Source organism: Lissotriton helveticus, chromosome 2_1 (genome assembly GCF_964261635.1).
Source record: "Lissotriton helveticus chromosome 2_1, aLisHel1.1, whole genome shotgun sequence".
Taxonomy (NCBI): Eukaryota; Metazoa; Chordata; class Amphibia; order Caudata; family Salamandridae; genus Lissotriton; species Lissotriton helveticus.
The window spans coordinates 151512153-152665585 of NC_136059.1; the positions used below are offsets into that span (position 1 = coordinate 151512153).

Here is a 1153433-nt window from a genome sequence, read left to right on the forward strand (position 1 = left end):
CCAGTGTGTCCTGCGTCAGTGACTGTGTGCCTGATAGCATGTGGGCCTAGGGCCCATCACAGCCCCTTACATTGGCGACGAGGCGGAGCTGTGCCCATGCGTGCCAGCTAAGCAAACGAAAATTTCAAGGTGAAAGGAAAGGGGAACTGCCAGCAGTGAAGGCACACCCCCGATGAAAGCAGCCGGCCGCCGCGAGGCCCACGAGGCGTGACAAGAGTCTCGGGCTTAGAGGTGAAGGAAGAGGTGATCTAACCCTGTGCCCGGCGCGTGTGTGCCACCTGCCTGGGGCGAAGAAAAGACCAGCGCGGAGCCCAACCGCGTGGATGAACAGGCCCGTCGGCCGAAGGTGAGCCCCAGCCGTGACCGGCAATGTAAGCGGAGCCCACCCGCAATGAACTACACACATGTACTGTGCCCCAGAAGTTGACAATAATTAAGCAAGGCTCACGGAGCCCACCCGCGGCCTGCTTGCTGCGTCTGCTGTCCCGCGCCGCGTGTGACGAGAGGCGGCCGCGGCGAGGGCGAATGATATTAAATGAAAACAGCGCCAGCGGAGGCCACCCGCGGCCTGCCTGAAGCGTCCCCCGCCGCGTGTGTGAAGTGCGGCGGCGGAGTGGAAAACTTTAACAGAACGCCCGCAGCGTGAAGGAAGCTGCCAGGCGCCGAATGGTTGAAGCGGTGCCCACCCGCATTGAAGGGGAGCTGCCGGGCGCCAAGACCAGCAAAGCGGTAATCTGTCTGCGGCCGGAGGGAGTGAGCCGTCCCAAGCGCTACTAATCCCCGAGAACAGAAAAGGGAAGAGGCAAGACACCGTGTACGGCTAGCGCCGAAAATGCAGTAGACAGTGCGGCCTGCGGCCGCTAAACAAGAGGACTGTGCCCCCCCCCACCTCTCTCCTGCCCGCGCGAGGACGGTGACAGGCTGCCGCGGGCAGAGCGGAAGGAGACAAAGTGCTGGATGTGGCCGCAGGAAGAGAAAAGAAAAGTACACCCACCTCTTAGATCCCCAGCAGGAGTGAAGCGCCAGCAGCGGGAACAAGGCTGCTGGGACCGATCCGGACACCGAAGGCACTGAACGTGCATGTGCTCTCCTGCATGGCCCCCAGTGGTGCACAGTGCTGCAGGCATCCGTGGGAGATAGTGCCCAAAGTCGTGCGTCCCAGCCTCGAGGAGGTGCTGGGTGCCCAGCGCAGGTGAAGGAGTGAAACACCGTGTTGGGGAGACAAGATTGCCGTCCGTCGCTGGAAACGCTCCCCTGCCACCCGGTGGCCGTTTCCGAGTACTGCACGCCAGGAGAGATTACAGTGCAAACACACAAGGCAGGGAGATGTCACCAAAACACCTAATGGAGACACATATCCAGGTTTTGCTCAAGTGAAGGACAGATTATGTGCAGCGACGCCCATCTGAAGGGCAGGAGGAAGTTGGACTGTGTCTACGGCCAGGTGAGGGAAAACAAAGGGAGAACCGTCAGTGGCATTACCACTCTACTGAAGGAGGTCAAAATGAGACAAGCCTACGACAAGGAAAGAAAGCCCATCCAACACAAGAACCCCCACAAGTGACGCCCAGAGACTGACGGAGAACCACCTGCTGGTCAGGTGGCTACTCGTAAGAAAAGAGGAACGCGCCACAAAGTGCAAGGAAGCACTGGAAGAACTCCTAAGGAAAAGACAGCCATAATCACACGACGGAGAGAGCAGTGACGTCTTGTGGACACAGGCGAGTCGATCCAAAGTATCAAGTACCCGACGACACGGACGAACAAAGGAGCAGAATACCAGTGGCTGTCGACGCCACCGCAAGGAGTAAGAGGAGGATCTAAAGTGCGACACGGCCAGGAGCTGCGTAAGTGAAAGAGCAGTGACCGTGGTCAAGTGCAAGAAAGCACCAGGAGTGCCGCAAGGAGTAAGAGGAGGATCTAAAGTTCGACACGGCCAGGAGCTGCGTAAGTGAAAGAGCAGTGACCGTGGTCAAGTGCAAGAAAGCACCAGGAGTGCCCAAAGTGCTCAAAGAGGAGAGCGAGGAATGAAGGTCAGCACCGCGACGCCAGAAGCGACAGGTACTATCCGGCAAGCGTGAGGAAGACGCCAGGAGACAGTGCAGGTATCCTCCAGAAAGCGTGAGGAAGACGCCAGGAGACCGCGCAAGAATGCGACAGGAGTGCAAGAATTCCACACCCCGCACGACAGGACCGCGCAACACTGCGACGGAACGTGCCAGGAGAGTCAGGAATCAGGAGCGCCAGAGTGACGCCACACGGCGACGCGCCGACGCCAAAACACCGTGACGGTGAATAGCGACCACGAAGAAGATAGCACAGCATGACGACTCATGCCGAAGGTGAAAGCCGACCACCAAGTATGGTCGCCAAGAAAAGAAAAGAATCAACCGAGAAGATGGCGACAACCGGTCCAGTCACTAGAAGAAAAGACCAATGTCTGAGAGCCATGCCCAGAACAGAGAGACACAGGTGGAGTGCACGCTACCTGGAGAAGACTGGCGGGGAAGGCCAAGGCAGTACAGTGACCAGATCACGTCGCAAGAAGGAACAAGGAGAAGAAAGGCGTGACGCCAAAATGAAAATTAATAAGGAACAGTAGAAAAGGTCGCAACGCTAACCCTGGAAGTGAGTGACAGGAAGACAGTGTCCTAGGACAAGACCAGGATGACACGTGCAGAGTGCGCAACTGCACGGGGAAGCCTGGCCAGAGAAGATGAAGATGAAGGGACCAGGGTACGTTGTGAGGAAAGGAGAAGAGAAGAAGAATGATCGTAGTAAAACACCGCCACCCAAGAAAGGAAGAAAGGAGAAATCGGAATGGCAAGCTGCCACTGCAAGAAGAAGTCGCCCCTGCGGAAAGAAGCAAAGTGACAAGCACTGGAACACCTGAGTGCAAAGGAAGACCAGCCTGGCAAGAGCACCGGCAGTGCAGACCAAAGACAACCACCTACGAGCCATCCATCCACATGGCGATCGCAGAAGAGAGCAAGCTAGACGGTTGGCGACATCAACCTCCGTGGTTTGAGCGGAAGAGTTGGATGACGAGACTACTCAGGCCTCTGGAGGTTGAGGACCTGACCTACATCGCACCAGCCCGTGACAAACCAGAATCGGAGGCCTCGAGGGACTCTGGTGGCAGCAAGTCCCGCACGGGAGACAGGTCTACCGATGCACGTCTGCAGGACCCAAGGGGATGAAAGCCTCGCGAGCGATGAGAAGAGTCTACAACCCAACCTTCAGGTGGAACTAGGACACGACGGTGAAGCTCGTGGAGCGCCCTGCTCACGGCCCGAAGGCTATGGTGGAGCACCACGACCGAAGACACCAGTCCAGTGGACGCCTGGCAAAGAGGTCCTTCCGGACATCTGGTGAGAGAGGAATACCGGCGAGAGGGGCATCCTAGTGAGAGGGATGTGTGCACCTACTCTATTCATCTGCCAAGAGTCAACATGAAAGCCTGCCCGGAAGAATATAACGAAGCCAGAAGAGAGAACAAAACTAGAAAACTGTCAACACCTGTATCATCTAGTTATCTCTCATTACCAACGGAGCAAAGCAAAGGCAGGGCTGAGAACAGCAGACAGACAGCACAGCCAAGGAAAGAACCCGCCGGACAACTGCGGACCGTGCCTCCGAGAACTGCAAGTCCAGAATACGAGAACTATACTGCCTGCGGTTTGCAAGCAGCCAAAGGGACTCATTTTGAAAACGCAAGTCCAGTGTTATTTTCTGTGTTTTCTTTCCCCCACAGGTTTTGGACTTTTTCTGTTTGGTTTAATTTTTAACCAATTTGGAAAGGGATGTAATGCCCAGCATAAGTTAGCAGTCTAGTGCTGAAGCCTGTATTCACACTTAACACCCACCCACCACTGATGTCACAGGTCATGTGACACAGCATCAATAAAAGAGGCCGAGCGCACGTGCTCTGGGCCAGTTGCACCAGACCTCCAGTGTGTCCTGCGTCAGTGACTGTGTGCCTGATAGCATGTGGGCCTAGGGCCCATCACAGCCCCTTACAGTACCCACTCTTTCCTCTAAAGAAAGTGAAACATGTATTTCCAGAAGGCAACTTCAGAACTGTGGCTCAAACCCTTGTAATCTTGCCTCTGGATGATGGTAACACCCTGCCTCATAGCCTCCTAGACTCACAATGGTATCAGTTATGGTCATCCTACACGCTGCAACCTGTCATATCCAAGATCTGAGGAAATTTGATCACATCACTCCCTTCCTCTTGGAACTTGATGGACTCCCCTTGCTGGCCCACCCGATCTTCAAAACCACCTGCAACACTTACAAAGCCATCATGAAAGCTCACCCGCATATCTTGCTGATGGCCTCACCATCTCTGATGGCTCTCAGTACTCCGGCAGCCAAAATACAGTAAGACTGCAGACTAAGAAGTGTAAAAAGGAAAAAGAAGGCAGTAGGCCTTTTCCATTTACAAAACCAACAGTTGATGGACAGAATGCAGAACAATGTCATACATTCACCCCAGTACAGAGATCTGGGCCTAAATCCATCGTTTTTCTGCACTCCACACCACCCCAGTTCAGACATGGCCATATGCAAATCAGCCTTGACCCTGTGCCTCATGGGAACAGTCCAGCCCGAACTGCCAAGCCATGTCTTTCCTGGACCGTAATCAAGCTTCATGCGACCAGTTTCTGGCTATCAGCCGTCTTCAGCCAGGATAGCTTGACTCCAGTTGTGTGGAGAGCATGGGACTCACGTCTGAGCATACCCATCCCACTCGGGGTGACAAATGCAAAACCAACAGCTGATGGACAGAATGCAGAACAATGTCATACATTCACCCCAGTACAGAGATCTGGGCCTAAATCCATCGTTTTTTTGCACTCCACACCACCCCAGTTCAGACATGCACATCAGCCTTGACCCTGTGTCTCATGGGAACAGTCCAGCCCGAACTGCCAAGCCATGTCTTTCCTGGACTGGAATCAAGCATCCTAGGACCAGTTTCTGGCTATCAGACGTCTTCAGCCAGGATAGCTTGACTCCAGTGGTGTGGAGAGCATGGGACTCACGTCTGAGCATACCCATCCCACTCGGGGTGACAAATGCAAAACCAACAGTTGATGGACAGAATGCAGAACAATGTCATACATTCACCCCAGTACAGAGATCTGGGCCTAATTCCATCGTTTTTTTGCACTCCACACCACCCCAGTTCAGACATGGCCATATGCAAATCAGCCTTGACCCTGTGCCTCATGGGAACAGTCCAGCCCAAACTGCCAAGCCATGTCTTTCCTAGACCAGAATCAAGCATCCTAGGACCAGTTTCTGGCTATCAGCCGTCTTCAGCCAGGATAGCTTGACTCCATTGGTGTGGAGAGCATAGGACTCACATCTGAGCATACCCATCCCACTCGGGGTGACAAATGCAAAACCAACAGTTGATGGACAGAATGCAGAACAATGTCATACATTCACCCCAGTACAGAGATCTGGGCCTAATTCCATCGTTTTTTTGCACTCCACACCACCCCAGTTCAGACATGGCCATATGCAAATCAGCCTTGACCCTGTGCCTCATGGGAACAGTCCAGCCCAAACTGCCAAGCCATGTCTTTCCTGGACCAGAATCAAGCATCCTAGGACCGGTTTCTGGCTATCAGCCGTCTTCAGCCAGGATAGCTTGACTCCATTGGTGTGGAGAGCATAGGACTCACATCTGAGCATACCCATCCCACTCGGGGTGACAAATGCAAAACCAACAGTTGATGGACAGAATGCAGAACAATGTCATACATTCACCCCAGTACAGAGATCTGGGCCTAAATCCATCGTTTTTTTGCACTCCTCGCCACTCCAGTTCAGACATGGCCATATGCAAATCAGCCTTGACCCTGTGCCTCATGGGAACAGTCCAGCCCGAACTGCCAAGCCATGTCTTTCCTGGACCAGAATCAAGCATCCTAGGACCGGTTTCTGGCTATCAGCCGTCTTCAGACAGGATAGCTTGACTCCAGTGGTGTGGAGAGCATGGGACTCACGTCTGAGCATACCCATCCCACTCGGGGTGACAAATGCAAAACCAACAGTTGATGGACAGAATGCAGAACAATGTTGTTGGACAGGCCCCCTGAAGGGCTCGCTCCCTCCCCGCATGACAGGGCCCAGACACCGGCTCTCCGGGTGCTACCCGCAGACACAACCCGCAACCCGTCCCCTACGGGACGCCTGCTCCCGGATATCTCTGTGTCACGGGCCCGGGCCCCCGTCAGCCCCATTGCCCGGCCCAGCCGCCATCTTGGACACTGCACCACGCGGCCGCGTGGCCTCAGCTCGACCCCAACCCTGGGCCTGGCCGGGCCCCGACATCCCGGCACCACCATCCACCCAGGAGGTGAACGGACCACTTGGCAGGTTAATAGGAGAAAGAAGTGTCGATGGCTCTTCCCCGCCAGGTGCCGATCGCCCCCAGCCTCCCCGGGTGCTGGCTCCACCCCCCTGCTGGGTGTCTGGACTCCCTCATCCCGGACCTCCCGACCTCCCAGTGCGAGGGTCCGGACATCAAAGGGCGCCAGACCTATAACTGAGGCAGCCCCAGAGCAGGAAGGCAGTTGTATCCTGGAGTCGAGAGACACCGAGAAGAACTCATCCTTGACGGACTGCTGGCGCTGCCGCAGCCCTGCCTTGTGAACTATCGCCCTGCCTGCTGGCGCTCCCGCGGCCTTCTGCAACCTTCATCCTCGGGGGACCTGCTGGCGCTGCCGCGGCCCGTTGTAACCGTCATCCTCGTGGGGTCCTGCTGGCGCTGCCACGGCCCGTTGCCACCTACGACCTCTTCGGGACCTGCTGGCGCTGCCGCGGTCCGACCCGTCCGAACGCCGAGCTCGAGGATTGTGAGCTACCACCGTTTCACCTCAGTACCCGTAGGTACCAAGACTGTCCCGCTACCCCCTTCCCCTACTAGAGACTAGAATTGAGAGGACCATCGTGTCCTGATCCCCTTGTATCGTACTACCTTACTTCAAGAATTGCCTATAAAGGGTGTTAATCTGATCTCCGTGTGGTGTCCATCTGTGGGGGGGAAGTTACTTGTCTGTACGATCGCTGGAGACGGCCCTCACCGGCGGCCTCTCCCCTTGTGCTCGGCCGACCCTCCAGGTCCCCGTCTAACATTGGTGGCCAGCGGCGCGATCCGAACCAACGCGTAACCGTACAGAGAGTAACTCACCCTACGACTAATCCACAATGACGACCAGAGAGAGCGGATCTGCAGAGGAATTCCAGATGGAAAAATTGGAAGAGTACAACCACGAGAGCTAAAACAATTCTGCATAGAACTAGGCATTGCTACCACCGGTCTGAGCACGAAAGAGGACTTCAAACACGCCCTAGAATCCTGGACAGAGACAAATACCGCCGAAGCCCCGGAGACAAACGCTACTCTGACGGAAGAAAGGAGAACGGATCTCTCCCGGGAAGAGATCTGAGAACGAGAGAAAAATAGACTACACGAGTTAGAGTTGGCACGGCTCAAATTAGACGGAGAGTTGAAACTGGCAGAACAAAAGATGAACTTAGAACACTTACGGCTCCAAGAAGAGCGAGAGGAAAAGCAGAGACAGAGAGAACTCGAAGAAAAAAGACTGGCATACGAACACGAGTGCAAGCTAGCGGAGATAGAAATGCGCAAACAGAACAAAGACCTGGGGGTGCCCGAACAACCGCGCCCCCCAGGTACTATCGAACAGAAGGTCCACATCCCCAAAGATGTGGTCCGTGAATATTATCGGAACGACGACATACAGCAGTGGTTCAAGGCCTACGAGATCGCCATGACTGCCCACCGGATCGCTCGAAGTGACTGGGGAGCCGGTCTATGGGGGAGATTCGTCAATGAAGGCCGTGATGCCCTGCTGCAGCTTCCGGACCATCAAATGACGTCCTATGACCACATGAAGGCCGCCCTCCTCAGTCGATATGGGCTGACACCCGAGATGTACCGCCAGAGGTTCCGCAACTGCACCCGGATCCCGGGTACAACCTGGATAGAATATGTGAACTATTTCAGCCGAGCCTTCGAGGGATGGATCAAGGGTAGCAACGTAACAACCTACGAGCAGCTCTTCAACCTCATTGTGTGGGAGCACCTCTCCAACAACTGCTTCGTCGAGCTCAGGCAGCACCTCCTCGACAGTAAATTGACTGACCCACGGCAGCTCGCCGCCGAGGCTGACCGATGGGAGAGCACCCGAGTGACCCGGAATGGGCCAAACGAGCAGAGCAGAACCAACCAAGGTCATCATCGTCCCCGAGGAGGAGGAGGAGGACAGGGCCGGGGCAGAGACGCCGTCCCGGCCGCTCCCGCAAACAACACCCCGCCCCCGGCCGGCCGGGGCAACCCCCCGATGCGCCCGGGGTTCCGAGCCAACGTTACGTGTCATCGATGCCAGCGAGTCGGCCACTATGCCAGTGACCCGACCTGCCCAAAGAACCAGACCCCCGGGCCCCGCCAGGTGGCTGCCGCCGCCCTAGGAGAAGAGCAAGCCTCTGAAGAGCCTGAAGAGTACGAGCAGGAGCAGGCCGAGTGGGAACCTGCCGCCATGTCCCTGGCCTGCCTAGGGGGAAGAGACCTGATCCCGCGGGCTCCCCTACCAGCCAACACCAGGAAATACAGTCAGTGGGTGAACATAAATGGGCGTAAGGCCGAAGCCCTGCGTGACACAGGGGCCAGTGTGACGGCCATCCGTTGTCACCTGGTGACCCCAGAACAAATCCTGCCAAACGTTCTTTGCCCCGTCCGATCGGCCGACAACTCGGAGAGCCTGTGTCGGATGGCCTGCGTCCCCTTCGAATGGGGAGGAGTGTCCGGTATGCTAAAAGTGACTGTCCGCGATGATGCCCCCGTGGACTGCCTCCTGGGGAACGATCTCGAGAGTTCCCCGTGGGCAGCCGTTGAAAGAAGAGAGCACCTGGGGATGTTGGGCCTCCCGGGCTGGGCGTGCGTAACAACCCGGTCCATGGCCGCCGACAACGTCCCTAGATCTGAAGAACCCGAATGGCCGGCACCTCCCCCCCCGATCGCTCCAGAGGGAGAATCCATCCCTACCGACCCCCCGGAACAAACCCAAGAAGGGCCCGCTCAGCCCCAAGACCTTCCAGACCTGGCTCAGTGGCGTCAGGAAGGGGGGCCCACCCAAGAACAATTCCGGCAAGAGCAAAAGACATGTCCCTCCCTCGAGGGACTGCAACAGCAAGCGCTCGCCCAGAGCGCAGGAGACACCGCAGGGGCCCACTAGATCTATTGGGACAATGACCTACTGTACAACGAACAAAGAATAGCGGAGCTGGGGGCCAGTCGAGTGCTGGTGGTGCCCCTCCGCTTCAGAGACTTCCTTTTGAACTTGGCCCATGATGTCCCCCTGGCTGGACACTTGGGGCAAGACCAGACATACAACCGCCTGGTGACTCACTTTTACTGGCCGAAAATGAGAAATGACGTCTCCAACCACTGCCGATCCTGCCCGACCTGCCAGGCCAGCGGGAAGAGCGGCCGCAAACTCAAGGCACCCCTGCAACCATTCCCCGTTGTGACCACCCCGTTCGAAAGGGTGGGAATAGACATTGTGGGGCCCCTGGACCCCCGAACAGCACAAGGGCATCGATTCATCCTGGTCCTGGCAGACCACGCCACCCGCTATCCTGAGGCGGTTCCCCTTCGAACTGTAACAGCACCAGTGGTAGGTCGAGCCTTAATGGGGATCTTCTCTCGAGTGGGTTTCCCCAGGGAAGTCGTCAGCGACAGGGGCACGAACTTTATTTCAAAATATATGTTATGTTATTTTAATTTGTATAGCGCGCAGATGCCGCAGCCAAGAGGCGTCCCGGCGCTTATTGGAGAAGGAAAACACAACACAACAGAGAGGACCAGGTAGCACTGAAGCTAAACAGAGGAGAATAAATGAGTTTTTAATTGTTTCCTGAACTGAGACAAGTCAGGGATGGAGCGCAGTGAGGCAGGCAAAGAGTTCCACAGTGTAGCCGCCATCACCGAAAAGGACCGGCCACCCATTCTGGACTTTTTAAAACGAGGAATAATGGCCAGATTTGACCCTGCAGACCGAAGGGCTCTTGAGGGGACGTAGTGAAGAATGGTCTGGGTGAGAATAGGAGGGGAGGCCAAGTTAAGAATTTTAAAAGTGAGGCACAAAGCCTTAAACTTAATTCTTTGGCCTACAGGGAGCCAGTGGAGATCATGGATAGTGCTGCGAGCAGAAACAAATTTAGGGAGGCCAACCAGCATCCTGGCCGCCGCATTTTGAATCCGCTGAAGACGGGCTAGCTCAGCTTGATTAACACCCAGAAACAGGGAGCTAGCATAGTCCAATCTGGTCAATACCATAGCTTGGACTATGATCTGCCTGATGTCTGCGTCAAAAAATTTAAAAATAGGCCGTAGGCACTGTAAAGCGCCAAAACAAGTTCCCGCGACGCGTTTGATGTGAGGAATAAATGACAATTGATCATCAAGCCATACGCCCAAATTTCTGACTTCAGTTACAGGAGTGGGAGCAGGGCCCAATTCAAGAGGCCACCATTGGTCTCCCCATAGCTCACTGTCCCTACCAAAGAGGATAACCTCCGTCTTGGTGGCGTTAAGTTGTAAGCGATTATTCGCCATCCAGCCAGCGACAGCTTTAAGGGCTGCCTGAAAGGTGGAGGCGCTCATATTAGGGTCGCCATTGAGTGACACAACCAACTGTGTGTCGTCGGCGTATGACACTATTGTAAGACCATAGCTGGCAGCTACCTGCGCCAGCGGTGCAACATACAAATTAAAAAGGGTGGGGCTAAGAGCCGAACCCTGAGGAACTCCCTGCAGAATGGGGCGAGGGGCAGAAGTAAAGGGAGGTGTGGAGACTTTGAAGGTTCGATCCATAAGAAATGATCGAAACCAATCAAGTGCTAGTTCTTCAACTCCTGCCTCCGCAAGGCGGTGTAACAGGATCTGATGAGAGACCGTGTCGAAAGCGGCACTTAGATCCAATAGGATCAGTGCCGCCGTCTGACCTTGGTCTAATATTTTCCTGATATGTTCCACCACTGCCAAGAGGGCAGTCTCGGTACTATGACCGGCTCGAAACCCATTCTGGGAGTTATCCAATATGTTTGCTTCTTGCAGTTGGAGGGATAGAATCCTGTTGGCGTGAGCTTCAGCTATTTTAGCCATCCAAGGAAGGAGGGAAATAGGTCGGTAGTGCTCTGGTTTGGAAGGGTCGAGAGAAGGTTTCTTTAAAATTGGTATGATGGTGGCCTGCTTCCAGGCAGTGGGAACACTACCAGTTCTAAAGGAGAGATCAATTAAGCTCTGCATTGCCGGGTAACAGCAATCTGCGAAGTCGCGAAATTGCATGGGTCTCATAGGGTCATCCGGGGAGCCGGATTTAACTTTGATCGTCAAATTTAGGAACTCCTCTTGAGTAGGACCTGTAATGGCTAGTAGGGATTTAGAGACCTTAGGTACACTATTAATTTCCCTAACAAAAGGCAGAGCAAATGACCTGTATATGGCCTCCACTTTTTCAACGAAGAACGAGGCCAGATCTTCACAGTGTGTCATGGAGGCAGTGAGCATAGAGGCAGTTCTTTTATTGGTGAGGTCTTTGCACACCCTAAAAATAGTCTTGGTGGGGTTAGTGCTGTTTTTTATTTCCTGTGAGTAAAAAGCGGCCCTGGCAGAACATATGGCCCTATGATACGTTCTGGTGCAGGATCTATAGGCTGCTTTAAGATCAGTATCATAGTTTCTGCGCCAGGCACGTTCAGCTTTTTTGCAAGAAGATTTCAAAACCCTGAGGGAGTCATCATACCAGGGACTGGGGGAGCCCGATTTAGCCTTGCTCCACCTGGCTGGAATAAGAGTATCCAGAGACTGCTCAAGCCACTTGCAAAAGTCGTCATAACCACAGGAAACTTCCTCAGGAGGTTGGGGATGATGCTGCATCAAAAGAAGATGAAAGTGCTCTAGGTTCAAGTTTCTCCAAGGACGCTTAAGAGTCTTAGGCAGGTTGTTATTAGCTGGAGGGATGTTAATAGTTATACGCATTTCGATCAAATGGTGATCAGTCCAGGCCATAGGCTTTGGCTGGAACACCTCAATATTAGAGGCGATGTTCGTCAGAAACGGATCCAGCAGGTGTCCACCGATATGGGTCGGGGACTCAACCAGTTGGACTAATTGAAATGCCTCGAGATCAGAGAGCAAGCTTTGGACTGAGTTGGAAAGTGGGGCATCCATATGAAGGTTAAGATCACCAACAACCGTAAAATTATTGGTTTTCAAAACTAAAGAGGAGACCACGTCAGGAAGACTGGCACGAAACGCTCCATCAGGACCAGGAGGCCTATAGATTAAGAGTCCCGCAAAGGTGAAATGGGGACTTACAGTGATGTTGAAGTGCGCACTCTCGCATCCAGCTATAGTGATGGGAGACCAGGCACACGAATAGCAAGTATTTACTGCGACTGCAATGCCTCCGCCTCTACCAATACGATGGGATGAGTGCATGATATAGCCTGCTGGAAGGGCTAAGTTAATCACGGCCATTGAATTGTCGTGGAGCCACGTTTCGGTGAAGAAGAAAATATCAGGATTTTCATCATTAATCAATGAGAGGACTTCCTGCGAGTGGCAGGCCAAGGACCTTACATTCAGATGAAATATTTTAAGAGGCGAGCTAATGACTGAGCCCCGTATAGGACCAAAAATGGAAGCTCTAGGGGATTTAGGTAGAAAGAGCGCAATAGGTTGTGGAGCCGGAAGAATGAAAGAACATATGGGGCACTGATAAGGACCACAGAGAGGATCCAAAGTACCGTGGCGACATCCACTTACCCCTCGGCGCAACGAGCGTAGATCGACAGAGGAAATCATCCTATCAGGCCAGAGAGACCTGCATAGCCCTGCCTAGCGCGGACGAGCGCAGACGAGCCGGACTCTGGCTGGACTCAGGCGCGATGAGGGCGCTCCCGCTGCGCGTCCCCGCTGCGCGACCGATGAAAGGCTCAAATAGGCTTGGCAGGCCGAAATCTTGCGAGACTACGCGAGAGTGCCCCAGCCCTATCCAAAATGGCGCTCAAATTAAACCCCGGTGCCCCGTGATCCCGGACCCGCCAAAGGCAGTGCTGATGGTCCCCAGGGGGGGTTTTAAAGTGCAGGAAATGAGGCCAGGAGGTCGCTCCGGTTAAAAACGAGGTAAAATAACGAAAACAAAAAATATACAAAAACGGGTTTTTAAAAGCAGTGCAGCAGGCAGTGAGCGCATCTAGCGCTGACGAGGTCGATATTAAATGGTCACCTTCTCCAGAAATGAAATCCCTATGGCAACAGTGCGGAGTCACCTACCGATTCACAACCCCCTATCACCCGCAAGGAAACGGACTGGTCGAGCGGTTCAACCGCACTCTCAAGGGGATGATCATGGGGCTGGAAGAACACCTACGCCGCCAGTGGGAGGTGCTACTACCGTGCCTCCTCTTCGCCTACCGAGAAGTCCCCCAGAAGTCCCTCGGCTTCAGCCCCTTCGAACTCCTGTACGGACACCCTGTTCGCGGGCCCCTCAGCCTAGTTAAAGAAGAGTGGGAGATGGCCCCCATCGAACCTTGTGCCTTACAGGACAGGTGGACAGGGCCCTTCAAGGTGATCGAGCGTAAGAGCCCCGTCACCTACCTCGTCGACATGGAATCCCCCCGAAACCCCCTCTGGGTCCTCCACGCCAACAGACTCAAACCCCACTTCGTGCGCTCGGAGCTCAGCCTGCTGATGGCTACAGACAGTGGAGCGGAAGAGGACTCCGAGCCCCTCCCTGACCTACTGGGGACCGGGGAAAAAGATGGTTCAGTGGACGGGGTCCAACTCTCCGAGGCCCTGACCCCGGAGCAGCGCCAAGACTGTCGGACACTCCTGCTGCAATTTGCAAGCCTATTCTCCCTCACACCCGGGGTCACCCCCTGGTGCCTGCACGACGTGGACACTGGCGACAGTCCTCCTATCAGACACCGGCCGTACCGAGTACCAGATCGGGTACGCACTTGCATCCAAGAAGAAGTCTCCAAGATGCTCGCACTCGGAGTCATCGAACCCTCGGACAGCCCCTGGGCCAGTCCGGTTGTACTGGTCCCCAAAGCTGCGGCCCCGGGCACCACACCCGAGCTCCGATTCTGCATCGACTATCGGGGCCTGAACGCTGTCACCCGGACCGACGCTCACCCCATCCCCCGAGCCGACGAACTAGTCGACCGCATGGGGGCGGCCCGCTACCTAAGCATCTTCGACCTGACGGCGGGCTACTGGCAGATCGGCCTCACCCCCAGGGCACAAGAACGATCCGCTTTCTCCACCCCGGATGGACACTACCATTTCAGAGTGATGCCATTCGGCATGAAAAACGCTCCAGCCACGTTTCAACGACTTGTGAACCAGGTATTAGCGGGCCTCGAAGAGTTCAGCGCCGCATACCTGGACGACATCGCGGTGTATAGCCGCCACTGGTCGGACCACCTCCGCCACCTCCGAGGGGTCCTGCAGGCCCTCCAACAGGCCGGCCTCACAATCAAGGCCAGCAAGTGCCAAATCGGCCAGGGGTCCGTGACCTACCTCGGACACCAAGTGGGGAGCGGTCTGGTGGCCCCCCTCCAGCTCAAGATCGCTGCCATCCAGTCCTGGCGCCCCCCCGTAACCCAAACCGAGGTCCGATCCTTCTTGGGGCTCACCGGATACTATCGGCGGTTCGTGAAGGACTATGGCAGCATCGTGGGGCCCCTCACGGAACTCACATCCAAGACCAACCCAAAAACAGTCAACTGGACTCCCGACTGTCAAGCGGCCTTCGAGAGACTGAAGGCCGCCATGTGCACCGCTCCTGTGCTCCAGGCCCCCGACTACAGCCGTGAGTTCATCGTCCAGACTGATGCCTCAGACCATGGCATCGGGGCCGTCCTCTCCCAACTGAACCCCGAGGGAGTCGACCAACCAGTGGCCTTCATCAGCAGACGCCTACTGCCCCGAGAACAGCGCTGGAGCACCATTGAGCGAGAGGCCTTCGCAGTAGTATGGGCCCTCAAGAAGCTCCGGCCTTACCTCTTCGGAACCCACTTCCGGGTACAAACAGATCATCGGCCCCTGCAATGGCTAATGCAAATGCGGGGGGAGAACCCCAAACTATTGCGCTGGTCCATCTCCCTGCAGGGGATGGACTTCACTGTGGAGCATCGCCCTGGCCAAGACCACGCCAACGCGGATGGCCTGTCCCGCTTTTTCCGCCTCGACGAGGAGAGTCCCCAAGAGGATGGGTGACTCTCCCCGCCTTCAGCTGGGGGGGACGCATGTTGGACAGGCCCCCTGAAGGGCTCGCTCCCTCCCCGCATGACAGGGCCCAGACACCGGCTCTCCGGGTGCTACCCGCAGACACAACCCGCAACCCGTCCCCTACGGGACGCCTGCTCCCGGATATCTCTGTGTCACGGGCCGGGGCCCCCGTCAGCCCCATTGCCCGGCCCAGCCGCCATCTTGGACACTGCACCACGCGGCCGCGTGGCCTCAGCTCGACCCCAACCCTGGGCCTGGCCGGGCCCCGACATCCCGGCACCACCATCCACCCAGGAGGTGAACGGACCACTTGGCAGGTTAATAGGAGAAAGAAGTGTCGATGGCTCTCCCCCGCCAGGTGCCGATCGCCCCCAGCCTCCCCGGGTGCTGGCTCCACCCCCCTGCTGGGTGTCTGGACTCCCTCATCCCGGACCTCCCGACCTCCCAGTGCGAGGGTCCGGACATCAAAGGGCACCAGACCTATAACTGAGGCAGCCCCAGAGCAGGAAGGCAGTTGTATCCTGGAGTCGAGAGACACCGATAAGAACTCATCCTTGACGGACTGTTGGCGCTGCCGCAGCCCTGCCTTGTGAACTATCGCCCTGCCTGCTGGCGCTGCCGCGGCCTTCTGCAACCTTCATCCTCGGGGGACCTGCTGGCGCTGCCGCGGCCCGTTGTAACCGTCATCCTCGTGGGGTCCTGCTGGCGCTGCCGCGGCCCGTTGCCACCTACGACCTCTTCGGGACCTGCTGGCACTGCCGCGGTCCGACCCGTCCGAACGCCGAGCTCGAGGATTGTGAGCTACCACCGTTTCACCTCAGTACCCGTAGGTACCAAGACTGTCCCGCTACCCCCTTCCCCTACTAGAGACTAGAATTGAGAGGACCATCGTGTCCTGATCCCCTTGTATCGTACTACCTTACTTCAAGAATTGCCTATAAAGGGTGTTAATCTGATCTCCGTGTGGTGTCCATCTGTGGGGGGGAAGTTACTTGTCTGTACGATCGCTGGAGACGGCCCTCACCGGCGGCCTCTCCCCTTGTGCTCGGCCGACCCTCCAGGTCCCCGTCTAACAAATGTCATACATTCACCCCAGTACAGAGATCTGGACCTAAATCCATCGTTTTTTTGCACTCCACACCACCCCAGTTAAGACATGGCCATATGGAAATCAGCCTTGACCCTGTGCCTCATGGGAACAGTCCAGCCAGAACTGCCAAGCCATGTCTTTCCTGGACCGGAATCAAGCATCCTAGGACCGGTTTCTGGCTATCAGCCGTCTTCAGCCAGGATAGCTTGACTCCAGTGGTGTGGAGAGCAGGGGAATCACGTCTGAGCATACCCATCCCACTCGGGGTGACAAATGCAAAACCAACAGTTGATGGACAGAATGCAGAACAATGTCATACATTCACCCCAGTACAGAGATCTGGGCCTAAATTCATCGTTTTTTTCCACTCCACACCACCCCAGTTCAGACATGGCCATATGCAAATCAGCCTTGACCCTGTGCCTCATGGGAACAGTCCAGCCCGAACTACCAAGCCATGTCTTTCCTGGACCGGAATCAAGCATCCTAGGACCGGTTTCTGGCTATCAGCCGTCTTCAGCCAGGATAGCTTGACTCCAGTGGAGTGGCCTTTTTCATTTATGCACCCAGGATCTCAAACATCATCTCTACATCCATCAGGTCCACAGCAACACCATTCCAATAATGAAGATCACATTTTCAAAGAACACCACATCACAATGTATTAACCACCCACAGTCCAGTTACCCCTCCTATCATTTGTTGCCTTTAAACCTGTAAAGCGTTTGAATGCATTTTGGGTAGGTTTGCTGTAGAGAATACCATATATACCTAGATACATACAGATTGTGAGGATAAAATTAAATCTAGGGTATGTCCCACGATGTGTGTGGAGCCTGATTCAATTTGACTGATGGCCATAATCCGACTCTTGCTCATGGAATCTTCCCGAGTCTCTGCCTATAGGAAATTACCATCTTTGATCCCCCTTTAAACTTTATTGAACTAGCTTATTCATAGCTGGAATTTTAACCACTTCCATATAAGTCTGTAGCATATGCTGTAAAACACCCAAGGGCTGGAAGTTAAATGCCACAAATTGTATGCCAGACCTACTGTGCCATTCACTACAGTGGTAGTGCAAACTTGGTTTCAGTCCTACCACGTGTTGTCTGAATGCTGCAGAGTATAACCTGCAGTGCAACTTGTCAAAATACCCTTCTTTGACATGTAAAATCCTTTCTTTCAAATATTAGTTAGGCACCCTTTAGTAGGCCTTGTAGCCCACAAGACAGGGATTATGGTATTTAACAGCAGGACATGTAGAAATGTAGAGTTAAGAACATGTTTTTATTAGGTTTTACAATACAGGTAACAGAAGCAACCAGAGGTGCCTTCTGGCATGGCTTGCCTAATAAGCATTCAAATTGGTTACACAGCAAAAACTTGAAAGTGTTACAGGACATCTATTCAAATATCGACTTGTAAAGGTCGAGCAGTAGAGAGCAGGTGAATGTTACCGGCATACAGTTACATAGGTGTCAATGGGGGGTCAAGTGCAGAACTATGGGGAAAATGGGGCAACAATGGGAGGGAGTAGCGGAAGGATCGCTTAATTGAGGAAGGGGCTTGTGATTGTGAATAGATGTGTTTGTCAATCAATCAAAAAGTCTTTATTCGAACATAAAAATGGTCATAAAAGCACATATATTATAACTATAATCACAATAAACAACGAATAACATAACAGCACCACAGATACAATGAATAAAGTATATATCCATCTTTCCACAAACTAAGAAAACGATTAAATCTTTTATTTTAACATACAAATGTCATGAGTTCCAAAGCAAAATATGGCTGTGCAAATTAGTTGGCGGTTTATAAAATGAATGTGGCTTAAGCCCTCTATAAATAGATTAAAATACAATCTGCAATTGGGTCGACTGAAAAATAGACCTCTAACCAATAATACAAAACAATATAAAATAAACAATTTGATAGGGCTGGATTAATGACAGACAAACATTTGCTGCTCATGTAAGACGGTAAAAACTAAATATAAACTTTTACATTGCATAATGTTTCCTGAGATATATAGCTGCAGTGATATAATGAAGTGTAGCCATACAAATTCCAGGTGAGGTTAAAGACTAGATATATCCAAGGCCCTCTTTATGTGAGGAAAAGTGCATGTGCAGGAGGATAGGGCATACACATCGAATCCTCAACGTAAGATACAATGTGCAAAATAACAAAGTGCACAGTTGTTTGGGTTGAAACATCGTCACATGGATATTTTGAAAAAGAAGTAACCCAAGAACCAGCTATGAGAAAGGCAACTAAATGATGAATTACATGTAATCTCAGCCTTATCAAGTAAAATCGATTCTGAGGATTAGCACACCATGTTAGGAAGGGTTCAGTACCAGAAGTAATTTACATTTGCATATAGTTAATAATGGAACATAATTCGAGAGACTTTATTATCCTACCCCTCCACAGTATGAACAGAAACTCTTTCTTACCCTTTCCTTCTTATGAGATGCGATTTTTTCAGGGAGATTGAAAAGACCAATCAGACCCAAGGTATAAAAGGATGTGCTTGTCAAGTGGAGGCCGCTAAGGCAGGTGGTAGTACGGTGCGTGGGTCGAGCGCATTCGTGAGATGGGAGTTTCCCAAGGACCTCTCCAAATTCATAATAAGGGAAGCAAGGTCTTTCGGGCAAGGCTGGGTTACCAGATGGGATGCCCCTCTGCATGTGTGATCTGAGTAGAATGGCCTGTGACATGGGTAGCCCATTGAGGAGATATAGCTCGTTTGCGCAGTTTACGGACCTCTCTTCGTAATGTAAAGCCTCCTCCTCTCCCCTCCAACATTTGCGCATCATTCTCTGTCAAGCCGAAATAACAATTTAACTGGGAACTGGGTAGAGTCAGGTAAGCCCGGTGAAGCATAAAGAATTGTATATTTTTGAACTGAGCATTTCGAGAAAAGCTGGGGACATGTCAGCACTTGTTACCATTCTTAGTCGTGGTCTGCGCTCTCAAAATTGTCTTCCCACTTGTTTTGTTGCTCTTTCAGAGGGGCGCACATGAGCTCAAAGATGGTCTTGCATATCCAAGTGATCATGGGGTGTCCCTCGCCCATGATAAGTATGATCTGCAGCACTGGGTGTGGGGTGGGTTCTGCCCTCAGAGTGCCCTAAAATGTTTAACAGGTCATATGAAGATGCCTCTAAACGAGGAACTACCCTGGCAAGAGGTCATGGTTATGGTAAGCTGTTCAAAGGGTGAGATATCTGTCACTAAACAGATCCCCCACAATGACAAGTGATTGTTCTGTCCAGGCCCTTAGGTCTCTGGATGAATGAAAGCCGGGAAAGTTGGAAAGATCAATCAGAAAAGCCCTGGAGCATATCTGAGCCTTTCGCGTGTGAGGCGATGCAATCAGACCACACAGGTACGGGCTACGTCCATTAAACAGAAGGTGCAACACTTGGTCTTTCCATCATAAGGTTCTACACCTGCCTTTGTGTAAAAAAAGGTAAATAATCGTAATGCATCTCCCTGCACCTATCTGTGGGAGACAAAGTAAATTGGATAAGAATCCTAAACAGAATAAATAATTTGATATACAATTACTCGCTAGTGAGTACCGGTCCTCCACACAAATTCCCTCTTTACAAAAAATCAAAAAAACAGAGGCTGTTGGCACAAGTAAAAATCCGGGAAAATATATAATTTTCCTTTTAGAAAATGAGGGTTCTGTCCCACATGTCATCCTGAAATGTTCTAGAAGGTTTCTTGATCTCCGTAATTTTGACAATGAGCAGATGTATGATGTCTTAATACTCTGGCTCAATATAAATATATTTTTTGTTAAGAAAACTACAGGTTGTCCAGCTGTCAATACGATCAGGGACTTCATGTCCCATAATGCAGCACAAAAGTCATCGTCACATGAGGCTAAAAGACAATCCCGGATTAAACAAACTGGATTTTTGGTTATATCGGCTCCTCCTGCAGGCACCCTTAGGTGTCAAAGACCTTGGGCAAACACCCTCAAATTGACGTACGATTGAGCAGCAAGGTGTGGCTAAGTCGGGACGCTCAGACCCTGGTACATGCTGGATGAGGATACTGGTTGCAGTCTAGATGTTCTCACTTGCCCCTCGGCTACGGCCTGCAGTCACAGGTGCAGATGAACATCTAATTTGACTGTGACCTGTAAGTTTAAAAGCATGAACTTCCAGGCATAAAACCATGGCACCAGACAGCTATTTGATGGGGCAAGTTAGGTGTCAAGTGGGTTCTCAACCGTGATGAAGTACGTCTTGTATGGAGTGTTTTGAGGATTGTTAGAAGTCAGACACTTCAAGAGGCAGTGAAACAGGATATTTTGGTATCCTTGTAAATCGCACCTATTACAAAAGGAGACAGGGGCGTGGTTTTATGTTTTAAGTGTATCTGAAGTTTTGTTGTGCTTCCATATATGACGTACACTACATGTGGGGCCTGAATACTTTGCCTACCATTCCTGTTCCAACCACAGTAGGGCAATATATATTTTTCAAAAACATTCTCTCGTGTTTTCCATCGAAATGATATCTGTCTAACCTCTATCTTATATATCTATTCGTGACTCAAGAGTGTGACAACAGGAGAGAGCCATCCCGAACAGACCATTAAGTACCTAGCTAAATAGTTGTAGGTATTTAATTTTGTCTATTTTCTTCATTTTGATCACTGCATTGTTTTATGATATGCACAAGACTAACCTTATATATTTCACCAAAGGCTAGAGTTAGTCTATTCACCCTAATCACTCAACTGTTATTAATTAATTTGTGTCATATAGTGCTACATATTTTAAACGTATTTGGATAAAAGCGACCTTCTATCTGGTCGAATATAGTGGTAAGTTAAGTCAACTGTGTTATCTTGTAGGTTATCCCTAATTATGACACCAGTTGAGAGGTAGTTCCTCCGTTTAAGCCTACAAGTCTAAGCCCACCCAGCACTTACTAAATGCGGTGTAGGGGGTATAGACTCAGACCTGACGAATGCCTTAGACCCACGGCTGATATGAGGCAGAAACATGTTGGCATAAATATTTGTACAGTGACGCATACAGGTATTTACAACTAAGTATGCCTCCTGTATCTACCCCTTGGTAATATTTTAATCAACCAAGGATATCGCAAAATTACAGGGTACTTTAGTGGATTATCCCTTGGCTTTTTAATGTCATAAACTGGACCTATATCATTGTCCTGAGAGAAGAAATATCTAAGAACTCCCGCAGAAAAACCCTATTCTGAGGATGAGTCCGCCTTGGTAGTAACATCTTACCAGGGTGGCATGAGGTGGCAAATGATGAAGCATGTCACATTACGTGAGTGAGCCTTCCTCGTCCAATTTTTGACTTGCTTTGAATTTAGGTAAAAAACAACTAGCAGCACAGAGAGAACTCACTGGGTCTCTGGTACTAACCTGCTGATTTGCTGATTAAGCAAACAGCATTTCTCTGAGGGTATCACGCCAATTTTTGTGTTTGTATGACCTGATTTCTCCCACTGATACAAGCCGACATGCCTGTGACCTAACATATACAGACTTGGGATAATAAAACCAACCTAGCTATCAGAGTCATATCAAGTCACTATGGTTACACCTATGTAACGTACAATGAAGGAAAGACTGTTCCTATGACTTACACGTTTCACGTGTATGCTTTAGCCAAAGCACATTTTATTTCCATTGAAAAAATCCTCAGAGCTGAGCAAACAGCTATTCTAAAGGAGCGCCATTTGGAGCAGGAAAAAAATTATCATTGTTTTTTTCTCCTGTACCGGCACTAGAGGTGCCCACAAAGGCTAATATTCCCAATGCTCGTGTCCTACAACCTAGATAGGTACAGTGGGCCTCTTCTTTGAGTGCAGTGGATGTAAAGTTTCAGTAAGATCCCACTCTTCATACAAAAGGTTTTCTCAAATATGAACAACACATAGCTACCAACTCCAATCCACTTACCCACTGAGTCTTATCCAAACATATTCTATATGTATGGCTCTCCAAAACCACCGGTAGGAACAAAATACAAGTACTCCTCAGCCTGCGCGGCACTGTAATGTGTGGTAAAAGATGATTAATTCTTTCCACAGCGCACCAGCACTGGAGTCCTAGGTGACAGCACAGCACCACATGCAGAACTGCATCCCGTTACTTGCATTAAAAAAAGCTGACTTGTCATTTCCCACACTTATTGTGTTTGACTCCCTTCTCTGTGCAAGGTTGCAAAGTTGACTTGCATCGTTGGCATTTCAATGGATTCAAAGGGAAAACCTATAAAAAATAAACAGCTTTGGTGAAAGATGACTGTCTTGCAAGAGAAGGTTCCACTGATCAATGTGAGGCACACATTAGGCCATTAGTGTGATGGTGTTCATGCTTAAGGGAAGAAGCTACAGAAAGAATTAGGCAATAGATCAAGAAAACAATGGAATGCACACACTTTCTAAACGATGCACACACTTTCTAAAATAGTGTACTCAATAATTCACATTCTGTCCTCAGCCTTAGACATCATAAAAGGAAACCTGTTTTTGTTATAACATAGGCAGGCTCAATTAAGAGCAAATATACAATTAAATTAGGCATTACAAACACTCAGATCAGGTTTTGTGCCTTGGCAACTTCTCAATGAAACAACCATATTTCAACCATATAATGTAGAACTTACTCAAAAAAACAATGGCAAAAAAAGAATCTACATACTACTACTAAGTAAAGGGCACATGGAAGACACACAATTTACAGTTAGTGATATTCCACCTATTACTTGGTTGCTACATGGTATCATGTCTTTACCCAGGACAAGGTTTAATTTTTAGGAAGGCCATAAATATAAATTTATTGCTGGTATGAAACTATGCACAATTCACAATTGCTCCATTCATGGAAGTTTCCTTTTTTCTACATATGTTTAAATGTAAATAAAGATGACGCATGCATACTAGTACAGCAAATTGCAGGAATCCCCTTGGACACTCCCTTCTGTGAGATACTATATCGATGCCAGAGTTGAGTTGTGTTTTATCTGTTTCCCCAACCGTATCCATCCCTACACATCATCAACTCTTGAATAACGGTTCTCATTTATTCCTAACAAATGTTACTTGCTGTGGGTTGGTACCTGGCTAGCCATACCTTGTAACTGTTTCTGAAACAATACACTGTTGTGCAAAGCCCTTGTACCTACCACCTCGAAATATAATAATTAATGTCCCTTGGCCCAGCATAGATATGAAATCTATGCATTTTGATGATCTAATAAAACTATTGTTTGTTCTATTAGAAAAGGTAATCCCTTTGACTTCAGCGGTTGAGTCCTATAATCTACAGGTAGCCAGAACTGCTTCAGAAATTCAGAGGCTGTTGCACGGAATACCCAACACACTTTGCTGATATTGTGCAAACAATATTAAATTTGTCTTTGGTGACTGGTGTTGTGCATCTGTTTAGGAACATTGGATCTGGTCTGATGACTGAATTTAAAGCAGCATTTGGACTGATTCTATTGTTTTTCCACTCTTTGTTCTCCAGCCTTTTTGGAGGATTCCCAATTATGCTTTGGTATTACCATCTTTCTTCTATTCCTACAAGGAAATCAACAAGATGGAAAACAAGTATTCAGCTGAGCAAAGATTGAGAGAGAATCTAGCACATTATATGGGATATGATTGGCTAAGTGAACTCAGCGAGCACTGGATGCTTCTTTTCTCTAAATGGATGATACACAATTGAAACTGCCTATGACAGAGCCATCACCAGTCTCACTTTTCAACACAGCTCTGATGAGTGGCTTGGTTCACTGTTGTTATTCGAGCCTCCTAGAGAGGAGATGCAATCACCACTGAGTGCCTCAGACGAGCAACCAATTGTTGTTCCTTCAAATGTCTGGACTCCTGACCATAAGCGTGCATTACCAAGACACTATAATGACAATACATATGTCCCCGCCGATTTGTTTTTATACAATAAGGGAAGATAGCGGTTGTATATCATGCATTTGGCAAATGCCATCGCCCGGGGGAATGCGCGGAAATGCGCGGAAATAGTTCCGGTATTTAAAAAAGGGGACAAGTCGTTAGCAGGCAATTACAGGCCCATCAGCCTGATCGACTCTGTCCAAAAAATCATGGGACGGCTGGTTTTGGGAAAAATCCAGACATGGATGGATGATGATAACATCTTGAGTCACCTCCAGGCTGGGTTTCGACCCAAGACCAGCACCATGGACCAGGTCTTCCGATTTATTATTTTATTTTGGCGCACTGTGGTTTTGGATAAAGGTACTCTTTATGATGTCTTTGTAGACTTAAGGGCGGCTTTTGATTTGGTGCCCGCAACAAATTGTGGCAAGTGCTGCAGGATTTAGGGATACCACCCCAGCTGTTGTGTTTGGTTGTCCGGTTACATGAGGGTACGTTTGCTCGGGTACGGTGGGGGGGCCAGGGAGATGTTACGGAACCCTTCCCTGTTGAGCGAGGGGTGAGGCAGGGTTGCGTCTTGGCACCTACCCTGTTCTCTCTCTTTGTGAACGGGGTAGCGAGTTTTCTCTCCTTGGTCCCGACTGATGCCCCTGTGATGTGCGAGTCCCGATCCTTGTGTTCGCGGACGAAACCTTATTAATTTAAAAAACTCTTAGTGGCCTACAGCGTGCTCTTAAGCGCTTTGAGGACTTTTACCTAGAACGGGGTTTGGAAATAAATATAGCCAAAACCAAGTATATGGTCCTTACTGACCGTAAGTTTACTGGGTGTACCAAACCCTATAGAGGGAGGATATACATGAATAATTCCCCGCTTGAACAGGTTGAAGCCTTTACCTACCTGGGGGTTACCCTTCAGAAAGATCTGGGATGGACTAGCCAACTAGAACTAGCAGTCCTTAAGCATCGCCAGCAGGCAGTTATCCTTGTTAAAAAGTTTAAATCTTCTGAATCAAAACCCATTAGCCCACTGCTAGAAATATATGGGATGAAGGTACTTAGTTCGGCTCTTTATGGAGCTGAACTATGGAGTATTGAAAAATTGGGGAGTCTGACACTAGCAGAAAATGAATTTCTAAGAAAAGCGACTGGTGTCCCAACAAGTACCCCGCTGTTACCTTTAAAGTGGGACCTTGGGAAAAAATCTGTCCAAGATCTTGCTTTCCTACGCCCGCTCCTGTACTGGCGTAGGATATGGACCACAGAAGAGCTTCAGAACTATGCAGAGGGCCTTAAAGAAATAATAGCTAAAGATTCCTCACAAAAAATCCATTGGCTAAAGGCTATAACGTCTCTGCTAATTAGCCGGGGGATGAGGGAACTTTGGGATGACCCGGCAAATGATGTTTTTCACTCTAAAAAAGTTCTGAAGGAAAAATATTGGGAGATGGTTACACTAAATGCAAGAATGAAGGGCCTCTCCCTGCACCGTACAGGTCGCTTCCTGGAATTCAAGGGATACCCTAAGCTGGAACCGTATTGGGATGCCATTGAAAAGCAGTTGGACCGTAAACTCTATTTTCAAACTAGAGTAGGCTCCCTTCCAACAATGTCATTCACAGCTAATTGGGTAGGCGAAAACCATCATGACAAATGTCCTAGGTGTAGAGAAGAACAAGAGACGATAAGTCACCTCCTTTTTTTCTGTCCCCTCTATGTGGCACCTAGAGAGCTGTGGATTAAACCAATATGTAAATTAATCGGTATCCGCAGACATGAGGAGGCGCTAAGAATCTTGTGTACAGACCCCAACCCCCCAATTGCCATAGCAGTGGCAACATTTTTAAAATGGGCATGGATAATTCGGGCAAGAGCACTATGAAAATAGATTGAGAATATTATCTAACCTGTTTCTTTGCACTGTAAACGCTGGGATGTAGCTGGGACATGAACCTTGCAAGACAGCATCTGACCCACATAACTGATGAGTTTTTATAAATTTTAAGGATGTGTTTTTAGCTATGTGATATTCGGCAATTGACCTTTGGTGTTTAATTTTTTTTTTAAATATATTTATTGTATAATCTTCTTAATGATATTTTTTAATCATTGGAAAATGTGATTTTATGTTTCACTTTTATGACTTAATTGTCGAATAAAGTTTATTTGAATTGACAATACATATTTTATGTGTGTACCGGAAAATGTCAACATGACCTCTGATAGGTCCTCAAATCAACATGTGAGTCAATCGACAAAATATATTCACCTTAGATACCACAGTAACCATGAATTATGAATATGGCTTCCAGTTTTCCATTTTTACTGATTTTTACAGATGAATACAGACAGAATGACTTTTACCCTTTATTCTTCAATATAGTAAGTGTAGCTAGGGACTTAGAATTTGATGATGCCTAATTGCTATTTTCTATTCAAATTATGCTTTTAATCTTTACTTGAAATCGTCATTACCTTTGCAAAAGTTTTAATAAAAAATGCTTTAATAAAAGATTCTAATGCTCTTTCTAAAATAATGGTTAATAAAAACAATCTTTGAAAGACAAGCTGGCCTTGTTATTTGATGAGTTAGGGTTACTATTAGCAGATCTTTTCGCCACAGTGGCTTAATTAATTGTAGGGTTTAATAAAGTGTGATGAATTTGTTTACTGCAGTTGTATATAAATGTATATAATTTGTGAATAGGTTAATTAGGTCACATGATTCAGTTGGTCAAAATATGTCATGTTAGTTTATGGGCCTTATGAATAAGTTTTAGTGAGTATTGTAGAGTTGGGTAGCGTTGGGTAGCGTTGCTTATGGCATATTTCTTATCGGCCGCTGGATCAATTTCCTGGTAGCAGAGATATAGTTGCTATGGTAACCAACATGCTATATGGTAGTTACATAGGATCGATGTCTAACATGTGTTGAGTTCGTTCACTTGTATTAAGTGTAGTCGAAAGGTTTTTTCCTGCAGTGTGAAAAATCCTAGTTGTACCGGTACAGAGTGGTGTGACGAGAGTGAAGTCACACAGTGCATTTGATCTGTTTCAGAATAGTGGTATTATTGTATATCACAAGTGTTGTGGTCGTACAACACGTGTTAGGGATTTAAGTGTGCTAGATTGAATGCATGTATAGTGAGGATTGTCTATGAAGTTTTTGCTTAGAGTATAGGGACAGACAGCCCGTTCTAAAACTCACTGTGAAAAGAGTAATAGAATATATTCGAGCTTGAGTGAAGGGTAAGGTAACGTTGTTTATTTTACTGGTGATTCAGGTTATCTGTGGCTGGTTAGAGTCCTGCCAGGATTTCATGTATGTATAGTTAGGGATACTTTCCGTTTGAAAGTGCGTGAATGATTCTGTAATTTCGTTCGAGTCAAACATTGAATTGTTATTTTATGTGCATTCAGAGGGAAACGCGTTCGTTATTACCTGTTTGAAGGGTAGAGTAAAAGTTTACTTTATCGGCGAATGTATATTCTGTGAGAGTAGCGACGTCTAGTCCACGCAAAAGAATTATTGCATGTCTTTAAAAACTGTCACTTTATTTTAGAGAAACAGACAAATGTTTTTTTTGTTGTCGTTATTAATTGGGTTTCATTGAAAAGGCGTTCTTAAAATGGCGCTGTGAAAAGTTTTTGTGAAGGAGGGGTGAGCGCTGAGAATGAGACGCAAGAAACCGCAGCGGCTGTGTACGTCACACGGTCCGCACAGTGATTGGGTAGCATACGTCACAGCCAGGACTCTGATTGGCTCACGTGACTTTGTCGAGCTAGATGCTGATTGGCTTTTGTGGGAAGCTCCGTTCTTACTGGTCGAGCAAGGTGGTGACGTAGCTCGAACCACATTGGCTTGTTGGAGTGTTTCGCGCACGGATTGGCTGGTGTTGTGGAACAACCAGGAAATTTTTACGATCATTTCCGACTAAGCGGATTTGATTTAAAAATGAGTTATTTTTACAAGAAAGTTGAGAAAAAGCTTACACTGCTTCAAAAGTTTAAAAATGTTATTTCACCCGATAAGAAAATTGAAACGCGAAGTGGTAAATTACTACATAAATACAAAACACCTGCAGCGTATATGGAAGGTGAATATGGTTATCATACTTGCCTATGGTTTGATGTTTGGAAGCATTATACTAAAGATGACGGAGTTTTAGCCTGGCCAGAAGATGGTTCATTTAATATGAGAATTTTGAGAAACTTGAGAGAAAAGATGTCAGCTCTTGTACCAAAGCCTAGACCAACTCAATTTGAAGCCTTAGTTTAATGGGAGTATGAGATGTTTCAACTTCAAAGGGAAGCAAATGGTTTAATTAGACCTCCTAAAACTTCAATTTACAAACGAGAAACACATGAGGATAGAATGCGTGTCTGGAGACAGGCAGACATGTGTGAAGGTCTTTATGTAGTAAGAGAAATGGTCTCAGGAATGCCAGGTGAAAAGAGTACTCAAAAGAAAAATAATGCTGTTGTAGAAAGCGAATCGGAGGATGCAGTTTTAGAAGAAATTTATGCCACAAATAAAAAGCAAGCCCCACTAAAACCAGCTTGTTCATGGTCTACTCCGATGGTTTCTCCAGGAACCATACCAAGTGCACCTCCAATAAATGAAGAATCACCCATATTGTATCCAAATAATTCTGAATCTTTTGGAACCCTGAAAGGTTTGAAATGAGAACAATTTCTAGTGCCTATAATGAAAGCAGAAATTTTTCAGAAACTCCAATGGGAAGGGAAATTCCTAGAAATTCAATGGGAACTGGGAGAGATGAGGAAGGTGCAGATACTTCAGATTATTTACGATCAAAAGAGGAATTAATTTGGCAGTTGACTAAAGGCATGGAAGCGGTGACAGTTCCAGTAACGATTGGTCCTGTTCAGCCTGTTTTTGATCAAGGAGGAATTAAACAACCAGGTTTAACAATTCCATTAAATGCAGAAATTCAGAAAGTAGCTGAAAAGTTTTATTCGGATTTAACTGAAATACATCGTGAGAAAACAAAAATGCCTGATTTAACTTTTAATCAAGGTTCTTTTAACGGAACACCAATGGGTGCAGAATCTGATGCTGAAAATTCAGAAAAAGCAGAGTCCACTTCTAAACTTGATGTGGCAAAACTAAAAGCAGATTTAGAAGAGTTAATAATTGGCACAATTGGTCCTGACAGTTTGAAATATTATCGGGATGATGAACTCCTGTTTATCAGCAAAAGCATTCAATGGAAAACAAAAAACAAATATGATCAGTTGGAGGAATTAGCTGCAGAGTTGGATTTTGATTTGAGCAGACAGAACAATTTGGAAAAAATTACAGATTAGACTTTACTGAAAAAGACATTGGGAATTTCAATACAATGGGAAGAATAATTCACATAAAGGAATTGATTGTGTACATCAAAAAGTTGGGTGACTTGAGCAAGTGGAGAGTGAAGTGGACCAAAAAGAAGGAAGACGAAAGACTAGAAAAACTATCTAGACAGCTTCCAATGAGAGAAATTGCAGGTGGTGGATATGTTCATGTCCCATGGTCAAGACAGGATATTTTGCTTTTTACAAATGATTTCCCTCGGCTGAGAGAAAAGCCTGTGGAATGGTACCGACAGGTAGACAGGTTTATCAAAGTTTCAAAAGTTCTGTGGATTGATCTGGATGGATTTTTTGACATTGTTGTCCCATCAGATCTTTGGACAGAATGTAAAATTGCTGTGAGTTGGCCAAAAGTGGAACCGGAGCGAAATAAAGAGACTGGTGCTCCAGCTACAGAGGTCATGGATCTGTATGACAAAGTGATTTATTGGTTGAAAAAGAAAATTGCCCCAAAAGAAGTTGATTGGGTAAAAATAGACAGAACAAATCAGGAACCAAAAAAGTCAGTTCATTCTTTCTATGAAAGGTTATTACTGGTTTTTAAACAGTACAGTGGCTATGAAAAATTAGATGAAAAGGATATGAGCCATTTTATTTACAGATTTGTTTATGATCTTAGACCAGAAATTGGAGAAATGATCAGGAATAATACTGTCGGATGGCAATCAAATTCAGTTGATGACATTTTGAGAAAGGCAAAATAATGCAGTGATGAATTGGAAATAAAACAAAAGAAATTAAAAGAGAAAGCAATGTGGGCACAGGTAAAGGTGGCAGAGCATCAAATTGCAAGCCATGAGAATAAAAATGTAAACTTTGTACAAAATCAGAATCAAAGTCAGGGTCAGGGAAAGTTTAAAAATAATTTTAACAAGCCAAAGTTTAACGTTAACATTGAGGAGCTGAAGCAGAAATTACCTTGTTTTAATTGCGGAGAAATTGGACACTGGAAGCGCGAGTGTAAAAACCCGCCCAGAAATTTTAAAAATGCATCATTAAATCCACAGATGCAGAACAATGTTGATCTGCAGGAACAGCTACAGCGACAGTTAAACGACTTGAGTCTTCAGCAACAGCTACAGCGACAGTTAGCGCAGCAGCAGAGTCAGATTCCACAGCCTCCTTTTCCAAATTGCGGGGGTGGTCAGAGATTTAATTCAAACACTGGATTCAGCGGAGGTGATCAGGTAATAAGAGCTCAAAGACCAAATGTGCAAAATGCATCAGAATAATTTTTGATAACAGGAAACCAAGGAAGCGATTCTGATGACTGCTTCTGACGGTGCCCGAGAGAGGGGGAAGAGTGTGTGATTGGAGTCACTCTTGAGGTTGACCAGTCAGGTCCATATGTAAATGGTAAAGTGAATGATGTAGAAATCACTTTTCTTGTGGACACTGGTGCTACCCGTTCTACTGTTAGATCAGTGGAAATTGAAAACCTGCCTCTCTCTGGGGATACCATCCAAGTAGTCGGTGTAAGTAATCAGCAAATTAAAACAGATCTGACAGAACCTGTAAAGGTAGAAATTGGAAATGTTAAAGACAAACACAGGTTTGTAGTTTGCAACAGCAGTCCTGTAAACTTGTTGGGGAGAGATATATTGTGAAAAATGAATTGCAGAATATATTGCTCACCAGAAGGGATTGAATTACAAACCATGGAGGAAGATGGGTTGTACAGATTAACAATGTTGATGGTTGAAGCAGAAGAAACAAAATCATTTCCTGTGTTTGATAAAGAAAATGTACCCGAAGAATTAAAAAAGACAGTTAAAGCTGACATTTGGGATTTGACAGGAAATGAAATAGGTCTGATGAAACATGTTGATCCAGTTAAAATTACAGTGAAGCAGGGAATATATTTTCCAAACATTCCACAGTACAAAATGAAAACTGAAACAATTGAAGGTGTCATTCCTGTGATTGAGAAATTCATTAAGCAAGGTGTTTTAAAAGAAATTGTGAGCAGTCCTTGTAACTCATCGATTATGGGGATCAAAAAGCCAAATGGAATGTATAGGATTGTTCAGGATTTGGGAAAAGTTAACCAAATTGTTGTTCCTTGTTGTCCAGTTGTTCCAAATCCTGCAGTCATTCTTTACCAGATTCCACATGATGCAGAATGGTATACTGTCATTGACCTTTGCAATGCGTCCTTTACTGTTCCATTGCATCCAGAAAGTCAGGAAATCTTTGCGTTCAGGTTCCAAAGTAGGACCCTCGCATGGTGTAGAATTCCTCAAGGGTATACAGAGAGTCCTTCTATTTTTAATGAATTGTTAAAGAAGTCTTTGGAAGAACACGTTTTAAGACAGTAATGGCTGCATATAATATATGGAAAGGGATCTCAAAGAAGGTGGGAATTGGGAAGTTTAATTTATACACCAGATTAAAAGATAACCCTTCCTTACCTAGCGAGGTTTTCTCGGGAACTGTTTTTAAAGAGTGGGATAGTCGGGGGATAAGAAAAGTTGGAGATATGATGGGCCTTCACGGTATGCTACAATTCACGGAATTGCAAAACAGCTTCACTTTGGATACAAAACACTTTTTTAAATATCTCCAAATAAGAAGCTGTCTCTCGAAAAAACAAGGGGGTGCACTGGGCTTTGAAAAAAGTATATTGTTGGACCTTATAGAAAGTGGTTCCGATTGTACCATTAAAAGGTTTTATTTAGAAATGACAAATCTAAAGAAAGATGATCTAGAGAAATTGGTAGATAGATGATCTTCAGATCTAGAAATGGGTAGGGATATCTTCACTGATTCATTGGAAATGGGGAGAAAAATGTTGTGTTCGTCGTCCCTTCAGGCCCAACATTATAAGATATTATACCATCTATACTATACGCCTGCGAAGATTGCTCAGTGGGGCGGTACATCAGGCACTACCTGTTTTAAATGCGGAAGCACAGATGCTGGCCTGATACACATTTTTGCAATTTGTCCCCACCTAGACAAACTGAAACAGGATATTGTGAACTTCTTTCAGGTTGCAATGTCAACAATAATGGAGTTAACACCAGCCATCATGTTATTGGGGATAAGCGCTGATGAGCAGTCGAACTGTAAAAATTTTATATTTGTGGCAATGGCGATTTTGAGATTGTTAGTGGCCTCTGCTTGGTTAGACCCTAACCCCCCATCATATCACCAATGGTTAGGAAAAGTAATGTCAACACAAAAATTGGAAACAGCCATATATGATAGAAAGGGAAAAAAGGGTAAGAAGTTGGGTATGCAAATCTGGGAACCTTTCATCCGATGGAAGTCTGGAATAGATCCTTAAAAGACCAAGAACTTGTCTAGATTTTTGTTTGAATTTGTATGTATAATTTTATGTCTCAATGTATTGTAATCATTGTGCCCTGCTCATGTTATAAAGAAAATGGGGGAAAAATTTTCAATACAAAAATAAAAAATAAAAAAAAGGAAGAACTAAATTTACCCGGTCGATCAACTTTGGTTCAGTATATTGACGACCTGTTAGTGGCAGCAAAAACAAGAGAAAATTGTGTTACAGATACAATTATTCTTTTGAATCACCTAGCAGATGAAGGACATAAAGTGTCTCCTGCAAAGTTGCAGTTTTGTAAACAAGAAGTAAAATATCTTGGTCATAGAATTGCAAAAGGAATCAGACAGGTAACAATTGAGAGAATAAAAATGATTCAGGGAATGCAACCTCCAAAAACACAAAGACAGGTCAGAATGTTTCTGGGAATGGTTGGTTACTGTCGTCAATGGATTAGTGGATTTTCAGTAATTGCGAAACCACTACAGAGATTGACAAAATCTGACATAAAAGATCCAATTGTCCTTAATGAAACTGAGTTGGAAGCTTTTGAGAAGCTAAAAAGAAGCCTGTGTGAAGCTCCAGCTCTGGGCATGCCAGATTACGAGAAAGATTTTGAGCTGTATTGCAGTGAAAGAGAGGGATGTGCATTGTCTGTGTTAATTCAGAGACATGGAAACATGAGAAAGCCTATTGCTACTTCTCAGCAGTACTTGATCCAGTTGCAAAAGCATTGCCAGGTTGCTTAAAAGCAGTGGCAGCAACTAGTGTGAGTCTTGAGCAAAGTGAAGGGATCATAATGGGATTTCCTGTAAAAGTCTATGTTCCACATTCGGTTGAAATTCTCCTTACAAGGAGCAAAACGCAACATTTGACGAGCAATAGACTCACAAAATACGAGAAAATCATTCTGGGATCAGAAAATGTCTCGATAGCAAGATGTGTGAATCTAAATCCTTCCACGTTGTTACCTGATGGAACTGTAACTGAAATTGGAAATGAAAATGATGTGGATCATGAGTGCCTGGATGTTTTGGAATATTGTACCAAGCCAAGGCAGGACATTAAAGATGTTCCATTGCCTGTTTCAGATCACGTTTACTTTGTTGATGGTTCGTGTTTGAGATCAGAGGGAGGATTTCTCAGAGCAGCATACTCAGTCTGCACAGTTGCAGATGTTGTGGAAGCATCATGTCTTGAAGGAATTCGTTCAGCACAAGTGGCTGAATTGATTGCTTTAATTCGTGCATGTGAAAGAGCAAAAGACGTGAGGGTTACCATAATAACTGATAGCCAGTATGGGTATGGACTTGTGCATGATTATGGACAACTCTGGTCTCAGAGAGGCTACATGACATCAGCAGGTTCGCCAATCAGAAACGCAAAATTTATTAAAAGATTGATTGATGGCATACAGTTGCCAAAGGAAATTGCAGTAGTAAAATGTGATGCTCATCAGAAAGGTGAAGATTTTATCACCAAAGGAAATGCTTACGCAGATGAAATTGCAAAATATTGTGCAAGACACAATTTTGCACTGAATCGGGAGAAAAATGAAGAATATGCCTTGAATTCACTAATGTTAACATCAATAGTTGAGACATGGCAGGAAGTTAAAGATTTACAAGATGAAGCTGATGATGAGGAGAAAATCACATGGTTGAGAGCAGAATGTAGACAGCGAGATGAGGATGGAGTTTGGACGTACAAAGATGGCAGGGTAGTTTTACCAAATTGCATGATTGCTGATATGGCCAGAATGTACCATGGGCCAGGTCATATTGGAAGAGATTCGATGATTAGGCTTTTTAAAGAAACTTGGTTTAATACCAAGTTCAGAACAATTGCAGAATCCCTTTGCCAAAGGTGTTTGGTCTCCCAGCAAATGAACCCCATTAGAAAGTCGGTTGTGGGAACGGGAACCATAGGTCGGGAGGGTGGTCCTTTCACCAGGCTACAGATGGATTCCATTGAGATGCCCAAACGCAACAGGTTACAATATGTTTTGGTAATTGTCTGTCTGTTCTCAAGATGGATAGAAGCATTCCCCACACGTCACAGTGATGCAATTACTGTAGCAAAGTTGCTTTTGAGAGAAATAATACCAAGATACGGATTCCCTGTGACTATAGAGAGTGATAGAGGAGGACATTTTGATAACAGACTGTTAAAATTGATTTGTGAAGCATTAAACATTGAGCAGATGTTGCACTGTGCATACAGACCAGAGGCATCTGGAGTTGTAGAGCAAATAAATGGAACAATCAAAAACAGAATAGGAAAAATGTGTCTAGCTACAGGTATAAAATGGACAGATGCTCTTCCACTTGTTTTGATGACCCTAAGAAGTACACCAGATAAAAAGACAGGTTTAAGTCCACATGATATACTCATGGGCAGAGTCATGAGACAAGCATTTATACCAGTAGGAAAACTGTTAAGCATTAATGACAGTGCAATTTTGTAATACTGTAAGAAGCTATCTGACGTCGTGACTTCTGTGTCTAATCAGGTGGGAACTGAAGTACAGTCAAGAGACAAAGTGCAAACGCATGATTTGAGACCTGGAGATTGGGTGAGAACAAAAGTTCACCGAAGAAGAAACTGTCTGGTACAGAGGTGGCAGAAACTGAGACAGGTGATACTTGTGACAACAAATGCAATAAAGTGTAGAGGAATAAAAAGGTGAATTCATCCTAGTCATACTATTCCTATACCTACACCTGAAAACTCTGATGAAGAAAGTGATACAACAGCTGATTCAGATTCTGAAGAAGAAGCTGAAGAAAATCCAGATTCTGAAGATCGACAGGAAGGTCGACATCTGGAAAGTTCATCTGTGAATGGAGATTTAACTGAAGAAGATTTAAAAATCATTATTGTAGACTCTGAAGATGATGAAGATCTGCTAGAAAAAGAAATTGCAGAATATTCTGATAAAGAAGCGGAAGAAACAGAGGAGTCTGATCAAGTTCAGAAACAAGACCAGGAGAGTATTGAAAAGCAGAAAAGAATCTCTGAAAGCAGGAACAAGAATTCTGAAGCTGGGAAGTTGAAGGTAATTGAAGAAGAAGAAGACGAATTGCCGAGTACCAGTTATGGAAGCAATGTTCCTAACGGAGTGAAACTGCCGAGTAGAAAAATACCTGAGTCTAGAATTGAAGTTTCTGACCGTGATGCTGGAGAAAGTGATGAAGATTGTCAAACAGACAGATTGAGAAAGAGATCTTGGAGGACAGAAACGAATGTGACTGAGCCAAAGAAGAAATTACCAAGAAAAGGTGATAACTGGCCAAGTATAAACGGAGGTCTGAAATTCAGATTGATAAACAGATCAAAAGAGCAGGTGAATGAGATAACTAGTCAGGAGGACCATGAAAAGAAAGCAGAGGTAGGAAAGAAAATAGAAGTTGTCTCTAGGAAAACAAAGAGAGTTCTGAGGCCAAACCAAAAGTATAAATCTCCTGAATGGGCTTATATAATTATCCCGCCTGTAGTTGATATAAATAGTAGCAGTCAGGAAGAAGTTGAGGACAATAGTGACAATGATTGAAGTGCTAATCTGTTAGAATTTAGGTTATGTTTTTGGCATAAGGCTGAAGAATTTGTGTTAGGTGAAACAAGGTTGAATAAATTGTGTTTAGTTGGAAAATAACTTGTGACGCAAGGTCGAAGAAAAGTTGTTAGAGGGTTTTAAAAAAAAAAAAATTGAAAAAGGGGGTGTTTAAATTTTAGGTTTTACACTTAAACATATTTTAAAAATTTTGTTTTCTTTTTCTGAGATAAGGCCAATTAAAATGCCTGTTGTTTTGAAGCATAGTACCTCAAAATGTTCCATTCTTAAGAATTGCTGTAAGATGACTCTGATATGTATGCTCATATTAATTCTGTTCTGGTTAGTTTTAGCTGTCATCTTTCCTTTTGGGATCGATAAAGAGATGTACAAAGTCAATATGACAAGCAAAGCTTCAGTTAGTCAAGACAAACATAGTGCAACAAACAAAGCTAACAAAGTTATTGATCACAGACCAGAGGCTCATCAAGATAGGTCTGTTGGTGATTTTTCTAGCAATACATTTTCAAGGCTATTGGGAGAGTATGTTAAGGTTATGGGTGTCAAAGATTGTTACATTTGTGTAAAATTACCTGCTTCTGTTTCTGAGGGAGTGACATACAATATGCTTCCTCTTACTTATGGCATGACTTGCAGTGTGATAGCTAGCTTATTTTATCAGACTGGTCGTTTAGAGTATTATTACTCCAATTACGATGAAATTTTTGCTAACCTGAAAATTGAGAAGGCTTTAAATAAACACAAACAAGCTAAACAGATGAGGGAATTCTTTTTAGTAACCAATGAACTCACTTATGAGTATGCTTACAGAAATAATCTAACTTGTAAATTGAGAGCTGAGGAAAAGACTTTCCTGAACTTAGTTGAGGAAAGGAGGGCGATTTATAAAAGAAATGAGATGGTCTAACAGACCAAATCTAAGTTTTGGCAGAAAGAAGATGAAAGGTTTAATGGCAAATCTTTTGATAATGTTGCAATTCACATAGACAAACCAATTAGTGGCAAGCTTTATTTTATTTTATTTATTTTAAAAATTTATAGAGCGCAGCGTATACCCGTGGGTGTCTTGGCGCTATAACTTTGCTGAGAATCCCAGATTGAAGTGGTATCTACCTTAAAACGTATTGTTACTGAACAGATTATTGGTCGAATAACCAGGTTTTTACCAATTTTCTAAATTGAAGTAACGAGGGTGACAGTTTTATTTCCTTTGGAAGCATGTTCCAGATTTTGGCAGCAGCGTTAGTAAAGCTTCTATCGCCCCATGTCACCGTCCTGGTGCGTGGTACTACCAGTAGGTGTCTCTGTTCGGAGCGTAAGGATCTTTTTGGTAGATAGTAACAGAGTTTCTGTTTGAGAAATGCTGGTCCAAGACCCTTGAGGGCTTTATAGGTGAGACACAAGGTCTTGAATCTAATGCGATTTCTCACTGTTAACCAGTGGAAATTTCTTATCGCTTGCTTGGTGGACTGAAACTTAGGAATGCCAGCTAGTAGCCTTGTGGCAGCATTTTGTATGAGCTGCAGTTTGGCCACCACCCGTGCCTGGGCATTTACAAACAGTCCGTTACAGTAGTCAAGTGATGAGAGTACTAAGGAGCTCACCACTGTTTTCCTAGCACTCTCAGGGAGATAGGGCAGGATTTTTCTAATGATCTTAAGCTTGTAGAAAGCAGACGACGCAACCTGGTTGGCATGGTTGGAAAAATTAAGATTGTCGTCAAATATAATTCCTAAGTTCCTGACCTTTTTCACTGGTTCTGGGGGGGCTCCGAGAGGTGTCGGCCACCAAAGAGTGGACTACTGCGGCGATAGGTTTCCAAAGATCATTACCTCGGTTTTCTCCGAGTTGAGGCGCAAGCAATTCTCAGACATCCAGTCCTTGATGGCAAGCATGCCTTCTTGGAATCTGGCGGCAACCTCCTCACCATTGTTCTTAATTGCGATCACCAGTTGGGTGTCGTCGGCGTAAGAGGTAAGGCTCATCCGGTAGTTCTTAATCACCCTTGCTAAGTCCGACACATAGATGTTAAAGAGTGTCGGACTCAGGGATGAGCCTTGCGGGACGCCACATGGGAGGGCGAGCTGAGGGGATTGAAATGCGCCCAATGTCACTGCCTGCGTTCTATTGGACAGGAATGAAGCCAGAAGCTCCTTGGCCTTTGAGCAAATGCCCATCTCCTCGACACGGTCAATCAAGACAGCATGATTGACCGTGTCGAAGGCCGCCGAGAGATCCAGCAGGACCAGTATAGCTGTTCCTCCTTGGTCCCTAATGGTTCTGATATCATCGGCGGCCTTAATGAGGGCAGTCTCCGTTCCATGAAGTTTCCGGAACCCAAACTGCGACTCATCCAGGAGATTATTTTGTTCGATATATTCAGCTAGTTGAATATTCATTACTCTTTCCACAATTTTAGCCAGGTAGGGCAGGCTGGCAATGGGTCTGTAGTTTTTGAGAGTTGTTTTATCAAGACCAGTTTTTTTCAATAGGGGTTTCAGCAGAGTGTTTTTTAACTTATCTGGGAAAATCCCAGATTGGAACATGGCGTTACAGATGGGAGTAATGACTTTGCTCACCACATCAATTACTGGAATGAGGATTTTAGGGGGGCAGGGATCTAAGGATGAACCTGTTTTTACCAGTCTCATGAGATCTCCTATTTCCTGATTCGTCATATCCCTAAATCGAGTAAACGAACAGTCCAAGCTATTTTTTGATGATTTAGGATGTATGCTGGTACTTGATGGAGTAACCGAGAATTCTGCATATATATCGTTTACTTTTGAAAAAAAGAAATCTGCTAGATTATTGCAGAATTCCTGAGTGTGAGGAGGGTTCAGATCTACCACCTTCCCTGCCAGAGTCTTAACTACTTCAAACAGTTGTCGACTCGAATTTTTTGATTTATTAATTTGCTGCTCGAAGTAGTCCTTTTTTACCTCCTGAATCATTTTTTTATAGATGATGAGTTCATCTTTATACTGGGCTTTGCTTAAGTTGTCGTATGTTTTGCGCCAGGTTCTTTCCTTGTTTCTACAAATCTGTTTTTGCTTTCTAAGGGTTTTTGAGTACCACGGTGCTGAAGGCACCTTTCTGTTTTTTGATATGGTTTTTAAAGGAGCGTGCATGTCTACCGCATTGCCTACCCAGTTGAGATACTGCCCCACTGCTTCGGTGGGGTCAGACTGGATATTCGGACAAGTCTTGGATAGGGACATCTTGAAGGTTTCGTCATCGATGTCCTTCCATACTCTGAATTTATTTTGATAATGGGCCTGTTTAACCGGTTTGGGTCGTTTGAACGGTAGATGACACAAAATAGCATGGTGATCTGTCCATGTGAGCGGCAGAATTTTAGATACCTCCAGCTCACTGATGTTAGAAAAGATAGCGTCCAGGGTGTGTCCTGCGTCATGTGTTGGAGCTTTTATGTACTGGTTTAAGCCCAGCGTGTTACATTCTGCTAGTAGCGTTTGTGTATCCGCCTCATCTGTCCTGTCCAGATGGAAATTTATGTCTCCTAATGCCATAAAGGAATCCTCAATGGCTAGGGGTTCCAACCAGGAGGTAAAGGTGGAGAGAAATTCTGAGCGAGGTCCTGGTGGCCTGTAGATAAGCACTCCCTTAAAATTGTGTGACGCATTCAATTTAATGGCAAAGTGCAGCACCTCGCATGCCGACGATGGTACCGGGGAAATTCTAACTGGGAAGATGTCCCGTGTAATAATAGCCAGGCCACCTCCTCTTTTTCCCCCCTGTCTATCCCGCCTATACACCTTATAGCCTACAGGTACAGCTACCTGAAGGTCGGGCTCGGATGTATCATCCATCCAAGTTTCGGTTATAAAAAGGATATCTATTGCGTAGTCCGTAATTAAATCAGCGATATCCTGCCTATGCTTAGCCAAGGAGCGAGCATTGATGAGGGCGATAGATGTAGTGGGATGCTTGGTAGTGCCGTCAGTCAGATGTTTAACTTTGTCATTAATAAGGGGAATAGTGGTTTTGCAGCCCCTACACCTAATGGTAGCTTGATCTGAAAGATTCTCTGGAGTGTGCTGACTACAAACCGTCAGTTGTCCAGGATTCAACTTACGTATTTCACCAGCGGAGTAGGTGATCCCTTCGGCATCAAATGACACAGGGGGTATGGCGCTGGGCGCGTGTCCGGCGCGGACGGGCGCAGACGGGCTTGCCTCTGGCGCGCCCGCTGCGCCCGCCCGCTGCGCGGACGGGCAATATTGTTATTTTTATACATACTTTGGGCGGGGCGGGAGGAGGGTGGGAGGGGCGTCGAGCTCTCCGGCGAGCCTGCCCAATCTAAGATGGCTGCCAAAGTTGTATTAAAATGTTCCCTGCGCCTCAGTGGATCGACGCTGTGGAAAGGGGGGTGCCCAGCGAATTGATCTCGCTGTAGGGGTGTCAGGGAGGTTATAAAAACGCTCCAATTAAAATATGGTACAATTTTAAAACAATTCGCAATCAATCGTTTTTTTAAGGTGGAAAGGTGCAAGAGAGCACAAAAGACCTCCGGCTTCCGCCTCAGAGGGAAACAGCAAGTATTACCTCGCGGAGCCGAATTATGCTCTGTTAAATACCCTGGGAGGGCGGGAGGGGCGTCGAGCTCTCCGGCGAGCCTGCCCAATCTAAGATGGCTGCCAAAGTTGTATTAAAATGTTCCCTGCGCCTCAGTGGATCGACGCTGTGGAAAGGGGGGTGCCCAGCGAATTGATCTCGCTGTAGGGGTGTCAGGGAGGTTATAAAAACGCTCCAATTAAAATATGGTACAATTTTAAAACAATTCGCAATCAATCGTTTTTTTAAGGTGGAAAGGTGCAAGAGAGCACAAAAGACCTCCGGCTTCCGCCTCAGAGGGAAACAGCAAGTATTAGAAGAGATAATACACTTTTTGACAATTATTTTGTGGGTGCTAGCAATTGTGAGGACACTTACCAAATCATGGGGGGTTGGGGATTCAAAGGTGGTAAAGACCCAATTTTTCCAGGAATTTATTTTATCTGTGGAGATAAGGCTTATTATAGCCTTCCTGACCATTGGTACGGGACATGTTTTGTTGGTCTTGTTTTTCCAAAAATATTTCATGTTGACAGAAATGCAGAGGGTTCATTTGAAATCAGTAATCATGTAAATAGGTATAAAAGAGAAAGTTTCTCAGAAATTTTGGGAGACATTTTTGAAGCAGTGATACCTTTAGTAGGTTTTACCCAGAATGCAGGTAGAATCAGAAAATTGTCCACAATAGTTGACAGATTGTCAACTGACACAGCTGGTGGTTTCCAATTAGTGGATACCGAGGTCATTGCAATTAGATCGATGGTAATGCAAAACCGTCTTGCCTTGGACATACTCCTAGCAAAAGAGGGAGGAGTCTGTGGCATTTTACATGTCCAGCATTGTTGTACATATATCCCAGACGAAAGTAGAAACATTGAAATGTACATTAAGAACATCACTGAGATGCATTCAGAAATAGTTCCCTTAGAAGAAGATGATTTTTCAGAACGACTTTCCAAAAGATTTCAGGCTATCGAAACCTGGTTTCAAGAAATTGGTGGTTCAATTCTTGGCAAGATTCTAACACCTTTCTTTGTAATAATTTTTGTGATAATTTTGTTGAAGATCAGTTTCATGTTACATAAGAGGAAAAAGTACATGAAAGAAAAGAGAAGAATTTACAAAATAAGAAAGGAACAGGAGAGAGAGATAGAGCTGGAGGAGTTTCGTAGAGCTCAATATGATAGTTGCAAGGAAACAGCTGAAACAAGTCTTTAGAAATACTAACACAGTGAAATTAAATCATATTCATCTTAGATAAAATTTGCTAAATTTTGGGTGTGGTGTGGTAATTTGGAAATCAACAGATGAGGGAGTTGATGAAACGAGTTTCAGAAATGCATTCATTTCAGCTCGTGAAGTCATACTTCCATAACTTATTAATAATATTAATGATGATGTGTGTTGTGTGGTTACTAATTCAACCTAGATTAAGTATTGCATACACGAACATTTGGGACTAATATTATGTGTTCTATGTTGCAGCAAGTACGTTTTAAAAATAATTAATTAACTTTGTTTGTTTGTCTATTTGTCTTATTAATTGCGGCTGTTTAACTAATGGCATGTGTCTATTTTATGTATGCTTCTGTCTATGTGGTGTCTTTTTATTTTATACAGGTATGCGGAAAATCCTGCTGGATTAAATGAAGAATGCTAGATATATATATGCTGCTTTATTTGTTCGCTTCAGCTAGGTAATATAGACTAATGGGTTAATTATTAGCAATGATGGGAGGGTAACAGAACGAATTTCATTTCTTGCATTAATTATTCTTTTGTGTTTGTTTATATATTAGTTGTCAGTGGTTTTGGGCCTAGTGCATTCGTAACTGGCAAAAGTTCTGCTCGAAGAAAGCAAGAGTCCAAATGTGGTCAAAATCCCTGCCAAACTTTTTTACATGATGAAAATTGAAACGTGATGAGCTGACTGTTCTTTAGTCAAGCAAGGCCAAGGCCAGGAACCGGCAGAGGAGTATGACAAGTTGAGGAAGCTATGAACTCTGATACTATAAAGTTGCAAACTGGAGGAAGCCTCGCTAGTCGAAAAGCAAAGGACAATGGACTCTAAGAAAGAGACGGAACTGATGTTCTAAAAAATGTAATGACAGGCTGGCCTGTCACTTGACAGCCAATCAAACTCCGACTTGAGCAGAGAAATATAAGTTTTCTTAGATTAGTTTAGCATAGAAAGGTATAAAAATTCTTCCCTGGAGAAGGGAAAAAGCTGCTTCTTGCTGACCTTTAGATGGGAGTGTCGTGCTGACGGACTTCTCTTGGAGCACGTAAGAGACCCTAAATACTTTTACCCTTTATTCTTCAATATAGTAAGTGTAGCTAGGGACTTAGAATTTGATGATGCCTAATTGCTATTTTCTATTCAAATTATGCTTTTAATCTTTACTTGAAACCGTCATTACCTTTGCAAAAGTTTTAATAAAAAATGCTTTAATAAAAGACTCTAATGCTCTTTTTAAAATAATGGTTAATAAAAACAATCTTTGAAAGACAAGCTGGCCATGTTATTTCATGAGTTAGGGTTACTATTAGCAGATCTTTTCGTCACAGTGGCTTAATTAATTGTAGGGTTTAATAAAGTGTGATGAATTTGTTTACTGCAGTTGTATATAAATGTATATAATTTGTGAATAGGTTAATTAGGTCACATGATTCAGTTGGTCAAAATATGTCATGTTAGTTTATGGGCCTTATGAATAAGTTTTAGTGAGTATTGTAGAGTTGGGTAGCGTTGGGTAGCGTTGCTTATGGCATATTTCTTATCGGCCGCTGGATCACAAGCACACATCGAAGATGCTGCATCTCGCCTGATATAGATAAAGCCGAGTCCCAGAGGAAGGCCACTGCTACAGCAATTTTTGCCCTTCACAGAGAGCACTGCCTACATGCCTCCACTGATCACAGCTGTTGCTATCAGCAAGGTATGCAGTGGGTCGCTTCTCCCTAAAAAACGTTAGACTGCAACATACTCTACTTGCTTTAATATGGACTAAATCAGGTTTCACAATGTCATATGACACATGCAGAAAAAATGGTGCGATTGGAACTGTGCTGGTCTTCCTGGACTGGAGACTGAATGACATTGAACAAAACACGGTTAGCATAATAGATTAACATATCATTGTCAGCTCAATTTCCTTTATTCAGAGCTCCCTAAAGAACGTACGTTGTTCATGTCTGTATTGTAACTGCAGCCCCCTGCAAGACATATCACCCACAGTACACAGAGTGGTCTTTGGATCAGCTCCCATCAAGCATTGCATATTTGGATCAGTTACACTGAGGCACTGGAATTCGACATTGTTATTGAAATCTTAGTTCATCTGAGAGGAGTATTTCTTTCTCACACCAGACCATTTTTTGTTTGGCGTTATCATTTTGCACTTTATGAAGTGGCTGCATTACAAAGCATGAAGACTGTTTTATATCTAAAACGTATACCCAACCGTCATATTCTTGCCACATTCTATTCTTTATCCCATACAGAATTTTATCGAGAGAGCAATTTGTTTTACTGCAGTAGACATTTGTAATGCTTCGTCGTGCCTCATGTTGGAGCCTGACCCTAACCTGACTTTTTGTTTATCACATCAAACAACCGTCCCGTGGTCAGCCATCCTGTTTATTTAGGAGGTCATGGACATGTAAATATATAGGCTTTCATAAGAAAAAAAGAAAGCAAATACCGCCACCAATACTACCAGCAACAACAGCACCAATACCACACATAACCACCAATACAGATATCTAGACCTCTGTACTATTTGCACCACCTACCATAAGACTGACATCACCATCAAAAATACCAACATCACCAGACACCACCAATATAATCAATAACACCATCACCACAAAATCACAGTGAGCACCACATCACTACCAATACAGCCAATACAACCACAAGAATTCTATTACCACCACAAATACTACCATCACCACCCCACCACCATCAGTATCATTCACACCACCACCAATGCCACCTGTAAATACCTCCTCCACCACTACCAATACTGCCACATCCAACACTGCAACAACAAGACCGATCAACTACCACTAGGTACCCAATGACACTACAGTGCTCTGCAAATCACTGTTTACATAACATAACATCACCAATACCAACTACAGCAATACCAGAAAAACCACCACCACCAGCAATATCACAAGCACTAATAAACCCAGTACCACTACCAACCGTAATCACACCTTTATAAAACCATTAACACAGCTAGTACCACAGCTACTAACACAGCAACTATTATCACACTATCAACATTACTTCCACAAACACCACGAAGCACTGGAAAAAACAATATGCTATTTCTGCATGTGTTGTCACATTAAATCCAGATATATTGTCTTTGACAATGCTTGCTAATATGCACAGTACATGGCATCCTTGTGATTAGGGCACATCTGCTGATGTTGAGATGTTACAGAAAGTGAACTCTAGACCCTGTCAGAGCATTATTTTCTTCTGCCTCTTTGGGCTGCTAATGTTCAGGCAGATTGAGCATGCCTAAGTCCTAGTTAGAAATGCACCCTGTTTCATTACACCAATGGTCTGTGCCAATCATGCCAAGACATGTGCTAATCACCTCCATTGGTAATATTCATAGAAATGTGCTGTGATTCTTGAATCTGACGTTTTCATTCTTTTGTTTTTATCGGTTGGTTGTACACTGAAAAAGTTTAATGACAAACTAAACAATAAAATAAATCAAATTTGCTATATTGACAGTGGTGAAGACATCCATTTGTCTTCCAAATAATGATGATGCAATGTCATTGTTGGTAAATGTACATTTATCAATGATTTGTTGCTCTGTAGAATAATGTCTCTATTACCGAGCTTCATCCAACAAACAGGAATGCCCCAATTGCTCACAACGATCCAACTGGATTGTATGTATTTATGTATGTATGTATGTATGTATATATATGGCATTTTGAGAGCGCAAACCTAGCCAAAAGGCAGCAGAGCGCTGTATAAGGTCACAGACAAGCATTAAGTCAAAGATTAAGAGAGGAAGTTGGGCTGTGGATGGGTATTGATCGAGATTAAGCAAAGAAAAATATACAACATCCTTGCCAGTTTCTCTTCCTCTGAAATCTGAAGCAGGCTGCTGAGCTGCTGTTGGTGCTTTTCTAAATCAACACCACTAATGAATAAGGTGACAAAGTGTGCACCATGACCCCTTCGCTCCCTTAACTGGAAGCTTAGACGAACTCTTGGGTTGAGAGCCCTGACACCAGGGCATGGAACTGGGAGATTGGAGCCCAGAGCTATGCACAATCCAAAAGTATGTGGGCATGGACTGGTCTCCTGGACATCTAGGCAAGCCTATGGCCTGATAAAGAGAATGAGTGGACAGTGACCCTACCAATCGTAATATCAAAAGCAGGAACCAAAGACCTAGTACAGATGGGCTCTTCAGTTCTACTCTGCCCACAATACCTGAGAAGAAGAAGGACATCGGAGTCCAAGTGGCTTCGGAGCCCTTACGTTCCTCTGGGTGTGGGTGATGGATCTTCTCAATGACGTAACTGAGAAGCGGACTCTTCAAAGTTATCATCCACATTGAGGCTTTTGGGTCTTTTCAGAGTCCCATTGGTTGGGGAATGTGTGTCGTTATCCCGCAGTCTTTTTCCTCGCAGGGAATCACAACTCGGTCGTTACAACGATATAATTCCACATACCATTACCCCGCAAGTCATAACAACGACTTGCGGAGGGGGCGCTAGATGTTGGAATAGTATCATTTACTATTCCAACTCCAATCTGTGCCAACAGTAGGGAAGGTGTTGATTTTAATTCCAACACCTTCTCCCTCCTCCGCAAGTCGTTGTTCCGACTTGTGGAGTAGTTAAGTATGGGCGAATTTTGCGGATTTGAGGTCCGTGAAATCTCGCGAAATGGCAAAAAAATCTGCGAGTTCGCGAAAAAATTAGTGTATTTGCACAAATTGGGTAAATGTATAGTGCTTTTCCTACACTACAGCTGCGTAAAGGGCCAGAAGAGTTGTCTCCAGTGACCACGTGTGTCGGTACCTTTGCCACCGCGCCGATAGGCGCCGAGGTCCCTTGAGTGAGCTGTCCATCACAGTGGGGGAAAGGGCGGGAAGATGTTGCATACCCTAGTGTGTGTGGTGCGGGGCCAAATGGGCGGGGCTTCTATGCGAGGTCACATGTCTCTTGTTTATAAAGGGTCAGAGGCCGATCAGAGCAGCAGATGAGGAGAAAGCAGCCTCCTGGTCACAGGAAGAACACGGGGATTGCACTCGAGAAATTTGCGGATGCAAAGACCTCCATCAAGGATTACAGCTAATTGTAGACGGTAGATCTGGGGAGAAAGCACACCTGCATAGCCTCGACCGTGCTCACTAGTTTTTTGGGCTGATTATAATGTGTTAGTGAATTTGAGCTTCAACTTGGGCACCTGCTTTATTTATATCTGTAAGTGCTTCCTGTTGAGGCTTAATTTTTGTGACAGGAGCATCATGCCAGAATAAATCCTGGCTGTATATTTATCCACGAAGATGCCACCGTGTTTTGCCATACCTCTACTCAACTGGAGTACTTTCTACTGGCTAATCAGTAAGTGCTACCTCTTTGGGTAAATAAATGTATGTAAAAAAAAAATCCGCCTGCAAGTGGATTTGCGGATTTTTCGGCAATTTCGCGAGATTCGCGGATCGCGAAATTGCCGAACATCCGCAAATTCTGCAAGCGGAATTTTATTTATTTATTTATTTATTTGCGAGTTTGTAACGCGCTAGGATCACCTCCCGGAGGAGTATCTCCGCGCCTTTGGCAACCTTGAAGCAAATAAACAACCTGTCACTGTGTCTCCATGATTTAAAATAGAAACGTTTTAAGCTGTCGCCTAAAGGCGAGGTGCTCATTGCAGAGTCTCAGGGAAAGTGGGAGGGTATTCCACAACATAGGACCCGCAATGGAAAGCACTCTGTCCCCTTGTCTCACCTTTTTTGCTCTAGGTATCTGCAGCAAGGCCTGTTCACTAGATCTCAAGGACCGTGGAGGCACGTAAGGAGAAAATTTGCTAAGCAAATATAGAGGGCCTTTTCTCTGAAGACACTTGTGCATAATGCAGCACACCTTAAACTTCACCCTCTGTTTCACAGAGAGCCAATGCAACGCAGTCAAAAGGGGTTTAGAGGGTGTTCGAGGGGGCTTATTAAGAACAAGGCGGGCCGCCGTATTTTGTACTACCTGCAATCTAGAGGTAACCCCCTCATTTGCTGAGAGGAGCAACCCGTTGCAGTAGTCCAGCCGACTCAATATCAGGGCTTGTACCAGGGTCTTCCTGGTTGAGTCTGGAAGTAGTGGAAATACCTTCCGCAACATCCCAATTATGTGGAAACAGGACCCTACCACTTGGGCAGTATGGTTTTTAAAAGAGAGGTCCTGATCTAGACGAACACCGAGATCCTTGACCACCTGTTTAGGCTCGGGGACTGGGCCAAGGTCCTGTGGCCACCAGTCCGGGGACCAAAGGATTTTGGCTTCCCCGAACAGCATCACCTCCGTTTTCGCAACATTGCATTGCAGGAGGTTAGATGCCATCCAGTGGGCCACTGCCTTCATCCCCTGGGAGAAGGAGTTCTTGATCTCATCCGTAAGGGTTTTAAAAGGGAAGAGGAGTTGGGTATCATCCGCGTATGACACAGGGATGAACCCATGGGATCTCATGATGTTAGCGAGGGGGGCCATGTAGATATTAAATAAGGTAGGGCTCAAGCAGGAGCCCTGTGGCACCCCCTTTGAGATTCCCAACTCCTCTGACCGATAAGCACCCAAGGTGACTGTTTGGGTGCGATCCGTCAGGAAACTCCTCAACCATGCCAGAGCCTTATTTTCCAGTCCGATGTTAACAAGCCTGGCGGTCATGATGTCGTATGACACAGTATCAAACGCCGCAGACAGATCTAACAGGACCAGGATAACAGAGTAACCTTTATCCTGGAACCTGTGTAGATCGTCTGCGACCGACAGCAAGGTGGTCTCGGTGCTGTGCCCTGGCCTGAAACCCGACTGGGAGGGATCCAACCCATTTGTCTCTTCGATGAATTTAGACAAATGTCGGTTGACGTGTTTCTCCATAATCTTTCCCATAAAGGGAAGAAGGGAGATCGGCCGTAAATTGGCTAAGTCCGTCCAGGGAATGGCGGAGTTCTTCCTCAGAGGTCTCACTAAGGCCCGTTTCCAGTCTCTCGGCACTTCTCCAGTGCTCAGAGATAGGTTTGTTCATTTTTGAATTTCTGGGCCCAGGACGTCAGACAGCATAGGCATAATGCGAGCTGGAATGATATCAAGGGGGCTACCGCTCTTGATCTGAGTAGTTAATGCAGTAACCTCTTCTAGTGAGATGGGGGGAAAGCTTTTGAGGCTAGCTGAGGTTGAGTTCAAAAATACATTGTTGTGAGGGAGATTTATGACAGCTGTCTCGTTTAACTTAGCAGCTACTATCTTTTCATAGATGGCATCAATTTTCCGCGTAAAAAATAGTGCGATCTCATCACATAGTGCCTGAGAGGCATTCTCTGTGGTTTCACAAGCTGCCGGTTTGGTAAATGTTAATAGGATTTTATACAACAGCCCTGAATCTTTCCCAGCCTCTGCTAGTTGAGTTCCTATATAATTTTTCCGAGCTACCCTGATAGCTTTGTGATATTTCCTTAAGGAAATTTTATGCAGTTCCTTATCCTCTAACCTTCGAGACCGTCTCCATGCTTTTTCTAACTTCCTGGTTTTTTGTTTGAGCAGTCTCAAGCTTTCAGAAAACCAAATTTCTTGTCTGTTTGCCTTGCGTGCTTTATATATTTTCAGTGGGATGGTAGAGTTTATGGCTGCACTAATAGCCTGCTCAAACCGCTGGAGCTCAGTAATTATGTCCACCGAATGGTCAGTGGACAGGTGAGCTTTATATACCTCTCCAAAGGCCTCGACAGTTAGTTTATGCCAGGGTCTTCTTTTAGTGGCAAGCGCAGTCTGTATGCCTGATGTATTCGTGGCGTCAGTATGGAATTCGAGAATAAAATGGTCTGTCCATTCAACCTGGGTGGAAGCTGCACATATTGTTCGAGGTGAATTCGAGAACACTAGGTCCAAAGTATGGCCTGCCTCATGCGTGGGCCCATAGTTAATTTTTTTTAGACCTAAGATCTCAAGATCCGTTAGAAGAGTTCTGACATCCAAGCAGTCTTCCAACTCTCCATGCAAATTAAAATCTCCTATTAACAGGAAGTTTTGATCTTCCTCTACAAAAGGTAGTAGGGCTTCTATGAGGGAGATAGAAAAGTTTCCACTCGGGCCTGGGGGGCGATAAACCAGGGCACCCTTTCTTTGTTCCCTTAAAGTGGAACTAAGTTTAAAAACTAATAATTCCATCTGCGGGGTACTAATTTCGTCCAGAATGGTAATTTTAAGTTCCTCCTTATGCACTATTGCAACCCCCCCACCTACTTTGTTAAGACGATCCATCCGGACTATTTTGTACCCTAATGGGATGCTCAACGCAATAGCAGGGACTAGGTGGGGCTTGAGCCAGGTCTCCGTTATAAAACAGATATCTGGTAGCTCCATATCTATCATATCCCAAATTTGTGTGCTGTGTTTTACTAATGATCGTGCATTACATAGTAGGTTTTTACTCCCCGCAAAGGAATTGGGCTTACTGTAAGGTCCATCAACAGTGTTAGACGCTGTAGTAGGCCTAGCGTCAATGTTTTGCTGTTGATCGGTTCCCTCAGTATTATGGTGGAACTGCGTTCTACATGCAAGACACGAGAAAGGTCCTTCTAGATGATGGTCTATCTTACCGGCACAAACAGTCGGTAGACGCTTACATACAGCTGTTAGCGTCTGGGGGCTATATGTGATCCTCTCATATCCGGGGGCCTCGACCACACCGCCAGGGAGAGGCGCCATAACCTCCTGCCTCTAGCCCCGTCCTGTCGCGGACGGGCGCAGACGGGCTGGTCTTTGGCTCGTCTTAGGCGCAGGAGTAGGCGCCACCCTGCGCGCCAAGGCTGCGCGCTGGAGCCGACGAGGGGCTAAATAGCCCTGAAATGCTGGAGGTCTAGAGCGCTAACCGCTCGACTCTCCGTGTGTCCCGTCCCTGCCCCACCCTCCAAACACTGCGATTGGCTGCAGTGCCGGTTCAGGGGTCAGGAGGCAGAAAGGAACAATCCCACTATTAAGCCCTGTGTGAGTGCAGGTAAGTGGAATTTTTCAGCAGCGTGATTATACACAGCTAGTAGCAACAATTGTACAGTACAGTTTCAATAAAAATAGTGACTACAGTGCCAAGTGAATTTTAAAATCATTCAATTGCTCTGCTCTAGCCACCTCAGAGTTTCCACAGCGTGAGAGATGTCAAAATGCAGGGTCGGCGCCAAGCGGGGTGGGAGAAGCTGCCACCAACTCCTTACCTTATGGATTTTCGGCCCATACTTAGGAGTAATGGTATGCGGAACTAAAACACAGTCATTTCAACTACCATGTTGTGATTCCCTGCGGGGAAAAAGTTTTGTGGTAGACGTTTACCGGGTTGGGTGACAGGTGTGGTGCTAAAATAGTAGTCCACATTAGGTTAACATCAATGTGTCTGGTGACCACTTTATCAAAAGAGAAGACTCATGGTTTGCATTTGCAATGCAATAGTTCTCGCCTTTGGGACCTTATAAATGTTTAACTATGCAACATATTATTGATTATATTGCATTAGCCATTAATGATATTAAAGTTTGTGGTAAAATAGGACGACTGAGAGCACTTTTATACCACCATTCTCACAACCCCGTAACTATCAGTGTACTTAAGCGCTGGTTAAGTGTTTAACAGTTGACGTCACTGCAAAATAATAAAAGCACAAGGAAAATGAAACATGGTTTGGTGTTTGGGGAAAGAAATACAAAAACAGCAATAATGTAAAGCACTACAAAATGAATACATCTTTTTCCATATACCACCAAAGAATTATGCTTTTTAATTTGTAAAAGTTGAACTTTAGAAAGAGCTGGTACAGCTGCAGGCTGAGTGCAGTACTTCATACTTTGAAAAATGTATAGAGCATTTTTATGGACCCCCTAGGTGTCCTGGAACCTCCCTATTACTGACTGAGAGACCAGAAAAGAGCAATGCTTGCCCTTCTTAATGGAATTGTGCAACTCGGGATTGTACAATGACTCGAGGTGGTGAGGGATTGCTTTGTTTAGGTGCTCAATCTGAGAGGGAAGGATCGATAAAACCTGAAATTATGTAAAGTTATCCTGCATGAAAATGTAGTTTGAGGCGAACACATCTTCCACAATACATTTTCTGCTAAAAAATGCAAAATTCTTGTCAAGCAAAATTTGTGAATTTTGGAGGCATGAAAAACGTGTGCTGGCCTATGTCAAGCCTCATGATTTGGAGTATATATGACTATATTCGCGTGAATATTATGATATATGCACACACACACATATATATATATATGTATATAAACATTAATTAAAATAGTAAAATAGTACTAAAAAAAAAACTAATGATACCTAATTTATAATTTATAATCTCCATGTTATTACAAAGTTCTAACACTAAACGGTTCAACTTCAGTCTTGGTGTAAATGCTGTTCCTTGCTAGAGTCTGTGGAAGACTGAGAGTAACTTTTCAAATCAGAATGCTATTAATGCTGCCATTGCCTGCTGACGTTGGCATGCATTTTAAGTTTAGTGCAAGTCTGAAGCAGGGTCACAAACCAGAGTAGGACATTTGCTTTCATTCTCTGACTTGGGGGGATACTGGCACTGGACTGTCCCCTGCATGTCCCCTGCACTTTGTTCCATGCTGCCTGCTTATCTGCTGTATTGGCTTTTATTGTGGCCCTGGTGTCGCACTAGCCTAAAGTGTCCACAGAGGCCTAGGCCTGTCCCTGAACACCTGCCCTGTGACCTTGAGGGCACGCAACACACGTCATCATATCTGACAGAAGACTCCCCTCCCTGTACAGGTGCAGAGGGGTCCCAGTGCCCCATCTGTAGTGAATTCTTACCATGTCCAGACCTTGCTTGTCTGTGTCTGTGAGAATGTGCCTCACCGCCAGCCCTCGTGGGTCAGCATGGGGCTTTAGGAGCTACAATTTGGATGAGCGGAGGGTGATTCTGTAATTATAGCCCACTTGTTAAACACACTGACTATAGCGTTCACTAAACCCTCATTCGCATAGTGTGACTAATCAGAAATTATGATCAAGTTATGTTCTGGCCTTGGCACCTGGGAGGGTGGGGTGGGTGCATCTAAGGGGGAGTCATTTGTAAATACACTCATTTTCACACTTGCTCCCATTCTCAATTGAGTACACCCGGTTTCACCTGTGCCATTCGCAGCAGCTTACAGCAGGGGGTACCTGTTCGTGTAAGGTAATCAGCAAAGGGGAGCATACCTCCTTGGTCTCCGAGAGTCCGTCCTGGGCCCCCGCTGTCTGCAGGGCTGGGGCCGGGCCCCTCGGGGTGGTCTGCAGTGAGGGGGTGCAGGAGAAGCAGCAGCAGCAGCGAAGGAGTGAGCGCCGCGGCCATCATTCACCCACACTCGTCAGTTCTCCAGACCTCAGTGCTGGCCTCAGTGCCTCCCTCTCTGCACGAGATCACCGGAAACAGACAACTCTGCTGAGCGCGTGCGGTTTTTACAAAAGGCACTTCCTCAATACTCGTGCAGGGAACACGGGGGTTACCACAAACCTCGCAGACAGAGATCAGACCAGAGATGTAAAATATAAAGACATCTTGAGCCACATCGGACAACTTATGACATGGAATTAGATAAAAAAGCTTATCTATACGAATAATCTTCCCTGCAACGTCACAAGACAGATCCGGATGAGGCAGTGTAGAAGAAGGGTAATCAGTGACAATATTTGCGCAAGAAACTCACAGGGACGTAGGGAAACATGTCCAGAAACTGTCTTCTGTAAGGATGAAGGAAGAATGTCTCCGCCTATCAGTGCAGCTTTACAACTGCCTCCATGTGCCCCTGCCCCGACATGCTGTGTCCTCCCTGCTGGCAGGGTCTGTGGCAGGGCCGGACTGGCCATTGCTGGCACCGGGCGTTTCCCCGGTAGGCGACTGTGGGGCCCCTCATCCCGAGGATGCTTCAGATCCGTGCACCCCAGGGTCACCCTTGGGGTCCACGACATTAGAAAGACTCTCTTCTTGCCCTGTTTACACCGCTGGGGCAGTAGTATAGTGTGATGGGGTACAGTAGATACTTACTAGCGCCCCCTTCTAACTTCAGTCCAGGGCTTGTACAAATGGGCCCCTTTGTGCACATTTGTATTGAATGGAAATGTTCATAAACATTGGGGCATTTCACATAGGAGAATCTATATAGGCCCACACGTCAGTACATACAGCTTTTCATCTACATCTGGCGTTTTTCCTCTCATTATTAGGAGAACGTGTCTCCATCCCCTTAAATGAGGGGGAGGAGAGACTTGTGCTAATAAATGCACCACCGTAATGATACAAGTAATGAATTTACAACTGTATTTCAGGCGCACACCTGTAAACCGAACTCTAAGCAGAACAGGTAGAGATATCTCTGCATATCTATGTAGAAATATGAATGCAAAAGAACAGGAACCAGCATTCACCTGAGCACAATCACATACCCACACCTGACATATATCATCGTGGAAGAAGATTAAAATGACCCTACACCCTGGACTCTGCCCTCTTCCCCTTACACTTCCTGACACTGTGTCAGCATACACCAGAGGAAGCCTACACAACACTGACCCGGTGAGGAGCACCATTGAGGAGGAGACAGAACACGTTGTTTTGTTTGTTGTGGATCACTACATGAAGCTTCGGCTTCCACACACCCTGAGAGGAGCGGGGCATGTGGCCACGTGTGAGCAGTTCACCCACTGGATGAGCGAGTGAAGGTACATTATGTGGGGGTTTCAAGATAAAACAGCAGGATGGGAGGAGGCTGGTGTCTGGACATAGTCATCTCTGCATAATTGTAAGGCTAGTGAAAATGTGATTTTACAACACAATAAGACCCCGTGACCCAGCAACGGGTGTACTTGGTGAACTAAATGGTCTGGTGTCTGTGTCACAACATGCAACCTTGGATTATGCTACCTTATTGGTAAGTCTATCTATACGTCTCCTTTCACCCACTCTGTCCACCCATGTCCACATCACAGACACGTATTCAGTTCTAAATACCCCATTTCTCAGTAACTAACACTCTTCCACGTCACATTAATGTCAGGCTCTAATATATGCTTCCCACTAGCTATCATACGAAAGGTCCCGGAGAATGAGAAGTCAGGCCTTACTTAGGAGACAGGTATGTAAAGCATTTAAAAACACCAACACATCAAATAAGAAAATCATATTTCTGTTTCTTTACATTGGATCTTTGGTGTTTTGGTGTCATTTTAAAAATAGAAATATTTCCTATTTGTATAAATTGATGTGGGCACACAGTAAAAATCCCACATAGTTACTACAAATGCTGAAGCAGAGGTTGGGGCCAAACTTCACTACTGTCATACCTCACTGGGGCTATGGGGGCCATTGAGGAGCAAATTAGTACAGTGGAGGAGACTTTAGCAAAGGAAAGGCAGTATCCAGAAAAGGAAGAGGGAGGCTGTCGCCGGGATAGCTTATTACCCCTTGTTCAGAATCATCCTACCCAGGGTTAACGGAATGGGTCGATACAGAATGTCTCTGGACACATTATCCAAAGTGACCTCAGTGACGCAGTGGAGGATATTCAGCCATCACGGAAGCGTAGTAAAAACCCTGAAAGGCGGGAGGATAGATCAGTGGATAAACCCAGAGGTCAAGGTCCTGTAAGGGGTAAAAAGAGATCCCAGCTGAAGAAAAGGATAATGCAGGGTAAAGTGTCAGTTCAAGCTCAGTCCTTCCGTAAACCTGTAGTTATAACAGGTAAACCTACAACGCAGGTACAGCTAGCAGCGCATTCCTTGGCTCTGGAAAGAATAACTAAAAGTATAATGATTTGCATATGTTTTTTGAAAATGCTCTTCGGAAACTTATGGAGAAAGTTGGAAATTTGGAGGTGGACTTAATGAGAAAAATATGTAGCAATAATCAGGAGAACTCCATACTTGCTCAGGTAAAAGACCCGTTAAGGGGCCCAAATTGTATTACACCTTCAGCTACCCCAGACCTACCAGTTAGGGACCTCACCCTAGGATCTCAATTGCAGGGGCAAAATATAGCTAGGAGTGTAAAGCACGTACATGTGCTTAAGGATAAATACCCCAGACCTTAGGTGCTCTCAGGAGGCTCAGAGGTTCACATGTCTGGACCTGCCACCAGAAGCCACACCATATGTGGTGATCTTGCCAAATGCTCCAGCACTTGAGTCTCCTGAATTAGAAACATGGATACATCTTCGTAATAAGTCACTAGACTGGTTGGGCAGGCAAGGCGTCTCCACAGAAGTGTTATTTAACCATTTTAAAATGGCCAGGGGGGTTTCTTGGGTGGGCCGGGAAAGCAGAGTGTTGCAGGGTGATTGCATAGTTCTAACGTTTAATGAGCCCAGACTTGTGCATGAAATCCTAAACAGGCTGGGTAGTGCTGCCTTTAATAACTATTCAATAAACGTACTGCCACTAGGAGCTTTATATCCGCCACATGTGGCTTATTACCCCTAGTTCAGAATCATCCAACCCAGGGTTAACGAAATGGGTCGATACAGAATGTCTCTCGAGACATTATCCAAAGTGACCCGGACAGAATGAGAAACACTCTGCCCAGGGCCCCCGTGTTAGAAAAACGTTGAGGGGCACAAACAGGGGATTCATAGGAGGTGAGGGTGTTTTACTCTGCAATCGCTTTGATTTATTAAGGTGATTGGAAGAAGTAGATTGACCCATTGGACACATAGGGCGGGAGAAGGACCAAAGATGGAGAAGAAAATCTGTGACTGTGGGGAGTCAAGTCAAGTCATAATAATGTAGTCAGTGAGGAACTAGATATCCATACCAAAACTACGAGGACCCCAGACTCTTTTTACGGCCAAATAAATAAGTAGGATGGGGGCTGTTAGTGGCATAGATATAGAAAAATTGCCAAGTGAAGTCGGCCAACTGGCTTCTACGTCAACTGAGATTTGTAGGGCCAATGTGGGTGAAAAGATTACCTCAAATTCCAGTAAATATGGTAAAATACTAACATGGAATATTGCAGGGTTACACACTAAAGTAAAAGACCCTCACTGGATAACGTATATAAAGGACTGCAATATTATTTGCCTTCAGGAGATATGGGTCATAGAGGCACATCATATAATCAGCTATCAAACATTCAACACCGCAGCATGTGTTAGTAAATATGGTCGAAATAAATGTGGTCTCTGCACTTATGTTTCCAATGTGGCAGGGATATCACATGTAAGAGTTATAGATGGCAGTGATTACTACCAGATCCTGACTATGCACCTAGGTGGGCAGAAGGATACTGTTCTGATAAACTTATATCACAACATCCCCAAATTCCGGATAGCGAAGGTCCTATCTAATTTAGCCTCTTCATTAAAAAATCTTCAAGGAACTGCGAAGGGAGACCTGTTTATCATCTGGGTGGGTGATTTTAATTGTACTTTGTGTTAATTTAGTAATCAAGGCATTTGTGGTCTGGGGATGGACAAGGAAGATTCACCGATGCATTTCTCACATACACCTTTAGGGGACCCGCTAAATGATATAGCCTTCCAGTTAGATCAGGGATATGTGAATGAACTGAGTTCACCTCATACCCCTTTTCAACCTACTGTTAACGGAAGGGGATGTAACTCTATCATTGACTTTGTCTTAATATCTAGTAGATATTCTTGTAACATTCTTTCTTGTAAGACACTTGATAGTCTAATGAGTGACCACTATCTAATATGCCTAGTCCTTTTGTTAATAGGTTCAGAGAAAAAAATCACTAGGAACACACAATATGCCCCTGATATTAGCCTCGCTAGTTCCAATGCATAAACATTAAAGTGGGAAAAGGTCGAACCTGAGGCATTCTTGGTAAGTTTGATTACCAATTCTATTAAGGATATAGAGATAGGCCTTTCACAGGACAGGGAGGACAAAGACGTTTTCAATGCTTTTCCTAAAATCTCAGACAAGGCTAGAAAACTGCTAACAAGGGAAAATCGCAGTGGTTGCCAACCCTCTCAGGGATGTTTTGACAGTGATTGTACAAAGGCCCACTCTATTCTAAAAAAGGCATTGAATAATACGCCGAGAAGTAGGAATGAAATCAGGCAGGCAAGATCACTGTATCGGTTGGCACTAAGAAAAAGTAGGACTACATTAAAAAGGGAAGATCGGGATGCCCTACACGAGGAAGTTATCAGGACAATTAATGACAGTGCTTCGAGGAAAGCCCCTGGGCCGGATGGCATACCAGTGCATGTCTATAAAGCCAACCCCGGGTTATGGGCTCCCCTTCTAACCAACGTTCTTATGTGTTGAACACGCTATGGATTAATTCCCACCTGGGCAGATGCGATTGTGATACCCATATTTAAGAAAGGGGATAGAAATGAACCCAGTTGTTATCGTCCAATATCTTTATTGGATGCCTATATGAAAATAGCAGGCAGGGTAATTTTAAATCAGCCTGAGCTATGGGCTGAGAAGACTGGTGTATTATAAACGTTTCAATATGGCTTTCGAGCAGGCGTAGGCACTATTGAACAAGTACTTAACCTGTCTTTGATCATTGATAAATACACTAAAGCTAAGAAGGGCAAACTTTTTGTTACTTTTGTAGTTTTGAGTTCCGCTTTTGATTGTGTAAAACATCTCATGCTGTGGATACCCTTAAAGACCTGGAACTGGATCCATCCCTGATAATGCTTATAATGGAATTATACAGGGGGGCAGGAGCAAGAGTAAGGTATGGGAAACAGGGAGAATGTTCAGCCAGATTTCCCATAAGAAGAGGGGTGAGGCAGGGGTGCATTCTGCCCCCCTGCTTGTCTCACTCTATATTGATAGCCTAGGACAGTATCTGGCTGAGAAACAGCATGACTACCCAATTATTAGGGATTCCCCGGTCCCTATTCTATTGTATGCAGACGATGCAGTCATAATGTCGAGGACACAGTTGGGTCTGCAAAGGTCTGTTGCAAATTTTGTTGCATATATGTTAGAGCGAGGTTTAAAGGTGAACATTACTAAGACCTCTACTATGAGTTGTGGGACAAAATCTAGAAAGACCTGTGATATCTTTATTGAAAATAAGAAAGTCTCTAATACGGATACATTTTCCTATCTAGGCATAACCTTTGATAGGAAGGGCTCGTGGAAAGTGGCCATGAATAGTAGAAGCCTGATCTTCTCAAGAGCCAGAGGTGCTGTAATTAATTTCTCGAAAAATGTTAGGCGGAAGAACTGTTCCGGAGTTAATGGCAATTTATAAGGCTAAATGTATTTCCACAGGGAGATATATTTGCAGGCATATGAGGCATAGAACCCACAGACCAAATTCAACATCACGAAAACACCTTTCTGCGCTACCTCCTGGCAGTCCCCTGTTCGACCTCAACTTATTTTTGCCATAGGAAACTTGGTATAGCTTGTATTTCTGACATCATAAAAAACGCTCCCTTGCTTTTATGGCACAAGATATGGGTGTCATCAGAGACGGGTTTCAACAGGGATGTAATATTGGATTGCTTTAAATTAGACGGGGTGGCCAATCTGCCTTGGATTAATTATATAAAAAGTTTGTCATGTGAGATTGGACACCCAGAATATTTGTATCATCCAACTAGTCTGGAATGTGTCCCTAGAAAAAGCCTCAAGACACATTGTATGAATTATTTGGAAAACAAGCGATGGATCAATGAGAAAGAAAAGAAATTGGTCATGGCAAATCAGCTGATATCCACTTGCCCAGTCATACAACCTTATTTAATTCTTGTAGGGAGTGGTTTTACTCGCATGTTTTTGGCCCATTTTTGCTTCAGCTCCTTCAATAGGATGGTTACATTTCCTGATATTAATGACTGGTCTATACTCCATCCGTTATGTCCATGCGATGATTAACCACGATGCACTGCACTTTTTTTATTTTGTAAATAATATGTTATTCCTAGGAAAAAGTTTTTGTTGCCCATTTAAAAAAGTTGGAACGTAAAGGAATGTAAAATAGCTTTTTTAAAACTACAAATGCTGGAAAATAAATATATAATCTTGGCTGTGTCCGCCTTTTTAAAGCCCGTTATAAGGTTTCGCAACACCATGTGATACTATTGTAAAGTTTTGATGTTTTTGTATTTTTATAAATACATAGGGCCATATTTAGGTAGCTTAATACCGGTCGGTAACGCCCGAAAATCGGTAAATTTGCCGTTACCGACCGGTATTTAGCTTTTTCTAATGTAGGTGGCTGGATTCAAGGATTCGGTAATTTACCGATTCTGTAATTTAAGGAATCTGTAAATTACCGAATCCTTAAAATACCAAATCGGTAAATTACTGAATCCTTAATTCCTATTTAGGGAGCACTCAAGTGAGTGCATTTTTGATTTAAAGATTTGTTATTTACCATCAACTACAAGTTGGTGGTAAATATCGAAAAACTTTAAAAAAGCAATTTTGTGCTTTTTTAAAAGTGCCATGTGGCAAACATACATGCCCTTAGGCCTTAGGGCATGTATGCGTGCCACATGTGCACACATGAACGATGCAGGGGTGCAACAGGGTGTCAATGGGACACCCTGCCACCCTTGAATATGTTCCCCCTATTACCGATTCGGTATTTACCGATTTGGTAATAGTGAATGGCTTCCCATTCATTCCTATGGGCCTCGAGGCCCATAGGAATGAATGGGAGTTACTGAATCGGTAAATACTGAATCGGTAATACCGAATGTTACTGATTCGGTAACATTTACAGAATTTTTACCTACATACTATTTACCGATTCTTAAATACCAAATCGATAAAATTCGGTATTTAAGAATCGGTAAATAGAGATTACCTACATATGGCCCGTAGTCTTTTAAAGAATGTACTGTTGCTGGTTCACATGAATTGCTCTTTTTGTACCTTATGCTACCTCTGAAGCTGGAAAAATGTATTCTTTATAAATTGTTTTTATTATTGTGCTTTTATGATATTATGACTTTAAATCGAATAAAGCTGTTTTTGATTTTGATTTGTGTGGAATTTCTAGATGGTCTCTGGGATGTCTGAACTATAATTCTCACAAAGCACCTGGCCAAATCCTTGAAAGTCCATTGGACGCGGATGAGGACTCTTGGTGGAGATGATGCAGGTGCAATCTGTTAACCTGTACCTTGCAGGGAGTCTACTCTTTAGTTCTTCTTGAAGCAAGGTACAGTACCCAGGGCTGTAGTATCAGATTGGTCAGCAGGCGAGTCAGTCAGAGTGCCACCCAAAAGAATGACAACTTCCTCCAAAGTGTGGCATATTTTTGTCCCACAAAGCACAGCACTTCCAAAATCGAATATGGATGATTTCTCTCCAGAGTAGTAAGAGCTGGCTAAACCAACCCCCAATGTGGCTTATTTCCATTAGCTCTCCTACCCCTGACCTCTGAAAATTCCTTTCCTAAGGCTGTCATCTGGCTGGGGTCATAGGATGTGGGGGTAGGTACGCCTGGCATTTCTAACTGATCTGCTCTCTCTTTGAACACAGTTTGATTGGCCCAGCCCCCTCTTTATGTCCGCAGCTGCAGAGTTTTTTCCATCAGATAACCTCTGCTCAGGCCGGCCACTTATCACCTAATCAAAGCAGCCTGGCTAAGCCTGTTCAGGTTGACCAATCAGCAGAGACCACTAGAAGGCTTGATTTTGACTTACAGAAGAGAAAGTTCTATCATTTATCTTTTGTACTAGTTATGATGACTTCCACAATGGCAAGTTGTTGAATTTATCAATATCAATACCAATCCTTTAAGCTTTTGAATGATATGTTATCCCCTTTCCTAGCACTAGTAATACCTAAATATTATATTGCAATGATAGCTTATGGAGCTAAGTGTCTACAATGGGGGAAACATGAGCGACAGGACGTGAGCTCCTAAGCTCCCGGTGGCCTAGCTGCTAAATCCTGCTTCATCTTGCCTAAATCCTGCACACTATTCCTTTTGTGCCCTCACTGTGCCACCGCAATCTGATTCCTGTGAAGGTATTGCGAAAATCTGAGGCTTTGTTCTACTAGCGCTGGGAAATATATGGCGGCTGGGTTGCAGCCTATCTGGCCTTTTGGAGGTGTGGAGGCTCCCCTCTCGCCCTGCACAAGCTTGAGGGGGGGGGGAGCAGGTGGATGCGAGCTCACCCACGCCTGTGGATTCGTCTTGCCTGCCAGGAGGGCTGATTTCCTAGTAGAAGGGTGTAAGAAAGTGGCTCTGTATATACTGGACCAAAGTAAGGTGCAGTGTGTACAGAGTCCACAGTCCCCAAAGGTTTGGCAGAGGCTAAAGTTAGATATAACCTTACTCTCTAAAGTGGTAGCTTGGTCGAGCAGTAAGGCAGTATCAGAGTACAATGTAAAGCATTTGTTGTACACATTCAGTCAGCAAATGGTCTCACACTCAAGAACTGAACTCTAGGCCAATTGTTTTGTATCAAAATATATAGTTGTTTTATTTTAGAAGCAACAAGGTATCAAAATATACTTTCTCAGAATGAGTTACTTTAGTTTAATTACTTTTCAAATAGGCAATAGACTTTTTAAGAGCAGTAGTTACCGTTGTTGCAATGGGCAACACAATTTCAAACACAATGCAACATTGAGCTCAATGGGAATTTCTAGTTAAACGCAATTAGTTACTTTATGGATTACTTTTCTAACCACAGGACTGGATTCTAGATTCAGTCCTGGGACATCTCCTGTAAACAGTTGAGTAAAATCGTTTTGGTTACAGTAGTGATTTTTAAGGAATATTATTGTATTTTAAAAGTTGACAGAAACCTTTATACATAGAATCACCAATTTTATCATACGGGAGGAACTTCACTTAGCAGGTAAGTAGTGTTATTGTTACTTTTTCTTACTCAGTGATGGATCCTGAAACCAGCACTAGTGCATCTCCTGGAAACAATTGAAACACTGCGTTTAAGTCATACAGGTGATTTTTAAGGAATATTTGTAGTTTGTGAAAATCGACACTTAGAAACTATTCTGGTGAAAACCAGACAATGGATTCCTACGGAAGGAAATTCAAGTTACTGGTAAGTACGGTTAAAATTACTTTTCAGGGTCAGTGCTGGGCTAACAGATGCAGACCTGGGTTCTCTACTGATAACAGGTGAGTAAATTGGAATTCGTTGTTCGGCTGATTTTAGATTAATATTTTAAAGTTTCAAAACTCAACACTTAGAAGAATTTGCAAGTCAATGTTACCCTATGGAAGAAAAGTGAGTAATTGGATTTTGGGTAAGTACTCAGCTGGCAGAGTTAACGTTCTGGGCATATACTTAGGGGTCTCCCAGGGACAGGTAGGTACAGTTGGTACACCCTCAGCGGCACAGAGGCAGCCGGGTGCTGAGGTAGTTAGGCCCAATGTTATCCTAGGAGTGTCAGGGGGCCTTCGGATGGTGGCTGCTGGCAAGCAGCCCACGCCGCTGTGGGAGCTGGGCTCCTGGTCACTTGCTCAGGGCAAATGCTGAAGTAGATTAGGACAAAGGTTGCACTGCCAGGGGCGCTGGGTGCAGGGTGCATTTAAGCTGTCGGGCTCTCAATGTTATTCAATGAAGAACTTGAAAGATGAACAAAGACTGCAGACTCGGGGACGGAGATTCTTTAGGAGCGATCAACACTTCAAGGGGTAAGTTGGGATCTTGGAGGATAAGTAGGCACCCCGGAGTTGGGCACAGGGGTGTCTTTTGACGTTGGAAAATCTTACCCTCTGCTGGTCGCGATTGGAGGGGTCCTTCGTTATGAGGCTGCAGGCGTCGTCTGGGTCATCGAAGAGGGTCCTTGGGCACTGGATTTCAGGTCACAATCGCCGGGGGGATGTCCTCAGTGTCTTTGTCCACTCAGGCACAGGCCGAACTCTGCGGGTCCAGAGTGTGCTGGATTCGTGGTTCCTGGCTGGCACCAGGGGTATTGCTATTTTCCAGTCTTTAGGATGTTCTAGGCAGGCAGGTCATCCGGGATTTTTGAGGTTGATGTCCACAGGAGACGACGAGATTTAGCAGGAGCAGGTTCAAGGATCAAAAGACCTGCAGGGCTGGGGCAAAGTCAGTTGGCGTCATCCTCTTGTTAGCAGCTGCACGACAGGTCTTCTTCTTCTTGATCTTCTTTCTTGTTTTCAAATCGGGATCTGAAGAAGGAAGGTTCAGGGTGCCCCTAAATACTGAATTTAGGGGCGTTACAGGTACGATGTGGGCAGGGACCAATGGGTCCCTGTCCTGGGATGAGTACACCCCCTATCCTGCTCCTCTGCTGTGGGAGTGGGGCAGGAGCCTATCTCTGATTGGACAGGGATCCCCATCCTCAAGATGGCGAGAGCTTGGAGATGTGCTTCACCTCGCCTCCCCCCCGAGGGGTGGGATTGACAGGGGCTGGCACAGCCCCTTTCCTTTCTTGGGGTTGTCAGCCAGTTTTCCCACCAGAGTGGGGGTCAGAACTGGTGGGGGCCAGTTGTTGAGTACAGCAAGTGACCTGGAGAATCCCACAAAGGCGGCATGCCTTTGAAGCTTCCCCTGCCCATCCTGGGGGAGGAGACCTAGCACCTCATCCATTGTTGCAGGCCCACGAGAACGGATGGCTCTCCACCCAGGGGTCCAGCAACATGTCTGCTGTGTGACAGCCTAGGCAGCCTCTCAGACAAGACGTGGATTGTAGGTTAGGTTCAGAGGGCAACTCTAAGTTGCCCTCTGTAGTGCATTTCACATTAAATCCCCCACTGGCATCAGTGTGGGTTTAATGAGCTGAGAAGTTTGATATCAAACTTATCAGTCTTCAGTGTAGCCATCATGGTGCTGTTGAGTTTGTAATGACAACCTTCCAGCTCCATACACTCCTAATGGCATCACTGCACCTACAGTGCCAAGGAATGGCCCTGGGTACAATGGGGGCACAGGGCTAATGCACCTGTGTCCACATCACTGGCATAGTGCACCCAGCTAGAGGTGTGACTGATGTATGCAAGGGCAGTTTGTTTGTGGGCATGGCACAGTGTGCCATGTGGACTTTGTTTAGTTCTGCACCAGGGCATTCAGCCTTCAAAGGCAGGGTGTAGGTGTCAGGGTACAGGACCCCTAGGGGTGGCACAATAAGTGCTGCAGCCCTTAGGGGTCTTCTCTGGTCACAATGTCCTGGGTACCTAGGGTACCATTTACCAGGGGGTGACATGTGGCCAGAGATGCCAATTGGGTTTAGGCTTTAGTAAAGTTTTTAGGGAAGGAACACAGGACCTGGGTACCTGATTGGCAGGGACCCAGGGCACACCAAAGAAAAGTGCATCAGTTATCAGGCAAAAAGTGGGGAGGTTACTGCAACAGAAACCCAGTTCCTTACAAAGGCGGAGCCAAGATAGGCGGTGCGGCCCAGACATAGGCCTGTGCCCCGGACTGAAGTGGCCCGGCAGTGCACTGTTTCCTGTTGGGCAGCCCATCTGTGCCTGATCAAGGCCTTTCCTCATCCTCATCCTCTCTCCCTCCTCCCCTTCCTTGCTGGCGAGCCGTTGATGTGTGGCAGTGTTGGTGCTTCTGCCCCCCCGAGCATCCTGCAATGGACCTAGGTGAGGGTGTCTGCGACGTGGTCCCCCTGGATCCAGAGAGGGTGGAGGTGTACTCCTGTGCTGCTGGGGTGGCCCATGCCTCCTTTAGGGTGAGGTGACACTGGGGGATTGGTGCGAGAGACCGCCGTCTGAGACATGAGCTAGTAGGAGAAGCCAACCTGCTGTTTGTGGTCGTACCGACCTGTGTGGCCGGCCCGGACTGTTGTCACTTCTTTGCCCACTGCTGTCGGCGAGACATCGGGTGGAGAGGGGGAACACTTTGGAGCATTGCAGGCACTCGTCTGGAGCTGGCTTATGCAGGCTGCCGCAGAGAACGACATGCCTGGCTGGAGGTGAGTGTTGTGTTGGACGCAGTGTGTACTGCCGGCCTGTGATGGGCCTTCCGGCACTCACCTGGTGAATCGCTGCTGTCCCGGGGATCTATTTAGGCCGACATCAATGATTGCAGGCCTGGCTCTGGTGATCCCCTGTTAGCCAGCATTGGGCTGCATTTTTCCTCTTCTTGCTAGTGATAGACAATCTGGTGGTAAGTAGGGACCAATACCTGTGTTTAATTGAGAGTGACTCCTTTGGAGGCTCATTTGGTTATGAGGCTGCTCTTATGGGGGGCAGGAGGGCACTTCCCTGTATCATGAAACACTCTGAGGAATGCTTCAACATTATTATGGTATTATAGTTCTATGTGGACAGTAAATTACCCTGATTGCCACATTGGAGTGCTCAGCTTGGTGACTTTGCTTGCTCCTGGCCTGTTTCAGGGGCACCCTGCGGCTGTCCTTTGCTGAGAGGCGTGGTGCAGCTTACATCAGGAGGAGAATCTCTCAGAGTCTGGGTTGGCCCTTACTGAGAAGAGTGGGGCAGGACTTCATCAGACCTTTAATTGTGGCTTGAACTAGTTTGAATGGAGGAATAGAGGTGGCTACTAATGTTTGGACCCAGTGCTGTGGGGCTTATACCCCGATGATTGACTGGATTTGCGGTGGCACGTCTCCTACAGTAGAGGTGCCTGTGTTTAATTGCCCTGTATAGGCTGGCCTATATCATAGCTCCCTGCAGGCCGTGTGCGGTGGTCACTGCGTACCAGCATAGCTCAGGCATGCTGGGCACTGCAGTGGGGGCCCCCTGATACATTTGCTGGAGGAGAGAAGCTGATCCCCGGTTTGCTGCTCTCTAATAAATATGGGCAAAGACAAGTTGAACCGCACACATGACTCTAATACTATCACACAATATACTACCCCACAGCAACCCCTCATCGGGTAACCTGGCAATCAGGTGTGAATGGAGGGTGAGGGCTCCCTGGCGGATGAGCCTGAACTCAGAAGGGTGGGACTGTTGACAGCAAAACAGCAGTGCCACTCTGCATTAGAGCACCGGATAGACTCTGTGTCCATTGATGTCAATCTTCTGCGGACAGACATTTGCAAGATAGCAGATAAAATTGCAACCTCTGAAACAAATATATAGACCTTGCACGGAGATGTTGCAACTCTCATAAGTCAAATGGCCACCATGATGACGATGCTGGCAGAGCTAGATCGACACGTGGAGGATGCCGAGTGGTACTCACAGAGCAGAAACATTAGGGTCTTGGGCTTTCCCGAAGGGTGGAGGGGTCATCTGCAACACATTTCCTGGAGGACTGGATATGCACTGCCCTGAAACCTCGCAGACTGACGGCCTTTTCTTGGGTGAAGAGGGCGCATAGCGTGTTGGTGCCCCTGCCGAGACCGGGGGCTCCTAACAGGGCTCTCTTTGCTAGAATTCTTATCTATCAAGATAGGGACTGCATCCTAAGAGCATCTAGGAAACAGGAAATTCCATACTTTGACAATACCAAGATTACCATATACCCTGACTACACTAAGCAAGTACAGAAACAACGTAAATCCTCCATGGCTGTTAAACAGATGATGCAGTCATCCCAGTTGCGGTACATGCGCCTGTACCCGGCATGACTGAAAGTTATTTCCATGGATGAAGCCCATTTCTTCGATCGACCGGAAGATGTTTGAGAATGTCTGTAACTCAGAGATGTTACTGTGATGCCAGGCTTGGGTGGAGTCCTAGGGGCGTTGGTCACGTGTGGGGCGCTCCCGCTATGAGCAGCCTTAAAACGACCTGAGCCTGACTCCTTTAAGGGAGCACCGAGTACTGATCGGGGAGGATGGCGCATTGCATCTGTCCACTACGGTGGCACTAGCTACAGCGGATGAATCTGTTGCTCAGGTGTCTTCAGATGGCAAGGGCAACGACCTTCAGGACACTGAACCTTATGCAATACCTGACACTATTGTTTCACCGAAGATGGAGGGAGGAGAGAATTCACAAGGGGGATCTGGCTGAATCTCATCATGGAGATCTGCTTGCTTAGTGTACCTCGGGGATAGTCAACTTTGACAAAGATGTTGTTAAGAATGGGTTCCCAGAAGACAAGACCCAGAACTGTGAGGGACATGGTGGTAATATTGGAGTGTAGATGTTTGAATGGAATGCCTGTGATGTGCATCTAACAAAGGTTTTGCAGTACTCTATAAGGTGTACATTTTGTAGTGTGGGAGTATGCAGGTGGCATATGTTTTGGGGGGATTTGTTGTTTGGTACCAGTTGGACTTTGAGGGGTGGAGTGCTCGCCCTGGCATGGTGGGGTTTGATGGTCGATGCGTCTAGCCATTTCTGCCTGGGGGTGGGGGAAGAGGAGAATTTGGGTTTGTTTTCTTTGTTTAGAAATGCATTTTATTGAGTTTGGCAGGATTTGGGGAAGGAGGGGGTGATACAGGGATACAGGACCAGTGGGATCACCTACATACCTTATGATGCAGGGTGAGTTCAGAGTTCTCTCCTAGAATGTGAGGAGACTGGGCATTTATGTGAAATGCTATAGAGTGTACTCCTTCTTAAAGCGGAATGGAATAGACATTGCATGCTTACAAGAGACTCATTTGGATGACACTGGGGATGCACGATTAGCGACGTAATGGAGCGGGTAGGTTTTCCATTCCTTTCTACTCCACATATGTAAGAGATACACTGAAATGGGTGGCTCCAGTTGTATAGTTTTCACACTCATACTTGGAGGCAGATGTTGGGGGAAAGCATGTGCTGTTACAGAGTACCTTAGATGGCAGGGACCTCTCTATACTAAATAAATTTTCCCCTAACACGGACGAGCCAGGTTTTTAATACACCATGCATGTCCGAACACAGGCCCATGATGCACCAATACTATGTAAATGTAGTGTATTTTGTAAAGCGCAGAGCTGCCCCAACGGGGCGTCCCGGCGCTGTATAACGCTGTGGAACCCTTCCTGGCTCACCCTGTGAGATGCCTCTCCTGGGCACCCCCAAGGTGAAGCCAGGCATCCCAGTGTTGTAGGGGCCGTTGTGGAGATTAAGCAAGCTATTGCCCAGAGTTGCAGCGTGGGACCCATGATTAGAGTAGGCGCCGATGCGAGAATTATCGAGTCCGCGGACATTGAGCCCAAGACCCTGCCGCGTCGGGACTTGAACCCTGGTCCCGGGCCTGATCTCTGCTTCACAGTCTGCCGCTCTAACCAGTGAGCCACACTTCTCCCTATGGTTGGGTAATTTCAATTAAGTGCTGGATTCAATGCTAGAGCAGGAGTAAAGCCCCACATGACAATGGCCTTGTGGACTGTGATGCAGAACTTGGGTTTGCAGGATGCCTGGAGATCGGCGCACTCCACACTCAGGGTCTTCATATGTTCCTCCTTGACTCACAAAACCCATAGTCAATTAGATAAAGTCCTGGTCAGTGGGCAAACGATGATGGCAGGGGGCTCAGTCACATGTTTTGCACTTGTGCATGCGCTTGTCTTCTGTCAGATGCACTTGGGACGATTAGAATGGAGAGACAGCTCATGGAAACTCTCACTGGACATATTGGGCGATCCAATGGGGAGACAGACTCTGTCTCAAGCTCTGACCGATTACATTGACATCAATTGGGACCCTAAGTCCACAGAGGCATGGAGTGGGAAGCCTTGAAAGTGCTGTTAGGGGGTGCGTGCACGTGACTAACTTCCAGAGTGAGCCGACAACCTATAGCAGAACTACAACAGTTTGATCTGGCACAATTGCAGACAGAGCCATTGGTGGATGCTAACGTTTCTGTCAGGGAACTGACATGTAGACAGGAATGGGTGACATCTGGAAGTGCCTGGACAAATATACCTTATGTTAGTATAGACAGCAATTGCATAGGGAGGGGGATAAGGCATGGAGGTTGCTAGCCTGGATGATACACAGAGTATAAACCCCACCGCTTGTGACACACCTGAGGGCCGGGAGGTTACATCCATAGCAGACATCTTACATACTTTTCAGATACATCTACAACAAGTGTATACCGTAGACACAAGTGTAGATCCACAGCGTTACACTCTTTATTTGAACGAGTTGGGTCTCTCCTGATTAGGGGTGGAAGTGGTGGATGCTCTTGGAGGTTGAAGAGATCAGACCTGCGATTCATACTCTTCCTCATCGAAAGGCCCCTGGAAGTGATGGCTTCCACCCAGAACTTTATCAGGCTTTTCAGGAAGCACTAGCTATTCATCTTTTAAAGGTTTATTTGGAACCTCGGAATGCCAACATTTTACCTCACACAATAAGAATAGGGGAAGTTTCTCTAAAGGTTAAACTGGGGGGGTAATGTGTGGGAGAAATTTGACACAGCCGCCTAAAGGTCCTTAATGATGATTAACACAGACATGAAGATCCTCTGAAAGGTGCTGGCTACATGCTTGGAGCCCTTTATGTATGAAGACAAGATTTATTCCTGGTCGTAGCACTGGGTTGAATCTAAGAAGGCTGACTCAAGTTCTTCATGAAGTCCACCACAGAGACAAAGAATTGGCACACATGGCTATTGATTTAGAAAAGCCTTTGACACAGTGGACTGGGGATTCGTGGGTGCAGCTGTTGTACACTGAGCCATGTGTCAAAGGGTGGGCAAACACCATTCGGAGGCTTGGGAAATATACCAGGAGACACAACAGGGTTGCCCACTGTCCCCTCTCCTGTTTTCACTTTTGATAAAATCATTGGCAATCTGAGTAAGACAAGAGATGGAAGAATGGAGGATTGCGTGGGGGGACGCCCAGAATGTAATTTCATTATATGCTGACGATGCATTGTTTTGCCTGTCGTCCCACCAGGTGGCGGTCCCAGCGTTGCTGGGCTTATTTGAGGAATTTGGATCTGATTCCAGTCTCCGGCATAATCGTGCAAAATTATTATTGTTCTTTCTTGCCTCTTTAGGCGAGAACCTGTTGAGCAGATTGCCTAATTTGGGCCTATGCTGGGAGACATCCTACTTCAGTTTTTGGGGATTAACATAGCAAATTCACAGAAAATTGAGCTTTGTCATAATGTAGGCAGGTTCATGGAGGGACTACTGGTTTCAGTGTCATTCTGGAATACTTTGACCCTCTCGTTGATGGGCAGAATGGCCATTGCTAAGATGGTACTATTACCTAGATGTTTGCACATATAACAGAATTCCTTTTGTCTGCTCCTGGCTCGTATATTCCGTCAGCTAGAAACCATCCTAATTTCCCTTTCGTGGGTGGAAAAGTAGAGTGGCATTTTTCACCTTGACTAGGCGGTATGCAGAGGGGGATTTGAAGTACAGCGTCTTGAATTATATTCACCGCTCACCTGCAATATGTGGCTCGATGGATCGACTCTTCTGTCAATCATGAAAAAAGATTGTTGCAGGGCAGGGTGCCACTGGTGCACCGTCCAGAGTTCCTGATGGAGAGTGCAGGAGTCCTATTGGACGCCCCTCATGTTGTCAAGCACACAGCTATAGTGTGACATAGGTCTGTACGGTCAATGTATTAGAGAGGGCCTCATTTTATAGGGAACTTCTGATTTGGATTCCGAAGCTCGGCCGATTATTACTGGATAATAGGTCATACAAGGCGCGGTGAGAGGGCGGTTGTGAACACTTAGTGGACCTATACTCAGTTGAGCACTTAATTTCCTTTGAAGAGGCTTGTGATACTTTTCTGATTGGCCCCGGTCACTTCTTGCAGTATGTTGATTGGCAGACATTGCTAAAGCAATTTGGCCCACTGACCCTGTACCCCGCAAACATTGGGCATTATGTTGACATGCAGGCGGAGGGTGGGAATAGATTACACTCCTGTATAAAGCTATGTATCAAGACACAGTGGGGCCCACTCCAAAAGCGTCCTTGGTCTGGGATGTAGCCTTAAATACACCTCTCACCCATAGGGACTGGGACAGACTTAATGATCTCACACACAAGGTATCCTGTAATGCGCATTTTAAATTGACTCATTTGAATTTTCTGCATAGGTCCTACATACCACTATGAGGACTACAGCGTGTGATCCTTAATGCTTAGCAGTATTCCCTGGGTGTGGCGTGGACAGTGCAGATTTTATGCACTTAGCCTAGAAGTGTGGGGGAGTCCAGAGGTATTGGGCATGGGTGGTGCAAGATATTCATAGGACAGTGCGCTTTACCTTTGATTTCATTCAAGCTTGCTGTCTCCTGCGTATTATCATAAGACCTAAGGATAAGAAAATGTCATACACATTTTTGGCCTTGGTCCTAGCTAGAAGATGATTGGCCATCACATGGTTGGGTCATGGAGCCCCTGATTTTGACCATTGGCGTAGGGATATCATGGAATGGGTGGTAGCTGCAGAAGCGCATATGAAACTTAGGGCCTCATTACGATGCCAGCCATGCCATGAAGTGCCTGCCACATGGTGCAGGGATATGTTGGGGGCACCATAGGTGCCACCCAGGGCCCATATCAAATAGGGTGCCCGCTATGGGCCCCCAAGTCACTTTCTGCCTGCCTGTTTATGGCGGGTTAAGCGCCGTGAAATGACTGGCGGAAAGGGACATTGTAATTCCTACGGCGGTTCCTGAGCAGGCACCTCCATTATTGTATGGATTGCAGTCCCTCGACAGGCTTCTTATGGGTTTCCGAAAGTGAGTGATCAGTTGGGTGGAGGGCACATAGTAAACCCTATGGAAGAATAGATGCTGACTAGGGATTGATAGGTGTATGAACAGTGCACTTTGCAAGAGACAGGAGATAAATGATGATTCTCTTGTTGTATTGCTTTATTCCACAGGATCACCTGAGATAAACTGTGATGTATTCCTTTCTCTTCTACTCCCAATGTGCTGTATTATCGATTGTCTTAAAAATATAAATAAAAGATATACGTATCTTCAAAGGTGAAAAATGAAATGGACATTTTTTCCCTCACCAGGGCATATAAAACATCTTTTATAAAGTCCCTCCTTACAGCTGCATGCCCACCCCTGAGACACCTAGGGGAGACCTTGGGGTGCCTAATATGTAAAAATAAGGTAGATTCTACTTTTATAGTGCCTATACCACCCAAGACGAATGTTCATATAATGTACTTTTAAAGACAGTCTGCAAAGCCATACTGACTTTAAAATAAACCCAGATCTTTTCACTGGGTGTGAGTGTTTGATTGGTTCAGATGCTCCGTCCATCACCACCCCCTTTTGTACCGCTTTTGGCCGCCATAAGTGTGGCAGGGTATGCTCAGACGTGAGTCCCTTGCTCACTTTGCCACTGGATTCAAGCAAGCCGGGCTGAAGACGGCTGTAATGCCAGAAACTGGTCCTCGGAAGCTTGTTTCCGGTCCAGGGAAGGCATGGCTTGGGAGTTCGGGCTGGACTGTTCCCATGAGGCACAGGGTCAGACTGACTTGCATATAGCCATGTCTGCACTGGGGTGGCAGAGTGGGCTAAAGAACGGCGATGGATTAAACCCAGATCTTTTGACTGGGTGTGAGTGTTTGATTGGTTCAGATGCTCCGTCCATCACCACCCCCTTTTGTACCGCTTTTGGCCGCCATAAGTGTGGCAGGGTATGCTCAGACGTGAGTCCCTTGCTCACTTTGCCACTGGATTCAAGCAAGCCGGGCTGAAGACGGCTGTAATGCCAGAAACCGGTCCTCGGAAGCTTGTTTCCGGTCCAGGGAAGGCATGGCTTGGCAGTTCGGGCTGGACTGTTCCCATGAGGCACAGGGTCAGACTGATTTACATATAGCCATGTCTGAACTGGGGTGGCAGAGTGGGCTAAAGAACGGTGATGGATTAAACCCAGATCTTTTGACTGGGTGTGAGTGTTTGATTGGTTCAGATGCTCCGTCCATCACCACCCCCTTTTGTACCGCTTTTGGCCGCCATAAGTGTTGCAGGGTATGCTCAGACGTGAGTCCCTTGCTCACTTTGCTACTGGATTCAAGCAAGCCGGGCTGAAGACGGCTGTAATGCCAGAAACCGGTCCTCGGAAGCTTGTTTCCGGTCCAGGGAAGGCATGGCTTGGCAGTTCGGGCTGGACTGTTCCCATGAGGCACAGGGTCAGACTGATTTGCATATAGCCATGTCTGAACTGGGGTGGCAGAGTGGGCTAAAGAACGGTGATGGATTAAACCCAGATCTTTTGACTGGGTGTGAGTGTTTGATTGGTTCAGATGCTCCGTCCATCACCACCCCCTTTTGTACCGCTTTTGGCCGCCATAAGTGTTGCAGGGTATGCTCAGACGTGAGTCCCTTGCTCACTTTGCTACTGGATTCAAGCAAGCCGGGCTGAAGACGGCTGTAATGCCAGAAACCGGTCCTCGGAAGCTTGTTTCCGGTCCAGGGAAGGCATGGCTTGGCAGTTCGGGCTGGACTGTTCCCATGAGGCACAGGGTCAGACTGATTTGCATATAGCCATGTCTGAACTGGGGTGGCAGAGTGGGCTAAAGAACGGTGATGGATTAAACCCAGATCTTTTGACTGGGTGTGAGTGTTTGATTGGTTCAGATGCTCCGTCCATCACCACCCCCTTTTGTACTGACTTTAAAATGACAGCAGGCACTCAGCAGTGCACACGTGCAAGTGCAGGAAATCTGCTGGGCATTTCCATGTTGATGCCCATGCCCTATAATATACTAGGCACTTATAGGTAGTTTGAGTTCTCCCTAGCCCTATTATATACTAGGGACTTATATGGTCTGTCAATACCAATTGTGCAAATTTACTTTTAAAGACTGGCTGCAAGGCAGGACTTCCTTTTAAAGGACAGTAGGCACACAGCAGTACACACATGGAAGTGCAGAAAACTTGCTGGGCCTATGAACCTCCATGCCCTATTAAATACTAGGGACTTATAAGTAGATTGTACCCACCTGGCCCTATTATCTACTGGGGACTGTTATAGGCAGTTGAAAGTGTACCCTATTACATGGACCTTTTTAAACATAGCACTGGTCCTGGGCCTGGTTAGCAGAGCCCAGGGTGCAATCAGAGTCAGTTACGACCAGTATCATCCAGCAAAACATGGGGGTGAAAAGGGCAATAGGATACCTTTCTAACATTCAGTGATACAATAGTCCCCAACTATGCCTAAAGCATCAGACGATATCAGGGCACCTCCCCCCTCTGCCATTCATTGTTTCAGGTGAGTTTTTAATTAAAATATATATACTATTATCTATATATTTTTGCAACTCATTTACCTCGTTATTTCTATGAAACATGTGTCCATTTATCCAGTTCTCAAAGCGAAAGGAATGGGCTAATTCCGTCTTTTACATTTATTACCCTGGCACAATTAGTGACAAGTATAATACCTGTCTTGAGTCAGAATTCCAAAGCTTTACATGAATTCAATCTTTAACTGTTGCATGAAGGGACACACGTCCACTACCTTCTTCAAGGACAATTGTTCAGTAACTGACCACAAGGGATATCCATCCACACTAGAAACATCAATAGCATTTACAAGTAATATGCTTTTACATCTCATTGTACATACATAAATCAAGCAGCACATACCATTACAAGTGTTGCCTGTGCCTTAAAGTTGATGTAAACATATCTTGTTTCTGCCTTTACACCCTCTTTATGTCTATTTCCTTGCATCACATGGGGAGGAACTGCCTGATGATTATGCCATACAATGCTATCCACGAGTGAAGCATGGCATGTAATCCCAAAAGAAATCCCAGCCCTATGCCACTGAAGAGTAAGAAGAGATTGTTGCCACATGCAGTATGACAACTCCAATAGCATTTCAACTACAGATGCTTTTTACATCTATGTAGGATTCACCATCACACCCTCCCGCTGCCTCTTCTTGCCATCTACTCAGAGAGAGGAGGTGAGGCTGACATCCCTCATTCAGCTATCTCCTCCACAAAACTCCCACATGTCAGCCCTCTATGTGTAGAGAAAGCAGCAGCAAGGAAGAAGCCAAGAATGAAGGGGGCAAATTCTACCCCACTTTGTTTGGACAGATTTTCAAGGTGGAATGATGCTTTATTGGCAATGGGATGCTGCTGAATTGCCATGCACTGAACATACAAGCTGGAGATTCCGTCCAGCTGAAAGAGCTCCCCCTCACTGAACAGAACAGTCCAGGCAAAGTAAGCTGAGTTGCCAATCTGTTGTAAAATTACATGCCAGAGTGGAAGTGTGCACCACTTCAATGAGTAATAAGATATGGAGTAATGCCCAGGTGCCATCTCATACTTCACCAAAAACTAGAATATGTCGCCTTCTGAACTTGAGTTGAGCAGTAACTTTGCATTGCCAGGAAAATCCCTTCTTGCATCACTGTATTGGTTTTAATCCCCTGTCCCTGATTTTGTGTTCAGAGCTCCAGCACCAGGATGGCCAGAGCCCTATCCAGATTGGGAATAGCCTAAACAGTTCCAGTATATATGGTCTTTTGTATCAATGACTCACGCACTTTTTCTCTGCGGGTTAAACTGTGGTCTCCCCCATTCAACTGTCTATTATATCCCACCCCGCCTTGTTCCAAAATTGCCTTTAGTGCCATCCACATTTCCTCTCTCTTCTATTACTGCTGGTTTTACTAAACTAGAGATTCTGTTCATGCTCTGTCTCTGAAGAGTGTTTTTGGCAGTTTTGACTGAGGAGATTCAGAGGGAGCACAGGCGATGTAAAAGTTTCTAGAAGAAAAAGTTACCTTGCCTTCCACACCTCGTCTTTGATTACAACACTGGCAACGAGAATTGGGCGTGCTGTGCACCAACATCACCCCCGTCAACTGCTCTGTGTTCTCACGACGAACATTTGTGCTTGCAAGATTAAATCCCTGGAGGCGACGAGATCAAGAACCCTGGCCGGTCCTGGTCAAGACCTGTCCCTTGAGCCCCCCTCCCCCTTTGCCCCTCTTCTCAAATTTAAACCTTTGCCATCCAGACCAGCTGACCCTCCCTGTGCAAGATAAGCATCCACTTGACCCACTCTACCTATGGCCCTCACCTCCTCGTTTCAAGAGGTGAAAATATCAAGCCCTTCCCAGCCATTTCTACCCCCGGCCATCTCCCAATCCCCTGGGATCCCCTCCTCTTCTCTCCAACATACATTTGAGCCCTGACCTTGCCCAAACTCCCTCTACCTTCCTACCCGCTCCACTCCCCAATCACAAGTTCCCCTTCTAAATCCCTCAGGCACTCACCCTTCCTAAACCAACCGGGTATACCCCCTCCACCTCCCAAACCCCAAAACTGCCCCTGCACACTCTCGCCGGAGCCTTGGAATGCGCACAAGGCTCCGGTGTGTCTGGGGTGAAAGGGGCTGCTCTTCGGGCCTAAGAGGGGGCCCTAAAACTCAACGCTTTTCTTGTCGCCCCTGTAGGGGACGTGCAGGCCGAGAAAGCGTCCACCACCCCCTCAGAAGCACGCCCAGAAGGGCGCGAAAGCTCCGCAGCTGAAGGGGTCAATACATCTAAGACGGCCCGCCTCGCTCAGCAGGTGCACCGCCTCCAAGACCTTATAATCCTCCATAACTATACCTAACTCGCTAAACACAGCTAATTAACCCCTTCCATGCTGATGACGAGCTCAGCTCGTCATCAGCGTTACCTACCGTGTGCTGATGACGAGCTGAGCTCGTCATGTAACGCGGTAAATTGAAAAATGCCGCATACCGCGGGAAAAACGGCCGCACGCATGCGGTTAAACAGAAGAGAAAACAGATAACTAAATAGCCAAGAAAACTATTACTAGCTACCCTTCTGCCAGCCACCAGGTCACGAAAACCTAACATGGTAGCTGGCAAATCCCCTCATAGGATTATATAAGCATAGGGCTACTTGGGCTATAATTGGGCTATAATTGGGCTACACCCCAAAAAAGCCCAAAACCACAAAATGGCCGATCCGGCCAGCCCCAGACCCCTCCCAAACTGCCCGGGGGCAGACCTCACTACGTTTGGCTGCCCCCCAAACGCCCCTTCTGTGTCTGGAAGGCAAAATTCCCTGTACAGATGGTATCACCTTTCCTCGCAAAATTCCCTGCAGAGATGGTATCGCCTTGCCTCGCAACTGAACGTATCCTAAAAAATGTTTGCACCCTGTAACGTAGCATAACACGCTGGTAAATAAGGGGACATTTGTGTTTTTTAGCAAGAGTGTTTTAAGAATAAGACTGCTGGTCTCGCAGCTCACTGCAGTTGTCTGCCACATCTGATGTTCCTTTTCATATCCAGGTGCATGCTCACCTAGCTACAGGTACATGTGCATCTCTACTAGCTGCCGGCGGAGAAGCGTTTTCCTGGCAACAAACGGTTTCAGGGCAGCCATCTTGTAGTGGTTTAATGAACATGTTTGCCTCCTGTATGAAGGCTCTGTTCATGCACTTACTGTTCTTCACTTGCAGACATTTTGGCCTTGTCACCAGTGTGTCCCAGTTTCTGCGATACACACACAATTCTCATCTCCCTTGAAGTTTTATTATAGAAAATCTCCTTAAATTCTGTGTTCTTAAAAGAAACTATTGTGCTGTTGGTATGTGCCTTACCTCAATTTGGCATGTAAATGTATGTCAAATCTTTGTACACAAGCCTTCTTCATTTTTTGTATGTTTACTGTGACAGGCATGCAGGTATAGTAGTTTCACACATTCCATTACGTAGTCTAATGTCTACTTTTCTACACATGCATCTTCAACAACTTTAACTTATAAACTGGTTTCTTCAAGATATTGATATACTTGTTGTTTCTACTTACTTCACCATTAGCTTCCCATTATAATATATAAAAAAATAAAAAGGAATAATTAATTTGGGTATTTTGCTGTCAACTTATGCTAAAAGAGTGTTTTACTCCACAACCTTGGCAGCTAAGTGCTTGAGATAACCACCCCAATTATTTAAATGATTAAAGTGATTCATATTTACTGAGGAAACAGTGTATTAACTAATTTGAAAACTCTCTAATTGCCAATGGAGGGGAAAAGTTCCTCCAATTAAGACAAAAACACATTTGTGTATCATAATGTAGGTTTAGGGGTAGAAAATGTACCAAAGCCTTACTGAGTCTATTACAGCACTAGGAGCAGGTGAACTAGAAAAGGTATTTCAAATTACTTTTAATAAAATTCAAGAACATTTTGGTGACAAAGCAAATGTTTTACTGAAATGGCAAACGTTGTTTAGTTGTGTGTCAAATAAAGAAGAAAGCATTATTTCTTAGATTGCAACTTTAAAGGCGTTATCAAATATCTGTGAATTTAGAAATCTTGGTGATTTATTGGTAAGGGATGCTGGTTGGATGCACTGACAACCCACATATTCAAAATAAGTTGATATTAAAATATTTAAATGATACCATTGACATTTCCAACGGTGTAGAGCTCACAAACAAATGTGTAGAATAGATGAATGCACAGGCTGAACAACATATTTATATTTAGGAGGTACAAAGCCATAAAAAGTTTGATGATCGTTCCAGTCCGAGAGAGATTAATATAGATAGTTTTAAGAAAATGAATGATAAAAACAAACCTAAATATTTTCCTTGTGATGGCACAGGCCAACTGTACACCTTGTCCAACTAAAAATTCTGTATGTTGTAAGTGTAGTAAGCACGTGCATTATACTGAAGTCTGCATGGACAAAGAGAGTAAATGAATAATACATATTCATTATGTTGTCGATGGAGTAAACACATTTCTTTTTCAAGTAAAAGAGATGGAAAAATAAAGTTCCAATGATAATACCTTACCCAGTTGTTTAATAATTTTTGATAATCACCAAATAAATGTTGGAAGATTCATGGTCTTGTTTACCATTATAAAAAGCAACATATTCTTTGAATATTTAGATGATAATCAATATATTATGGAAGCACCAGATATAAATCTTGGAGGATACAATAAAGAGCCTATTACTCAGAAAGGTATAGTCCCCCTGCATATTTCCCTTAAAGACAGATCGACTGTGGGGAACGTTTATGTTACCAATAGTAGCTCAAACCTATTAGGTTGGGTTTATCAAAAACAACTTGGGTTGAAACTTGATCCTATCAGATCAAACTCTGCCTAAATTGTGAAAAGGTCACTTACCAAAATAGATGTGTGTAATGAGTTACCTGGTATTTTGAAAAAGCTTTCAACACAACATTAAATTAAAAGAGGACACTGGCCCAGTAATACATAAGATGAGTTTCATAACACATCTGATGGGAGAACCTTTAAGGAAAAAGCTAGAGAGACTGAAAATATGGGAGTTACACGCCTAAAAAATAATCAGATTCATTTGCAAAATATGGGCCAATAGACATCCATCACCAATTACTCATGATTACCTGAGTACACTACAGGAAGCTACCTATTTCACTGTTATTGAACTTTCAGGTGCATACTAGCAGTTCGAACTGCATCCAGATTCACAGCACCAAACTTCCTTCATCGCTGCCCTCGGAGTGTATAGATCTTGTAGTATGCCATTCTGCCTGTCTTTACCGGCTGCAGTTTTTTAATTTGTTATCTAGGAAATTCTGAAAGAGCGTAAAAAATATGTTTTATTCCATGATAACATACTAATTTATGGTTCGCTGACAAATTATCTAGACTACAAATATTGTGGGACATACAGTGTCAAAAATATCGAACACAAATATAATGTTTTACTATACTTATAAGGTTATTGACAAAAATCTCAAAATCAAAAGATCATTAAACACTAATATGGAAGACATAAATATAGTTTTTTTAATATATATATATATTTTTATATATAAGTATATATATATATATATATATATATATGTGTGTGTGTGTGAGTGTGTATATATATATATATAGGTATATATATATATATATATACATATATATATATATATATAGGCTTCCAAATCACTGCTTGTGACTGCCTCTCCTTGGCAAGAAGACGAAAAGTAGACCCAGGTATCAGTGCCAATCAAATATGCTTTATTTCTTGACCAGCCAGTCCGCCATGACGTGTTTCGACCCCCAATCGGGTCTTGATCACATATATATACTTACATTCAATAAAGACTAATGCCCTTCCCGACCCACATCTTCGATTTCACTTTCAACAGTCATATTACAATGACGGCGGTCAGAAGTGAAACCGGCCGGTCATTCCAGCTGGCTTCCGACGGGCTCAAGTCGAAACTGGCACGTAATCCCTTAAAGACGACGTCAGGGTCACGTTGTCGTTTTCCCACAGGCTTTTGATGTCGGGCTTTCTGACATAAAAAGCCTTATGGGAAAGCGACTTTGGGACCCCCTTGCAACAGTGGCCTCCAGTTCGGAGCCTGGGGATCACAAATGGTGTCTCCCTGTCAGTCCCTGTACCGAGTGGCAGGCACCGTGTGGTGCCTACCACGTGGCGCAGGTATTTAAAAAAAAACATTTCTCTATGGGAACTTGTGCTGCATCTGGTTTCTGACCACAGCACAAGCTCCTACAGAGAAATGGGAGTGTGCGATCGTACCATGTGCGGTCACATCCTAATTTGTGGTCGGGACGGCCGACCAAAGGTCAGTCGGTCCTGCATCTGCAAAGGTGTCTTCCGCCCGACATCGTAATGAGGCCCTAAATATATTCATATTTAACAATAACAATTAAAATTAAATATATGTAATTAATTACAAAATATATGCAACTGTTATCCTTATTTATTTTAATGCATATATATATATATATTTATTGATATCTATATCATTCAAATATATATAATTTAAAACTAATATTAAAATAACAATTGTAATTTAAATATGAGTAACAATTTATTTCTGAACTTAAATATATATATATACATATATAAACATATATATATATATATATTGTGACCATTGTTCCACATTATGAACATTGTATCAGATGGTATATGCCCACTGGGGCAAGATTTAATTTCAATTAAGTTGGCGTGCTACAATGAATAACTTTGGAATGAAACTTTGATAGTGATCATGAGTAACGTGCACTCGTGTATACAGAGTAACATTGCAGTTCTTTCACACCGGCATGCCATGTAATACAAACTGTTTGTTTACATTTTTTACATATCTGAAATGTTGTTAAAAAATACGCACGAACAGAAACAATGTTGCCTAAAATAGTGTGTCTTTTATGTTTATCACCACGTGGTGCATGACTGAATGTACCCGTTTCACTTTAAAAGAATGGCGCATTTATGTGTACTCCACCCGTGAGCAAGAGGTAGGCTTACCTCGAAACGCGTAGGGGCTGTTTTTTCGCCAATAAACCTGAGCACTGAAAGATTGATATGGGCCTCGACTCTGGTGTCTTTATATACAAGGATTACGCCAGGATTTGAACATATATATATATATATATATATATATATATATATATATAATATATATATATATATATATATATATATATATATATATACAGTGCTTAATTTGAGCCGGTGCTTTCCGGTGCTCAGCACCAGCACCTAATCCTCGGCACCGGTGCTTATAGCACCAGTTAAGGAGACACTTATTTAGAACAGACATGATTTTCCCCAGACTCGCAGGATGTTGAGCTACCCCGAGACTCTAACCGTGTTCTCCAGCTCCGTAATCGGCAGCTCTGCACATTAGGCCAAGTCTTCTCCAGGTTAATACGTGCCGGGGCTCTAGTCAGGAGCCAGTTTTCACTACCACATTTCTCCTGTTGGCACTGCCTCCGGAGGTGAGCCCCGGCACTTGTTATTTGACAAATTGACCACTGTATATATATATATATATATATATAAAAATATATATTTGCCACAAAACTCCTCCCAAACAAAGAAGAGCAGAGACCCAGGGGGAACAGTTGGAGGCCTTTTAATGAATAAAGTGGCAGATGCATTTCTGGCCATTGTTAGCCATCGTCAGCGCCCAAAGCCTCCACAGATGAAATACACTCTGCTGGTGAATACCGCCTCTTAGGAACTCGTTGTCATATGTCCGCACCACCCCCTGAAAATGCAGCACACCTGTGTTTATATATATATATATTTATATATATTTTTTTTTTTTGCAGAGTTTTATATAGCGCAAACTAGACCCGAACCGAATCAGGTATCAGAGGGCTTTCCATATTTTCCACTTTCATTTTAGGCACGGGGAGATTAAGTGATATGCCCAGAATCACAGGAGGTTTTGGCGTCATTACCGAGACTCGAACCCAGATCCCCAGGTCTGAGGTCGAGCGCCCTAGCCCTTAGGCCAACTCCTCTCCCCAGATATTGCCTACTTTAACATAAATATTCTTGTCAACGATATTCTCACACACAATATTTTTGCTTCACAATATTCCAAACTTAATATTTTTGCCTCTCGATAAATTATTTTTGATATTTTGTTTGAATACCTTAATTTATGGTAATTATGTTCAGAATGTCTAGGAATATGATAATTATCTTTGAATTGTAGTGCAAAGATTATTGGATCCAAGTATGACAGTGAATGTATGAATATATGTAAATATCTGATTGGTGTTAAAGGTGTCACATATTTGAACACACAATTTACAAAGATCGCAAAAAAACTAAATTGTATTTAGGTGTTAAAAAAAAACATCTTGTAGTAAGGAAAAACTTTAATCATTCAGTGGCCTTGCAGAATATTGCAGAAAATGTGTAAAAACAGTCACAAGTATAGTAAGCCCCATCTGAAAAATATCAAAGAAAGGTACTAACATTTGTCATAGAATGAGAGCTGCCAAATTGTATTTAATCATTTTCAATTTGAGATATATAAGGTGTCCACAGTTGGAAACTTTGATTTGACCAAAATAACCCTGTTGGCAAACAAAACGAGTGCCAAGGGTTTAGAAGCCACCTTAAGTCAGTTGGTTGAAGAAAAGGGGAGGGTAATTGCATTTGCAATGATGGGAGTTGAAGTTAACTATTCTAGGGTTAGAAAAAGAAGCCCTAACTTGATATAGGATGATAACCCATTTAATTGTTTTCCTTTGGAGTATACCATTTAAAGTATGGCTAGACCATGACAATAAGGGGCTCATTATGATGGCGGACTGACTGACCACCATACATGGGACGGTCCCACCGGCCCAATAAGGATGCACCCGCCATACTGGTAGGCGCATCCTGGCCTTTTACCATTCCGGACGGTGATGCTGGCTGCAGCACCGTCTGCAATGGTAAAAGGGCATGCACAGCATTTCCCTGCACCACGTGGTAGGCACAGTGGGGTGCCTGCCACTTGATGCAGGGAACAGCAGGGGGTACCATGGGTACCCCCTAAGTGCACCCTCAACCCGCCTTCCCCCGGGGGCCCAAATGTGCCCCCAAAGCCAATTCCCGGCCAGGCTTTCCATAGTGGTATCGCCGTCATGGAAAGGCCTTTCAACCACATTCCTCATAACATGGTGGGCGGTGCCTGCAAGGCATCGCCGCCATATTAGTGGCCCTGTTCCGCCCGACCGCCAATCGTAAAGATTGCCAGCCACCGGAAAAGTGGGTGTGGGGTATTTCACATGAGGATGGCGTAACAATCACCACCACCGGCCCGGAGGTGGCAATCGTTACGCCTTCCTAATGAGACCCTTAATTCCTGCAAGCGCAGCCAACTGATTTTGCTCCATGTACAATTAGCTGGTATTTGGGTTGGGACAGCTTCAATTTTATAATAGTGTATTGTTCTACATTTAGCCACATTGCTGCAGATTGTCTACTCAGATTGTCTATAGATTGTTACAAACCACTAAATGAAAAACAGGTGGTAACATTCTTTCTATTCTTTCTGATGGTATAACATGAAGAATGGTTTGAATGATCTGATAAGGATGTTAACTTGAAAAAATAAAGACTTAATAGTACACGGTTGGCCTAAAGTTAACCCTCAGAGTGAATAACTTGTAATATTCTGGGAATTGAGAAATGAATTGAATTTGAGTAACAACAAAGTGTTCAGAGGCTCTAGGATTACACCACCTGTAGGTACTCACAACAGAACAGTTGATCTAGCCTAGCTTATAAAGGTCATCTTGGCAGACAAATAACTAAGGACCATGTCTGAGAACACTATTAGTGCTTTATTATGGATTCTATTTTGGATTCAAAAGCAAGGGATTGCACATCTTGTGACACTAGTGATAAAATTAAGGCAAGAATGAATTTTTGCCACACCTCCGATGATTTCTCCCTAAAAGCCATTGTGTAAACTTGCTTTAGACATAGTAAGACCAGTGAAAGGTTCAGGCATTGATGGTAAGTTTATTTTTGTTATTGTGGACTATCACACTTGCTGGATTGTCACACACATTGTACATCGAATCTCTATGCTGATGTTAACTGATCACTTTGTGGAAATGTGCCTTTTATTGAGCACACTGGTAGACCAACAAAATAGAGATTGGCACTGAAGCTGGAATTTAAATAAGAAGTTTATTAATCACTCATGAGTGGGACCACGTTCATACAACACCCTCAAGTGTTTCAGGAGGTAGTACATTGAATACACAGATCATGGTGCTTATATACAGAGTTTGTTGCAGAGTAAGCCTGTAGTTACAAATAGAAGGTACAAGCATACACAAGAATAACTACCGACAGACATGGGCAGATGAGAGATCATTTAGTCAGCAAAGTGGGAGGGGGAACAGAACTGCTTACAGCAGCCACATATAGTCAAAAATTACATCTTTAACCAGGTGCATTTCAGCATCTACATGCCTTTGCTCAGCACATATAAATTGCTTTGGCCCAGTACAGAAGGAGTTAACTAAAGTTGATGACACGAGTGGAATAGAAAGTCAAGCAACAATGAAGACAGAAGAATTACATAGTTAACAAAATGGATGCCACAAACTAGATGGCTTCAGCCTATGATTTCAGAAATTATTTTCGATTTCCACAACTTATATATTTAATGGTGAAGATATTCCTGAAATCCTAGTCACTGACAATGGGGTATAATTTACATCTATAAACATGAAAGAATTTGTAGCAAAATAAAACTGTTAACCAAAAAGCAGCATTATACTGCTCCAGAGCTCATGGGCTGGTAGAAAAAGTCAACACATTAATACAATCATTTTACACTTAGTTAGGGTTAATGCCATCATGTTTAATAAAGCTTTATCAGACATGGTGTGGGCAACCAAGTTCAAGAACTGGTGTATCATCATCCCTGTCTATACCTAAAAAGCTATACTTGTCTCACATATTTAGGAGTAATCTAGACAAAGTAATATGACGTTTTCAACCATAGGCTTTGTTAGACCGTGCATTTTTGTCATGGTTACCCCTTTACTTTTTATCTTCAGACCTCCTGTTTCTGCTGGTCTTAGGACTCTGTACACTTTACCACTACTAACCACTGCTAAAGTCTTTGCACTCTCTGCTCAAAACATAGCAACATTGGCTTATATCCAATTAGCATATTTAAGTTGTTTATACGTCCATAGTAAAGTGCACTCTATGTGCCCAGGGCCTGTAAATAAATGATACTAGTGGGCCTGCTGCAAAGATTGTGACACCCTCGTAAGTAGCCCTTCAAACATGTCTCAGGCCTGACATTGCATAGTTGAACTTGCACTTTTAAGTTTTAGATGTCTTGATAGTGGAAAGCTCTTAAATTCTTTTTTCACTACTGCAAGGCCTATCTCTCCCATAGGGTAACTTTGGAGTTGCCTTATTAATTGTTATACATGTAATTTACAAATGGGAAAGAAAACTGGTTCATGTTTGGTGTCACTTGAATCCTAATTTAGAATCCGAACTTATGGTAAAGTCGGGTTTTAAATTACAGTTCTGAAAATGCTACTTTTATAGAGTTTACATTTTCTTGCCTTAGCCATTTGGTGCTTGCAGCATTTCTCTGGGCACATGACTGGGTGTAGTTGGCAGATGGGATTGTGTATTCCTCCTAAACAGACACACGCAATGGCAGCTTAGGTGTGACTGGATGGGCCATCACTGGCAGGATGGGAGGTTGGAGCTGAGCTCAGTCTCACTAACACCGAAGTAGGCTGTGTCCTACCTCCATGCAAAGGGTTGCATAATCCCTGTAGTTAGTCTGGAGCCAATGCTAGGAAGGCAGGGCATCTGTGCACTTCAAAGCCATACTGCTAGAAGCTTCTCTCCATATTAAAGGCACAACAGTGTATAAAAGAAGGACCTCATGCACCACCACTTCAGAGCACTTCTGTACCTGTGGATGCTCTACCAGGAAGAAAGACTCCAGTGCTTCTACAAGGACTGCCTCTCTGATGGACCTCTGCTCTAAAGGAACTGCTGCCCTGCTGTGCTGACCTGCTGCCTACAGCTCTCTTACCTGGGGAAGAAGAACTGGGTCAGCAAACCGTCTTGACCCCAGAGGGACTCAAAGGCCTAGTCTGCAGGCCTCCTAATCTGAGCATTAGGGAAAAAAAGGCTACCCAACAACTCCTGAACCTATCTTCAGCAAGTTCCTAACCCTCACAAGGTGCATCCCAGGTCATGGACCTTTGTTGTTGCTCTTGAGATTTTGAAATTCAGCTTCAGGGCTCTTTACGCTCATGAACAGGTCCATTCATACTGGAACCGCACCACTTGTATGAAAATCAGTGCGAGCCACCGCCAGCCCCTCTCTTCACACAGCATCCTCAACTGCTTGAGGGGAACTGCCAGCGCAAAGCATCAGCCCACCCGTCCGCGACGCCCAGCATGCTCTTTACTCCATGACGTCTACCGCCTGCAACACTAACCTTGCTCATCGCGACCCACTCCAACACGAACAGGTCTCTTGCCACAAAACCTGAGAAAGAATTTCTACAGCAGAACTAATCTGGGACTGTATCCGACCTGCGATCTATTGTGGTTGGCCTGAACGTTTGACTTTGACTTTGTCCAACGAGACCAGACAGCCATGGTTGTTGCTTTATGGTTTTAGGCACTATATTGCAGTTTATTCTTTAATAAAACATAACTCTGGTTATACTAATGGGATTTTTGTTGTCTTTGTATTGTTTTATTTATTAAATCCTGCTTGTGAGGGATTTTTTTTGTTATATTTTTACAATTTTAGTTTGAAGTGTTGCACAAATACTTTACACATTGTGTCTAAGTTAAGCCTGGCTACTAAGTGCCAAGCTACCAGGGGGTTGAGCACAGGTTAATTTGTGGTTTGCTTGTGCTTCACCCTCACTAGGACTGTGGTTGATGCTTTACCTGCGCTCACACCCCAGTCAGCTAGTAACCCAATGAACCCAGCAACAGGCATTTTCCCAATGCGGAAATGTACATACAATACAATTCCACACTGGGAAACTCAGCACCAATATGCAATTGCCCATATTTTTCTCCTCCTCATGAAAATAGTTTTCCCTGCAGAGGCATCCACTCCCATACATCACCCCCCACACCCATTATTTTTTAGGGAGTTTTATTCACTTTCCCTCCATTGAAAGGTTATTACTGAGTCATTAGCAGGATCACATTCTTCAGTTTCTACAGTAAAATGGATCAGCGAGCGGGACCTGAATGCTGACATAAGGGTATATTTGTGGATCTTCACAAACCCACAATGCTTACAATTCATTACAATGCCCACTTCAACATTTTGCATTGGATATATAGTGCTATACATGTACACAGTAGTTGCTTACAAATATGCAGGTGAACATAGGTTTACACCAGCTGTGTGTGCATTGTGACTACCTAACTGTGCAAACCCTTCCCCTAGATTCAGATTAATGGTGTTTACTTTAAGTTAAGAGAACATTTATCAGTTGCCTTTGAATTTCTTTATTTCAGCCAGTTTTGTTGTTATCCACCATTATTATTGTGAATGGGGAAGGATTGCAAACTCAATACACAGAAGCCTTAATCCTTGTTGTTAGTGGTAAAGGTGTGTGGCTACTATTGGCATTATGTTTCTGCCTACCCTAGTGTCTGCGTCATCCATGACCGTAGGGGGTATGCAGTTTGTGGGAAAGGTAACATATTGCAGATTAAGTCTTAAGTCTGATGATTAACAGTTATATGCAAGTTTTAACTTGTTCTGTCAGTACTGCTGGCACTTCTACCTGTAAGTCTAGCATTAGCACTTGGTTGATTGTGCCTTATGATTGGATCTCCTTCAATTCCAACCTGTCTGTCTGTGTATGCTGCTCATATTAATAGTTGCTTTGTTTGCACTGAGCTTTCTTTTTAATTTGCCACATCCGAAAAGTGTAACCTTGTTGTATTTCTTCTGCACATTCTTCGGTTTTTATGGGTGTTTAAAGTAGTCAGGCAATTTTCCAGATCCTATGGACTCAAGGGTATCTAGACAAACTGTACCAAATTTTAAAATTGAGAATTGGAAATCTGTCATGAAAATCAAATCAATGGACACGTCATTCTGAGCATTCCATTATTATGTTTCATGAAGGCACACACCCCTGCAAGCTGAATGCAGACTTATAATAAAATATTTCATGTCAGGGAGATGGCTGTAGGTTTGAACAGCACACACCATGCACCCGAAAAATGAATTTCACTGCAAGGTGCACTTGCCAGCCAGAGGTACCACATCAGACACTTCCAAGCATATGCCAACACCTCTTCTATTCCCCAAAAACGTGCTGAATGCCACATATTACATGCACAGCCGATTCAACATGTAACAGTGCAATGCAGAAGTGGCAGAAGCACTCAGAAGAAAAGAGGAACTGACAGAAGACAGGGTCAATCAACAAAACACCACACCACAGCAGCCACTTAGAACTCTATGAGTTAATCATCACTACACTTACTGAAACAACCACAACAACCAGCAATACCCAAAGCAGAGTCACACCACAGCAAGCACATATACCACATTGGGTTACTGGTGGTTGAGAGGGGTAAAACTCTACTCAAGCAGCAACCACAAGCCTTGTCACACTGAAGTCAAAAGCAAAGCCCAAAAACCCCTGTGCTTAACACTCTGGTAGCATGGCACAAAACAGTCAGGAGTAACTTAAAGGCAATGTGTAAAGCATGTATGCAGCCAACCATGGTAATACAGCGCAAACACAACACATGAAAAAATCCACACCAATTTAGAAAAACAGAGTACAGTGTAATAAAAAATGTAAGACCAGAAATGACAAAAATAAAAGTTTAGAACCAGAGATATGCAATTTTTATTGATTTAGGTAAAAGTCATAAGTTCAGTCTGACCGCTCCTGGTTGCAGAGTGTTGCAAGTCCCATTGTTAAGGAGGCGTAGTGTAGCAGCAGTTCCGAGGAGCTGCAGTGAAATGTCTAGCGTCAAGGATGCATCACCCAGCACCAGTTCCCAGGGATTGCTAGGCTGTGTTTGCGAAGTCCTGCATTGAGGATGCATTGCACAATGCGGTCCTGAGGATCTGCGGAGGTACTGCATTGAAGATGCTTTGCACTGTGGCAGTTCTAATGAGAGTGGAAGTCCAGTTCCTGAGATGAATCGTGCAGCGGTTTCGATGTGGGGCTGTGAGGCAATGCATCGGACTGCATCGGTTCTCGTGGGATTCAGGCCCATTTCCAGGGGTCCAGGGCTGAATTGGAACCACTATGGGGGCAATGGGGGCAAGACTCACAATAGGCAGAGTCCAGGTGCATGGGTCAAGTGGTTTGAAGCCTTTTCTGTCCCTGAAGCTCTGATCAGGAGGCCAGCCAACTAGCCCTTGGACTATCCAGAGTAGCTGAGAAACATAGTAACAGTCCTATTTGCAGCAGAACAGCACAGCAACCCTTTATCTGAGCTTTCCCTCAGCTGGCCCCAGCTTGTCTGGGTACACAAAGGACTAGTTTTAAACTCTTTGTGAGTGTGCTTAGGCAGGGCCTTTGTGATGTGCAGGTGTAGTAGCTGGCAGCTTCTTCCTCATCCTGACATAGATGGCCCATGTTCCATACACATATTCCCCCTTGTCTCACTGTCTGGGAGGAATACACAAGTGTCAGTTACACCTAGTCATGTGACCCAGAATGCAGGCTGCAGTCACCAACTGGCACGTGCATCAACCAAAATTGCCCTCAGTAAAATAGCAAATCGGTAAAACAGGCAGTTACCAAACTCAAAACCTGATTTCCCAATGCATCAACCCCAATTCCAAATAAAATAAAGAATCGCTAATAAACCCACGCGCTAAATTACCGAATCGCAAAAAAGTGATTTTTTAATACAGAGAAATGCATTTGCTCCCGGAAATAGCGAATTGCAATTAAAAAATCGCTACGGAATGCATCAAAATTCGCTAATACCGAAAATCCTCAAAATCGATATTTAACATGAGCAGAATAAGGGGAATCTCAACCAGGAGGTAAAGTTGGAGAAAGGGAAAAAAAAAAAAATTCCAACAGGTGGATACAATCAGAAAACACTTCAAGTATGCCACTGGAGACCCTGCATGTTATCCAAAATGGCTGCCTTCTAAGTGCTTGCTAGGAGGAAGAGAAGCAATGCAGTAGCGCAGCGCAGGAGGAGGATCCCGGAGAGGGTATTCAGGGTGCGCATCACATTGCACATTCTTCAGGACTTTAGGAGTGTTCTAGACCCTGGTGGTATGGACGCGCTAAGGCCCACCCTTAGCTAGGGACGTGAAAGTGAAAAGTGGATGTAAAAAAGTGCAAGAAGGAAGAAAAAATATTTAAAATTATCTTCCTAGGTAACTCCTGGTTTAGGTGGCTTCTACACATTAGGTTTCTGTACTTTTATGGTGTAGCGAGGGGACACCATGGGTCACGGGAGGGGGGTGGAAGCGTATTTGGCACGCCGCCCTTGACGCTCGGCACCCGCCGTGTACCTGCGAAAACCCTCTTACCGAACCCCTCATCGTCGGGGTCCGGTAAGAGGGTTTTCGCAGGTACAATGCCTGGTAACCTTACACCGTTTTATAGGCAGAAACATGTTGACTGACGATAACTCTTGGAAATAACCACACAATTAATTGTGGACTATTTTCCCAACACATAACTTTAAATATATGCCTTAAGTGACCATACAATAAATAATTTTTTGGTTACACTTAGACATTTTTATATACCCCTCACCACCATTTAATTTATTTTCACTGCACGCCTTAACTCACAAATCCTGCTCCGCAGTAGATCTGGCGTCGAAGCACACTAAAGAGGCACTTGGCCTCTTTAGTGGGGCCCAATGATGGAGCATGTCACCACTAGGTGGTGAGTGAGGGCCTTCCTAACCTACCTAAATGAGGTCGGTCGCTTTTCTATCTTGCTCCATTGTGTGGTCCTACACAACCATACAACACTCTTTTGTTGTTTAAACAGATATAACCGGGGAATAAGAGTGTTATCTATTTCTCCCTACCTCTCTTTTTGTTTATGCACGACAATGATACATATCCACATCACCTTCCCCACAACCCCACAGCAGTTGAACTGGACCAAACATTACTTCTACCAGGTGACACAATTTCCCCATGTCAAAGGATGCGTTGACTGCACGCAAGTCCCCATCTGTCCCCCCTCAGCCAATGTATACATATTCCGTAACTGGAAGTCCTAACACTTTATAAACATGCAGGTCGTGTGCAATGCCAAGCACATCATTTCAGATATTGTAGCCAATTTCCCGGGAGCACACACGACGCCTACATATTTAGACACAGTGGCATCCACAGGCATCTGCTCAACGGTGAATTTGGAGAGGGACACCTACTAGGTACATACTTATACCTAATTTTGAATGCCATCATCACATGTGTAATTGTATTCGTGCTGCTAACCCTTTGCTCCCCACCCTGCAGGTGACAGAGCATACCCCTTGCATGACTATCTCCTCACTCCCTACCTCAACCCAGCAACACCTCAGGAGCAGCGCTACAATGCAGCACATATCAGTACCAGGAATATGGTAGAGCGAACCTTTGGTATCCTCAATAGTCGCTTCAGGATCCTACACAAGACGGGAGGTGCATTGCAGTATAGTCCTGTAACCTGCTGCAGGATAATAGCAGTGTGTGCCATGCTGCACAACACTGCCACAAGAAGGGGGATACCAATTGAGGTGAACGGAGGTGACAACTTTCATGATGAATAACCCCCCCCCCCCACAACACAGACAGGCACACGTGCCAAACACAGCTGAAGGTCAAAGGAGGCGGACATACATCACACAACATCACTTCAGAGACAGGTAAGAATGAGCCATCACTACATTTTCTGTTGTGCAAATGTTTAATACACATGAGCACTTGTAAAGTGAACATGATTAGTATGTCAACATGACGCTGACTCACCACATAGTGAGAGATACATATCCGTTGGCAACACAGGAAGATCTTGATGATATGTAGGTGGCCCATGGTTACATTACCATGGCCAAATAGCCGGTAGTACATGTTTACTTGCGCCTTCCACGTAGCCCCAGCCTCCTGTCGTCTGACTCCTCTACATCACCACGATTTGTGTCGGTGGCTGTAGAGCTGCGTGAACTGCGCCTCCTATCACTGGTCTCCGGCACAGAGATGCTGCTGATGCTCGATGCCGCCTCACTCCCCTCCTTCACGTTGCTGCCACTGAATGTGCCATACTGCAGTGGTCACCTGGCCTAAGGCCTTGGCCACCTCACCGCAACATGACCCAGGTCTATCTGCAGTGACACTGATCTGCGTGCCAATACAGCTGTGCTGCTACTGAGCTTTGTGATGGTATTTGACCGGATCAAGTTCTGACAATGCCTCCTGTGCTCACCGTGTTGCCCTGCTAGGACGGCACGGGTAAGCTCCTGTAGGCACTGCTTTATGTCTCAATTCCCCTCTGCTACGACTGTGGTCAGTTGACGCACAGCGTCTGTCATTGTGCACATGTTGCTTGCCAATTTGGAGATGTTCATGTTCATTGTTCCCATGTGTCTCCCCTACAGGCGCTGTACACGCAGCATCTGGGACTCTACCCCACCGTAACCGTGTGTAGGCTCTTCAGATCCCTCAGCAAGTATTCCCAGGGGCCTGCGCTGCTGTTTTACTCGGACACGTGCTGGTGTTGGAGCTGGCAGAGTGACATTTGACTGGCGGGGAACATTTGTGGGTGCTGGCTTCTGCTCCGTCTCCATCACCTGCAGGGAGGGGACATGTGCCCTGCGTATTGGTGGTGTTGTCAGTGGTGGTGGTGATGGTGTTGATGTCGGTGGTGGTGGTGTGGAATGACGTCCCTACGGAGTCTCTCCATTGGTCCCTGCCGGTGTTGCAGATATGGTGAGGCGTTCGCTGTCATCAGAGTCCAGGGGAGATACATCTGTGTGAAACAATGCATTGTTATTTTTATTTCTAACTGTATCTGTTATTCATTTTGCATACTTTCTACTTCATAAATGACATATTTAGACAGACTGTTAGACCTGTGCTGCTGGTCTCTTTCTTTCACATTGGGGATCATACATGCATATTTGGATGACACGACTACAACTCCCATGATGCAACACTTCTGTGAAGGTATATGTGTTAGGTACTTCTTCCTATACACTGTGATTAGCCAGGGGGAATGGGCATGGGTATACATCACGGCAGTGTCCATTTGGGTTACTCCCACGACTGCCTCGGGCTCAGTGGTCCCCTCGACGAGTTACTCTGGATGTCCCCCCTCCTGTGGCAGCTGCATCCTTCACCCTTTCAGCGATTCGCTCCTTCGTCCTTTTTCTGAGGTCATACCATCTCTTTTTCAGGTCGTCTATGCTGCAGTGCGTGACTCCTACCGCATTTACCCTCTCCTTGATGCGCAGCCAGATCTTGCGCTTCTCAGCTTCAGGCACCTTGAGTGAGAGCTATCCAAAAAGCCTGTCATGCTTGCTGCTCACCCCCTCTATCTGAATTTCTAGTTCCTTGTCAGAGAACTTTCTCTTCCTCTTTCTGGGCGTGTCTGAGGTTTGGGGTACATCCTTGTCCATCCTGGGTTACTTGGTGTGGCTGATTTTTGAGAGTTGAGTATCCCAGCTCAGCTCCTGTGCTCTGCCTCCTCCTCTGTCCTCCTCAGGGCACTGAATGAAGCATGGGCTGGATGACTCCCTGATTGTGATGTCATCAGCCTGCTTCCAAAGCGACCCGTGTTTTGCGATTTCGCTAATACCGAAATCACTAATACCAATTCGGTATTTGCTAATTCGGTATTCGCTAATCTTTATTTTGAGCTCTCGCTATCGTGCTTTCGGTATTTTTTTGCGATTTTTACAGAATCGGTAAAAATACCGAATCTGTTGATGCATCGCGAGAAACTAATCCTTATTTGCGATTCCTTATTTATCGCTAATAGGGACTTGTTTTTCTGAATTTTGATGCATGGGCTCATAAATGTTTAGAATAAGAAACTGTTAAACTTCCAAAAGTGACATTTTTAGAATTGTGACGTACATTCAACTTTTCCATTAAAGAGGCTTCAAATTACAATTATTTAGACACCAAACTCAACCTTGCTTTAGGCCTGGCAACAGGTTTAGCTTGCCAGGTCAAAATGGCAGTTTTAAAACTGTACACACAGGCTGCAGTGGCATACCTGAGACCCGTTGCAAAGGGCAAATTAAGTGAGTGGCGCAATAAGTGCTGCAGGCCCACTAGTAAGTAGCATTAATAATTAACAGGCCTTGGTATTGTAGTATCACTTTACTAGGGACTTTTAAGTAAGTTAAATGTGCGAACTGGGATAAAGCCAATTTCATCATGTTTAGGGGAGAGAGCACAAGCAATCTAGCACTGTTTAGAGAGATGTTACACCGAATTTAACCTGTGCTTATTCCTCTGGTAGATTGATACAAAAGCAGTCAGGCTTAACTTTGAGGCAAAGTGTAAAGTATTTATGTAGCACGCAAACAGTAATAAAGTAAAAATACAACACAAGAAAAATCTCAAACCAATTTAGAAACATGGAGTAGATTTTAATAAATTAAATTAGACCATAACGGCAAAAATCTAATCAGCAGAACAGGCAATATGGAATTTCAAATCTTTAGGTAAATATAGTACCTAAAACCACAAAGCACCACTCGGAGTCATCTGGTTGCGCTATAACGGGGAAAAGTTACAAGTTCAGGCCAACCGCAAAGGGTTACAGTCTCAAAGTCTGGTATGAAGAGTTCCATTCATAGTGGAGCAGACCGCAAGGAGCAGGAAGACATTGTGGATGGTCGCAAGAAGCAGGCCAGGTGACGCGGGCTGTTGGCATGAAATGCTGGTTGGGGGTCACAGACAGCCGTTGCTGGAGTTTTGTTTTTTTTACTTTATTTTCCATTTTCTTCAATACTAAAGAATTATACATGTATATTCGTTCACCATTGCGTAATCATATATTGTTGCATCATACAAATTCTTGTTGCTGAAACTGTTTTCAGTGAGTCCAGTCATTCACCAGATAGAAAAAGCTGTAGCATTTACAGTGCATTTAGAGTACGAGTGTCTCTCTGTAATAACCCCCCCCAGCCCTCATTAAATTTCAATAGTTGTGCCTTATATGCAAGGAAATCAACATATATCCGGGTTAGTCCCACTTTCAGTATTACAATAAGGATACTAAACCATGTAATGACAACATTTCCCCACTCCCTCCGGGACGATGCCCTGCTCCAGATAGGAGTCAGAGTCTTGATGTAGGGCCTCATCATAAGACCTGTAGGGGCCCTATATGTCCTTAGGACGGGACGTACTGGGTGTAATGTTTGCGTATAGCTCACTATTTGCATTGCAGTAGGCAAGGCTATGCAGCCAATTTTGGACAGTTGGAACCGAATTACGCCACCAATGGATGGCCACTTCCCGCTTCGCTAGGAGACCCAGTGAAGCAAACCGTTTGATTTTTTGGGGGAAGTTGACAGTATAACCCAACAGGGCCGCTTCTGGTGTGGGAGTCAGCGGTAGATTTATCATTTGCCCCTACCTGTAATGTATGCGTTCCCAGTAGTGTTGCAATTTCGGGCTTGGTCAGGTGAGGTGTGCAAAATCGGCATGTGATGCGGAGCACTTACCGCACTTGTGTGGCTTGGACTGGTCTATCCTGTGTGGTAATGCTGGAGTGAAGTGTATGCGGCGTAGAAATTTAAAATGTAAAAGCTTGTGCCTACTGTTCAGTGAAACTTCTTGTGTGACCAAGCAGCATTTTTGACCCATTGCTCAATCGTGATTGTCGTTCCTAGATCGATTTCCCACGCACTGAGAACTTTGCTGTCATTTATGGGTTTCAGTGCAGCAAATGCCTTGTAGAGCTGCGAAATTAAGAGTATGCTATCTGTGTTCTCTATAATCTTCGTGAGAGTAGAGAACTGGCTCAACTGGGGATGTCGGGAAAGTGGAGCGTAAGGCGGAGCGAATGCGGCACAAGACTAACCTGTCCATTATGTTCCCTGAATGGAAAAGGGCGTCTTCTGCTAAGGAGAAAATGTGGGCCCCTCGGTACACATCGCCTTTACGCCCCAGTTCAAACTTCATCAGAGTGCGCTGTACCAATCGTTCACCTGTGAGCGGAATCAAACGGGAGTTAACCGCGGGTAGAGACGAGGAGTACATAACATCCGTACCTGTGAACCGGCGTAGTTTATTTCATGCCCAGCTTGTGGAGGAGAAGGTTTGGATGTCTAATGGATCTCTGGAGAAGCCCGTATGCAGGACATTCGAGAGCCGTTCCAGGAGCACAAGGTCTGCCTCAGGTCTCAGATAGGGAATGCGGGCGTCTGGGTGATACCAGGAATATGCATAGCTACCTTGGGCCACTAGGTAATAGAGCTGGAAATCCAGAACATTGTAACACCCTCTCTCATAAGAATTGCCCAGCTGACTCGTGCCTGTTTCCCGCCCCAGACCAAGCTGCTTAGAAGGGAACGAAGCGTACGAAAAAAGGCATTGGTAGGAGGAATTGGTATGTTGTTGAAGAGATATAGAAATGTAGGGAGGACTACAATCTTTAGGATCGATTCTTGATCTGCTAGCGATAAGGGTAGTCTTAGCCATTTCTCTATTTGCGTTGGAAGCGTATCCACGGCTTGCCCACAATAAAGACTTAGTATTTGGGCAGAGTCTAAATGAACATGGATACCTAGATACTTAACGGACTCCGTGCACTTCTCTAGGGGGAATTCACAGTCCCACGATTTTGTGCTGCTTGTCAATGGGAATATGGCGGATTTGTGCCAATTCATGCCCAGTCCCGAGAAACGGCTGAATCTAAGAATTTCCCTGATCAACTTGTCTAGGTTATCTTGGAGGTGTCGGACATATAGGATTGCATCGTCCGCATATAATGAAACCAGTAGAGGGCCGGTTTGAATTGTAGGCCCCTGTGTAGGTGCCGCTCTTGAAAGTGACGTATTAGGGGGTCCATGGCCAGAATGAATAGTAGGGGGGACAATGGGCAGCCCTGGCGGGTTCTTCGAGATAGCCACAATGGACTGGAGAGTGTACCATTTAAACATAGTCTGGCTGTCGGTTTATTATACAATAATGATGTTGTGACGATGAAGCCCATGGGCATGGCCGTGCGTCGCAATATAGAGAGAAAGAAGGGCCATTCTAGTGAATCAAATGCTTTCTTCGTGTCTAAGAGGATGGCTGCAGCTGGCGTGTCTGGGTTAATCCTATGAATGACTGAAAACAGTGTTCGGAGGTTTAGGGAGGTGGAGCGATAAGGCAAGAAACCGGATTGAGCCGGGGAAATTATGAATTCCATGAATTGGGACAGCTGATTGGAAATGACATTGGCTAATATTTTATAATCTAAATTTAGGAGGGATGGCGGTCGATAAGATCCACATTGTGTAGGGTCTTTGCCAGGTTTAGGGAGCAGTGTTATGACCACCTCCTGAAGAGTGGGAGGAAGAATCTGATTCTCCAGAGCCTCTGCATATAACTCAATAAGTTTTGGGGCCAAGAGATCCTTATACTCTTTATAGAATTCTCCCTTGAATACATCCAACCCAGGTGCTGAGAAGCCACGTATAGTGTCCATGGCACTGATCACGTCTGCAATAGAAATGGGCTCTGCTAGAAAATGCTGCGTGTATATTTTGAGATAAACTAATGCTATCTTGTCCAGGTAACCTTCTTGTGCCTCGTGGTTGTTCCCCAGTGTGGTGGAATATAGAGTGGAAAAGTACTCCAAGAAACTATTTTGAATGTCTGTTGTGGAGGTCTGTTTGCTTTTGTCAGAGAAATGCAATTCAGTGATTTAAGTCTTGTGATATGGCGGTCTCAATAGTTGGGCAAGGACTCTGCCAGCTCTCTCACCTTCACCATAATGTCTAGCTTTCTGGTATTTCCCACAAGAATAACATTTCCCGGTCTGCCTTTTCCCTGTATTCCTCCAGCAGACCGAATCATCTGCCTTGCCTTTGTATGTGGTTGTTCTTGATGTGTGGAAGCCCCCTCTAGGTTTTTGAGGTCCCGTTCGAGACGCGCCAACGTGTTACGAAGGTCTCTAAGGACACCTGCATGTTTAGCAATGCATGCGCGCCTAAGAACAGCCTTAAAGTCCTCCCACAAAACCGCCCAGGAGTCTACTGAGCCAGTGTTGATGGCAAAGTATTCCTCAATGGCCTCACATATCCCTGCCTTGAAAACTTCATCATGTAAGGTGCGGTTGGGGAACCGCCTTTGTCATTCAAAACCCTCCGGGCGGGGGATATTAAGATGTAGTGCAACTGGGGAATGATCAAAGTAAGTCCTAGGGAGGGTCTCAACCGAAGAGCACCAGCCGTAAATATCTGGGGAAAGCAACCAGAAATCAATCCTCTTCCATAATTTGTGTTGGCCTGAATAGTGAGTGTATTTTGTGGTGTTGGGGTTACTTTTCCGCCAAACGTCCAATAAAGTGAACCGGTCACAGAGCTCTTGTATTGCACGGCGCGTTCATGGTTTAGAGTCTGGAGACACATGGGTGCTATCCATCTCAGGATTAAGTAATAGGTTGAAATCTCCACCGACAATCAGTGTCTGTGGGTCCAGCCTAATAAGCTGTGAGTGAATGGCGTGAAAGAAGTCAGGGGCATCACTGTTAGGGGCATGCATGCAGAACAACGTAACATTCCTACCCATTAGGGTCCCAGATACTGCAAGGTACTTTCCCTCGCTATCTTGGTGCCAGGAACTGAGGCGGAATGGAACACTCTTATGTATTAAAATGGCTGTCCCCGGCCGTAATTGCTGTAATTAGCAAAATATCTATTTGCGCCCCAGCTAGTTCCAAAGCGTGCCGTGCCAGTTTTGTGACAGTGCGTCTCTTGCAAATAAGCAAAGTCTACCTTGTGCCTCAATAAATAGCGGATCGCCTGTCTACGTTTCCTGGTGTTATTGAGGCCCCGTACATTCCAAGACATTAGGGAGAGGTCTGAAAGACCCTCTATATTACCAAACCTGGCCAACAATCTGGTGCGGCATTTTCATCACAGTATTGTAGCGACCACGAACAACAATGATCAATAGTGAATGATTCAGCTTGTCGAAATAAACACGGCTTTCAAATGTGAACAACCCCCTTTCCCCCACCCAGCCAAACCCCATCCGGGGTAAGGCCATACCCCAAATGACAATGAACGTGAAGTACCAAGATGCTTTATGGTGGACTGACATTCCCAAAAAACAGTACCCAAGAGTGAACCAAACCAAGCTCAAAGGATACACCATGGGGGCAGCGACACCCCGGCAAGCCTCCAGCTAATTGCAATAACAATGCAGGATTATATAACGTATTCTCAATATAACCTTAACACAAGTTGGTGTGAGTTAGGTAGTCCGATCATCCCATGCCAGCACTGGAAAACAGTTCTGCACTAGCATCCGAACCACTGTGTGGAGGGGAAGGGCCAGATCCTGCCCTGACAGAAGGATTGTTATTCTGTTTGTAGACAAAGCAGAACTCCTGCGCCTCTGTTGGGTTCTCGAAGATTCGGGTCCTAGCGGCCACATTGATTTCCAGCCTGGCCGGGTATCGCATACCGTAGCGCAGTCCCAAGTTCCTCAGGGTAGCTCAGACCCCGTTAAATTTACGCTGTGCGTCCTGCACCATGGCCATAAAGTCTGGATAGAAGGACAATTTCAAGCCTTGCCAGTCAACGTCTCCCCTTTCTCTAGCCAGGCGAAGTGCGGTGTCTCTGTCCCGGAAGTTCCTGTCGTGTGCCACGATGGGTCTGGGGGAGACCGGGGCTGGGGCGGGCGCCCAATGATCTGTGTGCCCTCTCGGTGACAAAGCCAGGAGTAAAGGAATCCTTGCCGAACATCCCTAGTAACAAAGGGCCAGATGTAGGTGGCCCAATACCGGTCGGTAACGGCCGAATTTACCGAATTTTGGCCGTCACCGACCGGTATTGGTCATTTGGGATGTAGGGGGCAAAAAATCGTCCGAATCGGTAAATTTACCGATTCGGTAAAGTTACCGACTCGGTAAAGTTTCCGAATCGGTAAATTTACCAAATCGGTAATTTTACCGAATCGTAACGGTTTGCGAATCGGTAAATTTACCGAATCGGTAAATATACCGAATCTGTAGAGTTACCGAATCGGTAAAATACCGATTCGGAAAATAAGAAGTGGTAAAACTGTATATTGAGATGTAGGTAAGCCCTCAAATACCGAATTTGCTTGAAATTCTGTATTTAAGAGTCGGTATTTACCATGGATTGAACTCAGGTGTAACCAGGTGCAGCCTATAAAAAAGGACCCAAAATGCAATTCTTTTTTCACAATGGCGGCATTCTATGTCATTGCGAGACGGCTACGGCTATGGGAGGAAGGAGAGAGGGAATGGCAGAGACAGGAGCAGGTCTACAGACAGAGGATCACCTTGTTCATGCTCACAGAGGCAGAGATACTCCAGAGGTACAGGTTGGATCCAGACATCATTTTGGACCTCATCAGGAACCTCCAACCACTGTTGGAGCACACTATCCCAAGGGCCCACGCTATTCCACCCCACGTGCAGGTGCTGTGCAGCCTACACCTGCTTGCGTCTGGGAGCTACCAGAGTGTGGTTGCTGCGGTAGGTGGTGTGACACAGAGCAGCCTGTCACGCTTTTTCCACAAATTCCTTGACGCCATGTTACAGAGGATGGACCATTATCCAACATTCCCTGCAACCCATGCTGAACTGCTCCAAACAAAAACTGACTTTTATCTGATGGCGCGTTTTTCCAATATCATTGGCTGCATTGATGGCACCCACATTCCCATTTGTCCCCCTGCTGGCACCGAATACATATATAGGAATAGAAAGTCCACCCACACCATCAATGTGCAGGTGATCTGCAATGCCAAGTGCGCCATCACTGACCTTGTGGCAAAATTTCCTGGAAGTACCCACGACTCCTTCATATTTCAAAACAGCGGTATCTATGCACGGCTGACAGCAGGTGAATTTGGTGAAGGATACCTCCTAGGTAAGACACAGTGTGCGACCCCATTAACACCTATTGCAGTAAGAAGTACAGGTATGCATGTGAGTAATGTATTCCCATTTCCTTTTAGGAGACAGTGCATATGCCTTCCGCTCCTTCATACTCACCCCCTAACTCAACCCCTCAACACCCAGCCAAAGGAGATATAACAGGGCCCACAAGAGAACAAGAAATATTGTGGAGTGTACCTTTGGTATTTGGAAGAGCAGGTTCAGGTGCCTGCACAAGAGTGGAGGTGCACGGCAGTATACCCCCATCACCTGCTGTAAAATCATTGCTGCCTGTGCTATGTTGCACAACCTTGCTGTGAAGAAGGGCACTGAGGTGGAGTTGTCAGACTTTGAGGATCATGATGGCGAGATTGCTGTGCCTGAAACCCAACCTGCTGGAGTGGCAACACCAAGTGATGGCAGATGCAGACGTGAGGAGATTATACGCAACTATTTCTGAGTAAGTAATGAGACACAGACAGGTTGTGTATGGGACCAACGTATTTAAATGGTGCCACAAACTTCAAGCACTTAAGTGCAACAGAATAAACTTTATACACGTGGGGACTGTCTGTCCCGGGTTACTTCACCCATGACCGGTATTTTCACTTGCGCCCGCGCTTCCCTGAGCCACTAGGATGTTGGTCGCTTTGTTCAGCGTGCCCTGCAGCCTCAGCTTGGCGCCTGGTACTCCTCCGTGTCTCCACAATAGCGCTTACTATGCTGCTCCGGCTACTGGTGTCATCAGCCTCTGCCACGTCCAGGGCAAGATTCTGTGCTGTCTGCGAAATCAGCATTGCCTCTAGTGCACTTGTTATTCTGGCCATGCCCCTGGTGACCTCAGCTGTATTCTGGGTCAAGGCCTCCTGCATATTTACACCCCTCCTGCATAGCAGCGATGTTGCGGTGGCCAAACGATTGATGGCCGCATTTTGGGCACGGGCATCCCTGCGCCTTGTGTGTGAAATACTATCAAGTTTGGAGCATAGCTGCGTAATTGAGTTGCTCATCTGCTGCATCCCTGCTGCCATGTCCGTATTTGTTTTTGCAACCTCTTTATTTGACTCCACAATGTCTCTCATGCCCTTCCCCATTTCTCCTATTTGCACATTCAGGGTGCAGAGTTGGCGTTGGATGGATTTGCCCTGCAGCCTTTGAATGCGCACCATGCGCTCCTCCAGCCCACCAAACACAGTGCCCTCACCACCTGCACTGCTGGGTCTGAGTGGTCTTCTGCGAACAGTGACTGTCTCATCTGTGGACCGCAGTGCTGCGGAACTCACATCTAAGGTGACTTGAGCCTCCCCCTCACCCTCTGCTGCCTCCATTAATGGTAGTGAGGCCACGATACGCCTCCTGGCTGGTGGGGTTGCAGGAGTGGACTGGAGCAGTGATGGTGAAGTTTCGGGTGAGACTACCAAGGGAGGGGATTGGGAAAGCTGTGGGGAGTGCAGCAACTCTGGGGTCTGTACAGTGTCATCTTCATGGGAGATGGCAGTTGTGTCACCTTCCTCCTGCGAGGCTTGCACTTGGCTTGGCCCTGCTTCATCACTCTCCTCCCTATCTGGTGCAGTCCCTTCTGTGGCAGTGGGTCCACTGCGTGATTTTGCCCCTAGGTATAAATAAGCGTATGTCAACTCAGTGCTACTGTGTCACAGTCACTACAATAAATGCTTTACACATTTCACTTTCATTTCTCTGCATTCATTTCAATTACTTGCTGATGTCTGCGCTGTTACACATGGTCTGAGTTTTGCTGACTACATTTCCCATAATGCATTGCTCCTGTGTAGTGATAGCAGTACTGGACTGGGGTTTGCTTGTCCACAAAGGGTAAAGGGAAGCAGGTTGATATGGGGTGTAATGCAGCGTATGCATCTTACTTTTTTTGGTGCAGCTCTGGCTGAGCTGTCCACATCTCCCAGTCCGCAGACGCTGTCTGCCTCAATGGTTGAGGCCACCATCTCCTCCAGGTCAGTCAGGGGGGGCGCTGGGTTCCTGCCTCCACCGGTTAGGCCTGCCTGCTTGTGGATTTCAGCCATATTTTTATTGGTGAGGCTCCTGAGGTCATAGAATCTTTTTTTGAGATCCTCAGTTTTCCTGGTCGTGACTCCCACAGCATTCACTTTTTCTAATATTGCCTGCCAGATTTTCCTTTTGCCAGACTCTGGAACAGTGAGGGAGTGCCTGCCAAAAAGTTTGTTGTGCACTCTCACAACCTCCTCCACAAGTACCTGCAGCTCCATGCTTCTGAACTTTATTTTCCTCTTTCTTTCTGCCTTCTGGCTTTCACTGCTGCTTGCCATTTTTCAGTTGTTAAAGTTTGAAAAAGAGCACTCCCTGCTGCTCTGTGTCTCTGCTCTGCTCTGACTGCCTCTCCAGAACCTTCTAATTAGTTGCAGCTGCCTGGGTGGCCACTTCCTGGTAGAGAGGGGGAGGGTGGGAGCACCTGATTGGCTGTTTTCTTAAGTTTCACTTTTGCTTGCTTTCCAATTCGGAATTTACCGATTCGGTATTTACCGATTCAGTATTTACCGAATCGGTATTTCCCATTCATTCCTATGGGCCTTTTGGCCCATTGGGATGAATGGGAAATACCGATTTGGTAAATACCGATTCGGTAAATACCAAATCGGTAAATTCCGAAAGTCCGATACCGAATTTTACCGAATCGGTAAAAAATACCGATTTTTCCCCTACATCTCATTTACCGATTCTTTGAATACCGAATCGGTAAAATTCGGTATTTAAGAATCAGTAAATGATAATTACCTACATCTGGCCCAAAGTCTCTACAAATAAATCCATGCAGCCAGTAGGGGTTGTCTCCAGGACGCCAAGAATGTATATATTATTTTGGCGGCTGCTTGCTTCAAGATCCTCGTTTTTTGATAGCCACCTCCTTTAGAATGTGCTCAACTCTTTCTAGACGCTTAACAGATTGCGCAGTCCCATCTTCAGTTGCGGAGATGTGTGCCTCTGCCACATCGAGCCTTCTGTCATGCACCTGGATTTTGGCTCCGAGCCTTGAGATATTTTTATCAAGTAAGTCAAAGCGGTTGTCCAGCGTCTTAAAGCCGGCTCTCATCTCTTGGAGCATAGAGGGCTCCATATCTGATTCTGAGGGGCCGTCTCCCTGCCCTAAATTTTGCGCAAATTCTGCCATGGCGGGGTCGTGTATTGGGGCGGTGTCGACTAGTTTCTCAAATTGTAGAGTTCTTTGTTTTGGATATTGGTGGCCCATTCTGCGTAAGAGCGATGTTGCTGAGACCCACCAGGCCCCAGCGGGTGTTCCCAGCGTGTCTGACCCTCTCCGCTTTGCTGAGTGAACTATCACACAAGAGGAAAATGCCAGGCCAAGGAGAAATGTGTGCTCTGTCAGCCAGGTAGTTGCGTAACTGTTGACCGGGACGGGGGGCGGGGGTCACCCCAGTAACGTGTAAATAAACGTTAGTCCTGCAGATGTTAGCCTGACATTGGCATCCACGTGGCGAATGAAGGTCCCATAGACGTCGGGGGCACAGGCGAGATAAGCATGGGCTAATGGAGGGGGGATGTGCCTCTCTCTTGTGGGCCCTGGATGTGGGTGCAGACGTTAAGCACCTTGTGTGCAATGGGAGGGGGCCCACGGATGAGTTACACTTTGCCGCAGTGCAAACGTTGCAGCCGCTGCCAGAGGATCAAATGGATGGCTGAGAAAGGTCCTGTAGGCTTTCATCCACAGTTTGTGAGTGCTGGGAGGGACGTGGAGGATACAGCACACATCAGCCCCGTACAACCCACACCTGTGGTCGTTTCAGTCCAGTCGGACGGCGGCAAAGAAATGTCAGGCAGGCCAGAAGAAGCGAGGTCGCAGGTCACTCCGGTCAGCACCCCTTCCACGCAGGCCCGATGTGCAGTGCTGGGGCATGCAGGCAGCCTTTCTCTGGTGGCTGTCCACAGTTCAAAGAGGCGACAATAGAAATGGCAAGGGTGAGGGTGAGGGTGCAGTGCTTCTCACCGGAGTCAGCGGCAGTCGGTGGTGTCAGGCTCGATCACGTGCACCAATCCGTCTCTGTGCAGGCCCTGTATGACATGAGGGTAGGCCGGGTGCGGAGCACCGCGAGGCCCGTCTGTCTTCAGATCAGCTGTTCCCAGGCAGCTAGCAGCTTTGTTGTTGGATCGGGGGGGTCCGCTCATCCTCCGATGCCTCTCACACCATGCTTGTTGCGTAATGTCGGCGCCAGTGGTGCGAATACGTCGGGAAGCCGGAAAGCTGGTCGGAGCTTCAGAGCCAGGCAGCCATTTTAATCGGTGGCTTGGCCATGCCCCCCGTTGCTGGAGTTTCACATTGGTGGTCACTGAAGGCTGTTACTGCTGTAGCACAAAGTACAGATCTCGCATTGCAAGTCACCCCAGGCCATCGCTGTAGCACGAGTAGTCAGATTCACCGGGGCCTTGCCTTGACAGCCACCACAGGGATAAAGAGCCCAACATTTCAGGATTGCTCCTTTCTTCTCTGGAAGAGCTCAACTGATGCCAGCCAAGGGACCAGGACCCGCGGAGGCACATCTTGCTGAACAACATGGCAGTGGTATTGTTTGTGAGCCCCTTCACCAGCCTCCCCTTAATGAATGGAAAGAGGGTGTTTAACGCTAAGTGGATGATGGTCTGCTCCAGTAGGTTAATATGGAGCCGGGATTCTGCCCAACACCAGAGCCCTCTGATCTACACCTCTCCCATATGGCCAGCCCATCCAGAAGCCATGCACCTGTCACCACTGTGAGCTATGTTTGGGGAAGGGAGAGAGGCCTGCTGCTGACCCAATCACTGTCCAATAAACACCACATCAGAGTTTTTAAACTCTCCTCTGAAATCTGAACATGGTCTAAGAGGTCCCCTTGATATTGAGCCCACTGAAACTTTAGACAAAACTGCAGAACTCGCAGATGCTACCTAGAGTGTTTGACCAGCAGGATGTAGGAGGCCATCAGTCCCACCAGCCTCATAGTCGGCCTCACTGAAATCCAGGACAGTGGCTGAAAGATCAGGATTATAGCCTGATTGTCCTGGGCTCTCTTTCCCGGAGGAAAGGCACGAAACTGAACTGTGTCCAAAATGGCTCAGTTGATGGTAGCGTCTGAGGAGGAGTCAGGAGTGACTTCCGTTTGTTGATAGTTAACCCCAAGATGACAAGAGTTTCCTTGTAGTCTGGAGGTGGTTGATGATTAGGGTGAGCCTGCCAGCAGACACCGCATACACCGCCACCATATTAAACCCTTTTCCTCCCTGTCGACTCGGGCGGAAAAGCGGCAGACGGTCTTCCCGCCCACCGCCATACTGATGTGGCGGGGGTAATTGGCATGCGGGCGGTGCGGATCGCCACCGCCGTTTGGGGGGTGGCGACCCGCCCGCCATACTAATGGACCCCTTAATCTTCTGAAATGAACCCTTTATCTTTCAGAATGATAAAGTTTCAAGAAACACTGGTCCCTCATATCTTGGCACTGCACACAGGACTGGCTCATACTAATAATAAAAACAACCACCCGCATAGCAAGAACTAAGGATTGAAATACAATCCATAGAGGTACATTTTAAGATCTATACACCAGTCAGCGTTCTTAAAAACCTTCTTGAAGAATTAAATCAGGCCATGAACGATTTTGAAGCCACCTTAAAACAGAATAAATATGTGAAACTAAAGAAGGACACAGGGCGTTTCTCCCACGAGAGGATATATCCCTATATAGGGGATGATTACATTCCATCATTAAACCATCAGGACTACAACTCGGATGCTGATACTTACTCATGCTCCAACAGCTCGGGATTGAGTAGACATATTGGGTTTCACTACCAAGGAAGAAGGAACCAAGGCAGGAGGATGACACAAAGATGGAGCAACTATCAGGGTCCCCCACTTCATCCACCCTATCCTTACAGTCCTCCACCACCACAGGGTCCTTTCAATCACTGGAATGGTCCCCAAGAATTTCAGTACCATTAACCAAACCCTCCTTATTTTTTAGGGTTACGCACAGGCCCCAGGAGGGAACTTAATTGGAAGAGTAACTAGGTCTACTTACCGCGCTTCCGGAGTAGAGCAGGAGGCATCGCCAGCTTGCTTGTTTGTTGGATTTTAGCATTCCGCCTGCCTGAGGACCCTTTTTGTGAATTCAGCTGCACTATCCCAGCGCAAGGAACTCTGTTGCCTCCCGGTACCCCCCGCCGCCGCTCACCATTTCAACTAGCGGCCGCCGAGCGGGGGGACTACGGTGCCCACAAGCCCTTGCGACATTGTCCCGCCTTCCTGAGACGATCACAGCGCCCGGAGGCGCATTAAAAACCCGCACTTCCTCCGCGTCGCGGGACGCGCGCGGGCGGCGCCAGGCTAAGCCCGGGCAAAGGGCGGGCCCGTTTGTGCCCATTAGAGACCGTGCGAGACCGGACCGGGCCCCCTCTCTAAGTCCTGTGTTTGTCCGATTTGTAATCCTATATGATTATTATAGGAAATTGCTAGGTTTACCTATTTCCAAGTAACAGTGTGTTTTGCTTTTTCGCATTGGTTTAGCATCTCATTATGAGTACTAGAGGATCCCGGAGTAAAACGGCAGCGGGAGGGGACAAGCTTACTGGCCCATTAGACAATTTTATTATTAGGGCAAACTCGTTTATAGACCAAGGGATCACTCTTATGGAGCGTAGAGTGTCCCAAGATTTAGCCTTGGCAAAGAGGTCGTCATTGGGTCTTATTGCAGCAGCCAGAACTCCAGAGCAGGTTAGAGAATTAGGTCCTCTCCAGACTCACGTTGAAGTGTCCCAAACGAGGTAGATTTGTCAGTATCTCAATTGTTAACCGATTCACAATTAAGTTTGGCCTTGCAAAAGACTCCAGAACTAGCTATTAATCTAATGCCAGACGACAATAGCAGTAGGCAGTTAAGGGGGAGAAGGGAGGGTGCCATACCAAAGAAACAAAAGGGAAAAAACAAGAATACAGAAAAGACCGGGGGACATCTGAAGTCGCCAATGATCAAAGGATGGAATCGGATCAACTTGTATCTAGGGTGCATGGCCAACCTCATTTAGTAAATGGGGAAGTTAGTTCAGCAAGTGTTGAGGCTTCAGCCATTCTTGTTGGAGATTCTAATAATGAAGAAGGTGATGGGCTACTTCTAACAAGAATGGGTGAACTTCTCAAACTCTATCTTTCCCCTTTAGAGTCCAGATTGTCACACATAGAGAAACAGCTGGGTGAATTATTATGTGCTTTGACTAAGAACCAACCGAATTATGTGGCCCCTAATAGCGTGGTGAATAAATCCAACCAATCAAATAAACCGAAAAACAACAAACCTGCGGGGCCACCAGTTAAAATAACACCTACCCCAGTAGTTCCTGCAAAATCGAAGACACCCGTAGACAAGAAAATGACAGATAAATCAAAAAATCCAAATACACACCTTAGCCAGGAAGAAAAATCACCCAGGGCTCTGTCTGTGCCCCCAACTAGGGATTGGAATAGGGGAACAGTAGAGGGCAGACTTGCTATTAATCTGCCGCCTGAGGCGAGCCCCTATGTGGTGGTCATGACGGGGGTCCCTGAGCTGGCCGATTATAAGGAGGAATCAACCTGGGCATTAAGGAACAAGGTTCAACACTGGTTAAATAACAACAGACCGCTCTGGCAAAATTGGCTGAGTAAGATCCTAATGGTGCGCAGGGTACATTGGATAGGGAAGGAGAGGAAAACTACCCAGGGTGATTGTATTGTGGTAAATTTTGAGGACCCCCATACGGTTGGCCACATTTGCTCATGGAGAATGCAAGGTAGAAATGAAGTCATCGAAACCAAACGCCTTTACTTTTTTTACCCCCCCCCGGCAGGCGCCAGGGCCTTGGCCATTAGGGGAACTGGCGAAGAATAGGGCGTCGAGACTGGGGAGGTGATTGGGGGATTAGGGCGGAAACTTCAACAGGGACTCTGTTTTTAGAGACACATTGAGAGGTATCCAGACTGCTAACAGATTTAGCTGCCTGGAGATGGTAGATTGACTGCCACCGGCTACTGGATCTTTACCTGGGTACTGGGAGGGGTCCACTAAGCCAAACAAGAAGACTAACGGAATTCAAACAGACGACCCTTAGTTACTTAAAAAACATTCCCGAGGGAAAGAATAAAGCCAAAGTAGCAATACCCATCAATCTATGTCTCACAGCTCAGGGTATGTTGAGGTCAGGTAACTCAGAGAACACCTACCATGAGGAGGTTGAAATGAGTGTGCCAGTTATGAGATCGGTAAAACTGAATGAGTGGAATACTATAGATCTGTTGTTATGGAATGTGGAGGGACTTTCAACCAAATTTTATAATAAAGAATGGTTGGATTATGTAAATAAATTTAATATCATCTGTGCCCAAGAAACATGGGAAGCTGACCCAACAAATTTTAATCTTGAGGGGTATAAGCTGTTTGGGACCCCGGCTGTTAGATCTAGGGCAGGTAGAGCAAAAGGAGGTCTCGTTCTGTGGGCGCATCTGACTCTAGATGGAAACTGGATCGATCTACACTGGAAATCAGATTGTATGCTTGCAGTTCAGTATAAAACGAGGGATCTTAACCTGATCATAGTTAATTTTTACAATGCAGGTGGCTGTAGAGTGGAGGAGCTGGAGGATCAACTAGGAATCCTGATAGAGAAGATGAATAATGTCCTTGCTCCTTTACTTCTAATTGCAGGTGATTTTAACTGCCATTTATGTCCTCGGGTGATTCCTTTTACTGAAAATTGGGCATCATGTAATCTAGTGTGAGGGCGCCCACTTTGACCACACAATAGAGGGAGTAAATCTTAATGGGTTGATGAATAACCTTGACTTGTCCCACTCTATGGATCTTTTATCTCTCAACCCCAAAAGTGGGGTCAATCCAACCTTTAAAGGTAGAGGATGTAGATCATACATTGACTTTGTTATTGTTTCCTGTTTACTTAAAGAGAGAGTTTTAAAATGTAACATTGACTGTAGTGGTTTTAGTGACCACAATCCCCTTACAGTGAGCATTGCAGTCTCAAAGGTGAATAGAGAAACTAGGAAGAGACCTCTAGACGTTAGGGGGATGATCACAGACCAAGGTAGAAGACTAATATGGGCTAAAATGGATAGCGGAAGTTTTTATAAGTCCTTAGTTTCCAAAGGGAAACAGCAGTTGGAGGTATGCCTAAACCCAGAGATTAAAGGGCCACAGGTGGTGGAGGCATTTGAGGAGATGGTTAGGCTAGTGGATAGTTTAATGCACGTAACAGGGAAAGGGAAGGAAGCCCATAGCCAGAGATGGTTTGATAGGGGATGCTCTTTGGACCAGAGAAAGGTTAGAGCGGCCCTTACACAGAAACCCAGAGATGGTGTCAAGGTTACTCTCTGTAGAGTACATTATAAGCAAGAAGTTAGGTGCCGTAAGTTAGCTCTTCAAACTGAAACGTGGGAAGATCTACGAGAGGCTGCGGAAAAACGTGATCTTACCAGGTTTTGGCAAATAATTAACAAACGCTGCTTTGAAGATGGGAATAGTCCCAGCATTACCTCAAATGTATTACCAGCACTATGGGTGGAACATTTTAGCGCTTTATATAACAGAGGGGCCATGCTGGAAGGTACACTAGATGACTACAGGGACATTGCCGCAGGGAGGATTAAATTTACCTTAAAAGAGATTGAGGGGGTATACAGGGCCTTACATGCAACAAAGCCCCTGGTCCTGATGGGATCCCACTGGACCTCTTTTTAAGTAACATAGAATTATGGGGCCCGGTAGTCACTAGAGTTATAAATGAGGCCATAGTATCGGGTTTACCCCGGTCTTGGTCAACAGCGATAATAGTACCAATTTTTAAGAAAGGTAGCAGAGATAGCCCCCATTGTTACAGGCCCATTTCTTTAATTGATGTAACGGCTAAAGTAATGGGCAGGGCTATCCTGAACCGCTTAATGGATTGGGAAGAAGAAAATGGTATCCTCACAGAAGTGCAGTACGGCTTCAGGGCCGGGAGGTCTACGACAGACCAGTGTCTTAATTTACATTAACTGGTCACTAAATATACAGTTGCCAGACAGGAGAAAGTTTATCTAGCCTTCATGGATCTGACAGCAGCTTTCGATTGTGTAAATCGATCGAAGCTGTGGGCCATGTTGACGGATCTGGGGGTTGATGTAGGCCTCATTTCTATTTTGAGGAACCTTCATCAGAATACCTCCGCAACAGTGAGGTATAACCTGGAGGGGGACCAGACAGACTCCTTTAAATGCACGAGCGGGGTTAGGCCAGGGTGCATACTTGCACCCTTCCTATTTTCAATTTACATTAATGGGCGTTTTTTACTGAATCTGAAAGCAGATACGCCCAGAATAGGAAACAAATCTGTTCCAGTCCTGCTTTATGCGGACGATGCAGTCCTGCTGGCCCGAACGCTAGTAGGACTGCAACGTCTGATTGACAGGTTTGTGGAGTTTATGTCTAGCCTTGACCTATCTGTTAACCTGACAAAATCATACATAATGGAGCTGGGCCCAAAACATAAAGGCAAATATTTTAATTATAAAATAGGCGCTACAAGTCTGGCAAAAGTGCAGACTTTTTTATATTTGGGCATTTTATTTGACACAAATTTGAATTTTAAACCACTGATCGAAGAACATGGTAACAAGCTGGTAGCGAGTTGAGGAGCGGTTATGAATTTTGGGCACAGATTGGGCCGCTGGGCTCCTGAACCATGTACAATTCGATCACCGTTGCGAAGGTTGTGTACGGGGCAGAGTTATGGGGAATGGCAAATGCAACCAGTTTACAGACCAAGGAAAATAAATACTTAAGGAGGCTGCCTAAAGTCCCCAAATCTGTACCATCATATATAGCACACGAGGAACTTGGCTGTAAGTACCTGGAGGATAGGGTGAGGATCAGACCCCTCATGGCATGGTTAAAACTATGGGCCAATCAGGATGCCAATTTGTCGCGGCTGATTATCACAGGTTGTCTGGGGAGTGAGAAAGGTATGTCTATTCCCTGGCTAAAGCATGTGAAAGGGGCTTTGGAGAGCATTGGATGTGGAAATGTGTTCTCAAACCCCCAGAGCATTACAAAACAAGATTATGCAAGAGTAAATGAGAAGCTCTCCAAACTCACCACCAGGTCACGAGAAATGAGGGAAAGGAATAAGCACACTATACAGGTATATATGACAGTGAACCCCTCTAGTGGGATGGAGCCCTACCTCTACCTTGTATACAACCCGCACGATAGGTTTTTATTAACGCGTTTTAGACTCAACTTGTTTCATCACCTTTTATCTGAACCTGCGGGATTCACCAATGCACTTGAGTCAAAGGGTCCCTGTGGCTGCGATCATCGATCTCCACAGGACACCCTTCATTTTGTATTATTATGTCCATTTTATCATGTACGTAGACGCTGCTTTTTAATACATCTTTTAAAAAAAGCTAATTTAAGATCAGCCAGAGAAGCCCTTGTCTTTTTAAAGGAGTCTAGAGATCCCCTGACATTATTCTATGTGATAAATTTTTTCAGAAAGATTAAGGTCCACTAAATGAATTTGATTTTTTTGACACTGCTAAGAATGGAGAAAATGTGGATGTGGATGAACATTGTATATTGATTAGTTTATTCCTGTTCCCTTTTTTAATGAAATGTTTTTATAGTATGAATAATGTACTTTTATGGTGTTGTTGAAATGCCGAATAAAGGAATTTGAATTTGAATTTGAAAAACTAGGTCTACTTAACTACTGAGGAAGAGGCAGCCAGGGTATCGACCAGAAGCATGACGGCGGCAGCAGGCAATCAACCAGGAACCAGCAGATAAGTCAGCTGGTGGTATACCTCACAGATCACGTTTTAACACAGCCACAAAAAGAAATCCTAGAGAAAGGATTGGGTTTTGTCCTGACCGGACAAATTCAAACTTTTCAAAGAAATAAATATGTCATCCCTACACCACCTCATATATAATGAGGTCCCAAAAGTTCCAACAGTCATTTTTCTCAGTCCATGTCCTTAAACATATGTCTGACAATTCAAATAGGAAACCCAATCTCACCTCTTCAAGAACACTTGGGGCCATATGTGAGCCGGTTTGCGTCACTCTTGCACCACGCAACATAGTGCACGAGTGACGCAAACTGCATGTGATATATGAAACCACGCTGGGCTACTTTGTGAGGCCCTGACGGAATATATAAATCTGGATTAAGGCAATGCTGTGCAAATTCCTGGCTTTCCTTAATTTGCCCTGGGAAGGCATTACATGAGTGTTGCATGAGTGTTCCCACTCAGCTCCCATTGTTTTGATGCATACCCAGATTTACCAGAACTGGTAAACCTGGGTATGCACCAAAAAGATATGCCTTCCCAGAAGAGGCAAAATGAGGAGAAATACCTTTATTTCTCCTCATTACTTCCTCTTTCTATCTATGAATATGCATCTCAGGATTGTTTTTGTGCAGGAAGGTTGCCCTTCCTACACAAAAACAATCCTGCATGCAACGCAGGCAACCTTGCACCATGGTGTAAGGGTGCATGCGTTGGCGCTAGGCTGGCAAAAGGGTGCTAGCGCAGGAGAAAAGGCAAGATTGCACATTATTGCTGTAAATACAGCGCATTCCTGCCTTTTCCCTTTCAGGCAGTACAGCCTGGAAAAATGATATACTGTGCTGCGTGACATTCTCGTACATATGCCCTTTGGTTCACCTTCTGGGATCACTTGGCTTTCCAAGCAGGAACAATGCCACCCACCACCACTACCCTAGCCTTGAACATTAGGGATGTAAAAAGAATTGTTCTACTACACCCTCTGTCTGTAATGCTCCCTGCTTTTTTCAGCACAGCATTATTCTATTTGTGTGCCTATATCCACACTAAATAAGAAGGGACACTGGGGAGCATAAATAATGCAATTTAAAAGTGCAAATCCAAGGTGTTTTTAATTTTTAGGTCTCGTCTAGCGTTGCAGCGCATGCGTTGCTCGCTCGGCGAGACGTATAGTCAGAGAGGAGATTTGAGAAGGGGACTTGAAGTCCCACCCCTTATTTTCATTGGCTGGCTTCACTGTTTATGCTAAACGGTGGCCTGCCATTGGAAATTAGGTTTTTCTGTTGCGGCCCTTTCGCCTTTTCGTCCGCCGATCCAGACTGCGTCGTCTACTTTGCGGCTGTCGCAAAGCAATATCTTATCGTTATGGGGGCCATCTGTTTTTAATTAGCTAACGTTTTCTGCTCCTTGGCCACTTCTTATCTTAAAATCAACCGCATGTTTATTTTTGTATCGCGCTTTCACTTAAAGTGAAGGAGAAAGCGTGATACAAATATAAACAAGCGGCTGCCTTCTCAGATGTCAGGAAACATAGACAAATTACCTGGCACCCTCTGAAAAGCAAAGAATGTGGTGCTCAAAAAAACTGTGCAAGCGGGCTGTCTTCGAATAAATATGGTATACATTTTATTTGGTGCGCCTCTCTGTCGTGCCCACGTGTAAACAGTGTTTGAAACATTTTGTCACGTGTCTCCCATAGTCCTTGCACATATGGCACACTGGCACCTGTCCCTTTAAACTGCCCCGCTCATTAACCCCTTCGCCGTGGCGCGAATTTGGCCACGGCGCGGGTGCAGTGGGGTACGAGAGCGGCACTCCCTTACTCATGACAGCTCCACGCCGTCATGAGTCACGGGCGGCGTGTGCTCATGACTGCGTGGAGCTGTCATGACCCTGCCCACTCACTAATTCGCCTGCACAGGCGGGGAATTAGTGCAGTGTGGGAGGAGCAGCAGTTGGATGACGGCTCCACGCCATCATGAGCTCACGCCGCCCATGGTTAATAATAATAATAATAATCCACATTTGTAAAGCGCACAATCACCCGTAAGGGTCTCTAGGCGCTAGGTGCCATCGGGAAGATTAAGCAAGCTATTGCCCAGAGTCACATGGTGCTGGGCTAACCTGCCGCCGGAGCCGGGGATCGAACCGTGATCCCCAGATTCAAGCGCCAGTCTCCCTGGCAGCGGCGCCACACCTCTCCCTTCATGATGGTGTGGAGCTGTCATGAGCACGGAAAAGGTTAAGCTCGCAGAGGAGTAAAACAATGAAAACATTGATCAACCCTGAAGTAATCTGCCGTCAGGTGTCTCTATTAATGCCGGGCTGCCACTGTAAACGGCGGTTTCTTAAACCCTTAACTTTACAGTTTCCCTGGGTGGGTATTTTCCAGCCTTCACCCGCCCATAAAACGCAGCTCCCAATGCGCAGTGGGAGTAATAAGCAGAAATAAATAAGACACGAGCTGGGATGGCTAACTCAATTATGATCTGGTTGCTTCAGGTTTGCCGCACCACACTTTCCTCACTTCCAATGCTGCAGTCATTAATCTCTCTGCAGCAAGAGATTTTTTTGGAACGCGTGTTAATATTTGTGCTAATGTTTTTCCCCGTTCTAAGTTTCAGGCAGAAGCAACGCCACCCACTCTGCCACGTTCCTCACAATTTTATGCACTGAGCAACAAGACGCAGATCGCACAGCTGGTCCGGCGTATACACCAGACTCGCGCGCACACTCCGGCCGATGTTACTACTGTGGGGCAGAGTCTCCGTACGCATGGGCTTAACAGCATTGTTCACCTACCCTCGGTAGCTTCTGTCTCTTGATGCGCTTCGCTCCAGGGTTTCACGCCCACTCCTGGCTGCCTGCAGCCCCCTCCTAACTTTCCAGCTTCCCTGCCTCTTATCCCAGCCAAAAAACACAAAAGGGCCTTGACTCCTAACTCAGCAAGGCTGAGTCCAACCAAACCTATATAACAAAACAAGAACCAATGCTGAGAGTTTCAGTTCACCAACAAATCATTTATCAAAGTAGCTGTTTTGAATGAAACAAAAACAGCCCGCTTACAGTATAGCAACATGCGAGATTTATTCTCATTTATAGAATTTTTTCACTTATTATAACACTATTTTTAGTGCATGGAAATACAAACAATTTTATATACAATACATACATCCACGAACATAAATCACAATAAAACATTTACACACTTCATACATGCTTGGCCATTCAGTCATACAAAATACATTCATGCAATATGACCTAAATGTAAAAGAACAAAAACAATAAATCCACGTATCGGTAGTAAATCAATGGAAACGATCCTTTCGTGATTTTCAATTCTAAAGTCTGTACAAGTCACAGTTCAAACAGAGTGTCCACATCTCTTGTAGCAAGTTAAAGGGCCGTTATAAAACACCAGTTATAAGCCAGATACGGGACTGGGTCGGTCGACGCGTTTCGAACCCCTGTATAGTGGTGGGGTTCTCCTCAGGACCGGAAGGGTTCTGTAAAAATAACAAAAACTTGCTTAGGAAAAATTACTAAGTGAGGATTAGAGACTAGCTCCAGTATGAAGCAACTGCCGCTCCCTACCTTAAGGCAACTGTCGGATAATCAACCGGTGAAAGAGTAGATTCCAAACACGAAATTTCAAAAGTATTTCCGAAGGAAGAAGTGCTCGCGGGGGCTGCAGAAGGAATAAACAAAGAAGCGCGCTGCATTTAGTCACACACACTAACACTCAATCACTCTGGTGGCCCTAGTTTAGAGGGTAAAACTTACCCGCTAGAGTTATGGCTTCTAACTCGCTGGCATCTTCGAGTCTCTCCTTGTTACTTGGGAGTGGCTGGGCCACCGCTGGAAAACAAACGGAAGAGAGTCGTGAGTCTGTCGGTGTAGCAGGGCGCTATTACGTCCGTGGCGCAAGTGGAGCTGATGGAAATACACACCGATGGAGAAAAGGCGTCCGTCCTTCACTCGGGTTTGGGGAATGATTCACCTAGGCTGGCTGTGTAAGCGTGGCTGGTACTTCCTGGTTACAATACGTCCCAGGTGGTTCTGGGACTTGTAGTTCGATACCTGGGCAGGCCGTCCGAAATGGTGGAAGTAAGCAATGGACTGGGTCTGCATACACTTGGACTGTCAAAAAGACAAATGCAAAACGGATCAGACGCTAGGTTTGTAAATTTCAGAGATTTCATTTAAGCCCCTTATTGCTGTGTTAAACTTCATTATTAACATCGCCTCGCGCTGGGCTAATTTTGCATCCAAATCACCGCCTCTTGGGTTTCTTTCAATTTTCGATAGGACTGTCCATCTTAGATCAGTTTGCTCATGTTTTAAGTTTGTCCAATGATTGACCAATGGGGCATTTTCAACCCCTCTACGAATTCGCGATTTATGTTGCGTTATCCGATTTCTGACTTCTTGCGTAGTCTTTCCAATGTAAGCCAAAGGACATGGACAAACAATGGCGTACACGACATTTTTGGTCTTACAATTCGTGAAAGTGTCATGCTTCCAATGAATGTTTTCAAAAGTGAATACAGATTCTTCTATGGTTTCATTACAGCAAGTACACGTCCCGCATTTGTGGTGTCCTTTTGTTGGGGGTAATCCAAATAGGCTTTGCAATGTTGGAGCCTTCACTATCGGGAGGGCAGCTCTTACGATGTGGTTGGCCACACTCTTCTCTTTTTTATACGCAAAAAGTGGTGGTACGGTGAAATCTTCATGGAGGTTTTTTAGTAAATGCCAATTGGACATTATGAGTTTTTTATGTTGGTTTGCCGCTGGACAGAAAGTGGTGACACACACCATCCTTTTTACATCCTTTTTGATCTTCTTTTCAAGTAAATTCTCTCGTGGAGTCCATCAGGCTCGTTTGAGGGAGTTTTTAAATAATTTTTCAGGGTATCCTCTTTGAATGAGACGGTTTTTCAAGTGGTCAGCGTGTTTGAAATACTCCTCCTTTACTGAACAATTACGGCGTATCCTTAAGAATTGTCCATATGGTAGATTTTGTCTTAAGCTGCGTGGGTGATTGCTGTTGGAGTGCAATGCTTTATTCCTATCTGAAGGCTTACGGAATAAGGTTGTACTTAGGCCTTCTTCATAGGGTTCTACTTTTACGTCCAAAAAAGTGATAGATTCATTGGATGCTGTGACTGAGAACTTGATGTCGCTTGTTCTTGAATTCAGCCAACCAACAAATTGATTCAAATCTTCGTGTCCTCCTGTCCAGATAAGGAACACGTCGTCAATGTAACGCATATAGTTGGAAATGCGGTTGCAGTAGGGGTTGTCATTATATATGAACTTTTCTTCGAATAGTCCCATAAACATTATGGCTAACTCTGGAGCAAAGGGGCATCCCATCGCTACCCCCTTTATCTGGTAAAAGAACTCTGCGTCAAAAGTAAAGAAGTTTTTCTGTAGTGCAAAGCGGGCCAGGTCAAGGATGAAATCAGTGGGGACTCTCACTGGTTTTTCCCTATTTTCCAGAAACACAGTCAAAGTTTCCAGAGCTTGTTCTTGGGGGATTTGGGTGTACAAAGACACCACATCCAATGTAACAAGGAGTTGTCTTTTGTGGTCAAAGTTGATGGTAGATATTCGGTTCAGAAAAGCAGTTGTATCATGTAGATGGGCTGGGATAGTCTGAATGAAGGGTTTAAAAAAGAAATCGATGTACTTTGCTATCGGTTCAAAAAGTGAATCACACCCCGAAATTATAGGGCGGCCTGGAGGGTTATTTTCATCCTTGTGCAATTTAGGGAGCACATAGAATACTGGGGTTCTAGGATTTTTATTTTGTAAGAACGCTAGTTCTTTAGGCCCTACAAATCCTTGGTCAAAGCCTCTTTGAATCACTTCGAACATTTGATTTTTTATTTCTGACGTGGGGTCTTTTCCAATGCGTCTATAGCAATTCTGGTCACTTAACTGGCGGTGTACTTCCTGTTTATACTTGGCAATGTCCCAAATTACAATTGCTCCGCCTTTGTCGGCCTGCTTGACTACAATGGTATTGTCATTTTTTACAGTTAACAAAGCATCTTTCTCGGCTTTAGATAAGTTATATTTAACAAAGGTTTTCTTTTTTTCGATTGAAGATATTCCAGATAGAACAGTACGTTCGAACGCAGTGACTTCCTTAGGAATTTTAGGTCCTTTCGGACAAAAGGACGATTTTCTTTTTAAACCTGTTGCTTCCTCTTGTGGGTTTTCATCTGAATCATGAAAGAATGTTTTTAGACGGATCTTCCGGCAGAATTCTAATGTCTCCAGTTTCATCTTGAGGGGAGAGCCAGGCTTCTCGAATTTCATCACTCTGCACGGACCTAACGGAAGTCGAACTGTTATTTTTTACCCTCCTGCAGACAGTGCATGCACTCAACTCTGCAGCTTTCCCTTCAGGCGCTCAGATATTATATTACACGCCCTGGCTTGCAGCTTCTAGACGGTGTCCAGGCTGAATTTGTAAACAGATGAAACAAAATATGAAAATAGCTTCTAAAACATCATGTAAAAGACGGTGTTTACATTAGGCTGTCGCATCTTTTAGTTTAGTAATTTTTACACAGCTGACTTTGCTTCAGTGTTTGTCGCTGAAGAAGACATCATGCAACACATTGGCTCATAGGGGCGCCATGTGCTAATTTTAATGCCACTACTCTCCTCTCGCATATCCCAAAAGTGGGGTATGTCCCCCGGGCACTGGGTTTTAGTCCTCTGTAGAGGTTTCAACTGTTTAAATGACTGAAGTCCACTACAATAATCCTTTGGTTCAAGTAGTGTTTAATCTTGTTGGTTTTATCACAAGTAGTTTTTCAGACAGAACTTCAATTCCCAGAATGCATCATATGTGATGCTTGATTTAACACTCCATTACGACTTTCACTCCCAATGCATTTCGGCCTGTGGCCTTCATCAAGGGGATTGTCGCTGTGTTTCTTTTGGCGAATGTATTGCGTCTATCTCCTTTTTCAGGTTCAGTGGGTGTACCAGTTGACCCAATACTAATTTTAATGCCAGCATCCCCCCCGAGGGAAGAGTAAACAGATGTGCAGCAGCGTAAAAGGTTAGCAGATGATTCCATGTCAGCAAAGAACTAATGCTCCAGTCCTGGGATTTTCTTTAACAAATCAGTTTTTTCTGGCGTGTTGGTTCAATGGAAATGATTAGAGACCGCAACTTCCGAAACACATTTAGGGCCTCGTTTATGGGAACGTGGCTACGGCAGTGTTACAAGGCTTCTTGCTGTGGTGCCCACACCAATGTGGAAGGGCAAAAATGCACCGTATTTATGAAATACAGTGCATTCCTGTCCTTACCCCCGGTGCTCCAGAGAGATGCCTGATCCACTCACTGGCTATGCCAGATGGTCCCACTCAAGCGATATGCCTGTGACAGTACCTGTGACAGTACACTCACACCGATAACTGCAATAATGGTGATCTCACACCTCGATCTGCAGTGATAGTAATCTCACACCTATCTAAGCAAATAATGATCGCACCCCCATTTCTGCAGGAATACTGATCTCACACCAATATATGCAGTGATAGTGATATCACACCTATATCTGCAGTGATGGTGATCTCACACCTGTAACTGCAGTCATAGTAACAATACATGGGTATATGTAATATCCACTCCTTATTCCAAAATGAGTGGGTATTAACATTTTTAATGCATTAGGTTAATGTGATAAAAAATATCACATTAATAAAAGCCAGTACCATTTACCAAACAAAACTCACACTAGTACAAATGCAATGCAATAGATTTCGCAGTTAAAACAAAGTGAGCTATTGCCATGTTGCATTACACCATTTGATTAATACTTCATGAAGGGGAAAAAACAATGACATTTACAATGCCAATAGCTCAAAATAATGTAATTGCGAGACCTATTGCATTGTAAATGCTTGTTATTATTGTCATTGAAATTAGTGAACTAATACAGAATTTCAAATGTGGTCATAATTTTTATGTGGTGTAGTAAACCTTTACTCGTGTTAATAAAAATAAAATATTTATAATGCACAAAACATGAATTTGCACTTGTAAATTGATTAACTCACAAGTAAACGTACATTAGGTAAGCAAGTCCGTGGTAGGTTGTGGGTGTTCCATGACAGGAAATATACAAATATCCACTGAATATCCACAATCTCACAGGTATTCGAAAACCTTTTGCCAATGGTAGAAGTAAAACAGTTTTCAGAGTGGAAAAGGGGAGGAAATGTCCCCAAAAATGTTGACGTTGCAGAGGAAGGGGGTTCTACATGAGTGAAACAAAAAGAATAACCCTAAATACATGGACATTTTACTCTTTTACATTTGAAAATGTGCTACTTTTCTAAATGTGTAAATGGCTGTGTATGTGAATATTGCAGTATTCGCAACTGTCTAAAATTACTCCTGAATGCTGTATGAATTCCAAATTTGGTCAACTCATAAACTCTGAAAAATATGCGTCCGGGCATGTTAACTACAAAAGTGTTATAACGAGGAAGAAGAAAGAGGAAGGATAAAACAAGAAGAGAAACTAGCAGCCACTGGAAGTTTGAGACACTTTTAGACTGTTGTACCGAAAAGCATTTTATTCAAAAGGCAGTTTTCATGTTTTTCATGTTATTATGAGTGTCCTGTCAAGTGTTTGTTTTATGACTATTACAATTATTTTAAAAGCTAGGCTTTCTGGTAGGTTCACAGGGAAAACAAATTAGCTACTACATGAACACTTGTGCAGACTAAAACTTTACACTACAGGGCATATGTACTATGAACTGGCGGAGCACGGGTCCGCTCCAAATTTGCTAACACCGCGCTCTGTGAGTTAAAAAAATGCTGAGATGTGCCCTGTTTATAATGATACGGTGCACCCCTGCGTTTCTGCTGGCGCTAAATCAAGCTGCCTAGTGCCAACGCAGGCACCCTTGCACCAATTGTTGTTTATGTGCAGGGAGGTGTCCCTTCCTGTACATAAACAATCCAGAATGGTGAGTTATGACTTCTATATGTGCTGCATTGTGCATCACACATAGAAGTTGCAAATCATAATTTTGTATTATTGTTTATGTGCAGGAAGGCAGACCTTCCGGCACATAAACAATCATTCATGGCAATTTGCTGTTTCTATGTGTGCTGCACAACGAGGAGAAATTCAGACACTTCTGCTCATTTTCGGCAAGTTAAGAACAGGGTTGCCCCATATTTATTCCACTCTTGTAAATAGGGGGCATCATCATAGTCAATAGGTCTTGCGGAAGAACACCCACTGCAACACCCATTGCCCACCCCTATCACGCTAAGTGTGGCGTGAAAAAGGCAACCTTATTTACAAGGCAGCATTAAGCCACATTACGTGGCTTTACGCCACCCGGTAAATAAGATGATGGACTTAATGCCGCCAGAACGTCACAAAAAAGTGCCCCTAGGTTTGCTAAATGTGTTGAGGCTTTGCTATTGTCCAAAGCTTTGCTATTGTATTATTTCATCTCCTGGCATCGGATAAACTGTGGGGAAGAAACCTGTAAAAAACCTTGTTCAAAGACAGACATGGTCTTTTAAGACATGCTTAAGATGGTGCTCAGAGCCATTGGAGTAAGGGGAGCCAGGGGATTGGGTCTTCGATATGAAACCAAGGAGAGGTGATAGTGAGGGCACTTAGGCCGCAGGGGGAAAAACTAAACCGACTCGAACATGCCTGTCTCACATGAATGCATTTCTACAGCACTCCAGCTTTAGCAACTAATAATTAAGGGCATTTAACGGAGCTCAGCTTCATATGGCTTGGAAAGACTATGAGTGAGATATGATGTTCTCGTTCTAGCATTAGTAAGTGCTTCTCAAGGTTACTTCTTGCCGTGAGAGGAGTGCACAGCTTAAAAAAAGTTATAAATGCACCAAGAAGGAGTTGTTACATATATAATGAATGCAAATATATTTTTCCTGCCTGAGAAATTTACTGTTGAGTACATTTTCATTGCTTGATGAGATTATAACTACCTCTTGTTGGACTTGGCCCTTTTTGCAGGGTCATCCCTGAACTTTTTAGCTGATTTGTTTTACTTGTCAGACCCCAGTACAGTGCACTGAGTGTGCCCAGGGCTCCTAAACCAAATGCTACTAGTGGGCTTGCAGCACTGGTTGTGCCACCCACAGTAGCAGCATGTAAAAGTGTGTCTCATGTCTATTGCAGAGCCTGTGTGCAGTCTGGTACTGCCATGCTGACTGGGCAAGTGCACCCACTTGCCAGTCCCTAAACCTTCCCTTTTCTTCATACCAGAAACCCATATGGTAGGCCCAAGGGCAGGGTGCATTGTAAGTATAAGGTAGGACATGCCATTGTGTGTGTGGCATGTCCTATTAGTGAATTACAGACGTTTTAGTTTTTCACTATTGCAAGGCTACCTATTCCCCATAGGCCAGAATGGGCAGTTTGATTATTACATTTTATAATTCTAACGGACTATGGGGACATGGTGGAAATTTGAGTTTAGTATGCCTGACCTCAGAATGATAAAATACATCTTTTAGTGAAGTTGGTTTTAACATTCTGTGTTTGAAAATACCACTTTTAGAAAGTAGGTATTTTCTTGTCTAACTATCCAAGCCTGCCTCTGCTAGTTTGTGTATTCCTTGACTGGAGTTTGAGTGACACGGCTGGGGGATTCCAGGAGACAGGGTGAGTCAGCCCAGTGGTGAATAGAGAGATCTGCATCTAGATGGGAGGGAGGAGTTGCACCTGGGACCTGAATAGGGCTGTGCCTTCCCTCCACAATGCCGGCTCAACCCCTGTGGTGCATCTGTTGTCTCTGCCCTGCACTGTGAAAGGAGAGAAGGAGTCATGTCAACAGAGTGCTCCAGAACTGGTTTGAGCTAGGCAAATGCCCCTTTGCCCTCAGAGGACAAAAGAGTTTGGGGTATAAATATTGGGACCGTGATCCCAAGAAATTAGGTCACTTTTGGACAACAAGAAGAAACCTTTGCTGAGGAGAGGAACCTGAAGAAACTGAGGAGAGACTTTTCCTAAGCTGAAGTGCTGCTTGGGGGATTGGCCTGCAGTGGTTGCCCGACTGCCAAAGAAAGGAGGAAGGACTTTGTGCGCACTTTATTCAACTTGTGAAGGATCTCCAAGGGCTTGAGGAAAGAGCTTACCTCCTGCTGAAGTCTCGGGGACAACAGACTTCAACCCCCAGCTCCCCAGAGTTCTTTGGAAGTACCTGCTGCTGTTTTAGGCCTTCTGAGGGATTGCGTGTTAAATGTCGGAATTTGTAAAGCGCACAGCTACCTCCACCAGAGGTGTCCCGGCGCTGTCCGTATACCGCTTAGGAACCCTTCCTGGCTTCCCTGGGAAATGTCCACTCCTGGGCACCCCCCAGGTGCAGCCAGGCATCCCAGCGCTTTTGGGGCCGCTTTGGAGATTAAGCAAGCTATTGCCCAGAGTTGCAGAGTGGGACCCATGATTAGAATAGGCACCGAGGCGAGAATTATCAGGTCCGGGGAAATTGAGTCGAAGAGCCGCCGAGGCGGGAATTGAACCCTGGTCCCGGGCCAGACCTCTGCATCAGGGTCTACTGGTCTAACCATTGAGCCACACTTCTCCACTTCTACACATTGTTGCAAGGAGCTGGAAGCGCAACTCAAGAGGGAGAAGCGTGTCGCATCTGCTATCGGCGCATCGTAGATGTCGCCGCTGAGCTGACGCATTGCACTGCATCTCAATAAACGTCTCGCAACCCCAAAGAAGTGTGTCGCTGTCGCAGCCGCTGCCATCGCATCGTGGATTTCGCTGATGTAGCAGACGCATGGCACCGCATCAATAGAAGCGTCTTGCACCGAGGAAGAAGCGTGTCGCCGTCGCAGCCCTGCCGTCGCATCTCTGAATAAGGATGTTGCCGCTGTAGCTGTCGCATTGCACCGCATCACAACAAGCGCCTCACATCCACGGAGAAGCATGCCGCCGTCGGAGCCGCTGTCGTCGCATCACTGAACAAAGGTGTCACCGCTGTGGTTGTCGCATTGAGATGAAGCGTCTTGCATCGCCGGAGAAGAGTGTCGCCGCCAAAGCCACTGTCGTCGCATCACTGAACAAGGGTGTCACCGCTGCAGCTGACGCATCGGGCCGAGACTTCTCGCAACATCGGAGAAGCGTCCCTCATCAGGAAGAACTTGACGTCTTTATTTCTTTGCGCCTGATCTTTGCCGCATCTTCATCTCTGCAATACTTTCAGTTTTTTGCCAGACATCATGCCAGAGGTCCAGGAGCTCCCATGCCATTCAGCTGAATACACCTTGGCTCTCAAAGAACAATCCTGCTTCTGAATGTTATTTTAGGTTCGGGCAGTGACAATTAAAGGAGAGGACCAAATTAGTGATCAATTGATGCCACTTTGGAGAAGTGTGGCTCAATGGTTAGAGCGGCAGACCCTGATGCAGAGGTCTAGTCCGGGACCAGGGTTCAATTCCCACCTCGGCGGGACTTGGGCTAAAAAATTCCACGGACCTGATAATTCTCGCCTCGGTGCCTATTCCAATCATGGAGTCCCACTCTGCAACTCTGGGCAATAGCTTGCTTAATCTCCCCAACGGCCCCCACAACGCTAAGGATGCCTGGCTTCACCTTGGGGGTGTCCAGGAGTGGACACCTCACAGGAAAAGCCAGGATGGGTTCCATTGCGGTATTCGTACAAGCGCCTTGAGACCCTTGCGGGTGAGTAGTGCGCTATACAAGTATCAATTTACTTTACTTTTACATTACTTTAAAGTGACATGTGGCCACACACCCTTCCAGTATAAGACCTGCCAATATGATAAATAACACCCCTCCTGTTACTATATCCTCCCCAGATTGGACTGAACAGTTCCAGTTGCTGCAGGGCCAAGACTGATTTGTATGTGGCAGGAATCTGTCTAGAGTTGCATATTGGGCAGAATGTGTCCCCAAGCTTTCACCAGTGGCTGAAATTCATTCAAGCAATTCCTCCATCACCTTGTTGTTTGTTGAAGTAGATGTCCTAAGTGTGACAGGCATGCACAGACATGGATCCCGTGGTTACTGTGTCGAAGACTCAACCTATACCTCACTGATGAGGCCTACGTAAGCTGAAATTGGTCTGGGTTTGCAGGTGCTTCTGTCTGGAGGGGACCTGGCCTGGTAGTTCAGGCTGGACTGTTACTATTGACCAGGACCAAGACTCGTGTGCACATGGCAGGTCTCTGTCTAGAGTAGCATAATTGTCAAAAACAATGCACTGCAATATGGCCTCAACAAATGGCCAGTGTCTGAGATCAATTCAAGTATTCCTTCCATCGCCTTGTTTTTTGTTGTTGTAAGACCATGTGCCAGTGCATTTAAAATGCAACACTGTAAGTAGTTACTAGGACTACTTTCATGTGTAGGCACTCTAAGCGCAATGCACCGAACAGAAACTATTGAATACTTCCGACATTTAGTAATGAAAGGGAAAGTGATATAAGTGTAATAAAATTAAAGACAAAAACTAATTTGAACAAGCAATGACAAAACCAGTTGATCTCACTTTTTAATATTCAGCCACAAAGTTATTGAGTTATGTCAATATTTGTTCGCTTTGTAGACTTTGGTGAACCAAATGCTGATGTATGCCAACATCCATTCGATAATGTCTATGCAAATGTAAGCTGAAAATATAATAAAATACATTTAAGCATGGTCAACGCTGTGTCTCCATGCATACAGATTCCTGCTTATGCACCAGCAGTTACTTTGGAATGGATTTTTTACGAAGTATAACACAATTTAAAGGTGGCTGCCTGTGCAACTACATGCATACCTTCCAATACGCTGTAGGAGGCGGAAGCAATGAGTGACTGACAGTTTAACAGACCAATGGATGAAGACTACTATCAAAAAGCCTCAATATATATAAATATTAAATATTTTGTTATAAAAGCAGTAGCTGCGAACACACTAAAGCTCTCTCAAACGTCTGACGTAAAAAGTGTGTAAACCCCTAACAAAAGAGCTCAGAACCGGACGCATCTACTAAGCATTCCAGGTGATGAGGTATGTGAGTATGCTTGGTGACGTGAGTGCTTGCACAGAAATCACAATACTTGATAATAGGTAAAGTGATGATCACTGCAGAGGAATAAAGTGTGGGTGAGACCCAAAAAAGAGAAACCTGGGTATGTGCCACAATAGAAACAACAGGTGGTTCCCATGTGAAACAAATTATTCAAAATAATTTGAGAAAGGACAGAATTCCTTAGTTTTGTTGGTGAATAGTTTATAACTTGTGCCTCCTTTTTATGGTTTGGGCCCACCCTTGAGACTGGTCCTGTGACATGGATCACTTCACTATGGGCCATGTAAGTTAGTTTTGGTGCACTACTTTTTCTTTTGCCTGCGCTTGTTTTGTCTTTTTGAATGCGCTCTGCCTAGGGCTGAAAATCATGTCCTTATCTTGTTTTCCACTGTCTTTAGTTTCATGAGCGCATTTTCAGCTGGAGGCTATGTTGTTTTTCTTCCTATAACATTTTTGGTTTCATTAGCTCAAATGTCCACACCTTAAATATTATACAATCTTAATGGAAGTGTATTGTAAGAAGACAGCCGACAGTAGAATCAACCTATTTACATTGTGTTTTTGACAGCGTGATTATTGGATACGTTTAAAGAGGTAAACATGCTGTTATTGCTCCATTTTCTGTAAACAGAAGCAGCCTTAAGTTGTACGCTTTCAACTTTTGATGCTATCTTTTAGGTTTTAATCGCTGGTGAAATAAAACCAATATCAAGGGATGCCTCTTCGTGCTGTCCAAGTGTGGCATATAATGTGAGGTTGCTTAACAATATATCCTGCAAGTAGACAGTGCAACATCACCTCAGCACTACCTCAACACCACACAATACCACCTCAGCATCAGTGCAGCACCAATTCAGTCCCAGTCAGCATCACTCACCACCACTTCAGCAGCACCACCCCACGCCACCCTAGCATCGCTCAGCAGTACCTGAGCACCACTACAACACTAGCACGGCACCACCTTAGCATCACTCAGCCCCAGAGCAGCACCAACCCAGCACGAGTGCAGCAGCAGCGCAGTACCACCTCAGCACCATAACAGCACCACCAAATCACTACCAGGGCATCAGTACCTCAGCATCAGTACAACATCACCAACTCAGCACCAGCACAGCATCACTCAGCACTGCCACAGCATCACTCAGCACCCCCTCAGCACCAGTGTAGCTCCACCTCAGCACCAGTGCAGCACCACCTCAGCACCAGTGCAGCAGCTCCTCAGCACCAGTGCAGCACCACCACCTCACTACAAGTGCATCACTACCTCAGCATCAGTACAGCATCACCACCTGAGCATCACCACCAGCACAGCATCACTCAGCACCACTTCAGCACCAGCGCAGCATTTCCTCAGCATCACTCAGGACCAGCGCTACCATAGCATCGCACAGCACCCCTCTGCACCAGTGCAGCATTTCCTCAGCATCACTCAACAAGACCACAGCACCACCTCGGCATCAACACAGCATTACCTCTGCACCAGTGCACCACCAACTCAGCATCATTCAGTAATACCTCAGTCGAAATCAGGCATCTATTGATTCTCCCGTTGTGTCCGTCCGCTGCTCATTTTGTAATTCAGGTACTATTTCCCAATTTCCACCCTCCCATTGTTTATGCCTCCCCCCATAACAAAAAAGATATAACAAACCAGAATTAGAACAGGCAGGAAGAAGTTGCCAGCACTGCAAGGACAAAAAAACCTAGAAGACATGTTTTATATTAATTCTTTTATTAATAGGGTCGTTCAGTTGTACATAATGTCGTCTTGGTTACATATAAGGTGACAAAAATACTTATAACACTTTTTAGTTATAACTTTTCAACATGCAGCACAGCAGCCAATAGCTCTGGCTAAACACTTATAAGGTGCCAAAGGTGAGACCTTTTGGCTTTGCCAATGCTTGTTATCCCTTGTTAATCAATTGCTTGTTACTTGGGGAAAGGGAGGTTAGGTAGCCTAGCTTTGGAACTGGAAAATAAGGTTCAAGCCCTGGCGTCCCCTCATTAGCTTGTGATTCTACGCACATCACTTAAAAACAGACCTTTAAACATTTAGGAATATGTACAAAGCTGTGATCTAAAGACAGAGAAAAAATGAATAGTCAAGTGATAGAATCTCTAAATTTTGTGCTGTAATTATTTTTATTAAGTACCATTACAACATGAGTAATTGACATCCATTAACCAGAAGGGACAACGTCGTATAGCAGTAATGAGGATGAAATGGTACATAGTAATAACATTATTCAGAGGGGGGTTGGGGGGATAGGGAAACGGTCACTGGGTACACAAATGTCCTACCACCCAGCGTTCCCCTTGATCTCCCGAGTAAAATGATACCTCACTTGTGTGGGTGGGCAATTTCTTAGCTTTGCAAGGGATTCTGGGTAACAGAACCTGGTGGTAGGCAGTCAAGTCACCCCATCCTGAATTCCCCTGGGTGTCTAGTTTTCAAAAATGTATAGGTTTGCTAGGTTTCCCTAGGTGCCGGCAGAGCTAGGGTTCAAAAATGAAAGGTAGGCTCTTTGCCAAAAAAGGGCACATTTTCACTGCAAAATTGCAGTGCGACCACGTTGCGTTTTGCGCTGTTTCCTGTCGCAGGCACTAGGCAGACCCAGGCAAGTAGGGTACCATTTATTTCGGGAGACCTGGGGGAACGCTGGGTGGGTGGAAATTTGTTGATCCACGCAGATTCCGGAACTCTCCACCACAGAAACATGAGGAAAATGCATTTTTTTCACACTTTTTTAGCTTTGCAAGGGATTCTGGGTAACAGAACCTGATGGTAGGCAGTCGAGTCACCCCCATCCTGAATTTCCCTGGGTGTCTAGTTTTCAAAAATGTATAGGTTTGCTAGGTTTCCCTAGGTGCCGGCAGAGCTAGAGTTCAAAAACAAAAGGTAGTCTCTTTGCACAAAAAGGGCACGATTTCACTGCGAAATTGAGGTGCAACCACGTTTCGTTTTGCGCTGTTTCCTGTCGCAGGCACTAGGCAGACCCAGGCAAGTGAGATACCATTTTTTTGGGGAGACCCGGGGGAACGCTGGGTGGGTGGAAATTTATTGATCCACGCAGATTCCAGAACTTTCCACCACAGAAATGTGAGCAAAATGCTTTTTTTTTGTCAATGTCTTAGATTTGCAAGGGATTCTGGGTAACAGAACCTGGTGGTAGGCAGTCGATTCACCCCATCCTAAATTCCCCTGGGTGTCTAGTTTTCAAAAATGTATAGGTTTGCTAGGTCTCCCTAGGTGCCGGCAGAGCTAGGGTTCAAAAACAAAAGGTAGTCTCTTTGCCCAAAAAGGGCACAATTTCACTGCGAAATTGAGGTGCGACCACGTTGCGTTTTGCGCTGTTTCCTGTCGCAGGCACTAGGCAGACCCAGGCAAGTGAGGTACCATTTTTTTCGGGAGACCTGGGGGAACACTGGGTGGTTGGAAATTTGTTGATCCACGCAGATTCCAGAACTTTCCACCACAGAAATGTGAGGAAAATGCGTTTTTTGTCAATGTTTTAGCTTTGCAAGGGATTCTGGGTAACAGAACCTGGAGGGAGGCAGTCGAGTCACCCCATCCTGAATTCCCCCGGGTGTGTAGTTTTCAAAAATGTATAGGTTTGCTAGGTTTCCCTAGGTGCCGGCAAAGCTAGGGTGCAAAAACTACAGCTAGGCACTTTGCCATAAAAGGGTCCATTTTTAACTGCAAAATTGAAGTGTGACCACGTTGCATTTTGTGCCGTTTCCTGTCGCAGGCACAAGGCCGACCCACACAAGTGAGGTACCGTTTTTATTGGGAGACTTAGGGTAATTCAGATTTGTAAATCAACTGTTATTACCTATTGAGTTTTCATGCATTTTTCCCTTCCCAATGAAAGACATTGTGTAAAAAAAAAAATCTTTTTGAAAAATGACCAATAATTCTCATGCTAGTATGAGTATTCCCAATTTTGAAAATGTGCAAATATATACTGTTTCTAAACTCTATAATTTGTACCCAATTCAGAAATACATAGGTGTCTTTCATACAGATTTTTCCATGTACACAATTTCCAAGAATAAGGGCTCTATACCCAGTAAATAAAATAATACCATTGCAAGTTGCTGCTCAGTTTTTGGATCTGGGTTCGTTGGGTTCTTGGTGAAACTACAAGTCCTATATATCCCCACAACCAGGAAGGTCTATCGGATGTAACGGTATATTGCTTTCCAAGAGCTGTCAAAATTACAAGAAGTTATAGGTGAAAAAGGCTGTTTTTTTCAACAAATTTTCAATAATTCCAATATTTAACTGTTAAGTTTCTATAAAGAAACCTTCATGGATTTAGACAAATGACCCCTTTCTGAATTTAGAATTTTGTCTACTTTTCGAAAATGTATAGCTTTCCAGGATCCATTATTGCTTTCAAACTCATTTCTAACTGGAAGGAGGTTGAAAGCTCTAAAAATAGCAAAAATAGGCTATGTCCCAGAAAAATGCCAAAACTGTGTGAAAAATGTTGGTTCTCTGACAAAAGACTGCCATTCCCTAAAAGCTGAGAAAATGGAGATTTCAGCCCCACAAACCTTTTTTTGATAACATTTGCAGGGAAAAACCCAGAGGCTTTCATTTGCAGCCCGTTTTTCGCATTTTTCTGAAAAAAACTAAAATTTCACTGTATTTTGGTTAATTTCTGGGACCAAGGGAATCCACAAACCCTGGGCACCTTTAGAATCCACATGATGTTGGAAGAAAAGGACGCAAATTTGGCGCGGATACCTTATGTGGTCAAAAAGTTACAGGGGCCTAAGCGCGCACTACCCCAAATCGCCAAAAAAAGGCTTATCACAGGAGGGGAAAGGCCTAGCAGCGAAGGGGTTAAGTATTAGCTGGTCTAGTGTGTGTATCCTGCTTCTCTGCAGGGGGTCCATGACAGAGTCTGGCCGCTGATACGTATGCCGTCATTGTCCCATATAGGAGCTTTGTCGTGTAGTCGTGGGTCGATCCTGAATAGGCGGTGCGCCCACAGCCAGGCCTTATGCATTGCGCATAATATAGGGTGTGTAAGGCCGGAATGGCGAGTGCGGCCTCCATAAAGGTTAGAAAATCCTATGTCTGCAGAGCGTATTTCTCGTTTTATGTGGACCCATTGCAGTGGATCCGAGAACCTGGTCAGCATATATGCCAGTTGGGAGTGATAGAGAGCAAGGGCATAATGTTCCATTGACTGGAAGTGCAGACCCCCTCTGAAGTACTGTGACATCAGTTTGACAGTGACACAGTCTAGGTTTCGATGACCCTCATATGAAATACTGGATTTGGGTGTCAATGAGACAAAGTGTGGGGAGAGGTATTTAGATGGGAAGCATTCCAAGCATGTATGTGAAGCACGGCAGCGTCACAATCTGTACCGCTTGCACACTACTCCACATCGAGAATCCATGTTCAGAACACTTCTCAAAGGCCCTTTTCATCTGGCTTATTAATGGGTCTATGTTGTCTAAGACCATCCCCACTGTACCCCTGTTTACCAGTATCCCCAAGTATTTAGGACAGGGGGTTGCCAATGAAAAGGGTGGCCATTTATGGCTGCTTTATTAGTACCAGATAAAATTGGGAAGGCTTCACTTTTGTCCCAGTTTATTTTATAGCCAGAGAGGGTTGAGAAGTCATCAATGATACCCAGTAGGGCGCGTAGCGATCGTTGAAAGTCAGTCAGGGTGAGGTGGACCTCATCTGCATAGAGTTAGACCTTGGAGCAGCTGGTTGGGAGTGTGACACCCACTATCTTGTCAGAATTGCGGATGGTGGAGGCTATGGGTTCCATAGCTAAGAGGAAGAAGAGCAGCGAGAGGAGGCACACTTGATGCGTCCCTCTCCGGATAAGGAAAGGGTTGGACAGAAATCCCCCACGGTTAACCTGAGCAGAGGGGCAGTCATATAGCAATCGTACTTTGGCAATAAATTGATCTCCGAGACCAAAGCAAAGCAAATAGATACTCCCATTCGTTGCAATCAAATGCTTTTTCTGCATCGAGGGAGAGAGCTGTCTGATGGCTGTCCACAGGGCGTGTGCTAGGGTACAGAGATGGTCTCTGGAGGAGCGGCCTAGTACCAAGTCTACCTGTGTGTGGTAAATCAGGGAGGGGAGGATCTTGGTCAGACGGACTACTAAAATACTGGCCAGAATGTTAATGTCACAATTTGCTTATAGCGAGTGCTATTTCTTATGCCTTTGTCCGAAAGACGGGGGAGGTCCACCCCACTCAATAAGGCAATCATTTGACCTACGTCAATTGGTGCCCCGGGGCGTAGAGCCTTTTGTAGAATGCAGCAAACTCATTCACAATGTCTTGGAGTCGGGCGAGGACCTTACCCTTTGACGATTGTATGACTAGGAGGGCCAGAGTGGTCTCCCGTTGGCGTAGTTGGGTTGCTAACATTCGACCAGCTTTTTCACTCTGTTCATAGTGTATTCCTTTCATGCGTTGTACGGTGTACTTGGAAGTGAAAAGACTGTTAGGTAACAGCCGTGCTTGTTCAAGGAGCCTGCAGTGATGTAAGGTGGGTTGAGTGGAATAGAGGTGGGTATTAGAAGAAATATCGCTCTCCGGGTCCTTCTGGTGTACCATCACCTGTTTATTGGCCACCACGGCGTCTCGCATGAGTTGACCTCTAATGGTGGCTTTTGCGGTAGCCCATAGTATTCCGTTGGACGATATTGAGTTAGTATTATCGGAGAGGCATGTGGAGAATTGAGTTTACAGTTGGGATTTGCCCTCTGGTGTCCGGTGCTATTGTATGTTCATCCACCACGGTTTGCATCCCGCGGAGACAAGTACCAACTCCAGGGATGGTATGACTGGGGAGTGATCGGAAATTGCTGCTTTTAATATTTGAGACTCTTGGACCAGTGCAACTGTTCTCTGAGAGACGAGAAAATAATTCAGCCTGGAGACTATGCCATGTTCCGGGGAAGTGCAAGTATACTACGATACAATGATCTACTAGCCTGTTATCTGAGATCACATCATTCTTCAGTGCCCTATCCGCTTCATTTCTTTTATCTAGAGGTCCTGTTCTGTTCAGGACCGGGTCCTGCACAAGGTTCCAGTACCCCCCAATAATGTATTGCCAGGCTCCTATCCCTATTAATAAATGGTTCAGATGAAGAAGGAATGACCATTTCACCTTGGTCGGTGCATAGACAGACCCCACGCATAGGAGTTGTCTCCGAAGTGTAATTTAGCAACTGTGTACCTACCATCTGGATCGGGCCAAGTCTTTGTTATGGTAACAGGGGGACCTCCTGGGGGTTGCCTTAGCTGCTATTCTGCTGTGTATTACTTTACCTCCACAGCCTCATCATAGTTTGCCCTACTTCAGGGTGTCTAAGTGTGTCTCTTGTAGCAGAGCCACGTCTACTCTTTTGGATTGAAGATAAAAGAGTACCTTTTTGCTTTTGCTATAGTGATTGAGACCATTAACGTTCCAGGAGACGGAGTGCAGCGGTTGAAAGGTGCACATATCTGGGATAGGTGTAGAAGGCTGTGTATCAGTATTTGTGTAGGGGTACTAAGGTAAGGCAAGGCTATTAGGTACAATAGGAGACTGCTTCTTGATCGGTGCTAAAATATATTGTGCTAACTGGTGTGACGGTGTCTATGGTTGCGAGCGAAAAAATATAGCTGAGGTAGGGTTGTAGCCTGGTCTGATTGGAGGTTCTGAGAAGGGGTTGGGGCAAGTGGGAATAGCAAGTGTCAAGATGAGAGGGGGGAATGGGGGTATCGGTTTGGGAAGTATGAGGTCACACAGGAAGGTACAAAAGAGGAGGGGGTGGTGAAAGATAGGCAGTACGTATTTTCCAGGGCACGCAGGAGAAGAGCGCCTGAGACAGTGATCAATATCAAGGGAAGGGCAATTACTTTGTGAAGAATATAGATGTCAAGAAGTCAAGCATGTGTGTACAGATGAGGGTGGAAAGGAGGGGAGGAGTGCAGGAAGGGAAGTAAATAAAGGTAGGGGAGCTGTTTCTAAAAATGCAGCATTGGGGTGTATTGTAGTTCCTATATTCCCAATAGGCTGTGCGCATTGGACTAATATATCCTATAGATGTGACGTAGGACTTATGTCTACTAGGTCGCTATAGAATATATTAAACTCAATTGTGAGTGCCAGCTAGCTCAGAGGTCACTAGAAACTTTCTCGAGTTCACAAGAAGGGATTTAGTTTCTGACAACCGCATAAACATGACAACTTTGTTTCCCCAAGATAAAACTGATCTTCAGAGTCGTGGAAACGATAGATAGATATTTTACTCTGTCAATCGTGCATGCTTTGTTTCACCAGAGGTGCAGAGAAATAGAGAGACAGGTGTTTTCAATAAAAGTATTTATTGAACAGTCTTCTTTCTAATGCAGAAGAAATGAACTGCTGCAATCGTGATACTGGTTGCAAAGTATAATGCGTACAGTAAGAAGAGTATTATAAAATAATACTGCAAAAACATTGTATGCTTCCTAGACCATAGATAAATCTAGCTTATATATATATATATATATATATATATATAAAAACTAAAGTATGTCTGTTTGTCCTTTATGCATTACTACACCATTCATCCGATCGCCATGAAACTTTGTGAAGTTGTTGACGACACTCCCGCGAAGGTTTCTGGCAAAAAACAAAAAAAGAAACATTTGTTAAATATCACCCCCCCCACCCCCCGGGATCCCTGGCCCCCCAGGGCCCTCATAATCTTTCCAATACTGAACGTTTACAGTTTAAGGTGCGACTCGCTTTTGCAATGACCATCAACAAAGCACAAGGACAATCGCTGCAAGTGTGTGGACTACATTTGGAGAAAATGTGCTTCTCACATGGACAACTGTATGTGGCCAGCTCACACGTCAGAAAACCTTCTGATTTATTCGTGTACGCACCAGACAGAAAAACTAAAAATAACGTGTATCCACAAGCACTCGAATAAATAAACAGAATTAAAACAACACTTTCAAATGAATAAGTTTCAATAAAAATGACACAATGTAAATTGAATGTTATCATAACAAGTTTCCTTAAATTTCCTTTCTTCTGAGATCGCAGCAACGCGCGACGGGTAAGCTAGTACATACATAAATATTAAAGGCTAAAAAGTACTCAACTGGTGCTTCTAAAATATGCCGACCCTGATGTACCTACCCTAAGTCTAGTATGAGGGAAGAAGTAAGTGAGGTCTAGCATGAATTTAGTATTCTTTGCCAAGAATCTATCCAAGATTTCTCTTAGGGTCTAATCAGCTCCGTAACTTGGTTTAGAATGAAGGAGCTCTATCTCAGGACTTGATTTCCCAACAACCCGCATGGGTAGCTTGGAAACACTGTAGCTGGATTTCTCGGCAAGAGAAAAGACAGCGTCTCTCTCAGTGCGTCTGCTGGAGGGTCGGCTTCATTCGGGACTTGCTGTAGCAGGATGCGCCGGGCAAGTTGATAGTCGAACTGCTCCAAACCACCGTTTGTTTGCTTGGGCAAGTGTGGGCATATTCATACCCAGTGCTTAATTTGTAAAATATGAAGTGCAGGTGCTCACAGTTTTTAAAGAGGCCACACCCACTTCCCCAGCTCCGCCCACTCCCTCCAGTGGCCCCACCCACTTCCCTTTATTGGCTCAAACCCACATCCACAAGCCTCAACACATCGGAGCCACCTCCTCACTTCTTGAGTTCCCCAAGACGATGAAGGCCTGGCTCTTCATAAAAGCACTTCAGGCACCCACACACCTGCCCAAGTCCCTGGATACCGTCCTCGGTGATTAGTGCACTATACAAATCAATATAACATAACATAATATAACATATGTATCCCACTTGATTACTATAACCTGGAACATATGTGGAACATATGTTGCCCCCGGTATATAGTTGTCCAGAAGCTTTGATCTTATTCTGAAACTCACTGTGCCTTAGCCCTGGTAGATGCCAGTGTATGCTCGTTTTGGAGTAGTAGGGATAGAGCAAGAGCTAGGATAATTACATGGAAAGAAAGACTAAATGGAACGGAGACGAGGCGCTGGGGATAATTGGGGCAGAAGGCAAAAAACAAAGAATTGGAACAGGGAAACGAAAATGGCAACAGGTAAAGTCTGGAGGTGAGTGGAAGAATGTAGCAAGAGATTTTATTGAAGTGAAAGTTGGATAGGAGCGTGTGAAACAGAGGTTACAAAAACTCAGTGGACGAAGGAAACCAGAGTGTCGAAAGCAAATGATTAGAGAAAAAACTGAAGTGAATGCAGCAACATCGACAAAACTGCATGGAAGAAACTATAAAGGACAAGGAAACAAGGAGCTGATTCAGAACAGCATTTGAAAATAGAGAGTACTTCTACAGAGGTACACCCTTATGTACTGTTATATGTCACTGCACGTCAGCCTGAAGCATCCAATCACCTCTTGTAGAGTGCAGTGAGGCAGAGTAGAATGATGGAGCTAGAGTATCGCAGGTAGAGTGGTGCAGAGTAGACTGCAGTGGTGCAGCATAGATTGCAGTGGTGTATAGTGTAATGGTGTAGAGCGGCACATGATGGAGTAGAGTGACATGAAGTAGGTGAAGTGGTACAAGACAGAGTGCAGGTATGGAGTAGAGTGGCATATGGTGCAGGGACCTAGAGTGCAGTGGTGTAGAGTGTATTAAAGTGGCATAGAGTTTAGTGGTGTAGAAGAGTACACTGGCGAAGAGATGAGTAGTGCAGAGTAGAGTGCAATGGCATAGAGTGCTGTGGTGCACAGTATCAGAGTTTAGCGGCAGAGAGTGCAGTATTATAGAGTAGAGTGATTTAAGAGTACATTGGCACAGACTGCAGTGGTCTAGAGTAGAGAGCTGAAGAGAGCAGCAGCATACAGTACAGTGGGTCAAAGTAGAGTAGCGTAGAGTGCAGTGATGTAGTGCACAATGGTATAGAGTGTCGCAGATTATAGTGGCAGAGTGCTGTGGCACAGTGTAGTTGGCGTAGACTGCAGTAGTGTAGAATGCATTGGTTTTGAGTAAAGTGACGTGAAGCACAGTGGCACAGATTAGAATGGTGTTGAGTGGCAAAGGATAGAGTAGAGTGGCATAAAGTGCAGTGGTGTGGAGTAGATTGTTTCCAAAGTGGCATAGAGTGGATTGCTGCGGGTAGAGTGGAGTGGCATAGAGTAGTGACGTAGAGTTCAGTGGTCCGGAGCAAAGTAGCGTAGAGAGCAGCAGTGCAGTGGTGCAGAGTAGAACAGAGCAGCGTGCAGTGCAGAGCTGCATATTACCGTGAAATAAAGTGAAATGGAATAGAGTGCAGTGGTGTAGAGTGTAATAGTATAGAGTGTAATAGAGTGGCATAGAGTAAATTGTTTCAGAGTAGGGTGAACCGGCATAAAGTGCAGTGGCATAGAGTAGAGTGCCATAGAGTGCAGTATTGTATAGTGCAGTGGTGCTGAATAGAGTAGAGTGGCTTAGAGTGGAGTAATACAGGGTAGAATAGAGTAGAGTTATACAGACTAGCACAGAGTGTAGTGACGTACAGTGCATTGGCATAGAGTAACATATAGAAGAGTCATGCAGAATAGACTGCAGTGGCGTTGACTTCAACGTTGCATAGTAGAGTGGTGTAGAGAAGAGCGGGAGTAGACTATAGTGGCATATAGAGTGGAGTGGGGCACAATAGATTTGCAAAAAGTTCAGTGGCATAGGTTACAAAGTTTTTGAGTAAAGTGGTATAGAGTGAATTGACATTAAACGTAGTGGTTAGAGTAGAGTGTGTGGCATGGAGTAGAGTAGTACCGAGTAGAATAGAGTGGCGTATAGTGGAGGGGTGAAGCTCAGATTGCAGTGGTGCATAGTAGATTGTTTCAGAGTAGAATAAAGTGATGTAGAGTGAAATGGAATGGTGCATGGTAGAGTGGAGTGGTTCAGGGTAAATTGCAGTAGCATAGAGTGCAGTGGCAGAGTGTAGAAGTGCAGAGTAGAGTGGTACAGAGTAGAGTTCTGTGGCACAGAGTGCAAAGTAGAGTGGCATAAAGCAGAGTGGCAAAGAGTGCAGTGGTGCAGAGAAGAGGGCAGTCGCATGAAGTGGTTCAAAGTAGAGTGGGGTAATGTGTAGTATGCACGGTTTGGTAGCTCACTGCTATTACAGACCACATCTTCAAATTGCAATGACTATTATATTTGCACTGTTTTACTGATAAAAGTACACTGTGCACATACTATGTGTGTAAATATCATCACCTAGTGCATTGATTCATTTGAATGGTATTAAAATATTAACTTCCACCATATTTTAGAATTACCCCAGTATCCAGCATGATTGTCAGATATGCATTCTCAATTTGAAGTTAATAAATGAAAAGTATACACCACGCTCCCACGGAAGCTGGGCCTGATATTTAACCTCTGTCTTTAAATGCCGAGCAGATGTGATTTAAATGCCTAGTTACAGAAAGACAGTACTCGGAGGGGGATACTGTAATAAGGTTTGGGCAAAGGAAGCGACAAACTCAAACTGGACAGCCTAAAACAATTAAAGCCAACAAGAAAATGTGAGCTACAAACCAAAATAACAATGGTAAGCAACGGGCAGAATGTATTCCCAGGGAAGATGTCTGGTAGGCTCCGAACTAAAAATGGGCAGTCTTTTCCCATGTGTACCTACTGTATATGAAATATGCTTTGCAGACAATCGACAAAGGTATGTAAAAGTATATAAATAGTACCACTGAGTACTACGTAACATACTCCAAATTGTGAATAGGCCATTCATGGTGAATAGGCCTCTCAGACACTTGAAGGAGTTGTGATGAATTGAGGATATAGGAAATCAAAGAGCATTAAATATACCGGGAGTTACTCGATGCGGTCAGTAGACGGTATCGAGTGAAATCAAACAGCGTCATAACTGGGGCTGGGCAGGCAGGGGGAGAAACTCTGTTGGAGTGGGAAGAAGAGTGCTAAGAGGGAAAGGTGGAATAAAGAGAAGATGAAAGGAGAAGAAAATGAGTTTAAGGTGCAAACATCTGGATAGATAACATAAACAAATCTCTCATTTTAGCAGAACGCAGAAAAATAACTCTTAGCAACAGCTCCCCCGAGCTACGCCTGAAATTGGGGCGGGAGCTCATGAGTCATGTTTCCAAATAAAAAATGCACTGCTTTACGTCAGTGGCGTAACGCAAAATGATGAGCACCACCCCAAGCACCTTACATAGAACATGTTTAAGGGTCCCATATACTTCTGTGTCTCATATATATTTATGAGCTTTAGACTAAATATGGTGGTGGAGTTACCCCCTGCACCGCTTTTACAGCTCCATTACGCATTGGTCTGGGCACAGAAACGGCTGACGGATTGATACAAATATATTCATATGTACCCCGTGCAAAGGTTTAGTGAGTACAAAATTGAGCAATCGGATGTTGCTTGTGACTTGCTGGCCCCGACGCACACGTCTTCGGGGTGTCATTTCCTGAAACGTGCAAAGGTATTTCCAGTAATGGAGAGTTCAGTAATGAGTAAAAACGGTGCCTGCGGCCTGCCAGGCCCTGCCCTGCCTCACCTGCACTGCTTTCTTTATGTTTTGAAATCATGATGATTAGGGCGCCGGCCTACCCCAGCCCACGCCTCGCCGGACCTCACCTGGTGAGCTATGTACTGCAGCAGTAGTATGCTGCACCGAGTCAGCCAACCTCAACGTAGTCCAGGTCCGACTCCCGCTACTTTGAACGGCGGCATTTAAGTCCAACCACCAGTTACTCAGTGGTGAGCAGGGCGAGGTGCGGCTGGGGCGTGCTGTGGCAAAGTTAAAGCAGTGAATGCGCGCGCATTCAATTGCAAAATCTGCGCACACGTCGCTGCCTCTGCCGCGCACAGCCCCAACCCCCGCAGAAGAAGACCAGCCCAGGGCCCAGGCAAACCAAAGCCCTGCCCAACTCAGTGTCCCGCCCACTGGGCCGCCCGGAAGTCTTGTCAGGGAAAAAACTAGAATGAGGAGAAAATGAGAATCGGAGTTTCTTCACCATTTAGGACAGTAAGTTTTTCAGTCATCATGACCAAACCGGTACGGGTAACTAAGCGACAGAAGCAGCACTTACGATACAGCAGCCAGCAGCACACACGCACACGCTCTCTGTGCCAGTGCTACGAGGCACACGACTCATTATAAATCAATTACTGTAACTGACATGCACTTAATGCGTGACTCACTATAGACCCGGCCCTGATAATTAGGTGCCGGTGCTAAGCACCGGCAAGCACCGGCACAAATTAAGCCCTGTTCATACCTTGAAGGTGCCGAGTTTGACGTAAAGGTGGACATAATAATGTCATCAAAGAGTCTCAGTTCTTTGAAAACTCCATGAGTTCTTGGACAAATCAATATTCAAGCAAGGGGAAGTCCCTAGCTGCTGAAGCCGAGTTTTCCAAGAAATAGGTGTGGATTTTTGGAACTAGTGGAAGTAGCCATGCCGTATTTGGACTGCATGAGCTATGTCTAAATATGGTTATGATTTCTATGCCTATATAAGGATATGGTGATTTATACCAATATAAGGGTATGAATTGGGAAAATTACACTAGGGTCCTAAAATGCTATACAACACCCACTCCACTTTATTATGTTCAACATTGCTAACTCTCAGCGCTATAACATATCTAAAGCATGTGTTTCCAATCCCATCCAAAAATACATAAAATGCATTTGAAATTGTTGTACACGAATAAATGAGCATTTATACTGATCGCATTTTAAAAGAAATGATTTCATTTCAATCATGTAGCATGTTGTTAGTATTGTTAACTGAATGAATCATAAAAAATACATTTATGCAATGGCTCTAAATTCAGAAAAAAGGTTGAGACCATCCAATAGCAGAATATATAAAGTGTTTTGGTTTCTTGATAAGGTCAATATTGTTTCTAGGAAGTATTCAAAGAATTCTTGTTCTCTAAGAATAGTTCTACTTTAAGCAGATTGCTTTGTGCCAAAGTGAATTTTTTGGAAAAAGTCAAATCAAATCGTAGAAAAATAAAGGTCCAAAGTTAAAAGTTTTTGTTTTGAAAAAGAGAAGGTCGAATTTCAGAGTTGAAAGAACGCTGTGTGCTAACTTCAAAAGTTATTCTCGGTGGGGGAACAGCGTTTACAACGCAACTTTTACAACGCAGTACCTTTACCACGCAACTTTTACAACGCAAGTCGTTACAACGACTTGCGCTGGGGGCGCTCTAGGATAGGGAATAGTTAATTTACTATCCAAAACCTCCCTACTATCCACAGGGACTGGAGTTGGAATAGTAAATTAAACTACTCACTATCCAGCACCCCCCAATGCAAGTCGTTGTAACGACTTGGGTTGTGAAAGTTGCGTAGTAAAGGCATGCGTTGTAAAAGCATGCGTGGTAATGACATACATCCTTCTCGGTGTCAGGAGAAAACATTAAATCATCTAGGCTGGCAAAGAAATGGTCTACCACAATAGATGAAAGTTGAACCACTTCATTAAGTAGATCAATTGTACACCGATAAGAAGCATCGCCATCAACGTCAGCCGCGTTAGCAATGTTAAATACATGTACAATACCACTGGCATCAGACATGTTTAAGATACGACCTAACATTGCTGCAAAATGTATGGGGCAGTTTGTTGATAATAAGGCATGTATCTCCGCAGAGGACCTTGCAGCTTGCAGATCATACGTCTCTCTGGACGAGGTCAGTGGCACAGTTTTTTGTAAAAGAATGGCTTTCATTCTGCTTAAAGTATCAATTGGTATAGAAGAGATTTTCAGTGAAGGCCATAGCGGTGACTCCCCTTCTGTATTAGTTTTAGGAAACAATACTTGCATACAACAAGTGACCCTGGCTGACACACTAACGAGATAGGCTATTCCTGGCATCATTCCACAACAGCTGTGATCATTCAGCATTATGTAGCTCCCATTGGAAAGGTGCCTAAAAATTAGATCTATCACTGCTGCCAGGTAACCCTGCAGGTGGCATGATAAGTTGTTTGAAGAACCATCGCAGACTCGATGCAAATTAATGCCCTGACATAGAAGTGTACCGCTCAATGTGGTTTTGCAATTTTTACCACTAAGAAATACCTCCTTTTCCCCACTCCAACATTTGTGTGTGCATTGTAAATCCCAGGTCGACTTTATGTACTCTTTACCCAACCTTTCATACAGGCCTGCTGGTATGTGTTTTAAGCAACACTGAAACTGGAAAATCGTCACTGGTATCGTGATGGTGCCATGTATTATCCATTTAACGGCTGGTTTCTCAGAAACGGTTAACAGTGATCTTTCTAGTTTTTCTATGCTCAGCACCGTATAGTCTGCTCTCCTCTGTGCCAAAGAGATTTGTTTTTCTGTAAGGTTAAATCCAGTAAACAATGACGTGGTGTTGATTAGACGCCAAGGCACATAGCCTGAATGCAGATTTTGTAACGTCGAGCCTAGCAGCATTATAGAACGCAGTTGAGACTTTCCATGTTGTAACATGAGCAAGTCCTGTTCCATTATGTCTATGGCAGAGGATATAATGCTGTCCAAAGAATAATTTCTGGATGACAGAGTTGTTAAACCATTGTCAACTACAGAGAGAGCTTTCTCTAAATTAATACGATCAATTTCTCGTATTCGTTCTGCAGTTTCCATTTGCGTGACTTTCCATGCTTCATTACAAGCAGCGTATATACCGGCGTATATGAAAAGTTTATGACGTGTTTGCGAGGTCCAAGTAAGAATTCTCTCAAATCAATGCCATCTTTAAGTAAAGTTAAGTGTTGTTTTATATCTGGGAGTGCAGATTTTTGTAGCCACTCAAGGCACAGTTTTCCTACACTTTAAGTTGTTATTATCCCTGGATGTTGTCTCTGGATATATCATGGATCTGGCCTAGTTACTTTAAATCCTTGTTTCTTGTTCAGGAATCTATCTTGACAGTTATTCGTGTCTGTGGGCCAGATTAACCATTTTTTCCAATCAGGATTAGTTCTGTTTTGTTGTAAAATATAATTTACGTCTACCTCCTCATCTGTGGTTCTATCAGGTGGGGGCCTAGGTATGGACGGTTTGTTTAAATCTTTTATCTTAGCCAGGCTGAGACAAGATGTCTGTTGAACAGTTTCATTTAAGAACATTATTTGTTCTGGGATAATGCAAGCGCTGAATAATGCTGCTAAACCTTGTACCTGCCATTCTTTTGTGCCCCAGACAGTTTTTGTCTCAATGTTGTCTTTCCAAAAGTCAAAACCTAATGTGGACAATTGAGCATAAAAGGCCGCAGAATAAATTTGCTTAGTATTAGTCAACATACTTTTCATGCCTGTCTTATTAACATTTTTAAAGTAAAAGGATTCTGGATGTGTGACATTAAAACCTGAAAAGTATGGACATTTTTCATAACATGTTTTTGAGCTACCCTTTGGTGGCGTTGGACACTGTTTCCCATTGATTATAAGTTAAAACGTTTCTAGGGTTTGCAGATTTGTGCAAATAATGATGACCAAAATGATTAAAACAATACATTTCTTCATAATTTGATGAACCGTCAAAGTATTCATGTTTTGCAAATTTTGCTGACATTTCTAAGTCTGCCATCATGTTATTAACAGTTTCAAAGTCCCAATCATCAGAAAATGTCCTTGGTGAAACAAAATCACTCAAGGAAACCTTAAATTGGTGTGGAATCTTCAGCAGCTCGACAGGGCCATAAATGTCATAATCAGTTCTATCCCATGCTATACCACCAGGTAGAGGAACGGCTGTGATGTTTACTGATGACAGGTCTCTTTGTTCATGATGAGATGATTTATGTGGCTTCAGGAGCAAGTTGATGTTCTTACTTGCTGTGTCCATTTTACGATATTTTCCATCTATCAGCTTTCCCAAACTTAAAACAAGAATGAGCCAAAGTAGGAGAAAAAGTACACCTAGCACAATCCAAAATTCAACCCAGATATGTATTTGCAAGCTGGTGAAAAAGTTCTGTTACTTGTTCCTTGAAAGTTTTGTTTGTTGGCATTGTTTCAGGCTCACTGGGATCCTCAGAAAAGGTATTGAAGTTGATGAAATAGCCAGAGGCAGTTCTATCAATTGTTAGTATTTCATCCATATTATTTGAAATCGCTGGAGCGGCTTGTTCCCTTGACATGTTAATATAGACAGATGCTACATCATTGTAGACGGGAGTTTCTTGACAAACTGTTATTTGGGTTTCAAGAGGCACAAGTTCAATGGCTTTGATGCATAGTCCTTCTTTTCTCACTGCAGATTCTTCAAAGGTGACGAGTCTTTCAGTTTGAACCTCTTGGATGGTAGCAAGATTTGGTCATCTGCTACATCTTTGGAATCCACTCGGCCTACTACATATTATTGGCCACATGGTGTGGTTTTACCAGGTCAATTGACACAGACCGGTTCTCCTTTCTTCCAGCAAGGGGCGGCAGTAACACTGTTCTTGATCCGTGGACTGCTAGTACAGGTACTGGTTTTCTGTAAGAAGGCCCAAATTCTTTCTTATCTGCTATTTTCTCTCTGACCAAATCCCCAATCTTTGGAATCCAGACAGGTCTTGCTGGGACAGGTGGTTTTTCTTCGGTGGTCGTTGGCATTTGTATTGTGTTGCTTAAACTTCTTCTTATTTCATTTAAGTCCTGCAAAACAGCCAAACGGCCTTTGATATTAAATGGTTTTTGTTCTACCACTGAAGTATGATGATCGAGGTCTTCGACCATCATTCTAGTACCAAAAAGGATTTCATATGGAGTGATTCCCCCCAGAGAATTTCTTGGCAGGTTATTAAGACTACCTTGGACACTTATTAGATGTTTGACCCACCTGTCACCCGAATCTAATACCCTTGTGGTTATAGATTGCTTTATGTCACGTTTTATTCTTTCCACAACCGAATTTCCCTCAGGATGGAATGAACTTGAGTACCACAATGCAACACCCAAGCTAGCCAGGGCCTCCTTGTAGGCCCGAGAGCTAAAAGCAGGACCCTGGTCAGAATGTCGCGTGCCGATTGCGTATGTGCCGATAAAGACTCGAAAATCTTTTATAACAGTTCGGGCATCAGCAGAGCCCTGAGGCCACATCCAAATGAATCTTGAGCATGAATCCACTGCAACCATGATATATTTATAGTTGGCATCCCTTTGTAAGGGACCACAGTGGTCCAGGTAAACACATTTATTTATTTATTGATTTATTTAACTTTTAAGGAGCACAGGGTTTCCCAGCTCCAAGGGCCAGATTAAAAGAAACAAAAGAGAACAAAACACAAATCATTGCCGAAAGAGCCATGTCTTGAGTCCTTTACGAAGGTTGAGATAGGTAGTTTCAGTTTTCAAAGCAGTGGGCAGGGTATTCCAAATCTTAGGGCCTAAGTGGGAGAACAAGCGACCGCCCATTTTCACCAACTTAAATCTAGGAATTACAAAATCACCTTTACAGGAGGATCTGAGAGAACGAATGGGGTGATACGCATGAATAAGTTCCTGTAGGTATACAGGGGCAGTACCCTGTTTAATCTTAAATATATAGCAGAGGGCCTTAAACTTGATTCTGCTAGCGATCCTGAGCCAATGGAGGTCTAGGAGCGACTGGGAAATGGAGACTCTACGCGGAACGGCATAGGAGTCGTGCAGCCACATTCTGCACAACCTGAAGCTTTCTGAGAGTTTCTTGGTCCACTCCCAGATAGAGAACGTTGCCATAGTCCAGGCGTGAAACAACTCAGGCCTGGATAACCATCCTTTGTGTGGAAACAGGGAGCATCCAGAGAATTTTGTGAAGCCATCTTAGGATAATAAAACATGTGGAGGCCACATTTATTACTAGTGGTTTATCTGAAATTAAAAGGGGCGTCTGCGCCGGGCGTTTCACTGTTGAAACTGTCATTTTCTGGCAGATTTCACATTCCAAAACATATTTTCTGGTCTGTTTCCTCATGCGCGGCCACCAGTATCTTTGCTTTAACAATGATACTGTAGCGGAAACACCTAAGTGGGCAGAGGCAAGCACTTTGTGTGCTGCTAAGATTAGTCCTAACCTGTGTTCCATGTTTGGGATTACTCTATCCCCCACTCCAGGGATTCGAGCAAGCAGAACATTATTTGCATCAGTTATATATGAGTACTTGAGTGGAAAGCCTTTTGGTAATGTTTTACCGCTGTCCTTGTTGGGGGTTGTGACAGTCTGCATTATTTCGCTTTTTTGTTTTTGAACAAGTGATTGCAGCTACGGAAGCCGTTTGCACAGCTGCCTTCGTGGCTTCATCAGCCAATGAATTTCCTGCAACGTGAAAGCCATTACGCTGATGACTCTGTATGGATCACGTGAGTCTTTTGTAGTTCTTTCTGTAAAAGAACAACTTGTTTCAAAAGCATTTTATGCTTGATTGTGCCACATTTTGCATCCTTGAAACCATTTTGAACCCAGTTCTGCAAGTATTAATTGTAGGATTGAACGCAGTAATACGAATCGCACACTATGAGTGTGGGGAATTTACGATCGGTATTTTCAAGCGCCATTGTCACGAAGGCCTGAAGTTCTCTCACAGGAGCAGTCCAGAAGCTGTACCCAATCACCCCTCCACCAGTGACCCCGCCTGACAGGCAAAGCCACCAGCAGAAGGGAAAAGGGGAAGTGGATAAGAAAAGAGACAACTTGAAATCTTCTGCCACCCTTCAGACTGCGTTATGTAGAAAGTCTTGCTGTCTGTACTTCACGGGTGCCTAATACACAGAATGGGAGAGAACATAAACAACTACCCACCTTTAACTGTACACTCTTATAATAATAACCAAACTTGTCCTACCAGAATTTCCCAAGTTATTGCCCCTCTTCTGGTGGAGATTCAATATACTGCAGAATACTCTTATCTGAAAGAAATAGACTCTACATTACTATTGCTCTAACTTTAACTACCTCCCTCCCTCTATGGAGATTTCTGTTACCTTGAGAATATCCTGCAAGTCTTTTTAATTGGGGTTCTGTTGGTGAATGCTGGTAAGAAACCTTGTCTTTGCTGCCAACTGTATTTCCAATCCGTAGCGCGCAAAAAGGTACCAGGTAGGGAAAAAGGGGGGGAAGGAAGAAGTGAGGAAAAGCGCAAGAGGGATTGCGAAGTCTTACTCGCAGCAAGGAGTTTGTAAATTCAGTTTAGGTTTGCTTACTACTCTCTAGGTGATGCCACTCGTGGAAATGTTCGAACTCTCCTGCGGGTGCTCTCCGTCGTGATTACTCTCTGATGTGCTTGACTCTCCGTTGAGCTGGACACTGCTTACGAACTCTGACTTCACCTCGGACTCTGTGACTAAGGTCCGACTGGAAATGCGGAATCTCCGTAGTCATTAAGCTGAGGTCCTTAACTGTGGGGACAAACGTAATTCTCGCTAACGCTAGTCTTTCTATACTCTAGACCTTGACTACACTCTGGATACTTTAATTAGGAAGCCGCTATCTTTTTCCTAAACTCCTGTCACGACTACAGACACGGAGCAAGGAATTCAGCGACCGCCTCAGGAAACAAACAGTTGAAGTGCGCAGATTCAAAGCTGCGCGCGGGGCTCATTGACTAGACCTGACGCTGCTTTGAGTCTAACTCTAATGTCCACAGCGGCAGCCATCTTGGGAGGAGAGAATTTACGTTAAATGTGAAAACTATGTACAATTGCACTGTGCATCTCTCCTAACGATAAGGGTGCCAGACATTCACCCAATGGGGTCTGGTAACAGTCTTTGCCCTCCTTGTTGACTTGACACCTGATATGGCAGCAATTTGCAAAACCCTGACAGTACCCCCTCTCAAAGACCGATTCATCGGTCCTGGTTTGTTGGGATATCGGGTATGAAATCTTTTAATCAGGCGAGGAGCATGAATATGGGAAACAGGCTCCCACGATCTTTCTTCAGGACCATAACCTTTCCAGTCCACTAGATAGCACAATGTACCCTTTCTGAATTTAGAGTCTAGAATATCCTGAACCTCATATTCTGTATTCCCAGAAATTTGAAGAGGATATGGTGGCTTTACAAGTCTCAAATTTGGCTTAATCTTTTTCAGCAGGGATACATGAAACACTGGATGGATACCCACTTGCGCAGGCAGTTTCAGTCTCACAGTAACAGGACCCAGGACCTTGTCTATCGCATAAGGACCCACAAACCTAGGTTGGAACTTCCTATTACCCTTCAGGCGTACATTCTTTGTAGATAACCACACTTGGTCTACCACTCGATATTGAGGAGCAGGTTGTCTATGTTTATCTGCACACTTTTTATAATTCTGTTTGGCTCTAATCAAGTTTTTCTCAGCAGATTTATGCAAAGTAGCCATATCGGACAACAAGGTATTTACAGCAGGGACTTCCAAATTTTCTTGGGTGAGAAATGGATTTGGATGACGACCCGAGTTCAAGTAAAAAGGGGAGTAGCCAGTAGACTCACTCCTGGCATTATTACAAGCGAACTCAGCCATCCACAATCGATCTGCCCATTCCCCTCCCTGATCTATGAGCAACAGACGAAGATACTGTTCCAATTCTTGATTCATACGTTCAGTCTGACCATCGGATTCTGGATGATAGCTAGTAGACAACCTACTCTCCACTCCCAACCCTTTTAAAAAAGCCTGCCAAAACCGAGAGACGAACTGAGGTCCTCGGTCCGAAATCACAACCTTAGGAACCCCATGCAACTTGACAAGGTTTTCGCTAAAGGCTCGTGCTAACTCTGGAGCAGTTGGGACACCCGACAAAGCGACAAAATGGCTCATTTTAGTGAATGTATCCACCATGACTAAGATTGTATCAAACCCCCTACTAACCGGCAAATCCACTATCAAATCCATAGAGATGGTGTGCCAAGGGTGAGTAGGGGTGGGTAAAGGCTGGAGCAGTCCCTGAGGGGCTTGTCGGCTGGGCTTACCTCTAGCACAAAGAGCACATGACTGAACATATTGTTTGACATGAGAAGACAACCCAGGCCACCAAAAATATCGCTGCACCAAATCCAAGGTCTTGGAAATTCCTTTATGACCTGCCAAAGGATGGTCATGACAATTCTTTAAAGCTTCTTGCTGCAAGGCTCTGGTAGGAAGATATAAGGCCTCTTTGTAGTAGGGCAATTGTTGGCGCATTTGTCTCTCTTGAGCACCTCGAACCCACTCTTGGATTTCATTTGGGGACAAACTCTTCCGAACTTCTTCCTGAAAGTTGTCTAAGGAAAGGGTACAAACGAACTTCTCTTCAGGAATAATGGACTGAATTTCCACTGGATGTTCACTTTCCTCAGTATTCAAACGTGATAATGCATCTGCTTTACCATTCTTACTTCCTGGCCGGTAGGTGAGCACGAAGTCAAAGTCTGCAAAATAGAGGGACCATCTTAACTGACGTGGAGTCAAAGTTTTGGCAGATTTTAGAAATTGCAAATTTTTATGGTCTGTGAACACTGTGACAGTATGTTTCGCTCCCAGCAGATAATGTCTCCAATCTTCAAAAGAATCCTTTATAGCTAACAGTTCCTTTTCGGCAATGGTGTAGTTTAGCTCTGCTGAATTCAATTTCCTGGAGCGATAGGCTACCGGGTGGAGTTGTCCTGTTTGTGCGTGCCTTTGAGAGAGAACTCCTCCAATCGCTTGGTCAGATGCATCCGCTTCCACGTAAAAAGGTTCAGCTGGGTCAGCATGCAATAATATAGGGGCAGAAATGAAAGTTTTCTTGAGCTTGCAAAACGCTTGTCCTGCCTCTATGGACCACTCGAACTTAACACCTTTCTTCAGTAAACGAGTGATGGGAGAAATCAGTTGAGAAAAACCTTGAATGAATCTTCGGTAAAAATTAGCAAAACCCAAAAATCTTTGAATCTCCTTAACATTCCGTGGTTCAGGCCAGTTCTCGACAGCTTGTACCTTCCCAGGGTCCATAGTAACTCCTTGTGGCGAAAGGACAAAGCCCAGAAACTCCACTGTATGAGCGTGAAATACACACTTCTCCAATTTCACAAACAAGTGATGCCTTTGTAATCTTTCCAACACCATGCTGACATGTCTGGGATGATCTTGTACTTCCTTGGAGTAGATTAAAATGTCATCCAAATAAATGATGGCCACCTTGTCTAGCAGATCACCTATGATATCGTTTATGAAGTGTTGGAATACTGCCGGAGCATTACAGAGTCCGAATGGCATAACGCAATACTCAAAGAGCCCGAACTTAGTCCGAAAGGCAGTTTTCCATTCTTGACCTTCTTTCATGCGCACCAGATGATAGGCTCCTCGTAAATCCAATTTAGTGAAAATTTGAGCCTCTTTGATTTGATCTAATAAAACTGAGATCAAAGGCAAAGGATAGCGATTCTTGACAGTAATTTGATTCAAGGCACGATAATCTATACAGGTTCTTAGACTTCCTTCTTGCTTCTTTGGAATGAAAAAGAGCGGAGAGGATACTGGTGACTGAGATGGCCTAATAAACCCATTGGCCAAATAACGATCCAGATATTCCTGTAGCATATTCCCGATATTCAGAAGGAATCTCTCCGGAAGTGATTGCACACACGAACTGTCCTCCATACGAAAGCAATGATGCTTGTGACGGTGTTCCCGACTCTTCTTCTTTCCCAAAGCAATGTTCCAAACAAAAATTAGAATTCATGCACACTGTTCGATTCTCCCAATCAATGGACGGGTTATGGATAGACAACCAAGGTAATCCAAGAATTAATTGGAACTGCGGAGCATCGATCAAATTAAATTGTAAAACCTCCTTATGCCCATTGTTCTGAATCAATTCCAATTCTTCAGTATGACTAGTGATTGGTCCAGAAGACAAATTGGTACCGTCCACCGCTCGAACAGGTTCTTGTCTTTCTTTCCGAATAGCCTGAATACCCATGCGTTGAGCATACTTGATATCACAGAAATTCCCTTTGGCACCAGAATCCAACATGATAGCCACTCCAAAAATCTGATGTTCTCTAAATTTAAGAGTCATATGCAGAATTACATGAGGGATATTTGACTGCAAAGTGTTAAGAATAGAATGAGAATCTGGAGTCGTCTTGGACTCTTGTACCATCAGTGCGGCTCCGTTTACTGATGGCTCCCCCCGTTTCCCTGCGGAGACGTCTTCGGGCGCTTCGGACATTCCTTCACAAAATGTCCCGGGCTTCCACAATACAAGCACTGTTTCTTCTGCCGCCTCTGTTCCTTTTCTTCTTTGCTCAAAGGCCCGCGAACAACACCAATTTGCATCGGTTCCGGATCACTACTTCCACCTGCGCCTTTCTCAAACTTGGCACGATCAAAACGAGGGAAATTTACTCTCCAATCCTTGCGCTTCTCTCCCTTTCGTTCGGAATGACGAAAATCTAATTCCAACACCAAGTCGACCAAAGCAGATAGTTCCGTGGGTCGATTTGGTACTTGTGCCAAAATGTCTTTGATTTCATCCCTTAGGCCACGATAAAATAATGCTGCTCGTTTTTCTTCTGGCCAATTGGTTTCCAAAATTAACTTGTTAAACTGTGTCAGATAGGTAATGAGGTCTTTAGATCCTTGCCTTAATTCCAACAGTTCGTTGTCGGTGGCCTGAGAAATCATTCTCCTGTCAAAAATACGTAAAAACTCAGTCTTAAACTTGTCAAAGTCACACAATACGGGATCATCTCCACTCACTAGAGGCATAGCCCAATTTGCCGCATCACCACTTAAATACGAAAGAATAAAGGCCACCCTGGATTGTGCGTCTGGAAATAACGTGGGACGGCACATAAAATGGAGGGAACATTGAGTTAAAAAAAGTTGTGCCTTTTGAGGGTCCCCCGAAAACCTCTCAGGAGCCGCTAGTGGAATCAGCGGCGATACAGAATGTATTACTTGTGTGACTGACTTGGCATCTGGAACAGTGGTACTGCTACTAGGCCGGGGAGAACTAAGGACAGGATTTCCTAAAACCAACCCCTCTACCTTCTGAGCCAACGATTTAGTCTCTTGACGGGAGGCTACCAGTTCTACCTTTAAACTTTGATTCTCTTCCCGCACTGCTCCTAACTCCCTTTGAATTCCTATCAAAATTGTTCCTAACTCTTTTAAATCTAACCCTTCCGCCATCCTGCTCAGGTGAGACAATATCTTTGGCACTTCAATGTGTCACGAAGGCCTGAAGTTCTCTCACAGGAGCAGTCCAGAAGCTGTACCCAATCACCCCTCCACCAGTGACCCCGCCTGACAGGCAAAGCCACCAGCAGAAGGGAAAAGGGGAAGTGGATAAGAAAAGAGACAACTTGAAATCTTCTGCCACCCTTCAGACTGCGTTATGTAGAAAGTCTTGCTGTCTGTACTTCACGGGTGCCTAATACACAGAATGGGAGAGAACATAAACAACTACCCACCTTTAACTGTACACTCTTATAATAATAACCAAACTTGTCCTACCAGAATTTCCCAAGTTATTGCCCCTCTTCTGGTGGAGATTCAATATACTGCAGAATACTCTTATCTGAAAGAAATAGACTCTACATTACTATTGCTCTAACTTTAACTACCTCCCTCCCTCTATGGAGTTTTCTGTTACCTTGAGAATATCCTGCAAGTCTTTTTAATTGGGGTTCTGTTGGTGAATGCTGGTAAGAAACCCTGTCTTTGCTGCCAACTGTATTTCCAATCCGTAGCGCGCAAAAAGGTACCAGGTAGGGAAAAAGGGGGGGAAGGAAGAAGTGAGGAAAAGCGCAAGAGGGATTGCGAAGTCTTACTCGCAGCAAGGAGTTTGTAAATTCAGTTTAGGTTTGCTTACTACTCTCTTGGTGATGCCACTCGTGGAAATGTTCGAACTCTCCTGCGGGTGCTCTCCGTCGTGATTACTCTCTGATGTGCTTGACTCTCCGTTGAGCTGGACACTGCTTACGAACTCTGACTTCACCTCGGATTCTGTGACTAAGGTCCAACTGGAAATGCGGAATCTCCGTAGTCATTAAGCTGAGGTCCTTAACTGTGGGGACAAACGTAATTCTCGCTAACGCTAGTCTTTCTATACTCTAGACCTTGACTACACTCTGGATACTTTAATTAGGAAGCCGCTATCTTTTTCCTAAACTCCTGTCACGACTACAGACACGGAGCAAGGAATTCAGCGACCGCCTCAGGAAACAAACAGTTGAAGTGCGCAGATTCAAAGCTGCGCGCGGGGCTCATTGACTAGACCTGACGCTGCTTTGAGTCTAACTCTAATGTCCACAGTGGCAGCCATCTTGGGAGGAGAGAATTTACGTTAAATGTGAAAACTATGTACAATTGCACTGTGCATCTCTCCTAACGATAAGGGTGCCAGACATTCACCCAATGGGGTCTGGTAACAGTCTTTGCCCTCCTTGTTGACTTGACACCTGATATGGCAGCAATTTGCAAAACCCTGACAGCCATCTTAAAAGCCTGGAGTTCGGCTCGCTGAGCTATACAGTCTCCGAGAGATTGAGTTTTTGTGACCATAGGTCTGAATTTATCATCGCGCCAGTGACCTTTAACAATTGTGCACGCAGCACTATGAGCATGTTTTCCCCCAATCGCGGGCTGTGCTGATCCGTCTGTATAAATTATACATCTGTAATGTTCTAGAGGCAGAATCTCAGTGGGCAAAGGACATTCTTGTTCGTATTGGAGAAATTATTGAGTCTTCAAGTAGGGGTCAAAAACGTATTCAACGTCTGTTGCAGCTAGAGAATTAACCCATTGTATCCATCTTGGATGTAGAGCTTTTGTATTTGGAATGCTTGCCTTTGTCACTGCCTCTAAGACAGGTACAGGAGTAACAACTTTTATGCATTTACCCTGTGCGAGGGCTTTCTCTTTTGCTACTGCAGTTTGAACCGGTCAGAATTTTCTTTGTTGAAGTGAATTTCATTTCAGCTTGTGTGTTCAAGTGTGATTTGTAAGCTATTGGTACCTTTTCACCTTCATTAAAGGTTAGGTATGTGAATCCGCATCTTACTGGGATGATTCGGATTACAAGTTTGCGTTCATTTACGCGTGTCTGTAAATGTGTTGTTGCTAACATGTCTGTTTGCACTGAATGCAAAATCTGTGTGTTTTTGAGTCCAATTAGTTTGTTTGAAATCAGGTTTGATAAATTCGTAGAGAGGTTTAACCCTTTCTGCGTAGTTTAGAATGTAAGTTGTTCGGAAATTCAGGAATCCTAGAACTGACTAAGTTTTTCAGCATTTTTGGAGGTTGGAGCAGCGCACATTTTTCTAAAAAGTTTGCTGCCAGGCTTTTGCCTTCACTTGAAAGTTCGTATCCCAAGAATAGGACATTAAGGTGGGCAATTCTTGATTTTTTAAAGTTGAATTTGTACCCTTCAGAGGCGAAGGCAAGTATTATGGTGTTCACCCTGTTCAAGTACCTGTCCAAATCATCATCTGTAAGATAGATGTCATCGACATAAGATAATGTCTCATCATCATTTGTTTGCAGGCAGTAACTCTGTTACTCTGGCTGAAAATAACCCGGGACTGTTCTTGAATCCCTGTGGGAGACGAGAGAAGTGACTCTGTGTTCCCATAAATGAGAAAGCAGTCAAGTACCTGCTTTCAGGTGCGACATTTTGACAGAAGAAACCGTTTGAAATATCTAATGTGGTTTTATATTTTTTGCGCACAATGTTATTCATCAGTGCTGCACTGTGTGCATTTTGTATTGCAAAGGTTTTGCAACAAGAATTTAAATGTCTGTAGTCCAAAACTAGATGATATGTATTGTCTGGTTTGGAGACAGGAAACAAAGGATTGTTCATTGACGAGTTGCATGTTTCAATCACCCAGTGGTATTCAAGTTGATCTAGGATCTCCCTGACCTGCTTTTTAGATTCTTGTTTAACTGGGTACTGCTGCTGAGCAGTTGGTTGATTTTTAACTGGATCTTATGGTGAGGACAGTCCTCATCCCATCCCACATGATTTTTATAAAATGCTGGAGCCTGAGCTACAGCCCATTTTCTGGCATAGGTGTAGTTTTTTTATGAATAGAAATATGATTGGATAAGCCTGGCATAATGATCTCTTTGCCATGTGGGCACTTCCTGACAAATTCAGGTGGCCAGTCTTTTCCAGCCAGAAGGATGTTATAACCCTTTGATAGCTTCTCCCAAATGAGTGTTTTTATTTTCCTAGTTATGTCCCCCTCTATTCGGAGTGTTACTTTATATAACTTATGGGGTACACTAACCCTAGTATCGACAGTTTCAACCTGAATGTATTCATTCAGGTCCACTGTCTCCAGATGATCCTTCAGGATCTTGTGAGCTATGGTAACCTCTGCTGGGCTGTCCAGCATTGTCTGAGTTGTGTCCTCAAGATCCTCGGCATGTCTGATTTTAAGACTTGCTACCTTCTTTTTGGTGAATTGAGTTTTCTTTTTTTTTGGAACGTGTTGATCCTCTTTGGACTTCCAGCGTTCTTCCTTGTGTTCTGATCGTCCTCATCTTTTGGATTTCTGCGAGAAAGTGTGAAAGGTACGAGAGGAACGTGTACCAATATCTTGATATCTATCAGGTTTTATGAAATTGTCCCTGTTTCTGAGGTTATACCTCTTCTCAGAGGGCTTCTCCCTAGGAAGTGTCTGTCTAGTATTTTCCCACTTCTTTTTAGGAGTAGTGAGAGTGTTTTTGATAAAAACCTTTTCAGGATTTTCTGTTAGTGCAGGCTTTACTTGTTTCTTTCCCAAACTATCTCTTCCTAGTTCTTCATCGGATTTTTCTATTATTCTGGCAAGTTTCTTATGGTTGCTCAGTTACATCAAGTTCCTTTAGTTTTTGGCGGATTGCCACTGATGCTGCTTCACCTTTAATAATAGCTAATATTATAGCTGAGACCTGTTTGAAATCCTTCAGTAACTTCATACCGAGATTTAAAGCAGGCTCTGCCCCGTATTCATTTTGAATCTGTTTCAGGACGTCTGGTATTACCGCCATGGACGGAACACCATGTGTTTTTGTGATGATTGCAGCAAAGACTGTCCCCCAAGTGTCACAGTCCTCCAGGTGTGGTGCGATCCCCATTGGTAAATAGATTGTTAGAATCCTGTGTTTCTCATGAGGTGTACCATCGGGAGATACTGCCTCGATCTGAGTAAATGTTTGAGCTAACCAGAATGGAATTTGTTCCCTTTTTGTGGGTAATTTACCAATGACTGATTGTATGGTCTGTGGCGTAATTTTGTTTGTGTTTCCTTGATGAAGGGTTTGTTGTGGAATTCTTATAGCAGGTTGGACTGTTAGAGTCCGCATGACATATTGTACCAATTGTCTATGTATTTTGATTAATGGTTTTAACTGAACTAACAGTTCTACATCTGACATTCTTTCAATGTCAGGATGTAGTGTATAGCTGGCTAGTACCGGCCGTGTTGTTCCTGGTCTATCTAGTGGACCGAGCCTGGTAATGTGATTTTGATGTTGTAGGGTACCTTTAAACCAGAGCTGATGCTCTTAGTAAGTTTGTGGAATTTCAATGTCCTCAAAAGGAGCGCATTCCGCTGGATTTTCCTCTATCTTATAGAAGTGGAACACATGTGTTGTTGGATTTGCTTGTGGAAAGATAATCCATGAATAGAATACCTCTGTCTGCCGATATTCATGTGCCTCTATGACAAATATAACCCTACCACCTCTCGGTGATAGGCCATTTTCTATGAGCTTTATAGCTATCGTTTTCCTTACGTTTTCCGGGATGATTATAGCATCCGGGTCATCTTGTTGGAGACCTGTAACGTCTAAACCCGGTCGGGCTTCAGTTCCTGCAGCTCCACCATTCTCAGTGTCGCTATCCAACATTTTGTTGAAAGTCTTGCAACGCAAGTTTCAAGGAAACAAAGATAAGGTGCACAATATTTTGGAACACTGTATCCTTCAACGTTGACCAAACCAAAAACTAATACATAGGATTTTCATCCTACTCAGTTATGGCGGATATTTTATCCTTTAACCCACTCCAGACGTCTATTGGAGTAGTTTATGGGAAAAAATAGGTCTCTTTGAAAAGCACGACTGAGTTACTCTAGTATCTAGCATTAAGTTAGTGCCTTATCAAACGTTGGGTGCCATGTAGTGTAGTTCCTATATTCCCAATAGGCTCTGTGCATTGGAATAATATATCCTATAGATGTGACGTAGGACTTATGTCTACTAGGTCGCTATCAAATATATTAAACTTAATTGTGAGTGCCAGCTAGCTCAGAGGTCACTAGAAACTTTCTCGAGTTCACAAGAAGGGATTTAGTTTATGACAACCGCATAAACATGACAACTTTGTTTCCCCAAGATAAAACTGATCTTCAGAGTCGTGGAAACAATAGATAGATATTTTACTCAGTCAATCGTGCATGCTTCATTTCACCAGAGGTGCAGAGAAATAGGGAGACAGGCGTTTTCAATATAAGTATTTATTGAACAGTCTTCTTTCTCATGCAGAAGAAATGAACTGCTACAATCATGATACTGGTTGCAAAGTATAATGCGTACAGTAAGAAGAGCATTATAAAATAATACTGTAAAAGCATTGTATGGTTCCTAGACCATAGATAAATACATACATAAATAATAATGACTAAAAAGTATTCAACTGGTGCTTCTGAAATACGCCTACCCCGATTTACCTACCCTAAGTCTAGTACGAGGGAAGAAGTAAGTGAGGTGTAGCATGAATTTAGTATTCTTTGCCAAGAATCTATCCAAGATTTCTCTTAGGGTCTAATCAGCCCCATACCTTGGTTTAGAATGAAGGAGGTCAGTTTCAGGACTCGATTTCCCAACAACCTGCAAGGGTAGCTTGGAAACACTGGAGCTGGATTTCTCGGCAAGAGAAAAGACAGTGTCTCTCTCAGTGCGTCTGCTGGAGGGTCGGCTTCCTTCGGCACTTGCTGTAGCAGGATGCGTCGGGCAAGTAGATAGTCTAACTGCTCCAAACCACCGTGTGTTTGCTTGGGCAAGTGTGGGCATATTTATACCTTGAAGGTGCCGAGTTTGACGTAAAAGTGGACATAATAACGTCATCAAAGAGTCTCAGTTCTTTGAAAACTCCATGAGTTCTTGGACAAATCAATATTCAAGCAAGGGGAAGTCCCTAGCTGCTGAAGCCGAGTTTTCCAAGAAATCTTTATGGATTTTTGGAACTAGTGGAAGTAGCCATGCCGTATTTGGACTGCATGAGCTATGTCTAAATATGGTTATGATTTCTATGCCTATATAAGGATATGGTGATTTATACCTATATAAGGGCATGAATCGGGAAAATTACACTAGGGTCCTAAAATGCTATACAACAGGGGTGTTGTTCTGTGTACCACGGATCTAAGCTTGTGGAGGTAGCGAATCGAGGCAGCCCCATCTGAAGTCAGGGAGTTGGAAAGAATAGATCAATAAGCTAATTAAGGTGGGCTGGGTAGGTAGGGTGGGCCGTAAAGGCTCCTTAGATTGATAGGTGAGGGAGGGAAGAGTTGATCGAGTCTCACTTGTTGCAGGGGAGGAGAGGGAAGGTAGCCATGGTTCTACAGGTGTAAAAGAGTGGAGAAAGGGATGGCCTCCTAACCCTCTAATGGTGCAGATGTTCTGTGAAAGGTAGCAGGGGCATAGAGGCCAGTGTGCTTTTAGGGGGGTGGAGGGGCAGAGGTGTATCTAGTAGAGGCGGTTGATGGGTAATGGGCCTGTTGGGGAAAGAAAGGGAAAGGGGGAGTATTCGCGGAGAGGTGAGGGGTGGCGCTGTGATGCCACTTGTGTTGTATAGCTGGGTTTAATATGCTAAAGGAGCGAGTGGTGGTGTCTCCTAGAAAAAAGAAGGGTGCAAGGATGGAAGAATGTTGGGGGCTGCAAGCACGTAGCACAGGTTAAACAAATAATGCAGTAATAACAATAATAACAATAACTGTGAGAGGCTTGTCAATAAGCAATGCAATCAGCGAAATGGTTTCCAAGGCTGGGTGCGTGATACTCAGCTGTCCGACGTGCACCGCACCTCTCGATCACACAGCAGTTAGTGCGAACTTGCCGGGTACAATGCAGCAACGTAAGGTCTTCTGCGATCATTCCTTTGCAGGGTTGGGTTTTAGGAAAGATCAAGATTTGTCGCTGTCCTAATCTTGAGTGAGGGCATCTACTGCATGGAGGGCCTGCGCTTTCTCCCCATGAGTCCGGGCTGTCCTATGGGGATCTCTGCCTCTATCCTGGGATCCACTGTTGGCCCACCATGTTCCGCCCAATTTGGGTGGGGGGGCACTGTGTCATGGGTTGTCTCAGCAGATGAGCAGGCGGTGTCCATTTCCTGCCCCTAATGGCTCTGTAGAAAGAGGCGCGGATCTTCCGGAGGTGCTATCTTTGGTGATCCAGAGTCAAGCAGGTTCAAAGAGGCCGTACTTGATGTCCATTTGACGTGGCGAGGTCGTAAAGTGAGGTAGGCTTTACGGCGGTTAGTTGTATCTCTGGAGAAGTTCAATGCCATGCGTATTTCGCGGCCTTTGTAAATGAACGGACTCTGAGAACAAGCAAAGGAAAGTAGTTGTCATGCTTGCTCATGAGGTACGAACAGGCAATAAGATGTCGGGCGAGCCATAGGGTCCTTCTGTTGGAAGCCAATGCGATAAGCATGTTACAGATCTATTGGAGGTTCAAAAGAGACGCCTGTGAGTTTTCGGAGAGTGCCGCTAAGGAAGGCTTTGACATGAAACGATCATTGTCCCTTCTGCTGCGGTCTTCCAGGTCAATCAGTTTGCCGCGCAGAAAGAGGAGTTCCCAGTCTCGATCCAGTACGTTGTCCAGGCAGCCCTCCACCACTGTCAGCCTCTGGTCCAGCCTGTCTACTCAGGTCTGGATTCCTGCAATGTCCATTCTTATAAATTTCATTTCTTCCATCAGGGCGGATATGTTAGCGTCCATGCCTTCCAAGCGTCAGCCTACAGCTGATATTTCCTGCAGGATCCGTTCCATGGTGCTGTCCTGTGTTGTGTTTGTTAGAGGCTGGTGTGGGACATTCGAGGGGGAGGTAGGCCCCTTTGCTGCGTGTGGCTATTTAAGAGTTTCTGTGAAGAGTAGCTGTTGTGTAGGTATTCCCAAGGCTTTACCGACCGACATACGTTCGTTTGCGTCATAGAGCACTCTGCTTATCTTCAGTACGTGTCAGTCTCCTGCAGTGAACTGTGCCTGAAATGATGCCAGGTGCTCTGCTCTCCCTGTCTCTAGGATGTAGGTCAGCAGTAGTGGTACGCCCTCAGGTGACTGTGGGGTGTGTGGGAGGGTGTGGGCAGACACCCTCAGATGGTCCACGGATCAATGTCAGCAGGTCCCGTATCGCAGCAGTGCCTCTGCTTCTCAATCAAAGATACTGAAAAGCAGCATAAAGGCCCCTGTATTGACTAGGTGTTTCCAGTCGGAATGTCTTCCTCCACTTGGTGGGGCCAGGGGCTGTCTGATTCGCTGTTAGTTTCCTTGGCTATGGTGTCTAGTGCCGAGGTGGCTAGCGAGTTGTGTCAGTATATGGGTAGACATGCCGGGCGTATGGCCGCCTTATTTGTCCCAAGGTCTGCTTCATTGCCCTCCTTGCAGGCAGGCTGTGGGAGTGGAGCTGCAGGCGATCATGGTGAAATGGATACCCTGGAAAACGTGTGGGGAGATCTGCTGCATCATTTGGAGAAGGAGATAAGGCCGAGAGTAGTTCTGTTTTGGTTATTCTTCACAAACGTTGCAGGGTGTGATTCCCCAAACCGTTTGGTATCTTTCTGCGAGAGTATATGAGGGTCCGGGTCCGCCGTGCCCTCACATAGGCAGGTTGTAGGGCTGTGAGCTGCAAGGCCGGGTCTCTCTATGAGCCTGCTCCCTCTAGAATATGTAGAGCTGTCACCATTCAGCTCCTTTAAGTTACGGAATGGCTGGGTCGGAAGGTGCGGGGGCCAACGTACTATAGGCTCACTGCTACCTGTCCAGGTAGGCTGTTGGGAGGAGGAAGTGGTAGTGCTGCATTAATTTCAGGCTTATGGTTCCTTCTAATGCCCGTATGCCTCCAATGCTGTGCCCCCATGACGGTATGCAGAGGGGGAGGCGATGAGGTATAGGATGGGGAGAAGGTGTGGAGCCCCACCCACCTATATTCGGGTTTGCCATTGTGCGTGCTCCAGGATAGTGTCTCACTGGCCTGCAATGGCTCTAGGCATCAGCAAAGGACTTTTGGAGATGCTTGTGTCCTCGAGGGGTGAGCCGCACCGCCGTTGGCACCACAGTTGTGGTATGGTGAGGCATCTGGTCAGGACAGTGGTGCAGGTTCAGGCGTCCTCTGGTGGGATTCCAGGGATCGCGTTTGTTCAGTGAGGCTTAGAGTGCAGGCGGCTGCGAGCTGTTTTTCCGTCTACTGCTCTTATACCTCCAGCTGCTGTGCCCCCATTCAGTTATGCAGCAGGGGGGACCACAGGGTATAAGTGGTGGGAAGGAAGTGCAGAGCAAGCAACTACCTATATTCAAAGCTGTTGTCGCTCCTGCTCTAAGACAGTCTTGCTGTTCCGCGGCCGCTATAGGCATCAGCAGCAGGCCGCATGGGACACTCGTGGTCTTGGGGAAATGAGTGGCACAGACCTTCGGCACCACAGTCGTGGAGCAGGAAGGAGTCCGGTCAGGACAGTGGCACAGGTACAGGTGTCCTCTGGTAAGATTCCAATGGCTGTTGGAGGCTCCGCGAGGGCTGGAGCACCATCGGCTATGAGCCGTGTTCAGAAGAAAGGGGAGGGGCAGAGCCGCTAAGTGAGGGCTGAGGCTTTGTTTCCACCTCAGGGCCCTGTGAGTGTCCGCCCGTCCGCAGGTGGTGAGTAGAGGGCTGGCGGGTGTAGAAAATAGTCAATGCCTCTTGATCAGGCACCATGGAATGGATGTGGGGCAGTGGAGGTAGGTTACGGGACTCTCACTTCATCCCCAAAGCCACTGACTCCGTCTGGGACCCGACTCTCGGTGGAGCTCTAGCATCAAGCGCCCATCTTCGGTTATGGCCAGACCACGCCCGATCTCTAACTTTTCAACAGTCTTATATTAGAAAGTTCAGCTTTGCAGTAAATGTTCTTGCATCTTCTCTGTACATAAACATATAAAATAGCCCTTCCACGTCATACCCACTTGTAAATGCGTGTTATATCAACACATCCAGCATCACATAGAAGGAAAAAAAGTGGCAGCATATATTGTTTTGCCAGCTCAAAAACCTTCCTCATAGATGGCCTCTTGCTCTCCGCAACATGCAGTTCTAACGCTAAAGTAAATGTTCTTTTGATATTTACAATTCAGCTACCAATTTCAATAGTATCCTAGAGGTGGTCATGAAAGAAAGCATAAATGTTTACAAGCCCAGTCCTTGCTTTCTGCCTCTCTGTTGAGGGAGGAGCGACACTTCTCTGAGCCTTTCGAATAGGGCAAGGGATATGTCCAAAACATCTTGCAATTTAGTCAAGTAATGTACCAGATTAGGTAACCCCAAAACTTGCATACCTGCAACTCCAAGTGCATTCCTCTAGGAGTTGTGCACATCTCCTCAGGAGCAACATCCGGAAGTAGGTGCGAGCAACCGACTGAGGGGCATATTTACAAGACCCATTCGCCACCACAACATTACTTACAGTGACGTTGTGGTGGCGATAGAGTCCTTGCCTTATTTACAAGGCAGCGTTAAGCCACTTAACGTGGCCTAACACTGCCTTGTAAATAAAACACCCTTTCACGCTGTATTTAGAGTGAAAGGGGAGGAAAATGGGTGTTGAGGTGGGCATTCCACGGCAACACCCATTGATTTTGACTCCTTGTCATGCACCAAGATCGACACTGGACTCAGTGATTTATTGGGTAAGGAGGTTAATTGATTGACAATCTTTCATGGTGTGTCCTTTATCCATTTTCGGGGTTACGTTCTGGCTTTTTCACAGTGATCCCTCCAGGGTGTTCTGTTTGCCTTCTCTACGGGTTCTCCCCTCGGAAAATGGAGAGACGATTTGTGTTGTTTTGCCTGTTTTTATGGCTTGTTTCTCCCACCCTCTTGTGCACATGGAGCTTACAGGTGGCTTGTCGTGTTCCTTTACTTGATGCCAGGCAAGGGGGTGGGAATGGTGAGGTAAGCCTGCCCATGAGGGAGAGGAATCGCACCACAAGTAACACCTTACTCTTGATGCCTAAGTCCCCACGCAATCCTATTGTCCTTCTCTATTTCCTTATTAGCACTGCTTGTCTGGCTATTGTCCCTCCCCAAAAACCTGCCTAGTGCAGCACACATAGAAACAGCAAATTTCCTATGGTTGTTTATGTGGTGGAACGTTTCCCTTCCTGCACATAAAGAACCATTTAAAATTGCCACGGTGCCATGGGCCACATTAAAGCATCCCTAGTCAAAGCAGAAGTAGAACAATTCACAGGTAGCTTTCAAAGAACTTAGTCAGGAAACAAAGTTCAGACCCAGGAAAATCACTTTTCGGGTCCTTAAATCTCGGCTGCCATGATAAGGACATGCTCATCGAAAGATATTTCATCATTTGCGTTTTTACTTTCGTATTACATCGACCACTTTTAGACTATTCAGTGAAAAATACACTTTCAGTCCAGAAAGCATTACCTACACTTTGATCTCAAAAAAATGATCAGAAAGGGATTTTTACTGAAAACGAAATGCAATTTGACTGCATCCCTACGTGTCCACCCAAGGACAATACCTTTACCATGCAGCTATACTTTATACTGCTGATGGGCTGTTCCTTGCTTTTCCGCCACATCTGCTGTGCTATTAGATCTGAACCAGGAATCTAGAGGAACTTCAGGACGCCAAAGAGGTGAGCTAATGTGTCCTGGGAAGCCCGTAGCATGGAATACTATTGCCTTTATCTTCAAGTCATGAAATCAGCAGGAGCGTGCAAAGTCCTCTTCTCACGACCACTTCAGACCTTTTATGACTGAAGACACGGTACAATTTCAAAATACAAAGTGCTTTTGCCTATAATGCCAGCGCTGACTGAAGGTGTCATTAGTGAGCGCTGCCGCAGGATACTTCCTGGTTGAATCAACTTGCTTAATAAATTGATCCAGCCAATCACTAGCAAGATCCCAAGTAAGTGGATGCCCTGGAAACAGAAGCAACTTCTGGTTGAGGAAAGGTGAGTTCCACCAAAAACCTCCAAAAACGCAATAACTGCGGTCAGTAGAGAGGTCCAGACCTGATAAATGACAAAAAAGGGGAAAGCTAGTCAAGACCGATAATTAGGAGTGTGTAGACAGAACAGAAACATTTGCAGCGTGCTCAGTAATGGCCAAGGCTGCTTTATATACTGGCTAATAACTTGGACCAGGAAGCAATCCTCAAAAGAATGGTGACTGCCATCTTAGATTGGGCTAAAATGGAATGAAAAATATATTCATGGATGTCATCTTGGATTGGGCAATACATTAGCCAAAAATGGTGTCCTCTGCCCCAGAACGCTAAGGGAGAACCCAAACCAAACCACGAGTACAAGGTGCACCTCTTGGAGAACACCTAGCCCAGGCTGGTCTGCCCACACCGCCCTAAATAGAAACTACACTGGGAGAGAGATGAGCCCAGACCCAGCGCCACCAGTGCAAAACTAGGGGCACACAATGCATGGAGAGCAAGGATCTCGAGAGCTCCTTCAGCTGAAACATAACTCCCCAGAAATCAAGTCAAAAAGCTGTATGTGGGCTCCCATATGAAATTGACTCGTAGCCAAATGTTGCAAATGACACCAATTGACAACCGTGATGAATTAAATGGATTTATTGGATACATCAATAATAAACAGGAGAGTCCACAACCAGAGTGGACTGCCCACATCAGAATCTAAGTTCAACTAACTAGAAAGCCCAGTTAAAGAGAATTTCCATGTGGAAAGTTCCATACATCAATCATTCTCACAAGAAAACAGTAACATGACCAAAAACATAAATATATGCACTTAGCAAAGCCTCACTCTGTTACACTTAAGGTTCATATTGTGACTGCCTTTCACTCAGGACATGGATCCAGTACCCGTTTGGAGGCACAGGCATGTCAGAGGGTTTTGAGGGGCATGGTTAGCAAACTGAATAGGAGCCTTTCACAGGATGGAGACCTGTTACAATGTTTAAAAATGATATCCTATAGAGAAAGAGAAAATACAGAGGATCAAGCATTTAGCATCATCTCGTGGTATTGCCAATGTTAACTGCCTCCTCATTCATAAATAGGGCAGCTTTACTAGGAGTAAATGTGGCAGCATGTGTGCAGGGCACTCAAGAAGTGCGGGGCTGCCAAATAATGAGCTCTGGGGCCCCTTCCCTTCAGGCTGCCCTGTGTGGAGAAAGACAAATATCACAGAGACATTGTTGTAACCTATATAGTTGACCTCTATGTTGAACTCTTCAGTGTTCCTCCCCACTCTCTCAGTACAACACACAAGCAGGCCATGTAGAAGGAGCCTGCTGACACAGTAAGAGCCATAGGGGTGGGGGGAAGAAGGGGGGGAGAGATGCATCATGGGTGACATTAAGAAAATATGACAGTCCAAAAAGAGGAGTGTAAAGAAGAGATGCTTCATGATACAGGTGGCAGCTGCTGTGCCTGGTGGTGAACCTCAGACATGTCTCCATCTCATCCCTATGAAGAGGCACGTCATTGCCTGCGTGCATCTCCAGAGGCTACGTGGCTGTTCTGTCACTGTAAAAATGCTACGTCATGCAAACAATATGCCCTCTAAGCAGACTCACTTGTCCAAGTGCCGCTCACACACCTCCAAGAAGATCTTAGCACACAAGCTTGATCCTCCCACATTAGATGCAAAGTAGGAAGCATTTAACCAGGAGAATCTTTTAAAAATTAGGCACAGAATGGACCCTTCTCGACATATGCTAAACACCCCTGATTTAATCCATTGAAAATCCTGGAAACTCCCTTGCTATACCATAGTAATTGCTGACATTATTGTCAACCATGGGTTCCAATTCCTGTAAGGAGAGTACCACCAGAGCACTTTGACAATGATGCCTTTCATAACTACAAGCAGGGACACTTGTCTGCCAAATTTTTCATCCAGCAGCTTTCTTTTGCCCATGGGAGCTTCCCCTTGCCTGTCTCTTTGTCTTATTTATTTATGCGATTTTCTATAGCGCGAACTTTACCCGAAGGTGTCAGAGCGCTTTACATAAGCACCAGTTGAGAAACATAACGACTTAGGATTACATGCGTTACAAAAAGGATACACACGGAAAAAAATTGCAAATGTACAAGATGTAAAGTCACACAAGGAGGCGATACACGTTGATATACTCTAAGATGGTATAAAGGTCTACTACATATACTATTGATTACTCTATATACATAGGGAAGGGATAGACATTGATATATTCTAGGAGTCACATAGAAATGGAAGAGAGCACAGTGGTCTACTGCATATACTAGTGATTAGAGTTATCTCTATATACATAGGGAAGGGATATGACTGGATATACTCAAGGGTCACATAGGAACGGTAGATGGTACAAAGATCTACTGCAAATACTAGTGATAAGAGTTATCCCTATAAACCAAAAAAAGCACACATAGTAGACATCCTCAGGCAGAGTTCCCTTAAGTGCGGTTGTAGGGGGGGCGAAGTCACAACACCACGGTAGGGTGGGAGGGAATCAAGGGTAGGGAGAGAAGGCAATGCATAAAAGGGAGGAAACATTTGAGGAACATCAAGAAGGAAACGAGGGAAAGGGGTAAAAGACAAAGGAATGGGCAAGAAGACAAGCCGGGGACAAGAGAAAAACGGCCGAGAGCAGCAGCAAAATTACGGGCAGGAAAAGTGAGGAGGTCCATGAGAGTCTATGGTCCACCAATACAGTGCCTCAAGTGTTTCCCGTACCAGGGTGAGTAGTGAAGGTCATCCGACACTCCGATGCATCTTATAAGAGTGCCCCTGCCCAAAATTAAAGAGCCCTGCTCGGCCTGATGCCTGCTTGTAGACAGAGACGGTTGGTATGAAACATTGTCCTGCAAGGCTTCGATATTCCCTACCACAGTCTTGGTGTGGACTGGAGTCCCAGGACAACATCAGACGCTACCCAGCTCCTTCCTGCAGCAACAGTCAGCAGATAGGCGACTGCAAGTCCCAGTGTGCAGTGCGAGCACACACAGCTGCTGCTAGTGAAGGGGAGGAGCCTGACATTGCACTTAAAGCGCTGCCTCTCCGCCCGCTGCGCGGGACGCCCCCTGGCTAAGCCCGGCCAAGGGCGGGCCCATCCTTGCCCGTCCTTGCCCATCCCTGCCCGTCTTCCGTATACCAGCTGGAGTTGAAGAAAGGCGTGGGCTTATCATGGACATAAGAGGTACTGTCTGCTTGTCCGAAAAACCTGTATCCATACTTGGAGGAACTATTCGTCGTTGCTTGAGAACCAGTGTAGTAGACTGTAAAGACTTTGCTTACAGTAGGGTGGATTTCATTGTTATGGGTAAAAAAAAAGTCCTTGGAAGGAGAAGGAGGGGGTCAGATGCTGGTAATGCCAGCAGATCTCGTAAAGAGAAAAAGTTCAGAAGGATAACAAAACATGCTGGCAGTAATTGTGTACTTGACTGAATAGATTCTTTAATAGAGGAATGCGAGGACATTTTAGTATCTGAGCCAAGTTTGCATCTAGATAGGGATTTGGCCCACCCTAACACACCTGAGTTGGGGAAAGTCCCCTAAAGGGTCCTGCTATTCCTGCCATGTTCAGTATGCAAAAGAAAGGTATGGAAGCCATTGGGGTGTCAAGTTACCAATGCCCTCTTACCTGCAAGATCTTGGTTTCTTACCTGTAAGGTGCCTGACTTTAGTTTTGCAGAGACACTATGAGCCAACCTCCCAGAACCCCTAAAATATAACCAGAATTCAGATATCTATACTATGGCTACACTATTAGAAATCAGGGAGGAGGGCTGGACTCGGGCGCTGTAATTTCCTGTTGTCGACCTACGAGGCAACAAGAAGTATCTTTTAGGATGGGAACACTATGACTTCACTTGTTATCTATATGTCCTATCAATTAAATCTAGAAATCTAATCAATGCAAATGTCCTACCTGCGAATCTACACGAATGGTCTTGACGCCCTAGTTGTCGTCGTGTGATGAGTTTGTTCTTATTGACGAAGTCTTGTATGATGTGTCCGTCTTTGAAGAAGAAGATGGTGTCCGTCTTTTGAGGAAGAATATGGTGTTCTCTATATTAATGCGATAAAAAGAAAGTATGAATTTTCAAATTCTTTTACACAAAAATCCTTTCACAAGGTATGCTTGTACATTGGGTTCCTTCTTATAAAAATCACTTACTTATGTAAATAGCTGTTGAGTCCATCACACGAATCTGAATTTGGAAATATAAAAGAAAGCACCAAGATACATAACATCCTACTATTAAATTACAATTGCTAAATCTTAAATTCTAACAGGAATACTGCAGTGAATGTCCAAAACACCAATTGTACTTTTCCTTGAGCCTTTTCTATTTTAAAAAAAAAGAGGTTTGCAAAAATTGTCTTTTATTTCTTTGCGCGCTTTTGCTTTTACTTTCTTGCGTTGGGCGCCTTTTGTATGAAAGAATCAAAAATAAAGTACTTAGCTTTTCTTCTGTTTTCTGTCCTTACAGGGTTCCTGGATGTTCTGGAATCATGGAGGCCTCTGGAGTCAAGCAATCCTGCAGAAAATACTGTCCAAGGAAACCGGAATACCTCACGTAAGTACAGATGTCCTCAAGATCTCAGACGAAAGGCCAAGCGCCTTCCAGAACTCGGGTGTGGCTTTTTATAGCTGAGCCACACCCGAACCACGCCCTTGACGGCTGCTACGTTGTACACGTTTTCAGACGCGAGACAAAGTGCAACCTGAACTGCAGCTGCTGCTCTTCTTACGCGCATGTAGCGGATGAGTGTTCTTTGTCCAACGGTCTTCAAATGTCCAAAAGTAAATACGTACATGAAGCAGCGATTCCACAGATTGTTTTGATAATTAAGTCTCAAACCTGAACAAGCCACATATGAACAAGCATTGGTAAAATACACGTTCCATCCCCTAGAATAAATGAGAAAAGTTACATTCATGCAAGTATTGATTATACAAAGATATATTCATGAATAGAAAAGATATATTCATGAATAGTTTGTCCTGAACACATAGGCCTACACAATTCTGGAGTGCAGGATGTATGGGATAGGGGTGGGTTTTTATCGGGGAATAGGCAGATTTTAAGCCTGCACAGAGGGGTGCATTACGTGTTTGATATGGAATCATGACATGGGGGTGAGAGAGGAGCGAACCCAGCGAAGGTGAGGCTCTTGACTGGCAGTACTGGTAGTCACCCATCTACTGACGGCAGCCACCTCCATACTTGTGAACCCACAGTATTCTGTTCAAATAATTATGCTATACTGACAAACACCCAGGCGGAGAGTATCATACAGCTTCCTGACCTACCATCAGAAATAATTGTTGACCCTGCTACAAATCATACATTAGCCCTCCAGGATCTAGTGAAGGTGGTGTATTCACTGCGGGATGATTTCGGATCCTTGAGGTTATTGACTGATAATCTAACTTCCATGGTTAGGCTCTTGTCAGATGGGGGGGCCCGAAACCAAGACAATCCAATCCTGAGAGATAATAACCCTGTTCCATCAAGTTTAAATAGTGCCCAGGCAAAACTATTGGGTGCTCCAAATGCTGGTGGATTGCGCAATGCTACCGCTTTGTATAGTGAGGTGACAAAACACAAAGAACCCATAGCACCATCATCTACCACAAATAGAGTTCCACACGTTATAGCAAACAGTCAAAGACCCCCTACAGAGGAAACGTTGAGAGAGTACCCACTATCGAATAGGAGAAGGAACACCTGCACACCTGCAAATCAACAATATAATATTGGGGAAGGAAGGGGGGTCCCAAATGCAGCCAAAATACCAAATAATAATAAAATCTACATGGTGAATGTTCCTAAATTAGCCCCAAACAGAAGCTACGAAAGTACAGACTCCTTGACTAACAAAGCAATCCACTGGCTACGCCACATTAGGGGATGTCGATCTGTGATTAGGGAAGACACCACAAAGGCGTGCAGGTTCACTTCTACCACTGAACAATCCAATTGCATTGAACTGACATTCCAGAGAAAGGAGTTGGCTGAAAGCCTATTTACCCTCGAGTTTAGAACTAGCCCCCTGGAGTATTCTTCCATTCAGCTAAGGAGGTCCCTGCCAGGCAGCCTGGTTAACCAACACCTTGGGCAGCAGGTGGCAGGCAGGGTGGGAAGCTCCACGCAGGAATGTATCGACTGACTTACAGGAGAACACGAACAAGGGCTATGTACTGTCAGTGTTGATGATTTAGCTGCCCCTAATGATAGACACCAACCTAATAGTCCTAATACTACAAACAGATCTGTAAAATCCACTGAAACACGATTCGTGAATACTCCCGGCCCAGAGCTCCAGTACCAGCCTAGCATTAATTTCGTGGGGCAAACGACTCACTGCGTATTTGCTATGCCTCTACAAGGGGCTCATTAATGTCATGGAATATTGCAGGCCTGAGTTCAAAATTAACAACACCTGAATGGCTTACTTTTTTTAATGGGTTTGATGTTTGTCTTTTTCAAGAGAGCTGGCTACTGGCACCGCAATTCGTCGACCAGCAGGTGGCCTAACCATATGGATTTGACAAGAACTAGGGCTTAGCATTAAAGAATTACCATCTATGAGCAGTGATATTCAGGTGCGAAGGCTAAACATAGGCCCCTTAGCGAACGTTGATTTTTACAATGTCTATGCGAGGGGAATCCGAGGGGGTAAGTCCCAGGTTTTAGCGGCTTTGGACAACCTCCTCGACCTCTTCTCAATGGACACCAACATTATTACTGCTGGTGATATAAATTCAGCTTTTGAACCGCTCGCCACCCCAGAATGGCATCTCACTGATGAATAAGATGCCCAATGAGGACTCCCTAATCTAGAACTCGACCCAGTAAACAAATGGACGGAAGTGGTCATTCAGATTAATACTATCTGTCTTGAAAAGGGGCTAAGGGCACTAAATGGTAGGATGCCCCAAGATAGACTTGGGGCTCACACATTCAATAAAGGGCATAGCAAGAGTAGGATAGATTTTATCCTCTCTAGTGTGAAATTGGCATACAATTGATGACATGGGGGTTACGGACCGTCCCAAAAGTGATCACAATCCCTTGTGTGTAACCCATGGAGGGTGATTGAATCGCACTCCCAGGATGTAGTCCCTCGCAATGACATGAGACGGCTCAAATGGTCACGCATAATTGAAAACCCTGAGTCTTTGGGCAACATCAACAAAGATGTCAATAGCACTGTATTAGAGATTGAGCGGATCCTGTCCTCCAATGGGGACTTGGGGTTCCTAACACAGGCACATGATAGATTTTTCACTCGTATGAGATCCCATTTTGTTAAGCGCTTCAGACCCAAGAAACAAGCTGACCTGAAACCCTGCCCCTGGTACAACAAAGAATGCAGGCAGGCAAGAATTTTCCTTGGGAATGCAATCGATTGTGGCAAAACGGATATCGTACGCACAGCCAGGCAAGAATATAAAAGCACCATGCCAAACGCTCATGGGAAGAGCAAAGATGGCAGGACCTTAAAGAAGCTTGCTCACAGAACAACAGTAATTTATTCTGGAGCATCATAAAATGGGGCAGAGGGGGCCAACCTGACCAACCACAAAATCATGTTTTGCAGGAAGACTGGGTCAACCATTTTAAACCTCAGTATGCTTCTGGTTCAACTGAGAAATATAGGGAAGACCCTAGCTATGTATTTTACCCAGATGAGGCTTTTAATATTAAGGATGTTTTACTAACTTTTGGAGCAGTGGAGGGAGGCAGAGTGCCGGGACCAGATGGTGTTCCGGCTGATGTGTTCCTCCATGACAAATCAAGATGGGGTAGATATATTCTGTTGGTGGCTAATGCAGTGGCCCAGGGTGCCCCCATACTGGACTCCTGGAAAGGGGCTGAAATAATCCCAGCATATTTAAAAAAAGGAGACAAATCCCTCCCAGGGAACTACAGACCTATCAGCCTGATAGACACAATGCAAAAGATAGAAGACAGGCTGGTCCTGAACAAAATCCAAGTTTGGAATGAAGACAGTAGCATACTGTCCCCTTTCCAAGCAGGCTTTCGAGCATACACTAGCACAGCAGTGGTTCCCAAACTTTTTTGACCCGTGGCTCCCTTGACCTAATTGGCAGTTGGCCGTGGCTCCCCACCATTTTTCTTGGGCATGCCAAATACAACATTCATGCCCTTGGGTATACTCGAGTTGCATGCACTGGGCAAGTCGAGACGCTGCTTCAGATCTGCAGCTGGAGCCCAACCTGATCGGGGCGAGGCAGCTCTCCCAGGCCAGCAGTGATCACACTGCACATGAAACGAACTCGCAAAGTCTAAGCCCCTCCATCACCGACTGCCGCATCCTCTCAAAGACTGCTGCGGGCACAGCAAAATGGCAAGTTGGCATTTCGCAAGGGTACCTTCCTTCCAGGTGGCGCGCAGGGTAATACTGGTGGCCTTAATTAGCAATGCTAATGTGGAAACATTTGTGTGCAATTTTAGGACAATGAACAGATCGGGGTCCCCAAAGCTCTCAAAATCACTAGCATTCCCTTCTAAGAAGCCAAAACCATCTTGGAGAATGCCCATCATTTTGAAGCAGGGACCTTAACCTGGTAACCTATTTTAAATCTGTTGTGACCAATTCAATAAAACACAACAGATATACTATCACATTCATTCTTTTTGCCAATTCCTTTGGAGGGCAGAGTTTTTGAAAACATAAAAGTATACACTGAGGGCGTGGCTACCGGCCGATCAAGATGGCCGCCTAGCCTGTGAGCTCCAGGGACCCAGCCGCCCTTTCCACAAATCCGCACATTTATCCGCATAATTATCCGGCTCCGACGACGGCCTATAGGATCGGAGTGCGGGCGGTACAGCCTGATGTGACTCTCGTACGAATCGGGCTTGAAAACAAGCTAAGAAACTGATCGGCGAACTGGGGCCTACCTGTGAAACTTAGACCGGGGACTAAAGTTGCGACCCGGCCACCATCCAGTATCCGGAAGTGCGGGGACGGCGCCTTTCCCTGATCTGGTGAAGTAATACGCAGTGCGGATCCTTCAGCGCCGGCGCGCTTTCGCCTGGCGGCCTGATGTTGGTGACTGCCGATTATGGGAGGTACGAATGCCTGCCCCACCTGGCACGGAACAGCGGTTCCGGCCGCTGGCCGTGACAGAGCCGGAGCTTGCGGTGGTGGTGAGTGTGGGGATCCATTAGACCGGCTGCCGCCGAGAAACAAAGTCCAGCACCCTGGGAGTGAGTCTCACACCCCCACACCCCCTCCACCCCCCAGCATTGACACCAGCCTGCACCGGCGCTCGCCCTGAAGAACTGCCTACGCCGGGGGCCCTGTCCTTTGCTCTTCAATGCTCCGGAGTCTCACGGGGCCGGGGACTGGGGTGTGAAGCACTGCCGAACAGTACTGTGACCTCCTACCTACGCCCGCCTGGTCATTTGACGCTGACACAGGCCCATTAATCCGCACTGAGTGCCCCCGGTTGCCGGTTTACTGGGCTCCATGTATTGAACTGGTCCTCCTATAGACAGACCACTGACCCCTGTTGACCGAGAGCCCCCCCACTGGAACTACTTGCGGACACTGTGCGCTACAGTAATAAGGAGCCATGGCGGGCAGGGGACCAAGACATACTACCACACAGGCGAAGCTGGACAAATTCGGCTATGAAAAAGGATCTTCCCCCGGCTACCCTCAAACTAAACCTGCGGTCGACGAAGGGAAGAAAAAAATCACCCTTGAAGATGTAATGAAGGCGCTAGCTAATGTGCAGACGACCGTGGGCACTATATCTACAGACGTTACTCTGCTGCACGCGGATCTCCACAAGATGGCGGATAGGGTGAAAGAAGTGGAAATAGTAGCAAAGTCTCTCGCTGCGGACACTTCTGAATTGCAGACCTCAGTTGCCCTGCTTGAAAAGGAGAATAAAACACTGGCGGAGAAGCTCGATGAGCAAGAAGGGAGGGCAAGACGCAACAACGTTCGGATTATAGGTATTCCGGAATCAGAAGGTGCAAGAACTATGTACTTACATGTTGAGGAGCTAATTACCACCAAACTGCAGCCTAAGGGACTTTCGAACTTTTTCTCGGTGGAACGTGCACACAGGGTGCCCGGCGGCAAACCTAAGCCGGGTGCGCCTCCTAGACCGGTGCTCGCGAGATTATTCAATTTCAGAGACCGAGATGCCATTTTACAAGCAGCAAGAAACTCCCCCTCAGTCCGTATCTTGAACTCCGTTGTGACGTTCTTCCCGGATTACACGGCGTCCGTTTCTAGGAGACGGCAAAGCTTCTTTGAGGTCAAGAAGTTACTCAGGACGCAGGAGTTGCCCTACTCGATGCTCTTCCCTGCGAGGCTTCAGGTGGTGGCAGACGAGAGAACGTGTTTTTTTGATACGCCCGAGGCTGCACACGACTGGCTGGAGGGTTGGCGCACCGTGGGCAAATCAGATCGTCGACCAAAACCACAGTGGCACCGAGACGCCGGGGGTGCAGCCAGGGACCCTAGCGCTGGAGGCCCCGAACTGACTCACTCTCCGCTCAATGAAGAGGAATAGGCTCCGCTTTCGTATCACTGTTCCCCGATTCCGACGGCGATCCTGCACCTATCCAGGCTTGTGCCGCCTGTGACTCTGAACTGGGGCAAGACTGGGGGCTTGAGGGGCTGGTACCTCGTTGAACTCTTCCCCCGACAAGCAAGTATTGGGTAATGGGAGGGATAAAGCGCTCTGCTGAGTTGGGGTGGTGGGCAGTTGAAAGTTCGTCTAGCAGGGAGGCAGGGAGGGAGGGTGGGACACAGGGAGGGTGGGAGCATGGGTTGTTCTTTTGTGTTTTTTTTCTTGTTTGTACGATAAGGAAGGCGAAAGGTTACTTGAAAGAAAGTGAATTGCAGGAACCGTCCCCTATTGACTTATACGCTGCTACACACACCGGTAAATGGCTACGCACGTAACAGATACACCTGAGACTCGTATATCACAACCCTCCCACCAGTCGGCCCTAACAGTCCTGACATGGAATGTCCAGGGGCTGGGAGACAAGGTGAAGCGTGGCCTAGTACGGCAATACCTAAAACGCTGTAACCCAGCAATAGTCCTACTGCAGGAAACTCATCTTGTGGGCTCGGCCTCGAAGGCAATGGATAGATGGGGATACAAGTTCATTGCACATGCAGACTTCTCCTCTGGTTCAAGGGGGAGAGGGATCCTTATAAGGAAGAACTTTCAGATGGTATGCCAACAGGCAAGAATAGATGATCAGGGCCGCTTTGCAGCAGTGACGGTTCAGTGGGAAGGCCAACTTTTCAACTTTGTGTCCGTATATGTCCCCCCCGGCCTACACGCTACAGCACACACTGCTCTCACGACCTTCCTGTTGACGTTGCCGACGGCGACGCTGGTGATAGGGGGCGACTTTATTGACATTGTAGATCATGAGCTTGATAGACACCCACACACGACAATGGTGCGGGGAGGCAGGCGTCTCACCGGGCTGCTGGAGGCCTTGGGACTTACGGACTGCTGGAGACAAACACCCTCATGATAAACAATATACTTACTACTCAGCGACCCATGACTGTCTCTCCCGGATAGATTACGTCTTGATGTCTGGGGATGTGCTGCACGGCGTTGGGGAGGTGGATATCTGCCCCAGGGGAATCTCTGATCATTCCCCGCTGCGACTCACATACACAAACCACCGCACCCATAGAAACCGCATCTTCCCTATCCACGCGGGCTATCTGCAGGCCACCCCTCTGGGTAAAATCCTAACCAATACCACCAAACACTATTTCCAGGAGAACTCAGGCTCAGTAGACTCCCACAGTACCCTGTGGGAGGCATACAAAACTGTCCTGCGTGGGCAGGCGATCGCCTCCATTGCCGGCAACAAGCGAACACAGTGACAAGAACTTAGCACCCTCGAGGAGGCTCTCAAAACGGCAATCCGTGAACAGGAGACTCACCCATCCCTGAGGACCGCCCAGGCAGTCCGGCTACGGCGCACTGAGTGGATGACATACCAAAAGGAAATGGTACAGAACACAATACAAGCCACCCGTCATAGGGTTTATGAGCTGGGGACAAGGCCGGGAAGATGTTGGCGTGGCTGGACAAAAAGGAAAAAGCAGGCAGAGTCATAGCGCAGCTGATATCACCGGAGGGCTATAAGACCTCGGATCCCAAGGCCATAGTCGACCTGCTGGCTGACCATTTTGAAACAATATACGCCCCCCAAGCGTCATACTCGATAGAAGAGGCATATGAGTATATTAAAGATCTGACTATCCCCTGCCTCTCCCCAAAAGCAGCACTTTTGCTTGAGGCAGACATCACCGTGGAAGAAATACAGGAGTCAACCGGCGCTTTAGCGTCCGGTAAGGCTCTGGGCCCCAACGGACTCCCAGTGGAACTGTACAAGAACACGGTTCAAATGACAGCCCCCTATCTCCTCAAGATGTTCGCCGATAGTCTAGAAGCAGGAGAGCTCCCTCAAGATCAGCGCCTCGCCACGATCATTCCGATCCATAAACCCGGCAAGGCGGCAGAGGCGTGCGCCTTTTACCGCCCTATTTCCTCAATAAATGCGGAACTTAAGATCCTCGCCAAATTACTGGCGCAGCAACTGGCCCCCCCACCTTGCCACTCTGGTGCACCCAGACCAGTCTGGCTTTATGCCATACTGTAATACATCACATAACCTGCGCCGACTACAAGCAGTGATGGCCCGCCGGGAACACATACAGGAACCGGCTGTTCTCCTTTCCCTTGACGCCACTATGGCGTTCTGTTTGCGGTGCTTCACCACATGGGCTTCGGCCCCAAGTTCTGCGCCTGGGTTCGTCTGCTTTATATCAAGCCCATGGCCCAGATAGCGGCAAATGGTCACATCTCTAGAGACTTCCCGCTCGGTCGTGGGACAAGACAGGGATGCCCGCTATCCCCCTTATTATTCACGCTAGTCCTTGAATCGTTAGCAATCGGGATTAGATGGGAGCCCACCATCAAAGGTATCCGGTGGTCGCCGACGTGGGAAGATCGAATATCTCTCTACGCAGATGTTATCCTTCTTTATCTCACCTCCCCTAAAAAGTCAATTCTAGAACTACTTAATGTCTGCGAAAAATTTGGGAGAGTGTCGGGATATAGGATTAAGTGGACTAAATCGGTCCTATTCGTTCTTGCCGGCCTCCCACCCTCGCTCCCGGTGAGCTGCCCTTTACGTTATTTAGAGGTTTAAGTATCTGGCTGTCTACTTTTCATCAGACCCGGACGAATTCTACGCCCTGAATTTGAAACCCCCACTGGACCGGTTCAAGTGGGATGTAAAGGTGTGGCGCTCTCTCCCTCTCACTCTCCTGGGCAAAGCCGCATTGTTTAAAATGATGACACTTCCCCGCTTTCTGTATCTCCTCGAAAATACACCGTTCCCGGTCCCGCCCTCCTACTTTACGGTGATCTCAGCGGCGGTTTCTACCCTGCTGTGGGACGGGAAGCCAGCTCGGATTGCGCAATGCAAACTGGTAAAAGACTGGTATGACGGGGGTATAGCACTCCCTAACATCGAATTATATCACTGGGCGGCCCACCTCAAGCAAATCAATTATTGGCTGCATGCCCCGCAGACTGAACCCGCTTATTTGGCAGACAGGCAGTGTCTGGAGTCCAGGGGACTGTTAGGACACCTCTACAGTCGTAGCGTACCGTCCGATCTATTGGGTCCGACGCATCACACGATTCAACTCTGGTATAAGGCACATAGACACCATCAGTGCGCTAATGTTGTCACACAAATGACACCCCTGTGGGACTCACATAGACTAGGTTTCATGCGCAACAGTACGGGGTTCCAGGCATGGGACAACATAGGCATATCGGTAGTGGGAGACCTCTGGAAAAAGCGCAAGATAGTGGACTTAGCATTTCTACAGACCAAATACGATATGGCACAGTCTGAACACTACAGGTACATACAAATCCGGCATGCACTGCAGACAGTCGTCCCGACGGGGACGAACCTACAGGAATCCACTCCTCTTGAGGATAGGTTGTTGACAGAACACATGTCCCACAAAGCAACATCACTCGCGTATCGAAAACTGGCCAACAACCTCCCTGACATGCTGTCTAAGTTGGGATTGAGTTGGTCAAAAGATATTGGCGACCTCGATGATTCGGAATGGCAGGAGGCCCTCTCCTAGCCGCGAGAGACAGCGATCCCCTCCAGACTTAAACTGGTTCCGCTGAAAATATTACACCGCACATATTACACCAGAACAGCCCTTCACAAGATAGGAAAGGCCTCCCACGAGTATTGCCTCCGTGGATGCGGAGAGAAGGGAACATTCTATCACACCATCTGGGACTGTGGTCAGGTGGCCATGTACTGGGCTGCGGTGATGCGCACCATCTCCCAAACCACAGCTGTTTCCCTGTTACCCGACCCCCGTTGTTGTCTGTTAAATATATGGGATGCAGCAGATTTAACCCATCGTCAGCAGGACTGGGCCATGCTAGGGATGATGGTGGCGAAACGTAATATTGCTAGATTGTGGGGTTCTAATGTGCTGCCTACGTTGAGAGACTGGTGCAGAGACATGGATGTAGCGATGGTGGCCGAGAAGGCGGTATTTGTCCATCGGGGATGCCCTGCGAAATGGGGGCAAATCTGGGGGGCATGGAACAAGTTCAGAGGGGACATATGTAAGCCGCCACGGGTTGACTCGGATGAGGCCCTTTCAGATTAACAGCCTGATTCATGTAGGTAAATTGCACTCGCAAAGGGCCAGATTCTGAGAATCTGGCCCTTTGCGAGTGCGATTTTTGCATTTGGTATTCATGATACCTGTCCAAAAGTGCATTTTAGGGGTGCTACAGGGCGTCCATTGGACACCCCTGGCACCCTTAAAATCGCTATCTTAGTTGCGAGTAGCAATTTGCTACTCGCAAACCCCCATTCATTCCTATGGGCCTCTTGGCCCATAGGAATGAATGGGGAGTATTTGCGAGTAGCAAATTGCTACTCGCAAATAAAGAACATGTAGGAATCGCTATTTAAGTAGCAATTCCTACATGAATGCCGTTTTGCGTGTCCTCAATAGCGAATCGCTATGATTCGCTATTAGGGACACGCAAAACGGCATGTACATGAATCAGGCTGTAAGTGTTCGGCTGGAGGGTCTATGTGCTGGCAGATGTATTTCTTTCTGTGTTAAGAATTGCCCTATTGCTTTACAGATGATATCATGATATGGACTGGACTGTAATTGCACTGTATATGCTAAAAATACTGCAAGCATGTATGTATGTTTTTGTCGCCTTTCATGTTCAGAGTAAGAAAAACAAATTTAAAAAAAAAGTATACACTGACTGTTGGACTTTGATCCACATAACTCCACTAATTGTGAACACACCTCCAATCTGTTTCGAAGAATTTTACAAGCAAAGGCATGCAATCGTGGAGTATATTGTTTCACGTTTCAGCATTGACACACATTATCAGTTCATACATCCCAATTTGCAAAATGATATTGGCTACAAAGCCTGAATTGGCTGAAGATATCACACATGACCTAGAGGCACATAGCAGATAATAAAATGTCACACAACTATTGGGCCACTTCAAAAACTGTGCTTGGTTAAGGGCAAACGAAAATTAAGCTCTAATTACATTTTGTGATGATTCACTTTCTCATTCACATCATGCATTGAACCAAGCACCAACAATACCGCTTGTTTGGCCTTTGTATAGTGAAAAGATGTATACCACATCTTTCTAATGCACAACTACACACGCACAGCATGCGGGGAAGCAGTATATGCTTCCCTAAAATAAGGAATAGGTAAAGGACAGTGGGCAGTAGCAGGGGGAATGGCACTAGGGTTTCTCTCACACATAGAGAACAGGTACAACACCAGGAGCTACCGTGCAAGCTTCTCTACCTCACAGAATAGATACAACTGCAGCATCAACAGTACAAGTGTCTTGCCCTCACATAAAAGGTACATATTGGGCAACAGGCGTAGGCATGAACCTTCCCCACAGGTCAGGTACAACAGAACAGCAGTAGTGCAAGCTATCCTCTCATAAAGACAGATGGAAATTAGACAGACAGTGCAAGCTTTGCTTTCTCGAAAACCATACAGCATGTGCGCAACAAGCAAGCCTCCCTGTCTCACAGCAGACACACAGCACGAACCTCTCTTCCGTGCGTTTCCGTGGTGTGCCTCATTTAATTCTACTCTTCTCAAAGGCCGGAGATGTTTCTATCTGGCCCAGCCCCCCTGGGGGTCCGATTAAATAGGCGCCCTTGATCTGGGGAGTGATGGCCCATTAGCGGTAATCACAGAGCAACCACTAGAACAAGTTAGGGCTTTTACATACTTGGGGGTGAATATTCAGAGGGACCTAAAGTGGAATTATCAAATTTACATGGCTGCATTAAAGCACCGACAACTTTCGGGAGCGCTAAGTACTGAACATAAAAATTCACTTACAAAAACAAACAGACCTGTGCTCCAAGTTTATGATATGAAAGTTGTCATTCTGCCCTTTATGGTGTAGAACTATGGGGGTTCGAGAACATATCTAATTTAAGCATTTCAGAAAATAAGTTCCTGCATAGTATTACTAACCTCTCCCAAAGGGGAAACATCATAAACCACGATGTTTCAAGAACGGCTCACCTGAACAACGAAGATTGAACAACGAAGAGGGCTAAACCACAAAGGTAACATCCACTAATGAAGGAACAACGAAGGATGGAACCACGAGTTTTAGAACACCGGAGCATGCTAGGAAAACGTTTAAAAGGGTAAATGGGGAGTGCGGGGGGACTCCACCCCACAAGTACGATTAAAAAAAAATATATAGATTGAAAAATACGTGAAGATTAAAATCGAAATAGTTAAAAAAAAATACAGCTAAGGTTGTTGAAGAAATTAGTTAACATAAATTACCAGTTTATGGCAGAAGATGGCAGTGTTGCTTTAATTATAAAACGAACAGCATATGATCAGTGTGCTCGTTTTTGAAAACAGACCTAAAATAGTATTTTAGAAAAAAAATGGCATTAAATCTAATTTTTTCGTGGTTTATAGAGTAGTGGTTTAAAATGTAGTGGGTAAGTAATGGTCGTGGTTTAGCCTTCGTTGATCCAGAAGTCGTGGTTTACGCAGTAGTTGTTAAGTCATACAACCCTCCCAAAGTACTCCAATATGGCCGTTACGATATGATCTTGGTAAAAATCCCATATCTGAAGTTGCCAAACTGCGCCCTGTCCTATACTGGCGCAGGTTGTGGACAACACCAGAATTGTCATCATACACAGCGGGCTTTCTTGATGTAATAAAATCCAATGGCTTCCACAAAATTGGTTGGCTAAGGGGAGTTAGAAATGCCCTAGTGGGTCTAGGCATGAAAACACTATGGGTGAATCCAACAGAGGTTTCTTTTCCCTTCAAAAAAGATCTTTTAAAAAAAGTACTGGAGGATGGTCACCCACAATGTTTTGAGAGATACTGATTCTGCTTCTTTGGAAGGAGTCTTCCTGGTATCAAAATGTATTCTTAGCCTTGAAACCTCTTGGGACACCATTACCAAAGCACTAGATAGGAAATTGTACTTTCAGTTGAGGGCAGGCTCACTGGCTCTGAGATTTTTCACTTCTAGGTGGTCTCCCTCAAGTGATAACAAGTGTCCTGCATGTGCGATCCACATAGAAACAGTCGCACATATGCTTTTTGCCTGCCCTGCCTATGTAGTCCCTAGTTAACAAAAAAGGTTCGGCCTCTTAACAGTAAGGCTAGGCCCATTAAACAAACACCACTACAATTGCCAATACTGTTCACAATTTGTTGCCTTGCTTGACGCTTGGGTCACAACCCTGATTTAATGTGAAACCAGAAAAAATCGCTTCATATCTTTTCTTTAATTTTGAATTTCTGATTATATTTTCTTTTTATTAAAAGTTTTTTTTAGTAGTCATACACATACCATATATACAGCCCACACCCACCATTTACATTTTTTTACAACATACAAACAAAAAGACATTTTTAAACATTCTCTAGGTACAATACAAAGACAAAAAATCAAAACAATTTCTAAAATACAAACAATGAAAACACATACATAGAAAAATTACCTGTTTTCAATTCACTGTAAAATCTTAGAACCCGCAGTGCCTGTTTTTAAACAACCCTCTGTGCGTGATAATTACTCTCTTAACTTGGTGTGTTTGTCAAACACTAACACGGAACATAAGGATTTTCTCTTTTTGCTGCACTTGTTGTGAAAAACTACGTGGTCGACGAGTTTCAAACCCAAGTGTTAATATACCGGGTTCTTATCAGGACCAATAGCTGAAAGAGTAATAATAATGACACTATATTACAATATTACCAACTAATCAGTACCGTCCATATGATCACCACCGTATTCACCTCAGTTACCTGTCTATGAAGAGATCAGCTTATCTCCTTTTTCTCCAAATACTTTGTGTCTCCAAAACTATTTTCCACAAAAGATGATTTCACCACAGATGACGGAAAGGGAAAAGAGAGGAAAAGGACCGTCAGAGTCTTTTTAAAAAAAAAAACAAGTGTGTACACCTCTTCTAGCACAAGTATTTTGTTGTGCAATTACTTGTAGGGTTTTCAAAGGGGGGCAACGGCCGCCATCCTTGCCGTAATTGCAGCTTCTGTTGGACCAAAAAGACAACAAAAGAATGTATATTCCTTTAGTCTTTTCTTTCAGCTTTTTGCAACCAGACACTGTATTTGATGACCTGAAACGAAATCAAACCTAAGTTCTTGGTGAAACCGAATCCAACTAAGCGCTGTTGGTTCTAAGCAGTTTGTAATCTAACACGTAGCTACTTTGTAATGAGCGTCGACTTCCAATCAATAAAGTAGTTGTTTTTAAAAAAAAAAGAGAAGAACGGGAAATATCCTCTTGACACTTGTTTTCCTTAAAATGCCACATATAATGCGTTAATACTGATTCTAGTTCTTCGAACCTATGCCACTACAATCTTTTTTGGAAGTCCCTGACTGGACCTTGTAATATTGCGGAAAGGTAGCGCTTGTGAATTTAATGACCGCGAGACACTTGAAAGTATCGCGGCTGAGCTTGCGCTCATTTGCAGACTGTAACAATACACTTACTTGTAGTCTACGTATGTATCGCGGCGAATGGCTGTTTTCTTTCGTTCAGACGCAAGTATTTCCAGCTCGTTCGAATCCTTTTACTTCATCTGGACTTCCTGTCTATCACATGTCTGCCAGGACTTGTGGGAAATGTAGTTCCCTTGGGACTTTTTGTTAAAGAAAATTATTTAAGAGTTATTTTTAGTGGACATCTTTCAGTTCATAACTTTGGCAAATAAAAAGGTATATGCTAATTCTTTGAGGATGACAGTTTTTTTGGATTCCTCCGTTTAGTTGTGATAATGTAATGTGGTATGAACCTCTTCCAGTTCATAAGTTTACAAATGATTTTGTGAAATACAAAGGTATGTACTAATTCTTTGAGCATAGCAGATTTTTTCTCACCTTCCTCTGTGTGGTTGTGGTAAACAAACCCCTTCCCCAGTGTGAAACCCTTAAAAAACTTTGCATCCAGAATGGAATTGAATGTTTACAGATTATAAATTTCTGATAATTCGTTGAGGCCATCAATGGCATTGTCGAATTTTACAATCAATAATGCATCTCTTTGTGTTAAACGTATTTCCAAATCACCTCCTCGTGGGTCTGATTCCAGTTTAGAAATCACTGTCCAACGCAAATCTTGTTCCACATGAATGTGGTTGATTCAATAGTTAACTAACGGTGTAGACAACACTCTTTTTTCGAATTCTTGATTTATGCTGGGTTAGTCTTTGTCGTACTTCCTGATTTGTCCTGCCAACGTAAAGTTTCTGGCATGGAAACAGAATCCCATACACAACATTTCTAGATTTACAGTTTGTGAAGCTATCATGTTTCCAATTCACATTCTTGTGAGAAAAAACAGAGCCTTCTATCGTCTGGTTACAACATAAACAGGTTCCACATTTATGATGACCCTTAATCAGGGGTAAACCCAATTGTTCCCGCAATGTTTGTCTTGATCCAACTTTTGGAAGAGCTGCTCGGACGACCTGATTGCCAATGCTATCTTCTTTTTTCAGTGCAAATAATGGACATTGATTCAATGTGTTATCTAGATTCTGTACCAGATGCCAATTCTGGCAGATGACCTTCTTTAAAAAATTGGTACCCTGGCTAAATGTGGTAACATATACCAGGTGATCCATTTTAATTTTCTCTTTCCTCTCCAATAGCACTTCCCTAGGGGTCCACCATGCCCACTTCGTTGCATGTTTCAATAGTTTTTTGGGATAATTGCGATCTTTTAATCTTTCAGCTAGCTGTTTTGCATGGAAGAAGTATTCATCTTTAAAAGTGCAATTTCTTTTTATCCTTAAAAACTGTCCATAAGGGAGATTATCCTTTAAACTCCTCAGGTGATGGCTATTGTAGTGTAAAGATTTGTTTCGGTCCGTTTTCTTTCTTTACAACATTGTCACCAAACCTCCTTCTAAAGCGTAAACTTCCACATCCAAAAATGTCATCCTTCGTAGTGCATGGTTAATGCTCAACTTAATATCCGCTGACCTGTTGTTTAGCCAATAAAAAAACTGAAGTAAAGTCTCCTCATTTCCGGTCCATATCATGAATGTATCGGCTATATATCGGACCCAGTTCGAAATATTTTGGTTGTTGTTGTAGCCAGTACTGGTGCAAAAGGACATCCCATGGCACATCCATTAATTTGGAAGTAGAAGTCTGTCTGAAATTTGAAGTAAATTTTTCATATTAAAAAACTCGCACGCTCCATTATAAAATCAGTTGGTACTCTGCTTGGTTTTGGTCTTGTTTCCAAAAAGGATTGTATTGCTTCTAATCCTTCCTCTTGTGGGATCTGGGTATACAGTGATACTATATCTAGTGTTACTAAATTATTTTTTGCCCAGGTGTAAATTTGACTTTTTTGATTTTGTTAATGAAATCTGTCATGTCCTGGATATCAATCAATCATGGCATTTATATAGCGCACTACTCACCCAGAGGGTCTCAAGGCGCTAGGGGGGGGGGGTGGGGGCCGCTACTGCTCGAACAGCCAGGTCTTGAGCTTCTTCCTGAAGGAGAGGTGATCTTGGGTCATGCGGAGGTCGGTAGGGAGGGTGTTCCAGGTCTTGGCGGCCAGGTAGGAGAAGGACCTTCCTCCTGTTGTCGCTCTTCGGATACGGGGGACGGCGGCGAGGGCATGGTTGGTCGATCGGAGGTGGCGTTTGGGAACGTAGAAGTTGAGGCGGTTGTTGAGGTAGCTCGGGCCTTGGTCGTGTAGGGCTTTGTGTGCGTGGGTGAGGAGACGGAAGGTGATTCTTTTGTTGACGGGAAGCCAGTGCAGGTCTCTCAGGTGTCCGGAGATGTGGCTGCGTCGGGGGATGTCGAGGATGAGTCTGGCTGAGGCGTTCTGGATCTGCTGGAGTCTTTTCTGGAGCTTAGCGGTGGTTCCGGCGTAGAGGGCGTTGCCGTAGTCCAGTCGGCTGGTGACGAGGGCCTGGGTGACCGTCTTCCTGGTCTCGGTGGGGATCCACCGGAAAATCTTTCGTAGCATGCGCAGGATGTTGAAACAGGATGCGGAGACGGCATTGACTTGTCTGGTCATGGAGAGGGAGGAGTCCAGGATGAAGCCCAGGTTGCGTGCGTGGTCTGTCGGTTTGGGTGCGGTGCCCAAGGCGGGGGGCCACCAGGAGTCGTCCCAGGCGGAGGGCGAGGAGCCCAGGATGAGGACTTCCGTCTTGTCTGAGTTCAGTTTCAGGCGGCTGGTCGACATCCACTCGGCTACATCTTTCATCCCTTCGTGGAGGTTGGTTCTGGCGGCGGCGGGGTCGTTGGTCAGGGAGAGGATCAGCTGGGTGTCGTCGGCGTAGATGATGTTGAGGTTGTGCTGGCGTGCGATGGCCGCCAGGGGGCTCATGTAGACGTTGAAGAGGGTGGGGCTGAGCGAGGAGCCCTGAGGAACGCCGCAGATGACTTCCGTGGCTGCCGATCTGAACGGTGGTAGGCGGACTCTCTGTGTCCTTCCTGCGAGGAAGGAGATGATCCAATCCAGTGCCTTCTCCTGGATTCCGATGTCGCTGAGGCGCTGCACTAGGGTGCGGTGGCAAACAGTGTCGAACGCCGCGGAGAGGTCTAGGAGGATGAGGGCCGCTGTTTCACCGTTGTCCAGCAGGGCTCGGATGTCATATGTGGCAGCGATGAGGGCGGTCTCGGTGCTGTGGTTGGCTCGGAATATAGGATGGTAGGATGTAGGATATAGGATGGTATCTGTTCCATAAATGGTTTTAGAAAAAAATCCACATATTTTGAGATTGGTTCTAAGATTGATTCACACCCTGAGACTTTGGTTCTCCTGGATGGATGGGTTGCACTTTTGTGGACTTTAGGAAGGATATATAATAATGGAATCCTAGGATGTGTTATATTCCAAAAAATAAATTCCTTCTGTCCTACAGAACAGAAGGAATTACATTTTTTGTCTATGTCTCTTCATAGACAGGTAACTGAGGTGAATACTGTGGTGATTATATGGACGGTACTGGTTAGTTGGCAATATTGTAACATAGTGTCATTATTATTACTCTCCCAGCTATTGGTCCTGATGATAACCCGGTATAATAACACTTGGGTTTCAAACGCGTCGACCACATAGTTTTTCACAACAAGTGCAGCGAAAAGAGAAATTCCCCATGTTCCCTGTTAGTGTTTGACGAACACACCAAGTTAAGAGAGTAATTAGCACGCACAGAGGGTTGTATAAAAAACAGGCACTGTTGGTTCTAAGATTGTACAGTGAATTGAAAACAAGTAATTTTTCTATGTATGTGTTTTCATTGTTTGTATTTTAGAAATTGTTTTGATTTTTTGTCTTTGTATTGTACCTAGGTAATGTCTAAAAATGTTTTTTTGTTTGTATATTGTAAAAAAAATGTAAATGGTGGGTGTGGGCTGTATATACGTGTATGTGTATGACTACTAAAGAAACACGTTTGATATAAAGAAAATATAATCAGAAATTGAAAAATAAAGAAAAGATATGAAGCGATTTTTTCTGGTTTCACATTAAATCAGGGATGTGACCCAAGCGTCAAGCAAGGCAACAAATTGTGAACAGTATTGGCAATTGTGGTGGTGTTTTGTTTTATGTAGCCCCTAGACGGGTCTGGCTGAGTCCCATATGCAAATTACTTGGTACCAGAAGGAGTGTAGAAGCTGAAAGGCTCATACTCACTAGTACCTTGCCATCAATTACAACGTCAGTTGGAAAATACCTAGGGTGGATGTGGATATTAAGGCTGAAATCGTTATCCGGGTAAAACGGTTTTGTGAAAAATTATCAGCTAGAACACATTAAAACAGCACTGTAATTGTTTCCATGTCATTTAAATCCATCTAGTTTTACTTGGATTAGATCCTAACAACTTGAAATGAAGTGAGCGGTATCGAGCTTCCTAAGATCATAACATTTGTACAAAATTTTAATATTGGCAGATTGAAGTTTTAACCAATTTTTCCACCAACAGGATTGTTTTATAACCTATCTACGACATTTTTATGTATATATCTAAAATGTTTTTTGTAATGTGCTTTTAAGACTACATGTTGAATAAAGCGTGTTTGGATTGGATTGGATTGGACTACAAACAGGGATGGAATGTTTTAAAAGTCCAGATAATTGTAACAAATGCACCTCAATCGCCACCTTGTTTGCTTCCATTGTAGCAATCGCCAACTAATGAAAGCCACTGGGTGCTCGCATTGGGTTGGAGGAGTACTGTGATAAATCATGGTCTGACAATGAAAGGCAACCAGAAGTTGGGTGGCTTCAATTTCCAGGCGGACAGTTCCAATCTCCAGAACATGGAGTTACATTCATATGGAAACAAGGTAGGTAAACAAAATAGCATATTACATAAAGTTGTGTTGCATTTAAAACACCAACACAAGGTTGGCACAGTTCTTTCTTTGGCTGATGAAGGCCTGCTGACAGTCTGAAGTTCAGTTTGCTTTCCTGTGTGACCCATTGAAGCTGCTGTGGGAACTGAGGACAAGAGTATACCGGCCATAATTGGGAGGCAGAAGACATCCAAAACAAGCATTGGCAAAGCCAATAGTTTCGCCTATGCAAAATCTTTTGGCTCCATCATTGTCTGTGTCGTAGCGCAATGTTTTATTTATACTTTAAGTGATATTGCACAGCAGCTCAACTGCTCTGCAATATGTAAAAAAAACATTGACACAGTTAACAGAATTTGCATAGGCGAACCCCATTGGCTTTGCCATGCACATATAACGAACAAGGGATTTTTTATCTGATGCTGTAACTGAAACTAATGCTTATCTATAAGGAAACTGAAACATTAGAAATAAAAACATATCAAGCAAAAGAATTATGTCTCGCCCAAAAACACAGCAGATCAATATCAGCCAGGATATCGCTTTTTTCCCCCTCTATCACCCACATGAATCAAACAGAATTGCATTCGCAAACGGTGCGAATCGCAAAATTCGGCCGTTTGCGAATGCAATTTACATTTATGAGATGCATCATGTTGAAATCCGTTTTTCGCTAAAGTAGAGATCGCAAATGGATTTGCGATTCCTTAAAAAATCGCAAATTTAAGGAATCGCAATATTTTCTCAAAAAAGTGCATGCATCAAAAATCGCAAATTGCGAATCTCTAAAAAAATCGCAATTAGGAATTCTTAAATTTAGAAGTACTGAGAGCAGGTGGTATTTGTTTTTTTTTTAAACATGTGAAACTAATTGAGAGTGTATTTAAGGGGTTCCATAGTTGTTCAAGAACTCTTTCAGATTGGCAGCAGTCATTGTCCTGGCACGTAGGTGGAGGTTGAGAGCAGCTGGAAGGAGAAGAAGGATGCTCAATGAAAGAATATTCAGATTGCGCATAACTTTGTTTGGTCAGACACAGGCTGAAATTTATGATAAGTATAGGCTTAATGCTGACTCCATTTTAGACCTCATAGCTGAATTAGACCCCATTTTGCATAGAGAAACACGTAGGAACCCACCCATGTGCAGGTGCTATGTTCTCTTCACCTTCTAGCCTCGGGGTCCTTTCAGGGAGTCATTGCTGTTGCTGGGGGTGTTTCACTGAGTGCACTATCTAGATTTTTTAATGATTTCCTCAATGCAATGCTGCAAAGGATAAGGCATCATATTTGTTTTCCAAACACACAGCAGGAATTGCTACAAACAAAGTTAGACTTCTACAACATGGCTAATTTTCCTCATGTAATAGGCTGTGTAGATGGCACACATGTTCCCATTTGTCCCCCATCTGTGAATGAGTACATTTTTCGCCACAGAAAAAGTTACCATTCTTTAAACATTCAAGTAATTTGTAATTCAAAAACAATCATCACAGATTTAGTTGCAAGTTACCCTGGGAGTGCCCATGACTCCTACATTTTCAAACATAGTGCCATCCATGCTCGACTGCTGTCTGGAGAATTTGGAGATGGCTATTTGCTTGGTAAATACAGTCAACTTTTGCATTTATTTCATTTTGTATCATGGAGTGGCTTGATATTTTAACTTCATGTCTACCATTTCCCCACCCCATAGGTGATAGTGCTTATGCTGTGAGGTCATATATACTCACACCATATCTTACTCCAGCAACCCGCAAAGAAAAGCACTACAACCATGCCCACATATCCACCCACAAAATCAAACAAGGAGGAGGAATTGCTACTGTACACCGAGATTCCATAAAGTGTACCATCTTTGACCTCCCTGATGTAAAAGGAGCAGAGTGTCTAGGCTTCTGCCTTCATACACATGAATCAAATGTCTTTTCTGGAGCTCTGATATATCGCCCTCCCGGTTCTCATAAGGAGTTTCTGGAGAGTTTTACTGAAGCGTTCAGTAAAATCATCCCTAAATACGCTAACTTTACTATTTTGGGAGATATAAACTTCCATTTGGACACAAATACTGACCCCAATACCAGGGACTTTCTAGAACTCCTCAAAATGTGGGGGCTATCGCTATTAAATAGAGACCCCACTCATGAAGCTGGACATATTCTAGACTGTATTTGTACGAATCTAATGACCCTTAAGGCAAATAAACCACGCCCTCAGATATGGACCGATCATATGCTTATTCCTTTGGAACTAACTATAGCAAAGGAACCAGCGAACAAAAGGCAGCGATTAGTACCTTCCCAAAATAAACACGATTGGAGTAAAATTAGTCAGGACCCGGACTTTCAGGATCTTATGAAAGAGGGCAAACCTACTCTGACCGGTGATACCGAGGTAGATAATGAGATCTTTAATCACTGGATCACGACAAGTCTAGAATTAATCAGTACGAAGGGATTAAAGAGCATGTCCAAGAATAAGAAAAAAAATAGCACTCTGGTTCTCACAATCTCTTAGAGAGAAGCGTGCTGAGGTTAGACTATTGGAGAGGAAGTGGAGACGCTCATACACAATAGAAGAACGACAAATTTATAAAGAAGCAAGAAATCAATACCATCTGCAGATTAAAGCTGCCAAAAAAGTATTTTACTCTGAGGCAATTTCATCGGCAGAAAATAAGCAGAAGGAGATCTTTAAAATAGTGGATGACTTCCTAAATCCAAAGATTACCAAGCAAGATATCCCCCCCTCTCAGACCCTATGTGACTCCATTGCAAACTATTTTAAGGCAAAGGTCCAGGAGCTCACAAAAGCTTTCCCGATACCATCGAAGGGACAGGAAAAGGGAACATTAGACCCAGATACCAGAAGGGCTGAGTTGAATGAGTTTCTTCCAATTAGTCTGGAAGACAGCAGACAGGCAATCTTGACTGGAAGATCCGGATCCCCTTTTGATCTGTGCCCCCCCAAGGTACTGCATTCTTTGATTGATTTAGTGAACCCGATCATTAATAACATAATAAATTCCTCCCTTGCATCAGCCACAATCCCTCAGGAATGGAGGTTAGCGGCGGTTAAACCTCTGCAGAAGAAAGCGCTGGCTGATCCCTCCATTTTATCAAACCTACGGCCAATCTCATTATTACCGTTCCTCTTTAAGCTCACCGAGGCAGTTGTAAATAAACAACTGACCAAATTTTTGGAGGATGAGGATCTTTTACACCACAACCAATCGGGTTTTAGAGCCTCTCACTCCACGGAATCAGCTCTCCTTTACACAACTGAGACACTGAGGGCCGCCATGGATCAAGGAGACAGGGCTGTCCTAGTTCTCCTGGATCTGTCGGCGGCCTTCGACACGGTCTCGCATGAGATACTGATTAACCGTTTAGCTACGGTGGGCATAGGGGGCACGGCCTTGGCATGGCTGGAAAATCTCCTTGTGGATAGGGAACAGATTACTGTTCTTGGACAGTATTTATCAGCTAAAAAGTCAAATCCCACAGGTGTACCCCAGGGATCAAGGCTAAGCCCGGTGCTGTTTAATCTATAAATGACACCTTTAATTGAGCTAATAACACCATTTAACATCAATACAGTATCATACGCTGATGATACTCAGCTCATCTTAGTATTAGACAGCAAGTCCAAAAGAGCAGAGGAGAATCTTGGAAATTGCCTCACTGCAACCTTCAATTGGATGAAGGCTAACCATCTAAAATGCAACACGGGCAAGACTGAAATTCTCCCTGTGGGTTCGCAAAATCTGTTTTCCCCTCAGATGTGGTGGCCCCCTAATGAGGAAATTCCGCCAAAAACAGTATTATCCGCACGTAATCTGGGAGTCAGATTTGATGAAAAACTTTGTTTTAAACAGCAAGCGGTTGCAGTGGCAGGATCTTGCTTCAACATCATTCGTGGACTTCGAAAGTTTTTTAACTTTCTCCCTTTGGAAGCAAGGAAGACAGTTGCAGTGGCACTAATTTCATCACTCTTGGACTACTGCAATAGCATATATGCAGGAGTGAATAGAGCTACCCTGCATAGGCTGCAGGTGGTCCAAAATGCTGCTGCACGCCTGGTGCTTAATCTTCCTAGGAGGTCTTCTGCCTCTGCTGCCCTAAAACAGCTACACTGGCTCCCCATACATAAGCGAGTGCTTTTTAAAATATTGGTAATTACTTTCAGAGCGTACCACAAAAAAGGGCCTAAATATCTGTTCTCACGGTTCAAGCCATACATACCAGCTCGGAACCTGAGGTCATCAGATATGTGTCTTCTGACAGTCCCCAGATTTAGATTGGCCACCAAAGGAGGAAAATCCCTGGCCGTTCTAGGTACCAAGGCCTGGAATAAACTCCCACAAAACCTACGGCAAATTCCCACTGAGAGCGAATTCAGGAAAGCCCTGAAGACCTGGATTTTTAACTTACCAGACACGATCAGCAAACTGCTGGTCTAGGCTCTAAATGACTCTCAGGTAAAATGAAATTGATGTGAGTAATTTTTCCGGCCCTCCATTCTAGGTTACGGACTACAGCGCCAAGATGCTCCTTGGAGCGATAGAATGCGCTTTACAAAAACTGTTTTACATTACATTACATAGAGAGGACTTTTGGTGTCATGAAGTCTAGGTTTCGCATACTGCATAAGACTGGCGGAGCATTGCAATATCGTCCAGAGGTGTGCTGTAAAATAGTCGCAACATGTGCCATGCTGCACAACATAGCAGCTAGGAGAGGCTTAGAACTTGATTTTGAGGATACACTTCCAAACATTGACAACCAGCCACAACAACCCCATGCAAGACTTCATGGACCAGATGCAGCAGAAGGAAGGAGAAGAAGAGCAGAAATTACTGAACATTCACTTTAAAAGAGTTAAGAAGCATGTCAGGTTAGTTCAAATGTAACTTACATTTATTTCAAAACATAAAAACAAGTATGAAGCAACTCAGGACACATTCATGCATGTCTAGTTTAAAAAATAAAAATATTTTCTTTTGACTTTCCCCAGTCACTGCACAGTATTTTTTTTTTTTTTTTTTTTTTTTAAAAACCTTTATTGTGAAATATCAGAAGAACAAATACGGGCCCACAACCATCCGGCCGGCCACGATATCATTCGAGGCAATATTGCAAGCAATGCGGCGACTCAGTAGCACATCTACACAAATTGACAATCAATTAGGGTTGCACTGGATACCATCGTGTTACTGAGAACAGGAGCAATGAAGGTTAATTTTAACGACTTTTTCCTTAATATAAAACGTTTTCAAATAGAGCAAAAAGATAAGCGGAGTCCGTACAATCCTCTGACAACATGAGTTGGCAACATCGTGGAGTAAATATCAGCAAGCAATGAAGTCCCCCACTCAGCATGGTGGCACAAGGATATATGCAACAGGAATATCAAACAACTGATATAGATCATGTCTACCATTACCCACCCCGTATCAAACCAACCCGCGGACCCAAGTTAGAAACAAGAAAAGAAAAGTGTTGAGAAAAAAGGGAAAAAATAAGGCCCATAGAAACGAAAACGGAAAAAATAATAATCCCCACCACCTACCCCCCACCCTACACGCATGCAGGGGCTACGGCCTACCCCCCCCAGCAGTGTGCCTGTCGCCCAATAAAGAACCCGAAATATAGAAAGTAAAGAAAGAAAGAAAAGAAAAAGGAAACACACATAAGACCGGAGGAGGGCAAAATCGAAATTCTCCCGAACTCCTCCGCCACACATTTGAATTCTACCCCGTATATAACAACAACAGCAAAATGACCCAAGCACAGGATGGAATGGGGAGAATCATCACATATCACAGCAGTACGTGTTGTGGAAGCGCTCCAGACCGAGTCCCCACCGGCCACTCAATCACAAGTTGTAAAAAGGGAATCCTCTAGCCCTGGCCAGTTCGTGGGCGTCTCCCTAAGCATGGCGCCAAAAGAAGACCCGCCCCAGATAGAACAAAGGAACAAAATGGCCACATTCGGTAAAGGAGACGTGCACCAAAACAAAATGGACATCGCCAGTCACAAACAGTTCCATTGTCCCAGAGAAGGGGCATTTCCAGGTTCGCCCGATAAAATGCAGTACAGTGTAGGGATGGCCTAGCCAGCGAGACAAAGGCGACAAGGGGAACAGGTAGCTGCGGCAGCGGCGTCAGAAACAAAAGTAGCGACATCAAGGGTGAGGGCGCAGGCTTCGGTAGAGAGGGAGACATTGTAGCGCTGCTCAGGTAGGCGGATTGCAGTCCGCAAGAACCAACACAGCCGAGGGACCGATCTTCCCCGCATTCGTGTGGTAGCACCGTAGCCCAGTCAGAAATCAGCGGAAGCTGAGCAGCACATCGATGAGAGCAGGGCAGTGGCGCATTGCCCAGAGCCAGTGTAACAGCATCAAGTTTCCCACTCAGCACTCGGGAGCACTCCATCCATTCAGATCGTAAATTGGCAAGAGTGGCAAGAACGGAGCCATAAGTTAACATCGGCTGTCGATCCAACAAGTCCGTGGCACGAGACGTGACACACGGTCCAACACACCGCTCAGCTCCACGCAGGGCGACACAGTCAGGAGTCGAGGAGACACTCAACCCCACAGCCAGAGAGCCAGCCGCCATTGCCACCCCGTCAGGGAATGCACAGGAATGTGGGGGCGAAACCGGCACCGAGAGGCTGGAGTCAAAGCCGCCGATCATGTCCGGACACACTAGAGATGGTCAGCCCACAGCGAGTGTCATCCCCTTTGCGGCTCAAGTCGGGGGAATACACGGGGGCTATATACTATAGCGCCAGAATGGGGTCAGCACAGCACAGCCCACCTGCAGTGTTCCACAATGAGAAAGGAACTGAATGCGCTCTCACTCAGCCGATGTGCACAGGTCGAATCAGGGTCCGTCCATTTCCTTCACAGTAGGCAGCTCGTCTCAAGGCGCCAGCTCCGCCCCAGCTCGAGCATCCGTCACTGCCCCAGCAGCCTCCGGCGGCATACGGTAACACAGATCCCGGTTCCAGGGCTACAAAGACCGACAAACAATCCCATCGATATCTCCGGTTACCAGGCAGGCAGGGACATCGGAGGAACGCGAACCACCACCGCGCACTGTCATAGTCCTCCCGCTGCAGCGCTATACCAGGATAGAGGTCAGGATATCGTCGCGGGAGACAAAGGCTTGCGGACCCGGGAGCCTACACGTCCGTCCCAGTCGCCATCTTAGCTCCTCCTCCACTGCACAGTATTTTAATGTTGTCAATCCTTCTGAAGGAAGTTAATTATTTTGAATGAACTTTATTTTCTTCCACGCATCCCTAATGCTTTGGTTTTTAAATTACCAACACCCTTAGATGTGCTTGTTTTCTGTTCAAGATGTCTTGAGCTGCGGCGTTCACCTACTTGATTAGGTTTTTCATTACTACTGGTTTTTGCACACTGATCACTATTGCCCCCTTGTACTGACTGTGGCATACTTATGTCAGGTTGCATGACATCATGAGCACATTTGAAGGACATCATTCCCAATAAAAGCTGACTGCAACATTTACTTAACTCCTTCTGCATGCACATTGTATGTTTAATAATTTGTGCATTGCTACTGGTCAAACGATGTAATGCCCTGGTGTAAGTGTGCATGCTTGACATTAATCTCAAGTGCCTATTGCAATTGGCAATATTCTGAGTCTGTATTGCTTCACACATGGTTTCCATGGCTGTTGCCATGCGGTCCAGTTTATTACATGACGCCATATGTGCACTTTCAATTACCTTTGTGAATTGACTTAGACTGCTACTCATGGCACTGATGTCTTGACTGATATGATTGAGTGTGCCCTTCATTACCCTTATATCTTTCCATTGAAGCCGTTGGACTTTGAGCAGCTTCTTTTCCACAACACTGGCATGGCTGTCATCTTGGGAGGATGATCTTTGGTTTGCAGAACGTGCCCTACGTCTATAAAATTGTTGTATTCTAGAACGACGACTTATCTGTGTCTATTGATGGGCAGTGATTTCAACAGTCTGCTGCTCATGTACATGTGCATTGGGCTCTTCTTCAGTATCTGAGTCTTGTAGTTGCTGCACTCTTTTCTTTGGGTTTTTTTGGGATACAGTGGGTGAGGATGTCATATTATTTTGTTCTGCTGTGGTCTGCAATTCTATATTGAAAGTGTTGTCCAAATCAAGTTTTTCATTTTCCTTTTCATGTTCTATGAATAAAAAAATGTATGTATTGTTTATTTTCCTCATTTATAAATGTTTGGTGCAATGACACAATGTACAATTAAACTTAAATAAACATGCATCATGCTTGCAAAGTTACACTGACAATTGTGATGTTTAATTTTGCCTTGCTTCATTGCATTACAATGACTATTTGACCACCCTCTTTATATGTTCTTCAGGTAACATGTTGGGGATTTTTAAAGTCCTTCTTAAAAGTTAAAAAAGTCCATCTACACTATAACAAATATTGAAAGAAGACAATGAAAAATAAAACACACTTACCTTGCGATGTGCCAGCATGCTCTGAGGTGTCTATTTGAATCACTCCAATGACTGCTTCAGTGACAAGGGTCCCCTCAACCATGTCCTCCAGGGGGGTATTTGGTCTATCCTTTGGGGTGCCACCACCAGTTTTTTTTGCGCTTTTAATCCTGGTAGCAATTTTTTCCTTGGCATGACTGCGTAAATCATACCAGCGTTTCTGGAGATATCACGGTGGGCAACCCCCACAGCATTAACTTTTGCTTGTATTGCCAGCCAAAGTCTTCTCTTCACTCCTTCAAGGACCTTAAGGGAATCTTTTCCAAAAAGCTGATCATGCCTCAAAGTGACCTCTTCTATGAAAATCTCCAGCTCCTGGTCACTAAACTTTATTTTTCTTTTTCTGGCATGCAGGTCTTCAACTGAACTTTCAGTAGCCATTTCTCCTTCAAGAACAAACCAAAAAACCCTCCACCTCTAGCTGCAAGCAGAGCTCCAACTGCCAAAAGCCACTCCTGCAGTTTGAACTAGGCTTCAGGTGTGTGTAATCAGTCTCCTGGCTTCCTGGGTGTGTCTTCATTGAAATTCAAGAAAATGCGAATTCGCAAACTGCGAATTCGCAATTGAAAAATCGCATATTTCTTGCGATTCGGTAAAAAATGCGATTTTTACCAAATCGCAAAAAAAAAGCGAAAAAAATGATGCATTGCTTTTTGCGATTCTTTATTTGCGATTCGCTATTTTTCGCAAATAAAGAATCGCAAAAAATGAAAATGATGCATGTGGGTGGATGTGTCTAGCTTCAACATATTACTGGGACATCATCAACGTCCCCTAAGAGTTTTTTTCAAATTTTAATCTGACACCAATGACAGAAACCAAGACAACATCCTAATGTTATGTCAGGTTATGTTAATTTATTTTTCTAATGCGCGAAGCTACCCAAAAAGGGTTTTCCAGCGCAGACCCAGAAAGAAACTCTGAAAACCAAAATTAGAATCATTGATTGAATAACAAGTTTTAATTGTTTACGGAAGTTAGAGTACAATCTCTCTTTACGCATCACATCAGGGAGAGAGTTCCACAAGATTGGCCCAAGGTAGGAGAAGGAGCGACCGCCCATTCTTATCAATTTGATCCTAGGAATTTAAAAATTTTCTTCAGTAGAAGAACATGACAAACGAGAGGGTTGGTAGGGACATACCAGATCTTGTAAGTATTTAGGTGCAGTACTGTTCTTGATTCTAAACATATAGCTCAGGGCTTTGAATTTTGTACGATTTTTCACCCTGAGCCAATGCAGTTCTCTCAGGGCATTAGAAACGTTGGACATTCTTGGAAGTCTACACAGCAATCTGGCTGCGGAATTCTGCACCACCTGGAGCTTGCACAGCACATCCCTCTTTGAACCTAACAAGAGGACGTTTCCATAGTCCAGGCGAGATGTTACAAGTGCCTGGACTACCGTCCTTTGGGTAGCAACAGGAAGCATCCAAATGATTTTCTTTAACCATTTGAGGATGGTAAAACAGGTGGCTGCAGTTTGCACTGCCTGTTGTTTCATTGACAAGTTATTATCAAAGCCAAGATTGCGGACCTGAGAGGAGGGTGTAGGTAAAGGCCCCATTTCCGCGGGCCAATGTTGACGGCCCTAACGATCTGTGTTTTTCCCAAAAATTAGGACTTCCGTTTTTTCCCCATTGAGCTTGAGCAAGTTGAATTGCATCCACGATGCAATTTTACGCAAGCCCAATTGCAGGGTAGAAGGACCAGATCTATTGTCAGCCGATAAGGAAAGGATGATCTGAGTATCATCGGCATACGAGAAGAGCGCCAGCCCTGCCTCTTCAGCAATCACTGCCAAAGGTTGTACATAGATGTTGAAAAAAAGAGGACTTAAAATTGAGCCCTGATTTTTTGAGGCGGCCCTAGGGGAGAAAACTTGGAATGTCCGTTCAGATAGAAAAGAGGACAACCAGCCAAGTGCCGATCCGGAAATGCCCAAAGAGTGTAAAGACTTGATTAATACGGTATGAGAAACCGTATCAAATGCGGCGCTTAAATCTAGTAGTATAAGGGCCACTGTATTACCTGCATTCAAATGCTGGCATAATATTTCAGTGACACCCAGCAGGGTTGTCTCAGTTGAGAACCCTGCTCTAAAGCCGGACTGAGAAGAATGCAGAAAATTAGAGGATTCTACATGCAAAGACAGTTGGGAGTTCACGTGTTTTTCCAAAACTTTGGAAAACACCGGAAGTAAGGATATGGGCCTAAAATTAGTCGGCTTAGCAGGATCCGCATTTGACTTTTTCAGCAAAGGCAGGACCATTGCATGTTTCCAAGCAGATGGCATCACTGACTCGCTAAGCGAGGCATTCAATAACAACTCTCAGACCGGGCTGCTCAATTTGTAGGAGCACCGAAGACGGAAGAAGATTACAAGGGTAGCCTGATTTAATGCTCGCTAGAATTTTTATAAAAGAACAAATATCAAGAGGTACCCACTTCTCTAGTTCAATCACAGGTTCAGCTGCCACAATGGGTTCTAGAGAAGATATGGGCTGAGCAGGGGACACCACACTGGTTCCTCCTAATGTCAAATAAATGTGTTCTACTTTATTTATGAAGAAGTTACAGAGAGTATTGCAATGCGGTTCATCTAGAACAGGCGGGCTAAGTTGCGTACCTGAGGCAGCTAACTTCTTGACCATAGAGAACAAAGTACAAGGGCAATTCTTCGCCCCCAAAATAGTGGAAGAGACAAACTCAGCTCGAGCTATTTTGCATAAGGCATGATATTTTTTTAATGTAGCTTTATAAATACATTTGGATTCAGAAGAGTAATTCCTTCTCCAGCTTCTTTCCATAGCCTTGCATTTACTTTTTTCACATTTTAATTGCTCTGTAAACCAGGGGGCAGAGGGACGATGGTTATTATATTTTTTTACAGAAGGTGGAAGACAAGCATTAGTTGGAGTAGCAATCCAATTATAAATACTTTCCAAGGAAAAAAGTGATATAGAGTTAAGACTGGGAACATTACTTAACAATAATTGGTTACATTTTTCTACGTCCAATTTTCCCCAGTTCCTAGAACGGGCAAATATACCAGGTGACAATAGGGCCGCATTTAGTGGAATTGTATGTTGAAACTTAACAGCAAAGCGATCAGACCAACATAAAGGAAGTGCAGGTGGGCAGTTATTATGGGACAAATTAGAAAAAATCGGGTCCAATAAATGACCAGCTATATGTGTAGGGCCTTTATTGCAGAGAGGTAAATTCATTGCAGAAAAATCTGCAATCAGTGCCCTATGTGCGGTGCATTAATTATTTTCAAAATGGAGATTTAAATCACCTAAAACTGTAAAGTTATCCAATTTGAGCAGCCAGGGAGCTATCAAGTCTGGGAGTAAGGACACCCAAGAACCAGCCGTGCCTTGGGGGCGGTAGATCAGTGCCTCAGATAGGGTATACTGAGGAGTCAGGGTAAGTTTAAAAAGAGCAGCCTCACAATCGGCCAAAGGAAGATCCTCCAATTTACATGAATAGCCTCTTTTAAAAATTATCGCAATACCTCCTCCTTTCCTAAGGATTCTATCTCTCCTCACTATGGTATAATTGTCGGGAAAGGCGGTCGCCACGTCTGGGCCTGAGCTAGCATTTAACCATGTTTAAGTAAAAAAATAGCATCAGGTTCTTCGCTGATCTGCAGGTTGAAAATATCCTCCTTATGGTTAGGGAGGAAGCGACAATTAATGTTCCAAAAATTATACCTTTTATTATTACTTGGGGAGTATTCCAGAATTTCCTGGTCGCTGGAACTATCTAAAATGGAACTATTGCACATGTTTGAAGTATGCGTGTTAAAACAATAGTTGCAACTACTACATACAGAGTTAGCCTCTAAAGGACGTAGTAAACTTCAATCAATGCTCACCTTACCACGCAATCTAAACAGTTGATCTGAAGAGTATTGTGTTATAGGCGTAAGGGAGGTGTCATTTTGGGCATAATTCAATGCCCCTGGTCCCATTCGGTCTCGGACGGTCGCAGACGGTCTTGCCTTTGTCGGCCTTCATCGCGACATTGGGGTGACCGCTGCGCGTGACCGCTGCACGTCAAGACCATGGCTCATAAATGTAGGCAATGATCGGGCGGCGTGCAACCAGTGGAACGCTGACCTCCATCAGCGCGTGGAAAGTGAAAAATGGCAGCCAGGGACGGAGCGCGCCCCGAACAAAAGTTAGGTTTTAAACAAGTAGTCACACCCCAAGTGTAATGCAACTCAACATACAAAAAGTTTCCATCATAGATTAAAAAATAAGATTTTTTTAAAAATTCCCCAACACTGTTCACTGTTCAAGATTGAAAAATTATCGTAAAAAATAATTTTAGCAGAAAATTTAGCAGCAGATGGAGTGCAAATTTTCCCCAATTCCACTTCAATTCACAACAATACTACATAGAAAATCAGAGCCTCTTAACATTATTTGACATGCATACACCCGCCACGCATTGACCCACCCCATGTGCAGGTAGAAACCACACCGTCAAGAAAAACCAGCCTGAATATTGTTCATGCTCAATATGTCTTCTAGTATCACATGTCTGAGTGTATTTTGTGGACATGACATCTGCGGCAGACAGATTGCGAATTGCAAAGTTTAGTGTCGGGGGTGCAGGTGGGCGATGACATACCATCTGACCTTGTCAGGATTGAGAGAATGTATAAAAATATAGGTTGCCAGCAAGGGATTTATTTTATGATCTGTTAAACAACGTTTAGGATCTCTACTCAAAATGGTTTTAAATCCAAACTGTAATCATCAGTTACTGTATTCAATTCAATTGTCAGATTATTTAAGACAGAGCAAAAACAGATAGCTACCACACTAGCTAAATGAATAAAGATGAACAATACAGGTCCCGAGCCCGCAAGGGTCTATTGGGTCACCCACCCTTTTCTCAAGGATTGAGAGAAGGCCACAGCTGTAGGCGAGGAGGCAAAATTACTGATTGCAGCTGTAACGTAAGCATATATATATTCACTGAAAAAACCATAGGTTTCAGGCCTTATATAGTTAGGAATTAGCATTTAAAAAAACTTTAAAATTCACTCAAAAAACTATAAGTTTTAGGGGTGTTATAGTTAGCTGGACATTTCACTCATACAAAACCATTGAAATTGCTCCTATATAGTTAGTTGTATTTATTTTTTTAAGGATTTGTAGAGCGCCTGGTGACCCGAGGGCATCCCCGCGTTATAAACTGTAGGTTGACTAAGAGGGGAGAAAGGGGAAAAAGGAGGAGCGGAACTCTTTATTTGGGGAAAAGCAGCGTTTTAAGTTGTTTGCGAAAGCGAAGGTAGCAGGGTTCCAATCGCAGACTGCGGGGGAGCAAGTTCCAACGGGGGGCTGCCCTTACTGAGAAACGACGGCCTCCGGTACGTGCCCTCCTAAACTTGGGAACATTCGCCAATCGTTCACTGTCCGATCGCAGGGACCTCGAGGCTTTGTACGGGGTAACCATTTATTCTAGGATGGGGGCGCCTTGTCCATTTAGGAGCCTGTGAGCAATGCACATAGCCTTGAACTCAATCCTCTCCCGTACTGGCAGCCAGTGGAGTGCTTTAAGGGCAGGTCTTGCGGAGGATCTGGAAGGGAGACCAAGCAACATCCGAGCAGCTGCATTTTGGGTTCGTTGCAGCTTACCCAGGGTGGATTCGGGGGCTCCTAGATACACAGCGTTACTGTAATCCAGTCGGGCAAGAACCAGTCCTTGAATCAGTAATTTCCTGGAGAGAGGGGGGAGCAGGGGAAGGATCTTGCGGACTGACCGCATGAGTCCAAAGCAAGTACCAGCTGTTTTAGTAGCCTGGGTTTTCATGGTTAGGTCTGGTTCAAGCCAGACCCCCAGACTCTTAAGTTCTTTTCTGGGGGAGGGCACCGCACCCGTGGAATCGGGCCAAACAGATGGTGGGATTGTTGTCCATTTCTTGCCCATCAGCATGACCTCTGTTTTGGACCCATTGAGCTTGAGCGAAGATTCGCACATCCAGTGGTGGATCTTCTGGAGGCAGTGCAAAAGACTGTCTGGGCGCTGGTCTAGATGTGAGAGCGAGACGACCAGTTGCGTGTCGTCCGCGTAACTCACAATCTTAATTTCAAAGGGGGCAATTACATCTTCCAGAGGGGCCATGTAGGCATTAAAAAGGGTAGGGCTCAGTGAAGAGCCCTGGGGAACCCCATTTATTAGAGGAAGAGAGTCAGACCGGGAGCAGCCATCCCAGACCTGAAAAGAGCGGCCCGAGAGGAAAGACTCTAACCAGGCCAGCGCTGTGCCCCCGAGTCCCGCCCTAGCCAGCCGATGGAGCAGGACACGGTGGTCCACCGTATCAAAGGCTGCACTAAGGTCCAGGAGGATCACTGCCACTGATCCCCCCGAATCCAAAATGCACCTTGCCTCCTCGATGACAGCGAGGAGGGCGGTGTCCGTGCCCTGGCCAGGGCGAAACCCCGTTTGGGACTGACGCAGCAGATTGTTTGATTCGAGAAACTGGGACAGCTGAGCGATGACCAGTTTTTCGGCAATTTTGCTGATGCCAGGAAGGAGCGAAATTGGTCTGTAATTGGCTAGGTCGGAAGGGTCTAGTTGTTTTTTTTTTAGCAGGGCCTTGACTACCGCTCCCTTCCAACTAGGAGGGACCAAGCCTTGAGACAGAGAGGCATTGATCAGCTCCGTAACTGGAGGAACAATCACTGGGGCGACTGCTTTGAGAAATCTCATGGGTGCGGGATCTAGGGGGGAGCCACTTTTCATTTTGGCCAAGGTCTTTTCGACTTCATCCAACTACCTATATACTAGCTATATTTCGCGCACCCGCAATCCACTGCTGATGATGTCACATATTACATCATTCATGACATGGTCAGTGACATCACTGATGACATCTCAAATTACATCAATGATGACATCACTGATGACATCATCCAGTGAATGTGGTTTGCTTCGTTATTTAAATATGCATTATATACATAGCAATTTGCATTGAAGTATGAGTGGATATATAAAAATAAATATTTGGATGGAGGACTTTAACAATTTATAGTGTCTCACTAAATATAGTGGATAGTGACTAAACTGTGTGAATATCTGTATCACTTTGTCAGTTGTTGTGTAAACTGGTTCTCCAGTTGGTTACTAGCTATGTGAAAGTCTATATTAGTTATTGATTAGTTAACTGAGTATTTGTATGGGAGAGTGAATGTGTGTGTGGTTTGGTGGAGGGTGTGTGACCGCCCAAAGATGTGTGAATAGTTGATTCAGTATATATATGAAGTAAAAACTACATCTTCTAACAGTTGTTTGGGTGAGTGAATATCTTTATGGGTGTGGCGATGAGCAAATATATTTCTCAATGGTACATGTCCAACAAACTAGAAAAATAAAAGGCAGTGTATGTGTCAGTTGTTGTATATAAATAAGTACACATAAGACTCCATGATTGTGTGAGTGACTGTATGGATAACTGTATACTTGTAATAATGATTTTATAATACACTAAGTATGACTTACTATCTAAATGAATAGATGAAGTGGTGTTTGTTATAAGTGTGTAGCTAAGTAAGTATGTAAGTATGATCCATTGTTTGCATAAGTGAGTAGGATGACTTCATCAGTGAATAGGTTGTGTGCTGGTGTGTAATGTCGATAAAGGTGTATAAGTATTTTTGATAATGTTCTATTGTTCATTGACAGCATGTATGAGTGAATCTACAGGTAAGTGATTAGATGTGTGTATACATCTAGGAATCAATGAGTGGGTTTTTAGGTACTTGTATTGCTGTGTCAATGGATTCAAATATGATACTCTGTATTTTACAAAGAGTGATGAAAGATTTTACTAGTGTATGAAAAGGTGTATGTGATTGTCACGCGGATGATGTCATCAGTGATGTCATCATTGATGTAAATTGAGATGTCATCAGTGATGTCACTGACCATGTCATGAATGATGTAATATGTGACATCATCAGCAGTGGATTGCGGGTGCGCGAAATATAGTTAGTACAATTAACTATATAGGAGCAATTTCAATGGTTTTGTATGAGTGAAATGTCCAGGTAACTATAACACCCCTAAAACTTATAGTTTTTTGAGTGAATTTTAAAGTTTTTTTAAATGCTAATTCCTAACTATATAAGGCCTGAAACCTATGGTTTTTTCAGTGAATTTCAAAGGTTTTGTAAATGCTAATTCCTAACTATATAAGGCCTGAAACCTATGGTTTTTTCAGTGAATTTGCAAGGTTTTTTAAATGCTAATACCTAACTATATAAGGTCTGAAACCTATGGTTTTTTCAGTGAATTTCAATGTTTTTTTAAATGCTAATTCCTAACTATATCAGGCCTGAAACCTATGGTTTTTTCATTGAATTTCGAAGGTTTTTTAAATGACAATTTTTAAATGTATTAATTGTTACTTTTTTTAATACTGATTTACTATATTTTTGCAGGCAGGTGCTCAGAGGGCACGCCCCCTTTTCACAACACTCTGCAGCGCAGTTCCATGGCACTTACTGGAGATACCTGTTGGACTAGTTCCCTCTAGGGGACCTCTGGATTGAACAGGAATTAATTCCCCAACTTAAACTGTGCAAACACGCCCTGTAGAGTGTTCTAAATTGGGGGATTACGTTCCCTTGCATACTGGGGGTTCCTGGGGGCCTACTAGCCCACCATGAGCCTCCATTATGCACCAGGGGACTGCATAGCTTTTCCCCGGGGGCGGCGGTCCCCGGGGCAGTGTAGGGGGGATTGGGGCCCCCACACTTCTTTATCACTATGCCCTGCGATTTTGTCCCCCCGGGGGGTAATTTGAAAAAAAAAAACGGGTTTAAAAAAAAATGTTGGGCCTTGGGGGTCCTTGTGGGACCACCTGGGAAGGCCTAGGGGGTCAGGGTGTGTCTACCCTGCCCCCTTTTTGTGTTCTACACGTTTCTTGTGCCTCGGTCTTCCGAGCACAACATGACTGCCAACACTTCCTGGTTTGAAGTGTTGAAAGCCAATGAGCATGCAGCACCTGCTCGGAAAGTTTTAGAACTCAAAAAGGGGGCAGGGTAGAAGCACCCTGACCCCCTAGGCCTGCTCAGGGGGTCCCACAAGGACCCCAAAGGCCCCCAATTTCTTTTCTTTTTAAATAGCGGGGTGCGCGTACCTCGCGATTTTTGAAAAAATAAAAATACAATTTGCATTGGGGGTCTTTCTGCTTTCTTGTGCCTCAGTCTACCAAGGCACAAGATTGCTGCCATCAATTTCTGTTTTGGAGTGTTGACAGACAGTGGCAGCCAATCAGCATGCAGCTCCCCCTGCATACTGGGGGTCCCTGGGATTTTTGAAAAAATTAAAATAAAATTTGCCTTGGGGGTCCCTGTGGGACCCCCTGAGCAGGCCTAGGCGGTCAGGGTGCTTCTACCCTGCCCCCTTTTTGAGTTCTACATGTTTGTATTTATGCTTTCTTGTGCCTCAGTCTACTCAGGCACAAGATGGCTGCCATCAATTTCTGTTTTGGAGTGTTGACAGACAGTGGCAGCCAATCAGCATGCAGCTCCCCTTGCATACTGGGGGTCCCTGGGGGCCAACTAGCCCACCAGGAGCCTCCAGTATGCGCCAGGGGGCTGCGTTGCTTTGCCCCGGGGGCGGCAGTCCCCGGGGCAGTTGGGGGGGATTGGGGACCCCCCACACTTCTTTATCACTATGCTCCCTCGATTTAGTCCCCCTGGGGGGTAATTTGAAAAAAAACAGACCAGGTTTAAAAAAAAAAACTTTGGGCCTTGGGGGTCCTTGTGGGACCACCTGGGCAGGCCTAGGGGGTCAGGGTGTGTCTACCCTGCCCCCTTTTTGTGTTCTACATGTTTCTTTTTCTGCTTTCTTGTGCCTTGGTCTACCGAGCACAAGATGGATGCCAACACTTCCTGGTTTGAAGTGTTGACAGCCAATGAGTATGCAGCTTTCTCGGGAAGGCATGCTGATTGGCTGCCACTGTCTGTCAATACTCCAAAACAGAATTGTTGGCAGCCATCTTGTGCCTCAGTAGACTGAGGCACAGGAAAGCAGAAAAACAAACGTGTAGAACTCAAAAAGGGGGCAGGGTAGAAGCACCCTGACCCTCTAACCCTGCTCAGGGGGTCCCACATGGACCCCCAAGGCCCCCCCAAAAATTATTTATTTTTCGAAAAATCGCGGGGTGCTCGCACTGTGCGCGCTTATAGATATATACATTTTTTCTCTTTTAATTTTCTCAGGAACTACTGGAGGGATTTACACTATTTAACCAAAAGCGTGATCTGCGTACCAGACTCTACAATTTTGCCAAGTTTGGTTTAATTCCGTTCAGCGGTTCGGGCTGTAGCCGTGTCTAAAGGTCCTATGGAAATTAACATGGGGAAAACACGTTTTGGTACCCCCCTTTTTTCTCGGCCCCCGCTTGACGAATCTACCCGAGACTTTCAGGGAAGAAGCGAAGCGGAACGGGCCATCTTCTTTGAGAAATAGAATGGTGCGGATTTCCTATGGAAACTAGGTCCTAACTATATATACCTACTGGCGAGCGCCAGTAGGTAATATATGGACTCTGGGTCACTTGGAGAGTGGCCTGTCCTTGGCATAACATAGGCTCCAATATCAAATAGGGTGTCATTTTATGCACAGATGACCTCAGCAAGGGATTTCCTGTGTGTGCGTGGGTGAATGTATCACACACGTAGAAACATGCGCATCTGACTAAGGGCCTGATTACGAGTTCCAAACCTGTGGTGGTAGTGCAGTGGCAGCCGGGGACCACTGCACCAGTGGTCCGAGCGCAGTATTACAAGTACAGTGGTAGGAACGTTTTGGGACTGCCGCAACCCCCAGGGAACCAGGTTCTCTGACGGTGGCTCAGCGATGTGTGGCAGGAATATGCTTGGTGGTCGCGCTGCAGCACCACCAAGCATATTCTGAGTTTTCCCACAACCAGCCTTTTCATGGCGGTGAGCTCGCCATGAAAAGGCTGGTGATGGGGAAACAAAGGGGGGCCCTACAGGGTCCCCTGTTGCCCCTGTATACTGTGATGCAGGTAGGGGGGGCACATGGTTTGACCCCCTGCGTGCATGCACTTCCAGTTCCTGCACAGCATGGACTAAACAGTCCATGCCATGCAGGAACTTGCTTTGGTGTTCCCATTGGGGTGCCTTTTTCAAAGAATCGCCCGCCAGAGCAGGAGAAAACTCCTAATCTGGCAGGCAGCTACCGGTCGACTTTGGCGATGCGGGAGTGGGGCGGTCTCATGCCTAAATTATAACCAGCCCCTAAGTCAGCGAACAATGCCAGTGTGCCTGGTTTAGATTATGCAAAGTTTGCCCATGTGCAAAACATATGAAAATGCTTTTTGCTCTTTTCACAATAGGGAATTGAGGCAAGCAAGCTATTGTGCGTATTACATAAAGAATTGGACAGTACAACAAAACATCTAGCAATCTGGAAAAAGGGTGTATTTTAAAGGGCAATAATTTTGATTTATGGTGATACCACAGCACTGCTGACTGTGCTGGATTCCCTTCTCCGTCGGTGTTGGGGAGTTAGTATTAGACACCACTCACTCTCCCAGGAAACCCCTAGTGTTAGAACTGCCATACATGTGCATCAGCATGTCACAGTCAGTTGAAGCTTGCCAATGAGAAGCGCGTAAATTAGAACGACGTTGGCCTAAACCAATGGTAAGTTCAGGTAAGTAAGAGGAGGGTTCTAAGCCCCTTTTAAAATTTTATTTTTATTTATAAACGACTTTGCAAGCACAGCACAAGCCTAAACCTAAAAAGGTACAATGGATATCATGTAGAAATACCAGTATTTTTTCAAGTCAAAATAACTGACTTTCTATGCAAACTCTTGACATGTAGTCACCCCTGCTGCACTTATCAATAGGGTGTCTCTCTTTATGCGGAATAATGAAATGACAATACAATATCAATCAAATAACCAGTGGACATGCAATAGTGGAATTGTCACGAGTAACAATTACAAAAACCAATCGCCGCACTGTGGGCTATTCAACATGTGAATGCCACTCACAACAAATGGCTGAGGGAGGCTGAGCTACTTCTATTTTTCTATGTATTTCGTATGGGTGGTGTAAGATCTGCTGCTAACAAAAGCTTTCTTTGATGTGTGCGAGTTAGCTGCTGCACTGCTGGTTTGGGGCTTTCATTCTTACACCTGGATGAAACCTAACTATAAATTAAAAGACAATCGTGTGGAGTTTGATGTAAATGCCTTCCTAAAGCACAAATTTAGCAACTTTTTTTTTTTACAACTTTTAGGTGGTGTCATTCCTGTAGTTAACTCTTATCCTTTTTCCTTTTCCTTATCAGAAAATATTTGCACCTGCATCCATTTACTATTACACATACAAAGACAAATTAAAGCCATAGTTGGTTCAACCTGAAATTAGCAACAGATTCGTCGCCAAAAATGTTGTAAATAGAAGTCCAGAGCCCGGATGTATTATTATGGTTTCTTTATTAATATAGTTGCAAGTCAAGTCTTCAAGATGGTAACAATGAAAGACCCACCAGGAGTGACCTCCTTGTCACTCAGCCTGCCTGATGCCGACTGCCAGTTGAGCCCAGGCTAAGCCAGCAACACTCCATGATGTCACCAAACATTCTAGTGGTGACATCATGTGAGTCACAGTGAAATCCCATGAGCAGAAAAGAGACAGGCTAAATATAACAGCAAGGTTGGTAGCCCAGAGGAATTTCAGAAGGATGATGAAGGTGCAAACGTTGCCTTCTGTGTGTAGCAGATTCTATGTCAGGATCAGAGGTGAGGATTAGGCTTGAACTTTTAATGCTTTATTATATCAAGCAGCCATTTTAAAGCCAGGAAACACTACATTTCCCATCAAACCATGGGCTAAACACAAAATGTCCAATCCACCAATCAGGGCTACCGTAGTCCCTTTCGCCGCTCTAGCCTCCTCTTTCTTTGCTGCTGCAGCAGCCCCAGATAAGTCTCTCCAGATCCTTCTCATTTATCAGCCTTGTGTTTATGGTACATGCCTTTATTCCGGTGCGGCCAACACGTCTTGTTCATCTGACTGTTAATCAGTATGGAGTGCGAGTTAGTAGCCGGACGCGATCGTAGTCTCACACAGAGGAAGAGTGATCATTATTACAATACCATAATATGCGTCTGGGATATGTTATTCACTGACTGGAGAGCGCCGCCTGGAAACGTTACGTCCACACACCGGGTAAGATAATTGCTTTCATTTGGGGACTTGCCCAGGCAGTAGCATTTTTCTTCCATACACAACCCAATGGAGAATCAGTCCCCTAGGCCATCGGCCTTCTAATTAAGTGTTTGGGTCTGCCCCAGACTGGTAATCCCTGTCACAGGTTAATCCCTCTAGGGACTCAATTAGAATAGAAGACTATAGGGACTATTATGAGGAGGAAGAAGTCCAGCATCTTCCTATTGATGATGATTTCTGTCAGTAATGGACATGTCTATTGTTAGGGCTGTGACACAGGTAGTGGCACCCTTGGAGAGCAAGATACAAGAATTGCAGGCTCACTGCCCACGACCCTGTGAACAGAGGGAAGAATCTATGGGGTCTCAGACCCCCTTACCTCCAGGGCAGCCTGGTTCAGACCCCAGTGCTCAGCACAAGCTCCCAGCAGATGCTGGGGTAGATCTAAAATGCATTCCTATATCTAAAAAAGGCCTACATGGAGTCCCAACCCACCGGCACTGCATTACCAGACGTATTGAGGGATCCCTCCATGCCTGATCACACACATTCGGGGGATGCTGGGGATTCTCCCAATAACTCAGATGGAAATGGGGACTCGGGTGACCTTCTGCTGGCTCTTACCCTGGGAAGGATGATACCCTCAGAGATCAAGCAGCGGGGCCTTCCGATATGCTCTATCCAAAGGATCTTTTACACACGTGTTCGGCAGAATGGGTGCCTGCCTCTAAGGTGGCCTCGTACATCGCCGGACGGCTGCGCAAACCATTGGGTGAAGAGGTGTGCAATTGTCTCCGGCCCAAGTGCTCTAGGCTGTCTTTGGATGACAAGTTTGCTGCTACCCCGTAGTGTGATGTATTCCTATAGGTTCTGTATCGATCCCCCTATTCTTGACCCTGTTCTGGTTAACAAGTTAACTAGCAGCCATCCCATGATGCAGAAACCGTTATCTGATTAAGCCACACCACGGCACAGGAACGTGTTATCTGATTAGGTCATAATGCTTGCCATCTAATTAGACAAGCGATATTCCTCCAGCCCCTGATAAGGCATACGGAGTTCTCAAAACAAATCAAACCTATGACAACCTGGGAAAAACCCTGCGGCCATTGTTTTGATTTCACCGAGAACTTCAGCAAAAGAATGTGCTAACGACCAAGTCGTATGACATCCTTATTGACGTATCTATGTCCATCCTTACGTCAATCTCGGCACCTTACAGGTATAAATATTACCGGTATTGCCTTAAGCAAACACACGCGGTGGTGACGAGATCGTAGCAGCCAGACTTGCCGAAGCCCAGAGCAGAGCAGACCCCGCTGGCGCAGCCCCGCCTTCCTGACGCGCTGAGAACGAGACGCTGCCTTTCTCCTGCCGAGAAATCCAGCTCCGGCGCTTCCAAGCAGCCCTCGCAGGCAGCCTGGAATATCGAGACCAGAGACGAGAGATACCATCCCTCATTCATCCTAAATTCCAGGTACAGAACTGAATAACCCCTCGCAGAGAATTCTTGAGTCAGTCACTTGGCAAAACAAACTTAACTTAAACTGCTACTTTCTATTCCCGCCCACGTATTAGGCTTAGGTCAGGTACACTGGGGTAGGCGTAGTTAGAAACACCAGTTGAGTACGATTAGTCAAATGTAAATATGTGTATATCTATTTTATCCATTTTAAACCTTCATATGGCTTAGAAACCATATAAATGTTTTTACAGTATTATTTTATACTTCTGCTTTTATTTTATGCACTTTACTTAACCATAAGTATTGCGATAATATCGATCCATTTCTCTTGTATGAGAAAAGAGACTGATCAATAAATACCATCTTTTATTGAACACGCCCGTCTCTTCCTTTTCTCTACAATCTGGTGAGACTAAGAATGCACGTACTGACTGAGTAAAATAAGTTGTTTTTTGTTTTCACACGACTCTAGAGATACACTCTTGATTAGGGGAGAGCAAAGTTGTCATGTTCTATGGTTGTCAGAAACTAAATCCCTTCTTGTCTATCCAGGGAGGTTCAACTCCTCCTTGCCTATTCGAGAAAGTTTCTAGTGAACTCTGCGCTAGTTGGCAAACCCAAAACTTTAAGTCTAATATCGACAATAGAAGACCTAGTTAACGTCTGGTCTAGGCCTATACTATTGAAGGTATTATTCCAATGCGCAGAGCCTATTGGGATAATAGGAACTACATTACATGGCGCCCAAACGTTTGGAAAGGCGATAAAACTAACGCAAGACATTAGAGTAACTCAGTCGTGCTTTTTCACTCAGACCCCTTTTTTCCCATAATACTCCAAAGACGTCTGGAGTGGGTGAAAGGTCATATCCGCCAAACCTCACAGGAGGAAACTCCTATGTATGGTTCTTGGTTTAGTCAACGTTGAAGGATACACTGTTCCAAAATATTGTGCATCTAATCTTTGTTTCCATAAGAAACCTGATCTGCAAACAAACGGAATAACCTTCTGGACAGTACAATGTCAGACAGTGAAGGAGAAAGAGAGGCAGCTAGAATAGCAGCTGAACTCGTAGCAGCTGATAATGCTATGCGAGAAACAGACCCGAATATAATACTCATCGCGGTCAACACAAGAAAATCTATAACTTTAAAACTTATAGAAAATGGACTGACACCTAGAGGTGGCACAGTCATATTCGTAATAGAGGCACACGAATATCGGCAGACAGAGGTGTTCTATTCATGGATACACTTTCCAGCAGCGAACGCTGTAACAAAGGTCTTCCACTATTACAAAACAGAGGAACCTCCTAATGAGTACACTCCTTTCGAGGAGGTGGAAGTACCACTTAAATTTCAAGAGCACCTGCTCTTGTTTAATGGCGCCCTAAAACATAATAAACACATCACCAGGCTCGGTCCATTAGGTAGACCAGGAGCAACGTGGCCGGTCCTAGCCGGATACACACCACATCCAGACATCGATGGGATGTCTGCAGCAAATCTTTTAATACAACTAAAACAATTAATAAAAGTACATAGACAATTAGTCCAATATGTAATGCGGACTTCAACAATACAACCAGCAATTAAAATTCCACAGCTGACCCCTCATCAGGGGAACACAAATAAAATTACACCACAGAACATACAGTCCAGCCTAGGTAAAGTACCAGCTAAACGGGAACAAATACCATTCTGGTTAGCACAAAAAATCACCCAAATAGAGGCGGTGTTTCCAGACACCACCCCGTTAGAAAAACACAGGATTCTGACTATCTGTCTTCCAATGGGAATCGCACCACACGTGGAGGACTGTGACACTTGGGGTACAGTCTTTGCTTCCATTTACACAAAAACGCATGGTGTTCCATCCATCTCGGTAATACCAGATGTGCTAAAACAAATTCAAGATGAATACGGTCCAGAACCCGCTTTAACTCTTGGTATGAAATTACTGAAAGACTTCAAGCAGGTCTCGGCAATACTATTAGCCAACATAAAGGGAGAAGCAGCAAACGTGGCGATCCGCCAGAGGTTAAAAGAAATAGATATAGCAGAACAACCAGCTGAAATTGCCAGAATCATAGAAAAATCCTATGAGGAACTAGGTAGAGATAGTTTAGGTGGAATACCAGTAAAACCCCGACTGATTGAAAGTCCTGAAAAAGTATTTTTTAATAATAATTTAACATCACAAAAAAAGAGCTGGGATGGAAACAAACAATCCAATCCTAAAGAAAAGAAATTCCAGTCCAGAGGAAGGTCTCCTCAGCGGAGAGAAAGATCTCCAAACCAAGGTAGAAGGTCTCCCCAAAGTGAGCCCTCTGGGAAAAAATACAACCTTAGAAATAGGGATAATATAAAGAAGCCTAATAGATATCAAGAAATTGATACCCGCCCCTCTCAATCTTTTCAGACTTCCTCGCAGAAATCGGAAAGAAGAGGACGATCAGAACAAAGAGAAGAGCACGTCAAGTCCAAAGACAAGGAACCTGCTCATCTAAAAAAGAAATTACAATTTCCAAAAAAGAAGGTAGCCAGTATTAAAGTAGTTAACAATGCCGAGAATACTGAGGACACAACTGAAAAACGGAGAATGGGCTCAGACAATGCTAGACAGCGCAGCAGAAGTGAGCATAGCTCGCAAAGTCCTTATGAATCATCTGGAGACAGTGGACACGAATGAATACCTTCAAGTGGAAACTGCAGATACCAGAGTTAGCAAACCTCACAAAATATATGAAATAACTTTAGGTATAGAAGGGGATAAGACTAGAAAAATAAGGGGACTATTTTGGGATAATCTCTCCAAGGGCTATGAAATCCTTCTAGCTGAAAAAGACTGGCCACCAGAGATTGTCAGGGACTGCCCTCATGGCGAAGAAATAATTATGCCTGCCTTCTCAAATCATATCCCAATTCATAAAAAATACACACTTGCTAGAAAGTGGGCAGTAGCTCAAGCTCCTGCTTTATATAAAAATCATGTAGGATGGGATGAGGACTCTCCTCCTCACAAAATCCAGTTAAAATCACAACCTACTGCACAAAGACAGTACCCAATTAAGCAAGAAGCTAAAAAACAGGTAAAAGAAATCCTAGATCAGCTAGAATACCAGGGGGTGATTGAAACTTGCACCTCACAAATGAACAACCCTTTGTTTCCGGTCTCCAAACCAGACAATTCATATCGTCTAGTTTTGGATTACAGACACCTTAACTCATGTTGCAAAACTTTTGCAGTGCAAAACTCGCATAGTGCTGCACTAATGAATAACATAGTGCGCAAAAAATACAAAACAACATTAGACATCTCTAATGGATTCTTTTGTCAAAACATAGCACCAGAGAGCAGATATTTGTCTGCGTTCTCAATAAATGGCACTCAAAAACAATTCTGTCGGTTAGCCCAGGGGTACAAGAACAGCCCAGGAGTATTCTCAGCGAGAGTAACAGAATTACTACAAACATATGATGACGAAGCATTATCTTATGTCGACGACATATACTTAACAGATGATGACTTGGATACTCACTTGAAGAGAGTGAACACCATAATACTTGGGTTCGCAGCAGAGGGTTACAAATTCAACTTAAAAAAATCTAGAATTGTCCATCTAACAGTCCTGTTCTTAGGATACGAATTATCAAGTGAAGGCAAAAGCCTGGCTGACAATTTCCTAGAGAAATGTGCCGTACTCCAAGCACCTAGAACACTAAAAAACCTACAGTCACTTCTAGGCTTCCTAAATTTCGGAAGAACATACATTGCAAATTACGCAGAAAGGGTCAAACCCCTTTATGATCTAATAAAACCAGATTTTAAAAGAACCAATTGGACTCAAATACACACAGAAATTCTGAGATCCTTACAAACAGACATGTTAATTAAAACAAAATTAGAAACACGTGATAACACACGCAATCTTGTGATTCGAGTCATCCCAGGAAGATGCGGATTCACATCCCTGACCTCTAATGAGGGAGAAAAGGTACCAATTGCATTCAAATCACACTTGTACACAGAAGCTGAAAAGAAGTTCAGCATTAAAGAAAACATTGTTCATGCAGTTCAAACCGCAATAGCTAGAGAAAAAGATAAAGCTGACGGTAGACGTATCACAGTCAGAACAGCAGAATCAGCCTTTGAGGCATTAACAACACCGTGTAATTTACCAACAACAGCATTGAATCCAAAGTGGATACAATGGGTGAATTCAATTACAACGGACAAAGTATACTACTACTTTGATCCAGAACTAAAGGAATTAAAAAATCTAGAATATGAAAGAATATTCCCTCTGCCAACCGACATTCTGCCACTACGACAGTACGCTTGTGTAATCTATACAGACGGACATGCTCAACCCTCCGTTTGGGGAGAACAAGCATACAACCCCACATGTGAGATTACAAAAGAAGTGTGGCGCGGAGGTAAACTAAGACCTCTATTAACAAAAACACACTCAGTAGAAACTAATTCAGAACAACAGACTGAAATAATAGCATTGAAAATGGCGCTAGATAATGCGGATCGCGAATTCCCGACACTTATAGTGTCCGATTCATATTACTGCGTCAAATCATATAACAACGATTTGCAGACATGGATTCAAAACGGTTACAAAGATGACACAGGTGCAACAATAAAGCAAAAACTGCTTTGGGAACAAATAGTTCTGTTACAAAAAGAACTACCAAAGACTCACGTGATACATACACTGAGTCATCAGCGTGATGGCGTTCACATTGCAGGGAATTCATTGGCTGAGACAGCCACAGCGGTAGCAACTAAATCGGCTTCCGTAGCTAGAAAAAAGCGTACAGTAAAATACATTGACGGTGAAACAGTGCTGGCGGTGAGAACGTCATCAAAAGGGCGACTGTTCAGCGCTACCGATCAACTATCCACTCAATTATACATACATAATCGATGCAAACTCCGTCCCTTTTGCTCGAATCCCTGGAGTGGGGGATAAAGTAATTCCAAACAAGGACAGGAGAACCTTGTTAATAGCAGACGCACATATGGGCGAGGGTCTCAGACACCTCAAACTAAAAGATTCTCTGGAAGAACTACAATCAGTGTACTGGTGGCCAGGCATGAGCCTGCATCATCACATTTTTGTAAAAAAATGCCCGGACTGCAACAGAGATCGCAGTGGCGAGAGAAACGGTATACTACCGTGGCGTTTCACTCCAGAAAAGATCAACAGTAAAAAGCAAAGCGTCCGATTAACATATACAGGCTAGTTTCCACTTATAATGTAGATCCCCAGCACTCGGCTGACGTCTGGACTGTTATACAAAGATTTGCGAGTCTAAATGGCATATACGCTAAGAGCATGCTACGTTTGACCAATGTTTTCACTTTAGCTCTCAAGCCTGAGGGGAAACATGGCCAAATGAGCATAGCACAGCGGGATTCTTCTCACTTCCTTCCTGAGGGATACGGGATGGTGTAAAGAAAAAACCAAGGCATAAAGCTATCTATAACGGAAAGGTATTAGCTTCGGGAGCTGGGTGGGTCAAACATCTAATAAGTGTCCAACGTAGTCTAAATAACCTGCCAAGAAATTCTCTGAAGGGATTCAGTCCGTACGAATTATTGTTTGGAACTAGGATGTTAGTCTTAGATCTTGACAGTCAGACTTCAGTGGTGAAGGAAAAAAGCTTTGATATCAAAGATCGTTTGGCTATTTTACAGGACTTAAACAAAACAAGAATAGACCTGAGCAACATAAAGTTGAAACAGCAGCCAACAACCACTGAAGAACCACCACCTGTCCCAGCAAGACCTGTCTGGATTCCAAAAGTCGGGGATCTAGTCAGAGAAAAGATCGCGGTAAAGAAGGAATTTGGGCCTTCTTACAGAAAAGCAGTTCCTGTCTTGTCTATCAACGGGACAAGATCAGTTGTACTACCGCCGCTTGCTGGTAAAAAGGAGAACCGAGTTGTATCCATCGACCTGGTAAAACCACAATCGTGTGGCCGATAACAAATAGTAGGTCAAGTGGACTCCCGATAAGTAGTAGAACACCAAGATTTGCTACCAATACAGAGGTCCTAACTAAGAGGCTAATCACATTCGAAACGCCTACAGAAGAACAACAAGGACTATGCAACAATGCAATGGAACTTAAACCTCTGAAAACCCAAATTAAAACATTTAGTAGAGACACACCAACCTATAATGAAGTAACAAACGAATATGCAAGAAACAGTAATCCTGAAGCAATTGGAACAATTGACAGAACTGCATCCGGCTACTTCATAAACTTCGATGATTCCTCTGAAGACCTCAGTGAATCAAAAACACAGCCATCAACAAAAACCTTTAAAGTTAAAGCTAAAGAACTTTTGAAACAACTGAAAGAAACATATCTAATTTCTCCATGGATTGAATTTTGGGTGGGCTTTGGTGCATTTATCCTCATACTTTGGCTCATCATGGTACTAACTTTGGGACGCTTCATTGAGGGAAAATATGCTAAAATGGACACAGCAAGTCAGAAAATCAACTTGATCCTCAAGCCACACACATCTTCACACGTCGAGAAAAGAGAACTTTCTTCAGTCAACTTCACAGCCAATCCTATACCGGGTGGGGTAGCATGGGACAACACTGACTACGAAATTTATGGTCCGGTTGAGATCCTGAAATATCCACACCAAATCAAGATCTCGTTGAGTGACTTTGTAAAAACAAGCTCATTTGCTGATGATTGGGACTTTGAAAGCGTTAATAATATGATGTCTGACTTAGTGATGTCTGCTAAATTTACCAAACATGATTATTTGCAGGGTTCGACTAATTATGATAGTATGTACTGTTACAACCACTATGGTAACCATTTTCTACATAAATCGGCACAACCTAGAAATGTTTTAAATTATAATCAATGGGAACATTGTGCAACCCCTCCAAAAGGAAGCTCAAGAACCTTTTATGACAAATATTCATACTTTTCAGGGTTCAATACAAGTAATGCTGAAACATTTTATTTCAAATTGTCAAATAAGACAGGGACAAAGACCATGATAACAAACACGAAATTGATATATTCAGACTCATTTTTCGAACAAATGAATACTTTTGGTTTTGATTATTGGGACAAAAATGTTGAAGTAAAAAGTGTTTGGGGTACAAAAGAATGGCAAGTACAAGGTATATAATCATTGTTTAGAGCCTGCATGATCCCAGAACAAATTATATTTTTGAATGACACTGTTCAACAAACTACCTGTCTTGGCCTAGCCAAAATCAAAGACTTAAATAAACCGTCTATTCCAAAGCCAACAATGAACAGCAATGGCTCTACAGATGAAGAGATAGACGTAAACTATGTATTAAACCAAAACAGAACACATCCTGATTGGAAACAGTGGTTGATCTGGCCCACAGATACTAATAACTGTCAAGACAGATTCCTGAACAAAACACAGGGGTTCAAATTGACCAGGCCAGACCCTAGATATTCCCAAAGACAACACCCAGGGATAATAACCACCTACAGTGTGGGCAAATTATGCCTTCAATGGCTACAAAGTTCCACACTGACAGAAATTAAGCAACACCTAGCTTTACTTACTGATGGTGCTGACTTGCGTGATTTCATTATGGGACCGCGCAAACAGCGTCAGAAACGTTTCCTAGCAGCCTCTGTATATGCAGCTTACAACGAGGCCTGGAAGGTGACTCAAATTGAGACAGCAGAAAGTATACGGGAAATTGACCGTATTAATTTGGAAAAATCGCTTTCTGTAGTGGACAATGGGTTAATGACTCTGTCCTCCAGAATTTTTTCTTTGGACAGCATTGTGTCTTCAGCAATCGACATAATATCGCAAGACTTACTGTTGTTACAACACGGTCAGTCTCAATTGCGTTCTATTGTACAGCTTGGCTGGACGTTACAAAATCTGCGTTCAGGCTATGTGCCTTGGCGTTTAATCAACACAACGTCACTATTCAATATCTTTAACCTTACTGATAAACAAGTCAGTATGGCCCAGAAGGGTGCTGATTATACAATCCTGAGCATTGAGAAACTCGAAAGATTACCAGTGACAATGTCAGACCGACCTGTCAGTGAATGGATAATACATGGGATAATTAATATTCCAATATCAACCTTCAGGTTTCAATACTGTCAAAAATATATACAGGCTGGCATGTACGAAAAATTGGGAAAAGGGTACATTAAGACAACATGGAACTTGCCCTATTCACATGCATGTGTCAGTAATAAAGGACAGAAAGTGTTTCTTAGTGGCAATAATTGTGCGATGTCACTAAGCGGTACACTTCTGTGTAATGGAATTAGTTTGCATGGAGCCTGTGAAGGGAACTCAAATAACCTTTCATGTCACCAGCTAGGCACACCTGCAACAGAGATAGAACCATTCTTTAAAAGACTCTATAATGGGAGTTACATTATAATTATGGATCGCAGATGTTGTAGTCTTCTGCCCGGGATTCCTTATCTCGTAACTACGACTGCGAAGGTCATGTGCTGTGGACACTCATTGTTCCCCAGCTCCTTTCCAGACAGGGAGGCAAGGGCATGGCCTAACTTGAAAATTACTTCTATACGAATAGATACTTTAAGCAGAATGAAAACAGTGCTACTTCAGACGCCGACCAGACTCACGTCATCAAAAGAAACGTATGATCTCCTAGTCGCATGGACGACTGCAGAGATTCACTCATTGTTATCAACCAATTCCCCCATACATTTCGCAGAAATCCTGAATGAAATCTTAAATATTTCTGATACCAGTGGAGTCTCAAAAGTATTTAAGACAGTATTTTCGATGGCATTAACACCATTCAAAGCCATACTGGGTATTTTTCCAGATTTCGTCCATTCGATTTTTGGCGGACTTCCCCTCATTTTGGGACTAATTGCAGGAATCCTATTCTTGGTCCTAATATTTCGTTATGGCAAACCGTGTCACAGACAAAACACCTGCGACAAGGGAAGAAACAATCCGAGCCATTGGATACCGGGACCGGATATCAAAAATCCTGGGACTATCCCGGCTTAGAGACCTGAACATGACTTGGTTTCTTTCATTTCGACCAATGTGGCATCGATGTGTTTTACCTGTATTAAGGTGCTTGCTATGCGGAGAAGAATGCGTGTTGGACACCTGTCTGACGCTACAATCGGATGCGCCAATGGATGCAGAAACATTGTTGAGTCCAATAACGGCTCATGCTTTGTGCTGCCCTCAACGGCTACCAATCCTGATGACGGCATTCGTGGAAACTTCACCACTACGATTGAGGGGTAGTGAAGTTCAAGATGAAAGCAGCATTGATCAGGTACGACCTTCTGTCAGCAATACTAATCAAAACGTCAATGGAGACAATCATGCACATGAATGCATGGTTACACCTTTTTCCGAGTTAGTGGAACTCTCCCAGGAAGCTGTTGACAGCTTTTTCGACAGTCTAAATGATATGATGTTCTCACCAGAGCAGAAATAGAGACTTTTGAGCAAGCTAGCACATGGCGTTCCCAACACCCTGAATTTGGCCTTCAACTTTAATAATAAAGTAGCATGAACAATTTCCCCTCCAGTTCACGGACAGCAATTTTTTTCAGCAGCCCCAAAATATTTTTACGATTTTTCGGGACACTTATCTTCTGCTTAAAGTAAGAACTATTCTTAGAGAACTACATTTCTATTTTTAGATACTTTATAGACATTAGCTGCCCGCTGGTATGTTCATAATTATTTTATTCTGTGATGGAATGGTCTCGAACTTTTTCTTCTGTATTAAAGAGCCATTTCATGTGTAATTCTCATATTCGATTAGTAATAATGTATACATATGCTTGATTACTTTGGCATTATTCTACAGCTTGAGTGCATATAGTACATGTGACTATTTTTTCGTATATTAGATAAATTCGAAATGCATTATATGTATTTTGGGGTGGTAAGGTATACACAATACTCTACAGTATGTTTTACTATGCCTAGATTCGTAAATATGGCCATAGTTAGCGTGGAGTGGGTGTGATGTATTCCTATAGGTTCTGTATCGATCCCCCTATTCCTGACCCTGTTCTGGTTAACAAGTTAACTAGCAGCCATCCCATGATGCAGAAACCGTTATCTGATTAAGCCACACCACGGCACAGGAACGTGTTATCTGATTAGGTCATAACGCTTGCCATCTAATTAGACAAGCGATATTCCTCCAGCCCCTGATAAGGCATACGGAGTTCTCAAAACAAATCAAACCTATGACAACCTGGGAAAAACCCTGCGGCCATTGTTTTGATTTCACCGAGAACTTCAGCAAAAGAATGTGCTAACGACCAAGTCGTATGACATCCTTATTGACGTATCTATGTCCATCCTTACGTCAATCTCGGCACCTTACAGGTATAAATATTACCGGTCTTGCCTTAAGCAAACACACGTGGTGGTGACGAGATCGGAGCAGCCAGACTTGCCGAAGCCCAGAGCAGAGCAGACCCCGCTGGCGCAGCCCCGCCTTCCTGACGCGCTAAGAACGAGACGCTGCCTTTCTCCTGCCGAGAAATCCAGCTCCGGCGCTTCCAAGCAGCCCTCGCAGGCAGCCTGGAATATCGAGACCAGAGACGAGAGATACCATCCCTCATTCATCCTAAATTCCAGGTACAGAACTGAATAACCCCTCGCAGAGAATTCTTGAGTCAGTCACTTGGCAAAACAAACTTAACTTAAACTGCTACTTTCTATTCCCGCCCACGTATTAGGCTTAGGTCAGGTACACTGGGGTAGGCGTAGTTAGAAACACCAGTTAAGTACGATTAGTCAAATGTATATATGTGTATATCTATTTTATCCATTTTAAACCTTCATATGGCTTAGAAACCATATAAATGTTTTTACAGTATTATTTTATACTTCTGCATTTATTTTATGCACTTTACTTAACCATAAGTATTGCGATAATATCGATCCATTTCTCTTGTATGAGAAAAGAGACTGATCAATAAATACCATCTTTTATTGAACACGCCCGTCTCTTCCTTTTCTCTACAATCTGGTGAGACTAAGAATGCACGTACTGACTGAGTAAAATAAGTTGTTTTTTGTTTTCACACGACTCTAGAGATACACTCTTGATTAGGGGAGAGCAAAGTTGTCATGTTCTATGGTTGTCAGAAACTAAATCCCTTCTTGTCTATCCAGGGAGGTTCAACTCCTCCTTGCCTATTCGAGAAAGTTTCTAGTGAACTCTGCGCTAGTTGGCAAACCCAAAACTTTAAGTCTAATATCGACAATAGAAGACCTAGTTAACGTCTGGTCTAGGCCTATACTATTGAAGGTATTATTCCAATGCGCAGAGCCTATTGGGATAATAGGAACTACACTACAGTAGATTGATCCTAAAATGCTGACCTTTTTAAGTAAGTTTGTGCGAGAGCCAAAAAAGGGTATCGACTGGTCCTGGCGGTCTTTCCAGGACAAGTTACTGAACGTGGTGGGTCCACTCTCCAAGATCTTGAATATGGCTGAGGATACCAAGGTCTCTGGGTCTCACATTGCCCCGGAGGCCCTGTCTAGCTGGGCCCTGCGGGCAGTCACCCTATTGGGTAATGTTAACCGTGCTCTTTCTATCACGTGTTGCAGATCCTTGCTAATTAAGATTGACCCCGAATTTGGGAAGCTTGCAACCTCGAAGGCAGGCCCCATTGCTGAGGGGAATTTATTAGGCGATCCTTCCTTTGAAGAATTGTTGAAATTTGTGAATACGTTCACATCCTTGGAAAAAGCCCAGACTTCTATTAAACACATTTTCCTCCTGCACGTTTTTGCCGGAGCTGGTTGTGGATGAGGGTGCTCGACTAGCCGCACCTCCTATCAGCCCTCCTCAAGAGGAGATACCCGCCGCCAATGGCCAGCTAAGTTTGGGACCTTCTACAACACCAGGACTTAACCCCGATGCCAAGGCTCGAGAGGAAGGGGTAATGACCAACACCAGAACCCATCAGGTGAGAGTTCAAACCTCAGCGGTAATACGACTAGGGAGCGTGTTGGGAACCTTTCCTAGACAATTGGCAGCTCCTCACCTCAGTTGATTGGTTTCTACAGACAGTCCAAGCATTTTGAATAGTTTTCAGGATCCCCACCTGGTCATCTCTCCCGAGCCCATTGGTTTTCTTCCCAGAAGAGACCGCACTAATAGACAATGAAAACCTCCAATTTTTGCAGAAGGGAGCCATCGTCGCATCCACACTCCATCCCATCGCGTTCCTCGGTGGAGAAAAGAGATAGTGGGTAGCGCCCGGTGATCAACCTGAAGAAATTCATTGAAATATTGCCACTTCAAAATGGATGGGGTTCATCCTCCTTCGATATCTCTTTCTTACCCGGAATTGGATGGTTTGCATGGACTTGAAAGATGCCTCTCTCACAATCCCTATATTTTCCTCCTGATCGACATCTCCTTCAGTCCCTTTGGAGATCTCAGCTGTCATCCGCACCGTGGTGTTTCACCAACGTTATGAAGCCGGTGATCAAGCACTTTCGGGGCCGTGGGGTCCGACTGATCTTCTACCTCGAAGATATCCTGTTCATGTGTCAGTGCCCCTGCCGCTTGATCCAACATCTACAGATGGCAATAGATTTTCTGGAGTCTCCGGACTTCGTGGTGAATGAGGAAAAATCCACTCTCTCCCCCTCGTAATCAACTATTTTTGGGATTCGTGGTGCACTCGATAGCAGCCACCCTTACTCTTCTCTCACGCAAACTCAAGAAGATCAGACAAGTGCTCCATCGGACATTGTGGAGACCTGGCCAGGGTGCTGGGTCTCCTTTCCTCCTCCAACCAAGCTATCTACCCAGGCTTCCCTCACTACAGTGAATTACAAAACCTGAAGATAGCCCTGGCGCGGTCTCAGTTACTCCCAGTCTACTCCTCTGTTGGAGGAAGCCAAAGAGGAACTGCAATGGTGGCTGAATCATATGTATGCCTATTTTTGGATCCCAACCAGATCGGTTCTTAGAATCAGAGGCCAGAGGCTATAACCGCTGCAGGAGGTACTCCACAGGCAGAAAGCTGTCCTCCATAGAACAATCTCTCACATGAATGTCTTAGAACTAATGGTGGGCTCCTTTGCAGTGAAGTGCTGAACCAAGGACAGGGCCCACTGTTGTGTCCTTCTTAAAATGTGCAACGTGGTGGATGTCCGATATTTCAATCATTTTGGAGGACATGATCCAGGACATTGTCCAATCTAGCAAAAATACTCTGGGATTACTGCTTAGCCAATCACATTTATTTGGATGCAGAACATCTAACAGGGCAATTCAACCAAGTGGCGGATTAGCATTTCGCCACTGGATATGCACCGGCCTCTGGAATCTGCACTCACCAGTCTTTGCCGCCCTACAGAGGAGATGAGGACCGTTCTCAATCGACCTGTTCGCGTCACAATTGGACCACCAACTGGAGAGATATTGCAGTTGGAGGCCGGATCCTGGGACAGTGGCTTCCGATGCCTTTCTCCAGGACTGGCAGGTGGAACTGGGTTATGCGTTTCCCCCTTTCGCGATGATAATGAGAGTCTGAACCCAGCTACGTCGCCAAAACACGGACTTGGTGGTGGTCAATCCTATCTGGAAGTCTCAAGTCTGGTTTTCGGTTCTGATGGAACTTTCTTGGGATTATCCAATCCCTCTACCCGCATTTCCAGATCTCCTAGCGGATCCCCATGGGGCACCCTCTTCTTCTCATAACCTCTTGGATGCTCCGCCTCGTGGAGAGGCCAATTACAAGGAATGATGGAAAGTCCCAGACATTTCATCTCAGGCTGCAGACCTACTTACCAAGGCCTAGGCAGATAGCACAAACAAATTATACCGATCTGCTTGGGTCAGGTGGTCTCGTTGATCTCATCAACGGCAGCTCAATCCCGTGGGGAAAAATGTTATAAATTTTCTGGCGGAGCAGGCAACCGAAGGTCTGGCGTATTGATCAGTTAATAACTTCTGCTCAACAATATCCGCAGGGCAAAGCTTTGTGGACGGGGATCCAAAAAGAGATCATCCCCTCGAACGTAAACTTCTTAGGGGCATCCAGCTATCTAATCCTCCGGAACCGGGCTACTCTCAACTGTAGGATGTGAACATAGTTCATCAGTTGTTCAAATCCTGGCCGTCCAACAAGTATCTATCCAGGAAGCAGATGTCCGCTAAACTGGCCATGTTGCTCTGTCTGATCTCCCGTCGGGGAGTATCTGATGTAAGGATGATGGACCTTACCAGTAGAGTATTTACCCCAGAAGGGATTACTTTTCACATTCCTAGACATACTAAATGTAATTCGAGAATTGCGTCCTATCCTGCCTTTCCTATTGTTCCCAAATTGTGTGTGTGTGGTGAAAGCACTAAAGGCATATGAAAATATGACTGGATAAATCCGCCCTCCGGGCGACCAACAGTTGTTTATCGCACCTATAAAACCTCACAAAGCAGTGTCTTCAGCCACTGTAGCAAAATGGATTGAATGGGTTTTGCAGGAAGCAGACATTGATATTTTCAATTTTGGAGCTCACTCCTTGCGGGGAGCTATGGCCTCCAAGGTGTTCTCACTAGGGGCACGCCTGGAGGACATTCTCAACACGGCGTACTGGTCTTCTGACTATGTTTAAAAGATTTTACTTTAAGCAGATAACACACTTGGTATCTCTTGTGGTGGAGAAGCTTTAAACTAGCCTGATCCTCGCCTCCTGTCCCGACATAGAATGAAAAATGTCCTAGCTATTGTGAAGGAAGATTCGATTCTATTGAGGACGCATAAGTGAGGATTAGCCCACCCAGTAGACCATATTTCGTTCTTCCCACCCTAGAGTAATGGTCCTTCAATGGTTTGGCATTTTCATTACTGGAGAAATATGTGGTGTTGCCTTCTCGGATACAGCTTATGCCATGTCCTATTTTTACCGGTATTTGTGGAATACACTTTGTTGACAGGTTCACATTAGTTAGATTCCTTATTTCATAAGGTGTCGTAGAAAGAAAGAGGAGGCTAGAGCGGCACAGGGACTGTCCAAGGATTACGGCCGCCCTGATAGGTGGATTGGACTTTTTGTGTTTATCCCATGGTTTGATGGTGGGAAACATCCTTTACAACGAAACTTTTACAACGCAGGGCTTTTACAATGCAGGTTTTACAACGAAAACCATTACAACGCATTGCGCTGGGCGGCGCTCTAGGATAGGGATTAGATTTAATTTACTATCCAACACCTTCCCTAGTGTCTACGGGGACTGGAGTTGGAATAGTAAATTAAACTATTCACTATCCAGCACCCCAAAGCGCTATGCGTTGTAAAGGTTTGCGTTGTAAAAACTGCGTTGTAACAGCATGCGTGGTAAAAGTATGCGTTGTAACGTCATACATCCTTTGATGGTAAATGTAGTGTTTACTGGTTTTAAAATGGCTGCAGGATATTATAAAGCATTGAAAGTTCAAGCCTAATCCTCTCCTCCACATCCTTAATAGAATTGAAACGTTCTTTCACAATAGCTAGGACATTTTTAATTCTTAAGCTCAAATCCATATTTAACTGTCGTTTTTGTTTTGCTGATTTCATAATTGGTCACTATATTTGTATTGGTCTACTTTGTTTTTTAAATGTGACACAAGTTAATTAGATATTTTGCATTTGGTAAATGTGGTACCAATTTGCGAACCAATTTTTACTAAATGGATTGGTATTTTGGGTAAATCCACATGTGTCCTAATAGATCGATTCACAACATACCGAATCATACTGGGTCGCAGTTCGACCTACCTCATGAATATTAATGAGGTCTGTCACAAATTGTGACCCACTACGATTCGTTGTTATCACAGGGATAGTGGCCTGCTGGGTCAGCAGACCACCATGTCTGTGATTGCTTTTCAATAAAGTAATTTTTTTTTAATGCAACCCATTTTCTATTAAAAAAAAATGGGCCGTGCTTTACAAATATGCAAAGTTTTAAAAACTTTTTTTTAGAGGTAGGCAGTTGCACAACAATAATACATGCTATGAGGACGCTCTTAACATGCCCCTTCAAAATACCATTTCGATATAGTTTCCTAAAACCATTTAATGAAAAATGTTTCTGAATCGGTAAATGGGCTTAGTACATTCCAAAATGGGTTTTAGTATTCGCAAACCCTTGGATGTATCTGCCCTTAAGTGTTTAGTGGCTTTGCCACAACACCACTGGTGCCAGAGATGTTAGTGCCTCTGCACACGATCTGCAGCTGGCAAGCCAAATTTACCATGGCGGGAACCACTAAGGGGAAGCATGTGGAGGCACGGCCACCATGTTATGTCAGCAAGCAAACCATTTTGACTTTCCAAATACAGACCCCAACCAAAGTGGCAGCTGCCAAAGCTATATCGACAGATGCATAACATTACTAATGCCCCCCAAATAGTGGGAGTTTTCTTACACTGTGTGAGGGACATTTATTGGCTTTTTCATATTAGGCTGCCGTTGTCTACAAAGTCCACTCAGACCGAAATAGCGCCTATAAGAATGAAAGTTCAGGGTCCACTATTGATTTGGTAGCCCCCGAAATGCAATTTCTCAGCCATCAGGAAAACTGAATTCCTTCGCACTCTGATTTGGACAGCATAATCGAGATTAGGGTGGAAAGGATAGCCACCACTTCTGGGAGCTACGCTGTTACGGTTCTCCTCTAAATAAGGCTGTGTGTGTTGGGCTGGGACATGCTAACAGCTTTGTGGTTTTAACAATTCTGCATTTGTGAAACAATTATGATACAGATCCACACGATGCTCCTGAGATAAATGAACAATGTGCTGTGTTTTTAACACTTACTTGAAAAGAGACACAGACACTTCTGTGAATCATCAATCTCCTGCTGGAACCAGCAACGAACATATGACCAGACTTTCTTTTACCAAATCCTGACGTAGATGCATTTAGTGATTTTGATGAGCAACTACAGTTCGGTCCTATAGGTTAGTGTAATCTACTTGTTTGAAACAGTTCCTTTACATGTAGACTAACAAACGTTCAATGCTCACCGATAGTTGCTCTGAAACTAAAATGCCACCTTCGTGGCACTGCTTCTCTGTAGTTAGTTAATTGTACTCTTTGTACTCTTTGCTACTTGTTTAAAACATAGAATTTGTTGAATTAATAGGGAATCAAGTCTTTGAAAGTCTTTAACTCTCAGTTGAAAAATAAGCTCTAAGCAGGAAAAAATATTCTTGCTGCTTGAGGTTAAAATACCTCTTTTTGAATTTAGGTCGTAATATGCTCTGTTTAATTTGCCAATGCTCATATTCTATCAAATCCATTTATGTGCCACGGCACATTTTCGAAACCATTTTTCTCATGAGGAAAAATAAAATATGTTTTTATTTTTGTAGGCATAATATGACATCAATCTTTGCCTAGAAGCTCATTAATAAATGTTGGTCATAAGGTTTTATTAAAATCATATATAGTCAAATTGAAAACACCATTCTGAATACAATCAGATTGAAAATACCATCCTGAATCATTTCAGTTAAATTACTGTCAGTAATGTTCTTGCCAATGCACATAGCATTGGACAGTAAATGTTTCAACAAAATGTGCTGTGTCATTCCATACTTTAGCCTCCTGTCCTGTTTTTGTGTATGCGTGGGATGTGTGCGAGTAGGAGTCCAGTGGAGCGAAGGTCTCTTCCTGGAAGGTGGAAGTTGATGCAGCTGTTTAGATAAGCAAGGCCAAGATTGTGTAGTACCTCTGACTGTGTACATGAGGAGCTAGAAGTGAGTGTGCTTGTGTATTGCGAGTCAGTGGAGCTCCCTGAAGTGTGGTGTGGTATGATATGTGTTTTGCATGGGAGGCTGAGTATCAGTCTTGCTGCTGAGGTCTTTTGAGGTCTGGAAAGTTAGCAGTCTCCTGGTTAGTTTTTTGGTGTTTCTGGTGTAATGGGTGTTCCTGTAGTCTAGCTTTCAAGAGACTAAGGCTTGGGTGATGTTTTTTCTGGCGTGGTTCTAGAGCCACCTGAATATCTTTGTTATCTACAGGATGCGGAAGCTTGATATTGTGCCGCGGTGCCTTGAGGGTCATGTCCAGTTGTCGTCTCTGGCTCAGTTCTACAAAGTTTGTTTTTGCACAAACAGGTGACATGAGTGAATTTAATTTAATGCACCAGTGCTAAACGTGAAAGACAGGTTGCTGTAGCCCTGCAGAACATAAATTAGGTGGTGTCAATGCTTTTGGGTTACTAACAGGGAGCAGTGGTATTTCAAACGACTATTCATTAATGATTTACACACTCAAGATCACTACAAATGGAATATGTATTTTAGCATATTTATTTTAAAATAGTTATTTTAAAATGCCGAGGTCTAGTTGACATAATATTGGTAACATCACAGAAGATAATAAAGCAGCTAAGCTTTTCAATAACAGTAAAAACAGGGAAAAATCATAACATCACAATTTACAGCCCTTACACCCTGACTGTGCTATCTATCACTTAGCTCTAAGCTAGTTCTAGCAAATACATAAATAATGAGCCTCAGTTTCGGAGGTGGTGCCCATGCCTGGATAACATCTTCTTGGTCGAGATGGAATGTGGTGCCATGTTCATCTGGATCTGCAATCTGCATCTGTGACCTGGTTGAAGTTTCTTTCCTTACATGTGGTCAAATGGCATTCCTTATATATTAAATCTTATCAGAGAATATAATTTCTGACATAAGAGCATGTCAAGTCAAACTACTCTATTTCGACTTGCTCTTATTTGACCTAGACATGGGGATAAGTAGACACTTGAACCAGACTTTTATTGCATCAAGTATTATTTCTGTGCCATTAGTCAGATGACCTGACATTTTTACAAGGTCAGACGACATCGGTGTCAAAAAGCAGACACGACATTGATTCTGCATAATTTGAGAAAGATGGCAGCCTCACTGATCAAGTCTACATGGTCTAAGATGGCAACATCCATTACCAAAGGTGGTTTTGGGGCCAAAGTTAAAAAAGCTGGAAAAGCTACCTAAAATGGAGACTACAGTTAAAATGGAACCTGTCCTATATGTGTTAAGGAACCTAAAACTAAAAGAAAGAAGCCTAAAAGCAAGTGATTAAAACGGATAAAATAGTAGAGTTATGGAGGGAAAGAGTCATACAATTTATGACATTCCTGAAACCTTTTCTAAGGTAAATAGACACTAAATTATCACTGAATGTGTTTTTGATTGATTTTGCTTATTAGAGATATTCATTATACATTTACAGAATACAATCACATGCCAGAAGCATGTGTTTGATGAAACAGCAATTCATTACTTGTTACACGTGCAGCAACACGTCTTCAAACTGAAATGAAAAAGGGTCTCTGAGCTAGAAGACATGATGCTTACAACACAGTTTGCTGTCGATGATGATCCTGAGGTTACTGGCGTGGGTGATGGGTAAGGGTGTGGGTCTTAGTTCAGTCAACCACCAGATGAAATTCCATCCTGAGGTGCTGTTGCCAAAGATCACCCGCAGAGCAATTGTCATGGAATTATATTTCAAACCTTTCCCAGGTTTGGAGTCTCGTGCCGATGTTTGACACTTGTAAACTACAGTAGAGCTGGGGTGGGCCTGCTCACCTTAGAATGACCTTGGTTCATGAATCCAATTGTATTTTGAATGAGTCCTGTCAGGGCCTGAATCGGTCTGGTGGATTTCAGTTTCAAGTATTTAAACTCACTGTGCACCAATGACCAGCTAAGAGAATACGGAAGTGTGTCCATGTTCGTCAGAGTCAAGAGTCGAGCTTTGGGATGTACCACTTTTGAACAGAAGTGATACTATCATTACCCCAAGAAGCATGATAACAATCTGAGCCACTTGGATGCCATTGAAAACCGTAAATGAAGAGCCCTCTTCCATCTGCACAGCACCTACAGGGTTAAAAAAACAAATACCAGTCATTTCACGGCCTTTGCCTCTTTTCCTTTCAATAGTTGTAATTATTTTGTATATTTGAAACCGTTTTGTCTTTGCATTACATAATGAGTGGTACAAACAGCCATTATTTAGGGGGACAGAAACATACCGACTTATTCACAACATATTTGAACTTTCATTTATGAGTGTAGGGCTTGTTCACTATTCACGAAACCTGGACTTACCTTTCTAAGTAGATCCATTGAAATGTCATTTTTTACTAGTAAGTGCATAATATATGAGCAAATCTGCTCTTAGTGTCTCTTTGTGCATGTTACATCCTGAGTTGCTATTCACAAGAGTAGTCACAGCCCCACTATGGATACCATCAGAGCTTTGCTGCTGACAAGTGAGGTTGTAGGTCACTATCTAGGTTGGTGATGGGACCAAATTAGAAAGGAAAGAATTAAAATGCACCAGTGTGTCACATTTAGACATGTCTAAAAGGGCCCAAACTGCATTTACACTTAAGTAATGGTAGTGCATGGAAGTGACAGACCTGCACAAATTTTCATTGGAAATTAAGACTGCCTAAGATTCCAAAGAGGAGTACTGGAATCTATTATGAATTCCATAGTGGCCTGAAGTACAGTCCAAATAAAGATTGAGTCACAGCGGCTACAAAAACAGCCACAATAGTTGCTACCATCAAAAGGGCACGTGAACGTCTCTTTAGTTGATGTGGCCCCACATAATGTTTTTATTATCTGTGAGAGGCTCCAAAGGGTAAATGTCATACCCACTGTCATATATGCCAACCACAGCCTTTTCCTGCTACTCTTTCACACCTTTTGTCCACTCCACCCTCTGCAGTAACAGGGCATGTGTATAGTCCCAGTTATGGAGGGGCTACATTTCTGAGTGCCCCAATTTACCAACAAGAACAGGCCCCTTTGTTTTGATCTTTTTGATAGGCTGATAGGCCTGTGATTTACTCGCCCCACCATGGATTAATATTGAAAGTCATGGATGCACGAGTATCATTTATACAAGCGTTTTTCTGTGTTTGGGCACAAAATCTTCTCATTTCTCTAGTCTTCACAATGAAGTTGACTTTATTCAGCTTCACAGATGGACTAAAAAAAGGGCTAATTTCATCCTGTTTACATTTCGATGAGCAATTTGGCCAGCACCCCCACCCATGTCCCTATGTCCCTTGGTTCATTGCTGATGGCTTTCAGGATCATAAGTGATTTGTGGGTGTCATCGTCCCTGTGCCCATATTTCATGGAAGTAGCTCTTTACCTGGCAGGCAAACTGTACCTAATCTCGGCTATTTACCCCACAACCAGCAAAATAGTACATATACTCTGGTGTTTAGCTGACCACAGGCTAAACCGTATAGATTAGGGTTTCCAAACTTTTCTGTAGTGAGAGCTACTTCTGATCATTGAAAATCATCACAAGCTACTGAAGGCTCAGCAACTCGCACATTGTTACCAGACACCCTCACGCCCAGCTCCATTGAATGTAAGCCTAATGTACACAAAACCAGATACTATAGTTTGAACAAAATACTTTGACCAGGGGCAGTATGAGAGGACTGCCATGTGTGTCAGTGAGAGTGTGGTCTTTAGGAATGCATGAATATGTGTTCATATGAATGGGGTAAATGTGAATTGGTGACTGAAAGCCTATCTCCTATGTACTTGTGACAATGGAATACCTTTCCTCATATGTGGCACTGTCACATGTTTAGTACAAACATATAAACATTTTTTTAAACGTGAAAAATTTAAAGTGCAGAAAACGTTCTGCAAAATGGAACATTTTTCTGCACTGCAAATTTCTCCCACTTAAAATAATGGCTGTATTTTTCAGTTATGAAAATATAGGGCACGGTGTCTACCAGCCATAGGAAGCACGATGACTAAATGTGAGAAAATTAAAATGAAGAGTTACCTTAAAGTTTATATGGATTCCATAAAACTCAACATTTAAATGTAATCCCATTTCTAAGTGTCACATTTACAAACACCAGGCATCTTGCTCCCAGGCATCTGTTGGCAAGGTGCCATATTCATAACAGAAAGATACAGCCACTTGTTTAAATAGGAGAAATTTAAAGTGAAGAAACATGCTTCATAAAACATCAAGACACATTTGGCTGAATTAAAAGTAGAGAAAAACATTAAGGGGCCGATTTTGATGTTGGAAGGACCTGGGTCTGTCCGACATTGTTATGGAACTGGGACGATCTACCTCCTGTTGGCGGTCCCAAACCAGCAATTAGGATTTGACCAAACAGTGTTCGGTCAGAATCCTATTATTTACAACGGGAAACATGCATGTTTATCCCTGCACCCTGTGGCAGACACCCAAATGTACCTTCCACCAGGTGCAGGGATCAACTGGGGTGTACCAGAGGTGCCCCCTAGGCCGCCATCTGGAGCCCTTGCACCCATGGGGGCCCTGCTGGGAGCCCCCAAAGTAAAATTCCCACAGTCTTTCTTTGTCTGAAAGGCTGGCTTAGAAAGTCTGTGGGAATCTGCCTTCGAGCGCCCTTGGGATTACAGGCCCCTTTCCGAATGGCAGACGGGCTCGGCGAAGCCCATCGTACGCCATTCGGAAATCCTGTTTGGATTAATTTCCAACCGACTCCATCAAAACAGGTCAGCCGGAAATTAATCCAAACAGGTGATTACAATGCCGTAGGAATGGCTCAGACTGGAAAGTATTACAATACGCAGTATGATTTTGAAACATAAAATGCCATTCAGTTTAATTTTAGCTAAAGAAGTTGGAGTTTGTTAAGTAATTAAAATGCAGTGCTGCACGTGAGGAATGGGGAAATAGTGATTTTTGGAAAAGATAAGTAATCAGTTAGGTTGCTCGGGTAAATGGATAGTAGGCATAATGAGAGAATTAATTGGTTACTTTGCTGTTAATGTTGCTACTAATTTGCATAGGTCCTTGCATAAGTGCAATGTGCTTAACTGAATCATAAAAAATGGTCACGATGGAACCCTGGTACAGTTACGGTTCAGATGGGGCACTGTGATCTAGTTAGAAACCAGGCTAACATTTTCTTATATGTGTGAACTGAGGTCCCATATTCTGAACCTTATGTTGTCCAGATACACAGTCCTACATAATTCGTAGGAACCGTATAAGTTTCTTAAAAATTTGTTAGCAATTCAACTGAGCTGAAAATCCTTTTTCAATTCTTCAGTTTAACACAAAATGGCACCGTATCGCAGGAACCTCACAGAAAATGTCACAGCTACTAAGGACACCTAGCTTGCAGTACTTGAGAGTGGAGTAATTCATTGGTATGCTGTACAATGGAAGCTCCATGTGTGTTTGTTGGCTTCACAAAGCTGTGTCATGTGGATTTACTTAGCTAGAGAGAAGTGTTGTAAAACACCTTTTTCTTTTCACTCATACTCTTGGAGTTTATTTGACATTTTTCAAAAGTCATTGGGCCCGATTCACAAAAGTAATCTGAGACAAAATCCTAACCTTATGACTTTCGGTATTCACAAAGTGCCTTTAGCAGTAGTAAAGTTAGTAATCCTAACTTTACTACTCCTAAATGACCTCTGTGAATACCGAAAGTCGAAAAGGTAGGATTTTGTCTCAGTTAAACTTAAGTTTTGGTAAACTTAAGACCAAAACTTAAGTTTAACTGAGACAAAATCCTAACTTTACGACTTCAATGGCTAGTTCACAAATGGGGGATTGTTTCTGAGAGAAGGCCCCTGGAAGGAGTTGTCTTCTTTTCAAGCAATTTCATGTGCAGGAAAAATAATACCAATACGACCTGCCGAATCCCAAGTTCTCTGTGGTGACTTGAAATTGCAGTAGTACAGAACGGACTATTTTTATCGACAACCAGTTAAGCAGTAAGAAGAATGCACCATTCAATGTTATTTAACCAACACCATTATTTTGATTTAGTGGGTTCCTGGATCACTTAGAGGCCTTGGTAACATGTTTTCTTATTTCCCATTATTTCTTTTTTCTAAGACCTCTCATATTCACTTGCTTAGGGATTTTAATATTTGGGTAGATGTTCATGAATTGCATTCTAGACCTCAAGCTCGCTGTTCAGGGCTCTGTTTCTCTACAGTGGCCTATGTCTGATATGCTCAACAACTTCCTCAGCTGACCTGGAACAAACATTTGCAGCATAAAAAGTTTTTATTTTTTATTCTAAGTTATTTAATGCTCTATTACACCATTGGGTGTCCTGGTGCTGAAGAGGATAAAGTCACGAGTAAAATTGCTTCTGTAGAAGAGTTGTACAGAGATAAACTTCAAGTGACAAGGAAGCAGATTCAAAATGCTTATTGTGGTCATAGAAATAGATCTAATTTCCTGCAAAGAGTACCTGAAAGATGGAATAATCTGCTGGAGTTCTGATGCAGATCTCAGGGACATTGCAGGAGCCAGTTTAGCCTCATCAGATGGTCAGGGACTGAGGAGAGACTGGGGAGGCCCAGGATCACTGCCACTGTCATATTCTAAATAGGTTAGAACCTGTTAAGTAGATATTTCTACAACACAAGGTATAATGAGTGACCAAAATCAAGTGAAGTTGATATGGCTACCTGCATCAACACTGTCCGATATTGCAACGACAGAAGGTGCAGCACCTTTTTTGAACAGGAGAAAACAAGTAGACAATACTCCTTTGATCTGGGGAAGCAGACACATTTAGTTTCCAGTAGTCTCCTTAAAGGTGTTAAGAGAACCACTTTGTCAGCTACTACAAGTGGATGATGTTCTTCCCTTGGATTGCAAGAAACATGTTTAACTCTAGATTAACATCTAATTACAAACACAGAAGCACCCATAGTCCTTACCTGGGGAAGCCCCATATAGGGCACAGGAGTATGTCCTGTCCTGAAAAAGAATAAAAGAGTGAAATAAATTGGTACGACTGCATATTTTTAAAGGACAATTATAACTGTGGCCTTCATTAAACAATCATCTTTGACTCACCAAGTTACATAAAATAGGAGCACAAACCGAGCAATCAATGCTGCACCTACACACAGCTACCATTAAACACGTTTTAATTTCAAACTTTACCAGTATACTTTTGTTTGTAATACTAAGTTCAACTTTCTCCAGCATCTAAAGCCTACAGGAAGCATTTCAGAGAACTGCTGGGAGATGTGAGGTACTGCAAGGGTGGATGAATATAATTGCCAGGCACATTCTCCACTTTCCTCCATTTCCATCATCATTGTAATGAGAGTAGACCTGCAAAAACCCAGAAGGATGTTCCCATCCCAGCAGTGAGAAACACACGGTGTGTCCAGTTCCTAAGGTTAGAGGGGGAAGGAAGGTATTTTCTAAAAAGCACCCTCACACACGCCGAAGGATGTTGTGCTTCATCATTGGGCCTGCCCCTCATCAGGCTGGCACCGCAATGCACGATGGGCACCCGGCGAAGAGGCTCTTCGACAGAGGTCTTCATTATAGATGAAGCCGTAGGGTGAGTGAGGGTGTGTGGGCTAGGTAGTGCAGTGAGTATGTGGGTTAAAATAGGTCCAGGGCAGTCCAAACTAAATGTGTTTATTACCAGGGGGCATTAGCCTAATTAAAAGTAATGAGCCCTAGCTGGACATAATGATCCTATAGGGATAGTGTGGTGCACAGGGTCGACATGCTTCATGCCAAATTAGCCCCTACCGGGTCTGGTGGCACTCCATCAGGACCAAAAAAGTGATAGATTGTATTTTAGCACTACCGCTAACCAGGTTCAGTGATCCTTAACTGATAACCAGAAGCAGATGAACGCCCGGGTTGAATGATCCCAAGGTGAAAGACCCCTAGAGACTAGGGCTTGTGCTGGCAGGGATAGCAGAGCACTTTGTTGCTCTGATGCAGGGAGACAGTGCAACTAGCGTCCGTCCTACCCTAGTTAGCCACAGTAGAGTAGGCTCATTATATCACTTCTAGAGTTTGAGAATCATATGAGATTTGGGAAATGAGAGGAAATGTAGTGCACACTGGCATTACTATGGTTGTGCAGAGTAAATGTAGTAAATGTAAAATACTTGTAAAGCGCACAGCTGCCCCAGCAACAGGGCGTCCCGGCGCTGTATAACTCTGGGGAACCCGTCCTGGCTTTCCCTGTGGGCTGGTCCCTTGCTGGGAGCCCCCAAGGTGGAGCCAGGCATCCCCGGAATTGGTGGGGCCGTTGTGGAGATTAGGCAAGCTAATGCCCAGAGTTGCCGAGTGGAACCCCTGATTAGAGTAAGCACTGAAGCGAGAATTATCGAGTCCGCTGACCAAGGTCCACAACCCTGCCGCGTCGGGAATTGAACCCTGGTCCCAGGCTGACTTCTGCTCTCTGGCCTGCCGCCTCTAACCAGTGAGCCACACTACTCCACAGAGTGCCTGGCTGGATGCAGTACACTGTTCACACCCACACATAGTACAGAGGCATGTACTTAGTTAGGGTACATGTAGCACCACTCACTGGTTACGTCAAAATCTTTCGGACATTCTGCCAGTTGGGGATTTCTATGCAGGGAAATAGTATCCATGAGAAGCAAAGATCGCAATGGTACAGTAAAAACTTGCATGTCCACTCCATATAACAAAGAAGCACTGGCGTAGCCAATAGATTTGGTCTTTGGGGGATGTATGACGGTACAACGCGTACCGTCACAACGCATCCCTTTACCACGCATCCCTTACAACGCAAGTCGTTACCACGACTTGCGTTGGGGGTGCGGATTTCGAATAGTTTAATTTACTATTCTAACACCAGTCCCCGTGGACCCTAGGGAAGGTGTTGGGATAGTAAATTAACTATTTTTAATCCTTTAGCGCCCTCCAGCGCAAGTCGTGGTAACGAATTGCGTTGTAAGGGATGCGTGCTAAAGGTACTGCGTTGTGAAAACATCGTGGTAAACGATGTTTACCGTCTTTGGGACCTCATAAGTGTTTAGCCATGCAGCATATTTCTGTAATTGAAGTAGTGCTCATGAAAAGCGTTTTGATACCTTCATTTGAGCTACATAAAAATGCAAAAAATGAAAAGAGATGAAAGGAGAAGTGCTTGCAGGTTCTTGAGGTGGGGGTGCAAAAAGATACACTCTGTAGAGTGATTAAATAAAGCATGTGTGGATGTGAGGGCGATCCTGGCTGCGGTTGATTGGGAAGGGGGAAAAGAGGTGATGGAGGACAGTGGGAGTGAAAACGAAAACACGAGCACTCTGTGGATTGCTTAAAGATTCACAGTCACTCTCCAGTTTAGCTGAATACATACCAAAGATGATCATGATGGCTTTGAGGTACAAGGTTGTATGTGCTCTGCAAGACACAGCAGGCGGAGGGGACCAAGCATTCTTTTGAAAAAGTGTCAGAGAAACGCGAAAACTGGACTAGCATTGCGGTGAATGTTGTCTCAAATATTTATAATTAGTGAAATATGTTGATTGTATGAGGATTAAAGAAATTATAAAGATAGTTTGCTTCATCAGATACCCCAAATCTCTCATTGGGTGTACGTCTCATCAATGACTAAACACAAGAGGGTAGGACTGCCCAGTAACTTTTGGTGAATGATCCCAGAATTGTCACTTGGTGTGCATACTCCCAGAGCCTAGCGGGGCTTGTTGGAGCTTGTGGAGCGATGTCCCTAACACGTTTGTGTTCCATATCTTAGAGCAGTGTCACTCCTGACCAGTCTCTCTGCACTCATCGACTTCAGTGGAGTCTCACTACTAGGAACACGCTTCTCCTTCTCCCTGTTGTCTGGTTAGCTTCCTTAATCGGAGGAGCTTAGAAGAAGGAAAAGAAGTACTATATAAAGCAGATTTTAGGGGACATTACAGGTTGGAGACTGAGCCCCCAGAGCTCGGCACGCATGAGGTGGGCATTGATTGTGGGTCACTAATTCACAGTTTATTTAATTTGTAAATTCTTTGTAAATTCTTGGACCCACCCACTGCCGTCTGCACTACTTGCAGCATCATTACCGTCCCCCTCATACAGCGGTGAACTCTCATATATATGACTATCTGTCCATTGGGCAGTGCTGAAAACTCCACCAATATTGACCAAAACACATATATTCGCTCTAGAAGCAAACCCTTACGCAGCAGGCGTGACATGCCTCTGAAAGGGCTAGTGCAGCACGGATTGTGTGGTTTGAACTGGGATGTTAAACATGGCAGCAATTCCTAATTAGCAACTCTGAGCCACACTGATGTATAAAATATGTATGTAAGGGCATGGCCGTCCGCAGAAATGTTTCCGGGGGGGGGGGGGGGGCAACATTTTAACTTCATCACTCGCCTTCGGGGGGGGCAACATTTTAACTTCCTCACTCACCTTCAAGGCACGTTTAATGCAGACGGCCCATTGTCATTCTTTATGTGATGATCAGCAGCAGACAGAATGACAATGGGCCTGTCCACAGTCTGCTCGAGGTCGGGTAGGGGCTGCTACAGCCTCTAGAGTTCAAAGAGAAGTGCAAGAGGCCCGAAGTGAGAGAACAATTAAGCTCCTGGGGCTTCTCGCAGGGGAACAGCCTGCTGTAATCGTGAAAGTTACAGGCCAAAGGAGTTCGTAAAAGGAATGGGACCAGCGATCCGGGGGGGGCCCCCTTGCCCTCCCCTGCGAACGCCCATGTGTAAGGGGCTGGGGGAGCAGAGACGGCTGCGGTCCTCATAGGATGCCCTAAATTGTTCTTCCACAGAAGACTTCCTAGCAGCGGGACAGCCTGGAACACCAACGCCAGTGGATTTTGCAATCAGGACCCTGCAGCGTGACAGAGAGCATAAAGAAATGCACACCCCAAGGTACGGGGCAGCAACACGACCTACCAGCTCGGTGTCTTTTGAACTGCATGACAGCATAGTAGCTGCTAAAAGGAAAGAGAAGGCTGCAGGATGAGCAGAAGACAGCTGCAGACAGGGTAGGCCCACCGGAATCCTCGCAGAGGCAGACAACAGGCAGTAACATGTGTTTAGCTCTGTCTCTTAGGGCTTCTTCACTGCACAGGGACAGTTTTCTTTGTAGCCACCTTTCTTCTAGCACGCAATGTATTCCAGAAAAAGTTGTTCAGCTACTTCAGTGTTTTCATTTTTACGGATTTGTGCTTTATGAAAATGAAGATCTTTTTCTTTACTCGGAGCAAAACTTTTAATAAGGAAGTTGCATGTTTTAGCTCACTTCTGCTAAGTTTACACATGCTTCATAGCCATTGGCTAGCTCATAGCAGGGCAGGTGAGCCTGTAGCAACGATCTACTGTCAATCTGTTTTAAGCTGTGGATTCTCTAAACTTTAAAGCACGAGTTTTCAACCACAACCCATACTAAAAAAATGGAAAGTTGCAACCAAACACTCTGACACCTACGCCCAGCAGGACAAAGGCAGGACAAAGGCTGTGGCGTAACATACAGAGGTGCCTACTTTGGGCGTAGGCAACTGGGTTTGAGTCTCTGCATAGGTAAAACTGGGCCTTCCCAAAAAATAGAATGTCACTAAAACAATGGCAATGAAACAAAATGAAGAATGCAGATAAAATTTTAACAAATTAGGAATGCCGATTAGATAAAAAAAAATATCCTGCTGCGCTATGCATTGTGATGGCCAACCAGGAGGAAAGTGAACGCATTGGATGGCCAACCATAAGGAACAATGAGTGAAATCTGATGGGAGGGAACCAAGTACCCAAAGGAGGGACACTTACAAGCAATGCGCCAATCAAAAGCCAGCTGTTGGACTTGGCCCTTCTGGCAGGTTCACCCCTAAACTTTTTGCTTTTAATGGTGACCTGGTGATGGTGATTTTTGGTTTCTGCGCACTTTCACTGTTTCCCAGTGGAAAGTGTGTGCGCACTCTGAGTGCATGTGGTGAGATAGGCCTGCCCTCCATAGGAATGCATGGGGAATGTATGTGTCCCTGGTAGTTCCTGATGCGTGGGGTGTGCAGGCTCGAGTCTGGTATGTGCGGACTCGTGTGATTGAATGTTGCACAATGATGTCTGCGGCGTGTATGTGTCTAGCGTGGAAGTGCCACTTCTAGACATGGGTGTGCGTGTGCAGTGAGTGTGCTGGCACATGATTGGCTGGAGCTGGCTGGTGAGCCTGGCTCCAGGAGTCTGGATGGGTCTGCCCCGGTGGTGAGTGGAGAGATTAGCATGCTGATGTGAGGGAGGGGTACACCTGGGACCTGAATAGGGCTGGGCTTTCCCCACACAATGCTGGCTCTGCCCCCTGTGGTGCGACTGATGACCTAGCCTGCCTGGGGAATGGAAAGGGTGGCTGGGGAAAACAAAGTACTCCAAAACGAGCTGCGACTGGTTTCTCACCCACACTGCACCCTGAGACAAAGGGGTTTAATGTATAAAAAGGGGCTGTGTCCCCTTGCAAGATGTTTTCTTCCTGGATCCTTTTGCTGAGGGGGGGCTGCTGCTGCTGCTGGGCCCAAAAGGTCCGCCAATGGGGATTGCCTCCCTGCCTAGGAGGACCCTGTGAGCTGGCTCTGGGCCCAGCCTTGCCCCCCCACCTCCTGAAGGACTCTTGCTTTTCCTTGGGGACTGTTGGGGCCTGCCAGTGCTTGGGGAGTGCTGGCTTTTCCCTCAAAATAGTGCGTTGCGCCGCTGGTGTGGAGATCCCTACATTGAGGGATTCCCCGGCGTGGGGATCCCCCTTGGGTTGCGTGGTATCAAGGCAGGTGCCTACCCTGCATTTGTCCTAGTTACTTGAGTGGTGTGGGAGCCAACCCAGCTCATTGCCCGAAAATCCTTCTTGGTTCTTGTTGCCTCTTCACGGGAGCCCACCCCGTATTATTTATTTATTTGGGAGAGTATCCCCCCGTGTCTCTGCATATCTAATAACGGGTGTCCACCCCGTATTGCCGCCAAGGAACTCCCCCGGGGCCGCCGCACTGCCCGCAGTGACCCAGAAGTGAAGGGAAGGCGGCCAGAAGTACTTTGTACACCCTCACGGGGCTCCCGTGCCCTGGGAGAGCCCCGCTTACTGCCGAGGGTGCATTGCCATCGAGGAGGAGGACGAGAGACTACCCCGCTTCCACCGGACCCAGTGCGTGGTCTGCTCCGCACCGGAGCAACAGGAGAAGTCTGGCCGCGAGAGCCGCGATGCTCCCAGAGGGAAGGGAGAGCCCCGCAGCCGGAGAAGAGAGCTGCCTCCGGGAAGCAGTGCGGTGAGTGGAGCTGCCCGGGAGGAGGGGTGTGCGAGGCCAAAGTCTCGTGGTGTTGGTGCAAGGCTCAGGGGGATTTTTCCTCATTAGTAGAGCGGCCCCGAAAGCTCCCTCTTTGCCCCATCTTTCGCTCGAGTCCAGAGGGGCTCAGGCGGCAAATTTTTTTGGCGAGCCCAAGAGGCTTCTGGGCACCACTGGAGTTTCAAGCCCCCCAAGCGGGGCTCCTACATTGTGGGGGCGATTTGTTTAAAGCCCATGAGGCTCTTGGGGCTATTCATTGATTTCGAGTTCCCAGAGGGGGGACTCCAACGTTGAGGCCACATTTGTTTAGAGCCCATGAGGTTCACGGGTGCTATTTGTCTACAGAGCCTGCCAGGATCCCTGCTACAGATGCCCAGCACTTAGTGGGCAGCTGCTACGTTTAGGCCCCTGACATTTGAGACATTCACTGGTTGTGGCCTAATGTGATGTCTGCGCAATTGTTCCTTGCTGCACCGCTGAAGGTATATTTCTGCCTCATGTGTTTTTCTCCTACACCTCTGAATGTGGTGATGCATCATGTGTGATATTCCTATGTCTTTACCCCTAAATGTATGGTAAAACTTAGGTGGTTGTTTTCTCCTAGTACAGGTATTGCTAGGGAGGTCCTGGTTCCCTGCGTAATATTCTCCTAAGGTGGTTAGGGTTGCGTAGGTGGTACTTACCAGTTACCAGTGATTACTAGTTGTGTGCTTTATGTTCTATTTTGGTGCTACAGTGATTATTATTATATGTGCTATGTGCTAATTACTATTCCTAAGTGGTAATTTGTACAAGTATTCTCAAATCTAAAAGTGCATATTCCTGACAGTGGTCCAGGTGGCCCTGTCTTGTACATATCCCCTGTAAATTCTGCCCGTGCCTATGGCACATTGTAAAGTGTGTATTTATTATCTAATGTGTTTTGGTGTAATACAAAGGCTATTTTCATACATAACCTTGTGTGGAGTTTCCTTTGTGGTGGGCCTTGGGTGTTGTTGCTGGGTGCGTGCTCAAACACTTAACTCACATTGCCTTCGAGTTTAGCCTTACTGCTCGTGTCACGTTACCAAGGGGGTGAGCAGGGGTTATCTTGGCGTGTAACTCCCTTGCCCTGACGTATGAATGGTGGTCTCTGACTGACTTTGGCGCAAGCCCTGGCCAGCCAGGGATCCCATTTCTAACATTGGTGGCAGCGAAAGGATCCGGATATGTGTTTGCGCTGTACCGCAGTGGCAACTGGCCGCACTACAAAACTCTGCATTTTAGATAAATCACATTTTGGGGATTATTGTTTCTAAATTGTTCTTAATGTCTTTTCTTTGGAAATGTGTTTCTTGTGCACTGTGAGTTAGGTGTCACTATCTCTGGGTGGTTTTCTATCCCCTAAGTGCAGTTTGAATTTTCTGGATTCACCAGAGGTTGGGATCCAGTGGTAGCAGCGTAATAGTGCCCAGTACATTTGTTCCCCGCCCCGTGCCCAGAGTTTGGTACCTGTGTCACGTGTGGTCAGGTTGAGAAATCAGGGGTGGTAGAAACTGCCTTACTAGTCCGAGGGGGGTTGTGTGTGGATGAATGGTGTGTGGCACTAGACAAGTGAGGGTGAGTTCTCTGGGATAGGGAGCTCGCTGAATTCTTTGTAAATTTTGTACTCTTGCTTCAGCTCTGACAGTTAATTCCCCTGTGTTGCACGTGTCTGTGAGCATCTGGCCAAGATGGAGTCTGCTTTTAATGTCTGGGGTCTGTTTATGCATGAGTTGAGAGAATTTTGCGAAGAGAGAGACATTGCAGTGAATGAGTCAGACACCCAGTCCCAACTTAGGGTTACCTAATCCAATGGCAGAAGGATGACTGGGAGCGTGAGTAAAGTGAGGAGAGGGCCCTGGTTTCACACCATGAGGGTGGTGGGTCTGAGGGGAGCCCTGAAGAGTCTGAAGGGGAGGAAGAAAATGATAGTACAGGGACACCAGCAGAGAGCGAAGACCCCATGGATAGGGAGTCCCTTGCTGGGTCCAGTGTAGGAGGCAGTGCCTCATCCCTTTTCCTGTCCCCAGAGAAGTGGGAAGATAGGAGGAAAGAAAGGGAGCACCAGCTGGCTTTAGAAAAGCTCAGGCTAGAGCATGCGCAGGCTACGGCACAGCTGGGCGTTAGAAAGCAACAGCCAGCAATTGAGAGGGTCTTAGCGCAGGAGAGGATAGAGGAGGCTGAGAGGGCCTTCACCAGAGATAAATTACCTCTGGTGAAGGTCCTCTGGCGCGCAGTTTTAATTTTCTGGACTCCCCAGGGCGGGTTGAGTCCAGTGGTGGCAGCTATATAGAGCCCAGTGCGAGCAGTCCCACTCCCAGTTCCCAGAGTATGGTACCTGTTTCCGTAGAGGAGGAGTCAAGGTTGAAGTTCAGGGACAGTAAGAAACTGTCTCACTAGTCTTGGGAAGATTTTGAGGAGGAATGTTCTGGGACACTGTTTGATTGGGTACAGGTACACACGGAAGATGATTTTGAAGTATTGTTCGGAATGATTGTCAAAGAGCACCTGCTCAGTTGTTGGTCACCAGGGTTGCGCCAACACCTGTTGGGGTGTGGATTGTCTGAGGCATGTGAGCTTGCAGATGAAGCAGACCGCTGGGAAAGTGCTAGAGGTTCTTTAGAGTCATTAGTGAGTGATTCCAAAAGTAGTGGTTCAGGTATCTTCCAGCCCAGCGTGGTAGAAGAGGCTCAGGGAAGCCCAGCTAGGTCCCAGTATAGTGAGAGGGGTGGAGAGGCTTACTACCTGGCTCAGTGGAGCAGGAGTCAGTGGGTGGCTGAGAGTCCCCAGATGCCCGAAGCCCTATCTCAGAACCTGGGTGGTTTCATGAGGGAACACCAGGTTGGGGACCTAGGTTGTCCTGTTAGTCCATTTGAGGAGGATCACCTAGGGTCTAGGGAACCTGGAGCATCTGTAACTAGAGCTCCAGGGGTTCCAGTGTCCGGCAGTGCTACTCCAGTTGGGAGGGCATAGGAGTCTGAAGTGAGGAGTGATTGGGGGATGAGTTCCCCAGTGGAAGAACCAGTGGGTCAGGGACTACCCAGTTAGGCTAGGTTCCCGTGTAGTGACCAGGGGGACACCACTTCTGTTCTGGGGGATCTTCGCGCATTGTCAGATGGACAGGGGACGGGAGATCTGCGCCAGACAGACAGTCACACGACACATGAGTCATGTGTCAGCCTCAGGGGTGTGAATCCCCAGAAGTCCTGGAGTGCCAGGCAGTTATTCCTCCAAAGGTTCTAGACCAGAGGTTGGAAGGCCAGGTTCAGGATCCACCTGACCTGAAGGTGGGGACGACTGTAATCAGTGTCCTGACCGGTTCTTCTTCCAGAGGTACCGTCCCAGTTGGTAGGAAGCAGGACTCTGGAAGGGGGTGCAGAGGGTGGGACAGCCCACCTCTGACCCCGGTGCAACCTGAGGGGTTAAACCCTGGGTTGGAATGGCGTTTTAGGTGTACCCCTCGCAGGAGGTGGAGGAACACTAGAAGAAGAGGTAGGGGGAGGAGAGCCTTCCCTGAGACTCCTGGTCCGCTCAAGGGTGTAAACCCTAGGCTGGAGAACCAGTGGCAGTCAAGTCCTGTCTTGCAGACAGGAAGAGTGGAGAATGGCTACTATGTGCCAAGGGTTACTGCCCCCCGCTCTGCTAATAGGCAAGGACCAGTGGCACCTAGGTCTTCCTATGTTTTGCTCGGCCGGTCCAACTTTGCGAGCACTGCATTGGTTACCCGTTAGGCAGCGGATCCACTTTAAAGTGCTGTGCACATCTTTCAAGATTCTGAAGGGCCTATCGCCTCCCTTATTGCGCCAACTTTTGTGCCTTTACATCCTGGGCCGCACTCTGCGTTCGCTGGACCATGAGTTAGCGGTAGCCCCTCGGTTCAAACTTAGCCGGGCGGGGGGTCGCTCCTTTAGGGTGCGGGCAGCCGCACTCTGGAACGCTCTCCCCTTGAAACTACGGACTCTGGGCGACTTGCTTTCTTTTCGCAAGGCCGCTAAAACTCTTTTGTTCTCCCAGTTATGTTAAAATCCAAAACCTTCTATTTTTAATAATATTTTCTGTTTCCTGTTGTGTTGTGTTCGCCACCTTGTCGGTGCGCCGGGACGCTCCTTTGCTGGAGCAGCCGTGCGCAATACAAATAGCACTAACATAACATAACCTGGGTGGCCCAGGGCCTGGTCCTGGCCGTGGACTACTTGGGAGTACCAGTGGGCTAGCCCAGCTGTTCCAGACAGTGGTTTTGGAGAGAATCCCATGGGTTCACCACAGCGTAGAACAGAAGGGTGTCCCTGCAGTTGCGGGCCCGCGTCCGTGTTCTATCGCCCCAAGCAGGGAAGTCCATCACGGTGGTGATTGGTCTCCCCTGCATATTGGCTGGAAGGGGGTTGTGTTGGACTTGGCCCTTCTGGCAGGTTCACCCCTAAACTTTTTTGCTTTTAATGGTGACCTGGTGATGGTGATTTTTGGTTTCTGCGCACTTTCACTGTGTCCCAGTGGAAAGTGCGTGCGCACTCTGAGTGCATGTGGTGAGATAGGCCTGCCCTCCCATAGGAATGCATGGGGAATGTATGTGTCCCTGGTAGTTCCTGATGCGTGGGGTGTGCAGGCTCGAGTCTGGTATGTGCGGACTCGTGTGATTGAATGCTGCGCAATGATGTATGCGGCGTGTATGCGTATAGCATGGAAGTGCCACTTCTAGACATGCGTGTGCGTGTGCAGTGAGTGTGCTGGCACGTGATTGGCTGGAGCTGGCTGGTGAGCCTGGCTCCAGGAGTCTGGATGGGTCTGACCCGGTGGTGAGTGGAGAGATTAGCATGCTGATGTGAGGGAGGGGTACACCTGGGACCTGAATAGGGCTGGGCTTTCCCCACACAATGCTGGCTCCACCCCCTGTGGTGCGACTGATGACCCTAGCCTGCCTGGTGAATGGAAAGGGTGGCTGGGGAAAACAAAGAACTCCAAAACCAGCTGCGACTGGTTTCTCACTCACACTGCACCCTGAGACAAAGGGATTTAATGTATAAAAAGGGGCTATGTCCCCTTGCAAGATGTTTTCTTCCTGGATCCTTTTGCTGAGGGGGGGCTGCTGCTGCTGCTGGGCGCCAAAAGGACTGCAACTGAGGATTGCCTCCCTGCCTAGGAGGACTCTGTGAGCTGCTCTGGGCCCAGCCTTGCCCTCCCCACCTCCTTAAGGACTCTTGCTTTTCCTTGGGGACTGTTGGGGCCTGCCAGTGCTTGGGGAGTGCTGGCTTCCCCCTCGAAATAGCGCGTTGCGCTGCTGGTGTGGAGATCCCTACATTGAGGGATTCCCCAGCATGGGGATCCTCCTTGGGTTGCGTGGTATCAAGGCAGGTGCCCACCCTGCATTTGTCCTGAGCGGCGTGGGTGCCCACCCCCTCTCATTGCTGCGAAAATCCTTCTTGGTTCTTGTTGCCTCTTCACGGGAGCCCACCCCGTATTATTTATTTATTTGGGAGAGTATCCCCTCCCCCCGCGTTTCTGCATATCTAATAACGGGTGCCCACCCCGTATTGCCGCCAAGGAACTCCCCCGGGGCTGCCGCACTGCCCGCCGTGACCCAGAAGTGAAGGGAAGGCAGCCGGAAGTACTTTGTACACCCTCACGGGGCTCCCGTGCCCTGGGAGAGCCCCGCCTACGGCCGAGAGTGCCATCGAGGAGGAGGACAAGAGACTACCACGCTTCCACCGGGCCCAGTGCGTGGTCTTCTCCGCACCGGAGCAACAGGAGAAGTCTGGCCGCGAGAGCCGCGATGCTCCCAGAGGGAAGGGAGAGCCCCGCAGCCGGAGAAGAGAGCTGCCTCCGGGAAGCAATCCGGTGAGTGGAGCTGCCCGGGAGGAGGGGTGTGCGAGGCCAAAGTCTTGTGGTGTTGGGGCAAGGCTCAGGGGCATTTTTCCTCATTAGTAGAGCGGCCCCGAAAGCAGCGGGCCGCTCCCTCCTTGCCCCACCTTTCGCTAGAGTCCATAGGGGCTCAGGCGGCATATTTATTTGGCGAGCCCAAGAGGCTCCTGGGCACCACTGGAGTTTCGAGCCCCCCAAGCGGGACTCCTACATTGCGGGGGCGATTTGTTTAAAGCCCATGAGGCTCTTGGGGCCATTCATTGATTTCGAGTTCCCAGAGGGGGGACTCCAACGTTGGGGCCACATTTGTTCAGAGCCCATGAGGCTCACAGGGACTATTTGTCTACAGAGCCTGCCAGGATCCCTGCTACAGCTGCCCAGCACTTAGTGGGCAGCTGCTACGTTTAGGCCCCTGACATTTGGGACAGTCACAGGTTGTGGCCTAATGTGATTTCTGCGCAATTGTTCCTTGCTGCACCGCTGAAGGTATATTTCTGCCTCATGTGTTTTCTCCTACACCTCTGAATGTGGTGATGCATCATGTGTGATATTCCTATGTCTTTACACCTAAATGTATGGTGATACTTAGGTGGTTGTTTTCTCCTAGTACATTTATTGCTAGGGAGGTCCTGGTTCCCTGCGTAATATTCTCCTAAGGTGGTTAGGGTTGCGTAGGTGGTACTTACCAGTTACCAGTGATTACTAGTTGTGTGCTTTATGTTCTATTTTGGTGCTACAGTGATTATTATTATATGTGCTATGTGCTAATTACTATTCCTAAGTGGTAATTTGTACAAGTATTCTCAAATCTAAAAGTGCATATTCCTGACAGTGGTCCAGGTGGCCCTGTCTTGTACATATCCCCTGTAAATTCTGCCCGTGCCTATGGCACATTGTAAAGTGTGTATTTATTATCTAATGTGTTTTGGTGTAATATAAAGGCTATTTTTATACATAACCTTGTGTGGAGTTTCCTTTGTGGTGGGCCTTGGGTATTGTTGCTGGGTGCGCGCGCAAACACTTAACTCACATTGCCTCCGAGTTTAGCTTTACTGCTCGTGTCACGTTACCAAGGGGGTGGGCAGGGGTTATCTTGGCGTGTAACTCCCTTGTCCTGATGTAGGAATGTGGTCTCTGACTGACTTTGGCGCAAGCCCTGGCCAGCCAGGGATTCCATCTCTAACACCAGCATTTGTGAATGGCACATGTAAGAACAAACTGAAATCGGTGGACATGCTGGAAGCCCAAAAAGAGATACAGCATGTCTTGCAGACAGCGCATGCGTGCTGCTTTGGCTCCACCTAAAAATAAATAAGGATTATTATTGACCAGCCTCCTAATTATCTCTTTTCCCATTTACAATATAGAGCAGCAGTCTACCATCATATGTCTATATAATACTATGCTCTCTAGCCATCTCCATGGAGATCTTGAGTGAAGGGTGGAAAGATGAGTTACCTGGTCCCATATGCTGATGACCCGAAGGAGGGCTGTATAATTGTGCCCCTCCCTGAGTGGGGCATTGTAGTAGCCATGTTGGTAGGTCCCGTCTCCAAGGACAAACTCCTCTGGGCTTGTGAGGTTGTGACCAGGAAGAGCTGCCGTAATGTAGACATCTTGGTCCAGGCTGCTGTTGAAGGGGGCCAAGTCTTCCCTCTTGCAGATGTCTTCACTCATGCTTCTTTTTCGAGAAACAATTATCTGGTACTCGCTGGGAAACATAAATAACAATACCATTTAACATACAAAGCAACAGAAAAAACCCTTAATACCAATCCGATGAACAGATATCACTGTAAGGAAACAGGATCCACAAGAAACCACTTCACCCAAGATACATCAAGAGGCATGTATTCATTTAGCATGTAACTTAAACAAAATAACGGCTTACGTCAGACAGGCTATAATATCTTATTTTTGTTTACAATATACTTGTTTACACTTTACCTTATATAATTAAGTAGATGGTGGCCCTGGTCCTCTAGGTCTTCTGACTGGTCAAGGCTTTCAGACCCAGATCCAGCCCCAAGAAGCTCCCGCCTTGCTCATCTTGCTCTCTCTGTCTCGCTTTCACTCACTCTCCACACTGCTTTTTTCTCATTTTGTGCTCTTCTCAAATCTGCTTTCTCTTATCTATTATCATCACTGCTCTCAGTCATTTTCTTTTTTTTTGCCTTGTTTTTGTGCCCGGTTTTTGCCTTTCTCTCTTCTTTATGGCAGTATTTTTCATTGCTTTTTGTCCGTTTTGTAATTTGCCTTTTTGCTTCATTTTGGTTCTGTTCCCACTATCAAAGCCCTCACCTCCATCTTCAACACCTCAATTGACACTACCAGTCTCCCAGAAGCCTGGATCCTTCGGCAGGCCCAGCCAAACTTGTGAACTACATACCAATCTCCTTTCTACCATACCTGGACACGGTCCTGGAAAAAGTATTCAACAAGCACATAGTCAATCAATCAATCAAACAATGAACTTGTAAAGCGTGCTACTTACCCGTGAGGGTCTCAAGGCGCTGAGGGTGGGGTGCTGCTACTGTTTGAAGAGCCAGGTCTTGAGGAGCCTTCTGAAGGTGAGCAGGTCTTAGGTCTGCCGCAGATGGGTGGAGAGGGTGTTCCTGGTCTTGGCGGGGTGGAAGGAGAAGGATCCTGTGGGTATTCGTTGGATGCCGGGGACAGCAGCAGGGGCGAGGCCCGCGGAGCCGAGCTGGCGGGCGGGTGTGTAAAAGTTGAGTCTGTTGTTCAGGTAGGCTGGTCCGGTGTTGTGGAGCGCCTTGTGTGCGTGGATGAGGAGCTTGAAGGTGATCCTCTTGTTGACGGGGAGCCAGTGCAGGTCTCTTAGGTGGGAGGTAATGTGGGTGCGGCGGGGGATGTTGAGGATCAGTTGGGCGGAGGCGTTTTGGATGTGTTGGAGTCGTCGCAGGTGTTTGGCCGGGATTCCTGCATAGAGTGCGTTGCCGTAGTCCAGCCGGCTGCTGACGAGGGCTTGGGTCACTGTTCTTCTTGTTTCACTCGGGATCCACTTGTAGATCCTGCAAAGCATGCAGAGGGTGTTGTAGCAGAAGGAGGAGATAGCGTTGACCTGCTTTGACATGGAGAGGGAGGAGTTGAGGATGAATCCTAGGTTGCGTGCGTGGTCTGTGGGGGTAGGAGCTGTTCCCAGTGTGGTCGGCCACCAGGAGTTGTCCCACGCAGAGGGGGTGGGGCCTAGGATGAGGACCACCGCCTTGTCTGAGTTCAGTTTCAGACGGCTGCTCCTCATCCACTCGACGACGGCCTTCATTCCCTCGTTGAGGTTGGTCCTGGCGGTATGCAGGTCCTTGGTGAGGGAGAGGATGAGCTGGTTGCCCTCAGCATAGGAGATGATGTTCAGGTCATGCTGGCGGGCTACTTGTGTGAGGGGGGCCATGTAGATGTTGAACAGGGTCGGGCTGAGGGATGAGCCCTTGGGAACGCCGCAGATCTCGGTGGCTTCGGATCGGAAGGGCGGGAGTCGGACTCTCTGGTTTCTGCCAGAGAGGAAGGACGTGGTCTAGTCCCGGGCCTTCTTCTGGATTCCGGCTTCTTGGAGACGTGTTCTTAGTGTGCAGTGGCAGACCGTGCCGAAAGCGGCTGACAGGTCCAGGAAGATGAGGGCTGAAGTTTCGCCGTTGTCTAGCTGGCACCTGATGTCGTCTGTGGCGGCGATGAGGGCAGTCTCGGTGCTGTGGTTGCGTCTGAATCCTCACTGGGCTGGGTCTAGGATGTTGTTGTCCTCGAGGTGGCGGGTCAGCTGTATGTTGGCAATTTTCTCGATGACCTTCGCCGTTAAGGGGAGCAGGGAGATGGGCCAGAGGTTCCTGAGGTCTTTGGGGTCCGCCTTGGGCTTCTTTAGGATGGTGTTTATTTCGACGTGCTTCCAGCTTTCCGGGAATGTCACTGTGTCGAAGGAGATGTTGATGACCTTCCGTAGTTGGGGTGCGATGGTTGCGTCAGCTTTGTTGAAAATGTGGTGAGAGCTGGGGTCTGACGGAGAGTCTGAGTGGATGGAGTTCATGATCTTGCGTGTCTCTTCATCGTTGACGTGGGACCAGGAGGTCAGCTGGTTGGTCCAGGTGGCGTTCGGGGTGGGGTCAGTTACGGTCGGGGCGGACGAGGAGTTGAAGCATTCGTGGATGTCGGCGATCTTGCGATGGAAGAAGGTGGCCAGTGATTCATACCGATCTTGTGAGGGCGCTGGGGTTGGAGAGTTCCTTCACAATGGACCACTTTGCCAAGCACCAGCTCCTTGACACCCAGCATTCAGGCAACAGATCAAACCACAGTGCAGAGACAACCCTCTTTGCAACAACAGATGGCTTTTGGATGATTCTCAGCAGAGGAGAAACAGCAGTCCTCATTCTACTCAACCTCTCTGCAGCCTTCAACAGTCTCACATCCCATCCAGATCAGATGACTTTACAGGCTAGCATCAAATGACTAGACCTCAATGGAACAGTCACTATACCACCATGCTCCACAAAAGCCCGAAACCTCATTTGCAGATTCCTTGCTCACCCGACCCTCTTCAACATTAATTGAAACCACTGGCAGATGTCATACGTACACACAAATTCAACATACTCATCTACATCAATGACACACAACTGATACTGTCCCTCTTGTCCAAAACACCCAGCACCATGAACAACTTCAACTCATGCAGGAATGAAGTGGCCACTTAGATGAAATCCAGCTGCCTCGTACTTAACATGGACTAGAATGAAGTGGTGCTCTTCGGAAATGTGTTCATGCCATAGGACTCGGCCTGGGTGGTCTACGGATCTTGGATCCACCCCAGATTTCAAGTAAGAATCCTCTGAATCATTACTGACAGCAAGCTAGACATGTCCGCCCAGGTCAACAGCGCCCTGCTTCCACACCCTGATGATACTAAAAAAGATGTTCTAGTGCTACAGTGCTAGTGCTCTTTTCCTCAAATGTGGTAACATTGGCTTATCTACAATTAGCATATTTAATTGACTTATAAGAACCTAATAATACGCACTACCTGTGCCCAGGGCCAGTAAAGTAAATACTACTAGTGGGCATGCAGCCCTGATTGTGCCACACCCTTAATTAGCCCTTAAAACATGTCTCAGGCCTGCAACTTCAGAGCTTGTGTGTGCAGTTTTAAACTATGTCGACCTTGTAAATTAAACCCCTTGCCAAGCCTAAACCTTGTTAATACAGATAAGTCCCAACTAGGTTATGCCCTGGATAGCCCGGAGGGCAGGGTGCAGTGTATTTCAAAAGCAGGACATGTACTTTCAAATTTTACATGTCCTCGTAGTAAAAAACACCTAAACTCCTTTTTCACTACTGCAAGCCCTATATATCCTATAGGATAACACTGAGATTACCTCACTGAGATTACCTTATTACATTCTATAAGTGTAATTTCCAAATGGGAAGATACAATTGGTTCATATTTGATGTCTCTAGAATCCTAATTTAAAATCCTAACTTATTAGGAATTCAGATTTTAAATTACATTTCTGAAAATGCCACTTTTAGTAAGTGCCTTAGCCATGGTGCCTGTAACCTATCTGTGGTCATTGGACTGGGTGTAGTTGGCAGTTGGGCTTTGTATAATCCACCTAGACAGCCACACACAATGGGAGTTTAGGTGTTATTAAGTGGGCTATTCCTGACTGGATGGGAGGGAGGAACTCGACCCAACTTCACTTAAACCTGAATAGGCTGTGTCCTATCCCCACGCAAAGGACTTCATACCCCTTGTAATTAGTCTGGAGCCATAGCTGGCAGGGCATCTGTACACTTCATAGGCATGTGTCTAGAAGTGTCTCCCCCACTTCAAAGCCACAACTGTGTATCAAAGAAGGACCTCAGATACCACCACTTCAGTACTCTTCTGGACCTGTGGATACTCTGCCAGGAAGAAGGCCTGCTGTGCTGCTATAAGGATTCCAACTCTGCTGACCTGCAATTCTGCTGGGATCCTGCTTTACTGTACTGCAGCCTACTACCCTCTTGCCTGGGTGAGTGAGAAGGACTGGACCTGCATCACTTGAACCAGAAGCCAGAGTGACTCCAAGGGTTAGTCGGCTGGCCCCTGATCTGAAGCCTGGACATAACAGGCTTTCAACACTCTTGCAGCTGCACCAGGACTCTGCCATCTAGGAGTCTACCCTGCCAAGTAGAGCCACCCCAGTCCTGAATGCTCAGAAGTGGGCCTAAGGTGCTTACGAGCAGAACCGTCGCACCGTCTGTGGTGATTGGCACATCCTTGAGGGAAATCGACACATCTCCTTGGCTGAGCGGCGGATCCTTGAGCTGAACTAATGCATCTCCTCAGCTGAGCGACGCATGCTCGAGCAGAACCTACGCATCTCCACTGCTGCGTGGATTAGGCCTGGTGCAGAATGTCCACATCACCCTCGCAGTCTTGCGAACTGACACATCGCAGACGGTTTGGCGCCTTTCTAAGGTAGGTCCTTGCATCTCTTGGCGGCAGTAGCTTGATGACGACGCCGCCCTCTGCATCGCAGCCTCACAAGCTCAGTGGAACTAAGAAATTACCAGCTGTGCACCACATTCTTGATGCCTTGACTTTGCTTTGCAAGCCCCGTCAACGGGATCCTCATTGACGATGTCACACAACCTCATACCACAGCCTCACTGCACCTAGGAACTGACGCATCACTACAACAGTGCAATGCTTTTTTGTCTTAGATCCATGCAATGCTCCGCAACCAGGATTTGAGGGCCATATTATCAAGAAAAGGCAATACATTATCGCCTCTTTTATCGGCTGGAAACTGCCGCTAAATCGGCGATAATGGGCTTGATAATATGCCCTTGTGAATTCCCATAGAAGCCCAGGCTAACACCAGAACCTGGGCTTCTATGGCAATTCACAAGGGCATATTATCAAGCGAATTATCGCCGCTTTAGCTGCAGTTTCCTGCCACCAAAAGTGGCGATAATGTAGCACCCTTTCTTGATAATATGGCCTGGAGTTACTTTGTTCAGCAGATCTAACGTGGTCCCTGTAGCCAACCCACGCTCCATCGCGGTCAGCCCAAACTTGTGATTTTGTCCCAGTCCAGCGTAACTAGATATCTCTTTTTGGCCAGTTGTACTTTTGGTGCTATTTTACCCAAACATTTTAAACTTCATTATCTCTGGTTGCCATAATTGGATGTTTGTCATTTTTGTCTTGTTTTATTTATTGAAATCTACTCCATTTTCTGGATGGAGCCTGGATTACTCAGGTGTCCAAAGAGTGGAGTAACAGCAGCTAATGAGTCGCTATGAAAGTTAATATAAAGGGATGGTCGCGTTATGGAGCGCGGTTTAAAAATCATTGCGAAGGATTCTAAGTAGGAGGGGGGGTCCCGTACACGTGCACCGGTGCGGGGGTATGGCAACGGAGGTGTTCATAGGCACGGGGACGTGCTATGAGACTAACCAAGGAGAGTAAACAATGGACATACCTGGTGGGTGGCAAAGAATCGACCCGGTCCAATGGATCCGGCGAGGTGCATCTGACCGCCAGGGGACTGGAAAGAGAAGGGGAGGGAGTGAGGGGAGATATAGACCGGCTGAGATCAGTCAGCTGTTGAGGGTGACGCGGGGGAGAAAATTACCTGAATAGTCCGGAGGGCCGGAGAGGGCGTCAGGCTCATATCGCGGCAATGAATTGAAATCCGGCGGTAGGGAACCTGAAAAAAAGGGAGGTCTAATCAAGACCAGTGATATGTAATGGGCTGGCGAGGCGTACAAGGCAGGGTGGGGGGCTGGTTACCTGGAAAATTACAGGACCTGTTATCGAAATAAATGGTAGTGGGTACACCAGCTAAGGGTCAGGATACCGGCAGCTTGCGTGTGGATTGTTCACGGAGCTTACATCCAATGTGGAGGAAATACAGGGAAGGGGCGTGGCCTGGTGACAAGGGTAGGCGGGCTAGAGAGGGGGTGGGCGTAATCAGGAAGTGAGGAAGGATAAAGGAGAGGCAATTTTAAAGAGGCACATACCTAGTTAAAGCAGCGCGAAAAAATGCAGCTAGACAGTTCAATAAGGAACAGAAATGACGGTAGGCATGTAACACCAACATAAATAGATGGTAATGCACAGTAGAACACACAATTCATGAATGCAGTAAATTGACCATATCAAATGGTAAATAATCAATCAATCAATCCGTCTTGTCTGAGTTCAGTTTCAGGCGGCTGTTCGACATCCATTTGGCTACTTCTGTCATCCCTTCGTGCAGGTTGGCTCTGGCGGTGGCGGGGTCGTTGGTGAGGGAGAGGATCAGCTGGGTGTCGTCGGCCTAGGAGATGATGTTCAGGTTGTGCTGGCGTGCGATGGCTGCGAGGGGGCTCATGTAGACGTTGAAGAGTGTTGGGCTGAGCGAGGAGCCTTGAGGGAAGCCGCAGATGACTTCGGTGGCCTCCGATCTGAACGGGGGGAGGCGGACTCTCTGTGTCCTTCCGGTGAGGAAGGAGGTGATCCACTCCAGTGCCTTCTCCTGGATTCCGACGTTGCTGAAAATATCAATTCTATATCAAATGGTCCAGTGTTCTTCAGGGTAATAACAAGACAACAATGCGAGTCAATTTTCTATGAAGCAAGGGGGTGCCCATTGAACAACCTGAGGAAACATAAGTTTCTCTAGAGGGGAGGTATCTGCACCCACTTGACTTGAAAATCACCTGAATAAGTGTCTCCTTTCTCTCTGCTCTGTGTAATGCCTTGTGCATGCAACAAAAATTGTCTTTTGAATTCAATCAATCAATCAATCAAAGCATTTATATAGCGCACTACTCACCCGGAGGGTCTCAAGGCGCTGGGGGGAGGGGATCCGCTACCGCTCGAACAGCCAGGTCTTGAGCTGCTTCCTAAAGGCGAGGTGGTCTTGGGTCAGGCGGAGGTGGGCCGGGAGGGAGTTCCAAGTCTTGGCGGCCAGGTAGGAGAAGGACCTTCCTCCTGTGGTGGCTCTTCGGATGCGGGGGACGGCGGCGAGGGCGTGGCTGGTCGATCGAAGCTGGCGTTTGGGAGCGTAGAAGTTGAGGCGGCTGTTTAGGTATCCTGGGCCTTGGTTGTGTAGGGCTTTGTGTGCGTGGGTGAGGAGCCGGAAGGTGATTCTTTTGTTGACCGGGAGCCAGTGCAGATCTCTCAGGTGTCCGGATATGTGGCTGCGGCGGGGGATGTCCAGGATGAGTCGTGCTGAGGTGTTCTGGATCCGCTGGAGTCTCTTCTGGCCGGCGCAGAGGGAGTTGCCGTAGTCCAGTCGGCTGGTGACGAGGGCCTGGGTGACCGTCTTCCTGGTCTCAGTGGGGATCCACCGGAAGATCTTACGTAGCATGCGCAGGATGTTGAAGCACGACGAGGAGACGGCGTTGACTTGTCTGGTCATGGAGAGGGAGGAGTCCAGGATGAAGCCCAGGTTGCGTGCGTGGTCTGTTGGTTTGGGTGCGCTGCCCAGGGCGGGGGGCCACCAGGAGTCGTCCCAGGTGGAGGGTGAGGATCCCAGGATGAGGACTTCCGTCTTGTCCGAGTTCAGTTTCAGGCGGCTGTTCGACATCCATTTGGCTACGTCTGTCATCCCTTCGTGCAGGTTGGCTCTGGCGGTGGCGGGGTCGTTGGTGAGGGAGACGATCAGCTGGGTGTCGTCGGCGTAGGAGATGATGTTGAGGTTGTGCTGGCATGCGATGGCTGCGAGGGGGCTCATGTAGACGTTGAAGAGTGTTGGGCTGAGCGAGGAGCCTTGAGGAACGCCGCAGATGACTTCGGTGGCCTTCGATCTGAACGGGGGAGGCGGACTCTCTGTGTCCTTCCGGCGAGGAAGGAGATGATCCACTCCAGTGCTTTCTCCTGGATTCCGACGTTGCTGAGGCGCTGTACTAGGGTACGGTGGCAGACAGTGTCGAAGGCCGCGGAGAGGTCCAGGAGGATGAGGGCCGCTGTTTCTCCGTTGTCGAGCAGGGCTCGGATGTCATCGGAAGCTGCCATCAGGGCGGTCTCGGTGCTGTGGTTGGCCCGGAAGCCAGACTGCGAGAGGTCGAGGGAACTGTTCGTCTCGAGGAAGGCGGCCAGCTGCTTGTTGACGGTCTTCTCGATGACTTTTGCAGGAAACGGGAGCAGCGAGAAGGGGCGGTAGTTCTTGAGGTCGGTGGGGTCGGCTGATGGTTTCTTAAGCAGAGCGCTGAGTTCGGCATGCTTCCAGCTCTCCGGGAAGGTAGCGGTGTCGAAGGAGGTGTTGATGATGTCCCGTAGGTGGGGTGCGATGACAGCGTCGGCCTTGTTGAAGACGTGGTGAGGGCGGCGGTCGGTCGGAGATCTGGAGTGGATGGAGCTCATCGTGCGGATGGTGTCTTCGGTGCTGATCGGGGTCCATGCGCGGAGGGTGGTGGTGGGGGGCGGTGGTTCGGTCGTGGCGTGCGTCGTTTGAGTGCTGAAGCTGTTGTGTATGTCCGGGATCTTGTTGTGGAAGTAGGAGGCGAGGGAGTTGCAGAGGTCTTGCGAAGGGGTGATGTCGTTGTTTCCGGCTTTCACGATGTTGAAGAGTTCCTTGCTGTTGTGTGCGTTGTTGTCCAGTCGTTCCTTGAATGCGGTTTTCTTGGTGGTGTGGATCAGTTGGTGGTGTTTTCGGGTGGCGAGCTTGAGGGCAGTCATGTTGTCCGGTGTTGGGTCTCTGCGCCAGGTTTTCTCGAGTGCTCTGCAGTTCTTCTTGGAGCTCTTGAGTTCGTCGTTAAACCATGGGGCTTTCTTGCTGCCGGGTCTGCTCGGCGGGGTCTTCAGAGGGGCGAGGTCGTCTGCGCAGTCGCTGATCCACTTGGTGAGGTTGGTGGCCGCTTGGCTGGGGTTCGTTGTGCTGGTGGGAGGGTTCTTGCTCAGGGAAGTAGCGAGCTGGTCTGCAGTGATCTTGTTCCAGCTTCTGCGGGGAACCTGTTGCTGGTGATGGTGGAGCGTGGTCCTCCTGAAGCTGAAGTGGACGCAGCTGTGGTCCGTCCAGTGGAGTCCCGTGGCGTGACTGAAGGTGATGTCCTTGCTGGAAGAGAAGACCGGGTCAAGTGTGTGTCCGGCGTAGTGGGTGGGGGTGGTCACCAGTTGCTTGAGTCCGAGGTTGGCGAGGTTGTCCAGCAGGGTGGTGGTGTTGCGGTCGTTGTTGTTCTCCAGGTGGAAGTTGAGGTCCCCGAGGAGGATGTAGTCGGCGGAGGGGAGGGCGTGTGGGCTGATGAAGTCGGCGATGTCTTCGCTGAATTAGGTGCGTGGTCCCGGGGGTCTGTAGATGAGGGTGCCTCTGAGGGTGGTCTTGGGGTTGACGTGGATCTGGAAGTGCAGGTGTTCGGCGGGTGCGAGGGTGTCGTCGGTGTTGGTCGTGATGCGGATGGTGTTCCTGTGGATGATGGCGATGCCTCCTCCTGTCTGGTTGACGCGGTCCCTCCGGATGATCTTGTAGCCGTCCGGGATGGCGATGTCGGGCGCTGAGGAGGCGTTCATCCAGGTTTCCGTGAGGAAGGCGATGTCTGGGGCTGTGGTGTCGAGCAGGTTCCAGAGCTCGACGGCGTGTCTGTGGACGGAGCGGGTGTTGAGCAGGAAGCACTTCAGGTGGGTGCTGCTGGAGGTCGGCTTGGTGGGTGCTGGTGTGGCGTGGGTCCGTTTGCAGGTGAACTTGCAGGCGTTGCAGCAGAAGGGTACGTGGGTGCGTCTCGGGGTGGCTTGGTAGCATCCCAGGAATCGGCCGCAATGTCGCCACGGAAAGGCAGGCGGTGTTGAAGGCCCAAGGGGGGTGGCGCACGGGGGGTACCTGTGGTACCCCCCTGCATTTGCATAATCAAAGCGGCAGGCACCGCGCGGTGCCTGCCGCTTTGTTTATGTAAATGATGCAAAGCATTTTTAGTATTGTGGTCGGCGGAGCAGAGAGCTCCGCCCGCCACAATACTATAAATACAGGATGTGCCCGCCACTGTGGCGGGCACATCCTAATGGTGCGTGCGGGACTCCCGCCCGACCTCCAGCCCGCCCGCCATCCTAATGAGCCCCTTAATGTAGACCGGAGTGGGAATAGTAAATTATAATTAATTAGTGTCCAGCACCTACCCCAATTTAATGTAGACTGGAGTGGGAATAATAAATTATAATTAATTAGTGTCCAGCACCTACTCCAATTTAATGTAGACTGGAGTGGGAATAGTACATTAAAATTAATTAGTGTCCAGCACCTACCCCAATTTAATGTAGACTGGAGTGGGAATAGTAAATTATAATTAATGAGTGTCCAGCACCTACCCCATTTTAATGTAGACTGGAGTGGGATTAGTAAATTATAATTAATTACTGTCCAGCACCTACCCCAGTTTTATGTAGAGTGGAGTGGGAATAGTAAATTATATTTAATTAGTGTCCAGCACCTACCTCAATTTAATGTAGACTGGAGTGGGAATAGTAAATTAAAATTAATGAGTGTCCAGCACCTACCCCAATTTAATGTAGACTGGAGTGGGAATAGTAAATTATAATTAATGAGTGTCCAGCACCTACCCCAATTTAATGTAGACTGGAGTGGGATTAGTAAATTATAATTAATTACTGTCCAGCACCTACCCCAATTTAGGGGTCGATTCCGATCCGGTAAAAAGCGCTCCGATTAGCTGTACGGAGTGTTTTTCCCGTACGATTCGTACACAAACAACGTCCCCGTATGAACTAGCAAGTACGATCCCAACCCAAAGCTCCACTCCGTACGACTCGTACAAAACACCGTACAACTACAAACTACTTAGGGATTCACTCAGCTGCAAACTGCCGTAAATCCAGAGTCCGCCACGAACTGAACCCCGGTACGCGACATACACGACATAAACCCCAACGACTGTGTCATCCGAGCCCTGTACCCCTACGACCTCGTACATAGAAACCGACGACGGCGCAGACGGTGAGTACAACCCACCGCAACAACTGAAATATACCTGTACGGTGCGCCACACGCCAGCGCATATCCCCATCCCAATAGGAATACGCGGCGCACACAGGTCATTAATCCCAGGGTACGGTGCGTCACACGCTAGCGCATATCACCATTGCAATTGTGATAAGCGCCGCACACACGTCATCAATCTCGGAGTACGGTGCGTCACACGCTAGTGCATATCACCATTGCAATGGTGATAGGCGCCGCACACACCTTAGAAAGCCCGGGGTACGGTGCGTCACACGCTAGTGCATATCACCATTGCAATTGTGATACGCGCTGCACACACCTCAGAAAGCCCGGGGTACGGTGCGTCACATCTGAGGTGTGGTTGGAAAAGACCCCCAGCAGTGCCCACCAGCATAGGGTGTGTGTGGCTAAGACCCCCAGCAGTGCCCAGCATTAGAGGGTGTGTGTGAGTAAGACACCCAGCAGTGTCCAGCATTAGAGGGTGTGTGTGGCTAAGATCCCCAGCAGTGCCCAGTAGTGCCCAGCATTAGAGGGTGTGTGTGGCTAAGACCCCCAGCAGTGCCCAGAATTACAGTGTGTGTGGCTAAGACCCCCAGCAGTGCCCAGCATTAGAGGGTGTGTGTGGCTAAGACCCCCAGCAGTGCCCAGCAGTGAAAGTAGAAACATACCATGCTTGACCTTATTACCATCAGGAAATAGACCCATGTAACAATACACAAATGTGAACATCACACCAGCTCCCAGGCACACAGCAGTCAAAGCAATTATCAGAAAAACAAAAGTGATGAAACAAAAATAAAAAGCTTTATTCAGCCGCAACCAAAGAGAAAAAATAAATTGAAGTCCATTTTCATAGTAGGCCAATTGCCAGTCCAAATAAACTCCAAACAAGGTTGTGGCATCCTGGATGTTGTCACACCCACACTTGCCTGCACATACAGTTCAATTGTCTTTGGAAGCAGTGGGGGCATCATCTGTGGAATCCACTGGCACCGCAGGGACAGGAGAGGGAAGGATAGGTGTAGTGGGTGCAGGTGGTGTGGATCCCTCCACACTGACCTGTGCCTTGCCGAATGTGGCTTCATAGACTTGGCTGCACACTGCAGCCAGTTCACACAAACTACCACCTGAACCCGGGGACACATTGGGGGTGGAGGTAGAGGGCTGTGAGTCTGTTCTAGTGGGTTTGTGGATGCGTGTGTGACGTGTGTCCCCTCTTTCTGTGGGTGTGCCTACATCCCCTTGAGATTGGGTACGTGGAGATTTGCGCTTCTTCTGGCGTTTGGGTGTGCTGGGTGTGTCTGTTGTGCTTGATCTGTGGCATCTGCGTGTATGTTGGGTAGGTATGGGAGAGGCGGAGGTGGATGGGTCTGAATGAGGGGGGGGGGGAGAAGCTGCTGGGTGGACAGTGCTGCCGTCAGTGATGACTCTATGGTAGCCACACTCCGACATAGATCAGACATGGCAGATGACATGCCTTCCATGAACGACAACAACTGTGTCATTATTTGTGTATGTTCATGGAGCACAGTCAACATGGATGTCTGACCTACTAGAATCTGCCAGAGTAGGTCCACAGACTCAGCACTGAGGGCAGCAGGGGAGACAGGGGCAGGGGCTGCGGTGCCGGTAACAAAGGAGACACAGGGGCTAGCCTGGACCCTAGGGACCCTAACAACTGGGAGGGTGGAGATGGTAATGGAGGAGGAGGGAACAGCCAAAGATGTTGTAGATGGCATCGCTGCATATTCCCCCTCCTCCGGAGAGTCTGATTCTGAGCCGTCCGCGTTGTAGGAGGTGTCGTGCACATGATGGACGGCCGTCTGACTCTCCTCACCCTCCGTGCCACTGCCTCCCTCTGACTCCTCCAAGCAGGTGGCACTGTCGCTGGGTCCCTCTGCCTGGTCCGCGCCTGTGTCTCCTCCAGATTGTGATGATGATGCTGTTGGCAAGGAGAAGAAGAAAAACATATCAGTCACCTGTACACATCAGACATACCACATACAAATCATTTGGGGACATCTCTAAACATGGCATGCATAATGAGTCACATTGCACGGAACTATGCACAATGCTAAGTCTAGTCTTGGGCAATTGTGAGAGACACAACGCAAAATCTATAGTAGGATACAAGTAACAGGCAAGGCAAAAACTTTTATGAGAGACACAATCATGAGCCACTGCCTGACAACAGGATAGCTGATGATGAATCACTGTTCATTAGTCCACCCTGCCACCCAAATCCAGACCTGGTCATGTTTGTTTTGCTATCACCCTGTGCCACATAGGGAAAGTCCAGGCCAAAGTGCCATGTGATGCCATCCTGGGACCTGAAACTATTGTTCCATCACCTCACACTGCCATCACAGCTGTCTACACCCAAACTCACATTGTGTGGCTCACCATCAATATTATTTACAAAGAACATGCCACATAATTTGAAGATATGCACACACGCACTGCCCAGTGTGAGTACGCACAAGCCCAAATTAGTGCACATGTACAGTGTGCACCTGTAGCTAACACATGACAATTAGAAAGTGTACCATGGACAAAGGCCACTGAGGCAGAATCGTGCAATAAACACATGTTGAGACTCAAGATCAGTGCCAAAATATGAAGAAGGTCAGACACAGTGCACGTGTGTTGATACATGGAAGGTACCAACAGGTGCCACTGACCCCCCCTCCAACATGATGATGTTTAAAGGAATATGCATACTAAGTCATTGCACCATAGGAGTACATGTGAAAAACGATCAATAGTCAAAGTGCTGCTCAAATGTGGAGTAGGGCAAGGGATGTAAACAAGCATCTGCTGAAACTGGGCCATACTTATGGCAATGCATGAAGTGCCTGTCTGACCACACCACTCCAACTGTGGGAGTGTTACCATGCCTCGGAGCACTATAGGTAGCATGTGACACACATGATAACAAACAGACATGTACCTACCCCCTTCTTGTTGCTGTCCCTCCTGCAACTGCCTATGGAGGTCTGGGAACACCACTTCCAGGACCCGGAGCATGTGGGGGGTGAGGTGCCGGCATGGAGCTTCAAGCTTGAGCTGCACCCTGGCGATGCGGCGGCTCCAGCACCGGATGTCCTGCCACCTCTTCCTGATGTTACTCAGCTCCTGCGAGGCCCCCCCTCACTCCTGACAGCCCTGGCGATGTCCAGTCAGATTTCACCCTTCTCATAGGCAGATACCTGTCACGAATAAAAAGTGAAAGTACATCAGTACACCTGCTCCATGTCACAAAGACTCACACTTGCCCCACATTGATGATAACAACAGGGCAGAGGATACATACAGGACTAGTATCATTGTTCATGTGAATGTGGCCTGTGAGCAAACACCAATGCACTACATGCCTGTGAAAGCCAACTGATGCCCTAGGGCTATCTAAACACTCACTAAGCATGGCTAACACTGAACAAGCTATGCTTTTTCATGGTGGTGTCCAGCACGTGACATGCTGGCACATATCCCACAACACCTAAGAACTTTAAGCAGGCCGCACACTCTCAAGTGAATGTACCTAGCACAATGACGGTAAGCAGTACACAAGATTTAGACACATCATTCACTGCATGGTAGATATTTTGATGTACACACCAGGCACTCACTCTGAAGCACATTGCATCTCTCTCTGTCCCATCAATACACAATGGCTGTAGTCAGACTCACACATTAAGCACTCACCTCATCCCCTGGTTTCCCATACAGCTTGCTGTAGTTGGGTAGGAGGGCATCCAGCAGTGCCTGGTTCTCCCCCTCACTGAAAGCAGGTGCCCTCTCCATGTCCAGCAAAATCTGCATTGGTGGGACGACCCGTACACCCGCACGCACCATTGGGGTACGCTCCTGACGTGTATCGCATATAGGCACAATGCATTGGTGGGACGACCCGTACACCCGCATGCACCATTGGGGTACGCTCCTGACGTGTATCGTGTATAGGCACAATGCATTGGTGGGACGACCCGTACACCCGCACGCACCATTGGGGTACGCTCCTGACGTGTATCGCGTAAAGGCACAATGCATTGGTGGGACGACCCGTACACCCGCACGCACCATTGGGGTACGCTCCTGACGTGTATCGCGTATAGGCACAATGCATTGGTCGGACGACCCGTACACCCGCACGCACCAGTCGGGTACGCTCCTGACGTGTATCGCGTATAGGCACAATGCATTGGTGGGACGACCCATACACCCGCACGCACCAGTGGGGTACGCTGCACACGCGTATAGGCACAATGCATTGGTGGGACGACCCGTACACCCGCACGCACCATTGGGGTACGCTCCTGACGTGTATCGCGTATAGGCACAATGCATTGGTGGGACGACCAGTACACCTGCACGCACCAGTGGGGTACGCTGCACACGCGTATAGGCACAATGCATTGGTGGGACGACCCGTACAACCGCACGCACCATTGGGGTACGCTCCTGACGTGTATCGCGTATAGGCACAATGCATTGGTGGGACGACCTGTACACCCGCACGCACCATTGGGGTACGCTCCTGACGTGTATCGCGTATAGGCACAATGCATTGGTGGGACGACCCGTACACCCGCACGCACCAGTGGGGTACGCTCCTGACGTGTATCACGTATAGGCACAATGCATTGGTGGGACGACCCGTACACCCGCACGCACCATTGGGGTACGCTCCTGACGTGTATCGCGTATAGGCACAATGCATTGGTGGGACGACCCGTACATCCGCACGCACCAGTGGGGTACGCTCCTGACGTGTATCGCGTATAGGCACAATGCATTGATGGGACGACCCGTACACCCGCACGCACCATTGGGGTACGCTGCACATGTGTTTAGGCACAATGCATTGGTGTGACAACCCGTACACCCGCACGCACCATTGGGGAACGCTCCTGACGTGTATCGCGTATAGGCACAAAGCATTGGTGGGAGGACCCGTACACCCGCACGCACCAGTGGGGTACGCTTCTGATGTGTATCGCGTATAGGCACAATGCATTGGTGGGACGACCCATACACCCGCACGCACCAGTGGGGTACACTGCACACGCGTATAGGCACAATGCATTGGTGGGACGACCCGCACACCCGCACGCACCATTGGGGTACGCTCCTGACCTGTATCGCGTATAGGCACAATGCATTGGTGGGACGACCCATACACCCGCACGCACCAGTGGGGTACGCTGCACACGCGTATAGGCACAATGCATTGGTGGGACGACCCGTACACCCGCACGCACCATTGGGGTACGCTCCTGACGTGTATCGCGTATAGGCACAATGCATTGGTGGGACGACCCGTACACCTGCACGCACCAGTGGGGTACGCTGCACATGCGTATAGGCACAATGCATTGGTGGGACGACCCGTACAACCGCACGCACCATTGGGGTACGCTCCTGACGTGTATCGCGTATAGGCACAATGCATTGGTGGGACGACCCGTACACCCGCACGCACCATTGGGGTACGCTCCTGACGTGTATCGCGTATATGCACAATGCATTGGTGGGACGACCCGTACACCCGCACGCACCAGTGGGGTACGCTCCTGACGTGTATCACGTATCACGCACCAGTGGGGTACGCTCCTGACGTGTATCACGTATAGGCACAATGCATTGGTGGGACGACCCGTACACCCGCACGCACCATTGGGGTACGCTCCTGACGTGTATCGCGTATAGGCACAATGCATTGGTGGGACGACCCGTACATCCGCACGCACCAGTGGGGTACGCTCCTGACGTGTATCGCGTATAGGCACAATGCATTGATGGGACGACCCGTACACCCGCACGCACCATTGGGGTACGCTGCACATGCGTATAGGCACAATGCATTGGTGTGACAACCCGTACACCCGCACGCACCATTGGGGTACGCTCCTGACGTGTATCGCGTATAGGCACAATGCATTGGTGGGACGACCCGTACACCCGCACGCACCAGTGGGGTACGCTTCTGATGTGTATCGCGTATAGGCACAATGCATTGGTGGGACGATCCATACACCCGCACGCACCAGTGGGGTACACTGCACACGCGTATAGGCACAATGCATTGGTGGGACGACCCGTACACCCGCACGCACCATTGGGGTACGCTCCTGACGTGTATCGCGTATAGGCACAATGCATTGGTGGGACGACCCATACACCCGCACGCACCAGTGGGGTACGCTGCACACGCGTATAGGCACAATGCATTGGTGGGACGACCCGTACACCCGCACGCACCATTGGGGTACGCTCCTGACGTGTATCGCGTATAGGCACAATGCATTGGTGGGACGACCCGTACACCTGCACGCACCAGTGGGGTACGCTGCACACGCGTATAGGCACAATGCATTGGTGGGACGACCCGTACAACCGCACGCACCATTGGGGTACGCTCCTGACGTGTATCGCGTATAGGCACAATGCATTGGTGGGACGACCCGTACACCCGCACGCACCATTGGGGTACGCTCCTGACGTGTATCCCGTATATGCACAATGCATTGGTGGGACGACCCGTACACCCGCACGCACCAGTGGGGTACGCTCCTGACGTGTATCACGTATAGGCACAATGCATTGGTGGGACGACCCGTACACCCGCACGCACCATTGGGGTACGCTCCTGACGTGTATCGCGTATAGGCACAATGCATTGGTGGGACGACCCGTACATCCGCACGCACCAGTGGGGTACGCTCCTGACGTGTATCGCGTATAGGCACAATGCATTGATGGGACGACCCGTACACCCGCACGCACCATTGGGGTACGCTGCACATGCGTATAGGCACAATGCATTGGTGTGACAACCCGTACACCCGCACGCACCATTGGGGTACGCTCCTGACGTGTATCGCGTATAGGCACAATGCATTGGTGGGACGACCCGTACACCCGCACGCACCAGTGGGGTACACTTCTGATGTGCATCGCGTATAGGCACAATGCATTGGTGGGACGACCCATACACCCGCACGCACCAGTGGGGTACACTGCACACGCGTATAGGCACAATGCATTGGTGGGACGACCCGTACACCCGCACGCACCATTGGGGTACGCTCCTGACGTGTATCGCGTATAGGCACAATGCATTGGTGGGACGACCCGTACACTCGCACGCACCATTGGGGTACGCTCCTGACGTGTATCGCGTATAGCCACAATGCATTGGTGGGACGACCCGTACACCCGCACGCACCATTGGGGTACGCTCCTGACATGTATCGCGTATAGGCACAATGCATTGGTGGGACGACCCGTACACCCGCACGCACCAGTGGGGTACGCTCCTGACGTGTATCGCGTATAGGCACAATGCATTGGTGGGACGACCCGTACAGCCGCACGCACCAGTGGGGTACGCTCTTGACGTGTATCGCGTATAGGCACAATGCCTTGGTGGGACGACCCGTACACCCGCACGCACTGTCATATAGCTACTGTATATCTTTATAATGTGTTAAGTTAGCATAGGCTCATTAAATGTTTAAACGCCATTTTTCCTTTTGATGCTTCTGCACACGACACTTAATTGTTGATTTAACTTTCAACCTAGTAGTTCGTTGAGGTTTACATGAGAATAATATGTTATTTCTCTGATATCAGCTTTGCTTAATAAACTATGTCTGTACAGAGAGTGCTGAAGCTTAAGGAACAACACGATATAGAATTGTTATGAGGTCTGATCTTCGCGCCTTCATAGACATAACATAAGTGCAGCTTCTGCCAACTTTGGGCTTGAGGCGGGTTTTATATTGCTTTGCTTGAGGCACACAAACACACTGATGCTGTTCGCATGCAGAGAGAGCTGGTGTATGCTGATGTGATCTCTTCATTCTAGGATCCTGAGGTATGGGCCCGCCCTAATTCAACCCAAAGAGACCTTCTTAGCTATTAATATAATATGCGAGTTAGGGAGGGTGAGAAATAAGTGTTGTTAACCCTTATTCATTTACAGCATGTTAACATGCTGTCACCGTTCGCTTTCTATGGACTAGTAACTATGCTGGTAACTTTGCTTCTGATAATATGTTTACTTGTATTATCTAAGATACTGCGCCTGAGAAGACGGCATTAGTAAATAAACATTTCAAATGTTCATGTGTTCTTCTTTTCTCCATGTTCTGGTTTGAAATGATTGTATAACGAAAGAGTGCTCATGTGTTCCACGTAACCTTAAGTTTATAAGTTCATGTTCTGGTTTGTCTAAACATTGGGAGTTGGTTATGACCAATGAGACACTGTAGCTAGCTCGGTAAGGGGTTTGTTGGGTACTAAGGTGAGTTTTGGGTCACCCTAATTCGCTGAGGTTCCAATCCTCTGTGCAAAGTTCTGTGGGAGAACAGAAACCCTGCTACATGGCGCCCGTACGTTGGTGGTCTTACATCATGGCACTCGAGTAGTATATCATTCAAACCTTAACCCCTTCACTGTCGTTTCCGGAAAACGGTGGTGTCGGTAAAACCTACCTATTTTTTGAAATAGGTCTTTTTCAAACATGAATCTATCTAAAAAACGGTTTCTTTGAATTACTACCCAGTTGTGCTACAAAGTTAACTTTGTTTTTCTGTGGTTCCGGTGAAATCATGGCTGTGGCTGTGGCCATTGCGCAGCATAGTCGCATTGCGGTGCGCACCCATCAACAGACATACCAGGTCCCGTTGGAGGGCATGGCTGTGGTTTTAGTGGTGTGTGCGGATCCGGCGTACCCGTTCGAACTGTTTTACTCATGGGTAACTGTTAGAACCTAGTTGGTATGTTCCGTACACCCCTTCTCACTGACCCGTGTGGGTCCTCCCACTGTGAAGTTTACTGTGGAATGTTGAGGTGCTCTCCAGTGAGGAGAGTTGGATGGCCAATAAAGAGTACTTCTTCCATTTGTGTCCTGTTTCTTCAGTAAGCTCTTACTTCCAACACTGGCGACGGACTGCGCAGGGGGCAGTTTATGGTCATCTCCCCTTTGCGTGCTCTCTCTACACATAAGGAAGATTAATAGGATTTTGGTGTAAGAACCATTTCGAGTCTGGCGTTCAAGGATGAGCAAGTGTAAGGATCGTTTTTGGACCTGACTAAAAGTAAGCTGACCTTCACGTGAAAGTCCTGAAGGGAAAAAAGAGACTAAAGAGCAGGTTGGTGCAGTTTAAGCGAAGGAGGGACTAAGAGCGGATTGTGTGCCTTTTTAGAAGCCTTGCTACTCCAGTGTGCACCTTAGCGGGTCATCGGAAATTTCACGTACCTTACTGTAGGCAAGTGTCATCGGTAGCCTATCTGTGGTGACTGGTACGGCGCTGTCGCAGGGGTCACGCTGAAGTACTCCGTTTTTGACTGGTCGCTCTCCAGACTTGCATCTCGGTCCGTGTTCACTCTGAAAGGAACTGTGCCAGATAGCGGTGTTTGACTGAGCAGCTCCTCGCATGCTGGTGCCGGCATTTTCCGTCGGTTTCCCTGTGGCCGATTCCGTATCGTGTGTGAGGGATCGTGCTTGAAGAGCAGTGTCTGTGCACGGCGGTGCCTCAGTAGTTTAGCCCGCCTCCCTGTCAGCGTCCCTGAGGCAGATTTCATCCGGTGGCCTGGCAGAGTCTCCTACCGGCACATGCGTGTTTTCCTCAGTAGTGTTCCGAGGGGTTGTCCGTGTGCCTGGTTCCGCCGGGGAGAACAGTGCCGGCGCTACAGGAGCAAAGGGCCGGAAACCAGTGTCTGCTACCAGATCCAGTTCGTCTTTATAATTTCAGCGAAGCAGTTGGTCACAAGGAAATTTTTCGTCAAGGATCTCCACATAGCCGGCGGTGAAAGGGGACATCTAAGGAAAAGAACAGTAGTAAGAGCGGCGCACTGTGTGTGAGGTGTCTGACTGTGGTAGTCCACACTACTATGCTCATTGTTTGACTTTTGGGTGCCATTTACAACAAAGGGGACTCTGTTCTTGTACTATATCAGTTGGTGTATTCACCAAACATACTACCTTGCTTTTCTACCGTAGCGGTTATTTGTTATTGTGTAGCTATATTCTATGAGGAACAGTGAATTTTGAGGAAGGTGAAGTGTGCTTGTGTCAAGTTTTGTGCATTCTGGGGTTATTCTATTTCCTAGGTGCATTTTTCCCTCCATCGCAATCTACCATGGCAGCAGCAAGCATGAACCAACCCCCGCCCTTCCTAAATGACATTGGGGAACCTGAAATAACTTGGAAGGAATGGGTCAAGCTTTTTGAGTCCTATCTAATAGCGATTGGGGGACAGAGGTTTAATTCCATAAGGAAACAGCACATTTTGTTACACAATTTGGGTGTGCAAGGGCGTAAAGTATATGAGAATTTACCTGTACCAGAGCGTGATGAGAATGCTGTGGGGGAGGTGGATGTGTTTGTGCAGACCATGGAAAAGTTAGAGAAGCATTTTGGGGACAGAATAAATGTGGTCCTGGAGCGCCATAAGTTCTTTAAGAGATGTCAGGGGAAACAGGAGTCTGTACAAAATTATATTGCAGTACTGTGGGGTTTGACTCAGCTTTGCGAATTTGGGGACTTCACTGATTCTTTAATACGAGACCAGTTAGTAAGATGTACTAATAATCCACGTATTCAGGAGAAACTGTTAGCCAAGAATCCAGGGCTAAAAGAAGCTGTTGAGATAGCGAAGTCAGTGGAACATACCGCAAGATGTGTCAAAGAAATGAAACCTGAGGGAGAGTTAGTAGCCTCCATAAATGATGCAGAAGAGAGAGTAGAGGTATACAAGATGAAATTTAGGGAAAATGCTAGTACCAAAGTTGAGAACAGAGAGAAAGGTCCGAAGTGTTACCGTTGTGGCAGTAACAACCATTTTGCCACCTTTTTCCAATGCCCAGACAAATATGTCACCTGCAAGAAATGTAATAGAAGGGGGCATTTTGCCAGGGTGTGCCGCGATGGCGAATTACATCCTAGAGAGAATGAAAGAGGAACTGAAAGAGGTGTCAATAGAGAAGTGAAATGCATTGAACAAAAAATGGAAAAGCTTATTTTACAGGTTAAAGATGTTGATGACACTGTAAATTCCATATATCCAAAGTGTGAAGTATTAATTGACCATGAGCGCATAGAAATGTTTGCTGATTCTTGTTCTCCATTCACCTTGATAAATAAAGATGACTATGAGTCCATGGGGGAAAATACGATTAGCGATCTAAAGAATCCTGATATCTCTCCTGCAGGTTACAATAGGGGCAGTATACCTTTACTGGGGATGAAGGTGGTGCAGTTACAATTCAAAGATAGGAAAACACACGGTACTATTTATGTGGTCAAGTCTGGTTCAAATCTTTTGGGATGGGTCCATCAAAAGGAGTTGGGGATTATACTGGATCCCAATAGTCCAGAACAGGTGTTGCTTACGGAGAAGTTCCTGGGAAGTAATGAAATCTATGAGGAATTCAATCAGCTGTTCAAAGAAGAACTTGGATGCTTGCACAATTTCCAACATAGGATCAAGCTAAAACAAAATGCCAAACCAATAGTGCACGGGCTGCGCACAGTGCCCCTCAAACTGAAGGAACCTTTAAAAAATGAACTGCGCAAGTTGTGTGATTTGGACATTATACAACCGGTCGAATGCTCTGAGTGGGTGGCCCCAATTGTTCTTGCGGCCAAGTCCAGTGGTGATGGCATCCGCCTCTTTGTGGATTTGCGCAGTTTAAACGACTGCATCTGGGTGGAGAGACACCCTTTGCCAGTCATAAATGAGATGCTGAGCATGATGGGTCCCGCAAAATTTTTTAGCGTAATAGATCTATCCATGGCGTACCACCAGATCGAATTGCACCCAGACTCAAGGCCCCTCACTGTGTTTATTACGCCTTTTGGAGCCTTTATGTTCAATAGAATGCCGTTTGGCCTTGCGTCTGCGGCGGCCATTTTTCAAAGAGTCATGCAGATCCTTGAGGGAGTGGAATGCACCATGTGCTTCCAAGATGACATTTTAGTGTACGGAAAAGACTCAGAGGTTCACGACAAGGTACTCAGGAAGGTCTTCGGAAGACTCATGGATGCAGGCCTAACAGTAAAAAAGGAAAAGTGCAGAATCAAGGTGAAGCAAGTCGAGTACTTGGGCCATTCCATCACAGAACAGGGATTCAGACCAAAAGGGAGTTTGATCCGCGCAGTGAAGGAAGCACCTAGTCCGCGCAACAAAGAAGAACTCAAATCCTTTTTGGGACTCATGGAGTACATGTCGAAGTATGTGGGAAATTTTGCAACCAAGTGTGAGCCCATGAGAGAGTTGTTAAAAAAGGACAAGGAATTTGTGTGGAGTGAGGAGCTGGAAGCTGTTGCTAACATTCTAAAAAAAGATCTAATCAACTCACCTGCACTAGGAACGTTTGATTCAACCAAGAAGACCGTCCTGGCAACGGATGCATCAAACTACGGTTTGGGGGCCACCCTAATCCAGAAGGATGGAGGGGAAGAAAGAGTAATTGCCTATGCGTCCAGGAGCCTTACCCCACCAGAGAAAAATTACTCTGTAATAGAAAGAGAAGCCCTGGCGTGTTTTTGGGCGGTCCGGCACTTCAAGTTCTTTCTATGGGGTATAAGGTTTACGATACAGACGGATCACAAGCCCCTCATGTATGTGTTCTCCTTGAAGGGTTTAGAGAATTGTACCCCACGCATTAGCAGGTGGATCTTGGGACTCGAACATTATAACTTCAGAATTGAGCATGTACCGGGCAAGGAAAACGTAATTGCCGACTTCCTGTCAAGGTCACCACTACCGGAGGAGGAAGGACCTGAGGAAGTTTTGGACAGCCCCATAATGATGATGGATTTTCCTGCCATCACGGAGAAAGAGTGGGAAGAGAATATGAAGGAAGACAGTCAACTTAAAGTTCTAGTGGAGCGGCTAAGAAAAGGATGGCCCACAAACAAGAGAGATGTTGAAGCAGAACTGGAAGGATTCTGGGAAGTACGCAATGAATTGAGCGTCATCAATGGGAAAGTTTACCGCAACAACAGGGTAATTCCGCCGAAGGGATTATGGAAAAGAGTGATAGATCTGGCGCACGAAGGTCACCTTGGGCGCAGTGCCACGAAAGGAAGATTGAGAACGAACTTTTGGTTTCCTAAAATGGACAACATGACGGAAGAAACTGTAAAAGAGTGTGGAGCATGTGCCAGAAGCAACAAGACACAAGTAGTACACAAGTCGCCTTTGTCTCCAGTGGAGGTTCCAACCAAGCCATGGAGTAAACTAGCATTAGACATCATCGGGCCCATGCAAAACCTTGGGGTGCAAAAGAGATTCATGTTGGTTCTGATAGATTATACCTCCCACTGGGTGAAGCAAAAATTTGTACATACTATCAACACCAAAGCAGTGATTCATTTCCTAAAGGAGGTGTTTTGTGTAGAGGGTATCCCTTCCACCTTAGTTACTGACAATGGGGTACAATTCACTTCCGAGGAAATGCAGAAATTTCTGGAAATGTCCGGCATCAAACATGAGACCACAGCGCTCTATTGCCCTAAGGCCAATGGCATGGTGGAGAGGGCAAATAGGGTTATCAAAGAAAATATCCAGCTGGCCACCATAAATGGTCGGGACGTGGAGGATTGCTTGAGGGAATGTTTGTGGGCTTACCACACCTCGCCCAATAGAATTACTGGGATCTCTCCTTTTGTGTCTTTACGCGGGAGGGAGCCACGTACCAAGTTTAACCCCTGTTGGTTGAATGGGGGGGAAATCAGGAATGTGGACAGGGAGGAAGCAGGAGAAAAGGTCATACAACATCAATCTGAATACAAACAATGGTATGACAAGAAACATGGGGTGAAGTTGCAAAGGTGGGAAGTGGGGGACATGGCGCAGGCCAGAAAGAACACCAAGTTGGGAACTGACGACAGCAAGTTCCATGCCCCCAGCAAGATTGTCAAAGTGTTAAAAAATGTTGTTCAGTTTGAAAATGGTCAATGGTGGAGTTGTGACAATATTGTTAAAGTGCTGCCATAACCTTTTTCTCTACAGGTTTTCTGTTGTTTCCCCCTGGGGAACCTTCTACTCTTTGTGAAGTCTTATCTCCTTGACATGCATGGTGGAAACTCAATATGAGGAAGGGAGATGTGTTAGAACCTAGTTGGTATGTTCCGTACACCCCTTCTCACTGACCCGTGTGGGTCCTCCCACTGTGAAGTTTACTGTGGAATGTTGAGGTGCTCTCCAGTGAGGAGAGTTGGATGGCCAATAAAGAGTACTTCTTCCATTTGTGTCCTGTTTCTTCAGTAAGCTCTTACTTCCAACAGTAACGTTTCCGGCAGTGGACGCAAATTCCGGTGTGTTCCACACCTACACACCCTCCCCTGTACCGGCTGAATATACACCGTACAGGGCACTGGAAATACCTATTGATCATTGGCAGCATCGCGTTTGGTTTGATGGCGCCCTCCCCCACTCTATGTCAGCTGCGAGGTTAGGTCCATTGTCCATTCCAGGCACAAATTGGCCTGCATTGGGTGGATTCACCCCGCACCCGAATCACGGCGCTTGTCCCCTTGCGGATATTCGCAGACTACATGTTGTCTCGATTGCCGTGATTCGTGCATTAGTGCAATACATTGGTCGACATCTCCCGGGAGGTCCCCCGGGGGGTCCGGCCGTTCAAACGGAACATGGCGGTTTACGGCTCAATCCGGTTATGGTCAATTCAGTTTTTGGACAACGCCCCGTTGATAGCGATGATTTCCCTTTCTGGCTTGCCGAGAAGTTTGACCAACTGGAGGCTGTGTTTCCGAATTCTACTCCTGCTGATAAACATAGAATGTTGACGATAACTTTACCAAAGGATTTAACACCTGAGCTCATTGACTGTGAAAGCTGGGGAAAAACTTTTGCGGCCGTTTATACGAGGTGTTTCGGCACCCCGTCTATGACCGCTCTGCCTGCGATCGTTAAGCGTGTTCAGGATGATCACGGACCGGAGGCAGCGGTTGAATTGGGTATGCGCATGTGTGGGTCTTTTGAGATAGGAAGCGATCTCATACTCTCCAATATTAAAGGAGATGCCGTGAACTTTCAGGTGTCGAATGCTTTGGCTGCTCTGCCCGATGCCGATAAACCCCGACAGTCAGCGAAGATAGTTGTGGCCGCATATAAAACGATTGGCCGCACAAATAGAGGTCTGAAAAATGTTCCTGTCAAGGAGAAGAAACAACCACAAGGACAATCTGCTGCGTCAGATGTCCAACCCAAGTCCAAAAAGCAAAATTGGCCTCAGAAACAGAAACAGGGGAAGCAACAACAGCAGACTAAGGATTCTTATCCTGCACCACAGGTTCCTGCGCTGACAGAGAAAGTTTATGATTAGCGCGATCGCGCGATGATTAAATCACCTGATCGATTTCAGGTTTCTGATCAACGCTCTCCTCGTTCCTTTCAGGACTCATCGGCACCGAAGACCGGTGGAGGAGGAGGCGGTAGGGGACGTGGTGGCCAACAAGGTCGTGGTCAGCCCCGCCAGACTGAAGGCGCAGCGAAGCAGGAGGATTCGACGCCGAAGAGACCGCAGTTTGCGAAGAAGAAAGTCGCAGCCTTAACAGCGCATAGATATGCCATAGATAGTGAGAACGCGGCTTCGGAATCCGACGTGGGCTCTGACCTTGCTGGACAGCGCGGCGGAGATTACCATAGTGAGAGAGGCGCTGCGTCCACTGCTGAGGGTGACAGCGACTGATGTCTACGTTGTAATTGAAACAGCCGATACGAGACTTGCTCCCCCTGAAAGACTTTATGAAATTGTCCTGTTAATTGAAGGTGACATACAGCGTACCGTCAAAGGGGTATTTTGGGAAAATCTTTCTTCTACATATGATATTTTGCTTGCAGAGGCTGACTGGCCCCCAACTTTTGTGCTCGCCGCGCCGCGAGGCGAGGAGGTAATCCTTCCAAGTTTCGCGAACACTGTCTCGAAAGAGCATGCGCAGCATTTTGCAGAAGAGTGGGCTCGGGCTCTCGCACCGGCTCTGTACCGTAACCAATGTGGTTGGGATAAATTGTCTCCTTGCCACGAAATTCCATTGCGGTCTCAGCCGCAGCCTCAACCTCAATATCCCATTCGGCGTGAAGCAAAAGCTTCCGTCGCGGAAATCCTTGAACAATTGGAATATCAGGGAGTGATTGAAACATGTGTGTCACCAATGAATAACCCTCTTTTTACTGTGACCAAGCCTGACGGATCATATCGTTTGGTATTGGATTACCGGCATTTGAACTCGCATTGCCGTAACTGTGCAGTACAGAATACTCACGGCTCTGCCCTAGTGGATAGTCTAGTGCGTAAGCGTTTTAAAACAACGCTTGACATTTCCAACGGTTTCTATGCCCATAGATTGGATAGCTTCAGCTCCCAATGGACCAGTTTTACGTGCGGTGGGGTCCAAAAACAATTCCGGCGTCTCCCAAGGGGCTATAAGAATAGTCCTGATATTTTTACCGCACGCATAGTCTCTCTTTTGGAGAGAATCGACCCAGATGCTTGCTCGTATGTGGATCACATCTATCTCACAGACGACGAAATTTGGATGCATCTGTGTCGGGTAAATTCGATTATTTGTAACTTTGCAGACATGGGTTACAAATTTAACTTTGCAAAATTGCACATTGCTGAGTACACAGTGTTGTTCCTGGGCTATGAACTCAACAATGAAGGTAGAGGTTTAGCTCCTCACTTCTTGGAGAAATGCGCTCAGTTGCGCACTCATACAACACTGAAAAAATTACAGTCTTTACTGGGCTTTTTAAATTTCGGGAGGACATACATTCCGGAATATGCCCAGCGAATCAAGCCTTTGTATGCTTTGATTCAACCAACATTTTCAAAATCATGCTGGCTGCCTGAGCATTCAGCCATCTTGCAATCCTTGCAGGCTGATCTGCTCGCTTCTAAATACTTACTGACTCGTGATAACCACACCAACCTGGTGATAAGAATAATTGAATAATTCCTGGGACAGTGGGTTTCAGGTACCTCACTTTTAATGAAGGAGACACAGTACCTATTGCTTACAAGTCACACTTGTACACTTCGGCTGAAATGCGGTTTCCCACTGTGGAAAAGGTTTTAACAGCTGCGCAGATGGCGATTCTTAAGGAACGAGCTCTGTCACAGGGGAAACGCATGTTGGTTGTAACAACCTGTCCTCATTTAGAGGCAGTCACGAAAGCCAGTGTACCAAATTCAAAAGCTTTGCACCCTCGGTGGATTCAGTGGGCTGCGTCCTTGACGTCCACGGATGTCACGTTTATTTTTGACGCCTCATTACGATCGCAAGAGTACTTGCAGTATGAGTTCGTTCATCCTGCTCCTCTAGCTATGCGACCTTTGGAGGACTTCCATTGCATCATTTACACTGATGGCTCGGCGCAGGTTGCGCATGGCTCTAAACATGCCTACGTTTCCGCATGCGCCATTGTGGTCGGTGCTATGTTGAACGATGAGTTCATTTCCAGGGAAGTGCACACGATGCCCCTGGGCGATTGCACCGTAAATTGGCAGAGCTTCGTGCTCTCTTACTAGCGTTGGAGTACGCTGATCCTAGTGTTACTACTCTTATTGTAAGTGATTCTTTCTACTGTGTCCAGTCTTACAATGAAAACTTGTTCTTTTGGATTCAGAATGACTTTCGTGATTCCAAGGGTAGCACAATAAAACACAAGATGATCTGGGTTCGAGTGGCAGAACTTAAGGCTAAGTTACCGCTCGTTTATGTGATTCATACTCTTGGCCACCAGCGTGTTGGAGTCCACGCTGTCGGTAACTCGCTTGCTGATGAAGCAGCGAAATCAGCAGTGTCTACATACTTAGTTGCAGCAGTTACTCGGTCCAAAACTAAGATTGATAGTGACATCTTGGCGGCTGTTGCTGCCACTGAGAAGGGAGGTAAACATCCTACGGGGTTCCCTTCGAAGTACACATACCACTTAAGTCCCGAAAAGGTTCCTTTTGTGAAAATTCCTGATGTTGGAGAACGTTTGATTCCCAACTCGGATCGCAGGGCAGACTTGATTACAGCGGCACATGAAGGTGTGGCGTCTGCGCATGCAGGCGTCTCGGCCACTGTAACTCAATTACAACAACGTTTCTGGTGGCGGGGAATGTACAAACAGACACGTGATTATGTCCTTCTTTGTGACGTTTGCCAGCAGATTAAACCTTCAAATGCTACGCGTCCGCCACAGACACAGTTGTACATTTCTAATAAACCACTAGGTTGTGTTTACTTAGATCACTGCGGTCCTTTTTCATCTGATACTGCGTATAAGTACATCTTAGTAGCAGTTGACTCATGCACACGCTTTGTCTGGGAATGGCCCCATCGCAGCGCTGATTCACGGACTGTCATTAGAGATTTGCGTGTCTTTGTAGGGATTTTTGCCTGTGGTACCTTCCATTTGGATCAGGGTCCGGCGTTTGCCTCTAAGGCGTATAAGGATGCCATGACTTCGTTGGGGGTCCAAGTCAAGTTTTCGTCTCCCTACAGACCTGAGGGTAATAGTGTAGTGGAGCGAATGAACCGTGATTTAAAGCAATCTTTGACAGTTTGAGTTATAGGCACTGGCAGAAACTGGCTGACCCACCTCAATGGCGTGCAGCGTGCGCTTAATAATCTCCCTAGAAGGTCTCTGGGTGGGCGGACCCCATACGAAATGCTCTTTGGCATCAAGTTGTACGTCCCTGACCTTGACGGTCTAGACTGTGTGGTTCGCGCCACTTCCTTTGACGCAGATGAACATTGCAATGTTTTAAAGAATCTACAAAAGACCAGAGACAGTCTTGCAAAGGAACATTTGCCCTCCACATCGGATGCTGCATTGCAGATCCCGGTAGTCGGCTGGCTACCCCAAGTTGGAGAACTGGTTCGAGAGAAGATCGATAACAAGAAAGAATTTGGTCCTTCCTATCGTGCTCCGGTTCCAGTCCTTGGAGTGAAGGGCACAAGAACAGTCATTTTACCACCACTTTCTGGTCGTAAGGAAAACAGGTTTATTTCAATTGACAATGTCAAGATACACAGAGTGGCCGATTCTTCTTAGTATGACACCAGCAGTTTCCTGTCCTTCCATTGTGAGAAATTCAGTTGTACCCACTGCTTCTAATCATGAAACTGAAGTGGCCATCGAGTTGCCTGCAATTTCCGTTCCTTTATTAAGTACTTTCCCCCGGTGCTGACTAAAATGAAATAGACTATACTTACCCCACTGATTTGTCCATGCCTGATCTGCAAGCACGTTTAGCCACGGAATCCAGATTTTCATTTGACTCTGTTTCCCTTGCCTCGAAGAAACCATCTCATTTTGCAGTTTATGCCAGCTTGTTTAAAAAACATTTTTTAATTCCACCTTGGACATATATTTGGCTGGTTCTTTTTTAATTTTACCTTTTTATGTCAATTGGTTTTGTATTTTATTTTTTCTGATTGGTAAATGGACACTATGTCGAGGAAAGATCATGCATTCGCCATCTCAATGGAACTTTGGCCCCCCTTTCCTCATCGCATTCTGCACATAGACTGAGAAGAGACTTGACATTTGTTAACATCACTGCTTGGCCTGTCCTTGATGGGATAGTGTGGGATGCCGTTCGATTTCAAATTCATGGCCCTACGGAGGTTGTTAATGTCCCTAATGTGCTTAGAGTTAATATGGGGGATGTGGTGAAACAAAACATACGTTCTGATGATTGGGATGTTCAGGCCGTAGAGTCTTTGTTTTCTGATTTGAAATACTATGCTGCCTTTGATGCTGAAGATTTGTACTTAGAATCTGCTAATTATGGTGATTTGTTTTGCTTTCAACATTTTGGCATTCACTTCTTGTATAAAACAACATCCAGAAGGAATATTGTAAATTTTACACAATGGGAGCATTGTCCGGCTCCTATACAAGGCAGTTCTAGTACTTTTTTGAAGAAGTACACTTATTTTACTGACTTCAATCAGTCTAATCCTGAGTCCTTTTATTTCAAAATGACACAGAAGCCTATGTCCAAGGTTAGACTTACCGATACCAAATTATTGTACTCGAAATCCTTTCTTAATCAGCTGGCTATTGGAGGCTATGAATTATGGAAGGAAACAATTGACCTGAAATCGGTTTGGGGGTCTAAAAACTCGCAGGTGCAAGGCACTGAGGCTTTGCACCGTGCATGTCTCATCCCGAATCAAATGTTGTTTTTGAATTCTACTATTTCACAGACAACGTGCTTTGGATTGGCTACTTCTAAAAAACTAAATTTTCCTACTATCCCAGAGTTAGAAGAATATTCTGGATGGAGTAATTATACTCAATTTTCGATTAGGGACTTACAGACCCTAGTGCTAAATTCGTCCTTTAACGTATCCAGTATGGACCCTAAAGGTTGGCTGGTGTGGCACAAGAGTGCTGATTCTTGCCAGCGCAATTTTCTGGGTTTATCTGATGGCTTTACACAGGTGAGACCTGATCCACGTTTTGAAACTGAGCATTCTGTCACAACTTACTCTGTGGGTAAGTTATGTCAAACCTGGCTGAAACATTCTAAATTATCTGCAGTTAAATTACATCTTGCAAAACTAAATGATGATGTAGATTTAAATGATTTCATCAAGGGCCCGGCTAGTGGTAGGTCAAAAAGATGGATATATGCTGTCTACAATGAAATCTGGAAAACTTCCCAGATTGAGGCAGCAACACGACTTAGGGCTATAGATCAAGCAAATCTAGAGAAAGTGCTTGCAGTAGTAGACAATAGTATTAACATGCTTTCTTCCCGCATTTACACTTTAGATAATATTGAATTTGAATAATGAAGATTGTTGCGGGTTAATTAAAGGTGTAGCTTATGTGGTAACCGTAACTGAACGTGTCGTTTGATGCAGAAATGTCCTGTACCCACCCACACATGAAAATAGGGAGGTTTCCATTTGGCCACGCATCCCAACCTTGAAAGCACAGTTCAACGGCATGAGCAGACTGAGGGCTCTATTGTCCCAGAAAGAAGTGGCCTTGAGTTCGGCTCGGGAAACTTTCGTGCTTCACATAGCTAACACCCGGACTGAGGTTCAGGCCCTTTTAAATACTGATTTACCGTTGCATTTTGGCGAAATGATACATTCTATCTTTAACGCATCCTCCACAACTGGGCTGGCGCATTTTTTCAAAACAGTTAGCAGCGGCCTTGTGACTTCATTTGAAAAAATATTTGGAGTGATCCCTAGTTTCTTTCATTCCATTTTTTCGAGTCGGTTTGGTGGATTCCCGGTTTTACTGGCACTAGCGGCAGGCGTCCTATTTGTACTTTGCTTCCTTAAATATGGATGCCCAACATGTGGAAGAAGCCGCCCAGCCCCTGCTGCCGCTGTTTCGCAACCGGATGCTTGAATATTTTGGCACACTGCCGCTTGCGATTTTGAGCACGGCATATGGATTATCGTTTCGATTTTCCTACTTCACCTGTGTCCAGCCTGTATTTCACTGCCTGAGCTGTGATTTTGATTGGGCCATTGATTTGTGTCTCTGCGGACCGGTTTCTCCTGACGTTGATTTTAATCAGCTGATGAGTCCTATCACTACTCACGAGTTGGTTTGTTCTGACGAAAGGATTATGGCCTTAGCAGTGATGCATGGACTTAATGGGTCCCTGGAACGTATTCGCAGCGGCGCAGGAATTCTTGGAACTAAGCTTTCTTGAGAACCCACCGAGTTGTCCTCTGATGGTAATAGAGGCTCCGATACTTGAGGAACACGTATGTTCTTTTCCACTTTTGAATTGGATGGCTGAACTGTTTTCGGATGAAGACAGTGATTTCATGCTAGAGGCTGTTGCTGCATATTTTGCTTATACGGTCTTGTCTTAAACTCTTTTCCATGGTTTAAATCCGGCCATTTGACTTTCAGCTTACATATTTTTGCGATTTTTAGTACACTGATTTATTTCCCAGACCTATTGACTTGAGCAAAATATTAAATTTGTTTTACAGTACATTCATGGCTCGCAGTTCTTGAACTCTGCTTTCATGAAGTTGCCCTTATCTTATCTTATCCGTCCTCGGATCATGGGGGGGTGTCCTATAGCTACTGTATATCTTTATAATGTGTTAAGTTAGCAAAGGCTCATTAAATGTTTAAACGCCATTTTTCCTTTTGATGCTTCTGCACACGACACTTAATTGTTGATTTAACTTTCAACCTAGTAGTTCGTTGCGGTTTACATGAGAATAATATGTTATTTCTCTGATATCAGCTTTGCTTAATAAACTATGTCTGTACAGAGAGTGCTGAAGCTTCAGGAACAATACGATATAGAATTGTTATGAGGTCTGATCTTCGCGCTTTCATAGACATAACATAAGTGCAGCTTCTGCCAACTTTGGGCTTGAGGCGGGTTTTATATTGCTTTGCTTGAGGCACACAAACACACTTGATGCTGTTCGCATGCTGAGAGAGCTGGTGTATGCTGATGTGATCTCTTCATTCTAGGATCCTGAGGTATCGGCCCGCCCTAATTCAACCCAAAGAGACCTTCTTAGCTATTAATATAATATGCGAGTTAGGGAGGGTGAGAAATAAGTGTTGTTAACCCTTATTCATTTACAGCATGTTAACATGCTGTCACCGTTCGCTTTCTATGGACTAGTAACTATGCTGGTAACTTTGCTTCTGATAATATGTTTACTTGTATTATCTAAGATACTGCGCCTGAGAAGACGGCATTAGTAAATAAACATTTCAAATGTTCACGTGTTCTTCTTTACTCCATGTTCTGGTTTGAAATGATTGTATAACGAAAGAGTGCTCATGTGTTCCACGTAACCTGAGGTTTATAAGTTCATGTTCTGGTTTGTCTAAACATTGGGAGTTGGTTATGACCAATGAGACACTGTAGCTAGCTCGGTAAGGGGTTTGTTGGGTACTAAGGTGAGTTTTGGGTCACCCTAATTCGCTGAGGTTCCAATCCTCTGTGCACAGTTCTGTGGGAGAACAGAAACCCTGCTACAGCACCATTGGGGTACGCTCCTGACGTGTATCGCTTTTAGGCACAATGCATTGGTGGGACGACCCGTACACCCGCTCGCACCAGTGGGGTACGCTCCTGACGTTTATCGCGTATAGGCACAATGCATTGATGGGACGACCCGTACACCCGCACGCACCAGTGGGGTACGCTGCACACGCGTATAGGCACAATGCATTGGTGGGACAACCCATACACCTGCACGCACCATTGGGGTACGCTCCTGACGTGTATCGCTTATAGGCACAAAGCATTGGTGGGACGACCCGTACACCTGCACGCACCAGTGGGCTGTGTGCGCATCACATGCTCCAGTCAATGCATGTGTACAGTGCGTTCCACAGGCTCACGCATGGCACCATTACTATAGTGACAACAGGAAAACACATGGCAGGGATGTGGGTGTGAGTTCATCATGAGGATGTCCATGTATGTAGTTACGTGGCTGACCTACATTAGCAGGCCCCCAGTGTGGCACACACTGAAATAGCATAGGGCATGTGAACTAGTGGCATTGTTGATGACTGATGGGCTGTGGAGACATGACATATGTGACGGGCCATTATGTGGTTTATATTACCTTCGCACTTGCCACATGAGTAACATAATGGACATGTAGTCATTCACATGAACACTGTGATGGCACACTCTTCATTACGGACATCTGTCACATGATGCCAGGGACAGGGGCACTGTCTCACAGTACCAATTTAGGCTATACATGACCCTGTGTGACAATGTAATGTGTGTGCCATGTAATTCATTGTACATGCTGTTTGTATTGGGTAGCCGTCATCCTCTATAGGTGCATCTATGATGGGTCTGTGTCGTGATAGCAAGTGTCACACATGTATGCACACCATGCCACAGGGGCATTTCTAGAGCTCATGTGTGTGATCGCATCATAGAGCATTTGGCCACAGACATACAGATCTGCATTCAGAGTATGTCTGTGGTGTAGTATTGTAAAATGCTGAACTCATGCACTAAATAACTGAAAAGCAAAATATGGAGCACATGTGACGTGTGTGTGTTCCGTGCAGTCAGCTGTCTGGATGTGTTGACCACTTTCTCATGCAGGTCACGTGACGTGTGTCACTGACGCTATACATTGCTCTGCCAACTCTGACATGCCCAGATTATCTTTTGTGTGCATGTCATGTACATTTCACAGACAACAGGGCAATCAGTTATGTGTCAAGAGAGCCAAGTATCTTGCTTAACTGTCCATGACGTATAGCCCATCGCAGGTACATAAGTGATTTCATGTGTGTAATCACTGTTGAGTGTGATATGTACATTGTAAAATGTCTTGCCTGATAGTGGTACACTTTTTTCTCCACACATGTCGTGCAGGGCACCCACTCTGCCAAGGTCGTTGCCTGACTTGGATGCCATGAGGGAACGGGATTGCATCCGGCGCTACAGATTTACACAGAAAATGATAGAGGATTTGACTGACAGACTGGAACCACACCTACAACCACGGCACAGGTATCCAACTGCGCTGACACCCAAGGAAAAAGTGATGGCAGCCCTACATTTCTTTGCCACAGGTATGTTCCAATTCACCATAGGTAATGTGGGGGGGATGTCCCAGACCATGTTTAGTCGGGTCCTCCGTGATGTCTTAGCAGCTATGTTGCTGCACATTGATGAATTCATTAAGTTCCCCACTCCACAAGAGTTGAACAATGTCAAGGGTGCATTCTATGCCCTGGGACGCATGCCACATGTAATTGGGTCCATTGATGGGACACATGTTGGACTGGTGCCACCACAGGCTCAGGAGCAGGCCTTCCGCAACCGGAAACATTACCACTCCATAAATGCCCTGCTGGTGTGTCTTGCTAACATGATGATTTCCCATGTTTGTGCACGTTTTCCAGGATCATGCCACGATGCATTCATCATGAGGCGGAGCAGGGTACCACAGATGATGCTGCAGCTGCGCAACCATCGGGTATGTCTAGTTGGTGGGTATACACTGTTACTCATGTATGTCTCTATGTCAAGCATCTCTCTCATTGCTACTCATTGCACAGTCATTGACATGATGTATTGTTGTAGGAGAAGCCGGATACCCAAACATGCCGTGGCTCATGACTCCACTACGCAACCCCCGAACTGCCGCAGACCAGCGTTACAATAATGCACATGGCCAGACACGGCGTGTGATAGAGCGTACGTTTGGACTCCTGAAGAGCCGGTTCAGGTGTCTTGACAAGACAGGCGGATCACTACCATACTCCCCGCTCAAGGTGTGTGATATCTTCACCGTGTGCTGCATGCTGCACAACATGGCAGTGGAGGGGGAAGTGCCACTCATCTTGGATCCTGATAACAGTGAGTACCTGTATGATAGTGTGCAATCTTACACCTTAGAGTGACATTTGTAGCATAATGTGTGTCCAGCAGACAGTACACAATTTCACTTTGTGGTTGGTGGTGCTGTGTTGCACAAGTAAAGATGTAATGCCACACACATAAGCACAATGATTCCAGTTTGAATGTACAAGTCTACTATGTTGTCAGTGTATTGTACGTGACCATGTCTAAATGAATCTATACAGTACGTGTCCACTTGTGTGCCTGTCCTTTCCAGGTTGCCCGGGCTGTTGTCCATTTGTGTCATCTTGGTCCTCCTGCAATTCCTCTTGATGATAGCAATGTTGGCTGAATCAGCGTACCCTGCACAGACATGTCGTAATCCCATTTTGGGTAAGGATTCCAAACCGGCATTTCATTGTTGTAATGGTTTTTTTGTGGGTAGAAACTGTTCCCGCGCATGTTGTAGGCCCATGCATAGATATCAGGTTGCCATGTATCAAATTGCATGTAGCGCCACTCCCATGACAAGACAGTCACCTAACCTGACAGTCATCTGTAGTCAAGTTTATAATTTGGTGAATGCATCAATGTGTGTTTACATTGACCCTGACACATTGCGGATGCCACGGCTTGCCATTGTGTGTGACATCACAAACACAGGCACTGTGGAGAATTGCTGCCTCACTGTGTGCAGCAGGATGTGTCCAAATCATCCAATCAACCTTGTGGGCCAGTACAGTTTGTTTTCCTGTGAACCATGTTGTGCCGGTGTGGGCCAGTGTATGTCCCACATTTTCTGTCAATTCTCTTGTGAGTCTGTTTGCATGGATGCATTGCCCCTTGTGGCAGTATGTCATGTCACTGTCACATTGTTACCTCTGTTCAGGTGGACAACACTGCTTCGCTAGCCTTCTCAGTAAGTTGATGTTAACTTTCCTTTCTTATGATGCCAGGTATGTTGCGCAGATTACATCACAACGTTGGCCTGGGGCTAATGTTCACACTTACATGGCAACAGTCCGTTGAGGTAAATGTCTGAATTCTCCTCTGCCATGCAGCATATCCTGGTCACGGTAGGGTTGTATCTTTTAGCATTCTGCCTATGTACTCACAGTTGAGTTTGTTTACACATGCTTTTCCTGTCTAGCATAGTAAGGCACAGTTGCAAGAGGTAATGAGTGGGCCCTATGGGCCTTAATGTTGTTTTGTTTATTTTCTTTCTCATTTGAAGAGCTGCTTACGGCTCATGCAGGTGATGTCAACTTTCCCGTCATGACCCTCACTTATTCACAGGGCTGAGTATGTATAGTTGGCTTTGTGTCATTTGCACTGCTATACGTTACAATTACCGAGATCGTCAGCATCAATCTTACACTGGGACGTCGTTCATGACTGCATGGATCTAATTCCATTGTAGCAGCCTAGTGAGCATAATACATGCTCCATTATGGTGAGCACCCCTACCAACTCTCATGTGTCCCTGTAGAAGGATCTCATCTTGGCCCATTCCAAGATCTGTGGTCACTAATAAGACACAGTGGCAGTGGTTGCACTACACAGGTGTGAGCGTTACAGTGTAGATGGCAAGATACTCTGAGATTCTGTAACTGAAAGTATGAAATAGTCATGCATGGTTGGCTCTTTTTCAGATCTCCATCCCTGCAGTTCTCATCCTCACCTTCCCTCGCCTGATCGCCCTAATGTGTCGGCAGCACATATACTAAAATTGGAACGATACAGAGAAGATTAGCATGCCCCCTGCGCAAGGATGACACGCAAATTTGTGTCTGTCATTAGTAGTCAGACCAAGGGGATATTGGGAGATGGAAACCTTCCAGCATCACTCTACTCTGATGGTCACACGTACGGACAGTCCCTGGCAGTTGTGTGGAGAGTGTATCACCAGCATTACAGGTAACATCATTGCATGAGTGTTATAGTCATCTGCGCAATGCCACTGGACATGTAATTTGGCAGATGCAGCATGTCCTTGCAAGTAAGTTCAAACTAATGTGTAGGAACTGTGTTTCAAAATGTACATTGTGCCTCATTGCTGTCACCGCCAGTATCTATCCAGACTGCATGCATTCAATATGTCATTCTTTACAGTGAGTGATCATATGTGGGTATGTGTACACTCACAACAAACATGCTGTTCTTAATGGCTGATGGACCATATTGTGCATGATGAACATGGTTGCGTATGAGTTCTGTTGCTTGATACACACAACGTGCAGGCAACTGCTGCTGACGCAGTGTGTCGTGTGCCCTGATTGGCATTATGGTGCCTGGTCCTGTGGCCGTGATGTGTATTCAATGTTCACACATTTGCTGTGACAGACCCATGGGTAACCAGCCACTCCAGGCTCACATAAATTTTTCAATTTTTGCCTAGCAGGAATACTTGGGTTGTGTGTCTGTTTGGCATGTTCAAATGCCCCTTCTGCCCTCATGTGTTCACTCATCCTGGCTGCTGCATCCACAGCCACAACGCTGCACTGCATGCCCCAATCAAGCCACACACACCTATGAGATACTCATCCATACATCCATCAATCCATCAGTGGAGCATGCCGCATCTTGTCTGTGCCACTGTTGCACAACCGCCATGACAAAGGCCCGTCCCTCAGCACCTGCAACATGCACACTGCTAGACACTCAGCTCATTTCATGACACATGTGACCACATCAGTAGGAATTTGTGTAGCTAGCAAGTCCCCCCGTTCTGAATAGTAGTGGCCGATTGTCCTTGGCTCTCATAGGGGTACCAGGTGCAGACACACATGATTTTAACCATAATTAACATGAGGGGACATAGTGGTTGATTATGTTATCACACTATTATTATTAGTTAGTGAATCACTGTTTGTATTTGCCTCTTTGTTCCTTGCTCAGACGAAGACAGTGTGGCCGATGATGAGAAGTGGGTAAACTGGCAATTGTCTGTCAGGAACCCCCTCGGGTGTTGTTACCGTGAGGCACTCTCTCTTAGCTCCCTTCATTTTTACTTTAGTGAGTGGTATCAGACCTTGGTGTCAATGTTGTGTAAACGTAAAACAGAACATGACCCTATGGATTAGTGTAAAGGTACACCTCTGAGGCAGTATTTTAGATTGGCCATGTAACTCTGACATTGGTTGTTAGGAATTTCTTGAGAGTTGGGTTTGGCCTTTTTGTGGTTGAACAGTGTCTGAATGGGGTGCTGCATCTTCCCTTTGAATCCACTTAGGCTCCTTTTGATTGAATGACACATGTGACACAACAGACTCATGCCCAAGCCAACCTCCACACAGTGAACAGCAGACAATCATCCACCTGGTAACACCCTAACACAAACACACCCATGACAGCCTATTAGGCTGTGTGTGCAACTCATACTGACAACTCGACGCAGACACACTTAACAGTGCGTGTCCGTACAACCAGGTCATGTGCCTCGTACTGCACACACACTACTTCCAGCAGCACCACATTGTGGTGTATTACCTCGTTGGCACAACACCACCACACAACGACTAAAATACTGTAACGTAGTAGTACGCAACCTGATAGCGCCACTCATGCCGGAAGATCACAGACGGTTTTTCTAAACCCCACAGGGATCACACGCCCAATCCAGGATAATGATTGGTCAGACTTAACGGCCTACACCCTCTGAGTCACATCCAACACCATGGACACACTCTGCATTGTCAAACATCTACACAGCCTGTTTCACACCAGCATCCTGACCAGCATAATTGTAACTATCATCTCCAGCTCTCCCACACTACACACAGATTTTGCCTCAGCCATCTACAATCAGTAGATTGGTTAGTTTGACGCACTACCTACCCATGACGGTCTCAATTTGCTGGGGGGTGCTGGTACTGATCTAAAGACACTGGCCTGGAGAATTGTTGTGAAGGGCAGCAGGTCCTGGTTCTGTAGTTGACTTTTAGGGAGGGTGTACCAGGTCTTGGAGTCGAGGAAGGAGATTGATCTGTCACTGTCTGTGTTATTCGGGATGTGAGGGGCAGTGGCAAGAGCATGGTTGGTAGAGCAGAGGCTGCGGGTGGGTGTGTAGAAGGTGAGTGTGTGGTAGTGGTATGGTGGTCCTGCGTGGTGTAGACATTTGTGTGCGTGGATGTGGATGTAAAAGCTCAATTGGTTGTTGTCAGGGAGTCTGTGCAGGCCTCTGGGGTGTTGTGTGATGTGGCCGAGTTGTGGTAAATGAGGATCAGACGTGCCGATGTGTTACAGATGCGTTGCAGCAGGCTCCGGAGTGTGGTTGTTGTGTTAGGTGGCGGAGGACTTGATTGGGATGAAGGTGTATGCGCAGTCGCTGATCCACTGTTTGAGGAAGATGGCAGCGGTGTGGGGGTTGGTTGTGTTGGCTTGTGGGCCCAGGGTAAGGGTGGCTGTCACTTAGTCCTTGTTGAGCTTGCACCTGCAGCTGCGTGGCATGGTCTGTGTGCAGGGGGATTGTGTTTGCTTTCCTGAAGGTGAAGTGTAGGCTTCTGTGGTCTTTCCAGTGTTGTGAGGTGTTGTTGTTGGATTAGATGTGTGGAGTTTCTGCTATGATGGGGTCCTGTGTGTGTCTAGCGTTGTGGGTGTGGGTTGTCACTTGTTGTCGTAATCCAAGGTTGGCAAGGTTGTCCATCAGGGCGGTGGAGTTTACGTCATAGTTATCATTACAGTGACAGTAAATTTCCACAAGGAGGATGTAGTCCGTGTATGCGAGGGCATGTGGCTGATGAGGTGAGCGATGGAGTTGGTGAATAGTGTTGGGACTCCACGTGTTCTTTAGATGAGTGTTCCTCAGAGGGTGTTGTTTGTGTGGATCAGTAAAAGCATGTTATTGCTGGTGCAAGCATGCACAGGGTTTTTATGCTGCATGTTTATGATGGCGACTGATTTGATTTTAGCTGATGTCATCATGCTACTTTAGAGAGGGTTTGCAGGGCCAAGACAGACACCAACTGCCAACCCCCAACCCCCTAGGAGCAGTACACCCTCTTCAGGCACAGGGCTTTAGGACGTGCCACTTCTCTATGACGCATTACCTTGTCAATACCCATGTCCATGGTGCTACTTGGGTGCATCCACAGCATCACCAAGCTGTGGCAACAGCACTGTGTGAGATGCACAATGGACTTGTGATTCTGCACTGTGCTTTTTTTGTTTGCAGACGTCATCAGATCAGTATTTTAGGGGTTTGATCACATGACAATTGTGACAGTGGTGCACTCCATTGTCTGTCCCCAGGGACTCAGTTTCTGTAAGGGGTGTGTGTGACAGGCCATGGTAGTAGTTCGAGTGTGATTGACAAATGTGCGTACCTTGTGGTGTGTCTGTCCCCCCATGTAGCATACTGCCATTATGGTGTTTGTGAGTTCCTGTGCAATATATCTTCACTTGTCCTGGTGTTAGTGTTTGCACTGGTCACAGGAGGGCCATGTGCTGCCTACAACAGGGCCCAGGGCCAGCTATCTTGTCAGTACTTTCTCACTCCCTGTGCATTGAACATGGTGCATGGGTGTGTACCTGACCCATATGGGTTGAGTGGTGCCTCCTACCATACATATTGCACTCTCACCCTCCCCCTTGCAGCCTTCTGCAACTCCCCTTACACCCCCCCTACTCTGGCCACTGCAGGGAGTCATGGTCCCACCCCCCAACACCACCCTACTGTTGGACACTGCTGGGAGTCATGGCCCCACCCCCCCAACACCCCCCCACAACCCCCTAGTGTTGGACACTTCTGGGAGTCATGGCCCCACCCCCCAACACCCCCCTACTGTTGGACACTGCTTGGAGTCATGGCCCCACCCCCCCCAACACCCCCCCCACACCCCTCTACTGTTGGACACTGCTGGGAGTCATGGCCCCACACCCCCCTACTGTTGGACACTGCTGGGAGTCATGGCCCCACCCCCCCAACACCACCCCGCACTGCTGGGAGTCCACACATGTTACATGAGTTGTTTGTATACTCACCAGGCTCAACTGCTCCTTCAATTCCGTGAACTCCCACCGGTGGTAGCATGGCCACGACTTTCTCCTCCCAGGGCTGGTATTGTGCAGGTCTGCGGGGAGGTCCACCTCCAGTGTGATGAGCGTTGGCATAGTCCTCATCCATCTTGCGATTGACCATCCTCCGCAGATCGTACCACCTGTTCTGGCAGACCGCCCTGGTGCGCCTGATGGGTGCAACAGCATTCTCCTTCTTGACTATCCTCTCCCACAAGCGTGTCTTTTCAGCTATGCTGGTGTGTCTGACCAATGCGCCAAACAGCTGTGGATAGACTCGGATGACCTCATCTGTAAGGATCTCCATCTCCGGGTTAGTGAACTTTGGACCCTTTGGTGTGGTCATGGTGTGGGGTGTATGTGATTGGGGGGGTGATGGTGTGTATGGATGAGAGTGTGTGGGTCTGATTGTGAAGGGGTGGTGTGTGTGAATAAGATAGGGTGTATGTGTGAAGGTGTGTGGCTGCAGTTGTTGGTGTGATGGTTGTGTCTTGGCAAGAATAGGTATATTGCAAAGGATGATGGGTTGAATGTGTGGGCCCTTTTATTGGTCCATTTGTGGGTGTGGATTTTTTTGAATTCCTGGTGGGTGTGTCATAAAGGGTGTTTGTGACTTGGGCCCTCTGGTTGTTTGTTTGTTTGTATGTTCCAAGGACATTGTTTTCCTATGCTGTGTAGACTGTAGCATTCTTTATTGGGCTGTGCGCCTCGTATTTGTTAGTGCGTCTGTCAGTTAGGCTCGTGTTTCGTACCCGGGGGTACGTGTACGCTTGATAGTGGGGTGTGAGCCTCGTATTTGTTAGTGCGTCTGTCAGTTAGGCTCGTGTTTTGTCCCCGGGGTACGTGTACGCTTGATAGTGGGGTGTGCGCCTCGTATTTGTTAGTGCGTCTGTCAGTTAGGCTCGTGTTTCGTCCCCGGGGGTACGTGTACGCTTGATAGTGGGGTGTGCGCCTCGTATTTGTTAGTGCGTCTGTCAGTTAGGCTCGTGTTTCGTCCCCAGGAGTACGTGTACGCTTGATAGTGGGGTGTGCGCCTCGTATTTGTTAGTGCGTCTGTCAGTTAGGCTTGTGTTTCGTCCCCGGGGGTACGTGTACGCTTGATAGAGGGTGTGCGCCTCGTATTTGTTAGTGCCTCTGTCAGTTAGGCTCGTGTTTCGTCCCCGGGGGTACGTGTACGCTTGATAGTGGGGTGTGCGCCTCGTATTTGTTAGTGCGTGTGTCAGTTAGGCTTGTGTTTTGTCCCCGGGGGTACGTGTACGCTTGATAGAGGGTGTGCGCCTCGTATTTGTTAGTGCGTCTGTCAGTTAGGCTCGTGTTTCGTCCCCGGGGGTACGTGTACGCTTGATAGTGGGAGGTGTGCCTCGTATTTGTTAGTGCGGCTCGCTCGTACGCGATGTTTTCCGTACGAATCGTGCTTCATGCGGGACACCGTTTGCCCGTACAAATCGCGTACTTGGTTCCTGGTCCGGATCGTACTTGTTAGTTCGTACGGCATGTTTACAAATCGTAAGGTTGAAGTTCCATGACATTTCGTATGGTTTTTCGATTGTGGTTCGTACGGTTCACAGATTTTCGTACGTATTTGCGGATTTCGAATTGTACTTCGCAATTCGGATGGGTTTTCTGAATTCGTACGTAAACGGGTACGAATACGAATCGTGACACGGATTTTAATCCCGGATCGGAATCGACCCCTTAAAGTAGACTGGAGTGGGAATAGTAAATTATATTTAATTAGTGTCCAGCACCTACCTCAATTTAATGTAGACTGGAGTGGGAATAGTACATTATTTATTACTATAAATAAATGTATACAATTTTTGGGTAGTTAGAAATGTTTATTTTTTTAATAACATGGAAAAAAATTAGGAAACATTAGTATTACATTTTTATTTCATACTAATTAATTTTGTTACAGATATTTATGAAAAAATGTAATGTTCATTTTTTACATTTTTATACTTTTTTCAAATTGTACATTTTACTAAAATAAAAAAAATACAGATTTAAATATGGTTAAAAATAACAGAAAAGTACAATTTTTTCACATAATATATCACATTTTTATATTGTTAGACATGTTGGTTGTACATCTAGTTTTAAAATTAATATTAATATTTAAATTATTAATATACATTTTTTAAATAATATATTGAAATGAAATTAATATTTTAACACAGGTATATTTATATATAAAATTAAATTTTGGCTCACAATTTTTTTTTTAATTTTTCAATTTTTTTATAATTATAATAATGATTATTATGTATTTTATCATATTTATTTTTATAATTGTACACAATATATACATTTTGTTAAGTATTTTAATACAAATTACAAAAACAGAATTTTTTTAACATTGTATTTATTTCTAATTTAGTATAGGAATATTTTTGAAAATTATATTATATGTTTGTAAGGTTAATCTATTTTATTAGTTTTGGTTGTTTTATTTTGTAACCGCTTTAGGTCGTTTTGTGTCATTTGGATGAAGACTAGCTCGCGGTTGGGAGACACTTCACGTCGCTAAAGGTAAGGTTTGTTTTATATGTTTTAAGTGTGTTTTAAAGTCATTTTAATAGTAGTGTTATACTATTTAGTGTTGTTAGAAGTAAATTAGTTATATTAAAATGATTTATATGTTGTATTTACGTATGGTGGATGTACGTATTTTTAGCTTGTTCTAGGCTTGTTTGTATAGTTAGTATTTCGATGTTAAAAGTACATTTAGGTGAAATATAATGTTACTAGTGGTGTTTGTATGTGTTTATGTGTTGTTTTATGTGGGTGGGAATGTATGTTTTATATATTTTTGTTGCAGGTGTTCGTGATATCGGAAGCAGTCGTTTTTTGTTTTTTTAAAGAAGTGTTTGTTAGTTTTATAAACTAATGGATTTTGAACACTTCTTTAAATTTTCGGGTTTCCTGGGGCGTTTGTTTTATATTTATAAAATTTTCGGGATTTTTATGGTTATTCGAAGGATATTCGTTCAATGGAATATTCGCTTTTGGGACAGTTGTATTTTTTCATTTATTTGTTGGCAATTTTTTCCTAACTGGATTGTTTTGGTCAAGATGGATTCTACAGTACTTCGAATATGGTTGGTAAGTTTTTTAACTTTTATTTATTGTGAGTGGGTAATGTTATTATTATAATTGTTATGTTTTATTTATTTCATATTTAATTAATGTGTGTATATATTTAAAATAAATTAAGATATATTGCACACATTAATTTTGTATGAAATACAATATATTATATTTATTTATATTGTATTGGTTTTATTTTTTAGGACTGGTTTGTTCTTCATAGTAATTTAGAGTAGTGTTGTGGCTATTATGTTGAGGTATTCAATGCCTTTTGTGCTAGGGTACAACTTTACTTGTTGTTCTAGGTATTTGTGCATTTGTTTTGTTTGTTTAGATGTTTTTGGAATTAGTTCAGTAATGGATTGTTCCATTCTAAACTATTGATAGCTTTGTTCTTTTTGTAGGCATTTTATAAATGTATCTAAACTTGGTTTAGTTCGGCCAGTTGATTGTAGGAAAGCGTTGTGCCAGCCTTCTACAGCGTTGTTTGTTTTTGATTCACCATTCATGGTGCATCGGTAAACGTTCCACCAGGGTATTAGGAATTTTGGATTTCTTCTGTGGTCGAATCTGTGGAGTCTGCCTACCCAGGTATCTTCAAAGTAGTCTAAAAGTTGACTTAATTTAGCTTCATTTTGTTGATAATAGGTGCTATCAATTAAAAGGTTGTAGTGTTCTACTACATCAGTTTCTGGAACGTAAGCCAGTGCTGTGAGTTTTTTTATTTGATATGCAAAAGATGAGTTTGTTGCATATTCGATACTTAAAGTTGTCTTTTGTAAATGTCTCCATAGACACTGGTTAAAATGATAATAGCAGCCTTGAATACAGGTATGGGGGTGTATTTTTAAAATACTTGAAAGCATTGCTTGTTCAAAATCAAGTATTATTTTTTCGGGGGAATAGTCATTAGTTTTTTGTTTGATTGTGGTTAATAATTCCATATATGTGGAATTAGTTTTATTTGGTAGTAGTGCATAAAGTAGAGGTATGTTGCAGTTTTGGTATAGGCCATGTATTGTATATAATTGGAAAAAAGGTTTGGGACAGATGTTAAAAGTCCCATCCATCATCCAATATTGGCTTTGCTGAAGTTTTATGAGGTATATATTTGTGCTAAAAATTATAAGTCTTTTATCATTGCTTTCATTGTCGTAAATAACAAATAGTCGTTTGTTTAAAGTTATAGTTTGGTTAGGATTTAAATTTATATCGTTATATGTTCGAGGAGGTGGAGTGGTAGTAGTAGTTCTTTTTGTTCGGGCTATTGGTCTTTTTATGGAAATAATATTTGGCATTTGAGTAGTTGCAGTTTTAGGTATTTTGGGGATTTGTTCTTTTAAGATGGTGCTTGTTGCTTTTTGGGAACCTGTACTTGCCTCTTTTATGTTTTCTAATGCTGGTCTAACTTCTATTTCTGTTACGTTTGGTGGGTGATTGTGTTCCCTAGTATAAAGTACTGTTGATTCTCTAGTTGTTGCCCTTTCGTAACATTTGTTGGAGTAATATTTGCAACATTTCCAATTAACTTTCATCCCAAATTGTTTTTCTTGAGTATAAGTGTAACCCATGTAGCAGAGTAATAGTTTTCCTTTCTGGCTGGAAACAAATTCTGCTCCTTCACTCATTTTGTTGTTTGTTGTTCTACAAGAAATATATGTTGTAGTTATGAAAAAAGAATGTCAGTATTTTAAATTAATTTTAAAAAAAATTCTATAGTATATACTTACGTTTTTAGAAAATCTGTCTTTGAATTTGATGTACTTGACAATTTAGGTGTGGCCTTTATTTTCTGTGTTTTCTTCATCTGTTAGGAAAAAATGCATTTATTTGTGTTAATTGTTTAGAGATATTTTTTAGGTTGCAATTACAGTTTTTGTGAAATATTTAGCTTAAACTCAATTTATGTGTTTCAGAAAATGTTAGAATATACTTACTTAGTTTTATCTTGGTTTTTGGAATTTTGTTCTCTGTTATTTGTCAGTAGAGTATTCTGTAGTGTTAGGAGAAAATAAAAAGTAGATATGTTTTAGTAATTTGAGCATGTTTGTAATTTTGAAAATTTTAGCAGTCAGTTTAATGTTTGAATATACTTACTTTGTTAGTTTTATCTTGTTTTTTTAGAATTCTGTTCTCTGTTCTTTGTTAGTAGAGTATTCTGCAGTGGTAGGAGAAAATAAAAAGTAGATATGTTTTAGTAATTTCAGCATGTTAGTAATTTTAAACATTTTAGCAGTTAGTTTAAGGTTTGAATATACTTACTTTGTTAGTTGTATCTTGGTTTTCATCATTTTGTTGTCTGTTCTTTGTCAGTAGAGTATTCTGTAGTGGTAGGAGAAAGTTAAAAGTAGATATGTTTTTGTAATTTCAGCATGTTAGTAATTTTAAAGATTTGAGCAGTTAGTTTAAGGTTTGAATATACTTACTTTGTTAGTTGTATCTTGGTTTTCAGAATTTTGCTGTCTGTTCTTTGTCAGTAGAGTATTCTGTAGTGGTAGGAGAAAGTTAAAAGTAGATATGTTTTAGTAATTTGAGCATGTTTGTAATTTTTAACATTTTAGCAGTTACTTTAATGTTTGAATATACTGACTTTGTTAGTTATATCTTGTTTTTCAGATTTTTGTTCTCTGTTCTTTGTTAATAAAGTATTCTGTACTGGTAGTCGAAAATAAAAAGTAGATATGCATTAGTAATTTTATCATGTTTGGAAATAATCACATTTTAGTAGTTACTTTTATTTAGTTTATTTTAGTTACTTACTTTTAATCATTGGATTTGTGGTTCAATCTTGAGGTTCTTGTAGGTTTAGTCGAATTTATCCAATGTGTTTTCTCCTGGGTTTTTTTTCCGGGTGGTTTGTGTTTAGTGTGTAATTGTTTATATAGTGCTTTGGAGTTAGTAATTAGTTTGCTATTGGTTAATTTATATTTTAAGTGTTTTCATTGGTCAGTTTGTATTTTTGAATATCTGTTAATTTTTTTATATACAATGCAAATGTAAAATAATAATTTAGCATTTCAAATTAATATAATTTAATTTAAAACTTTTAAAAATATTTCTACATTTATTAGATGTTTAATAAATTTGAAATGTCTCTATATTTATATTTTGTTATAAGAGATGTGTATTTCTGGGTAATTTTATTATAATATGTTGGGAAATAATTATATATATATATATATATATATATATAAATATTTTCGATATATATAAAATAACGATAATATTGTTGTCGATAAATGTGTTTCCGATATTTTTGACTTAGGGTATACATTTTAATGTACTCGATATTTAAAACGTTCGATATGTATGTTGTCGATTTTAGTGAGATCGATGTTTTTGTAGGTCGATATTGTGTATCCGATATTTTTGTATGTTTTTAGTTATGTATAGGATGTCGATATTATTGTGTTCGATATTTTTGTGCCGATATTTATGTAGGTCGATATTGTGTCTATCGATAATATGTCAGTGATTCGCTTTAATCAAATGCTCAATATTTTGAGTGAAATATTAATAGCTATAATATCTCAATGAGCTACTGGAACGCTTTACCTGGATATTCATGAGGCAAAGGTACAGAGGAAGAACTAGGAGAGAATCAGAGAAGTAATGACTACTCTTGTCTGCCCAGTTTTATGTGCAAAAAATGTTATTGAAAGAGATTCAGCTTTGGATTTTACATGCCTTTTTACTTCCTAGCTTCTTCTAGATCTAGATATATTCCCTTTAAAGCTCTCTGGCATGGTTGTCATTATCATTGTTCTTAATCTTTTGACATCTGTGGACCTAGGCTGAATCAACACTGGAAGCTGGGGAACTTGACCTTAGCAATTGCTAACATTTGAACCTCAAAACAATATGCAAAAATACAGGTACAACTATACAAGAAAGAAATACACAAACTATTAAATATTTAATTTACAAAAGCAGTATGTAACAATCGAAATTTTAATGTTGGCAGAAAGGTTGCAGCTTTTCAAAATGTAGTTTTATTTAAACAAAAAACAAAAAAGTAAGCTCTAGCATATCATTTTGTCTTTTCAACGCAATTCATGTTCACTTTTTCTCAGCACATACTAGTGATTCTACTGAGGAACCCAGTCATCCATACTAGACTGTGCTCGCTATCTTCACACTGCTCCCGAGAATCAAGTTAAGGGTACAAACTTAGGCCCACATTTTTGGGATTTTGGCATAGGGCAGTGGAGCAAGGCACCTTACTGTGCTGCCCTACGTCAAAATGAAAGGGCAGGAAAGCACAGTATTTATGCTATACGGTGCATTCCTGTCCTTTCTCCCTCCGGTGCCACCATTTCGGCAGCCTAGCGCCAAGGTAGGCACCTTTGCACCATGGGGCAAGGGTGCCTGTGTTACAAGCAGGATAGTGTTTGTGCAGGAAGGAGCACCTTCCTGCACAAAAACAATCATAAGAAGCGTTTTGGTGTAAAAGTGTTGCAGGGCTTCCATAAATAAACCCCTTAATTTTTAACCACCCATTAAAATTCTTCCGCATTTGCAGAGAGTTTGAAAATTGTCCATTTTAAATTTCTTTTATATATGTATACCTCATTATACTACTTATAATTTTAAATCTACTAAATAGTTGTGAACCTCCTGAGTAGGTGTTGCGGCTCCCCATATATTCATGGACTCCAGGTTAAGAATTGCTGCTTCAGAGAATGCCCTTTGTGTGCGTCTAAGTACCAAAGCACTTGTACTTAGCTTCTGCGCGGTAATTTCTAAATAGATGTAGCTTGTTACATGTTATATACAGGGACGTAGATTCAAAAGGCACAAAAGTGTCCCAATCAGGGGTTATGTTCATCAACAACAACACCTTGACTACAGCCCCAGACTAATTTCCTACTCACAATACCAAAGATAAAGTTTTAAAGCAATATAGGGAACAGGGACCACAAAGCAACACAATTTTCAAACACTGTCAAGCTCCATATCAACAGTGGTTTTTATGTGACTGAAAGAATGAGTTGTGATGGGCAATGGTGCTTAGCTACCAGCTCAAAACTCTGACTGTCAAATAGCAGACCCCAATGCAGCCCCTGCTTCAATCTCTAAGTTGCCATTTCCAGCTGTGGTGTCACGGAAAACCACTCAGCCCATCATGGCCGCCATCAAAGAAGCCTGTGGGGTAAGAGTAGAAGAGGAGTGAACTTGTCCTAGCAAGTGGGAAAAAACAGAAAGTGCTGGGCTGGTCAGAAGACGGCTGTGACAAAGCAAAATAACATTTTTAGAAGGCCACCACTAACAGAAATATAGAACTTTAGTTTCTGTCACATGTTTATCTAATTAAAACCTATTTTTCCCCATTAACCAGTGTATAAATGTGGGACACTTCAGGGCTCAGAGAGCGCCACTTTTTGGAAACTGATGGGGGTAATCCCTGTCCGAGGGTTCCTCAGTTTTTGTGATCATTAATGAATGCATACATTTTTATACTACTTAACTTGTGGAGTATGGAGTTATTGTTCTTCCAAAGTGCAGAGGAAGGCCCACTCCAACTCCCCAATAACAATCTAAAGTACAAAAAGTGGAACATAATCAACGAAGATTAATTCAGCCCAACACACTGTGTGGAATAGTGTGCTTTTTATCACCAAAGTATTTTTAAGAAACGAAAGGTTCATACATTATTGAAGTACATATAAAGAGAGCACCACAATGTTTGTACTGGGCAGTGAGTTATGCCAGGTTAAAGCGATGGAGATGTCCCTTCGAAGAAGAAATAACTTTTCCTGGCACTGCTTACACACTCCTGGTATTTATGGCACTTGATGCTGTATTCCATTAGATATTGAGGACTACAAAAATATACAGCAAGACTATTTCAATTCATAACTTTTGACAGGCGGAGAGCGATTCGACTATCTGTGCACCAGAAAGCAAGAGAAAGCATGTGAAAATTGTATTTAAGATGTTTCCGTTCGCTTTGTACATATGCAGTTCTGGTGCACCGTCACAAATTCCAAAGCAGAAGCAAAATTATTTAGGCTGCATCCATATTCAATCTGTATGCCAGTTGGTTTTGTTTGCTTGCTATGAAAAACACACGCCCAACTTAGACGCCCCGCCAATATTTTTTTCTTGCAGTTTTACACAGAGCGAACACAACCCAAAGGTTTTGTAGCACTTTGCATGAACACCAGTTACGTTACACTAATACATATTCATACACACCAATTGGAAAAGTCACCAACCTGCACTGCCTTTAAACATTTTAGCAGGTTATCTTTTCTAGGAGGTGGAGAAGGGAGCAGATTTTTTTTGTTATTTTGCCTCCCAGGCGGCATGGCATAAAAAGAAGACTGCTGATCAGGGGGATATTTCTCAAATATGCATCACAGACATTTTAACCCAGTGTGAGCCGAGTGTAAGGCCTAAAGACCGGGTTGAAAGTCAAAGCCTATGCCACAGCTGCAGGTGACTCATTTCCTCTCCAGCCCCTCCGACCCCTCCTAAAAAAAAAAACGGGGGTGTGGCCAGCGACCGGCTAAGACGATCGCAGCTTGAGAGAGCTGCGCTAGCCACAGAGTAAAAGCCCCATAACACTCATCATAATCCGGCATATTCGAGTGCGCTTTCGAACAAGGGGAGGTCCAAGTGCCAGCAGCAGCCTCTCAGACGAGCGGTGGTCCGAACGGAAGGCGCAGACTGAAGATTTGTTAAGAGGCGGCTGGTGCCGGAGCATGCAAAATGGCGCGCCCCGGTCGGGCCTGATTCCAGTGGGGCCCGAACTTGCGGATCGGAGCGGTTGCAGAGGCCTGCAATAAGGTCTGCAGCCAGATTGGAGCACTTGTGTCGCGACAGTGCGAGGAGGAAGGCCCCCTCTGCCTGGGATCCTTGGAGCTTCAGGACATGTCATGCATGTCGGTGGAGAGGCATGAACTAATTGCCATTGAATGCGGTGGACCCACTGATGCTCCGCGAGAGTCCCACCTAGACTGCAGGTAGAGAGCAGGTGAGCAGCACATAGCTGGCACAGCGGTGATTGGGGTGCCAGCCCCCCTACAGCCCCCAGACCTTCTGAGTTATTGATCGAGGCAGTGATGGCAGTGGGAGTGGTGGTGAAGGGTGCACTCCTGAAAGCAGGAGCCAAATCCTGGCTCAAAGAGAAGATGATCGGACAGAGACTATGAGGCGTTGGCCCCCGGAGGAACTGGAAGCACTGGTACAGAGGTGTCTGCCTGGTGAGTGAGCCAGGGGGACAAGGGATAGTGGCTTCCCTGGGCCCTGGTGAGGGCTAAGAGGCCTGACAACTGCACTGGCGTGTAGTGGAGGAATCTGGGGCCCACACAATGCTTTGGTTAGCACACAGTCATCGGGTGCAGTTGGTGGGCCCAGACAGAGGAAGATTGACCTTGTAAGTGGAGGCTACAGCATTGGTAGATCCAGGGTTGCCCCGGCTGGGGCGACCACAATTTACAGGCAGCATAGAGTAGCAAAGTGCCCAGGTACCCTGTACGACGTGGGGGAAGACCCTTGCGACTAGGAGCCGGAATGAACCAGATACAGACACCGGGCTACCCCTGGCGAAGTCAACTTGGCATAGGAGATCCAAAGTAGAAACCGTTTCATAGACGGTAACACGGGGTTGCCGGATGGGGCGCATGAAAACTGTCGGAGAGGGCCAATCGAACCACATTGACTAGTATATTTTCAGCATGGGTCAGACAGATGGTGCACCAGGGGAAACGCTGACCGATAAAGGGGAGGACCAGGCCCCGGACCCCTCGTTGAAGGACATAATGAGGGCGATAACAGAGGTACGAGGGACCTTGGAACCAAAGTTAGACTCCGTCACGAGAAGGTTAACCTGCTCAGAGCAGATTTCAGGAAGATTGCAGACAAGGTGAAATCAGCAGAATTGGGCATTGACGGACTAAAATCCAAGGCTAAATGCCTGGAAGAGCAAGTCTTGACACTGATGAAGAACCGGACCGACATCCTGGCCCGACTCGATGATCAGGAAGACAGAGCTTGTCGTAACAACATTCGAGTGGTGGGGGTGCCAGAGGGTATAGAGGGACCATCGGTGGACCTCTTCCTAGAGGATTTGATCCTAAAGGAACTATAGCTGAAACACCTGTCAAAATATTTTGATGTTGAAAGATCACATGGAGCCCTGGGACCACAGCCTTGACTTGGCCCCCCTCATACACTAATAGCACGCTTGCTTAACTATAGGGACACAATCCTGCAAGCAGCAAGTCAACATGGAGATCTGCGACTAGAAAATGGCACAATCAGATTTTTTCCTGACTTCACGCTCCAGGTACAGCGTCAAAGGCTTACATTCGATACGGTGAAGAGGGCCATGGGCGATCAAAACATCAAATACATGATGCTATTTGCAGTCAAGTTGAAGGTTATCGCGGAGGACAAGACCTTCTTCTTTAACTCGCCAGTGGAAGTGAGCGACTGGCTGGAGGGTAGGCGAATGGTTGGGCGGAAAGGAGGCAGGGCCCAACAAAAAGTTCCCAAGGAGCATGATGGAGGGCCAGGAGAGGAGGACAAGGACCGCGAGAACCCACCACAGCGACAACTACCAGATAAGTGAACACGGGGGCTCTATGACTGTCAAGATCAGTGGTTTAGCTACGGGGAGGGGGCGGGAGTTAGATCGAATCAGTGACTAAATGGTTGCAAGGTGACTCTTCTGCTCTGAAGGCCTGGCTCTGAAACTAAAAACTGCTGGAAGCTGGACTAGAGACATATGTACAGAGGTGCACTCATAAAACGAACCTGGGCATACCTTACCTGTTTGTGACTTGAGGTGTTGTGTGACTGGAGGCTGGTGCGCACCCCTCATCAGATGTTACCATTACACAGTTAGGGCGACAGGCACTCTGCATGTTGGGGAGGCGGGGGTTATTTACTCACCGAGCAGGGTTGCAGGGAGGGGGAGTTGGGATATTGTTTATTCTTGTTATTTGTTTGTATGTTCTTAGCTCTAGACTAAAAGAAATTCATTGTACATGCACAAATGGGAGGGATTGGGGGGGAGAGGCGCGAGTGATAGATAACCCAGCGCAACACCGGGCTTGGACCTGGAATGTAAACGGTCTAGTAAATAAAAGCAAACACACGCTTGTCCAACAGCATATTTAGAGGCACGCCCCGGATCTCATAATGATGCCAGAGACATACCTTAGAGGCAACAAATATAAGGTACTGGATCGCCTTGGGTACCAGCTAGTGGCACATTCAGGGTATACATCTGACGCTATAGGAGTGGGGATATTGGTGTGGACGGCATGCACGCTCATCATAGAAGGGGTCTGGTCCAACAAAACAGGCTGTTTTGTGGCTGTGGCAGAGAAATGGGAGGGGAAAAGTATTAACTTCTACTCGTTTTGAGCACCCCAGGCTTGAGAAGATAGTTCTCCCAGTGATTAGCAAAACTCTTATAGGGCTCCCAGTGGGAACTCTTCTAGTTGGGGCAATGCGAACGCAGTTATCGACCCGCAGCTGGATCGCTCAAGTGCACCAATAGGGCTGGGGGGTGAAAGGCTCCTCTCTGTTTTTCTAACCGCTCTGGGGTTGGTAGATATTTGGTGAAGCGGCACCACCACCAGCAACAGTACATGTACTACTCAGTGCGTCAAGGATCGTTCTCTAGGATAGATTAACTATTCACACAGAATGATAGGGTGGGTACATTTCTTGCACATTTGCATATGGCCAGGGACATCTCCGATCATTACCCGGTGGGAGTCACAATCCGGGGTCCACATGTTAATAAACGGGCGTTCCCGAAGATAGATGGCGATTGAGGGATCTAGTATTGAGAGAGACAAACTTCGGGAGGGCACTGACCTGTACTTTCAAGAGAATGCAGGTACGGTTGACTCACACCAAACAATGTGGGAGGCCTACAAAACTGTGGTAAGGGGGCAAGCCCAGACACTGATAGGGGGCCAAAAGAAGGAGGAGGCAAGGCACATGAAGTCCTTAGAGCAGGAATTACACCGGCTCGTGGAGGAAGCTACAAGGTGATAGATGTAGACTCAAGCCATGCATTGGCACCACTATTTGAGAGCAGCGACTGAAGGTGCGGCGCGGGCACACGCTCTGGCAGTACAACACCGCCTATTTAATGTTGGTGACAAGGCATCCAGGCTACTAGCCTGGCTTGAGAAGCATGATAGAGTGGTCGTGGGTGGCATGTATCAAAGATAAGAACGATATGCTCCTGGCCTCTGGTGTAGAAATTGCGGCGGTGTTTGCTTCAATTTATGAAGGTATTTACTCACCAGTGTGCATGAGATCAGAAGATGACTGTAATGAGTTACTGAGAGATTTCTCTTTGCCGATGGTGTTGGCTGAGACCTGTGAGGCTTTGGAGGCGGAGATGACAGAGGAAGAGTAGTTGACGGCATTGGGATCCTTAAAAGTAGGAAAGGCGGTAGGTCCCAATTGCCTCCCAGTTGAACTGTACAAGGGTCTACCTTCCAGAGTAGTGCCACCGCTATGTATTATGTTACTAGAGGCTCAGGGAGAGGGAAAATTGCCAGCCGATCAGAGAGTGGCCACTATTGTTGTGATACACAAGTCAGGAAGGCCCCTAAATAAGTGTAGCTCATACAGGCCAATTTCCCTCCTCAATGTTGAGGTAAAGATGTTAGCAAAAACCTTGGCAAATAGGTTAATACCAGTGCTCACCACACTAGTTCATAGGGATCAATCTGGCTGTATGCCTAGCAGAAGCACCCGACATAACTTTTGTAGACTGTATGGAGTGCTGCACACGATGAGAGACCCCTTAGATCAGCAAACAGCTCTGATGGCGCTGGACGCCGACATGGTCTTCTATAGTATTGAATGTCCCTATCTGTTTGCAGTGCTGACTAGGCTGGGCTTTGGCCCAAATTTCTGTAAATGGGTGAGACTGCTCTACCAAAATCCGGTGGCTCAAGTGACAGTTAACAGTGTGTTGTCACGACAATTTCCGTTGTGGAGGAGCACGAGGTAGGGCTGCCCTCTGTCTCCCTTATTATTTGGCGTTGGAACCACTGGCGCACTGGATTAGTAAGGATCCTATGATACGGGACATTGAGTCACCAGGGGGATGGGAAGACCGCATGTCATTGTAGGCGGATGATATTCTGCTGTACCTCGCGAGGCTGTATTATTCTATCACCAGTGGTGTTCCCGCTGCCCGACCCCCTCCCCCGAGATTGCTAGCAAAATGTGCAGCAACCAATACTTGGGTATCCAGATTGTTCACAATCAACAGCTATTTCTTGAGAGGAATCTTGCCCCCTAGCTGGAGAAACTCTGTATGGATGTGAAAACGTGGCATGCCCTACCATTGTCCCTTATGGGCAGAGTGGCTCTTTTCAAGAGGATGGCCCTACCGCAACTGCTGTACATTCTGCAAAACACCCCTTGTCCAGTCCCACCTACTGTTTTTAAACAGATTGCCCAAGATACCTGAGAATTGCTATGGCAGGCAGGTACTCCAAGAATAGCACTCCATAAGTTGCAAAGAGGGGTATTTGATGGATGACTGGCTGTCCCGGATGTGCGGCTCTACTATTGGGCATCACAATTATTAGTAGTAAACAATTGGGTCCATGTGGATAGAGACTAGCCAGCGTACAGGTTAGCTAGGGATGCTATGCCAGCAGGCAATTGTGACCCGAGCTGCCCCCTGCACACGGCGGAGGTTGTGACATGCTGGAGGGCGGCGAATTGGGCATTGGGGTGGCAGAACAAATTAACCAGCAGGATCCTGCTGTGGTCGGGCGATGGGTTAAAAGAGGTGGTCGCATTGCAAGGTTTCAAAGGTTAGAAGAATATAGAAATAGAGCGGCTGGGTGATGTGTGGAGGGGTGGGGCTCCACTGCCCTTTCAAGATCTAAAACAAGAGTTTGACCGGACTGAAACCCAGAGGTTTCATTACTTGAGGCTTACGCATGCACTACTGACATACTTGCAACACGGCACATCCCTTCCGGACCATTACCCCTTAGAGGACAGATTACTTATTGACCCCATTCCTGAGAAAGCAATCTCAACAATATATTGGAAGCTTATGAATAACCTGCCAGATCCTTTGACAACTCTGAGGGATGCTTGGACCGACGACCTGGGTAATATAGAAGATGAGGAGTGGCTGGAGGCGCTCCAAGGCCCAAGGGTGTGGAAAAGTAAATTTTGCCATGTTCTGTGTCCCTACGTGTCATCCATCATATGTTATGTGTGCATGATTAAATATGCATATACATTCCCCATGTTCGATTAAAGACGCAATTACAGTTGTGTCCACCTCTAGTATGCCAGTTTCCAGTTCTCGTGAATACTACGAATATCAGGCCTATGTAAAACTACGTTGCCACGCTTCTCAGTGTGCACGTTATACTATTGAAAAGTCCCCGTTTCTAGGCCTCAAAAGGGCCCGGACACCAGATCCGGCTTCTGTCTCCTGAACCCTCGCTGAGGAGCGATACAGCCCCCACCTGTATCCTCGACCCTTCACTTACTTCCTGCCTCGCAGTGCCCGGTCCAGCCTGGCTCTGCCTCTGAGTCTGCCAAGACTATGTTATGATTCCAGTTATCAGTTCAGCCCTCCTTCCCTGCATTCCTAAGCTACTGAATCGCATCGATAGTTTCCGTCATTGTCTAGCCTTCACGTCTCCACGTTAGAGAAATACTGTATTAATGGTCATTTAATATTCTTCATCACGCACTACATGTAGAATAATGCATGCTCCAGTCTTGGAATCAAGTTAGCCTTTCCCCTCCTGACTTCTAGTTTATATCAACATGTTCTCTAAACATCAGATACTAGATACTGTTTAGGTACATGTCGCCCTGACTCTCCAGACTTCAGTCTCTGCTCCTAGCACAGAGTTCGAAGCCCCCAGCTTCTCCTAGTGATACGTCATTGCTAGTTTGCGCGCACCATCAGGTTAGAGGTCCCGGCTCCTCAGGTAGCCCCCTCCATGGTTTCCGCCCCATTCATGACATATTCTGTTACGTTTGCATCACATGTCTATGTATACGCCCTGTTACACCTCTTTTCACCCTTATCTTTCGCGACTGCTGTGCGTCACGCCTATTGCTCCACCCACTGCTACGCCTATTGCAATGTAATGCTATGTGTTTGCGTTATGTATATATGCTCATGTATTGTTATTAAAAAGTTATCCTGACGCCGTCATTCCCGATCCTGTCCCCGGCAGCTGCCATCCTATTCCCGTGCAGGTCGTCCTGTTCCTGTCCTTATGCTGTATTAAACCTGCAAAACTCCTACTACCTCGAATCTTGACTCTTATTTATTGAGCTATCTGTTATTCATTTATTCATTCAAAAATAGGGTATTATTTATTTATTTACCACATAATGGCGCCCGAACAGGGACTTGCCCTTTCCCCACGCGTCGGTGAAGCCACGCCGACCCCCTGACCCTCTGCAGTCGTGACGGAACTCTTCTGCGCACCGGCAGATATTTCTGCTTCAAGTATCCCTCAGGCCCACGGAGGAGACGGAGGAGGCGGTCCAGCATCCAGACGAGACGGTGGAGGAACGCGGCGAGTCCCGACCAGAGCCCAAGCCGAGAGTCCAAGGTCCGAGGTATCCGGAGGTCCACCCGTAACTAAAGTCCGAAGTTCGTCGTCCGTCGTCGTAGCAGTCCAGTCCAGTCCGAGGCCTTCCGTTCTTGCTGCCCGGTGAGTACCGTTACTGGGGTGGTATCTAGACAGGGTCAATCTAATTGACTCTGGTCTGTGGGTTGGTGGTACACAGACTCACAAACGAAGTGTCCACTTCGGTGGATGCGGGTCCTGAACGTGTCTCTTTATGAGACCGGTAAGTTTCGTACTGTTTCAGCAGTGCATCTAGTCTCTGTTCTAGTCAGTTCTGTTCTCGAGAAAATTCATGTGTTCTGTTCTCAGTATTCCAGGTAGTATTCTGTTCGAACTGTTATTTTAAATGTTCTTCATGTATTTTAATGTCGTGGTATGAATGGGGAATAAGTATCGTGTTCATTGTGTATTGTATTGTGTCTAGATTACAGTTCAGTCATGCCCCTGTTTTCCAAGTTACGTCAGTTAAAAACTAGAAAGGGTCTGCTGGAAGCAGCAGTTCCAGTTCCGCCTAGGGACAGTCCAGGTCATTTTATGTATCAGAAGCATGGCATAAGCGCCATATTGTATCTAGATTTATGGGTAGAGTATACCAAACAGTTAGAAGAAAAGTATAGATGGCCCGTATCGGGCACATGGGATGCCGAGTGCATCATGCGAGTAGAAGAAGCATTATGGAAAAAGAAAGCCAGACAGTCACAGAAAGATGCCATCGAGTTATGGCGCAAAGAAGCTCATAAAAGAACCGAAAAAGAAATCAGAAAGTCAGAATTAAGTAGAGAATCCTCAGAACGAGCACAAGAAAAAGAGTTAATCGAGATAGGTGAACAAATTAAAACCGAACAGTCAGACAGACAGAGGCATGCTCTTATTAAGGGTATGTATCCTCTTCTTGCCGAGGGCTTGCCAAAAGCGACCTCAGAGTCATCCAGTAATTTCCCGCCACCATTAGTTCCGACCAAGTTACGTCACAAACAGACCGCAGCTGATATTTTTATTTCGTCCTATTTGGACGACACAGTCCCAGAATATGCAAATCCTGTTCGCGCTCCGCCAGTCCCTGTAAATCAGGCACTTCCCGTTCCTCCAGACACCGGAGTACCTGTTACGGTACCCCCGGTCCAGCCCGCCATACAGGTCCAGCCCGCATTTCAACTTCCTGCCGTGCAAAGACGAAAAGCATCAGTTGATGATTCTAGTTTAGGGGCCGCAGGAGGAGGTCCTCCTCGAACCCCGCGGCCACATAAGCGTTTAACGACAGCCGAATTACATATGCAAGCGTCACAACGTACGCCCAGACATCAGTCTGTTGCAGAAATAAGAAAATCCCTTGCCGAATGCTGCTATGACCCAGTCCCAGGCGAGGATGATATGGTTTTATATTCATTACGCGTAAGAAATGTGGCCGAGTATCTAGTCACCCTACCGAGTATGAAAGAAGATCTAGACAGAATATATCGTTTCATCCGTACAGGGGAAGATCCAGAAAGTATTAGTGATGTCATGTCCCAAAGGAAAGCTGAGACCCAGCTCATGATATTAAAGTTTCTGATTAATTGTCTAATAAGAGAACAAGATTACCCGTCCAAAAATCAAGCCGAAATGAGAGCCCTGACAAAGTGGAGTAATAGTATAGCCGAGGGTAAGCACAAGACTATCAGTGCTATGGACAGTATGTACAAGAAAATTCGTAAAGAAATAATAAGGTTACACGATCAACGTAAAGCAGCACAAGTAAGCGAGAAAGAAAGTAACTCTGATACTGAAGAGGTAGAGGACGAGAATCCCGACAGAATAGCGTATGTAGGAAAATCTAGATTTCCAGATCGCCATTTACGCCTAGAACACAAGTCTATTTTTCATCATCCAGCACCAGAACAAGGTTCTATAGAACAAGTGTTTCAAGCTACCGATCACATTCTGAAATCACGAATCGGTTACAGTGAGTTGAGTACCATGCATGAACAAGAACTAGTCCGATCAGCAGTCCGATGGATTACTGATTCTACCACTTTTCCAGACGAAATAGTGGCACAAATGTTTCTGAAAATGCCCCCAGCCGAGCAACGACTGGCGGGTATGTATATGATTCAGCACCTCATTACATTGTATGAGGGTCAGCACTCTGATCCAGGCCCGTTACATGATATCCTGAACGAGTTACTCCAGTATAGATGGAAAGGTTTAGGTACCGATTTAATTAGTGTCATTCTAGAACAGCGTCACAAATATAGAACGTTTTTGAACCCGCATTTTGTTCATGTCTCACCCCCAGAAAGTAAACCATTTTACATGGAGAGACAGAATCCGTTACGAGAAGTCCACCCAGTTAGAGGAACGGGTGGCGAACTAGAACGAGTGTTTGTTTACACTCCGATTACAAAGATGGAACTCCTAGAGATGAAGAAATTAATCCCCTGTCATGATAAAGATCCAGCAGGGTTCCATCGAGAATTAAAAGACATGCTCCGTATGGGAGAATACACGTATCCAGATATAATTAAAATGTTAAAAGTTCTGCTGCCCGCAGGGGTGTATGAAAAGCTCAAGGAAAAAGAATGGGAGGTGGGAGAGAAAAAGATCGATTGGGCAGTTCTAGAAGCTGAAGACAAGGCACGAGTACCAGGTACCGGTCTTGGAGCGAAGTGTAAAGAATTACCAGAATTATTAATACAAGTTTTACCTAGATTATTGACAACTAGAAAAGAAGACTGGGATGCAATCTCAGCCTGTAAACAGAAACAAGACGAAGATATTAGTGATTTTTATTCCAGATTTGAGAAATGTTTTAGCATCAACAGTGGCCTCAAGACAAGTAGTGAGTCATACCCTCACCTTTTTGTTACTAAATTAGTCGAGAATTCAAGCCCACAAATTAAAAATCGAGTTTTGAAAGTCGAAAGTACCTGGCAAGCTAATACCCCGTCCCAGATGTTGCAGATGCTCCAATACCACCAGAATAGAATCAGGGAAGAACAAGAACACGAGAGAAAACGTATGGAAGACACAAAAATGAAAGTACTAGTTGCACAATCTGTTCCTCAAGACAGTCAGAAGAGGGGTCCAAATCAAGCCAGTCATCCTGCAGCTCCCGTTAAAGGGAACTGCAATTATTGTAAACAGCCAGGTCATTTTATAAATGAGTGTGCAGTTCTGAAACATAATATAGCTACTGGTAAGACTAAAGAAAGACCACGTCCGCCTAGACAAGAACAAGTTTCACAGACTCCTCAGCCACAGAATGCACCACAGACAGTTACAGCTCCGCAGCCTATCGCTGCAACACAGCACGTCACACAGCAGATGTACCAGTATGCACAGTCTGAGTATCCAGAGTACCAACAGTATTCATGAAACAGCCTAGAGAGGGAGGTAGGCTTGCCTCTCATCGAGATACCTGTAGATCAAGAAGGTCCCTATGTTCATAGTCAAGTACTAGGGAAAGACAGAAAGTTTTTGATTGATACAGGGGCAAGTAGGACCACAATTAGTCACGCCGAAGTTCCAGGGGCTCCGCTCTCAGGCTCTAGAAATGTTTCCCTTGGATTTTCAGGAAAACCTATCGTAAATGAAATTTCAAAGCCAGTTACTCTAGAAGTAGGTCCATTGTCCCGTACTACTGATCTGTTACTTACTAAGTCATGTCCAGAAAACCTATTAGGCATTAAAACACTGAAAGAATTAGGTGCAGTTATATGCTGTTCCCCAGAGGGAATACGTCTGTTCCTACGTGACTTCAAGGGTCACTATGTATTACGAGATTTTGATCCAAGATTGTCTAATGTTCCGCAGTATTTATGGGCGCAAGGTCCAACTGATGTAGGTTACATGCAAATCACACCCCATCGTGTGACTCTTAAGCCAGGTGTAGTGTTACCACGAATCAGACAGTACAGATTGCCACCTGAGGCTGTAGCAGCCTTATCCAAAATTATTGACGAGCTCATGGCTCAAGGAGTAGTTGTAGAAACTGACTCCAATGTATGCAATTCTCCGATCATTCCAGTCATGAAACGTACTGATCCAAATGCACCCCCAGTATATCGATTAGTGATTGACCTACGAGAACTTAATAAATGTATCATTCCCCAGTATCCAGTTGTTCCAGATATCTCTTCCCTATTAACAGCCATTGATTCCGAAGCTTCATTTTTCACTGTCATAGACCTCAAGAACGCATTTTTCAGTGTCCCCATTCATCCAGACAGCCAGTTTCTTTTCGGATTCTGTTTACATGGAAGGAGCTATATGTTCACACGAGCTCCTCAAGGTTTCACAGAAAGTCCTAGTATTTACAGTCAAGCACTCAAGAGACAACTAGACAACATTCACATGCCAACTGACACTGCCCTGCTCCAGTATGTCGATGATCTACTGGTCACAGCCCGTTCTGAACGTGCTTGCGAGCGAGCATCCCTTACAGTCTTGTATTTCCTAGCCGAGATGGGGCACAAGGTGTCCCCTTCTAAGCTTCAATTCTGTGTCCAGCAAGTGGTCTACTTAGGACACTTACTGTCCAAGAGGGGTAGGCAGTTGACACCAGACCGTATCCAGTTAATAGCGAGTCTTCCTCAGCCCAAGACCCAGAAGGAGGTACGTGCTTTTATCGGCCTCACTTCTTATTGCCGACAATGGATTCCTCAGTATGCATTTCTAGCCAAGCCATTGATACAGTTAACGACACAGGAGGCAGCCGTATCGACTGTCCTCCCTTGGACATCTGAACATACACTCAGTTTCAATGAGTTAAAGAAAGCCCTATGCCAAGCTCCAGTCCTAGCTACACCGAACTACAGTAAGCCTTTTACACTTTTCGTAACTGAACGGGAAGGTACAGCATTATCTGTTCTCACACAAGATCAAGCAGGACAATACAAGCCATGTGCTTATTTTTCGAGCACATTAGATCCTGTAGCCCAGGCTCTGCCCGCGTGCCTCAAGTCAGTTGCAGCCACAGCACTAGCTATCAGACAAAGTGATTCCATAGTATTAGGACATTCCTTGACAGTACAAGTTCCACACTCCGTGGAAGTTCTTTTAAACCGAACACAGACTCAGCACTTGACAATTGCACGTTTAACAGGTTATGAATTGACACTGTTCCAGCCACACATAGAAATCAGACGCTGCAACATTTTAAATCCTGCTACATTGTTACCATCAGTTACTTCGAATTCTGCCACACATGACTGTGTGGAAGTAGTTAACATTACGACAAAGCCAAGACAAGATCTGACAGATACTCCGTTACCAGACCCCGACCTGACACTTTATGTGGATGGTTCATGTATGAGAACAAGTACAGGAGAACTAGTCGCCGCGTATGCAGTGACTACTGACACTGAAGTTATTGAAACACACCGTATTGACACCCTGTCCGCTCAAGCAGCAGAGCTAGTTGCTCTGACACAAGCCTGCCTACACGCCAAGAACTTGAAAGTTAATGTTTACACAGATTCACGCTACGCATTTGGAGTTGTACACGACTTCGGAGTGCTCTGGCAGGAGAGAGGTTTCATGACTTCTCATGGAACCAAGATTCAGCATGGTCTCCTTATTCAAGCTCTGTTAGATGCCATACATTTACCGACATCTATCGCTATCATGAAGTGCAAAGCACATACGAAAGTTACTGACACCATTTCTCAAGGTAACGATCTAGCAGATCGCACAGCCAAGCTTACAGCACAGACTCCAGACATTCCAGTTAACATAACACACACTCCAGATCCGACTACATGCATGACAGTTAAGGACCCTACTCAAGATGTCATAGATATCCAGTTACACGCTACTCCCGATGAAATCAAGAAATGGTCCGAACAAGGAGGGGTCCAGACAGATCAAGGATGGTTAACGAAGGGTAGAGCCACATGGTTTCTCCCCGACTCTATGGTTCAAGTCATTATTAATACCGCACATAGTCCAGCACATTTAGGAGAAAAAGCAATGTTAGACAGTATCCAGAACATTTGGTTCAACAAGCATTTACGAGCTGCAGCCAAGCAAAAAGTCCGTACCTGTATGATATGTTGTCAGTTTAATCCAGGTAAAAGTGTCCCGGTGGAACAAGGGGGATTCCAGCCTCCTGACCACCCTTTTGAAGTCCTCCAGATGGATTATATTCAGATGGAGCGATGTCGAGGTTTCAAGTATGTCCTTGTAGTTGTATGCGCTTTGTCCAGGTGGACAGAAGCATATCCAGTCCCAGATTACACAGCCGCGACCACTGCCAAGCAGTTGGTTCGTGAGTTCTTTCCCCGTTATGGACTCCCTAGAGTCGTATATTCTGACAACGGCCAGCCATTCTCATCTGAGTTAATGAAGCATGTTTCCCTTTTGTTGGGGTACCAGTGGAAGTTTTATTGTGTACGCCATCCTGAAGCAGCCGGTCTCGTAGAGAGACATAACCAGACCCTGAAAATCCGCATCGCTAAAGTGTGTAAAGAGAAAGGTGTGGACTGGCTAGTAGCTCTGCCAGTTGCCTTGTTCTATATGCGCATGGTCGCACATTCCAGATCAGGTCTGTCCCCGTATGAGGTCGTTTTCGGCCGCCCCCCTAACATGTGGGGTACTCCTAGACCCCGAAGTATTACCGATGTTTCAAGTAATATGCTGACAGATTACCTAGCTTCCTTGATGTCTGCCCTCAACTCTTGTCGTTCACAGGTTGCCGCCGCATTTCCAGACAATACCGAGGTGGCACCGCATGAAATCGTTCCAGGATCCATGGTCCTTGTCCGCAATTTTGACCGCTCAAGTCCGCTGGAGCCACGCTGGAAGGAGCCCCGACAGGTCCTCCTCGCCACCCGTACAGCCGTGAAGTTGGAAGGTCGCAAAGGCTGGGTGCACCTTTCGCACGTGAAAAAGTTTTATGGACTGAAACCCGTCTCAAAGAACATTTCCCAGGATTTGACGGATTGCCAAAATATTGTTCTCAAGGACTGTCCCGCAAAAGACATTGCTACAAACCCCCCCCTGTTAGAGAAGACTCCGCAGCAGGAGTATAAGTTGAAACTCCGGTCTAGTAAAATAAGTCAGCCAGTTTGATTGTCTAAGTCCTCCCCTAGGTGAAACGGTTAGACTGTTTCTGACATGTATAAAATAGACCCCCATAGTGAGAGAGTTAGTCAAAACTCTATTCGATGTATCGTTTTTCTATGTTTCATATTATTTCTCAGCATTATGATTTCCTGCACCAGTTACGCATTTTACCTGTGTTTCCCAGTTTCTCATGTAAATAAGTCTGCTAATGCTACAGTAGAGCATATGTTTAGTGATCTGCCTCCTCATGAACTCTCTTACCGCCTCGCTATGCGAAATAATTCTTTTATCCGCATGTTACATTATTCACACCAGACCAGCAATGCCACTAATTGTTGGGTATGTGGTCGACTCCCCCCTTTCCAGACACCGAAGGGAGTTCTGCCACTCTTTCCTTATCCGTTTTCACATAATGGTTCGTGTGGAGCATGGTCCACGTTAACGTCATCCTCAACAGATATGTCTTTTCTTAACAGCACATGTTTTCCAGACAAGCAAGGTCTCCCCCACAGAACAGGGTTAGATCTAGAAAATGAAGTGTATAATTTAGGTAATTATTCTTCGAATTTCATGGTCTTGAATGTTCAGTCTGATTCCACTCCAGATTTACCTGCTATTTCAGTACTACCAGTCAAAGGTGAATTATGTGTCCGAAATTATGGTTCTGTACACGTAGGATATAGTGATTGTACTACTATTGTCAAGTATAGTGACAGTGGGAAATCTGTTTTCAAAGCTTCACGTCATTCTTATTTTATTTGTGGTCAAACTGCATATGTTCGTCTGCCCCTCGATTGGGAGGGAACCTGTTACATTGCCTTCCTACTGCCACCAGTTTTCCTAGCCCCATCTGATTACCATAGAAACACACATCTAGTACACATTAGACATAGAAGGGAGTCCCCAATTGTCGACTATACTGAAACTGCCCTAGAACAGTATACAGATTTCAACAGAGGTTTCTTTTTCTTTATAGGACCTATCCAGAATAGTAAACTAATCCGTAGGTTAACCAGAACCCTTGAAGCTGTAGTCAATGAGACTGCCTCTGCTCTAGGTAACTTAACCGAAGAGCAATCTGCTATGAGATTTGTCGTTTTACAGAATCGTCTCGTCCTTGACGTCATACTGGCCGATAGGGGCGGGGCCTGTAGAGTCATCGGATCTAGTTGCTGCATTTTCATTCCAAATAACGCGCCGTCTGTTTATTCAGCTATAACCAGACTCCATAAAATTGCCCATCTGTTACACCAAGATCCAGGCACCTGGACATGGTCCGGTTGGTTCTGGAATATAATTTCCGCCTGGGGATGGAAAGTCTTGTCCTTTCTAGGTATTGCAGTAGCGATCATATTCAGCTGCTGCCTCTGTATACAATGTGGCCCTGCGATTTGCGGCATTTGTGCTACATCATGTATTCCTAGTCCCAAGCCCCGTTCTAAATCCCCTTCCAGGATAATTCGAGACGAACAAATGATACTGTATGAAATGATAGATGGTATCATGAATATTGATGTTTCCTGATGGAAACGTAGTGACAAGGAGGGAATGTGGAAAAGTAAATTTTGCCATGTTCTGTGTCCCTACGTGTCATCCATCATATGTTATGTGTGCATGATTAAATATGCATATACATTCCCCATGTTCGATTAAAGACGCAATTACAGTTGTGTCCACCTCTAGTATGCCAGTTTCCAGTTCTCGTGAATACTACGAATATCAGGCCTATGTAAAACTACGTTGCCACGCTTCTCAGTGTGCACGTTATACTATTGAAAAGTCCCCGTTTCTAGGCCTCAAAAGGGCCCGGACACCAGATCCGGCTTCTGTCTCCTGAACCCTCGCTGAGGAGCGATACAGCCCCCACCTGTATCCTCGACCCTTCACTTACTTCCTGCCTCGCAGTGCCCGGTCCAGCCTGGCTCTGCCTCTGAGTCTGCCAAGACTATGTTATGATTCCAGTTATCAGTTCAGCCCTCCTTCCCTGCATTCCTAAGCTACTGAATCGCATCGATAGTTTCCGTCATTGTCTAGCCTTCACGTCTCCACGTTAGAGAAATACTGTATTAATGGTCATTTAATATTCTTCATCACGCACTACATGTAGAATAATGCATGCTCCAGTCTTGGAATCAAGTTAGCCTTTCCCCTCCTGACTTCTAGTTTATATCAACATGTTCTCTAAACATCAGATACTAGATACTGTTTAGGTACATGTCGCCCTGACTCTCCAGACTTCAGTCTCTGCTCCTAGCACAGAGTTCGAAGCCCCCAGCTTCTCCTAGTGATACGTCATTGCTAGTTTGCGCGCACCATCAGGTTAGAGGTCCCGGCTCCTCAGGTAGCCCCCTCCATGGTTTCCGCCCCATTCATGACATATTCTGTTACGTTTGCATCACATGTCTATGTATACGCCCTGTTACACCTCTTTTCACCCTTATCTTTCGCGACTGCTGTGCGTCACGCCTATTGCTCCACCCACTGCTACGCCTATTGCAATGTAATGCTATGTGTTTGCGTTATGTATATATGCTCATGTATTGTTATTAAAAAGTTATCCTGACGCCGTCATTCCCGATCCTGTCCCCGGCAGCTGCCATCCTATTCCCGTGCAGGTCGTCCTGTTCCTGTCCTTATGCTGTATTAAACCTGCAAAACTCCTACTACCTCGAATCTTGACTCTTATTTATTGAGCTATCTGTTATTCATTTATTCATTCAAAAATAGGGTATTATTTATTTATTTACCACACGGGAGATAGCCATACGGGTACGGTTCTGACTGGTCAAGCCTAGGATATTACATCGCTCCTACTACCCTTGAGAACACTATGACTTAAGTTGGGAAGGGCACCATCTCCACAGTGCATTACGGGTTGCCAGGGAGAGGGCACCTTCCTTCATATTCTGTGGGAATGCCGAAGGATTGCACAGTTTTGGAGCAGTGTATAGGCAATAATGGCCAGAGTAGTGGGAACTGACGTGCTGATCGACGCAAAATGGTTTCTGCTTCTAATTAAGGGTGAGATAGATTGGCCCAGGTACACCAACATCTGGCACAAGCTAGCAGCGGGAGTCGCAAGGCAAAATATTGCCAAGGGATGGGGGTGCCACTCCCTCCCTCAGTCACGGAGTGGGAGAAGGACTTAGACTGGTGTCAGAGGGTGGAGGAAACAGTTTATAATAGCAAATCGTGTGCCAAGAAATGGGAGAAGGTGTGGGCAGAGTGGTGTGCATATAGGGGGACATTAGAGGGCTGTGAAAAGGCAGAAGGGGCTCCGAATAACCATAGTGAAGTGATTGCCTAATTATAATTCATTTCCACAGGTGCTGGACAGTACCGGGAATGACGCAACGTACCCCCTTTGCATATGATGTCTCACACCCTACCTGATCCCTTGTTCTTCTGAACTACAAAGTGTGAAAGTCATCATTACTCAGATCTCAGATGTGCATGCTTTTGTACAGATTAATGTATTGTCTATGGAGCTTATTTAATAAAAAGATTTAAAAAAATTAAATTAAAAAAAACCTTCCACCTCTGAAGTTGTTGCCAATTTATTGGTTACATGACTCGACAGTTGCAATGTCGCATTTGTAACTCGGTACATTTTTCCTTTTGGTTAGAAAAGAATCTGCATGCCCCTGTCGCAAGGAACGAGAACAAACAAACCCACCCTCTTCCCATTCCATCATGGGCGTAAAAGAACACCATATTCAAGGCTCGCGATAACTGTTTTAAACCTGTATTATCAACTACGTGATATATTAATGTGCAATCTACAAACTGTTGCAAAAAAAAGATTACATTTGATCGTAATATTTTTGTTGAAGAATGCGAAGGTCTACTTCTGATTGCGCCACTGTCCATAAACAAATATTATAGTATAACATATTGTAGTTGTATGTTTATTTATGCATTTTTTTGTTGGTTCTGTACTGTGTACCTTCTAATTGCATCGGACCACTGGGGGCATTACCCAATCCCTACTCCTCTACTAACTAGGGTTCAGCACCAGGAAAGACAAAACTGCACTTAATGGATGCCTGTTAAATTTCTGATTTGTAGTAAAGTGTAGAACAGTTCTTTGCATGGACCGGGATAGGAAGTTGGAGGGCATCAGCAGGAGTGGGCAGGGCATTAGAAAATGGTCCTTGACAGAAGAAAGGCTGGAAAGAGGAGGACCCCGATGGGTTAAAAAGACCATATGGGGAACAGGAGATATATAGGGGTGGGGGAAGGGTGGAGTAAGGATAGGGCTTTAGGGAGTAATAACAGTAGAGGGAACTCAAAGGTAGTAGGCAAAGTGGAGAACATGGGGCTGCTGTAGGAAAGTGGGTTTCTGTTGTAGTACCCTCCCCCCACTTTTTGACAGACTACTGATACATTTTGACTTGATGTGGCCTTGGTCCCTGCCAATCAGGTTCCCAGGGCCTGTGTTGGCATCTCTGTCCACAGGGTAGCTCCTGGTAAATAGTGCCACAGGTACCCAGGGCACTGTGACCAGAAAAGGCCTCTAAGGGCTGTAGCTCTATTGTGCCACCCTTAGAGGTCCTGCACCATCACACTGCCTTTGCAGTCTGCGTGTTTTGGTGCAGAACAAAGTGAAGAGACGACATGGCACACATCCCTATGTGCCATGCCTACAGCCCACTCCCCTGGCATAGATCCGTCACCCCTCTAGCTGTGTGTACCATACCAGTGGTTAGGGTACAGGTGCATGAGCCCTGTACCCCTACATTGTCTAAGTCCATTCTTAGACATTGTAAGAGTAGTACTGCCATTAAGAGTATATGGTGCTGGGAGCTTGTCATTACGAACTCCACAGCACCATAATGGCTACACTGAGAAAATTAGAAGTTTGGTATCAAACTCCTCTGCACATTTATACCCACATGGATGCCAGTGTGGGATTTAATGTAAAATGCGCACAGAGGGCATCTTAGAGATGCCCCCTGAAAACGAACGGAGTGTGTCAAAGCTGAGTGGCTACTTTCAGCTGCCACCACTAGACATGTTTATGGACCTCTGGGTCGAGAGCCTGCTGCTCTCTGGGGCCTGCAACTGCACATCCTGGGACAAGGTACCAAGCCTCCTCCTCCAGGATGGGCAGGTTCATGAACGGGAAGCTTCAAAGGCTTGCCGCCTTTGTGAGCTTCCCCAGGCAAATTGCTGCTTTCAGCAACTGGTCCCCACTGGTTCTGACCCCACTTTCGGCTGCAGAACCAGCGGGAAAAACAAGTGAGAAACAGAGGTGTGCCCACCTCTGCCAACTCCACCCCTCAGATGGGGGAGGTGGAGTGAAGCACAACTCTCAGCCCACGCCATTTAAAAAACTGCTTCAAAATGTATTGTATCATAAATGGTGCAGTCATATCATCTGTTTGTACCGCATTTTTGTATATACGTATTCTTATACATTACACAGCACTTGCCTTTCCAGTAATAATATTGCTCACATGTTTCTTCATAAGTTCACATCATTACATACAGTAGTATCCTTGACATTAACTTATTTCCTGTTCTCGGGTCACTGTTGGCAATGTATATATACCCCCCCCACCCCGTAGGTGTTCCATCCTCCCCACAGTCATATCCACTTTTTCGGACATCCTCTGCGCACATATACGGTATTTTCGGCCACCATGGCCATGTCCATATATTTGCACCACTCCTTGAATGTGGGGGAGGTAGACGCTCCCCAATGTTTAGCAATGTTTCTTTTAGCCTACATCATTTCCAGTGTCGCCCAAGTCTGCATTGTTGCATATTTAGCAAGCAACGTTTGGGCTCTGGAGGGACTGTGTTCCCACTTACTCTTGTGACTGTGATCATAACTAACTTCCAGTATGGCATTATTGCAGGGCAGGCCCAGATTGTACGGAAAAAAGTACCAATCGCCCCACATTGCACAGGCAGAGTTGGGTGTCAGCTTTTCCTATGTTATGGAAAGTAGATCTTGTGTAATAAATTCTATGTAGGATCTTAAGCTGTATGAGGCGTAATTTGGATGCAATTACTACTTCCCAGGGTGATGCAAGTGCCTCCTGCCAATCAGTGTCATCTAGGTCTCCTACCTCTTCCCTCTATTTGTCATGGAGCTTATGCGTGGGGTCGGGCATGTTATTAATAATATTTCGGTATGTCATGGAGATTGCTCTCTTGTCTATATGATCCATCAGTAATCTATCCTCTAAGGGCGAGGCCTCCGGTATAATAGTGTCAGGGGGAATTGCCGCCTCTACGCTGTGCTTTATTTGGGGGTATCAGAATTGCTCCATCGGTGCCGTATTGTACTGATCTTGGAGTTGTGTAAAGGTGATCATCTTTCCCTGCACCCAGAGATCCCCCACTTTGGATATACCTATATTGTCCCAGTGTTTGAAGCCTTTACTCTTGCCCAACCTACCTAGCTTATCCGTGACCCAGAGGGGCGTTGTTTGTGTGATGTTATTGTGCCACCCTAATTTTTTGTGCACTATGTTCCACACCTGGAGTGTGTGGTTCATCCGGGCTCTCAGGGCCCGGGGTTTGTTATGGAGTGGTCGATACAGGCCCTCCTCTCCCAACTCCATTCTATCAAGGCTGTAGGCCGGGTCTATGTGGGGGACGTGTAGCCAATGGCTAATTACAATCAATTGGGATGCCCAATAGTACGTTTGGATACTCAGGATTGCGATGCTGCCATCGTACCATGTTCTGAACAATTTTGTCATAGCTATGAGGGGTGGTTAGTCTACGCCATCTTGAAGATGGGGGGATTCAGCCAACTAGGGACAGGCACATGCCCCCCTCCCACTGGAAGGTGGCATAATAGGGGGTGTACCAACCCCAGGGAAGGGACCCACTGGTCCCTGCCTTTTACCTATCTGTAACGCCCCTAAATCTAATATTTAGGGGCACCCTGAACCTTGCTTCCTCAGATCCAGGCAAGAAACAAGAAGAAAAGAAGAATAAGGACCAAACAGCCGTGCAGCAGCTAACAAGATGAAGAAGCCCACTGACTTGGTCCCAGCCCTACCGGCCTGTCTCCCCCTTGAACCTGCTCCTGTGAAATCTCAGTGTGTCCTGCTGCCAGCAACCTCTAAAACCCCTGAGGACCTGCCTGCCTTCACTTCCAAAGACTGCTCTCCTGTGAACGCCGAATTTGTTCAACTACAACTTTGGCAGAAGCCGGAAACCGCAAATCTGCCCCACTCTGCACCCGCCGTCCACGACCCAAACTCAAGTGGGCAAACACCACAAGAAGGTCACCCCAGCGATCCTGAACCGAGATCCGGTGACCCCTGAACTGCCTCAAGCCTCCAGCCAAAGCCTGCAGTCTAAATCCAGAAGGCCCCCCCTAACCGCGACCAGGAGCTGGTAAGAAGATTCGACCCCAAAAGGCATCCCTGCACCCGACGCCTCAAGGTCTTGTGTGCCCAAACCAACGGTGCATAGCCAACCCCTAACTTCCGAACTTCCCTCTCAAAGTGGTGGTCGCACCCAGAAGTCCTTCCTCTCCCTGCCTGCAGTGCTTTTGCAAACTGGAGGTTCTCCATTGGAAACAACAGGGCATCCAACGTCAAAACAGCACCTTGCACCCGGCCGCCCTAGTGCTGCTGATCGTGTAACAATAGTGCATCACTGACCCTGGGGGACCCCTGCATCTACCCCCCCAGAACCTCAACTCCCACTACCAAATATTTACCTAAAAAACGGTAACCATATTTTCCTCCATAGGATAACATTGGCTGTTAAAGTTTCTGTGTGGAGTTTTGAAACCTAAAGACATTCTTTAAAATTGTAAGATTAAATAAAAACGGTTTTACTCACCTGTTTACAGGAAATGTCCCAGTGCTGCATCCAGGCATACAGCACTGAGTAAGAAAAGTAATCCAAAAGTAACTTATCTGCTATTTTACTGACAATCCCATTGAAGTCTAGGTACTGTATTTACAAGTGATTGCATTTCTCTGAAACAATACTTTAAGTCAAACCAAAGTACATTTACAATTGTAATACAACTGTATAACATTCAGCATTTACTACTGTAAAGTATTTATTGCTAAGCTGTGCCAGGCTTGCTTGGTTCTAGAAATAAAATAACTAAAAGAATATTTTTTTACTAAAACAATTAGTCTGAAGTTCAGTCTTTGAATGGATGAATTCATTTGATGACGGAGTGTCTACAACAAATGCTTAACACTGTCCTCTCATACTGTCTTACTGCTCGACCACACTACCACAAATAGAGAGTAAGGTTCTATCTAACTTTACCTCACTTACCTTTGGGGATCAACTGGCCTCTATGCACATTATACCTCACTTTGGTATAGTATATACAGAGCCAGCTTCCTACAGCTGCAAAGGAGAAAGAGAGGATCCAAAGAGGAGTAGAAGGGGGATGAAGGGAACAGGGACTAGACGAGGTAGGAAGTGGAAAGGTAGGTTGGGCTATTGAGCCAGCAAGATAGGGAGAAGAGGCTGAGAACCAGGGATGGGTGGAGGGTAGGGAGAGGGGATGAGATTAAACAATCAGGAATTTAAAGGGAAATGGTGTGACCTGGTCAGCCCGGTCGCTCCTCCTGCCGCGTGGCCCACCCCGAGTGTGGCTGTTCTCCTCCCGCTGCTGCCGCCGCCGCTGCCAGGAGTAATCTTGTGCCCCTGCTAGGTATGGCTCCCTGCCCCCCCTCTGTGCCTGCTCTGCTTTTAATTTGTATTCTTTGCCGTTTTTCTCCTCTGACTCCCTGCCCCTGACTTTCCCTCTGTGCCTGCTTGTTTAATTGTACTCTGTATTGTCTTGTGCCGTTTTCTCGCTATTCCTTGTGTTGACTCTGTGCCCCTTGTCGCCCAGTTCTCCCCTGCACCTCGGTGCCGCTGCCCCACCCCGCTCCCTGCCGCTCCCTCTAGCATCACCGCATCCTTCCCCCCCACTCGCCACCCCGCTCCCGCCTCCCAGCTGCTCCTCCGTCCCACAAGAGTACTTAAGGCGAGGCTCACGGGCAAGGAGCTGTGACCTGACCTGACCTGGTCAGCCTGGTTGCTCCTCCTGCCGCGCGGCCCACCCCAAGTGTGGCTGTTCTCCTCCCGCTGCCGCCGCCGCTGCCAGGAGTAATCTTGTGCCCCTGCTAGGTCTGGCCCCCTGCCCCTGACCTCCCTCTGTGCCTGCTCTGCTTTTAATTTGTATTCTTCGCCGTTTTTCTCCTCTGGCCCCCTGCCCCTGACTTTCCCTCTGTGCCTGCTTGTTTAATTGTACTCTGTATTGTCTTGTGCCGTTTTCTCGCTCCTCCTCGTGTTGACTCTGTGCCCCTTGTCGCCCAGTTCTCCCCTACACCTCGGTGCCGCTGCCCCACCCCGCTCCCTGCCGCTGCTCCCCCGCGGCCCCACCCCCACTCCCTCTAGCATCACCGCATCCTTCCCCCCCACTCGCCACCCCGCTCCCGCCTCCCAGCTGCTCCTCCCTCCCACAAGAGTACTTAAGGTGAGGCTCACGGGCAAGGAGCTGTGACCTGACATGACCTGGTCAGCCCGGTGGCTCCTCCTGCCGCGTGGCCCACCCCGAGTGTGGCTGTTCTCCTCCCGCTGCCGCCGCCGCTGCCAGGAGTAATCTTCTGCCCCTGCTAGGTATGGCCCCCTGCCCCCCTCTGTGCCTGCTCTGCTTTTAATTTGTATTCTTTGCCGTTTTTCTCCTCTGACCCCCTGCCCCTGACTTTCCCTCTGTGCCTGCTTGTTTAATTGTACTCTGTATTGTCTTGTGCCGTTTTCTCGCTATTCCTTGTGTTGACTCTGTGCCCCTTGTCGCCCAGTTCTCCCCTGCACCTCGGTGCCGCTGCCCCACCCCGCTCCCTGCCGCTCCCTCTAGCATCACCGCATCCTTCCCCCCCACTCGCCACCCCGCTCCCGCCTCCCAGCTGCTCCTCCGTCCCACAAGAGTACTTAAGGTGAGGCTCACGGGCAAGGAGCTGTGACCTGACCTGACCTGGTCAGCCCGGTTGCTCCTCCTGCCGCGCGGCCCACCCCAAGTGTGGCTGTTCTCCTCCCGCTGCCGCTGCCGCTGCCAGGAGTAATCTTGTGCCCCTGCTAGGTCTGGCCCCCTGCCCCTGACCTCCCTCTGTGCCTGCTCTGCTTTTAATTTGTATTCTTCGCCGTTTTTCTCCTCTGGCCCCCTGCCCCTGACTTTCCCTCTGTGCCTGCTTGTTTAATTGTACTCTGTATTGTCTTGTGCCGTTTTCTCGCTCCTCCTCGTGTTGACTCTGTGCCCCTTGTCGCCCAGTTCTCCCCTACACCTCGGTGCCGCTGCCCCACCCCGCTCCCTGCCGCTGCTCCCCCGCGGCCCCACCCCCACTCCCTCTAGCATCACCGCATCCTTCCCCCCCACTCGCCACCCCGCTCCCGCCTCCCAGCTGCTCCTCCCTCCCACAAGACTACTTAAGGTGAGGCTCACGGGCAAGGAGCTGTGACCTGACATGACCTGGTCAGCCCGATCGCTCCTCCTGCCCGTGGCCCACCCCGAGTGTGGCTGTTCTCCTCCCGCTGCCGCCGCCGCTGCCAGGATTAATCTTGTGCGGATGTATGACATTACAACGCATACTTTTACCACGCATACCTTTACAACGTGGTTTTTTACCACGCATACCATTACAACGCATAGCGCTTAGAGGTGCTGGATAGTGGTAAGTTATGTTATGTTATGTTATGTTATGTTATGTTATACTGGGGTTTTATATAGCGCACAGCTACTCAAAGAGTGTCCCGGCGCTTTGTTTTGCACACGATCTCACAACATAACAAGAGGAAAACAGATAAAAAAACAGAAAGGAAACCAACGGAGCCCAGAAAAAACTAAGAAGTGAAAAGCCAGGTTTTGAGCCCCTTCCTAAAAGCCAACAAGTTTGAAATGCTGCACAGGGCCATTGGCAGCTTATTCCACAACTGGGGCGCCAGTAGTCTAAAAGAGCGGCCTCCAATGCGTGCCCTCTTCACACGAGGCACTGCAACAAGAAACAAGGATTCTGACCTCAGCGACCTGGCTGGATGGTAGAAGGTCAGTCTTTTTTGGAGGTATTTCGCACCGGAGGCGTGCAGGGCTTTGTGCGCCAGAGTCAGGATCTTAAAAATTATCCGCTTCCGGACAGGAAGCCAGTGCAGTGCCTCCAGGAGACCCGAGGCTCTAGCACGGCGAGATAGTCCAAAGATGGCCCGAGCTGCTGAATTCTGGACCACCTGTTACCGTTGAAGCAGATATTCCGGCAGGCCGAGATAGAGAGCGTTAGCATAGTCAATTCTCGAGCCAATTATCGCCTGCACGGTGATCTTCCTGTGTTCCTCCGATAACAAAGGGAGAAACTTACGCAACATCCGGAGCAAGCCAAAACAGGTGCCCGTGAGACCAATTATCTGTGAGCGCAGTGTGAGGCCGTTGTCAATCTTAATCCCAAGGTTTTTCGCCACCTGGGACGAACTTGCTGGTGGAAACATGTTCTCAGGCCACCACACTTTCCAGTCCGGATCCGAACTGCACCCGAAAAAGAGGACCTCGGATTTATCCGAGTTGCACTTGAGGCTGTGATGTTGGAACCACTGAAATACAGCCTCAAGGCAACCCTGGATCCTACCTCCATCGAAATCCGCACCCCTCTCACAGACGAAGAGGAGCTGGGTGTCATCAGCGTAGGAAACGATCTGAGCCCCGAAAGACTCCGCCAGAGCCGCCAGAGGGGTCATGAAGATGTTAAATAGAGTTGGGCTCAATACTGAGCCCTGGGGAACTCCGACACCCAATGGCGACATCTCGGCGGAGCAGGCGGAGGCCCAGACCGTTTGTCGACGGCCTGCCAGGAATGATCGAAACCACTGGAGCACCGTCCCCCTGAGACCAATCTCTGAGAGTCTTGCAAGGAGGCCCTCATGGGGGACGGTGTCAAAGGCCGCCGACAGATCTAACGTCACCAGCATCGCCCTGCCACTCGAATCCAGCACCTCCTTAATCGCCTCCGAAACTTCCAGGAGAGCAGTCTCGGTGCTAAGATTGGTGCGGAAACCCGATTGAGTAGGGTGCAGTAGACCATGGGACTCCAGATAATCGGCCAGCACCTTGTGCACATGCTTTTCAATGATCTTCGCGAAAGCAGGCAAGAGCGAGATAGGCCTGTAATTTGCCAACACCTCTGCATCCAAACCGGGCTTTTTGAGCAGGGGGATAATCATTGCCTGCTTCCAAGACTGGGGAACCACACCCTGTGCAAGAGAACAATTCAGCAGAGGGTTCACATATGGATTAATGATAGCTGCCATTTTTGCCAAAAACTTGGCAGGGCAGGCGTCCCGGGGAGAACCTGATTTAAGACAAGCCATCAGATCGGATGAGGCGGTCATAGAGAGAGGAGGAAAAGCTGACAGGGCCACACCTGCACTAGGCGAGGTAGCAGCAACATTCTCCGCCCAACAGGGCGCCTCGGGTCCCTGCACAGGGAAAGAGTCTTGGATTTGTTGGATCTTAGAGGTAAAAAAATCCGCGGTCGCTCTGACCCAAGGGGCAGGAGGGGGAGTCTGCGTCGGTGCAACGCGTGAAGTCGTAAACTCCCGCACAATAGCAAAAAGCTCCTTACAGGAATTGGAGGCAGCTTCGATTTTTCTCGCGAAGTAAGCCTTCTTCGCAGAAAGGATGTCTCGATGGTAAGCTTTCGCCAAGGACCTGTAAGCAAGCTTCGCTGTCGGGTCGTATTTCGCGCGCCATGCTCTTTCCACTACCTTGCATTGTCGACGTGAAGCCGCCAACGCTTCCGTAAACCATGGGGCGGATGCACCTTTATCAAGTTGGCGCGGAGGCCTCAGAGGGGCAAGATCATTTAACCTTTCTGAGAGCCAGGTCTGAAATCGCCCAACATCCTCATCTAAATCCCCCATCGGGGCATAGGGATGGTCCGCACAAGACTGTGCCAGTAGTTCCGGAGTGACCCGGTGAAGTCCCCTAAATCCCTGGGAGGCTTGCCGGGGGGCACCGGAGGGCTTCCTGACTTCAAAAAGAAAGAATTTAACCAGCCTGTGATCAGACCAAAGCACCTGAATAGGAGCAAGCATCTCTATAGGGGTCGTAGAGAAAGTCAGGTCCAGGGTGTGTCCTTTCTCATGAGTCGGCCCGACGTGATAGGGCACCAGGCCCAGAGGGGCTGTGACATCCAGCATTTTAATTGCGTCGGCATCCGTTTCAACGTCCATATGGACATTAAAGTCCCCGGCGACTATACAATGCTCTGACGTAAGTAACAGCGATGAGGTTACCGACTGGAGCTCTTCAAAAAAGGAGCCCGTGGGCCCTGGGGGTCGATAAACGAGGAGACCTTTCACAGATTGGTGTGGTGAAAGAACAATGGAAAAGGCGAGGGATTCACAATCCTTAATCACATCAGAGGGAATGATGATGCAAGTGGCACTTTTGTTTACTATCAATGCCACCCCACCTCCGCGCCCCTTCAGTCTATCCTGCCTGAAGATATTATAATCAGGCGGGATAGCTGTGGCAATATCTGGGTTGGATGACTCGCCGAGCCATGTCTCGGTGAGCATCAGAAACAATGGTTTCTCTGACTCCAACAGGTCAAAGATATCCAGAGCATGCCGGCCGAGAGATCTAGTATTAAGCAGTAGGCAAGTATGTTTGACACTAACTGCCGCCTTCTGCGGTGCGCCGGCCAGATGTTTCTGAGGGCGCCAACCACACTCAGGGCAGCACCTCTTACCCCTGTGGCGTGCGGGGAATACCGTACGACAGGAGCCGATAGTATGTTGCCAGGAGCGGAGCTCCAAGCCAGAGTAATGGAGCATAATGCACAGCTATACGAACAGAGTGCACACAAAAGGCCAGTCCTGCCCGTCGCCTCGGAAGCCTCCGGAACGCTGACGGGCGCAGACGGGCAGGACTCTGGCACGACTCAGGCGCCGACCAGGCGCTACCGCTGCGCGTCACCGCTGCGCGGGTCACGCGAGCATTAGGTAGGGCACAGCTGTGAATGAAAAAAGCGCTAGAGCGCTCAACAAATGGCACACTCGCCACTAGCCACCCCAAGATGGCCGCCACGCGCCAAAAACGCTAGCCAAGAGACCACAAATCCGCTCAAAACGCGGTGAGGGGCACAATTATCGTGCAAGTGTGTGGGCGCTACATACAGAATTAAAATCAGGGCAAAATGCAAATAAAATACAAAGGAAATAGAAAAACGGTAAGTTTTAAAATTGTCAGCGCTGCAGCCTACAATACAGCAGCAAAACGCGCGTGCTGTTACCTTGTCCGAGGGCGAGCTGCAAAGAGTGCTCTCCTTAAGTAGGGCACAGCTGTGAATGAAAAAAGCGCTAGAGCGCTCAACAAATGGCACACTCGCCACTAGCCACCCCAAGATGGCCGCCACGCGCCAAAAACGCTAGCCAAGAGATCACAAATCCGCTCAAAACGCGGTGAGGGGCACAATTATCGTGCAAGTGTGTGGGCGCTACATACAGAATTAAAATCAGGGCAAAATGCAAATCAAATACAAAGGAAATAGAAAAAAGTATAATTTTCTATTCCAACTCCAGTCCCCGTGGACACTAGGGAAGGTGTTGGATAGAAAATTAAACTTATTCCCTACCCTAGAGCGCCCCCCAGCGCAATGCGTTGTAATGGTATGCGTGGTAATGCCTGCGTTGTAATGGTAGTGCGTTGTAAAAATTTCGTTGTAAACGTTACAAACCATCTTGTGCCCCTGCTAGGTCTGGCCCCCTGCCCCTGATCTCCCTCTGTGCCTGCTCCGCTTTTAATTTGAATTCTTTGCCGTTTTTCTCCTCTGGCCCCCTGCCCCTGACTTTCCCCCTGTGCCTGCTTGTTTAATTGTACTCGCTATTGTCTTGTGCCGTTTTCTCGCTCCTCCTCGTGTTGACTCTGTGCCCCTTGTCGCCCAGTTCTCCACTGCAACTCGGTGCCACTGCCCCACCCCGCTCCTTGCCGCTGCTCCCCCACGGCCCCACCCCCGCTCCCTTTAGCATCACCGCATCCTTCCCCCGCACTCGCCACCCCGCTCCCGCCTCCCAGCTGCTCCTCCCTCCCACAAGAGTACTTAAGGCGAGGCTCACGGGCAAGGAGCTGTGACCTGACCTGACCTGGTCAGCCCAGTCGCTCCTCCTGCCGCTTGGCCCACCCCGAGTGTGGCTGTTCTCCTCCCGCTGCCGCCGCCGCTGCCAGGAGTAATCTTGTGCCCCTGCTAGGTCTGGCCCCCTGCCCCTGACCTCCCTCTGTGCCTGCTCTGCTTTTAATTTGTATTCTTCGCCGTTTTTCTTCTCTGGCCCCCTGCCCCTGACTTTCCCTCTGTGCCTGCTTGTTTAATTGTACTCTGTATTGTCTTGTGCCGTTTTCTCGCTCCTCCTCGTGTTGAGTCTGCGCACCTTGTCGCCCAGTTCTCCCCTGCACCTCGGTGCCGCTGCCCCACCCCGCTCCCTGCCGCTGCTCTCCCGCGGCCCCACCCCCGCTCCCTCGAGCATCACCGCATCCTTCCCCCCACTCGTCACCCCACTCCCGCCTCCCAGCTGCTCCTCCCTCGCCCCGCCCCTCTCCATTTATGGCAGAGTGCACACATACGCGCAGCGTAGACGCGCAGGGGGCGCGCCGATTGTGCACCGAAGACACGCCAAAGGTAAGCCCGTCTGCGCCTGTCCGCGCCTGGACCGCGCCCAGCGGCAGAACCCCTGGCCCCCGAAGATGCCAGCCCTCCCGCCGAACTTACGACTACGCCACCCTCAATGCTCTCAACACCGGCCGACCCCCCGGCTGCCACCGAGTCACCCCAGGACGCACCCACGGACCCTTCACCTGCCAATCCTGCAAGTTCTCCTGCATCCAGACCTGCACCGCACCCGCCAAGACGAGCACTAGCAGCAACAACCTGAAGTGCATCCTGCTCAACACCCGCTCCGTCCACAGACACGCCGTAGAACTCTGGAACGTCCTCAACACCACAGCCCCAGACATCTCTTTCCTCACGGAAACCTGGATGAACGCCTCCTCAGCACCCGACATCGCCATCGCCATCCCGGACGGATACAAGATCATCCGGAGGGACCGCGTCAACCAGACTGGAGGAGGCATCGCCATCGTCCACAAGAAAACCATCCGCATCACGACCTACTCCGACGATACCCTCACAGCCGCTGAACACCTGCACTTCCAGATCCACACCGACCCCAAGACCACCCTCAGAGGCACCCTCATCTACAGACCCCCGGGACCACATACATAATTCAGCGAAGACATCGCCGACTTCATCAGCCCGCACGCCCTCCCCTCCGCGGACTACATCCTCCTCGGGGACCTCAATTTCCACCTGGAGAACAACAACGACCGCAACACCACCACCCTGCTGGACAACCTCGCCAACCTCGGACTCAAGCAACTGGTGACCACCCCCACCCACTACGCCGGCCACACGCTCGACCCCGTCTTCTCCTCCAGCAAGGACATCTCCTTCAGCCACGCCACCAGACTCCACTGGACAGACCACAGCTGCGTCCACTTCAGCTTCAGAAGGACCACGCTCCACCACCACCAGCAACAGGTCCCCCGCAGAAGCTGGAACAAGATCACAGCCGACCAGCTCGCCACATCCCTGAGCCAGAACCCTCCCGCCAGCTCAGCGAACCCCAACCAAGCCGCCAACAACCTCACGAGGTGGATCAGCAACTGCGCAGACGACCTCGCTCCACTGAAACCCCCCCTGCCAGACCCGGCACCAAGAAAGCCTCCTGGTTCACCGACGAACTCAGGAGCTCCAAGAAGAACTGCAGAGCCCTCGAGAAAGCCTGGCGCAGAGACCCAACTACAGACAACATGACCACCCTCAAGCTCGCCACTCGAAAACACCACCAACTGATCCACGCCACCAAGAAAACCGCATTCAAGGAACGACTGGACAACAACGCCCACAACAGCAAGGAACTCTTCAACATCGTCAAAGAGCTCTCGAACCCTAGCGCCGGAAACAACGACATCACTCCCTCGCAAGACCTCTGCAACTCGCTCGCCTTGTTCTTCCACAGCAAGATCGCAGACATACACAACAGTTTCAGCGCACAGCCGACGCACCCTACGACCACACCAACGCCCCCCACCTCCGCGCCTGGACCCCGACCAACACCGAAGACACCATCAGCACAATGAGCTCCATCCACTCCGGATCACCAACCGACCCCTGCCCTCACCACATCTTCAACAAGGCAGCCTCCGTCATCGCACCCCATCTACGGGACATCATCAATGCCTCCTTCGACACCGCCACCTTCCCAGAGAGCTGGAAGCACGCCGAACTCAGCGCCCTACTGAAGAAACCATCAGCAGACCCCACCGACCTCAAAAACTACCGCCCCATCATGCTCCTTCCGTTTCCTGCCAAAGTCATAGAGAAGACCGTCAACAGACAGCTGGCCGCCTTCCTCGAGACAAATGGATCCCTCGACCACTCGCAGTCCGGCTTCCGGGCCAACCACAGCACAGAGACCGCCCTCATCGCAGCCACTGACGACATCCGAACCCTGCTCGACAATGGGGAAACAGCAGCCCTCATCCTCCTGGACCTCTCCGCGGCATTCGACACGGTCTGCCACCGCACCCTAGTGCAGCGCCTCAACAACATTGGAATCCAGGAGAAGGCACTGGAGTGGATCATCTCCTTCCTCACCGGAAGAACACAGAGAGTCCGCCTCCCCCGTTCAGATCCGAGGCCACGCAAGTCATCTGCGGGGTATGACAAGGATCATCACTCAGCCCCACACTGTGCAACATCTACATGAGCCCCCTTGCAGCAATCGCATGCCAACACAACCTCAACATCATCTCCTACGCCGACGACACCCAGCTGATCCTCTCCCTCACCAACGATCCCGCCACCGCCAGAACCAACCTACACGAAGGGATGAAAGACGTAGCCGAGTGGATGATGAACAGCCGCCTGAAACTGAACTCAGATAAGACGAAGTCCTCATCCTGGGATCCTCGCCCTCTGCCTGGGACGACTCCTGGTGGCCCCCTGCCCTGGGCAGCGCACCCAAACCCACAGACCACGCACACAACCTAGGCTTCATACTGGACTCCTCCCTCTCCATGACCAGACAAGTCAAAGCCGTCTCCTCGTCGTGCTTCAACATCCTACGCATGCTACGTAAGATCTTCCGGTGGATCCCCACCGAAACCAGGAAGACGGTCACCCAGGCCCTCGTCACCAGCCGACTGGACTACGTCAACTCCCTCTACGCCGGAACCACTGCAAAACTCCAGAAAAGACTCCAGTGCATTCAGAGCGCCTCAGCACGCCTCATCCTGGACATCCCCCGACACAGCCACATCTCCGTACACCTGAGAAACCTGCACTGGCTCCCCGTCAGCAAGAGAATCACGTTCCGACTCCTCACCCACGCACACAAAGCTCTCCACAACCAAGGCCCAAAATACCTCAACGACCGCCTGACCTTCTACACTCCCACCCGCCAGCTTCGATCGACCAGCCACGCCTTCGCCGCCGTCCCCCGCATCCGAAGAGCAACAACGGGAGGAAGATCCTTCTCCTACCTGGCCACCAAGACGTGGAACTCCCTCCCCATCCACCTCCGCCTGACCCAAGACCACCTCGCCTTCAGGAAGCAACTCGAGACCTGGCTGTTCGAGCAGTAGCGGACCCCCCAACCCCAAGCGCCTTGAGACCCTCCGGGTGAGTAGCGCGCTATACAAATGCTTTTATTGATTGATTGATTGAGTGTGAGATTTACATGGGGCTAAGAAGAAGTGGCAAATAAGGGGTAGGAGGTACATCCACAGGAGAATGGGAATAAGGAAGCTGTTAGTGTTAACATGTGTAGATAGTGAAATGAGGATTGTTGGGGAAAGGATTCTGGGGCGTACAGCTGGGAAGATGAGGACTGGGCTATGTGGGGCTAAGTGATATTCTGGTGGCAATTTTACACAGTAACTGATTTAATAAATATCTTACTTGCACCGGACATCATCTTTTTATTGGCGACGAGCGGGAGCCACTGGAAAAGGAATGCAGACAGGTTTGGTAGTTGCGCAAGAGTTGCTAAAGGGGGTTTGAACTCTTGACGAGATGGAAATGAACAGGAAAGCAGTTTGGGTACTGGAGAAGAAATGTAGGTACGGAGGGAGAAAGAGCGGGCAAAGCTTTAGTAGAAGACAGGGGTACGTGAGGAATAACTGAGGGAAATGTGGTGTGGGGACATTGGCAGTGACAGACATGGCATGTGCCAAGGGAAAGCGAGCTAGTACTGAAACACGGAGTGGAGCATGTCTATAAAACCTATGCGTGTGATGGCCTGTAAAGCGAATGGTGTGCTATGTGAAGCGGGCGCCATAGTAATTAAATAAAAAAAGCTATTTGCAATGCAACACATCTCGCATTTAAATGCGAGACCTTAGGCATTGGAAAGAAGGGGCCGCCATTGTCCCACCTGCTTGAAAAGAGAAAGCACGTATGACGCACTTAATGTAAGCAAAGCACGTCGTGCCTGCAGTAGGAGAAACTCAATAAAGAAAATAGTGCTTACAAGACTAAATAACAGGTACCGTGTAACAACCGAATTAAAAGGGTCAGTTCTCATGGGTGGTTACAAATGAAGACAAGGCGGTATACTAAGGTGGGACTAACAAGCCTATTTACAAATCAGAAGCCAGCATTTATGAAGGGCAATGACACAAGCCAATGACAAATATGGGCAGAGAGTGGGCTGGGCTTACTCCAGAACAGCAAGTACCGCCGAGGAGCACATGTGCGCTGACTCTAGGCTCAACCTAAAAAGAAAAAATAACAATTTTGTATCATCCCCTCACTATCAGTGTTTATTTTGATCATGAATTTTATATCTAAAGGCTGGGTAAACTGTTTTTTCTTTACCCTCAGCGGCACTTTTTGTGGTGGCTGCTTTATAAAGGCTTCATGAGATGCTTGATGCAATGGAAGAAGGTTTGCACCATAGGCTTGTTACTGTTTCGTAAGTAAATCCATAAGAATTTGTACATATTTATACCTATTTTCTGGTTTTGAACTGTAAATGACAGCAATGCAGAGCAACAGTAGGGCATTGGGTTGCACCTAAAAATGAATAGTGTCGCAAAAAATATCTGTACAGTTATTTTACAATTCGAATGAGCTCAGCATAAATGGATCTGCCAGACAGTTACCTGATAGGTCCATGGATATCAGGCACAGGGTGCAAAGGTAGCACAACCATCTTTTCAGTAGCATTGAAGTTGGACTCCTTCAGGATAATGAAGGATGGAATGACAGGTTCTGGGAATAAAAAAATAAGGAAGAATCAACACTCACCACAATAAACAAAAGCATAAATCAGAAGACATTGGCTGAGCAACCAGGCCTTATCATCTTTATCTTTGGAAGTGGCTCAGCTTCCCCGGAGGAACACAATACAAGGAGCACCAAAATCATTAGAACTTTAAAAAAAAAAATTTGCAGATGCAATACAGCAGCAGGTAATGCCAGGGGCGTGGCTAGTATTGGTGCTGCCAGTAAATGAACCGGAGCCCAGAAGTGGGAGGGGGCACAACTACAGCAGCCCCTTAAGTCCTGAGAGGGCACCTAAATAACCATGCTGGACTTCCAAAGGTGAACGAGCATTAACAATGGATTTACATTTTGTTTTTAGCTTGTCACATTTGATGTGTTTTCAAAGACAGCAGTCAAATGTCAGTCATGTCTTCGAACAAATTGCTCTTTATTCTTTTACTATGGAGACCGGCTTTTATTTTTTTTTCGCTTACTGCAAAGTGTGAGGATTTTGTAAAGTGAACTGTGAACATCTTGCTGGTATGAGAGGAAGGGCTTTAGGATGTCGATTTCTTCTAACACACAACAAAATGTAAAGACCTATAAAATGAACAGTATACATATTTAAAAATATATAAAGAGGAAAGCACAGAAAAACACTTTTTTCTAATACTAAAGTGTAATGGAAACAAAGACTTGTAATATGATCAAAATAATTCGAAACACTTTACTTGGTGATACACAAATGACAAATATTTGCTGAAAGCCAATTTCCACTTTTTGTGCGCTGTACGATTTTAGTTGTCATTACAATGGGAAATGTGCTGTCTGTGTAAATGATAGTGTCTACCACACCATACTTTAGTAATATATTTGTGAGAGTGTGTTCCTAAAATACACCACCATCTACATTCAACACCAATACCACTGTACTGCTGAATGGGCGTGACTCATCTGTGACCCTTGTTTTTGTGGAATGATTGGATTCAGGGTCTGGCCTACCGGGCAATCAAGCAGTGCCCGAAGAGTTGGTCTGACAAGTAGGTGTGTGGGATGGTTTTTGCCTGTATGCAGACCTGTTTTATGGTCAGCTGGGCTTGTTTTTACTGTGGAGTTCCCTGATTTTAAACACTGCCTGCTGCATGCTCAAATCAATGCACTCTTCCATACCTTGCTAAACACTTATTCAGCGTGTCTTTACAAATTCACAGCCACCCTATTTAGAAACATGGCCCACTCTTTTAGGTATCTAATTTACAAAGGGTGGTGCCAGTTTTATTTTCATGCCTGGGCCTACTTTCAGTCCCAGTTTGACCCTCCTTGGATTTTCCAGAATCCCTATGAGTTCAGTGATGTAACATTGATGGCAGCACCACCATTCTGAAAATTGTTCCTGCAGCTCTGCCTACTAGGGCCACAGGCAGTGGCGTAACGAAACTTGAGGGGGCCCCCCTGCAAAGCACATAGAAGGGGCCCCTCCCCGGCGACCCGACCTACCACCTGCCACTTTGCCTTACCACCCAGAACTCTAGTATATTTTGATTTGACTTCAGCATGACATGGCCAAGTTTTCCATCATGTTCACCTGTCCACCGCGTAGTGTACCTTTTCATTGGCGTCATTACTTTCAATAAACATTATCTGATTCAAATAGGAATACCAAACTGAAACCAGCAGATGCAAAGCAAAATAACAGGTTCTCTCGAACTCTGAGTCGCTAATGCAAACCGAGGGAGAGCCCAGGCTAGCTACCGTTCCTTACTCTTTGTCGCGTTGATCATTTATTTGTAGTTTTATATAGTGCCTACCAGACCCAGTTGTGACCAAGGCAAGCGCATTATATAAAGGACAAATATGTACAAATCTATGAGATGGAATCGGACAAAAGCGTTTTAGACTTGGAATCCTAGGTTTTCAATAGCACAACTCTTCCTAGAAGATATTGATGGAACAGTAGGGTGGACTCCGTTCATTTTTGGAAACCTCAAAAGAGGTGTGTGCATCTGGATGGAGGAATGTTTCCGTTTCCAGCGCCAAGACCTCGCCCGGGAACGCATCCGAGCCCCTCTCACCACGAGGTGGTTCATGTTTGTGCCAGGGTGGGTACACGTCTCTGTACTGGATGTTGGCCGGATCAGACATCAGCAGAGCCCACAATTACATCACAGGCAATGAACGGACAACGTCCTCACTACATATTCCTGAATGTCTCCATAAACAAGGTATAGATTACGTCTGCGAGGTTTACATTTCACTGGTGAGATTACCCGATGTATTCGTTTTTTGTGGTTTTCCAGAAATATTCCGGACTATGCCCAAAAAATCTCCAGAATGATTTGATTGGCAGACTCCTGGCAGAGTGATTGCCCAGACCCTACACTTGCACAGTGTCAGTGTTAAAGCTTGGTGAATGGTGTGTCGTGTGTTGTGCCTTTCCCACCCCTTTTCTACCCACTCTGCAAACGTGAATGGCCCTGTTGGTTACTTGTTTACAACATAGTCCACGCCCCCTTAAGTAACTGAACCTGGGTCTGGTGGCTTAGTGAATTAATACATCCACTGTGGGGACCTGTGTTCTTGTGGTCACAGGTTCAAATCCCAGCAGGCCTTTTATCCTTCTGAGGTCGATAAAATGAGTTCCATTGAGTTGGGTAACGATAAACATCTGTTACTCAGCGCAAAGATACAATTGGGTGAATGTGCGCGTTTTTTCAAATACACTTAGTTATCTGCACATTCAAGGTTGGACACACCTCTGGCAAAGTTTGGATGTCACACTCGCATAACTCCAGCACCCTCCGGTGGCAAACTGCTAGCCCTCTGCGGAGGAGCCTTTGTGTGCCTTAAACCGTAAACTTAGGACTAACAAAACTCACCCATGCAGCTCTGACTGGGCCTTTGTGCGTAGTGCCCCTAGGCTGAGACCTGCCTGAGTCTAGGAGCCGAGTGTGCAAAGAGTGGCACCCGCGGGGTGCATGTGTCCAAGTGGTTTATAAACAATGAAAGCATCATCAACTCTCTACATTTAAAGGTAGTCTGAAACTGGCAAGGGAGATTTAACTAGTAACACTACTGGCGGGCAGCTGATCGCGCGGTGCGCTGCAGCTAACACTAAAAAGCAAATTATTGTTAACGGTGCACAGACATAATATCGACTCCAAAATATCGTTTGGACAGAATATCGAGTTTTAAATATCGTTTGGAGAAAATATCGACTAGACAGAATATCGACAGCCAAAATATCGTTTTTAAGGTATGTGAAGTAATATCGACTGTAAATATTATAGACAGTGAAAATATCCAAGTATATAATCTAGATAGTAAAAAATATAGTTTTTTAAATAATATTTAATTATTTATAGTGTTTTTATGTTATAATATGTGTGAAAAGTGTCATTTTATTTTATAATTATTTTTAATTAATGATTTTTTTTAATTATTGTGTAATTTTATTCTGTAGCGGGTTGTGGGTTTATAGGGGAATAGGGTGGGAAGTAATTTAATTATAATTAATTAAATATGTAAATGTATTAATTGGTAGTAATAATTAATTAATTGGTAATTAAATAATATATGTTAATTATTTAAAATTTAATTGGTAATTAATTTAATTTAATTGATTAATTGCTAATTATGTAAATTAAAATAATGTATTTTCTGTAGCGGGTTGTGGGTTTATAGGGGAATAGGGTGGGAAGTAATTTAATTATAATTAATTAAATATGTAAATTTAATAATTGGTAGTAATATTTAATTAATTGTTAATTAAAAAATATTTGTTAATTAATTAAAATGTAATTGGTAATTAATTTAATTTAATTGATTAATTGCTAATTATGTTAAATTAAAGGGGTATTTTTAGGGTTCAGGGTCAGTGTACGTTTTTGGGTAAATGGGTATTTTTAGGGTTCAGGGTCAGTTTTGGGTTTTTGGGTAAAGGGGTATTTTTAGGGTTCAGGGTCAGTTTTTAGTTTTTGGGTAAAGGGGTATTTTTAGGGTTCAGGGTCAGTTTTTAGTTTTTGGGTAAAGGGGTATTTTTAGGGTTCAGGGTCAGTTTCAGTTTTTGGGTAAAGGGGTATTTTTAGGGTTCAGGGTCAGTTTTTAGTTTTTGGGTAAAGGGGTATTTTTAGGGTTCAGGTTCAGTTTTTAGTTTTTGGGTAAAGGGGTATTTTTAGGGTTCAGGGTCAGTTTTTAGTTTTTGGGTAAAGGGGTATTTTTAGGGTTCAGGGTCAGTTTTCAGTTTTTGGGTAAAGGGGTATTTTTAGGGTTCAGGGTCAGTTTTTAGTTTTTGGGTAAAGGGGTATTTTTAGGGTTCAGGGTCAGTTTTCTGTTTTTGGGTAAAGGGGTATTTTTAGGGTTCAGGGTCAGTTTTTAGTTTTTGGGTAAAGGGGTATTTTTAGGGTTCAGGGTCAGTTTTTAGTTTTTGGGTAAAGGGGTATTTTTAGGGTTCAGGGTCATTTTTGGGTTTTTGGGGTACATATACAATATTGCCTATTATTTAATTAAATTTTGTTACTATATATATATATGTTTTAAGAAATATGATTAAAAAAATATTATTTTTTTACTTTCATTAATTATTTAATTCTTAAAAGTTATTTTAAGTATTGTTAATTATATTTTAGTAATTAATTTTTTATATTAATGTAATTAAACATTGTTTTTAGTAAAGTCGATATTTTTTACAACGATATTTTTGTAAACGATATTTTGTACTCGATATTTTTGTACTTACCTGTTTGTACATACAAACTCGATATTTTGGTTGTAGATATTTTTTCCTCGATATTTTGCGTAGTCGATATTTTGGTAGTCGATATTATTTCAGTCATCCATTGTTAACATGCGCTGCAGCCTGCAGTGCAGAATCTGACTCAGCTTTCCAGGCCGTGAGCTGCGGCGGGAGGCGGGCTGACCGGGCGTCGTCGCCCGCCTCCTCAGATTCCAGAAGGCCACAACTCTAACCGCACCCTCTTTGTGCCACTCATAACTGTCAAACTGTGTTAGTCTCACTGTGGCCCCCCTTTATGCCAGGTCTGTGACCTCAGATCTCTGTGCCCCCATCTTCAGTCTGCCTAGAGAGTTAGCACCACTGAACTCTGCTCTAGGCCTCACTTTAAGGCCCCTTGTCCCCTCTCTGTTTCCCGAATGTTTCACGGGCAGCAGCCTCAGGATGCCTGTCTGCGTACACCTTTTCTCCCTGTCACTCTCTTCTCCCTGTGTGTCGTTGCCTGTGAGTCCTTGCTGCAGGCCACCCATCTCCCTCTGCCCCATGCCCCTCCCTGCAGGACTTGTGTGTGTCAGTTCTAACAGCCTCTCTGTGCACGTCACGTCTCAGCCCCACCCCTGTCCGCCGGAGCTAGTTGACTTGTACTGCACCGTTCTTCTCTAGACCCCTCTATCTAGACTACAACTGCCTGGCGCTTTCTGCTGCATGAGTGTGCCACAAAGCCCCCACTGTGCGTCAGATCACACATCTCTTTCTCTGCCCCCTCCTGCCCTAGTCAGTCAGCACTAGTGAGCTTACTTTGCACGCTCCTAGCACCTTTCTATGACCACCCCCCTGGGTGCCCTGCGCTCCACACGTGTGTGCTGACAGTGAAATATTGGTGCAAACCACACCTGGTTTTCTCCCCTCCTTTCTGCCCTCTTCTTCTGTCCGAGTGAGCCCATGCTAGGGAGCTCTCGCTGTCTCAGACAACACCTCTGCCCTAATCCTCTCTCATGACCCTTTCCCCCATCTCTACCTCTCCCTTCATCAGCTGTCCAGGTGTCTCAGTGCCAGCGACCTGCGCGTGGCGCTTCTTTAACCCCTCTCTGCCCAAGTGTGCTCTCTCTGCCTCAGTTACTGGCACCCCTCTCTCTCCATCACTCTTTTAGTGAGTGCCACACCTCCATCTCTCCCGACCCTGCCATGCCCTGTCCCCCTAGCGTGACACTGACCCGGATCTGCGGCATGCCTCGGACCCCTCTCTGACCACTCCCCCGCCATCCATGTCCGAGTTTGCCGTGGCTGGTGCGTTCTCAATGTAGCCTCTTTCTTTCTCTGCCACCAAGCCCTCTCTCTGGCAGTCTCTTAGTGGTTGCAGCGCTTACTTTCTCACTCACCCTCTCCCTGCCACTCCCTGCCTTCTCTGCTGTCCCGGTGTGACAACACGCAGGATCGGCTTATTGGTGCTCTCTGCTCATACTCCACCTTCCTCATGCCAGAGTGTGTCAGTGTGCTCTCACTGACTCCACACCTCTAATCTCCCTCCTGAACTCCTTCCCCTCTCTCCTGCCTCAACTCTGCTTGCCCTCTCAGAGCCCCCAGCCTGACAGCTCCAGCTATCTGAGGCCCGCCCAGGCTCTGGCACCCGTCTCTCCTCCCTGAGTGTGTCGGTAGGGTGGTCTGTGCTCAGACCATGTCTCCGCTCTCCCTTCACATATCTCTCTCTCCCCCTCCAGTTCCTGATGACCACCAACTCCCTGACCACCTGCTGTGAGTCTGGCCGTTGGTGCCTGTTCGAGGCCGGGGCCTTGGCGCAGAACCCTGTCTACTGCCCGGTGTATGAGAGCAGTCTGCTGGCCACGGCAGCCGCCCCGGGGATCTACAGCAGCCCCTACTCCTCTGCGCAGGGCTACGGCAACTACTTGACCTACGGCGCCGAGGCGCCCGCCTTCTACTCCCTGGGAAGTGTGAGGGGTGTGTGCGTGGCTCCGGGCAAGGCCACTGGGTGTGAGGAGGCTGGGCACACTCAAGAGAGAGACACACAGTGTTCCAAATCTGACTCTCCTCCAGTCGAAGTAGGGGAAAAAACGTGGGGGAAAAACGTAGGGGAACTGTGGGCGGAGAATCAGAGGGCAGAAATAACCTGTGGATTGGGTCAGTGGTCGGAGTCTGAGGGGTGGCAGAAAGTGCAAAATATCCCAATATTTAGTATTTATTTCCCATTTCACTAACCGGTTACAGCTTATTACGTTATTTAATTTAACCAATTGATACACGTTTATTTAAGGTTTAATATGAGTTATTGACATTAAAATACATTCACAAAGTGGGATATGTTTCCAATCACAGAATGTCCCAAATCTCCTTAAAAGTGGAATTGCAAGCCATTTATCTCCCAACCATGGGGTTTCTGTCATCAGCAGATCTCCATTTTTCCACAAGAGCAGTTTAAACATGAATGGCAAAATGTTTAAATGTCCTAGTTGCAAATGTTTTCCACATAATATATCATCTGCTTCATAATCTGACAATTTTTAACTAGTAAATTGTTTATTGCTCAAAGATCAAGAGTTCCTAAACAATTTGACTTGTGCTGCTGTGAAGTGGAGGGCCCTTTGCAAAGGTTGACTGGTCTCCTTTCTCACTGCTGCAGTTGTATATTCTACAGGTACTAATAAGGAAAAATCTTTGCAGAGACTGGTAGCATGTGTAAAAATTACAAAATAGTAAAGTATCAGAAAATTTGCTGCACCACTAATACCAGTGTAGAGTGTCAGAGCATTTTACATCACACATATTACACATAGACGATCAATCATATGTGTGTGAATCACTGTATAGGAAATGTTACATAAGACAAAGGACTACAAGGTGTAGGAGCCATACGACAACCATACTAGTAGGCAGCATTGTTCAATAGTGATTGGTCTGGAGAAACACAGCCTCGGAATTTAAAACGTAATACCATGGTTGGTGGTTCTCTTTAATAATCAGAATTCATTTCTACCCAAATGAACCCTTTTTCTGCAACATTAGGATAATCAAAGACTTGGGGAAAAAAACATAACTCTCTAATTTATACCTTGCAGTTTTTGCATGCAGCTCTTACATGACAGTTAAGAGCTCACTGCTCTATGTTAGGATTTTAATTTATTAACTGCAAGTAACAATAGAGTAGCTCTGACAAAAGCAGTAACCCACTGCCCTATTTACATTATATGCACTGCGTGATCTGCATGATACATGTTCTTAGCAGCAGGCACATTACCCTCTGGGCTTCTTTTCCATGAGTCAAAATGTCCACTAGACAAAACACTATCTCTCTACTAAGAACATTAATCACTGGAGTTATCATGACATTTTTATTGTTTCCGAAAATTGTTGGAGGCCAGGAAGGAGGCAGCAAGTGCTTTTAAACCATTTTATACTTGCAAACATGATGCCCCCACCTGAAGTCAGCGCCAGTCGCGGTCCATGCAGGTAAAAGCGGTGGGGCGGTGGCGCTGGGTAAGGGGGGAATTTCAAGGAACGATGCAGAGGGGAAATTAATTATTTATTTAATTTCCCCTCTGCATCGTCCCTCGAAATCCCCCCTCACCTGGCCCCTCTGCCTCACCACTGTTACCTGCACAGACCACGGCTGGTCAGCGCCTGGTGCAGTCGCACTGCCTTAGAATCACCATGCTCAAGGGTCTTTTGACCTAAGTGACAAAGTCACTGTCACTCCAGACTGTGCTGCTTCATAGACCTGCCTGCAAGACCGGAGGTGAACTTCATTATGTATTGTGGTGGACAGACCTTCAAGGTTAGCCCACACCTGCCACTGCTAGGGTCCACCTGCTGCTGCTAAGACACCAGGGCTTTAAAGATCTTGCTGGGCCTTCTAAGGTCTAGCATGGGAATGTGCTCCCTCAGGGGTAGTGGTCTGGTGGACTGGTCATGAAGGCTGAACCTGGTTCCCCAGTTCTAAATTCAGCAGCTCTGACCATAGTGCCATATCCTCTCCCCCACTAAACGCCACTCTGCCCCACTGAGAGAAACGTGCACTGCACTGACCTATACACACCTGGATGTGACTCAATTCAAATTACGCACTAGGCAAGAGCAATATGCTGCCTAATAAAAAATGAACAACATCCTAGAAAAAGCAAACACCTATAGGTCATGCAATATTAAGTAAATCATGTGAAATGTAAGCAGGAACAACATGGTTACCTTTTTCTTTTTACACTCGTTATTCAGTAATGAGTGAATGCTTTTTCCTGAAAAGTTAAGGCCATGTCTACAGGGCCCAGAAGGGACCTGCTTCAATGAACATTGCTTATATCCTTACAAAACTTAAGCAGTATCCATGGCCTTCTCTACACTATTTCTTGCTAAAAATATATTAGCCTGGTCAGAAGAAATGCTGCTCCTCAGGGGAACCCTGCTCTTGTGCACTCAAGTCAATACTCATGGAAGCCGCCTTGTGCTGCTCTGACGGCACAGGCGCATGTGCCATGAAAAGAGCGCCCCCTCTTAATCCTGGGACCTGTGGGGGTGGTTTAGCTAACACATTATACATTTGGCTAAACTGTGGGATAAAAATAATGGATATCTTGTAAACATCTCTTTGAAATTGATTCTAAAGAAATCTGTTACTCAATGGTCTCTTGCAAGAGATTTTCTAGTTTGTTCCAGTTGATTATTTGTGATAAAACAACAAAATTGGTAACAGTTACACAGGAGCGCACAGCGTGTATAAGTGTGTACATATGAGTAACAATATCCAATTGGTGCTCCAAGTGGAAAAGAGTAAGTTACCAATACTCAAATTATAAAGCCAATGGCTTTAAGACAAGTCCAAAATATCCACCAAGCACTCAAAATATCAAATAAAGTCCAAAATATCAAAGTCAACTTCTTCCAGAGTTTTCATAGGGTTTTCATTTCTTTACTTTATTCCATCATTCAACGTAGTTTTCAGAACACAGCCAACACGTGTTTCGTCTTGTCAATCTCAGACAAACAGACTTCTTCAGGGCATTCAAATGTTTTCAGAGTAGCACGCAGAGTTTTTTCTGACGGTTTCCAAGCTGATATGCGTAATTGGATATGAAGACGAATTACTCTTGATTCCGATGATAAAAGGACTCAACTATTTATTTTGAGTGGAGCGATTACTTGCAACTTGTTTCCTACGGAATTTTATACTACTATTTGTTTATTCGTGCTACTAGACTTAAGACATACTATGATGAAAATGTAATACTGAATAGCCTACTGAGCCTACAGAGAGGAATTGAAACACGTGTTGGCTGTGTTCTGAAAACTACGTTGAATGATGGAATAAAGTAAAGAAATGAAAACCCTATGAAAACTCTGGAAGAAGTTGACTTTGATATTTTGGACTTTATTTGATATTTTGAGTGCTTGGTGGATATTTTGGACTTGATTATTTGTGATGTTTCGCTTGAACCAGTTAGCCCTTTCAGGACTGGCACTGGGACAACTTCTATAAACACGTATGTGCCAGTGTTTTTCTTTTTTGGATCCATTTCACAGAGGAACAAATAAACGAAAGGAGGAAAGAGAAGGTAATTCCTGTTTCTTGAAGTCTCGTTTTTTTCGCGATGAAGAGGAGTGAGACAGAAAGGGAGGGAAGAGAGGAACAAAGAGGGGTGGGGGGCAGCTGCCAACGGCAGGACTCGGAAAACTGGTCACTGTCCTTGTTTTCTTTGGGTGCTTACTTAGGAAAAGACCGAGTCATTTTCCTTCTCTGCCCGTTTCGCTCGCCCCTAACGCCGAGCCTTAACAATCGGCCTTGGCGATTCCTGCCATCGGGGAGGCAGGTTTAAAATAAAAATGCAGGGTAACGGATTCTATAAAATTACCTTGCCGATCGGATCCCGCCCACTTCGACCACTGTCCAGTACTGGCCCGGGGGGCTGGCAGAGGCCGGGCACATCGCTGCTTTCATGCAGGGGCCATCAGATGCCATGCTTTCCTTCACAGATCTGCGCCGGGGAGACTCATGAAAGGCCTTGGAAGCCCGGCAGGGCCCGGGCGTGCGCATGCGCAACAACCATTTATTAAATGAAGAGGCCGTGGCGTGGGCTTAGCTGAATGAAGGGGCCCCTGGAGCCGTGGGGCCCCCCCGCACCGCGGGGGCTGCGTGAGCCTGTGTTACGCCCCTGGCCACAGGAGCCCTTACAGCACCGGGAGCTTGCTGTTAGCTCAGTCCGATCCCCTCAGCTGTAGTGGACGGACTCCAAGCAGTATAGTCAAAGATAAATATGAAATCATTTTTTCTTCTTTCACCAAATACAATAAAAATGCACAGTTGTGCTCTCATATGAAGGGACTAGACAGTCCCGGCTCTCCACTGATATTTGACCAATTCACACCCCTGGAGTTATCAGAAACAATCAATGTTCTGAACTCGATCCGATCAGGAGCCCCCAATGATCCATGCCCTGTCCGGGTTATTAAACAAATTCCAGAGGTGATTGGAATGGCATTGACGCCCCTGTTGAATACCGTTTTAGCCTCGGTATATTTCCCAAAATGTGGAAGAAAGCCTCTTTTCTTCCTTTGTTGAAGAAGCAGACTCTGGACCCTAAAGAGCCCAACAACTACAGGCCAATCTCACGGCTCCCTTTCCCTGCTAAAATTTTGGTAAAGGCAATGAACATCCAACTCAGTGCATTTCTTCAGCTGAACAACTCTCTAGACTCATTGCAATATGGGTTCAGAGCACACCATTGCACTGAGCTGGCTTTGTTGAAATCCACGGAGGAGATTAGAGAGGCCGCAGACAGGGGAGGCAATGCCATATTGATTCTGCTGGACCTGTCTGCGGCCTTTGACACGGTCCATCACAAAGCATTGATGGACCGGTTGTCTGATATCGGAATTGAAGGCCAAGCTTGGAAACTCTTACAATCCTTCCTATCTGATAGGTCGCAAACCGTGGATTTTGATGGCAATGCGTCCAAACCTTTTTCACTCCCCCATCACTCAGCCCAACGCTCTTTAATATATATGTGGCACCACTGGCAGAAATTATCAGGTCCTTTGGCTTCCAGCTCACCTCCTACACTGACGACACGCAAATAGTGTTGTCATTGTCTGAGTGAGGTGAAAAGGAAACAGGGGAACATTTCCATGACTGTATGAGTGCAATCTCGGGCTGGATGTCTTCTAATTGTTTAAAACTAAACTCCAGCAAGACAGAGGTCATAAAGTTTGGGAACCATCCTCATGTGTAGACACCTGAGTGGCGGCCGGAGGACATTGGTTCTTGTCCCATAGCCACAAGGAAAGCCAAAAATCTTGGGGCATTGGTGGACAATAAACTTACCATGGGTGATCAATTAAGCATGGTGATGTCAGCCTGTTTTATGGTTCTTAGAATCATAAGAAAAATTCAGCTTTTTTTGACCGAGAGCAGTCTCAAGACATTGGTCACAGCTATAAGATTGTCGTGCTTGGACTACTGCAATGGTCTATATCTTAATGTCCAAAAGCAGCATATTGATAGGCTTCAATTAGACCAAAACGCAGCGGCCAGATTGCTGTCTGGAATGCCGAAATTTGTTTCCGTGAAAGAAGAACTTAAGAAATTGCACTGGCTCCCGGTAAAACAAAGAACTCCCTTTAAGCATCATGCACCGTTTTTAAGGCCATCAATGGAGCTGGTCCTGAGTTCCTTCAGCTTAAATTCCAATGGTATGTTCCTGAAAGAATGTTACAGTCTACTTGAGCCAAACAAGTGCAAGTCCCCACATTTAAAAAATTCAAATGCCTCTAGAGCTTGGAACGAGCTTCCTTTTCATTTTAGGAATGCCCTGGATCTCCTCTGCTTTCGGAAGGGATTGAAGACATGACTCTTCTCTCAGTGGTATACACTCAATTTCCCCGGTAACCATTACTTAGCGCCAGGACACCCCACAGTAACTGTGCGTTCCACAAGTGCAATTAACATAACATAACATACATAACCGAGGCACCTGAAGGGGTGTGCCCTGGCTACCGACCAAGATGGCTGTGTTACCCTGGAGCTCCTTCGATCCACCCGACATCCTGGCTCCTAAGCATGCAAATTGCCAACAATCCTGCCCTCCAGAGGCTGCTTTGTGATGAGGACGGCTTGGCCAACGGAACACGCTCTTTCCGGTCTAGTAGGTCACCCAGGATCTGGAGATATGTTGAATGCCAATTGCTCTGGCTGCGGCATGGTTGGAGCGCCGGATCGCTATGCATGCTGGGGACGTTGCTGAATGCTGTGAGTAGCTTGAGACTGGAGCAGAGTACAGCGGACCTGCGGGCACCTCCTCACCCCCCGCATGACATCGCGTAGCCTGGAGGTCCCGGACAAGATTAGCAGCATTGTGGAGCTGGGGTTGTGTTGCGGTTTGGAGAGCCGGCCCACTACGCATGTGCGGGGTGCCGCCACTTGCTGTAAGCCGATTAATTCCTAATTCTGTGAGGCGGTCCTGCGAGTGCCTCCCTCGAGAGATTGTGGAGTCCAAGGGCTACTAACAAGACTATAACCATCGTGCTGCCCGGGCGTGTCCTTGGTTGTGGCTGCTTCCACTGACTGCGCCTGACATTGCGAGGGCCTGAGCGGGGTAAGAGTGAACTGCCCGCAGGCAATCCACATCCCTTTTCACTACAGCCGTAACCTGCAAGTGTTCCCCCGGTGGCCCCACGGTGACAGGGGCTGCGGGTTGGCTCGTGGGCCTCTCTTCCGGCCGGACAACACTGCGGCCTAGGTGAGGGTGAACTGTGGACCGCTGCGGCCGGTCTTTGTGTGCTGGGGAGGCCAGTAAGAGCTGCTACATTGCCTGATTGAAACAATCCTGGCTACAGTTATATTGGCCCAGAGTTGTATACCACTGCCTGGTGCGAACATTTGTGGCATTTCTTAGGAACTTTACTACCCTTGTGTATCTGCCGGGAGCCGGGGCTGCACGGCTGAATCACAAAACAGCCCCTACGGATACGTGATATGACCGACTGTCTCACACAATATACCACAACGTATTCTCAGCACCTTTATCTCTGTCAACCCAACTTCTCTGGATTCAGTATGGCCAAATAGGAGGGGATGGTAAAAAAAAAATAAAGAACACCCTGGGCAGAAGTTGTTGCAGTTCTCCAAGCTTGGCGCCCCGGGAGAGAGGACTGATTCTAATATGGCGGAGGGAGGTGGAGATGCGCTGCGTATGGCCCAGGCACCCCATAGTGTAGATGCTATCATGGCAGAATTGAGAGCTGGTTTTCGCTCCCTGTATGGGTTGTTCGACTCTTTGGAAAAGAGAGTAGACACTACGGGAACCAGACTGGATGTCTATGAACGTCGTCTGGACACTGCCGAGGGACGGATTTCTGACCGAGAAGACGGGACCGCACAATCCGTTAAAAAGTTTGACCGAATAGAAAAAATCTTAAAGACTGTAGCAATGAAAGGCGAATACTTGGAAGCTAGAAGTAACCGCAATAACCTTCGCATTCCTGGGATTGCCAAGTCCACAGACACTTGCAGAATAGACCATTTCATGGAATCATTGTTCAAAGATTTGTTTGGTAAAGAGGCATTCACCCCTATGTTTCTTATTGAGAGGGCACACCGCTCTCTGGGTCCCAGTCAGACTCCTGGTGCTCCTCCCAGACCGATCATCGCTAGAATGTTGAACTATCGAGATCGCAACACTGTGTTAAGACTATTGCACGACATGGGCACTTTGTCCTGGCAGAGCTCCACAGTCTCAATTTTCCCTGATTGTACTGCAATGGTACAAGAAGTCCGAAGGAAGTTAATTGGAGAAAAGGCCACCTTGCGAAACATGGGACTCAGGTACGACATGTTATATCCTGCCAGGCTAAGAGTAGACGTGGATGGAAAGACACAAGTGTTTGATACACCGATGGCTGTCCAAGAATTTTTTTGCGACTTTAAAAGAGTGGGGGGCTCTCAAGGGGGGCGGTTGGCTTGCTCCTGTCCGCCGAAGAGTGGTTCCACGGCCAGTGTGGAACTGTTTACTTCGGACTGAGTCGAGTAAAGTCATATTGATCTGGTGGGTTGTCAAACTAAAGTTGGCTACATGGTTAAGAGCACATAGCTTTCAGATTTGTCCAGTCTATAGAATTCATAAGTCAGGTGGATTGGCGAGGCGTTGCCCCCCTCCTGGTGTGTATCGCCCAGATTCGTTCATTATTGGATCGCACATGTGTGACCGTTTTTTTGGGTTGGGAGTATAATGTTGCAGGTACTTATTTGGTTAGGGGTTACTTCCTTGCATTGGGGTTAGCAGGGATGGGTGGGGGGAGGGGGAAGCGGTTTGTTTTTTGCAAATTCAATTTATTGCAATGTTTATCATTTTATTCGTTCATATGGTGCGAAACTGTTTACAATGCTTCCCTACACATTTGGATAGACACTTTCCCTAATGGCGCGTGAGGGGTTATACATGCACACTGACCTGACACTTATTACTTGGAACGTGCGAGGACTAAATAACGCCAAAAACGGTAGGCAAATACTGACCTATTTACAGCAACATCAGGCAGGAGTAGTATGCCTCAAGGAAACACACTTGTCCAAAACTGCGACAACATAGTTTGCTACAGCTTGGGGTCCCCACAGACACTTTGCTAATTATAGCTCTTATGCCAGGGGTGCGGCTGTACTCCTACACAAACGACGTCCATTTCAACATTATATGATAAAAGCTGACAGTGAGGGCTGTTACATGATTTTCATAGGACAACTGATGGGGCACTGTTGGACCTGGGCTTACCAGTCCACATAGGGTAGCCTGGCACAGAGCGGGTTTGGCTAATCTCCAAGGCAACTTGTGTTATGCTCGCATCAATCACTTACAGTAACCCAGTGCCCAGCCACTAAAATAAATGACACCACACCAGTTTAGAAAAATACGGATACTTTTTTATAAAAGTTCTTTAAGTTATCTTGTTCCGTTCAGCTTAATAATGTTACGTACATAGGATATTGTCTGGCTGCGGTCTATTTAGGGGTTAAAATTTCTTCAAAGATCTCGGATATAAACTCATTAACCTATGAACCTTTATTGAAAGAAGTGGCAGCTCTTTTAAAAAATGGCATAAGATTCCGCTTAACCTGCTGGGACCATTGAATTTGATTAAAATGAATATCCTGCCTAAATTTTTATGTCTTTTTCGTTGTATTCCTTTGCGCGTTAATAATTTGCTTTTTAAAAAGCTGGACAGCATTATTAATAACTTTTTGTGGGGCTATAAGAAGCCTCGAAGATCGATGGCAATTCTGAAATTACCATTGGAAAAAGGGGGTCTTAACTTCCCTGATTTTAGAGCCTACTTTTTTGCTTCTTTTTTTGAACCGGCTACGTAGTCTGTTTACTAGTTATAATCAATTTTTTTTCATCAATTTATGCTTGGCAGAGAGGCAAAACAATTTCTGGCAAAAGTGCAGGACCCGAATTATTTTAAACGTGTTAAATTTAAGACTGCACGGGATGCAGTACGTATCTGGAATATGATTATGATTAATTGTGAGACTTCTTTTTTTCACACTGACCTGTTACTTTGGGGTAATCCTGGACTTCCAGGGATTTTTAGTGATAATACTGGACGAGATTGGGCTAAATATGGTATTCTAAAACTGGGAGACTTATATGGTTCAAGTGGCTTCTTACAATTTGAAACTTTGAAACTTTTGTTCAAATTACCGGAAATGATGCGTTTTAAGTACATTCAAATAAGGGACTACTTAATTCGTAAGAGGAACTTGATATCTGTAAGTAGCTCAGATTTATGGAGTTGTTTTTATTTAACAAACCGGAAATCATTAATTAGCATGGGATATAAGTGTTTAAATCAAAACAAGCTGGATGAAGCTCCTCGTTTAGCGATAAAATGGACTTCCATATTAGGATTTAATGTGACAACTCAGAATATTACAGCTGCTTTAGTAAACATTAATAAAGTGACTCATTCATCTAGTCTAATGCTTCAATCGTACATAACAATATCTCACTTATACTATACACCACTGAGAATCTCCAAATGGGCACAAAACAATTTAATAAGTGACCGTACTAAATGCCCTAAGTGTGGGCTGGTGGCTGCAGATATTGTACATATGATCTATACATGTCCGGTATTAGCAGGGTATTGGTCGGTAATAGAAAACATTTTATATAAACAAAAAGTGATTAGTTCTGCATTATCAGCAGCCTCAATTCTACTTGCTATATATCCATCTAGCACTACCAACACAGATTTGTTAAATATACTTCTGACCAGTGCTAGATTGGTTATTGCGAGAGCTTGGATCTCCCTGAACCCTCCTCATACAATGGAATGGTGGGCGTTAGTTAATGAGATCTAAACTATGGAGGGCTCAATTGCAAGGAACCGGGGAATAAAAGCAACCGGGAAGTTTGTTAAAATTTGGGGCACCTTTTTAGAATAGTACAGGACTATAGAAGACACTAATAGTAGTAGGCCTCAGGGAATATATCTGTGTTTTTTCATTTTGTTGTTATTGATACAGGACTATACATCATTTATCCATGTGCTTTTTGGTCTGTCTTATGGCCACATTTGAAGGATGTGTAATGCAAAGAGTCTGGCATTACTTTATTTGTATTTTGATCTGTACCGTTATTTTATTTTATATGTTTTGTTAAAAATGTATTTGTTGATCACCTTGCCCTGCTTGTCAATACAAAATTTAAAAAAAAAAAATAATAATAATGTTACGTACTTTTGACACCTCTTACGTCAATTTCCTGTACCATCAGTACATTGTTTCCTAGAATCAAAGGGTTAACAATTACGCTTGTGGCTTTTATTTAGGCATTAGCTGGATGGATTGTATGAGGTTCACTTAAGAAACATTTCACATTAACTCAAATCAACACATCATAACCTAAGACAGGTTAAAGACCCCCCTCTTCCTTATCAGGATGAGCGCTAGAAAATTCAGCCTATATTTTGCATAGTCACAGGATTTATAACACAACGGCTCTCTGGGTCATTTTACAGTCTGGTCAGCAAAAGCGCTGGGTTAATTAGAACCCAGATCACATCTTTAATGTCCCCTCAAAATCGGCTCCTCAGACCAGCCCGACAGTTCCAATTTAGTTCCTCTGGGCCGTCTAGTCTCTAGGACCGGGGACGTAGGTTTCTATTTTGGAGTCCCTCACCTTTTCCCCAGAACCCTGCTTACTCGTATAGCGGAGCACCGTTATCCCGCTTCAATCAGTTTTACCATCGAACCGCGAGCAAACCTCACCGCCAGTCTCCTGTGCACAGCGTCGATCTCCCAGCACAGCCAGGTCGCTTTACCTCAGAGCCTGCGCTGAGGGAAGGTCGCGTTGATCAGACGGAAGCGTTGGGATTGCGTCTCCGGGTCTCCTCACTCGACTGCCTCCGTCGTTTCCTCAATGAGCCGCACCACTGGGCCTGCGCGGAGGAACAGCTGCTGAAGTACGGGGCCGCCCCTTTTCCTCACGCAGCCAGCAAGCCCTCTTCCAGACCTGCCTGCAAGCGGCTGTTTCACCAAGGCCACTCCGCCCCCTGTCAATCTCGATAAACCCTCAATGGGCCTGAGCAGGGGAGCAGTGTTTCCTCAATCTCGCTCGACTGCCTTCCGCTTTCCCCACTGTGTAAACAGGGGCTCCCGGCCACTCCGCCACTGGCTTCCCTTATTCCTCGCTAGTGGGGCGCCTCAGCAACTTCCTGGTCTATCGCCTGCTTCAGGACCACGGGGCAGCCTGCTTCCCTCACAGCGGCTGCGCCACCAATCCAGGGAATGTGACAGGGGGGAACCACTTCCCAACAGCACTCCTCCGCACCGGTAAGAAGGAACCGATGGGACCCAGCTAACGTTGGCAGTGGACAGGAGGGGAAGGGGAAGAGTAAGGCTGACAAGTTCCCTCTGTCCGGACCCTGCCCTTCCAAAGCTCTAAGGGACTGTGGTAGGCTCCCACGCCAGGGGTAACAGTGCAGAACTTTCTACTCAGCTCGACCCCCCCCTCCCTTTTCTTCTTCTCAGTCTATCAGGTCCATTCTAGTACTAGGGATCAATTCCTCTCAATTCGCCAGGAGTCCCCAACCAAGTCCAAGAAGGATGTCAACATAATCTCCTACGCCAACGACACCCAGCTGATCCTCTCCCTGACCAACGACCCCGCCACCGCCAGAGCCAACCTGCACGAAGGGATGAGAGATGTAGCCGAATGGATGACGACCAGCCGCCTGAAACTGAACTCGGACAAGACGGAGGTCCTCATCCTGGGCTCCTCGCCCTCCGCCTGGGACGACTCCTGGTGGCCCCCCGCCCTGGGCACCGCACCCAAACCGACGGACCACGCACGCAACCTGGGCTTCATCCTGGACTCCTCCCTCTCCATGACCAGACAAGTAAACGCCGTCTCCTCGTCTTGCTTCAACATCCTGCGCATGCTACGTAAGATCTTCCGGTGGATCCCCACCGAGACGAGGCAGACGGTCACCCAGGCCCTCGTCACCAGCCGACTGGACTACGGCAACGCCCTCTACGCCGGAACCACCGCCAAGCTCCAGAAGAGACTCCAGCGGATCCAGAACGCCTCGGCCAGACTCATCCTCGACATCCCCCGACGCAGCCACATCTCCGGACACCTGAGAGATCTGCACTGGCTCCCGGTCAACAAGAGAATCACCTTCCGTCTCCTCACCCACGCGCACAAAGCCCTACACAACCAAGGCCCGAGCTACCTCAACAACCGGATCAACTTCTACACTCCCAAGCGCCTCCTCAGATCAACCAACCACGCCCTCGCCGCCGTCCCCCGCATCCGAAGAGCGACAACAGGAGGAAGGTCCTTCTCCTACCTGGCCGCCAAGACCTGGAACTCACTCCCGACCGACCTGCGCCTGACCCAAGACCACCTCTCCTTCAGGAAGAAGCTCAAGACCTGGCTGTTCGAGCAGTAACGGCACCCCCCCCCCCCCCTACCCAGCGCCTTGAGACCCTACGGGTGAGTAGTGCGCTCTATAAATGACCTGATTGATTGATTGATTGAAACAGTAGGGCCAGATCTATGGGTAGAGGGACAGTGACAGCAGTAAGGAAGCAACCCTTGATCAAGAAGTCAACCCTCTGAGCTTCCTAACCCTCTAACTCCACAGAATCCACTCCAACTGGTTCTGTGTCCACACAAAATGGCCGCCCAGGTTCTGGCCTTTTATAGTCTGGGCTCTGGCTGCCAGAACCAGCCAGAAGGTTCTAGAATTTCCCCATAGAATCCTATGGCCCCAACTCCTGAGGTAAAAAATTATGGCAGTTTCAGCCACCATTTTGTGTCTCTGCATTCACCACTTCTACAAAGAGCGTTAAGGCCTCAAGAAGTCATAGGGACAAAGCAGCACCTAGCCCACAGGACAACACTCAAAAATCCCAGTGGACATAAAAAATAGAAAACGTAGAAGGTCAAAAATGGAACAAAATAAATAAATAATAGGAGGGACCACCCAAAGGGCCGACAGGTCTAACAGGCACAATATTGTGTTTGTGTGCATATATGCCCCTAATGTGGATGATCCAGACTTTTTTGGGGCGCTACACTCGCAGCTCCTTCAAATTGAGGTGGAGCACATATGCATTGGTGGAAACTTTAATCTCCTTATAGATCCGCTTAGAGATAGCACGTCACCATCAGCTGACACTAATTCCCGAGCTTGTGCTGCTTTGTTGGCGCTGTGCGAGGACTTGAGCTTACTGGACGTGTGGAGCCACTGCAGACCGGGAGAGCAAGCTTAGACACATTACTCAGCTCCACACCAGACTTGGATGCGGCTAGGCTATTGGCTAGTCACTCCCTTATTGGCCACTTGGTTGAAAGCGATATCGCATGTACCCAGAACCCTATCGGATCTCCGGCCTGTCACCTTGACCCTCAGAATTTCTAGACCGGAGGGAAGTGAAAGGCAGTAGAGGTTCCCGGGTCAGGCTCTACAAGATAGTGTCTTTAAAGACAAGCTTCGTAAAGCAATAATTGATTACTTCAACATAAATACTGGCTAGGTCTCGACGTGGGCTACACTTTGAGAGGGGTGTGCATCTCCAAACATGCTGGAGTTATAAGGGATCTTAAAACAACAGTTAAACAGATCGAATCAAAACTGAGCACTCTAGATCAGGAAACTATCCGACACCCAGATCAAGACAAAAGAAACAGGTGGTTAACATTATTGAAAGAGTTTAAGGAGGCCGCAGAGCGAGAGGCGCATTATCTGAGTAAATCTGTCATTGCTCGGCGCTACATCGGGTGCAAGCCCCCATGCTCTGCTCTTCGTCTGGACGGTCAAGTATCACGACCCTACAAAACCTGTAGGGGCGCCCTATTACTGTTACCCAAGACATACTCTACTAGTTCTGTGCTATTATACATCACTGCTGATGCCTGACACTGCTGACCGTGAGAAATATCTGGCAGAGGCAGCAGTGGTGTGGTTGGAAAAAGCAATGCAACAAATTCTTGCTGAACCTTTCTCTAAGGACGAGATTATTGAGGCTATCGAAGCCATCAACGGATCCACAGCTCCAGGGCTAGATGGGTTTACTGCGGATTTCTACAAAACATACAAAGTCATACTAGCCCCAAATTTTTGGGAAGTATACAATGAAGCTCTGGAAAAGAAGATTCTTCCTCCCACTTTGTGTGAGGCTGTGATTATATTGTTACCAAAACCAGGCAAGGATCCGTTAATGCACGGCTCCTACAGGCCCTTGTTCTTGTTGAACCTGGATTATAAAATACTTGCCAAAATGATAGAAATACATCTAGCCCTGTTACTGGACCGGATAATATCGCCGGTGCAATCCGGCTTTGTTCCTCACCGATCTACAGCATCAGAACTCTCTTTGCCACTGTAAATCGGATTGGCCTGCAACTCCCTGCTGCCGCAGTACTGTTAGACAGGGTAAAGGCATTCAACTCCTTGGAATGGTCTTTCTTTTTAGAGGTTATGAGGAAAATGGGCGTGCCTAAGGGCTTAATTGATTTGACCGCACTCCTATACATCTCGCCCATCGCCCGGCTCAAACTGCACGGCACCCTCTCCCACAAATTCAGATTGACGCGGGGCACTAGGCAGGGACTATTCATAATAGCCTTGGATCCATTGATCAGACACCTGCAGGAGAAACATTTGCATCGCGGACTGCAATTCACAATGGGACCTCTGTTGGTATCCTTGAATCTAGAACATTTAATCAGAGAGATCATACGATTTGGTGCTTCTCTAGATTAACCATAAATTGGAGTAAGTCTGACATATTCCCATTGACAGTTAGTACAACTAAGTGGGATTGTGAATTCCCACTGATATGGTGCGAGGGCACCACTAAATATCTAGGGATACACCTGCATACGAAAGTTGAGCAAGTTATTTGCCTAAATTATGGCCCAGCGGTTTACGCATTCGAGCAACAAGTGAAGCTTTGGATTAAATTGCCACTTTCATTAGCTGGTAGGGTGGCACTGATTAAAATGATAGTGCTACCTATAATTTTGTACTTATTCCACAATATACCGATCCCACTCCCAACCAAATTCTTTCTCACACTGCACATGCATCTCATTCGACTTGCCTGGGGCGGGAAACAGGCCAGGGTTGCATGGGACGTTCTCACTCTTCCATATGAGAGAGGTGGTTTGGGGGTCCCAAATCTTCAGATTTATTATTTGGCAGCGCAGTGCAGCTATGCCTATTCTTGGTATCATCCAGATGCACGCATCCCTTATTCTAAACTTGAAGCGGGCTTGGTTAGCTCTGCTATACTAAACACAATCCCACCCAAGGGGTTCCCCAAAGACCCCATAGATATACAAACTGGCTCCATGACTAGATAGGCCTGGCGCAATCTCACTACAGTTACTGGGGGACACAAATTATACTCATCTTCTAGTCCCAATATTGGAGTTAAAGGCAAGATCTGGGTGGATAAATTCTTCAAGAGTTGTACTCTACCCCAGGTGCCCAAAGTGGCCCGAGCACAGGGAGATTTATAATCCCATGAGGACATTTGGACTTGGGAAGCCAAGGGATTTTCCATATGTGAATCCCGGCAATCGCCTGGTCGATAATACACCAATGCTTTTCAGGGACAGTCCTATCCCACTCTACGAGATACCGAAGCTGCATCATCTGATAGTAGTGCACAAGATGAGGAGGCCCCATGCCGCATCCGCAGGGGACAAGTACATCAGTCGCTTAGCACTTTGAGCCCTTTTACCTGCCCATATGTAATTCTCTATCAGGTGTTGTAGTTTGTTGAGGACGTGCGGGGAGGCATCTGGGTAGGGTTTGCATGACATATAATAAATTGGGGAGGCGAGTCATCTTTACTGCTGCTAATCTCCTTAACCAGGATAGTGTATAATTTATCCACTTCTGAAGTTCTGCACAAGTATTTGCTAGGTGAAGGCTGTAATTGCTGTCTGCTGTCTGTCATATCATGGGGTGAATATGGAGGCCCAAATATACCGCACCCTGGGAAGCCCACAGGAAGGGGAAAAGTCCCCCCATGGCGTCCCGTCCCACCTGGGGGACCGTAAGGCTGAGGAGTTTTGACTTTTGAGAGTTAATCTTGAATCCGGATACCTTCCCAAAGTCTTCAAGTTCTTGCAGGAGGGCAGGTAGGAAGTGGGAAGGGTCCAATAGTGCCACCATGACATTGTCATCCTTCAATGCCATTTGGCTCTCTGTCACCCATCAGAGTACTGGAGAATTTGGGGTTTGCCTTCACCTGTCCAGCAAAAGGTTCCAATTTCAATGCTAACAAGAGTGACAACAGGGGTTGAGACATTAAGCCATTAAATCGAACCGCTGTTTGGGGTCCCGAGTAGCTACACCATTTCCATTGTCAGAAGCGTCGCCCCAAGCCTATATTTCAGAGGGTAGCATTGATATAAGACTAGTGAATTTGATCAGATGCTTTTTCTGCATCACTCAAAAAAGGAAGTGATGGTATCCAAGAACGTTGGACCCTGTCCACGAGGTAGGATAAACATTTTGTGTTGTCAATACAGTTCTTCTCCGCATCAAGCCCGCTTGTTTGGATCTATGAGGCCTTCCATCAGGGGGGCCAGGCATGTCACTAAAACGGTGGTGAAGATTTTAGCGTCCACATTTACGCATCACATTGTATGGTGATAAGGGCCATTAGGCGGAACATTTGGTGGGATCTTTGCCTGGTTTGTAAATAACTGTGATGGTGAAGAGTTTCATTGTGTCCATCAATGTACCTGTGCCGCCAAATGAGTTATAGAGGCAGGTGAGTATGGGGGCCAGGATGGGAGAGAAGAGTTTGTCAAAATCAGGAGGGTAGCAATCCTGCCCTGGGTCCTACCCGACTGGAGATGGAAAATCGATGCCACCACTTTGTCTGAATGGATATCTTGCTCTAGGCTAAGTGCATGAACTTGATCTAATCGATCTAGTCGGGCTTGCTCTATATATGCGTTGACTTCCCCCTCTGGTAAGTCCTCAATCGAGTACAGATCGGTGTAGATACATTGGAATGCTTGTGCAGTATGTTCATCCTGAATTAGCCTGTCACCCTGTGGGCCCTTGACTTCTGTCTCTCTCTCTGTCTGTTCACCTGTGCTCGAAGTCTGTGAGCTAAGAAGCGCCCTGCTTTATTCCCTCCTGTATAATATTTCTTCTTGGTCCTTAGAAGGGTATATTCTGCGATATCTATATCTAGTGCCTTAAGCGTACTCGCTACGCTGAGTTGGCGGTGTGTCTGGTGGGTTCCTGTCCCTTTGTGTAGCTCTTCTACCTCCCTAACCTTTCCCCCTAAGGTAGTCCATTTCTCCAGTTTCTCATGGTTGAAACAAGCAGCAATTGCAATTAGGTAGCCTTGTGATAGTGTCTTTAAGGTGTCCCACAAAAGTGCCACTGGTGTCTCAGGGTTGTCCTTCACCTATAGAAAGGCCTCGATCATCTCTATGACTACTGTTGAATGCGTAATAAGTCTGAGGTTCAAGCGCCATCTGCAGCTCTGGTGTGGGAGTCTGGGCACGTTAATCTCAACGTGTATGGGTGAGTGGTCTAATAGGGCGACTACCCCAATGTCGGTGTCCTGAACTGAAGCCACCAAACCGTGTGTTGCTAGGAAAAGCTCTTTCTGTGCTTATGTTTGGTGGGCTGCAGAAAAAAAGGAGTAGTTCTTTTCTGTTGGGTGGGACTTGCGCCAAATATCTATGAGCCCCTGTTCAGCAAGTTGACAGTGGCTCTGGGGGTAACAGTGTGCTAGTGTCGCCCACCCTCTGTACGGATTTAGACACACATAGCATAGTTTGGAGTGCAACGCCTTTCGCTGGTGTGTTAAGGCCCCTCACATTATAGCTAAGTATTTTAACCAGTAGTCAACAGGGGAGGGGCATGGGGTCAAGAGCCCGTCACCTATATTTCCAATATCACCGTGGGGGGGGGGGCTGAACCTGGGAGGTATGTGGGTTTGATTGCATCTTACGGTAGTAAAGCTTGAAGAAAGGAAGAGAAATAGAGACAAAGAAGGAGAACCATCTAATAACAAACTCGAACACTTCGACAACCCCCTCTCTGGTTCTCCTTGAATGTAAGAGATAGGGTCCATGGCACGAACGCTGGGGTCAAGGATCCACCAGCTCACCAAGGTTACAGGCTCCACCGTTTAACAAAATGCTTCTTGTTCTGATAGCGTAGACGGGACCCTGTACCAATGTCACCCGGAAATAAAGGGTTCAGTAGGCATTTGTCTCCTGTGGGGACTGCCAGTGGCCTAGGCTTAGTAGAGCATTCGTTAGTCATTGATCACTTCACCAGTTATTCTTGTTCTTGGAGTTGTCGCTGCAGAGCTTCTCTTTCCTTACTGCTTTCAGAGTCAGTTGGCTTGGTTGTCTTCTTCCATTTCAACTTGAAAAAACGTTTTGACTGCGTCATTGGGGGAGACGTCCTACTTGTTTGGGAGTTCAGCTCCTCTCTTGGCACAGTATTGTTGAGGTTTACAAGGTCTTTTCCTTCCTCTATAGTACGGTTGGAGTGAGCTTTACTGTCCCACACGAAGGTAAGGTGAAAGGGATGTCCCCATCAGCAGCGGATACCACTCTTTTGCAGGAGCTCAGCGAGGGGCTTCAATTGGCAGCGCGTCTGCAATCTAATGGGAGATAGGTTCTGGTAAAGCTGTATCTTAGTCCCTTCACACTCTATGGCATTGTGATCTCAGACTGCCCTCATAATCGTTTCCTTCTACGTATAATAATGGAGGCATGTAAGGATATCTTGAGGCATCTCTGGGGAGCTCGCTGGTCGACCAACCCTATGCGTGCGATTCAGTATTATGTCCTGTATTGCAAGGTTAGGTGCCACAAGTTGAAAGAGTCTGCATATGTATTCTTCAAGGTTACTTGTGGCAGTCTTTAGCAGATCCCCCTTAATGCATATGTTAGCTCTCCTGGACCTAATTTCAAGATCTTCCACTTGATACCGTAGTTCAGCATTTTTGTCTTGAAGGACCAGTAGTTCCGGATGTTGGTCATCTAGTTCTTCGTCCCGGAAATCACTAGTGTGTCCAAGAGTGTTGACCCTCTGTTCCGGCTCACCCAGTTCTCTCCTAAGGCCCTTTAGCTCCGCTGCTATTTCCTGTTTAAGAGTATCGATGTCCATTCTCACTGTATGTCAATGAGGGCCTCCAGAAATGACCTGGTGACTGGTGTGTTATCCCCGTTCCCGTTCTGCTGCTATAGTTTCGGAGTGTAAAGATGCAGCTTCATTAGGCAATATTTTCTTAGGTTGGGAGTAAGCATGGGCGGATCTAGCGGATCTCGCGTACGCGAAATTGCGGATTTACGGATTCGCAATCCGCGAAGATACGCGAACTCTAGCGGATTTGCGGATTTTCCCGTTTTTTGTGTTGGCGCGCGTTCGCGCCGATTTTGGGACAAGTTCGCAATTGCGAACTTACTTTTCGGCTCGCAACGGCCGCGACTATGTTGTTTCTACGTCTGGTTTATCATCACAGGTTCACAGCACCCTCTGTTTCACCACTGCCACCCTCTGGGACACCCATGCCACCCTCTGGTACATCCTCACTGCCACCCATTAGGTTTATTTATCACTGTAGATTATGGTGGTTGAAAAAAGCAAGCACACCTGCCCTTCTTCAACTGCCATCAATTAATTTGTGGGTCATTAATGTGTCAGTAATTTTGAAAGTTCCAGTCTGGCTGGCACCTGCTTCCTTCCTTATCTGTAATTTGCTTTTTGTTGCAGTGAAATTTTTTTTCACAGGACCTTTATGGTCTATTTGTAGCTATTCTATGAGCCTGCTGTTTGGGTCATAGCAGGGTCATAGAATAGTTGCAAACTCTGGAGGGGCCCCTCAGGAAGCACTACCTTGAATGTTACTAATGTTAAGTTTGAACTTTTGCACCTGCTCATTGCTTTCAGTTTAGCTAAAATCGTTTTTTCTGCAATTTCGCGCGTTTTTGGGGGCGCGAATCCGTGCGAGATCGATTTCGGAAGCCGCGAATACGTGCAAATGCAAAATTGTTTTTTTTGCGACGTGTATGTTCGCGTGATCTTGCGCGTGTTCGCGAGGCGCTTCTAGCTATACGTTTGCCAAGTTACCCTATCGGTCGTACACGGGCGCGGCCATCTTGTTTGCGTGACGTAATTCCGTTTCCGGCCGCTATGTGTAATCTCGCAAAGTGTGCTGCTCGCTAGTACAATTTCGCGCGTGCTCGCAAGGAAAATCTCGCGCGAACTTACCCACGCGGTCGTGAACGGGCGCGGCCATCTTGTTTCTCATTCATTGCTCTCCCAATCTCTGCCATCCTTTGCTTGTTTGAAGTTTATTTGATCTAATTTTACTTATTATCTATCCCTCTATTTTTCTAGCTCTATATTTTTGTGTTTTCTGCTGCTTTTAGTTACTTTTAAACTACTTTTTTAAACTCTTTTCTTTTCTTCTTCACTATTCTATTTCTTGTTTATCATTTAACTGTATTTCTGCCCAGACCATGGTAAAGGGAGCCGGGAAGCACCCTGAGAAGGGGAAGGGTCCCGCACCCCGTGCCCGGCTCCCGTGCGGGCGTTTGAGGGGGGAGCAAGTGGTCCCGCGGGAGATCTTCAGCGCGGAGGAAGTGGCGGCACTGATCTTCCACGTCCAGCGCCGCCTCCCCAAGACGATCCTGGGAGGCGGCAAGATCGCGACTGGCTATGGCATCCGGGAGCGCCGCAAGCGGTGGGAGAAGGTGTGCCGGGCCATGTATAAGCTCTCTGGGGTCCGGCGCACATATAACCAGGCCACCCACCGCTGGACCGATGTCATGGACCGGGAGCGGGACTTGCTGGACGCGCTCGGCGTAGAGGTCCCCGGGCTTGGTGAGTAGTAGTAGCTATTCATTTACTACTCTGTTTTATCCGGCTCTGTTATTTGCAAATCTTTGTTCTTTACCAAGAGCAATAATGCTGCCGATTACATTGAGGTAAATTATATTTCAAAATCTTCTATGCATTTCAGGTGCACTGCTCTCCTTCTCAGTAGCCTTGCTTGCTACTATGCTTCTTTGTTTTGTATGTTGTGTTCAGAAGCATTTCATTGGCCTGAGAAATTATGTATGAGTGTAGTGTAAAGATAAGAACTGCGTAATGCTAGACAGTAAGGGTCATATTTTCAATTACCGGCGCATCCCTGCAAAGTAGCAGGGATGCGGCAGGAATTGTGTGCCATGCCACCACCACCCATTGGCCCAAAACGTCACAGAAGCCTTACGCATCTGTGCCGTAAAGGCAGCGCATTGCTGGAGTTGCGTGCCAACGATGGCGCAGCTCCAGCAATGCTCTGGGGTACCCTATCTCCCCAATGCTGCATCAAGCCGTACGTCGGCTTCAAGCGCGCAGGGTTTGAGTCATGCATCATTGTCCTAAAAGTGACTGATTGACATCTTGTAGATTTCCCTCAGCCACTTTTAGGATTCGTTCCTGCGCAGGTACGCCCTCCCTTGCGCCGGAACGCCCCCTGATGGCGCAGGGCTTTACAACGTGATGCATCGCCCATATGCCCATATGTGTTTTTTTTTAATATATACGCCGCACCAACACCATGGCGAGTCTTTTGTTCTGCCGCTGCGTCACAAAAGGCACGCAACAATGGAGGAAAATGAGCCGCAAGGGACTTCTAAATCAGCCCCAACAGACTGAAGTCCAGTCCTTCCTTTAGACACATGGCTATAAGAAGAAATAGTGGCGGTGGTGGGTGGATTGATAGTTTGAGTATTCACTGATCTGCAAGCAGGATGGACTTTGTCTGTCACTTCGCGTGCTGCGGACTGCTGCCTGCAGTGCCAGGCCTAGGCAAACCTCTTTAGTAGTCTGTTTATTGAGTTACATAGGAACTTTCTAAGTCAACGTTCCGCAAATCAGGCAATACGAATAAGGTAGTATACCACATGAGATAGATCCCGTGGAATAGTTGTCTATCTATTTGCTATTTCTCCAAAATATTTTGTTATTGTTCTTTTGAAATGTTTGATTTGGTTGAAAAATCTCATCCATGTTTTCTGTTTTTTCTTTCTTTCATGTTGTACATCAGCTCCCCCCAAGGGCAAGAGGACACAGGAGGAGGGTGCTGAGGATGCAGGCCAGGATCGGGCAGGCGAGGGCTCCTTTGCTGGCCCCAGTAAGTTTACATTTTAATAAACAGTACCTATTTTTTCCTAGCGTTCCTCATTCGATTTTTTCTAAATCGTCTTTGATCTTCTTGTAGACTGGATATAAATTCTTATCCTGCCTCGAATATGACTCCCTGTGGTATTACTAGACTATTCTTATTAGTCTGTCTGTGTAGCTAACTAAGATTGGACATTTGGCAATTCCATTGGACTCCCATTCTATTCAGCAATAGCTCTATGCACTGTCTCCTTACTGACTAGATAGTGTGGCAGAGTCATTCAGCTCCCGAAGTCACCGATTATTGATCCCCAATGATCTCTAGATTATCGTACGCAGGACAAGAGAGTACGGAGTCACAGCACAGTCAAGAAGTGTCAGAGGCACTCATGCTTGCAAAAATTCCACTCTAGTCTGGAGGAACAAAAACCACAGAGTCTATTTAAGTTTAAAAGCTTTATTAAAAGTAAACACATTTATTAAAATCTACTTTGTCATAAAACTATTTAACTGAAAACGGAAAAGTGGTTAGTGCTGACGATTAATTGGACACATTTCTTGTGGTCGAGCCGAGCTCTCACCTGGTTTGAACTTGATCCTGGTCGTGTTCTTAGGAGTCAAGCTTCTGTCTGTTAGGAGAAAAAGTGGTGCGTGTTAAAAATCAAAAGCAAGCATTCATCAGTTGTGCATAAAAGTGCAGCAAGACAACAGCCTTCCCTGGAAAATGGGACATTTTTACTATGGAGTAGACAGTCACAAATTATTACATTGTATTCAGTTTTTTTAACATTTCTCCTAGACCAAATATTATATGGTAGTGAGTGGTGTATTCTAACATTCTTAAATGTACTTTGTAGGTGTAACATCTGGTGACGGGGCCAGCGCGGAGGTGGCTGTGTTGGGCGAGGACTCGGAGGACTCTGGGGAGGAGGCGGTGCAAGAGCCGGCGGACGGTCCTGTGGGGGTTCAAACGGTGGTGGCGGAAACAGGTAAGCTATATATTCCTTACTTATTGAGATTGAAGACTGCATAGTGTGCTTTCTGCACGGGTGTATTACAATTACAAATCAACCAGGTAGTAGCCTCCTCGAAATGTACTTCGACTTAGCTGTGAAGTTTTTGGTGAGAAGAATCCCAATAAGTTCTTAGACGAACGTGATGGATGGGATGAACGAAAAGCGAAAGAAGGGTGTAAGTAAGTGGGACGCGAACTTGTATGATGGCTGGCAAAGAAGAACGATATGTGTTTGCTTGGCCCCCGAGGTGGCTGGGAAGGAAAGAATATGGTACGGTGCATGGCTGGGTCAATGATGAAGCAAGGATGGGTGGAAGGACAGCAGCCTGGGTGGGTGAAACAGAAACTGTATGTGTGCGTATACTTTGACTGAATGGATGCCTGGAGCATGGTATTCTCTGACTCTTAGATAGCACATGTGTATCTAGAGAGAGTAGATGGTCGCCAGATGAAGTAAGTGTTACCTTGAAGAGCATGTACCACCGCACCCGCACGTCCGTTCCAGTGCAGGGAAGGCAAGGAAAAGAAATTGTAAATGTGTCCAATACTACCATGAATAGTAGCAGTACTTTGTATTGCGTCTGGAATCACAGCATATATCTGGTTATTACGGTGGACACTCCTTACCTCTCTTAATAACTTTAGTTTACTTGTAGTACGTCATTCATGTGTGGGTGTATCACTGTTCACTCAATATTAAGCAAAGCACCTAAAGTCATCTCATATGTCATCAAATACGTCCCATGTGAAGTGATAGATAATCAAATTAGTTAGCTTCTTCATTTTCCTTTTCTAGTACTCATTTGCACTGTAGGGTGAAAGGTAAATTAATTAAGCAGTAGCCCTTGTAACAGAGTATTCTCAGTGCCACCCGTAATAGAAAAGTAATAGCTTCACCACCTGCATGTACTGGACCGGTACAGTAACGCAAGTCTGTCTCACTCATCATGGTGTGCAACTTTTTTTCTCGGGTGCAAGTTCACTGTGCTGTCCATGTCATTCTGCCGGCTTGCATAAGATAACGTACCAATTTCCCTAAACAAGAGAGAAGAAGAAGAATAAGACTGGTGTACTGTCATAGTCGACTGTAATGGAAGTCCATAGTGGTCGTAGAATTTGTTCATTAAACTACCACTAATGTTAGAGCAAGGATGCAGAAGTGGGAGGTTACATAGATACTGTCCTCAATAGTTATGTACTGTGCTTTCAATTTGCTACTTGTACTGTGACCCAACTTTCGGCTCAATCACTTTGTGTTATTAATGCTAAGGAGCATTGGTTACAGACTATGTCTTTCTTTCTTCATATAGTTGCTCCTTCCAAATCAACAACACGGAGGGAGCAGGCTAGAATGGCCCGGCAACGGAGGCTGGAGGCCACTGTCGCCGAATATCGGCGGCTGGTGGCCCTGGAGGAGGAGGAGGACACGCAGTCGAGCGGGGCAACAACAACATCCTCGACTGTGACCACTGCATCCTCCTCCGTGACTAAGCCAGCGGGACCGAGCCGGGCTAACAAAGACAACCGCCACCGCCAAGCAACAGAAATACCAGCTGCCCCCCACAGGAGCTGCAAGGAACGCCAACGCCGCCTACGAGTCCGCATGTCCAACCTGGAGCAGGAGGTCCTGAAGTATAAGAACTTGGTTAAGGGCCTCCGCTCCGAGCTTGCCACCCTCCGCAAGGAGTATGATGCCCATGCCGCAAAATGCACCAGCACCAGCACCCTCCAGTAGTGGAGTGTCCCTTGCCCTTTTTTTATAGACTTTTGGGGGGTGGGATTTGGGAGTTGGGATAGTTTTGGGACGTTTCAAAGACAATCGTTGGGGTTAGGGTGGGTGAGGGAGATTATTTTGTTAGGGCTACATAAATATATTTTTAAACTTTATCTGACCATACCTGTTTTTTACTGCTTTTCAGTCTGGTGGGTGGGGGGCGGGGGTGTAACAGTAACTTTGTTTTCCTGAACAGTCGTAGGACTTTAGTAGTACAACCGTCAATCTCTTGTCTACTCCGAAATAATACTCCATTATACTACCTCCCACCAAACGCTTATCTTACCTGTAATTTGTGTTAGAAATTAGGGCTAGGCCCAGGGCTGGCTCAACGTGAAATGGGGATTAACGTTGTCAATCCTGGGCGGGTGACATTTCCTCATTGCGGTGGTACTAGTGGTGTGACACAGTGGCAGTTGCATGCCTATGGAAAAAAAGAAAACGAAACCTTGTTTGTCCTTACTGTAGCATTACAACGGTTACGGTACGATCGAGAATATAGCAGGTGACAGACAGAACAGTGCCATAATGTAGCCTAACAAATGGTAAAGTATTTGCTTGCAAGTATAACTAGTACTTGCGTTGAATTTATTTGACATTGGCTACTACTACTAGAAGATATAGTACTGAAGCTGAGTAAGTCTAGAAGATATCCTCGTATTCCTTCACCAGCCTGTTGCTATGACCTTATCCTCCCCAGCAAGTGTGTGGAATTATTGATGTCATTTTAGTCAGACATCAAGCAAAACAACACAGCCCGGGGGAAGAGGGTTAGGGTTTGTAAAATGGATGGGAATGGGGGTTTCTTTTTGGGTAGGTTTTGTTGAGAGAAGAAAAAAAAAGCAGAGCATGGACAAACAATAATTGAAGATAAAGACAATCTTTGGTTACAAAGTAAAGCTAAGCACATGCAGTCACACTCATAGAATAAAACGATGGATACTGTATCTGTATTGCGTATGTTGTTGGAGTTGTCCTTGAATTTGGTAAGTAAGTTGCATGCAGCAAACAATTCTTCTTATTGGCGGCACTCCTCCATTCCAGCTGACGCTTCGTCCATCAATGTTGGTGACCACTGACAGAAGACACCCTGTCCACTGCCTGCCTGGCGGATGTTGACTGAAACCCGGCCTGTAATTATTGAACGGAAAACAGGAAGTGCTATTACAATACCACTGATAAATAAATAAAAGGTATGTACGCTGTGTGGTTCAAAATGTGACACTTTGATTTCCCTAATAGACAGTACAATATTTTTGAAATTGCGTGCTCTGTCTGAGTCACCTTTTTAAGGATAAATAAGTATGGCCAAAATATTATAGCGGATCTTTCACCTCAAGGTAGGTGTACTGTAAACTGTGTTTTAGAACAAAATTTGACCTTCCCAGCAATGCTCCCACCAAGACCCTTACTAAAGCCAGTCGCAAAAATGTAGAAGAACCCCAATCAGATCTCCAAAAACGATGCCTAGCAGAAAAATGGTTACAAAACGTACTTTGAAAGTAACAGTAGGCCCAAATACAGACCGTGGATTGTATTCAAACCACTTGCAAGCAAGCAAAAGTATCCATAGCCAGCATCGCTCCAACAGTGCTCTACAACACCAGAACTGCGTTGCAATAGAACCCCCCGAAACACATGCAATCCTGCTGCTAGGGCTAACCCTAACGAACCCTAACTTACAAAAAGTGCCAAAACTGGTGTTTCCTTCAGGATTTTGTCCAAAACACTTCTATCCGGTATTAGACCTTCCCAGGAATGCCCCAGGCAAGACCCGCCAACCCACCCGGAAAAAAACACCCGACAACACCCCCAAACAGCGAAAAAGCTAAATCTCATACTTACAATATCTCTCGGCCTTCGGTCCAAACGCGGCGCTGTGCAGCTAGGTCATCATCATCATCAATCATCATAACTCCTGTTTTCCACCACGGATTTCCTGAAAAGCAAATGCAATCAAGATTAGATTGTCGCAGCAGTGCTTCGACAGAGACCCCGGCCGCAACCCACCCACGAACAGCAGGAAGCCCCCCAAAACGCTACATTGAGCAAGATGACAGAAGAAATAGCAAAAAAAAGGCTGTTCCTTCAGGATTTTGTCCAAAACACTTCTATCCGGTATTAGACCTTCCCAGGAATGCCCCAGGCAAGACCCGCCAACCCACCCGGAAAAAACCACCCGACAACACCCCCAAACAGCGAAAAAGCTAAATCTCATACTTACAATATCTCTCGGCCTTCGGTCCAAACGCGGCGCTGTGCAGCTAGGTCATCATCATCATCATCAATCATCATAACTCCTGTTTTCCACCACGGATTTCCTGAAAAGCAAATGCAATCAAGATTAGATTGTCGCAGCAGTGCTTCGACAGAGACCCCGGCCGCAACCCACCCACGAACAGCAGGAAGCCCCCCAAAACGCTACATTGAGCAAGATGACAGAAGAAATAGCAAAAAAAAGGCTGTTCCTTCAGGATTTTGTCCAAAACACTTCTATCCGGTATTAGACCTTCCCAGGAATGCCCCAGGCAAGACCCGCCAACCCACCCGGAAAAAACCACCCGACAACACCCCCAAACAGCGAAAAAGCTAAATCTCATACTTACAATATCTCTCGGCCTTCGGTCCAAACGCGGCGCTGTGCAGCTAGGTCATCATCATCATCATCAATCATCATAACTCCTGTTTTCCACCACGGATTTCCTGAAAAGCAAATGCAATCAAGATTAGATTGTCGCAGCAGTGCTCCCAGACACCAAAAATTACCCACAAACACCCGGAACCCCGCCAAAGAGCACCTCAAAGGCAAGCAAGTCAGCAAATACGGCAAGAAATTTCCACCTCATATTTGGTCCAAAACACTTTTGTCCATTATTAGAGCTTCACAGCAATGGGCCCAAATCCGTCAACTCACCCGCAAAGAAGTACAACACGCCCACAAGTGCTGAGTCTTTCTTCATTGGGCGTAATCCAGCACTCTGCTTTGTGGGAAATCGCAGTCTGGAGGAGGAGGATAGAGGAGCATGTTCTTCAGAACTTGTGAACCTGAGGAATGTAGACTGCGGCACCTTCAAATTAATAAGCAAACAAGTGAAGACAGTTCTGATGATGGTCTTGTTTTTGGGATTAGGTGATTAAAGTTTTAATTAAATTAACTGTGCAAAACAAAGAAAGAGAGACACAAAGCACACAGGAATAAAAGTGAATAAGGACGAAAAAGAAAGTTCTTGATTGATTGTCTCATTTTCAGTGCTCGGTGTCAGGGAATAAGAACAAGATTTCGTCATCATACTCTGCGAATTCAGGCTGGATGAGGTCAGTGCCACCGAACAGAGAACAAATCCCCTCATCTACGTTGCCGTCCTCCTCGTCTTCATGCGGCGTGCTTTCTCGTACGTTGTAATCTGGTGGTATGAGGTGCTGATTCATCTTGATCATTGTCAGCCGCTCCACATTTTTGGGCGAGAGGCGGCTCCGTTTGGGAGTTACAATGCCACCAGCAGCACTGAAAACACGTTCAGAAGACACACTTGCGAGTGGGCAAGACAAATAGTTTATAGCCAGGTTGAAGACCTGTGGCCACAATTGTTTTTTGCCATGCCAATACTGCAATGGCTCATCATTAAGAAAGACCTCTGTTGAGTCATTCAGATAGTCCTGCACCATCGACTCAAGGTCATCAACTGTTCCTCCACTTTGCTTACTTTTTGCTGTGCCTGTGACATTTTTTCGAGAACCATACCCCATCAAACTTAGCCAATCCTCCTCCGCAGCCACTGTTAGTGTTGTCATTGTGTGTGGTGCAGATGATCCAGTTGCCGGTGTCTTTAACGGCTGAGAGGTCACTTGTGCCCCAGCCACAGGTGCAGAAGTGGATTCTTGTGACTGGGGATGGCCTGCTGATGCTGATGCTGATGTACAGGCTTCTCCTTCAATAACCTGCCGTTCTTTTTCAAACCTCTTGGCTGACCAGGCTAACCAATGTTTGTACTTTTGAACATCTGCATCAGCAAAAGGAAAGAATGCTTCGCCTGCCAGCGCCTTTTTGTAGCGTGGATCCAGAATAGTAGCACAAATGTAATGCTGTTCTGAGTGGATCATTTTAAGACGTTCATCACCACGTAGGCGCTCTAATAATTTCTCAGACAAAATAAAATGGTCTTTTTTTTTTTCATCTTTTTCAAACTCAGAAGACACCGCCATCAGTTGGTGCTCCAGCATGCACAACAATGGGATAGCTTTTCCCAAATTACAGTCCTCCTGGCTGACTGCACGCGTGAAGAACTCAAAAGGACAAAGCATGTCTGTCAGACTTTTAACTATGTCCCATTGCGCCGCACCCATCCGCATGTCCTCCTTCTGAGATGTAGCCTCTGTGAAGAAATAGTGATCGAGTACCGTATACTGCTCATACAGACGCTCAAGCATGTAGAAGGTTGAGTTCCAACGTGTTGCCACCTCCTGGATGAGTGCTTTCACTGGCATTCCACGTTGAAGTAGCAGTCTCCGCAGATGCTTCCGGGCCTTAAAAGAATGGCTGAAATGGTTGCACATTTTGCGGCAGGTGGCCATTACCCCGAACGCTGGACTCTGTTTATCACTCAAGAATTTTTGAACTACCAGGTTGATACAGTGCGCCAAACACGGCACTCTAAAATGGTCACCCTCAAACATGGCCTTAACTACATTGGCGCCATTATCCGTGGAAACATAACCAATCTTGCGTTTTAGGGGGGATAGAATTTGCAAGACCTTTTTGTTAAACTCTTCCAAAAGGTTTTCTGCTGTGTGACTTTTCTCCAAGCCAAACATGGCTAGTGTTGCATGTTTCCGAGCAGCTTTGAAAACTTTGTCCGGGTCAACACCTGCGTTTAGCTTTGCTTTAACACCTGAAAAAGAGACCCAGTGTGCAGTGATGCACATGTAATCAGCGCCTGCGCCACTGGTCCACATGTCTGTTGTCAGATGTATTGTGTGAACAGCACTCTTCTGCAAAGCTGCCCCAATCGCCTCCAGCACATCTTCATGTAGTGCTGGAACCGCAACTATGGCAAAATAGAACCGGCTCGGAACCTTCCATTTAGGGCAGAGCGTTGCCACTAATTCAAGAAAACCTACCGCTTCTACAAAAGAAAAAGGTAGAAGGTCCACAGCTAGCATTTTAGCCAGCTTAGTGTTATACAGACGCGTCAGTGGGTGGTTGCGTTCATATGGCACGTCTGAAGTAAGCATTGTTCTAATGTTGCCCTGGACCAAGCATTTACGGGCTGATAATGACTTCGTTGACCCAATTTTGCTCGCTGGTGAACTTTTGTGCGTTGGTGTCTCACTCGCTCCAACACTCTTAGTGTGCCTCACATTGGGTGTGCTGCTGACAGGGGTACTGGGTGTAAGGGAAGTGTTTGACACGTCTTCTTCCTGCTCGTCATCATCAGATGTAACATCAACGTTTCCTTGAATTTGGCCTTTCTTGATCGCATCTAGGTGCGCAAACCATTTGACAGCGTGCTTTCTCTCAAGATGACCTCTCTGGCCGCCGGTACCATAGTTGGTACCTGACTTACCACGACTAACTGCAAGCTTACAAAGGGTACAAATGGCAAACTTTGGATTTTTGGGACAAACAGTAAAGAAGTCCCAAACTGGGGACTTGAAGTGTCTGTGGGACCTGGAGGAGGCGGCGATACTGGTGGTGGTGGTCATGAAGCTAATGCCAGATGAAGTGGAGGATCTGGATTGCCCAACTTTTGTACGTTTTGCACTTTCACCGCCACTAATTAAGGTCGAGGTTGACGGAGGTCTCTTCTTGCCAGAAAAAAATATGGAAGCGGGACGAGTTGGTGTACTACTTAACTCCAATGATTGTGGTGTTTCCACTGCCTCCTCATCGACAACATCATCATCATCATCACGCTCAGCAGCTCTTCGGGCTAGGGTCAAAATGTCTGTTTGCTGCATGCCCGCTGGGGCTGCAGTGACCTTTATGATGACTGGGTCGTCGTTGGCAGAGTCTTCATCAGCAGCAGTATCCGCCACTTCTTGTTGAGCCTCATCACACTCCATAACTCTGAGACTTTGGACGAGCTTCCTTTTACGCTTAACTACCTTTGTTGGATCATGGTGTGCCTCACTCTCAGACGGCTGTGGTGCTGGTTCCCAAGTTTGATCCGTATCATCAGAAGGAGGTGTGCTTGAAGAGGATGTAGACACCACCCTTGATCTCTTCCTTGCTAGGGGTGTGGAAGACAATGAAGGATCATCAGGAGGAGTGGCTTCCTCAAATGATACCTCGCCTTGATTGTCGATTTCCTGATGTGCCCCTACTTCGGGAGGAACAACTATTGTGGGCACTTGTGACCCTCCATGCACCTCTGCTTGCGCATCTCCTTGCGCTGCCTCTCCTTCCACATGTACTTGGGCTTGTACTTGCACATGTGATTGTTGTTGCGGCTGTGGTTGTTCAACACTCGTCAGATGAGCTACAACAACCTGTGTTGATTGAGGGACATTGCTGCTGCTTTCTTGCGATGAGCCAACATCACTGGTCGATGGTGATTGAAGAACTATACTGGCTGCCTCTGCAGCACTCAAGGGCTTGGACTTAAGTTGGCGTGGTGGTGGTGGTGGCACTGAGCCCAATGGAGCGGGGGTGCTGCTGCCAGCTTGGTCCCCAGCAGATCCCGCTGCTGCTGCTGCAGGCATACTTTTTTTTTTACTCCCAAAAAAAGGGGCGGGCGGCACACCAGTGTCCTTGGTAACTTGCTTCTTCTGCTCCTTACTGGCACCTTTCTTGCTAGAGAAGCTACGGGTTACTTTTTTTGGGGCCATCTTCTTCAGAGCAGGTCAGCAGGCAGCAGTTGCACGAGTTGCAGAGGGTTCTGTGTCCAGACGTGACGTCACGTGACGTTATGCTGCACACACACACCGCTGCAGGACTTCTTCCTGGCACTGGTGGTTCTCTTGAGTCTTCTTGTGCACCTAAAAGCAATGGAAGACAGAGGAACATCAGTTCAGTTATACATCCCAAAAAATCGACAAAACACAGAAAAATGAGCACAATCCCATGCCATCCATGATGTTTACATTGAAGACACCCCACAGAAAGACTAGGGACATGCAAGTATGCAACACTCACTACCCCTGGGCATAATGGATGAAAAGTAGGCAAAATAAGTGCAGGCCTCAGACACTGCCTCTCCTCAAAATGGCCCCTTACACCCCAAGCACATGTTGCCTGTTCCAGCCAGCACTCAAGATGGCCACCACCACCACCCACATGGCCAGTCCACATCAACAGTACACCCCCAAAAAACAGAAAAACAGCCAGAAATCACCACAATCCAATGCCATCCATGATGTTTACATTAATGAGAGTGAGACCACACCACAGGCACACTCAGTCCATGCACCACCACCCCTGGGCAAAAGGCCACACCAGCAGCCCCCCAAAAACGACAAAAAACAATACAATAAGCACAATCCCAGCCCTTCCATGGCCTCAATTATGTTTAAATTCAAGAAGACACCCCACAGAAAGACTAGGCCCATGCAACACTCACCACCCCTGGGCAAAGGGCCCCACCAGCAGGCCCAAAAAAACGACAAAAAACAATAAAATCAGCACAATCCCAGCCCATCCATGGCCTCAATGGTGTTTAAATTCAAGAAAACACCCCTCAGAAACACTAGGCCCATGCAACACTCACTACCCCTGGGCATAATGGATGAAAAGTAGGCAAAATAAGTGCAGGCCTCAGACACTGCCTCTCCTCAAAATGGCCCCTTACACCCCAAGCACATGTTGCCTGTACCAGCCAGCACTCAAGATGGCCACCACCACCACCCACATGGCCAGTCCACATCAACAGTACACCCCCAAAAAACAGAAAAACAGCCAGAAATCACCACAATCCAATGCCATCCATGATGTTTACATTAAAGAGAGTGAGACCACACCACAGGCACACTCAGTCCATGCACCACCACCCCTGGGCAAAAGGCCACACCAGCAGCCCCCCAAAAACGACAAAAAACAATACAATAAGCACAATCCCAGCCCATCCATGGCCTCAATTATGTTTAAATTCAAGAAGACACCCCACAGAAAGACTAGGCCCATGCAACACTCACCACCCCTGGGCAAAGGGCCCCACCAGCAGGCCCAAAAAAACGACAAAAAACAATAAAATCAGCACAATCCCAGCCCATCCATGGCCTCAATGGTGTTTAAATTCAAGAAGACACCCCTCAGAAACACTAGGCCCATGCAACACTCACTACCCCTGGGCATAATGGATGAAAAGTAGGCAAAATAAGTGCAGGCCTCAGACACTGCCTCTCCTCAAAATGGCCCCTTACACCCCAAGCACATGTTGCCTGTACCAGCCAGCACTCAAGATGGCCACCACCACCACCCACATGGCCAGTCCACATCAACAGTACACCCCCAAAAAACAGAAAAACAGCCAGAAATCACCACAATACAATGCCATCCATGATGTTTACATTAAAGAGAGTGAGACCACACCACAGGCACACTCAGTCCATGCACCACCACCCCTGGGCAAAAGGCCACACCAGCAGCCCCCCAAAAACGACAAAAAACAATACAATAAGCACAATCCCAGCCCATCCATGGCCTCAATTATGTTTAAATTCAAGAAGACACCCCACAGAAAGACTAGGCCCATGCAACACTCACCACCCCTGGGCAAAGGGCCCCACCAGCAGGCCCAAAAAAAACGACAAAAAACAATAAAATCAGCACAATCCCAGCCCATCCATGGCCTCAATGGTGTTTAAATTCAAGAAGACACCCATCAGAAACACTAGGCCCATGCAACACTCACTACCCCTGGGCATAATGGATGAAAAGTAGGCAAAATAAGTGCAGGCCTCAGACACTGCCTCTCCTCAAAATGGCCCCTTACACCCCAAGCACATGTTGCCTGTACCAGCCAGCACTCAAGATGGCCACCACCACCACCCACATGGCCAGTCCACATCAACAGTACACCCCCAAAAAACAGAAAAACAGCCAGAAATCACCACAATCCAATGCCATCCATGATGTTTACATTAAAGAGAGTGAGACCACACCACAGGCACACTCAGTCCATGCACCACCACCCCTGGGCAAAAGGCCACACCAGCAGCCCCCCAAAAACGACAAAAAACAATACAATAAGCACAATCCCAGCCCATCCATGGCCTCAATTATGTTTAAATTCAAGAAGACACCCCACAGAAAGACTAGGCCCATGCAACACTCACCACCCCTGGGCAAAGGGCCCCACCAGCAGGCCCAAAAAAACGACAAAAAACAATAAAATCAGCACAATCCCAGCCCATCCATGGCCTCAATGGTGTTTAAATTCAAGAAGACACCCCTCAGAAACACTAGGCCCATGCAACACTCACTACCCCTGGGCATAATGGATGAAAAGTAGGCAAAATAAGTGCAGGCCTCAGACACTGCCTCTCCTCAAAATGGCCCCTTACACCCCAAGCACATGTTGCCTGTACCAGCCAGCACTCAAGATGGCCACCACCACCACCCACATGGCCAGTCCACATCAACAGTACACCCCCAAAAAACAGAAAAACAGCCAGAAATCACCACAATCCAATGCCATCCATGATGTTTACATTAAAGAGAGTGAGACCACACCACAGGCACACTCAGTCCATGCACCACCACCCCTGGGCAAAAGGCCACACCAGCAGCCCCCCAAAAACGACAAAAAACAATACAATAAGCACAATCCCAGCCCATCCATGGCCTCAATTATGTTTAAATTCAAGAAGACACCCCACAGAAAGACTAGGCCCATGCAACACTCACCACCCCTGGGCAAAGGACCCCACCAGTAGGCCCAAAAAAAGGACAAAAATCAGCACAATCCCAGCCCATCCATGGCCTCAATGGTGTTTAAATTCAACAAAACAGTTGTATCATGCACCCCTAACCAACCCTGGTCCTACTGGATACTGTGGCTACCCACAATATAATTTATTTAATGTTCTGAAAAAGTTCCAAAATTTTACTTGCAGCAACTGTAATGCCCCAAACAAACTTACTTGTGAAAGTTGATTTCTAATCCAAAAGTGATCCAAAGACAGTCAAAAAGGCCTCAAATCCAAATATCCAGCAGCACCCACAAAAAGTAATCCTTCCAGCTCCAGATCCAAATGAAAGTGACCAGGAGATGGACAAAGCACTGGGAGGAGCCTGCTGGACAGGAACAGGAAGTTGGAGACTGTGGGGCACTTCCTTCCTCCCCCCCCCCCCAAAATGGACTCCTTGCAAAAAAAAAAGGCCATGCAAATGTCAACCTGAGGAGTGATTCTGATAAAAATCATAATTTTCTGAAGGTTTATCCTGTTTGCTGGTGATTTTCTTGTGCGAAATTGCAAAATCTCTATTTCGCAAGTGCGAGATTGTTCCTTTCCGCCGCAACTACGTGTTCGCAATTGCGAACTCTCGCGAGGTGTGCTGTGCAAGGTGGCAAGCCGCGATTACGTATTCGCGGGCGCCAAACTCCCGCGGGAACACGCAGCAAGATCTAAAATGGCGCGTCACTCGCAAAGAAAAACAACTCGGCAAACGCTAAATGACGGAAAGTGAACGCCGTGCACCACACCGCGCGCCGCAACCAAGCAAAAAATCCGCCGCGAGCGGATTCACGGATTTTCGACAAATTCGCGAGCGTTCGCGGATTGCGAATTTGCCGAAAATCCGAAAAATCCGCGAGCGGAGCGGATTTTACGCCCATGCTTAGTTGGGAGTTAGCGAGCATGTCTTTAATGGACCCATCTCTTTTAGTGGTTTGAAGCGTAGTCATTATTAATTGCTGTGTTGTCCGTTACCATACACGCCGGTGGATCCTACTGGGACCCAGCTGATATAGGCAGCAGTTTGTGTTGGTAGCATTTCACAGGTCAGCGCCACAGTGTTCGTCCAGTCCGCTCTACTGCGTGGCCTGGTCCCATAGGTGGTATGTGTGCTGGCTCTCCCTCTGATTTATATCCCATGGGAGAGGCGTCACTCCTCTACATAGGTTCCTATACCCTGCAGGGCCGCCGAGCAACAGCTGGGACAGCGAAGGCCAGAGGGCTCCAGACCTGGTATCGGTTCTTCGCAAGTTCCCTGTCTCTCCCAAAGCCTCAAATGAAGGTCCCTGCATTGTGGTGTGACATCTAGTCGTTACTTGTAAGCTCAGGCCCGCCCAGCCTCCTCCTAGCTGTGCCACCTATGTCTTGTGATGTACAGGTTCGCGCTCCCTGTGGCACCCGGCCCACCATTCCTGCACACTGGTGCCGCGCTGTCAGGCGCATCATCTCCTGCATGCATCCAGAGTTCCTGCTTAGGGTCAAGCCCCCACACCATGGGTACGGAAGAAACTCCCTCAGCCACAGGGTACGCCCACGTCGCTCCACTGGCCTCTCTCACCTGGCTCCAGCTCCAGACATTTCCGGGCGGCCACTGATGTGTCTGGGAAAGCGTCAGTACAGCGCCACCGGCGAGCTCCTGCTCTCTCCTATCCTCTACGTAGCCGGCTCCTGGGCTCTGCTACTCCTTCTTCTACTGGCCGTATGGGTCTGACCTATGCTGGCACCATCTTGTGTCGCCCTTCCCACACAGGACCCCACTGCTTGATTGTCACCCCGCTTCTGGCAGCATCACTCAGTTCAGGCAGGCCTCATAGTCCCGGGGTTCACTCCTTAGGCATATAGGGCCCAGGGAACACCATCATCACAGTGATGTGTGTAGTGTTATGTTAAATGTTATGTTAAAAATAATTCATCAAGTGCACGTTCACCAGCCGGTTTCTTGGCGCTAAGCGGAGTCAATCAGTCACCGAGACAGTAAATAAACTTTCAAACATAGGCCTAAACAAATAACCAAGTTTTGAGAGACTTTCTAAACTGAATGTAGGACGTGGACAATCGCAATTCGGGGGGAAGAGAGTTCCAAAATTGTGGGGCCAGGGACGAAAATCTTAAACTTCCTTGTTTTTTGCGTTTGTATGGACAAGGAGTCAGCAAGTTCAAATTTGCTGACCGTAAATCATGGGAAGAAACGTAGCGCCATAACTTTAGACTAAATGAAGGCCGGGCCAAGGGCGGAGAGGGTTTTATAAATTATGCAGCCTAGTTTAAAAAGGCAGCGTTGAGTGACTGGAAGCCACTGTAGCTTTTTCAACAGAGGTTTCACATGGTAAGATTTCGGTTGGCCATAGACAAGCCTGGCGGCTTGATTCTGAACTACTTGAAGCCACCGTAGTTGGTAGGCTGGAATGCCGGTGTAGAGAGAGTTGGCATAATCAATACGCGACATAACCAAAGCAAGTATTACTTGAGTCCTAGCCTCAGTGGTTAAATATCTGCTTATTTTGCGGATTCTCCGGAGATGAAAAAAACAAGCGGAAACCACAGTGCTTATCTGTACCTTCATCGAGAGGTCATTGCTAATCACAATTCCCAAACTTTTAACCGAGCTGACAGGAGATGGAGGGCAGCCCAGTCACTGTGGCCAAAAGTTGGAATTCCAGGGATTCGCTGGGGGATGTATGATGTTACAACACACACTTTTACAACGCATACCCTTACAACACATTTTTTACAACGCAACATCCATTATAACGCATTCCATTACAACGCATGCCATTACAACGAAATTTTAAAAACTACATTTACAACGCATTCCATTACAACGCATAATACCTTTACAACCCATACCATTACAACGCATAACATTACATTGCATGTTTGGTAAGTGTTGGATAGTGTATAGGTAAAAATTACTATTCTAACTCCAGGGGGTTTAACAGTAGGGTAAATATAATCACCTCTCTTTTTTGAAGGGCCAAAATTAAGGGAAAAATATACAAGTTAAAAAGGAGGGGTGAGAGCGATGAGTCCTGAGGGACCCCGCACGTCAGCCTCCTTTTCTCTGCGAGGAAGCCATCAAGACGCTTTGCTTGAAAGCGATAACCGAGAAAGGGGGATACCCATTTCAGTGGAAGGCCCCGGATCCCAGCGCTCTCGACCCGGTCGACCAACAAACGGTGGTCAACCGTGTCAAAAGCCGCCAAAAGATCCAGGAGTACCAGAGTTTGCATAGAGCTGTGGTCGACCCCCCTACGTAATTCATCCAAGACTGCTAAAATGACAGACTCCGTGGAGTGTACAGGTCTAAAACCTGCCTGTTGAGGATCCAGATAGTGTGACTGCTCGACAAAAGTACTAAGGCAATTGGCCAGATGGGCTTCCAAGATTTTCCCCAAGAAGGGCAACAATGAAATTGGGTGAAAGTTGCTGGATATTGACGGGTCGGCACCTGTTTTTTTTAAAATAGGTACAACTTCTGCACTCTTGAACAGATTGGGAACAATGCCCTTAGTAAGGGAATTATTAAGAAGTGATATCGGGGGCTCCGGACATTGAAGGAAGGCTTCCCGAAGAATTTGAGGGGGGCAGCTGTCTGTGGGGGAGCCAGAGCACACCTTCTTAAGCAAGGAAACAAAAACATCTTGGGTAATAAGAGGAAATTCATCCAAATGGCAAGAATTGGAAAGTGAGCCATGACGATCTAAAGGTGCTGAGGACTGAGGAATACTGGATTTGATGTCTGCGATTTTTTCAGTAAAATAAACATTAAGGGAGTCACATAAGAGACGGAGTAGGCTTTCCTGTAACACGGTCAGGCTTAACAAGTTCATCTACTATTGTAAAGATTTCCTTGGCCTTATTAGTAGACTCCAAGATTTTAGAGGAGAAATATTTAGATTTAGTCCTGAGAATGGCGCTTTTATAGTCTTTCAGTGCTATCATGAAGATGGTCTTTTTATGAGGGCAGTAATCCTGTGGCCATTTCTGTTCAGTTTTCCGCAAGGCCAATTTCATTGCCTTCAGATTGTCAGAAAACCAACGTTGTGCCTCATGAGGCCTCTTGTTTTTGATTGTCTTCAGAGAGGCAATGATATCTCGGGCAGATTCCAACCGAGCATCAATGTTTTCTGCCTGGGTGTGTGGGGATACCGTCAAATCAGAAGGTTTAGGATGATAAATTCTTTAGTATTGGTTTAGTATCAACCAGCATGAAGGTGCCGGAGGATCAGGCTTTGGGGATAAAGATCTTTGGGAGGGTAAAAGTAATAAGATGGTCTGACCATGAGAAAGGGGAGATTCGCAGGTCAGTTATCTCTAGGTTAGCAGACCACACCTTGTCTAAGGTGTGTCTCTTAATATGAGTGGGTCCTTCAAAGTTCTGGATATAGTTCATGCCTGTCAGTAAATCAGTAAATTCGGCTGAGTGATGGCAATCCCGCGCATTATTTGGCCAGTAGTTAAAATCGCAGACAATCAGTACTTTGGCGTGATTTATGGGCAGTTCAGCAATCGCCTCACTCAGCAACTGCAGACAAGTGGGCATAAAGACAGGGGGCCTGTAAAATATGGCACAAACCAAGGAAAAATTAACAGAGTCAAATTTAAACAGAAGGTAGTCAACTAGTGGGATTGGGATTGTAACAAGGGAAGTACGTTTGTGCTTCTGTGATATTACTGCTGCTACCCTCCCTCCGGCTCTATTATCTGGCCTATTGGACTGAAGGATGTAATAGTTGTCCGGGATAGCTGCCGAATGTCAGGGCTAGATTCATCCATCAACCAGGTTTCAGATAAAAGGAGTATAGCCGGGTTGTCGGTGTCAAGGAGATAAAAAATCTCAAGTTGATGTTTCACCAATGAACGGGTGTTTAAATAACAGATAGACAAAGTCTCCTGTCTCAAACAGACAGGACTGGATGGAGATTTTAGGACTTCAACGTGCTTACAAGGGAGCTCCTGAGTAGGTGGTTTGATAAAATGGGTATTAACTACCTCCTTCAGAACCAGGATCCCCAGACTTTCGATTGTTTTCTGGCTGTAGGGGTCAAGGTCCCAGTTACCCTCAAGGGATTTCAAATCAGCAGACGAATAGTGTAAAAAATGGACATAGTCCGTGGCCCCTGGCCACGACCTGCCTCGGACGCAGACAGGCTTGCCTTTGGCACACCTTCGGCGCACCGGCGGCGTGTCGCTGAGCGCTCGCACTTCCATGTGGGCTTTATGCTCCCCCCACCCGGAAGCACATCATTTTCCCCAGCTGGGTCGCCAACCACTGCCGACCACGATGGTGGCTGTCCCAGCGAGAGACCCCGGGCAGCTTAAAGTTTGAAACACCCACTCTGTTCAAACTGCAAGCTGCTGCGGACCGGAGTGTTGAACAAAAGGAAGTAAATGCACCTACGTATTTATAAAAACACTCCCAAGCCACAAACAGAATACTATGCGGCAATATTTTAAGATCAGGACAGCAAATAAAAAATTAATCAGTGTTTAAGTCAGGTTAGCAATTTTAAAATTAAACAGTCAGCAGCGTTAACGATACAAACATCCGTTGCGCGCTCGCACTTCCATGTGGGCTATATGCTCCCATCACCCGGAAGCGCGTCAATTTCCCCAGCTGGGCCGCCAACCACTGCCAACCAAGATGTTGGCCGTGTTAGCCAGAGACCCCGGGCAGCTAAAAGTTTGAAACACCCTCTCCGCTGAAACGGCACGCCGCGGCGGACAGGAGGGTGCAACAAAAGTAAGTAAATTCACCTAAGCATTTATAAAAATACTCCCAATCCACAAGCAAAATACTATGCGGCGATGTTTTAAGATCAGGACAGCAAATTAAAAATTAAACAGTCAGCAGCGTTACCGGTACAAACATCCGTAGTGGATGGAAGAGCTCGCAGAGAGTGCTACCGCTCAGTCGCCATCTTGGCCACGCCGCCCCAGGTTTGACATTTAGAGCCTGACGGATGATACTTTCATTCGCAATAGTGGTTGCAAACTCTGCAGCAACTTTTTGCGAATTTATTTGTATTTTGCAAACCAACCTATGCATAAATAGATCAGTTCCCACCAAAAAACAGAAATCACAGAGATAGTGGCCTCTTTGGATCAGGAGATAATCATGTTTGTGATTGCACTTTAGCAAATAAAACGTTTTAAATAAATGCAGTCTGTTTTGCTTGAAGTAAATGGGACTGCATTTAAAAAGAAAATGTTATTCTTTTCTAAAGTTTGTTTGAGAGTTGGCAGTGGTGCTCAGCACCATAGACTTCTCCTCAATACATTTTGTTTACATTCACAAAAGGGAAGGGCTCCTTTTGCAAACGTGTTACCACCTCAACTCGTAAGTCAGTAACTTTTCAATGTTTTGCGACTGGGTGACAAATGGCAAACACAGATGCATTCCTTCTTGAATCACTATTTGGACGGGACAGCAACCATAATCATGCCCCTTTCAAACAGCGATTTGTTAATGGTTTTTGAACACAATTAGAAATGTGTTAATCCGTTACTGAATTACAAAATGAGTTTAAAATATGACAAAGAACCATTTTGAGGTCGCAATCTCTGTGATTTTGTTAATTCGCAGGTGCCGGAAGCAAGATTGCTTTAAACATCCGGCCCCTTAGTTTGCACATGGACTTTCCCCTCGTCATATAACTGCATTGTTTTTTCACTTCCTTCCCTCGCCATCGCATTTTATGGAGATTTCTTACCTCTATTACTTCCCTTCATTGACCCGCTGTTATTCTGCCTTCCGGAGACAATATCTCCTGGATTCCTTGCCACTTTGTGAACCGGGATAGAGAAGTATATTACACGTGACGTGAGCAGCCTGCAAGTTGTCAAGTTCTTAGTTTGTAAACCCACTGAAAGCTCCTGCCCTACCATCATATCTACTTAAATAGCACAGGTGAACTTGCTACCCAAAATGAGAGCTTGGGACAAAATAGGAAAGGGCAGTGATACAGATAGAAACACTGAACTGCAGCTCACTCTTCTATACTTCTGCGCATCTCTCGAAGGACGGCGGCACCACACTGACTTGATGTTGGGAAGACAGGTTAGACTATTGGCTTTAGAGACACTGAGGTTAACAGAATAAAGAGCAACAAATCCAACTCTAGGAGGAGAGGGGGCTCAAGGGAACTGAGAGGGAAGAAAACAATAAACGTGACGAACAACGGTGTGGACTCATCCAAATGCGAGAAGCCAGGGCAACTACTGACTCATTGCCAGGAGAAGCACAGAGGACCAGTGAGTTCGTAAATCGGGCGCATCCACCACTGGCCGGAAATGACTCCAGCCCAAGAAACGAGTAGCATTCTATTCTTTTGTCAGCTGTCTAGTGTTCCAACTCTCTGTAGTGTCCACTGCCCTGCCTTCTGTGGCGCTGCAAGAAGGCCCAGCACGTGGGTAAGTGGACAACTGAATAACGGCACAGACACTGATATCTAGTTAGCCGGAAAGACCCCGAGCGGTCTTCCGCATGTTTATTTATACCCCCGGCGCGAGCCCGCCCCGGGGTGTGCGTGCGTGCGTGGAGGCAAAGAGATACAATGTAGGAGAGAGCCCGAGTGGCTCTCTACATCCCTCCTTTAATTTAGTTCTGATCACGCTGCAGACGCCGGACCTCGGTTCACGGCGATGCCCAAGCAAAGTCTCTCAGACGCAGGTTAGGTCTCGGGTTGGGCCTCAGACTGTATCTTAGGTTTCGGGCACCTGTTGGCTCAGCAACCCCGGCCGGGGCTGCCCCAGTACCTTCTCCCGCACCAGTCGCTCTTGGTCGGCCCTGATCTGCGACGAGGTTCTGTGGTGTCGGTCTGGGTGGACTCACACCATGTTGCGGGATCGCTGTTGACCTTGTCGTGCTCCTGCCGAGGTCCAGGTCGTCATACTCCCCGGTTTCCGTTCCCTCTTCAGTTCTCTGTCTTCCAGTCGGCTCGGTGACTTTCTTGAAGCATGACACATTTTGTGTCACTGTTTGTCCATTCCGCTTCACCGTCACCATTGTCCCTTGGATCTTGTCCACTCTCCACACTTCCGACTCGTATGGTGTTCGGAATTTCCAACCCGGATGGCGGTCTTTGACAACTACCAAGTCTCCTTCTCTCAAGTCGGGTTCTTTGGCACGACGATGTTCACTCGCCTTCGTGTTGGAGTTCTGCCTTCTAGCTTGAATGGTCTCGGCATCTCTCTCAGCTGGCATCCACGTGCTATCGGTCGGGATGCTGTCCCGGGGTGCCCGCTTGAACAGCACATGGGCAAGAGCACATTTTGTCGTGGAGTGAGGCGTTTGTCTGTAGGCCCCTATGAATTGGTCGAGGGCTATTTCTGGGTCCTCCCCGTTGTCCGTCGCAATCCGGAGCGCTCTGTTCAGTGTTCGCATTAGTCGTTCGACTTCCCCGTTTGCCTGGGGCCACAGCGGGGTGATTTTTCTGTGCTTGATCCGCAGGTTCTCCAGGTATAGCTGAAATTCTCTCCCTTGAAAGGGGGGTCCGTTGTCGGACTTGATTTCCTCCGGCAGCCCCATCGTTGCAAAGACGCGGCTCAACACCTTTTTGACTTGCGGGAATGCAGTAGATGATATGACTTCAACTATTGGAAATTTTGAAAACGAGTCGATCAGGACTAGCATGTGTCTTCCGTCCGGAAAACTGCCAACATCTATGCTGAGGTGTGTCCAGGGTGTCTGAGGTGCTTCCTCTGTGATTACCGGTGCTGGGGCCGGATCTCCGCCAGTGATTGTGCAGGCATGGCAGGACCGTATCATGGTGTCTACTTGGTTGTCCATGGCAGGAAACCACACCTTGCTCCTTAGACGTGCTTTTGTCTTGGCCATGCCTTGATGTCCTACGTGTGCTAGACTTAAGGCTCTTTGTTGGAGACTTTCCGGTACGACGATGAGGTGTCCTCTTAGTATGATTCCTTCATCCCCCGTGCTCAGTTCGTTGCGGAGCTGCCACAGTTGTTGTCGTGCGTGGCTCACCTCCGGCCGGAGGCTCGAGGCACCATCGAGGAAGTGGGCCCACCGGTTCTCTTCCAGAGCCTGGCGAACTTTCACCAATGTTTCGTCCATGGCGGTTGCTTCTCCAATTTCTTTGAGTGACATGTTCTCCGGACACGCCGCTTGTGAGATCATATGGACAAACTCTTCGGCTTCCATACCTTCGTCTTTGGGCGAATACTGGTTGATGACATCCGGGTGCCGGGACAGGTAGTCGGCTGGGTTGTGGGCCCCCGGACGGAACACGATCTTGAAATGGTACCCTTGTAGCTGAACTGCCCAGCGTTCGATGCGTGGGGGCGCCAGCCGGGATGATCCCGCAAAGAGGGGTAGCAGTGGCTTGTGATCTGTTATCACCGTGAATTCTTGCCCACAGAGGTATAGGTGGAAGTGCTGGCACGCCCACTTGATGGCCAGGGCTTCTCTTTCGATTTATGCATATCTGGTCTCGGTGTCTGACAGTGCCTTACTAGCGTATGCAACTGGCTTCCACTCTTCTGGTCCATATTCTTGCAGGAGTACCGCTCCCAGACCCACGGGACTGGCGTCAACGATAAGCTCGGTCTTGCGTCGTGGTTGGAAGTAGGCCATGGTGGTGTCATCGAGAAGGCTGGCTTTGACTGCTTGAAAAGCTTTGTTTGCGGTTCCTGTCCAGTCCCACTTCTGATCGGCTCTGGTGAGGGCTCTGAGGGGTTCTGCGATCGCGGCCAAGTTGGGTATGAACCGACCACAGTAAGTGGCCATGCCTAAGAAGCTGCGCACTTCGGTGGGGTTCCTTGGAGTGCTGGCTGCCTTGATCGCTTCCGCTTTCTTGGGGTCTACTTTCAGACCTTCCCTCGTGAAGACGTACCCAAAAAAATCTATTGACTCCTGGTAGAAGGAGCATTTTGCCCGATGTAAGGTTAGTCCACTGTCTGCGAGTCTTTGAAGGGTTGCTCTCAGATTGGTGTGATGTTCTTCTAGGGTCGCGGAGTACACCAAAATATCATCGCTGAGGTTGATCACCCCCTTCAGTCCCGATAGTACTTCTCGAATGGCATTTTGGAAGACCTCCGCCGCGGAGGATACGCCAAAGCTGAGCCGGGTGTAGCGTTGCAACCCCACGTGGGTCGAAAAGGTGGTGATGTACCTGCTGGTTGGTTCCAATTCAAGCTGATGGTAACCTGAGTTGAGGTCTAACTTTGAAAACCATTTCGCCCCGTTTAGGTCCGCTACTATATCATCCATGGTGGGGGTGATGTGCCGTTCGCGTTTGACGGCGGTGTTGGGCAGCCTCATGTCCACACATAGTCGGATCGCCCCTGGTTGCTTTGGCTTTGGTGCGACTACCAACGGGGAAACCCAGGGTGTCGGGCCCGACACTTTCTCAATTACTCCAAGATCTTCGAGCTTCCGGAGCTCCTCTTCGACCTGTGGCCTTAAGTTGAAGGGCACCCTCCGATGTCGGAGTGCCATGGGTCTGACTGATGTGTCTATGTGTAATTTGAATTTTCGCCCCTTTAGTTTTCCTAGGCCCTTGAATAGCTCCGGGAAGTCCTCCAGCATGAAATCCGCATGCGCCTGATGCACTTGATTGGCGAAAAATACCAGGCCAAGGTCCTCTGCTGTGTGGCAGCTCAGAAGCGTACCTTTCTTTCCTTCAGTGATGTGGAACTTCGTTTCAGTGGAGTACTCACCGTTGACTACCGTTGTTTGAATCACTCCTCTTAGTGGGAGCGGTTCTGTGCCCCCGTAAGTATAGATCCTCGCTACGGAGGGCGTCAAGATGGGCTTTGGAGACATCTTCTCGTATTGGTCCGAATCCATGACATTCACGGATGCCCCCGTGTCTATCAGGGCTTTGACTTCGGTGCCGTCTACTGCTATGGAGCACATGGGCGGCGGCCTCCTTCTTGTGGATGCTCTGCTTACGTAGGAGACGACGTACACCTCGTCGTCCTCGTCATCCTCATACCTTGGCCGTCTTTCCTGGGCCTGATAGTCTGGAGGAGGCGGTTCTTGGTCGAGGGACAGCTGTCGGATACGCTGCGTCGCTGCCCTTGCACGCGGACCGGCTGACCGGAATTTTCCTCCCCGACAGACGACAGCAAAGTGGTTCATGCGCCCGCACTTGAGGCACGTCTTTCCTTTCGCGCCACATGTGGCAGTGGCTGGGTGATCCACTCCGCAATATCCGCACTGGTTTCCTCTTGGCGGGGTGTTTCGTGGTCGCGCTGGCAGGAATCTTCCCTGTATCGCGTCGACTCTTTCTTCCTTGATCGGCGTTGTCTTCACGGTAGGTGGGGCAATCACCGGCGTGCCTAACGCTGCTTCCATCTCCTCCGCCCTGGTGTCAGACAACTCGTGCGACCTGGCTAGGATTAGTATCTCATCAAGCGATATGCCCGGTTGTCTGAGGATTAGCTTTCTCAGCAGCTTTGACCTGCACCCCACAATGATCTGGTCTCTTATTTCCTCCCGGGGGTTGGTGAACGGGCACGTCCTTGCAAGCCGGCGGAGCTGGGCATAGTACATGTCGACCGACTCAGAGTCAGTCTGCCAGGCTCAAAATCATTATTGAGTTGGGGGTCAAAGTGTGCGTTTAAGGCTGCGACCGCGGCATCGTAGTCGTGATCAAGTCCTGTGTTGGGGAGTGAATCAAACAGTTCGTAAATTTCGGGCCCCCCATATAATATAAGGAGTGACCTCTTCACGGTTCCATCCGTTTCCCTCGTGCCTTTAAAGTAGAGGTTGAGCCTCCCGACCCACGCTTTCCATCTCTGCGCCGCCGTAGCCGGGTCCGCCGTCTCACTGAAGTGAGGGATGGGCGCTGCGCCGGAGTGAAGGTGGGTGGGCGCCACTAGCAAGGGGGCTCCTGCCTGAGCCTGGGCTTGTGGTTGGGGTGCGGGCATCACTGGTGGTAGCTGGACTGCTGGAAGTGCGTTTTGACCCACCCCGTCTTGGGCTGCTCCTGTCGCTATGACGGACATTGTGTGGCTTACTGTGTACCCTCCTGGACTCTACAGGTATCGTGCCGCTGTGTGGTGACTCTGTTTTGCCACTTATGTACTCAGTTACTTTTCTTTTCTTTGTGTGTTGTGCGTTGCCACTTGGTTCAGCCAGTGCATGTTGGTGGCAAGATCTACTGGGCGTGGTATGAGGTACTTGTCCCCCTTGACTGGGTTCGTTGCAGGCCGGTTGCTCAGAGAGCTTGGTGAGGCCAGGAGGCAACTTGGCTTTGCCTATGCTTTATTAATTTCCTTGGGAGCCGGCAGTGTCGACTGACACTCCTCGCGATGACGCTGTGGCCTGGTAGGAGGCGAGGCTGGGGAGAGAGGCTGCCTTCTTCACGCTGAGCATGCACTCTTTGCCGAGGAGGCTGGGGCTGTGATAGGCCTCGCCGGGCCACGTGGTGCAGCCGCGTGTGGAGCTCCTGCCCCGCGACGGTCGGAGGACTCGTCCCAGGGTGCACGCCTCCGCGCCAGCCGGGGGAGGGACACGCAGGGGTGTCGCGCAGGCGGGGCCGATGGCAAGACTCACCCGCAGGATCCTCCAACAGCACGCCAACTCCCCGCGAGCCCCGCCGGCTGAAGGCGCTCCCTTGCAGGAGACGCGTGGGCGGGCCTCGGGAGTCGGGGTCGGCACAGCAACGCGGGTGGGCACCGCAGCTGGATGCAGGCGACGCAGTGCCACAGGACACTGCAGGGCACGCGTGGCGGTAGGCCGGCCTCGTCGCCAATGTGGCGCTGCAAGAAGGCCCAGCACGTGGGTAAGTGGACAACTGAATAACGGCACAGACACTGATATCTAGTTAGCCGGAAAGACCCCGAGCGGTCTTCCGCATGTTTATTTATACCCCCGGCGCGAGCCCGCCCCGGGGTGTGCGTGCGTGCGTGGAGGCAAAGAGATACAATGTAGGAGAGAGCCCGAGTGGCTCTCTACACCTTCTACCATCTCGAACCCCTAAGTTCCCTGCGCTCAGTCATGTTCCTTCCTTCAGACTCAACTCTGAGACTGAGGGTAGAGGTCCAGACCTAAGCAAATATGTATCTTGGGAAATGATAGGTAAACATGTTAAACTGAATTCACAGAATAATTGTTTCAGCCAATGTGTTGGAAAAATGGATTGAAAGTGCATAAATCTTTCGTCATTTCTACCAGGTTTTGTTGTAGGGTAACTCGCTAACAATCCCGTAGAGGATAAGGCTTCCTTGAGGCTCCGTTGATGTCTTGGTTGTTGCATGAGTGTCTCTTCAGAACAGCTTAAACCTCAACCACACTAGGATAATCAACACCATTAAGCGGTTTGGCTCACAAACCCCGTTAAATGGTACTACTGGGGGATTTTTGTTGTGATTAGTTTACGTTGTTAGTACTATCTCTAGTAAGACATTATATATCCTGTACACTATCCCAACGCTAAACTGTAAAAGCAATTATTAAATAATAGATAACTTTAAATCAAAACAATACAGATGAATCGATGCAATAACTATCCTGACATAGGTAACTTCTGTCTAACCATAATGAGCGAGTACTTGAACTAAAGTGAAATAGATAGAAATCCCTTGAGGATAACAAAACTCTGCCTTTGATTTGGTTTTATTTTCTTCCTTTACTTCTACAGATTTTAGTTTAAATTTTTATATCAGAGTCAGTATCAGCTCAAAATGGACACAATGATAGAAAAAGTGCAATGCCAGGCCTATAAACGTATATTCAATCTACCAAAATATACTTGTTAGCTGGATTCGCCTGGAGTTCGGCCTGGTGCAACAGAACAAAGAATGTTTGGGTCTACATGCTAAATACTACCACCAAGTATTCAAAGCCCCTGATGGAAGCTTGGAGAGCATGCTAAAATCGATCTATGGAGGGGCAACTAACCCATGGCAAGTCTATATGCAGGAAGCAGTAGAAATATTAGACTTGGCAACACAGAACTGGGGTCAAGAGGACATAAACTACCTGGTCATCAAAAATGCAATCAATAAACAATGCTATCAACTGTCACGAAAAATTGATTTAGCACATTAAGGAACTGGAGGAGGTCATTTTGGGCTGATCGCAACATTCAAAGAGCACAAAACCCAGCCTTACCTTAGCCAAGCACTGGGGCCGACGGCCCTAAAAAAGATTCAGTGGGCCAGACTAGTACCCCTCCCAATTAAAAAACTGAATCCTGGTTGGAAATCCCTTGATCACAAAATCAGCTGTAGAATATGTAATTTTAAAACAGAATGTTTGCCACAGTACCGAAAATGCCCTCATCGCCGCCACAGACGACATCAGGGCCCTGCTGGACGATGGTGAGACCGCGGCCCTCATCCTCCTGGACCTCTCAGCCGCCTTCGACACAGTTTGCCATCGCACCCTACGCACCCGCCTCCACAACGCAGGGATACGAAGGAAGGCTCTGGAAAGGACCACCTCCTTCCTCTCCGACAGAACCCAGAGTGTCAGCCTCCCGCCTTTCAGATCCAAAGCCTCTGAGATCATCTGCGGCGTACCCCAAGGATCCTCCATGAGCCTGACACTGTTCAACTTCTACATGGCATCATTGACCCAGGTAGCCCGACTGAACAACCTCAACATCATCTCCTACGCTGACGACACCCAGCTGATCTTCTCCCTCAGCAAGGACCCCATCACCGCCAAAATCAACCTCCACGAAGGAATGAAGGCCGTCGCCGAATGGATGAAGAGCAGCCGTCTGAAGTTGAACTCTGACAAGAGGGAGGTCCTCATCCTCGACTCCACCCCCTCAGCCTGGGACGATTCCTGGTGGCCGTCCTCTCTGGGAGCAGCACCGACACCCACCGACCACGCACGCAACCTGGGATTCACCCTCAACTCCACTCTCTCCATGACCAAGCAAGTCAATGCCGTCTCATCCTCCTGTTTCAACAGCCTCCGCATGCTCCGCAAGATCTACAGATGGATCCCCACCGAAAAAAGAAGAAAGGTTACCCAAGCCCTCGTCAGCAGCAGACTGGATTATGGAAACACCCTCTATGCAGGAACTTCAGCCAAACTCCTGAAATGACTACAATGCATACAGAACGCCTCTGCACGCCTGATCCTTGACATCCCTCGCCACAGCCACATCACACCCCACCTAGAAAACCTGCACTGGCTCCCTGTCAACAAAAGGATCACCTTCAAGCTCCTCACCCACGCACACAAGGCACTCCACAACACCGGACCAGCATACCTCAACAGACGACTCACCTTCTACACCCCAAACCGCCAACTCCGCTCAGCTAACCTCAAACTCACTCCCGTCCCCCGCATCCGAAGAGCCACCACCGGCAGCAGATCGTTCTCCTACCTCGCGGCAAAGACCTTGAACACCTTCCCCATCCACCTGTGGCAGACCCAGGACCTACTTACCTTCAGAAGGCTACTCAAGACCTGGCTCTTCGAGCAGTAGCAGCACCCTACCGCCCCCAGCGCCTTGAGACCCTTGAGGGTGAGTAGTACGCTTTTTAAATGCTTTGATTGATTGACTTGATGTGCTGCTGCCCTGGACTGTTCCAGTCTCGTCAGAAACTTTTAAAGCCAATATGGCCACGTAATGGAGCTCGGACAGTGAAAGAAGCAATCTCGGTTCTATTTTCGTGTATTCTACCGGCTGACTTGGCTAGATTCGGGAAATACATGGCCGTGGTGCATTCCAGACTTGCTGAAGAATAAGGTCTCGGCAACCGCAGAGGAGTTTTCAACTATATCAAGTGATCTTAGAGAAAATAGACTTGCTGTGGATGGATTTAGTCACATTTAAAAAAAATGACACAATCATTTCTGTCACAATGCTTTATATATAACTCTTTGCTTTTTAACTTAAATTGTATTCTGCCAGAAATTAAATTGGTTAGAATCTCAAGTGAATTCTTTTTAGCGTTCTCATTTTAAAGTTTTTTATTATATTGCAAATGGTTTTAAGTACCTGTGCAATATTATTTTCATTCATTCATTCATTCAGTATCACCTCACATCTGTAATCTGTTTCAGGCTGGCGAGACTAATATTGCATACCTTATTCTGAAGCACAGAAACATAGTCTGCCACAAAATATCTTAGGCTGCGAAAATCAGACCATCTGAAACCTGCATTGTACTACCTTCTATGGCTCCTACTGAAGCTAAGAGCTATATTTAAAACAGTGTCGTAGTCGACAAGGCCAATTTGTAAAATAACTGATAGAACTTAGGTCGCCATTATATCTGGAGACAAAAACCATATGTAAAACAGCTCTTATTTACCACCCATGGCCCAACAAACCTCACAATCAGATGGAGATGGCTCCACCTCTCATAAAGGAGGGGCTGGGTCCAATTATACCAATGATGCATTACATGTTTGTCTTTGATTCCCAGGAGAGTCATTCAAACCTTCTACCATGCACCCTCCACAGTACTTCTCTTATTTGATTGAGAGACTAAGCTGAGCTTCAGGACTATGAAGCTGCTGTTAGGTCACATGTGGGTGCTTCACAAAGCAAATACATTTACAAATATAACATACATGAAATTGGCCTACTGGGTTATGAGTGGTGTAATTCAATTTTCAACCACTCACTGGATCACACTCAGATAATTCTCTCTAAGCTTCACAAAAAGAATACACAACTTCTACACTACGATCTTTGTATCAAAGATACTACAGACAGCAAATTGAAACATGACAGGTATACGTCTGTTCATGTTATATTACATGGAGAAATACCACCATCCTATTTGAATACTGCAGAAACAAATCTGTTTGTGTGGTATGGCCAATATTGGCAACTAATTCGAACTTCACAGACAGAAATCTTTTCAGGTCATATGGTCGATACTCACATAAATGGTGTTCTAAATATAAATATTGCAAATATAAATCTCTTTAACCCCTTGGGTGCTGAGGATGGCATTGAGATGTCCTCAGCTACAGTGGTCAAGTGCTGAGGATGGCTTCAGGTCGTCCTGGAACCCACTCATGATCAGAGGCCGGCGCTCCCCTGAGGGTCCTCCTGGTGACATGTCTCCACTGGGGGTTGCAGCAAAAGTGTTCCCGCTCCCACCCAAAGCCCCTTGTGTGGTGATCATAGGATGTGTGTTTGTGATGAGCGCACCAACGCCATCAGATGGTGGATGGTGCCGGTGATGCGCTGAAAGCCATTTGCTCCAGCGCTCCAGGAGAGAAGAGATATTTTGGTAAGTCCTTCTGGAGTGCGGGGGTTGATGGGGAGAAGGTTAGGGCCATACAGACACACGGGGAAAGGAAAGAGTTTTTTCTTTACCCATGTCTCTATGTAGTGGATTCCTGTATCACAATGGACGAGGGTGGCTTCTCTTGAGGGCAATATATTTCATCCATATTTTGCCACCCCCTGGGGGTTAGTTTGGCAGTTTGTTTCAGTCGATCGGGGGGGGGGGATCAAAATGCACTAGATGGTATGGATTATATTTTTCATGAAATACTGGGGAGCGATCCCGTGAGCAAGGGTTGGACCCCTTGGGGAATGATTTATTTTGTATCTAACACCTAGAGAGCAGATTGTCTGGTATTAGGCTGACCTGCGCTGGGGAAAGAGGTGGGGTTGCAAAACCTCACCAGACACCAGGGAATCATTTTGGGCGAAGGGAGTGATCCCTTGGGCAAGGGTCACTGCACCTATATAATGTGTTTATTCTGCCACTCTCCTCTGGGCATATCAGCCGTTTTTAGGACATTCAGACCTCGAGGGGAGGGGGGAGGGTAGAAGCCCACTAGACACCAAGGAATTATGTTTGGAATGGGAACATCCCCATGGGTGAGGGTTGCTCTCTTTGGGTAAGGGTTGCTCTCATTTTTGCATCACCCACTCCCCCTTGAGGGCAATTCTTTTTGGCTTTTGGTCTTTTTCGATTGGATTAGACCTCAGGATGGGTGGTAACCCTTCAGTCACCTGGGACTAAGGTTATGTATGTGGTTGGGGATTTGATTCTGTGGTAAGGTTTGCTCTCATCTGGTGGTCTCTTTTTTGCCTTTGTCGCGCCTCCTTTTGGGGCACTATCAGTGTAGTTTGACTGATATTTTGTTATCATATTTATTTGTGTTTTAATTGTGTTTTCATTTTTTTTACTGTAGAGCCAATTGTTTCCTTCGTCTTGTTGACAAATCTAGTTTTTGGGTGCAGCTTTAGTTTGTTGAGTTGTTGTTGGTAGACAACATCCTTAGCCTGTTTGCATAATTTGTTTTGACTGCTGTACTAATGTTTGAATCTTTAGTTTTTTGTGTGATTGTCTTTCAAATTAACGTATTGATTTGGGCACCTAATATACTGCCCTGTAATATGTTTTTTTTTCCTTCCAGTGGGACTTCCTCTGTTTTCACTGTGTCTGTGCAAAGTAGGCACAGCTGATCCTTAGTCTTGCTGTCTCTGGCAAATGCGTAGTATCGCTTTTGAGTATACAGGTCATTGTGTGCTTTGTATTGATTTACTTTTTACTTCCAAATTACTGTATTCCAGTAGTTTTATTTTCTGTTTGTTAAAGCCAGCTTGTTTATTACTTATTTTATAGAGTGTTGGTAATTGTTGACTTATTTGTTGTGGTACTTTTAATAGCAAGGATTATGGCTAACCGCAGGATGACCACTCAGCAGACAGTTGGTTTGTTTTTCGAATCTTCCTCTCACCATGGTTCTGAGACTGCCTCTGCATCTGAGGCAGAGGACTAAGTTCAAGTTTTTGACAGTGAATTTTCTGTCCGAGAGGAATCATCTGATGATGAAGCTACTATCAGTGTATAGTAAGTGCTTCCTTTAGAGGAGCGGTACAAAAGGGGGTGGTGAGGGACGGAGCATCAGTACCAAACAAACATTCACACCCAGCCAACAGACCTGGGTTTAATCCATCACCGTTCTTTAGCCCACTCTGCCACCCCAGTTCAGACATGGCCATATGCAAATCAGTCTGACCCTGTGCCTCATGGGAACAGTCCAGCCCGAACTGCCAAGCCATGCCTTCCCTGGACCGGAAACAAGCTTCTGAGGACCGGTTTCTGGCATTTCAGCCATCTTCAGCCCGGCTTGCTTGAATCCAGTGGCAAAGTGAGCAAGGGACTCACGTCTGAGCATACCCTGCCAACTTATGGCAAACAAAGCGGTACAAAAACGGGTGGTGATGGACGGACCATCTGAACCAATCAAACACTCACACCCAGTCAACAGATCTGGGTTTAATCCATCACCGTTCTTTAGCCCACTCTGCCACCCCAGTTCAGACATGGCCATATGGAAATCAGTCTGACCTTGTGCCTCATGGGAACAGTCCAGCCCGAACTGCCAAGCCATGCCTTCCCCGGACCGGAAACAAGCTTCCAAGGACATGCTCAATGATGTGCGCAGATTTATTGGCTCTAGTGTAGGAGTGCCACTTTTGGAAGTTGGCATGTCTGTGCAGTAAATGTGAATTGACTGTCTGGCTTGTGATTGGCTGGAGCTGGCTGGTGTGCCTGCCTCCAGAAGTCAGGATGGGTCTGCCCAGTGGTGAATGAGGAGATCTGCATGTTGATGGCCGGGTGGAGTGCACCTGGGACCTGAATAGCGCTGGGCCTTCCCTCCACAATGCTGGCTCCACCCCCTGTGGTGTGCCTGATGTCCCTGGCCTGTCCTGTGAATAGGGAGAGGGGCTGAGCAAAACAAAGTGCTCAGGAACCAGTTGCATCTGGTTCGCCCCTTGACTGCACCTTTGGAAACCAAGGATTTCTGTGTATAAAAGAGGAGCTGTGACCCCATGAAAATGTTCATGTTCCTGACTTGAATCTACGAGGGGCGTGCTGCTGCTGGGGCCCAGGGAAAGGCTTGCCTTCCTGGGCTCTGCCCAGCCCAGCCCCTGGATGCTGGAGGACTTCTTTTGGACCCTTCTGCCCTCTTCACCTGGGAGTAACTTATTGCTGGGACCCTTTTTGCTTTAGGGGTCATTCCTTGGGGGCTTGGTGGTTGCTGTGCCCCCAGCGCCTCTGGAGAGCTTTATTTTCTTTTATGGGCAGAGCGCTGTCATTTTCCCAGAGTGAAGCGCTCCTGCCCTTTGGTTCACTGTGCTGGTGGCCACCCCACTTATTGCGATATTTTATAGCCGGTGCCCACCCTGCATTATTGCCGTAGGAGTCTCATTTAATTTACAGCGGCTGCCCACCCCGCTGTTCATTTTGGTTCTCGAGGGAGCCTACCCCTCTGTGAGTCCGCCAGGGATTGCCGCTGCAGTCCCGCCGGAGCCGCCCCGGAAGTCAGGCCGGCTTGCCTGTGACGTGGGCGGGGGCGCGGCAGGAACGGAAGCAGGAAGCGGCTGCCTACAGCCTTGTGGGCTCCATATCCTGAGTCCCGGTCCCGAGATGGAGGACTGGGTGAAGCTGGCGCATTGTGAAGGCAGGGCTCTCGTGAGGAGAGAGAGCCCTGCAAGCGCCGCCTGTGTCCTGCGTAGGGGGCGCTAGGCACATTGCCGTTGCCTGCCCCCCTGCCGCATTGTGAGAAGTGCCGCCGGAGGACCCCAGTCAGAGGAGGACAGCCCGGTGAGTCAAGGCTGGGCCGGGTGACATGGGGGCATTTCTGTTTCCGCTCCCCCAGGGAGAAGATGGAGTTGGTGGTGCCGGTGCGAGGCACTGAGTTCGAGCGGCCCGCTGACAGACGATTGGGGCATGTATTTCTAAAAGGGGCCAGAGTGGCCATGGGGCAGTTCCAGGCCCCACCATGGCTCCCCCGCATTGCTGATGATTACCAGAGCCTGAGGGCTCCAACGTACTAGATAATTATTTTAGGAGCCAGAGTGCTCCAATGGACATAGCTGTTTTCAGAGCCTAGAGGGCTCCAACGTTTGGCACATTATTTGTTCAGAGCCTAGAGGGCTCCCGCGTGTGGCGCAGTTTGTTCTGAGAGCCAGTGAGAGCCCATGCCGCAGTTCTGCTGATTTACAGCTGCCCAGCAAGTAGTGGGCAGCTGCACCGTTTAGGTATTTCTTTTAGGGGGAAATGTTCTTTGCGAGCCCAGGAGTGAGTCGCACTCCTTCGCCCCTACCTTGGCTTCCACAGCTGGGCAGCATTTAGTGCCAGCTGCAGCGTTTAGGCCCCATGTGATGATTCCCAGCTGCCCCGCAAGTAGTGAGCAGCTGCAACATTTAGGCTTTGGCGCAATGGCGTAACCTTGACTTTCGCTGCTTATGCAGCAGCCCTGACTCTCTGGATATAGGGCGTTTGAGCCCCCTTATTTGAGAGGGCCAGTTTGCCCGGGGGGATTGGTACATTTATAGAGCACAGGCCCTAATGTGATTGATGTGCTCATGTGATTCATGTGCTAATGCTTTTGGGTGCTAGGAAATGTATGGTGTATAGTATGTTTTGCACACCCTGTTTTTGATACCTCTAGATATGGTTTATGCACAGGAGGTTGTTTTACCCGTTTAGGTCTGTGTTAGGGCGATAATACTTCCCTGTGTGATTTACGCCTCTAGTGTAATGCTTACTTAAGTGGTGAGGGTCTAAGGTAGTTAGACTTGTGGGACACTGTGCATGATGGATTTCATGTCACAGGCTGTTGCAAAGTACAATGATTATCAGTGTTTACTGGCTGTACGTTCTATGACCTATTTTACTTGTATGTTTATGATTTAGTTCACTTTTACCAAGTTCACTTTGTGATGATCCTGACAGTGGTCCATGTGGCCCGGTCAGGTGTACATAATCCCTTATAAATATTGCCCGTGCCAGTTGGCACAATGTATATGGTGTAATTATTATTCTAATGTGCGAATACAAAGGCTATTTTTATATATAAACTTGTGTGGAGTTCCTTTTGTGGGGGGCTGGGATGTTGTTGCTGGTGGGTGCGTGCACAAATGCTTTACACATTGCCTCTGGGATAAGCCTTACTGCTCGTGTCACGTTGCCAAGGGGGTGAGCAGGGGTTATTATTGGTGTGTAACTCCCTTGCCCTGACTAGAGTGGTTGTTTGTGCCTGGCTTTGGCGCAAGCCTCAGCCAACCAGAAATCCCATTTCTAACACTTTATTTCCCGAAATCATAAAGCCCCATTTTGTTAATAATGCCGCAGCATTATCACAGCATCACCTTGATTGTGACTGTTTTTCAAAATTCGGCTTGTCCTTGAACTTTTGTGGTTCACTTTTCAGAGATCTATGTTCCAGGGATAGAAATAGATGTGGATAGGTCTTTGGTCCTGTTCAAGGTCTGTTTGGGATTTCAGCCAGTACATTCCTAGCAAGAAAGCATTTTTGAGATTAAGATGTATATGCTTTCTGACAGTAGTACTGGATACGTCTATAATTTCAGGGTGTACACTTGTAGGGATTCTTCTATTGACCCACTGGTTGCGCATCCACTTTTGGAGTCAGTGAGAAAATTGTGTGGGAACTTGGTAGAGGATATTTGAACAAAGGTCACCATCTATATGTAGGTAACTTCTACACTGGAGTTCAATTGTTCTAGGATTTGTTCAAAGTGGACACAGTTCCATGTAGCACAATCGCTATAAACATAAATGTTACCCTAAAGAGCTTGTATGTAAAAACAACAGCAGAGAGGAGAGTGCAGTGACTTGCTTAGTGATGAACTTCAAGCTTGGAAATTCTAAGACTGGAGAGCTTTCCACATGCTCACAGCCATTCATAATGAAAGTACTTCACCTGTGAATGTTTGAGATTAGGTTGTTGAAGTGTGCAAACCTGTGTGCATTTTAGACTACAATAAGCACAAGGGTGGCGTAGATAAGAGGTTGGAGCCTTACAGTGCTGCTCAAAAGTCATACTATTATAAAATGTTTGCCGTTCATTTGTTTCATTTGGCAACCTTCAATGCGTTTGTTGTATTAAAGGTTTGTTCCCCACATTTAAAGGGGTATATTGAAATTTTGCAAGTTTACTGAATACATTCCTCTCGAAATCAACAAAAATACTTTTCCTGTAAAAGATGTAGAGTCTGTTTCCGAAGAGGTGTGCGAAAAAAGAGTTGTATGTACTGCCATGAGTGTACTTCTAATCCTGGGCTATAGGTGCTCGCATGTTTTGAATAGTACCACATGAGAGTAAAAGTGAACTGACTGGCCTATATTGTTTTTTATTTTTTGTGTGGTTGGCGGTTGTTTGATGTATTTATTTAGACCTGTTGGGTTTGTAGTTATAGTTGTTTTTTCATCTCCTTCAAATTGGTTTGTGTTTTCCTGTTTGTTAAAAACAACTTGATGGTATTGTGTGTAGATGGTGTGTGGCTGGCAGTGTGTGTTGACTTGCGTTTGGCTGCCAGTGTGTGTGTGAAGTGACCAGCAGCAATTCACTGCACACATACACACAGCCACAGAAACGTCAGTCCACACATTCCACCAGCTTTCAAGTAGTGTGATTGGTTTGTCTGAACTGGCATCTGGCTAGTGGTGTGTGAGAAGGTGGTGTGTGGTTCACCTCTGGTTGGCAGTGTGTGGAAGCTGGCTGTGTAAATGGTTTTGTGTGTATGACACATGAAAGGAGTGTGAATGGAGTGTAAAGCGCTAGGTGCCTAGTTGTGACTTTACAGCTCACAGACTGCTCAGTATTCTGAACTTTCAATTATATTATTCATAGTGAAATCCATTTTAGTGAAATCTATAGTTATTAAAATTAAATTTTTTTACTTTTTACTCACCCTTGTGCCAAATCCAACCAGTATGTGTTTGTAATTGAGGAGTCAATGGCTGTGCAGTAATATTTGTCTTTTCAGTTTTTCTCTGCTAGGCTGTACATTGACTCTACGGAAAATCTAATAACTCTAGATATTTTAGTGAACTTGTAGAGTAGACATGAAGGGGGACTCCAGGATGGCTAGTGTGGATCCCTTAAAGTACTGGAATCTGCAGAGCGTCTCAAATTTCTTGCCTTTCAGTGTTCTCCTGATAAAAACTGGTACCTCATATGTGTGAGTGGGCATAGTGCCTGCAAAAGGGCAGTGTTCAAGATGCGATGAGTCAACATCAACAAAAAAGGTAGGTGCCGTTTTTGGGTTCAGCAGTCACCTAGAAAAATACACTAAACCCAGGCATTTCTGAAAAACAGACACCCAGGGAAGTACAGGGCCATCTTTTTATGGGGATAAGTGGGAGAATGCTGGATTTAAGGAATTTTATGGATTCCTGCTGATTACAGACATTTGCATCACAGAAATGCAAGGGAAATGCGAAATATGAGGCAAAGGTAGATTTGTGCAAGGGCTTCTGGATAGGAAAACCTGTTCGGAGCCACACAAGTCACCCCACCTTGGATTATCTCAGGTGTCTAGTTAAAAAAAAATTACAGGTGTGCTAGGTTTCTCTAGAAGCCGCAGAGCCAGGGCCCAAAATCCACAGTTAAGTACATTGCAAACAAAATGGTCAGTTTTCAGTGGAAAAAATTATATGTGTCCATGTCCATCACAGAAAGGTGAGGAAAATGCGTCTTTAATCAAAGTTTGAAGTTTGCAAGGGCCTCTGGGTAAGAAAACCTGGTGAGAGCCTTGCAAGTCACCCCACCCTGGATTGCCCTGGGGGTCTAGTTTTAAGAAATGTGCATGTTTGCTTCGTTTCCCCAGGTGCTTGCAGAGCTAGGGCTCAACATTCACAGCTAGCCACTTTGCAAAAAAGGGTCAGTAGGCAGTAGAAAAATGAGATGTGTGCATATGATGTTTTGGGCCCTTTCTTATTGCAGGTACTAGGCCTACCCAAACAAGTTCCTTGTTGTTTATTTTCTTTCTTCTGTATTAATGATGGTACTGGACTTATACTGTCTCATGATATTGGAAGGAACGACAGAGAATCGGTTATTGAAATTCTAAACGAAGTGAATATAGGGGTACAACTCAACTTGTATATTGGACAACCTTAGATTCTTGAGGAACTGTGGATATGGAGCCCTGAAGAAGTCAGTGTGTTATACTGTACATGACGAAACACGTGTTGGCTGTTGTACCATCATCAATACCGAAGAAAGAAAATAAACAACAAGGAACTTCAACCTTTGATTTTGGACATTTCAATTTGCTAAAAACATTTTGTTGACTCAATTGACTCTTGCCTTATAACTTTAGTTTAGCTACAAATATGATTGGACTTTGTGTGCTCAGAGAATAACTTGGAATTTGTCGCTTTCAATTGAGAGCTGTAGATGTTGGATACGCATCTTTCCTCTAGAGGCACCGACTTACTATAACACTTATACTTTAACCCTGATATTAATTTGGTTGAGCGCCCAAGAATCTGCTGGTATCCTATCGCTAATTGTAATTCACATGCTAGTCTGGGTACCCACAAATTCAAGAATCGGCAGATTACCACTGCTTCTAAACTTCATATCTTGTGCCTATTTTGGACACACCAAGGTTTTCTTGACTCTTTATAAACTACCATATGAACTATAACGAGTGCAAAATGAAAAACCATTGAATGGTGTAGCTCAGATATTGGCTCTGGGTACCTATAAGTCTTGGAAACCCCAAAAACCCTATACATCTCCACTACCAGAAGGGCCTAGCAGATGTAATGGTATATTGCTTTTGTAAATCGTCCCCCAACAAGAAGGTTACAAATGAAAATGCTGAGTGGACATTTTTTCCTACTAATTTTCAATATCTTTTTATTTAAAATGTTAGTTTCCTTAGGAAAACCTTGAGGCATCTTGAGGCATCTACACAAATTGCCTCTTGCTGAGTTCGAAATTTTGTGTACTTTTCAGAAATCTGTAGCTCTCTAGTATCACCCATGGGTTTCACAGGGGTTTCTGCCACACACTGTAAGTAGCGCAGCGGGCGCGCCGATTGTGCGCCGAAGGCGCGCCAAAGGTAAGCCCGTCTGCGCCCGTCCGCGACCGGACCGCGCCCAGCGCCAGGACCCCTGGCTCCCGCAGACCCCAGCCCACCCACCGGACGTACGACGCCGCCACCCTCAACGCACTCAACACCGGCCGAATCCCGGGATGCTACCGAGCCACCCTGAGGCGAACCCACGGACCCTTCAGCTGCCACGCCTGCAAGTTCTCCTGCAACCAGACCTGCCCCGCTCCAGCACCCGCCAAGCCGAACACCAACAGCAACCACCTCAAGTGCATCCTGCTCAACACCCGCTCCGTCCACAGACACGCCATCGAACTCTGGAACCTCCTCAACACCACGGCTCCTGACGTCGCCTTCCTCACGGAAACCTGGATGAACGACTCCTCAGCGCCCGACTTCGCCATCGCCATCCCAGAGGGCTACAAGATCACCCGAAGAGACCGCGGCAACCAGACTGGAGGAGGAATCGCCATCATCTACAGGGACACCATCCGCATCACGACCAACACCGACGACACCCTGAAAACCGCTGAACACCTGCACTTCCAGATCCACACGGACCCAAAAACCACCCTCAGAGGCACCCTCATCTACCGACCCCCGGGACCACGCACACAATTCAGCGAAGACATCGCCGACTTCATCTGCCCGCATGCCCTCCCCTCCGCTGACTACATCCTCCTGGGGGACATCAACTTCCACCTGGAGAACAACAACGACCGCAACACCACCACCCTGCTTGACAACCTCGCCAACCTCGGACTTAAGCAGCTGGTGACCACCCCCACCCACCTCGCCGGACACACACTCTACGCCGTCTTCTCATCCAGCAAAGACATCATCTTCAGCCACGCCACCGGACTCCACTGGACGGACCACAGCTGCGTCCACTTCAGCTTCAGAAGGACCACGATCCACCACCACCAGCAACAGGTTGCTCGAAGAAACTGGAACAAGATCACGGCAGACCAGCTCGCCGGTTCCCTGAGCCAGCACCCTCCCGCCAGCTGAGCGAACCCCAGCCAGGCCGCCGATAACCTCACGAAGTGGATCAGCAACTGTGCAGACGACCTCGCCCCACTGAGGACCCCGCCTAGCAGACCCGGCAGCAAGAAGGCCCCATGGTTCACCGACGAACTCAAGAACTCCAAAAAGAACTGCCGAGCCCTCGAGAAAGCCTGGAGAAGGGAGCCAACACCGGACAACATGACCACCCTCAAGCTCGCCACCCGGAAGCACCATCAACTGATCCACGCCACCAAGAAAACAGCATTCAAGGACCGATTGGACAACAACGCACACAACTGCAAGGAACTCTTCAACATCGTGAAAGAGCTCTCCAACCCCAACGCCGGAAACAACGACATCACCCCTTCGCAAGACCTCTGCAACTCCCTCGCCTCCTACTTCCACAACAAGATCGCTGACATACACAACAGCTTCAGCCCACGAACAACGCTCCCCACGACCGCACCAACGCCCCCATCCACCACCCTCAGCGCCTGGACCCAGATCAACACAATAGACACCATCTGCATGATGAACTCTATCCACTCCGGATCTCCGACCGACCGCTGCCCCCACCACGTCTTCAACAAGGCCGACGCTATCATCGCACCCCACCTGCGGGACATCATCAACACCTCCTTCGACACAGCCACCTTCCCTGAGAGCTGGAAGCACGCCGAACTCAGCGCTCTACTAAAGAAACCAACAGCGGACCCCACCGAACTCAAGAATTACCGCCCCATCTCGCTCCTCCCGTTCCCAGCCAAAGTCATCAAGAAGACCGTCAACAAGCAGCTGGCCGCCTTCCTCGAGACAAATGGATCCCTCGACCCCTCACAGTCTGGCTTCCGAGCCAACCACAGCACCGAGACCGCCCTCATCGCTGCCACCGATGACATCCGAGCCCTGCTGGACAACGGGGAAACAGCGGCCCTCATCCTCCTAGACCTCTCCGCGACGTTCGACACTGTTTGCCACCGCACCCTAGTGCAGCGCCTCAGCAACATCGGAATCCAGGAGAAGGCACTGGAGTGGATCATCTCCTTCCTCGCTGGAAGGACACAGAGAGTCCGCCTACCACCGTTCAGATCGGCAGCCACGGAAGTCATCTGCGGCGTTCCTCAGGGCTCCTCGCTCAGCCCCACCCTCTTCAACGTCTACATGAGACCCCTGGCGGCCATCGCACGCCAGCACAACCTCAACATCATCTCCTACGCCGACGACACCCAGCTGATCCTCTCCCTGACCAACGACCCCGCCGCCGCCAGAACCAACCTCCACGAAGGGATGAAAGACGTAGCCGAGTGGATGACGACCAGCCGCCTGAAACTGAACTCAGACAAGACGGAAGTCCTCATCCTGGGCTCCTCGCCCTCCGCCTGGGACGACTCCTGGTGGCCCCCCGCCCTGGGCACCGCACCCAAACCGACAGACCACGCACGCAACCTGGGCTTCATCCAGGACTCCTCCCTCTCCATGACCAGACAAGTCAACGCCGTCTCCGCGTCCTGTTTCAACATCCTGCGCATGCTACGAAAGATTTTCCGGTGGATCCCCACCGAGACCAGGAAGACGGTCACCCAGGCCCTCGTCACCAGCCGACTAGACTACGGCAACGCCCTCTACGCCGGAACCACCGCCAAGCTCCAGAAGAGACTCCAGCGGATCCAGAACGCCTCAGCCAGACTCATCCTCGACATCCCCCGACGCAGCCACATCTCCGGACACCTGAGAGACCTGCACTGGCTCCCCGTCAACAAGAGAATCACCTTCCGTCTCCTCACCCACGCACACAAAGCCCTACACAACCAAGGCCCGAGCTACCTCAACAACCGCCTCAACTTCTACGCTCCCAAACGCCACCTCCGATCGACCAACCACGCCCTCGCCGCCGTCCCCCGCATCCGAAGAGCGACAACAGGAGGAAGGTCCTTCTCCTACCTGGCCGCCAAGACCTGGAACACCCTCCCTACCGACCTCCACCTGACCCAAGTTCACCTCTCCTTCAGGAAGAAGCTCAAGACCTGGCTGTTCGAGCAGTAGCAGCACCCCACCCCCCCCAAGCACCTTGAGACCCTCCGGGTGAGTAGTGCGCTCTATAAATGCCTTGATTGATTGATTGAGTAGGATGGAAACACAGAAATCAGTAAAAATAAGCTGCTTCTTTGGAAAATGTCGAAACTTTGGTACTCAAAAGAGGTTTTCTGATTCAGTTCTGCATGTTACTAATAGCCGGGAAAATGATGACTTGAGCATAGCAAACATTTGTTGATGCCATTTTTAGGGAAAAAAGCAAACACGTTTTAGCAGAGCACTTTATTCAATCCCCTCTCCCCCCCTAAAACTTACATTTTAGCTATGTTTTGTGTATTTTCTCTGTCCCCCCAGGGAATCTTCAAACCCTGGGTACCTTTAGACTCCCAAGGATGATGGGGAAAAAGGACAAAAATGATGTTTGGACGGCTTATTTGGAAAAAATGTATGGAGTCTTATAGCCCTAAAAAGCCTTAGCACTGGAGAGAGGGGAGACCTAGCAGCAAAAGGGTTAAATGATAAGGCTATTTGAGTATTATGACATGCTATAGAGGCAACATCTCCAGCGCAAAATGATTGCTTAGCATCGGTTCATACGAGTCTCACCAAACTGGTACAAGTTCTGCATCACTCATCAAGTGAAGAGATTTAGAACAACTTAAATTCAATACTCTTAAAAAGAACTACAGACCTGATTCATAAAGGTAGATGTACACTTTTGTGTAAGTTTACTCTTGCTGTAGTAATTTTTAGTACTTCTTGGTATTCAAAAACTTAGGGGTCGATTACGATGGTGGACGGAAGGGCGACCGCCGGCCTGGAGTAGGCGGAAAATGCCTTTTTCCTGTCCGCCTGCTTCGGTCACTCCGTCCGCCATATTAGGATGGGAAACACTGTCAAAAGTCCGTGCGTGACGGAAGAGCACGCACCGCCGCGGAACTACACCTGACCCCGCGGCGGACGTAACCAATCCAGAGACACCGCCGTACGAAATGACGTCTCCGACCGTCCACTAAATCACGATGGCGGAAAACACACATCAAATCGCTGTGGAAAAACAACCTGCCTGAACACGGCGGATTCACCACAGCGAAGATACAACACATTGCAGAGATACCCACCACAAGCAGCTCGCCGTCATGGACCCAGCGCTACACGCATTTTCGATACTCTTCGTGCTCCACCACAAGCAAGTCATGGACCATCATCGACGACGACACAGGTACGCAACACACCATTTGCTGTTGGAAGGGGAGTACCTGCCAGGGCTGTGACGTTGAAAGGGGGAGTGTCATGTGTGAGAAACTACATCGACGATCGCACAAATATATCCACAATCAAAGTACACAACCAGGAATGACAACGACAAACCACTATACATGATTGACTTGCTTTATAAAACATAATAGGGGTATAATCTCTGAGTATGCAAGAGCATGGGCACTGGGTACAACAGAGCAGGGACATCAGAGGCAGCATATGAGAGGGGCTAAGTGCATCAACAGTCCATTGCACAGAACAGGTACATCAGAAGCAGCACATGAGAGGGCACAATGCAGTATCAGAACAGCAACAGGGCATTGTGGCCAACAGAGCAGGGGCATCAGAGGCAGCATATGAGAGGGGCTAAGTGCATCAACAGTCCATTGCACAGAACAGTTACATCACTGGCAGCACATGAGAGGGGCTAAGTGCATCAACAGTCCATTGCACAGAACAGTTACATCACTGGCAGCACATGAGAGGGGCTAAGTGCATCAACAGTCCATGGCAGAGAACAGGTACATCAGAGGCAGCACATGAGAGGGCACAATGCAGTATCAGAACAGCAACAGGGCATTGTGGCCAACAGAGCAGGTACATCACTGGCAGTACATGAGAGGGCACAATGCAGTATCAGAACAGCAGCAGGGCATTGTGGCCAACAAAGCAGGGATATCAGAGGCAGTATATGAGAGGGGCTACGTGCATCAACAGTCCATTGCACAGGACAGTTACATCACTGACAGCACATGAGAGGGGCTAAGTGCATCAACAGTCCATTGCACAGAACAGTTACATCACTGGCAGCACATGAGAGGGGCTAAGTGCATCAACAGTCCATTGCACAGAACAGTTACATCACTGGCAGCACATGAGAGGGGCTAAGTGCATCAACAGTCCATGGCAGAGAACAGGTACATCAGAGGCAGCACATGAGAGGGCACAGTGCAGTATCAGAACAGCAACAGGGCATTGTGGCCAACAGAGCAGGTACATCACTGGCCGCACATGAGAGGGGCTAAGTGCATCAACAGTCCATGGCAGAGAACAGAGCAGGTACATCACTGGCAGCACATAAGAGGGGCTAAGTGCATCAACAGTCCATGGCAGAGAACAGAGCAGGTACATCACTGGCAGCATATGAGAGGAGCTAAGTGCACCAACAGTCCATGGCAGAGAACAGGTACATCACTGGCAGCACATGAGAGGGGCTAAGTCCATCAACAGTCCATTGCACAGAGCAGGTACATCAGAGGCAGCACATGAGAGAGCACAATGCAGTATCAGAACAGCAACAGGGCATTGTGGCCAACAGAGCAGGGACATCAGAGGCAGCATATGAGAGGGGCTAAGTGCATCAACAGTCCATTGCACAGAACAGTTACATCACTGGCAGCACATGAGAGGGGCTAAGTGCATCAACAGTCCATGGCAGAGAACAGAGCAGGTACATCACTGGCAGCACATGAGAGGGGCTAAGTGCATCAACAGTCCATGGCAGAGAAAAGGTACATCACTGGCAGCACATGAGAGGGGCTATGTGCATCAACAGTCCATTGCACAGAACAGGTACATCAGAGGCAGCACATGAGAGGGCACAATGCAGTATCAGAACAGCAACAGGGCATTGTGGCCAACAGAGCAGGGACATCAGAGGCAGCATATGAGAGGGGCTAAGTGCATCAACAGTCCATTGCACAGAACAGTTACATCATTGGCAGCACATGAGAGGGGCTAATTGCATCAACAGTCGATTGCACAGAACAGTTACATCACTGGCAGCACATGAGAGGGGCTAAGTGCATCAACAGTCCATTGCACAGAACAGTTACATCACTGGCAGCACATGAGAGGGGCTAAGTGCATCAACAGTCCATGGCAGAGAACAGGTACATCACTGGCAGCACATGAGAGGGGCTAAGTGCATCAACAGTCCATGGCAGAGAACAGGTACATCACTGGCAACACAAGTACGTGGGTCAAGCGACCCGTCCCAAGGATATTAATAATGCAAGGGTGGTTACATTCGCCAATCTACACACAAAGTAAAATGACATGTGAGTGATGGTAACTAAACCTCACACCACAGAATCTGGTGGACTGCTTGAAGTACTCGCCTTGGACACACTTCTAGGAGTCTGAGACACAGCCACAGATCCACTGACTGACACATGAGCCATAGACCCAGACACACTTCCAGCACCAGAAACAGGAGTGTGAGACACAGCCACAGATCTACTGACTGACACATGAGCCATAGAGCCAGACACACTGCCAGCACCAGAAACAGGAGTGTGAGACACAGCCACAGCTGTAGTGAATGACACATGAGCCATAGACCCAGACACACTGCCAGCACCAGATACAGGAGTGTGAGACACAGCCACAGATCTACTGACTGACATATGAGCCATAGACCCAGACACACTTCCAGCACCAGAAACAGGAGTGTGAGACACAGCCACAGTTCTACTGACTGACACATGAGCCATAGAGCCAGACACACTGCCAGCACCAGAAACAGGAGTGTGAGACACAGCCACAGCTGTAGTGAATGACACATGAGCCATAGAGCCAGACACACTGCCAGCACCAGAAATAGGAGTGTGAGACACAGCCACAGATTTACTGACTGACACATGAGCCATAGAGCCAGACACACTGCCACCACCAGAAACAGGAGTGTGAGACACAGCCACAGCTGTAGTGACTGACACATGAGCCATAGAGCCCGACACACCGCCAGCACCAGAAACAGGAGTGTGAGACACAGCCACAGATCTACTGACTGACACATGAGCCATAGACCCAGACGCGCTGCCAGGGCATGTCCCTGTACAGTGACCAACAAATACCATGCCTGCATCTGACACATGAGAGTGGCGTACACACACAGACCAGTACCTGAAACAGGAGAGGGCACAACTGACACAGTGCTACTACATGAGGCATGACATCGAACAACAGACACAGTGCCACTATCTGACACATGAGAGTGAACTGCAGCTGAGCCACTAGGACCACTGAAATGATGAGCCACAGGGCTGTATGGGCCAGGAGGCAGGGTGGCTCTGGGAGCTAGGGACAGCTGTACTGGAGCGACATTGGGGTGGTCACGTCTCACTGGTGTGTGTCTCCGTTTCTTTGTAAAATGTAGGGGCACCCCGGACATGACTGTACTGGTAAGTGGAGTGGCCTCATCAGACATCAAAGGTGGATCATGTGCTTGTGGTGGTCTGCTCTCTGGGGACGTGCTGGACCCTTCCTGTCGTTTGCTGTGGGCCTGCCTTCTGCCCTCTGCATCATGTGTAATGGGGGATGCAACAACAGTGTACTCCCTCCTCTGCTTCTGCGGGGCGTGGATGGGAGTAGAGGTATTGGGGGACTCCACCGCTGACACATGTGTTTTACGTTCCTTCAACAACATTAGCCTCAGTGCAACCAGGGGTGATGTATGCCTGTCCTTGTTGGAGCTCGTGTCTATGGGAGAACCCCTGGACCTGGGATGTGCCTTGGCCGTAGGAGGTGTCCTGTCTCTGATCCCTGGGCGTTTCCCTGTCCCTGGGTGCAGACTTGTCCATTGTAGTGTCCCTCTCCTTTGAAGCGACCTTGCCCTTGGGAGTGTCCTTGCTCTTGGGAGGTGCCCTTTCCTTTGAAGCGTCCTTGTCCTAGGGAGTGTCCCTGCTCTTGGGAGGTGCCCTTTCCTTTGAAGCGTCCTTGTCCTTGGGAGTGTCCCTGCTCTTGGGAGGTGCCCTTTCCTTTGTAGAGTCCTTGTCCTTGGGAGTGTCCCTGCTCTTGGGAGGTGCCCTTTCCTTTGTAGTGTCCTTGTCCTTGGGAGTGTCCCTGCTCTTGGGAGGTGCCCTTTCCTTTGAAGCGTCCTTGTCCTTGGGAGTGTCCCTAGTCTTGGGAGGTGCCCTTTCCTTTGTAGTGTCCTTGTCCTTGGGAGTGTCCCTGCTCTTGGGAGGTGCCCTTTTCTTTGTAGTGTCCTTGTCCTTGGGAGTGTCCCTGGACTTGGGAGGTGCCCTTGCCTTGGAAATACCTTTTGTGGGGGATGCCTGTGTAGCATGTGAAGCCATTTCCCCAAACACCCCTTGAGGATCCTGTGTGTTAACTCCAGTGTAGCTCATGTCGTGTTCAGTGAAATATTTCCCTGTCCTGGGGGATGGTTTCTGTGCCCTCTGTGCCCTGCCTTGCTGCCTGTGGCTGCTTCTAGTGCAATAACCTGTAAATGAGGCCTGGTCTGAAAATTCACTCTCCCCTGAGACATCAAGTGGTGTGGATGGGGGAACAGAAGTAGCACCCTCTCTATGCGACTGTACAATGGCTGAAGACAGAGTGTTTGCTAATGACTGGACTGTTCTGTGGAGACCAGCAACATCGCCATGCATCCCCTCCATGAATGCCACCACCTGCCCCAACTTCCTATCGTTGTCTTGGAATGCATTGATCATGTTGGTTTGCCCTACACACAGCTGTCGCAGCAGATCTACTGCCTCAGGACATAGTGAACTGTGTCACAGGGGCAGGCTCTGCAGTGCCTGCACCAAAGGCAACTCTGCTCCCCCTACTCTGGCGAGCACGAGCAGTACATGTTGCAGTGTGGGCCCTGTGTGCTGTGTCCCGACTGAAGGTGTTGATTGCCCACTCCCTGTCTGTGACAACAGTGCTGACTCACCAACACTGTCTGAAGATGAGGACGATGGTGTTCCCACTTGTGAGTCCTCTGGTACGGTTCTGTCCCCCTCTCCGTGGCTGCCCTCTTCAGTGTCAGTCTGCGTGTGTGTGATTTCGGAACCGGATGAATTGCCACCATACATCTCAGTAGTCTGTGGGTCCCTGCCCTCTGCCAAAGCTGAAAGAGAGAGAAAAGAGTGCTACCTAAGTGCCACACTCACGTATTGAAGGTTACAAAATCACAAATTTCCTTACAGTCGAATGACATGTATCACCCATCCTGCACACGACCCACCCCTACCAGACATCCTCATATCAAAAAACCAGTGTTGGCTGTGAAACATGTACATAATACAAACAGGGCAACTGCATATAGACCAGCACACATGTCATGCCATGGGACCACAGACCTCAAGGGCATGTCCTGGAACCCTCAAATACAAAGCAAGTGGTATGTCCACCTGGCGGACATGGAGGCTACCGCTCACTCTGCTAATGGCACCTACATGCAACTGCAGCAAAACAAACGCACCACGGATGTAACTACTGTGTATGAGCACCAATACATGCATGCACTCACAAGTCTCACACACATACAGTCTGCTTACCGCTAGTTTGCTGTTGATCCCCTCCCAGCCGGGCGGACAGGTCAGGATGCGTCACAGCCATGATACGGTGCATTAGAGGGGTCATGGTGCGTCGGGCCAGACGGGTTGATCTTGGAATCATCCCCAGTGTCATCTCTGCAACATTCTTGCTCAGCCTGGCTATGTCGTCCCAGCGCTTGTGGCAGTGTGTGTGTTGTCTCTTGCACACCCCCACTGCCCGTACATCAGGTGCTATGGTCCTCCACACGGCCTTGCGAAGATGCAGCTTGACCTACCATGATGGGAGACAGGAGGGAAACGTCAGTGGACCGTTTGACATTCACAAACATCGTAGAAACACGTATCTTCATGCAGCCATGCTCAGTACAACACATGTGAAGGTCCCTTAGCACACCGCCAAGCTTGCATAAGCCAGGAGTCAGTGACCACCACATGCCCACCAACATGTTACCCACTGTACTTTTCATCTGTCCGGGAGCACCGTAGAGCCGGTCATAGTGGCTGAGCACACCGTCCACAAGGACTTCCAGCTCCGCTGCGGTGACGGGACGAGACCGGGTCTCTCGCACTCCCTGCATGGCAACGTTCACGACTGTGGCAGTTCAAAAGCAGTTGTTGGATATCTCAGCAGAGGCAGGTCGAGGTGATGGTCGCAGGCAGCAGTTGTTGGATAGCTGAGCAGCAGCAGGTCGAGGTAATGGTCGCAGGCAGCAGTTGTTGGATAGCTCAGCAGCAGCAGGTCGAGGTGATGGTCCCAGGCAGCAGTGGCTGAAAGCAGTGAATGAGTGCTGGCGAAATTCACACATATATATAGGGCCCAGAGCTCATATCAGTGGCACACGTCAGCAGCTATTGGTTTTCCCGGGATGCCTCATTCATAAAGAGCCAATGAGTGGCCCTGGTGTGGCGGTGCATGGCTTCCGCTATATTTGAATGCACATACGCGCCCCGCATTACCTATTTCCATTGGCTACATGTGCACGGACCGTCACGGTCACAGATCTGCAACCGCATGTGCGCGCCTCCGCCACGGTGCATCATTTGAACAAAATCAAAGCCTGGTGTCGCTATGGCGGTGCACGCATTCCGCTTGGGCGGTGCAGGCTAACACATACTTTTGAGTATGCAATTCGAAATGTCAGTTGATACCCCTCTTACAGTCACATTGCAGCACCCACCGCAGAGTGCCGGTCCTGGCCGGTCATCCACCGCCGGTCAAGGCCAGTCACCCACCGCTGGGTGTTGGCCATTCACACACCGCCGGTCAAGGCCAGTCACCCACCGCCGGGTGGTGGCCAGTCACCCACCGCCGGTCAAGGCCAGTCACCCACCGCCGGGTGGTGGCCGGTTACCCACTGCCGGGTGTTGGCCGGTCAAACACCGCCGGTCCAGGCCAGTCACCCACCGCAGGGTGGTGGCCGGTCACCCACCACCAGGTGTTGGCCGGTCACACACCATCGGTCAAGGCCAGTCACGCACCGCCGGGTGGTGGCCAGTCACCCACCGCCGGTCAAGGCCAGTCACCCAGTGCCGGGTGGTGGCCGGTCACCCACTGCTGGGTGTTGGCCGGTCACCCACCGCCGGTCAAGGCCAGTCACCCACCGCCGGGTGGTGGCCGGTCACCCACCGCCAGATGTTGGCCGGTCACACACCAACGGGTGCTGGCGGTGGGTGACTGGCCTTGACCGGCGGTGGGTGACCGGCCAACACCCGGCGGTGGGTGACTGGCCACCACCCGGCGGTGGGTGACTGGCCCTGACTGGCGGTGGGTGGCCGGCCAACACCCGGCGGTGGGTGACCAGCCACCACCCGGCGGTTGGTGACTGGCCTTGACCGGCGGTGGGTGACTGGCCACCACCCAGCGGTGGGTGATTGGCCCTGACCGGCGGTTGGTGACCGGCGGGCACCCGTTGGTGTGTGACCGGCAACCAACCCGGCGGTGGCTGACTGGCCTTGACCGGCGGTGGGTGACCAGCCAACACCCGGCGGTGGGTGACTGGCCACCACCCGGCAGTGGGGGACTGGCCCTGACTGGCGGTGGGTGACCGGCCAACACCCGGCGGTAGGTGACCAGCCACCACCCCGTGGTGGGTGACTGGCCTTGACCGGCTGTGGGTGACTGGCCACCACCCGGCGGTGGGTGATTGGCCTTGACCGGCGGTTGGTGACCGGCGGGCACCCGTTGGTGTGTGACCGGCCACCACCCGGCGGTGGCTGACTGGCCTTGACCGGCAGTGGATGACCGGCCAGGACCGGCGGTCTGTGGTGGGTGCTGCAATGTGACTGTAAGGCGGGGTATCAACTGTCATTTTGAATTGCATATTCAAAAGTATGTGTTAGCCTGCACCGCACACGCGGAATGCCTGCACCGCCATAGCGACGCCACTGAGTGTTCATTTAAAATTATGCACCGTCGCGGTAGTCCGCACATGCGTTATGAGGGGTGTGACCGTGATGGTACTTGTCCATACAGCATATGTCATGCACAATATCATGAACAACGATCGTCTTCTGTGTAGGTGGAAGGCGTCCACACATGGCATATGTACACACACTGCATGTCTCTGCACACATGTAATGTTGATAGTTTTACATGTGTTTTAGGACATGTACAGAATGCTGCAACAATTATGATGTGAAGTCAATGGCCCGTGGCCACGTGTGTACTTTTTTACATGTGTGGTCATACTATTGACCTTGCCAGTGGTTAACTATGGCTATTGATGTGCACCCAAGTTGCAACACATGTGCATTACGACGTGTTGAGGTCTTGGTTTTGCGTACACACGTTTAAATCTATAAACATCTACACAGTACATCAAGGGTGTCTAACCACATTCAGAAGCTGTTGTGAGTGTGTGGCTTGTGTGTGCAAGTAACAATGATGGGGGCATACATGCATTCTGTGTTTGCGTATGTGTGTTGCCTGTTGTGTGCCCATGCATGTCATGTGAGGATGCCCAGCATTGTAGGTGGGGTCATTGGTGCATGAAGACAAGGAGGGTGTGTTCCATGTTCGTATTGTGTGTGCACGTGCATGTGTGTCTGTGGTGAAGCTTGTCCACATTTGGGTCCTCAGTCATGTGTCGTTGGCAGTTCTTTAGACATGTGTGCACGTTACATTGGACATGTTTGCACACATGATGTTGTTTGTGGCAGAACATTGTTTTTGTAGTTATCTGTATTTCAGGAAATATTGGTCACATCACACATTTAGGCCCCGATGTAGGTAAAATAGATTTACCGATTTTTAATTACCAAATTTTACCGATTCGGTAATTAAAAATCGGTAAATCTAAGGGGTGGATATGTAGGAACATCCAGATGTTCCTGTTACCGAATCGGTAAATATCTGTATTTACCGATTCGGTAAATACCGACCGGCAAAGCCCCATTCATTCCTATGGGCTTTGAAGCCCATAGGAATGAATGGGGCATTACCGGTCGGTATTTACCGATTCGGTAAATACAGATATTGACAAGGGTGCACGGGGTGTCACTTTGACACCCTCTAGCACCCCCAAAAAAGATTCGGGGGCCATGTGGCAGGCATACCTGCCCTAAGGGCAGGTCTGCCTGTCATATGGCACAGGTGTGCATGCACACATGTGCATGCACACCGGAATCGTTATTTTACCATCAAATATATTTGATGGTAAAATACAGATTCGGTAAGGGTTGTGGGACTCAGAAGAGTCCCACCTACATATCAAAATTACCGAATAGGTATAAATACCGATTCAGTATTTCACAGAATCGGTAAATTTACCGATCAGTAAATTTACCGATTCTGTGAAATATGTGGCCCTACATACCATTTACTGAATACCGGTCGGTAACTGCCGAAAATACCGATTTTCGGCCGTTACCGACCGACCTACATCGGGCCCATAATCATTGTCGGCAACATGTCTTATTTGTATTGTGTTGGTCAACATGTGATAGTGTGGGACAGCTATGCGTTGTTGGTCAATTGACATCTACTCCCATCTACTCCCACACAGGAGGGCTCCAAATGTGCATCGACCATACACTGTGCTGGAGGACATGGTTGACGAGGAGTTGATCCGCAAATACCGGCTTGATCGACGTAGATTGCTGGAGCTTGTAGACCAATTGTCACCTCATCTGCAGCCACGCAGAACATATCCTGGAGCTATTACACCCACAGCAAAGGTGATGGCGGCACTTCACTTCTTTGCAACTGGCACCTTCCAGTACACAGTTGGACATGCCGGGGGATGTCACAATCCATGTTCAGCATGGTACTGCGGGATATTCTGAATGCCATGATGCTTTACAAGGATGATTACATCCATTTTCCATGACCAGCAGAGTTGGCAGCAGTCAAAGGGGACTTCTATGCCCTGGCACAGATACCACACGTAGTGGGTTCCATTGATGGAACACATATCGGTCTCATTCCACCCCAGGCATGTGAGCCTGTATATCGCAATCGAAAGCACTACCATTCGATCAACGTGCAGGTGGTGTGCCTGGCTGACAACATCATCTCCCATGTGTGTGCCAGATTTCCAGGCTCCGCACATGACTCACACATCCTGGGGAGCAGCATTGTCCCCCAACTGATGGCTAATCTGCATCCCGAACGTGCGTGGCTTGTAGGTGAGTATGCTGTTGGGACAGTTGTGTTTTATGTGTGGCATGGTGTACCCACCAATCCTGGTAATGATATTTGTGTCTGTCATCCCCCCACATAGGCGACTCTGCGTACCCAAACCGGCCATGGCTGCTGAGTCCCATACGTAATCCTACTACACCTGGTGAAATGCGTTTTAATGATGCCCATGGGAGGATACGTCGAGTGGTGGAACATACTTTTGGACTGCTGAAGTCTAGGTTTCGCTGCCTGGATAAAACCGGAGGGGCCCTACCATACTCACCAGGCAAAGTATGCAGAATCGTGATTGCCTGCTGCATGCTCCACAACCTGGCCTTGGGCAATAACATTGAACTGATCATGGACCCTGAAGACCAACAGGTTGCTCGGCCTCCCATTCCACCCATGTCGACTGATGAGGATAGTGGTGAGGAAAAAGGTGTGGACCAGAGGCGTCAGCTCATTGATCGCTATTTTCCTTGAATGTGAGTAACTACCTCTTGTGCTGCTAGACAATGCGTGATGTATGTTTGCTGGTGGAGTGTGGATGTGGTGTGTCTATGCTGCCTGTTCTGGTATGTTCTGTTTGCAAATGTGTGTGGTAGATGGTGTACATGCAAAGCTCCCTGATTTGTGTCCTTTGATCCACTTAATTGGTGATGAGTGTGGTTTGTGGGATGTTGCAGTACAGTGTGTTGTGATGGGTGTGAATCCCTTTCCTGACGTGTGTTTGTTGTTCTCTCATTATCCCTAGGTCACTCCCACAGAGGCATGATTCTCAACAACATTGATCCCGGCACCTTGTAACGTCAAATTCTAAGGCAATCGTGTGATTAAAACATTGAGTGTTTACGTGATGTTTATTAACAGGTTGAGAATTGATGTTGGTGCATATTTACAAGGAAGTGTTGGGGGGAAGTGAGAGTTCAAGGTCATGGCAGATGAAAACACCGTGGGGACACCACATTGTGTGATGTCCAGCTAGTCCAACAGACGTGTGCCAATGCTTGGCATTGTGGGGCAGGATAGTTGGCAGGGTGAATGGCAGGCTCAAGCAAGGGTGAAGTCATTGGCGGCCCCTCTTAGAGCGGGTAGATGGAGCATTTCCACTGCTCTCACCTGGATCCAGCCTCGGACGGCCCCTCCGTCTTGGAGCCGGAGCGGAGAGAGCTGTGGGGGCAGGTTGGTCAGGGGCCACCTCCCTGTCCGTGGGCTCAGGTGTGGGTGGCGGTGGTGTTGGTGACCGGTCCCGCTGGGCACTTGGCTGAGGGGGTGGTGGTGTGGCGCGGGATAACCAGTCCATCCACAGAGCAGTTTGCTGGCCCATGAGGTCCACAATTTGGCCTATGCGGGTATCTATGGACCGCAACAGATGACTGCTCTCTTGTGAGTCTTGGTGGGCCCGATCTTACTGTGCCTGCGACCGCTCATAGGAGGCATGGACTCTGACGATGGCTTCCAGGGTTTCGTGCCAGGATGGGGTGGGTGTCCGTCCCCACCTCGCCGGGCAACTGTACTCCTGGTTGTGAGGTGTGCCCTCACCCGTGTCCTCTCACGTCCACTCTCCCTGCTTGCCTGGGATGTCGATGGCCCATCATCGGGCGATGGGTCTGGTAGGGTGGCACAGGCAGGAGTGGTGGTGGTGGTGGTGGCTGCACAGCTCACAATGGCAGGTGTTGGTGTAGTAACACAGGCCAAGGTGGTGGAGGCAGGGATGTCCTGGGAGCCAGATGGCCTGGGAGTCTGCTTGGGCCCGCATCGTCCTCTGCACCCGAGCTGTCAATGGGATCGTCCCCAGAGAGTCCGTGCTGTGAGGGGGGCGACTGGGGCTGGCGGTTGCTGCTTTCGCCAGTCAAGTTGTGATCACCTGAGGGACAAGATTTTCATGATCAATGCTGTGGACATTACATGTTTTTGGTACCAAAATTACAAATCACTAACCTCTCACACACCCCAATCCCCACCACCCTCCATGTGGACATGGGGGCCTGTTGGGAGTTGTAGTGCTAGTCTCTCACACGCCCCACCCACCACCACCCTCCCTGTGGACATGGGGGCCTGTTGGGAGTTGTAGTGCTGGTCTATCACACACCCCACCCGCCACCACCCTCCCTGTGGACATGGGGGCCTGTTGAGAATTGTAGTGCTGGTCTATCACACACCCCACCCACCACCACCCTCCCTGTGGACATGGGGGCCTGTTGGGAGTTGTAGTGCTGGTCTATCACACACCCTACCCACCTCACACACACACCCCACCATCCTCCCTGTGGACAAGTGGGCCTGTTGGGAGTTGTAGTGTTAGTCTCTCACACACCCCACCCATCACCACCCTCCCTGTGGACATGGGGGCCTGTTGGGAGTTGTAGTGCTAGTCTCTCACACACCCCACCCACCGCCACCCTCCCTGTGGACATGGGTGCCTGTTGGGAGTTGTAGCGCTGGTCTATCACACACCCCACCCACCACCACCCTCCCTGTGGACATGGGGGCCTGTTGGGAGTTGTAGTGCTGGTCTATCACACACCCCACCCATCACCACCCTCCCTGTGGACATGGGGGCCTGTTGGGAGTTGTAGCGCTGGTCTATCACACACCACACCCACCACCACCCTCCCTGTGGACATGGGGGCCTGTTGGGAGTTGTAGTGCTGGTCTAGCAGACACCTCACCCACCACCACCCTCCCTGTGGACATGGGGGCCTGTTGGGAGTTGTAGTGGTGGTCTATCACACACCCACCTCTCACACACACCCCACCACCCTCCCTGTGGACATGGGGGCCTGTTTGGAGGTGTAGTGCTAGTCTCTCACACACCCCACCCACCACCACCCTCTCTGTCGACATGGGGGCTTGTTGGGAGTTGTAGTGCTAGTCTGTCACACACCCCACCCACCACCACCCTCCCTGTGGACATGGGGGCCTGTTGGGAGTTGAAGAGCTGGTCTATCATACACCCCACCCACCACCACCCTCTCTGTCGACATGGGGGCTTGTTGGGAGTTGTAGTGCTAGTCTGTCACACACCCCACCCACCACCACCCTCCCTGTGGACATGGGGGCCTGTTGGGAGTTGTAGTGCTAGTCTCTCACACACCCCACCCACCACCACCCTCCCTGTGGACATGGGGGCCTGTTGGGAGTTGTAGTGGTGGTCTATCACACACCCACCTCTCACACACACCCCACCACCCTCCCTGTGGACATGGGGGCCTGTTTGGAGGTGTAGTGCTAGTCTCTCACACACCCCACCCACCACCACCCTCTCTGTCGACATGGGGGCTTGTTGGGAGTTGTAGTGCTAGTCTGTCACACACCCCACCCACCACCACCCTCCCTGTGGACATGGGGGCCTGTTGGGAGTTGAAGAGCTGGTCTATCATACACCCCACCCACCACCACCCTCTCTGTCGACATGGGGGCTTGTTGGGAGTTGTAGTGCTAGTCTGTCACACACCCCACCCACCACCACCCTCCCTGTGGACATGGGGGCCTGTTGGGAGTTGTAGTGCTAGTCTCTCACACACCCCACCCACCACCACCCTCCCTGTGGACATGGGGGCCTGTTGGGAGTTGTAGTGCTAGTCTCTCACACACTCCACCCACCACCACCCTCCCTGTGGACATGGGGGCATGTTGGGAGTTGTAGTGCTAGTCTCTCACACACCCCACCCACCACCACCCTCCCTGTGGACATGGGGGCCTGTTGGGAGTTGTAGTGCTGGTCTATCACACACCCCACCCGCCACCACCCTCCCTGTGGACATGGGGGCCTGTTGAGAGTTGTAGTGCTGGTCTATCACACACCCCACCCACCACCACCCTCCCTGTGGACATGGTGGCCTGTTGGGAGTTGTAGTGCTGGTCTATCACACACCCTACCCACCTCACACACACACCCCACCATCCTCCCTGTGGACAAGTGGGCCTGTTGGGAGTTGTAGTGTTAGTCTCTCACACACCCCACCCATCACCACCCTCCCTGTGGACATGGGGGCCTGTTGGGAGTTGTACTAGTTACCCTTGGAGGACTCACCGATGCTCCCGGGAAGTAGAGCCTCCAGATGAAAGCAGCTCCAGAAAGGAATAGCGAAAAGATGGCGCCCCTGCGCTTTTAGGGTCAGTACAAACTAATGAAAGCGCTCCTGCGCGGTATTACCCAAGCTATAACAAAGGAAAGCGCTCCTGCGCGGTGGGAAACTGGAACACAGCACCCCAAAACACAATCCAGGTCCTTTAAACCCCCTCAAGGCGCTCCTGCGCATGAAGGGTTAAGAAACAATAAACGGGCACAATCCTGGACCCCCCAGGTGAAGTCACGAACAAGCGCTCCTGAATGGCGCAGTCTTGAGGCAAGGAAACGCTAAGCGCGTTGTGCCTCCTTGGTATCAGCTGAGCAGAAAAGGTGTCCTCTGGGCGTAGCAGAAAGGACAGCAGAGCAGCGTCCCAACGCGGCTCGGCAGGCAGGTCTCGGCAGGCATGAAATCCGGTAAGAATCCAAAGCACTGTTCCGGCGGGAAACGCGCTGTTTAAATGTTTCCCCCGGAAGTGCTTCATTGCTCTCAGGTCGCTGCCCGGCACTAGACCGGGAACTCCACTTCCGGCCGGAAGTGAGTATTCCGGCTCCCGTGTGTGTGCGGGAGTGGCCGGCCGCGGTAAAGCCGCGAACCGTGACAGCACCCTCCCTAGAACAGGACCCCCCCATGGTCCCCTTGGCAGTCAGAAAAGAGAGACAGGGCGAGGGCTCAGGGGATGACTCAGATGGAAAGCACGAACCAGAACAGGAGCATGGCGTACATGTGACAAGGGCTCCCAGGACCGCTCATCGGGACCATACCCCTTCCAGTCCACAAGGTAGAACAGCTTGCCCTTGGTACGACGGGACCCCAATATAGCCCGGACCTCATACTCAACACGGCCCTCCACTACCACCGGAGAAGGGGGAGACGGAAGAGAACCGCCTGACTGGACAGGCCGCAGCAGGGAGACGTGGAAGACCGGATGGATTTTCATGTGCGGAGGCAGGGACAGCTTCATGGCCACAGGGTTGATGACCTTCTCCACAGGAAAGGGACCCACATAACGTGGCAACAGTTTTTTGGGCCCATGCACATTCAGGTGCCGAAAGGAAAGCCACACGCTATCGCCTGTGCGATACGCGGGTTCTCGTTGTCTGTGAGCATCAGCTCGCTCCTTGTAGGTGTCCTTTGCCTTGGCTAGCTCGAACCGTGCCTTTTGCCAGAGGTCGCGGAGTGTCGCATGGTAAGATCGCACGGTGGGCAGGTGGCTGTCATGAGGCTCTTCCCATGCCGACGTGCGGGGATGGCGTCCATGGAGGCAGAAGAAAGGTGACATGCCGATGGCCGAGTGCTTGCTGTTGTTGTACGCATACTCTGCCATCCATAGTACTTCGGACCATTCCTTCTCGACCGTAAGCAGGAGACAACGGAGATACTGTTCCATGGTGTGGTTTGTTCTTTCGGCCTGCCCATCGGTCTGGGGGTGGTATGCTGAGGAGAGACGTATGTCCATTACGAGGATCCTGCATGTCTCCTTCCAGAAACGGGACACAAATTGCGATCCCCTATCCGTTATGACCACTGACGGAACGCCATGGAGACGGACCACCTCTTGTACGAAGATCAAGGCCAGTTCGGCTGCCGTGGGTAGCTTCGTCAATGGAACGAAATGCGCCATCTTGCTGAGGTGGTCCACGATAGTGAGAACCGTGGTGTGTCCTGTTTTGGTGAGAGGGAGCTCAACCACGAAATCCATGGAGATGGTATGCCAGGGAGAAGGAGGCACAGGAATGGGCTGCAAGCGACCAACCGATGGTTCGGATCTGTTCTTACCAAGCAGGCAAACGGCGCAGTTCGCCACGTGTGCTTTTGTATCCGTCACCATAGTGGGCCACCAATACTGCCTCCGCACAAGATCGAGTGTTTTATGGTAACCAGGATGGCCGGAGAGAACATGATCGTGACACGAGTTGAGGGCCTTTGTTTGTTCGGGTACCCCGGTTAGATGTGTTTGGTTTCTTATCCCTCCTTCTTCGTCCCCTGTCGAGACAACGGGATCGGACCGTTTCTTGTCTGGTTCTGCCTGGCCGCTGGAACGAACAGGAGCGATGACGCCCTGAAAGTGTTTCTCCGGTAAGATTAGGACAGGCTCATGGTCTTCGGCATGGTCTTCCGTTTCAGCCAGCCGCGACAGCGCATCTGCTTTGGCGTTGTCTTTCCCTGGCCGGAATGTAATCATGAAGTCATACTCGTTGAAGAATAAGGTCCATCGGAGCTGTCGGGCTGTGAGGGCACGTGCTGATCGTAGAAACTGCAGGTTTCTGTGGTCTGTATAGATGGTCACCTTATGTTTCGAGTCCTTCAGGAAGTGTCGCCATTCCTCGAATGCGGTCTTGATGGCTAGTAGTTCCCGATCAGACACGGTGTAGTTGCGCTCGGCGGGTTGGAGTTTCTTGGAGTAGAAGGCCACGGGATGCAGTCGGCCCGTCTCGCAGTTCCGTTGTGAGAGCACACCGCCTATGGCGTCCTTAGAAGCATCAGCCTCTACAATGAACGGCTGCTCGGTGTCGGGATGCACCAGAACCGGGGCCACGGTAAACCGTCTCTTTAGTTCCTGGAAGGCGTCGTCTGCTTTTTGGTCCCAATCAAAACGAACTCCCTTGCGCAGCAAGCGCGTAATGGGAGCCACCATCTCAGAGAAGCCTGTGATAAAACGACGATAATAGTTGGAAAAGCCGAGGAACCGTTGGATGCCCTTCACAGACTCAGGTGTAGGCCAAGACAGGATGGCTTCCACTTTTTGTTGTCCATTTGAATGCCTGCCGGTGTGATGATGTGCCCCAGGAACTCAACCGATGTGACGTGAAACAGGCTTTTTTCTACCTTCACGTACAGACGGTGTTTCTCCAGTTGCTGGAGGACTGAACGTACATGATGGACGTGCTCTTCGTTGGTTTGTGAATATATCAGGATGTCGTCGATGTAGACGATACAAAAGACGTCGATGAAGTCTCTCAACACCTCATCAATAAAAAACTGGAATGCGGCAGGGGCATTGCAGAGTCCGAAAGGCATGACCTGGTATTCGAACAGGCCGAACTTCGTCCGGAAGGCGGTCTTCCATTCGTCACCCTTCCGGACTCTGACGAGATGGTAAGCCCCCCGAAGGTCCAGTTTAGTGTAAATGGTGGCGTTTTTGACCTGGTCCAAGAGGTTGGATATCAACGGTAGCGGGTACCGGTTTTTAACCGTGATGGTATTCATCGCATGAAAGTCAATGCAGGTCCTCAAATCCCCTTCCTTCTTTGACACGAAGAAAAGAGGAGAGGAAACCGGAGATCTGGAGTGACGTATGAAGCCGTTGTCTAGGTATTCGTCCAGATAGGAGCGGAGGTGGATGTTCTCTTTTTCTGTGAGCGAGTAGATCCTGCTGCATGGCAACGTGGAGCCGGGAATCAGGTCTATGCAGCAGTCACAGGATCGATGGGGTGGCAAGGTGTTGGCTCCCTTCTTATCGAATACCCCCACTAGGTCCTGGTATTCTTTCGGTATGGTTCCTTGGGAAACCATTCCCATCCCTACTACAGGTAACGAGTGTGCCTGTATGACACGAGGACCTGCCAGGTTGACTTCCGCATAACAGGTGCTATTGCAGTGCTCCGAGTCTAGATGGACGGTTCTTGCCACCCAATCGATGCGGGGATTGTGCTTCACCAACCATGGCAAACCCAAGATCACCTTGAACTGAGGGGCATCTATGACGTCGAAACTCATGGACTCGGTGTGGTTGTTTGAGAAGACCATTGTCAAGGTTTCTGTTCGGTGACGAATGGGGCCGGAAGTAAGGCCCGTTCCGTCAACGGCCTTGACGGGTTCAGGTTGGGCCATCGTCACTGTGTCGATGCCTAGGGCGCGGGAAAACGCTGTATCGATGAAGCAGCCTGTTGCCCCGGAATCCAACATGGCGGTCACCACCCAGGTTCTGCCCGCCAGATTCCGTAAGGACACGTCCATGCCGACGTGGTGACTACCGTCGTATACCACAGGGATCGCAGATGTGCATGACGAAGAACCCAGAAGACTGACCCCTGTGTCTACTGGGTTTCCTCGTTTCCCGTCTTGTCTCCCTTGCTGATGGGCAACACGAACGGCCTTCTGCCTCATGGTCTTGAGGGCTTAGTAGGGCATTCCCGTACGAAGTGGCCGCTTTTGCCGCAATACAGGCACTGGTTCTGCTTCCTCCTTTTTTCCCGTTCTTGACTGGTCAGGGGTCCTCTTATGCCTCCGATCTGCTTGGGTTTGGACGCTTCTTCCTGGGGAGTGGATTCCTCTTTGGCTTTCTCGACGCCCTTGTCCCAGTGGGCAAGAGGCGGTTGTCGTTACCTTTTCCCCTGTCGGTTTTTCTTTCCTGTAGTCAGAAGTTCATTTTCACCACCATGTCAATGAAAGGGCCAATTACTTCGGGCGGATTGGGATACTGCGAGATGAGGTCCTTCAGGTCATCCCGTAACCCCCGATAGAACACAGATACTTTCTTGTCCTCTGGCCAGTGGGCTTCGATGACCAGCCGGTTGAACATGGTGATGTAATGGAGCATGTCCTGGTTGCCTTGTTTGAGGCCAAGCAACTCGTTGTCTGCAGACTGCACGAAGGTATGTCGAGCGAACATACGCCGCATAGTTTCCTTAAACGTAGGCAGGTGGTTAAGCATGGGATCGTCGTTCTCCACCAAGGAAATGGACCACTGAGCAGCATCCCCGCCCATGTATGACAGTATGTAGGCGACTTTGGAAGCATCATCGGGAAAAGCCGCTATCCTAGCCATGAAATGCAGTTGACATTGGTGGATGAATATACCGTACTTTGTGCTGTCTCCGTAGAAGCGTTCGGGTGGTGCCAACTGCACAGGATGGGGAGTGACAACCTGGATGGCTGTGTCTTGGTTGGTGGTAGCGGAGGGCCCCCCAAAGGTGAACGTCGGCTGTCTTAACAGGCCGTCTTGTCTTGCTCTGGGGCTCGGAGTGGTACCCCACGGGTTAGTGACCCCTGCAGCCACTTGACCCTGTAGGGTCATTAGGTCCTGATGTAAGGCGAGGTTCTCTGTTTGTATGGCAGCCAGCATGACTGCGATATCTTGCAGAGTAACCTCCGGGTCGCCCATGTCGTCTGGGTGGAATGGTAACCGTGGGCTTTGGATTCTGTCAGGCGCCCCACAAGTCTTACCTTCGCTGGTGGTGCGATTCCGCAGAGACGACAAGAGCACCCGTCCCTGTACCCACCTGACCCTCGTGGAAGACAATACCCAGCAGGGATGAGATGGACGCAGGGATGGGAGCCAAGGTGTAGGTTATAAAGATGACGTGGAGCTGGCGGGGCGTCCCGGTGACAGCTGGAAACCAAGGAAGAGGGATCAACAAATGAGCAGACCCTAACAGGCACCACCCCCCACACACACGCCGTACTAATTACCCTTGGAGGACTCACCGATGCTCCCGGGAAGTAGAGCCTCCAGATGAAAGCAGCTCCAGAAAGGAATAGCGAAAAGATGGCGCCCCTGCGCTTTTAGGGTCAGTACAAACTAATGAAAGCGCTCCTGCGCGGTATTACCCAAGCTATAACAAAGGAAAGCGCTCCTGCGCGGTGGGAAACTGGAACACAGCACCCCAAAACACAATCCAGGTCCTTTAAACCCCCTCAAGGCGCTCCTGCGCATGAAGGGTTAAGAAACAATAAACGGGCACAATCCTGGACCCCCCAGGTGAAGTCACGAACAAGCGCTCCTGAATGGCGCAGTCTTGAGGCAAGGAAACGCTAAGCGCGTCGTGCCTCCTTGGTATCAGCCGAGCAGAAAAGGTGTCCTCTGGGCGTAGCAGAAAGGACAGCAGAGCAGCGTCCCAACGCGGCTCGTCAGGCAGGTCTCGGCAGGCATGAAATCCGGTAAGAATCCAAAGCACTGTTCCGGCGGGAAACGCGCTGTTTAAATGTTTCCCCCGGAAGTGCTTCATTGCTCTCAGGTCGCTGCCCGGCACTAGACCGGGAACTCCACTTCCGGCCGGAAGTGAGTATTCCGGCTCCCGTGTGTGTGCGGGAGTGGCCGGCCGCGGTAAAGCCGCGAACCGTGACACATGGGGGCCTGTTGGGAGTTGTAGTGCTGGTCTATCACACACCCTACCCACCTCTCACACACACCCCACCACCCTCCCTGTGGACATGGGGGCCTGTTGGGAGTTGTAGTGCTGGCTGCTTTGACAACATGCAAGGCTGGAAACGTAGGAGGCAACATTTGTGTTTGGTCATGGTGGGTGCAATTGAGCCCAGGACTTCACATTTGGGTGACTATGTGGCCCACATGCATGGATTTGAGCCTGGGAGATGTGTCTTGCTAGTTGTGCAAGGCAGACCATGTCAGTGTGATAGTGGTGATTGGTTTGTACTTACCAGCCTCTAGTCCCTCCTCGATTCCTTCCAGGCTCTCAGGGTGCAGTATGCCCAGCACCTTCTCCTCCCATTCTGCAAATGGTATGGCCTCTGGGGGAGTGCCGCCGCCAGTGTGGTGTGCCCGCTGGTGGTTCTTTGCCCTGATGCCTTTCACCCTTGTCTTGAGGTCGTGCCACCTCCTCTGGCCTCGTGTTTGGTGCGTGGCACGGTCCCTGATGCATTGACTCTGGTCACTATCCTGTCCCACGTGTTGTTTTTGGTTGCCACGTTGGTCTGCTGGAATAGGGTGCCGAAGAGATGTGGTTCGACACGGATGATTTCATCCACCATGACCTTCAACTCACTGTCTGTGAACTTGGGATTTTTCTTTGGTGCCATGGTGTGTGATGTGCAAGGTGTTGGTGGGGTGGGGTAGGATGTGCAGGTATGTGGTGTGTAGGGATGGTGTGGTGGGTGTTTGTGTGCAGGTTGTATGTGTGTCTGCTGTTCGTGGTATTCAGCCTCTTGCTTGCAGCTATGCTGTGATGCAAAGGATTGTGGTTGTGGGAGGGATCCATTTTATACTCTGTGTGGTGGTTGTGTCCCAATGGTTGTTGCCAGTCAGGTGTTCTGTGGGTGTGTTGAATTGTGTGCAATTTTAGGTGCTTGGGGGTTGTCATTGTGGCGTGTACTTGCTGTGGGTGTTTCGGGTGGGTGGGTGTCCTGTTTAGTGTGTTTTGTATTTACTTCCGTCAGCCATTTTGTAATCGGTTTGACTGTAGGGATGGTGTTCATGTGGTCCTTCCGCAGTCATGCTCCGTTTGTCGATGCATTGTTTCCGCTGCGGTCGAGGAAGGAGGTGAGTTCCGTTGGACTGGCGGCGTTATCCTAATCACGAGGCCGGAGCCTCCGCAGGTATTGCGGCGGCTGTGCCTGTTTCCGCGGTCATGTTAGTTTCTTTAGTTCCGTCCGCTTGCGGCGGTCTGTGGTGTGCTCCGTCCGGCGCGGACGGTGTTTGATGTGATCCGTCCGCCGCGGTCGGAGTTTCTTGGCATTATTATCCTAATCGCACTCGCAGTTTATTCGCGGAGCGGTCGGGAGTATTTTTGCCGCGTCCATGGGGGACGGAACCCGTTTCCGTCCGCAATCCTAATGAGCCTCTAAGTGTGCAATTTTACTACTTGTGAAATTACTAGTAGCAAAATCACACTTTTAGTTTGTGAATAACAAAACAATAGTAAAGTTAATACAGCCCGTGTGAACTTATGCAAAAGTATACATTTGCCTTTGTGGATCAGGCTCTATTAATCACGCTTTTAGAGCTTGATTCACAAAGGTAAACTTAGACTTTGCAGTAAGTTTACTACTGTATTGGTATTTACAAAAATTATGCTTGTAGTTTGTGATTGCCAAAAAGAGTAAAGTTACTACAGCAAGTGTACCCTTACACACAAGTGTAAATGTACCTTTTGAATCAGGCCCTTAGAGAGGACGTATGAGAATAATTGTAATCCTTTGCTGGCAATTGTCCAATAGTGGAGAGGAGCATATTGGGCCTAGTACTAGTATGGTGAATACTCAGGAACACCATATGGAGATTATTCCCCACAGAGAAGTAAATGGATGCAGAGAAGAAAAGGTTGTAGCCTTACGGTTAGAGCTATCAAACTCAAAGCTGGTGAACCAGGTTCAAGTCTCAGCAACGACACTCAACATCCTGTGATTCTGGGCAAATCACTTAGGGGCATATTTACGATAACTGGCGCATCCCTGCATATCAGCAGTGATGCGCAAGTTATTGTGCGTCACAGCTCCGCCATCATGAATGCGGAATGCGGCTCACCATGGGGCAAAAACGGCGCAGATGCGTGACCCATCTGTGCCGTAAAAAAAGTGGCACATTGCTGGAGTTGCGTCGCAAGCGCGATGCAGCTCCAGCAATGCTCTGCGGGCCCTATCTAGTTGATGTTGCGTCAATCCTTACGCCTGCTTCAGGCAGGCGCAGGGTTTTGACGCAGCATGGGCCTAAAAGTGACTGAGTGAAATCTTGTAGATTTCACTCAGCCACTTTTAGGAGGTGTTCCTGCGCCAGAACACCCACCCTGCCCAGGAACGCCTACATGTGGCGCAGGGCTTTACAACGTGTCGCATCTCCCAGATGCGCCACGTTGTAAGTACCCCGCACCATGGCGCAGGATTTGCGCCACAGCTGCATCACAAAAGTCACGCAACTGCGGCGTAAATAAGGCGCAAGGGGCTTGTAAATCTGCCCCCTTAATCTTCCTGTTCCTAACAAAAATGAATGTGTCCATCTGTAACAAAACTGATGCTCTGATACCCGACGTCTCGGGTCTAGTTCACGCTATATGAAACTCTTACATAAATAAATAAATAAATAAACAATGTTCCAGCAGGAGTTGTGGTAGCAAGGTGTATCAGGATACAGGTAGGCAATTGTCAGATTAATGTAAGGCATGAGACTGTATGAGGAAATACATTCATGAAGACTAAGGCCCTCATTAAGATTAGCCTTAAGTGATATCCTCCCATGGAGGTAAAGGGACTACTTGAGGGTATTCCAAATTGTCTGGTGTCTCTGAGCCCAGAATGACTAGGTACTCTAACTGCAGATCTGCTAACTCTTAGGACACAACAACTGGACCCGTGTGGGATAGTGTGGGAAGCTTCTACAACCAGCTCCCACCCACACTGCTCATGCGCAATGTGGAGGGAGAGCTGAAAATGCTCCTCCAGCTCTCTTCTCACCTGCTTGCTTGTCCTCACCACCCGCACCTCAAGCCTCAATAAAGGCTGCATAGGGTATATAGATGCAGTTGTGGGAACAGTGTTCTCTTTGGAAGAAGTAAAACAAATGGATTTGGACCTTTTATTTTCAGATACAGTAGAAACAACTCATTATCCCTGGATTTAGATGAAACAGTATTGATCAGAATCTGAGATTTCGTCCACGGGTATCCTTAGACCTGACTCCGGGGAACTCGTAAATGAGGCTTTAAGTAGTACCTGGTAGCCGATACTTATTGATCAACTGGTTATTATGTATTATAAATCTTGATAATGTTTGTAATGAATCATACTATACCTCTGCCAGGAAACTTGAAAATCTTGAAGTAACCATATTAGAGCGATTCAAATGATGTTCAATTTTCAATGTTATATGCATACATTATTTACAGTCCTAAATACTCGATTCTACAATAGTCTATATCACTTGCAATCATGAAAAATTAAACAGTTGTTACCTGAGATTACGGTTGTAAAACTATAGATTAAAGGCTTTCCTGGTCCAGCCGATGTGAAGCCCTGAATTGTTACAGTGTAGTTTGTGCCTGGTCTCCTCACTGTGTATTCAGTTACTGAGGAATCCACGGTGACATATTCTCTTTCCTCAAAAGTTTTGTTGTAGTGTCTCCAGGATGTGACGTTCAACTGGAATAGAAAGGGGCATAGGCTCAATATAGTACATGGACAATTATGAGCATGAACATCTGAAAAGAAATGTATTGAAGAACTGGTTTGGACAGTGTTCATACATTTAACCTATATTCTGCAATTATCCATCATCGACCATATGTTATGTTTTGGAAACCTTTCCAGTAAGAGAAATTATACCACAGATTAATGTTAATTTGTCATTGCTGAGTGAGTGCCACTTGCTACAAATAAGTAAACACTAAATTTAACAGTCAGTCAATAGAGGAGTTTTTTCCTAAAGTAATTCACTTAGGGCCATATGTATCAAGCAAATTCGCATTCGCAAACGCCCAAATTCACAGAATGTTGGCGTTTGCAAATGAGAATTTGCTAAATGGTATGTATTAAAGGAAAATATGGTGCAAAACAAGGAAAAGCAATATTTGCGACGATTCTTTATTTTGCAATTGCATTTAAGGAATCGCATATTTTGCGATTCCTTAAATGCAATGTATGAAGCAAAAAAAATATATACATATGGCCCTAAGGGCTGTATGTATAATCAACCTGATTTGCGATTCTGAAAAAGCGATTTTTTAGAAATCGCTATTTCAAAATCGCAAATTGGGATGTATGTACAAATTCGCAATTTTTTTGCAAATTCTTAGTATTCCTTAATTGCGATTGACAAATTGCGAATCGCAATTAAGGAATACTTTCCCATTCATGTCTATGGGCCAGGAGGCCCATAGGAATGAATGAGAAGTTATTCTCAATTTGCGATTCGCAATTTGTGAATCGCAAATTGAGAATAATTTCAAGGGTGCAGGGGTGTCCAAAGGACACCCTGTTGCACCCCTGAAATAAGCATGGGTGCACATGTGGCGCACATACATGTCGTAAGGGCATGTATGTGTGTCACATGGCACTTTGAAAAATGCAAAAATGTGCATTGTTCAAGGAATTCGCAACTTACCACCAACTTGAAGTAGGTGGTAATTTGCGATTCCTTAAGGACAATTTGCATTTTTTTTTTATTCATACATTGCATTTAAGGAATCGCAAAATTTTCGATTCCTTAAATGCAATTCCTTGTTTTGCATCAGATGTTGCTTAATACATACCATTTAGCAAATTCACATTCGCAAACGCCGAAATTCTGCGAATTTCGGCATTTGCGAATGCGAATTTGCTTGATTTATATGGACCTTAGTTTTATACGGTCTTTCAGTTTACTGCAGGTGTCTCTTTCAATTTCCCTTAAGTGTCCTTTACTAATGTCTTTTCTTTCTCAGGTTCTGGCCTTTGTGAATTGGTGCTTGGCGTTACCTTCTCCTTGAGTTTTCCTGAATGCTGCTTCTCTCCCTCGCAATACAAACAAAAGACAGAGGGAGAGGACCCTTCTAGTAACATACTGTTTGATGAACAGTGAGAAAAGTACTGCTCTTTAAATGTTGTGCTGCAAAAAAGTTTGGTTCTCAGACTCTGCTAAGCTCCGCTGAAGAGATAAACGTGTCTGAGGCTAAGAAAATGAAAGATTGGATGATATTAATAGTTATCAAGCTAAGAAAATGAAATACTGGAAGAAATTAACTTTGCTGCACTGGAAAAACTACAGGTTTGCAAAGATGGACCACAATGACCAGAAGGCACTGCAAGGGCCTACGGAGATATAATTAACGTGAAACATACAACTGAAAGCTATTGGTGAGTGACAGTTGTGTTCAGTCCAATTACTTTCATTCTGCTTTAATGTTTGAAATTAGTTTAGTTGGTTAGAGTTCAATTGCATAGAGATGAATTAGGTTTAGTTGTGTGTTCCTCTTGTGGTTGGACCTTGTATATTACATTTCTGTGTGTTATGGACAATGTATTTATTTATTTATTTATTTAAAGGGTTTTATATAGCGCGAACAAGACCTCACATGGGTAAGAGAGCGCTTTACATCTTGGCAGTTCGGAAGGTACACACCGTGAAAATCATAACACATCCAGAACATGAAAGAAACATAACAGATCATGATAAACATAGCAGATCTATAGAGAACAAATGAAAGCAAATGCATCCTAAGGTGATTGGAAACTAACCCTAAAATGTCTTCATCAGTAGCTCTTTGACTCCCTTTTTGAAGGAAGCCGTGGAATTGTTAAGTCTTATTTCAGGTGGCAAGGTGTTCCAAATTCTTGGTGCAATACTAAAACATTAAAAAATGCCCCCTCTAAATCATGGATTACACTAGACCTTAATAAAGAAAGACGCTCGCTGAGACTGGTGGAAAGAACATGGTGACAACACCCCTCCCCATCCCACCTTGCCCTCCTTAGAACTGCGAGATCTTCTTACAAAAAACACATCTTTTCAGAGAAAGCGTAATTCTATCGTCTTCAACTCTCTCATGCCAAAAACAGACCTAGAGAACTGTTCAACATTATTAAAAACCAAACCGCCCGGCACCCCTTAAGCAGGTAGCCTCCACTAACAAATGCGAAGACATTGCCAACTTTTTCTGCGAAAAAAACGCAAAAATAGACCGGTCTATCCTCGATACTCTACCCTCGCTCACCCCTCAACCATCCCTGATTACTGCACCTCTTCCACCTCCCCCCTTGAACACTTCCATGACCCTCTCTCCCCTCCCTTCTCTTACCCCTCCAGAACCCATTAGCCAAAATTAAACCTTCCTCCCACACTCATCCAAGATCTCAAACATGTCATCGTCCCCTAATGGACCGACATCATCAACGCCTCCCTCGCAACAGGGAGTGTGCCCATTTCCCTTCAACTTGGGCAAATCCCTCTAATATCCAAAAATCTAAAAGCTGACCCAAACGACCCTAATAATCTCCACCCCATCTCCAACCTCCCCCTCCTCTCCAAAGCCCTGGAAAAATGCGCCCTCCTCCAACTGGACAAACACATTGACACGTTCAACCTGCTTGACCCCCTTCAATCTGGCTTCCGCAAAGGGTGCAGCACGGAAACCGCGCTTCTCAACATAGTCGATGATATTCACCTACCCCTGGACAAGGGCGAGATCTACCTACTCATCCTTCTTGACCTTTCCGCGGCATTTGACACAGTTTACCACCCAACCCTACTCAACACACTCAAAAATCGCTTCGGGCTCAGTGGCACTGTCCTTAATTGGTTTACTTCCTACTTTCAACATAGAACCCAACAAATTAAAATTCAAAACTGCCTTTCTAGCCAACTTCTGTCTCACTTGGTGTCCCTCAAGGATCCATCCTCTCTCCCGCAGTCTCTTTAACCTCTTTACGGAACCCCTTACCCGGATACTCAAACAAGAAAAAATCAACGACCACCTATATGCTGACGACACCCAATTGTACTATAAAATAAAATCCCATGCTGATATCCTGCACCTTAACACGACCTTAACCAAGATCCAAACCTGGTTGCACAACAATCATCTGAAACTCAACCCTAGCAAAACTGAGATCAACCTCTTCTCTCCCAAAAACAACCCTCTCCCCATCCAAACATGGATCGCCGACCCTAATGCGCTAAACTGCTCTCTCTCCCTCGCCAATTCGGTTAAATCACTAGGCATCACCATCAGCAATACACTCACACTCAATTCCCATGTCAAGAACTCAGCAAAAAGTGCACTCTTCACTCTCCGGCATCTCCAAAAAATCAATCCTTTTATCCCAGCTGAAGACTTTAAATTAATTATCCCGTCTCTTGTTCTATCCAAAATAGACTATGGTAATGCCCCCTCTTTGGCATATCCAAAATCCCAGATCAAATCCGTTCTCAACCTCGCCGCCAGGCTAACAACAAACTGTAAACGCTTAGATCACATTTCCCCTGCCCACAAGTCCCTCAAGTGGCTCCCCATTGAAGGCAGATCCTCCTTTAAAATTGCCTGTATTACTCACAAAGCCCTTTACCAGAAGACCCCATCCTACCCCTCAACTAAACTTAAAAAAGCTGGCTGTGCCCGAACACTGAGAAGCTCCAACACTCTCCTTCTCATACCCCCCTACTCAAAAAAGCTGCTTTAATATCCCGCTCCTACTCTGGTAAGGCCCCAACCAATTGGAATGCCTTACCCAAAGACCTTCGATACAAACCCTCCTACTCCAGATTAAAAAAAGACCTTAAAATTCATTTGCTCACTACATTTTGGGGAAACTAAATCCCGGATCTCCTTTCTGACTACACCTCCTCCTCCCTCCTTAGACTACTCCCCCTTCCCCCATTCACCCCCCATTTTTCTCTTGTCGCCTCCCTTTCCCCCTCACCCTCTCTTTACCACCCACTATCTACTACGTCCTTTGAATACTCCTTGACATACTATTACATTTACTATTTACAATAACATTCTGGTTCCTGCAACTTGCTTCTCTATCTCTTTCTATATGTGCCTTTAATCACTATTGTTTCGTTATATTATTCCCTGTATTTTTTTTTTAGTTTTAACACCTGTATAACCCGTTTCGGTCAACTACCATGATTGTTTTTATTGTGTACTTCCATTGCTGATGTAAAGCGCTCTGATACCCTCGTGTGGAGCTAGCGCTATATGAAACCTTCAAAATAAATAAATAATACCCGAGAATGCTCGATTGTAGGTTTTATTTTTACTGAATTTTGGTGGCTTGAGCAGTAATGTGCTAGAGCCTCTAGAGGAGTGAGGGCTCCCATAGAGCTCAAGTTTTTGCACAAGGTAAATTGGGGTGTTGAAGTGTGAGGCTTTATAAGTCATGCATGTAATTTGCAGATGAATCCTTGCCTCATACAAGAGCCATTTAAGAGATTTCAACTCAGGCATGATGTGATGATAGCGTTTGAAGCCGGTAATGAGCCTTGCAGCGGATTTGAGACAGGCCCTAATTGGTGCCGTCTTTGCTCTAGGAAGGACGCAGAGGGTAGCACTACCCTAATACACTTTAGAAATCACTAAGGCTTGGATCGCATTTCAAATTAATTATGGGGTAGGAACAGTTTTATTTTCCTCAAGACTCTCAGATGGAGGGTGGAACCTTTAGTGAGAGCACTAATACCTTTTTGCATGTTCAGATGTTTATCTAGCATTTTCCCCATAGAACTTACGGAATCAATGGTGTTTGGAGTACAGTCAAGAACTGTGGGTTGACGCTTCCAGTCTTCAATGTCCTGAGGGTGATTGGCTGGGGTGATAAGGAGAAATTCTGATTTGAGGGCGTTTAGTTTGTGTTTAGATGAGCTTTGTTGATTGTTGTTTTGTGCTTTCTTATGAGTGCCAGCTTGTCTTTAAAAAAGGGAGAGGTTTTACAGTTGTGACTATGTAAGGTCATCACTGGAATCTATTGTCATTGTTGGAAATTAGCCCTTTCTGCAGGGTCATTTTAGAAGTGTTTTCCTTTCTGCTGAACCTCTTTTTTGTTGTTGCTGGATTTAGAACTCGGAACTCTTTAACCCGAACTCTTTAGCCCCCCCTTTTCAATATTGTAAAATTGGTATAATCCTGATTTAGCACATAATATTTATTCATAAGGCTCAAGTACATGGGAGCTATTGACCCCTGGTTCTGTAAATTAAATGTTACCAGTGGACCGCAGCACTCATTGTGCCCTTCCATTCATTGGTACTGTAAAGCATGTCTTTAGGCCTACAATTGCAGCCTGGCTGTGCAGTTTAACAAGTGCAAATTAGACCAGTCAGAATAACCCCTTTTGATAGCCCTAAACCTTCCATTTAATTATTATTAAGTCACCCCAAGTAGGTTTTATTGCCTATAAGGTAGGGCGCATAGTATTTAAAAATAGGACATGCTAAAGTTCAATGGTAAACATAAACGTATGGTGAAAACACCCTAAAAACTATTATTACCCTAGCAGGGTTTGCTGTTCTATCGGAAAGCATTGGGATACAATATTAAGAATTTTTTTTAATATTCATTTCAAGTCCAATTCACTGGTGAAGTCAGATTTGTAATAAACATGCTGGAAAAATGATTGTAGAAAGTCACCTTTGCCCTGCTGGAAGTTTCAGAAGCTAAATCTGCATTTTGCTCTTTCTAGTCAGCTATCCAGTAACAAGCATGTCTGTGGACGTGAATGAGGTGTGAGCTTGTTCCTAAGACAAGGAGAAAAGGCTTTGGGCTTGGGGAGGTGTTATTGTGACAAACATAAAAGAAATAGATTGCCTATGCCAATAAACTGAGCAAACAGATTGTGGTAGGATCTGAAAATGATAGTACTGTAGTTCACGTATGGTCTAAGGGAAGGCCATGCTTAATGGAAGAGGATGCCTCACACACAGTATTGTGTCATGCTTCATCATAGGCATCCTCTCCCCACCCTGGTAAGATGGTGCTACCAGGGTGGCCTCAACCTCCGCGAAGACTTGGCATAATAGAATTGGGATCCACTTCTATTAGAAATACCTTGAGGTTCCTCGGTTATTACCTGAGGACCTCAGGTACGTTAAAAACAAATATGCATAATGTCTCTTAGTCCATCTTCTAATAAGCCAAAATGTTCTGTAGTACTGAAAATTCTGGACTTGTGTAATATGTCTACACTCGAGAATAAAACGTCATCGTAAATCGACGAATTTTGTATCAAAAGACCGAGAATGACGAGCACATCATGCACAAGTTTTTTCGGCATATTCGAGTGACGATTTCACCTTGGAATCGTCACTCTTGTTCAGAACCCTCGGCTTCCATTTTATGTATGGCAGCCATTTTGTGAGTTGCCCTTTACATAGGCTTATAATCCAGCCGAATTCGATCCCAGAAGGACACGTACACCTTAATCGACTTTTCCATGACATATGCCAGTTGGAACCATTGCCCCAGGCCGGACCTGTTAGGTCAGTTTCCCTCCAGTGGCCGAACAAGAAAGCATCAGGGCTCAACCGGCCATAAAACCTCCTCATTGCGCACACACCTGCCGTATCTTGCTCACATCTGTCTTTACTCTTTTGCTTCACTTGCTTTATGATGGGGAGGTGCCCGTTTTATTGGTGGTCCGCCGATATCTGATGAAGGGTCGGGCCTCACCGAGTGATTTGTTATGGGCAGGACGAAGTGAAATATGGACATGTCATCATGACTCTGCTTTTTCCTTTGTATAGAAGTTATGTCAATGATCTACTGTAAAACCAAGAATGTTTGCCTGAAGCTTAAAATTCTGTATAAGAAGAGAAGCCTGATTTTGTAAATTGCGACAGTCTCCTGAGAACATACTCCCTGTGTGTTGGACTTCTAGGACGCTTGTTACCTTGGTTGCAGCCAATAAAATCGATCCTTGACTTCCCCTAGAAGACTCTGAGTTTCTGTGGTCTGAATCAGGAAAAGGAATCGAGGTCTTCGGGTGTGTTTCCCCTGACACCGCTGGGTTACCTGTTAAATACCGGTTCTGAAAAACCCAGTACCTCAGTTCCTGCCCACGCACAGAGCCTGAGAGGTCTAGGGCATTCGCCAGGGCAGTCGGATTCCTATGAAATCACAATCGGTTGTTCCCTACATCTATTGCATGCTAAAGAGGGGGAGTACACCTAAGGTATACCCACGTGAATCCTACCTCGGTTATTCTTATACTCAAATCGTGAACTACCTGCAGAAAGGAAAGAGTATTGCAGGAAGACAGGTCATAAAAATGTATCAGTGTGCAACACACAGTTGTTTACACGCACACTACTATGAACTACACAACTATACCCGTTAAGTATCCTTACACGCTGAATACACCATCCAACATGTGCGGTCGATCAACATATATTGTGATTGTGAAAGGGTAATAAAATAAGACACCCCTTCCATGGTGCACCAGAGGGGGGGCGGTGACAATATAGTGTTAATATCTAATGTATAGAAAAATACCACAAGTCCATATAGTGACTATTTAACTACAGGGCTATTTTATGTGGATAGTAGAATTCTATATTCTGCATCATAACCTAAGTCCACTAGAATTACTAGTGATCAAAAATACACAAAGCAGCTACTCCTTTACCTGGATTTTAGGGGATACTAGCGACTCTGTCAAAGGAAGGGTGGTGGCCTACGTAGTCACACACTAGCATGAGGAAAAACATAAATAAAAGGAAGGACAACATAAAATGAATGAAGCTAGATAAAAAAGAAGACCAAAGCAAGCCAGAATAGGTATACCTAGGCGCCTATGAACAGGAATATCTGTTACCAGTATTAGCTTTTCTTGAAATTGTTAAGTATAGGTCAAAAGTAAACATTTGTTCCAGACAGATAGTCACATGGATAGTGATAATGTCTGTCTCCAGTACATGTGTGGTGTGCTCTCGAGCTGTGCGCTCCAAAGGAAACAACTAGATTTTATGATATGAAGCTGCATGTTGGTGTAGCGGTGCCAGAAATACAATAAACAGTAAATACCATAGTGCAGCACCTAATTCCATTATTGTTTTTAGTTATTCTTAGTTCTTTAGAATGTAGTTTTTTTTTATATACAATTGCCCAGATGGGCTGTTGTTAAAGGTTCTATTTACCCGCTACAAATGAACATTGAGCACATGCTGCATACACAGCTGTCTCCTGGTATAGAAGAGTGAGTCAATTGTAATGAAAATAACCACATCGTTCCCAAACAGTTCAACGAATCCGATAAGCCTGCAGGGCTGGTCGCTCCACACACCGCGCAGCTCCCTCGTTGAGTGCCGGGACCCCGACCCCCCCGCTGCTGCCTCGCACAGGTGTGTGCCGGGACCGCCACTCTACCGGATCACCTCCTGCTTGTGCCCCTGAGCGCCTTAGCAGTATTTTCGCCCGTCTACAGCGTTTGTTGTGATTTTTGGTAACTGTTTGCATTAACCTGTGCTTTGTTTCCCCTTTGTGCCTCCTGTGCCGCCCTCGTGTCCTCCCCGCCGCTTGTCCCCCTCCCCGCTCCCCGCCGCTGCTCCCCTGCGGCCCTGCCCAGCTTCGCTAGCTTTGCCGCCCATTGGCCCACCCCGCTCCCGCCTCCCAGCTGCCCCGCCCTCGCTCCGCCCCCCACTACGCCATTTATGGCGGAGTCCACGCGTACGCGCAGCGTGCAAGCGCAGCGGGCGAGCCGATTGAGCGCCGAAGGTGCGCCAAAGGTAAGCCCGTCTGCGCCCGTCCGCGCCTGGACCGCGCCCAGTGCCAGGACCCCTGGCCCCCGCAGACCCCAGCCTACCTGCCGGTCGTACGACGCCGCCACCCTCAACTCACTCAACGCCGGCCGAGTCCCGGGCTGCTACCGAGCCACCCCGAGACGCACCCACGGACACTTCTGCTGCAACTACTGCAAGTTCACCTGCATCCGGACCTGCACCACTCCAGCAGTGCCCAAGACCTCGACGAGCAACAGCAGCAGCCACCTGAGATGCATCCTGCTCAACACCCGCTCCGTCCACAGGCACGCCACCGAGATCTGAAACCTGCTCGACACCACAGCCCCAGACGTCGCCTTCTTCACGGAAACCTGGATGAACGCCTCCTCTGCGCCTGACATCGCCATCGCCATCCCAGACGGCTACAAGATCATCCGAAGGGACCGCACCAACAACACCGGAGGAGGCATCGCCATCGTCCACAAGAACACCATCCGCATCACGACCAACACCGATGACACCCTCACAACCGCCGAGCACCTGCACTTCCAAGTCCACATCAACTTCAAGACCACCCTCAGAGGCACCCTCATCTACAGACCCCCTGGACAACGCACACAATTCAGCGAAGACATCGCCGACTTCATCAGCCCACACGCCCTTTGCTCCGCTGACTACATCCTCCTAGGGGACCTCAACTTCCACCTGGAGAACAACAACGACCACAACACCACCACCCTGCTGGACAACCTCGCCAACCTGGGACTCAAGCAACTGGTGACCACCCCCACCCACCACGCCGGACACACACTCGACCCCGTCTTCTCATCCAGCAAGGACATCGCCTTCAGCCACGCCACCAGACTCCACTGGACGGACCACAGCTGCGTCCACTTCAGCTTCGCAAGGACCACGGTCCACCACCACCAGCAACAGACTGCACGCAGGAACTGGAACAAGATCACAGCCGACCAGCTCGCGTCCTCCCTGAGCACGAACCCTCCCACCAGCACAACGAACCCTAGCCAGGCGGCCACCAACCTCACGAAGTGGATCAGCGACTGCGCAAACGAGCTCGCCCCACTGAGGACCCCGCCCAGCAGACCCGGCAGCAAGAAAGCCCCATGGTTCACCGACGAACTCAAGAGCTCCAAGAAGAACTGCCGAGCCCTCGAGAGAACCTGGCGCAGAGACCCAACACCGGACAACATGACTGCCCTCAAGCTCGCCACCCGAAAACACCACCAACTCATCCGCGCCACCAAGAAAACCGCATTCAAGGAACGACTGGACAACAACACACACAACAGCAAAGAACTCTTCAACATCGTCAAAGAGCTCTCCAACCCCAACGCCGGAAACAACGACATCACCCATTCGCAAGACCTCTGCAACTCCCTCGCCTCCTACTTCCACAACAAGATCGCGGACATACACAACAGCTTCAGCACTCAACCGACGCACGCCACGACCGAACCACCGCCCCCCACCACCACCCTCCGCGCCTGGACTCCGATCAGCACCGACGACACCGTCCGCACGATGAACTCCATCCACTCCGGATCTCCGACCGACCCCTGCCCTCATCACATCTTCAACAAGGCCGACGCTATCATCGCACCCCACCTGCAGCACATCATCAACACCTCCTTCGACACCGCTACCTTCCCGGAGAGCTGGAAGCACGCCGAACTCAGCGCTCTACTCAAGAAGCCATCGGCTGACCCCACCGACCTCAAGAACTACCGCCCCATCTCGCTGCTCCCGTTTCCTGCAAAAGTCATCGAGAAGACCGTCAACAAGCAGCTGTCCGCCTTCCTCGAGACGAACGGATCCCTCGACCCCTCGCAGTCTGGCTTCCGGGCCAACCACAGCACCGAGACCGCCCTGATCGCAGTCACCGATGACATCCGAGCGCTGCTCGACAACGGAGAAACAGCGGCCCTCATCCTCCTCGACCGCTCCGCGGCTTTCGACACTGTCTGCCATCGTACCCTAGTACAACGCCTCAGCAACGTCGGAGTCCAGGAGAAGGCACTGGAGTGGATCATCTCCTTCCTCGCCGGAAGGTCACAGAGAGTCCGCCTCCCCCCGTTCAGATCTGAAGCCACCGAGGTCATCTGCGGCGTCCCTCAAGGCTCCTCGCTCAGTCCAACCCTCTTCAACATCTACATGAGCCCCCTCGCAGACATCGCACGCCAGCAAAACCTCAACATCATCTCCTACGCCGACGACACCCAGCTGATCCTCTCCCTTACCAACGATCCCGCCACCGCCAGAGCCAACCTTCACGAAGGGATGAAAGAGGTAGCCGAATGGATGAAGAACAGCCGCCTGAAACTGAACTCAGATAAGACGGAAGTCCTCATCCTGGGATCCTCACCCACAGCCTGGGACGACTCCTGATGGCCCCCCGCCCTGGGCAGCGCACCCAAACCAACAGACCACGCACGCAACCTGGGCTTCATCCTGGACTCCTCCCTCTCCATGACCAGACAAGTCAACGCCGTCTCCTCGTCGTGCTTCAACATCCTACGCATGCTACGTAAGATCTTCCGGTGGATCCCCACCGAGACCAGGAAGACGGTCACCCAGGCCCTCGTCACCAGTCGTCTGGACTACGGCAACACCCTCTACGCCGGAACCACCGCCAAACTCCAGAAGAGACTCCAGCGAATCCAGAACGCCTCAGCACGACTCATCCTGGACATCCCCCGTCGCAGCCACATCTCCGGACACCTGAGAGATCTGCATTGGCTCCCAGTCAACAAGAGAATCACCTTCCGTCTCCTCACCCACGCACACAAAGCCCTACACAGCCAAGGCCCAGGATACCTCAACAGCCGCCTCAACTTCTACGCTCCCAAACGCCAGCTTCGTTCGACCAGCCACGCCCTCGCCGCCGTCCCCCGCATCCGTAGAGCCACCACAGGGGGACGGTCCTTCTCCTACCTCGCCGCCAAGACATGGAACTCCCTCCCCACCCACCTCCGCCTGACCCAGGACCACCTCGCCTTCAGGAAGCAACTCAAGACCTGGCTGTTCGAGCAGTAGCAGATCCCCCCCCCCCCCAGCGCCTTGAGACCCTCTGGGTGAGTAGTGCGCTATATAAATACGATGATTGATTGATTGATCGATTGGTTTCGGAGATCTGCACCTTTGTGCGTGCAATGCCCACATACCTAGACTGATGCTATAGAAAATACAATTAGTATGGTCAATATTCATAAATGCCAGTAGTTAGAAAATGACCCAATGCGCAGTGTAGTTAGCCAAATTCACAGTGGTGGCCGAGGTCCATGTCACCATCATTCATATCTTAGGGTGAAAAGACCAATCAGTGAAATGATGAGACATACAAAAAAAACTGTATGAGGGAGAATGTAGGACAAACAAACAAAAACACCAAAACTTCGAACCAATATACATATTCATAATTGCATGGGGAAGAGCTGAAGATATTCTGTGAATCTTATCTCAGTACTGGGTCCCTAAAACCTTTCCCCCGCGTCTTACTTCATCAGAAGGTGTGCCACGCCAGAGCACCTATGTCCGTCCGCTCCCAGCGGGTTGGTACACTTATGCTCTGGCGGATGACGGTTCAAATACTCATCGGTGTGCATGTCTTTGATCAATTACCAACAGCACAAGGGGACGTGGCGATATTGTTGATGGCCTGCTACAGCGGGCGTCCTAGGCACCTAGGTGCAAGGGAACCATAGTTCCAAGAGCTCAAAGACCGGACAGGGGTTCGAGACTCGCTGGGCCATAAAAAGTGTCAGTGTACGCCCCTGTCCCATGTGAGGTAAAAGTACTACAAAAATTAACAAGAGTTAGTTCTCACAGTTTACTGTATATACCGTTTAATATTTATTATTAATTCCTGCAATTTGGTGTCTGTAAGCTCTTTTTACAGATAGGATATGGAAGGCGGGGTTTACCCAAAAAGTCACTGGGACCTGGGTCATATACAGTACAAAGAGAGAAGGGGTCCCAGTGTTCAATGACAATAGATATGACAAAATTAAATAATAATAGTAATGCAGTTCACGGGTCTACAAAGTTTTAATTCACAGAGTAGACGCATCAGGATATAGTATCCAACATATCGCAATTATAAAACGGTTGATCAGTGACCAGGAGAGGGGGAGGTGGTAAAGTGAGGTTTGTGCAGGTAGGGAAAAGTGAGCAAAAAACAGACAGTTATCTGCATCATTAACACGTAAATTGAAATATAACAAGAGAATAAATCAACTGGATCAATTTATAATATCACATGTCCCCAATAGTTCATAAATGTCACAATTGCGGGCAAGGGGACTGGAGTGTAGAGACAGGTTGTCGACGTTTCGACCCACTATGGAGCAGGAATTAGTGGGACCCTTGCGGCGGGGTCTTCATCAGGACGGGAGAGGGGCTCCCGTCCTGCTCCATAGTGGGTCGAAACGTCGACAACCTGTCTCTACACTCCAGTCCCCTTGCCCGCAATTGTGACATTTATGAACTATTGGGGACATGTGATATTATAAATTGATCCAGTTGATTTATTCTCGTGTTATATTTCAATTTACGTCTTAATGATGCAGATAACTGTCTGTTTTTTGCTCACTTTTCCCTACCTGCACAAACCTCACTTTACCACCTCCCCCTCTCCTGGGCACTGATCAACCGTTTTATAATTGCGATATGTTGGATACTATATCCTGATGCGTCTACTCTGTGAATTAAAACTTTGTAGACCCGTGAACTGCATTACTATTATTATTTAATTTTGTCATATCTATTGTCATTGAACACTGGGACCCCTTCTCTCTTTGTACTTTTTACAGATAGACAGTGTTTCAACGGAATGCATGGCATTCTCACAGGCAAAATGCTTCTTTTATCAGTGGCATCATGACAAACTGTGAAAAACAATAATTGGATGGTGTTGTGTCCTTGACAGAATGGCCTATAGCTGGTCCAAAGGACTTGATAAACTTCAAGTAGGCCTACCCTGTCACAAGCAGATGCAGCTAACACCCAGGCTTGCACTCCTATTTTGTCCAACAGCCAATTCACCACTCATCCAAGTGGTCATCTTATAGACATCATAGTGTCAGATCCTGCAGGAGTGCCAAGACCTGCTTGACTAGTCTCCTAAGGGCTTTCGTTTGATGTTTGGAGGGCAGTTCAAAGGAGGGAAACAAGATGCCAGAACAAGTCTTGTGTATCCACTGATTGGTTGCCCATGAACCTAACTTTTGTTCTGCAAGACGTCTGTCTCTGTGATTTTTGGGGTAATGGGGCCTGCCTAAAACTGGAATTTAGTGTTGGGTATGGGAGGACACTAGCAATACTATAATATACTCAACTCTCCATACACACCTGCACCCCTGAGAGCCCAAGTTTAGTTTGACAGAAAACCTTGGCTACCTTGAAAATGCCCCACATGGGTAGGGTTACCTGCCAGAGCTATTACCCCATTGTTAGAGGACCCCTAGGGGTCATTCCCACCCACATGATTGTGCCAGATATAAATGTGGCATCTCCAGTCAACCAATTCCAAACACTCCTGGACTTGTGAAAAATCAGAATAGGACAGAACCTGAGACCTGAGAAGAACCTAGAAGATTGGGCCTGCCCTCCCTCTTGTACCCAGAGCAAAGATGTGGATTCCTACGGTCATAAAACGTACCTCCTATTAAAGCTACAGGGGCTCAACATGCTACAAAAGGCCGTTTCCTGCAACTGCCTCACATGAGGTCCTAGGAGGCTTGAGAATTGTAATCTTCTAGTAGATTGGGACTTAAAACCAGACCTGGGCAAACCTGGTTAGTGTATCCAACACGCGCTCAGTGTCATATTTCCCCTAGGTCCCATTCTACCACAACCACTGACCATCATTGACACTTTATGCTTCTTGCCAGTATTTTTACTTAAAACTTTTAAAATTCATATCTCTGGCTCCCCTTATAGCATCTTATAGCATTATTGTTATTTATCATTTTGTTTGCTTTGCATTTCAACTTGTTAGTTTTTGGTACTGCATAAATACTTTATACATTGGCCTAAATAAAGCCTCTCTGCTCTGTGCCATGGCTACCAGGGAATTGAGCTCAGGTTAATTTTGTGGTTTTGAGGACTCTTTCTGGCAAAGACTGTAATTATTGTTTACCCCTCTTATAACCCACTTTCTAACAGTCATCATTTACAACAGCTATCATTCAAATGTCATGTTATAGGTATAACAGGTATCTTAGGCTAAGTAGGGACCGTGTTCCAACGTCATGGAAAGGAAGGTCACCTTCTTAGATAGCCCCACTCACCCCCTTGATAGCTTGGCACGAGCAGCCAGGCTTATCTTCATGCGAAATGTGTAAAGTATGTGCAACCACACTCTCAATAACCCAATGAGGACACCACAAATAGACTCCACGCGAGTTTTATAAAACGAGTATAAACTTTATGTAAAGAGATATATGATAAGACCACAAGATATAAAACCAACATTGGAGGTTGTGGAATATTTCTCTTGGCAGGTTGTTAGGTCAGCCAGCCCTTTTAAGTTCTGGCGATGTCAATGAGCACTTCTAAACATTCTCCTGTGTATGTAAAAATACTGTAATACGTAACGTAACAATCAGACACTCTGCAATGAAAAGAATACAATGCGTAATGCAACAATCAGGCACTTTGCAAGGTAAATTAATGCAATGTGCAATACAACCCCAAGATATGTTGTTCTGTCAAAATAAGGCAATGCGTATACACTAATCAGGTAATTGGTGATGCAGGAACAATGCAATGCGTAATATGCGAATCAGGTAGTTTATTATGCAGAAACAAGTCAATGCGTCATACTACAATCAGGTAGTTTGTTATATAGAAATGATACAATGTGTAATACGTCAGTCAGGTACTCCGTTCAGCAGAAATGGAATACTATGCAGTACACTCAGGCCCCGATCACCGGGCCTCAGGCGGTCCCTCCGCCTCTCCTTATGACTTTCTGTCAGCATCTCATAGTTTCTTTTTTCCTTTTTTTTTTGTAACTTTTTTTATTATAATAAAAGAAACATAGAAGAACAGACAAGGCAATAAAACATTAATACATCAATCGGGCGAGTGCTCAAGGAGGACGGGAGATACACAGTAGTACGATACAGGAGTTGTTGTACACAGATGAGGGGGCCGGAGGCAGGAAACACAAAGTCAAGAACAAAATACGCTACACTACATCAGGAATGTCGGGTCAGGGAGACTGGGGGGGACTAGAGATCTCCGTGAGAGGGGGTGTACATATATCTCCCCGGTACGAGTTCCATTGATTCCAAATTTTCCCCCATTTTCTGGGTCTGTCTCTCGCCACATACACAGTCTTCTCTCCAAACATGCACCAGTCCATGTTCTCTTTCCAGGCCGTCACTGTCGGGGGCCTCTGGGACCCCCAAAGCTGTGCAATGTCTCTCTTAGCAATCATATTACCAAGGGTCGTCCATCGTATCTTCGACACATCATAGTCATTTGGCTCCCATACATTTAGCAAACATCGTCGGGCCCCTGGCAACATCACAACACCTGTTACTTCATTCATCAGCTCATGTATGCGATTCCAAAAAAGCACCATCTCAGGACATTCCCAAATTATGTGGAGAAAGGTACCAAGAAGACCACAACCACGCCTACACAAGCCATCCGTTGAATAGCCCATACGGATCAGGCGAGGGCCGGTAACATAAATCCGATGAAGGATTTTAAGCTGGACCAGGCGGAGACGGGCCGGGATTGCGACCTCCTTGGGTGAGGAGATCGCAGATTGCCAGTCCTCGTCGTCTAATTCAATACCATCCGCAATCCAGGTCGCCCCGAGGTGCTCGAGCAAGCTCGAGCGATCATTGATCATCTTTTTGTAGATCAAAGAAATAGTGCTATCCGGCCCATGACCATCTAATATACGATCTTCGAGGGGGGAGGATTCCGGAATGTCGCTACCCACGGGGAAAACCGAATTCAACGCGTGGCGAACTTGAGCATAGCGGAAGAATTCCCTATCACCTAGCTTATATTCCGTCTGTAGTTCTGCGAAAGTCTTTATACTGCCCTTAACCCAGAGATCACGCACTTTACTGATGCCAATCATATCCCATTTCTCGAATCCTTTCGTTCTCCACAGGCAACCCAGTCTCGCAGAAGCATAAAGCGGAGTCGCGCGGGTCAATCGATCCCTCCAGCCCATGGCCGCAGTCGCACTATGCCACACTCGTACAGCTATCCCGGTGGGTCCCGAAAGCTGTAAGCGAGAGGATCCAGAATAGAGCACCCTGTTATAGTCTCCCCCGATAACAGCCATCTATCCATTTCAAACGCTGGATTTAACGCCGGGCCATACATCCCGTGGTTAATTGCAGCAAGCTGGGAAGCCCAATAATACCTCATGATATCCGGAAGTACTATACCGCCGTCATACCAGGGAAGCGTTAACTTTGGAAGAGCGATACGCGAATGCCCGCCCCATATCAATTGCCTCTGTAAAGACTCTACCTCTCGGAAGTACCTCGCCGGAATCACATCAAATGTATTCTGGAGTGCATATAAAAACCACGGTAAGGACATCATTTTAAAAAGAGCCGCTCGCCCTAGTGGAGACATTGGTAATTTACCCCAACTCACTACGTCCGATCGTAAATGTTGAAGCAGAGGAAGTAGATTACGCTCATAGCGGACCGCAGGGTCCAATGATATAAATACTCCCAGATATTTAAAACCAGACTGCGACACCTGGATAGGACATCCACGCGGCAGGAGGGGGACGCCACCAGCGAGCACGTATATATGGGACTTGGTCCAGTTAATGACGAGGCCGGAGTTTTTCCGGATCAAGTTAAGCACGTCGAACAATACATTTAACGATTTTTGAGGCGACGTGAGGTACAGCAAAATATCGTCCGCATATAGCGATATGTGGTCCTCAAGGTCCGGAGTCCAGTGTATGCCTCTCATCGAGGGCTCCCACCGTAGCCAGGCAGCGAGAGGTTCCAAAGCGAGGGCAAAGAGAAGCGGAGACAGAGGGCAACCCTGCCGCGTGCCTCTCCCAAGAACAAAGGGCTCGGAGAACCGGCAATTTACCACAACCTGTGCCAGTGGTGTCTCATACAGAAGTTTTACCCAACTAATAAATCCAGCGCCAAAACCAAACTTTGCAAGTGCAGCCCAAAGATACGGCCATTTTATACACAAAATGACAAGAGGGAACTTGATGCGCAAACAAAGTGTAATCAGTATAATTGAGATTTGTATTGTCCTCTAGGTGTTGCTCCAAGGTCAAGATACAACTCTTGCCACCAGTTGTAGGGTAACCGGCCTAACAAGTAGACCAGTTCAAACGAATTCTAATTCACAACCTGAGCAACTCTAGGTATAGAGTATAAACAATTGAGTCCAAAGAAATCACTGATTTTCCAAGTGTTTTTTGTAAATGTAGTCTCTTCTTTATTCTTCAAAAAGTTTTTGGGCAGTCACAGCATACAATTCTTCTCATAGGTTCCTACATACATCAGTTGTTGCCAACACGTGTTTCGTCCAGCTCGTAAGCTAGAGGACTTCGTCAGGGCTATAGATAGAACAAAATATACACTCTATTAAAGTAAAATAGAATCTTTCCTAAAGGTAGCACATTAGTGTGAAAAAATGCGCCATATCTTCTTCCCAAGATGTCATTCGGGACCGGTCAAGGAAGACCGATACGTGAGCATGCATATTTATTCTTACTTTTCCTTTCCACAGTGAATAGAGAAGAGGAATAGGAGGAAGGGTGAAGAGAATGTTAGGCAATCAGTATTAATGCTGTGATGTAAGAAGAGATTCGTGTAGATAGATGTAGCAAACCGTCCACCAGCAAAATCTTTGTGAGAGTAAACTGAAAATAAAAGGTAATCTAGGTGCAGTCTGAAAAAGTAGGGAATTAGTCCCTGATTCTAGCGTATTATATGTATCAGAAGTTGTAACTTACCAATTAAGAAACTTATATCCATAATTATTTGGGTCTCTAATGCGGTCTATGTATAGAAAAGCTAAATAAAAATAATAATTATTAGTCTTATGTCCTATTTAAAAAGGTACTAGCTAGTAGAGGATATTACTCACAATAGTTATAAGTGATGTTAACTACTTATATCAATACTCTAAAATGGGTCACAGTTGCATATTAGGACAATTATATTTCTCCACAAATAACCTGTACCTTGTATATACGTAGTCTCTCTTTGTACATAGAGCGCAAGAAATCTAAAACCAGCTTAGTTCCTCAGATCTGTAGTCTATGAGCTACAAGATAGGAAAAGTTTATATTAGCATTTATTTATTCAACAGTGACAAAGGGTCTGTTATCTAGGTAAGTTACCTTGTACTGTCTCTAATTCCTTCCACAGTACATCTATAAAAGTAAAATCAATTGACATTAGGATTGGGCTTATAATAATGCACAAATTCAATTGGCTGCATTTATAAAAACAACGCTAAAACAATATAAATTCAACTGTAGTTCGCTTACCCGGCGTTTATCCTCTCTATTTTAAGACAAACCTAAAAACAAACATGATCGTTTTATTCATTTCGAATATTTTCAAAATTACTTCCATCATTAGGTTTATTCATGTCTTAGATAGTATCTCTAAAGAGTAATCTCTACATGATAACCAATAATATTTAAAGTGGTTTCTATATTTACCCGGTATGGTGAAAGTGATCGGGCATCGTATTTTGGCGCGGCGTCTAGCGTCCGCGCCATCTTGGTTAGGGGTTTATATACCCACTTGTAGAGGAAGGACTATCTTCAATGAACCCAAAAATAGATATAAATCTCTTCTAACGGTGTTATTCCATATTTACTGGCGTCACCAAATTAATAACAAGTTACAATATATATCTGGCGCCACCAAATTAATATCAAGTTACATTTAATATCGGTCGTCTTAGGTCCGAGTTAAATTTTAACGGAGTGCGGAATATCATAGACGGTATATTTAATCTAGCTATTCCGTTTCTCATACTATAATTATAAATTAATCCATAATAAGATTATTTATGTTCAAGATCAGAACGAAGCAAAGTGGCGGAAGATATGTTTAAAAATCTAAGTGCAGGGATATCGGTAAACAAAGCAGTCACACAAAGTGCCTACAAAAGTAATGAAGGATTGAAAATGAAATTAATTAGACTTGAACGTCTGAAAAAAATAGAAATCACCAAATGGTGGGATGGAGCTACCCTGAAGGAATATATAAGATTAGAAAGGATCCCAAGGGGTCTCCGTTCCAATCTCTTCCCAACATATGACGACTTAGAGGGGGATTTACTTCTAATATGGGAAAAAGAACTTACGGGTAATTCATTTAGATTAATGAATATACTTATTGAGAACTCAGAGAGAAAAGCAAGTCAAGCAGCAGAGCAGGTCGATATACTGGAGAAAGAGATTGAAGACTTGAAACTCACAGAGGCAACCCAGAAAAACTATACAATCCTAGAGGGTGTGCTGTCAAAATATGAGGATGAAATTAAAGATAAAAAGGCACGAAAACTTAAGCGAGATGAGAATGACTACCTTAATGGTAGAGTATTTACTTTCGCTAAGAAATTTGATACAATAGTTAGAAATGACCTTAAACATAGTGCCAGTAAAACCTCATTAATGAGTGGAGCTAGCTCTGCTTCTTCTAGTAACGTTTCTCTGTCTACAGATGAAACTAATGTTGAAACGACAGCAAACATATCAGACGGGAGTAATTTTTTACGCGAGGTACAGAGAATACGGATAGGTAACAAGGAAAACAACGTACAAAGAGGAAGACCAAGAGAGGATGTAGGGGAAAGGGTAAATCAGGTACCAAGAGACAGAGTGAACACACGTTCCTGGAGCAAGAACAAACAGTAACCTCAGACACTAATGATATACAAATAGTGAATTTGTCTAGTTTTCCCCTTACTAAAGAGATGAAAAATGTGTTAAGCAAGGGTATGAGTTTTTGCCCTGTTGCATCATGTGACTTAACATCTGTTAAAATTGATTTGCATCGTTTTATTCGTAATCTTAAATTGAAATACTACTTTGCCTCTGATGGAACTGAAAATAAAAAACAAGCACCAGATATTGTTGTGGGTAGCCTCTGTATTCAGGAAATTCGTGACACAGCAATGTTGTTATCTATTTCTGAATGTGAAGAAGATCCTATTACCATGCATAAAATCTTAGAAGATCTTGTGTATAATACTAACGAAACCATAGATAGTGGGTTAAAACCTAAATCTAAATGGACCCCACAACTGGGCAGAGGTAATAACATAGATGCCTTCCACAGGGTTGTCAAAGCAGAGTTAGATAAAATTGAGAAGAAAACTAACAACCCGAGAAACATGATACATATGGATAATTTAAGTCACCAAGATCGTAATGCATTAAAACAACTAACATCTAACAAAAATATAATCATTAAAAGAGCTGATAAAGGGGGAAACATAGTTATTATGGACAAAGAATACTATGAAGGAGAAATCAAAGATCAATTAAGTAATGAAAACTTCTATTCCAAGTTACCTAATAATCCAATTTTTAGGATAACTAAAAAAATAAATGATCATGTTAAATCCTGGTACTCTGCAGGTTTACTGAATGAGGATGAATATAAATACCTACTAGTTGATAAGCCCAACTACCCTTGTATTTACTGTTTACCTAAGATCCATAAGAACGCCACTAGACGACCAGGAAGGCCAATAGTATCAGGAGTGGGAGGACCAACTGAAAAAATGTCTAAATTTGTAGATACATATTTACAACCTTATGTGGCTAACCTCCCCTCAACGATACAGGACACCAAACATATCCTTAACATCATAGTAGATATACCCTGGGACGATACAATGATCATGGTCACAATAGATGTGGTCTCTTTGTATACCAACATACCACATGAACAAGGGTTGGAAGCATTGAGACACTTTTTATACAAAAGACCAGTTGAATTACTTGACCACTCCAACATGCTGATAGACATGGCAAGACTTATTCTTGAACAAAATGTCTTCCTGTTTAAAAGTGACTGGTACCAGCAAACATGTGGTTCGACTATGGGCTCCAGATTTGCACCGTCCTTTGCCTGCCTTTATATGGGTAGGTTTGAGGCGGTGCATATCTGGGGTAACCATGGTGCTGAATGGCATGATTCCATAATGTATCTAGGCAGATACATAGATGATTGTCTTTAATATGGACAGGAGGGGTTGATAGACTTAAGGAGTTTTTTAACTTCCTGAATCACAACTCGTATAATTTGAAATTTACCATGCAGCACAGCTCAGAGTCCTTGGTCTTTCTTGATGTAGAATTATTTGTAGAAGAAGGTACCTTGAAAAGTAGAATATATAGGAAGGAAACATCGTGTAATTCACTGCTACATGCAGATAGTGCTCATCCTAAAGCACAAATTAACGCCATTCCTTACGGCGAATTCTACCAGAGCTCGTAGAAATTGCACTAAAGAGGAAGATTTTAAAGCGGAAATGCAAAACATGGAGAGTAGATTCATAAGTAGAGGATATGATCAGAAAGTCCTCTTTAAGGCAAAACATCGAGCCATGAATCTAAAAAGATTAGACACTCTCAAACATAAAGATAAGGATACATCGAAATTATCAACAGTTAGAATGATAACTGAATTTCACCCCTGGTCGCACAAAATTTTTAACATCCTAAAGAAACATTGGCATCTGTTGACCGCAGATAGACAAATTGAAAGATTCATTCAGAAACATCCAAGTGTTACCTACAGGAAGGGCAAAACTGTGGGTAATATTATTAGCCCTAGCTACTATAAAGACCCATTAGCTAAACCTACATGGCTATATACACCAGGTTCTTTTAGGTGTAATAATTGCAGCATGAGCAGATTTGCACTTAAAGAAATTAAAGAATTTGAGTATAATGGATCTAGAAAATATCAGATTAGGCAACATATAGATTGCATGACAAAATGCGTAGTATATGTAATAGTATGTAAATGCTCTAAAATATATATAGGTAGCACTATAAGATGTATGAAGGATCGAATTTCAGAGCACTATCGGGCATATAAAAATATGGATGTTAAATACCCAGTGGGCATGCACGCTTCTCTGTGTACGCTGGATAATTAAATTACATGCAGTGGAACAGGGGATCAATGTTGATAATGAATTGCAATTTTTCCTTGGTTGAGAGTATGATTCCATGTATACCATGTAGTAATTGAATACATATTTGATATATATACAGGGCAACTAGTATGACCCAGTGTAAGATTTGCCAACTTCAGTATTTACACTTAGGTGTATCATACTAATGGCCCAGAATCATGTAAATGCTGATATGTTTAGAATTTCATAATTTATGATATAAGAGATTGATTTAATAATATTTTATTGTAAGAACTGTGGATTAATATGCTTAATGATGTTTCCTCTAATATTATAAAATCGTTGAATATATTTGTCATAAATTTGTAATACGAGGATGACTATAGAAAACTGAGTAGTATTGGGCTTAAAAGATTATGTTTTCCACTTGACGGTATCATGTAAATGTATATAACAAATTGAGGTCTCTCCTAATATATAACACAGCATATAGCATGAGGGTGATACTAACTCTGAACTCTACTCTAGTACTGTCACTTTACTTACTCTAATTACTCTATCCTAACACTAATAGTCATATAGCAACACTAGTACCTAATTTTAAGTAATGCTATTAGCTCGTGTACATATGATTCGTGATCGCTTTATTTCCCAATCCAAAATGGCGGCTATTATGAACCATCCCGGACTATTACGGGACGATGAAAATGAATTATCCATGCCGAGGTAGGATCTACGATAATCAGATATCTTATTATGGATTCATTTATAATTATAGTATGAGAAACGGAATAGCTAGATTAAATATACCGTCTATGATATTTCGCACTCCGTTAAAATTTAACCCGGACCTAAGACGACCGATATTAAATGTAACTTGATATTAATTTGGTGGCGCCAGATATAAATTGTAACTTGTTATTAATTTAGTGACACCAGTAAATATGGAATAATACCGTTAGAAGAGATTTATATCTATTTTTGGGTTCATTGAAGATAGTCCTTCCTCTACAAGTGGGTATATAAACCCTAACCAAGATGGCGCGGACGCTAGACGCCGCGCCAAAATACGATGCCCGATCACTTTCACCATACCGGGTAAATATAGAAACCACTTTAAATATTATTGGTTATCATGTAGAGATTACTCTTTAGAGATACTATCTAAGACATGAATAAACCTAATGATGGAAGTAATTTTGAAAATATTCGAAATGAATAAAACGATCATGTTTGTTTTTAGGTTTGTCTTAAAATAGAGAGGATAAACGCCGGGTAAGCGAACTACAGTTGAATTTATATTGTTTTAGCGTTGTTTTTATAAATGCAGCCAATTGAATTTGTGCATTATTATAAGCCCAATCCTAATGTCAATTGATTTTACTTTTATAGATGTACTGTGGAAGGAATTAGAGACAGTACAAGGTAACTTACCTAGATAACAGACCCTTTGTCACTGTTGAATAAATAAATGCTAATATAAACTTTTCCTATCTTGTAGCTCATAGACTACAGATCTGAGGAACTCAAGCTGGTTTTAGATTTCTTGCGCTCTATGTACAAAGAGAGACTACGTATATACAAGGTACAGGTTATATGTGGAGAAATATAATTGTCCTAATATGCAACTCTGACCCATTTTAGAGTATTGATATAAGTAGTTAACATCACTTATAACTATTGTGAGTAATATCCTCTACTAGCTAGTACCTTTTTAAATAGGACATAAGACTAATAATTATTATTTTTATTTAGCTTTTCTATACATAGACCGCATTAGAGACCCAAATAATTCTGGATATAAGTTTCTTAATTGGTAAGTTACAACTTCTGATACATATAATACGCTAGAACCAGGGACTAATTCCCTACTTTTTCAGACTGCACCTAGATTACCTTTTATTTTCAGTTTACTCTCACAAAGATTTTGCTGGTGGACGGTTTGCTACATCTATCTACACAAATCTCTTCTTACATCACGGCATTAATACTGATTGCCTAACATTCTCTTCACCCTTCCTCCTATTCCTCTTCTCTATTAACTGTGGAAAGGAAAAGTAAGAATAAATATGCATGCTCACGTATCGGTCTTCCTTGACCGGTCCCGAATGACATCTTGGGAAGAAGACATGGCGCACTTTTTCACACTAATGTGCTGCCTTTAGGAAAGATTCTATTTTACTTTAATAGAGTGTATACTTTGTTCTATCAATAGCCCTGACGAAGTCCTCTAGCTTACGAGCTGGACGAAACACGTGTTGGCAACAACTGATGTATGTAGGAACCTATGAGAAGAATTGTATGCTGTGACTGCCCAAAAACTTTTTGAAGAATAAAGAAGAGACTACATTTACAAAAAACACTTGGAAAATCAGTGATTTCTTTGGACTCAATTGCTTATACTCTATACCTAGAGTTGCTCAGGTTGTGAATTAGAATTCAAAGATACGGCCATTCGATTGTAGCAAAGGCCATCGTGGCATCCAGGGACGCCAAGATGGCCGGTTCACGCAGTGACGTCGCCCTCACGAGAACACCATGCAAGCGCCGCAAATTCAATGCTGTGTTACGATTTGGGATGAAGCCCGACTGATCCGGATGGATTAGCTCACTGACTACTTTTATCAGGTGGTTTGCGAGCAGCTTGGCAAGAATCTTAGGTTCAGCATTTAGGAGCGAGATAGGCCTGTAGGACGCACAGCGGTCCCGTGGCTTCCCCTCCTTATGGATCACCACAATGGTCGCAAGGCGCTGATCACGAGGAAGGGAGCCAATTTCCCGCGCTGCTAAAAACATATCTCGGAGATACGGCGCTAGCGTGTCAGGGCGCAGCTTATAAAGTTCGATGGGAAGACCATTTGGGCCCAGAGCCTTTCTGGAGCGAATAGAGCACACAGCGAGAGCTACCTCGTCAATTGATGGTGCAGCATCCAACCAGTCCCTGTCGGGCTCTGACAAACAAGGCAACGCAATATCCCTTAGCAACAAATGAGAATCCTCCTCGGGCCTGTCAGATACCGGAGAATAAACTTCTGGAAAATAATCAGCAAAGCATTCAACAATGTCAACCGAGTCAGTCACTAGCATGCCGTCAGATCTCTCGATCACTGGAATCACACGGCTCACCCTCTCCTTTCTATCCAGCCAAGCAATCAATTTCCCTGCCTTATCGCCCACATCATACCGTCGTCCCTGCTGTTCCCTACCCATCATCTTAGCTGCGTCGGTGACCACATTTTTATATTCATGTTGCTTGAGACTGAGGAGGTGAAGCGTATCTTGGGTAACTTTCCGCTCCAAGGCACTCTCCAACTCAGTAATTTCAGTCTCAAGACGGACTACTGCCTCATTCCTACTTTTCTTAGCACACCCAATTAACGACAATGCTTGTCCCCGGATGGGGGTATCTGGCCTGGCCCTGGACTAGTTGGTCTCTTACCTTGGTAATAGACACCAGGTGGTAGCCTTGCAGCCCTACCGGTCGGACATCAGGAAAGTGGGGCAGGGCGTACCTCAAGGGTCGGCCATTAGCCCTATTCTATTTAATCTATACCTGCGTCCCTTGGTCAGTTTAATCAAGTCCTTTGGCATTGCGGTCATCAACTATGCTGATGACACGCAACTTATCTTCTCGTTTAAGGGTAGGGATGCCGTGTCACAGGAGACTTACCACCGCTGTATGACAGCTACTGCTGAATGGCTGAGTCTGAATTCGTTGCAATTTAACAGCTCAAAAACCGAGGTACTGCACTGTTCATCGGACCGCATCCCTCGGCCTTTGCCACCGGATTTTTGGCCTCCCTCCTTTTTGGCCTCCTCCCTGCGGCGGTGTCAACTCGGAATTTGGGGGTGTTGTTCGAATCCAATCTACAGCTAGACGCGTTTGTCAATAAAACCGTGACAACGTGCATGCTGTTGCTCCGAACATTGCAGAAGATTCTCTCCTTCCTTCCGGCCCATGCCCGCCTAGAGGTAGTGTGTAGTATCATCTTAAGCAGGCTTGACTACTGCAACGCGCTACTTCTGGGCGCGCCAGCCACCCTAGTGGGTAAACTGCAGCGAGTGCAGAATATGGCTGCTAAGTTGGCTCTCTCCAGACGGCGTCTTGATTCTTCTTCCTTGGCGCTCATGGATCTCCACTGGCTGCCAATTGCCCAGCGCATTGATTTTAAAGCACTATGTCTTGTTTTTAAGGCCCTCCATGGCCAGGGGCCGTCCGCGCTGCAGACGATGTTTTCCTTGTATATTCCCACTAGACCCCTTCGTTCTTCATCAGCCTGCCTGGTGGTAATTCCTAAAATTATGAGGATTCGGTTGGGCGGACGCTCCTTCAGGTTCGCTGCAGCTAAGCTGTGGAATACTCTTCCCTTGCCCTTGAGAAGTAAGGAGGATCTTTCCTCCTTTAAAAAGGGATTAAAAACACACCTGTTCCCCAGGAGAGCGTAAAGATTAAGGCAGCACAAATATGCGTATTGCTGATCTAGTCAAGCGCCAGGATACCCTTTGGGTGACAGTTATGCGCTATACAAATATGCCATACAATACAATACAATGACCGTCTTAAACGCTTCCCACAGTGAGACAGGCGAAGACACAGACCCCACATTTTCTGCGAAGTACAGATCCAATGACTTAATCAGTTCAGTACGGGTTTTGGGGTTGTGAAGATAGCATGGATTAATCGGGGGCACCCTCCCATCGCCTATATTCATATTTATCTGAAACCATAGAGGGGGGGTGGTCCGATATACCTCTAGCTAGATGTCTAATCTCCCCAATTGACGAAGACTGGGCCGCCGGTATCAGAATATAATCCAATCTAGAAAGACTACCACGTGCGCCTGAGTGGAAAGTGTACTGTGCCTGTTCTGGATGCTTCAACCTCCAACAATCCACGAGCCCAACGCTTCCAAAAATTCACCCAACCAAGATTGTGCACTCGTGAGGTCTCTGGGGGGATAGCGATCTTCCCTCCCGGAGACAATTGAATTAAAGTCACCACCCAGTATCAGGATACCATTCGGGAGACCCAAAACTACTCGTCCCAAGTCTGCAAATGTAGTGGTTTGTAAGCCAGGTGTGACGTACACCGATATCAATGAGATAGTTTTCCCCTCCCACCTGCCTGTGAGTGCAACATATCGCCCCCTAGCGTCCAGAACTATGTCATCGATTTCCAGGGGAAGAGAAGTCCTGACCAAGATACCCACCCCTCTAGAACTAGAGGTGAACCCAGAATGAGCAGCGAGACGATATCCCCGCCTGTTCAAAGCGTAGCAAGCATTTCCAATCAAATGAGTCTCTTGTAGTAGCACGACATCAGGGGAGAGGCGTCGCAACATCTGCAAGACCACCCCCCTCTTTATCCCAACCCATTCACATTCCAGCACAGTAGCTTCAGCCCCCTACCCCCATCCGAACCCACGATGATCTCCCACCTCATAACGAGCACCACACCAAAGTCCAAAGTTGTAACAGTTTGTTGCCTTGAAGAAGAAAGAAAATGAAACACTCCCAACATACTTCCCCCCTCCCCCCAACAGTACCCCAGCGCAACTCCCCCCACCCTGCACCCCTGCATAGACTCAAAAGCCACCCCAACTTGCAGTGTGCCTGTCGCCCTAGCAAAAAAACTAATCTACACAAGGAAACCCAGAGGCGGAAAGGGTCCCTCTTTCCCCGCCGCCTCCGGGTATGCACTTAAAGGCAGACGATCACAGAAGTCAGCAAGCCACAGTTGTCTATTGTGTTCATTGTCCGGGACTCGGGCTCCATTGTTCATTCTTGTTCCAATAGTCCCCCTTCAGCACCACCTGTTTGTTCCTTGCGATCGCGACGGGTAGGCAACGTATCTAGCCCGTCACTCCCTCCGGGCGATCAAAATAGAGTATCCGATCCTCATATTCCACACGCAGCCGGGCCGGGAACAGCATCGCATACTTCAAGTCCATATCCCTAAGATGCCTCTTCACACCCTGAAATCCCATTCTTTGCTTCTGGATGGACTGGGAAAAATCTGGATAAAAGTTCACTGTGGTGTTTTCGAACTGCGTAGGACCACCCGTACGCGCAGCCTGCAAAATGGCGTCTCGGTCTCTGAAGTTAAAAATTCTGGCGATGATCGGCCGCGGGGGGAACCCTGGCTTCGGTTGTCCTCCCGGTACTCTGTGTGCGCGTTCCACCGCAAAGAATTTACACAGTCCCTTGAGGGTGAGGTGATTGGGGATGAGGTCTTCGACACGAAGATCAGTGGACAGTGATCCAGAGTCCTCCGGGACCCCAATAATACGCACGTTATTGCGCCTTGCACGGCCCTCAAAATCCTCCAGCTGACGAGCAAAGAAATTGTTGGCGGATCTCAAATTGCGGACTTCCGTTTGCAAGTCAGTCATGTCCGTCGTGAGGCTGGAGGTTTTCAGATCTAGAGATTTGACCTTCTCGTTAGTCTTCGCCAAATCCGTTCTGATAAGATTAATGTCGATGGCCACTGTGTCTAGCTTCAAGGCCAGGGCTTCGTATTGCTGGCCGATAGATGTCTTGATGCCAGCAATGGCGCCCATGACGTCTTGTAACGCTAGATCCACCGACACAGTAAGGTCATCAGTCGCCTCTTCCCGGACTCTTGGTGTGCCACCGGGGGATCCTTTAGGATGAGTGTAACGGTCCATAACATTCGTTTGGGTTGCACCTCCTCGGAAGGTGGTCTTGACTTTCCGTTTGTCACCCTTGGGCTTGCCTGTCATGGCGGGCTGGGAGCCCCGGAGAGGGCGCTTGAGATCTGGTCCATGGCCCCTCAGAGTTCACCCACGGGATCACCAAAGGCAGATAAAAGCCAATATAGTTCCACAGCCAAGCACTCGCTGGCCCCAGGCCTATGTAATGAGCACGGGAGCCAGCTGCGCCCAGTGTCTGTCTCGGTGGGGAGCAACGCCAGGCAGCAAAAACGAAGCTGAAAGTTAATTCGGGCCGTGATCTGGACCCCTTTAGCCGGTGTTGTTGAATTACTGCCCGGGTACAGATGCGACTCAAGGCCCAGGTAACTCCACGGGGTAGGCCGCAAAAGTGCAGGATGGCGTAGCTCAAGAACCCGAAGTCCAAATCAATTCCTGAAAGCAGCTAGTATATCAGCTGGGCTGCGTCTTCAATAACCTATCTTCGGAATCAGGATATTATTCAGGATAGATGCGGGAGGCGGCGAGGGTCTTTGGAGCCCTGTGCTCACGCGGCCATCTCGGATGCGCGCTAAGCTCCTCCCCCCAGCCTCTCATAGTTGTCGCCAACACTGTACGATGTAATTCCGAAGTGCAGCTGTGCACTCTGGCCCCTGTACCGCCACTCCCTTGGCAATACGGGCTGCGATACAAGCTGAAGCAGAGACTTGCGATGCCAACACGAGAGAGAGGTGCCCCACCCCAGGAGTCGACACACATTACCTGTGGGGCGCAGACCCACTCTCCTCTCCTCGTCCAGTGGCTGGGCCTCCACACAGGTCTCAGGCTGCACGAAGATCACACGCACAGCGTCACTGAGACTCACTTTACTCCGGTGCACACAACACAGCCAATCCTCACGAAAGTCTCCCGGTGTACAACGCACCCGCCCACGATAACAAGGAAAATCCTCATGAAGATCTCACCATGCACAACGCACACGCTCACAGCGTCAATGAGATTCACCTGGATTCCGGCGCATACGATAACAAGGCAAATTCTCACGAAGGTCTCACAGTGCACAACCACACGCTCACAGCATCAATGAGACTCACTTGAATTCTGGTGTACACGATCACTGGGCAATCCTCACAACGGGTTTCAGGTTGCACAAAGCCCACGCACACCGTGTCACTGATCCTTGCTTGGATTCCAGGTTCCCAAGATCACAGGCCAATACTCCTGAAGGTCTCAGGCTGCAGAAAGCATACGCACACAGCACACATAGTGCACTTTACTAGGGACTTCACTTAGTAAAGCAAACATAACAATCATGAACAACCAATTACCATTACTTTATACAGGGAACACTTACACGTTGATACTGTTTAGCAGTGGCAAAGTGCCCAAAGCATCTAAGCCAGGTAAAAATAGCGGAGGTAGAGGCAAACAGTCAGGGGTAATCACACCAAGAAGTGCCAGGCCTAACAGTCTCGTTATAAGCTAATAAGTAATTGTTATTGCTAAAAGTATTGAGAGGACAATGCTTTCTTCAAAAGCCTTAGCTTGGAAGGATAGTTCATCACCTGTGAGAAGGGTACTTGAGGAGACACAAGTTTGCACTGTAAGTTCTAGAAAAAGAATCTATAGAGGCACTAACAAACAGTCTGTTACCTGTTGTTATAGATGTGGGTCTAGAAATTATGCTGGAAATAATCTTGCATGTTTGGCATTAGGCAAGCAGTGTTTAACTGCCCTTGAGGATTTGGTCAAGAGCATGTTTGGAAAAGTAATGGCTAAATTCATTAAAATTGAGATTTGTTTATCTGCACTTACTGCAACTGATATATTTTCAAAATCAGGACAGTCTATAGTTACGGCAACTGATTGTTTTGGATGAATGAACAATGGAAACCATTTGCCTGCTCCCCCTCAAGATCCAGCAGAAGTACAAACTAGGCAGGGGGCCATTATTCCTGCCCCTTTATCTCATGCCAAATTAAATTCTGATATTGCTCCTGATCATGGAAATGTTACACCTCTCATATGTCCACTTCAACTTACAGCAGAAGCTACTCCTTTTATCATTAGTTTTATCACTTTTCCTAAAGATGTCCCTCCATTATTTCATCACTGAAAAGAAGAGCACTATCAGCTCAAGAACAAGGTTACCCATTGGTTTACTAGGCATCTTGGTGATAGATACTATCTTCACAATGAAAAAATCATGACCAGACAGGTTCTTTGGGTGGGAATAGGATGCAATTAGGATGTTGATGACTGATTTGCTGCTGAGTTGCATTGGATTTGCTATGTAGGCTCCAGCATGTTCCTCCCCACTGAAATACAATCAAGGCACTTCTATTATTTGTATAAGCCAGCTGAAAAAGCATGTCCTAAGGTATCACAACAAGCTACAGCTCAGTTGCAGTTTGTCACTCATTCTTATAATATTCCAATATCTAATAAATTCACTCCCTTAGAATTAGTAGAACAAGTCGATTGACTTAAGGAGAGCACAAGTGGCATTCAACTGTATTTTTACATTCAGGAGGTGGTATTATCTCCTGCCACATGATGTTTATCTCAACATGTACCCACTTCTAAAGATGAGCATGTAACAGAATCCATGATTGATATTGCCACCATAATTAGTAAAGATTCAATCAGTTTGTCTTATAGATATGGCTGGTTTAACACCTTGGCTGCGGCGCCGTAGCCGCGCCCTGTGCTAGACATTCCAGAACAGGGCGCGATCGTGACGGAACCGTTCCGTCATCAGCACAGCTCAGCCGTGACTGATGACGGAACGGTTCCGTCACCAGCATCGAAGGGGTTAAATACCAAACTGGAGTTTAAATACCAAACTGGACAGTCCTGAATGGATCCTGTTCATTACGGTATATAATCTTATTTGCCTGCAAGAAACCTGGGCCATCCAGACATATTACGGAAACAGCTATTCTTCATATGCTACAAAAGCCACTCAATCTAGATGGGCCAGCCAAATAACAGTCTGTTGATTTTGGTTTCTGTTCTATTTCCTTACAAAGATTTGTTCTGATTCACACAGTTTTAAATGTTAAATGTAGAAGGCATCCATTGGTTCACAAAAATATTGGTGTTTATTTTTATCATAACAGCTTCAGCCAATATAATTAGTTTAACATCAAAAGTTTACAAAATCATTTGAGAATTGTTTTTACGCAGATGAAGGAAACTTGCTAATTACATGGGCTGGGGATTTTAATGCTCACCTGCTGAAGCCCTTTGTGGAATATTTGGCCCTAACAGTGGGGCTCTAGTACAATTTGATCATGAACAACAAGACAAAGCCTTAAATAGTATCGTAAATAATTATAATTTGATTATTGGTTTCGACTTTTGTCCGACAATTTCAACTTTAGCAACAACCTTTTTTGCAATGGGCGTAACTAATTCTCTTGATTTTATTCTTACTTTCAAAGATTATTTATTTTATTTGAGAATTTTGTAGAGCGCGCAGCGACCCAAACGGGGCGTCCCGGCGCTGAGAACTCTGAAAAAAAAATAGAGGTCATGGGGTCAGAATTCCACAGTTAAGAGGAGAATAGATGTGTTTTCAGAGATTTACGGAAAGCTGATTCTGTCTGACAAGTGCGTAGGGCTAGTGGGAGCTTGTTCCAGCGCTTAGAGGTACAGACCTCAAAAGTTTTTCCACCTGCCCGGGAACGTTTAAATCGAGGAGTTTCCAGGAGGCGGAGGGTATTGGATCGTAGAGTCCTGGAGTTGGCATAGGGTCGCAGAGTGTTTTTCAGGTGTGCCGATCCACTGCCTTTTGATGCTCGAAAGGCCAGTGTCATGGCCTTGAACACACATCTTTTGGCTATGGGCAGCCAATGGAGTCTGCGGAGGTGTGGAGTAATATGGTGTCTAGCAGGAATGCTCTCCACCAGCCGGGCGGCGGCATTCTGAAGTTTATGGCAGAGGCCTGCTGTGATCCCAAGGTAGAGGGCATTGGCATAATCGAGGTGAGATATGATCAGTGCCTGGATCACAGTTTTACGGCATTCCGCCGGCCAGAAATTAATGAGGCGTTTTATGGTACGGATCTTAGCGAAGCAAGAGGATGCAACTGTTTGCACCTGATTGTTAAAGCTAAGTTGATTGTCCCAGCGAACTCCGAGATTTCTCACCGAGTCTTTGGGGGTGGGAGCTAGGCACAGATCTTCTGGCCACCATATACTGGAGTCCAGGGGGGATGGGGTGTTGAAAAAGAGGATCTCTGTTTTTCCAGCATTGAGTCGGAGGGAATTAGCATCCATCCAGCTCGAAATGTCCCTAAGGCAGGATTTAAGTTGATCAAAAGCTGAGGCGGAGGGGGAATCAAAGGTGAAAAGAAGCTGGATGTCGTCAGCGTAGGAAGCAGATTTAATCCCCGTCTGTGCAATCAGCTTGGCCATGGGGGTGAAATACACATTAAAAAGGAGCGGGCTCAGGGAGGAACCCTGAGGAACTCCCCATTTGAGTGGTCTGGCAGGAGAGGTAAATGGAGGAGTGAAGACCTGCTGAGTGCGTTCCGAAAGGTAGGATAAGAGCCACTTCAGAACAACGCCCCCCAACCCAAGGTCCTCCAGTCTTTCCAGCAGGAATTTGTGCGAGACGGTGTCGAATGCCGCCGAGAGATCCAGCAACACCAACACCGCCCTCGATCCTTGGTCAAGCGTCCACCTCACCGAGTCAGCTATTTCGATAAGGGCCGACTCGGTGCTGTGGCCCGATCTGAAACCATGCTGGGAGTCGTGGAGAAGCCCATTGGTTTCAATGTAATTCGACAACTGCGAATGCACCAGTTTTTCCAGGATCTTGGCTGGGGCAGGCAGGAGAGAAATAGGCCTGTAGTTACTGGGGTTGTCTGGGTCTAGGTTGTTTTTTTTTAGGATGGGGACTAAAGAGGCATGTTTCCATTTGGCAGGAAAACAGCCCGTTCTGAGGGAGTCATTCCAGATAAGGTTGAGGTGGGGGTTGAGGAGGGATGCAAGATTTTTATATTGCTTGGCAGGCCAAGGGTCTTTGGGTGAGCCTGATTTGCATTTGATAAGTTCAGCCATAGAATCTTCTTCTGATATGGATGCAAATTCGAGTAGAATAGGCTGGGGAAGCGGGGAGGTCACATGTTCATTTTGTCGCCCTCCTGTGTTAGGGATGGGAAAGGAGGAGTAAATGGCCTCGATTTTATCCACAAAAAATGTAGATAGTTTGTCGCAAAGCGACTGAGAGGCAGGCTGAGTACGGATCAACGCATTGGGGTTTGTGAAGGATCTTATTATGTTAAAAATTTCCCTAGCGCCATTGCTGGCGACTTTGATTCTGGAGGCCAGAAAATCTCGTTTGTGTTTTTCGATCATTCTCCGGTATTCTTTAAGGGCCGATTTATAAATGGTTTTGCTATCCAAGGAATAGTTTTGTCTCCAGAGGCGTTCGAGGGATTTACAGGAGGTCTTTTTCTGCCGGAGCTCATCTGAGTACCATGGTGCGGAGGGTGCCGCCCTGTAAGTTTTAGTGGGTTTGATGGGGGCCAGGGCGTCTAAGGCCTGGCTGATCCATACGTCCAGGTGGTCAATCTGCGAGTCCGGATCGGACGATGGACGGGGTAGAGAGTTTTTTAAATATCCCAGGAGCGATTCAGGGGTGATACGGCTCCAGTTTCTGCCTGATGATTTAGGGGTGATGGCGGGTCTGACATAACAGGGAATGTCGATTTCAAAAGGGATGAGGAAGTGGTCGGACCAAATAACCGGGATGGGAGATGTGGCCCGGATAGATGGTAGGTTGGAGCAGATCATATCAAGCGTGTGACCTGCTTTATGCGTGGGTAGGGTAATTATTTGGACTAAATTGCATACTGCTAACGTAGAGATGAAGTTACTGCTATGCGAGCAGGATTCATTATTAACGTGGAGATTGAAGTCTCCTAGAGCAGTAAAGTTAGCGTATCGTGTGCTAAGCTGAGTGAGATAGTCCGCCAGAGCGAGTAAGTGAGAGGTATTGGAATGCGGGGGACGGTAGATAAGAATTCCAGAACAGGTGGAGGTCGGGGACATTTGAACACTGAAGGGGAGGCCTTCAATACAGTCAATTGGGTCATAAGGGGGGAGGGTAACCGTCCATTTGGATTTATGGATTAACGCAACACCACCCCCAGATTTACCATTGGGTCTGTTAGCACAGATGATGTTATAGCCTTCAGGCAATGCGAGGGTGATTGCGGGGTTCGTGGGGTCATTCAGCCATGTTTCGGTTAAAAAAAGGAGGTCCCAGTCGTTATCCCGTAGGGACTGCCAGATGTCGATTGCATGTTTACTCAAAGATCTGCAATTGATTAAGGCAGCTAGGAGGGTTTGGGAGGATTGGGTTCTGCGAGAGGAAGAGGAGTTCAGGGCGTGAGTCGTCCTGATAGTAAGGCCCGGGGCGGTCAGGGAGAAACTGCAGACAGTGCAAACAAAGGCCTTGCTCTGACCATCAGAGGAGGGAGAAGGGCAAGTCGCACATTGAGGGGTTTTTAGAGCCAGCAGCTCATTTCGGGTGTAAGTAGCGGTGGTATGGCTGGTGAGTCGGAGATAGAGGTCGGCCCCGGTCGCGCCTGAGCGCGGACGAGCGCAGACGAGCTTGCCTTAAGCGCGCCTTCGGCGCGCATTCGTCGCGCCCGCTGCGCTCGTCCGCTGCGCTTCCTGTACGAGCACATTATTATGAGGGTGTGAATAGGAGGGGGCGTGGCCTCGTAGTGGGCGTGACATAGTCAGGGCGTGGGTAATGGCGGTTTGTGATCGGCAATTTTCCGCCTTTCCAGCGCTCGTTTTGGTGGAAGAAGGGGTGCCTGCACACAGCAATCGTGTGACAGACAGGGTAAGTGCAGTTTTAAAAAGTAGCTTTCAAATTAATTTTTTTTTAAAAACAATCTGAAATACACGATCTTTCTATCTTCTCCCGGCTGTGCCTCAGGAGATTTGCAAGGTTCTCTGCGCACTCGCAGTTCAGCGCGCCTTTAATAGACTCAGTAGGGGGCGTGGCCTCGTAGTGGGCGTGGCCCAGTCAGGGCGTGGGTAATGGCGGTTTGTGATCGGCAATTTTCCGCCTTTCCAGCGCTCGTTTTGGTGGAAGAAGGGGTGTCTGCACACAGCAATCGTGTGACAGACAGGGTAAGTGCAGTTTTAAAAAGTAGTTTTCAAATTACAATTTTTTAAAAACAATGTGAAATACACGATCTATCTATCTTCTCCCGGCTGTGCCTCAGGAGATTTGCAAGGTTCTCTGCGCACTCGCAGTTCAGCGCGCCTTTAATAGACTCAGCGAGGGGGCATGGCCTCGTAGTGGGCGTGGCCCAGTCAGGGCGTGGGTAATGGCGGTTTGTGATCGGCAATTTTCCGCCTTTCCAGCGCTCGTTTTGGTGGAAGAAGGGGTGTCTGCACACAGCAATCGTGTGACAGACAGGGTAAGTGCAGTTTTAAAAAGTAGCTTTCAAATTACAATTTTTTTAAAACAATGTGAAATACACGATCTATCTATCTTCTCCCGGCTGTGCCTCAGGAGATTTGCAAGGTTCTCTGCGCACTCGCAGTTCAGCGCGCCTTTAATAGACTCAGCGAGGGGGCGTGGCCTCGTAGTGGGCGTGGCCCAGTCAGGGCGTGGGTAATGGCGGTTTGTGATCGGCAATTTTCCGCCTTTCCAGCGCTCGTTTTGGTGGAAGAAGGGGTGTCTGCACACAGCAATCGTGTGACAGACAGGGTAAGTGCAGTTTTAAAAAGTAGCTTTCAAATTAAAATTTTTTAAAAACAATGTGAAATACACGATCTTTCTATCTTCTCCCGGATTTAGTTTAGTTTATTTAGTGCATCTTTATGTTAGTATGCAGTATCTGAGAATTGTCTTAGTGATCACATTACTCTTTCTGTATCCAGCTGTACAGGGAAAAACTTTCTGCTTCATGCAAGGAGGGCCACATGACTTGTAACCACCAAGAATAAAGTAGTATTACTTACATAATAGTCTGCTAATCCAATGCACTTGTTATCTGAATTATTATAGATGATTTAGCTAACTGTGCAGCTGTTATGAAATCATTTAATTCTTTGAGTTCAACAACAACAAGAACTATTGACAGCTCAGATGAGTCAATAAAAAGTAAAGCAAATAAGATAGTTTGATGTATCATGCTTGTGTGCCCACAGAAATGTACTTATAGCTCTAAGAAAACAGCCACACAATGATTTTGAAGAACTCTCAAGGGCTCGGTGCATAAAGAAAACAGGATAATCTGCTCTGGATTGCCAACTTGCCAGTCAGTGAATGAAATAAAAGGCAGGAATGTGCCTTATGAGGAAACCGCTAAGAGGTCAAAAGCCAGCTGCAAAAAACCCTCAAGATACTTACAAGCAGCAATAGCACAGAATTAAATCACAGGGATTAGTAGGAGTACTGAAAGACAAAAACCAGATTGGATTTCAGGAGCACTGGAACGCAAAGCAAATGGATGTACTTCCTTCATATTGTCTAGAAAAGATTCCTTTAAAATGATTGGGATGGACTCTCATCTGCAAGTACGTCCCTCCCCTTGTAGACCACGAGATTTATTTATTTGTTGTTGTCATAAATTGGATTGGGGATTAAGTCTGTGGTTTGGTCGTTAAACTTTACCTAGGACACTTTCTCCTTTTCGTGTCGTAGAGGACGTCCCGCGGGAGCACCTGAAGCTGAAAATAAGATGCAACCCATGGGTGCATCCAATAGTATACACCCCTTCGGGGCTCCAGGCTTATGAGGATGTAGTTGAAAGAATTTCCGTACCAACCGAAAGGCATGAACAAAGATAGCTGATTCCCTAGACTGAGCATTAATAGGATAACCTTTCCATTATCCTAAAAACTGAGATCTCCAACAAAGGTGAAAATTACACATTTCTGAAACCTCAAGCTCTGGAATACTCTGAATTAAAACTGGAGAAGGTGGAAGTTCAACACAGAAAAGCAATCAGGGCTATAGGGTTTGAGCTGAGAGACATGGAACACAGTATGCACTTGCCAAGAAGGAGGAAGCTACAACAGGATATATGATTTTAACTATGGGAAAAAGACCTACAAAATGTGACCCTAACTTAGGGTGTCAACCCTGAAGTGGTAAAAAGATAAAGGACAGCCAAACTTTATCTTCCACAGAATTAACAGGAGCAGGACGACAATGATAATCAGCCTGTTCTTTCATCTTCTCTTTTGCTAATGTCAGTTTGACTATCAGCCTGATTCATGTACGGGCCGTTTTGCGTGGCCCTAATAGCGAATCATAGCGACTCGCTATTGAGGACACGCAAAACGGTATTCATGTAGGAATTGCTAAATAAATAGCGATTCCTACATGTTCTCTATTTGCGAGTAGAAAATTGCTACTCGCAAAAAAAGGAATAACTCCCCATTCATTCCTATGGGCCAAAAGGCCCATAGGAATGAATGGGGAGTATCCCTTATTTGCGAGTAGCAATTTACTACTCGCAAATAAGATAGCGATTTTAAGGGTGCCAGGGGTGTCCAAAGGACACCCTGTAGCACCCCTAAAATGCACATTTGAACAGGTGTTGCGCACACACATGTCCAAAGGACATGTGTGTGTGCAACATGCAACTTAGAAAAATGCTTTTAAAAGCATTTTTCTAAGTTTTTGCTATTTACCGAGAGGTCTGACCTCTCGGTAAATAGCGGCCCAAATTTGCAAAATCGCAATTTTTGAAAGTGTCATGAATAGCATTTAAGGAATCTCTAATAGAGATTCCTTAAATGCTAATCCTCGCATATTAGCTAATTCTTCATTAGCGATTTTTGCATTTGGGATTGTGAATCCCAAATGCCAAAATTGCACTCGCAAAAGGCAAGATTCTGAGAATCTTGCCCTTTGCGAGTGCAATTTAGCTTCATGAATCAGGCTGTATATCTCTTATAGAATCTGAGTGTCCCAAACAATTGGAAGCTGCAGGCATCAAAGAATTAGTAGGCACTATTTTAGGCTTGTCCTGAAGAATCTGTAGACAGAAAATTCCACAAAGGACGACAAAGAGGGCCAATTACCTTAACTAGCAATGCAAAAGCATTGTAAATATTGTTCAAAAGTCTGATTGAAACATGCAGTAAGGACATTGGTCTGAGGATGAAACCCTAATCACAATGCTCTGGACATTTAAATTTGAAGAGCCAAGCTTGAAGTTTTCCATAACTTTGAGATAAACTGTGATTATATATCAGATACAATCACAGAAGGAAGGGCATGGAAACAAAAATGTCCTAAATACATCTTTGGGCTATAATGTGTGCTATAGGACCAGTGTACGAATCAGTCGGGAAAAAAGGACCACGAATCGGATCCGTTAAAGTCAAATCCGGTTCATAGTCCTTCCAATCAAGATCGGAATCGATCCTCTAGTCTTGTTTTTTTCCAACACATTTCTGAAGTCCTGATATTGTTCATGAATGAAGGACAATGCAAAAATTAGAGTTTCTGCCATATCAGGAGAGACCAGGACTTCATGAACTTTGACTTGCTTTAATGTAGACAATTTTGAGCACACAGCTCATAGCTAAGGTATAATACTCTAGTACATTAGTAAAGACACGGGTTATGAAGAGCTAGCCACGAAACTCTAAAAATCACAGGATGATTTGGTGATATTACTAAATCAAATTCCATATTTTTATGATAATTACACGGGGACACATGAAGGGGTTCAGTGCGCAGAGTAACTGGTCCCAAAACTAATGGAGTACCTTCTACACTTTGTACAATATCCACCTAAGTCTTTGCTTGAATCGAAAGATTATTCTTTAAGGCCCATTTCTTGTTCATAAACATATCTGTAGCCCCGAAAACCGATTAGACTCAGACTGATACACAGGATGAACTTGAGCCGTTGGAGCTGGGTAACAAAAATGGAGGACATTCAGAGCCTCACTTAAGGGCTCAGAAGACCAAACCAGAGGAAGGGTTACATCACCCAAATCTTTCTTCCTCTGAAAGGATGGGGTTATTATCTTCCTGGGGTTTTTGTTTGTCTAATGGGACACTGAGAAAGCAAATGACCATTCTCTGCATAGTATAGGGGAGAGGTGTGGCGCCACGGCCGGGGCGACTGACGCTGGAATCTGGGGACCACGGTCCGATCCCCGGCTCCGGCGGCAGGTTAGCCCAGCACCATGTGACTCTGGGCAATAGCTCGCTTAATCTTCCCGACGGCCCCCAGCGCCTAGAGACCCTAACGGGTGATTGTGCGCTTTACAAATGTGGACTTTACTTTAGACAAAGCCCTTTCAACCTTCATCTTCGCCTCTCTTCTTCTGACAGTGGCCCTCTTGTACTTTCTATTTGCGTAGGTTCTTCTAAAGATGAACTGGAAATGGGACTCTTGACTTTACAAGGTTCAAGCACCTTAGAAGTTTAGGTTGAAGGCTGTGACTGAAACCCTTTTCTTTCTTTCTTCCTTTCATTCAAACGATGTTTGATGTACAAAGCCGACTTGATTTAAAAATGCAAGTCCCTTGTGGAATAGAGTCAGTAGGGTTTTCTCCACCTGAGTTGTTTATGCAGCCAATTATTTAAAACGTGTCACATAGGACACTACATCACGAAAGCCCTGTTAAATTTCACACACAGCATCTTTTGCAGCATCCTCAAAACCCATCCTCTTATACATTATGGTGAAAGCAAAATAAACGCAAATTAATCATTTAAACTAGGGTGAGCAGCCATGAAATAAGATGTAGTCCACACCACAGCAGCTTTGGATATTCCATCTTTATACAGTCCAGGGAGAATTGAGTAGGTTGGAAGGTAAAATAGATGTTAATGAATCCAAAAATATCTTGTCGCAGATTTACAAGCCCTTTGCGCCTCTTTTATGCCGCGGTTGCGTCACTTTTGTGACACAGCGGAGGCGCAAAAGATGCGCCATGGTGTGGGGTATTTACAACGTGACTCATCTGGGAGATGCGTCATGTTGTAAAGCCCTGCACCATAAGGAGGCGTTCCGGCGCGGGGGGGGGGGGGCGTTCCTGCGCAGGAACGCCTCCTAAAAGTGGCTGAGTGAAATCTACAAGATTTCACTCAGTCACTTTTAGACCAATCCTGCGTCAAAACCCTGCCAAGCAGGCGTAAGGCTTGACGCAGCATTGGACAGATAGGGCACCCGAGCCTTGCTGGAGCTGCGTCGCGCTTGCGACGCAACTCCAGAAATTCACCGCCTTTACAGCACATATGAGTCACGCATCTGTGCCGTTTTTGCCCCATGGTGCGCCGCATTGTAAATGCGGCGCACCATGGATGGCGGAGCTGCGGCGCACTAACTCTGGCGCATCCATGGGAATGCGCCAGTTATTGTACATCTGCCCCTAGAGTTTACTGAGGTTTCCATCAAAACCTTGATGCCCCAGCAGGAACTTTCAGTAACTCAGAAGGCCCCCTGGTTAACAAGGCTTGATGCAAGATCGTATTTTAATTTTGAAGGGAATCCAATTCACTTGTTCTATCGTTTATAAATAATATAATGACAGATCATCACGTACAGTGCATGATTCCTAATTGTTTCACTTAAGCATTTAACAACAAAAGAGTAAAAAGGAGGTCCTAAGAGGGTGGGTTTGAGAAAGAAAGTAAGTTGAAGTTGTTTCAAAAACTGGATGCATATACCCCAAGTAAATATGTAGTACATGTAATGACCTGGGCCAATGTATGGTTGTTGGCAACCTGGGCTGTAGACAACTGTATTCTAGCAAACACTTACCTGGCTTTCGGCGAGGACTGGGTACCATTTAACAGTGTCTGAATCTGTAGCTGTTAGGTAATACATACAGTATGACAAAGAAGGGCTGGTTAGAGGTAGCCTTCATGGATTTAACCTGTGCATTTGATTGTGTTAACCGGTCTAAGTTGTAGGAGATTATGTTTTGTTTGGGCATAGAAGAACTAATTGTAAGTTATATGAGATAACTTTACTCTGACACCAAATTTGGGCCAAACGGGGAATGCTCTGTATGTGAAATTGGGTTGTTTGTTGACTGGGTTGTGACCCACGGTCAAGTAGCAACCACAATCCTTGTCAGGGTAAGGCACAAGCAGACTCCAAATTAACCTGGACTCAACCCTCTGGTAGCTTGTCAGAGAGCAGTTCATGTTAACTTAGACTTCAAACGGTAATGCAGTGAAAATACACCACAAAAGGATCTCACATCAGTTTAGAAAAACAGGACAAAATGTAATACATAGAAAATGACCAAAATGATATCAATCCCATCAGTAGAATTGGACTTATGGATATTTAAAGATTTCAGGGAAAAATAGCACTAAAAAGTACAAAGTGGCAATCGAAGATATCTGGTTGTGCCTGACCAGTTAGAAGTCAAACTTTCAAGCCAACTGCTTTAGAGCACAGGTTGGCTACAGTCACCAGTTTAGAACCGTGAAGTTTACCTTCTCGATGTCATGCCAAGAGTCCCATTTGCTCCCGTTTGTTGTGGAGGAGACCATGAGAAAGAGGAAGAGCTTTCCAGGATGCTGCCGGCATAGCAAATGACTTTAACGCGCAGAGGTAGATCCTGGAGCTTTACCTTGAATCGTAGTATGAGAAGCGGGGTCTCGGTGCGAAGACCCCAAAAGCTTGAATACAGTTTGCAGAGCCACATAAAGGATCCAAGACCTGAGGAGCACCACTTGGGGGTCAGGAACTCACTGGAGCTGAGCCCAGGGGCTGGTGCAGGGAGTTAGGGAGCATTTTAGGTCCCAGAAGCTCAGATCATGAGGCCAGCAGACTAGCCATTGGAGTCACTCTGGTGTCCTGGTCTCAATAGTGAAGTTACAGGACCAGTTCTATTCTCATCAAGGAAGAGGGCAGCAGACAGCAGGTCAGCACAGCAGGGCAGCAGTTTCTTCCGAGCAGCAGTCTAGCAGATTGATAGGCCTTTCAAAAGCACAGCAGTCCTCCTTCCTGGCAGAGAATCCACAGGTCCAGGAGTGTGCTGAAGATTTGGTATCTGAGATCAAATATTTATACCCAGTTTTGCCTTTGGAGGGGTAAGTAGCTTCTAGAGGCATGCCTTTGAAATGCACACTGCCTTCTTGGCCCAGACTAACTACCGGGGCTATGCAACCCTATGTGTGGAGACAGGACACAGCCTATTCAAGTGTAAGCAGGGCTGGGTCCAGCTCCTCCCTCTCATTCTGCTAGTAATGACCCATCCAGTCACACCTAAGCTTTCCATTGTGTGTCGCTGTCTAGGAGGAATACACAAAGCCCAACTGTCAACTACACCCAGGCATGTGACCTGGAGACATGCTGCAGGCACCAAATGGCTAAGTCAAGAAAATTGCAACAAGAAGAATATACTGTTCCTATGAAGTTGAGAGACAAAGAACACAGGGAATTATAAACCAACCTGACCACTGGGGTTCAAAGGATCTTGGATTGTAATGCCCTCACACACCCTGCCGGGTGTCATGCTTCATTGATATTGTTTTAATATTGTGCCTTTTATGGGGGTTATTTTTACCTCAAAACAGATAATTAGATACATTTGAACTGAAATTGAAACACGGTAGTACCAGTTGATGCAATTCAGGAGTTTAACAATTTTTATTCTGAATGTGACTGAAAAATTATTTTAAGGAACTATGGGCCAGATGTTGGTCGCCAAATACCGGTCGGTAACGGACGATTTCGGCCTTTACCGACCGGTATTTGGGATTTGACATGTAGGAGGACTGTAAATCGTTATATTTACCGATTCTGTAAATTTACCGATTCTGTAAAATACAGAATCGGTAAATTTACCGAATCGGTAAATCAAGATGTAGGTGGCACATCAAAGAGTGCCACTGGCCCTTTCGGAGTTGGTATTTACCACCCAATCCTATTGGGTGGTAAAATACCGAATTCCAGTGTACATGCACAACTGTGCATGTAGACCTATGCCATGTGACACACAGACATGCCCTTAGGGCATGTCTGTGTGCCACATGGCACACACGCCTGCAATTGGGGTGCTACAGGGTGTTAAAGTGACACCCCGTTCCCCCTGCCAGGATTCGGTATTTACCGATTCGGTAAATACCGAATCGGTATTTCCCATTGATTCCTATGGGCTTCAAGGCCCATAAGAATCAATGGCAAATACCGATTCTGTAATTACAGAATCGGTAAATACCGAATCATACCGATTCGGTATTTTTTACCGATTGAATACCTACATCAGATTTACCGATTCATGAATACCGAATCTGTAAAATTCGGTATTTATGAAGCGGTAAATCTAATTTACCTACATCTAGCCCATTATGTGTTATAACAGGTGATTACAAATATAAAGGATGGCAATTATTTTGAGGCATGAGCTATTTAGAACCCGAACAGGATTACATGCTGGCCAATATAAATTTGTACATGAATGGCATTTGGGTATCTACATATAAGGAACCACAACAGCATTACTAGTGAGCATCTATGGATGCCAATGGTGTAGCATCATGGTCGAGAAGGTTTCGTTTCGGTCAACCACCTGAAAACTCATGAGAAATCAGTATTTCCAGTCCCACCCCCTGATGGTCCTTGGGACATATTCGCATTAGATTTTTCAGGTCCGCTTCTTTTACATCCTTTTGATATCAGGTACTGAATTGTTCTTTTTAACTACTTTTCCAAATGGCTGTATTTTTCTTTTGTGGACTCTGCTAATATGAAGAATGTTATCAAATTTTTGGAACATGTACATTTTGATTGGCGGTTTTCTAAAACAAATTGTCACAGATAATGGTATTCATTTTACACCCAATGACGTAATTCATTTTTTAGCAATGCATGCGTTCTACAGTAACAGTGGAGAGGTGTGGTGCAGCAGCCAGGGAAGCTGACTTCGAAGCACAGGGTTCACTGTTTGCTCCCTAGTTCCGGCGGCAGCTCAGCACCATGTGACTTTGGGCAATAGCTCACTTAATTTCCATGAGGGCCCCCAGCGCCCTGAGACCCGTAAGGGGGAGTAGTTTGCGCTTTACAAATATGGATTCATTGATTTTACAGTGCATCCTCAAACAGTCTTGTGGAACGCTATAATCTTTTTTTGAAGAAGAGTATTTAAACTGCTTTGCCTGCTGGTCTTGATGTTAATAGTTATCTTAAACAAAACAATTTACCTAAATCACCTCTGTAACAGGTGTTTCACCTTTCAAATTAATAAGCACAAAACCCAAAACCAAAGTATGACTGAATGATTGAAGGTTCTTGTGGGTTAGACATAGATTTTACACATTTTATAATCAATAAAGATAAATTGGGTTTTAGGGTATAGGCTAAAACAAGAAATGGAGAAAGTCTATTTTGATACCCGGAGAAAAGCAAGGATCTAGGATCTGTTTTGGTGGTTAGGGATAAAAAACATGATGTGACTAAAGTTGTGTATAAGTTCTGTTTGCATGAAGTCGTGGTTGGGGTCACAAATGCTTCTGTGTTGCAGCAAGCGATAGTGTGGTAGAAAATGGGCAGTGTGTGCATATTACTTGTAAATAGGGAAAATATTGAAAACTTCATATTTAGATTTTGAAGATATAGAATTGACTCTGAAGATTCAGTGTTGCCTACAGTAGTGATCACCAATGAGAAATCAATGTTGGTACAAAATGATTGTTCAGAAAATGTGGGTGGAAATGCTTCAGACTCTGATGTTTCTCCACGATCTTTGGCATCTGCAGAACCTCCTTTAACAGCATCATCAGAAACGTCAACTGAGTCTATGACCACTTCATTGCCACTCGAACAGGAAGATTCAATGGTTCTTAATAACGAGAATGCTCCACAGGAAGGCAGGACTCGCAGAATTCATGTGGTCGAATTACCTGTAAAGTGTAATGACTATGATTTGCTGGTTATGCTTTCATCCTTTGCTTTTGTTTTATAGGAAGGATGATATTGTGGTATGTCTTACTGTTCACCATTTTACTCACCTGCGTACTACCTAGGAATGTGGCTGCGGGTTCTGGAACACATTTGGCATTCTGTGGAGTTTAGATGCTGGGTTGCTCCTTCTCTTCCCGGTCCTGTTCTGTGCTGGGGGTTTCTAAATGCCTACAACATTATGTTGCAGTGTGTTTCTTCAACAAACTGGCTGTTCAACAACTGTGCCCACTGCAGCCATGAGTGAATGCATGCCCAAAGGACCAGAAACAGAGGCAGCAGTCCTATAGGTACTCTGCCATGTGCAGAAGGTGCACCCCTCTTTGTGTGCGTTCCATCATCTCTATGACATAAGTACTGACTGTCACCTACCAAACTCACTCTTAGAGAGACCAGCCTGGACTGCTGAACTTACAAATAAAACCTGCCACCATGGCCTATCTGGGCACCAAGACAGTGCTTTTGGGGAAAAATTTACCAGCTGATCAGTAGAATCTGGCAAAAGCAGGGTGGTCGAAGGTGTAGCTAAACAGGAAGCGTCTAAGTCCATTGGTGTTCAGCCATTCATACATTTTATGTAGTATTACATTCTAAGATGCTTCTCCTTTATTTATTTGATTCTACTTTAGAATCTGATGGATGTCATCTTGTTAGGTTCTTTTGTAGTCAGTTATTTCTAGCTCCTTAACTTATGTGTTGCTCCTCTTATGAGCTCTTATTTTACTTTATCTACTTATTGGTTATTCCAATAAAACTCGTTTGGATCATCACGATTGTCTCGTGAAGTCTGTGTGTAAAATCCCCATACTACATTTACACCATTTCTGCTGGGGAGAGGACCTTGCCTGACGGCTGGGGGTGGTCGACCTTGGAGCTGGGGCACCAGGTTCTAGTCTCGGCAGCGTACTGTGGATCTGGGAAAATAACAATCTCCCCTTGCCTAACAAAAATTAATGTGTCACGCACCTGGTGCTTGTGTAAAGCGCTTTGATTACTGATACCTTCGGGTCAAGTTTGCGCTATATAAAACTCCGGAGAAAAATTAAAATGTGGTCCAAAGCAGACCCATGTGCTGCAGAAGAAGAAGAACATAGATCAGATGTGTCTTTGTTTTGCACAGCAGAGGGGTCGCTTATATTCCCTTTTTGTGTGTGATTATGTGACGTTGGAGTGGAGTGCCATTATCGTTGCAAGTAGAATGCATTTAATTACTTCTCTAATCAGTACATCCACCTACTGAGGGGCGCTTGCTATATGAAATGCATAGAGGCAACCACATAAGAGGAATAAAGCTGATACGTAACATTTAAATGTTGTTCGTTTACCGATATGTTAAACAAAGACGAATAAAAAGTCATATCCCTAGAAAAAACGGAAGTCTAATATTTGTACCAACGAAGAACCAAACTGAGGCAACTACACATGATACAGCACCATCAGCATATCCAGCTGCGCTTGGTGTTATGCAGCGTAAAGGTGTACACTGTGACTACAGTTAGAACAGCATAATCCGTCTCAAAGTGAGTATTTTACCTGAAATGTGTGTTATAATCTTGTTATTAAAATAGGAAAGGAGGAGACTAACATCGGTAAATATTAAATCCGAAACAGTATCATCATCATCAGCAGCATTTGTAAAGCGCCTGGTAACACCAACGGTGTCCCCCCGTGCTGAGCAGAAACTCAGAAATGACATGAGGTAGGTAGGAGAGCCCTAGCTGTAATGTTTCATGGTCTATTTCGGTTTATAGGTGGCTAAAAAAACTAGTTTTCAGCCTTTTAATATAGGCAGCTTCACATGGCTCTTTCCTCAAATCCATTGGTAATGAATTCCAAAGTTTTGCTGCCAGGTATTTGAAAGAGCATTATCCTAGTCTGGCCTTCCTAAATCTGGGTGCTATTACCAATGATTTTATTTCAGATCTTAGGCTTCTGTTAGGGGTGTAATCATGTCTTGTAGATAACTTGGGCCTTTATTTGCTAGGATACGATGGCGGAAGCACATTGCCTTGAACAGGATCCTCTTGCCCACAGGCAACCAATGCAGTTTAGCCAGGGCCTTTGTATTGGACGATCGTCTAGATAGATTCAGCACTAGCCCGGCAGCCGCATTGTGGACTGATTGCCACTTCATCAGCCTTTTTTTTGTGCTACACCTAGGTATAGAATATTGGCCTAGTCAATCTGAGAGGTGACCACTGCATGTATTATAGTTTTTCAGGCTTGAACTGGTAGTAAGTCAATGACTTTCTGTAGGTTTTTCAGCGTTCCGAAACATTTGCCTGTTATTTTTCGGATTTGATTCTAATATGTCAGGTTGGGGTCAAGCCAAACTCCAAGGTTCTTGACTTTGGGTTTAGGAGTTGGGAGCTGGCCAAGTGCTTCCGGCCACCAAGCTGATGTCCAGGTAGGAGGCGCTCTTCCCATTACCATCACTTCTGTTTTACTGCCATTAAGTTTTAAGCAGTGGTTTGCCATCCATGCTGTTACTTCCTCCATACATTGGGAAAATTGATGGGCATTATGTTCTGGGTTTTGCGATAGTGTAACGATAAACTGAGTATCGTCAACGTAAGATACAATGGACACTTTGTGGCCTTCCACTATATTAGCAAGGGGTCACAGATATAGATTGAACAATGTGGGGCTCAGTATTGACCCCTGGGTAACTCCTTGTAATAGGGGAGATCTCTTGGCATTGAATGTGTCTTGTGTAACCTGGAAACCCCTTTCCACCAGGAAGGATTTTATCCAGCTCAGAGCCATACCCCTGATTCCACAAGATTCTAATCTCTGTAGGAGGAGGCCATGGGAGACTGTATCAAATGCTGCACCGAGGTCCAACAGGATCAGTGCAGCTGTGTGTCCTTCGTCCGCCCGTTGTTTTAGAGTTTCTGTGGCCAGGAGCAAGGAGGTTTTAGTGGACTGTACAGCACGGAAACCTGATTGTGAGCAGTGTAGTAGGTCATTACTATCGCTGTGTTTAGTGAGCTGAGTGTTAACTTTTTTTTCAGGGAATTTAGCAAAGAAAGGTAGGAGCGAGATGGGGCGTAAATTATCTAGTACCTCATAATCTATTTGTGGTTTTTTCCTTAATGGGCAGATCATAGCTTGCTTCCATTCATAGGGAACTTCTCCCGATTTAAAGGAGCAGGAGATAAGTTCTGATATGAAAGGTACGATACATTTTGCTCCTTGTAATAAGATTTCGGGATGGGCTGGGTCCCTAGGTGAACCAGATTTGATTCCATTTGCTAATTTCCTTATTACATCTTGCTTTGGCATTATAGATTCCTCTAGGGTTGCAACTTTGACTACTGTGGATTTAGTGTCTTTGGGGTTAGTAGCCTGTAGTGCTTCTCTAGGGAAAGTATCATGGATCTTTGCCACTTTCTCTGCAAAGAAGTCAGCAATTCTATTGGAGTGGTGTGGCTCACTAGTGGAGTGGTGTGGCTCACTGGTTAGAGGTGGCAGACCCGGTAGCAGAAGTCGGCCCGGGACCAGGGTTCAATTCCCGACGCGGCAGGGTCATGGACCAGGGTCAGCGGACTCGACAATTCTCGTCTCGGTGCCTACTCTAACCTGGGGTTCCACTCGGCAACTCTGGGCATTAGCTTGCCTAATCTCTCACCTCACCTTTGGGATTCCCAGTAGGGACCATCCCACAGGGAAAGCCAGGACGGGTTCCCCAGCGGTATACAGCGCCGGGACGCCCCTTTGCTGGGGCAGCTGTGCGCTTTACAAGTATACAACATTTAACATTTAACATTTATTGCAGGATTCCTCCGATGTGGAGGGGGGCTCTGTTAGTCTGTCTGCTGACTTTAGGGATTTCAATATGAAAACATCTCTTTTGAGGAGTCTTTGGCCATTTCCATTTTCCCAGTGAAGCACTCACAACAAGTTTTCTTTATCAGAGCGTAGTATGTTTTTTGTTGTTATTTATATTCTTCTTTAATGTTTGCGCAGTAGTAGTATCAGCGCTGAACCTCTTCAGGTGCTAAACAAAGCATTCATAGAAAATTAATCTAATTAATCTAGTGCAGTTAACTCTGCAAGAAACAAGCCCTTCTTTCAGCGATGGCTCCTCCGATATGGCGGCTGAGCGGTGCCCCACTGTCAGGCTCAGAGCCAGCAAATGTAAAATATAATGATCTTCTTGCATCGTTTTATTGCATTTGCCGGCTCTTAGCGAGTGCTGTAGGGAGGGGGCGGGGCCTAGGCATGGGAGGTGGAAGGAGTGCCACGTGCACTCCACTCCCTAAGTGCTCACGCGTGTTTGGCGGCTGTCCAAAACACAGGTACACACATAGGTTTTCTCCAGCCCAGCTGCATTAAGCAGCTGAGCTGGAGAAACCCCAACAGACTTCCTGGTTTGAGCAGGGTGTCTTTTCAGCCCGCTCAGACCAATCCGATTAGATGGGAGTCTGTCCCAGGGGCTGCTGGGACCCTGGAAGAGGAGAAGGCAATGCAATGCTGGAGTTGGTCGGTGGCTAAAGGTAAGCTTTTGAAAAAAATCAATTATTTTTAACCCCGGCAATCTCCGGCACTCCCCCTCCCGTGCTCTTCCTCCCATGCTCTCCCACCCACCACCTTTTATTTGTGGTGGCCGCCACTGTTTATCATGCATTTTTCTCATTTAATTTAGACCTTTACATCTCCTAAGCCCAGAAAGGCACCAACAAAAAAATTACACTGAGGTGATAATACAAAAAAAAAAAAATTACCAAAGAGCACCCAAAGGAGTAAAAAAAGAAAGAAACAGGGTAAGAATGAAAGACAGAGAGTAAAAGATAGAAATTAACAAAGGAGAGAAACAGAAAGACAAAACAAAAGAAAGAAAGTAGAAAATAAATAACAGCTGAACCCACAAAGAAGGGATAATACCTGGTAGCCTTGAATCACTCCTTTACAGTCAGATAGTTTCTTCCACTTGATTGTTTTATTCTTGATCTTTACTTCATTTGTTTCCATCTCAGGTTTGTCTGGAGCTATACAGGAAGCACACAGCATTACCAAAATTACTTTCACTTCATACTGGGGAATACTGGTTGTGATAATCGTGTCTGGAATGAATGCTTCACACAATCTTTTAACAGGGTAGATATTAAGGGGTGTGGGCCAAATCACAAAATATTTCTGATTGTGCAACACGTCGTCTGCTATAGGACCATCAAAGCTGTGGTGCGCGCCGGTCTACTGCGGCAGTCTGTCAGGCCTATTGAAGAGCCTGACATGCAGACCACCATTCCCAGAGCGCCCACTGCCCCTTCCTGCAAGGAGTGGCATACATGCCACACCACGCAGCAACTGGGGATGCAAACCAGGGGTGCACTACATTCACCCCCGCATGCACCCCCTGGCACAGGAGTGGCAGAGGGCCCTGTTTAGGCCTCCTTTGTTGCCTCTCCGACCAGCACATTAGTGCTTTTGACCATTGCGTGACCACCTCAGGATCCTTGATCCACAGCAGTCGCAGCAGTCCTTTGGTGGTTCGCCCACCACACTCATAATACTGTGGGCGGGCTCGCAGTGTGCATGTGGTCAAACCATCACCATGGGTTCGAATTCGTAAAGGGTCCCGTGCTTTAATTGTAAAACTACTTTTTTCCCGAAAACTGATCTCTGCACTTGTGCTTCACTCTGGTGTACTGAATCTTGCTTTGTACTTTGGGGAAAGTTTTAGTGAAAACAGCATTATTTGTCTCAGGCACTCTACTTTGCTATTTATAGAACCCAGCTTTGCACCTTCGGAGCAAGTGTTAGTGAAAACTGCATTATTTGAAGAGGGGGGCTATTTGTGAAAACTATATTATTTTATTGATTTCTGGCACACTTTATGGAAATCGCATTACACTGTTGTTAAAAATAACATCGCCTTTAAAGACTTTGTTACCTCCAGGAAACCTTCCTGGGTATTCATCACGGAAACTTAGGCGTCGGAATCCTCAGGTCCTGGCTATAACTTATCCCGGATGGACAGAGTTGGGTGAAGGGGAGGAGGACTGGGTATATTATATAAAAGCTCCTCCATCTGTTGTACCAAACACCTTTCCACCTCCACAGATTCTTGTCAGGCTATATATTTTTCTCTTAACTCTACTCCCACAGTTTCTTTCTCCAGCCTTTTGTTCTACAGGCCTCCTGGCCCCAGGTCTGCCTTTAGTCATGAACTACCGAAGATTTTAGAATCTTTTATTGATAGACCTAACATCACCCTGCTGGGTGACTTCAATTATCACCTTGAAAATTCGAACTCCAGTGATACTTCTTTCTTGGTGGAAACGTTAGCCTCGTGTGGCCTGATGCAACTTGTGGATAGCCCCACCCATTCTGCCGGCCACACGCTGGATGGAGTTTTTTCTAATGAGCCCAGATTAAAGATAGGTTCCCTTATCCCTCTGGCGTGGTCAGATCATCTGGCCGTTCCGTTGTAGCTTAAATTCTATCATTCCGTCCCCACCTCCACCGACCGTAGGAAGTGGGAATTAAGAAGGAATTATAGGGAGGTCAATAATGAGACACTGACCCAATTTATGACCAGATTGAGGGCTCTCATTTTGAGGGATACTAATGCCGCTGCCCTCGAATTTTCCAACTCTATTTCGGGAGCAGTAGACATCTTGGCCCCTGCTAAACAGCACTACTCTGCCAGAAAGAGACCTTCCGCACCCTGGTTTTCCGACTCCCTCAGGTTGCTAAGGCAGGGCTGTAGAAAACAGGAGAGGTGTTGGCGGACTCACCTCGATCCCAAGGAGAGCGATATACACAAACGAATAAAGAATAAAAACTGGCTATAATTGAAGAAAAGAAGGCTCATTTTGTTAATCTGACAGCTTCCCTCAACTCTCCCAGAGATATGTTCAAGATCATAGACTCCCTTTCTGTCCCTCAGACATTGGACCCCATAGTGGGTTCTCAGGAGCTTTGTGATAAGATCTCCACTTTCTTTCACACTAAAATAGTAGACATCTATACATCACTAGAATTACTTAACATCGAATTGGATGCTCCCTCTCTGATTGCCCCTTCCACTCCTGACTCCCGGCCGAATGTACCCTGCCCCAGCCTTCTTAACTTCCCTCTCCTTACCCTGGAAAGGATTAACCTGCTCCTTGATAAAACTAAATTGGGTTCCCCTCTGGATCCCTGCCCTCTTAAGATACTTAAGAAGAGTAGGGAGGTGGTTATCCCTCCCCTTTTAGAGGTGATGAACCTAGCAATTATCAAAGGTACTTTCCCGATTTCCTGGAAATTGGCGGTTGTTAAGCCTCTCCTGAAAAAGGCCTCGTTGAACCCTGGGGTTATGAAGAACTTCCGCCCAATATCTCTGCTACCCGCACCAGCAAAAATACTTGAGTCACACCTTAACCATCACTTTAGTTCCTTCTTGGATGACTCCAGCTCGCTGATAACATCTCAACACGGTTTTCGTAGAGCTCATAGCACTGAGTCCGCCCTCACGGTGGTCATCAATAACATCCGCTCGAAGGTCGACATGGGCCAGACCACTCTTTTGGTCCTGCTCGACTTTGTCTCCATCTGTCCTGGTTGCACGTCTTAGGGAGATTGGTGTTGGAGGTGCAGTTTTAAGCCTTTTGACCTCTTTCCTTAACCAAAGAGAACAGAGGGTGAAGCTGGGTGAATTCCTTTCCCCTTCCAAGCCTGTGCAGTGTGGGGTCCCCCAGGGTTCTTTCCTGAGCCCCACACTTTTTAACATCTATGTGGCCCCACTCTCCAGGTTAGTAAAATCTTTTGGGTTAGAGGTACTGTCATACGCTGACGACACCCAGATCATGGTCTCCCTCTCTCAATCGGTGAGTACCTCTGCTCTTAACTTCAGGAACTGCATGGATGCAGTCTCTCAATGGATGATTCAGAACTCCTTGAAGCTAAGCAGAGAGAAGACAGAAGTTCTGATCATCGTGGGTGACCAGGATATCTGGTCGAGTGACTGGTGGCTATCGTCCCTCGGGGTTTGCCCCCTTCCTTCTCAATCTGCCAGGAACCTGGGTGTGCTGATAGATACCACGCTCTCCTTCGACCGTCAGGTCAGTAGGACGGTTTCCACCTGCTGTGGTATCATCAGGATCTTGAGAAAGATCGCTCACTACCTCTCTCCTGAAGCCCGGAAATAAGTCACTGTGGCTCTCGTCTCCTCGAGACTTGACTACTGTAATGCACTTTACTCAGGCATTAATAAGAATCTTATCCAGCGCTTAGAGATAGTGCAAAATGCGGCAGCCAGGTTGGTTCTTAATCTTCCCAGACTTTCCTCAGCCTCTTTGGCCAGGAAGAATCTACATTGGCTACCCATCCAGTCTAGGATCTCGTTTAAGATCCTCTGTCTCGCCCATGGGGCCCTGTATGGCTCAGGCTCAGAGGGCATTAGGTCCCTCTTACATTCTTTCTCCCCCAGCAGAACTCTTCGCTCTTCTAATAAAAACCTCCTGTCAGTCCCTCGCTTTCACAAAGTAAGGTGGGGAGGGAGAGCCTTTTCCTCCCTGGCGCCCAGGCTGTGGAACACTCTTCCCCCTGATCTGACAGGACAACCCTCTATCATGCCGCAGGAGCACAGTGGTCTCGCACAGTTGATGTGCCACTGATGCGCCAGCTCGTCTGCACCTATCTGCGTCTGGCCTATGTGAGAAGTTGGCCTGGTATATAATGCTCACTAGTTCTAGTGATCACCTGGTACCATGCCAAGCAACCCTTATGGTGCAGGTTGTAAAGTCAACCTTATAGACAAGCTATCCTAGGGGTAGCATGGACTAAGCAGTCTTAGGCTAAACTCTGTAAAGGCATGTGAAGCAAGCTGTTTTACCATACACAATCCCCTTGAATACCAAATGAAAGGACACCACACAGATATATATTGAAAATATATATAGATTTATTTCTACAAAAATACCCTATACTCTTTATGAGCACAGAAGCATATGCGTTAAAACAAAACACAGTTTAAATATACAAAAGTTGCACGAATATGGATGAGCCCTAGGGGCCACCTAAACCATATACTAAAATAGTGGTATAAGGACCACTATGGGGAAAGTGAAGAGGCCTAGGGCCTGGGGAATCACTGGAGCTGTTCGGGACTAGCAGTGATGAAGTCGGGAAAGGCCCGCAGGACTCGGGTGCAGTGCGGAAAGTGCACGCATGTACCAATGCAATGTCAATGGTGCGTAAAAGTTACAAAGTTAGTTATTAAGGAACCTTCCGAGTGACCTAGGAGGATGAAACTTTAGACACAGACACTAGAGGTGTGTACCAGTGTTGGAACACCTGCGGTGTTGAGTTACCTCACCCACAGGAAGCGGGTGCATAGGGTCGAAGTAGTGTCGGGTTTCGTCACGCAGGTCGATGGTGCTTGGAGCTGAAGATGCTGCAGGCGGCTCGATGTGAAGAGTTCCGGTGGATCCAAGGGTGGATCTGAAGAGGCGAAGACCTGAAAGCAGAGGGGACAATGTTCAAAGTTACTAGCCAGTGACTACCGTGGAACCAGGAAGGAACCAGGCAATGCCGGGTGCAAACAGGTAATGTCGTGAAGATTGTCTCTGCAGCCACGTGGACACGAAGAGGTCAAGGATGTCCAGGCGTTGGTCACGAGCTGTCCCACAAAGGCGCTCGCTGATGGCGGTGTCGGCAACTTGATTGAAGAAAACAGGCCTTGGCTAAAGAAAGCCACGCAGGAAGTGATTCAAGCTTCTCACTCGGACTAGCAAGGTCAGAGCGGGTGCTCCTTTTCAGGGGAGCAAGGGCCAGTCTGGAGCAACCAGACCAGTGGTGTAAATCGTAGGTTTCGTTGCCAAGATGGCCGCTAGCCACGTGGCAAGTGGCCGGGATGGCGCGTCGAGTGGCACAGTGCAAAAGGGCCCCACGCAGATCGTGGAGATGCTGGGGGGCTGATCTTCGGTGCAAAAGCTGCTCGAGGTTGGGGCTTCTCAAACCCCAAAGCACAGCATCCAGGGTGCCTCGGGTGCTGCGCAGTCAGCTTCTCGGGGGTCCTTCAAGAGGTCCGGTCCCACGTCTCTCGGTGCCTCCACGGGTCCCTTCTTTGCAGGGACTGTGGATTGGGCTGTGAGATGTCTGGGAGTCTGGGTCTTGTCAGGCTCTGGGCTCGGGCTCCGGCGGCGGCAAAGCAGACATCGAGTTGCTGGATGGTGCCTGTGTTCACAGGGTGGCCACTCCTAGGCCACAAGGGAGATGCTCTTCAGTCTTCTGTGCAGCAGAATGTCGAAGTCCAGTCGTCTTCTTTGTTTCAAGTTGATTCAGGATGATCTGAAGTCTCAGGACACAGCTCCCACTCTTATTCCAATTCTGGGGGCCGGATCACCTACTAGGTCCTCCTCTGGGTGGGACCAGGAAGGGGAGTGGTTACACCCCCTTTCCTTTGTCCAGTTCGCGCCAGGACTGGGGCTGGAAAGCCCCAGCACCGGTTTGAACTGGCATATGCACGGGGACACCTTTTGTGCCCCAGGCATGTCTGATTCTATTCAGCCCTGTCCTACCCAATACACAAAATCCTGTCAGGAGGTCAGACTTGTGTCTGTGGTGGCAGCATCCATTTTGTGATGCTGAGGCTCTGTTTAACTTTAACCGGGGTTCAGGTTAGGTACATGTCGCGTCCCTCTAGAAGGGTGGAATGCTACCCCCGAGGGGGTAGTATTCCAATTCGTATGACACCTTACTCGACATGTTTTGATAAAGCCAAACCCAAGATAGCATTTAACCGCGAGGATTATAATGCACTTAAGAGTATATGGTATGGCAGTATCATGAAACAGCTAAAGGACATGGTTCCGAAAGCTGCAGACAGGCTCAGCTCATGCCAGAGCACCATCTCACATATTTCCAAGCACTCTGCCTCCAGGATTGATGAGGCCTTCCATAGGAGTGGCTGATAGGAACATATGTGTCCATTTTAGGTTAGGTATAGGCATACTACACCTAAGTAAGGGGTGGTTACACCGACTTACCCCAGCTGAGTGTTCAGCCAGTTGAGTCAAATATGGAGGCCAGGCCAGGGGTGGCACAATACGTGCTGCAGCCCCTGGTAGGCCTTGGAAGCACCTATGCCCTGGGTACCTGGGTACACTGTTACAGGGGCCAATAAGGTGAACCAGTTCCAATTTCGTTATGCACTTAAAGTGCATGGGTTACAATTTAGAGAGAGAACAGCAGGCTGTGGGTCTGATTAGCAGGTCCACAGCCACATTAAGTCATAAACCAGTGAAGCAAAAAGCAAAAATTTGGGGTGACCATCGGATAGCAGACCCTACTCTCCTACACAACCCCCCCCCCCCAAATGCAGGGACATTAGACTAACCTTGACCAGTTGTGTCTTCATGTTCTAAGTGGAAGTACCTGGATAGACCATCTGCATTACCATGGTCAGTCCCTGGGCGGTGCTCCACTGTAAAGTCCATCCCCTGTAGGGAAATGGACCACCTGAGCAGTATGGGGTTTTCACCCTTCATCTGATTAAGCCATAAGAGGGGCTTATGGTCAGTCTGAATCTTGAAGTGAGTGCCAAACAAGTATGGTCTCAACTTCTTCAGGGCCTACACCACAACAAAGGCCTCCCTCTCAATGGCTGACCAACGTTTCTCTCTGGGGGTCAGCCTTCTGCTAATGAAAGCAATGGGTTGGTCTTGACCATCTACATTAAGTTGTGAAAGCACAGCTCCCAACTCCCAACTCAGAAGCATCTTTTTGGACAATAAACTCTCTTGAGTAGTCAGGACTCTTCAGGATAGGTGCAGAGCACATGGCCTTCTTCAGGTCATCAAATGCCTTTTGACAGCTTACTGTCCACTGAACCTTTTTGGGCATCTTCTTAGATGTCAGATCATTAAGAGGAGTCACAATGGACCCATAGCTCTTAACAAACTTCCTGTAGTACCCAGTCAGGCCCAAGAAAGCTCTGACCTGAGTCTGGGTAGTTGGAGGAGTCCAGTCCTTTATGGTCTGAATCTTACTCTCCAGTAGTTGAACTTGGCCTCCACCCACAAGGTGGCCCAAGTACACAACCTTACTCTGCCCTATCTGGCACTTGGTTGCCTTGATAGTGAGGCCTGCGTTTTGCAGAGCCTCTAGCACTTCCTTCAGGTGGACCAGGTGATCCTCCCAGGTGGAGCTGAAGACAGCAATATCGTCCAGATATGCTGCACAAAAGTCATCCAACCCAGTAAGGACTTGATTCACCAACCTTTGGAAGGTGGCAGGTGCATTTTTCAAACCAAAGGGCATCACCACAAACTGATAATGCCCACTGGGGGTAGAAAATGCTGTCTTGGCTTTAGACTCCTCAGCTAACCTGATTTGCCAGTAGCCAGCTGTCAAGTCAAATGTGCTCAAATACTTGGCATCCTGGACTCCTCCCTCTCCATGACCAGACAAGTCAACGCCGTCTCCTCGTCGTGCTTCAACATCCTGCGCATGCTACGTAAGATCTTCCGGTGGATCCCCACCGAGACCAGGAAGACGGTCACCCAGGCCCTCGTCACCAGCCGCCTGGACTACGGCAGCTCCCTCTACGCCGGAACCACCGCCAAACTCCAGAAGAGACTCCAGCGGATCCAGAACGCCTCAGCACGACTCATCCTGGACATCCCCCGTCGCAGCCACATCTCCGGACACCTGAGAGACCTGCACTGGCTCCCGGTCAACAAGAGAATCACCTTCCGTCTCCTCACCCACGCACGCAAAGCCCTACACAACCAAGGCCCAGGGTACCTCAACAGTCGCCTCAACTTCTACGCTCCCAAACGCCAGCTCTGATCGACCGGCCACGCCCTCGCCACCGTCCCCCGCATCCGAAGAGCCACCACAGGGGGACGGTCCTTCACCTACCTCGCCGCCAAGACATGGAACTCCCTCCCGACTCACCTCCGCCTGACCCAGGACCACCTCGCCTTCAGGAAGCAACTCAAGACCTGGCTGTTCGAGCAGTAGCGGACCCCCCTCCCCTAGCGCCTTGAGACCCTCTGGGTGAGTAGTGCGCTATATAAATGCTTTGATTGATTGATTGATAGAAGCCAATTTGTCTATGAGCTCATCTGCCCTTGGAATTGGGTGTGCATCTGTCCTAGTGACAGCAGTGAGTCCTCTGTAATCCACACAGAACCTCATCTCTCTCTTTCCATCTTTGGTGTGAGGTTTGGGGACCAGAACCACTGGGCTAGCCCAGGGGCTCTCTGAAGGCTCAATGACACCTAATTCCAGCATCTTTTGTACCTCAGCCTTGATACAGTCTCTGACATGGTCAGGCTGCCTGTAAATTTTGTTCTTTACAGGAAGACTATCACCAGTGTCCACCACATGGGTACACCAGTTAGTCTGACTGGGTGTCAGGGAGAACATATGTCGATATGACTGCAAAACCTGTCTACAGTCATGTTGCTGATGTTCTGTGAGGCTGCCATCTAAGGCCACACCGTCAACTGAGCCATCCTCAGGATTCTGAGTCAGCAGGTCTGGGAGAGGGTCACTCTCTTCCTCCTGCCCCTCATCTGTAGCCATGAGCAAGCCCATGTCTCTCCTGTCAACATATGCTTTCAGCCTGTTAACGTGGAGCACCCTGTGGGGGCTCCTGGGAGTTCCTAGGTCCACCAAGTAGGTAACCTCTCCCTTCTTTTCAAGAATTGTATGGGGTCCAGACCATTTGTCTTGGAGTGCTGCTGGGGCCACGGGCTCCAACACCCATACCTTCTGTCCAGGCTGGTACTCAGTCAGGACAGCCTTTTCGTCATGCCAGGCTTTCTGTAATTCCTGGCTAGCCTCAAGGTTTTTGGATGCCTTCTCCATATACTCAGCCATCCTGGAGCGGAGACCAAGTACATAATCCACTATGTCTTGCTTGGGCTTTTTGAGAGGTAACTCCCATCCTTCCCTCACCAGACATAGGGGTCCTCTTACAGGGTGCCCAAACAACAACTCAAAGGGGCTGAAGCCAACCCCCTTTTGTGGGACCTCTCTGTAAGAAAACAGAAGGCAGGGCAGGAGGATATCCCATCTTCGCCTGAGCTTTTCAGGTAATCCTTTGATCATGCCCTTTAGGGTCTTGTTAAATCTTTCAACAAGCCCATTGCACTGTGGATGATAGGGAGTGGAGAACTTGTAGTTGACACCACATTCCTTCCACATAGCTGTCAAGTATCCTGACATGAAGTTTGCACCTCTATCAGATACTACCTCTTTAGGAAACCCCACTCTGGAGAAAACTCCAAGTAAGGCCCTGGCCACAACAGGAGCTGTTGTGGTCCTAAGTGGAATTGCCTCTGGGTACCTGGTGGCATGGTCCACCACCACCAGTATGAATCTGTGCCCAGATGCTGTAGGGGGATCCATTGGTCCAACAATGTCAATCCCTACCCTTTCAAAGGGCACCCCCACCACAGGTAGTGGTATCAGGGGGGCCTTTGTGGTACCACCTGCTTTGCCACTTGCTTGGCAGGTTACACAGGAGCGACAAAACTCCTTTGTATTTTCTGACATGTGAGGCCAGTGAAAGTGACAGACAAGTCTGTCCCATGTTTTGTTCTGGCCTAGGTGTCCTGCTAAGGGAATATCGTGTGCCAAGGTAAGAAGGAAGCCCCTAAATTGCAGAGGTATGACCAACCTCCTGGTTGTACCAGGCTTGGGGTCTCGACCCTCTGAATAAAGGAGCCCATCATCCCAATAAACCTTATGGGTACCTTGAGCATTCCCAGCAGCCTCAGCAGCAGCCTGCTGTCTGAGGGGTTCAAGAGAAGGGCAGGATAACTGAGCCTGCCCCAAGTCTGCCCTAGAAGGTCCCCCTGTCCCCAGAAACTCAACCTGATCAGGTTCAGGCTCTATAGGGACAGTTCCTTCAGGGGTCTCAGAATCATCTTCCTGTGAAGGCTGATCCTCACTTGTAGGCATTTGGGAAGGCACAGCCTTTACCCTCCTGTTCCTTGTCTTGGGAGGTACTTGGTCCATTGTTCCAGGATCCAAGACCTGAGGTTCAGAGAGGCACTTTTTGGCCTGTGACCTGGTCACAGCAAGGACATGTGATGATATCCCTAACATCTCTACATGAGTCCTGTACTCAACTTCTGACCATAGAGAGCTCTCCAGGTCATTGCCCAACAAACATTCTACTGGGAGATCAGCACTAACCACAACTCTTTTTAGGCCAGTTACCCCTCCCCAGGAAAAGTTAACAATTGCCACACTATGTGTAGTAGTGACATTGCTGGCATTGGTCACCAGGTAATTATCACCTGGTAGGTACTGTCCAGGGTCCACAAAGCTAGGCGTCACCATAGTGACACTGGCACATGTGTCCCTGTTTGCTTGAGCCACTTTTTCATTAATCAGAGGTGTCTGTCTGTACTTGCCCAAATTATTGGGACTGACAGTAGGGGAAAAATCAATCTCCCCATCACAGATCAGAACAGCCTGTGTAGGAGTTCTGACTAGGCCAGAATCTCCATCAGTTCCCAAGGTGATACCCACTACCCCCTTAGTCTGTGGACCAACACTGCCAACTGTACTAGTGGGTGCAGGTGCCTTAGGGGCTGCAGTGTTGGGGGCTCCACCCTTTTTACAATCACTTGTCCAGTGAGTGGTGTTTTTGCAAAAGCTACACCAGGGTTTTCTTTGACCTTCTTTCTTCTTCTTCTTGGAAGTTTGGGACCCACCCTCAGTATTAGTTTGGGGCCCTGTTGAAGACTTCTGGTCTTTAGCTTTCTGCTCCCCACCCTTCTGGTCTGTTTTCATTTGGTCACCACCCTGGTTCTGGTTCTGATTCTTTTGCTTAACTCTGGTTCTAACCCATTTGTCTGCCCTCTTTCCCAATTCTTGGGGAGAGGTTAGATCTGAGTCAACCAAATGTTGATGCAACTGCTGGTTCTGACAGTTATTTAAAATCTGTTCTCTCATAAGCAAATTATACAATCCTTCATAGTCTGTAACCTTACTTCCCAGCAACCAGCCCTCCAGAGCCTTAGTGGCACATTCAACAACTTCAGACCAGTCCTGAGTCTGTGTCTTCTGGGTATCTCTGAACATTAACCTGTACTGTTCAGTGGTTAAGCCTAACCCATCAATCAGAGCACTCTTCAGGACTAGGTAGTTTCTAGAATCCCCATCACTAACTGTGAGGAGTCTGTCTCGGCCTCTACCTTCAAAGGAGAGCCACAAGATTGCTGCCCACTGCTCCTGAGGGACCTGCTGTACTTTGCAAGCTCTCTCAAGTGCAGTCATCCACTTGTGGATATCATCCCCAACTTTGTAGGGGGGCACAATCTTACTCAGGTTTCTATTGTCATAGGACCTGTCTTTATCCTTAGGGATAGTGCTGCCACCAGTGGATCCGAATCCACTCTCTCTAGGCTGCCTTGCTCTAGCAAGTTTCTCTTTGGCCAGGGCAACTTCTAATTCTTGCTTCTGGATCCTAAGTTCAGCCTCTCTCATTTTGGCCTCATGTTCCCTTCTCTGAGGGCTAGTCAACTCCCTTCTGGAGTTGCCATGAGAACCTCTAGAAACATGGGAAGTATTGGATTCACCTGAGTGATTCCTCATCCTCCTATGCTCCTGGTTAAGTCCATTTGGGGGTCTGAATGGGTTGGACCCACCTTCAGTCCCAAATAAGCTTAAGTTAGCCTGGGTAAGCCTGCTGACTAACACCTGGCTATTTCTCTCATCATCAGATCCACTTTCCTCCTCCTCCTCCTCTTCTTCCTTATCCTCTGGCTGAGTATCTCCAGTGACCTGGTCTTCCTCATCTATGTGGATAACAGGGGCAGGGGCATCAGTGCTATCATCTTCAGTGGGAGAGCCTCCATCTCCAGTCCCTGAGGGGCCTGGTTTGGGGGTCTTTAGAGCTTCAGACTGGTCTAACAGCTCTCTGAGGTGTCCTGCTGTAGGAGTAGGACCTGTTTTGATTCCTCTCATGGAACACAGCTGCCTCAGTTCCTTAAAAGGAAAGATAGCAAATTTGGATGGTGCCCTTGGAGGGTCACTCTCAACAGAGATAGGTCCAGTGGATCCCTCTGCTCCAGACATTGCTCTAATGTGGTGGATGTGTTGCAATCTACCTACACTTGTGTTTTCCTACCAAACCTATCTAGTAGTTGTAGTCAGGGTGTGCTACTCCCTATCCTCTACAACAACTAAGTTCAGTAGAACTTAAGTATACTAGTCTTGTTTTAGTGTACCTATCAGGTACCTGTATGATCTTTCAAATGATACTCTTAAAGATTGTAATGGTAAAACAACAGCAAGCTCAAATCCCCATCCGCTGCTCACCAATGTGAGAAGTTGGCCTGGTATATGATGCTCACTAGTTCTAGTGATCACCTTGTACCATGCCAAGCAACCCTTATGGTGCAGGTTGTAAAGTCAACCTTATAGACAAGCTATCCTAGGGGTAGCATGGACTAAGCAGTCTTAGGCTAAACTCTGTAAAGGCATGTGAAGCAAGCTGTTTTACCATACACAATCCCCTTGAATACCAAATGAAAGGACACCACACAGATATATATTGAAAATATATATAGATTTATTTCTACAAAGATACCCTATACTCTTTATGAGCACAGAAGCATATGCGTTAAAACAAAACACAGTTTAAATATACAAAAGTTGCACGAATATGGATGAGCCCTAGGGGCCACCTAAACCATATACTAAAATAGTGGTATAAGGACCACTATGGGGAAAGTGAAGAGGCCTAGGGCCTGGGGAATCGCTGGAGCTGTTCGGGACTAGCAGTGATGAAGTCGGGAAAGGCCCGCAGGACTCGGGTGCTGTGCGGAAAGTGCACGCATGTACCAATGCAATGTCAATGGTGCGTAAAAGTTACAAAGTTAGTTATTTAGGAACCTTCCAAGTGACCTAGGAGGATGAAACTTTAGACACAGACACTAGAGGTGTGTACCAGTGTGGGAACACCGGCGTTGCTGAGTTACCTCACCCACAGGAAGCGGGTGCATAGGGTCGAAGTAGTGTCGGGTTTCGTCACGCAGGTCGATGGTGCTTGGAGCTGAAGATGCTGCAGGCGGCTCGATGTGAAGAGTTCCGGTGGATCCAAGGGTGGATCTGAAGAGGTGAAGACCTGAAAGCAGAGAGGACAATGTTCAAAGTCACTAGCCAGTGACTACCGTGGAACCAGGAAGGAACCAGTCAATGTCGGGTGCAAACAGGTGATGTCATGAAGATTGTCTCTGCAGCCACGTGGACACGAAGAGGTCAAGGACGTCCAGGCATTGGTCACGAGCTGTCCCACAAAGGCTCTCGCTGATGGCGGTATCGGCAACTTGATTGATGCAAACAGGCCTTGGCTAAAGCAAGCCACGCAGGAAGTGATTCAAGCTTCTCACTTGGACCAGCAAGGTCAGAGCGGGTGCTCCTTTTCAGGGGAGCAAGAGCCAGTCTGGAGCAACCAGACCAGCGGTGTAAATCGTAGGTTTCGTCGCCAAGATGGCCGCTAGCCACGTGGCAATTGGCCGGGATGGTGCGTCGAGTGGCACAGTGCAAAAGAACCCCACGCAGATCGTGGAGATGCTGGGGGCTGATCTTCGGTACAAGGGCTGCTCGAGGTTGGGGCTTCTCAAACCCCAAAGCACAGCATCGAGGGTGCCTCGGGTGCTGCGCAGTCAGCTTCTCGGGGGTCTTTCAAGAGGTCCGGTCCCACGTCTCTTGGTGCCTCCACTGGTCCCTTCTTTGCAGGGACTGTGGATCGGGCTGTGAGATGTCTGGGAGTCTGGGTCTTGTCAGGCTCTGGGCTCGGGCTCCGGCGGGAGGCGGCGGCAAAGCAGACGTCGATTTGCTGGATGGTGCCTGTGTTCACAGGGTGGCCACTCCTAGGCCACAAGGGAGATGCTCTTCTGTCTTCTGTGCAGCAGAATGTCGAAGTCCAGTCGTCTTCTTAGTTTCAAGTTGATTCAGGATGATCTGAAGTCTCAGGACACAGCTCCCACTCTTATTCCAATTCTGGGGGCCGGATCACCTACTAGGTCCCTCCTCTGGGTTTGGACCAGGAAGGGGAGTGGTTACACCCCCTTTCCTTTGTCCAGTTCGCGCCAGGACTGGGGATGGAAAGCCCCAGCACCGGTTTGAACTGGCATATGCACGGGGACACCTTGTGTGCCCCAGGCATGTCTGATTCTATTCAGCACTGTCCTACCCAATACACAAAATCCTGTCTGGGGTGGTGCTAGCACCTCCCAATGCAGGAAACCCTTTGTCCAAGCTGCCCTCGCTGGAAGGACTCCCAACAACAGGTCTGTGGTGGCAGCATCCATTTTGTGATGCTGAGGCTCTGTTTAACTTTAACCGGGGTTCAGGTTAGGTACATGTCGTGTCCCTCTAGAAGGGTGGAATGCTACCCCAGTCGCCAGAACTGGCGAGGGGGTAGTATTCCAATTCGTATGACACCTTACTCGACATGTTTTGATAAAGCCAAACCCAAGATAGCATTTAACCGCGAGGATTATAATGCACTTAAGAGTATATGGTATGGCAGTATCATGAAACAGCTAAAGGACATGGTTCCGAAAGCTGCAGACAGGCTCAGCTCATGCCAGAGCACCATCTCACATATTTCCAAGCACTCTGCCTCCAGGATTGATGAGGCCTTCCATAGGAGTGGCTGATAGGAACATATGTGTCCATTGTAGGTTAGGTATAGGCATACTACACCTAAGTAAGGGGTGGTTACACCGACTTACCCCAGCTGAGTGATCAGCCAGTTGTGTCAAATATGGAGGCCAGGCCAGGGGTGGCACAATACGTGCTGCAGCCCCTGGTAGGCCTTGGAAGCACCTATGCCCTGGGTACGTAGGTACACTGTTACAGGGGCCAATAAGGTGAACCATTTCCAATTTCGTTATGCACTTAAAGTGCATGGGTTACAATTTAGAGAGAGAACAGCAGGCTATGGGTCTGATTAGCAGGCCCACAGCCACATTAAGTCATAAACCAGTGAAGCAAAAAGCAAAAATTTGGGGTGACCATAGGATAGCAGACCCTACTCTCCTACAGCCTACACAAGAGGAGAATTGATTAGGCTTTTCTTTGCCACATGCTACCACTTGGGTGACTTAATCTGAAGGGTTTAGCTATGGGAAGCATGTGTCCTCTTTGTGGGTTTTCCCCTAATAATTTCAGTAAACCTAGCTTGATCTGAGAGGGGCAACAGAATTGCTGCCCCTGGTAGGGCCACTTACACTATTAATTCTATGGTTTCTCCCCCATTTGCAATTCCTTTTCAGCTTGTCTTATAAATTGGCATTCTTTACCTAGGCATGTCCTTGTTATTTTTAACCTCACTGCCGAAAATCATTGGGACATGTTGTTCCTCACCGAAACCTGGCTCAAAGAGTGTTTGGTTGCTGATATTGCCCTAGCTGTCCGCTCCGATTTCCTAATCAAGCACATTGATTGGGTGGATCAAAACGTGAAGGTTAGGGTTTGGCAATCATACCTTGCTCCTCTTATTCCTGCTCTGTCTCTAAACTAACAAATACTAATAATATTGAAGGACTTACTATTATTCTTGCCCCCTCCTTTGCCTTATCAGCGGTACTCATTTACCGGCCCTCGGATGCCTCACCCACTCGCTGCATTTACTGTATTATGTATTAGATCAACTATCTCCTCTCCACACCAATTTCATGGTACTAGGTGATTTTAATTTCCGTGTGGACGACCCAAATAACAGACTTGCACAGCAATTCCTCTCCTTAGTGGAAGGCTTTGATTTTGAATAGACGGTAAAGCAGACCACACATAAAGCAGGTCACACTCTTGAACTCGTTTTCGCGAACCAGACTTCAGCCCTGATCACACCTGCACTTGAACGTACATGGTGAGAACATTTTCTGATTCCCTTTAATGTTATTTGCATTACGACTTGCTGCTCACAGGGTCTGTCTAGTAAACCTTCCAGACCTTGGCCCCTTACTTACAAAGTTTAGCCACATTTCCTTGGAGTAATCAGTAGCAGAAATTGAGAAATGTAAATCAGGCTCCCCTTTAGACCTCTGCTCTCCTTACATTTTAAAATATGCCTCTCACAATGCTAACCCCCTTATAAACTAAGTTCTTAATGACTCCCTGGACTTGGCCGTCGTCCTCAAATGTGGAAAACAAGACAAGTTTGGACCTCTATTAAAAAAACTTTTTATGTGACTTACAGTACAGAGTCTGCCCTACTTGAAGTTCCGGAATTCGTAAAGGAAATCTTGATTTCAACTTACCTGTCATGGTAATGCTACTTGATCTATCTTCAGCATTCAATTCCGCTTCTCATTCCTTCCTACTTGACAGGCTCAAAGGAATTAGCATCAGAGATCAGACCCTGCAGGTTAAAATCTTTTATTGAGGACAGCTCACATTGTCTTCCTAACCCCTTTGATTTCCTCCTTTAACCCCTTCGCCACGGGGCTAATTCCCCAGCACCACGGTGCTTGTGGCTTGTGACGAGATCGGCTCGTCACGCTGCATGGTGGTGCTGTGCTCATAACAAGTTGAGCTCGTCATGACCACGCCCGTTTTTGTGGAATGCTCAGCACAGCAGGGGAATTATCCCCGCGTGTTAGCGCCGTGTGGATCATGACGAGCTCAGCTCGTCATGAGCACAGCGCCACCGTGCCGTACGGAAGGCGAGAAACCACTTGTTTACAGTGTACCTCATGGTTCTGCTCGTAGCCCTACCCTTTTTAATATCTATCTTGCACCACTGGCAAAATTCATGGAGGCATGGAGCATGCAAGTGGTCTCCTATGCGAATAAGACACAGCTCCTCCTTGCCTTTTAGGAGGACTTGCCTGTGAAGTTGAGTTCATTTAAATTGTGGCTGAAGGCGGTAGTTATGAATGAAAGCTGCCTCATGCTTAATTTTGAAAAACACTAAATTCTCTTCTTTGGAAGAAAGCCATCTCTGGATCCGAGCAACTGATGGCCGATAGAACTGGGTGCCCCCCTTGTCCGTACCCTACTGTTAAAAATGTTTGGAGTGAAAGTTTGACTATCACTTTTCATTTGAGCCCTACATGAAGGCAGTCTTGCAACAATGAAGAAACTAAGGAGGTTGCTTGACCATATCCCGGCCGACTCTGGTAAGACAATCATCCAGGCACTGGTCACAGCCAAACTTGACTATGTAAACAGTTTGTATTTAGGTGCCTACTCCATTGGCTCCCAGTTACTAAAATAATCACATTTCAGGCTCTTGTTTTTGCTTTCATGGCCTACAAGCATAAGGGCCCCATCTATCTTTGAAAGAGGTTCAAGTCACACTGTCAGTCAGATCTTTGAGATCGAATGATCTCAAGCTTTTTCCGCTACCTCGCATACACAAGGTTAAAAGAGGCAGTAGATCCCTGGTCTTCCTTGCCTCCAAACAGTGGAACGCTCTTCCCCTCCACTTGCGCTGCAGCCCTTTGGAACCTTTTTTCAGGAAAAACTTTAAAACCTTGCTGTTTGATTCTTGCTTATAAGGCACCTCACTCGCTGACCTTAGCCTCTTGCTTTCTTTTTATGTGCCACTAGCGCCGGGGCACCTCTTTGGAGACAGCTGTGCGCTATACAAATGTCTTGTATTGTATTGTATTGTATTCTCTAATATGGCCCTTAGGGATAGATCACAAAATATGTTTGACTGGAGTTATTTAATGTTGGCGAGTTAAGGTAGTGCTTGCTCAAAACACGCATTGCCACTGTATTGAAAAAAATGGGATTCTGGCGGTGATAAACTGTAAGAAGAACTATTGTGCATATGTGTCACATTTTGCTGTGGTGGTGGACCACTGCCTCCTTCTTAACGATTTCTTTTTTAGAATTGAAATAGGGGAAGAAGTGGCAATGGGGCAAGAGTAGGAACCACTTCTTGGACGGGTGCCTAGAGCAAGCCCCTTCCAAACAGAGATTTCTTTAGCCATTTCTAAAACTATTTTAGGAGTTGGTAAAACTTTACCAACTCTTAAAATCAGTTTAGTACACTGCCAAAAACATACTCAGAATTTGAGTATTTGCGGCCACAAAATGCTTTGTACATATGGCCTTATATTTGATATAGTGATAAATCAAGAACTAAGACGAGGATGACCACTAGAGTGATCTGTGCCTTTTACCTTAAAATCGATCCAATGTGCAATTTTTAAGTCTTAGTTGACTGGCTCATAAAAGCAGACTCATGCCACAATCCACGTTTTTCAAGGCTAGGGCCAACATATATTCTTTGACAAGCCAGCACAGCAGATGAGCTTATGAGCAGTTCTCAACTAAAGAGACACAACATAGATTAAGAGGAAATGGTACTTTCTGTACTCCTGAAATGTCATAATCATAGACAATTCTGTATCACACATCCAGACATATATGTTCTCTTTTGGAATGCATGATAATGTATGTATCTTCACACACTGAACATAAGACTCTGACTGTTAGCTTTGCTGGAATACCTAGAGCCATGGTAGATGCCAGCATATAGGAGATGGGTACATGTTTATTGAAGCTGCAATAACTCTACTGCTACCTCATGGGTAAGGAAACACATAAGCATGCTTAGAGTTCTGTAACCCTCCTTAACATTAAGCTTGACTGAGATCCAAACAAGGAGTCTTTTATGGCATTCAGGGCCAGATGTAGGTAGGCGAATACCGGTCGTTAACGGCCCAAAATCTGTAAAATCGGCCGTTACCGACCGGTAGTTAGAAAACGCGATGTAGGTGTCAAAAATGTACCGAATCGGAAAATATGAATCGGTAAAATACCGATTCTGTATTTACCGATAACATATTTACCGAATCGGTATTCACCGACACCTTATTTACCGAGTCTTTATTTACCAAATCGGTAGATAAGAAATCGGAAAAAATGCCCATCGAGATGTAGGAAAGGAAAAAAATACCGATTTCAACAAAATTTGGTATTTAAGAGTCGGTAATTACCATGGACTGAAAGCAGGTGGTAACCAGGTGCAGGCAATAAAAAGGGCCCAAAATGCAACACTGTATGTGATTGCGAGGAGGCAAAGGCTACAGGCTGCAGGTCAGAGGGTATGGCAAAGGGAGGAGCAGGTGTACAGGCAGAGGATCACTCTGTTCCAATTGACTGAGCCTGAGATACTCCGGAGGTACAGGCTGCACCCCAGGACCATCATGGACCTAATAAGGGACCTCCACCCATACCTGGATCATCCAACACCCAGGGCCCACGCCATCCCTCCCCATGTCCAGGTGCTGTGTAGCATACACCTGCTTGCCTCTGGGAGCTACCAGAGTGTGATAGCTGCAGTAGGAGGTGTATCCCAGAGCTGTCTGTCCCGTTTTTTCAGGAAATTCCTGGATGTCATGACTCAGAGAATGGGACATTACATACAGTTCCCTGACACACCTGCGGAACTTGCCAAAACTAAAACAGACTTCTATGTACTGGCACACTTCCCGCATGTGATAGGCTGCATTGATGGCACCCACATTCCCCTATGCCCACCTGCAGCCACCGAACACATATACAGAAACCGTGAGATGACGCACTCCATCAACGTGCAGGTGATATGCAATGCAGGGAACATCATCACAGACATGGTTGCCAAATTCCCTGGCAGCACGCACGACTCCTACATATTCCAGAACAGCGGAATATACACCAGGCTATTGAATGGAGATTTTGGAGATGGATATCTGCTAGGTAAAAAAGTTGTACACACCCTCAAGTAGACCTCATCAAAATGTGCAATGTGAATTTAACTCATGTACCTCTTGTTCTCTCCCAGGTGACAGTGCATATGCCCTGCGTTCCTTTGTGCTGACACCGTACCTCAACCCAACCAACTGACCAGAAAGGCGATACAATGTGGCACACAGGTCCACCCGCAATGTAGTGGAGAGAACCTTTGGACTCCTGAAGAGCAGGTTCCGGTGCCTCCACAAAAGTGGAGGTTCGCGACAGTACACCCCATCCTGTGTTGCAAAATAATAGTGACCTGTGCCATCTTGCATAATCTTGCTACCAAGGAAGGCACAGAGGTGGAGATGACCCATCATGAGAACATAGATGACGACCAAGAACGTGCAGAGCCCCAGGCAACAGGACCAGCAGCACTAGATGGCAGATTGAGACGGACAGATATAACACAACGCTATTTCTAGGTAAAGTATGACACATACACAGGTTTACTACATGACATGTGTAGTTTAATCAGCACTACATCATCATTGTAACAACTGAAGAGGATCCATGAATGTACGTAAATGTCACTGGCTGCACCTTCTCAGTTTCTGTCACTGTGTGCAGTAGAGTCAATCTTCCGCATAGGTTAGTGCTTGCGTCTCTGCACTACATTGCGGGATTTTGGTGCCTGACCTTCCAATTCCCTGCTGGTGCCTGACTCAGCTTGGTTGTGCCTCCCGCTCCTGCTCACCTCCTGTACAGGTGTACTAGAGCCACTCCTGCTGGTTGACCCCTCAGTCTCCTCCACACCCGTGTCACCAGCATTGACTGTGTTGGAGTTCAGCATCTGCTCCACCGCAGAGGTCACTCTACCCATGCCCCGTGTTAAGTCTGTGCAGCAGTGCACTAATACTTCCTGCATAGAAATTGAGCGTCTGCAGAGGAGTGCTGTATTGTTAGCAAACCTGTTCATGGCCTTAGTATGTTGGCGCATGTACTGTTGTTCCTTGGCACGCTGGAGATGATCCCTGTCTAACTTGTCCGACAGGACTCCCAAGTATGCAGAAATGTTTGTGATCCCTTGTGCCATTTGCTCCATGCTAGATGCCATTTGGCTTATGCCCTTGTCCATGTTGGACATTTTGGTGTTCATACAGCGGACCTGCCTATGCATGGCTTGCAGTGATTTGGCCTGCTGGCGCTGTACTTTTACCATTGTGCCCTCCAGGCCGCAGAAGACGCTCTCCCCTTCCTGGCCCTCCCCACCCTCATGTGCCCTCCTGCCAAGGACACTGGTGTGCGCAGCGCCTGCTGCAATTGGTGGTCTTGGCCAGTCAGCCACTGTTGCACTATTTTGGGGGACATCTTCCTCATCCTCTGATTCAGAGGTCTGCAGGATCCTATGCGGGGGCTCCGCATGCCTACTTTCCCCTCCCGGCAAGGACCCTCTGGACATTGGTATGGGTGTGTTTGTGAGCTCAGGAGATCCAAACAACAGAGGGGACAGTGGGACAGGTGTTGTGGCTCGGACAGGAGTTGATGGCTCCTGGGTGGGAACGTTTCCTCCTTCAACTGCACTCTCACAACTTTTCCTCTTTGCATTCTCCCCTCTCTTAGTTGGTGCTGCACTCTCCTCCCTCGGTGGAACAGAACTGCCTGACGACTCTCCTGTAGAAACAAATTGACATAGGGTCAATGTTGTTGTTCATCTGTGTGTGGCTCTTAATAAAATAGTCTGCACACCTTGCATCTGTGTATACATGACTACGTCTACCATGATGCATTGCTGTCAGTGAGTATGAGCTCTTCTGCAGTGTGATGAGTGTACACAGTGGGGTAGGGGTTTGGGTTGGTGGGGGTGGATGTGGGAACATGCCTCTTACCTTCTTTTTTGGTTGCTTTCGCTGTGCTATCCAGGTCTCTTATCCCATGGATGCATTCTGCCTCCATGGTGCTTTCCACTAGCTCCTCTATCGGTGTCAGTTTGGGTGCTTTGCTCCTGCCACCTCCAGTCAGACCAGCATCCTTTTTCTGGCCAGCAATCTTTTTCTTTTTCACAATTCGCAGGTCGTACCACCTCTTCTTGATGTCCTCAATATCCCGGTGGGTGACACCTATGGCATTGACTTTGGCCTGAATTGTAATCCAAGTGTTCCTTTTCACAGTCTGCAACATGCAGAGACTGCCTCCCGAAATTTTTTGGGTAGTGGGCTACTATCTCTTCCACAGCCACCTGTAGTTCCTCTTGGCTGAACGTAGTCTTCCTTTTTCGCTCACCACCTTCCTTTGGCCTTCCTGTACCTTCATTCTGTCACTCTGCTTGCCTCTGGATGCTGTGCTCCTCTCACCTCTGAAGATTTGTTTATTCTGTTGGTTTCCACCTGCATGGGTGTGGCCACTCCCAGGTGCTGGGGTGGGGTGCTTCACTCTCATTGGTTGGATTCACAGGGCCTTGGTTGTGGGGTGTGTAGGCTGTCCCTGATTGGTTGGCAGGCTCACATTGCGTGTTTCAAACTCCCGAATCGGTAAATACCGATTCGTTAAATACCGAATCAGAAATTTCCGCTTTGGATTTCTCTGAATCGGTGACTCCCATTCATTCCTATGGGCCATGTGGCCCATAGGGGTGCATGCGTATCACCGACTCAGTATTTACCGATTCGGATTTTTCCGATTCGGTGATTGCCGATTTGGGTTTCCGACTCATACCGAGTCGGTATCTTTTACCGATTTTTTACCTACATACCATTTACCGATTCAGGAATACCGATTCGGTATGAGTCGGTATTTATGAATCGGTAAATGGAATTTGCCTACATCTGGCCCTTAGTGTCTTGCTTAGGAATTGCTTAGTAACTCTTATAGGTAATCTAGGTTATGTTTAATCAGTCATATTACAGGAGTTAGGATTGTTTAGTCTATGAGACAGCTCTGTTTGAGACCTGACATTGGCTGTTGGTTCAATGGTCTCGGGATTCAGATTTAAATAAAAAAATTTGCATAAGGGATAACTCTGCTAGTTGAAGTCTAAGCCTGTGTATTGTGTGTAAACTACAAAATAGCTATTCAGGCAGAACTGATAAGCCTGCATGTGCTTAGAAGTATTAGCTCAGCTGTCTAGTTCTATAAACTATTTGTCTAAGGCTGCAGAATTGTAGCTCAGTGTAACCTAAAAGGTTAGTTCTTCTGAGTCGTTCAGATAGCTCTACTGCCTAAAGCTAAAGTTTGTGAGATTTGTATTTGTGCAGGTGTGATACCGGTCAGCCTTTGGCTGGTTTTCCCCCAAATCTTTGCCTTCCTCCTCTTACTTTTGCTGATCTTGTTTTTGCTGGCCTTGGAACTCTGTGAACTTTACAACTGCTAACCAATGCTAAAGTGCATGTTCTCACTCCTTAAAACATTCTAACATTGGCTTATCCCCACTTGGCATATTTATTTTACTTGTAAATCCCTAGTAAAGTGGATCTACCTGTGCCCAGGGCCTGTAAAGTAAATGCTACTAGTGGGCCTGCAGCACCAATTGTGCAACCAACTCAAGTAGCCCCCAAACATATCTCAGGCCTGCCATTACTGCCATTACAGCCTGTCTGTGCAGTTTTAAACTGCCATATCAACTTGGGAAAATAAACCTTTTGCCAGGCCCAAACCTTTTTTTTAATACATATACTTCACCCCTAGGGTAGGCCCAAAGTTAGACATGCAGTCTTAAGTTTTTTACATGAACTGGTAGTAAAAAAGAAAAACTTCCAAAGTCATTTTTCACTGCTGCAAGAAAGTCGTTTTTCACTGCTACCTCTCCCATAGAATAACACTGGGCTTACATCATTACATTTAATATGAATGTCTGACATAATATCGACAGACAGAATATCTACATACAAAAATATCGACACAAAAATATCGAAATCAAAAATATCGAAATTATATCTACATAATGGTAAGTACAAAAATATCGAAAAAATAATATCGTAGTACAAAAATATCGAAATTAAAAATATCGTTTTTTTAAATGTATTAATAATAATGTACAAATAATTTTAAAATACATATAATTTAACAAATATTATATAAAAACATTAAAACATAATAAAAAAATTAAAAGTAATACATATACATTTAAAATAAATTAAAAACGTAATAATTTAATGTAATTTTATTTTTTTAAATTTCATTTAATTCATTTAAAATAAATTTAAATTTATTTTATTTTTACCCTGTACGCCTGTACCCCAAAAACCCAAAACTGACCCTGAACCCTAAAAATACCCCTGTACCCCAAAAACCCAAAACTGACCCTGAACCCTAAAAATACCCCTTTACCCAAAAACTGAAAACTGACCCTGAACCCTAAAAATACCCCTTTACCCAAGAACTGAAAACTGACCCTGAACCCTAAAAATACCCTTTTACCCAAAAACTGAAAACTGACCCTGAACCCTAAAAATACCCCTTTACCCAAAAACTGAAAACTGACCCTGAACCCTAAAAATACCCCTTTACCCAAAAACTGAAAACTGACCCTGAACCCAAAAAATACCCCTTTACCCAAGAACTGAAAACTGACCCTGGACCCTAAAAATACTCCTTTACCCAAAATTAATTAACATTATTTAATTACCAATTAATTATTAATTAACAATAACAATAAAGTAAATATATTAGCACATTAGCTATAATTAATTTAATTTACTAATTAATATTAATTTTTCCCAAATAATTAATTAACAATAAAAAAATATATATATATTAAAAAATTACTCTAATTAATGTAATTAACTAATTAATATTAATTAATTACCAATTAATTAATAATTAAAAATATGTACAAAATTATATTAATTAATTAACTAATTAATATTACTTAATTACCAATTAATTAATAATTAAAAATATGTACAAAATTATATTAATTAATTAACTAATTAATATTAATTAATTACCAATTAATTATTATTTAAAAATATTTACAAACATATTTTAATTAATTAACTAATTAATATTAATTATTTACCAATTAATTATTAATTCAAAATATTTACAAACATATATTAATTAATTAATTATTATTAAATTACTTCCCACCCTATTCCCCTATAAACCCACAACCCGCTCTAATACTAAAACGCAAAATGTTAACAAAATTACTAATTTTCAAACATACATTTCTAAACATATTTAGCAAACATATAAACAACAAAATGATATACATAACACTAAACAACAAAATTTCGATATTACTAACATACATACCTTAATCTCGATATTCTGTCTGTCGATATTATGGCACATCGATATACTATACCATCGATATTAAAACATCAATATTATTGTATATCGATATTTTAATTTCGATATTTTGTCTGCCTACCATTTAATATACTGTAATTTGCAAATGGGAACAGTTAACTAGTTAATTTTTGTTTTCCTTGGAACTGTAATGAAAAATCCTCCCTTATGGTAAAGTTGGATTTTAAGTTACAATTTTGAAAATGCCAGTTTTAGAAAGTCTGCATTGAGTGCCTGTAGCATGCCTCTGTGTTACATGACTGGGTGTAGCTGATAGTTGAGCTTTGCTGCTACTCCTAGACAGCCATAAAAAAGAGAGTTTTGATGTACCTGGATGGCCTTCACTGGCAAGATAGGAGGGCAGAACTGGGCACAGCCACATCTACACTTGAATAGACTGTATTGTGCCTCCACGCAAAAGGCTGCCTACCCCTGTAGTTATTTTGGAGCTAGAACAGGAAAGCCAGGAAGCTTGTGCAATTCAAAGAGAATTTCTAGAAACTTCCATCACCTTCCAGGGGATGGGCACCAGGTATAAGTATTGGACCTCGGATACCACCTCTTTGGTAGACTTCTGGACCTGTGGAAACTCTACCAGGAAGAAGAACTGATGTGCTGCTGAAAGGACTGCCACTCTGCTGGACTACTGCTCTGAAGTACCCCTGCCCGGCTGTGCTGACCTGCTTTCTGCTGCCCTCTTGCCTGCGGTAGAAGGACTTGACCTGTATCTGTGAACCCAGGACCTCAAAGTAACTGCTTGGGATAGTTGGTAGGTCTCCTGAATAGAGCCTCAGGGACAGAAGGCTCCAACAACCTTGAACCCAGCACCTGGACTCAACCATCTACACTACAAAGTGGTACCACCACAGTCTTTGAGCCTGTGAAGTGGGCCTAAAGGTGCTCTTCCAGATCATCTGTCGATCCAGCTGAACCAACTCATCTCCTCTGCTCTACGGCGCAACTCAAGCAGACCCGACACCTTGCCTCTGGGTGGGATCTCCCAATGCCAGAGCATTTATGGACATCACAGCCTGCTTGGAATACTCACCTTTGCATATCTTTCCTGATGCAGGTTCTCACATCACAAATCTCTTGTCAACATCATCTTCAACGATGACGTAGGTTCTCGCATTCCAGACACGTGGCTCCTTGAAACTGACTCATCCTTGATGCCAGACTTTGCATCACAAGCCCTCATTGAAAGCTTGATTCGTTTGGCAGGACCAAAGCATTTTGCCTAGCTCTTAAGCATTGGCAAAAAGAAAAGAGAATACTCAATCATACTGAAGATGTTGTTTAGCATCACAAACAAAAATAATAAAAACTCAGGCTCAGTGATGTTTAGGTGCATAAGTCTCACTGTGCTATGGCAACCCCAGAGTGATGTTGTATGTGCACCAACATGTCCCCATGGATGCACATGCACACCTCATCATGCTGTGTCCATCTTTTTAAAACATTTTGCATTCAAAGATGGAGAAGGCCCACTTGACACAAAATAAAAAATATATAGTAAAATGTGCCTAAAAGCGCAGGAAGTGACATCACTAAGTTTTGCATTATCCATCTGCACCAGAAGTGACATCATTAGATATCCCATCATCTATCAGCACAGGAAGTGACATTACTGGTTTATGGTCAAAACTGTCGATAAAAGAAGAAGCTAGGCAAGAGAACTAATTTCCATGAGCCATCTACACCTGGAAATTATATTACTGTTTTTTCCCATCACCAATCTATACAGGAAGTGGCATCACTGGATTTCCCATCATCCATCTGCAAAAGAAGTGACAACATTGGATTTCACATCATTCATCTGCACAGTAAGTGATATCACTCCTCCCACCACACAGGACCTACTTATTGGCAGCCGCAGTGCAGACAAGCAGTGGATACGCTCATATGCGCCTGCAAACACCTACACTATTCCCAGTGCCTGGATCACTGGTCCTCCCCCGCTCTTGTGGCTACTCTGCTGAAACCCTCCAGGCCCTCAACCATGAGCACAGCTCCACACACTGCTGCCTCATCGCACCACACAATACTGAGGGAGCATTCTCCTGCACATCCTGCAACTTTTCATGCACTTGCCCACACCCAACACTCACAACATATGCACTGACAGCACCCAACCCCTACTCTCTCATACATACAAAATCCTGCAACCACACACTTAAGGCTCCACACTCGCACACATGCTCCTCTACACCCGCTTACTCACTAAATATGCCACAGATATCTGGGACCTGCTGAATGACAACGCCCTGGACGTATTTTTCCCCATTCAAACCTGGCTCAGCCCCGCATCAGCACCTGACATCGCCACATCATTCCCCCCGGCTACTAGATCACCTGACAAAACAGACTTCATGAGCCCAGAGGTGAGATAACGATCATCCACAAGAACGGCATCAGCGGCACAGACTCTACAGATATGTTACCCTCCAACATGAAACACCTATCATTCAAGCTCCATATCACAGTCAACTTCAACCTAAGCGGCACTCTCAACTACAGACCACCGAGTCCGTGTACCAACATCAATAACACCATCAAAGATTTTGTTGCACCACTCACCCTCAACGCTAGCAATTAATTCCTACTCAAAGACATGAACTTCTACCTGGAAGTCCACATCAACCCCAACTCAAAAGAATTCAGTAAAGACCTTGGAAGCCTGGGCCTCACCCAATGAGTAAAGGGACTTACCCACCTCACTGGACACCTCCTGGACCCTATTTTCACCACCTTCAACAACATAAGAGTTGACATGCACACACCAATCTCCTAAAAAGACCACACCCTCATCAAGTTCAGCATCCCTGTTTTAGTCCAATGTGCATGCACCACCGCCAGACAAGCATGTGGAAAGTGTAACTGCATCACTGACAATGATTGGGATACCACTCTGAACACCCACTGACTTGAAGACAGAAACAGGCTCCACAAAGCCATCAAGAACTTTAAGAATTGGATCACAACCTGCACCAGCTCACTGGCTTCCACCAAACACAGCAAAACAACAAGATTCAGACCACAGATAAGTTGGTACATGGAGGATCTCAGACTGATGAAATGCCACTGCAACCTACTGGACTGCAAATGGTGAATAATCCAGGAGAATGCAGACAAGAGTGTGTTCAAAGTCACACAGTGAAACTACCAACAAATGCTTCAATGCACCAAACACGCCACTGTGGCAGTATGTTGATGCCAGCACCAACAGAAACAAGGAAATCTTCACCATTGTAGAGGATTTCACCTCACCATCAGCTGTCTCCAATTCGATCGCCTCCTTTAAGACCTCTGCAACAATTTCTCTCAATTCGTCAGCAACAAAATCATTGACATTTACAGCAAATTCATACCAGGTCATAAAGGACCCGAAGGTAAGAGTCCTAACTTTAATACTCTTAAACTGAGAAAAATCCTAACTTTAAGACTTTTGATATTCACATAAGGCATTTAGGAGTCCTAAAGTTAGGAGTCCTAACTTACTACTCCTAAACTGAGAAAAATCCTAACTTAAAGACTTTCGGTATTCACAGAAGGCATTTAGGAGTCCTAAAGTTAGGACTCCTAACTTCTGTGAATACCGAAATGAGTAAGTGCCTTCTGTGAATACCAAAATGAGTAAGTGCCTTCTGTGAATACCAAAGTGGTAGTAAGTTTAGGATTCTCTCTTAAGTTAGTTCTGTGAATCGGGCCCAGGATGACAAGACAGCTTACTTCATCCTCACAGACATGTAGACACCAAATGGTAACTTACGCATAATACACCTAAAATACCTTCCTATGGCTTACCGCACACCTCTGAAATTGTGGTGACAGGGTCTAAGGGCACATGCTACATGCCGTAGGTGTGGGATGCGGGAAGCAAACTTTGCCCATCTAGCGTAGAGCTGTGAGAAGGTTGGGGACTATTGTGAACAAGTAGTGAATATCCTGCATGAGGTCACACAGTGCGAAATAGAGTGCTCCGTGCAGGTGTGCATACTAGGTCTTCTCCGTAGGATTCCGTCAGCAAAGAAGAAACTGTTGGCCATAGCATTACTTGTGGCAAAGGTTAGAGTGTCTATGCATTGGGACAGTAAGATTTGTCCGACAACTAAGAAATGGATAACAGATTTGGTGTACTGCAGAGACAGCCTAAAGACCTACGAGGAGGAATTGCCTTCCAGGCCGCGTCGAAAGGATTTCTGGGCACCCCTTACTGCATATTGACTGGGACATAATGACATTCTATCCCCGGAGCCAGATCGGAAAAGGAATAACCTCATATAAATATTGGACGCGCCGTCAGAATGATCTATTCCCATGTATAATTCTCTTTTGTGTAACACCGCTAAGCAATGCATTATGTAAAATGACATGACTCTGTTTGTTGTACATGATATCATTGAAAATCAATAAAAAAGACTTTAAAAAAAAGAAGAAATTATTCGCGACAGTTTAGGTCTTGACCTAGCAAGTTATATCCCCTGGCTAAACTACGTGAAAAGGACTGCATCTTACTTGGGGAGACCAGAACTATTTAGCTCTCCAGAGAGACTCCGAAAGGTGGACATGCTCTGAGTGAAAAGCACTTACCTTCAGCTATCACAAATGGATAGAGAAGAGAGGGAATTACGTAAGCCTCTTGTGCGGGCACACCAGTTATTATCCACCTCACAAACGATTGAACCTTATTTAAATATAGTTACTAACCAGCATCATCGTTTCCTTCTGGTGAGATTCAGATTGAATCAATTACATTGACTCCTAGCTAAACCAATGGGATGGAAAAAGCCATAGGACCTGCATGCTTGTACTTGTGAAAATTTTTCTACTCAGGACTCTATGCATTTTGTCTTATTTTGTGAGCATTTTTGGCACATTCGAAAACGGTTCATTTTACCCATTTTAAAAGGCAAAGGTTTTATACAGGTTAGTTCATAAACACAGAGATTCTATCCTAAGATATATTTATGTATTTATAATTGCTCATGTTATGTGCACAGAGGTGGGGGCTGTTACTCCGGGAGATGTCCAGGAGGAACACTATGGGCCAGATGTAGGAGCCCTAATACCGGTCGGTAACGACCGAATTCGGCCGTTACCGACCGGTATTTGGGTTTCCTGATGTAGGGGGCCTATATTTTACAGATTCTGTAAATTTACCGAATCGGTAAATTTACCGAATCGGTAAAATACCGAATCGGTATATTTACCGATTCGGTAAATCCATATGTAGATGACACTCCTGAGAGTGCCACAGGCCCTTAAGAGTCGATATTTTACCACCCAATCCTATTGGATGGTAAAATACCGAATTCAGGTGTGCATGCACATCTGTGGATGCACACCTGTGCAATGTGACACACAGACATGCCCTTAGGGCATGTATGTGTGCCACATGGCACACAAGCCTGTAGTTGGGGTGCTAGAGGGTGTCAAAGTGACACCCCCTGCACCCTTGCAGGATTCGGTATTTACCGATTCTGTAAATACCGAATCTGTATTTCCCATTGATTCCTATGGGCTTCAAGGCCCATAGCAATCAATGTGAAATACAGATTCGGTATTTACAGAATCGGTAAATACCGACTCTTACAGAATCGGTAATTGAAATATGTAAATTACCTACATCTGCCTCCTTCCGATTTACCTACTCTTAAATACCGATTCGGTATGAGTCGGTATTTAAGAGTAGGTAAATCGGAATAACCTACATCTGGCCCTTAATGTTTTTAAAATACCCTTCGCACACTATGAATCCCATAGTGTCATGCTTCATCATGGTGGTCTTCCCGTACCTCTACGGGGCGGGGTGTGCTGCAACCGACGACTACGTGGGAGCACTATATTTTGTGATAGGCTATGTGTGGTGTGGGTAATGGGAGTGGTAGGGAGTGTGGTGACTAGTGAAATTTCCTGGCTAGTAGAAAAAATATATTTTATTCGCTTCTCCAGCTGGAAATATTAAAATGGGGTTAGGTAGGGTGTCTTTAATCTGCCCTCCCTGGTCGACATGTTTCATAAGCAGTCCCCCCTGCTTTACTCATCAGGACCATATGTGATCCCTACTACACACAGACAAATCTAAATATGTGTAATATGCCTATTGTCCTAAAAACAGATTGCAAAAATAGGCTAATCTGTTTTGGAGAAGGGTTGATATTTCACCCCTTCAAAAATTGGCCATTGGCCATATAGTTCCTCATTTAAACTGGCCTCATGAGCTCGCCATGGAGGGGAGGGTGTCTCCAATAGTAAACAATGCCCTGAGATATGCCCTCTCCTTCCCACTGGCCTCCGTGCTGCTCCGATGGTTGGTTTATACAGGTTAGACCTGCTTTTATATATATGCAAATGTTGACCAATGTTTGGGAAATGTTTAACATAGCTAGTTCTTGTACCGCAGCGGTCAGAATAAGAAAAAAGAGAAGACTGCTATTAATTAGTACATTGTAAATTTAATGAATTATTCCTGTGTATACTGATGATCTGGATCGTGCTTTATCTGCATTATGTATTGATTGTGATTTTGTAATATTTTTTCGAAAATCTTATTGTGTATTTATTGTAGTATGCTTTTATGGTTTTAATTAACCGAATATAGTGAATTTGACTGATTGACTGACTCAGGCAGTCATACAGAGTTTTCTGTTGATAATGATCTTGAGATTCTTGGCGTAGGTCGGGGGGCCTGTCCTAGCGCTGTTGGTGACCAGCTAGAGTCTCTTGGTGAATTACTCTTCCCAAAGATCACCATTTTGGTCATGTTGGTATTCAGCTTCAGACAGATGGTCTTCATCGAGTTGGCGATTTCAGTCGTGCTGGTAATCAAATTGATCCGGTTACTGGGCATCTTGTCCATGAGGAAGAGAATGAGTTGTGTGTAGTCAGCATACGAGAGGACATTGATGTTGTGAGAGACGAAGATTTTAGTAGAGAGATCATGCATGTGTTGAAGAGAGTCATGCTCAGGGAGGATCCTTGTGGAACTCCACAGTTGAGTTTGTGGTTGTCCGAAGTGTACGGTGCCAAGCTGACTAACTGGTCCTTACAGTGAGGAAGGTACAGATCCATCGCAGTGCATGTCTTTGGATTCCGATTTCATGTAGGGGTTGGATAAGTATATGGTGGGAGACCATGCCAAACACTGTGAAGTGGTCCAGGGAGATGAGTGCCTCCATATCGCCTCCATCCTGCCATGCAATTGAAATTACGGTGGCGATGATGGCAGTTTCCATGCTGTGATAGGGTCTAGTGAGCACTGTGTTATTTGGCACGGCGTCTGTTGATAGTTTTCTCTAGGACCTTGGCTGGGAATTGTAGCAGAGAGATCGGTCTGTAGTTTGGGAGCATTGAAGGGACCGTGGAGGGTTTCTTCAACAATGCAATGACAGTTGTGTGTTTCTAAGAGTCTGGGAAAGTGGCAGAAAAGGTGGAGGGTTTCAGAATGGGTGTGAGCATGGCGCTGATGGGTTGCAATCCTCTGAAGGTTTGGTGGGGGCAGAGGTCCAATGGAAAACCTAAGTGGAGGGACTTCAGTATGGTGGTGTCTTCTGGGCTGATGACAGGCCATGTGGTGCGCTTTGGTTGTTTGGATAGAGAGATGTTTGGTGAGGTCCTAAAACATTAGGACTCCTAAACTGAGAAAAATCCTAACTTTAAGACTTTTGGTATTTACAGAAGGCATTTAGGAGTCCTAAAGTTAGAAGTCCTAACTTTACTACTCCTAAACTGAGAAAATCCCAACTTTAAGACTTTTGGTATTCACAGAAGGCATTTACGAGTCCTAAAAATAGAACTCCTAACTTCTGTGAATAGCAAAATGAGTAAATGCCTTCTGTGAATACCAAAATGGTAGTAAGTTTAGGATTTTGTCTTAAGTTAGTTCTGTGAATCGGGCCCCTTGAGATAGAGGTGCATCTAGTGACTGATTCAACCTTTCGAGGGCTCTAGTGGTGGGCTGGGCACATTTTGCCTGCATTGTGTGATACAATCGAGCCACCAAGTGCTTCCTGGTGGGTTCTGATATTATCATTTGTTGCCGGCCTCGAGCTGGGGGTTCCGCCGAGAAATTAGGATATAGGACTTTGATGGCTACCTTCAGGCTGTGAAAATTGAATCCAAACAGTAGTGTTTGATTAGTTATATAGTGTAGCACGGATGCATCTACAAACTGCCTATCTGCGTATAGGTCACCCATTGTGCTTATGTCCGCTTCCCGTAACATGGTAATATCACCCGCATCGTGTCACTGATGGTTCAGGGTGATTTGCAAGCGGCATAGCAGGGGCGTATAAAGGCAGCTTCTTGGCCATGTTTCCGAGCTGATGCCATGCTTCAGTGGTAGCCTGTCCAGGGTTTATTTCGGTGTGAGGGACTTCTTTCCGCTTGTGTGGCAATATGTGATAGAATGGTTTGGGGTGAGTGTCCCCTGCCTCCACAGCCAGGTGGGTTAGATATGGTACCGGATGATACCAGTAATTGGCATAGTGTGCCTGTGCGCATAGATAATATAGTTTGAAGTTTCAAATCAAATCCAATCAGGAATATTTATTTTGCGCAACATATCACCCAAACGTCTCATGGCGCTTTGCAGAGGCTCAAAAGCTTGGTTTAAGCAGAGGCTGGTTAGGAATCGAACAACCAGGTTTTTAGCTCCCTACGGAAACAATTGTGATCTCAGATGACCCCCAATGTAAGGGTAATTTAGTCCAAAGTGTGGGTGCGAGAAAAGAGAAAGATCTCCCCCTCATTCTCGTGGCACGAATTTTGATAGGTGTTAAAAGGAATTTGCTGCTGGATCTTAGAGTCCTGCAAAGGAGGTGCCAGGTGAGTTTCTTTTTCCAGTATCTGGGGCCCTTGCTATGTAAATTCTAGTGGGTTAGGCAGAGAGTCTTAAAATGGGTCTGTTTCCTGACAGAAAGCTAGTGAAGGAGTCTCAAGCTGGGAGCTGAAGGGGCTCCTGGACAGAGATTCAATGGCAGTTTGGCGGCAGTATTCTGCAAGACCTGAAGTCGAGTAAGAAGATCTACATTTATTGAAGACAGCAGAGTATTACCGTAATCCATACGGTTAATGATCAAGCCTTGGACTAGTGGCTTCCTGGCTTTCATCAGGAGCCATTTAAAAAATTTGCATAGATTTCGCATAATGCCAAAACAGGAGCCAACTAGGTGGTTGACCTGATCTTTTATAGACAGTTGATTGTCTATTTGGATGCCCAAATTACAAACTAATTGTTTTGGCACTGGACAAATTCCCAGAGATTGAGGCCACCAGTATTCATGAGCTTTGCCACAAAGGACTATTTCAGATTTTCCTCAGTTTAGTTGCAGATGATTTAGATTCATCCATCTGTCAATGTGTGTCATGCAGTTTTGGAAACGTAACTTAGTGTCAGCTAGATCTGGGCCTAAGGTGATCAGGATCTGTGTATCATCGGCGTATGGCAGTACATCAAAGCCATAGGATCTGATCACCGTGGCCAGCGGAGTTACGTAAAGATTAAAAAGCGTCGGGCTCAAAATAGAGCCTTGAGGCACTCCCATCCTTACTGGCCTGTTGTTGGAAACAATATCATCAATCTGGATAGCTGTAACTCGATCCATTAGATAACTCCTCAGCCATTTAAGGGCTTTCCCACCGACACCAATCTCCCAGAGTCTTAGATCTAAAATACTGTGGGAGATGGTGTTGAAGGCAGCGGATAGGTCTAACAGGACGAGAATAGATGATTGACCTCCGTCCAATGCTAGCCTGATGTTGTCTGTAACTTTGACCGGCACAGTTTCAGTACTATGGGCAGCCCTAAAAAAAAGATGAGTCCAGAAGACGCCGGCTTTCCAGGTGAGTGACAAGCTGTCTATTGACCAGTAACTCAAGCATCTTCCCAAAATATGGGAGGAGTGAGATAGGGCGATAATTTATTGGGAGATTGGGGTCTGTGGTTTTTTAGGATAGGCCTCACTCTGGAGGCCTTCCATATCTTAGGAACAACTGCTTGTGATAATGAGCAATTAAATAGATCAGTAAGGTGATCCACAAATACAGGTGCAATAGTTGGAAGAAAACATGGTGGTATGGGGAATACAGTTGAGCCTGATTTAATATTTTCCATTGCACACAGAACAACTTTCAACTTACATGGGGAAAAATCTTCCAAAATGGGCAGGGAACTCGTGGGAACAGAAAGATGACTTCGTGAGATGTTAGTGTTCTCTTGGAGTGGAAAGGAGCCATAAATTGCGTTGATTTTGTCATCAAAGTTTGCAGAAAGAGAATCCACCCAGTTTTGTGAGACAGATATAGATGTCTGGACTGGAGGTGACGTAAACTCTTTTAAGATGTTATTAAGCTCCTTGTTAGAATTTGCAGCTTTTTCTATCTGATTTAAGAGAAACATTTTTTTTCTAGTTTGATGTTCTCCAAATAACTACAGTGAATGCTTCTATATTTTTCCCAATGCGACTGGCTTTTGTTTTTAGGTCTCGCCTGTCGATGCGCATGCGCATCGAGCTTGCGAGACTATGGGGGCTTAACCACTCTTTAACTAACTTGCAAGGAATCGTGGCGATTCCTTGCAGTGCCCGTGACTTTTAAGCTCAATGCGCATGCGCATTGAGCTTAAAAGCGCGTGCACATGCCCCCAGCCGCCTGCCTTGCCCACTCTCTCTCACAGCCTCCCCCAGCTCCGCCCCCTCACTTCTTGATTGCACGGCCGCTAGGCCGTGCCTCCCCTACTCTCCTCCCCCCTCCTCCTCCTACTCTCCTCCCCCTCCTCCTCCTACTCTCCTCCCCTGCCTGCCGTCTCGCACCTCTCCCCGCTCCGCCCCCTCCCCTGACCCAGGGAGAAAGACACTAGCGCGAGATGAGCGAACCCTAAGACACGCGCCTGCTACGGCCATCTTGTTATGATTGAAGCAACTGTATTTTAAGAGGTACTCGCTGGAGTTGTTGCACGCTCTTCCTAACCTCACCGTCTACAGAATGCACAGAATAGGGTCAACAAAACAAACTGCTAATTGCAAAAGGGGGGGTGGGTCTCGTGGATACATTGTTATAATGGTTCGACACGGTATTTTCAATCAACATCATAAAATTATCAAAAATAATAATAAGAGACAAATAAATCAAGATTAATTGGTTGTTTTGCCGCTTTATTTAAACACACGGCCGCTAGGCCGTGCCTCCCCTACTCTCCTCCCCCCTCCTCCTCCTACTCTCCTCCCCCTCCTCCTCCTACTCTCCTCCCCTGCCTGCCGTGTCGCACCTCTCCCCGCTCCGCCCCCTCCCCTGACCCAGGGAGAAAGACACTAGCGCGAGATGAGCGAACCCTAAGACACGCGCCTGCTACGGCCATCTTGTTATGATTGAAGCAACTGTATTTTAAGAGGTACTCGCTGGAGTTGTTGCACGCTCTTCCTAACCTCACCGTCTACAGAATGCACAGAATAGGGTCAACAAAACAAACTGCTAATTGCAAAAGGGGGGGTGGGTCTCGTGGATACATTGTTATAATGGTTCGACACGGTATTTTCAATCAACATCATAAAATTATCTAAAATAATAATAAGAGACAAATAAATCAAGATTAATTGGTTGTTTTGCCGCTTTATTTAAACACCTGCTCTCGGTTCTCCACAAAGAGCTTCTGCCGAGAACTTGCCTTTCTTCGTGGAATTGTAAACAACCGAAACGCGGTCGAGTTTGGTAAATCAGTGTAGGCAGTCCATTTTTTCAGCCTATCAAGTTTCAGCCCTGGGCGACACTTGGCTCACGTGCAATAAAGAGTGAAACGCTCGTGGGCGTGAGCCAGAAATCTCCAAAAGGGACACCAAAATAGGCTATGAGCATTGTTTTCTTTTAAATGCCGAAGGATTGTTATGGTGCTTGTACCATTGGTTTCAAATAAAGAGCGTAAAGTCCCAGCTCTTCACTGACACACTGTGTGCTCTTGGATTAATTCGTCTAATCTCTGACACACCTCAACCAAACAGAAATAACTATTTAGTATTAGGATATTTCCCTTTAAAAGAGATTTACTACTTTGGAAATCCAAGCTATTAAAGCGATAACAGAAAACACTAGAGCTTGTAAGATGAGTCACTTCTAGTCTAATTATTGCTCTTCATATCTGCCAGAGGACCCTTGCACGAGCAATTCCATGCACATGCCTGCCTCCTATGCGGTACTGCCGGGAGCTAACTGTCCTGCAGATCAAGGGGACACACTGTGCCATCGTGCAAGGTATTAAAAACACAGCAAATAAGCCTTTATTTCCAAAGAAATTCCATTCGGGATGACATTAAAGGTTGCGTAAACATCCTAGAAAAAAATGATAGTCCCACAGGTGCACTGCCTTTAAAGCCGAAATACTGCCATACACATAAACCAAACCTGAATTAACTTAATTCAAATTGTTATTTTTATTACACCATGTGATTCCAAGCCACTTGAGAGCGCCACTATAAACTGATTATTTAATTGTTGATAAGAACTGCCGAAATATAATTCATTCCTAATTCTAAATTCAATCCCCATTCCCCAATGCATTTCGGATGAAAATCCACCATCAGGGGGTTTGCTTTATTTTTTTAATCCAAATTGCAATAAACATGCTGAAAACTAAGAATAAGAAACGTATGCACGTAAAAATAAAATTGCGCGTTTGCCAACAGTTAACACGCTTTCAATGCCACCACAACCACCACCCCATCCACCACCACCACCACATCCACCATCCCCTCCACATCCACCATGACATCCACCGCCACATCCACCACCACATTCACCACATCCACCACCATCACATCCACCACCGTCACATCCACCACCACCACCACATCCACCACCACCGCATCCACCACCACCACTACATCCACCACCACAACCACCACCCCATCCACCACCACCACCGAATCCACCACCACCACCGCATCCACCACCACATCCACCGCATCCACCACCACCGCATCCACCACCACATCCACCATCACCACCACATCCACCACCACCACCACATTCACCATCACCTCCACCACCACCACCACATCCACCATGACATCCAACACCACCACATCCACCACCACCGCATCCACCACCACCGCATCCACCACCACCACTACATCCACCACCACATCCAATACAACCGCCACCCCATCCACCACTACCACCACCACCGCATCCACCACCACCTCCACATCCACCGCATCCACCACCACATCCACCACCACCACATCCACCATCACCTCCACATCCACCATGACATCCACCACCACCACCGCATCCACCACCACTGCATCCACCACCACCGCATCCACCACCACCGCATCCACCACCACCACACCCACCACCACTACATCCACCACCACATCCACTACCACCACCACCCCACCACCACCACATCCACCACCACATCCACCACCACCATATCCCCCAGATCCACCACCACCACATCTATATGTGTGTGGCTCTGTGTGTGTTTAGGTGCAAATGCAATGTTCTTGGATTTTCGTCACAATAAAATACACTGAACATAATCTTCACAAAATTTAATTACAAACATTTAAGCTATTGCCATTATAAATTACAATAACTTTTATTTAAGTATTAATTATTTACAAAATTAAAAGCCATTGTTATTTGTAATATCAATACATCTAAGTCACGTAAATACAACACACATTGCATTACAAATGCTATAGGTGTCACATTTGCGAAAGTTAAAACTATTGACATTGTAACTGACAAAGCTATTAATTTAGCTACTTTCAAAACCAACACATAAATAAAAAAAGTGTCATTTACAATACCAATAGCTCAAACTTTCCTAATGCGAGACCTATTGCATTTCCAATGCTTGTTTCTCCATTTCCGTTCCGCTATCCTACATGAGAGCTTTATTTCCTTCAGTTGTTCCATGAACCAGGGTGCGGTTCTAGGTTTAAATTTAACTTTCGTGAGGGGACTATTTTATCAAGTGAAGATGTTATTGCTCCCTCAAGAGAGGTTGCAACCAGGTCTATGTTATCAGTTTGGCATTTAGGTGGAGGAGAAAAATGGTTTGAAAAGGAGGTGAGAGTCACTTTCCGCCATGATCTTCACTTTTAGTTTAGTTTTTAACTCGCTTTTACTTTTGTGGACTGGCATGGTAAATTTCAGTAGATCATGGTCTGACCGTAATAGCGGGTGTGGAGATTCCACCATGATACCCAAAGAGTTTGTAAAAACTAGGTTGAGTGTATGGCCTGCAGAATGGGTGGGACTGTCCACCAATTGTGAGAGTCCGAGGGAGCTCATATTAGTAATGAGCTGATGGGTATCTGGGTCCTTGATTGTAGGGGAGTGACAGAGTGTCCCAGCTAATTTTCGCCTGTTTTCCTGCCGACACCAGTTTGGTAATGTGCGTTTGGATTGCTTTATTGCTTTGAAAAGGTGATTTGGTAGAGTAATAGGGATGATGGTGAATAGATACAGAAATGTGGGTAATATTACCATTTTTATAATGGCTATCCTATCCGCCAGCATTAAGGGGAATTTAGCCCATTTATCCACCTGCCCCTCAATTTTGTCAATTGCCCTCCCATAATTCATTCTGATGACTTCAGTCTTGTCCCTATGAATTCAGATCCCCAGATATTTAACTGGGTCTGCCTGCCACTGTAGAGGGTAGTCCAGTGAGCAGGCCTGAGTACACTCTGTATGAGGGACAATCGTGGATTTAGTCAAGTTAATCCGGAGTCCGGAAAACCCCCCAAAGCGGATATACTCTCAATAGTTTCAACAAGTTGTGCTGAGGTTCCCTCACATGGAGCAACATGTCATCTGCGTAGAGAGATATTCCTATTTGGCGTTGGTGAAACCGGAGTTCTGCATCTGCATGTTTTTGATGTATTTTGCAGGCCAGTGGTTCTAATGCTATATTGAAGAGTAGTTGTGAAAGCGGGCAACCTTGTTGTGTACCACGTCTAATCCACAATTGAAACAAAACAACCTAGGTACTTGAGCGTAACACTAGTCAAAACATAATATTGCACAAAAAGAGAGGTTACAAAAAGTATATATTCAATATTTATTGAATTCTACATAAAAGAGCAAATATCACATATTATCGATTACAGATTAAAATTCATATTAAAAACATGAAAACCAAATAACATGACAGTGAAAAAAGTGGCAATAAATATTGAATATATACTTTTTGTAACCTCTCTTTTTGTGCAATATTATGTTTTGACTAGTGTTACGCTCAAGTACCTAGGTTGTTTTGTTTCAATTGTTGTTTTATCCCTGACCTAGGACTTATAGCATATACTTCTTCAGGGGGTCCTTGATATCTATTCATAACCACGTCTCATCCACACCAGTTCCGATACCTGCCCATTCACTTTAATCCTGGGCACTTGGTCTGTGTAAAGGAGCTTTATCCAATTTAGGAACATAGCAGGCATACCCATCCTCTGCATTATTGCAAGGAGATAGCCCCATTCCACTGAGTCAAAGGCTTTGGCTGCACTCAATTGGACGGCCACCGCCTCCAAATCTGCGTTTAAGACAAGCAGCATTGCAAATATGGTGCGAATATTGTGTGAGGTTGAGCGGTCTGGGATGAATCCCGATTAATCAGGGAATATAATAGAGGGCATTAATGGCGTCAGTCTGGTGGCTATCACCTTGGCCAATATTTTGGCATCAGTATTGATAAGAGACAGCAGGCGTTATGAACCTCATCTGTTGGGCGGTTTGTCAGGCTTAAGGAGTGTGATTATTAGAGCTTCTCTGAGTGTGGGAGGGAGTATCTGCTGCTCGTATGCATCAACGTACCTAGCCAGTAGATGTGGACTAAGCAGGTACATGTATTCTTTATAAAACTCGATTGTGAGTCCGTCAGAGCCAGGCGCTTTGCCATTCGGCAGTGTTCTAATCGATTCTTGGACCTCTGGGATTGTCACTGGTTGTGTCAGGTATTCTCTTTGGCCATCGGGCAACCACACCAGAGCAATATCCTCTGGATATGCCATCAGTGGTGCCTGTCGATGCGTACATGTTAATGCATGCAGTAGCAAAGGTGGAGGAGATACCAGTATTGTCATAGTGTGTTACCCCACTATCGTCGTTGAGTTGTATTACCATGTGCTGTGTGTTTGTATTTTCTGGGCAAATTGCGAATAATTTTGCGGTTCATCTCAAGCTCCGGGTTTATCCAAATACCTATCCATTTAAGTAAAGGTGCCATTTCTATAATATCTGATATGAAACCAGAACCTGTTTCTTGGTGGACAATATAGGTAGATGTCAATTGTGGCACGGATAGAAGATTTCCTAGGAATTTATTTTCCACTATTTGGATATCGCCAGCTTCTCTATATCCCCAGAGATCGGGCCATAGTTTGCTATAGCGAGGCATTTAGCCCTATAGATGTTTAACATAGCATGCTTTGGCTTCGATCCCAAACTACGAGCAATACCTAGGACAGCAATGGTGGATCTAGCTATTGCATTTCTTTTGGCTTTTAATTGCGGGACCCATGTGCCCTTTTTATCAAATAACACTCCGAGGTATAAAAAAGACACTACCCATGTTATAATGCTCCCTTCACAATAGTGAGTTTTACATTTTTTGGGCTATACCCCATAATCATAGTATGGGAATTAGAATAATTAACATCCAAGTCCAAAGATTCATAAACTCGGCGAAGGTTGTTAAAAGATTCTGTAGGCCAATCGCTGTTCTGGCTAGTAGAGCAGCATTGTCCGCATATAGGAGAGCCGGGATTAAAAGATCACCTACAGGGCTCCAAGCTTGCACCATTAAAACTATATCAAGCTAATTAATATATAGGGTAAATAAAAGTGGGGCTAGGATGCAACCCTGTCTCACTCCTTTAATAATGTGGACACTTCGTGTAAGGTTACCTTTTTGGTCAAATCCTACCGTGGCTGTAAGGTCCTGATGCAAATCCGCCAAAAAGTTTACAATGTTTTCCTCCAGGCCTAACTTTAGTAATAGTTGCCATAATTTGGATCTATTAACAAGATCGGAAGCCGAAGAAAGATCCATAAATGCCAGATGAAGTGAACCTTTCTTAGCAATCATGTATTTTCCAGCTAATAGAAGCAAGTTTAGGCACAGGTCCGTGGTTCCTCTCCTTTTCCTAAACCCAAACTGTAAGTTTGAGAGGATATTAGCGTCATTGAGCCACTCAGTGAGTTTTCCTAAAACCACTCTGCCTAAAACCTTCACAGCTGAATCTATCAATGAGATTGGCCTATAACATTGCGGGTCACCTCTATTCCCCTTGTCAAAAACCGGAACTATAACTGATTGTGACCAAGATTGGGGTAAACCAAATTGACAGGCTATATTCAAAACATTAGCTAGTAATTTAGACCATAAAGGTATGTCAGCTTTGTATGGGTCAGCTGGGACGCTGTCCGGACCAGGGGCTTTATTCCTTGACATTTGACCAATGGCCACTGCTATTTCCTTACCCGTAAAAAAGAATATTTCTTACCTACATATGGGGGACTCCCAGGTTCAAGTTCACCCTGGTCCCAATATATATCTTTAAAATGGTCGAACCAATCCTCTTCAGGGATATTACACTCCAACTAACTGCCTTTGTTATCCGAGAAGAATAGTCTGTTTACAATATTCCAGAACTTGGCACTATTCTTTATTACATCATTTGACATGAATTCATTCAAGGCATCATTTTTAATGTCCGACTTACGTGTGTTTATTGCTACCTTATATTCTTTCCTAAGGGCAGCTTTCAAACTTTTATCTTGTGGTCTGTTTTTTAAAGTGGCCATCAGCTTCTGATGTGCTACTGAACACCTATGATCAAGCCACCGCTCTACCCTTTCGGGATAATCCTTACAATGGTACTTAAGGTCTTTTGCCACCTGCATACACATTTTACAGTAGGCGGTTACAATCCCATTATCTCTTACCCCACTATCAAGACATAACTCCATTTCCAATCATACTTTGGCAGTTAAGTATTTACAGAAATCTCCCGGAATGCACTTACACCATTTTAACCTACGGCCCTGGTCTTTGTTCTTAATTGCTACTGTGGGTGCCCATTTATTGATTTCCGAATTTGAGGCCAATGCCCCCTCTCCCCGAGTCAATGCAGTACCTGGTTTTATGACATGTTGGAAGATCTGGAGCAACCATGGTTTCGGCTTCACTGGACACACAGAGTAGCTTCCAGAGGACCGATGGGCAGTTCTACCCCAGATATTCTCAAGCATTACCTTAATTGAGGACAAACAGGCTGCATGGCTAAGACTAGAGAGGGGGGGCAGTCATGCTGTCACTCTTCCAGGGCATCTCTCTGTACACCTTAGCGAAACATAGATCCTACAGGCCTGCTACATACTTCCAGAGAATTCAGAGGGTGGGCAGAACCCGGTCTCTTACCTCCCTAGAGGTAGCCACAAAGCTTCTGGGCTTTCTACTCCCAGAAGGGAATTCATTACAGCCGATGGCCCGTGGAGAGGCTCCGAGGCAGACAGTATAGACCAAGGTCTGCCAGTGACAGAGGTTGTGCAAACCGGATACGATAGTGTTTGAGGTGAGCAAGGTGAGGCTCCTTTCGCATTTGGGACTGGCCATTAAAGAGAGAGCCCAAAGCCCTCTTAGGAGGAAGCCTCAGCAACCCCATCAAACGGTGCCCCTCAGCGCCCTTTGGGACCAACCAACATAAAGTCCCACACCAATGATACCAGTGTTTTTTCCCTATGTTTATTGTGGGTTGGGGGCGACTTATCCCAGTGGACACTACAGGCACGTACAACAGCTAGTTACCACTTTAGACTCACTTAAAGTGTTCCATACGGTGGAGGACTTCTCTCATGGGTCGATGGCCCTTTCAGACCAAGGCCCAGGGCAGTTTCTTTTGCTGTGCCAGCCTTCGACCTGGATCACGGATAATAGTCTTGGTGGTTGAATGATGCCCTCCTGCAAGACTCAGTGGTATGGCATGGAGCGACAACAGCTGCGCAGGAATATCTAAAATTAAACCATACCAGGAACATGAACACCTCGGTGGTATGGGGTGCCCTAAAAGCGATTATTCATGCAGTCTTGATCAAGGAGGCATCCGCCTCAGATGAACGAGGGAGCTTGAATTGCACCACTTAAGGGACGGCCTTACCCAGGTAGAATACAAACACAAGGCCCGCCCCTTTAAGACACTTTGGAGCTTGACAGCCCTTCGCGGTCAAATCCATACCGTGGAATACGATGGAGCCAAATATATACTGGCCCACACCGAGGATCAAGTCTATGAGGGGCCAACAAAGCGGGATCCCTCCTCACCTATAAACACCAGGGGGTACAGCTGTGATGCAAAGAACTCAGTGAGAGTCTATGCATCTCGGAGCAGCATAAGACCAAAGCATTGCACAAGTTCTATAGCACCTTATACCAGGCAGACACGCTGGAGGTCTAAGCTCAGCGTGTCTATCTACAGACACTTCCCCTCCCAAAACACATTAAACGGTGGAAAGCACCAGGCCGGATGGCTTTACTTCCACCTTCTACAAACATGCTGCACCTCTGATAGCCTCCACTGCTGACTGAGGTTTACAATTTGCTATCAAAATCCTACACAGTGTCCTTTACGATGGCAGAAGCCAACATCTCCCTGATACCCAAGCCAGGACAAAGACCCGCTATGTGTCAGTGTTACTGCCCCATTTCTCTGCTGAATCTAGATACTAAGTTGATGGCCAAAATTCTGGCAACTCACAAGGAGGGATGTCTACCACACCCAATTCATGCAGACAGACGGGTTTCATTTACACTTGCTTCACCAGCAATATCACTAAACGGGCATTACACATCATTGGCCTAGTGAAGAATCAGCACAAGTAGGCGATTCTGCTCTCCCGTGATGCTGAGAAAGCATGAAATAGGGTAGACTAGTCCATGTTGAAGTCCAAGCTGCAGCGAGCAGGCTTTAAGGCACACTTCAGTGTTCGGTCACCACACTCTATGCATCCCCCTGGGCTAGAATCTAGGTCAATGGCCAACGATCCAGGGCGATTCTGATCCAAAGATGCCTGGAACCCCTCCTTCAGAAGATATGCTGATGATATACAGCTCACTCTGACAGATCCAGTGCATTTTTTGCAGAATCTCCTGCCACTATTGGACAAGTACAGGAGGCTAGCAGGTTTGAAAATCAATCTTGGGAAATCATTGGGACTGGTGATCTCCGGGGAGAGGGCACTCTTCCATTGACTCCAAGAGCAAATCTTTTCGGTCGACGCTGGAGTCTCTTCTGCCCCTGGGGTGACCCTGACACTGGACCTATATAGAAGCCTCCTGCCTCCTTCATGCCATTTCTCTGGTTAGGTAAGATAGCCTCCTTTATTATGTCAGCCCTTCCTAATATTTTAAAGCTCTCCCCTTACTATTTCATAAGAAGGAACTCCAACAGCTGGCAGACATCTGCAAGTACTTCAAATGGGCCAGCAGACCCCCAGGCTTAAACACTGAACCAACGCCCTACCTCCACAACATGGTGGGCTGGGTGTTCCTGATATTCACCTCTATTATCTGGTGGTGCAGGTGAGGTACACAGTGGAATGGCTCAGTGTGGGAGGCTGGCTTAGTATATGGTGCATACTTAAATGGGTGATGCACCTTGCACTAATCTAGGCAACCCTTGCGGTGATTTTAGTGGTCTTTGATAACCTTAGGCTCTCAAAGTGATAGCTGTGGAGAGCAGCCTTCAGGCCTATCTTGAAGGAGTGTAAAGCAGATTGTTGTACCACAAGTCATCAATAGTGTAGATTAGATGAAGAGGAACCACAGAGTGTTTATAAAAATAACTCTATTTATTAAACAACACAATCACTAACACATTGCTATATCTCCTTCCTTGAGATATCGATAGTACACATAAGAATACTTCAAAACAATCAGGGACGTAGTACGAAAATACACTTGTTTCCAGGGGTAGACTAAACCGTATACTAAGAAAGTGGAATGTGAACTGCAAAGGAGAACAGGACTTGGATCAGAAGATTCAGGGGAGCTGGGAGAACCAGGAACCACCCATGGTAGGTACCCAGGAATTCCATGGAGGCTGAGTGAAGACTGGACTCACAACCACGTACCCAATAGAAGTCAAAGGAGAAGTTGCAGTTGCAGTTTTAAAGAAGAAGTACCCTTGCCAGAGAACACAGAAGAAACCTTTTGGAGGATGGAAGGTTGGAGAGCTACCCCACCCGTGGATGTCCCATGAACCACATTACCTGCACCAGAGGAGCTGGGTGCATAGGGGTGAAGTGATGTCCGAATCGGCCGTAGACAACAATGGGAGTCTCGAGAAGAATTGCCTCTGGAGAAGCATATGAAGAAGTCCAGTGGAACCCAATGGTTTATTCTTGAAGAGTGGAACATGCAAGCAAAGAGTCTATGCCACCTGGAGGTGACCAGGAGGGATGGAAGCACAATGCCCACCGATCTCGGGAGGCTCAGGAGTGAAGACGATGACCATGTTGCTGCAGCTGTGAGAACCGGGATACACTGAGGAAAACCAGGTGCCATGTACGATCTGTCCCACATCAGATATTGGTGTCTAGATGGTTGGTGTCCTCGGGGAGCACCAACAAGCCTTGGTAGGTGCAACTGTTGTGGAAAGCAAAAAAGATGCAAACATTGGGGCCTGCATGGTCCTAGAGACTCACCAAGTGCATGGAGCATCAGAGCAGGCAGGCCACTGAAGCAAAGGAAGACCCTCAAGGCCAGAGGCACAGGAGTGGCAGAGGACCTTAGGCAGCTCACCAAAGATGGAGGCCCACGATGCAAGGACTGAGGACACTGATCATCGAGGGATGATGTGGGATGATGTGCCAGAGGTTGGAGCTTCTTGTAGCCCAAATATCTGTAAGTGCAGAGCCAACAGTCCTTGGCAAACAATAAGTCAATGCAGTGTACAGGGGTTGAGTCCCAGCAGCTCCGACAAGGAATATTGACCTCCAAATTGCAGGGAAGATAGGTCAGGCCTCTGGTGATACACAGATCCGCCACCTGTGTTGCTGAGCCTCGGAAGTCTGTAGGACGACAGGAGCAGCAGACTGGTCAACTTTGATGTGGTACCTGCAGATGCAAGGAAATGACTCCTTCACTCCAAGGGAGATTACTCCAGATGTCCTCTTCTGGGGAACCTGGATGAAGCACAGACATGGACGAGGCAGAAGGCTTGAAGAAAAGTGCGATCTTGAGCAGCAGAAGTCTAGGTTACAGTCGAAGTCCAAAGATTCAGACAGTGGGTGCTGCAACCTAGGGTATGGTCCGCAGAAAAGCGACTCCTCACATACTTCGACTCTACACATACTGTTCCCACAGACTCTCTTGACATTGCGATGCTTGGTCTCCCAAATTAACTCTACTTTACTCATGACTGCCCCGCCCACACTCCCAACTTACCATACTAGGTGTGAAGAGGACCTGGGGGTCGTGCTAGATGATCAACAATTGGGTGCCATATAATCACGCACAACCAACTTTGCAAGACACGCACAGGGATGAGAGACACTATACAAGATCCTCTTTAGGTGGCAGGATACACTGAATGCTTACATAGGTAGGAGAGCACTAAATCATTGAGCTGCTGGAGTGAGTTGGAGAGATGGGGGAAACACTCAACCAAATTCTTCTGATTTCCTTCAAAAGTAAACTATTGTGCAGCATCCTGACACACTGCAGAAACTGTAAACCCTGCTGGAATTCCTTTATTTTGGATGTATTTACGTGCCTCACTATGCTGAGCGAGTGAAGCCCGTGTATGACTTGAACTCTCCTATGTTTAAAAAAAATAGGGGACAAACAAACACACTTATATCTTGCTTGTGCTTCTAGCAGACATGCCAGAGATAAACTATTTACAAACAAACGACAGCAAGACCAAAGTAGTGCTAATACCAAGCCAGTTAGGTTATACTTAAAATGCAGGACAGACCGTTCCTATAGCATAGAAATCTCACATATATTCTCCGGCTTAAGAATATTCTGGAACTTCAAGTTTAAATGTAGCAGGCCATAGAGAATAGAATAGTTAAAACACCATTTGAGAACTTGCCAGAGCACTCTTGAGCTTCCGTGTTAACATTGTTGGAAGACTACTGGATAGCTGCATTGTGTATTTTAACATTGTTTCCAACCCACTGAGATCTACAAATGGTCTGAAAATGTCCCACTTTTCTGCATTTTACACATATTTCTCACTGGCAGGGAATGACAGGCTACTGCCTATATTATTTCTAGATCCGCAGTGAGAACAGATAATATGCCTTCTTTTAACCTTAGTAGCCTTGATAGAGGCAATAGTATTCTCATCAGTTATGAAATATACTGGAGATTGAGGAGAGATAATTGTATGTTCTATACTTTTGGCAATGTCAATTACTTCAGAAAGGAATGGGTTCCTGCACATGAGGAGTCTTTCTTTGAAAAACAAATGAACACACATTGGTCCCTGATGTAAATGTCAATTGAATTCTCAAATTCACAATACTAAGCTAAAACTTGGAAGGCTGCAATGTACTCTTCAACTAACTGTTGATCTATGAACCAGTGAGTAGCTGTGTAAGTACTGGTATGGGTGTGGGATGGATTTGAGAATGGAGGTGTGGAAGTTAGACTGGGTGAATGAAAGGTTATATGGGTGTGTGAGTGGGTGCTTCAGAGATTCTGTTGATGATGTCATTAGTGATGTCATTTGAGATGTCATCAGGGATGTCACTGACCATGTAATATGTGAGGTCATAAGTAGTGGGTTGCGGGAGCACGAGTTATAGTTAGCTCAGCTAACTATAACAGCTGAATGTAACTGTTTTTTTATGAGTGAAATATGACGTAACTATAATGTCCCTGTAAACTTTTGTTTTTAGTGACTTACTAAGGTTTTTTAATTCCATTTGCTAACTATAACGTCCCTGTAAACCTTTGTTTTTTTTGAGAATTTCTAAGTTTTTTTTAAATGCTAATTCCTAACTGTAACATTCTTCTAATCCTCATTTTTTTCAGTGAATATCTAAGGTTTTTTAACTAGCAGCCCCGTTTGTTCGAGACAGGGGGCTGGACCTCCGACCAGCTCTCAGGAATCCCACTGTGTAGGACTTACATGAGGTACCAGGAGGGCATATTGGCCCCCAAAGTCCCTCGGGAATGCAGTGAACTTTAATCCCCAACCAGTAGTGCACCAAAAGCCTTGTTTAGTGAGTGGTTAAGAAAGGAGGTGCAGCCTTGAAGCCCTCTTAGCAATCCTGCTGTGTGGGACTCACTGGAGATAACAGGAGGGGTATTTTGCCCCAAGGATGTTCTTGGCGGCCTACTATCCCTCATGTTACCTCTGGAAAAACCCACACAGCGAGATTTCAAAGACCTGGCAGGAGGCCATGCCCCATTTCTTCACCACTCTGCAAATGCACCTCCTGGTTCACTACTTGCAGGGTGATGAAATCCCCTTGGCTATTGAAGATCCTTGGGGGCCAACTACCCATCCTGTTACCTCCAGCAAGAATCACACAGTGGGTTTGCTCAGAGGATTTTAGTGGCCACGCCCCCTTTTCTCCACCACTCTGCAGAGGACATCCTGCCACTCTGCTAGCTGGTGGTTGAAGTCCCCTTGACTCTTGATGGTCTTTGGGAGCCAACTAGCCCTCCTGGTACATCCAGTGAGGCCCACACAGCTGGATTGCTCAGAGGTGGTCGGAGGCCACACCCCCTTTCTCCACCACTCTGCAAACGTGACTCCTGGCCGGCTCCAGCAATGTCCCGGGGTGCCCACCGCTAGGACATTGCAGTTTTCTATGGCTTGGCGGTAGCACTGCTTCCTCCAACCCATACTAAACAACTGCTCTGAATTGTACAAGCGAGAGCAGGAAATATTCTTGCTTGTTGAAAGCAGAGCAAGTGTCTGTTTCTCTGCTCGCTGTGAAGAGAGCAGGGAAACAGATATTGCTTAGCAGCTCCCTAGATCCTGTTAGCAGCTCCCTAGATCCCAAAGGAATGCCGGCCAAAGGAATGCCGGCTCCCGCAGGAGTCGGGGAGCCGTAAGGGAACATGGGGACCTTCAGGCTACCCCTGCGGTCCTATTGGTGAGTGGGTGCCCTGGAAGCACCCACGTAAAATGGGCAAGCCCCATGGAATGTGTTCCCCAGGGCCCAATTTGGCCCTGGAAGGTGGCCACGCGGTCCCCATCCCCTATTTAAAAAAGAACTAATGGACAGGCCCCGGGAGATGGGGTCCCCGGGGCCGAAATAGACTCAGAGACGGGCCATCTTGGCCCACCTCACCCATTGAAAAAAGGGTTGGCCCCAGGGGATGGGGTCCTCGGAGACAGAAATGGCACAGGGAAGGGGGGGGGCATTCAGCCCCCTTCCCTTAAAACAGATTTCAAAAAAGAAAAGAAAAAAACTTCTGCCAAGTTGCCAGAGGCCACGCCCCCTTCACCACCACTCTACAAATGCACCTCCTGATGCAGTGGTGGTTGGGGGACAAAGTCCACTTAGATGCTTAGGGTCCTTGGGGTCCAGGAACCCCTCCCATTACCTCCAGTAAGTGCCGCACAGCGGGATTGCTAAGAGGTCTTTGGAGGCCACACCCCCGTTCTCCACCACTTTGCACATGTGGCTCGTAGTGCTCCGGAAGAGATGTAGCGCAGTGCCCAGGGTGCCTGACTGGACAACGGTGTTCATGGTTCGATCCCCGGCACCGGCAGCAGGTTAGCCCGCACCATGTGACTCTGGGCAATAGCAAAGTGTTGCATTTTGATGACCAGGCTTATGAGAAGCGTTGCCTATGATGTCCCTGAATATCAAAAGTGTTATTTTTATGGAATTGATGTTTGCGAGCTGGTTACCCCATTTGCCTAGTATCTAAGCAGTGATACCTGCCTCAACTAAAAGTAGATAAAGAGCCTTGGTTTCTAAAACAACCTGGTGTGGTGTCATTCTATTGCGTGCAAGTTACTGTTTCAGTGCGAGTTTGCGCTGCACCACTGCTTTAAACACTGCCTTCGGGTGCCTTCCTGCCTCGCGCCAAATTACCATGTCCGAATTGGTGACCCCAGTTCTTCTAACACGTATTTCAATTCATTTTTCTACTGGTTGGGGGATGAAGTCCACTTTACTCCTGCGGGACCTTGGGGCCCAAGAAGCCCGACTGGTACCTCCTGAAAGTCATACACAGTTGGATTCCTGAGAGACAGTTGGAGGCCCAGCTTTCTTTCTCCACCACTCTGCAAACGCAACTACTAGTAAATAAAACATTGAAATTCACTGAAAAAAATGAAAGGTGACAGGGACGTTATAGTTAGGAATTCATATTTAAAAAACCTTAGAAATTCACTGAAAAAATCAAAGGTCACAGAGACGTTATAGTTAGGCTCAGGTGTCACTCGTTTTTTTTGCACTATGAGTTATGAGATCAGATATTATTTGGCAAGCACGGTGTGTGTGGTCGCACAATCATGGTGATAACTTGACATAGCTATATTATTCACCACAGCCTCCACAGTTATAATCATGCATTTATTGAGTGGGCACTAGTTTGGCGTATTTATGTTATGTTATGTTAAGCTAATTTATTAGGCGCACAAATGCTCCAGCGAAGGAGCGTCCTGGCGCCCGCCAGGTAGCAGCACAACACAACAAGGCAAGGGAGAAAAAACAAGGGGGCTAAGGAAACAAAAAAGTTTTTACAGCCCGCCGGAAGGAGAGCAAATCCCCGAGTGCACGAATCTCAAAGGGAAGGGAATTCCATAACGCGGCGGCACGCACTTGAAAGGAACGGCCGCCGGCCCGGCATCGCTTAAACCGGGGAACAACAGCAAGTTGCAGGTCGGAGGATCTTAGGGCACGGCCCGGGATGTAACGGGACAGGAGGTTGGCAAGAATCAAGGCAGGTGATCCCTTGATAATTTTGTAAGCAACACAAAGGACCTTAAACTGGATCCTACGAGCGATCGGGAGCCAGTGCAGCGTGCGCAAGGTATTGGTAGTAGAGCAAAATCTTGGCAAGCCCACGACCGCTCTTGCTGCTGCGTTCTGTACATGCTGCAGGCGGGTGAGTTCCGCCTGATTTAAGCCCAATAGAAGGGCGTTGGTATAATCAAGGCGTGACATCACGGTGGCCTGGATGACGAGTTGCCTGGTTTTCGCATCGAAGAATTTTAATACGGGTTGTAGACCCCGCAAGATGCCGAAACAACAGGCCGTCGTGCGCTTAGTGTGGCATTCAAAAGAAAGAGATGGATCGAGCCACACCCCAAGATTTTTCAGTTGAGCGACCGGGATAGGAGTGGGGCCCAGGTCCGATGGCCACCACCTGTCGCCCCAGAGTTCCGTCTGCTTGCCAAAGATCATAACCTCCGTCTTACCTGCGTTCAGCTGGAGACAGTTGGAAGTCATCCAGCTGGCGACCGCCCGAAGTCCCTCCTGGAATCTGGGGGCATCCACATCCGCATCCCCGCTGATTGTAACCGCTAGATGGGTGTCTTCGGCATAGGACACCATGGTCATGCCCCAATGCCTGACAACCTCAGTCAGCGGTCTCACATATAGGTTGAATAATGTGGGACTCAGCGAGGAGCCCTGGGGAACCCCCAGTTCCAGAGGATGGAATTTGGACTGGTAGGGCGGAACGGCCACGCAGAAAGAACGGTTGGCAAGGAAAGATCGGAACCACTGGAGCACAAGACCGGTGACACCCGCTTCCTCCAAGCGCTGCAGAAGGATCGGGTGGGCCACGGTGTCAAAGGCGGCGCTAAGATCTAATAGCACCAGCGCCGCCGTTTGACCCGCGTCAAGCACGGAGCGCAGATGCTCCACCATATAAAGTAGAGCCGTCTCCGTGCTATGCCCTGCCCGAAAACCATTCTGCGTCCTGTCCAAGATGTTAGCTTGTAAAAGGTGATCAGAGAGGACAGAGTTGACATGCGCCTCCGCAACTTTGGCAGGCCACGGGAGAAGGGAAATAGGGCGGTAATTCTCAGGTTTATCGGCATCCAAAGTTGGTTTCTTGAGGATGGGCACGACTACCGCCTGTTTCCACTTCACTGGAACCACACCGGATGCTAAAGAGATGTTAATTAGGGAGCAAACCGGTGGTAGGCCAGTAGATGGTAAGTCACTAAACAAAGCCGGGCGAAGAGGATCAGCCGGGGATCCTGACTTGACCTGTTGGGCCAACTTACCAAAACTCACCGATGTTAGTCTCGGGAAGGAATGTAACACATCCAAGGTAAGAGGCTTAAGGGGGCCGACAACAGGGGGGGCAGCCATAGGAAAAGCTCTGTAGATGGCATAGACCTTTTCCAAGAAGAACGCTGCCAAAGCATCACAATGGGCAATGGAACCCTGGTGAGTCGCAATCACTTTTTTGGTAATAAGATCTTTCAGGGCTTTAAAAATAGTTTTGGAGGGGTTGGTACTGGTACAAAATTGTATGGCGTAGTATGCCGCACGGGTTCTGCATACTGCTCAGTGGTAAACTTTTACAGCAGCAGAATACAGAGCTTTTTTGTCGCTGGCATAGGCTTTACGCCATACCCGCTCGGCACGCCTACAGATGTTTTTAAGTGCCCGCAAAGAATCGTCATACCAAGGACTCGGGTCCCTAGACCCACACTTACACGAAACTATCGGAATAAGGGAGTCAAGGGCCCTAGTAACCCACTCACAAAGACGATCATAGCCCTCATCCACAGTGTCAGCTGAGCCAGGCGGGTCGGAGGATAACAGATGGAAGAAATCCTCAAGTTTTAATTTAGACCAACACCGTCACCAACACATGTCAGTGTATATGGTTCCATTTGTGCCCATACTTAAATGCTGCACTGTACGATTACGATGTATGCCTCATGCAACAACTACACCATCATATCACACCAACGATTATCCACACATGGGGTAAGATACAAGGTGACACTGACCATGGGTATCTACACAACCAGGATCTTACGCTATATATGAGCAACGTACACCATCTTGGGACATTTTACGGGGCTTGTGTCTGTAGTTTACATTTGATACATATATACCATTCAGCTAGACTCTACTAAGCTATACAGATGGTAACGCTTGAATCAGCATCGATATATGTTTTAGATCTCTCAATGGACTGCACTTCGCCTAGGAGAACCTCATGGGTTCCATACAATGACCATCATTCATATTTTTTTCGCTAATCACGTTTTAATTCACTTGTATATAAATGTGTTTTTAATCTCCACCATAGTCAATTCTATGTACTATGGGAGAACCTTTTGACCATGGGATTTCACTGTTGGAACTACAACTGCTTTGGAAGTGCTTTAATATTACGACCACTGTGCTTTCTCTCTCCCTACAGGTTGGACTTGGAACAACATAACACACACACAGTAGGTAGCACAAACTGGCACCGCTCAGTGTGGGGTGTTTTTTTTGCCCTGATGAAGCGCCCAGTATCCTTATGACTGACACAAGCGCGAAACTTGTCGACAAAATATTTTGAGGGGTGACCACCATTAGGTCCCACTCTCGAGACAGTAAGTGTAGTTCTCTTACCTGTTTTCACACTTGTTGACTACCTGGTTTCCTTTGAAACCCAGAGGTAGCCCCAACCTACAATGGGCTTTTTTTATCCCTGGCAGGGTATTCCTGTCAAAAAAGTGCTGTGTTAGGAAATTCCCTTAGCAGTTTTTAATATTACACACCACACCCCACGTAAAAAAAAACTCACTTGCACTCATCTATATGGCTGACTCAGACAAGATCTCCACTAAAGAGATCCTTCGGGGGACCCGTTGGGCATTGCAGCACCAGCCCAACGAGGAGCAATGCCTGATGATGAAGCATCCTCTAGGGGATATGTAGGGCAACATAAATAGTCTTACTTATATTGACGATGTGGACATTACGATGACGACGAACATGACGCCAGGTCACATGGAGTCACAGGGGTACTGCTAAGAAAAATCTTCCGGATCTAGCCTGACGCCTGGAAGTTAAAGGGTAAGAAATCTGCAGCTACATGTCTCTATCAGATGGTATGTTTACAAGGGTGGGCTTCCCATGGAGGTGGTGTCAGACAGAGGTACAAACTTCATGTCTGGTTACCTGAAACACATGTGGAAGGAGTGTGGAGTGATGTACCAGTTATGTTCCCTAACCTAGGCCTAAGTAACAAAATGACCTTTTACCTACATTTGTCCTACCTTGCTCTGCATAACAGTTCTAGCACTGACCTTGTACCGAATAAATGTTGATTGGTTTCCTTGAAACTAGCCTAATTTATTATGCATGAGGATTCTTAGTAAAATCCCCTGCACATGACATACATAACAGGATTGACATACTCTGTACAGACGTCATTGCTATTTTCCATCCTAGGGAGACCAGGCTACTTTGCATAGTTGCAATTATTTATTTAGGCTCATCTACATAATCATACTCACAACATATCGATTGTGGTAGAACCCTAAGGCTACCTTTTTGGTATAAAAGAACTGCACCTTTACTAGTTAGTGAGAGGAGACGCTTTTATGCTGACACAAGACAATGAGGTCCAGGCACACCAAAGCTTCAACACGCAGTGGTCTGACATACCTTCCACCACCCAACTCATGACAAAGAAGGAGTCCTTAATTCTCTCAGACCAGGTAATAGGGTTGGCTATTTCCTAGGGGATTCTTGGCTTTATAGCCACATACCTGCTAGGACACTTAGATAGGGTCCACACCATAGGAGTACATTTGATTACTGTCATGTTTATATGCCTGCATATATTCACTGTTTTAGCACCATGGTAGAATTCTACCTTCTATTTACTCAGTTGGTGCTTGTAATCTTTTACATTTCCTTTTGTCTAATGATTGTTGCAGCATAAATGCTTTATACTAGAATGACGCCGGTTCAATAAATGCCTATTGAATACGTCCCAAATGTTTATTCTGTGTATCTGTCTGAGACTAAGTCAGGATGATTGACTGATCGAAAAGTACTGTACTGTTTCCAAGATACCGGAAGGATCAAGGGTTGTCATGTTCGATGGTTGCCAGGAACTATTCACTCCTCGGTAAGGTTAGGGGAGTTATAGTGGCACTGTGAGCTAGCTGGTCTATAATCCAACATATCCTGCAGGGGTGTCCAGAATCAGTCTTGGCACCAAGCCCGTAGTTTATGTTGTCCAAGAAACGTGCAGATCCTATGTATTTTTAGTAACTACACAATAGGTTCACTACCCCCTACCACCCACAGTGTAATGGCCTTGTTGAAAGATTCAACAAGACCACGAAAGGAGATCGGATGTCTTACATCCATGCCTGTTTTTTCCTACAGGGAAATGCAACAGAAGGGGGTGGGGTTCTCCCCCTTCTGTTTGGTCATTCCATCTGGACCGTGTGAGGGAGGGAAACCTCTCATTGAACCTAAGCAAGATATAGTCATGTGTTTGGCCTTCACTCCCGGATGGCTGAAAATATGGAGAAAGCAAATACAACCCTTGAGCCCAGCCAGAAGATCCAGAAGCAATGGCATGACCAAAAGGCTGCTATGGTTGAGTTCCAACTTGGACAGAAGGTGTGGGTTTTCAAGACAAGTGGCGCGGACCCTACCCTATCCTAGAGAGAAAAGGGGCGGTCACCTACCTGGTAGACCTTGGCTCTGGCAGGAACCCCAAGAGAATCATCCATGTCAACCGCCTTAAACACTACTATGACAGGGCAGATGTGATAATGCTCATGGTTACAGATGAGGATCAGGAAGTAGAGAGTAACCCTCTCCCTGATCTCCTGTCCAACAATCTTAAAGATGGGTAGTAGAAGGAGTGGTCTTGTCAGACACCCTCACTGCCCACAAGCAGACAGATTTTACGGGTAAGTCCTAAATCATTTTGCTGAGCTCTTCTATTTGACCCGTGGTTAAACTAGCTGATGTACCCATGATGTGGACACTGGTGAAAGCCTACATGTCAAGAATACAATATACAGGCAGTCTGCTCATGTGAAAGAGAACTTCAAAGCTGAAGTAAGCAAGATGCTTGAATTGGGAGTCATACAGCCATCTGAGAGCCCCTAGGCTAGCCCAGTTGTCTTAGCTCCTAAACCGCATACACAGGGTGGTAGGAACAATGGAGCGGTGCACTCCCAGGACGGTATCACGTTAATAAAGAAGCTTGACCAGTGTCTTCGTTGAATCAATCTTTAGTTTTGATATTCCATGTGATTAGCAAAATACATCAGCCAACGCGTTTCGTTCATGAAATGAACTTCATCAGGGCAATGTTGATGAAGGATGGAAACGTAGCTATAGCGTTATTTGGTATGGAATCAGCAGCACAGGGTGGTAAGAAAGAAATGTGGGTTTGTGTGATCAAAACCAATATACACCCAATTCCAAAAGAACCGATTGACAGGTTGGGAGCTGCCACGGATCTGAGTACCTTTGATTTCATATTAGGGTGCTGGCAGTTATGCCTGACTCCAGCAGCAAAAGAAAGATCTGCATGTTCAACCCCAGATGGGCATTATCAGTTCCTGAGAAAATGATATATAAAAAAATATTAGTATCTGTTGACCGCGTTGGATACGCAAACCCTCCAGAGCACAAGCATGACTCTGACTGGCTGCCAACACTTCAAACCAGGAAGTGGTGGCAGCCATCTTATGACTGAGTGAACCAAAATATCAATAAACGCACGTCTTTCAGCTACAGCAAAAACAAGGAAGGAAACCCGCCCAATCGGGCACCACTCAATCCGGGAAAAGTGGGGTCTCAACTCCATGAATGCTAAGATCATGGAAACCCCGTTAACATAAATTTCAACATTGTCAACAACAACAAAAACACTACACAAAGGAAAGAATAAGGCACCTTTGAACTCCACCAACAATAAAAGAAAAAGGTAACGGAATCGGAATACCGCGGAAAAACCCTTAACAAGGCAAAGCAAAGCTCCCCCTTATTCCTGCAAGGGCTAGAGCCCGCGATGGTAAAAGCATGGAACAGCGACCACATGCACTCACCAATTGAAATGGCGGAGGGAGAAATTCAGCCCACTTTCCAGATATCAGTGGAAAGGCAGACCCAACCAACTCAGGAACAGCTGTTTGACAACCATGGCCAATCACCTGCCGGTACTGCGCAAGATGAACTAAAAATCAAAACACAAGGGCATTACACCGGAACAGTGCAGGACACAGATTCTGAATCATCCTACCTCACACCGGAGGAATGGGAGGAACTGGTTGCCTCATACTCTCTCGCACCCCTTACTGAACCCCAATGAAGAAACATCTCCCCAAAGACCAACATAAAACACTCCAAAATGCAGGAAAAAGAACACATTTGGACCACTTTGCTACACACAATGCAAATGTTGGTAAACGCCGTGCAATATCAGTCCGACAAAACGGACATCCAATTGTCAGTTCTCAACTCAGTCTCGATTTTTGTCGCAAATATCGATGACAAACAGGCAGATCTTAATAATATTATCAGAAGAGCGCAAGCGGAGAAACAATAGTACAGGCTAGTTGTGTATCCATAGTAAATAAGCTGACAACCCTCCCAATGTTAATGGATAACCTTCTATCTGACATAAGAGTTGCGGTGTCACAGAAATTAACTCCAAAAGAACTAGCCACAATGGGAACTGCTGAGCAAAACCCAGCACAACTGAAAACCGAGGATGTGCCCAATGACTTTGTGGAACAGAAACCAGAGATCAGTCTGCCTAAGGACGGCCCAGTCCCAAAAGATTGAAGGAAACAAAACAAACAAGGCAAGGATTACTGGCAACCTTGCCAAGGCACTCAATGAGCAACACGCCTTCCAACAGCAGCCTTCCAGGAACGAACCTTTCACAAACCAGCTCGCTTACATCCAAACAGCGAAGAAAGCTGTGGAGAAAGGGGTTAAACCAAGAGCTGACTCAATTGACATCTCCTTATAGGGCCATGACCCAGGGACAAGGGAAAGACCGAAAGGGGGATCCCCCCAATACTACAGTCCAGGTGGGCGACAGGACAGAGAGTCAACAGGAACTTCTAGAATACGTGCCCAGGAAGAGGGGAAAGATGCAAAAGGAAGCAATTTCCCCAAAACAATTACAAGCGGTGGATATGCCCTAAAGAGCGAACCCAGCGAGGAAAGAAAATGCACTCATGAGGGCACAAGTGATGGTGTGGCACTAATTACACTAAGATAAACCCCTGAGGCTGCTGACACACCCAAAGCCAACCAGGAACCACATGTAGATCAAACAGCACAATCGGACTCGACATATTAAATAAAGTGAACATCCTACGCTTAATAAACTCCATCAATAGCTTAAGGAACATAAGAACTAATGGCCTAGAATTTATATAATTTGTGGAGTGTTCAGAACACCCTTGTGTGGAAGCAACTAAAACAGTTTGGGCCACACCTGGGATAGCAGACAAAGTTCTAAAAGAATACACCCAGTTCAACACCTGGGGCATCAAGCAACGGCCCTACGCCAGACCAAGAAATCCGGAACCCCTAATCACAACTTCGGAAAATCAAAAAGAGCCTTGGGTGAGCCAACTGAGTACACACCTGTACTCTGTCCTACGCAGAGCCTGCAGCAAAACCCCAGAGGGCAAAGAAACTAGCAACCAGCGGCTTCACAGGTCCAATGTAACAAAAAGCATCCCCCCACAAGAGTTGAGCTGGCTATCAAGGACCATAAACACAAAAAAAACAAAATCTTTGATGCTCCAAGTTCACTGCACACTACCCTGATACTAAAAACTCCCTCAAACTTTGCTCGTGAAACAACAACGGGGTGGGAGACAAAACCCTGGATCAGGAATTGCAACTCTACCTACAAAGCTTCGACATAATCTCATTTCAGGAAACTTGGAGTAACTCTCCGCCTCCTCTGAATGGATTCAACATGCTCACCCTACCTGCCAAATTTGGCCTCAGCAAGGGAGGAATGGCTACATACTGCTCCATAAAGAGCATCTACACTATGGATTCACTGACATAGAGCTTAGCACCTCCAAACGCTATGCAAACGCTCAGACTAACAGTACAAGGGGAGGAATAAAACAGGATCAGGTAATCCTCATAAATCTTTATCTGCATCCCCGCGATAGAACAAAAGGCATCTTGCAGCTGAAAAAGAAGTTAGAGGAAATCCTAACGGAAGAGCAGACTAACAACAAAATCATCACTGGGGACTTCAACGCAAACATGTTCAAAAGAACTCCTGAAGACACTGACATGGAGGAGGACCCTTTTTGGTGGACTGCAGTAACACAAGATAATAATGCAGGCAGTAGATACACGAAAACAGCACAGAGGCTTTTAGCAATTTTGGAGCAGCTACGCTTCTGATCTCTAAGTGGAAGATTTCCAGGAGACCGCAACTTTCCACAACACAGTACCAAGCACCACAATAGACTACACATTTGTCTCTCGCTGTATGTTCCCAAAAGTAAGGGACTATCACATTGGAACCTCTGAACACAGCGATCATTTACCACAGGAAATCACAATAGGTTCAATATTCATACCACAAACTCTGCCAGCAAACATTCATGACTCAGAATTTACATCAAATTAAAAGCAAATAAAATGCAAAATGAATTATCCGGAGGGCTTCCTCATCCTTGCAAAACAACTTGTGGAGCAAGCACAATCCGCAGACCCCGATGTTCTGAGAAGCTGGGAGTTGTTCACACGTAATCTAGGAAACAAATATGGTGTAAAAAAGGGAACCCACCTAAACAGGAACTCAGGACTTGCATGAATCAAACGCCCCTGTCCCCACATCGGAAATATTGTGCAACTGAAAAACTTTAAAAAGCTGATAAACTGCGCACTTCGAAGATTGAAGAAAGGCAATTCTGATTCTACAAGCTTACAAGAACTAAGGCACTGAAAGCTGAGCATGGAAAATTAATCTGGCGCCTCAAAAAAGAGGCTCAGGAAGCTCCATGGGCTAAACTTCTGCATGACATTAAAAACAACAATGCCCAATTCTGGCTAAAGGTCAATACTCTTGCCAGCCCGTTAAATCAAGGCATAAATTCTCATGTAACTGATAAGGCTTGGACAAACTCACTTCAACTAAGACCATGAAACCAAACCGTATAAAGACAGTTTCCTGCTCGAAGGCGATGCTCAAACACCTCAAATACTTTCTAACACAATTTCAGAACAGCCTCTTATCATCAAGAGTGAGCAAATCTGCAAAAGAATTTCAAAGGGGAGGCGCGAGGGAGCTCCGGGACCAAACGGGATCCCGCCCATACTTTTCAAACAAGACCCAAAATACTGGGCATCTGTATTGAAACCAACCTTCTAATCAATCCTGCACACATCGACGATACCATCTTCATGGAGGGGTTCAATCATCTCCCTTATCTCTAAAAAAGGCAAAAGGGACAACCCAAAAAACTATTGGTTTGTAGCTCTATTTGACAATGACAACCCAAAAAACTATTGGTTGGTAGCTCTATTTGACAATGAAGCCAAATATTACGCCAATTGCTCTTACAAGAATTAACATCGTGGGCAACTGGAATATCTGCAACCCCGATAAACCAAACAGGCTTCTGTAACAACATGGGGACTACCTCCAACATCATGACACTCTCACTAATGATAGACGCCACACTTGCCATAAAACAGCCTTGTATCTATGTTTCTTTGACTACAGCTCAGCATTCGACCATATAAACAGTAACTTATTGTGGCAAAAATCTTGGCAGAGCTTTCAACCTCCATCAATGACAACAACTCGCACGCTCCCAAAATAGGTGGCCTTCAGCTGTCTAACCTTCTCTACGCAGACGACTTGGTCCCCATAAGCTGGACACCAGTAGGCATACAGCGTCTGCTTGACACTACATCTCGGTATTTATTCGTAGGAGAACAGAGAATTACCAGAATGAACAGAGAAAAAATGAAAACTCTCTGTGTGAACTGGCGCAAAACAAAGACAGAGCCTTGCTGGCATTTGGGGTCATATAAGCTGGAAGCTGTACAAAACTACAAGTACCTGGGAAACATCATCGATGATAAAGGAAAGTACACAGCTCAACTGGAAGCCATAAAAAAGGGGATTAATGACCGCTGTGGCACTAAGAAATCTTAAAAACAACATCTCAGGCCCAAATCTACTTCCCTTGATCAGAATAATCCAGGCAAAGCTCATACCATCAATCAGCTACGGAAGTGAAGCCATGAGAGGGAGAGATGCTGAAACTCTCGATCGCACAATAACAAGAGCAATTCAAATGTTTTTTGGGCTACTATGATATACATCTCCCGCACAATTAAGGCTGGTGATCCAAAAGCAAGTGCTTGCCCGCAAAGGGGCTTTCATCAAAAGATGGTTCAAAATCAAAAGGGGCCCGCCTGACTCGCTAAACATGCATCTGTGGAAAGAACTGAACACCATGGGGGCATACGCAGCCCGACGCTACCTGGACGACTCACTCAACCAGCTGGGTCTGCAGGAACTTTGGGAGGTTCTAGCGACTGTTGCCAGTTTACAAAAAATAGCAAAAAAACGTGGTCTAAAAGGAATCACTTACACAGGACAAAGCCACCCTGACTGAGCGCACTCACGGCTTGTTTACCTTGCAGACCTACAGCAAGTCATCTCCACAAGCTTATCTCCTCACCAGCTTCTCGAGAGCAACAAAAGAGAAATTCCTGAAACACCACTTGGGCATACTACCACCTGCATACCACATGCCACCTAGGCTACGTCCCCGAAGTCAGCAATTAGCCGACTCTGCGGGGAGGAGAATATAGTTAGTGTACCTACTAACTATATGCAAGGCCCTAAAACAGGAACGACGGACCCTGTTAAGACCTTCTCTAATAAGAAATCCATTCGAACCTGCAGACCAGCAGCGCTAGCATCGTTCGCTGGTGAGGACATCCACCTAAGCAGTTGCCTGGTAAAATTCTTATCCGCCGCAGAAACAATTATAAAAAAAAGAAGGCTACCCAGCTCACAGGCTGTAAAACAACTCAACGGATAATCGGGTCTACACTGCTGCTTTAAATGAGAACTTCAGTAGCTTTAAGTCTGGCACATCATGCACTTTAAGGATTGTGCAGCTGCTTCAAATGGGGACTTTAGTAATGTCAAATATGTATACAAGCACTTTAAATGTTTTGCACAAGGTTCATTACCTTCTTTAACCCTCTTTTCCTAAATTGGCAATACTTTTCTTTCTTTTTAAATACTAAAAGCCCTAATGCAGAACTCCACTGCAAGCCCCTGTATACATCACTATACTTAGCGTTCAACAATCTCTAATGAAGGCATTGCTCCTTACTTTACAGCAGGATTCTCGAAAAACAGCACTCTCAGCACACAGCAATTTACCCTTTTGCAAGTCAGGCCGAACAACAGCACTTTCAGCACACATCACTTTACCCTGTTGCAAGTCAGGCCGAACACTGTTACTGATTGCTAATACCTAGAAGATGCCTTACCCACTGCCAGCACTTCACACCCGTTATCTGTAAGAATCATTGCTTCCAGCTCGGCCCCTCTAATCAAACTGCTGCTAGGCACCAGACTAAGGCTGCTGGGCAACTCACTGTACCTCGCAGGGTGTGCATTACTCCATAGCTTTACGCTACAGTTAGTTATAGCCACGGCTACCTAGCTCTCAGTTCCCCCAAGCACCCTACAGCTATGCATACATCGCCTTATTTAGTAAAACCACAGCAAGCAGACGCCCTGCAAACATCATCTCTTCTTGTCATAAGACAAGTGGAACACCCATGAACTTTAACGAGATTCCTGTAGAAGCATTGCTGCTGCCTTGCACCCTGCACTGTAAATCCCTAGCCGGCTCCGATACTACTTCCTTTTTGCTGTTTAAAACTACTTCTGGGTCACATTTTATTGAATTGTATTGTGTTTTAACAATGATCTATTTTAAGTCACAAAAACGTTAAAAAAAATATGGAATATTAATGCATGATTGTAAAGGTGTTAATTAACAGTACAATAAACTTAACTTTCAACTTTCTACTTGCACATGTATTTGTCTTATTTAATATGTATCTGAAGATGTTAGATATATGAAAAAGAGGTATACATCTATTTGTATGTTTCTTTTATATATAATAACACTAGCAAAAGGTACAGACAAAAGCATACATACTTTCGATAATATGGTGAGACTTATAAAAGACACATATGAAGTGTTGGTTGTTTATATTTGCCTAGGACCAAGACTCTTAGTAGTTGCAGAGTAGTGAAGCTGCAAGAGAAATGTGAGGTTTTAGACATGTTGGCACATGGATTACTGATTGGGGAATTTTGTATGAGTCTGGTGAATAGTACAGTTGAAGTACGCCACATAATTGTAGGTGTCTTCTTGAAATGAGAACTGCAGTATGTCAAGTTTTAAGGTCTGCAAGGTTTTCTGACTGGAGTATGTCTCTACTTGCACATGTATTCTCACATGTGTTATGCATTGGAAAAGGACACTAGCAAAAGGTACATACAGATGCATGCATGCTTTCTGGAATATAGCGAGAGTTACATCTTTGTACTCAAGCACTAGCCATGCACTGATCTAAGGAGGCAGATATTACTCTTGGATTCCCTCAGGCACTCCCATGCACTTAGGCAATCATGGAGGCACTACCTATATATACATCTAATCTCTCAGGCATTAACCATACATTCATGCAATCACCCAGGCACTACTATTCCACTCAAACATTGTTTAATGTTTTAATGTTTTATATAGCACGAACCAGACCCCAGGGGGTATCAGAGCGCTTTATATTTAGGATTATTACGTTACAGGATCATAGCAAAGTACAGTATAAAATCAATGTTGCAAGAGTTCGTGGGAGGGAGGGAGAGGAGGAAGGAGCCAAAAGCAGGGAGGCGAGGAGGAACTGTGTCAGATGTCCGGCTGGGTAGGTGACGGTCAAGGGGGATACCAGGGCCAATCTCCTCTTTAGCTGACTAGCAGGTCCACCGGGCATCAGCCATGTTGCTAAGGTCTCAGGGTTCAGGCTTTCAAACAGATTAGACCCGAGGGTATCATAGCGCTTTGCATGAATTCCACATTGTTCCAAAATGGCATCAGTTACAGCTTACATCAGTTACAGGAAATGTATAAAGATCTTTGAGGACAACGTCAAAGGAGCATATAGGGTAAGGGGTAGGGGGGAGTTACGACAGAGAGACGAAGGGAACATTCTGCCCAAGGTCCGGCTGGGAAGGTGATGGCCGAGGAGGAAGTCAATAGCCCATCTCCTCAATAGCTACCAGGTAGCTCCACTGGGCATCAGCCAAATAGCTAGGTCTCCACAGAAAAACATTTAAAAATCGTAGAAGACAGGGAGAATGGAGTGTAGAGGGGTAGGGGGTAGGGTGAAGGGGAAGGTGGGAGGTGTGACAGAGAGACGAAGGAAGGTCTGACCAAGGACTGGCTGGGTAGGTGACATCCGAAGGGGAAGTCCACAACCCATCTCCTCTTTAGCTATCCAGCAGCTCTACTGGACATCAGTCAGAAAGCAAAGTCTCCACAGAACAACATTTAAAAATCATAGGTGACAGGATGAATGGAGCATGGAGGGGTAGGGGTAGGGTGAAGGGGAAGGAGGGAGGTACGACAGAGAGACGAAGGAAGGTCTGTTCAAAGACCGTCTGGGTAGGTGACGGCCAAGGGGGGGAAGACCACAACCCATCTCCTCTTTAGCTATGCAGTAGCTCCACCGGGCTTCAGCCAGAAGGCTAGGTCTCCACTGTTGGAGGAAAGATCAACAAGGTCATAGTCCTGACGGGTAATCATGATGGGAGATAGGTTTACGGTCAGGTCGAAGTTTGGTTTATGTTCCAGAGTAGTAGCACAATGTTGTAGGGGCTACTGTGGGAGCCATCTTGAGGTCAGGCAAGGGAATTCTGACAGTGGTGTTACATTCGGCCGGTCCCAGTATTATCCTTCGCTCAAAGGGGGGTGCCAGTTGAGCCATGGGGCAGCTAGAGGCCAGACCTAGTGACCGCTCACCTCCCGAGGACGAGGAGAGCATAGCCGTATTACAGCAACAAGGGGGAGAAACAGCCACCATTTTGGGATAAAAGGTAGGTGAAAGGCAGGGAATCAGCGGGATATTAAAATGTTAATGATCCCGGCCGTGGGAGCTACTTGTCCTGCTTCAGTTCAGCAGCTATATTGGTACTGTCTGACTTAGTGCTGAAGGTGTTTAGTGTTCAGTGGACCAACTCTAACTCAAAATTGTAGTAGAGGAGTGTCTCCAGAACCATATAGTTGCAATCTAACAGTGAAGCATGATCATGGCTATCATTCTCCCACGCAGCGTTGACACAAAATACCTTGTTTGGTCCGCGCAATAGGTGAGGATGTTTCTCATCACCTCTCCAATTCGTTGTCCTGTGCTGCACTATATAGTCAGGCCCAGCAGTTTGCTAGTGTCTCAAATCCATTGACACCGTGTTGGTATAGAAAAATGAAGTGGATCATCTCCGGCTCTTCCTTGCTGTGCACGGGGGCCGCAGTCTTAAGGTCCGACAATTGGGTATTCCTGTTGCTGTTTCCAGTGGCCGCCATCTTAAGGTCAGGCAACCGGGTATTACTGAACCCCGCGTAGCCGTTCCCGAGGTCAGCGCTGGAGTGGAGTGGAAGACCCACCCTTCAGGAGCAGGTCGCCGGGGCTCCAGTCTGGTCCTCGGGGACGCAGATCAATAATAACAGGCAGGGTCTCGTCACCTATTTCCTCTGGCCAGCGGGAGAGACCTTACAAATGACGCCTTCATACGGGCTCTCCACTGGTGCCGGGAGACCTCGATCTTTGAACATCAGGAGGCACTACCCATGCACTCATCTATTCACTCAGGCACTACACATGCACTCATGCAGTGACCCAGTCATTACCCTTACACTCTTACGTCTACTCAGGTACTTCTCATACACTCATCCAATCACTCAGGCAATACCCCTGCACTCATAGAATCACCCAGGCAGTACCCATGCACTCATGGAATCACACAGAAAACTACTCTTGCCCTCAACTATTCACTCAGGTACTACTCATGGATGCATCCATTCTCTCAGGCAGTACCCATGCATACATTCACTCAGACACTACCCATGGATTCATACATTTACTCAAGCACTACCCATACACTCATGCAATGACCCAGGCATTAGCCTTGCACTCATACTTTTACTCAGGTACTTCTCATATACTCATCCAATCACTCAGGCTCTACCCCATAACTCATAGAATCACAATTGCTGTACCCATGCACTCATGGAATCACAAAGAAAACTACTCTTGCACTCAACTATTCACTCAGGCAATACTCATGCACTCATCCATTCTCTCAGGCAGTACCCATGCATTCATCCAATGACCCAGGCACTAGAGGTAGACTAATCCATTCACTCAGACACTCCCCATGTATTCCATTTACGCAAGCACTACCCATACACTTATGCAATGACCCAGGCATTAGCATTGCACTCATACTTTCTCTCAGGCATTTCCCATGCAGTCATACCATCACCCAGGCACTATCCCTGCATTCGTGTAATCACCTAGGCACTACTCTTGCAGTGAACTATTTACTAAGGCACTACCCATGCACTCAGGTCCTTCTCAATCACTCAATCACTGAGGCACTAACCCTGCAGTTATAGAATCACTCAGGCAGTACCCATGTACTCATGTAATCACACAGAAAACTAGTCTTGCACTCAACCATTTATTTAGGCACTACTCATGCACTCATCCAATGACCAAGGCACTAGAGTTGGACTAATCCATTCACTCAGGCACTACCCATGCACTTATCCATTCTCTCAGGCAGTACTAATGCACTCATCCAATGACACAGGCACTAGAGTTGGAATAATATATTCAATCAACCCCTACCCATGCACTTATCCATTCTCTCCAGCATTACATGTACACTCATGCAATGACCCATGCATTAACCTTGCACTTATAATTTCTCCCAGGTACTTCCTATGCACTCATACAATCTCCAAGGCGCTACCGCTGCGCTCATGTAATCACCCAGGCACTAACTTGCACTGAACTATTTACTAAGGCACTACCCATGCACTCAGGTCCTTCTCATACTCTCCTCCAATCACTGAGGCCCTAACCCTGCAGTCATAGACTCACTCACTCAGACTCACCATGCACTCAGGTAATCGCCCAGAAAACTAGTCATGCACTCAACCACTGACTCAATGAACAATTGATTCAGGCACTACTCATGCAGTCATCCATTCTCTCAGGACCTACCCATGCACTCATCCAATGACCCAGGAATTACTCTTACAGTCATCCTTTTACTCAGGCACTACCCATCAGTCATACAGTTAAGAAGGAACTACCGATACACACATTCAATCAATCAGTCATTACCTACGCAATTGTGCAATCACCCAGGCACTACTTGTGCACTCAATAATTCACTCAGGCAATACCCATTCCCTTATCCAATCAGTCAGGCAGTACCTGCGCAATCTTGCAATCATTCAGGCACTACCCCTGTACTCATGCAATCACCGACATAGGACCCATATACTCATACAATCACTCAGGCCCTACTCTTGCTCTAAACCATTCTCTTAGGCAGTACCCATGCACTCATCCAATGACCCAGGAATTACTCTTACAGTCATCCTTTTACTCAGGCACTACCAATGCATGGATGTAATCACCCAGACATTACCCTTGGAGTCATAAACTCACTCAGGCAGTACTCAGGTGTACATGTATTTGTAAGTTTCTTTCATATTTGATGCCACTAGGAAAAGGTACAGACACATGCATGCTTGCTTTTCTGGAATATATGAGACGTATGACAGACACATTGAAAAACTTGCTGCTTTGTATTTGGGTAGGCTCAGCACTCTCAGTAGTTGCTCAATCGTGAAGCTGCAGCACAAAGTGAGGTTTAACTCCTTAACCACGGCGCGAATTCCGCCACGGAGCGAGAGTTTAATTGAGTGGGCGGAGCCACGTTGGCCAACGGACGTGCGCAGCATTAGCGAGGTAGTGCCCGCGACGGCTGTTGGCCGATGTGTGCATGCAAGGGTTTTAAGATATATTGATAGAGGGATTAGTGATTAGCCGCTATATGTATCAAGCTATTTAGCATTCGCAAAGGCCGAAATTCTGCGAATTTCGGCCTTTGCGAATGCTAAATAGACAAATGGAATGTATCAAACAAGTTTGATGCAAATTAATGATTAGCAAAATTTGCTAATCCTTATTTTGCGATTGCACTTAAGGAATTGCAAATTTTGCGATTCCTTAAATGCAATGTATCAAACAAATATTATGGAAAAAATGCCATTAAGGATTAGCAAATTACCACCAACTTCTAGTTGGTGGTAATTTGCGAATTCTTATCAAAAAGCTTTTTTGAAAAAAACCAAAGGTGCCATATGACGCCCATACATGCCCTTAGGGCATGTATGTGCGCCATATGCCCCCAAATGTCTTTTTCAGGGGTGCAGCAGGGTGTTCTTGAGACACCCCTGCACCCTTGGAAAAATCCCTAATTTGCGATCAGCAAATTGCTAATTGCAAATTGCACTTTCATTCCTATGGGCCTCCTGGCCCATGGAAATGAAGGGGTAATTTGCGAATGACAATTTGCTAATCTCAAATTAGGAATGCTAAGGAATCGCTATTGGAAAGAGATTTTGTACATACATACCGTTTTGCATTTCCTAAATAGCGATTCCTTAAAATTCGCTATTTAGGAAATGCAAAATGGTTTGTTGATACATATAGCGGTAGGTTAACTAATATCAATCTATAGAAATGTGCACTTCAAATACGCCACATAAATGTAGGTGACTCCTTGAAATGGGAAGTGCAGTCTGTCAAGTTTAAGGGACTTTATGGTCTTATGACTGAGGTATGTCTCTGCTTGCAAATGTATTCTCACACGTGTAAGGCCTAAGAAGATGATAATGGTATAAAACACAGGTATACATCTATTTGTATGTTTCTTTTATATATGATGCCACTAGGAAAAGGTACAGACACATGCATGCTTGCTTTATGGAATATTGTGAGAGTTACAACTGAAACATACAATGGATTGCTGTTTTATATTTGGCTAGGCCGAACACTCTCAGTAGTCGCTGAATAGTGATGCTGCAGCACAAAAGTGAGGTTTTAGATATGTCGGCAGAGGGATTAGTGATTAGGCTACCTCGTATGAGTCTGTGAAAAGGTACACCTTAGAAATTAAGTGTGTCTTTGAAATGGGAAGTACAGTCTGACAAGTGTAAAGGATTTCGAAGTCTTGTGAATGAGGTATTTCTCTACTTGCACATGTATTCTCATACGTGTTATGCATCTGAAGATGGTACATATGTGTAGCACATACATATATATATATATATATATATATATATATATATATATATATATATATATATATATATATATATGTATTTGTATGTTTCTCTTATGTGTGCTGGCACCAGCAAAAGGTAGAGACGCATGTTTGCATGTTTTCTATAACATGGTGAGACCTATAACAGTAACATTGCAAAGATTGCTGTTTTGCAGGTCTCTAGGTTCTTTCTGGACTTCTCTTCACTGTTTCTGCACTTCTTTTGCTTCTTTCCTCAATATCTTGCCTCTCTCTGCAACTGTCTTATCTCTTTGTGTACTTCTGTTGATTTGCTCTGCACCTCTCTTGTTTCTTTCAGCACCTCTTTTGTTTGTTTGTGCAACCTTCTAATGTCTATCTGCACCAGTCTTTCCTCTACACCTCTCTTATCTGTTTGTGCACATCTCTTGCCTCTTTTTACGCATCTCTTGAGTCTTTCTGCATTTTCTTTTACCTCTTTTGGTACCTCTCTTGTGAATTTGAGCAGCTTTCTTGCTTCTTTCTGTATGTGTCTTGTTTGTTTCTGCACTTCTGTTACTTTTTTCAGTACCTCTTTGCCTCTATGTCCACATGTCTTGCCCTTTTCTGCACCTCTGTTGATTCCTTTAGCATTCCCCTTGTCTCTTTCACCATTGTTCTTTCCTCTTTTAGCAACTCTGTTGCTTGTTTATGCACCTCTCTTGCCTCTTTCTGCATTCCTTTTGCCCCTTTTTTGCACCTGTTTACTCATTTTTTGCACCTCTGCTGTCTTTTTCAACTGTTCTTTTCTGTCTTTCTGCACTTTATGTACCTTTCTTAACTATTTGTGCACCTCTTTTAGTTCTTTGGATACCTGGGTTGCTTTATTCTGCAACTCACTTGCTACTGTCTGCACATTCATTCCTCTTTAAACTGTTATCTTGTTTGTTTCTGTACTTTTGTTGCTTTTTGAATATTACTTGCTTCTTTATACACTTTTTTTGCCTTTTTCTGTTTCTCTCAAACTTCTTTCTGCTCCTCTTTGGCTTTTTTTGCACCAGTCTTTCCTGTATTGCACTTGTCTTGCTTTTCGCACATGTCTCTAGCATATTTGTGCATCTGTCTTTCATGTTTGTGCACCGCTGTTGTATCTTTGTGGACCAATATTGTCTCTTTCTGCACCTTTGTGACTTCATTGTGCATTTCTGATATTTTTCAGTAGCTGTGTTGTTGTTTGTGTATTTCTTTTCGCAGTTTTGAAACCTTTCTTTTTTTCTCTCTCTTTCTGTCAGCACTTTTTCTTCTCTTTCTGCAGATGTCTTGCTTGTTTTTATACTTTTGTTTTTTTATTTGTTATAATTGTATTGAAATGCAATTCTAATTATTTGCTTACTAGTTACTTTTAAATATTGAGATGTTATCAATTTAAAATTGTTAATTGATGTTACAAACAATTCAAACTATTCTTTGCTTTTTAGAAAATGATTTTGTTTGTATTAAAAAATGAAGGTGGCAAAGAAAACATGAAAAAAGAAGAGAACAAAGAAAACAGAAGTACTTAAACAAAACTAAAAAAAGTGCACTAAAAAAAGGACCACAATGGTACTCAGGACAAAGTCTGGTCTAGCAAGAGTAATAAACAATTTATTAAAACAGTTGTAGAGAGATTAAAGAAAGATAATAGTAATGAAAAGAAAAGGGAATTTTTCACAACAATGCATAAGCAAATAATGAGCAGTAAAGGAAAAAAAACATTCATTTTTGGAAAAAAAACACACGTCAGAAAAAGAAAGAAATCCAATTTACAGAGATATGTGTAATAATGTTTCAAAGTAGAGTAGTTAAAATGTAAAAAGAGATTGTAAAAAGTATAAAAGTTCAGCAGCATATAAGGAGAAGCAACTCATTGAAATTGTGGTAGATACTGCTTTTGAATTGAGACACAAATTATTTGTATTAGTATTAAAGAGAAAGAAATCATTGAATTAAACAATACTGTTTATGAAGGAGAAAAGCAAAAGAATAAGACTGCTTAATAGAATTACCTTTTGTTGGAGTGGTGTGGCTCACCGGTTAGAGGCGGCAGACCCGTATGCAGAGAACAGCCCGGGACCAGGGTTCAATTCCTGGTGCGGCAGGGTCGTGGACCATGGTCAAAACGGACTCGATAATTCTCACCTCGGTGCCTACTCTAACCAGGGAACACACTCGGCAACTCTGGGCATTAAGATTGCCTCATCTCTACAACAGCCCCCCACAGACACTGGGGATGCCTGGTTTCACCTTGGAGATACCCAGAAAGGGACCATCTCACAGGGAAAACCAGGACGGGTTCCCCAGCGGTCTTCAGCGCCAGGATACTCTATGGAGTCGCAGTGCGCTTTACAAGTACACCCACATTTACATTTACATTTTGTAAAATGTTTACTGGTGGATGGAAGCACACTTCCAGTAATGAGCCTTTCTTTAATGAAGAAAGCTATTTTCAACAGAACACAGTAGTTCATGCAGTTGATACTAGTGGTCAATGCTATGAGATGAAAGATGGTTGTCCCATTGCAAAAGAAAAGATGGTCCTGGTATATAAGTGGGATTGTAGTAGTATTTGCAGTATTCACCAGGAATCTATTGATATATTACGAATTTGTTTACGAGAATATGCCAAAAGATGTGCAAAGAGGTATCAGAGGAAGGGTTGTGCCCAACTCAGCGTGAAAATTTGGCCAGTGCACAAGGGATTAAGATAAATATTAAAACTGCTGGTATAGACAGGGAGGAAAATTAGCCAGTAGTTATTCTAGTTAATGGTGTACCAAAAAAGAATCGAAAAATATGGCAAGAGTGTGTATATCTTAATAAACTTCAAAAGGCTACATTATATCTGGAACAGAATAATATTTATTATAAGAATGTAAATGTTAATAAACAAGTAATATGCTTAGTAGATGAAACAGAAATTTCAATTGGCAAAATAGAAAATATTTACAAGTCTAGGACTGGAGAGATTAATGACCATTACATTATGCACTCTCTACATTCAAAGAAGTGATAGGAAACAGTATTGAATTATTTGAAATGAAGGAAGCACAGGGAACTCTCATGAGTGTATGGGAAAAAAGTTTAGAACCTCGTTGTTTTCCACAGCTATTCCCTACTGGAGAAGGTGGATGATATGATAAGCAAGCAGTATGGATTCCAGCTTCAGAAACCGCTCAACAAGATTGTACTCTGAAGATCCAAGATTTCAACAGTGCATTACATATATATTTCATCTACTGTTTAAAAGTGATTTTTCTGCACTTTCATATGTAGTGAATCACACATTAAAAACAAGACTTCATCTTCAACATGTTTCTGCAAAACAATTCATGGACAAAGTTCAACAAAGAGATGAAAATTTAGAATCACAGTAAATAATTTGATGGCATGTCAACGTGGTACCAATGAATATTGGTTTCAGCGTTACCGTGAAGTTAAATGTATGTTAAGAAACCTAGGTACACCTACATGGTTTGTGTCACTTAGCTGTGCTGAATATGTGTGGGAAGGTTTACTTGAATTTGTACGAAAAGCTAATTCTAATGTAAATAATATTGAATTGAAAACACCTGGAGAATTCTGTTCCTTGGGTCCTGTAAATGTCTGTAGGTATTTGAACCGTAGGTTTCAAAGCATGATGTCATTTACCTGCCATAAAAATATTCCTCCTCTTGGAGAAGTTACTGATTTCTTTTTGCAAAAAGATAGCAAACCAGAGGTGCTCCTCATATACAGATGCTATTATGTATTGAGAAAGCTCCAAAATTTGAAACTGATACTGATGAAAGTGTTTTGTTTTTCATCGAACAGTATGTTACCTGTACCATTCTAAAAGAAGGAGGAGAAAACAGCTTGAGACAAGTTTTACAGTTTCAAAGTCATCAATGTGGAAAATACTGTTGACGAAAATACAAGTCTAAAGAGAAACTTTATTCAAAATGTTGTTTTGGATTCACACATCCAATAACTTCTAAGGGACGAGTAAATAGTTTTATGTCAGCAGTAAGGCATACAATAACTCGTAAATCTCCAAAGAATACATACAACTTAGAAAGAACTGAAGATTCAAAGTATATTAATGACTACAATCCAGTGATTTTGAAAATGAGGAATGCAAACATGGATATTCAATATGTTGCAGATAATTCAATTGCTGTAGCTCGCTATGTTACATCATATATAACCAAATCTGAAAAGACAGAGATGAAAGAACTGTGGAAAGACATTTCACAAGAAAAGAGTCTTAGCAAGAAATTGTACAGCTTTAGCTTAAAAATGCTTTCCCATCGAGAGATTGGGTCCTATGAATGTTCAGATCGCTTGAGCTCTGCCAGTTTATATTTAAAGTCAAGAGGAATCATTTGGGTAAGTTTTGGTCTTGCCTCCACACAGAATAGAGTATTGAAAACATTACAAGAAATCAAATACTTAGTGCTGAATGAACCAGAAAGTACAGATATTGTTAAAACTTATATATGTTGGATACATACTATCCCAAAAGGAGTGCATATCTGAAAAACCTATGTCTCTATGAAGTACTTCAACATTATAGATTCAAAAGAAACGTTACAGAAAATATAAACAAAGAAACATTTGCAGTAATTGAATGTGCCGGATGTTTGGAAACCATGCCAAAAGAAATCTTATTAACCACAGAAAACTCAGTTGTGAAAGTCCAGATAAGAGGGAATTATTCTATTTATCACTTCTGCAACTGTTCAAGCCATGGTGTAGTGAAATGGAATTACTTGGAGAATTTGACAGCTATGAAGATTCTTTTAATGCATGTAAAGACAGCATTCAAAGCACAATTTATCCTACATATCTACAAATGTTAAATGATGGGTATGAACAAGAAAGTACTATTGCAGCTGAAATACTTAGAGACAGTTCTCAAGATAGTCAAAGTTCTGCTCCACTAAGTCAAGATCCACTGAGACAACAAATTATCGAAAACAAGAACTAAATATTGAACAGAAAGAAATATATCTACATGTGAAAGAACAGAAACTACATGGTTTGCTGCATGAAAGAAAGAATGCCAATGTTCATCATTTAAACTTATTCTAATGTACATCAGTGGTCAACTGGAGCAGGAAATAGTTTCTTAATTAAAGTTTTGACCAGTTATCTACACAGAACTACATAATATCATTTATCTTGAGTTGTAACAGCTCCAACTGGATTAGCAGCACACAATATTACACTTGTCGATGAAGACACTAAGAAATCTTTGGGAAGTATTCTAAATGTGAAAATTTGGTTAGATTTTGAATATAAAAAACTTATTAAGAATATGTAACAAACAAGTGATGAAGATTATGGAAATATTCTTCAAGACATAAGAATTGGTGTTTCGACGAAACATTGTAAACGAGCTTTAGAAAGTCGGCTATTAAGGAATTTGTTTACAACTGGAAACACAGCAGCTGAAGTAATGTACAACATGCTTGGAAAAAAGCAGTTTATAGTTTGTCTAATGCCTATACTGCAAGAATGTTCTACATTCAATCAACAACTTTTGAAACTGGAAAAACAACAAATAGTAGAAATTGAAGCTATTGATGAAATTGATCACAAGGGAGTGACTATTCTTCTCACAGAAAAACTACAGGCTACATTGCATTTTTTGGAAAAGTTTGTATCCAAAACTGCAGGCTTACAAAAGACTTTACATGCATGTATAAACTGTCGGGTAATTTTACAGCGTAATTTGAATGTACAAGAAAGTTTAGAGATAGGAAAATATGTTGATTTTGTAAAATTTCAAAACAGAGATGGAATAACATTTTTGATTATAAAATTTGATCAGATTAAAGAGGTAAGGCAAATTGGGTGTTGTGTACGTTTTTTGCTTGTAAATGATTTGTATGTTCGCAGAAAACAGTTTCCTCCCTCTTTAGCATATGCAGTAACTCTTCATAAATGTCAAGGTTTAAGTATAGAGAACGCTTTTGTAAATATTGGAAGTACAGTGTTCAAAGAGGGAATGGCATACGTTGCATTATCTCGAGTAAGAACATAGTCTGGTTTGTATTTGAAAGATTTCCATGAGAAAAAGATTAGTGCTGATGCAAATTGTGTAAGAGAGTACAATCGTTTAAGAAGATTTCATGCTCCTGATTTAGGTGAATATCCTATATATCTGAGAAACTTGTAGTGTGTCCAAAACAGAAATATGTCAAACATTCAACTGAAGTAAAAAAAAAAAAACCAATTGAATAGAAACTTGAAGGTGTAAAGAAAAAGAAAATGGATGCATGTCTTCCTGATGGTCCAGTGGACCTCTGATTCCTCTCTCTCGCTCCGCTTCCGCCCCTTTCTGCTGCATTTTTCACCCTTTCAGCTTTTCTCATTCTTTTGTCTTTTGCTTTCTGCTCTACTCTTGTTCCACTTCTACCCTCTCTGCTCCATTTTCACCTCAGCTTTTCTCACCATTTCACTCGCTTTTAGCACTCACTTTGTACTTTTTATTTCTTTTTTACTTTTCTTTGCCACCCCATCACCCTTTTTTCCTCTTCTTCTATTGCCTTCTTTTTCCCGTGTGTTTACCACCACTGCTGCCCTCGCGGCTCCTCCCCCCCCAGCGTGACCAGCCCAAGCCAGTTCCCCTCCCCTCTCCCGCCTCCCAGCTCTCCAGCCATCCCCGACCCCTACTTAATGGCAGCCGCTGCGAGGATAGGCGAGCAAGACCACCGACTCACTGTCAGTGAAACTGCTCTCCCACCCACGCAGCTCCACCATTAATTTGAGGCCCCTTCGAGTCCTGCACTCCCATAGTGTTGGTGTTCGAGGCCTTCCTGCACCCGCAGGTTATACCTGCGCCTCATACCTGGTGGTCCAGTGGACCTCTGACTCCTCTCTCTCTCACTCCGCTTCTGCCCCTTTCTGCTGCGTTTTTCAGCCTTTCAGATTTTCTCATCCTTTCACTCTCTTTAGCCCTTTTTTCTTCTGCTTTCTACTCCTCCCTCGCTCCGCTTCTGCCCCTCTCTGCTCCGTTTTTCACCTCAGCTTCTCTCACCCTTTCACTCTTTTTAGCACTCACTTTGTACTCTTATTCTTATTTTACTTTTCTTTTGTCATCCCTTTACCCTTTGTTCCTCTTCTTCTATTCCCTGTTTTTCCTGCTGCTGCTGCCCCCGCACCACCCCAAGCGTGACCAGCCAGAGCCAGTTCCCCTCCCTGCTCCCGCCTCATATCTGTCCAGCCCTCCCCGATCCCTATTTAATGGTGGCCAATGTGCGGCCTCGTGCAGCGGGCACGCCACTGGCATGCCAAAGGCAAGCCGGTCTGTGTAAATGTACAGGAATTTATATAGCGCAAATCACCAAGCGGTTTCTAAGCGCTTGCTTAGGGAACCCGTCCTGGTATTCCCCTGTGAGATAACCCCGGCAGGGTATCCGCAAGGTGAAAGCCAGGCATCCCGCCGCGAGGGGCCGTTGTGGAGATTAAGCAAGCTATTGCCCAGAGTCGCAGAGTGTGAACCCGTGAATCGAGTAGGCCCCGGAGCGAGAATTGTCGAGTCCATGGACATTTTAGGACTCAAGACCCCGCCGAGCCGGGAATTGAGCCTTGGTCCCGGGCTGACCTCTGCTTCCAGGTCTGCCTCCTCTAACCAGTGAGCCACACTTCTCCACTCCCAGACTAGAGACAGGAACCCTGGACCTCCGCACCACCAACGCTACGACCCATCGGCACTACACACACTCAACCCTGGATGCAACAACAACTGCAAACCTCATGGAACACCTACACTTCATACAGGCCAGCCCTACCTCCACCCTCCAAGGAACTCTCATCTACAGACCCCCCCCCCCAGACCGTGCGGACCTTTCACCAACTCTATCACATATTTCATCTCCCCACAAGACATCGCATCCCTCAACTACACCCTGCTGGGAGACCTCAACTTCCACCTCAACAACCAATTAGACCCTAACACCACAACCCTCCTGGACAACCTCCACAACATTGGACTCCTCCAGATCGTGACCGAACCCACGCACTCAGTAGCACACACCCTTGATCCCCTCTTCATAACAGGAAACTCCATCACTTTCAGCCACACCACCGAACTCCCGTGGACAGACCACCGATGCATCCACTTTGCCTTCAGAACACACACCATCCACAAACACCAGCATCTGCTCCCACAAAGAAACTGGACCAAGATCACCGATGACTAGCTCACCTCCTCACTCGGCAAATCCACCCCAACCATCACGGAAGACGACGACCCCAATACTGCAGCCAGAACCCTGCACAGATGCATCTTCACCAGCAGCAACACTATAGCCCCACTCAAGTAAAACAACAACACATACACCAAGAAAGCCAGATGGTTTACCACCGAATATCGAGAGTCCAGATGCTCATTCCACTGCCTTGAAAAGGACTGTAGGAACTCCAAATCCACACAAACCCACAACAACTTTAGAGCTGCCACCAATGCCCACCACCAACTCATCAGGAGAAGAAAGAAAAAGGCGATTGAAGACAGAATCTCCACACACGCGCAAAACAGCAAAGAATTCTTCAGCATCATCAAGGAGTTCCCCCAACCCACCTGCGGGTCTACTGACATTCCTCCCTTACAAGACATCTGCAACAAACTCAGCATTTTCTTCCACCATAAAATCAGGAACATTATGACAACTTCGACAAAAACACCCAACACACTGAACCCTCATTCGCCACATCCCACACCCTGAAGCCAATGATTGACAACTGGACAGCCCTCACCACTGAAAACAATGAAGTCAATCCACTTGGGCCCCCAGGGACCCCAGCCCCCACCACATCTTCAACATAGCCGCCGACACCAAACCACCCATTCTCCTCCACCCCATCAACCGCTCCCTGGCAAACGCCTCATTTCCCGATGACAGGAAACATGCTGAGATCAACCCTCTCCTGAAGAAGCCCTCGGCAGACCCCACCGACCTTAAAAACTACAGACCCAACTCCCTGCTCCCGTTCCAGGCAAAAGTCATTGAGAAAGCTATCAACAGCCAACTCGCCACCTTCATCAAAGAGCACACTGTCCTCGACTCCTCCCAATCCGGCGTCAAGAAAAACCGCAGCACAGAAACTGCCCTCCTCGCTGCAAAAGACAATATCCGCTCCCTACTGGACAAAGGAGAAACAGTAGCCCTCATGCTCCTCGACCTCTCAGCGGCCTTCAACACAGTTTCTCACTGCACCCTAATACACAGACTCCACGATGCAGGGCTCTGGGACAAGGCCCTCAACTGGATCCACTCTTCCTTCTCCGGCAGAACGCAGTGGGTCAGACTCCCTCCTTTCCTCTCTGACCCTACACCAACCACCTGCGGAGTCCCCCAGAGGTCCTCCCTCAGCCCCACGCCCTTCAACGTCTACATGGCTCTGCTCGCCCCCATCAACAGAACCCACGGATTCACCATTGTTTCATATGCAGACGACACCCAACTCATCCTCTCCCTCTCCAACAAACCCAACACAGCCAAACAACTTCCAAGAAGGCATGGAAACTGTCGCCAAATGGATGAAAATCAGCTGCCTACAACCCAACACCGACAAAACAGAAGTACTCTACATGGGCCCAAACCCCAATGCCTGGAACAACCCCTGGTGGCTCCCTACCTTCAGAAGACAACCCACCCCCACGGACCACGCACGCAACCTTGGAATCATCCTGGACTCCGAGCTCAAAATAGACCACCAGATCAACTCCGTCACATCCTCCTGCTTCCACACCCTCTGCCTCCTTCAAATGGATCCCCCTCAAGCACAGAAAGACCATCACTCATGCCCTCATCACCAGCAGACTCGACTACGGCAACACACTCTATGCCGGAATAAACAAAAACCTCACCCGCAAGCTAAAAAACATCCAGAACGCCGCCGCAAGACTGGTCCTGAACCCGCTAAGACACTGCCATATTTCCCAGCACCTGCGCACACTCCACTAGCTCCTCATCAAGAATAGAATCACCTTCAAGATTCTCAGCCACGCACACAAGGCCCTCCACGATACCGGACCTTCATACCTGAAAAGCCGATTAAAATTCCACGCACCCCAAATAACCCTATGATCAGCCCAGCACTCCTTTGCATGGTTCCCCACACCAGAAAGACCAGATTGGGAGGCCGCTCCTTCTCCTTCCTCGCAGCCAGAGCCTGGAATGCCCTACCGCTCCACCTCAGACAGACAACATCACTCCCCATCTTCACGAGATGCCTCAAGACCTGGCTCTTCGACAGACCCCTCCTTGATGGAATGGAACATGTACCCCCCACGCCCCCAGCGCCTTGAGACCCTTACGGGTGAGTAGTTGCTCTTAACAAACACATGATTGATTGATTGATGACATTGTATGTTACCAGTTGGAAAATAGTTCAGGTATCACCTGTTATGCTCTTATGATTCTGAATGTTGTGTTTTATTTACAAGATCTTCATCATGAAATCATGGAAACTCATGAAAAAAGATTCTGTTCTTTACTATATCATGTATTTCAACAGTTGGTAAATGACAGAAGTAAAATCCATACTGCTTCTGGCATTCAGCCTCTTATGGATTTTTGTACTGGTTCTTTGACATTTACTTTTAAACTACAACAAGATGCACAAGAATTTCTAATCCTTATGCTGGGAATATTAGAACATGAAGGAATACAGATTGAAAACTTATTTGGACTAAGTTACAGATGGGATCATAAATGTGAAGAGTTTTCATTTACTACCACCACTGAAATACAAACAGAACGATTCATATACTTGATGATACCGGACTGCAAATCAGTACCTTTTAACAAATTGATAAAAACAGCCAATCAGGACATGAGGTGTTCGCATTGTAGATCAGAAATGTTGTCTACAATACATATATAGAAAGATTTGGAAAATATCATATTTTAATGATGCAACGTTGTAGAACAAATGGAAGAAAATTGGAAATGAAAATTAAAAATGTTAATACAAGTCAAATATCTATTTCAGGAAGAACTTTTATAGCAGTGGCTATTACTTTCCAAGATGGACTTACTACAACATCTGGACACTATACTGTGGATTTAAAGTGTAATAAAGGATGGACGCATTGCAATGATGCCCATTTGAAATTCAAACCTAGATTCCCTTATGAATTACCAAATTCATATTTGTTATTTTTGAAGGCAAAGTTCTGAGTACATAATTTGGCCTAATGGAAAGATGTGAACAGAAAGGAAAGCAAACACAATTGCAAACTATTAGTATTTGTAATTAGTGTTTAGATTATTATTTGAGGAAATTGATAGTGCTTATGGAAAATTTCTTTAAAAGTAAATATTTATTTATTCAATTATTTAGTGTTTTGTATAGGGCAAACATGACCCATTAGGGCATCAGAGCGCTTTACAGCAATAGCAAGTTATTTACACGAATTAGCAAAAACAAGTTAGATACAAATTGGAGCAGGCTCACATGAGAAAAACAGTGTAGGGAAAAACAGGCTATATACAGGGAGTAGGAGTGGTGATCAAGAGTACAGTTGGGGGAGATAGCAAAAGGACGTTGGCAGGGTCAGAGGGAGATTGCCCAGCACCAGCCTTTGCCCCTAAAGTGACAGTGAGAGTGGTAAGCAACGTCACTGAAAAAAGAATCACGTGGTTTACATATATGAGGGCAAAGTCAGAAATTCAGTAGAGTTCAAGTACAGAACACTAGCAAATCACTGAGCTCAAAAACTGTAGAGGCACTGAGAGAGTTTAGGGAAGTCTTTGCTTCCTTTTTGAATCTTGATAGAGATGGTATTCTTCTGATGTAAGATGGCAGCAAGTTCCAGATTCTGGGGGCAGTCCCAGAGAAAGCTCTGTTGTATGTTTTCTTCCGGAAGAGGGGTGGTTTCAACTCAAAATCCCTGGCACATCGGGAGTGCCTGCCGCCTCCGTAAACCACGATTTTCGGAGTAAGATACACAGGAGACTGGGAGTGTACCGCTTGATAAGTGATACAGGCCAGTTTGAGTTGGATTCTGGCTTCATACAGCAGCCAATTCAGTGCCTTCAGGTGTGCTGAAATGTGGTCAAATTCTTTTTGAGCCTATTAGGAGTCCTGCGGCTGCGTTAAGACAGACTTTTAGGGGAGCTGTTGAGATCTTGGGTAGGCCAGATAAGGTTGAGGATCCATATTCAATCCTAGAGATAACTAAAGCCTGAAACTGCAATTCTTAGGCCCAATGTATCTAGGAATGGTTTGAGGTTTCTCAGTTAGCTCAGGTGAAACCTGGCATTTCTGGACAGTGTGTTGATGTGGACTTGCATATTCGTTTTTTTGTCCATTGTGATTCCTAGTGATTTGGCTGAGTCCACTATGGGCGGGGTGCAGTTCAGTGCAGTGATCAAGTTGGTCCATTGAAGTATGTCAGGGGAGCTTTTCGGAGGGGAAATTAATAAGAATTCAATTTTGTTTTGCAGTAAGTTTGAGCTGGTTGCTAGCAAGCCATTGAACAGTCAGTTTCAGAGCATCAGTCATTGTTTTAACCTCTTCTAGGGATGAAATTTTGATGTAGATCTGAGTGTCGTCTGCGTACATGTGGAAAGAGATGTTGGCAATACGTAGAATTTCAGCTAATGGTTCCAAATATATGTTAAAGAGAGTTGGGGAGAAAGTTGAACCTTGGGGGACACCAATCGTGATCGGGGAAGTGGTGGATGGATTACAATTAACTAAGAATCTCTGGCAGTGATTCTGTAGGATGTATTTGAACCACTTGAGAATGACTCCCCCTAGTCCCATCCTGATTTCTAGACATTCTAGTAGCTTTTCATAATTAACTGTGTTGAACGCCGATGATAGGTCTAAAATAATTAAGACACAGGTTTTGCCTTAGTCTAGAGCTTGGAGGGCGTCATCTACTATGCGAAGAATAGTAGTTTCAGTACTGTGATCTGGCCTGAAACTAGATTGGTACTCATCTAGCAAGTTGAAAGTGATGATGTGTAGGCTAAGTTGTTGTTGCATGCATTTCTAAAGTAGTTTCATAGTAGAGGACTATTAAATATTGGTCTGAAATTGTCCGGTTCATCAGGATTCAGTGAGGGTTTTTTTAGAATGGGGATGAATTCACCAGTTTTTAAAGAGTCTCGTATTGTTTATCTATTTGTTGTCTATATTGTACCAGATGTAAATGAGAGTCTATATTATGGCAACGTATTTGAGATAAATAATAGAGTTTATGTAGATGGTAGAAGCCATTTACAAAGTGTAGATAAACACATAGCTACACATATTGAAAATTATGCTTTACGCTGATTTTTTTTGTACAATCAATTTTGATTGTTTACCCCCCTGCTGTTCAATGATGATACCATATTGAAATCATTGTGTGTGGTGAAGTTAAGTGGTATCCGAGAACAGCAAAAAAAGGAAACTGAAACTGTTATGACATTCTAAATTTATGTTGTGTTCCTAAAAATATAATATTATAACTTCTGTAATATAATATGTTAGAATTGGGGTTCTCCAGTTGGCACAGGTAGGTACTTGTGACAAATAGGAACCCTCTCCTCTAGTCAGGGTAATGGGGTACACTCCTAAAATAACCCCTGCTCACCCCCTTGGTATATTGGCACAAGCAGACAGGCTTATCTCAGAGGCAGTGTGTAAAGCATTTTTGAACACATACAGTAAACAAGTGACAACACTACAAGTGGACACCACACAGGTTGTATATTTATAAAAATAAGTATCTTTTATATAGAGTTACCACAAGACCATAAATGACAAAAATACTCCACAGTACTATTAGGAATCAAGAGTTCTTGTTAAAAAGGCTTAAATCAAAGTTCTGTGTGAGTCTGTAGCATGTCTGGCTACAGCGTTGCTCAAATAACACAGAGTCTAACAAATCCAGCGGTTTGCGTCGGTCCGGGCCCACTCAAGTGTCGTCCGACTTGATCACAGTACCTTTACTTGATGCGGCAGACACGGGCGTGTGAGCCGGTGTTCAGCGTTCGCCGCGTTGCAGGTTGTGTTGTCCCTCGATGCTTTGCAGGCAATGGCCCGTTGACGGAGTCGGTGGGTCCTAGGCTTACGTTGCAGGGCAAGAACTTGCTTGTTGTGGTGCTTGCAGCTTGTACTGCGGCGACAGAGCCGTAGTTCGGGAGCTGGCGATGATCAGTCCAGACAGCGGTATGAGTCGGGCGGTGTGTCGTGAAGCGTGAGATGCGGTGCCCAACTCCGATGCATTCACAGGACTCGAGGTCAGCAGCAGTGACCGCGTCGGTCAGACCAGTTCGATTCGGTGTAGCGAGACATTGCACGTCACGGTGTCCACAAGTCGCGGTGCAGGCAACGGCTCGGTGACGGCATCAGGACAGAGTTGGTGAGCTCAGAGCTTGCGTTGTTCGAGACGGATGTTGTTCAATGCGGTGCCTACAGGACACCCCGCCGGTCGTGAGAGTCGGTTACAACTCCCGTCCTCTGTAGCCAATGAAACAGCGTTCCCATCAGCAATCCACAAAGGCTGGTGAAATCTACTGGTCCTGAGACTTCGGTCAGGGGTCAAATTCTCTTTCAAGCCCTTGGAGATCCTTCACAAGTTGAAAATAAAGTACACAAAGTTTGTTCTCCTTTCTTTGGCAGTCAGGCAACCACTGCAGGCCAATCCCCCAAGCAGGCACTTCAGCTTAGGGACAGTCTCTCCTCAGTTTCTTCAGGTTCCTCTCCTCAGCAAAGGTTTCTTCTTGTAGTCCAAAAGTTATCTAATTTATTTGGATCAGGGTCCCAATATTTATACCCCAAACTCCTTTGTCTTCTTAGGGCAGAGGGGCCTTTACCCAGTCCAAACCAGTTCTGGAGCACTCTGTCGACAAGAGTCCTTCTTTCCTTTCACATTGCAGGGCAGAAACATCAGACGACCCACAAGGGGTGGAGCCAGCATTGTGGAGGGAAAGCACGGCCCTGGAACACTTTGTTGACATGATTCCTTCTCTCCTTTCACAGTGCAGGGCAGAGACTTCATACGCACCACGTAGGATGGAGTCAGCATTGTGGAAGGCAGGCACAACCCTTTTCAGGTCCCAGGTGCAACTCCTCCCACCTATCTAGATGCAGATCTCTCTATTCACCACTGGGCTGACTCACTCTGTTTCCTGGAATACCCCAGGCCTGTCACTCACAAACTCCAGACAAGGAATACACAACCTAGCAGAGGCAGGCATGGAAAGTTAGGCAAGAAAATACCTACTTTCTAATAGTGGTATTTTCTAACACAGATTGTTAAAACCAACTTCATTAAAAGGTGTATTTTATCATTCTGAGTTCAGGCATACTAAACTCGAATTTCTACCATGTTCCCCGAGTCAGTTAGGATTATAAAATGTAATAATCTAACTGCCCATTCTTGCCTATGGAGAACAGGTAGCCTTGCAAAAGTGAAAAACGAAAATGGCTGTAATTCACTATTAGGACATGCCACACACACAAGGGCATGGCCTACCTTATACTTACAATGCACCCTGCCCTTGGGCCTACCATAGAGGTGTCTGATATGAAGAAAAGGGATGGTTTAGGGACTGACAAGTGGGTGCCCTTGCCCAGTCAGCATGGCAGTACCAGACTGCACACAGGCTCTGCAATGGCATGCCTTAGACACATTTTACAAGGCTGCTTCTGTGGGTGGCACAACCAGTCCTGCAAGCCTACTAGCAGCATTTGGTTTACAAGGCCTGGGCACCCCACTAACCAAAGCAGCCAATCATGGAATCACAAATGAATACATTAATTTACAATAGGGAGCACTTGCACTGTGGCACTGGACAGCAGTGGCATAGTTCCCAAAGCATCTAACACCAGCAAAAACACACGTGGCAACAGCACAGTTGGACGGGAGACCCACGCCAATGGTGCCAGGTCTAACATATTATCATTAAATAACAGTTGTTCTTCATGTTCTTTATAGAAGGTACTGTTGAAGTTTGAAAAGTGTTTAAAAAATTTGTTAAGAGAATACTACTCTAAAATACGTCTACTGAGTGATTTATCTAAATCACTTAAAAGGTAAGAATACAGAACAAAATGTGCATGATAATGTAAAAACATGTTTATAGGTTAATTATATGTTATTTGTTTCTAATATAAATAATGTTGATCCTTTAGCCTACTTGACAGTTATCATTATGTTGCTCATGTAATCAGGCAGGCAGTCATTTTTTCACGTAGACACCACCCATGCACTTATCCATTCTCTGAAGCACATGTTTTGAACTAATAGGAAAAAAAGTAATTACCCTTGCATTATTTCTTTTACACAGGCACTACCCATGCAGTCATCCAATTACCCATGCAGTACCACTGCACTTCTGCAATCACCCTGGCACTGCCCATGCAGTCATCCAATCTCCCAGGCACTACTGTTGCATTCAATCATTCACTCAGGCAGTACCCATGCACTCATCCATTCTCTGAGGCACTGCTCCTGCACTCATCCAATAAGCCAGGCAGTACCCCTGCACTTTTGCAATCACCCAGGCACCACCCATGCACTCATCCATTCACTCAGACACTACCCATGCACTCATCCAATAATCCAGGCATTACCCTTGCACTCATACTTCTACTCAGGTACTTCTCATACACTCATCAAATCACACAGACACTACTCCTGCACTCATGCAATCACCCAGATACTATCCATGTACTCATGTAATCACTCAGGCACCACTCTTGCACTCAACCATTCATTCAGGCACTACACACGTACTCATCCATTCTCCCAGGCACTACCCAAGCCCTTATCCAGTGACCCATGGATTACTCTTGCAGTACTCAAGGCACTACCCATGCACCAATGTAAGCAGTCAGGTATTATCCTTGCACTCATGAAGTCACTAAGGCACTACTTATGCACTCATCCATTCTCTCAGGCACTACCAATGCACTCAGCCAATGACCCATCCATAACCCTTGCACTCATCCTTTCACTCAGGTACTACCCATGCACTCATCCATCACTGGGGCACTACTCAAGCATACATCCAATTACCCAGTTGCTCCATTTGAACTCATCCATTCAGTCAGGCGCTATGAATACGGTCATCCATTTACTCAGACAGTACCCATGCACTCATCCAATGACCAAGGTGCTACACTTGCACTCATTCAATCAATCAGGCACTACCATTTCTCTCCTCTATTCACTCAGGCACTAAATATGCACTCATGCAATCACCCAGGCACTACCCATGCACTCAATCAATCACCCAGGCAGTTCCCCTGCTGTCATGCAATAATCCAGGCAATACCCAGACACTCATGCAATCACTCAGGCACTATTCTTGCACTAAACCATTCACTCAGGCACTACCCATGCACTAATGTAAGTAGACAAATATTAACCTTGCACTCATGATGGCACTCAGACGCTACCTATGTACTCATCCAATCACCCAGGCAGTACCCCTGCACTCACACAATCACCCAGGCACTACCCATCCACTCATGCAATCACTCAGGTACTAATCTTGCACTAAACCATTCACTCAGACACTACCTATGCACTCATCCATACTCTCAGGTAGTATGCATGCAATCATCTAATGATCCAGGCATTACCCTTGCACTCATCCTTTCACTCAGGCACTACCTCTGCACTCATGCAATCTCCCAGGCACTACCCATGCACTCATGCAATCACCCAAGCACCACCCTTGTACCCATTAAATAACCCTGGAAGTGCCCCTGCACTACACATTCACTCATGCATTCACTCTGGCACTATTCTTGCACTGAGCCATTCACTCAGACACTACCCATGCATCATTCATCCAATGAACCATGCATTACCCTTGCACTCATCCTTTAACTCAGGCACTACCCATGTACTCATCCATTCACTGAGGCACTACCCAAGCGGACATCCAATTACCCAGTCACTACCTTTGCACTCATCCATTCAGTCAGGCACTACTCAAGCACTCATCCAACCACCCATGGATTACTCTTGCAGTAGTTCTTTTACTCAGGCACTACCCATACACTAATGTAAGCAGCCAGATATTATCCTTGCACTCATGAAGTCACTAAGGCACTACCTATGCACTCATCCAATCACCCAGGCAGTACCCCTGCAGTCATGCAATCACCCATGCACTAGACATGCACTCATGCAATCACTCGGGCACTACTCTTGCCCTTAACCATTCACTCAGGCACTGCCTATGCACTCATACATTCTTTCAGGCACTATCAATGCACTCAGCCAATGACCCATCCATTACCTTTGCACTCATTCTTTCACTCAGGTACTACCCATGCATTGATCCATCACTGAGGCACCACTCATGCATACATCAAATTACCCAGTTACTACCTTTGAACTCATCCATTTGGACAGGCACTATGCATACAGTCATCCACTCACTCAGACAGTACCCATGCACTCATACAATGACCAAGGCGCTACACTTGCACTCATTCAATCATCCAGGCAATACCCATGCACTCATGTAATCCCTCAGGCACTATTCTTACAATGAACCATTCACTCAGATACTACCCATGCACTAATGTAAGCAGCCAGATATTATCCTTGCACTCATGATGGCACTCAGGCACTACCTATGTACTCATCCAATCATCCAGTCAGTACCCCTGCACTCACACAATCACCCAGGCACTACCCATCCACTCATGCAATTACTCAGGTACTGCTCTTGCACTAAACCATTCACTCAGACACAACTATGCACTCATCCATTCTCTCAGGCACTATGCATGCAATCAGCCAATGATCCAGGCATTACCCTTGCACTCATCCTTTCACTCAGGCACTACCCATGTACTCATCCAATCACCCAGGCACTACCCCTGCACTCATGCAATCACTCAATCACTATTTTTTGCACTCAACCATTCACTCAGGAACTCCCCATGCACTCATCCATTCTCTCTGGCACTACCCATGCACACATTTATTCTCTCAGGCACTACCCATGTGTTCATCCAATGACCTAGGCATTACCCTTGCACTCATCCTTTCACTCAGGGACTACCCATGCACTCATCCATTCACTGAGGCACTACCCATGCACACATCCAATTACCCAGGCACAACCTTTGCACTCATCCATTCAGTCCATTCACTCAGGCAGTACCCATGCACTCATCCAATGACCCAGGCGCTACTCTTGCACTCATCCTGTTACCCAAGCAGTACACATGCACTCATTAATTCACTCATGCACTTCCCATGCACTCATTCATTCACCCAGACAGTACTCCTGCACTCATGCAATCACCCAGGCACTACCCATGCACTCATGTAATCACTCAGGCACTACTCTTGCACTCAACCATTCACTCAGGCACTACCCATGCACTCATCCATTCTCTCAGGCACTACCCATGCACTCATGTAATCACTCAGGCATTACCCTTGCACTCATCCTTTTACTCAGGCACTACCCATGCACTTATCCAATCACCCCGGCAGTACCCCAGCACTCATACAATCACTCAGGCACAACTCTTACACTCAACCATTCACTCAGGCACTAACCATGCACTCATCCATTCTCTCAGGCACTACCCATGCATTCATCCAATGACCCTGGCATTACCCTTGCACTCATCCTTTCACTGAGGACTTACCCATGCACTCCTCCATTCACTCAGGCTCTACCCCTGCACTCATGCAGTCACCCAGGCACTACCCAGGCACTCATGCAATAATTCAATCACTGTTGATGTACTCAACCACTGACTCAGGGGTTACCCATACACTCATCCATCCTCACAGGCACTACCCATGCACTCATCAAATGACCAAGGCATTACCCTTAAAGTCATCCTTCGACTCAGGCACTACCCATGCACTGATGTAAGCAGTCAGGCATTACCCTCGCACTCATGAAGTCACTCAGGCACTACCCATGCACTCATCCAAGCACCCAGACAGTACCCCTGCAATCAATCACCCAGGCAGTACTCCTGCACTCATATAATCACCAAGAAACTATCCATACACACATCCAATAACCCAGGTATTACCCTTGCTCTCATTCATAGAATGCATACAAGTTTAACTATCTTTAATCAAATAGGCGGTTCTAAAGAGAACCATTTTTTTTCTTTTTTGTGTTTTTTCTAACTCTTTTATTCATTTTTCCGGTGTTTTTAAAAAAAGAGATAAAAAAACCAAGGCAACGAACTGCAGTAAAGTACTGAAAACATTGTACTGAAAATATTTTGCAATTGAAACGTCATTCAAAAACAACAACAAAAACTAACATTTATGATTTTTTGCAGATACCATAACTGTAGCATGTATGAAATACAAAAGCAGTTAATTTAAGTTGAAGAAAATTCCGATCTATTACCTATTGAAAATAAATCATTGAAAAAAGAGTTGCAAATGAACCAGGCAGCACAACATCAAAAAACATGGGGTATGACACAGGTTTGTTTTACCAGATTTTTTAGATAGCCAAAGTGTATCTTTGACAAAGAATGTGGTTGAAGGATAGCTGCTGGTTAATTTACAATGCTCACAGAAGGTTTTACATCTTTGGAGGATTTTCCTCAGCCAGAAATGTGGGTATTTTGGACAGATTTCAGCAGAGACCGGAGGAGGATTTGACAAAATGGCTTGTACGTTTGTTTAAATTAGAAGCTTTTGAAATAATGTTGAATCGAGAAAATGTAACATAGTTTCATGCACTCAGCCTTGACTGTAATCTGCAAGGAATATTTTAGAATTTACAGATGCGATAAACAAATCAGCCTCTTAGAACTAGCGATTTTTGCTTGCAGTTACAAGTCAGACTGGTCAGTGAGTGAGTGACAAACCTTGCTTTACATGGACAGACGCTATCCTGAAAAAAGAAATGATAAAAAATGATATTTTTAAACATGACTCCAGAGTAGGGAGAGAAGCAGCAATGTGCTTTTGAATCTGCAAAAGAGGTTATACAATGTGTTTCAAACATGTGACCAATACAGAAAGAAGACATTGAGTCACATATGACAGTTCAGGGGCAGTGTGCCACTTGGAGTATGTGAGGAATAACATGGAAAGAAGAGGGTGCTCTTGGGCTTTTGGATTAAAACATTGTCAGATGCTGGAGATGGGGTTACTCCCTTTGAAAAACAGTTGCTTGTGTTTTACTGCACTGTGACAGATACTGGGCAGACACAGTTGTTTGTGTGTTTTTGTGCTTTGATACACAGAGGGCAGATACTGTTGCTTTTGTGTTTTTTGCACGCTGACAAACACTTGGCAGATGACAATAAGGCACAATATGCTTTTGAATCTAGAAATTTCTCTAATGCAACTGATGATGAATTTCCTTGAGTTATACAGAACAGGTAACACACAAGAAGCAAATATGACCAAGTGTTTCATACCGGCAGAAACTGCAGTTTTGCATGAACAGTTGGTCCCAGTAGAAAATCCAGGGGTGGTGTTTGAGGTGCCTGAGATATAGTATTCCCAAGTGATGTTGAACAAGGAGTTTTGGCAAGAGATTTGGTAAATCTTACAGCAAAGCACAGCTATTGTGTATTTTGTGGATGCTCATTGTCCCACACATTTACTAGAGACACTTTAATTTCCTTACAGATGAAAAGGCTAACATTGTGTAGTCTGAAGTCGTGACGTACAATTCTTTTTTTTTTTTTTGACTGCAAGGGTTTTATTTTTCAGATTGCATCAGCTAGTGACAGCCTACTTTTCTTCTGATGTGTTCTTTGCAGTGCAGTTGGATTCATAGAAACAGCTTTGGAAAATTACTTTTTGAACTTTTTTCAATGTTTTTTAAATTTTTTTTATTGCAGATTCATATAGTGCATAATCGTTCTTTTCAACATTCCTGTTTTCGACTGTAGCAATGTATAGGTCGTTAAATAAAACATTACACAGCCAGCAAACCCGTATCCCGGAGGATGGCCGGCGTTATCCGTAAAAGCGATAAAAGCATAATAACAAAAGACAAGTCCAACTGTTCAGCAGGAAGTCCTTGTATCTGCTTTTCTTATTTTTCCCCCTTCCACCCAGTCCCCAAAGTATAAACTGTTATAACCCCAGTAGGCAACAGCAAATTGTCAGTACAATCTTTGTAAAACAGTTGTATTGCTTTTCCCACAAGGCAGTATCCAGAACATGCATGTCATCATCAGGTAGTAACCCTGCGTCCCTAACCCCTCATCCCGCCCTCTCCCGTCCAAGTGTACATCCTCATTATCACAGTCCAAATGTTCATCTATTACAGTGCTCTCTGTGTTTCCCACCCATCATCTTGGGTCCCTCTACTTCCCTCGCGTCTACTGGCCAGCTCATAATTGTTTTGGTCCTTTCAGAGACCCCCGTCCAGGCCATGGTAGCGTCTCCATTTACCCCACACTTTGCGGAATTTCCTCGGACAGCCTCTTGCTTTATATGTGACTCTTTCTGCCGCCATGTAGATATCTAGTCCCTTCCTCCATTCCCCTATCTGAGGCGTGTCAGCCGCTCCCCACTTCTTAGCTACGTCTCTCTTGGCCACCACCAAGGCCAACACTAGAAATATTAGCTGTGGGCGGGGCAGATCTATATCATTGGTCATTCCCAGCAGGATCAGCTTCGGTTCCAGTGGAATGTCTATCCCCAGTACGTTACTCAATTCAGTGGTGATCTCGCTCCAGTAGGCCTGTATAAGTGCGCATGACCATAGTATGTGTCAGAAAGTCCCGTTCTCGTGCCTGCATCGTAGGCAGCTAAGATCTGATACCCTCCCCATTTTACATAGCCTTACTCTTTTGTAATATACCCTGTGCAAGGTCTTAAACTGGATTAAGCGTAAGCGTGATTTGATTGCTACTTCTCTAGGATGCATAAGTACCCCCCCCCCCCCAATCTACCTCATCCATCTCACCCACATCCTGTTCCCATGTGGCTCGGAGGCCCGCCAGTGTGTTCGGTCTATTATTCATGATTGTTTTGTAGGTTAATGAAACCGCCTTCCCTGGGATCTTTTCTTGCAGCAAACGGCCCTCTAGTGGTGCGTATTCGGGAAGTGGCTCTCGCAGTGTCTCTTCCGAGAAGTAGGCATGTCTTAATTGTATGTATATAAAGAGTTGAGAGCGCTGTAGCCCAAATTCGGTCTGTAAGGAAGCAAAGGGTTTCAGCTCGCCGTTTTTGATGACGTCCCCTAGTGTAGAGATGCCGATGTCGTCCCATCCCTGGAACCCTTTCAATTTGCGTAACTCTTTGTGCCAGGAGCATTCCCACAACAGCGTTTGCTTCGTAACCCTGTGTGTCCATCCGGTGGCATTCGTGGCTCTATTCCATGCCCCCAGTGTAATCCTTGTGGCAGTCAGTAGTCGAGCCTGTCTCTTTCCCTCATATATGTAGTGCAGACTTGAGTGTGTGCCCATTTGGTACCGTTCTAGAGCATATGTGGGGTGAGTGGCGGGCGCGTGGAGCCAGTCATTAATGGGGCTAGGTGTTCTGCCCAATAATAGGTCTCCAGGTCAGGAAGGGAGATCACCCCATCATATTGATGTCTCTGTAACGTTGTCAGTGCGACTCTGGGGTGTTTCCCCAGCTATAGGAATGACCGGAGGTCCGTATGTATGTCTCGGAAAGTTTTGGACGGTATCTGGTAATATTCATTTTGGAAGGCATAGAGGAATTTTGGCAGAGATATCATTTTGAACATCGCTGCCCTACCAAGTAGTGTCAGGGGGAGAGACTGCCACCTATCTGCAACAGCTTTGAAGTCACGCACGATCCGAGCGATATTACGATCGTAGGAGGTGTCCCTGTCAGCAGTGATGAATATCCTCAGGTACTGGAAGCCTACTTTGGTCATCTGTAGATTCTGTGGCAGTTGAGGCCAGTCCTCACGCCCTTGGGGATCAGAAAGTGTCGATTTGTGCCAGTTAATCTGGTATCCTGACCTCCCGTCATGCTTTGCCAGTTCATCAAACAGTGCCGGTATTGAACTTTCCGGCCGTGTGACGTAGAGGAAGACGTCATCGGCGTAGAGGGATAGTTTTTCATTTCTTGTGTCTGTTCGGCTGATATAGAATCCCGTGATCCTCTTGTTTTGTCTGACCGCGGCGGCCATCACCTTGATTGTCAGGGCGAATAGCAGGGGTGACAGGGGGCATCCCTGCCGGGTTCCCCGTTGTATGGAAAAAGTCCTCGACATCACCCCATTGATCCTTACCCGGGCCCCAGGGCCTGCATACAGCAGACCGATTTTCCTCCTGTATTTGGGTCCAAAACCCAGCCGTTCTAGTACTCCCTCTAGGAAGGGCCAATGGACAGCGTCAAACGCCTTTTTGGCGTCGAGGGACATGAACCAATGTGGGTCTGATCTATCTTTTACCACGTGTAGCCAGTTATGTGTCATCCTCAAATTATACCTGGTGGCCCTTTCTGGAATGAACCCTGTCTGATCCATGTGTATCAAGTCTGGGATGACCCTTCTCATGCGCGAAGCCATTATGGTTGCATATAACTTGGCCTCCACATTTAGCAGGGAAATGGGGCGGTATGAGGTACAGTCATCCGGGGGCTTCCCAGGTTTGTGGATCAGGACAATCGTGGCCTGTCTAAGATCCAGGGGGAATTGTCCCTCTTCCTCGGCATCCTGAAACATGCCCAGAAAATGTCGCGGCAGGAGGTCAGCCATGCTCTTAAAGAGTTCTGCAGGAAAGCCGTTAGGGCCCGCAGCCTTCCCTGTGCGGAGTTTGGCCAGCGCCTCTCGAACCTCTTCTTCCGTAATGTCGGACTCTAGATCTGCACAGTCAGTTTCCTCAAGTGCTGGGAGGGCGATAGGCGCCATATACTGCAATGCCTCTGCTTTGGAACCCAGATCTCGGGCCGTGTATATAGTTTCATAACATTCGGCAAATGCTTCAGCTATCTTATCGTCGGTGCATGCCCAAGAGTTCGGGGCTACCCTTATTTTCTCAACCCAGCGTTCGTCTCTCTCCTTCCTACTGAGCCAGGCCAATAGTCTCCCAGATTTATCACCTACATCATATATGCGGTGCAGGGTTGTCAGTGCTTGCGTCCTGGCCTCTCCCGTCACTAGCTGCCTATACTGTGCCTGTGTATCTGTAAGGCGTCTTTGCGTCCCTATGTCTCTCGTGAGTAGGTGTTCCTGCTCTAACTGTAGTATTTGCGCTTCTAGGGTCTGTACCTCAGTCTGGTTCTGCCTTCTAGTCTCCGCCAGTCTACAGTGGGCCCTATCACGAAGCACTTCCTTGAGCATCTCCCATAGGACTACTCGGGAGTCTACAGATCTCTCGTTTTCCCTCAAGAACACCTTCACGTCGGCTCTGAGTCCCTTCCTAATGTCCGGGTTTTGTCAATACCAGCGACAATACCACTAGGATTGATGATGATAGTATCAGGAAGAGAATCAAGTATTTCACCATTTGAACTACTGTTTGTCTGAAGCGCAAAAGGATCATCTAACTCAATATCAATGAGGGGAGATTGGGTAGGTGAATCTATTCCCAAGGAAGATCTCCTATCACTATTGATTCTTTCTACAACATGTACAAGATAGTTGTCAATAGTGTTATTAGGAGTAGCTTGCTTTTTCGGAGGCATAATTCACTAAGCACAACAGATACAATTGGATGCACAAAATAATGATAGCCGAAATGAGCTACAAACTGTAACTAGGTATATATCACATCAAACAAAGAAACCGGGCCCAACCCAACCTTGGCCAACCTCGGACGGCCTCAGACGGCCCGCCCTTTGTCCGGGCTTCGTCCGGCGCGTCCTGCGCGCGTCCCGCGATGCGGGAGGAGTGTCGAGAATTTAAAGGCCTCCTGGCGCCTTGTGGGCATGCGCAGAATAGAGGCTCCTGGGAGATGTAGTCTCCGTTACCCCTCTCGGCGGCCTCGCCTGATCCCAAATGGCGGCGGCAGCGGGGGAAACGGCAGCGGGAGTCACAAGCAGCAGTCAGTGCACAAGACAAGGTGAGCACACACCAAAACGCCAAGGTCTGTAGTTAATTATGGCAACCCCATTATTTTTTCATATCATTGAGGGTCCAGCAGCTTTGCCAATAATAAAGGTCAGCTATATAGGAATATTTCATCCCCGTGCATTCGTCAGTAGGTATCGCCTTCCACGGCCTATATCAGAGGCTTTTCTTCAGCTTTTCCGGGTTTTGTAAATCCCAGGCCGAGAGTCGCAGGGTCCCGGGACCCCTCTTCTTTCGTCCACCTGTCTGAATCACTAAGGGGGAGTGGTCAGACACCCCTCGAGCATAGTAGTCCGCCGAGTTCGATACTTGCAATGCCTGTCGTGCCATGAAGATATAGTCCAGGCGAGAGTAGACTTTGTGTGCCCCAGAGAAGAAGGAGAACGCCCGAGTGTCTGGGTGCAGCCACACATCCAGGAGGCCCAGTATCTCCATAGATTTGGCTAGAGGGGTCTTGTTTTGAGATCTATCTCGCTCACCTGTCCGATCTGCAGAGGAGCTCATCACATCATTAAAGTCCCCCCCTAGAATTTGGATCGTGTCCGATGTATTGAGAATTATGTCTGATATCCCCTTCATAGTGTCTGCCTGTAATTTGGGCGGGGCATAGGCTGATGTGAGTGTGTACTCCCGTCTTCTCCATGATCCCCGTACCCCTACATAGGTGCCCTGTCTATCAGTCCAGACTTGTGTTACTCTCATTGGCGGGTTCTTTTTAATGAGTATTGCAGTCCCTCTAGACCCCGAGGAGAACCCTGCGTGAGCCAAAACTTTGTATTGTCCCCTTGCCAAGAAGGTGCATCTATTACCTTGTAGGTGTGTTTCCTGAAGGAGTACAATATCTGCCCCAGACCTCTTGATGTAATTGTTCACCAGGCCTCGTTTAATCTTGCAGCCTAGGCCATTAACATTCCAGGTCATCACCTCAACGCCCTCCTCGTAGGCAGCTCCCCTCTCACAATCTCCCATAGTCATGCTGGTGGTGAGTGAATGTCGGGCCCTGTAGCATCTGTAACAGTGTCTGGCGTGGGACAGAAGCCAATAGTCTATATGATGTGTCAGTTAGTGGTAGGTAGCCTCTGACGGCTTGTGACGGGATGTGTTGCCTTTTGTGTGTGTCCGCCCAAGATACATTTGTGGTATTCAGATGGAGTGCCTCGCTCCCCCTTCCCCTCCAACTCCCTCACCCTCCCCCATTACGCTAACCCCAACTTTCTGCTTCAACATAGCTGAATTCCCCCCCTCCCCCCACCCCACCTCCCTCCCCTTTCAGTTCCATCCCTCTGCAAGGCAGAACTGTCAGTAGGAGAAGGTCTATCGCCCTCCCAAAGGTCCCCCTCCCTTTCAACCTACTCTAGCAGACTCAGTGCAAAACATATAGTGCATTTCCCAGTAAATAGTCTTAAGAGTCAAAGGCAGGATATGCGTACCAAAAAGTCTGTAAACAATAGAGCCAATAAGTATGAGGGGGGTTAACAACTTGCGTGTCTTCTTAGCGACGAGCTGCAATCTCGGCTGCCCAATCTGCCCATGTTCAAGAGTGTGAGTCCTGCGTGTCTGGACGAGGATCCGTCGGTTGCCCTGAAGCATCCTGTTCTAACTCGCGGATCGCCCTTTCCAGTGGATGGACGGAGTGCGCCTCTCCCTCCTCCTCTCCCAACGAGTGGACTTTGGAGTCTTCTCTCTCTTCTCCTTCCGAGCGGGAGGTTCTGCTTAGAGGATTGAGTCCAGGTCCCGTTGCACCTCTCCCTCCGGGTGACGCCGATTGTCCTTTCCGTCTGTTCACCTGAGTGCGTCCCGGATAGGGTGTAGTCTGTGTCTGTCTCCTGTTCCTCTGTGCCTTTGGTTGCTGGGTCTTCGGGCGTTCCCACTGCGGCCTGCGCTGAGTCGGCCCATCTGGTCTGGCCCTTCCATTGTTTTCTTGTCTGTGGAATATGGGACGTTCCTCCAGCCACTGCCAGGCATCCTCCGGATGATTAAAGAAGTGTGCTCTGTCTTTGTAGATCACCTTCAATTACGCTGGGAATAGTAGCATATAGGTAATGTTCATGTCTCGTAGTTTTGCTTTGACTGCGTCAAAGGATCGGCGTTGCTTTTGCACTTCCTGGCTATAGTCAGGGAAGATCATAATAGTTGCGTTCTCCATGCGGATTTCCCCAAGCTTTCTGGATTCTCGCAGTATCAGGTCCCGGTCTGCGAAGTTGAGGAAACGCGCAATGACGGGCCTGGGTCTTGCTCCCTCCGGTGGTCTAACCAATAGGGCTCTATGCGCCCTTTCGATGATGAAACAGGTCGAGAACTGCACCGCCGGGAAGGTTTTCGTTAGCCAAGAGTGGAGAAAGGCCACCATGTCCGCCCCTTCAATTCCTTCTCTAAATCCAACAAAGCACAGGTTGTTGCGTCGCGCCCTATTTTCTGCATCGTCGACCTTCCACAGCAGCTGACGATGCGAGACCTAGAGTTCCGCCATGTCCTTTCTCTGCGTGGAGATCGAGTCTTCCGCCTCCCCTATTCGTGTCTCTGCCGTGGTCACCTGGTCTGACAGCTTCCGGAAGTCTTGTCGCAGTTGCGTCACCTCCGACCCCACTTCGCCAATTTTCACCTCTAATGCTGCCCTGGATTCCTGAATGTCGGCCTTGGACGCCTGGATAGCAGCCATCAAGAGGTCTGTGACGGTTTGCGGGCCATTGGCCGTGAGCGCTGCCTCTGCGTGTGGCCGTGGTGTAGCAAAATTATCCATGGGGCCCTGTTTGGCAGTCCTGGGGAGCATATCTTTCTTTCCCATGGCTGATGACGCTATGTAGTGCCTTTCGCGTGAGGGCCGATGTCCTCCTCCACTCGTGCTACAGGTTCGCAGGCTTGCGACTTGTGTCCTGTAGTTCATGTCCTCAGTCCCAATCTGGGCCCTGGGCTCCGTCCGCAGCCCACGGTCTCCCTGCCGCCCTCCACAAAGATCGGGACGCAAGGTACACACTCCCCCGGGTGAAGCGCCTCGTGCGTGCTCAGTGTCTCGTTGTATCTTGCCTCTCTCCCGCCTTGTCCCGGCCCTTCTTGACGATTTCGCAGTGCCCAGCGGCAAAGTCAGTCCGGTAGTTAAGTGTCACTCAGTTGCTGCCACCCCCAGGGTCCCACAGTCCCGGCCCCTGCCTCTGCCCCGGAGAGGTCGGCTCACCTCTAAAATTTAGTCCGTGGTTGCGGTGAGGCCCAGGTCGTGTAGCCTTCACCGAGCTGCCACCAGGTCCCAGTTCCAGTGGCCAGAGGGTAGGGGGGGCGGGAGAACCAGTCCCGCACCACAGGAGATCGTGTGTGAGGCCTGTTCAAAGCACCAGTCTTTATCTGGCCCGCAGGGGCTCCCAGCGGGGTTTCACGTGCTGAGCTTATGCCTGCAGGCCAGGCGCCCGCGTTGTTATAATGGTCTAGGGAGTCTCCTTACCTCCCAGGAACCGGCGGCACTGTGGGGACCCGCGAACGCCGCACCGGCCGTTGCTGTTGTATTCAGCCCCTTTCAGCGGGCTTCGCTGTCATTCCTCCCTTGTCCAAGTCGCGGATGGGTGCAGTCCGGCGTCAGAGCGTCCGTTGCCCCGCATGGGGGGAGTGGGGGGGGAGGTTCAGGTGTCCCGGTCGGGGTCTGACGCTAATTACCATAACCTCCAGGAGCTTCTCGGCTACGGTCTTCTGCCACTGCCCCCCATCGCGAGGGTCGCGCAGGCGGTCGGAGGCGCCCAGCTGTTGTTCCGGGTCTTTGTAGCGGTCCAATCGGCCTTCCTTCTCTGGGGATAATTCAGGCATTCAGTGGGTCGCCATCTTAGGTCCTGTGGCCGAGCTCGTGTCTGTCCCTGCGTTTGCCGTTTTCAGCCGGTTTTGTCTCAGAGCTGGCAGGTTGCGGGTCACAGGGAGGCACCGGGGCTGAAGTCTGTTTCAGGAGTCTGTTTTGGGCTATGTGGCGTTAATATTTTGTCGGATTATTAGCAGCTCCCCCGGTGCTACGCAAAGACACGTCTTAGCTGGCCATGCTGCTGGCCACGCCCCCTCGTGACGTACAATTCTGATTTGTTGGGCATGATTAAGTGCGAGCACCTGTGAGAGAAAGACACTAACAGGTGGGCAGAGAATTGAGGAAAAGTGTTCTTCTGATCGGCATCATTTGTACCGGGACTTCATTGCTTTTTTATTGCCATCTCATGTCAAACTCTTCCACACGACCCACCTGGTCATTTCTGCTGATGCCTGAGGAAAACTCTAAGTAACACGACAACAACCATCTTGAAGCCTGCATTTCTGCCCAGGAACTGTCGCACACCCAACCCCCTTGTTCTTTGTAGATAACCAGAAAGCCACTAGACACTCACACCCTGTGTAAATGATTTGTTTTTCTTCTCCTGCTCCCAGCCTGGTAAACATCCTTGACACCGTGTTCAGGGTATCTGGACAATGGTCTGACTGCTGGGCCTTGATCAGGGTGATTAAACAATGACTTGAAAGATCGGGCTTGATCAAGCTGGGTGGAAAATGACCTGAAAGACTGAGCCATGATAAAGCCGAGTGAACAATGATTTGTGTACCAAGCCTTGACCAGGTCACCACCTACGTCTGGATCTGGTTATCAACTGCAAACACGGCCCTGATTGAACAATGAACTAACAGCCAAAAGATCAGAATGAAAAAGTATAAAAGGATTGTAAGCTGCGGAGTAAAGCAGCAGCCTCCTCTGTCTTGTTTCTGACGAGCTTGGGACTCTGTTCCATAGCCCGGGCTATTTGAAGGGTATGGAAGATCTGGGCGGTTCCCCCGCCGCCGCGACCCAGTAAGTGGGTATTTCGGTTCTTCAGAATGAAGGGATGCATATTCCCCTAGACTTACTTAGACCTGTTATTCCCATTTGCCAGTATGCACAGCATAGACCAGTTCCACCGATGGTGAGGGACTAGTTTGAAGTTTTTTATTAGTTTAGCACAGTTACTTAAAACCATTGCTATAAAAACAGCATTAGTGTCCTGAAACCACCCTACCTTAGTTCCGTTTGGCATTATTATTCCTTTAGAAAACCCACCCCTGTCCCGTGCAGCCAGCACTCCTGTGACCTAAAAGTAAAAATACATGTTAATAATAGACATTCTTTAATTACGACATGGTAAGGTGCTTGATACTTTGTTTTGCGAGGAATGCTCAGAAGGGGTTGGTGACACAGTATGATATTTCGGTACTTGTCTAAAGTGGAATGCTTTGGAGAGGTTTATGAGCGCATATGAGACTGTAACTGCAAAAGGAAAAAAGACGCGCGTTTAAATTTGACACGCTCGTTTCCTGCGCGCTGAAAAGAGGTTAGTTCTGCAAGGGCGCAAGCGCTTCTCTGTTGAAGCTAGGAGCGGCTCAGGGCGGGGCACGCTGGAGCACGTTGCTCTCCAGAACCTTCCCGGGGTGTGGCAGCTCTATAAAAGCCACACCCGGGCTTCTGGAAAATGCTTAGTCTTCCAGATTCAAGTCACTGGAACATCGCGCCTGAAAGAAGACGTCGGATCCAGGATACTGGGACTTCACGCCTGGAAGAAAACACCGGAAGACATCCTTAGAGACTTTGCTGAAGGCACAGAGTTCAAGGGGCCCCATTACATCACCTGCTGGACAGAGATTAAGACAAGCTAAGTACTTAATTATTAAGGCGCCCAACGCTAGCTCAAAGAACGAATTTTTGGACATAAGAAAAGAACTTCGGACTTAATATTTTTCTAGGAAATCTGGTTTTGTTTAAGAATTGTGTAAAGAGTGATTTAAAGGTTCAAATGATGTTATGTCTCTTGATGTAAAAAGGGTTTTTGGAAGTGGGTTTACTTTTAGAAAAGAAAGCCACAAGAGAAGTCGTCGAGCACTGCAACTTACAATGAGAAGTGAGTAAAATAATAGGAAGCTTATTCGCAGAGAAAAATTAGTAGAAGGAAAGTGCAAATAATATTGTTGTTTATTTTAGAACAAACAAAGAACAACAGTGGAGGCGAACAAATCAATCACCTTCATCACCAAAAGCAGCAATTCGACCACGTTTAGATGACGACGACTTCCTGGACGCGAAGCCTTGACTAGTAGTTCGCAGGTAGGAAATAATTTCGAGATAAGAAAATACAAATAAATAGTGAGGGAAAAAACAAGAGAGAGAGAGAGAGCGAAGGGCAAGGAAAGAACTAGTTTTAAGGTGTTCCTTGTTGTTTGCAGGTCGACTACGGGAACACAAGTAGCGTCAGATCCGGCCTCTCTCCCTGACTGCTATCCATCACTCTAGTGAATATAAAAGAATCACAGATTGTAAGGTAGGGTTCTGGGAGATTGGTCCATAGCGTCTCTGCAAAACCGATCAAGCACCTTACAGGTAAGGTTGGAGTTCACCTCAGGTAAGAGTGCTTGGTCTCCCCTGACAGAAGACTAAGCCCACGTAAAAGGATTTGCCCAGACGCTATGGAGGAATCTCAGCAGATCACTTTACAGGATTTAGCCACAGTTTTAATGGAAATCAGGGCAGAAAATGCAGACTTAAGAAAGGATTTAACTGCAATCCAGGAAAGATTAACACCTAGTCCACAGACTTGGACCTTTCATTCTGATAAAAAATTTAGTTTTAAACCACCGATTTTTCAGCCTGCCATGCAAACCTTGTATAGTGGGAATGCAACCCCCGACGCAACTGCCAGCACCCAAATTCAGGTTGTTACCCCAGTCGCTGTACCTTTAGCACCTCCAGAGAGATTCTATGGGGATTGTAACAAGTTTACAATATTCTTGAACCAATGTCAGTTACACTTCGTGGCAAAACCTTCGGTATTTCCTGATGACCCTTCCAAGGTTGCCTTTATTTTGTCCTATCTTGGAGGGGATGCTGCCTTGTGGTCAGTTCCCTACGTAGAAAGAAATGATCCAATTTTAAATGATTTCAGACGTTTTAAAAGGGCTATGAAGAAATTGTTTGCTAAACATGTTTTTGTTCAATCAGCTGACCATGAGTTATTAAATTTAAAACAAGGTTCTTCTGATCTTTTGCATTACATTTCTACTTTTAATAGGTTGGTCATAGAGGCAGAGTGGCCTGAGGAAAAAAGGGTTTCGTTATTTTATCGCGGTCTATGCGAAGAATTAAAAGACATGCTGACCCAGATTTTGGATCCACCTACGGATTGTGAAGACTTTATAGACCTAGTCGTGAAGCTTAACCATAGAGTCTCAGAAAGAAAGGGTGAAAGAGGAAACACTGATTTTAAGATGATGTTGTTCAAGGAAAGAGGGAACAGTAGAACTGAGTCTTCATCAGCAAAATTGGATCAGGTAGAACCTATGCAGATAGGCACAGTTAGAGGTCCTCTCACTAAAGATGAGAGAGAAAAACGCAGGAAAAAAATCAATGTATGTATTGTGGTAAAACAGGACATTTCATAAAAGATTGCCCCACACGACCTGTAAGACCTAAAATCAAGACAACTGAAGTAGCTATGTTGCAACAGTCGGAAAACTAGTCAGCTCGGTAGAAAAAGAGGTCGATCTATCGAGTTCTCATATCACATTGGCCTCCCTAACTCCAACTGCCTCTCATTGTCATCTTAGCATGCGTATTCTTCTTCAGTCCCAAGTAAATAAAGATCGGTCCTGGTCCATAGATGCTTTGATTGACTCTGGGGCAACTGGTAATTTCATCGATACCCAGTTATTCCAAAAATTGGGTCTACAACGAATAGTTAAAAATTCACCAGAAGTAGTCAGAGCAGTTGATGGGAAGGAACTCACCTCAGGTTTAATACAACATCATACAGAAACTTTGAGAATGACTTGTGCTGAGAAACATGTAGAAGACATTAGGTTTGACATTATAGATGCTCCTCAATTTGGTCTAATCTTAGGAATCGAATCCCCTGGTTAGTGCAGCATAACCTGTATATCGATTGGACAAATAGGAGTATCCTATTTAAATCTGATTATTGTCATGCAAAATGTTTTCAGCAATTCTCAGGTTCCGAGTTACTAATTCAGGGATATGACTTCCCAAAGAACCCTAAGAGTGTTCTAGTTATTGCAAGTGTACCTGAAGATTATCAGGATTTACTTGATGTATTTGACAAGAAAAAAGCTAATACCCTGCCTCCTCATAGAGATTCTGACTGTCAAATAGATTTAGTTCCTGGGGCATCGTTACCTTGTAGTCGAATCTACGCTCTTACAGAGAAAGAAAATAAACATCTACGCAATTATTTGGATGAATACTTAGCAAATGGGTTCATTAGGCACTCTAAGTCTCCGGTCTCTTCTCCCCTTTTCTTCATTCCGAAGAAGGGGGGAGAATTGCGCCCGTGTATAGACTATCGTGCCATCAATAATGTGACTGTTAAAAATCGGTATCCCTTGCCTTTGATTCCAACCTTGCTTGATCAAATCAAAGATGCCACCATTTATACCAAATTGGATCTGCGTGGGGCTTACCATCTGGTGCGAGTCCGAGAGGGAGATGAATGGAAAACTGCATTCAGGACAAAATTCGGATTATATGAGTATCAAGTAATGCCTTTCGGACTCTGCAATGCCCCAGCAGCATTCCAGTTTTTTATAAATGAAGTGCTAAGAGATTTTTTGGATATTTGCTGTATAGTTTATATTGACGATATACTCATTTACTCAAAGAACAAAACTGATCATGCACAGCAAGTGCGATCCATTCTTCAACAGCTTTTACAAAATTTGTTGTTTGTGAAACTAGAAAAAAGTCTATTCCTTGTGACCACAGTAGATTTCTTGGGTTACATCCTCAGTCCAGCTGGAATAGAAATGGACACCAAGAAAGTGCAGGCAATCATAGAATGGTCCAGCCCCTCCACCGTAAAACAAATCCAGAGTTTTTTAGGATTTGCAAATTTCTATAGACGATTCATTAGAGATTTCTCACAAAAGATAACTCCCATCACAAAATTATTACGTAAAAATACAAAATTCGATTGGACCCCAGAAATTGAATCAGCTTTTCAGGATCTAAAAAACCAATTCGTGACAGCCCCAATTTTAAAGCATCCTGACCCCGCTCAGCCTTTTATAGTAGAAGCTGATGCCTCTCAATTTGCTATAGGGGGAATTTTATCTCAAAGAAGTACTAGTACAGGGCAATTGCATCCAATTGCGTACTATTCTAGAAAGTTATCTCCTCCAGAATTAAATTACGCCATTGCTGACCGAGAACTATTGGCCATAAAAGCTGTATTCAAAGAATGGCGACATTACTTGCTTGGAGCTCGCCATCCTGTAACCATATATACAGACCATAGGAATTTACAGACACTCAAATCCGCTAAAGCTTTGACTCCTCGTCAATTGAGTTGGACTTTGTTTTTCAATGATTATGATTTCATTATTACTTACCGTCCAGGAAAAGAAAACAACAAGGCTGATGCATTGTCTAGGATAGGATTGAGTGATGATTTGAGTGTAAAAAGGGGTACACCACATCCTGTTATTTCTGAGGAATGTTTTCAGATAGGACTTATAGACTCTGATGTTTTGTCTGATATTGAGAAAGTTCTTGGGAATCAAACTAAAGAAGAATGGAGTAAGCTCTACCCTTTATTGCGATGGAAAGAAAATGCCTTGCTCATGAATGATCAGATATTTGTACCTAATGAAACATTACAGGAAAGGGTTCTACAATTGTATCATGATTCAGTTTTAATGATCCATCCTGGGGTTACAAAGATGTACCAACTTATCAAACGAAGGTTTTGGTGGCCTACTATGTTTAATGACATTCAAAAGTATGTACAAACATGCACTGTCTGTAGTCGAAACAGAATTGTTCATAAATCTCCACATGGTTTACTAATGCCCCTACCAGTTCCACCTCAGCCCTGGCATACCATATCCCTAGACTTCATAGTGGAGTTGCCTCGTACCACTTCAGGATTTACCACCATTCTTACAATTGTGGATCACTTTTCTAGGTATGCTCACTTTGTTCCCTTAAAGAAGCTTCCCTCAGCTTCTGAGTTAGCACACATTTTTGTTTCACATATAGTCAGATTGCATGGAATACCTTCTGTGGTACTCTCTGATAGGGGTTCACAATTCGTGTCACACTTCTGGCAGAATCTAGGTAAAATCCTGAATATGGATGTGCGCATGTCATCTAGTTATCATCCACAAACTGATGGGTTAACCGAACGAACGAATCAAACTATTGAACAGTTTTTACGATGCTTGTTAACCACACTTGATCAAGAATGGTCGGACATTTTGTGGGCAGCTGAATTTGCATACAATTCAGATCACTCATCTATCGGTATGTCTCCTTTTTTCTGTGTTCATGGCTTCCATCCAAAAGATTTGATGAGTATTGATAAGACAGTTTCTGACACCCCAGCTGTAACTGAGTATGTAAATCATTTGGTTTCAGTTCAGTTGAAGGCTCAGGAACACTTGGTTCTTGCAAAAGAAACACAAAAACGATTTGCCGATAAGCATCGTTCTGAACAACCAATTTATTCGGTAGGTGACCAAGTTTGGTTATCCACTAAGAATCTAAGATTGAAAAGTCACAAAGCCTTCCGTCCTCGATTCATTGGGCCCTTTACTATAGAAAAAATTATCAACCCAGCCAGTATGAAATTGACTTTACCAAGTTCATATCGAATCCACCCAGTGTTTCATGTTTCGTTGCTTAAACCATGTAATCCTGAAACTCGCAATTTGGCCCATCCTCCAGAAGTCGAAATCGATGGTGAACTGGAATTTGAGGTAAAAGCAGTTTTAGATTCTAAAAGAGTAAAAGGCAAAATATTCTACTTAGTAGATTGGAAGGGCTACGGACCAGAAGATCGTTCATGGGAACCTCTTGAAAATTTACGAAACTCTCCCAAAATCTTGAAAAACTTTCACAACAAATTTCCAGAAAAGCCAAAACCAGTTCCGATAGTTTTAGGGGGGATTCTAAAGGGAGGGTACTGTCATGAAACCACCCTACCTTAGTTCCGTTTGGCATTATTGTTCCTTTAGAAAACCCACCCCTGTCCCGTGCAGCCAGCACTCCTGTGACCTAAAAGTAAAAATACATGTTATTAATAGACATTCTTTAATTACGACATGGTAAGGTGCTTGATACTTTGTTTTGCGAGGAATGCTCAGAAGGGGTTGGTGACACAGTATGATATTTCGGTACTTGTCTAAAGTGGAATGCTTTGGAGAGGTTTATGAGCGCATATGAGACTGTAACTGCAAAAGGAAAAAAGACGCGCGTTTAAATTTGACACGCTCGTTTCCTGCGCGCTGAAAAGAGGCCAGTTCTGCAAGGGCGCAAGCGCTTCTCTGTTGAAGCTAGGAGCGGCTCAGGGCGGGGCACGCTGGAGCACGTTGCTCTCCAGAACCTTCCCCGGGTGTGGCAGCTCTATAAAAGCCACACCCGGGCTTCTGGAAAATGCTTAGTCTTCCAGATTCAAGTCACTGGAACATCGCGCCTGAAAGAAGACGTCGGGTCCAGGATACTGGGACTTCACGCCTGGAAGAAAACACCGGAAGACATCCTTAGAGACTTTGCTGAAGGCACAGAGTTCAAGGGGCCCCATTACATCACCTGCTGGACAGAGATTAAGACAAGCTAAGTACTTAATTATTAAGGCGCCCAACGCTAGCTCAAAGAACAAATTTTTGGACATAAGAAAAGAACTTTGGACTAGGAAATCTGGTTTTGTTTAAGAATTGTGTAAAAAGTGATTTAAAGGTTCAAATGATGTTATGTCTCTTGATGTAAAAAGGGTTTTTGGAAGTGGATTTACTTTTAGAAAAGAAAGCCACAAGAGAAGTTGTCGAGCACTGCAACTTACAATGAGAAGTGAATAAAATAATAGGAAGTTTTATTCGCAGGGAAAAATTAGTAGAAGGAAAGTGCAAATAATATTGTTGTTTATTTTAGAACAAACAAAGAACAACAGTGGAGGCGAACAAATCAATCACCTTCATCACCAAAAGCAGCAATTCGACCACGTTTAGATGACGACGACTTCCTGGACGCGAAGCCTTGACTAGTAGTTCGCAGGTAGGAAATAATTTCGAGATAAGAAAATACAAATAAATAGTGAGGGAAAAAACAAGAGAGAGAGAGAGAGCGAAGGGCAAGGAAAGAACTAGTTTCAAGGTGTTCCTTGTTGTTTGCAGGTCGACTACAGGAACACAAGTAGCGTCAGATCCGGCCTCTCTCCCTGACTGCTATCCATCACTCTAGTGAATATAAAAGAATCACAGATTGTAAGGTAGGGTTCTGGGAGATTGGTCCATAGCGTCTCTGCAAAACCGATCAAGCACCTTACAGGTAAGGTTGGAGTTCACCTCAGGTAAGAGTGCTTGGTCTCCCCTGACAGAAGACTAAGCCCACGTAAAAGGATTTGCCCAGACGCTATGGAGGAATCTCAGCAGATCACTTTACAGGATTTAGCCACAGTTTTAATGGAAATCAGGGCAGAAAATGCAGACTTAAGAAAGGATTTAACTGCAATCCAGGAAAGATTAACACCTAGTCCACAGACTTGGACCTTTCATTCTGATAAAAAATTTAGTTTTAAACCACCGATTTTTCAGCCTGCCATGCAAACCTTGTATAGTGGGAATGCAACCCCCGACGCAACTGCCAGCACCCAAATTCAGGTTGTTACCCCAGTCGCTGTACCTTTAGCACCTCCAGAGAGATTCTATGGGGATTGTAACAAGTTTACAATATTCTTGAACCAATGTCAGTTACACTTCGTGGCAAAACCTTCGGTATTTCCTGATGACCCTTCCAAGGTTGCCTTTATCTTGTCCTATCTTGGAGGGGATGCTGCCTTGTGGTCAGTTCCCTACGTAGAAAGAAATGATCCAATTTTAAATGATTTCAGACGTTTTAAAAGGGCTATGAAGAAATTGTTTGCTAAACATGTTTTTGTTCAATCAGCTGACCATGAGTTATTAAATTTAAAACAAGGTTCTTCTGATCTTTTGCATTACATTTCTACTTTTAATAGGTTGGTCATAGAGGCAGAGTGGCCTGAGGAAAAAAGGGTTTCGTTATTTTATCGCGGTCTATGCGAAGAATTAAAAGAAATGCTGACCCAGATTTTGGATCCACCTACGGATTGTGAAGACTTTATAGACCTAGTCGTGAAGCTTAACCATAGAGTCTCAGAAAGAAAGGGTGAAAGAGGAAAAACTGATTTTAAGATGATGTTGTTCAAGGAAAGAGGGAACAGTAGAACTGAGTCTTCATCAGCAAAATTGGATCAGGTAGAACCTATGCAGATAGGCACAGTTAGAGGTCCTCTCACTAAAGATGAGAGAGAAAAACGCAGGAAAAAAATCAATGTATGTATTGTGGTAAAACAGGACATTTCATAAAAGATTGCCCCACACGACCTGTAAGACCTAAAATCAAGACAACTGAAGTAGCTATGTTGCAACAGTCGGAAAACTAGTCAGCTCGGTAGAAAAAGAGGTCGATCTATCGAGTTCTCATATCACATTGGCCTCCCTAACTCCAACTGCCTCTCATTGTCATCTTAGCATGCGTATTCTTCTTCAGTCCCAAGTAAATAAAGATCGGTCCTGGTCCATAGATGCTTTGATTGACTCTGGGGCAACTGGTAATTTCATCGATACCCAGTTATTCCAAAAATTGGGTCTACAACGAATAGTTAAAAATTCACCAGAAGTAGTCAGAGCAGTTGATGGGAAGGAACTCACCTCAGGTTTAATACAACATCATACAGAAACTTTGAGAATGAAATGTGCTGAGAAACATGTAGAAGACATTAGGTTTGACATTATAGATGCTCCTCAATTTGGTCTAATCTTAGGAATCCCCTGGTTAGTGCAGCATAACCTGTATATCGATTGGACAAATAGGAGTATCCTATTTAAATCTGATTATTGTCATGCAAAATGTTTTCAGCAATTCTCAGGTTCCGAGTTACTAATTCAGGGATATGACTTCCCAAAGAACCCTAAGAGTGTTCTAGTTATTGCAAGTGTACCTGAAGATTATCAGGATTTACTTGATGTATTTGACAAGAAAAAAGCTAATACCCTGCCTCCTCATAGAGATTCTGACTGTCAAATAGATTTAGTTCCTGGGGCATCGTTACCTTGTAGTCGAATCTACGCTCTTACAGAGAAAGAAAATGAACATCTACGCAATTATTTGGATGAATACTTAGCAAATGGGTTCATTAGGCACTCTAAGTCTCCGGTCTCTTCTCCCCTTTTCTTCATTCCGAAGAAGGGGGGAGAATTGCGCCCGTGTATAGACTATCGTGCCATCAATAATGTGACTGTTAAAAATCGGTATCCCTTGCCTTTGATTCCAACCTTGCTTGATCAAATCAAAGATGCCACCATTTATACCAAATTGGATCTGCGTGGGGCTTACCATCTGGTGCGAGTCCGAGAGGGAGATGAATGGAAAACTGCATTCAGGACAAAATTCGGATTATATGAGTATCAAGTAATGCCTTTCGGACTCTGCAATGCCCCAGCAGCATTCCAGTTTTTTATAAATGAAGTGCTAAGAGATTTTTTGGATATTTGCTGTATAGTTTATATTGACGATATACTCATTTACTCAAAGAACAAAACTGATCATGCACAGCAAGTGCGATCCATTCTTCAACAGCTTTTACAAAATTCGTTGTTTGTGAAACTAGAAAAAAGTCTATTCCTTGTGACCACAGTAGATTTCTTGGGTTACATCCTCAGTCCAGCTGGAATAGAAATGGACACCAAGAAAGTGCAGGCAATCGTAGAATGGTCCAGCCCCTCCACCGTAAAACAAATCCAGAGTTTTTTAGGATTTGCAAATTTCTATAGACGATTCATTAGAGATTTCTCACAAAAGATAACTCCCATCACAAAATTATTACGTAAAAATACAAAATTCGATTGGACCCCAGAAATTGAATCAGCTTTTCAGGATCTAAAAAACCAATTCGTGACAGCCCCAATTTTAAAGCATCCTGACCCCGCTCAGCCTTTTATAGTAGAAGCTGATGCCTCTCAATTTGCTATAGGGGGAATTTTATCTCAAAGAAGTACTAGTACAGGGCAATTGCATCCAATTGCGTACTATTCTAGAAAGTTATCTCCTCCAGAATTAAATTACGCCATTGCTGACCGAGAACTAATGGCCATAAAAGCTGTATTCAAAGAATGGCGACATTACTTGCTTGGAGCTCGCCATCCTGTAACCATATATACAGACCATAGGAATTTACAGACACTCAAATCCGCTAAAGCTTTGACTCCTCGTCAATTGAGTTGGACTTTGTTTTTCAATGATTATGATTTCATTATTACTTACCGTCCAGGAAAAGAAAACAACAAGGCTGATGCATTGTCTAGGATAGGATTGAGTGATGATTTGAGTGTAAAAAGGGGTACACCACATCCTGTTATTTCTGAGGAATGTTTTCAGATAGGACTTATAGACTCTGATGTTTTGTCTGATATTGAGAAAGTTCTTGGGAATCAAACTAAAGAAGAATGGAGTAAGCTCTACCCTTTATTGCGATGGAAAGAAAATGCCTTGCTCATGAATGATCAGATATTTGTACCTAATGAAACATTACAGGAAAGGGTTCTACAATTGTATCATGATTCAGTTTTAATGATCCATCCTGGGGTTACAAAGATGTACCAACTTATCAAACGAAGGTTTTGGTGGCCTACTATGTTTAATGACATTCAAAAGTATGTACAAACATGCACTGTCTGTAGTCGAAACAGAATTGTTCATAAATCTCCACATGGTTTACTAATGCCCCTACCAGTTCCACCTCAGCCCTGGCATACCATATCCCTAGACTTCATAGTGGAGTGGCCTCGTACCACTTCAGGATTTACCACCATTCTTACAATTGTGGATCACTTTTCTAGGTATGCTCACTTTGTTCCCTTAAAGAAGCTTCCCTCAGCTTCTGAGTTAGCACACATTTTTGTTTCACATATAGTCAGATTGCATGGAATACCTTCTGTGGTACTCTCTGATAGGGGTTCACAATTCGTGTCACACTTCTGGCAGAATCTAGGTAAAATCCTGAATATGGATGTGCGCATGTCATCTAGTTATCATCCACAAACTGATGGGTTAACCGAACGAACGAATCAAACTATTGAACAGTTTTTACGATGCTTGTTAACCACACTTGATCAAGAATGGTCGGACATTTTGTGGGCAGCTGAATTTGCATACAACAATTCAGATCACTCATCTATCGGTATGTCTCCTTTTTTCTGTGTTCATGGCTTCCATCCAAAAGATTTGATGAGTATTGATAAGACAGTTTCTGACACCCCAGCTGTAACTGAGTATGTAAATCATTTGGTTTCAGTTCAGTTGAAGGCTCAGGAACACTTGGTTCTTGCAAAAGAAACACAAAAACGATTTGCCGACAAGCATCGTTCTGAACAACCAATTTATTCGGTAGGTGACCAAGTTTGGTTATCCACTAAGAATCTAAGATTGAAAAGTCACAAAGCCTTCCGTCCTCGATTCATTGGGCCCTTTACTATAGAAAAAATTATCAACCCAGCCAGTATGAAATTGACTTTACCAAGTTCATATCGAATCCACCCAGTGTTTCATGTTTCGTTGCTTAAACCATGTAATCCTGAAACTCGCAATTTGGCCCATCCTCCAGAAGTCGAAATCGATGGTGAACTGGAATTTGAGGTAAAAGCAGTTTTAGATTCTAAAAGAGTAAAAGGCAAATTATTCTACTTAGTAGATTGGAAGGGCTACGGACCAGAAGATCGTTCATGGGAACCTCTTGAAAATTTACGAAACTCTCCCAAAATCTTGAAAATCTTTCACAACAAATTTCCAGAAAAGCCAAAACCAGTTCCGATAGTTTTAGGGGGGATTCTAAAGGGAGGGTACTGTCATGAAACCACCCTACCTTAGTTCCGTTTGGCATTATTGTTCCTTTAGAAAACCCACCCCTGTCCCGTGCAGCCAGCACTCCTGTGACCTAAAAGTAAAAATACATGTTAATAATAGACATTCTTTAATTACGACATGGTAAGGTGCTTGATACTTTGTTTTGCGAGGAATGCTCAGAAGGGGTTGGTGACACAGTATGATATTTCGGTACTTGTCTAAAGTGGAATGCTTTGGAGAGGTTTATGAGCGCATATGAGACTGTAACTGCAAAAGGAAAAAAGACGCGCGTTTAAATTTGACACGCTCGTTTCCTGCGCGCTGAAAAGAGGCCAGTTCTGCAAGGGCGCAAGCGCTTCTCTGTTGAAGCTAGGAGCGGCTCAGGGCGGGGTACGCTGGAGCACGTTGCTCTCCAGAACCTTCCCGGGTGTGGCAGCTCTATAAAAGCCACACCCGGGCTTCTGGAAAATGCTTAGTCTTCCAGATTCAAGTCACTGGAACATCGCGCCTGAAAGAAGACGTCGGGTCCAGGATACTGGGACTTCACGCCTGGAAGAAAACACCGGAAGACATCCTTAGAGACTTTGCTGAAGGCACAGAGTTCAAGGGGCCCCATTACATCACCTGCTGGACAGAGATTAAGACAAGCTAAGTACTTAATTATTAAGGCGCCCAACGCTAGCTCAAAGAACGAATTTTTGGACATAAGAAAAGAACTTGGGACTAGGAAATCTGGTTTTGTTTAAGAATTGTGTAAAAAGTGATTTAAAGGTTCAAATGATGTTATGTCTCTTGATGTAAAAAGGGTTTTTGGAAGTGGATTTACTTTTAGAAAAGAAAGCCACAAGAGAAGTTGTCGAGCACTGCAACTTACAATGAGAAGTGAGTAAAATAATAGGAAGTTTTATTCGCAGGGAAAAATTAGTAGAAGGAAAGTGCAAATAATATTGTTGTTTATTTTAGAACAAACAAAGAACAACAGTGGAGGCGAACAAATCAATCACCTTCATCACCAAAAGCAGCAATTCGACCACGTTTAGATGACGACGACTTCCTGGACGCGAAGCCTTGACTAGTAGTTCGCAGGTAGGAAATAATTTCGAGATAAGAAAATACAAATAAATAGTGAGGGAAAAAACAAGAGAGAGAGAGAGAGCGAAGGGCAAGGAAAGAACTAGTTTCAAGGTGTTCCTTGTTGTTTGCAGGTCGACTACAGGAACACAAGTAGCGTCAGATCCGGCCTCTCTCCCTGACTGCTATCCATCACTCTAGTGAATATAAAAGAATCACAGATTGTAAGGTAGGGTTCTGGGAGATTGGTCCATAGCGTCTCTGCAAAACCGATCAAGCACCTTACAGGTAAGGTTGGAGTTCACCTCAGGTAAGAGTGCTTGGTCTCCCCTGACAATTAGCACATATTTAAAAAATCTACAGTAACACATTTGTCATGTTTAGGATAAAAGGAAGAAAACAGAAACACAAAGCTGAGAAACAGCTCACTGAGCTTAGTGACCATTGTGCTTCTAAGAAAAACAGTCTTGTAGTTGCCGATATAAACATTTTGCTACGCAAAACCAAAATTAAAGATAATAAAAACGAAAAGTGCTAAACCACGGGTAAAAAAAGTCTGTGATGAGTTTTTGAGGGGGAAGACGTGGGAGAGCGTGGGCCGAAGAAGGTGACAGAAGATTGTCCAAGAGTCTCACAAATTTTCCCGACCTTGCAAGCACTTGGATGTCAGTGGATGCGAAACAAAGAGCCGAAGCCTCCCAGCATGTCCTAATGCCCCATCTTAAATACAAGGGTTTTAAGAGAAACTTTCTTGGGGCAGCTAGGGCCGGGCAACAACACAGGAGATGCAGCCATGACTCAGAGTGGTAATTGCACAGTCTGCCATCCCCCCTCCCTTGTTGGAGCCCATTTGTTAAAAAAGCCGTTGAACGCAAGCCAAGAAGTCGCATGAACATAATATTCTTCCGTGCAGTTGCATTTAAGTTTTCCTTGAAATAGGCTTGCGGTTTCCCGGGAAGATACGAAGAGTTCAGTGGGAGCAAAATGGAGGATGTTTTTACGGAGTGCAAATCCATGCGATGGGAAATTAATTTGACCTGTATGTTGATGGTATTTTTCCAGGCCGAGTATGGAATGGAATCTAAAAAGAGGGATGCGTTGTCCATCTCTAGCACTCTTATGGACTTTGCAATCTGAGTGTTCCAAGGGTTGCCAGGACTGGAAAAGGTTTCTTTTAGGTGGGATTTTAAAGTCTTGTCACCGGCTTTTAATGACCGTATGAAATATTTCAGGGTATTGGCCTCACAGTAAATTGATTGTCTTTGTAGACCCAGCTCCAAACGTAGTCTTGCTCGCTGAATGAAACTTGGGAGGTGGAATTTTTTTTATAGGTGGAGATTTGGGCGAGATCAAGACTGGCAGAGCATGCCCCAGGAAAGGCCTGATGCCCGTAGGTTAAGGCAGGAAGAAGAGTAGCTTTGATCACCTTCAGAATGGCTTCTGCAGAGGGACTGCACAGGGACAGGTTCAACTGAGTCAGGGAGTATGTGATTGCTCCTGCTCTCTTTTGCAAGGCAGCTAGATGAGATGCAGGTCTAGACGTCTCGTAGAACCAGACTCCCAAATAATTATATTTTACGGTTGTGTTGATCCTGGCAGGCCCGATGTTCCACCTTAAGCTTTTCTTATTCTTACATCTGCCAAATATCAGTACCTTGGTTTTTGCCCCTGATTGGTTTTCAAGGCATTAGCAATGTTGTATATATGGAGCGTACTTAACGCTCGTTGGAGACCCGATTTGGCTTGGTCCATTATTACAATGTCATCCGCATATTGTAATATATGCAGAGACTTTTTACCAGGACTGAGTTTTGGCGGGAGGAGATTGCTGTTCTCTAAAAATGTTCCAAGATCGGCTGTATAAAGATTGAATAAGAGAGGGGCGAGAACACAGCCTTGCTTTAGCCCGTCAGCGACACTAAGTCTTGAAAAGACTGTCTTTGGGACGGTTTTGATTTGCACCCATGTGTTCTTGTGCAGTGAGATGAGTGCTCTTAGGAGGCTCTGCGGGATCTAGCAGGAGAAAGGAAAATTACCTAGATTTCCAAAATTACCAAGGGGAGAGGATGTAGCCTTACAGCTAGAGCAGTCTACTTCGAAGCTGGGGAACGAGTCTCGGCAAAGACGCTCAACGCTCAACATCCTGTGATTCTGGGCCAATCACTTAATCTCCCCGTGCCTAACAAAAATGAATGTGTCCTTCTGTAACAAAACAGGTGCTGTGTAAAGCACTCCGAAACCCAATGTCTCGGTTCTAGTTCACGCTATATAAAAAAAATAGGGCAGATGGATTGCCTTGGGCCCATGGGAAATGATCAAGGGTGTACTTATTCAGCAGTGAGTGGAGAGACAGTCATCAAGGGAACAGTCCCAGCCCTTCTTACTGTACAAGGGGATAGAGAGCTTGACTCAAATATCAAGAATAAAGAGGGAAGGTGTGGGTAGAATTCTCAGATTATTCCAGAGAACCAGCTGAGAACCGTTCAGACAGAAAAGATAAAACTTTGCCATCAGACTAACCCTGGTCATAGTTCGCATAGTAGCACTAAGCTTAGCTACGTGAAATGCACTTCGCACTACGTGAGCTACGCGAGCTACGCGAACTGCATAGTGTACTGTGCAAAATGCTGTTCGCACTGATTTCCCAGTGCCGGATGCTTGTCCGTACTGTTCAATCAGTGCAAACAGCATCTTGCACAGTGCAAACAGTCGTTTTCTTCTGCCCGTGTAGATTTCTACTTGAGCAACAGCTTTCTTAACGCAAACTGGTAGTTTCTCATCGCAAGCATATGCGTCAACTCGCATTGAGAAACCTGACCTCCCCGCGTTGAGAATCTCGCCAGGAGGTTTACTTTCCACACTCGCGATCGGCAACTGGATGTTGCTGATCGCGAACGAGGAAAAAGTCTCACCGGGATGTAATTTTGCTCATTGCCGTTGAGGACCACGAGCAAACAAAAAATGATCTCTGCACCAGGCTAAGCTACGCGTGTTTGCACTGTGCTACATGTAATTCGCGCAGTGCGAAGTAGCGCAAACTTCGCAAACTACGTGAGCGTAGCGTAGTGCTTCGCCTGGGTTACATCAGACCCAAAACAGAAATAGGAGAACATGTGCTTTTTGAAAAATATTTCTTGCAAGGAGAGTGATGCTTGTTTCTTTCCTAGATCGAACTGCGACGTGTTGGTGTACCTAATGTACCTGTTCTGTGTGTGGGTGCTTTTGTCTGAGTGGAGCCGTGAGTGTGTGGGACCCCCAACCCAGGAGTGACCACCTGACAGCGCAAACTGACACAGTTGTTGACATCCTTTGTTTGAATCAACCAGATGAACTTACCTAGCAAAGACGGTTTTTGAATGTGCTTTAATGACAATAAAAGTGAACTAATCCTGAAAGTGAAAAATTATGAAACCTTATTGTACTTTTGAAAAAAAAAATGATATAATTTTAAAGCGGGAGCGCTGTGTACCTTTCACACAGAAAAATATTTTTCATTAAATCCAGAGTGTTACGGGAGGACGTGTTCAGTTTGATAAAGAAGATTTTGGGTTTCCATTATTGTTAGCAAAGTATTTAAGTTTGGCTGCTTCAATAGTAGAAGTTCCAAAATTAGATATTTATAACATTAGGAGCATCAATTAGTTAACATGTTTGATTCTATTTGTGTATTCATTTGGTGTATTTATCACACATTTATTTCTATAGTTGAGTTATTATCAGATATACATGAGTTATTCTAGATGCAGCACTATGTTACATGCTTATATAATGTAACTGTTTTAATGTGTGCTTCATTTATATTTGTGCTTTGACTTAAAAGGTTAATTTTAGATATGTATGTCATGATAGTCAAAGGTCAAGGGGTGGAATGTAGTTCCAGAGGCACTCCCATGCATTGGTCCCGCATGATGAACTTTGACTACTATTATTTTAATTGACTTTTGGTGCTTTACTTTATCCTGGTTTGAATATACAACATCATTTTTCCTGCATGTGCACGTTTCCTTGAAGATTTCTTTTGTGTAACCTTCTAGTTTTAGAGTGGAGATGTTCCACAGAGTAGAACAGCCCTGCCAGGAACAGAACGTGTGGGATGTGCATTTGAAAGCTTGAGAGAGAGAGGTGTGGAATGTACTTCTTGGACTCAGAGTGCAGTGTTATATGCAGTGGTGCTCAAATGTGCATTATGTTGTACATTGGGAGATGAAGAGTGTAGTGCTATAGGCAGTGCTGCAAGACTGTGCTTTGTGCTGTACATTGGGTAGGGTTATGAAGTTCTTGCTATTGGCTTTGAGATGCCCTCATGCTATCTTGAATTCTGACTCGGTCTAGCTTGAGGTTTGCGCACAGGCAGACCCCCAGATTTCTCAAGTGGTTTAGGCTATTCACGTTCAAGGTTGTATTACTTTTCGAGATTGTTTTCTGTATTGTTGGATACTTTCGTAAGCTTTGTTAAGATAATCGGCTGGAACATGTGAGAGTGCCGAAGGATATGTGAGAGCTCTGTTGCCATGGAATGCTTGCATGGAGAGTGGCCAACTCCAGTAAGTGAATCAGACTCAAACAACGACTTAGAAACACCTTCAGTCCTAAGCGACAACAACGTCGCAACTGCTTTTCTAACATCTGAACCCACAATTGTGCCTTTTGAAAATTCGAACCGTACATGGCTCAACTCGGGCGGATTAGAGTCCAAATCATTTTCCTCTAAATCTTCACACAGAAAAACACACATTTTCTCAAAAACGTATCTCTGCTTTGATGCTTCCCACTGGGTGAAGACATCCATAACAGATTCTAGATCATATATTGTCGGGTCAGTCATCCATCTATGTGCCAAATGATTTAACGTTTCTTTCTCCCTAGAATCAGGCTGTTGACTACACAACTGTTTATGCTCAGAGACAGGAGCCAGACTTGCTGCTCCAAAGAAAGGATACAAAATACTAGTAACAGTGCTAGCCACTCTCTGACGAACAGAAGGAGAAGTCGAGGAAAAGACAAGCGGGAAGGCAGAGTGAGACGAGGCAGATGCAGACGAGGCAGATACAGAGGCAGTGTCAGGAGAAGTACTAGGAGTGGTAGTCGATATAGTAGTCAAAGTTGTAGGAAGTATAGGTAGAGCAGATGTAAAAGTCGGTGGCCCTTGAGGAGGCTGCACCGGAGGAGCAGGAGCCAGCTGAAGAATAGCTGGTGGGTGCTGTGGAGGAACAGGAGGCATAACAACCACAGGTTGCGCAACTAAAGGTTGCGGGGGTGCCGTGGCATTTTGCGCATAGGGCGGTGGCGAACTTAACAAATGCGCCATTAACGGATCTTTTTCAAGTTCTTTTGCTGCATCTTGCTGAAGAGGAGGCAAAACTGGATAACATTTATCTATTATCATTTTACGTTGCCTGTGCAACTGCTCACTCATCTGTTCTTCTTCATTGTCTTTATACTGCATAGCAGCTTGCATTATCGAAATAACCCTTTCTCTCTTATTTTTCTTCGCTAATTTAATTTCTTTCAGTTTGGCCTCCTTACGCCATAGGCGGAAAGAGTCAAACATCGCCGGCCAGGCTTTCTTCTTGAAAAGTTTAACTTCAAGGTTATCTAGGATTTCGGTATCAAAGCTACCGTATTGGGGCCATTTTAAAACACCATCTTTTCTGGTGTATTTGATCCACACTTCATTGTATGTGATGGGGCCTACTCCATGTTTCACATATAATTCATAAGTTGGTGTTCCAATCGGAGGAACCGGACACGAGTCCTCCAATCGGGAATCCCTAGTATTACAACCAAGACAAAACAAATTTCCAAGTCTACTAAGACCAGGCATCTTCGCTCTCTAGTCTAGCTCCAAACTTCAAAGGATTATCGATTACGATATTTCTCGTGAATACACGAGTCCTTCGGCTTTGGCACTTGCAAGTTCCAAATAAAGTGATCCCAAAGGATACCCAAGACTAAGAACCAACTAAGGACTGGGAGACGCTCCACTTATACTTAACTGAGATATCGATAACGTCACCAGAAGACTCGTCTTATTGTTTCGCTCTTCCAAACTTCAAGGGTCCAAATCAGGGCGATAGCCAGGGCAGCAGTCCTTTGTAGCCGTCGGGAAGCGGGGAACCTCGGAGCAAAGACTTTCGGACCACGTCGACATGCAGGGGTCGATGAAGTGGCGGCCTTCCTCCTGAATTTTCACACGAAGCTCCTCACGAACCTCTGGCTGGACCGGTACCGCTGGTATCGCCCCACGTTGGGAGCCAACTGAGGTACTGGGTTTTTCAGAACCGGTACCGAACCGGTAACCCAGCGGTGTCAGGGTACACCCAAAGACCTCGAGTACTTTCCTGATTCAGACCACAGAAACTCAGAGTCTTCTAGGTGAAGTCATGGATCGATTTTATTGGCTGCAACCAAGTAACAGGTCCTAGAAGTACAACAACACGGGATGTATATTCTCAGGAGACTGCTCAAATTTACAAAGTCAGGCTTCTCTTTTTATACGAAATATTGTGCTCTAGGCAAACATTCTTCGAATTTTAGTGTACCATAGACATGTTCCCATTACAAAGAAAAAGCAGAGTCATGATGACAAGCCCACATTACAGTTCGTCCAGCCCACAACAAATTACCTGGCAAGGCCCAACATTTCCATCAGATATCGGTGGACCCCCAATAAAAACGGGCACCTCCCCATTATAAAGCAAGTGAGAGAGAAAAGAGCAGGGACAGGTGTGAGCAAGATTCGGCAGGGTGTGTGTGCGATGAAAAGAGTTTATGGCCTGTTGAGCCTTGATGCTATCTTGTTCGGCCACTGGGAGAGGAACTGGCCAAACAGGTTTGGCCTGGGGCAATGGTTCCAACTTGCCCAGGTCAGAGAAAAGTCAATTAAGGTGTACGTGTCCTTTGGAATCGAATTTAGCTGTATTATAAGCCTATGTAAAGGGCAACTCACAAAATGGCTGCCGTATACAAAATGGAAGCCAAGGGTTCAGAACGAATATGACGATTTCTAGGTGAAATCGTCACTCGAATATGACGAAAATGCTTGTACATAGTGTACTAGCAATTCTCGGTCTTTTGATATAAAAATCGTCATGCTACGATGAAGTTTAATTCTCGAGTCCAAAATTATTTCACGAGTCCAGAATTTTCAGAACTACAGTGTGCTTCGAGATTATAGAACTAGGGTTTGTTGACTTTGCAGCCGGGATTTGTTTAGAATCTGAATTAACAACGGACGTGTAAAATTCAATATAGCAGTTCCCGGTTTGCTGAGTCTCTTGACCCCGGCTGTGAATCCCCCAGTCTGGATTGGGCCAAAAGGGAAACCCTTTTTCTTAGCGAGTGTTACACAAATAAATCCCCATGCCTTATTCTGAGAACAGTCTTTTGATCTGTCTCATGTTATGAGAGTGAAATTCCTTTCCAGTTGGTGTTTTTATTTCTTTGCCGTGTTTGTGTCTCCGAGTGGGTGGGCGGTATTATACTATTATTTGGGAGGGTGAAGCAATACAATTAATAAATATAGTAGGTGATCATTTTATGTATCCACAAGTTTACTGTAGAGATATAGACATCTAAGTAGACTTAGAAATCAATGTAACCATATTATTGGAGACTGTATGCATTCTTAAATATAAAATTCTCATTTAGCTCTGTACACTGTATTGACTTAAGCTTTGATTTGCACTTAGAATTGACTTGATATTCAAGTACACCAATTCTGCACCTGACACATTTTTCTAAATGTCTGCCAGAGTGTTGGTTTCACTCTTTTCTGCAGGTGCGCTACCTGGCTTCTCGTTAGCTAGTGAAAGGTTCTTGGTTTCATGTATTAGTTTGGTCCTTGCTAATGAAGATTAGGAAGCATGCGCGGGGAGAAAATGGTGAGAGAAGGCCTCTTTGCCAGGCAGATCAAATAGATGATACATTAAAGGACATACAAATCCATTACTTTTTGTTATGAGCTAGGATAGTAAGGAGTTTACCATTTTCCAGAGATCCTGTTGTGTGATTGGTTCATTTGGTGAGAACGAGATAAGGAGGTTTCTAAAACTTTCCTTTGTGGTTTTAATTGTATGTTCCACGGATTAGTTGGGGCAGACCTTACTCTGACTTCGGAGTGAAGACCTTCTCCTTACTCAGCTGATTCTCTTGCCCCAAGTGGAAAGGCTTCATACTTGAATACTTGTATCATTTTCCCTGAACCTACATCTGGTTAATCTGATGCGGACACCTTCTTCCTCTTGGAAATCCCCTTTACCACTTTCAACACTATTTAGAATAAGGAAGTTTTAATTATGGAACAATTGGTGATGATACATTTCCTACATTTCTGCCAATTGATGTGAATTGTAATTTGACTAATTTGATACTAAAACTCTTAATATTTAGACATCATTAACTATTTCATTTCTGAGGAGCCATTTTAATTTCTCCGTAATTGAAATGTGCCGCTGATATTAGCTCCTTCCATCAGCATTTAGTCGACAATCAAAGGTCCATAACACCAGTGGGGGATTCTTTTTGATCGTTTTATGTAAAGGTTGAGATTCAAGGGCCCCTGCTCCATCAGAAGCAACCGAAAGAGATAGCAAAGACTGATGAGGTTGCTCGACTTCCCTACCTGTTAACATGTATAAGGTAGCCTTTCCCAGAGCACAATTGTGGGAAAGTGCACCTTTTGCATGGTTACCCCCAACTTTTTGCACAACATCTGATGCAACCTGACTTGATGTGACCTGGGTCCCTGCCAACCAGGTTCCCAGGGCTGGCATTCTTTCTCAAAGATTTACCTTTATACCCACAATTGGCACATCCCTGGCCACAGGTAAGCCCCTTGTAAAATGAAACATGGGTACCGAGGGCACTGTGACCAGGGAAGGCTTCTAAGGGCTGCAGTACATATTGTGCCACCGTTAGAGGCCCTGTACCTTAATACCAACACACTACCAATGCAGGTTGCATGTTTTGGTACAGTGAAAAGTGAACAGTTTACATGGCACACATCCATGTGTGCCATGCCTGCAATCCACGGACTGCCAGAGGCCTAGGTACGTCATCCCTCTAGCAGGGTGCACTAGCTCTCAGGTGAGAGTACAGTGGCAAGAGCTCTGTACCCCTATGGTGTCTAAGTACTACATAATGGCTTTCCTAAACACTGGGAGGTTTGGTAGCACACATCTCAGCACATTAAACCCACAATCATGCCAGTGTGAGATTTCAGGTAAAAAGCACTCAGACAGCGTCTTGGAGATACCCCCTGAACATCGACCAGCCCTGGTGTGGTTCCTGAATGGCTGCCTGCCATTTGTCACCAACAGAGAGGTTTCTGGACCCCTGGGTAGGGAGCCTCTGCTCTCTGGGTCCAGATCTACGCCCATCCTGGGCGGAGGTGTCATGCCTCCTACCCCAGGATGGGCTGGGTCCACAAACTGGAAGCTTTAAAGGCCTGCAGTCTTTGAGAGCTGTCCCTGCATTTTGCTGCCCACTGCAACTGGCTCCCACCGGTTCTGCCCCCTACTTTGGGCATGAGAATCGAAGGGAAAACCAAGCTAGAAAGAGAGGTGTGCCCACCTTTGCCAACCTCTTCCCTCAGGTGGGAGAAGTGAGGTGAAGCACACATCTCAGTCCCCTCCATCTTGGAGATGAGGGGACTCAGCCAATTAGGGAGAGGCTCATGCCACCTCTCACTGGAATGTGGCATACTAGGGGGTGTACCCACCCCAAGGAAGGAATCCATTGGTCTCATCCTGCACACCCCCTAATGCCCCTAAATATATTGTTTAGGGACAACCCTGAATCTTGCCACCTCAGATTTGAGGAAGAAAAAAGGACCGAAGAGCTGTGCAGACCCAGGAAGAGGAAACCTACTGCTTTGTCCCCAGCCCTACCGGCCTGTCCCCACTCCGACCCGCCTACAGCAGCAAAGAAACTAGGGTGTCCAGCAGCCCCCAGAGCCCGGAGGACCTGCCCTGCACTCACCTTACAGACTCTGTTGACATAATCTGGTGCTCATGTCAGTCAAAGAATCAAAGACCAGAATCCGGATTCCTGTGACTCCGCGATTCTGCACCACTCTGGCACATCGAGACACTGCCTGCAGCCTCAACCTGAAGGGTCCCCTCTCGACTGCGACCGAAGGCAGTAAGAAGACCCCGGCTGCGACCGAAGCAGTCTGAAGAGCCCGACTGCGACCGAAGGCAGTCTGAAGAATCCGAGCCGAATGACGCCCCACTGCCTTGGGTTACCCTGATGGTGGTGTCAAGGAATCCCTTAATATCCCAACTTACCTCTCTAGCTGGAAGTCGCCTTCAGGAAATGCCACTGCCCGAGCATGCAACAACTTCACAGAACCCAAGGTCTCCATTAAAAAGCATAGGGCCTGAATGTATTTTTGGCACCCTACGCCTGGCTGCCCCAGTGCCACTGGTGGTGCATCTTCTGTGCTGGTCCTTGGCTCCTGCAGTGCTGACCTTAACCCCAGGAACTTTGTTCCCACACCCGAGTGGCCTGCTCATCAGCCGTCCCTTACCGAAGGCCCAATTGACTAACATTGGGCCCCTACAATCTGCACCCGGCCTCCCCAGTGCCGCTGGTGGTGCAACTCGAGAGCCCATCTAGACCTTGGATAACCTTGGTCTTAACCCCAAAATTCCCACTCATAAGTTGGGTACTTACAGTTGCTTTCAGTTTTGAAGTACATTGGAGTCCAACAAAAAACTACAAGTGGAAATGAGAGTCCTAGGGGAAATGGTTAGTATTTATAGACCTGCTTGTACTTTGTCCCACAACTAAACAATATACAAATACACGAAAGGTATCAAGGTCTTTTATATATTTAAGGGCTCAGTGCCAAATTCTGGTACTCACGCTCTAGGATGCCAAATGGTCATCAGAAACACAAAACACACAGGAGAGACAAATGAGTAATCTGCAGATAGTGGTCTACAGAAAGAAAGAAAGAAACCCATCAGCCCACCAGTTGGCAGAACTTCATCATCTGGGTTTTTAGAAAAATCACAGTATCCGCTTGATTCAACCTCAGTATATTCATTTGAGGTTTACTAGAACCGGATTGTGAAAAAGAAAGTTGTAAACCAGACAATGAGTGTTTTAAAGGGCTGAAAAGGGGAAGTTGCAGTGCTCAAAAGTGTGTAACCAAAATTTTATTTGTGAATTAAAAATGCCTGTTTTGATGTCTAGAGACATTTTTTATTGAATGCAACCATCAAGACGGCATAATTAAAAGCAGAGTGGCTATAGTATGACAATATTACTATGCATCAAAGATAATAATTGGTCGACATGTTTCAGCCCATTCGGGCTTTCATCAGGACCTATGATATGCACTACTGCAACACTTACCACAACTTGTGATAAAAAAAATTGTAATGTGGAGACCTACCAGTAGTGTGGTCTATTGTTCCAAAGCCTCTCCTGTGTGACAGAAACACAAAGAATATACACAAGCCAAAACAATTTTCAAAATACAGTTTCATTTGATGAATTATTCTTAAAGTGTTAACATACAATTAGTTCCGCTTGGAAAAAGTTTATTTCACTCACCCAACATTGTAGGGAGGACAGGCCTCACCTCACCTGGCGCTCGCTCAGGAAAAAGGAGGCCACGCACTGAGTGGAAAAAAGTATAGAAGTGTCTACACCAGTTTGTAACCAGGAAAAATGTGTGTCCATTAAGTACCTCAATATAACATAGCGCAAACATGTAGGCAGAGACCCAGGTCTATAGCAGCACATGAGCTTGGACTATCCAATATTTACATGTTGATTCATATGGATTCCAGTAAAAATCCCAAGAATGGATTAGGGACATATTATAAAGTGCAGTCCCCAAGGTCTTACTGAGGGATTTGTTAAATGAAATTATTATTTGAAGAAGAACCTTCAATTACAGATGACCTAATTCCTGTCAAAAGTGAATTCGCTAGAAGCGGAAGGCTAGGCATATAGGCTATTAGAGTAACGGCACGCAGCTCCCACTCACCTCTCCGTCGTTGCCTCGGTCTATCAGCTGAGCCGAGGGGGAGGTGTTGGGACTGCGCGTCGCTTCCGTTTAAAAATACTAGTGGCGGACCTGGTAGGGAACTCAGGACACCCAAGTGCTCATTGGTTAATAGGTGCTCCTATCGGCGCCTTCATAATATGCTATGTGCCGCTGTTCCGTTGTGTGTGTGCTTCTCTGATCGGGGATACAGACGGAACCGGAAATCAACGTCCAAACCTCAGCCCAATCTATCACAGCCATCATACAGCGTAGACCTAGATTGCTGGTAGCATGTTTGTATGTAGTAATTATAGCAATTTGAGAATGTGAGTCACGAACCTGATAGGAAACTCAGGACACCTATGTATTCATTGGTTAATAGGTGCACCAACCGGTGCCCTCGTGATAGACTATGTTCCACAGTTTCGTAATGTGTGGATTTTTCTGATTGGGGGATACAAACGGAACCGGAAATGGACATCCGGACCACGGCCCAATCTGTCACAGCCAGATATACAAAGTAAATAAAGTAAACATGGCTCGCTAGTGGTGTGTTCATGTGAGGTAATAGAGAGATAATCCTATTCGCATACCTCAAAAGACATGGTGACATTTTTTAAAAGTTTTAATATCAATGAAAAACCGGTCAGATTGAATCTGCCGGAGAAATAGGAGCCAAAGTCCTATGATCCCTTCTCATTTTAAAGGGGTTATTGCAATTAATTTCAAAAACGACGTGAACTCATGGGTGCGATTCCAATACGATCAATACGTATACGTCGCAACGCACCTCATATGGCACGTCCAGTAAGTAACAGAAAGGGTATCTACGTAGACCAGCTGTTAGTTAGGTGTATACTTACTATGCCCTTACTCTGCTAGAATGATTATGATTAGAACGGGCATAAGTTATATGAAGGGGGTAATCTGATCGTTATTTTTGTAGATCGATACCCACCAGAGAGCCAAACCAATTGGGTACAGGATGTCATAACAGGAAAAGCCAAAAATTGACCTTTTAGACTCTAAAAACGGGACGGTATTGGGAATGAATAATATACATTGCTCTGGTTGGAGAAATGTATCACCAATATATGAAGATGAATGATTTACTTATTAAGGGTAACATAGGTTTGTCACTTCAATGATCACCCTATGGCAGTCTAATGTTTGTTCTCAGCAAATAGCTGGTGGTACAGATTATGAGAGGTCTGTTAAAGCTGTAACCATGGTATAGCATCGTTTAACCTCTCTGTGTCACACTTGAGTTTAAAGACCCATTTCTGCTCTTTCCTGAGCAGGAATTGAGAAACATCACTCACATGTGGTGGTATGTAAGGCTGCTCCAATATTACCCACTTCAACTCGTCTGCAGAGTGTTTCATGGTTAAGAAATGGGTAGTCAGTCGGGTCGCTTGTCTGTTGCATCTGATGGTGCTTTTGTGTTCCTGTATCCCCAACTTTATTTTCCTGGTCGTCTGTTTCAACTGCCAGGGGCGTGTTGTCCCAATGTCAACTGATAGTGTCTTCTGCGTCTGAGGACACACCGAACAATTCCCACAGGGGTGGTGGCCCTGTACGGGAGGGAGATTCCATATTCTCGATGTTGTGTCTTGGCTTATATTGGATGGTCTCGTGTTAAACAGTTAATCTTTTAGATTGGTACTCCTCTTAAAAGAAAACAGAGGCAAAGGGATGTTATCCCCTGCACTGTTCAAAATGCGCCACTTTTGTCTGATAATCTTTTGGATCTTAGAGGACAGAGTACAAAAAGTGGTCACACACGCCAATCTGTTCAAGGGAGGTTTTTCAATTGGATGTGCAAGAAGTGCCTCCCTATGATTGTTATATGCCCTTTTGCATGAATCCTTGATCAAAGTACTGGGGTATAGGCGTTGCTTGAGTTTGGTAGACAGGTCTCGTGATTGATTTTGAAAGTCTGGTTTCTCTGAACAATTCCTACGGACCCTCAGAAATTGTCCGAACGGGAGATTCTCTCGCAAGGATCGAGGATGATGACTGTCAAACCTCAGTAGAGAATTGCGTGACATTGGTTTGCGATATAAACTGCTTGACAGAGATCCTTCTCTAGGAACGATTAGTAGGTCCAAAAAGGGGAGTTCCGTTTTGCTGTACTCCACTGTGAATCTTAGAAAAGGATTCTGATCATTCAACCAAGTTTGAAAAGTCAAAATTGATTCTCTGTCACCACGCCATATCACCAGAATGTCATCTATGTACCTCTTCCACAACAACGTTTGGTGGAAATACGGATTGTTGTGGTTGAGGACATGATGAGTTTCAAAGTGATGGACATATAAATTCGCCAAACTCGGCGCAAATTTACTGCCCATTGACGTCCCTGACGTCTGTAGATATAGCGAGTTCTCAAAACCGAAAAAGTTTTCGGTCATCGCAATTCTGGCCAACTCCATAATGAAGTGGATTGGTGTTATACTGTCAAGAGTGGTGGTTTCTAGTAGTGTCTGTATAGTTTGTAGGGTTTCCACTTGGGGTATACAGGTATATAATGACTCTACGTCAAAACTGACAAGATAATCCAAATTGGTATCAAACTCTGTCTCAGATAATAGACGTAAAACGTCTTTGGTATCTTGCAGGTAGGTCGGCATGGTTTTGACGAGAGGTGCAAGAAACACATCCACAAAAGAAGACAGTGGTTCTACAAGAGAACCGATGCCAGAGATGATCGGGCGTCCTGGGGGAGGTCTCGTTGCCTTATGAATTTTGGGCAACGTGTAAAAGTACGGAGTGACTGGATGTGGTGTGACAAGAAATTTGGCTTCTTGTGCTTTTATCCAGCCCTCCGCACTTGCCTCTTCAACTAGAGATTTGATCTCAGTTGAAAGTCTCATGGTAGGATCTATGCTCAAAAGTGAGTAGGATTGAGTGTTCACCAACTGCCTCAAACACTCGGCTCGATAGGAGGTGATGTCCTGTATGACTATCGCACCCCCCTTATCGGCCGGTTTGATCATGATGTTTTTATCTTTGGATAGAATGTCGAGTGCTTGTCTCTCTTGCCTAGATAGATTTTGAAAAGTGCCTTGTCGGGAGAAATCCAGTACTTTCATTTCGTGTAGCACTGCGGTTTCAAAGGTACTGACTCTTGATGGCACCTGTTGCAAAAGAGGCATAAATGTAGATCTGGTCTTGAGACCAGTGTTCGTGACTATTGTAGATTGTGTTTGATCTTTAGCACTGTCTTTGAAGAAAAAGTGCAATCTCACACTCCGAAAGAATCTTTCCATTTCACTGCGAAGTTGAAAAGCATCGCCACTGTTAGTGGGGACAAAACCACGCCCTTTGTTAAGTACTTGGTGTTCTAGTGGGGACAGGCTGCGGCTGCTCAAGTTAACCACCAGGTCCTCACTATTGTTCGACGTGGAGTCTACTGGCCTCGTTTGTTGCGAGTGGCCGGAGAGTCTTGTTCGTCTGCCCACTGAACCTGATTTTGCCCTCTCCGTCTTCCTCTGTTCCAGCCACGGCCCTGTCCTAAAAAAGCTTGGCTGTCATAGTATTTTGGTTGCATGGCATAATGAGGCATAGGTGGCGGAAATTGTGGATAGCCCCATGGAGTAGGAGGCCACCATGGACCTTGTTGGTACATATTACCTTGCCCATTACGATTGTTGCGACCTCTACCTCTCCACTGGGATGTACTGCTACTATCTGAGTCGGATGAGTTAGAATCAGAGGAAGTAGCATAATTAGATCCATGAGGTTTTCCCTGCTTATTCGAATCTATAGGTGTATAGTCTTCGCTAGTGTAGGGATAGATTTTCTCGTGGGAGAATTTTGCTAAGTCTTTTTTGAATTTGTCAATTTTTGCGAAAAAGATGGGATCTTTGTACTCTTTATTTGCTTTGTTAGATTCTTCCTGTTGTTTCTCAAACCGTTTAGTTGTTAATGTCGTTTTGATTTGGCCTTCTAAAATCTGTATTTCTACCAAAATGGCATCAGCCACTCTCTTGGCAGTCGAAATGATTAAGATAAGCCAATCACGTGTGCACCGCCAGGCTATCAATGACCAGTCTTTGATGAATGTTTTGTCTGTCAGAAATAGTCTTGGTGCATTGGTGACAATCAGGCCTGTGGAAGCACACTTCCCATGGAGATATTCGGCCATGATTTGTCCATGAACGATGGTACGGGAGTGGCTTTTCTTAAGATCCAACACTGTATCCCAGTCTCCTGGGGGTACTGGTACTGTTGATGGAACCACATCTAACATACTGGGATTGTCATGTAGAATAGAGGATAGAGTCTCGTCATCGAAGCCTAGACCTGCAAAGTCAGCCATCCTGTTGCATGTAGGGGTACAGTTACAAAGAAGGCACCGCTGTAGCAGCTAGCCTTTTTAAAGATCAGACCTGCAGCCGTAGCTGCACAAAGATAACAAAAAACTACAAGTGGAAATGAGGGTCCTAGGGGAAATGGTTAGTATTTATAGACCTGCTTGTACCTTGTCCCCCAACTAAACAATATACAAATACACGAAAAGTATCAAGGGTCTTTTATATATTTAAGGGCTCAGCGCCAAATTATGGTACTCACGCTCTAGGATGCCAAATGGTCATCAGAAACACAAAACACATAGGAGAGACAAATGAGTAATCTGCAGATAGTGGTCTACAGAAAGAAAGAAAGAAACCCATCAGCCCACCAGTTGGCAGAACTTTATCATCTGGGTTTTTAGAAAAATCACAGTATCCGCTTGATTCAACCTCAGTATATTCATTTGAGGTTTACTAGAACCGGATTGTGAAAAAGAAAGTTGTAAACCTGACAATGAGTGTTTTAAAGGGCTGAAAAGGGGAAGTTGCAGTGCTCAAAAGTGTGTAAACAAAATGTTATGTGAATTAAAAATGCCTGCTTTGATGTCTAGAGAAACTTTTTATTGAATGCGACCATCAAGACAGCATAATTAAAAGCAGAGTGGCTATAGTATGACAATATTACTATGCATCAAAGATAATAATTGGTCGACATGTTTCAGCCCATCCGGGCTTTCATCAGGACCTATGATATGCACTACTGCAACACTTACCACAACTTGTGATAAAAAAAATTGTAACGTGGAGACCTACCAGTAGTGTGGTCTATTGTTCCAAAGCCTCTCCTGTGTGACAGAAACACAAGCCAAAACAATTATCAAAATAATTTTTGACAGTTTCATTTGATGAATTATTCTTAAAGTGTTAACATACAATTAGTTCCGCTTGGAAAAAGTTTATTTCACTCACCCAACATTGTAGGGAGGACAGGCCTCACCTCACCTGGCGCTCGCTCAGGAAAAAGGAGGCCACGCACTGAGTGGAAAAAAGTATAGAAGTGTCTACACCAGTTTGTAACCAGGAAAAATGTGTGTCCATTAAGTACCTCAATATAACATAGCGCAAACAGGTAGGCAGAGACCCAGGTCTATAGCAGCACATGAGCTAGGACTATCCAATATTTACATGTTGATTCATATGGATTCCAGTAAAAATCCCAAGAATGGATTAGGGACATATTATAAATTGCAGTGCCCAAGGTCTTACTGAGGGATTTGTTAAATGAAATTATTATTTGAAGAAGAACCTTCAATTACAGTTGACCTAATTCCTGTCAAAAGTGAATTCGCTAGAAGCGCAAGGCTAGGCATATAGGCTATTAGAGTAACAGCACGCAGCTCCCACTCACCTCTCCGTCGTTGCCTCGGTCTATCAGCTGAGCAGAGGGGGAGGTGTTGGGACTGCGCGTCGCTTCCGTTTAAAAATACTAGTGGCGGACCTGGTAGGGAACTCAGGACACCCAAGTGCTCATTGGTTAATAGGTGCTCCTATCGGCGCCTTCATAATATACTATGTGCCGCTGTTCCGTGGTGTATGTGCTTCTCTGATCGGGGATACAGACGGAACCGGAAACAAACGTCCAAACCTCAGCCCAATCTAGCACAGCCATCATACAGCGTAGACCCAGATCGCTGGTAGCATGTCTGTATGTAGTAATTATAGCAATGTGAGTCACGAACCTGATAGGAAACTCAGGACACCTATGTATTCATTGGTTAATAGGTGCACCAACCGGCGCCCTCGTGATAGACTATGTTCCACAGTTTCGTAATGTGTGGATTTTTCTGATTGGGGGATACAAACGGAACCGGAAATGGACATCCGGACCACGGCCCAATCTGTCACAGCCAGATATACAAAGTAAACAAAGTAAACATGGCTCGCTAGTGGTGTGTTCATGTGAGGTAATAGAGAGATAATCCTATTCGCATACCTCAAAAGACATGGTGACATTTTTTTAAAGTTTTAATATCAATGAAAAACCGGTCAGATTGAATCTGCCGGAGAAATAGGAGCCAAAGTCCTATGATCCCTTCTCATTTAATAGGGGTTATTGCAATTAATTTCAAAAACGACGTGAACTCATGGGTGCGATTCCAATACGATCAATACGTATACGTCGCAACGCACCTCATATGGCACGTCCAGTAAGTAACAGAAAGGGTATCTACGTAGACCAGCTGTTAGTTAGGTGTATACTTACTATGCCCTTACTCTGCTAGAATGATTATGATTAGAACGGGCATAAGTTATATGAAGGGGGTAATCTGATCGTTGTTTTTGTAGATCGATACCCACCAGAGAGCCAAACCAATTGGGTACAGGATGTCATAACAGGAAAAGCAAAAAATTGACCTTTTAGACTCTTAAAACGGAACGGTATTGGGAATGAATAATATACATTGCTCTGGTTGGAGAAATGTATCACCAATATATGAAGATGAATGATTTACTTATTAAGGGTAACAGAGGTTTGTCACTTCAATGATCACCCTATGGCAGTCTAATGTTTGTTCTCAGCAAACTGCAATAGTGAAAGGGTCATCTACCAGATTACATGCCCCTGTGCCCTTCGCTATATAGGGATGACGACCAGAAAAATAAAGTTGAGGATACAGGAACACAAAAGCACCATCAGATGCAACAGACAAGCGACCCGACTGACTGCCCATTTCTTAACCATGAAACACTCTGCAGACGAGTTGAAGTGGGTAATATTGGAGCAGCCTTACATACCACCACATGTGAGTGATGTTTCTCAATTCCTGCTCAGGAAAGAGCAGAAATGGGTCTTTAAACTCAAGTGTGACACAGAGGGGTTAAACTATGCTATCCCGTTGTTACAGCTTTAACAGACCTCTCATAATCTGTACCACCAGCTATTTGCTGAGAACAAACATTAGACTGCCATAGGGTGATCATTGAAGTGACAAACCTCTGTTACCCTTAATAAGTAAATCATTCATCTTCATATATTGGTGATACATTTCTCCAACCAGAGCAATGTATATTATTCATTCCCAACACCGTCCCGTTTTTAGAGTCTAAAAGGTCAATTTTTGGCTTTTCCTGTTATGACATCCTGTACCCAATTGGTTTGGCTCTCTGGTGGGTATCGATCTACAAAAACAACAATCAGATTACCCCCTTCATATAACGTATGCCCGTTCTAATCATAATCATTCTAGCAGAGTAAGGGCATAGTAAGTATACACCTAACTAACAGCTGATCTACGTAGATACCCTTTCTGTTACTTACTGGACGTGCCATATGAGGTGCATTGCGACGTATACGTATTGATCGTATTGGAATCGCACCCATGAGTTCACGTCGTTTTTGAAATTAATTGCAATAACCCCTATTAAATGAGAAGGGATCATAGGACTTTGGCTCCTATTTCTCCGGCAGATTCAATCTGACCGGTTTTTCATTGATATTAAAACTTTTAAAAAATGTCACCATGTCTTTTGAGGTATGCGAATAGGATTATCTCTCTATTACCTCACATGAACACACCACTAGCGAGCCATGTTTACTTTGTTTACTTTGTATGTCTGGCTGTGACAGATTGGGCCGTGGTCCGGATGTCCATTTCCGGTTCCGTTTGTATCCCCCAATCAGAAAAATCCACACATTACGAAACTGTGGAACATAGTCTATCACGAGGGTGCCGGTTGGTGCACCTATTAACCAATGAATACATAGGTGTCCTGAGTTTCCTATCAGGTTCGTGACTCACATTCTCAAATTGCTATAATTACTACATACAGACATGCTACCAGCGATCTAGGTCTACGCTGTATGATGGCTGTGATAGATTGGGCTGAGGTTTGGACGTTGATTTCTGGTTCCGTCTGTATCCCCGATCAGAGAAGCACATATACCACGGAACAGCGGCACATAGTATATTATGAAGGTGCCGATAGGAGCACCTATTAACCAATGAGCACTTGGGTGTCCTGAGTTCCCTACCAGGTCCGCCACTAGTATTTTTAAACGGAAGCGACGCGCAGTCCCAACACCTCCCCCTCGGCTCAGCTGATAGACCGAGGCAACGACGGAGAGGTGAGTGGGAGCTGCGTGCCGTTACTCTAATAGCCTATATGCCTAGCCTTGCGCTTCTAGCGAATTCACTTTTGACAGGAATTAGGTCATCTGTAATTGAAGGTTCTTCTTCAAATAATAATTTCATTTAACAAATCCCTCAGTAAGACCTTGGGGACTGCAATTTATAATATGTCCCTAATCCATTCTTGGGATTTTTACTGGAATCCATATGAATCAACATGTAAATATTGGATAGTCCTAGCTCATGTGCTGCTATAGACCTGGGTCTCTGCCTACCTGTTTGCGCTATGTTATATTGAGGTGCTTAATGGACACACATTTTTCCTGGTTACAAACTGGTGTAGACACTTCTATACTTTTTTCCACTCAGTGCGTGGCCTCCTTTTTCCTGAGCGAGCGCCAGGTGAGGTGAGGCCTGTCCTCCCTACAATTGTATGTTAACACTTTAAGAATAATTCATCAAATGAAACTGTCAAAAATTATTTTGATAATTTTTTTGGCTTGTGTATATTCTTTGTGTTTCTGTCACACAGGAGAGGCTTTGGAACAATAGACCACACTACTGGTAGGTCTCCACGTTACAATTTTTTTTATCACAAGTTGTGGTAAGTGTTGCAGTAGTGCATATCATAGGTCCTGATGAAAGCCCGGATGGGCTGAAACATGTCGACCAATTATTATCTTTGATGCATAGTAATATTGTCATACTATAGCCACTCTGCTTTTAATTATGCCGTCTTGATGGTCGCATTCAATAAAAAATTTCTCTAGACATCAAAACAGGCATTTTTAATTCACATAAAATTTTGTTTACACACTTTTGAGCACTGCAACTTCCCCTTTTCAGCCCTTTAAAACACTCATTGTCTGGTTTACAACTTTCCTTTTCACAATCCGGTTCTAGTAAACCTCAAATGAATATACTGAGGTTGAATCAAGCGGATACTGTGATTTTTCTAAAAACCCAGATGATGAAGTTCTGCCAACTGGTAGGCTGATGGGTTTCTTTCTTTCTTTCTGTAGACCACTATCTGCAGATTACTCATTTGTCTCTCCTGTGTGTTTTGTGTTTCTGATGTCCATTTGGCATCCTAGAGCGTGAGTACCATAATTTGGCACTGAGCCCTTAAATATATAAAAGACCCTTGATACCTTTCGTGTATTTGTACATTGGAGTCCAACAGGGAACTACTAGCATCAGATTTTTAAAAGACTTTGCAGCTGTAGAGGCAAGAACCAGAGAGACGGACCGCTGAACAGAGTGGAGCAGAGCAGAGTAGAAGCGGAGCGGGAGGCTTGCCTCAACATCACGACTGAAAGAACCCCCGCCTGCCAGCTGACCAGTAGGCAGTCCAAGTAGCGGTGCCTACCCGCTCCTGCAGCGATCACCAAAATTGAGACCAAGTAGTCGGGTCTCAAGCGCACGGAGCAGAGAGGAGCAGAGCAGGAGGCTCGTAGGCTACTCCGCGTCCGAATGTGGCCCCGCCTGTCTGCCGGCCCGCTGGGTGCCCGCAGCGCGATTTGAAGCGATTTGAGGCGCGGCCGGCAGCCCGGGCAAAGGTGTCAACCCGCGGTCAGCCGACGGCACCTAAGGCGAGGCCAAGCACCCAGGTCTCTACGGTGTGAAACGCAGGGCGGCGGCGGCGGCCCTGGTGGAGAACGCGACCTGTGCAGTTGAGGGCCCACCGTCGACCTGCGGAGCGGAGGAGATCGGGGCACGGACTGAGGTGGACCGGAGTGGGAGGAGCGGACCAGTGACGGCGCTCCGAAGCGCCAGCGGCGCTCCAGCACCGAAGTGGCTCGAGGTGTTGGTGAGGAGCCCCGGGATCTGGCGGACCCTGAGGAAGGAGACGGCCAGCTTGAGTGGTGGCCTCCGACAGCTGGACGGTGAGAGGGGCGCCAGGGTTTGGGGAAGGAGGTGGTGGTGATTTGAGCGGTCAACGCTGCCATTCCCTGCCCGAGTGACCCCCCCCCCCAGAGCGCCCTGCGCCCTCGCAGAGTGCCCACTCAGCCATTTGTCTTGCGACTAGAGGGATTTTGGTGCCTCTTCACAGCCCACAAACTCGCCAGGTAACACGTGGGGCAGCCCAAAATAAATACCCCCCGGGAAGGCGGAACAAGTGCCACCCCAAGATAAGGAAATGGCTTTTAAGAAACTGAGGTCACGAACCATTTTTATGAAACGAATGGGAACTGAAGAGGCAATTAGGAAGTCCTCCAATAAAGCGGTGAAAAGTGGACGGATAATAAGGACCCCTGCAATAACTAATTATTTCTCCACACTTACCACCAATGACCAAACAGAAAGTCTACCGCAAAACGAAGGAATAAAATCTGAGTTGAAGGAGGGTGGAGAAAACATATCGGGAGTTTTACAGGACCAATCAGGTGATCAAAATCTAACAAACCCTGAATTTGATCCTGAACAAAAAAACAGTCCATCAATTATAGAGGAATCCCCCTTGGAATCTGATTTATCTGGCCTAATTACCTCCAGTCCATTAAACATCCAACGCAGTACTGACAGTAACAACTCACGTCCAGAAACAATTGTCAAGGAGGACGATAAGAAGCTCGAATCGCAAATAAGGCCAGAGGAGATATTAACCAGTACAGTACAAAAATCCCCTGTTGATCTCGATTATTCACCAGACCTTCACTTGTTTAAATCTTCCAGCTTAACTAATCACAACACTCCTGTGTCTAAGTCACTTCTCATCCTGCAAGTCTGTTCTTTCATTCTTAGGCCATATTCTGGAGAATTCAGACCAAACCCTTGATGTCCAAATAGGAATTCTAAAATTCCTAGTAGAAGAAAAAAGAAAAAAAGACCACACCGAGTCTACAAAAATACAAGAAACCCCAGTAACCATTCTAAAGGCAACAAGTAATAACAATATCAACAACACGCTACAAGATCAGGGAAAAAGTGACATTGGTACTCAAACGAAAGGAATATCAAACAAGGGATCTCAGAATAACAATCAGGAGCCAATTATATATTCCCTAAAGAAACTCTTCAGTGAAGATACAATTAACGTCCACAACCAATATCCTATTTTCGCAAATACCAAAAATAAACCAACAACGTCCGATTCGGTAACTGATCAAGAAAAGAAGGCTAACATCATTCTCGACGGCGAACAAGCGAGAGATACACAAAAAATCACGAAGAACCAAGAAGGAGCTGGGAAAAAAAGAGGAAAACCGCAACGAAGAATCAAAAAGAAGAAAGCGCGTAGGCTCAAATTCCAGAAAGCAATAATCCCCCCTGTATCCCAGCAGGAGCACGAAAAAAGCACGAAAACACTGACTCCCACAAAGGGAACAAATCGAAACGCGGCAGCAAACGCAGACATTAAAATTCCTCAACAAAATACCACTCTAAATCCAAGAGCCGAAAAATTTCACTTCAATCGAACAACCTCAGGGTCAAGGGAGCCCTTCAAAGGACCAGAAGTCTACGACAAAAAAGTCCCACCCGGGGAAGAAACATCGTCAAAATATTTACAAATAACAGAGCTTTTTCCCACAGATAGTGTCTGTTGGACTTGGCCTTTTCCCCCCAAAATTTTTCGCTTTTGACCCCCTTATCTGGATTGTCTCCCCCATGGGATTAAACCTGTATAGGCCATGAGTGGTGTGAGACCCCTTTTGAAAAATGTAATTACCTGAAGTAATGTGAGCACTTGTAAAATCCCCCATTTTAAAACTGCACTCCCATTTTGGAAATGTACCTGACTGAAATGTATTGCTTTTAAAATGGATGCCATGGCCATGGGTTTTGCCACTGGACTGACATAGGTTAGCAGTCTAGATAATATTACCCAGCTACCCCTAGCTTTTGGAGGGAAAGCCTGGCACCCAGGGTGCTCACCCCCTCCCCTAGAACCAGCTTAGGCTAGATGTGCCAACATTCTAGAAGGTCCTGGCACTGCCTGGGAGGAGGGTATAAATAGGGAGAAGTGTCACCAGAGAGTCAGTCAGCGCTGGGACAAGGAAGGAAGGGGACCTGTTGTGAGGTGCTACCGCCACATGGGCCTGTGAGCTGGGCCCTGCACCCCTATAAACCCCCCCGCTGCTGTCCCCATGGGCCCCTGACAAGGGAGGGCCCCTACCCAGGACACTGACGCTGTGGGACCTTGAACTACGCCAGCGCTGAGGGAAAGAGGTGCCCACATGAGGAGGAATGCTGTGGGCTTGAACCCCCCAGGAGGTGAGGAGTGTGCCCCTGGAGCTGGCTGTGGAACTGTTCGCCCCCTCCGTGAGGTGCGCCTGTCAGACGCTGTTTGGGGAGGTTGGTGCCCCAGGAAGCTGTGGCCCCTGTGGAAGTGCTGCTGCTGCATTGCCTTAAGCGCTGGATTGGGAGGAGCTGCGTGTCCTTAGAAGCCCTGGACTGACTACCCAGCACTGTGGGAGGAGAAGCGCTGTATTAGTGTCTCTTAGCGCTATCTTGGGTGCCCCTGCGAAGCGCTGTGAAGTTATGAGGCGCTGTACATATGGTAGCTGACCCAAGAGTGGAGGAGTGAGGCAGTGGTGAGAGGAGGTGGACGCACTGAGAGCAGCTAGTTGTCTCTGAGGCTGACAGTTTCTTCAGAGGGTTGTTCCCCCTTCAACCTTTGACCGATCCCTCTCAATCCAACAATTGCTGATAAGAACATTAAGCTACTTGAGGAAGAAGACCCTTCTATATTGGAGCCCCAGTGAATCCTCTCAGGACACCCTTAACTGAGGGCATCCCTGACTTCCCATACTCAGCGCTGCGCTTACCGGTGTTGTGGAGCAGCTGTGGTGAAGGCGGGTGTCTGTGGCACCATAGCGACCTGAAGCGCGAGGGCGCCGTGTGTGCTCATCCTTCCTGAGAGGCCGGAGTGGGAAGTGTCTGAGGAGAAGCAGCGGCGCTGTGTTAGCTGATTGCGGGACCCCGGGGGCACCAGCCGCGTCACTCGGGGCAGGAAGCGCTTCCGCGCATGTCCTCGTGCGTCCGCTATTGAAAGCAGGAGGGGCCTAGGGTCGGGCAGGCCCAGGAGAGCAGCGTCGCCGCAAAGAGTAGCGTCCTTCCTGTGAGCGAGTGCAGAGGCGGGAGAAGACCGAGCGCTTCCGCGCATGCCCGGCGGAGAAGTGCCATCCGAGGGAAAGTCATCGCGTCAGCCGAGGAGCGCCGCGTTGGAGAGCCAGTCGTCGATTCCCTCAGAAGAGGCAGAAGCGCCACAGCGGACGTCGCGGTAGGGAGCCCTGGGCCGGGAAAGCCTTCCCTACCTTCCCCCTTCAGCCCGACTGCTGCCAAGCTCCATCGAGCGTGGAGAACACAACCGCTGGGACACTTTCAATCCCACAAGTAAGCCGGGTAGAGAGGGAGCGGGAGGCGGCAGCGTCAATTGCCTGAGAACCGGGACATCGGGGCTAAGCCCCAGGAGTTTAACTGTTTGATACCTGGAAAACTGAATTGGGAAAGTGGGTTAGTGACTCAAACAACCACAGCAAAACCATTAATATTTACCTCAGAGGAGAGAGGAGGAAGGTGTGAAGGGGACAGCAGGGTTCCTGCGACAAGACCCTAATAGTCTATTGGTAACTGAGGGAGTGGATCCTCCACTAGAGAGGTGTAGTCTGTAACTTAACTAGAGGGGAGCCGTGTTAATACTACTGTGTCCTCCTTTTAGTCACATACCGGGAGGGCTATGCTACGAAGATCTGCATCCAGTAGAGGTCTGTGGAGTTGAGCAGTCACTCAAGAAAGTGTGGGGTAATGTACCTGCTAATGAGTCTTTAAAAACGTAATGTACTGTCAGGCTGCATTTTCCTTTCTGTAAATTTATTAGTGAAGTGTATTGTGACCTGAACAGCAACTGACCACAAATGTACCTTTGATTCTTATAATCTAACCGGGAAAAGTATTGAAGTGTGATTTGAGATTCATGAACAAGGTGGAAAGTAATTGCGTTTACCCTGATGAAATGTGTATGCCCCATGTTAAGGAGCCAGCTGCGCTGATCCATTACAGGTGTTCCTGTCTGGTGTTATATGATGTTTTTCCCTTACAGGGGTTGGGTTGGTGTTGTCACACATGAGGTGTACTTACGCTAATGTTGCAACTTACAATTTCAGCCAACCCCCTAAGGATGAGAGCCCGAGTTGGCCCCGCCAGATTGGTTCTAGGGCTACTGGTCATTTAACTAACCTTTTCCCTTACAGCATGGACTTTGGACTCAACCCTTTTGTCCCATGTAAATAATTCCCCATGATGTACTTGGCTCTGGCGCCAGTTGGCGCCTTGTTGTGACTACCACTATTCTATTTCTTTTTACCTTGCAGGTTGGAGACATAACTAAACTTAATCTTTTTCCAACCAAAGGTGGTGTCGTGACTCTTTTGTGGTGTGATTGGTGGGTCGTCTGTGTGTACTGCGTGAATGCTTCACATGTCCTCCAAGTTTGGCCTGCCCGCTTGATGCCATGCTACCCCCTTTGAGACTTGGGCAACCCCCATTTCCAACAGTGTCCCACTAAATCGTGGCAGAATAGTCAATCTTTTCCAACGTATTACTCCGTTACAAACCTTAACAAGAAAAGAGATTGACTTAGTAATATTCCCAGATAAAGAAAATACCAAAACAGCGGTGGTAGTATTTTGGTCACCGGTGTTACCAGGGATCATCCTAAGAGAACAGGAGACCTTACATAAATATGGCTACGATTTGATCCCAATATAGGAAACCACAGTCAACAATCCGAAAAAATGGTTCAAAGGACCCTTATGGGAAAACCCCCATACTCACAATAAAATTACCTATAGCACAGATGACCCAGTAACAAATTCAAATCCAAATCAAAATCTAAGGATTTTAGTAAAGAACGGAGAAAGAGAAGTTTGGAGCCAAGACGCGGAAGCAAAGGAAGTAGCAAAAATGCTCCAGTCATGGTCATGGATCTCTGAATCACTGAACAGTGGGAAAAATGCGAAGTATACGACCCAATCCGTTTAGCAACGGCCTTTCGATAACATCTTGGAACATGGCAGGGAAAACTACAGATAAAATGACGGAAGCCACAAAAAATCGACCGGACATATTGGTATTACAGGAAACCTGGCCAATAAAAACTTTTAACCAGGACGGTTACTTTGTTTATGACACCCCTGCGCAGGAATCCAAACGGGGACACGCTAAGGGAGGGATAGCTATCCTATTAAGGGATGAGTATCTCTGGGCCCAAGAGATTCTTGACACCAATTCTAAGCAATTCCAGTGTATAAAGATCAGGATGGAGACTCATTCCTTAGACCCTCAAAAAGGTTTATTACTTTTCAATGTATACGTCCCCGCCGGATCAAAGAACGATGTCCAATTTGAGGAAACCCTTGACGCCATTCAGCAAATAATCGAAGCTCAGTCTTATCTGTCATACCTGATCATGGGTGATTTCAACAGCAAAATATCAAACACCGAAATCTCCAACTGGGCGAACTGGTATAAAGCTGAAGCTTTAGAAATACCAGTGCCGACATTCCCGACCAGAAAATGCTATTAGTTTCACTTCCAACATTAAATGGAATTATATTGAACGGGAACGTGGAAGGAGACATCCCTGCATCCCACACAAGACGGGGAAATGGCACCCTTTCAATCCTAGATTATATGATCTGCAGCATGGAGTTGTTTGAGTCCGCTTCACATCTTCGCACCTACTTCACTGAAGAGAGTGACCACGCAATCCTACTATTACACACGCAATGGAAAATAAGCACCTGCTCACCTAGTCAAATCATGTTTAAACACAGTACAGTAGAGACAAAAATAAACCAAAGGCGGATCTACTGGAATTCAACTATGTTAGACAAAATAACTACCTTAATTTACACAAACCATCTTTTATCCATAGAATACTCCGCTGACCTAATAACAAACTTTGAATCCCTTATCGAGAATCTAAAGCAAGTCTTTCAAAACAAATTGCAACAAGCTGTATCAGTAAAGAATAAAAACAAACATTCACCCTTGAATTCTGCAATTGCAAAGAGACTAAACAAACTTATTAGAGCTCAATATGTGGACCGCTCAATCTCAAGGCAGGTAGAAATTAACAAACTGAAAAATCAACTCAAGCGAGAAAAGCGTCGTTTAAAAAGAATAACGCAGGACAAAAACTAGGTCGACTTACAAATTGCGGCAAAAAAGCGCAACCAACGATCATACTGGTCAATAATTGCAAAGGAAACCGGAACAAAAAAGGCCCTGCACTCCATCCCAGTTCCACCTCAAGAATGGGAAATCTACCTGACAGCTTTGTACAGAGTAAACACGAGTAATGAAGCGGCCGAAAACACAGAGAATAATAGCGAAGGAAACAACGCTTTGATCGGATACGCCTCTCCATTCTCAATAGAAATGCATATCCGAAAGGCGAGATCCACAGGCGCCTCCGGCCCAGACCAAATACCAATCAAGGTCCTACAGGCTGACTCTAAGGGCTGGAGTAAGATGCTCTCTCCCCTTTTTAACTTCATCTTCAAAACAGGAACAGTGCCAAAATCCTGGAAGGGGAGTATCATAATACCGATTTTTAAAAAAGGATCAAGACATCAGGCTGGTAACTATCGCCAAATAGCATTACTAGATGCCACGGGGAAAATCTTCGCCGCTGAAGTGTTGGACCAACTCAAAAACTGGGCATTTTCTCAGGATTTAATTCCTTTATATCAGGCCGGTTTCAGGCCAAAGCACTAGGTTATTGATAACATTGCGATATTACAAACAATCCTCGACAAATACGTTGTAGGAAAATCCCAAACGGTATACGCAGCTTTCATCGATTTTTCTACCGCATTTGATCGAGTAGACAGACCATCTCTCTGGAAAAAACTGAGGAAGCTAAGAATTCATGAACAATTATTACAAATCATAATTACACTACATTCGCACACGTGGTTCCAAGTGCAAATCGGGTGTGATAAGGGCCTGACCAACATTATTCCAACAGCAAATGGACTCAAGCAAGGGTGTCTCCTAGCCCCCTTGTTATTCTCACTATATCTTAGTGATTTGCCTCAGCACCTGCAACAAGTGCCAAGTCTGCCTCCAAAGATCGCTGCCCAAAACGTTCACGCTCTTTTATACGCAGACGATATTGTAATATTAGATCTTACGCCCTTTGGTCTGCAAAGACTTTTAGACACCCTGAACAAATACACTCAGGAAAACTTCTTAATTCCAAATCTCACAAAGACAAAAATAGTTTCCTTCTCAGGAAGAAAAAGAAGTACCAAATTCCGTTGGAGACTCGGTGCTGGAACAATAGAAGAGACTGACGAATACACTTATTTGGGCAGGATTTTTACTAAGACATTAAAAAACAATTCACAGATTAATAACCTGACTAAGAAATCCGAGGTGCATGCTGGAGCCCTTCAAAGACTATACACGGCTTCAGGTAACAGACATTTTTCAGCCCTTCTCAAAGTATATAGTACAAAGATACCTCCAGTTTTATCATTTGCTTTGGAATACATTCCAATAAAACAGTGGTCATTCCTGGACCAAAAAGAAGGGAAGATACTGAGGAAAATGCTGAAGGTATCACAATCTATTCCGGTGCAAGCCCTTCGTCTCGAACTCTCAATCACGAGTTCCTTTTCAAGAGCCATTGCAAACGTCATCAGGTGGGCATATAACCTGCTGCACGCAAAGGATGGAACTCTCCGCTCACTACTTAAAGCCGAGACTTTCGACTGTGATGCTTCGAAACAAATATTCTCCAGCAACATGTCCACTGCATTTAAACTAGCTGAGATCAATGTTAACCTGCTGCTTACGTGGACTCCATCACAAATGAAACTTTTTTTAAAATGTTTTACCCCCGGACTTAGTTACGATCTTGACTTTTCACATTGTGCCAAATTGACTCTGTATAAAAGCTTTGTGGAAACAATTGCACCTAAGCAAGTGCAACAATAGATAGACTTTAATCTTTCGCACGGCGCTAGGAGAACAATCATCCTGTTACGGCTTGGCATTCTACCAGTGCTAAACATAACATCAAGATGGCACCTAAATGGATCTTCATTATGTAACCTCTGCTACGGAGGGGAGCAGGATGTAGAACATCTTTTATTCACATGCCCTAATCCAAAAGTAGTGGCAGCTAGGGCAAAACATCTGAATCCTATATACATTAACTGCCGTATTACTACTGTAAAGGACTTGATCACAGTATGTAAATTTCCCCCCAATGAATTAGTTTGTTATAACTTTTATACATTTTTAAAACCTTTTTTAGCTTTGTATTAATACGAAATTCTAAAAGCATTTGTAACTGAATTTTATTGTACAAAATTTGTGGTCCTCAGCAGAGTACCAAAACAAATAAAATAAACTTGAAAACTTGAAACTTGTTGGGTACTTACCTGAGAATACACCCTTTTTCTCCCATAGGAACCCATGTTATGAGATTTCTTGCCAGATGTATGACCATTTTGCATGCGCTAAATTGATCGCAAAATGATTTGCGCATGCTAAAATGGCCATTTACAATGTAAAAAACCCACTCGCAATTGCCACAAACAATTTGCGAGTAAATACCGACACACAATAATAGCTCATGGAATTTAGGACTACCAAATTGCGTATTGCAATTTGCGAGTTACAAAATTGCATGTACAGATTAGTCGCAAATTGCGAAAACTCGCTAACAGGCAATTTTGCACATGCAATTTACCACTAAGCAGCAACAGGTGGTAATCAGGTCCAACCTATAAAAAGACACCCAGAATGCATCACAAACCTTTCCACAATGTCTGCCCTGTATATGTTAGCAAGGAGGAGGCATATAATGGTTACTTGGCAGAGGAGAAGAAGACAGGAGTGGATATTCAGAGTCAGGCTGACATTGTTGGATAAGACTGAAGAGGAGATTTATGATCAGAACAGGCTAGGTAGCAGGGTCATAGTAGAGCTCATTGAAATATTGAAACCACAACTTGAGAGTAGAACCATACGCAGCAATGCTATTCACACACATGTGGAGGGTTTGTGCTCCCTCCACCTCTTGGCCAATGGTAGTTGTCATAGCAGTGGCTGATGGTGTATTTCAAAGTGCACTTCACTTTTATTTCATGACTTCCTAGACGCAATGCTACACCACAAGCATGCCCCATGACAATCAGGAATTAGACCTGACAAAAATGGATTTCTAGAGGTTAGCAAGATTCCCACAGGTAATAGGTTGCATAGATGGGACACATGTGCCCATATGTCCACCATCCCGCATCAAATATATTTTTCGTAACAGAGAAAGTACACATTCCCTCAATATACAAGTAGTGTGTAACGCAAAGAACATCATAACAGATATTGTAGTCAAATACCCAGGAAGCACCCATGATGCATTCATTTTCCGGCACAGTGGTCTACATCAAGGGTTAGAAGGAGGTGACTTTGATGATGGATGCCTCCTAGGTAATGTTATCACCTGTTCCCAAATATTTGTTAATGTCATAGCCAATGTTCCCTCTAATTTTTTTCCTCTGTGTGCGGCAGTGTAAGGTCTATGTGCGCTGCAACCTAGGCTATGTGCGCCAGTAACCAGACCGCGCTTGTGGGTGCAGCGCCAAATATCAATCCAAACTTTTGCTTTAAAAAGTGAAAAAACGGTCCATTTCCTCACATGCAGATCTACGTGAACGGTATTTAGGTAGGTTTGAAGGCGTCCAACATAGCAATTTGAAACCTTGGCAGCTATGTTGCTGCATTTCTTTTCCTAATATAGCTGGGCTGCGGGGTGATTGTGTGAATTTTTTCATGTTATTTCAGCTCCTGATGGGCGCTGCGATTAACATAAAAACTTAAACAAATGCAGGAAAAATAAAATTATAATAAAGTTGTTATTATAATTTAACTTTTCGCAGTTTCAGGGCTGGGTTAGGTAGGGCCGCATCAGGCTTTCGACTAACGCATTTTAATGCGAGTGTCCGCATGACCGCATTAAAATGTATTAGTCATGTATTCTAGCTCATCTCTAACAATACTACAATTGAGACACTACCAATGAGGCAGCACCAGCACGCTAAAATTGTCTAAAATATATGAGCATGCAACTGCACCTTCAAATTTAAATGCTATGTGTCAGAGATAGAATATTCATGAACAGCGCTGAGCAGACATGCCAGAATTCAACATATCAATTAGCCGTGCCCCAATCAGCCTTCCTGTGAGTCTACTCTGGGGGTACCAGCCATCACGTGGGTGTTCCATGGACGTGTCTTACCTGCTGTTTTCCCACAATCACACCACCCTTTTGGTGACCAGAAGCACACACATGCTTCGAAGATTGGACACACCGGCGGGTGTAGCTTTGTTTTTCCTTCCGCACCTCCCAGCAGAGATGTCACATTACCTGAGCCTCTTATGCAGGATGTTATAGTTTTACAGCCTGCTCGGCCCATTCCCTCCTAAGCCCCTGCATCAGCCTGGACAAAGATTGTTGACAAAACAGTCAACTTCTCAGCCTCTGCTGTGCACTCTGAACATGTGTACTTTGGGGAACCGGAGGCACAGTATTGGTTTTGTCACTTGATCCCGTGACTTGATTGTCGTCAGAGCGGCACACACATTTTTAAGTGCAACCGGCAGAGGTAGGAGGCGTTTTTAAAAACAAGCTTATAATCCATATTTTCAGACATTCTGTTTGTATGATCTGGGTTTAAAGCAATAATTGCTTATATACTTCAAAACAGTTTGTTTTGGAAATAATCTGCTTTGCCACACTTTTCGAATCCTCATCGATTAACTAGTCTCATGTCAATGAACCTTGCTTTACCTCTCAAAAAGACAAAAAGATGATTGGAAAATGGACATTGGGAGATTCAAGTCGTTACCCAGCCCTTAAGTCAGCTATCACCTTCTCCACAAGGATGGGGCACCGCAGTCTTACTGCTTTGTCACATGGTAGCTGCTGCTGAGGGCAGATCATTGTAGGGGTCAAGAATTAGGTTTTCAGGGAAAGGGAATGGGATTGGTAATTCCAAGTGTACATGATTCAGACCCCTAGAGTAACAAGCATTTGCAATGCAATAGGTCTTGCATTTGCGAGAGTTTCGTCTATTGGCATTGTAAATGACAATGCCTTTTAGTTATGTGTTTTCAAAACCAACACATATATTAAAGGCATTGTCATTCTAATGCGAAAAGCTCAAACTCTTGCAAATGGGAGACCACGATTATAGTGACTGCGTCCCTTTCATTAGACACTGTATTCAGGTTGCAGTAAGCCGTGTCTTATGAATGTGGCCACCATTAAAGTGAAAGCACGGCATGAGGAGGTTTTATCTCCCCCTCCTTTTTGGGTTAAAGCGCCCCATGCCATGCTTTCACTTTAATGTTGGTCATGCCCCTTTCTTTAGACATAGCTTGCTGTAACCTGAATAATGCGGCAGATGACCCACTATAGTAAGGTATAGATTGGTTCCGGGGTGGAGCTTTGATACTGCAGCGCAGAACTCAGCCCCTGTGGGTCCAGTATAGCGATGTATAGTCTCATCAGATAAGGATTTTATACTGCAGTGGTCAGTACAGCACTCGAGGGTGCTGTATAGCTCGATTCCCTCACATAAGGCTCTGGTACTGCAGCATACAGTGCTGCCAAGGGGCTCCAGTACAGCGATGCATACTCTGATCCCAGGGGTAGGGGATTACATTTAGCAATGTACAGCTGATTGCATCTGTGGTGATCTGAAACGAAAGTACACAGCACAGCTCTTAAAGGGCCGGTATAGCGATGTACAGCCAGATCCCAGAGGTAGCGCTCTGATACTGCAGTACAATGCACAGTCTCGCGGGTTCAGTATCAGCTCTGCTGCTGACAGGCCTGCTTTACAAGCGGACAATTCAGTAATGTTGCGATCGGTCCCATTCCCAGCGCATGCTACAGGCACTGTGCTCTGCTGCGTCAAGCCTGAAACATTCAGGGGCAGATTTATGAAGGCTTTGCGCCGCCGGTGCGTCATTTTTAACATGGGAAAAAGTGACGCACCGGCGGCGCAAGGCCTTCATAAATAAGGCCCTCAAAGTTCACTGTAAACACCTCCTTACAGCCAATGACACTCCCACGTCAGCGCTGTGCAGGTGCAGCAGCCAGTGAGTGGGAGGGTCTGTAAAGAAGGAGGAACAGACCTTCCCACTTCACAAACTGTTTTATGAGAGACGAAACTTAACTTAACCGTGTACACTTGCAGGAAGAACATGGCTGAAATGACAGCAATGTCATGAGGCCACGTGCTTCATCTATCTGCAATATTTCACAGACCCTGTGTCCGTGGAGTGTGGGGTGTTAATTGGGCTTTTGTTTGATTAATAGCCTTATTGGTCAGTGAATATCGAGCTTTTGTTTGTACAACTTTGAAGGAATGCTTTTAACACGTTCGTGCCCCCTCCTTAACGTTGATTAGAGGACTCTTCCATATGCGCATTAGTTTAACCCCAAATTGCCTGGATACAATATTCCACTTGCTGAATTTTCAGCATATTATGGTTTTATGGGCTGCAGGGTATCTTACATGACCTGTTTAAGTGTCGTGGGTCGCAACAAAGGCAGTGGACCACAAAATGTACCAGTGTGCTCCATATTTGTTTAAATGTTTGGCGAGAGTAGTAATAAATAATCCCTGGGTGGTGGGAATGGGGGTTGCTTGCTTGACTTACTTAGGGTAATTTGGGGCAGCTGCTTTGCCGCACCACTTTCAAAGTTCACCAGCCGCCACTGGTATAGCGATGTATATAGCCCGACCTGCAGATGATTCAGTGTGTGTATACCTTGATCCCAATGGTAGGGCGCGGATACTACAGCACAAATCAGTATCAGAGCGCTACCTCGGGGATCTGGCTGTACATCGTTATACTGGCCCTTTAAGAGCTGCACTGTGTACTTTAGTTTCAGTGCATGTATACTGTGGTATTTTTATGGTGAATGTTCCTCCTTAAACCCAAGGGTAGAGCTCAGATGCTGCAGCGCACAGCACACATACCGGAGGGTTCAGTATAAGCAAATGCCCTGTTTGTAGAGTTGCTGCATTTCTTCTCTAAATAGAGGGCAGCTGCGGGGTGATTGTGCGCCTCTGTTAACGTTTTCATGTTAATAGCAGCGCCTTTCATGAGCTGCAATTAACATGAAAACTTTAAAAAAGGCACACTATCACCCCGCAGCCCAGCTCTAGTAGGAGAAGAAACGCAGCAACTCTACAAACACAGCGTGTGCCTTTAGGTAATTCTAAAAGCACACGCTGTGTTTGGTGCTGCATTTCTTATTTTTTTCTAAAGTGTGGCTATGGGCAGATCGTGTGCTTTTGTTTAGAGCATTCCTGTTAATCGTAGTTCGTGCTCTGCAATTAACACGAATACTTTAAACAAAAGTTCTCAATGAGCCCAACAGTCACACTTTGGAAAACAAAAGAAATTTAGCACGTGCTTCCTCCTTGGGAGGGAGCACTTGTTAAAAGTCCTCTTCAAATTCGAAATGCCCATTTTTGCGCTGCAGTGGGGGCGCGAATGATCTCTGGGATGTGTGTGCGCGCCACAGATACAGCACTGCGCACTCGGGGGCACGGAGGTGCGCGCGAGCGCATGCGCGCAGCTTTGAGGGAACACTGGTCATAGCATGTCTGTAAGAATTCAACATCAACATCATATGTCACACAACAGGTGACAGTGCGTATGCTCTGCGTCCGTGGATCCTCACAAGGTACCTGTCTCCCAACAACATTCATGAAAGACAGTACAACACTGCACACAGGCGCACACGGACAGTGATTGAGCGTACTTTTGGAATAATGAAATCACGCTTTAGATGCCTTCATAAAAGTAGGGGAGCTCTGCAGTATGCACAAGAGACAGTCTGTAAAATTGTGGCAACATGTGCCATGCTGCATAACATGGCCTGCAGGGATGGACTGCCCATGGATGTGTCTGACACAGATTCTGAGGATGAGGGTCCGGGACCACCTGCCCAACAACTAACGTACACACCAGCTAGGCACTCAGCTGTACAAAAGACATGACTAACTGTGAATGCCAATGGGTGTTTTAATTTTCACATATCCATTTTTAAAGTAGGACAACATGTCTATCAGTAACCTCAGTATAACATAGGTGTATCTGTGGCTGAAATACTGCTCCTGCTAGATAATTTACTATCTGTGCCACCAAGTCCAACATCCCCAAGTAACTGGTTTGTCTGCAGTGTTTCAACTGCAGCTGTGATCTTTTCCAAACCACGCACTACATCGCCACTGTAGTGGCCCATTTCCACTTGTAGTCCAAGTGTGCACTATTGTTATCTATTAGTGGCATGTGCCAACCTGTTAATTGCCCTGGTAAGACTGTCAATTTTCTCTCCCCTGCTGCGCTCAATGTGCCTTGGGTTGTCTATTTCTGTTGCAAACTCCTTGGCCAAGTCTGCCACAGTGCTGGTGAGTGCCACGTATTATAGGCCTATCTCCTTAGGATTAGAACAGTGCTGATGAGGGCATCCAGTTTTGCCTCTATTCTGGACTGGTTTTGTGCCAGTTTTGTTGTCACCAGGCGGAAGCCCTGGTACATTCTCAGATTTCTCTGCTATTGTATTTGGTTGTGCATGCGCCTTATCTGCAGCATTTCACTATCAATGGAAGCAGACATTGTCTGACTGATTGCCCCCATTGTGGACAGACTATGGGACCGATGCTAGGACTGTTGGGTTCTCCGTGCAAGACGCACACAGGTGGAGTGAGGGCATGGTGGTGTGATGTCATGCTGCGCTGCAGAGGTGGCAGTTGGTGTTGACAATGGAGTGGTTACAGCCGCAGTGGATGGGATGTCAGTGGGCCTGTTCCTACTCCTTTCCCCAGCATCCTGCCCTTCCTCCATTTCCTCTGGCTCGTGGCTACCTGATGTGTCCCCATCAGTGTCCTCTGTTTCAAATGGTGTGTCTATGTGACAAAAGAGATGACAGATGATAATAAAAGATGTGTTTCACTGTATCAGTGTTTTAACAATGTTTATCAGCTCAAGTCATTCGCTCACTACACTTATTTTGACACAGACTACATCTCCCATAATGCAACACTAGTGTTGTTTTTACATGGATGTATGCTTGCGTTGGATTAGTGTGCATGCACAGAACAGGCGTTAGTGGGAACGCACACGTCACATGCACAGTTACCAGGAGTAATGGATGGCTGGGATGTATCCAGGGTCCCAAAGCCTGCTACAGCTGCCCTCTCCAGGTTGGCTTCCTCCATTGCTTCAGCTGGTGTCTGGTCTGCTGATGTGGATGGTCTGCCTCCTGCCTGTTTAGCTGCTTCCAGGCACTCTGCCACCCTCTCTTTTGCCCTGGAGCGAAAGTCATACAATCTTTTCTTTATTTTATCGATGGATTGGTGTGCTACTCCCAGGGCATGAATCCTTCTCTGCATGCTGCGCTATAATCTTCCTTTTCTCACTTTCACCCAGACGGGAGGTTCTGCCAAATAATTTGTCATGATGATTGCAGCATTCTCCTGTTATTATGTCTAGTTCTTTTTCTGCAAACTTCAGCTTTTGCTGCCTCTGCTTGGTTCCCTTATTGGTATCCTTACTACTCATCTTTGCTCTCTCAGTAGTGTCTCACAATGCTGCTGCACCAGCACATGCGTTTGTTTGTGATCAGTTGATTTGGGCACCACATCCTGTTTGGGGTTTCCTTCAAAACAACAAGGATGTTAAACTTTTTTTTAAATTCAATTTTAGCTATTTGCGAGAGCTTTATTGTGATTGTCACACACACTCGCAAATAGCGCATGCAAAAAAGATGTTTGAATTTGTCTCGCTATTTGCAAGACGATTGCGACCCACTATTATCGAGTGTCCCAAATAGCGTTGCGAGTGAATTGCGACTCGCAATCTTGTTGACGGAGGTGTTGGTAGGTAGCGAATAGTGACTCGCTATTAGCAACTTGCTATTTTTCCCTAATAGCGAGTGGCTATTTTTGGTGGTCGTACTTCTAGCCCGTTGGGCCTCAAATGTTCTAAGTGCTAAACTGATGTTTGTATGGAGAAAAGAGAACAAAATTGCAAAGTATTAAAAGTCTTAGTTACTGTATATTGTAAGAACCTTAGGTGTGATATCTGAACACACGGCCCCAGTATTCAAAGTAATCTAAAAGTAACTACAAATTATTCTAAAACTAATTATTGTATATAGCAAACTGGTTTCTGAATCATAACCAACCTGTAACTGTTGCAACATTCAATCATAACTGCATTACATTGTGAAACCCTGCATTCCAATTACATTTGATCTACCTGCATCAAGCCCTGCTTGTTTCTAGAAATAAAATATAAGTATACCTCTTTTATACTTACCCAATTGGTGTGAATTCAGTCTCTGAGTGTGTGCATCAGTCTTGACCGAGTGAATACAATAAATGCTTAACACGCCCTCTGGATACGTCTAACTGCTCACCGACACTACCACACAGAGAGATGTTAGTATTTACCTACTTTAGCCTCTGCTGTACCTCTGGGGACTTCCTGGACTCTGTGCACACTATACCTTACGTTGGTATAGTATATACAGAGCCAGCTTCCCACAACAATGCACCAGGAAACTGCAGTCAAAACTCCCTACCTTCAAAGGGAACCTCTGTCTCAAATATTCATTTCACCAACACTCCAGTATCTGACCTACTGAAATATATCTCGGATGTGTTCCAGGGTATCAGCCCTTCAATATGCATCTTTTAGCTCGGCTTTCCCTCTGAGTTCTATCTTAGGTACCATCAGAATGTGTCTAATAGAAAATGGAAACCATGGTGAGTGTAGTCATATTCACTTATCTTGTTACTTATCTGGTAATGTATCCTTCACATATACACATCTCAAACAAATGCACTACATCTTAAAGTTAAACACCATAGAAATATTTCAAATGAATAATAATACCCGGACATCAGCGGGGTAGTGATCCAGTCCAAATGTGGTGCGACTGAGAAGCTCTTCTGGGTGGAACAAACACTAGAATGGAGCGGAAAGCCATTCGCTCAGGAGCAGGGAGCTCAAATAGAAGCTATTGGATCATGAGCTAGAGGCAGACTCAAAGGCCACAATACTTCTGCGATCGACAGCTGTAGCAAAAACTAATCACCATAAAGCAAGCATATGCTCAATCATTCCGGGAAAGAGTGCAGATTGGGCATACTGGATGTGACTGATAATTGAAATTCAAACGCTAATTCTATGGCCTAATTTCTTCCTATTTTTAACAAAAAAAAACATAGATCTACTCCTGATCATTCTCACCTGCGTTAAGAGAAAATTCATATGCATGAGTAAATGCAAGTCACATGTAAAATTGCACTTTATAACTATTTCATTTTAATTTCTGAACACAGAAAATACCTACTCCTGTCTGTGTAGGAATAAAGTTATAGTTGCATTCATGGCAAGGGATTGTTTTTAAAATGTTCCGCAATTCCCTTAAACTAGCACGTTTGCTGGTTTTCCCTTAGGCCCAGTTTTACTTAGAGCTTGCAATGCCCTTTCAGCAAACAAGGCGATGTAAGACAACGTAAGCCCTTTAGTAAGATTTACTAGGGGCCCGATTTAGAAGTAGGTGGAATTGTCCCGCAGTTTGACCACTTACCTACTAGACGGTTCGTTCTCCCGATTAAGATGTTGGCAGGACCATAGGTGAAAGACCGCCCGAGACCCTCCGACTCTGCCAGCATTTCTCTCCCACTTTGACACTCTAGGAGGCTGAAGTGGCTGGCTGCAGGAGTCCAGCCAGGATTCCCAACAAGATAATCGAGATGTGCCTTTCTGCCAGGAAAACTGTGGCTGGAAGACCTTCTACTTTGAGATGGCGGAATAGAACAAAAAGAGGTAGAAACGTACCTTTTTACCTATTTCCGACTTCCGTTTCAGTCTTGTACTCCATTGTCCAGGTCCTTCCTTTGCAGCAACAATGTGACTACAACACCAATCCAATCCATTGTCAGAGGCATCAAAGGTACTTTTTTTACACTTATCTCACTATGCATGTGCGTTTTCATGTGGCATGCAATATGTATCAAAAAGGGCCATTCCACATTACCAACATATTTACTGAAGAACACACAACATATGTGTTTGTTGAAATGAAAGAAATTCGACTTGCCTTTCTCTGCACCACCAGGCCCACATACCGTCAGAAAACCGCCACCAGGACACCACCAGCACAACTGGGACAGCTAAATCGGCTTGCCACAAACCTGCCACCATGATGGTAGCAGAGTACTGGTAGCCAGGAGAAAAGACTACCAACGTGCTGGTTTAACAGTCTGTTGCTGCTACATCTAAATACGGCAGGCTGAACACTGTCAAGTTGACGGAGTACTTGGGACTGCCATTGTGGCAGGACAGTGGCAAGACCGACCAGAGCTAAAGCAGGCCCTTAGTCATGCAAAGCCACCTGGCATAGCTCTGTGTGGCATGGTAAATATAGAGTAACGCAAGCCTGCACCAGCCACTGCCTCCCATTACTCTGTGTTGGGAAGGCATTCCAAGCATCCACCCGTAGATTCTGGCGCTGTTAGAAGTTGGGTTGTTGGTTGACTGAGGTGTGAGCCATGGTCAAGTAGCAACCTCAATCCAAGCCCTATATTAACATCTGCTCATCTTCTGGTAGCTTGGCACAGAGCAGTCGCGCTTAACTTAGAGGCAATGTGTAAAGTAATTGTGCAGCACTTCAAACAATAGCACAGTGCAAATACCACACAAAAAGATTCTACACCAGGTTTGACAAATAGATCTGAATTTAATAAATAATTTTTGAAAACGACAAAAATCCAATGAATAGAAGTTGAAATATGAAGTATTAAAGAATAAACTGTAAAATAGCGCTTAGAAGCAAGAATCGCCAATCTGGGATATTTGGTCGCGCTGGACTCGGACAATGCCAAAAGTTCAGGCCAACCGCGATAGAGCGCGGGCCGGCTATATGGACCCAGTTAGGCCCACTGAACCAAAGTACCTTACATCTTGGCTGCAGAGCATTGTGGGTCTGAAGCTGAGATGAGTTGCACAGCTGAGGTGATGCTGCAAGAGGTCTTGATGCATCGACGTTGAGGATCCTGTCCACGGGGCTTGTGATGCGAAGATCAGTGTCGAACATGCGGTGTGCAGTCAAGGCAAAGCATTGGTTCTGAGTCACTGTCGAGTCTGTTGTCTACGAGGGATGCAAATAGCATGCACCAGGGAAAGTGTTACACTGTGGCAGTTCCGAAGGCAATGCATTGGTCCCAAGATGCAGGGTGTAGCAGTGATGCAAGCCTGGTTGCGTCAGTTCCAACCCACGCAGCAGCGGTTCTGTTCCTCGCATCAGTGACAATGCATTGGTTCGCCTGGGTCAAACAACTTAGGCCCACTTCCAAGAGTCCAGGAATAGGGAAGCATCACTTGGCAGGGCAGACTCACTGATGGCAGGATCCAGGTGCTGGAGCAGTGTGGTTAGAAGTCTCTCATGGCCCTGAGATTCAGATCAGGAGGCCGGCCAGCTAGCCCTTGGAGTCACTGTGAGTTCAAGTGATGCAGGTCCAGTCCTTCTCACCCAGGGTAGAAAGCAGGACACCATAGCAAGGCAGGAGTCCAGCCCTGTCAAGTACCATGCATAAGGGTTTAGACTAACGAATTTTAGTGCTGGTATCCGCATCACCGCACTAAAATGCATTAGTCACACATTTATATCTACCCCAATTGAATGTGTACTAAAGGGCTGCACATATTTAAACAAAAGCCCTTCGGGCCTTGCAGGTAATACATTTAGCTGTAGTTCGAGTCACTGAATCGTTGCTATGGAAACAGCAGGTCTTCAGCCCTACTCACCAAGCTGGCCATACTCCTGACCAGTTCTTTCCAACTCGGACCTGACAGTGTCTCAACCCGCACACCTTCCATGGTCTGACCACAACCTCATCCCTTTTGCGTGGCCTCAGACTAGCAACGGGCTACTTTTGAAGGACTACTCTCTATCTTACTATCATGCTTATCATAAGTTACAGCATGACGATATTAACCGTGCTCTTTCAATAAATACTCCAGCCCTGACCAGCTGTATTGAAGAGGACAGTGAATGCCTGGACAGTTGGATTTGAGGGACTGTTAACGCATTAGCCCCCATTAAAAAGAAATCTCAATATAGGTTACACCACTCTGCTCCCTGGTTCAACAATGAGCTCAAAGCATGCAAGAAACATTGTAAATGGTCCGAAAGGGTATGGAGACACAAATTTCATCCAGAAGATAAAGTGAAATATAAGATTTACTGAAGAATTATCACGGGAAGCTGCCCCTTGCTAAAAAGACCATCTTTGATATCAGGATCGAGGAAGCTGATAATAAAGCAGAAGAAATCTTTAAAATTATTAACTCTTTACTATGCCCCGTTGTTACATCTAGAGTACGCACACTGGGCCCGATTCACAGAATGAACTTAAGACTAAATCCTAAACTTACTACTATTTGGTATTCACAGAATGCACTTACTACTTTCGGGATTCACAGAGTGAACTTACTACTTTCGGGATTCACAGTATAAACTTACTACTTTCGGTATTCACAGAATAGATTTAAGACTACTAACTCTAAGTCCGAAATCGGGGAGTAAATTCCGGCCCGGAGGCGGAGCTTCCGACTTGGGGGGCGGAGCTTGCGGCCCAGAGGCGGAGCTTCCGGCCCGGAGTTGGAGCTTGCGGCCCAGAGTTGGAGATTTCAGCATGGCAAAAATCCCCACCTCCGAGCCGGAAGCTCCGCCCCCGGGCCGCAAGCTCCGCCCCCACGCCGGAAGCTCCGCCTCCGGGCCGGAATTTACTCCCCGATTTCGGACTTAGAGTTAGTAGTCTTAAATCTATTCTGTGAATACCGAAAGTAGCAAGTTTATTCTGTGAATCTCGAAAGTAGTAAGTTCACTCTGTGAATCCCGAAAGTAGTAAGTGCATTCTGTGAATACCAAATAGTAGTAAGTTTAGGATTTAGTCTTAAGTTCATTCTGTGAATCGGGCCCACTATGAGTGGTGTGATGAACTTGACACTTTTTTCTATGAAAAAATCAAGACCATTCAGAACAGCTTCCAGAATAGTGCTCGAAATCTCCAAATACAGGACCAACGTGTAAGGAATCTACTTCCCCCCCTCATGTCCCCTTTCCTAGACAAATTCACTCCCCTTACTCTCGTTCAGTCACTCTCGACGTGAATGGGCTTGAAATCCGGTCCTCTCTCGACTCCTGCCCAACTCACGTGCTAATGGCATTCCAATCTATCAGTTCTACAGTGAGCAACATATTTAACAACTCGCTGGCAAGAGGCATGGTTCCACTGGCCTGGAAAAAGGTGAAAGTGCTCCTGCTGCTGAAAAAAACAGCAGGTACAAAAATAGTGGTCAGGGTTTAATGATTATAGCATAGGTTATCTCATAAAAATCTTCACATTAATGAGTTATTTGAAGCTTCTTCTGTGCAGTATAAAAAGTATTTATTCACACATATTCAGTGTTCAATTTCATTATCATAAGAAGTGTTAAAGTAGAAAGTTAACGCGGGCCAATTGCTTCATTGGTTCATACACATACCGAAGAGCATGAGTCTCAATTTATCAGTAATAAACTTTCTAAAACATTTTTTCATGTATTATCCACATTGCGACATTTCAACGCGCTTAAGGTGACAAAGAAAGGAGACAGTTTAAGTGGGATGGGTGTGATTGGGAAAAGGTGAGGACTGGGTAAAGGATGTTGTGACCATACTACAATCAAGGTAATATTCAGTACAGCCTTTACAGACTAATTTAGTTCATTAGTTCCAATAAATTCTTTAACACAGGGTCCGTATTAATCCATAGGTGGCTTCCTATGCTAAGAAGGTGGGTACAATCCGGTCTACGTTTCGACCCCTGGATTAAGGGTTGATTGAAGCCTCATGCTGGGGTCTTCATCAGGACTTAAAGGTGCGGGAGCGCTTATTAAATGGCCGTCCAGTGGCCTTTACTGTTGGACCCTCGTCGGTTCCATGGTGGCTGTTAATGACTGGGAATGCTAGGGTTTTTCAACGTTGTGTGATTATCTGTCCATCTTTTCTTTTCCTTGTACTTCAGTTTCTTTTGTCTGGGGGGGACCTGTGGTCTGTCTGCTCGCTCCTCTGTTGACCGACTTCACTTTCTCTGAAGAGACAAGAACCTGGGTTTAACAATATCTCCCATAACTGAAGTACAAGGAAAAGAAAAGATGGACAGATAATCACACAACGTTGAAAAACCCTAGCATTCCCAGTCATTAACATTTGCAAGTGCATTACCAAACTCTTGAAGATGGTGGTAATTTGCGAGTGTTTTGCGACAAATATTTTTTAGGGGCAGGCAGTGGTCCCAGGGACCATTGCCTGCCCTTAGAAAATGAAACAAAAACATATTATTTCTCTTTTTTCGATGCATCCCATTTTCCTTAAAGGAAAACGGGCTGCATTTGAAAAAAACCTGCTGTAGATGTAAAACATCTACTATTGATCAGTTGTTTATGTTACAACTGATCTATTGGAAGCATGTAGTTCTGGAGGGTGGGAGCCTGTACCTCACCTTCGTGGACCTTAAATCAGCGTTTGATATGGTGGACCGTAACCAGCTGTGGGGTATCAAGCTGGACATGGGTGTTCCACCATATCTTTGTTACCAGCTTAAACGCCTCCATGAGGGAACATTTGCTGGAGTAAGTTTCGGCAAGAACTGGAAATTAACGACTCCCTTCCCCGTCGGCAAGGGGGTGAGGCAGGGTTGTGTGCTTGCACCAACCCTCTTTCTTAACGGGTTAATTAAAGATTTACTTTTTGTTAAGGATATCGACTCTCCAAAACTAGCGCATCGCAAATTTCCTGCATTAATGTTTGCAGATGATACCCTGCTCTTCTCGAAATCACCAATGGGGAAGCAGCGTGTGTTGAAAGAATTTAGCCAGTTTTGCATAAAAAGAAATTTGGTGGTAAACTTTAAGAAAACATATATGGTCTTCAGTGTTAACTCTATAAATTGTCCGCATCCAAGAATGGATGATAGACCACTGGAAAGGGTCCCTATCTTTGACTATTTGGGTCTCACTTTAAATGATAAAATGGGGTGGGGACCCCAAATCAATAAAGCTAACTTAAAGCTAACCTAGGCTATTGGGGGATTTTTAAAAGTCCATAAGAGTTGTGCATCACAGGTATAGGCCCGCCGTTAGAAATGTACAAAGCCTAAGCGAGAGGAGCAACTGTTTATAGGCCAGAACTGTGGGGCCATAGTGTATCGAACCCCCTTATTATAACAGAAAATAAATGTTTAAGACAAATTCTGAGTCTGCCTAAAAACACACCTCTAGTACCACTAAGGATGGATCTGGATATCCTCCCAATTGCGGACCTAATCTCCTCACGCCCATTGTTATATTGGCGTCGGCTATGGGGTACCCCAGAGTTGGCCCACTATAGGGAGGAATTAAAAGTGGTAATGTTATTTATGGGGCTGGTAGTATACCCTGGTTGTCCTTTGTTAGGGATACCTTCGTGCAATAGGGAGGGAGGATTTATGGACCACACCTGAGGAATCTTGCATAGCTACTACAAAGAAATATCTAGCTAGTGCTTTGAAAGAGTACAAATTGACAAGTATTTTAATGACAGCTAACCCCTCTAGTTTAACCTATGGGTTTCTGGGTTTTAAGTCCCATTATAAATTTGAGATGGTGTTGGATTCAAAACAACCGCCATTAGCTAGGAAATTGTTTTTGCAATTTAGATATGGGACGCTCCCGCTGTATGCGATAACGAATAGTGGATGGGCGCAACCCCCTTGCCTATGCCCTGGATGCCTAGTGGAGGAAGAAACAGTAATCCGTGTGTTGTTCTCTGCGAGGCCTATAAGCAGGCTAGGCTTAATTGGGTTATTCAACTCTGCAGATACCTGGGTATTAGTAATTACATAGAATTTTATAGGATCCTAAAATCAGATACTAACCCAGTTTCTGTTGTTGCAATTTCGAAATTTCTCTTCGCTATGTGGTGTAAACGGACGTACTTAGTAAAGTAGTCTTATGATTATATGTAATACCAGCTTCTACTTGTCACTTTTGTGATATGTTCTCTGTAATTATTACGTGTAGGTATTTGCTGATTAAATTATGTGAAAAACAGCAATACCTGCTAGCTCGCTATTATTTCGATCCTGGGTGTTTTAAAAATGTAGTATGCGAATTGTTTTTTAAAATATTTTTTAGCTTAAATTATATTTTTAATTCATGTTTTAATACCCTAAATTCCCATAATGATGATTTTTTGATATTTCTACTTCCCAATGCGTGATCTTATATTCCTATGATTATTATCCAGTGCATTTGATGTTCTTGATCTTTTGCTTGATTTGGATTTTAATGTGTTGTAAATTTAAATGTGCTTTTATGGCTGTAATAGCCGCAATAACGTTTTTGATGATGATGATGATGAAAAGCAGTCCCAGACATGGGGGTCGCGGGCGCCCAGCAGGCCACCATCCCTAGGAGGGCCAGCAATTCTCAATGGGGTCGCAAATTGCGAGTGGCTCATTAATATTCATGAGCCTCACATTTTGCAACCCCATGGGGAATTGAAATCAGTGTCTCTGACACTGTTGTACATTCTAAATTGTGACTCACAATTAGCGAGCAGCAATCAAGAGCAAATTGTGAGTCGCAATTTAGAATGGTCGTACATCTGGATCCAATTGGCGGAAGTAAGTAAATGCCAACTTTCCATAAGTGACATTTTCAAAATTACAATTTAAAATCTGACTTCACCTTAAGTTGTGAATTTAAATTGTGATTCAATATACACCAAATTTAAAAAAGGTTAATCTCTTCCAAATTGAGAAAAAAATGTAATAAGGAAATGTAGGAAGCTGGCTCTGTATATACTATACCACAGTAAAGTATAGTGTGCACAGAGTCCAGAGAGTCCACAGAGGTATAGCAGCGGCTAAATTAGATTGGTACGAACAGCTCTCTTTGTGGTAGTGTGGGTAAGCAGTTAGGCTTACCCAGAGGGTGTGTTGACCATTTATTGTATTCACTCACTCAAGGACAGGACTGATTACACACACTCAGACAGACTTCAGACCTATCGGGTAAGTGTGAATAAAGGCATACTTGTATATTATTTCTAGAACCTAGAAGGACTAGGAACAGGTAGGTAAAGGAAAATGCTACTTACCAGAATGCATCTGTTCTTGGCATGTAGGGCTGCTGACATTCATATCTTAGCATAGATAGCCGCCTAGTGTTGGGTCTGGATGTTTGCACTTTGTTGTCCTGGGAGAGTCTTCGAAGTATCACGAGATAGGTGACTCCTCCCCTGGACTACAGTGCGCATGGGCATCTTCTGCATCTTCAGATTGTTTTTCGCCATTGTGGCAAAGATGGAGTACAGAAAAGTAAGAAATGACCATGTAAATGTAGGTAGAAAGAATTACTGCAGCTGTGACAGGCACCGGGGAGGAGGGTGAGCGATATGAATGTCAGCAGCCCTACATGCCAAGAACAGATGCATACTGGTAAGTAGTATTTTCCGTCCGAGGCATGTGGGCAGCGGAATTCATATCTTAGCATAGACTGTATAGCAGTATCTCCTCTAGCGGTGGTCACCTGTGCCAGCTGCAGCAGTTTGAAAAATAGTTTTGAGGACAGCTTGGCCTACATATGTCTTCTAGAGGAATATTTCCTAGGAAAGCCATGGATGCCCCCATTGTGCGCGTTGAGTGGGCTTTTGGGGGAACTGTTAGAGTGTGCCTGGCCTTTTGATAGCATATCTGAATGCACTTAACTATCCATCTGGCTATTCCTGTTTTTGAAATAGGGTTACCCTTATGTTGTGGAGCAAAAGCAACAAATAGTTGTTTGGTCTTTCTGAAAGCTTTAGTTCTGTCAATGTAATATAACAGAGCTCTTTTTACATCTAGTGTGTGTAGGGCTCTTTCAGCCACTGACTGCGGGTTTTGGAAGAAAACTGGCAAATCTATTGACTGATTGATATGGAACGTTGATATAACTTTTGGCATGAACTTAGGGTTAGTACGGAGCACTACCTCATTATGATGTATTTGCATGAAAGGTTCTTGAATTGTTAGTGCTTATAGCTCACTCACTCGCCTGAGGGAGGTAATGGCAACTAAAAATGCCACTTTCCATGTTAAGAATTGCAATTCACATGAATGGAGTGGTTCGAAAGGTGGCCCCATACGTCTGGTAAGTACTAAGTTTAAGTTCCAGACTGGCAAAGGTGGATGTCTTGGAGGGATAATTCTTTTAAGAACCTCCATAAAAGCTTTGATAGGTGGTATTCTGAACAGGGACAGGTGTTGTCTGTTTTGGAGGGGGAACATCACTTACAATGCAACTTTTACCACGCAGTGCTTTTACATCGCAGCTTTTACAACGCAAACTATTACAACGCATTGCGCTGGGGGGCGCTCTAGGATAGGGAATATATTTAATTTACTATCCAACACCTTCCCTACTATCCACGGGACTGGAGTTGGAATAGTAAATTAAATAATTTACTATCCAGCGCCCCAAAGCACTATGCGTTGTAATGGTATGCGTTGTAAAACTCGTGTTGTAAAAGCATGCGATGTAAAAGCATGCGTTGTAATGTCGTACATCCGTTTTGGAGATATGCTGCTATAGCAGCAAGGTGTAGCCTTATGGAAGAGTATGCTAGATTGCATCTTTGCAGATGTAACAAGTAACAGATTACGTTTTGGATGGAGGCATCTAATGAATTGATTTGGTTATTATTAGAGTAAATTAGAAACCTTTTCCATTTAGCTGCGTATCATGCTCTAGTAGTTGGGCGTCTTGCTTCCTTGATAATGTTCATACAGTCTGGAGGCAAGTTAAGATATCCGAACTCTAAGACTTCAGGAGCCAGATCGCTAGGTTCATCTGATTGGGATCTGGGTGCCTGATTTCTCCATGGTTCTGCATTAACAGCTGTGGCGATAGGCACAGTCTTTAGTGTCGAACTACTGAGAGTTCTAGGAGTGTCGTGTACCATGGCTGTCTTGCCCATGTGGGAGCAACCAGGATCATTGTGAGGGACTGATGCTTTAGTTTGCATGCCACTAATGGAATCAGTGGTGTTGGCGGAAAAGCGTACGCAAATCTGCCTGACCAGTTCATCCATATCGCGTTGCCCTGTGACAATGGGTGTAGGAACATGGCGGCAAAGGACTGGCATTTTGAGTTTTCTTTTGTGGCAAACAGATCTGTCTATGGATGCCCCCACTTTTTGAAGAATAGTTGGAGGACTTGAGAATGAATTTCCAATTTGTGTATCTGTTGGCTGTGTCTGCTTAGTGGATCTGCAATCTGATTGTCTATTCCTGGGAGGTGTTCTGCCAGGAGAAATATGTCTTTTGGAATTGCCCACCTCCATATGCTCTGTTCTAGGTGAGACAGCTGCGGAGAGTGTGTCCCTCCCTGTTTCTGGATGTAGTACATGGCTGTCATGTTGTCCGTCCGGATTAATACAGCCTTGTTGTACAAGTATTTCTGGAAGGCTTTCATTGCTAAAAATACTGCTAGCAACTCTAAGTGGTTTATATGCAGTGTCTTCTGCTTGACTGTCCAGAGCCCCTGGACTGTGTATTGAAGTAGGTGGGCTCCCCAACCTGTCAGTGATGCGTCCGCTGTTAGCACTACCTGTGGAACCGGCTCTTGGAACAGTCGCCCCTTGGAAAGGTTTTGTGGCTTCCACCACTGCAGAGAGTTGTAAGTGCGACTGTCTACCAACACTAGGCCTTTTAGTTGTCCTTGAGCTTGGTTCCACTGCCGTGCTAGGCATTCTAGCAATGGACGCATTTGAAGTCGGGTATGAGGGACAATGAATATGCAGGAGGCCATCATGCCTATAAGCTGCATAAACACTTGAGCTGGCAAGGAGTGTTGTGGGTGAAATCTTTGAATTAGAGACTGCATGTTGGCTATCCTGGCTGGATTTGGATATGCTTTTGCCACTGAGGTATCTATTGTTGCTCCCAGATATTGTTGTATGTGGGAGGGCTGCAGATGTGATTTTGGGTAATTTATGGAAAAACCCAGACTGTGCAGCAGCTGGATTGTCTGAGATGTGTCGTTTGCACAATGTACGTATGAGTTGGCTTTTATGAGCCAATCGTCTAGGTAGGGGAACATATGGATGTGTTGCCTTCTTAGGTGTGCTGCTACTACTGCTAGGCATTCTGTAAAATCCCTTGGTGCTGTAGTTACCCCGAAGGGGAGAACTTTGAATTGATAGTGTTGACCTTCTATTGTGAACCTGAGGTATTTCCTGTGAGCTGGATGTATAGGTATGTGAAAGTATGCATCCTTGAGGTCTAATGTAGCGAGGAAGTCGCCTTGTTGGATTAACGGGAGTATTTGGAGTGATCATATGGAAATGCTATGAGAGTATGTATTGGTTCAGAGGTCTGAGGTCCAATATCGGTCTGAGGGACCCATCCTTTGGTGTTGAAAAAGGACTGGCTCTATGGCTCCCTTTTCTAGCATGAATGTTACTCTTGTTGTAACAGCGTGATGTGTTCTTTGGACATAGGACGGTGTTTGGGTGGTATGTTGGGTGGAGTAGAAGTGAGTTCCAGGTAATACCCATACTGGATAATTTGTCTCACCCACCTGTCTGTGGTAATTGTGTTCCAGACTGATAGGAATTGTGTTAGTCTGCCTCCGACCGGTGTTGAGTGGTCTGGAGGGTCGATACCTTTTTTCAGGTCGACTGGTGTTTTCGGTGCGATAACCTTCTTCGGATCGACCATTTTTTTCATCGACTCAGCTGCCTTCTTCGGGTCGACAGGAATTTTAGTGTGACCTGTTTTTTGGAGGTCGACACTCTTTTTCGGCTCGACGGCCTGATGACCCTTTTTGTTTCGAGGCCCTTTTTTGTATCGACGATTTTCTTCGGCTCGACAACCTTTTTCGGTTCGGCGGCCTTTTTGGGATGAGTGTAGCTCGTTCCTGGGGTATCAGAAGGCTTGGTTTTGGTCTTCGGAGCCGAGCCGGAAGGCGGGGTTTCTGAAGGAGTTTGTCAATCTCGGCTAAGGCCTTTAGGCGATGCTTCGACCAGAGCCTCGTCTTGAGATGGAAGCGGGGTAGGGGGCTTGGTACTCACACGGTTTGCCCCGGTGTGATCTGGTCATCGGAGTCCGACTGGTCTTCTACGGTGACAATTTCTAGGTCGGAGTCCGCCGCTTCTGGGAGGTCATGTTCGTCTTCGAAAATGTTCTCCGGTTCCGGTGCCTGCCGCTGCATCTCTTGTCTAGTGGCCCTTCGGTTCCGGATAGTCTTCTTCGACCGAAACTGAGCACAAGCTGGACAGTTTTCCTCGTTGTGCTCGGGAGAGAGGCACTTGTTACATACTGTATGTTGATCAGTATGTGGGAACTTGGAGTGACATTGTGGGTACCTTTTAAACGGGGTCCTTTCCATCGGCAGCAGGCCCACGTGGCGTTGAAAAGGCCCAACGGCCCGCGTCGACGACCGGATGGAGATGGAAAGTGTTATCGAGTAAAGTTGTACCGAACAAGAACAATACCGTTGAGGTAGAAGGCCTTTTGGCCTTAGAAAGTTGAACAGTTTCGGTTCCGAAGTTGGAGTTGAGGAATAGCATCCAAACCCAATGGCGGAAAAAAACAATCTGAAGATGGAGAAGATGCCCATGCGCACTGTAGTCCAGGGGAGGAGTCACCTATCTCGTGATACTTCGAAGACTCTTCCAGGACAACAAAGTGCAAACATCCGGACCCAACACTAGGCGGCGACCTATGCTAAGATTTGAATTCAGCAGCCCACATGCCTCGAACATATACTTTCAATTGTAAACCTTTACTCAGAAGTGCAATTGGGAATGGATTTGCAATTGTTACAGGTTGGTATGGTTTCAAATAGCAGTTCAAATTACACAGTAATTAATTTTAGAATACTTTTTGATTACTTTCAGATTACATCAATTACTTGGGGTGGTATGCCTAGTTACCACACCTAAGGATCTCACAATATAAGGTAAGACTGGTCTTTGTTTAAGTGGTAGTTACATTTTACTCCATACAAAACAGCAGTTTAACACAGAGCATTTTAGGCCCCAAAACACATAATATTGGTTTCTACGGGAGAAAAATGGTTATTGGTTTCACAGGTAAGTAAACGTCTTATGAGTGGAAGTTTTAGGGGTTAGGACCAAAGTTCGCCATGGTCTAGGTAGGCACTCAAGTTGCACCACCAGCGGCCCTGTGGCAGCCGGGTATAGAGTGAAGGGGCCCAATGTTAGCCAAAAGGGGCAACTCGGGTAAGGGAACAAAGATCCTGGGGTTAAGGCCAGCACTGCAGGGGCCAACAATGAGCTCAGGAACTGCACCGCCAGTGGCACAGGGGCGGCCAGATGCAGTGTCCCAAGAAGACGTTGGGGACCATGTAGTTTCCAATGGAGACTTTCAGTTAGGCAAAGCTGCTGCAGGCTCAGCGAGGGAGACTTCCTAAAGGCAACTACCTGCTGAAGAGGTAAGTTGGGTTCTTGGGGGATGCCTGGAAACCATTAGTTGGGCCACCAAAGGCTATGGGGCATCGGGTGCAGGGGTGTCTTTTGGCGTTGGGACTCCTTACCAGCTCCGGTTGCGGTCGTAGGGACCCTTCAGGTTGAGGCTGCAGACGTTGTCTTGAAGCTTGAGGGAGGTTGGGGATCACCAGATCCCAGGTCATAATTGCTATGGAGGCCTCCTCATGGTGTCGGGCAACTCAACTTGGGCCGTGGGTATCAGGTGCAGAGTGGTGTAGAATTGCACAGCCGCCTGGATCTCTATTCTGATCTTGGATTCTTTGTTGAGGACATCTGGTGCTCACTGGAGACAGAGTCTGTAAGGTGAGTACAGGGCAGATACTCCAGGCTCTGGGGGGGCTGCTAGCTGCTTGACAGACCAGTTTCTTCTCTGTAGGCAGATTGGAGTCGGGACATGCTGGTGGATTGGGGCCAAAGCAGTAGGTGTCCTCTTCTTCCCGGGTCCGCATGTCTCTTCAGTCCTTCATCTTTCTTCTTTGAATCTTAGGAGGCAAGGTTCAAAGTTGCCCCCAAAATACTAAATTCAGGGACGTAAAAGGGGATGTGCTGGTAGGGGTGGGTACACCCCCTATTGTGCCGCTCTCCAGTGGGTGTGGACATGAGCCTCCTTCTGATAGTTTGGGTCCCCTTATCTTCAAGATAGAAAGGACTGAGATGTGTGCTTCACCTCGCCTCCCCCACATGAAGGGTGGAGTTGGCAAAGGTGGCACAACTCTCCTCCTAGCTTGGTTTTCCCATCAACTCTCCCACCCAAACTGGGGGGCAGAACCGGTGGGAGCCAGTTGCTTGGGGCAGCAAAAGGCATGTACAACTCACAAAGGCAGCTGGTCTTTGAAGCTTCACCTTTGTGGACCCTTTTCTTTATGGCTTTACTACACTTACAATTTCTAAGAATTGACTTAGACGCTATAGGGGTAAAGGGCTCATGCCCCTGTACCCTCACCTAAGTGCAACCTGATAGAGGGGTGGCTTACCTAGGCCTCAGGCAGTGGGTTGTAGGCATGGCACACATTAATTTAAATATACTTCTTATTTTGTTCTTTCCTAGGTACTGACCAGGAGCGGTTACAAATATGCAGCTGTAGCCAGACTTGGGGTATACAGGTTTCTGCCCGCCCTGATCGATTATGAGGGTATTTTTAATTCATTTATCACGTGCACCTTACCTTTTAGAATTCTGGTCCTGACGAAGCGCCAACGACCCCTAAGGCGACGCAGGCGCGAAACATGTTGACCTTTGTCCTTCTATACCCAGGCATAGGATGCCACTGGGGCTAGATTTCATTTAGCAGTTGAGTCTGCTCTGGGTACATGATTGAAACAATTGCTGCATGGTTACCCAGTATGATGTTCACTTTACACTTGCACGCACCCTTTATTTCCCTCTTTTAACCCACTACCCCACACACCCGCATGCACCATCCGGCAGTCCTATAAAAGATCTCCGATAAAGAGTCCCTTTGGGGGGCCCGTAGGGAATTGCAGCGCCGGCCCTACGAGGAGCAATTGCCCGATGATGAAGCATGACATCTTTCCAGGTGTGTGAGGGCAACAGAGGACACAAAATGGTTTCCCCTTTACATATTTTTTGTGGGTTCCCTTACCTAAGGATTCTCTTTCTTTTATTTTCCTTTCCTCACATATGGGTGACTTTTGCACCCCCTTGCATTTGGTGACTTTTAGCACCTTGTATTAGGAACAGTGTCCCCTTTTTGGTAATTAGTATTATAATAAGGAGCATGGACACTGGACCTGTTAAAAAGCTCCTTGGTCCCCCTCCTCTCCCTTTTGTGTCATATTGAAGCACGGCTTGCCAGCCGAGGGACCATTCTATCCCTTTTATCTCTTTTTTTTCCTTTCTACAGGCGCATTGGACATATTTTGGTTGCCAGTGGGGTTTGCCATTCTATATTCTTAAGGGTGAAACAGGAGATATGAAGATATTCGCATTAGGAGTGACATTTTTACCTGAACCCTCCACATAAATAAGTGTTTCTTAATCCTATGGACAGACATTAATAATTGGGACCCCCATTATATCCACGGGGTTAACATACTGAAAAGCGGGATTTGTACTGATTTGAATAGCTCTCGTCATCTCAAATCTGGTTTCCGAACACGAGTAACTTCCCAAGTCAATTCCCATTACGAACCATTGTTCTACCGTGTTGAACCATTTCATTATTTATAAGTAAACTGAGTAGACGTGAATTTAGAGCACACTTACTGCGCATGTATGGGGGAGTAGTTCGACCGAGGTTTCCGCACATGCGTGGTACGTTTAAACACCTAAGCATGCGCATTGTCGTTTTCTAACTAATAGGATGTCCCGGAAAGGGTATACGCCCAGCACACCTGACCCATTCAATCTGGCTATATAGTTACTGGGGAGTGCCGCGGCAATTCCTGGCCGACACAATGATGGGGTAGGTGTGGAGGAGGGAGCGCCCATTTTAAGAGGTGAGCAGATCTCCCATAAGGGACCCTGATACCGTGAGCGCTCAGTTCTCTTTATATGACTTCCCGTGTTTGGTTGTAAACCCCATGCTGTTATCTTTACAGCTCTTTAAATTGGTTGAGTCCATTGATTGAAGCCAGAGGATCGTTCTCCTCAGCATTTCGAGGTGAGAGCGTATTAATAGATGTCAATTCTCGTGGGCACTGACTCTTGACGAGGTTTTTCGAGAATCATTTTTTAGAGTGGTTGAGACCTACTGTTACAAAATATAGGGGCACATTGGGTCCTACCTCACCCCCTCATTTTAATATTACCTATGTGAGGGTCATGCATCCAATTTTCTGGGCCTACTCATATGCAATCTTTACACCTTACTGGCCCTGCAACCTCCAACTTCCTGGGATGAACCTGTGTCCCATGCGCCTGCTATCCTTGACAATCTTATGTGTGGATGTGTACACAATGTGACACATAATGTGGCATCAAGGTGTTCCTGATGCTTAAATTTAAATTTAAATTTAATTTAAATATACTTCTTATTTTGTTCTTTCCTAGGTACTGACCAGGAGCGGTTACAAATATGCAGCTGTAGCCAGACTTGGGGTATACAGGTTTCTGCCCGCCCTGATCGATTATGAGGGTATTTTTAATTCATTTATCACGTGCACCTTACCTTTTAGAATTCTGGTCCTGACGAAGCGCCAACGACCCCTAAGGCGACGCAGGCGCGAAACATGTTGACCTTTGTCCTTCTATACCCAGGCATAGGATGCCACTGGGGCTAGATTTCATTTAGCAGTTGAGTCTGCTCTGGGTACATGATTGAAACAATTGCTGCATGGTTACCCAGTATGATGTTCACTTTACACTTGCACGCACCCTTTATTTCCCTCTTTTAACCCACTACCCCACACACCCGCATGCACCATCCGGCAGTCCTATAAAAGATCTCCGATAAAGAGTCCCTTTGGGGGGCCCGTAGGGAATTGCAGCGCCGGCCCTACGAGGAGCAATTGCCCGATGATGAAGCATGACATCTTTCCAGGTGTGTGAGGGCAACAGAGGACACAAAATGGTTTCCCCTTTACATATTTTTTGTGGGTTCCCTTACCTAAGGATTCTCTTTCTTTTATTTTCCTTTCCTCACATATGGGTGACTTTTGCACCCCCTTGCATTTGGTGACTTTTAGCACCTTGTATTAGGAACAGTGTCCCCTTTTTGGTAATTAGTATTATAATAAGGAGCATGGACACTGGACCTGTTAAAAAGCTCCTTGGTCCCCCTCCTCTCCCTTTTGTGTCATATTGAAGCACGGCTTGCCAGCCGAGGGACCATTCTATCCCTTTTATCTCTTTTTTTTCCTTTCTACAGGCGCATTGGACATATTTTGGTTGCCAGTGGGGTTTGCCAATCTATATTCTTAAGGGTGAAACAGGAGATATGAAGATATTCGCATAAGGAGTGACATTTTTACCTGAACCCTCCACATAAATAAGTGTTTCTTAATCCTATGGACAGACATTAATAATTGGGACCCCCATTATATCCACGGGGTTAACATACTGAAAAGCGGGATTTGTACTGATTTGAATAGCTCTCGTCATCTCAAATCTGGTTTCCGAACACGAGTAACTTCCCAAGTCAATTCCCATTACGAACCATTGTTCTACCGTGTTGAACCATTTCATTATTTATAAGTAAACTGAGTAGACGTGAATTTAGAGCACACTTACTGCGCATGTATGGGGGAGTAGTTCGACCGAGGTTTCCGCACATGCGTGGTACGTTTAAACACCTAAGCATGCGCATTGTCGTTTTCTAACTAATAGGATGTCCCGGAAAGGGTATACGCCCAGCACACCTGACCCATTCAATCTGGCTATATAGTTACTGGGGAGTGCCGCGGCAATTCCTGGCCGACACAATGATGGGGTAGGTGTGGAGGAGGGAGCGCCCATTTTAAGAGGTGAGCAGATCTCCCATAAGGGACCCTGATACCGTGAGCGCTCAGTTCTCTTTATATGACTTCCCGTGTTTGGTTGTAAACCCCATGCTGTTATCTTTACAGCTCTTTAAATTGGTTGAGTCCATTGATTGAAGCCAGAGGATCGTTCTCCTCAGCATTTCGAGGTGAGAGCGTATTAATAGATGTCAATTCTCGTGGGCACTGACTCTTGACGAGGTTTTTCGAGAATCATTTTTTAGAGTGGTTGAGACCTACTGTTACAAAATATAGGGGCACATTGGGTCCTACCTCACCCCCTCATTTTAATATTACCTATGTGAGGGTCATGCATCCAATTTTCTGGGCCTACTCATATGCAATCTTTACACCTTACTGGCCCTGCAACCTCCAACTTCCTTGGATGAACCGGTGTCCCATGCGCCTGCTATCCTTGACAATCTTATGTGTGGATGTGTACACAATGTGACACATAATGTGGCATCAAGGTGTTCCTGATGCTTAAATTTAAATTTAAATTTAATTTAAATATACTTCTTATTTTGTTCTTTCCTAGGTACTGACCAGGAGCGGTTACAAATATGCAGCTGTAGCCAGACTTGGGGTATACAGGTTTCTGCCCGCCCTGATCGATTATGAGGGTATTTTTAATTCATTTATCACGTGCACCTTACCTTTTAGAATTCTGGTCCTGACGAAGCGCCAACGACCCCTAAGGCGACGCAGGCGCGAAACATGTTGACCTTTGTCCTTCTATACCCAGGCATAGGATGCCACTGGGGCTAGATTTCATTTAGCAGTTGAGTCTGCTCTGGGTACATGATTGAAACAATTGCTGCATGGTTACCCAGTATGATGTTCACTTTACACTTGCACGCACCCTTTATTTCCCTCTTTTAACCCACTACCCCACACACCCGCATGCACCATCCGGCAGTCCTATAAAAGATCTCCGATAAAGAGTCCCTTTGGGGGGCCCGTAGGGAATTGCAGCGCCGGCCCTACGAGGAGCAATTGCCCGATGATGAAGCATGACATCTTTCCAGGTGTGTGAGGGCAACAGAGGACACAAAATGGTTTCCCCTTTACATATTTTTTGTGGGTTCCCTTACCTAAGGATTCTCTTTCTTTTATTTTCCTTTCCTCACATATGGGTGACTTTTGCACCCCCTTGCATTTGGTGACTTTTAGCACCTTGTATTAGGAACAGTGTCCCCTTTTTGGTAATTAGTATTATAATAAGGAGCATGGACACTGGACCTGTTAAAAAGCTCCTTGGTCCCCCTCCTCTCCCTTTTGTGTCATATTGAAGCACGGCTTGCCAGCCGAGGGACCATTCTATCCCTTTTATCTCTTTTTTTTCCTTTCTACAGGCGCATTGGACATATTTTGGTTGCCAGTGGGGTTTGCCAATCTATATTCTTAAGGGTGAAACAGGAGATATGAAGATATTCGCATTAGGAGTGACATTTTTACCTGAACCCTCCACATAAATAAGTGTTTCTTAATCCTATGGACAGACATTAATAATTGGGACCCCCATTATATCCACGGGGTTAACATACTGAAAAGCGGGATTTGTACTGATTTGAATAGCTCTCGTCATCTCAAATCTGGTTTCCGAACACGAGTAACTTCCCAAGTCAATTCCCATTACGAACCATTGTTCTACCGTGTTGAACCATTTCATTATTTATAAGTAAACTGAGTAGACGTGAATTTAGAGCACACTTACTGCGCATGTATGGGGGAGTAGTTCGACCGAGGTTTCCGCACATGCGTGGTACGTTTAAACACCTAAGCATGCGCATTGTCGTTTTCTAACTAATAGGATGTCCCGGAAAGGGTATACGCCCAGCACACCTGACCCATTCAATCTGGCTATATAGTTACTGGGGAGTGCCGCGGCAATTCCTGGCCGACACAATGATGGGGTAGGTGTGGAGGAGGGAGCGCCCATTTTAAGAGGTGAGCAGATCTCCCATAAGGGACCCTGATACCGTGAGCGCTCAGTTCTCTTTATATGACTTCCCGTGTTTGGTTGTAAACCCCATGCTGTTATCTTTACAGCTCTTTAAATTGGTTGAGTCCATTGATTGAAGCCAGAGGATCGTTCTCCTCAGCATTTCGAGGTGAGAGCGTATTAATAGATGTCAATTCTCGTGGGCACTGACTCTTGACGAGGTTTTTCGAGAATCATTTTTTAGAGTGGTTGAGACCTACTGTTACAAAATATAGGGGCACATTGGGTCCTACCTCACCCCCTCATTTTAATATTACCTATGTGAGGGTCATGCATCCAATTTTCTGGGCCTACTCATATGCAATCTTTACACCTTACTGGCCCTGCAACCTCCAACTTCCTGGGATGAACCTGTGTCCCATGCGCCTGCTATCCTTGACAATCTTATGTGTGGATGTGTACACAATGTGACACATAATGTGGCATCAAGGTGTTCCTGATGCTTAAATTTAAATTTAAATTTAATTTAAATATACTTCTTATTTTGTTCTTTCCTAGGTACTGACCAGGAGCGGTTACAAATATGCAGCTGTAGCCAGACTTGGGGTATACAGGTTTCTGCCCGCCCTGATCGATTATGAGGGTATTTTTAATTCATTTATCACGTGCACCTTACCTTTTAGAATTCTGGTCCTGACGAAGCGCCAACGACCCCTAAGGCGACGCAGGCGCGAAACATGTTGACCTTTGTCCTTCTATACCCAGGCATAGGATGCCACTGGGGCTAGATTTCATTTAGCAGTTGAGTCTGCTCTGGGTACATGATTGAAACAATTGCTGCATGGTTACCCAGTATGATGTTCACTTTACACTTGCACGCACCCTTTATTTCCCTCTTTTAACCCACTACCCCACACACCCGCATGCACCATCCGGCAGTCCTATAAAAGATCTCCGATAAAGAGTCCCTTTGGGGGGCCCGTAGGGAATTGCAGCGCCGGCCCTACGAGGAGCAATTGCCCGATGATGAAGCATGACATCTTTCCAGGTGTGTGAGGGCAACAGAGGACACAAAATGGTTTCCCCTTTACATATTTTTTGTGGGTTCCCTTACCTAAGGATTCTCTTTCTTTTATTTTCCTTTCCTCACATATGGGTGACTTTTGCACCCCCTTGCATTTGGTGACTTTTAGCACCTTGTATTAGGAACAGTGTCCCCTTTTTGGTAATTAGTATTATAATAAGGAGCATGGACACTGGACCTGTTAAAAAGCTCCTTGGTCCCCCTCCTCTCCCTTTTGTGTCATATTGAAGCACGGCTTGCCAGCCGAGGGACCATTCTATCCCTTTTATCTCTTTTTTTTCCTTTCTACAGGCGCATTGGACATATTTTGGTTGCCAGTGGGGTTTGCCAATCTATATTCTTAAGGGTGAAACAGGAGATATGAAGATATTCGCATTAGGAGTGACATTTTTACCTGAACCCTCCACATAAATAAGTGTTTCTTAATCCTATGGACAGACATTAATAATTGGGACCCCCATTATATCCACGGGGTTAACATACTGAAAAGCGGGATTTGTACTGATTTGAATAGCTCTCGTCATCTCAAATCTGGTTTCCGAACACGAGTAACTTCCCAAGTCAATTCCCATTACGAACCATTGTTCTACCGTGTTGAACCATTTCATTATTTATAAGTAAACTGAGTAGACGTGAATTTAGAGCACACTTACTGCGCATGTATGGGGGAGTAGTTCGACCGAGGTTTCCGCACATGCGTGGTACGTTTAAACACCTAAGCATGCGCATTGTCGTTTTCTAACTAATAGGATGTCCCGGAAAGGGTATACGCCCAGCACACCTGACCCATTCAATCTGGCTATATAGTTACTGGGGAGTGCCGCGGCAATTCCTGGCCGACACAATGATGGGGTAGGTGTGGAGGAGGGAGCGCCCATTTTAAGAGGTGAGCAGATCTCCCATAAGGGACCCTGATACCGTGAGCGCTCAGTTCTCTTTATATGACTTCCCGTGTTTGGTTGTAAACCCCATGCTGTTATCTTTACAGCTCTTTAAATTGGTTTAGTCCATTGATTGAAGCCAGAGGATCGTTCTCCTCAGCATTTCGAGGTGAGAGCGTATTAATAGATGTCAATTCTCGTGGGCACTGACTCTTGACGAGGTTTTTCGAGAATCATTTTTTAGAGTGGTTGAGACCTACTGTTACAAAATATAGGGGCACATTGGGTCCTACCTCACCCCCTCATTTTAATATTACCTATGTGAGGGTCATGCATCCAATTTTCTGGGCCTACTCATATGCAATCTTTACACCTTACTGGCCCTGCAACCTCCAACTTCCTGGGATGAACCTGTGTCCCATGCGCCTGCTATCCTTGACAATCTTATGTGTGGATGTGTACACAATGTGACACATAATGTGGCATCAAGGTGTTCCTGATGCTTAAATTTAAATTTAAATTTAATTTAAATATACTTCTTATTTTGTTCTTTCCTAGGTACTGACCAGGAGCGGTTACAAATATGCAGCTGTAGCCAGACTTGGGGTATACAGGTTTCTGCCCGCCCTGATCGATTATGAGGGTATTTTTAATTCATTTATCACGTGCACCTTACCTTTTAGAATTCTGGTCCTGACGAAGCGCCAACGACCCCTAAGGCGACGCAGGCGCGAAACATGTTGACCTTTGTCCTTCTATACCCAGGCATAGGATGCCACTGGGGCTAGATTTCATTTAGCAGTTGAGTCTGCTCTGGGTACATGATTGAAACAATTGCTGCATGGTTACCCAGTATGATGTTCACTTTACACTTGCACGCACCCTTTATTTCCCTCTTTTAACCCACTACCCCACACACCCGCATGCACCATCCGGCAGTCCTATAAAAGATCTCCGATAAAGAGTCCCTTTGGGGGGCCCGTAGGGAATTGCAGCGCCGGCCCTACGAGGAGCAATTGCCCGATGATGAAGCATGACATCTTTCCAGGTGTGTGAGGGCAACAGAGGACACAAAATGGTTTCCCCTTTACATATTTTTTGTGGGTTCCCTTACCTAAGGATTCTCTTTCTTTTATTTTCCTTTCCTCACATATGGGTGACTTTTGCACCCCCTTGCATTTGGTGACTTTTAGCACCTTGTATTAGGAACAGTGTCCCCTTTTTGGTAATTAGCATCACACAGGGATGTGTGTCATATTGTCTCTTCGCTTTTCTCTTCACCACATCACACAGCCTTCCAATGGCAGTGGGTGGGTGTTAAGGAACATGACCACTAAGAGGCCTTACTTTGTCATAATGGCCTTTGTACCCATGATACCCTTTACAAGGGGCTTACCCGGGGCCAGAGGTGTGCCAGTTGTGGGCACAGAAGTACAGCTTTGTGAAAGCACACTGGCCCTGGGAATCTGAAGTGGGGGGTAACCATGCAGAAATGGCGACTTTCCTACACACACACCCCCCCCCAAATCAAAAGAGGATTAGACTAACCTTTGCCTTGAGAGTCTTTATTGTCAAGTGGAAAAATCTGGAAAGGTCATCTGCATTGGCATGGGCAATCCCAGGTCTATGTCTCACTGGGAAGTCCATTCCCTGTAGGGAGATGGACCACCGTAAAAGTTATAGATTTTCCCCTTTCATCTGCATTAGCCATCTGAGAGGTCTGTGGTCAGTTTAAACTAGGAAGTGAGTACCAAACAGCCATGGTCTCAGCTTCTTCAGGGACCTAAACACAGAAAAGGGCTCTCTCACAATGGCACTCCAACGCTGCTCACTGGGGAGTAGCCTTCAGCTTATGAAAGCAACAGGTTGGTCTTCTACATTGTCATTGGTCTGGGAGAGTACAGTTCCTATTCCTAGCTCATAGGTCTCAGTCAGAACAATGAACTGCTTGGAGTGATCTGGAACTTTTAGAATAGGTGATGAGCACATTGCCTCTTTTAGAGTGTCAAAGGCCTTTTGGCAGCCAACTGTCCCATTCACTTTGTTGGGCATCTTGTTGGAGGTAAGTTCTGTGAGGGGTGCCACAATGGATCAATACCCCTTCACAAACCTCCTATTATCCAGTCAAGCCAAGGAATGCCCTGACTTGGGTCTGGGCTGTTGGAGCTTTCCAATCCAGAATTGTCTGGATTCTGGATTGTAGTGGTTGGACTTGGCCTCCACCTACAAGGTGGCCTAAGTACACAACAGTTTCCTGCACTATCTGGCATTTGGATGCCTTGAAAGTTAGGCCTGCAGCTTTTAGGGCCTGTAATACCGTCCCCAGGTAGACTAGGTGATCATGCAAGTAAGAGCTAAACACAGCAATATCGTCTAGATAAGTTGCGCTAAAGCCTTCCAACCCAGTAAGGGCATAACTCACCCACATTTGAAAGGTGGCAGGGGCAATCATTAGACCAAAGGGCAACACCATGAATTGGAAGTGCCCATCAGGTGTGGAGAATGCTGTCTTTTCTTTTGGGCAGGGGCCATGCCAGTCTGCCAGTGCCCTGCAGTTAAGTCAAAGGTACTTAAGTATGTGGTAGCCCCTAACGTATCTATCAATTCATTAGCTCTGGGGATGGGGTGTACATCTGTCTTGGTGACAGCATTGAAGCCTCTGTAGTCCACACAAAAGCTCATTTCTCTCTTTCCACCCTGTGGAAGAGCTTTGGGGACTAGGACCACTGGACTGGCCCAGGGACACTCAGAAGGCTCAATAGCCCCCAACTCCAGCATCTTGCTGCCCTCAGCTTTGATGCTTTCCTTAATTTGATCAGACTGGCGATATATTTTGGTCTTCAAAGGCAAGTTTTCTCCAGTGTTCACAACATGAGTAAACTAGGGAGTCTGGCCAGGGGTTAAGGAAAAGAGCTGTGCATACTGTTGTAGAACCTGTCTGCATTCAGCCTGCTGTTTGGCAGAGAGGGTGTCTGAATAGACAACTCCACCTAAAGGCTCATCTTATGGGCTGGAAGAGAGGAGGTCAGGGAGAGGTTCACTCTCTGTCTCCTGATCTCCTGATCCTTAAAAAAACTTACAAGTGACTCTGACTCGGAGAGACTCTGCCCGCTCACTCGCTTGCTCAGTGCTCTATGCTCTGCATCATCACGCTCTGCATCACCATGCAACGTGACGCCCCAATTGCGGCAGAGCGCGGAACTGGGAGGAACGCTGAGGAGAAACGGTGCATCAGCTGCGACACTGGAGAGCCCCCGCGAGCCCCCGTGATAAATGGACCATAGCCTCAGCCTGACTTAGGGCCCAGGCCCCCAGCCCCTGGGGTCCAGATGACTCTCATTACCCTCATTGTTGAGACGGTGCCCGGATTCTCTGGGCCCCGAGGTGGTGAAAAGAGGAACACATGCACAGGCACTGGATCAGCGAAACGCAGGGCAGGACCCGGGTGAGCAGGAGAGGGGAAAGCGTACAGCCGTGGAACAGAGGTAGGTACAAGAAAGGCGAGCACTGGTGGATGGAGTAACAGTATTAAGGGAAATAGCCCAGATTAGGAAGAAACCCAGGCCAGAAAAGTACACTGAAAAAGCGCTGCTCAAATTAAAAAAAAAAAGAATAAGGAAACAGTAGGGTGGATACGAGCAATAAAGGAAAGAGAAAAAGACTCTAAAAGGTGATGGCACTTGGTATAGCAAAAGCACAGAAAGGCCTAAAAAATTCTAAAACTGACAACAATGAACTAGGAGGACATTCAGTCATAAAATCAATTAAAGACTTTGTGGGAAAACACTTCAAAGGGAAGGAACTGATAGAAAAATAGCAAAGAGATGGCGAGAATCAGTTTACACTAACCACTTTAGTGCACCCGTAGTCAGACTCCTCAAATCAAACGCTCTTTAATATCTCTGGGCTATTCATGGACTGAAGGTTGTCGTCATCACCCAGACGCTTTCCCCCTTAGAATATTCAAGAAACAGAGGGTGAGGATGAAGTGTCAGATATAGGTTTCGAGGCTCAGAGTAAAGGGCATAATAGTCAAAGGAACATTGGGATGGGAAGGAAGGAACAGAACCAGAACCGGAGGTCACAGGAACCACAAGTGCCTCAATGATGGATGCAATATTAATCCTTCAAAAAGCATTATAGGCCTGTTAGAGGTATCAGTAATGAATAATGACATTTTAAAGACTCAAAGGGAACAGTTTAAAACTATGGTAGGGGAGTTGAAACTAGTTAAAGACCTTATGCCCTCCATAGTCAGACCAGTCAGTGGGATCATCAAGAGGGGGTAGTGACACGGCAGGAAGGTGTGATGAGGGATACTCCAAAGCAGTAGGTGCCCAGTGTATTTATATCATGATACCCAATGATTATAAAAAAAACGGGGGAAAGGAGGAGCGTTAAGCTGCGTATACCACTCCCAAGGAGGTGGAAGAAAAACCCTAGTAAGGGCCAAACCTCAAAGCAGCAGGGGATAAGGAAGGAAGTAGTAAAAAAGAGCATAAGAGCCTAACAAAGAACGTGATACCTGCCCTGAAAAAGAAAAATATACCTGACAAAGGAATAGCCATTAGTAACTTAGAAGAAAGGGTGCGGTACAGGAAAATCTAGGAGTAGAAATAATAGTACTAGACAATACCGGGTGGACATAGAAGAGGGTGACAAGGAAAGAAGGATAGAGAAGAGTATGAAAGTAGGTTTTAGAAGCTGTAGAGGCCAAGTGGAGAAAGGCAAGGAATTAGAACATCAAGAAAAAAGGGAGGACAAACCAAAGGGGGGTCCACACGAGTTGATGTTAGAAGATAGTCAGTCTAGCCGGACTATATGTAGGGGCCTTTGAAAAAACGACGGTGTTGGATGCAAATGGACCATGGGTGAACAATCTGAAGTTGTGGAGACGTTATATAGATGATGCCTTAGTGATCTGGAGGGGCGAGAGATCATCTGTTGACCTATTCCTTGAATGGCTCAATGCCCAGAATCCGTTCCTCCACTTCACTTCGACTATCACTAAGACCAACTTACCATTCTTGGACTTAGTCATTGAACCAAGTGATGGGATCTTAAAAACCAAGGTATTCCACAAACCCTCTGATAAGAACGCATTGCTGTCATTTGAGAGCTTCCATCCACGCTCCCTACGGGAAAATTTGCCAGTTGGCCAATTTTTTCGAATCCGTCGGAATTTTTCAGAAAAGAATTACTTTATCGTGGAATCGAAAGCTCTTACACTGAAATTAGAACAGAGACTATACCCGTTGCGGGTTATCAAAAGAGCTAGAAACCCCAAACTAAGAAACCGGTGTTTGTATCAACCTTCAATACTGCATCACAGCAAATTAAACGCTTAGTTTTGAAAAATTGGAACCTACTAAACACGGGAGGCATGAGCATAGAAACACCTCTTTTCTCTTTTAGACGTAGTCAAAATCTAAAAGATCTCCTTATACACACTAGACCCAGGGACCTGGGGGTATCAAGAGAGATGACTACGATGGCAGGCCTACCTAAATTGATGGGACATACACGATGGGGTTCATGTAGTGTATGCCATCTTACGAACAACACCACATCCATAGATCTAGGACTTTGCACTCCCTGGGAACAGAGATCCCATACAAATTGCAACTCCCAGGGTGTGATATACCTGATAACCTGCCCATGTCAGAAAAAGTATGTAGGGATGACCAGTAGGAAGGTGCGGGTTAGGATCACAGAACATCGCAGCACGATACGGTGCGGAAAGACAAACACGAAACTAACAGCACACTTCATAGAAACTGGACAGAGTATAGAAGATCTGAGATGGACCGTGATAGAGAGGGTCCAACCTGGTAGACGGTAACTAGACATAATATCGACTCCACAATATCGAATGAACAAAATATCGAGTTAAAAATATCGATAATAATAAAATATCGATAACAAAAATATCTTTGGGAAAAATATCGATTAAATTCATGTTAAAAAAATATCGAGTACTAAAATATCGACTCTAAAACATCGACAAGACAAAATATCGATATATAGTCAAAGTAAAAAATATCGATAATATGTAGAAAAAAGGTTAAAAAAATATTTTTTATTAATAGTAATATAAATTGTAGTTAATGTTTAGGAGCGGGATGTTGGGTTAATAGGGGATAAGGGTGGGGAGTAATTTAAAATAAATAATTAATTAATATATGTTTGAATTTTGTTTTTATTATTAATTAATTGGTAAATAATTATTATTAATTACTTAATTAATTAACTAATTAATATTAATTAGTTAATTAATTAGTATAATTTTGTACATAATTTTTATTATCAGTTAATTGGTAATTAATTAATATTAATTAGTTAATTAATTAACTAATTACTATTATTTAGGTAATTAATTTATATAAATTTGTACATAGTTATTATTAGTAATTAATTGGTAATTAATTAATATTAATAAGTTAATTAAATTAATGTGAGTTATTTTTATATATAGTATAATTTGTTATTGTTAATTAATGAATTAGGAAAAAATAATAATAATTATTACATTAAATGATTTACAGGTATTGTGCTAATATATAATTTTTTTTGGTTATTGTTATAAATTGTAGTTAATGTATACGAGCGGGATGTTGGGTTAATAGGGGATAAGGGTGGGGAGTAATTTAAAATAAATAATTAATTAATATATGTTTGAAAAGATTTTTATGTATTATTTAATTGGTAAATAATTAATATTAATTAGTTAATTAATTAATATAATTTTGTATATTTTTTTATTATTAATTAATTGGTAATTAATTACTATTATTTAGTTTATTATATTATTTAGAGTCATTTTTCTATATTTAATTTTTTGTTATAGTTAATTAATTAATTTGTAAATAATAATATTAATTATTACATTAAATTTATTACAGCTAATGTGCTAATATATTAACTTCTTTGTTATTGTTAATAATTAATTGGTAATTAAATAATATCAATCAATTTTGGGTAAAGGAGTATTTGTAGGGTTCAGGGTCAGTTTTCAGTTCTTGGGTAAAGGGGTATTTTTTGGGTTCAGGGTCAGTTTTCAGTTCTTGGGTAAAGGGGTATTTTTTGGGTTCAGGGTCAGTTTTCAGTTTTTGGATAAAGGGGTAGTTTTTTAGAGTTCAGGGTCAGTTTTCAGTTTTTGGATAAAGGGGTATTTTTAAGGGTTCTGGGTCAGTTTTAAGTTCTTGGATAAAGGGGTATTTTTAGGGTTCAGGGTCCGTTTTCTGTTCTTGGGTAAAGGGGTATATTTTTGAGTTCAGGGTCAGTTTTCAGTTTTTGGGTAAAGGGGTATTTTTTGGGTTCAGGGTCAGTTTTCAGTTTTTGGATAAAGGGGTATTTTTTAGAGTTCAGGGTCAGTTTTCAGTTTTTGGATAAAGGGGTATTTTTAAGGGTTCTGGGTCAGTTTTAAGTTCTTGGATAAAGGGGTATTTTTAGGGTTCAGGGTCAGTTTTCTGTTCTTGGGTAAAGGGGTATATTTTTGAGTTCAGGGTCAGTTTTCAGTTTTTGGGTAAAGGGGTATTTTTAGGGTTCAGGGTCAGTTTTCTGTTCTTGGGTAAAGGGGTATTTTTTGGGTTCTGGGTCAGTTTGGGGTTTTTGGGTAAAGGGGTATTTTTAGGGTTCAGGGTCAGTTTTAAGTTCTTGGGTTAAGGGTTTTTTTTAGGGTTCAGGGTCAGTTTTCAGTTCTTGGGTAAAGGGGTAATTTTTGGGTTCAGGGTCAGTTTTCAGTTTTTGGGTAAAGGGGTATTTTTAGGGTTCAGGGTCAGTTTTGGGTTTTTGGATAAAGGGGTATTTTTTAGTGTTCAGGGTCAGTTTTAAGTTCTTGGATAAAGGGGTCTTTTTTGGGTTCAGGGTCAGTTTTCTGTTCTTGGGTAAAGGGGTATATTTTTGAGTTCAGGGTCAGTTTTCAGTTTTTGGGTAAAGGGGTATTTTTAGGGTTCTGGGTCAGTTTTGTGTATATAAAGTGTGCTACAAAATATTAAAAATATTGAAAAATTTTAAACAAATTTTAGTGACTAAAAGTTACACATTTTTATGGTAAAACATTATTTTTGTACTACTCAGCTAAATAATAACTTAAAATATATGTACATAAAATTAATAAAAAATATATAATATTTTGACAAAATTTCATACAATAACATAATACTAAAGTAGCTATTCTAATTTATACATGGTCAGTGTCCAGCACCTTTCCTGATATTAGTTTCACTTGAGTAGGAATAGTAAATAATAATTGGTCAGTGTCCTGCAACTTCCCTGATAATAGTTTGAATGGAGTAGTAATAGCAATTATTAATTGGTCAGTGTCCAGCACATTTGCATATAATTGTACATTACCGTGTTATTATATTACTAAATAATGCAAAATGGATGTTTTCACAAAACTTTATTACAAATTTGAAATTTTTTAATGTGTACTACTATACAATCACAATCAAAAATAACATACATTTTTTTGAAAATGTGGTATTTGCATAATAACACATTATCATTTATGTACATGTTGTAATTTTTCACACAAATTTATTTCACAACTTTTTTTCTGTAAATAAAAATATTTATCATCATTAACTTTGAGTAACAAGTATTTATATTGAAATAAAAAAAATACCATTTTTTTCAGCTTCTTCCATTTATATTTAATAATGTTAATAATATATATTAATATTATTAAATATTTAATTTTTAAATTAACATTTTTATAAAGTAACATGACAATTATTATATTTGCTCAAGATATGGAAATACAAATTAAGACATTTTTTGGCACATATTTCAGACAATGTTGTTTTTAAATCAAACATATAAATATATTATGTTGTTAACTTTATAACTGTAAAGGGGAATAATATGTTTTATAATAATATCTGGTATTGGCAAATGATTATTTATGCAATTTTATACTTTTATAATACTTAGAAATTATTATAAAACATTTTTTAATAATTACTAACAATAATAACAAATATATGTATTTATTATTAATTAATAAACTTAAACAGTTATCTCTTCTTTTCAGAAAAACATACATTCAGAGAAATAAAAATACATTATTTTAGGGCATTATTTATATAGTAAATGGTTATAATTTTTTAATTAATAACAATAAATAAGTTATATTATTTATTATTATTAATTATTCACATAAACAATTATAATGTTTAGTTATAAATAAACACAAAGTTATTCCTATAAATTTACAAAATAACAAATTATTTACATATATTATTTCAAGTGTTACATAATTTTTTAATATTATTAATATATAATTATTACTATATGTTAATTAATATTAAATAAATTTATATTTTTTAAACAGTTTAAATTATAATGAGTGTAGTGTATTAATTTGTTACAATAACAATGTGTATGTATTATATTTTTATACTATAACATTGTATTTTCTATGATACCTTTTCTAAAATGGTTTAAGGGGACTACCTTTTTACCGCGTAAGGTTATTGCGCTTCATTCAGGACTGGAGAAGCTCGCGGTTGGGAGTTGCTTCGTGTGGAGAGAGGTAAGGTTAATTTTACATACAATTTATAACTGAGTGGTAATGTTTGAGGGTATATTCGAACAGTGTAGTGTTTTTGTGTGTATGTATGAATTGTTTATGTAGCGTTTAGGTGAAATGTCGTCGTTATAGATGCGTCGTGTATGTTTTAGTTCTAGTGTTATTTTAAGTGTTAGGAAATGTCTTTTTACATGGTTAATGTTAATTGTGAGTGTATTTACAAATGTTATGGGCTATTTGTGGGTGGGTTTCGTTATGTATGTTTTTTTACAGGTTCCGGTTCCTCGCATGAAAACTACATGGAAGGAAGCGTTTTTTTTTCGGAGATACTAATGTATGACTTATTATGGTTATATTTTGACGTGTATCTCCTATTTTTCGTGTTTGCCAGGAGCGTATTTAAATTTTTTTTAACCTTTTTTCGGGATTTTGGAGGGTTTCGTATTGGATTGATACATTGATATGCGTGACCGTTTTTTAAAAGTTGTGTGTATATCACTTTAAATACTAAAGTGTCCACACTACTGTTTTCGGAATTTCCTGGAGCGTTTATTTTATTTTTACATATTTTTCGGGTTTTTGATGGTTTCCCATATTGGATTTGTCCTACATTGCAATGGATTGTATGGATTTTATTTTGCTTCATTACGTCTTTTTCATCTACAAAAATTGTAAGTATTTAAAGTACTTTTTTTATTGGGTGGGAAATGTCGATCTTTATGTAATGTGTATGTGTGATGTAATTATAAATATTGTATATTTGTTCAGAAATAATGTCCCAAATTTTGATAAGTTTCTTAAACAAATATGTATTATTTATAATTGTTTAGAAATGTTTATGATTTTTATATGTACCATTATTGTAAGAAGACATTAGTATATTTGGTAGACATTTTCATAGTAGGGTTTTAGCTATTATTGACAGGTATTCTAATCCTCTAGTTGTAGGATACAGTGTGACTTGACTTTGCAGTAGTCGGAACATTTGTTTAGTTTGTTTACTTAGTTTTGGACCAATTTGGGTCACAGATTGTTCCATTCTTAGTTCTTGATAGCTTTGTTCTTTTTTCAAAGCTTCTAGTAGGTTATGGAATGTGGGTCTGGTTCTGCTTGTGGTCGCTTGGAAAGCATTATACCACCCTTCTACACTGTTGTTTGTTTTAGCCTCTTGGTTTAAAGTACTAAGATAGACATTCCACCAAGGGATTTGGAATTTGGGTTGGCGTCAATGTCCAGATCTGTGCAACCTTCCCACCCAAGTATCTTCGAAATAGTCCAGTAATGGGGTTAGTTTATCTTCATTCCTCTTGTAATATGTGCTGTCAATTAATAAATTATAGTGTTCCGCTACATCGGTAACAGGAACGTAGGCCAGTGCTATCAATTTTTTAATTTGATAGGCAAAGGTGCTATCTGTTGAGTATAGAATACTTAAAGTTGATTTCGTGAGATGTCTCCATATGCTCTGATTGAAATGATAGTAGCAACCCTGGATTGCTGTGTGGGGAAATGTTTTCAAAATGCTATTAATCATAGCTAATTCGAAATCAATAATTATTTTTTGTGGAAAATAATTATTGATTTCATTTTTGAGAACATTTAATATTTCTGTGTAAGTGTTTTGCTGTTTGTTTGGTAGCAAACAGTAAATGAAAGGGATGTTATAGTTATGGTATTATTCGTGGATGGACTATAGTTGATAAAAAGGTTTTGGGCATGGTTTAAATGTTCCATCCATCATCCATTGGGGACACTGTTGGATTTTTCTTAAATTACTTGCAATTGCAAACATTATTATTCTGTTTGTACTGCTTTCATTGTCAAAAAGGATAAATTTGTCTTTATTGTGTGTGATGGACATTTCTGGTGAAATAATAATTTCCTCAAAAGTAGTAGGGTTGGGTGGGGTTGTGGAAGTGCGTCTTTTAGTGTATGCAATTGTGCGTTTTAGGGAGTCAATAGAGGGTAGTTGACCTGAAGCATGGGCTGGGACTTTTAACAGTTCTTCTTTAAGGATTTGTGTTGTTGGTTTATCACTTTGTGTGCTAGCAGTTTTTATACTTTCTAAAGCATCTCTTATTTCAATTTCAGTGACCTTGGGGGGATGATTGTGTTCCCTGGTAAATAACACATTAGTTTCCTCAGTAGTAGCCCTTCCATAACATTTCTTTGAGTAATATTTGGTACATTTCCAGAAAACTTTTCTACCACTTTGTCTTTCCTGATTTTAAACATAACCCATATAACATAACAGTAATTTATTTTTCTGTGACATAACAAATTCTGCACCTTCTGTCATTTTGCTTTACTTGTTCTAGGAAAGAGTAGAAAGAAATAAAATCAAAAAACATATATTTCACTTTGTGGTGGTAACATAATTAATGATGTATTTATACTTACAGTTACTAAAAGTAGTAATCACAAATGCAGAACTGTATTTTGAAGGATTTTCTTGTATGTATTTCTTTATTTACTGTTGGTATGAAAATATAGAAATGCTAAGTTAATGTTTACACATAACAAACGTTTTTCCTAGGAAAAAGCAGTTTTTACTTTTGCTTAGTAGTACATTTGATGTGAACATTACATATACTTACTTGTTTAAATAGTTGAGTTGTAGTATTTGGTGGAGTACATCAAGGTAGTAAAGTTCAGATCTGTACAGAAGATAGAATAAATACATGTAAAATATTATAAAAAATATTTGGAACGGTTGGGAAATTGGAAATATTTAAAAGTATACTAACTTCTAAATAAGTAGTTTTGTTTGCTGTAGGTAGAATAGATGTATGATGTATTCACAATATCTGTAGAGGAAATATATAATACATAACATGGTGTTAAGAACATAGTTTTCTTTTTTTTCGGAAGTTTTAGACAAATTACAAGTATACTTACATTTTTTACAAGAGTAGTCTTGTCTTTTGGTATAGTTGATGTTGGATGTTTTTATTGGATCTGTAGGGAAGATGTAATATGCAAGATATCTTGTTTAGAAAATAGCATTTTTAATATTGGGTGTTTACTAACAAAAACATATATACTTACATGTTTAATTAGTGTAGTTTTATACATTTGTAGTGTTGAAATAGGAAAATCTCAGAATATCTGTGAATAAAATGTTTAAAATAAAGTATGAATCTTGTGAAATAGTGTTTAAAAACAGCAGTTGGTGTATAACAGAGCATTAATATATACTTACTATCAGATTTTTTAGGTGAAGAAATAGGAGCATGTATTAGGAATTTATTTGTAGTAGTTTCTATGAGAAATGTAGGAGGAGATAAAAATTAAATAGGTGCAAGAGTTAGGAGATATAAGTAAAATAGTAGACTACTAATGTAGATTTCTAAATAATGCACTGTAACTTACTTGAATAATTAGGTAGTGAGCTGGATCTTTAAAGATGTTTGTTCAGGAACAAATTCTTCAGTGTGTTGGCATCTTCTTTCTATAGAGTTAGCAGCAGCAAATGGTAGAATGTATGTATCCCTTTTATAGTATGTGTATTTTGTGTGCTTTGATTTGATTGGTTGTAGGATGAAAGGAAGGATTGTATAGGCTAGTTTGAATTTTTTTTTGTTAATTGGTGCGTTTGTTGATGTGAGAATGGTGGTATGTGGTGATTTCCGCATTAAAGCAGGTTAGTTGTTAAATAAAATAGATGTGTAAGTGGAAAAAAATAATGAAAATGTTAGTTAAATGTAAAGAATATTTTTAAAATGATAGAACGCATTTAATAGAATGTATAGCAAATGTAGATAAATAGGAATGTTATAAAAGTAACAGGTATTATATGTAAAATGTTTTTTGTATAGAGCAATGAGTTTTATAGACGATTAATATGGTATTTTAGACATGAAAGGGTACAAAAAAGAACTCGATATTTTGTTTAACGATATTTTTGAACTCTATATTTTAGTAGTCGATATTTTTGTAGTGTTAGGGGTAATGTCATGAACAACGATATATTTGTAGTCGATATTTATTAAGGCGATATTTATGATCTCGATATTCTAAATACTCGATATTTTTGACTCGATATTTTTGTAGTTTGTGTAATAAGTATACAAAGTCGATATTTTTGTAGTCGATAATTATTCAACGATATTTTTGCAAGTCGATAATGTGACGTCGATAATATTTCAGTGATCCCTGGTAGACACCTGTAAAGGATACAAGATGATTCCAGAGGAGCGTCAGGAGTCCGAAGATTAATCCACAGCCTTCCCCTGCGGCCTTCCGACTCTATCGAGCACTAGAGCTCGAGAGGCGCGCCAGGGGAAAACAGGGAAACAAAACAAGGAAAGGTTGGGGTAAAAAATGTGTGATGGTAATCTTCAGACAGGATGTTTATCCACTTCACTTGAGTGCTCGGTAAGGAGTTGGCTGTAATACAAAGAAGTAATAACATGTATCTGAATACAGCAATATTCTACAATCTCTACAACCGTGACACATATGAACCTCTCCTACCCTGTGTATGTTTGGATTAGCTTAAATATCGCAGTAGGGTTGTGGATGAACCTCTTGTAAGGAATTCTTCTGAAGCTGTAGGAAAAGATGGTAATATCCGTAAGTACAGTGTGCCTGAAATACACGCAGTGTGATATATAATGACCAATACACTGCTCACTCTGGTGTTTGTGTAGTGCTCGAAATACACTTTTACAATACAGATGGAACGCTCCAACTCTTGTACCAAAACACAGGATAGCTGTACTACCATCTGTGGAAACAAACATATATTCAAATACTGCAATAAGTCATAACATGTAACCAAATGAAAATGCAGCGCTACCGCGCTGTTACCGTGATTCTAGACGAGTAGAAATGCGAAATCCCCTCTGGTCCACGCAAGAATCAACTGCCAAATAAGTGATATCCCAGGATAACAGTATTCCACAGTAAAAGAATGGACTGGGAGAGGGGGAAAATATATTGTGGGAAGGGGAAAGAAAGTGACACAATGAGGATGCAAAACCTTACTAACTAACTAATCAGGAGCACTGAAGTAAACCCAGCCGGGCAGCGGATAACAAGACCGGCATGCCGGGCGTAGCAGCTCCAGTGAGGGAAAAGGAGAGTGATAGCCCGGCCTGTCAGCGGAGCACAAACCCGGCTGAAAGGCGGAGCAGAGGGAAAAAAGAAGCACGGAGACTGAGCCCGGCCGGTCGGCGGGGAGAAAAATCTGGCCGCCGTGCAGGGCTCCACAACGGTAGAAGACTCACGGAAGCTCCGTGAATTGAAATCCAACAGACGAGCGTTAGCTGGAAACAACGCTCGACAAATGCTGGAACCCACGAAGGGAGGGAGGAAAGGCCGGAGCCCGAGTAGGACAAGGGGGCCAGGAGCTCCCTAAGGGGGAAATACGGAAGACTCAAAATACCGGAAGTCAGGCAACAAGACAGTAGGACGGAAGGAAACCAACGGAGCTAGACGCAAGAACGTGAAGCGTCGCTCCATGGATCGGAGAGTCTTAAATAGTGAACGATTAAAGGGACAGTGTAGGAGGAGGAGAATGTGTGAGGCATGACAACACCAAGCAGGTGACCAGAGGGTGTTACTACAACGAGAACAGAGATGGGTGTATCGCCTCCAAAGTCACTTGGTGGGATTAAATGATGACATCCCTTGGCAGTCTCTGGGGAGAAATTAAACAATCTACTGTGTGATATATTACTGATATCATGAAATTCTGTCACTTATATACTGAGATAATGAGTGTTTCTGATGCCTGTAGTAAATCTGGACTATATGATTTATGCCCAGATATACTGTTAGTCCGTATCATGAGGTTTCTTTGCCCTGAGATGGTTGGCCATAGGAACAACATTAGTGGGACATGGGTCATTTTGGTGCTGGAACACCACACGACTGCGGCACATGACTAGATTTCTTGTTGAGGATGCCATAGTGGATTAAGGTCCATTTGAACTGGCTCTGCTGATCAGTTCCAACAAAGAAAGAAACATTTATTTTTCCCATATAACTCAGGGCTTAAATGATCATGTCTCGAGTTAGGGGTACGTACCGCCGTTTTCTGCAGGCTTCCACTCTCTTATGAAAGCGGAGGAGGACCGATGCATATCCGAACTTGCCGATATACTACAACCCCCAACAGCCCTGATTGACACAGACACACCGGGCTTTTCTTTACGGCGATCATGTTTGAAACACATGGGTCGTTAGAGGTGGTGCGGTATATGGGCTCGTTCCAACTTAATTTACAGACTCGATACCGCGGTTGTCACTCACGCGGTAAAATTCTTTTAAACTACAACTCCCAGTGCCCTGATTCAAGTTAGACGTCCCGCGTGTGACGTCATGACGGCCTCACGTGAGTCACGTGGCAAGCCAGGGGCGGAAGGCGGAACAGTCTAATTTCACTTGAGATACCGATGAAACACCGCGCATACTATCTACGCGGTGTCTCGGTGTACAGGCAGACTTGACGGGCCGAGCCCTAAGAACGGTAAGGTAAAGACGAGGGGGCTAACACTTGGGCTTGGTCTACTGCTCAACCGCCGACGATATTCAGATGGCGAGATTATACATGATACGAAAATCTCTCACATCACTCTTTTACAGATTGTGTTCTCGGGAGACCCTCCTGGCGGACACCAGTTCGGGTTTGTGAATTTCATAAACTCGGTGAGTTGTATAATAATGGTTATTCCTGCCCGGATCTGGGGCTAGAAGTAACTTACAATTTCCAAGAAAGAGGTTTTTGTGTGTGTTAGTGTGTGCGGGGTGGTATGGGGGTACACCGAGAGGGAGTGGCAGCATGCAGTGATTTGGCCTATTCTACAATAACACTAGACATCATTATTATAGATGACCGAGTGATTGATGCTTTAAACCCTGAGGGAACGGAGTCTAGTACCCTGTTAGAAGCACAGCAGATACACTGCTACTGCTACAATTTTATCAGTAATTTGCAACACATCACAAGTATCTTTATTCATGTAGATGCTGTAAACAAACGGGGAGCTTGTAGAGCGAGAGATGGGAAGAATTGGGTGTCCCTATCAACTCCCTCTAGTCCTTTCCAGTGAATGTTTTCCCGCACTATTGGGATCAGCCTCCACGTTTAAGTCAGAATACTTGGAAGAGTACAGATCCTGATGACCTACTCTCTTCTGAGGGTCCATTGACCGAATTACGGAAGGGCCAGCGGTGGCGCTGATCGCGTCAGTCCTGACGAAGACCGGGGTGCCCTCTTAAGGCACAACTCTAGCGGTCGAACCATGTTGACTTCAGCAGTGGTAGGAGGGAAGTCTTGAGGAACTTTACTTTCTCGATAAGACATTTCCCATCCTTTTCTTACTTTTAATCCTGGTAGGGGTACCAAATTGTGTTGAATAAAGTAATTCTTTCTACTGGCACCCTTAATCAGTTTTAATCACTTCCTTGTACTGTACTTTTTGTCGTACTATCAGTTCTAGCCACAGGGTGTTTCGCACAAGCTTTTCACCTTATTCTATGTTGCGCGTTGTATTTGTTGATATTATCTGGTTGTAAGTCTTGTAGTGTGGAATTTATTCTTTTTCCCCCTCCCTGATGCTCCGCCCTGGATGTGGCTACACCGGGGCGTTTGTAGCAGGCCCTATGATGAAGCATGTCACATACTAAGGTATGTGAGTGAGGGCAGTTTTTCCAAAATGAGAAATTTGTCTTAGTTGTGTTTATTGTGTACTCTACATACCCCTTTTGTGTGAACCAACACCCCCCACCACCGCCCTCGGCGCCTGGACTCCGATCAGCACCGAAGACACCGTCCGCAAGATGAACTCCATCCACTCCGGATCTCCGACCAACCCCTGCCCTCACCACATCTTCAACAAGGCCGACGCTGTCATCACACCCCACCTGCGAGACATCATCAACACCTCCTTCAACACCGCTACCTTCCCGGAGAGCTGGAAGCACGCCGAACTCAGCGCTCTACTTAAGAAGCCATCAGCCGACCCCACCGACCTCAAGAACTACCGCCCCATCTCGCTGCTCCCGTTCCCTGCAAAAGTCATCGAGAAGACCGTCAACAAGCAGCTGGCCGCCTTCCTCGAGACGAACGGATCCCTTGACCTCTCGCAGTCTGGATTCCGGGCCAACCACAGCACCGAGACTGCCCTGATCGCAGCCACCGATGACATCCGAGCCCTGCTCAACAACGGAGAAACAGCAGCCCTCATCCTCCTAGACCTCTCCGCGGCTTTCGACACTGTCTGCCACCGCACCCTAGTGCAGCGCCTCAACAACGTCGGAATCCAGGAGAAGGCACTGGAGTGGATCATCTCCTTCCTCGCCGGAAGGACACAGAGAGTCCGCCTCCCCCCGTTCAGATCAGAAGCCACCGAAGTCATCTGCGGCGTCCCTCAAGCTTCCTCGCTCAGCCCAACCCTCTTCAACGTCTACATGAGCCCCCTCGCAGCCATCGCAAGCCAACACAACCTCAACATCATCTCCTACGCCGACGACACCCAGCTGATCCTCTCCCTCACCAACGACCCCGCCGCCGCCAGAGCCAACCTACACGAAGGGATGACAGACGTAGCCAAGTGGATGATGAACAGCCGCCTGAAACTGAACTCGGACAAGACGGAAGTCCTCATCCTGGGATCCTCACCCTCTGCCTGGGATGACTCCTGGTGGCCCCCCGCCCTGGGCAGCGCTCCCAAACCAACAGACCACGCACGCAATCTGGGCTTCATCCTGGACTCCTCCCTCTCCATGACCAGACAAATCAACGCCGTCTCCTCGTCATGCTTCAAAATCCTGCGCATGCTACGTAAGATCATCCGGTGGATCCCCACCGAGACCAGGAAGACGGTCACCCAGGCCCTCGTCACCAGCTGTCTGGACTACGGCAACTCCCTCTACGCCGGTACCACCGCCAAACTCCAGAAGAGACTCCAGCGGATCCAGAACGCCTCAGCACGACTCATCCTGGACATCCCCCGTCACAGCCACATCTCCGGACACCTGAGAGAACTGCACTGGCTCCCGGTCAACAAGAGAATCACCTTCCGTCTCCTCACCCACGCACACAAAGCCCTACACAGCCAAGGCCCAGGATACCTCAACAGCCGCCTCAACTTCTACGCTCCCACACGCCAGCTTCGATCGACCGGCCACGCCCTCACCACCGTCCCCCGCTTCCGAAGAGCCACCAGAGGGGAAAGGTCCTTCTCCTACCTGGCCGCCAAGACTTGGAACTCCCTCCCGATCCACCTCCGCCTGACCCAGGACCACCTCGCCTTCAGGAAGCAGCTCAAGACCTGGCTGTTCGAGCAGTAGCGGACCCCCCCTCCCCTAGCGCCTTGAGACCCTCCGGGTGAGTAGTGCGCTATATAAATGCTTTGATTGATTGATTGATTGAATTAGTTTGGGGGTTTGGGGTAGTAGAGTCTAAACAGGAGTGGCCCTCTCCCCTTTTTCGTGTTGGATATAGAAGATAGTCACGACCTGTGGGTATTCCTTGAGCTGATAGGTCAGGGCAAAGTTGGGAAAAAAGTGAGGAAATTAAATCAACTAAATCGATCACAACTGATCTTCTCCCAATCTAAATGGGCAAGTCTATGGTATATTGGCACAGAGGATCTCAGAGAAGTAGGCTTTTTGCTAAATAATAAAGGGAATGAAGTAACCAAGGTTCTTGTAGTAATAACTTCCACACGCAGAAAGGTTCCAACACGTTTATTCAGTTTACTTCAACACTGGTGCTCCCTGCTTGACAGGATCATAACAAACTGAACATTCTACTGCAGCCTTCAGGAAACATGACGGGCCATACCAAGAGGGAGGAAGACAGGGGGGGGGGGGGAAAGGAAGAAGGGGACGAAACCAAGAGATAAGTTACAACACATCATCCTCCCTAGGGAGGCCACAGGGGAAAGGGGAAAACGGCAGGGGACCTTGTTACATTTCATGTTGTATATTTTATCCTGTACCTTTAAGTTTACTTGTTATTCTTTGAGTGTTCTTAGAACACTACCATCATCCAAGTTTCAGGACAGTTGCACTGTTCCTGTGGACCTGGAAGCTGTTAGCTGTGTTGCTGTGCTGTAAATAAACCTCTACAACTATACCCAGCTTTGTGGACTATTTAACAAAATTGGCGACGAGGGTGACTTCATTCTACTTGAGGACTACAGCACAGAGGTGGAGTTGTAATTTTGGAACAATTTATTAATTTTGGAAAACTTGGGGAAAGGAATTATCGTGTTCTCTTGGAAAACCACGTTTTTTCTACATTCTGTGGACCTTCTGCGTAGGAAGAAGAAAACCCCGTTCCAAAACTCCTACCAACAACTAGAAAAGGAAATTTAGACGCTTTTGGTGAAGTTTGCTGAGTGTGTTTACCTTCAAATCTGCTGGAGCAGATCGTGAGCGGAGCAGCTGGACGCGAGACCAGTGCGCGACCACACAGCGGTTCACATTCTGCTGTCAACAAAAGGAATTCTGCGTGCGCATTGCATTCTGTCCTATTCCACTCGTCAGAGGAGCGCTTGAACTAAGACATCATCGCGCAAAGAAATTCTGCTGGCGCATCGCACTCTGTTCTATTTCACTCGTCACTGACCTCTGATGATGAGCGCTTGAACTAAGACGTCATCGCGCAACCATACGTGCGTCAAGACGTCACAGCGCAACGTCAGACAACGTGGCGGCCATTTTAGGAAGCATAACTTCATCTCCATGACTACAGATTTGCCGATTTGTCGAGTGGGAGGAAATTGACAGAACTACAACTTAACAGAACGTGTTTTATTCCGCATTGGGTACAAATAATAATTTATTTTCAGGATACTAATTTAACAAGAAATACTGGCTTTTATATAAGGAATTTAAAAAAAAAATTTTTTGGGAGTACACAAGTTTAGAAAATTTACAATATACTGTCAGTAATTACATCCAGTCAGCAACAAATAATCACATTACAATTCTTCTCTGTTTAGAAGTAATTTTGACCTTAAGGAACCACGTGTAGTGTTCATATTGCTTTAACATATAGTCTTAATACCATTATCCTATATATAAGTCAGTACACATTTTCTGATCACTATACACAGTGTTCCAATGTTCTAAACATGCAGTTTGATCCTCCCGAAAAGTTTTTACAAAATAAGGGTGATCCACCAATTCCTTGGACTCGCTGGAAAGAGGAGTTCTTTAACTACATGAAAGCTATAGATGGTGAACGTATGGGGGCGGAGAGGAAGAAAAGTATTCTTTTACATTGTCTCGGTTCTGAGGGACAGATGATATTTAGAGCGTTACCACCTATTCCTCCTGTATTGGGTGAAGGAGAATCTTCTAATGTGTATAAGGAAGCACTAATTAGAATTGAGAAAAGATTCAAACCAGTTTCCAACATAGCTCTAAATAGATATAAGTTTTATACTCGTGCTCAACTAGACTCAGAATCATTTGACAATTTCATAACTGCTTTAAGATCTTTGGCCATTCATTGTAATTTTGGCACTATATGTGATGAGATGTTAAGAGATCAGATTATTGTTCATGTCAAAAATAAAAAAAACACAAGAGCGTTTATGGGAATTAGGTGATCCTAAGTTATCAGAAGCAATTTCAATTGCCAAGTCACTAGAACAATCTGAGAAATGGATGCTTACGGTGCAAAAACACTCTAGTAGTAAGCCAGATTCCCATGATGAAGTTTGTTTAGTCAAACAAAGTGAAAAGCATAATGAAAATTTACGTTTTAATACAAATAACAACAGAGTTAATAACACAGGGAATTACAAAAGGTTTGAAAAATCTATAATCTGCTACAAATGTGGCAGTAGAATGCATGTTGCCTCATTTCCCAGATGTCCAGCCATAAATAAAGAATGCAGGAAGTGTGGAAGGCTGGGACATATTTCCAATATGTGTAGAGATTCAGGGAGATATGTACAAGGTTCAAACGTTAAAGTAGCTGTAGTTACAAATGACATACAGAATGATTACGATAGTAGAGTTGAAAGCACAGAAAATGTTTCTTCAATGAATAAAGGGTTTGTAGTTTATTTAGATGAAGAAATTTCTTTAATCAATTCAGAAGGTCAATGTATTAAAAAACCCATTTGTGAAATGTTTGTGTTGGGAATTAGTCTCAATCTAATGGCTGATTCTGGGTCACCTTGGACCATTATCACTAAAGATTATTTTGAAGAAAGATTAAGACATGTATTGAATATAAATAATATTCTTCCTTCACATATTAGTGCACTCAGTTTCAATGGGTCAAAAGTAGAAATTTTAGGGCATTTTGTGGTTAAGATCACATTTAGATCCAGGTGTGTTCAAATTAGTTTACATATTGCTGAAAGAGGAGTAAATGTGATTGGGTGGATAGATCAATGGAGATTTGGTATAATACTCAATCCCCGTGCTGAAGATCCTATTATGTTAGGTGAAATTTATGAGGATTGTAACATTTCCACCATTTCCAATGGAAAGGAAATTGAGGAGATACAGTCTAAATTTAAGGATGTTTTCTCGGACAAGTTAGGTATGCTTCAGAACTTTTCACACAAAATTAAACTCAAAGCTGGAGTGGTTCCCGTAAAGCAAAAGTTGAGAAGTGTTCCTATCAATGTTAGGGAGGAACTTAAGAAAACTTTGAATGATTTAGTCAATGAGGGTATTATAGAACCTATTGACTCAGCTGAATGGGTTTCCCCGATCGTTTTAGTAAGAAAACCCGATCAATCTTTGAGAATGTGTGTAGACCTGAGGGCACTTAATTTAGCGATTCTGGTAGACTGCCATCCCCTTCCCAACATTAATGAGGTTGTGTCCATGCTAGAGGGAGCCAAAGTTTTTTCTACCCTTGATTTAAGATCAGCTTATCACCAGATTTCCCTGACGGATGATTCAAAATGTCTCACAGCTTTCATCACTCCTCAAGGTCTTTTTCAGTATGCAAGAATGCCGTTTGGGTTGGCTTCGGCAGCTTCTGTCTTTCAGAGGGTCATGTATAATATATTTAGGGATGTAGAACATTTTGTGAAGTGTTTTCAAGATGATATCTTGATTTTTTCTAGTACTGAGGAGGAACATTTAGTTCATTTACATTGTGTTTGTGAAAAGTTGAGGAAGAGTGGTCTTACTTTGAAGGCAAAAAAATGTAAGTTATTTCAGTCTACTGTTGAATATCTGGGTCATACTTTGTCTGGAGATGGCGTTTTCCCAAAAAAATCAAATGTAGATGGAATTAGCAAAGCACCTTCACCTGTCAATAGAGATCAGTTGTTATCATTTGCAGGTATGTGCGAATATTATAGTAAATTTGTCAATAACTTTGCCACCAAGATGGAGCCACTAAGAAAATTGTTAAGACATGGAAATGAATTTATTTGTGAAAAAGAACAACAGGTGGCATTTGATCTTATTAAAAACGACATTTTACATGCTCCCACTCTTAAACCTTTTTGCTTAAATAAGATGTGTATTATCACTGTAGATGCTAGCATGTATGGCATTGGTTCAGTTTTATCACAAAGATCAGGTCAAGATGAATGGAATGTATGTTTTGCATCTCGCACTCTCAATGATACTGAACGCAGATATGCGGTCATTGAAAAATAACTTTTAGCTTGTGTATGGGCAATTGAACATTTCAGAAATTTTATATGGGGAAGTAAGTTTGTGTTAAGAACTGATCACAAACCATTAGTTAATATTCTTTCTCCTGGTGGAGGTTGGAATTCCACAGCTCGCATCTCCAGACTTACATCCAGACTCCAGGAATATTCTTTCACTCCAGAATATGTTCCAGGAAAAAGAAATGTTGTTGCAGATTTTTTGTCTCGCCATCCATGTGAAAGTTCTGTTAATAAGTCTTCTAGTGATTCAGATGTTGTAATGTTATTACAAGATGTTCTTGCTACTTCTTTTACTGAGATTTCTGAAGAAATGTGGGAAAAATCTGATAACCTAGATCTCACCTTACAAGCTATAAAAAAATTTATACAAGAAGGTTGGCCGGAAAAAAAATCGTTAAAGGAGGACTTTATGCCATTTTTTAATATTTCAAATGAGTTGGAATTGGAGAATAATTTAGTTTTCAAATCTGGTAAATGCGTTCCACCTTTCAATGTGCAAAGTGTAATTTTAGATATTGCACACAAATCTCATCCTGGAATGTCTGCCATGAAAAGATTGATCAGGAATTTTTTTTGGTGGCCATCCTTGGATCGTTTGGTGGAACACAAAGTCAGAGAATGTATTGTTTGTATGGGAAATGACAAGATGTTGAAAACAAATGTTCCCCCCTTGAAAACTACTTCTTGGCCTACAACACCTTGGAAAAAAATTTCCTTTGATATTTCTGGTCCATTTATGTGTCTTCCTGCTGATTCTAGATATGCCCTTGTTTTGATTGATTATCATTCTAAATGGCCAGAAGTCAAGTTTGTTTCCTCTGCTTCCACCGGTATGGTCGTGGAATTTTTTAAGGAAGTTTTTGCTAGAGAAGGCTGTCCTTCTGTTTTAGTCACTGATAATGGTGTTCAACTCACATCACTGGAAATGGAGGATTTTCTCAAATTACATTCTATAAAACACCATACAGTCTCTTATTATGAACCACATGAAAACGGCCTTGTAGAACGCTTTAATAGGGTTTTGAAAGGTTTCATTTATGATGTTTCAAAAATGGGTTCGGATTGGAAAACAGGTTTGAGGGAGAAACTGTGGTCCTATAGGATTACTCCCCATTCCACTACTGAAGTTAGCCCTTTTCGCTTACTCAAGGGACGTGATCCTATTTCGTCCATATGTCCATGGTGGTTCAGAGATAAGTGTGCAAACAGATCTTTTTCTGAAAATTTGGTTGATTTAGCTGCGCAGAAAGTTGAAACTAAACAAGCTAAGTCTAAAGAATGGTATGATAAAAAATGGAATGTTAAATCTCTTAATTTTGCTGTGGGTGATGTGGTTAGAATTAAGAAACCTGGTTTAATTCCGAAATGTTCCAACAAGTTTGGAAAACCCATGAAAATAGTTAAGATCTTTAGCAATAGTGTTATCACTCAGGATGGTAGACTCTGGAACATCAGGCGGGTTGCAAAGTGTCCCACTTCGCAAGTAATTGTTCCCCCATGTTCTCAAAACAACACCAATAATTGTATTGCTTCAAGAGTCAAGTCCTCTGATCGCTCGAGATTGGGTCCTGTTAAATTTAATGATTATGTAACTTGATTTCCTGTCATTTCATTTGTATTGAAGGGAGGTGTGTTACATTTCATGTTGTATATTTTATCCTGTACCTTTAAGTTTACTTGTTATTCTTTGAGTGTTCTTAGAACATTACCATCATCCAAGTCTCAGGACAGTTGCACTGTTCCTGTGGACCTGGAAGCTGTTAGCTGTGTTGCTGTGCTGTAAATAAACCTCTACAACTATACCCAGCTTTGTGGACTATTTAACAGACCTCTATAAATGGAAGAGAGGATGAGGAAAGGAAGATGGAAAGAGTGAGTAAGAGAGAGAAAGACTAGGAAAGCATAAAGGGATGAGATAAGAGCAAAAACGAAAACAAGCATAACAGCGGGTCCTGCAAGGTGGACCCAAGCCCCGGAAAACACCGGGGACAATGTAGAAGGAGGAACCCTGGACAGCAACAAGGGCTGGCAGGGGGGGTAGGAGGACAGAGGCGGGAGGGGGGGGGGTTAAGACTAAGGCTCTAACTTCTCTGCCGCCCCCTCTAATAAAGGAAGGGAAAGCAAGGGCAAGACACCCAAAACTACCCATCCACCCCAAGCCCTTAAATACTAAAACAAATAACTGTGAGGCATAAAGCTCCTGATAATATAAGTGACTGTCCACACGGAAATGATGTAGACACTGGGGAAGAAAGACTGCCCCGATGACAAATCCTAAAGAGCCCACACATCAGGCTTGAAGTAAAACTAAGTTAAGAATTCTCAAAAGGTATTGCTATCAACAAAAGTTAAAGATTTCTGTGATGGCCAACCAAAGACCAGGCCATAGTGCAATGTGGAAACATGAATTGCCCCAGTAGTGGCTGCAGGACAAAGAGATAGCTAAAGCTCCTGATTATCCGCTATGCCAGACAGCCACCTGTCAGTACATAAGTTTACTTCGAAGATTGGGCCATGAACCAGATGGTGAGCCTCTTTACACTCCTCCATAGTCTCCTCATAGTCTTCCTAGACACTAGGGAACTCTTTTACTATTGTGCTCCATACTTCTCTCCCTCGTAACATCACTTCCATCCAGGTGAATGATAATAACTTTAAGGACTTTTCCTTGGGTATTTTCCTGGACCAGACTGCACTGCGTCTGCGCCTTGTAACACCACTGGCCTCATTCACTTTTACATCATCGTTGTTTGGTCTTGACCATCCTCTCACTTCGGGTCTATTTCCATACTCCGACCCTGAACCACTGGACATGTTCTCATTCCATATTCTTACACGCCACTCTCTCCAAAAATTGTGTTGAATGGGATTACTCCTTTCCTTCTTTCCTCCTTTAGTTGAGGTTACCATACATTTACCTTTTCTAATTAACTCATTCCTTTTTTTCCTAACTTCTTCACTTTTTTCCTTCACAGTTTCCTTGCTCAAATTCTTTCTCCTTTCAAGTTCTTTATAAGTACCATGTTTGAGTTTGTCCATAACCACATCTTTTTCCCATTCCACACTCCAAGCAGTTCCTTTCCATGCCACTTCGACATTATATGGTGGTATTCTTTTGTTCAACCGCTCATACCCGGCTATTCGAGTACTGTTGTTTCTCTCCAGATCACTCCTGTGTACATCACTTTCTAGGTATGTCATTATTCTTAATTTCTTTTGTTCCGCCCCTCCCAGATCTGAGGGTTCATCTTCTGTGATGTAAATAGTTTTCCTAGTACTACTTTTCTTGTATCTCAAATCCAAGTCTTTGCCCCCAATTATGTTAATAACATCACCTACGTACGTTTTAAGGGATATGATGGTCTCTTTGAGTTCTCTTTCTCCTAAGTTGATAGTGCACCCAGGGTTAACTTTACTCACGTTCATCCCCACTTTGTCATCCTTGTTATCCCTGTTAACTTCATAACTTTGTACATCAAGAGACATCAATTGCATATAATAATCCCCTGTATTTTCTATCATATCTTCACCAACATTTCTTCCAGCACCCTCCTGGTCCTTCTTTACAATGTTAATGTAGACTTCGTCCCCTCCTGCACCTAATTTATTCAACAATATTTCCACTTTTTCATTTGGAGATGATGGTTGTTCCTCATTTTCTATTATTGCTGCAACATTGCGAAAGTTTTCCTTCCACTCTTTTCTTGTAGTAGTAGAAATACCATCCCTTTCAAACAATGGCTCCGGCGATGATAAATTATACCTATAGTATATATACATGTTGATTTAGAAATAAAACCGCAAATGTAGAGCTCAAAGAGAAAGTTTCTCACGGTACTATATTAATAGCTGTGCACACAATAGGTGAAAAGTGTAGGTAAGCTAAATTCTCACAATGCCAGGGCGGTGGCGAGATAGCTATGGTTTTAAATACCTTGTAAATACAGTCCACTTTTACTCAATCCTGTATCCTTTTAATCTTTATATACTCGACTGGAGCAATATGGGAATAGGTTCCCTAACGGACATGACACCCACGTTTAATTCTCAACCCTGCTAGGTGTCTTCCTTACTCAAAATGGCCATTAGACACAATGACGTTATGACGGTAGCTCTTGACTGACCACTGGAGATCCGAAGGGAAACTCGATTGAAATACTTAAAGTGTTACCTTCACCTTTCCTTCCCTTAGTTTAGAATAATATACTTCAAAGATTATATTTTTTTTCTTTGCTGCTCTACTTCGTCGCGTTATATAATTGAATCCTCTATTATTTTCTTAATAAGCACAAACGCGCTCTTGTTTAGTTAGAATCTCAAAGGGAAAACATCTGTTATGATAACAACTTTGCTCAGCTTTTAATGTAATTGTTCTATGAGCCTTGACCTCACGCAGAGTGTTATAATGTTGAATACTCAAAGTCTCTTCTACTACCATACGCTCTCCTGTGTGCTTGGCTGCTTCTGCTCTTGTTTATTTTCAATTTCAACTCAGACGTTTAGTTAGAATCTCAAAGGGAAAACATCTGTTATGATAACAACTTTGCTCAGCTTTTAATGTAATTGTTCTATGAGCCTTGACCTCACGCAGAGTGTTTTAATGTTGAATACTCAAAGTCTCTTTTACTACCATACGCTCTCCTGTGCGCCTGGCTGCTTCTGCTCTTGCTTATTTTCAATTTCAACTCAGACTCGGTGACACATCTGCTATGATAACAATTTTGCTCAGTTTTTAATATAATTGTCCCATGAGCATTGACCTCGCGCAGCGTGTTTTTAAATGTTGAATACTCAAAGTCTCTTTACCACCATACGCTCTACTGTGCGCCTGGTCGCTACTACTCTTGTTTATTTTCAATTTCAACTCAGACTCGGTGACACATCTGCTATGATAACAATTTTGCTCAGCTTTTAATATAATTGTCCCATGAGCATTGACCTCGCGCAGCGTGTTTTTAAATGTTGAATACTCAAAGTCTCTTTACCACCATACGCTCTCCTGTGCGCCTGGTCGCTACTACTCTTGCTTATTTTCAATTTCAACTCAGACGCGGTGACCTTTCAATTCCTCATAGGGTGGCACCCACTATCGCTCAGGCGTGCTTCACACAAATTCAAAATGGGGTTTCAGAGAAAAGATCGCTCCCAGCCACAAAGACTCACCCAACAGCCTTTCGCAGTAGCTCATGTGCATAATATCCAGGTCTTATTACTCCCTTCAGTCGAAACTCCTTGAAGCTGCAATACTGCTACGGTGTGGTTAAGTTCCTATGTATAGCACTGAGGAGAGTTACACTTCTTTCCTTCCGGCGGTAAACACCAAAGAGGGAAACCACCACCGATTGTGCATCACTTTTCCAAAACACGGTAAATCTGTCATGCGCTGCCCTCACTGGATATTTTCATGCGCTTTCACGCTAAAAATGACCACACGGCGGCAGTAAATTATTCACTTGGTCTAGCGATTGCGCTGTAAATTTGAGGAGAATTATAATAATAATGACGGGACGATAGGCTTGCGCTACGATGAAATGAGGAGAGTTTCACTGCAAGCGCTATTTGCGCTGAATCACCTCAAAATGAGTAGCGGGAACAGAGAATACTTCGTACCCTTGCCTCACTCACATTTCAACTCCGTCACCAAGGCTCCTTTTCCTTTTCAAACTTCAAGACGCTGTGACAACAATAAAAATACGTCTCCCGCTCCGCACAGCTCTCCTCATAAGTTTAAGCTGCTCACCTCCTGAATTTTCGCCTTACCAAATCTCATAAACTCGGGTCTTACTCCTCTTTTCAGTCTCAATTTCACACGAACGCCCAAGGTAGCTCATCAAATCGGGTCTTACTTCTCATTACAATCTCAACTTCACACGAACGCCCGAGGTTAATCATCAATTCATTTCTTCATATATTCTCATTCCTTGTCCAAGCTCATACAATTCCAGGGGAGAGCACCCCACTGACCCTGGCTCAGCTCCGTTTCCTCCGTCGCCAAAATGTAGTAATAACTTCCACACGCAGAAAGGTTCCAACACGTTTATTCAGTTTACTTCAACACTGGTGCTCCCTGCTTGACAGGATCATAACAAACTGAACATTCTACTGCAGCCTTCAGGAAACATGACGGGCCATACCAAGAGGGAGGAAGACAGGGGGGGGGGGAAGAAGAAGGGGACGAAACCAAGAGATACGTTACAACAGTTCTCCTTTACTCAGGGCTTGAAAAGTCAGTATTAGTAAATACAGAACACAAGTTACTTAAGGAAGGAATTAGATTAGTAAAAAGGGCAGAAATGCTAGAGCATAACAAGCACGAGAGGCCATTCCTTATGAATCACGCTGGGCTGGGCTCAAGGCAGGTAAGGATGATGGATACCTGCTGGAATAATAAGGAGGATATTGAATGATGCAAGGCAACAGAGTGAGTGGGAGAAGGTATACTGGTTGGAAATAGATACAGATACCTAGCATCCCCAGAGTATGAGGAAGATGGGTGTCTAAGTGAGATCGATCAGGAGTTCGGGTCTTCGCACAACCTGCCTATATTTTCCTGGAACATAAATGGCTGTAATAGAATATCGAATCAGGAAAGCATTAAAGATGCTATTGTCTACAAAGAGATTGTTTGTTTCCAGGAAACCTGGGTGTGGGACGAAACACTAGCAATCGAAGGGTTTGTCCAACAGACCAAAGTAGCGACAAAGAATCATTTTGGCAGACCTTCTTTGGCAGAAATTGCCAGGAAGGTAGAACTTCAAGAAGTAAAATGTAAATGGGCAGTAGGTTGTAGAGTGTTGTTGTTGAATCCCGACCCACGATACAAAGGTATAGTCATTCTAAATGTATATAAGCAGAACAGAAGGGGAAAGAGAATGTATACAAGGCTGAACTGGAAAAACTAAAAGAAGATTTGTTAACCCTGATTATATGCCGATGATCTGGTAATAATAGATCAAACAGAGATCGGTCTGTAAAGAAAGCTGAATAGGTTTAAGGAATACTGCGATCTTAAAAAACTTGTTGTTAACATGGATAAAACAAAGATTTTAAGCTTTGAAAGAAGGAAAATAATGTTTAACTGGTTTTTGGGTCACACGAAATTGGAAAAGGTAGACAAATTCTGAACTGGCATACCCATCTCCATGCACTAAAACTGAGGACATCAACTTCAGTAAGCGGACTAAAAAAATTCAATGGAGGCTATTGCAAAACATCGGATAGACGGTTTTAAAAGCTTATACTACCATGGTACAGCCACAGTTCCTATATGGAGCAGAACTGCTATACCTGAGTGGTAAAAATGGATGGGACGCCGAGGAGGGAAAAACCCTGAAAAACGTATTATCATTGCCAAATTCCTCAATGGTCCAGGTAGTGAGACTGGAAACTGGAACCACTTCTTGGGGTATAATGGCTTGCATGGCCCTATTAAGATTCTGGCAGTGCCAGGGAACGGGTAATGAATATAACATTTCGTAATGGTGCAGAAATGAGGTAGTGAAGAGCGAGTTAATGTGGGCAAAAGGGATATTATTATCAAGGCTTGTAGTATGATGAGGCTCAAGCTGTGCCCCTTGACTTTACAAATCGAGGTTGACAAGAGGGAACTTAGGGTCTTGGGGAAAGAAATCTCTTGAGCTCAGCACAAAGATTCCCTCTTGGGGAAAATATCTGTAATCTGTATGGCTACCTTGTGGCAAAATGAACAACATTTCCCTTATATAGATAGAATACCCTGTCGCTGGTTAAGAAAAGAAGTACTAAGGCTGAGAATAGGCATTAACCCTTGCTTTGCCAACAACGGGGTAAAAAGGGCAATGATTGATAGCAAGGGGAAATGTGCCTGTACCATGGGAACATTGTGTGATATTTTCCATATTTTATTGGATTGTCAGTAGTCAGAAATAGATTTTACGACTTATTTTTAAAAAGTATGGTATTAACAACAGGATACAAGCCGCAGATCTTTTAATTGAAATGAGAAATTTAGATATAGCGTGCGCAATGGGGAAGTTCATGCAAAAAGTTAAAGAAACCTTTGAATGTGACTAGAACTTAAATACCTGTCTAGCCATAGGCCACGGAGCAAGTCATGGATTGAGGGAAGGATTAATGATTTTATTTATATGAACTTTTATGATGAAATTTGTTTTTTAATAGAATTGTGATTTTAGAAGCTGTATGAAGATTTCAAATGTTTAAGGATCACTTAGTCCAAATAAACTTTACATTTGACATTGACATTGACACCCAAAGACCCATCTTGGGGCTGTAAGAGAGGAGGCCAGGGAGAGGTTCACTCTCTGTCTCCTGATCCTCATTAGTAACCCTTAGCATGGCCACATCAGCCTTGTCACAATAGAGTTTTAGAAGACTCTTGTATTTTTTCTGGGTTTCTCACCCTCTTTCCCCAGGGGAGGCATTGTGACCCCTTTTTTGGTCACCCCCAGTGGTGGTCCGCCTTCCTTCCCAGTTCTTGGGAAGAAATTGGACCTAGGACTACCAGATTTCATTGATGCAGTTACCTAAAATGTGTTCCTTCATAAACAAATTATAAAGTTCCTCATAATTCTGCACTTTACTTCCAGTCAACCAGCCACCTTGTGTATTTACTGAGTAGTCGAAAAAATTCCACCCAGGACTGACTCTGGGATTTCTGAGCCCCCCTGAATTTAATTCTGTAGTCCTCAGTAGTAAGTCCAAATCCCTCAATCAGGGTGCCCTTCAATAGTTCATAAGACTTTGTTTCTGGCCCACTAAGGGTCAGAAGTCTGTCTCTGTACTTACCAGGGATCAGTTCCCAAAGGAGTGCCCCCAGTGAGACTTCCTCACTTTTCTGGCTTCACAAGTCCTCTCAAAGGCTGTGAACCACTTGGTGATGCAATCACCATCCTCAAATTTAGGGACAATCCCTTTGGGGATTTTGCGATCATAGGATCTTCTCTCTCTCTCGGTTTTTAGTATTGCTGCCCCCATTGGCGGGACCGAGGCCTATATCTGGTGTCTCTTTTTCTAGAGCTAGGAGCCTAGTCTCTAGCTCTAGCCTCCTAGTCAACCTTGCTGAAAGGTTGTCCTCTTCAGTGAAGTTGTCTTCACTGTCAGGTACAAAGCCTACCCTCCGCCTGGAGGTTCTAGTCCCTCTACTCACTGGCTAGGAGGTGGGGAGCTCAAAGCCCCCTCCCTCCCTAGGTAGTTGAGGTGGAGGGTTAAAGACCTTATCTATTCCACTACCTTTTCCATCTCTCTGGGAGTCTTCCTCATCAGAAGAGGGGTGGTCCTTCTCATAATCTGTCAGAAACTCCAGGAGTTCTATTCTGGTGGGGTTGGACCCTGTTCTTATTTGTCTAGCTTTACAGAGAAGCCTTAGCTCCCTAACCCTTAGGTTGGAGTAAGGGGTGAGGTTGAGCTCCGCAGCCACATTCCCTGTCTTGCTCATTATGTTTCTAAAGTGGGGTTCTTTTTAGAAGACCTACTCTAACAGTTCTAAGTACTTCCCCTCCAACTTCAGTGATTTTTTACTTCTTCTAAAAAATAGTACAGAGGCTTACTACAAGGTCCTAACAAGACTTTTATAAATTTAGAAAATAAATAGTCAATTCAAAAAATGAGTTGAGCTAAAGTAAATTTTTGGATTCTTGTCATGTGATCAGAGGTTAGTGAAATAAATGCAAGGCTTTTCATCCCACTGCTGATACACCAATGTAGGGAGCTGGCTCTGTGAATACTATACCAAACTATGGTATAGTGTGCACAGAGTACAGGGAGTCACCAGAGGTATAGCAGAGGCTAAATAAGGTAACTACTACCAGCGCTCTTTGTGCTAGTGTGGGCGAGCAGTTAGGCTTATCCAGAGGGTGTGTTAAGCATTTATTGTATTCACTCACTCAAGGCCTATTTACACACACTCAGAGACAGAATCCAGGCCAATTGAGTTAGTACTAATAAAGGTATACTTGTATTTTGTTTCTAGAACCAAGCAGGACTTAGGTAGGTAAAATATACTTTCAACTGTAAACCAATACACAGAAATGCAACTGGGAATGGATTTGCAATTGTTACAGGTTGTTATGGTTTCAAAAAGCAGTTTAAATTGCACAGTAATTGCTTTTAGAATACGCTTTGATTATTTTAAGGTTACATAGAGACCTTGAGGTGGTATGCCTAGATACCACATCTAAAGATTTCTCAATACAACGTAAGTAAGACTAAACTTGGTTTAAGGGATAGTTCGTTTTTCCTCCATAGAAAATCACAATTCAACACAGTACATTTTATGCCCAAAAACACATAACAATGGTTCCTATGGGAGGAAAATGGTTATTGGTTTCACAGGTAAGTAAACATCTTATGACTGGGAGGTTTGGGGGTTAGGATCAAGGTTCCCGAAGATCTAGGTAGGCACTCAAGTTTCAGCACCAGTGGCACTGGGGCGGCCGGGGGCAGAGTGTAGGGGCTCAATATTAGCCAATGGGGCTAAGGAGGCCTTCGGTTAGTGGCTGCTTACAAGCAGGCCACTCGGGTGTGAGAGCAAAGCTCCTGGGGTTAAGGTCAACACTGAAGTGGCCAACAATCAGCACAGAAGCTGCACCCCCAGCACTGCAAGTGTGGCCGGGTGCAGTGTGCATAGAAGACGTCGGGACCCTGTAGTTTCCAATGGAGATCATCGGTTTGGCAAAGCTGCTGCAGGCACGGGCAGAGAGACTTCCTGAAGGCGAACATCAGCTGAAGAGGTAAGTTGGGTTCTTGGGGGATGCCTGGACCCTGTCGGTTGGGCCACCCAAGGGCTTGGGGCATCGGGTGCAGGGGTATCTTTTGTCATCGGGTCTTCATACCAGCTCCAGTTGAGTCAGGGGACCCTTCAGATTGAGGCTACAGACCTCGTCTTGAAGCTTGGGTGAGGCCAGGGATCACCAGATCCAAGGTCAGGATCACTGAGAAGAACTCCTTGTGGTGTTGAGCCACTCAAACAATGGCCGTGGGTGTCGGGTGCAGTGTGGTGCATATTTGCAGAGCCATCTGGATACAGATTCTGGTCTTGGGAATCTTAGTTGAGCAAATCCTGTGCTCATGGGAGACAGTCTGTAAGGTGCGTGCAGGGCAGGTCCTCCTGGCTCTGGGGGGCTGCTGGACATGCCGGTTTCTTCACTGCAGGCAGGCCAGTCGGGACAGGCTGGATGTGCTGGGGCCAAAGCAGTAGGTGTCATCTTCTTTCAGGGTCAGCACGGCGCTTCGGTCCTTCTCCTTGCTTCCTCGCATCTGAGAAGGCAGGTTCAGGGTTGCCCCTAAATACTAAGTTTAGCGGCGTTAAAAGTGGTGTGCAGTTCAGGACCAATATGTCCCTTCCTTGGGATGGATACACCCCCTAGTATGCCACCCTTAAGTGGGAGGGGGGTATACATCCATTACAACGCATTTTTTACAACGCAATACCATCACCACGCATCTTTCACCACGCAAATACTTTTACCACGCATTCTATTACCACGAGTACCATTACAACGCATGTATTATTACAACGCATGTATTTTACAACGCATTTTTAATGTAATACAGTGTTTATTTAAAATAATTTAATAATTGTGTAATATTATTTGTTATGTATTTTGGATCACTAAATATTTATATTTATATATATATATATATTTATATTATTTATATATATATATATATATATATATGTAAAATTAAATAAAATATTAAATCATTAAATTATTAAATAATTGAGTATTAATTTAAATATTAATAAAAAAATATATATAATATAAATCAAAATATTAAATCATTAAATTATTAAATAATTGAGTATTAATTTAAATATTAATAATAATAGTAATTTAAATACTCGAGTATTAATTTAAATATTATTAATTTTAATATTCGAATATTAATTTAGCTGAAAAATGTAGTGTTTTTTAAAAAATACATTTCTATATATATATAATATAAATCAAAATATTAAATCCTTAAATTATTAAATAATTGAGTATTAATTTAAATATTAATAATAATATTAATTTAAATACTCGAGTATTAATTTAAATATTATTATTAATATTAATTTTAATATTCGAGTATTAATTTAGCTGAAAAATGTAGTGTTTTTTAAAAATACATGTCTTTGTAATTAAATTAGTATTAATTTAAATATTAAAATTAATAATAGTTTTAATACTCGAGTATTAATTTTGCAGAAAAATGCTGTGTTTTTTAAAAATAAATTTCATTGTAATTAAATCAATAATAATTTATTAAAAGAGTAATATTATTTGTTAAGTATTTTTAAAATTGGAATAATAAGTAATATTTGATTTAGGTTATTTTTAAAATTGGAATAATAACTAATATTTGAATTAGGTTCAATTTACAAATATTTTATATTATATTTTAATTAATAGTAATGTATTTAATGTGTAAAATAAATTATTGAGCAATATTATGTTATTTTATATATGTAAATTTTATTAATATAGATAAAAATTAATTATTTATAATTAAAATTATTTAATTAAAAACATTGAAATATTAATTATTATGATTTTATTGTTATTATATTTATTTTCTAATTAATTTATAGTAATTTGTATTAAAAATTGAATATTAAAATTTTAAATAAATTTTTCATAAATGTCTACAATTTTATAAACTTACTAGAAAATGTAAATAATTATTTATCAATATTTAATGGAAATATATTGTAAATTTAACATTAATAAATTACTCAAAACCATATGGAAAGTTTTGGTTCCCACGGTTTAACACTGTTTTCTATGGTAAGATTTGTCCTTCATTTATTTCTATGACATTGTATATGGGTCCCGCGATACAGATTTAGGATGATTTAAAGAAGAGGATAGACTGAGAAAAAAAAGTAAAAGAAGCAAGAAAACAGGTAAGGAGACATGACAGTTAATATATAGACAGTGTACATAATTAATTAAATACTGGATAAATAAATTAATTCAAACAACCGAGTCAGAAATTTAATTTGAAATTTTATTAATCATAAATATATTTTTATATTAAAGTACTTTTTTTATTACATTTATTACATATTTTATGTTTATTTTGCAATACATGTACATTTATAAAAAAATACAACAAAGAAATAATATTTTTTATAAAAAGTAGTCCCTTTGTTTTCATTGTATGCATTCATGACGTCATAACGTTCACGTGTGCGTAAGCGGCCATTTTGAAGATCATCGTTGGAGGAAGCAGCAGGAAGCTGATCTGCGTTCAGGTAGGAAACTTTTAAGGCTTTATTAAACTGTAAAATCTTTAAAAAGGGACACATTTATTGTAAGGGAAGAATAAGTTGAGGTTGCTCTTAAAAAATAATTTTTAACGAACTTAAAAATGCATGTCGCTAATCATATATCGAGAATATGTCTAAGTCGGGTTCCATGTTGAAATATATCGATTTGTATATTTCATTACAAAAAAGGTACATTACTTTTTAAATATGTAAAAAGATGTTTACGTTCATGCTTAATGTATATGCTTCATATTTATGCTGCATGTCTTTTTGTTGAAATGTTTGTTTAAAAAAAGCATTTTTGAATGTTCCGCAATATTATGGAAAATAAAAGAGACAGAAATTGAAGGTTAATGTATCGTTTAAACAAGCTTCTATGGGAAAGAATGATTGATTTATTTTTGATTTAGGCAAATGGATTGGCCTTTTTGTTCATATTTTTGGAAAACGGGTGAAAAAAAATTCGCGAACTTTGTTGGAATTTGGAGGATTTTGGTGATTAAAGTTGGTAGGCAGAAAGTAATGTTTCTTTCTCTTGGTTTTATTTTGGTCAGCGATTCTGATTGATTTATTGGAAAATTGTAATTATTAGAATGAGATTGACATTTACGATTACGTGTATGTGAACTTTGAAATGATTTTGAATACTTATTCATTTAAGAAAATATTTGTTAAATATTATGCATTTTAATAATTTTGCAGTGAGATAATATTTTACAAGATTATGCAAGTCTTTCTTTTATCTGAATGATATGGAGTGTTATGTTTATAAATTATTTAGAAAAATGTTTCGAAAAAATATTTATAACAAAATTTGCAATAGTTACAAAACACAAAGTTTTTGCTAAGTATCCATTTGCCAATAAAAAAAGGGTTGTTGTAGAAGCTTTAATAAAACAATATTATGAGATACAGTAAAGTAGAGAAGAGTTTAGAGTGTGTATCAATAATGCTTTTTTTAAAAATCCTGAATGAGCAAAAAAATAATAATAATCTTTTTACAAATTGGTTTCTTCACCAATTACTAGAAAAACACTCAAATATATTGTATTATAGAGTGTTAAAAAAAAAATTTAAAAAATGGAACCGCGACTTATTTTGGGAAAAAATAATTTTTTATTTAAAAAAAAGCCAAATTTAAATTTAATGAGGAATTAATTTTAGGGCAAAGCAGGAAAGTAATGTAATGGACAAAACTAAAATGAGAGAATGTTAGCAAGATTTTCCAGGTAATCCAAAGCCACGCACAACGAAAACTGTTGCAATACTGCCAATAGTCGTTCAGACATTTCCTTTGTTTTTTGAGTAATTCGTGAATTTAGTTTACCTGTAAGAGTTTGAGAAATTCTCATTTCTTGGAAACTTTGCTCCTTCTTCAAAGTTTCCAAAAAAGAGTAGAAATTAGGGTGGTGTTTGCCAATTACATGGTTGAAGGAGTTATGCCATCCCTCTATGGCATTATTTGTTTTAGCCTCTCCCTGTAAGCAACTCGAATAACAGTTCCACCACTCCACATGAAAACGTGGCTTCCTCCTGCGACCCGATCTGCTTAGGTGTCCAATCCATGTGTCTTCCATATAATTTAGAATAGGTGCCAATATTTCTTCATTTCTTAAATAATACTCTGATTCTATAATGGCAGTGTAGTATTCATCTACACTTTCGGGAGGGACAAAACAAAGAGCAGTTAATTTTTTTATTTCAACTTGTAGTTTGCTGTTTGATGAATATTCTGTAAGAAGGGGTGTTTTTTGTACTTTACGCCAGAATGCCTGGGAAAAATGGAAAAAACACCCCTGAATTTGGGTATCCGTGTACATTTTGGAGATCACATTGATCATGCTCAATTCAAAATCAATAATTATTTTCCTAGGACTTTGGTGAGTTTTGAATTTAATAACAGACAAAAATTCTGTGTATGTTGCAGAAGTTTTATCAGGCAGCAAACTATATACTAGGGGGATTACACTATTGTTAATTTTAGCATGTATTGTATACATTTGGGTGAATGGATGGGGTGTGCTTTTAAACGTCCCATCCATCATCCAAATTTCACTGCTTTCTAGTTTTACAAGGTTACAGGGAGTACTAAATATTAATATACGTTTCTGAGGGTTTTCATTGTCGTGTAAAAGGAAAGATTCATCAGAAAAAGATATTGTAAGCTCATGAGGTATAACTATGTCTGAAAAGGTATGTGGTGTATTAGTTTGGGTATTACTTGCCTGCTTTTGACGTTGAATTATTCTACGCAAATTATGGATGGTAGGCATATTACTTGCTATATGTGTAGGGACATGTTGAGCAACCTCTCTTAAAATTGTTCCTGTAGAATCATTGGAGGTGCTTGCCATTACTTTCATCTCATTTACCGTTTCTCTAACATCAACCTCCGTTGCAGAGGCAGAGTGGTTATGGTCAGTTGTTCTTACAATAATATCATCAACCGTTACCGCTCTGCCACTGCAACGGGTTGAAAAGTAATTCACGCACCTCCAATGATTCCTTGTTAAACTTATTCTTTCCCTACAATAAATGTATCCTCCATGATTTAATAGTCAGTTTCCTTTTCGGGACATAATAAAATTTGCAGTTGGATGAGTAGTCATGTTCTAGAGGGGGGAAAAAAAAGAGTTTTTTTGAAATTTTGGACATTTATAAAAATTATAATTATTTTTACAACATTTAGCTTTCATACTACAACATTTTGTGAGAAGTATGAATGGTGAGTAATCCCTTTAGAGATTGTTGCTTATTTAAAAATGCATTATTTACTCAGGGTTAGAATACTTACTAAATCATTTTTAAGATTCAAGACTTTCTTAAATGTTGCACTTTCCCAGAACTGGAATAGTATCTAATACATATACACTTTTAAGCACTTTAATTACTGAATTACTTACTTGGAGTACTAATAGTAATTAATACCCTTACACTATCCAGCACTTTTCTACTGCGGTACTTATCTGGTGTTGGAATAGTAAATAATACCCTTACTCTATCCAGCACTTTCCCTAAAGCAGCACTTAGCTGGTGTTGGAATAGTAATTAATACCTTTACACTATCCAGCTCTTTCTCTACTGCAGCACTTAACTGGTGTTGGAATAGTAATTAATACATTTACACTATCCAGCACTTTCCCTAATGCAGCACTTACTTGGAGTTGGAATAGTAATTAATACCCTTAGAATATCCAGCACTTTCCCTACTGCAGCATTTACTTGGAGTTGGAATAGTAATTAATACCCTTAGACTATCCAGCACTTTTCCTAATGCAGCACTTACTTGGAGTTGGAATAGTAATTAATACCCTTAGACTATCCAGCACTTTCCCTACTGTAACACTTTCCTGGGGTTGGAATAGTAATTAATACCCTCAGACTAGCCAGCACTTTTCCTAATGCAGCACTTATTTGGAGTTGGAATAGTAATTAATACCCTTAGACTATCCAGCACTTTCTCTACTGTAACACTTTCCTGGAGTTGGAATAGTAATTAATACCCTTAGACTATCCAGCACTTTCCCTAATGCAGCACTTACTTGGAGTTGGAATAGTAATTAATATTCTTACAATATCCAGCACTTTCCCTACTGTTGCACTTACCTGGAGTTGGAATAGTAATTAATACCCTTACACTATCCAGCACTTTCTCTACTGCAGCACTTACCTGGTGTTGGATTAGTAATTAATACCTTTATACTATCCAGCACTTTCCCTACTGCAGCGCTTACCTGGGGTTGGAATAGTAATTAATATCCATACACTATCCAGCACTTTCCCTACTGCAGCACTTACTTGGAGTTGGATTAGTAATTAATACCCTTACACTATCCAGCACTTTAACTACAATAGCACTTTATAAATTTAATTACCTTATTGGTAGTTGCTTGTTTCTGATGACAAATGTGTTTAGATTGTTCAGTTGTTTGATGTTTTCTTGGCTTGTCGGTTTATATATAGAGCTATTTCTGTAAAATATGGGAGAGAAATGTTGATTATGATTATTGTGTTTTTTTGAATTGATGTTATAAACATTGTGTCTGTTAATTTGAAACTGAAAACTAATTATTCATTGCAATTGAAAAACTTTTACAGTACATATGTAGAATATTGAGGTGTTTGCACTATCCGGCACTTTCTCTAATGCGGCACTTACATGGAGTTGGAATTGTAATTAATATCCTTATACTATCCAGCACTTTCCCTAATACAGCACTTATCTGGAGTTGGAATAGTAATTAATACCCTTACACTATCCAGCACTTTCCCTACTGCAGCACTTACCTGGTGTTGGAATAGTAATTAATACCCTTACACTATCCAGCACTTTCCCTACTGCACCACTTACTTGGAGTTGGAATAGTAATTAATACGCTTACACTATCCAGCATTTTCTCTACTGTTGCACTTACCTGGAGTTGGAATACTAATTAATACTCTTACACTATCTAGCACTTTCTCTACTGCATTACTTAACTGGTGTTGGAATAGTAATTAATACCCTTACACTATCCAGCACTTTCTCTACTACACCACTTACTTGGAGTTGGAATAGTAAGTAATACCCTTATATTATCCAGCACTTTCCCTACTGCAGCACTTACCTGGTGTTGGAATAGTAATTAATACCCTTACACTATCCAGCACCTTCTCTACTGCAGCACTTAACTGGTGTTGGAATAGTAATTAATACCCTTACACTATCCAGCACTTTCTCTACTGTTGCACTTACCTGGAGTTGGAAAAGAAATTAATACCCTTACACTATCCAGCACTTTCTCTATTGCAGCACTTAACTGGTGTTGGAATAGTAATTAATACCCTTACACTATCCAGCACTTTCTCTACTGCAGCACTTACCTGGAGTTGGAATAGTAATTAATACATTTACACTATCCAGCACTTTCACTACAATAGCACTTTATGAATTTATTTACCTTATTGGTTGCTGCTTGTTTTTGTTGGAAAATGTGGTCAGATTGTTCTGTTCTTTGATGTTTTCTTGGGTTGTTAGTTTATATATAGTTCGCTTTCTCTAAAATAAGTGAGAGAAATGTTGATTATTATTATTATTGTGTTTATTGCAGGTACAGTACAGGTAACAGCAGTGCAAGCTTCACTCACGCATAGGATAGAAAAGCACAGACACCTGCAGTGCAAGCTTCCCTCACGTATGAAGTAGGTTCAGTATAGGCAGCAACAGTGCAAGCTTCTAACACACACAGAATAGGTACAGCACAGGCAGCAACAGTGCAAGCTTCTCTCACGCATGGAGCAGGTACAGCACAGGCAGAAACAGTGTAAGCTTTTAACACACATAGAATAGGTACAGCACAGGCACCAACAGTGCAAGCTTCTCTCACGCATGGAGCAGGTACAGCACAGGCAGAAACAGTGTAAGCTTCTAACACACATAGAATAGGTACAGCACAGGCACCAACAGTGCAAGCTTCTCTCACGCATGGAGCAGGTACAGCACAGGCAGCAACAGTGCATGCTTCCAACACACATAGAATAGGTACAGTATAGGCAACAACAGTGCAAGCTTCCTTCACGTATGGAGTAGGTATAGCACAGGTAGCAGCAGTGCAAGCTTCCCTCACACACGGAGCAGGTATAGCACAGGGAACAGCAGTGGAAGATTCTTTCACACATACAATAGGTACAGTATAGGCAATAGCAGTGTAAACTTCCCTCACACAGAGAATAGGTACAACACAGGCAGTACCTACACTATTTCTACATTTATACTAATTTAAACCTTAACTGTACTCTTAACTGTAAAATACTACTACGTTACCCACTCTTTTTCCACCTCATTATTATTGTTAGTTTTTAAACACTATTACGTTACCCATTCTACTCTACCCCAACAGTATTTTAATCAGAAAAATTTTACTACACAAGCAACATTATTTGCACATCAACACTATTCTAATCCGTAATACTTTTTCCCACTACTCATACTATATCCACCCTTACACTTTTTTATAATCTAATACACTTTTATTGTACCCATACTACTTTTACTCTTACAGTATTGTTAAATCTTAAGGACAATTACACTCTTACAGCATCGATACTATTTTCTCCATTATACTGCCTTAAAATATTACTACGCTATCCATAATATTGTCTCCTCTAATTTAATTAAACTTCAACACAATAATATATATTTTCTTTTACCTTATAAGGTGATGACCTTGAAATTCTGGATGTTTCTAAAAAGTAGTATTTTTGGTCAAATAATTTCACCTGATGAAAATTTGAAAAATATCGTTATTAATAATTTTGTTTGTGTTTCACAAGATTCGAAATTATGTATAATTATGTTTCATTTTTACCTGGAATTTTTTTTAGCACAGTTTGGTAGCTATAGTTCTTTGCGCAAATGTTTTCAACTGTTCGACTATTTGAAAAAAAAAGGTTGAGGTAAAATAATTAACCGTCAAAATATTAACATACATTTTTTGTGACTTAATTAAATATTTTTGGGAATTATTTTATATCGTTTTCTTAAATATCCAGTTATTTATAAATTAACAAATAATATAATATTAAAAATATACGTTTTTATTAATAATATATATATATATATATATAAACATTTTTATTTTGGGGTTATATCAATATTTAATTATATGAATATGTCGTTATTTATTTTATTTACTTACTTTTAAATCGCAAAATTATACTCCACAGATTTGATTTCGCTTTTGAAGAGGTGATAAGGTCAGAGAGTCAGGTTTGGCGTCTGCTCACTCTGGTAGTTGCGGATCAACTGGTCTTAAAATGGTGTCTGTCTCGTATTTTTATGTTTAGGGTTAATGTTTCTGTTTTTTTACATAGTCACAGCGCTGACAAGGAAAATTTAAAAGTAATCTTTTTCTGTGTAAACATATAGTTTTTAATTTTATTAAAAGAAACGTAAATTGGGTTATTTCTGCCGTTTTGGCATCCATTTTGTAAGTAGTGTTATGATTTTATTGTCATTGAAATTGATGTAGGACTAATATTTGATTTACTTACTTAAAATGGCAATTGCTTTTCAAAACGTAAACAATGAAATATGACTTTGTTATAATTCTTTTTCATAAATCGTAATAATTAAATAAGCACATTATTTAATTTATTTCTGCATGCGTTGTTTTGGTAATAAAATATATGCTTTTGTTGAAATAAGTATTACAATGTATTACGTTTTTAAATATTCGAGTATTACTTTTTACACTCGACTATAAATTTTGGTTCAATAATCAATTTTTTAATTAATACGTTGTTGTTTTTTTTTCATTTTAAAAAACACTTCCCCACCCAAAATCTCAAATTTGAATGTATTTCGTTCCTTTTTTTTTAAAGTAAGTATAATTAAAAATTGTAATTTTGGATCACTGAATATTTATAATTATTTAATGTATTTAAAAAATTAAATGAAATAAAAAATTTTAAAAAAAATCAAATACTGGAGTATTAATTTTAATACTCGAGTATTAATTTTAATACTCGAGTATTCATTTTACTAAAATAACAAATATTTTGATTATTCCGTTGTAGTTTTTTTAACATTTTTTAAAACACTTCCCCACCCAAAACCCCTATTTTCCCTGCATCCTGTTCCAGTATTTATTGTACACAAAAAAAAAAATTATAATTATATTCCATTTGCGTTGTAATGGTATGCATATTAATCGTATTCGTTGTAATAGTACATTTCTATTTAATACACTATACTGCGTTGTAATGGTACTCGTGGTAATAGCATGCGTTGTAATAGTATTTGCGTGGTAATAAATGCGTGGTAAAAGTATGCGTGGTAAAAGTATGCGTGGTAACATCATATATCCGGGAGGGGGCATGAGCCTCTTCCTGATTGTTTTGATTCCCTCATCTTCAAGATGGAGGCGACTGAGATGTGTGCTTCACCTCGCCTCCCACACCTGAGGGTTGGGGTTGTCAAACGTGGGCACACTCCTCCTAGCTTGGTTATCCTGCCAAATCTCCCGCCAAAATTTGGGAGCTGAACCGGTGGGAGCCAGTTGCTGGGGGCAGCAAAAGGAAGGGACAGCTCACAAATGCACCCGCCCATCCTGAGGGAGGAGGCATAGCACCTCTGCCCAGGATGGGCTTTGTTTCTGGACCCAGAGAGCGGAAGCTCTCTACCCAGGGTCCAGAAACCTGACTGGTAGTGTCAACTGACAGGCAGCCATTCAGGAACCCCATCAGGACTGGTCGTTTTTACCGGGGAATATCTAAGTTGTCCTCTGAGTGCATTTTACATTAAATCCCACACTGCTATCAGTGTGGGTTTAATGTGCTGAGAAGTTTACTACCAAACTTCCCAGGCTTTAGTAAAGCCATTCTGGAGCTGTGGAGTTCATAATGACAAACTCTCAGACCAAGTACTCTTTACAGCTTTATTATACTTACAATGTCTAAGAATGGAATTAGAGATAGGCCTCACAGTAGTGAAAAACGACTTTGAAAGTTGGAGAGGACAGACATTCAACCATTGAACCCTCTAATGGTCTTGCTCCAGCACCCTGTGGTGCTTTGCAGCACACCAAGATTGTGGACAAACCACCCTAACGCTGCTGGGGTTACAAACAAATCCAAAAATCCACAGATTGGCACAAATCCAGATAGTGGACAACATTAACCCCACGCTGCTGGGGTAAATGCTGTCCACTATCTGGATTTGTGCCAACATCCACACTCACACCCGTATCATCGCTATCAGTGGAATCCATGTCTGCATGTGGTTCCAGAAATGTGTCGCACAAGTCCCTCCATACCTGGAGGTCATTCTCCAAATATCTGTTATGCAACTCAACTTCATGTGCACCTCCTCAGCTAGTGGCCACTCCTGTACATCCCTGTACCATTGTTTGACTGTGAGTGTGTGCTGATCCATCCCTGTGATGGCAGATCTACGCCTGGCCAATACTTGTGCCAGTTGAAGGAATTTGTAGGCCATCTTATGACCCTTTGGTCTCTTAATATAGCCCAATAAGCAGTGTAGCGGTGTGCTTTCAATTTGTAAATGGGTGGTCCTCTTTAAATCTGTCACTACCTGTGCCCAGTAGTCTTGCACCATCCGGCATTGCAATCCCAGGTGCGGGAAGTCCGCCCCACTAGCATTGCTGTACAGGCAACTTTCCAGTTGGGTGTGGGATATGCGATGAAGGCTCTTAGGAGTCAGATAGGTGTTAAATTGATGTCTCGTAAGCAGGTCGTGTAGAAAACAAGTTATTGGTTTATTCCTCAGGTTGCAGGTTCAAATATAAGTTACAGGATTATAGTAAGATCCATAATATGCCCCACCAGGAGCAGCGTCGTTGCTGCTCAGCCCATCCGCTCCAACTGATTTCTCCTCAAGCGCAAACACTCCAATGACATCACCATTACCTGAGCAGCAAGGCAGAGAACAAGAATAGGGATAATGCATTAGCCAATAAGTAGATTATAACACATCTCTCCACTTATAATGATTTTTGAAAATCAAATTAATATGAGATGATTAGGCACACATACCAAGGAAAGACAAAAGCAAAAGCAAAAGTTCCATACTTAAAAACAGTGGGTACATAACAACACTCGCCAGGCACAACAACATACAAACAGGGCATATTCACGAACCCAAAACAGTATATAACATGTATTATATATAAGAAAAGATGGTATGAACATCTCAAAATATGCATACATGAACACAGTGCTAAAATCCTCCCTATGAAATTGCACAACCGTAATAGGGGAACATACCTCACTATAGGGGAACACACCTCCCTAAGAAACAGAACAAGACCGTAATAGGGGAACACACTTCCCTATGAACAGAACCAGGGCTCTAAGCTCCCACAACCACACACCGTAATAGGGGAATACACCTCCCTATAGGGAAAACACCTCCCTAAGAAACACCATAATAGGAAAACACACCTCCCTATGAAACAGAACAAGAACACCGTAATAGGGGAATACACCTCCCTATAGGGAAAACACCTCCCTAAGAAACACCGTAATAGGAAAACACACCTCCCTATGAAACAGAACAAGCACACCGTAATAGGGGAACACATACCTCCCCATAGGGCAAACACCTCCCTAAAAAACACTATATATGGGAATACACCTCCCTATTATACTGAACACCGTAATCAGGGAACACGCCTCCCTATGAAACAGAACAAGAACACTGTAATAGGGGAACACACCTGCCTATAGGGTAAACACCTCCCTAAGAAACACGGTAATAGGGGAACACACCTCCAAACACCGTAATATGGAAACACACCTTCCTATAGGGGAACTCACCTCCCTATGAAACAGAACACAAAAGCTTAGCTCCAGTAAACGTAAACAGAATTAAGTAAAAAAATAGGATACTGTGAGGTAATTCACTCACACAGGAAAATAGACATTATGACATTGGCATTTGCAGTTTAGGATGAAATAAAATTAGTAATTGTAGCACTAGCAATAACGAAAACATGTCCAAGCTAAACGATCCTGGAAAGATAAAGAGAATTAAGCATTGACAGATCTCTAATTTAGAATGTAAAAGAAATATAGTAATGACATGTAATGAGTACATTAGGTGTGCGTGTCACCATAGATCAATACATGTGATGACACGCTCTGCATGCTCCAAAGACGGCATCAGCAAAAGGGCACACAACATGTACATTGAAACAGGGTGCTGGTATGCACCCACTGCATGCAGTTTGTTATAATAAACACAGTCTTCAACAAAAGGAACGAGTATCCAGTGTCCAAGGGGTGCACTCCACTTGTTCAAACTTTCTTGCAGCAAGAAAGAAAAAACAAAACTCCAACAAGAGTGAAGCGGAGTGACCGAACAAACAGGAATCCCTCGTTGTCAATTCCTCAACTTCTCGCACAAACACAGCATTGTCCCAGACTCCATGTAGATTTGTTCAAACTTTATTTCAGAGACCAAAACAGCGTTGTTGGCCGAATGAAACATGGTTGGCAGAATGAGAAAAAACACCATGAAATACTGTGTGCCACGACTAACCCTAAGATGGTGGCACGTTGTTGGCGTCGGGCCGGGTGGCTTCCGGCGTGTGAGTGTTCCACAATGTCGTGTGTCGGCCAGAAGCCTCGTAGAAGGACGTGCGTCACAACAGGTTCACGCTGAACAACAGGAGAGAAGAACAGGTAGGATAGCACGTGCTGAAGCTTTTTGAATGACGCTTGACACGCTCAGAGTGTGGGCAGTAGGCACATCTTGTGCCTCATTCAAAGATCAAAGCAGCGGTTAAACTGCCCTAAATGTGGACAAGTGTCAAAGGTACAAACAAAGAATTGACCAAAAGCGCCAGTACATAGCCCACAGTTCTTGCGCTGGCCACCTATCATACCTGAGTATATGGTACCACTGCAGCATGTCCACTCATCTCTGGCAGAGTAAAATACATCCACAACCCCTGTATGGCCCCTTTGTTTTCTCCTCTCTGAGACTAGGCATAGACTGCAGAAAAACAGTGTGGGATGAAAAACCGCTTCTGTGAATCCACTGTTTCCTTTAGCATCCTGCTCTATGGTAGCAAGCAATATCGTAGCAGTCAACAGTACCCCAGGTTGAAAACTTCCAAACACCAACAACAGTGTAAATCCACATGTATGTGTAGTGTGGTGCTAGTAGGCACTCACGTTGGTTCAGGTTTTAACCTGCAGTTTGTTGTGACATCTTGAAGACAAATAGGCAGCACGTAAAAAGTATTCCAAAAGGTGCCTTTTCCTAGAAGTCACTGTGGTCTTTGTAGATCGATGTGGCTGGAACACCAAATGTGGCAGTAGTGTAACTACACCTCCAACTCACCAAACCTTTCTGTAGAAGTCCAACAGGAACTGGCACTTACGTGGTAGGGCGACCGATGGAGTGGTCACTGGTGTGGCTCAGGGGTGCCAGCTTCCTCGAATACACAGCTTGTAAATTCTCATGAAGCTCCTTTTCCTTGATGTTTCTGTGGCTTTTAGACCACTATCCATTGAGGTAGCACACGCAGGTTCTTCACAAATCGTCACAAGTGTTACATTTAATAATGTCTCGTAGAAAGGTCGTGTAGAAAACAAGGTATTGGTTTATTCATCAGGTTACAGGTTCAAATATAAGTTACAGGATGATAGTAAGATCCATAATATGCCCCACCAGGAGCAGCCTCCTTGCTGCTCAGCTTCCTTGCTGCTCAGCGTCCTTGCTGCTCAGCCTCCTTGCTGCTCAGCCCATGCGCTGCAACTGATTTCTCCTCAAGCACAAACACTCTGAACATTCCAATGACATCACCATTAGCTGAGCAGCAAGGAAGAGAACAAGAATAGGGAGGATGCATTAACCAACAAGTGGATTATATCAATAGGTCTTGCAGAGAAAGTTGTAGTGTACCAGCTTAAAGTAGGCATTGCAAGATACTGCAATCTGTAAATGTCAGTCCACGGCCTGTCATCTAACAGTGAACTCAGGCCGGTATCCCATGCGATGCCTGCATGAAGTGGAGGACGCGCCACATCTGCTCTCATCGCCCTATATAGAAGTGTGATGAAGAGTCGACCTGCAACGCAGGACAATAAGACGTCGAGCGGTGCAGCGAGATATGTGGGCCAGGTCAATTTGACCACCTCAGTTAGTCTAGAGTGGTGTAATAAGTGCCCAGGCCAAAATGTTAAGTCCCCACAGGCCTGTTCAAAGTTGATGAAAATGACGCTGGGACACAGGTCCCACAACAGCGCGCGATCACCATCCCTCCAAGCCTGAAAATACATATTTTCCATCATTTCCCGCATCGGCAAGGGGATAAACCAATATTACCATGTTTCAAGGAGACAACAGAAGCACTTTAGCACTGGTTAGCAGGGCTAAAGTGCACAGAGTCCTGATACGAGCAAAAACAAGGTCAGAAGAAGACCACCCTGAGGCTATCATGTTTGACAGGCACATTCCCAGATTTAATAGGAATGCATCAAAATGGGGTGGCATACCAGCAGAGGTGTAACAGGAATAAATCTGTTTATTTCTCCTCATTATTTCCCCTATCTACATGTGCTGCATTCTGCACCACACGTAGAAAGAGGAAAATGCATTTTAGCATTGTTTTTGTGTTCCTTCATGCACAAAACAATCCTACTTGAACCCAGGCACCCTTGCACCGAGGCGCGAGGGTGCCTGTATTGGCAATACGCAGCACTCAGGGCACCAGCCCAGAGAGAGAGAGAGTAGGACGAGTAATACCTTAGTAAATATGGCACGTATTTGGGGCCTCATTTATGAAAAGTGATGCATCGCTGCGTGAAAACAGCGATGCGTCACTTTTCACTGCGTCCTCCTTGCGACACCAATGATGCGTCATATTTAATATATGACGCATCATGTCGCAAGAAGTTACAGATACGTCAGTATTTCTGACGTATCTGTAAGCGCAAAAGTCACGCATTGCTGGGGTGTGTCACAAAAGTGACGCAACTCCAGCAATGCGTCCTTTCACATGGGGAAAGCCCCATGTGAAAGGGCTTGCGTCAGCCTTACGCCTGCTGTGAGGCAGGCGCAAGATTTTGACGCAACAGCATCCTAAAAGTGACGCAGTGAAATCTCATAGATTTCACTACGTCACTATTACGAGGCTTTTTGCGGGGGAACGCCCCCGCTGCATACATTATACCTGACGCAGGTATAATGTAGCGCAGGGGTTTACAAAGTGACGCATCTAAGCAGATACGTCACTTTGTAAATAGTGCGCAACAGGAGGCATGTTTTACGCCGCCGATGCATCACAAAAAGTGACGCATCGGAAGCGCAAAACTGACGCAAGGCCTCATAAATGAGGCCCTTGCTCTTTCCATTTGGCGCAGCACGTTGTCCTGATATGTTGCGCCAAATGTTAGGAAATCTGGGCTTTAGTTTGGAAGATTTTACATCTCTTAAAGTTCTAAAATCCAAATATTCTGGTGTAATGTAACTCAAAAGTGGATTGATTCATTAGTGCAAATTCACCTTTCTGAAGTTTAAATGAGGGTGTATACGTGTAAATAATGGCAATAGCATTGTAGCTCTCCATTAGGCAGCGTGCGCGGGCACACACACACACACACACACACACTCACACAGATTCGCTCTGTCACTAGACAGACAGACAGACAGACAGATAGATAGATAGATAGATAGATAGATAGATAGATAGATAGATAGATAGATAGATAGATAGACAAAATCAGAATAGCTCAGGTCACTCACTCGAGCCATATCGCACTATCCCTCACTTGCTGCCACGCACCCAGCGCCCAGTACATTGTCTGTTCCTTACCTGTCTCATTGGTCCTCACCCTCGCGCTGTACAGGACTACTTCTCCTTGTGCGAAGCGTGTGTACCTTCCACGTACAGTCAGGGTATACTGAGAGAAGGGTTGAAGTGCTGCACAGTTTGAAAACGTGCCTTTATTATAGGACACATCACATCGCGTACTTTGTTCTCCCTGTGAACAGTCGCTGGAATTATCTTGATGCGCTGTCGCTGAGATTTCCCAAATGTTTTCACAACTAGAGTTGCTGCACGTCAGCGTCAGAGTGATTCTCCTGGCAGACACCGTCAGCTTCTCTTCTTTGATTTCTAGGAGAGATTCACCGGTAACAGTGAGTTTTTATCGGGCTCTGTGTTTCAAAGAGTAATCACAAAACGATTTCCCACCCCTCGATCGTACTTTCTTTCAAATTGCACTTCACACCATTAGAACAGCAATGGACACTAATGGTTAATTAAGTTAGTGAGACCTAAAGAATAGCGGAGGGGAGCTATTTAAAACATACGACATGCAGTGGCATCACATGGAAGGTAATCATTTGAACTAGTTATTAAGGAGCCTATGCATGGAAGCATTTTGAGTATGACAAGTTGCACTTCAGTATTAGTCCTTAGTGTACTCACTAATGCTATTCACACACTTATGGGTGGAGAGCTCCACCTACACGCACCCTATCTCCAATGGGGCCTTGTAACAAAGGATTGTTTAATACTATGCACAAACGTCTGAGGCCAAATCAAAAAAGTATTTGGGTACGGGAAATAGTACTTTAAGGTAATGTTTTATGCACTCTTACATAGCTTTCTGAATATGCCCCTATCTTTTGCACTTAAATAGGAATGGGTCTGCTGTACAGCTAAAGAAAAGATATAAGCTTTACTATGCATAACACGAATGGCTATATATATATATATATATTCACTGAAAAAACCATAGGTTATAGACCATATATAGTTAGGAATTAGCATTTACAAAACCTTGAAAATTCACTGAAAAAACCATAGGTTATAGACCATATATAGTTAGGAATTAGCATTTAAAAAACCTTATTTTACTCACACAAAACCATTGAAATTCCATATATAGTTAGTTGCACTAACTATATATCGCGCACCTGCAATCCACTGCTGATGATGTCACATATTACATCATTCATGACATGGTCAGTGACATCACTGATGACATCACTGATGACATCTCAAATGACATCACTGATGACATCACTGATGACATCTCATTTGACATCAATGACCACATCACTGATGATATCATTCATGTGACAATACAATGCATCTCCTCACATTTTAATATAACCTCTGTTTCACCCAGTGTTAAATACAGAATATAATTTTTGAAACCATTGACACACCAATACTAGTTACTACATACGCACTCACTGATTCCTACGTCTACACACACCTTCACTCATTCACCCATACTATCATTCATACATACAATCACTCATCTTTACAACACTATCATATGCACTCATACACCTATACAGACACTCACAGTCTGCCACTCATCCATGGAGTTACTCACACACCTAGTCAGTCCTGTAAAGAATCAATGACACTTCCATTTTCTTGTCTATACAGTTAAACATAGAGCACCTTACATTTTCAAACATATACTAACACATACTTACCTTGTTATACAATCATTGATACAAGTACACATTGATCTGCACAGAGTCACACACCTCCCAGCCAGCCACACACACACTCAGTCTCCCATACAAATACTTGGACAATCAATCAGTAACCCATATAGTTAATCATATAGCTACTGATCAAAACATGCAGCAGTTTACAGAACAACAGACATAATGATGCACAAATTAAGACACTTTAGTCACTAACCCATGCACTCAGTGAGACACATTTAATCACTCACTCATGCATTCAGTCATGCACCTACTAAATCCTTTGTCCAGACACTTATACTTCCACTCATTCTTCAATATGTAAGACACATTTTAACTTTACAGAAACATACAGTCACTGGATGTTGTCATCAGTGATGTCATCAGTGATGTCATTTGAGATGTCATCAGTGATGTCATCAGTGATGTCACTGACCATGTCATGAATGATGTAATATGTGACATCATCAGCAGTGGATTGCAGGTGCGCGATATATAGTTAGTGCAACTAACTATATATGGAATTTCAATGGTTTTGTGTGAGTAAAATAAGGTTTTTTAAATGCTAATTCCTAACTATATATGGTCTATAACCTATGGTTTTTTCAGTGAATTTTCAAGGTTTTGTAAATGCTAATTCCTAACTATATATGGTCTATAACCTATGGTTTTTTCAGTGAATTTCAATGGTTTTTTAATAGCAAATATCATAAGCTGTCGAATGTCAAGTACGTGGTAAGTGAAAACATTTTCGTGTTTATGCACACTGATCTGCTTTGAATGGTGCCCCCCCCCCCTCATTTCTATTAGGAGTACTCTCTCTTTGCAGATAGTGAAAGGTAGTTAACGCAGGTCTTTGCCCCCATTGTAATCCGTCGTGCCTGCTTCTCTCTCCATTTGATTCATTGTTATCCAAGTATTTACTGTTTTAGAATTAGTTCTCTTTGGTTCATTCTCTATTTACAAACAAACACAGAGTCGCAATACTCTGTTTAGTCTTTGCAGATAACGAAAAATCGTGTAAAAAAAAAGAAAAGGAATCGAGCAAAATCAGTAGGCCACTAATGGGATCTCTTTTTGACCTCGCTAAAATAGAAACATTAGGAACAACCCCTCATGACAAATACAAAACTAGTGAGATGAACTGAACTCCACACAATGATGGCTGCAAAACAGCTCTGCTCCGCCACCCACCCCGCCCAAAATAACGATAAAGAACGGCTGCCATGATTGGTTGCGGAATGACCACGACGGAGCTACGAAATGGTGCTGCTCTCATGCTAACCCCAGCTTCAGTCTGAAACATCCAGAAACACTGTAGACTACCAATTCGATCAGTTCCGGTAGCGCCCCAATGTAACCCGGTAGAGAAGAACTAGCCCTCCCCTCTTTGACTGATGGTTCTTGTTGCCTGTCCCTTCTGTTGTCATTTAACAGAACTATTTAGCCTGCTGAAAGGGGTTGTGTTCCGACCGCTGGTTGGTGGAGACATTTTGACTATATTCTGTACCTGCGTTGTCGCGTAATGCGTCATATGACGCGCCGCGTTAGCGCATCCGGAAGTCATCCGGGGCGCGCAGCGCGTAACGTAAGCATAACAAGTCATGTGACTTGTTAATAAAACTTTTCATTGGTTCATTTTACTTTTCTTATTGTAATGATGAAAGGCTTGGTCATATGACCTAAAAATTACGCTTTTCATTACTTCCGAACATTATTTTTTCTTAAATATATGTTATAATGTTCCAGGCTAATGTACTTTCCCGGAAATTTTACAACTGTCCTGCAAGTAAAATATATTCTTTTTTCGAGAAAAAGAGCGTTTCTTCGTCCCATGACGGAGCCGTTGAGCAAAAGAGGGTCGACCTGCTGTCTTAGTCGCCGATACGCCTGAATATGAGATTCTTATCGATCACTTTATGTTGCAGGAATAGAAAACACAACAGCCCTTGACCATTTATCTTTACTGCGTTCCTTCGTATTATACCTTTTACCCTTCATGTAATTGGTCTGCTTTATTTCACTTGCCTTTTAATGATTCTAAAACAGTGACTATTATTAAAAACTTTACCAATGTATATACTACTACCATGTTTTCTTTTAAAAACCTTTATTGTGAAAATTTCATTATACAAATACGAGCCTATAACCACGTGGGCCGGCCACGGAGCAAACTGTAATCGTATATGATGAATAGACATTTACACTGTAGAGGAACGTAACGGGCGGGCCATTAGGTTGCAAGAACTAAGGTGTCTAACAGTTACGGAATCGGTGGACGTACATTTTATAATTAAAATACGACAGGGCCAGTTACAATAAAATTATCTAGATATACATTTGCGGGCAAGTACCATGGGTGACGTTAATTCGAACTTTCAACAGTACAGTAATCAATAACACATCAGAACTTAATATCAATAGGGATGTCGAAATATTCAATCAATTCTCGTCCCCGCCCGCCATGTGCTTCAAAACTGCATACGTATCTCGTGATTTCAAGGTTCTGCAACCAGTACACAACAAGGAGTTACGAGTCCCATTTATTCTGGCGCCATTTTGGGCGAGGACGGGCAGGTCCAGGATATAGTCAAAATGTCTCTACCAACCATCGACTATGATGATGTTCATATGCTGTATTTATTAGAGTAACACTCATCTGTCCACATGAAATAAATTTGCCACAATCTAAACATGTCATTTTAATCTTTCCAAAGTTCTTCTAAATATTTGGGACCGTTTCCCTTGCCTCTGAAGCTCTCAGTGCCACTTCTTTGATGAATGTACTAGCAGGTCAGGGGTTCTCCTCCAAATCTCTCTTTTATGCAGCACTATAATTAATTGGTGCCACCTCTCCATATGACGATGCATGGTATAGTTACCACAACTATATTTTTTTTCGGTTCCTCTAGAGAGTTCATCGTGGCAGATGAAGCGTGTAACGTACCGGGCATTTACCTTTTTTTGCATGTACAGGAAAGGAAAAAAAAATCGAGCGTCCGAGTTCTAAGGTGTCCCAGGGCCATTTTAGTGGACCAGGCCCAAATCCAAAGAACAGGCCGCCATTTTGAGAGTCCTGTTGCAGCCGCCTGTCGCTGTAGCATCAAGAGCAGCCGAAACTCAGCTGAATGGCAACTGAAACGGTAAAGGGGCGCCCCACTACAGCAGACGAGCCAGGCCCAAATCCAAAGAACTGCTATCTCACAGGCTAATGGGGCGACCCACGCCGAGTTTCAGCATTGTAGGATGACCACACAAGTACAGCAACTTGCTAGACATCACCTCGGTGCCATCCGGATCTCGGCGCCCCACTGCAGATGAAGTGCCTCTCAACTATGAAACCACCACGGTGACATCCGGATCTTGGCGCGTTGTGCTGCCTTCGGCCTATTCGCACATCGGTCCGCTACTGACGCCATCTCACAGGCTAATGGGGCGACCCACGCCGAGTTTCAGCATTGTAGGATGACCACACCAGTACAGCAACTTGCTAGACATCACCTCGGTGCCATCCGGATCTCGGCGCCCCACTGCAGATGAAGTGCCTCTCAACTATGAAACCACCACGGTGACATCCGGATCTTGGCGCGTTGTGCTGCCTTCGGCCTATTCGCACATCGGTCCGCTACTGACGCCATCTCACAGGCTAATGGGGCGACCCACGCCGAGTTTCAGCATTGTAGGATGACCACACCAGTACAGCAACTTGCTAGACATCACCTCGGTGCCATCCGGATCTCGGCGCCCCACTGCAGATGAAGTGCCTCTCAACTATGAAACCACCACGGTGACATCCGGATCTTGGCGCGTTGTGCTGCCTTCGGCCTATTCGCACATCGGTCCGCTACTGACGCCATCTCACAGGCTAATGGGGTGACCCACGCCGAGTTTCAGCATTGTAGGATGACCACACCAACTTGCTAGACATCACCTCAGTGCCATCCGAATCTTGGCATCTCAACGCCTAGTGGTATCTTCCATACAAAAAATATTGTTACGCTGCCTTTGGCCCCATTCGCACATCAGTCCGCAACTTAGACATCACCTCGGTGCCATCCGGATCTTGGCATCTCAGCGCCTTGTGGTGTCAGTCAGAAAATATTGTTGTGCTGCCTTCGGCCTATTCGCACATCGGTCCGCTACTGACGCCATCTCACAGGCCAACGGGGCGCCCCACGCCGACTTTCAGCATTGTAGGATGGCCACACCAGTGCGGCAACTTGCTACACACCACCTCGGTGCCATCCGGATCTTGGCATCTCAGCGCCTTGTGGTCTCTTCTACACCGGAAATATAGTAGAAAATATTGTTGCGCTGCCTTTGGCCCCATTCACACATCAGTCCGCTACTGACACCATCTCACAGGCCAACGGGGCGCCCCACGCCGACTTTCAACATTGTAGGATGGCCACAGAAGTGCGACAACTTACTAGACACCACCTCGGTGCCATCCGGATCTTGGCGCGTTGTGCTGCCTTCGGCCTATTCGCACATCGGTCCGCTACTGACGCAAACTCACAGGCCAACGGGGCGCCCCACGCCGACTTTCAGCATTGTAGGATGGCCACACCAGTGCGGCAACTTCCTACACACCACCTCGGTGCCATCCGGATCTTGGCGCGTAGTGAAGCTGCAGCAGCTGCAAATAAGCTTCAGACAGTGTTACAACCGCTGCTCAGAACTCTCAACTATGACACCACCTCGATGCCATCCGGATCTTGGCGCGTTGTATTGCCTTCGGCCTATTCGCACATCGGTCCGCTACTGACGCCGCCTCACGTGCCAACGTATTTTCTCCGCATTTTATACCCTATGCCGCATAACAGGTCATGTGACTTGTTTATAAAACTTTTCATTGGTTCATTTTACTTTTGGTTTCCTAATGATGGAAGGCTTGATCATATGACCTAAAAACAACACTTTTCATTGGATGAAAACTTTTTTTTCCCCCCAAACGATGAAAGCCCCACCTTGTTTCTGGATGTTTCAGACTGAAGCTGGCGTCACCATGAGAGCACCACCATCTCGTAGCTCCGTCGTGGTCATTCCGCGAGCAATCATGGCAGCCGCTCCCCACCAGAAGCCTGCAGGAGTCGGGGCCCCCAAAACTTTTGATGAATTCTCAAGGCGGAGGGGACGCTTTCGAGAATGGGGTCCAAGACCTAGCAGACAAGCGTCCGATTTCCAAGGTGTCCCAGGGCCATTTCAGTGGACCAGGCCCAAAAAGGAAACAGCCTGCCGCCATTTTGAGAGTCCTGTGACAGCCGCCTATCGCTGCACCGCAAGAGTGGGCGCAACTCAGCTGAATGGCGGATTTTGACACAGTGGACCAAAAGCGGACGGAATGGCAACTGAAACGGTAAAGGGGCGCCCCACTACAACAGACGAGACTCCACCTGGAGAGGCCCGTTCACGCCGCCTCCCCCGGGGCGCTCCACGCCGTTATTCGGAGCAGCATTGTAGGATACCAAAACCAGTGCGGCAACTTACTGGACATCACCTTGGTGCCATCGTTCTGCTGCCTTGGAACTATTCGCACAACAGTTTGCTACTGATGACCCACCCCCCGCGACGCCCCACGCCGTTATTTGCTGGGTGGCAACTTACTAGACATCACTTTTGTGTCATCTAGATTTCGGCGCGTTCTGCTGCCTTGGAACTATTCGCACAACAGTTTGCTACTGATCACCCACCCCCCGCGACGCCCCACGCCGGAAATCTGGACGTTGTGCTGCGTTGGGACTATTCGCACAGCCGACCGCTACTTCGTTGTTTTTCTCTAAAAATGTTTATATGTTATTACTATTTTTGTTTTCTTGTATATATTTATAAATTATTAAAGTTTTATAATCTTACTACTTTGTCGGAGTGCTATATATTTTTAATGTGACACATAATTGTAAAAACTTTGATGTACAAAGAGTCATCCCTGGAATCTTCCGCTTCACGCTCGGTCCCCTCCCCAATCACAATACAGAATGGTTTTCAGATAATAGCAACGCTTCTGCTGTGACGGATCTCATCGAGTGTGGGCCTTGATCTACTATAACTCCTTTGAAGACGGGTGATTCTTTACAGCTGTGGCCATAAACTACATCTGCAGGGCTAGCTGATAGCCTAGGACCGGCCTGGACAATCGGACACAGAGGAAAAGGAGTGTCAGAGGGTGCGGTAGTGAATAGGGCGAAAGGGAGGTGTCGGGCGGGCACAGGGTGTGATTCTCAGGGAAGAACAGCGCAGATGGGGGGAGGTTTATTACCCATGCATAAAACAGAGAGCGGGGGTGACCACTGCCTGGGGGAGATGCTTGCGAGGGTGGGGAGCCATGCTAAGGATCGACAGCGTTCACAGAGTGGATCTGGTCAAGGCATCTAAAATGGCTGCCGTGCACGACAAAAGTGTGGCATTTGAAAAAAGACAAGATGGCGCACACAATGTTTTTCAACAATTCCTGATTTCCTTCGAATCGAACGTTAACAGACGTTGGGGCATATTACCAAAGTTAAGCGATATTTATCCCTAACGATGCATTGCAAAGATTTTTTTACCGTCAGAAATTATCGCAGATAAACCTTGCTATTATCAAGGTTTATCGCAAATACGATAAAAAACGAGCGCAATGCATTAATGTCGCTGAAAACTCCGCGATATTCATGCATTACCGAGCTAATGCTCTTAGCCATGTTATCCACCTCCCATTGGATAACATGGCTAAGAACTGCTCAGGGCAGCTGTTACTTTTTGGAGATATTCGCGCTTATCTCGAATATTTCCAAAAGTTGATAATAGGAGATAGCGATGTTAGCGACTGTTTCCAGTCGCTAACATCTTGGCATGCCCACTTTGCATGTCATTAGTGATAAATATCACTCACATGCAAAGTGGGACCCAAGATGGTCGCTATCTCCTACTAGCCGTCGCTAACTGGTGTTAGCAACAGCTAGGTAATACACATATAATTTTATCTCCGCGAAGCGGAGCGCTGTTACAGATATATATCTTGTTTTTGAACGTTAATTTCTCAAAATGCACTGAAGCACATATATTGAGACATAGCAAAGGCACATCGGGCTACCAGTCCCTAATATTTTACCAAGTTTCGTGCAAATCCATTCAGCCGTTCGATTATTATTATTATTATTTTTTTTTGCCCCGCGGGGCCCTTTTAAAACCTCCACATCAAACCTAGGGGGTCAGCGAGGATCTACTATGCCCCCTTATGGTCATCAGCCGTTCGATTATTATTATTATTTTTTTTTTTGCCCCGCGGGGCCCTTTTAAAACCTCCACATCAAACCTAGGGGGTCAGCGAGGATCTACTATGCCCCCTTATGGTCATTTGCCCCTTCGCTTTGGCCTCCTCTTGTCTCTCGATCCTACCGAGAGACAAGATGGCGGCCGCTACGTACTGTTTGGAATGTTTACAGACACCGGAGAGCCAATCAGCTTCGCTTCGCAAAGCTCCGTAACGCGAAAAGTACGCGAAGCGGTGCGCTGTTACAGATATATATCTTTTTTTGAACGTTAATTTCTCAAAATCCACTGAAGCACATATATTGAGACCTAGCAAAGGCACATCGGGCTACCAGTCCCTACAATTTTGCCAAGTTTCGTGCAAATCCATTCAGCCGTTCGATTATTATTATTATTATTTTTTTTTGCCCCGCGGGGCCCTTTTAAAACCTCCACATCAAACCTAGGGGGTCAGCGAGGATCTACTATGCCCCCTTATAGTTATTTCCCCCTTTGTTTTGACCTCCTCTTGTCTCTCGATCCTACCGAGAGACAAGATGGCGGCCGCTACGGACTGTTTGGAATGTTGACAGACGCCGGAAAACCAATCAGCTTCGCTTCACAAAGCTCCGTTGCGCGAAAAGTCCGCGAACCAGAGCGCTAACCGGTCCGCTGTTACAGATATATATCTTTTTTTAAACGTTAATTTCTCAAAATCCACTGGAGCACATATATTGAGACCTACAAAAGGCACATCGGGCTACCAGTCCCTACAATTTTGCCAAGTTTCGTGCAAATCCATTCAGCCGTTCGGGCTAAAAGTGAGGCCAACCGCCCTATGGAAAACTCAATGTTAAAAACACGTTTTGGGACCCCCCTTTTTTCTCGGCCCCCACTGGACGAACCCCCCCCAAATTTTCAAGGGCTGCTCAGAAACAAAATGTGCCATTTTCCTGAAAATTTCAGCCGATTCCGTCCACAAACGCCAAAGTTATTAGACATAGAATTTTCAAAAAACCCATAGAGAAAAAATCCTAACTATATATACCTACTGGCGACCGCCAGTAGGTAATATATATATATATATATATATATATATATATATATATATATATATATATATATATATATATATATATATATATATATATATATATTCCCACACGTACCTCTTTCCAAATCCGGACAGAGAAACGGACACTTTAGTTGAGTGTAAAAAAGTTTTTTTCAGTTTAATGCTGCCACAAAACAACGCGTTTCAGCTTCTTGCCGTGTATATATATGCACACACAATATATCATTCACATCTAAACCAAACATATATGTACACTGATTTCTTGTCTGTGGATGTTTTAAACATTACTACATTTCACCATGTTCCCTGCATTCATTAGGATTTATAAAAAACTAATCGTTTGCATTGAATGAAATAATACACATACGTGATCTGGAAATGAATATAAATGAACCAATGCAACAATGATTAAAAGATACGTGGTCTAAAGATTAATTTATATTTAAGGAAAATACTGATGACATAAAGAAATATCACATTCTGCAGGTGGATTGTGGCCTTGTGTATGTTTTATGTATGTATGCGTTATCAGTATTGCAAAATGGCCTCCTGGCAGCCTGTGCTCTTTACCCAATGCAATCACATGGAAATAACTGCAGACCATTCATCTTGTGTATGACATGTACTTCTCTTGTTGTCCAAAAGATAACCCCGTAGCTGAAACATACTGCTGCAGTGCTAGGGCATAAACAGCCCCCTCTATGGATATCCACCCTCTAAAACTAGTGAGGGAACTTCATCCACCCGCCTCCACCCATGACTAGTGCACTGCCAAGTGGCATGGTCAGACCTGCCAACTTAAAGAAATATTTCACCATGTTATGTTATGTTAACAATGTTTATAACGTGCACAACTACTCAAAGGAGTGTCCCGGCGCGAGCCCTGGAGCAAAAGACAGAAAGGGATGACAGCAAAAGAGAGGGAAAGCATTCAGCTGAAGAGGAGAGTTTTGAGTTTCTTTCTGAATTGAATGGAATCCTGCGGGCTGCATAAGTCAAAAGGGGGAGAGTTCCAGGCCACCGCAGCCCTGTAAGCCAGAGAACTGCCACCTTTCCTTTTCAAGCGGAATCTGGGAATGTTTGGCCTCAGCATAGTGGAGAAGTGCAGTTGTCTGCTGGGGGCATTGAACTGAAAATGCTTCCTATGGTAGACTGGGCCATAGTCGTAGAGAATGATTCAGGGATTTTGAGGCATGTGGCCCTATGCCAAGAAATACCCAAGAGGGAATTCTGTCCCCTCCCTCAATGCCGTAGAAGATGAGCTTAGATCCCACTCTGGGCAGATGTTTCCAGATTGTCTTCCCTGCCACTGTGTGATAATGCTCCTCACAGGGTATGGCAATATACCGCAATCACTGCAGGAAAAGAGGGGGATCTAGCTCGGTTGGGAGGAATAGTTATAGAGCTGAATCTAGTATAAGGGCTGGACCCAGTGGAATGTGCAGAATTTGTCATGGTGTAATCTTCTGATCCCATGAGACATTCAGCAGCACCCGCACGTTGCTTGCTTTCTGTGTGGAGGTGGTGGTGAGGGTGCTTTCTTTTATTCACTTCCAGCTGAGTCCAAAACAAAGGCGTGATTTGAACGACCACCAGTACTCCTTGTTTTCCAGTATCATTCCGGCTGGGAGTTTTTTTGGAACCTAACACCTAGATGCCAGTGCCATGGTCCCGGAGACACGAGAAAGGCTGAGCGTACTCGCCAGTGTTTCAACCACGGCGGATGGTGCTGTGTCAACAGTTTTAGCCACACCGAGGCTTATCATAACTTAGAGTAATAGGAACGTGCTGTACATGGCCGGGAGAGATATATATATATATAATGTTGGCTGTTTCACAAACCACGGGGCGGGATCAGGATTAATATTCAAAAACCTTAATCCAAAGTTTTACAGTGCTGATAATACAAGGAATTGCATTTCATAATTAAGGAATATTATGACCTACCGAGTCAGAATTATCACCGGTACTAAGGTCTAAGAATTAAATTACTCCATTACTGCCCTGAAGAAGTCAAGGGTTTACACCCCACTGACGAAACACATGTTGACTGGCTTGTTAAGCAATACAGCATTAAAAGTGAACATTTCAAAGAAAGGACATCAGTGTCTTCACCCTTGATCAACGAAAACGGTGTTGTACTGTTTATTTACTCACTTTCGTGTGCATAGGACCTGTTGTTGTATAAAGGTACCAGTGTGTTATCACTTCTCAAGTGCTTAAGAGAAACTATGATTTGGAGGAATGTTTTTGACATTGTTCGATCTCTACATGTAAGAGATATGCAGGCACTGTAAGAATCAGACATATCTGTCTCTATGATTAATTACACTAATAACAATTTAAATAGTACTTATTTTTATTTCTTTTTTGGAGCTACACATCTCATTTTACGGTATCAAAGTGCTTTACATTACGAACATTACTACCCAAAGGAACTTATTTTTAGCAACCATGGAAAAACGAAAGATTGAGAAAAAAATAATATGGTTCTAAACTCCCATGCTCTGCAGTTTGCCTGCAACTCCTAAAGCTGATGCTGCTTTGGAAGGATTGCAGCTTAGCAACAAAGGATCTGTGTAACAAAAGAAGTAACCAACTAATGTATCTACATAAAATACAAACATATGATCTATATGCTACACAACGTACTTTGCAGCAGGCACATTAAGGGCCTTATTACGAGTTTGGTTGTCCTCCTGCCGCACTGCCACCGTGCTGTCTACAAGAGGACCGCCAAAGCTGTGGTTCATCCCCCTGCCAGATTACAAGTTTCATCCATGGCGGGCGGGCGGTGCTTTGGAGGCCATTGACCTAGGGTAGCTATGGGGCAAGTCCAGCAAGTCTGTGTAGCAACTGCATAGTTAATGAAGAGATTGTCACACTTCCTATAGCAACAAATAACAAAGTGAAGGAAGGCAAGCTTAAATTAATCTAAGCCACTGGCAATAACTCGAGCCACATTCTAGTAAATCGTTTTTCACCCACTCTACCACTCTAGACAGGGACCCACTATATGGTAATCTGTCTTGATCATGCTCCAATAGAAACAGTCATCCAGCTTGTACCAGGCCAGGTTCGCTCCAGAAGTGAACACAAGCAGAGTAGCTCTTCGAGGTGTTAACCTAGCATTGGGTAACCAAGCCAGGGTCATAATTCCATACTCTAAGCGTGACATGACTAGGGATTGGACTGCAGACTGAATGCCCTCAGTGGGTAGGAATGGCTTGATTTTCCTTAATGTGATGAGATGATGATTGGCTCCCCAAGTTGTTGCACTGATGTTATCTTGCATTGTCAGGTATTTGTCAGGAGTTATGCCTAGAGAATTAACAAAGTCAACAACATGAAGAGTGCAGTTGAGAGCTGTAAGATGTTTGAGCCAGTCTTGAGTGGAAGTGGAATGATTGTGGGGCAATCAAGAGGAATTCTGTTTTGAGGGTATTTAGCAGAAGATGATTGTGAGCTAACCATTGTTGAGTTTTCAGCCGCATACCGTTAAGAGTTTTGATGTCATCCGGAGAAGAAATGTTCAAATACACCCGTCCCAACAGTCCTATCTCTTCCTGGTGGACCCCATCCAGCCACTGTGTAATCGACTGGATGTGGGATGCGCGAAAGTAGAGTTCAAAGTCTGGAACCCTCAGACCACCCTCTTCAGGAGGACGGCAAAATGTTGCCAACAACACCAGGTGCCGATTCCCATCCCAAATCAATTTTCGTAACAGGGCATCTAGTTGTCTGAACTAGGAGACATGAACATATACCGGTAGATTTGTGAACAAAATATAGGAGTCTCTGTAGCATTGCCATCTTGGAGACTGCTATTCAGGCCATAATGGGTAGTTTCAGTGATCGCCAAAAAGGTACACAAGATTTCAGAGAGCGTAGGGCTCTCCCCAAGTCAGTGTTTCGAAGACCTTCCGCCGAATGAAATATCTGTATCCCGAGATACCTAAAGAAAATAGGAGACAATGTCAGATCCTGTAGTACTTCCGGAGGTCTTTCCATACCCCGGGAGATGGGAAACATATGTGTTTTGTCTCTATTAACCCAAAGGCCAGACACCATTTCAAAGTCTCACAAATGCTCCAAGGCCTTGGGAAAGCCCGAGATACCATCTCTGAAATAAAGTAGTAAATCATCTACGTATAATGAGATGATGTATTCTCACCCCTCGCCCACTAAACCCAAGCCTCGTAATACTCGTCTAAAGAGTTCTGCGAGAGGTACAATAGCTAAGGCAAACAGAAGTGGGTACAGTGGGCATCCCTACCTTGTCTCTATATTAACTTGGTACTGTTGCAAAAGCATGTTGCCTGTTCTGATTCTGGCTGTCAGGCTCTGTATAATAACTTGACCCATTTAATCCAGTCATCTCCCAAGCCCATTTGTTTCATCAGCGCAAGCAGGAAGTCCTAGCACACTGTGTTGAATGCTTTTTCAAGATCCGCAGACGTCAGCCTTCCTTTCTGATTCTTGCGCCTTATCGGGTGGTGCATTACATGATAAAGTCCCCATATGTTGTTGGAGGTGTTGCGCGAGGGGATAAATCCACTTTGATCTGCGTGTATCAGTTCCTTCATTGGGAAGGAGTAGGAGGGCTAATACTTTACTAAGAAATTTGAAGTGTAGATTTAGCATAGAGAGGGGACGAAACTCCATGACCTTAGCTCCCTGCCCTTTATTTTTAGGCAGATGTACGACTACAACATCTCTAGTAGAATCTGGGAGGGCACCTAGTCGCCAGGAGTCTGCCCCCACGTGGGGTCAGGATCCCAAAATAAGCCGCATAAAATTATTTTGGGAGGCCATCAGGGCCTGGTGTTTTACCTGTCACCATCTTCTTAACAGTGGTGTCAATTTCCTGAGTGGAGAAAGGAGCTCCTTGTGCTTTCTAAGCTAATCTAAGCCATTGGCAAAACCTCGAGCCACATTCTAGTAAATCATTTTTCACCCACTACACCACTCTAGACAGGGACCCTCTATATGGTAATCTGTCTTGATCATGCTCCAATTGAAACAGTCATCCAGCTTGTACCAGGCCAGGTTCGCTCCAGAAGTGAACACAAGCAGAGTAGCTCTTCGAGGTGTCAATCTAGCATTGGGTAACCAAGCCAGGGTCACAATTCTATACTCTAAGCGTGAGATGACTAGGGATTGGACTGCAGACTGAATGCCCTCAGTGGGTAGGAATGGCTTGATTGTCCTTAATGTGTTGAGATGATGATTGGCTCCCCAAGTTGTTGCACTGATGTTATCTTGCATTGTCAGGTATTTGTCAGGAGTTATGCCTAGAGATTAACAGAGTCAACAACATGAAGAGTGCAGTTGAGAGCTGTAAGATGTTTGAGCCAGTCTTGAGTGGAAGTGGAATGATTGTGGGGCCATCAAGAGGAATTCTGTTTTGAGGGTATTTAGCAGAAGATGATTGTGAGCTAACCATTGATGAGTTTTCAGCCGCATACCGTTAAGAGTTTTGATGTCATCCGGAGAAGAAATGTTCAAATACACACGTCCCAACAGTCCTATCTCTTCCTGGTGGACCCCATCCAGCCACTGTGTAATCGACTGGATGTGGGATGCGCGAAAGTAGAGTTCAAAGTCTGGAACCCCCAGACCACCCTCTTCAGGAGGACGGCAAAATGTGGCCAACAACACCATGTGCCGATTCCCATCCCAAATCAATTTTCGTAACAGGGCATCTAGTTGTCTGAACTAGGAGACATACACATATACCGGTAGATTTGTGAACAAAATATAGGAGTCTCTGTAGCATTGCCATCTTGGAGACTGCTATTCAGGCCATAAGGGTAGTTTCAGTGATCGCCAAAAAGGTACACAAGATTTCAGAGAGCGTAGGGCTCCCCCCAAGTCAGTGTCTCGAAGACCTTCCGCCGAATGAAATATCTGTATCCCGAGATACCTAAAGAAAATAGGGGACAATGTCAGATCCAGTAGTACTTCCGGAGGTCTTTCCATACCCCAGGAGATGGGAACCATATGTGTTTTGTCTCTATTAACCCAAAGGCCATACACCATTTCAAAGTCTCACAAATGCTCCAAGGCCTTGGGGAAGCCCGAGATACCATCTCTGAAATAAAGTAGTAAATCATCTACATATAATGAAATGATGTATTCTCACCCCTCGCCCACTAAACCCAAGCCCCGTAATACTTGTCTAAAGAGTTCTGCGAGAGGTACAATAGCTAAGGCGAACAGAAGTGGGTACAGTGGGCATCCCTGCCTTGTGTCTATATTAACTTGGTACTGTTGCAAAAGCATGTTGCCTGTTCTGATTCTGGCTGTCAGGCCCTGTATAATAACTTGACCCATTTAATCCAGTCATCTCCCAAGCCCATTTGTTTTATCAGCTCAAGCAGGAAGTCCAAGCACACTGTGTTGAATGCTTTTTCAACATCCGCAGACGTCAGCATTGCTTTCTGATTCTTGCGTCTTATAGGGTGGTGCATTACATGATAAAGTCCCCATATGTTGTTGGAGGTGTTGCGCGTGGGGATAAATTCACTTTGATCTGTGTGTATCCGTTCCTTCATATAGGGAAGGAGTAGGAGGGCTAATACTTTACTAAGAAATTTGAAGTGTAGATTTAGCATAGAGAGGGGACGAAACTCCATGACGTTAGCTCCCTGCCCTTTATTTTTAGGCAGATGTATGACTACAACATCTCTAGTAGAATCTGGGAGGGCACCTAGTCGCCAGGAGTCTGCCCTCACGTGGGGTCAGGATCCCAAAATAAGCCGTATAAAATTATTTTGGGAGGCCATTAGGGCCTGGTGTTTTACATGTCACCATCTTCTTAACAGCTGTGTCAATTTCCTGAGTGGTGACAGGATCTCCTAGTGCTTGACTGTGCCCTCCAGTCAATTTCTTCAAGGAAATGTGCATCAAATATGTATCTAGCGCTTTACTCCGAGAGGAGAGAGGGTGCTGAGTACAAGTTCTTATGGTAGCCGCAAAACTCCTGATTAATCAGGGAGAGGGAGTGTAAGGGCTGACCATTGGGTGCCTGCTCATGGGTGATGGGGGCACCTCAGGACTCCAGCTTAATGAGCCAGCTAGGAGTCAACCAGATTTCCCTTCCTCCTCATGTGCTCTTGTTATGTATTGTTTATAAGCGGGTGCCCTTAGCTTTTCTAAGATCTTATTAAAGTGTCTTTGAGTGGCTCGGACTTCATGTAGGGATTTGTGTTGAGTACCAAGAGGGTTATCTAATGTGCATAATTTCTTCTCCAAGACCTGTAACTCTTTATGTTACTCTGCATGGATTCCTACTGTTTGGCCAATACATTGATTTCTTATTACTACTTTAAAGGCTTCCCACTCTTATAAGCTCTTGAATCAGAGCCCTGGTTAATAATAAAGTAATCGTAGATAGCTTCTGCCACTGAAGTCGGGTTAACCACCACACTGGGGCAAGTGGTTGTTCTCCCAGTGGGGTAAACCGCAGTAGTACAGGGCTGTGGTCTGCTATAGTTCGCTTAAGTACTCCGAGTGAGTAATGTATTGGGCCAGGTTATGGGAACACACAAAGCCGACTATTCTGATATGTAAGTTATGTCCTTGAGAAAAATACGAGAGAGTATGGTCAGCCCTGTGTTGTGTTCTCCAGACATCTAATAATCCCCAGTGCCCAACTAGTCTTGCAGTCTGTCTGCCAGTTTTCTTGCCGTGGTCCCTTTCGGGATGGTGGATCGATCGGTCCATGTCTACGTCTAGTACACAATTGAAATCACCTCCCAATAATCAAGTGTCAGGGGATGTGTTCGCCATATGTGTGGAGAGAGAGTGGAAGAAGGTAATCTGTTCCTGGTTGGGGGCATAGATACTGACCTAAGGTGATCTCTTTACCATACAAGCTGCGCTCTGTTCAGGCATATCTGCCGTATTTGTTGATGAGGGAGTGGGTTAGTTCGAACGGTCCCAGACCTTATCCATATTAATGTCCCCCTGGCATATGCCGAGTAGGAGGTGCTGCAAAATTGGCCTCGACATCTGCGTCTCAATCTGTCTATCTCGTACCCAAGCAAATGTGTTTCCTGAAGCATAGCTACCTGGATCTCTCTGCCTCTGAGATATCTATGGATGTTGTGTCTCTTGGAAGGGGATCCCATCCCTTTGATGTTCAAGGACATGAATGTCACTGAGAGTGCAGGATTAGTCATGTGTGCCATTCTCATGTTCCAACTCTCTCCAACCCCTATAGCCGTCCCTACCTCTCCCCAAGGTCAATTTCACACTCCTCAAATAAACCGGGGAGGGAAAGAAAGAAAGAAATAAAAAAGAAAACAAAGGAGATGGTAAACATTTCCCAACAACAACTCCCCAACCCATGGCAGTACATCAATGGCCTACCGTCCAAACTGTGTAATACAACCATACAGTTAATGAATATCTCCTCTTGCCAGCCGGGGCCTCACCAGAAGGGGTGCACAAGAAGGAGTGCATCAGTAAGTCTGACACTCCGCACCAGCCTAGGTTTTAGTTACTAGACTACAGTGATCCGGACTAGTAGGCTCCATCATATATAGTAGAGCACAGATATGAAGCACCTTAGCCGCTGCCCTGTTGCTCCAAATAAGTCTGGTCCCCCTATTCTCTTCCCTATCAGACTCTCCCCAGTTCCTTAACATCATAAATACAAGAAAGTAATAGAGAAGGCGAAACATTAAAAAAACAGTTTATTTACATATTTTATTGACCTTAAATCTGCCTTCGACCATGTTCCTAGAGGTCACTTATTGAAAAAACTTGAAGAATGGGGAGCTATGGAAGAACTCTCAAGGGTAATTATGGCACTATATATGCAAACTTGGGCACCATTTAAAATAGGGTATGGAAGCAGAGTAACATCCCAAATTAGGACAAATAACGGGCCTTAAATAAGGATGTGTCTTGGCTACAAGCCTGTTTAATTTATATCGAGCAAATCTGGACGAAGCTTAGGATTTGGGAAACACTCACCTACCAATTCTTGCTGCAGAGACATTGGGCTGTCTACAATATGCAGACAATATAGTCCTACTAAGTAAAACACCAATAGGCCTACAATGGGGTATAAATGCCCTAAAAAAGTACAAGGTAAATCAGGGTCTAGATCTGAATCTAAGCAAAACCAAATTGATCCGGCTGGTTGATTTTAAGTTTAAAAATCACGTGTGGTTTTTGGAAGGGAATAAAACTGGAGGAAGTACGCTCACTCTTTTATTGTTGGTGATTGTGCTCTACTCCAATGTAGAGAGATTTGACGTTTTGCCAGAAGGAGGGCTATCTCCGTGAATCTTCTAATGCATCTTTTAATAGGTTTGACATAACACAGTGGTGCTATTAGTGGGGTAGGTTGCATAGTATGCTCGACCATAATGGACAAAAGATTAAATACCTCCTACCAATATGTCTGAATGGGAGCACAGTTCCAAGCAAGATGTGCAAAATCTTCCTCCAATGACATGCATCTGCCACATACACACGAGGCAGTGGGTTCATCTTGGGTAATAGTTTCAGGATAACATATATTCTATAGAGGTATTTAAAATGTAATAATTTGTGTTTGTAGTTGGTCGAGATGTATTGTGTCTGTGAACAGCAGTATGACCATATTGCATCAGTTAATGGTTCACCTAGATCCCGCTCCCAAGCCACCCTTACCATAAGGCCCACTGCAGGACGTATGGATTGTGATAAGTGATATAGGCGGGAGACCAGTTGAGTGCAATCTGAGGAGTTCACAACTAATGTAAGAGGAGGAAATTCTTCTGGTTCTGTATTTGCGTCAGGCAAGACGCTCAGCAGAGCGCCTCGCACCCTATGGAGTAGAAACCTATCCATATATGTAGCATCCCCACTAGATGTCAAGTCGGTAACAGTGCATGGACGAGAGCCCTTAAAAAGATCCATAACTGTGTAAAGTCTGAATCTTTCCTGTATCCTTGGCGCAAAGGAAAATAGTCTTGAAATCACTATTTAGGAACATGGGAATACGCTCATGCAGGCACGCCGTTATCATGTGCCTAAGTGGAGACTCAGCTGCCCTTACTTTTAGGGGAGTAAAGTTCATAATGCCACGTGTCAAGGAATTTTATAATATAGGGTCAAAGGACTAAGAACTGTGCTCATTAGTGGTATCTTACATATGCACTATAATATTAACTTAATCCTGTTTCTATGTATTCATTGGCCTTGAAAGCAGTTCCTTCTGGCTCAGCAGGATAGAGGATAAAGGACTATGGCTCAGTATCGCTTGGTTAATATTTTAAGAAGAGGACATAACAAGCTCCCATCTTATGATTTTATTCTTGGTGAAACGTGATGGGAAAAATAAGACCAAAAGGTTTAACACTGCTAGCTCTGGGAGAAATGAATTAATAATGGTTTTAAAAATGTGTTGGTTTTAGAGTTGTTTATATCAAATCGGTGATAGTAAATGTTAAGGAAAAGTAAATAGTGCATACAATGAACATTTGGCTTTAGAAAATCTGCAAATGGCACGTTGAATGTTGTAAGAGGCGGGAGGAATGTAATGAATAGTGATATTTTATTCAAATTCTACACAATTTTATATAATTTAAACAAATTGTTTTATGCTAGTTTTGTATTGCAGACTTACATTCATGATATTCATGTTGTAGTGTTGGAAAAAGGTTTTAAATAACCAAATATAATAAAGACATTCCTGTATAGCAGTACCGGTGCTATAATGTCATTGTCAGTGCTTAGAACAGACATTATTGTGAAGTTCTTTGAAACACTTACCGAGGCAGCGGACATCTTCGCTCCAGACATTCTGGGAGCCATTTCTAATGCACTGTATCACAGGGTGGGACGGCTGGTACCCTGCAGCACAGCTCACCCACGTCCATTCGGTGCTCCCATAAAATAATCTGTTGTTTGGAGCCAGCAGGTTTTCCACTGAGGGTGGTTTACATTTTTCTGTTAAAGAAATAAAGTGCATCATGAATGTGTCTCCTAAAGGTCTACATTTGTGACGGCTGAAAAAACAGACACAAGTTTCCCTGTCCCCCTTGTGACCGGTGTCTGCCCCCTCTTGGCCCTCTGGATCCTGTACTAAAGGATGCATTTCACCACAGTCCACACCCAGGAGCTGTGGACATGCGTGTTTTACAGACACTGTCTTCCTCTCGTTGCCTCAGTAATCACTGACCAATGAGAGACAGGATATCACGCTGGACAACAGATTTTGCACTAGAATAGAAGGGGTGACAGAGCTGAAAGCACCGGTGTGAGGGAGAGTTTGTGGGAAGGCAAGAGAGAAGCAGGAGAATTCCAACGGAGACTTTAAAAAAGATATGAAATAAGGTGCAGAGAGGTGTCTGTGAGCCGTGAATGGAGGGAGCGTGCAGTCCCTACTGGAGAGATGGAAGGAGAAAGAAGGGACGTGGGGGTGGCAGGGATTTAAGTAAAAGGAGAGCTGAGGCGGGCCGGCTCCCTTCACATCCCTCTGCAGAGGACAGTCCTCCCTAGGGGGTCAGAGGTCAAGAGCTGCGCCCTCGTCACATTCCAGCCACCAGGGTGTACACAAGGCCCTTAACTGTTCACATAATGCCCTAGGTCGGAGTTAGTTACATATCTGTTGTTATCCTCACTACTGTGTGTATTGGATCCCGTAAGGTTCACAGCGCTACGTAACTAAATATGGTAAATGCAAACATCACTCTCTCACTGCTGTCTTGTGAAAAATAGTGGTCGTGCATAAAACTCCAGTACCTGTCACCCTTTGGTGCCACTGGCTACAAATTCGTTCAAAAATTTAACAGAAGGAGCGGCACCGAACAAAGCACAGTTTAGTCCATTTGTATTTTCTTTATTTACTTCTTTATTTCGACATCAACATATCGTTCGGATCCGTGATCGAAAAAGAACCTTAATCTTTGGCCTTTTCCGGGGAGGACGAATAGACCGTCTCGGGCCGCTTATCATGGCGGTATACCGAACTATGTGGAGCACTTCTCCACTACCAGGAGTCCATCCTCTTCTGATTAAAATCCAGACAGTTCAGTTCATCACTTCTGCTATAAAGTGGGAGATTTTGGATTATTTGGAACGCTAGTCCATCACCGAAGATTAATTTTCGATGAAGGGTCCAAACAATATTTTTGCCTTCTGACCTTAAAGCGCTGAGGAAGTTCCAAAAGCTTTTGCTTTAGAGGAAAAACATGTCTTGCCTGTTTTATGACCATATGTTGATGTCGAAATAAAGGAAGATAATAAAGAAAATACAAATGGACTAAACTGTGCTTTGTTGGGTACACTTCTTGTGGAAAATTAGTGCGTTTTGGTGAACATTATCTGCGCCATCTTGCCTCTTCCCTGATGCCACACTTTTGTCGTGCGCGCCCGCCATTTTAAGATGCCCCGATCAGAACAAACCCTTTTGCATGCCGCTGGCCCCTGACATAGCCCTTTGCCTTCGCTAAGCCCGCACGCTGACCACCCCCTGCTTGCACCTGCCTTGAGTCATAAACCCCTCTCCGGCGCTGCTCTGCCCCAGGCCCTCATCCTGTTCCCAGCGCGACGCCTCCCTGCTTTCCTTTCATGATCTCCGGCCCTTAGATGCAAACCCCTTTTTCCCCGTGTGCCCGTTTTGTCCTCCCCGTTCCCAAGCCGACACCCAGCTCTGCCGATACCATCCTTGCCCCTCCCCGTACAATAGAAAGCTTCCCCCATCAAAGAATCCCCGGGTTGATCAAAGCCCCCACCCCATGAGATCCGATCAAACTCCCCACATTCCGTGAATCGGCGGATTATCCAGCTGCGCGATGCTCATCACCTGTTGTGACTAGGGTGGGGACTTCGACTGTAAATGTGTGTGGGAACGGGCCCAAAGGGGAGTTCCGAGAATGTCTTTTCCATACATCAAAGCTTTAAACATGTATGTGTAATCTGCAATAAAGTCATAAATGTGGGTATAAGAGGCCAGGCCTCAGAAATACAGTTAGAGCACCTCAGAACGATACCTTCTGTCCGTTTCGTTGTGTTCTCCTCCGGAGAGAATAAAAAAACCTTGTTTCCTGCTTTCCAGTCTCCAGCGCCTGCCTCTTCATTGATTTAAATAACTAGAGGGTCACAGAGGCAATACCGCCGGGCAAATATCGATTGTCCCCGACCCGATTGAACTTTTTTTACAATTGGCGTCCCAAGCGTGGGGCCCATCAGCGACTCGTGGATCCAGTGGGAGAGGTCCCGACGACAGAGTGAACGACTGCAACGATCGGGAGAGCTCTTGCCCAATAGACCCTCGTCTGGCAGCCGATCATCCGAACTTCACTAGTTCCGAACAGACCTCTCTCGAGTGATCTACGGTCCTGACTGGGAACCATCAGGAGTGCCGTGAGAAATAAGAGAAAAAGAGGACGATCGGGCGCTGGATTCGGAAGACAAGAAACTGTCCACATGGTCCGGGTAAGGTCGTGTTGCCACGACAAGTTGCAAAAAAAAAAAAAAAATTTTGTTTTGATTGCTTGATTGTTCAAAATACTAGTATTGCTCTGATTATTTTTATTTGGAGATTCACTGTCTGCAAACGGAGAAACAACAGGCTCTCTCTCCCTTTGCAAGCAGTGGAGGATAGGTAGGGTAGCAGCCGTGCTTGTTCTTTTTTCTCCCCCACTCAATAATTGCTTGAAACTGAACTGTTGTTCACAAAACTATTGTTTCCTGGAGATTCCCTGTCTGCAAGCAGGGAAGAGACCACCCTTTTTGCAGATAGTGAAAAGGGTAGGTAACGCAGATCTTTGCGGACCTACTCATTCTCCCCATTGTTATTTATTGGTCGTTTGGTTTTATATATTTTTTTGATCCATGAGGTATTCACTACCTGCAAACAACGTAGAATAGAAATATTCTGTCTAGTCTTTGCACCTAGTGATAAGATAGGCAGTGCTGACTTTTTAGTCCCTCGTTACGAGCCGTCATGTCTGTCTTCTCCCCACTGATAAATAGCCTGTTTAGCCCGGACCGGGTGTTAGAGGTGGACCATATAGCTCCACTAGAAGGCACCCCTAATAAGGACATGTTCATAAACTATGGGTTAGTCACCATAGCTTATAATAAATTATGGCACAGGTATACCGAAGATAGCCAAGACAAACAGTGGCCACTGGCAGGATCCTTTGACCTTGATAAAATAGAAACGTTAGAAATAGCCTTTCGAAATAATAAGACGACGCCAATTATGCTCGACAGTCTCGGCATGTGGCGCAGAGAGGCTACGAAACGACAGAGAAAAGACGAGGATAAACCAAGTAGGGAAATATACCGACAGGACAACCCCAGGACACCGCTACCCACAACTTATCCCCCGACACTATGCAAAGGACGACCAGACTTAGGGTCAGACCAATGCGCTTTTTGTAGGTATGTCGGACACTGGAAAGCCCAATGCCCGACTCTACTGAGCGTGAGTAAAGGCAAAGGGCCGACAAGAACGACAGACCGACAGTACGAGAAAAGGCGCGAGACAGAGAAGAACCCGACTTACATAGACAGACCAGACAGAACCACCGCGTTTGATTATGCCCGATGGCACAGATTTCGCCAGGAAAATCTCAGCGGCATGATCAAGTTCTCCTAGGTCGGGCAATGTCAAGACGGGAACCCAGCCTCGTTTAAAATTCACAGACGGAAAGAGATAATTATGACCAATAACTGTTTTTATATTTGTCTTGGGTCTTTGTATGTCGTACTTGTACTGTCCCCCGTCTGAGTTTGTGTGTATGTAATGTACAAATCTGCGTCATCCCTCCACACGTGTTTCCGTGTTACTCGACCTCTGTTAGCAGAAACCTAGCATCAAAGCAACCTGGAAAGAAAGAAATGGTAAAACAAAATCCGTAGACCATTAATAAACTTGAACTTTTAATTTAACACAACAAACAAGGAATAATAACGATAAACTGTAGAAAATGAAAGTCAAACAGAACATTCGCCCCCCCCCCATTCTGGAACCTTCCAAAGTAGGGCAGGGTTACGGCTACGCCCAACCAACGGCAACCCATATAAGGCGAGCCCCGCCGCCAACTCTTGGTCAGGAAATCTTAACGTATGGGGGAGCCGGAGGAGAGGCAGGAGCCCGCAGCCTGGGCATTTGCAGGTAGTCCCGCCACATGTCTCCTTGGCCGGCCGCAACGGGCCTGGAAAGACTAAGGTAGTCCCGCCACATGTCCAAGAGGAGAACAAGGCACCTCTTCCTTTTCTCTTCCGTCACAGCCGCAGCAGTCCTGGACGGCGGGATGTCCTGCACGTACCTCCACAACAATTTGTCCAAGTTGGGCTGGGAGGGAGAGGCGACGCGGACGAGCCTCTCCCACCTCCACCGGTAGGAGGTTTCCCAGCCCCCAGCCCGACGCCGAACATCCCCAGTCAGGCGATGGTGCCCATACTTCCACAGCACCGAACACACCATGGTGGTACCCCAGTACTTGCGCAGCACCGAACGTACAATGGTGGCACCCCAGTATTTGCGCAGCACCGAACGTACAATGGTGGCGCTTGGGGAACACCGGATGTGGAGAGGCCTTCATGCGGGGCGATGAAAAGGAGCGGCATGGAGTGCACCGGGAGAAGGAGACGATGTGAACGAGTCTCCCTCGCCCCCCAGGTGGGGGCATCACAGCTGCACCCCAGCTGAACGTCCCGCTCTCACAAAACAGGGACCTCTTCCTTTCACTCCGAAGGGTCTCTTCCATTCTTGCAAACTCGACGAGAGTGGCCCCTGTAGGGCCTCAAAATGGCGTCTGGATCCGCTGGAAGGCGGGCCCCGGCCACTAGAGTAACTTTGGCCAGCCATACAACTCGAACATTTGTCCCATGGAGCACGAGCCCCCATCTCCGACAGCATCTCCGCAGCCTTGAAGATCATACAAAGGTCCCCGGCGGAACCTTCGGCCTTTGCAGGTTTCCGGTAAGGGACGGCTGCCTTGATCGCCAACGAAACAAACATGACATTGCCACACCTTCTGTTAGCGTGAATTCTAGAACTGCCGAAAAGGACTCTGGTCCAAACTGCCAGTAATGGAAACATTTCCCCCTGATGCTGCTTCCGGACTGTGCCGGCCCCGCCCAAAATGGCGCTGGTATCGATCGGAACTTACGAACACCTCGTGGTGTTCCTTCGCACTAATATAAACTTGATGTTCTGAGATTTTATATGATCCTTTGTACACTTGGCTAGAAAAGACGAAGAGAACTCACTCGACGAATAGTGTGAAAAGATCCCGGTTACAAATGTTGATTACGAATGTACAATGTATTATATTTTTATAACTGATGTAAACCTCATTTACGATGCACACGTACGGTATGCATATAGGAAATCTGATTACAACTGTTATGATTATGCTTCTAAATTATGAAAATATATGCCCCCGAACCCCCAGCCAATTAATAGACGTTTTAGTCTCTTACAAATGAATGAGTAAAACTTTCCGATGTTTTTATTGTTGCAAACGACACCCCCCACTGTACGCACTTTAGCCATTGCCACGACCGACCAAATACGACCACACCCTCCTAATCCATATGCTGAAATGAATTTGCAAAATAAAGTCTTTGAAACTATGGACGGGTATTGCATGCTTTATTTTAAAACAATATGGGATGGGTAGGAAAGTTCTTTTTCTGTGCACCCTACTCTGCTCTCTCTTTAAGGTTAAAGGAAGATGGTTGCCCAGCCCTGGAGGACGGATCGGATCGACAACACGACACTCCGTCTTAAAAGTACGCGACTGACTCATGAACTCTCGCGTAGAGGAAGACCGTGACTTCCAAGGATGGGTAAAACGAATGGTGTAAATGAGGGAATGTAAAAGGAGGGTGAAATGAAATAATGTAAATATTGTAAAGTACAACGTTCCAAAGTAGCAGGGACCCAAGAACCGAAGAACTTTAGAACGCCACGGCGTTGAAAGAGGTTTAAGGATCCCGATAGTGAGATATATCCTTTGACTAGATACCTCGCACTAGGCACCTCTGGTTTCCTTTTTATGTTTCCCCGCACACGCCCTACATGAACACACTACCCCCCCCTCGACTCCGAAAACTATATCCCCGGGGACCCTGCCCCAAGGAGGAAAGACGAGTAAGAGGTAAGTAAAGGACTTATGAATCCATGTATTTGAATGCGCGCGAATGCTGTCTCCCCCACCCCCCCCCCTTTTTTCCTCCCTCTGCAGGTTACATCAGAGATTACAGCCAAGGTGTGGCGAAGATCTGAGACCTTGCCATGTCTAAATACACGAAACGGACTAGCGCCGCAGGGTGGTGTCTAAGCACGCCTGCAAACTACTCACGTATCGAACAAACCCGAAAAAATTAGCACAACCTGATAAAAAGTGATCACCCTTAAACCAGACCGGACGAATGAACCCATGTCACGTATGATGCGAAACTGTGAGGGAATGTGTGTGTGTGTGACTGAGGCGTTGACCCAACTGGTCAAAGGACCGAGAATGCGAGAAAGTGCGACAAAATGGTACCTCCTTTTTTCTTCTTTCCTTTTCTCAAAGCACGTCCCCTCTACCCTGTCTAATGCTCAAACTGCATGATTACAAGATTCTAACGCGGACTCGTGAATACCCTTTACTGTGTAATGCACTAAATAGCCTTTCTTGAATGCACTGCCGCCCTCTCTGTTGCACGTGTACTATTTAGCCTGCCGTTGCACTCTCTCTCTCTCTCTCTCTCTCTCTCTCTCTCTCTCTCTCTCTCTCTCTCTCTCTCTCTCTCTCTCTCTCTCACTCTCTCTCTCTCTCTCTCTCTCTATTTTTGCACTACCACTCTTCCGAGTGGTTAGCCCCGAAATTGGCAGATTGCCACCCCTAGCACACCACCTAATTGGCTTCAAATACCGTCAGTATTTGCACAAACGCTTGTCTTTAATACAATCACCCTGAGGCCGCGTCATTACCTCTCCTTTTCCGCTAGAAGTCAATGAACCCAGGTTGGGCCGTAAGGGAAAGGACAGGTAAGACGACAGAGGTTCCCTAATCTGGCCCGAAATAAGGGAACTACATGTCAACGGCTCCTATAGTATAAAACAAGGACCTCAGAATACGCGACCCTCCCCTCCCCGAATCGTCGCAATACCCAAACCAGAAAAACGATCACCCCCGTTACCTCCCCTGTCTATGTCCCTGGTTGTTTCCCATAAAACCCCTGTCCTTCCTAGTTAAGTAACCGGGCTGTAAAAGGTTACGTAGGACCCAGAATGATGTTTTACAAGGTTAACAGACTAGACCAAGGTAAAGAAATCATCAAAATGAACCCCGCAGTAGTTGAAAAACAGGATGCACCGATAGAAAGGAAATGTTTAGCCATGTTCGTCTCTCAGCAAAATACCTGTGTAGTACCATGTTGACGACTCACTGTACCCTTTTGTAAATGTGAAACTCTAGAGAACGGCATATCTTTGCCAGATTTGTCTCCCGAAGGTGGGTTACCATCAGATGAACTGTCATGCCTGTAATAAATGATTATGAAGGAAAGTCATAATAAATCCAACAGGTCCGCCACCGGTCATTCATATGCCAGTTGTGAACGTTAAATATAACGGACATTTTCATTCTTTGCCTGGAGCTGGGAGAGAAATAGACTTTTTGATTATCTTCATCTGCAAATTTTCTAAAGACTGTCTTTTCAAACTTGTTTAAGGGTACTGCTGTTGGAGGAGAGAAGGACCGGATGTGGGAGCACGAGGCCCGACTGCAGACTAAGGGACACCTGCGACATTAGCCAAGGCGAGACCACGACTGAAAGGAGCTGCAGGACGAGGCACTGTTTTCGACAGCATGAAAAGAAAGGGTCGACCTGATGCCCCTGCTCGACGTCCAGTGCCTTTCGACAAGTCCCCGCTCTCTGAATTCCGTCGCACGCCCGCCCATTTGAAGTCTCTCGTTCCCCTAGTTTGTTCCCAATTTGGCCTTGCTCCATCCCCCTTTTTCCTCTGACCTACCCTATGGACTGTTTTGAACGCTCTTCTTCCATCGGAACTTTCTGACAATCACCTCAAAGGACACAGGGCGAAAAGGACCTTTCCGACCAGAAACGCGAGGAAAGGGTCGTGCCCTGCAACGCAGAACTTAGAACAGAGCTGGACTTGTAGCTCCACCGCCGGTGCTCAACAGCGCCAACGAAAGACCACAAAGAACAATGAGAACTCATAAAACTTCGAACATTCGACATCCTCAACCACCGTTTTGCTACGCCTCATTTCTCTCCCAGCCGCCATTGTATTGATCCTGCTCCAATCCGAATCTGAAACATGTATTAACCTGCCAGTTCACGTTATGATATGTACTTGCTGCTCGCCGTTTTTGTATTTCATTCCTATGACTTTCCTGCTTTATCAAATAGGTGCACCTCCTAAAAAAAAAAAACTAGAAACCACAAAATGTATTGTTTACAACTCTTTTCCATCTAGGGTTCCTACCGTTTTCTTTCTCATGCTCACCACAGTAGAACCGAATAGAAAATGAACCAGCAAGATGTCTTGAATATGTTAAAGGGAGGACTGTGGAAAATTAGTGCGTTTTGGTGAACATTATCTGCGCCATCTTGCCTCTTCCCTGATGCCACACTTTTGTCGTGCGCGCCCGCCATTTTAAGATGCCCCGATCAGAACAAACCCTTTTGCATGCCGCTGGCCCCTGACATAGCCCTTTGCCTTCGCTAAGCCCGCACGCTGACCACCCCCTGCTTGCACCTGCCTTGAGTCATAAACCCCTCTCCGGCGCTGCTCTGCCCCAGGCCCTCATCCTGTTCCCAGCGCGACGCCTCCCTGCTTTCCTTTCATGATCTCCGGCCCTTAGATGCAAACCCCTTTTTCCCCGTGTGCCCGTTTTGTCCTCCCCGTTCCCAAGCCGACACCCAGCTCTGCCGATACCATCCTTGCCCCTCCCCGTACAATAGAAAGCTTCCCCCATCAAAGAATCCCCGGGTTGATCAAAGCCCCCACCCCATGAGATCCGATCAAACTCCTAGATGTCAAGTCGGTAACAGTGCATGGACGAGAGCCCTTAAAAAGATCCATAACTGTGTAAAGTCTGAATCTTTCCTGTATCCTTGGCGCAAAGGAAAATAGTCTTGAAATCACTATTTAGGAACATGGGAATACGCTCATGCAGGCACGCCGTTATCATGTGCCTAAGTGGAGACTCAGCTGCCCTTACTTTTAGGGGAGTAAAGTTCATAATGCCACGTGTCAAGGAATTTTATAATATAGGGTCAAAGGACTAAGAACTGTGCTCATTAGTGGTATCTTACATATGCACTATAATATTAACTTAATCCTGTTTCTATGTATTCATTGGCCTTGAAAGCAGTTCCTTCTGGCTCAGCAGGATAGAGGATAAAGGACTATGGCTCAGTATCGCTTGGTTAATATTTTAAGAAGAGGACATAACAAGCTCCCATCTTATGATTTTATTCTTGGTGAAACGTGATGGGAAAAATAAGACCAAAAGGTTTAACACTGCTAGCTCTGGGAGAAATGAATTAATAATGGTTTTAAAAATGTGTTGGTTTTAGAGTTGTTTATATCAAATCGGTGATAGTAAATGTTAAGGAAAAGTAAATAGTGCATACAATGAACATTTGGCTTTAGAAAATCTGCAAATGGCACGTTGAATGTTGTAAGAGGCGGGAGGAATGTAAAGAATAGTGATATTTTATTCAAATTCTACACAATTTTATATAATTTAAACAAATTGTTTTATGCTAGTTTTGTATTGCAGACTTACATTCATGATATTCATGTTGTAGTGTTGGAAAAAGGTTTTAAATAACCAAATATAATAAAGACATTCCTGTATAGCAGTACCGGTGCTATAATGTCATTGTCAGTGCTTAGAACAGACATTATTGTGAAGTTCTTTGAAACACTTACCGAGGCAGCGGACATCTTCGCTCCAGACATTCTGGGAGCCATTTCTAATGCACTGTATCACAGGGTGGGACGGCTGGTACCCTGCAGCACAGCTCACCCACGTCCATTCGGTGCTCCCATAAAATAATCTGTTGTTTGGAGCCAGCAGGTTTTCCACTGAGGGTGGTTTACATTTTTCTGTTAAAGAAATAAAGTGCATCATGAATGTGTCTCCTAAAGGTCTACATTTGTGACGGCTGAAAAAACAGACACAAGTTTCCCTGTCCCCCTTGTGACCGGTGTCTGCCCCCTCTTGGCCCTCTGGATCCTGTACTAAAGGATGCATTTCACCACAGTCCACACCCAGGAGCTGTGGACATGCGTGTTTTACAGACACTGTCTTCCTCTCGTTGCCTCAGTAATCACTGACCAATGAGAGACAGGATATCACGCTGGACAACAGATTTTGCACTAGAATAGAAGGGGTGACAGAGCTGAAAGCACCGGTGTGAGGGAGAGTTTGTGGGAAGGCAAGAGAGAAGCAGGAGAATTCCAACGGAGACTTTAAAAAAGATATGAAATAAGGTGCAGAGAGGTGTCTGTGAGCCGTGAATGGAGGGAGCGTGCAGTCCCTACTGGAGAGATGGAAGGAGAAAGAAGGGACGTGGGGGTGGCAGGGATTTAAGTAAAAGGAGAGCTGAGGCGGGCCGGCTCCCTTCACATCCCTCTGCAGAGGACAGTCCTCCCTAGGGGGTCAGAGGTCAAGAGCTGCGCCCTCGTCACATTCCAGCCACCAGGGTGTACACAAGGCCCTTAACTGTTCACATAATGCCCTAGGTCGGAGTTAGTTACATATCTGTTGTTATCCTCACTACTGTGTGTATTGGATCCCGTAAGGTTCACAGCGCTACGTAACTAAATATGGTAAATGCAAACATCACTCTCTCACTGCTGTCTTGTGAAAAATAGTGGTCGTGCATAAAACTCCAGTACCTGTCACCCTTTGGTGCCACTGGCTACAAATTCGTTCAAAAATTTAACAGAAGGAGCGGCACCGAACAAAGCACAGTTTAGTCCATTTGTATTTTCTTTATTTACTTCTTTATTTCGACATCAACATATCGTTCGGATCCGTGATCGAAAAAGAACCTTAATCTTTGGCCTTTTCCGGGGAGGACGAATAGACCGTCTCGGGCCGCTTATCATGGCGGTATACCGAACTATGTGGAGCACTTCTCCACTACCAGGAGTCCATCCTCTTCTGATTAAAATCCAGACAGTTCAGTTCATCACTTCTGCTATAAAGTGGGAGATTTTGGATTATTTGGAACGCTAGTCCATCACCGAAGATTAATTTTCGATGAAGGGTCCAAACAATATTTTTGCCTTCTGACCTTAAAGCGCTGAGGAAGTTCCAAAAGCTTTTGCTTTAGAGGAAAAACATGTCTTGCCTGTTTTATGACCATATGTTGATGTCGAAATAAAGGAAGATAATAAAGAAAATACAAATGGACTAAACTGTGCTTTGTTGGGTACACTTCTTTCTGTTAACTAAACATGATGGGGAGAAAACAAGAACTGGTCTCTTGGGAGAAGCAAGGACACTTCACCTGCGTTTGCACCCATGTTGGATACTTTTTACGACAAGCACTGACCCGGCAGTCTGATGACGTTCACTTCAATTTACTCACAAATTCAAGAGTGTTTGCCACATGTTGGCACAGCCAGTGCTTGTATGTCTGGATCCATCTGCTGCTGAATATATGCCCTTCACCAGCAGAGAGTAAGTGGTTGCTTTAGGGTGCCAGTAATGCTGCTCAGTGTCTTCCGTTTCAAGTAACACTATGAGTGGACCACTGCTGTAAAGCCATGCAATGTGCCCTAACAGGACATGAGGAGTGCGTTGAACTGACCCAGGAGGGGGATCTGGCTTGTCGTAGGGAGGTTTATGTAGGCCTAAGGTAGGGAAATAACTAAGCACCAGGCAGTCCGGATACATTAAACACATTTTTACACCAGTGAGAGGTGTGTGTTGGCATTATAAATGTTAGTGTGGTAAGAGATGAATAACCTGAACTAGAAGCAGAACAAAATCAGGATGGTTAAAGTATACGATCTCAAACTCTTGGAACAGACGAGTTGAGGAAAATGACTCTTCGTTACTAAACTGAGTGCGTGAGCAGGGTTGTGAATGAAGTTCAGCATCAGTACTGGAGTACTTAAAAGTCCAAACAAATATGGATGGGTTCAAGAATTAATTATATTTACCAGTTTAATAGCGTGAACCATGCCCCAGAGTGTATCAACGTGCTTTAAAAAGGGCATCAACAGAGGTGGTATATACATTAATTCCAAAAGGGCACAGAGTCTGAGGGATAGAAGCAAAGCAGCATTTGTTTAAGGGTTGGTCCTCAACGCAGGTGGGTCGGCGTTTCAAATTTGGTGGGAGGAACCTGAGAATGCTTGTGGAAGGACAGGGAGAAATTGTGTGGATAGGAGTGCTGTATAGTTCTTTAAAGGAGATACTGTTGAGTTATCCTTTGGGCTTGGTTTCCATTAAGAATAAAGTGGAATGCATTTCATATATCAACAATAAGGGCTTGAGATGACCAGGGGCATTACTTCTTTGTCTATGAAGATCACTGAGACATAACACAAAATGACCCAAGTGATGGAGCTTGCTGAGATGGCCTACTGGATATTAGGTTGCTTTCTACACCTTCTTTTGTTTCCTCCAAGTCAACCCAATGGCTAATTTCTAGTATGTAAGGGCACGTAGCAGGTTATTTTTTCTTGCTAACGAGAGGAGTTCAAAGATGTCTGTAATGATGCGGAGCCTGGCTGTTGTTAATAAAATATTTATTTGGACAGACATAGAGCACCACGCTTGCCTTATCCTCATTCTGAGCAGTAATAGCTGAACCCTTCACCCTAGTCACTTCCAAAGGAGACGGGTGAAATCTGCTCATAGACTTCCATCCCAAAGCTGATAAAAAGGAACAGGCACATTTCAAGAAATGTATACGCCCTTCAAATGAAATGTGTAGAGAAGCGGATGATGTCAATGACTGCATTTCTCTTGAAGAACAGGAAGGGCACACAGACCTTAAAGACTGATTGAACAATGTTGATGATTTATTCCCTTTTTCTTCATTTTTTTGTTGTTGTTTTTTTTGTTTGCTATGCATAGACACAGCATTGTTTTCCTTTGTTGTCAAGAAAGGGGAAGATGTATTGATGTCACAAATAGAAAAGTTCACATGAGAGTTCTAGTTTAGTCAGTTGCTCAAGATTAGAGGTAAGGAAGTAAGCGGACTGCTCTGTGTACTCTTTCGGCACCACTACAATCGGAGACACCCAAGGTGTTGGACCTGTAGCAGGCTCAATTATATCCTGCTTAAGAAAATAATTAATTTCTTCTTCAACTTTACCTTGCATGTTAATTGGGACTCTCCTGTGCATTTGTGCTACTGGTTTCAGTTTTTCATTTATGTGCAATGAATTTCCTTTTAATTTTCCAAGATCTTTTGTTGAAACGGGAAACTCTTTTAGTGTATGTTGTTCCATTGTCACATGAAACGTCATGACCAACAGTCCCATCAATTGAGCTGTGACATTACTTAGCAAACAAGGCCCAGCAGTTTCTCCTTTCAATACATGTATTTCTTCTTTAAGAGACATCTTTCCATAGGATAAACTTTTTTCAAACTTCCCTAAACAAGTTACAGGGCTTTTTTCTCCCTATTGGAAAACTTTGACATTTGATAAAAAAGGAGGTTTATCTTTCAGTTTGTCATATTCAGTCATGCACATGATATTACATGATGACGTGGTAGAGGACAAGACATATTCAATGATTTATTGTCTGAATAAGTTACATATTTCATATTTTGCAAGTAACATGAACTCAAAGCAACGCTTTGCAACAGAAACTAGGCTGGGGTGGCAGATATGACACACATCTAAAGAGGTTCTATAATTACCAGAGAAGGAAAGTTCGGGTCAACTTTGCTTTAATGTGTTAAGTTTGATCGTGGTTAGTGAAGTAACAAGAGGATTCTGAGAAAAGGAAACCGTGTGTGTGGGAGTGGGCAGACTTACCTAGGAGGATTAGTAGGTCAAAGTGAGGAAGCGACGAGGATCCCTGGTCCAGTGAATTAACTGATTTGCCAGAGCACTTGTTGAGTCAGGAGTAAAAGAATGGGACATTTGCAGGCAGCACTGGCCCAGTGAGTGGGCAGGCTTGACCGGTCGGTCCATCCAAATGTAAGGAAGAAAGTAAAATATCTAGTAAGCTTGGTAAGGGACAAAGACGTGTAAAGAAGGGCTTTAGGTAGGTATAGAGCTGGTAGGGCTGGTTGGTTTTGTTTAGTGGCGGGAGAGATATAGAGCAGAGGTTCTTAACCTGTGGACTGGGGACTCCTGGGTGTCCGCAAAAGTCTATATTTCGAAAATAACTGGGGCCCCTGTGTGCAGGATAATATTGTCCTGACAGGGAAAAGACCAATGTGAAAAAGGTAAACCTGGGCAAGGTTTATTACATTAGTTACAGGCAACACAATTTCAATGCAACTAAATCATTGACTTTCACTCATCACAAATTATATCCAAAAATAGATATTTATTTATTAGATAAACATTTAAAAAACGTTTTTTTATCATACATGTGCATATGTTTTTTTAAATATATAATTATTATTTCATTGTTTATATCTATATAGTCAAACCAGTTGATCTATTGAATATTCAAATATTGTAGGACTTCATAATTTTAACAGTGAAAAGAGAAACCTTTTTTGGGGAAACAGGGCAATCAGTGAATAAACATGTAAGACAGTTTCACAAACCATGCATTGATGAATATACATTCTTAACTATAAAATACATTGTCAAGAGATAGACGCAATGATCAGGAACTGAGAGTGTATATTTGAACTACGCACGGTTCGGCATAGCCTTCATCAGGATTCCGTCTCAGCAATTCACTAAATGAAAACATGTAGTCGCATTATTCAATTATAAAATTGGGTGCCCATAGGTTAAATTGATGAATGGAGGATCCATACAAGATCTCAGTTAGCATGGGAGTTGTTTAGAAAAAAACGTTTTGTACAAAGCTATTGACGCTTGTAAAAAAGTGTAAATTTTTATTTTATTTTATTTATTTTGATAGATTTATTGAGCGCACACATACCCGTAGGTGTCTCGGCGCTGTGGATCCGCTGACAGCAAGAGGCAAGTTTAGTGATTGAAGAGCCAAGTTTTTATTTGCTTCCGAAATGTTAATAAAGAAGTGAGGTTCTGTAAATTCTGTCTTGTCCATTGTTTCAGTGCCTCCATTTTTGTGTTGCCATCACGCAGGCCTGTGGAGGTAACCAAACGAACAAAGTTGCATGGGCTCCGTTGTTCATGCACTTATTAACTAAGCCTTTTCTTGACTCTAAGGTGCATTGTAAGAAACTGACCTCTTCACCTGAAACTGGCCTCGCAAAGCCAATTTCCCTTGGTTTGATCCTTGTTTAAGATTGTCACTTAATGTTCAGGACCTCGTTAACCTTTAGTTTCCTTGCACATGTTTTTATCTTGTTCAGCATCTATTACTGTTTCCTTTATGTTCTGACATTACATGGGTTGTGCTTTTCAATTATAAATTTGTCCGGCTTGCAAAGATTGGATTTGGGACATTCTTAATAATTTACTTTGGGTTGGGTTATTGCAAACTGAGGTTTCTGTCATGTGATACTTTGTTTGAAAATGTTTTCCTATTCGCTAATATTTGGCAGATCTTGCATGTCCATGTTAGGCATTTCGCATGTTTGCAAAAGCTAGGACTGCCCCTTACTTTTATGCTGAGTTTGTAACCCTAGGTGAAATTGCAAAAAACACAGTTGATGGACAGAATGTAGAACAATGTCATACATTCACCCCAGTACAAGGATCTGGGCCTAAATCCATCGCTTTTTTGCACTCCACACCACCCTGGGTTAGACACTGGCTATATGCAAATCAGCTCTGACCCTGTGCCTCATGGGAACAGTCCAGTCCGAACTACCAAGCCATGTCTTTCCCAGACCGGAATCAAGCATCCAAGGACCGGTTTCTGGCTATCAGCCTTCTTCAGCCTGGATAGTTTGACTCCAGTGGTGGGGAGAGCCTGGGACTCACGTCTGAGCATCCCCAGCACACTCGGGGTGAAATTGCAAAAAACACAGTTGATGGACAGAATGTAGAACAATGTCATACATTCACCCAAGTACAAGGATCTGGGCCTAAATCCATCGCTTTTTTGCACTCCACACCACCCTGGGTTAGACACTGGCTATATGCGAATCAGCTCTGACCCTGTGCCTCATGGGAACAGTCCAGTCCGAACTACCAAGCCATGTCTTTCCCAGACCGGAATCGAGCATCCAAGGACCGGTTTCTGGCTATCAGCCTTCTTCAGCCTGGATAGCTTGACTCCAGTGGTGTGGAGAGCCTGGGACTCACGTCTGAGCATCCCCAGCACACTCGGGGTGAAATTGCAAAAAACACAGTTGATGGACAGAATGTAGAACAATGTCATACATTCACCCCAGTACAAGGATCTGGGCCTAAATCCATCACTTTTTCGCACTCCACACCACCCTGGGTTAGACACTGGCTATATGCAAATCAGCTCTGACCCTGTGCCTCATGGGAACCATTCAGTCCGAACTACCAAGCCATGTCTTTCCCAGACCGGAATCAAGCATCCAAGGACCGGTTTCTGGCTATCAGCCTTCTTCAGCCTGGATAGCTTGACTCCAGTGGTGTGGAGAGCCTGGGACTCACGTCTGAGCATCCCCAGCACACTCGGGGTGAAATTGCAAAAAACACAGTTGATGGACAGAATGTAGAACAATGTCATACATTTACCCCAGTACAAGGATCTGGGCCTAAATCTATCGCTTTTTTGCACTCCACACCACCCTGGGTTAGACACTGGCTATATGCAAATCAGCTCTGACCCTGTGCCTCATGGGAACAGTCCAGTCCGAACTACCAAGCCATGTCTTTCCCAGACCGGAATCAAGCATCCAAGGACCGGTTTCTGGCTATCAGCCTTCTTCAGCCTGGATAGCTTGACTCCAGTGGTGTGGAGAGCCTCGGACTCACGTCTGAGCATCCCCAGCACACTCGGGGTGAAATTGCAAAAAACACAGTTGATGGACAGAATGTAGAACAATGTCATACATTCACCCCAGTACAAGGATCTGGGCCTAAATCTATCGCTTTTTTGCACTCCACACCACCCTGGGTTAGACACTGGCTATATGCAAATCAGCTCTGACCCTGTGCCTCATGGGAACAGTCCAGTCCGAACTACCAAGCCATGTCTTTCCCAGACCGGAATCAAGCATCCAAGGACCGGTTTCTGGCTATCAGCCTTCTTCAGCCTGGATAGCTTGACTCCAGTGGTGTGGAGAGCCTGGGACTCACGTCTGAGCATCCCCAGCACACTCGGGGTGAAATTGCAAAAAACACAGTTGATGGACAGAATGTAGAACAATGTCATACATTCACCCCAGTACAAGGATCTGGGCCTAAATCCATCGCTTTTTTGCACTCCACACCACCCTGGGTTAGACACTGGCTATATGCAAATCAGCTCTGACCCTGTGCCTCATGCGAACAGTCCAGTCCGAACGACCAAGCCATGTCTTTCCCAGACCGGAATCAAGCATCCAAGGACCGGTTTCTGGCTATCAGCCTTCTTCAGCCTGGATAGCTTGACTCCAGTGGTGTGGAGAGCCTGGGACTCACGTCTGAGCATCCCCAGCACACTCGGGGTAAAATTGCAAAAACACAGTTGATGGACAGAATGTAGAACAATGTCAAACATTCACCCCAGTACAAGGATCTGGGCCTAAATCCATCGCTTTTTTGCACTCCACACCACCCTGGGTTAGACACTGGTGTGGCTGAGTGAACTAAAGAATGGTGATGGATTAAACCCAGATCAGTTGACTGGGGGTGAGTGTTTGATTTGTTCAAACGCTCCGTCCATCATCCCCTTTTGTATCGCTTTGTTCGCCCTAAGTGTGGCAGGGTATGCTCAGCCGTGAGTCCCTTGTTCACTTGGCCACTGGATTCAAGATAGCCTGGCTGATGAGGATTATGAATCCGAAACCGGTCCCAGGATGCTTTTTCCGGTCCAGGGAAGACATGACTTGGCAGTTCGGGCTGCACTGTTCCCATGAGGCACAGGGTCAGACTGATTTGCATATAGCCATGTCTGAACTGGGGTGGCTGAGTGAACTAAAGAATGGTGATGGATTAAACCCAGATCAGTTGACTGGGGGTGAGTGTTTGATTTGTTCAAACGCTCCGTCCATCATCCCCTTTTATATCGCTTTGTTCGCCCTAAGTGTGGCAGGGTATGCTCAGACGTGAGTCCCTTGTTCACTTGGCCACTGGATTCAAGATAGCCTGGCTGATGAGGATTATGAATCCGAAACCGGTCCCAGGATGCTTGTTTCCGGTCCAGGGAAGACATGACTTGGCAGTTCGTGCTGCACTGTTCCCATGAGGCACAGGGTCAGACTGATTTGCATATAGCCATGTCTGAACTGGGGTGGCTGAGTGAACTAAAGAATGGTGATGGATTAAACCCAGATCAGTTGACTGGGGGTGAGTGTTTGATTTGTTCAAACGCTCCGTCCATCATCCCCTTTTGTATCGCTTTGTTCGCCCTAAGTGTGGCAGGGTATGCTCAGACGTGAGTCCCTTGTTCACTTGGCCATTGGATTCAAGATAGCCTGGCTGATGAGGATTATGAATCCGAAACCGGTCCCAGGATGCTTGTTTCCGGTCCAGGGAAGACATGACTTGGCAGTTCGGGCTGCACTGTTCCCATGAGGCACAGGGTCAGACTGATTTGCATATAGCCATGTCTGAACTGGGGTGGCTGAGTGAACTAAAGAATGGTGATGGATTAAACCCAGATCAGTTGACTGGGGGTGAGTGTTTGATTTGTTCAAACGCTCCGTCCATCATCCCCTTTTGTATCGCTTTGTTCGCCCTAAGTGTGGCAGGGTATGCTCAGACGTGAGTCCCTTGTTCACTTGGCCACTGGATTCAAGATAGCCTGGCTGTTGAGGATTATGAATCCGAAACCGGTCCCAGGATGCTTGTTTCCGGTCCAGGGAAGACATGACTTGGCAGTTCGGGCTGCACTGTTCCCATGAGGCACAGGGTCAGACTGATTTGCATATAGCCATGTCTGAACTGGGGTGGCTGAGTGAACTAAAGAATGGTGATGGATTAAACCCAGATCAGTTAACTGGGGATAAGTGTTTGATTTGTTCAAACGCTCCGTCCATCATCCCCTTTTGTATCGCTTTGTTCGTCCTAAGTGTGGCAGGGTATGCTCAGACGTGAGTCCCTTGTTCACTTGGCCACTGGATTCAAGATAGCCTGGCTGATGAGGATTATGAATCCGAAACCGGTCCCAGGATGCTTGTTTCCGGTCCAGGGAAGACATGACTTGGCAGTTCGGGCTGCACTGTTCCCATGAGGCACAGGGTCAGACTGATTTGCATATAGCCATGTCTGAACTGGGGTGGCTGAGTGAACTAAAGAATGGTGATGGATTAAACCCAGATCAGTTGACTGGGGGTGAGTGTTTGATTTGTTCGAACGCTCCGTCCATCATCCCCTTTTTTATCGCTTTGTTCGCCCTAAGTGTGGCAGGGTATGCTCAGACGTGAGTCCCTTGTTCACTTGGCCATTGGATTCAAGATAGCCTGGCTGATGAGGATTATGAATCCGAAACCGGTCCCAGGATGCTTATTTCCGGTCCAGGGAAGACATGACTTGGCAGTTCGGGCTGCACTGTTCCCATGAGGCACAGGGTCAGACTGATTTGCATATAGCCATGTCTGAACTGGGGTGGCTGAGTGAACTAAAGAATGGTGATGGATTAAACCCAGATCAGTTGACTGGGGGTGAGTGTTTGATTTGTTCAAACGCTCCGTCCATCATCCCCTTTTGTATCGCTTTGTTCGCCCTAAGTGTGGCAGGGTATGCTCAGACGTGAGTCCCTTGTTCACTTGGCCACTGGATTCAAGATAGCCTGGCTGATGAGGATTATGAATCCGAAACCGGTCCCAGGATGCTTGTTTCCGGTCCAGGGAAGACATGACTTGGCAGTTCGGGCTGCACTGTTCCCATGAGGCACAGGGTCAGACTGATTTGCATATAGCCATGTCTGAACTGGGGTGGCTGAGTGAACTAAAGAATGGTGATGGATTAAACCCAGATCAGTTGACTGGGGGTGAGTGTTTGATTTGTTCAAACGCTCCGTCCATCATCCCCTTTTGTATCGAGTTTGTAACCCTAAGCATATATAATGCCTCTGTTTTCTGTATACCTCAGACTACCTCATTCAGTTGCTACGGCTTCTGTGTGACGTGGCCTCACTTAATTAAGTTTAATAAAGATGTCTTTCCATATTTCAGCATCTGTGCCAAGTTCTTTCTATTAGTGAGACCCCTGAGAATGAAGATTACAGTTCTTCAGAAGTGCTGGTATTATTTTGGGATGGAAGGCTGTTCCAGAGTTTGATGGTTGTGACTATGAAAGACCTATCACCCCATGAGACTTTTTTGTTCTTGGGACCATCAGGAAGCTTGCTGTGGAGGAGCATAGAGATCGTGCCGGAATGTAGGGACGTAAAGATTGTTTTAAGAATGCAGTTCCAGAGGCATGAATTGCTTTAAAAGCAATACATAAAGCTTTAAATTTTGTTCTGTTTCTAACCGGTAACCAGTGGAGCTGCCTGATGTTTGAAATCGATTGGAATTTAGGGGTCCCTGTAATCAATCTGGCAGCCGCGTTCTGCACCAAATTAAACTTATTCAAGACTCTTTCTTGAGCATTAATAAAGATCCTGTTGCAATGGTCGATACGTGACATCACCAGTGTGCTGACTAGAGTCTTGGCTGCATCAGTGAGAAGATAGGGGAGGAGTTTCTTAATCATTCTTATAGTAAAAAATGAGGACGAAACCAACGCATTTGCATGATGCATAAATGACAGGTTACTGTCAAAGATGACCCCCAGGTTTCTTACCTTTTACAACTAGAGAAGGAGGAGATCCAAGATCTGCTGGCCACACTGTGGGGGACTAGACCGGAGAAATATTACCAAAAATCATCACCTCTGTTGTATCGGAGTTTAATTTAAGGCAATTTTCCGTCATCCAAGCACTTTTTGCAAGCATTCCCAGTTGGAAATTGTGGGCCATTTTCTCTCTGTTGTTGTTAACAGCCAACACTAGTTAAGTATCATCTACGTATGATGTTAAATCCAGGTGATGGGATTTAATGACCCTCGCCAAGTCAGACACATAGATATTAAAAAGCGTAGGACTTAGCGAATATTCCTGGGGAACACCACAAGGCAGAATTAATGGTGGTGAGTTGAATTTGCCAAAGGAAACAGACTGGACACGATTAGCAAGAAAAGAGGAGAGAAGGGTTTTAGCTCCATGTGAGATCCCTGCTGCCGAGACAGAGTCAATCGCAAAAAACAACAAGTGATGGACTGAATGTGGATCAATGTCACACACTCCCCCAGTCAAAAGATCTGGGCCCAAATCCATCGTTTTTTTGCACTCCACACCACCCTGGGTCAGATAATGGCTTTATGCAAATCAGCTCTGACCCTGTTGCCCCATGGGAACAGTCCAGTCCGAACTACAACAGCCATATCTTTCCCAGACCGGAATCAAGCATCCGAGGACCGGACCGGTTTCGAGGTAACACCTCTCTTCAGCCCGGCTAGCTTGACTCCAAGTGGTGTGGAGTGCCTGGGACCCACGTCTGGGCATCCCCAGCGCACTTAGGGCGGCAATTGCAAAAAACAACAAGTGATGGACTGAATGTGGATCAATGTCACACACTCCCCCAGTCAAAAGATCTGGGCCCAAATCCATCGTTTTTTTGCACTCTACACCACCCTGGGTCAGATAATGGCTTCATGCAAATCAGCTCTGACCCTGTTGCCCCATGGGAACAGTCCAGTCCGAACTACAACAGCCATATCTTTCCCAGACCGGAATCAAGCATCCGAGGACCGGACCGGTTTCGAGGTAACACCTCTCTTCAGCCCGGCTAGCTTGACTCCAAGTGGTGTGGAGTGCCTGGGACCCACGTCTGGGCATCCCCAGCGCACTTAGGGCGGCAATTGCAAAAAACAACAAGTGATGGACTGAATGTGGATCAATGTCACACACTCCCCCAGTCAAAAGATCTGGGCCCAAATCCATCGTTTTTTTGCACTCCACACCACCCTGGGTCAGATAATGGCTTTATGCAAATCAGCTCTGACCCTGTTGCCCCATGGGAACAGTCCAGTCCGAACTACAACAGCCATATCTTTCCCAGACCGGAATCAAGCATCCGAGGACCGGACCGGTTTCGAGGTAACACCTCTCTTCAGCCCGGCTAGCTTGACTCCAAGTGGTGTGGAGTGCCTGGGACCCACGTCTGGGCATCCCCAGTGCACTTAGGGCGGCAATTGCAAAAAACAACAAGTTATGGACTGAATGTGGATCAATGTCACACACTCCCCCAGTCAAAAGATCTGGGCCCAAATCCAGAGTCAATCAGCGTCACATGATCGACCGTGTCAAAGGCCGCAGAGAGGTCCAACAATATAAGAACTGCGGCCCCCCCTCCATCTAATATCTTCCTAATTTCATCAGAGGCTTTAATAATCACAGTTTCTGTCCCATGTCCTCTCCTAAACCCAAATTGAGATTCATCCAAACAGTTGTTTTGGTCAATGAAATCTGATATCTGGGCATTCATCATTTTTACTACAATTTTGACTGGGAATGGAAGACAGGCTATAGGCCTGTAGCTGTTAACATTAGTCGGATCCAAGGTACTCTTTTTAATAAGGGGGAGACTAATTGCCATTGCAGGAACCCTTGTGTCCTGACAGACTTTGCCGTGTTCTGGCCTCAGTGCCTTTCATCCCAGCCAGCAACTCGCAGGACCAGCTGCGCGGGACCCGCAGCGCACCAGACCTTGCGGGAGTTGCCGAGGGGCTGCTCTCACCTGCTGCCAGCGTTGTTGAATCGGGGCTGCGAGCCAGGAAGCAGGGACTCCATTGTCCAGGAGTCCCTGCGTGCCCAAAGACCAACTCCTGGGCTGCTCTCCCTGATCGACACGCCCCCCGCTCAACACCTCCCCTATTTAGGGCAAGCATCATCTCCGCTGAGCGGGAGCGCGCCGGGAGAAGCCCGGGACAAGGGCGGGACCGTCTGTGGCCGTCAGGGGCCGAAGGGGGCCGGGCTGGGCCCGGTCCTTAACATCTATATACTGCCTATTGTTGTTTCAGGTTAGTTTTCCTCCGGGGTACCTCATACGTTTATGCTACCTACAGCTATGTCTAGCTCATTACCATCTTCTGTTGGGGTTTCTATCCTTGGGCCTCTAGATAAATATTTCGCGAAGGCAAACAAGGAAATAGATAAGGAACTTTTATTAGCAGAAAAACGTGCTGAGCGTCGACGCTCTATCGAACAACTAAAAAAGAAACCATTGACCATTTCACAAGATTTAATTAACACCCAAGATTCAGGTAGTATTGGGAGGTCGGACTTAGATGTCGATTTATTTAGTACCGATCTTATCCCCAGCATCTTCCGTGATAACAACTCTACCCTTGTTCACACAGCTATTAATAATGATGAAAATACAAACAGCCCCCCCACTGTCTCCAACAGTCTTATTGACCTGAACACCCCAGTTGCCCAGGGCACAGATCCACAACTTCATTCAACCTTCACTAATTACCCAATTGATACTGTAGCATCGACTGAGATAATTCAGGTACACACTAAAAGTGCGACCATATTTAAGCCCTCGACCTCACATAGGGTATTCCGTTCTCCCCCGAGGAAGAAAAGGAGAAAAGGCGGGGTAAAAAGAAAAGCTAATAATCTCTTGAACTCCCCGCCTACTACAGTGAAAATTAAAAATAATACTAAAATAACTGTGCCTCCTGTGAGTGAGGTCTTATCAGATATTCATCCCTCACGTTCCCTTCATGAAGATCTATTACCTTTGTTCAACAAAGAGTTAATAGACCTTCTTGAACAGCTATTGAAATCATATATGCTCCCATTAATGGAAAGAGTAAAGATTCTGCGAGAGAAAATGGACCGCTTTCTAGTAGCTGCAGAATCGAATACAATATTCGACACGGTGAATCTTAAAGACCAGTCCCGGTCGAAATGTCAGTCCAGCAAAAATATATTGATCCCAAGCAAACCCCAAAAAATTCATGGGAATTTAATTCCTACCAATACAAGTGCCCCCAAAATTCCCCCCAATCCGATGACAGTACAAAAGCCAGAAATAGAGAAGCTACTCTTGGTCCCAAACAAACCGACCCCTCCTACGAAAAAGTCAACTACGTTTCCAGGGGTAGCCAAACCCAACACTAAAACACAAAGGGCTAACCCTAACCGTAGGACCACAGTGGACTTACCACCTGAGTCGGCAAACTTTGTGATCCTGTTAACTGGTGTTCCCCCGATTTTAAGTGGAAACATAGAACACAATGCAAACTTGAAAAATAAAGTTATCTTTTGGTTAAAAACAAATAGACCCCTACCTGCCCATCTAAACGGAGATATAATCTCGGTAAGAAGATGCAATTGGGTGGGCCTTCGTCCGAAAGATATTGATGGAGACATTGTGATTGTCAATTTTAAGGATCACAGAGTTGTCTCACATATAAGTGACTGGTACCCAGGGAATTATGAGGGAGGTGTTTCAACAAGAAACTTAAGCTATTTTTATCCAGAGGCTCTGCTCAGACCCCCTCTGTATTCCAGTTCTAGTAGAAACACTTACCCTCTGAATATGGCCAACTGTACATCCCTCTTTCCCCGCCCTGCTAATAATTTTAACACTCCTTTCCCCCCCCCTCAACACCAACATCCTCCTAGTCACCTCCCTTTCTCTAATAACCATACCAACTATACCAATGAGTATTGGAACATCCCGCTGCAAAACCTGTATGAACCATACTCGGGGTTGGATTTTATTGATTGACTCGTTGCTCCATCTTCCAATCAAGATGTTAAACAAGATTGTACGGGTATTTTTGTTACCCCAGATAAAACTCCCCCCTATGTTGATGTATTGGTTGAAAAGTCATCTCGCTGTGGGAATGGGAAGCTTGATCTCCCGGTTGGGGTTTGGGATGTGGGACAGGAAACAGTTGAGGTTGAGGTACATGATGTATATACCCCAGAGGTCGGAAATAAGGTAACCGACCTTCATGGAGGAATATCCTTTGTCACAGAAGCCGTATTGGGGGAATTAGATGGAGTGAGCCACCCCGGCATACATCAGGTAGATGGCTGTGCAAATAATTCCTTATTAGAAACAAGTAGTAGGGGGTATATTGCCTCGATTGCAAATGAATCAGCTGTTCAGGCCCGTGCTCTCAAAATAGTTTCCTGGAACATTGCGGGGTTGAAAGGGAAACTGGATGGGGCCGATTGGGGTGAATTTATAGAGCAATTTGATATCATAATATTTCAAGAAAGTTGGTCATCTGAGGCAGTCTTTCGCTTAGGATATCTACATTTTTACAAACCTGCTCTTAAGGGGACAAGGGGACGACCGTCAGGTGGGTTGGTTGTCTGGATTAGACAATAGCTTTGCTTTAGGCCCATCATTTTGTCTACCCCAAACCCTGATATCATGGGGCTAAAACTTAGTGGAGAACATTATGAGGACCTGTTTATAATTAACATTTATGCTAGGGGGTCACCAGGAGGAAAGAGCCCTGTAATAATAGAGGACTTAGAGATCCTAATGAATATGATTGGCAGAGATAAGTGTGTAACAGTGGCAGGGGATTTTAACTGCACGTTCGAACCCTTGTCCTGCCTGGATGACGGTAGTTATGGAGAGGCAGATGAGTTATGGAATATTCCTAACCTCTCCATATTACCAGTTAAAAAGGCCACTGAGGCTGTGTTGCAGTGGCTCGGTCTATGTTTGGAGTGGGGTCTAAGGGCCGCAAACGGAAGGTCAAAATCTGATTTATCTGGAAAAGTTACTTTTGATAATGGCTATAGTTCTAGTCGGATTGATTATTTTTTAATTAAAATGGAGTTTTGGAGATTACTAGGGGATATGGAAATCATTGAGAGACCAGAAAGTGATCATAATCCCTTGGCAATTAAATTGGTAATTGATGGGGAATTGTTTGGGAAAAATGTAACAAATCTCATTACAGCTGAGACTGTTCTCACCAACGATTGTCGTAGGGTTCGCTGGTGTAGAATTCTGGATACCCCATCCATCATTGACAAAATCTCTCAAGAAGTGTCGGAGGTGGTTGAAATAGCAGGATTATTAACTAACGAAGGGGGGCCACTGGAACAAATCAGTACAATCCACGAGTCCCTTTTTGTTAAATTGAAAACTTTTTTTTCAAAACCTGGTGCTGCAGTGATAAAAGGAGGTAAACCTTTAGGTGCCAGCTGGTATGACAAAACTTGCCGTAATGCTCATAGCGCCCTGATTACAGCTATCAAATCCAGAGTAACTGTGGATATCCAAGAGAAAAGGCTGAGTTATATGAAGATTCTAAAAAGTGCAAAAACCACATGGGATGACCGTCGTTGGCAGGAACTATACGAGGCCAGCATGTCCACAAACCAGAGTAAATTTTGGCAGGTAGTGAAGTGGGGCGGGGCGAGAGACCCACAAACCCCAGTAAACCATGTCCCTAGCGAAGTCTGGGTTGAGTACTTCTCCTCCCAGTTCTGCGGCAGGGAGATGGGAAGTAACTATGTAGGGGAGCATAAAATATTATTCAGTCAGGAAGCAATTAGTGGGCCCCTAGTTTTTAATAAAAATGAGGCGGTGAACGCACTTAGATTGGTCCAAGAGGGTAAGGCACCCGGTATGGATTGCGTCCCTGCGGATCTTTTTAAACATGACTTAGATATCTGGGTGCCCTATATAATCACTCTGGCTAATACCATGGCCAGAGGTGCCAGGGTACCCGATTCCTGGAAAGGGGCTGAAATCCTTCCTGTATTTAAAAAAGGCTATACGACCATGCCAGGGAACTATCGCCCAATAAGCCTCATAGATGCACTCCAGAAAGTTATAGCTAGAATGCTGTTGGGTAGAATCCAGGTTTGGATGAATGATGCAAAGATCTTATCCCCGATGCAAGCTGGCTTTAGGGCATATACAAGCACTATCAACCAAGTATTAAGATTTACTTTGATTTATTGGAAGACAGTGTATTTAGGGGAGGGCACCATATATGCAGCGTTCGTGGATCTCAAATCCGCGTTCGACCTGGTTCCAAGAGAAAAGATGTGGATGGCCCTTAGGCGAATGGGAATGCCATCGGAACTCCTCGAACTAACGATTAGGCTGCATGATCAAAATTTTGCTAGAGTCAGATGGGGGAGTCAGGGCCAGGTGACTAAGTCTTTCCCAGTCTCACGTGGCGTAAGACAAGGGTGTGTTTTGGCACCTACCTTGTTTCTAATTTTTATCAATCAAGTAGTGCAGTATTTAGAAGCTACCCCGACTGATGCGCCAGCCCTGGGTGGGACTAAATTTCCCCTCCTAATTTTTGCCGATGACACTTTGATCTTGGCAAAAACACAGGTGGGACTCCAGACTGCAATAAATAAATTTGTAGAGTTTTGTAATATAAATGATCTCGAAATTAATGTCTCGAAAACCAAATTTATGGTCCTGACTAAGAATAAACCCTTAAGGGGTCAAGTTACAATGAATGGTACCATACTGGAGCAAGTCGAGGTGATGACTTATTTAGGGGTAGTTATTGATTATAGGCTGCGCTGGAAGGAGCAGATTGAGGCACTTTGTTTAAAACATGCCAGTTTATCGGGTTGCCTAGTAAAAGAACAACGTTGCTCCCTAACCAAAAGGGTTTTGCCAGCACTTAAAATCTATAATGCCAAAATTAGTTCAGCCATTCTTTATGGCTCAGAGCTATGGGGTAGTGTAGATCTAACTCCTTTAGACAAAATCCAAAATAAGCTTCTCCGTAGCCTGGTAGGGCTTCCACAATCAACACCGTCGCTTCCCCTTACGTTAGACATGGGCTGCCATTCAATTAAAAATCAGGCTTGTTACAGGATGGTAGCCTTGTGGAGACGTATTTGGTCCACACCAGAACTCTCTATGTTCGCAAAAGAGGTTCTGGATGTAAGATCGATAATGGGGTCAGGAAACCTGCTTTGGTTTAAGACTGTGAAGGCCATACTCTACAAAATGGGTCTTCACTTACAGTGGTCAGATCTGGGTAATCATGTATTCCCGTCAAAAAAGGAATTCAAACAACTTTTTTGGTCAACGGTAAAGGTGGACCTTGTCTTCCTTTCGCAGACATCTAATTTGACTGGTCTTTTTCTGCTTCACAAATTGGTCCCTCATATTGAGACATACTGGGACAATATTACTAAAAGTGCAGATAGGAAACTCTACCACCAATTTAGAGTTGGCACACTACCAGTAAGGGTATTTACAACTAAATGGCGTAAGCAATCATCCATGTACTGTCCCTGGTGCAGTGAGATAAAAGAAACTGTTGCCCACCTCCTTTTTGTCTGCCCAGCCTACTCTGCACCCCGTCGCAAATGGCTTCAACCTATTTGCAGAAGGATTAATTTACGTGGGTGTGGGGAGGCTTTGGCAGTGTTAAGATCTAATAGTGCAGAGTGGTTATCTATAGGTGTGGCTAAATTCCTTGGATGGGCTTCGATCATTAGAGCCAGACACTTACTTGGAGTAAATTAACAAATGAATTAATAGTCTTAGGCCACTATGGTATATGATTGATATGTAAACCTTTTTATGAATTATGCAACGTCTTTCGATACTATTTAATTTAATTTTTATTGTGTAATGAATGGATTGTATCTTCTATATTTTTTATGCTGTCTTTTATGAAGAAATTTTCGAAATAAAGACGTTGAAACTGAATAAGGGGTTTGATAATAGTTTTCTTCCAAATGGAAGGAAATGTACCTGTTTTAAACATAGCGTTGAAATTCTCGGCAAGTTTAAGACCAATAATCTCAGGAAATAGCTTGATAATAGATGGAGGGCAAGGATCATCCGGGGAGCCAGAGTTGATGGTGGTAAGAAGATGTGATACCAATTCTGGGGAGACCTGGGTGAAATCTTGAAAGGGCGGGACAGCTTTATTATCAGAAACAGAAGTAGCAGTTTCACACAAGTCTTTGGAATCTTTTAGTGGAACTGGTAAGGTGGGATCGCTAGTGCTATGTGTCTTGAAGTGCGAGTAAATATCACTGACTTTTCCTTGAAAATAAGTTCCAGAGAATCACACAGATCTTGAGTAGCATCTATGGAGGTGGATGTGCCTTGTCCAGATAAGCGTGCGACAACCTGAAAAAGGTGTTTCACTGAGTCATGTGCCAATTCGATTTGCCTACTGTAGAATTAACTTTTTTCTGTATGACGAGCTGTTTGTATTTAGCCAACCTTTGTTTATAACATAGTTTTAGGGCAGGATCGTAGTCTAATCGCCATCTACGTTCTTGCCGTCTACAGATTTGTTTTTCAAGCCTAAGGGTTTCATTAAACCAAGGGACAGAATTAATTGTATCCTGAATCCAATTTGTATAGTTAATGGCTGCCATCTCGAGATTAGAGGCAACTGGTACCTGCGAGGCAATCAATTTAGATTTAAATCCGGACAAACCGACACTTCTCCAAGCTATAAAGTTGTTAGGGACCAAAGATTTAGTAGAAAGAGCAGAGCTTGCCCTCGTTTTGATGTCGAAGAGGACCGCAGAATGGTCGGTCCATGGCAACGGAAAAGCTGGTGGGGAGGCACCATCCTAATCCCTACGGCGGTGCCTGGTAGGCTTCGCCACCATTGTAGGGATTTGGAGGCCCTCCGCAGCACCGGCGGGTTCAAGGGTACACCGCCCGCCATCAAGATCTGGCAAACGGAAAAGCTGCTTAGGCTGGCAGGGAGACCGCCACCGACAGCCTGTCGGTGGCGGTCTCCCCGCCATCCTAATCAGCCCCTAAATTACTATCCTCAGATCGATTTGTGGGAACAGTGCAAGTGATCAAACAGAATATAGCATGGACTATGAGTGCCCTCAATTGAATGTAGAATGCTCCAATATTCCCATTAAAATTAAATTTTTGATTTTCTGTATACTAGTTTGTGAATTAAACAATTTTTTTTATTGATTATGTATTTTTTTGATGAATGATTTTTCTGTACTCCACTTCCATTAATGACTCGGTGGGGTCTCCGGATTCCAGTAACAATTCAGGGGAGTTCCCGGGTTCCAGTCATAATTACATGGGGGCCCACAGTAATCAAAAGGTTAAGAACCATTGGGATAGAGAATGAAATATTAATTTGATGCTAAGGGAGTTAATCTAGTGTATAAGGAGCAGGGGTTGAATAAGTGTGTTTTTTTTAGTTCTGCCCTGCCTTTTCAATAAAGCAACTGTTAATCAATTGTAAAGTATGTCTCTGGATAATTCATCCAGCCCTGAGGAAGAAAGTGAAGAAACAGTTCAGGTGATAGGAGCTGGCCGGCTGGCCTCTCACAGCTCTACAGCATTCCTGATAAAGTTGTTGGAGGCAGTGTTTTAGCCAGCAACGAGAATCACATAATGGATGTCCGTGACTGGCCACAGCCAAGAAGGAGCCTGCTTAAAGACAACCAGATGCCCTCAGTATTGGTTAGGGTGGATTACAGATCACTAGATGTCACAGGAGTGAGACAGCTGATAAGAGCGATCTACAGACTGTGCATTCAGCTTAGGGGGTCCCTTTCCCCGAGATTTGATTTGATTTAAATTTGTAAAGCGTGACGTACACCCTTGGTGCAGATGTCTGCACTTCCAGCAAATGCAAAAAACAGAACCTATAAAAGAGTTGATTAGACCAGTGGCACAATTAGCCAAGTCTTTAACTGCTTTCTAAAGATCATGAGGTTTACCAGTGATCTTAAGTGTAATGGCATTCGGTTACAGAGAGTGGCTGTAGCATGCCCAAAGCTTCTGCCTCCCAGGTGGCATTACAGATCTTAGGGACTACCATGGTCTTAGCGTAGGTGGATCGCAGCCTTCTTCTGGGGGGTGTCATGACGTTTTTCCCTCAGATGGGCAGGGCCCATTCTGTGCAAGGCTGGATGCGCCATGCAAAGAGCTTTGAAGGCACCTCTGCTCCTGATCGGCAACCTGTGAAGCTCCTTGAGCACCTTTGCAACTGATTCATTTTTCTTCCGGTTTTTCAAGAGCCGAGCAGCAGCATTCTGCAGTCTATGAATCTTTATTATCAGCCCGTGTAGCAGAAGACCCAAATATATGGCATCGCAAAAGTACAATCGTGAAAGCAAGATAGAGACCACATCCATTTTCTATAGGTCGTAGGGGATAAAAGGTAGCACCTTCTTTACTATTTTCAAATGATAAAAGCAAGAGGAGATCAGCTGATTGGTCTGCTCTTTAAAGGTAAGTTATGAATCGAAAATCACTCCTAGATTTTTTACTTTAGAAACTGGGTTGGTTAGCGGGCCTAGCGTTGCCGGCCGCCAAGAAGGATTCCAAAATGAGAGATCTGCACCAAAAAGTAGTACCTCCATTTTATCAGAGTTCAATTTCAGGTATTGACTCTCCATCCAGCTAAAGATGGCTGACATACATTTTCTGAATCTCATGGCTACCTTGTCTACAAGTTGCGTGTCATCCGCATAGGATATTGTACTGAATCCTAAGGATCTCATTCAGGCAGCTAGTGGAGCAACATAGTGTGGGGCTTAACCCCTTCAGCGCTCATGACAAAGCCAGCTCGTCATGGGCGTTACCTGCGCTACGCGCATGACGAGCTGGCTTTGTCACGTAACGCGGGTTTTTCACATTTTCAGCACGCAGCGGGAAAACCGCTAGCGCGCATGCGGTTAATAAGAACCCTTGTGGGACCCCACATTGCAAAGAAAAAATATTGGAAGTGAAATCTCCAAATCCAACGGATTGCGTTCTGTTGCCAAGAAATAAACCAGGAGATGAAGAGCATTCATTGTTCATAAATCCTATCTCTGTGAGCCCTTGCATCAGTGCTCAATGACTTACGGTGTCAAAGGCTGCGATAGGTCCAAAAGGATCATGCAGCCTTCCCTCCTCCGTCCATTATTCTGCGGATTTCCTCGGTTACCAGCACTAGGGCATATTCTGTACGGTGAGACTTCCTGAAATAGAATTGTGATCCATCAAGGATCTCATTCTGCTCCAGAAAGTCAGACATGGTACCCAAAACCAAGAGACAAAAGGATGAATAAATCACAGAAACGTCCCTCAAATGAAAAATATATGTCAATTGCATATGACCTTCGATCCCTTCTCTGCATTCAAGTTCAACCTGATTACAAACATACACTGTGCTAAAAGTGAAGCCCGAGAGACCCGAGATTTTAAGAATAGCCCAAGAAGCAGGAAGCTCCTTCCCGAAACTCAGGGGAATATTATCAAGGACAGGCGATACATTATCGCCGCTTTTATCGGCAGGAAACTGGCGATAAAGCGGCGATAATGGTCTTGATAATATGCTCTATGAATTCCAATCGAAGCCCATGTTAGATGTGTTCACATCTAACATGGGCTTCGATTGGAATTCATAGAGCATATTATCAAGGCCATTATCGCCGCTTTATCAGCAGTTTCCTGCCGATAAAAGCGGCGATAATGTATCTCCTGTCCTTGATAATATGCCCCTCAGAACCAAGAGGTTTTTCAGCAATGTTTTTAACTCTTAGTCCGTCTTCTCTATCTTTGATTCTTGGTTCCATATTCACTTTCCCATGAACTACAAGGCCTTTCCTGAGGTCACAATTTATATATGACACAAAATGTTGGAAATCCCTGAAATCCCCAGTCCTGCCCACACAAACCAACATCTCTGCCAGACCCGGAGCACAACACACACATATGTGCAGACATGTATGCCTGTCCTGCTAACAATCGTTTCATGATTTCCACTGTATGTTCATGTCATGTAAACACTCACCGATGCAAGGCACAGCTGGCTGCCAGACGTTAGCAGAGCCTTGTCTAACGCACTGTACATCAACATATGTGTAGATCCGTGGCTCGATCGCTTCATACCCTTCAATACAGTTCACCCTCATCCATTGTCCGGCTCCGTAGTATTCTTTTGGATTTTCAGTAATAATGTTGGCCACTTTAGATGTTCCACATTTTTCTGTGAAAGAACAAAGGGCGTTGTGAATGTTTCAAGCTCACAATTGCAATATTATTTTACATAAAATAGGTTACATCTTACCTTGTAATGTACAATCGAAAAGAAACTTCACCATAAGGACTTCAGGGGAGTTTCCTGGATGTATGTGCGGGGGTAATCAGGGCCGAAATATACAATTCGGTAAATATGTTGCAGCTAAATGGTGGGATTAGAAATGATTTCTTCTGGGATGGGGAATAACATGTAAACCGGGGAATATCCTTGTAGATTGCCCAGATCTGGGTGGGATGAAGGTACCCACCTCCGAATCCATACATCAGCTCCTTGAGGCGCGTAGCAAAGGCTGCACTGTCCGGGCATCAACCCACCGTGCCGGCTGGCTCATAAGGCGGGCGGGGCAGCGAGGGGCTGCCTGCCCTGGATCGCCCGTAAGATAACCCATAAAAACGTCATAGTTTTGTTGTATGAAAATAAACCTGCAGCCGTTCTTTACCCATAACAATGTGTCCTGTGTAATCATTATATGGGCAAGTGTATAAAATGCAGGGGGGAGCGGATGATGGTGTGGGCACTATTTGTTGAGGCTGTGAGTGTGGGTGGTGGGGCAGAGGGAAGGCGCTGCGTGTGAATGGAGAGCTGGTGGGGGGGGCGGAGGGGAGGGGGGGCGAAATCTGCAGCTCACATGGGTCCCGGATCCCCGGGACTGGAATATCAGAGACACTGGGCAGGGTGGACTGGCTCAGAGCGGCGGCCCCAAAGGGCCTGAGAGTCTAAGCACCGCGCCCACCCCTGGCAGCTCAATCCCTGGCTCCGAGCTGGAGGACGCGCCCCAAAGAACAGTTTTTGCTAAAGAGTGCCAGAAAGCACGAATTCTCCTTAACTCTTTCAAGGCTACCCCCAATGATTGGCCCATCGCCCAACCTTTCACACGCCAACTGCCTAATTTCTGCCAACATTTATCTGTTTCCATGCACTTTCTTGCTTGATTTTGCTCGCAAGAAAGTGTCACTAAGTGTCACTAATTTGGTCGCTGAATGTCACTCATAAGTACGCTGAAATGATGAAAATGTCACACATAAGCGATCTGAAACCTTGGCAGCCATGGAGGGGCAAGGGTAAAGAGTGGACACCACTAAAAATAAACAGGGCTTCTTGCATCCTATCCTTATCCTCAAGACTCATGTCTATCCCCATGACCTCTGATGTCGAGGGAGGGTCAAGCTATGGTCAGCAGCGACTTCGTCTGTCAACTCAGAATAGATGACCTTATGTGCTAAATCTTTTGTAGGGATTGTGTGAATGAAGACGTTAGAGATGGGTGCAACCCTTCCCGAACCATGAATACACCGCGTTGAAAATTATGTTTTCACCACTGTTTTCGATGCTCGCTGCTACAGCCAATCACAAGGTCCACAGGCTGCCTTTTAAATGACTTGCCTCAGTTTTGCTGCACTGGCGGTCCACAGCAACATATAACACTGCATCCCTCAGCAGCACAGTGCAGCAGGAAGCCTGTCCAAGGACTGGGATTCCTTCATGTTGTAGCATGAGGCTTGGGCTGGAATGCTGAATGACCCAGCCAGTAGTGTGATCAGTGTGTGGAGGAAATGGGCCCTCTGGCTGCAGTTTGGATAATACAACTCAGCAATAATCAGGCTTCAGTGTGCCCCTTCAGGCCTCTGGGTCCTGGTGCACTGCACCTGCTGCACCAATGGACACTACGTCTCTGGACCAAGCATTGGAAAGCCAACAGGTCTCACCGTTGGGTCCGACTGGCTTTACCAATGGTGCTATCAATGTATTACTTTATATACATTGGACATTTTACATACTTTGAATTTGTTAACATTTGTAAACTCTCCAATGAAATTTTGTATTATAATTGAAATTTACTTTAGTGAGTATTGGCAAAACCAATAGGTCTAGGTTATGAAGGGCTGAGTTGCATTTGGGTCTCCTGTTTAGTTCTGCTTGTGGGAGGATGACAAGCATGATTGAGAGCCCTGGAGCTGAGGCCTCTAGGCAGTATGAGTCAGAGGGCCATAGCAGTGTTCTAATTACATAATGTTAATGTTAATAGTTATTTATAGAGCGCACTTACACAGGGTGGCTTCATGGCGCTAACAGGCTCAGTATGCTATCTAGAATTTGTTTAATTGTATGCTTGCAGGAATAGCCAGGTCTTAAGAGACTTCCTAATTGCAAAAGGTCAGTGCTGGACCGTATTTCCAGTGGAAGGGAGTTCCATAATTTAGGAGCAATGACCGCGAATCTGCGGCCTCCTTGACATACTCGCTTAAATATTGGAATGATGAGGAGTGAGAGGTGGGCAGGACGAAGATTACGTGAAGGAGTATGCCGAAGTACTCATCCAATCCTGGGCCTCTCTACAGTGCGCACATAGAGAGGGTAACATATGTATTATTTGTAATGACCAGTTCTAATTATTTACAAGAACAATCATTGTTGTCACACATTTGCATCACACTGCTCACAAGCAGTCACAAAGTTTGGCTTGCTTTAGACATACGTTGGGTGTTGTGTGATATGTCTGGATGCAAAAACAGAAAACTCACAACGAGGCACCTACATGTGGGTCAGGCAGCATGCTTTGTAAAGCACATGATGATAGTTGTTGTCATGTTTTAAGCCACACCCTTAATTACTTAACCACCCCAACAGACTTTTTTTCATCTCACTTGAAGCACTGTGGTTCAAAATAGTCTTTTACCTGCAAAAAGCTAAAAGCTTGTTCTTAGACGAAATCTAAATATTGTGATATTGTAAAACTGGAGCGTCCTTGGAGTCCTATCTAAACATTGTGGAGCAGAAAGAAGGGATCACTTTGCTCCTCTTTGGCACTCATTCTGCAGTGTCTCTGGGGGGTTGAATCACATTAGCTGTTAAGTATGGGAGGTGGGTTGTGCACTTCAGTGAAAGAAAGAAGAGGGTCTGACCTTCACTGCTGTGACAACCCCAGCTGTGATTAAAGGTCCCAGGGCTCTTGGTGCAAATGAGTCCCTTTACAAGTGGAGCAGCAGTATTTGTTCCCCAACAAAGTTGATCCAAAAGTGGTGCAGATCATTTGCTCCCTGGCAAAGCAGCTTCTCTGAGAGTCATGCAAAAAAGGAGAGAAACACAGGAGAGTGACAGCAACCTGGAGCGAAGGGGGTGTTGGAGAAGCAATAGAGAGGTGGGGCAGAATCTCAGTGGACAGGCTGTAGGAAGCAACAGAAGGGTGGGGAAGCAACACAGAGGGTGGGGCAGACGCAACATCGGGGGACAGGTGGGGGTAAAGCAATACGGAGGACGCCAGGTGGGAAGCAAACTAACAGAGGTAGAAGTACTTGGAGCACCGAGGAAAGTAAACAGGGAAGAGAGAGAAAAAGGTGCAGGCAGGGGAGAAACACTGGCAAGAGAGCGAGCACCAAAAGGAGTGCTGGGAGGGGTGAGAAAAACACACTAGGGAGACAACAGGAAAACACGTGCACATTCATGAATTGCTAAAACAAGCATTAAAAATGCAATAGGTTTTGCCTTTTATTAAGTTAAAGCCATTTGCTTTGCTATACAATACCATTAGCAAAGCAAATGTCTTTCCATTGAGAGAGCGCAAAATGATTTAAATGTATGAGTACATCACACTTACCTGTAGTAAGCACAAATCATGAAGAGAAATGCCATGAGTGCTAATAGTATCTGCAATTATATTCTGAATGTATAGCTAATGTAGAGATTTAAGTAGAAGTGGAACTAATACAGAAATGTGTGACATTATATGACTTTATTAGATGTGATTACTTTTGAATCCATGTCGTGAAGCTGCTAAAACATAAGATGGTATGTGGTTAAACGCAGAATGTGGTAGGCCTCAGGGCCAGAGCTGGAGCTAAAAGGGAAGGTGGTTCTTTTCACGACACAGATTGCATTAACGTTTGGTCATTGCATTAAATGGGCCATGATTAATAAAATGTTTACTAAATAATAGAATAAGAGTATTAACATGCTTTAATTAAATGAAGAAGTTGAATGCTATAATCATAATGAGAAATATTGTAGGCCTGAAATGTTTTAACGTTGATTTACACGTACATGTCTGGGCTGAGAAATGTTGCAAGCCTTTTTAGAAGTATATGAGAGTTGGGTTCTTGGCGGCAGATATCTGTCTGCAACAGGAAAGGGGGGATCCAATTATAAGTGAATGAATAGAGGTCTGTTCAGTAGACGGCCCAGACATGGAGGAGGGTTCTGGAATGTTTAAGGGGTATCAGCGGGCCGGAGAAGAGCCTGAGAAGCAAGGTCAACTCTAACGTCTGAGGCCCAATACAAAGCATCATGGAAAAAGCCTGAAGCTACACCACGTGAGAGGCGTTTCGCAAGGGGCGTCTCAAATGTTGTTGACTGTTTTGTATTAGGGACAGCACCCCTGGGTGGAGTTAGAGCAGATACCTGAGGACCCTTTAGAGAGCGGATGGGTAGGCAGAGAGGGGTCATGACTGGAGAACTATAGGTTTTCACCAAGAGACTTAGAGTGGGTGACTTCCCTTGGGGGTCATTCACTGCTGACACCTTTGTTAGGTTGGGATTTGGTTAAGTAGGGATACCATCTAGAACAGGGTAGGGACGCCTAACCTGTGTGTGTTTTCCTCCAACCTAAATGAAGGAGAGATATGCGTCTATGCTGATAGCTTTATTATTCTTAGAACTTGTGTTAGTGATTTCTGTTGCTCGTCTGAGGGCTTTTCGAGAGCACATGTATGTAATTGGACCTGTGTATCTCGTGAATCTCATTCTGAGATGCCTGTATTTGCAGCTCATTATATCTTTACAATAAACTTTTGAAAACTAGAAGTTGTCCGTGATCTTTGGGAGTAGAGTCCTTTATTGGGTGAACTAACTTGCAGATGGGTGTACTGTTTTCCTCCAAGACAGGCAACAAAGGTTCAGTCGACCAGATCGAGGTTTAGATCCATAGAGATAAGGTATCGATCAAAATCTCGCCCTTTCAGTTGGTAGCTATAGAGGATGGTTGCCTTCTTGAGGACGGTAGCCTAGGCCAGGTTAGCTTACCCCAAGGCCCCTAGAAACGGATGATCGGAAGAACAGCCCGCCGAAGAAGATCCGGATGACGTGAGACAGAAAAAGCAGCAGTATCGGTCGAGAGTGAGTATAAAGGGTTATGCGTGTTAGATTGCGGTGTTTTGTATTGTATCTATGTTGTAATGTTTGGCGGAGTTGAATGTCTGTAGAGTGACTGTGGAACAGGTTGTGAGCGCGCGCAACCGGTGGAAATCTTAAGTTCAAGGAGAGCTTAAGTGGTTCGGGTGTATCGGACACCCAGAGTAATTGTCAACTAGTGTGAAGGGGGTCATGAGGTACCATTGATCACCCGAGAGACCGAGATAGGGGGAACGTAAGAGTGAGTGCGTGAGTAACGGACGCTGGTCGGAAGTTACTGTGTGTGTAAGCAACCTATCAGAGAGACGATAGACATCTCGTCAGTTGTGTTGACAATTACAGATAGACTGTGGACGTACAGTCGAGAGAAGTGACCGCTTGGTCGGAAGTAGTCATTTTTCGGTGTATGAATGGGACGCATGCATAACCGGGAGACGAGTTGAGAAAGGAGGGGTGCTGCTGCGAAGCGGAGAAAAGTGACGTCAGGTGGTGTCGCGCAGTGATTGGCCGACCGGAGAAAGACCGCGCTGTGATAGGCCAGCTAGCAAACACGTCAGACAGGGTCGCGACGTGATTGGCTGACCGGAGAAAGACCGCGCTGCGATAGGCCAAGCTAGCAAAGCCGCGACAGGATTGGTGGATTGTCATCAGGAAGTAAACAGAGTAGCGAGGCTGGATTTTGTGCGCATAATTATGAAGTGTTTTAAATGGTTGAAAGCGGTGTTTAAAAAAGAGAAGCGGGGATCGTATGAAGGGGAAGAAGCCCCGCCGGAGGGTACGCCAGCTCGTTATATGGCAGTAAATGTTGGGTTGCATACGATCCTTTGGATATCAGAGTGGAGTAAGATTACTGAAGGAAATGAGGAACTGACGTTCCCGAAGTACGGGACGTTCAGATTAGAGGTGTTACATCGATTGAAATCAGTCATGACCTCAAAGAGACCCTTGCCTAGACCAACCCAGTTTGAAGCTCTTGAAGCATGGATTAGGGCAGCGCATGAAAAGAATATGAACAGACGACAAGAAAGGGTGAAACGATCGGTAAGGGCAGTGCAGGATGCCAGGTGGGATGCGGATGCTAAAAGATGGAGAGTGCATAATTTGGAAATAAATAAACTGTACCCAGTGTTAGAGGCGCCCGTAAATAAAACCCCCCTAGAAGAAGATGATGAGAGCGAAACAGAGGACAGCCTGATAAATAGATTACTGACAGACAGGCCACCCCCGTATAATAGAGCAGGGGGAGAGGTCGAGAATACTGAAGGAGCAAAGGGGGGCAATGCAGGAGAGCATAGACCGCTTCCCAGTTCAGAGTGGGATCCTGAGCCAAAGAAAGAGCTGTCCCAGCCTGGTCAGGTGCAACAGGTAGTCGGTAGGTTTGTGGTACAAAGAGCGCCGGAAACGGAAAGCGCCACATCCTACCCATTACCAGATGCACTACAGGTACCTGTTACCATAGGTCCTATAATATCGATATATGACCAAGAGAGAGCAAGAGGGGAAGAACGGGTACGGAAAGACAGAGAAAGAGCAGAGAAGGCAAGGAGGAACAATACCACTAATTCCCCAAGTCAGATGCCGATACCCAGAGAGTGGAGTACACCGATGCACACAGCAGGGGACCCAGGAGGAGATCCTGGGGGCCCTAGATGGCCAATGGATCTGAGGGGATCGGGACGAAAATCCTTTCAAGAGCTAAATGAGTACATGAAGCAGTGGGATGAGGCAGTGAAGGCTCAAAAGTGCATCAATGCTGCAGAAGCAGAAAGGGAAAGTCAGGACAGCAGAGCACGGACTCACTGCGGGGCTGGGGAGAGTAGCCCGGAGTGGGACTGTAGAGGGAGTAGGGGAGTCACCCATTGGGCCCGGAGTGGAGGTAGAACAGACCTGGAAAACGGGGGCCCCGGGAGTGAAGGGGTGGCGCGCCCAATACTCAGTGAAGGGGAGAGGAGAGCGCAAGAGTACAGAAACAGCTTTAAGTGTCCACACTGTGTGCCCGGCACCAGAGAACAGAATGGGAGTTGTGAGAGGTCGCACCATAGTCCCTGTGATGATGGAAATGAGCGCAGCCCAGGGAATATGGGGAACCAGGAAGGATCGTATCGGATACTGAGCGATACGAGGCAAAGGGAGTGTAGCGACCAGAGGGAAAATAACAGAGAGGTGTGCGGTGAGAGGAGAGAAGAAGAAGAGAGTGGGCAGAGAGAGAGTGGGGGTAACAGGCCCGTGTTCCATCACCTTCCTAGATCGGATGGCCGAGCATGGGACCTGGAGAGATGGGAGCGAGGGAGACCACCCATTAACTCTCCCGAGCCCAAACGTAGAGCTCGAAGTTGGGATGGTAGGGAGACCAGTGAGCCCCCTTCGAAAGACATATTGCGAGCTGAGATAAAAGCCAAGAGACTTGATGTCTCCAGCTTAAGGTCAGATCTGGATGACATGGTAGATGGTACTCTGCCTTTAGAAAGAATGGAAATGTATGAGCAGGATGAAATACTGTATATGGCAAAGGACATTACTCGAAAAGCGAGAGCAGTCCATGAGAAGTTAGTCGAACTAGCAGGCAAATATATGGTGGACTTGTCAAGAACCAAAGCATTACAGGGTAACCACAGGCTACATTACTCAGATCGAGACCTAGATGAGAGGAGAACGATTGGGCTGAAAACACACATAAGGGAACTGATTACTGGAATAAGGACATGGAGGGCACTAGATAAGTGGGAAGAGAGGTGGTCCAAGAAAGGGACCGGCAGGAGAAGCACGCTTGGTATGACACCAGGACAGCAGGGAATAGAAGCTTACCCTTTGCGTGAAGTTGCAAACGGGAACTATGTACATGTCCCTTGGAGTAGGGGAGATTTAGCTGCTTTTACCACCTCTTTCCCCAAGTTACGAGAGAACCCTGTGGAGTGGTACAAGCAAGTCGAGAGGTTTGTAAAAATCTCCAAGGTCCTATGGATAGATCTGAACACGCTGTTTGACATTGTAGTACCAGGCGATCTGTGGACAGCATGCAAGGTTAGCGCTGAGTGGCCCATAACGGAGCCAGAGAGAGATGCTAAAACTAATGGGCCGTCCGAGATTGTGATGGCAAAATTCGAGAGAGTGATGACTTGGCTGAAAGAAAAAGTGCCAATGCAAGACATAGATTGGGTCAGAATAGACCGAACAAGACAGGAACCAAAAGAGACAGTTCATGAATATTACGAGAGATTGCTGAAGGCGTTTAAACAGTATAGCGGCTTGGATGTAATGGATCCAAAAGACATAGGGCAATTTGTGTCCAAGTTCGTCCTGGGACTGAGACCGGATATTAGTTTAATGATTCAGCAACACTCGATTTGTTGGCAATCTAAACCCCTAGATGAAATACTGAGATATGCCAGGTACTGCTGTGATGAGATAGATTCCAAGGCTAAGAAACTAAAAGAAAAGTTGATGGTGGTACAGATGCAGGCAGCCGGGAAGGGGGGACAACAGCAACAGCAGCAAGGGACAGGTACAGGAGGAAAGAAGCAGTACAGTCAGAATAAGGGTAATGAGGAGAGTTCCACCTTTAGACCCAGAATAGACATAGCTGCCTTGAAGAAAACGACTAGGTGCCACCAGTGCAACGAGGTGGGGCATTGGAAACGCGAGTGCCCTTACAATGTAGAGATAGGAGAGCAAGAGATAGAGGAGGAAGAGGTTCAGAGCGCACCTACAAGAGGGGTAACGCCATATCAAGGAAAGGTGCTCAAAGGGGGGGGGGCTCCTCCCCGAGCCCAGTTCCCGCAACCTCCTCGAGTAGGGAGTATGGGTAAGACCTATAGACAAATGCCCCTGTTTGTGGAGGGGGAAGAGTGCTATTATGTGGACCCATTAACCGGACAGAGAGTGGAAAGAGAAGACTGCACCCTCGGGGCAGCCTTAGAGGTAGATCAGAGGGGACCCTATGTGGAAGCAGAAGTAGCAGGGTGCCCTACGACATTTCTGGTGGACACAGGAGCCACTAGATCCACGATCAGATCAGCTGCAGTTCCAGACCTGCCCATGTCTGGAGAGACCATACAGGTGGTAGGGGTCGCAAACAGGAGAATAACCAGCCAATTGACAGAACCGGTGCAGGTGAAAATAGGGAAGTACAGCGATGAGCACCAGTTTGTGGTTTGCGATTCAAGCCCTGTGTGTCTGTTAGGAAGAGACCTGTTGTGTAAATTGAATTGTACTATATACTGTACACCTCAGGGAGTGGAGGTATTGACTAATGATGATGATGCAGATTTCAAAGTTGCAAACTCAAGAATATGTGTGGAGCTGTACCCTACTTTGACAGTAGACGAGCTTCCCTGGGACTTGAGAGAGACAGTGGCATCCGAGGTATGGGATTTCACTGGGGAAGAGATTGGATTGGTCAAAGGGGTAGACCCAGTGAAAATTGTAGTGAAACCGCATGCTGAGTTCCCAAGAACACCCCAATATAAATTGACTCCAGAAACGATTGCAGGCATAAAGCCCGTGATCGAGTCCATGATTAAACAGGGAATACTGAAAGAAATCGTGGGTAGTCCATGCAACTCCCCGATTATGGGTCTGCAGAAACCAAATGGGAAATTTCGGATAGTGCAGGACCTTCGAAAGATTAATAACATAGTCGTTTCGTGTTGTCCAGTGGTACCGAATCCATCAGTGATACTGTTTCAGATTCCATTCCAAGCTGAGTGGTTCACTGTGATCGATCTTTGTCAGGCTTTCTTTTCGATCCCTTTGGACGAAGATAGCCATTTTCTTTTCGCATTTAAGCTGGAAAATCGCGTCCTAACATGGTGTCGTATCCCTCAAGGGTATACAGAGAGCCCATCGATCTTTAACCAGCTTTTGAAGAAAAATCTTGAAAGTCTAGTGCTGCCCCAGAAGTCAGTTCTGGTCCAGTACATAGACGACCTTCTTGTGGCGTCAGAAACAGAAGAAGCTTGCAGGGAAGACTCCATTGCTTTGTTAAATCACCTAGCTGCCAATGGGCATAAGGTGTCCCCAGGAAAATTGCAGTACTGCCTGACAGAAGTACAGTACCTAGGACACAGAATTGAGAAAGGCAAACGAAAAGTGTCACCAGACAGGATAGAGGCGATCATGAAAATGAATGCGCCTAAGACTCAGAGAGAGGTCAGGATGTTTCTAGGGATGGTGGGTTATTGCCGACAGTGGATCGTGAACTTTTCACTGAAAGCAAAGCCCTTGCAAAAACTGACGCACAAAGAGGTGAGTGATCCGGTACCATGGGACAAGGACTGTTTGATGGCATTCTTACAGCTGCGAGAGGACCTGTGTCGTGCTCCGGCATTGGGAATGCCTGATTACAATAAACAATTTTTCCTTTACTGTTGTGAGAGAGAAGGTTGTGCGTTGTCTGTGTTGGTCCAAATCCATGGGAATGCCCGTAGACCAGTTGCTTATTTCTCGGCTACTTTAGATCCAGTAGCCGCAGCGTTGCCCGGATGTCTCAAATCCGTTGCTGCAACGGGTGTCAGCATTGAGAGATGTGAAAATATCGTCATGGGGCACCCGTTAGAGGTGTGCGTGCCACATTCTGTTGAACTGTTGATGACCAGGACCAAAACCCAGCATCTGACCAACAGCAGGCTCACGCGCTATGAGCAAGTTATTCTTGCTGCAGAGAACGTGACCCTCAAGAGATGCTCTGTTTTGAACCCTGCTACCTTGATGCCACTTCCAAATGATATCGATGATGATGATGAATGTACAGACCATGACTGTCTTGATGTGACTGAACTATGCACCAAACCCAGACCCGACATCGTAGATGAGCCACTGACCGACCCAGACGAAGTTTTCTTTGTCGATGGCTCATGTGTAAGAGACGAGGTTGGGCAGTTGAGAGCAGCTTATGCTGTTTGTACAATTGAAGGAGTTGTGGAAGCTGGGTGCCTGGAAGGAGTACACTCCGCTCAGGTAGCCGAGATTATTGCCCTGACACGTGCTTGCTTAGCAGGCAATCAAATTCGAGTTACCATATACACCGACAGCCAGTATGGGTATGGGGTAGTTCATGATTACGGGCAGTTATGGTCTCAAAGAGGGTTCATGACCTCTTCAGGCTCTCCCATTCGCAATGGAGAGTTTGTGCGACTGTTGTTAGAAGCATTGCAATGCCCAGCAAGTATCGCAGTTGTAAAGTGCATCGCACATACCAGAAATGAGGACTTTGTTTCGAAAGGCAATAGATATGCAGATGAAGTTGCGCGGTATTGCGCGGAGCAAGGATACTCTTTCACAGAGGTGGATGTGGGTGGAATAAATGTAAGAACTGAATTAGCCATGATACTGGAAACTGTTGATACTTGGGATGAACTGTCAACCATGCAAGAAAATGCTCCTGATTCTGAAAAAGAAACATGGGAAAAGGCAGGATGTGTAATGGGTGAGACCCATTTTTGGGTCTCAGCAGACGGCAGAGCAGTGTTGCCCAATGAGATGGTGAGTCCAATGGCTAGACTCATACATGGTCCCGTACACTTAGGGAGAGATGCTATGCTGAGAGTGTTTAGACAGACTTGGTACAATCCTAAGTTTAGAATAGCAGCAGAAGCAGTGTGCCAGCGTTGTGTGACCTGCCAGCAGCTGAATGTAGGGAAAAGAACACCAGTTGCACTAAGTCACATAGGAAGGTCTGGAGGTCCATTCAATCGAATGCAGATAGATTTCATTGAAATGCCAAGGTGCAACCGCCTCCGCTATGTCCTGGTGGTTGTTTGTGTGTTCTCCAGATGGGTTGAGGCATACCCTACACGTAGGTGCGACACCCTCACAGTGGCCAAATTACTGCTTAGAGAACTCATTCCTCGCTTCGGGGTGCCGGCCTTTTTGGAATCAGATAGGGGAACACATTTTAACAGCGAGCTTGTGAAGATGATCTGTGTAGCACTAAATATTGACCAAAAGCTGCATTGCAGTTACCGACCAGAAGCCTCAGGAATTGTGGAACAAATCAATGGCACAATCAAGGCCAGAATAGCGAAAGTGTGCTCCTCAACGACTCTGAGTTGGCCTGATGCCCTGCCATTAGTTCTCATGAGCCTTCGTAGTACCCCAGACAGAAGAACAGGGTTGTCACCACATGAGGTGTTAATGGGGAGAGCAATGAGGCTGCCATCTATTCCAGCTACTGCACTGTTAAATATCACAGATGATATGATCCTGGACTATTGTAAGGGGCTGTCTGACGCAATGCGTTCTGTGTCTCTTCAGGTACAGGCTGCCGAGGTTCCAGCGTGCCAGGGCCCTTGCCATGACCTGTATCCTGGGGACTGGGTCCTGGTGAAGAAACATGTGAGAAGAAGCTGCTTGGATATTCGTTGGCGTGGGCCCTTCCAGGTCATCCTGATCACCAACACAGCTGTAAAGGTGGGAGGCCTGCCCAATTGGATCCACGCGTCACATACGAAAAGGGTTCCAGCACCTCTGGAAACAGCTCCTCTCTCGGATAGACGTCCAGCTGAGGACCAAGAAGCCATAGAGGGGGCTAGCCAAGCTGTAGAGGTGCCAGCGGAAGCAGGGAACGAGTCTGACCAAGCTGAGGACGGTCAGTACAACAGCGAAACAGAAGACGCTACAGAAGGAGAAAGTAGCTGGGAGTACGAGTCTGACCCTGACAGGTCTGAAAGGGAGCGAGAACAGACCAGAAGGAGAAGGAGTAGAAGGGCACGTGGAGAAGCTAATTGGCCGCAAAGAAGGAGCTCTAGCCTGAGGTCAACTCCAGAAGCAACCCTTCCTCCGATATCAGAAGACTCAGAGACCGAAGAAGGTGCTCAGGGCGCTGAAGCACCGGACCGAAGAAGGTCAAGAAGAGTGCGTGTGCCTAACAGAAGATACTCCACACCTGAGTGGACATATCTGGCGACAAATGTCTGTGAAACCGGAGACAGGGAGGATCCGAGCGGTGGTGGTGTCCAGTTCTGAGCCCATTATCACCGTGGAAATACGACTGTTGGTACCCGGTGTCGAACAAGAAGGGTCACTAACATTCATGCTCCCCAGACCTCCCCGCCTCAGCAAGTTAAAACACATGTTTCTTACAGAATTGCAATTCCCCGACTTTGGTACAACGATAACAGCACATGAAGAGCACAATCTTCGTTTGGAAATACTGAACTATGCTATCGAAGATGCAACCACAAATCTGATAGTAGACTGTTAAAGGACTTTGTAAATAAAGCAAGCAGAAAAAAAGAAGATTACCTAGCGCCCAGGAAGCAGAGAATTTTAGGGAACTTCCCTTGAGTTGATGGAGAAGGGCTAGGGTTGTCTTTTTGAACTGTTAAAGGACTTTTGCGAAGAAGGTTGTCAGCCTCCAGCTGTGTGGATTCTAAAGACAAAAGGATTGAAAAGAGACTGTAAAGGAACGAGAGGAAAAGAACTTTTTGCAAAGATAAAAGAGAGAACTATATTGTCTGACGAAATGGAGGCCGGCACCCCGAACCGCAGAGCTAAATGTATAATAGGTACACTAATAGTAGGAGTGATAATATTAATAGCTTTAGTGGTAACAATTTCTTATGTAAAGGGACATGAGGAAGAGGCAAAGGTAACTGATGTGAATTCTGCAGAAACGCTTACACCTATTGTTGCTGGTGAGAAAAGGGAAAACACTCAAGAGAAAGCGTTATTAGCTGCAGAAGCCCGCAGGTTACATGTAGACGAGTCCCAAGGAGACTTTAGGTCAAATGCTTATGCTAAACTTTTATATGAATACGTGGATGCCATGGAGGTTAAGGATTGCTACGTCTGCATGCAATTGCCGGCATCTGTAGACGAGGGTATTAGATACCATCACCTCCCGCTGACATATGGCATTACATGTAGCTTATTGCTTAGTATATTTTATGAGAGAGATAGTTTTGAATACTATTTCTCCAATTATGATTCAGTGTTGCCAGAAGTCCCGAATTATAAGCAGATGAATAAATGGGATTACTGGAAGAGTGAAGACAGATTGGCCAAGTTCTTCATTCCTTGGATTACTTTAGATACTTCACATGCCCGTAGACATAACCTGACATGCAAGGTGTCAGAAGTCGAGAAGAAGTTCATAGGGCAGGTGGATGATCGATACAGGAGACAAAAGATTTTGAAAAAATCAGGACAAGGGAAAATAGATTGGACCGAGGAAGAGAAGTCACACAAGAGAAAGGGTAGTAGTGGTCCAATAGCTTTAGATAAAGCGCAGAGAGGAAAGTTATGTCTTCACAGAGCCAAAACGTATTATGAAAATGTATACGTTGGAGAAGTTGACTGTGAACATGCTTTTAATTTAGAGTACTACACTAAGGATTTCCTGAAGGGAATGCAAGTGATTCCAAATGTGTATTTTGTATGTGGAAGAAATGCTTACGTGAGACTACCTGACAACTGGTATGGATCATGTTACTTGGCAATTGTCTTCCCCAAAAATATATCATGCACAAGACTTAGTGATCATTGAGGGTCAGACATCATCGAGGGGAAGGAGAGATGTAGGTGATGCCGAAATGGTTGGAGATGTCTTTGGAGCTATGTTTCCTCTTTTGGGAATAATCCTTAATGATGTTAAAATTAGACGACTGGCAACAGTTGTCGACAGGTTGTCTGCCAGCACTGCTCAGTCCTTAATGCTGGTAGAAGGAGAGATGCAATCGATAAGGGCTATGGTTCTTCAAAATCGTCTTGCATTAGATGTCCTATTAGCAAAAGAGGGCGGAGTCTGTAAGGCTTTGAAGGTCCAGGAATGTTGCACTTACATTCCAGACAATTCGAAGCCCCTTGAGAAAGTTATTAAGAACATAACTAGTATTCACAAGGAGATCGAAGACTTGAGTAGAGAAAATGTCTGGGAAAAGGTGGGCCACGGAATGAGTACAGTTGGAGGGTGGTTTTCCACCTTAGGCAAAAGCTTTATATGGTATATCCTAAAGCCTATCATCATAATATTGATCTGTGGGATAATATTGTGGGGATTGGTGAGGGTATTCAAATGGTACAGAGCAAGAAGGTCAGAAAGGGCCCAAAGAGAACAGCTGCGGAGATTGGCTGCCATACAAGATAATCAGTACAGGAGCCTGAGGGCTCTGGAAGCGCAGAGAATGCCAGCAATAACTGCAGTTTAAATGTTAGTGATGACCCCGAGAGGTCATCAAAGGGGGGAACTGAGAGAGCGCAAAATGATTTAAATGTATGAGTACATCACACTTACCTGTAGTAAGCACAAATCATGAAGAGAAATGCCATGAGTGCTAATAGTATCTGCAATTATATTCTGAATGTATAGCTAATGTAGAGATTTAAGTAGAAGTGGAACTAATACAGAAATGTGTGACATTATATGACTTTATTAGATGTGATTACTTTTGAATCCATGTCGTGAAGCTGCTAAAACATAAGATGGTATGTGGTTAAACGCAGAATGTGGTAGGCCTCAGGGCCAGAGCTGGAGCTAAAAGGGAAGGTGGTTCTTTTCACGACACAGATTGCATTAACGTTTGGTCATTGCATTAAATGGGCCATGATTAATAAAATGTTTACTAAATAATAGAATAAGAGTATTAACATGCTTTAATTAAATGAAGAAGTTGAATGCTATAATCATAATGAGAAATATTGTAGGCCTGAAATGTTTTAACGTTGATTTACACGTACATGTCTGGGCTGAGAAATGTTGCAAGCCTTTTTAGAAGTATATGAGAGTTGGGTTCTTGGCGGCAGATATCTGTCTGCAACAGGAAAGGGGGGATCCAATTATAAGTGAATGAATAGAGGTCTGTTCAGTAGACGGCCCAGACATGGAGGAGGGTTCTGGAATGTTTAAGGGGTATCAGCGGGCCGGAGAAGAGCCTGAGAAGCAAGGTCAACTCTAACGTCTGAGGCCCAATACAAAGCATCATGGAAAAAGCCTGAAGCTACACCACGTGAGAGGCGTTTCGCAAGGGGCGTCTCAAATGTTGTTGACTGTTTTGTATTAGGGACAGCACCCCTGGGTGGAGTTAGAGCAGATACCTGAGGACCCTTTAGAGAGCGGATGGGTAGGCAGAGAGGGGTCATGACTGGAGAACTATAGGTTTTCACCAAGAGACTTAGAGTGGGTGACTTCCCTTGGGGGTCATTCACTGCTGACACCTTTGTTAGGTTGGGATTTGGTTAAGTAGGGATACCATCTAGAACAGGGTAGGGACGCCTAACCTGTGTGTGTTTTCCTCCAACCTAAATGAAGGAGAGATATGCGTCTATGCTGATAGCTTTATTATTCTTAGAACTTGTGTTAGTGATTTCTGTTGCTCGTCTGAGGGCTTTTCGAGAGCACATGTATGTAATTGGACCTGTGTATCTCGTGAATCTCATTCTGAGATGCCTGTATTTGCAGCTCATTATATCTTTACAATAAACTTTTGAAAACTAGAAGTTGTCCGTGATCTTTGGGAGTAGAGTCCTTTATTGGGTGAACTAACTTGCAGATGGGTGTACTGTTTTCCTCCAAGACAGGCAACAAAGGTTCAGTCGACCAGATCGAGGTTTAGATCCATAGAGATAAGGTATCGATCAAAATCTCGCCCTTTCACCATCATAGACAAAAGATACCAGACCCAGGATGAAAGACTGAGTCCAGTCTTTACATATCAAATATGAGAATAACACATTATAATTGGCAATAAAAATACTTTGAAAATGGAAAAAGCGGCTCTAGGGCAGTTTATTTCCTATATCTACTGCAAGCCGAATCTCAAGACACATCATTCAAAGGGAGGATTGTAGAATTTGTCAATAACACAAGTTAAAAAAAAACAAAGACATGAAGTCCAAATGTGGACACCGGGACACTGACTGTAAAAAAGGAAGAGAATGGGTAAAAGGGGCTATGCACTGGGCTCGGAAACAAAACAAAAAGATATTAGAATAAGCATTGGCAAAGCCAACATGTTTTGGCAACGCGAGAGCTATTGGCCTTACCAATGTCTTTTGGCCGTGTTGTTCAGCATCGTGAAGCGGAGTAGAGTGGAATAGAGTGGCACGGCATAGAGTGACGTGGCTTGGAGTGGAGTAGAGCTGCTTAGAGTGGCGTAGACTGGTTTAGAGTACAGTGAATTGGCGTGGAGTGGAGTGGTGTGGAATGATGTACTGTGGAGTGACATAGAGTGGAATGGCATCCAGTACAGTGGAGTGATATAGACTAGAGTGGTGTAGAACATAGTGGCGTCGAGTGTAGTGGTGTAGAATGGATTTGCATAAAGCAGAGCTGAGTAGAGTGGCGAAGACTGGAGTGGGGTAGACTAGAGTGCTCTGGAGCGGCATAGAGTGCTGCGGAGTGGATTCCAGTTCTATGGAGTGGATTAGAGTAGCTTGGAGTGGTGTACACTAGAGTGGTGTAGAATAAAGTGATGCATAGTGCACCAGGGTAGATGCAGGGGAGCAGTGTGGAGTGCAGTGGCATTGAGTAGAGTGGTGCAAAGTAGAGTAGCGTGGCACAAGTGTAATGGCATGGAGTGCAATGGTGCAGAGTAGAGTGGCGTAGAGTGCAGTGTTGTAGGCTAAAGGTGTCCCAAGTAGAGTAGAGTGGCATACTGTTGCAGCGTAGAGCATAGTGGCGCAGAGTAGAGTAAAGTGTCATAGAGCTCAGTGTCAGAGTAATGCAGAGTAGAGTGCAGTGGCATAGAGTGGAGTGCTTTGGTGCAGGGTAGTGGTGTAGAGTGCAGTGGCACAGAGTAAGTGGTGCAGAGGAGATTAGAGCGGCATAGAAGGCAGTGGTGCAGAGTAGAGTACAGTGGGATAGAGTGCAGAGGCATAGAGTAAGTAGTTCAGAGTAGAGTGGTGTTGAGTGCAGTATCTAGTAGAGTACAGTGTTGTGGCATTGATTAGAGTGGTTCAGAGTACAGTGTCGTAGAGTGCAGTGACATAAAGTGCAGTGGTGTGGAGTGGTACAGAGTAGAGTAGCATGGATTGCAGAGGCCTAAAGTAGAGTGGTGCAGTGTAGAGTGCAGTTGATTAGAGTAGAGTGGTGTAGAGTGTTTTAGAGTGCAGTGGCATTAAGTGTAGTGGCAAAGAGCGGTGCAGACTATAGTGCAGTGGTGTAAAGTGCAGTGGCATAGAGTTGTGCAGAGTAGAGAAGAGTGGCGTAACGTGAAATGGTGTAGAGTGGCATAGAATGCAGTGGCATAGAGTGCAGTGGTGTCGAGTAGAGTGCAATGGAGTAGAGAAGTGCACAGTAAAGTGCAGTGGTGTAGAGTAGAATACATTGGCATGGAGAACATGGTAGGGGTCGGAGGGAAAGGAAGCAACATACAAGAGGAATAGGTGGCGAGGGTAGAAGCTGCATGGACAGGGAAACATACTGAAAACACAAGCACTCATATGGAGGGCCTACACTGACATTTCAGCCTAATTTGCTTATTTGCACTTTGACCGTCCTCGGCTAGAAGTCTTACCGCGAGTTTCAGCGGGACTTCCAACCCCGAGGCGGCCATCTTGGGAGAATTAAGGGTTAGCGGGCCAGGCTTCATGCCCCATAACCCACTTAAATCCGCCCTGCAGCGTCCGCGCATTGAGAAGTCCTCCTGAGGCACAGCCGGGAGAGACAAACGTGAGACCACAATAGTGATTACTGTTTTTTAACTGCTTAGGGTTTTTACAGGTGTCACATTGTTTTTAAATATACCTGCACTGAAATTTCTGCCTAATTTGCTTATTTGCACTTTGACCGACCTCGGCTAGAAGTCTTACCGCGAGTTTCAGCAGGACTTCCGACGCTGAGGCGCCATCTTGGGAGAATTAAGGGTTAGCGGGCCAGGCTTCATGCCCCATAACCTACTTAAATCCACCCTGCAGCGACCGCGCATTGAGAAGTCCTCCTGAGGCACAGCCGGGAGAGACAAACGTGAGACCACAATAGTGATTACTGTTTTTAACTGCTTATGGTTTTTAAAGGTGTCACATTGTTTTTAAATATACCTGCACTGAAATTTCTGCCTAATTTGCTTATTTGCACTTTGACCGTCCTCGGCTAAAAGTCTTACCGCGAGTTTCAGCGGGTCTTCCGATGCCGAGGCAGCCATCTTTGGAGAATTAAGGGTTAGCGGACCAGGCTTCATGCCCCATAACCTACTTAAATCCGCCCTGCAGCGACTGCGCATTGAGAAGTCCTCCTGAGGCACAGCCGGGAGAGACAAACTTGAGACCATAATAGTGATTACTGTTTTTAACTGCTTATAGTTTTTAAAGGTGTCACATTGTTTTTAAATATACCTGCACTGAAATTTCTGCCTAATTTGCTTATTTGCACTTTGACCGTCCTCGGCTAGAAGTCTTACCGTGAGTTTCAGCGGGACTTCCGACGACGAGGCGGCCATCTTGGGAGAATTAAGGGTTAGCGGGCCAGGCTTCATGCCTCATAACCTACTTAAATCCGCCCTGCAGCGAACGCGTCGCCGGCGCGCCTAAGGCAAGCCCGTCTGCGCCCGTCCGCGCCCAGGCCGTGCTCAGTGCCCCCCCCCCCCTGGACCAAATATGGTTGAAATAACTCCTAAGATAAAATACTTTGGAGATGAATTGATGTAGTTAAACCTTACCCCAAACAACCATAGAAGCTCCATCATCTGCCCAGATACCATACATCCAATGAGTTCAGTATGTTGTGAAGGGTGTAAAGTTACTATACCCAATTTTTTTAATAAATCTATTCAAGATAGATGCCCTACTCGATTGTCCACTTCTCGGGAGGCACCTAAAAGCCCCTGGAACTTTGCTCTGTTTAATGCTAGGTCTCTAGTGAAACGCAGCATAGAAAATGCCTCGCCTCCCTTATTACGGAGGAGAGCATACATGTGCCGTTTATTACAGAGACATGGACTGACTTGGCATCCGGACCTGATCTAGTCAAAGCTACCCCCCCTGACTACTTCAGTAATACTCTCAATAGACAACATAAACGTGGGGGAGGTCTTGCCATCATCTATCACTACTCGATTATGGCATCCTTCTATCCGCTTATGATAAAGGATTGTGAAGCTCTTGGATTTTGCCTCAAACTATCCCAGGACTATACTTTTAGAGGTACCCTCCTTTACAGAGCACCAGGCCCAAGAGGCCCTGTCCCTACTCTCCTTAGTAGTATAATAGAAAGGGGAATATGCTCAGAGTCCTATACAATTCTGGGCGATTTTAACTATCATCTGGAATTACCTTTTGACCCTGATACCCTGAATTTACTGGACACCATGAGAGGTGGGAATTTGGAACAATTGGTTCAAGGGGCCACGCATCAGGCTGGTCACACCCTGGATGGGATTTTCTCTAACAATCCACATATTTTAGGAATAAAAATTCAGCCTTTAGTATGGTCTGACCACTCAGCTATTCTCTTTGAACTATGGACTCCTGATCGAAAAATAAGGAAGCTAGACGTAAGATACACCAAAAATAGAGCTTGGAACAAGATAAAAGAGAAGGATCTTGTCCAAACTCTAACGGAATCTACCACCTCCATTCCTAATAACCTGGACGAGGCCACTAGGATTTACTCTACATGTCTGGAATCCGCAGGAAAGAAGCTAGCCCCCCAAAAAATCATAGTCATACTAGATAACACCCCTCCGTACCATGGTACTCGAAGGAGTTAAAAAACCAAAGGTTAGCCTGCAAACGCCTTGAGAGGACTTGGAGGGGAAGCTATAATGAAAATTATAAAAAGGAGTATAAAACAAGACTATCACACTATAAGCTACTCCTAGAAGTAGATGATACCATTAAACCTCTGACCAAGGTCAAGTCAGGCTCCGTAACCGATCCATGCCCTTACTCTATTGTTAAAATGGCAGCTGGACCCATTGCTTTACAGCTGACCAACATATTCAACAAAATCTATCAGGAGGGATATTTTCCTAAAGAATGGAAACACGCATATATCCTACCCCTCTTAAAAAAGACTAATCTGGACACCAATGACCCAAACAGTTTTAGACCTATTTCTAGGCTACCCCTCCCTGCAAAACTCATAGAAAGTAACATGAACTCCCAGCTTTACAGGTTCCTGCAGGATACTCAGGCTCTTGACCCAACCCAATATGGTTTTAGAGAGGCCCACAGTACAGAGATAACACTCTTGAAATCCACAGAAGAGATCAGAAACATTCTAGACCACGAAGGGAAAGCCGTATTGATAATGCTGGATTTATCTGCGGCTTTCGACACGGTCCATCACGATCTGTTGATGGACCGACTAGATAAATTAGGAATCAAAAACAACGCTTGAAAACTTCTTAAATCATTCCTTACAGATAGAACCCAAACCGTGACTCTAGATGAATTCAAAGCTACACCTTTCTCCTTTCCATGTGGGGTGCCACAGGGTTCATCAATAAGCCCGACATTGTTCAATGTCTATGTGTCCTCCTTAGCCCCCTTAATTCAAAGTTTTGGATTTTCCCTTACATCATATGCCGACGGTACTCAAATTGTCGTGTCTCTTTTACCGGAAAAACTACTCGAAACAGCAACAAAATTAAAGGATTGCATGAAACAGTAGGAGCATGGATGTCCCAAAATTGCTTAAAGTTGAACTCCGGTAAGACGGAGGTGGTCCTCTTTGGCAATGACCCTAATTTCTGGACTCCCAATTGCTGGCCAGAAGAAATGGGATTGTTGCCGGTCCCTATAAAAAAAAGGTCAAGAATCTTGGCATCTTAATCGATGACAAAATGAACTTTAAGGACCAAATAAATCAGGTTGCCTCCACCACATCCTCATCATTAAATCATGCAAAAAAATCATGCCCCTATTACCCAAGGAAGCACAACAAACAGCGGTATCAGCCCTTATTATGTCAAGACTAGATTATTTTAATAGTCTGTACCTAACTGTTCAAAAAGGATCAATGAACAAGCTGCAGATGGTACAGAATGCAGCAGCAAGACTTATTACAGCCACACCCAAATATAAATCCATCTCGAACAAAATTAAACAGCTTCATTGGCTTACTGTCAGCAAACGCACCAAATTCAAGGCACTCTGCCTGGTATTTAAAGCTCTTCATGGCATAGGACCAACAGTTCTTCAAGAACGCTTAACCTGGTATAAACCAAACAGGGCACTACGGTCAGCCGACCAAAAGCTCATCAGCACTCCTCGAGTAAAAAAATCAAATTGGGGTGGAAGGAGTTACACGACTAATGCAGCAAAATCTTGAAACTCACTACCACTGAATATAAGAAATATTCCCAACCTCCTCCTTTTTAAAAAAGCACTAAAAACTTAGCTGTTTACAATATAACTGTATATCTCCCGCTCTTTAGCTGACAGTAGGCCTTCTCACAGCGCCAGGACACCTTCGGGTATCAGTTAGCGCTCTACAAATACAAATAACATAACATAACATAGCATAAACACAAAGAAAATAGAAGCTCTGAAAACGGGAGCAGTGGATTGGCACAAGTACTTGGTCCATGCTACAGGGTCAAATACAAGAAGAGGACATGACACCCCCATGCCTTGACAAAGAGGGGCTAAGGGAATGAGCTACCCTGAAGTAAACAAATGGTAAGCTGTGTGTGTGTGAACAACATATCCGGCAGAGACAGAGAAATGTAAAATGGGAAGGGGAGTAAATATGGGTCCCCAGGGAAAAGCCCTAAGCAAAAATAACTGTGCGTGCGGAGGAGTTTTGATGAGACAGTGTGGAGAACAGTTTACCTGCTAACAAGATGGAAATAAACAGATGGAATGCCCAAAAGACATGGAAAAACAAACCTGTCGATAATCAGTTTCCATCAAGAAGTACTTTCAGCAAGTTTGGTGAAGGTCCTTCATAGTGAAAATGCGATCAAACCAGTAGGAAGGTAAGGATTGACAACTGGTTTCCCTATTTTGTTTTTTCTTCAAATTCCCATCTAATCATCTACTGCCGCAGAGTAAGTGTAGGACCCTTCTGATTTCTACCTGGGGTGAGTAGGTACTTCTGCCCTGGCAAGTGAAGACGGAGAACGTTACCTCTTGTGTGAGAGTGAACCTCAGTGCCCTGTGTTCCCTACATGAGAAACGGGCACTCTCGGCTGCCCTGCCTCCCGCGTGTAATGATTCTACAGTGCACTTGCTGTGCCTGTGGACTTCAGACAGGGTTTAATGATAACTATGTAAGCTGTGTGTATATGGTCTTCTTGGACCCCAAGGTCCGATGGAGGCACAAAGCAAAATGTTATGACATTTTCTAGGAAATTTCAAAGTACCCCTCAAACACTGTTACACACGAACCAGGATATGAGCTCATGTCAGTGCCAACATAGACATGCTTGATGCTTGGAAGGAAGAGTGCGGGGTGGGGGGGGTTGGAGGGGTAACAAATATTGAAGCCAGCTACATTTTGTTCAGTCGCTCTGCCTATTTCAGTTTGTTTGTTTATTTCGAGTATGTGTGTGTGTATCACCTGTTTACATTGCCCTCTGATTATTTATTTGTCCTTCTACATTTTGTGTCTTTATATTTCATTTTGTGTGGGTTAATCATCTGTTTGTGCTGATTTGCGGCTGTCCGCATTTGAGTCTGTGTTTTGTGCCTATATGAATCTCGGTGTGAGAGAGAGGGTGGGGGGCAACGAGAGAGAGAGAGAGCGCGCGTGCGTCTGTGTGTGTGTTTGCATGTCTCTCTTTCAGTAGGTTTGTCATTGTGTGTGCATTTACAGTGGTTTCTTGTCTGTTTATGTGTGCTTGCTGAATAGTGCTGATAATAAAATGAAGGGCAGAACGAAAGCGTGAACCCAGACTCTAGTCTGAAGAGCAAGCTCTTCACACCGGTGATTGGAAGCAGTCGGTGTTATTGAAATTCAGCATCCTTAATTAATTCATTATTTCTCGTGAATTCCACGGAAAGATGCAAACAGGAATTGTCTGCCTTTGAAACGGAGCCTGGCTGTGGAGTGAAGGGAGGGGGTGACAGCTGGATGTGTGAACCAGCTGTAACAGGAGAGAGCTGAGGGGGAGGCGAGGGGCCTGCACGGAGCTAGGCAGAGCATGGTGAGACAGAGACACTACAAGGGAAAAGAGAGAGGAAGGCGGAAGGAGATGGCCTGAGGGCCCTGGTGAGTGCCTGCATGGTTGTGGGGGAGGGAAGGGGTGGAAGATGAGGTGGGTCTGCGCTTGGCAATTCGGGCTGGACTGTTCCCATGAGGCACAGGGTCAAGACTGATTTGCATATGGACAGGTCAAAACTGGGGTGGCCTGGTGAGCAAAAGAATGATGGATTACCCCAGATCTCTTGACTGGGTGTGAATGTTTTGATTTGTTCTGCATTCCGTCCATCAATTGTGTGTCTTTTGCTTTCTTGCCCTACGTGCGCCGGGTATGCCCAGACGTGAGTCCTGGGCTCACTGTGCCACTGGAATCAAGCTATCCTGGCTGAAGAGGGGTGAAACCCCGAAACCGGTCCTAGAATGCTTGTTTCCGGTCCAAGGAGAGACCTGGCTTAGCAATTTGGGCTGGACTGTTCCCATGAGGCACAGGGTCAAGACTGATTTGCTAAACTGAGGTGGCATGGTGAGCAAAAGAATGAGGGATTCAACCCAGATCTCTTGACTGGGGGTGAATGTTTTGATTTGTTCTGCCTTCTGTCCATCAATTGTGTGTCTTTTGCTTTCTCGCCCTAAGTGCGCCAGGTATGCCCAGACGTGGGTCCTGGGCTCACTGTACCACTGGAATCAAGCTATCCTGAAAGAAGAGTGGTGAAACCCCGAAACCGGTCCTAGGATGCTTGTTTCAAGTCCAGGGAGGACTTGGCTTGGCAATTCGGGCTGGACTGTTCCCATGAGGCACAGGCTCAAGGCTGATTTGCATATGGCCAGGTCTAAACTGGGATGGCATGGTGAGCAAAAGAATGATGGATTTAACCCAGATCTCTTGACTGGGGTGAATGTTTTGGTTTGTTCTGCATTCCGTCCATCAACTGTGTGTCTTTTGCTTTCTCGCCCTAAGTGTGCCAGGTATGCCCAGACGTGGGTCCTGGGCTCACTGTACCACTGGAATCAAGCTATCCTGGAAGAAGAGGGGTGAAACCCTGAAACCGGTCCTAGGATGCTTGTTTCCAGTCCAGGGAGGACTTGGCTTGGCAATTTGGGTTGGACTGTTCCCATGAGGCACAGGCTCAAGGCTGATTTGCATATGGCCAGGTCTAAACTGGGGTGGCATGGTGAGCAAAATAATGATGGATTTAACCCAGATCTCTTGACTGGGGGTGAATGTTTTGATTTGTTCTGCATTCCGTGGCAACAATTGTGTGTCTTTTGTTGCATTTTTTGTGGCATGATGTGGAATTTTGTGGTATGGATTGGATGTGTGTGGTGTGTAGTGAAATTGTTTTGTTGAGTTTATGTATGTGGGTTGGTGTTTTATTATGTCGTGTGGATTGGAAATGCATGTTTTTCAATTGTGTGGTATGGAAAGCTTTGAATTTTGTGGTGAAGGAAAACAAGAAATAGGTAGGAGCTTTGCTCTAGATCTGTGTCTTTTGTTGTTATAAAAAAATGAAAAACTGATGTCTGGACTCATAAGTGGAGCCCTTTTGTGGCTTTCTGTTATGATGTTCATGGGCACGATAGAGAGGCGACAGAGGCAATAGTGGCACCTACCAGAGGAGAGAGTTGTCACAGAAAGAAAGAGGCAGATGGTCCCACCTACCAGAGGAAAGAAGCTATTGCAAGAAGGCTGCCACGGAAAGGCTAGACTGAGTGAAGATCAAATGTTTATGAAGTAAGGTCGAGTTCATTATATCCGACAGAGTCAGATGAATGAGTGTCACATCCCCATGTGCCCTTTAAATTTGCCATGTATCTTGGAGGCATGCCACATTTTCACACAACCCCTATGTCACGAGCAGTGCTTCACAAATCTATTGGCCCAGTTAGCACTCCTCTCGTAAGACATTGTACAAGCCATGCATACCGCAGGTCTCTACCCAGGAAGAATATTCAAGCCGAACAGATAATACCTCAATCACCAGACTCCTACAGAAGTCAAACCTTCCCGCGAAGGAAAACTTTATTGTAATGCTCTTATATGACAACAAGAAGCCATGTCAGACGTTTTTGAAGAAAGCTTTATTGGCTCCAAACACGCTGTCCAAGCAAATTATTCTACCCAACACTGCCGCAGAGGCCATGGTTAGCAAATCACCATATTTAAGTAAAACACGGACTGTATTCTTGCGCTGCCGGACTCTCAATGATGTAATCTGTCTTGCCTGTGCAATGCATCCCAAACACACCACAAACAACAAAACACCGCAATAGAACAGGACACGGATTGCTACAGTTCATTGTACCAATGCACTCTGTCTCCAACATACACACGTAGATGCTCTTTCCTAATGCGATCGAACTCTTCCGGCCATTGTGAGCATGGGCAGTGGGTTACAACTAAAGGCAAGGGCAGTGGCAGCTGCTCCCAGCATGCAGGACTCCCACGTGGCCAGTCAAAGCCATGGTGAGTGCAAGCAGCAAGTCACGCACATGGACTAGCACAGCTTGGCAAACTCTCACGAAAGGAATCAACAAGAGTTCAGAGCCAAGAAGAGTTCAGAGCGTCAGACACATCACCATTTCAGGTAATGACCGGTTACTCACCGGTAATATTCATTACTCCGAGTCGTAGCCCTCCCCGTCCCAGTCCTTACCCATGAGCATAGCTCCTCCCACCAGAAACTCCCAAGCAACTAAAAACCCATCCCTTCCCTCCAGGCCACACCCACACCCTAAGGCATATAATCATGTGACCCGCCCATCCACATCCTGTACCACCAAGCACAAGAAGCCGAACAGGGAGGGAGGGATGGGAACCAGGACTGGGACGGGGAGGGCTACGACTCGGAGTAATGAATATTACCGGTGAGTAACCGGTCATTACCTCCTCGTCAGCCCTCCCCGTCCCAGTCCTTACCCATGAGCAGATACCAAAGCAAGAATCGGCTTCACACAGTAGTAAAACAGACTCAAGCCGCACAGGCAGGAAGGCACACAACCCGAGCAGAACGCAACCCAGCGTCCCCAAACCCAGGAGACACAGTCCCACACATCAACCAACGACTAGAGGGCAAAAAAGCTCGAGGAGAACACCCAGCAGCATACACACAGAACACAGCCAGGGAGGCCCCCCGGAAGCAAGCGCAAGAAGCAGCCACCCCCGAGGCTAGGAACCTTGAACCAACCCAGGCGCCAACACACCACAAGCCCAACAGCAGGTCGCACAGCCAACACAGCCACCGACGGAGAGCAGCCACAAAAGGCCCCAAAACAGGACCCGCCAGCCCAAAGGCAACAAAAAGGGAAAACCACCCCATAAAACAAGGCACCGTAGGAAGGAGGAACACCTCCAGAGCCCGCACAACCGTCAAACAGAGTAGCTGCACCTAAAACCAAGAAAGAGGAACAGGACAGAAAACAGGCAGAACCAGAAACCCCAACAAGGAGCAAAGGAACGAAAGAACGGCGCCAGGAGGAACCATCCAAAACCACCCGGACACCAAGGGGCGCACCGGCCCAATGCCCGAACCCTGAAAGGCCAACATATCCGCCCACAGAGCTCGCAGGGAGGACACAGGCCGACCAAGTCGAAGCCAACTGCCCAGAAACCCAAGACCCGCACCGGATTCCAATGCCGACACACCCCGAGTCAGACAGTAATCCAGGAAGGAAAACCACACGACCGGCACAGGGCAGGAGAGGTGAAGGGCTCCCGAATTGAGGAAAGGCACACAGCAGGCCCCCGCCCAACGAAGGACAGGGCAACCACCCCCCATACAGTGCCCGGCCAAACCAGAGAACAACCCCAACCGAAGGCGATCCTCGGAGATGCAAAACAGGACCAACAACGGAACCCCGAACCAGGTCAGCAAGAGGCCCAACACGGACAGAGAGGGAGACATCCCACGCAGGTGAGTCGCCACAAGAACAAAACCCCCGGCAGACAGAAAGCCCAAAGGGAACTCCAAAAAGTACCACCAGGGGACACAATCACAGCATTGGCAGGATTCAAACCCAGGCTCCGAGGGCGGGCACCACCAAAGGTACAAGAAACACCTACTAGCCAAAGCTCCATGGCACCACCACACAGTCCGACCAGACCGATAGGAACCTCAAGAGGAGCCAAGGCAGAAAGAGGCCAGGCCAACCGAACCGACCACAGGAGATAAAGAAAGCAGAAGAAGGACCCAAACCCACACCAGTGCGAGCCTGTGCCACTAGAGGCAGAAGACAAACCATCGAGCTAAAGCTCTCCGGTCAAAATGAAAGCACCACAAGAACCAAAAACCACCAAGGGACACCACGAAAGCAGAGGCAGGACATGAACCCACCTCCCGGGAGAGCCCGCGGCAGCAGAGGCACAAGACCCACCATAGAGAAACAGGTCCAAGGACAATCAACGCCCAACAAGCCCAAGACAGTCACAGAGGCAACCGCTCACAGGACATAAAAGGGCAGCCACGCAAGAGGAGCGAACCACCAGCCAACAGGACCACCCGCGGCCAAAGGCCACACCCCCCCCGGAAACAACAGCAGACAGCCCAAAGAAGCCGGAACCCAAAGCCCCAGAGCAAGACACACCTGGGGGGAACAAGCGCCAACGGGCCCAAGGAACAAACCCCACAGCAGCAGACAACAGCCGCGGAACACGGAGCCACCGGGGAGAAGCGGAAGACTGAGCCCACAACAACCACCGCAGTTCTCGCGACAGAGCCAGCCCGCAGGGCACCGGCAGGACCCAACGAACAGGAGCACCCGAGCGGCGCAAAGAATGGAAGACTCCAAGATCAGAATCCATCCAAACCGACTCAGGAGCCAACAAACACCCAGTGAAAGGGCCGGAGCCGGAAGGAAAGAAGAGGAAGAATCAACCAACTGTCCAAGGATGGGAACACCCGGAACCCCAGAGCAGGCCAAACAGAGTAGCTCAACAAAACCACCCAGGGAGCCAAAGGTCAGCAAACACACCAGGAGACGCAGACCATCCAAAAGTCAGCCCCAAAAAGCGGAAATGAACAACACCCCCACAGAACGTAGGAACCACCACGAAGCCGCGTGAACTGACATATGAAAGCAGGCGTCCCAAAGAACCAGAGAATCCAGGAAAACCCCACCAACAGGAAGGGAAGAAACAACCGAAGAGACACCATCATGAAGGAATGAAGAGGGTACCACACAGGCCCAACAGAAACGAAGCCCCGAAAACCGAGAAAGAAAGTCCGACACATCGCCAGAGAACCCGGAACAGGGGCAGCGCAGAACCCATCCAGTAGCCCAGCCCAACAAGGAGGGACCAGAAGAAGAGGAAGCACTCAGAAAACCCCGGGACATGTGGAAGGAAGGGACCCACCGGCCGCGCACCACACCACAAAAGGGTCGGGCAATCAAAGTTAACGAAAGGCAGACCAAAAGCCCGCACACAACCCGTAAACTACCCACACCGAGTAATCGGACTGGAGCCAACAAGAACGACCGCAGCCGCCAAATCGAACTAGGGCACCAACGGAACCCCAAACCGGACAGAGCCCCCGAAGGAAAGCCCCATCACAGCAGCCCACAAGCAGCACCGCCTCCCCAGGCCAGAAGCACAATAGCCATCGAACAGCCACAGAGGACCAAGCCGCCGCCGTACCAAGAGAACCGAAGGACAAAACCGTCAGGAAACGCAACAGCAGTCCCAACCTGGAAAAAGAATCAGAGGGAACTTAGCCCACAGCACCCGGTAATCCAAGGTGGCCTCCCAACCAGGCACCAACCAGGCCCGACCATGCCCAACTCCCGAGAGCAGACCCGAGCAGGCGAAACCAGGGAGGCAAGGCCGTAGGCCGCAGAGAAACCTCGACAGCCACACAGAAGCAACCGAACCCAAAAGCAGGGGCAAGGCACAGACAGAACTGTAGGACCAGAGGCAGAAAAAGACGGATCCAAGGCCTCGCAACAAGCAGGACCACAGAATAAGAAGGAACGGCACCCACAGATACCAACAGGCACCGAGAAGGCACACCAGCCAGCAGGGATCGACCATCACCACAGCCAGGACACCACAGCGAACCACTGTAAAGGACACCCCACCGCCAGAGCCAGGGGAAAAACAAGCGTGACAACATCCTTCCACCCCCCATCAAGCACACCGCTCACAGAGTACAGAAAGACGGAGGCCTACAAGCCCCAACAACAGGAAAAAGGGAAAAAAGTCTACAGACTTCCCACCTCCCAAGGGCCAAGGGAACCCCAAACAGTCCCAAACACGTAGCAGAACACCGTGAAGCCTGCCCACAGGACTCACCCGAAACCATGTCCGGGGCCACGACAGCAAAGCATCCAGCACATGACAACAGAGAAGGAGCAGTGGAAGACCCAGCGACCCCCCCCCCCAGTCACAGCGGAGCCCAAACCACACATCTCCAGTAGGGGAACAGAACAGAGAAAGTAGTGCCCAGACCAAGCAATGCAAGATCCACAAGGGCCAAACAGGGAACGCCATACCCCAACAGGATAGTAGGCCAGCCCAAACATGACATAAAGAGGGAGTCCCAGACCCCCCAAACACCATGGTCCCACTAAAGCAGGGACTCAAACGCAACAACAGGTATTCAAGGGGAACAAAACACAGCTGCCAAGCAGACCGTCATACACCTACCTGAAAGGAGGACAGACGTGCAGAGAAGCCAGCCATGCACAACACCCCCCCCTCCCACCCCGGGCGAACCCGCTAGGGCAGGGAATCAACCTGGAAGAGGGGAGGCCCCAGCAGGAAGACAAGTCGTGCCACCACCACGGGTCCCCGCCAGAAACAAAAGCAATGCCCCTCAAAAGGGGCAGAGAGCGATCCACGGCAGGAGAAAGAGGCCAGGGGAGAAACCAGGGACCTACAGCACACAGAGTCCCGACCCCCCAAAGAACCGGCCCCAGGCATGCGTTTAGTAAAGAAAATAAAGCACATTTTCTCCGTTAAGGGCAGGCTCAAACACCCATCACGCACCACAGTACATAGAGGATCATGCCACTACGTTAAACAGATGTAGCCGAGGCGCAGCCCAACACAATCAGAACACCAGGGCTCCCCCAGACGGAAGGACAAAGGGATGCACAGGAGAAAGAACAGGCAGCCCAAAGATCCAAACAGACACGGGAACATTGGAAAACGTAACGGCGCGCTATTTACGAGCACCAGTTGCATCACAGAAGGACACATGTTACGTAATGTAGGCGGGGGAGGAATGCGACATGCTCAGAAGCAAACGAGGCTGAAGCAACGCCAACACCCGAAAACCGAAAGCAAAGCCGGAAGCAGCGCACGGGACACCACATCCTAGCCCCCGAACTCCCGGACAAACCAATGGCAGCAAACAGTGGGAAACACGGGCCCTATACGAGCACCCAGCCTCCAAACACACTACCAATGAGGAGCCAAACCGCCACGCCACAGGCGAGCAGAGAGGCCAGCCGCGCCACACACACCCCCCCTCCCACCCGGGGTGAACCCGCTTGGGCAGGGAACATACCCGGAAGAGGGGAGGCCGCAGCAGGGAGACACCACCCCACACCAGGCAGTCAAGGCCCCCCAACCCCACGGTCCCGCTAAAGCAGGGACTCGAAAGTACATGGAAAGAAAACAAGTACATCAGGGGAACAAACGGCCGCCCAGCAGGCCGTTTCACACTCACCCGAAAGGAGGCACCACCGGTCCAGCACCTCCCCACAACGAAGTTGCCAGGAAATGAATTCCGCAGAAAAAACAAACAGGATGTGGATGGGCGGGTCACATGATTATATGCCTTAGGGTGTGGGTGTGGCCTGGAGGGAAGGGATGGGTTTTTAGTTGCTTGGGAGTTTCTGGTGGGAGGAGCTATGCTCATGGGTAAGGACTGGGAAGGGGAGGGCTGACGAGGAGGTAATACTGTTCCCCCAAATACTGCGAGCCATTCGAAGAGCATACTTCCATCGACACTCTTCAGTATGGTTGGCCGACACTCGCTTACAGCCTCCGATCGAGCCGCCCTCACGCACACCGGCTCCTGCCGCAGCCTTGCACATGAGCCTTGAAGCGATGCCATGTTTACGTCAGGCAGACATGCGCGAGACAAAGAAAGAGTGCGAACATCTAGCCAAAAGCGACGAAAACTGTAGTTTGTGACCACTGCATCTGGACTTCACGTAAGTCAGTTTCACATCAACAGCCACTAAAAAGCGAGCAAACAGGAGCTATGGCAACATTCAGCAAATAGCAAGCGGCCGGAGAAACTACCGGCTGCTTGCCAACACATAGAAATTACTTGATGCCTCATAGCTGCCTATGCAAGACCTAAAAAGGAAGGAAAGCCCACACAAGCTAATGAATAAGAAGCAAGCAAATGAGAGTGACAGTGAAGCAAACCAATGGTAAGCAATAGACAGACTCTAAACCTACTGTAAGCTAACAATATGTCTGCCCAATCCAGAGCATATGCTGTCTAGTAGGCAATACCTAAAAGGTAGTATACCCTATCTGAGGCTTATACTCTGATGCAGCAGATAGCACCGTGAAGAACTCCAATAACCCAGTAAATAACCAAAAGGCAAACTTTGGTGAGGTGCCTTCAAGGTTTTCATGCTCCATGGCTTCACCTATGATCACGTAGAACTCTTGTTTTAAATTAACTTTCTCCACAGCCTTGAAGAGTGCTGTTCTTTACAATTACCCAGTGTAGAATGTTCCTAGCACAGCAATCCATGTAATCAGAAGGAGACACACAGCACAGTACACCACACTCGGTAAGAAGGCTTGGCCATAGGACAAATAGGCCGGAAACACTACAGAACCACACCCACAGTACGGCATTCCTCGAAACATTAAACTCATCCTTCCCCCATGCAATTTTCGCTAGATCCCTCTCTACGACCCTGTTGGATCAGAACCAGCGCACACACTGATCCCGCCTTCGATTCACCTAGTATGATCAGACCAACCATGCTATTTCCCAACCCACTCATGACATCAACAAACACCAAAGTGCAACACAAGTGCATATCAGTGACATATTGCTGACACTGCGTGCTGTAAACGACAAAGACCCTTCTAGCTTATAGGATGACGGCAGCCATTGTGCAGTATTAAACAGAGGATTACATATATTATAATAGTGTTATTCCTTGAAGAAGACAGGGGAACCTATTTGGGAACATTTTAAGTTCTGAGTGGCCTCTTTCAGGCAAGGCTCCTCTCAGAACAGTGTCTGAGATGTAAACATTCATTTTTTGAAAACCAATATATAAACATGACTTGATATAAAATAAATATTTCTTTCTGACCTAATTACTTTCAAAATGGTTTTGCTTCTGGCTGCAAGCAAAATGTCCTCCCTCAATCACGCAATTAAGGATGTTAGTTGCATAAAAATTGTCAGGTATTGAAATGCGCAAATATAGCTTTCAAAAACTCAAAGGTGACCAGTCAAATTTTTGCAAAGGCACCCTGTGTGCACCGATTTTAATGAGATCTTTTTGTAGGGGTGGGCGAAATATTCAGTTCCTCGGGTAGAATTGGTGGAATTTTGGCGACTCAGTTCTAGCCAAATTCTGCCAATCGCCACATGGTATGTGCAAAAACGGTGAGCTGGCGAGCACAAGCGAGATTTGGTGACCCCTACCATGATATTCGGTCACTAGGAGGACAGCCGGCAGGTAGTCTTGGCCATTCGCGATCAGAAGGCTGCTGCACGAGCAGGAAATCTACCCCAGAAGCAGCATAATCAACTTGAGTGGCTGCACCCTCTTCCAAAATGTCCTTCAACAGCCTAACCTTCTGTGAAAGTATTCTAAGCATTCCTTGATGTTACTGATGGACGTTATCAACAGGGGACATCAGTATCTAGAGTAGACTACCATCCCATATCAATCCTGTTAGCTGTTTATGTATATTTAGGTTGGAAGATCTATCAGTGGGCAAGAGAAATGTTGTTACAAGTGACACCCAATTTCAGATGGCTGTCAGGCAGTAATCATCACCATAAATATTGTAGGCCAGGCAGTGAGGGATGCAGCAACCATCATTGGATGGAGCTTCCCACTGACAATTGAATGCGCAAAACAGTATGGGGCAGATTTACCACGAACGGACACATCTGCATAGATGCGCCAAAGTCAAATGTCCTTGCGCCACCAGGATGCGCTGTATTTACAATACAGTCCTCCATGGCGCAAGGATTAACAGATGCGTCAGAAATTCTGATTTACTAGCTCTAATGGGTGGTGGAGCCACTTTATTTGTGCTAATGGGTGGTGGAGCCGCTTTATTAGCGCTAATGGGTGGTGGGGCCACTTTATTAGCCCTAATGGGTGGTAGAGCCGCTTTATTAGCGCTAATGGGTGGTGAAGCCACTTTATTAGCGCTAATGGGTGGTGAAGCCACTTTATTACGCTAATGGGTGGTGGGGCCACTTTATTAGCGCTAATGGATGGTGGAGCCACTTTATTAGCGCTAATGGGCGGTGGAGCCACTTTATTAGCGCTACTGAGGGTGGTTGGGCCAGGGTGGGGGCCCACTAAGAAGTATCCCACTATGAGCTCCATCATTCAGGCTAATGGGTGGTGGAGCCTATTTATTAGCGCTAATGCATGGTGGAACCACTTTATTAGTGCTAATGGGTGGTAGAGCCACTTTATTAGCGCTAATGGATGGTGGAGCCACTTTATTAGTGCTACTGTGGGTGATTGGGCCAAGGTGGGGACCCACTAAAATGCATCCGACTTGAGCTCCACCCTTCGGGCTCTCATTGAAGTCTCATGGAAGAAGAATTTGCAGTTCAACATATTTAGGAAAGGACAGAGGCTTACCAAAGGGCCGAGTAGAAAGAAGCATTGCTGGCATGAAAACAGTGTGCATGTTAGTGCAATACCATAAAAACACGGAAGAACTCATTGAAATCCACAGTTCCCCGGGGACTCCAAAGAGAGCAATTATGGAATGAAGGATCGGCCAGACCAATCAGCATCTGCCAGAACAACCTGCGCCGGCCAGAACAACCAGCACCGGCCAGAACAACCAACACCAGACAGAACAACCAGCACTGGCCAGAACAACCAACATCGGACAGAACAACCAGCACCGGCCAGAACAACCGGCACCTGCAAGAACAACCAGCACTGGACAGAACAACCAGCACCGGCCAGAACAACCAGCACCGGCCAGAACAACCAACACCAGACAGAACAACCAGCACCGGCCAGAACAACCAACACCAGACAGAACAACCAGCACATGCCAGAACAACCAGCAACGGACAGAACAATCAGCACTGGCCAGAACAACCAGCACTGGCCAGAACAACCAGCACTGGCCAGAACAACCAGCACCGACCAGAACAACCAGCACCGGCCAGAACAACCAACACCAGACAGAACACCCAACACCAGACAGAACACCCAGCACCGGCCAGAACAACCAGCACCAGCCAGAACAACCAACACCGGACAGAACAACTAGCACCGGCCAGAACAACCAACACAGGCCAGAACAACCAGCACCGGCCAGAACAACCAGCACCGGCCAAAACAACCAACACCAGACAGAACAACAAGCACCGGCCAGAACAACCAGCACTGGCCAGAACAACCAACACCAGACAGAACAACAAGCACCGGCAAGAACAACCAGCACCGGTCAGAACAACCAGCACCCGCCAGAACAACCAGCACCTGCCAGAAAAACCAGCAACGGACAGAACAATCAGCACTGGCCAGAACAACCAACACTGGCCAGAACAACCAGCACCAGCCAGAACAACCAGCACTGGCCACAACAACCAGCACCGGCCACAACAACCAGCACCGGCCAGAACAACTAACATCGGCCAGAAAAACCAGCACCGGCCAGAACAACCAGCACCAGCCAGAACAACCAGCACCAGCCGGAACAACCAGCACCAGTCAGAACAACCAGCACCGGCCAGAACAACCAGCACCGGCCAGAACAACCAGCACCGGCCAGAACAACCAGCACCAGCCAGAACAACCAGCACTGGCCAGAACAACCAACACAGGCCAAAACAACCAGCACTGGCTAGAACAACCAGCACCGGCCAGAACAACCAGCACCAGCCAGAATAACCAGCACCGGCCAAAACAACCAGCACAGGCCAAAACAACCAGCACAGGCCAGAACAACCAGCACCGGCCAGAACAACCAGCACCGGCCAGAACAACCAGCACCAGCAAGAAAAACCAGCACAGACAAGAACAACCAGCACCGGCCAGAACAACCAGCACCGGCCAGAACAACCAGCACCGGCCAGAACAACCAGCACTGGACAGAACAACCAAAATCGGCCAGAACAACCTGCATCCTCAGAACAACCAGCACCAGCCAAAACAACCAGCACCTGCCAAAACAACCAGCACCAGCCAGAACAATCAGCACCGGCCAGAACAACCAGCACCTGCCAAAACAATCAGCACCGGCCAGAACAACCAGCACCGGCCAGAACAACCAGCACCGGACAGAACAACCAGCAACAGCCAGAACTACCAGCACCGGACAGAACAACCAAGTACACTGGGAGAACTCCTAAGCCACTGGCAGCTACCAGAATGGCGACTTTCGAAAGCAAAAGTGACTAAATAGGCCTCAATTAAAGATACCCTTCAATCCCAGACACCAGAAAGACATCAAAACCAAGATGACACCAAATCCTCAGTAGCTACCATAAATATGGATGCAACTGGTATGAACATATGGGCTCCAGCCACTAAAGAAAATATTCAGACACCAGCAATACCTCTTTAACACGGAAGAACTCATTGGAATTCACAGTTCCTCGGGGGACTCCAAAGAGAGCAATTATGGTATGAAAGACCGGCCAGAACAAGAAGCACCTGCCAGAACAACCAGCACCGGCCAGAACAACCAGCACTGGCCACAACAGCCAGCACCGGCCACAACAACCAGCACCGGCCAGAACAACTAACATCGGCCAGAAAAACCAGCACCGGCCAGAACAACCAGCACCAGCCAGAACAACCAGCACCAGCCGGAACAACCAGCACCGGCCAGAACAACCAGCACTGCCCAGAACAACCAACACCAGACAGAAAAACCAGCACCGGCCAGAACAGCCAACACCAGCCAGAACAACCAGCACCGGCCAGAACAACCAGCACTGCCCAGAACAACCAACACCAGACAGAAAAACCAGCACCGGCCAGAACAGCCAACACCAGCCAGAACAACCAGCACCGGCCAGAACAACCAGCACCGGCCAGAACAACCAGCACCAGGGAGAACAACCAGCACTGGCCAGAACAACCAACACAGGCCAAAACAACCAGCACTGGTCAGAACAACCAGCACCGGCCAGAATAACCAGCACCAGCCAAAACAACCAGCACAGGCCAAAACAACCAGCACAGGCCAGAACAACCAGCACCGGCCAGAACAACCAGCACCGGCCAGAACAACCAGCACCAGCAAGAAAAACCAGCACAGACAAGAACAACCAGCACCGGCCAGAACAACCAGCACCGGCCAGAACAACCAACACCAGACAGAACAACCAGCAACGGCCAGAACAACCAACACAGGCCAGAACAACCAGCACTGGCCAGAACAACCAGCACCGGCCAAAACAACCAACACCAGACAGAACCACCAGCACCGGCCAGAACAACCAACACCAGACAGAACAACAAGCACCGGCAAGAACAACCAGCACAGGCCAGAACAACCAGCACCCGCCAGAACAACCAGCACCTGCCAGAAAAACCAGCAACGGACAGAACAATCAGCACTGGCCAGAACAACCAGCACCGGCCAGAACAACCAGCACTGGCCACAACAGCCAGCACCGGCCACAACAACCAGCACCGGCCAGAACAACTAACATCGGCCAGAAAAACCAGCACCGGCCAGAACAACCAGCACCAGCCAGAACAACCAGCACCAGCCGGAACAACCAGCACTGCCCAGAACAACCAACACCAGACAGAAAAACCAGCACCGGCCAGAACAGCCAACACCAGCCAGAACAACCAGCACCGGCCAGAACAACCAGCACCGGCCAGAACAACCAGCACCAGCGAGAACAACCAGCACTGGCCAGAACAACCAACACAGGCCAAAACAACCAGCACTGGCCAGAACAACCAGCACCGGCCAGAACAACCAGCACCAGCCAGCACCAGCCAGAATAACCAGCACCAGCCAAAACAACCAGCACAGGCCAAAACAACCAGCACAGGCCAGAACAACCAGCACCGGCCAGAACAACCAGCACCGGCCAGAACAACCAGCACCAGCAAGAAAAACCAGCACAGACAAGAACAACCAGCACCGGCCAGAACAACCAGCACCGGCCAGAACAACCAACACCGCCCAAAACAACCAGCACTGGACAGAAAAACCAAAATCGGCCAGAACAACCTGCATCGTCAGAACAACCAGAACCAGCCAAAACAACCAGCACCTGCCAAAACAACCAGCACCAGCCAGAACAATCAGCACCGGCCAGAACAACCAGCACCGGCCAGAACAACCAGCACCGGCCAGAACAACCAGCACCCGCCAGAACAACTAGCACCGGACAGAACAACCAGCAACCGCCAGAACTACCAGCACCGAACAGAACAACCAAGTACGCTGGGAGAACTCCTAAGACACTGGCAGCTACCACAATGGCGACTTTCGAAAGCAAATGTGACTAAATCGGCCTCAATTAAAGATACCCTTCAATCCCAGACACCAGAAAGACATCAAAACCAAGATGACACTGAATCCTCAGTAGCTACCATAAATATGGATGCAACTGTTATGAACATACGGGCTCCAGCCACTAAAGAAAATATTCAGACACCAGCAACACCTGAAAAACACGGAAGAACTCATTGGAATCCACAGTTCCTCGGGGGACTCCAAAGAGAGCAATTATGGTATGAAAGACCAGCCAGGACAAGAAGCACCTGCCAGAACAACCAGCACCGGCCAGAACAACCAGCACCGGCCAGAACAACCAGCAACGGACAGAACAACCAGCACCGGCCAGAACAACCAGCACCGGCCAAAACAACCAGAACCTGCCAAAACAACTAGCACCGGCCAGAACAACCAGTGCCGGCCAGAACAACCAGCACCTGCCAAAACAACCAGCACCTGCCAAAACAACCAGCACCGGCCAGAACAACCAGCACCGGACAGAACAACCAGCACTGGCCAGAACAACCAGCACCGGCCAGAACAACCAGCACCTGCCAAAACAACCAGCACCGGACAGAACAACCAAGTACACTGGGAGAACTCCTAAGCCACTGGCAGCTACCAGAATGGCGACTTTCGAAAGCAAATGTGACTAAATAGGTCTCAATAAAATATACCCTTCACTCCCAGACACTAGAAAGACATCAAAACCAACATGATACCGAATCCTCAGTAGCTACCATAAATATGGATGCAGCCGGTATGAAAAAACGGGCTCCAGGGGGCGTGGCCAAGATGGCGGCGGAGTAGGACGTTCTTCTGTGTCCCTCCGGCGCCTGGCCGTCATTAGCTTTGTATAGCTTGCTTTTTGGTGCCCAGTAGCTGCTTTCTGTGAGTCCTTACCTCTCCCGGCGACGCTGTGCTTTTGCCGGTGCTCCGTTGTTCGGCCGCGGCAGTATTGAGGGAGGAAGGCGGCGAGGCTGCTCCACAACGGCCGTCGGCCTGACCGTTGAGCCGCGGCGGGAGCTGCTGTGGGAGCCGTGGCTCGAGTGATCATCGGAGCCCCTGACGCCGTGAGCAAGCTGCGGAACCTGGGCTGTGCTGTCGGCGCTTTCTGCCGGCGCCCTGTGGCGGCGCTTCAGTGGGGGCGTGCAGTTGGACACTCGGCGCGGAGGAGGAGGTGACCTCCGGCCGGGCGCTCTACGCGAGGCCGCGGCTTCTGGGCCTATTCGGGCCGGACTGGGCGGAGTGACGGAGCGGAGTGGACCGCTAAGGGGCGATTGCTGAAGGGGCCCGAGCGGACACGAGAGCAGGGGGCTGAGCCTACGTGGGCAGATCGCCCCATACTTACCCTGTCCCCGCCTGGATCGGATCCACGGGCGGGACCAGCCGACGTCTTATGCTGCCAGCTCTGGGCCCAATTACCTGAGCGGCCACGTGGTGTGCCTCGGCCGCTCTGCCTGCCGGAGGATTGCGCTGGTCTGCTCGGCCCGGCGCTGGTGTCCTGGTACCTGCGGAGAATACCTACAGGGGCGCTTGGATTGGCACTGCGGAGGGAGCCTACCTGCGTGGGAGGCACGATAGACCGGCGAGGACGCCAGTGCGCAGTGAGTAGTGCCTACCCTGGGCTGGGCCCCCACTGGCGTGCCGTCTGGGCCCGCGAGGCGGCTGGGAAATGGTGGCGGCCACTACTGACCTACATTTCACTGGGGGAGTCCACTGTTCCAACATCGGAGCTGCTTCTGCGCCATATGGCAGTAAGAGTTTGAGTGGCGGTTCAGCACGGTCTGAGGGTACTTGGACATGGGCCCCTTCCCGCACTGAGGTATAGCGGGCACGACGGCGACAACGCTACTGAGGCCGGGGGTCGGAGTCTGTGGGCATTGATCTGTCTTCGCTGGGATCCGGAGCGGTAATTCACGGACGGCGTGGAGGGGTGACGCCATATGCCGCCTGGACAGCCGACACCATCGTAGGTCCGTGGAAGAGATGGTGAGCACGGGAGCTGTATCCGGGACTAGGACAGAGTACTGGCACTTTAGAGAGCCTGCTTCCTGTTGGGAGGTGAATCCCGACTCTGGATTGGGTTCCCGACGGGTCGGAGGTGCAACGATGTCTTCTTCGTTGTGCAAAGGGAAGCCCGGCAAGGATGGCCAACCAAAGGGTTCCCAACAACCGGCATCGCCTTGTCCCAGTACATCATCCCTGGACAGCCGACACCATCTTAGGTCCGTGGAAGAGATGGTGAGCACGGGAGCTGTATCCGGGACTAGGACAGAGTACTGGCACTTTAGAGAGCCTGCTTCCTGTTGGGAGGTGAATCCCGACTCTGGATTGGGTTCCCGACGGGTCGGAGGTGCAACGATGTCTTCTTCGTTGTGCAAAGGGAAGCCCGGCAAGGATGGCCAACCAAAGGGTTCCCAACAACCGGCATCGCCTTGTCCCAGTACATCATCCGAGCAGAAAGACAATGAGGCCCCGGCTACCAAGGCATTTATGTCGGAACTGTTTGCATCCATAAAGGAGGATATATCTGAGCTCCGGGCTCAACTGGCATCGGACCTCCGCGATGTACGCAGGGATGTGGACGACGTCGGTGAACGCGTGGCCACCTTGGAGGACCATGACCTAAGCATGGCGAACAATGTCCACCAATTGCAACAGGATGTGATTCGACTCACTGAGCAGAACTTGGACCTACAGGCCCACGCGGAAGATCTGGAGAACCGTTCCCGCCGGAACAACATCCGCATACGTGCTGTGCCGTGGGACGGAGAGGCGGGTGACCTGCGAGGCTATGTACAGGCACTTTTCTTGCAGATACTCTGCGAGGAGGACATGCATGATATCAAGATGGATAGAGTCCACAGGGTTGGTCTGCCCAGACGCGGTGGGGGGCCGCCTCCTGACATCTTGGTCTGTGTGCATGATTTCCAGCTAAAGGAGCGTATTCTGCGGAAGGCGCGGGACCTTCCGTCCCTGCAATTCCGAGAGCACCGTCCACAACTGTACCAGGACTTAGCAGCTTCGACGCTCCAGAAGAGGCACGAGTTCCGCCCAGTGACCACCTTTTTGCGAGAGCACAACATTTCCTATTCTTGGGGGCACCCCTTCCGCCTCATCTTTCGGTGGCAAAACAGGCTGGCGCAAATCCGCTCCCTCCAAGTGGTGAAGGAGCTTCTGGGCCTTGATGACCCGACTCCCTCACCGTCAGCTGGCAATTCACCATCGCAGAGGCAGCGGCCGTCCTCCTCGTTGCACAGAGTGGGTTCGGAGACGGATCGCAGAAGGCCTGATCGCACGCTTAGCCTGCAGGAGAGAGATGAGGCGGTGGCATCGGTGACGTTGGCATCTTCTCAGCAGAGTTCAGGAGCAGCCTAAGCTATGAGCAGCTGGCCATTGGCGCCGGAGGGGCAAGTGACCTCAGGTACCATGGGAATATTTGTACTTTTGGAGAAGACACCCCGGTCCGTGGCCCTGGGGGACCCTTCTGTGGTTTCCCGACCCCATCCAGAGGAGGTCACTTCGGACTGCTATCCCCTGGGACTGTTGAGTATATGGTTTGCTTGTTTGTTGGTGGGGGTGGGGGTTGGGGGTTGGGGGTTTGGGGGGCGACAAGGGGGGGGGGGGTGACTGGGGGTGGGGAGGGGGTGGGTTGGGTGGTGGTGGTGACCACTGGATGATTGCTGCGAGTCTGGTTCTCCGTGGAGGAGCGTTCCATGGGCATTTGTATACCGAGTTCTTGAACGGCTGCAACCCGAGGTGCTATACCTCGGCTGGGTACTCTCTTTTACTGCTGTGGGGTCCACAGGGCCTGGGGCAGGAGAGGGGAGTGGGAGGGGGAGGGGTTGGCTGGGTCCGCACAGAAAAGGGCTGGGGCAAGAGGGGAGGCCGGGATGTGTTCGGCGGAGACGGAGCGAGGGTGTATTGACATTGCAAATGCAACGCGGCGGGGCCTGATGATTCCTCATGCCTCTTAGCATCGGCACATGGAATGTGAAGGGTCTCAACTCCCCACAGAAACGCCAAAAGCTCTGGAAATACTTGTCGGACCATCACTTGGATGTGGTGGGTCTCCAGGAGACCCATCTGGCACGCAGGGACGAGCTCCGGCTCCGACATAAACACTTTCCCCTCATCTACAGGTCTTCTGCCTCTACCAAACATAGGGGGGTGGCTCTTCTCTTTCGGGCATCCCTCCACTTCCAACCCATGGGGGTGTGTTGTGATAAGGAAGGTCGCTGGTTGATGGTTAAGGGGTTGTTATACGGACGATTATGTACGTTTGTGGTGGTGTATGTTCCCAATACTCAGCAGAATGGCTTTCTCCAGGGTCTGTTGAATAAGGTGGGGGGATTTGTTGAGGGGCATTTGTTCTTATTGGGGGATTACAACATGGTCTGGGACAAAGACTTAGATAGCTCCCGCGCCCAGAGGGCGGACTCCGGTGTCTTTTCCGGCGAAACGAAATGTCAGATGGGCGACTTGGGATTGGTTGACGGCTGGCGCTCCATGCACCCTCAGGCACGAGATTATACCTTCTTTTCCCACGTCCACCAGTCCTACTCCCGCATAGACCATATTTTTTTGAGCCAAGCCCTCAGGGGGGATGTCCGGGACTCCAGGGTTTTTCCACTCTCCATATCAGATCATAGCTTACTGGTCCCCGTGCTGCACTGGTCGGTGAAGGGAGATGGCATGCGGAAATAGTACTTTCCAACTGCGCTTACCAGGGACGATACCTCGTGTAGGGAGCTACGGAAGGCTATCAAGGACTTCCTGACTCTTAATCCGGCATCGGACACCTCAGTGTTCAATACATTGGACGCTTGCAAGGCCTCGCTGAGGGGCACTTGCATAAGTCTCAATGCAAACCTTAATAAATTGCGGAGGAAGGAACGGGAGGAGCTGGAGGCAGAACTTGCCGTCTTGGAACAGGCACACAAGTCGAACCCTTCTCGGGTAACCCTCCAACCTCTAACGGCTGTCCGGGGAAAATTAAAGGCTCATTACGCCAATCGAGCTGAGTTCACCCTCCTGCGGCTGCGGCGAGTATCGTACTCGCAGGGGAACAAGGTGGGAAGGCACTTGGCTCGTCAGCTCCGAGAAAAGAGGGAGAAGGAATACATTGGGGGAATCCAGGACGCGGGGGGACTCTTGCAGCATCGGGATGAGGACAAGGCAGACATCTTCGGCCGATTCTATGCTGCATTATACAAGGGAGACTCTTTGGATCAGGGCGCCCAGGACGAGTTCCTGGCAGATCTCCCCATGCCGCAGGTCTCTAGAGAGTGGAATGAGCTCTTGGCGGCCCCCATTTCCAGAGAGGAGGTGTTGGAGGCTATTAAGGCCCTGAAGCTTCACAAGGCGCCGGGCCCGGACGGATATACTGCTCTCTTTTACAAATCATTTGCGACGGAACTGAGTGACCATTTGGTCTCCCTCTTCAATGAAATGGCAGTCACTGGGAAGACCTCTGGGACTATGGCTGAGGCCATGATAACCGTGCTTCCTAAGCAGGGGAAGGATCTTTCGAAATGCTCGTCGTATCGCCCAATAGCACCCCTCAATGTAGATGCTAAATTGTACTCCTCTATCATCGCCCGCAGGCTCCAGGACCTGATGCCGGCCTTCACCCACCCGGACCAGTCCGGGTTCATTAAGGGGCGGCAGACACACGATAACTTGAGGCGGGTGATCCACCTGATAGAGAAGGCTACCAGGTTCCGCATCCCGGCGGTCCTGGTGGGGCTGGGTGCGGAGAAAGCTTTTGATCGTGTAGATTGGGAGTTCCTGTTTCGCACTCTGGCTGCCTTTGGCTTTTTGCACCAGTTCATAACAATGGTCCGGGCAAATTATAGCAGTCCCAGCTCGAGGGTAGTGATAAACGGGCATCGGTCTGCCTGTTTCCCTCACTCACGAGTAACGAGGCAGGGATGTCCTCTCTCCCCTCTCCTCTTTGCGTTGGGTATCGAACCTCTGGCGCTTGCGATACGGGAGAGGGAACAGATCAGGGGCCTTCCGTTCACGGGTGAACAGCACAAAATTTCCCTTTTTGCGGACGATGTGTTGTTGTCAGTGGGGGACCCGGCTCACTCATTGCCGCATATTCAAACGGTGTTATCCGCATTCGAAGCGGTGGCCGGGTTCAAGGTCAATTTTGACAAATCATACATACTGAACCTGACTCTCCCTCCAGCGGAAGTGGAGCGGGTACGCTCGCTCACGGCGTTGCCGTGGGCACCTGCATCTCTGTTATACCTGGGAGTTCAACTGACTCCTACAGTAGGATCTTTATTCTCGGCTAACTTCCCCCCATTGCTGGCTGCGGTACGAGAGGACCTGGACCGGTGGAAGCCGAAGTTTCTCTCATGGCTTTGGCAGGATCCATACTCTTAAGATGGTCCTTCTGCCTAAGTTTCTTTATCTTTTCCAGGCCCTTCCTATCCCGATAGAGGTGGACTTTTTCCGGCGCCTCAAAACCTTGGTGCTGAGATTTGTTTGGCAGGGTGGACTAGCACGCTTCTTCTTCACGACGTAGCGGAGACCGCGGAAGGAGGGAGGAGTGGGGTTCCCTGACATGCACTTGTACTATAAAGCCACTCAGCTACGAGTACTGGTGGAATGGTCCTAGCAGCTCTCAGAGAAACACTGGCTACATATGGATAGGAGTGTGGCGGGGAGGTCGATCTGGGACTTGGCCTGGAAGCCAAAGGTAGACAGGCCTAAGAATGCCTACATTAGCACCCCTACTAGCACGGTTTTAAAGGTGTGGGACACGGTCTCCGGCGATGAACGCTGGACCACGTTTCCATCTCCCTTTACTACCATTCACTTCAATCCGGCCTTTCCTCCGGCGATGCAGGAGGGACCATTTAGGTTGTGGAGAGAAGGAGGATGTAGAGCGCTCACGCACTTGTTTCATGGAACGGAGCCTCTCACGTTGCACAATTGCATGCGTGACTATGGGATACCGGCCACTGAACACTTCCGCCACAATTGCTTCTCCACTGGGTGACATCGGCGGGAGTGAGAGATGCCGCCACCGGGCCACTTTCACCATTTGAGGCCTTTCTGCTACGCACCTCCACTATGAAAGGGATGATTTCCTTCCTGTACGGGCTACTACTGGCCACTACGGTCTCTCCGCGTCCCCGCTACATGGAGCACTGGGAGACCCTTCTGGGCCGTGACATTTCTGAAGATGAATGGAAACACCTCTGGCGCGATATCACGGCGCATAACCACTCGGTGAACCTTAGGCAGGCACACTTAAAGACCATGTTCGATTGGTATCTTTACCCGTCCAAGCTCCATCGAATATTTCCAGCCTCTTCAGACAGGTGTTGGAGGGGCTGTGGGCTATTGGGGGATTTCCGCCACATTTAGTGGGATTGCCCAGTCATCCGCCCATTCTGGGCTGAAATTTTATCCCACATCAAGGATATCCTGGGATATCCGATCCCGGAATCGATGGCCCATGTCCTGTTGGGGCTCCGGGATCCGTTGTTAGAACGCCAAACTAAAGCGGATAAACGTATCCTGTGGCTCTGCCTTGGGGCCTCCAAGCTCACGCTGGCTGCAGCCTGGAAGAAACCGAATGCCCCAGCTACAGCACTTTGGCACGCGAGGCTATGGGGTCTTCTGAGCATGGAGAGAGTTGCGGACATCTTCCTAGGCAATTTTTAAAACGTCCTCTTCCGATGGGGTCCCCTGGTCCGCTTCCTATCACGAGGCCTGCCGTCTGCGGTCTGCCCATCCACATTCCGTGCTCTCCACCTTTTCCAGGTTTAATCAGACCATATGATTATGGGGTATGAAGTGAATGAGTGTGTTGTCACCACCACCAAGGGGGGGGAAGGAGTGGGGAGTGGGGGATGGAGGGGGGAAACCAGTTGGGTATGTGGGTTTGTTAAATGTTGCGACACTGCATAGCCCGTGGGGGATGCTAGAATTCTAAGCCTTCTACGGCACTATTTCCATTGCCGGTCAATTGACCATGAACAGATCTGGGTATTATTTTGGACTTGAGAACTGTACTACCTCCCTCTGCATCCTCCCCCTTTTTTTTTATTGAACTTCCTACGGCTCCCCCTGTGTGGGGCATACTGTGGACTTGTCGCTTGTATCAGTTTTCCTTTCCTTTCTTCTTTTTTCCTGCAAATTCTAAATAAAAATTTTACAAAAAAAAAAACGGGCTCCAGCCACTAAAGATAATTTTCAGACACTCCTCAGTGAATGTTACAGGTAAATCTCATCTTGGCACCAGGACATTGGCAATACGTTGTTTGAATCAGATCCATTTCTCCAAAAAGCAGAAATAGCTGGATCACATCGAACTTGATCTTGCAATGCACTCAAATCAACGAGATAAGAAAGCAGTCAGAGTGGATGGCCTTGAAACAAAGCAAAGAGACTTGCTACTGGCATGTACTCCCGAGCAGACTACATTTTAAAAACTTTGTTCGCCTGTCTGCCTTTGGTCCACATTCAGCATGTCATTATCTTTAGTAGAACTTCTGGGAGTGGCATTTTATCTAAACAAAGACTTTTATCTAACATCAGGTGACACAAGTCTGCCAGAAGCTAAGCAATATCTACGTTTCAAGATTTGACAGTAGACGTTTAAAATAAACGTTTCCCCTGAATTGACATATTTTCATCTAGCTGGTTTAGACTGGTTACATTTCAGATTATAGTCCTACTGGATTTTGCAATACCGGCTAAAAGTCAGTGGTCAATACAGGCTAAAAGTCAGTGGTCAATCCTATATAAACCCAATGAATTGACCACTGAATCCAAGAGGTCTGTGCACCAGGTTATCACGAGAGGTCCTGCCAGACTGCTGGAGCATCCACGCTTATGCTAAGAGTCAATTTAGTGATGAGAGGAGCTGAGCCCATTGGATTGTATGATTTTCTTCTATGAGAACACTCGCTCCCATCTAAAGTATGATGACCACAGCTAACCACAGTTAATCTGCTGTGGACAGGTAGGCAGTGCACAGAATCCCAAGTACCTCTAGAGGCAAGCAACTCCTCCATGCTCTCATTTTGTTCTTTTATTCTTCCTGTTGGTAGCATGTTGTTTTAATTATACTCTGTGTTTTGTTTTTTTGTTTTTCGAATGAGACCTATCAGCCTCCCACAATGCCAGTTCATTCTAGTCTACCTCCCTCAGCAGTAGCTTCCTAACTCCCACCCATTTGGCGATGCGTATCCCGCGGACCACCACTTTGAAAGCGTCCCATTCAAGGGCCGTCGTTGTAGCAGTGCCTGCGTTCTCCGCAAAGTAGTGTTCCACCCCATCTCTTAACTCCGTTCTAAAAACCTGGTCCTCCGTCATCTCGGGCCGCAGCCTCTAAGTAGGAATCGTAGGGCGTTCTGCCCTCCAGCAGAAGTTCACCAGTAACGGATTGTGCTAAATATTCGCTGCCAGCCACTAGTGGTGCCAGGATAGTACTACATAAGATGGCGTCTAGTCGGACGTGTAGGTCATGTAACGAGGAATAATAGTAATAATCCCTATCGCCCGGGTGTTGCAGTCTCCAAACATCTAGGAGTCCCCAATCGTCCTGCCAGCTGGCTCGTGTTCCCGCCAATTTATTGATCGGGGCTGTGGATAGTGGAGGATGAGACCTATCCAGGGACACATCAACCACTGAGTTAAAGTCTCCTCCCAGCAACACCGGAGCCATAAAATAATCTGCAAGAACAGAGGACTAAAAAGGACGCCTGGTCTACATTGGGTATACAAAACGCAACTTGCCTGGACCACAATCATTTGAAGGAAAAAACCTTTTTTGGGGGAATGGAACAAAATTTATTCAATCCAAAACCCAGCAATTTTAATTTATTGCCAATTATTTCATTGTTTTTGAAGCATTATTTCAAGTGTTAAATAGCAGAAAGAACATTGTACATATTTTACAATTTTAAACATAAAAAGCACAAAATGTAAATAAATCAACATCAAACATCATACAAAAAATTCAACAAAACGTACTTAAATACATGGAACTAGAGACATAAGTACATGAGTAATTAATAACTGAGAGCAATTGAATACATGGGGAATAATATCAAATAAATGATAGTGTTTCAATTCTATCTAAGCAAATGAGTCTTGATTGTCTTTGTTGTAGAATTGTTATTCCACCAAAAAGCTGCCGACGCGTTTCAAGACCAGGACAATCGTGCCTGGTCCCTCATCAGGGCTTAAGTTCTTTGTATCAGACTTTTCTTGAGGAGGAGGAGATATGTTATGAGGGGCGACGGGGGACTTAACAAGTTTTGTCCGTGCAATCTTCGTTGTGCTGTCTGGCGGGTAAATCGCATTAGAGCGTTACCATCAATGTATTTCCTGTCGTGTCTTCGATCATTAGTTAATTCAAAGTTTCTTCCACTCACATAACCTTTGTTTGCGGACGCTATCTCCAAAACATGCAACTCGGGATCTCAGTCAATAATGGTCTACATTGGGAGCATAAATAATGCAGAGGGTCACCTTACGACCAAAAAGGCGGCCACGAACCGCCACAGGATCCACTAGTTGGTCTAGCATCTGGAAAGGAACCCCAGCCCTAACCCAAATTAGAACCCCTCGCGCAAACGCGGAGTACATGGTGTAGAATAGTTGCCCGCGCCACCTGCGCTGCAGGGCTAGCCCCTCCGACCGAATTAGTAAGAGTGCTATCTGCGCTCCTCTGCGTACCAAATAAGAGTGGATCTTGTGTCTAGGCTGCATAGAGTGTAATCCCCAAACATTCCAGGTTATACACTTGACATCAGGTGATAGACCAGTAACAATGATGAATTAGCCACCCACGGCAGCCCTTCTTCCCTAGCCGCTGGGTGAGAACAACCTCATACGTATACTCAACACTCAATAGCAACAGTCCGTTAATTACTCTCAATGGCAGACAAGGCCCCTTAGAAAATCCAACCACAACCCCCAACTCCCTTTTCCCACCCAGCACAACGCCCACCCCCCCAAGAACAGGCACTAACATAGTGAATCCCATCCAAACTGCCCCAAAAGTATGCCTCATGCAAAATTAAGAAAAACCAAAGGAAACGATGGACGGAGCGTTGACAATACAAGCACTCACCCCTAGTCAACTGATCTGGGTTTATTCCATCACCGTTCTTTAGCCCACTCTGCCACCCCAGTTCAGACATGGCCATATGCAATTCAGTCTGACCCTGTGCCTCATGGGAACAGTCCAGCCCGAACTGCCAAGCCATGTCTTCCCTGGACCGGAAACAAGCTACAGAGGACCGGTTTCTGGCATTTCAGCCGTCTTCAGCCCGGCTTGCTTGAATCCAGTGGCAAAGTGAGCAAGGGACTCACGTCTGAGCATACCCTGCAACTTATGGCGAACAAAGAAAAACCAAAGGAAATGATGGACGGAGCGTTGACAATACAAGCACTCACCCCTAGTGAACTGATCTGGGTTTAATCCATCACCATTCTTTAGCCCACTCTGCCACCCCAGTTCAGACATGGCCATATGCAAATCAGTCTGACCCTGTGCCTCATGGGAACAGTCCAGCCCGAACTGCCAAGCCATGCCTTCCCTGGACCGGAAACAAGCTACCGAGGACCGGTTTCTGGCATTTCAGCCGTCTTCAGCCCGGCTTGTTGGAACCAGTGGCAAAGTGAGCAAGGGACTCACGTCTGAGCATACCCTGCCAACTTATGGCGAACAAAGAAAAACCAAAGGAAATGATGGACGGAGCGTTGACAATACAAGCACTCACCCCTAGTCAACTGATCTGGGTTTAATCCATCACCGTTCTTTAGCCCACTCTGCCACCCAGTTCAGACATGCCCATATGCAAATCAGTCTGACCCTGTGCATGCAAAATTAAGGCACAGTAAGTATAACCATCTGGTGGGGGTGGGATAGAGCCTAATGGGCGACTTGCTGAAAAGTCTATAACACAGTCAGTGCTCGCCCCAAAACCCCTGCCACTACACTACCTCCCGGGTCCCTCCAGAGTCCCCACATCCATCATTTGCATCTCGGTTCCAGGCCATGTGCCTGCACTCCCAATACCCCGCCCCACCAGCACTCCAGTGTCAGCAACTCTTGAAGCTATAAAACACAATGTAGAGCAATATCCTGCTGCAGGCCCCCATCATTCCCATTACATCTCCACATCCCCCCCCCTCAGCTCCCAACAACACAGTCCCCCAGCCCAGGGCGAAAGGCCCAGCCCCACAGACAAAGCCAAGTTTACTCATCCAGCAGTCCATCCGCTGTCCTAGGAGTGACCGTCGGCAGCCGCTGATCGTCCGGCACATAAGTCTACGCTTCCAATTGACCTTTATCACTGCCAAGGTCTGACGCTTCTGGCGTGGTCTTCCGTAGCTCAACAGAGATTGCCGACACCGCTTCCAGGGCTCCTTTGTGCTCCAGAGCTGTCTGTGACAGCGTTGGTTTCCGTAAGCCCCTCCTTCGATGCCGCAATCACTGCGATCTCCAGTTCCTGCGTCCCCGGTACTCAGCCATCCTTTCCTGCTCTGTACACTTCCAACCAATCCCATGCATCTTCCGGTGAGTTATGAAAGTGGGCTTTTCCATCCATTACAATGCGCAACCTGGCTGGGAAGAATAGAGAATATTAAATTCCTTCCACCCACAATTCCTTCTTTACTGCTTGAAAGGACATGCGGCGCCGTTGCGTGTCGAATGAGTAGTCCGTGAATATGGTAACACTGCTGTTGTCCACCTGGTACGGGCCGTCACTACGGGCCCTCCGGAGAAGCAGTTCGCGATCACGAAAGTGCAGCAAGCGAGCCACCACCGGCCGCGGAGGGCGACCTTGCAAGGGTGGTTTCGCTGGCACTCGGTGCGCCCGCTACAGAGTGTAGAAAGTCGACAGCCCCTCCGGGGCCACAACGGTTTGCAGCCAATTTTCCAAATAGCTCACCATATCCAACCCCTCAATTTTCTCTGGCAGACCCACCACGTGGATGTTGTTGCGCCTATTCCTGCCTTCCGCGTCTTCAGCTCTCCGCTTGAGTTCCGCGAGCCGATCCAGGACACCCGCCATAGATATGAGAATCACAGTCTGTGCCGGGTCCAACTTTTGAAGCGTAATCTCGGTTTGCTTCACTCGGTCCACAGGTTTCAAGTGGTCTGCGCACAGCAAACCCAGTCCTGTCGTGACCTGCGCAATGTCCTGCTGGAGAGCCACTCGAGTGTCTGTTATGGCCGCCAATATCCTGTCCTATTGGAGTTGTATCCCGGTTTCCTGGGAGATTTCCGGTTCGCCTCTATTCTCCTGGGATGGGGACTCAGCCCCAGATGGCTGGGGGTCTTCTTCTTTTTACCTCGAGGCTTGCCCATAACTGCTGTCGTTAAGTTTGTGCAACCTTGCACAGCAGTATCTTCCAAGCCCGTGGTGTCGCGCTCTCCACTCCTCCCAGCGATCTTGATGTGTTCCACTCACCAGGGTGGCACTGCTCAGAAGAAACCCCAGACCTTGTGATCTCTTTAGGTAGGGTTATTCACAGGCTTGCATCCTCCCCGAGTAGGTGGGCTATTCCACGTGGCACGCCCGTTCCCCAGCAAGAGGCTCCTCTCTCAATGTTTCAGGCTAGAGCCACCCGGTCCCCTAGGTGCGTGGGTGGGGGAAGGGAGGAGGGGGGGTGTTTCCAAGCTCAGGTGCTCTCTTCGCCACGTCGTCGTCGTGCTCTTCTAGGTTTCTCCCGGCCAATCGTTAGTCACACTGCGCCTGGTCAGGTGGAGGGGTCGGGGGCGACACAGCGTTATCCTCAGGGCTCATCCCCAGGAGGGGGCCCCCCAGCCGATGATGTTGTGTCTTCGTTGCCCTTATGGTGTCCACACTCACTATGAATGGCAGGTGGGGTGGGGGCGGGTCAGTTGTGCCCCCCAGGATCGCCGCTAGCCGCACTGCACTGTCCGACCACTGTTCTGCTGGAGCTAGGGAGGTCCCCGCTAGTGTGCACGCCAAGCGCGCTACCCACTGTACTCGGCAATGTCCGCAGTCTCCTTCAACCCCACAGCCCCGCCTGGATGTTGCGTGATGGGGCAGGGGCCGTTGTCAGAGAGCCCCCCACAGGCCTTTCCGGGCCCTCTGTCGGTGGCACAGCGCAGTCTGCGGGGTACTCCCCTTTGGGTGTCGGCAGGGCATCCCAGGGGCCTCGATCAATGGGGTGTCTTTAATGTGCAGCTCTCCCCGGCTCACCTCCAGTGCTCCGGCACCAAGACTGCATCGGTGGGCTCCAGCGGCGTCCACTGATGATGTAGGGCTCCGTGCGCAACCAATATAGAAGGGCCTCTGCTAGTGTGCACCTCTGTTCTCCGCGTGCTCCTCGCTAGGCCCAGGCGGCGCAGCCGGGCGCCCGACAATCCGATCGCGGCCTGCCTCAGAGTCAGCCACCAGTGCTGGGCAGCGCAATCAGCCCGCGCTCCACGGGTCGGGCCGCCTCAGCTCCCCCGCTCGGGGCTCCAATCCACCCGGCAGCACTGTTGCAGCAACCACCCCGGGTGCCAAGGGGTAATCACTCCGCCTCCGATCGGGACCACATCCTGCAAGGCCCGGTCAGAGGCGAGAACCGGTCAGAGGCGAGATTTTGGATCCCTTGCCAGCCAGCACCGCCGCTCCGTCCCGCGGGAATCACGGCCCGCTCCCGCTACCCTAAGGGCAGTCCTCGGCGCCTCCTCCGCTTTACCCGGCTTCCCCTGGCCACAGGTCAATTTGGGGGACCCAGGAGGCATCCAGCACAGGATAATAACGGGGCAACGGGCGCGGAGCTCAGTGCTCACGCAGCCTTTCCCATCTGCTCTCAAGCCACGCCCCCTTAATTATACTCTGTGTTGGCATTAATAATGGACTAAGCAGGGGGCACCAGAGAGGCCGGCAGCAAGATGGCCGACACTTAGCAAGGCTCCGCCAGCCATTGCATTAATCCGCCACCAATCTGCAGTGTTACGCACCTATGGACTCAGCACTGACCCTACAGTGATATGGACTGCGTCGAGAGACGACTGAGATGGTTATTTATGCCCTGGTGGCTGGTGCGGAGAGGGACGCGTCTGGCTTTTTGGGTCACACTGGGCCCAGATAGCGTGCGAGGCGCTGCCCGGTGTGCCAGCGTCTCCTGTGGCTGCAGAACCACCCCTGCCTGTCCCAGCAAAACATGCGGGGTGCCTCCCCCCGGTTGGTGCTGGGGATGGTGCCAGACCCCGGGGAAAGACACTCCACCCTCTGAGAGCGGAGGCAGTCATGACCCGGATCCAGGTCCCTGGCCATGATCTGGCAGCAGGCCGCAGAGTAGGCAACCAAGGTAGTTGATATCTAGACTCGCTCCTAGGAGGTGCTGTGTTGGACGCCCTGATCTTTGACTAGGGGTGGTTGTCAGGAGGCCCTTTTACTGCTGGTGCCCTAATCGTCCCTAGCCCATTGAGCCTGAGGTGCTCCTGGAGGGTTTCTCCACTCTCCCATCCCCCCATGGATTGCCATGGCAAACATCGATTGGGGGAACTCCTTAATGTAGTGGTGCCTTAGATCCATACACGGAGTTGAGGCTGGAACGCATATCCTCCACCCCGGACTGAGACTGCTTGTACTTCCCTGCCCTCCTGGCTGCTGAACTTGGGTCAAGACTTTGGAGTGTGCGGGTGTCTTGAGCCCTTTATTTCCCCACATCTGTGACTGGTGTTGTCTGCTGGCTCGGGTGGATTGCTGCCCTCCGGGGAGGTATGAGACCTTTTTAGCAGTGAAGAACCCAACATCTTGGGCCTCTTGTGACATCTGCTCCTCTCAAGGGCATGGGTCTGCTCGGGCTCCCTGGTCCCCCCTGCTGCTAGACTTGGGGTGAGGTGGGACAGCACGGTGTGGGTACTTCCCCCATATCAGCACCCCCTGGCACTACTACAATGTCTGTAACTACGGACCCTGTGAGAGCACATACAACTTTCCACACTAGGCTGGCTCCCTGCCTTGTGCCTCAGGCTGGGAGTTGAGCCTGAGGTCTGCTTGTGCCCCCTTGGTCTGGTGCAGAGATGTAGGGTGAATCGGGATGTGAGGCACTGCCAGGTGCCGCAGACAGTCATCATGGGTAAGCAGGATGCCAAACCATCTAACATATTACTGATCAGATCAGAAAAAGCTTTATTCGATTTTAGAGCGAACATAAAATCATAAAAGCAGCAATCATAGTAAACCATTTCAAACAATATCATAAATGTACATTAAAAGTTAAATTATACATTGGCAATAACAGACTAAATCATTCATTACTACAATTAGTGAGTTAAAAAATTCTGTCTCAGGATACTTTTTTTTAAAACCAGACATGGTTGCTATACAGACTTCATTTTCCAGCTGTTGTAGGAATAAATACGCCGGCCTGCATTGCCGCCATACGCCCTGCTTCAAATATTGCTTAATCCACCTTTTACGTTCTAACTCATAATATTTACAAAATAAAACCACGTGGAAGGTGGATTGCAATGATAAATTGTCGCACGGACAAAGCTCCAGATTCTTTGACCAATCATTTTTGGATGGAAATGTTACCAGGCGATGGAATGTTTCGAATCTAAGTCAGGATAAATCTATCAAAACCCCTTGTGCAATGGCGCAAATAAAGGTTGGATAGTATTACAAGCCAAGGTCATTTGATGTTTAACCACAGATGTTGATAGATTTGCATTTAGCCCGTCCTTTCCCACAGATCATCACGAATGATTTCTTGGCATTTAATCTTAAGCTCTTTTCATCCATGAACTCAATGTATTTGGAAAGTGCCTTCTGGGCACTTGTTTTTGTTCTGGCCATTAGCACCGCGTCATCCGCATAGAGAAGGGTGGCAGCCTGCTTGTTGCCATATCTTGGTGTGTCCACTACCCCGGCCTCCATCTCCTCCTCCAGAGAGTTCGTATATATGTAGAAGAGAAATGGGGCCAGGACGCAGCCCTGTCTAACACCCCTCTCTATGCGTAAAGACCCGGTGCATTCTCCCTTAAGGCTTTGTCTCACCTTTGCGGTGGCTCCTGCCTAAAGTTGTCGTAAAAATTGCACAATCTCAGGTTCCACCCGCAAATGTTCCATAACTCCCCAGAGCTTATTATGGTCAACACAGTCAAAAGCGGTTGTGAGATCAACGAATATGGCATATAAGCACCCTTTCTTTGCCTGTGTATATTTCCCTTGAAATAACACGAAATTTAAGACCTGCTCCACGGTACCCATCCCCTCTCTAAAACCGTACTGGACCCGGCTCAAGATATTATTATCGTCAGCCCAGGTTTGTAGTTTGTTTAAAACCACCCTTCCTGCTATCTTCATTAATGAGTCCAGGAGTGATATGGGCCTGTAGTTAGCAGGATTCTCTCGGACCCCTTTTTTGTAGATAGGTATTATTATCGATTCGGACCAGGTTTTTATAAATCCTTTGAAACAGCAGGCCATTAAAACACGTGTTAAAAGTGGGGCCCAAAGGTCAATATTCAGTTTAAATATGTTGTTTGGAATCCCATCAGGACCGGGGGCTTTATTTCCTTTGCTATTATTAATTGCCAATATTACTTCCTCGTACGAAAACTCAATGGATATCGGAAATTGCTCATGCTCATCTCTATCCAGCAAACTATTCTCCAAGAACCTAACAGAATTGTCATCCTCAATGTTATATACCTTGGAGAAGAAATCAATCCAGGTGTTTTTATCTATCGCGATTTCAATTCACGGGGTATCCTCTTTAGAGAAAAAAGGGGCATTCACTGCCTGCCAGAACAAACCGGAATCTCTACGTTGAGCAGCCTCATACAAGTTTTGCCAAGCCTGTTCTTTTATTTCGTTTTTACGTTGTTTTAGGGCTGTATTGTATGCCTTCCTGCATGCTCTAATTAGGTCATAATCCCTTAATTGTGTGCTAAGTGCAGCCTTAAGTAGGGAATGTGTTTTAGTGCAATGGGCATTGAACCACCCATTGCTCTTGGGTTGCCTATTTTTACTTGATATAGAGAGAGACTTTTGAATAACACTGGTCACTTGTGAAAAGGCATCCAAGACCTCAGCATGAGAGGTATCTTCATCTAGGCAAACAAGGATCGGTGTTATCGCCTTTGAAATAATCTCTGCATTTAGTTTTTTAGGGTCTTTTTTACCCCACCTTAAGGCAAAGCCGTTCTGTCTTGCCAAAACAATATCTTGCAACCATGCCAAACGCTCTATAGTGGAGGAATCAGTACTGTCAGGTAATTTTAGATGTAGGCTAAGGGGCAAATGATCACTTAGGCCATTTGGGCAGATCATGAATTTTTTCACCCGATTACAGTGTCGGTTTGAAAGAATAATGAAGTCAATCACTGAGTTAGAACCTCGGCCTATACAGGTGGGGCTGAAATTTACATTTGGGGAGCACATCATATTTACAAAACCAAGATCGAACATGGCCATGATATCATTGAGTTTTTCCCCTCTTTCTGTATGAGCAAAGTGTTTCAGATAACCACTTGCTTCAAGTTCGTTTTCCTCATAACCATACACATTCAGGGTACAAACGTTTATATTAAAATCCCCTGCCCGCAACAGAATTACATCACTTCCTTTTACGGAGGTTTGCACCTTTAAGTCTTCTATATACGTTTTTATCATATCCATGAAGTTAACATTATCGATATTATTATAGAAATTTACCAACAATAGCTTTATAGGTGGGTATAGATCAATGGACACCATTTGATAATAAGCTGTATTCTTTAACATTTTGACATGCTGCACCCTAAGCATATAGGATACATAAACACAGATTCCCCCTTTGTGTCTTCCATGTAGTGACCGAACCGCTGGGGTATGAAATGTTTTATATCCGTCCAAATGCTTTCCATTTATGAGCCAGGTTTCTTGGATGCAAATTATTTGAAAATTCTGAATAAAATCTTTCCAGGCATAATTTGAGACTTTACTCTCCAGCCCGCAGACATTCCATGAGGCTATCCTCACAAGCCCAGGAATTAATAAAGATTTAACAGCTACATCGCAGTCATCTTCATTAGTAATTTTTGGTGCTTCTATCTCAATGTCAACCTCCCCCTGTTCTCTGGCCATACTGGCCACTGATTTTCCTACTTCAGGTCTAACTTGATCTATACAGTGGGTTACTAGACTAGCATGTAGGGCCTTATTTCTATCCTGATCTACATCACCGTTAGAAATTACAACTTCAATATTCGTGGGGACTACATCTGGCAGCATATCAACTTCTTTCTGGGACACTAACAAAGCCTTATTTAAATGCTGAGCTAGAGGTATATCGGCGTCACTAATAAAACCTTGTTTGAATGCTGCGCTCGAGGTATATCACTTTCTTGCCTGGATTCCCCATTTTATAAGAACTATCATGGAGTCAATCTACATCATCGAGCTGTCTCAGAGCTTCAAATCTGTTATTAACCGCTATATTATAAATCAAGTTGTCATTTTGAAAACGGTGCCTCGTCATGGGATTTCCCCTCTTTAAGAAGCGTGGGTGATAAAAAAGCCCAGTGGGAGGATTTTAATTCCGTCAGTACTTAGGTCAACTTGCCCCACGCGTTTAAAAATTCCGTTGACCAAAGCCGGGGAACTCAGTGTCAAAACGACGCAATCCCCCGTCCATGGGTTCCTCTCCCAACCCACCCAAGCGACACGTCTCACCATTTTAAAGGCTTTGAACATGTCCTTAGCTAGACCTGTCTTTAGGCCCAAGTAATGAATGGACTTGTTTCGCAGGGTAGCCCAACATTCTTTATCTGGATCATCTATCTGTGGGACATTTGCCAGAACTATAGTGTAGGGGGCTGTAGCAGGTCAAAGGTTTAGAGTAAAATATTCTTGGCGCGCTATTTGTGTAGGAGTCTTTGATGCATTTCCCTGTAGGTGGACAATGTTAGGAGGTGTTCTCCCTTTGTTTGGATTGTCCATACCTCCTACTCCCTCTTTTTCATCTTGATTATTGTTATGCCTTATTATACTACCTTCTCTGTCGTTTTTATCCGTATTACTAATGCTGTGGATTCCCTGTCTCTGACTACAAAAAGGCTCCCTACGAGGCCGTTCCACATCTTCATTCGATAGGTTAGAAACTAATTTGATTAATTTGTTTAATTTATTGTGAATGGAAATGCGTCCTTCTTCTAGCAGTGCCAATCTTTTCTCAAATGGGCCTGTAAGTGTTTGAATAGTAGAGACCAGGTCTACCAAGAAAGACTTAGGATCTGGGGCCGATTGCTAGTTTGAGTTTTGGTATTATTTTTCCCCTGGGTTGCCCGTTTACGCTTACTTTGTGCCTTAATTACAGGTGGTATCTTATTGGCTATTGTCTCAGGAATGGTGTTTATCACGGGCGGTAGACTTGTAGATGGGACTTTCTTACCCTTCACACACACTCACTTAGGTGGGGGCAGTATAGTAACATCCTGATCATCGGATAAGATCTCATCCCCTCCTCTAACGATGCAGCCATTGGTTAACTCACTTGGGATATTAATAGTATTCTGTACTCCCTCTGGTCCATGGTTGCTATCAGGTTTACTAAAATCTCCTGCAGACATTGCTGCCTTATTTTTACTCAAAGCATCTTCAACACTGGATATTTGTTTTTCAATGGCCCCTACAGCGCCCGTCAGATATTTCATTAGCGACATATTGTTCAGATCCCTCTTATCTGGTGGCAGAGCAATATTGGCTTTATTTAGATTTCTTTTTCCCATCATTAATGCAATACTCTTGCTTCACACAGTTAATAGCACTATCTCAGCTGACAGGACCAACTTCTGCCAATGCTAATATCCTTACTTGGTTAAAGTCCCGGTGTCGATATTCGGATGAAGGAGCCAACAACCCCGGCCCAGCCCAGCCCAGCCTCTTCCGGGCTATGACGGGCAAAGACGGGCCCGCCCTTGACCCGGGCTTGGCCCGGGCGAGCCCGCGCATGTCCCGCGCCGCCGGGGCTCCCATGTGATTTTAAGTTCTGGCGCTGGGTCTCGTTCTCGCAGCCCCTCTCGCGAGACCGCACTGCTTCCCGGGGGATGTAGTTCCCCGGCAGTAGCGGTCCGCGGGAGCAGCGAGCTTCAAGTAGATGATGGCAAGAGAAGTGCCCGGTCTCCTCAGTCAGGCGGGGAAGGGAAAAGATGCTGGCCACAACAAAGTCTCTCCCAGGGTAAGAAGTGAGTCCCGCGCAGCGGGGGCTCCCATGTGCTTTTAAGTTCTGGCGCTGGGTCTCGTTCTCGCAGCCCCTCTTGCGAGACCGCACTGCCTCCTGGGAGATGTAGTTCGCCGGCAGTAGCAGTCCGCGGGAGCAGCGAGCTTCATGTAGACAATCAAATAACAAGAACAAGGTGCCAATACCGATATCAATAATTCGAATCACAACTGGTCATCCAAATCAAGAAAGGCAATTCAAGAATGGGGATCGCTATTTAATAGCAGTTTTTTTCAATGTTAATACAAAACACTCTTTTCTAAATTCATTACATAGTAAACAAAGAACATTGAAAGATTTATAGGACACACCACACTACCATCACTTAAAAACATCCATTCAAAAAATCAGGCATATCACAGTCAAACAAATCAACACACTCATACAGAAATATTCACACACGTTGGAAAGACTGCTAAGTCACAGTAAAAAGGACCTAGGTCTGCTTCTGTTTTCAAACTCAAAAGTGAAAAGTCACTTTAAACTAGTACATTCCTATGTATCTATCATGTTTGATGACAACCAATAACAATGAATCACAATAAGGTAATATACAACATGGAGCTTCAGGTTCAATTATTTGAACACCCAGATATTCAAGCAGACCAACTAGAAATGGGCCTACGCGTTTCAAATCCCATGTCATTCATGAGGGATTCTCCTCAGGGCCTCGACATATCTATGAGAAAAAAATGAAAAACATACAAAGAGCAACGTTAGAGAGGAAGTGTTTAAAAAAATCACAAGACACAGCAAGAACACTACATTGCACTACTACACCAGCCTCTGCACTCAGCTTACCCGAGTTGCTCGGAGCATGGAGTGTTCCTTGGTATATACCCAAACTGGTGGAAAGGGGAGCCTCGAAGGACTAATTTTGAGCCTAAAATGAAAGGGTGTCTTTTACTATAATTCTGCACGAGATGTCTAATTACATGCTGGGTTGCGTTATAGAAGAGCGGGAAAGAGATGTAAACTTACCGGCGATAACATCAATGGTTTCGCGCTTGAAAATACAAGAAGGGGGTTTTGACGACAGTCGATTGGCCAATTGTACAGTGTTCTTTGACGTGCCAAGAACGAACTCAGTAGACGTTTTTACCTGCAGGGGTTTAACATTAAAGTAAGTGTTAGCTAGGGGCAATGCTCCATAGCTGTGGAGAAGAAAGATTTATTGCGGGACTCTCTTACCAAGTGCCATGTTCCTCATATCTTCTATTTCCCGATGCTGTTACTCAAAGCAATATGTGGTGACACGGCCTGGGGATGGAAATACATGGCCAAATTATTAAACGTGATATGAGTAATCTTTACGATTTCGTATATAGCCACACATATTCCCTGATGTCTTACCACTGTTATTTTATGTGGTTGTTTCGGGACCGGTATTAATGTATGCAGTCATACGGTTTTAACACTCGGTCTGGAATAAGATAGACATCACGTCATCTAACTGAACAGATGCGCGTTGAAGAATCAAAGTTCGAAACAAGGAGTGGTTCTTACTGCTACTCTTTCATGCAGTATTTTCGGGGCCGGTATTGGTATAAGCAGTCGTACACTCGGTCTAGAATAAAGTTAACATCACGTTACCTAACTACACAGGTACACATAGGGAATAAAAGTTAGGAACATAGAGTGGTTCTTACTGATTAAGACTATTGACGTTTTTAGGGGCAGTAGGCGGTCCTGCAAAATGTCCTGAAACTTCTCTCTTGGACGGCACCTCTACGGGAAAATAAAGTGGATAGCTGTTACAGCGGTGCATTACTAATGGTCCGGGTAGGGAACGGAAAGCATTACTTACCCGGGGTCATAACCTCACGGCGATGTAAATGGCGTCTACACGGGCACTACTTCCTCGCGCATGCGTGTTACAAGCAGGCGCGGTAGTGTGCAATTTAACAGAACACGTAAAAATGCGACGCCCACAATGGGCGTGGCCTCGCTCGAGTGGATGTTATCTATCAGGCCATCAGTTGGCGTAAAGAGATTTTTGATATGTATAAGGGGGGGGGGTTTCTCGGATTACATTAAATGGAATAGCAACCACTGTTGAATGCACAATCTGGGGGCGGCCTATATTCAAACAAAAATTATAAAGACCACCGTTTTATGAGGGTGCTCAATAATACAGGTAGAAAACAAGGCTTCAGTCTGAAGGAGGCAGGCCTTTCTGGTGCTCATCAGTATAACCCGAGGTGTTGGATACATTATACAGGACACAGTTATAATTTATAAATTTCGGACAGTTCATTTAAGCCCGACACAGTCGTGTCGAACTTGACAATAAGTAGCGCTTCCCTTTTGGATAATTTTAAATTCCAATTGCCCCCGCGGGGATCCTTTTGTACTTTAGAAATCACAGTCCACTTCAAATCACTAAGTTGATGTTGCATCTTAGCCCAGTGATTTACCAAAGATGCGTTTTCTACCTTTCTTTTGAGTCTGGATTTGTGTTGGGAGATGCGTTGGCGCACTTCTTGATTGGTTTTGCCAATATAAAGGCGATCACAGGGGCAGTATATCCCATACACCACAAACTTAGATTTGCAGTTGCTGAATGTCTCGTGCTTACAGGATATGCCTTTGTGCTGGAATACGGTCCCTTCCACTGTGGTCTCGCAACACAAGCATGTTGCACATTTGTGGTGCCCTAAAATTGGGGCCAATCCCATCATTTGGCGCAGGGATGGTTGGGTTTATAGTGGCATCGCTGCTCGCACTACATGGTTTGCAACACTATTCTCTTTTTTAAAAGCGAATAGCGGTGGGTCTTTTAGACTCTCGTCTAGATTCTTTACCAGATGCCAATTTTGTCCAATAACGCGTTTCAGCTGGTTGGCATTGGGACAGTATGTCGTGACACAAACTTGGCGTTTTAGATCTGGTTTCTTTTTACGTTCGAGAAGTGTCTTTCTAGGGGTCCACCTCGCTCTTTTCATGCAATTTTTTACCAGTTTTTTTGGGTACCCTCGGTCACAGAGTTTAGATACCAATTTTTTAGCATGTTGATGGTAATCTTCATTATACGTGCAATTTCTGCGCACTCGCAGAAACTGGCTGTAAGGGAGGTTTTCCTTGAGGCTTCTGGGGTGGTTACTTTCAAACAGTAAAGCCTTGTTGCGGTCAGTTGGTTTGACAAATAAAGATGTTGCTAATTCACCTGTTTTTGGAAACACTTCTACGTCAAGAAATGGAATTTTAGTTTCAGAATGTGAGAGACTAAATTGTATGTCGGGTGTTCTTGAGTTCAACCACTGGTGGAACAGGGTCAGGTTGTTATTTCCCCCTGTCCACACCATGAACACATCATCTATGAAACGCAGCCACGTTCCAATATGATGACCGAATGGATTATTATTATGTATGTAGGTGTTTTCGTACATAGACATAAATATTACAGCCAATTCTGGTGCAAACGGGCAGCCCATTGCCACCCCCTTTACTTGATAATAAAACTCCCTGTTGAAACAAAAGTAATTTTTCTTTAACGCAAAGGATGCTAGGTCGACTAGGAACTTGGTCGGCACTTGCACTGGTCTGGGACGTGAGTCTAGGAAGGATGAAAGCACTGCCACTGCTTCATCCTTGGGAATTTGAGTGTAAAGGGACGTCACATCTAGGGTGACCAATGTATCCGTCCCTTCACAAAAATTCACTGTCTCCAATTTATTTATAAAATCGGTAGTGTCCTGTAGGTACAAGATAACCTGATTGATAAATTATTTCAAAAAACAATCTACGTACTTGGCAATGGGCTCCAGTAGAAACCACATCCTCCCACGATAGGTCTCCCTGGCGGTTTGTCCTGATTTTTATGGACCTTTGGCAGTACGTAAAACATAGGTGTTTTAGGATGTTTGATCTGTAGGTACTCTAGTTCCTTGGCTCCAACAAACCCTTGTTCAAATCCATCCTGGATTATTGCAAACAACTGATTTTGTAGCTCACTTGTGGGATTCAGTTGTCTCATTATTTCATTCGTGTAGTCGGTGGTGTCCCACACTACTAATGACCCGCCCTTATCGGCCTGCTTTATAATGACCTTTGGGTCATTTCTTAGGGTTGTAAGAGCAGTCATTTGTTCTTTAGTAGTGTTGAATTTTACAAATTTCTTTTCTCTTTCCATCTCAGAAATGGCAGACAGAACACTTTTTTCAAAAATCACAAGTTCTTTAGGGATCTTATTCCCTGGTGGACAAAAGGTCGACTTGTTGCGTAGACCCGTTACTTCAGTCGAAAAAGGAATAGGATTTTCTAAGAAAAACATTGTTAGTCCTAATTTGCGGCAGAATTCAATGAATTCGGTTTTCACTCTGACAAAATCCGTCCTTTTAGAGGGCACAAAGGATAATCCCTTTTGTCCGCCGGTAAGTTTACATCTCTTTCCCGCTCTTCTATAACGCAACCCAACATGTAATTAGACATCTCGTGCAGAATTATAGTAAAAGACACCCTTTCATTTTAGGCTCAAAATTAGTCCTTCGAGGCTCCCCTTTCCACCAGTTTGGGTATATACCAAGGAACACTCCATGCTCCGAGCAACTCGGGTAAGCTGAGTGCGGAGGCTGGTGTAGTAGTGCAATGTAGTGTTCTTGCTGTGTCTTGTGATTTTTTTAAACACTTCCTCTCTAACGTTGCTTTTTGTATGTTTTTCATTTTTTTCTCATAGATATGTCGAGGCCCTGAGGAGAATCCCTCATGAATGACATGGGATTTGAAACGCGTAGGCCCATTCCTAGTTGGTCTGCTTGAGTATCTGGGTGTTTAAATAATTGAACCAGGAGCTCCATGTTGTACATTACCTTATTGTGATTCATTATTATTGGTTGTCATCAAACATGATAGATACATAGGAATGTACTAGTTTAAAGTGACTTTTCACTTTTGAGTTTGAAAACAGAAGCAGACCTAGGTCCTTTTTACTGTGACTTAGTAGTCTTTCCAACGTGTGTGAATATTTCTGTATGAGTGTGTTGATTCGTTTGACTGTGATATGCCTAATTTTTTGAATGGATGTTTTTAAGTGATGGTAGTGTGGTGTGTCCTATAAATCTTTCAATGTTCTTTGTTTACTATGTAATGAATTTAGAAAAGAGTGTTTTGTATTAACATTGAAATAAACTGCTATTAAATAGCTATCCCCATTCTTGAATTGCCTTTCTTGATTTGGACGACCAGTTGTGATTCGAATTATTGATATCAGTATTGGCACCTTGTTCTTGTTATTTGATAATCCGGCCCAGCCTTACTGATTAGAGCCAGCCCTTGTTTGTTTTGCGTTCAAGTAGACAATGGCAAGAGAAGTGCCCGGTCCCCTCAGTCAGGGAGGGAAGGGAAAAGATGCTGGCCACAACAAAGTCACTCCCAGGGTAAGAAGCGCGTCCCGCGCCGCGGGGTCTCCCGTGTGATTTTAAGTTCTGGCGCTGGGTCTCGTTCTCGCAGCCCCTCTCGCGAGACCGCACTGCCTCCTGGGGGAAGTAGTTCCCCGGCAGTAGCGGTCCGCAGGAGCAGCGATCTTCAAGTAGATGATGACAAGAGAAGTGCCCGGTCTCCTCAGTCAGGCGGGGCAGGGAAAAGATGCTAGCCACAACAAAGTCACTCCCAGGGTAAGAAGCGCGTCCCCATCTAAACTGACACTTGATGGCAAAAGGCAGACAAGCACGATAGATCAGCCGCTGAGCCTGCTTCTGAGTTGAGTGCGCAGAACCTTGCACATCAAGGAGATGCTTGTAGAAATGAAAAATAGACTTTATACCATTGATGCCAATTTTGAAATATTGACCTACTGTCCAGAAGGATTGACCGCATTAAGGAGTAACGCATTGTGACTGCTTGGATCACATGGAAAACCGTACCTCTGACATCAAATATTCCCATGCTACCACTATTGAGCACCTCCTCCACATTGAGAAAGTCCTAGAAGTCATCAAACAAAAAAATTAGGACTAACAAATGAGCTCTGAATGCAACAATCTCTGCATTCTTCTCTCCCTGTTCGGAGATGCCCGCTCACCGGTGTACATTGTCGTAAGTACACACTTTGAGATCTGGGCCGGCGAGACTCATCGCGGCCAGATTCCATAACTATAGGGACAAGGAAACCATTCTACAATTTACCAGTGAACACCAAATGGTCCAGCACCAAGGCAATAGTATGTCTCTAAATCCTGATTTCACTCTTGCAGTACAAGAAACTCGCCAGAATTTCCTGCCTGTAAAGCATTCCCTCCAAAAAGCTGAATCGCTTACTCCCTCATTTATCCGGCCCAAAGTGCAGAACCATCTGGAGCACAAGCAGCATTTCTTCACTGACCCCAAATCTGCCATGAAATTCTCTCAGAAACTGGTGAATACTGAAGTATATGTCTGGGAACCCAGCCTTGTCCAAAGACAGTTGTCTCAGTGACAAGTATTAGCTGTTCGATTGCTGCTGCCCACAGGTCCACTTCATGTCAGCCGTGAGCATGGGTATATCTACCCTGCTCTACACCTTCGAAATAAACTTTGCTAACCTGGGACAGCACCTACAAATACTGCAGCTGATCTGCTCACTACACTGACCCCCTGTCTGGGGTACTTCTCCTGTTCCTTCTGCCACCTGGTTAGCTCATGAAGGGAATATTCACCTGGTTCTTTGTCGCCCGAGGGATGTTTACCATTATGTCTTATTTCTACTGGATTGTGGTTCGAGTGCAAGGCGGGATGGGTTTTTCCAACCAACTGAATGGGTTTAAGTGGGTAATGGGTGAGACCTTTGTTGTTGTGTGTTTGTTATGCCTTAAATGTCTCACACTTCATGAGCATACTTTCTAACTCCCTATGGCTGCAGTAAACCATCTCTTACCCCCCTCCCAGAGGCGTACATTGTAGCACCCCTTAACCACAGATGGCGTCTGTTAAATGCTTGACCTGGAATATCCGAGGTCTCAACGATAGGCGCAAGGCATGCTTAGTGCATGCCTATATAAATTGACATCACATATATATGTGCTTTCTTCAAGAGCTCCATTTGACCCACGCAACTGCTCCACGTCTCCGAGATGGGTGGTTTGCAGACTCACACGCCTTCCTGTACTCTAACTTGTGGGAGGCATTGCAATATTCCTACGCAGGGGACTTCATTGGCAAACACGTCGAACCCTCTGTCACCCTGATGGCAGATAAATCCTTTTGTCTGCCAAGCTGCACAACCTCTCCGTCACTATAGCCCCTATTTATGGCCCTAACACAGATAGCCCAGAATTCTTTGTGGAGGTCTGGCGCCTAGTCACCACTCTAGGCCCTGGCACAGTTCTACGGGGAGGTGACTTCAATGTCATCCTGGATCAGGATGGAGATGGCTCCTGCAGCACCAGATGGCTTCACACCAGCGCCACTGCTCAACTCTGTACACTCTTTGACGTCAACAACCTACAAGACGTTTGGCGCCTGTGACACTCCGCTAGCATTGAGGGCACATATACTGTATCCACACATAATACCTAGTCCGGAATCGACTACTGGCTACTCATGCCTTTAGCTCTCACCTGGACCACTGATGTCATTCACCTCCCCAGGACTCTCTCTAATAATGCACCTGTCTTGGTGGAGCTCACTCCTCCTCTTCCCCTCCTTGGTCATTCACTTTTAGACTGAGTGCGCACACCCTCTGAGATGCTGTTTTTCGGGACGAAATCCAGACGGCCGTTCTGGACTTCTATGCCCACAATGAGGGGTCGGTCCCTTCCCTGTCCACACTGTGGAAGGCATTTAAAGTTGTTACTCGCGGCACCTGTATAGCAAAGCAGTCAGGGATTCTCAAAGCAATCCACACACATCTTGCCACACTAGAAATGGGCATTTGCACCCTCAAACTTACCTCCTTTGAATCAAAAAACATGCAAACACTTGCAACTCTCTGGCAGAAACTCTCCAACTATGAGGACGAGGTGATCAGGGAGACTCATCAGCTTCACAGAGAGATGGTGACGAGGCGCTACAGTGAAGGGGACCGATCGGGCAAGGTGCTAGCAGTCTTCTTCTTAAGCCCTTGGCAAACTTGTACATGACAGGACTTCTTGACAATCACCACAAAGCTCACACAAAACCTGATGGATATTTCGGTTCATGACATTGATATACTCTAACCTATATCAAACCACTAGGGCCCCAGACACCGCAATCCAGGATACCTTCTTTGACACTCTCCAACTTATTTGGCAAAATCCCGCACACCGCATGTACCTTGATGCCCCCTTAATTGTGGAAGAGATAATTAAGGGCATGCCCAGAGAGAAGGCACTGGGCCTGAATATGCTCACCACGACTTTCTACAAGGGGTATGCCTCTCTTCTCTCCCCCATCTATTGGCAATGTGCAAGGAATCACTATCCCTGGGTTAGCTTCTGCCTTTCTTGAGAGAAGTGGTTATTGTCACCATATTAAAGCCCGACAAACTGTCTAACAGCTTTGATTCCCATAGACCTCTATCAATGATAAATGTCAACAAGATTCTAGCCTAACGTATAGCAGTCTTCTGCCCCTTTTACCGGACATTGTCTGGCCGGACCGGTCTGGTTTTGTTCCGGGCGATTGACCACCCATAATCTCTGCACAATGTTGGCCCTCATGCATATCATAGATTCCCAACTGAAGGCTTCTGCAGTGCTCCTGGATGCCACAAACGCCTTTGATTCTTTAGAATGGCCATACCTCTTTCACCTCTGTGAGAAAGTGCCATCTTTCTTGCATTGGTATGCCCCCACCTTTTTCTGAACTGCTGATGTGCTTTGACTGAGTGTGCCCTGGGTTCCTGCCAATCAGGTACCCAGGGCCTGTGTTCCTTCCCTAAAACGGTGTTACAACTAAAACCCAATTGGCATCTCTGGCCACCTGTCAGCCCCTGTTAAATGGTACCCTAGGTACCCAGGGCAAGACCCCTGAGGGCTGCAGCACTTATTGTGCCACCCTCAGGGGCCTTGTACCCTGACACCCACACACTGCCTTTGCAGGCTGAGTGTCTAAGTACAGAACCAAACAAAGTGTCAACATGGCACACATCACTGTGTGCCATGCCCACAGAACCCACTGCCCTGGCATACTTCAGTCACCCCTCTAGCTGGGTGCCCTATGCCAGAGGTGTGGGCACAGGTGCATGGGCCCTGTGCCCCTACAGTACCCAGGGCCATTCATGGGCACTGTAGGTGCAGTGATGCCATTAAGAGTATATGGTGCTGGGAGATTGTCATTACGAACTCCACAGCACCTTAATGGCTACACTGAAGACTGACGAGTTTGGTACCAAACTTCTCAGCACATTTAACCTGCACTGATGCCAGTGTGGGATTTAATGTAAAATGCACCAGAGGGCCTCTTGGAGATGCCCCCTGAAAACCTAACCTACAATCCACGTCTGGGCTGAGTGGCTGCCACACAGCAGACATGTTGCTGGACCTCTGGGTAGGAGGTCCCCCACTCTCCTGGGCCTGCAACAATGCACATCCTGAGCGATGTGCTAGGTCTCCTCCCCCAGGATGAGCAGGAGGAAGCTTCAAAGGCATGCCGCCTCTGAGAGCTTCTCCAAAACATTTGCTGTACCCAGCAACCAGCCCCCACCAGTCCTGACCCCCACTCTGGCGGGAAGACTGGCGGAAAAAACTACATCAGGAAGGGGGTGTGCCAGCCTGTGCCAACCCCACCCCTCAGGTGGGGAGACGAGGTGAAGCACAACCCCGGGCTCCGGCCATCTTGAAGATGGGGAGCCCTGTGCAATCACGGCTAGGCTCCTGCCCCCCTCCCACAGGAGAGGAGCAGGCTAGTTGGTGTACCCACCCAAGGACAGGGACCTATTGATCCCTGTCCTTTGCCTACCTGTAACGCCCCTAAATTCAGTATTTAGGGGATCCCTGAACCTTCCTTCCTCAGATCCCGATAAGAAAAGAAGAAAGAAGATCAAGAAGAAGACCCGCCGTGCAGCTGCTAACAACAGGATGACAACAACTGACTTGGCCCCAGCCGCACCGGCCTGTCGATCCTGGAATCTGCTCCTGCCTAATGCTGGCGACTCGTGCGGACAGCAACCTTGGGCCACCCAGAGGACCTGCCTAACTTGACCCTCTTAAAGATTGGTACTCCCATCAGCAGAGGCTCTGCTGCAACAACCCCCCCTGGTGCCAGCCAGGAGGCTCCGGACCGGCCCACTCTACACCCGCCGAGCCCGGCCCGTGTCCAAGACCACAAGGACGTCCCCCCGGCTACTGGGACCCAAATTCCTGTGCCCAAAGTCCCTCCTCGATGAACCAGACGACGCCTGCAGACTCAGAACCAGGGGCCACCCCAACCGCGACCAGCTGAGGGTAAGGTTTCCGACAACCAAAGACACCCCTGCACCCGGTGCCCTACAGCCCCCTATTCCTCCCTTTGGGATACCTACCTGTGCTCCAAGATCCCAACTTACCTCTCGAAGTGCTGGTCATCCCTGGAGAGTCTCCGTCCCCGAGCCTGCAGCCTTTGTTCCCTTTTGACCTTTCCCATTGGATAACATTGAGCGCCCGACGGCTCAAAAGCACCCTACACCCAGCCGCCCGATTGCCGCTGGCTGTGCCACCTTTGTCCTATCCTACTTCCCCCTTTACCCTGAGCAAGTGACCAGGATCCCAGCTCCCACAGCCGCATGGCCTGCTAGCCAGCAGCCACCAACCGGCGGCCCCCTTTCCCACATGGGATAACATTGGGCCTAACTACCTATGCACCCGGCCGCCCCTGTTTTGCTGAGGGTGAACCAACTGTACTTACCTGACACTGGGGAACCCCTGAGTCTATGCCCAGAACCCTGACTCCACCAGCCAAGTACTCACCTGGAAACCGGTAACTCACTTACCTGCCATTGGATAACATTGACTGGTTTGACTCGAAAAATCTTATAAGTGTGAAGTTTTGGAAACTAAAAATATTCATATAAAATCACCCGAATTCCGAAGTACTCACCTGTGTTCAGGGGAGAAGCCAGTACTGTACCTTGTAGCCCAGTACTGTATCGCTAAAGTAATCCCTATCGGGTTTACTAGTAATCTGTATTTTCTCCATAGGAATAAATTGTCTGCTTTTCTATGAAATTTCTTGTCTTCTTTTGAAAACTTGAAATATTCTTTAAAAATCATACGAAATACTCAAATGCAATTACTTACCTACCTGTTTTAAGTTGAGAACCCAGTGCTGGCCCCAGAAGCCCAGTACTGGATTACAAAAGTAACTAGATCATACTTTACCTGCAACCTGAATTTTCTCCCATTGGATAACATTGCCAGGTTTCCATTGAAAAGTTTGAACTTTTAAAACAGCTTAATATTCCTGAAAATTCACTACAGTAACTAAGATGCTTTTATTAAAATTGGTTTCAGCTTAGACCCTAGGACTGAATGTAGGATCTAGTCCTGGAACTACTAGAGTAATCTACAAAGTAATCAACTGTACTTATATGATGAAAAATCATTGAATTCAATGCTATAGTGTGTTTAGAATTGTGTTGCCTACTGCAACCCCTGTATCTATCGTTTTCACAAAGTTTACTGCCTCTTTGCAAAGTAATTACATGAGAGTACTCATTACGAGAAAAGTATATTTTTATGCCTGTTGGTTCTAAAAATAAAAACAACTATATCTTTTGATATAAATACAAAGGGCCTGGAGTTCAGTCATTGAGTGTGTGAAATCCTTTACTGACTGAGTGTGTACAACAAATGCTTTGCACTGTCCTCTGGTACTGCCTTACTGCTCGACCAAGCTACCACTTTTGTGAGTAAGGTCAGTCCTGATTTTAACCTCTGTCTACCTCTGGGGTTTGTGGACTCTATACACACTGTACCTTATTCTGGTCCTGTATATATAGAGCCACTTTCTCAAACCTCCTCCCGTGGCTTTGCTTTAACCCACGGTTCCTATGCCTAATTAGCATTCTATACACCTTCCCTGTGGCTCGTCTTCACCTCAATGGTTCCCTTTAACCCCACCCCCTGTTACTAAAGGTACCAGACAAGGGTGTCATTTATCTCTAGTCCCTTTCACGATAGCAATTAAGCTGCAGGCCACCTGGCTACGCCAATATCATGTGCACGTGGTCCTCAGTTTCACTGCTAAGAGAATATTGCTATCCATGTATGTCGATTACATCACGTTGTTTGTCCACGGCCCTTTGGATAAACCTTTCTCCTATCATTAGAGAGGTTCAAATCAGAATACCCGCTACAGTGGTCAACGGATCCATGAACTGTGGAGGGCTAATTACGGCCAGGCCATGCCAGGCCAAGCCCTGGCATGAGGAGCACTTACCAGCCCTGTCCAGGCTGCCCTGTGGCTGGCGGGCAGGAATGTCATTGCAATACTTATACTCCCTAAATTTCTTTATTTATTCATAAACATCCTGATCCCGCGAGTGGAACAATTTTTTAAAGGACTTTGAGAGGGCGTGCCGGCAAGTACACCACATGGGACTTTCCACATTCAGAGATCTCTACCCTGACGAACAATTCATTCCGCCAGCAGGTGGGAGGATTCACTCCTTGCCCACAGCAATAGAGGCCTTTCTCTATCACCAACTCTGCACAAACTGTTGAGCACTGCATGCTATGTTACCGGTGTCCCCCTTACTCTTCATGCCCTGGACCAACTACTCACAACTCCCTCCCCCAGGGAGCTCATAACCAACCTGTATGCAGTGATGCAGAAGAAGGTCATCTGTTTGCACCCCTGCTGCTCTGGCCGTCTGGGAGTCAGACACACCCCTCCCAACCATCTCTGAAACACAATGGAATTACTGCTGCACCCAATTGATGTCCCTATCTCCAAACTATAGACTCAGACTAATCAATTTGAAAATTCCTGCATAGACTATATTGTACCCAGAGAATGGGACTCAAGAAGATGCTCACTGTCTATGATACGCCGCTCCCATGGCCACGTTTCTCCATCTTGCCTTGGACTGCCCCAGGTGGCGAAGTATTGAGCTGGCATCCACCGCGTAGTGGCCTACATATCTAGCCATCTCCGCAATGCACACCACAGGTAGCTCTGTTGGGTTTCGTAAAGGAGATCCCCCCCAGAGATGCAGAGATTCACTGCCATGCTGCATCTCCTGGCTAAACGGAGAGTGGCCATTCACTGGGGTAGGTGACCGGCATCCAAAGTTGAAGATTGGCTACAAGACACCACATACTGCCAGGAACAGCTCACGCCTTACTAGAACCTCATGCGGATACGCTCTACGCCTAAGGACATTTGGGGGCCCATACACCTGTTTTTGGGGGTTTGAGGTACAGATGAGGCCGCAGACGATGTGGAGGGCCTTTCAGTTTTGGCTGCACCTTCCTGATTTTGGATGGCCCATATCGAGGTTCGGTGATATGGCCTGGACCATCCCTCCTGACATGCCTTCCACGTATCTCTCGACCCATCATCTGTGGTGGAAGATGTTACTTAAGATGCAAATTTTCAACCATACATTGATTCACTGCTCTGTATTTTCATTGTAATGTGGAACTAAATGACATGTGAGGCTTGACCCCTATTTCCCCCCTTGTCTTATATTTGTTCCTATTGTATGCCAATAAGCAAATTTTTTTAAATTCAGGTACTAAGCAAACGTGTGAAATTGTTGAAATAAAACACTTTTAAATATATAGTGTCTAGTCTTAGTCCAATGCTTGGGTGAGCTATCCTAAAAACGAATTGGCTTAGAATTCCTACTGCCTCCCTGAATCCCTTTAGGGAGCTTTTAGTAATGCAGAAAGCACGGACACCACATCTGCAAGAATGCTCAGTGCGTTGTGTGGGGCAACAGTAACCTGGACTTACAGACTCAGTAATGTTGCACAAAACTAAGTCCCTGCACCCATGGGTTGGAAATACAAACCTTCTAGAGCTGGGCCTTTGTCCCAGGTTACACAACAATACACAAGATGGTACAATATCTAAATCTAAGTAAGGGGCATTCATAACAGCATTGTCAACAAAAACCTGGAGGCCCATGTGCAAGCCCTCTGCCAAGAATTTGCCTGATGACTCTATCCATCCATCTGGACTCCACTCATAGGCTGTTCTAAACATATCAACAGATAAAGAACTTAGTCCCAGACATGTTCACCAGGGTCTATGCACATGAACAAGAACCAGTGACCTTCAGAGGCTACATGCATGAACACAGGGAATCACATCCACTCGAGGTGGGAAAATATCCCTAACAGATAGTCAAATTTTGTTGAAAGGTAAACAGCAGACAGAAAAGAAACTAGATGACACAAAGGACATCTTGGGCTTAACCCAACATACAGAATATTCACAAGACATCAAGACTTCCCAAAAAAGCAATATTCGGGGAACTGGCACACTCCTAAAATAAACAAGGCTTGTAAAGTGATCAGGAGACTAAGACACATGCAAGAAAAGGATGGCTGATAAGAAACCATGGAGGACTACTGAAACTCACTGGTTTCGAACTTCTGGAAATTCACCTCTTAGTTTTATGGCTCCACCCAGTGTGCTTGCTCATTTCAGTGCCTACACAGCTCCCAAATGTTGTCCTCTCATTCAATATTCCTGGCTCCATAATGGTTTCATCAATGACTAACCTGCCTGAATGAGATTTCAAATTCAGTAACAGCATCAGTGAATGAGGTGGGGGTGCAGATTCTTCCAGATTATGAAGGCTGAATGAACATTAACAGCCTTAATGGTAAATGAGCAAGGATGGTAGCATAAGTATTTGCAAGCATGAGACTTTTTGTTTTGGTTCAGGTTCTATAAGTTGAAGTGCCTTTTTAAATTATTTTGTTGTTACTGCTTGCAGGGGTAAGCCATGGCATGTACTGTGAAATGAACAACTTTGTAAAACATCTACGAGACAGGGTAACCGTCCGTGGGATCTTATGTACACAATGGTCATTAAGTTAGGGACACAAACATTAGAGCAGATAGACAGGGGCTTCAGATACTCTTTAAAGTACACAAATGAATGCCGAAACAGTCGTAACATTGAATGTTCAAACCTCTAATTCCCCAACCAAGTGAAAAGCCAAAGAGATTGATGTTGCTCTTTTGCAAGTGATCCATCTGATTCCAAACGTCATACCACAACTATGATTATATTGGTACTCCTCTCAATTTAATGGAAGAAGCAACAGGGATAGTCACAATGCTGAGACGAAGCTAAATGTACAGATAAAGAGGGTAGATAAATGGGGCAAAGGAGGGACACTAGGCCATTAAAAATTACCATCTTCTCACAATATGCACGCAATGAGGAGATTTCTTGCGCAAGGTAGCACATTTTTACTAAAGGTTGCAAATTTATAGGTTTGAGATTTTAACTCAATTGTACACCACACATATCACCTATGAGACCTATGTGCTGCAAAAACCCAGCCCTTTTATTGCAAAGCATAAATGATTTAAACCTGCTAGAAATACAAAGACAAAAGCATACAGTGGACAAAAATGTAATGCTTCATTCTAACCTACATTGGTCATGCAAATGGATTGACTTTTCCCTCATCTCAAGGGATTTGACCGCTCACATACTTTCCTCGCCGATGGAGACTGAGTCCTTGTCTGATCATGCCTCAACATGGTTGACTATAGACCTAATAGATTATAGATCCAATACTACTGCAAACAAATGCACACAGGTCTTATCTGGTTAAGGAAATAGCCCTACAAGTGTTCAACTATAGGAGATACAAAATGGGAGGTGATGCAACACTATTTTGAAGAAAATGGCAATGATTAGGGGAACTGGAGTACTAATTGGGATTCGTAAAGGCTGAGATAAGGAGTGTACTCATTTCTCATACGACAACCTTTGATACCGAAACAGAAAAAAACTAGAGTTGGAAACTCATCTAAAGCGACTAGATTAACTGCGTAAAAGGACAATTTTATATCAGCTTATAGAAAAATGAGAAAGGTAAGGGGTTAGTTAGAACAATTTATGATGAGAGACACAACTTAGAAACTGTGCTATATATCACAAAATCATATTGCGAAAAGGGGGACAAAGAGGACAGACTTGGCTTACAATCTTAGGCAAATACAAAGTAGATCGAAGGAGATAGAAGACAAAATGGGTACAAAAAAAAACCCGACAGCTTGGGAATCCTCAACACCTTTCCCACCTTCCACATGGCGTTGTTTGCAGAATAAACCCTGAAACAATCAAACACATGACCTACTTATAGGACTTCACTTTTTCAATAGAGCAGATATATTGTAGCCCCCTCAGAGAAATTTCCACAGAGGAGATGGAAGGAGCCATCAAAAAAATGTCTGGCTGCAAGGCATCTGACTGTAATAGTGTCCCAATGCTATTAAACTGAACCTTTGCAGACCTCCTGGTGGACAACTTTCTAAAGTTTGCAATCGCAGTTTAACTACAGGCATAGTGATTAGTTAAAACTGCATATCACCTTATGAGCAAAAAAAGAGAAAAACCACACTTGATGCTCCTCTCGCATAACCTCTCCCTCATATATCAATTTATCGATAGTGATATGAGAATCTTTAAGTCATCATTAGTTACAGATTTGCATACAGTTTAGTCTTGCCAGGTTTTAACCCAACATTCAGGGATTCTAAAGGATTGCCCAAAATAATACTAGGTAAGTGGAAACCCTTATGTAAGTCCACATAAGGCCTTTGACAGCGTTGACTGCAACTAGATTATTAACATGCTGGACAGGACAGCCATGGATCTAATAAAAAAGAAACCAATTCTTTCCAATTTCATGAAGATAGAGCTCCTAGACATTACCAATTTTGAGGGGAACTAGACAGATTTTCCCTGTATCACTTTTCATATTTGCCTTATTAATGCAGCCATTTATTCACACTCACAAATAAAGAATAATAAACCAAATACAAAAAGTATGGTCATAAATAACGAAGAAAATGATTTGGTTTTAGAAACTTGTTTAGGTCTTTTGTTGAGAGTCTTCTTCCTGTAGTACTGGCAGTTGGTAGATTGTGGGGATGAGAGGTGGGGAGCCAGTCTCTGTTGTTCAAGATGAAGGGTACACCTTGGGTAATGCCAGATGTTTGTGTTTTCCTGACTACTCTTTCAGTGTGGTTCGTGACACCCAGGTGATGAAAGCGCTCATCTCCTTTTCCTTGTGTTGTGGGTGCTGCGGATTGAAGACTAATCTGCTAAAAGGAGCATCAGTTTACACTTAGCCTGTGCTTGGAGAGCAGCCTGGACAGGATACCTAGAGCAGGCTCTGAAAGAGCAGACAATTGATCTACATCTCCTGTCTGTTTGACTGTATAAAAGTGTAATTCACTGACCCACTTGTTGTTCCAGTTGCCGCTTCTCAATGACCAATGAAGGGAGTGCTCTACATAGTTAGGCTTTCCTGTTTTCAGTTTCTATTTTTGGTAAATTCTTGTGTTTTTTTCCCCTGTTTTCAATATCCTAAAAAACAGTTGTTATCAGTGGTTACACATTTTCGCGCCACTAAAAATGACAGGAAAATTTTTTTTCTGGTGTTTATGGAATGTTTTGCTTTTATTATTGCTTGCTTTCTGCACTGAAAGAACATGGTATATAGACAGTGTATTTATAGAGTATATGAGGTTGTGGAAAAGTAAATTTTGCCATGTTCTGTGTCCCTACGTGTCCTCCATCTTATGTTATGTGTGCATGATTAAATATGCATATGTATTCCCCATGTTTGATTAAAGACGCAATTACAGTTGTGTCCATCTCTAGTATGCCAGTTTCCAGTTCTCGTGAAAGCTACGAGTATTAGGCCTATGTAAAGTTGCGTTGCCACGTTTCTCAGTGTGCACGTTATTTCATTGTAAAGTCCCCGTTTCTAGGCCTCAAAAGGGCCCGGACACCAGATTCAGCTCCTGTCTTCTGAACCCTCGCTGAGGAGCGATACAGCCCCCACCTGTATCCTCGACCCTTCACTTACTTCCTGCCTCACAGTGCCCGGCTCAGCCTGGCTCTGCCTACGAGTCTGCCAAGAGTATGTTATGATTCTAGTTATCAGTCCAGCCCTCCTTCTCTGCATTCCTAAGCTACTGAATCGCATCAATAGTTTCCGTCATTGTCTAGCCTTTACGTCTCCATGTAAGAGAAATACTGCATTTAATGGTCATTTAATATTCCTTTACACGTACTACATGTAGAATAATGCATGCTCCAGTCTTAGTGTCTGTTAGCCTTTCCCCTCCTGACTCTTAGTTTATATCAACATGTTCTCTAAACATTAGATACTAGATAGGGTTTAGGTACATGTCGCCCTGACTCTCCAGACTTCAGTCTCTACTCCTAGCACAGAGTTCATAGCCCCCAGCTTCTCCTAGTAACACGTCATTGTCAGTTTGCGCGCACCATTAGGTTAGAGGTCCCGGCTCCTTAGGTAGCCCCCTCCATGTTTCCGCCCCATTTATGACATATTCTGTTACGTTTACATCACATGTCTATGTATACGCCCTGTTACACCCACTTTCACCCTTATCTTTCGCGACTGCTATTGACCACACCCACTGCTCCGCCTATCGTATTCACTGTAATGCAACTGTTTTAGTATACATGCTTGTGTACTGTTATTAAAGCTGGCGCGCGCTCATCCCAGATCTTGTCCGTGCAGGTTGTCCTGTTCCTGTCCTTTATGCTGTATTAAACCTGCAAAACTCCTACTACCTCGAATCTTGACTCTTATTTATTGAGCTATCTGTTATTCATTTATTCATTCAAAAATAGAGGTATTATTTATTTATTTACCACATAATGGCGCCCGAACAGGGACTTGCCCTTTCCCCACGCGCCGGTGAAGCCACGCCGGCCCCCTGACCCTCTGCAGCCGTGACGGAACCATACTGTGCACGTGCAGATATTTCTGCTTCAAGTATCCCTCAGGCCCACGGAGGAGACGGAAGTGGCGGTCCAGCATCCAGACGAGGCGGTGGAGGAACGCGGCGAGTCCCGACCAGAGCCCAAGCCGAGAGTCCAAGGTCCGAGGTATCCGGAGGCCCACCCGTAACTGAAGTCCGAAGTTCGTCCGTCCGGCGTCGAAGCAGTCCAGTCCAGTCCGAGGCCTTCCGTTCTTGCTGCCCGGTGAGTACCGTTGCTGGGGTAGTATCTAGACAGGGTCAATCTAATTGACTCTGGTCCGTGGGTTTTGGTGGTACACAGACCCAAAACGAAGTGTCCACTTCGGTGGATGCGGGTCCTGACGTGTCTCTTTATGAGACCGGTAAGTTTCGTACTGTTTCAGCAGTGCATCTAGTTTCTGTTCTAGTCAGTTCTGTTCTCGAGAAGATTCATGTATTCCGTTTTTAGTATTCCAGGTAGTATTCTGTGCGAACTGTTATTTTAAATGTTCTTCATGTATTTTAATGTCGTGGTATGAAAGTGGTGTAGTTATCGTGTTCATTGTGTATTGTATTGTGTCTAGATTACAGTTCAGTCATGCCCTTATTTTCTAAACTACGTCAGTTAAAAACCAGACAAGGTCTGCTAGAAGCAGCAGTTCCTGTCCCGCCTAGGGACAGTCCAGGTCATTTTATGTATCAGAAGCATGGCATAAGTGCCATATTATATCTAGATTTATGGGTAGAGTATACCAAAGAGTTAGAAGAAAAGTATAGATGGCCCGTATCAGGTACGTGGGATGCCGAGTGCATCATGCGAGTAGAAGAAGCATTATGGAAAAAGAAAGCCAGACAGTCACAGAAAGATGCCATCGAGTTATGGCGCAAAGAATCTCATAAAAGAACCGAAAAAGAAATCAGAAAGTCAGAATTAAGTAGAGAATCCTTAGAAAAAGCCCAAGAAAGGGAATTAATCGAGATAGGTGAACGAGTTAAAACCGAACAGTCAGACAGACAGAGGAATGCCCTTATTAAGGGTATGTATCCTCTTCTTGCCGAGGGCTTGCCAAAAGCAACTCCGGAGGCATCCAGTAATTTTCCGCCGCCATTAGTTCCGACCAAGCTACGTCACAAACCGACCGCAGCTGATATTTTTATCTCGTCCAATTTGGACGACACAGTTCCGGAATATGCAAATCATGTTCCGCCAGTTCCTGTAAATAATGTAAATCCTGCTCCTCCAGACACCGGGGCACCTTTTGCAGTACCTGCTACGGTACCCCCGGTCCAGCCTACATTACATTTTCCCACTCTCCCAGCACGAAGAGTATCAGTAGACGATTCTAGTTTAGGGGCCGCAGGAGGAGGTCCTCCTGGTACCCCGCCACCACACCAACGTAGAACGTTGGCCGAGTTACATGAATGTGCGTTACAGCGTACGCCCAAGTATAAGTCCGTTGCAGAAATCCGACGAGCCCTTACTGAATGCCGCTATGATCCAGTTGCAGGTGATGATAGTACAGTAATATATTCCATCCGTGTAAGACGGGTGACCGGGTATTTGGACACCCTACCGGATATGAGAGAAGATCTAGACAGAATATATCGTTTCATCCGTACAGGGGATGATCCAGAAAGTATTGGCGAAGCCATGTCTCAAAGGAAAGCTGAGATCCAGCTCATGTTATTAAAGTTTCTGATTAATTGTTTAATAAGAGAACAAGATTCCCCGACTAAAGATCCGGCCGAAATGAGAATCCTGACAAAGTGGAGTGATAATATAGCCGAGGGTAAGCACAGGACCATCAGTAGTATAGAGAGTATGTACAAGAAAATTCGTAAAGAAATAATAAGGTTACACGAGAAACGCAAAGAAGCACTAGTCAGCGAGAAAGAAAATGACTCTTCCACTGAAGAGGTAGACGACGAGAATCCCACCAGGATAGCGTATGTAGGTAGAACTAGACTTTCCGACCGACATTCACGTCTAGATTACAAGAAAACTGTTCCTCATCCAGCACCAGAACAAGGTTCTCTAGAGCAAGTATTTCAAGCTACCGATCACATTCTGAAATCACGAATCGGTTATAGTGAGTTAAGTACCATGCATGAACAAGAACTAGCCCGATCAGCAGTCCGATGGATTACTGATTCTACCACTTTTCCAGACGAAATAGTGGCACAAATGTTTCTGAAACTGCCCCCAGCCGAGCAGCGACTGGTGGGTATGTATATGATCCAGCACCTCATCACTCTGTATGAGGGTCAACATTCTGATCCAGGTCCGTTACATGATGTCCTGAACGAGTTACTCCAGTATAGATGGAAAGGTCTAGGTACCGATTTAATTAGTGTCATTCTAGAACAGCGCCACAAATATAGAACGTTTTTGAACCCACATTTTGTTCATGTCTCACCCCCAGAAAGTAAACCCTTTTATATAGACAGACAGAATCCGTTACGAGAAGTACACCCAGTCAGGACAGCAGATGGTGAAATGCAACGAGTGTTTGTCTACACCCCGATTACAAAGATGGAACTCTTAGAGATGAAGAAATTAATTCCTTGTCATGACAAAGATCCAGCAGGGTTCCACCGAGAATTAAAGGACATGCTCCGTATGGGAGAATACACGTATCCAGATATTATTAAAATGTTAAAAGTCCTGTTGCCCGCAGGGGTATATGAAAAACTCAAGGAAAAAGAATGGGAGGTGGGAGAGAAAAAGATAGATTGGGCAGTTCTAGAAGCTGAAGATAAGTCACGTGTACCAGGTACTGGTCTAGGAGAGAAATGTAAAGAATTACCAGAATTGTTAATACAAGTTTTGCCAAGATTACTAGCAACTAAAAAGGAAGACTGGGATGCAATCTCAGCCTGTAAACAGAAACAAGACGAAGACATTAGTGATTTTTATTCTAGATTTGAGAAATGTTTTAGCATTAACAGTGGCCTCAAGACAAGTAGCGAGTCATACCCTCATCTTTTTGTTACCAAACTAGTCGAGAATTCAAGTCCACAAGTTAAGAATCGAGTTTTGAAAGTAGAAAGTACCTGGCAAGCTAATACCCCGTCCCAGATGTTACAGATGCTTCAATATCACCAGAATAGAATCAGAGAAGAGCAAGATCATGAAAGGAAACGTATGAAAGACACGAAAATGAAAGTACTAGTTGCACAATCTGTTCCTCAAGACAGTCAGAAGAGGGGTACGAATCAAGCCAGTCATCCCGCAGTTCCCGTTAAAGGGACATGTAATTATTGTAAACAGCCAGGTCATTTTATAAACGAGTGTGCAGTTCTGAAACATAACATAGCTACCGGTAAAACTAAAGAAAGACCACGTCCGCCTAGACAAGAACAAGTCTCACAGATTCCTCAGCCACAGAATGCACAACAGACAGTTACAGTACCGCAGCCTATTGCTGCAACACAGCATGTCACACAGCAGATGTACCAGTATGCACAGTCCGAGTATCCAGAGTATCAGCCATATTCATGAAACAGCCTAGAGAGGGAGGTAGGCTTGCCTCTCATCGAGATACCTGTAGATCAAGAGGGTCCCTATGTTCACAGTCAAGTATTAGGGAAAGACAGAAAGTTTCTGATTGATACAGGGGCAAGTAGGACCACCATCAGTCACGCCGAAGTTCCAGGGGCTCCGCTCTCAGGCTCTAGAAATGTTTCCCTTGGATTTTCAGGAAAACCTATTGTAAACGAGATATCAAAGCCAGTTACTCTAGAAGTAGGTCCATTGTCCCGCACTACTGATCTGTTACTCACAGAGTCATGTCCAGAAAATCTGTTAGGTATTAAAACACTGAAAGAATTAGGTGCAGTTATTTGCTGTTCCCCAGAGGGAATACGTCTGTTCTTACGTGACATCCCTTACAGTCTTGTATTTCCTAGCCGAGATGGGGCACAAGGTGTCCCCTTCGAAGCTTCAATTCTGTGTCCAGCAAGTGATCTATTTAGGCCACTTACTGTCCAAGAGGGGTAGGCAGTTGACACCTGACCGTATCCAGTTAATAGCGAGTCTTCCTCAGCCCAAGACCCAGAAGGAGGTACGTGCTTTTATCGGCCTTACTTCTTATTGCAGACAATGGATTCCTCAGTATGCATTTCTAGCCAAGTCACTGATACAGTTAACGACACAGGAGGCAGCCGTATCGACTGTCCTCCCTTGGACATCTGAACATACACTTAGTTTTAATGAGTTAAAGAAAGCCTTATGCCAAGCTCCAGTTCTAGCAACACCGAACTACAGTAAGCCTTTTACACTTTTCGTCACTGAACGCGAAGGTACAGCATTATCTGTTCTCACACAAGATCAAGCAGGACAATACAAGCCTTGTGCTTATTTTTCGAGCACACTAGATCCTGTAGCCCAGGCTCTGCCTGCGTGCCTCAAGTCAGTTGCAGCCACAGCACTAGCTATCAGACAAAGTGATTCCATAGTATTAGGTCATTCCTTGACAGTACAAGTTCCACACTCCGTGGAAGTTCTTTTAAACCGAACACAGACTCAGCACTTGACAATTGCACGTTTAACAGGATATGAATTGACACTGTTCCAGCCACACATAGAAATCAGACGCTGCAACGTTCTAAATCCTGCTACACTGTTACCGTCAGTTACTTCAAATCCTGCCACACATGATTGTGTGGAAGTAGTTAACACTATGACTAAGCCAAGACAAGATCTGACAGATATCCCATTACCAGATCCCGACCTGACACTTTATGTGGATGGTTCATGTATGAGAACAAGTACAGGAGATCTAGTAGCCGCGTATGCAGTGACTACAGACACTGAAGTTATAGAGACACATCGTATTGACACTCTGTCCGCTCAAGCAGCAGAGCTAGTCGCTCTGACTCAAGCCTGCATACACGCCAAGAACCAGAAAGTTAATGTTTACACGGATTCACGTTACGCATTTGGAGTCGTACACGACTTTGGAGTGCTCTGGCAGGAGAGAGGTTTCATGACTTCTCATGGAACCAAGATTCAGCATGGTCTCCTTATTCAAGCTCTGTTAGATGCCATACATTTACCGACATCTATTGCTATCATGAAGTGCAAAGCACATACGAAAGTTACTGACACTATTTCCCAGGGTAATGACCTAGCAGATCGCACAGCCAAGCTTACAGCACAGACTCCAGACATTTCAGTTAGTCCGACACAGACACATACTCCAGATCCGACTACATGTATGACAGTTAAGGACCCCACTCAAGATGTCATAGATATCCAGTTACATGCTACTCCCGATGAAATCAAGAAATGGTCCGAACAAGGAGGGGTCCAGACAGATCAGGGATGGGTGACAAAGGGAAAAGCCACATGGTTTCTCCCCGATTCTATGGTTCAAGTCATTATCAATACCGCACATAGTCCAGCACATTTAGGAGAAAAAGCTATGTTAGACAGTATCCAGAACATATGGTTCAACAAGCATTTACGAGCTGCAGCCAAGCAGAAAGTCCGTACCTGTATGATATGTTGCCAGTTCAATCCAGGTAAAAGTGTCCCGGTGGAACAAGGTGGATTCCAGCCCCCTGACCACCCCTTTGAAGTCCTCCAGATGGATTATATCCAGATGGAGCGATGTCGAGGTTTCAAGTATGTCCTTGTAGTTGTGTGCGCTTTGTCCAGATGGACAGAGGCATATCCAGTCCCAGATTACACAGCCACGACCACTGCCAAGCAGTTGGTTCGTGAATTCTTCCCCCGTTATGGACTCCCTAGGGTCGTGTATTCAGACAACGGCCAGCCATTCTCATCTGAGCTCATGAAACATATTTCCCTTTTGTTAGGGTACCAGTGGAAGTTTCATTGTGTACGCCATCCTGAAGCAGCCGGTCTCGTAGAGAGACATAATCAGACTCTGAAAATCCGAATTGCAAAAGTATGTAAAGAGAAAGGTGTGGACTGGCTAGTAGCTCTGCCAGTTGCTTTGTTTTATATGCGCATGGTCGCACATTCCAGATCAGGTCTGTCCCCGTACGAGGTCGTATTCGGCCGCCCCCCTAATATGTGGGGTACACCTAGACCCCGAAGTATTACCGATGTTTCAAGTAATATGCTGACAGATTACCTAGCTTCCTTGATGTCTGCCCTACATTCTAGTCGTTCACAGGTTGCCGTGCATTTCCAGACAATACCGAGGTGGCACCGCATGAAATTGTTCCCGGATGCATGGTTCTTGTGAGGAACTTTGATCGCTCAAGTCCGCTGGAGCCTCGCTGGAAGGAACCCCGTCAGGTCCTCCTGGCCACCCGTACTGCTGTCAAGTTAGAAGGCAGGAAGGGCTGGGTCCACCTGTCACATGTGAAAAGATTTTTTGGACTAAAGCCTGTTACCAAGAACATTTCCGAGGATTCAAAAGACTGCCAAAGTACTATTCTCAAGGACTGTCCCGCAAAAGACAATGATACAGATCCCTCCCTGTTAGAGAAAACTCCGCAGCAGGAGTATAAGCTTAAATTAAGGTCTAGTAAATTAAGTCAGCCAGTTTGATTGTCTAAGTCCTCCCCTAGGTGAAACGGTTAGACCGGTTTCTGACATGTATATAATAGACCCCCACAGAGAGAGAGTTAGTGAGAACTCTAAAAGTTGCACTATTATTTTATGTTTTCTGCTATATTTCAGCATTATGATTTCCTGCACCAGTTATGCATTTTATTTGTATTTTCCAGTTTCTCATGTAAATACGTCTGCTAATGTTACAGTAGAGCACACGTTTAGTGATCTACCTCCTCATGAACTCTCTTATCGTCTTGCTATGCGTAATAATTCCTTTATCCGCATGTTACATTATTCACACCAGACCAGCAATGCCACTAATTGTTGGGTGTGTGGTCGACTCCCCCCTTTCCAGACACCGACGGGAGTTCTGCCACTCTTTCCTTATCCATTTTCACATAATGGTTCGTGTGGAGCATGGTCCACGTTAACGTCATCCTCAACAGATATGTCTTTTCTTAACAGTACATGTTTTCCAGACAAGCAAGGTCTTCCCCACAGAACAGGGTTAGATCTAGAAAATGAAGTTTATAATTTGGGAAATTATTCTTCGAATTTTATGGTCCTGAATGTTCAGTCTGAGACTACTCCAGACTTACCCGCAATTTCAGTATTGCCAGTCAAAGGCGAATTATGTGTCCGAAATAATGGTTCTACACATGTAGGCCATAGTGATTGTACTACTATTGTCAAGTATAGTGACAGTGGGAAATCTATTTTCAAAGCTTCACGTCATTCATATTTCGTTTGTGGTCAGACCGCATATGTTCGTCTGCCCCTCGATTGGGAGGGAACCTGTTACATTGCCTTCCTACTGCCACCAGTTTTCCTAGCCCCATCTGATTATCATAGAAACACACATCTAGTACACTTTAGACATAGAAGGGAGATCGAGTCCCCAATTGTCGATTATACTGAAACTGCTCTAGAACAGTATACAGATTTCAATAAAGGTTTCTTCTTCTTTATAGGACCTGTCCAGAATAGTAAGTTAATCCGTAGGTTAACAAGAACCCTTGAAGCAGTAGTGAATGAGACTGCCTCTGCCCTAGGTAACTTAACCGAAGAGCAATCTGCTATGAGATTTGTAGTTTTGCAAAATCGTCTCGTCCTTGACGTCATACTGGCCGATAGAGGAGGAGCATGTAGAGTCATCGGATCTAGTTGCTGCATTTTCATTCCTAATAACGCACCGTCTGTTTATTCAGCTATTACCAGACTCCATAAAATTGCCCATATGTTACACCAAAATCCAGGCACCTGGACATGGTCCGGTTGGTTCTGGAGTATAATCTCTGCCTGGGGATGGAAAGTATTGTCATTTCTAGATATTGCAGTAGCGATCATATTCAGTTGCTGCCTCTGTTTACAATGTGGCCCTGCGATTTGCGGCATTTGTGCTACCTCTTGTATTCCTAGTCCCAAGTCCCGTCCTAAATCCCGTTCCAAGACAATTCGAGACGAGCAAATGATACTGTATGAAATGATAGATGGTATCATGAATATTGATGTTTCCTGATGGAAACGTAGTGACAAGGAGGGAATGTGGAAAAGTAAATTTTGCCATGTTCTGTGTCCCTACGTGTCCTCCATCTTATGTTATGTGTGCATGATTAAATATGCATATGTATTCCCCATGTTTGATTAACGACGCAATTACAGTTGTGTCCATCTCTAGTATGCCAGTTTCCAGTTCTCGTGAAAGCTATGAGTATTAGGCCTATGTAAAGTTGCGTTGCCACGTTTCTCAGTGTGCACGTTATTTCATTGTAAAGTCCCCGTTTCTAGGCCTCAAAAGGGCCCGGACACCAGATTCAGCTCCTGTCTTCTGAACCCTCGCTGAGGAGCGATACAGCCCCCACCTGTATCCTCGACCCTTCACTTACTTCCTGCCTCACAGTGCCCGGCTCAGCCTGGCTCTGCCTACGAGTCTGCCAAGAGTATGTTATGATTCTAGTTATCAGTCCAGCCCTCCTTCTCTGCATTCCTAAGCTACTGAATCGCATCAATAGTTTCCGTCATTGTCTAGCCTTTACGTCTCCATGTAAGAGAAATACTGCATTTAATGGTCATTTAATATTCCTTTACACGTACTACATGTAGAATAATGCATGCTCCAGTCTTAGTGTCTGTTAGCCTTTCCCCTCCTGACTCTTAGTTTATATCAACATGTTCTCTAAACATTAGATACTAGATAGGGTTTAGGTACATGTCGCCCTGACTCTCCAGACTTCAGTCTCTACTCCTAGCACAGAGTTCATAGCCCCCAGCTTCTCCTAGTAACACGTCATTGTCAGTTTGCGCGCACCATTAGGTTAGAGGTCCCGGCTCCTTAGGTAGCCCCCTCCATGTTTCCGCCCCATTTATGACATATTCTGTTACGTTTACATCACATGTCTATGTATACGCCCTGTTACACCCACTTTCACCCTTATCTTTCGCGACTGCTATTGACCACACCCACTGCTCCGCCTATCGTATTCACTGTAATGCAACTGTTTTAGTATATATGCTTGTGTACTGTTATTAAAGCTGGCGCGCGCTCATCCCAGATCTTGTCCGTGCAGGTTGTCCTGTTCCTGTCCTTTATGCTGTATTAAACCTGCAAAACTCCTACTACCTCGAATCTTGACTCTTATTTATTGAGCTATCTGTTATTCATTTATTCATTCAAAAATAGAGGTATTATTTATTTATTTACCACAAGGTCCAAATAGATTTTTGCAAATTAATCTTATTGTAGTACACCATACAATACTTCTTCAGTGAGTCTTTGGGTCATGTGCGCTCGCTCTTTCCTTCCCATGTAAACTTCTGTGAAAAGGCCCTCTCAGCATTCTTAGCTCATTGGGCTGAGAACCATCAGCTAAGGGACACAGTTGGGATGACTCTTTCTTTGATGCCACATAAAGCACAAAATGATAAATATTTGCGTTTTAGTTCCTGTGCATTAGAAACCAGTGCATCAGAATGAACTAAAAAGTCAATAGCATCCCTCATTAACTCTTAAGATTGTAAAGATGCTTTCAGCATACCATCTAACAAGTGGCAAGGATCTACTACAGGGAATCACTTCAGCTCGAGTATCAATTTTGACAGGTCATCACACAACTTTATTATATACGTAGATGAATCACTGCAAATACAAACAATATCACTTCAATCTTTGTTGAACTTGGAAAGAACCTTTTTTGCAGAGCATTACAAGTGACGCTGCATTCCATGTTTTCCAAAAGTCTGGTGTCATGTTTTCACCACTATCCAAGATGCTTGGTGATATATATACTTGTCACTATATCTTGCATTGAATGTTTAAAGCCTGAGGTGTTGGTAATTCACCTACTATCAATACTGACCCACTAGAAACTATGGTCTGATGTATTAAGGGTTTTTACCCATTCTCTGTGGGTAAATGTGATGACACATATTAGGAAAGATTTTTATGAAACCAGCCATTTTACCTATCGGTGAAAGAATCAAATGCAGCCAAAATATCAAATATGAGTTTGATATTTCCTGATTCTCTATAGTTTATAAAATAATTAAACTAGACCTAAAACATGAAACTAAACCCTGCATCTTCAGACCAAAGGCCACAACACTGAAAAAGTAAAAGGAAGAAGAAACACTATTTTAGTGGCATCCCTAAAGAACAAAACTCAAGCAGAATAATGTTAGCCCGCCTTTCTTACTGCTACTTGTATAACAAAGTTACATTGTATTGACCCCTTCAGGAAGAAAAAAATGACTCTTTCACTCTCCTTTTCCTTTCATTGAATGGCATTTAGTTTGTGGTTGTCCAGGTGTTTTTTCAGTGTTTATATGTTTTCACCGGTGAGGGCTATTTTTCTTTCAGTGGGGTTTTATCAGTTATTATAGGTTTAAACCTAAAACCCCACAGCCTATACATAGTATTCAGGACACAGCTTTGCAATTAGAGCTGGTAGCTGCCTGACAGCAAGCTTCCCAGAGGAGAGGGGACATCACCTAAGTCTACTCCATGCTGAAGAACTGTTCACTTGTCCTGAAGCAAGAGAGTCTGTGAGAGAGGCCAGGAGCCTGCCATCCCAGCAGGAGGAGCTAGGTGCAGTGTGACCAGGTGTGGTGGATCTGCAGAGGCAGGAGACTTCAGAAAGTGACTCGCAGACCTTAGTCTTCGCAGGGTCCAGATTCTCCCCTTATCTTCCAGTCAGGAATCGTGAAGCTGCAGCCTATATGCCTCAACTGTGACACTGCGATGTAACCTGGGCTGCTGTTCCCAAGTTGTGAAGCTGCAGCATGACCTAAGCCACTGTGCTCGAAAGGTGAATCTGAAGCGATTCGCAAGGCAATGTGCCCGAAAGGTAAAGTTGCAGCGTGTCCTGAGTCATTGTGCGCAAATTGTGAAGCTATGGCATGTCCTGAGCAATCACCCATCCTGAGACCACAGCATGACCTGTGTTGGTGCCCCATCCAGGTAGGGAGGCCTGTGCAGAGCCATACCTCCTGCTCGAGCCCGGCCTATGCGGGGCCAATCCTGACCCGAACAGCCCAAATGGGATTGCATCTTCCCCACACAGCAGTCGACAGCCAGAGAAGCTGCATCACAGCAACCATGACTGCAGAGGAGGACACGAGGAAGTGCCAGCTTGTGCGCAGCGCAGATGAGGGAAAGCGGGTGAGACGAGGAGGACCAGTGAGTTACCCAAGAGTGCCAGCCCAAACACGGACTGAGAGACATCATGGCTGCGAGTGCAATTACTACAGTATTGCAGGCTTGAGTACCATATGGAGCTGTTGTACCTGCCTTCGCAGAGCTGTCGGCACAGCTGTGCAGGTGAGTTCAACATCGTACAACAAGAGACTGACAACTGTACACGGACAACACACGGATGCAGACAAACTGCATGTTGGGTGAACAGGATGTCCCAATGTCTGTCACACAAGCCGCTCTGTTATCCCTCATCAGTTGATACAGTCTCGTGGCATGGGGGAGCAAAAGACTAGAGGATTGGGTAGTAATGAGACTTGCCCAAGCTACACAATGCAGCTGGACACTATTATCCGATTTCTGGATTTTATCGTATTACATTGACTTAATGCCTTTCTTATACCCGTGATGAAGTGTCAATTACAGGGCACTAAAATGTTACCTAATAAGGGGCATATTTACAAGGGCCATATCTCTGCTTTTCTGGCTTTTAAAGCCAAAAAAGAGGAGATACAAATATCGCCCTATACAAGAGGGTGCATTAGCGCATGTTAGCACCCTTTTAACCGACTCCTCACTTTGCATCTCTAATAAAATGCAAAGTGGGCGTCACTGAGCAGAACAACCTTCTAAATATCACTAATGTGCACATCGTGATATTTACAAGGCTGCCCACGCATTTTAGCAGACGTTAGTTTTTGAAGAAAACAGCGGTTTTCTCCAAAAACTAACATCTACTAATATGCAGACTTAGCTATACTTTATATTGGAGGTGCATTATGCTGATACGACCACAGGGTCAGCAAAGTTATCGCCGTTTCCCAAGGAACTTCGCTAGAAAACCAACGATGTTCCATGGAAAACATCGCTATCGCTTGAAAGATTATCGCCATTTCGCTATGTATTGGTAATACAGCGCTAGCAGGGCGATAATTGTCAGCGATAGCCGGTACGATCATTCTGGCATAAATTTTAGCTCTGTATGAATGCAAAAACAACAATTGATGGACAGAATGCAAACCAATTTCATACATTCACCCCAGTACAGAGATCTGGGCCTAAATCCATCGTTTTTTTGCACTCCACCCCAGTTCAGACATGGCCATATGCAAATCAGCCTTGACCCTGTGCCTCATGGAAACAGTCCAGCCCGAACTGCCAAGCCATGTCTTCCCTGGACCGGAATCAAGCCTCCTAGGACCGGTTTCTGGCTATCAGCCATCTTCAGCAAGGATACCTTGATTCCAGTGGTGTGGAGAGCACAGGGCTCACGTCTGAGCATACCCATCCCAGTCGGGGTGACAAACGCAAAAACAACAATTGATGGACAGAATGCAGAACAATGTCATTCACCTCAGTACAGAGATCTGGGCCTAAACCCATTGTTTTTTTGCACTCCACACCACCCCAGTTCAGACATGGCCATATGCAAATCAGCTTTGACCCTGTGCCTCATGGGAACAGTCCGGCCCGAACTGCCAAGCCATGTCTTCCCTGGACCGGAATCAAGCACCCTAGGACCGGTTTCTGGCTATCAGCCATCTTCAGCCAGGATAGCTTGATTCCAGTGGTGTGGAGAGCACTTGACCCACCTCTGAGCATACCCGTCCCACTAAGGGTGACAAATGCAAAAACAATTGATGGACAGAATGCAGAACAATGTCATACATTCACCCCAGTACATAGATCTGGGCCTAAATCCATCGTTTTTTTTGCACTCCACACCACCCCAGTTCAGACATGGCCATATGCAAATCAGCCTTGACCCTGTGCCTCATGGGAACAGTCCAGCCGGAACTGCCAAGCCATATCTTCCCTGGACCAGAATCAAGCATCCTAGGACCGGTTTCTGGCTATAAGCCGTCTTCAGCCAGGATAGCTTGATTCCAGTGGTGTGGAGAGCACGGGACTCACGTCTGAGCATACCTGTCCCACTCGAGGTGACAAATGCAAAAACAACAATTGATGGACAGAATGCAGAACAATGTCATACATTCACCCCAGTACAGAGATCTGGGCCTAAATCCATTGTTTGTTTGCACTCCACACCACTCCAGTTCAGACATGTCCATATGCAAATCAGCCTTGACCCTGTGCCTCATGGGAACAGTCCAGCCCGAACTTTATAAATACAGCATTTATTCATGCCACTTTTTGGAAGGGTTAACTCATACCTTTAGGAAACGGCAAGGGGCCTTGAGGTCTGCAGCACCTTATAAGAATAAAACCTACTGGATTTGCCAGTTTTTGTTTACTGGTTATTGAGCACTAAGTGGAGGTGAATGGGTTTACTCGCCATCACGTCATGCAAAACGGCTTTCCAAATCATAGCCACACTACCCTTCTGAAGAGAAGACATGCTCATTTCAACATGCTCAGTCTGCTACTCCATCAAACACACAGCCCAGTAATGTATGACAGGTGGAGAATGGTCTCTGTTTCAGCACTGACAGACAAAATACTAGACGTTTTTGGAGCGGGAGCTGCAGAGACAACACTCTAAAATGTCTTCCATGTGAGCTGTGCGTTAGGGCAGCCCCTCCCACCTGCAGCATTAGTGCCTGATTACTACATCTGTCTTCCAGGTAAAGCTGTGCATCAGTGTAGCCCATGGGCGTAGGAGGTGTGGGGGACAGGGGGATATATCCCCCCCAGATTTTGGAGTGGGGGGGACAGGGGACACGTGCGGGGGGATGATGGGACAAAAGAATTTCCCCATCTGCCTTTTGTGATTCGCAGGGCCATTAGCGCGCGAAGCGCTATCTATAATGGCCCTGCACTTGACCTGTGACTTGCCTCCTGCCACAGAGGCCACCCGCCCTCTGCCGTGTGTTAGCTTGCACCCCTCCACAGAAATAGCCAATGCCTATAGATAAGGCTCGGCCAATCAGGGAAGGACAGAGAAGGAAAGAAGACTCTATACCTTTTCCTTCCTTCCCAGAGAAGGCAAGGACAGTGTCCACTTCTCTTGCTCAGCCGCTGGCATCTGCCCTCCTCTGCTCTCTCTCTCCATATTCCTACCTCTCTTTCTGTGTCTGTCTCGCTCTCCCTCACTTGCTTGATTTCAAGAGTCAGCTCTTACTGTTGCTTGCCTCTCCCCTCATTTCCTTATTTGTTCAACTGTGAAAAGGATCCAAAAAAGAACGAAACACTTTGGCTAGAAATGTCATTTTCTGACCTTTTTCTAATCCAAAGTGCAACCTCGGGACCAAGAGAAAAAGGATCAAAATACGAAAAAATAAATAACTAAATCAATCAATATGGAGTGGTCACAGACAGGCCAGATTGGTTTTATTCACACCCACACACGTTAGCGCCAGTTTACACACTTTGCTCATGAGGCACTACTTTTGTTTTCTTGTCTTTCTTTAAATAACATTATTTTCCTATAGCCACGCCCCCATTCTCCACCACTCTGCAAATGTGCCCCCTGGCACGTTGTTAATTGGGAAATTAGTTCCCCTTGAATACTGAGGGTCCCTGGGGGCACAAAAGGACCTCATCTCCTCACGAGTAGTGCGCCAAGAAGCGCGTTTGCAGAGTGGTGTAAATGGGGGCATGGCCTCAGACCACCTCTCTGCAATCCAGCTGTGTGGTGCTACTGGAGGTACCTAGTGGGCTAGTTGGGCCCCAGAGACCCTCAGTATTCAAGGAGACTTAATCCCCCAACTTAGAACGTGCCAGGTGGTATGTTTGGAGAGTGGCGGGGAAATGGGGCGTGGTCTATGTCCACCTCTCAGCAATCCCACTGTGTGGGGCTTACTGGAGGTAAGAGGTAGGCTAGTTGGCCCCTAAAGGACCCCCAGCAGTGAAGGGGACTTCAATCTCCATCCAGAACATACCAGGGAGCACGTTTGTTGAGTGGTGTGCAAAGGGGCCGTGGCCTGCTATGATAAATTAGCAATCCTGCTGTGTGAGACTTACTGGAGGTAATAGGAGGGATAGTTGGTTCCCAAGAATGTCCTTGGGGGCCAACTACCCCTCTTGTTACCTCCAGTGAGTCCCACACAGTGGGATTGCTAAAATGTCTTCGTTGGCCAAGTCCCCCTTTCTCCACCACACTGCAAACGTGCCTTCTGGCAGACTAGGAGATGGGGATGAAGTCCAATTTACTCCTGAGGATATTTGGGGGCCAAGAACCCCTACTGGTACCTCCTCTAAGCCCTACGCAGCGAAATTCCTGAGCGCTGGTCAGAGGCCCAGCACCCTTTCCCCACCACTCTGCAAACGCGGATACTAGTTAAAGAAGTGTTTGCAATATAATAGGTTTGGCATTTGCGAGAATGAGAGCTATTGGCGTTGTAAATGCAAACCCTTTTTAATGATGTTTTTTGGAGTGGGGTGGATGTACGTTGTGTGTAGTGGAATTATGTAGTATGTTGTGCAGTGAAAATATATTAATAGAACTTATGTGGTGTTTAGTGCTTCGGAATTATGTAGAGTGGGATTATGTGGTATGGAGAGTATTTATGTGGTATAGTAGTCTGTGTGGTAGAGTGGTAACCTCAGGTTTAGTCTTCCTCGTTTCCATAGAAGCTCAACGATGAACTCAGTGAGACAAAAAAAGATGGAATCACTGAGGAGCACTTGTGGATCTTGTCAGAGGTATGAGTAGGGCCACTGGAATTATGCGACTGTTTGGCTGCAACGACGTTCGCACAATTATACATTTTCTGCATTAGCCACATAATTCATCATCTGCACCCTACTCTGCAGATTTGAACAAAAAAAGCATTGTTTCTAGCTTAAACGGCTCAAACGTTACCAAAAATGCAGCGACAAGTGTTATAGCATGGTGGAAGGCCCTTTGCAAACCTAGAACGATCATCTGTTACTTATTGCTAAATGTAAGTGTTAAATTGGTACTAATGGTGTGCAAGCCACTCTTGCTTCCCACTGCGCCTCTCTTGCCTCTTTCTGAATTTCTATTGCTTCTTTCTGCACGTTTGTTTCTTTTTCTCCACTACTCATGACCTCATTCTGCAAATCTCTTGTAGTTTCCCTACCTCTCTTTCCTCTTTCTGCACCTCATTTGTTTCTTTCTGCACCCCTCTTATGTCTTTCTACACCCTTTTTGCCTCGTTCTGCACCTTTATTCCTTCTTTCTGCACTTCTTCTGTTTCTTTCTGCACCTGTCATGCTTCTTTCTGCACCCCTCTTGCCTTTCTCTCCACCCCTCTTCCGTCTTTCTGCACTTCAGTTGCTTCGTTCTGCATCCTATTTTCCTTCTTTTTGCACTTCACTTGCCTCTTTCTGTAACTCTCTTGTCTCTTTCTGCACGTCACTTGCTTCTTTCTGCACCCCTTTTGCTTGCCGCTGCACCCCTCTTCCCTCTTTCTGCAACTCTCTTGCCTCGTTCTATACCGCTCTTCCCTCTTTCTGTACCACTCTTGCCTCTTTCTGTTCCTCTGTTCCTTCATTCTTCACCTGTCTTGTCTCTTTCTGCACCCTTCGTGCCTATTTCTGTACCCCTCTTGCCTCTTTGTGCACCTCTCCCACCCCTTTCCACACCCCTCTTTCCTCTTTTTCCACCTCTGTTGGTTCTTTCTGCACCTCTTTTGCTTTGTTCTTCACTTGCCTCTTTCTACACCCCTCTTGCCTCTTTTTCCACCTCTGTTGGTTCTTTCTGCACCTCTTTTGCTTTGTTCTTCACTTCACTTGCCTCTTTCTGTACCCCTCTTGCCTCTTTCTGCACCTCTGTTGGTTCTTTCTGCAATGCTCTGTCTTCTTCCTGAACCTCTGTTCTAAATGTCTTTATCTGCACCCATCTTCCCTCTTTCTGTACCTCTTTTTCCTCAGTCTGCCCACCTGTTCCCTCTTTCTGTACCTCATTTGTCTGTTTCTGTAACTCTCTTGCCTCCTTCTGTACTTCACTTGCCTCTTTTTGCAACTCTGTTGGTTCTTTTGCACTGCTCTTGGTCTTTCTGCACCTCTTTTTAAATTTCTGCACCCCTTTTGCCTTATTCTGTACCCATTTGACCTGTTTCTGCACCTCTCTTGCCTCTGTCTACACCTCTGTTCCCTCTTTCTGTACCTCTTTTGCCTGTTTCTGCAACTCTCTTGACTCTTTCTGTAGTTCTCTAGCCTCCTTCTGCATCTCTGCTGCTTCTTTCTGCACTGCTCTTGCCTCTTTCTGCACCCCTGTTACTTCATTTTGCACTTACCATGCTTCTTTCTGCCCCTGTCGTGCTTCTTTCTGTACCCCTGTTCTCTTTCTGCACTCGTCTTCCCTCTTTCTGCACCTTTCTTGCCTGTTTCTGCATCTCAGTTGCCTCTACACTTTTCTTGCTTCTGTCTACATCTCTGTTGCTTCTTTCAGCAATTCTCTTGCCTCTTTCTGAAGTTCTCTTACCTGTTTCTGCACCCCTCTTGCCTCTTTCTGCGCCTGTCTTCCCTCTTTGTACAACTCTCTAGCCTCTTTCTACACCTCTCTTCCCTCTTTCTGTACCCTACGTGCCTCTTTCAGCACCTCTGCTGTTTCTTTCTGCACTCCTCTTCCTTCTTTCTGCACCCCATGTGACTCCTTCTGCAACTCTGTTCCCTCTTTCCACACCTCACTTGTCTCTTTCTGCACTTCTCTTACTTCTTTCCAAACCTCAGTTGCTTCTTTCAGCAAATTCTCTTGCCTCTTTCTGCACTTCTCTTGCTTGTTTCTGCATCGCTGTGCTTCTTTCTGCACCCCTCCTGCCCCTTTCTGTACTCCTCTTCCCTATTTGTGCAACTCTCATGCCTCTTTATACACCTCTCTTCCCTCTTTCTGCACCACTCTTGCCTCTTTCTTACCTCCGTTGCTTCTTTCTGTACTTCTCTTCCTTCTTTCTGTACCCCTCATGCCGCTTTCAGCACCTCTGTTGCTTCTTTCTGCACTCCTTCCTTCTTTCTGCTCCCCTCTTGCCTCCTTCTGCACCTCTGTTGCCTCTTGCAGCACGTTTGTTGGTTCTTTCCGCATTGGTCTTGCTTCTTTCTGCACCTCACTTGCCTCTTTCTGCACTTCTCTTGCTTCTTTCTACACATCTGTTGCTTCTTTCAGCAATTCTCTTGTCTCTTTCTGCACTTCTCTTCCTTCTTTCTGCACTGCTCTTGCCTCTTTCTGTACCTCACTTGCCTTTTTGGGCACCCTACCTACTTTTTTCTGCACCCCTCTTGCCTCTTTTTGTACATCTTACTTCTTTCTCCACCCCCCTTGACTCTTTCTGCACCCCTGCTCCCTGTTTCTGCACCTTTCCTGCCTATTTCTGCACTTCTCTTGCCTCTTTCTGCACCTCTGAGTTAGAGGTAGTTTTAACCCCTTACCCTATTATGTGCTAGGGCCTTACAGGGGAGTTCATGCCAATCACAGGGGTACCCCAACCCATAATATACCCTAGTGTATGTAAGTGTTTTAACTGTATTCTAAGTGTCTTTCAGCAAAGCACTGGCTCCGGGCCTGGTTAGTCAGAGTCAGTTACCACCAGTAGTAGTCAGTAAAATGTTGGGGGCACAGGATGACTTTGCAACAAGGCCTTTTTCTGCACCTCTGTTGGTCCTTTCTGCATATCTCTTGCTTCTTCCTGCACTTTTCTTCATCTTTCTGCAAATCAGTCTTGACCCTGTGCCCCATGGGAACAGTCTAGCCCAAACTGCCAAGCCAGGTCCTCCTGGACTGGAAACAAGCATCCTAGGACCGGTTTCGGGCTTTCAGCCCTCATCAGCCAGGACAGCTTGATTCCAGTGGCATGGAGAGCACGGGACTCACATCTGAGCATACCCATCCCACTCGGGCTGACAAATGCAAAAACAACAGTTGATGGACAGAATGAAGAACAATGTAATACATTCACTCCAGTACAGAGATCAGGGCCCAAATACATTGTTTTTTTGCTCCCCATGCTAATCCAGTTTGGACCCAGCCATATGCAAATCAGTCTTGATCCTGCACCCAATGGGAACAGTCCAGCCCGAACTGCCAGGCTAGGTCCTCCCTGGACCAGAAACATGCATCCTAGGACCAGAACAGAGTACATTTTTGACTCCCATCAGCCGTTCATCCTTCTGAAGTCAATAATATTATCATTATGTTGGTTGGCAGAAATGTCTGGTTCTACAGGACCGTGAAAAAAACAAAAAACAAAGCAAAATATGGGCAAGAGACATGGAAAATGAATGTAAAATCGAAGTTTTACCTGTTTAATTTGAGAGAATAGGAAAAGTGCAAATGAGCCTCAAAGGGCTGTTGGAAGGTGAACAAATCAAACAGACAAATATAAGCTGCTCAGTAAAGCTGCGTTCAAAGATTGCCTCTTATAATCGCAATTAATCATTTGCCTAATTTTCTGAAATATCTTTAGCAAGACTCCCAAAGCCATGCTTCCTTGCAGGAAAACTGCAACAACCCTGCAGTGCTTAATTTGTAAAATAATACATACCCGGGCCAAGCATTTGTTCAGAAGATGCCACCTGCGCCGAAGAAGGAAATGGCACCGAAAACTACATAGTCTTAACCCCCCTCATGAAACTTTAGTTCACCCCTAGACACTCCCTGCCAGTCAGACTCACTCCTGTATGTTCTTTTTCACCCCTGCTTTCTCCCTTTCTCACTCTTTTTCTGTCTCTTTTCTTCCTCTTTCTTTCCCCCTTTTGCGTTTTTCTCTCTCTTGGTTTGGATCTTAGTCTGGTCAGGACAAATTATTTCCGGTTCCCAGAAATAAGCGCTGGTTGGCCGCACCTGCAACCACCGGCTCAAATTAAGCACTGCACCTCTGTAAAAATCCTTTTACTACTATCCCATGTTTACCTGTGAAACACTGCAAATTTTCGCTTATAAACATCTTATCATTAATTTACCAAAGGTTTGTTCACCCCCTCGAGCCCTCTTCCAATCCTTCCATATTTTGGGTTAAACTGGATTGAAAATTTACCATTTGCTGCGTATTGTTCCTCAACCTTATCCGGAAAACATCCCATAAGACTGATTTAATAATATTTCAGAGTCACATTATTTTCCCAGCAATTATCTGGGTGAACCTCTAACTCATCCAGTAAAACTGTTTCAAAATTCCATTAGTTTTCAGCTTCCACGCACTCAAAAGACACCTCCGATCAGCCGACCTCTCTCTGGCCACCGTTCCACGCATCTTCAAGCCCAAAACGGGAGGAAAATTCTTCACCTATATCGCAGCCAAGGCCTAGAACAACCTCCCCCTCCAACTCCAGCAGGCCCCCGCACTGCCCCAGTTCGGGACGGACCTCAAGACCTGGCTCTTCGGACGACCCCAGAACTCAACAGAGCCACCCCCTACCCCCTCTCCACCAGCGCCTGGAGACCCTCGGGGTGAGTATTTGCGCTTCACGAACCCTGAATCATTGAACACATTTTAAATGAATTATTTGTCTCTTACTTTTCATCAAAAATTCATCAGAGAGGAATGACATCTTTATCTAAAATACAGTAGAAAATGCATTTTTAAGTTTTTCATTATTGAAGCATTGTTTAAAAAACTGAAGGCCCGTAGAGAACCCCCCTGCCCGGGGACACCTCTATGGCCAGAATGTATCCTTCACGCTGGCATCATGAGGGGCCGGGCCCCCCAAGTCAATGCTCCAGGCTGCGGCCCTCGAATCACCCACCTGAAAACACAAGAGTCCATCCTCCCCTGCTGCACTTATGAGAGGTCCTACAGACCCATCTCTGCAAAGGGATATATGACGATTCAACGCAAACAAACACAACGCACACCATTACATCGCATTCCTTACATCGCACACACCATTACATCGCACGCATTCACCACGCAAACCATTACATCGGACTCGGCATTCACACGCATGCAAAAGACTTTTTCATCGCACACTACGGCCACTCATTCTATCACACCATAAAATTCTCCCTAACAGCCCTGCCAAGCACAGTACAATGCCTTGAAACTTCCCTCAACCCTAAGGTGTAAACAGTAAAGGCAAAACCGTCCCCCACACTAACATTAACCCTAAGCCTAAAAAAGTACCATATACGACTCCTAACCCTAAGCCCTAACCCTAAAGCCTAAAACATTCCGTTGCGTGCGTTGTGACAGCACACAACGTATATGCATGCGATGCGACGCATGCGTTGCGATGGGTGTTCCACCTGCAGAGCCCACATTCAAGGCCGGTTTTATATTACTGTTTGGTGCAGTTACTCCACGATTTCAATATCTCTTGAGAAAAGTCAATTCTGGCTATTCTCATTGCATAGCTCCCTGATGCCCGTATATGTAAATAACGTCTATAAATAAATAATTAATATTAAAAGTACCACCAGTTCTAGGATACATTTCCATTGCTCACATTTATTGTTGAATGTATATCCTTAAAGTGATAGCAGCCACTCTGGTGGAGATGCTAGGTGGACACAAACCTCCTGATCCTGTGGATTTGACTCTCCAGCCTCTGGGGCGGTTTCAGTTCCCCTACAAAGACAAAGCAACGGCCTAAAGCAGACTCTACATGACAGCGTGAAGGCAGGTCACACTCACGGATGCAGTAGGGTGTCTCATCCCAAGCACTCTGTGTGCTCGGATCCAGTTGTCTGCACAACATTGTGCCGCTCGAAGGCTGATACCCCTCAGGGCAGGTGACTCCGACACTGTCTCCTGGGTTATACCGCTCTTTGTATGGTGTGAGGGTGAGAGCTGGACTTCTGCTGCTCGGATACTTGCACATTTCTGAAAAAAAAAGACTTAATATAATATCACTTAAGGATCGTTAAACAACCACATTTACCTAAAAGGTTCATCATGAGCCTTTCACAGATGAAATATGCAGAGATGGGGGGACAGAACAGGATACGAGACAGCAGAACATTCATACAGTGTCACTTGCAAAGAACGAAAAACAATTTACTACCAGTATCACAAACAGCATACCCACTTCATAGATCAACACACTCGACAATACAAATCTATAATGATTTTCGTTGCATTTGTTGTTGAACACCAATCACCCGTCCATTGTTGGTACCAAAGGATGTGTGATCCTAACATCCCCTTTGGTACCCCTTACCATGTCGATGCTCCAGTCAGCTCTAATGTCACTGTTCAGTGCTCAGGTACGTGTGGCAGCACTGAGGCTGGTGTAGGGTCGGGCCTTAGGCCCTCATGCTAGTAATCACTGGACTACAGGACACACTGCATACTCGGTGCAACTGGCCCAGAGCACGTGGGCTCGGCCTCTTTTATTGAAGCTGTGTCACCTGACCAGTGACATCAGTGGTGGGTGGGTGTTTAGTGTGAGTACGGGCTTCAGCACTAGAATGCTGACTTATGCTGGGCATTACAGCTGGGACACAGGTGAGAAGGGACGGTGAATTGTGCCCCTCTCGTGGGTCACCCTCTGATCTGAAGTGAATATATTGAATTGCTTTTCTCATTACATCTGGGTGTAAGTGATCACTTTTCCTGCAATGTCTGAGCTAGGATTATTATTCCTAGCGGAATGGTATGATATGTAATGTTTACTTGTTTTCTTTTGAAAATCCAAAATAAAAATGTTAAGAAACGAAAAAACTGAACTTTAATGGCCTCACCAGGGTTTCCTACACTCAGATTTGCACTGGCGGCTACCAATGGGAGGCTTACCAGGTCTGTGATATTGTGAGGAGCACACACAAGTATTACAAGGTAAATTCCACGATTTTCCTTCTGATTAGGATGCTGAGTACTTGCAGTGAGAGGAAATGTTTCCGAAATCTCCCTTTAATTTGAATATTAATCAGTCAAGGCCAAAATCTCCCTTTAATTTGTATATTAATCAGTCAAGGCCAAATTCAAACAATCTAGAGGGAAGATGAGCGTAGACATATTGTAACACAAATATTACAATTACAAAAACGTTGAGATATCCATGTTTACGTTATTATTAAAACTACTATGACTACACCTTAGCATGCATTCAGCATTAAGAGTGAATAAAGTGTAAAGGAAACAAGAAAGGATTTCAGGAAACACTAAACATTCTACTAACAATGCACCCAAAGTATCAACACTGGGTAAGTCAGTTAAAGTCAAAATATAATATTTGTGATGAGTATATTTATCACAATCAGTGTATTGTTTGTAATAAGATTTACACATTTTATACAGATTCTGATCCTCCCACAAAAATGAACAATATTAATCTCTTGAGCAAGCGATCCTTTTGCAACAAAAGTTAGACTCCCACTGTGCTCTTGTTTATATCTCAATTGATTGGTCAACTCTTATATAAAATATTAGACTACAATATTTCTATATGTGGAAATTTGACTACTCTACCCATTGACCCATTCACTGAAACTGTAGTGCCTTATTTTGTCAAAATAAAATGTATACAACTATGAAAAACTACATAAAACAATCATTTGTATCTAATGTCAGTGTTTGCAGTTCAGTCTTTATATCAGAAACATGATCAGGACAAACTGCTCCGAAGTTAGGGTTTGGGTGTGCCTAGTGCTAAAATGTGACAGATATATGTTGTAAATAGAAGTTTACATTTAAAACAATACACCAGGTTAAAAGGGCTTGCATTCACATAGAACAAATCTACCCAGGACGGTGGGCAGTAGGGGATCCCCCGCATTATGACCCATTGAGAAAATTGTTAATCTACAAGGACAACGTTACACAGGACCTTCATTGTGCTCTGGGTCCAGCTAGCGAGCAAGCTTGGTATTCAGTGGGAGCCAGGACTGAGGTACACTGGGTGCCACAAAGATGGAATGCAAGTGTTGGCACACATGCAGTCTGCTCAGCAGGCGAGGACATTACTCAGCTCACCTACACTTGCAGAGATGGTGCATGTGCAGACCAGCTCAGCCTACCATGAGGAGAGTTGATGTAGCAAAACCAAGGTGGCTTCTTTATTTCACTGCGGGACATGGGGTAAGCTCCAAAACCTCTGCAGGAGCCGCATCTACATCGTGTGGGACGTCCTTGTTAAACCAACGGCTGTCAAGAGCGATGTCACGCTGAGATAGAGATCAGCCCCCTGAGCATCTTTTGGGGTGGGAGATGTAACTTGAAAACTGAGAAGCTATGCTTGCCAGAAAACCTATGCTTAATGGATTCCTGTTTGGTGCTCGCCACAAAAGTGTGATTCAAGCATAGCCCACCATGGAGTCTTTTTCTTTCTGAAAACAGCAACTTGGCTTAGTGCACAACTCAGTCAACACCAAGAACCATGAACTCAGCCCAAACACGGGATCAAATTAATTAGTTTACCCCCACTCTGCCAGCTGAGTGGGAACTGAAGCAGCTACCGGTTACCAGGAAAGGCAAAATAAGTTGAATTGAATGTGCTGAGGGGGAAAGATAAGGGTTATTTAATACAATGTGCTTCCACAGGAGGACTGAAAGGCCCACTAAATGTCAGGAACAAATAATATAGAGGTGGTCTAGCTCTCTGTCTGACCTTCAGTGGACTAATTAGCCGTACCTTGCCAGCAGCTGGCCTCTGTCATTGCTTCCACCTAATAAGGTGTAAGAACTGCTCCCAAAGTGGAAACAATGGCTTAAAGCTTTTGGCAGGAAGACCTGGGTGTGAGGTATGCAACTCCTATCAGCTTAGGATGAGCAGCTGTTCTGGGTTCAGGAACTTCATTAAATTGATATAGGAAAAGTCTGCCCATTCATAAATAAGTGTAAAGGGAGACCTGTTGAGGAGAAGCCTTTTTGATTTCTAGGCTGTCTACAGCCATCTTGCCGCTCGCCCAGTGGGAGGGGGAGCTAGTCACGTAACCAGTTTTGCGTAGCAGCCTCCAATCAAGCCTCCAATCAATCAATCAATCAATCATGGCATTTGTATAGCGCACTACTCACCCTGAAGGGTCTCAAGGCGCTTGGGGGACGGGGTCCGCTACTGCTCGAACAGCCAGGTCTTAAGTTGTCTCCTGAAGGCGAGATGGTCCTGGGTCAGCTGAAGGTGGATGGGGAGGGAGTTCCATGTCTTGGCCGCCAGGCAGGAGAAGGATCTTCCTCCGGCGGTGGCTCTTCGGATGCGTGGTACGGCGGCGAGGGCGAGGCTAGTAGAACGTAGCTTGCGGGTGGGCGTATAGAAGGTCAGGCGGTCGTTGAGGTACTTGGGGCCCAGGTCGTGGAGAGACTTGTGTGCGTGGGTAAGGAGCCTGAACATGATCCTCTTTCTGAGGGGGAGCCAGTGCAAGTTCCTCAGGTGGCCGGAGATGTGGCTGCATCGGGGGATGTCCAGGATGAGTCGGGCGGAGGCGTTCCGGATGCGTTGGAGTCTTTTCTGTAGCTTGGCTGTGGTTCCGGCGTAGAGGGTGTTTCCGTAGTCCAGTCGGCTGGTGACGAGTGCATGGGTGACCGTCTTCATGGTTTCGGTCGGGATCCATCGGAAGATCTTGCGGAGCATGCGTAGGGTGTTGAAGCATGATGAGGAGATGGCATTGAATTGTCTGGTCATTGAGAGGGAGGAGTCCAGGATGAAGCCCAGGTTGCGTGCGTGGTCTGTTGGCTTGGGAGTGGTGCCCAGGGCGGGGGGCCACCAGGAGTCGTCCCAGGCGGAGGGCGATGGTCCCAGGATGAGGACTTCCGTCTTGTCTGAGTTCAGTTTCAGGCGGCTGTACTTCATCCACTCGGTGACGTCCTTCATCCCTTCGTGTAGGCTGTAGGGGATGATGTTGCGGTTGTGTTGGCGTGCGATGGCTGAAAGAGGTTCCATGTAGACGTTGAAGAGGGTGGGGCTGAGTGATGATCCTTGCGGTACGCCGCAGATGACTTCGGTGGCCTCGGATCGAAACGGGGGAGGCGGACTCTGTGTCCTTCCGGCAAGGAACGAGATGATCCACTCCAGTGCCTTGTCTTGGATACCGATGTTGCTGAGGCGTTGAACTAGGGTGCGGGGGCAGACAGTGTCGAACGCTGCAGAGAGGTCCAGGAGGATGAGGGCCGCTGTTTCCCCGTTGTCGAGCAGGGTTCTGATGTCGTCGGTGGCTGCGATGAGGGCGGTCTGGGTGCTGTGGTTAGCTCGGAAACCGGACTGTGAGGGGTCAAGGGATCCGTTCGTCTCGAGGAAGGCGGCAAGCTGTCTGTTGACAGTCTTCTCGATGACTTTGGCAGGAAAAGGGAGGAGCGAGATGGGGCGGAAGTTCTTGAGGTCGGTGAGGTCCGCTGTTGGTTTCTTCAGTAGGGCGCTGAGCTCGGCATGCTTCCAGCTCTCCGGGAAGGTGGCGGTGTTGAAAGAGGTGTTGATGATGTTCCGGAGTTGGGGTGCGATGGTGGAGTCGGCCTTGTTGAAGACGTGGTGGGGGCAGGGGTCGGTCGGAGATCCGGAGTGGATGGTGTTCATCGTGCGGGCTGTGTCTTCGGTGGTCACCGTGGTCCAGGTGCGGAGGGTTGCGGTGGGGGCGTTGGTTCTACGGTTCTACGGTTGGGTGCGTGGATGGTGCGCCGAAGCTGTTGTGGATGTCGGCAATCTTGCGGTGGAAGAACGAGGCGATAGAGTCGCAGAGATCTTGAGAAGGAGTGATGTCGTTGTTGCCGGTGCTGGGGTTGGAGAACTCCTTGATGATGCTGAAGAGTTCCTTGCTGTCGTGGGCGTTGTTGTCCAGTCGTTCTTTCAGTGAAGTCTTCTTGGTGGTGCAGATAAGCTGGTGGTGCTTGCGGGTGGCGTGTTTGAGGGCGGTCATGTTGTCTGTGGTCTGGTCGAGGAGCCAGGCCTTCTCGAGGGAGCGGCAGTTCTTCTTGGAGTCCTTGAGTTCGTCGGTGAACCAGGAGGCTTTCTTGCTTCTGGGTCTGCTGGGAGAGTTCTTCAATGGTGCGAGGTCGTCGGGGCAGGCGGTCAGCCACTACGTGAAGTTGCGGGCTGCTTCGTTGGGGTCCGTAGTGCTGGCGGGAGGGTTCTGGCTGAGGGAGGCGGTGAGCTGCTCGGCGGTGATCTTGCTCCAGCACCGGCGAGGAATCTGTTGCGGGTGGTGGTGAGTCGTGGTTCTTCTGAAGCTGTAGTGGACGCAGCTGTGGTCGGTCCAGTGAAGTCCGGCGGAGTGGCTGAAGGTGATGTGCTTGCTGGATGAGAAGACGGGGTCAAGCGTGTGGCCGGCATAGTGGGTGGGGGTGTTGACCAGTTGCTTGAGTCCGAGGTTGGCGAGGTTGTCCAGCAGGGCGGCGGTGTTGCGGTCCCTGTTGTTCTCCAGGTGGAAGTTGAGGTCCCCTAGGAGGATGTAGTCAGCGGAGGGGAGGGCGTGCGGGCTGATGAAGTCCGTGATGTCTTCGCTGAATTGTGTGCGTGGTCCCGGGGGTCTGTAGACGAGGGTGCCTCTGAGGGTCGTCTTGGGGTCGGTGTGTATCTGGAAGTGAAGGTGTTCGGCGGCGGTGAAGGTGTCGTCGGAGTTGGTCGTGATGCGGATGGTGTTCTTGTGTACGATGGCGATGCCTCCTCGAGTCTGGTTGACGCGGTCCCTCCGGGTGATCTTGTATCCGTCTGGGATGGCGATGGCGATGTCGGGTGCAGGAGGCGTTCATCCAGGTTTCTGTGAGGAAGGCGACGTCTGGTGAAGTTGTGTCGAGCAGGTTCCAAAGTTCGATGGCGTGTCTGTGGACGGAGCGGGTGTTGAGCAGGATGCACTTGAGGTGGCTGTTGTTGGTGTTCGGCTTGGTGGGTGCGGTGCAGGTCCGATGGCAGGTGAACTTGCAGGCTTGGCAGGTGAAGGGTCCGTGGGTGCGTTTCGGGGTGGCTCAGTGGCAGGCTCTGTTACGGTCGGGTTTGAGTGCGATGAGGGTGGCGGCGTCATAGGCCCGTCGTGTGGGCTGGCATCATCGGGGGCCAGGGGTCCTTGCGCTGGGCGCGGTCCAGGTGCGGACGGGCTTACCTTTGGCGCGCCTTCGGCACACAATCGTCGCGCCCGCTGCGCGTCAACGCTGCGCGTGGGAGTGGGTGTCATAAGTAAGGAGCAGGGAGGGCGGGTCAGCTGGGTGGCGGGAGCGGGGCGGCGAATGGGCGGCGGGGGGAGGGGCCGCAGGGAGGCAGCGGCGGGAAAGTGAGTGCGAGCATCCGGCTCAGCGGTGGCTGGGTCGCTCGGGAGGCAGTCGGCGTCAGCGGGAGGGGGCGACCAGGCCTAGGACAGGTGCAGTGGTCCAAGGGCAGAAAGGTGCATTCATCTTAGTTTTGCATCAGAACATTACTGCAATAGGCCTGTTTCCTGAAGTCCCAGCCGACTGCTACCAACTAGACCTGGACTGAGCCCTGTTGGGATTCCTCTGCTGGAGTGAATCTTGGTCAATAGGTGCTGTCCCAGAAGTCCTGGTAGACTTAAAAGTGATCAAGAGGATCTAATCCAGAAAGTCTGAAAACTTGAGACTTGGAGAATGTTGGGCTTCTAAGATCTTCAGAGGATAAGGCAGGACCTTGCAGTAAAGGTGTTCAATTTTAAGTGGTGACAATGAATACAGCTTCAACCTTGCCTTGCTGGAGAATTTTGAGGGTCATGAAAATAGGTAGGTTTGACATTTGAAATCTAGATGGGTCAAAGGCGTGAATAGTAGCCACTGAATACAAGTACTTCATCTGCAGTGATATTTGAATGTTTCTCATGCTGTGAGCTTTTCTGACTAAAACCAACAGCTTTACCAGGACCTTGTTCAATGGCTAATGGCTTTGAGCGTACTTGTGAGATGCCTTGCCTTACAGGAGGATTTCAACTTCCATTTCAGAATGACCGGGACAAACTGCTTTTTTATAACATAGGTAATGCTGATTGGATTCCTATTCATTTTAAGTTGGTGTCAATTATTGGCAATATATTTTCCTGGAGCCAGATGTGGCTTGCTGGCATGTCTGTTATTAAATGAGTAACATGGAAAAAAGTGAAGCAGCTATCCACTTGCTATGCTTGCACCCTTCAGAAACAAATCAGAATAAAATCATAACTCCGCAATTTTAGTTTAGGGACAACCTACAGTAATAATTCAAACACTATTTTTAATATTTGTTAAAAATCATGTTCAGTGATAAAGTTGGATTTTTATAAATATCTAAAAAAAGTGAATTTTAAAAAGCTAGACTCAGTAGAGTAATTAGCATTAGCTTGCCAACAGCTGGCCTCTGTCAGTGCTTTCGCTTAATAAGGTGTTAAAACTGCTCCCAAAGCAGAAACAATGGCTTAGGCTTTTTGGCAGGAAGACTTGGGTGTGTGATATGCAACTCCTATCAGATTAGGATGGGTAGCTGGTGTGGGTTCAGGTACTTCAATAATTTGAAAAAGGTGAAGCCTGCCCATTTGTAGTTACGTGAAGTTGGTGAAGTTTGGATTTTGGATTTAAAATGTCTATAGGGCAATTTCAGTATTCCAATTCATGCCTGGAAGTGTGTCCTGTAGGCATTCTTCTTGCCCACATCCTCACAAATCAACCTTTCAGCTCCCAGAGAGTGGGGGAGATGCAGGGGCATTATCCACTCTGCTGCTAAATCCGAATGCTGAAAGCTTATTGGTTGCAAGGAAGTTTTGCTCATGGAGGAGTTATCTCTATGTTTAACCAGTAGTCACAATCTACATATCAGCTGCTTTGGGAGTAAATTAGTGGAATTTCCCATAACCTGGAACCTCAGCATATCTGAAATGTCCTTTGACAACAGTGTACATTTTTTTCAAGCCAAAAAAAAAAGGAAAATGAAGTTGGGATCTATGCTTCTTGGTGGGTGCCTCTGTCCACCATCTGGTTTCAGTTTGATTTGGGACTGCTACCCAACTCCATGTTCCGTACCTCTTAGCCAACCTAAAATGCCAACCAGATACCAAGGTTTGTTTATTGTCAAATTAAGCAGGTTTGGAAGTTGAGCTTTCTTGCTTAAAAGACACCATCTGTATTCCACTTACCCTGAAGGAGAAGATCAATGGTGTTACCCCCATTTGCATTTCTCAGAAAGAATGGGATGTCATTTGTTGTCAGCTGAAAAATAGGAGCCGAATGAGAAGCCGTGCTTCGAAGCACCAGACAGGCCTCTCTCTGGTCTCTATCCACCATGCTCTTCTTGTGGCATCAATCAGTGGTACCAATCCCTCAATGTGGCCCCTTGGGAGCCTGAAATACATATATGGTCATCATAGTTAATTTTTTATTTCATTGGATTATGGAGTTAAGCTTAATGGCACAAGACAAGCCTTTCTTGGGCTTCTACCCACTATCTGAATTTCATCTCCATGGCAAGACCAGATCAGGTGTATTATGTTTTGATTTTTGCATCTATAGGGACCGTAAATGCACTCTGGACTCCAAGGGCCACTTTTGTGACAAAAAAGAACCTGACTGTGTGGCCCAGCTTTTAAAAATAAGACATTTCTAACCTCTACCCACTATCTGCAATTCTGCTCTCCTGGGGGAAGGGATAAGGAATATTACTGATGGATCTACATCTCACAGTAGAGTGCCTCTTATATAAATCCTACAATTTGTCTCTTACAAAGATTTCCTGTTGGGGCAAACTTTTCATAAAACTTCTCACAGTATCCTCCAGTTTCCCTTAAAGTATATCTGCTGTATATTGGGCAACGTCAGCGGGCACAATGCGAGGTATTTCTGAAAACCAGGGGCTGAAACGTCATGCTCCCTGGTCATTAGGGATCATGTAATGAGGTGTATCTTGCACTGAAGGATTTCTTGTAAGTGCCCAACAGTTGATAAAAAAATCTCACGATGTCCTCTAGTTTCCATTAGAGTAACTGCTACATTTAGGTCGATATCAACAGACACAACAAAAGTTAATTCTGAAAACTAGGGACGCAGAATTCAATGACGTTTCATCTTCTGTGGATCCCACTAGCATTTCTTACTAGCAGTGCCCTGCAAACATCACACTATTCCTACAATTTCCTGTATTTCTTAGGGGGTTCTAGCCTCTCTACATGGCTCCGTGATCAGCGGGTACCGAAGAAACTCTGACTACCCCAAATGTCTTTGAACACTAAAAGGCTGAGAAAATCTAATGAGATCTTACCCAAAGAGTCCTGCTTTTGTTAAACTGCAATTCAGAAAGGTTTAGTGACATGTCATGAGTGTTGGAATATGTGAGGTCATAAGCAGTGCATGGTGGGGGTGCAAGTTATAGTTAGCTCACTAAACTATAAATGGTGAAAATACATGGTGAATATATATATTTATATTACCTACTGGCGGTTGCCAGTAGGTAGTTATAGTTAGGACCAAGTTTCCATAGGAAAAGCGTTTTTTGATTTGCCAATATCTTTGGCACAGTTTGGCAAATCGTTGCAAAATTTATAAAACTAATGGGGCCCCCGGTCAGCTCCTGTCTTGAAAGTTTCGGGATGATTCATCAAGCGGGGGCGAGAAAAAAGGGGGGTCCCAAATTGCGTTTTCTCCATGTTAATTTCCCTAGGAAATTACACCAAATTTGGCAAAAAGGTAGGTCTTTGTGAACTTTTTTTAAATGGTGTGAATCTGTTCAGTAGTTCCTTAGAAATTAAAAAAAGAAAAATATCTATATCTGAGTACCGGTTACAAGCTTTACACTGATTGGCCGCCAACACTCCAAACCAGGAAGTGTTGGCAGCCATCTTGTGACTCTGTAAACTGAGTCACAAGAAATGAGTAAAAACAAACAGGTGAAAAACAAGAAAAGGGGGCAGGGTAAAAACACTCTGACCCCCTAGGCCCGCTCAGGGGGTCCCACAAGGACCCCCAGAGCCAAAGAAAACATTAAAGAAAAAAAAATCATCCAGGACCAAAGAAAGCATTAAAAAAAAAATCAAAAATCGTCCGGATTCGCACTGGATGCGCGAATCCGGAAGACAAATTACAAATAAAATGAAGTGCGGGCTCACGAGCTTTGTTGTATTTAATTCCCGGGTGGGCCAGGTCCGGGGTCATGCCAATTTATGTTCCGTGGACCCGCATGGGCCCCCGCAGCCCCGGGGACAGGCACTTCCCCACGGCTTCATTTATGATGTGCAGGGGCACGCTGCCCTCCCCCCCCACCCCCCGAAGCCCTGGGGGCATAATGAAATTTGCAATATTGTCAATTAATATCCAAATTATTGTCATCAGAGGCTCTGATAAAGGAAGAAACATTGTTTTATGGGCAAAAAAAGAATATGTGGAGGAAGCTTTATCACAATTGAATGACAGGGCATGTTATCGTATAAGTAACGCACTGGCATTGAGAGGGATATACAATGATTTTTATGGCAAACTGGTGGCATGGAAAAGTGTCGGACTTTTAACAACGGATGAATGCAAATTTATCAGAAAAGAAAATCCTAGGTTCCGAACTTATACTTTATTCTCAAGATACATAAACGCATCCAAAAGCTGCCAGGAAGACCTATTTTATTGGCACAAAATAGCCTACTTGAAAACGCGGCAAAATACATTGACTTCTTTTTACAAGATTTAGTACAACGATTGCCCTTATAAGAGACTCTAGTGACTTTATTTTAAAATTGAAGGACTTTAGGTGGAAAAAGGGCTATCTACTAATTACCCTTGATGGAGTGTCTTTATACACTTGTATTAATCATGAAGACGGAATACGTGCACTTGAATACTACTTTGAAACAAACAAAACAGCCCTGTCCCCACATAGCATAATGTTAGTCAACATGATCAGTTCTGCTTGAACAACAATGTGTTTATGTTTGATAAAACATACTACCTGCAGATGCGTGGAATTGCTATGGGGGCCAGCTTCTCCCCCAGTCATGCCTGTTTGTTTATGGGCTGGTGGGAAGAGCTGGTCCTAGGCATTACTCATAAACACTATTTGGATAACAATGTGAAGTTACTGTATCGCTTTATTGATTATTTGTTTATCATATGGCAGGGCTCTGAGGTGGAAGCTACAGAATTTGTTTCAGCCATCAACAACAATAACATCAATTTAAACTTCACTCCAATAATTAGTGACAAAAACATTCACTTTTTGGATGTAGAGGTATACCTAGAGAACAGTAAACTGGAAACTAGAGTATATAGGAAGGAAACAGACAGAAACTCGGCGTTACATTCGTTGAGCTTCCACCCCAGACATCTTGTTGAAAGCATTCCATATGGGGAAATGTTGCTACTCAAAAGAGTCTGCAGCAACCCCGCAGATTTAGCACAACAGGAAAGCAAGAGAAGATTTGTATCTAGTGGGTATTCAAGAAAAACAATAGAGGCTGCAATCACCAAACCCCAGAGTCAAAACTAAAAAGATGAGAGACCCCATTCAAAAACAAGGCCCTATGGAAGTAAGACTAATTCTAGCTTATAATGCTAAAGAAAAAGAGATTAAAAAGATCATGCAGCACAGCTGGCCTATGGTGCGGAGTGACCCGGTTATAGGGGTTAAATTACCACCTAACTTGGGTATCACGAACAGAAGAGCACCCTCTATGAACAATAGCCTAGTGAGCAGTAGCCCAGAAACAACTGACCAAAGAAAATGGTGGGTACAAAATGGATTCACCAAATACAAAAGTTGCAAGGCATGCCAATATGGCATAATTAAAAAAACATATAATATGGCCTTCAGTGAAGGAGAATTCAAAATCAGTAAGCCACTTCACTGCAAAACTGAAAATGCCATATATGTCTTGGAATGCTCGTGCAACCTTAAATATGTGGGAAGCACAAAGCTTCCCACAAATAAATAATTTTACAACATATCAGGGCCATCAATAATTATGACCAAATGTACCCAGAAGCAACACATTTTCGGGAAGTGCATGAAAGTAACCTCAAACACTTCTCATATTACCTCATTGACACCGTACCTATCAATAGAAGGGAAGGTGATAGAGAAGGGCAACTTATGAAACTTGAGACCAGGTACATCCTAAACTTTGATAGCATGACCCCAGGAGGTTTGAACACAACGGAGGATCTGTATACCTGTTTATAATAGGAGCTAGGATTCATACGGTCTCTTTACTAATACAGGTATCCCATAGTGTAATGCCCCAGTATTAGCATCAATGTTGGCTGGGAAATCTAAATTAGGAATGAACTTGCATTGGTATTTAACCTTGAAGGATTAAAGCTGCATTGGTATTTAACCTTGAAGGATGAAGGCTGCCTAACCAACCATAACCACAAAAATAGTGGTTTTAAAAACTTTTTTAGCACCTAAACATAGATAAATTTCGGGTTGCCACTAGTGAGGAATTTGGGAAACTTATTTTATGATTACACAAGCACTTTAAATTAATTAAGTTACAGAGTAGGAATTGAAGGAATGTGGGGGAACCCACTTAAGGGACACTTTTCATGTGGAGTGAGATGTAGAAGTAACGATACAGCAAAGAAGATGAGGGAATAACAAAAACGCATTTAAGCATGGATTGTTTTTTAATATTTTATGGCATTGCGAATATTTTAAATAATGAAAATGTATGCATTTATTTATTCATGTTATTTAATTTATGATATGTGATCTATTTTTAACGGTGTTTTATCATTAGTACTGTTGAAATGTTTCATGATCTATTTATCTATATATTGATATGGGTACCAGAACAGTGGTTCTTACCGAAATGCATAACGTATTTAATATTGAAAACAATTTTAATGAAAGTGTGAAAAAACCGTACTGTATTATACCTAAATACCACCAGAAAGTATGTCTTTCTTGTTCCACGCATCTACAAGCCCAGAACGGGAGGAAAATTCTTCACCTACATCGCAGCCAAGGCCTAGAACAACCTCCCCTACCCCCTCTCCACCAGCGCCATGAGACCCTCCGGGTGTTCTCATTGTATAGCTCCCTGCTGCCCATATATGTAAATAACGTCTATAAATAAATAAATAATATTAAAAGTGCCACATGTTCTAGGGTACATTTCCATTGCTCACATTTATTGTTGAATGTATATCCTTAAAGTGATAGCAGCCACTCTGCTGGAGATGCTAGGCGGACACACATCTCCTGATCTTGTGGATTTGACACTGCAGCCTCTGGGGCGGTTTCAGTTCCCCTCAAAGGCAAAGCAACGGCCTAAAGCAGACTCTACATGACAGCGTGAAGGCAGGTCACACTCACGGATGCAGGAGGGGGTCACATTCCAAGCGTTCTGTGTACTCGGATCCAGTTGTCTGCACAACATTGTAGAGTCTGAAGGCTGATACCCCTCAGGGCAGGTGACTCTGACACTCTCTCCTGGGTTATACCACTGTTTGCGCGGTTTGAGGGTGAGAGCTGGAATGCTGCTCGGATACTCGCACATTTCTGAAAAAAGAGTTATTATAATATCACTTAAGGATCGTTAAACAACCAAAATGAAAAACCTGAACTGAACTTTAATCGCCTCACCAGGGTTTCCTGCACTCAGATTTGCACTGACGGCTACCAATGGGAGGCTTACCAGGTCTGTGATATTGTGAGGAGCCCACACAAGTATTACAAGGTAGATGCCATGATTTCCCCTCTGACGAGGGTGCTGAGTACTTGCAGTGAGATGAAATGTTTTCCAAAATCTCCCTTTAATTTGTGAAGGGGAGGATATGATCAATCAAGGCCAAATTCAAACAATCTGGAGCGAAGGTGAGCATAATTACATTGTAACACAAATATTACAATTACAATAAAGTTGAAATATCCATGTCTGCGTTATTACTAAAACTACTATGACTACACCTTAGCATGCATTCAGCATTAATAGTGAATAACGTGTAATTGAAACAGGAAAGGATTTCAGGAAACACTAAACATTCTAACAATGCACACAAAGTATTAACTCTGGGTAAGTCAGTTAAAGTCAAAATATAATATTTGTGATGAGTATATTTGTCACAATCAGTGTATTGTTTGTAATAAGATTTACACATTTTATACAGATTCTGATCCTCTCACAGAAATGACCAATAATATTCTTTTGAGCTAGCGATCCGTTTGCAAGAAAAGTTAGACTCCCACTGTGCGCTTTTTTATATCACAATTGATTGGTCAACTCTTATATAAAATATTAGACGACAATATTTCTATATGAGGAAATTTAAACCACTCGACCCATTGACCAATTCACTGAAACGGTAGTGCCTTATTTTGTCAAAATAAAATGTATACAACTGTGAAAAACGAGATTAAACAATCATTTGTATCTAGTGTCAGTGTTTGCAGTTCAGTTTTTATATCAGAAATATGATCAGGACAAACTGCTCCGAAGTTAGGGTTAGGGTGTGCCTAGTGCTAAAATGTGACAGATATGTGTTGTAAATAGAAGTTTCCATTTAAAACAATATACCAGGTAAAAAGGTTTGCATTCACATAGAACAAATCTACCCAGGATCCCCCGCATTATAACCCATTGAGGAAATTGTTAATCTACGAGGACAATGTTACGCAGGACCTTCATTGTGCTCTGGGTCCAGCGAGCAAGCTTGGTGTATATTGGGAGCCAGGAGTGAGGTACACTTGGTGCCACAAAGATGGAATGCAAGTGTTGGCACACATGCAGTCTGCTCAGCAGGCGAGGCCATTCCTCAGCTCACCTACACCTGCAGAAATGATGCATGGGCAGACCAGCCCAGCCTACCATAAGGAGAGTTGATGTAGCAAAACCAAGTTGGCTTCTTTATTTCACTGGGGGCCATGGGGTAAGCCCCAATACCTCTGCAGGAGCCGGCATCTACATTGTGTGCGGCGTCCTTGTTAAACCTACGGCTGTCAAGAGCGATGCCACTCAGAGATAGAGATCAGCCCCCTGAGCATCTTTTGGGGTGGGAGATGTAACTTGAAAACTGAGACTCTATGCTTTCCAGAAAACCTATGCTTAATGGATTCCTGTTTTGTGCTCACCACAAAAGTGTGATTCAAGCATAGCCCACCATGGAGTCTTTTTCTTTCTGAAAACAGCAACTTGGCTGAGTGCACAACTCAGTCAACACCAAGAACCATGACCTCAGCCCAATCACAGGATCAAAATAATTAGTTTACCCCCCCCCTCTGCAAGCTGAGTGGGAACTAAAGCAGCTACCGGTTACCAGGAAAGACAAAATAAGTTGAATTGAATGTGCAGAGAGGGATAGATTGGGTTATTTACCACAATGTGCTTCCACAGGAGGACTGAAAGGCTGACTAAATGCCAGTAACAAATAATACAGAAGTGGTCTAGCTCCTCCTAAAGTTGGCATCAACATGTCTCTCTTATCAACATCGCTTCTCCATCAACATCTTATCTCTTTGGCACAGTTGATCTTTTAGACCCAGGGAGAGCTGGATTAACCCCAATCTGATTACCCTAGAACTGCTGAAAAGCCCACTAGATACCAGAGGACTTTGAAACAGATTGTGTAAAAATACTGAATGAAGTTGAGGGATGTTCATGTAGCATCTACCTGTTTTACCCCATCTTCGAAGTGGTAAACTCCTTGCAACTGCCATGGCCTATTTTGGAATCTAGGGTGTAAGAAAGTGCCTCTTTTTGCATGGACTCCCTCATTTTTTTTGTGGACAGGTGCTGCTGCTTTTGTAGAGTTGAACAAAAAGAGATTTCTTTAAAACAACTACTTAACTAGGATTGTAAACAAAATCCCTTGCAGGCACTCTTTTAACTTATCTCTAGATTTCTTAACCCGGCATACTGGAGATCTTCTGCCCAGTCCCCAGTGTAAGTCCACAAAACAATGGTAGAATTATTTTTATTAAATACTTATGAAAAGTGAATTTTGAAAGCCTAGACTTTCTCTGCCTGACCCTCAGTGGACTAATTAGCCTTACCCTGCCAGCATCTGGCCTCTGTCAGTGCTTCCCCCTAATACGGTGTGAGAACGGCTTCCAAAGCAGAATCAATGGCTTAGGGTTTTTAGCAGAAAGACCTGGGTGTGTGGTATGCAACTCTTATAAGCTCAGGACGGGCAGCTGTTCTGGGTTCAGGAACTCTATTAACTTAAAATAGGTGAACCCTGACCATTTCAAATTAAGCGTAAAGGGAGACCTATGGAGGAGAAGCCTTTTTGATTTCTAAGCTCTCTACAGCCACCATGCCACTTGCCCAGTGGGAAGGGGAGCTGGTCGCAGAACCAGTGTTGCGTAGCAGCCTCCAAGGGCAGAAAGGTGCATTCATATTAGTTTTGCCTCAGAACATTACTGTATTAGGCCTTTTTCCTGAAGTCCCAGCCGACTAGTAGCAACTAGACCTGGACTGGGCACTGTTGGGATTCCTCAGCTGGAGTGAATCTTGGTCTATAGGTGCTGTCCCTGAAGTCCTGGTAGACTTAAAAGTGACCAAGAGGAGCTGATTCAGAAAGTCTGAGAAGTTAAGACTTGGAAAATTTTGGACTTTTAAGATCTTCGGAGCATAAGCAAGACCTTGCAGTAAAGGTGTTCAATTTTGAGTGGTGTCATTGAATGCACCTTTAACTTTGCCTTGCTGGAGAGTTTTGAGGGTCATGGAATGAGTAGGTTCGAAGTTAGAAATCTTGATGGGTCAAAGACGTGAATAGTATCTACTGAATAGGAGTACTTCAGCAACAGTGATATTTGAATTTCTCTCACTCTGAGCTTTTCTCACTTAAAACCAACAGCTTCGGTGGAACCTTGTTCAATGGCTATCCAGCTTTTAGAGAACTTGCTAGATACCTTGTCCCACTGGAGGATTTCAACATTATAGAGATCAAGTCAGGAGGTAAAATCTATGACCGGGGCAACCAGCTTGGTGTATCCAACCAGCGCTCCATCACAGTTGGGCTGAAAACACCCTTAGATCCAGTTCCATTTATTGTTGTTTTTAGGTCTTGCGCCTGTGTTGCAGTGCACAGCCGGGTCGCGCAGCATGAGACATTTAGTACTTGAAAAACGGGGTTTTAGCACTGACCTAGGAATCGCACACGCTTGTGTGTGTGCTTTTCCTTTTGTGCTACCCCATTGGCCTTTGCGTGCGTCTTTTTATAAAAGACTGTACGCAATTGGCCAAAGGAGGGCGCAATGCTCCACCCATGGCCTATTGGTGTGTATTACGAGCTTGGTGCGCGTAATAGACACCAATAGGCCATGTGGTTTCAATTATTGTGCCCAGACAAGGGCGCGATAATTGAAAGCACATGGCTCGTAGTGGCGCGCGCGAGCGCACCACTCGCGGGCTTCTTTGTTTTCCAAGCGGAAGTGAAAGCGAACGCTTTCCCTGCGCTTCTTTAACTTTTGTTTATGCTCGGGAACACTAGTGTTTGTGTTTTAAGTCAGCACAGAAGCCAACCACCTTGCTTGTTTATCATTATTTTTTCCAAAACAAACATTGTGCTTGTTTGACATTTGAGGGGCGGTATTCCATCAACGGTAGGCATGCCCCCGTCAACATTGTAACTGCGGCACAGTGGCTGATTCCACCACGCATGGCCGCAGAGGACAATTACAGCCATAAGATCTGCTGCACGTGAGTTTAAACGCTACAGTGCGCTCGTGTCCTCGATTCCGAATGCACCCGTGCTTTATGGGCCTCGTGTTGCGCTGGGCACGCTCCCTATTGTATGCTAGTTTGAGTGTACATATATAATCTGTGCAAGCTGCTCCTGCACGCAATGTGGACTGCCTGGGATGAGGCACATAACAGCCCGGTCCCAACGCTTTTTTTTTTCATGCCTCATGAAATTGTTACTTTGACGGCTAGATGGATCCCGCAACCACCAGGCCCAGCGCCCTAGATAAAATCCGTCTTCTCTGCCTCAACTTACGAGTTCCTTTTGAAAGGACTTCGTTCGCTGCCCTTTGTTGAAGCATTTCATAGGCGAGTGCTGGAGTGATGCTTAAACATGTTTTCTTTTCTCCTGCAAATTGCTTTGATTTCAGTTGCAGCTGGCATCGGACAATGTGCTGCTGGGCCGGTGCTAGGACACAGGCCAGGACGCTCCATGGCACTAGGACACGCCAGATGACCAAGGGGGCACCTTTCTCGCCAGCGCTTGTCGGATTTGCGCTTACCTGCCGCCTGTTGCCCTGAAGTGAGAAGCTCGCCGCACCCGCTCCGCGGGTGCCGCTTCGTTGCTGCACGCACTCGGCCAGTCGTTGTGGGGACATTCTACACCGAACGGAGGGACCAGCAAGGCTACAGGGCTGCGAGCGTGCAGGGACTACCTAACCCAGGTGTCCCTGCGAGACCGAGTCCACCTTCCGGTCCGCTCTCCCTGTAGCTCCGCCCTCAGTCAACCGGTGTGCTGCTAAAACCCCAGGAGCAGCCTCTGACCCTTGGGACACCTTTCTCGCCAGCGCTTGTCGGATTTGCGCTTACCTGCCGCCTGTTGCCCTGAAGTGAGAAGCTCGCCGCACCCGCTCCGCGGGTGCCGCTTCGTTGCTGCACGCACTCTGCCAGTCGTTGTGGGGACATTCTACACCGGACGGAGGGACCAGCAAGGCTACAGGGCTGCGAGCGTGCAGGGACTACCTAACCCACGTGTCCCTGCGAGACCGAGTCCACCTTCCGGTCCGCTCTCCCTGTAGCTCCGCCCTCTGTCAACCGGTGTGCTGCTAAAACCCCAGGAGCAGCCTCTGACCCTTGGGACACCTTTCTCGCCAGCGCTTGTCGGATTTGCGCTTAACTGCCGCCTGTTGCCCTGAAGTGAGAAGCTCGCCGCACCAGCTCCGCGGGTGCCGCTTCGTTGCTGCACACACTCTGCCAGTCGTTGTGGGGACATTCTACACCGGACGGAGGGACCAGCAAGGCTACAGGGCTGCGAGCGTGCAGGGACTACCTAACCCAGGTGTCCCTGCGAGACCGAGTCCACCTTCCGATCCGCTCTCCCTGTAGCTCCGCCCTCTGTCAACCGGTGTGCTGCTAAAACCCCAGGAGCAGCCTCTGACCCTTGGGACACCTTTCTCGCCAGCGCCTGTCGGATTTGCGCTTACCTGCCGCCTGTTGCCCTGAAGTGAGAAGCTCGCCGCACCCGCTCCGCGGGTGCCGCTTCGTTGCTGCACGCACTCTGCCAGTCGTTGTGGGGACATTCTACACCGGACGGAGGGACCAGCAAGGCTACAGGGCTGCGAGCGTGCAGGGACTACCTAACCCAGGTGTCCCTGCGAGACCGAGTCCACCTTCCGGTCCTCTCTCCCTGTAGCTCCGACCTCCGCCCTCCCCTAATTACTATAAACAGTGTTTATCTCCCGCAGCGCGGGACGCAGCGCCGGGGCGAAGACCGGGCAAAGACTGGGCCGTTTGAGGCCGTTCGAGGACTAAGAGGACTGGGCTGGGTCACGCCCCCTGGTTGGTGCATTATACAGTTCTTATTGGTGTTACTTTTTAAATATTTAATTATTTATTGGGTTCTTATTAATCTGTATAATGTGCTCACGAGGTAGTCGGAGTAAAACCCTCATGGCCGCGAGTAACTCTAATCGAACACTGGATGATTTCCTAGTTAAAACCAATTTAGCCATTGATGAGGAAATTAATAAAATGCAGCACAGGGTCTCACTGGATCTCGAAGCTGCACGAAGGCTATCTGAGCACCTAGCGAGCACTAGAAAATCTTCCATGGGGAATATTGCTTCTGCGCGTACCCCCGAGCATATAGCAGGTCCACGGCCTTTGTTGATCACGGCTGCTATCCATCCAGTCCCTTCCCTTATTTCCCCAACATCCCCTTTGATCCCTTTACCCACTCCATTGGAACCAACTAAGGATCCTGTCCTATTAACTGGCATGTCAGGCACCTTGTATCCCCCTAAAACTAATCAATCCATGAATTTAGGAAGGGCCAGGAAAGCTGCAATTTATAAAAAGAAATGTATTGCTAGGGCCATACATGCACGTAAAAAAGCGAAAATTGCTAGATCACAGTTTTTCAATAGTAGAAGGGCACTAGGATCTTTGGGGTTAAAGGATGACAGTATGAAAACTAACCCAGGTACTCTGGGTGGGACAGCCGCTCTGGATTTAAACATCTCAGCGGATGCTAGTATCCTGGTTGCCTCCCCAGAGTCGAATAGAGCGAACGATCAGGTGGGGCAGGTGTGTGGATCACCAAATGATAGAGGGGGAGATGAGGAATTCCTCAAAACGGTCTGGGTTACGTTAAAACAACTACTTACTCCTTTGGAATTGAGGCTTTCTCGTATAGAGAACAACCTCTTAGAAATGGATAGGACCATAGTTACTCTGGCCAGTTTGAGCTTAAAGGAAATGGAAGCTAAACACCCACGTGAAACCGAATCATCCCCTCAGATAAAAGAACTAGCACCCTTACCACCACTACCCTTACAGATACCCCAAAATATTGCTATGCCCTTACCAACAGCTAAACCTATACCGAAGCCACGTACTACTGTTGCAAATCAGACTGCAGTAACTCCTAGTTCTGTTGCACCTAAATTATGTCCTTTGCCTAATCTAGCACATAGGCAGAACCCAAATCCACGAGCTGCCCCACAACACCCTATAAGGCAAACCCATAATTCTCAGCGGCCATCTAGCCGTCCCAACTTTCGTGGAGGTTTTATTGACCTTCCACCAGAAGCTGGGCCTTATGTCATCATATTAGCTAGTGTCCCCGAGCTGGGCCAGCACTTCCAGGAGAACCACCATTCCCTGAAAAATAAAGTTATCCACTGGCTTAATTCCAACACACAGCTTCCTGTTCAACAGAGAAGCAGTGTGCTAATGGTTCGAAGAGTGCCTTGGATAGGACCCACACCTAAGTCTTTGGCAGGTGACTGTATTGTGGTTACTTTTGCTGATCCTCATACAGCACAGCATCTATGTGCACGGCCATCGTATGAAGCTAATCCCACAATAGTCCTGAGACCCCTTAGCTTTTTTTACCCTCCAAGAAACCATCCCGCTAAGGAAGGTCCATGGACTATTGTCCATAACACCAGACGGACAACAAATAGGCTTGATGGGTATAGCCAGCATAACTGGTGGCAAGGGGCACCCAACACCAACATGTTTAGCTGCCCGCAGGAGGTGGCGGGGTGGTTCCCAAATAATATCCCTTTAAGTAACCGCTTTGACCCACTTGTGGGCATGGATGAGCAAGACTGACCATCACAAATCTCCCCTGTTGATGCCCTGACAATAGGAGAGCCCAGCCAGAGGGAGAAGGGAGAAAGTCGTAACGATAACTTATGGGAGAATGTTCCCATGGGTGACGATCGTGCTTCTAACCCCCAAGCCCCTGAGGCTGGTATCAATATAGAAAGTGCACCAAGCCTAACTATCCTAGGGCAAAATCCGGAAGTACTACTTGAGTCAGCCACAAAAATCCAAAGTGAATCAAGGGTGTGCTTAATTTCTTGGAACATTGCTGGGCTTGCTTCAAGACTGGAGGATGAGGCATGGTTAGATTTTGTGGGTGTCTGTGATATTTTGTGCCTCCAGGAAACATGGAGCCGTTCCACTCAGAATATTGAGGGCTTTTGTGCCTTCAATACCCTAGCGGTACCTTCACAAGCGGGTAGGGCCAAAGGTGGTTTAATGACAGCAATTTCGTTAAAACTTTGTAAACCTGTAATCACTAAGATAACTGACACCCCATGGTTTCAAGTGATGATGTTGGTGAATTTGTTTCCTGAACCACTGTTATTAATTAATTGGTATTATAACATCTTTGATAACAATGAGACAACTGTTATGTCGAAGTTAGAGGAGGCTATAGCCAGGGCACGCCACGAGCAACCCCTACTCTTTGTCATCTGGGTGGGTGATTTCAATTGCACGTTATGCACCCATGGGGACTCGAAGGTGTGTGGTTTGAGAGATTCTTATGACTTTCCTTTGACTCACTTTAAACATACACCACAGGGGGACGCTTTAAATAATATCATTATTTTAAATGATTTATCTATAGTAGAACCCTGGGCTGGTGCAGATTTGGCTCCGATACCAACTTTTCAGGGAAGAAGAGGCACGACGAGCTTCATCGATTTTGCAATCATTTCCAGTGGGTATTTTCACTATGTTGATAAACTGGAAGTAATCGCTAATGCTGCCAGTGATCACAACCCTTTGACTCTATCCCTCTTTTGTCCTGTTAAACCCAAACATTCTGTCTGGGAACAACCTATAAAGTATAACAGAAACCAAGGTATCACTCTTAAGTGGGGCAAAATAGACGCAGCAGGTCTAGAGGACGAAATAATAAATAGATATAGCACAGAATATGAAACATGTCTATCATCAACAGCTAACCCTGAAAAGGTTATAGGGAACTTTGAGTTATTATGTGGGCATGTAGCTGAACGGCTCACAAAACCAATGGGAAAAAATAAAAGGCTAGGGCCCAGATGGTTTGATGCTGCATGTTCGGCAACACACAGATCCCTGAAGGTGGCATTAAAACAAAAACCCAGGGACATAGATTTAGTTAGGCCATCTAGACTGGCCTATAAAGAAGCTATCAGAAAAAGGAAGCTGGATCTAAAAAAATCTAGCTTGGGAAGATCTAGAAAAGGCCTCAGAATTGAAGGATAGCAGGCTTTTTTGGGAAGTAATCAATCGCCCCCTTTTTATAAGTAATGGCAAGGACAATATCGTGATGCAGATTGCATGTGAAACATGGGAGTCACATTTTGGGGATATTTTTAAGCCACATGGAATCTCACTTAACGAACCTCTAACAGGAGACCCTAGGGATTTGGTGGTCCCACAATCCTCTCTGTCCCTGAGCTTATCACTCACTCTGCAAGAAGTGGAAGATGCTCTGTTGAAAGGCATATCATTAAAAGCTCCTGGTCCTGATTTAGTCCCATTGGACTTTTTTAAGCACAACATTAAGATTTGGGCTCCTTTATTGTTTAATGTATTTAGAGCAGTTGTTATTAGCCGTATTCCAACTTCATGGAAGGAGGCAGTAGTGGTGCCGATTTTCAAGAAAGGCAACAGATCTGATCCCCGATGCTATCGCCCAATCTCTCTAATTGATGCATCGTGTAAGATACTGGGTAGGGTCATCTTAGCCAGACTAGAAACATGGGCAGACTCGGTGGGCCTTATCGTAGATTCCCAATATGGGTTCAGAAAAGGCAAAGGCACCGTCGAACAGTGCCTGAACCTGGCTCTGATTATAGGGAAATACATGAAGGCAATGAACTCTTCCATCCATCTTGCCTTCATGGACCTCTCAAGTGCATTCGACACTGTCTGTCGAAGCAAACTGTGGGAAATGATGGAGGCTATGGGTTTCGAGGAACCTTTGGTCCACTTGCTCCGTAGACTCCATGAAGCAACCACAGTAGCCATAAGGTTTGGGCCAGGGGGAGAGAAAACTAAATCCATTCCCTCGACTGAGGGCGTCCGTCAAGGATGTATTTTAGCCCCCTTTTTGTTTCTAGTTTACACTAATGGGCTGGAAAAATATTTGTTGGACCACTGCCATGATTTCCCTAAGGTTAATGGTAGGAGCATACCGATGCTTTCTTATGCCGACGATACGGTATTAATGACACTCACAGGAAACAGCATGCAGCAATGTCTTGATGCTTTCCATAGCTTCATGTTGGACCTAGACCTGAAGGTAAACTTCACCAAATCCTTTGCCATGGTCTGTGGCCCAAAGGGCATAAAAACCAGAAAGTTTGTAGTAAATAATGCCATTATCGAAAAGGTGGAAAATTTTAACTATCTGGGAAACCTTTTCAATAACAAATTAAGCTGGGCCCCGTTAATGAAGACCCGAGTCCAGAGTGCTAGTCGCTCTATTGAAGGTCTGTTCCGCTTCTGTGGGAAGCTGGGCCAAAAACCCGTTGAACATTTAAAAACCTTGTATAAGGCAAAATGTGTGTCGGTAGCTACCTATGGGGCAGGGGTTTGGGGAATCGAAAGCCCTGACATAATACAAACCACTGAGAACAAATTTTTAAAGCGTCTATTGGCTATTCCATCAAGTTCTTCAAATAGATTTGCCCATGAGGAGATAGGTCTGAGTTATGTGAGCGACATCATACACCTTTCCCCCCTATTATTATGGGGTAAAATATGGCTGTCGGAGGATCTACAGTTGTCTAGAGACATCCTTCGGGATTGTTTAAAATTGACAAACACGAAAAAGATCCCGTGGCTACGCTATGTTAATACAACACTCCACAAAATAGGCCTTGGTGACATCTTTGATAACCCTGAAAATATTCGGGGAGATATTAAATCTGTTATCAAATTAAGTTATTGGAAATCCTCACTTGTGCATTCCTTGGTTAGCCCTCACGCTTTTAAGGTTACTTTTCAGCATCAGTTTTATTTAACCTTTACAAATCATGTGCAATGGCGATTCTATTTGACAAGGTTTAGGTTACACATTTTGCATTTTCTTTTTGCGTTTCCAAAACAGGGGAGCTGGTGTGAGAGACTGCCCCCCTGTCCCTGTAACAATAGAGTTAGCCAAAGTACCATGCATTTTGTTCTCTTTTGCCCCTTATATAAGGATCCGAGAATCAGGTTTATTAAGCCGATCCTTAAGGAAAAGCAACCATGCCATTATAAAGAGGGCTATGACCATTTGTTAACCTTGTCCACATCTGATGTTTGTTGTGCAATGCTAAATTTTATACGTGTGTCATTATTGATTAGAAAACGGTATGGTTAATCTCGGCTCTTTGAATTTGTTTTGTAGCCCATCTATATTGTTGTTTATGATTTTTCTGCCCTTGATTTTTCTATAGGTATCAGGAACTTATGACTAACTTAACCTAATCGGATTGAAAAGCTATGGGCTACAACTGTGATTATATAATCAAATGTTTTTTACTAAATTAGTGTTATAGGTCAAAACTGTTTTCAAATGAATTTCAAACCATGTTTTTAAAATGTACTGTTTTGACTTTTATGATTCTTTGTTGGAATCGAATAAAGTTTTGAAAACGTCAAAACGACCAAGGGGGCTGTTGTGGAGCACTCAATGAAGAACATGTGTCATCGGAGGGAGTGCACTGCCAGCCCTCACGGGGCGCCAAACTTGACCCCTGAGCAGAGGCCTGGCTGTGGCCTCATACCAGGCACTCCAGCTCGCCATTGTAGAGGCAGATCGAGCTCTGGTGAGAGGTTACAGCTGGGCTCCACCCCCTAGAGTTGAAGTCAAGAGGGCACCTGGCAATGAAAATGTCACCTACCTGCTTTCCCCTTCAAAGAAAACGCTACAGCAGGCAGAAAGTTACGGAAATTAGCATGTGTGAAGCAACTTGTACACAGTATAAGGATCTGGATATCAGAGCATGTGTCTGCTTTAATGTTCTCACTTTTCACGCATGAGGGAACGGAGCCGCTGAGCTTTTAAGAGCGTGTCCCAAACTCACACAGTTTAGCCAAATGACGCAGCTGAGACTCTGGCAGGTTTAAAGTCCACAGATTAGGAAGAGTGCAATTCACTCGCACTCTATAGACCACAGTAGCATGTTTATGCCCATTTTGCTTTTCAAATCCCCAAATAGGCCCCTTTCTGCCATATTTGACCAGGAGCCGTGTGGCAGTATTTATTTACCCAAGGAGCTCTGGCGCTTTAGAATGTGAGGGGAAGCTTGATCTTTGGGGTCTTGTGTGCAGACCCTCATTGCAGAAGTAGAAAGAACTAATGAAAGGCAGCCAGTCAGCCACAGTGCCAGATGTGAAGTACAAACGAAGCCAGGCATCTCTCTGTAAAAAATAACTACAACATAATTTGGTGGTCTCTAAAAAGGGAGGGGAGCAAGAACCAATTCATCATGACATACAAGAGTGCAAGCACCCAGCGAGTATACACAGTGTAATGAAACAAAATATAGGAAAAAGACCTTTGCGAAATGATCGGATTTCCATCAACTACCAAGAGAGGTCAGTGTCATCACTTGGATATCCTTCCTTCCTACCACAACACCTCTTGATCATAGAGGGGAATCATGTGGTTCGGATTTCAATCAGGCCACAGAAATCACGACAAAAGGAAGTATAGAAAAAGAGAGTGAGGAGAGATAGACCAATTTGGTCACATACTTCCAGATTTCAAACAAAGGATATCTATTACTTGGGTGATAGATAGTGTCAGTGCAGTGCGTGTGAGTGAAAGTAAAAAGGATTCGGGAGTTAAAACTACCTTTAATACACAATATCTCTACCAATCCCATTAAAATAGTGCAGAAGCGGCTTTAAACAAATAGGCCACTTCACAAAATGGTCGACCAAATTGGTCTATCTCTCCTCACTCTCTTTTTCTATACTTCCTTTTGTCGTGATTTCTGTGGCCTGGTCGAAATCCGAACCACATGACTGCATGGGTGCCGCTGCGCTGTGTTGGGGTGAAGCACTGGACCTTGCTGTGCGGTGGGAGCTGCCTTGATACCCCTGCTCTAATATCAGCTGAGAGTTGCGAGCGTGAGAGGACGAAAACGCCCTTGCACCCTACCTGCCATTCAACTCAAGCCAGTCCGCAGGCAGGTGGACTACGAGAACCAGCATTCCCTGCGGGCAATCGGAGGGGAGCACCTGAGGCTCGTTAGCCCCAAAGTTGAAAAAAACCTTGCCGCACCCGCTCCCGCGGGTGCCGCTGCGCTGTGTTGGGGTGAAGCGCTGGACCTTGCTGTGCGGTGGGAGCTGCCTTGATACCCCTGCTCTAATATCTGCTGAGGGTTGCGAGCATGAGAGGACGAAATCGCCCTCGCACCCTACCTGCCATTCAACTCAAGCCAGTCCGCAGGCAGGCGGACTACGAGAACCAGCATTCCCTGCGGGCAATCGGAAGGGAGCACCTGAGGCTCGTTAGCCCCTCTTACACCCATTACATCAATGTTTAGGATCCATGCAGGGCGGGGACGCGCGCGGGTGCCGGGAGAAGACCGGGACAAGGGCGGGACCGTTTGTGGCCGTCCGGGGACGGAGGAGGATGGGACGGGCCACCCCCCTAACATCTCCCCACTGCCACAGGAACTGTTTTCGATAGAAAGGTACTCTTGGAGCTATACCATCCTCGTTACCAATCCATGAATGTAATATGCTCTGAGGCAGTTTTACTATTTACTGCCATAAGTCGTTTGTAATATTTAGAGGTTGAAGCCATATGCATAATACTGAGTGGGATTTATTAATACAGTTGTAGCAGTGATTAACAAGAGGGAAATTTCAAAATCTGTTTCCTCACGTCGTATCACTAGGCTGCAGGCCACCACGGCACAACCCATACCTAGCCTTACGGCCATTGAAAAGATGCTCCAGAAGACGATCGGGGTTGTTGCTTCTGCAATAGAGAGCACGGAACGGCGCCTATCCATCACCCCTGCGGTTCCTCCCATCCAGGTCGTTGGGGACTTTTCGGCTGGTAGCGTGATTCCCCGGATTTTAGTTCCTCTCTCATGTGTTCCTTTTCAGACTTGCCATGTACACAAATCGCCCATGATGTAATTGACTTGCCTGCGGTCCCTATCTCGCCCCCACATCCTGTAGTTAGAAGGGCACCTACATTTAACTTGAAAAGCAATAATAGGAAAAATAAAAAATCTGTTACAAAATTGACAACTACAGCTGTTGGAGTTCAGGCTACCGCGGGATCTCCGCTGCGTAATCTAGGTACCCCTGTGTGGGTTACACATCTTTTATCTGACCTAGAAGCCCATATTGAACAGATTATCAGTTCTCATCTTAAACCCTTGATGTCTAAGCTTTACAGATTGACCTCTGCAATTAATAGTCTAGGTCAAGGGAGACCTCAGTTGGCTGGTCCATCGGGGAATGCAATTAATGGTACACCCCCTACCCCTAGTGATCCCAAACCTTCATCACTAGGAGAAAACAAAACAGTTGAATTGGCTAAGGTAATCATAAATCCTTCTCCAGTCCCTGCTGTACCGCCGCTAGGGGTTGGAAAAGCGGTTGCTGGAAAACCCAAGTGACAAAAGCTCCCACTGGAAACAGGCTAGGGTCCTTGAATCCCCACGCCGGCTCTATTAGCAAAAGTCCGGAAGAGGGGACCCTACCAGCCCTGCCCACTCTTAACCTACCGGTTGAGTCCTTGCCATACGTGGTGGTTCTTGTGGGGGTCCCCCCTTTAAGCCATGGTAAAAGTGAGGATCATTCCGAACTAAAAAACAAATGCATACAATGGCTTAATGTAAACAGGCCCCTTCCTTCCGATGTCTTAGGTGAAATACTCTGTGTAAGAAGGGTTGGGTGGATTGGGTCTGGGGCTAAAAACATCGTGGGGAATTGTTTAGTGATCAATTTTAGGAGCACAAGTGTGGTAGATTATATCTGCAGTAGGTCACCATCTTGGGCAAACACCCAAATCTTTCCCCTGCATCTTTCATATTTTTATCCTATAACCCATCCCAGACAGTATAGAGGTATTCGACAGGAGGAAGGACAGAACATCCCGTCACTAAACGCTCATCAGGGATTAACCCCGTGGGAGGTTAGCCATCTGCCCCCCCCCCCTTCTCTCACATTTCCCACAAAGGAATAGGTTCAGCGTACTGGAGCAGGTTGAATGACGCCAAGAGAGACAGGGCCTTTTGATCAACTCAGGTAGCGGCTGGATTAAGCCAATAAAGCCCTTGGGGTGCTACAGTGACAGTAGTTCACCCCCGAAGCCAATGAGTCTCTTAGTAGATACCACGGAGCCAAACCCTTGTGGGCAGGGCAGGAATAACGGAGTTGCATCAGCCTTGTCCTCTACGGTTCATAGGGTGTTACACTTGCTATCTTGAAATGTGGCTGGGCTACAAAAAAAGACGATCTTACCAGAGTGGAACGCGTTTATCGAGAAGTTAAATATCTGCATGTTCCAAGGGACTTGGAGTTTGCTCCCAGTATACAAATCCGCTTATGCAACTTTCTTTTAGCCCGCAATAAGCTCTGTGAAGGGTAGACCCGCAGGGGGCCTCCATGTTTGGATAAAGATAGCATTGAATTGGGATATTACTGTCCATGAACCAGTGAGTGAGGACATTTTACACCTTTCATTCCCAGGGCACTACAAGGGGAGTAGGATAGACCTATTTAATGTTTATTCAAGAGGGTTCCCAGGGGATCAAATGTCAAGCACAATAGCGACCCTTGAGAAGGTATTAGCTAAATGCCTCCCGCTCTCTAAAACCATAGTGGGTGGGGATTTTAACTGTACATTTGAACCCCTAAGCAGGAATGATCCCCTGGGTATAGAGGATGAGGACTCTAGTTGGTCTATACCGGCCCTGTCACTAGCACCAATCAGAAAATAGTCCCCAAGTGCAATACAGATTAATGCCCTGACCATGGAACACAATCTAAGAGCGCTAAACGGCAGAACAAGCTCAGACCGTGGCGGGGCAAAGACCTTCAATAGGCTCAATGGCCCGTCGAGAATAGATGACATCTTACTTGATGTCACTTTGTGGCGAGATCTAATCGACATGGATGTAGTACCTTCTCAGGACAGCGACCATAACCCCTTATGTTTGAAGATAAGGTGGGGCACATTAAACAGAAATGGGAATAAAGCCCCCTTGAGGAAAACCAAGGAGGTTGTCCCCTACAATTCCAATCGTAGGCTGAAATGGGACAAGGTCCAATCCTGGGAAGGGAATCTCGGTAGGATTAATGTCCATTTAGCAGAGTTGTTTGCAGACCTAGAGGAACTCGAATTGGCTAATGGTAGTGTTCAGGGCCCCTCCTTCTCTCTAGTCTATAAAAATGCAATAGAGAAAGTGGGCCAATATTTTTCCACCCAGGGCAATAAGGGTAGACTGAACTACAAACAGGCAAAATCTAGTAACCCTTGGTACACGGATCAGTGCAGGGAAAAAAGGAAGGAGCTATCAGCCACCCTGCTTAAAAAGAATCCTTCACTAGTTAGAGCGGTTAGGAAGGATTATGCCAGGTTATTAGTGCTAGCCAAACGCGAGTGGGAAGAACAACATTGGCAGGACCTTTAATCTGCAGCCACATGAAGAATTCTTCTCTGTTCTGGGACTTGATCAACTAGGCCAGACGGCGGAGTATGGTTCCCATTAGTAATCATATAACAGAACAACAATGGTATTCCCACTTCTTTGCTTTGTGTGGTGGAGCAGAGGTGATACCCCCTTCTCCCCCAGCCTGTGACAGCGAGGGCCATGTGCCATCGGTGCTCGAAGATCCATTTTTGACCGCCGAGGTAACATTGGCCATTAAACATCTGACCCCAGGGAAGGCGGCGGGCCCTGACCGGCTACCTGGGGACCTCCTTCTGGATGAACCTGCAGTCTGGGCTAGACTCATCGCCCTAATAATGAATATGATCTATAAGGGCAACCCAGTGCCGGATTCGTGGAAGGGAGCAGAGGTTGTAACTGTGTACAAGAAGGGGGCGAGAGATGACCCTGCCAACTACAGACCGATCAGTCTAATAGACGTGATCCAGAAGGTGGTTGGCAGGGTCATCATCTCCAGGGTGGGTGTCTGGATGGAGGAGGAGAACGTCCTTTCCATTTCCAAGCGGGATTCAGACAAAAAGTGGGCACGATGGATCAGGTCTTCCGATTTTTTGCGATCTATTGGAAGGCCGTGACCATTGGTAAGGGCAGCCTGTACCTGGCCTTTATAGATCTTAAAACAGCTTTCAATCTAGTCCCTCGTGCCAGGCTGTGGGATATCCTAGAGAAGATGGGCTTCCCTAGGTCTCTCCAGGGATTTATTGTGAAACTTCATGAGGGGAACTATGCTAGGATCAGATTGGGTACCCAGAGGAAACTGACAGAGAGGGTGTCGGTGAGGAGTGGAGTCCGCCAGGGATGTGTCATGGCGCCGACCTTGTTTTCCCTCTTAGTGAATGGTGTAGTGGAACACCTGAGGGAGGAAGCGGCCAACGCCCTAACCCTGGCGGGGGAAAAAACACCTACCCTGCTCTTTGCGGACGACACCCTCCTGATCTCTAAAACCCCCATAGGCCTTCAAAAGCTCCTGGATCGTTTTAGTGTGTTCTGCAAGGATAGAGGTCTTACCATCAATACCTCTAAGACAATGCATATGGCCATCTCACCCTCCAAGAGATTTAGGAATAATGTCTTGCTTAATGGTGCCCCCTTGGAGTTGGTAGATTCATTTGACTATTTGGGGGTTAGGGTTAATAGACGGATGAATTGGAAAGATCATTTGACCAAAATGCTTTAAAATCATAAACGAGTGTCAGGTGCTATTCTGAGGGAGCAGCGGAAGTCGACGAGTAAACCTGTATCTCCGGCTCTCGCTCTGTATGAAGGCCAAGCATTGCCATCGGCACTATACGGATCCGAGCTGTGGGGGTTCGGGAACACAACTGATCTAGCTACATCTGAAAATAAGTTCTTGAGAGATCTGGTGTCCCTCCCAGTTTCCACCCCACTAAATCCACTACGGCAAGATATGGGCAGGCGCTCTTTAAAAAATATAGTCCGCCTGCGCCCGCTACTTTTCTGGGTACGACTTAGAAGGACCCGGGAGCTCCATAACTACGCAGCAGTTCTAGATGAACTACTTTCGCTTAACTCGGGGAATAAGATCAAGTGGTTGAGCAATCTGAGGCAGCTGGTCTTAAATTTGGGCTTGAGTGAATCATGGATGAGCCAAACGCCTCCCCCTAAGTTAGTGATTAAGAAACTTTATTGGAACTGGGTTCAGGAGGTGGCCACGTGTAGAGGTGTAGGGGGACCCCTTACAGAGCGGTTCTTTGAGTTTAAACTGGTAAGGAAACTTGAGCCTTTCCTTGATTTTATACAAATACCATTGGATAGATCACTCTACCTAAAACTCAGGTTTGGGACCCTCCCGGTGAATGAATTCACCTCTGGGTGGAACAATCTAGGCAATGTACCAAAATTCTGTCCTGGGTGTGCAGCCCCCAAAGCGTCTGTGGCTCATTTCCTCTTCGCTTGCCTAGCTTATAGGGGTGCCAGGAAGATATGGCTAAACCCACTATGCAAGGGGCTGGGCCTCAGGTGCCATAAAACGGCCTTGCGGGTCCTCAGCACCGACACGTCTTCCCTTGCTATGGTTTACGGGGTAGCCAAATTCTTGGGCAGTGCCTGGCAGACACGTATGCGGAGGGTAAAAATCAACCCCTTCATCAACCTGACTGTTATATGGATTCTTGGTATGATGATTTTAGGCTGTTATGTACCTGTTTTTATTGAACATTTAATTGTTTTAAACATTGTGGTTTTAACGTGTAGATGTATGTATACAAGGATTGGTGGGATCCCGTTTTTATTTCTTTTAACTGTATAAGATTGTATACTTTTATGATGACATTTTATCGAATAAAGTACATCCATATCCATATTCTACACAACACCACACAATTTAATGCCACACAATTCTAGACAATGCAACATAATTATATTCCACATATTACCACACAGTACTCTATATTTACACTCCACATAATTACACTCTACTCAACACAACATAAATACACCCGACATAAATGCAATCCATGCCAAATACCAGCAGTCCACATAAATGAACTCCACAGTATGACACTTAATTCCAATAAGCATTATTTCATTCAACGCTACACAGTTCCAGGCCACACAATTCAACTCCACACATTTCCAATACTCACCACATATTTCCACACCAAACAACATATTTCAAATAGACAACACAATTCCACAACACATCATATGCCTCCATTCACACCATAGATTTCCACATCAATGCTCAAAATGTAACAGCACACGACATAATTCAACTCCACAACATGCTACTCCGCAACACCAATACCATTCCGCATAAATAACTCCATAACACATAATCTCACTCTACATAATTCCAGTACTACGTAATCCCATTTAATTACTATTCACATAATTTCACACCATGCCACATATTTCCACTACACAACTCTACATCACACCACACAAATACATGCCACACTGTTCCAAAATAAACAATTCCAATACAACCCATCTTTCCCTTGCACTTCCACCAATAAGGTCATCTCTCCCCTACACCCCACCCCTCTAATCTCCCCCTCCCAATGCCACTACCCCTCTCATCTCGCAATCTCACTGCCCCCTCTCATCCCTCCCTCTCTCCTCTCTATACTGCCTGCTCACACATGCTAGCTTGTTGGGCCTCCTCCTGCTGTGCACTGGTCCACCTCTCGCCTCCCCCACCTCTTGCCTACCCCACTCGTCCCTCTCTCACCCCTCTCTCTTGCTCTCTCACACACTCTTCCCATCTCTCTCATATGGTTGACTTCAGGTCTTTGAGCACCATTTTTCCATGCCTTTTCAATGTTTGTCTACCAAACCCACGCTCTTCTCCTCTTCATGGGGTGTTTTCTGCATACCCAGGCACTCCCTCTCATCTGTTGCCTGCTCTCCCCTTCTTTCTCTTTTTCTCTCACACTCTCTGCTCCTCTATATGGAGTTTGTTCACCTCTTCATGCACCGTCATTTTCAAAGCCAAGAGCTCTAACTCTTGCAAATGCGAGACCTATTGCATTGTTCCTTTTGGTGCTATTTAGCTTATTGTACTTTACTCTGCTTTTAAACATTGGTTGGAGGAATTTTAATGTGTTGTTTTGAAGTTTTAACAGTTTTGTTACTGTTAAACACATTTCCCTAAGTTTTTTACAAGTTTTCCGAAACTAGGCCTGACTGTTCTCTGCCATACCTAGTTAACTTCTATGGAAATGGACATTTCTCAAGAACACAAGAGTTGTAATGAACCTGCTGGCGAATGTCAACAACCAACATGAGATTGACCCCCTGCTCGACAACCTTGCCAACCTCGGACTCAAACAGCTCGTCACGACTGACTCCCACCCACTCCGCCGGACACATGCTCAACCCCATCTTCTCAGCCAGCAACCACATCACCTTCAGCCACACCAGCGAAGTCCACTGGACTGGACCGACCACCGCTGCGTCCACTTCACCTTTGAGAAGCCTACCATGCACCACCGCACACAACAAGCCCCCCTCCCCAGCTGGAGCAAGGTCACCGAAGACCAGCTAGTCACCTCCCTCGCCGAAACCCACCAACGGACACTACAGACACCGACTCTGCCGCCCTCAAATTCAGGCAATGGATCAACAACTGTGCCAACACTCTCGCCCCGATCAAGAAACCCTCGAACAGACGCACCGACAGAAAAGCTATCTGGTTCATCACCGACCTCCAGGCATTCAAGCAGGCCTACCATAGGCTCGAGAAGAAGTGGCACCACGAACAGACACCTGACAGCAGCACAGCCTACAAGAGCGCCATCCACAGACACCACCAACTCATCCGTACCGCCAAAAGTACCTCCTTCAAAGAGCGCATTGACAACAATGCACACAACAGCAAAGTGCTCTTCAACATCGTTAAAGAACTCTCCAACCCCAGCTCCAACTTCAACGACATCCCACCATCACAGGACCTCTGTGACTCCCTATCCAACTTCTTCCACCGCAAGATCGCAGACATCCACAACAGCTTCAGCAACCAGGCCCCCGCGACAGACACAGACACCTCAGACTCACCGCCCCCAGCCACATCGACAGCAACCACCTGCTTTCCTAGACCCAAGCAAACGACGAAGACACTATCAAAATCATGAACACCATCAACTCCGGCTCTCCATCCGACCCCTGCCTGCACCACATCTTCAACAAAGCAAGCTCCACCATCGCACCCCACCTCCGCAAGATCATCAACAGCTCCTCCAAGACCGCCACCTTTCCGGAGAGCTGGAAGCATGCCGAGATCAATGCCCTACTCAAGAAACCCAAAGCTGACCCCAAGAACCTCAAGAACTTCCGGCCTATCTCCCTCTTCCCGTTCCCGGCGAAAGTCATCAAGAAGATCGTCACCAGGCAACTGAACTCCTTCCTCGAAAAGAACAACATCCTGGACCCGTCCTAATCCGGATTCTGCAGCAACCACAGCACCGAAACAGCCCTCATTGCCGCAACCGACGACATCAGGACAATGATGGACAACGGAGAAACCGCTGCCCTCATCCTCCTGGACCTCTCATCTGCCTTCGACCCTGTTTGGCACCACACCCTCCACAACGCCTCCACAACGCAGGGATCCACGACAAAGCACTGGGCTGGACCACCTCCTTCCTCACCAGCAGAACCCAGAGTTTCCGTCTCCCCCCGTTCTACTCTAAAGACACCAAAATCATCTGCGGCATACCCCAAGGATCGTCCCTCAGCCCGACATTCTTCAACATCTACATGGCACCGCTCGCAAACATCGCCAGATTGCTCGACCTCAACATTGTCTCATACACCGAGGACACCCAGCTGATACTCTTCCTTACCAAGGCCCCCACAACCCGCCAAATCCAACCTCCACGAAGGAATGAAGGCCATCGCCTAATGGATGACGATCAGCCGCCTGAAACTGAACTCGGACAAGACAGAGGTCCTCATCATCGGTTCCACCCCCTCTGCCTGGGACGACTTATGGTGGTCGTCCGCACTGGGAGCTGGACCATCACCCACTAACCACGGACGCAACCTGTGAGTCATCCTGGACTCCGCATTGTCAATGACCCAGCAAGTGAACGCCGCCTCCTCCTCCTGCTACAACATCCTCTGCATGCTCCGCAAGATCTACAGATGGATCCCCAATGGTACCAGAAGGACAGTCACCTAGGCCCTCGTCAGCAGCAGGCTGGACAACGGCAAAGCTCTCTACACACGAACATCAGCCAAACTCCAGAAACGACTACAATGCACTTAATCTCCCGTGCCTAAAATGAAAGTGTGTCCTCATGTAACGTAACTGGAAAATATGTAAAGCGCTCTGACACCTGATTCGGTTCGGGTCTAGTTCGCGCTATATAAAACTCTGCAAAAAAAAAATATATCATATCCCGCCGCAAGGTGGTATGCATTCAAAATACAGAATATACAGGCATTGGGGGTGAAAAGACAAACAGTAATTCCAACAAGGGGCCTAGATACAACGCCACAAGGTACAGACAACACTGACCCCCGGACCGCTTGGTCCCAAGAACATACCCTGAAGCCCCAGCACCTGAGGCTGCCCATTAATAACTATGCACACCATGCAGAGAACGTGCGGGGGCAGAACTGAGGGACTGACCCTACCCCTGAAATCCTAGCGTCGAGATAAGGGAATTGAATTATAAAATTAATAGACAGCCATGAGTCGGTGCCTCAGCCGAAAGTAGAAGCAGGCGATAACATACAGTACCTCAGTACCCATCACTGGTGTAACACAGAAGCCCTCCGAGGGGACCCCCCACAAGCTTGGTGGGGAGGCACACCCCCGAAGCAGGTGGTGGGCTGTACCCATGAGGGCTCTTGCTTGAAGTTGGGTCACAGGGTGAGATGTCTGGCATCAAAAAAGGATTCTCCAAACTAAATTGGACAAATTAGTGACCCCCAAACAGGCAGACACAGAGACATCGCACAAGGGAAAAGCAACTCCTGAGACGTAACCGGACAACAGTGATTGAAAGACATCATGGAGTCCATAGAGGGTGTGCGCACATCGCTGGAACATATAATGGACTTCATCACTATCGAAGTGACACTGATGAGAGCAGACCTTCAGAAGATTAGTAAGAAAGCCAAAGCCTTGGAGGTGACCACCACTGAGCTCAGTGGAGAAGCAAAACTAATGCGGCTGGAAATTAGAGAGCTCCAAGCCACAAGGAAAATAATAGAAAATAGGCCTTACAACTATGAAGGTCGGTTGAAATGTAATGTCCGAATACTTGGAGTTCCCGAAAAAGCAGAAGGTCCGGCTCGGCAGACGTCTTTGTTGAAGACGTAATCATCAACCACTTGCGATCAAAGAACTTGTCCAAATTCTTTACGGTAGAAAGAGGGCACATAGTCCCAGGTGGTAGACCAAAACCAGGAGCACCCCCGCGACCACTGTTGGCACGACTTTTAACTTACAGAGGTCGGGACATTATATGACAAACTGACCGCTTGGCCCCTCCCATCAAATACGAAAACAGTGAATTATCCTTCTTTTTTGATTTCACAATAAATATGCAAAGACAGAGGAGATCCTTTTTGAACATCAACAAACAACTCAGGGAAAAAGGAATTTGTATTCTATGCTGTTTCCCGCAAAACTGAGTGTTGAGGAGGAGGGAAAGACTTGGTTCTTCGAAACATCAGAATCAGCACAGGAATGGCTAGGAGGAAGGAGACCATCAAGAGACCACAACGCATGACGAGGGAAAGAACATCCTCCCATAAGACACATGTCTCCAAGTGGAAGATCAGCGAGACTGGCTAGTGATGAAAGATCTGGGTAATAGAGTGGACAATCGGATGATGCCCGGCTGTGGTATCACTGCTGGATTGAGAAGACCGAAGTGACTTCATCAACATTGTTCGATTTCAATATACGGAATGGTGATGTATCTAAATGAGTAGGCAATAGGCACTGGGGAAGATGATCCAACCCTCCCCACCCACCTCAATTTCTACCTAGTTTAGTGTTAGGGTGACTGGCACTCTGCACAGTTGGGGTCATAGGCTGTTTCAAGCCCAGAGTGCAGGGAAGCAGGAGGGGGGTTGTTGCATCCTGCTTTCATTTCTTCTCTGTCCTTCTTTAGTGTTTGTCATTACTTGCTCAGCAGGCATCTATGATGTCACTTAGTGTTCCAATTGTGTATGCTTGAAAGCAGGGACAGTTACATCTGAGGCTGAGCTGGAGGCCATCTGCTCCTGGTGGGGTTTCTATTACTGGATCTACTTTATTCTATTTTATCTACCTGACCTGAATCTTATCTTCAATAAACCTGATCTGTTTCATATATTGGACTTAAAGACTTCAATATGTTACAATTTTGGCGACGAGGTACAGAGCCTATGCGTGAAGAAAAGACTGAATTACTGTAACTAAGAATTTGAGACTACTGCAACTGGAGAACTTTTTGAACCCAAAGAGGAAAAGGTATTTAATGAAAGCACCCTGGTTAACCCCACCAGTGTCCTTTGTGATCTGGACAGCCTGTTTCCCCAGGGTGTTGGAGTTCTAACTGCATGATTTGGACATTATTGACCTGAGAACTAGACACTGAACTTTGATGTCTGTCATATTTTAAAAGTCTGCATTCAAGTGTGAGGAAGTGGATGCGCAGTATTTGTATATTATTAGATATTACAAGTGAGAAAGCAACCTTGCCAGAGAGAAGGCTGAGGATTTGAGCACTTTTACACACGTAGTTGTTGGGAAAACGATGTGCAGCCTGACAAGAAGAAAACTTGTCAAGAAAAATTATGCTGTAATTAAGGAAGTGCCTGATACATCGCTGCGTGTTTAATTGTTAATGAAAGGCAGAGCAAGGCAAACTGTGAGTGCAGCGTTTCAACTGTTATCAGAGACTGTCACAAGTTTATGAACACAGACTAATGACATCAGTGTGTTTCAATGGTTAACAATTTCCATAATTGTGATTGTGTCACTTGGTACTTGCAACCAGTAATATTTGCACTGAAGCCTCCTGCCTTACTACAAGTATAAGAGATCATTTATTGATCTATATTTAAACTGTGATGACAGCGTGAGGAGCAAGTGGCAATATTTACACTGAAGCTGGAAAGGAAATTGTCTTTTCAAATTTTTCATCTGCAAGTAATGTGTGACTGTGTGAGGTTCAAACGCCATCTAGTGGAACTGTTTTGGTGCTTAGTTTCCTGCCTTCCTACGAGTATAGGGAGATTTTGATCATCTTTGTTTTCAAAGTCAGTTTTGATGTCTGGCAGTGTGATTACAGCGTTTTAATAACTATTTAAACAATATTTCAATCCTCATCGGATGTCACAAAAATGGAAGTATTTTTACAGTTAAGCCAAGTTACCGTTACCTTCAGAACTGGGCTCGAGCGGAGCGATCTCAAGCTAAGTCTTAAGTCAATGACTCTGTTTGATTCCCCGATAAAAACAATGCTTGCATCGCTTCATTCACGTTCTACAAGCCCAACTTCCCGTAAAAAGGATGCAATTACGACGTCTGCAGCCATTTTGGATTATATCACCATGACAACACCTCTGCAAGGCATCGGATCAACATTTCGGACCAGAGCTTCTTCTATATTATGTCACATATACAAATTTATGGTATTTATGTTCATTTTATTCAAAGACAGAGACCTCGGGTGAGAGATCGCTCACTGGAGTTTGCTTACTCATTTTATTGCTTAAAGGAATATTAACATTTTATTGTTTTTTGTTTTATGAAATAAGTGGTGGAGTTTCATATTGGTGTTCTTTGGGAAGGAGTGCACATGTTTATATTGGTTGCATGTGGGTACTGGAACTGATAATACTACAGTGAGATAGTATCTTTTATGGTTGAAGTGTTCAGTTGTTTTAATTTTGCATGTGTGTATTGGAGCTTATAATACTACAGTTAGATAGTATCTTTATTGGAGGGAGCCATTTTATGCTCAACATTGGTTGAGGTGCTCTGTTGTTTTTAATTCAAATTTCTGGTGAGTTAGTTTCTTTAATGGAATGAGCCATTTTATATGCTCAACTATGGTTGAGGTGCTCAGTTTTCATTTCAAGATGTGTGTTTGCAGTTACATTCTTTTAGTTGTTCAGGGGACCTATTGAATGTGTACGTTGTGAGGAGTTGTTTTATTTAAATCTGATGTAGATTGCATGTTTGATTGCAGTTACATTTAATTACTTGTTCATGTGTTGGGACTTCATGTGTATTTTGCGGGGCCACATTTTGTGCTCATTTATTGGGATGCTCTATTCTTTATTCAATACCAGATGTGGAATCAGAATTTTATGTGTTTACGGCTGGCATCTTATGAGTGCCATGTTTGAGAAATTTTAATATTTTGAAGAGTTTTAGTATTTAGCTGAACCACAATGTGCTCTAATATTTTTAGAGGTGTTCAGTTATTCGAGGTTTTTGAGAGTGAAAGTTGCTCTATTTTAGGATGTGAACTGCTTTGGCGCTCTAATATGTTAGAGGTGTTCATTTTATTCAAGGTTAAAGAGCCGCAAGTTGCTCATTTTTAGAACCACAGGTGTTCGCTATGTTTGATTTGTAGAACCTCAGGTGTTCGCTATGTTCCATTTGTAGAACCACAGGGGTTCGCTATCAATTATGCTTAGAGAGCAGCAGGTTGCTCATTTGTAGAACCACTTGTGTTCGCTATCTTTTATCTATTTATTGAACCACAAAGTGCTCTAAGGTTTAGAGGTGTTCAAATTGTTGAGTGTTTAAAGAGCCGTGTTTGCTCTGTGATATGTATTATTACATGCTCTAATGTTTTTAGAGAAATTCACATTTAATTTGTCAAATCCACTCATTTCCATTCTTGTGGATTTTGTACCATGTGGGTGACTGTATTTTCTTTTGTACTTTCACCATTTGATGTTCTAGCTCTTTCTTTTACTTTTCCAGCATTTTTACTGTGTATATGCTGTATGTTCTATTATCAATTTTTCTTCTCTCTTTTGTTTTCATATCTTCTTTTAATTTTGTCAAGGGGGGAGATGTGTTGCATCCTGCTTTCATTTCTCCTCTGTCCTTCTTTAGTGTTTGTCATTACTTGCTCAGCAGGCATCTATGATGTCACTTAGTGTTCCAATTGTGTATGCTTGAAAGCAGGGACAGTTACATCTGAGGCTGAGCTGGAGGCCATCTGCTCCTGGTGGGGGTTCTATTACTGGATCTACTTTATTCTATTTTGTCTACCTGACCTGAATCTTACCTTCAATAAACCTGATCTGTTTCATATATTGGACTTAAAGACTTCAATATGTTACAGGGGTGCATTGGGTTTCGATGGTTGTATTTTAAAAGTTAGATGATAGTGCTACACTTCACAACATGGGATATGAGAAGGACATAGTTAAGGGGAGGACATCTGGTCGCCCCCACAAGACATGGGCTAGTTCCACAAAGGATATGAATCATCCTAACACTGAAGCAGCGAGCACTGAGGTAATCAGATTCAATGAGCATAAATATGGGTTTGTCAAGGGATAAAAGATTCAGACTCCTGTCCTGGAATATAAACGGCCTGGGGGACAAACTTAAAAGAGAAATAGTATTGCAATTCATCAAACGGCATTCCCCTGGGGTGGTCCTACTCAAGAGACACACTTAGTCGGGAACACTTGTAAGGCCCTGGCAAGGTGGGGCTACCGATTGGTTGCACATTCCGGGTTCACTTCGGGGTCCAGGGGTGTGGGTTTCATGACCCAATGATCCTTTCTGATGGCGATTAACCATACCAGGATTGACCATCTTGGACGATATGCTGCAGTGTCGGGAAAGTGGGATGGTGTCTCACTTACTTTGTTATCTGTATATGTGACCCCAGGACTGCAGACACTCTCGTTCTGGGATCTGGGAAATCTCATACTTACATTCCCAGAGGGAAGACTGCTAATAGGGGGTGATCTTAATTCTGCCGTGTCGGGTTGTCTCGACCAAACCCCTCCCCCCTGCGAGACTTATGGTCCACGCAGGTGGTCCTCCCCACTTTCCTAGATGCGATCGGGCTGGTGGACGCGTGACGTGTCCCTTACCCCTTAGAGACACGGTTCACATTTTATTCTGGGGCTCACAATAGCCTCTCACGAATTGACTACATCCTCACCCCAGCAGATGCAGTAGGACACATTAAAGAAATTAGACACTTGGCTCGGGGTATATCCGATCATTCTCCGATTTGGACGCAGGTGGGAATCGGAAAGTGTCAGGTGGGAAGCACCAATAATTTCCTTACATCTTTGTATCCCTGCTATGAAAGAGAAAATGACACAAGCGATAGAGCTTCACTTTCAGGACAACGAGGGATCGATGGGGTCCGCCCAGACACTCTGGGAAGCATTCAAGATGGTATTCGGGGGCAGGCGATATGTCAGCTAGCTGGTGCTAGGAAGGAGAAAAACACAAAGCTGGTCAGGCTAGAAGATGAAATTCTACAAATAGAAGGGCCGCTACCAGGATCTGGGGAGCATGACGAAGCACACTTGCTCAAATTGAAGAGTGAAAAATACAGAAGGGTGGCAATGGATATAGCAAAAGCACTAAGTAGAAATAAACTTGGGAGAATATATGAACTAGGCCACAGAGCAGGGAAATAGTTGGCATGGCTTGACAAAAGAGACCACGCAAACCGCCTAGTCACGGAACTAATAACAGAAATAGGGGACTTGCTCACTGACATCCAGGAAATAGCAAACACGTTTACTAACTACTATAGGCAAATATATGACTCACATACTACTCTTTTTCATGGAGAATCAACAGCCATATTATCAGACATGACACTTCCGTTATTATCGGAAGAGGACAAGACACTGATGGAAAGTGATCTCACTAAGGAGGAAGTGGCACAAGCTAAAAGGAGTCTACAATCCGCGATGGCGATGGGTTCTAATGGCCTCCCTATAGAGCTATACAAATTAAAACCTGATGATATTGCCCCTTATCTTACAGCCATGTATGCGGAAAGCATAGAAGTGAGTCCACTTCCCCAAGATCAAAGATTGGCCACACCGGTGGTCATAGACAAAGAAGGCACGCCCAAAAACAAATGCTCCTTACACAGACCTCTCTTATTATTAAATAGAGAAGACAAAATATTAGCAAAGTTGTTGGCTTCTCGCCTGGTGGGGGCTATATCTAAACTGGTCCATCCTAATTAATCGAGCTTCATGCCGTCTAGAAACACATTACTGAACCTTCGCCGACTTCACAGGGTAATGGGACAAATAGATACGCTAAGAGAAGACACAGTGGTGGTGTCCTTGTGCGCCACCATGGCATTCAATACAAATGAATGGCCATACCTTTTTGCCGTGCTGGAAAAGCTTGGATATGGCCCCAACTTCATTAGTTGGATAGAGCTCCTATATTCTGATCAACTGGCGCAAGTAGTCGTAAATAACAAAAAAACAGAAAGCTTTGCCCTAAGACGGTGGACAAGACAGGGTTGTACCTTGTCCCACGGCTCTTTGCACTTATACTGGAAACCCTTCTAGCTTGGATCCGTAGGGAGCCCATTGTCAGGTGTTTGAGGTTGTTGGAAGATTGAGAGGATCGCATATCCCTCCACGCTGATGATATACTGCTGTAGTTGGTGTCGCCTGGGACCTCGATTCACAAGGTCCTTAACATATTTACAATTTTCGGGCATATTTTCGGGATACATTGGCAACTGGACCAAATCACTGATAATTGTGCTAATGAAAGGGCCCCACCCCTCCCCAAAGATTGTGACTAAGGCCACAGTAGGCTTTAAATATCTTGGGATCTATATCACCAAGGATCCCAAGCTATACTAGGTTCATAATCTCCTACCACCGCTGCAAAGACTAAGAAGCGATGTAGATCACTGGAAGACTCTCCCACTGTGGCTATTGGGTAGAGCAGTGCTATTTAAGATGATGTCCCTGCTCTTCTTTTTATATGTCTTGCACAACTCACCCAATCCTGTTCCCGTGATGTATTTTGAGGCCATTGAAAGTGAGCAAAGGGAGCTGCTCTGGGTGGGAGGAACACCCCGGATATCATTTTCAAAATTGGTGAGAGGGTGGTATGATGGAGAAGTTGAACTCCCAGACATCAAGAAATATTATTGTGCTGTCCAGTTGGCTGCCAGCAATCAAGATATCTACCGGTCTCATGATGATCCTGGGTATCAAATGGACGGATGGCTTTTAACGGGGGGATCCAATGCCCAGGCCCTGTATTTCAGACCAGCAAAATTGAAGCTAATGGGGCAGACATCTCACTCGGTTCAGATATGGCATACCACTCACAAAAGTGTGATGTGGGCCAAGAAACTCACACAGGCCAACCCTCTGTCGGACTCAGAACAGTTGGTTAACTTAAGGGAGACAAGGGGATTCAACAACTGGGACACTATAAGACTGTCTCGGGTGGGGTACCTATGAAAGGGGGTAAGTAATAGCATTTTCTCAACTGCAGCTAGAAAATGATCTGGTAAATTCGGAAAGATTTAGATATCTGCAGGTGCGACACGCCCTACAAATATCCCTGTGGGAGAGGCACTCCCTGAGGCCTCACAGTTGGAAGATAGACTACTAGACGAGTGATGGGAGATGGATCTAGTGGAACTAGCCGATGAAGACTGGTTGGAGGCGCAGGCTTCACTCAGGGAAGTCGCAATCTTATCCAGACTCAAACTGGTACAGTTAAAAATACTGCATAGAATCTATTTCTCGGGGCCAGCGCTGGTTAAAATGGGCTACAGGGCGGACTCCAGCTATAGGCAAAAATGTGGCCACGAGGGTACATTCCTATACATATTATGGGGGTGCACCTATATCAGCAGATATTGGACAGAAGTAGTCCACAGTATGGAAGAAACTCTGGGACAGAAATTGGCCCTCGTGGCCAAAGGATGCCTGCTAAATATCTGGGAATCAACAGACTTAGGTAGCAAGGAGAAAATATGGGTAAAGCGGGACCAGATAGTTGCAAAAAGGAATATCCCTAGATTATTTGGGGGACAGGAGGTTATAACAATAAGTGCATGGAAGAAAGACATGGATTGGTGCATGTTCAGGGAAAAAGCTGTGAATATATCCAGGGGATGCCCGAAAAAATGGATACAAGTATGGGGAAAATGGAATACATACAGAGGAAATATTTGTGCCCCACCTCTTCTCCCCCTCTCCCTTGATGAACTAGAGACTTCTAAAAATAATAATGAATAAACGACTTATTGAGGCTGACAAATGTGGAAACCTGTATAACCCTTAAGAGACATTTCTGTATAATCCTTCCTCTGTGATTGTTTGGTGAGAAATTTTACTGTAATATCATCAGTAAAAATATTTACAAAAAAAAAAAGAAGGGATCCGGACTGAATATTTTCATGCTGACCCGTTTAGTGTTTACAATACGATTGCCCCCCTGTCTCCCCATAGCCTGACCTCGAGAGCACACAAACAACGCTTGATACCTCCTTGGCAAATTTTTTTTTTTTTTTGCACTTGCCTAAATACATGCGACTGCACAACTGGCTCTGTGGCTGGTAGCCAGCTTTCACTCGTTTCAAGATGGCCGCCATGAATCTATCGTGACGGGACCCGCTCCAGCCCTCTCCCTAGGTCACTGCATGCATGGGCAAATCACAACACGACTAGTGGGCTGGATTATCGGCACCTGATGCAGAGTCCCGATGCCGGCACCTGAACCAGATCCCAACAGATTACATTGCACACCGGCAATCATTTTCTCTTCGACCACTTCTAAAAACGGACCGCTTCCTCTGCTCTGTCTCCATCCAGGCAAGCAGAGGTTGGTAGGTTCTTTGCACTCCACCTTCAGGAGTCATGTAAGATTGTCCCGAGGCTATGTTGTTTCTTTGCTGTCACTCCCAGCTCTAAAATATGACTTTTACGCTTATGTGAGCCTGACTGCTACTTACATCTTTATTCTAGACTAGCAGCCCGTCCCGACGTTGTCTGGGGATGAAATGTAATGTGTGCAATGTTTGTAATACTAAATCCTAATTTATGCGGCGCCGAGTGAATTCCGCGTTTCTGAAAGCCGCGCCCCTTTTTTTAGGCCTGCCCCCTCTGACAACGGTGAGGCTCCCAAATGAGTAAAGTTTTGTTTTTGTTATCGCCGCAAGTACTGTGAGTGTTATCAGTAATAGAGCGTGAATGGGCGCGCACATTGAAATTCAAGACCATTCATTTTGTGTTTTTTGTTTTGGCCCAGGCTCCTCTGACAACGGTGACAGGCACAAAGGCGTGAATGCTGCGCTTAGTGAATTCCACGCTTCTGAAAGCCGCGCCCCTTTTTTTAGGCCTGCCCCCTCTGAGAACGCCGAGGCTCACAAATGAGTAAAGGTTTGTTTTTGTTAGCGCAGCAAGTAGTGTGAGTGCCATCAGTAATGGAGCGTTAATGTGCGCGCACAGTGAAATCCATGCAGATTTTTTTTTTGTTTTCGTTTTTGTATCAGGCCCCTCTGACAACGGTGACTCCCACAAAGGCGTGAATGTGGCGCCAAGTGAATTCTGCACTTGTGAAAGCCGTGCCCCTTTTTTTAGGCCTGCCCCCTCTGACAACGACGAGGCTCACAAATGAGTAAAGCGTTGTTTTTGTTAGCGCGGCAAGTCGGCAGTTAGCACGGCAAGTCGGCAAGTACTGTGAGTGTTATCAGTAATGGAGCGGGAATGGGCGCGCACAGTGAAATCCAAGCCCAATTGTTTTGGGCCATGCCCCTCTGACAACGGTGACACCCACAAAGGAGTAATGTGAAGTGTAGTTTGAGATGCCCATCACTACTTTGACACGCCCATTGCTGACAGCATAACGCCAACGCCCACAAGGCACTACTTTACCCCTAAGGTTCTTTGACCTTTCTAATGTATATGGTGGCCAGCTGTAGAGCCTATATCCATCTGCTGCAACTCCCCTTTACAATGCTGTATTGGGTGTTGTGATTGGTGCTGTACTTCTTGAGATTATCCGCCTCAAAGGTTTCAGCTCTCTCTTTATAATAGTAGTATTGATAGCAGCAGTGCACTGACCTCTGCCTCGACCAGTTGGGAAGATGTTGATTGATTCATTGTGTAAGAACCCATTCTGAGCTATCAATGAGTCACACAGTGCTTCACTGTGTGAGACTTTCACAGGTTTTGTCTGTATGTTGTGTATGTCTTTTCCTGTTCACTTCACTGCAATACAATATATGTCAGTTTGCACTGACCTCACCATTTTGGCTATCACAGAGAGCCAACTAGAATTAGTACACGTCTACCCGTGGAGACAGTTTGTTAGCATTTCTAGGACATCGTTTCCAATGAGATATCGCCCAAGATATGCTGTCCTTTAATTTCACTTTTTTTTTTCTTCTACTATTTTTACTTTCAGGTTGGACACGATCCTTCTCGGTAGAGGGACTGCCGCCCTCAAGGTAAATCTCCTCCTACCAGGAATGTTTCTAGAGAATCTACTGAATTTATTTTGTTTCACAGTCCAGCCAGTACATATTATTATTTGTCAACAGCTATATATTATTACATTGCGTTAGATTCCCATGTTCCTAATTCCTAGACTTTTGTTTCTCTAGACTCCAGACATCCCTAATCCTGATGAGACCCTTTTATCCTTAAAGGGTCGAAACACCGTCAACACGATTACAGAGACAGACAATATTTCCGTTGTTTGCTGTTACAATGATTGACTTGATGTATTCATGAATGTTTTTAACCCCTTGGACGCTGGTTTATTTCCCGCGCGGAGCGGGAGAAATAAACGGCGGGTGGGATTCGGACGGCTGCCAGCCGTCGTGTGCACACGCCCACTGTGACGCATGACGACCAGGAGCCGTCATGAGCATACTAGGGGTTAACTGAAACTGCTGCCTCGTATTTGTATCAACCAACTACCTATTTTTGCTGATGCTGAATCTCACCTTGTCTTATTCAATCAATCAATAGCTTTGTAAAGCGCTTCTTGTCACCAGTGAGGGTATCCTGGTGCTAGCAGGGTCCAGTTGATTAGTCAAAAAGCCAGGTTTTAAGGGACTTTCGGGAACACTGGGAGAGATGGGGAGGTCCAGAGATGAAAGAGTAGCTAGTTCCATGTCGTCGCTGCTAGAAGAAAAGGAGCGGCCTCGGCATATGCTACGTCGGATGCAGGGTAAGGGTTAGAGCAAGAGAAGCGGAGGTGTCTCGTGGGCCGATGGAAGTTCAGGCGGTGGTTCAAGTAGATCGTTCCGCAGTCCCTTACACCCCCACTAACGCTGGTACTTTGTATTGGCATTCTACAGTTGGTGAACTGCAGGTGAGCCTTGCAAGCATGGACCCAAACCTGTCAAGATTTCTGTATGCCTGTGAAGGAATTCTGTATGCCCAAAATGTGACATGTTGAATAGCACGTTTACAAGGCATAAATTTGTAATACTGAGAGCTAAAGTCTAGTTAGGTCGAGCCTGCATGGAACGCGCATGCGCTGTCGCATGGCGACCCATTGTATCTTGAGGCCTTTGTATGTCTTTGGGTCTGTGTCTCTGATTGTATCTGTCTATACGGTTACATTATGTGTAAGTCTGCCTTTGTCATGTTGCTGGGTCATCATGTCTGTGCTTTATCAGACATTGTGAATGCCTTTCTCTTATCGTCTCTTCTAATAACGGTAACCTAATAAGATAGCTCATTGGGTTGGTGCGCCTGAAGCTGATATTTGGATGTAACTGGCAGCCACATTTTTGACTCCCATCAGTCGTTCATCCTTCTGAATTAGATAATATTGGTACCATTATGTTGTTTGGCAGGAATGTCTAGTTCTACATGACTGAAAAAAACAAGCAAAATATGGGCAAGAGACATGGAAAATGCATGTAAGATCAAAGTGTTTACCTGTTTAATTTGTGAGAATTGGAAAAGTGCAAATGAGCCTCAAAGGGCTGTTGGAAGGTGAACAAATCAAACAGACAAATATAAGCTGCTCTGTAAAGCTACGTTCAAAGCTTGCCTCTTATCATCTCAATTTATCATTTGCCTAATTTTCTGAAAAATCTTTAGCAAGACTCCCAAAGCCATGCTCCCTTGCAGGAAAACTGCAACAATGCTGCAGTGCTTAATTTGTAAAATAATACATACCCGGGCCAAGCATTTGTTCAGAAGATGCGACCTGCACCGAAGAAGGAAATGGCGCAGAAAACCCAAACTGCATAGTCTTGACCCCCCTCATGAAACTTTAGTTCACCACTAGACACTCCCTGCCAGTCACTCACTCCAGTGGGTTCTTTTTTGCCCCTGCTTTCTCCCTTTCTCACTCTTTTTCTGTCTCTTTTCTTCCTCTTTCTTTCCCCCTTTTGTGTTTTTCTCTCTCATGTTTTTGGTCAAAGTCTGGTCAGGACAAATTAGTGCCGGTTCCCAGAAATAAGCGCTGTTGGGTCGCACTTGCAAACTCCAGCTCAAATTAAGCACTTCACCCCTGTAAAAATCCTTTTACTACTGTCCCATGTTCACCTGTGAAACAATGCTAATGATCTCGTATAAACATCTTATCATTAATTTACCAGAGGTTTGTTGACCCCCTCGAGCCGTCTTCCAATCCTTCCAACTGGTTTTCCATATTTTGGGTTAAACAGGAATGAGGATGTACTATTTGCTGCATATTGTTCCTCAGCCTTATCCGGTTAACATCCCATAAGCCCAATTTAATAATATTTCAGAGTCACATTATTATCCCAGCATTTATCTGGGTGAACTTTTAAGTCACCCTCTAAAACTGTCATAAAATGTCAGCTTCCACGCACCCAAAAGACACCTCCGATCAACCGGCCTCTCTCTGGCCACCGTCCCACGCATCTACAAGCCCAGAACGGGAGGAAAATTCTTCTCCTTCCTCGCAGCAAAGGCCTAGAACAACCTCCCCCTCCACCTCCAGCAGGCCCCCACACTGCCCCACAAGACCTGGCACTCAACAAAGCCCCCCCATCCCCTCTCCCCCAGACTATTGGGGTGAGTAGTTGTGGTTCACCAACTCTGATTGAACACATTTAAAATTAATTATTTGTCTCACACTTTTCATCAAAAAGTTCCTCAGAGAGGAATAACATTGTAGTCTAAAATACAGAGGAAAATGCATTTTAGCACTTTAAAGTTTGTCATTATTGAAGTATTGTTTAAAACTGAAGGCCTGTGGAGAACCCCCTTGCCCAGGGACACCTCTATGGCCAGAATGTTTCCTTCATGCTGGCTACATGAGGGGCCGAGCCCCCCAAGTCAAGACTCCAGGCTGCGGCCCTCGAATCACACACCTGAAAACACAAGAGTCCACCCCACCTGCTGCACTTATGAGAGGTCCTACAGACTCACCTCTGCAGAGCCCACAGACAAGGCTGGTTTTACTACTGTTTGGCGTATTTACTCCACGATTTCAATATCTCTTGAGAAAAGTCATTTCATGCTATTCTCATTGTAAAGCTCCCCGCTGCCCATATATGTAAATAACGTCTATAGATAAATACATAATATTAAAAGTGCCATCAGTTCAGGGTACATTTCCATCGCTCACATTTGTGATGCAAGTTTCACCAGTGGTGAAGCCATAGGTGAATTTATATCCTTAGGGTGGGAGCAGCCACTCTGGTGGAGATGCCAGGCGGACACAAATCTCCTGATCTAATGGATTTGACACTCCAGCTTCTGTGGTGGTTTCAGTTCCCCTCAAAGACAAAGCAACGGCCTAAAGCAGACTCTACATGACAGCGTGAAGGCAGGTCACACTCACGGATGCAGGAGGGGGTCACATCCCAAGCGCTCCCAGTGCTCGGATCCAGTTGTCTGCACACCATTGTAGAGTCTGAAGGCTGATACCCCGTAGGGCAGGTGACTCCTACACTCTCTCCTGGGTTATACCACTCTTTGTGTGGGGTGAGGGTGAGAGCTGGACTGCTGCTCGGATACTCGCACATTGCTGAAAAAAAGAGTTAATATAATATCACTTAAGGATCGTTACACAACCAGATGAAATATGCAGAGATGGGGGGACAGAACAGGATACGAGACAGCAGGACATTCAAACAGTGTCACTTGCAAAGAACGAAAAATAATTTGCTATCAATATCACAAACAGCATACACACTTCATAGATCAACACAATGGACAATACCAATCTATAATGGGTTTCATTGCATTTGTTGTTGAACACCAAGCATCAGTGCATTGTTGGTACCACGGGATGTCTGCTCCTAACATCCCCTTTGGTACCCCTTACAATGGTGATGCTCCAGTCAGCTCCTTAAGTCACTGTTCAGTGCTCAGGTACGTGTGGCAGCACTGAGGCTGGTGCACAGCTGAGAAGTGACGGTGAATTGTGCACCTTGTGTATGTGAGACCTTCTGATCTGAAGTGAATATGTTGAATTGATTTTCTCATTACATCTGGGTGAAAGTGATCCTCATAATATCACAGACCTGAGGATGAGAGAAAACAATGGGCCATATGTATCATCATACCGTTTAGCGATTCCTAAATAGCGATTTTTAAGGAATCGCTATTTAGAAATCGCAAAACGATATGTATGTAGGAAATCGCTTCTTTTTAGCGATTCCTTATCATTCCTAAATTGCGATTAGCAAATTGCTAATCGCAATTTTCCCATCCATTTCTATGGTCCAGGAGGCCCATAGGAATGAAGGGGATATTTGCGATTAGCAATTTGCTGATCGCAAATTGCGATTATTTTCAAGGGTGCAGGGGTGTCACAAGAACACCCTGCTGCACCCCTGAAAAAGACATGTGTGGGCATATGCCGCACATACATGCCCTAAGGGCATGTATGAGCGTCATATGGCACCTTTGGAATTTAAATAAATTGGTTTTTTAAAAGAATTTGCAACTTACCACCAACTAGAAGTTGGTGGTATCCTGCGAATCCTTATTGGCATTTTTGCATAAATATTTCTTTGATACATTGCATTTAAGGAATCGCAGATTTTGCGATTCCTTAAGTGCAATCGCAAAATAAGGAATAGCAAAATGTGCAATTCCTTATTTTGCTGCGAAAATGTTTCATACATACCATTTAGCTAATTAGCATTCGCAAAGGCAGAACTTCTGCGAATTTCGGCCTTTGCGAATGCTATTTAGCTTGATACATATGGCCCAATATGTTTTTCTATTCGATTTCACATCAGCACACATGCATTTTTGGGGCGGCGGGCTAAATTAACTTTGGCTTAGAGAAGTGAAAGAGGTAACTGATGAAGGTGAGGAGTGTTCAATGAGATTTACTGTTATGCCATAATCAGACAAAAGTTTCTGCAATGCAATTTCATTTGTCACCATCATGAAAACTAGAGTCTTAAAACTTGCATATTTCTGAACTTGGAAAGCAAAACTGGCAATTAGGCCGAGAAAGTGTGTAACTCATATGATACCATACATCCCATACCATTAATATTAAACTTACTTGTACAAACACATTGCATCCTGGTAAAGCTAATTAATTTCCACGGAAGCAGTCAGTTAACCCATAAAAGCACAGTGAAGCACCCCTTGACTTATCACCAAAAACTGTTTCTCTCCTGCATTGGGCAGGGCTCTCCAGTGCTTCCTGCTGATGGTGGCTCTGTCCAGAGTGGAAGTGATTCCATCTCAACTATGGGGCCTATTCCAATGTCGGACAGACTCAGGTCAGGCGCAGTAACCCACCAACCTGCTGTCGTGGGCTACGGCCCTGCTAATATGATGCGACCGAACAGGGTTCGGTCGCACTCATATACTTCACAATGCAGGCATGCAATCGAGCGGAATGTATGCCTGCATTGAGAAAAGCAGGGGTGCAGTTCATACCCCAAGGTGCCTGCCACTGGGTGCAGGTATCCACAGAGGAGCACCGTAGGTGCCCCCAGGCTGCCATTCGGCAGCCTTGCACCCAAAGATGCCCTGCTGGGAGCCCCCAAAGACAGTTTCCGACTGCCTTTGCGTGCCGGACAGACCGGCACGAAAAGGCAGTGAAAAACTGCCATCGTACTCCCTCAGTCGTAAAGAGGCGACCGGGGGAGTACTGAAGGATTTCCAGATGGTAGACGGGCTCTCCGAGACCATCGTAGGCCGTCCGAAAATTCAAGTCGGATTCTATTCCGACTGAGCCCATCAGAATGGCTTGGTCAGAAGGGAATCCGGCTGGCACTGACCGATTCGGTCGGAAGGGCTCCGAACATGGTTCGGAGCCCTTCCGACCCGAATCGGAATCGGCCTCTATATGTTTTACAAAATGTTTATAAAACATGTAACTCTCGTAAACCACTTTTACAAATGTTAGGCATTTCATATATATTTCATAAAGCTGAAAATTAAGGCGAAGCAATTCGTTTTTCACATTCTTCACACTTTGAAGCAGCCCTTTCATATCTATGCATAAATGGCTCATTTCCCAACACTGCTAAATGTGAGTTACATGCATACTTTATGCCAACAAAGGCAGTAATACTTCAGTAAACACAACAGACCGACCTCTCAAAAAACCTCAGACAATCACAAGAGGCATCTCCAAGCCTCCACCTCACCTACACTTAAAGAGAGCTTCTGGCTTGCCTTACATTTTACTTCCCATGGGCTGATTTGATCCAGAGAGGCCAATGCCAGCCCTCCTCTGCAACCTCCTGCACACTCATCCAGTGGCAGGTAGGTGACCCGCTGGTTGGTTTAGAATTCAGGTGGCCACATTTAGAATCCTCCCAAAATTATTAAGAACTGTCCGGTTGTATTTTCATTCAATTCTGGTACATTGTTATTTTATTGCTAATGTTAGACTTCAAATGCTACAATTCAATGGAAAATCGGCATAGGACAAGCTACTTAAACCAAACATAGTACAACTCAGGGTAAATTCATCACTTAAATATATGGCATATTTTAACACACACACTGATATTTACACATTGCTTCATCAATAGCTCAAATGGGGAGCACCGTACGTTGCAATGGCATTCAGATAGAAGCTATGTCTGAGAAAGGGTCATAAAATGGGTTAGTATTGTTGCTGGCAGAGGGCAGTGCTGGCCTGCAGCAACATACTACTTAAACCCCTGGTGCTCATTCTTCTTTTTTCCCGCTCATCCATCTCAAGCAGATACCTTTGAAGCTCAGTTACCTACATTGCAATGTCTTAATGAATGTGCAAGTAAGGCCTTCAGTGGTTTGCACACCCCCTAACCTCAACATCCTAATGCGTACACATATTGTTTGTCACTTTTCTTGTTTCGGTCAGTGCTGTACACATATTGTTGATTGATGTTAGCTGTGGTGCCACTTCAGGTGTAAGTAGTCTAACCTCAAATAAAAAAAGCATGATACCCTACGTTTTTTTTATGTACCATTGGTGGATATGAACTGGAGTTCTCACAAGGCATCTCTTTACTGTTTAGTTCAGCCTGCCCTCACCCTCCCATCACCACATCCTCCTCTTTCTATTCCCTAGAGGTCAGCAGCCCAGAAATCCCTGGAGCCTGCCTCATGCTGTATCTGCCCTATTGACACCCAGCACTAACTTTAACATTGAACAAATAAGCACCAAGTATCACGTTTCTGCGGTAAGACAGGATTTTCTGGGATTTCAATTCAATTTCAATTCAAATATCTTTATTCGGTACTTAAAAAGATACCATTAAAGAGCATAAAAATACATACATACAATATTTAAAAGCATTTTTTAAAATAGCATTTTTAAAAAACAATAAGAACAAATCTAAAAAGTCAGTAGGAGTTTAATACAGACATTGGTTAGGTCTATGGGATGATATGGGTCGATATTTCCCTGGTGTTCCTTAAACTCATGGCCACCTTGATAAAACTTATAATACAGAGTAGCGTATATGGGTCTGAGGCTTTTTGCAAAAAGAGGAGGGCTGCCTTAGCATGTCTCAATTTATTGATTTTCCACATCCTTACTAAAAACTTCAGTCTGGGAACTGAGTAAAAGGGACATAATAAAAGAAAGTGAAGGGTATCCTGCGGAGACCTAGTGTCGCAGCCGCAGGAACCCTTCAACTCTACCGAACGTGTGAAGCCTGCAGGAACAGCCAGAAAATGATGAAGAAGATTCAATCGGAACCTAGTCATATAGAATCTTTCCTGCGCATTATGCATCACCGCTAGGTATGGTTCCATTCCAGGCGTTGTTTTTAGTAGACTGTGGGCCACAACGGATGTTTTCCTGATTTCAACATGGGTTCTTCTGGCGGATGCCCAAACCGAAAAAAGTTTTTTAGCCAGAATTTTATTCGAGTTTGTCATAGATTCCGGCTCAGAGAACTGATTCTTGCAACAAATTCCTTCCAAGGTGTCTTTTACATATTTGAGCCACGGGATCTGTCCCCCTCAATCCCGGCTCAGGCAATCCTTGATGATCTGTCTACCAAGATCAGCTTCTGGGTTAGTCCAGATCTTTATCCAGGCCAGGATGGGTCGGACCATAATTCTATCTTCAATATATGGCTCGCCCAATTCCATGTGTGTTATGTATGAGGAGGTGCTCTGAGGGACCTTTAATAGTCTTTTGAAAAATGTATTTTCCTCAGTTTGTATCTTGAGCACATGGTTGACTTTACAGCCCCAGACTTCTGCACCGTATGACACTTTGGAGCCGGACACCGCTCTATATAGGTTCAGGATCTGTTCCGGCGACCATTTTCCTAGCCTCCTCCCGTATGCCATTATGGCACCCGTTAAGGTCACCATTTTAACTGCGTGTTTTTCAACCAGGTTTCTAAATTCCAGTTTCTCGTCGAAAAGCACGCCTAGATAAGAAAAGGACTTAACTCTTCCTAGTTTATGATGCCCTATACTGTGTAAAAAGTCTTTTTTTCGTATTAGTACCTGTAGACATGACAAAGGACTTGTCCAGGTTAGCTGAGAGGTCCAATGAATCCATGAATTTAACGAAACCATCAATTAGCTTTTGTAAACCCAGTGGGGTGCGGGCTAGCAACACTGCGTCGTCCGCATACAAGAGGACGGGTACCGAACGCTAACCTATTTGAGGGGAGTCTACTCCCAGCTTCAAGAGTTCTTTGTCCAAGTTATTGATATACAATGAGAATAAAAAAGGAGCTAATATACAGCCCTGCCGGACGCCACTTGTACAAGAAAAGGGCTCTGTCTTCATTCCTTCTTTGTCATAGCGAACATAAGCTGTGGTCTCCCAATGTAATGCCTTCAATGTATCAACAAGCCCTTGGTCCACCCCCAAGGAGGTCATCAGGGCCCATAGCTTCTGTCTGTTGACACGATTGAAGGCCGCTGAGAGGTCCATGAAACCCATGTGGATGGTCCCTTTGGCAGCAATGGTATATTTAGCAGTGAGGAGGTACAAGTTTAGGCATTGATCTGTTGTGGATCTCCCCTCTCTGAACCCATATTGTACATCTGTTAGAATGTGGTTGTCCTCAGCCCAAATTTGTAAACGATTTAAAATTGCCCATCCCAAAACCTTGGCGGTTACATCTATTAGTGATATAGGACGATAACATTGGGGGTCGTCCCTGCTACCCTTCTTATAGATTGGGACGATGACTGCCGAGGACCAAGAGCGAGGCAGTCCTGCCACTACTGCCTCGTTCAGGACCCTAGTAAGGACAGGTGCCCACAAGTCAATATTGCTCAAATAAAGGTCAGGGGGGATGCCATCAGGGCCTGGCGCTTTGTTTTTTGAAAGCCCTCGAATTGCTGATTTTACTTCTCCCAACGAGAAGTCTAAGCTTACGGGTGCTGCTATTTTTGCGCCTTCCTCTTGCAGGGCCATCCCAGTATGATTGTACAGGCTCAGATAATGATTGTGCCATTGTTCAGGGAGAATTGTGTTCACTATATCTGGCCCCCTCGGATCTTTGAAGCACGGGTCATTAATAACTCTCCAAAATGCCGTGAGATCACCTCTCTCTGCTGCTTCCCTTAGGTCTTCCCAGGCTAGATTTTGTAAAGTCTTTTGCGCACATTCAGGGTTTTTTTGTAATGGGATCTGCTGGCCGCTATTTTGACTTTATCCTTTGGCAGACCAGCAAGGCATTTTTTCAAATCTTTCAGAGCCTTGGTACAATCATGGTCAAACCAGCATGGCATATGAGACGCTTTGGCTCCTGTGGGAGATTTCATTAGGGTATCCACAAGTTGGGCGATTTCTTCAAAGGCCCTAACCACAGCTTCGCCGCTCTTATTTTCATTCAGGCAGTCATTTAGTTGTTTTTGACCTTTCGTTACAAGATTGAAGTAGAATGAATCTCCATTAACCTTGGCCCATTTAAGTCTTCTCCCTTGTGCCGTTGCCTGTTCTGTGGCTTCGGGTACACCCTCTACTGTTCTGAGGTTAATGTATTTAAGAGGAAAGACCAGCGGGTTATGATCACTGAAAGGACTATATACAATTTCAAAGTTTCTGGTCCATTTTTTAAGTGTTGGAGACATCATAACAAAGTCTATAAAAGAATGACAGCCCCTTCCTTTATACGTTGCAGTAGGTTCCCCCACATTACCGATCGTTATTAAGTCCATTGAGAATAAAAGATTGTGCCCTTTAATAAGGTTCTCCATTTCCCTGCCCTCTGGGGTGTGAGCAAAATGTGGACCTTTTTCCTCCGGGCAACGTGACCAATCCTTATTTATTGGTCTCAGTTTTTCGCACAAGTGGCAGTTAAAGTCTCCAGCTAGAATGATATGTGAGGACCCTGTGGATTTATTAGCAGATGACCTAGTTTTGAGACGATCGTCCAGTTCTTTCATGGTATTGTTTCTGCCATTCGAGCCCACCGCATTGTACCAATTGATCAGTGTAATATTTAGGCCCTTATGGCGAAAGCCTATCGCTTGCATGTTCGTTGAATCCCAGTTCAGATTTGACCAGGTCCCCTAAATGCGAAGATCTACATAGGTTATGAGACCACCAATAGCTCTTCCAGATGGAGCCCTTACTGCGGGAACCATGAAACTTTTATACTCTTCTAATATATATTGTTCAGGTTCGGGAGCCCAGGTCTCCTGGAGGCAAATAATATGGAACCTAGTTATAAAATCTCTCCATTCCTGTATGATATGTTTAGCAGCCACCCCTGCGATATTCCAGGAAATGGCACTTATTACAAGCTGTGACACTAACTGGTTTGCCCCAGCCCCCAAGGGGCTCATGTCTATAACCTCCCCTTCTGCAGCCGGGGTATCCAACTTATCTAATATAGTTTCTACCCTTGACTCAGCTACATACCCAATCCTTTGTGTGTCTTTCGAGTCAACTGATAAAGATTTGCTTCTACTAGGGGGGTAGACGACAAGCACCCTAACCATCGTGAGTCTTTCTTTAAGGTGTCCCTCCTCATTCGAGGTGGACATATGTTGTTCCCCTCGTGTCAATCGACATTATCCAGAGCACAGAACCTATTCCAGTGTGCATGCATTGCAAATGCAGGGTCATAAGAGAAAAATGCCTGCCATGGGGTCTGCCAATTGTCCGCTCTATTTAACTGCACCTGGTGCAGAGCCCCATTCGTCTGGCCCCTATTTAAATGTGTAGGTCTCTGTGGGGGGGCTTGGGGGTAAAAATAGGATAAATGTAAGGGGAATATGTTTGTTTGCAGTCCCAAAATCGGGGAGTTGCATATCTGGGCTACTGCAGAGGTATCCCTGAAATTTATCGCAATGACATCCCCAGCAATAGTTTTTACTCCATTTCCAATCCATTGCCCCCTTCTAGCAGACAATATTTCCCCAGAGATGTGTGAGGGTAATGGCCTGTTGGCTCTTAGCCATTGTATACATTTGTTCCTCAACTCCACTTCGTTTTCTTTCTTGCCTTCCTTAAGAGGCGGCACACCTGTTAGCACGACTACATAGGGTAATGCTTCAGGTGGTAAGTTAAATGATCGGAAGCGTACTCCCGTTTTTGCCCTAGCTGAAACTGTTGGGGAGGTGGTCTTTACTTGACTAGGGGTCTCCTTAGGAATATCTTTTGGGATATTACATACGGTGTCCTTACCAGGTGGCAGTGAGCTAATCCCTTGATTGTTGCATACCAGCCCGGCCTTACCGTTAACGCAGGGGGGTGGGGGAACGCATGTCTTACCTGCTGGTCTATTTGGTAAGGCAGCACTATTTTTTTGGGTTACAGGGTTATTATCTGACGCTACCTTGCCCTTATGTGTAATATTTTCTGCCCCTCGACTACCTGGGTCCTGAATGCATAATGTTGGGGTTATCACTTGTGTCACTGGTTTGGCTGCGCCTATCACCTTGTTATTTATTAGAGATGTTAATCTGTCAAGTTTGGACATCAAGGGCTTGAGGTGCGCACTGATGGTCTCCTCCAATCCTGCCTTAAGATCTGACACCATGTTGGCTACCCAACAGGGTATGCCAGATGAAATAGTGGGCATTGGGGTCACCAGATTATGGTTGGATTTAGGATTATCTCTCCCCCCCTTTTTGTTATTGGGTTTTGGGGCAGTGTTCTTTCTGGGTCTCGAGACGGTTTTACCTGGGTTTCTAATTAGGGGGCTAGACAAAGATGTCTCCTCTGGGTTAGCAAAATCAGCATTTCTGGTTGTATTTCTTGGTGTTTCTGTGGTTGCCTGGGCACATGGAAGCTCTGCGTAGGAAGATGTTAACAAGAAACTTGTATCAGGATCATTTATTATTGTTACCACGGGACCCTCCTCAGTATCATGAATAGCTACTGTGGGCGCTATCGAGAGCCGCCTTTCGGTGCTTTCAAAAGCTGTTGCCACAACCCCAATGGTTTGCTGCAACATCTTGTCTATCACCGTTAGTGTTGGTAAAGGCTGTGGTAGCGGCGACTTATCTTTCTGCCTGGTGTTAGATCTAAGCTTAGGCATGTTATTGGTTTTGGTCCCCCTCCTCATGTTTTAGTAGTTCAATCGGCAGTCTTCGAAAATAGCACCCCTTTTAGGTATATAGATTTAGTTACCGCAAAAACAAATAACAGCAATAGTAAGGGGCGTGGTATGATACCGAAACAATACCACCACAGAACAAGACCTAATATAACAGACAGTACCTTGGGTGTTACCGGTCTTTGGGGTACGGCAAGTGTTGATGGTGTGGCCCAGCCCGGCCTCGTTTGGCCTTGGAGGGCCGTAGAGGGCCCGCCCTTTACCCGGGCTTCACCCGGCGCTCCCGCGACGCGGGTGGGTCTGGTAACTTTTATGCGCCCGCGGCGCGCTCTCTGATCCCGCGCGTCTGGTCCTGGGTCACGGGGCAGCTGGGAAGGGTAGTTTTTCACCCTCTCGGTCCCCCCCTCTCGGCGGCTGCTCGAGGAACAACTGCGGAGGGAGACCGGCGCGGTACACCCACAGGGGCTCCGCCACCAGCAGCGACACGCCTGTCAGCCTGGGAGATGGTCAGCGTAAGTAGATGGTCTAGTGTTCAAGGTCCCCCGCTCCACCGATGGGTCTGGTCACTTTTATGCGCCCGTGGCGCGCTCTCTGATCCCGCGCGTCTGGTCCTGGGTCACGGGGCAGCTGGGAAGGGTAGTTTTTCACCCTCTCGGTCCCCCCGTCTCGGCGGCTGCTCGAGGAACAACTGCGGAGGGAGACCGGCGCGGTACACCCACAGGGGCTCCGCCACCAGCAGCGACACACCTGTCAGCCTGGGAGATGGTCAGCGTAAGTAGATGGTCTAGTGTTCAAGCCCCCCTGCTCCACCGATGGGTCTGGTCACTTTTATGCGCCTGCGGCGCGCTCTCTGTTCCCGCGCGTCTGGTCCTGGGTCACGGGGCAGCTGGGAAGGGTAGTTTTTCACCCTCTCGGTCCCCCCCTCTCGGCGGCTGCTCGAGGAACAACTGCGGAGGGAGACCGGCGCGGTACACCCACAGGGGCTCTGCCACCAGCAGCGACCAGCCTGTCAGCCTGGGAGATGGTCAGCGTAAGTAAATGGTCTAGTGTTCAAGGCCCCCCGCTCCACCGATAGGTCTGGTCACTTTTATGCGCCCGCGGCGCGTTCTCTGATCCCGCGCGTCTGGTCCTGGGTCACGGGGCAGCTGTGAAGGGTAGTTTTTCACCCTCTCGGTCCCCCCCTCTCGGCGGCTGCTCGAGGAACAACTGCGGAGGGAGACCGGCGCGGTACACCCACAGGGGCTCCGCCACCAGCAGCGACACGCCTGTCAGCCTGGGAGATGGTCAGCGTAAGTAGATGGTCTAGTGTTCAAGGTCCCCCGCTCCACCGATGGGTCTGGTCACTTTTATGCGCCCGCGGCGCGTTCTCTGATCCCGCGCGTCTGGTCCTGGGTCACGGAGCAGCTGTGAAGGGTAGTTTTTCACCCTCTCGGTCCCCCCCTCTCGGCGGCTGCTCGAGGAACAACTGCGGAGGGAGACCGGCGCGGTACAACCACAGGGGCTCTGCCACCAGCAGCGACACGCCTGTCAGCCTGGGAGATGGTCAGCGTAAGTAGATGGTCTAGTGTTCAAGGCCCCCCGCTCCACCAATGGGTCTGGTCACTTTTATTCGCCCGCGGCGCGCTCTCTGATCCCGCGCGTCTGGTCCTGGGTCACGGGGCAGCTGGGAAGGGTAGTTTTTCACCCTCTCGGTCCCCCCCTCTCGGCGGCTGCTCGAGGAACAACTGCGGAGGGAGACCGGCGCGGTACACCCACAGGGGCTCCGCCACCAGCAGCGACACGCCTGTCAGCCTGGGAGATGGTCAGCGTAAGTAGATGGTCTAGTGTTCAAGGCCCCCCCAAGCAGATACCTTTGAAGCTCAGTTACCTACATTGCAATGTCTTAATGAATGTGCAAGTAAGGCCTTCAGTGGTTTGCACACCCCCTAACCTCAACATCCTAATGCATACACATATTGTTTGTCACTTTTCTTGTTTCGGTCAGTGCTCTACACATATTGTTGATTGATGTTAGCTGTGGTGCCACTTCAGGTGTAAGTAGTCTAACCTCAAATAAAAAAAGCATTTTACCCTACGTTTTGTTTATGTACCATTGGTGGATATGAACTGGAGTTCTCACAAGGCATCTCTTTACTGTTTAGTTCAGCCTGCCCTCACCCTCCCATCACCACATCCTCCTCTTTCTATTCCCTAGTGGTCAGCAGCCCAGAAATCCCTGGAGCCTGCCTCATGCTGTATCTGCCCTATTGACACCCAGCACTAACTTTATCATTGAACAAATAAGCACCAAGTATCACGTTTCTGCAGTAAGACAGGATTTTCTGGGATTTAAGCACAACAGCACACATTTTAGTAGGGTCACATTTGCAGCCAAGCAGATGCAGCATTCTGTCACAATTTGAAGTTCTTCCTCGTGTGATAATAAAGAGTTCTGAAAAGCAAATTGAGGTGCATCTGCTGTGACTGGTTGTTTTTTGCATATTGAACGCGTGTTTAAGTAGCGCTTGCTCCTATGCTAAATGTGCTTCATTGCAGTGTGCAGAAATCTTTGAATGATTATTACATTCAGGTTATTGAGCTCAGATAGGTGGAATATTAAGGCATTTACGGATTGAATTCATGCTTTCTACCTGTAACTTGCACAATGTGCTGTGGAGCAGTTGGTTTCAAACGTGGGCCTCTGATGACAAAATATTAGTTTCTAACAACATGCGCCTTTCAAAAAGGGTTTCACAGGTGCTGTCAATTTGGCAAGTAAATGCTAGCTACAGTTTACGGTCCCCTATGGTTGAACAGAGCTATCATGCACTTCGGGATTCCAGCCACAAACTAATGCCTGACAGGAGGAGGGCACGAACACAGTCAAACACTGCTACTTGCTGAGAAATAAAACAGGCACATGCATTCTGAACACTTTATTCTGGAAATATGTACGTTTTAATTTTCACTTACCGGAGGTGCAAGGAATCATGCCGCAGCTTCTTACTTTTAACTTTAATCCGACCTTGTTTGATTGGTCACAGGGCGGGTAGGGTGGGGTTAACAGCGAGGCTTGGTGAAGTGTGATTGATGTATAGCCCTGGCCTCTGTAGATCTGAAGCAGACAGCGCCCAGGGATAACTCTATTTGGGAGGGAGGTCCTCAGCAAAGAATACGATGGCTTTGCCGAGCTGGTGATGTCACGAGCCTCAGGGCTGTGAGCTCATCAGCCAGGCATATCTAGGATTGCTGGCGCATGCTCAGAGCGCATGATTTGTGCTTACAATAAACCTGACTTGTGAACGCTGCCTGAAGTCCATGTCTGAGTATTAGACAGCCTGAGGCAGTTTACTCGCAGAAATGATTTGTTTACTCTTAGTTAATTGAAGAATAAAAAGCACAACTAGGGGGCAGAAAAAGGACAAGGGCGTAGCCCCTCTGCCCATATAAAACAACCACCACTCTCTACAAGCCCAGAACGGGAGGACAATTCTTCTCCTACATCGCAGCCAAGGCCTGGTACGACCTCCCCCTCCACCTCTAGCAAGGGCCCACACTGCCCCAGTTCAGGAAGCACCTTAAGACCTGGCTCTTCGGATGACCCCAGCACTCAACAGAGCTGCCCCTCACCTTCTCCCCAGGCCATTACCGACCCTGATTGATTGTTTGAACACATTTAAATGAATTATTTGTCTCACACTTTGCGAATCTCAATAGAACCGGCCACCAGGTATCACACCTCTACAAACTACTCCGCCCTAGCTCCACCAAAATTAATGACAAGACAAACACATATTGGGAGGGAAAACTAGACACCACACTCAGCTAAAAGGAACTCCATATCCTCTGGGACTCCACCTCACAAAACAAAATCTCACCAGTACTAGCACAGACAAAATTCAAGCTCCTACACAAGACCTACTGGACTCTGGCTCGCTTAGTAGCACTGGGCCTCAGGGAGAATGATCTGTGCTGGAACTGCGGCAAAGAAAAGGGGGACCTGGCACACCTTATCTATGAGTGTACCAAGGTAAAAACAATTCTTGGAAAAAGTCTTTAGCTTCATAAACAAAGTTTTGGGATGCACTCTAAAGCCAAATTTCTCTACACTCACCACAGCGTTCATGACAGCAGAACTGGACTCACAACAGGACAGAGACCTAGCGGATCTCCTTCTGACAGCGGCAGTTAAAATAGTTCTCACCGAAATGGAAGGACACTGCCAAGGCAACTTTCAAGGGATGGCTCAACTGGGTGACATATCTTAGAGGTGCACACAACAATGCCCTAAGAGACTCACCATGGAGGCAAGCTTCCCGGGGAATGTGGCACTCCTTCGACAAATTCCTGCACCCCTATGAACTCCCGTTAACAGAGCCTAGTAAGGGCCCAAGGGCACACACACTACACCCCCACATGACCACTATAGTGACTCGAAGTATACGTACCTCTGGCAGACAAAGAGCTCTCTCCCCTCCCTCTTATTTTATATCCTTTTCCCTTCTCATCCATTTCTATTCCTCTAACAGAGCAGGGGATAGGGGGACAGCAAAACCCATTTACTATGTAACTATATCCCTGTAAAGACACAGCCAGGGGGAGTTGTCATCATATAAGGTAGAAAAGTGTCATGTTTATATGTATGTATGTATAAAATATAAAAAATAAAAATATCTGAAATTAAAATAAATAAATAAATCCTCAAAGAAGAATTAACTTATCTAAAATATAGAGGAAAATGCATTTAGCATTTTAAAGTTTCACATTATTGAAGGAATGTTTAAAAAAAGCTGAAGGCTAAAGAACACCCCTGCCCGGGGACACCTCTATGGCCAGAATGTTTCCTTCATGCTGGCATCATTAGGGGCCGTACCCTCAAGTCAACGCTCCAGACTGCGGCCCTCAAATCACCCACCTGAAAACACAAGAGTCCATCCTCCTCTGCTGTACTTATGAGAGGTCCTACAGACTCACCTCTTCAGAGCCCACATTCAAGGCTAATTTTACTACTGTTTGACGCTTTTACTCCATCATTTCAATATATCTTCAGAAAAGTGGATTCTGGCTATTGTAATTGTAACGCTCCCTGCTGCCGGTATATGTAAATAACGTCCATAAATAAATGAATACAATTAAAAGTGCCATCAGTTCAAGGGTACATTTCTATTGCTCATATGTGTGATGCAAGTTCCACCAGCAGTGAAGAACATGGTAGAATATACCGTCAACGTGCGTCTGTCGTTAAGGTGGCAGCAGCCACTCTGGTGGAGATGCTAGGTGGACACAAACCTCCTGATCTCGTGGATTTGACACTCCAGCCTCTGTGGCGGTTTCAGTTCCCCTCAAAGACAAAGCAACGGCCTAAAGCAGACTCTACATGACAGCGTGAAGGTAGGTCACACTCACGGATGCAGTAGGGTGTCACATCCCAAGCGCTCTGTGTAGTCTGTTCCTGTTGTTCACACATCATTGTAGAGTCTGAAGGCTGATACCCCGTAGGGCAGGTGACTCCTACACTGTCTCCTGGGTTATACCACTCTTCGTGTGGGGTGAGGATAAGAGATGGACTTCTCCTGCTCGGGTTCTCGCACCGCCCTGAAAAAAAAAAGTTAATATAATATCAATTAAGGATCTTAAGCCAACCACATTTATCTAAAAGGCTCATCATGAGCATTTCACAGCAGAAATATGCAGAGATGGGGAGACAGAACAGGATATCAGACAGCAGGGACATTCATACAGTGTCATTTACAAAGAACACAAAACAATTCGCTACCCAAGCTTCACAAATAGCATACACACTTCTTAGACTAACACACTCGACAATACCAATCTGTAATGTTTTAATTGCATTTGTTGTTGAACACCAAGCACCAGTCCATTGTTGGCACCAAGGGATGTGTGACCCTAACATCCCCTTTGGTACCCCTTACAATGGTGATGTTCCAGTCATCTCCTAATGTCACTGTTCAGTACTCAGGTACGTGTGGCAGCACTGAGGCTGGTGCACAGCTGAGAAGGGACAGTGAATTGTGCACCTTGTGTATGTGAGACCTTCTGATCTCTGAAGCCTCGGAGACCCTACTCCCACCAGGCGACAAAGGGAGTGTGGGTACAAAAAGCTTCAGGACTCGTGACCGGAGCCATGGTCCGATGGCTGTGAGCCTTCAGTCTATCAGATCTGCTTCAGGCTGGGTCTCTCTTCCAATCCATATCATTCTAGTATCAGGTGTCCCCCAGTCTGAACATCCACATGGTCAAATAAGGACCGGAAATACAAAACCGCTTGGACATTGAACCTTTCAGTTTAAGGAAGTGTTCGATGGATAGTTGGAGTATTGTGGACTTTCACACTTTGTTTTGAAAAATAAAAAATGACAAAAGTTGGTAGGCACCTGTCTTAAAGTAAGTAAAATGTTTATTGTTTAGTTAATTAAAACCATAACAATTTAAAACAAGAGAGTAGCAAAAGAGAGAAAGACCAATGTTATTAAAAAAAGGTTAAAAGTAAGAATTAAACAATACATTAATTTCTTCTCTTCATAAAGCTTCTAAAATTCATTATTGATAAAAGTTCAGTATAGTGGGTTTGTCCTGTTTCCTCATTTCCCAAGTTTAGGACCCTTTTAACAGAGCTTTGTAAATGCTTTGAGGAATTTAATAAGTCTACCATTCAATGGTGGGTCTGAAGGATTTAGGCACGCCGTTATTGTAGCTCTACAGGATCTGATGCCTCTTTCATTAAAGCTTGATTTTTGGAGGATACCTCGTTCTTTATACAGTTTCTTGCATATGCAAATTACGTGGATAAAATTGTCTTTGTGGAAGTTGCACAGCCGACATGATTTAGGGCCTGTATGCACCCAAGCAGGCTGGTCAGCCAAGGATGGTAGTGTCCCAAAGCGTAATGCCATAAGTTGCTTTCTCACGTTAATTGAGAATGTTTCGCTCAAATATGACGCCGGTGCAAGGGACTTATAGTTGTTTATCACCATCCAAGCGTGCGACCTGGATCTAAAAATATTTTTGTCCAATTGAGATGAAGGAATTTTTGAAACTTTATTTATAGCTTGTTTAAAAGATTGATACAGCAGGTTTTTATTGCATAATTCTGTTGTACATGTAGATGAAAGGGATTTGCATAGGTATTGATTAAAAAGAGAGGTTTTGTCCTCATTTACTTTTGACCAAAGGGCTTCGTTGATTTCTGATGTAGCTACATTTTGTTTCAAGCGATACCAAGTTTTCACTGTTGCGTACATTCTGCCTATGTCTTCATTTATTTGTATTTGTATTTTCAACTTGTAGAGCGCCTTATCACCCCGGGGTCTCTAAGCGCTTGACGATTTGGCCGAATTCAAGGCGAACCTGGGCTGGGGAAGCCGACTTTTGTGTCTGAAATACTTTTTTGTAGATGGAAACTATTAATTGATTTAAAACCTCTCCATCTTCGCCATGAAAGGCAGCACTGGCATATATTAGTCTTGGCAGGATTTTTGCCTTCATTACGGCGAGCAGGAGTTTATATGAAGGGCACTTCAACTTTTTAGCCAGTAAGCTGAAGGTAAATATGAGGGCACTTTTTCTCTGAGTCATATCCCTTTTTTGCTCCGTGAGATTTCTTAAGTTATCAATATAGAGTCCTAGGTACTTGTATTTTTTTACCTCCTCTAGTTGGTTACCATTAAGCCAGATTGTCTGTTTACTTCTCTGTTGGCTCCCAATCACCATTGTTTTAGTCTTGGAGATGTTTATTTCAAGTTTGTTTTCTGAGATATAAGCTGACATTTCGTTCAGACTTCTTTGGAGACCGATCTCTGTTTGGCTCATTAACACCACGTCATCGGCATATGAAAGATAAGAAAGTCTCAGTTTACCAAGTTTCGGTGGATGGGAGTTAGTACAGTCCAGCCTTTGAGAGAGGTAAAGCAAAAACAAATTAAAAAGGTGAGGGGCCAGAACACACCCTTGTTTGAGGCATCTGGTAGTTGTCAGCTACCTTGATAGTCTGGAACCATCGCCTATCTTGATTCTTAACCACATGTTCGAATAAAATAGCAATATGCCTTTTAATAGCCTTTCAGGAATGTCCCATGCTTGCAGCTTTTTCCACAGGAGGTGACGATCAACACTATCAAAAGCTGCTTTTAGGTCTATAAAGCAGAGGTAAAGATGTAGTTTCCTCTGCTTACACTTGTTTGCAATTAGTGATAGACCTAAAATATTCGTTGTCATCCCTAAACCTTGCCTGAAGCCTGTCTGGTTGGCCGGGATAAGGTTCAGATTATCAGACCATGCCTTAACCTCTTCTAGCACCAGAGTGGCATAGTATTTGGCCGCTACGTCCAGCAGGGCTATCAGCCTGTAGTGTGCTGGATTTGATCTTTCTCTTCCTTTAAATATGGGGGTCAGAATCGAACCTTGCCAATTTACTTGTATATTATTTAGGCGCTTTATTTCTTGATATAGGTTAAAAAGGTGATTACCCCAAAATGAAGTGTCATTTTTAAAAATTGCTTGAGGGATTCCGTTGGGGCCGGGTGCACCGTCATTTCTGCCTTTCTTGATTATGCGTCTAACTCCTTCACTTGAGAGGGATGAATAGCTTGTCACCGATATCGGGGAAGCATTTTTCTCCGTTAGGTTTAACCCAACGTCCGATTGGTCTTTCTTATGAGGAGTTATGGCGTCTTCTGGGCTGGTTGTTTCAGTGACCCCTTTGGGCTTGCCTTTTCCCTCAGCTGGAGCTAGGGTGTTTCCTACGGATGCTTTTTGAGTAGATGTTTCTATAAACCTCGTGGTTAGAAATTCCACCCATTCGGATTCTTGTATGTTTGACGATAGTACGTTCGCTGGTCTGTGCAATTTATTTATCATTACCCAAAACTGTTTTGAATTGGATTTCTTAGTGCTACAAAGAAGTTCGGCGCAGAATTTGTCATTGCTCTTTCTTTTATCTTCCCAGCGCTCTTTTTTAAAGCGTTTCCTTAGCTACCTTACCCTATCCCAAGCTGCTGTGTCAGGTTCTGTTCTTTTTAGCTTCCTTATAGATTTTTTGAGTTTGCATTTCAAGGCTCGCACCCCTGCCGTTGTTGTTTTACCCAAGTCTTTTATTTGGACATAATTGTTTTTCTGCTTTTGTCCAGATGACATCAATGTGGTTAAGTCCGCCATGAAGTTTTCCCAAGCTTGAATTATAGTCTGGGCCCCAGCTTCGCTTGCGGTTACCTTCTTTTTTATTTTTGACTGAAGTATTTCAATTGTGTCATTTGACCATTTTAGGCGTTTTAGGTCAACCGTATGTATGTTTCCTTCAACTGTTACGTTTGCCTGATGTTTAATGATTTTTAACCTGAAATGTATCAGCTGATATGAGTGATCACTCCTGGTTGTGAACTCTATCGAGAAGTGGGAGAGGAATGCCATCAATGATGCAGAGATGGCTGTATAGTCCAGTCTTGATCTTGTCTTTCCCCCATGAAATGTGTGTTTAGGTGGGAAATCGTCTGGAGTTCTGCCATTTATTATTTTCAACCCAAGAAACTCTAAGGCGTTTGCTAAACCTTGGCCTACGTGATCCATTTTTGGCCTCGTTGGCTGGTATTGTTGTGGGGCCCTCCAAAATATGTTGGCCGATACTAGAGATTCGGCCTCATCCGGGGTATGGATTAAGTTGGAATTAAAGTCCCCTGTGAGTATCAAACCCCATAAGGGAAAGGAACTCCTGATATTTGTAATGATTGCAATTAGTTGTTTGTTGTGGGCCAATTTTGTCCTGGCCAAGGGATGTGCGTATGTGTTTATCAGCAGGACGGTTTTTGTTCTACTCGTAGACCCAGATGTTAATTTGATCAATTGTATGTTAGGTCCTGCTGAGGCCATCTATTCGGTATACATTTTTAACTCTGTAGATATGTAAACTGCCAGGCCCCCTTTTGGCCGACTAAACGTTTTGGTTTTGGTGGCAGGAACTGTGTAGTGTATGTAGTTTGTCAAGGGGAGATATTCTAGTGCGCAAGTTTCCTACAATGCTATTATGTCGTAATTTTCCCATTTTTTGGATGGGACCCGTTCTCCAGCCATTTTTTTGCCCCGGCGATGTTCCATGAGAGCATTTGTATGTTGCTCAAATCTTGAGCTGCTAGTTTCATTTCCATTGGTCAATGGCATGAGTTCGAATTTAGCACTCCTGGCAGCCAGCCCCAGTTGTCCTTAGCCCCATCCATTCCGTATACCTGCTCATTCTGTGGCTCTCTTTTCTGAGCTATTGGAAGGCTGCCACCTATTGCACCTTTGAGGAGTGATTGGACGTTCGGCGTGATTTCTTTTTGCCTTTGTCCGTTAATATTGCGGGGGTTAAGATTGCTATTTAGAGGGCCCGGATAGCGTGGTATCGCTGGCTATAGCTGTTTAATTGCCCAAGCTTCAAATTGGTCCTTGGAATTCATAATATGCTGAGCATCTACTTCCGTCAGCCAGGTTGTCAATGTTTGCTCCTTATTTTTTTGGCATTCCATTCCTATGAGTTCTACTGCCAGTAGATCTGCTGAGGTCAAATATTTTAAAGCTGGGATGTTTGCTGTTAGTTTCAATATATTCCACCTGTTCAGTATATCTTGATGCCCTTTGAGTCATATTCTGGAATTAGCAATAATTGCCGTTTCAATGGTGCGTTACAATGACCTAACCGTAGCTTTAGGTCTTCTGCCTTATTTTCAACTTTGATTTGCTTTTTATCATCTTTTATTTCAACTTTTATGTTTAAGTGTTGGGTATTGTCACCCACCGCAGAGTGTAGGACCTGGATATCGTCCGCCCAGCGTCCTGAACTATAAGAACCCAACCACAGCCAACATGACCGCCCTCAAGCACGCCACCCGCAAGCACCACCAGCTGATCCACACCACCAAGAAGACAGTATTCAAGGAATGACTAGACAACAACGCACACAACAGCAAGGAGCTCTTCAGCATCGTCAAAGAGCTCTCCAACCCCAGCGCTGGAAACAACGACATCACTCCCTCGCAAGACTTCTGCGACTCACTCGCCACGTTTTTCCACAACAAGATCGCAGACATACACAACAGCTTCAGCGAACAGACCACGCACCCAACCACAGAACCAACGCTCCCCACCACCACCCTCCGCGACTGGACCCCAGTGAACACCGAAGACATCATTCGGACGATGAACACCATCCACTCCGGATCACCAACCGACCCATGCCCTCACCACGTCTTCAACAAGGCCGACTCCGTCATCGCACCCCAACTCCGGGACATCACCAACTGCTCCTTCGACAACGCAACCTTCCCGGAGAGCTAGAAGCACGCCGAACTCAGCGCCCTCCTGAAGAAACCATCAGCAGACCCCACCGACCTCAAGAACTGCCGCCCCATCTCACTGCTCCCGTTTCCCGCCAAAGTCATCGAGAAGACCGTCAACAGACAGCTGGCCGCCTTCCTCGAGACTAACGGATCCCTCGACCACTCACAGTCCGGCTTCCGAGCCAACCACAGCACCGAGACCGCTCTCATCGCAGCCACTGATGACATCCGAACCCTGCTCGACAATGGGGAAACAGCAGCCCTAATCCTCCTGGACCTCTCCGCAGCGATCGACCTGTCTGCCACCGCACCCTAGTTCAACGCCTCAGCAAAGTCGGAATCCAAGAGAAGGCGCTGGAGTGGATCATCTCGTTCCTCACCGGAAGAACCCAGAGAGTCCGCCTCCCCCCGTTCAGATCTGAGGCCACCGAAGTCATCTGCGGCGTACCACAAGGCTCATCACTCAGCCCCACCCTCTTCAACGTGTACATGAGCCCCCTCGCAGCCATCGCTCGCCAACACAACCTCAACATCATCTCCTACACCGACGACACCCAGCTGATCCTCTCCCTCACCAACGACCCCGCCACCGCCAGAACTAACCTACACGAAGGGATGAAAGAAGTAGCCGAGTGGATGAAGAACAGCTGCCTGAAACTGAACTCAGACAAGACGGAAGTCCTCATCCTTGGATCAACACCTTCTGCCTGGGACGACTCCTGGTGGCCCCCGGCCCTTGGCAGCGCACCCAAACAAACAGACCACGCACGCAACCTGAACTTCATCCTGGACTCTTCCCTGTCAATGACCAGACAAGTCAACGCGGTCTCGTCTTCATGCTTCAACATCCTACGCATGCTCCGAAAGATCTTCAGATGGATCCCCTCCGAAACCAGGAAGACGGTCACCCAGGCTCTTGTCACCAGCCGACTAGACTACGGAAATACCCTCTACACTGGAACCACAGCCAAACTGCAGAAAAGACTCCAACGCATCCAGAACGCCTCCGCACGACTCATCCTGGACATTCCCCGCCACAGCCACATCTCCAGACACCTGAGAGACCTGCACTGGCTCCCCGTCAGCAAAAGAATCACGTTCCACCTCCTCACCCACGCACACAAAGCCCTCCACGACCTGGGCCCCAGGTACCTCAACAGCCGCCTGACCTTCTACACTCCTACTCGCCAACTACGATCGACTAACCACGCCCTCGCCGCCGTTCCACGCATCCGAAGAACCACCATGGGAGGAAGATCCTTCTCCTACCTGGCAGCCAAGACCTGGAACTCCCTCCTCACCCACCTCCGCCTCACCTAAGACCACCTCTCCTTCAGGAAGCAACTGAAGACCTGGCTGTTCGAGCAGTAGCGCCCCCCCGCACCCCCCAGCGCCTTAAGACCCTCCGGGTGAGTAGCGCGCTATACAAATTTCTTGATTGATTGATTAATAGGTAGTATCTACTTCCTGGTCCATATTCCTTCCGGTGGAATCACCTTTCTGTTTCAGTTGAGGATTCCTTTGATTTTCCACCATTGGATAGGTTTCACCACGACCAAACACTTGGACCTTTGGGATATCCATTTTCAGGTCTTCTGTCATGTTGTCTCTGCACTTTTGGCTCCCCGGGTTAAGGATTTCTTCTTTGTCGTGAACCTTTGTTGGTTCACACTGTTTTCCCAAGTACTATGGTCCTTTTTTTTTTGAGTTGTCTTTGAATATTTGCAAATTTATTTCCCAATGCTTTTGCTACGAAGGAGCAGTGAGCTGTTAAATTGCTGGTCGTAGGACCTGGTTGATCCTGGCTTATCAGGTCTTCTTTGATGGTGTCAGTGCGTTGCCCGCTTTTGTTCTGTGGCTCTGAGGTCCTTTGTCTTCGTTATTTGTTGGTTTCCGATTATATTCCCTGCTCCGTTGACCTTTTCCTTTGGCCCATGTTTGTTGTCTCCTTTTCTTTCTGCTGTTTTATCCTTGTCTGCCGTTTCTGGGTTCATGATACTAGTCGAGAGGTCCGACACTGGTGTTGTATTGCCCGGCTTTTGTAAACAGAACATTGGATAAATCTTTGTTGTTAACTGCTCTGTAGGAAGGGGCGCTTGGTTACGTGCTTTCCTGTCGCATTTTTTTTTGTTTACGCGACAACTTATGATCTTTATTGCTTATATTCTCCTGATTGTTTGTTTCATCATCTTTGCGAGGTTCTGGGCTTGAGTGAACTTGGTTATTTTTTACTATAACTTTTATTGGTTCTTCTTTTTTTCTTTCCCTGCCAAGGTTGATTTAATACTTAGTATTATCTGTTCAAGGAGTGTGGGCAAAAGGCTTAATTTGTCAATTATTGGGCTGCATGCACACTGGGCTGAATATTTTGCCTGGACTCTTGAAATCAGATTGTTCATATTATCCAGTTTGATGTTGATCCCTGCAATTTGTGTTGCTATAATGTTCATAAGATCTATTTGAATATCCATTTTGTCACTTTGCATATTAAACGCCATTAATGTTGACTGCAATGTATTCAGTAAGGATTTAGATATCTCTGAGAAAGCGCTTTGATTAGTAGCTGTCTCTCCTTGTTGGTGCTGCGATTTTAATTCTTGGTTCCGTTTTTGGTCTTGATATTGATCATGATTAACCTGATAGCTACTGTTGTTGGTCTCCTTAAAGGGATTGTTGTTAATGTTTCTTTGAGTGGTTTTGAGTCCTTGCAAAACCGTGTTATTTTGAGGGTTAACATTGTGCTTACTGCCTATTTGGGCAATCGTTTCAGAAACCGAAGTTTGCATGATGTCTTTAGTTGTTGCTGACATTCTTTCAGTCGGCCAAACGTTGACCGTGCCTTCTTGATCTTCTTGGTCTGCCTGGTGAACATGAGTGGCTATCTGAAGCCTTGTTGTTCTTGCGTTGATCATTGCTGGCTTTGCGGTAGAAGATGTATGGTCCCATTGTGATGTTTTAAAGATTGTTTTTGGGGAATAGGATTTTTCCCTGTAGCTTAGCGCCCTTTGGTTGAAGTTTTGCGAACCTTCTGTTTGGTTCATTTGATTCATTTAGTCAAAATTTTCTTCATTGATGTTGAATATGATGCCCTCATTTTTTCTCCTGTCCACTTGGAGGAGATCGTTGCTCAGACGTGTGTCCTCTTTGTGTGTCATGCCTGTGCTGGTACAATTGGTCGACTCCACCGTATCTGCCAGGATCGGGCCGGACTTTTCCTCATTCTGGCTTTGTTTTTGCGAGAGCCATTGTTTGATTGTACAGTTTAAGTTTTGTGCCAGTTTGTTTTGTACATTGTTTTTTCCGTTCCATGGCGGAGAAAGTGTCTGGGGTGCTAGAGGAGTCATAAGGCCTGGGATCTCCGCTGATGTGGAATAAATGGCTGCTACGGGATCTTTAAGCAATAGCAGTCTGTCGCTCGGGGCTGGCTTTCTTTTGGAGCCTTCCTCTATGTTTCTAAACATTCTTATTAAAGGTGATATTAGAGGGCTTTTTTGCTTAGTGTCACAACCTTCTGGTTTTGCCCCTTGTTGTTTCTTTTTATTCTGCTTTTCGCTCTTGGCTTTCTGAGTTGGGGGTCTGTCTTACTCTTCCCGATCTCATTTCTCTAATTTGGCTGCCTTCGTAGAACCAGCAGCTGGCCCCCCGTGGGCGGAGCCTAATGCCACAAGCAATTTGACACAAGCTCTCCCCTCCTTTTACCCCTCTTTATTCCCCTCCTATGCGCCCCTGTTGTATGCAGCCGAATACAATGTCCAGATGCCCAATTGTGAGCCCTTGCAGCCAGTACCCACTACAGGTACATCAGTACTCCAGGAAAAGCAAAGCAAAGCAAAGAGGGGCACCCTCGTCAACCAGGTTCGACAACAGTGGCACCCCTCCCGCTAAGAGTTACAGCTGCAAACTGTCACCCACATGCCAGCAACCGCGGATAAGCAGGTTTATCTCACACTGTTCTCTGCTCTCTGCTCTCTGCTCTCTGCGGTAGCAGTATTAGCAGCCCGCTGCTCATGTTGGCTCAGCCGTGGACCCTCTTGCTGCCGCTTTTCACCTCACCACTCACTCAATTCACGCACTCAATTCTGCTCCTCGCAGTGATTTTCAGTGGGGGCAGGAGTGGGGAATGATTTGTGGGTGCGGTCGGGTGGAAACGGCTCACCCGAGCAGCTCCTCTAGGCTCTTCTAGGCTACAGGCTGCTGGCTGCAGATTTCACTGAAAGCAGCCGAGCAGCAAGGCAGTAACTACGGACCGCCTCGATGAAGGAAAGCCGAGCCGCCTCTAGGCTCCGCGGCTCCAAGCTCCAAACTCCGCTCCGCTCCAAAGCTCACCTGGAGGCTGGAGACTCAACCCCACGCCGCCACGCAGCCCTTGCCGCACACCGCTCACCGCCGGTAGCTCCCGGTCCTGTGGGTGAAGGGGGGCTCGGACTCGGACACGGGCTCCGGCTGGGCCCCCCAACAAGGGAACTGCCGCAGTCCCGCTGGTCCTCTCTGGACAGACAGAAGACAACGCCGCAGCGCTACAGCACAGCTCAGCTCAGCTCAACCGGAAGTGCCTCAAGATGCATCCATAAACATTCTGATAGGCACCTGTCATATCTGACGATGGCTGCACATCAGACTTTTAGTACAAATAAAGGCTGTGCTAATGTCCTCTGCCATCCCAAAGAACACCACTCTGTTCACCAAACTCTAGATCAGGCCCTAGATCCGCTGCCTTAACTTCTACACCGACTGACTGAATGAACAAATGAATGAATGATTGCATTCATAAGTGGCAAACTTCCTTAGCAAAGATCTCTTAGCACATTCAACTTATAGTTGTGGTAAATAAATTCAGATGGATCCAACCAAATGAAGACCTCCTCACTCACATAGTAAGGCTCTCCTGTACACCTCAAGAGATGAAGATCAAGACAGGAAGGGATAACAGGGGATTGATGTGAGAAAGTGGCTCTATATATACTGGACCAGAATAGGTACAGTGTGTATAGAGTCCACAAACCCCAGAGGTATAACAGAGGTTAAAGTCAGGACTGACCTTACTCTCAAAAGTGGTGGCTTGGACGAGCAGTAAGGCAGTACCAGAGGATAGTGAAAAGCATTTGTTGTACACACTCAGTCAGCAAAGGATTTCACACACACAAGGACTGAACTCCAGGACAATTGTTTTCATATCAAAAGATATAGTTGTTTTATTTTTAGAACCAACAGGCATAAAAATATACTTTTCTCGATATGAGTACTCTCATGTAATTACTTTGCAAAGAGGCAATAACCTTTGTGAACACAATAGATAAAGGGGTTGCAGTAGGCAACACAATTCTAAACACACTATAGCATTGAACTCAATAGGTATTCATCATATAAGTACAGTTGATTACTTTGTAGATTACTTTAGTAGTTCCAGGACTAGATCCTAGATTCAGTCCTGGGTCCTAAGCTGAAACCAATTTAGTAAAGGTCAAAAAGGAACAAAGGCTGCAGGCTCTGGGACGGAGACTCTCCAGGGGCGACCAGCACTTCGAGAGGTAAGTTGGGATCTTGGAGCACAGGTAGGTACCCGAAAGGGAGGCACAGGGGGCTGTAGGGTGCCGGGTGCAGGGGTGTCTTTGGGTGTCGGGAAAGCTTATCCTCAGCTGGTCGCAGTTGGGGTGGCCCCTGGTTCTGAGTTTGCAGGCGTCGTCTGGTTCATCAAGGAGTGTCTTTGGGCACTGGACTTCGGGTCCCAGTCGCCGGGGGGACGTCCTCGTGGTCTTGGTTCACTTGGACACGGGCCGGGCTTGGCGGGTGCAGAGTGGGCTGGTCCGGAGCTTCCTGGCTGGCACCAGGGGGGTTGTTGCAGCAAAGCCTCTGCTGATGGGAGTCCCAATCTTTAAGAGGGTCAAGGCAGGCAGGTCCTCTGGGTGTCCCAAGGTTGCTGTTTGCAGGAGTCACCGGGATTAGGCAGGAGCAGGTTCCAGGATCGACAGGCTGGTAGGGCTGGGGCCAAGTCAGTTGTTGTCGTCCTGTTGTTAGCAGCTGCACGGCGGGTCTTCTTCTTCTTGATCTTCTTTCTTCTTTTCCTATCGAGCTCTGAGGAAGGGAGGTTCAGGAAGCCCCTAAATACTGAATTTAGGGGCATTACAGGTAGGGCCTCCTGGGATGGGTACACCCCCTAGTCTGCTCCTCTCCTGTGGGAGGGGGACAGGAGCCTAGCTGTGATTGGGCAGGGCTCCCCATATTCAAGATGGCCGGAGCCCGGGGTCGTGCTTCACCTCATCTCCCCCACCTGAGGGGTGGGGTTGGCACAGGCTGGCACACCCCCTTCCTGACGTAGTTTTTCCCGCCAGTCTTCCCGCCAGAGTGGGGGCCAGGACTGGTGGGGGCTGGTTGCTGGGTACAGCAAATGGTCTGGAGAAGCTCACAGAGGCGGCATGGCTTTGAAGCTTCCCCCTGCCCATCCTGGGGGAGGAGACCTAGCACCTCGCCCAGGGTATGCATTGTTGCAGGCCCAGGAGAGCGGAGACTCTCCTACCCAGGGGTCCAGCAACATGTCTGCTGTGCGGCAGACTCTGCAGCCACTCAGCCCAGATGTGGATTGTAGGTTAGTGTTTCAGGGGGCATCTCTAAGATGCCCTCTGGTGCATTTTACATTAAATCCCACACTGGCATCAGTGCCGGTTTAATGTGCTGAGAAGTTTGGTACCAAACTTGTTAGTCTTCAGTGTAGCCATTATGCTGCTGTGGAGTTCGTAATGACAACCTCCCAGCACCATATACTCCTAATGGCATCACTGCACTTACAGTGCCCAGGAATGGCCCTGGGTACTGTAGGGGCCCAGGGCTCATGCACCTGTGCCCACACCTCTGGCATAGGGCACCCAGCTAGAGGGCAGACTGAAGTATGCCAGGGCAGTGGGTTCTGTGGGCATGGCACACAGGGATGTGTGCCATGTTGACTCTTTTCAGTTCTGCACTTAGACAGCCTGCAAAGGCAGTGTGTGGGTGTCGGGGTACAGGGCCCCTGAGGGTGGCACAATAAGTGCTGCAGCCATCAGGGGTATTCTCTTGTCACCATGCACTGGGTACCTAGGGACTAACAGGTGGCCAGAGATGCCAATTGGGTTTTAGTTTCAACACAGTTTTAGGGAAGGAACACAGGCCTTGGGTACCTGGTTGGCAGGAACCCAGGGCACACTCAGTCAAAGCACATCAGCAGTTCATAAAAAAGTGGTGGCATACCAATGCAAGAAAGATGGCACTTTCTCACAATTGATCTCTATCTTAAGCCTCACGAGCACAAGGCATAATATTCACTTTTTGCATTTGTTCTTTACTCAGCTTCTCTTTGAAACAACTCCCATGACCACGTCTATCTCTATTTACATGAGATAAAGGGCCACCATTAAGGGGGGAAATTGGTAGTATGAGCTGGGAGTAGCATGCTCTTATTTGGGGTCAGGAGTGCTAACAGCAGTGGTCCTTATGGGCTTAGACTGTCCTCTCTGCACTTATAGAACTCTAGTTGGTCCGGGTATGCACCCTAATCCAAGAAGGGACCACCGCTTCCGACAGGGTAACTTGGCGCAGAGCGGGAAGGCTTAACTTCAGAGGTAATGTGTAAAGTATTTGTGCAACACACACATATAGTAACACAGTAAAACAAGTACAAAAGGGTCACCACATCGGTTTTTAGATAAAGATAAAAGGATCTTTATCTAAAATTGTGCGAGATCCAAAAGCAGGGAAATCCAGTTTCCAGGTACGATCAACAATCAGATAAATCCAGTTTCCTATAACGAAAGTAAAGTTATATTTATCTAGAGATTGTGCAAGGTTAAAAAATAGTAAGAATTCCCATATGCAGTACACAGGCGTCAGTCAAATTTTTTGGTATAGTTGATAGACAGTTCCTAGCGGAGACTGACTTTTAGCTAGCAATCATCAGGGCAAAACAATTCTTCAAACCTCAGGAGGAGGTAGGCCCAGATCGAAGCGCTAGGGGGGCCAAATAAGAGGGTTATGAAGGCGTGTCACTTTCACACCGGCGAACGATGCCTCGGCCAGGAATGTGCGTCGCCTTTCTATTGTTAAAAGGTGCTCCCTCTGCGGCCACCAAACTCTTCCCGATGACACATACAAAGAAATTATGCCCAGTGAGAAGTTTACTGCAGGCGAAGGCAATGCGCGTTTACAGTGCGTGATGGCAAGGTGTGGGGGCTTTCAACAAAATGCGTTGTGCAGGGCCAAATACGGAGATTCAACTTTTAAATTGCCCCCAATGTCCCACTTTCCGATAAATGCCACCTACAGCTCCCTGACTGGCTCACAGTCAGATCATGCCCTCCCGGACTCTCGGCCTCACCCCGCCCGCGGCAACACTTTGGTTGGGAACTCCACATACAACTATGTTGTACTTTGTATAATAAGACACTGGTAGCCAGGTTGTAAGTTCTTAAAGTCTTCTTTATTAATCCATGTCAAGTGGTATCAAACAAGGATTAGCCATGTAACAGCTCTTAACTCAGCTCCCATATCTCCTACGCCAACCCCACCAGGAGCAGCCTGCCTAGCTGCTCAGCCCATCTCCAACTGTCACCACTCATCCACACAGGCACCCAGGCATTCCATTCATCACAGTCACACCAACATTCCGGCACCCTCTCTCACTCTGGCTGAGCAGCTAGGAGGACCTAGGCTGATTCACATATACATGTAAACCTTAGGATATAACATTATCCCTTTCCTTTTAAAATGAAAACAAAACTTACAATTTTAAAAGAAAAGAACTATACACAAAAAGGTGATAATGTTCATAACTAAGGGATGAGAATGAATTCAAAATATCACCAAAGCTAGAACAAAACAAACAAGAAAAAATGGGCATAATACGACATATTAAAAACATGCATCAAAATCCCCCATCCTCCCTCATGAAAATTGTTAAGAATAATTAGATATAAATCATCATACAATGTCAAATTGGGAAGGAAAAACAGCAATATTACATTTGAAACTAGCAATAACCCCATCCTTTCCCAAAAACACAAAAGAAAATAATGTAGTGAAAGGTGCACACACCCCACAACTTACACCCGAGGCCATAAACAGACAACAAGGGTGAACCAACACTACAAATACACGTGTACCACAATATGGACCACATAGAGGGTACACACAGTGAGACGCAGGGCGACTTACACACAACAACATCTGAAGCGTGGGGCGACTTACACAGAACAACATGTGACACGCAGGGCGACTTACACACAACAACATCTGAAGCGTAGGACGACTTACACAGGACAACACGTGAGGCGCAGGGCGACTTACACACATACAAACATATAAGAAGTGCAGCGCAAGGCGATTTACCAACACAACATAAGAAGATGGGAACCACCCACCAAGACCAGAACCTCAAGTGGGAATAACATGTGATGTCCACCCTCCAGGAGACTAGGACGTCCCAAGCTAAACAAGATAACACTGTGGCATCACAAAACTATTCTAAAGATGAACTAAAAGACTTAGACAATTACACTTGTAATAATCTTAAAAATAAATATCTCGCCGGTGAACGACCGCTCACCCGAGTTGTGTTACTGAGGACAAACACAGATACAATGCACCCCATGTTAAACCTCTAAATATATAGAAGATACATGCAATACTCTGGCATCACAAAGAACACATGCCAGTGTAACAATAACTACCAACAGTCCCCAGTAAACACTATTCCACGGCACGCCACAGTTGTGATCTCTTCATAACTCGAGGAAAGCCACAAATGCATAAAACTGATACATGTTGTACAGTAAGAAAAACAAATGTGAAAGAAACTCCCATACACTAGCACTACCCATTGCTCGGGAAGAGCATACATGAGGTGCATCTGTCCAAAAGAATCCCACGGCGTGAATAGATGAATAACATTCGAAATGCATGGAATAAGTCATTCTGTGAGCGTTGTCTCACTGATTAGCTGTTTAGCAATGACAATTTAAAAACACAAAGCTACACACAACTGCTCATCCATAAATTTGAAGAAAGAGAACATACCGAGTTGGGCACAATGCTTCTCTCAAAATGGTTATATTCGTGCCCTTAGATAGTGCTCATGTAATAGAGTTTGTTGATGCATACCAAAATAATGAAATAATACGACTCGTGGATATCAGTACTGCGGAAGGCCAATTTGAAAGAAAAGAAAACGCATCTGTAGTGTACAATGACATTGCGTAGTCCCCGTAGTCAACAGAAAATGTGCAACTTTATTGGCAATTGCACGCAGCATGGTTGGCAAAATCATAAATCTGAAATGCATTGGGGCCAAACTCAAAATGGCGGCACGTTTTTGGCGTAATGCCGGGTGGCTCACGGCACGCTGGAGCTTGAATGCGTCTAATGACAGAGCTCCGCACTGTAATCCACGTCAGAGAAGAACGAAGAAGGAACACGCGCAACTCCAAGAATAGTGTGAGTGGCACGCGCATATTTTAAATATTTAAATTGTAGAAAGCAGTTATTTGAGGCAAAGAGCTGGGGTAGTTTGTTAAATGATGTAAGCTAAAGAGAAGTAAACCCACCAAGTTTCGCAGAGCGCAAAACAAAAGCCCCCTTCAGCCCCCTTCTGCTGCCTACTGCCGCCGTTAGTTAAAGCTCTCAGACTGCGGGCTGATACAAATCTCCAAAGCACACATGACTCGCCTCTCAGACGGCTCGAACTGCTGGCACCAAAGTCATTTCAGTAGAAAAAAAAACACAGTGTCTATCATGAATGCAGAGATACTCCAATAGATGGCATCACAGTCAAACGTCGCGTTTCCTATGTTTTCTTTGGCTTTTTGCAGAGAATCCTCAGATACCACACTGAACAAAATAAAGTGAGAGGAACGTCCCACGCTGTCTATTTTAAATGTATGCTGCAAACTCCAAACCAATTTGTGGAAATGAAGAGGATCAAATCAAAATACACTTTGCTAAATATCCTTAGTAGTGTACACCTTGAGACAAAGCACTAAACTTATCAAGCTTCCAGTCAACGATTCCTTGTACATTTGACTCCAGATTGTGAAAATTGTTCATGGTCACACCAGTATCTTCTTTGTAAAATGACCATAACTGTGCTCTCAAGGCACAAATCTTAACACCACAGCGCTCCTATGTGGCACCTGTGAAATCACTTCACTGAGTTAGACCATAGCTCATAACTTGATCAGCCACAGTTCCGTTGCGCAGTGGATACATCCATACTGCAGACACTAAAGGAAGTGGTAGGGTGAATCTTAAATCATTCATACCCTAACATACAGACCATACCTGTGGTCAAGTCCATGGAGTAAGATCAGGCAGGACACAGGTTGGGGCCATCCAATGACAGGACACTGGTGGGGCTGGCTTGCCTTTTACTCCATTCTGCTACTTTTATTTTCCTTTCTAGTTGTGCTGGTTTCTATGTAGTCTCTGGGTTTCTTTTCAATCCATAAGTACGCTTGGGTCCAGGTCCGCTCGCCACCAAAAAGATGGAAGACACTGGTAGCCAGGTTGTAAGTTCTTAAAGTCTTCTTTATCAATCCATGTCAAGTGGTGTCAAACAAGGATCAGCCATGTAACAGCTCTTAACCCAGCTCCCATATCTCCTACACCAGCCCAACCAGGAGCAGCCTGCCTAGCTGCTCAGCCCATCTCCAACTGTCACCACTCATCCACACAGGCACCCAGGCATTCCATTCATCACAGTCACACCAACATTCGTCACCATCTCTCACTCTGGCTGAGCTGCTAGGAGGACCTAGGCTGATTCACATATACATGTAAACCTTAGGATATAACAAACTGTGAGCGGTAACCTGAAGGAGGGGATGAGACAGGCACCGGCGCGTGTCTCCGTTGTTCTCCGGGGTGTTGAATCTTTGCAGGCGCAGCCTGGGTGAGCAGCCCGTCCCGCCCGGAGTCGAAGAGTCCTACTTTGCCAGGCAGCGCCTCTCGGCTGGTTCGGCTGCAGCGTAGTCCCTTTCCCCAGACCTTGACCGTGAGCGGTGCAATGCCCACACAGGGCTTTGATGTTCACGCGGCCGGCTCCACACAGGTCACAGACTCAGCTGCGCTGACTGCAGGCAACGCACCGGGCTCTTTTGAGGCCGAGCCCGGTGTGCAACTAACACGGCGGCAATTCTCGGGTCCCAGGGCCTGTGCCGGTGGAAGGAATCTTACAGGCTCAGCGCGATTTCTCTGTAGCGCTCCCCGTCCCACAGACAGCGTGAGCTGGGCACAGTGAAGCCGTGGTGATTTCTAGTGAGACAGTGCACATCCTCACAGCGCTACCAAGCGCATTCAGGTCCTGGGCCGGCGGTGGTGATTTCCAAAGCAATTTTGATGCGCTTTCCCCACGCATGCCGCATGGTGAGCGATTTGGAACACAAAGCCTCTTTTGCAGCGAGGCAGTTTTTAAGTTGGTTGCAGACCCACGCGCACAGAGTTGTAGAGGCAGTTTTAAGCATCCATATGGTCCTTGTGATCCCCCAGTAATCAGGAGGTCAGGCAATTTTCTCATGGAGACACTCTGGAGGTGTTGCTTAAGTCTCCTCTTAGCAGGGCAAGACCAGCAGGCAGTAGGGCAGCTCAACAACAACAGGGCAGCAGTTCCTAGGAACAGTCAGCTCCAGCAGATTGGCAATCCTCCTGGCACAGCAGTCTGTACTCCAGCAGAGTTTCGTCTTGATCCAGCAGTGTAAGAAAGATGGGAGGCCAGGACGCTCCCTTATATACCCTACAGTCCAGTTACTAGAAGGGTGCAGAGGTTTCTGGAAGGGTCTGGGGGCAGGGGCTTTTGGAAGAGTCCAGGGAGTTCCTGGATGTTCCCTGCCTTACACACAAGATGATGGACAATGGTAAAACATTCACCCTCAGTCACAGATCTGGGTTTATCCATCGTTATTTTGCTCACCAAGCCACCCCAGTTCAGACATGGCCATATGTAAATTAGTCTTGCCCCTGTGCCTCATGGGAACAGTCCAGCCCGAACTGCCAAACCATGTCTTTCCTGGACCAGAATCAAGCATCCTAGGACCGGTTTCTGGCTATCAGCCGTCTTTAGCCAGGATAGCTTTACTCCAGTGGCTTAGTGAGCAAGGGACCCACGTCTGGGCATACCATTCCCACATAGGGTGAACAGCAAATCACACAAGATGATGAACGGAATGTTGCACAATGGCAAAACATTCACCCCAAGTCACAGGTCTGGGTTTATCCATCGGTATTTTGTTCACCAAGCCACTCCAGTTCAGACATGGCCATATGCAAATCAATCTTGACCCTGTGCCTCATGGGAACAATCCAGCCCGAACTGCCAAGCCATGTCTTCCCTGGACCGGAATCATGCATCCTAGGACCGGTTTCTGGCTATCAGCCGTCTTCAGCCAGGATAGCTTAACTCCAGTGGCTTAGTGAGCAAGGGACCCACGTCTGGGCATACCCTTCCCACATAGGGTGAACAGCAAATCACACAAGATGATGGATGGAATGTTGCACAATGGCAAAACATTCAACCCAGTCAGAGATCTGGGTTTATCCATTGTATTTTGCTCACCAAGCCTTCCCAGTTCAGACATGGCCATATGTAAATTAGTCTTGCCCCTGCGCCTCATGGGAACAGTCCAGCCCGAACTGCCATGCCATGTTTTCCCTGGACCAGAATCAAGCATCCTAGGACCGGTTTCTGGGTATCAGCCGTCTTCAGCCAGGATAGCTTAACTCCAGTGGCTTCGTGAGCAAGGTACCACGTCTGGGCATACCCTTCCCACGTAGGATAAACAGCAAAACACACAAGATGATGGACGGAATGTTGCACAATAGCAAAACATTCACCCCCAGTCACAGATCTGGGTTTATCCATTGTTATTTTGCTCACCAAGCCACCCCAGTTTAGACATGGCCATATGCAAATCAGTCTTGACCCTGTGCCTCATGCGAACAGTCCAGCCCGAACTGCCAAGCCATGTCTTCCCTGGACCAGAATCAAGCATCCCAGGACCAGATTCTGGCTATCAGCCATCTTCAGCCAGGATAGCTTAACTCCAGTGGCTTAGTGAGCAAGGAACACGCGTCTGGGCATACCCTACCCACATAGGGTGAACAGCAAAACACACAAGATGATGGACGGAATGTTGCACAATGGCAAAACATTGACCCCCAGTCACAGATCTGGGTTTATCCATCGTTATTTTGCTCACCAAGCCACCCCAGTTTAGACATGGCCATATGCAAATCAGTCTTGACCCTGTGCCTCATGGGAACAGTCCAGCCCGAACTGCCAAGCCATGTCTTCCCTGGACCGTAATCAAGCATCCTAGGAACGGTTTCTGGCTATCAGCCGTCTTCAGCCAGGATAGCTTAACTCCAGTGGCTTAGTGAGCAAGGGACCCACGTCTGGGCGCACCGTTCTCACATAGGGTGAACAGCAAATCACACAAGATGATGAATGGAATTTTGCACAATGGCAAAACATTCACCCCTAGTCACAGATCTGGGTTTATCCATCGTTATTTTGCTCACCAAGCCACCCCAGTTCAGACATGGCCATATGCAAATCAGTCTTGACCCTGTGCCTCATGGGAACAGTCCAGCCCGAATTGCCAAGCCATGTCTTCCTTGGACTGGAATGACGCATCCTAGGACCGGTTTCTGGCTATCAGCCATCTTCAGCCAGGATAGCTTAACTACAGTGGCTTAGTGAGCAAGGGACCGACATCTGGGCATACCCTTCCACATAGGGTGAACAGCAAAACACACAAGATGATGGAAGGAATGTTGCACAATGGCAAAACATTCACCCCCAGTCACAGATCCGGGTTTATCCATTGTTATTTTGCTCACCAAGCCACCCCAGTTCAGACATGGCCATATGCAAATCAGTCTTGACCCTGTGGTCATGGGAACAGTCCAGCCCGAACTGCCAAGCCATGTCTTCCTTGGACCGGAATCAAGAATCCTAGGACCGGTTTCTGGCTATCAGCCGTCTTTAGCCAGGATAGCTAAACTCCAGTGGCTTAGTGAGCAAGGGACCCACGTCTGGGTATACCCTTCCAACATAGGGTGAACAGCAAAACACAAAAGATGGTGGATGGAATGTTGCACAATGGCAAAACATTCACCCCCAGTCACAGAACTGGGTTTATCCATCGTTATTTTGCTCACCAAGCCACCCCAGTTCAGACATGGCCATATGCAAATCATTCTTGACCCTGTGCCTCATGGAAACAGTCCAGCAAAACACACAAGATGATGGACGGAATGTTGACAGTGGCAAAACATTCACCCGTATGTTCCCTGCCTCCCTGACCTGGCTGTCACAGTGACGAAACACAGAAGGTGTGAATCACCACTCCCACCTCCCAATCCAGGCAGGCTATCAGTATGCAGAGGGGAGGGTGGAGTCTACCGTGCCCAGACTAAGTGTAGGCAGGAAAAGGTCCACTTTCCAAAAGTGGGAGTTCTAAAGTAGTAGCGCCCAACCCCATATATCATTGGAAAGGGTTCCCCACCCCGGTTCCAACAAGACCAACCATGACACACTAATTATGTCCCAGTCAGAAATTATTCCATAAAGGGGGGTCCCCAATGTTAACCTATGGAGGGTTAGGCCTCACTGTGGTAGCATGGGCCTGTGGCAGGTATGCCAATGTCACAATGTTTTAGGGGAGAGCACCTGCACCTCAGCACTGTTTAGCAGTGGTGAGGCACCCAGAGTCCTAAGTCCAACAAAATTATAAGTTAAAAATGGGAGGCAAAAGGGCAAAAATTTAGGGGAAGACCACCCTAAGGCTGACAGGTCCAACAAGTGTCCCCCCCCAGCTGGAAGTGGGGAGAACTACCCAACCTCTAGGGAGTTCTCATCACTAAGGCGGAAAAACCTAGAGACCGTCAGCATTGGCGTGGTCTACTTCGGGTCTGTGTTCCACCCTGAAGTCCATCCCCTGTAGGGAAATGGACCACCTGAACAATTTGGGATTTTTGCCCCTCATTTACATAAGCCATCTGAGGGGCCGGTGGTCAGTCTGAATCAGGAAGTGGGAGCCAAACAAGTATGACCTCAGCTTCTTCACAGCCCAGACCACAGCAAAAGCGTCTTTCTCTCTCTATAGCACTCCACCTCTGCTCCCGGGGGAGTAGCCTCCTGGAGATGAAGGCCACTGGTTTGTCCAGGCCCTCCTCATTGAGTTGCGAAAGTACTCTATGCCATGCTCTGAGTCGTCCGTTTGGACAATGAACTCTTTGGAGAAGTCAGGGGCCCTGAGCACAGGAGCTGTGCACATGGCCTGCTTAGGGGGTCAAAGGCTTTTTGGCAAGCCTCTGTCCAGATTACCTTCCTAGGGTGTTTTTTGGAGGTTAGCTCAGTCAAGGGGGCCACAATTGTGCCATAACCCTTGACAAATATGCAGTAGTACCCTGTGAGGCCCAGGAATGCCCTGACCTCAGTCCGTGTCTTGGGGGGCTCCCAAGCTAGGATGGTTTCTATCTTGGCCTGTAGGGGCTGAACCTTACCCTCGTCCACCAAGTTTCCAAGGTAGACTACCGACCCCTGCCCTATCTGGCATTTGTTGGCTTTGATAGTCAGGCCTGCCTGCTGCAGGGCCTGAAGCACTTCCTAGAGGTGACACAGATGGTCCTCCCAGTTGCTACTGAAGACAGCTATGCCGTCCAGGTAGGCTGCAGAGAAGGCCTCTAAACCAGAGAGGACCTGGTTCACCAGCCGCTGGAAGGTGGCAGGAGCGTTTTTCAGTCCAAAGGGCACCACTCTAAACTGGTAATGGCCCTCTGGGGTGGAAAAGGCGGACCTATCCTTGGCTCCATCCATTAGGGCGATCTGCCGGGGAACATCCATGACAACGCGGTCAAAACACCGCGCTGCCATTACCACGCGTCTTTTACAACGCAAGTTGTTACCACGACTTGCGCTGGAGGGCGCTCTAGACTAAGGAATAGTAGATTTACTATTCCAACACCTTCCCTACTGTACGTAGGCTGGAGTTGGAATAGTAAATCTTACCATTCTTAAGTCCAGCACCCTACCCGTTACCACGACTTGTGTTGTAAAAGAAGCGATGTGATGTACTGCGATCTAAAAGATCGCGTTGTAACATCATACCACCGATCTGCCAGTACCCTAACGTGAGGTCAAAGGTACTTAAGTATCGGGTAGCCCCCAGCCGGTCAATGAGCTCATCCACCCTAGGGATGGGATGAGCATCAGTCTTGGTCACAGAATTTAGTCCTCTGTAATCCACACAGAACCTACGTTCTGGTGTGGTGCCCGGTGGGGCAGCTTTTGGTACCAGAACCACTGGACTGGACCAATGGCTGTTGGAGGGCTCTATCACCCCCAACTCCAGCATCTTAGTGACCTCACTCTGGATGCTGGCCTTCACCTTGTCTGACAGCCTGTAAGATTTGGACTTGACAGGGAGGCTGTCTCCTGTGTCCACATCATGGGTACACAGGTGGGTAATCCCAGGGATAAGGGAAAACACTGAGGAAAACTGCTCCAGGACCTGGCGGCTTTCCCTCTGTTGCTCAGGAGTCAATGATGGGGAGAGCAAAGAGGTCTGGGAGAGGTTTGCTTTCCTCTTCCTCGGGCCCATCAGTCACCATCAGTAAGGTGAGCTCAAACCACTCTTGGTGGGGTATGAGTCGGTTGGCGTGTAGTACCCTGTGGGGCTGCCTGGGGGTTTTAAGGTCCACCAGGTAACTATCCTTGCCCTTCTTCTCCAATATCTCACAAGGGCCAGCCCAACGGTCCTGGAGGGCACCGAGCTCTCCAGGTTCCATGACCCATTCCTTCATCACTGCCTGGCTGGCCTCTAAGTTGTCAGAAACTTGCTTCCACAACTTAGCCATTTGGCTGCGGAAGGCCAGCATGTAGCTCACTACATCCAGGGGAAGCCTCCTTGGAGTCTTCTCCCACCCATCCTTCACTAAACTGGGAGGTCCAATAACAGGGTGACCGTACAAAAGCTCGAAGGGGCTGAAGCCTACCCCCTTCTGCGGTACCGCCCTGTAGGAAATCAACAAACAGGGCTAGAGGATGTTCCACTTTTTCCCCAGGCTGACTCATGATCATGCCTTTTAGGGTCTTGTTAAATCTCTCCATGAGACCATTGGTCTGTGGGTGTTAAGGGGTAGAGAACTTATAAGTAACCCCACACTCCTTTCACGTGGCTTGCATGTAGGCAGACATAAAATTGGTGCCCCTGTCGGACACAACCTCTTTAGGGAAACCCACTCTGGTAAAAATCCCCATCAGGGCCCGGGCCACCGCAGGTGCAGTGATGGTTCTCAGAGGAATACCCTCTGGGTACCGGGTGGCGTGGTCCACCAGAACCAGGATAAACCTGTGACCAGAAGAAGTCGGCGGATCCATAGGCCCAACAATGTTGATGCCCACCCTTTCAAAGGGGGTGCTAACGACAGGTAGGGGTTCCAGGGGAGCCTTCAGCTTAGTCCCTGTTTTCCCACTAGCTTGGCAGGTCAGACAGGTCCTACAGAATGTATCTGAGGAGATCCTCATCTGTGGCCAATAACAATGTGGGACAAGCCTAGCAAAGGTCTTGTCTTGGCCCAAGTGCCCTGCCAATGGGATCTCATGAGCCAATTCCAAAAGAAAGGCCCTGTAGCATTGGGGGACCACTAAGGCCGATGATGACCCATGCACAGGAGCTTTGGGCTCACTGTAAAGGAGGCCACCCTCCCAGTAAATGTGATAATTCCTGGAGGCATTGCCTCTGGCCTGGAATTTGGCCTGTCGTCTCATGCCCTCAAGGGTGGAGCACTCCTTCTGTGCCCAACAAAACTCCTCCCTGGTAGGCCCTCCTTCCACCTGCCACTCTGCAGGAGTAGGTAGGTCCCCCAAGGGAGCAACGTCTACCTTCGTGGACTCCGGCGCGACCTCCTCAGGTGCCCCATCCAACTCACGGGGTGACCACCCCGGGGTGGGCTTTCCACACCCTCAGGCTCCTCCCTTTTTAGCAGCTGGCTGGGCCATTGATCCAGGCTACAGCCCTGGTTGACTCCCTTTCCGGGCAGCCATGGACCGTGTGGTAGCACAGATCCACTCTGGTAATCCCAGCATCTCCACATGCGCTTTTAGCTCTACCTCCTTCCAGGGAGTGTCCTCAAGGTCATTCCCTAACAGACAGTCCACTGGCATGGCAGGGCTCACAGCAACTCTTAGCAGGCCTGAAACCCCTCCCCACTCAAATGGAACCTGTGCAACGGGATAGTGACCCTCCCTGTTGTCAGCCATGTCAACTGGGTGGAATGCATCAGGAATTATTTGCTCTGGGGACACCAGATGACTCCTTACCTTAATCATGCTGGCACCTGTGTCCCTCAGGGCCTCCACCTCCTGACAATTGAGGGTGACCCACTGCATATACTTGGTAGTATTGTAGGGCACGTGGACCTTAGGTACTATCTCACTGTCTCCCGGAGACACTAGGACAAGCCCTGCCCATTATCTAGGGACAGATCCTCCCCAAGCGCTACACTAGCCACCCCGGGGTTTTTACCTCCAGTGGGAGGTGGTGCTCTCTTGGGACATTTGGGATCCCTCCTGTAGTGTCCAATCTCACCACACTCATAGCACCGGACAATTCTGGGCTCCTGACCTTTGTCAGGATAAGTGGGCTTTTGGTGGCTAGATTGGAGCTGGGATCCAGACCCTTTCCCTTGTGAATTGTTTTGGGGGTCTTTGGAGAACTCTTTCTTTTTATCTCCCCCTCTCTTCTTCTGGTGGGAACCCTGACCATCCTTTTGGGAGTCCCCCCCAGAACCCTTGTTGGACATCCTGGTACTGACCCAGGTGTCTGCCTCCTCCGCAAGCTTCCTAGGATTGGTCAACTTGCGGTCAACCAGGTGTTGGCGCAGCTCTGGAAAACATTTCTCTAGAAGGTGCTCTCTCAAGAACAAGTCATACAACCCTTCAAAGTCATGCACATTGCTGCCCCACACCCAACCCTCCAAAGCTTTACTAGCGTAGTCCAGGAAATCTACCCACTTTCCTTGTGGGAAGTTTGTGGCTATTCCTAAACCTCTACCTATACCTCTCAGGGGTAAGACCGAACCTTTTGAGCAATGCAGCTTTCATGACAGAATAGTTGATCTGGTCTTCCTTTTCTAGGTGAAGGAGTGTTTCCCTAAATTCTGGAGGTATGTTCTTGTACAAACCACCCCCCCCCCAGTAACTCTCTGGGACCCCACGGGCTCTTAGGGACACCTCATAGGCCGCTAACCACTTGTCAATATTATCCCCCACCTTAAAACTGGCCATCACATCTTTAGGCATAAAGAACTTGGGCTCACATGAAGCTTCAGTAGGTACGCTGCCACCATTCTTGTTACTGTTGGTCCCTACTTGTAGGACTCGAATTTCCAACTCCTTCAGGTTGAGCTCATGGGCAAGTTTCCTCTCCTCCATGGCCCATCTTTCTTTCTCACGCTCCCTTTCCAACTTGGCGAGCTCCGATATAAACTGTCTCTCCACTCTCCTGCCCTCCAATTCCAAAAGAGCAGCCAGTCAGGGAGAATTTAAAAATAAAAATGCCAATTGGAGAGGGTAGACTTAAAGGTTGCAGTGGAGTCAGGTGTAGGGTTGTGGTGTACACTGAGTCACTGTGTGGTGTTACACAACCACAAGTCCTAATCCCACAGCTTGATTACCAATGTTAGAACCGGGGTCTCTAGTTGGCCAGGGTGTGCACCCTAGTCCAAGTAGGGACTACTGCTTCCGACAGGGTAGCTTGGCGCAGAGCAGGAAGGCTGAACTTTAGAAGCACTGTGTAAAGTATTTGTGCAACACACACCAATGTTAGAACCGGGGTCTCTAATTGGCCGGGGTGTGCACCCTAGTCCAAGTAGTGACCACCGCTTCCGACGGGGTCGCTTGGCACAGAGCAGGAAGGCTGAACTTCAAAAGCACTGTGTATAGTATTTGTGCAACACACAACAATAGTAACACAGTAAAGCACGCACAAAAGGGACACCACACCGGTTTTTAGGTAAAAATAAAAGGATCTAAAATTGTGCGAGATCCTAAAGCAGGTAAATCCAGTTTCCATGCAAGATCAACAATGAGATAAATCTAGTTTTGTTGTAAACGTATCTAGGACCCTATTTAAATATTCCCGATTTATGCCCTTATGTGGTTATATCAAATCATATCCTTATAAAGGCATAAGAATCATACCCATATTAAGTTATAGCCAATGCAGTCCAAATACGGCAAGGCTACTCCCATAGACTCCTAGAAAGTACAACGCGTTCTTAAACAAGCCAAGCCTCCAGCAGCCTGGGAATCCCCCCTGCTTCTGTATTGATTTGTCCTAGAACTCCTGGAGTCCTGAAAGAACTGCAAGTTCTTAGAGACGTCTTATGTCCAACCTTACGTCAAACTCGGCACCTTCCAGGTATAAATATACCAGCATCTGCCCTAGCAAAACACACGGTGGTTTGGAGCAGATCGGCTATCTACTTGCCTGACACCCTGCTGAAGCTAGTGCCGAAGGAAGCCGACCCTCCCATTGACGCACTGAGAGAGACGCTGTCTTTTCTCCTGCCGAGAAATCCAGCTCCAGTGTTTCCCTGTCACCCTCGCGGGTTGCTGGGAGATCGAGTCCTGAGAGAGTGATACAAGACCTCCTTCATTCTATAACCAAGGTACGGAGCTGATTAAAGCCTTAGAGAATTCTTGATTCAGATTCTTGGCAAAAAGCTATCTTAACTCAAACTACAATTCATTTACTCCTTCCCACGTACTAGGCTTAGGTTAGGTACACCGGGGTAGGCTTATTTTAGAAGCACCAGTTGAGTACGTTTAGTCAACTTTTATCATTGTATGTATTTTAGACATTTTAAGTATCTTATGACTTAGAAACCATATAAATGCTTTTACAGTATTATTTCATAATACTCCTTTTACTGTACGCACTTTACTTTATGACAAGTATTGCAATATTAGCAATTCACTTCTCTTGCATGAGAAAGAAGACTGCTCAATAAATAACCACTTTTATTGAAAACGCCCGTCACTCCATTTCTCTGCACTCCTGGTGAAACTTAGCATGCACGATTGACTGAGTGAAATAGCCATCTATTGTTTCCGCGACTCTGGAGATATACTCCTTGTTCTAGGGGAGCAAGTTGTAATGTTTATGCGGTTGTCAGAAAGGAATCCCTTCTTGTGAATTCGAGAAAGCTTCTAGTGACCTCTGAGCTAGCTGGCATTCATAATTAAGTCTAACATATTCAATTCAGACCTAGTCGACCTCAGTCCTACGTCTAAACTATCGTTTATGTTATTCCAATGCGCAGAGCCTATTGGGAATATAGGAACTACACTACAGTTTCCTATACAGAAAGTAAAGTTATCTTTATCTAGAGATTGTGCAAGGTTAAAAAATAGTAAGAATTCCCATATGCAGTCCACAGACGTCAGTCAAATTTCTTTTGGTATGGTTGATACACAGTTCCTAGCGGGGACTGACTTTTAGCTAGCAATCCTCAGGGCAAAACAATTCCTCAAACCTCAGGCGGCGGTAGGCCCAGATCGAAGCGCAAGAGGGGCCAGATAAGAGGGTTATGAAGGCGTGTCACTTTCACACCGGCGAACGATGCCTCGGCCAGGAATGCGCTTCGCCTTTCTACTGTTGAAAGGTGCTCCGTCTGCGGCCACCAAACTCTTCCCGATGTCACATACAAAGAAATTATGCCCCTGTGAGCACTTTACTGCAGGCGAAGGCAATGCGCATTCATTGTGCTTCATGGCAAGGTATGGGAGCTTTCAACTAAATGCGTTGTGCAGGGCCAAATGCGGAGATTCAACGTTTAAATTGCCCCCAATGTCCCACTTTCTGATAAATGCCCCCAACAGCTCCCTGGATGTCTCGCTATCAGATCATGCCCTCCTGGTCTCTAGGCCGCACCCCGCCCACGGCAACACTTTGGTTGGGAACTCCACATACAACTGTGAGCGGTTACCTGAGGGAGGGGGATGAGAAAGGCACCGGCGCGAGGCTCCGTTGTTCTCCGTGGTGTAGGATCTTTGCAAGCGCTGCCCGGGTGAGGAGCAGGGCAGCCCCTCCCACCCGGCATCGAATAGTCCTCCGTTGCCAGGCCAGGCAATGCCTCTCAGCTGGTTCAGCTGTGGCGCGGTCTCTTTCCCCAGACCTGGGCAGTGAGCAGTGCAACACCCACGTAGGGCTTTGGTGTTCGCGTGGCCAGCTCCACACGGGTCACAGACTCAGCTGCGCTGACTGCAGGCACACGCACCGGGCACTTTTGAGGCCGAGCCCGGCGTCTAATTAACACAGCAGCACTTCTCGAGTCCCAGAGCCTGTGGCGGTGGAAGGAATCTCGCAGGCCCAGCGCGTTTTCTCTGTAGCGCTCCCCATCCCACAGACAGCGTGAGCAGAGCACAGTGAAGCTGTGGTGATTTCTAGTGAGACAGCGCTCTTCCTTATAGTGCTACCTAGCGCCTTCGGGTCCCGGGCCGGCGGTGGTGAGCGGTTTGGAACACAAAGTCCCTTTTGCAGCGAGGCAGTTTTTAAGTTGGTTGCAGACCCACGCGCACAGAGTTGTAGAGGCAGTTTTAAGTATCCTTATGTTTCTTGTGATCCCCCACTAATCAGGAAGTCAGGCAATATTCTCTTGGAGACACTCTGGAGGTGATGCTTAAGTTTCCTCTTAGCAGGGCAAGATCATCAGGCAGTAGGGCAGCTCAGCAACAATAGGGCAGCAGTTCCTAGCAACAGTCAGCTCCAGCAGTTTGGCAATCCTCCTGGTGCAGCAGTCTGTACTCCAGCAGAGTTTGATCTTGATCCAGCAGTGTAACATGGATGTGAGGCCAGCACCCTCCTTTATATACCCTACAGTCCAGTTACTAGAAGGGTGCAGAAGTCTCTGGAAGGGTCTGGGGGCAGGGGCTTCCGGAAGAGTCCAGGGAGTTCTGGGATGTTCCATGACCTGGCTGTCACAGTGGCAAAAGTCAGGGCCGTTAAGGCTACAGTGGGCAGCCGGTCACAGCCCATTCCAGGGGAGAAGATGTGAATCACCACTCCCACCTCCCAACCCAGGCACACTATCGTATGCAGAGGGGAGGGGGGAGTCTACAGTGCCCAGACTAAGTGTAGGCAGGAAAAGGTCCACTTTCTAAAAGTGGGAGTTCTAAAGTAGTAGCTCCCAACCCCATATATCATTGGAAAGGGTCCCCCACCCCGGTTCCAACAAGACCAAACATGACACACTAATTATGTCCCAGTCAGAAATTATTCCATAAAGGGGGGTCCCCAATGTTAACCTATGGAGGGTTAGGCCTCACTGTGGTAGCAGGGGCCTGTGGCAGGTATGCCAATGTCACAATGTTTTAGGGGAGAGCACCTGCACCTCAGCACTGTTTAGCAGTGGTAAGGCGCCCAGAGTCCTAAATTCAACAGAATTGTAAGGTAAAAATGGGAGGCAAAAGGGCAAAAATGTAGGGGAAGACCACCCTAAGGCTGACAGGTCCAACAAACAGGAACTCCTGCAAGGCAGTCTTAGAATCTCTGCGTGCGGGCTGATTCACAAAGGTAAACATACACCTTGTTTTTGTAATTTTGTAGTTTTATGACCCAGAAGCACCACCTAATAATTATATGATTTAATCACTGTTTTTATAGCTTTTAGGTTTAAACCTGAACTTTCGTGGTAGCTTTTGAGTGGAGGGCAAGACTCCATGAGTGGGGAAAGCAATGTAGAGCAAACCGTTCTCGGAGGGTGGACTAGGCTTTCCCAATGTTTCTACTTATATCTTACAGCACAACTCCACCATTCCCTACTCTGGAACCACGACCCTGACAGAAAGCCTTGGGTCCAAGTGAAACAGGCTGTCTTTCCCTTCCCTCTTTCATGGCTGGTGGGGCTCCCGACATCATTCAAAGCAAAATCTCACCCACTATTGCCTTTGACATCATTGCTCCTAGCTTACTGGGGTGAGGTACAACAGAGCCAAACATTTCCTACTTATCCTTTTAGACTCACTCCCGTGAGGCATAAAACTAACTTTCACCCCGCGTGTGACTCACCGTGCCTCCTTTTGCTCGGTTCAGTGTCATTCGCCCGTCATGGGCGACTTTTCTAACTATGTCGACTCACGGCCAAGAGATGACTTATAGTTACCAACTTTATACCAACACAACACAACAGCTTTAGAATGAGTCAGAAACTTCATTGGGCAGGCAGGTCTCCCGACCATCTGGCTCTCCAGCACAATGATATATCCATAGAGTACCTCTCTTCTCAATAAAGTGTGCTGTAAAGGCATATCGTGGCTCTACTGATATCTCTAAATGTAAGAGAAGTTCCTTCAATGGCCATATACATCAATAATGTGTATGCATCACTAAATATCCAAGTAGAGTGACAGTGACAAGTTTATGAACACTGATTATTCAAAAATTATGTTTATTTTTCTTTTTTTATATACATATAAATTCATATAAATACTGTTTTAAATCAAAAAATTACATAGAAAATCCATCAAATAATTGCAAAAGTCACAAGTCATACATTGCAATCATATAAATAGACGAAAAATAACAATACCCCTCGGTAACAGTCAACCACACAACTTACTCACGTGCTACCAGTCATACTACAACCATACCACATACTAAGATGAGAAGAAGGAACTGGATTCCAATTAGCTAGATAACAGTGCTAATACTATACAAGGGCCACCAGATGTAACAGTCGGCCCTTGTAGCAGGTCTACGCGCGTTTCGGTGGTTCAAGCCACCTTCCTCAGGACCTTGTACATCATCAAGTGCAGATACCAGGGGATCAGAACAGAAAAAAAGATTTGCCTAAGGAAAAGAGAAGAAAACAAGTCTGTCACTCCAAAATACACAGGAATTATATATGCAAAAAAACATTAAACATTCACTGTTAGGCAAGACTCTGCGGCAGTTATAAAACAGAACGGGCTTTTGCGATCTTCCGCTGAGGGTTTCTTCCGACGTAGAGGGATCACGCCGCACCACTGCTAATCATTAAGTAAGTGAATTAGAGTGATATTCTTGGATGTAGGAATTTGGAATAGCTATCGCTTTTACATTTGCGATACGGGTTGAGACCTGCCTAAGCTGCTAATATGCCCGGTTGTTGACAAATGAGCTACTCGCTACTGACGGGCTCTCTTTCTTTGTAAGATATGCACGCACCCCGGGGTTTTGTAAGATGCGGAGATTGAAGTCACTACTCTTCTCCGTGGCATGGACCGCCATAAGTTTTAGTATGTGTTTCTAGTGGACATTATTTTTTGCTATGAATAGCGCATACTCTTCCACAGTAGACCTTTGCTGTATGCTGCATGCATGCATATAACGCTCGTACTTCTTTTAACTTGTAGGGTCGCTGGTGTTGGAAACTATACCTTACCCATGGATGGCTTATTTACCATACACAGAAGTAAGCTTATTTATTTGTTGCTATGGTTTAGAAATCTTCAAACTGTGTACCGGTACCGATACTAAGAGGACTTCTCTATATATTTCTCACCCTTTGATAGATTCAGAAGCAACAGAACTTAGCTCCCTCGCCGTCCGTACTTAATTGAGATCCTCGTTTTGATAAATTCCAAATATATGGGCACATTGAGAACCCCTATTAGCACGGACATCCTGCGACTATTTGGGTATGTCAATTGGTGTATTTGACTATTAACAGCATTAAATGAAGAGTGGTCTGTTAGGAGGCATGTACATAAATCTTGGTGCTTCCCATATATGTTTTACACCAAGTATGACTTTCTGGCTCTGTATGTTTCCTCTGCAGCCAGCAACACGGAACAGTTTGACTATTCAATCCATTATATGAAGCGTTTTAGCTTCTCTGTCCCCTGTTTCCATCGTGAGTGGTACTATTGGTAAGCTTTCCAATTGCGGAATACACATTAATTTTAGTTAGTCCTTTGAGCACACTTTATTCTAAAAAGTTTTTTTTAATCTTATGTAGAAGCTGTGCACCGGATTTCATCCTGCTCTTGATTTTACTGATTATATTCCTTTTGAAAAGACACTCTTATACTGTATTGTAAGTATGTCATCACATGCCATGATGTGTCAATATTAGCTTAAATCTTTTCGAACTAGTTTAGGTTATGCTCTGTTGCCTACCTCTCTTTATATATAGTAAATTTATGGCTGTAATTCTTATCCTGGCTTATGTATGGATCACTAATAGGGTTTGAGAACGATTGGATACTACTGACTTGAAAAAATGTTCTCTTTCTGCCATAGTTTTGGCTAATCTATGTCTCATTTCTTGCCAAGAGTTAGATTTATAGATATATATCTTGTGAGATATAGGATTCCTTTTTTATGGTCACGTTGATGAGCTCCCAGAGTCTTGCCTAACAGTGAATGTTTAATGTTTTTTTGCATATATAATTCTTGTGTATTTTGGAGTGACAGACTTGTTTTCTTCTCTTTTCCTTAGGCAAATCTTTTTTTCTGTTCTGATCCCCTGGTATCTGCACTTGATGATGTACAAGGTCCTGAGGAAGGTGGCTTGAACCACCGAAACGCGCGTAGACCTGCTACAAGGGCCGACTGTTACATCTGGTGGCCCTTGTATAGTATTAGCACTGTTATCTAGCTAATTGGAATCCAGTTCCTTCTTCTCATCTTAGTATGTGGTATGGTTGTAGTATGACTGGTAGAACGTGAGTAAGTTGTGTGGTTGACTGTTACCGAGGGGTATTGTTATTTTTCGTCTATTTATATGATTGCAATGTATGACTTGTGACTTTTGCAATTATTTGATGGATTTTCTATGTAATTTTTTGATTTAAAACAGTATTTATATGAATTTATATGTATATAAAAAAAGAAAAATAAACATAATTTTTGAATAATCAGTGTTCATAAACTTGTCACTGTCACTCTACTTGGATATTTAGTGATGCATACACATTATTGATGTATATGGCCATTGAAGGAACTTCTCTTACATTTTGTGTATTTCTTTTCCCCTCTGTTCCTTGGCCACAAATTGTTCATTTGAGGGGGTCCCATTATACATGTTGCCTACATTCGCGGTTTTTCAACCGTGGGATTTTTGTTTAGAGTTTTGTAATTATTTTTGCTGCCTTTTTATGAATTATTTCACTGTTTGGTCTGCTCTGGTTTGTTCTCACGTGATTATAGTTTTTTGCTAAACACTATCTCTCCCCTTTTTCTGCCATACAAGGGGTATATTTCTTTTGATATATCTGCTCTTTTGATAGAAATAAGTGTTTGATTATTCCTTTTCACGCACCTATTTTGTCTCCTCCTAAATATGGATACTTTTCAGACGTTTGGTTTCACGGACGATGACTTCAATACCTTGATGGGGAAACTAGCAGGAGATAATGGCCCCACCCCTCCTCAACAATTAGGAAATAGTGAGTGGCAGAATCTCTTGAATATGCGCAAAAGACTTAAACGCATAGAATCTCACGCCTTTTATATGTTCGAATACCTTAAAGCGGGCGTTATCCCCTCAGGCTTGAGAGTACGCAATGCCCCTGCGCTCTTTGTTGACATCAAAAAGTTCCTGGAGCGGTGGTCACTTATTTCTAACCGCTGCTCCAGGGACTGGATGATGTTAATCATTGAAACTGCAAAAGATGTGGCATCCACACTCTTGCAGGAAATAAACGATCTTGAAGAAAAATTAAGTGCATCAACTGCAGTAGAAGACGGAAAGATCTGTCTTGAAAAAATTAGAACGGAGATGAAGGATTTTGAAACATACCTCACTAATAAAAAAATGGATAAACTAAAAAAAGATGTGAGGTGGTTCAGTAAAGAGAAGATTTATCCTTATCTGACCCCTAGCTACTATCAGGAGGCATCTCAAGGCAACTACAATTCCAACTATAATGGCTATCAAGGGAGAAAATATACCAATTTCTCTGACACAGGGTCCTCGGGCTCAGATGGAGATAATTACCAGGATACGAATTATGGCCAATCTAATCCTGGTTCTTTTAGGGGTCGGCCGAATCAACGTCCATTCAATGGGAGGGGTTTTTTACCCCGGGGCCAATACAGGGGAAGGAATGTCCGCTGGCAAGATCAAGCGGCCCATGCCCAAATGAACCCTCAACCTCCACAACAATACGTAAGGACTCGCAACCAACAGTATTGGTGGTAGAAGATGTAGAGATTTCTACATCTACTAATGACTTACCCGTTTACAACTTGTCCTCTATGAACCTTACATCTGAAGATACGAAAGTACTTAGTAGGGGCTTGTCATTTGTTCCGAGTATTCATCTTAATAAATTCAAACTACATGAAGACCTCTTTGCTTTTTTCCGCAAAGTCAGGTTAAACAGATTCTTCACTGATCGTCCACCCGGTGAGGAAGCGATTAACCTGTCGGGCTGTAAACCAGCATCGACCTTCACACCGACTTTGGACATGGTAGGTACAGAGGTACGCATTTTTGAACAGAATGTCCTTCAAGATATTGCGAGGGTTATAAAAAACACCTATACCCCTCAACCTAACCTCTCTCATTCAGAAATAATTTCTCTGAATGAATTGAAGAATAATCCCTCCATAATTATCAAGCCTTGTGATAAAGGCGGGGGTATTACTGTATTTGATAAAGCAAATTATGATGACAAAATGTTGGAAATGCTAGCTGTAACAGACCACTACAGACCTGCCCAGCGGAAGGAACTGGACCGCCTGACTAGACACATCCAAGAAATAACCCAGGTGGCCTTTTCAGATGGTTATATTTGTGAAGATGAGTATGTATTTCTCAACAGAACAACTCCTATCACTTCTGTTCTGTATGGTCTCCCTAAGACCCACAAGTCAGAAATCAATCCACCAATGCGACCTATTATTTCGACCATTGGTTCTTGTACTGAACCACTGTCAAAGTATGTGGACAGATTCTTGTGCCCATTAACTCAGAAATATGCCTCTTATATCCGTGACACCGGGGATATAATTAACAAAATAGAGGGTTTGCCATTCAATCCTGACACGGACATCCTGGTGACGCTCGACATTGAGGCGCTATATACCAATATCCCTCAATGTCGGGCGTTACAGTCGGTGTCTAACCTTCTTTTGAGATACCCTTCCGATCGCCCTGATGCTTTTATCCTCCAATGTTTGGAGATTGTACTTATGAATAACTTTTTTGAATACAATGGGAAGATCTTTAAGCAAATTCAGGGTACATCTATGGGGGCTTCCTGTGCCCCGAGTGTGGCTAATACATTCATGGGGGAATGGGAGCTAATTAATATTTACAACGAATTGGCCCCATTTTTTGAGAATATTTCTGTTTGGAAGCGTTTTATTGATGATATTTTTTTTATTTGGAAAGGACCAGAAGAACAACTACAAGCCTTTTTCCTTTGGCTCAATGCAAGTGACACCAACTTGAGGTTCACTATGAACCGTAGTAGTCTAAAAGTTGACTTTTTAGACATTAGCATTGTAGGGACCAATGGACACCTCACAGTCAGTCTATTTAGGAAAAGTACCGCCAAAAACACCATTTTGGAATTTGGCAGTTACCATCCGACCTGCCAAAGGGAATCGATACCTTTCGGCGAATTCTTACGAATTCGCCGGAATTGTACTGATATTGGCTCATTCCATCAATATGGAGATGCACTTAAAGAAAGATTAATCAAACGGGGATATCCACATCGTCTTGTGCGTCAAGCCTATAAAAGGGCCAAATATTATGATAGATCTGCACTCCTGCGAGGTAATTCCCGAACTAAACAGGATCGAATCACATGTGTGATCAATCATTCCACATTGAACCACAAGGTTCGTAATATTATCAATAAAAATTGGAGAATTTTGAACTCGGATGAGAACGGTTCTCCACTTCCTCTCCCCATGTTGGCCTATAGGAGGAACAGAAATCTGAGGGATATGCTGGTTCATGCCAGACCCCCCTCGAGAAATTCTCAATTGAACAACCAGCTTTCTATTACTGGACTTCCTGCAATAATGGGTAATCACAGATGTGGCTCGTGTCACGCTTGTGATTCAGCGATCAAATCTGACACAGTAACCTACAATGAAAAACAGATCAAGCTGCGTTTTCTCACTAACTGTCGCAGTAGTAACATCGTGTACATACTATTCTGTGATTGTGGTCTGGCTTATGTTGGTGAGACGGGTCGTGAGTTTCGCGTCCGCTTCAGCGAACATAAGTCCGCTATTAGGACCAACAAGTTGTCAGCCCCATTAGTTCAACATTGCATTGAGAAATCTCATGGAGAGCATGAGATCAAATGGTCTATCCTTGAAAAGGTTATAACTAAAATGGGACAATCAAGCGAAATCACGCGTAAAAAACGTGAAACGTTTTGGATTTACCATTTGGATAGCGTCAAGCGAGGGTTAAATGAAGAGTTATCTTGGTATGTGACCAAGTAATGAACCGTTGCCTTGAACTGATCAAGTACCATCTGGGGAATCTGATATGGAAAACTGAGGGTACATATCTTGCCCCCGTATTTTGGGAGTCTTCACTGTAGCAAAAGGTTCAGTAGGGAGTGTGTCATACAGGAATTCTGTCTCCCTTTCTTTAGTGAATTTGATTTCTGATATGCGTTGATTTATTTATGATACACGTTATCTACTTGATTCATGAAATTTATTTCAATCTTTTCCATTTCATCTAGATGGTGAAATGACTCCATCTCCTGTGACTCCATACTGGATAGATGGATGATACTTAGGAGTCTTTTTTCTGTTTTGTTTAGTATGTTGTCCCTGTCTAAGATGGGAGACCCTTCTAAACTACTACGTATTCTGCATTCTTTTTGAATTATATATGTACTGATCTGAACTTTTTTAGTATTCTTTACATATTTAGCATCTTCACTTTAATTGTTGTTCGTGTTGACCTTACATTTTGGCATGCTTATCATTGTGGCTTGATCGGCCCTTATTGTGAGGCATCAGTAAGATGGACGCTACTCCGTAGTCCTCTTTCTATGCCCAGGATGGTAGACGCTGCTACGCCTCTTTGGAAACTTCCCGCGTGATCTTAGGACCTATCGCGGCAGTTATAAAACAGAACGGGCTTTTGCGATCTTCCGCTGAGGGTTTCTTCCGACGTAGAGGGATCACGCCGCACCACTGCTAATCATTAAGTAAGTGAATTAGAGTGATATTCTTGGATGTAGGAATTTGGAATAGCTATCGCTTTTACATTTGCGATACGGGTTGAGACCTGCCTAAGCTGCTAATATGCCCGGTTGTTGACAAATGAGCTACTCGCTACTGACGGGCTCTCTTTCTTTGTAAGATATGCACGCACCCCGGGGTTTTGTAAGATGCGGAGATTGAAGTCACTACTCTTCTCCGTGGCATGGACCGCCATAAGTTTTAGTATGTGTTTCTAGTGGACATTATTTTTTGCTATGAATAGCGCATACTCTTCCACAGTAGACCTTTGCTGTATGCTGCATGCATGCATATAACGCTCGTACTTCTTTTAACTTGTAGGGTCGCTGGTGTTGGAAACTATACCTTACCCATGGATGGCTTATTTACCATACACAGAAGTAAGCTTATTTATTTGTTGCTATGGTTTAGAAATCTTCAAACTGTGTACCGGTACCGATACTAAGAGGACTTCTCTATATATTTCTCACCCTTTGATAGATTCAGAAGCAACAGAACTTAGCTCCCTCGCCGTCCGTACTTAATTGAGATCCTCGTTTTGATAAATTCCAAATATATGGGCACATTGAGAACCCCTATTAGCACGGACATCCTGCGACTATTTGGGTATGTCAATTGGTGTATTTGACTATTAACAGCATTAAATGAAGAGTGGTCTGTTAGGAGGCATGTACATAAATCTTGGTGCTTCCCATATATGTTTTACACCAAGTATGACTTTCTGGCTCTGTATGTTTCCTCTGCAGCCAGCAACACGGAACAGTTTGACTATTCAATCCATTATATGAAGCGTTTTAGCTTCTCTGTCCCCTGTTTCCATCGTGAGTGGTACTATTGGTAAGCTTTCCAATTGCGGAATACACATTAATTTTAGTTAGTCCTTTGAGCACACTTTATTCTAAAAAGTTTTTTTTAATCTTCTGTAGAAGCTGTGCACCGGATTTCATCCTGCTCTTGATTTTACTGATTATATTCCTTTTGAAAAGACACTCTTATACTGTATTGTAAGTATGTCATCACATGCCATGATGTGTCAATATTAGCTTAAATCTTTTCGAACTAGTTTAGGTTATGCTCTGTTGCCTACCTCTCTTTATATATAGTAAATTTATGGCTGTAATTCTTATCCTGGCTTATGTATGGATCACTAATAGGGTTTGAGAACGATTGGATACTACTGACTTGAAAAAATGTTCTCTTTCTGCCATAGTTTTGGCTAATCTATGTCTCATTTCTTGCCAAGAGTTAGATTTATAGATATATATCTTGTGAGATATAGGATTCCTTTTTTATGGTCACGTTGATGAGCTCCCAGAGTCTTGCCTAACAGTGAATGTTTAATGTTTTTTTGCATATATAATTCTTGTGTATTTTGGAGTGACAGACTTGTTTTCTTCTCTTTTCCTTAGGCAAATCTTTTTTTCTGTTCTGATCCCCTGGTATCTGCACTTGATGATGTACAAGGTCCTGAGGAAGGTGGCTTGAACCACCGAAACGCGCGTAGACCTGCTACAAGGGCCGACTGTTACATCTGGTGGCCCTTGTATAGTATTAGCACTGTTATCTAGCTAATTGGAATCCAGTTCCTTCTTCTCATCTTAGTATGTGGTATGGTTGTAGTATGACTGGTAGCACGTGAGTAAGTTGTGTGGTTGACTGTTACCGAGGGGTATTGTTATTTTTCGTCTATTTATATGATTGCAATGTATGACTTGTGACTTTTGCAATTATTTGATGGATTTTCTATGTAATTTTTTGATTTAAAACAGTATTTATATGAATTTATATGTATATAAAAAAAGAAAAATAAACATAATTTTTGAATAATCAGTGTTCATAAACTTGTCACTGTCACTCTACTTGGATATTTAGTGATGCATACACATTATTGATGTATATGGCCATTGAAGGAACTTCTCTTACATTTTGTGTATTTCTTTTCCCCTCTGTTCCTTGGCCACAAATTGTTCATTTGAGGGGGTCCCATTATACATGTTGTCTACTGATATCTCTTACAGTTAACTCCATCCAAAAACAGGGTTATGTATTGCAATGGAAAAGGGAACTGGCTACAGAGCTATCCAATGATACTTAGGGTGGCATTTGGTAAAGAGCGGCTACATCTTTGATTTGTATACGTTATAAGGAGAATGCATATCAAATATTGACACACTGGGATATTACACCTTTCAGGCTAGCCAAGATGTTTGGAAGGTTTAGATTTGTGCTGGAAAGGGTGTGGGGAGACGGGCACCTTTACACGTACATGGTGGTCTTTCCCAGTGATCCAGACATTCTGGGTTGAGATTCAGAGCACAGTTCAGACCATTACTGTAGGAAAGTAGGATCTTCTTCTTATGGTTACCCCCACTTTTTGATGATGTCTCACTGTTTTTGGACTAGTCTCACTGGGATCCTACTATCCAGGACCCCAGTCTATCCTCTTTATCCCTTAAATTGCTATGTATGTACTTTAGGTACACTCCAGATTGGATACTGGGGTACCCTTATATGTCCCTAGTATATGTTACACCATATACCCAGGGCATAGGTGCCCCAGAGGCCTCCGATGGGCTGAAGCATGTGTTATGCCACCCATGAGAAGCCATTCAAAATGACACAACAGGTCTGTTATAGAAGCCTGTGTAAGCTGGTGCTTGCACCTCTAACTTAGATATAGGTTCACAATATATATCTATTTATTTTATTTTATTTTTTATTTTATATTATTTATAAGGCGCACAGCTACCCACAAAGGGGATCTATATCACTACACTTAAAAAACGATCAGTCACCGCTATGGCAGGCCTTATCAATCCTGAAGGCAAGGTGCTAGGTTTTACGTGAGAGGGCGCCCCTGCATGAGTAGGGCCCCTCTGCAGCCTTCGGAGACCATTCTCCGGGCTTGTCTCTGGTGCAGCCAGACATATAGGATAAGTTGCATTATAACCTCGCAGTAAAGGCTAACTTTAAAACGGCTGCTTAGAAAAATGTTATGTTTGATGTCAATCACCTTGGAATCATACCTCCACACCAGCAACTCGTTTGGGAGGTACAATTCCATCCTTCAGAAGCTAGCTTCATGGTTCACCGGTCTACCTGGTACCAGCTTACTCAACCCAAGCAGCACAAAATGGATGCTGCCAGCCGGAGACACATTTCTGCCTCCTGCCGCTGAGCCAAGCTTGAGCATAGGAAGGCATGACAATAGACATCCTGGCATAGGTATAGTGTATTGGGGCTGGGTGGGTGCACTCTCAGAGTGCCAGAAAGTATGCACTGGGGGCACATTTGGTGTCCGTGTGCATAGTCCACCTCAAACCAGTTCTGGGAGCCATTAACTCCTCCTCTGGTGCGAAACTAGACAAAGGACATGGGTGTAGCCACCCTCTGTCCTGCCCCTTCCCTAGGAGGGACCCCTGAATCTGTCCAACCCTTTCCAGTGGGTATAAAGTGGGTTACCTGACTACAGGACTTTAGATTTTACCTGGAAAAGATTCTGCTGAGAAGAAACCAAGTACTTCGACTGTCTGCACGATGCTGGATGACTGAAGAATCTCCATTGGAGTAAAGATGAGACGCATAAAAAGGTCTAAAGCATGAAAAAGCTTTTTTTTTAGGCAACTAACAAACTATGTTTTTCTTAGTCCTCTGTGCTTGGTACATGTATTGTTGTGTGCTGTTTTGTGTTGTAAGTACACAAGACTTTTTGTCGTAGTGTGCTTCCTGTCTTTTGAGCCCGCACGAGCTGTTTAGGAACGGTCATGACACGACGGTGGCCATTTTCATAAGATGAGGTTGGGTTCCCTTTAGCCACCCATTTCACAGGATGATTTTGAATAAACAGAGACACAGCACCTCACCAGTGCACGTCTAATTGGCTATAAAATACCACGGTTTGAAAAAATTGTCATGATAAGTAAACATTCTCACTTTGAAGTGCGCCATGTTACTGCCCCTCCTTTCTGTAAATTGATGGAATTGGAATTGAGATGAAGATCAAAGGACGGGTAGACTAATCTTCTGCTCCCTTATTTGATCCTTAAGGGGAACTACATGTCGGTGGCTTTTGTTTAAATTCCCAGGTGGCAATACCACTATTGTTCATGTTATCACAACACTACATATAGTCGCAGAGGCATCACAAGTCCCTTATCAGTTAGCCTGTGTAATTGAGTTGACAGCCCTTACTAGAGCTGGGGAATAGGTGTTTCCACTGATTATAATGACACATGGCCCAGATTGTGGAATGTGTGGTACACATGATTCACAATACTAGGAAGGGTGCCTGTATGCCCTCGGTAATTGCGCACCACACATTTTAGTGGTTAATGGTTTTTGAAGAAAATACAGGTCTATAGGCGTTTGTTTGAAAGGACAAGTTTTGCCGGAGAAATTATGTACTTCCTACATTATGCCTAATTTGTCAGTTAGTTATACAAAAAGGATATCTGTTAAATTAGCAGTTTTAGAGTTTTCCGCCACGCCTATAACATGAGATCATGGTCACAAACGCAATATTTATGTTAGCTTCCTCGAGAAAAATAATTCTAGGGGTGTTTGGAGTCCTGCACAGTAGCAAAGGCTCACAAAGTAAAGAAGTGTTGTGATCTCTATGACACAAAGGAACCAAAGCTTTGAAATTCCCTTTTGAGGTTCTTCAGATAAATAATATAGTAATGGACAGATACACTACTTTAAAGTATGTCCGAATTATTCTTTCAGAGCTTGGTAACAGAATTAAGGCTTACCCTACTACTTGGGATTTGGAGAGAAAAAAAATAATTGTGTATCGTTTTACCCTTGCCAGTTCACTAAAAGTCAGTTTTATACCACCCTTAATCCTGTAAAGCGCTCTGATACCCGTAAGGGTCTGGTTCGCGCTCTATAAAACTATAAAATAAATAAATAAAATACTCGTTAATAGGTCCGGGACGCCCTTCAGTCACAGGGAGAGAGAGAGAGGGGTTGGACGTCATGCACAGCCTGGCTGCTTGTTATGGAACACCGATGAATACGACCGAGGCGAAGCTGCAGAGAAAAGACATGCTGGATGAGGCAGTACCACGAGAAGGAGAAAAAGAGAGAAAAGGGCTATTTAGAAACCCCAGCCAGTTGGTCTACTTGTGCCAGCCCATTGACCCTAGTCGGTGGGCTCACTTGTGTTTGAGTCTCTGTCCCTTGGTACATCTTGAGTCTGACCCCCTTCTTCCTTTGACCCCTTTTGTGTAAGGTACAATGCCCGTCCGACAGAGGAACATGTAGAATAGGGTTAGTAGGGATGGATTCATGGATGAAGAATAGGGTGTGGGTACCCTGTCGAAGGTACCAGTGATAGATTAGAGGAAGAGAGTTTGGAGCATTGTTTGGACAGTCAAAGAACGGGGCAAAGGACTGTGATCCTAGAGAGAGAAATACCTTGCCCTGCAACGTGGAACCTGGATCCGAGCTAGACACACAGCTCCACCACCGATGCTAAATAGCAGCTATGCAACAATAGGAGCCTACCAGTGATGGCTTTCTGAAAAGACACTGGAAAGAAAAGTTTTGCCCATCCTCTTGTTCCCTTGCAACCGATTCCATTGTGTCTTATTTCTCTCCCAACTACCAAGTATTCGTTTGGTCACCCAATTGATGAGGAAAATAGCCTTTTTATCCCTCCCTGTTCAGAGCTGGGTCAACACACAGAAAGTACACGTTGCATCCATAGTTGTTATTGTGCTGATAATAGTGTTAGGAACATGCTACTCCCAGAAGGAGAAGTATCCTGTGCATTCCCAAGTACATGCAGAACCTGCTTCTCTTGTGAACATGTTTGTTACTGTAGTTCCACGCACTGGGGAGCACAGGAGGACATACAATGATAATACAGTTGTTCAGATTGGTGTACCTTTGATTCAGTTCTCCAGTCCTCAATAATGCATTTAGTGATTCATGCTCTGCAAAAGAATGTGTATATTGAGCAGAGACCTTTCATGATAATTAGTGTGACAGTTTGTTTTTGTATCTCCACTGTACTACGTATTGTGCTTATCCTCAGTTATAATATGAAATATGTGACACGACAAATAGGCCCTTATATACACTGTCTCCCAGTTTGTTGCATTTACTGTGTGAGCACATTAGCTGCTAAGGAAAGGACACCCATACAGTGCTGAGATCATGTTTCAGAAGGAGACAGAAGGGTTGTTGAGCATTGATGTAGATCTATCTTAGCTCAATATGTCTTTTATAGTTTCCCTGCTTCATACTAATGAACATTTGAATAGTTTGAATACAATCTGACTATGACACAATGTTGAAGAACATTGTAATACACCAAGGGTATATACCTAGATCAGCTGAAAAGGAGGGTGCCTTACATCCAGAAGGTGATATGCATGTTGATATACCTGTGCTGTCTTGTTTGCCTTTGCGATTTGAGTGACCATGCATTTCCTTTCTCCCCACTAAGAATTGTAATGACCCTGCCGGATAGCAATAAAGCTTTTAGCGACATGCTAAAAGGAGGGTCTGTTAGGTTTGAAATTCCCTTTTCCTGTAATGCATTTGTTTTGCTATATTAGGTTAGCAATATGTGGCTAAATAGACGCCATTTGCATTCATGTTATGCAACTCACTGAGTTATCCTCCCAGCATGTAAGCTTTAGTTAGCTCGTGTGACTCCATTTTGTATTTTGCAATCGTTATTAGACTGCTTGGGCTGTGCTCGTACTAGGCCTCATTCGTCGTATCTGCTCGCTTCAGTAGAACACTATACTTCGTTATTATTTTCTTTCCTGTTCAAGGCTGTAACCCAACTTGATAATGAGCAGATGTTCTGCCTCTGCATTCCAATCTCAAAGTGTAACTCTGCTCCCACGTTAGGAGACGCTGAGACTCGGAAAAGTGGCCTTGGACCACTGATAGAGTGTACCAATCTGGCAGGTGTTAGCTCATCTTTGTGCCTCCTGTGTTCATGCCCGGTCCAAGCCTGTAACTTTCCATTGAATGCGTGTCCAAAGTCTCCAGAAAGGTTTATTATGTATTAGCATACGTTGGGGAGTCAGTCCCCTCGGCAGCCAACTTATGGTGAAGGCCTGTCTGGGCTCCTCTACAGAGTATATGCTGAATAAATATAAGTGTGTATTCTCTACTGTCTGACCGACTCTTCATTTTGGGACGGCATTGCAGATGGTCGTGAGTAACCCGTGTGGCCCAAGAGGGCCCCGTCCTTCAACCCGAACCCCTGTGCACCGCGTACATTTGTAAGTGCATATGCTTTTTGCCGATTCCCAAGCTTGTGCATTGGACTCCGTGTAGTTCTGACCCAGAGCAGTATTTGCACCGAAGAAATCCGGCCTTCTCGCACTGAGTGCTCCATGGGCTGGTAGTTTGCAAACTTGCTTGAGGTCTCCTCCCGACTCCTGGTTCGTTGGCCTGTGGGTCCTGGCGAGGGTCACCTTGTTTGTTCCTGGGCTTCCCTCGTTGCTCCAGACATGCCCTGACTCTCCATTGCTTGGAGAGTCCCCTGGACCTTGCTGGTCCACACCTTAACCTGTTTGTCCTTCCTGCGTGGGTTGCATTAGCCAAGGCTTGTTGGTGCTCCAGCTGGTCATCATCCCCTCAGCACTCAAAATCCTTCGTGGGATAGCTCACCTCTGGATCCTGGTCATTCGCGACATCTCCAGGTCCCTGTGGCTGCAGAGTATGTCTTGTAGAGGAGAAGCCCTTGGCTCTCTGCCAACTAGGTACCATGGCCTCTCATTCCAAGGATTGAAAGCCATATGTGTTTCAAGGAAGTTGAGGACAGGGAGAAGTGCAAAAACCCAACGTCTCATTGAGGTGTTACTCTTAGATGACCTTAGGAAGACCCAAGGGTCTGATGAGGTAGATAGAGTGGGTGGGGCAGGGAATGAGGAAAGGCCAGGAAGTGAACCCTTCTTTGACCTGGACTCAAACCCTGACCCGTAGGTTCCGAATTATTCTAAGCTGGACAACATAGATCTTCCATTAGTTGGGTGAGAAGGCACCAGTGGCTCTCTCTTTACTCCACCAGGAGAGTAGAAAGTTTACCTAGGAGTTCCAGATCTCCCTCTGTAGAATCTCAACACTCAGGAACTTCTGTAGGGATTTCCATATCAAATAAGAGGGAATCCTCTTATGATAGACAGTGCCAACTTCTGGAGCTTGAGAAAATCAAGCTTAGGCTTAAGAAGGAGCAGTTGATCCTAGACATGGATCCCCTAGAGCTCTAGAGGGCTACAAAGAGATTGGGACTAGGGTCCCATGGTGGCAGCAACAGTGTCTATAGGGTTAAGGAGTATACTCATGATCATAGGAAACAACATGATAGCCCCTCCCTACCAGAGTGGGGAGGACATCCACAAATGGATAACTGCACTAGAGAGGGCCTGTAAAGTACAGAGGGTCCCTCAGGAACACTGGCCAGATATCTTGTGGCTCTCCCTTGCTGACAAAGGTAGAGATAAGCTCCTCACTGTTACAGATAAGGATGCTGACAATTATTAATTCCTGAAGAGTGCTCTCATTGATGGGTTTTGCTTAACCACTGAACAGTACAGGATTAAGTTCAGAGACACCCTGAAGACACAGACTCAGGACTGGGTAGACTTTGTAGAGTGTGCTACTAAGGCTCTAGAAGACTGGTTACTTGGCATTAAAGTGAATGATTGTACAATTTAATTATGAGAGAGCTGATCCTTAATAATTGCCAAAATCAGTTGTTGCATCAGTACTTGGTTGATTCTGTTCTGACTTCTCCCCAAGAATTGGGAAAGAAAGCAGATAAGTGGGTTAGGAACAGGGTGAAGCAGAAAGTTGAGAATCAAGATGCTAAAACTCCAGGTAAGGGTGGGGAGAAGGGTAAAGATCAGAAGTCTTCACAAGGGCCCCGAAAACCTGCAACTGGGGGGGAGTCACAATCTAACAAGGATAAAAACAAAAACAAACCTTGCTGCTTCCTGTGTAAGGAGAAAACCCATTGGACAAGAGATGACAATTGTTCAAGGGCCAAGGATCCTCTTGCCGACACCACCAATGCCCCTAAGGCAATTGTTCCACCTAGTTCAGGTCCAAGTGGTGGTACTGGGAACAAGTGTAAAGTAGGGTTAACCCTGGGATCTGATATGGATTCTGGCATGGTCAGAATTCCAACTCAGGCTGTTTTGGTCTGTGATGGAGGCATGGATATTGCCTCCCTATTTATCAGTCCCAGTAATCTGGACAAATACAGACAACAGCCTTTGATAAATGGAAAGGAGGCCATGGCATATAGGGACACATGAGCAAGTGTCACAATGGTGACAAAAGATCTTGTGGGCTTGGACCAGATTGTACTTGGTGAGATGTACCAAGTGACCAATGTTAGCAATGTCAGTACTGATCATTCCTTGACAGTTGTTAATTTCAGCTGGGGAGGGGTAACTGGCCCTAAGAAGGTTGTGGTAAGTGCAGACCTCCCTGTTGAATGTTTATTGGACAATGATCTGGAAACTTCTGCCTGTGCTAAAGTGGAACTCATGACACATGCAGAAATGCTGGGCATCCCAATAGATGTGTTTGCTATGACTAGATCACAGGCAAAACAATCTTCCACTGAACAGGCCCAGGATCCTGGAATAATGGACCATGTGCCTTCCAAGAGAAGGCGCAGTAGGTGTAAGGCAGTTTCTTCCCCCCTGCCTCAGAATACAGATCAGTCTCTTGAGAGAGAGGCTCTTAGTCCTAAAGAAGGAAGTGTCTCGGAGGAACTACCAGGAAGCTGGTTATATCTCTCAAGTTTAGGGGCTTCCTATTAACACTGGCTTATGACATCCCATTATCAAGACACTTAGGCCAAAGCAAGACCTGGGACAGGCTTGTGCCTCACTTTCACTGGCCTCACAAGTCAGAGGACACAAAGAAGTTTTGTCGCTCCTGTACTACGTGCCAAGTCAGTGGTAATGCTGGTGGTACTAAAAAGGTCCCCCTGATACAACTACCGGTGGGGGGGGGGATTCCCTTTGAGAGGGTTGGGATTGACATTGTTGGTACCATGGATCCTCAAACTGCATCTGGGCAGAGATTCATACTAGTGGTGGTGGACAATGCCACTAGGTATCCAGAGGCAATACCCCTTAGGACCACCACAGCTCCTGCTGAGGCCAGGGCCCTCCTGGGAATCTTTTCCAGAGTGGATTCCCCTAAGGAGGTAGTATCAGGCCAAGATGCAAACTTTATGTCTGGTTATCTTACTGCTATGTGGAAAGAGGTTGGAGTGAATTACAAATTCACCACACCCTATCATCCACAATGCAATGGGTTAGTTGTGAGATTGAACAAAACCCTAAGGGGCATGATAAAAGGTCTTCCCGAAAAGCTTAGGCATAGACGGTACATCCTATTGCCCTGCCTTCAATTTGCCTACAGAGAGGTACCTTAGAAGGGGTTTTGCTACAGCCCTTTAGAACTTCTGTTTGGACATCCAGTTAGGGCTACCTTATGTTTGGTTAAGGAGGAGTGGGAGTTGCCTCTCAAACCACATAAACAAGACTTAGTGGACTATGTACTTGATCTCCGCTCCAGGATGGCTGAGTACATGAAGAAATTTCAAAAAGGGGGTGGTGATGGACAGAGTATCTGAGTTAATCAAAACACTCCTACCCAGTCAACAGATCAGGGCTTGATCCATCACCGTTTTTTAGCTCACTGCACCATCCCAGTTCAGAACCTGGCTACATGCAAATTAGTCTGTCCCTGGCCCAGTGCATCATGGGAACAGGGCAGACCAAACTACCAAGCCAATTCTTTACCGGAAAGGAAACAAGCTTCCGGGGACCGGTTTCTGGCATTACAGCCGTCTTCGGCCCGGCTTGCTTGAATCCTGATGGTGCAGTGAGCAAGGGACTCACATCTGAGCATACCCTTCCACACTTATGGTGGCCACAATAATTTCAAAAAGGGGGTGGTGATGGACAGAGTATCTGAGTTAATCAAAACACTCCTACCCAGTCAACAGATCAGGGCTTGATCCATCACCGTTTTTTAGCTCACTGCACCATCCCAGTTCAGAACCTGGCTACATGCAAATTAGTCTGTCCCTGGCCCAGTGCATCATGGGAACAGGGCAGACCAAACTACCAAGCCAATTCTTTACCGGAAAGGAAACAAGCTTCCGGGGACCGGTTTCTGGCATTACAGCCGTCTTCGGCCCGGCTTGCTTGAATCCTGATGGTGCAGTGAGCAAGGGACTCACATCTGAGCATACCCTTCCACACTTATGGTGGCCAAAATAATTTCAAAAAGGGGGTGGTGATGGACAGAGTATCTGAGTTAATCAAAACACTCCTACCCAGTCAACAGATCAGGGCTTGATCCATCACTGTTTTTTAGCTCACTGCACCATCCCAGTTCAGAACCTGGCTACATGCAAATTAGTTTGTCCCTGGCCCAGTACATCATGGGAACAGGGCAGACCAAACTACCAAGCCAATTCTTTACCGGAAAGGAAACAAGCTTCCGGGGACCGGTTTCTGGCATTACAGCCGTCTTCGGCCCGGCTTGCTTGAATCCTGATGGTGCAGTGAGCAAGGGACTCACATCTGAGCATACCCTTCCACACTTATGGTGGCCAAAATAATTTCAAAAAGGGGGTGGTGATGGACAGAGTATCTGAGTTAATCAAAACACTCCTACCCAGTCAACAGATCAGGGCTTGATCCATCACCGTTTTTTAGCTCACTGCACCATCCCAGTTCAGAACCTGGCTACATGCAAATTAGTCTGTCCCTGGCCCAGTGCATCATGGGAACAGGGCAGACCAAACTACCAAGCCAATTCTTTACCGGAAAGGAAACAAGCTTCCGGGGACCGGTTTCTGGCATTACAGCCGTCTTCGGCCCGGCTTGCTTGAATCCTGATGGTGCAGTGAGCAAGAGACTCACATCTGAGCATACCCTTCCACACTTATGGTGGCCAAAATAATTTCAAAAAGGGGGTGGTGATGGACAGAGTATCTGAGTTAATCAAAACACTCCTACCCAGTCAACAGATCAGGGCTTGATCCATCACCGTTTTTTAGCTCACTGCACCATCCCAGTTCAGAACCTGGCTACATGCAAATTAGTCTGTCCCTGGCCCAGTGCATCATGGGAACAGGGCAGACCAAACTACCAAGCCAATTCTTTACCGGAAAGGAAACAAGCTTCCGGGGACCGGTTTCTGGCATTACAGCCGTCTTCGGCCCAGCTTGCTTGAATCCTGATGGTGCAGTGAGCAAGGGACTCACATCTGAGCATACCCTTCCACACTTATGGTCACCAAAATAATTTCAAAAAGGGGGTGGTGATGGACAGAGTATCTGAGTTAATCAAAACACTCCTACCCAGTCAACAGATCAGGGCTTGATCCATCACCGTTTTTTAGCTCACTGCACCATCCCAGTTCAGAACCTGGCTACATGCAAATTAGTCTGTCCCTGGCCCAGTGCATCATGGGAACAGGGCAGACCAAACTACCAAGCCAATTCTTTACCGGAAAGGAAACAAGCTTCCGGGGACCGGTTTCTGGCATTACAGCCGTCTGCGGCCCGGCTTGCTTGAATCCTGATGGTGCAGTGAGCAAGGGACTCACATCTGAGCATACCCTTCCACACTTATGGTGGCCAAAATAATTTCAAAAAGGGGGTGGTGATGGACAGAGTATCTGAGTTAATCAAAACACTCCTACCCAGTCAACAGATCAGGGCTTGATCCATCACCGTTTTTTAGCTCACTGCACCATCCCAGTTCAGAACCTGGCTACATGCAAATTAGTCTGTCCCTGGCCCAGTGCATCATGGGAACAGGGCAGACCAAACTACCAAGCCAATTCTTTACCGGAAAGGAAACAAGCTTCCGGGGACCGGTTTCTGGCATTACAGCCGTCTTCGGCCCGGCTTGCTTGAATCCTGATGGTGCAGTGAGCAAGGGACTCACATCTGAGCATACCCTTCCACACTTATGGTGGCCAAAATAATTTCAAAAAGGGGGTGGTGATGGACAGAGTATCTGAGTTAATCAAAACACTCCTACCCAGTCAACAGATCAGGGCTTGATCCATCACCGTTTTTTAGCTCACTGCACCATCCCAGTTCAGAACCTGGCTACATGCAAATTTGTCTGTCCCTGGCCCAGTGCATCATGGGAACAGGGCAGACCAAACTACCAAGCCAATTCTTTACCGGAAAGGAAACAAGCTTCCGGGGACCGGTTTCTGGCATTACAGCCGTCTTCTGCCCGGCTTGCTTGAATCCTGATGGTGCAGTGAGCAAGGGACTCACATCTGAGCATACCCTTCCACACTTATGGTTGCCAAAATAATTTCAAAAAGGGGGTGGTGATGGACAGAGTATCTGGGTTAATCAAAACACTCCTACCCAGTCAATAGATCAGGGCTTGATCCATCACTGTTTTTTAGCTCACTGCACCATCCCAGTTCAGAACCTGGCTACATGCAAATTAGTCTGTCCCTGGCCCAGTGCATCATGGGAACAGGGCAGACCAAACTACCAAGCCAATTCTTTACCGGAAAGGAAACAAGCTTCCGGGGACCGGTTTCTGGCATTACAGCCGTCTTCGGCCCGGCTTGCTTGAATCCTGATGGTGCAGTGAGCAAGGGACTCACATCTGAGCATACCCTTCCACACTTATGGTGGCCAAAATAATTTCAAAAAGGGGGTGGTGATGGACAGAGTATCTGAGTTAATCAAAACACTCCTACCCAGTCAACAGATCAGGGCTTGATCCATCACTGTTTTTTAGCTCACTGCACCATCCCAGTTCAGAACCTGGCTACATGCAAATTAGTCTGTCCCTGGCCCAGTACATCATGGGAACAGGGCAGACCAAACTACCAAGCCAATTCTTTACCGGAAAGGAAACAAACTTCCGGGGACCGGTTTCTGGCATTACAGCCGTCTTCGGCCCGGCTTGCTTGAATCCTGATGGTGCAGTGAGCAAGGGACTCACATCTGAGCATACCCTTCCACACTTATGGTGGCCAAAATAATTTCAAAAAGGGGGTGGTGATGGACAGAGTATCTGAGTTAATCAAAACACTCCTACCCAGTCAACAGATCAGGGCTTGATCCATCACCGTTTTTTAGCTCACTGCACCATCCCAGTTCAGAACCTGGCTACATGCAAATTAGTCTGTCCCTGGCCCAGTGCATCATGGGAACAGGGCAGACCAAACTACCAAGCCAATTCTTTACCGGAAAGGAAACAAGCTTCCGGGGACCGGTTTCTGGCATTACAGCCGTCTTCGGCCCGGCTTGCTTGAATCCTGATGGTGCAGTGAGCAAGGGACTCACATCTGAGCATACCCTTCCACACTTATGCTGGCCAAAATAATTTCAAAAAGGGGGTGGTGATGGACAGAGTATCTGAGTTAATCAAAACACTCCTACCCAGTCAACAGATCAGGGCTTGATCCATCACCGTTTTTTAGCTCACTGCACCATCCCAGTTCAGAACCTGGCTACATGCAAATTAGTCTGTCCCTGGCCCAGTGCATCATGGGAACAGGGCAGACCAAACTACCAAGCCAATTCTTTACCGGAAAGGAAACAAGCTTCTGGGGACCAGTTTCTGGCATTACAGCCGTCTTCGGCCCGGCTTGCTTGAATCCTGATGGTGCAGTGAGCAAGGGACTCACATCTGAGCATACCCTTCCACACTTATGGTGGCCAAAATAATTTCAAAAAGGGGGTGGTGATGGACAGAGTATCTGAGTTAATCAAAACACTCCTACCCAGTCAACAGATCAGGGCTTGATCCATCACCGTTTTTTAGCTCACTGCACCATCCCAGTTCAGAACCTGGCTACATGCAAATTAGTCTGTCCCTGGCCCAGTGCATCATGGGAACAGGGCAGACCAAACTACCAAGCCAATTCTTTACCGGAAAGGAAACAAGCTTCCGGGGACCGGTTTCTGGCGTTACAGCCGTCTTCGGCCCGGCTTGCTTGAATCCTGATGGTGCAGTGAGCAAGGGACTCACATCTGAGCATACCCTTCCACACTTATGGTGGCCAAAATAATTTCAAAAAGGGGGTGGTGATGGACAGAGTATCTGAGTTAATCAAAACACTCCTACCCAGTCAACAGATCAGGGCTTGATCCATCACCGTTTTTTAGCTCACTGCACCATCCCAGTTCAGAACCTGGCTACATGCAAATTAGTCTGACCCTGGCCCAGTGCATCATGGGAACAGGGCAGACCAAACTACCAAGCCAATTCTTTACCGGAAAGGAAACAAGCTTCCGGGGACCGGTTTCTGGCATTACAGCCGTCTTCAGCCCGGCTTGCTTGAATCCTGATGGTGCAGTGAGCAAGGGACTCACATCTGAGCATACCCTTCCACACTTATGGTGGCCAAAATAATTTCAAAAAGGGGGTGGTGATGGACAGAGTATCTGAGTTAATCAAAACACTCCTACCCAGTCAACAGATCAGGGCTTGATCCATCACCGTTTTTTAGCTCACTGCACCATCCCAGTTCAGAACCTGGCTACATGCAAATTAGTCTGTCCCTGGCCCAGTGCATCATGGGAACAGGGCAGACCAAACTACCAAGCCAATTCTTTACCGGAAAGGAAACAAGCTTCCGGGGACCGGTTTCTGGCATTACAGCCGTCTTCGGCCCGGCTTGCTTGAATCCTGATGGTGCAGTGAGCAAGGGACTCACATCTGAGCATACCCTTCCACACTTATGGTGGCCAAAATAATTTCAAAAAGGGGGTGGTGATGGACAGAGTATCTGAGTTAATCAAAACACTCCTACCCAGTCAACAGATCAGGGCTTGATCCATCACCGTTTTTTAGCTCACTGCACCATCCCAGTTCAGAACCTGGCTACATGCAAATTAGTCTGTCCCTGGCCCAGTGCATCATGGGAACAGGGCAGACCAAACTACCAAGCCAATTCTTTACCGGAAAGGAAACAAGCTTCCGGGGACCGGTTTCTGGCATTACAGCCGTCTTCGGCCCGGCTTGCTTGAATCCTGATGGTGCAGTGAGCAAGGGACTCACATCTGAGCATACCCTTCCACACTTATGGTGGCCAAAATAATTTCAAAAAGGGGGTGGTGATGGACTGGTCTGCCCTGTTCCCATGATGCACTGGGCCAGGGACAGACTAATTTGCATACAGCCAGGTTCTGAAACTGGGATGGTGCAATGAGCTAAAAAACGGTGTTGGATCGAGCCCTGATCTCTTGACTGGGTGAGAGTACTCTGCTTAATTCAGAGACTCTGTCCCTCACCACCCCTTGTTGTAAATATTTTTGTCCACCCTAAGCGTGGAAGGGTATACTCAGACATGAGTCCCTTTCTCATTGCACCATCAGGATTCAAGCAAGCCGGGCCGAAGACGGTTGTAATGCCAGAAACCGGTCCCCGGAAGCTTGTTTCCTTCCCAGTGTAAGAATTGGCTTTTGTAGTCTGGTCTGCCCTGTTCCCATGATGCACTGGGCCAGGGACAGACTAATTTGCATACAGCCAGGTTCTGAAACTGGGATGGTGCAATGAGCTAAAAAACGGTGTTGGATCTAGCCCTGATCTCTTGACTGGGTGAGAGTACTCTGCTTAATTCAGAGACTCTGGCCCTCACCACCCCTTGTTGTAAATATTTTTGTCCACCCTAAGCGTGGAAGGGTATACTCAGACATGAGTCCCTTGCTCATTGCACCATCAGGATTCAAGCAAGCCGGGCCGAAGACGGCTGTAATGCCAGAAACCGGTCCCCGGAAGCTTGTTTCCTTCCCAGTGTAAGAATTGGCTTTTGTAGTCTGGTCTGCCCTGTTCCCATGATGCACTGGGCCAGGGACAGACTAATTTGCATACAGCCAGGTTCTGAAACTGGGATGGTGCAATGAGCTAAAAAACGGTGTTGGATCTAGCCCTGATCTCTTGACTGGGTGAGAGTACTCTGCTCAATTCAGAGACTCTGTCCCTCACCACCCCTTGTTGTAAATATTTTTGTCCACCCTAAGCGTGGAAGGGTATACTCAGACATGAGTCCCTTGCTCATTGCACCATCAGGATTCAAGCAAGCCGGGCCGAAGACGGCTGTAATGCCAGAAACCGGTCCCCGGAAGCTTGTTTCCTTCCCAGTGTAAGAATTGGCTTTTGTAGTCTGGTCTGCCCTGTTCCCATGATGCACTGGGCCAGGGACAGACTAATTTGCATACAGCCAGGTTCTGAAACTGGGATGGTGCAATGAGCTAAAAAACGGTGTTGGATCTAGCCCTGATCTCTTGACTGGGTGAGAGTACTCTGCTTAATTCAGAGACTCTGTCCCTCACCACCCCTTGTTGTAAATATTTTTGTCCACCCTAAGCGTGGAAGGGTATACTCAGACATGAGTCCCTTGCTCATTGCACCATCAGGATTCAAGCAAGCCGGGCCGAAGACGGCTGTAATGCCAGAAACCGGTCCCCGGAAGCTTGTTTCCTTCCCAGTGTAAGAATTGGCTTTTGTAGCCTGGTCTGCCCTGTTCCCATGATGCACTGGGCCAGGGACAGACTAATTTGCATACAGCCAGGTTCTGAAACTGGGATGGTGCAATGAGCTAAAAAACGGTGTTGGATCTAGCCCTGATCTCTTGACTGGGTGAGAGTACTCTGCTTAATTCAGAGACTCTGTCCCTCACCACCCCTTGTTGTAAATATGAGTACATGAAGAAGGCATCCAAAAACCTTGAGGCTAGCCAGGAATTACAGAAAGGCTGGAATGCCCAAAGGCTTTTTTACTGTGTACCAGCCAGTACAGAAGGTATGGGTGTTGGAGTCTGTGGCCTCATCAGCTCCCCAAGATAAGTAGAATGGCCCCAAACCATTCTTGATAAATAGGGAGAGGTTACCCACTTGGTGGACCTTGGAACTCCCAGGAGCCCCCTCAGGGCGCTCCATGTGAACAGGCTCAAGCCATATGTGGACAGGGCAGACATGGGCTTGCTCATGGCTACTGATGAGGGACAGGAGGAAGAGAGTCACCCACTCCCTGACCTCCTTTCACAGAACCCTGATGATGGTTCAGTTGATGCTGTAGCCCTGGCAGGCAGCCTCACTGAACAGCAACAGACTGATTGCTGGAAGGTTCTCAATCAGTATAAACACATGTTTTCACTGACTAGAAATCAGATTACCAGGTTTACACTTGAGGTGAACACATGTGACAGTCTGCCTGTTAAAAATAAGATTTACAGACAACCTGACATGTTAGGGACTGTATCAGGACAGAAGTCCAGAAAATATTGGAAAATGGAGTGATTGAGCCCTCAAATAGTCATCGGGCTAGTCCAGTAGTCTTGGTACCAAAAAACCTCACACCCCAGGTCGTAAGATTGAGATGAGGTTCTGTGTTGACTACAGGGGACTCAATGCAGTCACTAGGACTGGTGCTCATCCATTTCCAAGGACAGATGAACTTCTTGACACTTTGGCCTCAGCCACATTCTTAAGTACATTTGACCTGACAGCTGGTTACTGGCAAATTATATTAGCTGAAGATGCTAAACCAAAAACAGCATTCTCAACCCCTAGTGGGCACTACCAATTTGTGGTAATGTCTTTTGGATTGAAGAATGCACCTGCCACATTTCAAAGGCTGATGAATATAGTTCTCATAGGGCTGGAAACCTATAGTGCAGCTTTTCTTGATGATATTGCTCTCTTTAGCTCCACCTAGGAGGATCACCTGGCCCACCTGAGAAATGTTCTGGAGGCAATCTAAAAGGCAGTCCTCACTATCAAGGCCAAACAAACAAGATGATGGACGGAATGTTGCACAATGGCAAAACATTCACCCCTGTCACAGATCTGGGTTTAATCCATCGTTATTTTGCTCACCAAGCCACCCCAGTTCACACATGGCCATATGCAAATCAGTATTGACCCTGTGCCTCATGGGAACAGTCCAGCCTGAACTGCCAAGCCATGTCTTTCCTGGGCCGCAATCAAGCATCCTAGGACCGGTTTCTGGCTACCAGCCATCTTCAGTCAGGATAGCTTGACTCCAGTCGCATAGTGAGCACGGGACCCATGTCTGGGCATACCCTTCGCACATAGAGTGAACAGCTAAACAAACAAGATGATGGCCGGAATGTTGCACAATGGCAAAACATTCACCCCAGTCACAGATCTGGGTTTAATCCATCGTTATTTTGCTCACCAACCACCCTCGCAGTAAATGCTAACTTAGAAACATGTTGTCTTTGGTGTTAAATTCCTTGGAATCATACTTCCACCCCAGTAACTGGTGTGGGAGGTATTATTTCACCTTCAGAACCGAGCTTCATGGGTCACCGGTCTACCCGGTACCAGCTTTCTCGACCGAGGCAGCACAAAATGGATGCTGCCAGCCACACACACATTTCTGACGTCCTGCCGCTCAGCCAAGCTCAAGCAGAGGAAGGCATGGCAATATGCATCCTGGTGCAGGGAGGTGTAACCACCTCCTACACATGGTTTAGTGTATTGAGAAAGACTGCACTGGGGGCACATTTGGTGTCCCTGTGCACAGTCCAACTTAAACCAGTTCTGGGAGTCATTGGCTCCTGCTCTGGCATGAAATTGGACCAAGCACATGGGTGTAGCCACCCCTCTGTCCTGTCCCTCCCTTCGCAGGGTTCCCTGAATCTGTCCAACCCTTTCCCGTGGGTATAAAGTGGGTTACCTGGCTACAGGACTTTAGATTTTACATGGACAAGATTCTGCTAAGAAGAAACCAAGTACTTGGACTGCCTGCTGAATGACAGAAGAATCTCCCTTGGAGTAAAGGAGTTACTCCCCTGCACTAGCAGGCACCTAAGCGCATCTGACCGGCTTGCTGCTCCTGAGGACTCTGGAGATTTCAGCAACACAGGAGGTGGGTTTTCAAAGGTCCCTGAGGTCGATCTGCCCTCTCAGCAATTCTGAGTCCAGTATCCCTCGTGGGGACTGCGTGACTCGAGCCCCTGTACACCACATACATTTGTAAGTGCATATGCTTGTTGGTGATTCCCGAGCTTTTGCACTGGACTCCGTGTAGTCCTGACCCCGAGCAGTATTTGCCATGAAGAAATCCGGCATCCTCAGTCTGAGTGCTCCTTGGGACTTGCTTGAGGTCGCCTCGTGACTCCTGGTCCGTTGGCCTGTAGGTCCTGGTGAGGGGCACCTTGTTTGTTCATGGGCTTCCCTGTTTGCTACAGACGTGCCCTGACTCCATTGCTTGGAGCATCACCTGGACATTGCTGGTCCACACTGTAACCTGTTTGTCCTTCCTGCGTGGGTTGCATTTGCCAAGGCTTGTTGGTGCTCCAGCTGGACATCGACCCCTCAGCACTCGACATCCTTCGTGGGACATCTCACCTCCAGATCCTGGTCATCCTCGATTTCTCCTGGTCCCCTGGCTTCAGAGTCAAGCATCCCTTCTTCGCACCGAGCCCCTGGTCACCTGAAGTGACCCAGACTCTTTCCCCTTTGCTTTCAAGTTCTTCTTACCTAGAATCCATGCTTGGATTTTACCGGGCACTCTTCGCCTTCCTGGCAGCAGTACTTCTTTGCAGCTCTCCATTGAAAACAACAAAGGTTTCCGACACCACTTGACCCCTATGCACCCGGCTCCTCAGGGATAGGTAACACGGGTATCTCGGTACTCACTGGTGGGATGGCTCTAGAACCTCCTTTGGTCCAAAGAGTTTGTTTGAAGTCTTCTTAGAAGTGTTCCTAAAATGTAACTTTGCAACCGCGACTTTCCCATAGAGTTGTACGGAGCAGGTGTGTTTCCTCACTGCACCCGTCCTCCATGGGCTCCCTGTGTCACTACCGTGGGTGGTTCCTTGGGGTCCCAGTGATTCTACGTGTGCTAGGCACTGTGTCTAGTCAAGTTGTGATTGTTATACCATTTTTTTAGTATATGGTTCAGTCTCCCCCTGGAGCCCGCTGTGTATTGTGCTACTTACGAATGTTCTTTTCATCCAGTATTGTGTGCTTTGTGTTCTAACCTCGTGTAGAGGGTAGTAGAGAGTGTTATATTTAAAAAATACATATTTTGATATAACTATTGTGTGGTTCTCCTTTCATTTAGTCATTTTTATATAACTACTTGTAATGACCTGCGTGTCGTTCTATTCTATGTATCACATTGAGTCTAGAGTACCTCCTTCTACAACCTTTATCTGGTTTGAGTTGCTCTAGAACACCCACGTATCAGTTGCTGCTGGCCCTGCATGGGTAGGACGTTTTCTCTGTAGACACCAGCTGCTCCTGAATAAGGAACCTTCTTCAAACTTGCCCAGTGCGCCACGACCCTACTTCACTACACTGGGAGTGACCTAAAAAAAGACCAACAGCTGCCTACTTTGCTGCCAAAGAAACGTCCTAACAAGTCGATCAAGACTATGATAATCACAGCAATCTGCACCACAACAATTTCTCAGCCCTGCTGAATTAAAATGTACTGTGTGCGCACCCCGTCAGCCCCACGTTTAACTTTCTGACAAAAAACGCGTATTATTAAACTTAATTAATTCAAAGTCTACAGTTGCTGCATGCACACCCTCTGCTTCCTCGTGCAGGCCTGTTGTCACCTTGGCAACCATTACTCACGACTGCTCTGCTTCTTTGATGACACATTCATGCTGTGTTTCACTGTCTACAGCGCCGGCCTTCTACGGAGCTATGCAGCTCTCACATTCCGTTGCATAGCAACCAAGGACGCATTACTGCTCCAATTAAATATAGACCTTGTGTAGCTGCGCGTGAGCTGAGTGATGTTGCCAGCAACTGAGGACATTCCACAGTGTTTCATTATCCTCTGCATGACTCGCACATTCTGCGAAGTGTCGCTCCTGCTCTTAGTGCGTCCCGCCTGCATCTCTCTTACAGATTCAGCAATGCACTTTCACCGATTTCTCGCCAGCTTTGTCTGAAGTTTTAAAACACTTTGCCTGGCTTCCTCAGTGACTTTGCCACTGCTTCTTCACTGGCAGGCACTGCTTTTCAACCCACCTGCCTACTTCAGCCACGCCTTGTCGTTGTTCTTCGCTGACAATTCATCTCCTGTCTGCCTTCGGATAGTTTCTGCATTTATGTCATACTTTAACAAGTGGCCAGCATTCCTTTACTTTTCCATTAACTTGCTTCCTCACGGTGATCGGCACACCTTACCATTGTCCACAAGTGCCTTCACTCCTCCTCCTACAGTGATAAGCACCCTCCCACTTAAAGAGCTTTTACCATCTCTGCTTCCTGCGGTGACAGGCACACCACTGTTCTTAAAATGCAAAACGTTACACCGCCTCCCTTTTTCCTGTCCAATCCAGGTGGGGCCTCCATTCACTGGTCAAAGTGGAATAAGGTGTTCCTCAACTACACTAGGGTGTGCTGAGTGTCACTGAGTCACGAGAGAAAGTAAGCCTTGCCCCTACACTCTCTAGGCTTGGAGGGGCAAGAGGTTTTCGAACACTTACCAGACCTCAATGACACAGAATCTGCTAGCCTCAACGAGTTTGAGTTCTTTTTGAAGAAAATAGACAAACATTACCTCCCCAAAGTCAGTACCATCTTGAAACGTTACCACTTTAAGAAGCGCGCCCAACAAACCCAGGAGTCTGTTGAAGTATATGTGACTCATTTGCGCAAACTGGCTTCCACGTGCAAATTTGAGGACGCACTTGAGGAACGTATACGCGACAAGTTTATGTTGGGTTGCACCATAGAGAAGGTTAAGGATGAGTTATGGCAAAAAGACGACCCCAAATTGGATGAGGTCATCTCAATTGCGAAGCGTATCGAACACTCCCTTGTTTGAGTTGAAGTAATCAAAAAGGAAAATGGCACTGCTATCACTACTAATGATGAGGTACAAAGTGTAACTAAGACAAAAACATTTAAGCAAATTGAGCCCCAACCTTTGAAGTCTAAGAAGGCCTTTTCTGGAAAATGTTACCGCTGTGATATGGTTGGTCACCTGGCTACCGACAAGTCAAGTCCTGCTTTGAACTCCAAATGCTTTAATTGTGGGAAAGTTGGTCATGTGGTAAAACCTTGCAGGGCATTGATATTCAAAAAGAACAAGCGAGTAAAGGAAATTTGGGTTCAAAACAAGTCAGATTCTGATCCCGATGAGTTGCATTGTGGTGAGGTTTTAGTTCAGGTCTGTCAGAACAAGTGCAAAAGTCCCATCGACAGTGTTCAAGTTGGATCACTGACAGAATATCGAAATCAAAAAAATCGACATACAAAAATATCGAGTCAAAAATATCGAAATACAAAATATCGACAGCCTATCTTCAATCAGGTAAGTAAGTAAGAACTTGTTTAAAGTACCAAAATATCGACTCCAAAATATCGACTTACAAAAATATAGACTGTAAAAATATCGATTTTTTAAATGTCTTAAAATTAAGTTAAAAATAATATATATAAATATATTTAATAAAAACTTAGAAATAATTATTAAATAAATGTAATATTAATAAATAATTAATATAAATAAAAAAATTATATCACCAAAAATAATACACATATATATATATATATATATATATATATATATACATATATATATATATATATATATATATATATATAAACATATTATTAAATAAACATATTAATATAATATAATTTAATATATATAATATATAATTTCATTTCATTTCATTTCATTAAATTAATTTAATTTAAATTTAATTTTACTTTATTTTTACACTGTACCCCTGTACCCCAAAAACCCCAAACTGACCCTGAACTCTAAAAATGCCCCTTTACCCAAAAACTAATTTAATTTAATTGTGGGTTTATATACCGCTGGGGAACCCGTCCTGGCTCACCCTGAGAGATGGTCCCTAATGGGTATCTCTAAGGTGCGACCAAGCATCCCCGGCAGTCTGGGGGGCCGTTGTGAAGATGAGGCAAGCTAATGCCCAGAGTTGCCGAGTGTGTTCCCTGGTTAGAGTAGGCACCGAGGCGAGAATTATCGAGCCCGCTGACCCTGGTCCACGACCCTGCCGCGTCGGGAATCGAACCCTGGTCCCGGGCCGTCCTCTGCTTACGGGTCTGCCGCCTCTAACCAGTGAGCCACACCACTCCACTCCACTCCACTCCACTAAAAACTGACCCAGAACCCTAAAAATACCCCTTTATCCAAAAACTAAAAACTGACCCTGAACCCTAAAAATACCCCTTTACCCAAAAACTAAAAACTGACCCTGAACCCTAAAAATACCCCTTTACCCAAAAACCCAAACCTGACCCTGAACCCTAAAAATACCCCTTTACCCAAAAACCCAAAACTGACCCTGAACCCTAAAAATACCCCTTTACCCAAAAACCCAAAACTTAAATTTAATTTCCAAAACCAATTACTTTTATTTACGAAGTAAATTTTATTTAATGGTCAATTATTAATTAATTAACAAATTTAATTAATTAACATATTTAAATAGTTATTATTAAATTACTCCCCACCCTATCCCCCTATAAACTCACAACCCACTACAGAAATTAATTTACTAATTATTATTTATTTATTCTTTAAATATTTATAATTACCAATTATATTTTAATTATTTACCAAATAATAATTAATTACCAATTATTATTAATTTACATATTTAATTAATTAAATTTAAATTACTTCCCACCCTATTCCCCTATAAACCCACAACCCGCAAAAAAAAAATATAGTAAAAAGTAATGATTTATCAATTATTCAATTATTATTAATTACCAATTATAATTTAATTAATTAACAATTATTAATTAATTAACAATTACTATTATATTACATATTTATATAATTATATTTAAATTACTTCCCACCCTATTCCCCTATAAACCCACAACCCGCTACAGATTTATATTACACAATTATTACAAATTATAAAACCCCTAATTTGACTTATTTTTGTTGTCTATATTCTATCTACTCGATATTATGTCTAGTCTATATTTTTGATTCGATATTTTTGCTATTAATATCGATAGTAATTGATATTTTTGTAGTCGATATTATGTCTGGTCGATATTTTGTCTAGTCTATATTTTTGACTCGATATTTGTGTATGTCGATATTTTTGGAGTCGAAATTATGTCTGTGTACCGTTCAAGTTACTGGTCATTCTTTTAAAATGCTCTTTGATTCCAGGGCGAAAATCACTTTGGTCTCAAAAAGCTTTTACAACACATCTTTATTGGGTAAAGTGAAGGTTTTCAAACCAGACATTAGACCTCTTGCTTACGGTAGTCAACCTATAAAGTTATTCGGCTACTTTGAAGGTGACATAGAATACAGAGGTAAAATCACAGCTGGAAAGATCTACTTCTCCTCCAGAGGTGACAGTATTGTAAGCTGGATTCACCAGGCTGATCACATGATGCTGATTCCGGGTGGGGATCCACGTATTGTACTAAAGGGAGATCTTCCACCATTACTTCCTAACACTACTGGTGCACCTGAGGCTGCCAACGTTGCTCAACTGAATGACTTGCGCACTGAGCTCGAGCAGGTCTTCAGTGAGAAGTTGGGTTGCTTATCTAACTATACACATAGAATCACCCTCAGGGCTGGTGCCACCTCTGTCACGTGCAAGGTGCGCAGTGTACTCTTAGCACTGAGGGACTCCATGCACAAAGAACTACAAAAATTGCAGAAGGAAGGAATTATAGTCGAAACTAAGGTGAGTGATTGGCTGGCTCCCATGGTACTCGCCTGCAAAGCCTCTGGCGAGGTGAGATTATGTGTCGGCTTGCGTGCCCTCAACCGTGCTGACATAGCTGACAAGTACCATGTTGGACTTGGCCCTTCCGGCAGGTTCACCCCTGAACTTTTTGCCTTTTAAGGTTACCTCAATATAGTGATTTCTGGTCTTTGTGCATCTTAGCATTGTGGCGCAGTGTAAAGTGCGTGACAGGAAAGAGAAGCCGCCGAGCCTCACAGGCTCCTCTCTGAGTCCCGGTCCCGAGATGGGGGACCAGGTGAACAAGGGCGCTGTCGGGCGGGGCTCTCAGGGATCGGGAGAGCTCCGCTACCACCGCCGAGTGAGGACTTCTGCCTCCGCCACCCCCCAGCCGGTGAGTTGGCAAGTGCTGGGACGGGCTCCGGGTGTGCCTCAAGGGTGCCGGTCCAAGCCCGGCCTGTGCCTTGAACGGCCCCCGCCTGAAGGGAGGGTCGCTCCAAGGGCGGGGGCATTTATGCATTAGAGCCCACTAGGGCTCCAGGGGCCATTGTCCTTCCGCGTCCCCAGGGAGGGGACTCCAATGCTCCCGGGGGCATTGTTGTGTTGTTTAGAGCCCGAGAGGCTACCACGCGCATTGGGGGCATTTACGAGGGTAGAGCGGCCCCAATTGGCTACGGGCCGCTCCCCCAGTGTGGCCCCATACTTGGTCTCGAGCCCAAGAGGCTCCAACGTGTGGTGGCATTATTGTTGAAGAGCCCACGAGGCTCCTAAGGGCACTGTTGTTCATTTAGAGCCAGAGGGCTCCAACCTATAGCGCAGCCTTTTTTCCTAAGGGCCAGTGAGGGCCCCCTGTTGCAGTTGTGATTCCCAGCTGCCCAGCAAGTAGTGTGCAGCTGCACAATTTAGGTCTTTCTTTCTAGGGACTTGTTCTTTGGACCCAGGAGTGAGTCGCACTCCTTCATCCCTACGTTGGACTTCCACAGCTGCATAGCACTTAGTGCCAGCTGCAGCGTTTAGGCCCTGTTCTTGTCCACCAGCTGCCCAGCAAGTAGTGGGCAGCTGCTACGTTTAGGCTCTGGCGCAGTGGCGCAACCTGGACTTTGATGTGAGTTATGTGCTAAATGTGATTTCTGCGCTAAATGTGATTTATGTGCTTCTTAGGGTGCTAGGAAATGTACTGTGTGTAGAATGTTTTGCGCACCCTGTTCTGATACCGCTAGACATATGTTTATGCTTAGGAGGTTCTTTTATCTAGTATAAGTTATACTAGTGTGTTCATGGTTCCCTGCGTGATATATGCCTAAAGTGGTTAGGATTGCGTAGGAGGTACTAACCTTTTGCCAGTGGTTATTGGTTGTGGTCTACAGTTGCTATTTGGCGCTATAGTTATTATATGTTCTAAGTGCTAATTTCTACCAAGTGCTATTCCTGACAGTGGTCCATGTGGCCCTGTCTTATGTACATAATTCCCTGTAAATTTTGCCCGTGCCTATGGCACATTGTAAAGTGTGTGTTTATTATCTAATGTGTTTGATATAATACAAAGGCTATTTTTATATATAACCTTGTGTGGAGTTCCTTTTGTGGGGGGCCTGGGATGTTGTTGCAGGTGGGTGCGTGCGCAAATACTTAACCTACATTGCCTCTGGGATTAGCTTTACTGCTCGTGTCACGTTACCTAGAGGGTGAGCAGGGGTTATCTTTGGCGTATAACTCCCTTGCCCTGACTAGAGTGGTGGTTTCTGCCTGGCTTTGGCGCAAGCCTTAGCCAACCGGAAATCGCCATTTCTAACATACCCTCTCCCCAATATTGCAGAAATGCTGTCACAACTAGACAGGGCTGAGGTCCTCTCCACATTAGACCTTAGGGGCGCATACCACTAAATCAGAATTGACGCAGATTCCATGAACCTTACTGGTTTTATAATGCATTTTGGGACATATAAGTTTACTAGGCTCCCCTTTTGCCTAAATTCTGCATCCCCCGTCTAACAGCGAGCTATGGAAGACGTCCTACGTGGATTACCTGGTTTTAAAAATATCAGGACGACGTTCTGGTACATGGCTCTTCTCAGAAGCTGCATGATGAAAGGCCTAGGGCCATCCTAGAACGGTTTAGGTCACATGGTTTAACCCTACGTGAAAATAACTGTAAATATAACCTCTCTGACATTGACTATTTGGGGCATAAATTGTCTAAGGAGGGCGTAAGACCAAGGGACCATCTAGTAAAGACCATTGATAATCTTCCTATGCCTCAATCCAGAGATGATATGGTTACTTTCCTTTGAATGGCCGAATATTATAATAAATTTGTTCCACAATTTGCTTCTAATACCTTCACTCTAAGGTCGCTTCTATAGAAAGGTGTGAGATTTACCTGGTTACCTCAGTGCCAAGTAGAATTTGATGATATAAAAAATGCTGTGAGTGGGGCACCCTCTCTCCAGAGTTTTGACACTACTGCTCATTAAACCCTCATCACCGATGCTAGCTCCAAAGGTCTGGAAGGGTGGGGAGGCATAAAAAGTCTGAATGAGGAGACACACAAGTTTTGGAACGTGAGTCACAAGTTGTCTGTCTTCTCTGACTTACTTTGGAGGGGTACGAAATTCGTTCCACCCCTCTACGGCAGGCAAAGAATTGTTCCTCAAGCCCATCAGGGACATCTCCAAGACCAAAGAGAGGATTCAAATGCACTTCTTGTGGCCTGGCATCGATCTCCTTGTCGAGCGCTTGGTGAGGGATTGCACAGAATGTAATGAGTGTGACAAGGTCTACAGTACCAGGGTTTCTGCAACCTCAGACATCCATCTGAGGATCTGACAAGGACCGTTCTAGAAGCCAACCAGATGTGGAGCACACCAGGTCGCTTCAAGAGGGAATATAAGAACACACTATAAGATGGCCCCCTCTACCATCTTTTCACTCAGGAAGCTCATATCTCCATTTGAATTATTGACTTTACATGAGCTTCTCTGTGGGTGCTAATACCCATCTTGCTAGATATCCAATAAGCGGATTTTGGAAGTCGCACTCAAGTGTTAATACATTTTGAAGGACGGTCCTATGGTAGGTGGTGCCCTTAAGGTAAACCCCCTGTGCTAGGGGTATATAAATCCAGTTGCGTTAACTCCCTCGGGAATAACGTCCCCTCAACGCACTCGGTGGAAACTTCTTAAAAGTTTTTTCTACAATGAAAGTCAACAAGTTTGCTTCAATTCTGTTTTTCTTTTATTGTGATCATTGGTATCTCATGTTATTTTCTTCATAACATCACAATTTTCCTTTTAGTGTCTGCCCAATGCATTTCGGGCGACTGCCCTTCTTCAGGGAACTTGATTCTGAAAGCAACCAAGTATTGCACAATTTTAGCATCATTTTTATATATACAATGTACGCGTTCGAATTTAGGCTCATGCATGGTACTTGTGAATAGATGAGAGTTGTAATCAAAAGGGCGAGTTTTTGAGCAGAAGTGGCCGTGAGGGAACATAAAACATAAAACAAACGTGGGTGACGCCAGTGACTTTGAGCTTCTGCGTTATTATACATGTGTGTGCCTGTTTTATGATAAAGTGCACAGTGAACGGAAATAGTGTGCACGTGCAGATGAGAATGTGTGGTTTAAAAGTTGAGAGATCGAAATCTGACCTGAGTCTTTAATGTACGTTCTTCGTACGTAAATATATTTCACAATGATGGTCACCTGTAAAAACGTGCTGGTTGGGTGATTAATTCACTAATTGCACAAGTGTATTACCACTAAGTTAAGACGATCATTACTCTAAGCGAATACGCTTACCGGAATAGTGTAACAGGGACTTCTCCGATCATTCTGTCGGGCGAATAACGGTGCATGAACGGCGCCATTTTTGTTGCGTCGCTGTTTAAACGCTTCTTACTGCTAATTGGTCGAGTGTGATCACACTCGACCAATGCCCAAAATGCATTGGGCACACACTAAAAGGAAAATTGTGATGTTATGAAGAAAATAACGTGAGATACCAATGATCACAATAAAAGAAAAACAGAATTGAAGCAAACTTGTTGACTTTCAACTGTGCTGAATAGATCTTTTTAGCGGATGACAGAACCTGTCATTTACTGGTACAAATGGCTGGAGTACTTATGAGAGGCCTACTATAGCCTGATCGGGCATATCTGAAAGATTGACACGATATTGCGAATAGAACTTGGAGGACATACCGACTTCTTGGTGCGAAAGATCGCAACCACGACCAGCACACAGGGGCTAACATACCCTTGAATTAATTTTGGGGCTTTCAACTATTATTGCATCATGGACGAATGTTAAATACATCGTACCTTGCGATCATATTTATTAAGGACATCGGAGATAGCACCTGAGCCTGATCTCCTGACCCTTTGTTTGTCTATTAGGGTGAAAATTCTCGTGAAATAGATGAAATTTAAAATAAAGTTGAACTCAGCGTTATAATCGCAACCTGCACAAACTGATGAAGGAGCAGGGTTGCCCGTCTTTATGAGGAATAAAATCTACTTTAGAAAGCCTTGAGGAGATCACTTGATGTGACGAAACACGTGTCAGCTGTTCTTGCGCATCTTGATCAAGACTGTGTAGCAATAAAAGTATTTTTGTATAATATCTTCCCATTTGTATTAGTTTGCAAATAGGGGCATACACAGTCTAGACTAAAAAAATTTAAGAATAGCTGCATTAATTAAAGAAAGGAAAGTTTTTTGTACAAATTCATCTCTGTTTGCCTGTGATAAATTAGGGATTAATTGTTCTGGAATTAACTTACTAAGGTTCTATATTTGGAGGGATATAATTTTTAGAGTGCCGGTGTAGAATGAGGTAGTAATGAATGGATCTATATTCACTCAGGCGATATCCTAATTTTTCAGTGGTTTTTATAGTCTCAACTACACATCCCAAAATGGCCACTAAGAAGGGATCAGCACCTAATATCTTCATGCCGACTCGTTTAGTATTTACAATGTGATTGCCCCCATGTACCCCCACCAGCCTGACCTCGGGGGCACACAAACGACTCTTGACACCTCCTTAGCAAAGTGTACTATTATTATTTTTCCAGCACTTGCCGAAGTACATGCGACTGCACAACTGGCTCTGAGGCTTATAGCCAGTTTTCACTCATTTCAAGTTTGCCACCATGAATCTGTGATGTCGAGACATTCTCCAGCCCTCTCCCTAGGTCACAGCACGCTTGGGCCAATCACAACACGACCCGGGGGCTGGTTTATCGGCACCTGATGCCAACTCCTGATGCCTGCACCTGAACCAGATTCCGAAAGATTACATTGCACACTGGCAGTCATTTTTTCTGCAACCACCTTTAAAAACAGACCGGGCAGGACCTTTGCACTCCACCTTCAAGAGTCATGTGAGTAAGATTGTCCTGAGACTGTGTTCTTTCCTTGCCCGCACGCCCTGGTATATGCTGTCCACTAATTTAACTGGGCACCTTGCACCAGTCCAATCGACCCTTATTGATGATTAGTTTAACCGCATCGGTGCGGCGCATATTTTCGCTGTGCGCTAAGCGCAAACGGAAACCTATGGGTTCATGACGAGCTCAGCTCGTCATGAGCGTACGAGAGGTGTACCTCATGATGAGCTGAGCTCGTCATGAGCGTCGAAGGGGTTAAAGACAACCTTCATAGTCTCGCAGGAATGTAAAGCAGCTTGTTTTACCAGATTAGAACCTCCTGAATAACCAAATGAAAGGAGAACCACTCCAGAGAAATAGAAATGTATGTATTTATTACTAAACACTCTCTACTAATCTCAATACGAGATTAGAGCACAAGGCACACACTACTTAATCAATAGAACAACAGTAAATAGCACAATACACAGCGGGCTGCAGGGGGAGACCGAACCATATACTAAGAAAGTGGTATAAAAACAACAACTAGACTAGACACAGTGCCTAGAGCACATAGAATCACTGGACCCAAAGTAGTGACACCGTGGACCCACGGAAGACAGGTGAAGTGTGAGAACAGACGCGAGCACCTTAGAACTCTATGGAAAAGTCACGGTTGGAAAAAAACAGTTTAAGGACTCTTCGGAGAGAATTTCAAGCAAACTCTTTGGAACATAGAAGGTTCTAAGGTCAGCACCCTTGTGAGTACTGAAGTACCCATGTTACCTATCCCAGGGGAGCCGGGTGCATAGGAGTCAAGTGGTGTCGGAAACCTTTGTAGTTTTCAATGGCGTGACTCAAAGAAGTGCTGCTGCCATGGAAGATAGAAAGTGTCCAGTAAAATCCAAACCTGGATCTGAAGTGAGAAGAACCTGAAAGCAAAGGGGACAGAGTCTGGGTCACTTCAGAGTGACCAGGGGCTCGGTAGACGTATGTCGGCTGCTTCAGGTGAGATGACGGGATGCCTGAATCTGCAGCCACTGGACCAGGAGAAGTCGACGATGACCAAAGTCCGGAGGTGAGCTGTCCCATGAAGGATGTTGAGTGCTGAGGGGTCAGTGTCCGGATTGAACACCAACAAGCCTTGGCAAATGCAACCCACGCTAGCAGAGGAAACCAGTCACAGTGAGGACCAGAAAGGTCCTGGAGACTCTCCAAGCTATGGGAAGTCAGGGCACATCTAGGGCAAAGAGGAAAGCCCAAGAGAAATCAAAGTTACCTTCACAGGTACCCACAGACCAACAGACCAGGGATCGGAAATGGACTTCGAGCTGAATCACAAAATACCAGCCCACGGAACACTTTGAAGTGTAGGCCGGAAATCTTCAGTGCAATTACTGCTCGGGGTCAGGACTACATGTACCCCAAAGCACAGCCTCAGGGATTGCCAAAAAGCAAATGCTGTTGAAAAAGTACACGGAGCACAGGGGATCGGGTTGCATGGGCCCCACGAGGAATACTGGTCTCAAAATTGCTGAGTGGGACGGTCAGGAACCCACCTCCTGTGTTGCAGACATCTTCGGAGTCCTCAGGAGCTCACCTGGTCTTATCTTTTCTTTTGTTCTGGTTTATTTACACACCTGGGTTCTTTTCCTACTATATTCTCTCTCTAGACACTTTAAAAAATAATTGCTTACATTTTGTTATTGTTTTGAATAAAACTCGTTTCGGCTGCATCATGTTACATACTGGCTGAGTTATCATTGCTTTTTCCATACGTTTCTTATTAATATTGGTATATTTGGATTTAGTCCGCACAGAAATATCTGTGATATTCATAATTTTCATTTGAATGAGCTCCATGTGAAAGCATGTTTCAAGGATCACTTTATACCCCTGTTCGCATGGACATAAGGGTTGCTCTTGTTGTTTTGTTTAATAGTGCTAATGCATAGCATGGCTGCCCTCCCTCAATCAATCAATAGATTTGTAGAGCGCTTCTTGTCATCCATGAGGGTATCCTGGCGCTAGTGGAACCACTCACTGAGATCTTCAACTCATCAAATGTCCACTTTCATATGTACGCTGACGACACACAACTTCATTCATAGATAAACTCTTAAAGAGACATCAGAACTCTCAATTCAACTCTACAAAAAACTCGCTCTTGGTTGACTGATAACCACCGCAAACTAAACTCCCTCAAAACCAAATTCCTAGTAATCGCCCCCTAACCAAACAGACATCATTCAAGAATGGCTTAAACAACTTACAGCGCTCAACTGCCAACCTCCTTTAATCGATTCAGCAAAATCACTGGGAGTAACTCTAGACAGTAACCTAAACATGCAAAAACATATTAGAGCTGCACAGTGGCGGCTGGTGACATTTCAAAGTGGTGAGGCGTAAAATGCAAATCATACTGCACCGTAGCAAGCGAGCGCATGTTCTGCATGAACCAACTCTCCTGTAAGGCATCAGGAAAGCAGGAAAGTATGCAAGCCATGGGGTTAGCAGAGTAATCAAGAGGCTGCACTTGTGTGATATTAATAATACACGGGCCTGTTGTTCATGAATGGATGGATGCACAGGGCCCCTTTACAGAACAAGCTCCTCCCCATGGGGATCTTGGTTTACCAAAGGCACAAAACATCGGATGGTTTCCAAAGACTACTCCACACACAGCCTCATAAGAAAGATTTAAAGTACATAAGAGAAAAGGAGCGAGAAAGTAAACACACATCAAGTAAGACTGAAGGAAAGAAACTTTATTAAGGCTACGCATGGGTGCTCGCGTACAGCAGAGTGTCGCAAGCAGCACAAAGCATGGAACCAATAAACTAACTTACCCTTCTAAAAACCTGCAGATGCAGCGCAAAACTGGACATTGACACACAAGCGCCCGCACCGCTCTAGTAAATAACTGGTCTAGCAACAATAATAGGTAAAAGCATTTTTAGGGACCGATTTGACAAAGCCTCCTTCAGCTGAGCCCATATTCCATGATTTAAACATACATTCTGGAATGTGGAGCCCTCCGCTCCGGAGAGAGAATTAGAGCAATACAACAGAATTTATTGTGCACACTACACATCCCCATATGATAGTGAATAGAAGCACGGACAACTAGGTTTGGAAAAAAATCAGCACACAATTACCAGATAATTGTCCTATAATGCAAACTGTAGCTATAGTAAACAATAACATTACAAAGAAAAATATATATTGGAATACAGAGTGGACGCACCGCCACTGCTCAGTAGGTTCTTCTTTGGATGTGTGTCTGGAGCTTTTCCATCACCCACAAATAAGACAAAAACATGTCAGTGAAGCCTCGGCTGCATACATTGCATGCGTTAATGCATATACTATGTATTTATGAATGGGTGGCAAAATATGTTATTCTCTCTGACAACTCATACCATTTCGTGTTATTCCAAGGTGCCGTTCACTGCTCTGATTGTACACTGTGAAGCCACCCCGTATTTACATCGTTAGCTCTCTGAACTGGTACTATCAGACGCAACTCTAAAATGCCTTTAGGCAAAACCAATAACCCTAAAATTTTAACGTTCCTAAATGGCACGTCTGTCTTGCTTTCAATCTGCTGTTTACATTACTTTAAAGTTATCCTGCAATGATCTCGCTGCCCTGTAATGGAGGGAAAATGCTCTTCTCTTCCCTCTGACTTTCACAAGTGCTTAGCTTTTACAGTCTCTGTTCTAAAAAGCAAGAATTTTTATAAAATTGACCCTAAAATTGTATTCCATGCATCGGCTGATACGGTATGCGATCAACACATTATGAGGCACAGGTGCCTAATTGACTTTTACTTCACATAAACATATGTTTATTTTTGCAAATCCTGCGTTCCTATTTGATCCTCTATTACCTTGTTGGTCATGCATATGAGTAATGCATCATGAGCTCTTATTGGGAAAGGCATTAACGCTACAGCACATTCCATGTGTAAGGCAAATTTATTCAACTGGTATTCTGCTGAGTCATCAACTCAATAGCATGCTTAAGAAAATACTACTGCTGATTCAACATTTGCAGGGGGCAATTACTTATGATCTCATTTGGGACTAAAGCTCAAATTCTATTATTTATTTATTAAGACCACGCATTTAGAATTCATAGATGCAAACGTATGGACAATAAATTAGTTGTGAAAGAATGTTCATGTATTTTTTATGAAGAGAACATCTTGTACCATCAAGGCCTCCCTTAAACCTAGAACCTAAATTATTCAGCTGTGACGATCCAAGAATGCAGTGTTTGTGATAAGCAAGATACATGTGTACGGCTCTACAACTAAGATATATGCCTGCAAATACTAATATAAGATCACTTTTTAGCTATTTACGATGAAAGGATTGTCACAGAAGACTGGTAAAGGGGCTAGGTTTGGGTACGTAAAAATGGATACCAACATCATTTGTTCAAGTCACATATCATCCCTAACAAAAGGGCAGGAAAGACCATAGGGTTGAGCATTTGTTTTCCTTTTATTGCACCCAATGCAAAGGTCTGTTGGAAACTTTGATTTGGCAAACCTTTTCGATTTCCCTACTCTGTGTAACAAAATGAGCCTATTATAAAATGTACTAGGTTAAAAATAATGCTGTTCTTCTATGCAGACCTATTAGCACTCTCAAAAAGGTAAACCTGGAGATATACATGCTGGATACATTTTCCACTGTGCATAGAAAGTCTGAGCAATAGGAAAGTTTGTACCGAAACCTCCTGCATATATTTTCTAGCTTGACTGCAGTTGATCATACTGAAAAATACTTAACTACTATGTGAGAATCTCTCTGTGCACAAAATATCTTCAATTGGGTGAAGACAAACCAGGAAGCACTGCAAACCAACTGAAGTGGAACAATCGATACACCTCTGCAAAATCAAAACCTTTCCATCCGATACCCCTGGAAGGCCAGGTGTTTCATTTAGAGCCGGAGTCCAGAGAGATACTCCACTCATTGAGCCTTGAAGAGCGACCCTCAGCGAGAACAAACATATTTGGGTGCTGCTTAGAAGCAATGCTGAAAGATGCTGGCCATAGCAAGTATTGACCCGAAGGTGTCAGCACTGTCTGACTGACGAGGAACGATGAGGAAGCTAAGCTAGCCTAGCGGGTGCTATCCCCAGTAATGTCCACGAGGAGACCTGGGTGCGCAAATGACAGTTCACACAAAGACATTTATGTTCATTCATTCACTCCGATGGTTTGCACATTAGCAGATGATTCATTTGATATCCTGGACAAAAGTTTTCTCAGAGCTCCTATACACTTGGGACTTGCATGCAGCAGTAGCACGAGTTCACAGGGCCCCTTTACTGTCATTAGTCCACATTCATCTGTGCATTTGAAACGGCAAGCCTCGGGGAGCTTTTAAAAAACGAAAAGTGTATTTATTTATTTCCCACATTTCGCCACATAATGACAAACCTTCAATAAAGGAGGGTGGGATATATGCTGTGTCACTGAGTCAGCAGAATTAATCAGCTTCTTTGTAGACCCGCAATACTGGTTACGATATTTTTTCTATGCGTCTGTACTGTTGCCTCTGATCTTTCCGACGGCAAGATAAAGTAAATGTATTACCTATCAGTTACAAGTCTAATATAGCATAAAATTGCAATTGCTTGTTAAAAAAAGTGTAAGAATAAGTAATATAGTGAAATTAGCGCAAACTGAATTAGTGTGTTAACATTATGATAACACAAACAACCTATTTGCAATGATAAGATTGTTCTAAGTGTCAGGCCCCTGCCATGCAGCCGGTAGGATCTACTCGACTTTAAACGTTTTCTTTGAAGTTTTTTGCCTCCGGTGTCCGGGATGCATTGTACTATGGCTCTGGAAACTGATCTAACAGAACAACCCTAACCCTTTCTACACTTAACTCTCGGGGTAGCAAATAGCATAGCTGTGACTGGTTAACTTAGGGATGGCACTGGCAGAGGTCAGAGGAGGCCTGGCCTCATCTGGCACAGTAAAAAACTTACGTGGATCGCGATGGTGGTGGTGACCGTGACGTCGACTATCTGGAACTTCTCTCTCTCTGGTGGTCTGCTCCGAGTCCTCGATGTATGTCTTCCGTTCCGACCGACGCAGCAGCAGTAGACAGGAGACAGGAGACTCACATGAAGCACCAGGCGGTCCGGTCCGTCCGTAGTAGATGTAGGCAGGCAGGCAGGCACACAACAACAACGACGACGACCGATCACTATGAATGAAGCACGCCACCATCCGTTAACAGCGCCACTGCGCCAGGATTGGCTACGAGCAGCCTACTATCTGCCCATATTGTGCCCGGGACCCCGGCTCCCTGCCTGTGTCTCTGGGTGATATGGAGGGGGGGGAGGGAAGGTGTACCAGTATACGCATGCGCGGGCCAGTCTCAGTAGTGCCTTCTCCTGGATTTCACATGCGCAGTGTGTGTGAGTGTCATACGCTATTCTGGCTGCTTGTGCGCCGCAGTCCCCCCCCCCGGCCCACTTCCTTAAAGATGCCCGATTCTGTCAGGCCGGTAGTGCGCTTGAGTCAGTGCGCGCCGCTATTTAAAAAAAAACATTTTTTTAATGCATGTTGGCACTGCAGTGCGGTCCTCCATGGCTAGTGGGGCAACGCCCCAACGCCCCTAATGGACGCACCGCCACTGGAGCTGCAACATAAGGAGCACATTTTCAGATGCACACCCTGAAAAAATTAAAACCCTTCCTCCCCGCAAATGACTTCAAACTGGCAGTCCAAGCACTAGTACTTCCCGGACTAGAATATGGTACTGCAACACTATGTGGACTCCCTAGATCGACAACTGCTCCGCTAAGAGCATCACTCAACTCAGCTGCCAGGCTCATCACAGGCTCCAAGAGACACTACCACATTTGCCCCAACTTCAAAACGCTTAACTGGCTACCCTTCAAAGCAAGAATTCAACTAAAAATCGCTTGCATGACACACAAAGCCCTACATCACAACACCCCGAGGTACCTGGCCCAGAAACTGGAGCTCTCATGTGGAAACAGATCTTCCAGGAGCGCCAACAACCTTCTTTTGAAGCCTCAAAGATTTGCCAAGAAGAAAACATATAATTGCCCCTTCTCTGGAATTGCTCCAAGGATTTGGAATGCAAGGCCCCCCAGAAGCCAGACTCAACCCATCATCTGCATCCTTTAAAAAAGAAGTTAAATCTCTCCTAATAACGAAATTCATGTGAACATTATTTCGGACTCTTAGAACAACCAGCTGTAACATAAATCTTTATCTCGAAATACTATGTTTCTTTGGTACATTGTTTCTTTTGTTTAACTGCCTTACTTGTAATGCGCTCTGATACCCGCCAGGGTCAAGTTCGTGCTATATAAAACCTTTAAAATAAAAAAATAAAAATAAAATGGCAGGATCCAGTTGATTAGCCAAATAGCCAGGTTTTAAGGGAATTTTGGGAACACTGGAAGAGAGGGGGAGGTCCAGAGATGAATAGATAGCTCATTCAATGTCTTCGCTGCTAGGTAGGTGAAGGAGCGGCCTCCGCATATGCTACGTCGGATACAAGGGTGAGAGTTAGAGAAAGAGAAGTGGAGCGGAGGTGTCTGGTGGGCCGATGGAAGTTCAGGCTGTGGTTCAAGTAATGCGGTTACTTTGTGTGGTGAAATGCAGGTAAGCCTGGCAAGCATGGGTCCAAACCTGTCAAGATTTCGGTATGCCTGTGAAGGACGTCTGTTGGACTTGGCCCTTTTTGCAGGGTCTAGACCATTCTGGAACATTATGTGTAACGCATTCTTTGGGGCATATTTACTAGCCCCATGCGCCACTTTTGCATCACTTTTCCCATGTTAAACGTGACGTTACAATGGCGCAAGGGGCTTGTAAATCTGCCCAGTGCTTAATTTGTGCCGGTGCTTTCCGGTGCTCAGCACCAGCACTTATTTGACAGGGCCGGGGCTATTGCATTTTCTCTCCCTCGGCAGAAGTCAGTCCTGTCGAGTACTGCGCATGAGGGATTAGACTAATGCATTTTAGTGCTGGTGTCCGCATCAGTGCACTAAAATGCATGTCACACATTTACATCTACTTGAATTAAATGTGCAGTGAAGCACTGCGGCCTGCACATAAATAAAAAAGGTGATGCTGCTGCGTTCCCCACAATATATTTAGCTGACTCGTAGCTCAAAACTGATGGCCTCAGGGGATTGGCTAAATCGTTGCTATGGTGAGCTTTTTATTTAACTGTGTCTTTGACACATTGTTTTCGAAATGGCCGGACCGGATATAACCCCCCAAATCTGCCTTGTTGAGGACCGCCTCAGCCTCTGGGACTAGTAGATCCGGTGCATTCCACCTGAAGGTGGAGACACAATCTTCTCTGCGAGGGCGGCCATAGCTCACGTGGATTACCGGAAAGTGGTGCTCTTCACGACCCAGGTTGGTTAGAGTGTGCATTGCAGCCACCTAAACCATGCGCTGCTCTCTGGCCTACCTGCTGCTGCAGCAGGCCCTGGGCATCATGATTTCACCAACCCTTCAGGCCTCTGTTGTGGCTGGAGCAGCCTGAGGCAGCACTCTTGTCTTGGACACTCCTGTCCTTCAGCCTTACAGAAGTACGGCAGCCTCCTCAGTCCTCAAATGTATGACAGATGCAGTGACAGACACTGACTGTCACTGAAAGGCTCTGGTTGTGGGGTGGGCTGCGGCTAGAGGATGTTTTCATTTCAGATTCCTGGCGCAGCCAGCCAGAGCCATCAGGTATTGCTGCTGCCGCCACAGGAGTTAAAGTAAAAAACATCCGTGACAGCGCTGACATGTGCTGCTGCTGCCCTCCTCTGCTCTTGAGGGTTGCAGGGGGCTTTGCAAGTCACAGTGAGAGTAGGAGCAGAGTGCCTACAGGACATGGGCACGGCCCTGAAGACAGTGTGTCACGCCATGCCCTCTCAGTGTGGCTTAAATCTACAGCTGCGTATTAGATGCAACGCAGCACGGTACTGTCTGCAGAGAAGAGGGCCAGCATCATCTCTATCACTGGGGCAGCCGGCCCTCTACGGAACGGTAACTGACTCCTGTCTTCAGCACATCATTTTGGCAGTCAGACTCGACTCCACAGACTACAGCTACAGCGACAATCCCGAAGCAGCAGAGCAGGCATTATTTACCCACCACTGTCAGTGACTCCTTGGTAAGTCAAAGATAACGTGGTGATTAATGTTCCTGCAGGAGAGAGGCCAGAGTTTTGTCTAGGGTAATTTTTAACTCACCAGTAACAATGAGGGTTAACATGCATGCTGCAACGAATGTGTATTTTGCATATCATAGAACTGTATTTTATGTTTATGTGGATAGTTCAGTGGGTTACTGCTTTTGTCACAGAGATCCTTTGGTTGCTTGCAATTCATAAATTACAGTCCTAATCCACACAGTGACCTGAAAACTGTAATTAGCTAGTTTGGGTAGAAATGCATTAGGAAAGACAACCCCAATTACTGTGGTACATTTTAAACCCTGAGTTTGTGCTTTTCCAAACTAATCTTAAAATGTATACTACCTACCTACTAAGGGTGATGTGATTGTACACCTTGTTGTAATCCTCATTGGAATATTTAACAATTCCTTGGATGATTCATTGTCTCTGTATAATGTATCTGTGGTATAATGTGCTCTGACACCCTGCACTGGTATGAGCAGCGCTAAAAAGAAATTAAATGATTGTGAGAGAGGAACTATGGAGAGATAAGGGGCACTGTTGGTGAGTGGTGGTAAGGGAATTCGTGGTGGGCTGAGCATATAGAGAAGTAGGTGGAGCCAGTGGAGAAATTAGGTGGAGCCGGTGGACGTGGGTGTGGTCGCCCCCAAAAAATGTTGAGCACCTGCACTTAATATTTTACAAATTAAGCACTGGAATCTGCCCCTTTATCTTTTCTACTCGAACATTTAGCATAATTGTAATGCGTTGAACTTTTCATTTCTCTGTGTTCTAGTGTCTTATATTCTTTCCAGGAATATGTTCATATGCTGCATCACTTATTTCTAGGTCTGAATATTAATTTAGAGCTAAAATACTTGACCATTGAAAACTGAAATGCTAAAAGGGGATCAAGAAACACGAACAGGGCCATGGTAACAAGAAAAAGGGAGTGTAGTTTCTGTTTGGCTTTCTGTACGTTACACTGCATGGAAAGCAATGGTATCTTGGGGAATCCCTTACCACCTTTTTCATGTTTTACAAAGTCACTGACGTAGCACAGAGGCATGCGTTTAGGTGCCCAGTTACTTCATGTAAACCTACCACCTGTGTTTTCATTGTTCCCAGTGTCTGGCGCCTCTGTATCGATGCTGTCATCGCTGCTCGATGGAGTATCATTGTTTAGGTTGTCTGTTGGGTCTGCAAAAAAAAATATTAGAACATGTGTAAGAAATAAAAACATTTTACACTGTATTTTACGACACATTAGCATCTGGAATGTCATGCTGCAGATTATCTGCCCGACGACTGTTCTATACCAACTTATAGATCCTACCTCCTCTGGCAAGGAAAACATATCTTTCAATCCGGCATCCTGTATTGACAAAATATTCAGGATGCAGCACCAGAGGGGTTAAATCTGTGTGAATCTCAGATACATGGTGTTATGTTGTATTGTATTGTATTGCATTGGTGTGCAAATAAGTAACTATATTATATTACTTCCATACCCCTTAGATGCCCAATGAACCTGAAGTGGTTAACACTATAATGCAGCACTTGAGTTGCCAGGAATATTTTATTAGCCTGCGCCCCAATCTCTCATGGAGATCAAATGGCATTTTATTGTTTTACTGGGGAGAGGGGTTGGCCTAACGGCTAGGGTGGTGGACCTCGACACTGGGTTCGAGTCTCGACAATGACGCTGAACATCCTGTGATTCTGGGCAAATCACTTAATCTCCCCGTGCCTAACAAAAATTAATGTGTCTTCATGTAATGCAACCGGTGCTATGTAAAGTGCTCTGATATCCGATTTGGGTCAAGTTTGCGCAATATAAAACTCTGTAAAATAAACATTTTAAAAATAAAAAATTGTAGAATGTTCTGTATGTAATCATTATGCTCTCTAAACGTTCATACAATTCACTGATATATATGTTATGAGTGTAGTGCTGATGGTGAGTGCTAGGTGCCTCAAAGAACTTTACAAGGGAGGTTGTAGAAGGTCAAGAAGGGAGCTGTGTGACAGTCATAAGGGATGGACCATGCTCTCCAGCAGGGTCAGTCAGGCTTGACATCCTTGAGAGGTAATAGCCCCTTATCTCTCTTAAGAGCTTCTTTTGTTTTGGTACCTTAGCCTGGGTGCGGAAACTTCTACTGTACTTTAACATGGAGGGAAAGTGAGCACCAAATTGCGTGGCATGCCAGGTATGGGAACACATGGTGAGAAATATTGCCTTTCAGTGAGAAATGGTATAGTCCAAAGCTCTGTTTTTAATATAAAAGCAGGGCCTTCAGTGGTCATATCACTGAGAATACATTTGAAAAAAATATTGTTTACAGGTGCTCGTGAAGGACAATTTCTATGGACTGGAATCTGGAGAATGCTAAAGTGATGCTGGTATTTTATTGACCTCTGCTGGTAGTTTTCTATCAAGGAAGTTAAAAAGAGGCAGTTGCCAAAAAAAAAGAAAAACGAAAGCTTCTCACCACAAATCAATCCTGGTATTTTACTGACCTTTACTGGTCGATTTCTATCAAGAAGTTAAATATAGGCAGTTGAACAAGCAGAAAGCAATTCTGGTATTTTACAGACCTCAACTGGTAATTTTCTAACAGGACAGTTAACTATACTAAAGTATATACAAGAGGTGTTAAATGCTTGACCTAAAAAGGGATAAAAACACTGAGTACGGAGGGGACGAGGCTCAAGCAGGTGACCTGCCTGGAGGACTTCAGGATGGGACCGAACAGGGATCACAACATTGGGCAACATATGGGAAACCACTCACACTGTCTCCTTCGATCACCTCAAAGCTGAATATAGTCTCCATAATTCACAATTCTTTAAATACCTTCAGAGATGACATGCCCTTGAGCCCACAAAGAGATACTCAAGGAAGTACCTGAATTTAACCCACTGGAGGCTAAAGTGAAAATGGGTCTTATGGGCTCTTAGGGATTTCCCGAATCTATAGACCCCTCCTAATTAATGCTTCAGACCCCTTCATAAAACTCTGATCAATTTGTGTGGCGAGTATAGGAATACTCAACGATGACGACTGGCGGGAGGCACAAATGACAGCATGACTCTTGGCTATTCCCTTCAATCCCAGCCTTATAAGGTTCAGTTATTCCCACTGCACCTGCTACAGCCCAGGTAGGGTGTGGAAGTTGGGATGAGCGGGATTGCCCCGCTGTGGCCAGAGGGGTCGATCTTCCACGTTGCATGGTCTTCTCCAGACATTGTGACCTACTGGGGTATGATGCATATGCAGATTACAGAAACACTGCATGCTGCAGCAGAACTGTGCCCCAAGGTGGGCAGTCTTTGGGGTCTTAGGACAGCTGGCTGGTAATACATACCACTGAATATTTGCCAGCATTGGCTATTTAGTGGCAAACGTAACACTGCTCAGAACTGGAGATCCACAGACCCCCCCTCTATATCCATGTGGCACAGGGGAATACATTGTTGGTGAAATGCAGAAACATAGATCAATAACAGTGAGGCTGTGTCAAGAAACACTGCAAGGCATGGGGATATTGGAATTCAGACTTGATGTTATCCTAACAACTGCAACCACTGTATAATGTTATTTGTCTTTGTATTGTTACTGTACAAACATTTCAAAAGCAAAAAAAAAGGTATTATAAAAACAACAGTGAGTACAAAAAGATTCAAGCACTGTTAAATTTAGCAGCCAGGGCCTTTATGGCAGTTCTGTAAACCCCTAATGTGAACTAATACTAGAACTAAAATAATTCTCAAAATATTCCCACATATATTTCAGTGATTATTTTTAGATCTCGTGTTTGGCAGCGCATACATGCACTGTCTCAACGAGACCTGAAGTAATCTCTATGTGTTGGCAAGCAGCCGGTAGTTTCTCCTGCCATTTGCTGAATGATGCTATAGCTTTTGTTAGCTTAGTTTTGACTGGCAGTTGGTGCCAAACTGACTTCCGTGTAGTCCAGAAGCAGCGGTCACCAACTACAGTTTTAGTCCGCACTGTTCGCACTCCTTTGTCTCAAGCATATTTGCCTGACGTAAATATGGGAGTGGCGCGTGCGCAATGCGCTGGTGTGCGCGAGGGACGATTTCAAGAAACAGCCAGCTTCATTCTTCGTCTAATTCACATCGCCGCCCGATCTGTGGAAAAGTCAGCCCATAATGCACCAGATGCCCAGGCTGCTGGCGCAAGGCGCCTCTTAGTTTCCATCGTAAATAATTACCAAATAAAGAGACGGGCACTGGAAGCAGGAAGACAAGGAAAAAGGTTTATTTCTCATGAGGAGAGCCTGTCATTTGGGACACTCGCATAGTGTCTTCGGGAGGTGCTCTAACAAGTTTCTCTGAGGCTTCGTCTTTTATACACAGGTTTATGGCACACACATCCTTCATTACAATCAAGACATTGTGAAGTGTGAAGATATTCCAACACGTGGCTACAGTAGAGGCCCTTATCCTCCATACAATAGGAAGGGGCTGTCACGCAGCTGAGTGTTCTGCTGATTCCTTTGGAATATGTGCGCCTGATCGAATCTCAGGGGGTGGGGTGGTCATGATCAATAGTGGCTCCTTTCAAGAGAGGCGAGTGCGTACAGTGGTGGGCAATAAACTGTATCCTCAGGCTAAGGGATGACCAGCGGTCCTTGTGGACAATTAGGTTCAGAGGAAGAGGTCATCAAAGGAGAGATATTCATGAAAGGAAGGGTCAGTGGGGAAAATCGAGCGTAGAGAAAAGGTTTATCAGAAGAGGGGTATTCATGGAAGGAAAGGAGGTGTTGGTCAGGCGCGGGGTGTGATTCTCAGAGACAGAGTCATGCGGGAGGGGAGGGCTCATGACTTATGCATGTGAGAGCGGGGGCAGTCAGGGTGCATGGGGGAAGCTTGCAGGGTCAGGGAAGGGGCTGATGATCGATCGAAAACAAGGAGACCATGATACCTAAAATGGCTGTCGTGTACGTGTGTGCATGGGTCTATGCTAGCGGGATAACACAGTCAGTGTTTTAGCGATATCCGTTCTGCTTACAACAAGGGGTACTGTGAACGCAAATGAACGCCGCTTATGTACACATACATTGCCTATTTTCAACAGTCGCCGCTTTTTTACATAAGCAAGTTCAATTTCTACATAGTCGATGCAATAGGCAGAATGCACTACATGTTAATTTACATTTGTTGGGTTCTACATACAAGCCTAGAGATCGGCATAATATTTAGTCGGAGTCAAGAAAAGAGGTTCCGAAACATTACAGAATCAAGTTCAGACTTTTTCTCCGATGACATTAATTAAGAGTAATCTGATACCTTCTGGTCTTATCAGTACTTTGGAAAGCTAGATACATGGGTGACCGATGAAACATTATTGAAAGCAATAAGAATTGAGGGAGGAATGCAATTCGATGTAAACAACTAGTCAAGGGGTGGGTAGAAAGTTCTGAAAGGGGGGTCTTAGTGAAAATGTCTTTTTCAACGACGAGCCACCACTGGTAGACTCTGGTAGTCCGTTTTCTTTTTGTTGGCGCTTTTGAGCACCGGCGGTGGAGCTATAAGTCCAGCTCGGAATCATCCTGACGCGTTGCAGGGTGCGATCAGTCCTCTGCTGTTAGATCACAGTCCTGTTTCCTAACTGATCTCTTTAGGGGTGCCTTATGCTGGGCACCTGCATGTCTTTCTTCTTCCATGGCAAAACCTAATTCTATAGTCAAAGCTTATATGAAAGAGTTTGTTGAATAATCGAGGGAAGAGAGGGCGGAGTGGGGCCAGATCTTCGAACACACCAAGGGACCAAGGGAGCAAAGGACAACGAGCAGGCAAGCCCATCAGTCGAACTCAAAAAGGGGGCGGGGACTTCAGGCACGAGTGGGTCAGCAAGTCGAGGGCTTCAAGGTAGCCCTTCATTCCTTCATCTGCCGAGTTTGAGAGTTGTGCCTCGTCCCGCGTCCCGTTGCTCTGCGGCTCCACCTTTGGTTGCGGTTACATGTGCTTCATGATCTGTGGCCAGGCTGTGCGTCACATCCAGCTCCTCTCTTCCGGTGAGTGTATCTTTAAATGGGTAGAAAACAAGTTTTAGAAAGACTGGCAGGAGAAGACATTTATACATCTTAATTCTGTCCCCAATCCTATGTAGGTGGGGAATAAGTTCATCGGTCACCGTCAGAAGTCGTCACTTATGGAGTCTGTAGGAGTGCATTGCTTATTGACTTCATAAACCTGTTTGGCGTTCATTCGCGACATATGATGAGAGAAATTGGATTTTTATACACAGTGTATTATATCAAACTCAAAATCGAGTCCTTATGTAGAGACTCGCCTTTCCCTTTAACCCAAGTATCGACAATCTTACATTTCCCTTCGGGGTCGGCTAACTCTTGTAAGCAGGGGTGTTATCGTCATGAAGAAGAGGGGGTGTAAAACCTGCGGGGGAAACGGGGACGTTTTGGGCAGGGAGCTGGGGTCAATCGGGACAAGCGGGGACACTTTGGACATCCGCACTTAAGTGCAGAGGAGCGAAGTAATCTGTGCATTGGGAATTGCATTTTTAGCGAACTGAGAAACAGAAGGCCATTGACGTTATAGTCCCCCTAAAAGGCCAGATTAGGGGACGTTAGTCGTCTGACCCATCCTTTCTTTCATGACCAACTCGGGTTCTATTGTTTTGCAGAAAGGAGAGGTAGTAATATGGCAAGTTACAGTCGTTTTAGTTCCTGTCAATTTTTTCCAAACACCTTTGTGTTCGAGGAAACCCAATTAGGTGTTGTGCCGGGAGGGGCACAACGTTACCATACAAGGAAAGAGGGAACAGGGGGGCTTTAGAGAGTGAAAGAGAGAGAGAGAAAGAGAGAGAGAGAGAGAGTGAGAGTGAGGGAGAGAGAGAGAGAGAGAGAGAGAGAGAGAGAGTGAGGGGGAGAGAGAGAGAGAGAGAGAGAGAGAGAGAGAGAGAGAGAGAGAGAGAGAGAGAGAGAGAGAGAGAGACGCTCGCACTCTTAAACGAACCATTCGGTACACGTATGTCGTGGAGAGAGAGAGAGAGAGAGAGAGAAACATGTACAATAATGGTCCATTCAGTGCGCACACAACATAGAACAGCAGGGGTTAAGTAATGCGTAAACACAAGCGTAGGGACGACGTAGATCCATACATCACGTACACACAAACTCAGACGGGGGAGACAGTACATGTATTACATACAAAGATCCAAGACAAAACATAAAACAGTTATTGGCCAAAATTATCCTTTTCTGTATGCTGGGCATCCTTATCATCCTAAGCTCTTTTTACCTTTTTCTTCTCTTTTATTCGTTGGCTGCCTTTTACTGGTGGCTTTGATTGTACACACTTACGCCTTTGGCAATTGGTCACGAACTAACCTGGTCGGGCTAATGCTCACGGTGGTTTATTCGAGTCATTTTTAGCAAATGCGTTTCCAGGCTGAGACAACAGTTGGTGTCAATTGGAGAACAATGGGGCAGCTCGGAGTTACATGTCTAGGAGGGTGCGAAGAAGGATGCAGTAGATTTTAAATGTACCTCACCTCAAAATATTCCTTAAACTCTCCCTATTTAATTAATTGTAGGATGCTCATTCATTAGCGCACGTCATTTTAGTTGTACTATTCGGGGTGCCAAGCGAAGTTATATTTTGTGGTTTCCCCTTCGGGCTGCCCTCCCAGGTGCTAAGTTCAGAGAGGGAAAATAGTCATGGTTTGCTTGTTGCGGTTAGGTACCATAATCAAACCCTTTTTCCCGTCTCTTCGTCCGCTAGATCACCGTTTTCATACATTGATCGAGATTCCGATGTGACCTGCAGAGAGAGGGAATAAGAAGGGGGCAGGGGCTACATTGATAGACACATTAGCGTGCATAAACCCAGAAAGGCTTTTACTTACTGCATACTCAGCCTATCTCCACGGGATGCAGTCCCTGCCAACTGGGCGTTCAAGCCCAGGTGGACCGTTAGTGTGACTCTTTTTATACAAGTAGCACATAAAGTATAGGCTAAACACCAGGATCTTTAGCGGTTGCTTTTTGGCTGTACAAAAAGGAAAAACGCACACAACGAAAACTTGGACCCTTCGTTTTTGCAATATTTCTACGTACTATACCTTCTAATCCTTTAAACAGTGGTCATTTATTCGAAAATTACCAATTCACACGTGACAACTACGTTTGCTTTTTCCAAAAATCTTTAATAAGAATGTCGGTGCATAAATACGGGCCTACAACCCCGTGGGCCGGCCACGGAGCAGGCTGGAACTGTAGATGTGGGGATACTTTATTAGTAAAAAACTTTAATGGAGTCGGTGGTCGTTTATTTCATAATAAAAAGTGCGAAAAGCGCAATAAAATCATGTCGAGACTTCAGTGTGAGCGAGTGTCATAAGTGTTGGGCTTCGAACTTTCAATAATCATGATGCGTCAAACTTAACAACAATTCATTGTCCGAATGTTCAATCAGTACCCATCTGATGTCAATTTACTGTCTGAACACATAATCAGTACCCATCCAATATCAATTCATTGTCCGAACATATAACCAGTACCCATCCCATATCAATTCATTTCCCGAACTGACAGTACACATCCTGAATCAATTAATTGTCCAAACATATAATCAGTACACATCCTATATCAATTCATGTGGTTAAAAAAACCTTCATACATATCTCATGACACCAGGGCTGAACAATCGGGGTACAACAAGGAGTTGAAAGTTTCATTTGCATCGGCGCCATCTTGGGTGCAGTCAGGCAGAACCAGGCATAGTCTAAATCTCTACTAACTCGTGGTTGGCCCAGAGCTTCTTTTGGCAGTCCAAAAGTTCCGTTAAAGGGCAAAAGAAGGGATCGGTGGTTTGAACCATGAATCAAAAGGGGAGGGAGGCAACAATGTTCCTACCGGGTCATACTGTGCTTTCACCGGAACTGATCCGAACTGTAGTCTGCAGGATTCTAGTCATTCAAACTGAGGCTGGCGCCAGCATGGGAGCGCCGACGTCCTGCGGCTACATTTCCATCGTTTCGTGGGCAATCATGGCAGTCATTCCCCATCGGGGTATCTGCGGGGGTCGGGGACTCCCGCGGCTCCTATAGAATCTTCAAGGTCGAGGAGAACTATGATGGTGGAGTCAACAAGTGACCGGGCCATTCCTTCATGCTGGGCCCGCTCTTGTAAAGTAGACCGCCATTTTGAGAGTTCGGCAGCTACCGGCAATCGCGGGGTCAAATGAGCGGACGGGCTCCACCCTGCCGGGCGAGGCGTTGCAGCATCGCCACAGTGGAAGAACCCTTTTCCGGGCGCCTGGAGCGCTGAGGGTGCAGCTAGGAAGCCTCCACCTGGGGAGGCGGGAGAGGCTTGTTCGCACCGTCTCTCCCTCCCAGTGCACCCCACGGCGTCTCGCTTGACATTTGTTATGGCCGGACCAGGCGATGAGGACGAGGGGGGGGGGGGTCGGAGGCATGTGCAAGACATCCCCCCCCCCAGGGTTGTCGCAGCCATTTTTGAAGAAAGAAGAAACGTCCCGTCCGTCTTTGGGCCGGGCCTCTGGTTGATGGTGGCCGGACGCTCCTTACCACGGCCCCAGGAACGGGTCCCTTAGTCCATCCCTGGGACAGACCTTGGCGCGTGGCGCCTCTCCTGGGCCTTTCGTGTAGTGGCCTCTCCACTCCCGGGCCCTCCATGGATGTTGGTCCAGACTGGGAGAGAGAGGGGAGGGTCGAGGACATGGACATTCCCCCCCCTGCAACTCTCCAGTGTTGTAGCAGCCATCGCGGTCGGATCCCGTCGGCCTCGGCCTCTTATGATCTCCGGCCAACGGTTGGCAGCAGGACCCGCCCTACATGTGTTGCTGGGCGTAGCCGTAAACCTGTTGCACTTTGGAAGTTTCCAGAATGGGGGCGGATGTCTGTTGCTTTGTATCTTTCTCAGGTTGCCGTTATTGGGCGTGGCAGGCGGTGGGACAGACATGTTTGGGGCAGTGAGGGGCGATGAAGCCTCGTTGCCTTGTGGCCGTCGCAATGTCACGCTTGGTTTCTCTTACTGTTTTCAGGTTTCTTATTACGGGCTTATTTCTAACGTTTCTTGTTTCTAGGACAATAATCATTAAGTATTGTTATCGTTTCCTTGTTCGTTATTTAATAAAAAGTTCATCAGTGGCCTACTGATTTCGTTTTCCTATTCCTTTCTTTCCAGGTTGTTTCATGCTAAAGTTTCTGTTGCATGGGCGGATTTTGCGGATTGGCAATCCGCGAACTTGCGTATTTACGGATTCGCAATCCGCGAAGATCCGCGAACTCTAGCGGATTTGCGGATTTTTCCGTTTTTTGTGTTGGCGCGTGTTCGCGCCGATTTTGGGACAAGTTCGCAATTGCGAACTTACTTTTCGGCTTGCAACGGCCGCGACTATGTTGTTTCTACGTCTGGTTTATCATCACAGGTTCACAGCACCCTCTGTTTCACCACTGCCACCCTCTGGGACACCCATGCCACCCTCTAGTACATCCTCACTGGCACCTATTAGGTTTATTTATCACTGTAGATTATGGTGGTTGAAAAAAGCAAGCACACCTGCCCTTCTTCAACTGCCATCAATTAATTTGTTTCATTAATGTGTCACTAATTTTGAAAGTTCCAGTCTGGCTGGCACCTGCTTCCTTCCTTATCTGTAATTTGCTTTTTGTTGCAGTGACATTTTTTTTTCACAGGACCTTTATGGTGCTATTCTATGAGCCTGCTGTTTGGGTCATAGCAGGGTCATAGAATAGTTGCAAACTCTGGAGGGGCCCATCAGGAAGCACTACCTTGAATGTTACTAATGTTAAGTTTGAACTTTTGCACCTGCTCATTGCTTTCATTTTAGCTAAAATCGTTTTTTCTGCAATTTCGCGCGTTTTTCGGGGCGCGAATCCGTGCGAGATCGATTTCGGAAGCCGCGAATACGTGCAAATACAAAATTGTTTTTGTTGCGACGTGTATGTTCGCGTGATCTTGCTCGTGTTCGCGAGGCGCTCCTAGCTATTCGTTTGCCAAGTTACCCTATCGGTCGTACACGGGCGCGGCCATCTTGTTGGCGTGACGTAATTCCGTTTCCGCCCGCTATGTGTAATCTCGCAAAGTGTGCTGCTCGCTAGTACAATTTCGCGCGTACTCGCAAGGAAAATCTCGCGCGAACTTACCCACGCGGTCGTGAACGGGCGCGGCCATCTTGTTTCTCATTCATTGCTATGGTTCTGGGCATGCTTTCTCTATCCTCTCTCAATCTCTGCCATCCTTTGCTTGTTTGAAGTTTTTTTGATCTAATTTTACTTATTATCTAACCCACTATTTTTCTAGCTCTATATTTTTGTGTTTTCTGCAGCTTTTATTTACTTTTAAACTACTTTTTTAAACTCTTTTCTTTTCTTCTTCACTATTCTATTTCTTCTTTATCATTTACGTTTATTTCTGCCCAGACCATGGTAAAGGGAGCCGGGAAGCACCCTGAGAAGGGGAAGGGTCCCGCACCCCGTGCCCGGCTCCCGTGCGGGCGTTTAAGGGGGGAGCAAGTGGTCCCGAGGGAGATCTTCAGCGCGGAGGAAGTGGCGGCACTGATCTTCCACGTCCAGCGCCGCCTCCCCAAGACGATCCTGGGAGGCGGCAAGATCGCGACCGGCTATGGCATCCGGGAGCGCCGCCAGCGGTGGGAGAAGGTGTGCCGGGCCATGTACAAGATCTCTGGGGTCCGGCGCACATATAACCAGGCCACCCACCGCTGGACCGATGTCATGGACCGGGAGCGGGACTTGCTGGACGCGCTCGGCGTAGAGGTCCCCGGGATTGGTGAGTAGTAGTAGTGGTACATTTACTACTCTGTTTTATCCTGCTCTGTTATTTGCAAATCTTTGTTCTTTACCAAGAGCAATAATGCTGCCGATTACATTGAGGTAAATTATATTTCAAAATCTTCTATGCATTTCATTTTCAGGTGCACTGCTCTCCTTCTCAGTAGCCTTGCTTGCTACTATGCTTCTTTGTTTTGTATGTTGTGTTCAGAAGCATTTCTGTGGCCTGAGAAATTATGTATGAGTGTACTGTAAAGAAAAGAACTGCGTAATGCTAGACAGTAAGGGTCATATTTTCAATTACCGGCGCATCCCTGCAAAGTAGCAGGGATGCGGCAGTAATTGTGTGCCATGCCACCACCACCCATTGGCCCAAAACGTCACAGAAGCCTTACGCATCTGTGCCGTAAAGGCAGCGCATTGCTGGAGTTGCGTGCCAACGATGGCGCAGCTCCAGCAATGCTCTGGGGTACCCTATCTCCCCAATGCTGCATCAAGCCGTACGTCGGCTTCAAGCGCGCAGGGTTTGAGTCATGCATCATTGTCCTAAAAGTGACTGATTGACATCTTGTAGATTTCCCTCAGCCACTTTTAGGATTCGTTCCTGCGCAGGTACGCCCTCCCTTGCGCCGGAACGCCCCCTGATGGCGCAGGGCTTTACAACGTGATGCATCGCCCATATGCCCATATGTGTTTTTTTTTTATATATACGCCGCACCAACACCATGGCGAGTCTTTTGTTCTGCCGCTGCGTCAGAAAAGGCACGCAACAATGGAGGAAAATCAACCTCTTTAGTAGTCTGTTTATTGAGTTACATAGGAACTTTCTAAGTCAACGTTCCGCAAATCAGGCAATACGAATAACGTAGTATACCACATGAGATAGATCCCGTGGAATAGTTGTCTATCTATTTGCTATTTTTCCAAATATGTTGTTATTGTTCTTTTGAAATGTTTGATTTGGTTGAAAAATCTCATCCATGTTTTCTGGTTTTTCTTTCTTTCATGTTGTACATCAGCTCCCCCCAAGGGCAAGAGGACACAGGAGGAGGGTGCTGAGGATGCAGGCCAGGATCGGGCAGGCGAGGGCTCCTTTGCTGGCCCCAGTAAGTTTACATTTTAATAAACAGTACATATTTTTTCCTAGCGTTCCTCATTCGATTTTTTCTAAATCATCTTTGATCTTCTTGTAGACTGGATATAAATTCTTATCCTGCCTCGAATATGACTCCCTGTGGTATTATTAGACTATTCTTATTAGTCTGTCTGTGTAGCTAACTAAGATTGGACATTTGGCAATTCCATTGGACTCCCATTATATTCAGCAATACCTCTATGCACTGTCTCCTTACTGACTAGATAGTGTGGTAGAGTCATTCAGCTCCCGAAGTCACCGATTATAGATCCCCAATGATCTCTAGATTATCGTACGCAGGACAAGAGAGTAGTACGGAGTCACAGCACAGTCAAGAAGTGTCAGAGGCACTCATGCTTGCAAAAATTCCAAAACCTTTAGCTCATCCACTCTAGTCTAGAGGAACAAAAACCACAGAGTCTATTTAAGTGTAAAAGCTTTATTAAAAGTAAACACATTTATTAAAATCTACTTTGTCATAAAACTATTTAACTGTAAACGGAAAAGTGGTTAGTGCTGACGATTAATTGGACACATTTCTTGTGGTCGAGCCGAACTCTCACCTAGTTTGAACTTGATCCTGGTCATGTTCTTAGGACTCAGTCAGGACAGGAGTCAAGCTTCTGTCTGTTAGGAGAAAAAGTGGTGCGTGTTAAAAATCAAAAGCAAGCATTCATCAGTTGTGCATAAAAGTGCAGCAAGACAACAGCCTTCCCTGGAAAATGGGACATTTTTACTATGGAGTAGACAGTCACAAATTATTACATTGTATTCTGTTTTTTTAACATTTCTCCTAGACCAAATATTATATAGTAGTGAGTGGTGTATTCTAACATTCTTAAATGTACTTTGTAGGTGTAACATCTGGTGACGGGGCCAGCGCGGAGGTGGCTGTGTTGGACTTGGACTCGGAGGCCTCTGGGGAGGAGGCGGCGGTAGAAGAGCTGGTGGCCGTTCCTGTGGGGGATCAAACGGTGGTGGCGGAAACAGGTAAGCTATATATTCCTTACTTATTGAGATTGAAGACTGCATAGTGTGCTTTTTGCACGGGTGTATTACAATTACAAATCAACCAGGTAGTAGCCTCCTCGAAATGTACTTCGACTTAGCTGTGAAGTTTTTGGTGAGAAGAATCCCAATAAGTTCTTAGACGAACGTGATGGATGGGATGAACGAAAAGCGAAAGAAGGGTGTAAGTAAGTGGGACGCGAACTTGTATGATGGCTGGCAAAGAAGAACGATATGTGTTTGCTTGGACCCAGAGGTGGCTGGGAAGGAAAGAATATGGTATGGTGCATGGCTGGGTCAATGATGAAGCAAGGATGGGTGGAAGGACAGCAGCCTGGGTGGGTGAAACAGAAACTGTATGTGTGCGTATACTTTGAATGAATGGATGCCTGGAGCATGGTATTCTCTGACTCTTACATAGCAAATGTGTATCTAGAGAGAGTAGATGGTCGCCAGGTGAAGTAAGTGTTACCTTGAAGAGCATGTACCACCGCACCCGCACGTCCGTCCCAGTGCAGGGAAGGCAAGGAAAAGAAATTGTAAATGTGTCCAATACTACCATGAATAGTAGCAGTACTTTGTATTGCGTTTGCATTCACAGCATATATCTGGTTATTACGGTGGACACTCCGTACCTCTCTTAATAACTTTAGTTTACTTGTAGTACGTCATTCATGTGTGGGTGTATCACTGTGTTCACTCAATATTAAGCAAAGCACCTAAAGTCATCTCATCTGTCATTAAATACGTCCCATGTGAAGTGATAGATAATCAAATTAGTTAGCTTCTTCAGTTTCCTTTTCTAGTACTCATTTGCACTGTAGGGTGAAAGGTAAATTAATTAAGCAGTAGCCCTTGTAACAGAGTATTCTCAGTGCCACCCGTAATAGAAAAGTAATAGCTTCACCACCTGCATGTACTGGACCGGTACAGTAACGCAAGTCTGTCTCCATCATCATGGTGTGCAACTTTTTTTCTCGGGTGCAACTTCACTGTGCTGTGTCCATGTCATTCTGCCGGCTTGCATAAGATAACGTACCCATTTCCCTAAACAAGAGAGAAGAAGAAGAATAAGACTGGTGTACTGTCATAGTCGACTGTAATGGAAGTCCATAGTGGTCGTAGAATTAGTTCATTAAACTACCACTACTGTTAGAGCAAGGATGCAGAAGTGGGAGGTTACATAGATACTGTCCTCAATAGTTATGTACTGTGCTTTCAATTTGCTACTTGTACTCTGTGACCCAACTTTCGGCTCAATCACTTTGTGTTATTAATAAGGAGCATTGGTTACAGACTATGTCTTTCTTTCTTCATATAGTTGCTCCTTCCAAATCAACAACAAGGAGGGAGCAGGCTAGATTGGCCCGGCAACGGAGGCTGGAGGCCACAGTCGCCGAGTATCGGCGGCTGGTGGCCCTGGAGGAGGAGGAGGACACGCAGTCGAGCGGGGCAACATCTTCGACTGTGACCACTGCATCCTCCTCCGTGACTAAACCAGCGGGACCGAGCCGGGCTAAGAAAGCCGACCGCCACCGCCAAGCACCCGAAATACCAGCTGCCCCCCACAGGAGCTGCAAGGAACGCCAACGCCGCCTACGAGTCCGCATGTCCAACCTGGAGCAGGAGGTCCTGAGGTATAAGACCTTGGTTAAGGGCCTCCGCTCCGAGCTTGCCACCCTCCGCAAGGAGTATGATGCCCATGCCGCATCATGCACCAGCACCAGCACCCTCCAGTAGTGGAGTGTCCCTTGCCCTTTTTTTATAGACTTTTGGGGGGTGGGATTTGGGAGTTGGGATCGTTTTGGGACGTTTCAGAGACAATCGTTGGGGTTAGGGTGGGTGAGGGAGATTATTTTGTTAGGGATAAATAAATATATTTTTCAACTTTATCTGACCATACCTGTTTTTTTACTGCTTTTCAGTCTGGTGGGTGGGGGGCGGGGGTGTAACAGTAACTTTGTTTTCCTGAACAGTCGTAGGACTTTAGTAGTACAACCGTCAATCTCTTGTCTACTCCGAAATAATACTCCATTATACTACCTCCCACCAAACGCTTATCTTACCTGTAATTTGTGTTAGAAATTAGGGCTAGGCCCAGGGCTGGCTCCAGGTGAAATGGGGATTAACGTTGTCATTCCTGGGCGGGTGACATTTCCTCATTGCGGTGTTACTAGTGGTGTGACACAGTGGCAGTTGCATGCCTATGGAAAAAAAGAAAACGAAACCTTGTTTGTACTCCTTACTGTAGCATTACAACGGTTACGGTACGATCGAGAAAATAGCAGGTGACAGTACACTAGAACAGTGCCATAATGTAGCCTAACAAATGGTAAAGTATTGCAAGTATAACTAGTACTTGCGTTGAATTTATTTGACATTGGCTACTACTACTAGAAGATATAGTACTGAAGCTGAGTAAGTCTAGAAGATATCCTCGTATTCCTTCACCAGCCTGTTGCTGCTATCACCTTATCCTCCCCAGCAAGTGTGTGGAATTATTGATGTCATTTTAGTCAGACATCAAGCAAAACAACACAGCCCGGGGGAAGAGGGTTAGGGTTTGTAAAATGGATGGGAATGGGGGTTTCTTTTTGGGTAGGTTTTGTTGAGAGAAGAAAAAAAAAGCAGAGCATGGACAAACAATAATTGAAGATACAGAGTTTACAGACAATCTTTGGTAACAAACTAAAGGTAAGCACATGCAGTCACACTCATAGAATAAAAGACAACAATGGATACTGTATCTGTATTGCGTATGTTGTTGGAGTTGTCCTGTTGAAATTGGTAAGTAAGTTGCATGCAGCAAACAATTCCTCTTATTGGCGGCACTCCTCCATTCCAGCTGACGCTTCGTCCATCAATGTGGTGGTGACCACTGACAGAAGAGACACCCTGTCCACTGCCTGCCTGGCGGATGTTGACTGAAACCCGGCCTGTAATTATTGAACGGAAAACAGGAAGTGCTATTACAATACCACTGATAAATAAATAAAAGGTATGTACGCTGTGTGGTTCAAAAAGTGACACTTTGATTTCCCTAATAGACAGTACAATATTTTTGAAATTGCGTGCTCTGTCTGAGTCACCTTTCTAAGGATCAATAAGTATGGCCAAAATATTATAGCGGATCTTTCCCCTCAAGGTGGGTGTACTACTGTGTTTTAGAACAAAATTTGACCTTCCCAGCAATGCTCCCACCAAGACCCTTACTAAAGCCAGTCGCAAAAATGTAGAAGAACCCAATCATATCTCCAAAAACGATGCCTAGCAGAAAAATGGTTACAAAACGTACTTTGAAAGTAACAGTAGACCCAAATACAGACCGTGGATTGTATTCAAACCACTTGCCTGCAAGCAAAAGTATCCATAGCCAGCATCGCTCCAACAGTGCTCTACAACAACAGAACCGCGTTGCAATCGAACCCCCCTAAACACATGCAATCCTGCTGCTAGGGCTAACCCTAACGAACCCTAACTTACAAAAAGTGCCAAAACTGGTGTTTCCTTATGGATTTTGTCCAACTAACTTCTAGCCGGTATTAGACCTTCCCAGGAATGCCCCAGGCAAGACCCGCCAACCCACCCGCAAAAAAACACCCGACACAACACCACCAAACAGCGAAAAAGCTAAATCTCATACTTACAATGTCTCTCGGCCTTCGGTCCAAACGCGGCGCTGTGCAGCTAGGTCGTCATCATCATCAATCATCATAACTCCTGTTTTCCACCACGGATTTCCTGAAAAGCAAATGCAATCAAGATTAGACTGTCGCAGCAGTGCTTCGACAGAGACCCCGGCCGCAACCCACCCACGAACAGCAGGAAGCCCCCCAAAACGCTACATTGAGCAAGATGTCTGAAGAAATGGCAAAAAAAAGGCTGTTCCTTATGGATTTTGTCCAAAACACTTGTATCCGGTATTAGACCTTCCCAGGAATGCCCCAGGCAAGACCCGCCGGCGCCAACCCACCCGGAAAAAAACACCCGACACAACACCACCAAACAGCGAAAAAGCTAAATCTCATACTTACAATGTCTCTCGGCCTTCGGTCCAAACGCGGCGCTGTGCAGCTAGGTCATCATCATCAATCATCATAACTCCTGTTTTCCACCACGGATTTCCTGAAAAGCAAATGCAATCAAGATTAGACTGTCGCAGCAGTGCTTCGACAGACACCAAAAATTACACACAAACCCCCGGAACCCCGCCAAAGAGCACCTCAAAGGCAAGCAAGTCAGCAAAAACGGCAAGAAATTTCCACCTCATATTTGGTCCAAAACACTTTTGTCCATTATTAGAGCTTCACAGCAATGGGCCCAAAACCGTCAACTCACCCGCAAAGAAGTACAACACCCCCACAAGTGCTGAGTCTTTCTTCATTGTGCGTAATCCAGCACTCTGCTTGGAGGTAAATCGCAGTCTGGAGGAGGAGGATAGAGGAGCATGTTCTTCAGAACTTGTGAACCTGAGGAATGTAGACTGCGGCACCTTCAAATCAATAAGCAAACAAGTGAAGACAGTTCTGATGATGGTCTTGTTTTTGGGATTAGGTGATTAAAGTTTGAATTAAATTAACTGTGCAAAACAAAGAAAGAGAGACACAAAGCACACAGGAATAAAAGTGAATAAGGACGAAAAAGAAAGTTCTTGATTGATTGTCTCATTTTCAGGGCTCGGTGTCAGGGAATAAGAACAAGATTTCGTCATCATACTCTGCGAATTCAGGCTGGATGAGGTCAGTGGCACCGAACAGAGAAAAAATCCCCTCATCTACGTTGCTGTCCTCCTCGTCTTCATGTGGCGTGCTTTCTCGCACTTTGTAATCTGGTGGTATGAGGTGCTGATTCATCTTGATCATTGTCAGCCGCTCCACATTTTTGGGCGATAGGCGGCTCCGTTTGGGAGTTACAATGCCACCAGCAGCACTGAAAACACGTTCAGAAGACACACTTGCGAGTGGGCAAGACAAATAGTTTATAGCCAGGTTGTAGAGCTGTGGCCACAATTGTTTTTTGCCATGCCAATACTGCAATGGCTCCTCATTAAGAAAGACCACTGTTGAGTCATTCAGATAGTCCTGCACCATCGACTCAAGGTCATCAACTGTTCCTCCACTTTGCTTACTTTTTGCTGTGCCTGTGACATTTTTTCGAGAACCATACCCCATCAAACTTAGCCAATCCTCCTCCCCAGCCACTGTTAGTGTTGTCATTGTGTGTGGTGCAGATGATCCAGTTGCCGGTGTCTTTAACGGCTGAGAGGTCACTTGTGCCCCAGCCACAGGTGCAGAAGTGGATTCTTGTGACTGCGGATGGCCTGCTGATGCTGATGTACTGGCTTCTCCTTCAATAACCTGCCGTTCTTTTTCAAACCTCTTGGCTGACCAGGCTAACCAATGTTTGTACTTTTGAACATCTGCATCAGCGAAAGGAAAGAATGCGTTGTCTGCCAGCGCCTTTTTGTAGCGTGGATCCAGAATAGTAGCACAAATGTAATGCTGATCTGAGTTGATGTTTTTAAGACGTTCATCACCACGTAGGCGATGTAATAATTTCTCAGACAAAATGAAATGTTTTTTTTTTTTTTCATCTTTTTCAAACTCAGAAGAAACCGCCATCAGTTGGTGCTCCAGTATGCACAACAATGGGATAGCTTTTCCCAAATTACAGTCCTCCTGGCTGACTGCACGCGTGAAGAACTCAAAAGGACGAAGCATGTCTGTCAGGCTTTTAACTATGGCCCATTGCGCCTTACTCATCCGCAGGTCCTCCTTCTGAGATGTAGCCTCTGTCAAGAAATAGTGATCGAGTACCGTATACTGCTCATGCAGACGCTCAAGCATGTAGAAGGTTGAGTTCCAACGTGTTGCCACCTCCTGGATGAGTGCTTTCACTGGCATTCCACGTTGAAGTAGCAGTCTCCGCAGATGCTTCCGGGCCTTAAAAGAATGGCTGAAATGGTTGCACATTTTGCGGCAGGTGGCCATTACCTCGAACGCTGGACTCTCTTTATCACTCAAGAATTTTTGAACTACCAGGTTGATACAGTGCGCCAAACACGGCACTCTAACATGGTCACCCTGTAACATGGCCTTAACTACATTGGCGCCATTATCCGTGGAAACATAACCAATCTTGCGTTTTAGGGGGGATAGCATTGTCAAGACCTTTTTGTTAAACTCTTGCAAAAGGTTTTCTGCTGTGTGACTTTTCTCCAAGCCAAACATGGCTAGTGTTGCATGTTTCCGAGCAGCTTTGAAAACTTGGTCCGGGTCAACACCTGCGTTTAGCTTTGCTATAACACCTGAAAAAGAGACCCAGTGTGCAGTGATGCACATGTAATCATCGCCTGGTCCACATGTCTGTTGTCAGATGTATTGTGTGAACAGCACTCTTCTGCAAAGCTGCCCCAATCGCCTGCAGCACATCTTCATGTAGTGCTGGAACCGCAACTCTGGCAAAATAGAACCGGCTCGGAACCTTCCATTTAGGGCAGAGCGTTGCAACTAATTCAAGAAAACCTACCGCTTCTACAAAAGAAAAAGGTAGAAGGTCCACAGCTAGCATTTTAGCCAGCTTAGTGTTATACAGACGCGTCAGTGGGTGGTTGCGTTCATATGGCACCTCTGAAGTAAGCATTGTTCTAATGTTGCCCTGGACCAAGCATTTACGGGCTGATAATGACTTCGTTGACCCAATTTTGCTCGCTGGTGAACTTTTGTGCGTTGGTGTCTCACTCGCTCCAACACTCTTAGTGTGCCTCACATTGGGTGTGCTGCTGAGAGGGGTACTGGGTGTAAGGGAAGTGTTTGACACGTCTTCTTCCTGCTCGTCAACATCAGATGAAACATCAACGTTTCCTTGATTTTGGCCTTTCTTGATCGCAGCTAGGTGCGCAAACCATTTGACAGCGTGCTTTCTCTCAAGATGACCACTCTGGCCGCCGGTACCATAGTTGCTACCTGGCTTACCACGACTAACTGCAAGCTTACAAAGGGTACAAATGGCAAACTTTGGATTTTTGGGACAAACAGTAAAGAAGTCCCAAACTGGGGACTTGAAGTGTCTGTGGGACCTGGAGGAGGCGGCGATACTGGTGGTGGTGGTCATGAAGCTAATGCCAGATGAAGTGGAGGATCTGGATTGGCCAACTTTTGTACGTTTTCCACTTTCACCGCCACTAATTAAGGTCGAGGTTGACGCAGGTCTCTTCTTGCCAGAAAGAAATATGGAAGCGGGACGAGTTGGTGTACTACTTAACTCCAATGATTGTGGTGTTTCCACTGCCTCCTCATCGACAACATCATCATCATCATCATCACGCGCAGCAGCTCTTCGGGCTAGGGTCAAAATGTCTGTTTGCTGCATGCCCGCTGGGGCTGCAGTGACCTTTATGATGACTGGGTCGTCGTTGGCAGAGTCTTCATCAGCAGCAGTATCCGCCACTTCTTGTTGAGCCTCATCACACTCCATAAGTCTGAGACTTTGGACGAGCTTCCTTTTACGCTTAAGTACCTTTGTTGGATCATGGTGTGCCTCACTCTCAGACGGCTGTGGTGCTGGTTCCCAAGTTTGATCCGTATCATCAGAAGGAGGTGTGCTTGAAGAAGATGTAGACACCACCCTTGATCTCTTCCTTGCTAGGGGTGTGGAAGACAATGAAGGATCATCAGGAGGAGTGGCTTCCTCAAATGATACCTCGTCTTGATTGTCAATTTCCTGATGTGCCCCTACTTCGGGAGGAACAACTATTGTGGGCACTTGTGACCCTCCATGCACCTCTGCTTGCGCATCTCCTTGCGCTGCCTCTCCTTCCACATGTACTTGGGCTTGTACTTGCACATGTGATTGTTGTTGCGGCTGTGGTTGTTCAACACTCGTCAGATGAGCTACAACAACCTGTGTTGATTGAGGGACATTGCTGCTGCTTTCTTGCGATGAGCCAACATCACTGGTCGATGGTGATTGAAGAACTATACTGGCTGCCTCTGCAGCACTCAAGGGCTTGGACTTAAGTTGGCGTGGTGGTGGTGGTGGCACTGAGCCCAATGGAGCGGGGGTGCTGCTGCCAGCTTGGTCCCCAGCAGATCCCGCTGCTGCTGCAGGCATGCTTTTTTTTTTACTCCCAAAAAAAGGGGCGGGCGGCACACCAGTGTCCTTGGTAACTTGCTTCTTCTGCTCCTTACTGGCACCTTTCTTGCTAGAGGAGCTACGGGTTACTTTTTTTGGGGCCATCTTCTTCAGAGCAGGTCAGCAGGCAGCAGTTGCACGAGTTGCAGAGGGTTCTGTGTCCAGACGTGACGTCGCGTGACGTTATGCTGCACACACACACCGCTGCAGGACTTCTTCCTGGCACTGGTGGTTCTCTTGAGTCTTCTTGTGCACCTAAAAGCAATGGAAGACAGAGGAACATCAGTTCAGTTATACACCCCAAAAAATCGACAAAACACAGAAAAATGAGCACAATCCCATGCCATCCATGATGTTTACATTGAAGACACCCCACAGAAAGACTACGGACATGCAAGTATGCAACACTCACTACCCCTGGGCATAATGGATGAAAAGTAGGCAAAATAAGTGCAGGCCTCAGACACTGCCTCTCCTCAAAATGGCCCCTTACACCCCAGGCACATGTTGCCTGTACCAGCCAGCACTCAAGATGGCCACCACCACCACCCACATGACCAGTCCACATCAACAGTACACCCCCAAAAAACAGAAAAACAGCCAGAAATCACCACAATCCAACGCCATCCATGATGTTTACATTAAAGAGAGTGAGACCACACCACAGGCACACTCAGTCCATGCACCACCACCCCTGGGCAAAAGGCCACACCAGCAGCCCCCCAAAAACGACAAAAAACAATAAAATAAGCACAATCCCAGCCCATCCATGGCCTCTATTATGTTTAAATTCAAGAAGACACCCCACAGAAAGACTAGGCCCATGCAACACTCACCACCCCTGGGCAAAGGGCCCCACCAGCAGGCCCAAAAAAACGACAAAAAACAATAAAATCAGCACAATCCCAGCCCATCCATGGCCTCAATGGTGTTTAAATTCAAGAAGACACCCCTCAGAAACACTAGGCCCATGCAACACTCACTACCCCTGGGCATAATGGATGAAAAGTAGGCAAAATAAGTGCAGGCCTCAGACACTGCCTCTCCTCAAAATGGCCCCTTACACCCCAGGCACATGTTGCCTGTACCAGCCAGCACTCAAGATGGCCACCACCACCACCCACATGACCAGTCCACATCAACAGTACACCCCCAAAAAACAGAAAAACAGCCAGAAATCACCACAATCCAATGCCATCCATGATGTTTACATTAAAGAGAGTGAGACCACACCACAGGCACACTCAGTCCATGCACCACCCACCACCCCTGGGCAAAAGGCCACACCAGCAGCCCCCCAAAAACGACAAAAAACAATAAAATAAGCACAATCCCAGCCCATCCATGGCCTCTATTATGTTTAAATTCAAGAAGACACCCCACAGAAAGACTAGGCCCATGCAACACTCACCACCCCTGGGCAAAGGGCCCCACCAGCAGGCCCAAAAAACCGACAAAAAACAATAAAATCAGCACAATCCCAGCCCATCCATGGCCTCAATGGTGTTTAAATTCAAGAAGACACCCCTCAGAAACACTAGGCCCATGCAACACTCACTACCCCTGGGCATAATGGATGAAAAGTAGGCAAAATAAGTGCAGGCCTCAGACACTGCCTCTCCTCAAAATGGCCCCTTACACCCCAGGCACATGTTGCCTGTACCAGCCAGCACTCAAGATGGCCACCACCACCACCCACATGACCAGTCCACATCAACAGTACACCCCCAAAAAACAGAAAAACAGCCAGAAATCACCACAATCCAATGCCATCCATGATGTTTACATTAAAGAGAGTGAGACCACACCACAGGCACACTCAGTCCATGCACCACCACCCCTGGGCAAAAGGCCACACCAGCAGCCCCCCAAAAACGACAAAAAACAATAAAATAAGCACAATCCCAGCCCATCCATGGCCTCTATTATGTTTAAATTCAAGAAGACACCCCACAGAAAGACTAGGCCCATGCAACACTCACCACCCCTGGGCAAAGGGCCCCACCAGCAGGCCCAAAAAAACGACAAAAAACAATAAAATCAGCACAATCCCAGCCCATCCATGGCCTCAATGGTGTTTAAATTCAAGAAGACACCCCTCAGAAACACTAGGCCCATGCAACACTCACTACCCCTGGGCATAATGGATGAAAAGTAGGCAAAATAAGTGCAGGCCTCAGACACTGCCTCTCCTCAAAATGGCCCCTTACACCCCAAGCACATATTGCCTGTAGCAGCCAGCACTCAAGATGGCCACCACCACCACCCACATGACCAGTCCACATCAACAGTACACCCCCAAAAAACAGAAAAACAGCCAGAAATCACCACAATCCAACGCCATCCATGATGTTTACATTAAAGAGAGTGAGACCACACCACAGGCACACTCAGTCCATGCACCACCCACCACCCCTGGGCAAAAGGCCACACCAGCAGCCCCCCAAAAACGACAAAAAACAATAAAATAAGCACAATCCCAGCCCATCCATGGCCTCTATTATGTTTAAATTCAAGAAGACACCCCACAGAAAGACTAGGCCCATGCAACACTCACCACCCCTGGGCAAAGGGCCCCACCAGCAGGCCCAAAAAAACGACAAAAAACAATAAAATCAGCACAATCCCAGCCCATCCATGGCCTCAATGGTGTTTAAATTCAAGAAGACACCCCTCAGAAACACTAGGCCCATGCAACACTCACTACCCCTGGGCATAATGGATGAAAAGTAGGCAAAATAAGTGCAGGCCTCAGACACTGCCTCTCCTCAAAATGGCCCCTTACACCCCAGGCACATGTTGCCTGTACCAGCCAGCACTCAAGATGGCCACCACCACCACCCACATGACCAGTCCACATCAACAGTACACCCCCAAAAAACAGAAAAACAGCCAGAAATCACCACAATCCAATGCCATCCATGATGTTTACATTAAAGAGAGTGAGACCACACCACAGGCACACTCAGTCCATGCACCACCCACCACCCCTGGGCAAAAGGCCACACCAGCAGCCCCCCAAAAACGACAAAAAACAATAAAATAAGCACAATCCCAGCCCATCCATGGCCTCAATTATGTTTAAATTTAAGAAGACACCCCACAGAAAGACTAGGCCCATGCAACACTCACCACCCCTGGGCAAAGGGCCCCACCAGCAGTCCCAAAAAAAAGACAAAAATCAGCACAATCCCAGCCCATCCATGGCCTCAATGGTGTTTAAATTCAACAAAACAGTTGTATCATGCACCCCTAACCAACCCTGGTCCTACTGGATACTGTGGCTACCCACAATATAATTTATTTAATGTTCTGAAAAAGTTCCAAAATTTTACTTGCAGCAACTGTAATGCCCCAAACAAACTTACTTGTGAAAGTTGATTTCTAATCCAAAAGTGATCCAAAGACAGTCAAAAAGGCCTCAAATCCAAATATCCAGCAGCACCCACAAAAAGTAATCCTTCCAGCTCCAGATCCAAATGAAAGTGACCAGGAGATGGACAAAGCACTGGGAGGAGCCTGCTGGACAGGAACAGGAAGTTGGAGACTGTGGGGCACTTCCTTCCTCCCCCCCCCCAAAATGGACTCCTTGCAAAAAAAAAAAGCCATGCAAATGTCAACCTGAGGAGTGATTCTGATAAAAATCATAATTTTCTGAAGGTTTATCCTGTTTGCTGGTGATTTTCTTGTGCGAAATTGCAAAATCTCTATTTCGCAAGTGCGAGATTGTTCCTTTCCGCCGCAACTACGTGTTCGCAATTGCGAACTCTCGCGAGGTGTGCTGTGCAAGGTGGCAAGCCGCGAGTACGTATTCGCGGGCGACAAACTCCCGCGGGAACACGCAGCAAGATCTAAAATGGCGCGTCACTCGCAAAGAAAAACAACTCGGCAAACGCTAAAATGACGGAAAGTGAACGCCGTGCACCACGCCGCGCGCCGCAACCAAGCAAAAAATCCGCCGCGAGCGGATTCACGGATTTTCGACAAATTCGCGAGCGTTCGCGGATTGCGGATTTGCCGAAAATCCGAAAAATCCGCGAGCGGAGCGGATTTTACGCCCATGCTTAAACAGGATACAGTGATCACTTTATTATTGCATATGTCCTTTTCACTAGGGGTGCTCTCTGGTCGGGCCAGATGACCTACCTCTAGTAAATGGTCCGGGTGAGACTGGTGCATCAATCAGTGGGGAGTAGATAGGCATGACAGATTACAACGGGGGACAAAGGTCTGCATTACCTACCCTTCACTACTTGCAAAGACTAGACAGAGTATGGCGACTCTGTGCTTGTTTGCAAATAGAGAATACCTCCAAAAAGAACCAATTCCAAACAGTCAATGTTCGGACAAACAATCAATCAATGAGGAACGAAATAGGCACGACGGGTTAAAAGCTTGCGTTACCTACCCTTCACTATCGGCAAAGGGAGAGAGAATATTCCTATTCTTCCCCGTTTGCAGGCAGAGAAGATCCTTAAGAGAACCAACTTCGAACAATTCAATGCTCGATTCAATCAATCAATCAATGGGGAGAAAAATAGGTATGACGGATTACAATGGGGACAAAAGTCTGCATTACCTATCCTTCACTATCTGCAAAGACTAAACAGAGTATGGCGACTCTGTGCTTGTTTGCAAATAGAGAATCTCTCAGAGACAATAAAGTGAGTAATACTAGTATTTTCAAACAATCAATCAATCAATTTCGCAATTTGTCGTGTGTCACGACCTTACCCGGACCGGACCATGTGGACAGTTCTTCGCCTTCCTTTTTCCAGCGCCCGATCGTTCTCTTTCTCTATGTTTTTACCGCAGCATTCCTGTGGGATTCCAGTCAGGACAATAGGTCACTTGAGAGAGGTCCGTTCGGAATCGGTGAAGTTCATTCAATCGGCAGCCGGACGAGGGCCCTCTCAAGGCAGGTATACTCCAATCATTTAGATGTTCACCCCATCGTCTGGACCTCTCTTACCGGACCTTATGTCGCTGATGGACCCCGCGTTGGGACGCCAGTTGTGGAAAAGTCAGCCCATAACGCACCGGATGCCCAGGCTGCTGGCGCAAGGCGCCTCTTAGTTTCCATCGTAAATAATTACCAAATAAAGAGACGGGCACTGGAAGCAGGAAGACAAGGAAAAAGGTTTATTTCTCATGAGGAGAGCCTGTCATTTGGGACACTCGCATAGTGTCTTCGGGAGGTGCTCTAACAAGTTTCTCTGAGGCTTCGTCTTTTATACACAGGTTTATGGCACACACATCCTTCATTACAATCAAGACATTGTGAAGTGTGAAGATATTCCAACACGTGGCTACAGTAGAGGCCCTTATCCTCCATACAATAGGAAGGGGCTGTCACGCAGCTGAGTGTTCTGCAGATTCCTTTGGAATGTGTGCGCCTGATCGAATCTCAGGGGGTCGGGTGGTCATGATCAATAGTGGCTCCTTTCAAGAGAGGCGAGTGCGTACAGTGGTGGGTAATAAACTGTATCCTCAGGCTAAGGGATGACCAGCGGTCCTTGTGGACAATTAGGTTCAGAGGAAGAGGTCATCAAAGGAGAGATATTCATGAAAGGAAGGGTCAGTGGGGAAAATCGAGCGTAGAGAAAAGGTTTATCAGAAGAGGGGTATTCATGGAAGGAAAGGAGGTGTTGGTCAGGCGCGGGGTGTGATTCTCAGAGACAGAGTCATGCGGTAGGGGAGGGCTCATGACTTATGCATGTGAGAGCGGGGGCGGTCAGGGTGCATGGGGGAAGCTTGCAGGGTCAGGGAAGGGGCTGATGATCGATCGAAAACAAGGAGACCATGATACCTAAAATGGCTGTCGTGTACGTGTGTGCATGGGTCTATGCTAGCGGGATAACACAGTCAGTGTTTTAGCGATATCCGTTCTGCTTACAACAAGGGGTACTGTGAACGCAAATGAACGCCGCTTATGTACACATACATTGCCTATTTTCAACAGATCTTTATTACAGACACCAGCTGCTTCAGTCACGGGTCTTCCTCCTTCTCCCATTAGGCGGCTGCACCCTCCAGGTGGCAACAACCAGCGCTGATGTGTTCCCGGTTTCTCCACATTACATGTAATAATGCTCATGCTGCTTTCACCTTCCGCCTGTCACAGTTTGCCATTTGGCCGGGTGCAGTTTGTTTAAACTTGCCCGTCCGGCTCGTTGCTTTTTTTTTTTTTGGATCCATTTCACGGCGAAGCAACTTGTTACACTTGGATCTCGCAAGCTGGTCATGGTGCCCACCTGAACCCCTCTCCTCACAAAGCCCAGTCCTGCGGCACTCGGGCACGCTGCAGACCACATTTTGCGTCCCCTGCCAGCACCCATTGGCATAGCCCACCAGCAGACCCCGCTCTAGCATCTTCTAAGGAAGAGGTTTGCGCCGTCGGAGACAAAGAAAGGCCTTTCTCAGGGAAAAGGATGGTTCACTTCTTACCCATAAAACATGCTCCGCCTGGAGAGTCGCCGCCGCGCTCCTGGAATCTGTGGCACGCGACAGAAGGTAATCTTTACAAATACCGAACAATAATGCTGTCAGATGCAAGAGCGACGGGACAGGCTGGGCGTCAAACTAATATTGAAATGGCGTCTATTTAGGTCCATAAAACAGCGAGCGGAGGAGCGGTACGAAACACGACGAGATGCCGGAGGACAGCACTGCCTACAGACACGAGTGCTAATGAGAGGCAGCAGCGCTTCGTGAAAAGTGGGCCGCATCTGGGAGCTGCGCCGGAAGTCAGGGAAAGCACTCGGAAAACTGGAAATATGGACGCCGCGGCCAGGGAGCGTTCAGTCAGTTAGTTTCGGGGGTGTGAACCATCACCGTCATTGCAATGGCAGTGAGATAGTCCTGTGGGTTAAAGCGCTTGTGTGTGTGTGCGTTTGTGCATATGTGTGACCTCAAAGTTGTATTCATTCTACTTGAGGTGTTTAAAAGTGGGAAGAGCTGCGGAGCCAGGCGGCAGATAGGCTATTTGCATGTCCATAGCAGCATCTGAAACTTCAGAGGCAGTACATAGGCCAGACTTCTGCATGTAGTGTGTATTTCAAACAAACCTACAAAAGAAAGAACGTGAAGAGAAGGTGCATTGACAGGATGTGGCCTAACGGCTAAAGCGCTCGATCTGGAAGCTGGGGAAACCGGTTCGAGTTCGGCGTCAGATCAACATCCTGTGATTCTGGGCAAATCACATAATCTCCCTGCCCCTAACAAAATTAATGTGACCTTGTGTAATGTTAATGGTGCTCATGTAAGCGCTCTGACTCTTCCAGTCGTGCTACACAAAACTTCAACAGCAGCAAAAAGTTACATGAAGATGTCCTAGAGAAGTAGGACAAAGGGTGCTGTGGGCAATGAATACACCATCTTACAACCAATAGAAAATGCTGACTTTCGACAATTGGTAGAATGAATTTTGATGACGAAAAGGGGAAGTGGAGTTCACAGGGGTGGTGTGTACAGGGAGTGATGCACACTTTACTCTCACCCTCCACCTGCTTCTGAAAGAAGACTGCCAGCTGACCGCTGCTATTACCCTCTCTCCTCCTTCCCTTTGTCATTTTGGGGGAGCAAAATGAACGACAATAGTGTTACAAATCAAAGGTTTCTCTACACCACACAAGGGCCACCCAGCTCTTGGCCTGTTTTTAGGTCTCGCTGAAGCCAACCCGTTAGGGTGGCTTTGGCAAGATTAAAGTAAGGGCTTTCAAAAGTCCACCCAAAGGCGGATTGCCTCCAGTGCATGTGAGCCGGGCGCGTGCACATAGCACAGTATTTGGCAGCCTGTGAGCCTCGGCATCAGACTTCAAAGGAATGCGCTCCCCCGTCCCCGCCACAGCAATGCCGAGAGCTTGTTTTATGGGGACTTGAAGGGAAGCTTGGTTGACTTAGGGGCAGACATTTAATTTATTGGCTACACAGCGTGTTAGCAGTGACTTGTTTTATTTTATTTACATGAAATCACAGCTGCTGTGCGTCTCTTGCAACTTAATGGAATTTTATAGCTGGTAATTACATCTGTGTTTCTTTATTTTGTATATTGCCGTTACATATTGCCATGCAAACTCCCGCACGTATGTAATGTTTCCCCATATTCATTTTCCCATAGTTTATGTTCCCAGGAAACTCACCCTCTCACACTCTGCACCCTCACACACACTACACCCTCACACACTGCACCCTCACACACCGCACCCTCACACAACGCACCCTCACACACCGCACCCTCACACACACAGCACCCTCACACACACTGCACCCTTACACACTGCACCCACACACACTGCACCCACACACACCGCACCCACACACTCTGCACCCTCACACATTCTGCACCCTCACACACACTGCACCCTCACACACTCTGCACCCTCACACACACTGCACCCTCACACACCGCACCCACACACACACACCGCACCCTCACACACTCTGCACCCTCACACACGCTGCACCCTCACACACTCTGCACCGTCGCACACACTGCACCCTCAACACACTGCACCCTCACACACACACTGCACCCTCACACACACACTGCACCCTCACACACTGCACCCTCACATACACTGCACCTTCACACACTGCACCCTCACACACACTGCACCCTCACACACACTGCACCCTCACACACTGCATCACACACTGCACCCTCACACACACTGCACCCTCACACACTGCATCACACACTGCACCCTCACACACACTGCACCCTCACACACACTGCACCCTCACACTGCACCCTCACACACTGCACCCTCACACACACTGCACCTTCACACACATTGCACCCTCACACACACTGCGCCCTCACACTCTGCACCCTCTCACACTCTGCAATGGAACATACACTCCAACTACCACTCAGTGCCACATAATTACACGCCACATAATTACACTGCTCTCAATGCAACATACACTCCAAATACCACTCAGTGCCACATAATTACACGCTACATAATTACACAGCACTCAATGCAACATACACTCCAAATACCACTCAGTGCCACATAATTACACGCCACATAATTACACTGCACTCAATGCCACATACACTCCAAATCCCACTCAGTGCCACATAATTACAAGGCACATAATTACACAGCACTCAATGCAACATACACTCCAAATACCACTCAGTGCCACATAGTTATATGCAACATGATTACACTGCACTCAATGCAACATACACTCCAAATACCACTCAGTGCCACATAATTACACACCACATAATTACACTCTAAGGAATGCAACACAGACTACACACAATACCACTCAGTGCCACATAATTATATGCTACACAATTACACTGCACTCAATGCAACATACACTCCAAACAATACGACTCAGTGCCACATAATTACACGCCACACAATTACACTCTACTGAATACAACATATACTCCACACAATCCCACTCAGTGCCACATAATTATATGCTACATAATTACACTGCGCTCAACGCAACATACACTCCAAATCCCACTTAGTGCCACATAATTACACGCCACATAATTACACTGCACTCAATGCCACATACACTCCAAAAACCACTCAGTGCCACATAACTACACGCCACATAATTACACTGCACTCAATGCAACATACACTCCAAATACCACTCAGTGCCACATAATTACACGCCACATAATTACACTGCACTCAATGCAACATACGCTCCAAATCCCACTCAGTGCCACATAATTACACGCCACATAATTACACAGCACTCAATGCCACATACACTCCAAATACCACTCGTCTCTATATGTGCATTTGCCTCTGTAAGTACATCTCTTCTCTGTGTGTGCATCTTTGTTTCTATGTGTGTCTCTGTTTGTGTGTGCGTCTCTATACGTGTCAGTCTCTATGTGTGCGTTTCTATGTGCGTGTCTGTCTCTGTGTGCGTTTGTGTGCGTTTGTCTCTATGTGTGTATCGGTGCATGTGTCTCTCTGTATGTTTGCCTCTGTGTATATGTCTACAGTTAGCCTCACTGGCAATGTAAACATGGCATGGGAACGCTATAATACACATACTTACTCCACAGATACACACAAACCTGCCATTCCCTAACAAACACAGTACACAAACCAGCAAACATATCCAGCTAAATATAAACAATGCCAAATTCTCTAACTCTAACTAATGCGAGATCAGTTGCATTGCAAATGCTTGTTAACTAATGAATATCCTTCAGTACCAAAGAAATGTATTATATTCTGCAGCACGTAAGCCTAGATAATATCCATTGATTCTAACTGAGTTGGGAGGAGTCCTAGCCCAACTGAATGAAGAGCAATCAAACCACTCACAGGATCAACCCAAGCAAATGCCAAAGGTGTGGAAATAGGACTGTGTATCGATGGGTTCCTCATCACACAAATCTGGCTGAATAAACTTTCCAATTTCATTCTCAAACTCCTTGCACTACATAGCTCACTCGGGGGCAGATTTACGTTTCCTGGCGCATCCCTGAAAATCAGCAGGGATGCACCAGGAAAGATGCGTGATTCAAGTTTTGCCTTGCGCCACCACAGATGTGCCGCATTTACAATGCGGCGCATCATGGTGCAAGGATAAACCGGCATAAGGTTGGCGCAGTGCTGGAGTTGTGTCGCTGGTGCGATGCAACTCCAGCACTGTTCCACCCTGGCCTATCCTCAACATGGTGCGTCACGCCTTACGCCTGCTTCAAGCAGGCGCAAGGTTTTGGCGCAGCGGCGTCGGAAAATTGACTGAGTGAAATCTTGTAGATTTCACTCAGGCACTTTACCGAGGCGTTCCTGCGATGGAACGCCCCCCCCCCCCTGCGCCGGAATACCCACATGATACCTGCGTCAGGTTTCATGCGGCGCAGGGCTTTACAACGTGACGCATCTCCCTAGATGCGTCACATTGAAAATAGGGCGCAAAGTGGCACACGGTTTACGCCTCCGCTGCGTCACAGAAGTGACACAAGTGTGGCGCAAATGTGGCACACGGGGCTCATAAATCTGCCCCTCAGTTTTCAGATCAGACAGACAACTTAAAATGTGAGGGGGCACAGCTGTCATCATTAGGAAAGCATCAATTACAATCCCTCTCCCACACAAACATACCATTCACACAAGTATCTGAAATTAGCCTACCCCATTCATGTTCTTACGAACTGCAGTCCATGCACCATTAAGCCCCCCATACCCAGAAGACTCCTCCATCCACTGTAAAAGCTCAACCACCAGCGCATTAATCCTACAGCCAAACGTCTTCATCCACTCAAGAACACCAATTATGAGATCATCACAACCCCGATAGATCTAAACAGCTAAACCAATGTTGCTTTAAAACCCAGCCAACCGCGATTCTCTGACCTCTAAGCCAAGGAGCAATGCCCAGAAATATATCAAAAGAACGGAGATAATCTTAACTATCCAAGCCTAAAACAATAAGGAAAATCTGCTAAATCTACGCACACCCAAGGCCACACATTTGTTATTCTGGCATATCTAAAACTCTCAACAGCACACACAAAAGCCCCTCATAATGGAAAAATGTTTAGAATTCCTTGCGTCACTGAGAGCGTTAAAGCAATAAGAAATAGATTTGATATTGTTTCACCATCGACTCCTCCTCCTTTAAAGTACACTCTTAACTTGGGACTACTCCTACCTACTCGTCACCACAGAAACATTTACCAAACTAGAAAATAATCAAGACCTACAATTTATTTCCGTGACCCCATTCTGACCAAATTTATCAAAGCTAATTTCCGTTCAACACAAGGCGTGATCCGAACAATACCCTGTTAAGTTAGGATATAATTGCAACACTGCTGAAAAGAAGCCAAACCACCCCATAATCAAAAAGTCTAAGCTTGATTCTTGCCAAGCATAATAATGGAGGAGGAGCTTTGCGCGCATCCGAGATGGCCGCGTGAGCACAGGGCTCCCGAGACCCTCGCCGCCTCCCGCATCTATCTTGAATTATATCCTGACTACGAAGATGGGTTATTGATGACGCGGCCCAGCTGATATAATAGCTGCTTTCAGAAATTGATTTGGACTTCGGGTTCCTAAGCTACGGCATCCTGAACTTCTGCGGCCTACCCCGTGGGGACACCCGGGCCTTGAGTTGCTGCTGTGCCCAGGCAGTAATTCGACAACACCGGCTAAAGGGGTCAGGCCACAGCCCGAAGTTGGCTTTCGGTTTCGTTTTTGCTGATTGGCATTGCTCACACAGGGACCGACGCTGGGCGCAACTGGATCCCGTTACTTTCGCATAGGTCTGGAAACTGCGAGTGCTTGGCTGCGGAAATATACTGGCTTGAATTTGCCTTTGGTGATCCCGTGGGTGAACTCTGAGGAGCCATTTGGACCAGATCTCAGGCGCCCCTCCGGGGCACGCAGGCCACCATGACAGGCAAGCCCGAGGGTGACAAACGGGAGTCAAGACCACCCTCCGGGGAGGTGCAACTCAAACAAATGTTATGGATCGTTACACTCATCCTAAAGGGTCCCCCGGTGGCACACCCAGAGTCCGGGAGGAGGCAACTGATGATCCTACTGTGTCGGCAGATTTAACACTGCAAGACGTCATGGGCGCCATTGCTGGCATCAAGACATCCATCGGCCAGCAGTACGAGGCCCTGGCCCTGAAGCTTGACACAGTGGCCATCGACGTTAATCTCATCAGAACCGATTTGGCGAAGACTAATGAGAAGGTCAAATCTCTGGATCTGAAGACCTCGAGCCTCACGACGGATATGTCCGACTTGCAGACAGAAGTTCGCAATTTGCGATCCGCCAACGATTTCTTTGCTCGTCGACTGGAGGATTTTGAGGGCCGTGCAAGGCGCAATAACGTGCGTATTATTGGGGTCCCGGAAAATTCTGGATCACTGACCACTGATCTCCTTGTCGAAGACCTCATTCTCAATCACCTCGCCCCCAAGGGACTGAGTAAATTCTTCGCGGTGGAACATGCACACAGGGTGCCGGGAGGAAAGGCGAAGCCGGTGTTCCCCCCAAGGCCGATCATCGCCAGAATTTTTCATTTCAGGGACAGAGACGCCATTTTGCAGGCTTCGCGGATGGGCGGCCCTACGCAGTTTGAAAACACCACGGTGAACTTCTACCCAGATTTGTCCCAATCCGTCCAGAAGCAACAGATGGGATTCCAGGGGGTAAAGAGGCGACTTAGAGATATGGACTTGAAATATGCGATGCTTTTCCCGGCCCGTTTGCGTGTGGAATATGAAGACCGGACACTCTTTTTTGATCGCCCCGAGGGGGTAAGTGACTGGCTGGATACGTTGCCTACCCGGCGCGATCATACAGAACATTCAGGTGGAGCTGAAGGGGGACTGTTGGAACAAGAATGAGCGATGGGGCCCGAGTCCTGGACAATGAATACAATAGATAGCTGTGGCTTGCTGACTTTTGTGATCGTATGCTTTGAGGTACACACCCGGAGGTGGCGGGGAAGAGAGGGACCCTTTCCTCCTGTGGGTTTCTTTGTGTAGATTAGTTTTTGCTAGGGCGACAGGCACACTGCAAGTTGGGGTGGCTTTTGAGTCTTTGCAGGGGTGCAGGGTGGGGGGAGTTGTACTGGGGTATTGTCGGGGGGAGGGGGGAAGTATGTTGGGAGTGTTCCATTTTCTTTCTTTTTCAAGGCAATGGACTGTTTCAACTTTGGACTTGGGTGTGGTGTTTGTCATGAGGCGGGAGATCATCGAAGGTCTGGATGGGGGGTAGGGGGCTGAGGCTACTATGCTGGAATGTAAATGGGTTGGGGGACCAGATAAAGAGGGGGTGGTCTTGCAAATGTTGCGACGCCTCTCCCCTGATGTGGTGCTACTACAGGAGACTCATTTGATAGGAAACGCTTGCTACGCTCTGAACAGGCGGGGGTATCGTCTCGCTGCACATTCTGGGTTCACCTCTAGTTCTAGAGGGGTGGGTATTTTGGTCAGGAACTCTCTTCCCCTGGAAATCGATGACATAGTTCTGGATGCTAGGGGGCGTTATGTTGCACTCACAGGTAGGTGGGAGGGAAAAACCATTTAGTTACTTTCGGTGTACGTCCCACCTGGCTTACAGACTACTACTTTTGCAGATTTGGGACGAGTAGTTTTGGGGCTCCCGAATGGTATCCTGATACTGGGCGGGGACTTCAATTCAGTGGTCTCCGGGAGGGAGGACCGCTACCCCCCCCAGGGACCTTACTAAAGCACAGTCTTGGTTGGGTGATTTTTTGGAAACACTGGGACTCGTGGACTGTTGGAGACTGATGCATCCAGGACAGACACAGTACACTTTCCACTCGGGTGCACATGGTAGTGTTTCTAGGTTGGAATATGTTCTGGTACCGGCTTCCCAGTCCTCGTCAATTGGGGAGATCAGACATCTGGCTAGAGGCATATCAGACCACTCCCCTCTATGGTTTCAGATAAATATTAATGTAGGTGCTGAGGGAAGGGTGGCCCCGATTATTCCATGGTACCTCCACAACCCCAAAACCCATACTGAACTGATTAAGTTTTTGGACCTATACTTTGCTCCCATACATTCAGCAAACATCGTCTGGCCTCTGGCAACATCGCAACACCCGTTACCTCCTTCATCACCTCATGTATGCGAGTCCAGAAAAGCACCATCTCAGGACATTCCCAAATTATACGGAGGAAGCTACCAAGCAGACCACAACCGCGCTTACATAAGCCATCCGTCGTATAACTCATACGAATGAAGCGGGGGCCGGTAATATAAATCCGATGTAGGATCTTAAGCTGGACAAGGCGGAGACGGGCCGGGATTGCGACCTCCTTGGGTGAGGATATCACCGATTGCCAGTCCTCATCATCTAATTCTATACTATCTGCAATCCAGGTCGCCCTAAGGTGCTCGAGCAAGCTCGAGCGATCATTGATCATTTTCTTGTAGATCAAAGAAATAGTGCTATCCGGCACATGACCATCTAATATACGATCTTCGAGAGGGGAGGATACCGGAATATCGCTACCCATGGGAAAGACCGAACTCAACGCTTGGTTGACTTGGGCATAGCGGAAGAATTCCTTATCACTTAGTTTGTATTCCGTCTGCAGTTCTGCGAAAGTCTTTATCCTGCCCTTAACCAAGAGATCACCCACTTTACTGATACCAATCATATCCCATTTCTCAAATCCTTTAGTTCTCCACAGGCAACCCAATCTCGCAGATGCATAAAGCGGAGTCGCACGGGTCAGTCGATCTCTCCAGCCCATGGCCGCAGTCGCACAGTGCCACACTCGTACGGCTATCTCAGTGGGTCCCGAAAGCTGTGAGCGGGAAGATCCAGAGTAGAGCGCTCTGTTATAATCACCCCCCGGTAATAGCCATCTATCCATTTCAAACGCTGGATTCATGCCGGGCCATACATCCCTTGGTTAATTGCTGCAAGCTGGGAAGCCCTATAATATCGCCTAATATCCGGAAGTGCGATACCGCCGTCATACCAGGGAAGTGTTAACTTTGGAAGAGCGATACGCGAACGCCCGTCCCATATCAATTGCCTCTGTAAGGGTCTCCACCTCTCGGAAGTACCTCGCCGGAATTACATCAAATGTATTTTGGAGTGCATATAAAAACCGAGGTAAAGACATCATTTTAAAAAGAGCTGCTCGCCCTAGTGGAGATAATGGCAATTTACGCCAACTCACCACATCTGATCGTAAACGTTGAAGCGGAGGAAGTAGATTACGCTCGTAGCGAACCCCATGGTCCAATGATATAAAGATTCCCAGGTATTTAAAACCCATCTGTGTCACCTGGATAGGACATCCACACGGAAGGAGGGGGATGCCGCCGGCGAGCATGTATATGTGAGACTTAGTCCAGTTAATGACAAGGCCGGAATTTTTCCGGGACGAGTTAAGCACATCAAATAATACATTCAACGATTTTTGAGGCAACGTGAGGTACAACAAAATATCGTCCGCATAGAGCGATATGCGGTCCTCAAAGTCCGGAGTCCAGTATATGCCTCTCATCGAGGGTTCCCAACGTATCCAGGCAGCAAGCGGTTCCAAGGCATGGGCAAAGAGAAGTGGAGACAGAGGGCAACCCTGTCGCGTACCTCTCCCAAGAACAAAGGGCCCGGAGACCCGGCCATTCACCACAAACTGTGCCAACGGTGTCTCATGCAGAAGTTTTACCCAACTAATGAATCCAGAGCCAAAACCAATTTTTGCAAGAGCAGCCCAGAGATATGGCCATTCGATTGTATCAAAGGCCATCGTGGCATCCAAGGACGCCAAGATGGCCGGTTCACGCAGCGTCGTCGCCCTCGTGAGAACACCATGCAAGCGCCGCAAATTCAATGCTGTGTTGCGATTTGGAATGAAACCAGACTGATCCGGATAGATTAAGTCACCGACTACTTTTATCAGGCGGTTTGCGAGCAGCTTAGCAAGAATCTTAGGTTCAGCGTTAAGGAGCGAGATAGGCCTGTAGGATGCACTGCGGTCCCGTGGCTTCCCCTCCTTATGGATCACCACAATGGCCGCAAGACGCTGATCATGAGGAAGGGAGCCAGATTCTCACGATGCTAAGAACATATCACGGAGATGCGACGCTAGCGTATCAGGGCGCAACTTATAAAGTTCGATGGGAAGACCATTAGGGCCCATAGCTTTCCCGGAGCGAATAGAGCGTACAGCGAGAGCTACCTCATCAACCATGGGCGCAGCATCCAACAAGTCCCGGTCGGACTCTGACAGACAAGGCAACGCAATATCCCATAGCAATAAATGAGAGTCTTCCTCTGGCCTGTCAGATACTGGGGAATACACATCTCGAAAATATTCAGCAAAGCATTCAACAATGTCAACCGGGTCAGTCGCTCGCGTGCAATCAGGTCATTCAATCACTGGAATCACACGACTAGCCCTCTCCTTTCTATCCAGCCAAGCAATCAGTTTAATATAAATAATAATAAAGGGGCTTGTAAAGCGCCTGGTGACGCCATCCCGGCGTGTCCCTGCGCTGTGGAAAAGAGTCAAGAAACCGGAAGGAGATTACAGGGAAAACAGATGAGTTTTCAGAAGCTTTCTAAAGGTGGCTTCAGATTCAGCTAGTCTGATGCTCATCGGGAGCTGGTTCCACTCTTTGGCTGCCATTACACGAAAGGAGCGGCCTCCCATTCTGGCTTTTTTTACACGGGGAATTTTCAGCAGACCTCTTCCCCCAGACCGGAGAGTTCTAGTGGGTTCATAGGGGATAGCTAGGTCGGTCATGTAGGGAGGGGCAGAGTGTGCGAGGATCCTATAGCACATAAGGAGGGCTTTAAATAGGACTCTCTTCTTTATAGACAGCCAGTGCAAGGTGGCAAGGGCAGGTTTAGATGCCGCTCTTCTAGGAAGTCTAAGGACTAGGCGTGCAGCGGTATTCTGGAGCACTTGAAGTCTCCTGATGTTTTTCTGCGTTGTTCCGAGCAGAAGCACATTGCCATAGTCCATCCTCGAGGTCACAAGAGCTTGGGTCATAGTGCGCCTTGCTTCAAGAGGAAGGAGGTCAAGGGTGCGATTTAAGGTCTTCATAACACCAAAGCACTTCCCCACCATTTTGTGCATATGGCTGTCGAAGGAAAGTCTGGGATCAATCCAGATCCCCAGATTTTTGGCTGATTGGCATGGGGTGGGTAATGGCCCTAGACAAGATGGCCACCACTCCTTGGTCCAACTCGTGTCCCTGCCACCAATCACCAGAACCTCCGTTTTGGAGCCATTAAGTTTCAGGCAGTGTTGGTTCATCCAGCCTGCCAATGCCTGCATGCAAGTTTTAAAGTTGTCGGCTGCCCTGCTGGGTGATTGGGTCAAGGAGATGAGAAGTTGGGTATCGTCGGCATATGAAACTAGTTCAATGCCGAACGATTGGACCACAGCAGCCAGAGGAGCCAAGTAAAGATTGAACAGGGTAGGGCTCAGGGCAGAGCCCTGAGGAACCCCCTGTTCCAGAGGTATGCTATCAGAGAGGTGTACGCCTCTCTGAACCTGGAAGCAGCGGCCGTTGAGGAATGCTTTCAACCAGCCCAGTGCTTCCTGGGTGACCCCGGCTTTGTTCAGACACTGCAGCAAGATGGAATGTGCTACAGTGTCGAACGCGGCACTGAGGTCCAGCATAATTAGTGCCATAGTCTGGCCCTGATCAGCACCCGCCCGTAGGGTTTCTGTTGCTCTCAGCAGGGCAGTTTCTGTGGAGTATCCAGCCCTAAAACCAGATTGAGAAATATGGAAGGCGTCATTAGACTCAAGGTGAGCCATAAGTTGTTTATTCGCTATTTTCTCGGCTACTTTCGCCAGGTAAGGTAGCAGCGAGATGGGCCGTAGGTTCTCGAGGGTGTCTTGACTGACATTAGGTTTTTTCTTTATTGGAAGAACAATAGCTTTCTTCCATTCCACAGGGAGAGTGGCCGAGGCAAAGGATAACTGAAGGATATGCCTGAAATGAGGTTCTAAGACTTCAAGGCTGGCTGCCAGAATCTTCGGGGGGGCAGGGTCCCTGGGAGAGCCAGAATTAATGCTTTTGCAGATACTGGTTAAATTAGGAGTCGGAGGGACCGAGAAGCAGTTTAGGCAAGTTCTAGCATGGGTAATCTCAACATCCTCCATGAAGTCAGAACCAGAGGGTGGCTCAGTTGAGAAGTTAGCGTAGATGTTGGTGATTTTACTGGCAAAGTATTTGGCGATGTTATTACACGTATCAACTGAGTCATTCAGAGCAGTACTCTCGTTGGATACCACAGATATTTCCTTAAAAATTTTAAAGAGCTCCTTTGAAGAGTTTTCCGCTTCTCCAATACGGATTTTATAGTGGAGGGCTTTAGCGGAGCGAATGAGTTTGTAGTAGCGCGCTTGGGCTTCTTTATAGTGATTTTTAGCTATAGGGCAGAATTTGGTGCGCCATTCGCGTTCCAATTTTTTACAGACGGTCTTAGTAGTCTGAAGTTCTGACGTGAACCAAGGGGAGGATTTTCTCATTTTTTTGTTGACACGTGACCTACGAATCGGAGCAGTCTTATCTAGGGCAGTTTGGACACAATTCTTCAGGCACGTATAAGCAGTCTCACAATCAAGCCCTCCGGGAGGTCCAGTTGCTGCAAGTTCATCCACGAAAGTGGGTAAATTAAAGTTTTTCCACTTTCGATTTAAATAGACCTGCATATTCTCATTTCTTAGTTCAGACTCAGATATCCATATTTGTATGGGAATGACAAAGTGGTCAGACCAGGGAACGGGGATAGGAGAAAGCACTTCCGCTCCGTTCCAGTTACAGAATATGGGATCGAGTAAGTGGCCTTGTCTATGAGTAGGGTCCAGATTTTTTAGAGTGAGTTGCAGGGAGAGTAGTTCAGCTTTTATGCAGGAAGCATCATTGTCTAGAACATCATCAAAATGGATGTTCATATCGCCGAGCACCATAAGTCTGGATTTCCTTAAGGCGAGGTGTGCAGTAGCCTCTACTAGACTAGCTATGAAGTCAAACAGCGTGCCTGGGGGTCTGTAAATCAGAATACCTGATAGGGAGTGTTGGGGCCCCAGTATGATAGTAAATGAGGCTGCTTCGCAGTGATCAATTGTCAGGGGAGATAGGGAGCATTGTAAGGGGGCTTTAACAGCAATAGCTATTCCACCTCCTCGGCCGTTATGCCTATCAAGCCTGGCGAGGGAGTAGCCTGGAGGCATCGCCTCTATGATGTCTGGGTCGGAGTGTTCGCCCAGCCAAGTTTCGGTTAGTAATAGCATGTCGAGTGCCTCATCCTCGAGTAGATGGTAGATTTGAGTGCAGTGTTTCCTAAGGGATCTGCAATTCAGCAAAGCTGCTTTTATAAGGTTTGTAGGGGGGGCTTTGGAAGATTCCACTACTGGCTTGAAAGGGCACACGGGACAATTGTGCAGTGATAGAGCATCCATGGAATGTAAACATGGTGCGGTTATAGCATGTTGCAGATTTAGTAGAGTCTGTTTATCATAACGTATTGGAGGGGATATAGGTTTAGCTCGTAATTGGCCAGGGAGTCTGGCCCCGTGCCCCGTCCTGTCGCGGACGGGCGCAGACGGGCTTGACTTTGGCTCGACTTCGGCGCGCTTCCGGCGCGCCCGCTGCACGCGTCCGCTGCGCGGTCGCTGGCCAACCCACATTTATAGGCGGTAGGGGCAACTAGAGCGCTGACCTGGCCGCCCGAGCCCGGAAGTGGTAGGCTCCTCCTCGCCCTCCGCAGCAAACGCCCAGAAATGGACGCGGCGGACCGGGGCGGGAGTCGGCAAGCAGGTAAGACACAAGAATGACAATTCAGCACACAGTTATTTTAAAAATTAGCCTTAGTCGCTAAACATAAAATATGTGGTATGTGACTGAAATTCAGCACACAGTGTTTTAAAAATTAGCCTTAGTCGCTAAACATAAGATATGACGCTATAGATCAGCGTTAAAACAGTGTGGCACGAGCGGATAGAGCCTGCCACTGCCACCGGCAAGACTCTTCTCCACCAGTTTCCCAGCCTTATCGCCCACGTCATACAGTCGTCCCTGCTGCTCTCTACCCATCACCTTAGCTGCATCGGTAACTAAAGTCTTATACTCAAGTTGCTTGAGACTGAGAACATGAAGCGCATCTCGGGTAACATTCCGCTCGAAAGCACTTTCCAACTCAGTAATTTCAGTCTCAAGACGGACTACTGCCTCATTCCTGCTTTTCTTAGCACACCCAATTAACGACAGTGCCTGTCCCCGGATGACCGTCTTAAACGCTTCCCACAGTTAGACAGGAGAGGACACAGTTCTTAGCATCGTGAGAATCTGGCTCCCTTCCTCGTGATCAGCGTCTTGCGACCATTGTGGTGATCCATAAGGAGGGGAAGCCACGGGACCGCTGTGCATCCTACAGGCCTATCTCGCTCCTTAACGCTGAACCTAAAATTCTTGCTAAGCTGCTCGCAAACCACCTGATAAAAGTAGTCGGTGACTTAATCCATCCGGATCAGTCTGGTTTCATTCCAAATCGCAACACAGCATTGAATTTGCGGCGCTTGCATGGTGTTCTCGCGAGGGCGACGTCGCTGCGTGAACCGGCCATCTTGGCGTCCTTGGATGCCACGATGGCCTTTGATACAATCGAATGGCCATATCTCTGGGCTGCTCTTGCAAAACTTGGTTTTGGCTCTGGATTTATTAGTTGGGTAAAACTTCTGCATGAGACACCATTGGCACAGTTTGTGGTGAATGGCCGGGTCTCCGGGCCCTTTGTTCTTGGGAGAGGTACGCGACAGGGTTGCCCTCTGTCTCCACTTCTCTTTGTCCTTGCCTTGGAACCGCTTGCTGCCTGGATACGTTGGGAACCCTCGATGAGAGGCATATACTGGACTCCGGACTTTGAGGACCGCATATCGCTCTATGCGGACGACATTTTGTTGTACCTCACGTTGCCTCAAAAATCGTTGAATGTATTATTTGATGTGCTTAACTTGTCCCGGAAAAATTCCGGCCTTGTCATTAACTGGACTAAGTCTCACATATACATGCTCGCCGGCGGCATCCCCCTCCTTCCGCGTGGATGTCCTATCCAGGTGACACAGACGGGTTTTAAATACCTGGGAGTCTTTATATCATTGGACCCTGGGGTTCGCTACGAGCGTAATCTACTTCCTCCGCTTCAACGTTTATGATCAGATGTGGTGAGTTGGCGTAAATTGCCGTTATCTCCACTAGGGCGAGCAGCTCTTTTTAAAATGATGTCCTTACCGCGGTTTTTATATGCACTCCAAAATTCATTTGATGTAATTCCGGCTAGGTACTTCCGAGAGGTGGAGACCTTACAGAGGCAATTGATATGGGACGGGCGTTCGCGTATCGCTCTTCCAAAGTTAACACTTCCCTGGTATGACGGCGATATCGCACTTCCGGATATTAGGCGATATTATTGGGCTTCCCAGCTTGCAGCAATTAACCATGGGATGTATGGCCCGGCATGAATCCACCGTTTGAAATGGATAGATGGCTGTTACCGGGGGGTGATTATAACAGAGCGCTCTACTCTGGATATTCCCGCTCACAGCTTTCGGGACCCACTGAGATAGCCGTACGAGTGTGGCACTGTGCGACTGCGGCCATGGGCTGGAGAGATCGACTGACCCGTGCGACTCCGCTTTATGCATCTGCGAGATTGGGTTGCCTGTGGAGAACGAAAGGGTTCGAGAAATGGGATATGATTGGTATCAGTAAAGTGGGTGATCTCTGGGTTAAGGGCAGGATAAAGACTTTCGCAGAACTGCAGACGGAATACAAACTAAGTGATAAGGAATTCTTCCGCTATGCCCAAGTCCACCAAGCGTTGAGTTCGGTCTTTCCCATGGGTAGCGATATTCCGGTATCCTCCCCTCTCGAAGATTGTATATTAGATGGTCATGTGCCGGATAACACTATTTCTTTGATCTACAAGAAAATGATCAATGATCGCTCGAGCTTGCTCGAGCACCTCAGGGCGACCTGGATTGCAGATGGTATAGAATTAGATGATGAGGACTGGCAATCGGTGATATCCTCACCCAAGGAGGTCGCAATCCCGGACCGGCTCCGCCTAGTACAGCTTAAGATCCTACATCAGATTTATGTTACCGCCCCCCGCTTCATTCGTATGGGTTATAGGACGGATGGCTTATGTAAGCGCGGTTGTGGTCTGCTTGGTAGCTTCCTCCGTATAATTTGGGAATGTCCTGAGATGGTGCTTTTTCTGGACTCGCATACATGAGGTGATGAAGGAGGTAACGGGTGTTGTGATGTTGCCAGAGGCCAGATGATGTTTGCTGAATGTATGGGAGCCGAATGACTATGATGTGTCACAGATACGATGGGCGACCCTTGGTAATATGATTGCGAAGAGAGACATTGCGTAGCTGTGGGGTTCCCAGAGACCCCCCACAGTAGCGGCCTGGAAGGAGAACATGGACTGGTGCATGTTTAGGGAGAAGACTGTATATGTGGCACGAGGCAGACCCGGAAAATGGGGGAAAATTTGGAGCCAATGGAACTCGTACCGGGGAGACATATGTACACCCCCTCTCACGGAGATATCAAATCCTCCCCAGTCCCCCTGACCCGACATTCCTGGTGTTATGTAGCGTTTTTTGTTCTTGACTTTGTGTTCCCTGCCTCCGGCCCCCTCATCTGTGTAAAACAACTTATGTATCGTATTATTATGCACCTCCCGTCCTCCTTGAGCGCATGCCCGATTATTGTATTAATGTTTCATTGCCTTGTTTGTTTTTCTATGTTTTTCACTATAATAGAAAGAGTTACGAAAAAAAAAGAAAAGCATAATAATATCCTCCAATATCTATCTTGGCATGGTATGGGAAAGCAATAGACAAAACAGAGTGCAATCCACTACACAAGACAATGTCAAAAGGACACCTACCAGCCAATCATCACTCAGTATTAGGGGACATTTCAGCAAGGAAACAACCAGCTTGAAAAGGGCTGTATGATACATTTTGCATCCTGGACAAAGGCGGTGTATGCCTCTTGTGCTGCTGCACCTACTGGCGACCTTCAGCACTGGTTACCATGAAACACTGCTTCAGACTCGCAAACATTGCATGAGCTAATGGTGGCAAAGACCCAGGATGGTTCACAACCATCCTGATCAACAGATGCCATCTGGTTAATATCAGTGCCCACCCCTCCTGCACCTCCACCGTGCCCTGTGGAGTGACTTAGGGCTCAATCATTTCAACTCGTTGCTTTCTATACTTGGAGCCATTAAGCATAATTTGACAAAAACTTTGGCCTAGCCCTGCATCCGTATGCAAAAAACACCCAAAGCAAAGCTACATTAGATTTTTACCAATAGGAATTGTCCCTGCACAGGACTGCCAAGCTTTAACTTTTCATACTTGCGGCATTTCCACAATAAGGTGTATTATGTGAGACATTTTCATGTCTTATGTGTGACACGTTGAGTGAAAATGTATCACTGCTAGTTACATGGCCCTAATTATTGACTGATAGACCTCAGAGGTATCTCTCCCAGTGCAGGACAGTCTCTTTATATCCATAAACATCCTAGAAGGCAGCCTCTTCAATGAGTCTGTATTCCAAATACATTACAGAGGCCTGTGTTTAGAGTCCTGTCTGACACTAGCACGCTACTCTTAGCCTTGCCGTGGAGCCCTCACTGCCCCAGTACCATACTGCAGATATCCCCACCACCCCAACCATCCAAACCTCAGAACAATGCCAAACACTACACCAGCACCCAAAAACCAGCTGCAGAGTCTTAAGCATAGTTCCCAGCTCTTTAAACAGAGTAGACGCTTCGTATCCTCTGCACAGCTCTGTGTAAGCAGTTCACTTTATTGCACTTAGGCAAACTCTTCAGGTGTAGTACAGACAGGATTTCATGCTCCAGCATATTGCCACAAAGTGAATCCTGCAGCCGGCCCTGGATTTTAGCTAAGAATATTGTTTCTGGGACCTGGAGGCCACATCTATATACCTATAAAGGGAAACCAGATATTGCAAGTCTTAGACATGGCCTGGCTCAATGTGCCTCTTCCAACAAGGGCCTGTAAGGCATGTGCTGGCATAGCTGCTAATGACTCCCCTCTTCAAAACTACACAACCCCTCTCTAGCATCTCTGCTATAGTATAGGCAGGCACTCACATGAAATCTACACTCTCATGATTGGGGACAATCTATAAAGAGATGTAACAAATGCCATACAAGTACAGTGAAAGGAGAGAGGAGAATCCACGTGGCACAAGAAAGCATTTAAGGCTGACCTTTACAAACATCACAAATGTTATTTTTTAGCAACAAAATCAATGTTTATCTTTATGCTTTTAAGTTTAAGACCAACACTACATTGGCCTTGTTAGACCTGCCATCGTTGGCGTGGGTCTCCCTTCCATTTTTTGTTTTTTACTCCTCTGTGTTTGCTGGGTTAGATGCTCTGGGCACCGAGCCACTGCCATTCAGTGCCACAGCTTAAAGCTCTCTATTGTAAATTGACTGTATCACATTCTGTAATCCTAAGTGACCCAAGGAACATGATAGGAAAGCCGAATTTAGTATGCCTGAGCTCACAATATTAAAGTGCATCTGGTAGTCAAGCTTATTTTTATATTCTGTGGCTGAAAATACCTCTTTCAGAAAGTGGGTATTTTCTTGCCCAAGCCTTCCAGTGTGCTCTGCTGATATGTGTATTGGCTGTCTGGTTTTGGAGGGACAGGGCAGGCTGAGCCCGACCTGGATTGAATAGAGTGATCTGCAGTTGGAGTATGGGGAGGGATGACCCTTTGATCTGAGCAGGGCTGTGCCTGGCAAGGTGAATGTTGGCTCCACCTCCCACTGTGCGTCTGATGGCAGACCCCCTCTTCCTGAAAGGCTGGATGCAGCCTTGTAAACAAAGTGCTCCAGGACGACACCAAACTGGTTCTGGCTAGATTCAGTGATTTTAAACTTTTTGAGAACAAAGACTTTTGGGGTATAAAGATCTGTGCTAAAACCCCTACACAGTGTGTTACTTCTGGATGTCAAGACAAACCTCTGTCCGTGTAACTAGAGGGAAAGGACTTTGAAACTTTCATCCATCTTGCTGAAGCAACTACCCAAGGGCCTGATTTGAGCTTGCCTCCTGCTGAAGTCTCAGGGACATTAGACTTCACCCATCAGCCGCCTGGATTCCTATTTGAGGGGGATTCTACTTGCAGGTGAGGCCTCTGTTGACAATTCTGCGGGGAATGCAGGCTGAAGGTCATTGTCAGCGCTATTATCGGCCGCCGCAGCTTAGGAGCTGTTGCCGCTGAGAGCCCGCATTTGCCTGTGTTACGAAAGTCATCGTTATCGCTATTGTGGGCCGCCGCAGCTGAGGAGCTGTTGCCGCTGAGAGCCCACATTTGCCTGTGTTACCAAAGTCATCGCTATCGCTATTGTAGGCTGCCGCAGCTGAGGAACTGTTGCAGCTGAGTGCCCGCATTTGCCTGTGTTACCGAAGTCCTCGCTATCGCTATTATGGGCTGCCGCAGCTGAGGAGCTGTTGCCACTGAGAGCCCGCATATGTCTGTGTTACCAAAGTCATCACTATCGCTATTGTGGGCCGCCGCAGCTGAGGAGCTGTTGCTGCTGAGAGCCCGCATTTGCCTGTGTTACCTAAGTCATTGCTATTGCTGAGTGCCCGCATTTGCTGTCCTACGAGAATCATCGCTATCGCTATTGTGGGCTGCTGGAGCAGTGGAGCTGTGCCGCTGAGTGCCTGCATTTGCCATCTTATGAGAATCATGGCTAACGCTATTGTAGCCGCTGCAGCTGAGGGGCTGTGCCGCTGAGTGCCCGCATTTGCCATCCTACGAGAATCATCGCTATCGCTATTGTGGGCCGCTGCAGCTGAGGAGCTGTGCTGCTGAGTGCCCGCATTTGTCACCACTTTGAGGATCTTCTTATCACCTGCAAGTGCCGCTGGGTGCCCGCCTTTAAGCCCCATCCCAGGATTATCGTGAGTGCACACCGTAGACCGCTACAGCTGGGAGCTGTGACCGCTGCGAGTCCGCCTGTCATCACTGTGGCTTCCTTGTGAGGCTGTGTGTCATGCCCCTTTAAATCTCAGGTACATTGTGGATCACCGGGTCGCGTGGACCCCGGCCTTGAACTAAGTTCGTCCCACACCCTTTTTGAGTGCTTTTACTGCTTGTGAAGTGAATCTGTAATTATGTGCATTGTGGCTCCTTGAGCACTTTAAGCCTCGTGTTCAGTCTATATAAAGATAAATATTTTTCTATAACTACTTGTGGTTTCCGTTTGTAGCGTCTTTCCTGCGTTATTGTGTATGGTCATAAATGCTTCACAGACTACCTCTGAGATTGGCCTGTCTGCTTGTGCTACGTTACCACAGGGTTGAGAAGGGATTATCAAAGGGTGTAGCCCCCTTACTCTGACTTAGGAAGAAAGACCCCTATTTGGACTTCGGCGCCAGCCACTGCCAACTAGAGATCCCCATTTCTAACAGGCCTTTAATGCTAAAACAGGGCCAGCTCTGTCACGGATGCCAAGTAGTACCATGTCACGGTAACACCAATGGGTAGTTTTGCCTTCATAGCCAGCAATGCTTACACGCCTCCGCTTTAGAGCTGATGCTTATAATGGGTCTTACTCAAAGAGCTGGGGTGGAACGACACCCCAGTCGGATGCACAGCTTGTTATCCTCTGCATAAAACTATGCCACACGGTTCTTATTTTTGCTACTGTCTTTTATTTCTATTTTGTTCCAAGTAATCCAAACGTTATCATATCTTCATGTCATTTCATCTTGTCACAAGGGAGACGCTTACAAAAACATTGTATGGCTTAATGTTACAAATGTGCCAATCCAGGCCTTGTTTTGCATCATGCCGGTTTACATAAGCTTTATCCACTAGCGTTGATCCTTTTTACCCAATGCATTTCAGGCCTCTCTTTTGACCCTTCGTCAGGGGAATTTCTGAAAATTTAAAATATTTCAATTAAACCATCGAATACCCCCATTGTCCACAAAATTGATTCTACAAAAGGTCATACCCTTCACATTGTTCCAATCCATGAACGTATTCCCGCTAATAAATAGTAATTTGTTGTTCCCAGTGCCTGTTCACTGCTTTAATCCCACAGTACACAACGTTATGACATCTGAGGGTGGGCGGTGTATTTTTCTGATAACCAGGAGGAGAATCGACGAAGGGGGTGGGAATTGTAAATGTGTAAGGCTGATTTAGACAGCATGGGTTGTCACACGCAGTGTACTGTGGGATTTGGAGGCAGAGTGAGCAAGTTGGTTTATGGGAAGGATTGCGATCACACACAGGTGGGTTGAAGGGGCGGAGCCACGTAATTGGTAAAAGCAGTGAGTGAACAGCAGTTAAGTGTGGATTGGTGATGAATATGTTGGGAGCACTTTTTGTGGACAATGGGGGTATTCAATGCTTTAATTGAAATATTTTAAATTTTCAGAAATTCCCCTGACGAAGGGGCAAAAGAGAGGCCTGAAATGCACACCCCAGCTCTTTGAGTATTATTCCAATGGCGGGGCCTTGGGCTGACCTCGCTTCACGGGTAGCACGCGATGGTAACGATGGAACCAGATTCTAAGAAATGGAGAAAGAAATTATGAGATCAAAGGTGTGCGTTGTGCCGCTTTTTGAAATATAATGGGTCTTAGACAGTTACTGTGAAACTACAGATCCCAGACTGCAAACTACTGTGGATTTAAAGTTAGGACTTGTTCTAATAGTCCCAAATGCCACGTGGCAACTTGGCTGCTCTGTCACAGAAGCAATTGTGTGTTTTTATTTTCCTACGACTAAGCGTAGGCTAGACAGTTTCTTTTCAGTTTCATTGACATTTCATAATTGAGGAAAGCCCTGAACAGTGAACGAGATTTACTAATATTTTGCATCATGTTTGTGCAGAGACACACAGCAAAATGCTAGTAGAAATTTACAGAGCCCCCCAAAGGGCGATTTACCTTGCGTGGCTTTGTAAAGAAATTGAATACAATGCAGCAACTTGCACTGCATTGCTTTATATTTTGTTCTGGGATGAGTTCCATGGGTGGAGCATGGGTTTTCCGGTGCATCCATCATGGATATCAGGTGATCCCAGATTAACAAAGATTTGTAAACCTGGGATTGCATGAAATCGCTACATCTCCCAGGGGATGGTGTAACGAGCTAAGAAATCTTCTTTTCTACTCGTTACTTCCTCTTTCTATTTGTGCTGCAATCTTCAGCACACATAGAAAGAAGAAAATGCCTTGAGGGCCCCCTCCTGCACATAAACAATTCTCACTGTAGTGCAAGGGTGCCCGTGTTGACGCTAGGCCACCTGAAGTGTGAGAGTATGAGAGAGTAGGAGTGCACAACATCAAAGCAGTTATATGATGAACTTATGCTCCATCCCTTTCATGGAACACAGTGCAGCAAGTTGTCTTGGTGCACTGTGTTGTGTGAAAGGTTAGTTAATCTGGTCCCATGCTCTTATCACTTAGTTTTGTTTTACCAGAGCCAGGCTTGCAGAAGACTTCTTGCTTTTACCTGTTTATGATCTGTGGCTGCAAAGCCTATGCGAGATCTATTGGCTTTGACAATGTTTGTTTACATGTTGCACATCAATGCAAGCTTCTGTGAACATGGCTGTAAGTATAAATAAAATCTCTATAACGCAGGAAGCGTTTACCGCAACAAAGCGCATTTTTTTAACTTATAGTCATGTTTTACAGCAGCCGCTACTGCTGTGCAATGTGTCTCAAAACAGCATGGGTGTTGTGGAGGGGTCAGACAAAACAGGGTGGAAGGGGGGCAGGTTGGTGAATACCATATGGCAGGGCTTGGGTGGTGAAAAATGAAAGGCAAGAGTTGCTGGGGGTGGTGAAAAACATGTGGCAAGAAGAGGTGGATTAAAAAGGGACAGAGGAGGGATGGTGATTAAACAACGGACTCAGGAGGAGGTGTGGGGTTTTAGACAACAGAGAGCGGGAGGAAGGTTTTAACATTACAGACAGCAGCGGTGAGTTTTGATACAACCGTGCTGGGACGAGTTTTGACAGCATAGAGGAGACGGGAGATGAAATACAACAGATAGAGAAATGAAGGGCGAGAGGTGGGTGAAAAAATAATGAGGATGGGGTGAAGGAGAAGGACTTCTGAAGCATACACTCTCTAAGAGTGTATGTTGGAATTTTTTTTTTAAAGCAACTGTAGGAGTCTGTGGCCAGTGAAAGCACACTGGCCACAGAAAGCTGTACTTGGTCCATGCTCCATGACAGGGACAAAGACTGAAACCCAGGAGGGAGACAGAGGCGAGGAAGAGGCACTGACCAATAGGAAGCAAGGAAACAAGTGACATGCCAGACAACCAATGATGAGTAAAGGTAAATAATGACTGAGCTTAAGTCCCTTTAAAGATTTTTTTGTTTTGTTTACAAGGGGCAAGCACAGCACAAGCGTTGTGCAGACAAAACCTAAAAAGGCAGACAGCTATGCAGCACCCGAGCCCCTCAGATTCCTGGACATGTGTAGTAAATAGGGTCCATGCAGCTTTGAAAGTACAGCCAGTTTATTTCAGAATAAACAAACGATGCCCCTTGCTTGACAGGGTTCACTCAGTAACCTAAACAATCAACGTTCTAACCTGGCCTTCAACCTGGGTGCCAGGGACTAACCAAGTGCTATGAAAGGGTAGGGGTGACGGAAGGTACCATTAAGAGACTTGAGTTACAACACATCATCCTCCCTAGTAAAATAAATAAGGTGGATGAGCAGAGCGTGGAAGAGTAGAGCAGGGAGAAGAAGGGGGGGGGGAAAGGCAAGGATAGGAGGAAAACCAAAAAGGATAATAAAGACACAACGAGAACAGGTCTTACGCAGAAGACCACAAAACATTTGTGAAAGTGCGAGTGAATGGGTTAACGGATTCACTTCATGCAGTATTGTCTGTGCCAGAGCGGAAGTGATCTTTGTCTGTAACTTCTCCTACTCTGCCCCTCAAACTTCCAGCTATCGCCTTCAGCAGACCTGCCTTGACCTACTGTGTGCTCCCTACCACTGACAGGAACAACCAGGTCCTGACTCCACATCTTCCCATCTTCCATGACCACCACATTTCCTTTAACTTCCCTGATCTTACTCGGGGGAAAGAATTTGTCTCCCTTGGTGGCCAGTCTTACTGGCTTCTTTATGTACACACTCTGTCCCTTCTCCAAGCTCCTTTCCTTTGTACCCCACTTCTTGTCGTACCACTCTTTGTATTTACTTTGTTTGAGTTCAATTTTCTTGCTTGTCTCCTCCTGGTCAATCTCCACCTCCGTTTTCTTTCTCAACAAGCTGGGGGCTAATTTCGAACTTGCCTTTCTTCTTCTAAGAAGCTCAAAAGGTGAGTGTCCTGTCGTGGCATTAGGCGTGGTATGGTATGCCCACAATCTGTCTCTTAATGCATCTTCCACATTTACTCCTGACTTGTTAGCCATTTGTATACATTCTTTCAGCATGCGATTGGCTCTTTCCACTTTTCCGTTCGCTTTAGGGCAATATAGAGGAGTGCGGACATGGACAATGGAGTAGTCCTTTAGAAATTCCTTCATCTCCTCCGAGACCAGTTGAACTCCATTGTCCGTTACCATGGTGGATGGAATGCCCTCTCTCGAAAACACCTCCTTTAAGAAATTGATTAGAGACTTTGTGTTAATGTTATGCACCACCTTGTGGGTAATCCAGTTGGAGTAGTAATCAATAAGCACCAACAAATACCAATCCTGAGGTCCTTTACCTTGAATGGGACCTGCAATATCAAATCCCAGTTTGTCCCATGGTACCTTTGGAACTTCCACAGGGCACAGGGGTGCATGTTTCGTCACTTTAGACTTGTCACTTAAACTGCATGCCAAGCAGTCTTCTACTTTGTCTTCCATGTCCCGATCCATGGCTGGGAACCAATACTCTGAGCGTAGTCTTGCTTTGCTGAGACTGCGGCCCAAATGGCCCTCGTGAGCTAGATCGATAACCTGGTTTCTCAAACCTTCAGGTGGGACCAATCTTCCTGACTTCAGAATGAATTTTTCCTCCACCGAAAGATTGTCTCTAACATTCCAATATGGTTGAATTTCAATGTCAAGATCCTTGCATCTTTCAGGTCAACCTGTCACGATGTACTTCTTTACTCTCTTTAGGATATCATCTTGCTCCATGTGTGCATCCCATTCATCTCTGTTAAATGCTGCTAGATTGACTTGCAGAATATTCTTTCCTATATTTTCTTCCTCTACATCACCATTGATGGGCGCTCTCGATAGGAACTCTGACACCTTATTTTGTTGACCTGGAATATACGCCATTTTGAAATTGTAGCCTTGCAGTCCTAAAACCCATTTGGCTATGCGCGGGGTCATATTCTCCATGTCTTTGTTGGTGAACATTGAAATCAAAGGCTTGTGGTCTGTATGCACCTCAAATGGGACTCCCCATACGTAATATTTGCCCAGTAGACCGCTAAAGCCTCTTTCTCCACTGTAGAATAGTTAATTTCAGGACTTGTGAGCGTTCTGGATGCAAAAGCAACTACTTTGACTTTGTTGTCAGCTCTCTGGGCTAACGTCGCTCCTACCCTTTATTGCTGGCATCAGTCAAAATTATGGTATCCTTTTCTGGATTGAATTTGCCAATGTATGGTGCCTGGATAATAGATTCCTTTATGTTGGTAAAAGCTGTGTCTTGCTCAATTCCCCAACTGAATTTACAACCCTTCTTGATTAGTTCTCTTAGGGGATGTGACTTTGTAGCAAAGTCTTTGATGAATTTGGCCATGTATTCTGCTGACCCCAAAAACGACATGACATCCTCTCTGTTAACGGGTGTGGGGGCATCTCTCACAGCTTTGACCAGATCACACTTTGGCTTGATTCCCTCTTCGGAGATAGTGTGACCCAAGTATTCCACCGAGCTGACTCCCAGCTTGCACTTGCTCGCTCTCGTGGTGAACCCGACTTCCTTCAATCTCTCCAATACTCCTCTTGTGTTGTCCATGTGTTCATTTTCATTTGATCCATAAATCAGGATATCGTCTTGAAAGCACATGGTTTTTATGTTGTCTTTCAGAATATGTTGCATTACCCTTTGAAATGTCACTGCTGCAGACGCCAAACCAAACGGCATCCTCTGAAATTTGTAATTTCCAAATGGCGTCGTGAAAGCTGTTAGAGATTGCGACTCCGGGTGTAATTGGATCTGGTAATACGGCGAAGACAAATCCAGGACACTGAAGAACTTTCCACCCTGAATAGTACTTAGCATTTCACTTATCCTCGGCAGGGGAAATCTATCCACCTGGATGTTGGCATTTAAGTCTCTCAAATCGACACAAAGTCTTATGTTACTTCCCCCATCCTTGGTCGTGATCACAATCGGGGCCAACCACTCCGAGCTTTCAATTTTCGTGATGACGCCCTGGCTGACCAGTTTCTCCAATTCTTTCTTCAATGGCTTCCTCATGCGCAGAGGAATGGATCTGGTCTTGTGTACGACAGGTTCTGCCCCTTCTTTGAGGACAATTTTGTGCATGTAGTTCTTGAGCACACCCAGCTTGTCACTAAACACCTCCTTGAATTCTGAAATTAAATTTTCTGCCATTTTGGGTGGTTCCACCAAGAGTACTTGCTCTCTGTTATTAGGATCTAATTTAATCCCTAACTCCTTTTGATGCTTCCACCCCAAAAGACTTGAACCCCTTGTAACTACATAAACTTTTCCTACTGTATGCCTATCCTTGAAAGAGATCCTCATTATCGCCATGCCTTCTAAGGGGATGCGTTCCCTATTGTAACCGCTGAGCTAATGTCAACTTTATCTAACTTAACCTGGTGTCTTGCAAATTTCTCATCAAAAATACTTTTGTCAACCAGTGTAAAAGGAGAGCAGGAGTCAGCATAAACGTTACATTTTTCACCATCTAAGGTTATCTCACATGTTGGGTAAACATTATCTTCATTGTCATTTTCATCATCCACCTGAAAAATGTATGTTCTCTCACCCTCTTCTTCCCTTTCAACATTTTCTATGGCATTAACTTTTTGACCAACAGTTTTACACACTTTTGAGAAATGCCCCCTCCTATTACACTTTCTACAAACCACATTTCTTGCCGGGCACTTCCAATTGTTCGCCAAATGATTAGTGCTTCCACATTTAAAACAATGAAACCCTTCATTCTTTCCAGGTTGATTCCCCTTATATTTTTCTCCTACCTTACAAACCGTTTCACCTGCCTCAACAACCTTTCCTTCATTCTTTTCACTGTATGCTCCCTCCCGTATTTTCATCTCTTTCATGCATAACGCTGTGTGTTCCAAACCCTTCGCTATACTTAAAGCCTCCTCCAGGTCAGGATTTCTAGTGAGCAATTCTTCTTGAATTTTAGAGTCATTAGTACACCTCACTATCTGGTCTCTAATAATGGAGTCAGTGAGATCTCCAAACTCACAGGTGGCAGATAAACCCCTCAAAACAGCTACATACGATGTCACCTTTTCTTCTTTCTTTTGCACCCTCTTGTAAAACTTGTGTCTCTCTAACACAACATTAATTTTTACTTTAAAATGCTCTTCTAATTTTCTTAAGGTATATTCATAAACATTAGTACCTTCCACTTCTTCCTGTTCATCATCCACCATTCTGCCAGTTATGTCCTCAAATACTTTCCTACCTTGAATGCCTAAATTGTGAAGCAAAATATGCTGTTTCCTGACATTGTTGTAATTGCTTCCCCCTATTGCTATGAGGTAAGACTTAAAAATACCTTCCCACCTCTTCCATGGGATATCTGGCTCACCCAACTCATTTAGGAAAGGGGTGGTTGACTCATACCTGCTCCCGTCATTGCCATGTGTTGAAAATTCACCAAGCTAAAAACTCCTCCCTTACCAATAGCTAAAATAAAAAATTACTATAATCCGGCAATACCCAGGGAGGAGGTGACAGACCCCAAAGTGATGTGTGTACACTGGACTGCCCTTGGTCCACCCCCAGAGTTTACTATATAAAGTATCCTTACTCTGTAGGGGGATATTAAATTCTAGATGCAGGAAGTAAAATAATAACCAGCAAGACAATCCTAAGAAGAAATTAAATTAATACTTTTGTACACTTCCCTCAAACTACATGTATTAGAAATGTTATTACTAGGCGAAATACTCCTCTTCACTTCAAATCTGATAAAAGTCCTGTTTTCATTCCAACTGTTTTTTCCTATGAAGACTGTTCCTTTAACCAATTAGTACCGCCTCAGGCCAGGAGGCGGGAACTTCCTAGAGGAAGCAGATTTCAGTCACCATCAGGGATGCTTCGATCTCCTCTCAGGCGTCGACGTCAAACCTTCCACACATTTCTTGAGACGATTCACCGACAGCCTCACAGCAGACGACAGTTTTTCTCACCCACGCCGCAAAGCAGATGACTCACATATGAACAAGGGAACGACTCCTCACGCTGGCATGAAGTCCGCAGCTCCTGACAACCTCAGCCCGACAGGACGGACAAGGCAACAAAAAAAACGCGTCTGCCTGCCAAAGACCGGGAGGGCCCTAAGCGCAGGGAGCTCTTCAGGAAATGTGCATTCACCGGGCGAAACGCTATCCTTGATCACCTTGGCAGGAAAGCTACGGGCTCCTTGAGGGATCGGGAAGAGAAACTACTGGAGAATCACTGTCCAGATGGCGGTACAAAACTCTGTCTACAGTCTCGACACCACCACTCACTCTCCACAAGAACTGCGCAGAAAGCTGACGGGCAGGAGGCAAGTCTTAGAGGGGTAAGTGAATCTCAAATTCTTATCCACTTGCAATGTGTTCCCTCAAATTTTCTTAAAAACATCAGCAATCCGCTGTATTCACCTGCATCGCTCACCTCACGCCAGGAAAACAAGTTGTTTTCTCGATCGTCTTTTCCTCCAATGAACGATCATTACATCAACCTCCTGTCAAGCGTCATAAATAGCCAGGGAAGGGCACTCGAGGAAAACTGTCCCGGGCACAGCCTCCGGACCTCGTCGCCACCAAAATGTAGTAAATAGGGTCCAAGCAGCTTTGAAAGTAAAGCCAGTTTATTTCAGAATAAACAAACGATGCCCCCTGCTTGACAGGGTTCACTCAGTAGCCTAAACAATCAAAGTTCTAACCTGGCCTTCAACCTGGGTGCCAGGGACTAACCAAGTGCTATGAAAGGGTAGGGGTGACGGAAGGTACCATTAAGAGACTTGCGTTACAATAACATGCTATACTCACTCTGCCCTGCAGCCGGTCACAGACTAGGTGGCACTGGCAATGAGGAGAGCACACTGCTCAGCAGCACCAGTGTCCATACAGACACCACATAAGTGACTCCACATGGAGGGGCACAGTCTGAATCACTGGAGAGTTAAGGTGTGCACCTGCCTACCGCAGCTCTGTCTGACTGCAGAGGTCAGATGCCCGCTCACTGCAGACTGAGATCCATGCTGTGCTTATGGAGCTAATACAAAACGTGTTCACTCGAGTGGCCATGAGCAGAGGTCAGTGTACTTTGGGGTGGAAGAGCGCTGCTTGGACACGTTCAATGCTGAGCAGTAGAAGGCCCAGTAAGCCACCGGTGAAAGCCTGGCTAGGCGGCCCACAGCGGAGATCTCTCAAATGAAGCTGATCCATTGACATGTGTCTAGTGGGACTGTCTGTACCTCCATGGACAGCCCTGCATCCGGGGTTAGACTAAGGCATTTGACTGCTAGTATCCACATGACCGAACTAAAATGCATTAGTCGCGCTTACAGAGCTCCCTGACTCTGTGGTGATAATCATGAGCTTAATCCATGGACACTGAAGACCTGCATCCGCCGGCCACGCAGCCTTCCCGTGGGCCTGGACACTGGTTACCATTGTGATCACCTGCCAGTGTTACAGTCACTGGATACATTTTAAACAAACTGTGCTCACTTTTTTTCTTGCTCACACGTCACGGGTGCCTGCACAAATACGCATTGAGTCTGGCAGCCACGTGGATAGCAATTCCATTGTTTTCTGGCGTGCCCGCATCATGATTGTGAAAGGCAGGCAGCACCATGCTGCATGACCAGGTTATTTTTTCTGTGCTGCCTGCGCCAGCACGGCACGCACAATGATGTGGCTCGCTCCAGTATTCTCTGTCCAGCTGGGGATTGGTTAGTTGTGCATTTTGCAGTTTGCTCTTGTCTGACAGAATGGCGCCCGGGTGGAAAGGTCAACCCCCAGATTCATCATTGTAATGTTTTGCGACTCCTTAATAGCGATTATTAAGGAATCGCTATTAAAGACTCGCAAAACGGCATTCATGTAGAAATCGCAATATTATTTGCGATTTCTACAGCTTCCTTATTTGCGATTAGCAAATTGCTAATCGCAAGGAATGAATGGGGAGTCATTCCTTATTTGCGATTAGCAATTTGCTAATCGCAAATAAGGATGCGATTTCAAGGGAGCCAGGGGTGTCCAAAGGACACCCTGTAGCACCCCTGAAATGTAAATGTAGACTGATGTTGCGCACACACATGTCCAAAGGACATGTGTGTGTGTAACATTCAACTTAGAAAAATGCACTAAAGTGCATTTTTCTAAGTTTTCGCTATTTACCACGAAGTCAGACTTCGCGGTAAATAGCGGCCAAAAATAGCGATTCCGCAATTCAAAAATGGTTCATGAATTGCATTTAAGGAATCTCAAATAGAGATTCCTTAAATGCAATTCCTCGCAATTTAGCGATTTCGCAAATAGCGATTTTTGCATTTGGGGTGATGAATCCCAAATGCAAAGATTGCGCTTGCAAAGGGCCAGATTCTCAGAATCTGGCCCTTTGCGAGCCGATTTTCCGTTGATGAATCTAGCTGCAAGTGCACTACTACACGAAAAGCGCCACCAGGGCAGGCCAGCAAGAAGATTAAGATGTTGGAGAAAGCTTGGGTTTGCTTTAGCCCACAACTGCCACCTTCTGCTGCAGCCCTTGCCTCCTCCTGCCAAGCCCAGCCAGAAGCAGAGTATGGCGGAGATGCTCAAGGGGGGGGGGGAGGGGGAGGTGCTCGGGGGTTGGTTGTCTAATTCCGCATTCTCAAGCAAAAGCAGCAGAAATCCCCAGTCCCACACTCTCCAGGCACAGTCATCACTGCTGGCTTGCCTCAAGTGAGTCACACACTCTGTTAGACTCTGCAACGTTCACTCATCTGATCTATGCAGCATGTGCTTTAACCCTATTAGGTCACTGCAGTTATTCCTTTAGTTTACACAAGAGGCATGGTATATTTCTAAAATGCCGGAGTTCCAGCTTCTCCAGAGTCCAAACGCCAAGCTGTCAGCATCCCATGAAATATGTTAGGGTGCTGTTTGATTTTAATGTAATCACTGCAAAGATTTTGTTCATGACAAGAGAGAAACAGAATTGAGTCCTGGTAGGCACGGCCAGGAACAGTGATTTTTGGGTTTCGCCTGCCGAAGGCTGCGCTCTGCGCAGCTTTTCGGCGCAGGTGAAATCCTTTGTTGACAATAAGGACTTCGGGAACGTCCCCCGGCTCTCATTGGCTAGCTCCATAAATGGAGGCTAGCCATTGAGTGCCGGATCTGTCCGTCAAGGCCGGACCAGATTCGGGGGCGTTCCCGAGATTTTTTCCCAGGGCGGAGTTACGTTTTTTCCCGTTCCCTCCCCTTTCACTGAAAGTCTGTCCATTCCCGCCCCCTCCGTGTGCCTTTCCGCCCCCCCCTCGCTGTCCTGTGCACGTTTCCCGCCGTCCGTGTCCTCTCCCGCCCCCTCCCGCCGTCCGTGTCCTCTCCCGCCCCCTCTCGCCGTCCGTGTCCTCTCCCGCCCCCTCCCACCGTCCGTGTCCTCTCCCGCCCCCTCCTGCCGTCCGTGTCCTGCACCGGCTCTGAGTCACTGTGTTGTGCACCGAGAGCGCCGAAATATGGATGCCGGCATGGAGAAGGAGTGCAGCGCCCTCGGGGGGCTCTTCCCGACCATCATCAGCGACATGAAGGTAGGAGAGGCTCCTGCGCGCATCGAGAGGGGTCGGTGGGGGGAAGGGCGCCTCTCCGGGGACGGGATGCAAGGAAGGTCTCTTTGGAAGTGGCCCGCTCCGTGTCTGCACTTCCCCACACACACTGCGGCATAGGGCCTCTTAGCAAAGGTCCCTTCTTGATGCGGGGCCCGTGGGCGGTGTGGTTTAGAGGGAGTCTGCCCTCGGTGGGTGGTGTGTTTGATTAGTTTCTTGAGGTGTGTGAGGTTAGGCCGCCTGTCAGGGGACAAGTACTGGTTTAGAGTCGGTAGGTCGCATCGGGGATGCTGTCCAGCGGAGCTAAAAACGTTGGCAAACCTGATAGGACCAATGGATAACTATATTGGCTTTGCCAATGCTTGTTTTTGTGGAGATGATAAATCCCCTTTCTCTGACATCTCAGGCAGGCCCATTCACTTCTATGAAATCTCGTACTCCTCAGCAAATCTCACGTTGAGGCGTAACGCGGAACCAAAAGTCCTTTGGTGTGGCGACCACTTCTAGGTTTTCTCTCTGGGATTTTGTTTACTAAATGTGTTGGTGATATTTTTATGTTTCAGTTTTCACTACACCCTGTGATTTATTTCATATGTTCGTGGTATGGTTATACTAGGATTCTAATGTTGGTGTTGTGCTTTACAGGGGTTGCACAACACCCTGTGATTTTCTTTTCATTCGCATTGTCGATACGAGGGGACCCCATTACTTTTTCATGATTGGCAGCATTTCTAGGCCCCCTGTTGTGTTCACACTGGCATTGGCGATACTGGGAATTCTGTGGTGTTCCACTTTAGGAAGGCCTTACTACACCTTATGATTTGTTTAACTCGCTTGCTCTGGCCCGATTGTGTATTCCAGTACTTATACTTTACAGGCGTTTCCTTTTACTAAACTCTGTGCTTAGGCGAATGAAACTTGGAGACCCGGTTTCTTTTTATGCTTTTCACGGGTATTTACCACGCCCTGTAATTTATTTTACATACTCGCAGGGGCCATGCCTGGTGATTTTTCTTTTTCCTCTTTCATGAGATTTTCACTAGGCCATGTGTTCTGTTTTACACACTCCGTGGGTGATACAGGAGGGATCTGTGTTCGATATTACGCTCTAGAGAAGTTTTTACTGCACACTTTTGTTTTTGGGACCTGTGATAACGTCTGCACACTCACGTTGGAGTTATACTATTTAAAAAAAAAAAAAAAAAAAAAAAAAAATTGTTAGCTCTTTACTCAAGTTGTTTCAGGAATGGAAGGAGAAGGCGCTAGTTGTAGCTCTTGCACAACCGCAGGAAACAAGTTGGCACCGGTCGGCCGCTTTCTGAATTTAGGGAATGTTTGCTCAAGGCCGTAAGGGTCGCCGCGCAGGCCGCTCTGAGACGGGCGCACCTCTGCGGCGCTCTGTCTGGTTCCTCCGCTCTCCTTTGTGTGTTAAAAGGTGGCAGTAACACATTGCTGTGTATCCTGGTAAACCTGTGAAAAACAAAAGCCCTTTGTGTTTGCTGATATTGACATGCTCTGTTTTATTTTGTGTTGTCCGCACCCCCTACCCATTGCTTTTGCATAATTGCTTTTGCCTGGAGGCGCGAGCTACGGTATGCGGCCTTTGTGTTGACACACACTGACGCAGGGGAGCTGCTGATGCCCCGACAGGAGGAACGAGTCCTAATTAGTGTGTGCCAAAGGCGAAACCGTTGCATTGTAAATGCTTGTTGTATTATGGTATTACGAGGTCCCATCCTGCAACTGAAAGCACTGTGAATATGAACATTGTTTTAAAATGGTATTGCATACAGTACAAGACAGGCTCGCACAAAATGTGCAGATGTTTAGGGCCATATTTACTATTTTTGTGGTGCAAAGAAGCGCAGCAAGAAAACTTGCTGCACTACCCTGAGTAACAGGGAAAAGGTGGGAATGAAGCATATTTATCCAATACACTGCAATTCTGTCCTTTTCCCTTCGCTGGTGTCGGTTTCGCAGCCTAGCGCCAATGTAGGCACCCGTGCACCACCGTGCAAGGGTGCCTGTGTGTTGTAAGCAGGATTGTTTTTGTGCAGGAAGGAGCACCTTCCTACACAAAAACAATCCTGAGAGGCATTTTCCTCTTTCTCTGTGTGATGCAGAATGCAGCATATCTACAGCACACATAGAAAGCGGGAAAAACAAAGAGAAATAAAGATATTTCTTTTAGTTAAGCCTCTCCTAGGCCTTTCATTTTGGCACATTCCCAGGTTTACAAGGTCTCATAAACCTGGGAATGTGTCAAAAAACATGGGAGCTGCATGAAAACACCCACGCAATGCCCATGGAACGCCTACCCAGGGCAGAGTAGCGCAATGCAGTGATTTCCCTGTTTTACTTTACTCCATATGTTTGGAGCCCCTTAAAGCCACGCAAAGTGGCTTTGCCTGGCTTCAAAAATTGACTTAAGGTTAGCGTAGCTCTTACATCACCTAACCAAGCCGATATCAACCTCACACAATGGCTAACCCAAACCGCCGACAAACTAGCACCCCTGAAAAAACACCAAATCAAGCAAGGAAGCAAGAACGCTCCCTGGTTTAACGATGACCGTAAGAAATCCAAGAAGCTATGTCGCTCCCTTGAGAAAACTTGGAAAAAAGACCCAAACTCTACCACCCTAGCCGCCTTCAAAAACGCCACCCGCAAACACCACCAACTAATCCGGACAGCCAAGAAATCAGCACTCAAAGACCGACTAGACAACAACGCTCGCAACAGCAAGGAACTTTTCAACATCATCAAAGAATTCACCAACCCTACTGCCAGCTCCAACGACATCCCCCCCTCTCAAGTCCTCTGCGACTCCCTCGCCTCATTCTTCCATGACAAAATCGCCGACATTCATAACAGCTTTGACAACCTACCCGTAAACCAGTCCACCCCTCTCACCTCCGAACCTGTGCCTCTTCCGAATAACCTTTCTGACTGGAACCCAATCACCACAGAAGACACCATTCACCTGATGAACTCCATCCAATCAGGATCCCCTACAGACCCATGCCCCCATCACATCTTCAACAAAGCCAACTCCGTTATCGCACCCCATCTCCGAGACGTCATCAACTGCTCCCTCAACTCCGCCACATTCCCAGAAACCTGGAAACACGCCGAACTCAACGCCCTTCTGAAGAAACCCACAGCCGACCCCACCGAACTCAAAAACTACCGCCCCATCTCGCTCCTCCCATTCCCTGCCAAAGTCATTGAGAAAGCCATCAACAATCAACTCGCCACCTTCCTCGAAACCAACAAATCACTCGACTCCTCAGTCTGGCTTCCGAGCCAAACACAGCACCGAGACCGCCCTCATCGCTGCAACAGACGACATCCGAACTCTACTGGACAACGGAGACACAGTCGCCCTCATCCTCCTTGACCTCTCTGCAGCCTTCGACACAGTCTGCCATAGCACCCTGATACAACGCCTCAGAAACATCGGAATTCAAGGAAAAGCATTGGACTGGATCATCTCGTTCCTCGCTGGAAGAACTCAGAGAGTCCGCCTCCCCCCTTTTAAGTCAGAGGCCTCCGAAGTCATCTGCGGCGTCCCGCAAGGATCATCACTCAGCCCCACCCTCTTCAACGTTTACATGAGCCCCCTCGCAACCATCGCACGTCAACACAACCTCAACATCATCTCCTACGCTGATGACACTCAGCTGATCCTCTCACTCACCAAAGACCCAAACACCGCCAAAGCCAACCTACATGAAGGAATGAAAGAAGTTGCCGAATGGATGAAGCACAGCCGTCTGAAACTGAACTCGGACAAAACGGAAGTCCTCATCTTAGGTGCATCCCCTTCCGCCTGGGACGACTCTTGGTGGCCAACGGCCCTAGGAAAAGCCCCGATACCGACTGACCACGCACGCAACCTGGGCATCATCCTGGACTCCTCACTCTCGATGACCAGACAAGTCAATGCCGTCTCATCATCATGCTTCAACATCCTACGCATGCTCAAAAAAACATTTCGCTGGATCCCCACCGAAACAAGAAAAACGGTCACCCACGCACTGATTACTAGCCGGCTAGACTACGGAAACACCCTTTACGCCGGTACCACCGCAAAACTGCAGAAAAAACTCCAACGCATCCAAAATGCTTCAGCCAGACTCATACTAGACATCCCTCGCAAAGACCACATCTCCGGTCACCTGAAAGACCTGCACTGGCTCCCCGTCAACAAAAGGATAACGTTCCGTCTCCTCACCCACGCACACAAAGCCCTCTACGAACTTGGACCGGATTGCCTCAACACGCGCCTTTCCTTTTACACCCCCACCCGCCAGCTGCGGTCGTCCAACCAAGCCCTCGCCGCCGTCCCGCGCATCCACAAAGCCACCATCCTTCTCCTACTTAGCGGCCAAAACCTGGAATTCCCTTCCCTTCCACCTTCGCCTCACTCAAAACCACCTAGCCTTCAGAAAACAGCTTAAAACCTGGATATTCGATAAATAAGCCTCCCCCCCTTCCTCAAGCGCCTTGAGACCCTCTGGGTATGTAGTGCGCTACATAAATTCTGACTTGACTTGACTTGACTTGAACAATGACACAAAAGGCACCATAAATGTGGCCCTTAGTGTTCATTATAGAGCTAATGCGAACCTTCCATGTCAGGGGTTTTGCAGCGGTTTCAAGATGTTTTCAGAGCTTGCCATTGCTCAAAAGGATGTATGTCATTTCTGATATTTATCTCTTTCTGTGAACTTCATTGATTGATTTTACTCGCGAGAAAGTGTCACTCGAAGTGTCACACATTGGGCTGTTGAATGTCACTTCCAAGAACACTGAAACCATGGAAATGTAACACATAAATAATCTGAAAACTTGGCAGCTATGCGTGGATGCCGGCTCAGATCGGTAGCATTGGAGAAGTGCACGTGAGCACTGCTTCCTCTACACAGAAACCCCTTCATAGTAGGAGGAGCTATTTGGTTCCAAGGCAACATTCTGATCGAGGTCTGGATGGTGAACACATTATCAAGGAGCTGAGATGTTAGTTCAATGACCTAATGATTGTGATCACCAGACCTGGCTTTCTTTCACCTGTCTATCACAGGGGATATTGGAAGGCTACATACAGAAACTTTCTCGAAATCAGCACTGCTTAGATTTGAGAGCCATCGTCCCTGTACACTACTGCTAGGGCAATTCTTAATTATGAGAATCTGTTCTCACTTGACTACATATGACAAAGAAGCTGAAACATATAAAAATTCTCCAAAACACCTGACAAATAAGACATGCCAAGGGATACAAAATATCAACCATAACACACTCCAAGATGATCATCCTGACAGAAATAGGCACGGGTTTCATCACGCCTTATCCTACTGTGAAAGTCCAACATAGAAAGCATTACTGAAGAGAATCTACTGGAGCTGGGTATCTAGCAAATGCAATTCCGATCCAAACTTGGCAGAATAACCAATAATTTCCTAGAGATTAAGGACGTTGCATTCTGTGAACCCTATCTTGATATTATCCAGAACCCATTTGATCGGGCTTTGTATTTTAAATTTATGGTCGGCACACTCCCAATTTGTGAATTGACTGCTCGATGGAAAATCCCTTTTCAGACTTCCCCTTTTTGCCCAATTTGTCAAACCAAACTGGAATCAATGGCACACATCTTGTTTGCATGTCCAGCGTACCAATCACCAAGGAGGAATTGTTGGCTCAAGCCGCTATGTAGAGGATTGGGTACTAGACAACATTCTGTAGCGCTGCGTATTTTTAAAACGGATACTTGAACATTGTATGTATGTGGATTATCAAAGTTTTTGAGATGGGCTTGGACCATCAGATCAAAAAGGCTAAGAGAAAATGTTTAATTTGTGATCTTATCTAGTCTGTGTTGCATTCCGGATGCAATATGTGTACTGTTTTAATGAACATTTTAAGAAGTCTTGCACCCAAGTGTTAATGTGGTTGTAAAATTAGTCTTTTTACACTGCTAAAGTACTGTTTTATGTTCATGCTTTTAAGATATGTTTTTATCGAAATAAAGCATTTTTCATACTCATACTCAACATAGAAAGACTATTAGCAGACATTAGAGAATCCTAAGACTTGGGGAAACCATGCCATAAGAACCTTTCCTTGCCTTTCAAAGAAGTAGAAACACCAGGTATCATGTGATTCAGACATGATCAAAAACGGCAACCCACAATCATCTCCAACAGAAAACATTGAGGGATCTACCACCAGTAAGAGGACTGTGGTCCTGCAATATCCGTATTTATAAGGACGCTGGTAAGAGCACAAACTTGGGACTACAGACGAATTAGCAAGAACGATTCTACACTAACTATACCAGTCAGACTGATTTACAGAATGACATGCCCCTGCAGCTTTAGATACATAGACATCACTACGAGAAAAGTCAAAGCAAGAATCTCAGAATTAGATACTGGTAATTCAAGACAAAGCTAGCAACAGATTTGCAGACACACTGAAAGCAATGACTCTAAAAATAATATACATGAGGGATGATAGACTGACCACATTTAAAATATTATGAAAAGAGCAACAACATTCCACTTAGCAACAGACCAACTTGGTCTGAATGATAATGTGGTATGACACACACTCTAAAGTAGAGGAATACTTATATTACCATTCATCTCTCTCTCTTCTACTTGAATCATTATACTCACACCATGTGACCAGAAAAGGTTAAACACTTAAGACTGAATATAGACATAACAACTCTGATTTCAGAAATGAATATCAGACACACCAGGTTTGCCTAGCTATATTATGATGTAGACCACGTCTAAAGGGGTGAAGTTAATACAATGCTGATGCAGCCAGGACACTTTACGGTCAAGATACGGGACTTCAAGTGACCAGCTTCTCAGGGGCAAACAGTTGCAGTTCTAGCAATAAAGAGAAATGCACCTTTTGGGAATGTGCAATGCCAGTGTCATGAAGTATGACATGACATGAGATGGTAAGAATGGGTAGAATGTAATGGAGACAAAACATTGAGGTTTGGTGGTTAGTTTGTCGATTGGGCAGGTGATGGGAAGAAGCACCTGTGTATTGTGCCAGGATCTAAGGAATAACGTTCTTTTAACATCACATTTGTGAGCGGAGTCTATATAGTACCTTTTTACAAGGGCCCCAAGCCATATTGTATTATGGTTTGTAAAGAAGGAAGAGAGCCCATCCTTTATACATTTTGTACTCGGGAACATTTATTGGAGACCAAGCCAAATTCTAGTCATAGTCTTGCTATGCTGACAACAGGGCATGTATTTTTTTGCATTCAGACACCTCTGGCATAGAACAGATAATATATAGGGTCATAAAGTACTGACAAATTCCCCAAAGACAAAGAAGTGCATACATTGGACTGAAGCAAGTGAAGTGTGATAACTAGACGTATAGGATCCCATTGGGTTTATTTCTTTTAACCTTGCACTCCGGGGGAAATAATAAAGAATGCCCACCGAAAATACTCAATTTCAACCAAGTTTTGACACACACATTTGGGTCTATATACGTATAGATTGAAACTAACCCTAAACCAAGTGATGTGATAACAAGTGGTTGCTAAAATCTTAGAAGGGGACAATAGTCAGAAGGTGAACCTATAAAGTGGTGGGGAATGTGTTTAGGCATCTAACTAGTCTGGACTTGGCTTGGAGGTAACCCATATGATTGTTGTTGAATTTATAACAGGTACTAACTCCTGGAATACCCTCAAAATATACACCTCTGCAGGAAATCTAATTTTAGCTGGGAAACAGACAATATGCAGATAGACCTCTTCTTAAGAACCTATATATAGCAGAAGCTTCCACTAATAAATGGTGGAATTTCACCAAATGTCACGGTACAAGTGCTGTTTGGTATGGGTTCTCCATACTAGAGCCTGGTTGAAGAGCCAATCATGTTACGGATGTGTATCTGCAGATACAGGTGTCTCCGGAGAGGATGCATTTTCCATAGGTGTATGTCTAAACCCTATAAGGGACAAGCTCCAGGTGGTACCAACGAGGTAGTAATCACCCTGATTAAGGTGGTGGCTGCTAAGTTGCACTGATAGTAAATAGTGTTTCTGAATAGGAACATTGGGGAGATATACAGTCCATAAGATGTTTTTTAAGAGTATCTGCACTTGCACATGAAACACATTTCTGGGTTAAGCATATTAAATATGGGTCTAAAATTAAAAGCGTTGAACAGTTTTGACACACAAACATTTGGAAAGAATTTAAAGTTTCTAAAATAGAAAAGAGGAATGCTTATTTTTATATGGGGTTTTCCATTGGGGTATTCACTGGTCCCTGGGGAGGCTCCTTTCTTTATCAGGCATCATAAGATTTATAGGAATGAAGTCAGCTTCAAACTTGAAGGATTTCTTTAGAGAATGCGAATTCGCATATTTGACCAAATGCACTTTGTTGCACTCTTTGGAGTTGGAATAGTAATTTTTACCCCTACGCTATCCAACGCTTTCCCTACTGTTGCACCCACTGGAGTGGGAATAGTAATTTTTACCCCTACGCTATCCAACGCTTTCCCTACTGTTGCACTCTTTGGAGTTGGAATAGTAATTTTTACCCCTATGCTATCCAACGCTTTCCCTACTGTTGCACCCACTGGAGTGGGAATAGTAAATTTTACCCCTACGCTATCCAACGCTTTCCCTACTGTTGCACCCACTGGAGTGGGAATAGTAATCTTTACCCCTACGCTATCCAACGCTTTCTCTACTGTTGCACCCACTGGAGTGGGAATAGTAATTTTTACCCCTACGCTATCCAACGCTTTCCCTACTCTTGCACCCTTTGGAGTTGGAATAGTAATTTTTACCCTTACGCTATCCAACACTTTCCCTAATGTTGCACTCATTGGAGTGGGAATAGTAATTTTTCTCCCTACGCTATCCAACGCTTTCCCTACTGTTGCACTCTCTGGAGTGGGAATAGTATTTATTCCTCATACGCTATCCAACGCTTTCTCTACTGTTGCACCCACTGGAGTGGGAAAAGTAATTTTTACCCCTACGCTATCCAACGCTTTCCCTACTGTTGCACCCTTTGGAGTTGGAATAGTAATTTTTACCCTTACGCTATCCAACACTTTCCCTACTGTTGCACTCTCTGGAGTGGGAATAGTAATTTTTACCCATACGCTATCCAACGCTTTCCCTACTGTTCCACTCTCTGGAGTGGGAATAGTAATTTTTACCCATACGCTATCCAACGCTTTCCCTAATGTTCCACTCACTGGAGTGGGAATAGTAATTTTTACCCACCCGCTATCCAACGTTTTCCCTACTGTTGCACTCTCTGGAATGGGAATAGTAATTTTTATTCTTACACTATCCAACGTTTTCCCTAATGTTGCACTCATTGGAGTGGGAATAGTCATTTGTACATACCCGCTATCCAATGCTTTCCCTACTGTTCCACTCACTGGAGTTGAAATAGTAATTTTTACCCACCCGCTATCCAATGCTTTTCCTACTGTTGCACTCTCTGGAGTGGGAATAGTAATTTTTACTCTTACGCTATCCAACGCTTTCCCTAATGTTGTACTCATTGGAGTGGGAATAGTCATTTTTACATACCCGCGATCCAACGCTTTCCCTTCTGTTGCACTCACTGGAGGTGGAATAGTAATTTTTACCCTTACGCTATCCAACGCTTTATCTACTGTTGCACCCTCTGGAGTTTGAATAGTAATTTTTACCCTTATGCTATTCAATAATATTTATATTTATTTATGTATTTAAGATGTTACATAATGTTGTATTTAATTAATTTTTAAAATAATGAAAGTATATTTAATTGTTGTTATTTATTAAATATAATTATTTATTATTATTTATGTTATTATTTTATGAGTGTTTATGTATTTTTAAATTGTAGTATTTGTTAATATTTTATAATTATTAAAAAAATTATGTATATATTATAATTAATTAAGTATATATTATATATTTTATTATTATTTTAAATTAAATGTTTAATAGTAAATATGTATTATTTATTCATTTTAAACATTATAACACATTTTAACATAAGTTTAAATTATATATAAGTACTATTTACTTAATTTTACCTTTTTTTTTTAAATGATATATTTAATTACGATATTTTTAACATCGATATTTTAGTTTCGATATTTTTGTACTTACCATGTTGTAGATAGGGTGTCGATATACTTGCCTTCGATATTCCAGCGTCGATATTTTGTCTGTCGATATTTTCAGCCTCGATATTCTGTCAGAGATCCGCTCATAACGAACTCCAGCCACAATAACCGAGTCTCAGCTATAGAACCCCGTGGATATTCCCAGGCGGCCTCTTACCTGTAGTATTTCCATCAAAGGCACAACCCACTAGTGACCGGTGCAGACATCGGCGGGCAGCAGCTTCATTTTTTACATGCCACGCCCCCATCACCCAGCATTACAAACAAGTCTCTCTGGCGCCTGGTCCTGCATTACCCCTCGCAGTGTTCCCTACTATAGAGAGGTTGTCATCGTACAGCTCGAGAACCGAGTGAGCCTCCGATGGAGCTGGGTGGGGGCAATCACAGCGCCGAGGGGGCGGGCTAGGGCCTCACTGCTGTAACTTTATGACCGGGCGGCAGAGGGGTGGTGGTACCCGTGTTTCGGCACCCAGTTGTCTCCCCCCTCTCTCTCTAGCATCGGGGGCTGAAATCCCGCTCCCCCGGTGACGCTGTGCTGCTAGAAGCCATGATGCTGGCTCGGGCTGTAACCAACGCTCCGCCTTAGCACACACAGCCCCCGCAGCTGCAGGCAAGCAAAGTTTTGCACATGTAATTTTAGGGTTACTGCTTCCTTTATTGTCCTATGTATGTAATCCGAGCTGTTAGTATTATTGAAAAATCAGGTACTTATGCCGACGGGGCGGGCTAGTGCCTCACTGCTGTAACTTTATGCGCGGGCGGCAGGGGGGTGGTGGTACCCGTGTTTCAGCGCCCAGTTGTCTCCCTCCTCTCTCTCTAGCGTCGGGTGCTGGCAGCCCGCTCCCCCGGTGACGCTGTGCTACTAGAAGCCATGACACTGACTGTTGCTTTACCAACATCAAAATATCCTAGGGTTAAACGAGCATCAAAGGAAGCAATATTTAATTGTTTATTAATGAGCACTAGCATTTGTACAAGAAATGCTGTACACAGTAAAGCAACAGTACATAACCCCATGGGTAGTTCGGTGCATCACCGAGCTGTGCACAGCGCCAAGGGGGTGGGCTAGTGCCTCACTGCTGTAACTTTATGCGCAGGCGGCAGGGGGGTAGTGGTACCCGTGTTTCGGCACCCAGTTGTGTCCCCCTCTCTAGCGTCGGGGGCTGGCAGCCCGCCCCCCGGTGACGCTGTGCTGCTAGAAGCCATGATGCTGACTGTTGCTTTACTAACATCAAAATATCCTAGGGGTCAACGAGCATCGAAGGAAGCAATATTTATTTGTTTATTAATGAGCACTAGCATCTGTACAAGAAATGCAGTTCACAGTAAGGCAACAGTACATAACGCCATGAGTAGTTCGGTGGATCACCGAGCTGTGGCTGATGATGAATTTAACAAGATTATATTTTCATTTAAGAAGGGAGACTGATTGCTGGGACATCTCGTGTAGACTGCCTAGTCCTGTTTTTTTATGTCACGTAGTATGCTGCGCCCTCCATTGTCGCACTTCGTTTCTGGGAAAAAAAAATCAACGTTTGAGAGGGCCCTTCCACCAGAAAATTAGAGTGCAACAGTCACTGTCAAAGAAAGGTGGTGGCTTTGTGTTGTGTGTGTGTGTGTCTGGCTCTGTGTGTGTGTCTGGCTCTTTGTGTTTGTGTGGTTATGTGTGTGTGTCTGGCTCTGTGTGTGTGTCTGTCTCTCTGTGTGTGTGTCTGGCTCTGTGTGTGTCTGGCTCTGTATGTCTGGCTGTGTGTGTGTCTGGCTGTGTGTGTGTGTGGTTCTGTCTGTGTCTGGCTCTGTGTGTGTCTTGCTCTGTGTGTGTCTTGCTCTGTGTGTGTGGCTCTGTGTGTGTGTGGCTCTGTGTGTGTGGCTCTGTGTGTGTGCGGGGTCTGTGTGTGGGGCTCTGTGTGTGGGGCTCTGCATGTGTGTGTGGCTCTGTGTGTGTGCGGGGTCTGTGTGTGGGGCTCTGTGTGTGGGGCTCTGCATGTGTGGGGGGCTCTGTGTGTGTGTTTGGGGCTCTGTGTGTGGGGCTCTGTGTGTGTGGGGGGGGCTCTGTGTATGTGTTTGTGGGGCTCTGTGTGTGTGGCTCTGTGTGTGTGTGTGGGGCTCTGTGTGTGGGGGGGGGCTCTGTGTGTGTGTGGGGCTGTGTGTGTGGGGGGGGCTCTGTGTGTGCCTCTGTGTGTGTGTGGCTCTGTGTGTGTGTGTGTGTGTGTGTGTCTGTGAGGCTTTGTGTGTGTGTGTGGCTGTGTGTGTGTGTGTGGCTGTGTGAGGGTGTGGCTCTCTGTGTGTGGGTGTGGTACAATGCAATAGGTCTCGTATTTGCGAGTGATTTGGCCTGTTGCGGAATTCCCAAACGGGATTCAGGCCGGGCCAAGGCACAGATACCGCCCTTCTGGCAGTCGTGGAGGAAGCCAGGAGCATTCTGGATTCAGGAGGATCAGTGGCAATGATCCTCCTGGACCTCAGTGCGGCTTTTGATACCGTAAACCATCAGGTACTGCTCCAACGACTGTCTGACGTGGGTCTGACTGGAACGGCCTTGAAGTGGCTCGCGTCGTTCCTTCACCAACGAACCTTTCAAGTCTGGGAAGGTAGTGCTCAATCTGTCCCCATTCCCCTTCAATGTGGTGTGCCTCAGGGCTCCTCCCTGAGCCCCACATTGTTTAATGTCTATATGGCTCCGTTAGAGGATGTGGTGGCACCACTGGGCATCAAAATAATCAGCTATGCTGATGATACCCAGTTGGTGGTGGCCCTCTCCCAATTGGGGGACCATCCTGACCCTTTGCACTCCTGCCTGTCCAAGGTGTATACTTGAATGGGCAACTCAGCATTAAAATTGAACGGCGCTAAAACAGAGCTGATGTTGCTGGGACAGGCGGGGCCTTTGTTACCGCCTGGTAGCTGGCCGACTTGCCTTGGCGATCCTCCAACTCCCAAAAAAGAGATTAAAAGTTTGGGTGTGTGGCTGGAACAAAATGTGTCATTTAAAACTCATGCAAAGAAAACTGCCGGAGTCTGCTTTTCCTTGCTTCGATCGGCCCGCAAGATCTTACCCCTTCTCCCTCCGACCTCCAGGAAACTCCTTATTCAGGGGCTGATAGTCTCGAGGCTGGACTACAGCAATGCGCTTTTTTTGGGTGCCCCGGAGGCAACGCTCACTAAACTTCAACAAGTGCAGAACGCGGCAGCAAGACTGTTGTTGAATATTCCTAGGAGACAATCGGCAAAACCAGCATTAAGAGCGCTGCATTGGCTCCCAGTACGGGAGAGGATAAAATTCAAATCGCTCTGCACGGCTCATAAAATCCTAAGAGGGGAAGGCCCTCCCATCCTGCACAATATGGTTCTCCCCTACAAGGCTACTAGAGCACTTCGCTCGGACCATAAATCCCTGGTAAAAGTGGCCAGAGTTAAAAGAGCCCGGACGGGCGGGAGAAGATTTTCGGTGAATGTGGCCAAGTTATGGAACGCGTTGCCCTTGAATCTGAGGACAGAGACCGGTATCATTCGGTTCCAAAAGCTGCTAAAAACTCACCTATTCCCCGCCTAATGATGTCTTTCTCTCAGTTCCATCCCTCTGAGCTATGAACGAGCGCTGGGATGCCCGAGGGTAACCACGCGCTATATAAGATTCCAAATAATAATAATAATAATTAAGCTATTGGGATTGTAAATGACAATGCCATTTATTTATCTGTTTTCAAAACCAACACTTAAATAAAAAGTTTGTCATTTACAATGCCAATAGTTCTAACTTTTCAGAAGGTGAGACCGTTGCATTGTAAATGCTTGTTCCTCATTGTAATGCTGCTAGCTCAATAGGCTAACATGAGAAGGCTTTATTAAACTTTAATAAAATCTAACTTTTGATAGGAGTGAGCTAGCAAAAAAATTCAAAGTATCAAAATAATAGTTACAATAAATCCAACAACTTGCCAAGATTAGATTTATTATACCTATTGCTGGAAAGTAGTTTTAGAAACAGCCCTGAAGCAGCCTCTTCTGATCGGCCACTATTTGACAGCCTGAGCAAAGCTGCTCCCTGATTAGCTTTGAAGAGGCCTGGGTCTAAAACAATAGAACCATCTGGTGGGAGGAGATCAGCTGCCTGTAGAGGCCAGAACTTGGGGACAGGATAGCCAAACTGGTCTTCAAAGGGAGTAGCACAGATAGCACAAGAACCAGGACCACCCTCACTATCTGCACCCCGAGCCAGATGGGAACCCCTCTAATTAGATTAGGAGAGGTGCTGGAAGGGGAGTGTAAAGAAAAGTTAGCCACACCTGTGGGCTGCGTTGGGTTAGCCAGACATAAACTCCAAGGAGAGGTTTTCTCCATTTTGATTTTTGTGGAGATGTGCATTCTGGGCTGGACTCGGCCTAATCATGCAAGATTGCCATGCTGAAAGCTCCAGAGCTCTTTGACGTCGACGATGAAGACAAAGACCTCCAAGACTCACTGAGGCATCTCGCTGCAGCAGGTCACTGTTATCAAACCAAAGTCCGGACTGACATAGCTGATCGCTCTACGTCAAAAGACAAAAGCTTCAAAAAGTGACTAAGTGCGAAGGTAAAAACTTGACCGGCCCCAACCACTCATTGTATCTGACGCGCGCTCCACTGCTGTCAGCCTGAAACTTTAACTTGGTCCCTGTCCAGTGCAACCAGATAGCCGCGGCTGGCACATTTCACTTTCAGGCACTAGAAGCACATTTTTACATTTATTCTTCAAAGATATATATCTCCGGTGCCATACATTGGATTTCTGTCTATTTAGTGTAATATTAGAGATACAAATATTCTCTATTTTTATAAATTGGTATTGGATTTTCATTGTGTTTTGTGTCTTACTTATTCACTGGTTTGGTGATATTAAATGCTTTACACACCTGTCTCCCTCCTAAGTTAAGCCTGTCTGCTCATCAGCCAAGATAACAAGGGTTGACCAATGAATAATTTGTTAAGACATGACTGGAACTTATTTGTGATTGTGGTGTTGATACAGCACTCACCGTCACTGTTGGGCTCTCATACCCGGAAGTTAGTTTATGCTACATATTATCGCCTCATCACTTGATCCACTAAAGGCCCCAAGTGCCTTATGTATGACCCCTAACTCTCTTGGGTCCCCACATGTCGCTAATTATGCCCTCTAACTTTAAGGTAAGCTCCTCACCATAATTGCTTTCGACTAGGCATGCTCGCCGACTACCTGGTCTAATTGATACACTGATTACAGCACTTGGGAATGTTTTCAATTTGAATAGCTTCACCTTAAACACTCTATAGCGTGAGTACACCCCCTTTTTGCTAACATGCAATGTTCATGAATGATTTAATTGTAAAGTCTCTAATTTTCCATTTTCTCTCCCCCTTCCCTTCTCTTTCCCCCGAATCAACTCTTCCTTTCTTTACAGCAGGCAAAAATGTCTCTAAATTTTGTTTTTCTCAGGCTACACATTCTTTTAGTTGACTTTAGCACCTTGACACAAACTTGTTGTATATTACTTATACATACAGGGCGCCTGGTTTTGTGAACATTTTTAAATCTATCATCCTTATTTGTGTGCACCTGTACTCTGTACTCTGGGGCTAATTGTGTGACGAATTTTAATATTGAAATCTGGGGCACTGTGATAATTTTTAAATTTTGAAATACCTTCTTCTCAAATCCTCTAGACGCCCCGGTCCACCGCAGCCATTTGGGCTGATTGTTGTGGTGGGCGCCTCGAACGTTGTAGGGAAGTCCTCACTTCCGGGTTGACGGCTAGCCACCATCTTGGCGGCGGACTAGCTGTCTGGACACGGGTACTTAAGGGGGCCATGGTGCGGGAGCGCAGCGGGCGGGCCGGCAGCGCGCCGAAGGCGAGCCAAAGGCGAGCCCGTCTGCGCCCGTCCGCGCACGAACCGGGCTCAGAGCCAGATCAGCATCTCTATGGTACTCGAGAGATATGCTTATGGGAATGGACCCGCTGAAGGGAGAAGCTCTGTGTCCACGAGTCCTGCCCAATTGTCCCTCTGGGAAGAGGGTAAGCATATGTCCTGCTTGCATGGTTCCACTCCCTAGGATCACAGACCATCAGAGCCAGCTGCCTGCTCATGAATTAGGCAATATGGCAGAGAAGACCCCTAGAGATGATACACCAATCTGTACTCCGAAGAGGGATAATATAGGTAGTGCTCTAAACACCGGGATAATGAAGCCAGTTATGAAAGGGAGGTAGCGTGCCCTTGAATGCGGCCTCCTTAATGTTAGGTCACTCCCTAGACACGCAACTGAAATTCATCTGCTAATAGAGACCCATAACCTTGATGCTCTGTTCTTAATGGAGACTTGGACCGTGGCAGGAATGGAGCTGGAACTAGAGCCAGCATGTCCTCCGGGATATAAGGCCCAGCATAGGCCCAGGACTAGTGGCAGGGGAGGTGGAACGGGAATCATTTTTAGAGAGGAGATGAATTTCACTCTATTGGACATAGATAAAATACATTGTGCAGAGCTTTTGGGCTTTTCGGCCAGGGATGACGCAGGCCAGACTACATCTGGTATGATTTGTTATCGACCTCCAGGTGCATTGATTGCACACCAACAACAAGAACTGATTAATGTCATAAGTAATATGGCGCTTATGCCCACTCGGCTAATAGTGCTGGGGGACTTGAATCTATGGGAAAATGGCAGTATGAAAACAGCCTATCACAATATAAATCAATCCTGCGCTAATCTGGGCATGAAGCAATGGGTGGAGGAACCCAAGCACAAGGGCGACCATACTCTAGATCTGATTTTTGCAGAAGAGGGCCTTGTCAGTATGGGAGCAATTATGCTTATGTGGTGGACAGACCATCACCTCATCCTGTTCAGCATTCAAATTCTGAACGGGATAAGATCTGGGGATAGGAGAATGAGAACGCTCTTTGGTCGTGACTGGAAGCGCCTTCTTAAGAGGAAAGCTGAGGCGGATGGCTCTGTGTTTCACATGGAGGCCCTGTTTGATCCTGGAAAACAGGTCACAGAGAACTACACAGCTTTTCATGATCACTTAATTAAGGAACTGGATCAGGTCGCTCCAGTAAAAGCTATTAAGAATAAAGGAAATCCATCTGCCCCCTGGTACACGGAGAGACTGAGGAGTCTCAAGCTCTCGTGTAAAAAGGCAGAGAAACAGTGGAGGAAGAATTTCTCGGAGGAAGATCGATCATAGTCCTTCACTTGCTCTCATGCCCCCTCTTTCTTTTCTACTCCAGCTGCCACACATTAGTGCTTCCAGTTCTTGTATCCCATTTGTCTTACTGCTGCTTTGATTTCGACTGCTTAGTGTGAACTTCATGTTCTTTTGCCTTTACAACTGTTATTGTGCCGTAGGAATAATTTGTTCACTCCTTACACAATCATAATTACCTATTCTGGTGAAGGACCATCAGGCAGAGAGGATTCTTTTGACTACGAGTGGGTGCTCCTTAGTTACAGAAGTGGCCCCTCCACTCCGTGAGCGAATTCTCCAGAGAATTCTCTTCCTGAAACAAAGCCGCACACTTCAACCGCAGACCCTATGTTCTCCTGACCACCCACGCGCCCTGAGTCTAAATGCCCCACAAGGGGTTTGTTTTGACAATCACGCCTCTCTGGGAGTCTGTATTACCTACCACACCCACTGGGGTCTGTAGAATTTCCCGCCTGCATACTCTATAATTATTAAATTTCATACACCAGCCAAGGCGGTTACCCACAAAATCCTTCTAAAGTGCTGGGTGTCTGTGGGTGTGCAACTGATTTGAGCCCTTTGGGTTGCAAAAATTTATACTAGTTCACCAGATTAATACTATGCCCTCAAACAAGCAAGATTTGACTGAATCATATGCAGAATAGAAATACCTTTCCTACTTCCCCTTTAATGATGCCTTTTGCGAGGGAGTTGACAATTCTATCTACAAAGCTGTCTCCTCAGCCATGGCGTCACTCGAGAAGAAACTTGAAGAGGCTAGCTAACAACTGCAGAGAGACTCTGTTTGCGGCAAAAGACCTACCTGGCCCATCATGAGACTCCCCCTACTTCCAGGGCAGTACCCTCCAAGACGCAGGTCAAAAGAATAACGGTGATGGATCAAGCCCTGATCTTTGGACTGGGTAAGAGTGGTCTGCTTAATTCAGACACTCTGTTCATCACCACCCCCTTTTCTGAATCATCAGCAGGTCAAAAGAAAGCATGATCTTGGCATTGATCTGGATGCTTTCTACGGGTTAAAAGTCACTTTTCTTTCTCATGCTTCACCCTTTCCCTGGGGGTCTCCCTCATGAGTGGACATTACCCTGATGTCCTCAGCACTTACTCTTCAGAACCCAGGGACGTCAATGACTAAATGGGGGTCTTGGATTGTGAAATGGGGCTAGGCAGATCCTGACATCCCTCATCAACCCAAGATGACAAGTCCTGTTGTCCCTGTGGCAGAGTCTAACCATTTCTCAGATATGCTGGATCCGGAGGACATCTTCCACCCTCACTTCTCAGAGTGAGATCCTGGAGAGACAGTGGCCGCCTGCGCTCCCAGCTGAATCTGGAAACCTCAGGATAAAAAAGTATGTAACCAGCTTAGGGCTGAGTGCTCTCGTCCATCCTTGGATGCCAAAGTGGCACTCACACTGGAAATTGACACTAAGATGGCCACCTTCTTGGTCAAATATATTTGTGACCCCAGGAAAGGCATAGATCAGTCCTGGTGCTCATAGCAAGAGAAGCTCCTGGTAACTATGCTTCCCATCACAAATACCTTTGATTTGGCTGAGGAGGCTAAAGAATCTGGCTCCCTCATCTCCCCAGAAATCCTATCAGGCCGGGTGCCACAGATGAGTATCTTTCTAGGTAACACCAATGCACTATTACCACCAAGAGGTCTTGCCACTTTGGAAGATGGGCCAATAGCGCATGGAGGTCAATTTGGTGAAGCCTTTAACAAAGAGCTAGGGAAGTTAGAGGCCACCCTTACTTCTTTTTACAAAGTCCAACTCTCTGTTTAGGACATCTTTGCTCCGAAGATTTTTGCCGAGACTAGTTGCGGCAGGGGGAGCTCAGCCAACTGCTTTCTTCATCAAGCCTCCACCAGAGGTCAAAGGCTCCAAGTGGGATCACTGGCAGGACCAATCCAGATTTGATGGCTTTTCCCCTCCAGAGGTAACGAAAGTCAAGTGTGTGCCAGAGGCCAACTCCACAGAGACAGTAGTGAAAGTGCCACTCACTATAGGTATTTTCCTGTCTTCCAAACTATGAGTAGGGGACAGGTTTGCAGGTTTTGTTCACAACCTGCACAACGGGTGTTTGGGTCAATCAGACAGTACAAGGCTTTCACATCGAATTGCATGGCTTTCCGGTGCAGTGTCAAGGCCAAGTCCCCTTACATTTTGAGAGCGCTAGAAGATTTCGGCTCTCCTGGAAAAAGGTGTAAACATTGCAACTTCTAAACATCTCAGGGGTTTTCTCTACAACCTTTTCCAGGTAGAAAAGAGGAACGGGGTGGCAGCGTTGTGTAACAAACCTTCACAAAATCAATGAGCAGCTAGTCTTTCAACATTACAAAATGAAGTGCATTCACCTCCTCAGAGATATTCTGACACCAGGTGACTGGTTGGTATAATTGGACCTAAAGGATGTCTATGTAAAGGTATTGGTGTATACCTCGCATTACAATTTTCTGCAGTACCAGTGGAGGCATCAGACCTTTGAGTTCACCTTCTTCCCCTTTGGCTGTCATTGGCACCATGATGCTTCACCAAAGTACTCAGGCCAGTGAAGCGACACCTCTGATGAAAGGATACTTGCCTCATTGTCAACCTGGATGATATCTTCCTGTGTCCGGTGAAGCTAAAAGAACATCTTAAGCAGGGAGTCAGCCTGTTAATTGTTAGAAATTATTAATTATTTTTTTATTAAATTTAGCGATTTAGTTCTGTAGCAGATTGTGGGTTTATAGGGGAATAGGTTGGGAAGTAATTTTATTAAATTAAATGTATTATTACATTTTATTTTTGGTACTAATAATTAATTTATTGGTAATTTAATGGTAGTTGGAAATGAATTGTTATTAATTGATAAATTGATAATTATATTAATTATGTTAATGTTTTTTTCGGAGTTGTGGGTTTAAAGGGGAATAGGGTAGGAATTAAATTAATTATAAAAAAATAATTATTAATTTTCATTTTTTGGTATTGATAATTAATTCATTGTTTATTAATTAGGGGGAGAGGGGTTGGCCTAACGGCTAAGGCGCTCGACCTCGGACCTGGGGAACTTGGTTCGAGTCTCGGTAATGACGCCAAAACCCCCTGTGATTCTGGGCAAATCACTTAATCTCCCCGTGCCTAAAAAATGAAAGTGTGTCCTCATGTAACGTAACTGGTGCTATGTAAAGCGCTCTGATAACTGATTCGGTTCGGTTCAAGTTCGCGCTATATAAAACTCTAAAAAAAAAATATATTAATTTGCAATTAATTGTATTAATTCGTTAATTGATCAATATATTAATTGTGTTAATTTAGTTTAGGAGCAGGTTGTGTGTTTATAGGGGAATAGGGTGTGAAGTACTTTATTATAATTAGGTAATTAGTAGTTTTTTATTTATTAGTCTTGATAATTAATTTATTGTTAATTCATTATTAATTGGTAATTCATTTTTATTAATTGATTAATTGTTTATTATAATAATTGTGTTAATTTATTTTAGGAGTGGGGTGTGGGTTTATAATGGAATAGCGTGTGACGTATTTTAATGTTATTAAAGTAATTATTTATTTTAATTTATTGGTATTCATAATTAATTTATTGTAAATAATTATTATTTGTTATTTAATAAAAAAATTATTTAATGAATAAACATGTTAAATGTAACCCTCTGCTATCCAACACTTTCCTCTTTGGATTGGGAATAGTAATTTTAACCCCTACGCTATCCAACACTTTCCTGACTGTTGCACTCTCTGGAGTGGGAACAGAAATGTTTACCCCTACGCTATCCAACACTTTCCCTACTGTTGCACTCTCTGGAGTTGCAATAGTAATTTTATTCCCTCCGCTATCCAATATTTTCTCTACAATAATAGTTAATGTACTGTATAATTTCTTTTAAAAAGAATAAAAATATTTACATTTCTAATTTGTAAGATATATTTTTTATATTTTTATTTATATTATTGTTGTATATGTAGATATGTATTTATAATTTATAAAATGTTTTTAATATTTAATAACATTAAGTATATATATTATATTTTATATGTATATGTTTAATTTATTTTTACATTATATGTATTAGTTATCATTTTTAAACATTGTAAAAATTTTTAACAGTTTCTTTTAATTATATGTATTATTTACTTTATTTTACATTATTTTTTAAACATTAAAAAAACGATATTTTTACCATCAATATTTATGACAACGATAATGATGTAGATAGGATGTCGATATTCTTGACTTCGATATTTTTGTCACAATATTTTTGTACCTCGATTTTGTGTCAGTAATTTCTCCTTTCCTGCTCCATACAGACTATCTGAATAGGTCATCTTCATTAGAGCGCTGTCCAGCAACTAAAGCTTAAATGCAAAGGGCTCATGTATTCACAGAAAGTGCCTGTATCAGAGGAGCCTGAGGAAGAAGTTAGATGATGTTATCTCCATATGGAACGGGTGATCTACGGCTCCTACCCAGACCTGGTGATCGAATTGGACACCAACAGGAGTGGCTGGGGTGCCCGGTGGGATGAGTTCTCCACCGCTGGAAAATGGTCTACTCAAGAGGAACAGTTGCACATCAACTGTCTAGAACTTCTCACAGGATCCCGTGGGGGCAGATGTTGTCCACATTCAGACTTTTGACTTCCTCATTGCCTTTACAAGGATAGCCTACAGATCAGAGAACACTTTTTGTTCAGCTGCCTTGGCAACCCTAAAGAGGGTGGTCCCATGGGAAATATCCTTTAGACAGGAAACTACTGTGAGGCATCTGACTTTCTCTTTCTTTTGAACCAGGGTAATAATCTATCTTGGACGTAAACAAGGTTCTTAACCTGCTCCTTTCTTGGCAGAACAACAGTATTTGATAATATTAATATATTTAGTCTCATGCAGACGAGTCTTGGATATCAGAGCCCCGGACATAACAGGTAGAGTATTTCCCCCAGACTCGGTTACCTTACATATTTCTAAACGCGCAAAATCTAATACATGAATCGTTTTTTACCCTTCCTTCACAGATTCCCTAAAACTTTATGTTGTTGAATGTCTCAAGGCATACAAGATTATGAAGGAGGATCTCAACCCTCCAGGAGAAAGGGAACTTCTCATTTCTCTTTGTGAAACGGACAAGGAGGTCTTTTCTCCCACCATCTCTGGATGGGTCCACTGGGTCATGCAGGAGGCAGGCATGGACACAAACGATCTGGGGCACATTTAACCAGAGGAGGTATCTATGGGTTTCAAAGCTTTCTTCTTCTTGGGAGTAAGATTGGAAGACATCTTGAATGCGACAGACTGGTCCTCTGACTCAACTTTTAAGAAGTTATGCTTTAAGCCAGTCATTGATGTAGCCTCATTTGGTGGTCAGTAAGCTTTAAACAAGCATAGTCATTGCCACGGTCCTGACACAGAATTAAAGATTTCCTAGCTATTGTAACGGAAAGTTTCAATTCCATTAAGGACAGGGAGGATAGGATTATTCCACATTATCAGCCTAGACTCCTTCCCCTCCCGGGATCTTACACAGATGGTGTGGTAAGTGAGAGAGTTATGGAGTAAGTAAGATGAATTACTATGTACTTTTATTGAGATGTAAGGCGTATCTATGTTTCAGGACAGCTATCTGCTTGGTGACACACAAACGTGAATAGGGTCCAGCATCTGACTAGGATTGCCTACCTGCTGCGGATTTCTCTGACAATAGAAAGAGGATAAATACAAGAAATATAGACAGCTGTATCTGTCTAGAAGAAAAACATCAGGAGAAGTGGTGACAAGGTACCAAGCTACAAGCGTGTGGATCCTCTTCTAGACACAACAGAATTTAGTTTATATCACTAATGAGGCTCTGTCCCTCATAGTTTAATAATCTGGTTTCTTATGCTTGATGGAAAACCGCACATGCTTGGGAAACAAGGAACACAAAGTTAAGGAGAGGTGGGACAACTTGCAGAATTTGCTGTAGCTTAATTTATGTGACATTACAGCAAAATAATGATAATTATGAGAATTTCCTGAAGGATCCTAACCCTGTATTTAGCACAATGTGTTTAGCGCATAATGCATGCTTGCCTCCAAAATGAGAATGCATTTTGCACTAAGAAAATAGTGCTAAATGCAACAGTACTGGAACAGCAGCACCGAGCATTTATGCCCCATATTACTTCAAATAAGGCAAATGGTTTGTAATCGTGTAATTTTTGGTTATTTCATGTTGCAAAAGTAAATCAAAATGACCAAAATTAGATCGATTTCGCCGGTGAATGTAAAATTTGCCATCATTATGGGATTGTGATTCTTTCCAATGCTCCAACAGGCTCACGATGGCTGATGCCCAATATCGGATGCCTCCACATCGTAATGCTGTGAGAGGACTGCAGGGGTAGTTGTCAGGAGGACTGCAACAGTCCACCCAACATTGTAATCTGGCAAGAAAAAGAAACGGTAGATAGAAGGTTATACGCTTGCGCTCTATTGTCAACAGTAATCAATGAAACTTATTAGGGCTGCTACTGGGGAAAAAGATGACGTCTATCTATCATCAGCAAATAAAGCAGAAAACCACATCAACAAAGATAAACACGATATATCCCGAGCAGAATTGAACAGTCAAGACGCCGTACTCGTGCTGCCACTGATATATGGAATATTAAACCTATTCGATTGTGAGACCGAACTTTGCCCTGATGAGGGTATCGCTAATTTTTACTCGAGGTGCTACTTCTTCGTGGAACCCACTTTGAACTTCAAATTTACTCCCTTATCATGCCACTTACAACTGGTAGTTAGTGGTATCGCCAGCATCGTAATTACATGTGCTGCCCTGATGAAGTCTAAATGCATATACTGCTAATTAGACGAAACACGTGTTGGCATAATCAAAGGGATGCTTTTGTGAACATTAAAGAAGAAGACTGTCACTTATTTTGGAATATGATGTTTTACTTTTGATCGATGATTTGTACAACTTGACTGTTCAATTCTGCTCGGGATATATCGTGTTTATCATTGTAATCTGGCACTTGAAGTCTTTCGAACTCTAAGGCCCCCGATAGAGTAGGCTGGATATAGGTGTGGGAATACCCGGGAATGAGAATCGCCAATTCTAGTCAGCATACTCATACTAAATCTGTTCATAACAGGTTTTAGTCCACAGACTGGGGAATAACTGTGTGACCCAAGGATCACCTGGCTAAAATCTACGGGGCCTATTAGTAAGGAAGTGGCGAAGAGAGGCGTTAGCCTTCTTGGCTTAACACCTCTCTCCGCCACTTTGGAAATGCGAGGCTGCACCATATTATCAAGGATATGGTGCAGCCTCGCATTTCCACCTGCGATGGCGCTAAGTTTTACAACTTAGCGCCAACGCAGGCGCAGTTGCACCAGAGTGCAAGGATGTCTGCAAGCAGGGAGGTTTGTTTATGTCCAGGAAGGTGTCCCTTCCTGCACATAAACAAACCTAAAATGCCAGTTTGTAACTTACGTGTGTGCTGGTTCATGCAGCACACATGTAAGTTACAAAATTGCATTTTTTAAAAAGGTTTGTTTATGTACAGCAAGGGACACCTTCCTGGACATAAACAAACGATGGCATTTTGCTTTTTCCATGTGTGCTGCAGAAGGCAACACACATGGAAAAAGCAAAAAAGAGGAGAAATAAAGCATTTCTCCTCTTTTCGCCATCTTAAGACCTGGATTTTCCTGGTCTTAAGTTCGGCGCTGCCACCTATTATCGCCACCCTTGATAATAGGTGGAAGCGCCAAATTCAATGGGTGTTGAGGTGGAACACCCACCGCAACACCCACTGCACAACTCCTTTAATGCTAAGTGTAGCTGCCTTGATGACAGGGAGCTGACCCTATCGCCACCACAACGTCAAAAAGTGACGTGGTGGTGGCAATAGAGGCTCGATAATATGCCCCTACATGTTTTCCTTGTTGCCAAATGTTACTCCATTAATATTTATCACCTGCACTGAGCAAGAGGACCATATCAACAAATATAAGTTGATGAGCAGTGGGCAGGGAGAATGTCTCAAGCAAAGGAGGAGACTGTGACCCCTCTGGGCTGAGCAGTTTGTGCTCCCCCGGGGGTACAGGAGGAGGTGGGTGGCCGTCAGGCAGCACCTGTACCTTCGGTCCCTGCTCTGTACCTGATAAAACAGAGTCCAGTGTTTTGAGACCCAGTAACTTCAGGTCTGAGAACAACAGACCACTTGTAATTGCCCAGAGCATTTCCCTCAAGGCTATATCACTCCAGCAACTTGTAATGAGGGCCTATGTGGAATGGCCATTCTTCTCCTTAACAGACTACTGCAAGACATGGATTCACAGATGCAAACAAACACAACAGCCCTGTGGGTTCCCTAGGGGGTTTCTGAGTATGTTTCGGAATGATTTACATATGAAACACTTGATTTCCCAATGCTGTGCTGACGGCACTGAATTCAGTGAAGAGTTCCTGTTTTCTAGTTGTGAAAACCCACTAAGCTAGTCAACCCTTCCTGGAAGCGGTTTGTAACAAAGAGCATAAAAATACACTGCTGCATCCGGTTTCTCATTCACTGTACAGAATTTAGAGAATTTGTTCTACACAGAGTGAAATAATTGTAGCTTTCTTGTGCTGTATAAGCCCAACCCGTACACATGATTCCAGAACCATAGCCCACAGAGCATGTAACCTCCAAAAAGCCTACAGGCTTCACAATGCCCAACAATGTACGGCCTGCTAACCTTTTTTTAAATCTAAATCTAGGAAGTCTTGAAACAGGGACAGCTTTATCATAGGGGTGCATTGCCTTTGCATCATGCAGGGTGCCGCAGGGGCAACACAATCCTTAACTCAGATTTACCAAGTCACGCAAGGCAACCTTGCATGGCCCTGCGTTGCTTGGTAATTCTGCAGTAAAGCCAGCATCACAAGGTGCAAGGAAAGCGTTATGTGGGTCGGAAGTGGGCGTTCCCACACATTCCCCATGTATTTTGCTAATTCCCAGATTTATCACGACAGATAAGCCTAGGAATTTGTCCAAATGCTACGCCTTCCTGACTAAGGCGCAAAGAGGAGAAATATCTTTATTTCTCCTCGTTTTTACTTCTGCAGAACACTTAGAAAGAGAAAACGCCTCTACGGATTGCTTTTGTGCAGGAAGGTGTCCCTTCCTGCACAAAAACAATCCTCCCTGAAACGCAGGCACCCTTACACCTTGACACAAGGGTGCCTGCACTGGCGCTAAACTTCACTGAGTGCGCCAGCACAGAGAGAAAGCAAGTACGTGGCGTATCTTAGTAAATATGGCACAGTCCTGCTCTCTCAATTTGCTACAGTGCACAGCAAGTTGTCTTGTTTTCTTTTGTGTTACTTCAAATAATGATACATCTGGCCCACAGTGTCTAAACCTTGGACCAGGTTACATAGAAAGTGGAATGAAATTAAGTACCAACATTTGCACTAGTATTAATCACTGCAAAAATATTCTGGTAAATTGGAACAAATACCAGTAAATCAGGACTAACTTTCTTTTCATGGGTACCTCAGTGCAGACGTTTTTCCATTAGTGCATGAGAGAAAATGCTGTGTTTGGAAATATAATAGCTGCATACGTTGTTTTTGAATGATTCCTTGCAAGTATAATTTTGCATAGATTCATTAGCCCAACCTAATGTAGCTTTCATAGAAATCTTATTTATCCTATGAGTTACAATGGCCTTCAAGATAGATCTTAGGGGCATATTATCAAGGGGCTTTATCTCCGCTTTTTTGGCTTTAAAAGCCAAGAAAGCGGAGATAAAATTATCTCCCTATTACCAAGCTGTCGCTAACACCAGTTAGCGACAGCTAATAGGAGATAGTGACCATCTTGGGCCCCGCTTTGCATGTCAGTGATATTTATCACTAATGACATGCAAAGTGGGCGTGCCAAGATGTTAGCGACTGAAAACAGTCGCTAACATCGCTATCTCCTATTACCAACTTTTGGAGATATTCGCGCTAAGCGCGAATATCTCCAAAAGCTAACACTTGCCCAGGAGCAGTTCTTAGCCATGTTATCCAATGGGAGGTGGATAACATGGCTAAGAGCATTTGCTGGATAATGCATGAATATCGCTGACTTTTCAGCGATATTCATGCATTGCGGCCGTTTTTTATTCGCATTTGCGATAAACCTTGCTAATAGCAGGGTTTATCTGCGATAAAAATCGCCGATTTGCGGCGATAATTTTTGTCTCTAAATAAGTTAGAGACAAAGATTATCTCTATTGGTTGGTAATATGCCCCTTAGAGTTTTCATGAATATTGAATAGCAAATAGCACTATGTATGTTCTATGTTATGTGTGTTTACCAAACTTGTCTAGGGGGGGTCATACCCAGGGCAGGGTTGCAAGATGCATATGCCCCAACTGAGCTCACATTCAGTGGGCCAGCATTTATCAATTTAAAATTAAGCAAAGAACTGACGTTTCGGTGTAGTACATAGAGGATTTCCTTTCTCATCTGAATAAGGCTCTTGTGAGGAGTGGAGTGGTGACATTTGGTCTGCGATGGTGCTCCTCTGTCCTGGAGACACGGCCCGATTCACATAACTAACTTGAGACAAAATCCTAAACTTACTACATTTAGTAGTAGTAAAGTTAGGATTTTGTCTCAAGTTTGTCTTAAGTCTGTCTTAAGTCTGTCCTAAATCTGTCCTAAGTTTGTCTTAAGTTTGTCTTAAGACTGTCTTAAGTCTGTCTTAAATCTGTCTTAAGTCAAACTTAAGACAACATCCTAACTTTACTAATACTAAAATGCCTTCTGTGAATACCAAAAGTAGTAGGAAAAACGTAGGACAGGCTTAAGACAAATGTAGGACAGACTTAAGACAGACTTAAGACAGACTTAAGACAAAATTAAGACAAACATAAGACAAACTTAAGACAAAATTAAGACAAACATAAGACAAACTTAGGACAGGCTTAAGACAGACTTAAGACAAAATACTAACTTTACTACTACTAAATGCCTTCTGTGAATACCAAAAGTAGTAAGTTTAGGATTTTGTCTTAAGTTAATTCTGTGAATCGGGCCCGAGAAGTGCAGAATCGAAGAGGGAAGAAACAAGATGGCCAATGGTGCTGTGACGATGTGAGGCCCTGCTGGAGTGGGCCGATTGCTGATTCTCTGCATAAGCCATTTTTTGGATTTACAAAGGAGGTTGAATCTGTTGGACCAACCAGGTAGGATGAGTGCAGCAGAGAGGAAGTTGACGTTCATAAGTGCTGCTCCCCAGGGCTCCCGCTGCAAGCTGCTTGAGCAGCTGTGGTCACAGGCTAGATCCAACCGTTGGGCTGAGGGTGGCCCACTTGTGGGTGAGATGACACTTTCCCCTCCACTGTGACTCTCTCTCTTGTTCCCTGAAGTTGGCATGTGATGGTGGGGAGCACAATGTCTTAATGGTAGCTGTGTGGGCTGCGGACTCCCAGAGAGCAATAAATACAATAATTGGAGACCGGGTTACCTCAGTCCAAATCCAGTTAAGGAACCTGGCCTTGGCCAATCTTTACTCCTCAAAACATAGAGAGCTTGATTTGAGAAGTGAGGGTTCCCACATGAAGGCCCTCTTCACCTACCTCTAATGCCTGCTTCATAGGGTTCCACAAGCACGGTCTACTTGTGGCAGTATTCTACTCCTCAATATTCTTTGTATTGTGTGGGCAGGACCTTAATATGACATCCACCCAAAAAAGAAATGGGCCTACAAATAAAAATGCCTTCATGTATCAGAAACAGGAGAAAGCAACATCCATAGGGCAATTAACAGATGAGTCCCTACTATCATCTTCCCAGCAAATGACGTACCGGTCACAAAAGATCATGAAAGGACACTTCCTTTTACTGATGCAAGAGTTTTGCAAGGAATAATCCACTCTAAAACAAGATATTAATAAAACTATTAGTGACATTGAAAAATAAAGAACAGAACGACCAACCAAGGTCCAGCACAACCAGAACACATGTAGCATAAACAGATAGATTTGGTGCAACACACTTCCCGCACCCGTCGTCCCAAGGTGCTAATCAGGTCAAAATGTTCGTCAAAAGGTGGAATGTGCACTCTTTAGAATCAGACGCAAACTCACTTAGTCCGATAAAACAACTTGTTTCTCTTTATTCAGCAAACAGCCAACGCGTTTCGTTCCTTGTAGCAACTTCGTCAGGGCTTCAAATGATCATACAAAAAAACAGACATCTTATAAACTACATATATAACTTCCATAAATAAGGGCACATGCAATACAGCAAATCAAAATCTAAAGACAGAAATGACCCAACAAAGAAGACATAAAAGACATTCTTTTGCATATATGTATAGGAAAAAACATATATCACATTACATTACATTTAAAAGACCAACAATATAGAGAAATCGTTAAGACAAAACTTTATTTGGCTTACATATTTAAAAAGGTGATATCAAAAAGTTAAAAACTGAGTATGTCATATTGCTAACAAATAATGGAAAGGAAGAAAAGAGGAGACCAAACAGGAGAAGGAAAAAAAAACAAGAATAGTAGTTGTGAGAAGTTGGCCTGATATGTGATGTCCACTATTCTAGTGGGCAACCTGTATCAGTCCAAACAACCCTTATGGTGTTGGTTGTAAAGTCAACCTTATAAACCAGCTATCCTAGAGGTAGCATGGACAAAGCAGTCTTAGGCTAAACTCAAGAGGGCATGTGAAGCCAGCTGTTTTACCATATGTAACCCCTTTAATACCAAGTGAAAGGACACCACATAGGTTATATATAAAAAATGACATGTATTTATTACTAACACAAACCTCTGAACTCTTTATGAGGTCAGAGGCATAAGCACATAACAAGATACTCAATTATCATACAATAAGTTGCACAAAATACAGTAGAGCCCTAGGGGCACTTAAAACCATATACTAAAATAGTGGTATAAGGACCACTGAAAACTAGGACACTTAGATAGTCAATACCCACAGGAGCACCGGACCTCACCGGACCTCACCCACAGGAAACGGATGCATAGGTGTCAAAGTGTGTCGGGTTTCGTCGCTGAATCCTATGGAGCCTTGAAGAAAGATGCTGCAGGCGACCAGGAGAGAAGTGTCCGGGTGGATCCAAGGGCGGATCGAGGATGGAGAGTACCTTAAAGCAGACTGGACAGAGTCTGGGTCACTAGCCAGTGACCAGGAAGGAAACAGGAAGGAACCAGGCAATGTTGTGGAGCAATCAGGTGATGTCGTGAAGCTTGACTCTGCAGCCACGTGGACCAGGAGGCGTCGACGATGACCAGGAGCTGGATACGGACTGGGCCACGAAGGATCTCGCGGTTGGCGGCGTCGGCTTCTGGATTGGAGTCAACAGGCCTTGGCAAATGCAACCCATGCAGGAATCGAATATTCGCTTCGGGATAGACCAGCAAGATCTATGGGGCTTCTCCTTTGCAGGGAAGCAGGGGCCCACCTGGAGCAACCAGGCAGCTGGTGTAGATTCAAAGGTTCGTCGTCACAGAGGCCACTAGCCAACGGGCAATTAACTGGACAGACGCGTCAAGCAGTAAAATGCAGAAGGGCCCCACGCAGAACTCGTGGAGTGTGGAGGGCTGATCTTCGGTGCAGTTGATGCTCAGGGCTGGGGCTTCTCAATCCCCAATGCACAACTTCAAGGGTGCCTCAGAAGCTGCACAAGTAGCAAGGAGCAGGCTTTTCAAGATGGCCGGTCCCACTTCTCTCGTCGCCTCCACGGGTCTCAGCTTTGCAGGGACTGTGGATCGGGGTCTAAGAAGTCTGGAAGTCTGGCTCTTGTCGGACTCTGTGTTCGGGCTCCGGCGGGAGCGTCGACAAAGTAAACCACAGATTGCTGGATGGTGCCTGTAGGTACAGGGTGGTCACTCCTTGACCACAAGGGAGATTCTTCGGTCTTCTATGTATAGTAGAATGTCGAATGTCCAGAGTTTCGATACAAGTTTCAGTTCAGGATAAATCTAAAGTCGCTTGACTCAGCTCCTACCTATATACTATACCTATATATTGAATCTCCTGAGGCGGAAAGCCGGGAGAGGGACTAATTGTACCTGTGCTGTGTTTTTAAACTTACTGCTTTTAAAAATATTGTTCTTTGTGTTATTTTGGCGCCATACAGCGGACTCAGCGCTGTTAGGGGACCCACCTGATTCTTCCTCCCGCCCTCATCGCCACCGAGGCGGCTGGTCACGCCCACTCTAGGCCACGCCCCCTCCTCCCTCCTAGCTTTATAAAACGCTGACTACTAGCGCTTTGTTTGATTAAATCTCCTGAGGCGGATAGCCGGGAGAGGGACTAATTGTACCTGTGCTGTGTTTTTAAACTTACTGCTTTTAAAAATATTGTTCTTTGTGTTATTTTGGCGCCATACAGCGGACCCAGCGCTGTTAGGGGACCCACCTGATTCTTCCTCCCGCCCTCATCGCCACCGAAGCGGCTGGCCACGCCCACTCTAGGCCACGCCCCCTCCACCCTTCTAGCTTTATAAAACGCTGACTACTAGCGCTTCGCTTGATTGAATCTCCTGAGGCGGAAAGCCGGGAGAGGGACTAATTGTACCTGTGCTGTGTTTTTAAACCTACTGCTTTTAAAAATATTGTTCTTTGTGTTATTTTGGCGCCATACAGCGGACTCAGCGCTGTTAGGGGACCCACCTGATTCTTCCTCCCGCCCTCATCACCACCGAGGCGGCTGGCCACGCCCACTCTAGGCCACGCCCCCCCCTCCCCCGCCTCCACAGGCACATATATAAATGTGTAACTTTAGGAAGCGCAGCGAACGAGCGCAGCGGGCGCGCCGTTTGCGCGCCGAAGGCACGCCTAAGGCAAACCCGTCTGCGCCCGTCCGCGACGGACCGGGACTAGGGGCTATGACTCCCGGCCCGTCACCCCCCGGTCAGTTGCTCACTTACTCTAGGGAAACGTTGCTTAAGTTCAGGTTACCTCCTTGTGCTTCTTGCACTACATTGAATCCGCTCTATGCCCCTTCCATCTGCCCAGTTTGTCTTCTTTCCCTTACGTCCTTCCCCTCCCTCACTAACATCGTCCTATCTGATTTTCCTCCCACTTGTTTCAAATCCTCATCTCCTGCTACTTTCATAACTCGAACATTGATTAGCTTAAATTGCAGATCCCTAGTAAAACACAAGAGGGAAATCTTTGACCTCCTGGTCTCTGAGGAACCTGCAGCTATGTTCCTCAAGGAGACATGGCTGAAAGATCATTCTGGCCCAGATATTGCTGCAGCCCTTCCCGATAATTACACCTATGTCGGGAAAAACAGAGTATTGAAAGAAGGCGGTGGAATAGCCATTATCTATAATAGACGCTATTCGTGCTAATGGGAAGACATTGTAGTTTCCAACTGCGAGGTAGGTCTCTTTAAGCTCTCGCTATCTCCCAATTTTACCCTTTCTGGTCTGCTCATTTATCGTCCCCCCGGACCTGCGAGCTCTTGGGCCACCTCTCTTCCTGAGCTCATAGCACCTTTTATCCAGAACTCCACTCATTTTTCAATTCTTGGCGATCTTAACCTTCATCTAGATGATCCATGTTGCTCCATTAGTAGAAACCTTCTACAGGACCTAGCTGCATTAAATATCACTCTACATAACTCAGGCCCTACGCATGCTGCAGGACATCTTTTGGACCCCATCTTCTCCAATTTAGACACCATCAAGTGCGAGACCCAATTACCAATCGTATGGTCGGATCACTTTAAAATAACTTTCACTATTACCATTGGTCACCAACTCAACGTTCCCCCTAAATCAACCCAATCTAGACTAACTAGAAATTGGAGCAAATTAGATATAAATGAGCTCAACTCCCGCCTTGAGTATTTTAGACCTCCCATGGAAGATAACTGTACTGAAGCTGCTGCAGCTGTTGACGCCTGGCTAGCAATGGCCGCTGATGCACCCAACGCATGCAAAAACAAAATTTTCATCATCCACCCGCACCCTGGTTCACAGCTGCCTTAAAAGTAGAAAAAACCACTTGCAAAAATCTTGAACGCAAATGGCGTGTTAAATATGATCCTTGCTCTAAACAAATTTACAAAGCTGCCCTATCTAAATACCACTCTTTATGTAAAATGGCCAAAGCTGAATATGTGAATACTACCATTCTTGAAGCACTAAATCGCCCTAAAGCTCTCTTTAAGGTAGTTCAGAGTTTGTCGGGTGCTCTGTGTCAACCCAAACCGCCAAGCCTAAATACTGTACAGTGTAATTCATTGGCTGCATTTTTTGTAGCCAAAATAGATACCATCTATTCTAATTTTGCGAAATCTGTCCCTTCCCCTTCATCGCCCTACCCACCCGCCCCCACCCCACTCACTGAACAATTGACGTCAGAGGACTTGCATGCTAACATAGATCAATGTACCCTTTCCACTCCCCCAGTACCTACGATCTCCTGTGATTCCAGGTTTCCTCGAGAAACCAGTCCCTCTTCTTCTTTAATCGACACCTGGGAGCCAATTAACATCACGTCTCTCTCTGATATCATCTGCAGAATTAAATCTGGCTCTCCATTGGACCCCCTTCCTCCCCACATACTAAACAAACTAGACCATTCTTCATTGGCACTGATTATGGATCTTCTTAACATCTCCCTTAAAACAGCATCAGTACCTGCCGCATGGAAACATGCAATGGTAGTGCCCCTGTTGAAAAAACCCAATGCAGACCCTAGTATCCCTTCAAATTTCCGTCCAATTTCACTTCTTCCAGTTTTTTCCAAAATCCTGGAAAAACACATCAATTCCCAATTGTCAACCCATGTTGAGGCTTGTGGACTTCTTCATCCATCTCAATCTGGATTTAGACGAGGTTTCTCGACCGAATCCACTTTGCTAGGGGTTTCTGAAAACATCAGGTGCCGAGTTGATAAAGGGTAAACCGTGGCACTCATTTTACTTGATCTGAGTGCCGCATTTGATACGGTTTCCCATCCCATCCTTATCAATGCCCTCAGATCATCAGGCATCATCGGCACAGCTCTCAACTGGTTTGTTAGCTTTTTATCAAATCGCACATTTCAAGTATTCTCCACATCCTCTGCTTCTCAAACTTTCACATCAGAGTACGGTGTACCGCAAGGTTCCATCTTGAGCCCCTTGCTTTTCAATTTGTACATTAGACCCTTGGCTACTATTGCAGAGCAAGCTGGGCTCACTATTTACTCGTACGCTGATGATACCCAGGTCATCTATTCCCTTTCTTCTGACTATTCTTCTGATTCCTCCTCCCTCTGTACAGGACTGAATAACATTGCAGCCTGGATGTTGGATCACAAACTTCAACTAAATGGGAGCAAAACTGAGGTTCTTTTGTTCGGTCACAACACCACCTTATGGGGACCCCGGCAATGGCCTGCCCAAATGGGCCCTTTGCCTATTCCATCCAAAACAGCTCGCAACCTTGGTGTCACTTTTGACAACCAACTATCCATGAAGAATCATGTGGTTAAAACATCATCCACTTGTATTACTATCATCAAGTGGTTGCGAAAAATTATTTGGATGCTTCCCCTGGACACTCAGAAGACCGTGGTCCAGGCTCTTATTACTTCTAGACTGGACTACGGGAACATCCTTCATCTGGGAGCCAGCAAAGAGGTGACGTGTAAATTGCAGACAGTCCAGAATATGGCAGCGCGACTTCTCTGCAATTTACCTTACACCTCTTCTACCTCCAATGCCATGCGCTCTCTGCACTGGCTCCGAATTGAAAACCGAACAAAATTTAAGGCCCTCTGTATCATCCATAAAATAAACTCTGGTCTAGCCCCCTCTTACCTAAACCCTTTGGCACAGTTATATCATCCCCCTCGTAATTTACGTTCTTCTAATCAATATTTACTTTCTGTTCCCAGAATTAAAAAAGCCAGAATGGGTGGCCGCTCATTTGCCTGGCTGGCCCCCTCGCTCTGGAATTCTCTTCCCCTTCAGATACGTACTGAACCCAACTATCTCAGGTTCCGTAGGCAGGTAAAAACCTGGCTATTTAACATCTAATAGCCCTATTCTGACTTTCCCCCTCACCCTTCTCAATTTAGCGCCGGGAAACCTACGGGTAGCTGTTTTGCTTTACAAGTTTAATTATAATAATACTAATCTGAGGGGCTGGATTACCTGCTAGGTCCCTCCTATGGGTGGAACCAGGGAAGGGGGTGGTTACACCCCTTTCCCTTTGTCCAGTTTCGTGACAGGGCTGGGGCTGGAGTGCCCCAGCAACCGGTTTGAACCGGGCTATGCATGGGACACCTTGTGTGCCCCAGGCAGTGTCTCATTTCATTCAGCCCTCCCTGCCCCAATACACTATGGCCTTTTCTGGGGTGGTGTTAGCACCTCCCAACACAGGAAACCTATTGTCCAAGCCTCCCTCGCTGGAAGGACTCCCAGCAGCAGGAGGTCAGACTTGTGTTTGTGGCAGCAGCATCCATTTTGTGATGCTGAGGCTCTGGTGAACTTTAACCAGGATTAACGAGAACAACATGTCTTCTCCTTCTAGAAGGGTGGAATGCTACCCCCGTCGCCTGAACTGGCAAGGGGGTAGTATTCCAAAGCGTATGACACCTACAAGACATGTTTTGATAAAGCCAAACCAAAGTTAGCATTCAACCGCGAGGATTATAATGCATTTAAGAGTATATGGTATGGCTATATCATAGAACAGCTATAAGGACATGGGTTCGAAAGCTGCAGACAGGCTCAGCTCATGCTACAGCCTCATCTTACATAAAACCAAGCACTCTGCCTTCAGGATTGTTAAGGCCTGCCATAGGATTGACTTATAGGTATATATGTGTCTATATGTAATGGTAGGTATAGGAATACTATACCTAAGCAAGGGGTGATTACACAACCTTGCCCCAGCTGAGTGATCAGCCAGTTGTGTCGGTTTGGATGGCCAGCCAGGGGTGGCATAAGATATGCAGCGCCTAGTAGGCCTTGGGTGCACCTATGCCCTGGGTACCTATGGTACACTGTACACGGACTCACAAGAGTGACCCATTTCCCAATTGGTGATGTACCTAAAGTACATGGTATGAATTTAGAGAGAGAACAGCTGGGCTGTGGGTCTGATTAGCAGGCCCACAGCCACATTAAAGTCGAAAACCAATGAAGCGAAAAGCAAAAAGTGGGGTGACCAAAGGAAAGCAGACCCTACTCTCCTTCATAACCCCCCCCCCCCCCCAAACGCAGGGACATTAGACTAACCTTGACCAGTTGTGTCTTCATGTTCTAAGTGGAAGTACCTGTAGAGACCATCTGCATTGCCATGGTCAGTCCCTGGTCTGTGCTCCACTGTAAAGTCCATCCCCTGTAGGGAAATGGACCACCTGAGCAGTTCGGGATTTTCACCCTTCATCTGATTTAGCCACAAGAGGGGCTTATGGTCTGTCTGAATTTTGAAGTGAGTGCCAAACAAGTATTGCCTCAGCTTCTTCAGGTCCCAAACCACAGCAAAGGCCTCCCTCTCAATGGCTGACCAACGTTTCTCTCTAGGGGTCAGCCTTCTGCTAATAAAAGCAATGGGCTGGTCTTGACCATCTACATTCAGTTGTGAAAGTACAGTTCCCACCCCCAACTCAGAAGCATCTGTTTGGACAATGAACTCTTTGGAGTAGTCAGGACTCTTCAGAATAGGCGCAGAGCACATGGACTTCTTCAGGTAATCAAATGCCTTTTGACAGCTTACTGTCCACTGAACTTTCTTTGGCATCTTCTTTGAAGTGAAGTCATTAAGTGGTGTTACAATGGACCCATAATTCTTAACAAACTTTCTGTAGTAACCAGACCAACCCAGTCCTTGATGGTCTGGATCTTACATGCCCAAGAAAGCTCTGACCTGTGTCTGGGTAGTTGGAGGAGCCCAGTCCTTGATGGTCTGGATCTTACTCTCCAGTGGTTGAACCTGACCCCCACCTACAAGGTGGCACAGGTACACAACCTTACTCTGCCCTGTCTGGCACTTAGTGGCCTTGATAGTTAGGCCTGCTTTCTGCAGGGCCTCTAAAACCTTCTACAGGTGGATCAGGTGATCCTCCCAGGTGGAGCTGAAGACAGCAATATCATCAAGATAAGCTGCACAAAAGTCATCCAACCCAGTGAGGACTTGGTTCACCAACCTTTGGAAAGTGGCAGGTGCATTCTTCAAGCCAAAGGGCATCACCACAAATTGGTAATGACCTCCTGGGGTTGCGAAAGCAGTTTTGGCCTTGGCCTCCTTAGCTAACCTGATTTGCCAATAGCCTGTTGTCAGGTCAAATGTGCTAAAAAACTTGGTAGAAGCCAATCTGTCAATGAGCTCATCTGCTCTTGGAATTGGGTGTGCATCTGTCCTAGTGACAGCATTGAGGCCTCTGTAGTCCACACAAAACCTCATCTCTCTCTTACCATCTTGGGTGTGAGGTTTTGGCACAAGGACTACTGGGGCTCTCTGAGGGCTTAATGACTTCCAGCTCCAACATCTTCTGTACCTCAGTCTTTATACAGTCCCTGACATGGTCAGGTTGCCTGTAGATCTTACTCTTCACAGGCAGACTGTCACCAGTGTCCACCTCATGGGTGCACCAGTTAGTCTGACTAGGTGTTAAGGAAAACATATGTCTGAAGGACTATAGAACTTGTCTGCAGTCCTGTTGCTGCAGGCCAGTGAGGCTGCCAGCTAAGGCCACACCTTCAACTGAACCATCATCAGGGTTCTGAGTCAACAGGTCTGGGAGAGGGTCACTGTCTTCCTCCTGCCCCTCATCTGTAGCCATGAGCAAGCCCATGTCTGCCCTGTCAACATATGCTTTGAGTCTGTTGACATGGAGCACCCTGTGGGGGCTCCTGGGAGTACCAAGGGGATGTATGACGTTACAACGCACACTTTTACAACACATACCTTTACAATGCATTTTTTACACCGCAACATCCATTACAACGCACACCATTACAACGCATACCATTACAACGAATTCTTAGAAACTACCTTTACAACGCATTCCACTACAACGCACACTACATTTACAACGCATACCATTACAACGCATTACATTACATTGCATATAAGGTAAGTGTTGGATAGTGTAGGGGTTAAAATTACTATTCTAACTCCAGGGGGTGCAACAGTAGGGAAAGTGTTGGATAGTGTAGGGGTTAAAATTACTATTCTAACTCCAGGGGGTGCAACAGTAGGGAAAGTGTTGGATAGTGTAGGGGTTAAAATTACTATTCTAACTCCAGGGGGTGCAACAGTAGGGTAAGTGTTGGATGGTAAGTTTTGTGTTGTAATGGTATGCGTTGTAATTACTGTGTTGTAATGGTATGCGTTGTAGTAGTGTGCGTTGTAGTGTCATGCGTTGTAATAACTGCGTTTTAAATGCATGCGTTGTAATAGATTTTGCGTTGTAAAAGTTTTGTTGCAATGGTAGTGCGTTGTAAAAGTTGCGTTGTAAAGGTTGTATACCGTACCAAGGTCCACCAGGTAGGTGACCTTCCCTTTTGCTCAACAATTGTGTGGGGTCCACACCATTTGTCCTGGAGTGCTGCTGGGCTCACTGGCTCCAACACCCACACCTTCTGTCCTGGCTGGTACACAGTCAGCACAGCCTTTGGGTCATGCCAAGCTTTTTGAAGTTCTTGGCTAGCCTCGAGGTTTTTAGAAGCCTTCTTCATATACTCAGCCATCTTGGAGCGGAGACCAAGTACATAGTCCACTATGTCTTGTTTAAGCTTTTTGAGAGGTAACTCCCATCCTTCCTTCACCAGACATAGGGGTCCCCTTACAGGATGCCCAAACAAAAGTTCAAAAGGGCTGTAGCCAACCCCCTTTTGTGGGACCTCTCTGTAAGCAAACAGAAGGCAGGGTAGAATGATGTCCCATCTTTGCCTAAGCTTTTCAAGTAAACCCTTGATCATACCCTTCAAGGTCTTGTTAAATCTTTCAACAAGGCCATTGCACTGTGGATGGTAGGGTGTAGTGAATTTGTAATTTACACCACACTCCTTCCACATTGCAGTTAGATACCAAGACATGAAGTTTGCACCTCTATCTGAGGCAACCTCCTTTGGAAAGCCCACTCTTGAGAAAACTCCCAGGAGGGCTCTTGCCACAACAGATGCTGTTGTGGTCCTTAGGGGAATAGCTTCTGGATACCTGGTGGCATAATCCACTACCACCAGTATAAATCTGTGCCCAGAGGCTGGTTGGGGATCCATTGGTCCAACAATGTCAATCCCTACTCTTTCAAAGGGTACCCCCACCACAGGTAGTGGTATAAGGGGGGCCTTTGTTGTGCCACCTGATTTGCCACTGGCTTGGCAGGTCACACAGGAGCGACAAAACTCCTTGGTATCTTCTGACATATGGGGCCAGTGAAAGTGAGGGACAAGCCTGTCCCAAGTCTTGCTCTGGCCTAGATGTCCTGCTAAGGGAATATCATGGGAATATCAAGGTAAGAAGGAAACCCCTAAATGCCAGAGGTATGACCAACCTCCTGGAAGCACCAGGCTTGGGGTCTCTAGCCTCTGAATAAAGGAGTCCTTCATCCCAGTAAACTCTGTGGGTACCTGTAGCATTCCCAGCAGCCTCAGAAGCAGCTTGCTGTCGGAGGGGTTCAAGAGAGGGGCAGTCTAACTGTGCCTGCCTCAAGTCTGCCCTTGAAGGTCCCCCTGTCCCAAGAACCTCATCCTGGTCAGGTTCAAGTTCTTCTAGGACTGTTCCTTCAGGGGTCTAACAATCAGCTTCCTGAGAAGGCTGATCTTCACTTGAGGGCAGGGGGAAAGGCATTGCCTTACCCCTAATGCTCTTTCTCTTGGGTGGTACTTGGTCCATAGTTACAGGATCCAAGATCAGCTCAGTTTGGCACTTTTTGGCCTGTGACCTGGTCACAGCAAGGACATGAGCTGATATGCCTAACATCTCTGCATGAGTCCTATACTCCACTTCTGACCATACTGAGGATTCAAGTTCATTGCCCAAACAAACACTCCACAGGGAGAGCTGCACTTACCACAACTCTTTTGAGGCCAGTTACCCCTCCCCAGGAGAAGTTAACAACTGCCAAACTATGTGTAGTAGTGACATTGCTTGCATTGGTCACCAGTTAATTATCACCCAGTACAATCTGTCCAGGGTCCACAAAGTTAGGTGTCACCATGGTGACACTGGCACATGTGTCCCTGTAGCCTGAGCCACTTTGTCATTAATCAAAGGTGTTTGCCTGTACTTACCCAGAGTACTGGGACTCACAGTAGAGGACATAGCCGTGTCCACATTACAGACAAGAACAGCCTGAGTTGGAATCCTGACTAGGCCAGAATCCATCTCAGTACCCATGGTTAACCTCACTATAGACTTGGGTTGGGAACTACCACTGTTAACTGTACTAGGGGATGCAGGTGCCTTAGGGTCAACAGTGGTAGGGGCTGTACCTTTCTTGGTGCACTCACTGAACCAGTGAGAGGCAGATTTAAAATAATTACACCAAGGTTTCTTTGGACCTTCTTTCTTCTTCTTAGAATTTTGGGATCCCCCTCATTAGATTTTTGGGGGCCTGAGGAAGACTTCTGGTCTTTTGGTTTCTGATCCCCACCTTTTTGGTCTGCCTTTTTCTGATCACCACCTTGGTTCTGGGTTTTCTGCTTAACCCTGGTTCTGACCTACTTGTCTGCCTTCTTTTCCAATTCTTGGGGAGAGGTCAGATCTGAGTCAACCAGGTGTTGGTGGAACAACTGGTTCTGACAATTATTAAGTATTTGCTCTCTCATGATCAAATTATACAGTCCGGTATAGTCCTTAACCTTACTTCCCAGCAACCAGCCTGCCAGAGCCTTAGTGGCACAATCAACAAAATCAGTCCAGTCCTGAGTCTGTGTCTTCTAGGTATCTCTGAACAGCAACCTGTACTGTTCAGTGGTTAGGCCAAACCCATCAATCAGATCACTCTTCAGGACAGTGTAATTATTAGCATCATCATCACTAACTGTGAGGAGCTTGTCTCTTCCTTTTTCTGAAAAGGAGAGCCACAAGATTGCTGCCCGCTGACTTTGGGGTACCTGCTGTACTTTGCAGGCCCTCTCCAAAGCAGTTATCCATTTGTGGATATCATCCCCAACTTTGTAGGGGGGCACAATCTTACTCAGGTGTCTATATTCATAGGACCTGTCTTTATCCTTAGGGATATTGCTGCCACCAGTGGACTCTAGTCCACTTAACTTTTGCTCTCTTGCAAGAGCAAGTTTTGCCTTGGCTAGGGCAAGTTCTTCCCTCTCAATCCTGAGTTGGACTTCCCTCATCCTAGCCTGGTGCTCTCTCCTCTGAGAAGAAGCCATTCCCCTCTGAGAACCCCTTGAAGCATAGGAGTGGAGAGAATCCCTGGAGTGGGATCTTTCCCTCCTATACCTCTGACTAAGTCCACTTGTAGGCCTGAATGGGGCTGTCCCATTCTCAGCCCCAAATAGGCTTAGGTTAGCCTGGCTAAGTCTCCTAACTTCAACCTGGCTGCCTACCTCTTCCTCAGAATCTTCCTCCTCTACAACCTCATCATCATCTATGACAGTAGGGTCAGGGGCATCATCTGTTGAGGGTAGTACCTCATCTCCATTGATTGACAGACCTTTGTTAGAGGCCTTAAGAGCATCATGTTCATCCATGAGCTCAATCAGGTGTCTGAGGGTAGGGTGAGAACCCTGTTTTAACCTTATACCAGTGCACAAATGCCTTAGCTCTTGGAAAGTTAGGGTATCATATCTGGAAGGTATCCTTAAAGGATCTACCTCCACTGGGAGAGATCCACTTGGTTCTGCTCTCAGAGCCTTGATCTAGTGAGGGGTGGTGTGTGCACCTACCTACACTAAATGTTTCCTATTAAACCTCTCTAGGAGTTGTAGTCAGGGTGTGCTAAGCCCTTTGGTCTACAACAACTAAGTTCAGTAGAACTTAAGTATTATAAGTCTTGCTATATGTACCTATAGGTACCTAATGTGATCTTTCAAATGATATCTCAAAAGATTACAATTCGTAAAACAACAGCAAGCTCTTATCCCAACCGCTGCACACCAATGTGAGAAGTCGGCCTGATATGTGATGTCCACTATTCTAGTGGTCACCCTGTATCAGTCCAAACAACCCTTATGGTGATGGTTGTAAAGTCAACCTTATAGACCAGCTATCCTAGTGGTAGCATGGACAAAGCAGTCTTAGGCTAAACTCAAGAGGGCATGTGAAGCTAGCTGTTTTACCATATGTAACCCCTTTAATACCAAGTGAAAGGACACCACACAGGTTATATATAAACATATATATGTATTTATCACTAACACAGCCCTATGAACTCTGTATGAGGTTAGAGGCATAAGCACATAACAAGATACTCAATTATCATACAATAAGTTGCACAAAATACAGTAGAGCCCTGGGGGCACGTAAAACCATATACTAAAATAGTGGTATCAGGACCACGTCACAAACAAAGGATAGGCCTGGAACCTAGGGAATCGCTGGGGCTAGGCTGTACTACCAAAGGATAGGGAGCAGGAGGCCCACGGGAGGCATGTGCAGTGTCTTAACACACACACGAGTTACCATAGAGTTATAATGGGAATGAAAGAAATGGAAACTAGTACTTTTAGGGCACTTCCCGATGGACTAGGAGAAAGCTACTGAAAACTAGGACACTAGGATAGTCAGTTCAGTTCATAAGGCTTTATTTCGGAACATAAAAACAATGTCCATAAAAGCACAACAAATACAGGCAGGGTACATTTATCAGTAAAAAAAAACATGATATAAAAACAATCCATCACAATAAATAGTTAAAAAATCATACTTTTCCTTGCCCTAATCGCTTTTAGAAGAAAGGTAGCTGTAAAAAAGCAGATATCAGCATGATTTAGGTTAAAAAGCAGCATCAAGGCGTCATGAACTGTCCTAACACCGAATTTAACAAAAACAGGTTTTAAAAACACAATGCGAAAATTTTCATACAGCTTACATATCATTACAAAGTGCAAAGTGCTTTGTACGGAGCTATTATTGCATGGACACGCGCCCTCTGGATACTTGTTGTGGGAAGGAAAAGCCACCAAATGGTGAACGATCCCCAACCTCAACCGAGTCAAAACAAATCGATGGGACGCTCTGTTTACGTGCCTTAAATAAGGTTGAAAACCCACACTTTCATTATATTTGGCATAGAATGAACTAGTGGATAAATTAACTCCATTACATCGCCGCTGCTCAGACTTATGCATTAAAAAGACATTCTTCAATTCAGCTTTAGACAAATCAGAAGCTGCTAGGCTGTCCCCCTTGACGTCAACTCCAATGATCTCCTTATAGGTGTTAATTACGTATTTAATCCAGGGGATCTTTAGATAATTATCAAGGGAGATACAGTCCTCTATAATAGCTCTATTTAAGGACGTTTCTTCCTTCGCCCACTCAGCACGCCATCACATTAGTGGTCTTAGAGCAATTAAATCAGACAGGTAGGGAATTCCTAATTCCTTATGGACTAAATCATTAGAAGATGATTTTGGCAAGCACAAAAGTCTTTTAAGGAAACAGTTTTCCTCTACCTGGAGACCACCTACAGATACAAATCCCCATACCCCTGCTCCATAAATGGCAATCGATAGGGATCTCGCCTCATAGATCTTAAGCATATCTTCAATCCGCCTATCACCCAATTTGGTGGAAAATTTGCACACCCCATGTCCGCTTTTCACCATTTTGGCCCGAACATTATTGAGCTCACAACCTCAGCCCCTATTTTTAGAAAACGTCATGCCCAGGTAGCAAAAATTGTCCACTATTTGGACCTTCTGGCCATCAATAAAATATGGGTGATGTTTCCCCCTACCTTTTCCACATTCCATGACATAAGTTTTGGATTTGTTAAGCAAGCAGTTAAAACATCGGCCACTTGCTTTGCCATCTTAAAGTGGCTAAAGAAAATTTGTTGGATGCTACCAGAACACACAAAAAAACGGTCATCAATGCCTTAATAACATCAAGGTTAGATTACGCTAATGTGTTATATTTGGGGGCAAATAAAGCCACAGTCCGCAGATTGCAAACTGTGCAGAATGCAGCTGCGAGACTGTTAGGAAAAATTCCTATCTTTTCATCTACCACCAAATTTATACGTGAACTGCACTGGCTAAAAATAGAAAATAGAATTAAATTTAAGTCCCTATGCTTCATGCATAAGATCTCTACAAATAAAGCCCCCAAGTATCTACAAAATCTGGTACATTGCTACCATCCATCTAGGACTCTTAGATCTGCAACAGCCAATAAGTTTGTTGTTCCTAAAATAAAACTCTCACGTATGGGCGGCAAATCTTTCGCCTACCTTGGCCCCTCACTGTGGAATGCTATGCCACAAGCTTTGCGCTCTGAGGTGAACTATATGAAATTCAGAAAGGCCTTGAAAACCTGGCTAATCAACATCTAAGTCAGTCGTCCGGTCAGCTACTACTGAATCACAGCGCCGGGAAACCCTTTGTTGGGTAGCTGCTTGCCCTATACAAATTAAATAAATAAATAAATAAATAAAAATAGATGACCAATTTCCGTTCACCAATAAAAAGGGAAAACCTGTCCATAAGACGTTGCAGATCCAAGGGTGTCCTTGATAGCAGCACTGCGTCATCCGCGTATAATAATACCGGGACGTCAAGATTGTTAACTTTAAGGCCGTCTGCCATGATAGTTTTAAGAACCATATCAACTTCATTGATAAAAAGAGTAAAAAGCAGGGGGGCGAGAACACACCCCTGCCTAATACCCCACCCTATCCTGAACTTATGTGTGCATTCCCCACTTGGACCATAGCGGACGCTCGTACATAGGCTGGCATAGATACGGGCAAGAAAATAAACAATGCCCTCAGGCGCTCCCAGTTCTAACAGTTTGGCCCAGAGAATACCATGGTCCACCAAGTCAAAGGCGCTACTCAAATCTGCGAAGCAGAGTTAGAGAGAGCCTGACTTTGCCTGGGTGTACTTCCCTATCAAAAGTTCAAGGTTGAGGCATTGTTCAATGGTTCCCCTCCCCTTCCTGAATCCATATTGACAGTCTGCAAGGATGCTATTAGAGGAGGCCCACTCTTCCAATCTGGTAAGTAACACCCTACTCATTATTTTTACAGAGGAGTCTAGTAACGAAATGGGGCGGTAATTCTTCACCTCCCCCCTATCACCTTTCTTGTAAATTGGGACAATGATGGATTCCTTCCACGAAGGAGGAACCCCATAGCAGACTGCTGCATTAAAAACTCTGGTTAACAATGGACCCCAGAGCTCAGGGATACATTTATATACATCAATAGGTACCCCGTAGGGGCCCTGGGCTTTGCCCCCTTTACTGGCACTAATGCTAACCTCAACTTCCGTTAGAGTAATGTTCAGCGGGACAACAGGCCAAGATCTATCACGGTCCCTAGCCCAACCCTCCGAGTCGAAAATACCAGAGAAGTGAGTGACCCAGGAATCAGAATCAACATTAGAGGTCAATTCAGGGACTTTGTCGTCCTTTAAGAACGAACCATTCACTGTGTCCCAAAATAGCATATTATTGGAAGTTTCCGCTGCAAGAGCCAAGTTATCCCTGGCTTCCAGCTGCAATTCCTTCTTTCTGCGCTTAACTTCATCCTGGTAGGTATATCTAAGCTGTGTTACCACACTCGTTACTCTCAGTTTTGCAGTCAATGCCTCCTTCAACTTTTTAAGTGCGAGGGTACAGGCATGGTCAAACCACCCCCTTTGCCGGTCAGGTTTCCCCTTCCCAGTTTTGGTCATCAATCTCTCGGTAAGAGCATTAATCTAGAAAAATTGACTACATTCTCTCTATTATCCACATCGCTATCCAAAATGGCAGTGATGTCCAAAGGACAGTTCCTGACGATGGCGGTAGACATCGTCTCTGCTTTGTCCCCCTTCCATCTAATTCTAAATCCATTTGTTCTATGAGGTTCAATATTAACAATAACACCATTATTAAGGGCTGTGTTTACCTTCCAAAAGGTCACCTCTATAGCAACACAATTATGATCGCTATATAGGGAAGTATCCACGACCCTAGGAGCCCTACACCAGGAGATGAGGTTAGAGGACATACAGATATAATCAATTATGGAGATCGAGTTCCGTCCTGTAAAGGTGGGAATACTGGCGCCAGAATTATCTGTAGCAAGAGGCAAAATTTCCATATAATGGAAGGCTAACAGGTTGTTCAGTGAATCTCCATATTGATTATGTGGGAAATGAATATCAGCATCCCCATTCTGGTCAACAATCCCACATACCCTTCGGTCGGAAAGGGGGCAGACTACCACATTAAAGTCGCCTACCCATATCAATTCAAAAACAACATTAGAACCCCTAGTAATGACTTCCAGGGCACTCTCTAAAGCAGCTACCACCAGATGCCGTGAACTGTCAAAGACGTTATTATAAAAATTAATTACGATAAAATTTCTGCCATTATCCTGTTTCAACCATAGAATCTGTGAGTGGGCACCTACCAGCACATGTTTTTTCACCGTAATAGGGAGTTTAACAGATATCAAGACCAAAAGCCCTCCCTTCGCTCTTCCTGGCGGAGAGGCCAAAGCGGGTAGAGAGTAAGAAACATATCCATTAAGGTTGACATATTCTTTGGACCATGTTTCCTCGAAACATAAAATATCAAAATTATTTACAAACACTAGCCAACTTTGACACTCAATTTTGGACGCAATACCCGCTATATTCCAACTGCCAATTAGACAGGCCCGTTGCCTGGAACCATCATCCAAAATAGTTAATGGCCTGACACTGGTATTACTGGGCATTTCATCAGAGATATTTGGTGATACCTTCGGCCCTTCCACATTTACTGGACCAAAACTGTTCCCTCCACTTAAAACCCCGAGTTCAGGGAAGTCCCTATCTTTATCTTGTATACACTTCTCCTCCACACATTCTTTTTTCCCTTTATCATGCTTGGGGGAAACTGGCACCTCACGAGAGGAATTAGTTAAACTAGGTGTCAGTCAATCGTTGGATTCAAGACCACTCAATGGTTGGAAGCGGTTAAAGGTGGTCACCCCAGGACTGGATGTAGAGCTAAAACCCCTACCTCTATTCCTATGGTGAGCATAAGCATGCTCATTCTTGAGATGCTTATAAAAATATCCAAGGGGTCTGAGTGTGATTCCCTGATTATGGTAGGGGGGGGAAGAAGTTCTAAGTAGGGCAGTGGTTGCAAGGTGGGGATGGCGGAAATTCACTATGATACAATCACCACTGGTGGTTTTCGGGGTACTGCCTATCCAATTCGTTCTTCTAGTAGTAATAATCTGCCCTGATAGTTCTGCTGGGAATCCACACTCCCGACTAAGCCAAGAAACAGTTTTATTTTTTAGGGAGCATGAGACTCGAAATTATTAGTTGGGTGCCCAGTTGTACCAATTGGGGGAACATTAGTTAGGAGCGCCACATACGGCGCGCAGTCGGGGGGTAAATCGGGGTGGGAATTAACCGGGCCTTTGTTTAGCCCGGGCGATACCCCCTTCCTTTGAACAGTTGTTGGGTCAGTCGCTAGTTTACTGCTCTTTGGCTGGATAGATACAATTAAGGGTACGACTTCTGGGCCAGATTCTGCGCTAGATGCCTTTGAAATATCAGTGGTGGATCCCAACTCCCTATCAACTACTTGGGTACAACCCATTTGGTCAATAAATGTATCCAGAACACCCCCTAGTTTGGCCACTTCTGCAGTTATTGAGTCCAGCTTATCCAGTAAGGGTTTAACTATCATCTCAATCTTAGTATCAATGATACTGATTAGTTGATCTAACTGCTCCGGATCAAGCTTGACCATGGTATTATCGGCAGTCACGGTCCGATCACCATCCAATTTTTTAGGGGTCAGATCTACTTGTTTTTTATTTCTATTACCCCCCTCTTAACTTGTAGCAACCTGCTAGAATTCCTAGATGATCTTAACCCCTTCAGTGCTGCGCGAATTTCGCTGCAGTGCTCAAGGGTCATAAATCAAATTGACTCATGACGGAAATGTTCCGTCATCAGCACCGGAGCACCGACGCTGATGACGGAACCGTTCCGTCATGAGCATGCAAGGGGTTAATACTCTCTGGGTAGATAATACCGGAGGGTCTTGAACGAGAGAGTCATTGGTCAGATCCGGGGCAGTTATATCAATAACTGGATCCGGAGGGTCCTCAGTGCAATTTTCTATATTTTCGGGGACCAGTTCTACGGGGATACAACTATCGTTCAGTGGGAGGGTAGACAATGAAATTGGGGAACTAGGCAAGGTGGGTGATGCAGTAGTAGATGTTGCAATAGTAGAATTTCCCTTGCCTAAGGACAAACGTCGGTCTTTGTTAATTTGGTCGACCTTTTTTAAAAGATAGTTATCCAGGGTGGCCAAAACTGGCGCATTCTTAACTGATTTGGGTACCGACATGGTAGGTAATATTCAGCGACTACCCCCTTCCAAAACTGATATAACAGTTAGTGCCCAATACCTGCCTAGACTTTAGCGTAACTATCTGGGTAACAAGGAAACTTTCCCCCAGTGAACGCCTTCCTACGCCCAGGTAAGGATCACCAGACAAGTAAAATTAAGTATCCACAAATAAAGCCAAACTAATAAACAATAAATTAAAACCCCACAATGAGTTCAAACGTACTGAAAGTTCAAGTCCAAATCCCGTGGCCCAGCCCTGACACGATCTGCCACGGACGGCCACACACGGCCCGCCCTCTGCCCGGGCTCAGCCCGGCGCCGCCCGCGCGCGTCCCGCGGGGCAGGAGTCTCCTCTCCCTTTTTTGTGCCTCCGGGCGCGAGTGCCGGTGGGCGTGTCACCGCCGAGCCTCCTGGGGGCTGTAGTCTCCAGCCGCGTGGTGGACAATGCGGCGCTCGGGGAGACAACAGCGGAAGGCCAGCAGGTACCCCCCAAATGTCCGCCGTTTGACCAGAAGCCCCTAGGATAGTCAATACCCACAGGAGCCCCAGAGTACTTGCGTTACCTTACCCACAGGAAGCGGGTGCATAGGTGTCAAAGTGTGTCGGGTTTCGTCGCTGAATCCTATGGAGCCTTGAAGAAAGATGCTGCAGGCGACCAGGAGAGAAGTGTCCGGGTGGATCCAAGGGTGGATCGAGGATGAAGAGTACCTGAAAGCAGAGGGGACAGAGTCTGGGTTACTAGCCAGTGACCAGGAAGGAACCAGGAAGGAACCAGGCGATGTCGCGGAGCAATCAAGTGATGTCACGAAGCTTGACTCTGCAGCCACGTGGACCAGGAGGTGTAATCGACAACCAGGAGCTGGATACAGACTGTCCCATAAAGGATCTCGCTGTTGGCGGCGTCGGCTTCTGGATTGGAGTCAACAGGCCTTGGCAAATGCAACCCACGCAGGAATCGAATATTCGCTTTGGGATAGACCAGCAAGGTCTATGGGGTTTCTCCTTTGCAGGGAAGCAGGGGCCCACCTAGAGCAACCAGACAGGCAGTAAAGGTTCAAAGGTTCATCGTCACAGAGGCCACTAGCCAACGGGCAAATAACCGGACAGACGCGACAAGCAGGAAAATGCAGAAGGGCCCCACGCAGAACTCGTGGAGTGTGGAGGGCTGATCTTCGGAGCAGATGATGCTCAGGGCTGGGGCTTCTTAATCCCGAATGCACAACTTCGAGGGTGCCTCAGAAGCTGCACAAATAGCAAGGAGCAGGCTTTTCAAGATGGCCGGTCCCACGTCTCTCGTCGCCTCCACGGGTCTCAGCTTTGTAGGGACTGTGGATCGGGGTCAAAGAAGTCTGGAAGTCTGGCTCTTGTTGGACTCTGTGCTCGGGCTCTGGCGGGAGCATCGACAAAGTAAACTGCAGATTGCTGGATGGTGCCTGTAGGTACAGGTTGGTCACTTCTTGACCACAAGGGAGATTCTTCAGTCTTCTATGTTCAGTAGAATGTCGAAGGTCCAGAGTTTCGTTACAAGTTTCAGTTCAGGATAAATCTAAAGTCTCTTGACTCAGCTCCTACCTATATACTAATCTGAGGGGCTGGATTACCTGATAGGTCCCTCCTATGGGTGGGACCAGGGAAGGGGGTGGTTATACCCCTTTCCCTTTGTCCAGTTTCGGTTTGAACCGGGCTATGCATGGGACACCTTGTGTGCCCCAGGCAGTGTCTCATTTCATTCAGCCCTCCCTGCCCCAATACACTATGGCCTGTCTGGGGTGGTGCTTGCACCTCCCAAGACAGGAAACCTGTTGTCCAAGCCTCCCTCGCTGGAAGGACTCCCAGCAGCAGGAGGTCAGACTTGTGTCTGTGGCAGCAGCATCCATTTTGTGATGCTGAGGCTCTGGTTAACTTTAACCGGGCTTAACAGGAACAACATGTCTTCTCCCTCTAGAAGGGTGGAATGCTACCCCCGTCGCCAGAACTAGTGAGGGGGTAGTATTCCAAAGCGTATGACACCTTACACGACATGTTTTGATAAAGCCAAACCAAAGTTAGCATTCAAACGCGAGGATTATAATGCACTTAAGAGTATATGGTATGGCTATATCATAGAACAGCTATAAGGACATTGGTCAGAAAGCTGCAGACAGGCTCAGCTCATGCTAGAGCCCCATCTCACATAAAACCAAGCACTCTGCCTTCAGGATTGTTAAGGCCTGCCATAGGAGTGACTTATAGGTATATATGTGTGTATATATAATGGTAGGTATAGGAATACTATACCTAAGCAAGGGGTGATTACACGACCTTGCCCCAGCTGAGTGATCAGCCAGTTGTGTAAGTTTGGATGGCCAGCCAGGGGTGGCATAATATATGCTGCAGCCCCTGGTAGGCATTGGGTGCACCTATGCCCTGGGTACCTATGGTACACTGTACAGGGACTCACAAGAGTGACCCATTTCCCGATTGGTGATGTACCTAAAGTGCATGGTATGAATTTAGAGAGAGAACAGCTGGACAGCCACATTAAAGTCGAAAACCAGTGAAGCAAAAAGCAAAAAGTGGGGTGACCATAGGAAAGCAGACCCTACTCTCCTTCAGTAGTCAGGGATAAAGATCATATATAATATTTCAAAAAGGTACCCAAAAAGGGCACCATAGTAATTTATTAGTGATCAATCTAAAGTAAGAAGTTAGATCAGAGTAATGATTGAAAAGTCTCTAAATATAAGTAAGACAACAAAACCAATCCACAATAAAAGGAAAGCGGACATGTGTCCCAACCTAATAGAAGGACCAGTCCATCCTCATAAGGGGATACATGGGACCACCAACAGTTAATATTCGAAGGTTATGATATCTCACCTTCCACATATAAATCGGCCAATTGAGCGTTATAAGCAACCCAGATCGGTACACATGATTAGTTCCCAAAGAGCAGAAGTATGCAAAAATAATTCCCAAAAATTAATCTGTAAGGAAAACAGTTGTGTTTTGTATAAAGACTTAAATAATGCAACGAATACTGCCCCTGTGGGTAATCCTAAAAAATTATTTATTGTCCGTGGATGTTCAACCACACAGAAAAATGTATAAAGTTCAGTGGAATGTCACCTATTGTGTCAATACAAAGGATGATCAAAAGGTAGTATTAATATCCACGTGAAACCACGTCTCCCCAGGAGCAAAGTCATAGGAGGGTATATTCCTATAACTAGGAAAAAAGAAAATGTAACAAACATGCTAAATACCAAAACACATGTGGTATTGGCCATGTTAATTCATGATGGCCCAGATATAAATGTCACAGCTAGAGGTCTCACCTAATCCATATGAAACCTCACAATATCAAAAGACAGGAAACAAATATGATGAGGATTTATACCAGATACAAAGTATCTGAAAAGGAAACAAAAAACAATAACCACACTTGATGGTGAATGTCTAAGGACATAAGTCGCTCCTATAGAGAGATAACTAAATATTAAGCAAGAGGAATGTCATGATGCATGTTGGACCTGGCCCTTTTGGCAGGTTCACCCCGAAACTTTTTGCTTTTTCCTAGCCTGTTTCTGTGACCTGGTGTTGGTGATTTTAGGCCTCTGCGCACTTTTTCACTCTGGTACAGTATAAAGTGCGTGAGCTCTCTGTGTATGTGTGGGGAGTGACCTGCCCTCCCATAGGAATGGATGGGGAATATGTGTGACCATGGTAGTTCCTGATGTGTGGGGAGTGCAGGGTCGAGTTTGGTATGTGCGAACTCGTGAGATTGAATGCTGGGTAATGATGTATGCGGCATGAATGTGTCTAGTGGGGAAGTGCCACTTCTAGACATGGGTGTGCGTGTGTAGTGAGTGTGCTGGCACGTGATTGGCTGGAGCCTGGCTCCAGGAGTCTGGATGGGTCTGCCCAGTGGTGAGTGTTGAGATTAGCATGCTGATGTGAGGGGAGGGGTGCACCTGGGTCCTGAATAGGGCTGGGCTTTTCCCACAAAATGCTGGCTCCGCCCCCTGTGGTGCGACTGATGACCCTAGCCTGACTAGTGAATGGGTGGAGTGGCTGAGCTCATCAAGGGGGCTCCCAAACCAGCTGCGCCTGGTTTTTCCCCCACCCTGCACCTTTAGACAAAGGAATTCACTGTATAAAAAGGGGCTGTGTCCCCTTACAAAATGTTCTTATTTCTGACTGGAATCCCTGGGCCCAAGCATGCTGCTGCTTGGGCCCAGGGGAAGGCTTGCCTCCCTGGGCCCTGCCCAGCCCCTGGATACTGGAGGACTCTTGTGGGACCCCTCTGTCTTTCCTAGGATGATTGGAGACTTTGATTTACCCTGGAAACCTTGTCCTGTGTGGCTGGATCCTTCTTGCTATAGGGGTCATCTCTGGGGGGCCTGTTGGTGCTATCTATGCCCCCAGCGCCTTGAGAGCGCTTTATTTTCCTTGCTGGGCAGAGCGCTGCCATTTTCCCTTGGAGTGAATCGCTCCTGCCCCTTTTATGCTTATTTGCATTTTTTGTTATGGACGGGTGCCACCCCGTTTATTTAATTATCTAGCGAGTGCCCACCTTGCTTCTACTTTTATTTGTATACCGAGGGTGCCCACCCATCAATTGCCGGTAAGAATCACCGCCGCAGCTCTCGAGCAGAAAAATAGGAAGTCAGGCACCGTAGTGCCTGACTCGGGTGGGACTTCCGGTTCTGTGAGGAAGTCACGCCTGCCGCCGCGCTCCGATTGGAGGGAAGCCTTGGTCCCACCTTTCCGGTCTCCTGTGTGGAGAGATAGACCGGAGTTGCTGCAGAGAGCCCCGGGTCCCAGGAGGGGGCCCGGGTGAAGTGGGAAAACAGCGGTTGAGGCCGCTGGTAGCAGCGCGGGGCTCCCGTGAGGAAGGAGGGAGCCCCGCAGGTGCCGCGCCGCCGGCCGAGGATCAGAGGCAAGAGACCGGTAATAAGGGGTCTCAGTGTTGTGTGAGCTGGTTCCTGGAGCGGCCCCACTTGATAGCGGGCCGCTCCAATGTCTCGGGGGCATATTTGATTTAGAGCCCTGAGAGGCTCCTGGGCAGTTGAGGATTTTTGAGTCTCCAGAGGGGGGACTCCAACGAGGGGGTCAATGTTGTTCGGAGAGCCCCGAGAGGCCCGCTCCCCTACCAGTGCAGGCTCAGCATAGGATGACTTTTGGGCGGCCCCGGATGGTAGCGGGCCGCCCTAACGTTTTATTGATAATCCTAAGAGCCTGCATGGCCCTAGTGTTGGGCCTGATTATTCAAAGAGTCTGTGTGGCTATCCACTGGCCCTATTTTTTTAAGCGCTAGTGTTTGGGGACATATTTATTTAGGGAGCCAGTAGGGCTAAGGGGGTACAGCGATTTTATAGCCTGTGAGGCTCCAACGTGCACAGAATTTCAGAGCCTGTGTGGCTCCAACAGATGGCGCAGATTTGTTCTAGGGGCTAGTGAGAGCCCCTGTCGCAGTTTTGTCTCCAGCTGCCCAGGAATTAGTGGGCAGCTGCACCGTTTAGGCGCAATTGAGTGAGAGTCCCTGGGAGGGACGGAGATGGCACAGAGGTGCCAGGCCTTTCACAGCTGCGCAGCACTTAGTGCCAGCTGCAGCGTTTAGGCCCCTGTTGTTGTTCCCAGCTGGCCAGCAAGTAGTGGGCAGCTGCAACGTTTAGGTTTTGCGCCGGTGGCGCACCCCTGACTGGCGCTGCATTGGCAGCGCGCCTTGACATTCTGGACACAGGAATTTTGAGTCCCTTTATTAGATGGCCACTTTGCCAGGGGGCTGGTATGTGGGTAGGGCGCAAGGCCCTAATGTGACTTTTGCGCAATGTGATTTTACTATGTTTATAATGGTAATTGCCTAATGTGATTTTTGCGCAATGTGATGTTACTGTGATTGAGGTTATTTTACCTATGTGAGTTTATGTCAGTGAGAGTTTACTTCACTATGAGTTACGCACCGTAAATGTGATTTATTCTTAGGAGGCAGAGTCTAATGTGTTTAGACTAGTGAGAGATTGCCTACTGTATTTTTACTGGTTAGGCCTACATATGATTACTGCGTAATGTGCTTTGCCTTTATGCTTGTGTTATACTTCTAAATGTGTTAATGCTTAGGAGTTTATTTTGCTAGTATAGTTCATACTAGAGAGGTTATGTGTCCATGCGTGATCTATATCTATGGTTATTAGTATTGCGTAGTGTGTACCTACCTTTCCCAGTAGTTACTGGTTGTGACCTATAATTGTTCTTTTGTGCTACACTTATTCTAAGTTCTAGAAGTGCTATTTCTGCTAAGTGTTGATTCTGACAGTGGCCCATGTGGCCCTGTCCTGGTGTAAATATTACCTTGTGAATATTGCCCGTGCCAGTTGGCACAATGTATATTGTGTGATTACTATCTGATGTGTTTTTGACAATACAGAAGTTATTTTTATATAACCTTGTGTGGAGTTCCTTTTGTGGTGTGCCTAGGATGTTGTTGCTGTTGTGTGCGTGCGCAAATGCTTTACACATTGCCTCCGGGATAAGCCTGTCTGCTCGTGCCAAGCTACCAAGGGGGTGAGCAGGGTTATCTTGGCATGTGACCCCCTTGCCCTGACTAGAATGGTGGTTTCTGCCTGGCTTTGGCGTAAGCCTTAGCCAACCAGAAATCCCAGTTCTAACAATGCATTAGACCAATCCTGCAAAAGCGTGCACACAATATGAAATATGTTAAAAAAAAAGAAATTACAAAAGATTCCCTGTCAGAATAGACATACATGTAAATATTTCTAAGGACGATCAACCAGTATGGGACGTGCATAATGGGTTAATGTAACCCCTTCATAATGATTATATAAAGAAGATCGAACAGTATGGAGTGTGCATATTAAATTAATTTTAACCCCTTAAATACAATTATGTGGGGGGTTGCACGTTCTAAAACAAACTATGAAAGGTCATAAAGACACTTCCTTGACCGATCCACAAACAAGTTGAAAGGTGGCTTTGAAGTAACCCCTTTGAATACATATTTCATAAGGGATTGACACATTGGTTGTTCTACAAAGGAAAGGACATATGAACGGAAGCACAGATACCAAAGGACACACCCAACCAAAAGGAGGGTAATAAACTCACCTTATAATTATATTCGAAGATAGATGTATGAACAAAAAAAGCACTTTTGGAATTCCGATGAGAATAAACCCAGGGAATGGTGAGACGGGCGGTGAATAGCAGGTATTACTATATAGGCGAATAATGCCCCCAAAAAAAAGAAAGGAAAAGAAAATGATATATAAAGATAACTATGCCATGTACGACAAATAACAAGCACATGGCATGGTACAGCGTCAGCAAACAAGTTAAAACATTCCAAGTAGTTTACAGCTCAACATATGTGCGAGTGCTGTGACCTATGTCAGCCACCTTAGTATACCCGCTATGTTTGAAAGAAAAGATCTATATGTATATATCCCCCGCGGTGACGGCAGGACATCACGTGCATTTACAACTATTGACAAGCAAAGCAACTTACAGCACAATAGATCTACAGGGTGCTGTGTCAGCCCACTTCACAGACCCACTATTTTTAAACAACGCACATCCCCTGTAATCGCGACGGTGCATCATGGGCAATGGGGATGGTCCCAGTGACCCACTGGCATCACATTCTTATTAGTATTAGCAGGCGTTTTACGAGGTATTAACGCCACCCACGGAGAACCTAACAAGGAGTAACTAAGATTAAATAGCTGTGCATCCACCCACAAACCTTTCTGTTTACAAATGTAAATTGACCCATTACCCTTGTGAGCGATAAAACAACACACATCCCGCTTAGTCGCGGCGGTGCATCATGGGCATATATTTAAATTGACCCATTACCCTCGTATGCGATAAGTTTCGTATGTGTGCAGAGTGCAGAGAGCGAGTAAAAAAGTAGCACCCATATCTGTAATCACATCACTTAATCAAGGACCCAAATAAGTAAGCCAGCGCCGTTCACAAAACAAAGCTGGAGAGAGCTAGTAGCAGGCGTCCCCTGTCAATAGCCCAAACTGAAAACTAAGGAGCATGTGACCCCCTCTCACCTGCACATCTTACAGCTGCAGATCATTGAGCAATGCAAGCAAAAGGCATTAGCTAAAACATGGGATCCATTATTGCAGAAAACAACAGTGGAGTCCAAAAAACGTGCAGTGTTTGTATCCAAATATTCAACCGTCTCACAAGCAGTCAAAAGCATCATTTCCAAACGATGGGATTTACTACAATATGAACAGGATTTCAAAGGGATTTTCATTGAAAAGCCTCTTTTTGCATACACAAAGGGGAGAAACATGCGAACATTACTGTCAAGTTTACCGCAGATTGAGACACAACAGGCATTTGTAGGCACTAAGCGATGTAACAATTGCATACATTGCAATAATGTTACAACTGGCGATACTTTGACACATCCATTATCAGGACAGAAAATAAAGCTCAAACACACCAGTGACTGTAATTCTGTTAATATTATTTATTGCATAAAATGCCCCTGCGGCAAGGCTTATGTTGGAAAAACATCTAGGAAACTGAGAGTGAGAATCACTGAGCATAAGAGCCGGATTCGAACTAGGACGTCTACATCTAGCTTAGCTGTCCATTGGGAAGAGGCAAAACATTCCATTTCTCAACTGATGGTTCAAGTCAGAGAACAGATCAATAGCAGACCAGGCATTAACGTAGATAGGCTATTGTTACAACGTGAATTACACTGGATTCAACTATTGGGAACCATGAAACCGATCGGTCTTAATGACTGTTTTGACATGAGTTGTTTCCTATAAATAACAGTATGTTCATCTCAATCATATCGTGTGGTTTACTCTTCAGTCAGCAATACTATGTGAACATTAGTAGTAGTTTTTATACTGGTCATGCCGTTTAATAATCACAAATTGCTTGTATATCATGTATGGATACACACCTCTATTTCTGAGCTTGGAGCTGTGATATCATGGATAGCATGTATACATGCCTTGTGATGAGTAGTTTATAGACTGTCAAGAGTATAACCTTTTAATGTTCATGAGTAGGGAGGTTGGGACTACGATGTTCATTTGATTTAAACATTGTCATTGACAGGAATCTTGATTAATGAGACAATGAGCATTTTTTATGTCTAGAATTTTCGATTTTTAACCTTTATTTTTACTGGGCATTCTGTTCTTTGCTTGTTTATTCTTTTATTTTCGATTTCTTTTGTGTTTCTTTACACTACCATACTAACACATTACGTTGGGACTTAGGGGTCACAGGGAGTCAATGGAGTGTCAAGCAAATAACATTAGGGGTGAGCATCTCTCAGGTATGCTTTGAGTTAACATTTTCATCACACAGCATGTGATCATTAGGAGGATCTGTCATACTACATAAGCTGCAACCCGACCAATGATTTTTCTGATTATGGTCATTTAGTGATTTTTACTTGGCTGCCACTCCAGTGGGCATGATTAAACATTTTTTTTTAGTATTTTACGTATTTCACGTATTTTTCATTTTGAAGGGAATTATTGCTTACCATTACATTCCGAGCACTTTTAATATATTCAGCACGCTTTTTGACCGTTACACTCCTTCATTTATGGTTAAGTTCCATTGAATAATTGTATTAGCAGCATACAGCAGAGATACGAGCCTTATCCAATATGGCGATCCACTGGGACTTCATTCATTTCACAGTCCTATTTTGATATCCATGCTCGCGGTTGCTTTAGAAGCCGGGCACCAGCGACCGACGGGGAAACCTTGCTTCATGCAGGAAGTAGCGGAGATTATTGTGTAAGGCGTTCCGTACACAGAGAATACTGGTGAGGCACTCCGCAACGCTGAGAATCGTTCTAGTGATTTTTAGAGGTTTACGGTGATAGATTTCATTAGCGTTCTTTCAACCTTCTTCCAGAGCCATCTGAACCGGGTTGTTATCGAGGGGAATCACCATACTTCGGTTACGATTGGGGTTCTGCGGCACGGCGCGTGGCGCGTCGGTAAGTGTATCTGACTACAGTTTTGAGCCATAGTGGTGTTACCTCACTGTAACCTTATAGTTTAGAGAGAGCGCTTCACTCAGAGCAATATGAGCATATTCATGGAGTCTCCTCTCAATTTTTCTTTGCAGTGGAATTTATTGGCCCGAAGATTTCTCTTTTGACCAGGAGATATTTATAGATTACAACACAGGAAATTGGCTTCCTTTTTCTATCAGGTAGGGCACCATGTTGGTCTTCTTGTAGTACTCTGTCAGTTCAGTGAATAGATAGTCTATGATTAACTCAGCTTCATGCTTGTCATTGTTTTCAGTTGGCGATTAGCAGTGTTCAGCCAGGTACTCATATCTTGATCATCTTCATTCACGTAGTGGTGACTTTTTAAGTGGTTTTGGATTTTTCTACTATGTTAATTCTTTTTCATTTCTTTCTTCCTCTGCCTGATAGTGATCTATCGAGGAGTATGTTGGTTTTCTTTCCTCACAGGATTCTTCGCATTCACGGGTAAACACGAGTTGTGCATGTTTATTTTTCTTTTACCAAACACCTCCCCCATTGGACTACTTTCTATCTAGAACAATTTGCTCATTAATTTAACATCAATATGATAACACCGCGTTCTTTGTATATGCAACCTAACCATTTGTTATCTAGTTTGTATCTTTAAACCAGCACATGGTGTCATCAAATTTTGAATTAACATTCATGATGTTAACGGTGACCTTGAATAGTTGTTTTTGCTTTTGCTTTTACAGATTGCCCCTGAGGAAGGGACACCATTGTCCCAAAATGCATCGGGCACTTCATCAAAAATTTTGATCATGTTATATATTTCTATGTAGACAAAATTGTATGAGATTACATCATAATGTTATGTTACTATCATTGAATGTACTATTTTCATTTGAACTAGATGTACATGGTCAGTGTGAAATAGTCTAAGCATTTGCTTTAAAGATATATGATGCACATAAAAGAGTACATTAAGTATTTTGTGTGACAGTATTAGTTTGATTCATTGTACTTGTACAGTTCATGATTTGATCATGAATATTTAACCATAGAGTCTGGAAGGACCATACAAGCACAGTGCGCGGCGTACCCTGCCAACCTTGGCGGTACGTTTTTCTTTAGGCCATATTGTAACGGCATTACTCACTCGAAGTTTACTACAAATTGAGAAGAAAAATAAGCATCGAGACAAGTGCAATGGCCATATTGTGATGGCATTTTTCACTCGACATTTACTTCAAAGTGAAAAAGAGTAACAATGAAAATCAAGCCAAATGAGTGATAGGGTAAAAGGAAAATTGAAAAGAAAAAAGAAAGAACACCATACTAGTCAATTCTTGGTATGATATCCCAAAACCAATAAATAATAACACAAAGCTAAACCTAATTGATAGAAGACATATATATATATATATATATATATATATATATATATATATATATATATATATATATATGTGCGCTCGCGTGTAAAGACAGAGCCACACTCGCGGGGAGAAACTTGAACTCGCCTTTCTTGCCACAGCGTGCTTGAATAGCTGAGGAGCTCAAGAGAAAGTGATTCAATCCCATTTCGCCGTGGAATTCCTGACGCGTTTCGAAGGCTCCCGCCTTCTCTTCAGAGGATTTGGCGAACTGATGATGGGAATGCAGGTACCAGCCCTGATAATGATCATGGCACGCCCCTGATGGGCAGTCCGAATGTCCCAGTGCCTGATGGGACTGGTAGTCCTGTTTAGTCTTGGCGCCCCATGTGTGGATCAAGACGGACGAGTGGTCTCCCCTCGCCAACCAGGCGACCTCACGATAGCGGAGTAGCAGACGGATATATGCCCGTCAAACTAGCAAGCTGGATGCTTGCCCTGGTCGGCTCCTACCCTCAGGCTGCTTGGCGGTGCTCAGCGTGTATGCAGGGTCTCTGCTCGCTCGTTTCCATCATGGCGCTGCTGCACTCTTCTGGCGGGTGCGGTAAAAGGATGGTGATGGTTCCATCCACATATGTGCGCTCGCGTGTAAAGACACAGCCACAATCGCGGGGAGAAACTTGAACTCGCCTTTCTTGCCACAGCGTGCTTGAATAGCTGAGGAGCTCAAGAGAAAGTGATTCAAACCCATTTCGCCGTGGAATTCCTGACGCGTTTCGAAGGCTCCCGCCTTCTCTTCAGAGGATTTGGCGAACTGATGATATATATATAAAGGTACAGGTTGCTCAAACAAAGGTCATAGAATATTTCCGGAACATTCTGCCAATGTATTTATAGAAATGAAAATACATCAAATGTGTTTATAAAATCACAAAAGTACATCAATTATCAAATATAAAGAAAATATACATAGAATATATAGGAAGCAATCCATATTGTCAAAAAGCAGCCTATTCTCAAAGGGAAGGAAAGTGTCCGTTTTATAGAATTCCAAAGTTTGTACCAAACATACATAACAATTGTCTTTGAAAAAAGGAGCATACATCAAATTGACACATACAGGGAACAGTAAAATATGCAGCACAAGAGTTGCTTTCAGAGAGCAGCCTCATCCCCTACAAATAAGGGGATACAATCAAAAGATCTTATTCCACTACCATAATTATTTTTGTAAAAAATAAACATCATTCATTTCCAGAGGTTGGCTCAGATGTATTGTGACCAGGTTTAGGTTGAAGATCTAGAAACCAAATTAACATGAAAAAGCACCCTTTTCACAATGTTTACAAAACATAGTGCAGTTCCTTATCGGTGTTATGTCCCATCAGAGTTGCCTGAAGTCGACAAATCCATTTAGCTTCCTTTTGTCTGACAAGGAGCTCCCTGTTACCACCCCTATTGCCGCAGGGAACATGGTCAATACCATGGAACCAAAAACTATTGTCATTGGGATAAATGTCCCGATAGTGGTCACTAAGAGGATAGCGACTGTCTTTATTGATAATGGCTCTCCGGTGTTCCTGTAGCCATAGCTTTAGGGGTGTATGGTACTGCCCACATAGATAGTGCCACAGTTACAACCAAGGACATATATCACATGTGTGGTGTTACAATTTATAAAATAGTTAATCCTGTATGTTTTGGCGTTGTTATATGAGAAAGTACAGGTTTTGTTGCGGCCAAATGCTACAGGGGCCAGCGCTTTCAATCGACTCTTCAGTCCTACCCACCGAACAATCCACCGACACCCTGACTGGGTTGGAATTATCACCAGTTGTGGGGGATTGACTTTCCATATCCATAAGGATTTAGCCCTGAAGATTTGGAGTGTACTGTACTCCAATGAAACATGTGTCGGCTGGCGCATTAAAGCAACAAGTTCAACAAACGTCAACTGCCCTTCTTTTTTCTTCTAAATTTATAATTGACATATTACATGTTTTTTGATATTTATGTGTGTGCACAGGTTTTTCTGTATCAGCTGTACCATGCCATGTGCTTGTTATTTGTCGTATATGGCCTAGTTATCTTTATATATAATTTTCTTTTCCTTTCTTTTTTTTTTGGCATTGTTCGCTGATAGAGTAATACCTGCTAATCACCGCCCATCTCGCCATTCCCTGTATTTATTATCACCGGGATTCCAAAAGTGCTTTTTTTGTTCATACATCTATCTTCGAATATAATTATAAGGTGAGTTATTACCCTCCTTTTGGTTGGGTGTGTCCTTTGGTATCTGTGTTTCTGTTCATTTGACCTTTCCTTTGTGGAACAACCAATGTGTCAATCCCTCATGAAATATGTATTCAAAGGGGATACTTCAAAGCCATCTTTCAACTTGTTTGTGGATCCGTCAAGGAAGTGTCTTTATGACATTTCAAAGTTTATTTCAGAATGTGCAACCCCCAACATAATTGTTTTTAAGGGGTGAAAATTAATTTAATATGCACACTCCATACTGTTTGATCTTCTTTATATAATCATTATGAAGGGGTTACATTAACCCATTATTCATGTCTCATACTGGTTGATCGTCCTTAGAAATATTTACATGTATGTCTATTTTGAGAGGGAATTTTTTGTTAAAATGTTTTTTTTTTACATACTTCATATTGTGTGCACGCTTTTGCAGGATTGGTCTAATGCATCATGACATGCCTCTTGCTTAATATTTAGTTATCTCTCTATAGGAGCGACTTATGTCCTTAGACATTCACCATCAAGTGTGGTTATTGTTTTTTGTTTCCTTTTCAGATACTTAAAACATACTTTGTATCTGGTATAAATCCTCATCACATTTGTTTCCTGTCTTTTGATATTGTGATGTTTCATATGGATTAGGTGAGACCTCTAGCTGTGACATTTATATCTGGGCCATCATGAATTAACATGGCCAATATCACATGTGTTTTAGTATTTAGAATGTTTGTTACATTTTCTTTTTTCCTAGTTATAGGAATATACCCTCCTATGACTTTGCTCCTCGGGAGACGTGGTTCCACGTGGATATTAATACTACCTTTTAGTACCTTTTGATCATCCTTTGAATTGACACAATAGGTGAGATTGCACCGAACTTTATACATTTTTCTGTGTGGTTGAACATATAGGACAATAAATAATCTTTTAGGATCACCCAGAGGGGCAGCATTCGTTGCATTATTTAAGTCTTTATACAAAACACAACTATTTTTCTTACAGATTATTTCTTGGAATTATTTCTGCATACTTCTGCTCTTTGGGAACTAATCATGTGTACCGATATGGATTGGTTATAACGCTCAATTGGTCGATTTATATGTGGAAGGTGAGATATCATAACCTTCGAATATTAACTGTTGGTGGTCCCTTATGAGGATGGACCGGTCCTTCTATTAGGCTGGGACACAAGTCCGCTTTCCTTTTATTGTGGATTAGTTTTGGTGTCTTACTTATATTCAGAGACTTTTCAATCATTACTCTGATCTATCTTCTTAATTTAGCTTGATCACTATTAAATTACTATGGAGCCCTTTTTGGGTACCTTTTTGAAATATCATATGATCTTTATCCATGACTACTATTGTTCTTGTTTACTTTTTTTCCTTCTACTGTTTGGTCTCTTCTTTTCTTCCTTTCCATTATTTGTTAGCGATATGACATACTCGGTTTGTAACTTTTTGATAGCACCTTTTTAAATATGTAAGCTAAATAAAGTTTTGTCTTAATGATTTCTCTATATTGTTGGTCTTTTAAATGTAATGTAATGTGATATATGTTTTTTCCTATACATACATACATATTTATATGCAAAAGAATGTCTTTTATGTCTTCTTTGTTGGGCCATTTCTGTCTTTAGATTTGGTTTTGTTGTATTGCATGTGCCCTTATTTATGGAAGTTATATATGCAGTTTGTAAGATGTCTGTTTTTTTGTGTGATCATTTGCAGCCCTACAAGGCACGAAATGCGCTGGCTGTTTGCTGTTCTTGTTAAAGATTACCTGAATAAAGAGAAACAAGCTGTTTTATCGGACTAAGTGAGTTCGCGTCTGAATCCAACGAGTGCACCTTCCACCTTTTGACAAACATTAGTGACATTGAGCATCATGTAAAAAACTTGAAGAACAACTCGAGAGGTCTATAGTGGAACCAGAACACTAGCAGGACACACTTTTCATAAGAGGAGCATCTTTAGAAAGATCACACCAGACTTTACTGAACAATGTAGACAATGGAGAGAACCGTAGTTACAATCTATGAATTAGTGATATGAACTCCTACATTTCAGACTCAGAACTTATGCCACAAATTAAAAAAACTTCTGCATGCGACTCACTCAGAGACTGAAATCATTTAGTATAGAACACACCACATGTATTCTGAGTTTCAAAGAAATAGAAATCTAACACCAGACATTCTCACAAGAATTCACATTTTTGTCAAAAGAGGACATTTTCTTTACTTTTCAGAAAATGGAGAAAATACACTTTGAAGGAGATAATATATTAACATTCTAAGGCATCTCCTTTTACACTTTCTCCAAATGCAAAGAATTTAGGAAAATTACAACCTACATTAGCAATAAAAAATCCCTTACTGCTGCAGTTTTCTATTTCTCCTCCTGTTCACATTCCATAATAAACATTATACTGTCTGTACACCTCAAGAAGCTAAACCCATCTTACATCTTAAAAACTCCACCTGTGCTGCCACCCAGGAACAAGAAACAACAAAGTTATGCACCAAAACAACCTTACAGGTCTAAAGGCCCCTGAGGCCACAGTGGACACTTGTAATTAATTAAGTTTGAAGAGAGTGTTAATGGGAAGTGCGATTAAATCTAAATTATTGTTTTCACTTTTAATACATTTGTTTAGTAATGATATATTTACTTGGTAGTTAATTAGTGATGTGTAATTTGGTAGCAGGTTGTCAGGTTTGTATGGGATTAGGGAGGAAAGATATTAAAATCTAAACAATTGTTTTCAATTTATAATAATTTTTTAGAGTAATTCAAATATTAGTAGAAAATGCATCATGTAGATTTTTTATTGATAATTTATTATTTAATTATTTATTTTTTAATAAGTGTTAATTCATAGATTTATCAGTGTATGGAATAACATTTTCAAATTATGTGTTCTATTCATTCTTTGTTTTAAGTTTGTCTGTTTTATTAATAATGAATGTATTTAATGTTATTTTTTTTTGTTTGTTGGTGATTTTTGGGGTACTGAGTACCGAAGGGCATTTAGTTTGAACAGTTTTAATTTATTTTATTTGTTTTTAAATTGATTTTGTATTGTGAAATTTGTGTGTTTTGTATTGTGTTTGATTTTATATATCTATAATGTATGTATTTTGTTTACATTTTTTGTGTATTTAAATGTGTTATTTTTAATATAGCAATTGGAATGATAAATCTAACCGTTCCAGAGTAGAATATTGTGACTACCATTGCTTAGATTGAAGTGGGAACAGTAATTCTGACTCCTCCAAAGCTAAACCAGTTCCCTGCTTTTGCTTACATTTTGGGAATAGGAAATCAAATCCCTCCAAAGTTCAAAACTTTCCCTGGTTCTGCTTACAGTGAATTGGGAATAGCAAACCTAACTTCTCAAAACCCAGACACTTTCCCTGCTTTTGCTGATATCTGAGTGGAAAATCCTTCCTATTCAAACACTTTCCCTCATTTTGCTAATATTGGAGTGAACATAACCTAACTCCTGAAATGTCCAACACTTTTCCTGCTTTTGCTTAGATTGGAGTGGGAATAGCAAAATGAACCCCTCCAAAGTCCAACACTTTCCTTACTGTTGCCAAGACTGGAGTGGGAATAATAAATTGAACCTGTCGAAGTCCAACTTTCTCTGCTTTTGCTATTGTTAGAATGGGAATAGAAATCTTGAAATCTATGCTCTCCAAAATCCAACACTTTAGTTGATTTTGCTTACGTCAGAGTGGGAATAGTTAATCTAATCCTTCCAAAGTCCAAAACTGTTATATTCCATATAGGTACCATAATATAGGCCTCTGTAATTTCATTACACTTTATCTATATTCTTCCCTACATTATACTTGTCACGGTTTACAGGGACTGACCTTTTACCTAGATACAACACTGCATTCAGAACGCGGGTTTTGCCTAGTTCGAAATCTCATACTTTATGCATGAGGATTCTTGGAAGCACAGCAGGACTACCATCTCCTGTATAATAACTATGTACAAAGTTCATTGCCAATGTCATCCTAAGTCTGACAAAGTAATACAGCAAGGTTGGACCCCTGGGGAGACCTTTGGGTATATACATCACATCTTGCTAAGATAGCTAAAGGAGACCTCCCAGCCGACACACAGACCAGAAACTCTGAGGTTCTGCACTGAGACACTCCAGCTCGCAGTGGTCTCACATCCTTCGCGGGGTGTCCAACTCAAGACCAGGACGGGGTTCCACAACACTCACTTCAGATAATGGGGTTGACTAAATCCTAGAGGGATTCTTGGCTTAACACCTACCCACAGGCTAGGTACATTTAGGTACATCTAGTTCGGGAGACATCATAGGAGTGTGCATCTTTTTATCATGTGTTGTATATACTTTTAGTAAGAGGGTAGAACTATACCATCAATTTACATGTATAGTACTGTTAATCCTTTATATCTTATACTGTCTAATGGTTGTTGCAGCTCATATATTCTACATCAGAATAACAACTGTTGAATAAATGATTACTGAAAACGCCCAGTCTGTTTATCCTGTGTATCTATCTGAGACAGACTAAGTAAGCATGAGTGCCTGAGCGAAAGGTAGTATATTGTTTCCACAGTCCTGAGGGATCAGGGTTGTCTTGTTCGATGGTTGCCAAGAACTATTCTCCCCTAGGTAAAAGGAGATTCTAGTGGCATTGTGAGCTAGTTGGTACACAAGGCCAACATAACCAGTGAGGGTGTTCAGAGTCAGTCTAACACCAATCCTACAGTGTATGTAGTCTAAACGTGCAGATCCTGTGTAATCTTCATTGGAACTACACAACATGGTGCCGCCAACGTTGGTTGGGTACTTATTTAACAGTAGAATCTCAGTAGTTAGGTTGTGCTATTCTCAGAAATCCCGATTCACAAAACACCAGAGACGTCTGAAGTCGGTGGGTAAAAATCAGCCACAACTGAGTAGGTGAAATATCCTATTTATTGGCTATTTATTGGCTGTTGTTTAATCAAGTTTGAAGAACACAGCATTCCTAAAAACTGTGCAAAACACCTTATCTCAGTTCCCTGGAAAAGTGCTTCTCTAAAAACAATGACTGAAGATGCGCACAACTCAGATAGAGTCATGTAAGACTTATATCTCTCATATGAAGAAGAAAATGCAGATGTAAGTCACATTGCAGAAAATGTTCGAAATGCAGTCACCCTGAAACTGTTTGCACATGGTCTAACACCTAGGGGTGGCATAGTAGCTTTCGTGATTGAGGCACATGAATCATACATAACAGAGGTATTTTATTCATGGGTTACATTCCCAGCAGCAAATGCAAGAACAAAAAAGTTTCATTCTACGCAGAAGATGAACCACTAGTAGAATATTGTCCATGAGGATATTGAGGTTCCACTCACGTACCAGGACACTTATACTGGTTTAAAGGTGCCCTACTGCATACTAGAAGGGGAGTAAGACTTGGTCCGCTCAGAAGAGAAAGAGCAGCATGGCCAATATTAGCAGCCTACACTCCACATCCAGACATCAAAACAATGCTAGGACCAGACTTACTCATACTTCACAAAGAATTAATAAAACTTTACAGAAACATGACGCAATTCCTCATGAGGACATTTACTGTCCAGCCAGCTTTGGTTACAATAATTACAACGCATGTTCAAAACAATGGGTAAAATGCCCACAAAACGTGAACAAATGCCATTCTGGGTAGCTCAGAAAATAACACAGCTAGAAGCAGTATTCCCAAATACTAGCCCTTATGAAAACACAGAATGCTAACAATCTGCTTGCCCATGGGGATAACACCACAGATAGAGGATTGTACCTCGCGGGGTATGGTTTTCGCTGCCATATATACCAGAACTCATGGTATCCTGTCATTAGCCATAATACCAGATGTACTGAGATGAATACAAAATGAGTACAGAGCAGAACCTGCTCTGAACTTGGGGATGAAGTTACTAGGTAACTATGCCCAGGTATCAGCCATAATATTAGCAAATATAAAAGGAAAGGCAGCTTCAGTGGCTACTCGGCAATGCCTAAGGGAGTTCAGTCCTTTACAGCAGGAACAGGAACTACCTAAAATAATTGAAACTGTATATGCAGAATTAGGCAGGAACAGTTTGGTTGAAAAAGCATTAAAACCACAACTGATGGGAAGTCCTGAGAAGAAGACCTTCAAGCAGACACCTGCTTCTTCTAAAAAGAAGTGGGACAATAACAAAAAACAAAAAGTTAATGAAAACAGATCTTCATCCATAGGTAGATCTCCTCCCCTGGAGACTTCCGAAAGGAGGTACAACCTTAGGAAAAGAGACAATATTAGAAAACCTGACAGGTATCAGGATACTGATACACTTTCCTTGAGTTCCTTTCAGGGTTCAACAAAAAACTTAGTGAGAGAAGGATGGTCAGACAGACAAGAAGAGCGTACAAAGTCCAGAAACAAGCAGCAAGCTCAAGAATGCACTTTTAAAAAAGAAGATAAACCAAAACAAAAACCACAGTTCAAAAAGAAGAAGGTTGAAGGTCTAAATATCAGAAATGCCCAGAATTCTGAGGACTCAACTACTGAATGGGGAAAGGGCTCTGACGATGCTAGACAGTGCAGCAAAAGTAACAATAGCTCGCCAGAAACTGATGGAATTTCTGATGACAGAGGACTTGAATGATTATATCAGGGTGGAAACACCTGATACTAGGGTAAGTGTCCAACATAAATTGTATGAAATAACACTCCAAAAGGATGGGGACAAATGCAGGACAGTTAGAGGTCTCTTTTGGGAGAAGCTGACGTTTGGCTATAACATTTTGTTAGCTGAACAACATTGGCCCCCAACATTTGTCATGGATTGCCCTAGAGGAGAAAAGGTAATTTTACAAGCATTTTCCAACCATGTTCCCAAATATTTAAAATATACATACCCCGGCATTATACAAAAACCATGTTGGATGGGATGAGGACTTAACTCACCACAAAATACTCCGACTGCTCAACAGCAGTATCCAATAAAGCAAGAAACCAAAATACAAATCAGGGAGATCTTAATTCAACTTGAATATCAAGGGGTGATTGAAATTTGCACCTCTCAAATGAATAACCCTTTGTTTCCCATATCAAAACCAAACAATTCCTATTGTTTAGTTTTAGATTACAGTCATTTGAACACTTGCACTTTAACATTTCCAGTCCAAAATGCACACAGTGTGCATTAATGAATAACAATGTGAGAAAAAATATAAAACAACGATAGATATTTCAAATGGTATTTTTGCCAAAATATAGCGCCTGAGAGCAGATATTTGACAGCATTCTCAGCGCTAGGGTCTCAGTGTCAATTTTGTCAACTCCCCCAGGGGTATAAGAACAGCCCAGGGTTGTTTTCGGCTAGGATAAATTAGTTACTTCAGAATCTGGATGAAGAGGCAGTGCCCTATGCGGATAATATTTATCTAATGGATGATGACCTGGAGGAACACTTGAACAGAGTGAATACCATAATATTGGGATTTGCCTCTAAGGGTTACAAATTCAACTTTAAAAAATGTAAAATAGCCCACCTTAATGTCCTTTTTCTAGGATATGAGCTTTTCAAGTGAAGGGAAAAGCATTGCAGCTAACTTTTCAGAAAAATGTGAGCTTCTCCAACCTCCAAAATCATTAAAAATGTAAAATCAATCCAGGGATTCCTGACTTTTGGCAGAACATACATTTTGGAATATGCAGAAAGAGTAAAACCTTTCTACGATTTAATAAAACCTGACTTTTCAGTTAGAGAGTGGACACAGGAACATAGATACTCTTCGTTCCTTGTAAGCTGACATGATAGATTCCAAACACTTATAGACAAGCGTAAATGTACGCGAAGTGGTGATCTGTGTAGTTGCGGGTCAATCTGGGTACACCTATCTAACATATAATGAAGGTGAGACAGTACAAATAGCATATAAATCACATTTGTACACAAATGCTGAGATGCGTTTTGCATCAACTGAAAAAATTCTAACAGCAGTACAGACTGCTGTAATTAGAGAAAGAGCCCTAGCTTAAGGGAAACGGTTAGTAGATGTAACCCCGGTTCCAGCCTTAGAGGCCGCAACAAAGGCAAGCATTCCCAACTTTAAAACCTTACATCCAAGATGGATACAATGGACTAAATCTCTCACTGCAACAGATGTAGAATACAGGTACGACACAACTCCAAAAACAAGCATTTCTGCAATACAAACAAGAATATCCTCTACCAAATGAAACAATGCCTCTAGATCAGTATGAATATATAATTTATACTAACGGTTCTGCTCAGTGGGCCTTAGAGAGTAAACAGCTATACAGCGCAGCATGTGCTATCATTAAAGGACACATGCGGGATGGAAAGTTTCACCTAGAGTACAAAAACAGTCTCTACAAGACTGCATGGCGCAGCTGGCAGAATTAAAAGCCGCAATACTGGCACTGGTAAATACGGATCAAGAATTCCCCACGCTAAACTTGTGTGATTCCTTTTACAGTCATATAATGAATATTTACATCACTGGGGATAGAATGGGTTTAATGATGCAAATGGTGGCACAGTTAAGCCCAAAACCCAATGGGAACAGGTAGTGGAGTTGAAAAACGACCCACCGAGGGCTCACGTGATACATACACTGAGTCATTAACATGATGGCGTTCACGTTGAAGACAAATTTCAATTCAAGCATGCACGGATATCTACGTCAACATGCCCCAACAAGAGCAAGCTACAGTTTCCACAAGACCTGCGGAATTACCGACAATTGATCGAACTGCATCTGGCTATTTCATTGACGTTGATACGTTTTCTTTGGATCCAAGTGATCCTGAGACGATTCTAGCCCAAGAAACTCGCCAACAACGAATTAAGGATTTCCTGAACTTTCTTAAAAAGACTTACCTGGTATCAACTTGGGTTGAACACTGGGTATCTACCGGAATACTCTTCTTTCTTTTCTGTATAGACCTAGTAACTGTCTTTAGTATGCTTATACATGGAACTGATCTTCGAGAAAGCTCTGCAGCACAAAAAGTGAATGTGATTATGAAACCACATCACATCGTGAAAAAAAGAAACCTATCATCAGTGAACATTACAGCAGCAATTTCATTGAATGGTATCATAAGCTCCAGTACATTTTCTGATGATTGGGATTATGAAACTGCAAATAATATTTTTTCTGATTTATAGAAATGTGCAGCTTTTTCTAAAAACGAAATGTTAGAAGACACATCAGACTATGAAACAATGTATTGCTATCAACATTATGGTCATCACTTTCTGCGTAAGCCTGCTAATCCCAGAACTTTTTTCACATATCACCAATGAGAACATTGCCCAACACCGCCGAAAAGCAGTTCAATAACATTTACAGGGTTTCAATTTATGGAAAGACACCATAGAACTAAAATTGGTCTGGGTACTAGAGACTGTCAGGCACAGGGAACAGAGGCACTATTTAGAGCATGCCTTATTCCTCAGCAACTAGTGTATTTGAATGAAACGGAGCAACAAACGACCTGTCTTGGATAAACCAGGAACAAAGATTTGAATACACCTCTGATGCCCCCAACATCACACACTGAGGGTAACATAACATCACAAGAAGAGGTTACACTGGATGACATCATATAATACAATAGATCAGACCCCGAATGGAAGGGATGGTTGATTTGGCCCATAGACACCAATAACTGTCAGGAAAGATTCTTGGATAAAACTAAATAGACCAGATCCACGTTATGTACAGAGACAACACCCAGGGGTAGTGATATCATACAATGTTGGTCTCAACACTCACACATGTGAAACTACACTCATCCTTACTTACTAAGGATTTAGACCTACGGAATTTACTGGATGCTGAACATACAAGGTTGCTGTGAAATGCTTCCGGGCATCACATATCTGGTAACTGTGAGTTCCAGGGTTACTTGCGGTATGCAATTTTTTTCCCACCAACACATACAGTCAGGGAGGCTCCGTTATCGCCTTTGCTAAATATTTAATTAATACGTTTGATGCTTTGAGCAGAATGAAAGCCATGCTTCTACAGAAATGCGTGCCCTTAACCTCCGCTCGAGAGACTTTTGATCTTCAAGTAGCAAGCTCTTCGGCAGAGATACAGGCACTTATATATACGCATTGCCCTTTCCATTTCGCAGAAATGGTAACTCATATCTTTAACATGTCTGATACGATAGGCATTGTCCACCTATTTAAAACTATAGATTCCGGACTATTAAGCACCTTTAAGACGGTCCTCGGAGTCATACCGACCTGGCAGATCATCATCCAGGCCCTGTTCATGTCAAGACTTGATTACTCCGGCTCACTGTATCGGAGTGCAAACAAGTTAGAAATACAGAATTTACAGAGAGTCCAGAATGCGGCTGCAAGATCTCTCCTCAGTCTGCGCAGAGCCTGCTCAGTGTCTGGCGCCATTCCCCGTTCCCACTGGCTGCCTGTGGCTAGGCGAATCGAGTTTGTGGCCCTCTGTATAGCCTTTAAAGTCCTAAAACTTGCATCTCCAAATATCTTGACCAACTTGCTTCTACCCTATATTCCCTCCAGCCAGCTTCGCTCCATGGAACACCACCTGGTGGTGGTCCTCCAAGTCAGGAGGGCTTGTGCTGGGGGTCGTTCTTTTCGGATCAGAGCAGCCATCCTCTAGAACGCGTTGCCGGCCCACATTCCGGGGCTTAATAATTATCTCGAAATCAGGAAAGCCATAAAAACCTTCCTCTTCCCCTCTCCATAGGTCCTTCTGAGCCCTTTCTGATCTTGGTCACCTCATTGCTGCTCAGCGCTGGGACGCCTCTTTGTCGAGGCAGCTGTTGTGCTTTACAAACTCTCTAACATACCAAACTTTATACCCTCCGTATTTGGAAGATTATTTGGAGGGCTACCGCTGATCCTGTTTTGCAGGTATCCTGATTGTCATTTTTCTGCTTCGCAATGGATGGCCCAGTCACCAAGGAGATGGAAACAGTACTCCTGGAGCGAAAATACCGTGAACGCATGGTACAACTTCTAAACACACATTGCCCCAGGGTACTAAGTACTTCTTGGTTCTTGTCATTTAGACCAGTCTGGATGGACTGCATCTTACCTGTCCTCTGATGCCTGCTTTGCGGAGAAGAATGCGTGTTGAATCTCTGTCTGACACACCCATCATGTGCGCAACTGGACGTTGATGCTTTACTGGACCCGATAATGGCCCATGTTCTGCAGTGTCCCCAGCGTATTCCCATGTTGATGGCAGCATTCCTAGAGCCACCACAGGTAGTATCAGCTTCTGTTGGTATAGAAATCGGCTTCTCCTCTGACTTGGATGGCGCACAGGCTGTCCCAGCACCGGCTGTGGACAGTACGGAAGATCATCTGTGCTCAAATGACATAATCTGCGAGGTGTTACAAGGACCGTCAACCGCGGAGGCAAGAAACAAATATGTTGCGTCAACCAGCCAGGACACAAACATTTGACTCATTTGGCCCGTTGTGTGCTAGGAAAAAAATCAACTTTTGGAAAACAAACAGAAAAATTAGGACTCCACATCAAATTGACATTCCTTTTGTTTCAAATTTTTATTAGTAATAGGACTCGACCGGTGACGACAGCCATTTTTTTATATCTCAACTAAAATTAAGCATCGTATTTTGCTCTCAGAGTGAGTCTTGTTGTTTTCTCTTTTTGTTTTGGCCACAAGTGATTCCCAACAATATCCGCTTTTTCTCATAGAACCTAAAAACAAAACAATACAAACTATAGTATCACGGCAGAACCTAGTCACGTTTGGGCATGGGAGAGGTCAGACCAACGCATGCAGGGCCCACAGCGAATCCCACAAGCCGCCCAGCTCAAGCGACACAGTCAGCCAGATAATTAGATATGAAAGAGATGGAGAATCCTCAATCTGGGGCCACAAGCGAATAGGGCCAAACCTTCTGATAAAAATTCAACCTAGGGAGCCCAGGTGTAGTTGAACCCTGTCCTTGAGTTTTCTACTATGTCCACCAATCTTTCCATTGCCAGTGCTCGCCATAGCCTGGCCTGCCATTGTGTAAGAGAGGGGGCCTCTACCTTCTTCCACGCTGCGGCTATTGCCATTTTGGTGGCTCCTAAGCACAACCACAGTACAGAACGGTCACCTTGGGTTTGGCGTTTCAAGCTGGGGTCCCGGATCATTTAAATTTGGGAAAGGATTTCTTCCCAAATGGGCTGTATTGAGGCACAATCCCACCATATATGCTTGAAATCTCCTAAATGCCTGCAACCTCTCCAACAACGATCGGAGGTGTTGAGGAATATTTTGAACAACTTCTGGGGGTGCAAGTACCACTTGTAAATTATTTTATAGTGAGCCTCTCTTAAGAACATTGAGCGATTATATTTGGATATGTCCCTATAATGGAACCCCATTGTTTTTCTCCCAGCGGCTCAGCAAGGAGAGAGTCCCAAAAACTTTGGTGCCTCGGGATAGAGCGAGGACACACAGATTGTATGAGTAAAGGAAAGAGATGGTACCCCTTGAGGATGCACCCAATTGAGCGAATTTTTGGATTGGGAGTAAGTCTCTGGATGCGGCTGACCAGATCAGGGGTTGTTGTACCCAGTGTTTGAGTTGAATATAGTGGAATTTTTCAGAAGAATGGAGCTTATAAGCTTTGATGCATTCCTCAAAGGTCAACAGTCTCCCGTTTTTAAAGAGACCTGAAATCATAAGGCAACCCCTCTTCCTCCAGGCTTCCAATGGTCCCTCTTGGTGAGCGGGTGAAAACTCAAGATTGAAGTGAATGGGGGTGTAGGGAGAAGGGAAGGTGGTCAGGAGCAGCAATCTGTTAAGTTCATCCCTGTAGAGTGGTGGCCGTGGGGGTGCTTATGTATGCATTTAATGGCCGAATCTGCTTTGGTTTCCAGAAGAGATCCTAGATCGTCCTACCCACTTTGTCAGTCCATATGTAGCCAGAGTTTTTCAGATTCGCGTAGGGACCAATCTGTAATCATCCGAAGTTGTGCCGCCTTATATTAGCCCAAGAAGTCTGGGAGTACCAGTCCCCCCTCCCCTCTCACCCTCGTTAGCAGGCGATAGGATAGACGTGCCCACAGCCCCTGCCAAATGAATTTAGTGATCATCTACTTTATGTCTACAAAGAGAGTACTTTCCCACCGGTATAGGTAGACCCTGAAAGAGGTACAGTAACCTGCGAAGCATGTTCATCTTAATGACATTAATGCGTCCTATCCAGGAGGTATTGGAAGTTCTCCACCTGGCTAGATCTGCCTTGAGAACCGCCGCAACAGGGGATGGCTGTTTGCCCCGCAATGTTTCGACAGCTTAGGTGTTAGTTTAACGCCTAGATAAGTAATATCTTTATACGTGTCTTGGAAAGGGGACACCTCCATCACAGAACCCATTGTTTCCCTAGGTAATGTCAGGTTGAGGAGGAAGGACTTTGATGAATTTACTTTAAATCTTGAAGGCTTTTCAAAGAAGACGAGTTCCCTCTGGATGGCCGGGAGACAGGATAACGGCCTTGTGATTGGGAGGAGCACATCATCTGCAAAGAGGGAAATCTTGTGTTCGTCCTGCCCAAAGGGCACCCCGCCTATGTCTGGATTACCCCTGATTCGTTCTGCAAAGGGTTCAATGCTGAGAGTGAAAAGGAGGGGGGAAAGCGGGCAACCCTGGCTTGTTCTCCGCGAGAGTCTAAAGGAATCCAAGGCCACCCCATTCACCAATACCCGTGACTGAGAAGCGGCATACTTCGCATTGCACAATGCCAATAAAGGTCGTGTTAAATCCAAATTTCTTCATTGTTCGTGTTAGGAAGGCCCAGTCAACCTGGTAAAATGTCTTCTCCGCACCTAGCGAGAGAAGGGCTGCAGGAATATCTTTTTTCTGCACTTTTTCGATAATGAGAACTACCCTTTAAAGGTTGTCATGAGTTTGCCTCCCCTTGATGAACCCTGCCTGGTCTGCCTTGATAAGATGTGGCATGACATTCTCTAAACGCGTTGCCAGAATTTTAGAGTATAATTTGGCATCCAGGTTAAGGAGTGCGATGGGTCTGTAGCAGGCACAGTTTGTGCGGTCCTTTCCTGGTTTGGGGATAACAGAGATTAGTGCATACCCCATGGATGGGGTCACCCGTTGCGAATCTGCAATATCAATAAATAAGAATACCAAATGGGGAAACAATTTAGGGGGAAAAAGTATGATTGAAGTGAACATTTAGCCCATCCGGGCCGGGAGCTTTTTGTAGCAGGAGTGAACTGAGTCTCAACGCGCAGGGTGCACGTCGAGGTGCAAGCCAGGGCGTTGGTGAAGAGCGCCTGGTCGTTGTGTGCACTGGAAGAAGAGAGGAGACTCAGACGGGCAGGGTGCGTGTCATGGTGCAAGCCAAGGCGTTGGTGAGGAGCGCCTGGTCGTTGTGTGCACCGAGCGAAGAAGTACGTTTTGGACGCGTGGGGTGCATGACGTGGTGCAGTCAAGGCGTTGGTGAAGAGCGCCTGGTTATCGTGTGCACCAGGAGAAGAGGTGAGACTTGGACGCACAGTGTAAGTGTCGAGGTGCAAGTCGAGGCGTTGGTGAAGAGCGCCTGATCATCGTGTGCACCAGAGAAGAGGCAAGTCTCTGACGCGCAGAGTGCGTGTCGAGGTGCAACCACAGGCGCTGGTGAGGAGTGCCTGGGTAGAGTGTGCACCGAAATTGAAGTAGGTTTCCACAGTGATGAATGCGGGTTTCGGTGTCCACTGGAACCGCCAGAAAGAGGGCCAGGTCATTGGGACCTCGGAGTGAAACAGTAGCGGCATGGACGGGCAGCCCCGGAGGAGCTGAGTGGCCAGCCCGAGCTCGCCGTGCCCATTGACGGAGTTCGGGATCAAGGCCCAAGTCGCTGAAAGAGGAGAGGAGAGTGGGATTGCGCCCCCCCAGGTAACGTGGATCACCACCTGGGGTGGGATGCGGGCCCAGAGGGACATTCTCTCGGCTTCTCGCTTCTGTCAGCTACGCGAGCCTGTTGCTTCGGCTCGTATCTAGGCCCTTGCTGGCCCAAGGAGGGGCAGTACTGGACCCAGAGTGAGAAGCTGTACTTTTGTGTCATCATTGATCCATATTGGGGGCAACTGTTAAGGTAGCACCTAAACTGTCGTATTACACTTTGCATCATTGCTGCTAACGAACCATCAAACTGTCGTATGACGCCTGACCTTATCTGTGCCTGACGATCTATATGCTTGGTGCGCTATGCACTGCGTTATTTTTCCCTTGCAGAGTACATGATTGTAACGTGGCGCATTTCATTATTTCTTCATTGCACATTACAGGATTATAACATGGTGCATTGCATTATTTCTTCATTGCACAGCACATGATTGTAACGTGACGCATTGCTTTGTTTCTTCCTTGCACAGGGCATCCTGGTAGTCATACGCATTGCATTATTCCTTCTATTGCAAAGTACATGACTGTGGCGCTACATATGGCATTGTTTCTCTATTGCACAGTACAGGAGTATATCGTTACGCATTGCAGTATTTCTTTTCTTTTGCAACGTGTGTGATTCTAGAAATACGACCTGCCTAACCTTTTGGAAACGGTTAGAAGTAAGCTTAACTGTTGGTTAGAAGCGGGGGTTAGGATTAGAACCTACCCATCAACCGGAAGGAATACTGACCATTATTACATGCTGGTTTTGTATTGTGTGGTCATATTGTATATCTTCTTATATAAAGATTATACTCATTTTATAAAAACTTGTGTGGAGTCTATTTGTGGTGACATCATTGGGTTGCTCTGAGTGTGGTTGCACATACTATAAACACTTGTGCCTTGGAGATAAGCCTGGCTGCTCATGACAAGCTTCTAAGGGGGTGAGCAGGGATATCTCAGACGGTGTCCTTACTTAGCCTAATGTTGAAACGAGGGGTCTAGATCTCTCACTTGGCTACAGCATTGTGAGACAGGGACTCCCGCCTCCAGCATTTGGTGAGGGATAAGGACCCCCACTTCCAACAGCCTGAAATCAACATGTGAGTCAATCACCAACATAAATTTACCCTACATACCTCAGTTACCATGAATTATGAATAAGGCTTCCAGTTTTCCATTTTTACTGATTTTTACAGATAAATAGAGACGGAAAACAATCTATTCCTCACTGTATTTGTTGTTAATAGCTGAAAAATACAGAAAATTGTGATTCTTAGAAGTGACTTTCCTTGAAGTCCTTCATGAGTCCCAGACCAACTGTTAAGCAGACTGACATCATGGGGAATTAAAACTGAAATACAGGCATATGTTAACATATATTTGAACCTAATGCTACCTGTCATTTTAGTGTTTTGTTTTATTTGGCTGCTTAATTTGCTAAAATTCGACAGGCATAAAAGTACGATGCATGTTCATCAGTTATATAAATGTGAAAATATCCCAATTTACAACTCCCTTTCTTCTCAAAACATAAAATAAATATGGGTAAATACCAATAAAATGGCCAAGGAAAAAGTATAGATAAATACAGATGGAAATGTTAAAAAAATAAATACCATGAAACCGGGAGCTCTAACTATGAACAATGAGAATACTTGCAAACAAGACTTTATTTTCATTCTTTTCTTTTTATGCCACATATGTTTAATCTGACCTATTTGATATCACTGGTATGTTAAACTGCTAACATGCCAAAACACTTTAGATAGATTGCGTTATATAAGGACGAATACCAATTGCTTGAAACAATGGAATGCTACAAAATATTTGTGCCGTGCTCATTGCGTATAATATAAGCATGTTTATGTTTCATTCTTCACATTTGATATTGTATGCTTTATACATCACGTATTATATTTTAGATATCGCATGTCTTAGAATATTGAGAGCATGGGTTTCCAAATGCTATCCAAATCCCATATATCAGAAAAGATCCTACGACGACACATTCACACAGTCCTAAGGTCCGACTAAATTTTTGAGGAGGCTCCGAATCCATCTTGGATACTATAAGTCGCTATCTTTTCCCGATATATGCAGACTCATTGTCATGTCTGCCATTGACACAGATGTCCTTTGACCTTCTCATTCTAAGAACTGTGAAAGCATCAAGTAATTCGGCTAAAGACATAGTTATAACACCTGATACGACATTAGTCTGGGACAAGTGTCTACTTAGCAGACACTTGTCCCAAGAACAAATATAGACATATAGCCAAAATAGTGAAGTCAAAATTGACAACGTTTCACCTCATGTGTTCATATGGAAACATCTGGGACGCACACCTTGATGAACATAATCTATGTCAGACACTCCTAAACTTAAGTCAGAAATGTCTAATCTCTAATAAGATTGATTTTCTAAGGGCTGCCACTTACCCACCTGCCAATAAAGGTCATCCACCCAGATCATCGCACAAGATTTTGCGAATGGTGCTCTCACTTGCTGCAAGCACACTTCGAAGATGCTGCATCTTCCCTGATATAGATAAAGCCGAGTCCTAGAGGAAAGCCACTACTGCGGCAATTTTTGCCCTTCACAGGGAACAGTACGTACACGCATCCACTGATACCTGCTCTTGCTATCAGCAAGGTATGCAGTTGGTCTCTTCTCCCTAAGAAAGTCTAGACTGCAAGATACTCTACTTTCTTTAACATGGACTAGAGCATAATCAAGGTTCACAATTTCATATAACACGTGCAGAAAAAATTGAGCAAATGGAACTGTGCTGATTTTCCCACCAGAGAAGAGGCAAGTCTCTGACGCGCAGAGTGCGTGTCGAGGTGCAACCACAGGCGCTGGTGAGGAGTGCCTGGGTAGAGTGTGCACCGAAATTGAAGTAGGTTTCCACAGTGATGAATGCGGGTTTCGGTGTCCACTGGAACCGCCAGAAAGAGGGCCAGGTCATTGGGACCTCGGAGTGAAACAGTAGCGGCATGGACGGGCAGCCCCGGAGGAGCTGAGTGGCCAGCCCGAGCTCGCCGTGCCCATTGACGGAGTTCGGGATCAAGGCCCAAGTCGCTGAAAGAGGAGAGGAGAGTGGGATTGCGCCCCCCCAGGTAACGTGGATCACCACCTGGGGTGGGATGCGGGCCCAGAGGGACATTCTCTCGGCTTCTCGCTTCTGTCAGCTACGCGAGCCTGTTGCTTCGGCTCGTATCTAGGCCCTTGCTGGCCCAAGGAGGGGCAGTACTGGACCCAGAGTGAGAAGCTGTACTTTTGTGTCATCATTGATCCATATTGGGGGCAACTGTTAAGGTAGCACCTAAACTGTCGTATTACACTTTGCATCATTGCTGCTAACGAACCATCAA

General features: G+C 45.7%; 2 protein-coding genes, 1 long non-coding RNA gene and 1 pseudogene across 3 annotated transcripts; 1 reads left to right on the forward strand and 3 right to left on the reverse strand.

The window, feature by feature from the left end:
- Window positions 1-232255: 232255 nt before the first annotated feature.
- Window positions 232256-252733, reverse strand: LOC144819258 (uncharacterized). Its single transcript, XM_078677227.1, has 3 exons — window positions 252484-252733; window positions 238802-238841; window positions 232256-233947 (listed from the first exon to the last, which is right to left on the reverse strand). Exons 1-3 carry the CDS (start codon window positions 252700-252702, stop codon window positions 233772-233774), a joined length of 435 nt encoding a protein of 144 aa, XP_078533353.1. The 5' UTR covers window positions 252703-252733; the 3' UTR covers window positions 232256-233771.
- A 38300-nt stretch (window positions 252734-291033) lies between these two features.
- Window positions 291034-291129, forward strand: LOC144820562 (U6 spliceosomal RNA; annotated as a pseudogene).
- A 47701-nt stretch (window positions 291130-338830) lies between these two features.
- On the reverse strand, window positions 338831-734489 carry LOC144820085 (uncharacterized). The gene is made up of 5 exons (XM_078677737.1): window positions 734318-734489; window positions 487041-487144; window positions 435169-435355; window positions 339279-339387; window positions 338831-338888 (listed from the first exon to the last, which is right to left on the reverse strand). The coding sequence occupies exons 2-5, from the start codon at window positions 487125-487127 to the stop codon at window positions 338831-338833; spliced, it is 441 nt and encodes a 146-aa protein (XP_078533863.1). The 5' UTR covers window positions 487128-487144; window positions 734318-734489.
- A 9981-nt stretch (window positions 734490-744470) lies between these two features.
- LOC144819259 (uncharacterized) lies at window positions 744471-868489 on the reverse strand. The gene is made up of 3 exons (XR_013607251.1): window positions 868401-868489; window positions 767553-767747; window positions 744471-744641 (listed from the first exon to the last, which is right to left on the reverse strand). It is a non-coding gene; the product is annotated as an uncharacterized LOC144819259 (long non-coding RNA).
- Between the last annotated feature and the right edge of the window lie 284944 nt (window positions 868490-1153433).

What these genes read in the sequence shown, in the direction of transcription:
- LOC144819258 (XM_078677227.1), bottom strand. Translation starts at nt 252,702, where the DNA reads ATGAGTGAAGACATCTGCAAGAGGGAAGACTTGGCCCCCTTCAACAGC. An exon ending in TCATCAGCATATGGGACCAG is followed by an intron (nt 238,842 to 252,483) that starts GTAACTCATCTT and finishes ATTCTTTTTCAG; the next exon opens with GACAGGACATACTCCTGTGC. An exon ending in CCTATATGGGGCTTCCCCAG is followed by an intron (nt 233,948 to 238,801) that starts GTAAGGACTATG and finishes TTAACCCTGTAG; the next exon opens with GTGCTGTGCAGATGGAAGAG.
- LOC144820085 (XM_078677737.1), bottom strand. Translation starts at nt 487,127, where the DNA reads ATGGAAACAAATGAAGTAAAGATCAAGAATAAAACAATCAAGTGGAAG. An exon ending in GAGTGATTCAAGGCTACCAG is followed by an intron (nt 435,356 to 487,040) that starts GTATTATCCCTT and finishes TTTCTATTCCAG; the next exon opens with TTGAACGTCACATCCTGGAG. An exon ending in GATATCCATGGACCTATCAG is followed by an intron (nt 338,889 to 339,278) that starts GTAACTGTCTGG and finishes TTTTCTTTTTAG; the next exon opens with GTTGAGCCTAGAGTCAGCGC.